The sequence below is a fragment of the Lycorma delicatula genome, chromosome 4 (assembly GCF_047948215.1).
Source record: "Lycorma delicatula isolate Av1 chromosome 4, ASM4794821v1, whole genome shotgun sequence".
Classification (NCBI taxonomy): Eukaryota; Metazoa; Arthropoda; class Insecta; order Hemiptera; family Fulgoridae; genus Lycorma; species Lycorma delicatula.
In genome coordinates, this window is record NC_134458.1 from 98,033,335 (window position 1) to 99,113,031 (window position 1,079,697).

At 30.0% G+C, this 1,079,697-nt stretch overlaps 10 protein-coding genes across 26 annotated transcripts; 6 read left to right on the top strand and 4 right to left on the bottom strand.

Annotated features, from left to right (window-relative positions):
- Positions 1–8,284: 8,284 nt before the first annotated feature.
- On the top strand, positions 8,285–58,586 carry LOC142322678 (cuticlin-5). Its single transcript, XM_075361757.1, has 10 exons — positions 8,285–8,359; positions 17,971–18,186; positions 35,963–36,116; positions 41,983–42,200; positions 44,892–45,028; positions 49,263–49,417; positions 51,364–51,442; positions 52,814–52,976; positions 55,454–55,610; positions 58,175–58,586. The coding sequence occupies exons 1-10, from the start codon at positions 8,285–8,287 to the stop codon at positions 58,396–58,398; spliced, it is 1,578 nt and encodes a 525-aa protein (XP_075217872.1). The 3' UTR covers positions 58,399–58,586.
- A 185,690-nt stretch (positions 58,587–244,276) lies between these two features.
- Positions 244,277–302,067, top strand: LOC142323674 (chymotrypsin-like protease CTRL-1). The gene is made up of 7 exons (XM_075363754.1): positions 244,277–244,866; positions 247,582–247,725; positions 271,181–271,266; positions 278,556–278,641; positions 278,777–279,051; positions 285,960–286,117; positions 301,474–302,067. Exons 1-7 carry the CDS (start codon positions 244,404–244,406, stop codon positions 301,630–301,632), a joined length of 1,371 nt encoding a protein of 456 aa, XP_075219869.1. The 5' UTR covers positions 244,277–244,403; the 3' UTR covers positions 301,633–302,067.
- Positions 302,068–302,343: 276 nt separating this feature from the next.
- Positions 302,344–310,998, bottom strand: LOC142323675 (uncharacterized). Of its 2 annotated transcripts, XM_075363755.1 has the most exons (4): positions 310,902–310,998; positions 310,744–310,809; positions 309,171–309,344; positions 302,344–303,213 (listed from the first exon to the last, which is right to left on the bottom strand). In XM_075363755.1, exons 2-4 carry the CDS (start codon positions 310,796–310,798, stop codon positions 302,984–302,986), a joined length of 459 nt encoding a protein of 152 aa, XP_075219870.1. In that variant the 5' UTR covers positions 310,799–310,809; positions 310,902–310,998; the 3' UTR covers positions 302,344–302,983. The 2 variants fall into 2 exon arrangements, with proteins under 2 accessions (XP_075219870.1, XP_075219871.1); XM_075363756.1 differs by lacking the exons at positions 310,744–310,809; positions 310,902–310,998 and adding an exon at positions 310,014–310,115.
- Positions 310,999–325,661: 14,663 nt separating this feature from the next.
- On the top strand, positions 325,662–625,844 carry Pi3K21B (phosphatidylinositol 3-kinase regulatory subunit alpha). 8 transcript variants are annotated; one of them, XM_075363762.1, is made up of 21 exons: positions 326,058–326,308; positions 332,909–333,024; positions 342,931–343,027; positions 351,276–351,568; positions 386,429–386,536; positions 405,572–405,661; positions 424,834–424,881; positions 456,838–456,941; positions 562,710–562,844; positions 567,948–568,170; positions 576,318–576,416; positions 579,332–579,517; positions 583,229–583,357; positions 588,487–588,694; positions 591,802–592,032; positions 593,278–593,554; positions 596,878–597,125; positions 599,274–599,450; positions 601,628–601,855; positions 605,894–606,257; positions 624,817–625,844. In XM_075363762.1, exons 4-20 carry the CDS (start codon positions 351,295–351,297, stop codon positions 606,201–606,203), a joined length of 3,075 nt encoding a protein of 1,024 aa, XP_075219877.1. In that variant the 5' UTR covers positions 326,058–326,308; positions 332,909–333,024; positions 342,931–343,027; positions 351,276–351,294; the 3' UTR covers positions 606,204–606,257; positions 624,817–625,844. The 8 variants fall into 8 exon arrangements, with proteins under 8 accessions (XP_075219876.1, XP_075219874.1, XP_075219873.1 ...); XM_075363761.1 differs by lacking the exons at positions 326,058–326,308; positions 342,931–343,027 and adding an exon at positions 325,662–325,698; XM_075363759.1 differs by lacking the exons at positions 326,058–326,308; positions 342,931–343,027 and adding an exon at positions 325,886–325,985.
- On the top strand, positions 624,818–683,773 carry LOC142323678 (glycine receptor subunit alpha-2-like). Of its 5 annotated transcripts, none has more exons than XM_075363766.1 (10): positions 624,818–624,956; positions 643,938–644,019; positions 647,254–647,907; positions 660,688–660,877; positions 662,543–662,769; positions 664,214–664,296; positions 666,901–667,035; positions 670,701–670,877; positions 681,698–681,903; positions 683,523–683,773. In XM_075363766.1, the coding sequence occupies exons 1-10, from the start codon at positions 624,926–624,928 to the stop codon at positions 683,679–683,681; spliced, it is 1,944 nt and encodes a 647-aa protein (XP_075219881.1). In that variant the 5' UTR covers positions 624,818–624,925; the 3' UTR covers positions 683,682–683,773. The 5 variants fall into 5 exon arrangements, with proteins under 5 accessions (XP_075219881.1, XP_075219883.1, XP_075219884.1 ...); XM_075363767.1 differs by lacking the exon at positions 624,818–624,956 and adding an exon at positions 642,472–642,903; XM_075363768.1 differs by lacking the exon at positions 647,254–647,907.
- Positions 683,774–687,303: 3,530 nt separating this feature from the next.
- Positions 687,304–742,709, top strand: LOC142323680 (uncharacterized). 3 transcript variants are annotated; one of them, XM_075363774.1, is made up of 11 exons: positions 687,304–687,428; positions 689,673–689,929; positions 694,012–694,389; positions 696,181–696,402; positions 697,697–697,857; positions 698,463–699,578; positions 700,760–700,926; positions 705,342–705,506; positions 707,957–708,166; positions 708,787–708,946; positions 741,914–742,709. In XM_075363774.1, the coding sequence occupies exons 1-10, from the start codon at positions 687,375–687,377 to the stop codon at positions 708,925–708,927; spliced, it is 2,871 nt and encodes a 956-aa protein (XP_075219889.1). In that variant the 5' UTR covers positions 687,304–687,374; the 3' UTR covers positions 708,928–708,946; positions 741,914–742,709. The 3 variants fall into 3 exon arrangements, with proteins under 3 accessions (XP_075219889.1, XP_075219888.1, XP_075219887.1); XM_075363773.1 differs by lacking the exon at positions 741,914–742,709 and adding an exon at positions 717,835–718,656 and having other exon boundaries at positions 708,787–708,953; XM_075363772.1 differs by lacking the exon at positions 741,914–742,709 and adding an exon at positions 717,835–718,656.
- On the bottom strand, positions 735,105–738,510 carry LOC142323679 (mitochondrial potassium channel-like). Its single transcript, XM_075363771.1, has 3 exons — positions 737,676–738,510; positions 737,041–737,302; positions 735,105–735,592 (listed from the first exon to the last, which is right to left on the bottom strand). Exons 1-3 carry the CDS (start codon positions 738,086–738,088, stop codon positions 735,302–735,304), a joined length of 966 nt encoding a protein of 321 aa, XP_075219886.1. The 5' UTR covers positions 738,089–738,510; the 3' UTR covers positions 735,105–735,301.
- A 13,009-nt stretch (positions 742,710–755,718) lies between the features above and the next one.
- Positions 755,719–936,514, top strand: LOC142323681 (lysine-specific demethylase 5A-like). 2 transcript variants are annotated; one of them, XM_075363776.1, is made up of 30 exons: positions 755,719–756,225; positions 771,405–771,482; positions 775,954–776,092; positions 778,698–778,870; positions 782,784–782,987; positions 790,737–790,892; positions 799,400–799,526; positions 803,818–803,969; positions 806,684–806,836; positions 810,408–810,592; positions 812,220–812,374; positions 819,246–819,373; positions 820,034–820,228; positions 824,476–824,672; positions 830,191–830,315; positions 837,192–837,342; positions 878,778–879,036; positions 880,435–880,643; positions 881,612–881,750; positions 884,605–884,784; positions 887,323–887,478; positions 890,345–890,501; positions 892,254–892,459; positions 895,682–895,906; positions 904,928–905,033; positions 906,418–906,650; positions 923,359–923,538; positions 923,766–923,937; positions 925,178–925,344; positions 935,932–936,514. In XM_075363776.1, the coding sequence occupies exons 1-30, from the start codon at positions 756,034–756,036 to the stop codon at positions 936,085–936,087; spliced, it is 5,055 nt and encodes a 1,684-aa protein (XP_075219891.1). In that variant the 5' UTR covers positions 755,719–756,033; the 3' UTR covers positions 936,088–936,514. The 2 variants fall into 2 exon arrangements, with proteins under 2 accessions (XP_075219891.1, XP_075219892.1); XM_075363777.1 differs by having other exon boundaries at positions 936,003–936,065.
- Positions 936,515–964,523: 28,009 nt separating this feature from the next.
- On the bottom strand, positions 964,524–982,498 carry LOC142323682 (vitellogenin-like). Of its 2 annotated transcripts, XM_075363778.1 has the most exons (23): positions 982,362–982,498; positions 981,283–981,309; positions 979,266–979,411; positions 978,686–978,820; positions 978,083–978,250; positions 977,558–977,797; positions 976,368–977,299; positions 976,039–976,207; positions 975,145–975,746; positions 974,822–975,038; positions 974,167–974,431; positions 973,822–974,074; positions 973,209–973,497; positions 972,719–972,947; positions 972,163–972,309; positions 970,639–970,808; positions 970,074–970,217; positions 969,808–969,972; positions 969,340–969,646; positions 968,584–968,795; positions 967,095–967,379; positions 966,478–966,939; positions 964,524–964,834 (listed from the first exon to the last, which is right to left on the bottom strand). In XM_075363778.1, the coding sequence occupies exons 1-23, from the start codon at positions 982,426–982,428 to the stop codon at positions 964,685–964,687; spliced, it is 5,781 nt and encodes a 1,926-aa protein (XP_075219893.1). In that variant the 5' UTR covers positions 982,429–982,498; the 3' UTR covers positions 964,524–964,684. The 2 variants fall into 2 exon arrangements, with proteins under 2 accessions (XP_075219893.1, XP_075219894.1); XM_075363779.1 differs by lacking the exon at positions 981,283–981,309 and having other exon boundaries at positions 982,362–982,461.
- Positions 982,499–1,011,424: 28,926 nt separating this feature from the next.
- Positions 1,011,425–1,048,317, bottom strand: LOC142322679 (putative ammonium transporter 2). The gene is made up of 11 exons (XM_075361758.1): positions 1,048,125–1,048,317; positions 1,044,985–1,045,140; positions 1,042,454–1,042,583; positions 1,031,489–1,031,646; positions 1,029,645–1,029,786; positions 1,016,637–1,016,815; positions 1,014,379–1,014,510; positions 1,014,055–1,014,150; positions 1,013,166–1,013,254; positions 1,012,324–1,012,501; positions 1,011,425–1,011,579 (listed from the first exon to the last, which is right to left on the bottom strand). Exons 1-11 carry the CDS (start codon positions 1,048,315–1,048,317, stop codon positions 1,011,425–1,011,427), a joined length of 1,608 nt encoding a protein of 535 aa, XP_075217873.1.
- Positions 1,048,318–1,079,697: the final 31,380 nt, after the last annotated feature.

A 1,079,697-nucleotide genomic window follows, 5' to 3' on the forward strand; every position in this document is an offset into this window, starting at 1 on the left:
AAATGCAATGTCTGATTCCAAACATTACTCCCTCCTCTTTTTGATCACTTATGTATAGTTACAGTATCGATATAGATACGGTATCGATCTACCTTTACAAAAACCATTATTTCCTCCCTCAACAAAGGACAAAATGTCCGTTAAAGACGCACATTTAAGATCTTACAGTAAACTTTATAAACAGAAATTACTAGGCTTATTCCTCTGTAATATTTGCATTTTGTTCGCTAGCCTTTCTTAAAAAGATTTATAACCTTTGCAATATTCCAAAACTAAGGTATTGTGCAGGACTTGCAGCACATACTGTAAATACTCAATAATCTAAAATGAAGTATCGATCCACCGTACTTCAACAAATCAATATTTATACTGTCTATATCAGCTGTCTTTCTATTTCGGGTTTGATTCAATGCCGTACGAAGTTCCTGAAAAGTTCCTGTTATCGTGACATCACGATAACGGGCGATCCACGTTCAGTCTTAATTGTACGTATTCAGTCAACCTCTTTCTCAGATTTATTGAGGTGTTTCAACATCTTATACCCGAAGGTTTGTTTTCCATGCAGTATACAAATCAATCTTATAAAATTAAAACGATATGTAGCCAAAAATTAAAAAATATACCTATTTTTAAACGAAATAACACAAGAAGTCTGTTCGGAAAATAACCAAATTTACTTTTTTTTTAATCTTTATTATTAATTTTACAGATTATTGGTCCTTGTCCCCTTCAAAGTACTTCCTCCCCCTATTCACACATTATTCCCCGCGGTGTTTCTACTTCGCGAAGCAGTCCTAGATAGCTTCATTTGAAATGGCAAGATCCGTGATGAATTTGCTTTAATGTCATCAATAGTTTTAAAACGGCATCCTTTCATCACTGATTTTATTTTCAGAAATAAGAAAAAATCGCAAGGATCCAGGTCTGGCGAGTAGGGAGGCTGAGGGAGAACAGTAATCTGATTTTTGGCACAAAACTGACGAATTGACAAAGCTGAGTGTGCGGGCGCATTGTTGCGGTAAAGGAACCATGGTTTGTCTCGCCACAAATCATGTCTCTTTTTGCGAATTTTTTCACGTAACCTTTGTAAAACGCCTTGACAGTACACACGGTTTACTGTTTCACCTTGCAGCAAGAATTCAAAATGCACAATTCCATTAAAATCGAAAAAACAGAGAACATCAATTTGTCACTGGATCGAGACTGACCTGTGTTCTTGGGACGTGAAGATCCTGTGTCAGTCCATTGCTATGATTGAATTTTTGTCTCGATGTCGTAGATGTAAACCCGACTTTCGTTTCCCATTATGATCCTTTGCATGAATGTTTCATCGTCATCGGCTGTTCAAGAAGTTGCCGACAAACGTCCACTCGATGTTCTTTCAGCTGTTCGGTTATCCAGGAACAAACTTTGCTGCATCTCGATGCATGTTCAATTTTTCAGTAAAAATGTCACATCATGATGCAATCCAGATGCTAACCTCTTCTAAAAGTTCTCTAACAGTCAATCGACGATTGCATGCACCAGATTGTTGATTTTTTGAACGCCGGTGTCGGCGTTAATTGAAGTCGAAAGTCTTCTCCTGGTCGAGGATCATCTTCGACTGGCTGACAACCACTTTTAAATCGTCAAAATCATCCGCAACATTGCGTACGACCCAAAGTCTCATCTCCATAAGCTTGTTTCAAAAGTTAAAGCGTTTCTGTGAAAGTTTTTCCCAGTTACATGCAAAATTTTACGTTGTATCATTGAACACGAAAATCAAACATTTCATGATACACGTCGCACTCAAATAACAATAACACGAATACTAAACAAGGTATCAACAGTCTAAGAACATGTGGTTACAGAAAAGGTTATGTGAAACACAATGTTGCCAACCGCACGTCACTAAATATCTCTGTTGGCGCGTAATTAAAAATGTTCGGTTATTTTCTGAAAAAACCTGGTATTTAATTTTTGACAAGTTAAATTTTATTTTCATAAATTTCTATTAAAATATATCTTGAGTGGAAAAAATGTGGCGAAGAAATTCAAAACTCGTACATGTAGTAAAATATTTTCACCAGTCCGAAAAAAAATGATCAAATTCGTTGTAAGAGAATTGAGTAAATACAAAACACATACACACACACACACACACACACTTGCACGGACATGCACATATATTTACATAGCTACGAAATTAATCATCGGTTTTTAGTTAATAATTTTGTAGGATTTTAATTTTTTTATAATCCCATCATTACAAGATCTGTAAGATAATTTATAAGGTACCTTTTTATACCTAAAAATTTAATGAATTTTAATTTACGAAAGTTCAAACGATAATATCAACATACCGCTATATTTAATATGCAGAAACTAAAAACTCAATTCAGAGATAAATAAGCATATAAAAATTAGGCAAGATTATTGTAAGGATATATCTGCAAGTGCTAAAGTGTATAATAATATCACTTAATAATTGATACTCTTTCTCTATTTCTTTTTCTTTTTCTCTATTTCTCTAGAGAAATATTTTCAGAATTAAAACTGCTTCCGCAAAATTATATACTATAAGTTACAGAACAAAAAAAGCAATGTACAAATGTTATTTAACAAATTTTTTTAAGATTTTTTAAAAGAAAAAACAAAAATATAAGATAGATACCGCTGTATTGTTCTTCAGGTTTTTATATTAGCGGTCATTAGCGCAGAGCGGAAATTAATTTTATGTTAAACGCTTCAGGGAAGTCCCCGAAGAAATGATAAGATATAATAAACAGATAAGTTAATGTTAGGTATTAGTATTAATTACTAGTAATACAACACCGATTCCGCCAACTCAACAGCCGAAACTCAATGCAACTCATTTACATAATGCAATAACAGTTCTTTATTTAACCGGTAAATCTTGTTTACATGTTACACACTAATATTATTGTATTACAAGAATTTCATTGCCGCCAAAACAAAATAAATCTAGAAAAAAAATATCTACAAAAAACAAGTTTCACTTTTTTTTATCAACAGTTAATAGACCCCGGTTTGGTGCTATACTTCATTCTTTTCTGTTCTGTGATAATTTTTAAATCTCAAAGTATTTACTACATTCTATATTCTCCACTCCTTGATTTATATATTCCATTCTTTGTGTTTCTTTATAGTTTTTATCCTTTTCACAATAACAAATTTCAATACCATTTATTCATTTCCTTTACGGATTTCCTGTTGTCCATGTTACACCGCCATGAAGAGCACTGTGACACTTCAATATATAAACTGGATTTTTTTTTTTTTTTTTAATTAATATCAATCGTTTCTTTATTTCATTACCGTTGGCTTCACTGCTTGGTTAATTGTACGTAAGTTCACAGATTATTATAAAAACTTTTGGTCGGACTGAATATAAATATCTGAAATTTGTTCAAGTTCATTCTTCCATAATAATATTAGTATTGCTCGAGGATATCTTAATGAGATTGCCCGATTGACAGTTCGACGATGAGTAAACATTTTAATTTCCGCGTCCTGACGAAAACGTAAATCATTTTTAAATCTGTGAACAGTGTCCGTAACAACGCTTGCCGTTTTACAATACGATCATGTAGTTACAAAAAATAATTGTAAAATGTGTTTTTTTCATAGTTGATATGTTACTTAAAAGAAAACGTGAATTTAAATTGTCTTAGTATTTTAATGTAACAGATAGTGCCGAATTAATTTATTTCTTAATATTTTTTCTGAAGAAAGAGATACTACTTGTATATTAATAAAATACTGTAATTATTTATTAAATTTAAACTAGACTTATGTATGTTTTTATAATACATACCGGTAGCCCGTACTGCATGAAAATATTGTTTCTTTTATATTTTAAGCTCTCTACGAACCAAAATTTCTTTTGGTTCGTAGAGAGACGCTTTCATGGATTCAATACTAATCTTGATATCGTTAAATATTACGGGTTGGAACTACAACCAACACTGTAGCCTTAAAATTGTATGCAAGCAATGTTGACCAAAATACACAAGATTCATCTTAAATCACCCGTTGTTAAGAGGGTTTATTCATACATAAACTTGACAAAAGATCATATTACAAACGATGCAACTTTTTTCTCATGTATTACAAACTAGCGTGCTTTTGTTTCATGTTTTGATTTATGTGATTGAATAATTAAAAAAAGGGTGTAATTTTTAAATAATGAAAAAAATTAGAAATTGAAATAATTAGAATAAATACGAGAGGTTATCTCTAAAGTAAAGACCGTTTCATTGTAAAAAAAATTATTCTGAAACCTTTATAAATATTTTTTATTTCTCTTAAACTACATACCTTATACTACTTTATGTAATCGTCACATGAATTAAGACATTTATCGTAGCGATGCAACAGCTTCAATGTGCCCTCGTTGTATTTTTCTGCCACCAGTCCATTTAGCCACTGATTAACAGAATTTTTAAGTTCGTTGTCACCCCCGAATCACTTACCGCTCAAAACTTCTCTCAATTTCCCGAACAAATGGTAATCAGAAGGTGCTAAGTCCGGACTGTTTGGTGGGTAATCGTGAATTTTCCATAAACGTTATCAGTAAATCGCGTGTCGGATCCGCAGCATGTGGACGTGCATTATCGTACAGCAGGACGAAGTCGTCGGTCAGCCGCCTACATCACCGATTTTGAATGGCGCGCTGTAACTTACGTAGAGTTTTGCAGTAGGATTCTGCACTTGTAGTCGTTCCACGTGGCGTGAAATCAATCAGCAGTATGCCAAACCGATCCCAAAAGGCTATGGCCATCAGTTTGCATCCATCAATGGCTGTGGCTTGACCTTTGTTGTTCTGGTTTAATGATTGAGGATGACGCCATTCACTTGACTGTCGTTTTCTCTCCGACATATAAAACGAAATCCATGTTTTTCGCCGGTAACAACTGAATTAAGGAACTCATCACCTCTTTCTGTGTAGTACATTAAAAATTCCAAAGCAGATCCCATTCGGATTTTTTTGTGACCTTCCGTTAAGACGTACGGTACCCAACGTGGACAAACCTTCCTGAGGCCTAAATGGTAATGAGCAATTTGACCGATAATAGCTCTTGAAACATCAGGAAAAAGAAGGGCCAGGTCGGAAATCGTTGAGCGAGGATCTTTTCTGATTTCATTATCGACGCGTTTCAACAAGTTCTCGGTGATTATCGAGGGTGTCCCTGAACGTTCTTCATCTTGCACATTAATTCTGTTATTTTTAAACCTTTCACACCATTTTCGGACGTTTCTTTCATTCATTACACTATCACCGTACACAGTAACCAATTGCCTTTGAATTTCGGCCCGCTTAATATTTTGATGATTTAAAAACGTATGACCCTACGTACTTCACAGTCGGCGGCAACATCGATTTCCCTATTCATTTTATAACGTAATAACTCACACGTAATCAAAGATACTACAACGCAGCAACTTACAGACAACAATGCAGTGTGTGCATTACTAACGAGGCTATGAACTGCACAGATTCGCCAACCGTAAGGAGAGAAACTTCACAGCGGTCTTTACTTTAGAGACATTTCTTGTAAATTGAAAAATTTAAAAACATCATCATTAATAATTTTGGAATAATAAGAATAATTAGTTATAAAATATTATTACGAAGTTTTTTCCACTAAATAAATAAGAAAATTTTAAGGTTAGGTAAATTTGATAGATAAGCAAATAATGAAGGAAAAATAGTTTTGAACGATATCGGTAGAATAATTTTAATAAAGGAACACAAAAAATTTCCCATTTTTTATGTTTATACTGTTCTTCTTTCGGTTTACTATATGCCGAGACTTTCAATATTTTCAACTTTGTCTAATAAACATAAATTTTTTTCTGATCTTTCAAAAATATTTGTTTGTAGTTTATCGGGTCTCGTTCTTTTCGCAATTAAAAAAAAAAATAATAATAATGAGATTTTTACTGGAGAAATAAATCATAAAATAATGTAATTTAATACAATTGAAATTTTAAATAAATCGATCAATTCATTTTATGACGTATCACCTATTAATTAGAAATCTTGCTCTAGTTTTTGAGACTGTCACTATTATCCGTACTCTGTTGTTGACTCAAAATTCCCATTAATTTTTCTAGATTATAGGAATATCTTTAGTTTTTCTTTGATGATCAAAGATGTTAAGGTTATAAAATTTCAAAAATAGTTTATTATCTAGAAATAATCTTGATCATGGGATATTTCCTTCACTATTGTATTGTAAGCTAAAACTGACCGTTAAAAAATATTTTTTATGATGTTTTAATATTTCTGGGCAGAGACTACATAACTTATATAATTAGGTACAGCAGGCATTAGTTAGTTTTTATTTATTTGTTTTTTTTTAATAGGGAACGTACACAAGCGACGTGTTTTGTGGAACAATCATTACAGCTATTGTTTATACGGAAGGATCTCAATTCCTATAATTTATAAGCTGACACAAACTGCGTGAAAAACAATTTACAGTTAACGCAGGCAATTTTTTTTTTTTTCTTTTTCTACTGTCGATAAATAATTTATTACACTTTTCACATATATTCTTCTTGAAGCGTAAAAAAATTAAAGCAAAACAATAGTCAACTAATTTCTATCAAGATACTTGCACTACTTTGATGTTACATTTTCTCATGAGTACTTATATCCCAATAAGCATAGACAATTAATTGATGTACATATTTATATACCACATGATACTGTAAAATCAGTTCGTTTCTGTTCTTTTTTTGTTTTTTTTTAGTTAATTTTAAAAATAAATATCGGCCATGCTATAAGCGGGTAAGTAAATTAAGAAGCTTGGGGTACGATTGACTGGTTAATATACAGACATCTGAAGAATTTATTTTTACAAAGCTGATTCCATAACTTTATATTCTCTTTCTTCGTGAGACTTTATAGTTTTCAGCCCTCAAAAATGAAAATTATTTTTCTTAGTAAGTTATGTAAAGCCTAGAAATCATCCACAGAGTTAGGTCTCCCTTTTGTCTAATAGATTATACGTCAAAATCCCAGATTTTTTTGTGAGTGGATTTAGTGGATTAAAAATGGTAGAACTGTTTCACAATTTTATATAATTTTTTTTGATTTTATCTGACGATTAGACAAAATAAAACTAAGTTTGGGTTCAATTTTTACGCTTATATATTTTTTTTATTTATGATACATTACTGAATTTAAGCAAAACGTTGTCGATGTTGTAAATTATTTTAAAAAGAATAAATATAGAAATATATTACCATCATTTAACCTAACAGGAATTTCTGAATTATTAAATTTTATAATTTTTTTTTTAAATGGCTAGTGGGAGGAGCTTAACATAGCTATTTATTCGAAGATCCCGACTCAGGAAGACTCAGTGCTAAAAGTAGTTTTGAGAATTAAGGTACTCCGAAACTTAGAGTGGCAATGCTAGGAAGGGCAGAAAATAACACTCAAATTAAATTTAAATTTTGGGTAAAAAAATTATGTAAATATCGACACAATTTTTTATTAAAATTTGTTAAAAATGAAATAGAAAATTAATAATTTTAACAACTTATTATTTTATCCATAAAAATATTACACAGTTATTGTAAAAAATAGAAATAAAAATTATTAACACCACAAAAAATGATTTTACTATAATAAGAAATCAGAGTAATTCCAAGTTAGTGAGTCCAAGGATGACGGGGAAATTTTCTTATGGCAAGAAACGGGAAGTATCTAAAATTTAAGTTGTTAATTCAGTTTTAATTGGCTTATAAAACCTAGAAATAAATTGATCGTAATTTCCAATTTTTTCAAAATTTACAGTATACTAATTTTTAATTTTCGAGATAACATAATGATACTAGACAATAATTTCGATATATTAAACGAAGGGTTCCGTAAATTTCATCCGTGAAATATTGTCCAGAGAAACTTTAATTTTATCCAGTGATTTAAAAAAGAAATTATTTCACTTCCATTTTAGACATGTGTACGAATCTCTCTTACCATTTCAAATTTTATAGGAATGTTTTCGAAATATTTCTTCATTTTACCATTTCTAAGTTCTGAAGAGCGTTTCAGTTATGACAGAACAACCTCAAAGGGATCGAAAGGTGCAAATAACGTGTATCTAGGTAATCATTAAATTTCTGTTTCCTTCACAAAATACTTGGGCTAAATTCTCTACTTCAATGATAAAAATGACCATCGATTGCAAATCACTGCCGTTTGAATTTTATCGGCATGATTTATACAGCAAACTCAATTTTTTCACGATAGCCAAGTGTTAAAAAAATGGCAAATAAAACTTATGATAAGATTCGAGAAGGAATAAGACAGAAGGAAGAAGAATTTTTGAAGTTAAAAATGGTATATTGTAAGCATAAAGACTGAAATTTCAAATTTTAAAGGCGGATTTTTTCTAAATTTTACCAGAATTATTTGGTTTTTTTTCAATTAAATGTTTGTTCTACTTATTTATAAAAATATTATTTCATAAAATTTTATACCTGTAATTTTACACTTTTAAAAATACGTAACTAATTTTAAAAAAAAAGAAAATTTGACGAAACGGGATGTAATTGACTACCTGAAAACGTTTCAAGACCGAATTGAACCGTTGTTCATGAGACCGGAGAGAACTAAACTTCCCCACTGAATTGATGAGATCAGATAAAATTTTATTATTTTACGAAGCGACCTATTCTTTCGTGGAATAAATTTTGAATCTGTATTTCTATTTGATACACTGTATAGAATTAAATATTTAGGTGGTTTCTGGTGATATACATTTACAAGTTATTTCAACAAAAGATTTCTTGATCAGTGCTGAAAATCATTAAAATCTGTACGGCCACACCACCAAAAAGTGATCCATACCCCTATCGAGAGTTGAAATTGTTCAGAGCTTGAATAATATCTCTGAAATAAATACGGCTCAATCTGACAAAATGTTCTGGAGATATTCTTAAGGATAAATTTACTTATTAGTAACTACTCTACTATAGTAAAATAGTTCTAAGTACTAAGTGCAACAATAAATTTACTTATTTACCTATTAGTACATTAGTAACAGAAAATTAAAAAAAAATCGTTTAAAATGCCAATAATTCTACCTATTCCAAAAGAAAATCTTCTTTGTATTACATTAAATCGTTTTGCCGTATTTATTTAGTGTATTAACAAAACCTTATAAATAAACAATGAGAAAATCAAGAAACTACTTTGTACAATTTAAAAAAAAATAATAATAATAAATAATTAGTCCCGATAATAGGATGCTGGATAATTGATTTTTTTTTTTATTAACCCCATATTCAACTTCATAAACATATGTATGAAGAGTCAAAAAATTACCTAAAAATGATAAATTAATACATACTAGCCGGTCAGGGTTCGCTTCGCTCGTCCGACCGTCTAGCCAGGGGCCTCCGCTCCCTGGACCATCGACGCGTTCGTATCTTCATGTTTGTGAGAATATTAAGTATTTTACAGATATTCATTGCAGAAGAAAATATTAGCAAATTTACTTAATTATATTTTTGTTTTCATGGTGACAAAAATAAAAATGTGAGCACATACAGAAAACAAACCAACGCACCATGTATTTTTTATTGAAGAGAGAAAATATAAATTAAATAAATGCTGGAATGAGAAAAATTAATTAATTTATTTTTACAAAGTGAAAAGAATTCGGTGTAATTCTAAACTCAACTTTTTTTTAATAAACGGTTTCTTTATAAGCATTTATTTGTAATAAGAACGAAAAATGTTTAATCAAAATTTTTAAATTCATAATAACATTATTTCTGAGTGAAAGAACGACTTCATATTTTGTAAAGAAATAAGAGAGAATAATACGAGAGTATATTGTTATAAGAGGTAGTATTCCTAAACGTGAATTTTATAACTGTAATTTCTAAGATTGTTTTACCTTGATAATGACACTTAAATAATCATACTTATAAACTTTATATAAGTGTACAAATAATAATAGTAATAATGAAATAACTTCTTAAATACCAATTTAGTTATTTAGGTGGTTACAACAAAGTTATTTAGTAATAATTATCTAAGCGTGGACTTCCTTATTTCATTATTAATGAGTCCATATAAAACCGAGTTAAGAAATAAAGAAAACTTCGAACATTTTAATTTTTAAATCGAATAATGAATATTTATTATCATCATCGAGTTTATTATATTATTTTAATATTAAAAAAAAGAACAAGAAAAAAATTAATAGCATTTACTCAAAGGTTAATTAATTTACCTTTATTTGAAATTTAATGCACAAATGAGTAAACATTTAGAGAACCCCAATACAAAACAACTATTTCACAAGAACGGGAGCAAATTTTTTTGAAACTTTTATCTTTTTTTATGTATGGAAAGTTACGGAACACCTACAGAATAAACATAAATAAATATAATTCGGTAAAGTACCAGATTTTTCTGCAAGTTACTTCGAATTAATTATCAGAAACTGCTTTAAAAAAAAACAACTGAATTTTTTTTTTAACTTAGACAATTCTCTACTCAACAAAAACTTTATAAATTTTACGTTTCAATAATTTTAAACTATTTAGTAATATTGTAACAGAGGTTCTTTTTTAAAGAGATATATAAATTTTAATTATATGAATAAATTTAAAATGATGTTTCATTATGTTTTTATAATGTAATATTTTACCGTTTATTAGTAATTTATTTATGTATCTGAGAGGTTACAATTTAAAGAAGTTTCTTCCAGTTTTATTACATGGTTTCAGGAATTAAAAAACAAAATTAAAGGATTTAGAACTAAATTTTCTGTTTTAAATTTTGAGGTGAGCAAAAATTACATGAATCTAATTTATCTATTATTATAGTTAAAAAAATGGTAGAAATTAATTATTTTTTGTGTTGTAAGGTTCTGCTCCAGACAATCTTTTTTTATAGTGACCTTTGAAACTTTTAGGTTTATATATATATATATATGGTAATATATATATTTATATTACCCAGTACGACACGTAACAAGTAATATCATTAATATTTTTTACGTTTCAGTCTGTAGAAAAGAGAGCACTATATAAAATACTGTAAAACATAAATATCTTAAAATTATTTCCTGGAACCTTCTGATATTTATTTAACGTTATTTTTATATCATACTAAATATATATGGTAGTATAAAATTTCCAATTGAATGGATATAAGTGTCAAATCGTGATCAATGTGATACAGATAGGTTTTTCTTCTTGGATGGTCACCCAGTTTAGTTGTTTTTTTCTTACAGTTCTAATGTGAGTAAATTTATTTAGATTATAATGCTAAAAAAACCGCGTAACCTTTTTTTATGTACGAACTGGTGGCCTAGTCTTTAATGGTCAGTAAATATTTTTTAAGAATTAATTTTATATGGTTAATCGATTTAGATGCGCTCAATTACTGTATTTAAATTCAATCAGGCTACCGATATCCTCCGGTAATAAATAGTCGGTACTGACAGCAAAATTAAACGTTTTTTTAACAATTCAAAAACCATTGTACAATTATCAGTATATTAAAAAAGAATAAATATCATCGGTAAAAAATTTTATGTACGACTACCCAGCAAATGGGTTTTTGTCATAAGCGAGATATATATATATTTATCGTTGTCTTCGCGAAAGAAAAAGTTTGAAAAATTATATCTTACGAACCAGTTTATGGAAACAATTAAGTTTTATACCACATTAAAAGATTTATCCTTTTCTGCGTTATTTTAGAAAGAACCAATTTATTTAAAGAAAACCTATAAAAATTATTAAGGAAAATGGAATTCCATTATTAGGAAATCTCTATAATTATAAAAATTAATAAAAAGTAGACCCCTTTTTTATTGCTTATTTCTATGATACTGCAAATTCAATGTTCCATAACATTACTAACAGATTATATTAAAAAAAAAATTTTATTAAAGTATTTCCCAAAAGATTAAAGTATATTTAGGAAAAGAATTTTGTCTTATTTATGAACTTTTTAACATTTTTCCACGGTCGACTTCAATATGGCGGAAATCTGTTATTTTAAATTGCTATATCGACCCGGTAAAACTAGAAATTGAGTTCGCAAGATCTATTTATTTAAACAATACTGTTACGGTACGTAAATAATTTTCATTTACGACGGAATGGAAAAATGTTTGTGAAGGAAAGATGAATATCCATCATTAAAGCGGGCGGGAAATTCTATGTATTGTTACCAAACTGGACTTCATACAATCGCGAAATACAATGTGAGATAAAGAAGAATTTCTTTACTGAGAAATGTGAGGAGATTGTATTCTACTCTAACAGAGATCGGAAACTTAATGGAAATTATTTTTCCATATTTATATACTCTTACCGTAATATTATTGTTTAAATATACATCCGAATAAAAAACAATATACCTATCTGAAAATAGCCGAAGTAGGGATTCTTTTTTAAATGGCCGTCGTAATGAAACCCCATCACAGAAAATTTGTTAAAAGTTCTATAAGATAGATTAAACTGTGATGATATTAAATATTAATTTTATCAGATTTTTTTCGTTAATACGAAATTGTGTAATTTCTAAAGTTGCACTATCACAAAAACAGGTGAAAAACGAAATAAATTGCATGCATAATTTTCTGTAATTTCAAGTGGAATTTTAAGTACAATAAAAAAGGATTTTTCCTTTTCGTTCCGACCATTACGATCACATTTGCATAGTTTTGACTTCTTTTTCCTTTCCCAAAAGATTTTCATTCTTTTGCTTTGTTGTCGCCTTTCTTCCGTCCATCTAATCAGGTGTATACCCTTCTTTTTCTTTTTCTCTGGAAACTTAGACTCTCGAATCGCTTTTCTAAATTTACCTATATCTACACGGATTCTTAAAAACGTTTAATGTTTTTAGATCCGTTTTTATTTCTTTAAACCGGTTGGTCTTTGTGACTCTATGTAGAAATAAATTATTTCTTTTATCAATTTTTGGACTTTGTTCTGCATAATGTCCATAAAATTGTAATCTTCTTTTACGAGATTTTATTGTGGTATAAGTTGTAATTTTTCGATTCACGTGTTTTGCAAGAATAACTCATCAAAAATAAACTTTTTTGTTGTGGCTACAATAATAAAATACTAAAGTTATGGCCAAGGAACGAATTAAATTTAGAGAAACAAACGGGGGTTTAAAAACTAAATATTTTTTAATATTAATTTACAATCACACTGTTAAGGATTTAAATCGAGATTATAGTTTTATTTATTATATTAAGTAATAATTATAATAAAATTCATTTATGGAAGAAATTATTACTTTAGAAGATCTAACAAATTAATGGTAACAGTATGCGAGGAAATTAAACTCAGTTCTATTTAACTTCATTGACATATAAAAACCATTTTATTTTAAAAAAATTTAGCCATTGTTATTTATTTCTGGAAACGTTTAAATAAATTTTGTAGTACTATCAGATTGTAAGGGATAAATTTGTTTATTAACGGCAATGCATGGAAAACCTTTTTTGTAAACCTTGTATCCGATTTTAAACGATTAAAAATTTTTAAAGCTATTTATAAATATACAAAAATAATTTTTAAGTGGAACGGAACGACTGCAAACTACTTAATATGTATTACCTATTTACAAATAACCTAAATACATGAGCATATCATGTATATAGTCAATTTCGTTTACCGAAACGCAGTCACGTTATAAAAATATACCGATAACCATCTACAAAGAACACTCATAAAAAAATTGTTTCAATTGATCGGTTCCAGCCACGTATCCCGTTGATCGGATCTCAAGTTATGCGCTAAGAAACACAAACAAATAATATATTAAAAGTCTAAAAAATATTACTTCCCCTTTCCTTCTAAAATCGTTAAAAATAAATTAACTTTAAAAAAAATCTATTCAGTTTAATAGGGTTGAAAATATATTTTCGATTAATAAAAATAAGTATACATACTTCACACACAATCAAACACGCGAGCGCGTTCACATGTATATGCGAAGGTAATAGTTTAAGAAGAAAAAAAAACAAGGTCTCCTTGACAAGGCTGTGTAGCTAGATGACAGCACGCTCATGTAACAACATTATCAAAGTGTCTTTTCAACGTAGAAGGAGGACAATGGCCGAAGTTTAGATAGACGGTTCCTTCCTGCTTTACAAGCCGGTAACGAACAAAATATGCCGCGTCATCTCTCCCAACACATTTGCTATATTCCAGACCTGCAACTCGACTGAATTACGCGATAAATTGGTTTCCATCGGTCGAAACAAATTGATCTATAGATCGATTTGAGATCATTGACGTTCAGTATAGCATAATAATGATCTCCTTTTTTTCTTTTTCGTATTACAATTTTTTAAAAATCATCATATATTATCTATAACAGACACAATAAAAATGTAATAAGTTCAACGATAAGTTATAAAATGCTCATGAAATAGAATTTTAACCTTATTCGCATGAATATATATATATATACACACACACATGCATACACATACTCAAGTACATAACTGATCTCTGATAATACCAGCAGCTATTCACCAACCAATAGACGTCACGTATTCACTTTTGTACATCTAGATGAGTAAATAAAATCGCACCACCCTAAGGTTTTTAAATTAATATGTTAATATTGAAAGCTTAATTTAAAATCCTTCGCTTGAATTAAAAATAGTGACGCTATACAGTTTATTTAAGTGTTTATGAAGGTCAGAAGAGGTATGCTTTTTCAGTTAATCAACTCGTGTTCACAACGCTGGTACACCATACAACGAAAAGTAGTGCGCCGAATCTATCTGCTTCTTCATTATCGCTAAATTATATCCAACAAAAACTTGTTCTGGACTGATTATTATATGATTGGTAATCTAATGGGCGTACGTTATGTTATGCGAAATAAAAAGAGAGGTCGACGAAGACGATAATGAAAAGGTTTCGACTGAAGGAAGAATGCTAATTGGAAAGGATGAATTTTTCTTATCCTTTTTGATTAATAAAAGTTGAAAAAAATTCCTAAATAAAAATTAGTTTTCGTACTATTTTACCGTTTACTATCGCACCCCGTTTCTAACGGAAACTTACATCATTATTCTTTATACGAGTCTGGCCGAAATAATCATTATTTAAAACTCGATACTTGGGAGTTTCTATAGGAGAACCATATTTTTTGTAGGTATTTTTTAAAGCTGATTGCACACTTTTATGCGTTAAAGTTGAATAAATTCATCCGTTTCCAAACTAAATTAACATTTCATTGATATCCTGTGTATTTCGAGTAAGTTACACCAAATAACTCCCAAAAGTCCAATACCTCTTCATCAAAGTAGTTCCCTGTGTTTAAGTTTTACACTGATGAAAAAAGTTATTGCTGAAATCATATTTTCCTAAAATAAAATGTCTCTTTAATATATTAACCTATTTGTCTTCTTATTTTTATCGGAGTGACGCACTAAACGCTTGTCTTTACGAATAAAAAGCCACGCCGGTTTAGTTATATTTAAAGATTCCTCAGAAATATTTTAAAACCGCTATTCTGTTGTTAGGTTCTAATTAACATGTAAGAAGCCACATATATAATCGATGGACGATTAAGGATTGCAGCAGCCTGTGGGCGTTGATTCGAAAAATTTTCACAAGAAACGGAAACTTCCGGAATATCATATAAATCAGTCAAAATAATTTTGGTATTTTACTTAGAAAAATCATAGTAAAATTGGAAATGGCTGATTTTAATAGTTTTGCATCACGAGAAATAAAAATATCTCTGCTGTAATAAAAGACAACTCCTAATATTGATTTGATGATATTAGCGCTACATATATTTATGCCTGAATTATGTAAATGTCAATGATTGATATTTAAAAATCACAATAATCAAGACAATCGTAAAAGATAAAAATATACATGCCAGAGAAATTGTCTCATTTTACTTGAATTCCCTTTAAGTATACATTACTGAAAACTAGTATACTTTACTCCAAAGATTAGAAACTACTCTAAAGAAAATAAACATCTTTTTCACATAAAATCATCAATAAATTAATCCAAGCAGCAAAGAATTATTTTTTCAACAATCTTAGAATTTTTTATTATTACGTTATATTTTTGTATTTTACATCAAATCATCCTAGCTTTTTAAAGATTAGGTAAGTTTATAGTATGACCTTCCTGGAATCAACTTAAATCTCCAACATCCAGCAGTATTGGTTATAAATGAAAAATTACCCATTTATTTATTTATAATGCTCAATCTTAATTAATTTAAATAAAATTTTTGTATATTTCTATATTTCCAAAATTTTATCAGCAAAATAATTATAAATCTGAATGTTTAAAAAGAAAATCAATTTTCTTTCCTAACGAATTTGATGAATATAAACGATTGTTTTTATTACTATTAGTAATTTTTTAGATTTTTAAGAGATAATAGTTTAAAGATTAGACTTAAATTTCATAGGGTAGCTTAGTAATACACTAGTAATATAACAAAAAAATAAAGAATTAATATATATATTTATATATTAAAGAATGTAGGTAAAACCGTAAGCGATGACACAATTACACACAGAACATTTTACATGGGTTCAACAATATTGGTTCTATTCTGTAAGATAAGAAATTACAACCGAACAATGACTGCTGTTGTATAAAAAAAGATGTAGCCAATGGTGCGCCATTTAACCTTGTGCCTTAAAAACGGCTCACCGGCTACAGAACACAAAAAAAGTATAAAAATACTCTATAAACGAGCAACAAAAACTGTTTAGTTTGTTAACAAAAGATAGTGGGCTCCGAGTCATAATGGCTGTACCGTTAGTCAGTAATCCTGGAGTGGTGCAAATATTGTGTTGATTGACGCCCGTTAGGACAACAGCACATAAGTGTCGCAAAAGTTTTTTTAACATATATATATATATATATATATATATATATATATAAGTGAAACAACAATTTTTTAATAATAATAATTATTATTGCTATTATCATAAAGTTTATCTTTATTATTTAACATTAACTTAAATTTTTAAAATCGTGTCATAACATACATCTGGTATGTGGGACAGAAGTCGTGTAATGCAGTAATGCAGGAATTTAAAAAAACATGATAAATACTGTAATATAATATACAAAATTTTAAAAATTAAAATGACATGTAGTTGTATAAATGATTCTTTTAATATTTAATTATTTTAATGCTTATAATGGATTTATCTTTAAATAAAACATTAATTAAAACATTTCGTTTACATGTTTTAAATGCGTGATATTATAATCGTCAAAAAAACTAAAATCGAATTTTATTTATTATTATGTTTCACAAAAAAATTTGTTTATTAATAATAATGTAACGGTTAAGTGAACCGACGAATATTAAAAATAAGACTGGAAAGAGTAAAAAGTATTTATGTTATTAAAAAACTACGCAAAATTATAAAAGAATATCATCACCGTGACAATAATTATTTTTTTTTTTGTTTAATAATTAAAACTGAAGATTTTTATTTTTACTTTTAGTTTACTTAAAATTATAAATTGAAATTAATTTTAAAAAAAAGTTTGTGATTTAAGAAACATGTCAGTTTTTCTTTCTCTGAACGTAATGGTGTTTCTGTGAGATTAGAACCGGCAATTAATGCAGTGGAAGTTTTTACTCGTACAAATGAATATCATTTTCAGATCAATGATTTTGATAAACCGAATTCTGATTAAATACGATCTTAAGTTTATGATATTTAAACCTTATTGTTATACTTCCCGAATGACACTGAAAGAAAAAAGACTCAAAAATTAAAAAAAAAAAAAAAAACGAATGTGATCATAGATTCTGTATTTTATTAGGGCATGTTTATAAATTAAAAATTTCTTTCGATAAGAATAAAAATCTTTAATTTCTTAAATATTTATTTTTCATTAATTAAATAAAACAAAAATCCTTTTTACATTTAAATAATTTTTGTTATATTTCAGGTGAGAATTACATCCGGGCATTTATCGGAAATAACGACGGAACCGACTGCCAGTGGAAGCGGTGTCGGCGTAGAACCGACCGAATCGATGATAGCTGTAGAACAGGAGGATCAAGATCCGGCGGCAACTTCTACGCAAGATGTAAACGACGATTCGCTCAGAGATACAAACGAAACTAGGGAAGCTTTATCTCATGATGGAAGCGAACATAGTTCTGTAAGTACAATAAGTATCTCTTGATTTAGATTAAAATATTCAGTTGATATGTATTTTTAACGATATCATAAGCGTGTGTATTGTTTAATTCGAAAACAATTAACGCAAAAACAATAAATTATTTACAGGTTAACATTAGCGAGTAGTACGTACTAATTCTATTCAATTTATACGATAAAGAAAATATATAACGCAACAAATTAAAACAATAAAAAATAGATAAACTATGATGATGCTTACGCATGAATAATTCGCTAAACTTGATTTAAGTGTTATTTTCTGTCATTCCTACTTTCAGCAGTCTAAAAGTAGACTTCTAAAAGTAGCACTTGAGAATAGAGGTACTCCGGAAACGCGTCAACTACGATAGTGACAATGCTAAAATATGTGACAAAGGCAGAAAATAGCATTAAAATGAATTTGGTAGTCCTAATCGAAATAAAATATTGGGAAAATTTTAATTCGCTATATACCGTTCCGTAGATAAGAAGCATATGAATCATCATAAGTTTCACAGTAATTTTGGTATTTATAAGCGATAAATACATTAAATATGTTTAGATTTTTCGTTTTTTGTTATTATTATCAGAGGTTTAATTTTTAACTACTTAATTCACACTATTTTTTCTGAATTAACAAAAGAAGATAAAAACAACCAACAATCGTAAAATTTTATGAACAGGTCTCTATAAAAATTAAATCCCTCAACTACATTATATGACTATGTTATTTGGGAAAACATAATGAAGGTCGGTGTAATAGATGACGATGCTGTTGAATCATGACAAGGTGAAAATTACAAAGTCGATAAAGATAATGGTAATGACTGTTGTCGTAAGACGGAAATGAAAATGTTGCAATTCGTAACAGTTTTGGCACTTATTTGATGTTCGGCACAATTGCGACGACGATGCTTAAACATTTCACAGGGTATGAAATGCGGGAAAATTGTGTTCCGGTAACTGGAATATTTTATTAAAAACAGATTTTTTTTTTGCACGGATAGATTTAAAAAGAAAACCGTACAATTTTACAAGAAAAGTTAAGTAAAATTGCAATATTTTTTTTTTTAAATAAGAACTTTGGAGTTATTTTATTCCCAGACATAAAAATGTATATTTATAATTTTAGGAAATTTCAGTATCAAGAAATAAATAAATAAATACAAAATTATGAGTGATTATTTCATACTGTACATTATTTGGTTTATACGTTTACAGAAAAATGATTTTATATCAAATAAATAAATCACATATTGGTCCTCACTACTTCATAATATATATTACTTTTAGATTTTTTTGATTTCATTACATTAAAACAATTATAAAATTTGGGGAATATATTTTTCTATATATTATTTATAACAGTTTAAATTACCTTAATAAAGTAAAAAAAAGAAAATCTTTGTAACGACAATTATATTCGAAACCCTTCAAATTCGCAGTATACCTCTAGCCTGGATTACATATCACTATGTCATAGAGATGTAGCATACATACACGTTCCAATGTATTCAAATAAACACAGCATTTTTTTTTTTTTTTTTTTGTTTATCAAGGAAATCAAAATGTTATTAAACGCGGCAATAATCTACAAGTACCGGAATAACTTTTATTTTACACAACAGTACAGCTCCCAATTTTTAACAGTGAGGAATATGTATCCCAAATAAAATTTTTATTGTAACGTACTGAAATTTTAAGATTTATTAACAAATGGTTTTACTGGGAATTACAAAGAGCTTTTAGAACGTATAATTATAAGATTTCATTTTTATAATTCAAAAAAAGAAAACAAATGTATATATTTTCACCGCAATCTTGCTGCTTTTATCATGTTTGTAGATCGAGATATAAGAATAAAAGTTAGAATAAAGTAATTTAAAACTTTTTATAAACAACAAAAATTACAAAAAAAAAAAATTATTCTTTGTACCGTATCGGGAAAATAATTTAACTAATTTCAATGAAATAAAAACATAAAAATTGTGTTATAACAAAGATTCATAATTGTGTCCTTCAATTTCTGCTGATGTAATCGCATAAAAAGTAGTGAAAGGTTTTTTATTCAGTTTTACAACCTTATATTCGTAAATATTTGAGTAATTATAACACAAATTGTATCGAGAAAAAGGAAAAAAGGCACTTTTTTATCCTAAATACCTTTAATTGAAATTATACTACATAGGAAAAATATTAGATTACAATATAAAATTAATATTAATATAAATATATGTTAATATTAAAGTAATATTACTTACTTTTTATCAGTCGTCAAACTTCCAATTTTTTTACATTAAATATATATATTTTTACTTTTCTTTAACTTTTTATTTTTATTATAACGATTACTTTTTTAATATAATACAAAAATTTTAATTTCTTTCATGCATTTTCTAACTGCTTTCTTTTAACGAAACAAAAGAATTTAATTTTTATTGAATGAATAAAGAATGCGATGCGATTAATATAACAAAAAAACACTACTACTGTACTATACGTATATGATGAATTCTTCCTGAACTATAAAAACTAACAAAAAGAATATTTATGAGATTTTTTATTACTCACACGGATTCTGAAACGATAAAAAAAAATTAAAAACAAACTGATTTTCGAAATAGTGGAAGATAACAAGTCATGGACCGATTACTCAATGTGAAGTAGACATTCACGCTTACGTCTTAGAATAGCATCAACTGAATAATTTCAGTTACTCTAATAACTATAGCACAGACAGCTAATCAATTATATAGAAGTAGAATCCCAACTTTCAACATTCTACATTTAAAAATAACATTAAAAATGGTTGTAGGCGACGTAATTTTTTTATCCAGGTTACTTCATAATCGGATGATCAGAAAGACTTAAACAGAGAGCGTACTCGTATTTTATAAGGCTATTTTTGTATAATATTATACCAACTGAAACTTACAAAATAGACCGAATTTTGTTTTTCTATTTTATTTATCAAATTCGAGTAAATTAGTCTTCAGATACCTGAGATTTAATAAAAATTTCTGTTGATTTACAGATTTTTTAGACAGATAAGTGAAATAATATTCCACAGCGAGAAATATCAGTAAATCACTCTATACCAAACTATTTTCGTGTAATTCAACACAATATTTTGGCATAAAAGAAAGGGTCTTATATGATTCCTATGATATTTTTTATAAATTACCGAACCATTTAAAAAATTTTCCCACCGATTTATCTAAAATGCAATTAAAATTTTTTTTGGTATTAATGTAGTAGGCGACCTACCGCTGTAGTTAGTTAGTACTTAGATGGCGCCACTGAAACGCTTTATTGAAATAAGAAAATAAGTAAATAAAATTATAAATACAATCTAACCAAACTTAACCTACGTTCGTTAATCAAGGTTAGCGAGCAAAGCGCGCGTAGGTTAAGTTTGGGTAGATTATATTAATAATTTGATTTATTTATTTTCGTATTTCAATACAGAGTTTCAGTGGCATCATCTAAGAACCAACTAAAGTGGTAGATCGCCTACTATATTAATACCAAATGTTTATGGAAAAAATATTACTCTTCGACTAATTTTTAAATTATAGTTATTAACGCCTTTTGAATTGTGAGTTATTTTGTAGTAATATTTATATTTAGTCTCTTCGTGTATTTACCTTATTATTTCAAGTGTTTGTATTTTAAATAATTAATATGGACATTAATCACGTCTCTTTTTATCTATAATTAATTGTGCATTTTGTGATGCTGCTCTGATCAAAGTTTTACATGGTTTCCCCATATCCATTCAGGCAAATGCATCCTGTTTCTGACTTGATTTATATAATGTTCCGATCAAAATAAAACATTATTTTAGTTCTTATAATAACTAAATTTTGGCCTGTAAATTTCTAAAAATGCGTTTTTTTCATATTATCTTTGCCTTCATACAAAATTGAAACAAATAGACGGAGCGTTTTCTCCATCGGAATAATTTATTTTAATTTGTGTCCGTATTATCGACTTCTAATTGTACGGGATCATACATGAACCGTACAGCTTCTTTTAACGGAGATAGTAGAATGAATGTTTTATAAATAGATATAATAATTCAGACGATTACCCTTCTTAACATTACAATTTTTTTTTAATATTTACCAGAGAGCCGCCCCCAATTGATGAAAAACATATTTTTGGCATTTACTTAGTCAGAATGCACTTAGTACAAAAAAAAAAAAAAATTAATTAATAAAATATAATAATAAGCCTTTTCACATGGTGATTTTTTTTTTATATTTTAAATGCAGAAATAACGTTTTTTAAATTAACAGAAAAATTAATCTTTAAGATAAATTTCCTTGGAATATTTTTTAAATTTCTAACGAACAATATGGAGGGGGGATTCCATCCTCCTATAAGAATAACTGCTCTTTGTTGTTTACCTGTTTAGGATGCATTTTAACAAATCATTTTAAGTAGACAAAATTAAATTAAATGGAATTGTAAACAAATTCTCAGAAACGTTTTGAAATCAATATGGAGAGGTTCTATCTACCATCTTGTGGTGATAACAGATGTCTGTAATCTCCGCGCTGTTGATTAATTTTGGTAAAAAATTCCTTGAGGACAAGAATTAAATTAAATAAAAATTCAGATAATTTTGGTACGAAATATATCTGGAGTTTTCTTTGAGAATTTCATACCCGGAAGAACACTAGGTAGTACAGATTATAAACTGCGACATATTTCAAATATTCAGTAATGATTACTTTATTTTAAAAAGATAATAATAATAAATAAATAAAATACACTATATTTTATAACTAAGAAACAATTTATTTACCATGAAATCTGTATATTGTGTTTAAATATAACTGTAAATAAAAAAAGTTGACCGCAACTTCTGCACAAAATACACTGCACACTTTTCTTAGTAATTTCTTTATAATGTAATTAAATCACTAGTAATTTAGTATCGAACTATTAGATCGGCTCCACGCTGAGACCAGAATGCTGTCTTGAAGCAGCAATCTTGAAAAACAATGTAAGACATTGTTTAATATTTTATGGTAGACCTCTATTAAAAAGATCATTTAAAACTGCATAACTTTCACCTTTACCTATGTTTACCTTGGGGTAAAACACAATTTTCTTATATTTTGAAATAGGAAACAATACCAAATTTTGAATTGCCTATCTTTTTTTATAGGCGTTATTGTTAACAAAACTGTACGTATGGATTTTTTTACTGTTATTAAAATAACAATAATAATAATAATATACTGAAATGAATAAACAGAGGAAAAGTCTTGGTAATAAATTCAGTTAATAAAAGGTTATACACTTAAAATTACTTGAATAATCATAAAATTGAAATACTACGTCACACGTTACTTATTACAAGCATAAATAATTTAAAATACAAATATTGTACAGTACAACAAATGTAATTTTAATGCGCTCACAATGATGAATAAACCGATTCATAAACATCACACGTTATAATTTAAAGCAACCGTTATAATGTTGATGAATTATTTGTCTAGCCCTCGTTAAATTTCATTGTACAGCGTGACATTTTTTGAAATGTCTATTCGTATTGTTGAGGTGCGTTTTTTTTTTATAGTACTAACCAAAGAATATAGTACAGCTATTGATAACCGCTAATGTCAACACACTATATTATTACTTTATTATAGTTTATCTAAAAAAAAAATCTAATCGTTAAAATTTTTCTCTTCAATATAATTTACTTATAATTCTAATAAAATCACGGTCATTTTTAATGTAATGTAAATAAAATATATTGTCACATTGTTATACTGACCTAGATAAGCGTATGTGTAAAAAAAAAAAAATATAATAAACATTCTATAAAGCCTCCTCACGTCGCGGAAATTCACCTACACCTACACGCATAAACATAATTACGTTGTGCGCTACTAAAGATGATGCTCCTGTTTGATTTATGGTATCGTTTAAAAAAAAAAAAAAAAAACTACGAAAAATCAACTTGAAATTATTTCTGCGTAAAATAAAAGATGTTTATATTCTTTTTTAACGATTACTAGCCTAGAAAGGGAAAGTCAATTTATGTTTTTAGCAGTTTTTTGAAAACTCTTTTTGATAAATTAAACGTTTTAAAATTTACAAAAGCAAAATTAATGTAAAAAAAAAAATGTAATTCTATATAATTGTTTGGAACTTACGTATCAACGCCACCGCCGCTACAGCTTTATTTAAAAACAAAGTAGTCAATCGGATTTCGGTGGAAAATTTAAAAAAAAATTTTTCAAAAAATTACGGTGTAATTAACACCGTAATTTTTTGAGTATTTATTTAATAAATTCAGTAATTATTGCAATTATTTATTATTTAAATAATCAAAACATGGTTAATTAGTCAAGGTTAGCGAGCGAAGCGAGCGTAGGTTAAGTTTGGTTAAATTATATTTATAAAATAAATATAAATAATCATTTATTAAAATTAATAAAGTGACTGTTTTGAATCTATGTTAAACTCTATATCGGCCCATTTTCCACCGAAATCCGATTGACTACTTTGTTTTTAAATAAAGCTGTAGCTGCGGTGGCGTTAATACGTAAGTACCAATTGCTTACTTAAAGAATATTATAAGACCTGGCAATATTTCAATTTGATAGAATAATTTTTATAACTATTCAGAACGATTTTTACCATGTAGATACATTTTGCGTTGTAATGATTATTTCACCGCAGGATTAGCGTGGATAGAATCAATAAAATAATGCGAAATAAATTTGTGGTATTTTAAAAATAAACTAAAATGCGGAAACTTGGAATAAAAAATTAGATTTAAAAAGGTTATCGGCTTGCTACCGAATTATGCTTATAGTATGTAATGATTGACTATTGTGGTTTCCAGTACGAGCCTTTACAAAGATAAGCCTTTTTATATGTTTATAAAAAAGTAATTACTAATTTCTTAATTTTTGACAAATTTATAGTGATTTTAAAGAAATTTAGAAAAAAAATTTAATTCATTTCTATTTTAAAAAAATAATTAATTAAAAACAAATAGTGCAAGTATTATTCTTCTTTTTTTTCAAATAACTAAATGCAATAAGATAATAACCATAAGACCTATTAAATTGTTTATTTATAAACTGGATTATTGTTGATAATATTTGAACAACTTATGGTTTTAGGCTACTCCAACGGATTGAAAAAATAGCTCTTTTACCAAAGTAAATTAATAATTGCTAGTATACATTTATTTAACAAACTGCAATATTAAAAACAAATTATCGTTATAACTTTATATCTCGGCTGCTGAGTTTGAATCACTCGCTTTATAAAGAAAAAAGGTTTATCCTGCTTTATCCCTAATCATTCAAACTATCAAACTTCATCGCATTATTACGGTATGTTTCAAAAAACTGAAAGACTAGATAAAAGTATACCCTTTTAGACTAAAATTCAATTCAACTAGAACTTGCACCAGTGTTAAATGCGCAAAAAAAAAATTCAAAAAATATCCCTTATTAATTGCCTAATGCTGCGGTTCCCAAACATTTTCTATTTTCGGCGCTCTATTGAATTCAAATTTTCCTAAGGCGTCCAAGTCAAATTCTAACAAGTACTTTTTGCGAAATAGCCAATAATTTTTTGAACGTTAAGGTAAAAATAAATAAAATGTATTATACATCACAAAAAAAATGTAACTGAACAAACTTCCTATGACATTGAATTGAAAATGGGAATAAAATTATGAAAATCGTGTAATATTTTGCAAAGCCCCTGTAAGAAAGTCGGTGTTTCCACGGGACCCAGAGGTGTACACTTTGAGAGAGTCATTAGCTTAATGTCCAATTTTTTCTTTTCTTCTCACCAAATTTGGGGGATTTAGACCAACGATTACTCATTTATTGGAAATTTTTCCAGCGTGTGCTATTTCAGTCAGGAATGGTGAGTACTGAAAGCAATCTGCAAAGTCCGCTGTTGCGACAAATTCTTTGCTTTAATAAAACGCTTTTCAAAAACTTTACATGGAATATACACTTACAACGTAGAATTTACTTTAGTTCAAATATTCCTAATATATATATTTTGGACTACTTGACGATAATATTGTAACAGAATATGATTGTTTTTCTGTACTTGCTGTACATTACATTTGATCATCTAATGAAAAATACGTTGCACTCTTATTAAAATATTAATATTTAAATATAATTTTATAAAAACTACAAAACAAAAATAGAAGCCGTAAAATTAAAAATATTTTTGTCCCTCATTTCTGTTTGACCCCCTTTAAATATAACATTCTCAAAAAAACCCGTGTCTTTTCTTTCTACGCTATTAACAATTAAAATAAGGATGATAAGAAATTACTTTGTATTTTAAGCAAAAATAGTTGCAGATTTTATTGATGTTCTCATTTTTATAATTTTTCTTTATTTTGAAAAATACATCAGTTCAAAACTAAGCGTCATCTTTATTGTACCACACTATGCCTGCACATCTTTTGCGCGTAAAAAAATACCACTGATTCTGTGTAACTAAGATCGGTTTGGGAATTTAGAATCATAAAAATCAACGGAGATTATTTCTGATCTGCTCTTCAACAAAAAATTTCTCAAAAAGGATTTAAAAATACGTTGCACTTGAGGCAACATATTTTTAAATCTGATGATTCTGTAGAATCTACAGATAAAATATATGAGAATTTAAAATCATCCGCACGTATAGGCATTACCGATATTTAATACAGAATGGATCTTGAAACAAGAGTCAAAATTATAGCAGAAGTCATTGCTAAGAAAAACACACGATACCAGTTCATTCTAGCTAACTTGGAGGGGTTTCTATAACAATCATTACCGAAAAATTTAATCCTCCAGATCTCATTTGTACAGGATACCATTTTTACATGTTAAAAGACACTCGATTTGTCTTTATATTTTAGTTAATACCTTTATTATTTAGAAATACCTTTATATTTTAGTTAATATCATAGAAGGATCTTTAATATTACATCTTTTCCGAATGATTATATCAATTTTTTACATCTCATCCTCATCACTAGAAAACAGCTTTTATTAAAACTAGAATTTTTATTAAAAATATTTATATCAAAATGGTTAAAAGTACTTTTTTTTAATTTTATATTTAAAGACATTTTTTATTGTAAAAATTTTTTAAAATGTATTCTTTTTTCTATTTGCACGAGTTTTCTTTGTGGAGTTAAACGGGGATTTACCTTCTCTTTCTACTGTTAGATAGTTTCCGATAGTTTCGTCCTTTTCTTAAAGCATGCTGTTATCGTGGCGTGAAATATTACTTTTACTAAGAAAAGATTGAATCTTACAGAAAATCACGTCCTTGATCTTTTATTTTTTTTTTACCTAGCATAATATTCTCAAAAATAAACAAATACACTATCATTGATTTTTTACAGTTTTTTTAATAAGATATCATATTTTAATTATTTTTTTAAACACCCACGATTTTACATGATACGAAGGAGATAGATTTTTTCTTTTTTCCTCTTTTTTTAATTTCTAGAAAAAAATTCTGGGAATGATTGCTTTAAATGAACGGTACATTCGTGTGATTATATTTCATGTAATTCATAATATTAAATTCGTGAATTAAAATTATTTTTATTTTTGAAAGAGTTTGCCTTTTTTGTTGTTTTTAAAGTAATAAAATCCTTGTTTGTAAATAAGAAAACTTTGAGATCCGTTTACTGGACTCTACAAAAATGTATTCGAATGGTCTTTATTTATATTTTCATCAGTACAGAGTTTAAAAATAAATTAAATAATTATAATTTCTACAAAATTTTTCGAATATGGTGTAATATTCAATTTTGAAAAGAAAATATACATTCAAGATTGTTTTTTTTTTTTAAATACGATATAAGCAGGATTAAATAATTTTGTTATTTACAATTTATTTTTTTTCTTCATCTATTTTGATTACGATAAAACTGTCAATTAATTTTGCAATCTTCTATGACAACGGGAAAACATCAATCTGTTTTACGAGGGAAATTTTTTTAAATAAGCACATGTAACTGGACTTCAACAAAAATGGATAATAAATTTATTTCCTTAAATGAAAATGCTGACTCATACATACCTTGACTTTATAAAATAAATAAATAAAGAAATCATTACTTCTATTATTATAAAACCAAGTTGATCTATCAAAATTTTTATTTACATCACTACCAATGAAAATTGTATACGTAGTCGTACTATATTTTCATTAGCTAGATTTCTGTTCCCATATAAGTAGACGAAACTTCCAGTAATTTTCCGCTTTTAAGCTCAAAAAGGAAAAAGTATAAGGGAAGACGATACAGAGATCGTATAAAATTATTATTATTAATATTATTACAACTATCATACCATTATTATCTCATAATGGAATAATAATAAAACTATAAGAAAAAACCCAAAAATTTAATAGTAACCTGTTACGTACCTGATTATATTATTAAAAAAAAAACTCTACAGAACAAGCGCAATAATTGCATATTCCAACCATCACTTCACCACAAAAATGTAGCTTTCGGATAATGTCATTATAACTGAATTATTTCCAAAATAGTTGAACAATACCGAAAATAAAAAATGATGATAATAAAAACTTATAAATCCTGATTTGAAAAGAAAAATGTTAATTGTGAATAATATTATTGTGTTAATAAATTATTTAAATAAAATCTATTAATTTTACGACAAAACCTTCTTTATAACCAGTCTGAAAGTGATTAAACATAAATTTTATAAAAAAATCTTACATAGATAAATTTCCCGAAACTTTGGCTTACATAAAACTGAATATTTAGTTTTCTTTTTTTTTTAGTAATAATAGCAAATACAGTTGGGTATCGATAATTCGTATTAACAAATTATAAATGGTAAGAATTTTCGATTATCCAACCAACTTATCGATCACTATATATATTGAAAACAAGTAATCTTAATAAAGCTCATTAAAATTAAAATTTAAATCTAGTTTCTTTGCTTCATTTTAACGGTACCACTATTAATAAATGAGTAAAAATAATGGGTGTAACCCTTTTTAAACCGGTAATGACTATTTTTTAAAACAAAATATACCTTTGAAAAAATAAAATCAATAAACGCTTTATTTACACCTTTTATTAAATTTCATCTTTACTACATTTCGACAAATGAAGAATTTTTTTTGTGATTAAAAAAGTGCTTCTACCAGCGTTTATAAAATAAAAATAACTGTTGTCTAAAAACTACGACGTATCTTTTAATAATCTTAGTTGAAAGCGAAAAATTAGTTTATTAACAGTCTAAACCGGTGAACGTCCAAGTTAGGCTGTAACCAAGATCTAATAAGCGACTTTTATTTTAGGATAGGAAAAGATAAAAATTTATCTCAGATAAGATAAGTTAACATAAGCTTTCGAAGGATCCATTCTACGTTATAATGTTTTTGTTGTTTTTTTAAGTAACAAATATGTGACTATAATATAATTCATTATTATATGATTTATTTATACGCGCTTCATTGCTTCAAAAGAAAGTCAGTTATCTGAACAAGTACGAGGTTTCTAGGCTTACATGAAGTGACTGTATTTTTAAAACACACCGCAGAAATTGCGAGTATTTTTAATAGAAATTCCTCTTACATTCCTAACCATTTTTACTATCAAGTTGTAAATTGATATGTGAAAAATAAGTACGTACCGTACTTAAAACATAAATAACTTTCTTAAAACATATGGCTTAGTGAAAATAAATTTACTGTATTCTAGTCAAAGGCGCAACAGAAAATTTTATTTTTAGGCCAGTCATAATGAAGCTGATCTTCAGAAAAAAAGATGCTTAAATGATTAATAAAACGTTGTACTTAATCATTTATTTTTCATATAATATTTTATCTAGGTTATGGTACATTGAAACTAAATTGAGTGGAAAAAATCCAAACAACAAGGTACATTTATACGTAATTTTCTGTTATCCCTAAAGGTCTTAGTCGTAAATAAAACCCAACTCCCAAAAATTACACAGAAAATATCAAGCTTTAATACAGTACAAAAATTAAGTTTTTCATTTAGCTATTAACATCTTTTTATTTCTCGTAACAGACACTAATGGATAAATTTATAGTTTATGAATTCGACGCAATTTTCCGTTTTATCAAATACACTAATTGAATGAATTCTTTCCACAATTCTTACGGATTGTTTAATAAATTTATAACCATTTCAAAAAAAGAAAAAAAAGAGAGACCCCTCGTTAATAAGTTAATTAAACTGTTCAGTGACTGTACTGACAACCCGTGCGTGCCAGACACGTGCAAGAAAACCAGTTAGAAATATCTCTCGTCTCAAGAAAAATAAGATGTGATGCATTACTTGAACGGAATCTAGCAATATATTTCCCATCGATAAAAAAAAGTCGTGTTACTTTTTACTGTATCCTAAAGTACGAGTAGTACCTGGCGACCGAAGCCTATTTAATATTTACAATAAAATTATAGTGTACAGTATTTTTTTTTTATAACCATAAATTATATAGGCTTTAACATGACCTTCCTCTTGGTGCGATACGATTGTCCTTTAGCCGGTTAGAAACAATTCGTATCCCCCCTTCCGATGTACCGGGTATGAAAATAACAAATTAAAGAGTGGTATGGTTTTGAGAATCGCAAGGAAAATAATTTTATAACGGGCCTCCGCTATAAATAGAGAGTGAGTTGTAGAAGTGACTGGTAATTAGTATAAATTAATTCGTGCTCCGAGTTCATGTATTCAGAATTAGTCTGTGTGAAGGAATGTGCCTGTGTCGTGATGCAGGTGTAGCTATTGTGTCTGCCATACAGTTATGTGCCTGTGTGCCTATATGGCATCAACATCTTAACATTACGACTATTTATGGACACCCGCTGGAATTTATATCAAAAGAATATTCAAAAAATAATAATAATATAATAAAATAAAAACAAATGAGTTATTACTTTTTGCTGGCGAACAATTACGTAGTTTCGGCAAAGTGCGTCTAAAATTCACTTTGATACTTATAAACACCCGGTATGTACTTAAATCTATTACAGTAGTCCCTTGATTGACGTGATTTTCACATACGTGTTTATTTTATTTGCGTTTTTATTAAAGCAAAATTTTTGAAAAGTACAAATGAAGAATAAATATATCGTGATTTTTAATAGGTAAAAAAAATAGCACTTCACGAGGTAATTAATACTTAAATAATTTTCTATTTTCCTTTAACAAGGTTAAACAATTTATTTTTAATAAAAGAGAGGAGTGAAACGTTAAAAAGTAATAATACGAAGTATCTCTTGTATTCCCTGTTACTAATAAATTACGTTAAAGTATTTTTATTTTTTTTTCAGTATAGTCTACGAAAATAAATATATTAAAAATACGTTGAAATCAAGTTTATTTGGCGAGAAAGTTGAGTCTCCTGATGTGTATATATATAAAATATTATTTTAGAAAAACAATAACCTATAAGTAATTTTTATTTTACTAATTGATATAGTTCAAAATCAGTATTAAAAAAAATCAAGCAATTTAAGCATGAATCGCAAAACAACCTAAAACATCTTAAGAAATATTAAATATTTATTTTAGTTTACTCAGGATTAATAGGAGATAAAATGAAAATCTTTTATATAAAAAATATATAATTTTTTTTGTTTTATGTCTTTTTACAACAAAAATTATAAACGGGAAGGAATTCTTCAGTGTTTGACAGTTTTACGCACACCCACGCAATTCCTATAACGGGCCAGATAATTTCAATAACCAGGCCAGGTAGCTAAGAAGAGGTTCAAATGGCTGTAGCAATTTGATGATCGGTGTCCCGTCGACGGACCGTGGCGACAAATAACGGCTCCTGGCTCTTTGACCCTGAACTTGCATTGCCAGAAATTTAGGGAATTCTGAAGCAAAAGAAATCAATCTATTACAGCCTATTATTGCTAAACTCAGCGACGTTTTTTCTGTACGAATAATTTAATTTATTAAACATTTTACTTGAAAATGATAAGTACCTTGTGAACAGTTAACTTTTATTATATTGTTTATAACTAATATGTATTTAAATACCAACGAAGTTTTAGAATTATTACAAAATTAAAAAAAAAAATTAAAAAAATTAATACAATTAATACCCTCCTCGAAAAAAATAATTTATAAAAAAAAATTAACATATTCTTTTAAAAGGACGAAATTACTGTAATAAGCTTATTAAATAATTGCGATTGTAAATATATTCCATCTCTATTATACATCAACGAGTAAAGATATAAATCAGATGCGCATTTAAATTTCAAACAATTATTATCATCATCAGTTACAACGGGATTAGTAAAAATAAAAAATTAAATCAAAACAAAATAAAAAATACGAAATATTAGCTAGTGATAAATGGTTATTAACATAAACTTGCCGACAGAAAATGTTCATAAACATCTTCAAATATAGATAACTGCAATCAAGCATCACCAATAGGTAATATAGGTATTGCATAACAAAATTTAAAATAAAAAATATAACACATGTAATGAAATACATAAAATATGTGTATATAATACACTAGCCGGTGGGGAGTCGCTTTGCTGGTCCAACCGTCTAGCCAGGGAACTCCGGCCCCTAGATTCCCGTGCCCCAGGATGGCGCAGGTGAGCCCCGGGGACAACCCAAGGGCTTCCCAGGGCTGCAAAGCTCGCTTCGCTTGCCATTTCCGACTGTCTAGTACCTCTAGTAACCCCGGAGTGTTCGTTACCCTCATGGTTGTGAGAACAATACTTATAAGTAATAATTATAGTATTCAGGCTTTACAGAAACCTGAAAAAGAACTAAATTATAAAGGACATAGTAACTGAATTGCAAAGAACTTTGACGAGGAAAACTTTACAACTTCTTTCTGTTGCCACGGGGACAGAAATTAGTTTTTAATTATTGATTGTTAATTTTTTCTCCTTTAATGAATTTCTTTAATTGACATTTTCATCTCCAAGGAGGCCAGGGTTTCGGTTTACCGCTTAAAATCTTTCCTGGGATAACACAAATGTATTCTGAAAATTTGAAAGCAATCGGTCGGTTGGTTCTCGCGTGCTTCGAGAACAAACAGACAGACAAATAAACTTTCACCTTTATAAACACCAATATGTACACATGCACTCATGTGTACATATTGATATTCATACATTGATAATAAAAATAATATCGTATTACAGTTGAGGCCTTATTTCCATAGTTTACCGTGCGACCCAAAAGTATTAAATCTAAAATCTAGGAAGTAGAAGAAAATTCTAATTTTTAAATTACTTATGTTTCAAAACGAAATCAACAGTATATTATGTGCCAGTCCATAATTCTCTTCGTGGCTTATTAACAAGATTGTTCAGTTTGGTAAAGAAAAAAAATTGTACCGCAATAATTGTTATCTTTTTTATTTGCGGGAAGATTTTACAAGGTCATATGAATGATATATATTACCGAAGGTGATATCCATTCCGTAAACATAGCTAAAAAATCCTAATGGATTTCCATTTCAAAACATTGTTTATCTGAATAATTTATTCATCAGAAAGAAAATAAGCAACGTTAGGACTTTTGTTATAATAAATATTTAAAAAGAATTACATTAATTATACTATTTTTTTTATTTTGAAAAATAACCTTCTATAACTTATTTTGTAGAAAAAATTAATTTTTGTTGTTTAATATAAACCAGTTTCTACTTTATTGTGTAGTTCACTTCATTCAATGAATTTATGATAGCATGAAACTTATTTGTAAAATGAAATACTTCTGGAAGCAGCACAAGAATATATAAAAAAACTATGAAAGATTTTTAAAAAGTATCATTTTTAGTACATTTAAGCATAACCTTACTTTAAATTGCGAAACATTAAAAAAAAAACCTAAACCATGCTCTATTATATTTATTTTGTAAAATTAAAAAAAAAAAAATGGTATATTTAAATCAACAAACTCATTACAATAATAATAAGAAGAAGTTATAATTTCTGAAGAAAAATGCGAAACATATTTCTCAACACTGTAGAATACAAGATGTCCGATAAGTTTCCATACATAGAAAAATAAACAGTTTTTTATGAAAACCATTTTTATTTACATAATATGCTCTAAATAACTACCAATGTTTCGAAAACACATTTCGATGCGTGTCCTCTATTGCTGAAGAACACGTAACCCCATAACTTTTCATACATAGGAAAAATAAACATTTTTTTTTTTTATGAAGATCATGGTATATCAGAAAAAGATGTAAAACATAAATCATCTCAAGGAATGTATAATCAACGCCATTTTCCTGACACACCATGACTTCATTAAAAAAATGTTTTTTTTCCTACGTAAGGAAACTTCGGAACACTGTAGTAATCGCATAAATGATTAGCCGGTGAGTTGTTTTATGAACAGCAAACTAACGGCAGCAGTTGTGTAATCTAAGTTACGATTGGATCGTTACTGTATAAGAATATGTTAAAACACCATTTCTTCCCCGTCGAAATAATGTTTATTTTTAATTGCTAAAACATTTCTTATTTAATTTATCAAAATACATATATCAGATTATTTATTTATTTTTATATATAACCGTTCTTGACCGAAGTTATTCTATAAAAAATTATCGATAACAGTAAGACGCACTTTAAAAACGCCTTAATTGGACGAGTACAGTTAAAAAAGAATAGGTAGTTGAAGGCGTAAGTTTTTTACGTGTTGAACAGGCAAGAAGTTTTTCTCGTTACTTTTTCTGCAGATTTTAAAATAAATTTCAATAATACGATTAAATGATAAAATAAGACCACCCACCATTCTTTACCTCATTTATGAAACGGATTATTAAGCTAATAAATAAATTTACCAAATTTACTTATTGGTAAAGAAAGAACGAAACTAGTTTTAGGTTTTTACATTTGGATACATTGGACGAGAAGAGGTTTGAATATATGTTAGCGCCTATATATATGTATGCATAGACTAGAAGTCATGCGTTGTAGTTACGTATTTGACTTACTACTCGTATAACATAACAATCTTATGTATTTCAGCAATATATTATTTATCTAATATTAGTTTATATATTTAATTTTCGTCATATAGATAAGTAAAACGTTTAAACTCACAAAAGAGATAATTTAATACATCGAAGAAACTGTAATAATACTAACTAGGAACATACATAAACTAGTTTTGGTTAATATAATTTTAGAGCGAACTGTAAGATGTTAAGAAACATAAAATAAATATATCTGATCTGATATATATATATATATATATATCTAGTGGTGTCTGTGAATCTGTTACTCTTTCACGTAAAAACTACTCGCTGAATGAACATGCCTTTTATACCTGAAAATAATATAGGACTATTGCCGTTACGAAGATGTTTCACCTTTTCAAGATTAGTGCCCGTTTTAATTCCGTGCGATAACAACTGGATTAAGTTCCTTGCCGATATTCAACTTTATTATGGTAGGTCAAACCGAATTCGGAGATCACTTGCAGTATTTGAAATTAAATTTTCTACAAAAAAGGTTTTTGTCCTTTTCGATATCTCTTTTGGTTATCGAGTAAAATCAGCTTTAAAATGCGACTGTGTATGACGCGGCGGCTCAACCGACACAGCCACTGCCATTGTTATTGTAAAATAACAATACATAAATGAATTATTTTTACATAATTCATACTACATCTTATATAATAAAAATTGTTAACTATATTAAGTTTTGAATAAATATATTAAATACTGGATTTATTTTATACTGCACAGGTTGTATTTGTTGGGGACGGTTACGTACCTGTTTCAACACAATTACGGTCACGTCCTATATCCCACACCGAACCTCAGCTGCTAGATTGGAGATTGCAGACCGTTGAAGGATGGGACGCTAGACGACATGGAAATAATAAAACCAGAGTTCAACGTAAGTAAATTAAAAATAAAATAGAAATAAAAGCGAAAATAATGTGACTACGTTACGAATAAACATAATATTATATAAAAATCTGGTAATTTAATTTTCACTAACATTTTTGCTGATAAATATAGTCCCAGAATACAATCTTGTTTTCACTAATGAAAATCAGTAGGCTATTTTATTTTATATAAGACAAGCCGAACTATCCGGTATTCCTCCGGGTAAGAAGTTTATTTATTATTCGGAAAGGATACTTAATCAAAATTTTAAAAAAGAACATTTCATTAAAAAAAATGTTTCTGCTTCTTTTTAGTTTAATTCTTATTTCCTAATGTCGATTAATAAAATTCATCGACAACGTGTAAACCACCAGAAAAAATCGTTCACATAGACGAGGTAAGTAATCTATGATTGAAATTTCATAAACGTTTTGTGAAGGTCGTAAGCAATTCTATTTGTTTTGCATTTTAACCACTTTATATAATTACACTGGTCAACAAAATTTAATTTTTTTTTTTTTGTTAAATGAGAGCGAATGACTGATTTTTATAGTACTTTTTATGCTTATTTCATATATGTTATTAGATTTTTTTTCTATCCGGCTCAGAGTTTTGCAATTTAAATTTATTTTGAAACAAAAAAATGAAGGTGAACGTAATATGACAATATGTTTCATGCATTTTGTATTAACCTAAAATCTATTTCTTTTAGATTTCCTGCTGAAGGTAGAATCATCTTTAGATTCCAACAATAATCAGCTAACATTTTTGGGTTCCATTTTATCTGGTATCGTGTTTTCATTGTAGATATCTCCTGGTGAAAGCATTTTCCATGTTCATCACTGACAGTGCTGAGATTGTTAAGGAAAAAATCCAAATGTGAACGTAAGGAATGGACTTTGAGTAATATGTTACACCCAAGTGCTTTATTGTTTTGAAGGAGTTCATACACAAGTTCTCTGTACTTACAAGCCTGATCGTTTGCAAGGAAGTTGTTAACCATATTTTGAAATAATTCCATCGCAGCAACCTTCAAGTCATTCAAACATTCTTCAAATGCCGGATAACTCATTAGTTTTTCTTATTTGTAGTCCAACAAATATATCTTCCTTTATTTTAGTATCTTTATATTAGGGAATTTGTTTTGTAGAAACTGGAAACCTTGCACCATTACGATCCATTGCTTTAACAAATTTTTTTGAATAAACCTAGCTTATGTGTAGTGGCAGAAGATAAACTTTTTCTGGTTTTACTTAATAAACTGGTTCTGGTTTTATTAATAAAATGTAACAGAACAATGCATCCAAGTAAAAGCGCTATTACTTTCAGATCTCCACAAATATGCCATGAATATTTCTCATACTGAATACTTATTTCATATTTTCATAAGACTTCTTCGTGTAAACAGCGTATGCTAATGGTATTGATGGGCATTTATTTCTAATCTGAAGTAGAACAGCTTTCAAACTAAGCTTTGACAGGTCAATAAAAAGTCATCATTCGCCAGGATGGTGCATATGTCCCAAAGCGTCCACTAAAAATCCACATCATTACAGTATACTAAGTTTTCGTACTGAAAGAAGAAATATTCAAATTCTTGCTAGTATTTCTGCTTGATTCTTTGATAAATTTGATCACGAACCAATAATTAATTAAATGTGGTTCAGTATATCAACTTTCTAAAACGTTTGGATCTCTTTCTTCATCGCCTGATAAGTCAGCACAAGATTCGACGGCGTTTTCATCTTCATCTAAGTTCCATGTTTTTAGTGGTACTGGAATTGGAAGCTCTTGGCTATATGGCAATGGCTGCATGGCAGAATTTAATAAACATAACTTACTTTACTGAACAACATATACCCGCAAATATGAAAGCCAGCTACAAAACCGAATTTTACACACACGAGAACTCGCACTTGAATGAGAATTAAAATTTTCTCTAGACTGCACGACAGTTTATAAGCAAATATAATAACGGCAGAAATAACTAATGAGTGGATGATGTGTTTATAATAAGATGAAAATAGGAAGAAGAGTCACATTCTTATTCATTGGTCTGTAAATAATCAACATGATGACTAATGTCTAACAAATCAATGTGACAACTAAGGGACTGTAAAAAATAAACAAAAGCTATTTAGCTGATAAATAATATAATAAAATAGGTTCACAAAATGCTATGCTTATGGAGTTCATGCATGATACTACCTGTAAATAAGTGTGGTAGTTACAAAAAAACTAAGCCTGATAGAAGAATGCTGATTTCATATTTGAAATCAGCATGAAAAATACTGAAGAATCACTAAATGAATCATAGGGAACGAATCACTAAAAAAAAAAATATTTCAAGAGAAGAAGTAATAAATGTCGCTATAGTTTCCATCGTTAAAATTGTTGTGTTCGTTTAAAATAAATTCATCATTCAAATTTCTTTACATCCATGCGTAAACGAAGAGTAAAAAATGCCCAAATCTAAATAACGGGTAAAAAAAAAAACAAAGCCATTAAGATAAAAGTTCTTTTGATTTAATTTTATTCAAAAGAATCATTAAGATCTGCCCAGCAGTTGTTAAATTTTAAGCGAAAATCGATACAAACATACACACGAACATTCTGGCGATCCGTACGTGCAGGTAATTAATTTGGGTAGTCGGCACGACCATGAAAGAAAAAACACAGGTCGGTACTCGGCTGAGACAAAACTTTTATCAATTTCTTCTATTGTAAAAGCAAAATATGTAGCGTGTGTTTTTTTTAAATAAACCCTTCGACTGGAAAAATGATTGTCAATTAACATATACGAACGACCTTTTAACAGGTTTGTTTTTTCACGTTTTCATTTTATTCGCTGCGACGTTATTTTAAACTGCGGCCTATAATTCCGGTATATAGGATAATAATTACAATTTATGAGCTGAGATGTTCAAACGATATCGTAAACAGACAACCGTGAAAAAAGAAGTTTGCAATCGCTAAGATCTGGTCGCCAGGGTCTTATGTACCTTATAATAATATATATCTAAGTAAGTCTTTGTCTTACTCTTTCTTTACTATTTTTACTCTCAAATATTTCCTTCTAGAATTAAATTCAATTATCCAGGGTGCCTTAAAAAACAGCCTATAAACCTTGTCCTTTTGAATAGATTTTGCCGTAGACTTCTCTCGTTTCTAATTTGTCTTAAAACATTTTTATTTCGTCTACGCGTAATCTTAAAAATTCTTCAGTAAATTCTATTTTTCTAATTCTCCTGGTGACCGCGCATATGATAATCACATCATCCTCTTAACGTAGGACCACTCCACAAAAATATCTTAAAGTATTTGTTCCTAATCCTACATTTATATTTCATTCCGGCAGATTTATTTTTCGCATTAAAATAACTCCTGGCTCATTCAAATCTGCTTTGGATGACTCTTTTACTTTTTAGACTGCTTGTAATTACATTATGTAAATGAAAAATATTTTCGCTTCATTAATTTCTTATTAAAATAAAAATAAAAAAATTATTTCTTCCCGAAACACAATTCAAAATATTTTTTTAAATATTAAAACTAATTTTTTTGGCCTTAGGTAATCTTAAAATTTGTAAATCCGTAAAAATTGAAAAATCGAACTTTATCGAGATCACAAGACTTTCTCGTTGTCTACATTTTTAATCAATGATAAAACAAAACATGAGTCGGTAGAATGCTATTAGATGTTTTTATTTACCCGTACTACTAAGAAAAGAGATATTGTTTAATAAAAATTATACATAAACAAAACAATAACGATCGAGAAATAATATAATTTTTTTTGTTTTAAAGGCAAAATATCTTTGTAATATTTGATTATCTGTAATAATATCTTGTTATATGACATGCACATCCTAAGAATCAGTCTCGTGTAGCTATCAGCCGCTCCTATCTCTGTTGTAAACACTTTCACGTGGCCCTAAAAGAATATATCGTTTCATTGCTGCATACAGACTGTATTTTATCTGTAAACCTAGAACAAAAATATATTTCCTTTATTCCATATCCTTGAATAGTAATTCTTTGTTATTCAAATTATACGTAACCAGACATACTTTATTACAAAATTTCGTTTAAATAAAAAAAAAAAGTATTTTATAATCAAACTTGTAATAGACTTTCCGTTTTACAAACCGTAATATTATTTATTTGTGAACAACCTGCGATTGAATTAACTCAAAAAAAAAACATTCTCTATATCTCAGATTTTATAAGTAGAATTAGTCTATAATTTCAGGGTACCATTTTAACAAAAAAACTGTTTTTTTTAATAATTTTTTTGGATGTGAAATTAATCTAATAAAAGAATTTAAAAGCGATATAATTGAACGAAAATATATTACAAAATAAGAAAACACTCAAAAACCGTTTACAAAAATATTTATCTAAAAAACTGAATAGCCGTTCGATTGTTGAATAATTATCATCGCTAGATACGGAGGAAATAGGGTATAAGAATAAATAAATAATTTTTATAGAATAAAAATGAAAAATTCTAATCATTTTTAACCAAAACAACTATTTATTTTCATTTTAATAAACTATCGACCCATCTAAAATATTTTCCCAGTAACATATTTTAAATAAAATTTTAAATATTTAAGATTTTAAATAATATTAAAAAATCACGAAAAATAATGTTCTATATCCCATTTAGGGTGTACATAAATATGTGCTCAAATAATTTTAACATCTTCAAATAATTTAATTTACTAATATTTCACTATTTATCGATATGAACTTAACCACTTCTGCTTTCTATTTTGTAATTAATTATATATTTTATGATGTTGCACTGATCATTTTCCTTGTCCTCCAGGTAAATACTGAGGTAGTTTATTTTTTTAATTTAATAGTATCTTATCTACTAATTAAATAAATTATTGATGAATCTATATAATGTATTATTATGAACAGATCAGAGTAAAATATTTATTTATTTAAAGAAAATCTTCACCCATTCACAGATATGAGGTGTATTCATTCCTGATGAAATGTGGTGGTATTCGACTGAAATTAAAAATAAAAAAATTGGTTCAGCTTGATCTATACTGGAGAGTCACTAACAGAGATGAGCAAAATTTTTGGGAAAAAAAATTATAAAAAAGCCCTTAATAATCTGAAAGATTAATGGAATTCAGAAAAAAGTTAGATTCCAGTGATTTATTAGTGATGTTAAGGTTATTTGTAAATTAGTTGAAAGTTCTATATAATGTGTGTATCTAAGATGTACTGATTTTTTTTTTGTAAGCTGCATTTAATTAGCTCATGTAAACACAGAAATGTTTTAGAAATAAAAAGAACCTTGTTTTCTCTTTATGAATGTAAAATGTAACCGAAATGCTCTATTACAAATTTTTAACAAGATAAAATTAAAAAATTAAAAATTGAGAAATAAAATGTAATGGTTCACTTTTTTTCTGGAGAGAATAATTTTTCTATATGTACTAGTACTTTATTTACTGTAGGTGATGGTGTTTTAATAGTAGTTTCTATTTGAAACATATCTGAGATGCTAAGTAAAATATATTTGAAATCTTGTTTTATATTTATTCAGTTAATTCATTTTTTTTAGATTTTACCTATTAAAAATAAAAATCTATAAGGAAAGTTACAGACTCAACTTATTGGAATATGGTACAAAATACCCAGATGTACTGAAGAAAAATGGCAACACAAACTCTGTTTCCTAATTGATTATGTTTTGTTGTTTGTTGGACTGGGGATTATAAAATTGTAAGACAATGTTAAAGAACCCTTTAAAAAAATCAAAAGATAAGTCATTTAAATTTAAATTAATTTTAAAATGTATTTTTTGTTATTAATAATTAATTTCAAAATATCATATTTTACCACAGATATTGAAGCAGAGTGTCAGGATGATTATATGAAAATACGAATTGGATTTAATGGTTCTTTCGGTGGACTTCTATATTCATCTGGGTACTCTTATGATCCTGATTGTGTTTACATAAATGGAACCGGTCGAGATTATTATGAGTTCTATATACAGCTTAATAGATGTGGAACACTTGGAAAGAACTCAAGACAAGAAGATGCCAGAAAAAATCCAGCTGTAAGTTACCATAAATAAGTTTTAATTATTTAGTAAGTTTTAATTTATTTAATTTGATTGAATCATGTAAAAAAACTGAATTTACATTAACTTCAATGAATTCAAAACCTGCTGATGAACTGTGAACAATTTGGTCTCTCTGGTTGGAAATATAACTATCTCAACTTTTACATTTAAAATTTTGGAATATATTTATTGGTTATCAGATTTTATTCGTGAAACATCAATACACTTCATGCAATAAAAGAAAAAAATTAAGAAAGATAAGGCTATTAGATGTGTGTTCATGTTCAGTATAAATTCAGAAAATGTTTGATGTAAAGCTTCTTTTTTTAAATTTATTCATGCACAATATACTTCATAACCATTATATGACACCTATGAAGCTGTTAATAAAAAAAAATATAAAACTGACTTTTTTGTCCATTTTTCAAGTTTGTCATCTGCGAAATCCTGCAATAGGTGCGATAAAAAATTTCTTGAGGATGTATTAAAAATTTCTCAATTTCTCTTTTTGGTGACATAAAAGTATACTTATTACATGTATCAGATAATTCTAGGCCCTCTAGGATCAGGAATTGTGGGATAGCACAGTTTTAAAATAATTTATTTACCATTTCTAAGGTACTTAGTGAACAAGTTCTCAATCTGCCATTTTTTTTATTAATGAGGAAGTAAAAAAACTTTGTATAAAATTGTAGTCTAAATGAAAAGTTCTCCTGTAACCGAGCAAAAGAAACAAAAAAGATAAGAAAACGTTTCAGTGAACTAGTTGAAATTATAATTCATTAGTATAGACTAGTTCAAATGACTTATACACAGTGCTGAAATACCACAGTTGAGGTAATTATATCATATTAAACGTTTTTCTTACTGCTTTATATTTAAATAAAAAAGATAAAAAATATTTACTGGAGGTCCAATGTTACACAGTATCAAATGCACAGTTGCACATTTGATTTTTCTGTAAGGTTTAACTAATTAAAAATATACAAATGTGTTTATTATCTTTTTGTAAAGTTCATAAAAAAACATGACATAACTAAACATCTAAAATAATGCTTTTAAATAAATCAGACAAAACATATAATAAATTTTATGGCATTATTTTGAAATACTGAAAGAGGTTACTTAAATGTTACGCATACAATATTTACTGCAATACTACTTACTACATTAGTCCATTGAGAATTTTATTCCTATCTCTCTCTTCTAAAAATTAATACAGAATATTTTCCTCGTAATGAAAAGTCATACACTTTCACCTAACATTTATAAAACTGAAATTTTTCTTTATTCCTTAATAAATAAATTAATAATTATAGAGATAATGATAGTATTATCTGAAATAATTTGTTTGCCAATACATGCTTTGAGGAAGAAAAAAAATTAAAATGTATCATAACTCCTGGATCCCCTGCACTAGAAAATGGAAACTTTGCATATTCAAGTAGTGTGCTGTAATGTATCCACCAAAGGGAAACTTATAACATTGAAATTGTACCTGCTATGCGTTCTCAAAAATAAATTGCTTAAAAAATGAATTAGATGTCTAATATACTATTATTTGCATTAACAGTCATGAAATTTCCAAATAATTGTTGTAAAGTATATTGTAAAGGAAAAGTTTTATAAAATATCATCAAGTAATGTATCAAATTAATCTGAATTTGTCCTAATGAGCTAAGTGTTTCTAAAAGAAGGCTTCATATTTTTATCTAAAATATAGTTGTATATTTTTATGATTGTATTGTAAATGAATCAGAATCGTTAAATTCTAAGGTTCATGCAATGTGATAATATAGAAAAATATTTTTGAATGAATTTAAAATTGTAGAATTATCATATGTAAACAATATAATACTTTTTTCTTAATTAATAGCAGTAAAATAAAAAATTAAAAAAAAACAATTATGTTATAGTAATTATTAATTTAGAGGAGAACAAGTGTTATAATTAGTTGTACTAATTTAAGAATTTGTAATTATGAGTTACGTAGTTTCTAAGGTTCATTTTTTACTGTATAGTTTCTGAAGTATGTGGTTAATTTGATATGAAGAATATGAAAGGAGAAGTTATAGTGAACTGGAGTGTACATTATGTAATATTAAGTTCACCAAAATGATGAAATTAAAAATAAATGTAGAATGCAAAAGAAGATAAAAGTACACCAAACATCTGATTATAAAAAATTAGAATATTATTGTCAAAGAATTTTAAATCTGTAAAGCAATAGCAAAGTACTTCTAGAACCAACTGACGTCTCATTTTTTCTTGATTTTTTTTTAAATTAGAATTTTTAGTACATGAGAATAAAGAACATAAAGTTTAATTTATAATGTGAATAAACAATTGTTTCTCCTTAGTAACAGTTTCATTTTGCGTACATTTTTATTCAGAAATTGAATATGTTCGATACATGCTCTTCTGTTTGTAGATATTTATTTACCAGTCACGCATTAAATCATTTCACAAGTCTCACCTCAGAGGAGTATAAAACCCTCAATATGTATTTGGCTTCTTCAGTCTTTTTGTATATTTCTGTTTAATCATCATAATATTTAAGCTTCTTATCTTTATTGATGTCAGAATTACTGTTATTATTTTTAAGCATCATTTAAAGAAATTATTTAATATTCTTCTGTATTATCATACAATTAATAAAAATGTTCTTTTTTCATTTTTTTAAAGAAAAATCTGATGTGGAATACAGTTACAGTTCAATATAATCCATTAATTGAAGAAGAGTGGGATGAGCATTTTAAAGTTACTTGCGAATACGGATACGATTTTTGGAAAACTGTGACATTTCCATTCCTCGATGTCGAGTAAGTATAAACTTGTTGATTAAAAAATAATTACAAATGCATCAGTATCACAAGCCTACTAAAATGTAAAGAGATATTTTGTCCCAAAAGTGATACTTCATGATGTTCACCTTACATATTGGTTGTATAATCAATATTGCAGAGAAACTAATTAAGAAACTAACTAATTCATCTTCCACTCTAGGTTACTTTACATGCATCACTTTTATGTGGAAGACTGGAGTAAATAGTGTGAAACAGAATATAAATGAATTCTTTCTCACAAGAAAAAATGCATTATACTCGCATATACTTCCTTTACTTAGTAAAAAAACCCACAGGAAAGTATTATTGATAAAGATATGGTAGAGATAACATAAGTAACTGTTTTGAAAAGCAATCTCATGAAGTGCTACATTTGGAGGATTGACTGTAGGTGAGAAACATTTAACACTACTATAGAGAGAGAAAAAAGTTACTAAGTTTAATTATATGTATGTGGAAATAGGAAAAATGAAGGGAATTAAATGAACAGTAATGTTTATTCGGTTTTGGATTCTGCAGATGATGAAAAACTACCCCAGTAGGTCGATTGTCCTTTCTGAACAGTGACACTTTTTCATTGTCATTGATTACTTCTTCCCTATTATAGATACAATGGGTAAAGGACTGATTCACTGAGGATGCTGGGGCCTTGATAAAGCCAGGTACAGCCTTGGTATTATCTGGTAGGTGGGACTGCCTTTGTAGCAACTCAGGGATGTAGTTTCTTGTTCAGTGGCTTCACAATAGCCTAAAGGCTGAAGTGCCTATCAGGTAGTCAGACTTCTTAATTTCTCCTAAATAAAATAAAAAGTTTTATGATACAAAAAAATAACTACCTGGTACAAGTCAAAGAAGGAAGAGTTGTTATTATAAGGGAAGAAGGAAGGGTTATTATTCAGTTGTTTGATGAAAGGAGGAGATTAAATAAAGATTTAATCATATTTGTAGAAAAAATTAGAATTTAAAAAAAAATCCCTTTCGGCATGCTGGAAGGCAAGGTAGATTTCACTAGTGCTAAGTAGAGGATAAAAAAATTTCCACCTTAAAGTTAAGGAAAGCTTCAAATTTACTCAATATGACAATGGTTGCATGTGAAAAAGGTTTCACATATTTAGCATACGACAAGCCCCATCTTCTTACAATTCCAACAATATTTTGGTCATCCCTTGCCGTCAGAGTTGGTCATATCAAAATCTGTTTCAGACAGAAGTTTTAGGTAACATTTAGAGAACTAACGACCACTTTAAACCGGTTTGATAATGTGCCTATTAAGGAAGGTATGATTTTTTGTCTTTGAAACCCCATTTTTTATACCCCCTGGGCGAATGGTTGGTGATATCAAAAACTTTACTCAAATAAGTTTTAGGCCGTTATCCAAAAAATAGTAGGAACTTTCAACAAATTCGATATTTTACTTAATGAGAAAGTTATAGCGATACTTTGTTTTTTCGAAAAAGCACCCTCATTTCCACCCCCATGGTCTGATTTTGTTAATTAACGAACTTGAATGAGATTTTTGGTCGTTGTATTTTATGTATCAATTTGAAGCTGATTAGTCCAAAATTATGGCAGTAATAGTGTCCACAAGAAAGTAAAGTAAATAAAGTTCTAACATTTATACTGAAAATTTACTTTAAAGTTATGAAATTGGTAGTTTAGATTGACAAGCTAGCTAAGCTTTTGAAGATTTTTGTTGCTAATCTTTTGTTCAATTACAAACACAAATGATATCTTATAGATCCCCCATTATCTAACATTAATAACCATTTACATATTCATGTATAGATTCTACTATATACATACTAAAGTTTTCAGCTTAGCTGTCTTAAACTTTACAGCCACAAAGAGATCCTTACCATTAAAGAAAAATAATGACCATTAGTTTTTTTTTTTTTGGTTAATTCATACCTCAGCCTAGATAGTACATTGAGATAAAATATATCAGACTTTTCAGAAACCAGAACCTTTCAATCTATTGACATCATATTGCCACTATAATTGGATAGTTAATATAGGCTTACTGGTAAATTTGATATGGGTATGCAAGTTTATAATACTTTAATAGATAATCTGATTACATGCTACAGGATTTGCTGTACATTATGATTTATTATATTAACACAGAAAAAGATATGTTTCTAGTCATATTTAAATGCTAATCCCTTTTTTCGTTTTACTTTTAACACATTATACAAAAGTCAACGATATTGCTGTTTAGATAGTAAAATTACAAAGAAAGGTTAACTTTACCAGGAAGAAATTAAAAGTAGGTAACAAAAAAGGGAACTTTTGCTAAATAAAAATTTGCTAGTGAAAAACACAGAATTAACAATTGAAAAGAAGTTTATAAAAATATTTCTATGGAATGTAGTGCTCTACAGAAAAATATGAACACCAGAAAGTCAAAAAGCTAAATATAAATTTAAGAGCTGTATGAAGAAAGTGACAGATGACAAAATAATTTTAGTTCTATTATAAATTATATAATAATTTGATAATTTTTTTTTTACCATGACAATAGTTTTTTATTAACTACTCATAATTATCTGAAGAATAAAATTTCTAAACATTTCATTGCCCCAGGTAGTATTAACAGTCCATACATAATACATAAATAACCACTGTACTCATCTAGTTTAGTGGTGAACTCATCATTGCGAATAACCTGATTGTGAAGTCAAGATTTCTAAGGTTCAAATCCTAGTAAAGGCAGTTACTTTTAATAGATTTGACTACTAGATTGTGAATACCAGTGTTCTTTGGTGGTTGAGTTCAATTAATCACACATCTCAGGAATGGTCGACCTGAGACTGTACATGACTACACTTCATTTACATTCATACATATCATGTTCATTCATCCTTTGAAGTAATATCTATGGTGGTTCCAGAGGCTAAACTGAAAAAAGAGTAGTAGTCCATACATAAAAACCTACCAGGTTGGTGTAGTGGTGGACTCATCATCACAAATCAGGAAATTTAAGCTGATTTTGAAGTATAGAATTCTAAGGTTCAAATCCTAGTAAAAGAAGTTAGTTTAATATGGATTTGAATACTAGATCATGTATACCAGTGTTCTTTGGTGGTTGGGTTTCAATTAACCACATATCTCAGGAATGATCATTCTGAGACTGTGCAAGACTTCACCTCATTTACATTCATACATATCATTCTCATTCATCTGAAGTAATACCTTACAGTGGTCCTGGAAGCTAAACAGAAAAAAAAAGTCAATACATAATTATATATTATTTGTATAGATCACATAAGGAATAGGCAGGTCTATTCCTACTCCATTGATCACAAGTGTCTCATGGTTGAAGTGCCTACGCGGTAGTCTAGCCTCTTAATTTCTCCTAAACAAAATAAAAATTTTATGGTGCAAAAATACTATCTGATTCAAGTCAAAGAGTACTCTAAATATACTTTCTTTAAGTCAAAACTCTCATTCCCCTGTAAGGAACAAGGGAAATGATGCTAAATATGCACAATAAATCAAAATCACCACAGCATCACAAAGAAAAGTAAAATTAATTAATAAAAGAGCAAAATTATTATAATTAAAATAAAAATAATTAACATGTAATAACAGTGATGAAAATATGTGCAGATAAAGGAATGCATAAAATTGTTACAGAATTATCATTGAAGGATAAAAATTACTGTGATTGTGAAAGTCAATGTAAATCATAATTGAAGGAAGTGATACAATTGAACAATTTATGAAAGAGAATTTAACTTATATAACTAATGATGTGTTTCACATATCACCAAATCTGATCAATTACTGGTGTACAGAATCTGCCTTAGAACATAGCTACTTGCTATCATGAAAAAGAACAGAAAACCTGTAGATGCACTGATTTTAACAGATTACTAAAAATTGACAACACTCTATATAAAAAACTACATACATAGTTTTGAACAGGTGACACCATAGAATCAGTATTTTAGTAGTTAATTTTATCAGTCAATACCATTTATAACTAAAAAAAGATTCAGTGTGACTAATAACATGAACTGACATCAAACATAACACTCTTACTATCAACTACTAAATGTAAAATATAACATTAGACACTTTCCCTGGCTAATCAGTTTTAAGTTTAATAATTTAAAAATTTCAGTTAATAAATTTATCAGATATATTAAACAGATTATTACAGTTTATAATGAACTATTTAATCTAAAATTACTTGTTTTTAATACAGAGTAGCAACTGGAAACCCGGTAGTTTTTACTCTTTCACCACCAGAATGCTACATGGAGATTAGGTATGGCTATGGAACTGCAGGAAACAGAGTGGGTGGGCCAGTACGTGTAGGTGATCCTCTGACTCTTATAATCTACATGCGAAGCAAATATGGTACGTATAAAAAAAATGCAGCATGATATAAAAAATGATGAGATTATAAATAAAGCAATAATTTATGTGTGAAATGTTCAAAATATTCCTCATAATCAACAAAACAATAAAAAGATTTTTCTAAGATCTCCCTCATGTATACATATATATATATTTATATACACATAAAATTATTATTATTATTTTACAATTAATTCACCACTTAAATTCAAAGCTTGTGTGTGGGAGTATAGAGTGAAAATTTTGTAGCATATGAAAAATACCAAACTGACCAGAGCTTGAACCCAGCACCTTCTAAATGAAAGGCTGAGATAATATTATTATTATTATGAGATGATATAATTGGAAAATTTAGCATACTCTAATTTAATAATTTGAATTCAATATTTTAGAGGAACTATCACTCTGGAGTCCATTTATTAGTTTTTGTTTGAAGATTTGAATCCAATCAGAGGATCAAAATAAACATCCAAAGTATCGTAGAACAAAAACCAATGCTAATCACTATCACAATCACTGTGGGCTATGTACCTTGAACTGCCAAAATAGAAAAATATTTTATAAAATTTTTCATAAATTATTTCTTAAGAGAAACATGAAGAAAAAAATAATTATTTATGAAAAAGTATGATCAGTTGAAATGTTTTATCTAGTAAGTTTATTTGACCTGCAATCAGTTGCACCTTTGGATATAAGTTGTATATTTTTTTAATAATCTTGTCTATTCTTATTATTATCGACACCATTATTTACACTTATTGTAACTAAAATACTAAACTGCATATTCTAACAAACTAATCGGTTAGGTTCTGTAATGCTTGGAACATCTGAGGGATTAGCATCCTAGAAATTGAGGTATGTATTGTAAGGACAATAACAGCCAAAACCAAAGTTTAATAAGACCAGATCCCAAAGATCATCTAAAATTAAACAAATTTGTGTATAGTTTCACTGGTAACCAGTAGCAGCCAATACCACTTATAGCACAAAATCAAATTAATTTTAAAGATCAACCACTTAAGACTCAATAAATCTATAGGTTTCATTTAGTAACCTTATGGGACACTAAGGAGCATCTGGTCATTGTTAAAATTAGTCATTCACATTTCTTTAACTACTCCGTTATGTAAAAATAATCACTTCAATATAAATGTCGAAACCATTACCACTAATGTCCATTTATGACAATCTACATTATTTTTTTTTTTTTGCTTTAGAAAATATCAAACTTCTTAATAAATATTATTTTTTATATTAATGCATTTTGCGCTATTTTTTCCTTCTGTTTTACGTATTATTCTTTTATACGATATGTTTATCCTTTATAATTTATAAAAAAGGACCAAGAAAATCTAAATAATAAATTGAAAATTTTTGAAAACATTTTATATGGCTACTATTCCATATTTGAATTCAGATATTAAATACAATTACATCTAAGGTTTAAACAGTTTGAATTGTAAGGCAATATAAGAAATATTGGTAATAAGTAAGAAATAATTTAATTTCTGAGAGTAATTGTTTTTTTTTTTTTTTACCTCTCTCAGTTTTTCAGGTACTTGTAACATTTCATTCATGTATTTAAGATTAGAAGGTTGTAGTAAAATTTTTAATCATCTGGAATATAAAGTTATTTTAATGAATTATATCTATAAGAAACCTCCATTTTCTGGTTTACATGGTGAGCTCACATCTAGTTTTTCACTCTATATGATATGAAGTAGTAAAAATTATGTAATACTCATTTTGAAAGTAAAAATTTTTTAATTATCATGTACATATAGAAAAAAAAAGACATGAGCTGTTCTTAATTTGCGCATATCATATTTGAATTTTCATTCAGTTTGATCTAAAATAAGAATGGTATTTCAAAATTAGTACAATTATTGAAATTTAAGTTTATAATTTATAAAAATCATATTTTATATATTGTTTTCTTTTTACAGATGGATTTGATATTGTGGTGAATGACTGTTATGCACATAATGGTGCTAATAAAAGAATACAACTTATAGATCAATATGGGTAAGTATACTTTAATAGAAATAATAAAACTATAAATCATTACTGTTTGCAATTAAAGTTGGTAGTTTTGGATTAATCTGTATTTTCTAGAAGTTGTTCAAATTATGGAGCAAAATTTGAAATAAAATTGTTAGAAATCAATTAAAACAAAAACATTACTGATCTGGCAGTAGCCTTTATCAGATGATACATAAAAATGATTTCTGAGTAACCAAGCAAATGTGATTAAAAAACCAGCAGCCAAGGCTGAGGTTTAAAATAACACACTAATCACTACATTGTACAGCTGTTGTATACAATCAAAGATATAAAAGAAATAAGAACACAGTTTGCTAGGTTTAAATTTCAAGATTATTTTCTCCTATCCTAATGGTTATAATGCAAAAGAAATTCTAAATAAAGATTTACTTGTTCACGATAGTAATGATATAAGTTATAGAAAATAATATTGCTGTTCAAAACAAATGAAACCAAATTTTAACAGACATTTTTCCACAAAGAAAAATATTAGAATTTCTGCACTTCTCTTGCCTGGTAGAACTAAATTAAATTCTACTTTACATTCTCACATCCAGCAATACCAGATATTTGGTTCAATTCCTCTTAATAATCATTTTGTTGTGTATATATTCTAAGGATGAAATATTTTTAAATACGAGTATCAATTACAGTACACTTTAAATAGAGAAAGTTGTAAAAAAACATTACCTTATAAGATAGACTGAAGGCTAATCAAGACAGTTTTATTCAAGAAAGGTAGTATTTTATCTGATAAAGCAAAAGCTAGCTTAAAGATAAAGTTTTTTACAATTTTCTTTGTTTAAAACATTTACTCTAAAAAAACTTCAATTTATTAAAACACATTACACTATGGATATAAAAATTCATATGTCTAATAATTATAATAAAATCTATGTTAAATGTAAAAAAAATGCAGTTAGTATTTTATATTTCAAGCGAAAAAATTGGATCTCAGTGAACAGGGACTGCAAAATATTACTTTTAAGGTCATTAGGTTACAGAGAATTATTTTAAATTAGGGGATCTTGTTAAAATCAATATTTGACAACCTCTCTCAGAAAAAATATCTGATGTATACTACTAGTTTCCTCCATTACACAAACATAAGATTTTTAATGTAGAAAATCTAATTGAAATGAAATATTTTGGACATGAACTTAACTTGCTTTCTACAAATTAGAGATGTGTTTTTAAAGTATCACTGTACTGCCTGCTAATTAGAAAAAAAATACCTGAAACTTATTTATCTTAATTGTGTTGTATATATTATAATAAATTCTGTAATTATGGCAGAACCAATTTAAGGTTTTAAATAAAACTGTGATAAATAGAAAAAATTGTTACCTTTAGGTGTCCAGTTGATGATAAACTAATCAGTAGATTCCGAGGATCATGGTCAGAAAGTGGTGTATTTGAAACTCAAGTATTTGCGTATATGAAAACCTTCCGTTTCACTGGTTCACCAGCACTTTACATAGAATGTGATGTTCGGATGTGTCATGGTCGTTGTCCTGTAAGTAAAAAATTATATCATTACTTGAAAAAAAAATTTTGAAAGTTTATCAAACTCTCTTCCATCAAGAAAAAAAAAATAAAACTAACTGATATGTCTTTGATCTGTTAAGACTGTTTTGTATTAATATTATATAATTAAATTTATATTTTCAATACATCACCCATTAATGAACCCATTTATAAAATTAACAATTAGTAAGAAAATGAATTATTTTTATGGAGATTTTTACCTTTATCTTTAAGTAAATATACATTTAGAAATAATATAATGATCTGTTCCACTCATTTTATTTTTATCTATATATTATGTTACATAAGTTAATGTTTGTGTTTATTATAAATAACTTAACAGAAACATGTTATTTCATTATTAGTTTTCTGTTTTTATTAAGGTGAATATTTACATAAGAGTCATTTCTTGCACTCTACTCTTTAAGCATTTCTATTTGCCCATTTAACTTCACGCCTCTTTGTTCCATTTAAGCAACTACCCTTTGGCTCTTCTGAACTTTGAGCCTTCCTTCTTTTTACTTTCCAGAATTTGCCTTTAAGCAAAACCTGCATTCACTTATATGCCTTAAAAGAGCACATCAATTTGGCTTCTACCACTGAATTTTATCAACATCCTCATTCTCTGCCTTTATTCTCTTTCTCATGTCAGCATTTATTACTCAATTTATCAAGTCAGCCAACAATGTTATCACCAAAATTTGATCTTCATCACCTGCACTTTTTAATGCAGATCACTTATATGTTCAACATCTTCATCCTATATGTCACAAAACCCTCCACCAAGCCCCTATAATTGTTATTCAATTTCATTTTACCCTTGAAAACTGAATTTCATAATAGAGAACATAATCTTTTTTTAAGTGATAAGGTGGTACCTTGATTTACTTTCTGTTTTATGTAACAACCTTAAATTGGAAGGCTGTGAAGACTTACATAGTTTTTACACAATACCTGCTGCATGTCTAATTCCAGTTCTTCAACTGCAGCTTAAACCATAAAGTAATTTACCATGTATTAAACACCTCTTTTCTAATGGTTGAACCCCATATCCTGCATTCAACAATCATTGAATATACCTTGTTTCATATCATCTTCATGCTCTGATACCAAAATCTAATAGCTTCAAACAGGAGTTCACTGATTCTCAATTTCACTATGTACATTTTTATGCCCATTTTTTCAATTCTTAACTCAAATAGACATTAGTAGAGTGGTAAGGGACAACAACCTTGATGTATCAAGATTAATTATCTTAAGTTAATCTTTATTAACTTAAGACTCCTCTAATGTGTCTTTTATAAAATTATTTTTACATGATTTATGATATTGTTCATAACCAATTATGTAACTCATCAGAAAGTAGTAGGTACAAGTGATTTTATACTTCATTTCTTCATTGTATTTATTTACGAGAAGTGAAAATTCTCTTCCATTTTCTTAATTCTTTCCATCAGTTGTTAAACAAAGAGAAATTGTTATTTATTCACTCCCTTCCAGGTCAAAAATCATTTATCTCATCTACCTGTTCGTCTTCCTTTTGAAGCATCTCCTTTATTATTTATTCATACAGTCATACAAAATCCTTGCGTCTTTTCTTGTAAATGTAACTTATCCAGGTTTATTTTCATTCTCTTTAGACGTCATTAGTTAAATCACTTTATCTAGCTGTTATATAATCTATTTAAAGTTTTTCTTTACTATGAGTAGATTGCAAAACAAGCAGACACTTAAAAATTGTTTATAACTAAAACAAAACCAAAAACGTTTTAGTTATTAAGTAAAATCTTTAGCAAAACTTTTTAAGCATTTTCTTTTTACATTAACATTAAACTAAATAGATTGCAGCTAAGTTGGTGATTATGTTTACTTATTATTATTTAGTTAATTTTACTTTTAAAATGGGTGGGATTTTTAAAGTAAAATAAAAATTTTACTTTCATTAAATTATTGAAATCTGAATTTTAATGATTTAGTTTGTTTTGGAAGTTTGGATATTTTTTTCTTAAAACTGAGTTAATATTTGGAAAGCATAAAGAAAATGTTTTCTTCATATTTCTATAATTCAGTAGGAAAAACAATTGCGTTTTGGTCAGTATTGTTACACTGATGTAATTTCTGTAGAAGAGTTGTAGTTTTAGGATATGTAAACTGAAATGCCATTTAGTGTGCATTTATTTGAAATGAACAAGCAAAATTTACAAGCTAAATTTAAGTACTAGTGAGGCAAGAGTAATAAACCTTAGAGAATTCTTCTTTTTTTTTAAATTGATAGCAAAGTTTAAAAATGCAGTTTTATGTTTTCTTATGTGTTGACATACTCTAAAAGAATTTAAATATATAATATGATTTATCTATCAAAGAAAAAAAAGTGAAATACTTTTCAGTATAAAATTAGAATTGAGTATATTCTAGAGTAGAATAAAAGAATGTTTTTAAAAATAGAGATTTTCTCATATTTTCCAGAGTCAGCCATGCCACTGGAGAAATGCAAAGAGTGTCACTAAAAGATCAATTGAAGAAACAATAACACCTGTACCACTATCTCAAAACATTAATCTTTTTCAGTCACTTCGTGTTTTGCAAGAAGGAGAAGGTCCTGAAGAAGCAGCTCTTACAAATGGTATGAAATAATTCACATAAAAAAAGTTTCTTCATATGTATGTTACTTCAGAGCAGACAACTATTTTTTAATACAACCATATTATGAAATAAAAACAAAATATCACACACTAATTCGTTGCATTACCCAAACCTGCTGCCCTAGGATGTTTTAATTTAGCTGGGGGTTTCACTTAAAGTCCTGAACACCTGATAAGAAAATTTTATTTTAAGTTTAACTTCATACTTAACTAATTTTTCTCCTTTTTATTGCATTTTAGTCCCTATATTTAACTTTGCTTCTTCATTTTATTCTTAGTTTTACATAAAATAACAATGCAACCAGTTCATCTTAACTTGTTTATTTCAGATTTAGGTCCTTAGATCTTTTGTTTTAATTTTTTTAATGCTTACATTTACAAATTAAAAAAAAACAGGAATAAAATTGTCATCTTATTCCATTCTCTACTGCTGTTGAATTTCCTAATTCTCTTCTTTTTATTATACCTACCTAATTTTTACACAAGTTGAATAAGCACTAATTTCTTCTTTTATTGAGTTTCAATCCAAGTTTTCATAAAATTGTGAACTTACAATTTCCTGCTGCATGGTAAGTTGACTTTTCAAGATCTACTTTTAGATCAAGTACTTTTTCTTTTAGCTACTTTCTAAAATTAGAAGGGCTAAATAAATACTTTATTTAGATCATAACATAGTTATATTTTTATATATGATATTAGGAATGGTAGGTTTACTAATCCATAGAAATTATCTTAAGAGTAAACTGTCTAAAATGTAAGTACGATCTGCTTTCTGAACTAAATCACCATAAACAGTTTATGTCAGTAGAGTGAGTCTTAGATTTTAGTGTTTTCTTATTATTACAAGTAAATCATAAACATGACATTTTTTTATTAAATTATAAATCGTTTATAACAGTTAAAAAATGATTATTGAAATTTATTAATTGTATCATGATATTCTCTCTTTAAAGACTAACTAGGCCTGTGATGATAATTTGTCATATAAATATGCGACTATGGTTTAATAATCTACATGACTCAAATGTTACTAAAATAAACAAAAAATAATATTACTTTCTTTGTTGACTATCACTTTTCGTATATTCCAAGGGATGAAAAATGGTAGTTACAGTCCAAATATCAAGATTATTTTATAACATTCTCAGCAACAGCACTGATACTGTAGTTTTGCAGATTTTGTTTTCAAGTACTTCTAATTTGAAAAATTCAGCTCTAGAATGAGCAAAAAATTTATGAACAGAAGCAAGGGAATAAACTTAAATTGATTTTTCATTTTAATCTTTTACATATTAATGTTTTGAAATGTAACTTACATTGTGATTTACAAAAACTGGGTTTATTACCTCATATGTAAACATAAAGACCCTAAAATAGTAGCATTCAGAGATTATTGGGCAGTTGATCAAACCATGCCATCTTATATAATCGTTAGAGCAGACATTCATTTAAAAAGTACAAAAAGTTAGTTCACAATAAGGCAATACACCATCTAATCCTCAAATGAACATGTAATCACAAACATACACTATTCCTTATTTCATAATATTTATTAGGTATTATTTCTGTTTAGATAACTTTATTAGACAGATTTAGTTCCTATTCATAATTACTATTTATATTCACATACAGCTATTTAAATCAATCTGGTAATTTTATCTTTTAGTGACTTTTGGCTCATAGAATAGGCCTACAAAAGTTAAGGTAAATTTTGTGGAAGCTATGTGGATGCTTGCCATTCATAATCTATAGTACTAGTCAAGTCATCTTGGAGTAGTAATTTAATTTACAAGTAATTAAATATAGTTTACTGACAACTTCATTAAATTTCTATTGCAACCAAAACAGAATCAAAAAAAAAAGAAGGAAATTAACAGAATGCATTGGACAACATTAACTTTTAACAAATTTTTTTATGTGTTCTATATAATAACAAAAGTAAAAAAATGTATTTCTGAAATATTATTCCAACTGCCTTTTGAGTCTACCCTAATGTAATGTTGTACATATTTGCTGAGATTTTAAAATAACAAAAAAAAAGAAGATCTTGTACCAGTATAACTTAAAAAACCTGATTGTGTTTTTGTTTGACTTAAAACAATGTCAAGCTATATTTAACTCATGGATGTACATTACTAAACAATGATAATGTAAGTTACAATTTTTAACTGCAGGGTGGCAGTATGTTGTATACCTCAATGAAATTGAACAATGCTGAAGCAGCACAAAAGATGAGGCAGCATTCCTGTGCAGGATATCATTAGTTTAATGCCAGATCAAACTGTCAATGCTCCTGGTTTTTTGATACTGTTTGCTGTTAGACACCATTTTATAGTTGGGTTCTAATTAACAACATTTAACTAATTCTGGAATGTAATAAGCTATAGGTACACTCTCTGAATGAACAAAATAAAAAGTTGCCAGATTCAAAATAACTATACAAAATATTCTAGAATTTCATATGTATGAGTATCAGTTAATAAAGTAGAATAAAATAGATGTGTTATTTATAAATGTCTAATACTGATACACATTTTCTGTGCAGGTACAGTTCGTAATAGTGAGCATCAGAACCCAAACTCAGTATGTATGAGATCAGGATTGTTAGCAGCCCTTCTTGCATTTGGCTCAACATTATTATGTATATTAAGCTTAGCCTTAACAGTCATGTGCTATCGAGCTAGACGTTTGGCGAAAGTAGTCGATGAGCCCCAATTGAGTACACCACCTCCACGTTGCTTCTTGACACATAAAGGAAGGATCAACTGACAACAAATGTGAAAAATGGACGTTTTAAATTAATTATACATGCAATCCGGTACATGTGTGTTTTTAAAGACTAATTTAGAGAAAAATATTTTAAGTTCAAAATATGTTACATCCATTCTGCTAGACACTTATTTTACTTAAATTATTTATTTTTACAGTAATACCTTCGTTCAGTAGAGAAGCTTGAAACTAAATTATTATCACTGAAAAACACTATAGTGAAAAGCTTACTTTTTTAAATGAATTTTCATCATTTTCCCTTAAGCCCAATTATCTATGTTATTTGTTCTGGAATTTGATCTAATTCTTTAAACTGAAGCACTGTAGAACAATTATAATCATAAGGCATTAATTTTTTTTAATTATTGTGTACTAACTGGCCTGTTTTATCATGTAGCAACTGGATCAGGCTTTATACAGTCAGTAAAAATGGAAATTGTAAAGTTTATAGGAAAATGATTGAATAATCACAAATTGCTAATTTTTTTTTGTCAGATAATGACAAACATATTGTTCTTTCAGGAACAATATTACCAGTCTTTCTTGAAATCATAATACACATTCATGGTTAGAAGTGTTGCAAATTGATAATATGAATTTGTATAAATGAACAAATGTAAATTAACAACCTTGCTGGAAAATGGGTTTGCTTAAAATTTACATAAGTTGTTATCAAACCAAGTTGTAATAACATAATTAGATTATATTGAAGAAGCTAGAAACAATAACTGAAGAAGCTAAAACAATATTTAAGGGAGAAAACAGGTCAAGACTTTATGGATACAGACATTAATAATAAAGAATTAATTTTAATTGTAGACAGATATTTTATTCTAACTGGTACATAATAGTATAAACTAAAGATCATTTCAGGAATGGGTAGTATGCTACCTTGCATTGAGGAAAAAGTATGAAGGAGGATAAATAAAAACAATCATGAATTCAGTATCACTAGTGCTTTCCAGGAATTTAGAAGGAAATAGTTGACACAATGGGATGTTTCATGAGATCAAATTCACATTTATTTTTTTATTATAGCCATTAAATAGTTATTTATTTGTAATCAGTTATAAATCAACCACTTTGTTTCCTCTGTGTCACCATACTAGCACCTTTTAAAAACCCAGCAGGGCAGCTACTTCTTTATTGGAACTAGTGGAGATATGACCCTATGCCTGTGGAACTATCCACAGGCAACTGTTTCCTAAAATCAGAATCAAGTTTTGAGAATCTTCATGTCTTCAAAAACTAAAATAACATATAATGATTATATATAATGAGATGTAAAAAACATTTTTTTTATAAAATACTTTTTTGTCAAACCAACATTTTTAATTCAGTGAAATGAAAAATAAAAATAATGGGTGTTCAAGCTTTTCTATTCAGAAAAACTTTCCTACGTAGTTAAACTTTGTAAAAGATTACTTATAGGACTGAATAAAATATAGGTCTCAGTTTAAAGTTGTAGAAATTTTTTTTCTTTTCTTTAAATACTGATAAATGGTTCTACATCAGTGTAATTTAATTACTGAGAATTAAAAAAAAAAAACAAAATAAAAAAAATATTATATGCTTATATAGAATAAGCTCACTTTAATTGATAGATTTTATTAATTTATATTAATATATCAATTTTTTATTATGCTGTGCCTTGATTGTATGTATATAAGTAAATTATTGAATACTGCATGCTTGTGTTTAGTGTGTGTATGTTTATTGAAACATGATGAACTGAGGGAATTACACTGTGATTTTTTTTTACAGATTATTTAGTAATGCTCATTTGATAATTAAAGGGCAAATTATTATTGTTAAAATAAAAAAGTAAAAATGACAAATAATTTAAAACTACTCTTCAGAGTTCCACAAAAAAATTCATTACCTGCTCGATTAGAATAATGTTATTATAAAAATAACAAGAAATAAATAAACAAATACCCTTAACCTGTAATGAACTCAATTCAGTTGTGAGTTATGTTCATGAATTCATATGTTGACATACATATACATTTAAAACCTTCATTTTCAGCAAACTATACATTGTCAGTAGGACATTTTACATAACCTCAAAAATATTTTTTAAGTTTTATGTTTTTAAGAATTAAGACTCCATGACTAAGATTGTATTTTTTAAATTCATGACACAGTTATCTCTGCATTGCTGTAAGACTAAAAACGCTTGATCCATTACATTTTTACATGATTGCTGTTTTTTAAAACAATCCACATGGAAATAATTTTCTTGAAGGTATATAATAGAACTAAATTTCATAAAATAAATAATGAATTGCTTAAATTTTTTTTGTTATATTTTACCGTCTATATTTTTTTAAATTCTGTATCCTCAATTAACAATTTAATAAATTCTAATATTTATCTTCTTTTGTTTTTAAAACCTCTTGTTTTCAACTTCATTACCTTTCATAAACTTATACTACACCAACATAATACAAAAATCTTAATTCATTTTTTTATTTTTTCAGTTTTCTTTAGTCTATTCGTTTATATAAGCTAGCATTTTGCTACACATTATATATTACATAAACATCTAAGAATTTCTTTCTTATTTCTAAATTTATTAGTATATTTGAAGCACCTGTCTGACACTCCATTTTGGCAGATGAATACATGTTGTTTTTGGATTATATTTATAGGCTATAAAAATAGTAGATTAAATTTCAATATAATAATTTACAGTACTATTAAAACTAGAGTTTTATTGTCATTTCCAAAGAAACTAGAGAAGCAACGCCACTTTTTGGGCTTGGATAATTTTTTACTCAAAATATAGATTTAATTTTTTAGCTACATTTTATAAAAACGAATTTTAATTAACGAAGCAATAATTTTTCTTACACATCTTAAGCAACTAATGTATCACATAATATTTCCTTCTTTTTTCATTTTTATCTTCCCATTCCATTTTACTGATATTAAAATACACCAATTTTCTTTAAAAAATAATAAAAATAAAACTTGCAGGTTTTTTAAATTAGTAGATTCTGTGAAATAAAAACACGTCAACTGATTTACAGTATATGTAATCAAATGTTTACTATGTTTATATTGTTAAAATGCAGAGTTTTCAAAAAACAAATATGATAAACATTTGTTGAACAGAAGTCTGTTGTGTGTGCTTTAGTAATATTACTGTATTTAATTAGGGTAATTCTAATCCAATATAAAAGAAAATTTTATTTTAACTTCAGCTATATATTTTTATAAATTACAGAATTATAACTACAAATCCACAGCAAACAGGGTAAATTTCTCTTTTGTTTCCTAGGGGGCCCATTAAAATGTGCATTTATTTTTTGCTGTTTTCCTTAGTCTAGATATAACACATAAATTGAGCTTCTTAAGTACAAGGGAACGGTGCATGGTTCCAATAAAATAAAAATTATATACCATATTATACCATCAAATACATAATTCATTGAAAAATTTAATATTGTTTTTATTTATGTTTTAATACTGACAGGCAATGGATTTTCCTTAATTTTATTTACATGTGGAATAATTTGAAGACTAGCTTTAAATATATGTACACATATAAGTATATTGAAGAGTGCAGTCAATGATAAAAATGTATTTATACAATTTACTATTAATTTTGTAGAATGTAAGGATATTTAATATAAAATAAGAATAAATAAAATTTAAAAAAAAATTATTGCAAATTATTGTTTCTAATTTAATTTCTAAAAATATATTTATTTAAATTAAGAATATGCCAAAAAATAATAATAGGCCTATATATTTGCTTCATTGATGGCATAAAAATTTCATTCTAGTGAATAATGTAGAGTAAAAAAAAAAAAAAATATATATAAATCTTAATTTATAAATAACAGCTTTGTAATATATATTTTTTCCTTTATATTTATGAATAATAAATTTGTATAATAAAAAGTTATTTCATATGAAAAATGTTTGGCCAATTATTTAGATTTACTTAAAAAACTATATTGTTTTGTAGAAATTAATTAATTATTACTGCTTTTTGTCTTTTTTCTTAGTTATTTCATTTTGGTGATTTTGCAGAGATTTCTGCTGCTTCAGAAGGATATTTTTGCATAAAAATAAATAAAGCCTTTAAAATTAGAGGTTATATTACCTGCTATGTAAAATGATAATGGCTCCTTCATACTGTCCCATTCACTGTTCTGTCAAAAGGTTCTAATTAACAATACATCTTGGACTTGGTGATCCATAGATGTATCAAGTTTCAGGTACAATCATAAGAACAAGGGACACAGCTCCTACTGAGTCTGATATCTGAATTCTTCCATAATACTATATGAATCAATAAAAGCATTGCTGAATTTCTATCACTTAAGTAAAATAAATAACTGTGCTGCTATTACAATTTAGTGGTTCATAATAAAACTAATGTTTGGTGCAATAGCTGAATGTAATTTTAAATACGTGTTCATTCAAAACAATTTTTAAATAATTCCAAATTAAATAAATCTTTTCCCTCAACCATATGTCAGTTTTGAATTTTATTGTTCATTAAATTATTTACAGCGCATTCATAATGAAACTATACCTTATGCACTAATACAATACGTACATAGACTTACCATACAGTAGTCAATGAAATGTTCCTCTTGAACATTCAGACATATGTGCATACATTTACTGTTGTTTTCAAAGACTCAGTTAGATTGTGTATAATAACTTAATTAACATACCGATTTTTTTAAAGAAAATATAAATACACACTTTATAGACAGACTAGCTCCCTGTAGAAGCTTTGCCTGTGCTATATGGTTACTTGTATTTCCTGTAGTGGTCAATCTTTTTATTTTATATTTTTAGTCAAGTAACTGGGGACAGGTGTAGCCAGTCACACATACAGTAATGGTGGTAGTAGCTGTGTTGCTTGAGCCACAGCACAGTATTCCTTCGCACTCCTTAAAAAAATTGGAATTAAAAATATTTATCTGAATAGTATTTACAAGCTCAAATCTACTGAATATCTCGTTTACTATAATTAGAATTGGAAACATTTACAATCATTGTTCAAAACGTTTTTACCTTTGTTCATCCCGTTTCAAGGTCAAATTTCAAAAATCTAGAAATTGGTTTATTGACATGAAGATTACAATCACCAAAAATCAGGTTGATTTCTTCTTTTTTGTTACTGAGAAATTAAAAATATGACAGGGATTCAAAAAAAGTCAAAAATCCTTTTTAACCCTTGAAACTCAGAATTTCAAAAAATCTAGAACTTGGTTTTTAGATATTAATAATCATTCAGTACAAAGCCAGCTCATACAGTGAAAGACACTCACAATTCACGATTCATTAAAGTTTCTTCTTCAACCAGGAAATCTCCATTACTACATTTTTCTTTTTTTCAAAATTTTTCAAGATGAAATACGTTTATCTAAAAACCTTCTCAATTATGCCAAAAACAAATATGGGTAAAAATTTGGTTGCGATTGATTGAGTAGTTTTTACGTTTATCCTGAACAAACAAAAACTGTTTTCCTCTTTATATAATAGTATAAATAGATAGATTACATTATTTAGTGTGAATTTAATTCTATTATTATGTAATATTATTCATTCAATTGTTTCAAATCATTCAGTACAAACCCTGTTCACTGTTCATTAATTTAATTCATTAAAATAGATTATATCTAACATCGAGGTACTTTGCTCCCAAGATCTTCCACAGTAACATTTAATGCTAGTGCAAGTATTTTGCTTTTTTTTTGAGTTAGGAACACTAATAATGAAGGTATTCAAAAGTATAGCTCAGCTTGAATTTTAGCTTTGGTCGTGCAGTAACTTAAAATAATTCCACCATAGAAATAAAAAATATTTATTTTTTATTTTCTTCTTTTTTTTTGATGAATTAATTCAACGCAGAAGCTTTGAAGCTTGCACACGGGAATGTGGAAATGGAATTTTTGTAGTATATGAAAAATGTCATGCCTGACTGGGATTCGAAGCAAGGACTCCCAGATGATAGGCTGAGATATTACTAGTTCAGAGATTGGCAATAAATTATTAAAATAAAATTATTTTTTATTTTTTTATTTCAGTGGTAGTTAGTAGATTATTTATTTTTACAACATAAAAAATTTAATTTTATTTTTAATTAATCTATTATAATAAAAAAATCAGTTCTACGTTAACACAAAAAGGAAAAACAGCAGTAAGTGGAAAAATTTTTAATCTAATCTTTAAAAATTAAAAACTTATTATTATGGGAGAATTGATCAATTTCAAGTTCAATAGCATCAGTAATAAGAATAAAAAACGTGATAATAGTAAAGCTACACAAATGAAAGAATAGCGATAAAATTAAAAAAAAAATTAATAAGTAACCACAATACTTCTTTTCTGAAGATTCTGCAATTCTCCTTCATACTGTCTGATTCATCCACAGTGGACTTAAAAATTGCCATCCACTGGGAAAAAGGAGAGTGGGACAACAGAATAGAATAAATCTTTAATATAATGTCCAGGTTATAATAGAATTATCAAAACTAACAATGAAAACATTCAAAAAGAAGAATAGAATTAAAAAATGATTATTACATAAAGAAACTGATTCTGAAAGCCAAAATATTTGTGTTAAATAACTAATTAAAAAAGCTCTAACTCACTAGGTTGGTCTAGTGATAAAACTTGTCATCGTAAATCAGCTGATCTCGAAGTCATGAGTTCTCATGTTCAAATCCTAATAAAGGTGGTTGCTTTTATTCAGATTTGAATACTAGATCGTGAATACCAGTATTCTTTTGTGATTGAATTTCAATTAACTATCTCTCAGGAATGGTCAGCTTGAGTTTGTTCAAAACTACACACTTATCAGTACAGTTACATTACACTGATAAGTCATTGATGACTAATTTTTTATGCAACTGTAAATAAAAATATATATAAAAAAAATCTCTGCAAAAAAAGCTCTGCTCTACTATACAAAATTCTCTAATATAACATTATAACATCACTGCTGTTAAACATCTAGATACTGATATTTGATCGCTTCTAAGACAAATCTTAAACTTATTTAATTTGTAATACCAAGCTTAGGTGTTCTAAAACCCAACTCAATAGAAATAATTCTTTATTCAGGTGAAATCATCCAAAAAAATAAATATTAAATTTATTTAATTTTACTAAACTCGATAATTGTATCATCCCACTATACTGTGCATTCTTTATTTATTAACTGATGGTGGAATAGCTTGTTCTTCCAAGACTAAACTTTCATTCTGCAGCCTCAGCCATTCAGCTGCATAAAGTATATCTTGAGTCCAAATTGAATTCAAAAATAATAATATGGAATATTACAAACATAATGATCATTTATATATATATATATATACCAGAAAATACACATCCAAATGATCTTTACATGGTTATAATCTAGTACTTTCCTCAACAGTATTGCAAATTACACTTATCTTACAAAGATTAAGAAACTTATTTAGTATGTTGTCAGATAATATTTGATCTCTGCGGTTTTTCTCTTTAGTATTTTATTTAAAATAGTTTCACTAACTACTTGTAAGATGAGCAATGATTATATCATATTGCTGATTAATATCAGCAATACTTCAATAACTGAATTATAAAAAGTCTTTATAATCCTTTAAAGGTCTTTAGGAAGTTAATTTCCAGATACTGAAAATGTGAGTTATGTTTTTTATTATTTTATGAAAGTTTAAACATCATTTTGCTATGCTGATCTATAATTATTTTTGTCAAAAAGAATCCTAAATTGGGAAAGTTTCATTTGAAAAAAAAAAATTTATCATGAAAAGTAAAAAAGTTGTATGTAAGTACGAGTATATGCATTTTAATCTTGCCAGAATTCAGATTAACCTCACATGTCATTACAAACGAAAGAGGAAAAATTATGACATTCGACCAATAATATGTTTTCAACTGGATTGAATAATTTGGAAAAAAATGTTAAAAGATTTAAAAATATTTTATATATTATCAATGCTTTTTTAGATTTATAAACATTTATTTTTATAAAAATGTATTCTCAACTAATGAAATTAAAAAAAAAAAAAAATCACTAAATAGGAGTAGATTACTGTTGATTATTTATAAAACTAAAAATTCAAATTGCTGAAAATTTTACACATGTTATGACATAAAAAGTTTTTTTAAATATATTTTTTTTGAATGATGCTGAGCAAAAAAAAAAATGATCTATACAAGAACTTTTTCCGCTGAATATACAAAAGACACTGAATAAAAAAAGAAAAACTTCAGAACACCATCAACTGGAAAATTTACCTTTTTACATATTACAAAGAATAAATAAATTATATTTTTACATGACTGCCCAAAATGGAGTGTAATGTATTTAGGGTATATGTTTGTATGCTCCACCGTAGCAGCTCAACGGCCGAACCGATTTAGATGTATGACCCTGTGTTGGAATCGTTAAGTTACTGGGAGTGTCACAGGCTCTACATATATATATATGTATATTCTCCACTACTGTATATATATATATATATATATATATATATATATATATATATATACACACACACACAGTAGTGGAGATTTGCTGGTTGAAGCACAGAGTTTAATGAATTGAATTCATGAACTGTGAGCCTCTATCAATGTGTTAGATGGGTCTGAAGTGAATGATTCAAGTCAGCTGAATGAATAATATTACAAAAATAATAGAATTAAATTTACATTAAATAAAATAAAATAAATGAAAAAATATTCTGTTTAATAATAACTGGCTTCCCATGTTTACGGTGTGTGAAGCTGTAGTGGTGAGGTGATGCGAGCACCTAGTGCAAGGCTAGACCATTCATAACTATCAACTGGTAATAAATGAGGTGCCCCTGGGGCGCTGTTTTGGGAGGTGCTCTTATAATATCTCTGCAAACAATTATCCGATTTTCAAAATTTAAACGAGTATTTGTTAGTAGGCTGAAGGCTAACTTTTGCATGCATCAGGTACACTCTCAATCTAACGGATAATGGTTATTCAGAAATGTTGTTATATCTTTGCAACCAATCTTTCGATTTTCAAAATTCAAAAGAGTATTTTCTCGTATAATACAAAATCATGATGGAACCAAACCAAAACAAAAATTAACTTATATACTCAGAAATGGACCTTATTTTACATTGCACAGCATATGAAAGTATTTTTTACAAAGCTACATCTGTTACTAAATGTGAAAACATATTCTTAGATAAAACTATATCTAAAAATTTAGTGATAAAAAAGGTGTAATTTAGCACATTATAATAATAATAATTATACTTATACTGGTTTAAATGATGTTCTGCAATCATGTCACACGGTAGTTCTTATTAATAGAAATTACAAATATAAAACTCGTTATCATAAAATATAAATCTCTGAATTATTATTAATAATTATTACACGACTGGCCAAAACCGTAGCATCTCAATGGCTAAACCGATTTAGATGTACGATCCCGCATTGTAATCCTTATCTTACCAGAAGTGTCACATAGATATGTTTAAATAAATTTAAAAAATTATAAAAAAATTTATACTATATACAAAATTATCACTCATACACTCTTTAAAATCCTATAATAAACAGCAATGTTTGTCAGTAATATTTTTTTTTGACAATCGCGTTTTTTTAATTTTTAATATTAATCTCTTGTATAAAAATATCTTTAAAAGATTAAATTTAATTATTAAAATAATTTATTAGAAGAGATGAATTGTATTTTCAATAATCCTTTAGCAAAGCATTCCTATTTCAATCCTACAGTCCCTACAACCTATACAACTGGAAAAAAGATTATTTAATAAATTTTGAGCAGTTCAAACAATATTTTTGTTATATTTTAAGAAAAAAGTATAATTGGTTTAAAGTATGCTGAGTGATAAAATGCAATAAATTTATTGATCTCTTTACAGAAATAAGACAATTAATATCTAATTTGAGTCGAGTTACCTCACTGGCAAATATAGCTGGAATAGCTATATTAAAGGGAAAGCATTGTGATCATGTTAAAAATGGGGTATCAAGTTTTTTATAAATCTTTACAATTTAGTTTCCAACTGTATGTATATGTCGCCAGGACTGACGGACTCGATTTTCTTCAGATTTCTCTCAAATATTTATTTATAAATATATAATGTTTTACACTGATTATATTAATTTTTTCCAAAATTCGTTAATAGGATGGGGGATATTGCAAAAAAACAAATTTCGATTTTATTCAGAGGCATTTTAAAGAAACTTTATTAAAGCAAATTTGCTACCTATAATGCATATATAAATAATCCAAAAAACATTTTTTTCAAAAATCAACCCCCACCACTTAAAATTTAAATATATATATTTCTTGCTCTAATTCCCATCAGTTTAAATATTTTTCAAAAATTTTCTGAAAGTTTGTACTTCAAATATATAGATCTACCAAGAAATGTTTACGATTTTTTTTTAATTACAGACCCCGGACCTAAAATGCAAAACGTTTTTTTGAAAATTTTCTTTTTTCTTATTTTAGCCTTTGTTGAAGGGGGTGTTACATTTAGAGAAAATTTTACTTAAACAAATTTGTTAAGCTTAATCTTCATATAAATATTTTTAGAAAAATTTTCTTAAAATTTATTCCTCACCTCTAAAAAATACTTATCCTTTTTTTTTTTATGGCTCCAACTCTTTTAACTTGTATTATTAATATCCGGGAAAGTCATGCAATACTTTGCCAGCTTTTCCTCATTTCCTCATAACAGCTATTTACTTATTTTTATCCTGTAACGAAATCTTTTTTTTTTTAACGGAATCAGACAAATGAAAAGATTATCATGATTTCTTTTTAAAATAGATTATTTTGTACTATACGAGCACAAAATACATTGCAGTTAATGGACTAAGATGATGATTCTTAGTGTACCGATTTAAATATTAAAATCCTACATTTGTAAACAAAAGAAATTGTAAAAATGTGTCTAGTGACATTTTATAACAAGAATTTACAGAATATTTATCGATGCTTTTACAAAAAAAAATTGATAAACGGATTCAGACTAAAACAGGAATCCAGATTAACATCATAATTCTATATTTCTGATTACATATCTTAGCACGATCTCAAGCAGCCAACAACAAATAAAATACATTTTCTTCTAACTGTTAAAATAAAAATATATCTGAACACGATTCATAACATATTTTTTCCATCATCGGTAATTTAAAGTAAACCATTAAAAACCACAATATATAAGTTTGTAATTGAAAAACTACCGCATTTTATATAACTACGGAAGTGAATTAATCGTACTTTTGAATATTAATTTAACTGTTAAAATATCAACAGTTTGACTATAACTGTTCAGAAATACGTTAAGTCAAAAATATTACCGACCTACTAAGGTCATTATGGAAGTTCTCGGCCTGACAAATAGATGGTAGAAATTTAACCGAATGACTAAGATATCTATCAATTATGATGCGTAGAATGGTGTGCTGCGAATTTTCAAATACGTACGATTAGTTGCCTGTTTGTGGCGATTGATAGAACAAAAAGGTTTTGGGATTTTTTTTAAAAATGGATAAAATTGAAGTTTGAGCTGTTATAAAGTACCTTGTTTTAAAAAGTTTAACCCCGATGGACGAATAAAACGAGTTAAATTCCACTTTCAGATTTTTCCCTTAGTTTTCGTTGGTAAAAAAGTGGGCTGTTGAATTTAAATGTGCCGTACATCCATTCAAGACGATGAATGCTCAGGAAGCCCGAAAACCGATACCACCGAAGAAATCGTCATAAAAATTCACAATGCCATATTAAATTATCGCCGGCTAAAAGTATACAAGGTTTCTGACATCGAAAATATCTTTATAAACCACTACATTTTACACTACGTTTTGGACATGAAAACGCTCTCCGCTAGATGGATACCGCGTTTGTTAACATTACAAAAAACGCTTTCGACTGAACAATGCTCAAGGGTGTTTAGACTTATTTAAACGCGATTCCGCTTAGTTTCAAAGTTTTATAACATTAGATGAAACATGGATTCACCATTACATGCCAAAGATTAAACAGAAGTCCAAACTGTGGGTAGAACAGGTGAAGTCAGGCTCGGTCAATTCCGTCCGCCGCTACCTGACTCCATTTTTTAAACCGGTCAATCGCTTCCCTGTTACTGCCATCAATAAAAACGGTTCAACAACCCCACCAGCTTCTTGTTGTATTTATACATTTTTCGGGGTTTATTCCTTATTTAATTGTCGTTAGACAAGAAATATGATACTCTTGTAAGAGTTGTCAAATTTGTTGATCTTTTGAAAAATTTCTAAGGTGATACAAATACATCAAATTAAGAACCAAGCAAAATGTAAGGAAATATCAATGGCGAGAAGAAAAGGAAATATGTCTTTGGGAACAAATGAATAAATTCACCAGAAAAACCTTTTCTCGAATACAGTATGTCTGTAATACAGACTGTCTGTATGAAATTTTTACCAATAAATTAAGTAACATAAAAGATTGATAAAATTATTATAAGTAGCTAAACGAACAGAAGCAAAAAAATAAAAGACAAAGAAATAAAACAAATAAATTAACAAAATTTGCATAGAAAATTTACAAAACTACTTTAAATGTCTAGACAAAGAGCAGGTAAAAAAATTTTTTAAAAAATATAACAGAATTCACAAAACTATTATAAGTGACTAGACAAAACATATACTGTATCTCCTTTCAAAGGATATACGTATAAAGCTAATGATCACTAATAAGTGTAAAATATGTTTTTACTTTTCACTGGGGTATTAAAACTACAAATGATTAGGGGAAGATACACCGGTATCCAGAATTATTATTATGATGATTTTTTTTTTTGGAATAGCGAGGTACAATTTTCAACGAGGGACGGAGTCAACCAGGTAAAATTTCGTTTGAGAGACGCAATTGACGGAGTTCTTTTTCAGGCGGACCCAATTAACCGATGTCCGGTGAAGTGAGTCAAAGAAAACGAAAACTGTTCTACCTACAGGAAAAGTCACGACTATGTTTTTTTTTTTAATTCTCGTAGTGCGGTGCTCATATACTACCTGAAGAAAGGCAGGACCATCACCGGGGAGTACAAGCTTTACTACTGGACCGAATGAAGGGTGCTGTTCAGGTTAAACATCCAAATTAGACCAGAAAGAGAATGTACTTTGACCACGGTAATGTGCCTGCACACTTGCCTCGGATTGTAACTAAACTCCACGATCTACCTTTCGAAATACTTCCAGATACGCCGTATTCGCCGGATTTGGCTCCCAGCCATTACTTCTTCCCAAACCTGAAGAGATGACTCGCCGGGCGAAGGTTTACTTCAAATGATGATTCAAAGCTGAGACAACCGCTATTTTGCACTGTTGGACTAGTCGAATTATATTGAGGGTATTAAAAACTTAGAAAGTCGTTGGTCTAAATTAAATTCAAGAAATTTACAAATTTCTTGAATTTGTAAATTTCTTGAATTACACCGATAAAAGAATTAAACCGAATAGGTTTCAGTTAATAACTCTTTCTTTTCTACCATCCATCCAAAAATTAAATTATATATTCATTTAAATTAATGTAATATAATCTATTACGGTATAATTTTAGATCAATAATTTTTATATTACTGAAACAATCCTGAAAACTTTTGCTTAGAATAACTCTCCACAGCTGATTGGTTAACTAAACTGACTTGATTAGTACGTAACATATATATATATATATATATATATATATATATATATTTAGATTAAATCGGTTGAGACTGTTCTTTCTATTAAAATTTACAATTAATTATATTAAACAAATTCTTTACAAGGATGAACTCTGTTTACGTTGTCGTAACATACATTTATTTAAAAATAAGGAACGTATGTATATATATATATATATATATGCGTAATTTATCTGACTATAAGGGAGACGATCGTCATTTCTTATACTTCTTCTTAATATTTATTTTTAAGAATTTATACTATGTAATATCTATAACATATTTAAAAATAAACATTTAAAAACATGTGATAATTTGGACAATTTGGAGAGTAATAAACAACTGGGCCGATGAAAGTGAGTGCACCTGTGCATGCTGCCGTAAACATTCATAAGCAAGAATGTAAAATTAAATAACTTTTACTTTTCTATTCTGATAGTAAGCTATTTTAATTATAAGAAAGATAATTCCCCCTCATTTACTTTAATATATTTGTATACAACAATTTTACGCGTGATGTGTGCATAATATTTAACGCTGAAATCCATTCCCACTGATTCGTCTCACTGAACAGAAATGTAAAATCTGTTGAAATAAAATGTATGCGTGCATGTGAACGCGCGTGTTTATTTTGCACGTCACAGTTATATTTACCTCATGTACATTCACGATGAAGCCGTTTATCGATTTCGATTATCTGAAACCTAGCTTGATAGAAATGACCGATATAAAATTAAGAACATTAAATACTGTACAAAATGTACACTGATTTATAAATACGCGTATACTGTAATGTGTATTGAACCACATTACATTTATATGTGAAACTGACATAAACAGACTTCCATTCGGTTATTGGTAGTATTTTTTTTTTTTTCCTGATAAGTCGGAGAAAAATACCATTTACACACGCCTGGGCAAACCCAGGTAGTGTCGGACTCGCATGGGTTCGGCTAGATGGTGTTGAAAGCCTATGTGTACCCGCACCCTACCGACTAAACCCTACCTGTCTCACCATTCCTCCCCTCATGGGGCCGGGCCGACAATTAAGCATCACGTAGCCCCGGGAGGCTCCTTTGAGCTCGGGAAATCCAAAGTCCCCGTGCATATCACCGCCGCCCATCCGCGCAAGCATGGACGAACGACGACTCCTCAGGAGTCTGTCCTTCCACCCTCACTCTTCGATCCTGAACTTCACCTCATCATAGGGCATTTTTGCAGCAATCTGGCTGTCCATAAAAAGATGACCTTCAATTCCGTCTCAGTTGTCGCCACAGATCCTCCTTTGTACTTAGTATTTCCGCAACGAGTTTTCCTCTTTAGTATATAGGTGACACAATTTACTACTCGTCTTATCTCCATAGCTATCTTCTAGATAGTGTCGGGGGCAGCAGACTCTTGTTCCGAGAGAGCAACTTCACGTAATTTCTGTTTTTTCCGTTATTGGTCCTTAAACTCACTGAAACTGCTCAGTGTGGGATATCCCAGTTGTATTAATTATTTTTAATACTAATCGTTTATTTATAAGTGCGTTATCTTTATTTCTTGTTATCGCTACTGTCACCTGACTGCATGCGGAGACCCAACTTTGAGCTAAAACGGTTGGTTTTCATCAGTTTTTAGTATAACTAAAATTAATTATAGCATAAACTTTTAAAAGTTGTTCTCTACAGCAGAACTTTTCCATCATCTAAAGTTATTCTTAATACGTTATAGATAATCAAAATGAAACCTCAATGTGTTGTATGTCATTACATTTTTCATCTGAGGAAAAATAGATGAACACTACTGGCTGTTTATTTCATATGTAATAATCGAAATACTTTTTCGATTTTTTAATTTTGTATTGAAATTTTTGCCAAATTTACAATAGTTACTCGTAAATTACATGGCTATAACTTTCACCACTAAAGAAGAAGCTCGTTTGCAAACTAGCGCATCGTTCTCAAAAAAAAATAAACAAAAATTAATTTTTTTGTAAAATAGAGAATCCTTGTCATATAACTGCAAATTGACGCACTATAATACTGTAGTTCTACCAGAAGCACCGTATGGGACAGAATGTCTGAAACTTTTTTCAGAACAAAAAATAGCAATAAAAAAAAGAATTTTAAGAAACATTTATGGACCAAAATATGAAGATGGAATTTACAAATTGAAAAGTGAAAAACTAATTTACAAATATCTAGAAAAAACAGGGGACTTAATCCGGAAATGAAGATTACAGTTTTACGGACATTTATGTACAATGAACGACCAAAGACTGAATAGAGAAACATTTAATTTCTACGTTAACAGAACACTACAAAAAAAATTTCTACGTTAACAGAACACTACAAAAACCAGCCGGTGTAAAGAAATAGAAACAGATCTAAAAACATTAAACATTTCTAAGGATCTGTGTAAAGACAGAGATAAATTTAGAAAATCGATTCGAGAATCTAAATTTCCAGAGAGGAAGAAAAAAAAGGTATAACCTGAATAGATGGAGGGAAGAAAGGTGACAACACAGCAATAGAATGAATAAAAACCTTCGGGAAAAGAAAAGGAAATCAAAACTATGCAAACGTGATCCGTGGTGGTCAGAATGAAAAGAAAAAATGACTAAATTTGTCCTCACTTTAAGGTATTCACTGCAGCATCTAGAACTTGAACATTAACACTTACTTTCTGTGCTGAATGTTTCCTGAAGTTTAGTTTTAAAATGCCAGCTAAGTATAACAGTATTTCTTTTATTGCATAAATATATATATATACTTTTTTGTTAATCACCACATAAGCCTGTGCGTGGGATATGGAAATGGAATTCTGTAGCGCGTGACAAATGCCATGCCTGACCGGGATTAGAACCTGGTACCTCCGGATGAAATGCCGATACACTATCACTCCTCCACGGAGATCGGCAATTATTCGCAGCAACATGTAGATTGCACTCGACTTCAAAACATTAGTGAAGATTACTAAAATAATATTATATCGTATTTAATTTCACACACACACACACACACACACATGCATACGCGCACAAACACACACACACACACATTTTATATATATATATATATATATATATATATACGAGGTGCGACAATAAAGTAATGAGATTGATGTGAAAAAAAATGTTGCTTACCGTTTCAGTCATGTTTAGTGTTGTCTCCTTCACAGTAGTTCCCCTCTGATTGCACACACTCATTCCAGCGCTTCTGCCATTGATGGTAACATTTCTGGAACTCATCTTCTGTAATATCCTCCAAGACCCTCGTCACATCTTTTTGGACATCTTGTGTTGTTTGAAAATAGTGTCCCTTGACCGCCATTTTGACTCTTGGAAAAAGAAAAAAGTCGCACGGAGCGATATCTGGTGAATAAGGTGGCTGTGGTAGTACTGAAATTTGTTTTGAGGTTAAAAATTGCTGTACTGACAGAGCAGTATGGGATGGCGCATTATCGTGATGCAGAATCCAATTATCAGCAATGTTGGCACGGACACGAAGAACTCGTTTACGAAGTCTTTCTAAAATTTCTTTGTAGAAATATTGGTTAACTGTTTGTCCAGGAGGCACCCACTTTTTATGAACAATTCCCTTGGAATCGAAGAAGCACACAAGCATGCATTTCACTTTTGACTTTGACATGCGAGCTTTTTTTTGGGTGGGTGATCCCTTTGAGCATCATTGCGAACTTTGGCGTTTTGTCTCTGGATCGTATTGAAAAAACCAACCTTCATCACTAGTGATAACACGACTCAACAAATCTGGATTGATTTCCGTTTACTCTAACAGATCGTCTGCCACATTTTTCCGTGTTTCTCGCTATTGTTGTGTGAGACTTTTGGGGACCATTTTTGCACAAATCTTTCCCATACCAAGATCTTCAGTTAATATTAGACGAACCGTTTCTCGATTGATGTTGAGTTCTTCTGCAATAATTTTCACGGATAATCTTCGATCAGATCGTATGATTTCACGCACCGCGGTCAAGTTGACATCTGTCCGTGAGGTTGATGGTCGTCCACTGCGGTTTTCATCTTCAACATTCGTTCTGCCTTCACTAAAACTTTTATGCCACCAAAAAAACTTGAGCTCTTGACATAAACTCCTCTTCAAAAGCCTTCTGAAGCTTACCATAAGTTGTCGCGTTTTCACCCAATTTAACGCAAAAAGAAATGGCATACCGTTGCGCAATATTTTGCGGTTTCATTTCTGTGACGAGAGAGACACAAACATGTGTTCACTTATTACAGCACAACTCACGACTGAGCAGTTGCATCAATGTGCCGCTTGGACTAGAAGTAGCTTATAGACCAAGGTCAAAGATGGTGTGCCTACGCAAGCTGCAGGGTTGCCACATCTTGCAAAGAAAAATCAGTCTCATTAATTTATTGTCGCACCTCGTATATATATATATACACGCGCGACAAATGTTTTAAATTAATATTTCAAATAATAAAGTAAATCTAAATTATCTTTCTATTCTGAATTTAATATTTCTTACAGTAACAACTAAAAAATTACATTTTGTTGTATTACAGTCCAAATTAGTTTCAAAAAATTAGTTTTTAGGAGCATCTGAAATGTAATGCACACTGGAACGTATTAAGGGTTATACCTCTTAAGATATCATTTCACCATTGATGATGAACTGAAGAACGCAGTGAGATCGTGGATCAGTGAATGACCGCCAGCATTTTTCATTGATGATATGAGAAAACTGGTTAAACGTTGGAAAAAAGTGGATCGTTAATTTTGGTAATGTGGAAAAATAAATGTAAATTTAGGTAGAAAATAAAAGGACTTTTGTACCATATTTTTTCATTTGACTATCTCTTTTCATTTCCGAACTGTGATTTACATTTCAGTTGTTGTTTTAAATATTAATCTATATTATTCCGCTTTTCTGTGGTTTTTATTTTTGTTAATTAGGTAAAATGTTGTTTTCTTTCTTTTTTTTAAAAGTTGACAATAATTTTGGTGAAAAAGAGATAAAATTACAAAGTTAAGGTCAAAACACTTAGGGAACTTAGGCATTTTAATATGCAAATTGAAGGAAATCTTGGATCACAAAAGTAATTAATTTTTGTTGACCATGAGGGGAAACGAAAGAAAAACCAAAAAATTATAATCTGGACCTATCAGAGGTTTAATTTCAAAAAACATTCAAAAATGCAATAGAATATAATAAATTTTAATTTTAATAAAAGAGTTCTCACATTAAAAATTCTTAGATTTTTCGATTACTAGAACGCAACAGACAAAAAATTCTCTTGTTCAGGGTACAGTCAATTATTTTCTGTAAATTTTTTTCTGTCCTGAACTAATTTAAATATATGAATTACTTAGTTTATACTATACGTCTGCAGGATCCAATGTAAAATCATTCAACCTCTTTTAATATCATGATATAATGCATATTACTCGAGTAGTATATATGCAGTTTAAGTAGGTTTTAGGGTTAAATGTGTTTTTTTTTGTTTTCCGGATATATTTTAGTTATAGTCTAAAAATAATTCCAGTAAACTCTGCATAACAGTAGTAATTTATGATAACTCGTAGCCATCGGTGTGAAAGAGTTTTAGCGTAGACAATACCTTTTACAATTCTCTGCCATGGCAATAAGATAAATTTAACTGATTATTATATCGAAGAATTATTTTATTCGATGACGGATATAAGCAAAAATTCTGTCGAGAATTTAAAGGGTAAAAGCACAAATGATTTTTCCTATTGGGAATATTCAAATTGGGATGAACAAGGAAGATAAAAAGCGATAGAGATTTGGCAACGCTGTAAATTAAATGTATATCGTTATCTTAAAGTGTAACATGATTAAAATCATTTAATATTGCAATGATTAAAATAAAATATCGGTGTAAACTTTTTATCTAGCTATACTTTCTATTTGCCTCTGGAACCACCGTAAGGTATTACTTCAGAGAATGAATGAGGATGATATGTTTGAATGTAAATGAAGTGTAGTCTTGTACAGTCTCAGGTCGACCGTTCCTGAGATGAGTGGTTAATTGAAACCCAACCACCAAAGAACACCGGTATCCACGATCTAGTATTCAAATCCGTATAAAACATTAACTGTCTTTACTAGGATTTGAACCTTAGAACTCTCAACTTCGAAATCAGCTAATTTGCGATGACGAGTTAACCACTAGACCAGCCCGATGGGCTTACTGAAAATGCCCAATTGCTATTTTAGCTATTGTGGAACCAGAAAATGAAAAAAAACACAGCAAACGCTTAGATATGATTTACTAAATTTTAACAAGTAGATAATTTCCATCTTCTTTGTACAAAATGTTTATTCTAATTTAAATTCGAAGTACAATAATTACAGTTTTAGCGTTGGCTAAAGTACTATAATAAATTAACTTAATAAAAAATGCTAGAAGTATTAAAAAAAATGCTAATAAAGATTTATATGTTTTCCAATTTACTTGCTGAAAAATATATTTTTAAAATAATAACTCTAACCAACGAGATATATTCTGATCTCAACCGCAGATTACTAGTTATTTTACGCTCAGGTATCACGGATGATACTATTTTCTTATAATCTTACTGGTTGACAGAACTTCAATTAACAAATCGTTTTACACAGTAATATGAGCATTAATATGCTATATAACTTTTAACAAAATTTAACCTATTTTTAATTATTTTAATACATATAAAAATTTCGAAAAAATCTAAGGATGATGGTTTTACTTTCAATCACCATGGTAAGCGCTTAAGCATTCGATTGATTGCAAAAAAAGCTGACGACAAAGTTGTAACAGTTTCCTCACATTGGTTATTTATTCTTATATAGTGAAAAAATAATTATACATGAAAATAAAGCAAAAAACGTTTTTAACAATTAAACAAAATGTATACTTTTAAACGTTCTTCAGCTTTTCCATCCCCAATATTGCCACGAAGTATTTTTTGGGGGGTCATTTTCACTAATTACTATGTCTAGGAAGACAAACAATTGGTTAAAAAATATGCGATTAATAAAAATACAGTTTTTCGATTTTTTGGGAAGGGGGAATTTTGGGGCAAACTTTTTTTAAAATGATAAGATAAACATGCACGCATGCACTGAGCTTAATATAAAATGGTGTTATGTTAGAAAGATTTTGAGAAAAATTGACTCCAAAAAACTATCTTTCCCAACCCCTGAGACATTGACCCCAAAATTTTACCAACAAATTTCCCCGTATACATGAGTCTGTACAAAATTTCAACAAAATCACTTTATCCAATCAAAAGTTATTAAGCTTTAATCACGCCGATACGTACATGCGTACGTACGAACATTACCCCCTACTTTTGTTATTTTTTGGGTCATGAAACGTCAAAAATGAAAAAACCAGTACTCCACTTTTTTTTATGATTACCATACTTTCCTTCTTTCAGCATAGCCCTGGGAGCTATGATGCCAGGAAAATAAAAGGGCCTGCATATAAAATAAATAAGTAAATTATTATATCTTGTTATGGTACACAGTAAAATTAAGTGCAACCTTTTTTTTAATCACGCATAAATTATACTGAATTACAAAGATTAGAAATGTATTACAATATAATCTGTTTTATATACAACTTTATTTTAAAATATGAGTATTGTTTGATAAATAACAACGAATATCACACGCAATTTGTTAAAAATTACGTAATTTAAAAAAATAATAAAATTTGCCTTTCTCCCAGAGATCCCGGGTTTGAATCCCGGTCAAGCATGGCATTTTTCATAAATTACAAATTTCCTTTTCATATTCCCACGCACAAGCTTCTTTTTAAGTGTCTCTGGTGAATTAATTTATCAGTAAAAGAAAAACTATAGATACAAATCAGGATATACTCGTATTTTGAAAAAGAAATAGCTTGAAATTCGATTTTAATTTTATATGAATTCAAATAAAAGTACTAATTTTATTAAGAAAATCTAATATTGACATAGTTTAAATAGGGACTGAAAGCCTGGTCTTATGTATTTTTTACATGGATCAAACACGCGCACACTCACACGTAAATATATATACACGCGCGCGCGCGCGAACAAACAAATTTATTTTGCAATAAAACGTTTTTAAGACCAAAGCGAAAATATATTTTACTTTCAACGCATCATTATAAATAACGCATTATTAATATACCAGCTTCCTAATATTAACAAAATTTGGAATAGCTTTTCCTTTTTTTGTTTTAAGATTTTTGTTTCATTTTATAGCAGCATCCTTCAATGCAGCTTCGCCCGCGCTATATGCGCATAGAACTTCAAAAACAGGGTTTTTGGTAATTCTGTGTGGGTAATTGTGTATTATTATTGGAATAGCGATAAGTCTGGCTATTCCAGAGTTATCACTATTCACAACTTATCTGATAAAATATATTAATTTGAATGAATAATAACTATTTAGGAAGACAGAATTTTATAAAACATGACTGTTAAAGTATTGTTTACGATCATAGATTCTAGTGCCCAAGAAATTCTTTTTCCTATCTGAGAGTTCACCGACCAAGGCGTTATGAAAATATTAATACCGAATTGAAAGTCGAATCTATGCCTATTATGTGTATGGCTTACCCTGATGGGACTTCTTAGTCCTGGATATAAAAATCTACAGCGCTGCTATTTTTCTCACAAGAGGATGAGTTCCCGTGGGTCCGCCGCTAGGTTAGATGACATTAAATTTTGTAAAACACACAATAACTTTCTGAAAAAGTCGATAGTGATATTGGAATTCAATATTCCTCAAACCATTAAAACTTTGAGAAATGTGTAAATAGTCATTGTTACCTTTAATTTTATCATCAAACAAATTTGTTTTTATTATATTACAATAATGATACAAATTTATCTGTTATAGACGACATTAAATTTAATAAAAGAAGCTCTAGGCTATTTATATATATATATATATATATATATTTTTTAGTTTATTTATTTATGATTAATTATATAGTAGTAACATTGGTGAGGTTTACGGTTAACATTCCGGGGCTCATAAGAAAGGTACAGTAATAATTTCGTAATGATTGGTTGAGTAGTTTTCGCGGTTATCAGGAACAAACGAAAAAGACCTTGTCCATACAGAAGTGAGATTATAAGTAATTTTTTTTTCTAGTTCATAGTAAGTTTTGGGGCTTTTTTTGTATAACAACCTGTTCATCAATTTTTCTTTATGATTTAGTTCTGTAATTTTTTTAATATTTAATAAATTCGTCAATATCTACTAATGAATATTTAAAATATGATCTAATTATATATTTTAGTTTACGTAAACTACTTTCTGTAACCTTTTCTATTTACTATTTTGTTCCAATTATCGTTTAGCAAAGTGCTTAGTATTTTTACTGAAGGAAAGATTAAATTTTAAGTTCTATTAAAATTTTAAGAAATATCAATAAAATTATTGTCAACTTATATCTATATGGTACACTTACAATTTATAAATTTTAAAGAAAATACTCCAGAACGGAACATATCTTAATCAAAATAACGTATTAATATATCTAAAAATTCTTGTATAAGAAGATTCAAAGAAACGTGGAAAATAGATGAATTCTGAGTAATGGAAGCTGCAAGTAACCGCACAGTGAGTATAAATATATATATATATAAATAACCTAGAGCTTCTTTTACTAAATTTAATGTCGTCTATAAAAGATAAATTTGTATCATTATCGTATTATAATGTATATATGTATATATATATATTGTATGAAACGTTTTTTTTATTTTCCATTACATTCAAAATTTTCAGAAATGAAATATCTTTTTAACAGAGATATTAAAAAGTTAATTATACACGAAAACATATGGGCACTAAAACTAAATTCGTAAATACAAACATTTTGGCCTTTGCAGACGATATTCCAGTTTTTGCCAGAGAAGTAGACGAAAGTATAATAAAAATTCAAAAATTAAACGAAAGTGCAAGTAAAACTGGTCTTCAAATTTCTTACGAAAAAACTATCTGGTTTTCCAGTGACAAAGAAAACTGAACTCAAACCCTTAAAATTTCCGACAATACGTAAATAAGTGGAGTTCAAAGAATTAAATATTTGGAAGAAATCATAACACCGAATATAACTTAAAAAAATGGCATGAAGAATAGAAAGCGAAAAATGGAAGCTATCATCTCACGAACAACATTTACAATAAAAACTCCTTGTTATATAACTCCAAACTGAGGCACTATAAATCTGTAATCCTATAAGAAGCACCGTATGTGACAGAATGTCTGCAGTTTTTTCAGAACAAAAAATAGTAAAAGTAAAAAAAATAATTTTAAGGAAAATTTATTGACCCAAATATGACGATGGAATTTACAGATATCTAGAAAAAATAGGATACTTAATCCGGAAAAGAAGATTACAGTTTTACAAACATTTATGCAGAATAAACGACCAAAGATCGAACAGATAAATATTTAATTTCTACTTAAACAGAACGCCACAAACACCAGCCGGTTTAAAGAAATAGAAACAGATCTAAAAACATTAGACATTTTAAGGATCTGTGTAAACACAGAGATAAATTTAGAAAAGCTATTCGAGAATCTAAGTTTGCAGAGAGGAAGAAAAAGAAGGGTATAACCTGAGTAGATGGATGGAAGAAAGGCGACAACAACACAGCAAAAGAATGAATGGAAACATTTTCGAAAAAGAAAAAGAAGTCAAAACTATGCAAACGTGATCCATAGTGATCGGAACGAAAAAAAAGAGAAATTATAAAGAAAACTAATTTTTCTTTGCGTGAAGAAAACAGTTGTATTGGCTTACCAAACTTCAAATTTCGAGTGGAGTAATTCGGATAACATTTTAATTGGGAGACAAATACACTGATATCGTCATAAAACGTTTTATACAATTCTTAAAAAGTGTTTTGTCGACTCATTTTTCCGTGTAGCATATATTTTAATTAATAAATATAAATAACTTTTGAAAATAATCTCAAAACAGAATGAATTTGTTTTCAAAAACCCTGTATCTTTAATTTTATCTTTCATTTTGTTCAAATTATATTATTTTAAAATTAATGAAGTTTGAAATTAAATAATTACGGCTAAAATGTTATGTTCTTTATTTCAATACCTAATGGTTTGTAAAACTGCAATTAAAAATTATTTGTTTTTTTTTTCCTGGACGTCTAATAATGTTGTAATCTTTCCTTTCATAAAAAATCGTATTATTTAATAATACCGTTGAAAAAATAATAAAAAAAAGATTTAACAAATAAGAAATCAAATGTAAAATAATATTTAATAATGTAACAAAGTTTAATTGTCAAATAATTGTAACCATTAATACGTTATGAACGTTTTTAAAAGTGAAAGTTAAAAAGTAAAATTAGGATTAGTAATAATAATATTAATAGAATAATAAATAAAAAAATAAATAAATAAATGAATTTTCTTTTTTAATAAATATATTTTATATACATCAATAAACTCTGTAATTAAATTACATTACGAGAAAACGTGTGTATTTTTTTCGAAAATTTTTTTTATTTAATTGATTTTTTATTTTTTTATTTAATTTTAAAAGTGGTATATATATATATATATATATATATATATATATACCACTTTTGATTATAAAATAAATAAAAAAATTAATATTTCATTAATTATTCTTGCTTAATAAAAACAAATTGTGTTAATAAAATTACTTGATATTATAACTTTCAATTAAATATTACAATCTACAAATTAATATTAATGTTAATAATGATATTAATAAAAAGCAAATCACAAAATAAAAATTATTTAATGATTTTTCGAATATTATATTCGTAAATATTATATTTTTAAAATCTTATATATAGCTAGAATATCTGATTTCTACGAGGCAGTGTAGGGAATTTTTAACTCTTCTCTAATATACGAGAGGTTACTTCTAAAGTAAAGACCGTTTCATTGTAAAAAAATCTTATTCTGATAATTTACAAATATTTTTTATTTCTCTTAAACTACATACCTTATACTACTTCTCTACATAATCGCCACATGAAATAAGAAGAAGTATCGTAGCGATACACCAGCTTCAGTATACCCTTGTCGTATTCTTCTGCCGCTAGTCCATTTAGCCACTAATTAACAGCATTTTTAAGTTCATCGTCACCCGCTAATCGCTTACCGCTCAAAATTTCTTTCTATTTCCTAAAAACATGGTAATCAGAAGGTGCTAAGTTCGGACTATATGGTGGGTGATCGTAAATTTCGTATCCAAATGTTCTCAGTAAATCATATGTCGGACCCGCAACAAGTTGACGTGTATTATCGTGCAGCAGGACGACGCCATCGGTCAGCCGCCCACATCGCCGTTTGTGAATGGCACGCCGTAACTTACGTAGAGTTTTGCAGCAGGCTTCAGCATTTATAGTCGTTCCACATGGCATGAAATTGGTCAGCAGTATGCCAAACCGATCCCAAAAGACTGTGGCCATCAGTTTGCGTCCAAGAGGTTGTGGTTTGACCTTTGTTGGTCTGGTTGGTGATTGAGGATGACGTCATTCACTTGACTCCCGTTTTCTCTCTGGCATGTAATACGAAATCCATGTTTCATATCAGGTAACAATTGAGTTAAGGAACTCATCCCTTTTTTCTGTGTAGTACATTAAAAATTCCAAAGCAGATCCCATTCGGATTTTTTTGTGACGTTCCGTTAAGACGTACAGCACCCAACGTGGACAAACCTTTCTGAGGCCTAAATGGTCATGAACAATACGACCGATAACAGCTCTTCAAATATCAGGAAAAAGAAGAGCCTGTTCGGAGATACTTGAGCGACGATCTTTTCTGATTTCATCATCGACGCATTTCAACAAGTTCTCGGTGATTATTGAGGTCCTCCCCGAACGTTCTTCATCATCCACGTTAATTCTAATATTTTTAAACCTTTCACACCATTTTCGGACGTTTCTTTAACTCATTACATTGTCACCTTACACAGCAACTGACTGCCTATGAATTTTTTGCCGGCTTAATGTTTTGATGGTTTAAAAAACGTATGATTCCACGTATTTCATAGTTGGCGGCAACATCGATTTTCCTATTCATTTTATAACGTAATAACATACGTCATCAAAGACTACCACGCGACAACTTACAGACAACAATGTAGTGTGTATATTGCTAGCGTGGCCATGAACGACACAGATTCGCCAACCTTAAGGAGAGGAATTTTCCAGCGGTCTTTACTTTAGAGATATCCCTCGTATATTTCTCTTTTGAACAAAAAAAAAAATTTTTTCCTGGTGAATCAATATGCAGCATATATGGTCAAGTCAGGGCGAAATTAGATTCTTGAATAGAAGTTTCGAAAGATTATCTAATAGTAAAATTTTATCTTTATCTGGTTGCTTTTTGATATATTTCCAGCACTATAAACTGATAATACGAAACACCTTATCCAGTTTTACTTACTGAAGTATGATTTAAAGGGAAATCCGAAACACACTTCCATTGAATTTCTTATTCATAAACTGTATCTAATTTAAGTTTTCGTACTGTAATAATGTACTAACGGGTATCGGAAAATCAACGGCTACCGTATTTTAAAAAGATAAGGCCAATAAAAAAATAAGGCCCAAATTTTAATTGGGACTTTCAAAGAACTAATTTTAGTATCTATCACAATTAAATAAAGAAATATTTCAAAAATTTTAAATCAACCCTTAATCAGATTTTCTCAATTAAAAATGATTCAAAAGATATCATTAGATTACAAATATAACCTATACTTAACTTTTAAGTTAAGTTTTAAAGGGAAGTTTCTGACTTGGAATAAATATTACACCGAATAATACTGAAGAAAATATTCAATACAAATTTTTATGTTGTATTTAACTTGGAGCGATACCTGTTTTTGAAAAAAACTTTTTTTACTACTTCTTACTCCTTTCTAAGGTAGAACGGAGGAAACTCCATTTATAGCAGTATCATTCAAAGTAAGGTAAACACTCATAAGTTTCAAGTTAGTTTAAAGCTTTTTAAGATTTTTTAAAACTCTATTTTAAATATTTTACCGATTAGCTTTTTTAAAATAATATTTTTTTCACTTTTCCTATAGATGCTCATAGGAGTAGATTAGCAAAATTTAGTACCCATTTGTACGAAAAATGAGATATATTTTGAAGAATAAGTCAGTAGATTCTTTGTAAATTATAAATTTAAAAAATGTTCTTTAAACATACGAAAACAAATAATTTTCTAGTTTGTAACTTAAAAAACAAATAAATCAACGGCCAAAAATTTGCAATTCTACCAGTAAAATTGATTAAACAGAGATGATAAAACCTATATGAATTCTTTTATTAGCGAAAATACTGATTAGATTTTAGGTATTTATTTTACATTTCAATCACATTATCCAGTAATCCGGTTTATCTGTTATGGAAATTTAAAATACAACTAAAATTATTATAAAAATAAAAAAGTACCCGACTATTCTGACATGCAACCATTGTATTGAGTAAATTTGACGATTTTCTTAACTTTACGGTGGAATTTTTTTTTATCCCCTACTTAGCACCGGTGAAATCTACCTCCGCCTTCCGGCGTGCCGAAAGGGATTTTTTCTATTTGGTAGTGCATGAAATGAAATCAAATCAAAATTCGGTCTGACGTTTACCCTGTTTTAATTGGAACGATAATGCCGTGTAAATACGTATTTCCTTCATAAATTGGTTATTCGAATGTAAAAAAGTGTTATTTAGTTAAACATATAGTATTTCAGAATTTACTCTATTAAAAATATTTCTACCCATTTCATATTCAAGGAGATAGACAAGAATAGGAAATAAATGCAAAAAGGAAGATGTACTTGAAAGATGAAAGAAATATATATATATAAAAAAAAACCCCATATCAATCGAATGGAAAACCATATGATCTCCTCATAGAAGATTAGTTTGAAATAGAACAGAATGAATTAGCAGTAACTATACAAAAACTTGAAGTCATTGAAGTAACAAAACAACCGTGATTCCAGTCCAAATATAGTGCAGTTACATGTCGCGATTACAGGACACTTGGTTTAATTTTGCATTCAAAAAGGATTCTTCTACAAATTTTGAACAGAACAAGTAAAAATATGAAAGAGATGGTTACAGAAGAACAAAATGAGTTCAGCAATGAGAGGAGGTATGTAGAGAGGTGAGAGGTTCTATATACCTCCCACCTACTGGTGGGAGGTATATAGAAATAAATAAAAAAGGTGTATGTTTTGTAGACAAGGGGAAAAAACATTCGGTTGTATCAAATGGTATATTAATGAAAATATTAAAAATCCAGAGAGTAAATTAATAAAAGATAGAAGATTAAACTGGGATTGTAATTGAAAACGGATATGAAAATAATGCTAAAACTGATTGGTTTGACTTAGTACGGAAAGGGTACTACTTAATACCAACATTTTTCAATATGTATCTTGAAGATATGATAAAATAATACGCTAGAAGAGTGATAAAAAAATCAGTATAGCAGAAAGAGAATAAACTGTATAAAGATCCTAGGTAACATACTCTTATCGCCCTGATTTTATTTATTAAACAACGAATAATCATAAGAATTGTATTATTTCTGTAAATGTGATATGTATTTCATATAGATGAGTTTTGTAACAATTTTTCTATTTTTTCCTTATTATATGGAATGCTTAAACATTTTTTATTATCTATTATTGTATATATATTGTCTATTACATATATTTAACATGTATTTTTTTTTAAACAAAATTCTAAATTAATTACAGATTTTGATAATAGAAGTGTAGTGTCTTGCCTTTTTTGATATTAGTATAATTTTGATAAAAACAGTTTTATTTATATTACAGAAACTTTTGTTTTTTGAGCGGAAGAAATATCTGCGAGACTCTTACCGCACGGTTTACAATTTCCTTATAATTTTTTTTTTCAAATATATACCGTTATCAAATAATCTATATAAAATCGTATATTTATCAAATTTATAAAAAAAAATTAAAATACCTGGGTTTTAAATAGATGTTACTTGAAAAAGACGTAGATAACTGAAAAACTGTCATTTGAAAAATGCCCAGATTTTTTGAAGGCAAGTTAATCAGTTATTGGAACACTAAAAATATTGTTTCACACCCGTTATCAACATGTGTGAGATTAAAAATTAATCAAAGACGAGTATGTTTCTTTAGAATCTGTCTGTAGATACTTTAAGTAATGACATGAAACTGCATAAATTAACGGAATAGCGATGAGAGAACAAAATAAAACTGCTAGCGTTTTTTTACTGTTGATTAAATAATCGACAAAAATAAAGCGCGACTATTATTTACTCTCTCTCTCTCTCTCTCTCTCTATATATATATATATATATATATATATATATATATATATATATATATATATAATAAATTATTATATATATATATATATATATATATATAATAAATTATTATTTCCGTTCTAATAATTATTTCCAGAGTAATTTGTGACAATATTCTGATATACATTTCCTAATGAAGTGCTCGCGTTTACCACTTGGTTCTAAAAATACAGGTTTCGCTACAAGTTCGGAAAATGATTTTACATTTCTTTCGCGTTTTATAAATCAGTTACACTTATAATGAAACAGTCTATAACAAATTTATTTTTTTATTAAGTAATGTTGGCTATTAATAAATTCAGGCGCATGTATTTCTAAACATCTGTTAATAAATTCAACAAACGCTTGGTTGTAGTTTTATTTGTTTATCTTTGTATTTTAAGGAATTTATCAATAAACAGAAGAAACATGTGTGGTACAATAAATTTCACTTTCTCGCGCCAACCCATCGTGTATGCATAGCGTGGTCAGAACATGATTATTTGTACTTGGCTTATGCCATCAGTGAAAGTGCCGAACAGGTCAGGCTTAAATTTAAGCATATAACAGTTCGATAGGCTCTGCCTTTCTCCTTTGATTCCGAAGAAAAGAGAAGGTGATATGGAACTGCTTTTAAAAAAAAATAATATTTACTTTTAACTGACTTCACACAAATTAATTAAACATCATTTTATTCCACCATTTGTATCTATAATAATCGGATAATATAATCGATTTTGATTGTTTTGAACGGCTTCAATGAATTTTATACTAATTGATTAATAAAAATTTATATTTCCCATAAAATAAAATAAACAACGTTTTTTGAGAATTATGAAAAATCTTTCCCTGAAATGCAAATTTTGTTTTCATCAATCCTTACGTATAAAATAAAACTAATAGTATAAACCCCGCCTAATTTTTATATCATATTGGAAAAGGGAATTATTTATTGGAAATTCAGTTATGAATTTCCAATAAATCTTGATTTCCAATTAATTGATTTCACTACCAATTAATTTATTTTTAAATATTCTGAAATTAAAACAAGGAAACCTCTTTAGCAGTAAGATACGTATTACGTAGATTGATTCAATTAAAAAAAAAATACTTCTCTTCAGTTCATTTTATTCTTTCTCTTATTTAGTGGAAGTGTTTTTCCCTTTAAATAATGTATAATCACAGCTTACACAGATCAACATAATTCAGAGTCTATATGATATATTATTAGTTTAATAATAGATTTGTGTTATTGAATTAATTCAACAGTTGAAATGGCTGAAACTCAAAGAAAGAGAGGTTAAGTGTTGCGTCCATTTTCTGCATTTATTATTTTTAAGGAAAAGCTCTGTTTTATATATCGACAATTTTATTTGTAAAAAGTAAAAATAGCCTAAAAATTTAAAGTAAAAGACATAAATTTAGTATAGCGATGAATAATGTTGAACACTATTAATTTTTGCGTACTTTCTTTAATCACTAAGTACAAAGCACAATCTATGAGGACGGTAGCTTTTAAGGAGAGGAAAAAAGAGAAAATTTCGTTTTCTGTTAATGCCTCAAAATATTACGGTATAATTAGAAAAAAAAAAAAAATGGTAATGTTTTTGAAACTTATAAAATCCCCTTTATTCCGTTTATTTAGTCGCTGTACAACGAATATTTACAGAAACACGTTTTAAATACCAACTTTTTGACATTAAACCATTAATTTAACATTCTTATTTACTTCTATCTTTTTAAATCTATTTTCTTTTTTTGTTTTTATTTCATTAATTTTAGCTGTTATTTTTAAGCATTTTCATTTTACTGTAATTGTATTATAGCGTATAGATCTGCTTATAAATGCGTATTTTGTATGTTGTTAAATGGCAAATTTTATATATCGTTGATTTTACTTTTATCAACTTCAAATAACAAATCACTTTATCAATTTCTCTTTACTTATGTGGGTGGATGATTCATTCATTTTTTCTTTTATTTTGTATTATTTAATCCTTGTTTAATATATTATATTGCACTTTCTTTTTGTAACATTTATCTTTTCTTAATTAATTAAGAAAAAATTATTTTATATAATTAAAAACTTTTTGAATTAATTATTTTCTTCTTTATATATTAATCATATAATGCACATTTATATATTAATAATAAATCACCTGAAATTATATTTAATTTCATAATATATATAATTTCATTTTATATATATAATTTTACGTACTTTCTTTAATCACTAAGTCCAAAGTACAATCTATGATTCTTAATTTTAATTTTCAAATATCCTTTTTATTAATATATCTCAATTTAATTATTTTTATTACTACAGAACTTTTTGAATAAATGTTTAATGTAACTTTTATATTTAAGGAGATTAAGTGGTAGAGAGGACTTAACTTCGTCTCCGAATTAAAACATTTCATCAATTCTCGTTCTAAATCCTAATTTTATTTCCGGATAAAAAAGAAAAATTATATTCTAAGGTTTCATTTCTTATTTCTTTACCCATCTCCGCATAGTTGTTAAGTGTATAAAAATGTTTCGTGTATATAAAGAGAGAATATTTCAGTCAATTCAACGGGGTTTTCACTGATTTTTTTAGATTTAATATTGATACTAGATATTGGGACTCGCTTCGCTCACCCGACCGTCTAGCCAGCGGACCAGGTCAGTCCAAGCGAACTACGGAGTCGACCCAGGAGCTCCCCGGGGCCAAGGAGCCTAGCCCAGGGCCCCAGAGTTCGCTTAGCTCATCATTACCGTTGCCAGGGGATCCCGCCTCGGGACTATCACAGAGCTCGCTTCGCTCGCCATTTTCATCCAACCAGAGGGCTCCGCACCCTGGATACCCGCAATGTTCGTTACTCTCTTGGTTGTGAAAATAATACTGACATATAACAATTAAAGTATTCAGGTTTTACTGAAACCTGAAAAAGAAGCTTAATTACAGAAGACAGAACAGTAGTAACTATGGTAATTAAAGTATACACACCTTTGACGACGAAAACTTCATAAATTATTTCAGTTGCCATGATGACAAAAATATAATGAAGTAAAAGGACTAATCTTTTTTTTTTTCTTTAATGAATATCTTTAATTCACAACTTCACTCCCAAGGGGATTAGGGCTTCGGTCTACGGCTTAAAAGCTGCCATGGAATAACGCAAATGTGTCCTGCAATTTTAAACGCAATCGGTCAATTCATTCTTGCATGGTGCGAGAAAAAACAAACAGACAAACTTTTGGCTTTATATGTAAGATTTTAAATAATATTCCATATTTTTCTAAATATTCCCCTTTCATAAAAATAAGTACTTCATAGATATATTTTCACTAATGATGGACTTTACAAGAAAATTTAAGAGATCAATTATTAATATCGTAAATTTTAAACAATTTTAATATAAAAGACTAAAGTATTGATCGGTAATATCCGCCCTTTTCTTGGCTAAAGGACGATCTTCGAAATTTTTACTTATTTTTTACTTTCATTCATTTCGTTTTTATTTTAAAATATGAGAAAAAATTAATATTTTTAAGAATGTCATGTATTAACATTTTTTTTTTTTTATGTTGTAAACTGTGGGTCCCCATTCGACTGCTGGTAAAATTTTATATTATATTTATTCATTTAAAGTTGCGCCATGCTTATATGAAGTAAATTATGTTCTTAACTAGAGTGGAAAAACATGAAAGTTTAATTTAGAAAAAAGGAATATTTGATTTTTTCATAAGTTTACTCATTTATGGATATTCTGTTTTTACAAAAAAAAAAAAAAAAAAAAAAAACTTTTTTCGTATGATATAATCTTCGGTTGTGAGTATAGATTTCTAAAAATAATTTTTTTTTTAATTAAAAATGTTTTTTTTTTTTTAAATTAAAATTGAAGCAAAGAGAATTTTATATGACTTTCATTGGTAAATTTAAAACGGCGGATTTAAAACCCTTGAGAAAATAGTTTTATATAATTTTAAAAACTGAGTGTGTTCACTTTTAATAAATTTTTCAGGGAACAAAAATTAAAGGAAATAAATTTGAGAGAATTAAAGTAAAAAATTCAAAATTTTAATTTTTTAATTTGAATTTAAAATTTTTAATTCAAAATTTATCATCTCCCTTCCAGGCAACCGGAGAAATAAGGTCAAATCTGTGGGTAATAAATATTTTTCTCATTCTACATCTACAGTATAATACTACGAATAGTGAAACTCCAATTATGGACTGACACTAGGATTTCTTCCCTCCCACCAAATCTATGAATAATCAGTGATAAACAGTGTGTAGACCATCAGAGCATTTCGGGCATGGAAAAACGATATTAAGCGAATAATAGTCAACAAGCATCCTTGTAAGCAATTACTGAAGCCGATTATTGGGGTTTAAAGCTAGTTGGCCTCCACGTGGTGCACCCTGGGTAACGCTAAATGAGCTAGCATATACTGGCGGTCAGACAAACCAAGAAGATAGGTTCTCCTGACCACGCAAACACAAGCCTACAGAATTAGGAACTGCAGACCATGTCACCAGATATCGTTAACAGTCCTTTTGGGAACTTGCCGACAAGAAATCTTGGACCTTCGGTCCGAATTTGCCACATAAATACAGAAAGAATAAGTTATTCTAAAAGCCAGTGAAGAACGACAATATTGATCTAGTCGCAATCCCGGAAACACATTATAACACTGAGAAACAATTACGGAAAAGGGAAAAATAGCTGGATATGGATTACTTGGTGCCACCCACCATAATGCATACGGCGTAGCTATTTACATTATACGCGATATAGAAAACGCCATTCTCATCTCCACCACCACGGGCAATGAAATTAATAATGTTGTAGTTAAAATCGTAAGTGTAACAGTGTTCAATATTTATAAACCACCAGCTGTCTCGTAGCCAAGATTTGAATTACCAGGATTTGGATTTGGATTACCTAAGTAATCCAAAAGGGGGACCGCAGGGTGAGGTTGTATTTAAATTACGTAATCCAAATACAACCTCACCCTGCGGTCTACTTGGGTGATTTTAATAGCCACCACGAGCAGTGGAAATATAGGGATTGTGATGTGAACGATGAGGATTTGGTGAGATGGACTGAGGATGAGAATCTTAGTCTTGTCCTTGATACTAAAGACTGATTTACTTTTAAATCAGCGGCTTGGAGGCGTGAGTATATCCGGATCTATGTTTCACCTCAACTTACAGCAAAAGTCAGCCGCTGCTAGTCACCTGAAAATTTCTTTGCGACTTTCCCCGCAGCCGGCACCGTCCAGTTATTATAGAGGCAGGTAGCCAAATTCCACTCGTGACCTCTGTACTCCGCCCTAGTTGGAACTTCAAAAAGGCTAATTGGGAAAATTTTTCTAGGGATCTGGATAAATGCCTAGGCTGGATACCACCAATCAGCAAAACCTATAGCAGATTTATTGAAACAGTAACAAGTACACTAAGAAGTGCATCCCTAGAGGATTTCGCAGAGAATATATCCCAGGGTGGTCAGTCCCAAAACAGCGAAGATCTCTACCGAAGCTTCGTTGAGACGGGCGATCAAGAGTTTGCAGATGAGCTTCTCCATAGCCTCGAAGCTGCAAGACAACAGAAATGGTCAGAAACGGTGAGAAGCTTGAACTTTCAGCTCGAGTGGTCATGCATGGACTCTGTTAAGAAAATTAGGAAGCGGAGCTCCTATTCAGAGACAAAAAGCAAATGTCTCCCCAAATACCGTAGCGTCCCACGTAGTGGCAACGTCCAGAGCACCAAGAGACACGGCGCACACAATTGAGATAAAACGTGAACTCAAAAACTTGAGAAGAGAGACGAGGGAGACTGAGTACGCTCATCCTTTACAACTGAAGAGACTGAATCGGCGCACAAAGATATCGCTCCAGGAAAAGCACCAGGATTCGATGGCATCAATCCGGAATTCCTATTAAACTGCGAAAAATACGCAAAACATTGGCTGGCCAGATTCTTCACGGACATAATGCAAACCGGTAGCGTATCCAAAGAGTTCAAACAATCGAAGGTAGTAGCCATCTTAAAACCAGGGAAAACAGCAAACTTACCTAAGAGCTACAGGCCTATAGCATTGCTACCAGTGACATATAAATTACTGGAAAGGCTTATCTACAACAGAATTTGTCAGAAAATATTTGATATTATACCATTTTAACAAGCAGGCTTTAGGCCAAACGAAGTTGCACCAACCAAGTTCTCTCGTTCACAACGTACATTGAAGCGGAGTTCCAAAGAAATCTTAAAACCTCTGCTGCATTCATTGATTTATCAGCCGTTTACGACACTGTCTGGAGAGAAGGCATGATTTGTACGGTCCTCCGTGTAATCCCATGCAAATGAACAGCTCGCCTCCTTAACAACATGTTGATCGACAGAATGTTCCAAGTTATCATGGGATCCGATATAAGCTCACTAAGGAAACTCAAGAATGGCCTGCCACAAGGGTCGGTACTTGCGCCTCTCCTTTTCAGCCTCTGTGTTGCAGACATGCCAGAGACAAGATCTAAAAAGCATGGCTACGCCGATGACTGGGTACTAACAACAAAATTTAGATCACTTGAAGAGTCGGAGGAGGTCCTGATGGCCGACCTGGAGAAACTGGGAAGTTACTTCCGAAGATGGCGCCTCCAACCAAACGCTAGTAAAACAGAGGTGTCATGCTTCCACCTAAATAACAAATTTGCTAATAGGGAGCTTAAAATTCTATTCGAGAATACATGGCTCTTACACAATAAGACACCAAAATACCTAAGCGTGACACTTCATAGATCGTTTTCATTTAAGGAGCCCCTAATGAAAACTGTAGAGAAATCGAAAACGAGAAACAGCATTATTAAGCTCTGTGGAACAACATGGGGAGCATCGGCTTCCACTTTGCGCACATCGTCTCTGAACCTCGTCTACTTGGCTGTGGTGTATTGTGCGCCAGTGTGGCTTAACAGCCCTTGTGTTGATAGAATTGATGTTCAACTTAATATCACTATGAGAATGACTGCCGGAGTTATCAGGTCTACTCCTGTGGAATGGCTCCCAGTATTGAGCCACATACCACCCCCAAATCTGCGCCGTATGAACACTCTTACAAGAGAGTACAAGGAGATTATGGACAATCGAAACCTACCAATACATGAGGACATTGAGGATGCCAATCATGGCCTTCGATCTAGAAAGCCATCTCTCAAAACAGCAATTACTGCCACAGAGGAAGAATTCAACCTGACTGACGCCTGGTATCAAGAATACAAAGCAGAATAACCAGATTCCATGTATTACTCAAAAGCCTCCGGGTTTTGACTTGCCACGTAAGACATGGTCAACGTTAAACAGAATACGAACTCAACATTGCAGGTGCGCCTATATAAATTCCAATTTATAGTTCCTATATAAATGGGATAAAACACCGACGCCCCTTTGCGAGTGTGAAAATCAAACCGTTAAATACATCATAGAGGTTTGCCCTAGGACAGCTTATGAAGGAACTCCTGAAGATTTCCTTATAGCAACTCCAGAATCAGTAGCTTATATTAATTTGTTAGATGTTTGTTTGTAATTTTTTACTGTAATTAGTGTTGTGTCTTGTGCCATACGCTAAATAAATAAAATTAGAGCCGAGGAATTTATATCCTTATCAAAAATTGCAGCAGAAAATTCGTAATTAACACAGTCCTGTTCTGTTTATATGCTTTAAATACTTTTTACTATAAATTCTAGATAAGTGTCAGTTAAAACATTTATGTGATAGGAAATTCTTTTTTCTTTTTTTAACTGAATTTTTACGGGCATCGACTGCTAAGGTCATTAGCCCTCATCACATTCTTTAAAAGAAATTATTATCTCCATCAGGATCGTCATATGTAAGGGCGTAAAGGGCCCTTACAATTTATTTAAAAACACAAACTTCACAATAAACATTAAAACATAAAAGACAAGGACAATCACAAACACTTACGGGGTGTAAAGGGCCCCAATATTAAAATTTGAGATAGGTTCTCAAAAGACCATGAAATTAAAATTAAAATTAAACTTATCAATACCATATCTTTCTTTCTTTCTTCTACGAAGTCTCATTTATAGTTTGTTTAAGCACCCTCGGGGCGACCAGAACCGCCGTTGAGCAGTATATCAGTCGTGCCAGGGTGCCGTGGCAGTTGAATCCTTCTTATATCAGGCCATAGGCATGCACGGCTTACACCCATAGCCTCGCGCCCTCAATCCACCATTGAGGGTCCCCCATGCCATCATCGGACACACCCCGACTCACTGCTCTTAAATGCAGGTGAGCCTGCATTCAAAAGAAAAAAAAAATTCGTGGTACCTAATTCCGGTTGGTCTGGAATAGGTAGCTCGATGTTCATATACTGCAGCCATAGGATGATTCGTAAACAATTTATTATTTATATAAGCAGGGAAAGCCCATACATTTGCTGCATATCTTAACAAAAGGATCTCTCTTCTATAATGTAGTGGCATTATTCCGGCTTCAGACATCAGACTAGCCGCCGGACTTGTGCGGAAAGCGCCTGTTGCATATCTTATTCCGCTATTATGAACTACGTCTAACTTTCTTAAGTGCAACTTTCTAGCGGATGAATATACGATACATCCGTAGTCTAGCTTAGATTGAACCAATGCTTTATACAATCTCAATAATGTCTCTTTGTCTGAGCCCCAATTTAAATTCGATAAACATTTTATAATGTTTACGGCTCTTTTGCATCTATCACTCAAGTCCTGTATATGAAATCCCCATGTAAGGGATTTATCCAATACTAGTCCTAAATATCTTACGCTATCTTTATATTGTATTGGATTATCGTCAATTGTCAACGCAGGATTTTGATGAGGAATTCTCTTCCTACAAAAGTGTACACAGCACGTTTTCTCTGGTGAGAATTGGAATCCGTTATTCCTTGCAACTTCATTTAGAGCATTGATCGCTCGTTGCAATTTGTACCTCACCATAGCAGTCTTGTTGCTGGCATACACAATTGCCAGATCATCAACATAGACGCTTTTGCTGATTTCTACTGGAATGGCTAGTATCAATTTATTAATGGCAATGGTAAACAAGGTACCGCTCAACGGCGAACCCTGCGGTATGCGATTTTCCAAGATTCTTTCACATGAATATTCATTGTTGACGCGTACTTGGAAGGTACGGTCATTCATGTAGTTGCTGAGCAGTATAGGCAGATTGCTACGAATGCCCAATTCATGTATCTGGAGCATTATACCATGACGCTAGGTCATATTGAAAGCCTTCTGAAGATCAAAGAAGACTCCGACACAATGTTTCCTTTTAATAAAGCTGTTATATATAATGTCCTCTAAGCTGATCATTTGATCAGTGGTAGAATGGTATTGCCGAAAACCTGCTTGATACGGTGATATCAGGTTTTCTTTTTCCAAAACCCAGACGAGTCGATTAATAATCATTTTTCCAGTATTTTTCCCATAGCACACGTCAAAGAAATAGGACGATAGCTATTGGGGTCTGTTAAATTTTTATTTTTATTTGGTACTGGAACAACATGAGCTTTTTTCCACTGCTGCGGGTACGTTCCATCCCGCCATATTTTATTATAAAGTTCTAATAATCTGCTTTTTGCAGTGGTATTCAGCTGCCTGATCATATTATAATGGATTTCATCCAGACCAGCAGCTGTGTTACCTGCTTTTTCCAACGCTTTCGCGATTTCTTCCATTTTAAATGGTACATTATATGAGTAATTATACTCAGATCTAAAATTTAGTAGACCTTCGAGTTCTTCTTTTTTGGTTCGAAAACCTTCCTCGTAGTTGGCCGTTCTGCTGGCCTTTTCGAAGTGATTGGATAAAGCTCTGCAATTTCATATGGAGTGTCTTTTATTTCATCTTCATCTTGAAGGCTAGTTATGGGAGCAAAATCATTACGCCCACAAATCGCCTTCACTTTCCTCCAAACATCTGATGCAGTAGTAGTTTTGTCGATGGATGACACGTATTGCTGCCAGGATCGTTTTTCGAGTCTATCATAAGACGTTTAGCATACGCCCTGTATTTCTTAAAGGCAACAAGATTTTCTATGCTAGGACGCTTCTTCAAGGCGTTATACGCCCTTTTCTTTCTTTTTATAGCTTCACTTATTTCATCGTTCCACCATGGAACGGGTTTTTTCGTAAGTTTCCCAGATGTTTTGGGAATATATCTCGATGCCGACTCAATTATTGCATTTGTTATGGCGTCGACATCGTCTCCGATAACTCCAGTTGTTTCCGGGAGTATCGTCCTAGCTGTGAAGCTCGTCCAGTCTGCCTTTTGAAATAACCATCTTTTAGGGATGGGATATATTGTTCTTGTAACATCAGTTACAATTTGCACCGGGAAATGATCGCTTCCATGCAGATCGTCTATGACATGGAAGCTGTACCTTGGTGCTATCGATCCGCTTATAAGTGCAAGATCTATACAGGACGTCGATCCATCTCTGGCATTGAAAAAGGTTCCTTATCCGTCTTTTAAAATAATAAGTTCTGAATTCATCAGGAACCCTTCCAGTTCTCTTCCACGGGGATCTACTCGATCTGATCCCCAAAGAGAATTATGAGCATTAAAGTCACCCACCAGTAAAACAGGTGGGGGAAGCTAGGAAATTAGTCTTGCTATGTCATCCTTATTCCAATCAAAATACGGCAAGTATATGCTGCAGACAGTGACCTGGAGCGGACGCTTCATTCTAACGGCGACCGCTTGTAGGTTTGTGTTTAGAACAACCGCTTCGGTGGTAGCTCTAGTCGATGTTAATATAGCTACTCCATCTCTAACTCTTACATTTGGCGATTGATCTCGCCGAAATATATCGAATCCTTTTAATTTAAAATTTTCATTTCGGCGGAAATGCGTTTCTTGCAGACATATACAAATCGGGTCTACGTCATGTACCAAGCGTTGGAGCTCATGGATGTTTGAAAAACATCCATTGATGTTCCATTGTACAATCGATTCGCTAATTTTTAATTAAATTATTGTCTGGGTTTTCCTTTCGGCCATCCTTTTTTCCTTTTCTTCTCTATCCTACCAACAGCATCGTGTTCGCGGAGAAGGTCGTCGCCTGCAAGGCTTCCGGTCTCCGTATCGGAGACCACCGAAGCCGCCAACGACGACGGGCATGGATCGGCGCCGGTTTCAGGCGCCGATTGAGAGGCGTCATCTTGGCCGCTCCCCAACACGGGGGTCGCACCGGTCAGCGCCTGTTGGAGAGGGGACACTCGCCCCCCCCTGTGTGATTTTTTGTGGCCTCTGAGGCTTAGAGGCCACTTCAGTTACAGGAGGCTTGGGAGCCTCCATAACAGTCTCTGTAGGTATCACCTTTTTCTTTTCATCAAGAATCTCGCTGAGACGGACTTGACATTCTGGTTTGGTGTCCGTTTTCTTTTCTGGAGGAGCAACTTTCACTTTTATTGACTTATCTTCAGCAGGCTGTACCACTATCTTTGGCTTAACAAATTCTTTATTGCCAAAAGGTTTCATCTTGTTTTCGATGATCCTCTCAATCATGTTAGCCAAAGTAGGCGCAAGTTTATTTATAATTTGAGCCTCATCTACAGCAATCGGAGCAGGAGCAGGAACAGTAGCCGCAGCCTGAGCATAAGATGTTGTTGCTCTAGGTTTGCGGGCGTTAACAATCTTTTTGGCTTCGATGTAGCTGACTTTCTGCAGGGTTTTAACTTCCTGCACAGCTACTTCTTCTTTGTAGACAGGACAATTCCTGGATCTACATGAATGCTGTCCCTTGCAATTGATGCATGTAGGGGGCTCTTTACACGGCTCTCCCTCATGCACCTCTTCGCCGCACACGCATATTTGCGTTCTCTCACATTTGATAGCGGTGTGGCCAAAACGTTGGCACTTGAAGCACCGCATAGGTTGCGGTATAAATGCCCGCACATCCAATCGATGTATCCCTGCTCTAATCTTCTCCGGCAAGGTAGGCCGGTTAAATGTGAGAACATGAGAGGCTGAAGGTAGGACTTCGCCATTCCTCCTCATGTTCAATCGGCGACACTCAATTACTCCCTGTGATGACAACTCCTCAACAATTTCTTGTTCGTGCAATTTAAAAGATCCCGGCAGACGACCACACCTCTTGAGGTGTTGAGCGTACTGTGGGGATCGACATGTACAGCCAGTTCTCCAATCTTTTTAAGCCCCAAAATCTTTTGAGACTGGACATCATTTACAGTCTCAACATGAATTCCCATGAAGGTCTTCCTTATTTCTTTTACAGGGCTCATCTCCCGAGCGATGAGAAAAGGACTCACCCTCGAGAAATTTCCATCCTCCTTTGTAATGACCAAATATTTGGGTTTCGGTACATTACTACTTTTAAAAAAAGCTTTTTTTAAGCTTTTTCTAGCCTCAATTTCAATCCTTTTAGTTTCTGCACTTTTTCTCCGTTTTGCTTCAGGCGAAACGGCCGGTTCTAAACGAGGCTGTTTGCGTGAACCCTCTGCCACGTTTAGTTGTTCAGTTTCCATGAACAAATAATCCCTTCTGTAGTAAGGCTAGCCGCCAGGGTACACCCCCACTCCAGGGCTACCAACCCTGGAGGTCCGTTCCGGTACTCCGGTGGAACCGGCATATGTCCTGGCAGAGAGCGGATGCGCAGTCTCTGCACCGACTCCAGGCCCCTACACACCGAAGCTTTCAGGGCTCCCATGCTCCGAACATGGGCACCTTAGCTACATGCTTGTCATCGCGGGGGGCATGTGGACGACGAAAGGTCTCCGTTACACCTGCAAATAACTTTGACCGTGGCCGCCACATCGCCAGCTCTAAGTTTGGTATATGTCCACATCCTAATGAATAAATTGTTCATATCCTGCAGGTAGCCGAAAAATCCAATCCATGAGGGGACCTGAAGGTGGAAACAGGTCAAAAGAAAAGCATATCCGAGGAATTTACTCGGAGCCCCGTTAGCCAGCTATATGTATTGTACATAAGTACGGCTGTTACCTCCCTGGACGTGGAACGTAGATGTTATGTTCCGGACGTGGGGATTACCTACCTCAGGGCAGGAAATTCTTTAAAAATATTAAAATTTATCGGAAAAAATACTATTAGATTAATCTTTTTTTTAATTTTGAAATAAAAAGTTTTAAAAACAATTTCTCTACCGACATTTTTACACTGAATTTTTTTTAATTTTAAAATCACAACTGGTGGAAGATTAAGTAAAATATTATAAAAACCAGCGATACCAAAATAACAAACGTTAAATTACCATTAAATAATATCAAACAGCTAGGTTCAGTAAAAGTAAAACCATATTATTTTTATCAAATTTTAAATTATTTTTAGGAATATAACGAACGAAAAAACAATTCCCGTACTATAGTTTCAGCATAGTTGTAAACGAGGTTTCTGATTTTTTTTAATATTACCATCCAGTAATTTACCTTAAAATCACATCAGTATTATAAGAAATACATGAATTTTCATTATAAATTGGAAAAAAAAGTATAACTATTTATTTCAACGTTTTATAAAAATATATTTTTTTAACGCTTAATATATTATTCTTTTCTCTTTTATCACGTTCAGCGCTTTCGCAGAGTTCTCTGCTTTGTCAGAATGTAAGAAATTAAATATTATATTAAAAACATATTTAAAGAAATTAAATTATAGTGAGATATGTTTACCGTACCGGACAATGATATTAAATGAATTATTCTGCCAGAAATATTCATTTTTACCAAAAAAATATATTACTTCATACACTCTGACGAAGTATAAATATCTACGAAAGCGTTTAACATGAACAAAAAAGAAAAAAAATTAAACAGTAAGTAGATGATAATTAGTTTTTTATAAATAATATGTGTGTTTTGTGTATGTGCGTGCGTGCGTGCGTGAGTGTGTGTGTGTGTGTGTGCGCGCGCGCGCATGTAATCTTTGCTCAGGATTAAATCTTCAAGCGTTAAAAGTGGAGGGTTGAGATACTATAATTTTAATTTTTTCCCCCTTAAAGACTGGCCATACACCCGTTCTGATCAAACGGAAAGACAGGAAAAATATTTTTTTATATTTTAAGTATATGATTGAAATCAGATCTGAACGTTAATGCCGATAAATACAAAATATTCATAAGATTTTCGATGTAAAAAAAATTGTATTATATTAATACTTACATACGAATGAATTTTTTTCATCCCTTCCTGCCGAACGGACGATAGTCTCAGTTTTAGTGAAGTAGGAGATATGTTCTCCCACGAGAGGGGGGTGTCAGGAGGGGGACAAAAGAAAGACGAGTGAAAGCAGGTTTTTGTGGTTCTACCATCCCCCTCCAACGTTTTACTTTCAATAGTATTATTATTGTTAGTAGTATTACTACTACTACTACCAGTTGGATGCGAAGACCTTGTGGAAGAAAGTTTACTGTCGCTAGACAGATACAGGAGTTCACTTTTCATCGGTCCACAGCTCACAAGGCCAGCACGTCGGGAGTGCGGGTATTTAAAAATAAAAAAATAAAAATAGAAAGAATAAACATAAACAAAACAAACTTTAAAATGTATTCACCTTTTTCATGAGATTATAATGAAAATACCGCAATTTCTTTATGTGATTAAACTTTTTTTTTTTTATATAATGAAATGTGAAGTGATCCAGTCATTAATAAAAGGCGATGGGATTAAAAAAATTATGTTATAATTTTTTACGTTTATATATTTAATTCTATAGTTTAGTTACCAAGTAGTCGTTACCGATTAAAGAAATTTTCCCGCTTCCTGACTAATCGTTTAAATTTTAAATACTCGTTATATTAACAATTTAAAAGTGATAAGTGTTATCGATATCCAAGCAGACACGAAACTAATCAACATGTATTCATCACACAGGCGTGAATTTCAAATGAGTTCATTAACAAGGTAAGTTTTTATACTTTTATTATGTTACTATGTTATATATACACAAATAATATTTATTATTTTTAAAATAGAGCGGTACAAAAACTCACTATACATATTTCAATACAATAATAACCTGCTTATATACTTTTATAATAAATAAGCTCTGCAAGGAAACATATATTAGACCTTTGGAGCTACTGTTCAATTAAATTTACAATCATAATTTTGTTATTGTTAGTGTCTTGCTGTAGTAATATATAGTACAAAAAAATAATCAAACAATCGGATAAAGAATTTACATTCATTTAAGAACATAAATTTTCAAACCGAAAAACGTTTACCAGATAATTAATTTTTTTTTAATATTGTATAAAATATGAATAACAAAAGTAAAATTGAATTCATACGTACCTACATAACAAAATATTACATAATTTTATCTATATAAATTCCTAACCTTTTTTTTTAGAAAATTCACTGTTCGTATTATAAATATATCCCTATATTAAACCGTTATAAACGATTGTATATATTTATATGAATCGATAATGAAAAAGAACATGAAATGTTTTTTTAACGTTAGTTAATGGTACATTCAAATGCAGTAAATAATATATGACTTTTTTAAATTTGTTTAGTCTTCCTCATCTTGCTTGTTATTCGTTAAAATGTTTTACTGTAAATATAAAACTTAAATATTATTAAACAATCATTCTTCAATTGTAAAAAAAGAAATAAATATAAACCTAAGGGAGATTTATCGGTTTTCATGGAATTTAAAAATATTACTTCTTAATCAATAATGAAAGTAATTTTTTTTTGCCATTACAACCTTATACTTAGATAATAAAAAGAATTGACAATACTTATAGACTGATTTGTTAAAACAGGATAAAAGTTATATAAATACATCCATTCATTACAGTTGTGTATTTTTTTGTAAACAGTCGTTTGGCTGGTTTGACGCTATTCTAAATTTGAAACTTCATTCTGTTTTGTGCTAATCTTTTAACTTCAACAACCCATATCATTAGTTATCTGTTTTATTTATCCACTTCTTTGTATTTTTCTAAAGTTTTTAAGCTGTAGAGTTTTTATTTTGTCGTACGGTATCATAAAATTAAATTAAAACCATTTTAATATACAATATTTTCGTTTATATGAAAAAAAAGAATCTTTCCTTATATATTTTCTTTTTGATAACGTTTGACATATTTTTCCATGTTGATAAAACTACATTAATGAGGAGAAAAACTGATAGATTGAAAGTGGAAAAAATTCAGAAATATATATAAAAAACCTGTTTTGAGGACTGTAGGAAATATTGGAAAAATAGTCTTCATATATATATATATATATATATATATATATATATATATATATATATATATAAATTTCGTAAAGCATAACTCCGTCGAGTTATAACACTGTGTATACCATAATAACACGATGCCCATGCCAGATTTAAAAAAAAAAAATACTACACCAAAAATTATAATTTTAGATTAAACTTTGTTAAAAATAAATAAAAATAGATTAAAGTAAATCATATATACATTTAAAGGTACGTAATTTTGTAACCGGTATACTTCTTTTGTATTTTTACACTTAAAACGATTAAAAATGTTAAAAAATTTGAAAAGGCTCGGGTCAAATTGTTTTCGTCGTATAGCTAATACAATCTCAAAAGTATATTAAAAAAAAAACAATATGTATAAGTAATGAAAATTATAATAAAAATTGTTAATTTTTCATTCTACTCATAAAATTTATATTACATTTAATAAAAAATGTCAGTTTATTTACCTAATATTTTTAAAAATAGAGTTTTTATATTAAAAAAAAGTTATAAAAATTATAACACCACTTTATTTTTTCTTAATTCTATTCAGTTATATTTAAAAATAAATAAAAATAGTAATTAGAGCCCGTATTATACTTACCATCTTATATTTTATAGCAGAGAAGATGTACATTGTTATTTCAATTAAAAAACAAGTTTCCGACTTTTTAATGATCCAAAGTTAAAAATACTATTATCTTGATTACAAAATTTGCTACACGTGTTTGGCCTCTGATTAGTTTCATCTCTTACGTACAGTTTAACAATCATAAACAATTTTACATTTATCTTAGCTATTAGGGTAGTATGTAATTGTACAAATGTTTTATTTTTAATAAGTGATAAAAGTAATAGTAATAATTTAATAATATTAATAATTTTTATTAGTTTTTATAAATAAATCATCATCAGAGCTGGAATAGTTCTTAATATTTATGATAGAAAATGCTTTTAAATTAAGCTTTATTCAAATAAATAAAACTACTGATTTTTTTTTAATGATTTTAACTAAATCTGATTGTAACATAAAACAGATAGCCATAGCGAAGCATTTTATTAATAGTATTTATATTTTGTAAAGGTTCAATAAATCAATAGATTCTTTTTTGTATTTTTAACAAAAAAAAAGAAAGTAAAGAACCAAATTTAAAAAGATTTTTAAATTTAAAAAAATAACGGGATATTTTTTGAATCTAAGCAAATTATGAGAAATTTTAATCAAACTAGTTAATTTTTGTTAATAGTTGAATTAATAGAAAAAAAGAAAATTATAACGTTAAACGAAAAAGAAAAATTAGCTGACATAAAGATAACTCGACCATGGTAATTACATTAACCATGAAAAATTACAACAATAAAGCCATGACAGCTGTTTTTTTTCTTTGAATATCGTGTAATTAACTAAGTAAAAAATATATTAATTTATTTAAACTATATTATTTTTTATCCAAAGCAAAATTATATATGTTATAATGGAATTCTTTCGGTTGATTGAACAAGTGAAAATTTATTAATATATCAAACATTATTAAATTACGAGCTTTCAAAATGAACCGTAATTATGAAGACAAGATGAAGAAAGATTAATATAGATTAATAAGGTAGTCGATAATTTTATTTATTAATAAGATCAGATAAAAATATTAAATGTAAATTAAAATTTATTTTACAAAGAATAAAAGTTTATTTTTCAGTTTTCTAGCAAAACTCTTAAGCTACCTATTCAACAGAAAATGATAAACTAGTTGTAATAAAGCTTTAAAAAGATAAAACCGATGACTTGACATCAAAGAAAGAAAATGTGTAGCGAAATTTTATCCGATCGGTTTAGCATATTTTCGACGTATGTATTTATATAAATTATAAAGAAAATAGTATTGTCTTGAAAACGTATAAATATAATTAATATTTTAACTAGGTAAAAACTATTTTACATTTTAATTAAAGAGTACATTTTTATATAGTTTATAGGTCGTAATAAAAATAAAATATTGAAAATATATATTACAAATATTTTTTTTTTTTAATATTACATATGTAATACGTAGTGGGTAATGTAATAAATAATAAATATAAACAATTATTAAGTATAATTTTAAAAAATGTAACGGTTATGTTTTATAAAGGTTAAATTGCTTAATTTATTGTGATTCTTATATTAGTGTATTGAACATTTACAAATTATATAAAATTTTTGTCTACACAATGAGAAATATTTTAAAAAAACATTCTGCATTATATTGCCAATAAAAAGTTGCGCAGTTATTTTACGATCTAAACTACATCTGAGATAGTTACATGAGTTGAAACCCGAAGATCAAAGTACATTAGTAACAATATCATTTAAATGCAAATAAAATTAACTATAGGCTGCCTTTAACTGAACCAAAATTCGTTCCGTCATTATTACAAAATATTTCTGATAATTTTGTAATGACGGTATCTCGCAACGATTGGTTTTTCTTTAGCAAAAAAATAAATAATTAAAACTACGAACTTCTGAAACAGAAAGTCTTATTTCAATTTTTAAAAATTTAAATCGTTTTGGATCGATAAACGAGCTGTATGCTCGTGAATCACAATGTAGTCTAAATATGTTTTTACGTTAATTCATACACCGTAGGCTGTATACTATAATTAGCAATATCTGTCAAGACCAAAGAAAAAGTTAATATCTCTCGATTCATCTTCCTTTCTTTTTGAACCGGTTACGTAAAACTTTTACGGGGGACCTCGGAATTCTGACTATCCTACGTAAAGCCCTGTGTAAATTACACGTATTATTAATTAATAAAAATATCGTTGATAATAATACCAAAATATTGATAATATTATTAAAATGAAATTTCTGACTCATCTAATTAATTTTGTACTGATTTTTTATATTTGTTTTTAACACTTATTTTCTCATATTAAATGTTTTTTTAACATATTTGTTTTAATAACGGAATTTAATTTAAAATAATAATCTAAAACTGTTGTCAATATACCTACAAGGAGTGTAGCTTACAGCTAAAACAGGGCCGATAACTGAAGATTTTGACGAGTAATGTTTGGATATCAATTTGGAATTTTTCGGGTGTATATCAAAAAAATATATATAATCGGGTATAACTTATTAAATAAATTCATTCATTTAACTCCGAGAATCAAATATTATTTCCTGATAAATGATATGAATAATTCTTAATGTGTGATATATAATACAAATTAAAATAGTTAATTATCTGTTGAACCGTTTTACCGTTTCATATATTTTGTATAAAAATCACCTGGATTAATATTTTTGGACCAGGTGAATTTAGATAAACATATTTGCTGAAATCATTTTGAAGATTTTCAACAGGTAATTTTTTTTTGAATTTTACAACTAATTTCATAGTAATAAACTTAAATGTTAAAGCGACTGGGATTAATGAACGGCATAATCAAGAAGTTCGTTAGAACTTCATCAGTAAGAGTTCTCAGAACTGGACGGCGCGGCTAAGTCAACGAACTATGTTAAAAGTTCTAAACATGACCTAACCTAAAAATGAAATGAAAATTGGAAAAAAATAAAAAAATAAGCATGATAACATTATATTTCAGTTCAGTCAGATATTTAATAAAGAATACTTTCAAAAAATACCTCGAATTTTGTTAGACAACGTTTTTTTCTTCCACTTGATAAACCGCGGGACTCGAATATGTCACTTCTCCTCAAAAGAGTGGGTTTTACGAATCAAGCCGCTAGGTAGCAGTACTTAACGGCGCCTTTGAATTTCCGAATGATGTCGTACAAAAACTTGATAATAAACTTGAAATAATAAAATTTAAAAGAAAATATACTTCAGCTTGTTTAAATAGTAAATGTTCTTATAAGTGAAGAATACTGTAGATCAAACATTTTTTTTAATCCCATCACTTCATTAAAAAAAAAATAAAAGTATTAGTTTACAAGAGATTATAGTTGCTAATAAAACACAAAAAACACGAACGGAAAAACACGGAAAGTGTTGCAAATGTGGCAACAAAGATTTGTGACCTAAAACAGAAATAAATTCGTTTGGTAAAATTTTTATTCTACAATTAGAACTATTTGAACTAATTGATGGAGAAATAAAAAAAGTTCATTTAATAATAATATAAAAAGTGTGTCCGCGGATACGTTAAAAATACAGGGTTACACTTACAAAGTAATAAGTGTAATAATACGTCACGGATATTCGATTTGTAAAGGTCATTATACTACTTTTATTAAAAAAGGAAAAATATGGTATAAAGTCAATATGCTATGAACAAAAAGAATTGGCCAAGAAATTCAAAAAGATGTGTATTTATTTTCTCTAGAAAGGCAATAAATTTTAATAATAAATCCATAAGATAACAATCAGTAAATCTTAAAAAAAAAAGAAAGAATAATCTAACAAAACGCAGAGATATCCAAAAAAATTACAATAAAATTGTAAACGGTACGATAAAAATCTTGTAGATATTTCTCGCTCAAAAAACAAAACTTTCTGTAATATAAATTAAACTGTTTTTAACAAAACGATACTGATGTAAAAATAGGTAAGACACTACATTTCTATTATCAAAATCTGTTGTTAATTTAGAATTTTGTTTAAAAAAATACATGTTAAATGTATGTAACAGATAATAAATATACAATAGTAGATAATAAACAATGGTTAAGCGTTCCATATAATAAGAAAAAAATATAAAAATTTGTTACAAACCTCTTACCGGCCCGATTTCATTTATATGTAATACATATCACGTTTGCAGAAATAATACAATTCTTATGATTATTTGTTGTTTAATAAATAAATCGGACCGATAAGAGTTTTATTTTACATGAATTTTTTTAAACAAAATTCTAAATTAATAACAGATTTTGATAATAAAAATGTAGTGTCTCACCTTTTTTGATATCGGTATCATTTTTTTAAAAGCAGTTTTTTTATATTACAGAAATTTTTGTTTTTTGAGCGGAAGAAATAATATCTGCGAGACTCTTACCGTATGGTTTACAATTTCATTGTATTTTTTTTTTTGGATGATTAATTATATGTAATTAAATCAAATTATTATTATTTATTGAACATAAGAATGCTGATCCTGATAAATAATTTTTTTTGGTCAGATTTTAATGATAATGAAATAAATACGAATGATATACACTTGTACGTATGCCATAAAAAATATAAAACTAACAGCAATGTTATTTAAATATTTACGGTAATCCCCATCATCTGTAAGCCGGAATTTATTGGTATTAATTCGTTTTTCATTTAATTTATCGTAGTGCATACTAAAAGTTTTTAATTTTTTTTTTACAACAATCTAAGAATTTCTAATATCCTTTTGACTTTTTAATAAAATATTCTTTAAAAAAATCCATAATATTATAGTTCATACATTAGATATAATTTTATACTTATAAATAGTTTTATGAAATTGTTAATAATTCTAAGAACATATTAAAATAACTTTTCTTCAGTCAATTTACACGATTTCTCTATAAAAAAATTATTCTATTTTAATCTATATGTATCTGTAAACAACATTATTTAGATTTCTTTGAAATGGGACAAAGAACGTAAAAAATATTTTATGTAAAATAAACTCCCATATAAATGAATACAGTACGTATCTTAATAAATAAAGCAGACAGCAGGAATAAATCAAATTTATAAAAATACAGTTAAGTAATTATTTCATATGTTATTTTCAAGATTAGAAGGAAGACTTAATTAAAATACATCGCACCGTTTTTTGTACCCGTTGTTTTTTTATTTTATAAAAAGTTTCTTGAATTAAAGAATTCTTTTCGAGTTTTTATTTGTAATTATTTTAAGAATAAATTTTAAAACTTAATTCTTCATAATAATAAGAATTCATGATCCGTTAAAAACTAGTATGTTATAAAGACTTGACTGCATTGTAATTAATGTTTATTTAAATTCTTAGAAACTGTTAATATGTTGATTAAGTATTTAATTGGATTTTCCTATGAACTGGGTTAAAATAAATTTGAGGTTTTCATTTGCGAAGAATTTGAAAAATTTAAGAAAATTTACTTTTTTCTATTTTCAGAAAATGATTTATACAGAAAGATTTTAGTATCAATAGCTTTCTTCCTGCTCTATGTTTTCTATATATACAAATATATATAGTTTTTCAAAAGAATAAAAACCCAAATAGTAACTATAATACAAGAAAAGTCGGGTTATTCACAAATAATAACATAACATAAAACAATTTTAAAAGGTCCACAGCATATATAATTGAGTTAATTTAGGCATACACTAATACGAGAATAAACCCGACGATAAAAACTACTATCCTTTTGCCTATATCAAGTACAATAGTAGGCGTACTGAAATAATTTCCATTTTCGTACGACTAATATTATTTTTATAAACGAACAGAAAGAAAACAACTCGTTTCTTCAATTGTCCATCCCTGTTCTCTTATTAGGACGTTCTGAAAAAAATTAACACAAGCAAGATTTCATTATCAAATATACAGAATATAAATTGCACTCTTTCTAATGGTAATAGTAAATCCATTCGTTTTTTTTCTTTTCTTTATATTAAGCATTTTTTCAAATTGTAAGTAAGCTTTTTTTACATACTAATTTTAAAACTGCAAGTACCTATTACGAACAATTTTTTTTTTTTAATTAACTCTTACTAAGCATTTGTATGTTTTTAGGGTTTTGGACTCTAAATTAAGTAAATTAATTATTAAAAGAAAAGAATAACTTTTATAAACGATCGATAAAACTGAACTTTATTTTTAATCCGACTTTTATGTCAGAAAGGTTTGCTTTTCATCTGAAAAGTAACAGTTTCAAACTTCAATTCAGTGTTGAGATTTTTTCATACGGCACAAAATTCATATCATAATATAAAAAAGACGAGTGACTGCAACATCTAGTCATTACAAATACGAATAAATAAGTAAATTTAGTTATTTTATTATTTTTTGAAAACTAGGAATTTTATAAATCAATTCGTTACCCAATCACAGCGTATCGAAAAAGGGTTACACAAAATCTTTTTTTAGTTACTAAAAATTTTTTAACTAATTGTTTCATAGAATTTTGTAGATTATAAATACAAAAAGGGTGTTTGAATTATTAGAATAGAATGTGTGATTCAATGATGTATTTTATATATTAATGTAAACATTTTTTTTATTTCTCCTTTTAAACGTTAACAGAAAAAAATATTTTTTAAACATTTTTAATAGAACATTTTTATAACAAAATAGCAGACCCGGCAATGCTTTGCTATTGCTAGATTTGAGTATACATATAGATTAAATGAACACAAATGAAAGTTTGATAAAACATTAAAAACTGAACATTACGGAAGAATTTAACCTGACAAAATTTAACCTTTCACTTTTTCCCTATTCCCCTTTTCCTTTTTTATTTTTTCCCTTCCCATTTTCCTTTTTGCCCTTTCCTTCTTTTACCCCTTTTCCCCTTTCCCCGTTTTCTCTTTTTCCATTTTTTCCTTTTTTCCCTGTTTGCCTTTCTTCGTTCGTAAATCGGTCCAGTAGTTTTTTAGTCTATAGCGGACACACATACGAACTTTGCCTTTTATATATATAGAAGAAGAAAGTCTGTATATTTGTTTGTGTGTTTCGTAAATATCTTGACACCGATACCACCTAGCGGGTATAATTTTGCAAAACTTTTTTCACGTAATATATATATATATTCTGAACTAGAGCTAAATCGCACCATAAATACAATTTTTCGAAATATGTCGACCGCAGAGCCACCTAGTAGGTCCAAACTAATTCAGAAACCTTCGTGGGCGTGCGCACAACTAACCAAAGTTTCATCGCAGTCGGATGAATGAACGCATGCAGGACAAACAAGAATTCATTTATAAATAAATATATATATATATATATATATATATATATATATATATAAGATAAGGAAAACATTTCAATAGCTTTTATATGCTTTTTTTCAACAAAATATTCAACTTTACAAGGCATATCCTCCAGATAATGTGATAATCTGCAAATTTTGCGGGTTTTTTTAAATTCGTCACACTGGATTTCTTCACAATTGAATCAAAATTTTAAATGTTCTTTTTGAGTAAAGTACATTCTATATTGTTCTAAAGATCTTGTAAAAAAAAAAATGTGTAATAGTTATAGTGAATATAAAACATCTGAGGTATAACATACACCAATCAGAAATAGTTACCTTCAAAATAATTGTGTGGTACTATCCAAGCAGCCCCTATAGTGAACAAAGCGAATATGTCACTAATAGGGCTGAAAATCACATATTTTTTTTTATTCGGCTAACATCCTGACATTTAAAAGCATAGTCGATTCAGTAAAGGAAACAATAACCTATTACGCTCCTAGGTTTCAAGAGCCTTTTCAATAATAAACCTGACATGAGGAGTTTATGGCACTAATAGATATATAAATTAAATTTAAATTTTTTTTTTTAATACATTCAAATTACCAAGTAGACATTCATTTTTAACTTGAATTATCAATAAACGTTTCTAATAAATCATAAACTGGTTTCGATTTAATTTACTTTATATTAATAAATGTGTTACAGTTCTAACGTATTGTAAAAATGTTAAGAAGAAAATAGATATGATTTTTACGACTCGATTTTCTGTCCAGAGCGTAAGTATAGATTCATCAAGGATAATAGATAAGCTTATTTTAAGATCTATCTTTTTTTCAAATTAGCACGTGTCCTATTACATCAATTTTAAGAAGTATACGAAGAGGTACACCGTACACCAATACAAAAAATAAATATGTGATTTATATATATATGATATAAATATGTTGTTTTTCAGCCTATTAGTGATATATTCGTTTTGTTCACTAAAGGGGCTGCTTGTATAGTCCCACACCATTATTTTCAAGGTAACTATCTCTGATTGGTGTATGTTATACCTCTCTTACATCATTCATCTAAATTCGTAATTTTGAAATATTATTACATCAATTTTATTCAATTTACAACTTATGATCTATTTTTCCTTATTTATTTTCTAGATGTACTTTTTAACTATATGCGCATTTTAGTTGTTTAACAACCATCATCAGTAGGTAGAGGAAAATTAGTAAAAGTAAAATCGAAATAGATAAAACGATATAGAAGCCCTATTTACAATAAAAATAATAAATTTAAAAAAACTTAAGAAACACTACAAAAAGAGTATATTTATACCTGTGTTCTTAAAAATAAATAATAAATAATTATTAATAACAAAAATATAAATAATAGTTGACAAAAAGACCACAAAAATGAAATAAATACAATTATCGTAATTCAGAATTTAAATAGTTTAACTGTACATAAGCCAACTTTCGACTTAGCATTTTTTAAATGATATTTTATCATATTTTTAATAAAAACAGATAGCGTTTCTCTTTTAAAGTGTTTTAATAATTAGCGTTTTTTTTTTAATTATATTTAAATAATTTTTTTATTGTTATTATTTTTGTCAAATTATTTTAGATTTTTGCTTTTACATTTTTATTTACTAAATCCACTGTATCTATTCTCAATTAACGTTTACTAATTGAATTTAATTTTAGATTTTTATTTTTTTATAACATCTCTTGAGAATTTTTCTTTTTCGAAATTATTTCAGTAATCCTCTAGTACAGCTCAACTTTTGTACTGATTATTCTTGTTAATATTTGTTTGATTATATTTAATAAATAGGTAACTTTAAACCGTTTCCATTCAGAATATTACTACAGTACCGTATAAATATACTGTATATTTACTCTTTTTGAATTCCACTTTTTAAGCACTTTTATTGTTACTCCGTTTAATAATCTTTAAATAAATTTTTGGCAATTCAATCTGGATAAAATGACGTCTACCTTCACCAATATGTTATCTTTAAATCGTTATATACTTGTGAATTAATACGAATCGTTTGATATATATTTCATTAAAATCGGTTCTACAGTTCTGGAGCTATAAGGTTACAAATAAACAAACTTAACATTAAAAACACAATATAATCCTCTTCCTGAAGTAGTCGAATTAAAAGTGGCATTTCATGTTAAATTTACTGTCAAAGATTTGGTTATTTTTTTTTTTTTGAATAAATCTGTGATTGGAATGACTCAAATATTTTTTTTTTGTTTTACGACACTTAATGTAATAAAAAAAGAAAAAATAACGAAAACCAGAATAAAAATACACTTAAAATTATCTTGTGTTAATTATCAAACAAATAAATGTGAGAATTTATTAACTTTCACGTAGTTATATAGGTATGAGAAAAATTAAAGTTACTCTCATGATAGTTAAAAGAAAGAAATAGGCTACAAACACGCGCGCGCACGCACACACAGCCACACACACACACACATATATATAAGCATACATGATCCATTTAATAAATAATTCCTTGAGAACTTTTTTAAATTACCATGTATTATTGCTCTTAAATCCTCAACTAATTACAGGTATTTATGTTCTTCAGTTAATCTTAATGTAATTTAACAACTAAAAAGTACTTATTAGGGCGCCACCTAAAATTAATTTTTCAAATTAATGAAAATATTTAAATATATATACACATATTTACGCAACCTTGAATCATTATTCTTTTCAACTGGATACCAGGTGAGAGAATATCTAACTTTAAATGGCGCAGTGACCGAAGTGAGAGAAAGTTTACGCAAAAGAGCAGTCTATGCAAAACAGCTAGCTCTAAGTTACTCGAAGCTAGCGCCAGTAAATAAGTTAAAAAACGAAAATAAACTTAATCAATACAATGATAATAATAATAACACGGTAAAAAGTGTTTTAAACATAGCAAAAGAAAATTATTTTGTTGATAACAATATACCATAAAAATTACAAATAATTCTCGTATAAACTCTCTACGAACTGACAATCATATGCGGACATGACAGCATTACATTTTGTATACCATTCTACTATAAAGTATTATTTAAAGGAGAATTGGGGGAATTAGTAGTTTTTTTATTAAATTGCAGAGTATATAGATTCTTAAACATATTAATAAACGTATACACTTATTATAAACCGGTTGATTATTTTTAAATAAAAAAATATTTAAAAAAATACCAAGTGGTTGTCATATAACATCAAAAATAAAAATGTATAGATTCCATAATAATGATTTTCCATATTTTTAACTTAGAAAAAGAAAACACAAAAATGTTCCTTATGTAATTCAACAAAGCGTCGATGTTAAGACGTATGAAGCGACATGTGGTATAAAGTAAAGCGATATCCAAAAAGTTGCTTTTAGGTAAAAAAAAGTCGTTTTTACATATTTTAATTATACATATGATCATATATGTATAATTAATCATATACGATTTTAAATTAACAAAAAATATTTCTACGCCTATATTTTTAAATAAACTTCTAAATACGGGATTTTTAACCGATTATTTTATTATTATAAAAATATGATTTTAAATGTTTTAATTATTTGTCCAAGATGAAAGCAAAATCAAACGCTTTTTGATGAATTAAATCAGAATTAATTTTCATTTTCATACAATCTACATTTTTCCTTTTCATGAACGAGAAAATTCCCATATTTCTCATTCTGGATATTAAAGAGGAGTATTTCTTAAAAGTAAATAAAAGATAGTTGGAAAACCACTAATAAAATAGAAAGTAATAGAAACGCCTAACACTTTGAGAAAAAAACTTGTTCTATGAGAAATTTTAAATTTCATTACATGATAAAAACATTATTAATTTCGATTTATTAATACCCAAAACTAATTTTAGCTATAAAGTCGTTACTGAGTAAAAGCAAAAAGATCAGAAATGGATGAAGTATCTATGAATAATTATACTTTTAACAATTATTGTGATTTTGCTTATTTTAAAAATCCCGTTTAAATAAATAATTTGAGTAAATTTAAATGCACAAGTAACAGGTAAACAATCGAAAGCTAAACTTAAGTACATAGTTTTAAGGTGCTTCAATTATGATAAAAGAGATTTTTGAAAAAAAATCAATAAAACTACAAAACGTGAAAAAAAGGTTTAATTTTTTTAAATACTACGCGACACACATCAAATTAAATTAAAGCACATTCATAATTTTTCGTTGTCATCAAATCACATGAAAATTAAGTTCTTACCAATCAGAAATGAAACTTACAAAAGGAAATTAAAATTTTCAACGGCCTACTTAATGTACCACTTCATTTAAGCAGATAATTTAAAATTACATGCTTTCTTAAATATTACTTATAAAACTGAACTTTCGCTAATTTTTTACGAAATAAATTTTTGTAAAATGTATGACCAATTAACGTAATAAAAAATACATCCGTTGATTTTTATTTGCAAATATAACCGATATACAGATGTATATTTAAGATTTATTTTTAGTATATAATAAACATGTGTGTAACCACGTGTGTTGGCATTAAATTATCATCGAACAATAATTACTTACAAAAATTACGTTAAAAAAGAACTGAAAGAAAGCCAAAGAAAGACCCCCTTTCTGACTAACTTTTAATGTTACTAGGTTTAACTTCCACATGAAATTTGCAAAAAATTATAAAATACGTGCGTGTTAATCACATACCAAATCTTTTTAAATTTTCAACACCAAATTTGGGTGATTTGGATACATTGATTTTTTAATTATGTCATTTTTATATTAACAGCTAATTCAGAAGGAATATGGCTAATAAAAGGTAAATATTTAATAAATTGAATATAACAATGTAAATAATAATTAATTACAACTATTATTATTATTATTATTATGACTGGTGTCGTACTTAAAATAATTTGTTTAAGTGAAACTTCTACATTAACTGCTACGGATAGAAGAATACGTAAAAACTGCTGCTATGAGTTAAAACTTAATTGCTGACTTTTGATTCATAAAAAAAGAGGCCAGCTAATAATTCCCTTGTAAATGACACACAATCACTGAATTGGCACAAAATATTTAATTTATTTATAAAAAAAAAAAAAAAAAAAACATTATATTTATTAATTTAACTAATCTCCAAAATAAAAAATCTACTATACCAAATATCATTGATTTTAGGTTAAATCGTTCTCGAGATAAAAGCAAGATATATACGAAGAGCGGTTGAAATGTAATGCGTTGTGGAATGTCACAAAAGAAAATGTTGCACAAAAGGACGGGTGCTGCCATCTTGTAGTCTATTTTCTTTACTACAAACATTCTAAACGTCATTGACCTATGCCCTCTAATTTCAGTCAGTCGCCATTGTTTTGGAGTTGTGTACCCGTGCTATGTTAACGAGTCAAAAACAACATGCAGCGATTGAATTTTTAACAGCGGAAAAAATGAACATTAGTGACAAAGTCGTCTAAAAGCTTTTTATGGTGATGAAACTGTAAATAAAATTACTGGGAGTTGGTGGGCAATAAAACTTTGTCCATTAAAAGCTGGTAAATCCATATTGTGGATGAAACTGGCAGTATTGACTGATCAGAAGCACCAAAAGGAGGCATTTTCAACTTCTTTTGGTGTTTCTAAAACACATGATAAAACATCTTTGGTGACGACGTGTGTGTCATTTTTCATCACTGCTAATGAACTGAAGAACGCAGTGAGATCTTGGATCAAGGAAAGACCGCCAACATTCTTCACTTACTGTATGAGAAAACTGGTTCAAAGTTGGAAGAAATGTGGATTGGTAGTTTTGGTTATGTGGAAAAAAAAAGTAAGTTTAGGTAGAAAGTAAAAGTAAAATGGACTTTTTGCCATATTTTTTCATTTAACTATTTCTTTTCATTTCCGAATTACGGACGACTATGCTTTACATTTCAGCCACCCTCATATATGTAGTTGTTTTAAATATTACCCCGTTTTACTGTGGTTTTTATTCTTGGTTAATTATGGATAAAATGTTGTAGTTTCTTCTTTTTTTTAAAAAAAAGTTGACAATTTTGGTAAAATTACAAAGTTAAGGTCAAAACAAGGGAACTTAGGCATCGTAATTTTATTATACAAATTGAAGGAAATCTTGGACCACAAAAGTAATTAATTCTTGTTGACCATGAGGGGAAACAAAAGAAAAAACAAAAAAATTATAATTTGGACCTATTAAAGAGTTTCAGCTTCAAAAAAAAAAAAATGTAAGTGATGTAATAAGTTCCTATTTTAATAGAAAACGAGGTCTGGCGTTAAAAATATTTAGATTTTTCGATTCCTACGAAGCAAGAAAAAATTTTGTTATTTATGGTGCGATCTCTCAGTAGAGCGTAACCCTCTAACAGAATTTGCTAAAAAAAAAAAACCGTCGTTTTCAGTCGATTAAGAACTTACGAAATCGTTGGCATACTCTCAAAATTACCCCGGGTGGACTAATGTCATCCAAAAATCATCTTTATTCTTAGCTCGTTATTGCCTAATGAAAACTAAAATGAATTACTGCAGGTGAATCTTTTCTTACCAAGGAACTTTAGTTCCCAGTCAAGATATATGAAACATCTACAGGGGAATTTTTTTGATTGGTAATAATCTTTCTCTACGAGAATATAAAAAGTAACAATTGAAAGAGAACGCAAAAAGTAATACTGCATAAAATAATCGTAGGATATTTTAATCGTACCATCTTTAAAAATGTAATAACACATATTTTTTTAAGTGAAAGAAAAATTGAGAAGTGCATCAAACCAGTCCAGGAAATGAAAATGAAAATTTTTTTATTAAAACTGTTCATCAGGTAGAACTTATATTTTGTTACTAAGACAAAGCACAATAATAAACGGTACAATAATTTTAATTATTATAAAGCTTTAGATGTTTAAATATGATTAATTATTCAACCAGACAGATTAGTGTTTTAATTACACAGTAAATGTTTTTGTAGTTAAAAAAATAAATAAGTTCATCGAGTTCATTCAACGAAGCTCTAATTCTCATATTGTTTATTGTATTCTCATATTGCTGTGTGAATGGTGTCATATTACTGGAACAAAATATTTTAAGCATTCTACAGTCATATAAGAAAATTAATGAAATTAATCTAATTTTATAGTTTTCAAAATAAAACAGAAAGAATTTTAAAGTATTTATTACCTAAAGTACTGAAAAAATATCTAACAATCTAACATTAATGAATCTTAAAAAAAATAGTCCTAGCCAGTTAAAAGACCTTAACAGATTCTTAAAAGTTTATTTAAAAATAAATAATTTTCGGCGTTATAATCTTATTAACAACAAAAACGACAACCGAGCTGATTGCAAAAGACAATATTCTGTGATATTCAATATAAATTACCACTATTTTCAGAAATCTAATGATGAATCTCTCAAATATGGTTGCATCAATTTTAAGAAAATTAAATTATATCTTTATATACAAATGTAGATTTTTGTACCCGTTAGTAATTTTCACGAAGTTAATGAAAAAAAAAGAAAGTACATTAAATACAGTTAATTTCCCGTATTTACATAGATTTTAAGATTTAACTCCTTCCCCAGTTATATAAAGTTGAAAACTTTACCTTACTATTTTCTCTTCTTTTTATTTTGGCTACGTAAAGGATCACTTACCAACTATCATTTAGCATTCTATTTTTTCTCTCATAACGCTTTCCACAATTTTTTCATTGTTTCTAAGCGTTTTCATCTTCTTTCTTGTCTCATTTTGTTCCTCCTTTTTTGAGTAAATTTTTTTTGGAATCCTTTCTTGTTGTTGGCCATTTTTACTCTACTTTTATTATCTTTTGTGGAGGTTTCTGCAAACCATTTTAGTTCCATTCTTTTATTCGCTTATGTGGCCAAACATTTTCTTTGTTTAGATATTATTTATTCTCTAAAGGTGGCCATAAAAAATGAAGTCTTTCCTTTTAATTATATTAAAGAATTTTTCAGTTTGTTCAAGTAGTTTTTTCATTGGTTGTACTTTCCAGCAATCGGTTTTTGTAGGTGAAAAAATTTTCCGCAAGATTCTTCTTTCGTACTTTAAATTTTTTCTACTAAATTTTTGTTACACAAAGATAACCATTCAAAAATGTATAAACTGAGTTTTTTCACGGTTTTATAGTGTCTTAATCTTGAATTTAAGGTTTTTTATAAAGGTTTTTTTGTTTTATTATTCTTTATTCTAGAGCTTTCTTTTCTAGTCCATTTCGTTGTGTTACTTAACAACTGGTATTTGAATCGATTGACTTATTCTATTTCTCCTGTTCTGTTTTTAAAATTTTTTTAACTAATAATATATTATTTTTGCGCTGGCCATTTGAAGATGTGCTGATAAGTAATTTCGAATTTCTATTTTTTTTATGTTGATTTGTTGATTATAAATCTTCTGCCAAGCATTTTATTTTTTGTATTCAAGCGGATTTTATAAATTTTGAGGCTTTTAGATTATTTTTTATATTTTCACAATATTTTTCCCGATATACAGAGTGCCCTATAAGTTTCCATACGTAGGGAAAATAAACATTTTTTTATAAAGACTTGGTGCATCAGGAAAAGATACAAAACACAAATCATCTCAAGGAATGTATCACTTACGCCAGCTGTGCTAAGCACAGATGGCGTTATACTGTGATTTTATGTTTTGTATCTTTTCCTTATACACCAAAGCCTTCATAAAAAAAACATTTATTTTTCCTATGTGTGGAAACGTATGGGGTTACGTGTTCTTCAGCAGTGGAGGACACGCATCAAAATGTCTTTTAAAAACAGTCGTAGTAATGTAGAGCATATTATTTAATAAAAATGGTTTTCATAAAAAAAGTGCTTATTTTTCTATGTATGGAAACTTATGGGACACTGTACAATTGATTAGAATCAGTGAGAGGACATCTCCTTAGCGAACATCTGTACTTAACAGGAATGTTTCGGAGAATTCTCGCATGGGTTGCAAGAAATTTCTTTAATTACGTTTATTTTTTATATCTATTCCGAATTCCGATAAAATATCAAATAGCGTTATGTAATCTATAGAGTTATACGCTGTTTTGAAATCTATAAAGATACATAATATAGTTTTTGGCAGATACATTTCCGTCTAATTGCAGTTTTTAAGTTAAAAATGTGTATTTATAAATAAAAAAATACCTATTGATTTTATTTAATCACTTCTGTTCTTGATTCATCAGTTATTTGACTGGTTTAATGCAACTCTTGATTCCTTTCTGTTCTGTGCTAATTTTTAACTTCAACTTATTTACTACATCCAATATCTTTAATTATCTGTTTCACACGTTCCAATCTTTGTTTTGTTATTGCATAAATTTTTATCTTCTATACATCCCTCCATCATCAAATTAACACTCGATGTTTTAGTATATAGCCGACCCATTTAGTTCGTTTCTTTAGAAGAATCTACTACAAATATTTTTCCTTCCCTATTCACCTAACACCTCTTCATTTAGAATTTTATTAGTCAAGCTAATTTTTAAAGTCATCCTTTAACAGCACATTTCAAAAATAATAATAACTTATAAAATTAAGTTATAAAATATAATAAAAATTAATAACTTTATTATTTTCATAATAAAAAGAAAAAAAAAGTTTTATACATTGATTTGTTAACCAGGAAAAATGTTACAAACGTTAGCATGATTTCAATTTTTAAAAAAACCTCAAATCACAATTTGTTACGCTATTTGAACAAAAAGTTATTCCTTAGTAATAAATACAAAAATTTATTTCCAGCCTGATAACGTCTAATTTAGAAATAAATAAAAAAATCCGATCGATAAGCTGAAACAATATATGTTTAACAAAGATTATTAAATTCTACCCTTTACAGGTGGGGAAGGGATTTCTTATTTTTTTCTTTTTTGGCAGGTATTATTTCTTACATTACTTCCCATTACCATCCTGATCTGCACATTGATATTTATCCGACTATATCCGAATATATAATTTAAAAAAATAATAATAATAAATCACAATTCAAAATTAGGTATTCCTGAGTAATTAGTTTATATTATAGAACAGGTTATTATAGCTTTTCTATGACCTTGTAGTTAGTTGGTTGAAATCTATATTAATTTATTTACTTATAAGAAGTAAATAAATTACCCATTTTACATGTAAAATTAACAGCATTGAATCTGCAATGATGGATCACGAGGTTAAACCGATTCAACAGTCAAACTTTAATTTGGCTTAAATCCTGTGGTAAAGTAATATAATTTAAAAAACCGCCAAAGGGTTACATGACAATCCAGACAGTTTTTACGATCTGTTTTTCTTACGTGGAGGACTAAATTCAAAACCTAATTATTTTTGTTTTTTTAGTGTGATGTCCGGTATAAAATTTTATTAGGTGGAAATTTCGTTTTCGAAATAACAAATACTTTTTGGTCCTTTAATTATTTTGTTAAATGGGTATCTTTTTCACTTAAATTTGTTGATCTGTTATATAAATTTTTTGCCATTGTCCAAAGTGAGGCCAATACTAACGTAGAAAAATGTTAAGTTCGTTTTTTGTAGATTTTTTCTTAAAACATCAATAAAAGTATACTCAGAAAGTTGTACTACATTATACTAAAGTAATAATAATAACCGGCTAATGTTCGGAAATTATTTTAACAATTACAAGAACCGAATTACGTTATAAATTCTGGGAAATTCCAAAAGAGCATATCATTTCCTGATGTCATAGTTTAAAAGGTATGCAATTATACAGCAAAACATAATAATTCTTACTCATCAGGTCCGGATTTCGATATACTTTAGTTTATAAGTTCCGTATTTCACAACAGCTAGCTGTCACCACAACTCGGGCTTAACAATATTTTATCCTTTCCACTATTCGGTCGTTCGTTGACCGCCAATAAAAGAAAGCTCCCTCTCGATCAATCTCTTTCTCTCTTTCTGTTTCTCTTTCACTCGATCCTTCATTCGTTGACTCACTCATTCAATATGCACGGCTCTATTTCTACAAATAATTTTATCTACATAATCTATCCTTTTAAGAAAAGAAGTTATCATCATGATATATCAGTTTTATGTATATGCACTTTAATGTCAGCTATATTATATTCAGATATCCGTTCTACCTGTAGACTACTTTTTTAAAGTAGCTCTGATTTTCATCCTGTTTTATTGTTCCGGTGTACAAAACAAAGACTTGAACTAAAACTAAAGTAAAATAAAAACTACTAAATTCATCCGTATAATTTCATATATTTTATTTACAACACACACACGAGCGCGCAAGATCGCACGCACACGCGCGTACATACACACACACACACACACACACACACACACACACACAAAATAACTTTACTTGTAAATAAATAATATATTGCTTAATATGCAACAATTTGAAATAAAACAAAGGGGAACAGTTTTTAACCGATTTCTAAGAAAAAAATTCTCAATTAAATTTTTACATATTTCATTTTTAACCATTAAAGCTAGTTAAATGGACAAGTTTTGATGAATCTTCTTTTTTTATTCTGTAGGGGGCTGTTTCTCTGATGGTCCGATTACAACTTTTTTCTCAGTACTTAAGTTGAAAATTCTTTAAATAATTTGAAAAAAATATATACAATTTGAAGACATGTGTAATTTTTCACTGCATAGTATCAGAGTGTTATTACAATAAAAAAGTACTTAAGTTACTTCGATATCTAAATTATTTAAGCACAAAAAGTCAAAAAAGTTTTTCATTTGAAAAACCTCAAATGAAAAAATAATACGTATTTCCACAATATTGTGGAAATACACAATATTACATTTGGTAACACTCTGTTTAGTTCATTTATCTGTGTTCCTTGTTTCGGTTTTGTAATGCAAGATATTAAAAGGAGAAAAGGGAAATAAAAAAAAACCGTTTAAAATAACAATTAAACCGACTCCAAATTAAATTTTATTAAAGAAAAAAAATGCTAGTTCAATTCGTTAATTCCGATTTTTGATGTTAGCTTTTTCAATTTAAGAAGTAAATAGCTCTTTATTTTCAATCTGACATCGATTTAAAAAAAAAATGAATTTAAGAAAAACTGGAGTAGGTCATTTTTTTCTTTTTTAGAATGTTTTTTGAAGTTAGTTTTGTGCTTTTTTGCAACTGTTTTTATGCATAATATTTTTTACATAAAAGAGTTTGAGTAAAAATTTAAAATTTGGTAATTATAAAGAATTATATTAATTAAATTATAATTGCATTTACGTCACTCATAAAATCGATAAAATCGATGATACAGTTGTTGGAGGGAACAGAACCTTTTGCAACACAAGCTATTTAAAACAGGCTTGGCAAATAATTGTACCCTTTACATATAAATGTGTGTGTGTATGTGTGTGTGTGTGTGTGTGTGTGTGTGTGTGTGTGTGTTTCAATGCAATTTCACTTTTCTCCTAAAACATCATTGCGAAGGTCAAGTGAAAGGGGGTATTTATTATTTACCTGTGTAAATATACATCTCAAACATCTCTTGTAAGAATACATCGAATGTTATTTTGCAACTGTAACAGATCAGTCGACCGAATTAAAAGCATTTGTTGTATCTTGTTATTCTACGTCTTAAGTCTTCAGCCCTAATATCAGTTCTTTATAGCACTCCAAAACGTTCACCAACCGACTCTCCACGTTATTTACACTGAAAGTTTTCCCCACCCGTTATCCAGTATGACTTGGAATAAATATTCAATTCATTTAACTTGTTTCCTTTTTTTTTCAGAAGTAATTTTGATTATTCCTTAAGTTTTAAAAAATTAGGTGGTAAAAAATGTCTATTATTGATTAAATTCTAAGTTAAATAAACATATATTAATAACCATTAGGTTTTATGATCGAAAACATGATTTTATCTTGACAAATAAAAATCTGTACCTATAAAAGGGCTGTAAAAAGCAAAAAAAAAAAACTAACTTGTTTTTTTAGTGACGAGAATTAATAAAATCATCTTGGAAATTGTCATTAGAAAAACTTATTCCTTTATAAGAAGGAAGTAAATAAACATTAACAATTTTTTTTTGGAATTTTTATAGTTTTGTTGCAAATTGGTTGCAAGAAAAGAATCTTTATTCTGGAATTATAAAAAGTTCTTTCGAGTGGGGGAAACGTGCCTTTATTCTTGTTGTTTTCATTTGTATTCATTGTTTCATAGACAATAAAATAAGTATTGCTTCAATATGCTTTAAAAAATATACATAAAAGTGTTCGCATAAAAACGCCCCTATTAAATAGGTAGACTAAATATATTGCACTATTACATGATAGAGAAAGATAACCTACTTCAATTTGTTGTGTAAATATTACTATATCAAACTTGGTACTATTTAAAAATTATTTCAACGTGAATATGTTTTACGCTTAAAAAACTTTAAAAAACCTGAAAAGAGCCAAATAATTCGCTGAGGTAGGTACAATTCTATTTAAATTCATACGCAATTAACTTATGGTTTAGATAAAATTGTCTATTTTATTATACTATCAATTCGAGCATTTCTTACCGTTCTGACTCATTTCATCCATTTGAAGTACAACTTATCCTTTCCAGAATTCCTTTTTCTAATAATAATATTCACTAATTTCAGCATCTTACGAAATGAAGATACCTTACTTCATTTCGTAAGTTTAGTGTTCTAATACACTACAGTTAAAGAAGACAATGAAAAACCATTTCACTCCTCAGTTTCTCCTTATAAACCTGAATAATAAAACTGCTTATTGTTCCTGAGAATGAGTATATTATTTTCACAAGTAGCTCGTGTCTTATACAAGACACGAAAGACAGGAAAGAAACAAAGAGTTAGGATAAAAAAATTACCACAGATTTAATTTTTCCTGATCAAAATACTTAACGATAATTTCTATAAAAAGTTCTTGAATTTAATGAGGTTCTAAAGAAAAACTCATTAAAAATATTTTATTTTCATTTTGGAGAATTTTTATTTTTATTTTGAACTTTCCAGTTGAAAACCATGATATGCTGTGGAACTGATCCACATTGATGACTTTATCTCACAATAAAAAAATAAAGTGTATTTTATTACATTTTAAATGGTTCCATTGAGTTAAACTTCCACTCTAAAACACTAATATCTTTTAGGTTTGTTTTCGATCTCTATTTAGAGTATAATAGCACCTTAATGGAGGAAAAATAACAATAAAGACGTTAATTTACTCGGTTAGACGGGTGAAATAAAATTAAGAGTTAATAAATGATCGACAGCCAAGCCAAGATTCAAATAAAATTATTAACTATATGGTAACTATCATATTAATAAAACATTTTAAATGGATCATTTCATGCAATTATACACCTTATGCGTTATAAAAAGTTGAACGTGCGAATGTACTATGGGTTTCAACTTCCGGGTAGAGTTGAAAGTCAGCCAGGAAATCAACTAATTATACTGTAAATTGTTTTACTATCACGCTATATATCTTATATACTATATACATCACTGCTCGTATCTGTTGTATTAGAAAAATATTAAAATAAAAAAAATGAACTTTACGAACGTAGATATTTTTATTATAGAAGGTATATACCGTGAAGGCAACACGACTATGTTTTAAATAATAATATATTCTGAAACTAAGGGTGCAACACAGCTACATGTGTAGCTTCACGAACAAGGGACTCACCAACCCATGGGTCCCGACTAAATAAAGCTGCATCTAGAGACTTACGTTTTATCATGTTACAGACACACTCGTACATCCATATTAAAGTATAAAAATGTGAATTCAATTTTCCATATGAATTTGACTGTTTTTACGCTTTCAACTTACGACGTACTATTCCGATTTAAGTTAAGTTATAAGTAAATCTTTTTATTTCAATCAATACATAATAATTCATTTCATAAATCTCATTAAAAATGGACAGATATGCTACAAGATGGATATAAAAGAAACTGCTCCAGCTTTTGCCGGGATATTTCAAGAGAAACCATGGTAAACTTGGATCAAGCATCACAAAATAAAAGCGTAATTATAAAATAAAAAGTAGAACCGGTTAAAGTCCATATTAATCATTTAAAATACGGTAGTTGGAAAATATCAAATTAAAATCGTGAAAGTATTTAGTGTACTATAAAACGACAAGGAAATAAATCACAATTTAGAAGGCATGTTCGTATTCTTTTATGTACTCGATAAATGAGATACACAAATCTTTTTTTTAATTAATTTTGCTTAAAACTCATCGACAAAGTAATGTTGATTTCTGTAAAAGAAAATCTTTTAATCTTATTTCAGTGGGAGAAAGATCTTTTAAATATTTCGGTAAACCAAAATCAAAAATGACAATTTAAGCATAATAGGGTCTTTATTATTGTATTAGGTTACAGAAAAACAGTTCTTTGGTTGGTTTGATAGAAATTGAAAGGTTTTTTTTTTAAGCAAGGATTGCATATTCATAAATATGAATAAGTTAAAAGTTTGATATGACAGCTTTCCTGGATTTTTTTCACTCGAAATTGTAAATTTTAAAAATTGCCAAAAATTTTTAAAAATTATACTTGAAACGTTGTAAATAATATATATATAGAAAATCATTCAGGTTAAAGTAACAAAAAATAACATTTTCTACAAAAAAATAATCCTCATATAAGTTTACTTATAGTGATTTATTTATGGAAGGCTGTAACCCACTTTTACCGCTTTTTTTATTGATGTATCGCCACATAAGATTGAAGCTTGTTCGTGGGATACGGTAATGGAATTTTGTAATAACATATAAAAAATATTACCGGAATTCGAACCCGGAACCTCCGGATGAAAGGTCGAGACGCTACCTCTCACGCCACGGAGGCCGGCGCGAGATTATTTATTATTACTTTGTTATTTTCCCGTTACTTAGAAGTAAACTGTTCAAGATAAACACAAGCGGTAGTTGAATTTTTGACAAAATTCAACGTCAATCTGGAATAGGTTATCTGAAATATGGGATCTGAGGTTTGGTGTTCTATTACTAACATTTAAATAAACTAAGGAACATTTTCTTGTAATACTATTTTTTAGCTAAATCTTCATTTTATTAATTTTTCGATGAAACGTTTTTTACTATTTTCTTAAAGTTTAGCTTTAAAAAAACGCTAAAAATTTATTTCTGTCTCATTAAAATCTGTCAATCAATCTAAATTTAATTTGTATCGCCGTAATCAACAATATGTACTCAATGGATAAATTTTAAAAGAAATGTTACAAATTATACCAATAATTCAGTAAAATAACGCTGTAAAGCTCAGTGCTAACATCATCCGAACTTTTAATTACTACTAGAGAGTACTAAGGTAGATTACTACTAAACATCCTTAGGTATCTAAGGATACATAGAATAGAATCCTCTCTCTCAATACTATGACAAGCTTCTACAAAAACGTCTCCCTTCATATGAAAATAAAATAATTCTTCATAAAGTAGAATAAAAAAATAATTGAAAATGTTATATTTACTTTACCATAAAAAAATGTGTTTTCTCGAGATTATTCTCGTAATTATTTTAATTTTTGACTGACTTAATGTCGTTGAGTATACTTTTGACATTCATAGAGTCATGACTGTGTAATTATTTTAATTTTTGACTTATTGTATTATTTTTATCTTCTGATGATGGTTTGAAATAAACCGAAAAATCTCGAGAAAACATCTTTTTTGTTGGTAAGATGGAAATAAAATATTTAATTATTTTTTATTCTATTAAAAAAATTATCATCTGAAACCATGTTTAAGAAATTTATTCTTCAAAAAGTAATAGATTTTTACTATAAAATAACTACAAAAAGCACAGTAAAATTTTTATCTGACTGTCGGCAATGAGAATTGTTTAAAATTAACATATACGATTAAACGAATCATATTTAATAAATATAATATTTCAGTCTTTTTAGCAGCTATCTTCGACTGGTGTTGCTTTTCTCCGTTCGTCGTTAGCTACTGTCATCACTGGTGTTTTCTTTTATTTTGGTTGAAACGTATTTAAAATGAGGAGAGAGTGTATTAGATTGGAATTGCGTCTGTTCTTTTGGTATATCGTTGTTATGTGTTTATAGTTCATGATTTTGAAATATATCGTGTCCACGTATCACATACACCGTTCATCTGGTGTGTAAGATGCGTTTCGTTTATTCTTGCGTGTAAAATACCATGGTTACTGATGTCGGGAATTTTATTATTTGTATCTATGAGAAAGTTAGCAAATGTTGTTGTGGAAGTTTATCTTATTTCGAAAGGGCTGTAAGTATTCGTTAAATCTTTGATCCTGCGTCCGATTACCACAACTGTAGTCAGAACAGTTCAGATCAGGCCTATAATTATATAATGAGTTATGAATAGGGGTAAAAATGTCCTCCAATCACATTTTCCAAATTTTAATTACATATTAAAGGAGTGAAATATATTTTACGTCATTCGACGTAAAATTTTGAACTATGTGAGTGAAAAATTTAGAAATATTGAATAATAAATTTCTAGGAAGGAGGGTGAATTTTCGCTAATTCTACCTTTACAGTGACTGTTGGGGTTAAAGTTTAAATCTTTTACAATTAAATACCGTCAAAATCTATTTCCTACTTTACAATTTTTATTTTTATTTTTTTTTTAATGCGGGTAATATGTTACATGTGTTGCGGACACATCATAGATGTTTTAAAAATAATTTATTAATTCTATTAAAAAAACTTAGATTTATATATATATGTATATATTCTCATATATATAAACCAGAAGAATGAGTAGTATTAGACTTAATTAATTCGTATTACAAAAACTTGGTAACAAAATATTAACATACACCTGCATTTTTACCTACAAATCTAAGTTATTTCCTGTTACATAAGTTATATAAAGGCTTTATATTAAAGTAATCAAATTTATGTATTAATTAGACTACTTAATAATTATAACTACCTTAAATAAATGTGTATTACGTAATCAGATGAACTAAATTGACATTAAAGTTATAATGGTCATTTCTTTTCAATAAAATCCGAAGAATAATTGCAAGAATAAATTAAAAAATATATATACATAATTAATTCAACAATTTTGTCTAATTGACTTCCATGATTCTAATGATTTTTTTTAATTAGATATAATAAAAAAAATATATATATTAAAAAAGTTAGGTCAAGGTTAGAGTGGAAGCATAATTGTATGGTAACATGCTGTATTTACAACATACATTTTTACAGGAAATATAAAATAATAACAAATAATCGTTTGAAAGTCATACGTAGTATAATAGTAATAATAATAATAAAACTTAAAAATTATTGAAACAAATAATTACACCCGTACATTATAAAAAAAGCATTACTAATTTTTCCTGTAGTTATTTTGTCCCTATTAATGATTTTTTTTTTGTGTAAGTGAGAAATTACAGTGCGTAAATAAACATGCCTTTCACCCTGCGTACCTTCCTATATTACATAAACATAGATTGGTAATGTTTTGCCTACGTCAAAATAAAAATTAATTAGAACTTTTTTTATGTCTATATTTTTACTCGATATATAGAGCTTAAAAAATTATTATATAATTATACGACGCAAGATATATCGTACGTAAATTGGTGTTTTGTGTATTTATAATTACGTAGAAGGGTAAGAGAGTGAAACAAATTTAAACGTAGTGTAGATAGTTGATTAGATCGAACATATAAAAAAATATATATCTGCAATATTACGATTAAATTTTCGATGAATAACTGTTAGTTCAAACCATCCATAATCTGATAAACTGTCATTTTCCTGCTGCTCACAAATTTGAATTTTTAATCAAGTTTGGCCCCTAAAACTATTTACAGCAATTATCGATAATATTTACCTGAAAAATGGTTTCCTTTAATTATAGTTACTTTTTTAAATGCCACAGATTTTTTAACTGGTTTATCGAACATCTCTATTTTTTCTATAAAATCTCTTAGCTTTATAAATAAATAAATCTTTGTTCTTTGTTAAACATAATAATTCACTATGTAGATCACGTCAATAAAACTGAAATTATAAATAAATTTAAAAAAAAAACAAATAATAAGGTAAAAGTAGATATGTTTAATATTCGTATTAATTATTTAAATCTACAAACGCATGAAATAATTTTAAGATAAATACATTAAATATAAAACCTAGTCCAATTAATTCACAATTCAGAAACTGAAATCGAATTATTTTGAGCTCATATTTATGTTTACGTTGAATGGCGTGCAAGTAAACAGAATATTTGTATTTTTTTAATTAGTTATTATTTAAAAACTCATCGACAGAATAATATTTTTTTCGTAAGAGAAAATCTTTTAATTGTATTTTAAATAAATTTGTGGGAAAAATTATCAAACGGTTTGGCGATTTATTAAAAACGGCAACGTTAGTATAAAAGGGCCCTTTCTCGTAAGCCAAAGTAATGTGTTGAGTTATACTAAAACAGTTTCGTTGTCTGGTTTGGTAAAGGTGGATATTGTTATGTTTTAAGAATAAGTAACTATTCTTTTTAGAAAAAACGTGAACATCATACGTATAAACTCAAGTACAAATTAATATATTTAATTTTCGAAATATAACTCGACACGATTCATACTTACGGGCGCCAGATAAAATGATCTGACCACCCATTTTTGTATTTTAAAAACTCGTTCTGACTTTTTAAAGAAGCTGTAAGAGTTAACATCTTTTTACGAGAATATATATAATCGTAATAGATAATAATAACAGGATAACCGTTTTATTAAGGCGCATCAGAGTAAAACTGTTCCGACTTGATTTTGTTACACACGATATCAATTTAATCATGCCAGGTGAAGTTATCATTTAATAAAACACACAGATTTTGCTTTGTGGGCAAAATAAATATTTTCGTTATCATTGGTGGAAATCCTGTTTACGCGATTAGCAACGTTACGTTTACCTGAGAAGCACAATACAACTCTTTTATCCATATTCAAATTTAGATGTTACAATTTATCCACAGTGAATAATTTTTTGAGCCGAGAAAAATGCATTACATATTATAGTTTATATTAAAGTTGGTTACGCTGTAACACGGAAATACTAATGAAAAAAAAAAAAACAAACATACTTATAAATTTTAAATTAAAAAAAAACTCCATTTTTCTTACCTGATTCGAAAACGGTAATAAAAGCGGTAATAAAAGTCAATTAATTCCAATCTTGTTTATTTCATACAAAATTTTGTATATTGACAATAGGGAAAATTTATTGCTGTCCTTTTTTTAAACAGAAAAAGTAAATTAATTTCTTAATTTTTGAACGAACGAAAATTATCTTAGTTTCCACTACCGGAACTTTCAGACTGACTATTTTCTTACTCCAATTACGAAACGGAAAAAGGATTTTTTTAAATTGAGATTAAATATTTATGATCGCTTCATTAAAACAAAGTTATTTTGATTGATGAATTAGCTATAATAGAGTGGGGCACAGGCCGATCGACCTTACAATGATGATCGGTATATTAGCTCAATAAAACGATTTTGATCGGTGAATTACCAACGTAAAAGATAGGCATTGGCTAATCAACCAAATACTGATTCGCGAGTTACTTACATAAATGTACGATACATCATAAAGGATGCTACTGATTTGTGAATTAGTTAGACAAAGGTTGAGCGTAAGGCAATCTAACCTGAATCGCAGCCAGTATATTTCCTGGTGGTCATTTTTGTAACCTAAAATGAAAGACATAATTTGCTTTTGTATAAATGATTTATGACATTCTTTACGTTAATGTTGTCTGAAAGGTCATTGATACTCATTTAAACGTTCTTGACTATTTATTTATAGATTACATAAAAAGAAAAAGATGTTACAAGTTGTTATTAATGTTTTCATTACTTTCATGTTTTGATGAATTAAAATAAATTTCAGTAATACACATATTAACACTAGTATTGATATTTATTTAAAATCTCGTCTTTATTTTGAAAGTATATATTTTTTTTATTTCTAAATTTATTAGGATATGAACGAGGGTTGCTAATTGTTAATATTCGCAAAGTTTCCGGCAAAACGGGCCTTAGCCCGCCATTTTAGTGCTAGATAATATAAAGAGAAATAATTTTTGGTTATCGCAGCAACTTCTAAAAACTACGTAAGGAAAACATTTACTTGGAGAATGTCAGGTAATAAATTTATTTTTTTATGCGAACAGCCTTTTTATGGAAAAATAAACAAAGAGCTGCTTTGTTTAGAATCAGTGATTGTTTAAAATGAAGAGCTGGAGAGTTATTTTGTTATGAAGATCAAGAAGCAATGTCTTCGTTAATATCCATTCAGTGAAGTTACAATCGATAGAAGACACATAAATAAAAAATAAAGTTGTTACAGAAGAATTCGGTAAGACGAGTACAACCGAGAATTTTTTTATGACAGAACAAGAAGAGATATAATTTAAAAAAAAAGAAATATAATAAAACTAAAACTAATCGATAGATCGAGCGAAACAGCGTGAGGTTCCAAATACGTCAATGGATGAAACTGATAATGATATATGACAAGTGAAAGTGTCTTTATTACGGTTATTTTTTTATTACTGGCAATATAAGAGTAATGTTTCTTTAATTAGCGAGCGTATGTCATAGAGCTGTTATAATTTTTTTTTCTTTTTTTCAGTTACTTCATATCATACATCTCGAATATTAATAACTTTGTAGATAAAAATCTAGCCATATGTTACAAACAGTCTGTGAAACTAAATCTTCTACAAAAATAAATCTTCTAAAAAATAATCGCTTGTAAAATTTTACAATCCTTTTTTACTATTTAAATGTAGAGAAAATTTTTATTACAAATAAAAAATAACAAACGCATGAATGTTATACCAATATTATTTTCCCCATCGTTTAGAACAAACCGAATGGAGATTATGTTATAACTTTATGTAAAGCATTACTTTTTTACAAATAAATTTCAATATAAAGCATAATACATAAATGCAACTACGGTAATTTTAATATTGTATAATACAATCAAATTTTTATGAATTCAAAATATATTAATTATTTAATTCGTTTCACATCGTCATCATAAATATATGATAACAATAAATTGAACGATAGTTATTAAGAGTAAGTAAATAAATATAAAAACTTAAATGTGGTGGATGCGATAAAGCATGTAAGATTTTAAAATAAATCTTTACACTTCCGCGACCTAAATCAAAAGATTACTCTCATTCAAAGAAAACATAAAAATCGAGCCATCTATTTTAAAAGAGTTAATAACAAAGAAATCCAACACTGATTTAATACATATTCTTATCGAAAGTTTAAAACAAAAATTTTAATCATTATTTAATTTTTATAAAATATCAAAGAAAAGCGCTGGAAAAACTGTTTATATATAATTTTTTTAAATAAATAAATGGATGTGCATTTTGATAGTTAAACTATCAACATTAGTGCAAATAATGAATTAATAAACTGAAAAATATTTATCAAATGTAATAAAAGTATAAATAAGACAAGAAATAAACAAATTATGTATAGACCACAGAAATTATTTTCAGATTGTATTAATAAAATAAAGTAACAAAATGAAAAATAAAAAGTAATACAATCTACCTATGCATAAACCAGGTTGAAAGTAAAAATTTACAATATACTATTTCTTATCTTTGACTAACCCTTTCGCCAATTCAGGTGTAGGTTTTACTTTCAATAAGAACTCTTTCACGGCTAAGTTGTATTATTTTTTAATAGAAATTCTCTTATTTTATAAACATAGGTGGAACTTTGATTTCGTAAATAATAATTTTTTTTCTTAGGTTTTACTTTAAAATTTTTTTTAATATGAACTGATCATGATTATTTAATGGTTGAAATGAGCCTTATTATAATTTTTATATATTTTTTAATATTTCTTGAATGTTCATTCATTTTACACCAATGACTTTTAACATAACTAATTCTTCATAATTTTTATTTAAGTAAAATATAAAAATAATGAATGTGCATTAGTTTTTTATATCTAATAATAAAAATAATCTTTATTTATGTCAAATATAAAGTTTTCAGATCTACAACTCTTTAATCTACTTTTTCTTATAGATGTATAGAAGAGAAATATAATTACAATTTCTTTAAAAAAACTTTTCTCAAAATAAAATTCATAGTTTTAAACCTATTATTTTTAAAATTGAATGCTCTACTTTAGTCCTAAATTGGAAAAAAGTACGTTTATAGACTATTAAACACATAAATATCTCAGAGTTATTTGCCGCCAGGAAGAAAAAGATATATACCAATTAAAAAAAAAAATTAACGATTCCTGTTAAACCAGACGTTTTTTCTTTAATTTAACTAAAATTTTGTGATGATTTTAATGTATCTTAAAACAAAATTTGGATTCTTATCCTTTAATGATTGTAATTGATTAGTTTTTATTATTTAATGTTTATTGTTTGATGCTGAACAGTGGAATTGAGAGAGGGTGTGGGCTTATGATCACTTATAAACATAACATAGGAAATATTTCTTACGATTGGCTAATTATAAGACCATGAATAATCACTGTATGACAACTCGATGCTGGTCAGATAGGGATTGGTAGTTAGTTGCTATAATTACTACCAATCTGAATGAGCAATTAATGTATTCTACCAGTTTCACACTAAATTAAGTGTAAAATTCTGAATGTAGGATAGCTGTTCTTTTTTCAAATATTTGCTAAATTTTTGTGAAATATTAAAAAAGTGCACTTTTTTCTGTCCTAAAAAAATCGTCTTTTGCATTAGACAGTCTTATAATGTCCTACGTAAATATAGAAATGAAAATTAATCTTCTCTTCACATTCGTCAAATGAAAATAAGAAATTTTGTTCTTGGAAAATCAGCGATATAATTTTAAATATTATATGACGTTACAATATACCAACATTTATAAAATTATTAACATATGTTCACCGCTGTAAGTTCAATAACACATCAGAGTCTAATGTCTTATCCAGCCTTAGGTGGATAGACCTAAGACAGCACCGTTAATTAAACACTAACAACCTCCGGTAACGTAGAAATTTACTTCACCATTCGTGAACTTAATACGTGCAATACCACAGAATAGATTAATTAACGGTTTATTAGTGAATAGCTTTAGTCATTGCCCCTCCCCGAATTTAAGTAATGTAAATTATTTATTCGTATTATACTTTTTCATCATTGCCCACCAGAAAAAGAAGAAGATAGAAAAAAGAAAGGGATGACAGGTTACCTAGAATCAACTCAAGAAACAGCAGACGTTGCAAACACCACAGCATTCAGTATTATGTTTTCTCTAGGAATACTTAATTAACATTACCTTAAATAACATTTCTGGAATGAATAAAAGAATATTTGCAAAATTGCAGGACAGCGAAATCCATCCCCATAATGTACAAAAAAGCGAATGAGGTCGGAGCTCAGTACTTTCCAATAAATTACATACTAAATTTATAAATAGATATAGATCACATAAATAAATTAGTTTCTCAGATCTTTACGCGTTTCTTTTTTTAAAGATATATTTAAAAAAAAAACCAACTTAAGCTGTTTTTGTACAAAAAGCAGAAACTATTTTGCAACATTCAAACCAGAATTTCTTGAAAACGTTTCGTGTAATTTTGATAAAAATGTAATATATTTATTGTTATGTGAAATCCTATTCATCGGCATACATTATTCAAAACTTTCTAATAGTTTTTGTGAAACTGTTGAAAACTTTTTTACCTTGTTTTTGTTAATAAGCCTATTTTCAGCAACAAAAAAATCGTACAATTTTGATATTTTTTTGAAATATTTACTCTACATCATACTAAATCTTCAAATCTTTTTTTTTTGTATATTTTTAGTACAGTAAATAATTTTCGTACAATTACTGTGCGAAAAAAACTTTTTTTCATTTTGGAACCCCTTCATATTATTGGTATTTATTTAAAAAATATTGGCCAGAAGGTCTCTATAAATTAAGTAATTCGATTTCTTACTACAAAGATTCAGTAAAAAAAGATTAATCGTTTATAACTTACACCAAGGATGGATACAAACAAAAGCAAAAATTCTGAAGAACCATCTGAAACATTTTTTTTCTTAATAGATTATTTCAACTAAACACGTTAAAACAAATTAGAATTTTTAAGGTAGCTTTTCAATTTTTAGAGTAATGTTTATAAAATTCTCATCTCATAAAATTTCATTGATTTTTATTAAAAGGAATCATGAATGTAGTAATTTTCTCCACAAGAAAGATATGATTTTTACGTCAATTAAACTACAGAGTGTCCCATAAGTTTCAATATATAAAAAAGTCAATATATAAGTTTCTTATACGAAGGCCATGGTGTATCACGAAAAGATACAAAATATGAAAAGCACAGCATAGAGTGCTTTTTAAACGCTTGTAATGGCGTTGGTGATACTTTCCTTGAGATTATTTATTTTTTGTATCTTTTCCCTGTACACCCTGGCCCTCATAAAAAGATGTTTATTTTTCCTATATGTGGAAACTTATGGGATTACGTGTTCTTCAGCAGTGAAGGATACGCATTAAAACGTGTTTTAAAAACAATGGTAGTTATGTAGAGTATATTATATAAATGATAATATTACAAAAATTTTTCAAAATTTTTAAAAACTTGCTTTATACTTTTTTAGTCATACTTTAATCAAATTATTATCATACATTGCATGAGTTTATTTAATCACTATATGAGTGATGATGAAATGTTGTCAAATTTGAAACCATAAAAACTGCCGTACCAAGTTTTTGTCAATTTTTATGTCAAACGGTTATCGGATTTGTCATCTGCGACCCCAAAAACCCCGCACAGCCGTTTTGAAGACTTTGCAATTTTTTTTACACCCAAACATTTAATAAACCTCCGTACGGGGGGATGTCTGCAAAAGTAATGGTGGAATATTGTATTGTCACCCGATCTTAGTAACTGCGCAAAATTTCATTAATCGGCAATGTCAGGAAGTATGTTAAATTAAGGATGAAATATTTGAGAACAAACAAGATAAAAAAACATTGTGAGTTAAAGAAAAACAATTAAAAATGGTTTTCAGAAAAAAATATTTATTTTTCTGTATAAGTAAACTTATGGGACTCTCTGTACAACTAAGTTACCATCCAATTATCCAATTTTTTTTATAGTGGTCTATGATTATAGATTAAATCTCTCTAACATTTTCTACTCTTTTATGAAACCGCAGGAACTTGAATTTGATTAAAATTCTTTTATAAAAAAAAAAGAATTAAATAAATAAATAATTATATTCAATTAATTTATGCAACAAAATTAACAGATTTCAATGTTTTAAGAAAATATTGTAAACGAACCATGACGATGAAAAATGATTTATAACCATCTTTGAATAAATATTAAATAAAGAAACAGAGTAAGAAAACCAGGTTTAACTTCTATGTTGCAAAAAATTAGCTCAGAAATGCAAAAAAAATCAATTCGTAATAACTTCTTTTTTAATAATGCAATATTGATTGCTTACAAGTAAGTTCTTGAAAGTATCATCGCGGCAAAATAGCCAAATTAAGCATATCTACACAAATAATGTTTATAAAAAACAAAATATTCATTGATGCCGCAGAAATTACGATGCATATTATTTTTAATCTTAAAAATATACTACAGCCTAATGTATTAGGTACAAAATTGTTTACTATAACAATATTTATCTTATAACTGTACTATTTTGTGTGAGTATTAAATTTCAAATTGAAACCTTTTTTTAAGATAATGAAAGATCAACTTCTTTACTCTTACTAATTATCACGTAGCTGCTACACTGCATGATATAATTATAATTCTTCTAAAAAAAAATGAAGCCCTAGGTTTTAAAATAAAAACATTTAAAAAAAAGAATTTTAATGGTTGATACTTTGATGTCTTTGAAAACACACAAAACAAAGGTAAACAAATAGTAAACAATTTTCAACAATATGACAGAACCAGCATGAAAGTGGTGATGCCGAGTCAAAATTCCAAAAATGTTCCATACAATAATTAAGAAAAAATGAATGAGCTTTAATTTTTAAAAGAATGAGAAATAAGTAGTAAAATGATTGAACAATTTTCACCATAAGTGGAGTATTCCTACTACAGCTTTTAATTAATTTTTCAGAAAAAAGGTGTTGAAAACTGTATATATTTTAATTTTTGGGTAGACTGGAAACTAACTGATAAAACTGTAGAAAACTAATTTTTACCGAAAGGGTGAGGTTCAATCCTACTTTTTATCAAGTATTTTAGGTAAAAATTGTCTAAAATACACATAATCGGTTAAATAAAATTTTATACCCTACATTTTTTCTCTAAATAGACATTTGGGTAAATACAGAATACGGTTAAATCCTCAAAAAGTTTAAAATTCTCGCTTAAAATAAGTGAGAAACATTAGAATACCGTCTATGACTTAAAATCCCCACCCTCCAAAAAATTTTTCTAGGGTGTTGTTTCCTCATTAAATGTTTTGCGAGTCGAATTTTAAAAATTTATGTATTATTCCTCTATAAACAAATTTTGAATGAGTGAAGGACACATTCAAATCAGATCAATCGTTCTAAAGTTAAAGGATAATAAAACAGAAAAGAAGAAATTTTTAAAAAGTATAGAAACCATTTCTAATTGAAAAGATTGTAAAAAATAAATCTTTAAAAATATAAAATATCTTATTAGAGACATACTTTAATTATTTATATAGATAAAAAATGATATGCCTGCTAAAGTCAAAAATTAAGACTTATTTCCAGCGAATACCTAAATTCAGTTTTAAGCGTTTAAATTTATTAAACGGATGTAAATATAACTATGTATGAAGATTAAAAATAGCGTCTGGCAAGATGAGTAGATAGTCGGAGCCACTCACTTTCTTTAAACAGGTTTCTTTTGTAGACACACACAAGCACACGCAGTACGACTCAAAAAGTGAAAGTAAATGAACTCGCCCCTCGCATTAAAACAAGTCTTGATTATCTTTTACGTTACTATATACGTTGTATTATAACATATTGGAATACACAATAGGAATACGTTAAGGAAAAAAAAACAACCATTTAGATGTACGCATGTTGATTTATACAAGTCACAGTCGCTTTGTCTTCCACGGTTTTATATCGTAACAAAGCGACATCCGCTAAAAAAAGGTTTGTTTTCTAAATTTACATTTATATTTTATTGTAGTAGCTGTCGGTTTTAGTAATTACAAAGGAGATTTCTGTTTCCGAACCCAATAACTAGAATTCATATTATTTTAAAATACGGAATCTGGAGTATTAAATCTACTACTAAAAAAAAAACTGAAGATAACAAAAAAATCAAAATAATATTTAAAAGTAATCAAATAAACTTTTGTATGACAGTAAGATAAAATTATTTTTCAGCCTTAATAATTCGAAATATCAAATCATTAAAATTAAAAAAATTAATTAAAATTGTTCATATTTTTTTTTATTCAAATTAAAATAAATTACCCTTTGTCTGATTTGCCATTACAGAAGAAATGACAAATCAGTTTTTAAAATCCGCAGGATAAATCTATTTTAGCCTTGATCTAAATGCTCTTAATATAAAATAATTGCATACTACTCGATGACAAATATTTTATTATTCTTTTTTTTTATATTACACTACAAAAACAGGTTAATCGTAGAAAAATTAAAACTCAACAAATTTAAAATATTTTTAAGAAAATAATTTACGATCGCAAACTGCAATATCATTCCTACCAAAATTATTTTATACTTTTTTTTCAGAAAGTACATTCTAGGAAAAAAATTCAAGTGACAAATTTGAAAAGTAATAAATTTATAATAATTTTTTTATTTAGTTTCGTTTTCCCGCCAACTGTCGTCTGGGTAAACTAACGGCACATACGCAGAGTCAGTGAGACTGTTATCCCTGCTCCCTTTTGAGTAAGGTGCCCTTTCTGACCCTGAGTCAAGGGAGGTGAGGGACATCTACATGGGGAGATGGGAGGACATCAAAATAAAAATTATTATTGTATATTCTATGTACATTTTTCAATAGATTTTTTTTCTCTGTTTATTATTGCATTCATAACTTCATTAGATTGTTATAATACCCTAAAACAGAGGAAGATCTTCTTCAAGTAGAAAAGCTAAAAGCAAAAATAATTTATGGAACGTGAAAGAAATAGAGAAGGCCAGGATATTCGAGTTGATAGATGAATAAATTAATGAAACAGGAAAAAGGATAAAAAAAATTATACATTTTGTTATGTCAAAGAAACTAGTTACAATTAAACAGGAAAATAACCGGACTATTATACTAACAATGCGTTAAAATTACTAAATGAAAAAACCAAAGAAGAGAACGTAAAATAAAAGAAGTGCAAATTTTTTACCTGAGGAAATAGCGATACAAAGGAAGTAATTTTAGGTGATGGGTCTAGAAATAAAACCACACAAAAAAGCTATTTACCGAGTTATTTGTTGGTAAGGCTTCGAATTAAGTAGACCTGTATAATTTTTTTTTGTATACAAAATAATTGATTATAACGCAGAGAAAAGAGAGTTATTTTCATTTTCTAAAATAGTATGGTGGCTTCAAAGACATGCGTATACGATCAATAGATCGTATACCTATGTTGCCAACAAATATGTTGGCAAAACATAGATAACACGCAGTTGAAAATAAAATTAATTTAGAGGCAATTTAAATTAATTTCATATTACTCTCACATTAAACTAATAGTTTAATCATAAACTATTACCTACTCGTAGAAACAGTAAATATTAATTAACAGTAAATTTTTGTGAATTAGGGGGCTAGAAAGGTGGAATAAGGCTTAAGACAAACCTGAACCGCCTCTAGACAAATATTTCTTAATTTCTTTCTGAAAGTAGAAGTATTTTCAAAAATAACAGCTGAAATATTTAAATATGTCTATTTTTTTAATGATGGGGTTTACAGCCTATGGTAGCTATTAAAGACATCAAAATAATTTTTTTGTAAGCGTTCTGCTGTAAGAGATATATTAAAATATCTAATGGTGTTTAAGAAAACCAGTCCTTTTTTCTGTCGTTAGGATTTAACACTAGCCCCCTCAATTGACAATGGTTTAAATATTACAATATTTCAACGGGTTTTTTAAACCATTTGGAAGGCTGACTTCTTCAATATCATTATTTTTCTTAATATTTTCTGATGATAAAACAGATTTTAGAAAAAAAACGTTTGAATTTTCCAGTATTTTGATTTTCTTTAATTGAGGGGAACAAGGAACTTTGAAATTCTTGAATACTGTTATGCATTTCAATTTTTTTTATGGTAGAGCAGATTTTAAAAAACAACGGTTCCATGTAATAGTATTTCATTTTTTCACCAATTTAATTCCCATTAATTCAGTATTAAAGGTTTTAATAATTGAGGTGGCTAGGCGCATGAACCGTCTGGAAGGCAAGCAGGCATGAATTTTTTCTTCTTTTTATACGATCTTAAATTTTTTACGGGCAAACCATGTTTAGAAACAACTATTCGAATATCTCAAACTTCAATGATTTTTTTTTTTTTTAATTAAGAGGGAGTGTAGAGAGTTGTGGGGATTAGAAACCCTAAACCTCTTAAAATACATTTTCTACTTTAATTTATTCTTATAGTTGAAAAAAAAAATCGTGAAAAAACTGGTTTAAATATTGCAATATTTAATGTATTTTTTAATCGCGGGTGGTTAGGGTTAGATCCCATTGCGGGCAAGAAGGATTGGTTACCTAAATACCATTATGTATTTCAATTTATTCATACAGTAGAAAATTTAGAAAAAGAACACATTTTCCCTATCGCAATACTATAGTTATTATTTTATGAGGGGGTTTGGAAGACTAGATATCCTTGGGAGGCTTGGAGGTCAGAATGCTCTTGGATATCATGATTTTTTTAAATTTTTTTCTGAAGGTAAAACACATTTTTTTACAAACTGTTGGGGTCTCATGGGTTATACGACCACCACTATAAATATATAAAGAAATTATAAATAAATCTAACCAAACTTATCCTTCACTCGCTTCGTTCGCTAACCTTGACTAGGGAGCATAGGTTAAGTCTGGTTAGATTATACTTATAATTTCTTTATACATTTATAGTGGTAGTCGCATAACCCATGAGACCCAACAGTTGCGATATAGAAATGTTTTTGTTTTTTAATTGAGGGGTAAGAAGCATAACCCTCTTGAAATGCTAGAATTCTTGAAAATACCTTATCCTATTTTTTTTTTTTAAATTTGAACACATTAAAAAATTAGAAAGTTGGAATATTACAATTCTTAAATTTTTGTTAACTTTGGGGAGTGGGAGGTTAGAGGCCCATGAGGGGAAAGGGACACAGAAACTCTTGGACAACGTTTTAGTTTTTTCTTGTAGTAGGATAAATTTTGAAAAAGAAACCGATTTGATATTGTTATATTTTAAACTTTGAAGGTGGAATAAATTTTGTAAAAGAGAAATTTAAATAAATCAACACTTAATTTTTTTTAATTTAGGGGGCTGTGAGGAGGCAGAGGATCGTGGAGTCCAAAATTGTCTGAAATTCTTGAGCGTCGTAATTTATTTAATTTTTCAATAAATTGGAACAAATTTTGGAAAAAAGAATTCAATAACTTTGAATTTTAAATTTGAGGGTTTAAGAGATATGAGCCCTTAGGAGAGTTCGTGTACTTCTCTTCTATCAAACGATTTTTCATTTTTAAGATTACACAGATTTTGAAAAAGAAAAATTCGAATATATTAACACTTCAGGTTTTGTTAACTGTTTCAAGTCGCACTAAATGCACAATCAAAAAAATACTTTTACGCTTTATAGGTACTCGAAATGCTATTTAGTAACAGAGGATCAATTCATTTTGAATGTAGGATTGATTGATATAGATATATACAGATCAATTTATTTAGTTACCAAAAAAGCTAACTATTTTTCGAACTCTGTTAAAATAAAAATGATTAATTTGCTTTAAATCCGAAATCAAAATTTGTTGCAATAAATGTATATCGATTTAAAAAAAATGCGATTTTCTTATTTTTATAAACTCAAACATTCAATTCAACATCTGATTTATGTGATACCGATACCTAGTTTACTATGTTATTCAGTAGCTTATCGGAACGAATAAATTGTAAAAAATACCAAGATGTAGAAAGTATTCGGTTTTAAAACAATAAATTAATAGGTATATTTTGATAAATATCAAAATAAATTAAATTACTTACACAAATTAATGAAGAATATGCAGATCTCTCAGTTACCACTCACTAAACATGTTCTTAACAATTAAATTATTTCTTACAAAAGATAACAGCTGATTATAAAAGTAGATGTTTCATAGTTATATTTTCTGTCACAGAGCGAGCGCATAACAATCATTTGGTCATCTGTTTAATGTGTAGCACAGAAGATAAAAAATTCTATGTCGTGATACTACAGAATATATTGTTTATGATTCATCAGTTTAGGTTAGTCTTTTACTGTCTGTTGTGATAACCGTTCGGTAGTAATTAAAACAATAAAAACTGTTAATTATTTGTGTTCGAAGAATAAAACATTTATTTGCATCGTATTTTGTGAACAATAATTAATTAAAATTTTGATTTTGAAATACTTAACATTTTTAATTGAAACGTAATTTAACAAACCGCATCGGTATTATTATTAAACTTTGTGCTCTATTTTACAGTCAACCTTCCCAGTACAGTGTAATTTTATCAGGGCTGAAATTTCTCACAGCAGTTAATTTTCTGTAACATTTGCGAAGGTAACCTTTTAAAATATTATAGTTTTTTTTTTTAGTATTACTTTATTTCTTATATGAAGAAGATAATTAAAACGTAGTGTTTTTTAAGTTTCTATTTATTTATTTATGCTTTTGACATGTTATTTCCGTTGTATCTACGGATAATTAACAACCGAAATAATAGTCTAATTATGAATTTTATGTAATTTTTTTGTAAACTGTTTTTGAGGTTGTTTTATTTTTAAATTCATCCACTTATTTAATAGTAAAAAAAAATTCTTTAATTATTCTTATTTTTGTTAAATTATCTAATAATTTCGAATAGAATTTTATATACATTGAAAACCAAAATAGTTCAGTTAAAAAATTCAATATTTAAAAAAAATAGTTGTTTAATATAAAGTATATTAAAATAAGATATATTTTGTAAGTAAAGTAAAACCATTAAATTAAATTTTCAAAATAATTTCCCTGTGTGGTATTTCTAATAATTGGTGTATTTCGCAGGTAACATCTTATTACCTCTAAAAAAAAAAGCTACTAAAAAACTCACTCTGTAGGATAAAATTTGATCATACTATAAAACAGTAAATAAGATGAACGTGGACAAAGATTACTTTGAATAAAACGGAATCTAATTTGAAAATGCATTAAATGGTAACTCTGATATCCAAATAGCAGTCATTTCGTGTACAGATTATAAAAAAAAACCTGGAATGCGTAAATGATTTATAAACCGATGAAGACAGAAAATTAGTTAAATTTTTTTTAACTCATCATCAAGAGTTAAGTTTCGGGAATTTTCAGTAAAATCTCTGCCAACTTTTTTCTCTACAAAATTTTTAATTTACTTATTCATATTGCATTTATTATTATAATATTTACGTAATTACTTGAGTAAATAAAATACTAGACCCATATAACTAATTAAATATTCTGATATACATATAAATTCATTAAAAAGGCATAAATTCTTTAATAATTATTATTTTATCACAAAGATCAGCATTATTCTACGGTTGTCGCCACGTAAATGCAACCAAATAGAAATTAATTATTAACCGGCGTATGCTTCATTGGACTGCACTAAAGAAATTTTATTTAAAACAAATTTTACTGAAGAACTAAAAACTAATTTTCAGTTGATCGAGATTAAAATTGTTGGAAGCATGAGACTGAGTGGTTAAACAGGAATTTTTACCACTTTTTATGTAGTTTTGGAATTACTTCCGGTTAGAAAAGATTCGACTTTTATCTTGTTTCTTTGCAATCCGCTTTATTTAAATCTTATTCTTGTAAACCTTTTTTTATATGTATGTTAAATGAGCTTAATATCAGAACTACTGTTCCGATTTGAAAAGTTCGTACATTGTATAAAAGACTATTTTCAAAATATCAGGTAAGCAGGATAAGTTACCTTACTTTTTGTGATTTCATCCCCTTTTGATGATTTTATTGATTATATTATAATTATATAATATAAAAAATAATAATTAATTTTTTCACCGCGATTAATCGAAATATTTTGGAGGTATTCAAATATTTTCTATTTTAAAAGATAAGTAAAATTCTAATCATATCAGAAAACCTGCATTATCACCCTTCAAAAAAGATAATCTGAATTATTTAACATTAAAATTTAAAAAGAGAATTTCTACGTTTGGGGGCGATTCATAACTATTTTAATAATCTATGAAGTGGTTTAAACCCTTAGGGTCCCTTAGATTCCCTGTAAATTGCAAACTTCTTTTCAATTTGAAGTCTTTTTTGTTTGTATCAACTGAGTAACACATTTATATCTATTAAGGATGATAATTTAACAATCGAAATGATCAACTAGTCTAAGTTTTTTTTTGCAGTTCTTCAGCGTTTCTCACCGGTAGTTTATTTCAATAATAATTTATTATACCTCAGCTCTCCATTTAAGAATACTATACAAAATTAAAACGCATAATACCTGGTGATTCAAAAAGGAATTTACAACTTTAAAAGCATATCAAAATTTATTAGATAACTTACAGATTCGGTTGAGGTCTCATTTCGTAGAAAAACACAAGTTTTGACGCACGTAGTTCATTAGTACCGAATTCGGCCACCAGCTCTGTCACCAGTGTTATTAAGAATGGATACTTTTACTGGTGCGGAACGTGCTCGATGTGTGCTTCGGATTCACGATTTGTAGTCAGCGACTGCAACTCAACAAAATTTTCGTAGAAAGTACGGTAGGAAGCCTCCCGGCACCAAACCTTCGTCGAGACAGGTTGTTCTGCCAGACCGAACGCCCCGTTCTTTTTCTAGGTAGCGACCGTAAAAGGTGTCGTTTATCTGGAAATGCTTCAAAATTTTCTAATTCCTCAGTTAGACGATAATGACCAAGATGACCATTCACTGTCAGCAAGACGGGACACCACCTCATTACCGGCTAGAAGTCCGAGATTACCTTGATACTCGATTCCCAGGTCGTGGGGTTGGCCGTGAAGGTCAAACCGCATGGCCACCTTGCTCCCTAGATTTATCCCAGCTAGATTTTTTCTTGTGGAGTTTCATTAAAAATCGAGTTTATGTACCACATGCCTGCTGATCTTGTTAATCTAAGACTATGAATTAATGCCGCAGCTACAGACGTAACGCCCGACTTATTGGTTACATTCTAGAATGAAATCGACTTCAGATAGGATGTATGTCGCATTACAAATGGAAGCCATATCGAAACAAAGTGAATGTCGGGTGACAGACTTTATGTGTTTTTCTAAGAAATGAGTCCTCAACCGAATCTGTAATTTATATCAATACATTTGTATAAGCTTTTAAATTTGCGAAGTCCTTTTACAATCACCCGGTACTGTATACATAAAACAAAATGAAATCCATTTTTATTAAAATTAATTTTTTTTCCGTTTATTATATACATTTTAACAATAAATCTATATAATAACGTATATTACATTTAAATTTATCTAAAGTAACATTATTTTGATATGGTGCTAATGAGTAAAAGAAAAAAACATATTTTCTCTTTTTAAATTTTTATTAAGAATTTACCTCTTCTTAATAAACTTCATAAATTATTTTCCATGTGAATTAATGTATATTGATACAGTTTTATGGAACACTGAATTAAAATAATTAATTTCCTACGTAATCCTCTCCACATATATTTTTGACAGGTATTGATTAAATTTTGCTTATTGATTTCATTATTCCTCTTGTATCGTTTACCCTAAGATCGTTAGGAGCGGTATTAAATTATTTAAGAATCTATTAAATTAATTTTTTCATGATTAATGAAGCAACAACACGTTAAAAAAGTTATTTTTTAAGCTTTATTAGGATATTTTTTTTGTTCGTTCAGTCCATCTTTGAATCACGTTTACATAATTTTACATTTTTCTTTTAGCAAAAGTTCCTCATTTTCTCTTCTTTCTTCACTTCACTCGAGATTTATTTAAGTTTATTTTTTCTTGCAACTTAAATTTATTTATTAATCCATTTTCTAAATTTATTTCTTTCATACGAAAATGTTTTGTTTATATTTAGCTCCTTGAGGTCTTTTTCGATCTGTTTGTATCAATTTGTTTTATTTTTTTAGTAAAATTAAAAATATTCATTTTTTTACGGTTACTGTTACTGTCTGTTACTGATCATTCTATGCAGTTTTCCATAGAATTTTATTATTTTTTCCTCATTGTTGTTTCAATATTTTTTTAATATTTTTTTTCAATATTTCTTGATATGACTCTTCCAGTTTTCAAAATCTAGTACATTCCATCCGTATACTTTTCTGACGATTATTTTTCAACTTTGCTTATGTTTTTGCTAGAGAATGTTGTTTTTAATGTTTCTGAATCTTATAAGTTTCTGGAAGGATTATTGTTTTCTAGTATCTTAATTAGGTTTTCTTGATATGGATTTTTTATTTTACAGGTTTCCAATTAAATATGCGCTATTTAAGTTTTCAAGACTTCAGCCTATATTCCTTCTTTTTCTAGTGCTGTTGGAGCTATTACTTCTCCTAAATATTTGAGTTTATTTTCAATTTTGGTTGTTTTATTTTCTGATAATTAATTTCTTTGTTTTTAATTTGAGTGGTTACATATTTTAGTATATATAAAGTTTAAATAATTCTTACTTAATTGAATGGACGTAATTGTTATTTGTTCTTAATAACTTAATTTATTAATTTACGATTTCTCCAAGTTACCGTATACCATTACTCAAAACTTAATTAAAGATTTTAATGATTTTTTTTTAGGTTGTAATTTTATTACCTATTCTTTTATAGCAGAATACTCTCAACTATTACCAGTTCACTTTTAATTGTGTAGAAGTTCGCAAGATTAAATATAAATATAAAAAGCCAGTTATAAAAATATAGTTATTATTAAAGATCATTTATCAAAATTCATGCCTTAAGGTTCTTTTTTTGAAATTATCATTTTGATTCATCGTAACAAGATCAAATGGAAAGTGAAACCGAATGCTGTTTATATTTCTTTCTATATTTATTTTTTATAATTAATTTTGAACTCTTACAATCTTTAAAACAAGTTTTTTATGATAAAAATAAATTCATTTTTTTCATGTTTACTTCAAAACAACTTTTTAATTTAGATATTAACATCACCCGATTGAATAGATCGTTAAAAATACATAAAATATATTTTTAAATTATAATATTATGAACAGTTTATATTAATTTTTTTTTTTTAAATTCGTTTAAAAGTTATTTTTATTAATAATTTATAATAACTATTAAAATTCGTAGAATTTATGATTTTTATAATCGCTACATTTTGAATGATCAGTTAAATATAGACTTAAAACAAAATTTGTAATAAACTGATTTACAGATCTGGAAAGATACAAACAAAGTTCATACCGTAAAAAAAGACAAATTCAGTGTTCTGATCGTAAATAACCATCACAAATAAAATTTATTAGTTTATGGGCGCAGAAAATTACAGTTTCAAAAAGGAGTTTATATATATTTCTTACATAAATACTACATATATGTTTAACATTTTATTAGTAAGTAATTGTAAAGTAAATCGAAATCTTTTTAACTGAATAATATTCAAAAAACTGGGTTAATTGGTTATTGAAAGAAATTCGAAAGTAGAGAATGTTAAAATATTGTTTAAAAAATGTATACACACTAAAACTACAGAGTGTTCCGTAAGTTTCCATAATAGGAAAAATAAACATTTTTTTTTTATGAAGGCCATGGTGTATGTATAAGCATAACTCCTATGCTAAGTACAGCTGGAGTTATGTTTGTAATGGCTTTGGTGATACGTTCCTTGAGATGATTTATGTTTTGTATCTTTTCTTGATTCACCATGGCCTTCGTAAATAAAGGTTTATTTTTTCTACGTGTGGAAAATTATGGAGCATTCTGTAGATGATCATTTCGGTTGAATCACCATTTGATACAGAGGAATTAGCGTACAAATCAAACATTTAAAAAAATAAAAAAGAAAACAACTAAATAAAAAATACTTACAAAACACTATAGATAAAAAAGATGTTTATGTAAGTTTTTAAAGAAAAATAACTGACAAAAACTGTAAAACAACATTTCAGATAACCCCAATCAAAAGTGGAATTTTTGCGTAAAACCAGTTTTTTTTCGTTTAACCTCTGGATCCACCGTTAGGTATCTGCTTCAGAGGATGAGATGAATGATTTGTAGCTTGTGTGAAAATGCCATGCCTGGCCGGGATTCGAATCCGGGACCTCCAGATGAAAGGTCGAGACGCTACCACTCGCACCACGGAAACCGGATACGTAAAACCAGTTTAAACCACAGAAACTTCCAACTCAGGTAATCCACCGCGATCTAATACGCTTCCCTATATAAAGTTGGATTCAGATAAAAGTTTATCTTAAGAAAAAGAGATATCATGAACCTCCAACTGATCTGAAAAACATATTCCGTCTCTTAAACAAAATTTGAGGGAGGGGATAGCTGTTGAAGGATCTTATAACAAAAAACTTTCACAAAAGAGTTAAATACATTTACATTTTTAAAAAACAATAATATATTAGTTCTTTGTAATTATTTAACGCAATGAAGCTTCTCCAGCGTTATTAACAACTAAGTTTTCTCACTTATAATTGCAATTTATTAAAGATAACTTTTTAAATAGTAATTTCTAATAAAATAATTTTGTAACCATTTTCCAGTCAATTATTACAGAATTTTAGATCTTCTATATTGTAAGACAGTAATAAAATAAAAAATTCTGAATAATAAAGGAGCTGTTGGCTCATTATAAATAAAGAAGATCTGGTAAATCAGCCATAGAAACACATTACCTAGAAACTGGTCTCAAAATTAATTTACCAGAAATTATTATTTTTTTCAATATCCATAATAAACAGAAATAGGTAGCTGTGGAAATTTACTTCACCAATAACAATGCAGAAACTCCAATGTTGAATGACGTTGGGGGACCAATAGTCTTATAGAATTTATTAAAACTTTTTTTGTAAAAATTTCTATCATAAGAACATCAAACGGTTATCCCCTCCCTTAGATTTTGTTTAATCAGTACGAGGATCATACTATCTCTATCTTTCCTTGTGATAAATTTTTATCTTGCCAATCCTAAATAACGGATCGTGATTAAGCAAATTGACTTTTAAGATACGGCTTTACAAATCCTGTGAAGTAGTAAGCGGATCTTCTTCTATCATAAGAACATTATTCGGTCACCTCACCCTTAAATTCTGTTTAAAAAAAAGCTTTAAGCTCTTTTTCGTTAGCGTTTTCATATCAAACACTAAGTTTATTTGTTTATTAAACGGGTTTATTGTACTATATATCATGTGCGGTGATTGGAGGATAAAAAAGAATTTTTAATTAAAATTATATTTAATACATCTGCTTTATCACGTAACAAACCCAGCAGTTTGACAAAAAATGTTATCCCCATCTATTTTCGGGATGTTATCGTTACATGATAGATAGGATAAAATATATTTTGATGTTAATATTTGAAACAGAATCATTCACGTGTTATATATAAACTTCTACTTCAGAGTTTTGAGATTTATAATACTAATTAATTTTCTATCCGTATTTATTAATATAAAAAATCGCATTTATTTTTAATCCAATGATTAAATATACATCACATTCAGAATGTTAAAAATCAAAATAAGTGTGAGTTTTGATTTGTAGATGTTTAATGCATATAATAATTAAATAATGCTTCTTAAGTACCTACGCTAGATCAGATTCGGATGATTTATAATAATATTTTATCAATATCGACTATAACTGGGAACAGCCAACAGAAATTGTGACAGTAAACTTTGAAACGAGTTATTATTTATTTTATAATCTAATAATGTTCAATAAATAAGATTAGTGAGCTCACAAAATTGATGAAGAGAAAGATTCGTTGGGAGATATTCTAAAGAAAATAATCCGAACTTTCTTTTGTAAATATTTTTCAGTCTTTCTAGAACATAAATATTTTTTATTTGGTAGCATTTAAAAATTGGTTCCTTAGTAATAATAAAACAATTCTAACTATGAATATATATATGTATACATGTGTGTGTGTGTGTGTGTATATATATATATATATATATATATATATATATATATATGTGTGTGTGTGTGTGTGTGTGTGTGTGTGTGTGTGTGTGTGTGTGTGTGTGTGGGTGGGTTTTTGAGCGCTCATAATATTCAAATATATCAACATATCTTGTGTTAATTTAAATTAGTTAGTTTTGATATTTTCTATGACTTTTTTTTACATTTTAATTCGTACGCGTTTATTCTTCATCAATGGTACGGGTAGCGCTGATGTTAAAGATAAAATAAGTGTACAAGTATTGAGAAATATTTTGACATCAGTAAAAATCATTGAAATTTAAGTAAGGGCCATAGATTAAATTTCTTTTCTGTTTAGCCTCTGGAACTACCGTAAGGTATTACTTCAGAGGATGATATGTATGAATGTAAATGAAGTGTAATCTTGTACAGTATCAGGTCGACCATTTCTGAGATGTGTGGTTAATTAAAACCCAACCACTAAAGAACACCGGTCTCCACAATGTAGAATTCAAATCCGTATAAAAGAAACTGCCTTTTCTAGGATTTGAACCTTAGAACTCTCGATTTAAAAATTTTGTGACGAGTTAACCACTAGAGCAGCATGGTGGGCTATACATTAAATCTAACTTTAATGAAAAAAAATCGATAAAAGCAACACTTAGAAAAAACCGAGTTATCGAGATAGTAGATTATTTATGTACTATAGAACGGTATACTGAGTTACGGTCTTACTCAACATCGATTTAGATTTACAGAATGTTTAATTTATGGAATCGTTAGACAACGTAAACTCTTTCTTTTTCCTGTTTAGCCTCCGGTAACTACCGTTTAGATAATTCTTCAGAGGATGATATGTATGAGTGTAAATGAAGTGTAGTCTTGTACGTTCTCAGTTCGACCATTCCTTAGATGTGGGGTTAATTGAAACCCAACCACCAAATAACACCGGTATCCACGATCTAGTATTCAAATCCGTGTAAAAATAACTGGCTTTACTAGGACTTGAACGCTGTAACTCTCGACTTCCAAATCCGCTGATTTGGGAAGACGCGTTAACCACTAGACCAACCCGGTGGGTTTAGACAACGTATACTGTTGTAATCCATCATTACATATATTTTCTGTCTTTATCAAATTATATATATTTATATAACCTTATATAATTTTTAATTTATGTTTTGTGTATATTAGTTATTAAAAAAATATTCAATTTTTATATTTATAAAGTAATCGATAGATATTTATGAAAACATTACGTACAGTTTAAATTAAATTATGAAACTTTTTATGATTAAATTCGTCGGAACGTAATTTATAATCGGATAGTAAAATTTCAGTTCTTTTGTAAGAACTTAATAAAAGAAAAGTGGAATACTATCTCTTTTTCTATTAACGTCGGGGGTCAGAACAATAGACCGACTGGTCTATTGTATAATTGTACACCTGGCATATATATATATAATATGTGCCTGGCGTATACCTGTTGTATGTCGATTAATGTTGAACATCGTATTACTTTAGTTTACGGATTAATTAAATACCGAAAGTCCAAATTACGGAATACCTTTATTTCAATTAACTACTGAACTTTCGTTACTTCAAAAACCATAGGTATCTATAAATTGGGATAACAATTAGTCTTACCTAATTACCAGCCTTTGATAGAACTATATTATTATTAATATCGTTATTCCCATTGTTTAATATGTATTTTTTAAATCTTTTACGATTTGTCATCAAATTTAACCAATTTTTTCTGGATTAAGTTTAATAATTATTTCTGGTCGTTTTCCTTTTTTTCCAACTCTCTTTCATTTCAAGTTGTGTTTCTTTTTGTCTTCTGTTTCTTATAACTACATTCTCTGTTTCTTTTCTGGATCCTTTCACACTCTTGAACCTTCTTTCGGAAAGTATTTCTGTTCTCAATATCTTTATATTTTTATACCTGTAATTATGAGATCTTCTTTGATTTGATTGAACCATCTGCATTACGTCTCCACTATATTTATCAAAAATTCTTTCGGTTAGTCTGTTAGGATGCATTCTTGTTAAATATTTTTAAAAATCTAGTCTTTGTTTTCGTATGGCGTCTGCAAATCTGTCTGTTCTGAACTAAAGTTAATGATTTTTCCACATTTTCCAACCCTCATACGGTTTCCCTAGTCCAAGTATTTTTCTCTCGCAAATTTCTATTTTGTCTACTTTTTTCAGATTTAGCGTTGTGAATTCTGCACCGTACAGGATTTCAGATCGGATTACTGTAGTGTAATGTCTGATCTTCCCCACCGTTTTTTGTTTATACGCTCTTTGTCAAGGGTTAGGCTTTCTACGTTTTGTTGATCCGTACTTTATTTGCTTTTTTATCTAATCCATTAGGTTGAATTGTTTCACCTAGATATTTGAATTTCACTACTTTCCTGATTTTTCTACATTTTGTTTCTAGTTATTGAGAAGTTTGATTTATTTTTTATGCATGCCAGTTTTCAAAAGATATCTGTATTCCTGTTTTTTTTTTCATTAACTCTTTCAGAATGTTTAATTGCACTTTTGTTGTTTCTGTAGGAATGAAAGGTCATCTGCAAAGGCTATGCAAACTACGTTCAAATTCTCTTTTGCATGACCTTGTTAATCAATCATTTTATTAAAAGAAATATATATATATTCACGGAAAAATATTATTGAATTGCTATAAATTATTTATAGATTGGCTAATTTCAGTCCTCTTCATTATTATATTTCAAAATAAATTGCCAAAAATAATTCATCCCTAAATAATTTTTGAACTGCCCAGATTACAAAAGTAAACTACACCATTATTTACGGTTTCTCAATGAGAATAGTTAGTTGGATTCGTAAAATAATTTTCATGCATCATTGTTACTTAAAAAAAAAAACTACATTAAAATTAATAATAAATTCAAAGAGCAGGAAATATCATTTTTTACTTTTTAAATTAAAATAAGAATATTTTGCCCGCAAATTAAACTTAAAAAAAAAAAAATACTTTTATTCTACTTTCGATTGGAAAACAGCTTGTTTTCTAGTTACACTAGATTACATTAAAAGGTACTATTTGACAATGAATTATTTACACTATGTGACCGTGACAGTTTTGTTTTCATTTGAAATATTATAGTCAATTCAGGTGATATTCCCAGCTGTGTTGTATTATATACATTAGATGAGAAAAAAGAAAGAAATTGCATTTAAACTTATATATGAATTAAAAAAAAATTTTAGTGGCTTTTAATTTCTGTTCGCATTGGAATATATATTAAAAAATATATACACTGCCAGTTTAATAACCGGCGTGTAACAAAATGATGTTACACGCCAATGTAAAATGAACTGTCTATTTTTTCACTTAAATAGACTACTTATTCGGATAATTTAATTATTGTATGAACTCTAAGGATTAAACCAAGAATATATGTGTATGTTGTACTTTAAGGCGTAATTTTTCTTATAGCAATATTTTGAGCGATTGATTTAATCACTTTCTGAAAGATATAATTATTGTTTTCCAGTATTACAGTTTATAAAAATCAGTTTCTATTATTTTGAAACTTTTTTTATTAAAATCCGGTGAAGTATTCTAAGTTATTAGAGATTTAATTTAAAATTGAATTGATTCACAATTTTTGTTTAGTAAATCATGTAATCTTTTAAAATGAAAGTTATACTTGGTTATATAAAATATTAAGTTTTATGCACAAATTGCTAAGGTGCTTTTTATTTTCATTTCATTTAAAGCTAAGGGAACTGACTAATTTATCCATTTTTGTCTGTATGTTTGTCTAGTCATCACGCATTATTCGATTTTAACGAAACTTATTTTACAAACTTACATTGATAGAATTCACAGCTATGACTTAAGTTATCAAGGAAAACAAGTCTCCTTCCTCTTGAAAAAAAAAAGTATAATTTACAGATTTAGTAGTATGCGCTTTGCTAAAGAAAATAAAGACAGAAATTAAATTCCTAAAACTGAAAAGTAGGCTCCGAACGCATTCCAGGAGGAATATATTTTTTTTAATTTACGAAGAATGCGCTCAGAAGAAGATTTGAAGGGACATTTCACAACTTTAAGTTGTTGCGTATCTCAATAGTAAGCTTTTGACTTGGATTTTATTGGTGGAATAATTTCCTGGCCACCACGATCGCCTGATTTAACTCAAATGAACTTCTTTGTATTGGATTAAGTTAAAGGCAGTGTTAGTTTACTCCGCTTCCAGGAAATGTGGACGAGCTGCCGCACCGGATAACAGAAAAACTTGCCACCATAGATGCTTTATAAGAGATTTAACTGGAAATTGATTATAGATGGGACATTTCCGTGTTACAAATGGTAGCCATATTGAATATTAATAAATGAAACTTGAAAATATATTCTATTCAGTGGTATAGCAAACATTTCTGTAATTTATTTACTTTTTTTTACGTAAATAAAAATAAACATATTCAAATTCCATTTACTAATTTTGTGATATTCAGCTTTGAAATTTTGTGTAATCGCTTCTACCGTGGAAACGTATTGTTATTACTTTCATGTTGGTTATTTCAAAGTATCGATTTCATGAAAATTCCCGAAAGGTAATTTTTGTCATCAGTCTTAGGATGTAAAACCTCTTATAGATTCAATTATCTGTTTAATATATTCTATTCTGTATTCTACTTTTATTATTCTTACCGTTTACACTTCCTTCTAGAAAAAAATTTACTACTTTCCTAGCGGTAATTTAATAAATGGTCCATTAACGTTTTCCTTCTTTTTACAAATTAGGTCACAATTTTTCCTCTTCCCTAATTGCTTTTAAAACTTCTTTACTCTTATCGACCCACTTAATCTTCAAAATCCTTCTGTAACACCACACCTCAAAAGCTCTTATTCTTTTTTCTTGCTTACCTACTCTCCACTTTTTCGCTCCAATAAAGCGCTACACGCCATAGAAATATGTTTTTCAAATTTCTTTTTAATTCTTAAAAATATCAAGAAGTTCGTCAGAACTTCGGCGGTAAGAGTCCGCAGAACTGGACGTCACGGCTAAGTCAACGAACTATGTTTACAGTTCTAAACAGGACCTAACCTAAAAGTGAAATAAAAATGAAAAAGTAAATTAAAAAATTAGCATAAAAATATTATATTTCAGTTCAATTAGATTTTTAATAAAGAATGCTTTCAAAAAATACCTCGAATTTTGTTAGACAACGTTTTTTTTTCCATCTGATGAACCGCGGGACTCGAACGTATCACTTTTCCTCAAAAAGAAGAGTTTATGAATCGTGCCGCTAGGTAGCAGTACTTGATAGTATTAGGTAGCGTACAAAAACTTGATAATGAATGTACCTGAAATAATAAAATTTAAAAGAAAATATACTACAGCTTGTTGTAATAGTAAATGTTCTAGTAAGTGAAACTACTGTAGATCATACATTTTTTTTAATTCCCATCACTTCATTAAAAAAAAATAAAAGTAGTAGTTTACAAGAGATTATAGTTGCTAATAAAACACAAAAGACACGAACAGTAGGAAAGTGTTGCAAATGTGGCAACAAAGATTTGTTACCTAAAACAGAAATAAATTCGTTTGGTAAAATTTTTATTCTACAATTAGAACTATTTGAACTAATTGATGGAGAAATAAAAAAAAATCATTTAATAATATACGACAAAAATCTAGGGTTATACTTACAAAGTAATAAGTGCAATATTACATCACGGATCTTCGATTCGTAAAGGTCATTATACTAGTTTTATTAAAAAAGGAAAAATATGGTATGAAGTGAATGATACGACTATTAACAAAAAAATAATTGGCCGTGAAATTCAAAAAATGTATATTTGTTTGTTCTAGAAAGGCAATAAATTTTAATAATCAATCCATAAGATAACAGTCAGTAATTCATAAAAAATAAAAGCATAATAAGACGCAGTGATAGCTAACAAAATTAACAATGAAATTGTAAACCGAACGGGAAGAGTCACAGATATCATTTCTTCCGCTCAAAAACAAAAATTTCTGTAATATAAATTAAACTGTTTTTAACAAAATGATACTGATATCAAAAAAGGTAAGATACTACATTTTTGTAATCAAAATCTGTAATTAATTTGGAATTCTGTTAAAAAAAAAATATATGTAATAGACAATAGATATACAATAATAGGAAACAATGTTTAAAGGTTCCTGTAATAAGCAAAAAATAGAAAAAATTGTTACAAAATTATTACCGGCCCGATTTCATTTATTAAACAACGAATAATCGTAAGAATTGTATTATTTCTGTAAATGTGATATGTATTAGACATAAATTAAATCGGGCCGGTAAGAGTTTTGTAACAATTTTTTCTATTTTTTGGTTATTATATGTAGCGCTTAAACATTGTTTATTATCTACTATTGTATATCTATTATCTATTACATACATTTAACATTTTAATTTAGCATTTAAAAAAATTCTAAATTATCAACAGATTTTGATAATAGAAATGTAGTGTCTTACCTCTTTTTACATCAGTATTGTTTTGTTAAAAACAGTTTTATTTATAATACAGAAATTTTTGTTTTTTGAACGGAAGAAATATCTGCAACTCTTACCGTACGGTTTAAATTTCATAGTAATTTTTTTGTTTACCTGTTACTACCAATCTTGTTTTCTTTTCGTAAAAGCTCTTCTAACTTCTCTGCATTTATTTTTTGTATGTTCTTTGCTTTATCTTTCGTAATTTTATTGCCTAAATAATATTATTCATTAAATTTTATTATAATGTTTCATCTTATTTTAGTATTTAAGTATTCGTTATTCTATTTTCTGTATTATTTCGTTACTTTTCTTTTAATCTTTTTAATTTTCCCCCCTGCTAACACTGATAACTCCATTATACAATTCTTCGCATCACATAATATTAATTTTCTGGGATAGTAATTTTGTAATTTACTCTTTTCATCATGTTTTTATACACAGTATTTATCGATCCATAAACCTTGCACATATTCACAAAGAATCAGTATTAAATAAAATTTAAATTAATGCAGAGTGAACTGTTTGTAGAAGTTGAAATGGGTTTTTGCAAATGTTATATAGATTACGTGAAAAAATAAAAATTTAACTCTACTGGTCGTATTGAATCAGACCTACTGGAAATGTAATATTTTTTTTTTAGATTTATAGTTAAACATAATTATTTTTTTATACTTTATTGGATTAGTTGGATCAAAAAAGATACATTTTTATCACGAAAGGAATTTTCAACATAAATTTACAGTGAGTAAAATTAAAACATAATTCGAAAAGAAAGTAAAGTGAGTATCATCTGTCAGCCTGAAGCGTGTCGAAGGGTAATTACTAACGACATTAAGCTAGGTTTTTTCTCGCGGTTGAGCTCATTACTTTGTTCATTGTCATTGAAGACATGTGAAAATTGATTACCTAGTTTTATGTATCTGATGACAACACATAAATATTTCAACTGTAACGATATTCTTGATCGATCTAGATTAACTTTTGTTTTATTTTCTGTCAGTTTATATGTGTGTACATGTGTATTTTCATTTAAAATAAACTATTAACATTTTTTATTTGATAATTTTATAGATGTGAGATTTAAGTTGTTGTAGGCAGTGAATTTTTATTTAGTTTCATTAAAATAAAAAAGCAAATTCATTAATCAGTTTCAGAAATTTCTAAGAGAAGCAGTATATTAATCGCTGCCCCTGGCACTATACTATCTTATATAGGTTATCATATTAAAAGTTTCATAAAAATTAGGGATGAATTTAATTTCTACAGAAATATATTCTTATTTTAAAGATTTTGTTTCTATCCTAGAGAATTTACAAATTAATACAAATATCTGGATTTAAAAATTAAATAGATTTTTACTTATGATTTTATTTTTCCTAGAAATAGTTGAAAATTCTTTGATTTGTGTTTAAAAAAAAATTTATATATATATATATATATATATATATATAAAAATATATGTATAAAAAATATAAAATATAAAAATAAAAAATATAAAATAAATAAATAAATATAAAATATAAAAATGTAAAATATATATATAAAAATAATATATATATATATTATTTTTATCGAACTTCCAAGTATCTACGATTTTAACTCCTACTTTAAAGTAAACTTTCTTCATAAAAAGATAATTTGTTTTTTACAAATCTTTTTTTTTTGCATCAGCCTAGTAAAATTCAAAGATTTATTAATAAATTTATTTGAAGGAATGACATAATTGATGTTTACATGCTTAATAGATATGCAAGACAAAAGTATTGAAATTTTTATAGTAGGTTTTTGTTTTAAAAGTTCCTTTTATAAGTGAAACATTTTTCTCAGAAAATACATCCTATAAATATGATAAATTATATTTTTTTTTTTTTGTAATAAAATTGAAAATTCATCCTCAGCAATACCGTATTTTTACAACAAAAAAAAACGATGTTTGACTGTAACGTAACTAGTAAAGTAATAAAAACAAAAACCGGATTTTCGAAACTAACTGCAATTTTCGCAACTAACTGCGTTCAAAGAGACAGAAGTGTATATTAATAATTATACTTTTAAGGTTATGTTAAAAACTAAGATTCTTTATTTATTTATTTTTTATCTATTTAGTTTGTGTGTATATAAATATATATATATATACAAACATGATAATTAAATAAATAAATATATATATATATATATATATATATATATGTGTGTATATTTTAATCTTTTAATGGACAAAAAATTTTGTAACATAATAATAACATAAAACAAATTTAATGTTATTGAAGCGAGGTCCAGTATTACATCAGAGCTGCCAACTTTCTCTAAGCTTTCCCTATCTCTTATAATTGCTGTCCGACGTGGAAAGTTATATCTAATTACTGCCGCTCTCCAACCGCCAAGTTAAACAGCTGTTGTTCACTGCTCCTCGGCCATCACTTAAATGAAATTTTCACTACTGTAATCCATTTTTTTAAATTATATTTTAAATTAAATTTATAAACCTTTCAGTATTATTATTATTTTTTTAACTGTTATGATACACCTTATTTTAACTAATATTACGGGTACATTACTTTCAGTTCAACTACGTGAATAAAATAGGATTGTAATTTCATTTTCATGGAATACGTTTTATAGTACATATACTATTATTTGCTGATATGTTATTTAATAAGTCGTGTTAAGAGAATCCAGTCGTAGAAATTTCATCTATCCCCAGAAAAAGCTAGAGATATTAATGTAACAAATAAAAAATAAATGTATATATATATATATATTTTTTTTTTTTAATATGAAAACCTTAAAAAAGTTTTAATTTTTTAAATGAAGAAAAATTATTATGATCTTCTGAAAAAGTTTGATTGAAATTTAAATTTAACACAAGCTAGATTCACCAAATTTTGTTATTTAAGTAATTTAAATTTACCAAATTTGTTTAAATCTTTAGTAGACTAAACAATTTCTAATTATTTAAGTGAATATAACAAAACAAATAAACTTTTTATTTTTTTATTTATAGAGAATTCTTTTGTTTAAATAGATTATACGTATTTATATACATATATATATATATATATATATATATATATATATATATATATATATATATATATATATATATATATATATTTATTTATTTTATATATATCCGATAATTTTGAAATATAATAAGATTCATATAAACTATTTTTAATCATTTATAGATTGGTATAAAATGAAATTGTGATAGAAATGTCTGGAAACGGCTTCATATTAAAAAATTAAGTACAACTAAACGATAAAAGAACTCACAGAAAATAATGTTTTACAAAAAATTTTAATTTCTATCATCTTGTATTTACCATTTAAAATCAAATTTTAATTTTTTAAGAGGAAAAATTATTATATGATACATGATTTTCACGGAAAGATTTGAAAAAACTCACATTATTATAATTCTCTATTCCATTTTAATTTTAGTAATAACACAACTATTTTCATTGTTGTAATTAACACAACTTTTATTGGCATCGATCAATAGAATGTATACGTTATCGCTCCTTCTAGCAAATATAATGTTTTAGAATTATTTTTGCTATAGACCAAGGTACCTTAGGTAAGAGTAATTTTCTCCTAAAACGTACCATAGGGTTACATTCGTAAAACAAACGTGATGTCCCGTAATATATTAATATCGTGCTCGCAAATATTTATCCGTGAACTGTAAGCAATTTAAATTTAATTTTAGGTTGAATTTTTACTTGAAATCGTTAATCTCTAAGTAACATATATTTGAATTAAAATATTCGTACTTTGTTAGTGCGCTATTTGTGCTCCCGATTGCTATTTTTTAGAATTTCATAAAACTCTCTTTTGGATTTTTAAAATTGAACCGCAACAGAGTTTTTTTTTCACAAAGATAGCCCTAATAATAAACTACTATTTCTTACACGATGAATTCTTATTAAATCGAGTCACTATTATTTGTTATTTTTCTTTTTATGCTGCGGTGCATCCACTCTGATATCATATTTTTATTATTTTATTGATGATAAATTTTTTATTATCCATTATATGACTGAACCATTTACGTTACGGGTTGATAAAATGACCATATTGTTAGTCATAATGAATCATTATGCCGTAAGATATTGATATAAAATCATGACGCTGTTTAAGATATATTACGGAAGGAACGTATAAAACTGGTGCAAAGTATTATTTATTTTTATTATGAACCATTTTTAATAAATTACTGTCATTTTGGTTAATTAAACTATATTATAAAAACGAATTTTTTTTAAAATAAATAAAGAATTCTTTTGCAACCAAAATCATATGTTACAGTACAAACAAATTACGTTTGTGGTTATGATTTCGGATATTGTGGTTGTAATTCGATGTGGTTTTGCGTATTCCGCCCGCTACTTAACCCCCACTACTAATACCAGAGAAGAAAATTACTGGAGTGTCAATGCTGTTTTTTTTCGTATTCAAGGCACGTGCTCGTGTTGTTTGTAACATATACGTATGTATAAATTGTTTGTTAACATAATAGTTAAATAATGATATTATAAAAGATGAAAAAAAAATAATACACTAAAATTTACAGGTTCTCTTACACCGACGCCAAGCAATTTATTTTTGTCAGCATGATCTTTGCATCACACAGACACGCGATTGATAACCACCGGAGGCTATATTTATGTTGTTGTAAGGTGTGACGAACCGTTATTAGGAATGGGGGAACTACAATGAATTTCCTGCGCAGTTTCGAAAAAATTCTTTCAATTACATATTTTCACGTTAGATCCGCTTAAAAACTGCTTTGATATGATTTGAGTTTTTTTTAAATACAATTAATCGTGATAAATATTATTTTATTATCCCGACGATCATAGCGAGAATAGCTATATTAAAGGGATAAATATGAACGTGTCAAAAATGGGCTATCGGGTTTTTTGCAAATCTTTACTATTTAGGACTCAATTAGTTCATCTAGACCAAAAAAGCATATGTATGTATTTCTCACTGCTTTTGGCCTTACATTTCAGAATTGACCCAACCGATTTTCTTCAAATTTTGCTCAAATATTTTTATATTTTTTACAAAATTCTTTAAGCGGGAGAGGGACTACGCGAAAAAACTATTCTTGATTTTCTTCAGAGGCACTGTAGAGAAAACTTTATTAAAGCAAATTTATTAACTGCAGTGCATATATAAATAATCTTTTTTTTTCAAAATATCAAACCCCATCTCTTAAAATTGAAATATGTTTTTTTTTCATACAAATCCCTTTGGTTTGAGTATTTTTTTTTTAAATTTTGAAAGTTTATACTTCATATATAGAGGTATCAAGAAATATCTACAATTTGTTTGTAATTATACAGCCCGAACCTAAAATCCCGAAAATGTTTTTGAAAATTTTATTTTTCTTAATTTAGCCTTTAATGAGCGGGGTGATAGATTAAGAGAAAACTTTACTTAAACAAATTTGTTAAACTTAACTTATACACGAATACTTTTAGAAATTTTTTTTCTTAAAATTTATTACCCCACCTGTAAAAAATATATCGTTTTTTTCTTTGTTCGGCCCTTACTCTTTTAATTTTTATTATTAATAACCAAGAAATACTTTACCAGCTTTTTTTACTTGCTTTTCCTTAACTCATAATGTTTATTTTCATCTTAGTCCTCAAATCTTGCATCCTTAATTTAACATACTTCCTGATATTGCCGATTGATGAAATTTTGCACAGTTACTAAGGTCGAGTGACAATACAATATTCCACCATTACTTTTGCAGACATCCCCCGTACGGGGGTAAATTTTTAAAATGTATAAGAGCGACAAAAAAATTTTGTTAATGTACAACTGTATTTCAATAATAAAAAAATTTCACTATTTTGTTATTTTTCTAGTAAATGTTTGATTGAAAATTTGTTTTTGAAATTTTATAAATATTAATATTAATTTATAAATATTAATTCATATATAATATATGATGCTATATTTTGAAATCCAAATTAACATACTAATTAAATTCATGCAATGTACGATAATAATTTGATTAAAGTATGACTAAAAAGTATAAAGCAAGTTTTAAAAAATTTTGAAAAATTTTTGTAATATTATTTTTATTTATGTTAGATTCATATAAATTAATTAGTTTAGAATTATAAACAAAACGAAATTATAAATATATTTTCAAGAAGAAATATCAATTAGTCAATGTTCTACTTTGAAATCAGATCAAATGAAATGCGGTATTACAAAAATAAAGAAAAGTTCAAAACAAAGAACGCACTTGTTTATCAACTAACCACAATGTTACGGGAGATACCTCAACGCTCAATCCACAGACAGCCTGCAGGAAATTCAAGAAGATTGGTCTTATTTGTTTACTCGTATTTATACACCTGAAGAAGAATAGTTTTTATAATATATATATATATATATATATCGTATATTGGTTAAAATTTTGGTTTAATTTAGCATAAATGATATTCGATCACAAAATCATAAAACATTGAAATATATTTTAATAGTTTTTTGTTTTATAATTTAACCTACATAAAGATATATATGATAATACATACATATACATTATGATAATTCCGCCGTATAAATCAAGATTTCGGAATCAAAAATACAAATAAAGTAACAGAGATTGACTTTACATCGAAACGAAAATGAAAATCTTTTAATTTATCTTGGTTAGTTTATTAAAATACAAATGATAATAATATAATATTTATATTGCATAATATAATATTTTATTAAAGATAAAACTGAAAATACATCGGTAATATTTAACGGTTTTTTTAAAAAATATAACAATTTTTTTTCGTTTCAACCTTAAGCCTACTTTAACTCATTTCTTAATGTCCCTCTTCTTTCCCTGCCATTTTTTTTTTAAGTCTCTCACTGCCCTTTTCCCGGAATTCTTTTGCTAATAATCTTTTGTTTTAGAGGTTCTTCTCTGAATAACACCTTCCTTTGTAAGATATCTTTAATTTTTTTCGGTTAATTCCCGATTCTATAAGTCCGGGATTTCTGTTCCTACTTTGTTTATGGCTTTTTTTTAATTTTTTCACAGTGTACTTTTTTCCAAATAAAAAGAGGATTTTCTTGAGAATTTTTTATCAATAATCTTTAAAAAGTTTCCCTATGAAAGCCAGTCTCTTTTCATTCAATTTTTTCTGTTGTTTCTAGTATAGCGTTTTGTGGGGGCGGAGTTTATATAAATTATATTGAGTATATTGTTCCTTATAAGATTAAATAATTTCCTTAAAAATCTTTTTTCTTTCTTTTGGAATTCTTTTAAAAGGCTCCTCTTGATCACTGTCAAACATTCTGTAGCGTACAACGCCTTTGGAAATATGCTTCTTAAATCATCATATTCAAATTACTTGATTTTGTATTTATACAAGTAGTATTATTATTTATAACTAAATATTTTTTTCATAACTTTTGTGCTATATGGTTGTCTAATTCTGAACAGCACGGTCTATTAGATCACACAGAACGTTTTATTCACTTTTTTAAAATGACGTTAATACTTCTCGACTAACCACAAATAAATTTATAATTAATGGCTGAATATTCAAAATTTACCATTATGATCTTTTTTAAATCTGCAGCTTTTATCTTAAATAAAAAATCGTATTTCATGCACTGAAGAAATTTTGTTGTTAAAAATATTAGACAAAAAATTATAAAAATCAAGATAAGACAAAAAAAAATTAATAAAATGTAATTTTGGTTTACAAACCCGGACATTAAATTGTAGGGTTTCCATAGTCGTATCAACATCAAATAGTAAAAGTAAGCTTTTGTTCATCTAATAGCTTAATAGTTAATAATACAAAATGATAAATAGTATGTTTAATAATAACTTGAGGCATCTGCATTCACATGTCCGTAACGATGTGGATTATTTTTTCTATAATTTCAATTGTTAAAAGATTTACAAATAAATTACTTTCAGTTTAATGGGAAAACATTTCTATGTCAAAACACTTCTACAAAGCGTGATTTTTTTAAATTTAGTTTAAACTTTATTCCTCGTCTACTGTTCTGTAACAGACTACAGGACTTAAGATCAGAATCGATTTTTATGTATGTTAATACAAATGCGTAATATTTGTGATGGTGGGTTGAGCTTGGTCTAATTTTGGTACAGCTTTGAAGTAAGAGATAAGCATACTTTATTTATCAAAACAATTTTTCCTAAAATTTAAGCTTAAATTATACGTCGGTTCTCCTCTTAATCTTCCAAAACGCTGTTTAAGATTAAATTCTATATACATGACGATTTATATCCTTGGATTAACATTATGTGTAAATGCGTTAAATTTATTTATATATATGCATTCGGAGTATTAAAAATGTTATGTATAAAGTTTTTTCTGTGTTCTTTGCGTAAAGGTGTAACTAGTTTGTATTTATTTATTAGATTTTTATACGGTTTTTATATTCTAAACGTATCTGGCATTTAATGAAGATTTCTGTCATAAATTACAATCCGGAAATTTTAATACTTATATTCCTCTGCTATTAAGATGAGTTTTTTTTCTGTTAACATTATTTACGTTATTTTTATAAACTGTACTCAACGGAGGGGGCTCACGGGGGGCCCGACCATCTAGCCAGACCCAAGTGGCCATCTGGACCCTGTGGCCCTCGTCGCAGGCAAGCCCCGTGGCTAACTCCAAGGGCGCAGAGCTCACTTTGCTCGCCATACCCGTCAAGCCAGGACCTCCGCAGTGTTCGTTACCGTCATGGATGTGTAAATATTACCGATAAATATAACAACTTAAGTATTCAGGTTTTATAGAAACCTGAGAAAGAAACTAAACTACAAAAGACAGAAACTGTGGTAACTTAAGTACAAAGACCTTTGACGAGGAAAACTTCACTTCCTATTTCTGTTGCCATAATGAAAGAAATTAATTTAATCTTTAATTATTAATTTTTTTTTATTAACAAATAACTCTAACCGACTAGTAAACCCTCTCAAGGAGGCTAGGGCCTTGGTCTACGGCTTAAAACCTTTCCTGGTATAACAAAAATGTACCTTGTAAATTTGAAAGTAATCGGTTGGTTTGTTTTCGTTGCTGCTAGAACAAACAAACTTTACCCTTGGAACCACAAAAAATTGCCCTTGGAACCAAAAAGGTTCCCAGTTCGAAACCCTAGTTTAAAATTTCGCACAACACAGAATTCTGTATTGGTTATAAAAAAAACACAATAGTTTGGGTGAGTAGTTGGACATCAGTCTGTTTTTGCCCAAGATAACAAATAAATGATTTTAACATCTTAATTAATAAATTCAATGAAAATTAAAATATTAGTAACTGTTTAAAAGCAAGATTATTTTAAATCATTGGGTAGATATTTTAGTTTTCTAAAGTTACTTTTCACTAATTTACATAAAACAATGTAATGAAACTTTAATTAACGCTTAAATTTATCATTCATATTTACTAATTTCAGTTTTAAGAGCGAAGTAAAACTGTACCGAGTTTTTCTTGTATCTGAATTGTGTCCGTAGTATCAATCCTCTGATAACAAAGACACAAACTTCATTCCGGTAATTCCACGTTCACAAACTAAATGTGATCCATGTTTTTTTTTTAAATAAACACAAAGAGGAAAGCAAATGTACGTTACTGATAAGTTGAATAGTATTTAAACGGTCCTGATAGAATAAAAACTATTTTGTCCTCCTCAATTTGACTTCTAGTGATGAAATTGTTAGTAGTTTGCTACAATATAATCGTGAGTTGAATACGAGGGCGACCATGGTAACGATGAATGAATTCAGTCAAGGAGTTGTTGGGTGGAAGATGTGTCCTTGAAAGACTGTTGGAGAAATATTTAAGTTTCTTCTCAGGAAACGTGATAACGGATTCTTGGCTGCCCGCCCCTGGATAATTTGGAACCGGAAATATCTAAAGAAAAAGAAGTAATAATAAACAAACTATTTATTTATTTATTTTCGTCGAATATTATCGAAAATATTATAACATTTTTATTGTACTTTAATATTATTATTTGTTTCTGTTATGTATAAAAATACATTTTTTATTTAAGCAATTAGTTTTGTGTACTTACATTAATATTCAAGAATAGACATTCATTTATAATCATATTGCAACAATTTAACAACTATGGCAAACATTTTCAAAATACCGACGCATATTACGACTCTTATTGTATTGTACTTCGCGGTGTAACAACCGAAAATTAATATATAGCACAGGCCTACATAATTTATATTTTACTAGTAGACCTGGCAATGCTTTGCTATTGCTATATATATATATATATATATATATATATATAGAGAGAGAGAGAGAGAGAGAGAGAGAGAGTGAGAGAGAGAGATTAAAAGAATACAATTGAAAGTTTGATAAAACATTAAAAAACTGAACATTACGGAACTTCACAATATTAACCTTTCACTTAATAAAAGTCATAATGTAAATAAATCCAATTGGCAAAACAACAACACTACCTATCGGATTTAATTCAAACTACTCTCTAAACACACTAGTCAGTGGAAAATACCCCTAATTTTCTTTCTAATGGTCAGATCGAGGATTTCAATAGCTTTAAACTTTCCCCGGACAACGCAAACCATTTTGCAAAAACCTGCGCGTAAATCGATGCAGTAATTTTTAGTCTATAGCGGAAACACAAACAAACATTGTCTTTTATGTATAGAAGAAGAAAGTCTGTTTGTATATTTGTTGTTTGTTTCGACACCGGCGCTAGCAACGGGTATAATTTTGAATTTTTTTTCTTTTCACGTAAATAATATATATTCTGAATATGAGCCAAATCGGATTACAAATACATTTTTTTGAAATATCTCGACCCCAGCGCCACCTAGCGGGTCCAAACTAATTCAGAAACCTTCGCGGGCGTGCGCATAACTCACCAAAGTTTCATCGCAATCGAATGAATGGTATAGGAACGCATAAGGGACAAACAAATAAACATTAATTTTTATATATATGGATTACTGTAGATCCAAGGACACGAGATATAGAGCCAAAACGTGTAGGTTTACATTAATTTTGCAGTCAAGGTCAGGTTTTTCAGGTCTAATTTTAATCAATTCCCTTTTGGTGTTATATCATTATTAAATGTAGCGTATAACTTATCAGAGTCTATTCTCCAATCAGTCTACACCTAACTAACGTAATTAAACAAATCCTAGTACGTACTGTTTATGCTTATAAACAAAACTCGTAGTTACGACTACGCAAACAGGAGAGATGAGCTTTCGTTGTCGGAGAAAGCGGCTTGACCCAGCACCATGCCCTCGCATACACCCTCCTACATCATAATATTTCCACTTCGCGCTCTATCAGTCTCTCTCTCTCTCTCTCTCTTTCTCTCCTGCAAAAATCATTTGTACACAACGAACGCTTCATTAAAAATTACCATTGCTAATATATCACAAAATATAATATACTTTACTGTTCACTCATTTATTCGTAACAGAAAAAAATAATTAAATAGTTTTCACTTTCTGAATTTCATCTTACATAAAAAAAAAATGTAATGGTACTCATGAAACCTCCTAATAATGAACAAAAATAATACTTACTTTTTCTATTATGTACAAGCTCTCTCTACAAAACCCAGATTCCCTTACATTAGTAATTTTCTTTTTATAGTCAGTCATTAATAACTATCATTTCTACACTTTAATCTGTCATCAGTGGTATAGAATATATTCCAGCGTAATTACCGATAGTGTGAAGTTTAAGAGCAAGAAAATTGTATCTTTGCTAGAATTTCTCCAGACTTTTCTTACCTATGTATTTTATGTCACATATAGAGCATCCGATTACTGCATTTGTTTTTGAGGGTACATTTTTCGTCGTTGCTGATTTAAGTTTATAGTTTTATTACACTTTATAAAATAATCATCGTTATTATTATTTTATTTTTTTGATTATGAATAAGCCCATTTAGGACTAGGCAAAGTTCTTGGGGGCGTTTCTTTGCCTTCTTTTGTGCCCATACTTCTTTCGTTCGTCTGCTTTGAACCTCTTTTCTTTCTTTGGACCAGGTTGTTCCTGTCTTCTTCTTTGGTCTATCCTGTTGGTCAACCTGCCTTTTCAGAATTTTGTGTGCAAATGTTTCTGTTTCGAATGTCTACTTGAGTTATTTCCTGCTAGCTTTAGGTATTTTTACTTTCATCAATTCATTTTATCATGTCTGTATTTGCTTTACTTCTGTTTGATAGAATTCTACTGTTTGTTTGTTAGTCTGTCTGGTTTCATTCTTTTGACGTGTCCATAAAATTTTTAATTGAGTTTTCCTTTTTCCACATGAATGTTTGTGTACTGTTTGATTTTCTAATCGTTTCTGTAAGTTAATATTGCTTCTTATAGCCTGTGTTGTTCATCAGTAAGTTTTGGTCCTAGAATCTTTCTCATTATTTTGCGTTCCTTCTTCTCAATCTCTTTTCTATGTCGGCTTTTCTATCCAAATAAGTGTTTTTAATCCATAGAGATATTACGGTTTAATGATTGTGTTGTAATGTCGTAAATTTGTGAATATAGAGATGCAGGTTTGTTATAAACGTTATGGGTGAGACGATATGCCGATTTAATTTTTTGGCATTTAATTTCATCGGCTGTTTTTACGATTCCGTTTTCTTGAACCGTTTCAAGATATTTAAATTGTGCGACTCTTTTGATTTTACCACATTTAGTTTCCATGCACTTTGATGCTTGTTTGTTACAGGTAATTAATCCCGTTTTTACCAATGAAATCTGAAGGCCGACTTTTTCTGCGGTTTCTTTTAGTAGTACGATCTTTTTCTGTACTGTTAAAATGTCGCAGTTAAGTTTGCTAAGTCGTCTGCAAATGCTATTTTTAGCATTCTATTTTTAGTTTTCTTCTACCTAATGTAATCGGTTGGTGAATTTTGACTATCAGTTTTTTATTTGCGCCATTCTTATATCACTTTCTCGAGGATACAGTTAAACAATAATGGCGGAAACATTATCCACTTGTGTTACTCCGGCGTTGATTGGGAAACATTCTAAAAGTTCCCATGAAAGTTACTTTTAATCTTCTGTTTTTTAATGTCTGAATTATGATTGTAAGAGTTTTAAAATCTAGAATTTGTTTTTTTAATATTTTTGACAATAATTAACCATTATTAGTATTATTTTTTTACTAGTATTACATTTTTTAACGTTTTGTGCGGTGTGCAAAAATATGAGTGCAAAAATTGTTTCAGTAAGAAGTAATTTTTGACCATGGTGATAATATTTTTATTTTTTAGGCCATTTTTATTTTAAAATGAACATTTAAATTATTACTCGTCGAAGTTTAGAAAATGTAAACACGTAGATGCGCAGTAGTTCTATGAATAGAATAATTCTATAAAGTAGCGTTGGTACTGCTTAGATGGAGGGGATAGTATATCGCGACCGAATGTCGTATTTAAGTAGTCGTCGATCCAGCAATTCATTCTTAACCTAATCGTCAACTGAGCTTTCTAAAATTTGAAGAGTAATATATATTTTTATTACTCCACGTATTTCTTTGGAGGACAAATGTGTGTGTATATATGTATGTGCGCGCGCTTGTACGTGTGTATGTTTGTATGTGTATATATTAATAGACAATTACAGCGATAACAATACATTATACTGCCGGTACCAATAATACGTTCTGTGAGCAAAAGTTTCATAGAGAAAAAAACACTAAGAAACATAACAGATATATCTATGCAAAATAACTTTAATATATCATTAACATTTAATAACTAAGTGTATTGTTTTAGTCTCTTATCTATCATGTATTACCCTACATACTAAAAGAGAAACGCTGCATAAAATTATCGTAAGACGCTAAATGTCATAATGTATACATATATCTCATGCCTTACGTCTAATAAAAAATTAAGGGAATATATAACTGAATTACTTCAAATAACACAATAAAAAGAGTTAAATGTTGTTAAACAATGAAATAAAATTATAACCTTAGATTCTTATTTTCAGGGGCTTCTATAATATATTGATATATGTAAGGTTGTTACAAAAACAAAAAAAAACTTTATTTATTTATACAGCTGTTAATAAAAACAAGGATAATACGACGAAAATATATACTACACTTATTTCTCGGAAACTACCGTGTAATCACAGTATATTTATTATACGGTATAACTTTCACTAATTCCTCAGAATAAAGACTCGACTAATTCTTTATTAAAGGTATTTGCCTTTAATAAAAGTCAACTGAGATGCTCTTGATACAGAGAACCAATCAGTTTCTATGGAAAAAAACCTCGAATTAAAAATATCTTATAACAATAACTTTAAAAAAATACGTGTAATTACGTTATAAAATATTTTGTTGTTTATTAACAATAAAAATACACTTATTAAATGGAAAAGTTATATTAAAAAAATAAATTAAATAGTAGTTAATAAAGTAATAAAAAAATGATGTATGGGCATTAAAATCCAATAAAAATCTATAACGAATTTATTTTATTATATTAATAAAATTATATTAATTATTATATCAATAATTTACTATTATTATTATTAATAGATTTTCTGTTATTCTCTATTGTTCTTTTATAGTGTAGAAGTTGCAATGTGTTGATTATTAAATTCGAACAAACAAACTTCACACTTTTTGAAATAGTTTGTTATACACTTTTTTTCACCACGCTAAAAACAGATTTTTTTAGTAAACGCGAAACAAGCTGGATAGAAAGATCTAAATTTTTACAACATTTCATTTAATCATGTTAATAAACCTCAAATACCTGAAGTGCTCCTAGATAAAATTCGTATTCATTGAGGGCCTCATATGTTTCAGAAATAGACACTGTTTCATAACACTGTTTTCAGCATCCTGGGATTTAGGATTTCAACATTATCTGTTGTAGATGATTAGTTTGTGTTGAGATAGTCATGCGCATTACATGTTTCTTGGAATGCTCTGATTTTTTTATCCCGTATTTACTAATATAACGATAGCACTATTTTCTTATTTTTCGGAATATGAAATAATAATTTTTTTTTTCTGAAACTCCATAATCTTAAATACGAGTAGTAGAAGATCGAAACTTTCCTACCGCATTTAAAAACAAAAATATGAGAAAATATTTTTTTCAAAGGAACCTTTTTACGTCAGGAAATGCACACGAGTTGTAATAAGACCTAAATGAAAGCTGAAATAAAGCCTTAAAGCTGTAATAAGCTGCAAGACCTACTTGAAAGTGTATCTATTTAAATTACCGAAAAAAGATTTCATATAGTTAATTCTACATATTAAATTTTAAAAAATACAAGCTTTTGATAAAAAATGCATCGTTTTACGAATATTGAATGATTAGGTCCGTCGTTCTATAGCCAAGATTCACCTTATATTTTACTCAGTACAATTCCTCCTATTTATGCAATACTTTTACTAGAAAAGCAATAAGGAAGTTTTTCATATATCTTTTTAACGTAAGATTTGTAACTTTTTATATTTGCTATAATTCTTCATATGGAAATATTTAACTTTTTTTTGTTATTTCCTTAATTTTCTTTTTTATTAACTTTATGCTAGAATAATTGGTTTCTGAATTTCTTCTCTTCAATATTGAGCTAAATTCTGACTTCCTCCCTCTTTTCCAGTTATGGTTATTTCCTAGATGACATTTAGTTACTTTTATCTTTCTTTTAAATTCTTAAATACTAATTTTGTTTCTAATAACAGAAGTTAGAACTTTGAATCTATATTACTTTGTACTAGAATAATTATAGAAAAATTCCCTAACAGAATTTATTTCCAAACTTTCATATATGTTTTTTATAAAAAAAAGGGCTTCTATTGAAGGAACCAACTTCACTTTAATCTATAAACACTGCATTAAGTTCAATTGTTTTTTTACTTATTTTTGATTGTAAAATAATAATGAGAGATGAAATTCTGTGGTTTAGGAAGGACAGAAAGATTAGTTCATGGAAAAGTACGGGCTAAGCACATGAAATGAAACGGGGAGAAAGGCTTATTGAGTCTTGTATAGAAAATAAAATTATTCTAAAAAAATACTCGGTTTAAAAATCATAAAAAAGGCTGGGTACATGGAAATCAACAAGAGATGAAAAGAAATATCAAATTTATTAATTAATTGCAGAGGAAATATTTAAAAATGTGATATAAAATCAAACCGATTGCCAGGAGCTGATGTTGATAACAAATACAAAAGTTATACAGAAGTTCTAACTTTTGTTCTTAGAAACGAAATTAGTATTTAAAAAATGTAAAAGAAGGATAAAAGTAACTAAATGTCATCTAGGAAATAACCACAATTGGAAAAGAGGGAGGAATCCAGAAAGCAATAATGCAAATTAATATTTAGTTGAATATGAAAGATGTCATTAAAACATCAATAGAACACAATCATCTGGCTTCATGAAGGGAAGAAGGCGTTGGTTACCAGAAATATGATTAAAAAAATTGAAGACAAAGGAAAGAAAATTCCAAGAGCAGGAAGAATTAAAAGGGTAAGAGTATCAATACACAACCTAAAACGTAGTCAGAAGTACATGTAATCCATTCTTTCTAAACTGAAATAGGAGGAAGTAAACAAAAAGTCTGAAAATAAAACTTGTAAGCTTATTAATTTATAGTTCTCTTGTTCTTATATAGAACAATTTTCTATATAAAGTTTGGGGCTCGAACATAAAATAGCCTTCAAAGGTTTATTTAATCTTAAAATGGCTGGAAAAATAAGTCTGGTTCTTGGGCTAAGGTTCAGCACAATCATGCATGCGTAGACTTTATGTACTGAAGTATAAATAAGTAACATATCCACAATGGTAGTGTAAAGAAAATCTTTTAAGATACAATCTATTTCGTAGAAAGCGCTTAGAATGAATATTAAAAAATAATAATAATGTTTCTTCGTTTAAAATAATAAAATTATTTGTAATTTTAAAATGAATTAAATAAATTCCTAGGTTAATTATATAAATTCACGAAGAAGTTTATAAACAAAAAAAAATTTATATTTATAAAATATTCTGGTAAACAGATTTAATTCTTTATTTAATCTGTTTTGCGAAACAATTTTTCCTTTAAACGAAAAGTGATGTAAAGTTCTTTAACTGCAGAAAGTAAACTGATGGATGATGACGACAACAACCTGTAGAAACGTTTCCTAATCTGGGAAAATACGTCCCTCAGTCATCAGTTTTGACCTAAATAATAGTGAATACAAGTGTTTTTCACTTTCTGTTTAATTTAAAGTTTAAATTTGTTTTTTTTTTTATTGTATCTTATTAGAGCGTAATAAGTGAAATTCTTTCTTAGACGTAATATAATTTTTATCTCCATCATAAATGTTATATAATTGACAGCGTACATTGCAAGTGTTATGATTGACAGTGTTATAGTGATTTATAATAATTTAAATAATGATGGCAGCTCTGAAAATAAATTACCATAATCAAATCTTTCAGTACAAGATGATATATTAATATTTTATCATTATAGGAATCTCTTATTTTTAGAGATTAAACTAAAATGTGAGGTAAATTGTAAGAAATTTTTTTTACAGTTTTATACTTTTTTATCTTTCATTTCTCAACTCTTGAAATTTGCTCGCTCTGTTGGTTTTTGCATTTTTTATTAATTTTAAATATAATCTTTTTATTCCATTTATTTTCAAAGTTACTGATTTATCAGTTTTAAATGTTACTAAATACTTCAACTTTACTGTAATATCTTTTTCGCACAGTTTTCTTAGCAAATACCGTACTTATTGGAATAGTTCCCTGGCTACCATGAAAACTCTATAACTTAGATTTTTCACTCGACAAAAGAACAATTAATTTATACTTACAGATAATTTAGGAGAAAATTAACAAAAATGAATGGCACAAAAATAATTTTTGTTATTAATTAATAGTTGAAAATGTTAATTTCAACCAAGAATCACAATTGGATTGATAGTTCTTGTTACTAATACGAGTAAAGAATTAAGACCGTTACTAACATAAATTTCAAAGAAATATAGTTTTTTTTTTAAATTATCTCTTTCTTAAAACCGTTTGATCCGAAAATAAATTTTGAGTCATTGAAAAAAGAAAGACAGATTTTAAACTACATCGTCCTTCTATATATTAACGAAACGTGACAAAATTGTCAAATTTGGAGAAATATTTTATTAGGTGGATCCATATGAAAATTTGCTTTATATCTATAAATTTTGGTCAACCTGTTGTTCTTAAATCTAAATATTCTGCTGTTATCCATTTTGTATGCTACATTTAAAGAATTAAAAAAATTGCATTAGAAAACTTATTAATTTACACAAATATACCGTGATTGTATATCAGCAGTCGTCTTGTAAACATCGTCCGTAGTCTGCAGTTGAGCTGAACGTTTGGTTTTATATACTGCGATGGTTGATTAATGTGGTTCAAAACAATAATTTTTAAATCAATGACATTGGACACCAATGAAAAAATGCCTATAATTAATGTTTCGGTTACCACGAAATAATGATCAGGTTTTGATCAATACTGGTCTTTTATAATTTATACAGATTTTGCTCGAAAAATTTCGATTAACCCGAAAATCATTTCTTCCCAAATAAATGTTTGAATTGTCAGCCCCTCAAAAGTACTATTAGTGCGAGTAATCTTTTATTAATTGGAGAGAAAAAAGTACCATATGATGAATTTCTGTATTACTCATCAAAATTTAGAAAGCTCAGTCGATGCGGGGATGGACTGCTGCTGGCTTTTTGTTATATACGACATAATTTTGCGATACGCTATCCTTTCCGCCGAACATTAGCAATGCCAATACTACTGCGCATCTGTGTTTAAACTTTTTAAATTTTGACGAGCAATGACTTTTTTTGTATCCAGCGAATCGTTTTACAATACTGTTTGCGAAAACTTACTTTTCCATCATTATCACATCTATGACCTAATTATTTCCAAATAGTTACCTAACGTAAGCAATCATTTCCTTTATAAGAGTTGTTTGGTTTGAGGAAAAAATATACCTGATTTAATATTTTGATGGATTATTTCTTACAACTTAAAATGTCATTATGATTACATCCAAAGTTTGTTCATTTATGCTGGATTTCATCAAGTTAAGAAATCAAACTACCCAAAGAAAATAAACTTAACTTAGTTTATAAGATAATTCTTTGGTATAGATTAATTTCTGTAATTGTTCCAACTTTTAAAAATAATTAGTTGAATTTTGACGATTATGTAACTACAGTTAGATATATATATCAGCTTAACATCACACTATTATGTTATCGTGGTAAAAAGTCAAAGTGACAGTAATTGGAAACAACGATACAAGGTTCCAAAATTCTGTACTGAAAATAATGATTTTGAAAATTAATCGGCTTCTACTGCCATTGAAATGCTTCCGTTATGAGTCATGTTTTAATTAGATGCTAACTTAAAAAGTGGATTGTTTAATTTTTTCGATAGAAAAGAAAGAAAAATGATAAAAATAATGTAATCCTTAATTTTATAAAACAGAAAATAACAGTTCATACGTATTTTAACTCGTACAGATTTTTTTTAAATTTTGCTTAGATTATTACGCATCACCAGTCCAAAGTGATTTTATATGATCCATTTCGTAAAAATTCAGCATTGAAAAAAATTTATAACAAGTAATTTAAAATAAAATAAATGCTAACAAAAACAAATAAAAAAATATTAAACACTGAAGCAATATAAAAATAAATAACCTGCTTTATACAGAGTCTCTCACTAAGGAACAGAAAGAATTTCATAACATGTTCTACAAGTAAAAATAAAGAAAAAGGTTTATACAAACATGGGACCGGAAAAATGTATAGGTTGTGAAAATATTTCTCCCTGATTTCTACTTCAAGAGTAAAATGTAGCCATATCTAAAATTCTTGAAACTTAAATCAAGGAGTAAATTTTACGGTATCATCTGATTTTCGGTCTGAAAAAAAAATTTAATAGAATAAGTCGAAAAGTATTGTATTTAGTAATCTTTGAGAAAATTATTGTAAAACAGAACAAAGTAAATTGTATGGCAAAATTTATTTTTTTCAGGATAAAAAACAAATAAAATTTTGCAACAAAATTTTTAGAGAATTTAATTCTATGAAAATCTAAATAAATAACGCCAAATGACCTTAAAAAGAGTTTAAGAAATTTGAGTTTTATTAAAATCAAAACGGACCGAAACATGGCAAAAAAATATTGTATTATAATTTTACACCGAAAACAGTATAATTTCAATATTGTAAAATATTCAGAAAAAAATTATATTTTTTTTCTTTTCGTTCCGACCACGTTTGCATAGTTTTGACTTCTTTTTTCCCGAAAAATTTTTCATTCATTCTTTTGCCCTGTTGTCGCCTTTCTTCCGTTCATCTATTCAGGTTTATACCATTCTTTTTCTTTCTTTCTGTAAACTTGGATTCTCGAATCACTTTTCTAAATTTATCTCTGTCTTTACACAGATCCTTAGAAATGTTTAATATTTTTAGATCTCTTTATATTTCTTTAAACCAGTCGGTCTTTATGGTTCTGTTTATGGAGAAATTAGATATTTATTTTATCAATCTTTGGTCGTTCGTTTTGCATAAATTTTTATAAAACTTTAATCTTATTTTCCGGATTAAGTCCCTTATTTTTTTGTTGTATATCTGTAAATTTCTTTTCCACTTTTCAGTTTGTAAATTCCATCTTCATATTTTAGTCCATACATTTTTTTTTAGAATTATTTTTTCTACTTTTATTATTTCTTGTTCTGGAAGAAACTGCAGACATTCTGCCGCATACGGTGTTCGGACTGCAGTTTTATAGCGCCTCTATTTGGAGTTACATGACAACGATTTATATTGTAAACGGTCTTCGTGAGACGATAGACAGTTTTCATTTTACGTACCCTATTCTTCATCCAATTCCTTTCAATTATATTCGATGTTATTATTTCTCCCAAATATCTAAATTTTTGAATTCTGCTTGTTTCTTTGTCGGCGGAAATATTAAGTGTTTGAGTTCTGTTCTTTTCGTCATTGGAAAACCAGTAGGTTTTTTCATAAGAAATATGAAGACCAGTTTTGCTTGCACATTTAATTAGTTTTGAATTTTGATTTTAGCTTTGTCTGTATCTCTTGCGAAAATTGCAATATCCTCTGCGAAGGCTAGAATGTTTGTATCTATGAATTTAGATTTAGTGCCCATTTTTACTTATTTGTGTATGTTTAACTTTTTAAATTTGTTCTCCTAAAACGTTTTCAAAGACACAATTAAAGAGGAATGGAGACAGTCCACCTCCTTGCCCTACACCAGTTTTAATTTTGTACAGTTGTCAAAGATCAAAAGTGAGAATCTCACTTTTGATTTTGTGTTTGTTAATGTTTCTTTTATAATGTTTATTGTCTTGGGATCTATTTTATACTCTTCAAGGATTTTAAGTAGAGATTCCCTGAGGATGGAATCGTAGGCTTTCTTAAATTCTATAAAAAATGTAACTAATTTTGGGTTTTTAATTTTTTTGTACAGTAAAATTTTTTTTAGATTAAAGATTTGCTCTGCACAACTTCTTCCATTTCTAAATCCAACTTGACATTCTCCGATTTCTTTTATCTATTTTACTTAACAATATTTTCGACAAAACTTTGTATGGAACTGACAACAGTGAAATCCCTCTGTAGTTGTTGATTATAAAAAATAAATAATTAAAAAGGTGATATAAACTTACAATGCAGTAATTGTCCTTTTTCACTGTTTACACAATATTCCGTTGGATTTATAATTCTTTGGCTGTTCTTAATCCGTAAGAATTGTTCTGTAATAAGTTCAATCATGTTGAACATTTTTACCACTAAGTTTTCTTTTCTAATTAATTTTTGTACGTGTTGTATACTAACAATTTGATTTTACCCCACAAATAGTCTATTGGCGTTAGGCCAGTCGAGTTAGGAGGTTAACTAATCGATCCTTCTCACCATCCAGTTGTTCATAAATTTTACATTCAAATAGTTCCTAACTTCTGAACAAAAATGAGGAGGAACTTCATCATGTTAAAAATTTATTTATTGTCTTGTTTGTAGGGAAATTCTTCTAAAATAAGCGGTAAACATTTTTTTAAAGTGATCTTAAAAAATAATACAGATTTTCTTTTCAAAGTATACCATACTTTATTGCGAAACTAGCCGGTGCGATTTAAAATTCGTTTAGAACTAAGCCACGAGCTATATCGACAAAGAATTTCAATGTGACTTCATTTTATCCTTGAAGCAAGAAATCGGGAGAAACTTTTTCGTAATTAACTCGAAAAGGAAGCGTTTACGGACTCATGTTTTTATAACCTTTTTTTTTATTTTCATTTGTACAACATGTCAGAAATTGTTTCCATTACTCCGTAAGACATTCTACATTTGAATAAAACTTAGAATTAAAAAAATTATAAAATCTTGTTTTAAGTCATCCAGCAGAAAGAAAAAATTACCTTGATTTTCGTACCTTATAAACTTCAGGTAAACCGATCGGTGTGGTTGAAGCAGTTTAATTGGTAAAATAAAGGAAACCTTTTCGTCTTATATTTACCAGTAATTTTTTTTTTTTTTTTAATTTTATTAGCTTATAAACGGTTTCTTTCTCTATTTACATAAGTATATATTTTTCTTTATCTTATAATAATTGTTTAACAGTGTATTGCTCTCGTCTAGTAGTAAGTTTTCATTTAAGTAAACGGTTTTTTTTTTAATGGTCCTCATTTATTTTATCACTTATTTAATAAAGATTTACGTCACTAAATCTAAAAAAATATATATTTTTTGTCCAAATGTTGAGTTATATTATAATTCCCCAAAAATTAGAGCCAGCTCTGAAAATGAAAAAATATGTGATAGAAATCTCTAAAAGATGTGATAAAAAAGGTTAAAAAAAAGATGATATGTTTCTATCGTACCAGATTATTTTGCTATACTAACGTAATATATATTTTTTTAATTTCATTTGGTTACTATTTTTACTATATTTATTTCAAGGCCTTGTATTGTCATTATTTTTATGGAAAGTTATTTCGTTTGTATGAAATTAAAAAGTAAATAAATGTAAGTAATTTCTATTATAGTTACGTAATTTAAAGAATCCAGTTACACAACTGTACTATGTATTTTTTAAACGATTTTTTTTTTTACTCGAAATTATTTTTTTTTTTTACAGTTATTCAGTAGAAATATAATTTATAAACTTTAAAAAATAAAAACATTCTTGGCGGAAGAAATTTATAAACGCAGTTATTTAAAATTGTCAGTAGTTTTACACTTCACATTAATTTGTTATTGTAATGGATGAAAAAAACATTCTAGTTAATTTACATTTTACGTTTGTATATATACATGTCGTGTGTGTGTGTGTGTGTGTGTGTGTGTGTGTGTGTGTGTGTGTGTGTGTGTGTGTGTGTGTGTGTGTGTGTGTGTGTGTGTCTGTCTGTATGTATACTAGTGTATATATTTATATATCCTACAATTTAGAATATTTAGTTTTTTATGTAAAATTACTTGAAAGGGAAAGTGACTTTATACAAAGGGAAATGAATACAAAATTATGAGTTCCTAAAGAAAAAAAAACCGAATAAATATTTATGCCGAGGACATATTTATTGCGTTAACAACATTTAACTTCATAAGCAAGAAATGAGACATCCCGGATATTATGAAATCCGGGGACAAATGCTGTTCGCATCAGGTGTATATGTATTATTAAGATTTATAACGAAAAACGTACAGACATTATCATCTATAAACAGAGAAAAATTGCAATCTTCGTAATGTTACCCGTATAACTTCAGCTAAACGTTACTAATAATCACAGGACATTATTATTATTATACATTATGTCAACAGACGCTAAAAATTAAAAAATTAAATATTTTCAACTCTTTAAATCTTAACTTTTTGAAAACAACGTGATATTAAAAACTAACCACCAAAGGCTTATTATCCTATAATTAAACCGAACTTCAAAATGTAAAATTTAAAGAATTAAGGTTTTTTTTATTTAAGTGTATAATTTGAAGTCGGTTTTATGATTTATGTTAAAATTATTTTTTATCAATTATGTTTATGAATAAATATAAGTTTCCAGACTAAAAATACTATCCATACAAAGAAAAAACCATTCAAAAAAATATATATAAAAAATATTGCTAAAAAATAACTTAGAAATCTTACCGATTATGAGCTAAGACTCTCTGGAATTCCGAAATATTTTTTTATTATTTATCTTAATTTTATTTGTATATTCAGTTACAGTTTTTCAAGTACTTAAATTGATTTACTGTTAATATAATGATAGATGAATATTTTAAGCATGTTAATACAACCAAGAAAATGTTCGATTGAACAGGATCGAACCCAGAAATTTTCTGATGAATGAAGTTTTCTATAAAAAATATTTCTTTCGGATTAAACGGTTATGCATTTCCTACAAGTCATAAGCTAAAATCTTACAGAATTAATGATGTATTGATGGGTAGAAGAATATTTAAGCATTTTGCATGGATACCAGTTTTTGCTGGTCGTTGTTCCATTCAGTAAATAAATCTCGCAATCGGTATTTAGTTAAAAAATATAAAATAATCTAGTTTCTCTGTATACATAAAAAATAGAGAACAGGTCTATAAATCGAATTGGACACCAGATGAAAAATTCATTATTTTCATTTACTGAAATTTTTTAACCTAACTCAACAATACGCCCATACAAAGAACAGAAAAAAAATTAAAAATATGTTCTACTAACTGCGTAATAAATAAAATTTTCTTATTGTCCCCTTCCATTGAGGACGTTTATAGAAAATCTTTTCCACTCATCTTCCTTGTTCTCTAATAATGATTATTTCAGTCTTAAATAGTTATTTTCAATAATATGAAAAACTGAAAAGAAATTAATTTTAAAAAACTGAAGGAACATTAAGATATGGATGAGTTAGCATTAATTTTTTATTATGAATATGTGATTAAATATTTCACGCTAGAGCGGGAAATATACTTTGTAGAAAATTATTAACTGCCGCCTTGTTTTACGAGAACTAGTTCACAGTAGCGATTACAAAAGCTACGTTATAATATGACTCTTACTGTACTTTCCTTTTTCAACGATTAACGCTACAATTTTAAAAAATTTTCCCTCTCCAACAACATAATAACCGTAAGTTTTAATCACTAAACATATTATCTTACCATTAGGAAATGACATTCTCTAACTGAGTAATGGTCTACTGTTTATGGGGTTTTAAAGGGATAACTGAAAGACCCCCCAAAAAGTTTATTTTTTGTCCCAGTCGTCTTTAAATCAAATTTGTGTATTTAGGGAACGTTAACAGAAATCCGGAATAACTACTTATAATAACAAAATGATAACAGATTAAATATGAAGGTTTTTTAAAATTATAATTTTCAAGATAGTTTGAATATTTTTGATCTCAAGATAAGGGATAAAATAAGGTACGACAACGTGGTCATGATTTATAATCATAACGAGGTAGAAAAATGTATACCTGGAAACGAATTCAATATACTATTAAATTTATAGTCAGATTATACTCTTTTGTAAATCATTCAAATTTTGAATGAAAATAAAATATATTTTTACCGTTTATGTTCAGTTAAGAATGTACGTTTAAAAATCTTTTCCTAAAACCTAAATTTCTTAAAGTTTAATATTTTTAATTCTTTAATTGTTAAAATCTTATCAATTACTTTAGATATGAATAACGTAAAAATTTTAAATGTTTTAATCGGTTGATTAATTACCATACTTTTTTTAATTTCATCACATTAAATTTACTATTCACTTTCTATAAGATATGCTTAATTTAAACCAGAATCAACATAACTGGTTAGTGTAGGTTCTACTCGAGTTTTGTTTTTTTAAGAAAAAGCATGAATTACTGGTGTATTTAAATAGGATTAGATATTACTGATTATTTGTATTAGGAGTGTGTAGTTCTTACAGCAGCATTAAATATAGATAACAAATCTGGAAACTCTACAGAATCCGTTATAATTGTGTGTGTGTGTGTGTGTGTGTGTGTGTGTGTGTGTGTGTGTGCGTGTGTGATTTATTTATTTACTACTACTACTTCTCTTCAATATTAGTGGGACATTATATATAGCCTACGTCTATGAATTCATAATGTTCAGGAGTGGATGTACCTCCCCCCTCCAGCAAAGGAAGAAATACAAGAATTTTTTCCCAGTAACCTTTGATTGATATTTCTCTTTTACACTATGTTAAATTAAAATTATAGTGGTTGACAAAGAGCTTAAGATAAATGAAACTTTAACACTCCCATTATTTTCCACTGTTATTACTTGATTATAACAATCACGATTATTGGTTTTCTAATCAGTTATGAATTATTTATTATTTTTCAATAAGTATTAATTCGTAAAACCTATCGGGGATTGAATAAATTTTAAACTTTACCTATTAAACATAAACCTCTTTCAATTAAAAAAAATATAAAATATTGCACTGATTCGTTCAATATTATTGAAAAGGTTGAATAGCCTTTTCCATCTCTAATCTATAAACGCCTTTCAGTCAAAGATTATTGAACTAGTACGAATAATGTAACAATTATTTTTTTTAATATTCCTGCTTTTGCATTCGTGGAAAAATTGAGTGCATTACGCTACAAAAGCGGAACGTACTTCTATAAATTACATTAGGAAGGGAAAGTCTGTCTTGATCGTGATGGTTATACATTATATTTTGCTTAAGAAATATTTACAGGGAGGGATTCCCAGATTTGATATTTTTTTTAATTAATCACCAATCATACTTTAAATTACGCGGACATATACACAATTAGGAAGTCCATAATTATTATGGACTTCCTAATTGTAGATGACAATAACAATAATTGTAGACAATAAAATAGATGTAAGCGTTTTTACTTTCCTGGCATCATAACTGTAAAGCTATGCTGCAAGAAGTAAAGTATGGTAATCAGTCAAAAAATGGATATGGGTTATTTAATTTCTCGACATTTCATGATCCGGAGACCCCAAAAAACAAAAACAATTGGGAGTAATTTTCGTACATACGTACGTACGTATGAGATTCGTGTATATGGGGCGATTTTTTGGTAAAATTTTGTTGTAAATATCTCCAGGGGGAGGGGTAGGTAGTTTTTTGGGGTAAATTTTCTCAAAATTTTGCAAACACAATCCTACCCTATACTAAGCTCAGTACATGCTTATCTTACCATTTTAAAAAAATTTTCCCCTTCACCAAAAATCGAAAAAGCTGTATTTTCACTTATTGCGTATTTTAGAGCCGAATTTTTTTTTGTCTTCCTAGGCATAGTATTAGTGCAAAAATGACCCAAACAAAATACTTTGAGGGCAATATTCGGGAGCCGTTCAAAGTTTAAAAATATAGAGTAGTTGAATTTTTTAAAACTTTTTTTGGTTTATTTTCATTATTTTCCCACTATATAAGAATAATTAACCAATGCCAGAAAGTATTACAACTTTGTTATCAGCTTGTTTTAATTAAACTTTACTACTCTAATGAAACATTTTACTTTTTTATTTTTGTAATTTCGTTTATTTAATTTTAATAATTTAATTTAATTAATTTTAGTAATAATTTCAAGTGAAAAAATTAAAGGATAAAATTTTAAACAACCTCTTATGATACATTTCGTTCTATTTTTATCCAAGGATCCACTGAATGATAAAAATTACCTAAAATTATACAGGCGTCCTATAAGTTTTCATACATAGGAAAAATAAACATATTTTTATGAAGGCCATGGTGTATCAGTAAAAGATACAAATAGATGGTTATCTTTTGTGATGATACACTATGCCCTTCATAAAAATAATGTTTATATTTCCTGTATATGGAAACGTATGGGGTTAGGTGTTCTTCACCCGTGAAGATCACGCATCGTAATGTGTTTTCAAAACAATGGTAGTTATGTAGAGAATATATAAATAAATATGCTTTTCATAAAATAAAATAAAAATTTTTCTATGTATGGAAATTTATGGGACTTCTGTATTTTTCTGATTTTTCAGCCATTTTTAAAGTAATATCTTCCGTCAATAAGAATAGGTATAAATCATACGTGATTACCACCTGAAACCTGACTAAAACTTAACAGTGTTTTTAGTAATCAGTAATATGTAGGGATTTTTTACGAAATAGATGAACAACTTCGAATTGAAACTTTATTTTCATCGTAAAAAAAAAATAATACTGATTTATCATATAATAATAGCAGTAGTTATTATTTAATTTTAATAATGACTCTAATGCAGAAAAGTATATTTTTATTAATTAAAAATGTTAAATAATTTAATAAAATTTGAATGTTTGAAAATGAAGTTAATACATGCGTGGTAAATAAATAAGCATTAATGTTTGGAAAAATGATCAGTATTTAATAAAACTAGTAGTGTATTACGTTTTGTTATTATAAAATTTTGTTCTAAATTTATTTCCTGAAGAAAAACAAGTGATTAAATTCCATTCTGATACATAAAAATAATAAAGAAATTTAAAAATGTACAAAGAACTTACAACTTAAAAGTGTTTAAAAACTTGTTTACAGATGCTGGTTTTGTAAAATTAAAATCACGTTGTTTTATATATAAATAAATTGGTAAGAATATTTTTTTGTGAGTCGGTAATTTATCAAAATTGTAACAATGGAAGCATAATAAAGCTCTTTCTCTTAACGGACCTACCGCGTTGAGTTATAAAAAAAACAAAAAAGATGTAATACTTTCCTGGCATCGGTTATTTATTTTTATACTGTGGAAAAATGATACGTAAAAATAAACCAAAAAAGTTTAAAAAATTCAAAAAATCGATATTTTGATCGGTTCCCCCACCAATATTCCTCCGAAGTATTTTCTTGGGTCACTTAATTCTATTATGCCTAGGAAGACATAAAAAAATTCGGTTAAAAATATAAAATAAGCAAAAATAAACCTTTTTTGGTTTTTGGGGAAGAACGGAATTTTGGGGAAGTCTTTTTAAAAAATGGTAAGATAAGTATGCTCGCACGGGCATATTAAATATTTTGTTCTTCAACGAAAACATGTAAATGCAGTAAGGAGGCTCTGAATCGTAATTTTCCTTTATTAAAAAGCCCTCCGACTGGATTTAAATATTTTCGTTGAAGAACAAAATTTTTTTTGATGTAAGACCTCTCTCTCTTTTTCTGTTTGGTGTGAACTTTACTTTACGGTGTGAACCACCGTAAAGTATTACTTCAGAGGATGAATGAGAATGAAGTGTAGTCTTGTACAGTCTCAGGTCGACTGTTCCTGAGATGTGTGGCTAATTGAAACCCAACCACCAAAGAACACCGTTTTCTACTATCTAGTATTCAAATCCGTATAAAAGTACCTGCATTTACTAGGATTTGGACCTTAGAACTCTCCACTTCGAAATCAGCTGGTTTGCGATGACGAGTTAACCACTAGACTAGCCCGGTGAGCTATCGATGTAAGACCTGGTTAGAACTTAATCATTAGACTATCTTAAATACCTGCTATTTCTACAAGATGAAAAAAATATTTAAACAAATTAAAACTGTCTGAAAGTTGATTGGTTACCCATTATTTTATTTAATTAAATACTTCATAAACTATATTTAGTCCTTTATTTCCGTACCTTGTTTTCTTTTTTATTTCGTTTTATTTTCGTTTATTTAGTTCAATTTATTATATTTTTATTTTTTATTTTTTGGCGGTCGTGTTTTTTTATTGTTTTTATTATTTTATCCATTAAATAGTATATCTTCTTTTCTTGACTGATCAGTACATTTTATGTATTGCTATAAACACTCATAAGCATGCGCACACACTATATATATATATATATATATATATACCCATACCCACAGAAACTCGTACATTAAATTAGAATTAGGGAATGAAATTAGTTTCAGCAAATATCTAATGACACCCGATTACAAAACAACTATTAAAACAGATTCTGAAATTCATGTTGAAACAACTTAAAATTATTAAAATTTTATAGTATGTATGATGTTATAATATGTAACTTTCCAGTTATTTGTACAGAGAACCTTTATTCATGCTGAATGGACCGTGAATTGTTCGTTGAGCGTTCATTTTGCGCAATTCTGGTTACCCGTAAAAACACATTCATTAAACAGTGATTGCCTAAAAAAAATAATAATAAATATTGATTACTTTTGTAATAATATGATTGAAGGTTAAAATTTTTAATTTTATAGAAATTTTCTCGCGAAAATAATTATTCCGTAATAATGTTTTTGTATTAATTTAGGAAAGTAAATGACGCATCAGGATAGTATTTATTTGGGTTCAAACATGTACATCTAGAGGAACAACACAGTAATAAACGCATAATAATAACGGAAAAAAGTCGAGGATGGTTAATTTTATTCGTAAATAACATTTCTATTAAAAAAATAATAATTTAATTCATCTTATACTGAAATTTCTAAACAAAAATCAGTTGTAGTTTTTCTTTTCACTCCCTGCTAAGGCTCTCAGATAAGTAATAAAATTCATTTATAATAAACCGATTATTTGAACCGTTATTTTCGGTTCAAATGTATTTATAATAGAAAAATGTGTAGAAGGTAGCTAGCTCCATTCCCGAATCGGCGCCTTCTGTTTGAAACAATAATCATATCAGAGATATTATTGTTTCATTCGGTAGCGTTTATGCATCATAATGTTAAGTTCTTGTTAACGCTTTGGCAAGAGCAACAGTTGTGAGTTTGTATTAAGGTAAATGTTGCAGTTCAGAATTTCTGTTTTTTTACAGCATAATAATCTTAAATTCTGTTTTTATATTATATATACATATATATTTTTTTTAGATTTGCGGTCAGATTCATCAATGTTGATTAAAACAAAACGTTTAGTATAATCACAATTAAAATATAGTTTATGAGTAGCATTAGTATTTCCGTAAGGATTGTAATAGTGGAGATAGTTTTATTTATAGTGTGCGTTCGTTTGTCAGAAGTGATACAGACCGTCATTTGTCGAAATGATGGAATCATATTCAATCAACATACTATTATGAAAATATTCTGTAAAAAAAAAGATCTCAAATTTAAATCTTCGAAGCATTCATTCAACTCGCTCTATTTTATACTGGTTGAGGTTTTCTTGTTCCTTCGCTTGAAATTAACTGTTACAAAAATGCCACATAAGGACGTAATCGTTGACGTGGCGAAGTAGCTAAATTACGAGATAATTCTAAAAATAGATTCCAATAATATATTTGTAAAAATTACAGATTTATGAACTTTCAAAATTAGATAGCTGTCAAAGGAAAATATATGTAGAAGGAAATACCATGTAAAATTTTTTGATAAAGGCATAATCAAATTTGTTTTATTTTTAAAAATAAACCTTTGATGAAAATTTGTAGAAACTACTTCATACAACTTATTATACTGAGTGATTCAGGAGGAAAAGGAAATAATTTGGAAATTGATTCTAAAGCTTGAAATAAGGAAAAGAGTTCATACAAACACATGTCCGAAAACGCTTTGTTATCGAGTTACGACTAGCGAAAAGTTTTGTCCAGATTTCAGTTTCCCCGGTGAAATGAAGTCATACTGAAATTTGTAAGGCTTTATATAACGGTTAAACTTGATGGATTCTATTTTTTGACCTGAAAAATTGAATGAAGCAGAATTATATCTCCCGGAGTTTTCTTGATATTCAACGTAAAAAAGAAATTTTGGTGATGTAAAACACGCTTTTTTTTAGGTTTGAAATATAACTTGTAGGATTTTAACTTTTTTCAAAATGAAATTTTAAAATTACAAAAACGGGTTCCGAAAGTTTTAAATTAATAGTTGGAACATACCCCTTCAAGAAAATTTTTTTATGAAAAATTAAAGTAATTAAAAAACGAAATAAATTTTCGTATGAAACATCTTTTTGAGGATTTTTATCCTCAAATAATATATCATAAACTACATTTTAAGGATTGCCAGGTAAATCAATTAGTAATTTAACATAATTAATAAAGATCTAAGTAATTAAAGTAATATATTATTTTGTTTTGTTCATTTTTTTTATTGTAATAATAGTTTCCTTTTATATACATATAAAATAGTTTCCTTTTTCCAATAGTTTCCTTTTATATACATATAAAAGGAAACTATTGCTTTTGTAAGGAATGCGTGTTTGACATCAACAAACAATAAATAAATATATATATATATATATATATAAGTCGTTATGGCTATGTGGATTGAAATAAAAATATATAATGGATACTTTACAACCCGTTAAATGACGCTTTCATTCTTTTCCATTTAACATTACCCGGTTTTATTGTAATAGAACCAGATTTTAGTAATAGAATTGAAAGTAAACAATTTCTTTATTAAAAAACGAATATCGTCCCAATAGATATGACAAAGTAACAGTAATAATGTAACCAATTAAGAGTAAATTTATATAGTTAGTTTTTATTTACAGCAGATGACTTGTATAATTGATGATTGTATAATTCAATGTAATAAGTACACGATAGAATCTCAGTGATCTGGTCAACTCTAAATATTTATATTATAAATAAATATAATAGTAGCTTACACTAAAATAGTGAGAAAATACAAGATTTTTTTTTTTTGTTTTAATAAGTTATAATTCCTATAGTTAAATTTACCTGCAAAACAACTGTAATTAAAAATATAAATTGTACTTAAAATAAAATTCATATTTTCTATATCTGATTTAGGCTTGACTTTTTTTATCACTTTTCATAAATAGTAACAAAATAAAAGAAAAATATGAGGAAATTGAAGGGAAAATAATTATGTATTAATATAGCTCAATGTAATTTAGTTTACCAAAATTTCAATTTTTTTTTTATTAACAATTAAGTTTTACTTACTCTAAATTTTGTTTCAAATTATATTAACAATTCATTTTTGATTTGGAATGAAAAACTTGTTTTTGATAATATTCTAAAAATAGGTTCACATACGATTTTTATTTAGTCCTATGTCGGTTTTATAAGTAAGATTACAAACGATGCGTTTAAGCACATTTATTATATAATAAGTTTAGCACCTTTTCTTAAATTTATTATGTATAGTTAAATTAAAACCTGCCTTTTTTATTTAAAATATCAATCGTATAATTAATATTCATTCTCTCAGGAATAATTTTTTAGTTACTCGGAACCAACGCGTATGAACTATCCGTTATCTTAAACTTTCTAAAGTTGAACTTTGAGAACATCAAGAATATGTAGCTTTAAATGTATTGAAGGAAAATATAAATCAACGGAGAATAAATTAAAATATTCTCGAAAAATGTTAATTTAATAGCGCATGTATAAAAATGTAAGAACCGTGAATTAAAATGTTATACTTCCTGAATAAAGATAACTGTACTTTGTGTATGTATTAACGAAGGGACTACTAATGGAATATAAATTATATAATACTGTTAAATATATAGGTTGGATATATACATATAAAGAAGTTAACTACAACATTGAGGAAGTTAAAACAGTTATTTATATTTTTACTTTTAATAATAGCATTAATAACACAAAAAATATTTTAGCTTACTTATATTTTTCTCATTTAAAAATTATGTAAAAAAAAACGAATTCTTTTCACTTTTATATGTATATACATAAACATATATATTTTTAAATAATTAATTTTTTAATCAATTAAGTTTTTTTAAAGGATAAATTAACTTAAGCACATAATTTTATAATTTAATGATATCACTTTGACTCAAAGATTCCTTCATCATAGCTTCCAATAAACACCGAAACGAATAATTTTCTTTTAACAGCAGATATCGGTAAGTTGAATAATTTTATAAAGTAGTGAATACTCGATGCGTAACGGCCAGTTTAAATTGTATACAGGAATTGTCCAAAAAAAAAATCAGCTTCTTGCAATCAGCCCAAACATAACTCTAGGGGTCTTTTCTATTACTTTCCTCTTGGAACCTCTGGGAACGTAATAATTATTGCGAAAAAGCAATATGTTTTAATGGTGTAATTATATAATCGTTTAATTTTTTTAAATATACCCATTATATTAGCGTAAATGATTCATCAACTAAAGACCGTTCGAAATTATGAAACTTTAAATGTAATTACGTAACGCACAATAAAATTTGATATACGATACACATAAATATGAATTGGTAAAATTTTAAACGGATTGTGCAATTGTGGCCAGTTAAACAAAAATTAAAACAGTATTCTGGTTCGTAAATAATGTAGTATTATAATTATTAATATTGCAAGTTATAAATAAAATAAAAATAAGTTTAACTAATTAACGAATGTGAATTAAATTAATAAATTAGGAGCTACAACAACACTCAAAAAACACTAAAATATAAATTTTTCTTAATTTTCAGTACGTTAAACATGTGTTATGGTCAATGTAGAAAAAACTCATATCTAGTCATGACCATAGAAAAAAGTACAGAAGGTTTGTTATAAAATAAAATGTATTTCTATGCGATACTGTCAAACCCTATAAAAAAATATAAGAGGGAAAGCATCGTATACTCGTATTAAAAACTAATTTATTCAAATAACAAATACCCAAATTGTTGAAAGCAAGTTCTTTAACACTCGACAGCTAATCAAATCCTAAACCAAAGACATTAGCAGTTCCAAGTTTTACGCAATTTTATCGATAGTAAGCTATTACGTAATCGATATTCAATGTTTAAAACCGGGCCGCTTCTGTTTTTAAATCTCATAATAATCGCAACTAAGGTCGAAGGATAAAGAATAATGTCGATCACTTATTCCATTAAATAGCTGAGGAAATTTAACCGTGAAATTAAGATTTTGTAGAAAAGGATTATAAAGAAAGTAATCTGGATATGGTAGTGCGTAGTCTAATGCGTGTTTTTGATACACATATTTTTACTTTCGTTTTATTGAAACAGTATGATAACTCTTTAAATTTTATTTCACTGACTCGCAAATAAAATTTCTCTGTAAAAATTTCAGTGATGCATAAACACTTATTTAATAAATGTTATAAATATTACAGTAAAGACTCGGTTCATCGGAAGCCTATTTTTTAGTTCGACCGTTAGGAACCAAAAGAAAAAAAAATTATATGATTAAGGAATAATAATAACAAATAATTATTAACAAATTAATCATTTTAACGAAAAAAGTAAATATTTTAACGATACTTCGATTATTTCTTAACTGAAAGTAAACGTATTATTTCCCTATTATCGTAGCTATTAAATAACATAATTTACTAACGTATATTTCCTTTAAAGACAATAAAAATATCAGAAATTTACATATAAAAACTTATAGAGGTAAAACTTTCTGTGGAAGAAGGGTAGAAAAAGTGACAACGTTTTTTCAATTCTATTTCCTGTTAATAATCTATTGTTAGTTTCTAATTAATAACACATCCTGGTATTACGGAACCTCGAATGAGATTTATTTGCATATTATATTATCACTTTTAAAACAAAAGACAAAGCTAGCATACGAGTGCCGAATCGCTTAAACTATACCAAAAATAGATTATATTTATAGTATAAAATGTATATATATATAGATTTCAGATATTATTAAAACTTATTTAATTTAATATTTTAAAAACTTTCTTTAAACAATTCTTCTTCACAAACTTCATAATATTCGCTCTTCCTCATAACTTTTTTTATTTATTTAAACATCCCCCATTTAGTGTTTTTCTATAATACCATATTATAAAGGTTTTTATCTTTGTTTTTTTGCTTTACTTTTATTTACTGTATGACCACCGAATTAATATTACATTTGGATTTGATTGGCACTACACTGCTGCCAACACCGATCTACAACGCAATCAACTTAACTTCATATGCTAAACAAATGTGAAATAACGACTTGCGGTAGAAATAGAAAAAGTAATCGACCCATTTTTTTCCCCTTTATCAGATTATTTAATAATATTCTTACCTTTCATATGAATATATCGTTCTTTCATTTGCTGACTTGTCCTTGTTTACTAACTTAACCATTGTAGAAAAGAAAATACTAAAAAGGCAATAAAATAAATCATAAAATAGTTAACTAATGGACTAACTTTAATAATAACCGAAAATTCCGTAAATAAACTATAAAAAATTAAATATTAATATCCGTACTGAATAAAAAAAATTAAAAAAATGTATATTAATAATAATAATAAAAGAAAAAACAATACTAAATATATAATACATGAACATCTGTAAAAGACGATTGCAACCCATCTGTACTCATACAACCATAAGTTTGTTGAGTCGACTGGCGGTTTACAAATCACACTTTTCCGCAAACAGCGGAACTTTGGTTGCGCTACATGTGCATATAAGAAAAACCCGCTTATTTATTTTATGGTAGAATAATGAAACTATTATTTTTTTAAGTGATTTATTTATATAAGTTTATTAAATTTTAACGCAGCCATTCCCATACCAAATATCTTTATAATACAAATCTCTTTTATAGATTGATGAATTAATAATATTTAGGGAGTGATATACAACAAAAAAATCATTTAGTTTAGATTGGAGATCAAAATAGAATCGTGTAACACACACCAAATCTATTAAATCGTTTTTAAAATAGGATCATTTCTATTATTTCATTTTGGTAATTTTATCTCCAAGTTGCATTTTATTTTTGTTTAATAAAAAATTATAAATAAAATTTATCTCATTTTTGTAATATATCCTATAACTTCATTTTATTATATAATTACTCATTTCAAGTTTACAACTCCATCATCAATTAATTACAATGAGTAACATCGAGCTCATCGTACTTTGTTTTCTTTTAACAGATTAAAATAAATAGTATTAACTTAATATACCGAATAAATGAAACCGATTTCATGATAAATAATCAATAATATGGTATTTATATCAGTTAAACGATGTTGCTTGGCGGACTAGAAAAATAAATTTACTTTTTTATTGTACAAATCACATCTACTGAGAATATGTGGGGCACCGATAAACTATTTTTAATTTTAATTGCTCTGTAAGTTATTAAATTTATTTGATTTTATTTAATTTATCTAAATCAATTTGAAACGAGAAAGCGAATGAACTAATTAAATTTTACTAGACAAATGTTATTTAGTAATTGAAGATTTCTATTTTTGATAATCTGTGAGTTACCGAATAATTCCATTATTGTTTGTTTTACATTACTTTGAATTCTTTAATCTACGGCTGAATTGATGATCCTCTTTGATACCGTATACTATTTTTGTTTTTTAAACGATTGTTTTATTGAAGATCATTTTTTAAAGATAAGAAACTTATTGTTTGTTGCTTTTACTTAGATAAAGTATGTTACAATTATAAAACAAAGAGATTTTATGAAAAATTACTTAGATAAGAGAAATATATACTAAATTTTATTTTTTTTAATTCACTTCGTTGTACAAATCAAATTAGTTTTAAAAGAATAGTTATGTTTTGTGAACAGTAGATCCCGTTCATTTGGTAAATTAAGCTTTACAACGAAAAAATAAAGAAATTGAATTAAAAAACAAAAATTAATATGTGTGTGTGTGTGTGTGTGTGTGTGTGTGTGTGTGTGTGTGTGTGTGTGTGTGTGTGTGTGTGTGTGTGTGTGTGTGTGTGTGTGTGTGTGTGTGTGTGTGTGTGTGTGTGTGTGTGTGTGTGTGTGTGTGTGTGTGTGTGTGTGTGTGATAAATATATAACAAAATTAATATTTTAAAAACAGTTCGTACAAATCACTTTCGCCAGGCGGTAGTCCAGTAACTGAAAATTATCTATGCTATTACTAATAAAAAACCCTCTTGGCGGTGTACGATTAGAAACCGGCATATAACCAACTTAAGGTTTGCTGAAGATACGACCCTGTTGGCAGGCTCTGAAGTCGAAATGAAGGAGATCCTCGACCGAGTTCAGCAAGAGAGTGAGGCACTAGGACTGAAATTAAACATCGGACAAACAAAAATTATGTTCGTATTCAGAGCTAACGATCTTCCAGTCAATGATGCGCTGTGTGATTTCGAAAAGGTAAACCGTTTCGTATATTTCAGAATGACAATAGATAAATATGGAGGCTCGTTGGCCGAAATACGAAGAAGAATTATCTTGGAGAAAGAAGCGCTTACAAAGTTAACAGCTGTTTCGAAGTATAGGGTGATCACGAGGAATACAAAGCTGAGATTGCTTCAGTTACTAGTCTTTCCAGTACATATGTCACTCAGTCTTGTTAAAGACTCGACATAGATGTGTTTTGTTTCAACGAGTTCCTTTCCTAGTAGTACACCGATGGGAATATCACATGTGATATTCGCATCGTTGGCATCTTGAATGAGGCAAGAACAAGGATGAGAGATGCCTTTTGCCGGGGTTCTGAAGATAACCTCCGGTAAAGCCCGTAAGGACTAGGTACGGAGGTGGTGGCGTGGCGACCGAAATTGCCACATGGAGGGTGTCTTCCTTTACGAGATCAGTACTCATTTACGGCGTTGAGATCTGAACCATCAAGATCGGAGGATAATTTATGGATTCGAAATGCGGTCTTACGGAAGAATGCTCTGCGTCACATGGACAGAAAAGAGGACGAAAAGCTCGATTAAAATAAGCTGGTATACAGAGGAGGTTATCCGCAATATACTTTCAGCGCATCCTCTGCTTTTTCGGCAATATAATTTGGCCCAGCGAAAACCTTGAGAAGCTAGTCATAAAGGGAAAAATCGAGGGCAGCAGGTCACGCGAAAGACTGTCGAAAATATGGCTGGAATGAATCGAAAAGGCGACTGGAGAGACGTTAGGCACATCGATTCGAATGGCAGAGGAGCGTGAGCTACGGCGAGAAATTTCAGCGGGATATGAAATGGGTCACCAGCTCTCAGACATGAGAAGAAGGATGATTTCTAACAGCTGCATCAGCTGCCATTTTGAAAACGGAAATTTTCTTTTGAAAAATAGTTACACATAGTCGTTTCGTCTAATGTAGGTCAATAAGATAAGTTAAAGGAGTCAATTATTTATTTTTCAATAGATTTTTTGTATAAACAAAGTGAAATCTTGTTTTAACTTGACCTTTTCATCTGATTGTGCCTTTTTGTCGCAGTTATAAATAAACTTTTTTTTCCGATTTTTTATAAAATATTACAGTAATGTTTCTTACTATTCGGTAGAATGGCGTATTTATAACGATGTTCCGTTTAAAAATGGCAGTAACTATTTTTCGTTGAAAGGAGTAATACGATGAGGCAGAAGTTTCCGTTTCCAAACCATAGTTGCTGACAATAAAGCACTTGTCTTCCCACCTTTCTTGACGTCATCCACCATTATTTACAGTGTATCTCTTGATGACTACGTTTCAGATACTTCATGTTTTCCTGTTTCTATTCTAAATTTAACCTAAATTTATTTACGAGATCGTTCTACTTGTGTACACCACTGTATACTCTATTAAATATTTAATTTTATGTCGGTTTTTGATAAACCTATTATTCCTCGAATATTCTATTTATAAAAAGCGTGAAAATTAATACAAAGGTATTTAAAAATTATGAACATTGGAATATAGTGTTTTTCAAGTACTACCTTAATAATAATCGGTTAGTGACGCCCGGTATCCCAGGAAATAGTGTTTATGATAATATTAATAAAATAATATTATTTTTAACTCTAGATAAATTTTCCTCAACTATCTACGATCGACAACTATGCCTTCCTTTTTTATTTTTCAGTATTAATTCGATATTTTTATGGAGCTTAATTAGAGTCAATTTTTTTTTTTTAATGAGCGAAATCATTGTTTGTATTATAACTACTACTTCATATGTTGTCAGAGAAGTGATAGGAGTGTAATGCAAGGCCAGCGTTATATTTTTTTGTCGTTTTTATAAATCTTCTGATCCATCTGTATAGAATTAACGCGACTAATATTAAGTAAGGAGCTGTAACTATTTGATCTCAATAACACTCTAGATACTGGATTTCTTTTTTTATTTGAATAGAATTTTCATTGTACACTTAAATTTTACGCATGAATCTATTTTAGTTTTACCCGACTGTAATACACTAAAGATAGTCATGTTTTTAATTCCATAGGTAATTGTTTGAAAGTCACTAAGCGGCTTTATATATAATAATATAATATAAGGAAATTTTATTGTACGTTATGCATGCGTACATTTTGATGTGCTCAATAATCTAAAAAAGTGAAATTGCGTTACCTTTTGTTCTTATATATGAACGATAAAATTATAATCATTTGAGGAAATTAATTCGTGGATTAAAATGAAAGCAATGTATCTGGTTGTTAAGTTCTGTTAAATTAATCGGAGTTTTTTTTAAAACGGTTAATAATTCCCTTTTAACTTTCCATGAAATATTTATTTATTTTCAGTGTTTATAAACAAGGAAATCGAACTTTTTATTATATAGCAGACACTTTTTCACATTTACGGTCAACCAGGCCGTTTCTTCATTAGGCATATTCTTCTGCAATATTTTGCTTGTGTATTCATTTTTTTAATAGTTATTTATTTATATATATTCTTTATATTTACTTATTTTATCGACAGATTCCCTGCTGAATGTACAACATAAAAAATAATTTTAAATAATTATTTATTTATATTTTACTACGGCATAATGATAAATTAAAACAGCTTATTCTTCTAAATTTAACTTTTTGAGAAAATAGAATTATTTTAAAGTTATTACCTTACTTCTTTCTCTAGTGCAAATAATTAACGTTATAGGAAAAAAGTGTTTATCAAAAGTCTAGTCTATCTCAATTGATTTTTATTTTGTATATTGAAGAACCGATAAACTAATAGAAGAATTTCAGGACAGAGTAGTAGTATAGAGCCGAGAAAAGTGTTCAGACGTATAAATTATACTGCTAAAAGTAGAAGGAAATGGAGAAGAATGAAATTTTAAAGTAAACTAAACAATGGTAGTAAACTGTTTCAAAGATGGGAATTATTAGGAAGTAAGTATCTTAAATAGGGAAAAGTATACCAAAAGCTGCCGAAGGTTTTTTATTAAGTCTGTAAAAATTACAAAGTTACGATGTTACGATGAAACTAAGTAAGGAAAATCAAACGCAGATTGGGACAATCCAAGAAAAATTTTATACAGAAAATATTATATCAAGCATAGATTTACGCATAAGGAAAAAATTCTTTGAAATTTTGTATGGAATACATACAATTATAGCAAAAAATATGGACAATATCGAAGCCATTAAACAAAAAAAAAAAATTAATAAATAGAAATGTTTGATATGTGGGGGTTACATGGTTTTTAATTAAGTGGGTTGACAGAGTGCGTTGTAAAGAATCTTATAAAAAGATTAAACTGTGAGTTAGATATGGTGGCAGGAATTGCAAAGGATAATATAGTAAAAAAAAATAAACAAATATTAGAATGTATTAAACAGATAGTTGAAGATAAAGGATGTAAAAGAAGTGTTGAGAGTAAGGAAATATAGAGTAGAGAGGATATTTTCTAATAATTCCGATTTATTCTAATAGAATTTAATTATAGAATACTTACATATCGACCAAAAAAATGAATAAATTGCACATGTATAAAAAGTTTTCAATCTGAAGTACTTAATAAAAAGTTTTTAAAAGTTCTAAAAACTTGTTCACAGATTTCGGGATTTAGAAAACCGACTTTAAGACATAATAAAAACAGGAGATTTGATTTTAGTTCCTATTAATTGTCCATTCTCTTCAAGGTTTCATCGCATTAATGCTCCAAAAAAAGCAGTGACTATTTCTTTTGTCTTTATTTTAAAGTCATAAATATTTTAGTAATTTTATCATGCTTACTTCAATTTAAAGAGACCAAACAATGCATTGCTTAAATAATACAAAGATTTTTTTAATTTAATTTATAAACTTAATCATAGAAAAAAAACATTGACATTTACGCTTAGTAAAATGTCAATCTTTGACTCCTTTTACTTCTATCCTGTGGTTTTAAATATTTGAAGTAAACTTTTATTTATTTATTTATTTAATATCACATACAAAAACCCTGAACACTGGATCCACGACATTATGATGAATCATCATGTTCAATTTTTAAATTATATTAAATTTTTGAAGTTCTGGTCGGAAAAGAACTAATTCCCAATTCCGTTAAAATAATCAAAGATTATTTGATTATTTTAACAGATTATTTTTTAGTATTTTTGTTTGTTTATATTAATATTTTTTTATATTTATTATATTCGATAGCTGACCGATCTACGTTGCAGAGTGGTAGCGTTTCGGCCTTTCATCCAGAACTCCTGGGTTCAAATCCCGGTCAGACATGGAATTTTTCATACGCTACAAATTTTCATATTAATATTTCAACCCACAACCTTCTTTGTAAGATTCTGTGGTGAATTAATTCATCAGTCAAAAGATAAAAAAATATTTCTGTGCATTATCTTTCTTTTCAAACCACAAAATTTAACGCTCTTTCTTTTATCTTTTATCCAAGATAAATTAGATTGGGAGTTTATCTCCCCTTTATCATTTATATTCACATATATAAATTTTTTTAAATTTTTTAATTCGTCAGAACGTTACCTTGACAAAAATGGTATCGTTCAATAATACATGTAGATTAACTGAAAAATTCATTGATCGTTAAATACAACCGTTCAGAGAAGGGTTATTTTTTCTTTGGCACAATAATTTTAGTTATTACATAAAGCTGCTTGTATATGCAACTTTTCACATGATAGGTTTTGAAAGATATAAGATTATAAAAAACGTTTTCTAAAGTTGGCACCACGATAAATTCTTAATAATTAACTTTTTTTAAATCGAGTTCAATATAAAGCAGAATGAAAATACTGATATTTTTTTGTATAGCTAATACTGATGTGTATCGATGGAGTTGTTAGCGCACTCACTGCATATTAAAAGTTACTTATCAATGACTTTTGCTAAGTTCTCTGCATATTTCTATACCTGTTTCTAGGTTAATAGCTTATTTATTATGAACGAATAGAAATTATAAATGCATTAATTATTTAAAATAAATTATCTTTATTTTATTGGGAAAAAGTAATCTGAACAATGTCTTTTCATTGGATTTATTAAATAAGAGTAGGTTTGAGTCGGATTTCATTAAACAACTTTTTCTAAGTCGCTTTAGTATGGTTTAAATCCTACGTCATATCTGTACGTGTAATTTAGTAGATTTTTTTAATATCTGGATAAAATAATAAAACTAGGAATTATCATAGCGATAACATTTAAGTTTATTATAAACGTGTTTTATGTACGATTGTTCATTGTTAAATTATTAAACATATTAATGTTTGAATTGTTATACGAATTATTAGACCGGCAATAATTTTCAAGTCATCATAATTTTTCTCACATACATTTCAGGTAATGATGTTTATTTTGTTCTCTATTTGTTTCTGAATATTTAGCGATTACTTTGTTTGCTAAACAACTCTTTCACTCGAAACAATGTTCACTTATTTTTGTGACTAGAATGCATGATATATTTCTAGAGAAAATATTTTAAACTCGATTATTTTTTATTTTATAAATAATAGTTTTTTTTAATTTTCGTTTTATAATTTGAATAAATGCTTTTTATTTATTTTTATTTTTTTAATATATCACTTCTAAGAACCATTAATTGTCAAATTTCACATTTAGTAGGGAGGTGATAATTTTATGAGTTATACATTTAAACTACTGAACTCTGAATAAAATATTCAGAGTAGCTGAAAAAGTACACAATATATTGACTACTTTCTTAAAGGTTTTATAGATTTTAAAATTTGGTTCCCAGAAAGTTTTTACTTCCTTGTACGAAGTAAAGGAAATATAATCGCGAAAAATTTTGGTTTTCAGATTTCAACGGAAATATCCATTTTGACCATCCCTGAAACCATTTCGACTAATTTCGACGTGACGTCTGTATGTACGTACATACGTATATATCTCGAATAACTCAAAAACGATTAGCCGTAGAATGTTGAAATTTTGCATTTAGGACTGTTGTAACATCTAGTTGTGCACCTTCCCTTTTGATTGCAATCGACTGGATCAAAAGTGTCCAAAGAAGCCCAAAATCCAAAAAAAATCTGGATTTTGGACTTTTTCTTGACTGCATTAATAAGCCCTTGTTGAGAGCTATTTAACGATATATCATGTGGTAATTATTTTCATTTGAGTTATAGCCAAATAAAATTTTTATTAATGAAATATTTGGATCTTATAAGGGGAAGGCACATCGGTTCGAATCCGACTTCATATACATATGTTTTTTAACTTTTTTTTTAATTTAAATATTTTGATTTATTTATAATTATTAATCTCTGATTGTAAAAATGTTTTAACAATAATTCAATAATAACAATACAAAAAAAAAATACGGAAAAAAATATCAGAAGTTATTAGTGAAATAAAATTTTATGTACTTTTCGTTTTAATTCAACTATTTTTACTATCAGAGGTTAATAAATCAATACATTTAAATTTAAAAAAAAAAAGTTAAAAAAAAATATATGTATATAAAGTCGGATTCGAACCGATGTGTGCATGGTTATGGATCCTACACGTTCTCACATATACTACAATACCTATTTGAGCGACGTGAAACAAAATTAATATAAAATGCTAAGAAAATTTTTAGGGTAATTTTTCTTAAGCATAATTGACTATTGCGTGTTAGTATTTAGTGATGAAGACACGTAAATAGTGTACTATTCACACATGCAATATGGTTCAAATCGCTGTCCGGAAGCCCGTGCCTTCCTCTTGTTAGCTACAATAATTTGAATCTTAGGTGCCTAATACTGAATTAACCTTTTATAGAAAAAGGTCACTATAGTTATTTTCTTTCAGAAGTAGAAATAATTTGCTTACAAAAAACAGTTTTTTCTTTAACATTAAGCATGATCTTAGTATATTAGAATAATTTAAAAATCTGTATACGTAATTTAATAGGCTTACAAGGAAGTTATATGGTGTCCATATCAGATTTTTTAGATGGTGTTATTGTATAAGCCAAATGTATATTCTTTTTTAGATTGTAAGAAGACATTTTTTCCTAAATTCAATGGAAGCGATAACTCCTTCAAAATAATCGTTCGGAGATCATCGCGATGAGTTCTGTGCAGTAAATTTGGATTATTGTTCTTCATAGATTGATTCCTCAAGCCCATACATACAGAAGCATACCTTCTGAAAATGCACCTTTTAAACTGAAATAAACAATAAAATTACAGAGAAAGTCAAAAGTTATCCTGCTCTATACGATAGGCAACACCTGTTTTGTTGTATAGAAGAAAATGTTGAAGAAGGGATGTCAAATTTTGAAAAACAATTGGAGTTTTCTAAAACACCACGTTCTTTATCTCACAATAAATAATCAGACTTTTTTTTACCCGATTTCATCTTTAAAAATGTGATCACAGCCTTTTCTGTTTAAATGGTAACAAAAAACTTATTTATTAGACGATTTAAAAGAAATAGAGATTGTTGTAGAAAAACATCATTCTCTTAATGGTGACGGGATTATGCAGCCGATCGCTTATAGTAAAAGCCTATTAACTTAGCCTATTAAACTTGCTGGGCGAAGTTTTGTTATCTGATGTTATTAGAACGTAATTAAATCCTTTGCTTCCATGCGTAATATTTTATCGTATCTGAATGCAGTTTTTCGCGTCTATTTAAATGGGTTCATGGATGACGACTAAGGAAGAAATTTTCTAGTCCCATTATTTTATAGTAAACTCCTAGTAAGTTCAGTGTTTTGAAACTGTTTTGTTTATTATGCCTTATACAAACTAGATCGTTAAAAATAATTTAACGATTCGCCAAGTACCGATATCAGTCTTACCTATCGATATCTGTTTGCCACAATCTCTGCAAAAAAATTGTCATAATAGATAGATCATTTTTTCTGAAACCACCCTTTTTCCTTATCTTCAGTACTTTCTTCTCTACATTTCTAAAAGTAGTACATTAAATGTAAACCGGTCGAGCAGAAGGTCGAATACGAATTCTAATGAAAATGTTATGCAGCTACTAATGTTATGAGATACTATTATTGTAATATGTCTTCACGAATGTAAATTAGTTTAATCTTAAATACGAAAAAGGTTTTTACAGAAGAATGATAGGTAATTCCTAAAGATGAGATTCTAAATTTCGTTTGGATTTTTACTTACAAGAATGGAAGAAATATTAATCAAGTCGACATGCTATTGTACTCTTTTGTAAGGTTTCTTTCCAATTTTGATCTAAAGAACAGAGTAAATGAGAAAAAAATGTTTTGAAAAATTCCTACTTATTTTTATAAATACCATCAATTGTCTTAATCATAAAATTAGTCGGAACGATGACAAATTGCTAACTTTCTTTTGTATATTTTAAATGTACTTTTTTATTAAGAAAAAAGTTTAATTTATAGGAATAGTTATATGTCTTTTCTTAGAGCCTGTCGTCATAGCTCATAGCGAACATTTATCACATGAAGGTTTGTAATTTTATAAATTTATTAGTTAGTTTTTCCTCTATTGAATTTTCTGTTATTGTGTAATTTTGTATTTACATATTGCTATTATTTTACTAATCGCTCGATTTTTTGTAGTGAAAGGCAGTAATTATTATCAGTAGCATCCCCTGTCGCCTATGCTACTTGCGTATAGAACTTCAAAAAAGAACTTCAAAAATTGGAAATAGTTTTTTTTAGTAGTTATATGTGAGCTGGTCGCTCGCAGAGAGATATCGTTGTTCATAACTTATCGTATAAAATAAAATGTTTAAATAAAAGCTGTGTTCTCAAAATCAAATTTTTAATTAATCAGGATAATGAAGTCGTTCAAGAATTACTTTGCTCCCAGTACAGCAAAGTCCAGGAGTTTTATCATTCCATTTTTTGGCACTGCAATAATTGCATAATTTAATCATGTCGGCTATTTGAATATTTCTCAAATTTAGTCAACATCAGGCTGACAATAATCAAAAGCTGATATGAGACCTAACATATTTCTCGAAAATTGAACTCGATTTTGAGTTGAGTGTATTTGTTGCTATTCAAACCTTTGGGAATACTCTGGCGTAATTTCATATCGTTTACGATCATAAATTCTAGTAGCCCTAAAAGGTTTTCTTCCTATCTGTGACCTTGCCGACCTAGGCGTTATGAAATCATTAATACCAAACTGAAAGTCGAATCTATCCATTTAAGTATACGGCTTATCCTGATAGAATTTTTAGTTCAGAATATAGAGTTCTACATTGCTCGCATGAGAATGAATTTCCGCGGGTCGCCGTCAGATTAGACGATGACATTAAATTTAGCAGAACTCATAATTATTTTCTGAAAAAATCGATAAATGATATCGGAATTCATTATTCCTCAAACCATCAAAACTTTGTTAAACGTGTAAACAGTTGTAATTTCATTTAATTTTATTATCAAACTAATTTGTATTTACGTATATTACGATAATAAATACAAACTGATATTTTATAGACGATACTGTTGTCTGAAGAAGTCGATATTGACATAAACAACGATCGATATAGACAATGACATTAAATTTAGTAAAAGAAGTTCTAGGTTATTTATTTACGTATATATATTTTTTTTATTTATGATTAATCCTACTACTGAGATCGGCGAAGTTTGAACTGCGGTAAACATTCCGGTTATGATAAGAAAGCTACGGTTAATATTTCGTAATGATCGGTTCAGTAGTTTTCGCGGTTATCGGGAACGAACGAAAAAAATTTCTTTATATAGAAGTGAGATTACTTATCAGTTTTTAATTACTCGTTTTTTCTTGTTTTATTTTATTTTATTTTATTTATATTTATGTTTATATGTTGTACCTTGTTGTTGTAATCTACTTAATTTTTATTATTTTTTTCATTTTTTTTAATATAAATTGTTATTATTTATTTATTTTGATTTATAGTATTACAATATTTTAATAATGCTGCATATACTTTTATATGTAATATATATATATATATATATATATATATATATATATATATATATATATATATATATATAATGATATTTATCATTAATATACTTTCATGGGTATATATATATATATATATATATATATATATATAAACTTTTTTTTACTTTCACTAGCGACCTTACTTATGTTGGTGGAGCTAAAAATAAATTTCGTTTTCCTTTATTGTACACTGTACAGTCTCTTGTTTATGTACTTAAAACTATATATTATATTTTTAGTACTATATATTTTCTGACAATTTTATCCAATAAATTAGCATTTTGTTTAATAAAATAATCATAATAGAGAAAAAATCCTTTTATAATAACCTTAAAGACTTGCAATGTATTCATTTTGATAGGATTTTTTTTTTTATTTGTAACAATATTTTTTTAATAAATTCAGCTTTTTTTTAGGAAAAGTATTTTCTAGTTTAATTAATTTCAATGGATTAATGATTATATTAAATATTTATTAGGGAGATTCGCTTTTGAGGATTAATCTTTTTGGCAATAAAGAATTTTGGATAACATAAAAGCTTAATAAAAATTACCTCCTCCCAAGCACGCTTTTATAATAAAATCAACAACTATGATACTAATCGGCAGCGACTTCTTGTTCTCTGAATGAGCTGGAAGTAAGCAAGTAGTGCTCGCTATAATGTGTAGTTGTTTATTCCTCGACTAAAGACATTAATCGCGACCATTTTTTTCGCTATAATTTGTTGATAAACTCATACTTATAAAGATACATATATTTCGATGTTTTGTGTAGGATGGTGTGAGTGGTTTTCTATTTATTGCCTTTCTTTTTCTCTACTGACACGATGACGCGGGCTTATATTACGGTATGAAACATTTTACGCTTGTTCAATACATAAAACATTACAGTAAAATAATTCTTTACAGTATTAATAAACACCCCCACGTATTCTCTTTATTAAGGAATTTTTGTTGCGGTTGTTTTTAACATACACAGCACACTCGAACAAATGTCCATAACTTATTCAGCAATAAACATGTATTTTATGCGCTTCTAAAATACTTTCTCAAAATATTACTACATTTACTTTCTTTTTCGTTCGTTGGTTTTACTCGTATTACTTAGCGTTTGTAAGAAATAAAAGTGAAATTATATGTCGGTGTGTTTCCGTAAATTTCACTTTTTATAACTTATTTTGTGATTATTATTTATGAGAAATAAAATGTAAATAATAACAATTATTATCTTATAATTTTTTTTTTCTTAGGAAACGATTAAATTTTTTGCGATCGACTGTTTTCCGGTACTACATTTAAGTTTTATTCCATTAAAGTACGTGTTGCGGTTCAGTTACGATCACCGGAACGGAAATTAAGTACAAAGTTTGTAGTTTGTAATTATGTCATACATTTAATTATATATTTTTAAATCGTTACGACGTTTTTATATATTTTATTATTTTTTAAATATATAGTACTAATTTTAAAAAAAAGTACTATATAAACCTACTTTCAATTCAAATTATTTTTATAAACGTTTTTGAATTTCTGAATTATATCATTTACACTAATCTCATTATTTCTTTACCGATGAGTTTGAACCAAAATAACTCGCATCATTTTAACGGTAAAAATTAAAAATCCAAATAACGTTTCTGATCACCTACGTAAATTAATTTCATTATTTTAGATCGCTTTTAAAAAACTTAAATAAAAAGTAAACTTTTTTTTGTAACTTAATCCAAAGGTATGCCCGTGTGAAAAATGTGAAAATTCAAAAAATACATTCTAGTAACTGACCGATAACAATTTTTTTTTTCATTGACGTCGTCCAATTTTGATATATCAACAAAATGATTTTTTTTTAATCCTTTAAAGTAACTACGTTAAACTTTACAAAGAGGAAATAGTTCTTTAAAGATCATGAAATAAAATACACTACATGGCTTCTATTGTGGTCGACTACTCTTTAAAGTACGTATTATAATAGAAGTCGGGTAATAAAGAAGAGTACTGGGAAATCGTCGTGAGTCATTTATATATCGCCCCGACTAGCGTGAAATATTTAATTATACTTTTATTTTAATGGTAACGAAAAAGGACCAGTGATCATTTTTCATTACTATACACATTTTTTTTTTACTTAAATTATCAAAACGTTTATTATCGAACGTCTTAAATTATCGAACGTTTATTCATATTTTTCCTTTAATAAAATTTCCTAATTGAAACAGCTTTTACGTGAAAAAAATCTATAACTAGAAAATTATCAGCCAGTTAAGATAAGAATTGTAAGAAAATACATTTAATAAGATATATTTATAGTACTACTTTAGTGTCTCACATAGGAATACAAAGTAATCAAAATGGTATTTTTCTTTAGTATTTTGTAGAAAGATGTCAGTAATAGTGGTATTAAATTTCATATGTTAATAAAAAAATGATTGGGAAATAAAAAAATCTCGAATTTTTTTTAAGATTTAACGAGACTCGTATACAACTATGTGAAATAAAAATAAAAATAAAAAAAACAAAACGCTGCTGGCTTAAAATTAAAGATAATTTATTATAAATGTTATATAAAACACTTTGAAAGAATAAAAATTACTTCCTTACTTTAAGCGAAGGTCGCATCTACAGCAAATTATATTATAATACATGTTATTTTACTCGTCAAACTTTAGAAAATTTAGTTGACTTGCAGGGTAGAGGTGGGTTACTGACCGACGACCGGCTTATTATCTACGATGTCCTGCCAAGTTATTACTATTAACAAGTTTAATACTGCTTCAGATACCCCAGATAAAACTACGAACAACACTTTTTAAAGTTTCTTGAGTAATAGAAAAATATGTACTGTGTTTTCTTACAAATTCTATTAAAAATTGCAACAATGTGTAAAATTAAAAACTAATATTTTCTGCATCTGTAAATTTCATTATCTTCGTGTCGAGATCTTGGTTGACTTTTTTGTGTGCTTCTTTTTCAAATATTTTTTTTTGATTAGCTTATGCTTTTTTTATTTTATATTATACACGCTTAAAGAACATTAAAATATTTAATAGATTTGAAGATGATACATTTACGAGATATGTAGATCAAATAATTGTAGATTCTAGTGTAACTTGCATAGAAAAGAGGAGAAAAATGCGTACAAATAATACAATTAATTAATATGCGTGTATTAAGGAAAAAAAATTATAAACAGCAAATACACGGTAAAGTAGATCTGCAGTCGAGAAATACTAATCCGGCCAAACTTTTAATAGATGGGGAGCTTACTGAAATCGAGAAAATTTCAACTTATAGGACATCACAGTAGGTAAAATAGCCTTAAATAGATTTTTAAAATGACTCAAGTCATAAGTTGTGAAAAATAAAACTAAATACTTTTTATACATTACCGATTTGGTTTATTTTATATTAGACGGTCGGGGCTCGCATCGCTCGCCCGAGCGTCTAGCCAGAGGCTCCCCCTCCTTGGATCCCCGCAGAGTTCGATTCGCTCGTCATTCCCGTCTACCCAGAACCCCCGCAGTGTTCGTTAACCTCATGATTGTGAGAATGATACTGATAAATAACAAACTACTCAGGCTTTATAGAAACCCAAAAATGAAACTAATTACAAAAGACAAAATTGTATTTAGTATGGTAACTAAGGTAAACAGACCTTCGACGAGGAAAACTTCACAATTTATTTCTCTTGCCACGGTGACAGAAATTAATTAAAATTTTACTTATTAATTAATTATTAATTTTTTCTTCTTTAATGAGTATTTTTAGTTGAAAACTTTACCCCAAAAGGGCCTAGGGTCTAGATCTGTGGCTTAAAACCTTCCCTGGGATAACACGAATGTATCCTGCAAATTTGAAACCAATCGGTTGGTTGGTTCTCGTGTGCTGCTAGAACAAACAAACAGACAAACTTTCAGCTTTATATATAAGATACTATCGCTAAGAATATTTTTGATCAGTCATGATACGTAGGTTCCACAACATTAGTTAGCCTACTGTCGTGATATTGCTCTAGATATTTATGCAATGCGTCAGTGAAATTCAGGGTTGTACTGTAACCGATCGTTTATTCTAGAATCGGATCTACTTCTTCCTGATCTACGTCAGCGATTATTGCTATTGTGTTTCCCCGTGGGTTGTGAAATGCAGTACGATTTCTTCTCTCGAAAGCGCCTCATAATAGATTAACATTTTCGCTCACAATTATCTTGTCTACATACGAATCAGTTTACGTTGAATGTCAGTCGTAATTTAAATAATAACATTCTTTTTCTTTAAGATCGTTGTCTTCATTATTTTTGGTAAACTTTATTTTAAAATATATATATTTTTATGTTATTTAAAATCTTTTACCGGTTTATAAACTCTATAGTATCAGATATATCTTTCGAAACGTATAATCTTTTATCACCTCAATTAAAAATCATTATAAGGAAAATTTACGCACATACCAGTAGATTTCGTAGTTAACTTATTTTTTTCATTTCGTCTTTAAATTTTTTAAGGGAATTTTGACATTTCCTTACCATCTACTGAGTATCTAATCTTTGAAATTCATTACGATTTGTAAAATGGTTACCACTTTAAAGAGTTCCTAGATATTATTATTCTTAGCAGATATAGTGCAGTGGTAAAACCGTTATAGAAGTTTTATATAGATAATCTTAGTAACATATAATTACATCTGTGCCCCAAAGGAAATTAACGGTGTTTCCTTGAGAGATTCATTTTTGGAAAGGAAAAATTTACTTCCAAGGCCCTTCCTTCAGCTTACTTTCCGGATATTATTTGTGCATTTCCACTTAAGTTGTCTTCATCTTTTTTAATTCTTATCTCTAGTAAGTTAATATCTTTTTTTTAGTACGACTATAATTCACCTATCTTTTTCATTGATAAATCACATACCTGTTTATATGCTGATTCTATGTTTATTGTTAAGTATTCTTGTATGATTTGAAATCAACCGATAAAGGATTTAAATTAAATCAACTGGATTAATGTGTTAGATTTTGTTTACCTTTAATTCCCCCTTTTTTACTACGATTACTAGAATATTTTAGGCCATCTCAAACTATGTTAAGATAACCTACTCGGGCTAGAAAGATTCATCGCCTTTGTCAGTCTACATTAGTTCTATAACTGTTTACTTCCAGTTAAAAAAAAATGAAAACTTAAAATCATTTTTATTTACAAAGATAATCTATCATCTTTATCTAATAAATTGCACTGAGCATAGCATTGTCTATCTTATGCCATTTTTTGGCGTCTTCTCTCTCTTTAGGCATCATGAAAGAATTTTTTCGGTGAAGGCAAGTTACAAGTTTTAATAAGTAGTCACTACTATTTTTACCCCAACACAGGATAGGGTAGCTTTAGAAAGACTGGAATTTATTAAGCTTTGAGTAATGCATGTTGTGATTGAAAAGAATCGAGGATGAAATATATTCTTTACTTCCTTATTTTTTTACAGTTTTACATATTGGCAAGATGTTACAAAAATTATGATTAAAGTAACGTCGATTAATCCTCAAAGTAATACAAAATAAAATAAAATACAGAATATCCAATACATGTTAAAATATGTAATTTAAGAGTTGTTTTTATAGTAATTATCACAATAAATGTATTAACTAATTTCAGTATTTGTTGTAGTCACCGAAATAATCAGTCATTTCACTGAAATCACACGAAATATACAATGTCCCATAATAAGCATCGCAATAAACGTTTTGAACAACACTTTTATTAAAGTAACGTTTGCATTTTAGTTTCTGTGGACTTTATTCATACTATTTTACTTAGAACCAAATTTTCTACAATTTTTGTTCAAAACTTTTGTGTTTATTACCTGTTTAACAAAATGTTTAAACAGGTAATAAACACAAAAGTAGTGTAGTTATCACACAAGTGTAGTATAAACACACAAGCTAAACATAAAATAGTGGGTTTATCGACCCCAATTTTTTATCTTTTACCCCTGATTTCTAAAAGACTAATAAAAGTACAGTTCTGGGACCTATTTTGTTTTTCAACATTTCAGGTCAAATTCCATATAAAACCACTAAATTTACCCCTTAATTTGGGTCCAAGAAGTACATTTTGGGTTTATTTTATCAAAGGCGCAGAAATCAAAGCGAAATGTTTCGCTAGCCGACAATTGCTAACGAAGCGTTTCCGAACCTATGTTTATAAAAACTTTCTTCTTTATTTTCACCAGTAGATTTTGTCCTGAAATTTGTTACATTCTTCGTGAATCATTCTACACGCGCGCGCGCACGCACACACACACACACACATATACTACTTAAATTAGAAATAAAGAAAATATAGTACATTAATACAAATATAATATTTGAGAGGATGAAAGAGAATCGATAAGTAGCAGATAACCAGATCAACCCTTGCTCTATCGGACTGTTCGTAAAATACGGGAACTCAAAATTCAACTGCAATAAAATTTTATGATCATGGGAAAAATCTTAACATAAATCGCGATAAAAGTATATTCAAGGATATCTCAATACTATATACTTTTAAGTAATTAGAAATAATAATTTAAGGTAAAGACAAAAGTAAAAAGAAGGAAGTTAAGATAAAAAAAATTAATATCAGTCAGTTTATTTCAGGAAAATATTAGCAAATGTGTTTAATTAATAAATATAATTTTAATTATTTTATTTTCTAACTGATTTAATTATAACAAAGAATTTTTTAAGTGAAAATTATCCCTATCTAAGTAATAGCGTTAGATTAATTAATAATTTTCTTAAGTTCACTCAATTCATGACTAATTAAATTAGAAATTATTAATTATCGTAAACAATGACCAGTAACTGGCTAAGTGGTATAGACTAGTGAAAGTGTTTACATTATTTCTTTAAAATGAAAGTGTTTAGGATTATATATATAAGTGCGTAAGCGTACCGGTCTGTGAGTGTTTGTATATACACGAGCACTCGCAAGCATAAGAACGTACGTGCGTATGTTGCAATTTATTCTTGTTTAAATTTCTTAATTATTTATTCCAAGCGTAAATATATTTTTACCTTTTATATACGGTTTATTTATTGAAGGAATAGCTTTAATTTTTTAATTAAAAACCGAAAAATAATGCAATAAAATGTCTTCAAATATTTTTAAATTAATGAGAAACATAACACTATTATTATATTCGAAAGTAGTTTAAATTTTATTTAATAATTTATGTATATTTATTAACCCGAAAGTTTGTTTCACCCTCTACAATGCAAAATCCATTTTTATGAAACTATGAAACGGTGTACCAGGTTGATAGATACATACGAGGTCTGTAACTAAAGTAATGAGACTGCTTCAAGAAAACATTCTACTTATCTAACTCCAATTATAGATAGACTCCATCACCTTCGAAATAGATCCGTTGGAGCCACGCAACGCTTCAAATAGTTTTCCCAGTCTTCATACCATTGTTAGAACTCTGAAACCGGAATACATTTCTGATGGTCGGTTACATTTTTTTTTTCTACTGTTCCAAAATGGTGTACTTTGAGGTGTTTTTTTTTAAATCTGGGAACAGGAAAAAGTTGTAGGGACTCAAGTCAAGTGAATAAGGTGGTTGAGGAACTACAGCAATGTTTTTCTTTGCCAAAAACTCATTAATTGAGAGTGCAGTGTGACAAGGTGCAATTGTCATGATGCAGCATCCTTAAAAGTCTTTAAAGGCTGGCCTCATGCAGGCAACTCTTTTCCGCAGTCTTTCAAGAATTTCTCGGTAAACATATTGATTTACAGTCTGCCCTGTAGGCAAAAACTCCTTATGTACAATGCCATTATTGTCGAAGAAACAAATTAGCATGGTTTTGATTTGCTCATTTTTGCTTTTTTGGGACGTGGTGAGTTTGAAGTGGCCACTCCTTGCTCTGGCGTTTTGTTTCTGGGTCGTACTCAAATATCCAAGATTCATCACCAGTAATAACATTTTTTTAGAAAATCAGGATCAGTTTCAATTCGCACTAGAAGATCACGGCACACTTCCACTTTCTGTTTAACAGTGAATTTTTTTGGGACAAATTTTGCATGTCCAATTCACTTGTCAAAATTTAATGAATTGTGGTATAGTTCAAATTCAATTGTTCTGCAATCATTGTGACAGTTAATCGCCGGTCGTATCGTATCAAGTCTCTGATTAGCTCAACATTGTCGTCACTTTTTGACGTTAACGGTCTTCCAGAGCGTGGATTGTCCGCAACTGATTCCCGGTCATCTGAAAATGTTTTAAACAACCTTAAAACTTGGGATTGTGACAGAGCGTTTTTCCATACTCCCTTTTCAATTTTAAAAAGGTTTCAGTAGCATTCTCACTGAGTTGATTGCACAACGTTGGTCATAATTAGTATCACTCATGTTTGTAACGCACAACAAAAGCTTGTTTCACGAAAATTTGTTTACGTCTCACGTGGCAACAATAGAATAAAAATATTTATACCTAATATAAATCAGCTGTTCATATGTTAACTAGTAACTTTACAGTGTTGCCGCTTTGGTTGCCAAAAAAAACTAGTCTCATTACTTTATTAACAGACCTCGTATATGTAACATGACCAATACATAGTCTGCCATACAATAATTAATGTAATATCTGGTCGAAGTTATAGGTCAATGGATAGAATTATAATTCAATAAATAATAGCATAACAAATATTATCAATGTACGAGTATTAATAAATGTGTAGTATAAATTGACAGTATTATATCTTAATGTAATTTTATATGTATCTTATTTATAAAGTACAATAAAGATTTTTTGGTAAAAAAAAGAGCCCAGTTTCTGGGCTCTTTCAAAAAATCAAAACAAATTTTCAGGATACAAAAATGAGTTCATTTCATTCATTTGAGTTCTGATAATTTTTTGGTGTAATTAGAAATCAATTTTTTAGATCTATATATATATATATATATATATACATATTAAAAATCCTAACTTTTTATGAAAAGAAAAATTAGTTATTTACGGATATAGAATAATAACATCCATCACTATCAAATCAGTTTTCCTGTAACGAAAGACTTATGCTACCATTGTAAATTTTTAATTAGTAATCCAATCGATATAAAATTATTTTTCATAATTTTAATTAAACTTCAATTGAAATATTCTCTTTTATTAATATTTACTTATACCATTATTATTATTACTATTACGTTGATGAATTTTAAAATAATATCGCGTTTTTTTAAACTGAATTTTCTGTATCATTCTTAAAAGGTACAAATATTATATACTTTATAATAATCAATTAATACCTTTCTCCATTGTAATTTTGGTGTGATTTTACTTACCCTAATTTTACTTCGTTTTATGTAGTAATATGTAGTTTAAGCTATACTTTTTTTTTAAATTAATTTTGAACTTTGTTAGATTTCACTGTTCAAATTTTAGAGTAGTTATTTTTTTACCAGTAGAATAATATCCCTAGACCAGATCTATGAAATAAATAAATACTTTTTTTATTTTCAAATATTTGTCTGATAATACTGAAATATAGAAAAATAAATTTGTTAAATGTCCATCGTTCATGTAGCTTTAGTATATTTATTAGGCTATAATGCTAGGATTAAAACTTAATAAATATAAACTTTAGGCTATAAACTAAACTTATAAAACATAATTAAAGGCTATAAATATAAATTTAACTGGTAAATTTTATTTCTAAAAAAAACGTCAACTGTATTTCTGGATAAATCCCAAAATTAAACGATAAAGAATAATGGGATGGAAAACGATGTAAATACACAATGTATGTGATAATTAAGATATTTGGACAGAAAAAATGAATTCAGGCTCAAAATTGGAAGAACAATAAATATCGACTTATTGATTTCTTTCGGTCTAAAACTTGAAAAGAAAAATCTTAATTAAGATCAAAAAACAAAAATTAAATAGAAAAATTAGACGAACAAAAACTGTTAACAAAAACAAAATTTATAAAAATTGTTACCTCATTACACTACTCCATTAAAAAAATATTGTGTTTGTATATCTGGAATCGTACATGTTTATTTTATTTAATTTTTCGGTGCTGAATACAAACTGAATAAATCATAATTTATGAACTCAAAGAAATCACAATTACTGTATTACGTCCTGTTTTTTTTGTTTTTTTTAGGTATGAAGAGTAATATCTATTTACCCATAATGCGAATCGATCAGTAAAATTAATATTTTAAAAAATCAATAAATTTAAATATTTTATTTACTAAACAATATTTCTGCAATCAACACCAATATTATAATCAGAAAAGTTGTATTATATGTTAAATTAAGTTCACTAGTTTAATCAGTAGATATTAAAAGGTTAATTTGAAACATATATATAAAACGTAGAAGTAAGTTAATTAAAGGAAATTAATCTACAAAAAAACACGAATAGCCATACAAAAAAAAAAAATAAAAAATGAAGAACTGAATCATAGAAAGATAAAGATTCCAAGTAGTATAGGGTGGAAATTAAGTGTTGATTGTTTAGCAAATTAATTACTTTTAACTTGGTTAAACGTTTTTGAGTTTTTTGAGGAACAAGGTGAAACAGAATTTAAAAATGCTAAGTATCAAGCGCTGTAATATAATAATATTACAATACGATTATAAATGTATATATATATATATATATATATATATATATATGTATATATTTTGTTTTTTTTTTTTTTGTTTTGAAAGCGGGCATCAACAGCAATGGTCATATTAGCTTTAACGATAATATTATACACACACACACACACATACACACACATACAGATGCATACATACATATACATAACTTATAAAATAAAGTTATGTTGTGTGTTTATTTATTTGCCGGTCAGTTGGGTTCACTTTGGTGCATTATGTCCTTGGCATTGCTAGTGAAAGTCCGTGACCTGAATTTGAGGTGCAGCGTCACAAAGCTGCTTTCAATAGCTGGATAGTACTTTCAATAATGAATAAGGAACAGTTTACTTAACACTTTCACATCGATGATTAATTTCCATATATATTCCTTTACAAAATAATAGTAATAGTAATACTAATAGTAACAAATATAAAATAATAATAATAGTAATAATTATTATAATAACAATAATTATAAATAATAACTCACGAAGAATTTATTATTATTATTCTTATAAAGTGATATTAAACTGAAAATTAAATATTTTAGTCATGGAAATAACAATTATAATATATCACAAACATAGTAAATAATGTCAATTAAAAAAAAGGATTAAACCCCTTTACAACAGTATTAAAAGCCTTTATAAAATTTATATACTTTTTTTTGCTGGAAATTTCCGTAAACAGTCCTTTTTTTAACAATTAAACCCAAATTTTAATCCGTTTACTTATTTTCAGAGTTTCATATCATCTTATTCCAGATCAAACGATTAACCCGCTTGTAAATATTAATTGCAATATCTTTACCCCGAGAAATAAATTATACTTTTAATGCCGAAAAAATACCAAATAGAAAATTATTCCGATGCGAAGAAAAGTCAGAAGTACAAATCAGCGCTTAGCAAATTCAAAAGAAAGGTTTTTAATATGTAGTCATAAAGTAATTTTTTCCAGATGAGCTACAAGTAAGCCAAGAAATAAAATAAAGATAAAAGAATCGGGCTGGGTAATGTAAATTTATTTCTTTATTGGCGTTAGTTTGCACGGATATTCACTTGTCACTTAAAGGGAAATTTAGGGTAATAAATTTCCCACCGTCTTCTCATATTCATCAGTCGGTCTGTCTGTCTGTCTTACTTACTAGTCAAGAAAAGGTTTATTCCATGCAGAAATCAAAATTTGTTTTCACTTTATTTACCACTAGGTTCATTGAATAAGTTTTTTGAACCGATGAATATAGGTATATAATAATTATTGGTGTACTCTAGAGATCGACAGCATCGTAAGTTCTTTGATAGGGAAAATAACAAATATAATGAGATATGGAACCAGGTTTTAACTGTAGTAGTATCATAATATTTGTTTTTAATAAATTCTCTCGTAGCAGTTTAAAGGCATCATTAGTCTGAATTAAAGTCATTACAGTAATGTAGGTAGCGAAAAAATATCATCTTAACAACCAGCTACAGGCGTTTAATATATCATTAAAATACACCAAAGTATAACGAATTCAAAGTGAAGTTAGACAAAAGATGATGCACTCATCTAGTATCAACGCCCTAATCTTTCTTTTTAATATTAAAAAATATGTTCTCTTTGTTTTTAACGACATTGATCTTAATAAAATATTTTGAAACGACTAGTAAGTTTTCCGATTTTATATGCTTAACCTTAAAGTAATATTCTGAAGTACCTGAAATTTTCTATATTTTCTCTAAAATTCTATAAGTTTAAATGTGTATTTTTTTATATTATGAGAAGATATAAAATACCCGAAACCGAACAACGTAGTCTTTTGTCTTAAGTAAATTGTTTTTTAAAAAACCTCTTTTATTCTATTTTTGTGCGGATAGGGTACCTCTTATACGTTTTATCATACAGTATTTTTTTCAGTATCACCTTTTTAATTTTTTCCCCTACCGGATAGAGACAGTAAATATAATGAATAGTTTCTCACAGAAAGGAATAAATTAGTTTGTTATACTATTTGACCCAGTATTTCTTATAATTTTGACCCGTGTAAAGCATCTGAGATATAAATGGAACTAATCGTAGTTGTTTTCTGTGAGAGTAATGATGTTTACTTTACATCCGATTCCTGTGGTAAACAGATTGATTATATCGGCTGAATATCACTGTATTTCAGTAGACTTGGAATTCTCTTATACAAAAATATATTAGATTCGATGATTATGAAAAAAGAAACCACTTCATTCCTCTCTTTCCCTATATTAAAACTGGCGTAAAATGTTTGTAGTTCCCGAAAATGGTTGCTCCATTTTTGGGAGTGTCTGTGTTGTCTTTTATTAGATCTTTTGCAAACGTTTCCAAATTAAAACATGCATTTTTTTTAACGATAATTTTGTACAATTTATTGCTGAATTAAAATAATATAATTTATAAACAATGTTGTAATAAAACGAGTTAACGCATAATAGAATGAGAAAGCCTATGTAATAGAATTAAATGTAAATTTAATTCCATTATATATAGAAGTATTTTATGGAGGGCGGGTCATCTCGGCAAATAAATCGCTGCTTTAAACCGGTTTAATGGAAAGTGCTTTTAAATCGATTTACTTATGTTGATTCTTCGCTTTATAACTAATGATGTAACTACTTCCGCCAGTATAAATACAAGTATCTATTTTTTTTTCTTAATAAAAAAATGAATATTTCTTTTTGGCATTTATACTCAGCTAACGGTAAATTTTCCTCCCTTTTTTTCTGTATAAAAAGTAAATATTACGTTCATTATTGTCCACATAAATGATAAAAAAATTCATTGAAACATGCAATAACAAATCGATTGTAATAATAAACAATTAACTTTACTCAGAAAGTTATTAACTGCATTATAATAAATCTTTTAAAGAAAGATCTCACTATCTTCCATAACGAAAAATTTATTTTATTTTAAAACTGATAATTAAATGTAATTTACTCGTTTTTAATCACTAAAACTATATAATTAATGTATATTGCGAGGACTATCATTAAACGTAAATAGAATGACAAAGTAAATCTTAGATTTTTAATATATTAAAATGGAAGGAGTGGTCAGTTTGACATATTTTTATTAGTGATAAACTAAAAATTTTAATTAATTTTTATTATTTGTAGATTCGTAACGTATCATAAGATCTTTCATTTGATAGGGTACCTCTTATACGTTTTATCATACAGTATTTTTTTCAGTATCACCTTTTTAATTTTTTCCCCTACCGGATAGAGACAGTAAATATAATGAACAGTTTCTCACAGAAAGGAATAAATTAGTTTGTTATACTATTTGACCCAGTATTTCTTATAATTTTGACCCGTGTAAAGCATCTGAGATATAAATGGAACTAATCGTAGTTGTTTTCTGTGAGAGTAATGATGTTTACTTTACATCCGATTCCTGTGGTAAACAGATTGATTGTATCGGCTGAATATCACTGTATTTCAGTAGACTCATCGTTCTTTTTTTTCAACTCAAAGATGTTAAAGGTGTAATATTTTTTCTATGTCAACGCAAGATTATATTCACGTACTGAAGTTTTAGGTTGGGCGGTTAGGCTACAGTTTCTGTTTAATAAAAATATTAGTATTACAAAAAAATTATTATAAGAAATTTAAAATTATAGAATAATACATTTTTACAAAATAAGTGTTTTACTTTCCCGGCAAATAATATAGCTAGAATATCTACATTAAAGGGGAAAGTATGGTGATCATGTCGAAAATCAGCTTATTTGGGACTCGGGTATCGGGTTTTTCAAATCTTTACGTTTTAGGGCCCAACTAGTTTATCTAGACCAAAAATACATATATATGTATGTGCGTAGGTATATCGCAGAGCTTTTGGCCTCAGCATTGACGAAACCGATGAAAATCAGTTTCGTCAATCTACTAAAAAAATCGAATAAAAAACGAATTTCGCTAAAATATTTCTATATAAGGGGCATTGTTCATACATTTTTTTTTCAAAATTCGTTATGAGAGTGCGGTAATAACGCGAGAGACCCGATTTCGATTTTCTTCAGAGGCACTTAAGAGAAAACTTTATTGAAACAAATCTATTACCTACAATGCATATATAAATAATCCAAAAGACGTTTTTTTTCAAAAGATCAAACTCCACCTCTTGAAATTTAAATTTGTGTTTTTTTCTTTTACTCTAGTTAAATATTTTTCAAAAATTTTGTATACAGTTTACGCTTCACACATAGAGCTATCACGAAATGTCTACATTGTTTTTAAATCTAGATCAGAAAAGTTTTTTTGAAAATTTTACTTTTCTTATTTTAGCCTTTATCGAAGAGAGATTTAGAGAAAACTTTAATTAAACAAATTTGTTTAGCTCACCGTATTTATGAATGTTTTTTAGAAAATATTTTTTTAATTTTTTCGCACCTCTAAAAAAAAGGTTTTTTGTTTTTTGGCTCTAAATCTTTTAATTTTTATTATTACTAGTGGAAAAAGTCATGTAATACTTTGCCAGTTTTTTTTTTCTGTGACCACGCTAGATATATTTGCGAAATTAGTTTTTCAGGTTGGGCGTTAAGGCTATAATTTCTATTTAATAAAAATACTGGTATTACTATAGAGATCACGAGAAATTTTAAATGAAAAATTAATTTCTTTAACAACATAATTTTCAATCAACCGTAATTTTTAAGCGAATAATTATTAAGTAAAGGAAATGTTTAGTGGACAATAACAACAAGGAAATCATTTATCTGTAAGATATTAAAACCATAAAATACTTTCAAAAACACATTAATAATACGGTAAAATCTCTCTCAATCATATTTAAAACTGACTTAGGAAGTCATTTTTACGTACTTTTAATTATATTATTACCTAATGTTTAGTTACTGATAGTAAAAGCAAGCAACGATACTGTTCTTAAACTTTTCCGGCTTTGTTTAATATATTCTATTGCACTTTAATTCCTTAAAAGTAATGCAGGTGAAATTTATTTTTATTATGACTTAATTATTAATTTCTAATATTTAAATATATATATATATATATATATATATATATATATATATATATATAAATTAATTACTTGCTTTTTTTAACCCACAGTGTTTTTTTTCATGTTTGTCCTCAAATCTTGCATCCTTAATTTAACATACTTTCTGACATTGCCGATTGATAAAATTTCGCAGTTACTAAGGTCGGGTGACAATACAATATTCCACTATTACTTTTGCAAACATCCCCCCTACTAAAGGTGGAAATTAAAGGTGCGGGGTAAAGATTTCCAAAATCTGCAAAACGTCTATGCGGGCTTTTTGGGATCGCAGATGACAAATCCGATAACCGTTTGACATAAAAAATGAAAAAAAAACTTGGTACGAGCATTTTTGTGGTTGATAATAATTTGATTAAGGTATGACTAAAAATTATAAAGCAAGTTTTTAAAGATTTTTAAAATTTTTTTAATATTATTTTCAAGATTAGGTTTTTAATACCAGAAATATTTAGTTTTATTCGTATATATTCAACGCTGAATCAAGATACTGCATTGGAAGATACAATTTATTTGTATTACACCAATATTAAAATTTTTAAAAGTGAGTTCATAGTGTAGAAAAAAAAATGTTTTTAATGTAAATTATTTTTCGTAAACAAGCAAACGATAATGCTTAAGAAATAATTCTATCCTAATATAGCGTCGTTATAAAAACTATTATGAAATTTTCAAGTAGTTAGGCTGAAAGAGGAAAAGTTAAAAGAATATATAAAATCGTAATTTTTAGTGGACGGGTTTTACAGCACAAAATCTCTAAAATGGATTGAAAACTCTTTCCAACGTAAAATTAGAATGACAAAGTGAAAATTTAGAGATTTATTTTTTAATAGGATGTGTGAAAATCAATTGAAAAATTTAATCACAAGAGTAAATATTTGGGTTAATTAATTCTATTTTTTTTTTTTAATTTCTATTGCTTCATTGTAAAAATAATATGAATTATTAAAAATTAGATCACCCGTCGTTAAAACGAAATCTATGAAAGCCGATTTCCTCTCATGTTGGTTCTTTAAATTTCTGGTATAACATTTTGCGGTGGTGGAGTTTATACATATTGTATCTTCCTTTACAGGACTAATAATTTTCTTAACAAACTCTTTTCTTTCTTTTCGGTTCCTTCTATGATCGATAAACATTGTCTTGATCACTGTCAAACATTCTGCAGCGTACAACGATTCTGAACGAATTACCGTATTCAGATTCCTATATCTATTTATATAAATTGTAACTACAATATTATAATACGATTATAAGGAATAATTGTATTTTATTATTATCGTATAAATTATACCATCTATTAATATATTATATTTATTATAGACATAATAGATTTATTTTGTATCGGTGACTGAGACGTAGACATATAATTTTGTATTTTAATTTTTTCACGCGCTCTTTTTAAAAATGTATATATCGTGCTTTTTGACAAAACAGAGTTGTCTGCGAAAACGCTCAAAATAGAAAAAACTAAACTGTAAGCGAATGAGAATTTATTTCCATAAATAATTATATTTTTCTATTGAAATGCAATTTTTCAGAAAGTCTATTATTACTGTACGTTCATAACAAGAAAAAACTAATCGATAATTTTCATATATATTAAAAAAAGATTTCTGGGTGATCTTGGGAGATCGATTTATTACATATTTTCCATGCTAATTTGATTTTTCCACTTCCTGATTAATTTCAAATACCGCATCAAGTTTTTTTTGTTTTTTTTTTTAATAAGCAGTCGTGCTTACAAGTCGATTAACTTCACAGTTAATACTTGCTATTTCTTTTAGGTGACGTCTTAGTCAAGTGATCGTTTCTGATCGAATAATAACAACCATATAACCTCAACTCCTCCTCCATTTCTTTACAAAATGTAACAGAATCAATGTCTGTCTCCAACAAAGCTGTTACAACGAAGTTCATTATTAAATAAATTAAATTAAATTCACCAACTAGTTAATTCCAGATCTGTAAAGAAAAATATGTACCAACTAAGATACAGAATTTTGCAAGATTTAATTATTTTTTTTATGGTTTCAAAACTTAAGAGAAAATAAAAACACTGGAAAGTTACTTTTTACAGATACATTTTCCCCCCTTTGTGTATTGTAATAGCCACTAGATTATTAGTTTCTTCTGGGTTCTTAGTCATGTTCGGGTACCAAGAATTGAGAGAGTCGATTTAGGCTCTAAGAAGTTTGCATTAATCTTACTTTCGTGAAGCATATTATCCATTCTGATCACGCATGATTTGTTAAAGCTGTTGCGGGGTACACCTTTATAACCCTCTTAGTGTTGTTTCTTTCTGTTTTGTTTTTAATGCGCTACGTATGCAACATTTCATTTGTGTACTTATATAGTTACCCTTTCTTCGGTATTTTTTAATAGTTCTGTACTTTTTTTTTTTAATTTTACAAGCATTCTTTTTTCGGATGAAATAACCTCTCTGGGTTACAAAAGTAATATAATCAATTTTCATTTTCGTTTTGTTCCGATCCGTTACTAAATGTTTTCAGTCCCCATGACATTCCAATTTTAGTGACTGTAGATCGTAATAAATCTACAATTGTAGCGTTGTACCCGATCCTCAGATTTTTCAACTCGGAAGCTCCTACGTCTTCCAGGTTCACGAATTTGGAAATCTTTGACTAAAGCAATCTAAATTTTTCAGGATACCGTATATATTTTCGAGGTGTTCAACTACTCTTACTTAATTTACACATCCTTTCTCAGTTTCCTTAAACATAATAATCATTCGTTACGCGGTTAATTCAAGAAATCCTCAGTAGAGTCTGTAGATTCGTGTCTTAAAAGCGTCCGATTTCTTTGTAATATTTTCAGTCAACGTCATGTTTTCCACCACCGTAAAACAAAATCATGAAGTACCATCTCAAAAGTTGAAGCTTAGTCTCCTCATTTGCATGAAAACTTCTCTGTTTAGGTAATCTTGAAAGTAGCTCCTGCCTGTTCTATACAGCGATCAATTTCGACTAAATTATCCTAATGTAAGGTCATAGAAACCCCCAGCTCCTCTACATGCGTTTCCCTACCCGCTCGATTTCTTCTTTATTGGGAATAGCTTCCAAATACTTTACGCTATTTGCAGACGACCATAAATTTTGTCTTCACATTAATATGTAAAACGAACAGTAAACTTACTCCTGATATCTAATCTATCAGATGTTGCTATCCTTTGTAAATATAACTTAATTGTAAGACTCTCAGCATTAATGAGAAATATCGGCCTATATACAACAGTGCTTCCCTGAGTATAATTTCAGAATACAAATTAAAAGTACAGGCCGTAAAATTCAACTAGATCTCCGTAAAATGTATGATTTAAAACGTACGTTTTAAATCATAAAATGTTAGGATCCCTTGTAGTTCAAGTCCCTTTCATCGCGGTTTTGGTCATCATAACCTACCACTCCGAAAAACGTTTTCTTCTACACACACACACACACACACACACTCGCTCGCTCATCCCCTCCCACACACACATATATATATGTATATAAAATTAAATAAAACAATTGTTTTAAAAAATCTACGTTCAGTTTTGATGAACACTGTAATACCAGTCTTTTTTTAATGAGTTTGTTTGTTAATATAAGGTAGAAGAATTATCTTAGATTGTAAAAGGATTATTTTGTTTCGTAAAAGGAATTTAAATAATCGGAAGTACAAGTTTAAAAATGTAGCGGTAGTGTATTAAAAACAAAGAGGATTGTTTACTTTTTCTTCATATAAAACAATACCAGGAACAAGGAAATATCTTTTTACAATAAATCAAGAATATGTATAATAGATGTTCGAAGATAATAACTCTGGAAAACTTAAAAACTAAGTCACGAAATCATTTAAATACAGTTAAGCTTTACTTACAAACAAAATCGACTCAATAAATAATCAAAGCAATTTTTTTTATACTTATTAATCTGTTATTTAGTTCAAAAACGTGACATTTCGTATCTATCTGCTGAACTCCACAGCGAAGTGGCAGCGTCTCTCAGTCTTTCAGCTGGAAGGTCACGGGTTCAAATCGCAATCAGGCGTGATATTTTTTATACGCTAAAAAATGTACGTTCTATATGCGTAAAATTTCAGCTTATTTGGTGAACTAATCACGGACAAAAAAATAGAAAATTTATTATAGTGATAAATTTTTAGTCTCATACCTCTGGTCGTACCTAATCTTTGGGAAACAAAAATTTGAACTGTTTTGATAATGATTAATAAAAACAGTATGTTTATCAGTATGACAAAACCTTTTTTTATAAAAACAATTGTACCATTGGTAAATTTACGGATGAAGAAATTGTATAATTAGCTCCAAAAAAATATTCTGAAAAAATAATTTCACGTAAGTTGAATGACTGTTTATTTTGAATTTTTTTTTAATAAATTGATAAATTAAGATCTCGACATTGTATGAATTACAATATTACTTGATCTTCGACAAGTAATTTCAATAAGGTTGCTTAAAGTACGTTAAGATGAAAACGGGATTTTTTCAACACGCGTGTAGGAAAATTATGTACAAAAATTTAGTATTTCATTCTCAGAATTCTATAATAATCTGAATGAACAGGTTTTTTTATTAAGTAATTTTTAAACTCAGAGTATTAGGAAGTAGGTAATTATATTTTAATATTTTTTTGTAAGTACCCTACAGGTTCTACACCAAAATAAAACATTCTAAAAAAATATTATAATTTTATAAAAGCCGTACGAACCGTTTTTAATAGATTCAGAATGAATTTTACAAAATAGTGGTTTTTCCTATCAAGTTAATGTATTAGCTCTCAGATTCCAGTTAAAATTAGACATCTAATTTCTGCCATAACTCGGCTCTTTGTTAACCGATTTAAAAAAATAAAATGTCATTTCGTTCAAAATAAAAGGCTTAATATTTTAGCAATAACATACATTTTGATAAAAGTAATATTTATGAAGATGTAACGGATTGAAAAATAAACATGGCTGCCATTTTGTAATTTGCGAAGGTATTTAAGTCTTGATTTTTTGCTATTTTAAAACTTTATTACAAAGACGCTTAGCAAACATTAATGTGATTCCTCTATCCGAAATTGAGATATATTTTTTTATATAAAAATAACAAAATTACGGACAGCGGGAGAACGAAGGAGAAATTGCCATTTTTTCTAAAGATATTTTTTGTTTAGTTTTACAAGTAGAATCAGAAAAAGTATAGCCAGCCAAACATTTTAGAAATATCGGTCTGGTTGTTTTATTAAAGTATTTAACCAGCGAGTACATAAAACATATTAAATATTTTCCAACAGAAAGTTGTTCGTAATACACAACACAGCCCAGTATTGCTAATCGCATAATAAATTATACAACGCTTTTTATTAAGAACTAAATACACTAAGTTTACACTTTCCCTACATACAACATGAATATTAATTAGTCTTCCAAAAAAATAAATAAATAATTCCATAAAAATGAATAGATCTTTTTTTTAATTTATAGCAAACTGAAAAACGTGAAATTATTTTTTTTCCAGAAGGAGAGTTGAAGTCATAGAATTCTTTGATAGATGGGTATTGAGATGTATTATGGTGGGGAAAATATTTAATTAAAAAATGTATTAATTTAATTTTCTGACTCATTTACAATCAGTATTCCAATTAACGAAGTATATAATTATCAAAAAATGTATGAAAAGTTTTATAATTATACTACTAAACTCTGGGAGATGATTGTTCACACAAAAATAAAGAAATAGGTTTCTACGAACATATCGGAAAACGCGATTCGTTTTTCTTTCAGTGTGTTTTTTCTTCGTAGAAATATACATCTCACAAATTGACTGAGATATTTTAGTGAAATATTTTACATCTATTTTAAAATACCATTGTTTAAGAAATAAGTACAGCAAACGTATGTTTTCAAATTTCAAAATGGTGATCTCATATATTTTTAAATCATTAATATTTCCCTAAATATTGGTGTTTCAATTTATTTATTTTTTATTAGGTTACAAAATATTCTCGTTTTATTGTTAGTTGTATAAATGAGACTTTGAAAAATGAATTTGTGGTGTAAATCTGAAAAAAATAATTTTATATTGATTCTTATTTCCTCCTATAAAAAATATCGTTTTTTTTGTGTAACTATATTTTTTTTCTTAAAACAATATACTCGTAGATATTTGATCTTATAAAAGTATTGAATTTTCTAACATTTTGAATAAAATGTAACATTTCATAAGTTGAATATATGTATTTATTGCGTCGGGAATATTAATTAAAAACTATGTGACCAAATTTTGTTTTTTTCACTCTTCTATTTGATTTTTTGGCAGAGTCACTTGACTCCCAAACGGTGAGTCTTGACTATATATTTTTATTTTAAAAAGATTTAAGAATTATTTATTAATTCCAGAAAACTAGTTTTTTTGTTTTTTTTTTTTAAAAAAAAAGAATTGAGAATAGATTTCATAATAAAAGATTGAAATTGAAGATTACATGTTTTTATTTGCTTCTTTGTTTTTATTTATTTTTTTGTAATAAGACAATAGTAAATAATTACTAAAACTAAATACAATGTCCTTAGCATTTATATAATTAATTTTATTTCTCTTCATAGGTCTTTACGGCTATATACGTATATATTTTTAAAAGTCCTTTACGTTAATTTTTTATTCGTAAAGAATTTTGTAATTAAGGAAATTTATACATAGCATTTGGTCGTTATTTTTATGTAATATACTTTATTATACATGTAACATTCTTTTAATTTTGTCGGTGTAACATTTTTTTACACATTAAAATAAAATCTACGAATATATCACATCTGAATTTCAAAGTGTAGTTCCTCCCCGGTACTTAAATGACATTTGGAGACAACTAAGGCATCTAACCAAACATCCTCCTTATTTAAAGACACCGGACGAAGTAATAATAATAATAATAATAATTATTATTATTATTATTATTATTATTATTATTACATATTTAAAAAGTTAATTACATTATGTTTATTTGTTTATTTTATTTTAGGACGAAACATACGGTGTACTTTAAATTACGTTGTTCATATAAAACTGTAATCTTATCTCAAATGTAAAAATGTTATGTTATTATAGGATACACCCAAAATTTTTAATTACATCTATAAATAAAAAAAATAACTAATTTTAAATGGAACTCGTCGAAATTTTTAATTATAATCTTATTTTACTATCCATGTAATTATAAAGCTAATTAATTTTCAGAGTTAATTTGAAGTTATTAACTGTATTTAAATCTGAAAGAAAATAGTTTTAAAGTTTTTTTTTAATTTCAGAAATAAAATTACTCAAATAAAACACTATTTTAAATTATTTAAAAACTAGCATCCCCGTCGAGGCTTCGCCCGCGCTATTTGCGTATTGAACTTTAAAAAGCTTTTTAGTAGTTATGTGTGGACTGACGCTCTCAAGAGTTCTCGCTATTCACAACTTACCGGATAAAATAGATTAATTTGGATGAATAACAACTTTTCACTTGTTAAATATATAAAACGGTCGTCATTCCGTTTAATTTTATTATCAAACTGACTTGTTTTTATGTATATTACGATAATAATACAAATTGATATTTTAAAGACTATTACATTAAATTTAGTAGATCACATAACTGTCTAAAGAAATCTATATTGACAATATTTATCGATAGACAATGATATTAAATTTACTTAAAAAACTTCTAGTTATTTATTTATACGATTGGTGAGGTTTAAACTGTGATAATAAATCAGGGGGTCTTAAGAAAGCTACAGTTAAAATTTCGTAATGATTGGTTCAGTAATTTTCGCGGTAATCGGGAACAAACGAATAAGACGTCATCTTTTTATATAGTAGTGAGATTATTTCTTAAAGTTTTATTTTTGTTTTCAGTCAATTTTCTATTAAGAAATATTAAATAACAAATTTAAAATAAAAGTTTTTTAATCACGTTTACTTTTTCCTTACGGTAAGTTGTCTTGAAGTTTTATTCTTCTCTGTAGATGATAGGTCAAAACATCCCTATTTCTAAAGTTACATCCTTAATCTCATATTAAATTATCAGTCATAAATTTAAAATGCCTGTAATTATAGTACACTAAAGTTCAGAATTTTCTATCAAATCCAAAAAATTTCTAAAATTCGTGGAATAACGAACTTAATTTACAACCTGTCTTTATAGGTTTAAAATAATTAAAATCTTTATTATAAAGTTAAATAGCAGTTTATGTAAAATTAAATATTTTTATAAAATTAAAATTAAATAAAAATTATATTTCTGTAAAAATATATCGTCTTACACTTTTTACACGCTGCCCAAAAATAAGTGTAATGTTAGGGTGTATATTTGTATGTATGTATGTATGTATGTATGTATGTATGTTTGTTTGTTTCACCGTAGCATCTTAACGGCCGAACTGATTTAGATGTATGATGATGCCACGTGGGAATCCTTACGTTACCGAGAGGGTCATAGGCTAAAATAAATATATATATGTAGTATTGGAGATTTTCTGGTTGAAGCACAAACTTTAATGTATTGAATTAATGAAATGTGAACTGTGAGCCTCAATCACTGTGTTAGCTGGCATCGAACTGAACGATTCAAATCAATCGAATGAATGATATTACAAAAATAATAGAATTAAATTTAGGTTAAAATAAAATAATTTTAAATTTAAAAAATATCTGTTTAATAAAAATTTCTATTTAATAATAATAATAGGTTTACCGTGGGTATTACGTGTGAGGCTAGAGTGGTGAGGTGATGTGAGCACCTCGTGCGAGGCTAAACTAATTTTCACCATCAATTGATAACAAACTGGGTGTCCCTGGGGCGTTGTTTGGGGAGTGCAATGGAGCGCTCTTAAAATATCTCTGCAAACAATCGTCCGATTTTCAAAACTCAAACGGGTTATTTGTTAGTAGGTTGAAGGCTAACTTTTGCATGCATCAGATACACTCTCGAACTAACAGATCACGGTTATTCGGAATTATATCTTCACAACCGATCCTCCATTTTTCAAAATTCAAACTGGGTATTTGTAGTATAACACAAAATCGCGGAACCAAAGCAGAACAAAAATTAACTGACATACTCAAAAAAATCTAGTGGCCTGCGCTACACCGAGACCAGCAGGCAGGCTCCTACAAACAGTCTTTGTTTGATGAGAGTATGATTAGAGGTAATGCTATCGGCATCGAATTGAGGATCGAACCCACTAATGTCGAATTTGATGCTTTAGAGGGCAAAATGGAATGGCGTATGCTGCCATGAATATTGTGCGGGCTTTGACAGTGCATAAACTACAAGGTACTACCCTAGATCGAGCTGTCGTAGATCTTAGTAGTGATATCTTTGCCAAGGATCAGACCTATGTAGCACTGAGTCGCGTGAGACAATTGGAGAGTTTAGCCATTAGCAGTTTGGATCCCAGAAAATTTCTGTATGATCCGCACATTTAAATATGTAAATGCAGTCGGGGGGCTCTTTAATATAAAATAATTACTATTCGGAGCTCTTTATTATAGGACAATTACTGTTCAGATCCCCCTGACTGCATTTAAATATTTTCGTTGAAGAACAAAATTTTCTTACTGATGTAAGACCTAGTGAGAACATAATCATTAGATAACCTTAATACCAGCTATTTCTACAACATGAAAAAAATATTAAAACTGTCTGAAAGTTGATTGGTCACCATTATTTTATTTAATTAAATACTGCATAACGATGTTTAGTTCTTTATTTCCATACCTTGTTTTCTTTTTTTTTAGTTCGATTTATTGATTTCTTTTTAATTCAATTTATTTATTTTCTTATTTTTTGGCAGTCTTGTTTTCTAATTTCTATAACTGTTTATATTATCTCATAAGAAAGGTTAGAATTTTTGACAATAACATCCAAGCAGGAATGTCTGGAAATGTACGAGTAAGTCCCGATGCCAAAGGATATAGGTTTTTTTTAGATTCGGTGTTAACGGATTTAGTAGTATTCTTTAATTATTTATTTTTAACGACCATTCTTGACTGATTAACTACTATATTAGCTTAAATGATAGCTAATTACTTCGAAAATAACCGAAAAAACTGTAAAAGCATTGCTTCAATAACAACTAACGTAGATGAAGACGAAAAGAAAAAGTAGTTTGTTAAGCGTTGGCATATTTTTAAAATATATTGTTCATTTAATACGGGCGATAAAGTGAAAAGAAGACAAATTTTGTTGTAGTATTTATGGTAAATCTCTGTAATGAAATGGATTTGCATTAATTAACAACAAAGTGACTGGAAATAAAATAAGATCACCGTAGATTTTGTTCGATTAAGAAGCGCGTTATTAGGATTAAGACTTATCGACAAATATACTCTTATAATCCGACTAATGCAATTGATAGAGAGACAAAGAAAAAGTGATATTTTTTATTTACGTGCACGCGCCCATCTCGTTAAAGATTTCCTATAAAAGTAATAAAAATATATTTTATTTTTTATATTTATTTAATAAATATCTCTTTTAAAAATTCATAAGCAAAGTGAAAGGAGCGAAAGTAAATGAGATAGCTTGCTGAATAATTTTAAACTGATTAATTAAATAATAGTCTAATTACATGAATAGGATTACTATTAGTTAATTACATACTAGTCAATACAACTTAATAACTTTTATATCCTGTATAATTTATGTTTTATACATTTTACAAATAAAAAAATATGGTAGAGGTTCCGTATAACTGATTAAAGATTTGCGCTACAACACATTTATAAATTGTAACAGATAATAATAATAATTTGTAATAGATATAAATAACCTAATGTCTAATTTATATATTATAAAAATTATAATTACACATTACTACATATTAATTATAATTTCTGTTAATACGCTTAATAGTTTTTATATTTCTACTACGTTTTGGTTTTCGGAATTATAAGTTATTTTATTGTAACTCTTAATGTATGCATGCATCCACATCTACAATATAAGTGTTATAATTTGTATAAATTAAAGTTTCCACTGACCAACAATTTTCAATACATACATTCCAGCACTCAGAATTATCACTCCATCATCAGGGACATCACAGAAGATGCAATTCAAAACTCACACACGCAACTTCTCCATGTACAATTAGATTTCAAATTAAAATTGTTACGTTCACAATAGTCGATAGTCAAAAAATTAAAAATAATTTATACTTCAATAAGAATGTAACATCATGTCCGTAAGATGTTTACAACTATTATCATGAGTTTTGAATTGCATCTTCTGTGAGGTCCCTGATGATGTTGTGGTGACTCCGAGAGTGCTGGAACGTATGTATTGAAAACTGTTGGTAAGTGGAAACTTTAATTTATTCAAATTATATTAGTACAATTGCTTTGGAAATTAAATATAAATGTTATATGTAATGCGTATTTTGCGTGAACATGGTCATTCGTAACAATTAAAATACAGATGCTCTTGTATACACACGTTCGCATATATCTCAGATTACCAATCGACTAAGAATTCTTTATTTTATATCGAAAATTCACTTAACGAACAAATCGTTGTAAAAAGAAAATTTAAACCCAATTACATTAGAGAATAAATTATACATTCATATAAAATACTTATTTATATGAATACGAGTAATATTCAAACATAATATTACTATTAATTACGAATTTATTTAACACTAATATCGTTAATTTGATTATTATAACACTTTTTACACATTAAAACAAAATTTTGAATATATCACATCTGATTTTCAAGGCGTAGTTCCTTCCCGGTACATTAATGACACTTTGAGACAACTAAGACGTCTAACGAAGCATCCTCCATGTTTAACGAAACCGGATAAAGTAATAATAATAATAATTATTATTATTAATATTATTATATTTGTAAGAAGCTAATTACATTACATTTTTTATTATTAATTTTTTTTTAACGAGAAACTTTCAGTATAGTGTACCTTACATCTAATTTTTTTTATACATTTTTACTGTGCACTTTTATACATTTGTTTACACACACTATTTATTTTCTCTTGAAAAATTTACTCGATTATCTGAAATAAGCAATATTAATTAAGGCGCAATGTATTATAATTTAATCAGTTTAGATAAGGTTTCTTACCTCAGTGAATAACTGCATTGAATCGGATAGGATAATAAGTAAAAATATTAATCAATAACTCATCGTAAAACCGCTAAAAAATACCGTTCAGAACTACTATTTTAGAAGATAGCATCTGCTATTGGTACAAACAAATCGTTTCCAATAAACAGCGCGTTCGGAAATTGCTAAGCACTGGAATAATTATGGAAGTGTAATGACAAAACTTCTTAATTATTACTTTGTATTTGTATTTCATTATTTTATAGAAACGGATATTACAATAACTGTAAGAGTTTATAAAAGGTATTTAAAATGACCTTCTCCAACATCAATACAACATTACACACGTTTCAATTGGTTTTCAAGCACTTTAACCAGCTGATATCCTGGAAGGTGTACGTATGCCGTTATTGAGGTTTTTAGTTCGTCAATCGTGCGTGATCTGTTGCGATAAATTGCTTGTTTGCTGCCCCCCATAAAAAGTAATCTGGGGGAGTCAGATCGGGTGATCGTGTAGGCCACAAAACTTGTGCTTCACTAAATCAATATACTTATCACCTTCACGAAAGACGTATTCAACAAGAAAAATGCGTTCCTCTACCGAATGAACCGTTACGTTTCTTGCAAGAATTGATTCCGATATAGAAACAACACAAAACAAAACTAAGCATCTTTAATCACAACCCAATAACTAGCGTCTTGTTTTTTTACTAAACAACCGACCTAACGCGGAAAGAAAAGAATGCAGCACATAATTCTAAAGCATACTGTACAGCGACTTTCCGAACGCTCTGTTTATTGCCTAGAGTACTAGCCTAAAAGATATGTGGGACCTAGGAGGACCAACCAAAAGATGATACCGGAACTAACCGTATTAACCTTATTCTTGTTTGAAAAGAAGGATGAGAAATAATTATATCTTAATTTATCGACTATTAATAACTAAAACAGAATAAATAGTTTTCTTAATACGTATAAAAAACGAAAGTTAATTCGTCATCTATATTTTATTTTTCGCGCTATTATTATTGTTTCTTTACAGTACTTTTTATTTTAAATTTCTACATTTTTGCTGTATTAATTTAATAGAATACGACAAAGATATGGAGTAAATTAATCTGATCAAAGAAGAAGGCGTAATAAATCTGATAAAATAACATAAAAAAGTAAAAGTTATTAAGATCAAAGCAGCGTGTCCAACAAATCAAATGTGTTTTTTTTTTCATTTCGTTCGAGTCCCTTAGTAAAAATGAAAAATGATCTATTATGACAGTTGAAATGCATGATTGTCTCTAAAGGAAAGTTTTCAAATATCTTTTCTAATAGCACGTAAAATACGAATGTTGTCTGAATTAAATATCTTGAACAAGTGTATATAGTTCGTATACCGTAACTTATTGTCTGAAAAATATTTTTTCTGTTTTTTTTTTTAATAGATGCAAACAAAATATAAATCATATCATTATCAATGTATCATTATCTGTATATGTTAACATATATCGTAACATTTATACGCACGTAAAAAATAATTATTTTGTTTATTTTAAATAATATATAAACATATAATATATTTATCAGGGTGTAACTGTGAAAAATTGTCAATCGGTATTTTTTCCTTTAATGTATAAATATGTGTATAATGATTACAGAATAAGTAGTGTTTCAAAATTATTATAGAAATTTAAAAAAAGTGATACTGTAATAAAAAATAAATTAAAATCTTAGCCATTTTTTTTTTTTTTATTTAAGACAAAACATACGTTTCATGTTTTAAAGTCAATCGCGGGTGAATGTAAGAACTCATTGACAGTGGAATTTCGAACTTAAAATTGAGATCGACTTCTTTACGTGTTTCCCACATCCGTAATTTTAATTAATTTTAAAATTCACCCTTTTTAAAGCTCCTTTTTGTTTTTGATGCATTTTAATTTTAAAAAGGTAGCGTATAAAATTAAAAAAAAGTTTATGTTTTTTAACGTTTTTTCTTTTATCTATGAAAGTTTGCCAAAATATTGTTTTCAAACCAATTTAAATGAAATTTACAACAAAATCAACTTCTTTTTCTAACGTTAAAACATTTTCAAAATACCAATCATTCCTATTAAGGATGATTACTACTTCTGTTATCGCACTGTTGTTCCATTTAATGTTATTGCTGAGTTTTTATAATATAAATTTTTTACAAACTTTTTAAAGAAACTTTTCGTCTTTTAAAGAAATAAATTAAAACAAGTTAAAAAATAAAAATTTATTTAAATTTTAAAATTCGACTAATACAACATGATAATATATCTATGTACTTATGATTAATATATATATATATATATATATATATATATGATATATATATGTTCTATGTCAGAGGCTGCCGACTCCAACGTCAGACAATTTTAATTTATTCTATTAAATAGTTTTTCTACTGTTATCACTTCTTTCTTTAATTATTGAACGATTCTGGTAATATTAATAATAATTATTGTTTTTAATTTATTGTACTATTTAAAACTATTATTTGTTTATATTAAATTTGTTTATTAGTATTGGATTTATCTGCACAATATTGCTTTTATTTGGTTTTGTTTTATGTGACAATTCTGAAATCTAATTTGTTTTAATGAATAGAATTTTTTCGGGATATGTATTTACAATTATCTTAAGGCGAAATAACCCACGAAGACTGGATACCCTCATCTTAATGTAATACTGAGCGCCAAATATTCCTGTTATTCTATTTCATTTATTTTATTTTTATTTATTTTTTTAATTAATTTATTAACTGAGACTTAAGTTAAGACGGTAATTGATCCGTTATAAAAAAACATCCCTTTCAGCGGAAGGCGGAGGTAGATTTCACCGGTGCTAAGTAGGGGATAAAAAAGATTTCCACCTTAAAGTTAAGAAAAACTTTAAATTTACTCAATACGACAATGGTTGTATGTTAAAAAAGTTTCACATATTTAGCATACGACAAGCCCCATCTTCTTACAATTATAGCAACATTTTGGTCATCCCTTGCCGTTAGGGTTGGTCATATCAAAAAATTGTTTCAGACAAAGGTTTTAGGTAACGTTTAGACGGCTAACGACCACTTTAAACCGATTCGATACTGTGCCTATTAAGGAAGGTATGATTTTTTTTGTCTTCGATACCCCATTTTTCTACCCCCTGGGCCAATGGATGATGATATCAAAAAACTTAAATAAGTTTTAAGCCCTTATCCAGATAATAGTAGGATTTTTAAACGAATTCGATATTTTACATAATAAGAAAGTTATAGCGATATTTTGTTTTTCGAAAAACCCCTCATTTCCACTCCCATGGATAAAATTCTCAAATAAAATGAAAGTAAAAATATAAGTCAAAACAATACCATTATCTTCTTCTACCTGTCTCGTTTATTTATTACTTTTAGCACCCTTGGGGCGACCAGAACCGCCGTTAAGCAGTATATCAGTCGCCCCGGGATGCCGTGGCAGTTGACTCCCCCCTATAAACAGTCCCGTAGGATGTAACCCATTGGGGTCCTCCCAGCATCATAAGAGCAATCTGACCACCTGTTCAGGACGGCCAAAAAGCCCCTCGGTGGGGAGGCTACCCTTCCCGGTCCTGACCTACTTGGCTACAGTACAGGCATGCATTGCGCTTACCCATAGCCTCGCGCCCTCAGTCCACCCTTGAGGATCCCCCGTGCCATCATTGGACACACCCCGACTCACAGCTCTTGGATGCAGGCGAGCCAGGGTGGTCTAGGCAAGAGGGCTACCTCCCGTCACTATACGTGCCACGCTTCGAGACTCCCTTATATATATAAAACTAGCTCTTAGAGTTTGTTTAACACAGCTTTAAATTTTTCACTTTTATAGACTTCTAAGAAGTCCACTAGCGTGTAAATAAGCAACTATCTTTTCTTCATTTCCATTATCCAGATCAGCAGCAATATCATTTCTTAGCCGGAACCTCTTTCTGAGGTTCTCATATATGGTACACTCTTCTATTAGATGCTTAATTGTAAGTGTTTTATTACAAACACCGTACATTGGTCTCTCTTCGCCGGTTAACAAATATGAATTTGTTATTCGCGTGTGACCGATTCTAAGTCTGGACACAGCCACTTGTTCTCGGCGAGTTAACTTCACGTCGCTTTTCCATTTATACGGAGAAGTTTTGACTGTGTTTAATTCTGTATTTAAACTCCTCCAGTCAGTATTCCACTTGTTTCTTATTATGTTAGTTAGACAGTTTTTAACATCTGCCACCCTTACAGGAATTGCATCCAAAACATCGCAGACTGTTGCTTTTCTGGCAGTTTCGTCTGCGCTTTCATTACCTACAATACCAGCATGCCCTGGAGTCCATACAAATACACATCGCTGTCCTCGTTGATCTAGAACGTATAAAATGGACAGGATGTTTGCAATTAGGACATCGTTAATGTTCTTGTTCCGAATTGCAATAAGTGCACTTAGGGAATCGGAACATATTAGCACTCTCTCTTCGCAATAGAGTTCTGTGTACCGAAGAGCTTGCTGTATGGCAGTAAGTTCTGCCGTATAGATACTAGCCATATCTGGCAGTTTCCAAAATTGGGCTTCTCCATTTACATATATGGAGCATCCAACACTATGTTCGGTTTCAGAACCGTCAGTATAAATTCTAATATGTTCTACATAACTACTGACGGTTGCCAAAAATTCCTGTTGGATGATCACTGCTGGCTTCTTTTTTATTTCTTCCTGAGAGAGATCCAATCTTGTATTTTACCGCTGGTAAGAGCAATGGCGGTATTTCTCTCATGAAAATTGCTAGTGTATTTGGAATAGCAATTTCGTGTTTTCTTCTTAATTCGTGTTACCTAATTCCGGCTGGTCTGGAATAGGTAGCACGATGTTCATATAATGCAGCCATAAGATGATTATTAAGAAGGTTGTTATTTATATGAGCAGGAAAAGCCCATATATTTGCTGCGTATCTTAGCAAAAGGATCTCTCTTCTATAATGTAGTGGCATTATTCCGGCTTCGTACATTAGACTAGTCGCCAGACTTGTGCGGAAAGCGCCTGTCGCATATCTTATTCCGCTATTATGAATTACGTCTAACTTTCTTAAATGCAACTTCCTAGCGGATGAATATACAATACATCCGTAGTCTAGTTTCGACTGAACCAATGCCTCATACAGTCTCAATAATATCCCTTTATCTGAGCCCCAATTGATGTTCGATGAACATTTTATAATGTTTAGGGTTTTTTTGCATCTATCACTCAAGTCCTGTATATGTAATCCCCACGTAAGGGATTTTTCCAGTACCAGTCCTAAAAATCTCACATTATCCTTATATTGAATTAGATTCTTGCCAATTGTCAAAATAGTTCTTTGGTGAGGAATTATCTTCCTATAGAAGTGTACACAGTACGTTTGTTCTGGTGAAAATTGTAATCCATTATTCCTCGCAACTTCATTTAGTTGCGAGGAACTATATCAAAGGCCTTCTGAAAATCGAAGAAGACTCCGACACAATGCTTCCTTTGTGATAAAGCTGTTGTATATAATATTCTCTAATTTGATCATTTGATGGGTGGTAGAATGGTATTGCCGAAAACCTGCTTGATATGGAGATATCAGGTTTTTTTTTTCTAAATACCAAACGAGTCGATTATTAATCATTTTTTCAAGTATTTTTCCCATAGCGCACGTCAAAGAAATAGGACGGTAGCTACTGGGATCTGTTAAATTTTTATTTTTCTTCAGTACTGGAAAAACATGTGCTTTTTTCCACTGCTGCGGGTACATTCCATCCCGCCATATTTGATTATACAGTTCTAATAATCTGCGTTTTGCAGTGGTATTCAGCTGCCTGATCATGTTATAATGGATTTCATCCGGACCAGCAGCTGTGTTGCCTGCTTTCTCCAACGCTTTCACGAATTCTTCCATTTTAAATGGTACATTGTATGAGTAATTATACTCAGTTCTGAAATTTAGTAGACCTTCAAGTTCTGCTTTTTTGTTCGAAAATCTTCATCGTAGTTAGCCGCATTGCTGGCCTTCTCGAATTGATTGGATAATAACTCTGCAATTTCGTTTGGAGTCCTTAATTTCATCTTCATCTTGAAGGCCAGTTATGGGAGCAAATTTTTTACGCCCACAAATCGCCTTCACTTTCCTCCGAACGTCTGATGCAGTAAGTAGTTCTGTGAATGGATGACAGAACGTTTGCATACGCCCTGTATTTTTAAAGCCAATAAAATTATCTATTGTAGGACGTTTCTTAAAGGCGTTATACGCTCTTTTCTTCCTTTTTATAGCTTCACTTATTTCTTCGTTCCACCACGGAACGGGTCGCTTAGTAAGTTTCCCAGATATTTTGGGAATATATCTCGATGCCGAATAAAGTATCGCATTAGTTACAGTGTCGACATCATCTCCGATAACTCCTGTTGTTTCAGGGAGTATCGTCCTAGCTGTGAAGCTCGTCCAATCTGCCTTATCAAACAACCATCTTTTAGAGATCGGGTATGATTTTCTTGTAACATCAGTTACAATTTGCACCGGAAAATGATCGCTTCCATGTAGATCGTCTAAAACATGGAAGGTGAACCTCGGTGCTATTGATCTGCTAATGAGTGCAAGATCTATGCAGGACGTCGATCCATCTCTGACATTGAAAAAGGTTCCCGAATCATCGTTTAAAAGAATAAGATCCGAATTCATCAGGAACCTTTCCAATTCTCTTCCGCGGGGATCTACTAGATCCGATCCCCAAAGAGGATTATGAGCATTAAAATCACCCACCAGTAAAACAGGTGAGGGAATCTCAGAAATTAATCGCGCTATGTCATCCTCCTTCCAATCAAAATTCGGCAAGTATATCACTGCAGGCAGTGATCTGAAGCAGACGCTTCATTCTAATGGCGACCGTTGGTAGGTTTGTATTTAGATCAACCGCTTCGACGGTAGCTCTAGTCGATGTTAATATGGCTACTCCACCTCTAACTCTTACATTTGGCGGTTGATCTCGCCGAAATACATCATATCCTCTTAATTGAAAAGTTTCATTTCGGCAGAAATGTGTTTCTTGCCGATATATACAAATCGGGTCTATATCATGTACCAAGCGTTGGAGCTCATGGATGTTTGAAAAACATCCATTGATGTTCCATTGTACAGTCGACTCGCTAATTTTAAATTAAATTATGGCCTAGGTTTACCTTTTGGCCACCCTTTTTTTTCTTTCTTTCTCCATATTGCGAACAGCTTCGTGTTCACGGAGAACCTCGTCGCCCGTATAGCTTCCGGTCTCCGAATCGGAGACCACCGATGCCGCCGACGACGACGGACATGGATCGGCGCCAGTTTCATGCGCTGATTGAGAGGCGGAAACCTGACTGACCCCCGACACGGAAATCGCACCAGTCACTGCCCCTGGAAGGGGGAACACTTGCCCCCCTTTGTGGTTTTTTGTGGCCTCTGTGGTTTAGAGGCCACCAAAGTTGCAGGAGGCTTGGGAGCCTCCATAACAGACTCTGTAGCAATCACTTTCTTCTTGTCATCATCAAGTATCTCGCTAAGATGAACTTGGCATTCTAGTTTGGCGTCCGTTTTCTTCTCTACAGGCACAGCTTTCTGTTGTGGAGATTTGTCTCCAGAAGGCTGTACTACTATCTTTGGCTTAACAGCTTCTTTACTGCTGAAAGGCTTCATTTTGTTTTCAATGATCCTTTCAATTTAATCCTTTGCGCCAGCCAAAGTGGGCGCAAGTTTGTTAATAATTAGAGTCTCATCAACAGCAACTGGAGCAGGAGCAGGAACAGCAGCCGCAGCCTGAGCATAGGTTGTTGTTGCTCTAGGTTTGCGGGCGTTTACAATCTTCTTTGCTTCGAAGTAGCTGACCTTTTGCAGGGTTTTACTTCCTGCACAGCCACCTCGTCTTTGTAGACAGGACAGTTCCTGGATCAATAAGAATGCCGTCCTTTGCAATTAATACATGTAGGAGACTCCTTACACGGCTCTCCTTCATGTACCTCATCACCGCACACGCATATTTGCGGTCTTTCACACCTAACAGCGGTGTGGCCAAAGCGTTGGCATTTGAAACATCTCATTGGCTACCCCCCACTCCAGGGCTACCAACCCTGGAGGTCCGTTCCGGTACTCCGGTGGAACCGGCATATGTCTTGGCAGAGAGCGGAATGCGCAGTCTCTGCACTGACTCCAGGCTCCTACACACCGAGGTTTTCAGGGCTCCCATGCGCCGATAAACATGGGCACCTTAACTGCATGCTTGCCAACGCGGGGTGCATGTGAATAGCGAAAGGCCTTCGTTACACCTGCAAATAACTTCGACGGTGGCCACCGCCAGCTCTAAAAGTGGTATCAATCCGTGTCCTTAATCGTTAAAAATGTCGTACCTGCAGGTGGCCGCAAAATGCAGTCCTTAGATACGACCTATAGATGTAATTCGGCCGAAACATAGCATCTCCAAGAACAACACTCGGAACCCCGTTAGCCAGCTGCATGTATTGTACGAAAGTACAGCTGTGGCCGCCCTGGACGTGGAACATAGATGTTGTGTTCCGGACGTGGGGATTATCTACCTCAGGGCATTATTATTATTATTATTATTTTTTTTTTTTTTTTTTTGATAATACCATCAGCGGGAGCCCGACACTCCGTGTGTAAATGCATTTCCACCTTCCTCCGCAAACAAAAAAAAAAAATTATTATTTAATTACTTATATTAAAATGTTTAAAGTAATGTATTATTAACCAAGTAAATTTGTGTAATTTATTTGATTTTTTTTTGTTTCAGATGTACAAGAATAATCATAATCGTCATATCTCTGGTCACAGTGTTCGGTCCATTTTGTGTCGGTGTTCTCGCAATTGAAGAAGAACCTAGACAATTAAACAGAATAAAAAGAATAACAGATTCGGATAGTGAAACGTACTCGGTAACGAACTGTTCTTCCCCGTTATTAATAAAAGAAACATCGACGTTATTTCCGAAACCGAGTAAATTTGACGAAAACGTAGAAGATACAATATCTATCGATAGGTTAGAAAACGGAACTTATGTCCAAGATAAAAATGTCGATGATAATAAAGGAGCTATTTTAATGGTAAAAGACAAATCGGATCCGTTAGTCGATTCGGGAGGCGGGTATAGTAATTTTGTACGTATTAAAAAACGTCTTGAAAGGAAAGCAAAGAAACTAAATGGGTATAAATTTAGAAACGTTTACGGGCAAAAAGTGAGAGATGAATTATTGTATCCGGTCGCGCCAAAAAATCCGTCTTCATTTAAAATACGCAATAATAGCAATAGTTATGATAGCGTACAAGAAACTGCAGAAGAAAAAAATTCTAGTGATGTACGGACATTAAAACTTTTAAAAAGAAATAAACGATCTTATATAAGATTTCCTTTAGGGCAAATTCAATCACGTAGTGTAAATAATCCTCATAGAAGATACGTACGATTCCCTCCAAACGGAGAATTTCTGCCTCCAGCGACTCCATTTCGACCGAGTCGACCACTTCCACCTGTTTCTTGGAGCCCTGGTGGGCCATTTCATCAAGGTAAAACTAAAATTTGACTGCTCTTATTTTATTGTCTAAGTTTTCTACTAGTAAATATAAATTAAAAAAACTGCAAAGATATGCAACAATGTAAAAGAAAATAAAATCGTAAATCATGCTACAGATAAATTTGCTAAGAAAATGCACACTCTATTAATCTTATACTAAACTCTATCTAAATATTTCAACGATTATAATACTAAATCGGCAGGGATGCAACCTTGAATATAAAAATATCGTACTTATCGAGTCAATCCTCACATTGTTTATCAAAGTAAGAATTGCTTATCGCAGGCAAGGAGCGACTCTGGCTTATGGAAGATGAAGTCTTACGATGAGATAACGTACGGTTAAGCTTGGAGTGATGAGTGGAGAGGATTTACACAAAATTAGCATTAAGTTCCCGCCTTTCTCCTGTTCTCTGACCCTTCATCTACTAGGGTAATCTACCCTCTAGATATCAGTCCATTAAAAGGAATCAGAAATGGTATTCCGCAGAACCATTATCTACACTTGGATAACTTTGACAGATTGTGTATTTTGCATCTGTACTTATAAAAATGAATTCAGCAACCTTATTTGAATAACGCGACATACAATCGGTCTTTTAACTATAAAAGTGGTCAGTTAATATAGTCTCAAGTATGAGAACTTAAAACTTAAAGAAAACTTAAAGAAACTTAAAGAAAAAATTTAATACGTAAGCAGATTTCAAGAGGCAAACATTGTATAAGAAATAATTTTTCCTGTATAAAAATTATTTTTTTCTCAACTACTTTAAATGTACCTTAACATTAACCAAACCTATATAGTTGTGATAAACTTTCTTTTTTAGTATGTTTTAATACGATTTAATTAGTTTTTTTACTGTAAAATACATATTAAAAAAAGTCTTTAATTACATGTTTAGTTTCAGGTATACGGATTTAATTTTATTTTATTTATTCGTCAAATTATTTTTTTTAACATATTTATTAGAATTTCCTTTTAATCTATCTTCAACTACGTCTAAATGGGCAGTTGTAATTTTTTCAACTTATTACAAAGAGGTGACAAATTCATTTTTCAGGGAAGAAAGAAATTGAAAAATTTATCCAAAAGGAAGTGCCTATTGAGAGTTATGGTACAGTAGGTTAGATAATTTGAAACATTCAGCTACCGAATTTAATCTAAGCCCGTGAAAACAAAGTACAGATATTTTTGCATCGATATCTATCTACAACCCGTCTTTCTTCCTGAAATACCTTTCTTACGTACGAATTTAAGCCGTGTAGGCTGGTTATATATCCTAGCCCACCATCATACATACCAATGAAATTCATTTCCATAAGGCAGAAAGAACAAGATTCACTACGGGCGTCAACGGGGTTTCCGAATTGTACCCGTAACAATAGAATCATCTTTGTAACAAAAACAAGTTCGACAGTACTATTATACAAACCAAGAGATTATATATATGAAACAACTCCATATTTTAACTCTTTACGTAACGATGTGGAGGTAATTTATACTCTGTTAAAGTCAATAACCGCACTCCCACCACTCTTACGAAGTATTCTTAAAATGGCAATAAAAATCCACTTTGAAAAAGTCCACTTTTCCTGCGAAACCAAGATTACTGTGCGAGTTAATACGTAAATGTATATATATATATAAATATACGGGAAAGTGTGTCTTACCCGCATATTAAAGTTTAGTATTCATAAAAAGGATGATTTCTTTGGAATGAATTTCTAGCTTAAGAATACAAAGAGATATAATTTTATACAAGGTAGGTAAACTACCTCGGTCACGAAGGAATTTTTTTGGCCGATAAAACTGCATATGTAATCAAGCTAGTAATTAACTAGGAAGGAATTTTACCCGATTATAAAGAAAAAAAATCTTTAGAAAAAAGTTTTTTATCAAATTCATGCAAAAAATTCAAATCACTATTTCTCGTACAATCAATAATGTACTAAAATTGCTCTAAAAATACCTAAACAAATAGAGGTATAATATCGAAGTTTCTTATACTTCTACTCGTAGAAAAAAGCTTTTTATAATTCCAAAATGAATAACTTGCTTAGAAATAAACGTAAAATGCTTTAATTTAAGTGCATTTAAAAATTGTTGATCTATATTCTATTAAAATCTAATGAAAATAGATAGGATCATATTTTTTAATTTAATCTCTGTTGAAGTTAAATATCGATTATTTAAGGACGAAAAATATTTCTTTTCCTTTTAACCCCAAAAGGTTTTCCACAAATATAAAAAAATGCTACTGTTGTTCCATACACGTTAAAATAAATTTTAATTTTATATAAGTACTTAAAGTTCGAAAAGTCATTCTCCAGGAATGGCTTCGGTAACAGGTAATATATATATATATTTTTTTTAAAGGATATTAAATTATTTTTTTTACTTGACTACCGTCATAAAATTGAAGACAACAGAAATTTTGATTAAATGTATAAAATTAAAAGTTCTCTTCGGAAATTATCATCCCTGTTTAACATAATTATCTAGAATTGAAAATATTTCAATTAAAAATGGTACTTGAACTTGCAAATAGTGAGAGGGAGGAAGAGGGAGAGAGAGTGTGTGTGTGTGTGTGTGTGTGAGGATAAAGATAACGGAGTAGAAGTTGCATATAAACTTTTTTCTGTGCAATTTTACTTTCTAGTAAGAATATTTATACAATATCTGTATTAAATTGTTTATACAAATTAGGGTTTCAACATCAGCCTGTACCTTCTATGGGTCCCAGAAGTCCTCGTCTTGTATTCAGAGATCCAGTTGAACCAGGAACACTTCAGGCACCATTTTTTGGCCAAAATAATCTTCAAGATTTGACCGCTCCAGATGATAATAAAGGTAATGTTTTTGCTTTCTTACATAAGTATAAATGGAGTAGTGCAGCATACTTATCAATTCCTGACGTAATCTATTTATTGCGTAATTATCCTAAAATAAATGAAATATTAATTTATTTTACATATTGTTATTAACAGGGCTAAATATTTTTATTTTATCTCAATTACATTTTATGAAAAATTTCTTTAATACTCAATTGTTTTTTATATATAAAAAAATAACAAAACCAGTTTTTCATACAGAAAAAATAAATGATATTATTTTTAAATACTGAATAAATATAATTAAGATTTATTGACTATATAAAAACTTATGTAAATAAGTTTATTAATACATTAAATTATTTCTGTAGGGAATTTTCAGAACAAATTATTCAATAAAACCAATTAAATCAATTTAATTTATTCTATTAGATTAAGTAAAATAATAGCCAAGAGCATTAATATTTAAAAATCTTGTAACCGTACCAACGATATTTTTAACTGAGTAGTTCATTACTTTTAGGTACTAGCAAAGTTCATTTATCACAACCTTGTCCTGTTAATTTATGTAAAATATATTAATAAGAAAAAGAGCATTTAATTACATTTAGATTTCTTTAATTAGAATGTAAACTATATAATTATGCAAAAAAATCAATTATGATTAATCCTGCAAAAAAAAACCCGACTACAGATAAAAGAAATTAATATTTAGTGCCAAATTTCAACTAGCGGTAAACGTCTTACCGTTGTGCATGACCCGCAATCTATCGGATTTTTATTATACTGCTGAAAAATATTTAAAAAGAGAAATGCAACGTAGATAATTTACTGATAAAAGATTAATATCACTTCGTTAATAATTTCTTCTACTGTACAGTACCCGTATGTTGAATAGTTATAATATAAAATAGTTAATAAAAAGAAACTTTTTGGGCGTTTCAAAGTATAGCAGACAGTTCGTTTTGATGTTGAACGAACTGTACGCAGCATATGTATTACACGCCTAACAATATAAATGACGTAATGGACGTTGTGACAAGAGTTGCTACTATTCAATTAAATTGAGACTTTTCCAGACTCACTGACGTCATCGTTACGCACAGAGTATGAAACACGTACCTCTCAAATAGATCACATCAATTTACAAAATGAAAAATGTCACCCGCATAGGTACGCGATATACATTGTTCACGTATTCATATACACATATAGTATGCAACACCTTTCTTTACGTAGTCGGGTAAATTTGTCCTAAAAATTTGTTCAAAATAATGTTTAGTATAATGCTCATATAAAAATAATTTGGGTAATATTATTTAAAAATCAAATATTTAAGTGAGATACTATTTTTTAACCTTTTTTTCAGTTTATTTGTTTTTATCCTTTTTTTGTTTTACATTACTTTATAATTTACCCTAAAAAATATGTGGAATAATGCATTCTTTTTTTTTTTCTATAACCCATTGATTACCGAAGTGGTGCAATCTAATTAAGGTTGTATTAATATTATTTGAAATTGTTATTATTTACAACCATCCAAGGAAATTGCAGATCCTTGGTCACAGCCAGGAGATGGTAAGACGAAGTGTAGCAGCGGTAGCTGCGAGTTCTTCCTGTCGTGCTGGATGACATCCGGGTTAATCGAAGGAACATGCGGAGGTCTTCTCTACGCCTGTTGCCATCGTAATACAGCAAAAACCAGCGAGCACCATGGCCCTTTGGTCACCAACGATGTACCTATCCCGGCAAATTATGGACCTGTCATCAACGACCCTCGTAAGTTGACCGACATTGTCAGCACTATACACCGCATTTTTTTTTTTTTTTTTTAACTTCCTATTCATAAATTTATTCATTAATCACCTTATAGGCGAAATATTTTCTTAGCAGAAGTTAAACGTAGTTAAAATTATTTGTCAGGCTCATTTTATTTTACAGGCAAGTAGAGATTTCGACGCATTTTTGGAAAGCCCGATTTTTCACTCGATTTTCTAACATAAACATAATGGATTTCAAACCTTAATTCAAGTTATTCAAAAGAAAATTTACTATGATAATGATGTTGAGAATATGGTTGGCCATTAAATGACTAGACAGCCATGGATATTTGTTTTAACACTTCCCAATCGAAATCCTGGATGGAAAAAAGTACAACCAGAGATTTTAATTCTAAATTTCGATTTTTACCAGTTAGTGACATTATCTGCATTATATTTAATATAAGAGCAGCAACAACAAATCAATGTAGATAGAAATTGAAACAAAATAACGAGTGATTCGTAAAGGACTTCACAACATTAAAGTCGTATAAAAATTTATTTAGATAATTTAGATTAATTTTAAAAATTAATTAAGATTTAGATTAATTTTAAAATTAATTAAGATTTAGATTAATTTAGATTCGTTTGAGGTCTCATTTCATAGAAAAACACATCAGGTTTGTCACTTAAGATTCAATTCGTTTGATATGGCTTCTGTTTGTAATGCTACATACATCCCACCAGAAGTCGATTTCATTCCAGACTGTAGCCAGCAAGTCGGGCGTTACCTCTGCAGCTGCGGCGTTAATTAGAGGTCTTAATTCAATAAGATCAGCAGGCATAGGCACTACATAAACCCAATCTTTAATGAAACCCACAAGAAAAAATCTAGCGGGGTCAAATCTTGTGGAGAGAGGTGGTCATGCAACTGAACCTTCACGACCGATCCACCGACCCGGGAATCGAGTATCAAGAAAATCTCAGACTTCTAGGCGTTATTGAGGTGGTGCTTCGTTTTGTTGACAGTAATGGCGTCCGTCTTGAACATCATCGTCAAGCGTGTCCAGATAAACGATACCATTTCCGGTTTCTTCCTGGAAGAAGAACGAACCGCACAGTCTTTGTTTGCTTAGTGCACAAATATCTTGACCTTAGAGCTATCATGAATTATTGAAAAGTTTCAAGAAGGTTTTAGCTACCCCATATTCGGCAATTATGGGTGTTCACTTTGTCATTGATTTGAAACGTTGACTAATCACTAAAAATTACATTGTATAAAAATGTATCGTTCTCTGCAATTTTATCCATCATTTCCACACAAAACTGCGGCCGAGCAACTTTGTCGTCATCTGTAATGTGTTGAACCACGGTTAGTTGCATGGCTTCAAGTGCAGTCGTTTACGCAATGCGCGCCAAAGAGTCGTTTTTGGAATGCTAGTCTCACGTGACCCACGTCGAGTTAATTTCTTCGGACTACGTGTGAAAGTTTCTCTAAGTTGTTCCACAGCAGCTTCAGGGACGTGTGGTCTTCCTGGTGATTTATATGTTTAACAGAACAACCTTTTGTCAACGAAGGTTTGGTGTCAAAGAGTAAATCGTATGTCTACTAGGGATCTCTGTACCGTACTATCTACGAAAATTACCTTGAACTGAAGTTGCTGACTCCAAAACGTGATACCAAAACACACAGCGAACACGTTCCGTACCAGTAAATATATCAATTTTTAATAACACTGATAACAACGCTGGTGGCCAAATTCGGTACTAATGAATTACGAGAGTCAAAACACCATGTGTTTTGCTATGAAATGAGACTCAACTAAATCGTTATCTAAATAAATCTTTATATGCTTCTATAGTTGTGAAGTTCTTTATGAATTGCTCCTGTTTTGACCGGTCGGGCAATTTTTTTTTACTTTGTCGTGTTTCTTCTTATTATTTATTATTATTTAAGTATGAGGTTCCCTTAATCTTTATGCCAATCTAATAATCAGCTTTTCAGCTAGCCTTTTACAGTGAAGTTGTACTTAAATAACTTTTCATGTAAACAATAATCTTCCAAATTCGTCAATTAACTTATGTAATTGTTTCAATAAAAGTTAACCTTATTAATGTTCAATTTTTGTCTAATAGCCTCATTCTTAAAACTTCTTTCGATTTGAGAACCATATTTACAAAATAAAAAAAGGAAAAATTACAGCTTAGTTAGGTTAATCGATCTAAATATTATTCTGAATATCTTCTCTAAGTACGGCAATAAATTACCCATTTTTATCTCTTCAGATCGTTTTTACGAAATTCCATGATCTTTATCTTGAGTAGAGATCATAGTTTTTCCTTATTCAATAATAAATTCTATAATTTTCCACTGAGTTTAATTCTAATGAAAATCTATGCTTAATCAGGCTTAAAATATTGGAATTAAATATAGGTATCCGTATAGTAAAGTTATTTTGGTATTATTTTTCGATGTGAGACGGGTAGACTCTGCAACTTTGAACTCAGATCTTATTTTAATTGTTTTCTAAAATATTACCTGTATTATTAAATATAAAAGTCTCTTAAACCGAACTCCTTTCAACCATTACATATTCAAAGCACTGATCTATTTATTTATTTGCTTTTTTTTATAATGAGAATTTTCTCACTGTTCTTAAATTACGTAAAATCTCATTCATCAGCTGTTAATTGTTCATCGTAGCTTTTAAAATACAATGTTCTATAAATAATATAAAGTAAATTCTTTATCTGTTATCTGTTTAATCGCGAAAAGCCCTCGTTATATATTAAATTACATACTTCTAACACAACTCACGCGTAATTAATTATAAGTTAGAATATAATTTATTTTCAAGCCGTTATTTCTGCTAAGAAAAATATTTTGTAAATTGTAAACTGAAATTTTATATATATTTTAAAATATTCTCTTCATATCTCATTCCTAGTTTTCCGTAAAAAAATATAAAAATTAAATATTTAGTTCCTTTATTTTTTATTTTTTAAATTGGCCGTTTATACATAATTATATTACTACTGAAATTATTATTAGTGTGTATTACATAATCAATCTGGAATTATTTTAACCAAAAACATCTTGGCCACATGGCTTTTTGTGTTTACTTAATAAACCTAATTTTGCATATTAAATTTGGTAGCTGTCGTTAGTTCCAGATCCTGTTAGTTATAAATAACAACAAAGTTAAACATAAAGTAAATTGATTCTAAAATGTTTTCAATCAAAATTTAGAAAATTAAAGGATTGGCTTCCTGTTTTTTTCTCTTCTATGAGATTTCTTCCGTAACTTTTTATCGGAATATTTTTTTATGATCTGAATTTTTTGTACTTTAAGACGTTTTCATCAAGTATATATTGGTCTTTCTGTCTTAGGGTCATCTATTTTTTCTTGATATCCGGATTTTCCAGGTGTTTAAATACTATCAGAATTCATAAATAAAAAATCCGTATCCACTCTATCTTTTTCTTGTTTCCTCCTCTTTAATAATAGGGAGTATCTGTTAGAACATTCATTTTCTTGTATTTACTGATTTTCCGACAGTAAAATTTAAAAAAGCCGTTTTTATATCATACCCAGAATAATTAATCAATATTTTCATAATTAATAAACGTAAAAATAAAAAAGAAGTCGGTATTACTAGACTAAATATCCATTATTTTAATACAATAAAAAGTTATATTTCTAACGACTTTAGACGATTCCGTTAAAATTTGATCAAAATTTCAAATAAACCTAAAAGCTTATAATACTTCAGTTTGACGGTTAGAATTATTTAATTTAAAAATCTATGTTAAATGTTTAAATTACTACTAATTTTATATGTGACTGATTTTAATTAGAAAAATGAATATCAGTTACAGATAAAACAGAAGCCATCCATTCATATTGTTATTGATTTAAGCTTTCTAAACCGGATTCGAATCTGTAATCCTTAATTTAGAAAGCCAGTATTTTAGAATTCTGCTACACGATATCTATATTATTGTATAATTATATTTACTAAAACTGGGATTTTAACATTAGAGTAAGACTTTGTAGATTGATAATTTACCTTTTTTTACTTCTTTTAGTAGTTTCATCAAAATATTTTCTGTTACTTATTTTCAATGGTGTATAGTGCTTAAAGACTAGTTTAAACAGTATTTTACAAAACGGACTTGTTTTTCACACTGTACTTACAATTAACACATTACTTATACTGTATTTACTTGAAGTTATTTAATTTCTTTCTTGTCTTATCTATCTTTTCTAAAATGGTATGGGTTAGATTTTTTGTACTATTCTTTTTCATTTCATTATATATATGTTTATTTTATATATTTTTTTTTTTAATTAAATATTAATTTATAAGTTTTTGTTAGTAAAATTAACTATTTAAAAAGAGTTTGAGGAGCAGTATTTGAAATATTTTTTTTTTTTTTTTTAATATACTAAACATCATGAGAGACTTATCTTTAAAAAATAAAGTATAAAGTAAATACGATTAAAAGTAATAGTTACACAACTTAATATTGATTCCTTTAACGAACGGTCTTATAGGTTTTTAAAAGAATTTTCTGGGATTTTAAGAATCCATTTTTTCAGTCCCTATTACGTTTTTCTGAGTAAAAGATTGATCTTTGGTTTAATAAGGAATTTTGGAGCAAAGTAACAATCACGTTTCCTAAGTGATTGTTCATTCTTGATCATTCTTATAGGGGAATTATTATAGATTATAATCTTCTTAAAAGTCATCTATTAAAGTGTTATGCTTTGGACTTTGAATCTTTATGGATGTTATAACATCTTAAGTTCGTAAACGATAATAGTTTTTTTAGTTAATAACCAAACTATTCGTTCGCATTATACACTTTCTTTACGTTAAAGGAATAATTCCCTTTGTGTTTGCTTTCCGAAATTGGCTGATGTAAATACGAACTATTTTAAATTAATTTCGTTTGGGCATACGATTGAATATTTTTTCATTTAGGCTGAAGATCAGTTTAAAAAATTAAGAAGTAATTAAATAGTTGAATCGTTCTTAAATCTGATTTATGAAATATACATTTTTTATAAATTTTATTTTTATTCCATAAATGGATTGGATTGTTAAATTGGAACCGCAAACCGAAATCTAAATACTAGCTGTCTTCCTTTTTTTCACAGATAATCTAGCATTTCTCGCGAAATTAGAAGACGCAGATAACTAAATTAAGGACATAAAATAAACAATAGTAAAAAGTAGGCTTGCAAATTTCTATCCCAAAAACAGAGATCACCTTAAACCTCAAAGATTACCCCAAAAAATCGATAGAAGCCAAGCCAAATATGGAAAAATTAAACGTCACAACCCTGTTTAAATATTTAAGAAATTTAAAACAAAAAGAATCTCTCAACAAACTCAAAATTGTGACATTATATAATATTGCAGTCAATCCGATGAACTTATACGGAATTCAAACAGCAAATCTGATCGGCATAGAGAATCTCCTCAAAATCGAAAGAAGGATCTACAGTCCTAGAAAAACTACAGAAGGGTACAGACTAAAATCAAATTAGGAAATTTACAAAACCCAAGAAGATTTGGAAACCGCAGTTAGAAAAAGTTAGAATTCCCAGGACACATTATCCGAATGAATCAAAAAAGACTACATTAGTTAATTTTCGAAAGACTTTGGAAAATAAAGAGCCAAGTATGATAAATAAAGTAGATTGATGAAAGAGAAACTTCAAAATCTAAAGATAAAAGAGTAGGACTTTTTTGGATAGAATGAAGTTTACAGAAATGATTTATAATGCAAAGGTTCTTGTAAGTGAAACAAGAAAGAATACCAATGGGGAGATGAAGAAAAACTGGTGCACTGCGAGAAAATGAACTAAATACGGAAAAGAAGTAAAAACAAATTATAATGGTGTGGTCCCTAGTAGGCCGCTTTGAAATAAAAAAGTATGGTTTGGAGCACTTATTTACTAATCCGGGCAAATTACTTTTATATATGTATATTTTTGTATTTCATCCTATTCGTAATATTTGAGGTATTCTATTTTTTTTTTCAACTTCGCAAGTTAGTAAGCCCGAAATAATGTTTTACTGTTAATTTTTTTATCTACTTATAATTTTGGTTTTATAACCAATTTGAAATCTTTTTAGATATCTTATAAAACAGTAATTATTTTCTATTCATAATAATGTTGATCAGTGAAAAAACTAGCTTGGTCTATATAGTAAAACAAAAAAAGAGAAAAAAATTACAGATATGAAATGAGATTTATAATATTTTGACTGCATAATTCTAAATATATATCTATCGATTAAAGCAGCTTGCTATTTTAATTTTGGTTCGTGCGACGGGCTTCGATTTCTTTATTGTACTCTTAAATTTATTCAAGCAACCCGAAGAACGGATTACATATTACGTCATGCCTTCATATCATTTTTCTGGATATCACTCCTGCAACCGCTTACTATTTCTTTTGAAAAGGAATGCTATTCAAAACTTGTTTGTGTGTTTTTCGTCGATCGCTCTTTTTTTATCCTGAAGCTCTTTTCATTGTCTATCGCATCTTCACCTCACTCTTGCTACAAAATTGAAACATTCTGTTCAATATAAACTATTTCTAGCCGCATATAATTTACTTAAAATTACTTTTAAGTAAGTTGTATGCGAAAAAATAAAAATTACTTTTGTATTATTTCGAGTAATTACTTACTATTACAGCTGTAACTATAATAAAAGCAAATTTATATTTCGTAAATAATTTTTATGAAAAATAAAAGACTAGATGTTTCACCTATTATAAAACTAGTTAGTACTTTGTTATCAATATGTTATACTGCGAAATTTGACTTAGTAAATGTTTTCAGAAAGTTTGATAACGGAGACGCCATGAAGAAACATGAAAAGATTTTCTTACCGCTAATTATCAAACACTAGTTTTTCTTTGCTTGCTGATGAATCAGTGTTCACCGATAATCGTACGCAAATTTCCATCGCTAATTTGTTACGTATAATAAAATGTTATATTTAGCGTTGATTAACTAAACACCCTAATGACCTACATTTTTAGTGTAACTGTCATATAATTACAAAAGTGGAAAATAGATAAACCTATATAAGTGATACTTTTGACATCATTATTTATTTATCTGTTTGTTATATTGTTACTTATTTTCTTCATGATATAAAAATTAATATGAAAATAATAACATACATTTGCATCAAAATAAGTAATATCCATTTCATTAAATTCATACGTATGTCTTACCACTGCAGTAAAATCCAATAAATTACATATACTTATTCATACATTATACGAGCGGTAACGTTGTTCTAACATTTTTTGTTTTTTTGTTTTTTTTTTTAAGTTGAAACACTAGAAATTGTTTTTCCACCTATTCATTTTCAATAATCATTATTTTGTGTATTTTAATAAAATTAATCTTTTAAGCCTATAATTACAACATAATATTACAAACGAAACCAACACCAATATTCGGTAGGTGTGTTATTTCAAGTAATACTATTATGCGTCAGTTAAGAAAACTGGTTTTAAAATTAAAAACTTTTAAAGTATTAAAATAATCATTATAAAGTTTTAGAATAACAAATTTTATAATTATTTTGTTTCTAACATAATTAAGCTTACTTCCGCAATACAACTGAAATTTTGATCCTTACACATATTCATATAATTTAAAATTTACCCGTATTTTATGAAACGCCTACGGCTGAATCTTCAGGTTTTTTCTCAGTTTTTATATAATTAAAATACATTTTTTTAAATTGTTAAACAAATGGTGTTTCCATATCATAGGTAGTTATTTTTAAAGTGCCGGCACCGGGTTACATAACAATCTCGTCTTTGCTTTTAATAAAATTCTATTTCAAATACCCCACAGAATTTAGAAATTTTAATGACCTAATTATGCAATATTTTGAGTATAATTACGAAATTACGAAAGGGTCCTATTTGAACCTTTGGATCAAATTACGTTCTTAATCTTGACTTACCATCAAAGTTATAGAAAGAAAATCAAAATTATTAAAACATTTTAGGCCCCTTGATTGAAAGTTACTTTATATAATATTTTTAATAAAAACTACGTTTTAAAAAACAGATAAAGTATCAGAAATTATAAAAATAAAAAATGTTTAATGTTAAGTCGGGTCCCATGGAACCCCCTTTTTTTAAATAGGTACTCATGTCGTCTACATTAATAATAGATAAATCTGGATTTTCAATTTTAAAAATTAAGTTAAAAAAAATGTTATTTTAAATACGGATTCTATTCGGTTACCTTTTTTTTGGAGTTTAAAGGTTTATTTATTGGAGTAATTATTATTTACTCTAATAAGTTAACCCGATTTGGTGCAATGTTATTCAACAAGGCTAAAAAAAAAAAAAAAATTATAATTTACTAAAAAAATATGATATCTTGTCTGATGGGGTCGAAGACAGGCTAAAACAGGAATATATATATATATATATAAAATTAATAATTAAAAAATCCACTTACCAACAATTATACGTTGAAATAATTGAGTATAAAATATATACGTTGAAGCGCTTTCAGAATAAAATTCTATCATCAGGAACTTAAAAAATGTATGTTATAACCTTAATAAAACTAAAACGTTGTCACGTACGTAAACTTGTTTATGTAACATAATATACGATACGTAATATAACAGTGGTCGTCATATGTTTAAAATTATGTCGACTTAACGTCCTTTCATTATGAATGTCTCCACCGAAACATATGACGTCCACTGTTATATTATATTACGTTACATAAACAAATTTACACGACGAAGTTTTAGTTTTATTAAGATTATAACATACATTTTTTAAGTTCCTGATGATGGAATTTTATACTGAAAGCGCTTGAACACGTATACAAAAGAATTGTAAATAAGTGGGGTTTTTAATTATTAATTATATAATCATACCAACGGGCCATGATAAAATTAATATATATATATATATATATATATATATATATATATAGAGAGAGAGAGAGAGAGAGAGAGAGAGGGTGAGTGAGTGAGAGAGAACCAACCAAATATTTTTGCCAAATTTCAACTTTTTTTATCAATGGATTTTCGAGATATGAGACAAAAACTGTTTATAAATTTTCGTAAAGTTTTCCCGAGCACTTAACAAAAACTCAAAATAGCGAAAACTACTGTTCCACTCGTTTTTAATTTTATCCAAAATTTAATGCCATCACTACCCATAATACAGGCCAACACAATTACTTACGTATATAGATCTTCCGATTACGATCATAGATCTTCTTTTTATACCTTTTTGGGGATTTTTTTTTGGGAGGGGCGGTACTAAGATATTCTTTAAACGTTGACATTTGCAAAATCCCGATAACAAAAATGTTGGCGATCGCATACTTTTTCTTTATAGCTATGCTGCTGCCCCAGCAATTGTAGGAAAAGTAAAAATAATAATTTTTAAAAAAGTATCTTATCTACTAATTACGTATCTATTAATAAAATAATTTTTTATTACTGTTAGACGTATAGATAGTATTAGAATATGTATTTTTATAAATGTATATGTGTACGATGACATAAGACCGAAACAAGATTTTAAAAATACCTTTTTCATTTTTCGGAATTTTTTTTTACTGAGATTACAGTATAGACGTTTCATAAGATACGGGAAATCAACGTTATTTTGCAGAATCGGTTTTTATAATAACTATCTTAAACAGCTTCTAAATACTTTTTTCCAAGAGAAAGTTGTTAATTTCGACGTAGTTGCATATTTACAAATATATATGCTACAACTGATTTTTACACCTACCTGTTTAGTAAATTCTCTAAGATATGCACATTTTTATGTATAATTGAGTGTTTTATTTGTTTATCACAATACTTAAGAAACGGCAGAATAAAATTATAAACTTATAACAACTGTGAACATTCATATTTTCCGTCACTCATTTCATTGGATATTCCATGATAATTACAGGAGTGAATAGCACTTATTAGGGAGTTACAGGAAGTATAAACCGGTTAGTGTAAATACATTTCTTGTAGTCAGTTAAGGGTATGATAACGGATTTCAACTTTCTCGGACAATCATCGGTACATCTGAGCTAGTTCATTGTATTATCGGTTATGACGTAATTATTATAATTATTAATCTTTTGTTTTCAAATGATAAATCGTCCTAGAAATGAAATAAGCTCAAAAGCAATAATTAAAAAGGAAATTATACATTACGTCAAAAAAACCGGATATAACAGTTCTTTGAGTTTTATTGTAAATCATTACTCTTAATACATATTTTTATTATTTTTTTATTTTTTAGCACCTTCTTTTAATGCAAAATTTATAATTCCTTATAATCTTGGTAACATCGTAATACTCGTACTCCATCTGGCATTCCAGTTCATACGATTAGTTTAAAATTAGTTATTAAAGTAAAAACTTAAAATTTCTTATTATGAAATCGCATTCCATTATGACCCATCCGAAGCTATTAACTGGGCTTCAATAAAGTCTACTCTTTTCGGTGTTGTCGGGTAATCAATCATTTTACTAGTTTGGGGCATTTCACTTCACCGTTAAAATATTTTTAGGAGCTTTATATCCCCGTTTCAATAGATTTTCATTATTTTATTTTAATATCGTTTAAAATGAATTTTTCCTTCAGCAATTAATTCATATTTCTTCTAACTCATTCCTTGTATATCCAAAATAATACATCATTAAAGAACTTTAACATATATATATTTTTTATTCATTATACTGTTAACTTCGTTTTCATTTTTTTCCTTTCTACACAAATTAAAAAACACGGGGACCGGTTATACACTGATCTCACTGTTTTCTTTACACTGCAGCTTGCTTCAAAACTACAGCAAATAGTACTCTGTAATTCAGGAAAGCGGGAAATGTGAAAATTAAATACTTATGAAAAAACCATATTAAATAAATTTATTTATAATATTTAAATAGAAAACAAAGCATTCCATGTATGAATACAAACACAAAATTTATTTTTTGAAGATCACATCTAGCAGGTGAGCTCCGTCTCTGCTTAGACATAATGTAGTCTCATAGTGGAACTGTATATAGTTCGACGCAACCATGGTTTCAAAAGGAATTTCAGGAACAGCTGTTTTTAGTTCTTCTGTCGTAGCAGGTTGACTGCTATACACTTTGTTTTTAAGGCGACCCCCGCAAGAAGAAATCGCACACCGACAAACCCGGGAGGCCATGAAATATCATAATTTCTCAAAACTATACAATTGCCAAATAATTGGCGTATAGCCGCCAATATATAATATCCACAGAGATATTCGATCTCTGTGGATGATGTCGATCCATCTACTTAAAACCAAGCGTTGTCAATAATTTGTAGAAGTGTCTGTAGTCTTTGAACACAAAGTTTTTCAACACCCCAAAGTATCGATCTGATTTGACTGTAGTCATGAGGCAATCCTCGTTTTCAAAAAAAAAAAATAAGGGCCTATTATGCTATAAGGTGACATAGCACATCACACGGTAATCACATTGCTGTACGGGCGCTAGTGTAGCTGGTAGGATTCTCTTGTGTTCAAAAACAAAAATTCTGTTTGTTAACAAATCCGTTGAAGTGGAAATGGGGATTGTCTGATATTCACAATTTTTTAACAAAGTCACAATTAGTTAACAAAGATTAACGAGGTTATCCTCGTTTATCTTGACAATTTTTCGTTCACAGAACTGATGACGTATTTAGTGATCTTCTGGTTTCTGTTACTAGACGATCTGCATCTTGTGCGGATGATAAAGTCCTGCAACAATATTCTCCGAACACTAAGTATACAACTGTTAAGACACTGCATGACTACCGATGGAACGGTGTAGGCTTTTTATGACAGTAGCTCGATATTGTCTGTTGTACGAACGGTCCACACACCGTCTAGAGATTTCTTTTCTGTTGCTGAACCTGTTTCCTCAAAATTACGTTCCCATGTTCATGTGCTGACAATACATAATCATGGCGTCCTAAATTAAATTGCGGCGGAATTCTCTACGCGCACTGTCGTTATTTTTATAAAAAACTTTGTTGGCAAAATCACGCTACGCACCAATCTAAGTATTCATGATATGCAAATGGCAAGATGGCGTGAACTGACTTCTATAAAGTTATTCACTGACACTCGCCCACGGCTACCAACACAAATTTCAAAAATGTCCGTTTCCTTGAATCACTCTGTATAAAGCAATTTAGACAAAAAAGTGATTTTTTATTGTATTAATTGTGGAGTAATTTTTCGAGTACACTTAAAATATATAAAAGTTGTTATATCGTACATGAGCATAATGGTTTCGCAAACAAGGTTAAACCTTGGAGACGCTAGTCTTGAAAATTTAATATTTTTAAGAAATAAATACAATACTTTATCATTCAAATTTCCTTATTAATTTTATATCAGCTGATTCCTATTTATAAATTACTTAGAAAAAAGTAATTCCTTTTTGTTGTAGAAATATATATATATATATATATATATATTTTTTTTTTTTTTTTTTTAATGTAGATAATTTAAAATCATAAAATATTTTTGCATTCTACTTATGATCGTTGTTTCCAGTTATTGAGCAAACACTTTTAACAGTAAAGTAAATAAGTAATTAAAACATATAAAAAAATGTTAAACAAAATATACTAAAGTTAGTGAAATTACAAAGACTTCTTGCCTGGTCTTACCAGAACTAAAGGTTTCTTCTAAAGATTTTTCTGAACTTCTAATGGTGATATTCTTGTATCTGGATGTTTTCATAAAAGTTTTAATTCAAACTGCTGAATGTAGAAATTTAAAGCTTGGTATAAAAGTACTACCATTTTCCTCATATAAGAATATTAAAATCCTCATACCGGAATTTTAAAATATTCATTTGTTTAGAAGACATTTAATTTTTTTTTTAAATTATTGATTTTTATTGAAAATATATTGTATTAATCAAAAATATCTAAAACTATAATTTGTAATGTACCAAAATTGTAATTATTTGAAATTTTCATGCTGCCATGAAAGTATTGCTGAGGGGATCTAGAGCCCTGTTTGGATTTCTCTTGTATTCTGTTTTTTTTTTTTTATAACTTAGGTTTTTGTTGTTGTTTTTGTCCTTTGTTTTGTTTCAATATTACTGTGTTGTTATTGTTCCGTGTGATATTTTTATGTTTCGTGTTGTGTGTTGAACTCACTTTTACTTTCCATGGGTAGGTAGTTCAATTCCTTTGTTTCGTTGAGTCCTTTCAGTCTTACTTAAAACTCGGTAAGATGCGTTTTGTTTTTAGTTCATTAAATAGTAGTACACCGATGGGTATGTCACTCGTGATATTAGCATCGGTGACATCCTGGTCGAGGCGAACTGAAATTTGTCAAAAGCCGAGGTTTCGAAGATGACCTCCGGTAAAGACCATAAGAGCTAGGAACAGAGGGAACGGAGGGTGTCTTCCCTTACGGAGTTCAGGATGTAACTAATAAAAATCCTTACTGACCGGTAATTCTTTTATTAGCCGACTATCATATCTGGTGTGTGCCGAAAAATAGTACAGTACAGTGAAATCTCCTTATTCACGCTTCCCATATCGCGATGCAATATTTTGCGATGTCTTTTCTACATTCGCGGCTAAAATTTTCCGTATTCGCGTACATTACATTATGTAGTGACATTCAAAATAAAAATATTAAAAAATTGAATGGCGCAGGTAGAGTATGAACTTGAAGAGGTAGAAGATACGATCTCTGGAAAACAATTAAATGTCAAAACGCTTACCGAAGGCATTAAACTATCCCATGATCTTATCCAGGTTTTTATAGATGTTGATCCATCTTTGAATAGAAGCTTAATCTTTAAGCGCAAAATTGAAGATGCTATGCAAAAATACACAGAACTTCACACGGATTTAAAACCAAGAGCGAGACAAGAAAAAATTACTATTTTTTCTAAATGAAATCCAAAATACTGTAGGTTAGTTTTGTAAATTTCTTTACAGTAATTTTAGTTTTAGTGTACGAAGTACTGTAGTGCTGTTTTCTTGACTTTATAAGGCAATTACCGAATAAGATTTGAACATGTAATATCGTTTTCTAATACAGTATATACTGTACGTACTGTAGTGAGTTTTTAAATCAAACAGTTCGGTAAGTGCTTACGAGTAAATTAAAAAATATACTGTATTTTGTTAAATATTTTTTGTGTAGTGTTCCTATATGTTTTGTGTAGTGTTACTGCACTAAATCAGTGCTTATAATTAATGTTGGCGTCTGTATTTCATCAATAACGTCGTCCTAAGTAAGCATGATTTTTTTCATTTTACATAGAACCTAACCATTCTTCCTTAAACGAGTATTGGTTCCGTTCTATATTCGCGGTTTTCTGTATTCGCGGTATTTTTACGGTCTCTAACCCCCGCGAATAAGGAGATTTTACTGTACTGAAATACCACAATCAAAATTTCTTTTTTTTATCGAAAATTTTTTAAAAATTATAATCCAAAAACTTAAGTACTGAATACTTGAACATGAACTTTATGAAATGAAATTTTTTTACAAATAAAAATAATATTATTTTTTTAATTATGAAAGCTATTTATAATAATGAATAGATTGTTTGAATTTATTCTTCTAAATTGAATTATTATTTTTTATGGATAAATAGTTAGTGTTAACCTCTTTATTAAGTTGTTTTCAATTTTTTTGTTCGTTCTTAAATAAGTTTTTGACCAAAAAATAAACTTATTAATTTTATATTTTTATAATAAATGCTCCATAGAGTTAATTTACTCATTTTTATGTGTAGCCATGTTACTTGCAATAATATGATGAGTTAAAGTAAAATAAACAATGAAATAGAGAATGAAGATCAATGAAATTCATATATACATATGTTTTATTTTATATTCCTTCATAGATTTAGTGATAATTCCTTTGATTGGCCAAACAAATAAATTAAGAAAATAATTATTATTCAGAAGCCTGCTAAATATACTAAATAACAGCAAAAACACATATTTTTCTTATTCAAAAGAAAGATTTTCCAGTGTAGTGGATGAGATGTACTTAAAAAATATATTTACATAGTTTTTTTTTAACAATATTTTCTTGCTTTTTGGTTTACAATATTTAACTACTAAAGTTGATCTTGTGTACTCCCATTCGCATACGATAACTTGCATACAAGATAATATATATAATTTTTTTAAACATGTTGTCTAGTGTGTTATTATTAATAAAGACCACTTATGGACCAAAGTAGCCAAAATAGCAAATTTAATATAAATTTACCAATTTATAAAAACTCTTTATAATCCGTTGATTCAAAATCAGTAACTGTTCTATTGAATCTCTGTTTTTGCATGTAATTATGGTAATCTATTATCTAACAGTATTTTATAACTGATGAAAAGCTTTATAAAGTTGGTAAATTTATATTAAGATTGCTATTTTGGTGTATTCATTGGTGATTTTTTGTTAATAATTAAATAAAATAACTGTATTCATGAACTGTATATTAGTAATTACATTATTAAAGACTCTATACATGATTTTTCATTAGCTGAATCTGAATTTTTTTGGCTACTGATCCATAGTACAAGTAGAACATGAAAAATTTAATAATCTAATCTCTACTCTCACATATCCAGGAGATATATTAACTGGTTTGTAGTTTGTTCACAGAACCTTCACTGAATACTATCACTCAAAAGACAAATCCAGCTATGAGTGTAATCATTCCTTTAGAAAGCCTAAACCTATTTATTCTTGGGTTGCTCTTTAAATGATGAAGGAAGACCAAGTTTTGTTATTGTATATAAATAAACTGATCAAAATAGAATCATTAATATCAGGGATCAGTAATGAGCGGCCCCAATCCTGTTATCTCCCTAGGGATTGTAGAAATATCTGTTGCCTGAAAAAGGCGTTGAGCTATTCTCTGAATTTGGGATTTTATGTGATGTCGCTGTTTTTCTGCAGTAGGCTGTCCTTTCTTACCATCTTATCTTTCCTTTAATCCCTTATTCTCTTTTTCTGTTTATCCTTTGTCCCCACTTTAGATTCTGTGAATGTAGGTCAGATCCTGCTATGACCATGCAGAACATACTTGGATTTAAAGCAACCTCAATGTGATCTGGAGGGATGTCATGTGGACCAATTTAGGAACTGTAATTCTGATCTATTAACTGTATAATAAGCCTAATAGCTAAAATGCTTCAAGTAATGGCCTTCTAATCCTTCCAAAAGAACACAATTGTCCATGGTACTCTCAGTATCCATAAAATTATATAAACAAATTAATAATTTTTTTTTAAAATATTAACACGTATAAAATTGTTATAGAGATTTTTAAACTAGGCTGGTTTATTAAAGATTTTAAAAGATTCAATATTGATAATAAAAACTGCAAAGAATAGCAAAAATAAGGCCACCTATTATTAAATTATATTGGCAATTTCTGAATTATGATATTTTATTAAGAGACAAATCTGCATTTACATCCGGATTTTACATTATATGGAAAACAAAGAGATTTACTAAAAAGAAACAAAAATTTATTGTCAACTGTTTTAAAACATTTAACACCAATTTTAAGGAAATATTGTGTTCTTGCTAATATATTATTTATAAAAGGAAATATTGTTTACATTATTTATATATATATATATATATATATATATATATATATATATATATATATATAGTATTACTGGGCATATATCAACTTTTGAAATTATGCATAAAAGAATATTGATTTACTGTTAAAGAAAAGCAATCATCATGTCTTTGTTAACTTTATTTTATAATTATGTAATTTTAAATTCATTGTTAACCTTTGCATTTTAATGTAAATTCCAATTAACAACATAAATTTTTAAATTATTTTTTGAATTTTCAAAGATTTTTCTTTAACAGTTAATTATTCTTTTCATAATCATTAACCTGGTTAGTTGGGAGTGAAGTTTATCTTATCTGTGTTGCCAAAAATGGAGATGCATCTTGAAGTTGACCAAAATTGTGTTTTTTTGCAAAACTTTTAGTTACATCAACTGCTGTGGTCATTAACCACTAATAAATTCCAACAAAATACAGTAAAACTGCACACAACATTTTTTAGCTTTGGTAGTCAAAGTAAACTGACTGTTATTAATATTACTAAGCAATACTTCAGTGATTGGCATTTTATTTTACTTCACATCCTTCAATTTTCAGGAACCTGTACCCATTTGATGTTGAGAAACCATCAGGATTTAAGGAATACAGTGTACTGTCTTATTCAGAACCCGTGATCTGTTATTATTTGTTAATAATGTTTATGGGAAGAAAATATAATTTTTTAGGTTATGAAAATGATATACTTATTCATACTAATCTTTACACAAAGTATTAAAAATATTGCTATAAATAAAAATAATTTTTTATACAAATATACTTCATACGTAAACTTTTTAATCATACCTTTGTAACAAATCTAAACAACTAAACTTATAATAGAAAGTGAAAGCCAAAGACTTGTTAAAAAAATTGATAAAATACAATTAAAATGAACTAAACAACTGTAAAATCTATTTGTATTCATCAACAGGGGTCACTAAAGGGCAGTAGGAAAGGAGGATTATCGCTTCCTCCTATCAAATAGCTTGGTGATCTGGTAGGTAATGTATGTGAATGATTTTATGAACACTTCCAATCAGTTTATGAACATAAACACAATTTTTTGTATTATTTAATTTTTTGAACAGCAATTTTATATTATACAAATGACAAGACAATGATGTTTACAAATTTAATGCAATTACAATTACTATTCACGTCTAATCAAACTAACATTACAAAAACAGCAACAACAAAAGCATAACATTTAATTAAATCTTCAGTTGACATGACAGGTGCTCGTGCCCGCTACAACATAAGTTTATTTTTATTCATACTGTTTATATCTCCATGGTCTTGATCATTGGGTCTTGCAATTTCCTTGTACAATTTGACAAACTGAAATGTTACTGTGCAGAAAATAATTGGTGGAAAATTTTGTGATTTATTTAAATGTATACTTTAATGCAACAAATGTTTATAATAAATATTTAAATATAAATGTAATAAAAAATAGCATGATTTTTTTTTATTATACTCATAAGTTGTTTTTTAACATTTCAACAAAAATGGAATCAGAACTGTGGTGAAAGGTGAGAAGATTTGTAAACAAAAATACAACTTCATTAAGTAACTAACATAACTTATAAATTTCTGAATTACTAATAACATGTATACATAAACATTTAATTTCTAAATTTTACATTCATTTTGTGCAGTGAAGCAGAATTAAATGTCTATAAAATGATCAATTGTTACTACTTTATTTCAAAATACTGGAACTTTTTCTTTCATAGAACCTCTCAAAGCTAATTAACATCATTTTCTTCTGTAGAGTTTTCAGGTTATGACACCCTTCTATAAGTAATTATACACCTGTAAGTAAATAACTGAATTAATTTATGTTGTGTTTATTCATTTAATACATTGTTTTGGCCAGATTTTGTGTGTTTGTAACTTTCATATTGTTAAAGTGTGTTGAAATCTTGATTTTTATTTGCTCTATGTAAATTCTACATATTGTCGTTCAGTTCATTGTATGTAGTTTGGTTTCCATGGATATAAAAGCAGGATAGCATCCACAATGAACACTCAGCTCACTTGAACAATATGAAATTTACAAACACGCAAAATTTGATGTGAATAACATATTAAACAAGCAAACACATCATAGATAAAATATATTGTTTGATTATATAACTAAGGGGTTTCCTAACATTTTTAAGATGAGTACTATTAACATTACTGCCACTGTTATTATAATATTTATCATCAATAATAAAATTGATCAAGGAGCTGCTAATTAACTTTGAAATATCCTATGAAAGTAAATGGGAGTATTTTGAAAGGAACTTGTACATAATTAATAACTTTAAAAAGTTATCATGTTTCATCAAGTTCTACAACAAATTATAAATCTGTTTCAACTTTTAGATTGATATAAAAGCAGTACAGAAAGTAAGAGTTACGTTTCTTCATCAAAATGATTGACAAGAACCATGATCATAATCTCATGATCAACTAAATGAGGCTATCATTTGCATGAAGATTTCCAATCTTACACTTGTAATCCTGGAGAAAATGAGTGAACAAAAACCAATTGGTGATACTGTATTTATACAAAATTAAATTGAATGAGATAAAATATACCTTAAGTTTCAGCTTATTATCTGTTGATAATAAGCTGTTGATAAAACACTTCCTCACCTTTGATATTACAGAAGAAATATTTTAAGTTGGCTATATATTTCAGTTGCACTTTGTCAACATCTTTTTCCCCTTTCTTAAGGAGTACATCTACAACCATCATTAACCACTAATCCAGCCAGTATCATGGAGGAAACTGCACCTAGAGTTATTTCACTTCCACGATCTATAGGGATTTGTTTCTTAAATCTGATTTTAAAAATTGGTATGTTTTCCTTCTCACAATCTTCTATTTCCAAAATACCACATACTGAAACACTCCTGAACTTCCTGAAACACTCCACAACTGAGTTGTAAAACCACCTGATTATGAAAGATTCAGTTTACAATCTTACTCAGGACCCAACATCTTTTGTTTGTCTTACCAGTATCATACAACCATCATATTGAGTTGTGATATACAACAGCTATATCACCAGTCTCTTCTATTGATTCAATGTGATGAATCGTTGATTATGTTATAGTAAATACATGTATTACAGCATTACAGATTACAGCACATCATGTTTTTATTAATATAAAAACAGAAATGAAGCAAATATTTTTAAAAAAATTACTATTTATTAAATGTCTTTTTTTGCTGGAATTTTGAAAACTGATAAGTAAACTTACTGCATGAATAGAACATCTGAATTTAATTCTTGACTTATTATAATAATACAAATTAAAATTTTTAACTTAATTTCAGAAGAATAAAATATATTTTAATCTAGGTATACTTATTATTACAATTTAATAGTTTATGTATGAAGCCTTTACTTAATGAAAATCCATCATATAAAAAACATATTTTGTTTTCATTTTCTTTTTTTTTTATTAGAATTTACATACAGAATTTTGGAAATAATTTTCCACATGAAGTCATTAGTGGTTTCTTTAATACAAACATTAATAGGTTTATCAAAATTCACTAAGCTGAAGTATTACATCTATGCACATAATCTCAGTAAATCATAGTAGAGCAAAAAAGCAACAATTCTATAAACTGTTCATAAAAAATCTACTGAACTAAATGGTCCTAATCCTAATTCAGCCAAAATAAATGTAAATGCACACTTTTTTAATTTAAATTTAAAACTTGTCCTTTTTTTTTTAGTAATTAGCTCCTATATGTATTTCCCAGTCTTTCAACTAGTCATTAATAATACAATTCATGATGGTCCATTTGAAAGAATTATTATAAAATCAATGTACTGGGAAAAATGAGAATATTTATCAAAACCAACAAGAAAATTAAAACAAAAAGCAACTGAAAATAATAATTTGTGTATTAAATAGTTTTAAATATTAACAAAAGGTATTACAAAAATGAGAAAACCAGTTAAATTTGGATTATGGAGATTATTGCACCTTACCTAATTAAAACCAACTTATTTCTTTATGCTAAGAGGTATCAGTTATTATGATCGGTACCCATTAATAAATTTCAACATCATCCAGTATTGTTTAACCAGTGATATGGTTTTATTTATTGAAATATTGTATGATATCTTTCAAAAATCTGGTACTTCTGGGTTAACTCGGAGCTACTCGATTTTCACTGTTTTCTGTTGGTATATTTTATGTTAATTATTGTATTTAGTTTAAATGTCACTTTTGTTATTAATAAGTTGTATATAATTTGTATATTTAATGTTAATTAGACAAGGTTAGTGAGCAAACTGAGCATTACGTTATGTTTGAAAATAACCTAACTTGTTTTAGATATCACTTCAAAAGTGATATTTGAACTAAATACAATAATTATATAACACTACTTCTTCAGCACAGAAGTAATTAATGTAATAAATAAGAAACATTTTAAAAATTGAATGGCCCTTTAATTCAGAAGTACCAAAAACCCTATTCTAAAACACATTAGAGTAGTAAAGCAATCAGTTTTTATACCAAAAAGCAGTAGCAAGTTATTTTCATCAGTATTATCATTTTATTATCTTAATATCATTCCTGAGCATATCAGTAGTGGTTTCAAGAAGTAACTTGTAAAGGGAATTATATACTAAACCTAAATAAGGTAAATCAGGAAAACTACTTTTTATCAGATGTTACAAGAAATATATACATTTCATTAGTTGGAAAATATTACGAAGTAAAAAAAAGTGTGTGATTTTTTTATGGTAAATCTATTCTTTAAACAACCACATTTCAGTAACTGGAGGATAGAATTAATAACTCATAAAATAATTTATCATGTTTATTTAGTTATACAGTTTTCTCTCTTCCATCTCTTACACAGCCATTTTATAAAATATATTTTTTATTATATATATATTTTTTTTAACATGGTATTCTGTTATAAAATTATAGAATAAATTAAGTTACATGAACATCCATCATGTAAGTGATTTCATCAGTTCGCTATACTCATGGATAATTATAATGTTAATGATTTTATAGGTTGTGGTGTCCCAGTAGCAAAGCAAGGTGCACAACGAAGGATAGTTGGAGGAGATGAAGCTGGTTTTGGAAGCTTCCCATGGCAGGTAAACTCATTATAGTAATAAGGATATTACTATAATTTAATTATCCTTATTGTTTTATTTTCTACATACTTTCATTCTGTAAGTTTCTCCCATCTAATAATGTATTTTTTATTATTCTCCATCTAGATAGATATATTGTATAAAAGCATGCAACAACGTCAAATTGAATTTTATTCACCATTTTTAATTTGTACAACAGACAGTATTATCTTTATTTTATTTTAAACTTTGTACACTATTCTTTAAATTGTATTTTATCAGAAAAGTGAAAAAACATTTAATATTTGGGCTGCTAGAGATGTTTTTTGTTAAGATAAATTCCTCTGCAGTAGCATTGACATAGCCATGACAGTAGGAGCATTTTTCACAACGTAACTTTGATATCCTTTCACCTAATACCTAATAATGATGAGAAATTGTTTTGATAATGTACAGTTTTATTCTCAAATGAACTCTTCTTTATGACAGCACCAAATTCAAATTTATAAGAAAAATATATTTTTTTTTTTATTCTTAATTATTTGAAAAAGATTAGTTTCAAATTCATAATTGAAAATAGAGCATATAGTAAATTGCAATTAGACAAAAAGGTAGCTGAACTAAAAAAAAAACCAAAAAATTTTACTGGTGATTTTTTATTTTGATGAAACCTTTTACTTTATCTTTTAAACATAATTAATTAAAACCTTACCTACTGAAAAAGTTTGCTAGTCAATTTTTTTTAACTCAAAAATTCGTTTCTTAAAATTTTGAAAATATTAAAAACAATTAAAAAATTCACAACATGGTTTGTGGGATTACTGGATCCAAAACTACTATTAATATTTTTAATTTAAAATGGCAGTTCCAGTATTGCGAACTAAAACAAAAAGAAACATCTGTTAAAAATAATATGAAATTGTTGTTATTGAATTTTTGAGGTTGATAGAATCAGATGTTAAAATTTTAGAATTCAAAAAGAGAGATTCTATATGGGCCTACCACAGCTTAAAAATTATTTAAATTTCCTTGCATAATATCGTATATTCATAGCCTTGTGTCACTGTAATATTTTATAATTTTTAATAACTTTATTTAACTTATAATCCCTTTTTACCACATAATCCATAACTTATAAAACTTTTTTTACCACATTGTATGATATCTGCATTATTTGCTTCGAAACAATGAGTAGTTTGTTTGAAATTAAATTTATTTTAATTACTAGTATTTTTTTAATTAAGGTTATACTGATTGAAGATAACCTGATTATTACTAAATAATTATAAAATAGGTATTTATTTTTATCTTTTCTATCTAATATTTATCTTTTTTTCTATGTTATTGGTTAAAATAAACCTCTTTGGATGAAATCAATTCATGCGCTTTAAATGCTACTATTGTCCAGCAGGTTTTCATGTACTTCTTATTCTTTTTCACCTGTAATTACTTGATTTGGACATTTTTAATTAGTGTCCCTGCCTACAATCTTATGAGATGTACCAAGTTGGTACTTGATTGTTCATAGAAATTTTTATAAGAATCTCTAGATGGTGTTTCTTATTGAGGGCCTTGATATTCCCCTTAATTCAATTCCAGATGACCAAACAGACTTAAAAGCTGAAATGTAGAGTAAAGGTTTATTATTCAGTGTAAGTGTAGATTTACGCCTGACTAAACAGAAAGTGTAAATTTAATTTTAAAAACATCTAAACCATTTCACCTCCAATTCAGATTGCCCATCACAGACTTAATAAATGCAGCCCTCTTTTATAGATTGTGTAGATAAAATTTATCTCAAGAAAAATAAATACAGCATGAAACTAAAACCGATCAAAGAGATACAACAAAACTTTAAAGCGAGGATAAAAGTTTTCAGTCAAAGATTTTAAGAAATTTAAACTTAAGCTAATTGAACATTTGTCCCCTATTGTTTTTTAAAAATAAAATTTCTTCCTCACAATTAATAAAGTTTCCCAGTTATCTAATTCCTGTTTATCAGGTTCATTTTTTAAATCTTTAGTTTCTAGTAAACAAATTTGTAACCAGTTTCCAGGCAATACTGATTTATAGTCGATTATTCTGGTCTGCTATATTTATACTGATCCAAATGCTCCTTTATTCTTGTTTCAATCCTTCTTTTAGTTTTAACATAAACTCCATATTTATTTGTATTTTATTGAATTTACTGTTTTTATCCATGTAACATGGTTTAGTTTTCTTACAGAAAAAGGCTGAAAAGCAGAAATTTTAAATCGAGAACCCAAAATTATCCAATTTTTAAAGCGCTGGCATTTTCATTAAAAAAAATTGTTATTACTAGGCACTTGTAGCTTAAAACATTTACATCTACTTATACGTGTATACTATATGTGTATACACTCACAATTCTTTTTTAAGCAAAAACATGATAGCGAGAAGTGCAAAGCTATAACATCATGGCTATTAGCATGGCTTATATCGTCACCTTGGCATAAAAGTATTATTTAAATGGTTTTTAAAATAAACATCGAGATTTTTTATTTACTTCAGTAATTTTTATTATATTACGCCTTTGACATGATTTTAAACAAATCTTAGCAAAGAATATGAGATATAAGTAATGATATATAAAAAAATGTTAAATCTTTAAAACTTCTAAATGTGTTTTAAAAAGTTGTGGATACAACCGTTAAAATTTTGTATATAAGAATCATAATAATCTTTTTGTATAAAATAAATAAAAGTGTAATTACAATCTGACAAAGTACATGAAAAGTACACTTGAAAAATGAAAAATAGACAATTGCCTCTAAAATCTGTTATGTGGGTCATCTGAAATGCAGCTGTTTGCTACTTAACCAACACTTATGTGTGTGGGAACGGGCTTCAAAAATTCTTTTAGTCATAGGATTTGTTTCGAAAAATGGCAGTAGAAATGAAATTTAAAAAGATGCTTTTGTCCATCAGTGTGCAATGTGAAATTCTAAAATCAGATATTTAGTTTACATCTCGATGATCATCCTACATGGAATCACTTATACCCACAAAGCGTAAATAATTTGACTTAAGATGTGTATTTATATGTATACTCCCTGTCACAGCTTCGCCCATGCTATATGGTTACTTGCGTTTCCCATATCAGACAATTTTTTTTAATGTTTTTAGTCTAGTAACCAGAGGCTGGTGCTGCCAGTCACACATATAGTAATGGTAGCAGTGCTTGTGTTGGCGGAGCCACAGCGCCCATATACATTTGCACCCCTTAAATAAATCGAAATTTAAAAAAAACCCAAAAATGGTTTGTAAATATTTATCTGAAGAGTATTTGCAAGCACAAATTTACTAAATATCTCGTTTAATATAGTCGGAATTGGGAAAATCTACAATCATTGTTCAACATTTTTTTTTACCTTTCTTCAGCACCTTTCAAGTTGAATTTCAAAAATCTAGAAATTGGTTTATTCACATGAAGATACACTCTCCAAAAATCAGGTTGATTTCTTCAATTGTTACCGAGAAATAAAAAAATACTAAATTTCATTGTTATTCCAATTTACCCCTTTAAACTCGGAATTTCAAAAAATCCTTTTTTAGGGTGCAGTTACACCGTTAGAACAACATGTATACAAATTTTCATAAATTTATCTTTAGAAGTTTTTGTTTGGCGTTGATTATGAGTCACTCACGAAATGTTGTATTCAATTTCAGTTAGACCTCTATTGAAAATGTCTCTACTGAAAAATATCTTGGCTCGCTGTAAGAAAGGAACATGAGAATTTAGTGGCTCGTTACCTAGTAGCCCGAATAAGAAGTGCAGCACCGTAACGGATAATTATTTACACGTTTTAATAAGTAATTTTTCATTTAAATAATTTTTCATTTAAATAATTTTTCATTTTTAAATAATATTTCTGAATACCCGAGACTGTTCGGTCGAGGGTGTACTTAATGCATCAAAAGTTAGCCTTCAACCTACTAATAAATACCCCGTTTCAATTTTGAAAATCGGACGATTGTTTGCAGAGATATTATAAGAGCACCTCCCAAAACAGCGCCCCAGGGGCACCCCGTTTTTTACCATTTGATGGTGATGATAGGTCTAGCCTCCCACGAGGTGCTTGCGTACCTCACCACTCTAGCCTCACACGCAGTCTCCACGGGAAGCCCAATATTATTAAACAGAAATTTATTTAGTATTATTATATTTAAAGTAAATTTAATTCTATTATTTTTGTAAAATTATTCATTCGTTTGATTCGAACCATTCAATTCAAACCCAGCTCACACAGTAATAATAGACCAGGAAATGCAGAAACCTTGGCAGCTCATTCTACGTGTAAAAATAAAGAAGAAAGTACAATAAACATAGGTCTAGAACGCTTCGTTAACGAGTTACGGTTGGCGAAAAATTTCGCCTAGATTTCATCTTCTCCAGTGAAATGAAGCCATACAAAACTTATTGAGACGCAAAAATGTAAGCTAATTTGATGGTTTTATATGAAATTCAATCTGACAAATTGAAAAAAAATGAATCCGAGAACGTGATTTTTTGATATTGGCTTGGAAACCTTCCAATTTTGTTATTTTTCTTATACTGCATTTCCTCTTCGGAGATCTGTTTTCCTTTAATCTTTTCTGAATTCTGAGAACTCAGTTAATATTAAGTTTTTCTGTATCTTAATATTTTTTGTCCATCCTTGAACGATGTCCGTACAAACGTTAATCTTATTGCATTCAAAACTTTTTCAATTTTTTTTTTTCGGAATTATTTTTTATTCTTCATTTTTCGTTCTCTGTTGTGGACTCTAAAATTTTTCTAAAAATTATTCTTCCATTTTTTCTAATTCTTCTATTTCTCCTTTATAATTTAGGTTTAAACATTCCAAGGCGTAAATATTTTTGGGTTCAATTATAATGTTATACTGTATTATTTTTACATTTTTGAAAAAGCATTTTTTTATAGTAGATCTTTTTAGTTAACTCGTACGCTTTCTCTGTTTTCCCGATTTTGTCTTGGTCTGCCATTTTTTTTTATTATTTCCCCTAAATGTTTATATTTTTCGAAACTGGATTTTTCCAAAGTTCGAGTTGCGAATTCAGTGCAATTTTTTCTCTAATAATCGTTTCAAAATTACTTTTTCACAGTAATAAACAGTTTTACAACAGAAATTAGTGAAATGTAGCGACTCATTAATTAGAATAGGAGGTCGAAAACAAAAATTGAATTAAACGAAAAAATTAAGTAATTAAAAAATGTTTAATCATCTGTTCGCTGCACCGTAATAGGGTCGCAGATCCCGAAAAAAGTAAAATAATTATTTCCCAAATATAAAATAACTAGTTAATTATTTTTAAAAGTTCTACAGTCTTTATATCGCAATAGTGTATAAATATATATATACAATACACACTGATTTGTTTTAATTAATTATTTCGTAATGCTTAAACATAGATCTCTTAAAATTAATTCAAACTTAAAAATTGGTTAAATTTTACTTGTTCCTTTCTTACTAATAAAATCCTTTTTATTCATATTTCAAACATTGCAGTTAATGTTTTTTTTTTTTTTTTCAAATTTCTGAAAATGAATGGAATTTATTTAATACTGAATGCTTATAGCGTGCTCTATCAATAAAAACGTTTGTCTTTGGTTTAAACGACAGCATATTCTCGAAAAGTATTCTTATATTAAAAATGAAAATTATTATTTCTACTTACAACACATTAAGTAAAGGGCATTTTTTAAAGAGATCATTAAATTTTATTTATAATCAATGTAAACAAATTTTTTTGCATATTTATTATCCGCAAAAATTTCAGAATTTATAGTATTTCGAATGAAATAGTTGATTCGATTGAAAAATGGTCGATAACCCAAAATTTAGACTAAAAACGCCTAAAATGGGTGAGAATAGTGAAAAAAATATATATTCGTTATTGGTTAATATCGCATATCTTTTTAGATTATTTTGTGCATTATACACTGGCATAAATTCAAGTTAGGTTAGAAACTAGTAAGCACGAAAACTTTTTTTGTTTCTCATCAGTTTCTCCTTTTTTTTTAAATTTCAACAATGAAATGAAATTGCTTAGATCAACACAAAAATGAATGGACAATAAAATAAGACCCCCCCCCCCCCCAAATAAGACGCTTTACAGCAATTGTGAAGCGAATTATTAATCTGTAGTTAATCTGTTTTAATCTGTATTAAACTGTAGTTCGAATTATGAAAAAAGGCCCGAAATTTTAGCTGTTAAAAGATATATAATATTAAATAAGAAGACCCTTTCTGTTTTACATTATCTCATTAAGAACTTGTTTAAACATCAAAAAGGAGTCATTTAAATTTTTTTAAATTTACGGAAAAAACAATTTTTTAAGTTTATTTTTTAAGCTCTATAATTTGACAAAACCATTTTGTAAAATATATAATTAAAAATTACTTGGATATGGAATTTTTTTGAATTCCCAGTTATTCGAAGTAATTATCTGAATTCTATGAGAATAAAGCTAAAAATCCATATTTTTACTATATATTTTAAAGAAATGTTTCGTTTCTTAGTGATGAAATGCTGGTTTCTTTATAAATTAATGTAAACTACAGTATAACAGATTTTAATTTGGTATATATTGTGTTTTTTCTGATTATTACAATCAACTCAAGTTCTTGTTAAAATTTTAGCATGAAAATCTCACATATTTTATTCATTTATTAATTCGTTTTTTCTCCTCTATTTTATCAACAGGCCTACGACTAATTATAGCTTCTTTTCTTTTGTTTTTGAATCATTAGAAACAAATTTTGTGACTGAAAAGATGCCAAGTCTAACTAGAATTTGAATCTTCCTAATGAAAAACAGAGACTTTGGTACTACCCCCTCAACATCTGTGGTAGCATCTTTTATTGTTATATAAACAATAAATGATGATAACTAGAAACACTTAACCAACTACATTTATAAAAGCACATAAAAATAACAATCTAAACGAATAAATATATTTTAAATCACATATCTTTTGAAAGCATCGTCAACAAGAAAAGTCATTCAAAACTTAATCCAAACGTAGTTCTATATCTAACACCACAAAACTTACTGGTAAACTGCTGCTTTCAGAACCAGTCTCTGAAGAAGCTTTAGTCAGAGAAAAATCTAGCTTACACTGGGGTAAAGTTTTTTTAACTTCACCTTAAAATAAAATTACACTGCAATCAACTTAATAACTTTTCTATTACCTCACCGTATAATTTCATTTCCACCTTTCTTCTTAATTAAAGAAAATTTTGAACATGCAAACTAAACCGAACTTTAACTTTTTTTTTATTTAGGCATACATTAGGATTGGATCCAGTCGTTGTGGAGGTTCTTTGGTTAATCGATATCATGTAGTTACAGCAGGTCATTGTGTAGCCAGGTGAGTAGCTTAAAACTATACTACCGTAGTATTATGTTTTATTAGACTATCTGCAATTTATTAAATGAAATTTAGAGTTGTGCTAATAGTGTAAATTTTTATTAATAAATAATATATTATTACTACATATTCCAGAGCTTCTGCAAGACAAGTACAAGTAACACTGGGTGACTATGTTATTAACTCAGCAGTGGAACCCTTACCTGCCTATACATTTGGTGTAAGGAAGATCAGTGTCCATCCATATTTCAAATTCACTCCTCAAGCTGACCGATTTGATGTTGCTGTTTTACGACTGGATAGGCCTGTACAATATATGCCACATATTGCACCGATCTGCTTACCTGAAAAGGGTGAAGATTTCTTAGGACAGTTCGGATGGGCTGCAGGCTGGGGAGCTTTACAAGCAGGTTGGTTCCTTTGCAAAAACTCAAATCTGAAGATTTGTTTTTATAGCATATGATGTATTTTGTAAATTGTCACTTTCAAAATCATTATTGCTAGGTATAAATAGTTTTTTTTTTAAAATAAATCCTTTGCTTTCTTTTATAGCATTGTCAACCATCAAAATGGAGATAAAGCTTACACTTCAGAGATAAAATCCACTTGAGAAAGATACAGAAATTCTTAATTCAACCCATATGTTTTTTTTTTCTTTAACTGTTCAAACTTTAATCCATGCCAGATAGATTGTTTTCATTGATTTTTATTTTATAGAGGAAGTTCCTTTTGGAAATCCAATTGTAAGTATTTTCCAGGTAATATTAGCAGAAGATTTAAAAAAAAGTATATATTACATTGTCTACATAGAAAATTTTATAATCTTTTTCCTTTTTTGTCTTCATCATTGCTTAACAGTTTAAAAGGTTGTTAGAGCATAATGATTTGTAGTGTAATATCATTTTGATATTAAAGTTAACTTCATATAAAAACTCAGGAAAATTATTAAGAAACTTTACTGTAAAAGAATAATACATAATCCTGCATTCCAGAGATCCTTAGCTCAGGCTCAATAAAATTCTTTTCGTATGAACTCTACGCATTCCTTTTCTTATTTTTAATAAGAGGCAGATTTTTCAACTTTTTATTCCTTGAGAATCACTTTTTTTCATATAAGTAGTGTTTCTTTCAGGTTTATTCACATTTAAGTAAAGATTAAATTAAAAATAATAAAACCATACACAACGGGGGAAATATTTTATCAATTTTTAAATTTTATCTTTTGAAGTCAGCACCAGTTTAATTCTCAGTAAATTGCTGGTAGTTAGTTGTTTTTTATTTAGCGGTAACTTCTAAAAGTTAAAATGTAAAAAAGGAATTGAAAAACAAGTTTTTCAATTCTTTTTCCTACATTTTATTGAGTTTTCTGTCAGTTTTATTTTGTTAAAAAATGTTTTTAAACCTAAAATTAGTTCATGGTGAAAATTCTGTTTCCAAACCTCTCTTTTCCAACATGAGAACAATGTAAGAACAAACATCTAACTGAGAATGTGTTATAGGTTCATTAATAAATATGTATTCATATAATACATTGTTCATCAGCAGTAATTATAACTGTTAGTAAATTATCTTTGAAGAATGTTGGTAGATTTATTTTCATATATGTGTATTTTTTCTAAAAGAATATTTTACATATATTCAGAACATTCCAGTAGCAAGTCTCTTTTTTAATAAAATATGATTTTAATATTTTCCAAAATTGAGGAAAAGTAAATTTATTTTGTATTATTGCATGTAAATTATTCTGTAAAAAAAAATTATTTTTATCGATTTAAATATTTATAAACTGATATATTATTATAATCATAAGTATACAATAAAACTTCTAGCACAGATTAATGGGTACATAAAACATAAAACAGAGAACAAAATCAAACATGTACTTAGCAATAGAGATACATAATGCTAACATCAATCAAGGCTATGTAAATGTTTTCAGGAAAATATGTTCTGCAGCACATTTAAAGCAACCAACAAAATCATTAAGAAATGCAAATAAAAAAAAACACACACACACACACACATTCACTCGCTCACACAGAGGCTGTATACAGAACAACAGAATTTTACAAATTATTTCATAGAAATAAACATACATACAAAAGTACTAACAACAACTTGCAAATTACACACATCAAGTAAAAACCAAGATTTCACCACTCTTGACCAGTGTGAAATTTACAAACACACAAAATTTAACCAAAACAACAACAAACAAAATGAACATAATGTATGTAGAATATATTAAACGATTATGTACAAATACCTTACCTTTTTAAGAAAGGTATCATTAGTAGATGCTCCACAAGGAGAAGCAATTATCTCAAAATACCTTTGGAAGAAAAAATCAATCAATCTGAAAGGGAATTGTTTAATATACAATCATTTTAAATTGTAATCACATTTTATTATGTTGTTCAACTAACTTCTATCCCTACTATCTTCTAAGGTTCACTCTTAGTGAACCTTTTCGCACAGGATGTTCATGGGCTTCTGATGTAATCGCATCTAGCTTCTTTTACTTATTTTAATTTTTATATTGCTTTATAAATTATCAAATATGTAACTTTTCTTTTTATGAGTTGTTAAAGATAACAACAGATAATTCCTTCTCTCTTTTTCATACAAAAACGATTTCATTTCTTAATTTAATCACTCATTAATTTTCTTCAACCATTCCAAACCCTTATTTTTAATAACTTTTTCTAATTCTTGGTGTTGTTTTCACTACTAATAAACAAAAAAAGTTCAATAACTTAAGAAAAATATTTACCCTTGTTAAAATATTCCTTTACTGTTGATATTCTTGCTACTATTTGTTTTTACTTCTTCAATTGTGTATTGATATGCTTCTAATTACTCCTGTCTCCTGGTTAATTCATAATTCTCTAAATGGTTATTCTTAGCCTAAATTTATTCCACATTCAATTACCTGTATCTTCAAACTTCGTAATAAATCTTTATTTATATTTACAATATCGTCTACAGTAGTGTGCAAATTAATCCAAGCAAGATAAAAAGTAACTTTATTTTTTACAAAAATCAAACCTGTACAATTTGAATATCTTGTAATCACAAGAATATATTTATTTGTTTATTTATCTTTATTTATTTGTATTAGAATATCTTTATTCTTAATCACTTCACGTACAAGATTTGGCATTGATTCAACAAATGTACTACACATTTTTTTTATTTCTTCATCATGAAACCAAACCGATATTATTGTTTTAATGATGTCAATTTTTATGACAATTCATTTTTGAAAGTCATTTTGTACTACTGCCCAAAAATTCTCATAAATAGCATTAATTGTCCTAGTCCAACTCCACATTCAGAAGCTATTTGTCACTATGTAATACTGTTATGCTTAGAAAGAGAACAATTTTCGAACACTTTCTTGGAGTTATGTCCATTATTATATATTCAACACACACAGGACAAAAAAATATGATATGAGTGAAGTAAACTTATGCAAAAAACTATTTATAACATAAAAATTGCTAAATAACCAAAGAACAATAATATCACATTATACAGATAACTTAAAGAATAAATGTGGTCAAGTAGTAAAGCTGCAACATAGATATAACCAAAAATTTCCTTTTTTTGGACTAATTTGCACATTAGTGTATACCATCACACCAGAACAAATGTGATAGAGTTAACTTTTCTGCTTCCAGCAATTCATTTTCAAACAATGAAAAAATAATCTTCTTTGGTATATGATTCCTGTAGATCTATGAATTACTCTATGACTGATATTTCATATCAGTCAGCTCAGCACTTTTCAAATAATCTTGTTAATTATAGTACAAATTCTGGTTAATTTGAACTATTTATCACACTCACAAGGAAGTGAAAATTGATTCAAGCTTAAATTTTCCACAATTAAAATTGTACTATTGTAATTAAAAATCTGAAAAATAATTTTTCACAATGTATCAATATCCAAAAATAAAAGATTAATGATGTCTAGAGTATTCATAAATGTGATATAAAAGATGAATTAAGGGTAAATATTTAATACTACCCATCCCAATCCTTCTTATGGTTGTGATGCATGTAAAGCAACTACAGTACAAAAGCCACTAGTCAAAATTGCTTTCTATGTGAGAAGTTATATTCAATATACAGTCAGTCTCTTGTCAATGCAGTGAACAAAATAAAGGTGTCACTTGCAGGGTTGGATATAACCTTCATATTGATTGGTTCCATATGCTGATATATAACAGTATCAGTGAAGAAGACAACAAAAAACGACTTCACTCCTCATTTTCTAGAGTAAGCCTGGTATAGATGCTTGTTTTTCTTAAAGATAGCTATGTTATTTGGAGTAATGACTTGTGACTCATGTCAGGTTACCTAAAATCATTTTAGTTACGTCACTTAATTTATTATATGCATGTATTTTCAAACTTAATAAGGTAAATCATTTTATAGATTAATCTAAATTTATTGTATTTTTATGAATACAATAACTTAGAGTAGCTTACTCTGTCAGTATAAACCTATTATATAGTAATGGAAACAAGGTTTTTCAAAAACAATATTACATTGTTCAAATGTCGCAATTAAAGAAGTGTTTTCTTCGGTTAGATTTTTTTTCATTTAACACTGTAAACAGTCATCAAATTCATTTATATACTGAACATTTTCATTTTTTACATTCACTTGATACAAAAAATTTTCAAATCTTTTTTTAACATGTTAGCAGCTTCCAAAATAGAGTCAGTAAACACTAATTAAAAAATTAAATTTGAAAGAAAAGAATACTTTGAGCACCAGATCACAATTACAAGACTCATAACTAACTCCTCTGAAATTGTATTAAGACAACATTGTAAGCAACTAATTTGAATCAGCACTTGTATCACAACAATAATGTATTTTGTGTGTGTGTGTGTGTGTGTGTGTGTGTGTATGTGTGTGTGTGTGTGTGTGTGTGTGTGTGTGTGTGTGTGTGTGTGTGTGTGTGTGTGTGTGTGTGTGTGTGTGTGTGTGTGTGTGTGTGTGTGTGTGTGTGTGTGTGTGTGTGTGTGTGTGTGTGCGAGTGCATTTCTGTAGGGAGAGAATGAGAACTTTGGTGGAAACCTTCAGCTCCACCAAAGATTTAATTATTGTTTTTATTACTGTATTGTCATTTGTTATGTCAAGAAAATATAACTGATGAGGGTGGAAGGTCAATGACATGAGTGTTGTTAGTTTCCTTTAGGGAGGGATTTCTTAGAACGCCAGTCTACAGGTAGAAATAGTAATGTATCAAAAGGTGTTATGTCTTTTTTTACATTTCAATAATTGGTCTATACCTGTTACATTATACATCCCAAAGTTTATTTTAATTTTTTGCTGCATTAAAACAAAAAACTGAGGTGTACTATTAAAGGCATATTTTTTTAATTAATACAATATCATTCATTAAATTATTAAAATTTATGTGTAAAAAATTGGATTAGTATTTTAATGTTATTTAAAATAGGGACTCCAAGGGAAGTAGCAATTAGTTTGAATTATTCATTAATTTAAATTAACTAAGTTTGGATTAACTGAAATTAACGGTTTAATAAATATATCGGTGTACTCTTATATAAAATTATTGATTTTTAATGATAAACTAAACCATATACACTCTAAAATAAAAGTAAAAACTTCAATAAATTGCTTTTATGGCCTTCATTGACACTACCTCATTAGACATGTCACAATGTTGCAATTACTGAAGAATGTTTTAAGTCAATTGAAAGCATTATGTTAGCTAAATTATTCCTTTTTGAGTAAACTTGGTTCTGTTTGTCATTAAAAAAATAACAGTTTTGTATATTCTTCAACAATGATGATCGTAGATGATAGATAACAAAATATGGTACTGTTGTAAGTATGTTATAATTCATTTTTATTAACATGTTTCATGATCATTTCATTAAAAATAATCTACAAATTTTCTTTACATCTCAATGATTGCAAGAACACATAAATATACAGAATGTATAATCTAAACACATTTCATGTCCCTTTAGTTGTAATAATATTTTGTTATGGTTGGTTCATGTATAATGTTGCAGAAAAAAAAGTTATAACTTTTCCTAACTATTAAAAAACAGGAAACTTTACAAAATATTAATTTCACTCAATCAAATATTTTTTAATTTGATTCTGCTGAAAAATGTAAAATCACTTTGGAATAAAACAAACATGTTTTTAAAATATTGAAATATTAATGACTCACTTTCAAAATTACATGAAAATTGTACTTTCAGATCTTTTCACAACTAATAATGTGGTACCTTATTCAGTGACAAAATTAACACACACTCAATCAGTGATATTATCATCACTTAACTGAAAAAGGTGTTCATAATTTTAAAATAAGTTGTTAATTTTTAATTTAAAAAAAAAATTATCGTCAGTTATTAAGCAAAATAACATGTATGTAACTCTTCATAAATTAATACACTGAAATGATTTGTATACTTTTATAAAATAATAAAAATCATAATTTACTTCCTAAACAGCTAAAAATATATCCTTCAGTTAGATTTTTTTTTTAAGAGTGTCATCTAGTTTCTCTTGAATGGTACTACAGATGACACACTATAGTTAACAACACAGATTTAAACTAAGTTAGAAAATCCATTTAATATATGGTCAAATAATTTGTTCACCCATTTAGATTTTGTGTTTGTAAATTTTGTATTTATCAAGACTATTGAGTTCATTTCTTTCTAATATTACATCTTTCAAATCTCATGTTATGGTTAATATCTTTGTATGTATCCCACTTTCAAAAGGTGATTAAATCACTTTGAAAGTACACACAATGAATTTAATGAAAACAGCAAACTAAAAAATGTAATGGAACTCAAATATGCTTACATATTAAACAGGTTCTTTAACCACTTGAAATGAGCCCCACTTATATGTTAGAGTAAGGAACCATATCTATCATAGTTTCAAGAGGATCTAATGAAAACATATTCCTGGGATTCAACAAATGCTTTCAGTATTTAAAAAGTTGTTTTTATTTTTTCATAAAAATGTGTTTATCTTTTTTGAGGTTAAACATATTTTTAAGTGATGTCAACACTACAGACCTGTCTAGAAAGATTTTAAACAGAACAGATGTTGTAATAGATTGAGGTTAAGAGATATATACACATATTTTTACAAATAACTTTAAAAAACTCTAAGTTAAATAAGTATCACTAAACATTATATTTTGCGATCTTTGTAAAAATAAAATTATTATTTTTAGATACCACTTTCATCCTAATTTATTTTAAGAGACAAAAGTTTTCTACTTAATCTTTTTCTTTTGTAGGATCACGACTAAGACCAAAAACTCTACAAGCTGTAGATGTTCCAGTTATTGACAACAGATTATGTGAACGCTGGCATAAGTCAAATGGAATTAATGTCATAATTTACGATGAGATGATGTGTGCAGGTTACAGAGGAGGAGGAAAGGATTCTTGCCAAGTAAGAAAATCATGAAAAGTTTAACTTTTTAAGATTAATAGAGTACTGTTTGAGTCATAATTTTGACTTTCCTGGCATCATAGCTGTAGAGTTATGCTGCAAGAAGGAAAGTAAGGTAATGAGTCAAAAAAATGGGGTATGGTTTTTTTGCATTTCTCAACATTTCTGGCCCAGAAACACCAAAACACAAAAAAAAACGGGAGTATAATGTATAGTCCATATAATGAAAATGAAGGCTTGTGTTGGAGAAGATTGAGACTGCATTACTACTGAACCTGAAAACATTTACACCCATCTAACAGGACAACAATAATAATTGTTGTACTTTTATTTATGCAAGTTTAACTTATTTTTATGTTTTATTAATCATATTCATTTTTACGTAAATAATTAGTATTGATAAATCTATGAATAAATATTGAAAAAAGAGTTTTAGTTTAGGTATATTTTTAAACTAAAAATATCTTAACTAGTGCTTGAATATATATTGTACCTGTAATTATACTAAGTTAGATGTACAATTATTATTGTTCAATTATTTTTTGTACAATATTTAGAATTCTCAAATTCTTTTTTTTGTACAATTGTTTTCATTGTTGATTGTACTATTATTAATTTTTTTAAGTTTTAGGGGTATCACCACTATGGTCATTAGCCCCTTTCCACACAAAAAAAAAGAAAAAACAGAGAATATTTCTTTCTCCCCTGATAAAAACACTGGCAACATAGTCAGAAGACTAGTCTTGTCAATATAGATCATCTAATAAATAGACTTGTCATGAGATACTAAAACCCCAAAAGAAACACAAATATGACAAGGGTTTAAAGGGTCCTTGTCACTTAAAATCACTTAAATCTTACACACTAATACACTAAACACTTAAAACATACAAACCATTTCCAACAAAATATTGTCAAAACTTTTAAATGCTACAATAATGTCACATGAATATTAAAAAATCATATTTTCTTTTAAAATTTTTAAAAGCTCATAGAAACTATCTCATTCTTTAATGCCATCACCAAGATTTATCCTTAGGCCATCCTTTTTTGCTTTTTTTTCCTTCTTCCTAAACGCCTTGATGTCAGACTTCAAGGTGTCAGAGGCCTTAGAGATGGATTCTTCTGATCCTCAGAAGAAATCACAAGGGATCACAGAGAAAATTGCAGTAAATCAGAGAAGATCTCCTGCTGCTGGCATCAGATGATACAGACTCCTACAATGCATCAGATTTGAGACTATATGCACTCCCCACTAAAGCTTCTGGGGCAGCTGAAGTTCTCACCTCTTATTTACAGGCCTCCAAGCTTTTGGAAGTTCCATTGTCAGTCGTTCGATCTTTTTTCTCTAGTAACTTTATTTCGGTCTTGTCAATTCCTTTGTGGGGATTCTCTGTATTTCAAATTTTACCGTTGGTATATTTTGTTGAGAATTCTTTGGTGGTTTAGCTTCTGTATCCTTAGTCTTTTGATTGGTTAAAGTCTCATTCCTACGTTGTTACAATCTTTGATTTAGAGACATCATGTTTCTTTTGCGTTGGTTTAGAACTACTTTCTCTGGATGATCAATTCCATAATTTTTCATTAATGATACATTCGACCATACTAGCCAGAGCTGGTAACAGTTGCAAGACTACATCTTCTGGTTTAAAGGGACTTGCAGGAGCTGCAGCAACCTGTGCATAGGATGCAGTTCTCACTGTTTTGCCAAGTATAATTTTTCTAGCTTCATAGTAGCTGACTTTTTGTACTGTCTTGACCTCTTGAACAGTTACTTCTAGCTTATGTATTGGGCAATTCCATGATCTCACCGAACAGTGCCTATAACAATAGACACAGACAGGTGATCCCTACACAGGTCATCAGAGTGTAACGGCTCGCCACAATACACACAGATCTACTCTTAGTACTTCTTGCCGCTGTCGGTCTGAATCTCTGACATCCAAAGCACTGCAATGGAGTCAGGATAAACAGATGAACATCCAGTCTATAGAATCCAGCATGTATTTTCTTGGGATACTTCGGTCAGTTGAATACATGGGACGTGGAGGGTGTAAGTTTTCTGTTGCAACGTGTGTTTAGTCTCTGACATGCTATTACTCCTAGATTATGAAGTTCCTCGACGATTTCCTTCTTGTGTAGTTTAGTAAGTTCCTGCAGACAACCACTCCTTTTGAGGTGTTTAACATTCCATGTGATGAGACATCGATGTCTATGAGTCCCATCGTCTCTTTCAGAAGTCGTAACGATTGGGAATCGCTGACTGTTTCAACAAATAGTCCAACACTAGCTTTCCTTGTTTCCTTTACAGGCCCTCCTGCAGCTTCCGTGATGTCTCATGCTATCACAAAAAGACTAACCTTCCTCTTTTTTTTTTTATGTGTGGGCTTGAACTTCTACGATCATTTGCCCTCATCACATTCTGTAATAAGTATTTAAATCACTATCAGTTCATCATATGTGAGGATGTAAAGGGTCCTTTCATTTTAGTTAAAAACACAAAAGTAACAATACACAAAACATTTAAACAATCATACAATAGTTCACTAAAAACACTTAGAGTGTAAAGGCCCTGATACTTAAATAAAAAAATAAAAAAACATTAAAAACAAAAAATAAAAATTGAAGTCTTGACAATACCAACATTATTAAATATTATCCATGTTCATAGATAAAACTACTACATCATACAAAAGGATCCTTAAACAACAACTTGTACTAACTTACAGACTTTTTAATAGTTTGCTGGCATGTAAATAAGCAACTATCTTTGCTTCTTTATCATTTTCCAAATCAGCAACAATATTATTTATTAGATCGTAACTTTTCTGAGGTCCTCATATATTGAACACTCTTCCAGTAGATGCTTGACTGTAAGCTGTTTATTACATACACCGCACATTGGTCTTTCTTTGCTGGTTAATAAATACGAGTTTGTTATTCATGTGTGACCGATTCTGAGTCTGGTCACTGCCACTTGTTTTCGGCAAGTCAGTTTCACATCGCTCTTCCATTTATATGGAAACGTTTTAATCACATTTAATTTCATATTTAACGTTCTTCATTTATTAATTCATGTATTTCTTATACTGGTGATTAGACAATTTATAACATCTGCCACTCGAACAAGAATTATATCTGTATTATCACATACTGTTGCCATTCTGGCAGCTTCATTTGCACTTTTGTTTCCTGGGATACCAGCATGCCCTGGAGTACATATAAATACACATCGCTGTCCTCATCAATTTAAAATTTATAGAATGGACAGGATGTTGGAATAAGTATGTCCTTAATGTTCTTTCTCTGAATAACAATTAGTCTGCTTAATGAGTCAATACATATGAGCACTCTGTCTTCACAGAAAGGTTCTGAGTAACAAACAGCTTCCTGTATAACAATAAGTTCTGCCATATAAACACTTGGGATTTCTGACAGTTCCCATGAGTGGGCTTCTCCATTTACATATATGGAGCATTCAACACCGGGTTTGGTTTTAGAACCATCAGTATAGATTTTTATGTATTTTATGATTTTTATAGATTTTTATCGTTCATAACTACAGATGGTTGACAAAAATTCCTATTGGATGATTACTGTTGGTTACTTTTTTTATTTTTCCATAAGAGAGATCCAATTTTTGCTTACCACTGGTAAAGCCAGGGCGATATTTCTCTTGTACAAATTGCTAATATGTTTGGTAAAGTAACTGCATATTTCCTTGTCAATTCATGATACCGTAAACTGGCTGGTCTGGAATAGGTATCACGACGTTTATATTATGCAGCCAAAGGATGATCGTTAAATATTTTATTGTTTATATGGGTAGGAAGGGCCTATATCCTTGCGGCATATCTTAACAATAGGATCTCTCTTCTATAATTTAGTGGTATTATGGCTTCTGACATTAAACTAATCACTGGGTTTGTATGGAATGCGCCTGTGGCATATCTGATTCCACTGTTATGTATTACGTCAAACTTTCATAAATGCGACTTTCTAGCGGATGAATACACAATACACCAGTAATCGAGCTTCAGTTGAAAAAATGCTTTATGCAGCCACAGTAATATTATCTTATCTGAGCCCCAATTAATCTTTGATAACCATTTAATAACGTTTAGGGCTTTCTTGTATCTAACACTCAAGTCCTGTATATGTAGTCTTCAAGCAAGGAATTTAATAGTAGTACTAAAAATTGTACATTGTCCTTGTACTGTATTGTGATCATCGATAGTCAAAACAGACTACGGTGAGGAATTCTCTTCCTACAGAAGTGTACACAGCACGGTTTTTCTTGTGAAAATTTGAAACTATTATTCCTTGCAACTTCGTTAAGGTCGTTTATTGCTCGTGCAATTAATACTTTACCATAACTGTTGTGTTGTTGGCATATACAATTGCCAGATCATCAACATAAACACTTTTGCTGATTTCTGCTGGTATGGCTAATATCAGTTTATTAATGGCGATCATGAACAAAGTACCACTCAACAGGAGCCTTGTGGTATGAGAGTTCATTATATGAGAGTTCAAAAAGTACGGTCGTTCAAATAGTTACTAAATAATACTGGTAGATGGTCGTCAATGCCCCATTCGTGTAGTTGAAGCATTATTACATGACCCGGTCATATGGAAACCCTTCTGCAGGTCAAAGAAGACTCCAACACAATGTTTCCTTGCGATGTAGCTGTTGAGTATAATATTCTCTAAACTGATCATTTGATCAGTAGAGTGGTACTGTCGGAAACCTGCTTGATGGGATGATAAAATATTTTCTTTTTCTAAAATCCAAACGAGTCGATTATTTATCGTTTATTCAACGATTTTTCTCATAGCACACGTCAAGAAAATAGGACGGTAACTATTGGGATCTGTCAAATTTTTATCTTTTTTTTGGAACTTGAACAATACTTTCTTCCACTGCCGCGGGTACATTCTATCCCGCCATATCTGATTATATAGTTTTAACAATCTAAGTTTTGCAGAGGTGCTTAGCTGTCTAATCATCACGTAATGAATTTCGTCTGGACCAAAAGCTGTATTGCCGGTTTTATCCAACGCTTTCACAAGTTCTTCTATTTTGAATGTTACATTATATAAATAATTTATTTTAGTTCTGAAATTTAGCAGACCCTCGAGTTCTGTTTTTTGCCTTCTAAATATTCATCATAGTTAGCCATTTTTCTGGCTTCTTCAAAATGACTGGCTAGTAATTCTGCAATTTGGTTTGGAGTATCTATAACTTCATCTTCATACTGAAGGCAAGTTATTGGAGTAGAGTTTGTACACTCACAAATAGCCTTCACTTTCTTCCAAACGTCTGATGCAGTCGTGTTTCTGTTAATGGATGACACGTATTGTTGCCAGAATCGTTTTTTAGAATTTGTCATTAAATCTTTTTACATACGCCCTGCGTTTTTAAAGGCAATTAGATTTTCTAGTGTTGGAAGTTTCTTAAAAGCATTATATGCTTTTTTCTTTCTTTTAATAGCTTCACTTATTTCATCGTTCCATCATGTAACTGGTCGCTTCTTAATTTTCCCGGATGTTCTGGGAATATATCTTGATGCCGAGTCAATATAACATTCGTTATAACATTGACATTGGCTTCGTTAACTCCAGTTGTTTCAGGGAGTATCGTATTAGTAGTGAAGCTTGTCCAATCTGCTTTACCAACCAGCCATCTTTTGGAGATGGGATATAATTTTCTTGTAGCATCAGTTGTTATTTACACCGGGAAACCTAAATTTATACAGGATGTCGATCCATCTCTGGCATTGAAAAGATTCCAGAACCATCATTTAAAATAATAAAATCAGAATTTAATAGGAACTTTTTCAGTTCACTTCTCCGCGATTTACTCGACCACCAAATAGGATTATGTGCACTAAAGTCACCCACTATAAGTATGGGTGGGGGAAGCTGAGCAGTTAATCGTATTATGTCATCCTCCTTCCAATCAAAATTTAGCTCAAGTATATGCTGCAGATAGTGAACTGCAGCGGACGCATCATTCTGATTGTGACCAGTTGTAGATTTGTGTTTATTTCAACCGCTTTGGTGGTAGCTCTAGTCGACGTTAACGTAGTTGCTCTACCCATAACTCATATTTTTCGGTTGATCTCGCTGATAAATATTATATTTTCTTAAATGGAAATTTTCATTTTGACGGAAATATGTTTCTTGCACAGACATACACAAATTGGGTCTACATCATGTACCAAGCGTTGAAGCTCATGGATGTTTGACAAACATCCATTGATGTTCCATTGAAAAATCAACTCGTTTATATTTTGACGAGTTAATCTCGTGGTTTGCTTTTCGGCCATCCTTTTTTCCTCTTCACCACCATCTTTCGACCAGCTTCATGTTTGATAAGAATATCATCGTCCGTGTAGCTCCTGGCCTCCGAATCGGAGACCATCGAAACAGCGGACGACGGGCATAGATCGACGCTTAATTTAGGCGCCGATTGAGAGGCAGTAACCTGGGAGACCCCCACAATAGGAGTCTCACCACTCACCGCCTCAGGTAGGGGGAAACAGGCTCCTCCTGTGTGATTTTAGATGGACTCTGTGGTTTTGAGATCACCTCAGATGTACAAGGCTTGGGTACCTCCATAGGAGACTCAGAACCAATCAACTGCGAGTAATGCAAAGCTACTTCAGGCATCGGGATGTGCTGGTCCGCGAGGTCGGACATGAGGTAGGCAAGACGCTGTCCAAGGTTTGTCCTCAGGGCAGCGTGTTGGGTCCATTGTTGTGGTTGGTGGAGTTTGATTCCCTTCTGCGGCTGACATTGCCGCATCAAGTTCGTGTTTCGATGTCAGGTCTTCGTATTAAATACGTTCAAGTTCAAAAGTACCTCTGGGTGTTTCTTGACGAGAAATTTCACTTCAAGAAACGCCTTAATTACGTCGCAGAGAAGTCCTGTCGTGCATTCTTTGGTATTCGACTTGTGGTCAATCCTGATTTGGGATCTTAATTTTAAGACTATGAATATCCTGCATAAGGACGTGCGCGAGGAAATTATGCTATACGCGGTGTTTCTTTGGGCGGATAGGATAAATTTAAAAGCTATCGAAATATATTATTAAGAGCTCAACGCCTTATATTATTAACGGTAACGGGAGGTTACCGTACTATTTTACGAGAGGCAATCTTGGTGATAGCAGACGTGAAACTGATAGATTTAATCGCGTCAGAAAAGCAGCAGTGTTATGTTGCTAAGATGAATCGACTTCAGAGAAAATTCGCGAGATAGAACGGCATGGCAGTGCTTTACGGCAGGCCAGGTAGTATGAGGCAGAGGGTGAGCGTTATACGCATGATCACTTCCCAACGTTATTGGTTTGCGGGGCGCCCCTTATGTTCACCCTTTTAAGTGTGTAACGCAATTTCTTTCTGATCATGGCGCCTTCCGAGACAGACTCCAGCAATTTGGCGTGATGGATTCAGGTGTGTGTCCAGATTGTGGACAACTAAATGATGCATACCATGTAATTTACGAATACGCAAAATACGAACCTATGCGCACGGAGACTATTTGTCTGAGTGATATTACTGGGTCGACATTAAATTTCCGTGAGAATTGGAAAAACCAGGCCGAATGAATAATCGTTGAAAATTTCATCGGATACGTGGCAAGAGAACGGATTGCCAAGGGTTCCGCCTGGTCTTTCCAGTGTTTTGGTTTTGTTGTTCTTGCTTTATAAGATTTGATATTTTTATAGTGTTTTATTTAGTTTTATTTTTATTTCTTGTTTTGTTTTATGTTATGGTTGCGTGTTGAGCTCAACTGCTAACCTGTCGAGTGGGCAGTTGATTTTTAATTTCAGTTCCTTCATGTCACTCGATCTTGTTAAAGACTCGACATAGATCTGTTTTGTTTTAAGTTCATTTCCTAGTAGTACACCGATGGGAGTATCGCATGTGGTATTCGCATCGGTTGCATCCTGACTGATGCAAGAAGAAGGCTGAGAGATGCCTTTTGCCGAGGTTCTGAAGATGGCCTCCGTTAAAGCCCATAAGGACTAGGTACGGAAAGGATGGCGTGGCGACCGAAACTGCCACTTGGAGGGTGTTTTCCCCTACTGGGTCAGGATGTCGTAATAATCACCACTTTTTGAACTCGTTCTCCAAGTTAACATCGCGTTCGTGATGAACCCCATTTCTTCTCCAGCGTGGATTATAATTAACTGATCACCTTTATTAATCACTTTTACTCTTGCACCACGGTCTTCCGACCACGTTTTGTCGTCGAATGAGACGTTAAAATATATGAATCGCCGTAAAAATGACGAATCGCGTGTAAAATGACTAAGCTATTATTAAATTATTATAATTTGTAGGGTATATGCCAAAAATTTAATGATGATTTTTATTACTATAAGCATCATGAATACTAATACCCATTACAACACGTGCATATAAATATAACTAAAGTGAAATATTTTAATAACCTTTACTCGTATAAAGTGGTCATTCATTTTATGCCTCACTTGATAGAGTGAGTGTAATAATAATCTACTAATACAAATATAAACTATTCGTTTTTGTACTATAAACAGTAAGAAATATTTATATTAGTACACTTAATATTTTTAAAGAAATTATTGTCTGAAATTAAACAAAATGATAACACTTGTCAACATAAAATTTGGAACTGAAGAGGGAGTAGGTGTTATATGTAGTATTTTACATGTTGAATCTGAATATGTACTCCGAAACAACCCATCACGTAACGTTCTTAAGTTACAACCCCTTAAATTTATTTGTTCTATCATTCGTAGAAAAAACAATACAAATAAGTTAGTTCGTCTGTATGTTTGCTTATTCATATCTGATTTATATTGTAATTCATGTTGTAGACCACCTATATTTAATACATAACAGTCGAATGATGACATGTCAGTGAGTCAAGTTCTGAGTAATTCAACATGATGAAATTTTCTTCAGTATGAGTTCAGCTCTTGGTATGACTTGCTGTGTTCTTTAGTTGTGGTAGTGGTTTTATCATGCACATATTACAAAAATTGTTTCGAAGTGATGCCATAAATTTAGTGAAAGATTTTTATGATAACTTTCAGTATTATTTTATTGATCAAGAGTTGTTAAGTTTTGTGTGTGTGTGTGTGTGTGTGTGTGTGTGTGTGTGTGTGTGTCTGTGTGTGTTTCATGCTGTGTTTTATTGCATTCCAGGGTTTAAACAATTTTATGAAGTATTTAAGTAATTAAATATTTATAAATTGAAACTTAATTATTTTTATAATTATTTCTATAATATTTCAGTTTACTTTCATTCATAAAAAGATTTTGAATTTTACAATGAATAAAATCGAGCTTGTAAAAATTCTCCTAATATTTTTTTGTTACATTTGTGGAGAATTCACCATGAAATATCAATGAAAACCAGCATTGAATCTGCTGAAAACTACTTACAAACAATATTTTGACTGTCCCTTGGGAGACCAAGGTAAATCCTGGGCTCTACATGTAGCATGCATCAAGTGCTACATTGAACTAACCCAGTGGTTAAAAGGAAAAAAGAGTATTTGCCTTTTGGCATACCTATGATTTGGCAAGAGCCTACTAACCATTATGATGACTGCTATTTTTGCTTAGCAGATGTTACTGATTTCAATTCAAACAATAAAAGCAGTATTGCATACCCAAATGTTCATTCAGCTATGAGACCAGTACTTCATGGTGTTGATTCACCAATTCCAATCGCTCCAACTTCTTGGAAAGAAATTTCTGATTCCTCAGAAGGCTCAACCAATGAATTTTCAACGTCAATAGATATTAATTACATTACAGTAGAATCAAATACTGAACCTCACATCATTACAGAAGCAGAACTAAGCGACCTAATTTGAAAAATTTCTAACTTGTATTTGTCAAAACAACAGGCAGAACTTCTAGGTTCACGTCTTGAAGAATGGAATTTATTAAACAATGATTCTAAAATTTCAGTATGTAGAAATTGAATTGAAAATTTACTGAAATTCTTTAGAAGAGATGGTTTAATTTATTCTGCCATGGTGTTAGGAGGCTAATGTCTGAACTGGACATTGAAACATTATTCATGATTGGCATTTCTCATCAAAAAGAAGCTTAAAGGCAGTGTTGTTGCATAACTTGAATAAATTTTCTTCTATACTATTAGCACATGCTGTAGGAATGAAAGAAACGTATGAAAGTGTGTCAAAAATTTTAAAAGCTATTACATATGATGAACACTCATGGCAAATCATTGCTGACCTGAAAGTGATAGGGCTTCTTCTCCATCTCCAGAGTGGCTTTACAAAATATATGTGTTTGTGAGATAGTTTGGCTACAGATAAACACTATGCAGTTAAAGACTGGCCAAAAGAGAAGACTGGCTACCCCAGGAAAGGAAAATGTTGTCAGGTGGATGTTACGGTGTATAAAATATACCTTTTATATTTGACAGCAAACTGAATCCTAAAGAACTAGCAACATGGAAGTCATTCAAAGATATCGTTACTGGTTTTCTTAGAAACAAAAAAGCTGAAAACCATGATCAGCTTATAGATAAACCCTAAGTGAACTACAAAAATTTAGGCTGCAGAGTGTCATTGAAAATTAATTTTTTACATTCTCATTTGGACTTTTTTCCTTTAAACTTGGGTGACATCGATGACGAACAAGGAGAAAGGTTCCATCAAGATATATTATAGATGGAACACCATTATCAAGGCAGATGGGATGAATCTATGATGAGTAACTACTGTTGGATGATATAAAGAGAAGACTTCACTGAACACAAAAGGAAAATAAGAAAAAATAAATTAAGTTAAACGTAAATGTCTGCAAAATAAAGGTAGGAATTTTAATTTTAATTATTATTATTATTTTTGTATTCTATTATTTAAGAAGTTTCTCAGTACTTTAAAGGATCATAACTAAAAATCTGAGGGTGATGAAGAAAAACTGATTTCATTTTAAGATTTAGGTAAAAAGTACATTCTAATTCACCTACTTTTATCTCAGTTTCAATTATTTTTTTTGTTGTTGACCTGTGTAATAAATTTTAATTGTGGTAAGAATTTTACTATTTATGAAAATAGTTAATGAAAACTAATTATACAAATTTTTATATAAAGTTTAAATTTATATATAAATTGCTAATTTATGAAAACAGACTGTATTGCAGAATATTCAGTTTCTGAATGAGCCTAATGCTATGAGAAAAGAGTTATACAATCCCCTGCACAGCGACTGTCTGCCTCATGCAAGCAACCTTTTATTTTCATTGTTCTGTAGGTATTGTACATGCGTATGTATGACGCATGTTGGTGTGTTTGAATCTTAATAACTTTTGACTGGATAAATCAATTTTGATGAAATGTTGTACAGAAATTCGTGAATATGAGGCAATTTTTTAGTAAAATTTTGGAGTCAGTATCTCCAGGAGGTGTTTTGGGGAGTAAGTTTTCTTAAAAATTTGCAAACATAACTCTACTGTATATATAAGCTCAGCCATTTTAAAGCTTAACCATTTTTTTTTTAATTTTCCCCAAAATTCCCCCTTTCCAGAAAACCAAAAAAGCTATATTTTTATTTATTGCATATTTTTAACCAAATTTTTTTTTAAGTCTTTCTAGCCATAGTGGTAATGAAAGCGACCAAAAAAATAATACTCTGGGTAATATTGGGGGGAGACCCAATCAAAGTTTAAAAATATTGACTTTTTTTAATTTTTCAAAAATTCTTTTGGTTTATTTACTTTTTAATATTATTAAAAATTAAAATAATAAACTTTAATTAATAATATTACAAAAAAATTTCATCATAATTCACCCCACCCCCAAAAAAAAATAAATCTTAGGTACCTTTTTATTGGTTTATTTTTTTTAGCTTCTTCCATTTATAATACTAAACATAAAAAAACCAAAAAATAATCTTGGAAGGTGATTTTGGTGGTGGGGGGAGCAGAAAAAAAATGTTAAAAGTACTGATTTTTAATTTTTTTTATTTAAACATATACAATGATAATTTTACAATAAAACTTCATCATAAATTACCCCTCACCACAAAAAAGACATCTTAGGTAAATCTTTTCATATGTAGTTATTATATATATAAGAATAAATAGCCAATGCCAGGAAGGTATTACAACTTTGCTGTCAGCTTTTTTATTAATAGCATTAATTAATTTTTGTGCCGTGTAAAAGATTAATATATTAACTGAAAATGATTAAAATTGAAATCATTTAGCAATATCCGAAATAAGTTGTAATTTTATCAGTTTTTTCCATGACAGTTTGCAGTGAACATTATTTAAAACTATAGATTTTTATTTAAAATAACAAACCAAACCAAATTTAATAAATGTAACATTTTCAAAGCTAAGTCGTAATGTTTTCATTTGCTCTTATGGCCATCTTTCATGCCTATCTAAAATAAAAGCCAGTAATATCATCTGTCTGACGTTAAGGTAAAAACATTCCAAATTACTGATGATGATTGCAAGAGAGACCGAAAACATTATGGTTTGAGTTTTGATTGTTATGTATCTATTAAATATGGTTCAGCCTGTTGTTTAAAATGTTTTCAATATGAAAAAAATTCTAGATTAATTGTAAAAAGAAATACATTGAACAGTAGGATGAAATCTGATTACACATTAAAGTGATTAAAAATTATTTATTACTTTCTTTCAAATTAATGGAACTACTAAAGGCTTTTCAGTGTGTAATATCAGCATATCCTTCAGTGGAGTTTCCAGTAGCACTGTTGTTAAGACACTCACTTTAAAATGGTTAGGAGACCCTTTAAGTATGTAATGAAATTATATACCCAGTTTATGTTGTGCTTTTTATTTTAACATGTTATTATGTTGCTTTTATTGATAATAGGTTAATAAACATTACAGAAATTGAATCTACTACAAACTAACTTACCGTTCAATTACGTACTAAAGGGAATCTCCAAACACATCTAAGATAGACCTCTCACCAGTGGAAGCTCGTGTATAGGCACTGTGGAACTGCAGCACCCCCTATTTCCACTTGATATTTTGGATAACATTTAATATAATGAATCCTTTTTTCTTTGATTCTTTCTTTACATTTGTACAATATTTAATCCTTAAGCTTAATCTCAGTAGCCATCCCCCAGTTTATAAAAAAGATACAAAAACCTTTGTATGGAACTGTGGGCTTCACAGTTCCAGCAGCGTGGTGTTTGACTTTTGCGTGCATGCATACATAGGAAGCTGCAAGGGAGAGAGAGCACTGTCGCTCCTGCAGTGCCAATCCTGGCATGTTGGTGGAAGGTAGTTTTTTTTTTTACTTCACGTGTGTATGGAATGTTCCTTGTTCATTCCTTTTTCTAGTTTAGTCAGTGGAAGGAATACGAAAGTGGTTTAGTTGTTTTTTCAGTAGTGATCAGAAGATGGCAGAAAGCAAGGGCTCTTTGATTGCCAAATCTGTCCAAAAACATGCTGGAAGGGCAAAAGAGAAGGTAATTAGTAAAAACTAATTATGTATTTGTTTTTGTGTACATACAAATTTAAATTAAGCACCATTGGACTATAGTGTTTTTAAGCGGACAATTTATTAAGTTATTATCTAATAATACTAAAAAATATTATCTGTATTAACATTTTATTATTTATTCGGTTAAACTGAATATGGATTTTAAGCACAATGTCCTTAAAAACTGTGTACCATATTCTTGAATGTGATAAAGTTTACAATTAAATTATTTTTCTGCTTCCAGCTGTTCTATTTGATTCATTTTATTATGGTTCTTTTATTTTACAGAAAACTTTAACCATGGCCTTGAAAAGGTCCAGAGAAACATTTTCTGAAGCAGCACCCCCACTAATTTTAGCTACGAGCCTCCACTTCCCCTCACCATTATCAGTGCCAAGAGAAATTCAACTGAAAAAGTTACTGACAGATAGCTACAAAAGGCCTTTGGAAGAAAAATTTGCACTTATTTAAAACAGTTTTTAATAATCTTCGAGTAAAAGAAAGTTAAACATTGTCAAATAGTGACAAGTAAAACATTTATAAAAAACTAAAATGATTATTTAATAGTACATTAAGTAGTGTTATAAATAAAACTAGCATTACTATATGTTTTTAATAGAAAAACTTATTTGTTCCAGTGAAAATATAAAATCTCATGATAAACTAAAAAAGCTTTCATATCATTTTTGTAATTTTACTGATATAGAAAACTAAATTAAATCAAAAAACTGGCAACATTGTTTATAAACTTTTCTCATATTTGCATAGAAGTTAATATTTAAACGCTCCACAAGATTAAATTAAAGTTATTTGCGCTATTATCTTAGTATCTATTTGCTTATATTTTCTTTTAATCATAATTAAATTTTTTTTACAGCATTAACTCATCAATATATCAGCAACCAGAGCTGTTCAAAGATGAGTCGAATTCATCTAGAATTTAGATTTTAATGCGTTGAATTGGATTAGGAAGGAATTGGAGGCCTGGCTTAAACTAATAAGTACCTTAGTCTCAGACTGGACTCTTTTGCAGGAATCCCAGGGCAGGTCCAAAAGCATAATCACTTCCACCCACACCCAAACCATGCATAAACATGGCCACCAAAGATCCCATGTTCATAACACAGATCCAGTTATCATATAGCCTAAACCCCAACAGAAAGGGAAAAGAATAAATAAATGAAATGATAATGAAAGAGGAATGATCTGCCTAAGAGGGACTGCAAAACAAGACAAATAACTCCATAGGAGTATCCATTGACAATTTGTTAGTGCTTTGCAGGCAATAAGTGACTATATAACCTGTAATTCTTTGGGGTATTTTTGGTGGAAAGAGTACATTACTGATTAGTAATTTTTTTTTACCATTTTAAATAGATTCTAAGCCAAACTTCTTTACCTCCAGATTTTAAAGAGTCATTTGGGATTAAAACACTTTCAAATTATTATCAGAGTAAAAACAGTTTTCAACCCTTATCATAGCTATTATCAGAAAGGGTGATACACATCCTGAAAAACAAATGTGCAATAAATTGTTCTTACTTTTTACTATTCCAACTAATAAACTTGATATTTTTTGTAATTTTTTTTTTTTTTTTTAATGGAATGTTATGAGATGGGAATAATACTCAATGATTATTATTTTAATTGATGATGAAATTTAAAAAAATAAACTATATTATTTTCTGCATAAGTAATAACAAATATTGTCATTTAGATGTTTTTAATTTTGTTATGATACCTTAAGAGAATACATCATAGCATAAAGTTGAATTTAGGTAAAATTAAAAAAAATTACTGACTTAAAAACAATCTTTAAATAAAATATTTTATTGCAATTTTTTTACAGGGTGACTCAGGTGGGCCACTCATGTTAGAAAGAACAGGAAGATGGTATCTAATCGGAATAGTATCAGCAGGATATTCCTGTGCACAAAGAGGTCAGCCCGGTATTTATCACAGAGTTGCACATACAGTGGATTGGATTTCTTATATTATCAACTCATGAAACAAATTGATAATAGTATTTTTCAGTTACATCCTTCATTGTGTGGATTTCCAACTGACTTATTCAGTACCAAAGACTGTAGTTTTATTATATGATATACCATACAAAATAAAATATTTATGAAAGATGTGAAGATGAGACGGATTTGTACTGCAATGAACTAAATAAAGAATTCAAGACCAAACAAATTTAGGGCATATGATAAAACAGATGAATCACTAATGAGGTTTATCATGATTCAATATCTATTTTTTGAGTTATGTATGAAAATACATTATGAAAGATAATTTGACATCACATATTTATGCCGTTTGTACATGACTCAACTGAGCTGAAAATTTATGAATTGAATCAAACTTTTTTATAATTTATTATTTAAAATAGTCTTAATCTTTGTAATTTATACATTTCCATTTGTATATAATCTTTATTTTTAAAAGCCATAAAATTATCTTAAAATGTTCCAAATTTAGAATTAAATTTATTACTTTATTTAAACAAAATCAATAAAACCAAAAAAAAAATATAATTATTGTAAAATATCAAATATTTATTGAAAAAACACCATTTATTTATTTTCCCTCTTCCATTAAGCCATTTTGGTTTGCTTACTGCAGTTAGTTTACTTCAATGAGTAGTAAATATTAGAAATTTTTATTTTTTAATCTTTTTCTATACATATGTTGACTCGAAAAGCTACTCATTTCCTTTACTTTTCACACTACTAGATCATAAAACCTAAACAGTTCCAAGAATAGTTTACACTACAATAAAACTAAATAATACAAAAATGAGTAGATGAAGACAATGAAAAAATAAATGATCAATTAAATAAGATCTTTCTCATAACATATTTTTATTTTTAATTAAGATAGTAAGTTAAAGCTGTTTTGAAACATTTGTTTATGTGCTTAAAATAAAAAGAAAGATCAAAAAATGTTGCTCACTATCCTATTAACATTGAGCAGAACAATGGGCATATAACAAACAAGATCTTTTTAACAGACAGCTGGTGGCTACTGTTACAACAACACATACATGTACCTGTACACAGAGTAAATAAAGCAGTATTCCTATAGAAACTGCTTTATTTTCAACAGAGAATCGTGGAATAGTCATTAAACCTTTTTTTTTACAAAAGCCACAGCCTTAAAATGACATCAGAATTGTTTAAGGAATTAAAAAATATTTTAAATATACAAATTCTTCATAACAAATGTAATTGGTCTTTTACACACACACACACACCAATAATTTTAGCTGTTAAAAATTCATTCAAATTTAATTACTGTTTTAACGTTAAAAATATTATAAAGTTTATGAATATGTTACATGTATTTGATTTCTGAGATTATGTGTAAAGAAATTCTAACATATATAATCCAAATATAATAACAAAAAATTCTAAAAATGGTATTATACCAAATGATGAAAATTGATTCACAGCACTGTTGCAACCATCATAGTCACATGATTGTATGCAACCTTTCATCATGACATCTTCATATTTAAAACCTCCGCACTGTGAGTCCATTGATTTCATGACACAAGCTCTTATAACAGTTACCTCCATTGTTTTTACTGTAATAAAGATAAATTATTTAATTGATTCGTAAATTTCATATATTCAGTTTTTTCTTACTTGTAAATTGAAAAAATATATTACTTAAATTTAAAATTATCATTTAGCTGGAAAAAACTATGAAAATGAAGGAAATGTCCAAAAAACTGGGGAAGCAAAAATAATTCCAATTATCAAAAAAGGAGATAAGAAATTGTAAAGATTGTCGATATTTCATATGTTCGATGAAAAGTTTGAGAAAGTGTTAGAAGGGAAGATTAGGTTAATATGGAAGGGTAATTGGTGGGTGAACAACATGGTTTCTGCAAAGAAAGGGCAACTGTTAAGTTCAATGTTAGCCAGAAATAGTTAGTGAAAAACTTAGAAGTCATTTTGAGTCATAGTTATGTCTTTCATCTACTTTACAGATATCTACATCAATATTACAAGGAGTCATTTGTGGACACCTTTGTAGAGATGAGTAAAATAAGTGTTTAGTGGAAGCACTCTGTAAAAAATATAACCTCTCCACAAAATGAAAATATTAGTTGCTGTGTAAGAGTTGTTTTATACCACTATTGTACTATTAAGCTATAATGTTAGTGAAGCATAAAAAAGAGATTATAAGATCCAGACATAGAAGTAAAATTTTACAGGTTCATGAGATTGGTAACCAAAAGTTGAATCGTATTAAAATGAAGCAATGAAGAATGTAGAGATGAATAGTTTAGGGAAGTTAAGAAAAAAAGGCTGAGATAGTATGGCCATGTTAAAAGGATGGATAACAAAAGAGTTGCTGGAAAAATGTTGAAGCTAAGATAACTGAAAAGTTATGAGGTGGGTTAAAAAGGCTATGGTATAATAATATTTTGGAATATATTGGAAAGTTCAAATGATGGTAGAGTATTTGAAAAACAATGATACATAGACAAAAGAAAATGGAAGACACTATTTCATTACCCAAGATATAATTCAGTCAAACCACAAAAAGAAGGTGATCATTTTGCCAAGTTCCTTTTTTTTCATTACATAATTAAGCAATTATTTACTAAACACATTTTACCAAAATGTTGTAATAGAAATCTAAGAAATAGTTAATTATACATTAGTAAACAATTCAATTTTTCTCGTAATCTCTGCAACAGCAGGTACAATATTCTCCAAAAATTGGCATCTTTACAGGGCATCTTTTCAGTAACAAAATACAAAATCAGGTCATTATGTAGACCTGTCCATCTACTAGCACATTTCCAGACTTTTTTAAGGAAGTGTGAATAAATATCAACTCCTCAAGAATTTCACCTTTTAATATATTAATTCTGAAAAAATTTCTAAAAAAGATTTCTTAAATAAACGTAGCTATTTACATTATTATTCAATTAATGTAAAAGATTTCGTGATGGTTTAATCATATACTAGAAAGTTTTAATTTGTCACAAACTACAGAAATTAAACATCCAGATAGTGACTGAAGCATGGATGTCATCAGCAACATATATTTTGTAGTAAGATATTAAGAACTAAAAATAAAACATTTGTAAGGTGCAGTTCATTGCTAGGTAGGTTACAGTTATCTCTCGATTATATCCGGCATTCTTTAGTTCTCTTCTCTAGTAATCTGACACTTTTCATCTAATAACTACGTACGAGACAATTCATGTAATGCCACAATTTTTTTTTTTTTTACACTTGCGACTGTTATGCACGCCAACACAACTAATAAAACAGACAAAGATACCACGGCTCGAGTGCTGAATATGATTTTTTTAAATGAGTAGAAGGCCGTGGTTCGTGGAATACTTTTATAAATTACCGTACAGTACTTCTGATCGTCGCTGACAACGTTATTAGCTACATCTGTAGTTGAACGGGTGGCACCGCCGGCTGGCGACTTTTTTTTTCTTTTCCTGTTTAGCCTCCGGGAATTACCGTTCAGGTATTGCTTCAGTACAGTACCACCGGGGTCTACAGACGGAATTAAACTTCTTACAGTATCTTACCACACGTCTCAGTATCGCATGATCTAATGCCGATGATCTAGTGTTTTCCGTATCTTAACGTATCCAGTTTTTCGTATCTTAAACAATATCCGAGCTTCGCTGTTTCTAGTTTTGAAGTTGTGGAAACCACAAAAACGTAAGCACATCACGCTAAGTTTATTTCAAAAGCAGAAATTCTTAATAGAATTTTAAAAAAGGCAAAAAATTGATGACATAGCTTCACTGTACGGAATTGGATGTGCAAGGATTTATGACTTGAAAAAAAAATCTGGTAAAAATAGAAAAGTTTTTTTTGCTTGATGATATCACCACATAAGTTTGAAGATTGTGCGTAGGATATGAAAATGGAATTTTTGTAGAGTATGAAAAATGCCATGCCTGACAAGGATTCGAACCAGGGAGTTTATAAAAGAGACGAAAGTTTGTAAAAGGTAATGTCAGTAGTAAAAGTGATCGGAAAGCATTAAAATCTGGCACGTTCCCGTTAATGAAGCATCATGCACTTAATGCTGGGTTTGTCTAGGAACGTTCCAAACACACTCCTCTTTCTGGTGAAATCATCAAGGAAAAAGCTAAGCTTTTCTATAAAAAAAAATTATGAAGAAGGAAGATTTTCGCGCAAGTGATGGGTGGTTCGATAAATTCAAAAAGCGCTATGGAATCCGTTTACTAATCATTACAGCTGAGAAACTTTCTTGTGATTTTACTGCCGTCGAGCCACATAAAGAAGCATTTATAGACAGTCCAAGAGTTGGATTTTGTTCCTGGCCAGGTTTATAATGCCGATGAGAGTGGGTTATTTTGGAGACTGCTACCGAATAAACAATCGTCCATTGTGCTGAAAAGAACGCTCCAGGTCGCAAAATATCGAAAAACAGAACTACGTTTATGGCTTGTTCAAACGCGAGTGGTATCCATAAACTTGAATTGCTTTATTATAAGCAAGTCCAAAAATCCTAGGGCTTTTAAAAACGTAAGACTTTCTGTAAAATACAAAAATCAAAGCTTAGCGTGGAGGACAAGGGAAGTATTTTTTGAATGGTTTGATGAGCAGTTTATGTCGTCAGTAAAAAAATTTCCTTAAACAAAGTTACCAGAAAAAGAAGACTTAGAAAGTAAAGATAAGTTTAACCGTGTCTTATTCTTTTGCCAAATGTTACGGCTATCGTTCAGCCGATAGTACAAAATGTAATCCAGATGGTTAAAATAAATTAAAAAAGCGTCTATTGTATAGTGTAATGAGTAATTCAGAAAATACGCCTATTTTAAAATGTTTAAAAGAAATAAATCCTAAAGACAAGAAAGAAGTGTTTGATCTCACACAAGCACGGGAAAAGATTCCCACGAAAATATAGTGTGCTCCTAAAGAAACTTTTGCCCAACCATCCTCTATTACATTTATACGAAAAACGCAAAAAACCAGTGGAAAATTAACAAATTCCGACGTCATCCAAAAGTAGTGATTTCAATCCTAATGCTGCAATAAACGACATTAGGGAGTCACTAGCCCAACTGTGCAGTCAGGACGAGTCAGAAAGACTGACACAAAACGACATAAATGAATGGTTGACCGGAATTGAAGATGAAAAATTATCAATTGATGACTGACCGGGAGATAATTGAAGATGTGTTGGATCAGAACGAAGACGATGATGACAGCGAAAACGTGACACCTTCGCCAACGATTAGTACCATAGGTCGAAATTGCTTTGAGTACGTTTAATTTGTGTATCAAGTGAACTGAAGAAAAGAAAATGGCAGGTGCCGATATTTTAACATTAAAACATTTGCGAGAAAATAATCTTAAACTGCTCATTAAAGCAAAAAAACACTATTGACCCGTACTTTTCTGTTAAAGTATATAGTTGTATTATGGTTATTTTCTTAATCAAATTACATCAGTTATTGAAATTAATAAATGCATGTGAAAGAACATAACTTTTCTATTGGTTATTCCAATGAAATTAGGGTAATTTCAGTAATCCAAAAATTCCGGTAATCCGACACCAGGACTGCCAGATATGAGTCGGATTATCGAAAGCCTACTGTGTATAATACTTTAGTGTTATTAGTTTCTTGGTTTTGTCTTTTGGCCATCATTCTGTTTTGGAACCCCCAATTAATGACCAAGAAATTCAAGGATTTAAAAACCTATAAGTATACTTCTTCCACAAACATAGGACAAAGACCTCTGATTTGGGTTGATTCAATAAATCTCCTCAAATATCTCAAAATTTGAAAAATGTAATGCAAAACAATAAAAATAAAAAGTAATTATTTATAGTAATTACAGTAAATATTGTAATTATTGTGATCTGATTAATGATAATTTTACAGTTTATAAATTCAACTGATAAACTGTGAAACGATAAATCTAAATAGTATTCATCCCACTCCTTGCTCCAACTGGTAGGGCCCACAGAGTTAACAAAGAGAAGTTATAAAATAACTCAACTAGTAGCATTTAAGGTTTGTAAGGATTTTACATTTTACTTCAAATTTTTCCTAACTACTTAAATGACTCTTCTTCAAAATTGTTGTTATATTTTTATCATATAACATCCAATTGCTTTGAATGCAATAAGTAATATTAAAAATATTACTAAACATTTTTCTAAAATTTACTATTGTGCACTTTTTAAACAAGGAAAGCTATAACAAAAACCATCATCTTTTTAAATAGAAAAAAATGTTTACTGTTTATGAAAAAATAAATAGTTTAAGGTAAGTTTTTTTTAGTTTTAAGGTAAAATGAACATTACAAAAGGTTTTTGAACTTTTTAAAAAGGACACAGCACTCACATTTTAAACAAATATTTTTCAATTTTTAAAACATGCTGTCATGAATATTAAAATTTAAACAAAATGTTAGATCTTGTATTATACCTTCATATTAGCAAGGGTTTAGATGAGAAATTTATCAATATTGATATCTAATCAAATTACATTATATTTGCTTATGCAAATCATAAAAAATTGCATCAGATTAATAAATGATAATAGAAATATACATGGAAGGAATTAGATGAACAAAAATATTAACTTGCCTAGCCCCCTCACCAAATTAGATAAGTGGCATTCACTAATAATTTCCTTTTACAAAAAGTACAACTATTATTTCATACAGATATCCAAAACGTCCCAACATTGCTAAATTGGCAGCTAACCCCAGCACTTGTCAAATTTTTTTATTACATTTTCTACTTGATTTTCACTGAGAATTAGTTGTAACTTTATAGAAAAAAATAATTTAAAACACAGAGTACCTTAATGGAAAAAAGTCTTTAACTTTAAATTTTTCTTTCAAGTTGTACATTAATCTGACATTAGTTTAGCTATGAATGTAAATATTCTATTTCAATAGGAATACTAGTGTGAAAAGTAATTTGAACAAAAATTTCTTTCATATAAAGTATTTATAAATATTATCATTATTATGTTTTAAAATTGGTTTATTCCAAAAAATGATCTGACAGTTCATTACCCATTGATGATGTACAGAACAATTTTCCCAGTCACTACAGAATTGGCTTCAACTCAAAAATATCTTTGAGTTAGACTAAACGCATTTTTTATAAGCATTCAAAGATGTTTATCTTGTAAGAATCTCAGCTTACAAAAGTGTAAGTTATACAAACTTTATTTGATTTTTACTTTATTATCTCATTCCTTCATTGAGATTATGAAATAATGATTTTGTATGTTATAAGATGAAAGAGGTTATTATATTTGTTTGTATGCTCAAGTGAATTTACAATAAGTTTCTGTTTGTAAAAATCTACAAGCAGATTAAATTGTCCAGTTAAACAACAATCTTCCAATTCTAGCTGAAAAATTAATTATCATGTGAACTAAAGTTTATTATCTTTGAAAAGCTGATTGAATTTTATAGAAATGAAATATTGTATTTAATATAATATTTTAAATATTTCAACTACAAGTAAATTAATTAAAATTTTTTAATGAGATGAGCTTACCATTTTTCCCATCTATTTTGATACAAAAATTCGCTGGGAAAAGTCCGATATGACCTGCTTTTGGAACCATGCATTTTTCTTTGTATGTTGACATAGCAGGATTAAAAGGATCTTCACAATTTGGGTTACTTCCATTATGTGATGAACATGTATAACAATTGATACCAGCTGCACCTTGAAAATGAGATTAAAATATTTAATCTTACTGAATTCTAGTTCATACTTACATAAATTTAAAAAGGATAAATTGAAATCATGATATCAAAATATCAAGAGAATTATATTATTTGATGTCAACAAGAATATCATAAATAATAATGACAGATTTTTTATTGGACATAGTCTGCTAAACAATATAGAGTACATTTAAAACAACTATATCCACTTTTAGAAGTAACATAACATAACAGTATATATTTAACACTTTCATTACTGGATGGATAGACTTACAGTTTATGTAAATGTGTTTAGCCTTCTGAATTACACATTTATCTCATGCTGTAGTTGAAAATCAGTGTTGACTACCAACATTACAATAATTACCAAATTTCACCATCATATATACTCGTATTCATAAATTAAAAATATTACATCATAAACAATAAAATATAAAAGGAAATAATTATTTTTTTTTTAATAATAACGTAAATAAAAAATTAGATTTTACAAAAAATTCAATCAATAGTTACAACGATAAAAAACAAATCAATACATCCTCAACTCCAAACAACAGCAGAATATGGACAATAAATTATAAAAACAGCTTTACAATAACTTGATGAATAACAATGAATTATAAAAAAAATATAATGAAATGCATAAGAGTAAATTTAGGTTATGTACCAAGAGATATACATAAAATAAAATTTTTTGTCATATTTATATTTCAAAGAAGAAAAGTTATCCAAATAGAGAAGTATCACTAGCACTAGATTACATTGTGCCAGAGAGATGTAATATTATAAATGTATCTATATACCATACTGTAGTGTTGTTTTTTTAAGTTTAGCTGGATTGGTAAATAAAAAATTTAACTTATTATTTCATTATAATAACAACACGTGTTACAAGTAAAAGAACAATTTAAAAATATTATGTTAATAAAAAGTCTAAATTAACAAAAAACAATGAATCAAATTTTATGCAATATTGACACATCGTGTTTCTGAAAATAACATTAATGTTATATAATAAATAATTAATTAAATTACAGATGATAAGATAACATTGAAAGACATCACATACAAAAAAAAATTTATAGGTCAGTTTGTTTCGAGATACATCACTAGTACTGTCAGATTAATATAAACACATTTACTTTACTATATTACCCATTTGTTACTTAGCTTTATCACTTAATACATTTTTCAGAAACTCTCAAAACACCATTTTTATTTTTATGTTTGCAAAACAAAATTGCTCTTGCTAACTAAAATGTAGTTCAATGTTAGGCATTCCATGAACTCTCAAGACTATCTACAATTCTGTTAATTCAATAAAAATTATACAAAAACTTATAATTTTTCAGAATTAAACCTTGTCTATTATAAATAAGAGTATGTGAGATACTTACTGTTTAAAGATGCTAACACTATCAGCAATGGAATTTCCAGTGAGTTTTTTCTCATATTTATTTTTCCTGAAAAAAATTTTTTTCTGTATAAATAACATATTTATCAATATTAGATATTTCAGTGAAGTTTTATCAAAATTTTAAAATAAATTAGTTACTTTCTTTCAAGAAGAATAGATGAAAATCCTGGACGAGATCATAAACTACCACTTAACGAAATTATAATTTCACAATCATTGGATCTTCTTGTGAATTAACTTCCTGGAAAATAAAAGCATATGACAGTAAGGATAAAGGGTATACAATTAAAGTCATGTTCAATAAATGAATTCCAGTAGATCAGTGAGACTTAACATCATTATTTACAACTTGCTTTTGCACAACTAATTACATGTTATATGCTTGAGAATGGACTGGCTAATATCCAAATAGGCAGCCAATAACACTTCAAATTAATAAAAAAAAATTTATCCTTGTTTAGGTACATACCTCTACAACAATGAATTTCTTTTTCATTAATACTTTACATTTTTTATAATACTTGTAAAATAATCAGCTAAATTGTACTTTTTAAACGTAGTATTTTTCTCCCAGAATCGTTTGCCTGTTAGATCCAATCTTGTTCATTCAAGTGATTTAATTAATTAACTCCTGCAGTGACAACCTAATCTTACAAAAAATGTTTGTCCTAAATTCCTTCAATATTGGACACCCTTGATACTGTCTCATCATTATGAATGGATTAAGACTATAAATATCTCAAAAGTAACCAAGTTAATCGCGACTATTTCAGTAGAATGTGAGAGATTTAATAATTAAAATTTTTTAATTTATTCATTTATTTAGTACTAGTATTTAAGCCTTACTTGAAATACAGTAATGTCATTAGGATTTTTTAGTTGTCAGATTTTGAGTCTCTCATAAAAAAAATTTTCTTTTTATTCCTCAAAAGAAAAAGACACTTGTTTAATTAAAAACTGAACAGTAAGAAAGAACAGAAAATTTATTTTTAAAACAGCCTTTTTTCTATATGATATAAAAAGTTGAGGAACTGGCTTCCCAAAGGAAAATTGAAACATGGAAAGTTAATACTTTTTAGCTGCTTTTAATATTTTCGCTGTAAAAATCAAAATACAATAGCTCTATTATAAATTAAATTTATCTGAGGAACAATGATTTTTTTGATTTTTATTTTACAGTCAGAAGTTAAACTATCTTGTACAGAATTGGATAATTTTTAAAGATATACTTAGAAAGCATAAGGTATTTTTTCATCTCCTAGTAGTGCAAGCTATGAGATTTTTTTTCAGTTTATTCTTTACCATATCTTTCAGGTCAACAATTTGAAGATAAATTTTAAAAGCTGCCCTTCTTTTAAAAGATAGTTCATCATCTGAGAAGGTTCAATGGTAAATCTAGCCCACTTTAAGATATTGTTTTCAGATGAAGGTCATTATGTACAACACAAATATATAAACAAATTATAAGACAAAAAATAAATGTGATTGAAGTGCATATTAATTATTTAAATGTAAATACATGAAATAATGTTAAGGTAAATGATTAAAAATTGAAATTACAACAAATAATTCACAATTCAGAAGCCACTATTGAAAATTATTTTTTAGCACATATCTATGTGCATGTTGAATGAGATGCAGATAAAACACTTCTTTTTAATTAGTATTGTTTAAAAATTAATCAATAGAGGAAAATAAAAATTATTAAAAAATTAATTAGAGGAAAATCTTTTAATTGCATTTTAAATAAATTGTTAGGAAAATTTTCCAAATGGTTTGGTAATTTATTAAAAATGACAACAGAAACATTGTAAATGTAAAAAACAAAATAAAAAGTGTGCAGTAAAACAGTTTTAACTTGAAAATAGAAATAAAAAGAAACAAAAATTAAAATCTTGAGGATAGATACCTCATTAAAATACTGTGTTGAGGCATCAGAAAGTGCAAAAGTACAGTCCAGGTGCTCCACCAAAATTCATGTAAAATGAAAGGTCATAGTATACAAAAATTAAGTAAAACAGAAGAAGAAATGTCCTTGAAATGCTAAAACTGGAAAAAACTGTTTTTTTGAGAATTATCAAAAAACTTTTGAATTTCTAGCACAAAAAGTATTGAAAAATCCTCTAGTACTACAAACCTATGTACTTCTCAGTGTTTCTGTATATTGTATATAAATAAAAATTAAACTTGATTAATACAAAAATGTATTAAAAATTTACTTATTTATTATTATAATTTATGTTTTAAATTATTAATTCACAATGTAAACTTTCACTTTACCCGTGGGAATATGAATGAAATTTCTTCACCGTGTGAAAAATTTGATCAATTCAAATTTGGAGTTATCCAGATGAAAGACATAGATGCTATAATATGAAAAAATAAAGCTATTTTCATGCATAAACGTATTAAAAATATGAACCACTAAGACTGCATTAAGCATTACGATTATTTACCATCTTCATAGTAGGTTTATTGTATTTACATAGCGCCATTAATTTAGCAATCTTAAAATATAAAATTTAACTATTTTTAAAACATTGAAATTAAACAACTCTTTTAAAACTATTCTTCCATCATATATTCAAACTTATTTTATTATTTTAAATGTTTAGATATTGTGAAAATACAATAAAAACCCTATCAAATGAATGAGTAACAGAATTCTTGTAGATTATAAAAAAACGTTTTATTTAGTAAATAAAGGTAGTATTCATCCCCTGTGTTAGAACAGTGTATATGACAAATTGTTTTACAACAGAAAAATGTATATTAACATAGCGCTTTAAATTATGTCTTGGTCTTTCTTTCAGCAGTATTGTGTCTAAAACACCTGAAGTACATGAGACATCGGTCAGAATGGCTTTCTGTAATAATAATGCTGCTCACAATACAGGCAATCCCTGTTATGAACAAATTGCTATTACTTTTAGCACTAAATATCATCTGTATTTTGGTGGACTTACCATACAAATATTAAATGTTGTAATAAAATTAACAATATGAGTTGAGAATGTATTGTAAATAAGAAATCTTATAACAAGTAGAGATTAAATTGAAGTATAATATTATGCTTAATTCTATTTGTTTAATACACCAGTACAATATCATATAATTACATAAAACTTCTAGATACTACTGTATATTTGCCTCAACAAAAAAAAAAAAGGTAAAAAGAAACTACTTCACTCCTCCTGTTATGGAAACATTGTTATTTATAAAAATAACTGTCAGTTTTTGGAGTGACTTGCGACACTTTCAGGTTGCTTACAATCATTACAATTATGACACAACATATACAGAAAGATAGAAATTCAAATATTAAGATACATGCTTGTATACATGTTAGCACCTGTAACCAGTTATAGGTATTTCACATGAAGCAGAAGTCATTCCAGAAAATGGCACAGCCATCTTCATTTATTGCAACTGTCTCATAATGCAAGGCAATTTAAAGGAAGTTAGGAGTGAAGTGGTTTCTCATTGCTGTCTTCATGAACCAATTATTCTGATTTATATCATCATGTAAAAACCACTGAAATGTAACTGATGTTCATTACAAGGACTAGGGGGTTGTATAATGAACACTATTACTCTCAGAGAAAGCAAACAGTATCTCAAATGCTTTACATGTTTAAAGTAATAAGAAAGACTGGAACAGATAATCTATATTTTTTTCTGTTAGAAAACAGTTTGCTGTATCAATGTTTCCAACTCATTAGAGGATATATATATTTTTATTATCTTCAAATTTTGAAAAAAATATCATTTGTACTTATTTAACACTATTAATAAATTTATATCTTATTAATGTTTATATTATTTTAAATTAAAGACCTGTGATAATTACATCTGTACATCTGCTTATTATAGTGTCAGAATAATAATTTTAATATTTATTTTGTACATAAAACATTACTTTTGTTATAAAATGATAGCTTTTATTTTCTATAATTATAATTGTAATTATTTTTTAAAAAATTCTGTCTGTATATGCATTTTTCTTTCTATATATAATACAATCATTGTTTGAAATGTTCTGTTAGATTATACAAACCTTTTAAAATTTTTTGCAATTATTTACACAAATTAACATAAAAATACTTAGCACCATAATTTAAAAAAAAAAACAAAATAATACTTGTAGTAAGAATACGCTCCTAGAAAAGATGATAAACAAATGATTACATATGAAAAGCTCTCTCAGATTCACCCACTAGGTTTTAAATAGAAGGGGTAGTTAGAGATCGACCAGTGACGTCATGGCCTTAGCAACTGTTGCTAGGTTCATCCTCCCTTCCGATATCGTTTCATCTTAATACTCCCCGACCGAAGTTATACGTACAAAGGATATATAAATTTATAGAATATGAGATAAAGAACGTTTGTTCGATCGTATTATATTGAACAAGATTATTATTAAAAAAATACCTAACTACAGTATTTTATTACGGTTTGTTTTCTGCAGGTAATAGGGGTTTTTATTTAAAATGAATTTTAATAGCTTATTTTTCACTTGGACGTTCAAATAAACAGAGTATTATCCAGATTTAAGTTTCTGATTTTATATTGTTAAAAAGTAATAATAATCAGTCAACTACAATTTTTAAATATATAAAATACAGATAATTCTTAATTTGTTTAAGCTAACAGTAAATTCTTTCAATCGATTTAATAAGCTGTTCACAGACAATCGCCTTTTTTAACCGTTGATAAATTAATAAATGTTTTATTCTAATCGATGCTTAATAATATATTATACAAAGTGATTCAGGAGGAGAGAGAATAATTTAGGAACTTATTCTAGAGCTTGAAATAAAGAAAAAAGTTCATACAAATGAACTTACGGCTAGCGAAAAATTTCACAAGGATTTCAGTTCCCCCGGTGAAATGAGGTCATACTGAAATTTTTAACGCGTTATTTAAGGGGTAGACTTAGTTTCTTATGTTTTTTGACCTAAAAAATCGAATAAAACAGATTCCAGAGTTACATCTTCCGTACTTTTCATAATATCCAACGTAAAACAGAAAAATTCGCAGACGAAAAACATTTTTTTTAGGCTTGAAGTATAACTTTGTTAATGACGAATAAATGCGTAAATTTTATTATCCAAACTTTTAGAGAATTTAATTCTGAAAAAAATTATGTAATAATGTCTATGAAAACAAACAAAAATCAACTTTTATTATTAAAAACAAAACATAAAAAAGGAAACCATCATATAAATTTGATCAAAGCAGCGTCACAAATTATAGAATTAACTATAACATAAAAAAATTAAATTGGCTAGTCTGTATTTATAATTAAAAAATAATAAATACATGAAATAATTCTAAATTAGATATGTGAAGATACTTTGTACAAATATTAAATAAGTATGAAACTAAATATTCAAAAGGAGTTAATTAAAATTATTTGAAAGCGTTCAAAATGCAGGCTTTTTTATTATTCTTTAATTAATACAATTTAAAAATTCATGGATAGAAAATATTAGTTCTATAAAAATAATAATTATATCATTTTGAATAAAATGGTAAAAAGATCTTAAAAATTTGGTCGGTAATTTATTAAAAATTACCGACCAAATTACGAGAATAGGTAGTACGAGAAAGAATAAAATCCTTTCTTGTACGCTAAAATAATGTCGGTTACTTGTTATAAAAACAATAAGTAGAAAAATTTTTTAAATGATTATAATTGTTTTTAAGAAATTATTTGCCGATCTCCTTGGCGGAATGGAAGCGTCTCGACCTTTCATCCGGAGGTCCCTGGTTCGAATCCCGGTTAGACATGGCATTTTTCATACGCTACAAAATTCCATTTCCATATTCCACGCACAAGCTTCAGATTTCTTATATCTGATTTGATAGAAATAGATTTTTTTCAAAGGTTCCATATTCATTAATTTAAACGCATGAATAAGTAAAATTTCATTTTACTGAAAAATATCGATCTATATAATTCATATTTATAAGTGCCAAAAGAATTATCTGAAAGCTCATTTTTATAACTTGAAAACTCAATCTGACTTTGAAGGCGCCTCAAGAAATAATACTATATCTCATGCGGGAATATACTTTAGTTTATTCATGAATAAGTACTCGTGAAATAAATACACAGGTATATTTGCTGTATACAAAACTCATATATGAATTTATCCGTAATCTGTCATTGAAGTAAATTAATATAAAAGACTTGTTTTTCTTGTTTTTTAAAGAAAGATTAACTCAAGATTCGAAATTATAAAGTTCGTTTATTACTTTACTTTTATTATGCTAATATTTATTAAAAATCTCTTAAAAAGGATCTATAAATTTTAGAAAGGAACTACACACATTTTTTTATTTTTATAAAAATTAATCCATATAAATGTAAAATAATTATTTATATGTGTCTAGTAGTGTAATGTACTGGTTATTGATGACCAGACACAAAACACAAATCATATACCTATGTGTTTGAGTGGTAGGTGAATGTCAAACAAATGAACTTTTTGTGTCATGTTTGAAAAAGCCTAAAGTTATGAATGAAGTGTTTTTAAGTAGTTGTGTTGTTTATTTATTGAAATGTATTTAGTTTTATATATACATATTTCAATCAAATTAAGCAGAAGAATCTATATAGCTGCTAGAAAATTCCATGAAGAGCCTTATTGTCATAAATACAACTACATTATATACAATAGCAAAGGGGTAAAAAGCCAAAAATTATTTAAAATTTTTAGTAAACTTCAATTTAATTATATACGATAACAAAATGTTGACTAGAGCAGTGTCACAACATACTTATTATAAACAACAGAATTTATTAAATAGCATTTTAATATATAAAAATGACAAAATATGAAATAACAGCAAAGCAAATATTTTAAGATAGCATACAAAAAAATAATAAAAATTGACAGTTGCTGAAACAGACATATCTGTTTGTTTTCATCCTGTTTTTCTTAAATGAATTTAAAATCATCATATAGTTATCTGCCCTGAGGCAGGTTCTTTGTACCATGTCTGTTTCCATTCTACCCTATTCTTAGCTCAACTTTTAAGAATTTGATAGCTGCCAACATTTCCTTTTAGATTGTTTATAATCATTAACTTTTTCTGTCCATCTCTCTCTCTTTTGTATCTTTACACCATTGTTTTAAGTAATCCTTCTTCTCACATGTTTAAAATATTAATTAGTTATGTTAATATTAAAAAAATTACAGTTACATTTTACGTTTTAATTGTTACATTTTTTATGTTTTAATATAAAAAAATACCTAGTAAACAACAACCTAATTCAACGTTCAAAGTAAATATTCAAGGTAGTTTATGTGTTCAACATGGATCAACATGCTATAATTAAGGCATTTAATCCAAATTTTCTTTTTACTGTTTTCAGAGAAAAGTCTTGAACAAAAAAATGCTCTTACTTCTTTATTTCAGTACTTCATCATCATCTGTCAATCTCTCTTCATTATGCGTAAGTTTTTTTATTTGTCTTTGCAGATTTTTCCTCTCTGATCCTTTGATTTTGTATTTTAAAACTTTATATATTTTTTTTGAACTAATTACTAAATGTTTCGGATACACAGCTTCCTTAACCAATTTTAAAATTCTAATTTAATGGCATTTGTATATCCGTAGAAATACTGGAATTAATATCAAACATGTAACTATAATTTAACCTAAATAAATACTTTATTCAAATTATAGATATGTTTAGCTAATTTTGAAAGATACATTGTATATTAATATTTTTTATAATATCTAACATTTATTCTTTAATCTATTTATGTACATAGTTATAATATTTTTTAATGGATATACCAAAATTACAGTATTTATCTACATTATTTACCTAAATTACAGTGTTTAAATTATTTACCGTAAAAATATCTATATTTAATTATTATCTGTAGTAAACACAGTTTTTTAACAGTTTTGTTTACAAATTTCATAGATGTTTGGCATGATCACTTTTGCAGAAGGGGAACATATATTGAAGATGCTTCTTTTTGTCTCATACACGTATGAGAAAATCACAGTCAATCAATCATACAGCATATCAATGATATGATTTCAAAGTTCCATGAGATCAAAATGGTGAGGGATATAACTACGTCCACGAATCCTCATATAAATTCAATGACCAGAGAAGCTACCGCATTCCACATCATTACAACCTGCAGGTCTTATCCAAGATTCTAATAAGTTTTCATTTAAGTAACATCATACATCTTTGTGGTAACAGGGCAGACAGTCTTCTTAATAGTAATGTAATTATCCCTGTCTTAATTAATTTGATGTATAAGCCTGTTAATCCAATATGTTCTGATATTTTATTTTTGTAATAGTACAACATATGAAGAAAAATATAAGTTTTCTTTTAATTAAGCCAAAAATTCATTCACCTTTTACAAGCCCCATCTGTTCAGTTGCCACGCAGGAGATTTACCTGTCCCCTCTCTGTGTTCATAAATTTTGTAATTCAGTCACCACACATGAGAAGTTGCTTCATCGTCAAAAACAATCAGTCATAACAGCCCAAAAAAACAAAAAATACAGATAGCCAGAACAAACTCAAGCTTATGGGATTTAACCTTTGGTCTCTAACGTAGAATTCCCTAAACTGTTGGTTGTGAGATGTCTAGTTCTAAGCTTGGATGTGAAGTGGATTTGCTGGAATACAAATATTGGTTTGTCTAACACGATGCCTAATTTCTTCACTTAATCCTGGCGGTCCTGGACAAGGATCAGTACGAGTACATAGGCAGACTTCACCCTGAAGTTATACTTATACATAGATGAGTCCTTCTAGAAATATATTCAAAATTATCAAAGCGTTTTTTACAACAAATGTAGTTTACATGTGTCAGAATTTGGTCAACTCATTACAATTTATCATTTAAGAGATACCATTTAAGAAATTTTGCACTATGGGCAACAGAAATTCTATCATCTTGAATAATGTTATTGTCCATGTAACTTTATGTCTACCTAAGAAGCACAACATTTACAATCCTAATACCTAAGAGGCACAAAAGTTTAACATTTACAATCTGTCTAATAAATAATTGTTTAAACTGTTAATATAGACTTTTAAATAATTTTCTTCAGATACAGATGCAGTTACGTCTTCTGAAAAGAGGGTAAAAATAAATGGTTTTGAATTTCAAGGTAGATAAATAATAAGTATTAAGAAAGCAGGAGTGCGAAGATATTTCCCTGTGGTACTTGTTCTTGAAGTAAGATCCTACATATTGTGCTGATATTTTTATTGAAAGATGAAATTTCAGTTGCCCATTTATGGTTGGTAAGGTATGGCTTTAAACAATTGTAAGCACATTCACTTGATACCATGCTATGTAAGTTTTTTATCAGTAAAAAATATAGAACTAAACTCACTGCTTTACACCAAAACTTGGTTCTCAGTGAAATTTCTCAGAACTCATACACAACTTAAAATTTAACCCTTTACCCAGTGATAAAGTTAAAAATTAGTCATAATTTTAAACTCTACTTTATTTATTTATTTGAACTATGTTAATATAAAAATGTTCTTAGATTTATTTGTTAAACCATTAAAATTACATAAATTCGCAGAAATCTGCTCATATTCAGCTAAAATAATCTGTTCTGAAGCAACAGTCAATGTAAAATATAAATAAAAATACTTCAAATTACTGTCCTTTTATTTTTGGATTATTTGAACAAAAACTTTCTCTTTAAAAATTTTAAATGTGTCTCCACATCTGTATTAATTTGAAAAATCCTCTAATCCTGACAACTCATCAAGAAAAAAATAATGAAATTTTTAAGCCATACATTAAGAATCTTCATAAAAAAATCTCTCCACCATCTCATCTAACTTTTCAATTTTTTTTTAAATCATCCTTCTAATGTATATGCAGTTACAACAAGTTTCATGATTTTTAGTAATTTACATCAGTCCTGAGGTATGAATATAAAGAAAATGTAGGTTCTATTACAGATCCATAGATACTGAATTTTGTAACCTGATTTTAGTAGTTTTGGTCTGAGATCTCAGAAATTTATAAAAACTTATGAGAAAGTCATTATTTTTGAAAAATTTACTTTATTCTGGAAGCAAGTTTTTTTTTTTACATAATTCAAAACTTTGTAAATATTTTGATGTTTACAAAAATGTTCATTTACTGTATCATTTTTTGCATTTTTATTGCCACCTACTGGAAAAAACAAGGGAATCACAAATTATAAAAATCTGCTAAGTGACTGTAAGTTTATTTGATATATTAAATAATCTTAATGTTTTAAGTAAATAACAATTATAATGATGCTAAGTTTGGGCTACTTTTGTCCACCTTAGATAACATCTTTCTGTTAAACTCAGCTCCCACATAGACCTAGTTTCAATCCAAGTTTAAAATATGTAGCAACATTAATCAAGCATCAGGACTGTAGAATTAGTTATAATGGCTTCAACCTGACAGAACATGAGTGGTTTGCTAAGCGAGGTTTTTTTTCAAATATTTATTGTTATTAAAAATAGTTTGAACTTATTTTCATCTGTTAAGATGTTTTTCTTTTCAAAGTTTACTGAATCTTAAAGAAGTTTCAATTTTAAGATTTTTAACAAGAATCCATAATTTTACAAAAAAAAATTGTATACTACGTAATATATAGAAGTTATAGTTAAAACTGAAAAAATAAGTTTGTTCCCAGACTGGTGACTAGCTAATGAAGGAGCCAATGTAACATTTTGTTAAGAATGGTGTTAAATGACAGAAAAATTCTTCTTTTCTTGCTGTTGTTACAGAACCTATTCTGAGCTTTGAGCCTCACAATAGCCCTCCAAAATTCTCTATCATTATCAATAAACCTTTTCCATCCTCTGTACACCATCAACACCAGATCCCCATCCACCTCATCTCCCTATCTCCTCCTTGGTCTGCCTAATGAATTCTTCCCTGACCCTGTTATTTAATCTCTTGCAGAACTACCACATCTAATCCAAATCTCAAAATTTCATTTGCAATTACATTCAATTTTCCTGGTTTTAATATCATTTGCACATTCCACTCGTCAAATAATTTTTCTACCTTTTAGTTCTGATATCCACTTCGTTATCTGATAATACCATCTTAAAAATAACACTTTATGATCCAATAAAACATGTTACTTAGTTGAGGGTTCAAGTATCACTTTTTTAATCAATTTATTTTAAAAGATATTAATATTATAAGTTTTGGTTAAATCACTAAACATTTAAATGGTTCCTTGGTAGGACAATGAACTGGATCCCTCCTAATAATGGTTCTGTGACACCTGTAATGTCTCGGGGAGTAATAGCTTGTAAATTTAAGGGAATGACAACAGCCTCAACCTACTCTGGTTCCCATGAATTACCGAAGGAAAACAACACAAGTGCAGTTTCACTGCAATCTATCAGCATTTATAAGTGGCTAATGTCATGGCTCAAAGAACTAGACAAAAAGTGGAGAAGAGTAAAATACCTCTCATACTAACTGATGAAAAAGTAGTGTATAGGTAATTATTGTCACAATTCACAGCAGTTACAAAGGTCTTTTTGTGATTAAGTAAAATAAGTGATTAAGAGATGGCTGCATGAAGTACTTAAGTTATGGGTATAAATTTCTGAAGACATCAACACCTTAATTTATGAAAGTTTACTATGACTTTTCTTACATCACTGATGAATAATTTCTTTTCAATGTTAATTTTTGGATTACAAAGCACAGTTAATAATACTTTAGTTAAAAGCAATAATGATTATAAATAAATCATAAGTAGCTCTATCAAAATTAAAAAAACAAAACGTTTGCATAATTTATACAATATTAGTCCTTTTTATTATACTATTAAGCCCCTTCAGGTAAGTAGGTCCTTCAAATATATTAATTTTCCTATTCTGTATAATCATTGTTCAGAATTTCTTTTAATATATATTTAATACTTATTGAAAGATCTATTATTAGACAGCTAAAAGCATTTGTACAAAAAAAATAAAAAATAAATAAAAATAAAATTATCAACACAGTAAGATCAGTGAAAAAAGTAAAGGAGGAACATTAGTTATAACAGCCTATGCTTAATGATATTGTCAGATCTTTTACAATTTATCTTATATTTTCTATTTTATAATAGAAAACGTATATTTACCTTAAATTCTTTGTTACAGCAAATATTGCTATAAAATTGTTTTTACTGACTAAATAAATTCTTGAACTATAGTATACTTACTATATTTTTTAATTTAAAATGTTTTGAATGAAATATTATCCTGTTATCTTAGTGTCTCTATTCCATAAAATTCATTAAAAAATTTACCAATTTTTTAAAGGATTATTTAATTTTATATTTTTTACATTCTTTATTTATAAATTACATTTTGTAAAAAAAAAGTTTGAAAGATAGTGTAATAATACAGATGACAAATTAAAAGAAAACTAAACAGTCTTACTGCTTAAGCTGAATAAAGCGCGGTTCACAAGTAACCAGTAGTTTATTAAACTATGGTAATTTATTCAAGTGAATCTACATGAAGCAAGTGACTTTAATAGAGTTTCTTAAATTAAGGCAAGTCAAACAAGCATTCACAAATTTCCTAAGATTAGTTGAGCAGGTATCTGGTCAACTATTGGTGTACTAAAATTGTGAAAATTGGTGATTTTCCTTCATTTAAATGTAATGAAAAAGAGAAGGCAAGATCTTAATGAAAAAGTTAAGCAAGATCTTCAATCAGTTCTGCCACATCTTAAAGAGGAACTGTAAATGTTTGTTCTAAAGAATTGCTAAGACCCAAGATGTTTGGATAGGAAATTGGGTAAACAGAAGAAATGAGTATGCATCCAAAACAGTATTTTTATGCAGTTAGAGGGGCTTTTTGGAACATTTCTGAATAAAATTGAGGTATTTATTCAAAGGCAGGAGATTGTAAAGAGAAATTGCATTCTAACTTCTATAGTGCTGCAAGCAGTTTAATATTTTCTTTCAGTGTAGGGTGAAACAGTTCTCCAGTACCAGACTTTTTGGAAATATTGCTTTTCCAAAAAGCAATATTTTTTCTCCTGCTAGCAGTTAGATTTCATTTTTCTCTCTCTCTCTGCATCATCTCCTCATCAAAACCATCAATTGACACTTGTTTTTCAGATGCAAAAATGCTGCTGAGTAAATTTATTTGGTTTTATACAAATCATATGATACATTCTACAGTCATGTTTGAAATGTTCTTCAGAAAATTTTAATGAAGTATGTTCAGACTATCTTGCCACAATTTTAAACTAATCATTTCAAACCCTATTATTGTATATTCTTATTATGCTATTTTTCACTTCAAATTATTACAGTTACACACTTTGCTGTAGTCTGAACTACACCAAACATGAATGGACCTGCCTTTGCAGGTTTAGTAAAAAGGCAAGGCCACTGGAACAAGTGTGTGGGAAGATCTACTTGTCTGAAAAATAGGATAGATTTCTATACTAAACTAGACTCATAACTGAAACATTCATGTTTACTTGACTAAAATGTTTGTGTTCAGCCTGACAAATATTAAACTGCTCAACCAGTCAACTAAACTACTGGTTACATGTGAACAGCCCTTAATACAAGTTGGGTGTACATGTTTTTGACCTGCAATTATACATAAGTACTATACTGGGGATGTGTACATTCTTAGAAAAAGTTCATATGTTCTAAGTATAAGAATTGACTAGCAGGATCTGTGTCCATTATGACGGAGAGATTTTATAACAAAAGAAGATTTTCTCTATACTAGTTATATATTCAAAAGCAGGAATGCCTAACCGCTCTTCACAAAGAAGGGAATTTTTTGCTGCCTTGTTGACAGTTGTCTGCCAATTACATCATGCAGACAGAAATCTGGTCTCAGTATTAGTTTAGTTCTGTTAAGTATCAACTAAGTAAGTTCATAAATCTCTGTTTAAGACTTACGACCTCCAGAATATGCCGCTGGAAAAGAAACTTCACGATAGTTTCGAAATATGTTTAATAGATATGAATCGAAATTAAGTCTCTGTAATTCAGTGTTTCTTGAAATTTAATACATAGTTTGTCCATTAAACAAAGTATTATATCTTGTACATTTGAACTGTTTTAAGTTCGCTATATCAAAACTACAGCGACCTTTGATAAAATCTTAGATGGCAAGTTTCATTCAATAGCTAAAAATTACCGCAGCAGCCTCACGTCCGTCGACTGCTGGATTGTCCAGTGATAAAACTTAGAATTTTAGCACATCAGAGATTTCCTACTTGTCTAACTAATATTGCTAAACTTTATAAATTACTTCTTCTCAGCTTTTACATTATTTGAATTTTAATGAGCTTCAAGGAATTAGCGTGAGTTATGCGGAAACTTAATTCGCAGTGAACGTAATTACACTTTTATCTCAATTGTAGACTGTGTGATGTATTTGAAGTAGATTATCAAATTCATTTGAAATAAATAAACTAATCAATTGACTTTATGCAACAAGCAGGGAAATTATTCCCGCCACTGTTTTACTAATAAAACAACTTCCTGACTGGTCTATCTAAAGGGTTTAGGGCTTTTATATCCAGCAATGAAGGAATAAGTAGGTAAACTATAGCTGAGACATTCCCGATTAATTACGTTTGTTGTTCTTGCTTTAATTTGAAGATTAAACTATATAGTTTGTTAGATGCGAACAAATAAACACATCACAACACACCGAATAGATGTATGCTATAAGGAAATCTTTGACATTAGCTATATTTCATAGTCGTTTCAAAATTTAACTTTACTATCAAATTCTGCCTCTTTAAAACACTGATTAATTAACCTTGACTAACGGTAAAGAGTAATGAATTAACAAACAATCCCACTGCATCTGCTCCAGCAACTATACCTAATACAGGCTATAACCGTAAAGCATCTTGGAAAAGATTACGGTCACTTGTTAAGGGTATGCTATTGATGGAATCTGTTGATTATATTTAAAAAATATAAATGTTTAATATTATAAGTTATTTTTACCGGATTAAAAATATTGCAAAACCGGTTATAATACATTTTTATCCGAAATTGTCTAATTATCGGTAGAGTGCGAGGTTAGGATTAGTCACACTGGTAAACAATAAAAACTGATTTCCTTTGTGTAAAAAAAGCATCCATTCATTATTAAGATGTTTGTGTTATTCAGTTGTTAAATTGACATGCAAGAGATGAAGTCCGTATTGATATGGATTTAGGGTAAGATTTAGGAACTGTTTGTGGTAGCTTTTACCAATACGGATTCGTACGAATGAAATATCGCTAACCTAAATTTTAAAAGTGTTCACAACCTGTGACAAATGCAGAGACGAGTAATTGATTTTTTATGTGTGCTCAGATTGTTGTGTTAACTTAAGGTATACAAACATGTTTTTCGGTCTGTTTTATAAGTGTATTTGCATATACAGTTATGTGAGTAGAAATATCGTCTAAATACCGGGTCCCCGTTTAGGTGTAAATGAAATGTGATTGTTTATTATTTTTCCGCTGACTTGCGTTGATGTCTACTTTAGTTATTTGAGGTTAACCAAATTCTGATTACTATTATCTCTTTAACTGGCTAATACTATAATTGATTTGTGCTTCTATAAAACGTTTAGTAACGAATATGACAACAAATGTACAAGTAGTATTGTTGGAAAAAGTGGTACATCTTACTTTTTGGAGTGAATTTTCAACTATTGTTCACTGTCCTCAAGCTAGCCTTTTAAGGTTCTTATTTTCTTAATTAGATTGGCTTTGAAGATTTTTTGTTGGTATTATATGCTTTCTGTTATAGGAATAAGTTCTTTTTTGTAGTTTCATTAAATTTTTTTTTATAGAAAAATTAAGCACTTTCGTTTGGGACATTCAATGCATTTTATTATTATTTCAATGTCAGGTTTGCATTTTGCAAATAATTTCTAGACAGTTTAAGAAAATGGAGTTTGTGAAGTAACATCTTCATTTTTAATTAGCAGTAGTGAATTGAGATGAATAATCAATTTTTTTTTCTTATACATAGAACTTTTCATATTATATACCCCAGAAATTTATTTTTGTTGTAATGATATAATTTAGTTCTGTCTTTTCTACTCATTTGTGTTTAAGATTTGAGACTTAAAAATGCTATGCAAGGTGAGAGGTTCTTGCTTGCTAATTAAATGTAACCTATGTATGCATAATCATGAGATTCTTTAGATTGTTGATTTCAGAGGTAGTAATTTTGAAATGTGAAAAATCTACTATCATGAATATTATTAAATCAACAATTTAGATCAAATATTAGTAAAATGCATGGTTGTCAAAAAAGCAGTAGAACCTGATGTTGATTGATGTGCTGCTTTATTTTTGTTATTAAAAATTTGCTGTATCTCATTAATAAGAAAAATTAATAAACAAACTCATTAAACATGTATACTAATAAGGCATTTTTTAAGGCACAGTTATATAGTAAGGGGTTCATGGAATTTGTTTGAATATATAATCAATTTTTTTTTCAACTACTGGTTTTAAACATAGTGAGATTCTTATTTCCCATATCCTGCAACAGCTCCAACTGTCAAAAAAAGGATGTGCCACTTTTGTTGGTGTTTTCTGTTGTAATATTAGAAAATATGGTACTTACATATTAACGCCACCGCAGCTACAGCTTTATTTAAAAACAAAGTAGTCAATCGGATTTCGGTGGAAAATGAACAGTCTCTTTATTAATTTTAATAAATGGTTATTTATATTTATTTATTTTATAAATATAATTTAACCAAACTTAACCCATGCTCGCTTCGCTCGCTAACCTTGACTAATTAACACCGTAATTTTTTTATTAAATAAATTTAATAAATTCAGTAATTATTGCAATTATTTATTATTTAAATAATCAAAACACTCCTGTTAATTAGTCAAGGTTAGCGAGCGTAGGTTAAGTTTGGTTAAATTATATTTATAAAATAAATAAATATAAATAACCATTTATTAAAATTAATAAAGAGACTGTTTTGAATCTATTTAAACTCTATATTGGCCCATTTTCCACTGAATTCGGATTGACTACTTTGTTTTTAAATAATGCTGTAGCTGCGGTGGCATTAATACGTAAGTACTGGAAATACAATTATTGTTCTGTTCTGTAATATTTAGCCGTTAGGTAATTTAAGAATATTGTAAGTATAATTAATGATATAATTTAATATTGCTAAATGGAAATTAGCTCTGTAAAGACAGTTTAGAGGTTTTGCATGGAATTGATTCATTTAAACTTACAGTACCGTAATCTTTCCCTATTTTCTTTTTAATTGTAATATATGTTATCCTCTGATTTCAAATTGTAGCATTGTATGAATGAATGCAGTTTTATATTAACAAGACTGAAGTAAAAAAGTTTTTAATTATTTTCCTACTCCTGTAAATTAGCTTGTGAAAGTATTAATTTAATGGTTATTTTACTGTTATGCTTTTTTTCTTATATTTATTTAAAAATAAACTGAAATTCTGTTTAAAGATTTCCACAGTCTGATATACTGATTAACTGAGCAAGCATTATGATTTATTTCTGTAGAGTTTTGTGAAAAATGTTCATTAAAAAGAATTGATCAAAAAATATTACTGAAAATTCTTAGTATCCATGGCTTTATATATTTTTTATTATAATTAGGTCAGTTTTCATTTTTATCATATTTTATAATGGGTAATTATGTATGCATCATATGATTTAAGGTTATTTTCAAATCTGCTCATTCTTATTCAAACATTAATGTGAAATTCATTAGTTACCATAAAAAAATAAAAATGTCACACTTAAGACTTATAGCATGTAATTTTCCAGTAATTTTAAAAGTTATGCTTTATGGATTATAAGTAGTTCATTTTACTGGACTACAACAGTGTGCATAGTTCAAGTTAGGTTAAGTTTTTTAGATTTAGTTACATTATTTTAGTTAAGTTATTTAATATTTAACTAATCTTTATAATCCTAATCCATATTTGATTTGCTTGTTTTTTATTTTGTTTTTTTCTAAAAATGACTAAATTATTTTAATTTAGGTTCATATACAGATTTGTACTGTAGCTTTTGTTTTTGACAGGCAGTTATGTTATTTTTATTTTTTAATATTAGTATGATTGGTATGATCATTAGAGACTGAATATACTAAGAAGATCAGTTTTAATTTTAATTTACTCTCTTCCCTGTAACTGATTATTAATCCTGATAGTGTATAGTGATATTATTCACATCTACTGCTCAAGGTTATTCCACAAAGGTTGTACATGACCTTAAATGAGATAATCTATCCCTAAAAATTGCACAGTTATTCTCATATGCAATAAGCATCTCATATTTGGTACATTGAAAAAAGTAAAGAAATAAGCAGCTTTATATTGTCTTTTATCCTAAACTAAATGTAATGTTTAACATGAACATGCTAAGTTCATCAAAATTTGGGTGATAATCAGTTTACAAAGTGGCATCTTCATTGTGACAGGAACTGGTATAATGAACATCATTACTGTCAGAGAAATTGCTTGTTCTTCCTCAGATACTGTGTTTGTGTTGCACTGCAAAAAACACCTGGGAAAGCTAAAAACTGATTCATCCCATTTGACATGAAACAATGTATTATATATATGTTAAAGTGTATACATTGTTTCTTCTTAATAAAGATAATTAATCTCATAAAATTACTTGTAAAAACATTTATATAATTACAGTTTAACTATTAGATTTGTTAAAAGAGCTTTATTTTTCAGAAAATACCAAATAATATATCCTTTTTAATTGACATTAACGAAGTGGTTTTCTTGGAACTTGGCGTTTCTTTTACATTATTATTTTATTTTTATAAAATATAAACCTTTTATGGTAATACAAATCAAATTTATTGTACAGCAGATGAAACTTCCAGATTAATTTTTTTTTTTTTTTGTCTTCAGTCATTTGACTGGTTTGATGCAGCTCTCCAAGATTCCCTATCTAGTGCTAGTCGTTTCATTTCAGTATACCCTCTACATCCTACATCCCCAACAATTTGTTTTACATACTCCAAACGTGGCCTGCCTACACAATTTTTCCCTTCTACCTGTCCTTCCAATATTTAAAGCGACTATTCCAGGATGCCTTAGTATGTGGCCTATAAGTCTGTTTCTTCTTTTAACTATATTTTTCCAAATGCTTCTTTCTTCATCTATTTGCCGCAATACCTCTTCATTTGTCACTTTATCCACCCATCTGATTTTTAACATTCTCCTATAGCACCACATTTCAAAAGCTTCTAATCTTTTCTTCTCAGATACTCCGATTGTCCAAGTTTCACTTCCATATAAAGCGACACTCCAAACATACACTTTCAAAAATCTTTTCCTGACATTTAAATTAATTTTTGATGTAAACAAATTATATTTCTTACTGAAGGCTCGTTTAGCTTGTGCTATTCGGCATTTTATATCCATATTCGGCATTTTATATCTTTTTCGTCCATCTTTAGTAATTCTACCTCCCAAATAACAAAATTCTTCTACCTCCATAATCTTTTCTCCTCCTATTTTCACATTCAATGGTCCATCTTTGTTATTTCTACTACATTTCATTACTTTTGTTTTGTTCTTGTTTATTTTCATGTGATAGTTCTTGCGTAGGACTTCATCTATGTCATTCATTGTTTCTTCTAAATCCTTTTTACTCTCGGCTAGAATTACTATATCATCAGCAAATCGTAGCATCTTTATCTTTTCACCTTGTACTGTTACTCCAAATCTAAATTGTTCTTTAACATCATTAACTGCTAGTTCCATGTAAAGATTAAAAAGTAACGGAGATATGGAACATCCTTGTCGGACTCCCTTTCTTATTACAGCTTCTTTCTTATGTTCTTCAATTGTTACTGTTGCTGTTTGGTTCCTGTACATGTTAGCAATTGCTCTTCTATCTCTGTATTTGAACCCTAATTTTTTTAAAATGCTGAACATTTTATTCCAGTCCACGTTATCGAATGCCTTTTCTAGGTCTATAAACGCCAAGTATGTTGGTTTTTTTTCTTTAATCTTCCTTCAACTATTAATCTGAGGCATAAAATTGCTTCCCTTGCCCCTATACTTTTCCTGAAACCAAATTGGTCTTCTCCTAACACTTCTTCCACTCCTCTCAATTCTTCTGTATAGAATTCTAGTTAAGATTTTTGATGCATGACTAGTTAAACTAATTGTTCTGTACTCTTCGCATTTATCTTTTTCTTTGGTATCATTACTATAACACTTTTTTTGAAGTCTGACGGAAATTCCCCTTTTTCATAGATATTACACACCAGTTTGTATAATCTATCGATCGCTTCCTCACCTGCACTGCGCAGTAATTCTACAGGTATTCTGTCTATTCCAGGAGCCTTTCTGCCATTTAAATCTTTTAATGCTCTCTTAAATTGAGATCTCAGTATTATTTCTCCCATTTCATCCTCCTCAACTTCCTTTTCTTCCTCTATAACACCATTTTCTTATTCATTTCCCCTGTATAACTCTTCAATATATTCCACCCATCTATCGACTTTACCTTTCGTATTATATATTGGTGTACCATCTTTGTTTAACACATTATTAGATTTTAATTTATGTACCCCAAAATTTTCCTTAACTTTCCTGTATGCTCCGTCTATTTTAACAATGTTCATTTCTCTTTCCACTTCTGCACACTTTTCTTTAATCTACTCTTCTTTCGCCAGTTTGCACTTCCTGTTTATAGCATTTCTTAATTGCCGATACTTCCTTTTACTTTCTTCATCACTAGCATTCTTATATTTTCTACGTTCATCCATCAGCTGCAATATATCGTCTGAAACCCAAGGTTTTCTACCAGTTCTCTTTATTCCGCCTAAGTTTGCTTCTGCTGATTTAAGAATTTCCTTTTTAACATTCTCCCATTCTTCTTCTACATTTACTACCTTATCTTTTTTACTCAGACCTCTTGCGATGTCCTCCTCAAAAATCTTCTTTACCTCCTCTTCCTCAAGCTTCTCTAAATTCCACCGATTCATCTAACACCTTTTCTTCAGGTTTTTAAACCCCAATCTACATTTCATTATCACCAAATTATGGTCGCTATCAATGTCTGCTTCAGGTTTTGCAGTCAACGAGTTGATTTCTAAATCTTTGCTTAACCATGATATAATCTATCTGATACCTTGCAGTATCGCCTGGCTTTTTCCAAGTGTATATTCTTCTATTATGATTTTTAAATTGGGTGTTGGCAATTACTAAATTATACTTCGTGCAAAACTCTATAAGTCGGTCCCCTCTTTCATTCCTTTTGCCCAGCCCGTATTCACCCACTATATTTCCTTCCTTGGCTTTTCCAATGCTTGCATTCCAATCTCCAGCTATTATTAAATTTTCATCTCCTTTTATGTGTTTAATTGCTTCATCAATCTCTTCGTATACACACTCTACCTCATCATCATCATGGGCGCTTGTAGGCATATAGACGTTAACAATCATTGTCGGTTTAGGTTTTGATTTTATCCTTATTACAATGATTCTATTGCTATGCATCTTGAAATACTCCACTCTCCTCCCTATCTTCTTGTTCATCACGAAACCTACTCCTGCCTGCCCATTATTTGACGCTGAGTTAATTACTCTAAAATTACCTGTCCAAAAGTCGCCTTCATCTTCCCACCGAACCTCACTAATTCTTACTACATCCACATTTATCCTACCCATTTCCCTTTTTAAATTTTCTAGCCTACCAACCTTTTTTAAACTTTTAACATTCCACGCTCCGACTTGTAGAATGGTATTTTTTAGTTTTCTGGTGACCCCTTCCTTAGTAGTCCCCACCCGGAGATCCGAATGGGGGACTATTTTACCTCCGGAATATTTTACCAAGGAAGGCGCCTCCATTATTGTTGTGTGAAAATGCAGATTAATAAGTTTCCAATATTGCAGGAGTTAGTTTTATCAGTAACTAACACTTTTACTTGCTCTGTTTATGAATTTTTAGTTTGAATTTTAATAAATGATAAGTGAAGTATAAGGAGGATTTAGAGATCCTGTATTTTTAAAATAAAAAAATGTGAGAATTATTGGACAAATTCCATTATTATGTATTTTTATTTACTTACTTGTAATTGTAATACTATTTTTTGTTTGTTTTATAGATGGCCACCAAACTACTACTCTTCTAGCTGTCTAAGTTTCCCAATGTTGCAGACAGAAAATTGCCATCCAGTGATGAAATTGGGCTATTAGAAACAGTAGAATAATATTATCTTTGGTATGTTGATCTAGTAATTTAAAATAATAACAAAAATAACAATATCAGAGTCCAAGATGAAAAAACAATGGTATACAGACTAACATAAATGAAGTAATTTCCTCATGGATCTTTTTTTAGAAGAATCAGGCTTCTGAAGTAGATCCAAAATATTTTAAGTGCTATTTCTCCCCTAAAATCTATAGGTAGGTCTGCTGTACAGTCACTTCTTTAATAATATGTACATTTTTTATATGTGTTTGTAATTGTAACAAAATAATTGTATACAGTCTGATATGAAATGGAAGTCACAACCAATATTGGCATAGCTATTCTCAGGAAAACAAGCAACCCATATCAAAACTTATTAGGGAAATTACAAAATTTATTAGTGAATTTACGTTGACCTCTTCACTGAGCTGAATATACTGTTGAATATCAGTATGTCAATTACACTTAAATGCAGGCAATATTCAGCATTGCAATTAATCTGTTCACTTTATTTGCCTCAGAAAACTGTTTAAACAGAAATAACCTCTGACTGATACCTCTTCTATCACTTTTAGAACAGGTACTATACTTACATCTTAGTCTTAAGAAAGACTGGGACAGACAGATTGAAGCAACGAATTGATGTGTACAGTATTCTTAGGCATGAAAAGCCGAATTTCCTTAAAGTGCATAACTACATCCCTGAAATATTGAAATTCACCTTGCTCATATCCACACAAAAACTTCTCAGAACGAAGAAAAACTACATATAGAGACAAAGCCTCCATATAGGTTCACCAATTATAATCCTTACTAAAATATTTGTATACACTACTGAACACAAATACATTCTATGCAACATAAATTATTATACATCATCATTTATTACACCTTTATGTTACAGTATTGTTATCCATTTAATAGGAGCAGATGCCAAGTAGAAGTTTTTCCATATACAAGGCATATTCATAAAGTAAGGGTCGTTTGGTCATTAAAAAAAATTAACTCGTGAGCAAAGGTTTTTACTTACAGTTTTAATTTACTATATATCTACTTCACTTTTCCACATAATTACGATTCAGTTCTAAGCACTTTTCATAACACTGCACCAGTTTCTTTAACCCCTTTGCATAGAAGTTTGCCGCCTGGGAATTGAACCAGTAGACAACAGTCTTGAGTTCTTCGTTGTTTTCAAACCGTTGTCCACCAAGCACTTTTTCAAATTCAAGAAGAGGAAGTAGTAACTTAGGTGCAAGATCGGGACTATATGGAGGGTGGTCAAGAAGTTCCTAATGAAAATCTTGAATCTTCTTGATTAAAGCAGTGATATGAGGATGCGCGTTGTCATGAAGGAGGATTACACAGGACAACAGTTCCCTGCATCGTCGATTTTGGATCGTACGTCACGGTTTGGTGAGTGTTTCACAGTACATGTCAGCTGTAATTGTTGATTCATGCTCCATGAAATCAACCAAAATGACACCCTTTTTCGTCCCAAACAATGGTAGTTAACATATTTTGACTCGAGTATGGAGATTGCTTAAAATTTTCGGTTTTGGGGAACTTGAATTGCACCACTGCATTGACTGCTGTTATGATTCTGCATTGGTGTAGGATATCCACATCTCGTCGTCTGTAACAGTGTGGGAAAACAAATCATCTCCATCTTGTCTATAGCAGTCCAAAACCACTCGTTCACTGCACAGTCTTTGCTCTTTGTGTTGGTCTGTGACAATGGTGTATAAGTAGATAGAGGTGCGTCCAACATGCGGAAATTCATCAACCAGAGCACTAATCATCTATCACTGATCACATCGCAGTTTTCAGTTCACTTGTTCGACGATTTCATTGGTCTGAATACTGGGTGGGCCTGCCACTCCACTCTTGTCATGCACATTTGTGTGGCCATTTTTAAAGTCTCAACACTTGTCTAACCTTTCCTTCAATCATTACTGTAGGTTCATATACTAGGGACAATGCCCAATGAATTTCAGCAGCTGAAGATCCTTTTGCACATAAAAATTGAATCACAGCGTGCGCTTCACAACTAGTGGGAAAAACGATTGTCACAGACATTGTGATCTGCATTCACCGGCAGGCAAACGAATACTGAATCAAAACAACAACTGCAGTGGCTTTGTAAATAGCCGATAGATGGCTCTGCATGCATGAAACTGTGTTCAGACTCGCTAATATTTAAATATAAGCTGGTGGCCCTTACTTTATGAAGATGCCTTGTATTTAAACAGAAGTCATATATTATAAAAAAAAAAAAAAATTATAACATGCAGTAGTTTGTAAAAAACCAATATATAACTTCATCTTCCCTTCAAAAAACAAAACTAATTAATAAGACTTAAAATACATATCAAACTTAAACTTCTAAGCTTACAAACACTCATAAAAAATAACAGCCTTTCTATTGTTGATTGGATTGCCCATCTTAATAATTCCCCATCTTTATATTGGAAGAATGGTCAGATAGTTGCACATGTTTCATAGAATATAAAAAACCATTTATGTACAACTCAGTCAAACAATTAAACACTTGATAACAATATCCATATACACATAGATATAAATTAAAGATTTGTTGTATAAACTGTATAATGGGCAAATGTTTCAGTACATTAGAATAGTTTGAAATTTACACATGTATTCACCTACATCCTTTACTTTTAATTACAGTTAAAATCACACTACTTTCATTGCATGGCAGAATGGGAAGATTCAAGAATGCCCTTCTCTTTCAATCACATCCAAGGATGTACAACTGGTACATCCTTTTACCATCATTTCTCATCCATTCATTACATCTATGTTACAAAGTCCATAATGCAGCAGACACTGATACTTAACTAAACAAAGTTGAGTTGTTCATAACTCAGTGCAGTTAGAGTAAATAATTTTTTGACTTTAAAGTATTTTTCTACTTCCTATTGTGAAAAAAATCTCTATTGAATATATTCTATACTAACTTAAAAAAACAAAAATGTTTTGTTAGAATAATAATGATGATGAAAACTAATTTCAATTAATTTAAATTATTGAACATTGGTAATATGTTATGAGGATTTAAAATAAGTTTAAAATGACTGTTCTTGAATATCTGTTAATTTCAATAACTTTTAATATGATCATTGTTGTCCTGTATTATAAAATTCAATAATAAAACAAACTGGATAATTATAAAACAATGGAGAAAGATAATAAATGACAAAATCTAACAAATTTTAGCTAGGTTGGCAAACAGTTTGTTAGGAAGTAAAAATAACAAAATATATGAAAAAATATTGAACTTTTGTATTTTTTTTTATTAAACTGGAAGCTTTTAATGTTTTATAATTATGGTACAGGACAAAGTCAAGGAAAAGCTTCAAATTTGGGATTATCTTGAGAGTACCAATACATGTGGAATCTCCAACATAATGAACTTACAATAGTTTATTGTCTGTTATTATCACTTACTGATGTGAATTAGCTTAAAGTAAAAACAAAATTAATTAATTGTGATAAATGTTTATGAGCTAAGGATTTCATTTTTCTGGATACCAGATAATGAAGGCATATTCAGTATTTCTAAAGTGAAACCAGCTATTTCCAAGTAATCTGTTCACTGGAATTTATTATTGCCATTTGCTTCTGATGATATTGTATGAGTACTTAAACACGCATTATACCATATATTTTCAACGGTTGTTTATTACACTGACTTCCACTGCTTTTGGCATTTGTAATATAAAATTCAGTTCACTTCTAGGCAATAAATTTTATTTATCACAAACCATTGCATAAATTGTAAATTATATTGACTTAAGTACTGGTTTTGTCTGGTTTCTATTAAATTCATTTACTTAGTCATTGATTTTTTTATGCTAACATAAAATCTCTCTGTAAACCACATTCCTGACTTGAAGTTTAGGTTAGTGAATATAGAGGCTTGATGGATTCCCTGTTCTTAATAACACCACATACAGTTGCCCATGAGAAAAACATCACTTTTCAAATCTGCACCAACAACTTAAAGGATTTATCCCTGATATTTGTTTATTGTTACAGCTGTAAAATTGCTGTCATTTAAATCTGATGGAGAGTTGGGAGGAACGAAAGGAATTCTTGTTGTAATTAACTGTTTTGCCTTCAGTACTCTCAAGATGTGTACATCTATAATAATCTTAGCCAATCATACATTTTTTTTTTTTTAATTTGACTTTAAGTTTAGTAACATTATAGAGGCACAGAGGTTTCAAATTTCTTAATAATTTACTGGGACAGCCAAGTCTTAATTTTAGTATTTGTGAAGCTAATCCATTTGGTTCTTGAGAATTTAAAAATTTAGTAAGAAAATCAACAGAACCATCTTCATTTAAAATGGAATCAATATATTTGTAGAAAACTTCCTCCTCACTATTAATTTATTCCAGACCAGGTTATTAATAAAATTTTTCTCATTTTTTGTTGTCAGTGTGTCCCTTTCACAAAATCAATCAATAGTTTAAGATTTCAGGCTTGTTTTCATAAATGTTTTGAGTGAGTGAATTCAGATTTTTACTGTATTTTGCTCAATGTAGAAAATTAATAAATTTACATTCTCATACATACAATCTCATATTGAGAACAGAAATTCTGGAAAATTATATTTTATACTTATTTGTTGTAAGGGAAAATATTGTAACATGTGACCAGACATTGAAAAATTTTAGGCAAACTGCAATTTCATCAGCTCTTGTTGGGGCTTGATCAATAGTGTCCAAAGAAATTCTCTACACAGTGTTGTGGTTATTTCTGGTTGCACATTTCCTGTTAAGTATGGTCAAGAAATTCTAGAGATTTTTTGTTAGCCATTGTATATTCATCACACACTATTAATGAACATGTTAAAATGGCATCTCCCATTGGTGAATTTTTTTGTTATATTGCATTATGTGCCTGTAGATTTTGAGAACTTTAATGTCAATTTAAACATTGGGTGGGCTGTTCTTTACAATAACGTAACCACTACTATATGTGATATTGCAGTTAATGAAATTTTTTTCAGGCTGATTGTTTTAGAGGGGTAGGTAAATTTAATATCACCAGTACCTCCTGTTGCATTTTAAAGATAAAGAGGTGAATAATTTTATTTATAGTTGAAAATATAGTTGTATATTAAATGTTACTCCTTGTTTAAAACTGGCTCGTGAGTTGTAATATAATCGTTAAGCCTATTAATACTATATGAGGTTTTACAGAGAAATTCTTTATTGATATCATCATCATTACTTACTGATGGCATATCAAAAATAGTGATTTATTTCATAAAGTTTTTACTTTGCTCTGTATTTGTCTCAATCCTTCATTATAACTTTCATTGCAGAAAATACCTGAGCATCCAGGAAACTATTTTATTAATTTTCTTTGGTAGTCCTCAGCAGAGGTGTACGCAAGGGGGGTTACCAGGTTTGAACCCCCCTTGAAGGTTTAATTACTTTTTAATATTAGGCCTATATAAAATAAACATACTATAAATTTATATATATATATTTGAGTATTTTTTAAAAATCCATTGTATTTTCTCCTCTAAATTCTCACTGTCGTAGTAACAAAATCTATCGACATAAGATCCAGTCTGCTGCTCTTCCTTCTTCAATAATTTAATCTCTGTACTTGAAGCTGCAACATGTACAGTACATCGCTCAATGCGCGATATAGTAGCAATTATTCAGCATTCTGAGAAGATGGCAGTGCTCTCACTGGTGCGGTGGGTGTCAAAGCATATTCCCCTCCTTGTTCACTGAAAGAGAGGAAAGACCATCAAAGTCATGCTGCTTATTAAGAAGGTATGAATACCTTATTAAGAAGGATAATAATATCGACCTTGTAATAAAATAAGGTCAACACTATATAAACTTGTTGGGACAGCTCTGCAGTGTCAGTAGTGCATATATGAAATACTGTAATTGTTGAGCGGTATTTACTCGTTAGTCTGAGTTCAGATTTTGTTGTGGAACATTCGTTTAACGTTTGTGCATTTCGCAGTTCATATTTTTAAATAGAAACTTCACATTATCGTTCTGTGTTCTTTAATATGTCTAAGCAGCCTCAAAGTTCAATTTTATAATTTTTTAGTAAAAAGTCACATGCCAGTAGTGATTCATGTAACGGTAGTGAAAATTTCATATTGCCAAATATTTCTTTGCTATCGCAAACGTTCTTCCTGAAACTAGTTTCACACCCTCCTGTGAAAACTCGGCTGGTATTGAATGTACATCAACAACACTCAATAATGTTGATGTGCCCACTGAATCATTTAGAAGTGATAAGTGTATTGTTCTGGTTCCAGAAGCTTCAACATCTTCAAGTTCCAGTGAACCACACACTTATGATATTGGTGTTTATGTAGGAAAAGAATTGTCCGATAAAAAAAAAAAGTGGATGTCTTGAACAGTATCTGGGAACCAAATCCAGGGTTTGTTTTTCCAACAAAAGGAAAGAGAAATCTGCGATTTCAGTTTAAATGGCTTTACCACTGGAAGTGGCTTGCATATTCCAAATTTAAGGGAGGGAGTTTTTGTAAATTTTTTGCACTTTTTTTTCCAAGAAATTGTGTTGGATCTGACAAGCTACCCTTAAGTCAACTTTGTAGTGAGAAATTTGACAACTGGAAGGATGCCATTGAGCGATTTTTAGAACATGAGAAGTGTCATTATTACAAAGAAAGTTTGGAGGTACTTTGACCAAAATTTCATGTGGGAAGAAAAAGTCTATGGATGTGCTTTTGACTGCAACAACTCAAAAGAAACTGGAGAACAAGAAAAAACTTATTCCTATTATTGAGAGTATTTTGTTTTGTGGGAAACAATGTGTCGCTCTGCGAGGCCATAGGGATTCGAGATGAATAGAGGTCGAGGAAGAAAATTATGGCAGTTTCAGGGTACTTCTTTGCTTTCAAAGTAAGACTGATAATGTATAAAAAAATATGTTGACATGTAGTGTTGGAAATGCGCAGTACACCAGTCCTAGAATTCAGAATGAAATAATTGAAGGTGCTACGACCTGATTGTTCGAAATCTCGTGAAAGAACTTAATACCTCCAGTTGCTTCTCTGTTCTCGCCGATGAGATGTCAGACATATCAGGCTTAGAACAATTATCACTGTGTGTTCATTGTGTTGATAGAGAAAATTTAGCTGTGAAGGAAAACTTTCTACAATTCATACAATTATATGATGTGACCAGAAAAGGAATCGCAACAGTGATATTGGACAAGTTGCATTAATTAAATGTAAACATAAATAAGATTCATGGTCAAGGGTATGAGCTATGTTCATATCAGGAGAAAAGTAAATAGAATCTACGCACATGTAAAGGAAATAATTCCATCAGCTTTATATATCCAATGCTCAGCACACACCTCAACTTAGCTGTATCCAGTGCTTGTGAAGCAACTGCCATTAGAAACTGTATGAGTACAATATCCAGTCTTTATGAATTTCTTAATACCCCTAAAAGGCAACATGTTTTAAAATCGGCGATAAGCGAAACGGAAACTAACCTCACACCATGAAAAACTCATTCAACTTTGTGCAATACGTTGGTTGGAAAGGTATAATTCCATGGCCACGGTGGTGGAATTATATGACCCTATTATTGCAACTCTTCAAAGCATATCATAATGGAATGACAAAGGCTCATCCTCACAAGCAAATTCACTTTTATGTGCTTTGACTGACTATCAGTTTGTGATATCACTGTTTTGTATTCAGAGACTGTTTTCTTTAAGTCTCCCATTCTGTAAATTCCTGCAAAATTCAACTATTGATCTCATGGAAACAGTAAACCTTGCTGAAGATATTAACAGTGAAATGAAATGTATACGCAAAAATATTGATGAAGAATTTTCTAAAATTTTTATCTGTGCTTCTAAAGTCTTGAATAGGTTGGGGTCCTCCATTCAAATCCCTCGCATGGGAGTGCGAGCAAAAAATTGTGTAAACTTGGACTTATCTCAGTTATGCCAGAACTTTACTTTTGTGTCTCTACTTTTATTCCATTTCTGGAAACCTTCATGTTCCAACTAGATTCAAATTTCTTGAAACAAGGAAATATTGAAAGGCTTTCAATGCCTTTTTACCGTAGGATTGACTATGTGCATGTAGTGCATATTTATTGACTATTTGCCGTAGGATTAACTATGTGCAATATCAACATAATCCCAAATATATTCTTTTTGTTAGAAATACTAGCTGCACTTTAAGTGTCCACATGCACAAATGAACAATGTTTCTCAACATTATGCCATCTAAAAACATATATGCATAATTCTGCTGGAAATACACGTTTGAATGGATAAGCACTCTTCAGCATATATAGAAACTACACTCCAACTGCAGAAGATATATTAAATAAACTAATGAAAAAGAAACGTCGTTTGGCCATTGTATTGTGAATGCTGAAATTTCCAAATGTAGTAACATAATATACCGTAGGCTACTTACGTTATAAATACTATATTAATTTAACTACCAGTACTCTTTTTAAAAAATGATTTTTCAAAACAATAATACACTATAGTAGAGTACTGATTTTAATGTTTGACACAGCTGCATTCAATTCTTTATTCAAATTCCTTCATAGAATATGGATTCATCAGTGCCATTTTATTCTTCAACCTCAGTGAGTTCCATATTAACATGTGTTTAATGAAATTTATTTCATTATATTTGATTGCTTCCATGGATTTTATATGTTATGTAAAGTGTCTTACCTATTGTATACAAATATTCATTGACTAAAATATATGATTATTGTGTAGCCTAATTGTAATAATGTCATGTAGCACTGGCACAAGCATTTTTATTATACAAAATGAAATAGATAAAAGTTGTTAAAAAAAATTGTAGCCTAAGGCTGTGAAAATATACGTTATAGAAGATTTTATTAGGGTATTTATCATTGTGTTATATTTGAACATTGTAAAATAAATATATTGTAATATGATATAATAATAATAAAATAACCCTAAAAATTTTAAATACTGATGTCAATTGTAAACAATTTTAATAATGACCCCCTTAACAAAATTCTGTGTACGCCACTGGTCCTCAGAGATCATCTTTATATTTGCACCATAAATTATTTGGGTTGGAAATTTACTTTAATAGCAATGTGATAAAAATATCTCTTTAATAGGTCCAAGGACCTATAAACTGCCGACTTATTAAGGGAATGAATCATTTCAGTGTAGATAATTTTTTAGCAAGCCCAGAGCATTGCGAGTTCTACATGGAATGTTTTGTGTACAATACCATTTACTGTTTTTAAATGGCTAAAAGATGTTGGTCACAACTATTATGTAATAACATTTGTAAATAAAAAAATCAGAGTTGTTGAGATAAAATGTAAAACTCACCCCATAATAAAATGTTTTTTTATCTTTAAAAAATTTTTCACAGAAATCCCTTTTTTCCTTCTGGTCCATTGTTTACTGTTCCAAGTATAATATTAGGAAATTTCAAAGTAGTAAAATCTTCTTGCAAAAGGACCTTCACAATCTAAAAATCTACACAAATCAAAATATCCTGTAAGAATTGTTTTAGGAGATTTTTGACATTTTTCTTTATGTTCTCTGAATTGAAATAAATTCTTATTCTATTTCCAAGATGGACAATAAATGTATCACTGCTGGATACCTTTCATGTGCATCAAAAGAAATTATTCACCAGACAGTTTTTGCAGTCACACACACCGGTTTGCTAAGATATCACCATTCTTATCCAAAACTGAAAAATATGCTTTGTTAGAGCCCTTTTTAATATATTTAATGGCATTAAGTAATGAAATGAACAGTTTGTTAAAAGACCACATCTTTTTCAGATCTTCAATAAAGTGGATAATTACTTTCATAAGTTTATTTACTTTCAATTATTTAATTGATTTCGAGTAATTTTTTGAACAGCTCCCATCTACCATGCAAGGGGATTTGGGGTTCAAAGGCCCACATAGACCATAAGCCATGTGCTTGACTACAACTTCATGCAGCAAAGGATCTGATTGTGAGTTATATTTACTCGGAGTCATATTTAGTTTAAATATTTCTAAAAAAAAAATTGAATCTTTTGTGGTTGAATTTTGTGTCTAACCACACTTAAAGATGGATGCATGGCAATCCTCTTTTCTGTCATTCTATATTGTACATATGGAATTTAACAATACATAGAAAATTATCTTTAAAGAGATCTAATAAGCTTCTATTTTAAATGAAAAATGCTTGATACTATGTTGTGTCTATCTTGCGTAGTTTGATTTTTAAATAAATATTTTGTTATTTCTGTTCAACTAGGATTACACGTAAATGTAAAAGGTTTAGCTGGCAGACCTACTAGGGCAGTGTACTTGCCTGCTTGCCCCTGGTTTGTAAATGTATGCATTATTTATAATCAGTTATTTGGTTACAATCAAAAGATGTCATTTGAAATGCTGAATCTCAGATTTGAAAGAAGATGATTTGATTTCAATTGAGTTCCTAGAATAAATTTTAACAGATCTGGTGGCTTTGGGATTTCAGACAATTTAACTTTTCCATTGTAACAACAGAAACTGGAATTTTCTATCTCTACGTGCGCATGCACACACACACACACACACACAGAATGTTTACAGTGTTTTATAATGAACACATGTTTATTAAACTGTCCTAAATTTAGTGATGTATTTCCATAGATAATACGAGCATAAGTCAGTTATTATCCGCAATTTAGTTATATTTTTGTTTATGTTGGTAGTACTGTCATATTGCTTAGATCACACATGCACGGTTTAATTGTTGTTATGTCTGTGCAGGTTTGATGCTATTAGGTTAGTTCCATTATCGCTGCCTTGCCGTTAACCATGGCTGCTCCGCTTTCTGTTTGCACCAAAGAAGAGCAATGTTCAGTGATCTGTTTTTTTGTGGTCGGAAGGTGTATCAGGGGCCAAAATTCATCGAAGACTTTCGGTACAATACGGGAACAGTGTGTAGCCGCAATGGAGTGTATACGAATGGATTGAAAAATTCAAAAATGGTCGCACAAGTGTTATGCACGACAAAGGAGCCGGATGACCATTTACCGCCACAAGTGAGGAAAACATTGAGCGTGCACGTGACATGGATTTCTTAGACGAGTAACTATTGATGAAGTGGCACATTGTCTGCAAATTAGTCACGGTTCTGCCTACAAAATCATCCACAACAGACTTGGGTTTCATAAAGTCTGTGCAAACTGGGTCCCAAAACAACTGACACAGTTGTATAAACAAATGCGCTTGGACATCTGCCAAAAACATTTGGATCGCTATGGTAACGAACAGGACATCTTCTTAGACAGAATCATCACTGGTGACAAAACATGGATCCATCATTATGAGCCAGAGAGTAAATAACAGAGTATGGAATGGAAAAATCCAAATTCACCCTAAAAAAAATAGTTCAAGTCCCAACCATTCGCAGGAAAACTGATGCTTACAGTTTTTTGGGACTCACAAGGCCCAGTACTGGAATATTATGAGGAAAGGGCTGCAACAATAAACAGTGCACATTACAGTGAGATGCTTACTGCCAAGCTGAAGCCTGCAATTTGAAGCAAACGCCGAGGACTGCTGTCAAAAGGTGTTGTGTTGTTGCACGACAATGCCCAACCACATTCTGCTGCCCACACAGCTGAAACGCTCCAGAAACTCAACTTTGAAGTACTAGCTTATCCTTCGTATAGTTCTCATATTGCCCCTTCTGACTACCACATGTTTGGTCAACTCAAAGAGGCATTAAGGGGCCGTCGATTTACCTTGGACGAAACAGTGAAAGAAGTGGTGCATTCCTGGCTTGCAGCTCAACCAAAAACCTTCTTTTATGAGGGCATCAGGAAGCTTGTGCAACAATGGACCAAGCGCGTTGAAATGCAAGGGAACTATGTTGATAAATGATGTACATGCAAGTTTCCTATTTGTATTGTAATAAAATTTATAATTACATTGCGGATAATAATTGACTTACCCTCGTATATAGTTTATAATTGTACAGTTAGTCCTGTTTTTGTCTTTCAATCCGAATGTATAATTTCATAAGTTTGGACTTTTTATCGATTTGTGATAATTCATTAGTCGAATTTGAATTACATTCCTTGAAATTCATTTTTTATTGTCATTGTATCTACCAATTAATGATATTTGCTTTTTATTATGTTTTTCAATATTGCTTGCATTTTTATGGTCAAGCCAGCCAGACTTTTTTTTTTGCAATGTGGACAGTTGTAAGTGTAATTGTTTTTGGGGCTGTTGGAAATGCAGTAAGAGAGTTTATTTCTAAAATTGAAGTCAAATGCAACATTAGTTGCTGTTACTACAGCCAGAGCTCTAGTGAAAACAGTTGGAAAAATGCAACGTGGGTACAAATCTGGTTGACGTTTCAGGGGTTTAAAAACAATATTCTTATGTTGGGGAACCAGAATTAATGATTCTAAGTTGATTTTTACTGGGACATCATTTAAGGCTGTTATATATATCTCAATTCACCCCTCTTTTTTATCGTAGGACCATACAAAATTCATACAGCTCCATTTTAAATAATTTATAAATCATCTTTGTCATAAACTGATTAGTACTAATCAGATCTTTAAAAATATCAAAACATTTTTGAGGAAAAAGTAGATTGTAATTCAATAACATTAAGAAATTGATTTGAAGCAGTCATCAAGTAAATAATAAGCAAAATCAGTATTAGAAGATGGAAGTGAATAACTGTAGACAGAAGTCTTAAGTACAGTAATGTTATAAGCAAAAACAATAAATTTTTTTATATTAAATTTTATTTAAAAATAGAATATAAACACAAAAACAGAATTGCAAGAAGGGAATGAAAAAATATTTTAAGTACAGTAAAGAATAAAGAACAAAAAGAAAAAGATTGTAATGCTGATTTACACTGTAAGATAAAAATGATTAAGAAACTGAACAGTTCAGCTATTTTTAATAGCCAAGAACTTTTAACAATTTTTGCTATTATGTAAAGAAAAAATAATAAAAGCAGGTATATTGATAAATACTATTTTTAAACATATAGTATTGAAAATTTCTGTTATACAGACACAAATCACAAACAATGAAACTGTGGCTGATGACACAGCACTCGTCTGATCTGTGATTGACCAACAGTTGACTTTAACATACACTATGCTATCTAGTGGATATGTTGTGAACTGAATGTCACATTGTACAGATTCATTTTTTAGTAGGAGTAGGCTATCTGCATCAGGCATCCATTGTGTATTGCCTTAACATCAAATTAAACATTAAAATTTCCCCTAATCTGAATTATATTAAAAAATAAAGCTGTTAAAACCTTCTTGAAAAGACCTTTAAAATAAAATGATTCACCTGTGCCAGAGTCCACAGTTATTGAAAAAAATATTTCTATAATTGCTTTTAAACATTTTTATAATAGTATGGATTGCTGTATACAGTCGCAGAAGTATTTTTCCCTTAATAGTCTGTATTTTTTTTTTTAATAAATATAAAATTGCATGTTAAATTTAAAATGTTGTACAAGCAACAGGTGCTGCCATATCTAGTAGTTTCATTCCCGTACTACTAACATTCTAAAATTTATTGACCCATGCCCTCTCATTTTCTATCAGTTACCATTATTGTGCAGTGGAGTATGCCTATTATGTTAACACATCTAAAATAATGTGCAGGATTGAATTTTTAACAGCGCAGAAAAAATGGACGCTAGTGATATTTATTATTATCTAAAGTCATTTATGGTGATGAAACTGTTGATCGAAGTACTTTGAGTAGATGGACAATTACATTTTGTGCATCAAAAGCTGGTAAAGCAAGTATTGAGGATGAGCTTCACACTGGTCAACCAATTTCTGTGACTTATGAGATGCACCAAAAGGAGGTGGATGATTTGTTTCAAAATTACTGTTGCATCATACAACAATGCATCGCCTCCCAGATAGGCGTATCAAAAGAAGGATGAGTAGGGCATGTTATTGCATACTTGGACTACCGTAAAAACTGTTCATGGTGTGAGCAATGCAGACTCACAGAAAAGAATAAATTACATGAAAGGAGTGTTGTGAACAGCTTTTGAGACATCATAATGAGGGAGATGACTTCCTTTTCAATTATGTGATGGGAGATGAAGCTTGGGTGCATCACTACGACCCAGAAGAAAAGTGGCAGAGCATGGAATATCAGAACTATGGTTCACCACAATCAAAAAAATTCAAAACAGCCCTCTGAAAAAAAAAAACTCTTGATAATGTTCTGGGATTCCAAACACATGTATGTGACTGACTGCCTGGAAGCTGGGTCTACAGTAAATTCTGTGTAATATATAAAAACATTAAAAAACACCTTAGTTGATGTGTGTGTTGTTTGATTATCCACAGAGCTGTAATTCTGCTACATGAAAGTGCTCGGACACATATCTTGTGCATCCACTGAGGCTCTTGCAAAGTTGAAATTTGAACCTCTTCCTCACTCTTCATTCTCACCAAATTTGGTGGCATCCGTTGAGGCCATGGACACTGTGCCTGAACGTGTTGCCCTCATCACTTAAGCAATGAATGATGGCTCTTATGAGTAAGTATGTGAATTGAGTGCATGTTTTGCTAGGCGCACGCGTGTGTATGGCAAGTGCATGTGTGGTTGATGGGCGCCTCTTTCAAGAGTACCTTTCGTGCTTGGTGTTTCTCTCCACTGAGTTCTTGCGATGTCTGTGTCTGTGCATTGGTATGGTCTGTACCCATGTGCATGGGCGTGTGGTGTGTGTGTGTATATGTGTTTGAGTGTATGGGTGTTCGAGGAGGTCTCATGTGCCTGTTGGGAGTGTTTGTGCTTGGTTGGAACTGTGTTTGATATCCTTTTGTGATGCGCTTGATGGTATGACTTTGTTTCGTTGTGGTGACCAATTGTGTGTGTGGGTGTTAACCCTCCCTGAAGTAATGCTCTACTAGCTGTTCCAGGGGTAGAGGTTTAGTCGGTAGTGCACAGGTATGCATACGCACTTAAATAATATCCTGCAGACCTGTTAGTGAGCCTGACACTGCTTAGGTACCAGTAAATGGGGTTCCTCCACCTCTTTATTAAGGGTATACATTTCTTGGATATTAAGGGTATACATTTCATCATGCATGATAAACTGAAGGATGCAGTAAGGTGAATCAAGGAAAGACTGCCATCATTCTTCATTGACTGAATAAGAAAACTAGTTCACCGTTGGGAGAAATGTGTAGATGGTGACTCATGGAAAAATAAATATAAATTTTTGTAGCAAATATCATTATTATTATTAAAAATTCTCTAATTTTGATAGAAATTAATTTTCTATACTCACCAGTAGATCTTTTCAACAGACATTTCTGTACAATTTTTAAAATAATCATATTCATTCATTACATGCTCCCAGTTAATTATACTTTTCCGCCTCACAAATGACAAATCTAGATGTAGGAGATATATTTATTTGATGCAGATGGGTGCCAAGACATGGCCATACTTCTCACTTCTAAGAGTTGTCAGGTATAGCTGATATACTTGTAGCAAATAAAATGTACTTTTATGCCTTAATTGTTTTATTTGATTACCTGTTTTCATTTAGAATTTATGAGCAACTGCAGTACATTTCAGTCAGCTCTAGTGCATATGTTATATATTTTTATGATAATTAATCATTTGCATTAAACTCTTTACAAATAATTAAACTTTAGTTAAGATTTTATAAAGTAGCTTGTCAGTAGTAGGAGAATGAAACTACAAGATTGCAGAACCTGTTGCTTTGTGCAACATTTTGTTCTCCTATTACATTCCATTGAGCATTACATTTCAGCTGCCTCTCATAGAACTATAATGAACACTATTACATGCATTTAAAGATTTTATACTCTTTCTAGTCAAAAGTACTAAAAATACATGTTATACAATACTCTGTCCATTTTTTTTTTTTAAACAAGGCTTCCTCGCCCATAACAAACTTTTCTCTTCCATATCTTAAAAATTGCTCACTACCCTTTTTTTTATAATTCTGTCTGACTACTTCCCTAAAGAACTTATGATACTAAGTCCTCTTGTTACAGTCATTCTGTTTGATCTTTTATTGTGTTCTGAACAGATGTACTCACAACCAAGGTCTTGAGGTAACAAACCTCAATAATGTATCAGTCATTTTCAAAGAATTCTTGTAATGATTTTTTTCAGAACTCCTAACTTGTACTTTTGGCCCCAGTGATTTGCCATTCTTCTTTTTTCATGTATTCTTATTCTCCAATATATCTATTCACCTACTCAGACCTTTTTCTCATGCTACATTTGTTGCTCTTCATAACCATCTACATTACTTTTCTATTTAATTTTGCAAATACTTTCCTGTTTCCATGACCTGCCTGTTACTATTTCTCATAATACAACTTCTCTGATCAGTTTTGTTAACTCTTGATTGCGCTATGCAGGTATAACATTGTGCGTTGACTTCTTTTCCCAATACTTCTTTAGCTGCTAAGTGTGTAGCAGTCGTGCTTTCTGATATAAGTATTTGTATTGTCATCCCATAGATCCTGTAGAACATTTACCAGTTGTATTAATGTAACTGACTACAGATTCCTGGTAGGATTTTTTCATCTCCTTGTGGAGGAACAATCCATTCATGACTGTCAAAATAAACTCTTACACATCAATTAAACTTTGCCCCATTATAATTAATAATTTATCTTTTCACCATGGTTAGTCACCATGAAAATATGGTGACTAACTGCTAAACGTTCCTACGTTCTGCCTGTTGTTCAGTTATGAGGGATGTTCAGTAATTTACGAAACAAATTTATATAGGAAAAAACTATTTATTCAATGACAGTGAAACTTACACTACTTTTCAACATAGTCTTCAGAAGCATTAGACATTTGTCCCATCGTTCTGTGAGCTTTCTGATTTCTGTAACATAGAAGTCCTTACCTTACTGTTTGAACCATTTATGTACCGCTTTTTGACTGCTTCGTTGTTGTTGAACTTCTTGCCATAAAAAAAGTGTTGAGTGAGCTGAACAAATGAAAATCTGATGGAGTGAGGTCTAGGCAGTAAGGAGGATGTGGCAACACCTCTCAACCCAACTTCTTGAGCGTTTCTCCTGTTCTGAGCGATGGGGGGATGCATGTTGTCATGCAAGAGAAGCACACTTTTCAGAGTGCCCAGACATTTTCACCTTATTGCAGGTCTTACTTTTTGTTGGAAGATGTTAGAATAGTACTCACTGTTCATAGTACAGTGTTCTTCTAAATAGTCACTAAAAATTGGGCCCTGCGAGTCCAGAAGACTCACAGAGACCGGTAAACATCACTTTACCGGCTAACACGTGAATTTTGAATTTTTTTTTTTGTGGATTAATCTGGATGTTTTGACTCAAGACTTTGCAGTTTGGATTCGAGCTTGAAGTGGTGTATCCTTGTTTCATCACAGTTTATTATACAATTTAGAAAGTTACCTTCCACTTCAAATCGTTCTTTGAGCTCAGAACAAATACAAATCTGGGTGTCTTTATGAGCTTGAGTCAGCTGAACCCATCTCAAACACATTTTGCAATAATTCAGCATGTTATGAGCGATTGAATTTGCAGTCCCAACACAAACTAGCAGTTTGGAAAATTTTGACTAGCCTGTCTTCACGAATAAGATCCTTTATGCGATTTTGCAGCACAGTAGTTGAAACTTCAACTAGTCTTCCAGAGCAATGCAGGTCAGTCACACTTCTGCCCAAATTAAATTGTTTCACCCACTTATACACATTACTGCAGTTTAAAACACTTTTTACTATACTGTTCAACATACTACCTAACATTCTTGAGTAAATTTCCGCTGGTTTCACACCTGATAACAAAAATCATATCACTGAATAGTTGCTCTTCCGACGTACACATTTTAGGTGGAGCTGACATTCTGATATCAACAAAAGAGGTTATGTTTAGATTAATTATGATTGAACAGCTGATTAAATGTGCTCCCAAGGTTGCCAACTTGACCTTCAAAAGTTTCATTGCCATTGAATGAATCATTTTTTTCTCTACATCAATTTGTTGTGTTAATTACTGAATGTCCCTTGTAAAATATAAATCCTGCATTTTTTTTATAAAGATTAATAAAGAATAAATATATAATTAAGAAAAAATGAACTGAAACACAGACTGTCCAACAAAATTTAAAGATTAAAATTTTTGTAATTTTAACATAAAGTATATATGTTTTTAATGACATTAAGACATTTTTTTTCAGTTATTAGAAAGGATGGAGGATGCGTTGCCTAAGCAGTGAAGCGACAGGAAATAATGTGCGACGAACTGGTTGCCAAATGGCAACGCAGGTTGTGCCTGCTACAACACCAACTGACAGTAGATTTCCTTTGTACAGAGCTAGTTGTTCATTTATACCTAGAACTACCAGCAACGGAGAGATTTCAGTTGAGTCCGATGATTTATTAGAACTTAGGACCAGAACTGGAAATCAGTCGTTTTCTGGCTATGTGTATGTCTACAATAGACGTACTGGATCTACTGGATATGTTCCAAGTAAGTTACTTGGTGTGGTTCTCTGCTTGCTTTATTTTATTTAAAAAGCTTCAGCAAATAAATATATAGCCAGATCATTTAATCAGGACCCCCCACAGTGTTCGTTAACCCTATGGTTGTGAGAATAATACTGATAAGTAACAGTTAAAGTATTCAGGTTTTATGGAAACCTAAAAAACAGATTAAATTATCAAAGGCAGAATAGTAGTACATATGGTAACTAAAGTACACAAACCTTGATGAGGAAAATTCACAGTTTATTTTGTTGCCATGGTGACAGAAATTAATTTAATTTTTAATTTTTTTTTCACCTTTAATTGACAACTTCACCCCCAAGGGTGCTGCGACCTTGGTCTATGGCTTAAAATCTTCCCTGGGGTAACACCAATGTATCCTGCAAATTTGAAAGCAATTGGTTGGTTGGTTGGTTGGTTCTCACATGATGCAAGAACATACAAAGATACAGACAGACAGACAACCAGACTTTTGGATTTATATATAAGATATGCTCACATTATATTTGATTGTTTTTTTTGTAATAATTAGTATGTTTGAATAATTAAAAACTTTTTAATTGATGAAAATTTTAGAGGTATATTGTTGTCAGTAAAAAAAAAAAGTAGCAGAACATTTCTGACCAGAACTCCCTGATACTGGTGTTTTTTGCTATAAGACAAAATTTGTGTGTTATATGTACTTTGGCATTTACATTTTTGTGCTTTTTTTGTCCAGGCCATCTATGGACGATGTATAACAATCCATATTTAGGTTTTATTATTTTCTCACTGATTTTACTATCATCTCAACACTTCTTTGTTCTAACTTTCACTGCTTCTCTTCTCTCCTCAAAGAAATCCATTCTCATGATTGATTTCAAAGAAAAGATGTGATGATAATTATGGTTTTTACACTTTATGATAAAAGAAAAACAAATAGCATAAATTAAAACTAATTTCAGTTGGTATATTTTATTTTAATACTTTATTTTAAAAATAGTGTGTCAAAATTTGCTTTTTATTTCAAAGTAACCATGAAATGAGTATGAATTATAAAACATATATTTTTTCTCTACCTCCCTTATCTTTACAATTATTTTACTAACAGAGATGAAGAAATTTCCTGTACTTTCTCCATGATGGATGACAATAAAAATTAAACTACGAACTTCTGATAAAACAAATTGAACCACATTTTGTAAGATATTGTCTGAAGATGGTTACAAGGGGATTGGAAGTTTTAGAAGTTAATACAAAAATATTTATAAATTAGTTTAAATTCAATTTTAAAAGCTCATAGTGTTAAAAATTGAAGAAATACTGATATTATATTTTTATCATTCTTAATCCATTTTAAAATTACTGACTTAACTCAAGAAATACATAAATTTTTATATTGTTCTTTTTATTTTTAAATTTATAGATTAGTAAAAACACAACTTTGTGAATTTTGTTTGTAACAAACAAATGCATTATTAAGTTACCTATGGAAAATTACTTATATTTTTTTTGGGGAGGATCATCTGGTATTGTTATTTAGAAGTTTGCGGGTTATGTATTGTGCTACATTGTATTTATTGAATTTATATGTTCTAACAACTTCAGTGTATTTAAATTAATTCAAATAAAAAACAAAACATAGATTAAAAAAATCTGATGTGGACAACACATGACTTTCTTGTACGCCTATTAAATTACATTTACAGATTTTTTTTTTAAATTAAAAGTATATAAAATTTATTTCATTAAAAACTTTTTTCATACATATATATATATATTTTTTTTTTTTTTTTGTTATTGAATTATTATTCATCATAAACATTTTTTTACAATGGGAGGGTAATAATTATTAATAAATCAATATATTTAAATTAAAAAAAAAAGTTAAAAAAAGGAGATGAAGTCTGATTTGAACTGATTTGCCTTCCCCTAAGATCTAGATATTTCATTAATTAAAATTTTATTTGGCTATAACTCTGGAGCCAATGAAAATAAGTACCATTTATGATATCGTTGAAAAGTTCTCAATGAGGGTTTATTACTGCAGTTAGAAAAAATCCAATTTTGTTTTGATTTTTGACTTTTTTTGGACACTTTGGTTCAGTCAATTGCAATTAAAAGGGAAGGTGCACAACTAGATGTTACAACAGTCCTAAATCCAAAATCTCAACATCCTACTGCTAATTGTTTTTGAGTTATGCGAGATACATATGTAAGTACAAACATCACACCGAGACTAGTCAAAATGGATTCAGGGATGGTCAAAATGGATATTTCCATTGAAATTTGGAAACAGAAATTTTTCGTGGTCACAATTCTTCCTTTACTTCGTACAAGGAAGTAAAAATTATGCTGTAGGTAGTGTTTGTAAGTCTTCCTTAACATGGAGATTAAGTCACTTGCTATAAAGGCTCTATCTGCTGCAAAGCTTCTTTAACAGTAGCCAGTGTTAAAATTTAAAAGGCAGAAAAATAAACATGAACAAATTTTGCAACTTTTGTTACATTTTCTTCTTTCTTAATATATAAATCCTAATTACTTTCCTGTCTGTTCCATTTAGGAACAAAAATGTTCTGTGGGTTTTTACTTCCTTGTACGAAGTAAAGGTAGTATTGTGATCGCAAAAATTTTGGTTTTCATATTTCAACAGAAATATCCATTTTGACCATCCCTAAATTCATTTTCACTAGTTTCAGCGTGATGTATGTACATGTATCTCGCATAACTCAAAAATGATTAGCTATAGGATGTTGAAATTTTGGATTTAGAACTAACTGTTGTAACATTTAGTTTGCACCTCCCTTTTTGATTGCAATCAACTAAACAAACCAAAAGTATCCAAAAAGCCCAAAATCCCCCAAAAAATTAGATTTTGGACTTTTTCTTAACTGCAGTAATAAGCCCTCATTTAGAGCTTTTCAAAGATATATCATAAGTGGTACTTATTTTCTTTGGTTTCAGTTATAGCCTAATGAAATATTTGAATCTTAGAGGGGGAAGGAACATCGGTTCGAATAAGTCTTAATCTCCTTTTTTTAACTTTTTTTTTTTAATTTAAATATATTGATTTATTAATAATTATTAACCTCTTATTGTAAATAAAACATTTTACAATAAATAATAATTCAATAACAATAAAAAAAATATCAGAAGTTATTAATGAAATAAAATTTTATGTACTTTTTATTTTTAAAAAAATTTGTTATGTAATTTAATAGGTGTACAAGGAAGTCATGTGATGCCCACATCAGACTTTTTTAAATGTCCCTGAAACTTGTATTTACAAGTTTTATCTATCATACTATGTTTGTTATTTTTATTTTATTTTCTTATCGAGTATATTAAAATTTTACTCTTCTTATCAATTGCAGTTTTTAATCGTTTCTGATTAATTTTTTTTTATAGTAGCTAGTACATAACTTTGTAAAGCGACATTGCTGGAGAATTGAAAGTTACTGTTTAATAAGAATACATTATTTATTTATTGCTAGGTAATGAATATACCATGACCAAATTCTGCGCTGTTGAATTTGGCATGGGACAGAAGTGGTCACATATTTGAAGTGTTATCTGGGGCTGGTTTGTGGTCATCCCTTAATTATTAACCTGGTCAGGATTGCTGGGCTTTGATTCAAGATCTATGAATCATGCTATTCTAAGTGTAAATATAATTTAGGGCAGATTTATGTTACTACTCGGTGAATGTTAGGAGGTGTTTGAAGAAAAACGAATGAATGTTTCTTGTTTGCTGTGCAGGGTGGGTCTGTAGAAACACATACATAAGTAATCACAGCCAGCATTCTACCAGGCACAACAATTATATCTGACAGATTGGGGGCATAGAAGGGAATATGAAATATCCCTAGAATGTGGATAAACACTACAATGTCATCAATCATTCAGAGAATTTTTTTGATTCTCTTATGATTGCGCTTACTCAAAGGATTGAATTTCCTTGTGCTGCTACAAAATCTATGAACAATTGATAATGTGGAATAAACAAGGCAATAATTAATTCCTGTTTATGTGAATTTACATGGAAAATCTGTCACATGAATTTGTATGTGCAGATGCTGTGTATTAGCTTATATCCCTCCTAACTAACTAACAATATGTTTGATTACTGCACTAGTAATAGTTTTAAGTTGCAGGGCGATTTAAAAAAAATGAATTCATACTATTCATTACTCATTACAACCAAGATATCATAAAGAAATTTCAACACATATGTCCCTGATTATAGTATAGTTAAAAATTATGCCATTTTTGTGTATTTCTCTTAAAAATTTATATTCCATTGTAAATTGTAAAATTTTTTCTTGACTTACAGGTATGAAGTTCGTTTGGTTTTTCTTATATATGAACCTTCTAAAATTTTTTCACCAGTATTTTTCTGTATTTATCTAAGTATTTGCTTAGTAATTTGGAAGAATGAAATATTAAACTTACACTGTAATAATTATGCTATATCTTTCTTTGATGTGGTAAAAAAATGAATGAAATTTTAAGAGTACTTAAACCTTTTTTTAAATTTTATTGGTGTAAGTAGTTTATTTATTTGTTTATTTTGTTTCATCCAGGGTCCTAATTCAGATAAAATTTTATTAGTATAAGTAGTTTATTTAGTTTTATTTCATCCGGTGCCCTAATTCAGATAGTTATAATTAATTCTTGCAAATTTATTGTCATTTAAATCTTACAGAACTTTGGCTCAGTCAGATCTTACTACAAAGAGTCTTCTCTGAAATCATAAATATCTTTTTCCTCTTGTTACTTTTAATCAGATAATCATTCCCCTTTATACAGCCATTATGTTTTTTCCTTCTACTATTGGTTCCCTATTTTCTCTCTGACGGTGATCTTCCATCTAGATCCTGATTATATCCAGCTTTTTTACTCCAAATTTTTAAAAACTTTTCTGTATGCTACATCTCTGTAAGTATTTTCTTTTTTTGCATAATCTTATATTTCTTCTTCAGCCAGCATCTCTACTTCTTTACATTTCTATTTTCTATATATTAATACAATTATCTGCCTTTATTATGTTTCATGATTTTGTTTTTTCTGTGTTATCCATCTGATCTAATATATTTCTCATTGGCCAGGGTTTTCTTGCAACTATTTTTTTCTATTTAAAGTCCCTTACATTAATTATTTCCTTTTCTAAATCTATCTGCTCTTCAGATCCAATTGGGGGAAACAGTTTTACTTCAGGAATATTTTACCAGAGAGGATCCTGTAATGTATTTTTTTTCTAGAAAGAAAGGGAATGAAAAAAATTTCCTTAGAAAATATTTGTTGTTTTCAACTGTGCAGTATTCAAAGCCTATCACATGTTTGAAATTTCTATTGTACAACCATTCTCATCTTTAAGAACTACTGAAATAGCTGCTTTTGCCCTTTGTCCGTGGACCATTCCTTAATTTTACCTGCAGCTTCTCAAAAACATGTAAGCTCCTTCATTAATGACAGCCATATAAATTCATTAAAAATTTCAAAATTTTTCTTCATAATAAATTAAGAATATGCCAATCTAAATCGTATGATTAAAGAGGGTTTCCACTATATACACAGTAAAGTATCTATTTGATTCATTAAACTTTGAAATAAAGCTAACAAATTACAGTGCGTCCTTACTATAACATCGTGATCCAGAGACAACTGTTATACTCGCGTTGTAGGCTAACAGTGTTATTTCGAAGATAGTGAAAAAAAAGCAGTGCCACTTGAGTTAATATTGTAACAATTAAAATATTACAAATGCTACAGTTCAAAATGAGAATGTTATGGGTTAAAATTAAAAAACAGTACTGATATGTATTGTACAGTACTTACTTCTTTATAGCTTGATTTCATTTTTATATTGCTTTTTCAGAATGATAAACTGCAGTAATTTTACAGCCTTTTAAGTACTTCCCTTATAGTCTAATTGAAAATAGTCACATTCAGTGGTACTCTATTAAAACACGTTACTACCTTAACAACATAACACATCTGGGTGTATATAACTTAATACTTAGAATACTGATTGAATAAATTCTGTTTATCATGTTTCTGTTAAACAATCTGTAAATATACCCTAAAGTCTTATTTCTCACTCTGTATGTTATTATTCAACATGCTTTTGCAAAATCTATTGAAAATAATCATTGGATTTTAATAATTAAATCAGTGTCAAGCAGTTGTCATTTTAGTTATCAATTGTAAAATTACTACATTGTGAAAAAATTAAAAAGAAAATATTCAAGGGGTTAATTCTTATTACATTCAGTTTTTCTAGTTCATTATTTGATCTGAATGCTTAATTTTCAAACTAAGGAGGCTTTTTTCTAAAAATATACAAAAACTACAATTACAAATACTAAAACTAAAAATATACAATCAGTTATTATGATGAAATATTCAAAATACATTCTGAACATTTTTTTTCAATCTCATAGGTTTAATATATATAAAAAATCTGATGTGGACACCATATGACTTCCTTGTACACCTATTAAATTACATACAAACATTTTTTGCTGCACTTCATTTAAACTTATTTCATTTGAAAGTGAGATATGATCCTCCAATTCTTTATCTTTAATAAAGTAGACAGTTACACAATTGCTAAAATATTAATTTTTATTAACATCAAATATTTATACAATTATTAATCCAGCAATCTTACCTGAAATATTAGGATAGAGTAAAAGTCCCTTTATTACTCTTTAAATAAATGTAAGTCTTACATCTATCTAATACTATGTTTTTAAATTATTATGATGTAACCATCAACAAAATGAAAACAAGAGAAGGTTACTAAATTTTATAGCGATATTTATTGTCAAGTAGATTGAAACAATTGCGTAAATAAAAAAAAATTATGTATTTATACAGGAGAAATGGAGAACCAAGTAAGTGCTACCTATTCACGCATATCATATTTCATCATCATTTTATTATATTTATTTTTTATTTTTTTCATTAAATTTAATGAAAATAAAAACTAAACTGGAAAAGGTTACTAAATTTTTAGTTTACATTTTTAACATGTTTTTACTGGATCTAAAATGAGTATGGTGTTGTAGGGGGTTTGTCTTTGTTTATTTATTCTGAATTTATAACACTTGTTACTATAGTTTGTGAATTTTCAGTATGTCTCACATCTTGTCTATACTTTGGATTCAAAAGAATGACATTCAAACTTTTTGGTAAAATTGCAGAATAATGAGCAATGTTTGACCCATCATCAGTATATAGTATGGATATAGGCTGTAAAGACACTGAATCATTGTCATTGTTGAAAGTATTTTTTGTAAACAAGAAATGATTTTTATTCAATAGCCCTGAATCACATCTATCTTGTAATTCCCTTAATGTCTTTCTTTTATTCATGTCGTCACTTTTTATTTCGCCGATTTGAACCATATTGCATGTGAGAATAGTACACTGTTTACATCTCTTCATCACAAATTACTAACACGCAATATTCAATTATATTCAAGAAAAATGGCCCTAAAAATTTCCTTAGCATTTTATTTTAGTTTATATATTAATTTTGTTTCACGTTGCTCAAGTAGAAATGTGGTGTAAATGAGAACGTGTCAGACCTGTAACCATGCACACATCGGTTCGAATCCGACTTCATATACATATATATTTTTGTAACTTTTTTTAAAAATTTAAATATATCAATTTATTAATAATTATTAACCTCTGTTAGTACAAATTTTTGAATTAAAATGAAAAGTACATAAAATTTTATTTCACTAATAACTTCTGATTTTTTTTGTATTGCTATTATTGAATTATTATTTATTCAAAATCTTATTACAATTAGAGGTTAATAATTATTAATAAATCAATATATTTAAATTAAAGAAAACAGTTAAAAAATAATATAGATGTATATGAAGTTGGATTAGAATCGATTGCCTTCTCCTTGTAAGACCCAAATATTTCAAAAATTTTAAGTACCATTTATAATATATTGTTGAAAAGCTCTCAACAAGGGCTTATTACTGCAGTTAAGAAAAAGTCCAAAATCCAAATGTTTCCAAATTGAAACCACGCTTTATTTAGAGGTCTGACTATACACATCTTTGGCCCAATTGATTGCAGTCAAAAGGGGAGGTGCACAACAGTCCTAAATACAAAATTTCAAAATTCTTCTGCTAATCGTTTTTGAGTTATGTGAGATACATACACACAGATGTCACGCCGAAGCTAGTCAAAATGGATATTTGTTAAAATCTGAAAACTGAAATTTTTCGTGATTGCAATACTTCCTTTACTTCATACAAGGAAGTAACTAGACATTATGGAATATATATATATATATAAATATTAGAAAATACATAACACCAAAATACTGATTGATGAGAGACAATTCAGATTTGATAAAATTTTCAACTGTGGTCTAACATGCGTTTTTCTAACGTAAGAAACACTACTGGTAATAACTTCAGGTAGGACTATACTACAAATATTAATGCTGTTATTATTGAGGAATATTACAAAAACAGTTTAATGTGCAGTATATTCCCGTTCATCTGATTCTAGATGGGATTGTATGAAAATTTGTTTATTCTGGTAATGTCATATAGCCATCGAGATCAAAAAATTGTGAAGTGTGAAATACTGAGACTTGTTTATAATTGTTTTTAATGTATACATTAATAAATAAATAAATAATAATAAATACAAACTTTACTTACAGCAAGATCAATTGTAGGGAAAATAGGCTTACAATACAATTCTATGACACTCATATTTCTTTAAAGAAGGGATCACAGAGTTCAGTGTGCTGTTGTGTCTTCAACAGATTTTGTTTGTGTAAAAGATATATCCTAATTATTAGATTTATAATTTGGTATTTAATTTATTGTTTAGTAAATATTTAAAGTCTTAATTTAGTTCCAGTTTCTAAAAATTAATAATTAAATTTATTCTACTGTTTGGATTTCATAATACTATGTAAACTTTAATTTAAAAATTTGATCAAAATTATTAATTAATTGGGGTTCTGAAGTCGTGTATTAAATAAATAATATACTATTTATTTTAAATATTCCAATGCTGAAATAGTCTGTATAATCTGAATGAATAAGTACTTTTAAATTGGGTTATACTGTACTCTGATGCAAGTAAAAAACACAAAAAAAAAAACCATAATATTATACCTTAAGTTTATAAGTAAAGTATTTTCCTTGGGGCTTTTATTTTTCAGGAAACAACAAAAGCTGATATGATGTATAATATTAGTTCATTTTTTTTTTTTTAAAGTTATCAGGTAAATTTCATTTATTTTTCAGTATTGATTATGGATTGGAATGTATATTGACCATCATTTGCAATGCTGTACCAAATTAATTTTTTTAAACTCAGAAACTTAATTACTGGTCTGAGTTTAATTATCGATTTAATATTAATAACTGATCCAATATATTCTTGAGTTAAAAATTTTTCTTACGTTTTTTTAAAGGCTTTAAAGGAATGTTTTAAAAATCTCAAAGTGATCCTTTTGAAGACTATTTGAAATTATAAGTACATATTAAAGTTTACATCCCATTTTTTATTTTAAAGTGAATCTTAAAGATTTTATTTTCATTTTGTTGTACACCATACCTAGGTATCCTCAAGCATCCCAAATCTCCCTTAACATTAATTCATATTGTATATTTAAATTCTCAAAAGAATAAATCTGATTCAAGTCTTTAATAGTTGGATACCGTTTGTAAGATTCTTTAAGCAGATTTTATTTGCTAGAGGAGTTTTAAGTGAGCAATTGGATGAGCAAAATCAAAGTAAGTGAATTAACTTTTAGACCAGTGAATTTTTTATGTAATAGATCACTGTTTTGCATAGACCTTGCTTTACTTGCTTTATAATATTTTTTTTCTAAGAATATTAGCATACTTTTACGGCTCCTTGTACTATTTTTCATGGTAGATATAGTCATGTTTCTTGCTTAGAAAAACGTTGGTCTTATATATTTGTACATTCAATTTAACATAATCGTTTTTTTTTTTTTAAATTTGCTACGTGATGAAACTTTGAGTAAAATGTTTAAATTTATTCAGTTAAATGAAACATGCACTTTTTTTCTTTCATTATCAGAATACTGATGTTCATCACACAGCCAGCTTTATATTTGAACTAAGTTACAATGTTACTTGAGCTGATTATTATGTATATTTAGGTAGGCTTGACATATATTTATATGTAAAAGTATATTAAGCTTATTGGAAAATCACCTCGTTACTTACATTCCTGTTAACCCTGATGTGGAAGCTGGTTATTCTTGAAAATGGTTATCAAGTTTTTTGGAGTGTTTAATGACACATATCTAGTAACCTAAAGCCAGTTGAGGTTATGGTGCTTAAAACAAATTGTTGTAGTTAATTCAGTTGTCATAATAATGATTTTAATCTGGTTATCGGTTTTAATTTACTTGTTTCAATAGTATTATATAAAAATGGAATAAATACCTACAATAGTTTTTGTATGTAGTGTTTAGTTACTGATATTACAAAACAGTAAAAATAAGAGTATATCTACTCTAGAAGTGAATAAGAGATCTTTTACTTTCAATCTTTAAAATTATTTAAGTTTTCTAATATTTTAGAAACTAGAACAAATTTTTTTTTTAATTTAAAGTTACAGATTGGGAGAAGTCATAGTGATATTTACAGCAGTTGAAAACTGTACATTCTATGGAAATTGTACTTCAGTAATAATCTGATCATTTTTTGTATGCAATTTTTATCATATTCTCTACTCCATTTCAAGTTTTTAGCAGTCATTGTGAAAATGCTCCAATATACAAATAAATTAAACATTTTTATTTCAACCTGTTTTTGCATGATATATTTGAAAGTTAGCATTTCTAAGAAATTGCAAAATTTTCTGTTTCCTTGCCAGTAATTTTTTAGTCCTGTTACCCAATTGTTAATGTCTGGTAATTTTTTTCTAAGAAGGGGAAATTTTGTTTTGTGACACAGAAGTTGGTAGCACTACTCAACCAGTATAGATACGGCAGTGTGAGTTGATTCTCCTTGAGCTGTGTAAACCTTTGTGCCGTTTTAGGTCGTGTTACGAACAGAATATCTTTTACCATAGAACAACAACTTTTCATTCTTGAACAATTGACATTGCTCAAGAATGAAAACATTTTTTCTAATTGAAAAAATGTCAATTTCTAGGCTAGCAAACCGATTTCGAGAGACAAGTAGTGTTTGCAACAGAAAACTTAGTGGTCAACCAACTCGCTTGACAGATGACATTTTAGAGAATGTGAAAACAAGATTGCTCTATTCTCCACGGAAAAGTTTATGAAAACTTTCCACGCAAGTTGGTTTGTCATATTCGAGTGTTCAGAAAGCTGCTAAAAAATTGAAATTGTATCCGTATCGCGTACGATTAGCCCAAGAGCTTCAGCCTCCAGATTTAAACAAGCGATTGCAATATTGCCATTGGTGTAGGTTTCTCGTAAATGATAATGGAATCAAATTTTTAAGCACAGTGTTGTTATGAAGCTTGGATCCATCTCGATGGTTATGTGAACAGTCAAATTTGAGCGGTTGAAAATCGTAACATTTTAGGATGCAAAGACAAATCTTTGCATCCTGAAAAAATTTGTGTGTGGTGTGCGATATCTCGTCATCGTATAGTTGGACCCATATTCTTCGAACAGAAGTAAATGGTGAAGTATACAGGAATATTGTGCACCATTTTGTGTCCCTCCTGGAACCTCAAGAACGGTATTGCTGGTTTCAGCAAGACAGCGCTACATGCCACACATCTCGAGAAACCATGGATTTTCTTCAAGAGTTCTTTGATGATTAAATAATAAGCAAGGGCTTATGGCATCCAAGATCCCCAGACCTCACATCCCCTGACTACTTTTTGTGAGGCTATATTAAATCCGAGGCCTTCAAAAACAATCCTCACACTATTAATGAACTTAAAGTCAATATTACAGACTTAATCACGAATATTTCCAATGCAACTCTTAAAAAGGCTTCTGCTAATATGCTGAAAAGAGTCCGTGCGTGTATAACCGCAAGGGGTGGGCATTTTGAGCATATTCTTTAACAATTATGTAAGTAATAGCTTTTTATTAAATCTCTTTTGTAAGTAACAAATACATTTATTATTCAACCTAAATTTCCCTTTCTTAAATTACATTTAAAATTGGGTAACAGGACTAAGAAATCACTCTGTAGTTAAACATAGGATTGTTATTACAATCTTTTTTTTTATGTTTTATATAAAAGTAACACAGATTCAAACAGTAATCTTTATTATTTTTTTGTAGTAGTTTAAATACAAGGATAATTTTTAGTGACACATATTAGTAGTATGTAAATAGAAAACACAATTAAATATATATTTATAAATAATATCTATACACATTTAATTTGTTATTTTACATATGTAAGGATGTTGCATTGGAATGTGCATCATTCCTAGAAATAAAACTAGTACTCAAGCTATCAATCAATTATCAGACTGTAATGTGAACTTTTGCAGATACAAAGAAACTTCTGCGATATGCACCAATATTTTCCGTATCATCATAAAATATAAGTAAAATAAAATTTTGTTTTGTTTTCCTTAATAAAATTTCTCCAGTTTGATCTTAAAACAGGGATAATGTATTTATTTAATATTTTTATTGAGTAAAAACATTTCATAGAACAAGAATTATTGTAGTAGAATCTCTATTATCCATCAGGAGTAGGGACCATGGTCACAATGGATATGAGAATTGAAAGATAATATGCATAGTTTAATAATGGAATTTAAAAAGAAAACAATTTCAGTAGTATAGCTCATTTAGAGCTAGCAAAGATATATAACAAAAAACAAACAAATTATGAATGTATAGTTGTTTCCATTTATTTAAAAAAAAGAAAAAGAAAAAAAAAGTTTTAAACTGCCAAGTTCAGGTGAGAAAAAATTAGTTAAGGAGTTAGTAGGCCATATTTTGTGAAAGTTTTTACATTTCATACAGGTGTAAAGTCAAGTTAAGTTTAAAAGTAGTCAAAAAGGATTTACTTCAATTTAGTTTTAATTTAAGAATTAAAAAGAAAAAACATTCATAATGCTAAAAAGCTTGCTATTCATTTTGATAAACTGACTAAAAAAATATGAAAGTAGAACTTAGCTTTAGATTTATTTTTATTTTGCCGAGGCACAAATTTGAGTAAGGTTAAAAGTGATAGTAAAAAAAAGGTAGTCAGAAAAATGATTAGATAATTAAAATCAGACTGCTTGATATTTTACCATAATTATAAACATACCATAATATATTAGTGTACTTATTCTATTTCAGCTTTACTTGAAGTTCTCCAAAATTACTTTTAAAATTGTTCCAAATCTTACAAATTATGATTGCATATACTAATTTATCCCTCATGGTTGGTTTCCTCTTTTGTGAATAATCTCTGGGAAGTATAAATGTAATAAGATTTGATTGTAAATGTTGTATTGACTTAATATTATTATTTTATGAGTGCTTACACAGTTATTCTATTTTCTTTCAAAAATAAAAATATTGGACCACCATTTTTCATCTTTACACTTATCAACATGTTAATATTTCTTTCACGTATCTGAATAATTGCATGATATTAAGTTTGTGTCGCTAAATTCAAAAATGTTATCAGAATTTATGTATCGCATTACTTTTTTTTTCATAAAAGATGTTTAAATTTATTTAATCATATAAGTAAAATCATTACTATTTGTATTAATTTTAGATTTGGTGCAACCAACCAGATTTGTTTTTATATTAACATAAATTAATTATAATAAATAAGAAATAGATAAAATATAAAAGTTTTTGCAGCCTACTTACCTTTACTTTTGAAAAATAGCAACATACTTTTTCACTTTGGAGTTATAAAAACCAGTAATAGTTATCAGGATCCAATTTTTCTTAAAAGAGGTTACATTGTCAATATTAAGTTTGTGTTGCTAAATTCAAAAATGTTATCAGAATTTATGTATTGCATTACTTTTTTTTCATAAAAGATGTTTAAATTTATTTAATCATATAAGTAAAATCATTACTATTTGTATTAATTTTAGATTTGGTGCAACCAACCAGATTTGTTTTTATATTAACAGAAATTAATTATAATAAATAAGAAATAGATAAAATATAAAAGTTTTTGCAGCCTACTTACCTTTACTTTTGAAAAATAGCAACATACTTTTTCACTTTGGAGTTATAAAAACCAGTAATAGCTATCAGGATCCAATTTTTCTTAAAAGAGGTTACATTGTCAAATATCTTAATGGAAACATTCTTGTTCTATTCGTCATTGCTGACAGATCCAACATTTTCTGAAATAAAGAGCAGTCAGGAATGTAAGAATTTGTTAAACAAATTCTACATCTGAAACAAATTGAAAATTTTCTTACAATTTGTTTAAAAAAAGCATAGTTTTCATCTTTTCTAACCACTGAATTTTCATTTACCTAGAGAACCACCAGAAATATCTTTAAAGGTCTCCAATGCAGCAAGCTCCTAGGCATTTCAACTTATTTTCAAAAGTTGTCTTGATAAAAATGTTTATTTTTGGGTCAATAAAAAAAATACCTTCTTTAACTTAAACTTAATTCAGTTTTGGAAAAGTTGTTTTTAAATGATTAAATTGTGGTCAGCCTTTTTATTACCTTTACAAAATTTTTCATGTCTTCAGTTATATATGAAACAGTGGCAGTCTGATTTTATTGTGATAATTTTCACTTATTAGTGTTATGTATTTTCTTTACAGATCACAAAGTTCTGGTGCACTGGCCACTTTATTACTGTGTAATGGATTTTGCATAACAGGTATCCTATAAACAAAGAAAACAAGTATACTTTCTAAAGATATATTGTAAACCAAGAAAAGACTCCAAAACTTTCAGATAATAAAATACTTCCCATATAAATCCTTTATATTTAATTAATTGCTTCTAATATTAAAGTCATGCTTTCATATTTTTCTTTAATTTAATCTGGAATGGCTAGTAGAATTAATGGTTGTTTACTACCACTAAGCAGCAACAAATTTTCAAGTTAATTCAATAAATAGGCGCTATTCTTTAGGGTTATACTCAATACTACATCATATCATCACATTCAATATCTGTACATACACGTAATGTTTTATTCCTGTAGTATATGTATTAGCTTTTATTTTTTCATTTGAAAGAATCCACTGTTTAGCTAGACCCCAGAAAGCTAGTGTCTAGGTAACTCTACCATTAATTTCATCTTGTTGAATTAGATGAAGGAGTTTTCTCATTCATTCGTTGTGATGCTTCAATGATTTCTATTTCATCCAGTTTACAATGAGATTTTTTCCATACTTCGAGCTGTCAGATTAGATGGGGCACAGGTACTGGTAACTAGTCTTCATGTGTTAACAATTTAAGAGCTGAAGCTAACATCTGTACTTACTTAATAATTGATATGTTTTTTAAGTAATAATCGAATATTTTTGTCAGGGAAAAACATCTGACGGTTCAGCAGTCTTAGACTCTTACCATAACATCAGTAAAAATTGTATCACTCATAATTTCCCCTTCAACCATACAGGGACAATTATGGAACATAACTTGCAAAGAATACAAGGTGGCTAATTACTATATTCATAACCAAGTTGACAATCAGCATACCATATATGTGCAGTTTTAATCAATTTGAAAATAATAGTTTTAGTTTTATTATAAATTTACTTCAAATATGACAATTATTATTCAATGATTTACCTGTTATAAATTTGACAGAAGTTGGTTTTTTAGTTAATGTAACTACAGTACAAAATAATTTTTTTATAAGTCAACTAGCTGCTTGCTAATAACTACCTGAGACAATTCACAGCAAGGCAATCAGAATCAACCTAAATAAATTGTTTACTTCTGAAGTAAGCAAGTATACAGAACACAATTATGTATAGATTTGTTTTTACATTCACACACACTCGCACATCTCTAACCAAAGATAAAAAGATTTATTTAATTTTGATTTTATAGACTGTTTGTAAGATTTTTCAATAAAGTATTCTTGCATATTATCTAAAGGTTAAAATACTACATCGATTCATAGTAACAGATTTGTGGTTTTACAAAATATTTGAAAGATTAGCAAAATTTTATCAAATATGCAATTTATATAAGAAGTATATGCTTTAAGACAATTGTTTTTTACTATTTCAGAATTCAGTATCAAAATTACATTCAGGAAAGTTGTATAGTATGCAAAGTACAAATTTTATGTTGACTATAGCCTGGAAAATGAAAACATGTTTATAAATAACTTATATAAACAACAATATACATTCTTTACATTCTCGAAGAAAAAACAGTAAATATAATTTTTGTCGCATTTTTTTTTTCAGTATATGCTACTTGGCCTCTTGAGCTTTGACCAAAGGTTTTTGTAGAATGTGTGGTTTACATATGTTAAAATACAGACCCCTATCGTGACCCTCATCAAGTTTCTTGTAATTTTGGCAATGGCATGCATTTAAAAAAAAATTACTATTGCCATTTATAATTGAAGTATCAAAATGGTTTTTCACATTAATGAACAATTTTACAACAGAAATTAAAAATGTAACCGTTGTTGAATTTGGACTGGATGTTAAAAGGAAAAAGTGAAATTAATTAAAAACCAAATTCACTTCAAAACTTTCCTTTTACTATTTTACAGTGAACAAAAAATTGTAGGTTGATAATTACTTTTAGCCTGTGCCATTTCAGTCATTATTATTATAACAATTATAAACTTTACTGTAATGTAAGGTAAAAAGATGATGCAAGTGTTTTACTGGAATAGTTAATGTAGGACTTTATGATGTTCTGAGATTTTTTCTGGTAGATCTAAGATTATTATATGGACCCCACAGTAGGAAAAAATAGGGATGGATCATTTTATAGAAGTCATTTAGTTAAGCCACCATCACAGTATATACTGTGAAATGGGCGGATCAAATAAAGAGATGTTTGGGTCCTGAGAAAATTGGTAAACTATCTTAATGGGTAGATCATCCTCTCTTACAATAATTTTTCCCTTTATTGATTTTGTCGGTGTATGCAGCAGTACATTCTGTGTGTTGAGGATGCCTGGACCTCGATGATACAGCCAGTGCTTTCTTGGTGTTTTCTGGTTGGGAGGCTGCCTGTAGACAAATTTTCTTTGTGGAGATAGTTTTCTGTCTAATGGCCACTTGATATAATTGTTTGAAGTGTATTGGGTTTAGAGCCAAAAAAAATTTAATTGTTAACCCACAGTGGGACTGAAGTTTGGTCACACTAGCTTGTCAGTTTTGTGAAATACTGCACAGTTTAATAAGAAAATAATCACTAAATTTGATGACTGTTTCTTAGAAAATTGTTATAGGAACTAGTCAATAACGTTAGGCTAACTGTAACCTGTAATTAGAATTTAGGCTAAATTTGAAACCACTATTTCTTTTTTATGGTTTCTTTCCTAGTTTCACTACAGTGGAATGCTACAGTACAAACAGGTATTGTGAAGAATGCCTTCCCATTTGGATCCATATATGATAACAGCGGATTTATTTTTTTATATGAAAAGAGTTCATATTAAAAAAACGCTTTTTCATGTTTGTTTTAGGTGAGCCTAGGATAACAAAAATTTTGACCTATTCAGTGTATGATATCCGATTTTAATATTTGGTCGCCTATCATTAATTTTTTTTTTTTTTACTAAACTTCATCGAGAGATGCATTTATAATTTAATTTTATATAATTGAAGGATAATTATGATGCCTTTCATCCATTTTGAATAGCCCGTCATTCTCTCCGGATAATAAAACTAATAGAAATTCACATTATGTATTTAGGTTAATAATACAAGGTTGCCCATTATCTTGTGTCCCTAACTAATATAGATTATAATAATTTCATACCAGGTTAAAGATTATTTAATTTTTTATCGGCCTCAGCGAAATGAGTGATGGTCTAACAAAAATAGCTGAAGTACTATTTCTACAACCATTCCTAATTTTTATTTGCCGTTTAAGTCTGCAAGGAGAAACAGGGACCCGTTCGACGTATTTTTTGTATGAAACTGTAAAATCCTATTCTTTTATGAAATAAATCGCCTTCCGTTCACTTAATGTTAGCAGAAAAATACAGATTCTTTCGATATAATTCTTATAATTAAATTCAGTTTAATTTGAATTTGAGTAAAAACCACACGGATTAAATTATCTGAAGAGTTAATTATAAGAGTTTAAAGAAGTACGGTATACAAGTATTTTTTTTCTGTTTAGCTTTGGGTACCACCATCAGGATTACTTCAGAGGATGGTATGTTTGAAGTGTAACTTGCACAGTCTCAGGTCGACCTTTTCTGAGATGTGTGGTTAATTGAAACCCAACCACCAAAGAACACCGGTATCCACGATCTATAGTCAGATCCATATAAAAGTAACCGCCTTTATTAAAATTTGAATCTTAGAAGTCTCGACTTCGAAAATAAGCTGATTTGCGAAGACGCGTTCACCACTAGACCAACCCGGTAGGTTAACGGTACGGTATACAAGTCTAATTTAATTCGACATTACTTCTTTTAGGCCTAATGTCACATTTCAGTTCAGTTTTAAAAGTTAATAATGCATAATATACTTAATTCCACTGCATTTTCCAGCCGTACTTCCTTTTCGACATAGTGCTTGCGATATTTTTACAGACTTTTACCACAGAAATCGTAATCTTAATTTCAGAAACAAAAAAAAACTTATTTCCATTATGGATTACCAGCTAATTGATAAAAAAAATTACCCATACATGAATCCATGACCATATACAATAATTATTGTTATTATTATTTTAAATAAATTAAATGATTTTATTATTTAATTATTTTTTTAAATATCTCTTATTATTAAAAAAAAAAAAAAAATTCTGTTAGATTCATTGTATTTCAATATTACCGTAACATTAATTTTTCACGATCATATAAAATATGCTGTCAACGGTCCCGAGTGTTAGTTGATGGCCGTGGTTTCCTGATCGTTTTATGTCCAGCAGCATTATAACGTTTTTACAATAAGAAATTAGCGAGTTTTATTATTTATTTTGATGCTACAGTATATCAGTTCCTAGAATGGACCTAAGGGTTGTCGTTCATATATTCATTCGTTTGAGCACGAGTGCCTATCTTTCTTTTGTAGAAATAAAAAAAAGTGGAAAACTAGAAGTATAGTAACTTCTTCCGTTTATTTTGATTAAGTTGTTACCAAGCCCAGCCGAGATACAGCACGAATGACAGCCAGAGTAACTTCACCTTACCAATTACCTTTCTTTCCTAACTTACAATCTTACTTCAATCAGCACATGCGACTCCCTCAAGAGAAGGGAGCGCATTGCTTCCTCCAAACACTAGGGCCCCGGAAGGCCTCAACATAAAAATCTATAAACGCCACTAAATAAATAATGACCCGACCTATAAAAGAAAGACATTTGTCTTTATTTGCAGCAAGAGACATTTGTCCCGGTTCTCCGATTAGTAGGGAGATAATAAACTACCGTTACCCTTGCGTTCCGATTAGATTTTACCAGTTTCATGTGTTATAATTGTTGGTTTTAATAAGTTTATATTATTATCCGTGTATTAATTTTACCGGATTTCATTTAGATTTTAAGTTAAACATTTCGATTAACGCACATTTGATCCCAAACGCACCCCTCGTTTAATTGTAATTGTATTACAAAATAAAAAAATTAGTGTGCTGTGTTTGTTGTGTAGTATAGTAGATTCAAGTATTATTTTGTGTTTCAGTGCATATATTTATTCATATTATCTATATATGTGTGTATTTATTTAGCGTTAAATGTTTATAAAATCATTAATGTTGATAAAATAATGTAATCATTAATTACTTGTTTTAATTAAGATCCAGTGTTTGTAATATTGAGGAATTCATTTAGTCATAATAACGATTATTTTTTTTGAAATGTAATACATTAATGAAAATGAATGTTTTTATTAATTTTTTTTTACATACGATTGAGAAGGCTTTATTATTTATTAAACTAAATATTTATAAAAGTATGCAAGTAGTATGTATTGTTTATTATTCACATATTAGTGCAAGACTTAAGATATTTTTATTTTGGTCTTACATTTTGTAGCAATATGTGCTCCATAGAATTTTGTTGTGAATGCTTTTGTTGTATTTGTGAACTGATTGGTATTTTGTTTTTTTTTATAACTTTGCTCTTTTTTATTCTAAAACTTATCAGTAGTTTTTATTGTTAACTTGGAACTTATATGGTACTGTAACTTAGCAAACTTTTTGTACTTATCACATTTTTATGTCATTATTTTAGTTTTTTAATTTTCTTTTAATTATTAGAAGCAAGTTTTATAAAACTTAAATTTTTGCTAAAAAGCAAGATTTTTTGTGTACACATTTTCATGAACATATTTGATTTTTAATTATAATTAATAAAACATTTGCTGTCAAATTATATTTGATTATAGCATTTTTTTTTCATGAAATGCTGCTTTAATATGACATATCTGTTTTTACTAAGATAAATATCAAACTATATATACGCATGCTATATGATATTTAACTTTTAAGTAGAAGATTTTTCATAGTGATTTTTATGTGTCAGATCTGTGCTGAAGTTATAAGTACTTGCCTTTCCATCCAGATGATTTAGGCCTAACTGTACCAGTTAAATTTTAATATGATCGGTTTCTTCATTCTATCTTCTGACCATCATTTGTTGTTACTCTCTCTCTCTCTCTCTCTCTCTGTGTGTGTGTGTGTGTGTGTGTGTGTGTGTGTGTGTGCAAAATAAATAGTTAAGTGTGAAATGAAAGCTTTCATTCGCCTATCATTAATCTCTAATCTCTTGATTATAGGTATTGCTGTTATTGAAAGATAAAATTTTACAGTTTCTATTGTTTTGAGAAAGCCATTATTTACATCATTTAACACTAGAAGGAAGGTTTTTTGAGATTAAAAATTTTACCCCTTCTTTTAATAAACTTTTTGATAACTTTCATAAAGGCTTTTCTATGTTTATATTAAAAAAAATAAATAAAAGTATGCTTCTATTGTCAATAATTTTTACTATGTTTTTGTCCATGATGGTTGGCAATGAAAACTCTTAAAACTAAACTTTTGAACCACAAATATTGTATTCTTGAAACAAATATTATTTTAAATAATTGTCAATAATTTTGTTATTATTTGTGCAATGTAGGATGTTTTTAAGGAAAAATATTTGTTGGAAAACAGGATGTATATGTAACCCACCGGGTTGGTCTAGTGGTTAACGCGTCTTCCCAAATCAGCTGATTTGGAAGTCGAGAGTTACAGCGTTCAAGTCCTAGTAAAGCCAGATATTTTTACATGGATTTGAATTCTAGATCGTGGATACCGGTGTTCTTTGGTGGTTGGGTTTCAATTAACCACACATCTCAGGTACGGTCGAACTGAGAATGTACAAGACTACACTTCATTTACACTCATACATATCATCCTCATTCATCCTCTGAAGAATTATCTAAACGGTAGTTACCGGAGGCTAAACAGGAAAAAGAAAGAAAGAAAGGATGTATATGTAACTTGAGAAATTTATACCGAGTATAAATATTTAACAATATGTCATTTATATGTAGTTTAATAAACGAAATCAAATCATAATTTATTATTATATTCATTATCATCGCAAAAACCTATGAAGTAATAAATTATTGACATTTTATTGCTGCTATATCATTAAGAAAAAATATATAAAGAAAATTGTTAACTTTCCAAATAACTAACGTTGATCAAACTTCTGATTGATTTTAAAATAATCTACACTACAACATTTATTAAAAAACTGGTGAGAATTCAATTTAGTTAGGACGAGGTGGAATAAAAAACTTTTGTTCAAACGTATGCTTTTTGTGAGAACAGATGTAAAGAAACTAATATGCACACAATTTACAAACAGAATACTTTGTACATTTGAGAGTTAAAGGTGTGATTGTTAGATCACAAGGAAGGGTTCTATGGAAATCAGATAAATTACAATAGCACCATTGTCATAGTAAATTGCATGTGTTAGTGATGACTAAATGGAATTTTGAAAGATAAAAGTTTATTGGTTTTAAACAGCTTCCAATAGTGTTCTAGAGAAGAGACAAAAACCATTATTGAAGGTAAAACATGACTTAGCTATGGTATGGAAGGAATGAAATGTATGTTACAAATGATTGGATCCATTTTAAATGGTATTTTAAAATTTATTTAAAAGAAATTTTTTGTAACTTAATGCAAATGATTTTACCTGAGCAAGTAAAATTAAATAATTTAATTCAGTTTAATTTAAATCTGGGTCAAAACTGTATGGATTAAATTATCTGAATTATACAAGTTTAAAGAAGTATAGTATTTCAAACAATTTTGATAAATCTGAAAGTGACTGCAGTTGGGATAGTAAAATGAAAATTTCAAATTCAGATGACAAAGATTTAATCAAATGACAGAAGATTTGTCAGATTTATGGATAAATATATTGACTTGTGTTTTTCTTAATAAACTATGATAAATTTCATTATTTTTAATTGCTATAGTTATTTACTATTTTGTTATTTTCTTGGGATGTATAGTATAGTATATTGAAACAAGGGAAAGTTTGAATTTCTCACATCACACACGGCTAGCTTTAAATTGAAAACCATTATTTGTGGCAATTTCCCTGGCCTTTAACATCAGTTCATCTCTTGTCACTGGAAGACCTTTTGTGCAGAGTTCCTTGAAATAGGCCAAAAGAGCAGGATTGATTTCCATATATTTTCTGTGTTTTGGTTCTGAAAAAGATTTGTTTGTTCATTTACACACAATTAATTTCTGTTTCATACTGCGCCACCGATGCACATTCGCATCGTTTGTTGAGAACTGTTTACCAGCAGCACAATTTCCAATCTGTTCATTGCGCAAAATAACCTTGCATTTAAAGTTTGTGTAGTATGCGAAGGGCTTTTTCATGATGATGAAACAGTTAGAAAAATACAACAAATAGGTAGAACGGAATGGTTATGAAAAAAAAACGGACCAATTTACAACTACAGTAGTATACCAGTATACCATACACCTATTCAACATTGAATGGAATCTAGACAGGAAACATGAAAGAACATTTGTAAAATATTCCGGAGGTAAAATAGTCCCCCGTTCGGATCTCCGGGTGGGGACTACTAAGGAAGGGGTCACCAGAAAATTAAAAAATAACATTCTACGAGTCGGAGCATGGAATGTTAGAAGCTTAAAAAAGGTTGGTAGGCTAGAAAATTTAAAAAGGGAAATGGGTAGGACAAATGTGGATATAGTAGGAATTAGTGAGGTTCGGTGGGAAGATGAAGGCGACTTTTGGACAGGTAATTTTAGAGTAATTAACTCAGCGTCAAATAATGGGCAGGCAGGAGTAGGTTTCATGATGAACAAGAAGATAGGGAGGAGAGTGGAGTATTTCAAGATGCATAGCAATAGAATCATTGTAATAAGGATAAAATCAAAACCTAAACCGACAACGATTGTTAACGTCTATATGCCTACAAGCGCCCATGATGATGATGAGGTAGAGTGTGTATACGAAGAGATTGATGAAGCAATTAAACACATAAAAGGAGATGAAAATTTAATAATAGTTGGAGATTGGAATGCAAGCATTGGAAAAGGCAAGGAAGGAAATATAGTGGGTGAATACGGGCTGGGCAAAAGGAATGAAAGAGGGGACCGACTTATAGAGTTTTGCACGAAGTATAATTTGGTAATTGCTAACACCCAATTTAAAAATCATAATAGAAGAATATACACTTGGAAAAAGCCAGGCGATACTGCAAGGTATCAGATAGATTATATCATGGTTAAGCAAAGATTTAGAAATCAACTCGTTGACTGCAAAACTTACCCTGGAGCAGACATTGATAGCGACCATAATTTGGTGATAATGAAATGTAGATTGGCGTGTAAAAACCTGAAGAAAAGGTATCAGATGAATCGGTGGAATTTAGAGAAGTTTGAGGAAGAGGAGGTAAATAAGATTTTTGAGGAGGACATCGCAAGAGGTCTGAGTAAAAAAGATAAGGTAGAAAATGTAGAAGAAGAATGGGAGAATGTTAAAAAGGAAATTCTTAAATCAGCAGAAGCAAACTTAGGCGGAATAAAGTGAACTGGTAGAAAACCTTGGGTTTCAGACGATATATTGCAGCTGTTGGATGAACATAGAAAATATAAGAATGCTAGTGATGAAGAAAGTAAAAGGAACTATCGGCAATTAAGAAATGCTATAAACAGGAAGTGCAAACTGGCGAAAGAAGAGTGGATTAAAGAAAAGTGTTCAGAAGTGGAAAGAGAAATGAACATTGGTAAAATAGACAGAGCATACAGGAAAGTTAAGGAAAATTTTGGGGTACATAAATTAAAATCTAATAATGTGTTAAACAAAGATGGTACACCAATATATAATACGAAAGGTAAAGTCGATAGATGGGTGGAATATATTGAAGAGTTATACGGAGGAAATGAATTAGAAAATGGTCTTATAGAGGAAGAAGAGGAAGTTGAGGAGGATGAAATGGGAGAAACAATACTGAGATCTGAATTTAAGAGAGCATTAAAAGATTTAAATGGCAGAAAGGTTCCTGGAATAGACGGAATACCTGTAGAATTACTGCGCAGTGCAGGTGAGGAAGCGATTGATAGATTATACAAACTGGTGTGTAATATTTATGAAAATGGGGAATTTCCATCAGACTTCAAAAAAAGTGTTATAGTTATGATACCAAAGAAAGCAGGGGCAGATAAATGTGAAGAATACAGAACAATTAGTTTTAACTAGTCATGCATCAAAAATCTTAACTAGAATTTTATACAGAAGAATTGAGAGGAGAGTGGAAGAAGTGTTAGGAGAAGACCAATTTGGTTTCAGGAAAAGTATAGGGACAAGGGAAGCAATTTTAGGCCTCAGATTAATAGTAGAAGGAAGATTAAAGAAAAACAAACCAACATACTTGGCGTTTATAGACCTAGAAAAGGCATTCGATAACGAAGACTGGAATAAAATGTTCAACATTTTAAAAAAATTAGGGTTCAAATACAGAGATAGAGAACAATTGTTAACATGTACAGGAACCAAACAGCAACAGTAACAATTGAAAAACATAAGAAAGAAGCCGTAATAAGAAAGGGAGTTCGACAAGGATGTTCCCTATCTCCGTTACTTTTTAATCTTTACATGGAACTAGCAGTTAATGATGTTAAAGAACAATTTAGATTGGAGTAACAGTACAAGGTGAAAAGATAAAGATGCTAAGATTTGCTGATGATATAGTAATTCTAGCCGAGAGTAAAAAGGATTTAGAAGAAACAATGAACGGCATAGATGAAGTCCTACGCAAGAACTATCGCATGAAAATAAACAAGAACAAAACAAAAGTAATGAAATGTAGTAGAAATAACAATGATAGACCACTGAATGTGAAAATAGGAGGAGAAAAGATTATGGAGGTAGAAGAATTTTGTTATTTGGGAAGTAAAATTACTAAAGATGGACGAAGCAGGAGCGATATAAAATGCCGAATAGCACAAGCAAAACGAGCCTTCAGTAAGAAATATAATTTGTTTACATCAAAAATTAATTTAAATGTCAGGAAAAGATTTTTGAAAGTGTATGTTTGGAGTGTCGCTTTATATGGAAGTGAAACTTGGACGATCGGAGTATCTGAGAAGAAAAGATTAGAAGCTTTTGAAATGTGGTGCTATAGGAGAATGTTAAAAATCAGATGGGTGGATAAAGTGACAAATGAAGAGGTATTGCGGCAAATACATGAAGAAAGAAGCATTTGGAAAAATATAGTTAAAAGAAGAGACAGACTAAAATAGCCACATACTAAGGCATCCTGGAATAGTCGCTTTAATATTGGAAGGACAGGTAGAAGGGAAAAATTGTGTAGGCAGGCCACGTTTGGAATATGTAAAACAAATTGTTGGGGATGTAGGATGTAGAGGGTATACTGAAATGAAACGACTAGCACTAGATAGGGAATCTTGGAGAGATGCATCAAACCAGTCAAATGACTGAAGACAAAAAAAAAAAAAATGTCAAATGACATTAGACTTCCAATTTAAGACGCACCTGAGATTTCAACCCTTTAATCTGTAAAATAGGTATGTCTTAAATTTGAAGCAATATGGTATTTATTTTATTTATTACAAAGTTTATTATTATCTTTCTTATTGTTAATAACAGAAATCCAGATATACCAAAAATTACATACTCACCAAAGACTGAAAACATACACTTGATAAACAAAATGCTAAATTAACATTCAGATAAAATGAACATATCTGTCATAAATAAAAATATTTATATTGGAAATATTAACAAATACATTCTAGACAATAATTACAATGAAATAAAAGACCAAACAAATAAATACTTAAGAATTACAAAAACAACTATTAAAGATTATCATACTACTCTAAACTACAATAATAATGTAAAGTGTCATTCATGTTTATAGCCTTTTATACCATCTGCACCAAGATTGACAGGATTACCTAAAATTCATAAACCTAATATTTCAATATGCCTGCTTATTAATTTCAAAACTTCACTGTCTTTTTATAAAGAAAAAATAATGGGTAAAATATTAAGAAATAAAAAAGAACTCCCACATTTAATATAAAAATGGTTTTCAACTAATAAATAAATTAATCAATCTTGAAATTAAAAATAACACAAAAATGGTTTTATTCAGTATATCAAACATGTACACAAATATACCTTTAAATGATACTATAGATATAATAAAAAGTATACTTAATTATAATAAGAAATCCATGATGATATAAATAATGTAATTACTAAAGTATGAAATTTACGCATTCAAAACTACTTTGAATTTGAAGGAAAATGTTATCACCCCTCAGACAGTCTTGAAATGGGTTCACCTTTGTCAGCGATTTTATCAGAGACATACATCCAACACTTTGTATATGGCATCACACATATATATGATATATTAGTGTGGGTAAAATTTGTTGACGACATATTAGTGATATACTATGAAAATATAAAAAAAATTAACATAATATTATTAAAAATAAACTAAATATGTATAACAGAAATTTAAAATTTTTACATGAACTTGAAATAAATTACACTATCAACTACATAGATATAAGTATTGAAATAATAAATAACAAAATTGTAACTGATGTTTATAAAAACCTAATAATAATTTATATACAATTCATGAATCTTCAGATACATCTTGGTTATTTATAAAATATTAATATCAAATTTATTATATAATAAATCATTTATTAATATATTAATAATATAATTTATATTATAATAAAAAAAAATTATTATAAAATTTATAAAATATTAATACATTTATAAAAATATGCTCCATAGAGAATTTATATATATACAAATAAGAACATGAATAAAATTAATACGGAAATAAAATATATAAAGGAAGTTGCAAGAATAAATGGTTATAACAATGATTTCATTATTAAATTGTATAGAAAATATATAAATACGGGAAATATATGAAAAAACCACTCTAAAAATTATAAATTATAATATTAATGATAATTATAAAAATAAACTTGATTTACCAATAAAGTATAATACATTTAAATATCAGAATAATAACACTAAAAAAATCAAAGTTATATTTCATAAAAATAAATATAAAATTTTGTGTACTAGTTGATCAGGGTGCTCTACTCCCTGGACCCTTGATGCATTCATATCCTCATGTTTGTGAGAATATTAAGTATTTTACATATAGTCATTTAAGAAAAAAATATTAGTAATTTTATTTAATTATATTTCTGTTGCCATGGTGACAAAAATATAAATGTGAGCACATCCAGCAAACAAACCAACTCACCCTGCTTTTTTATTTGAAAGAAAACCTTCAAAATATATTATTTATTCAAAATAAAGAAGATAATAATAAATTTGAACTTTGTGGCATATATATAAAATTAAATTTTATGACCACCAGATCATTTATTAAGAGGTTTTCAGAGCATTTTAGTAGTTATAAAAGAGGTTAATACTAAATTTTCAAATGTAACTGGTCACCTGATAAAGAATAAGCATACATACTGATGCATAAAGTAATTTGTAAATAGTTAGAAATAAATAAAAATAATTGGAAAATTGATATTCTTGAAAGATATTATATATAAAAAAAAAATTATATTAAATTAAAAATATAGACTAATAAATAAACAGAATACAATGGTTGTTATTTAAATTGATACAACTATCATTATAATCTAATATTTCAATAGGAACTATCACTCAATGTCATGCCATGGTATGAGAAAGAGATTTTAATATTAAATGACAAAGCACTGTATGTGGATGTATTTTATGTGTAATTTTTAATTGAAACTACTGATTATGAAGTAATTACTTCTAAAGCGCTGCAGATGGTAAAAGTCTCTTACTTTTAATGTACTGTATTTGGTGATTTTGATTTTATAATTTTATGACTGATTAGATTATATTATTCACTGCAGTGGAGGAAAAAGTGTTTGAAAAAAAATATATATATTTATATGTGAAGTAAACATGTTTATATGTAAAGAAAAAAGAAAAAAGAATGGGAAAAGGAAAATCTCAGTGAGCTTCCAAATATATATATTAATTTTTCTTTCTTTTTAATTAAAAATAACATCTAAATTTTCATATGATTAATAATAGTTGCTGACAATGAATTCTTATAAAATTTGAATTTTATTCAAAATAAAGCAAGTTCATTTTCTCAATTTTTGGTAAACCTATTTTTGCTTTTCTCAAAACAAGGCAAAAATGATTTTTATGAAAGTTGTCATTAAAAAAATGTGTTACTTTCAAAATATAATATCTATAGTGAGCCCTATCCTTTACAAAAAAAAAAAATAATAATAATAATAAATAATCCCTCAGGATACATTTAAACAAAATAATAAAATTAAAAAGACAAAAAAATCAAAGATTTTTTTTTAATGTTGAGTAGGAGTCTAACCACCCCTCATAATTTGTTGTGTTTTACTCTCTTGGAATGAATTTTAACAAATACTTGAAGTAAAATAATTAAAATTTGAAATGTTTTTTGACAAATTTATTTTAATTTTGATAGAAGAATCACCTAAAAGTTTCAAAATATTATTTTGAGTTTATTTGATCTGTAATTTAAGAGGGAATAAGGATTATGTTTACCACTTCTATTAGGAGATGGCTCTAATACATTAAGTGCTGCTTGGGTATAGCCAGTTACTGCCACTATTAACGAATATTACTTTTATTTAAATCTAACTATAGAATTGTAACGTACAACTACGTTCCATTCTTTTTATTGACCTTGAGAGAATTTCTGTAGTCAAGACATTATGTAAGTTTTATAGTGAGCTGTATAATATAATAGAGCTTAATTGGTTGTTATTAATTTGTGTGTTATTCCAGAGTTCTCCAGATAACTTGTGTAACTTTGTTGTTTTGGTACATTTAAACAAATGTATTGCTTCATGTAAAGTAAGTTAATCATGTGCTTAACTTGTTAAATCTGTGGATTGTGAGGCTAGCATGTATCGTTAAGTGCTACCCTACCTCTGGATTATGTCCATAAGACGTTGCTGAGGAGCATTATTTTTTAAATGTAACTGATTTGATAACTTGGCTCCTAATTTTTGTCACCCTCATGCTTGAAGAAGGGAAGTGCTAATCCTCAACACAGTCCTAACACTGGAATAATAAAATGGAAATGTAAACATACAGTATTTTTCAGTGTTTATTTTTATTTTTTTGGAAGAAAATTGGACTTTTAACATATAAAATTACTTTTCAGTATTTTTTTTCTTTCAAATTGTTTTATAAGTTCATAATTTTCAACTTGTGAAAAACATTAAATTTCTATGAGGAACTAGAGAAGACATTAAAGATAATGTGTTCAGTGGTGCATTTTATTTGTTAATCATGGAAACATTGCAAAACATTAATCTGTTTACAAAATAAAATAAAAATTTATTGGTTTTCCTAAGTGAGAAAGAAAAATTATCATTAGATAAAAATATGAAATCGTTTTTTAAAGAATACTCAGATTTTCAGTTTAAGACTAGTTCTAATTTTAAGTATTTTTCTTCCCGTATTATGTTGGTCATGAATTACATTCAAAATTATTCGCTGAAGTCTTGGTGTTACATCCAGCACTTCAGTTAAACTTTTCTTAGTTTTGTGTTCTGTGTGAAATTAAGATGATGTGGGTGTGTTGAGTCCTCTTTTATAGGCTTTAGATTTGAACTCTTCATTTACTGTTTTGATTTGCATTGATTTTCTAAAATTTTTCATTTCATTCAAGTGCGTTGTAATATGGTCCTTTTTTTAATAAGTAGAATGTTCACTTTGTTGAATTTTACAGATAGAGAAGTTTAGATCATACATTCGTGGAGAATTTAGTTTGTTTAACATGTGACGGTTTATTTGGTTTTCATCCAAAAGCTACAATATCCACATTTTTAAGTTTATTAGTCATTGTGTTCTGAATCTTGTTTATATAGCTAATGTAATATTTCTTCCTTTTATTGTTTAGGTTAGTTTTGTTTTTATTTCTATTTTTAATAATTTTATGCCGGTGAATTAGAGTAGATTGTATTCATTTGTATGTAATGGGTGATTTGTTTTGACGACTTTAAAAAAGATTGACTCAGCACAACTACATCATCATAATGTCTTATAGAAAAACTCAACATTTTAAAGATTTCAGAACTACCAGATTTCATATTGTATTCTAAACTTGAATGAATCTATATACCAACTGATGGTGAGAGATTGTGATAAATTTATCTGTTTTTAAAGACTACAGGCCATCCAAGAAAGTAAATATAACTACAAGAGTGGTGTAATAAGAAATATGTTTCTAGATGCTCCTAACAGTATATTTCAGGATCTTAATCTTATAAGAAAAGTTGTATGATTGTTTTAGACTTAAAAGAAATGACTCCTGTTAATTTAGATACAATAACTATTATATAAGATACAGATAGATGAAAATGTAATAGATAAACACAGAAGTACATTGTTTACCTGAAAACTTATTAAAAGTGCAATCTTCTGACTGAATCCTATTTTCTAAACAAAAATTGATTAAAATGCTTATACAGAATGTACTACTAAGTTCTCCTGAATGTACTACTAAGTTCTCTCATAACCATTTCTACTCGTGAAAATAAAGGAAAAAGATCATATAAACTTTAGCATAATTTTTATATGTCCTAAAATGCTTCGTATACAAGTTACGGCTAGTAAAGATTTCACTCTGATTTCAGGTACCCCGGTGAAATGCAGTTGTGTTGAAATTTTTGGACATTAATTAAGAGGTAGACTTAGTGATTTTGTATGGTTTATGACCTTAAAAATTGAATAAAGTATGTCCCAGAACCATATCTGCAGTAGTTGGTGAGAAATCTGGGGTGAAAATCAATAAATTGGGGTAAAAAAACTGTTTTTTATGTTTAACATACAATAACTTTGTTAAATAGGTAATAAACACATAAAACTTTTAAATAAAACTTGTAGAGAATTTAATTCTGAACAAAATGATGAGAGAAAAGTTAAAAATTGGAATTTATTTAGAAACACTATGTTTGCCGGAAAATTACTTATTTAATGTCAACAAAACCAAATTCTTTTTTGATGATGTAAAAAATTTGTAAAAACAAACTTTATTTTAAAATTACTGGAAATTACACAATTGTAAAATAAAAATAAATAAATAAAAATTACTTAGATAATAATTTTTTTATTATTGAGAGGAATATAATAAATTATTTGAAAAATTATTATTTCAAAGTTGACAATAAAATAACAACAGCTGATTAATAATGCACAATACTTTATTAGTGTTTAAATCATTCTGTAAGTTGCATTAAGTACATCGTATCGGGTATTGTGAACTGTGCTGTCATTAGCGAAGGTTTTCTGTGAATTTTAGTTTGAACGTGATCAGTTTGCCATTGAATTAATGCCGAACTTATTTACAGCAAAGGAATATCCTGATATGGTATTAATTTTTATTCGTATGGTATTCATTTTTGGGTATGTATAATGGTAATGCTACAGTTGCTGTAGTAGAATATAAAATATGTTTTCCGAATCGCAGAATTCAAGATCCCAAAACAATTTGCATGAATTTTCACAGTCTTTTGGAAACAGGTTCACTATGTAGTATTCATATAAGCTATGAACAATCTGTCCAACATGACGCCGTTAGTGATGAAATTATTATCGATGCAGTCCAGGCGTCAGTACACGATGTCTTTCTAAGCAGATCAGAGTTTCGCATTTGATGGTTTCGAGAACACTTAAACAAAACAAGTTTTATCCCTATCACAAACAGCCAGTTCAACATCTACATCTTTGCTTAGTGTTCTGCAGCTGGTGGAATATAAATCGGAAACTCTAGAAGTATGTTTTATTTACCGACGAGATAAATTTCACTCGAGATGGCGTCAACAACTTATTCAGTGAGCATATATGGGCAGAAGTAAATCCTCATGAAATGGTGTCACTGTATGGTGTGGCCTTCTTCACAATCAGCTGTTTGGTTTGTTCACATTACCTGGCAACTTAAATTCAGAGGTCTACTTGCACTTTCTTCAAGAGGAATTGTTATAGCTGCTTGAAAATGTTCCTCTAGTGCTGAGAAGCAAAGTGCACTTCCAGCACAATGGCATACCTCCCCACTTCTCTTGTGCCATTTTCACTCGCTTAAATCATTTCCCTGAGAAACAGATCGATCATGGAGGTCCACATTCCTGTCCACCAAGATAACCTGATCTAACACCTTTAGTTATTGTGTCTTGGGATGGATAAAAAATATTGTATATAAAACAAAAATACATTCTCATGAGAAATTAATTGTTCGCATTACGGATGCGGCTGAGCAACTTACAGACAGACCTGAAGAACTAAAATGAGCAACAAAAGCAGTGAAGAAGCATGCCAAGAAATGTGTTAAAAGTGGTGGGCTCATTTTTGAACATTTATTATAAACTGGTACATGTACACTTTGGTCTAGTGTACTGTTTCTAAATAATATTAAAATTTGTTAAACTTTTCTTTGTTTTATTCAGCTAATCTTATACCATTTTGTTCAGAATTAAATTCTCTACAAGTTTTGTTTAGAAGTTTTACATGCTTATTACCCAGCCCTTTTTAACAAAGTTTTTGTATGTCAAACATAAAAAACAGGGTTTTTACCCCAATTTATTGGTTTTCACCCCAGACTTCTCAAAAACTACTGCAGATACGGTTCTTGGACCTACTTTATTCAATTTTTCAGATCAAAAACCATTAGAAACACTAATTCTGCTCTTTAATTAATGTCCTAAAAATTTTGGTATGATCTCAGTTCACCATGATAGCTGAAATCTAAGCAAAATCTTTCACTAGCTGCAACTCGCAAACGAAGCATTTTAGGACATGTGTTTATATGAACATTTCCCGTTATTTTCACAAGTAAAATAGGGTATGAAAGTCCCAGGTGAACTTTGTGATACACTATGTATAAGTAAATCGGCCAACTTTTTTATACATTTTACTTTCTGGGTAAATATATCTAAAATAGCTATATTAAAGGGAAAAGTATAATGATCTTGTCAAGAATGGGGTATCAGGTTTTTTGCAAATCTTTACATTTTAGGTTCCAGCTAGTTCAACTAGACCAAAATTAAACATATTTATATATGTGTGCCATACTGCTTTTGGCCTTTTAATCTCAAGATTGACTAAACTGATATTTTTCAAATTTGGCTCAAATATTTCTATATATAGAGCATTGATCTTATTAATTTTTATCAGAATTTGGTCTGGGGTGGGAGATATTGTGAAAAAATCCATTTCTATTTTCTTCAGAGGCATTTTAGAGAAAAGTGTATTAAAGCAAATTTATTACCTTTAAAGCATATATAAATAATCCATAAAGATTTTTTTTCAAAAAAATCAATCCTACCTCCTGAAATTTAAATATATGTTTTGTTCTTTTAACTCTATCTCCCTTCAGTTTCAATATTTTTCATAAAATTATTGGATGTTACTCATTTGTAGAGTTATCAAGAAATGTGTACAATTTTTTTAATTTATAGACCCTGGACCTAAAGTGCAGAAAAGCTTTTGAAAATTTCCTTTTTCTTATTTTAGCCTCTATTGAAGGGGGTGTCAGATTTAGAGAAAACTTTACTTAAGCAAATTTTGTTAAGCTTATATATATATTTTAAAAACCTAAATAAATATTAAATATTTTCAGAAAACCTTTTCTTAAAATTTATTCCCCACCTCTAAAAAATATGTATTCTGTTTTTTTTTTTTTTACTGTAACTTTTAATTTTTATTATAAAAATTTCTTTGGTATTTTTCTTCATCAATTAAAGGGCTATTAAAATTAATGTAGCTTTGGTACCTATATTATATTCTGGACCCAAGATAAGAAGCAGTTTTTTTTCATTACTTTCATAAAAGTTTATACTTTGTTTTATAAAAGTTATACTTGACCAGCACAGCCAGGAAAGTCATGCAATACTTTGACTTTTTTTTAATAAAACATATGTTTTTACAATACAAAAAATTTGTGTACATTCTGAAGTAAGAGTTATTTTTTAATAATCTATTATCCAAAAAATTAATTTTTCAAATTGGTCTTAGTCTAAGAGTAATTCTGATAATTAGTTTTCTTTGTTACTTTCAAGTATTACAAGCAATTAAATGGTGTCCTGTTCAAAAGACAGTTTTTTTATGTAAATCTGTCTTAATAGAATTAGTTTTCTTTTTTCTTTTTTAGGTAGCATTCTAAGAGTCGACAGCTTGAGTGAGTGCTGGCAAAGAGGTGTAGATTGCAGTAGTCATGATTCATATGAAGGGAACACTGTGAATAATGTTAACAGCAAAGGTAAAAATCTTTCAGTAACTTTAAAACATTTATATTAATCTTGTATCGCATTAGGTATTTATTATTTAATTTTTTCCTGTTTATCATTTTCGCTTGTTTATCAAAATCATTTTTAACCAAGGGAAAATTTATTTCTGAGCTCCTCTGTGACTGCTTGGTATTTGTGTTATAAATGTGAAATAAAAAAATAAACTTGTTTCTTTCTCATTTTGTGACCTCAAAATTTTGTATTACCATTACCAAATGTAAAAAAGAAACGTTTAAAAGTTGTTCAGTGCTAAAATAACAGTTTTAAGTAACACTAGCATGATTCACAAGACCTGTAAAATCCCATTGCTGTTCTCAAGATTTATCAACATCCTGTGTCAGGTTATTAGAAAAGTGAGAATTATAATTCCTGTCAGTTTCCTTTGTTGTTCTGAATATTCTGTTGCATATTAGCATGCAGAGCTCGTTGGAAATATAGCTGATATTCAGCCCTACAAGAGAGATATTGACTTAGTTTACCGAAGGGACTTAATGTATAAAGTCGTAATGAGTGAAGAACATAACCACTCTCTTTAAGTAACACTGATTGATACCTCTTATATCTTAGGTGTTTCACAAACTTTATATCCATAATAAGACCTTGATAGATTGTATAAAGCAAACAAATAATTAACCTCTTTCTGTTATGAAACTGTAATTAAAATAGAATAATGTAGAAAAGTGTTAAAGGATTGATTAATAAAATATATAATTGCATTTAAATTTAAAATACATTTAAATTTTTAAACAAATTATGAACTAGATATAACGGAATTATTAAAAATAAATAGTAAAAGAGCAAATAAAAAAATCGGTGCTTATAAATTCTACAGAACATTTTTACTTGAGCTTTTGTAGAAATTAGTGTAGAAAATCTAACACTGAGAACTTAACTGCTAATCAGCATAAGTCGCTTACTTTAGTTAGTAGTGAGTTATATTGATGTGAACATACATTTTTGGTCTGTGATGCCTTGTTAGGAGTGTAAAACTTAGTCACTGGTATGTTTGTGTTCTATTTTCAGTAAGTTGACCATGCCAGGGAATCTTCTTCTTTTCCACTTACATTTAGCTATATGATTTCTGTTCTCTTTCTTTTAGGGTTTAATTGTTATTATAAAGATAAGAATATTTATTGGTTGCTTTTTAATTGAATCTTTAGATGAAATCAGAGCAGTGGCGGTTCATGTATAGGCACTGTAAAACTGCAGCACCCCGTATTTCCACTTGATATAATCGATAACATTTAATACAATGAGCCCTTTTTTTTATACCTGTACAATATATAATGCTTAAGCTTAGTGTTAGTAGCCATCCCCCAGTTTATGAAAGATACAAAAGTTTTTGTATGGAACTGTGCATTTCATAGTTCCAGCAGCGTGTTGTTTGGCTGTTATGAGCATCCACACATAGGAAGCTGCACATTAGGCTCTGAAGGAGAGCGAATACTGTTGCTCCTGCAGTGCTGACCCTGGTGTGTTGGTGGAAGGTAGTTTTTTTTTTTTACTCTGCGTGTGTATGGAGCGTTCCTTGTTCGTTCCCTTTTCTAGTTTAGTCGGTGGAAGGAATATGAAAGTGGTTTAGTTGTTTTTTCAGTATTGATCAGAAGATGGCGGAAAGCAAAGGCTCTTTGATTGCCAAATTTGTCCAAAAACATGCTAGAAAGGCGAAAGAGAAGGTAATTAGTAAAAACTAATTATGTATTTGTTTCTATGTATATAGAAATTTAAATTAAACATCATTGGACTATAGTATTTTTAAATGGACAATTTATTAAATTATTTTCTAATAATACTGAAAAATATTATCTGTATTGACATTTTATTATTTATTCAGTTAAAGCGAATACTGTTTTTAAGCACAATGTGCTTAAAAACCGTGTAACATATTCTTGAATGTAATAAAGTTTAGAATTAGATTATTATCCAGCTTCCAGCTATTCTATTTGATTCATTTTTTTTTTGTTCTTTTATTTTACAGAAAACTTTAACCATGGCCTTGAAAAAGCCCAGAAAACATTTTCTGGAGCAGCACCCCCACTAATTTTAGCTATGAGCCGCCACTGAATCAGAGCATAAATATTTTTGCTTCAACAATAAAAATATTATGGCTAGATTGCCAGTTCTATAACCATGCAAATAATGAGCAGGTTGGCATATTAAAAGATCACCATATGTTAAGGTGTTCTGTGTATATGAGGTTATACTTTGCTTCATAGTCATTATCCACTTCTGAAATAATAAAGTGCTATAGAATCGGCATATATTTTTATATATACAAACGGAACGTAACATACATATTGGTTTTCACTTGAGTAATGATGAACATTAGTCCATCATCCCAAATTATATAGAACTTTTATGATTAAATTGATGTTATGACAAGCCTAAATATATCATAAAGAAAGATAAAAATGTATATGTATGGTTTATTTAATATTATTTAAACCACAAAAATTGTAAAACTTTGACGTTCGCCTAGAAACAGCTTCCATTGATACTATCAGTACTGTCATGAAAAATTTTATAAAATAAAGCTGTGTCTGACTGTAGCTGAAGACAGACTGAACTGTTAACTACTTTCCTATAGTATTCTCTTGCTAGTTGTACAGATTATCATAATAAGATTCTATTTGGTGGTTTATTATTTCCATTTTACATTTAAATGTATATATGTACAATCTTCTAGGTAACCAATTTCTCTGTTATTTTGCTTTATTTCTTTGGTCTCTTCATTACTTTCTACAATTGATTATACAGGTATAAAGCCATGTTAAAAAAAATGGTTCCATTCATTTATGCTACTTAATGTTTTGAAAATCTTTTTTAAATTATTTATTTGTCTTTCCTAAGTTTAATATATTGCAGTTGGCATATTTTCAGGCCCATATACAGAGAGATCCAAAAGCTGCGCACATCAAAGTAATAAAAAAATAAGACATTAAATAATAATGTTTAAAAATTTATTTATTTTCACAACATATGCTCAAAATGGCTCTACTGATCAGTAGTGCATGTATGAACTCTTTTTACCATGTTTGAGGTCACTTTGTGGAACACATAGATACTGATGTTAATCTTTTGTTATGTTCTTCTTTAGTTCCTCCAGTGTGTTTGGCCTATTTTTATAGACCTTTCCTTTAAGATAACCCCACATGAAGAAATCTGGGGATGCTAAATTTGGTGAACATGGGAGCCACAATCCTTTAGAGATGATACGGTTGCCAAAAAACTCTGAAAAGAAATGCATGGTTTCAGTAGATGTGTGACATGTGGCACTGTCCTGCTGGAACCAACAATCACGTTTATTGTCTTCAAATAGCACAATAAACTGTGTAATGTGTCTTGGTACACAACACTGTTTACTGTATGTGGGGCCACTACCCCCACTATGAGGCCCACTATTCGACAACGTGATATGGCACACGACACTCCCATTTTCTGAGAGAATAAGGGGTTTTCATGTAGCATATGGATTTTCAGTTGACCAAATTTACATTCACTAAGATCCACATTCTCTAAAACAGACGATTAATCTCGTTATGGTCAAATTGTTAAACACTGCCACATCCGGATAATTCCCATGGAATTCGTTTACAACATGTGCATAAGAACAACTGAAAAAATATAGTTCAACAATAAAAGCTCATTGCTCTTGGGAAAATGACATGTTTACCAAGCAATAAACAAAGCAATATTGCAAGTGTCATGTGATCAATACACATCACAATGGCATCTAGGTTTGTTGTTGTTAACGCCCATAGTGCTATCTTGCAGTAGTCGATAGAACATTGTCATCATCTATATTATATTTCTAAACACTTTAATTTTGATTTAATTTTACGTGACTTTTGGATCTCCATATATTTTTAATTAATTATATCAGTTTTTCCTTCCACTTCTGACATTTTTAACCACTCTGAAATGCTATTTTTAGGTTTAAAAATACTTTGTATTTATATTTTTTATGGGCCAGACTAAAATAAGTTGTACCCGATGAATACTTGGTAAACTGCAACAGATAATTAGGCAAGAGAGTAGAAATATTATGTTTCATACTTATGTATAATTATATTGCTCCAAAGTTTATCTCTTATATCTACATTTTGTTATTCTCACCATGAAAATGGCATCCATTGGTGACTAAAATTCTAGTTTTAAATTTAATTTATTACAATTAGAATAATTGCAAAATAATAGGAATCTGAACATTCAAATAAAGTTTTAAAAAGAATGTGCAGTGAGAAATGCATTTATTAATGAATTTTCCACATTCACATATTAATTTTTCAATTTACCTCTCAGATAATAGTATGTGTTATATTTCCTTTTTTATCCTGTCTTAATTGTTTCTTTTATGACTTTTGATGTAAGTTAAATTTCTTTTTCAATTTATTGTTTGTTTTATTATATTTTTATAGTCGGTTAGTTGTGTACATTTTCTGTAGCTATTTTATTAATATTTTTTAATTTCATTTTCATCACCTCCAGTAAGCTTTATTATATTACAATAAATATTATTTTAACATGGATGGTTAGAATTCCTATGCATATTTATATTTTATTTGTTTACAGTATACAGTTGTTTGTATTTTTTCTTTCATTAAATTAGATTAAAATTTTCTCTTGCCATGATTAGACACAGTTTTATTTTTGGTAACATTTTCACCTCTTATTTTGAAAAACTAGACTAACATTGTGAGTAACTGTGAAAGCAGGTTTCTACAGAGAGAGTCAGAATTTTGACTACACATCGTGTGAATACATTATTGTGGTTACAGGAAATGAGATGGTGTCATTGAAAAGTCAATACTCCAGATTGAAGACCAATACCAACCAAATTCACTTTATCTCAAACAATTATCTCAAACTGCTCATCATTGACATCTAAATCATCCACACTTTGGAAAGCCAATCATTGCTTTACGATACATGGCAACTAGAATGGCACGAATTTCTTCCTTAATTGCTTTTCTCAGTGTGATGATGTCTTATAGTTTCTGGTGTAACATTTTATTTCAAATAACCTCAAAGCCAATAGTTGTAGGCTGCGAGATCAGGAAGTAGGCCGGCCATTCTATCAGTTCTCTCCTTCCTAATCACCAATTTTGTAATATGCGATCGTAAACTTCCCTCACGACAATGGTATAAAGAGAGGGTGCACTGTCCTGTTGGAATAAGCAGCATTTGTATTTTTCCCTTACATTGTAAGTTCACAAAGGAATTCACAATGCCAATAGCATTAACACATCTCCAAGATTCACATTCCTAACAATCCTTCTCATTCAATCATTGCCCAAACTGGAACCGATTCACATTTTGAATGTATCTCTTCCTTGAAGGCTGTCTGTGCTATAATAATGAGAATTAACATTTCTATTCGCAAGGAACCCAGCTTCAGCAGAAAAGTGGAATTTGTAAAACCAAAGTTGGTTGTTTTCACATTCCCTTAAAGCAGAATTTTACAATTCCAAGTACCTGTTACAGTCACACTCATTTAGTTCGTGGATATGAATCAGTTTGAATATGCTCTCATATTTCAAAATGCCACGCACAGTGAACCAGCTGATACCAAGCTCGTATGCATCTTAGCAGGTCGATTTCTGTGGATTATTGGGAAATGCTTTCACAATCCTTACTGATAATGCTATATCAGTGAAACTGCAAATCCCCCAAGAGGCTTTCTTTTCTGGATGTTGCACATTGTAAGTGGTTTCTTTCTGACTGTCCCACAGTTGATGGCAATAGTGTTATATTAAATTCATATCTAACCAATCCTACGACCTCAATCATTTTGGTATGCAATCACCCGCATTGGAACTGTATTTGCTCCATTGCATGTTCAGAATTGTCTTTGTTAATTCCTTTAGCTCAAAGGTGCGACTCTTATCTGAAATGAAAAAATTAATTTTCAGATTTAATATACCATTCACCATATCCTTCTGCAATGTGCAACAACCAACATGTAGTCATATTTCAGACACACATGTAGGTGAATGTCGTGAAGGTTTAAATATAAGTAATTAATATTTAATAAATTACATTAAGGGACATTGGACTCAATATTTTATTACAAATTTTGTATATATATATATATATATATATATATTAATTATTATTATTAAATTGTATATTTATAAAACTTATAAACAAAAAAAATATATATATATAATAAAAAATGATGCAAATATCCATTGAATTATCATCATAAAAAGTTAAGTATATTTTTATTTTTTATTCTACTTGATATTTAAAGCTGACATGAAAAAACCTTTTGACTGCACTGCATATTTATTTATTATCAATAATTCCATTTTAAAAATTATTGTTTGCTTTTGTCTTGCAATCTATCTTTTATTGTTAACTAAAATGCATCTATGTAAATTTCAATAACCATTTACATGTTGTATTTTTTAAAGATTCTAAAAACCTAAGATTTTATTTTCTATTTGTTTTTTCTGAAAATCTTACGTTAAATTTTAACAAAGAACAGTTGTTAAATATAGTAGATATAAATTTATGTGGTATGAATAAATGAGTATTGTTTGTTATGAATTTTGCATATGAATGTTAGGTATAGGTTAGTACTACATATTGTTCTCTAAAAGTCAGTTTTTTTTGTTAATGAAAGAAAAAAGTTTTGAATTTAAATTATCTTGTGAATCTTTGCCATATTGACAAAGGAACAAGACATAAAGGTTGTATCTTTAATACTGCTAAAAAGAGATAAAGAACTGTATAACAAGAATTATGTATTTTTATCAACAGTGATTGATGAATTGTATATCCTTTTTTATTATTTAAGTAATACACTTATTTTAAAAATTAGTTGGAAATGCTTTATGTGTTTGAGGATTTAAATTGTCTTATTTTTGTGCAATCTATTTATTTGAGTTTTGTAAATTAAAATAAGTGTTAATTTTACTGGCTTTACTGTTAGCAAATAAACCTGCCAGTGATTTACATTTACCGTTAATGTAATCCCTAGAACAGAAGTAATAACTTTAAGATTACTTTGGTATTTAATTTCTGTTAGGCACTGAGTTTTATGTATTTTTTGTCGGGTCTGTTATGGTACATATTAGCAGTTTCTAGTTCACGTGAATGTTAATTCATTTTTGTTTCAACATCCCAGTTTTTTGGCTGATTTCAAAAACCACCCAATCAGTAATATAAAATTATATATTTTTAATTCTTGTTATTATGTTTTTCATTCAGGTTACTTAAAAGAATATGAAATCCAACTTATCTTATCTTACGTAATGAGATAAAGATAAGGTAAGGCAAGATAAAATCTTATTTAACCTTTTTCTACTTATCCTAAAAATTTAACTGTTGTTTGCTTTATTTAATAAAATTTCATCGCAGAGAAATCACAGTTTTTATCTGGTCCTTGTTACCAAATTAAGGCTACAGTTAACTAGAAGTGTAATATTAGACATAATATTTAGCATTCCTAGCCTTTTGTTTCAGAACATAAACAAACGTAATTTGCCATTTCTGATTGAAATAAAATATTTCTCATTCTAGTATGTGATCATTGAAAGGCCGAGTGGTAGCGTCTCGGCCTTTCACCCAGAGGTCCCGGGTTCAAATCCCGGTCAGGCATAGCATTTTCACACACGCTACAAATCATTCATCTCATCCTCTGAAGTAATGCTTAACTGTGGACTCGGAGGTTAAAAAAAAAAAAAGTATGTGATCATTGAACTTACAGACGGTTTTCCAGATATCATAAACTTATATTTAATATTTCAGTGCCAGTCTCCATAATGGAGTGGTAGTTTCTCTGCCTTTCATCCACAGTCTTCTGGGTTCAAGTCCCAGTCAGGCAGGGCATTTTTCACATACTTCAAAATTCATTAACATTCATCACATTGACTATTTGTAGACTAGCCTCTTGTTATTCTGTAAATAAATAAATATTTTATATAATTATAAGCTACATATGGTTTTCTTGTGTAGTCTAATTTTGAAACTCAAATGAATTTTACTCTAGTAAAGCACTTCAGAAGTGCTCTATACTATAAAGTGCTGTGGTAATATAAAGGATTTGGAAAAAAATGCCAAATTTGTTCTATAATTAACTGGAATTAAACAAATGTAAAATATAACTATTACATCTTAAATATATATTATATATAAAATATCATTCATTATAAGTTGTCATTCTACTATTATTAACAATTTATTTGACTTTGAGATGCAATCAGATCATGAGTATTCATTAAAATCTGTTTATTTTTAATTTATTTAATAGTTGAAAATTCAATTTCAGCTGCCTCTCCAGTTCTTAATTTGACTTTTCAAAAAATAATTATTTTAATATTGAGAAGTTGAAGAGAAAGTTAGATTTAATTATGTTCAGAAACGCTTTATCTATGTATATATCTTTCTGGTAAGAATGGTATATACAAGGTATATCTTTTAAAAAGGTAAATAAAAGGATATATCTTTTAGGTAAGAAAGGTTTATATATATATATATATATATATATATATACGTATAAACCTTCCAGAATAAAATATTCTGGAAGAAAGAAAGGAAAGAATGGAGTGGCAATTATATGAAATTAATAGCAAAATGGGAGTAGCAAAATGAGGAAAGTAACAAGATGGTTGCAGAAAGTAAGTTATATAAATGATACATTAATATCATTAAGGACTGGGATGTTACCAAAAAATTTAGTTATAGTACAAGTAAATATTTCTTTTACTTTTATATTTTCAGCTGCAACATGATGACATAAGTGGTACATACAATCCATTATATAGAATATAAAGCAATTAATTTAGAACTCTGATATTTAATCAATTTACTATATCAATAAATTTAATCCCCTGCTATTGTTAAAGATAATATTGCAGTTGGATATGAAACTATATTACCTATAAAGCAAAAGCTTGACTGTAGATAGGAGTACCAGATCAACATTATGATTAGTAAAACATTATAATAAAAAGATTAATTCCCAAAACACACACACCTAGTTCCAAAATACAACATTGATACCGACCAGGTATGAATATTAAGATCCCATATATTAAGATCCCATTTATATTTAAAATTGACAACTGTTTCATTTAGACCAAATCACCAACTGACCACAATATGTTTCCACCTCATCAATTGTCAAGGAGTAAATCCACTACTTAAATTGATTCAGATTACGGGCATTTCTTACACTACCAAGCAGGTAGTTAAAGAACTTTCGTGTTAGAAAAAGAAAGGTTTTTTTGAAACAAAGTATAATAAGGTCTTAGAACTTATACTTCCTCTAGAAGTCTCCTGATTATGTAATAGCTTTCCTCTTAGCTATCATCACCTCAGCATTAGTACCTCTTTGTAAAAAATTAGAAGCATCTTACAAACAAAAAGAGATTTAATGGGAAAAAGACATTTTCTGAAAAAAGGAAAGAATGAATTTTCCTACTCACATCACACATTACCTGTACAATAGCTTTTTAAAAAATAATGATTTTATCCCCAGCAGTACAATCCATAACTTAATTTCAAATGAACTAGAGTAAAGTAAATTTGTTGAAGAACATCTACGGGAAAAAATGTCCTTACATGATAAAACTTTTTAATGCATATAAACAAATATCTCTTCAAACTTTGTGTATATAGATTTCATGATAATTTTTCATCTATCATCAGCCCTAAATATTTAATAAAATTTACCTGAGATATGATTGAACAGTCGCATTGTAATTGAATATAAACACCATCAACATTATGATATATTAGATATTAGATATTTGATTTTTAAAGCATTAAGACCAACCAAAGCATTGTCAGAAAAACTAGAAGCCTAAATTATCCAGATCAGTTTGCAACCTATCAAGATTTTTAGATGAATATAGTAGGTAGTATCATCTGGAAGAAATATAGCTGCACCATCAAATTTATGCAAAAACAGGTCATTAATAAAAATTAGAAGTAGAATAGGTCCAATAACTGAGCTCCAAGTGACTTCACAATTCACTTGAAGGATATTACTCACACAATCGCCCACAACTACATACTGACTTCTGCCCTCCAGATAATGCAAACCATTTTAAAGCTACACCTCTAATTTCAGCACTATATATTTCATCTACTAAAAGCAATTGATTAACTGTATCAAATATTAAGAAATAAGCCAGAAACCTTTTGCTTATCTACTGGATTAAGTCCAGAATAAACATCTATTACAAACTCATGCCATGCAAATACTCTGATCCTCGTGAAACCTAACGACTTGAGTAAAAAAAATGTATTTTTGGATAAGAATTTTTATCCAAAAAGGTTGGTTTTGGATAAATCCAACCTTTTTTAATTACTTTTTCTAGCAATTTGGAAAAACTGAAAGTAATGAAATGGGCCAATAGTTGCCAAGCACATCTAAAGAGCCTGATTTATGAGCTGGAACAATTTTTACAAATTTCAGGGCAGAAGTAAATTTACCCATAGCAAGATTATTATTATTAAATATAGCATATAATACAGGGATCACTGGAACAGAAATCTCTTTAACCAGAGCAGAAGAGATATTATCAATACCTGGACATTTATCTGCTTTTAGAGACACTATATACACTAATCTCATAATAACTAATAGCATTTTAAAAAATGGATCTAAGTGAAGTGGAAGAATTACTGATCATGATAATGCTGCATCATTGTATTATTCACAGTATCAGTGCTACTGATAACTTTATTAGATACTCCAACAAAGAATTCATTAAAAATATTAGTAATTTCATCTTCATCAGAAACAACATTACCATTTACACATATTTTTGATATTTTATTTTTAATAGTAGACATACCAGTATACTGGTTTATAATTTATCCACTGATTCTTGGTAGGTAATAACTTCATATTTTTAAAATATTGTTTTTTAGCTGTTTTAATCCACACATATAATTTTTTCCTAAATTTAGTATATTTAGTTTTAATTTTGTGGCTATGAGCATTTCCTGTATTATCCGTTTCTTTGAAAAATGGCAATGCACAGCCCACTTGTTATCCATGGCTAAGCTTTTTGAATTTTTTAACCTCCCTTTTAAAATAAATAACAGATTTTGATTGTTTAATGTTCCCTGATAAAACATCTAAAAAGTTATTAAACTAAAAATCTACATCATCATTATCATGTTCATATAAATATGACCTTAATTTATCGTAATCCAGTACCTCTATAAAATACTTTATCAAATTATTTTGAATTCTGTCGTTAGAAATAGCTATGGCGTCAGCCCTATGATCTTTAAAATGTTTCAGAATGACAGCACTATAAACATTGTGTTTATATATAATTGATTTATAAAAAATGTGATCAATACAGGATGGCCTATCATTCTCAGTAACTCTAGTATCAACGTTAACTAAAAAGCTGTACCCATTCATACTAAGTATTTGTAATTATTTTTTACCATTACTATCTGTTTCAATAATATTTACGTTAATATCTTGTTAAAATAGTATTGCCATGTTGTAACTGTAGGAAGGTCTTCAAGACCTTTCAAAATCAAAGTCTTATTTTGCTTATTCCAGCCATAAACACCAAGAACATAAAAAGTATAATCAAACCACTGAAATTTCAAAAGAATAAAATCTGCATCCAGTAACTCAATATCTACTCTCACACAGGTAAGTTCCTTCACAACAAATACAAACACAATAACCCCAGTAGCTTTAGAAAAATCATCACACACACAAAAAGATGTATACCCATTTATTCTATATAAAGAGGCCACAACTGATGTCAGCCATATCTCAGATAGAATGATAATATCTCTGGTCTACTTTTTCAGCAGCTTACAACGACAAAATAGTATCAAAATCCTTATTTAAACCCTTGATATTTTGGTGAATGATCATTAGGTTATTCCGGCTCATTAAGAGATTATTGTTTAAATCATTAACACTCTCATACAACATTGTATTGTAGTAACTATCTCCGATTATCATAGCAGAATTTAAAAAATACACTTCCCTGGCTGGTAAAAATGACTCTGTATAATACATAACCACAAACACCCTTTTTCTCATACACCTATAGATACATCACTTGCATACTCACTATCAGTCAAATACAGACAAAATAAGTCTCACATTCACATCCATTCACTCATGTATTACACGCATTTAAGAAACAGAAAACAAGCATCAATCTTCCTATCTAGTGAAATACACTACCCCTATAAATAAGTATAGGCTGTTCCTCCATAAATAAATTGTAGGTTAACACTACATTAATTACTGATGGCATACGTTATAGTACAAGGTAAAAATACTTAACTTAAAATATTGTAGAAACATTTTTCCATATTCAGTAATACAATTCAAATTCATATTATGTAATACAGTAATTGATTGTTTCTCAAAATACTCAAGCAGAAATGGAATTAAAACACAAATATAATCAAAATAAATAAACTGTATAATTAAATTTAAAGTCGGCTGCATGAATCGCATTCTCTCAAGGAAAAAGGAAGGTGTAACAAAAGAAACCATAGATCCCAGACTGAAGATTGATAAAATAATGGAATACTCCCTCAACTCAAACTATACAACTGTCACTTAATACTTTGAAGTAGGCCTAAACAAAAAGAAATGAAAAAAAATAATATAAATAAAACTAAAAATACTAAAGAAGTGACTATTCTTTCTAACTATTAACGTAGCCTCTTAAGCCCATATTAAAAAAAAAAAAAAATTATAAATAAAACTAAGCAGTTCCCTTTAAGTATTAATTTAAATAAATTTGATTAAAATCAGGTCCAATTTATTAACTGCTAATAAACTCTGTTTAATTTGCTTTTTCCCCTCCTTCTTCTCTGCTCCTTACTAGACCTTGTTCTTGATGTCATTTAAAATTTCTGAATTATTAATTCACTAGCACCCTGTTGCAGCTTTGCTTGTGTTATATAGTTACTTGCATTTCCCATAGTGGTTAATGTTTTTGTTTTATGTTTTTTAGTCAAGCAGCCAGTTACATATACAGTAACGGTGGCAGTGGCTGTGTTGGTTAAACCACAGCGCCATATACCTTCGCACCCTTTAACAAATCGGAATTCAAAAACCCAAAAACGGTTTTTATATATTTATTTGAAGAGTATTTACAAGCCCAAAACTACTGAATATCTCGTTTAGTATAGTTGGGATAGGAAAAAATTATTATCATCGTTCAAAAGTTTTTTTATCTTTCTTCACCCTCTTTCAAAGTTGAATTTGAAAAATCTAGAAATTGGTTTATTCACATGAAGATTGCACTCACCAAAAATCAGGTTGATTTCTTCATTTGTTACCTAGAAATTAAAAATATATTAAATTTTATTGTTACTCGATTTTACCCCTTTAAACTTGAAATTTTGAAAAATCCTTTCTTAGTGTGCAGTTACACCATAAGAATAACATAACATACAAATTTTCATCAATTTATCTTCAGTAGTTTTTGCTTGGTGTTGATTATGAATCACTCATGATGTGTTGCCTTCAGTTTCAATTAGACCTCTATTGAAATAATTTCTACTGAAAAATATCTTGGGAGCGGCTCAGTGTGAGAAAGAAGCATGAGAATTTAGCAGCCCACCACCTAGAGGCCTGAATGAAAATTGCAGCACTGTAACAGATTATTTATTATTTAATACTTTTAATAAATAATTTTTCATTTTTAAATAACATTTCCAAATAAACATGATCTGTTAGATCTGATGCATGCAAAAGTTAGCCTTCAACCTACTAACAAATTCCCCATTTCAATTTTGAAAATCGGATTATTGTTTGCAGAAATATTATAAAAATGCCCCATTGTACCACCTACAACAGCGCCCCAGGAGCATGCTATTTGTTACCAGTTGATAGTGATGGTCGATCTAGCCTCCCACAAGGTGCTTGCATACCTCACCACTCTAGCCTCATACGCAGTCTCAACAGGAAGCCCATTACTGTTAAACAGAAATTTTTTTAAATTTATTTAATATTTTATTTAACGTAAATTTAATTCTATTTTTGTGGTAATATTATTCATTCGATTGATTAGAATCTTTCAGTTCAAACCCAGCACACAGTGAGAGAATCACAGTTCATCAATTTAATTCATTAAAGTTTGTGTTTCAACAGAAAATCTCCAGTACTATATATATATATATATATATATTATTTTAGAGATTTTTTGAGATGAACTATATCTAGAAACCTTCTCAGTTAATGCCAAGAAACATGGGTAAAAATTTTATTGCGATTGATCGAGTAATTTTTTGTTTATCCCAAACATACAAAAACCCTGTTCCTCTGTATATACGTGTCCCATAATGATGGGACACATTTAAAATATAAATATCTGGAGTTGCATAATAAGTTTTAATGCAAACTGGTGAATACTTGCATGACATACAGGAGTTTTGCACACTACATTAAGTTTTGGAAATCACATCCTTCAGGTGGCCACCATTATAATGAGAACACATTCTTGGGTTCTGTCTTTAAGCTGCAGAATGGTGCAGTGGAGCATGTTAACTGGAATGGCTGCAATTTCCCTTTTGATTTCTTCCTTTAGTGCAATAATTGTTCATGGTTTGTTGGTGTATACTCTCTCCTTCAGGTAACCCCAAAGGAAGTATTCTGCTGGTGATCTAGCTGGCCAATTGATGTTACCAAATTGTGAAATGAGGCGCCCTGGGAATTGTTGGCAGAGAGTTGCCATAGGCTGTCATACTGTGGAAAGGTACCGCTGTTCTGTTGCATCCACATTTCTGACAGATCACGATGTTCTAACTCAGGATGAGAAACATATTGAGCATGTGGTTAAGCGTTCACTATTAACGGTAATGGCAGAACCATATTTGTCCTCAAAAAAGTATAAACCGATAACACATGCATGAATCATGGCACACCAAATGATAACTTTGACACTATGCAAAGGTTTTTTGTGCACATTACGAGGATTTTCTTGACCACAAAACCAAAAGTTTTGCTTATTAACATAACCAGATAAGTGGAAATGGGCCTCATCTAACGAGATTAGGTGCTCAAGAAATGTTTTGTCCTCATTGCACTTATCCAAAATTGTATCACTAAAAATTTTTTGACTAAGCCTATCTGGCAGGAGCAACTGCTGTGCTACCTGTATCTTATACGAATAGAGGTGCAAGTCTTGTCTCAATCCTGTGAACACTACTACGTTTGTGCTACTTAGAAGTGAATTGATTCACTTCCTGAAACAATTGACAGGTAGACTTGTTTGGACTTTGTTACATGGTGTTTGCAACACGTTAAATTTGTCATTGGAATGAGAATGTTGAGGCCGTCCAGGGAACTTTTTTTGTTGTTGGAATTTCCTGTTTCTCAAAGTTCCTCACTTCACAGAGGGTCACTTTCCAGGATGGTGCATCGTGTTGTGTTGGCTGAATTTCCTTTGTGCTGCGATGATTGAGTCTTGAGAAGAAAAGTACGTCTCTAAAACATACGCAATTTCCCTTGGGATCCACAACATCATCAAGGAATAGACACTTACAACAAATAATGACAAAAAACTCAAATGCATTGGCTTTCAAGATTAGTAACATACAAGTGTGTACGATTACTCTTGTCCCTCCAAATTACAAATAAATGTGTTCTGTCATTGTGAGACACCTGTATAATAGTATAAATTTAACTATTTTACTATTTAAAAAATTAATTTTCAATTAATACTATCTGTGCAAAAAACAAAGTTATATCCAATTCCTTTATGTTTTCATCTCATAAACATTTGGCAGAATAAGACGTAATAACAAAAAAAATAACACAGCTCCTCAGAGACACATCCACTCACTCTGACATCTGACTGATAACTGATATGGTAACATTAAATCATGAAGAAAAAAATATTGAAAAGATGTATGGCGGTATTGAAGACACAAAATATTGGTGGACTGTTGTAAAATACTGATGGGGGATTGGAATGCTGTGGTCAGAAAAGGTGAAGAGAGAAGTGTGGTAGGAAAATTTGGCTAAGGGATAAGGAATGGGGAGGAACAGATTAGTAGAAATTTGCTGGGAGAAAAGATTATTTATAACCAACACTTGATTCAAAAACTATAAAAGGAGATATACATTGATATCCCCTGGGCACAAAGCTTGCTATTAGATAGACCATTCTTAGTAGATCAAAGATATAGGAAAGCTGTTGAGAAAGCCAATGAATTACCAGGTGTAGATATCAGTATTGATGATGTGATCACAACTGTTTGATTATTTATGATAGAAATGAGAATAACTTTAAAGAAAGTAGTGAAAGCAAAAGTAGTTAAGAAATGAAACTTTGAAAAATTGGAAAGGAAACAAAGGGAGAAAAACTAGCTAAAGCAATGAAAGAGAAAGAAAAAAAGAAAACGTGAACAGTGAGAAGACCCAAAATTCAAACGGGGTTTTTGCTAGTATAATACAAAATAATGATGGAATGAAACCAGAACAAAAATTAATTGATATACTCAGAAATGGGCCTTATTTACATTACTACCAAAAAAGGATTGTAATATATTTAGGGTGTATGGTATGTATGTATATTTCTTCCACCGTAGCAGCTCAATGGCTGAACCGATTTAGACTCCTTGTTGGAGTGTCATAGGTTATATACTGAGAGAGTCATAGGCTATATAAATATATATATATATTTATTTTTGAATAGATTTTAAAAAAATAGAAAGAGATATTCGCTGTATACAAAATTGTCACCTGCATGCTCTTTAATTATCCTATATTTAAAGAGCGATGTTTTTTTTTTGGTAGTCATATTAATATTTATCTCTTTTTACTTACACTTTCATGTTTCATTGATTCCAATAATATGATCAAGAAGAGAACCAGTTGTTTTACATAAGGGAAAAATATTTTTTTCTTGCAAATTGCTGAATATAAATGTATCAAAAAATAGTCGGTTAACCATTTTAAAGCATTTATACAATTTCCTTTAGTCTTTTTTTGGGCCTTGTAAGGCAAGGATTGATTGAGATACAACTTTTTGAAAAGCACTTTATAAAACCTAATTTTAACACTATATTCATGATTAATTCATAAACCGAGCCTCCTTCATAAAGATTGCCTATAACAAAAATGATAGTATTTTAAATTAACCTTAATTATTTGATGCCTTTTTTGTTTATAATAAAAATTGACCAAGTTTTAGGTAAAGAAATAATATGTTCATGAAAGAATTAAGTTCAGAATACATCCTAAGAAAAACATAAGTGTAAAACTTTTTCATTGATTTCATATTTATCTAATAATAATAATAATGGCACTTTAATAAAACTACTTTTTTTTTAATTGATAGGTTACTGTTATGTTTAAATAAATAGAATATGTAAAATCACTTTGGTATTTTGATATTTACTTTAGATTGTAATTTCTGTTATTGCTTTTATCACTAATAAGATATTTGAAATAGGCATTTGAATTTGTTTCTGTTATTTCTTTTATCACTAATAAGATATTTGAATTTGATACTGAAATTCACCATAAATAAACAATATTTTAAAATTATATAAATATAAAGTTTTAATCAATGTTACAAAAAATAATTAGTAGTAACATATTTTGCTACACCACAGCTGCACAACTCCATAAATTTTGTCAGTTTATACTGACTTCTATTTTTGCATATATCTAATTTTAACTAACATTAGGTGTATGCATTTGAGCTCTTAGCCTATGTTTCAAAATTCACATGAAAAGAAAATCATAAATTATAGTTTATTGAGAATAAATTTTAAAATAATATTTTGAAAAAAAGTCTGTGATAAATGAGAACTGATTAGTTTTTCTTTAATTCATTATATTCCTCATTTCCCTAAGATAATTGGGGTAAAATTTAGTCTTGAAAATTTTAAAATTTTTTTGAACTTAAAAAATTCTGAAATTTATTCTTTTTTTAGTTATAAAAAGAAATAGTTTACAGTAAAATGAGGGTAAAATAAATAATACTACCTAAAGATCAGAAAATTTACTAGAAAATGCTAATTTTTAGTTTTTTCTTAGCTGAGGTTTTGTCAAAAATAAAAAAAAAATTATCATTTTAAATCAGAGATATCTGTTGATGTTTTAAATCAATGTGTGAAATCAGCACATTATCATCTTTCCTATATTGGAGCAAATCAGGCAGTGAAGTAGATTGTTCGTTACTTTTTCTACTCCATGTTAATTAGAATTTTATTAATAATAATAAATTATTGTATTTATTTCTTATAAAGTATAAACATTTAATTGTGGTTGTAATATTTATCTGTAATATAAAGTTAATAATGTTTGGAATTAAAAATCAAAAGTTTTAATTTTATGAAGTGTCAAATTTTGGCCAAAATTGAATGACATAACTATTGCTGTTATTTATTTAAGTAAAAATAATAATAAAATTAATTTACGACAATATTTTAATTATGAACAAAAGTATTAATTTGTATTTTTTATTTAGATGTAAATTTTTGTGGCAATAAAATACTTTATATTGCTTTTGCAAAAAAATTTGTATTATGTTTTTTTTTTAACTTACTTTTCTACTAATAAAATAGGAAACTGATTTAATTGTATTATGTATAATTTATTTATTGGTGTCTCTATGTTTAGGTCTCACTGAAACTTAAGCAAAAAATACAACTTTGAGAATCCTTTTCTATAAATGGCTAGTTTATGTTGTACAATAGTGGAGTAGAAACTAAATTAAAGTTAAATAAAAGTCTTGTCAGTTTATTACAAGTAGTATTTAGGTAAGAGATGTAAAGAACTTTTTGGAATAATTCATTAAAATTTTTTGTTTTTTTTCAGTAAGAATCAGACAGGGTGATATTTAAAAACGCTTTATTTTAGTCTACCTTTGTTATGTTGTGGAAAAAAGACTAAATTAAAAGCATAAACCTTAATGAAGCTAAAATAAAAAGTTATAATTTGTTGGCTAAAATGTTTATTTTTAGATATTTGCAAGATTTCTTTTTTTAAATGAGTTCTTTTTAATTAATTTTCATGCATTTCTTTTTTTTTACAGTAATGGATAATGATCAACAGGGAAATACAACTCATCCAAATCATCACTTCTCAGATGTTTACTTCCTTACACCGATACTTTGTAGGCACTGTAAGTAGTTATATCATTTAGTTAGTGTTTGATGTGACCTTACGACAATTTTTTAGCATAGTACATGCACACAGTTTAAAATTGTTCTTAATTGTGCATGCTCACCAAAATCATTGGTGTTTTGAATTTATTATAATAGCAATTCAGCCAGATGTTATCAATACAAGGATATATTTCAAAGATGTCATAGGAGTGCTTCTATTAGTGTCCAGATATTAGAAGATAAAGAAAGAGAATAATAACTGCCTAATTTTTTAAAAAAACCATCATAAACTCCATAACCCATCTATCATTATAGAATCAAACATTTGAGATTTCATGTTACTTATTAATGAAATTAATAGTGAAGCAATTGCTTAGTTGCATTACTCATTTTTAGTTGTGTAGCAGCACAGACAAAAAAAAGAAAACAAATAGTATTTTGATACAATTTATTGTATTAAATATTACCAGTATATTTGATAGAAACTTCATAGTAGTTTAGCTAAACCAAAGTAAATGTACTGAATTTACTGCATTACTAAAACTTTCAAAATGTGGTTCATGTTCTTTTAGGGCATATTTTTGCAGATAAAAAACTGACTAAAGGGCACAAACTTCGATGTAAAAGGATGTTTTTTTATAAAGTTTCTTAAAATTATCCATTTTTAACAGCAGTAAAGCATACTTCTTTCCATAAATTTCTTTCTAAATTAATGATTTCCAATAGAAAAGACTAATATTTACAGCAATATTAACATAATACAATAAAATTCCTTACAGGTATACAGTATACTTTCAGACAAAATAAAAAATTACAAATATAATGTTTAAAATTATAATTTCCTTATTTAATGTCTTTTATTATTGCATGAAAAGAGCACAAAGCACCTAGCCACATTCAGGGGTTCTTACATACTTTATCTCTAATCATTCAGTATGTCTTTGGCTACAATCGCAGCACATCATTGCAGGAGAGGAAAGAAAAAACACAGGTTCTAAGCAGTTGCATAAAACATTGTGCGAATAAATCCAAATGTTAGGGTAAGTAACCACCTCCTAACCCAACAGTTGAACTTTTTTGTATTATTATTACATTTTATAGAAGCAATAAAGTATTAAAAAATTGAAATCCTAAATTTTTTTTTTTTTAATTATAATTCAGCTTTGGGGGTGTGAGTAAACAGGCATATTTAATAAGGATTCTTCCTCCATCATCATCAGTCCCCCCCCCCCAAATTTTCATTTGTTAAGCAAAATAAAGACAAAACCTTAAATAAATACCTATTTATTTAAGAGGCAGAATTTTATATGCTACAAAAATAGGATAGGATTTGAGTTTGGCAAATACTAACAACCAAGAGAGGACATAATTTAACATCAAGAATAAAGACAAAATACACATTTCTGAGAATGTAAAGTGAACAGACTTTCTACTAATGGTAAAAATTTGTGTAAATTTTAACATAAATATTTTTGATATGTTGAATATGATCGGTCCATAATACAAGGCATATTCATAAAGTAAGGACCATCAGCTTATATTTAAATATTAGCAGGTCTGAACACAGTTTCACGCATGCAGGGCCATCTATCAGCTATTTACGAAGCCACTGCAGTTGTTTTGATTTCATAGTCGTTTGCCTGCCAGTGAATGCAGATCGCAATGTCCAAAACAATTGTTTCTCCCACCAGTTGTGAAGTGCACGCTGTGATTTGATTTTTGTATGCAAAAGGATCTTCAGCTGCTGAAATTCAGCGGGAGTTTTGCCTAGTGTATGGACCAATAGTAATGAGCGAAGGAAAGGTTAAAAATGGCCGCACAAATGTGAATGTCAAAGAGTGGAGTGGCAGGCCCAGTATTCAGACCGACGAAATCATTGAACAAGTGAACCGAAAACTGCGATGATGAAGTGCAAGTGCTCTGGTTGATGAATTTCTGCATGTTGGGTGCACCTCTATCTACTTGTACACCATTGCCACAGAAAGCTTGGATATCACAAATTGTGTGCAAGGTGGGTACCGAAAATGTTCACCAATTAACAAAAAGAGCAAAGAATGTGCAGTGGACGAGCGATTTGGGCCACTATTGACAAGATGGAGATGATTTATTTTGTCTCATTGTTACGGGCGACGAGACGTGGATATCCTACACCAACGCAGAATCGAAACAACATCAATGCAATGGCACCATTCAAGTTCCCCAAAACCGAAAAAGTTTAAGCAATCTCCGTACTCGAGTCGAAAAATGTTGGCTACCATTTTTTGGGACAAAAAGGGCATAATTTTGGTTGATTTCATAGAACATGGATCAATAATTACTGCTGTTGTATATTACAAAACGCTCACCAAACTGAGACGTGCAATCCAAAATCGATGATACAGGAAACTGTCATACGGCGTAATCCTCCTTTACGACATCACCCATCCTCATACCGCTGCCTTAACCAAGGTTCAAGATTTTTGTTGGGAACTTTTTGACCACTCACCGTGTAGTCTCAACCTTGCACCTAGCGATTACTTCCTCTTCTTGCATTTTTAGTAAACTAAAACTCTAAGTTAAAACCTTTTCTCACGAGTTAACTTTTTTTAATGACCAAACAGCTCGTACTTTATGAATATGCCTCATGATTTATCATCAAAAATTGCCACAAATATTTAACCTGATAAAACAATATTATATCACAGGCACAAGAAATGCCCTTATATTCAGTTCTATGATACCCCAAGAAGATATGAAAGTGGAAGGAATTAGAAAGAGAAATAATTAGGTAAATTATTTTAGTTATGTTGAGAGCCAGTCTATCGCTATGAAACCATGAACTTACATTGTTGAGATTAAACTTTATGATTCATTCCATTATTTGACATCAGCATTTTCATATGCAATGACTGTATTATTAAATCAGTTACCAAACGATAAAATAAGTAGTATATAAATTATTTACACAAATGAAAAACAGAAGCGATCCCAGGGTCGATTTAGGGACACCACAGTTAATTTTGTTAAGCTCAATTTTTCATATTATTTATCACAAAAAACTGATGCCTTTTGATAAAGTATGATCTAAATTGAATCGGAGGCATCGTCCATGCATGTATATTCTCAAACCTTTTAAGTAAATTCATAATTTATAGTATTTCTTATATCTTATAGGTTTTTCTTATATCAAGAAAAAGTTCTGATACCGTTTTAGATATGGGATTATTCAAATTTTTATGCAGCGTAACAATGAAATTCTGTAGCAATATCTCTGCTGTACTAGGAGTGTAAGCCGTACTGTGTATCGACAAAAAAATTAATTGCATTCCAAGAAACTTATTAATATCTATACTGTTTTTCTTTGTTTTCCTGCACCTAGTGGTTCTTTCTTTTTTCTATAACAATGGTTTTCCATCCAAACCTTTGATAATATTAACATTTTGGCTTCATTTTCCTAAGTTTTCTGTTAATTTTTGTGTATGTTATATCGATCTTTCTTGTAATCATATTCTCATCTGCTTCATTGTATCTCCCCATCAACCAATTAACCTTTGCTGTTTTGCAACTTCCTGTAATTTTATACCTAAAGAACCTTTGCTGTTTCCTGCATTCATCATTAACTTTTTTTGCTCATCCATCAATAATAATGTGTTTTTTTATTATCCATAGCTTTCTACTGTTTTGGTTATCCAAACCTTTCTAAAAAATGTTTTATCTTCTTCCTTAATTATTTATTTTTTTGAATTTATCAATTAATTTTTAATTGATTTCATCTTTTATTTAGTCCTGGGTCTACGGTTTGTACAAACTTCTAAATTCTCTTTTGGTGTAATTATATTCCACATGTATGTGCTCATTTCTTTCTGTAGTTTTTAAATTTCAACCTACATTTTGTTATTGCTATAGTGTGATCAGAATCAGTGTGTGGTTCTGGGACATTCTACATGTGATACCGTAACACAGCTTTTCTCAACCTTCCAGTATTTACAACCCAATTTTCAATCATAATTTTCTTCACGCCCCTCCTCTCAAACAATAGTAATGTATTTTGATGATAAAGCTACACTATGACCTTAATTACAAACCTTACAAATTATCATGAATAAGTAAATTTATTGATATTTGGCAACACTGATCTGCTGCATTGACAAAACCAGAATCAGTGCCTCTCTATTGCTCTCTGTCTTATGTCCACCATATCAGACGTTGTTGCGGCTTCACAAGAAGTTCTGATTTGTTATGAATATTTTGGAACATCTGCGCAAACATGTATAAATGCTGCTCCTTGTTCATTCCCAGCCAGTCTCAGTCAAGTCGATCCTTCTATCGCCATCAAATCTATTGTGAATGTGTATGTTGCAATTTGTATGTTAATTGCAATTCATGGTTTTAAATATTTGTGGCCATAGATTTATACAGAATCATGGATAAATTTTTAAGTGGGCTTAAGCAAGCATTAGACAATAGTGAAGCATCAACAAGTGCCAGACAAGTGTGATTCCGAAAATAAAATCAAGAAAATATTTTTAAGAATACTTAAATTTTGGGTTTACCAGTACTGTAGTAAATGAAGAAGAAGAAACCAACCCCTGTGTGTCATTTGCTCAAAAATTTTGGCAGCAGACAATATGAAACCTAATAAAGTTAAATGACATTTGGAAATGCTTCATAGTGATTACATTAACAAAGTCCGAGAATTCTTAGAATTAAAATTAAAATCATATGAAAAGCAAACATCATTTTAAAAAAAAAACTTTGTGAATGAAAATGCTTTACTTGCCTCTTGCAAAGTTTCATATAAAGTAGCCAGATGCAAAACGCCTCACACCATTGGTAAAGAGCTTATTTTCCCAGCTGCAATTGAGATTGTAGAAAGCTGTTTGGAAATACTTTTGCCAAACAATTGCAGTTAATACCTTTATCAAGTGATACTGTTGCCCATCAAATTGGTGATATAGCTGAAGATGTACAGCATCAGCTTTTTGGGAAGTTGTGTGATAAATTTTTTTCATTTCAGCTTGATGAGTCTACAGAGAGCAATAAAGATGCTCATTTCATTGCTTATGTTCAATTTTGTGATGGTATGTCAGCAGTAGAAATACTTTTCTGCAAACCAATAGAACTCAAAGCAACAGCACTCACATTATTTGCTATCTTAAATGATTTTATAAACAAGCCAAATATAGAGTGGAAAAATTGCATTGGAATATGCACCGATGATGCTTTTTCAATGTCTGGAAGATTCCAAAGTATATAAGCACTTATGAAACAAAATCTCAGTGTGTCTGGACACATTGCATGATCCACAGAGAAGCTCTGGCTTCCAAAGAAATGAGTTCTGGTCTGAATATTGTACTAACAACATTTGTAACCCTAGTAAAATATAAAAATGAGACTCTAAAATCAAGAATCTTTTCTGCACTTTGTAAATACATGGATGTTGTGCATTCAGCATTATTATTTTATTGCGAGGCAAGATGGTTATCACGTGGGAAATTTTTGAAATGTGTATGAATTAAAGATGAAATTGCCATTTTTTTTTTTTTTTAGAAGAGGAAAACCAACCGGAAGCCGAGAAGTTTCGAGATGGTTTATTTGTGATGGAATTGAGCTACTTGATTGACATACTTGAGAAATTAAATACCTTGATTCTTCAACTTCAAGGAGCAAGTACACATATGTTGGATACAAGTGATGAAGTTAATACTTTTTGTGGAAAATCAGAATTGTGGAGCAGAAATTCAAAGCAAAAAAACCTGGAAATGTTTGCAAATGTGGATGAACGTGTTAAAACTTACAAGGCTGAAGAACAACGTGAAAGTTGTTTTTGTAACCATTAAAAATCATTTAGCCGTGCTGGCAAAGAATTTTAAAAAGTATTTTCTTGTTGACAACAACTTGGTAGCAAGTTACAAGTGGGTTAGGGATTCATTTCAAAATACTCCCGAATAGGTCTCAACTGCCAAAGAAGAATCTTCATAGACTTCACAGCAAGTGGCAAAATCAAAAAAACAATTTAGTAATAAATCACTCTTTTTGAATTTTGGGCAGGGGTGGGTGATAAATTTTCTGCTCTGAAAACGAGAGCACTTCTTGTACTAGTATCATTTTCAACATCCTACTTTTGCGAAACCGGATTTTCTGTGGTGGCTGCTTTGAAAACAATATATATATCTCAGTTAAATATAGAAAAAGAATTTGGGAGTGTCTATTTCTAATATTAAACCTTCCTTCAAAAAACTTTGCTCTGCAAGACAGGCCCAAGTGAGACTCTAATAATTATTAAATTTGTTTTTAATTTAGTATTGATAAGTTGAATATTAAATACAATGTGCAGTACTGAACAATCCTATTTATAAATGTATTATATCAGTGTAAATGTTTATTTTATTATTTATTATGTCAGAATTTTGTTTGGCTTTCCTTTCAGTAAATTAATAAATTTTTATAATAATATTTTCTTTTCGATATGCTTGCGCCCCCCATTTAATGTTATCACGTTCCCCTAGGGGGGTGCACCCCACAGGTTGAGAAACACTGCGCCTTACATATTTTAGAATAATTTTATTTAGCATAGCCTGTTGGTATATGTAATATAAAAATATATAAATTATAATTCTGTGTATGTACATACATTGGTTGGTAAGTGGAATTATGATTTATATATTTTTATCTTAACATATTTCCTTGTTACCTATGCGTACCCTCTTCTCTTATGATTTTTAAAGCTGTGTTTGTAATCATGGGTTAATTTGTGTACAGTTCTGTAAGCCTAGTTCCCCTTTCATTTCTCTGATGTAGCCATCCAATTATTTTCTTTTTTGTCCTTTTATATCATTCCAGTCTCCTACTATTGTTAAATTATTGTCTCCCATTACATATTAGATTAATAATCTTTTTTACATAATTCTTTCTACCTCATCATCTGTTACTGAAGAAGCTATAAATGTTCTTCACTGAAATGTTCTTCACTGTTGCTGTAGGTGTGGGATTTAAATCTATCCTGACAAATAATCTCTTCATTTTGCTGCTTGTAATATCAAACCCTTTGTCCTATTTTTTAATCATTAATATTCCTACTCCTACATTTCATTTTTTAATTTTTTATTAAATATCCCTTAATTACCTGACCAAAAGTTGTGTTCATCTTCTCACCTGATCTCACTTATTTTACCCAAGAGGAGAAACATCACCTCAGAAAAATGGCTGTAATTTTTATTGTTTCAACCGCTTAGTACTTTAAACCTAAAATATATCTTATTCAACCTGTATCAACAATTAATTAGTTGTAACTCTCAACGATTACTGAAAAGAGTGCTGCTCATTTTCAGGAATTATTTCTTTTTCTGGCATCACCACCTTTTATGTTAGAATTTACCATAGTGAGAAAATGGGGCTATGTGCTTCTAAAAGCCATCAAATCTTTCCCAGATACTTTTCTGTGGATTGTATATTTTTATTATAATTTAGTCAAATAATTTGTAATCAGAAATTTTGTAAAATCTCCGTATGAACTACTGTGATATACATGAATTGGGGGATCTTTTCTAAATAAAATTGCATTAATAGAACTTACAAGATTCTATTCCAGTTATCAAATGAAATGACTAATATGATAATAAATACATAAAAATTTGTTTATACACTTCTATCGTGAAAAAAAAAAATTATTTCATTAATGTTGTTTTTCTTTAATAATACAGTGTACATCTTAAAAAAGATTTTCTTTCTGAATTATTTACTTTTATCATTTTGAAAATATCCCTTTGAAGTTCTTTGGGGTTTAATCTTTACTATACATTTTTGAATGCGTGACCTTCAATTGGAGCTTTTTAATATTGATGTCATATATTTACTTTATGCGTGTTGATTATGCGAGTAGAATACCCTTTGAATTTTATTATTGGAAACATACTTAAGCATTCAAAGGTATAGGGCATTGTACATTAAGCAATACTTAATTTTTGCTGAAGATATGTATATAGTTTGATTTCAAGCTGGATCATTTTTCTTCTAGAAATAAAATTGTCTTATTCATAAACTTCTGAAAATAATAAAATTATAATCGGGTACATGTTAAAGTCATTTTAAAATAGAAGCGTGAATTCAAGAAGAAAATTATGAATCTGTATTGTGGATTAGTTTTTTTTGAGTATATGCTGATGTTTAGTATGTATTTATGATAAATATTAACAGGTTCAGTTAATGTCAGTGATGAATGTCCATAAAACTAAACAGTGTAACCGATTATATCAGAATTTTTTTGATCATATATTTGTTAAAAGTTGAGTTATGTTTGTAACAATATTCAGTATGGTTGTGTACTAAAGTTGTTCAAGTCTATTAATGTGTCAGTTGATGATTTTTTTATCATAAAATATTTTTACATATGAATTTTTTGTTCAGTTTCTGTTTGTGTGTATATGTGTAATATATATATGGTTTCCTTTACCTTTTGTATTATGAGGTGATTTTATTATGCAGCTATGTCTGTTGTTTTTATAGACATTTTTAGTATATAAATTTATCTTTTGCCGACCTTCTTGCTTCACATTTAACATCTATTTGCGTGATCTCAGTGACACTTATTTAAAAAAGGATACACAAAAGACATCAGCCCAATGCATATGTTCTGTCTTTTTTTTTTTTACATAACCATTTTTTCTCAAAATTATATTCTTATATTTATTTAGAATTAAAGAATGAAAATTATAATTTAGATTGTATTGGTCCTTTCTGAAAAGAAACACTATTTAATTTAATATAATTATTAACATTGTGTTAAATTAAACAGTAGCTTTTAAAATTGTATCCTAACAGTATAATTAGTTAATTAAAATTATTTTTTTTTCTTACTGGTTTTTAACAAAAATAAATTAAATAACTTTATTTGTAAGTTATTTATATATTTAATACTGCTCATAAATTTTTTAACTCGGTCTCAGTTCTGTTTTTCTCGCTTAAATTTAATTAAAATGCTTTCTGTTTTGCCACAAATGGTTTGTGTTTTAAATATTGTTATAAAATAATTGATACCATCTAAACCTTATTTCAGCTGTACAACAAATAATACAATACTTATCAGATAATTAGAAAGGATATTAAAAATGAATTTGCTATCAGTTATTTGTTGCTAGAATAGTTTCACTGGCATTGCATATAATTTTATCTGTGTTACCCCATTTAGCACATTTGAAGTAGTATCAGCAGTCTAGTCAATATTTTAAATTGTGTGTTTGGGTGCGTATATGCGCATATATGCGTGTGTTCATCAACCCTAAGATTGCTTTGATTATAGGTGTAACCATCAGCTGTTATAAATAGGCTAGGAAGCACTAGAGATGTATTAAGCTAACAGTTATAAGATGTGTAACTAGAGGTAGTGTAAGTAACAAATAAAGATATACACATTAGCTTAATAACAATGTTTACTGAAGAAGTAATATCACTACACAGTATTAACAATTGTTAGTTAAATATCTTGGTGGTTAGAACGGTTAAGTTAACTAAAGAATATTTTGAAATGTTTGTAATGAATCGGTTAAAAATTGACAAAATTCAGTGAAAATACAGGCGTTTGCTGAGTTAGCATACGTAATATATTTTATATTTCTTTTTTGTTATATTACCTACCCGTTGATTAACTTATAACAGAGGAGGAAGTATTACCATCACTAAAAATTAACCTGCTAAATTGTATTTCTTGATACTTTGAGGTCTCCTTTTTTCAACAATAATAAAATCTTAATTACAAAGTTCGATATGTTTATAGGTAAGTTGTGCTATGATTGACTTTTATTTCAGGAACAATTTAGCTTACAAGAATAAAGAACATTTAATTTACATGAATAAGAATTTATGAGGTATCATATATTGCACCAGAATTTATTCTATTAAATTATCAAAAAATTAGCTGAGAGATTTTACATATGAGAAAGATTTTTTTTAAATTTCATTCTTGTACATATGTCTTTCAGCTTATCAGAAGTATTACTGGAAATAATATCATTAAACAACTCTAAAAATTTGTGTCATCACCACCCTTAAAGATTTCATTGTTTGTGTTTTAACACATTGACTTAAAATGTTATTTAGCCTCTTTAAATATGTTATCAAGAACCGTTGAAGTAGGAAAAGGTTTTCAAATCTTGTCATAAGAGTTATGGAGTAAAATACCTTCACCACTAAAAAAAAAAATCGCTATAAGGTCTATTAACATTTTATTATTGTAATCTGTCAGCTTCAAACTTTTATATGTATATACACATATATGTGTAATAAATAAATATATATATATAGTTTTTTTTAATTATAAAAAGTGTTATCAAGGTGGAAATAGTTTTCTGTCTTTATCATAAACATGAAAAATGCCAGAGGCATAACATAACAGCTTCTCTCTTCTATGGTTATTATGTATTTTTCTTAATATTAAAATTCAAAAAGTTTTTAGTTGTCATTCTGTATTAATTGTAGTTATTTAACTGGTGGCACTAATAGTGTTAGTATCACAAATTTGATCGGAAGACAAAGTTAATTGAACAGCCGACATAAGTGTTATTCTGTTGTTTACCTTATGGCAAATGAATTTATTAATTTTCCAGTTTTTGAATTAATTACATAAAGAATTTAGTAATAAGGGATGTGAATTGATGTATATGTTAGTGATGATGATGATGCTTTATATATAACATTTTAAAATATTATCGAATCATTATTATACTAAATTTTTTTTTTTTTTAAAAGTATGTTTCATTTCTTACGTACAAATGTATATTTCAAGTAAATTTTTTATGTATTAGATGACAGAAGTAAGTTTCGAAATTTAATTGTATGTAAATATCACATATAACACTTCTAACTATTGTTAATAGTTTGTAAGAAGGTTTGAAGTACAGTAAAAATGACTGGAAACCATAGTATAATTATTTTAAAAATTAACTTTTCATTAAAATTTCTGTAAAATGTTAAGGGATTTTTAATTATGCGTCCTTATATCTTTATACTTTATACCTTAGTATAGGTTTGATTTGAAGCTAATGTTTAAAAAATTTTACTAGTTAATAAATATTTTTAGAACTGTTTATTTTCCATTACTCCTGAGGATTAATGAATAGAATAAGACGTTTGTTAGAATGAGATAAATGAATAAGAAAATAAGTATGGTTATTAGGGGAATAGCAATTTTCAACTCTGGTAGAGTTATGTTTTATACAAATGTCAGAAACGTTGGGAAGATTATTATAAGATATTTTTATTTATTTTCCTCGGTATTAGATTACAATACATACTTATTTTAGGTGGAACTTTGAATGGGAGTGTATTTTATCAGTTTAAAATTTATATTATTTTTGGATGGTACTACCTGTATAGATTTCATTTTTGGATTATTAACTGTCATTAAAGTGACCAAAGATATAATTGTATAAATCAAATTTTAAATTTTAGTAATGTTTTAACACTCATCTAAAGGGTTATGTTCTTTGTGGAACATTTTAGACTAGTAAAGAAGATGGTTAACTTATATTTTAATTGTAAAAGTAGAATTTAACTTTCGATTTAGTGATTCCATTCAATGAAAGTTATCTCTCCCTTTACATAAAATAATTAGTTATAAATAAATTGTTTATTTTATTAAGAAAGTTAATAATAATGGTTTGAATTTGTATCTGGGTGTAAATTTATTTTTTCTCATATAATTTTAAATTGCTGTAAATCCATTTGCCAACTTAGATTAATAACAATAAATAATAAAGGAAAATTTTTATATTGATTGGAGTATATGTACCTCAAAATAGTATGCTTGATAGTACAATTTATATCCTTCTTCATCACTTTATCATGTGTTCTGGGCCAGAGGTGGGTCATAGATCATCACACCACCTCTTCTCCATATCCCCTTATAATTCCTATTATTTACTTCCATATAAGTATGCTTAAACGATGCTTCTGTACCTTATTTAAAATATCCTGCTCAACTTTATCTAGGACATTTCCCCGGTCTTCCCTTTGGTCTCATTATTTACCTTCCGATTCAACTTTTCCGATGCTGTTCTTTCCTTCTTCCTTCATTCTCTTAAGATCCCAAACCATCTTAAAACTGCTTTCCCTGCCCTATCCAAATAACACTTTATCCTTGTTCTGGTTTTTTCATGCTTGATCTTTCTTTGTCTTGTCTATCGTGCTTTTAAGAAATTTCATTTTCATAACTTGTAGTTTACTGTTCTCCTTTACTTTTGCAAACCGAGTCTCTATACCGTATGTGAGATCAATGTTATTTACATCATAAATTAAAGTTCTTTACTTTTCCTTGTCGTTTCCCTTTCTACATTCCATAAAAATTTCCTGTTCCCTGTAGTCTTCTTCCTATTCCTCCACTGTTTTTCTCATCTTCTGCAGGTTACTACTCAAATATTTAAAACTTTTTACTGCTTCAAGAACTTTATATTATGAAGTTTAGTATTCCTGTCTGTTCTATCTCATTATTTCTTGTTACTACAGGTATCATCCTCATTTCCTTACTTAATATCATATCTCATGCTGTAATTATTTTGTTTATTTCCTGTTTGCTTCTTGTATGTGTACGTTGAAAAACGATGTAGAAATCTTTGTCTCATCTTTGTATGAATCTAATCTCATCTTTCGTCATCTTCATCTCTTATCACTGCTACCTAATTCTTATATAGATTATGGATAATTCTTCCTCATTTATATATGTTAAATTTTAAGTACTTTATTATTTTCTAGATTATCAAGTGGTTTCTTCACATATACAGTTATGGGAAAAATCAGTTAGAAAATTACTTAAGGCTGTCTTTTAACATTAGTTTGAGGGGCATAATGGTTTCGTTAGATCTTCTATCTGAAATTGAACTGGCTTCTTCTTATACACCTTTCACTAAATGTTTGATTCGCCTGCAAACTATCCTATTAACTGTTTTCATGAATGAGATGTTAAACTGGTAGCAGGCAATAGTCACATTCATCTTCTTCAATTTCTTTTTAAAATCTGAACACATTTGTCGGGTCTCATAAATTTTATATATTAATGTATGAATTATTCAGTTGTACTTCTCCCAAACAGCATAATAATTCAGATGATAAATCATAAATTTTTACTTCTTTTTAAGCCTTTCAAAGCTCTTCGAATTTAGATCATGGTATAGAATCTTCTCAAAAATCTCCAGTTTCCTATTCCTCCTTTAGTTATTTATCAAATAAATTTTCTCCTTTATACTGTCCTATCTGTTCCTGAAGTCTGTTAACTCTTTCTTCAGCTCCATTCGCAACTCCAATACTAATACATTTTGGCATAATGTTTTCAGTTTTTTCTTATTTTTTTATATCAACTTTTCCAGCAACTGTATCTTCTCCACCTCATTACATGTCACCTTTGACCAGTGTTCCTTTCCTACTTTATATTTCCTGTTAATCTAATCTCTTATGCGATGATACAGTTTCTACCATCATAAGATTTTGCATTTTTACACTTTCTGCGTTCATCCATCACTTTTAGTATGTTTTTTCTATTATAATAACTTCTACATCTGAACCTAAGATTTATTCAGATTTTATTTGTAGACTTTTTCTTTAGCATGTCTGCATCTTAGCTGATTGTCCTGATATATTTTCTTTAATTTCTTAACCGTCAACCTACCTTTTATCATCACTAAGGTGTGATCAGATTTAATATCTGTTCCTTAGTATATTTTACATTTCATAATTCGGTTCAAAAATCTTTGCATAACCATCACATAATCTTATCTCTTCCCATTTTTTGTGGTCTCTCTCATTTGTATCTTTTCCTTTTACAGTCTTTGAAAAGGATATTGAAGTCAGTAGTTTATACTCGATGACGTAACTCGTACTCTGGCTACTTTCCCTTATCAGTCTTTTCCAGTTACAGTGTTCTTTGTTTTTAAAATAAAAGATAACTCTCTTAATCGTTAAGAGAGTTATTTTTTATTTTAAAAACAAAGAACAAAAGACCTTTTTTATACTTTTTTCTCATTTTTGTTATTTAACATCACGGTGGCCTAACTTATTTTGATATACGAGGTCTGTTCAGAAAATAACAGAACATTTTTAATTACGTGCCAACGGAGATATTTAGTGACATGCGGTTGACAGCATTATGTTCCGCATAACTTCTGTAACCACATGTTCTTGGATTGTTGATATCTCTGTTAGTTTTCGCGTTATTGTTATTTGACTGTAACGTGTTTAAGTGTTAGTTGTGATTTTCGGAAGCAACGATACAACGTAAAATTTTGCGTTTCACAGAAACGTTTCACCCGTTGAAGCAAGCTTACGGAGATGACGCTTTGGTTCGTACGCGATGTTACGAATGGTTTTCACTAATTTAAAACTGGTCGTCAGTCAATCGAAGATGATCCTCGAGCAGGAAGACCTTCGACTTCAACTGATGATAGCCGCGTTCAGAAAATCAACGATCTGGTGCGTGCATCTCGATTAGATCATGCCGTGACATTTTGACTGAAAAATTGAACGTGCATCAAATTGCAGCAAATTTTGTTCCTCGTTTGACGACTGAAGAGCAGAAAGAACATTGTATGGACTTTTTCGGCTACTTTTTGAAAAAACCGAAGACGATGAAACATTCATGCAAAGTATCATAATGGGAGAAGAAAGCTGGGTTTACGGCTACGACATCGAAACAAAAGTTCAGTCATCAAAATGGATTTTGATGGCAATCATCAAAGGATTTCTCCACGCCTCAAGAAAGTACGTCAGTCTTGATCCAATGTCAAAATAATGATGTCTTTTTTTTATTTTAATGGAATTCTGCATTTTGAATTCTTGCCTCAAGGTGAAACAGTGAACCGTGCGTACGGTAAAGGCGTTTCACAAAGGTTACGTGAAAAAATCCGAAAAAAGAGACCAGAGTTGTGGCGTCACCGCGACAATGCGCCCGCAGACTCACCTTTGTCAATTCGTCAGTTTTGTGCCAAAAATCAGATGACTGTCTTCCCTTGGCCTCCCTTCTCGCCAGACCTGGCTCCTTGCGATTTTTTCTTAATTTCGAAACTAAAGTGAGTGATGAAAGGACGGCGTTTTGAGACTATTGATGGCATTAAAGCAAATTCGTCACGGACCTTAAAGGCCGTTTCAAATGAAGCTATCCAGGACTGCTTCGCGAAGTGGTAACACTGCCGGGAAAAGTGTGTGAATACGGGATGGGAGTACTTTGAAGGAGACAAGGATAAAAAATCTGTAAAATTAATAATAATAAAGATTAAAAAAAATAAATTTCGGTTATTTTCTGAACAGCGGTAAACGTTTAATAAATCTAGTAGTCAAAAATCTATTTGAAAATTCGTTAAAAACAAATTTTGTTAAATTCCCGATGATTTTTATTTTATTTTCGTAATAAAGTCCCTATCAATAATAATAATAATAGTATTGAACTGAAAAAAGGGCGACTGTATTACATTCACGATTTCTACGACAAACTTTCAATTTGCGGACAACATCCGCTTATTCTTCCGTACTGTTTTTAACGGAAAAATCCATCACTAGGAACTAACAACACGATTTGTGAAAACTGGCCGGCTTTTAAGTTCCTTGGCGTCCTCGTTGGTTCATTTATCACCTGAAATTTCTATGCGGCTAGGAATACAGTTGAAATCGGTAAATACATTTGCTAAAAACTAATTCTGTGGATGTTCAAAATTGCTATTCAAAAATATATTTATCGTAGAAATTCAAATATTGGGAAAACAAAAAATTCAAATAGAACAAAAATATTGTAATTTCAGAAAATTAATATTTTTCAACGAATAAATTCTCCTTCTGTTTTTTATTGAAATTTTTTAGCGTCTAGTGAAATGCCCCATTTATAATTATAATACGGAGATATGCCAAACGGTTATAAAAATAAATTGAAAAACAAGATTACACTCGACCATTTACAAATATTCTGGACCGTTAAACATATCAGAAAAATGATACATGAAAGAATACGTAAAAAAGTAAATAGATTAAATAAATAATAAACAATCTTTATCGACAATAAAATAATACTTTCTTCCCTTTATGAAAATATACCCAAAATTATGCAGTTATTTGTAATTTTCGGGATGCCATTGCCAAAATACATAAAATAATTTTATCTCTTCCCCCTGTATTTACTATTGGTCTATATGTCCGAAAAAGTTAACGCTGTTATTTTTTTTACAAGCTACATTTCTAATTTAAAGATAAAGGATTGAAGTTTTTTACTTAAATAGTTTCTTCTTTCTTTTCTGTAGTACTAGCATTTAAACCGTATATTATCGCTTTTGACCGGTGGGAAATTTTTTTATTTTAATGATAAATTGCACTACATGAATGTCTTTGATTTGATGCGCTGTGATTTGATGTAAGACAACCCTTTGATATCGAAACAGAGATACGGTTAGCACAAGCCGTTTATCAACTTCACTTTGAAAACGGTATTGGCGTTGAAACATTCATTTATGCATTACTGAATATAAAAGTAAAGGCGAGGAGGTTCAACTCATCAACATTTTAATATTTGTACTTTTGAAGGTGACATTGTCATCGGTTTGTTTTATTTATTTTTTTGTTGCTACTATTATGCGATGTTCTTTGATCCGTTCTAGTACAGGCGGTCTCCGACTTATAATATTATGCGTTCTGTGTCGGAATTATATTTTTAGCGGATTGCATTAGAACGATATCTTTGTACGTTTATGTACTATAGAACGTTGTAAGAAATTTTAACTTGTAGAAATTATAATATACAAAATGTCCCTTAAGTTTCCATACATAGGAAAAATAAACACTTTTTTTCGAAGGCCATGGTGTACCAGGAAAGATACAAAAAAAATCATCTCAAGGAACGTATTACCAAAGCCATTGATGATTTACCAACGTATCATCAACAGCTTGAGATGATTTATGTTTTGTATCATTTCCTGATACAACACGGCCTTCGTAAAAAAGTGTTTATTTTTCCTATGTATGGGAACTTACGGGGTTACTTGTTCTTCAGCAGGAAGGGACATGAATCGAAATGTGTTTTCAAAATCATACTAGTTATGTAGAGCGTATTATATAAATAAAAACGGTTTTCATAAAAAAAAAAAAAAAAAAAAAAATTATTTTTTTACGTATGGGACTTATAGGAAACCCTATGGAATTATCTGTTAATTTTTTTTTTTAATTAGGTTCGTTATCGTGGAATTTAATTAAAATTAGCAAGTTATCTTTAAATCTTTGGGTCTTCTTTATTCCATATCGGTGAAATAAGATAAATTAACGGTGTAATCCTGGGAAAAATGATAAACATTATCAATTTTCATATTTATTTACATAATAATAGAACACTTGATTAGTTCATCTACAGTTGTGTTTTTCTTTTTTATATAGATTTTTCATCGGAAAGTACCCGAAATACTTTCCTATTGTACGAAATTTATACTATCCGAGATCATTCAAGAAAGAACTTTACGATTCGATCCGACCGAGGGAGAGATTTAGTAATATGTTTTTTTAACAGTACCTACATTTTAGCTTATAAAAAAATAATACCGTCGAAAATTTTTTGTTATTTAATAGCTCTCTCTAAAAAAGGCGGAATGTATGACGTTTTCCTTTTTTTACAGGTCAATTTTAAAATTATTTTCACTAAGCGAGGCAAAAAACTATTCCCGCATCAGGATGGGAAAAATTTGATTATGGAGTATAGTTACTATTAAAAAAAGAACTTTGAATTTTTTTTGTAATTTTTAATGTTTTAAATTACCGATTAGAACTTTTTTTGTTGTATTTTTCTTTTCTAAATAGTGTGTTATCAGAGTAAATGTATTAATCTTTCATTATGCTAATAAAAGTTAATTAAAATAAAATAAAAAAAACATATATATATATTTTGTTCTAGTAGCTCAAATATCGTCATTTGAAATGTAAATTTGTTTAAGTTGTATAAATTAATGTTTCCACTTACCAACAATTTTCAGTGTATGTGTCCTAGCGCTTTAGGAGTCACTTCTCCATCATCAGGGATTTTATTAAAGTTGTTAATTTAATATCAATGTGTATCAATTCTGTATAATTAAAATTAAGTTTAAGTTAAAATTGTTATGTTCATAATAGTCGATCGTCAAATAATAAAATAATTGATACGTCAATAAGAATGTAACGTAATGTCCGTAAGATGTGTACGAGTACATGAACATAACAATTTTAACTTAAATTTAATTATAATTATACATAGAAAATTTATACACATGAATATTAAATTAACTTCAATAAAATCCCTGATGATGGAGAAGTGATTCCGAAAGCGCTAGGACACATACACTGAATATTGTTGGTAAGTGGAAGCATTAATTTATATAAATTGTATTATCATCGGTGCCAAATGCTTAGAAAATTAAATTTTATGTTTATTTAAGATAGAATAGCTTAATGTAGGGTTAAATTTGTGTGATATACTAGTTTTTTTTAAGATTTCTAAGATCAGAAGATATACAAAATAGAAAAGCTCTGGTAATCTAAAAATTGCCATTAACTAGATTAATGTGCAACATGCCTATAAAGGGGGTGCTTAAGATCTTTTGTTTGTCATCGTAATAAACTGGATGCCGCTCGAAGTTCAGCTTGTGGGTTTTTTGTAGCCTGTATGCTTTTCTAAAAAAAAAAGAAAGAAAATTAAAAAAAGAATTATCGATGCAATAGTGCTCGCAGAATGAAGAAATTTTACACGTTTCGGAAACTGATACTTTTTTTAAAATTACATAATTCCTTCATCTTTAAAAAAATGAACGTGTGATATCGGATTTTTTTTGTAGCCTATGTATTTTTCTATTAAAAAAATAAAATAAAGATTCATCTAAATCGGTGCAGTTGTTTTTGTGTGATTTAGTAACAATCAAACAAATAAACAAACTAACTTTCAGATTTATATTGTTAGTGTGACATACTCGTATATTTGTAGTAATAAACGTAAAGTTGTTATACACGAGAAAAAGGAGTAATTTAGATTGTATATATATATATATATATATATATATATTACATGTATAAATTATTTATTACATTTTTCACCCATTGTTTTGTTTTTACAAAGTTTTTTATAGGTAAAATTTTTTCGGATTTTCTAAGAAATTTCCTTTGAATTTTCGTGTAAAATACATCTTTCGTATAATATTGAGAAATTTATACGTGATAATTTTCTTTGTTTTAGGTAACGATTATATATGGGGAACCGGCAAAGTTGGAGTTCGATGTGACAGTAAGTATTAAAATAATGTATTTTTCTGTATTATTTTGTGAAATTGTGAAAATTACTCACATATATATATATATATATATATATATATATATATATATATATATATGTGTGTGTGTGTGTTTTATGTATACATAATCGACAGTCAGTTCGTATCTAAGTTGTACCTCACTGTTTTACTGATCGCAGATTTTTCATTGAAAAAATTGGTTTTTATTTTATTTCATTGTAAACGATATAGTTAAATCTCTCAACACCATAGAAAGGCTAGAAATTGTAGAATAATTGAATAGTCTTGTGTACCGTATACTGCTAATTGTTTAATGCCCTAATGATTTAAATTGCATCATGTAACAATAAAGATACTGCTCTCTAATTGTGCTAGTGAAATGGAGTAATATCTATTTTTAAACACAATGTTCAGCCTCAAACTTTTAAATTTTCGTTGTGCAACTTTTTGTGAAAATTTGTTTAACTAATGCCAGGAAAGTATTACAACTTTGTTTTCAACTTTTTTCTACATTAGAACGCTCATCGGTATTGTTTATACCGAAATTATAGTCGCGCGTTATATCTTTGTAAATGTGTTTGAAACTTAATTATTCGCTTCATAATAAAGTAAAAAATCGAAGGTAGTCTTTTATTTTATTTAACTACCACTCTTCTGTTAATACATGCAATATCATTTAATTATTTACATTTTTCTTCAAAAAACTAAAGAAAAGTATCCATTTTCAATATTTTTTAACTTAATTCAAAATTGTTCATTTTCCTCACCTGATCTCGTCGATTTTGGACTAACATTTATCCAGTTATTGAACTGTTTTTCAAGTAATAACCTCATGAGTGATTATTTTCCAAAAATTAAAAATTTGGTGTCGTTCCGATAATTCGTGTAAGAAAATGTGTGTAGTTAATTAAAAATAATTGTTCCTCAATTCCTGCGTTGTTCAATATCACTCGAAACGGTAGGGTAAATTCGCAAATTAGGTGAATGACCTCTTCGAAGCGTAAAGTTCCGTCAAAAAATGATTTCTTGGAATGTGGAAGGTAGGACCTTTTCAAGAATCTCAAATTGCAGTACATTCTTGAATCCGATAACTATATCTTGCTGCGTCCTTCAAGAAGGGACTTGCCCAACAAACGCCGATTTATCGTTTAAGGGGCGACCCTGGAGAAAATATGCTGGATGTATTATAAAAATTCTAATTAACAGGTGGCCTCACACATGAAAATTGATACCGTTTTATTTTACTGTACTATCCAAAACCAATGGTTATATTTCCGATTAAGATTACTCTTTTTGACAGAAAATCCGATATTTTTGAACACGCTGAAGAGGCCGTACATCGAAAGTTGTACAAATAATTTTGGTACGGTCTGTAAAATCTGACTGCGTTTAATTGGGAGGCCTAGTCCCTCTCCCTTAAGTAATTTTTTTTAATGTACGAAATCAGCAAAAAAATGAATTACATCATAGATTATTGTTCTCGTTTCAAGATAAGTCAGTACGGTCTATTTTCGGCTTAAAACTTTCAATACAGTACCGTTTGAAGAATTACAGTATGCCCAGTAGTAGGGGCTGAGTTTTTGGTTCAGGAAATCCTTTAACATTTTTTACGTTTAGGTAGAATATTTATTTTGGTAAAGATTCAAATTTATTTATAAAAAAAACTTGCGCAGTTCTGCACAAGAAGACCGACTTTTCGTTATTTTATGTTTCCTTTTGAAAAACTATCAACTCATTCTAGCCAAAAATTTGTGAAAAAAAATCTTTGTACACTACACACAAGCATCAAGTTTCAGCCCGCTCCCCACTGTAACTCCCTGCGTAAGCGCGTCCGAAAAATACACCGTTAGACAGTCAACATAACCTTAAATAAAAAACACATACCCCGTCATCGTATCTCTCAAAGTAGGTAATACTACCTGAATACGACTAACAGTATTGTTAACAATAGATACCGCAGATAAAGGTCAACGTTCCAGTATCATAACGAATCATGCTCAAATTTTTTCGACATTAAATTGAGTGTAACTCAAAAACGACTCGACCGATCTTCATAAAATGTTCACATGCACAACCTAAGATACTGTATTAGAGCATGTCTAAATTTCAATATAATTGATTTAATAGTTTTGGAGATTTTCGAGCCTTAAAACTTTATACTTTAACAGAACCGGTACGGCGGACCTGAGTAAGAGATTCCTGCCAATTAAGAAGAAAGTAGTAGAAAATATAATAATGGGAGAAACCAGAAAGGGGCTAATAGAAACCCTTTTAGTAAAGGTAACAGATCCGTTTAACAGTCGTCTTTTGTAATACTGTCTACTGACACACCTAAACAGATGTTCTTCCGTGAGAAGAATTATCGGACCCAGGTTAGGAATGCATGGAAACGAAAGGTCTCGGTCGATCGTTCTCAAGCTCAACTGGGGTCTGGTCCAGCAGGTAAAGACGATAGGAGTATAAATACTCCGGTGAAAACCAGTTGAGATCAATTGTACGAAATCAGTTTAATCGAGACGTTATGATGTCAGTCTGCGGAATTAGTCCAAGCGAGACGTTACGATGTCAGTCAGCGAGAGTATTCTGCAAGGAGGTCAGTGAAGAAGCGAATTTCTAATCATACACGTTCGACGCGATTAAGGTGAGTGACAAGTAATTCCAGTGTGGACAGTTCATGAGAAATGGTTCGGCGAGATACTGTTAGCCCATAGGTGAAAGAGATAATGTACTAAATTTCATTCATACGTTTTTAGGGTAGCTTTATTTGGGAACAGCAAAGGTATTTGCCGCGAAACAACTTTATACTTGTCTTATCTATTGTACTGTTGTTGTTAATACAAGACTAGTGGTTAAAAGTGTTAAGACAAGCGGTCATATGGGACCGAATTCTTTTCATTATTTATCTACCTGTGAATAAATCCTGACGATTACTTTAAATTCTGTTTTATATGTAATCACTGTCTGTTGTTATTATTATTATTATTGTTATTGTGGTTATGATTACCACGATTATCATCGTTCATTATTATTGTTTGCTGTTGCCATTATCGTCATTATTCGTATTACTGATTTGTCTTGTTTTACTTATGTTCTTTAACTAATAAATTGTAATTATATAAACATTTTCAGTTGTCAATCTGTCAATATCCTGATCGAGCCGCGAACACGAGACAATACATAGATTTATAAATATATAAGGAAACCAAATTTAAGAGAATGGTATTTTCGTACTCCTCATACTTCAAAACGTAAAGAAAATTGAATTTCACCCCCACTCCCGCTATACGACCGAAAATAATACCGTATTTTCTTTGAAAAGTCGGCAAGAAAAGATAAATATTTGCATTAATCTAGCGATTACTTTAAACGATTTTTTTCAAATATAATTTGGTACCCGCTGTAATGATGATTACCTTTATCAATCTGTACATTTTTATCTTAATTGTCAAAAATTAATTTAACGGGTTTTTTAATTACCATTGCTGAATGAAATAGCTATTAATTAAAAAAAATAAATAACGGATTAACTGAAAAACCGTTTATATATTCAAATTTTACAAGAGCAATGCGATTAGTTATGAGATAGTAATACAGAATATTTTTAGAGTTGTGTTTTGCTCATCGCCTTAAAAGTCGAGATAGGTTAAAGAATAATGAAAGGGGTTTTTATTTAGTTGTTGGTAAATTTCAGTCATGTAATGAAGCTGCGGAAGTTAATAGAAATTAAAATTGGGGATAAATTGACGTCACATTGGTTTAGAGTTATTGTGAAGCGAGTTATTAAGCTTCGAATTCATAAGCGGCGTAGTTTATAGTAAATTTTTATTATTTTTTTAGCCTTGTTTGCCTATTTATCATACAAAGATGAGTTTTATTAAATAATTTCATATGTTTAAATTTAACGTTTTAAAATTTAGCAACTTTTGATCCTTCGATTAATTTTTTCTGTTTTTGGAACGTATTGTGTATGTACGCTTAATTTTTACGCAACGCTATCTGTTCAAGAACGCGTTAACCGCGGTAGGTGAGGTACAACTGTTGTTCCATTTTTATTTTAAGTTGTTTTATAGTATACTAAGTTTACTGTGTAGCTAGATTAGACAGGATTCTCTCCTCTTTTTTTAAATTATTACCTAATTGCATGAAAAAGGTTTTCTTCCCGAAGTCGGAATCCCACTTAGTCACGGCATTTTTCTTATGCTACAAAATTTTTATACATTATTCCCAAGCACAGACTCAAATATTATTTTGTGAATTAATAAGAATTGTAACAGTAATATACTAAAATAGAAGAATAGTAATAAATTAAGCTTTTACTCGTTGAAAAGTCAAGGATGAAAAAAACTCTGTCGCAGTAAGTGCGTCAAAAGGGCGAATTTCTGATTTTAGTTAAGAAAGAAAGGATTTTGCACTACTGTAATGATTTTTGAAAATAATATTGCTTGCCGACAATTCTTTTTGATACTATTACCCATAATCTGTGTGCTTTTGGAGTCGTGCACAAAAAAGAAAAGGTTCGAATTGATCCAAAACAGACCTAAAATAATTAAAACTTCAAAACTGATCTACTATAGCGAAACTAGTTCACACCTAGCGGTGCTCGCAAAATTCTGATTTTGGTTTTAATATGATATTTTGAATTTGAATTGTTGAGAAACCAGCTTGCAACTGGCGGTGCTCGCACAAATCTTATTTGGACTACAAACTTGATGTTCTGGGTCCATTAGAAAACCAGCTTGCACCTGGTGATGCTTACAAAAATCTTAATCTTGGCTTTCTAACATGTCACCCTTCAAGTTACAATATGGGTACCTTGAAAACATATCCAAAAAACCAGCTTTTTCATCAACTCCGGTTCCTATGACGATTCGCTTGAAAATAAATACGGTTCTACTTGTACTAGGTTTACATCATCCTTACCAAGTTTCATCAAAATCGGTTACGATTTGCTTCCGGTAGAACGAAAAAACTGAAAATGTAAATAAAAACTCCGGTTTTTGGCTCTATTTGGTCCCTATGACCCGATTCGCTTGAAAATCAATAGGCTTAATTCCTAATAGGTTTACATAACCCCACCAAGTTTTGTTAAAATCGGTTTTGATTTGCGTTCGGTAGAGCGGACGAAAAGATCTTATACATACATTTGTATTTAAACATTGGAGAATCGTGTTCAGGAGACTCCAAAATGTAAAGAAAAGTTGTCCCGACTCACACCGATACCCTCTTAGAAAATCTAACAGGGCGCAGTAGTGATTCATACAAATGTTTTTGGAAATTCCCTAAAAATTTGTGAACTTTACTAGGAGGACCTCACTACTCTCACTCCTGATCTTCTCGCAACAATAATAATTTAAGAAAAATAATTCTGTTTATAAAATTTGTTTCCTAACAATTTCTATTATCACATTTTCACATTTAAAATTTATGTTTCCATTTTATTTATCTCTTTTTTTCACCTACAATAGCCCAACCTCGAGATAGTCGAAAGTTGCAAAAAGTAACTGTTTTTTCTGTGTACAACAAATTGATAAAATTTTCAATCAAGTTATTTAAAAAAAAAAATAGATTTTAAACATTACGTTAATAGGTATTGAAGAGAAAATTATAAAAAATATTATCTATTACAAATATAATAACTTCAGGATTATGATCAATAAAAAATTTGTAATCACTTTTATTTGAACAGCTGTTCAACGTACAAAAATAAGAGCAATATGTATTCCAATGTTAAATTAAGTAATACAAACAGCAACAAATTTTATTTAAAAAAAAAACTGAAATAGTCTTTTATTCAACTAACTATTATTTACTTATTACAAACACAACAGCTTCAAGATATATGGTTAATGAAAAATAAAATCTAAACAGTTCAACCCAAAAGCAAAGTATATTAATACTAATTGTGAAGTAAGTAATAGTCAGATAGCAAACGTTTAAAAAAATATAAGTAAAATACTAATTCAGTTTCTTCATTGCCCATAACTTAATCATCTTTGTTAGGATATCCCTCCAAAGATGCGAGCAAAGCTTCATAAAATAAACGATCCCTGGTATGAGTGTATTGTTTTAGAGGCTTCAAATCCTGTAGTTTCTTTAAGGGAAGTTTACTTGGTTTGTCCTTAATTGTAATAAAAACAATTTAGCAATTGTAAAAACAATAACAATCTAGCAGGCAGAGTTTCGTCACATAATTAATGTTGGCGTGGAAATACCATCTTAGTGTCGTATAGGGTTAAGTTAAGGGTCTAAAGATGCTGTTTGTAAAATGATATTCAATTTTTTAATTACGGTGAAGGTAAGCGTTTTTGGAGATCAAAAGAAATAATGTTGCTATTAAGGTTTTTTTGGAATTTTTCGTTTTTTTCATGAGCCAGATCAGTAAGAACTACATTTTTATATTTTTCACGCTTGCTAGTAAGTAAATATGGCCAATGTTACCTATTTCTTCATAGGGTAAATTGGTCCTTATAGTATAATAAAGTTTGGAACTGATATAGCCCAGAGCGCATTATCTCAAATTAGCTAAAATTGGACATTAGCCCTTTTAAAACTAAGCCATCGTTATGTTTATCTTTTGTACAATATCTCTTTCTCTCTCTTAATGGCTTTAAAAGAACATATTTAAAAATATTTTGATGGAGTGAATTATTTTTTTCTAGAAATAACAAACGGCCTCTCAATTAAACTTCCTCAATGTTAACATGATTTTGTAGCGTATAAAAAGTGCCGCACTAATCGGGATTTCGAACCCGAAACCTCGAAATGAAAGTCAGGGATGCTACCCCACCGGAATCGACTGAAGTTTTAATTTTAGAAATTAAAAAATAATTTTTTATTTAATGAATGTAAAATTATAATTTTAAAATTTATTTTCGTGAAAATAATTATGAAGTATTAACCGGCAGTTTTGTAACAGTAGATCTCGCTTATTTTGTATCGAATTTACAAAACACGCTTGAGTTCTTAAACGAAATTGAATTAGTAAAGCGAAAGTAAAAATAAAGTACAATATGAAAATTATTGATCGTAATCACTTTTTTTAGGGCAATAGATATTTCCACACATCAATGACTGATCGCTGTCGTGAAAATTATTTTCACTTCGTCCCCGTTGTTTTTCTTTCATCAACTTTATTTGTTCGAAGGGAGAAACGACAAAAAATTAATTTTAATCGTAATAGTAAGTATTTAACAGTATGCGGAGAAAGGCAATTACTACTATACATGGTGTCCCATAAGTTTCCATAAATAGAAAAATAAAACTTCTTCGTGAAAACCATTTTTATTTATATAATGTACTCTACGTCCAGTTCTATTCTAAATAATAAGCTTCATCGTATAAATTTTATACAAGAAACTTAATCAGACAGTTGTTTTGTTTAATATAATTTAATGTTACGAATGGTTTAAGGGATTTATTCAAGAAAAATTCCGATCGAATGTAATAACACAGGTTTCTTAAGACTATTTTACAAAGACTTTAAATGCAATCTGCCTACTAAGAAATAATTAACGACTTCATTTTCATAAATATGAAATTTAATTTTTTATCGCTTATTAATTTTTTTTTCATTAGATAATTTAATTTCTTAAGCGTTGTCTCGCATGAGCGATGATCTGCGAGCAGTTTGAGCGTCGCAGCTGGAGTGAAACGAACAACCCGTGATTCCCTGTAGTAGTAGTGTACGGTTAGCGGACAAAACCATGCGAATGAACTCTACTAGGACATATGATATCAACATTTTTGTTTCGTCCGCTCGTTCGTCGCCGTAAGACTTCGTGCGAACAAGACCATGTCATGTTTTTATCTCGATGACGAAATTCACCGAACCTTTACTTTACCTGAAATTTAATAGGACTGGTTCCTTTACTGTAATGGGACCTGTAATTTTGTTACTTTGTACTCGAATTCAGACCTTATAATACCGGTTGCGTTCAAAAATATGATACAGATTTTCTTTTCGTATGAAAACCTTCAGTACATTAGGGTTATTTCTGAGTTTTTAAATCAAGCGATGGAAGTCGCTGTAAACCAGTCTGTAAAGTTGTATGAACTTTTGTAAATCATTACGTACAGTTCAGTCACAGTCGCTTACTTAGTAGCAGCTTAGAGTCGCATGATTAGTTGTATATTAGACATTCTTTAAACCCTTTCATTCCCGACTATCCGTCGTGGTAACTACTGGTAGTTCCAGTGATTCCAAATCCTCTCATCTATGCTTCAGTCCTCCCGATATCATTCTCTGTTCATATACTTTATAAACGTAGTTCTTCATCGTCCTATCTCAGTATGTGCCCCAGAAAATGAAATCCTCTTGTATTTGCTAGTGAAATTTGTATTACTGTATGTAATACTGTAATACTGTATGTATTACTGTCTTGCTGGTACGTTAGAATCTCAGTATTTTTTTCTTATTTTAGATTGTCTGTTCTCCATGGGTTGAAGATCTTAAGTGTTTTATTTTCAAAGATACATGTGTAGAAACAGTCTTCTAATTTAGTTGTGTATTAATTTCGGTGACCTCGATATTTTTTAACAGTCATTTTGCTTGGGGTATTCATTGGATTCTCTATGCTTTATGGTATTGATATGATACCCACCGGGTTGGTCTAGTGGTGATCGTGTTTTCCCAAATCAGCCGATTTGGAAATCGAGAGTTCCAGCGTTCAGATCCTAGTAAAGCCAGTTACTTTTATACGAATTTGAACACTAGATCGTGGATACCGGTTGGGTTTCAATTAACCGCACACTTCAGGAATGGTCGAACTGAGACTGTACAAGACTACACTTCATTTACACTCCTACAAATCATCCTCATTCATCCTCTGAAGTAATGCCTGAACGGTAATTCCCGGAGGCTAAACAGAAAAAAGAAAAAGGATTCATAGGATGCTTTTATCTGAACCAGTATTTTCTTCTTATTGTTATTCTCATTAAATTTTATTTTCCGATTTTTCAAAGAAACTTTTATTATAAAATGTCACCATCGTGTTTTCTTTCGACTTCAATTCGTTTTGTTTTGTATTATTGATAAATTCCTCGACTTTCTCCGTTCCAACAGAAATCATGACTCCATTCTCATCTACTCTCAGGAAAACTAAATTATTAGAAAATCTAATTTCACTTTGATGCCCCTAACTCCGTTAATTTGAACCAAAATGTTTTTACAATAACTTTATTAGCGCCTGTTAGAAGTCTGTAATTACACATTATTCCTGTTTCGTTGTTAAAGCACACGTTTTCCATTCCACTCGTTTGTATTTTATGCTTCTGATATTTGTTTTTTTTGGGGGGGGGGCGAAAAACGCTTTCGCGTTATCATCGCCCGGAATAAAGTGGTTTTATAAAGAAATAAAAGAAAATAGAACTAGTATAAAAAATTAAATAAATAACTTAAAACTAATATCACAGCTAAAATCTAAAATTTCACTAAAAATAAAAAGAATTTAACAAAATCCGAAAAGGATCTAAAGGGCCCCTTCTCGGATAACAGTAAGACTAAGAATTAACGTAAAACTAAAATATTAAAAATGAAATAAAACTTAAAACTAATATCACTAAAAACTTGCAACTAATATCACAGTCGGAATCTTAAAAATACGATAAATTTATTTAAAAGAAATATAAAAATAAAAAATAACAAAAACTATATACAATTTACATAAACAGAATTAACAAAGTCCGAGAGATGTGTAAAGGCTCTCTTCTCGGATAACAGAATGAAAAGCTAACACAAAACCATAAAAATTAAAATGAAAACGCATTGAAAACTCTTACAATACAAATCTTTTACGCAACAATATCAAATTTTATGTAATACCAACAAGCCGCAAAATTGAAACATCCGGTCTAAAACTTCATTATCATTGCCCAAGACCGACTGTTTCTGGCCAATTTAAATTTACGACGCAAGGCCGCATAACTTACGCGCTTCTGATTGTAGCATCCTAACTAGTCCGTCGAGTAAGTCAATGTCACTGCGTAAATTTCCATATTTTTCCTTTACTGATATTGTCGTACCCTTTTTCAAAATCTGTGAAGCACTCAAAAGAAGTGCATAGATATGTTATTTTTATGTTGAAACAGTGAATACAAAGTAAAATCTATTTAGGTATCCTTCCCGTTCTTTGAACGGAAATCCTTGCGCTGTTCATCAGATAGTCTTGACTTTTTTTATTAGTAATATCTTATGTGAGTAAGTTTAAAAATCAGCTGAATTAATCGCAATTTAACGGTAAAATGCAAAATATATGCGTGTTAAAAATACTCTCTTTGTGATTAATTCAAAAGGGTTTACTTCTTTTCTCGTTGTTCTTTTTGTCGAGTGGTTGCATGTTTGGATGCTCACATATGGGGCCGCTCTGCTAGACCGATTCACACTCAGCTTTATCATGCTGAAATATTATTTATATCCTTAGAACCAGTATTATTATTTTATTTATTAACAGTTGTGCTTAGTTATTCCTTAGTACTACTATCTGAAGGTCCTGGATTTTCAGTTCGATTTCATAACGATGTCTTTTCATAATTTAATGAAAGTCCAGTTCTTGCCCTGGAGAACCAGATGATTTGTCATAAGTTTTTCTTTTCCTTGACTTCGGTGTTCCAACACCGTAATTTTTGTCCACTCCAGGTGTTTTATTTTCCCATTTCTCACCAGAGTCGGTTTACATCACCGATCTGCCTGACGGGTGACTAGCAGCTCTACACTGGATATATATTTACTTTTTATTTTATTCGAATTCTTATCGTTTGGTTAATTTCAATTTTAAATTACATGTAAATATAACGCTCTGATTTACTTAAAGCCTGAATTTTGTTATAATAAGTTTTTCTTATTCTGCGTATTGCAGAATAAGTCTCGTGTAAAAGTAGATCTTCGTTTCTAAAACCCTGGTGATTTTCAAAAAAACCCTTTTTTTCGTTATTTAATGAAAATTTTTACATCAAAGAAAACATTATATAGTCTACAAAGCAAGTTATATGTTCCTATAATTTAGACGATTTTTCTTGCTGTTACGAGATGAATTACCTATCGTTTCTCTGGAAGTTGTTCTTATCTATTGTCCGCTAGTTAAAATTCTAAAAAAAGAAAAGAAAACGTTTCAAACTGCGTTCGCTTTAACTCTTTTCCCCTGAAACCATTGAGTTTTTTTACTCCAGTAAGTAAATCACAAAATAATGTTCCCGCAAGCAGATCTCTGTTTTTCCTAATTTTTTCTATAAATGCATCAAGAGCTTATAATATTTATTTATAATATTTACATAAAATGCATCAAGAGCTTATAAAAAAACTACATAAAAAAGGAGGGGATTTATTTTATTTACTTAATTTTTTTTATTATTAATTAAATTTTTAAAGAGTATTCTGAGCGATTAATGTCACAGGATTTGCTCCAATCCTGCAATACACGCGGCAATCCCTTTTCAGTGGAAAATTGTACAATTCCAGTTATTTAATGGAGACAGGTTGAAATAAATATTTGCTTCGGTTATCCGTAAAAAACATAGAGATAAGATAAAAATAAATTTTCATTTTTAGCGGTTCACAATCAGAACTTAAATTATATAATATGCATTATTTTAGATAGCGCTCGCGTAGAGAATTATGTAATTCGCTTATCTGTAAATAATATAAAAATAATTAAAATCCAAAGTAAAATGCACTCGCGGAAACCATACAACTATTTGTAACAACAGGACGCATCTTCGTCGGCTACTCAAAATATTACTAAGCCAAAAAATGTCGCTCTAAATTACCACACGCTCTTAATTTAAAATAAATGTTCTACTAAATTATGCAATTTCTTGAATAAATTTTGCCAATTGTTTCTGTAAACAAAAACATTTAAAAAATACTTTTTCTCGTAAAAAGAGACTTCTAGTAAGGATGAATAATTTTGTTTTGCATTACTTTTGATTCGTTACAAAAAATTACGTCTAGGTAATACGTAAATTTAGTCAGCGGCTTAAATACTACTATAAAAAAAAATTTACGCCCAAAAAAAGTCCTCAAAGTTCAGTAAATACTGAACTACTACGAAGGTAGTTCTTTGAATTTTAAACTAAAAATGGTACGAATTAATCTTTGAACACTGATGCAATAAAAGTTGGAAATGCTAAGAAACTCTTAAAACATCGACCAAATTTTCATCTTAGACTAAAAGATTTTAGTTTTTATAACTTCTTTGTAAAGTTACGAAATATGGACCGTTCTAAAATATTCTGGTTTTTATCATCTCTTGCATAAAAAACCCCAACAGTGACATTCAGAATTTGTTATTTAAATTAAATTGTTTACGTGCCAGTCGTATTATTTGTTAAGTTTCAAGAAAAATGAGATTTCAAAGGGTTGTATCTCTTAATATAAATTTTTAAATAAAATGTGTAAACAGTTCTTGATTCCACCTTGTGAGTGAGAAGTTTTTCTGTAGATCTGATTATAAATCGAATTATTATATTGTGAATAATGATCGATTATCTGTGCTTTAAAGTAGATTATATAAAAATTAAATCCGTATAGATTATTCTGTTTATTAAAAATCGGATGGCTTTTAAATTTGAGTCGCAATAAATGTTGACCGTGAAAATGTTTAAACAACGTTTCGAAATACGGTTAAAAGTTATTTATTTAAAACGTCGGTAAGGTGTCGGGTTTTTAAGAAAAAAGAAAAGTGTTTTTGCAAAATAACTTAAAAGGAACGTTGAAATGGACTAGGCAGTATTATTATGTAAATACGCGAGCTGCTAACAAATTAGGATTTCGACCTTTTATTTCGACTGAAGAAGAGTATTCAAAATAGAATGACAACATTGACTTTCCGATGACATTGTACTGATAAATAAATATTCTGAAAAAATTGAATTCACATGTATATATTGAGCATGCATTCGAAGGCTATTCTGTGTTCAGTAAAATCCAGCCGGATAGTAGCATCTTCCAGACGTTCGTTATCTGAATATCGGCTCCATAATGTATTGAACTTCAGACTTGTATATTGTTATGCTAAACGTCTTTATTATTGGTTTTTTATATGGAATATTCATAAGAAAAAACAACTGTAATAATCTTTTTGTAATTACATTAATTCGATGTTTTTGTTTTTTTTTTAAATGAAGTAGATATAAGAAAATTTTCTGTGAACGATAATTTTTTTTAATTATGTGTCTGATCGATTTTTCATTTTTGTCAGCATTTTTCGACTTGTTTAGATGGTATTTTAAAAATAATTTCTCAAAAAAAAATTGTTATGTTCGGTAAAAAGAATATACTAGTAAAAATAACTACGAGTATTAGTAAGATAGGGAAGAAGTAGAATTTGAAACAAAATAAAACTTAAGAAAAATCTTTTAAAATAATTGTTACTTTAACCGTTCGCTTAATTGATTACATAGCTACTGTTGTTGACCGTTGTTCTTTTAGAAAAAACGTCAACATACATATTTCTTGCTAAAATGACTGTACATTGTTCTTTCTGGCATCAGTTATTTAATCATATTTTATTTAGAAATAACACTGCATCCAAGACATAATACCGGTTGTTTCTCATTATAAGGTGATTCAAAGAAACGGGAAATTTTGAAAGTTGTGTTGGTAGCCGTGGGTGATTGGTACCACTTGATAAGTGGCGCCAGCCTCTCTAACCTAATCTGCCATTTAGTTGTCATGGATCCTTGGAGTGGTGCGCAACGTCCATTTGCTATCAAAGCGTTTTACAAAAACAATGACAGTGTGGAGGGAACGCGTAGAGAATTTCGCCGTCATTTTAATCTGGGACGGCACGAACGTGTTCCATCAGCACATGCAATTAAAACATGGATATCTAATTTTAAGGAAACCGGTTCGGCAATGAAAAAGAAACCTCCAGGCTGTGAGCGAACCGTCCGTACACCACAGAATGTTCAAGCTTTACAAGATGCCGTCACACGAAGTCCACATCGGTCAATCCGTCGTCTTTCAGCGTCTTTACAATTGCATAGTTCAAGTGTTCGAAGAATGTTAGTGAAGGACTTGCAATTCCATCCATACAAGTTGCAGATCGTCCAGGAACTGAAACCGAACGATGCAGTTGTGCGAGCACAATTCTGTAATGTAATGCTTTAGAAGATAAATGATAACGAAGAGTTTGTTCACGAACTGTGGATGTCAGACGAAGTGCATTTCCACCTCAGTGGATTTGTTAACAAGCAAAATTTCAGATACTGGGCACAAGAAAATCCTACGCAGCTACACCAGCGACCGTTGCACAGCCAGAAAGTGACCGTGTGGTGTGCTATGTCATCTTACGGTGTTATGGCCCTTATTTTTTTGAGGATAACAACAGTCTTGCGATTACAGTGACGTCGACTCGTTACGTAGCTTGAAACCTTTGTTGTAGAACAACAAAAGGGATTTCCACCGGTTCTTAACACAGCCTGGTTTCAACAAGACGGAGCAACGCCACATACTGCACGAATATCGATGGCAGCTGTACGCCGATTGTTTGGACAACGTGTCATTTCACGAAATGGTGACATTAGATGGCCTCCCAGGTCGCCTGATCTCTCAGCTTGCGATTACTTTTTGTGGGGTCACCTTAAAAGCAAAGTGTTCCACAGTAGACGGCAAAGAGAAGCAATTGCGGAAATTCCAGTTGAAATGTTACGTCAAACCATGAACAATTTAACGAAGAGACTTCGTGAGTGTTTACGTAGAAGAGGTCACCTGTAAGATGTCATCTTTAAAAAATAAACTAAAATGTATGTATCCTAAAATGGCAACATTTGTACAATTACATGAAATAAAATTCATTTTCTAAAAAAAGTTTTCATTAACGTTATTTAATTTTTAAAATTTCCCGTTTCTTTGAATCATTCTGTATTAATGTTCTAAAACAGCTCATTAAAATCAAATTTTTTTTTCAATTTTAAAAATAAATTTTTCCAACTGAAATTACTTTAAAAATGGCTGTTAACTATAAAAATGTTTGATATTCGAGTTTTTATATAAGAATCGTTTTATTATAAGTCGATAACAATTTATTTTAACTAAAAATTCTTGTTTTTAACATAAAAGTTTTTCTTAAACTGTTTTTCGATATAATTCCAGTTGACTTAACCACTTTTGAGATTAGATTTCTTCAGCTCGTTGGCAAACTAGTGCGCCCAACCTGTCTGATAATTTGGTACACGTCTTCATCGGACAGCATGAGTTTTTTCCCTTAAAAATTATTTTTATTTCAAGAAAAATATTAAAGTCAAGCGGCACCAGACACGGAGGATGGTCTAAAACCTCCCGATGAGACTTTCACAGATGTTTGGCCGTATTTGAAGAACGTGATGATGCTTGGAGTAAATATATCCCTTTAGTGAAAAGGATCTGTACACTTTGCCGTAACTTTTAAGTAGTACCCTTTTTTCACTGATGATCTCCTCGGAATCGATCAGTAGAATGATTTTACGGTCCTAAAAAAATGACAGCTCGTAACAGGTGAGCGTATAGACCCTTGCTTCTCTATACACGGTTTTTCTTCCTTCGTTGAATAACGGATATCATTTTCTTGTTTATCACACTTTCTCCGTACGCTTCAGCTAGCCGTCGATGAACTTCAGCTGGGAAATTTTTTTTTTTTTCATTTAAAAATAGAATCGTTCATTGCACCACGCATTCGACGAGATTTATGATCGACAAGGATTACTGAAAAATAGCGTTTGATGTACTCAAGAGCTGACTGTCAACGTTATGGACAAGTTGAGAGACGATTCCGATCTGGTTGCATTTCAAACTATCAATTTTTATTTTGTATCCAAATAATTCTTACTGATTTTTTTAAAGTTATTTTTTTATAGAAAAGATGAAATGTTAAGCAGTTAATAAGCGCCTTTCACGTTGCAGAATTTGGTTTCAAATTAATCAAAAAGGTATTCTGATTAAAGGGTTTTTTTTTGCTAAAGAAAATTATCATAATGAAATGAAATTCCTCAGGTTAACAAAAAAATTAATTTGAAATTTAAGATTACTCTAATTTCTGACCGTTATTTTAAAGTGAGTTATTTATTAAGCGCCAAACTTATCGGCAAATATATAAAGCTAATAATATAGACTGATATCGCATTTTGTTAAGTCTAATTTAATTACTCTTGAAGATTAAGAAGTCAATAGAGATCTAATTTTGTTACCCAATTAGTTTTCTAAATTTCATTCCCAGTAAAGATTTAAACGATTTGTTTGATTGTTAATTAAAATAAATTTAAAAAAGTACTTAGTTTAATGCGTAAAACTGTATTATATTGTAACATTTGATAAAGATTGAAAATTATTTCAAGTATGCTAATATCTCATCTAGAAATAAATCGTAGAAAAAAAATATTTCAAATCAAAATGTTAGAAATCAAATTTTTTGGGCTGAAAGATTTTATGTACATTTATTTATTTAAACATACATAACATATACGCTTCTTTTTTCAAAAATCTTTTTGAAAAATGATGTTACTGATCTTAGTTTTTTTTTTACAAACTAAAAATCACGCATTAGTAAAATTTTCATAATACCTTCTCCCCTCAAGATATATTTCTTTCTTCAGTGTCTTCCTACCCGCATTATTATATCATATAATAGGTGTACAAGATAGAATATCGGAGTTTTAAAGCTATTTAATATCTCGTAACTTTGACTTACGGTAGTAAATCGCAAATAATATGAAAGATTAACTCTTACAGTTTTCCCTACAAGTGTTTAATGTGAGCACGTTTCGTCATGCGTCACACATCACACCGATAGGAGAGTTTGTCCCGTATTTTAACCAGTATGTCTGGAGTAATGGAAGCGACGCTGGTTCAAATCGGGTGTATTAGTAGATAGTGAAGGCGCATACACAAGATCCTTAATAAAATCCCAAAGGAAAAAATCACACGGGGTCAGATCGGGTAACCTTGGAGACCACCTTAAACAAGCTCTTTCGTAGAGTCCATGCCTATCGATCCAGCATTGGGTATTCAACTGTTTCGCAGAAAGTTATGCGGCAAGGAAGAGCACCACCTTGTGGCCAAATAAAATTTCTAGCCCATCTTGTAGTTCGCAGTACATCGAAATTAGGAACTCCTGTTACGCTTACTTCAGTGAAAAAAATACGGCCCGTAAACTTACGGTCGGGACGTCGTATAGAAAACATTTAATTTTGCGGTGTCATTTTATATTGTAAGAGTTCGTGGAGATTTTCTTGACTTCCGGATACGACATTGTGTGTGGTAACTTTTTCACTAAGATGAAATTTTGACTCGTCACTAAACACAATACGATCAAGAAAATCGTCATCTTCTTGCTGCAATATTTCGATCGCGAAGTCGCCACGCACAGCGTAGTCGGCAGGCTTCAAAGCCTGCTACAGCTGTAAACGGTACGGACGCATATGTAAACGTTTCCTTAAAACATTCTATGCAGTCATCACCGGGGCATTACTAGTTTGTGGCCGGCCTTCCTGAAGCCTACCTTAGAACTACGCAGGAAAGACTCCCGACTTGTTCAACATTTTCTTCTTATAGGATTCTTTATTAAGTTTCTATAAAAATTTATATTAACTAAGACAATTTCAATCGACTCCAGAATAAAATAATAAAAAAATTATATACACAGTACATAACATAAAAGATAAACATGATTTAATAGTACGCCGTACAAACTGCGAGCAGAAATTATGCCTACACCTGGCCATTTACAACTGGGAAAATGTTTAATATTTATTTATTTTATTTTTTAAGGTATTTATTTAGGTTGTTTTTAACTTTGTTAAAATTTATATTTCACAACTGCCTTCACTTTCTCTACCTTCTTTAAAGATATTCTTACTTCCAACATAAGTAGCACATGATCACTATTTTTCTTGACTGCATTCCTATACTTTTCATATAGTAAGATATGGACTACCTGAAAGCGATCTTTGTCCGTCAGTTAACTTTATCAGATAATCGTAAATCCTAAAAACTTCGTTTCACGAATTAACATCTCGGATACAAATCGCGTTTTTGAATATTTAAATGCGAATAAAAAAATTCTAGCTTTAATTTAATCAATTTTATTTATTTTTTATCTTAATTAAATTAAGGATGGAGTATGTGATGATTAAATTAATAATCGCCCCGTACTCTTCCCTTCACACATACATCCGGTCGTTTCAAATCGATTATGCGAACGACGAATGTTATTGTTACTCAGAGGATCGCGATTAAACTTTCTGCGGAACGCATGTCGAACTGTAACTACAAATTCACATTTAGTAAACTACGAACTGCAAAACTCGAACAGCAATTCACTCCATCTTTGCTAATGGCGCTGTCAAACTGAAAGATAGGGAATCAATTTACGGCATTGCGAGCAACTAAAATTGTCCTTTTTGTTCTTTTAATCTAGCCTTAAATCAACACTGTGCACCTCATCCAAGAAATATAACAAATTAAAAACTCGATCTTTTTTTTTGTACACCCGGTAAAATTTAGTACGGGTAAGGATTGTACTTTAAACTGTTAATTTTTGACTGATGTAACAAGGCAATGATTAGCCAAACACACACACACACACACACACATATATATATATATATATATATATATATATATATACATACATACATACATACACATACACACACAAATGAATGCATACTATTAAAAAAAATTGTAGCTGAAATTTTAATATTTTCATTCTCAAGCAACGTTTATAAAATAACGAAAAATAGATTCTACGAAAAATTCCGTCCTAGAACGGTATTTTTCGTAGAATGTTCTAGTCCTAGAACGGTTACTTTTTTACTGATATTATAACACTACCGCAACGTATTCGATATTTTATTAACAATAATATATTATAACTTTTGGAAAAGTAAACTCAGCGATGATAATTCTTTTAACTTCTATTTTACTTCTTGACCTTAACGTATTTCTTAGCTATCTGTTCGTTTTCCGGATCACCATTTATTTTCGAGTTTAATTTACAACATATACCTACCCGAACCGACCTATGATGTAACCGTGGCTAGGTACATATAGATTGTAACTTCGAACAGCTTTTGACAAAATAATGCTATAAGTTAAAGACTTGTAATATTATAACTATTTCATCATTATAGAATTTATAATTTTTTTTTTTAATTTTATATAATTCAACTATATTCCATAATATTATAAATATTAATCTGTAAGCACGCGTGTTTGTACTTCCTACCGTAACCATAAGTTTTGTAAACATATCGTGATTTACAGCGCTTGTCATATTTTGTAGCGATTATTTTTGTATTTTATTTCGAGATTATTACCTCTCGACCGATTTTAATTACTGATTTTGCTGTTGATTTTTACCACATCTGTGGTCAGCCGCATACTTTGAACAATGTCGTTAATTAAATCCCTACATTCGAAATAAATTTATACGAGTAACACCGGCATTACAAGCCGGTTAAAATCGCCTAAGCCGTAATCAGCGATGTTATTTTTTCTACCTATGAATTTTAAGATGTTATTATAAATTTGTAATTTAAATAATTTACAGTATCGTTGGTATTTTTATTTGTAGTTTAACCGCTCTTTTTGCTTTAAAGTTCCTTTTTCGATTAGGCTGTTCTGCTAAAATATTCATCACTTCATAGGCGAGTGGAAAAGCAGTAGACATTTTAGTAAGATTACTTTCAAATGATGGCGGGTTTAATCTTTCTGAATTTCGCTTTCCGAGTCCTCATTTGTTACTTCTTAGAAGTAAAACTTCTTTAGGAGTTAAATCTTCAAAGACTGCTTTTTAAACTATGATTAACTAAGAAATATCGGCTTTTCATACTAAGAAAAATGTTTTTGAGAAAACATATGTAAACAGAGATCGACGAAATAGCGAAACTCAGAGAGATTTTTAATTGAAGCTTATTCACAATCTATGTAGTCGTTCAGATTTTGTTTATATAACAATTCTTAGCAGCGAACAAAGTCGGTTTTTTTTTTCTTAAAACGACTTTTTTCTATTAAAATAATGTTACAAAAAGATCTTAATTTCCTCCTTTTGGGTTGTTAATTAGCACTGAAATTCTTCCAATTATTTCTTTATTATTGGTTTATCTTATTGTTACAAGGGAAAAAGGGATGAACCGCATTATGATATTATTTATTTTTATATTGGAGCTTGTCTCTTTTAGTTTTCTTCTCTTATCAGATTCCTATATTCATTATAAACACTCTTATTTTCGTTGGATTTCAATAGATTTTTCGTTCAAATTTTTTGAAATGTTTTTTCTCAAAATTTGCAAACGCTACTTAAGTATTCCAGGTACGAGTAATTCTCTCTGTTCCACTGAACTTTTTTTCTATTTTATTTTATAACGTAATCATATAAGGCATCTCTATTACTAAATAATATTACATAATTAATTTAACAATAAAGACTGCTATAGACTATATAAAGATTAGTTGTTGTTCCCTACAATGCGAAATATTTTTAAAAATTCAAAAATGTTAGTTTAAACGGATATCGTTTAACCGACCTCGATTGATGTTATAGCGTAGTATTCTTTACGATAGTATGGAGTAATATATATATATATATTAGAAAGTGTTTGACGATAAAAACAATAGTGTAGAAATATTAGTTTTCAAATGTAAAACGTAGTTCTGTTTCGTATAGAACCTTTATTGCAGGTGTCAATTTAATAGTATCAGTAACAAAATAAACTATTAGAATGACTTATACATTATTTGAATTCTACATACTGTAATAATCTCCGCTATCTGGAACACTTCCATAAAAACCAGTTAAGCTTATAATAAGCTAGACGGTAATGCCGTTTCAGTTTTTCAATATTTTTTCCTTTCGTGTTCCTGTTTTTCCTAGTAATTCACTAGATAAAATTAATTTTTGGAGACTTATGTCTTACAGTCTTAGATAAAAAAGACGTTAGTCGACTATTTTAAAAATAAAACTTTGCGCTATTTATTTTCTGTGCGATATTACATTAAATTTTGGTAAATAGTTTTAGAAGATAAAGATGAGGTATTTTTAAGTAAAGGATGGATCACAAATAACGTGAAGCATTTTGAAGTGGAGTTGACAGTTACGTTTAAAAATTGTATTTCTATACGTTTTGATAAACCAATATTTACGCTACGCTACGTTCCGTGCATACTTATATCTATAAAATTAAATAAATAATTGAGATAATATTTTTAATTTCTGAAGTAACAGTGAAAATTTTGAATTATTTTCAACGAACTCTGTCTGAATATAACGGATAAAGAGATAACGCATGCTCTACTAAGTAGAGGCGATTTATATAATGGATTTTTCTCGACGGAAGAGAGATAGATTAATTCTACGGTTTACTCTATCTGGCCCGTTATCTCTTACGACTTTCTTCCGTTTAAAGCACCTGAAATAGAAGAGGGAATAGCAAGATGACGTTCTTTAAGAGTAATGATGTTAATTACACAGTCGGTCGCTAGCGAACGGAATCGCATATGTTCTGAATGTAATCTGCATTTTCGGTGGACTTTGTATGCCGATGTTAAACAGTAGGTTGGGCTCGGTGAAGAGCAGGGTGTATGTAGCCGATATGCGTAAAAACTCCATAGCGACAATGTAAACGTTATATTTGGGCCGGGTAATCGATCTAACATTTTTGTTATTGATAAGACACTGTAGATTCTTGTGTAATTAGTGAGAGGGTACGCAGTATTTTCCATTTATAAATATTACTGCTACCTGAAATTTGTGCCTTGAATAAAGTTGCGCTAATAATTGCGTTTCGGTAGCTTTATCCGTCTTTTTTTCTTAGTATTATGTAATACTACTACATGCAATACTTTTTTTAGTATTAAATAATACTATTTTTTTTCTAGAAAGACTCATTAGAATTCTTAGAAAAAAATAATTAGAGACTTTATGACTACGTCTAATAAAGAGCAAAACATCTTAATTGAAAAGAATAATGCTACTTAAATAAAAAAGAAAACCCCTTGTGTCTGGTTCATACTCTCAAAGTATTTCAATCAAAGGCAACATTTAAATCATTAGTAGCTGTATTATATTATTCAATACATTTTGTATTTTTCTCAACGTTCCTTTCTATACTTCGGCCGTTTATTATTGGCAATTAAACATAGCTGTGTAAATCGTAAAATTACTCCCACCAAAACGAGTACTCATGCGTTTTCACCGTGGACAAAAACCAGTCAGCTACAGAGACGGTAGAGTCATAGTCACAATTATTGATAAGAGCTTCTACAGTTTCATGATTTCTTTGGGGGCATATTTACAATTTGATATAAATAGAATACATTTGTGATATAAAATAATACACAGTTATAAAATACACAATATAAACACAGCTTAAACGGTAATTCATGTCTTACTTCTTTTGCTGACTGTACACGCACTGATGTTGATAGCACAACCCAGTTATGGAATGAAATCCGCACGCGCTACTATTACTAACCTCTAACGAACGGCCTTAAAGTCCGTAGCCTCACGCCGGATGTCTGGCTAAAATTGAGTTGTCAAAAACGAACAGCCGAATTATAACTCAGTTTTTCTTCGTAATATTTTTCTTTTCTGGGTCGACCAAATCATCTAAACTTTTTTAGAGTTTAAAACTTCACGAATGTTCTTACTCGCAGCGTTTACCAATAGGAACAGTTATGTCGAGATGAAATTAATGACTTACTCCAGGTTTTCTAGGCGATCGGGGAGATCTTGAGACTAGAGGCTTTTCCAGGTTTGCGACGTGTTCAAATATATAAATTAAATAACTCATCTAAATACCCACTTATTCGGTAAAATCGGTTCACACAATCGTCCTCAGTACCGTCAGATATAAAATAATAGCAAATGTTCAAATCATTTTACTTTTTTTTATACACTTGTACCGGAAAAGTTATTAATATAAATAATATTTACATCGATCGGCATAAGTAAAATGCGTTTTCAAAACAAGATATTACCTGGATATCGTTAAGCTATTCTGTGAATTCGATTTAAATATTGCTTCGAAATTTTCCAAAGTCAAAAATAATTACGAATATTCTTAGGTTAATTAATCCTAACTGAAAAATGGAAAGCAATCAAGTTCATTTTCTTATTGATAAATTAATTATATTAAACTATCAGTCGGATGTGGATGTGTACCAGCGATCTCTTCATCACTAACACACATCATCTCCGGATACCCTCAAATTAAAAGCAGTAACAAGTTACGTTTAGTTGTTCTTTATACAGAGTTATGTTTACTCCATACGTAGAAAAGATAAACATATTTTTATGAAGGACGTGGTGTATCAGGAAAAGATACAGAACTTAAATCATTTCAAGAAACTTATCACCTTTCACGGCCTTCTTAAAAAGAAGTTTATTTTTTCTATGTGTGGAAACTTTTATGGGGTTAGGTGCTCAGCTGTGGACAATCATCGAAATTTGTTTTCAAAACAATGGTAGTTATGTAGACTATATTATATAAATAAAAATGGTTTTCATAAAAGAATGTATATTTTTCTACGTATGTGGGACACTTGTATAGTTCTACCCTTATGATTGATATTAATTACATCTAAATTAATTGGAATAAAATAGACAACTTTTTTTCAAAATGATATATCGCCCGAATCATATTTTGTCTCGATCTACAAAATCAACTTGGAATTCTCCAAAACTGGAAAATAGCTGGGAAAATTGTATATATTCAATCGTATTTTCATTAATACTATCTGAAAAATGATAAACACACCGACATTAGAACAATTTCAATTTGGATTAATTTAACGATTTTTTAAAGCATTAAATCGAGTCCGGGTTTTGACCTACGAGGTGTGTGAGAAAAGTAATGAGATTGGTAACACTGCGAGCGATCTGGCAACGCTGTGTCTACTGGTCTGTGCTAGACCGGTTTGTTCATCCCTTCCACATGCTCAGTACGAGTTTCAACTCCGTTCAGCCAACACGTTATTTTTGACAGCGCCATCAATGAAGTTGTGTTTTTGTTGTGTGTTTATGAAAATGGAGTATCGGAATTTAGAGCAACGTTGTGCAATCAAGTTTCATGTTAAACTTGGGGAATTCGCGAGTGTGACCTTTGAAAAGTTGAGACAGGCCTATGGGGAACATTGCTTATCAAGAGCACAAGTTTTTCGCTAGCACAAATAATTTTTGGAAGGCCGAGAACACGTTGAAGATCAACCTCGCTCAGGGAGATCTTCAACTTCAAAATCTGACGAAAACGTTGAGCGTGTGATGGTTCTTGTGAGATCAGACCAACGTTTAACAGTAAGGATGATGAGAGAACAGTTAAATATAAACAATTTCACCGTACGTCAAATTTTGACAGACGATTTGGACATGGTTTGGAAAGGATTGTGCGAAATTGGTACCGAAAAACCTCACAACGGAACAGAAGGACAATCGAAGAAACGTGTCCGTTGATCTTCTTGAGAGGATTAACAGTGAACAAGAATTCTTCAATCGTGTGATCACAGGTGATGAATTCTGTATATTTGAGTATGATCCTGAAACAAAGCGGCAAAGCGAAGAGTGACACACCCCGTCATCTCCTCGACTGAAAAAATGTCGAATGAGCAAATCAAAGATCAAAACCATGCTGATTTGCTTTTTTGACAGTAGGGGTATCGTGCATAAAGAATTTGTTCCTCCAGGACAAACTGTCAACCAAGAGTTTTACAAAGGTGTCCTTGAAAGGCTCAAGAAAAGAGTGATTCGTGTGAAACCAGACATTGCAGGTAAGTGGATGCTTTATCATGACAATGTCCCATGTCACACGGCCATTTCCATCAGGGAATTTTTGAACTCAAAACGAATTCCTACGGTTCCTCAACCCCCCCCCCCCCATTCACCTGATTTGAGTCCTTGTTACTTTTCCTTTTCCCGAAATTGAAACCTGTCTTAAAAGGACATCATTTTGGAACTCTGGAGAACATTCAAAAGACTGTGACCGACCAGTTAAAAGCCCTATACGTTGAAGCCTTCCAGCGCTGCTACCAGGATTGGGAACAACGACTCCGCCGGTGTATAGCTGCCCAAGGGAACTACTTTGAAGGGGATAATATTGTAGTTTGAACAAAATAAAAACTTTGGTAAGGAAAAAGTCAGTCTCATTACTTTTCTCACACACCTTGTAAGTCCCCGCATCAGTTCCCAAAAGTTTTTCTGAGTAAAAATCTCTTGGTATTTACTCGTTTTGTGTTTTGCTTTGTTTGAAAAAATTAAAAAATTAAAAAAAAAAAAAATTTTTATCGATCCAAGACTTAATTTTTTTTTTTTTTATAGTATAAGTCAGTACAAATAATAGTGTATATGTATTATTTACATGTCGAGGTAATAACAAAAAGAATCGCGTATTTTTTGTTATTGTTAAACATTTATTTATTCCTTGCAATAAAGAAATTTTATTTTATTAAAAAGGCAGAGGTCGTGAAAACAATACCGAATTGAATTTCATGCTGTGTAAATTAATTATTCTAAATAAAATTAATTTCAAATGAAAACTGATCGCAAATTGAATTGAATATTACGTCGATTTATTTACCAGAATCGTCTCATTTAACATGTTTTCTACCGTCGATTTCAATCCTTATTTTCATATCCCTTTACTTTCCTCGCTGCTGTCCTGTCAGTTGATGTCGATGTTGAACTATCAGGTTATTTTTATCGTATCTCATAGCGGCTGAAATTGAAGTACGATAAAAATAAATTTTTGTCTATAATTGAATCGTGTCAGGTTCAGTCTTCGGTACGAGGAAATTTTTATTCGGGTCTTTTCAAGTACAGTAATCTCTCGCTCGGTAATAAACTAATGATTTTTTTTTTATTACGATCGGTAGTAACAGTGCCATTATACATAGATAACGTCAGGAACGGATAGATATACTCAGAGATTAAAATAAGGGACTGCCGCAGAATTTGCCTGGATGGATGAAAGGAAACCATGGTAAAACTTTGATCAGAGAAACGCCACAAAATTAAAAAATATATCCAGTTATATTACATATTAATAATTAAAAGTATAAAAACGTAAAATGCGTAATTCAATCAAAATTTAAGGTAATTACTAAATAAATATTATAATAGCTAAAAAAATAATAATTCCGAAAGCTTAATGAAAACTATTTGAGTATATATTTATGTTCACATTGTACAGGTGCAAAAAATTCAGGTTTTTAAAAAAAAAATTATTTAGTATCATTTAAAAATTCATCGACCGAGTATGGTTTTTTTTTTTTTGTAAAATAATATAATAAATTATTTTAAAATAGATCGGTAAGATGATCTTTCAGCGGGTTAGTTATATTTTATGTTTCTTGTAAATCGAAGTATCGATTCGAGTTAACACGAAAACAGTTCTATCATCTGGCTTAAAAGAAGTGTGGCCCGTAGCTGTTACTGTAAAAATTCTAATTATAATTCTAGTTTGGATCTTTAGATCGATAGTTATGTAATTAAAGATATGCAGTTAATTATAAAATCTTGTGTTTAGTTAAAAATGAGGTGCTATTTAAGATTTAGAAGCATTAGTAATACAGAATTCCTTTGTGAAGGACGAAAACGATTACGATACGGGTGACAAACTTAAGTCTATATTTCACATTAAAATCGTTTAAAGGTGATGCACTCGACCGATGATTTTTCAGTTAGATACGTATATGGACCCTGTTCATTTTTAAAGAAATGAAAAATATTTTTAAGATACAAAAACGGGCTGTCAAATCGTCGTTTGGAATAAATAAATTCTAATCGTTTAGATCGATAATTTGTAAATTAAAAATTGAAACTTTAATCCGTTTATATTTACTAATCTGCTACTTTCGCTAAACGAAGTAGTTAGTCTTAAAAAAATAATAATTTCCATACACGTCTAATCGGCCAATAAGAATGTTATTTCATAATACCGTGTGTGACAAATAATAAGTCCTGCGCGAAAGGACCTTACGCTTGCTTTCATTGTCGTTTTTAAATCGAAGAATCGACTCGTTTAAAAGGTCTTCACTGCAATTAATTTGAAATTAAAAGCTTTTCTTTCACAAAACCGATATTTTTCTGCCGATCGGTTTACAAATAATAAGTATTTTAAAAATAAATTTTCCTCATTTAGTTAGTACAAATAATATGTTCCTATTTTGATTAATTTCTAGATTTTTTTATTTAGTCTCGATTTACAATATGTGACAATTTAATTCCTGCAATGGGCCTTTAAAACATAGGTTCGGAACTATAAATTAGCGGCTACTGTCGTCTTCAGATTACTTACTTCGCTGCCCTACAGTTCCCGTTTCTGGAAATAGGCCTGGATTCTGGTTATCGCATTATGCAGGATAAAAATCATCAACTAAAAAAATCTTCCTCCTTTTAGCCTAGTCTTCACGATGAGTGCGCTACGGATCGGTGCATCGTCGTGACGGATGATCGACTTGTGATATCTCTTCCAACTGTTTTTTTTTTTGTCTTCAGTCATTTGACTGGTTTGATGCAGCTCTCCAAGATTCCCTATCTAGTGCTAGTCGTTTCATTTCAGTATACCCTCTACATCCTACATCCCTAACAATTTGTTTTACATATTCCAAACGTGGCCTGCCTACACAATTTTTTCCTTCTACCTGTCCTTCCAATATTAAAGCAACTATTCCAGGATGCCTTAGTATGTGGCCTATAAGTCTGTCTCTTCTTTTAACTATATTTTTCTAAATGCTTCTTTCTTCACCTATTTGCCGCAATACCTCTTCATTTGTCACTTTATTCGCTCATTTGATTTTTAACATTCTCCTATAGCACCACATTTCAAAAGCTTCTAACCTTTTCTTCTCAGATGATTGTCCAAGTTTCACTTCCATATAAAGCGACACTCCAAACATACACTTTCAAAAATCTTTTCCTGACATTTAAATTAATTTTTGATGTAAACAAATTATATTTCTTACTGAAGGCTCGTTTCGCTTGTGCTATTCGGCATTTTATATCGCTCCTGCTTCGTCCATCTTTGGTAATTCTACTTCCCAAATAGCACAATTCTTCTACCTCCATAATCTTTTCTCCTCCTATTTTCACATTCAGTGGTCCATCTTTGTTATTTCTACTACATTTCATTACTTTTGTTTTGTTCTTGTTTATTTTCATGCGATAGTTCTTGCGTAGGATTTCATCTATGCCGTTCATTGTTTCTTCTAAATCCTTTTTACTCTCGGCTAGAATTACTATATCATCAGCAAATCGTAGCATCTTTATCTTTTCACCTTGTACTGTTACTCCGAATTTAAATTGTTCTTTAACATCGTTAACTGCTAGTTCCATGTAAAGATTAAAAAGTAACGGAGATAGGGAACATCCTTGTCGGACTCCCTTTCTTATTACGGCTTCTTTCTTATGTTCTTCAATTATTACTGTTGCTGTTTGGTTCCGGTACATGTTAGCAATTGTTCTTCTATCTCTGTATTTGAACCCTAATTTTTTTAAAATGTTGAACATTTTATTCCAGTCTACGTTATCGAATGCCTTTTCTAGGTCTATAAACGTCAAGTATGTTGGTTTCCAACTGTTAATCGTACCAAATGTCGTTTTCTGTTTTCATTTGCATCTGTCTTTTTGGTTTTCACCGTCTACTTCCGGGATAGCCGTTCATATATTCTCTCACATGTTTGACGGTTTCGCTCTTAATTTACTAGAAGACACTTGATTTTTCTTGAGCTTCCACACCGAATTCCACTTTAAACAGCTACAGCAGTAAACATGCCGCTCTAAAATTTGGTCACCATCTTTGTTTATGTTATAAATAACTAACAAACGCCTTGACGTTTACGCACGCATTAATATATACAAACATGACTTTAACAGAAATTGTTGCTCGACACTACGCGGCCGTCCGGAAATTAGATTAGTCACACCTCATGCTGAATATATTCACTTATTTCTTTTATTGTTAATATTTTATAAATATATATTTTTTGCTTATGTACTGATATGGAATATCCTTTTTTTTATTAATAATTTTATATTTTGTAACTGCTGTGATCAAGATTTATTGACGTTTTCCCTTAATCGTTTTACGAATATGCTGGACAGTTCCATTGTTAGTGGAGTATCCCATATATTTTGTTCTTGCGATCTACATAAATACAATTTGTTTTTCCCTGGATTAAACCGGTCGGTTCTTTTTTATAGCTTTACATTTAGTCTAGGCTTAAATAAATCTTTTCGTTAATGAAATAAAAATTAAGTAGATTAAATTTTAATAATTAAATATCGGCGCATATATTGTACCGTAATAATAATAATACAGCATGAATAAAAGGTTTTTTTAAAGTTACATTTAAATGTTAATTAGTTATTGTGAAAAAAATTTCCGACAAGTTTATGAACAAGTAAGGAAATTGTTCAAGTGAAAACATACTCATTAAATACATCTTATATTTTAATTGTCTTACATCTTAAACGTAATTTTTGTGGTATTGCATTTTTTGAGGAACGCAGCCTAACTCTCTCATTTTCCCGGTAATTCCTGGAACTTATCTCCTCCCCCCCTGAAGTAGTAAGGTATTACTGTATATTGATTATTTACTGCTTTCAGTGAGTTTCTAACAGTGATAAATATTTAAAGTACCAAAATTATACATATGTAAATATACATATTTAAACGAAACTTTATATATAGATTTAAGCGCTTTTATATTTATGAATTAGGGGCATTTATTGAGGATAATTTGAACAGGAAGTCGGCGTTTAAAAGACTTCGATTTTTTTTTCTCGTGGCGTTATTTTTCTAAGGATTTTATATGTTTATATTTTTATGCATTACAAGTTAACATAATTCTATTTAAAATTATTCCTCTTCTAATAATCTAAGTAATCGCTGATTTCGAATCTGTGCAATTTTGATGTATTTAAAAACCGAATGATCATGTGGCAGATTTAAGTTAATGTTTATTTACATGCTGGCTTATCAGCATTAATAACTGCATAATGAACAGTTTTCTTTTTTTAATAAATAATTTACATAAATGAATGTGGAGTTTACTTTCGGGCGAACTCTCGTCGTGTTGATACATTTTAAGATACTGATAAAATTATATTGTATAAAATTTAACAAGAAGATAGGAAGGAAATATTAAAAAACATAGAATTGCAATTAAAAAATGCACTTATAAGGAAGTTGAAAAATATAAATGTGCGTGCGCCCGCGTGCTTGTATAGGCTTACAGTAAAGTACCTTTGTTTCATCCCCTCTTTAAGTTTTAGTTTTTATGTTTTCGGCTATCTTTCTTTTTCCTGTTTAGCCTCCGGTAACTACCGTTTAGATAATTCTTCAGAGGATGAATGAGGATGATATGTATGAGTTGAAATGAAGTGTAGTCTTGTACATTCTCAGTTCGACTATTCCTGAGATGTGTGGTTAATTGAAAACCCAACCACCAAAGAACACCGGTATTCACGATCTAGTATTCAAATCCGTGTAAAAATAACTGGCTTTACTAGGACTTGAACTCTGTAACTCTCGACTTCCAAATCAGCTGATTTGGGAAGACCCGTTAACCACTAGACCAACCCGGTAGGTTATGTGTTCGGCTATCAGATAATAATTTTTAACACACTCTTTTTTATGTAATAAAGAAATTACGCCATTAGTGCTGAGTATTTAAAAATATTGATTTATTGTGTTCGACCACTTAATAGCAAACCGCTGTATCCTGTTATTTCATTTTTATATAAAGTGTTTATTATCCTATACCGTATTTTGTTTGAATAGACAACTTATTCTGTGAATTATAAGTATATTTTATAACAATATCCGACCGTAAATATATTATAACATTTATTAATAACTGCGATATAACTAAAATGTAAATTTATTTTACAAATAATAATGACATTAATTATTATAAGTCATCTAGCCTTTAAATGCGCTATGTGGTACGCTGACCACGCTGCTTCAATTCTTAATTAGTTTGGAAGGATGTTCAACAAAATTATTCGTAGATGATTTATTAGGTAATCAAAGGTGGTGAATGTTTTGTACACGAGATAGCTCCACCGGCACCTATCGCTGTTTGGTTCCAGTCGGCAGTGTACAGTACAGTCAGTTCGTATGTTGTACAATAGGTAGCGCAGCGAAGACAATGATTGTTATGCGCATGCGCTTGCTTTTTATTTCTTTTTATTTTTATGAAGAGTAAGAACGATCCGCTGTGATGTTCAGTGTGCGGTCGGTCTTGGCCCGTAGAGTTACGATTTTTAAGTAGAAGGCCGTCGTCGCCTTTGTGTTTTCGCTGCTGCCTCCATGATTGTTCTTTATTTTTCATCCCGCAGTCGGCACTTGAAGATGAATAGCGTTTGTTGGCCGACATTCGTGTTGACGATAGGTTGTTCTTGCTGCTGCTGTGCGAGCGTAGATATGCAGGTTGCGACTGAAGTCCGATGAAGGTGTTCGTTCGGTCGGTACTGCAATGCACCGTGCCGGTACCGGGTCTAAACGTGCTATCAACATCCCTGTCACCACCGGGAGCACCATTATCGGAGACGTATCCAACGTGGCGGTGGATAATCGCAACCTGGACTCCGATAACGACCCGAAAACTTGTTACGATTCCAAAATGCCGCCTACCCTCGCCCCTCCTCCGATCCTTAACATCGATTCTGAAAATTATATGATTCGAGGAGGAGGTGGAAGTGAAATACGTCCGAGATCTTTAAGTTTTTCGGACGGCTCCTCGAGGCGTTCGGTTGTGGTCGATAAACTTACCGGATGTGCGTCAAAAAGCCCTTTGGACCTGGACATGTTCTGTGTTAAAGAAAGTGTCAGTTCTTTGTCAGCGGCTGTAATTCCTGCGCCGCATCCTACTGATAACAGTCCTTTACCGCCTCCTGGCTGTGCACGGACCCTTTCCTTTCATAGCTCACTATGTACTTGTCGCCTTTCATGTTGTTGCATGTGCGATTCTCTCTGCCCTCCAGATTGCCACGCTTGTCTGCATTCGGTTTGTGTCCGGTTTGCAGCTGATCACATCTGCCAAAGGAACACGGACCTTCTTCCACCCGTCACGCTGACCAAGGAAAAGGTAAGTGCAGTATATCTACTACATGTTTAATTACGATATCTATAAATAATTATATTTATTTTTAAGGTTAACAGTTACATTTTTTAACTTATTTATGCACAGTAATCGGCTGTTAGATCTAAACGAATCGAGAAATACCATTCGTTTATGTTTAACGTTACGTTATATGATTTATAAGAGCCGGTGAACGATCACAAGTATTACAGCACCTTCACTGATCGTCAGCCGGTCAGATCTTCGCTGAACGTGCTAGTAAGCATGTAAGTCTGTCGTGTGCTTAGTCTGTTATCTATCTTATGAAGATCACTTACAGATTCCATGTGCCTAATGCTTTATTAATTAAAATTGTAAAAATCACGCTGAGGTGATAGATTTCTTGAAATGAATTAATGTGTGTTTTAAAATTGGTGATAATTCATCTGCGAATATAAATTCTATTCTCTCGCATTCTTATCGCAAACACATTTTTTTATTCGTATGTTATAAGTAAGATTATTTGTTTAATGCTCCAAGTTAACGGTTTTCTTCGCTTAAAATAATTGCATTTTATTGTACGTACATTAACGAGATCAATGTGTTTGTTATTAGGGTTATATGATTTACATTATTGTTTTTATTTGGTTTTAATTAAATTAGTACGGTTTTATTACCGTAACAGTTGGACCCTGTACTTTATACATGAACATTAATGTTTGTTGAATCTTTCAAATTCTCAATATTAATATCTTATTTGTACTGAGTTTGGTTATTTTAAGTTCTTAATTTTCCTGTACAACTCCAACGTATTTAGCTTTTCTGTTAATTGAAATTTACATTAACTCGGTGTTCTGTTTATTTAAGCTTTATTGTGAATACAATCAAATGTGTTATTGTGCCATTAAGATACAAGGATTTTATTAATTAAAATTTAGACAAATTGTTTATTCTATTTCATTCAGTATATGCGCATTTATTAAATACATAAAATTCTAGTTTGTGTTTTTAATATATATATATATATTAATAAATATTATATATTTTTAATATACAATATATATTTCTATTTTAAGTGTCATAAAAAAAAGGTCTGTTATCGTTTAATAAGTAATTTTTACGGAATATCTGAATATGTTTTACGATGTTATTAATTATTTTTAACTTTATCGGTTCAGTAATTTGAACCGGTCTTGATTTTAAGTAAGCTGTAGGAAAATATTATTGCCTGGTATTGGGTATTGAGAAGAACACCGCCATAGGTTAGGTTATTCTGTTATAAGGGGGCAGAACTCCGAGGCAAATCTTGGGTAAATAAAGAATATACATAAAATCATTCAAAGTAATAATTATCGGCTACAGTATAATATTATATAGGTTACGGAATGGAATTAAAATCATTGTATTTATGGGGGGGGGGGGAATGTGAAGATAGTGTAAATAAGGAAATTTGTTTGAAGATTGTATATTTTGAGGTTAACCCGAGTGAATGTCAATTTGTAATTTGTCATTGATGAAAAGAGGTGTATTTATGTTAGTTAATACTTTTACTGCTTTTTGCATTCAATAATATATCTTTTAACTAAGTTTGGCCTTCCCATGCCAATTAATTCTGTTATTTTATTGTTAATTACAATCTACCGATTTTCTTATTATATATATATATATATATAGATTTTTTTATTTTTTAGGCCCACTTATTATTTTATTTCATTAAAGCTGATAACATAATCTCTTTTAAACATATTCGATTATAATTATCAGGGTTATTAAAAAAAAATTATTGTTTTCATTAAATAAAATTTTTGTTATTTTTAATTTTTTTTTCTTTTCTTTTTTTAATTAATAACCATTATATTCAATTTTAGGCGATTCTAATAATGGTTTATACATAAAAAAAGGGAGAAATTATATATATTAACTAATTGAGACGAATTAATAATTGAATTAATGGTATGAGGAAAACAATTGACACTATATAATTACTTAATCACGGCTTTTACTAATAAAGTTTTTTTTTTTATTAGCTTGATAGAAGTATATTACATGCTAATGTTCACAGATTACATACACACACATACATACGCCCACCATTACCCCTGTCTATGATCTCTGCGATTAGAATTAATATTGGCTTGCTGAGTCTGACAGGGTTTAGGAGTGTTATGTTATTTATAGTTATCCTGCAGTTTTACCGGTTGTGATTATATATATATATATATATATATATATTTATGTATTTAAATAAGTAATTAAATGTTCTGCTATGTTACTGGTTGCATTAGTATATATTTGTACAGCTTGGAATAATGTGTGTTATATTTATAAAAAAAAAATAATGAATCCACCTATATATACCTAAAGTGGATATTAATTAATTGGTTCCTATCTGAAACTAATCGATGCATTGACATATATACTCGTTACAACAACGATATTCCACCTCATGTACACTTCTTGAACATTGGAAATCTAGAATAGATTAACCTGTTGGTAGTAAGGAATGGTGTAGTAATATTTATACATATATATATATATATATATATATATATATATATATATATATATATATACTTGCGCACACGTATGCATACACAAACACTACAAGGTTGTTCAGCTGTTATAGTTTAAAGTATTAGTGGCCATGTCTCTTAAATTATTTAAAAACTTGACTTTAACAGTATTTTTAGAACTTAATAAAATTTAAATAAATGGCAATAAAGCATTTTCAACGTTTGTTTATTTGTAAAAATAAAAACACACACACACACACACACATATATATATATATATATATATATAAAATGTTGTAATTCTCTGAAACATACTCCAGCTATCAATGATCTGTTGAACCTAAGTAATTTTAAACCCATCTTATCATCAAATAATTTAATGCATACGAGGACTGTAGTGATATTATTTAATTTTTTAATGATTTTTGTTTATCCGTAAAATAAAATCACGATTCTTAAAAGTCTAGATTTTCGTATAAATTAATTCGGTCCGTTAATCTACTTAAACGTTTTTTATTGTTTTAGAAAATAACCAAATAACCGCATTATTTCTACTATGTATTCTCAACTTTTGTATCGTATGAAAAATAATTTTCACGACGATATCTAGTTTTGTATTTTAAACCAGAAGAGAATTAAATGCAAAGTAATCATGAAGGCCTGTGTAATTTCATTAATGTATTTCAACTTCATTTGTTACATCATCTAAAAGTAAATTTAAAAAAAAAAAATGTGAATCTTGTTTTTTGAACAAGACACTCCATAAAATTAAATTTGAAAATCAAGTAGGTAGTGTTGTAAAAACATCTGTTTCTAACTTAAAACAGCTAGCATGAATTTACATGAATGTAAAGTTTGGAGTACGTGTTATTTTGTCTGTAGAACGCATAATTTTTTAATTTATTGTTATTAATTTTTAATGAGATCATTCTGGACATCTACTTTTTAATATATGTAATTCTGCAAAAAATGTAGTTTTCTAGATTGTATAGTTTTCGAATAACAGGGCGTACAAAATGTGGAAAAATTTTGCGACGGCAGTCTCGCTGTGCTAATCTGTGTAAAACTTGTATTCTTTAACAGTTTTTAATGTTAGACGCGCTACAACTCAACATTTAATCAGTGGCATATATGGATAAACAATATGTAACTTTTTATTTGGCATATATTTAGTAACAAATTATAATTGTAAATACTACAATTATATTATAATTAAAATATTTTAAATTATCGGGGCCTGGTAATATTATTAGTATGATTTGTGTATATATATATATATTTACTGATGAAGTAACGATATTTTATTTTTAATTAAAGAAAGAGAGCGGAGTTTAATCTTGTTGGTTATTATTTATTACAGAATTTTTGATATTTCTTACGGCGTACTGCTCCGTTAACTACATAGACAAACCCCGTACTCGTAAACATGTTTATTTTAAATGACATACTTTAATAGAATATTTTTGTAATGTATAAAATTAGTATATATATATATATATATATATATATATATATATATATATAGATAGATAGATAGATAAAGTGAGAACTTTTAGTTTTTCCGTTTCATATAATTATATTTGTTAGTGTCTGTTCATTTGTTAATGTGTAACTAACGAATAAATATTGTGGTTTTGTTACTTTTATTTTTCTCGTTATTTGAAAGAAAAAAAATTATTAGCAACTTTCTTTGTAAAGGTAACTAACTTCTTTCATATTGTAACGGAGATTCGATTTTATGGTTTTTGTAATTTATTAACTCGGTATTCAAAAATACTCTTTTTTTTACATCTATTTCGTAGTACATCTTGGGGTTGAATTTTTGTAATGTAAAATGACAGTTATGAGCAGTGGTCATTTCAATTTTTATTATTATTATAAAAAGATAGTTATGTTATACCATTATTCGTTTTTGTTTTGCTTATCGTCTGTGCTTTACCATCCGACGGTTGCAACAACTGCAGTTTATTTTTTTCTTTTGTGTTTGATCGTACGAAACTGCCGTCAACGGTAACATGTTCGCCTCCACAGTTTGAGCACTTCAATTAATCACCTGTAACCAGTAAGTAAAAATACGATATAACTTGCACAGTAGTCTTTTGTCTTGCTTTTTATGAACGAATCTATTAATTCTGGCTGTATATTTGATCCTCAATATACCAGTAACGTGTTCTCATATTAGCCGTATAAGAAAGCGATTCGTTTAAGTATAGGTTTCCGAAACTCTTTATCTGTCTTATTCTCTTTAGTTCTAGTCCTCTTTTTATTAGACTTAATATCGTAGAATTTCCTACTAAATTGAAGCATATCAGTTAGTCGTTTCACAACAGAAAAGATACATTAGTTTATTACGTTACACTCTTTTTCAGTCTTATTATTATGCTGCAATGAAAAGCATCTCAGGTTCAAAGAGTCACCAGTCACTGTCGCTTACACTCGATACACTTGAGAGAATATCACCTACATTTCGGTGAGCGGTGAGTTTACGTGGCTGGGGATGTACATTCGACGCGGTAAAAAAGGCAACGAGAAATTGTTTTACTCCTCAGTCAGCCTGGTCGTGGGGGTTACTTTTTTTGTTAGAAGGCGTTTGAAGTAATGACAAGAGTTGAATTTTAACATCTTCGTTTATTTCTCTTATAACAGTATATAACTGTCATATTATACGGTTAAACTATAAACTTCAGAAGGTAAGTTCTTTTTTGTTTTGAAATGTCGTAACCATATGTAGTTTTTTGTAATCTTAGTTCCTAGAATTAACGAAATAATAAATTATTATAATAATGGCGACGTATTCAGTTCGGTTTCTCGCCATCTTAACATAGCGCTCTTGTTGATATATATATACTCGTATATATAGAAAGTGAGAGCGAACTAATTAAATAATAATGAGCCCTTTTGTTCTATTAACTACACTAACTTAATCTTTATTCCATAGAGATAAAGCGTTCAGCGTTGGGAGAAGGTAGTTGGAAACTGTAGTAGGGTAAGGCGGGGAATATTTCACGGAAAATATGTAGGGAATGATGTTTTTCTTAACAGATCCTAATTGATAAATGGCCTTGAGGGAGATCGGTCAAGTGCTCGAGACCGACGTCCAATGCTCATATGGTCAACCCATGCTTACAATATCGTCATGGGTTTTGCAGAAGAGAAGGTATTTGATAATACGGAATGAAATTGTGATAAAAAAGTTTAAGGAAAACGGGATAAAAAGAAAAAAAATGATTAAAACGAAATCAGGTAACTGTGGAAAAATAGACGACAAAGAAATGCAGACAGTGAAACAAAGCAAAGAAAAGAAGTAAGACATGTGTAGCCTCTCGATTTTGAATTTTTGATTCATAGGAACTCGGTAAAAAATATTATTAAGTAGAAGAATAATTTAAGGAAAGAACGTAAGGTACTATTTATTCGATAATATTATTCCTTAGACGAAAATTAAAATCAATTTTTAAAAAAAATAATGAAATATGAGCTCTTTAAAAAATAATAAATTAATTATTTATCGATTACAAAAATTATTAGTAAAAATAAATTCTCGTTCACTAAGTTTTTTCTGTTTTGAGCGCTTTCGCACACATCTCTGCTTCATCAGAACGATCAAGTATAAATAAATGTTTCATTTAAAAATTAAAGTACGGAGAAATATGTTAACGATCTCGATCATTGCGAAGAATAAATATTAAATAAGTGTTTATTTCATATCTGTGACCGAAATAGAAACATATATTTCTACATTTTAATTTTTTGATTATGTTTTTAATTGAAAATTTATGAGTTCATATGCTTTCTGAAGAAACAGAGATCGGTGCGAAAGCATTAATACAAAAAAATAAATAATATACCGTAATCGAATGAGAATTTATTTTTGTAAATAATTATATTTTTTACTGCTAAGATGTTATTTGTAAGATTAATTATAATGATATACCGAATAAAAAAACTAGTTCTGATTGAAAAATTAAAGTTATACAAGAGAAACAAGTTTAGGCTTAAAATTAATTATCAGAGTGTGAATAAACTACATTCTTATCTGCACGGCATTTGTAAATCTCAAGAAAGTATTTGATGACGTAAAATGGAATAACATTTCAAAAACTTTCAACGAAAATCGGGTTGAAATCTAATGAAAAAAAGTGTTTATAATGAATACAGGAATCCGATAATAGAAAAAAACTAAAAAAGACAAGCTCCAACATCAAAATGAATAAAATCACGATGCAGTCCATCCCTTTTCCCCTTATAATAGTATGATAAACCAATAATAAATAAACAGTTCGAAGAATTTCAATGCAGATTAACAATCCAAGGGGAGGAAATTCAGTATTTCGTCGTTTTGTGTTCATATATGTTCTCCCGAAAGCAGTATGAATACAAGACGTTAATCGCGGCTCGATAAGCTGACTTTGAAGATTTAACCTCTGATAAAGCTGTACTTATGAAAAATAATAAATGAGAATTTGGATAAGCTCTTAATGATATCTAGGAAAATATCTATCGCCTTTCGATCCGTTTATAAAACACTGAATATTTTAACAGAAAAAGCCTTTCGGCTAGATAAATGTCAAAATTATATGTTTTCTTGCGACTAAATCTGGTTCGGTTAAAGTTACCGTTTACCGGAACTTTGTACTAACAATCTTCAGAAGATTTCAATGTAATTAAGTAAGTAAAATATTATATTCGTGTGAAATTAGATGTGATGCCGGTAATTTCAATGTTATAAAAAAGGAAAATATCGTGTATAATCTGTACAAAATGTTTATTACTTGGAATAATAAAATTATAAATCAGACTGAAATCAAAAAGATAACAAAAAGTATTTAAGTAAGTAGATGTTTATACCGAAAAAAGTTTCTTGGAATCAAGTATAGCATATTTAAAAATTAGAAAGAAATTCTTTAAAATATATGTACGAATGGAGTGTTTTATTGCGGGAAAACGTGGAAAAGAGAGAAAGTAAAGGCTTTTGATATGTGATGTTGAAGAGTTGTTAATAAAGTTTGAAGTGAAGTTCAAAGAGAAAAATAAATGTGCATTTACCGATGTATTTTTTTTCGGTTCGACATCTTATAAATACAAAATCTGTTTATTCGACCAGTGTATATAAAGTAACAGGCAATAATTTAAAATGAATACAGGGAAAAAATCTGTTCAATAATTTTGTAAAAAAATGCTTGCGAAATAAAAATATTTTTGAGATGTTTTTGAAAAAAATCTATTTTAGATATATCTTTTAAAACCTCTCGTTAAGCAGACTTAAAAACGTTCTTTTTCGATGCCCTCAGGCGGCTTAACTTTTAACACGGACTGTTAATATTTCATTTTTATCTCTTTTACGTAAACGCTTTTTTGAAAGTTTGCAGATTGTGGAATGGACATCTAGGTTTTTTTTTTGTTACGGGTATAAATCATCGGTACGTCCGAGGATGTAACTATTTTAGTTAAAAATTTAAATTATTATTTAAAAGTTTTAATTACTGTAATTATTAAAATAGATTTTTTAGTCCAATGTGTTATGAAATGAATTTTTTCGTTATTATCTTTAATATGTAATAATCTGCATTTTGTGATAAATAAATAAACTTATCGTAAAACGTGATTCAATTAAAATTAGTTTCAAAGACGTTAAACGGTTCACTAAATTGTTTAAATAAATTTAAATTTAAAAAACTAACGTTATCTAAATTTAGTAAAATAATATGTTCTCAAAAATATTGTTTTTTTTAATTACGTTCAGATATCGGTTAGAATTAATCGAATCGGTATTTTGTAGTGAATGAATGTAGAGCCGTTAAAACTTAATCGTGTTATCAGAGACTAGTTAAATTAAAAGCAGAATTAATAAATAAATAAACAGGTTTAATTGGACAATTTTTTTAAGTCGGTGGAAGATGAATGTTAAGAGAATATGAAAAAGGTTTAGTACATCCAAACAAAATGAAAATTAATTAATATTTTTATTAATTTTCTTATGATTGTGCCTTATTTTTACCTTATCATTTCAAAATTCACTGCCGTCATTTTTTTTGGTAATATAAATACTAAAAATGTATTATCACGTATGTTCGTTGTTATATTCTATTGGACTTTTACATTTTTAAATCAATTTATCATACTAGAGACGATTTTAAACTTCGGTTGACTTACAAAAGTTGAATATTTCCAAAGAACCCCGCGTGGCAGCTCTAGTTTTATTGTGTCGTAGTCCTTTTCTCTCCTAGTCTATTCGACAAAGGATTCCCATTCGGATACAGTTATTAATACTAACCGAAATATTAGAAATTGACAGCTGTTACAGCAGACTAAAGTAGTGTTGAAAATAAAAATAAATTTAATAAAATTATTTTGATCATCGCTTAAAAATTCAAAGTTAGTAATTTGTTTTTATGTTTACTGTTAAAATATCATAAATATGTTTTTTAGTTGGTTGTTTCAAAATATGTTTTAGAAAGATTTCCGGTTTCACTGAACCCTTATATCTATTACCGTATTGAGTTTCTTCAGAAAAAATATGAAAAAATTATCTCCTTACTACAAGAAGTACTTTTATTAATAAAATTTCGTTCCTGCGATGTCTGAAGAAGCGAAGAATTATAATCAATCGGTTAACGATTTTTACCATTTTTCTATGATAATAAGGGATTGCAGGCGATGATAAGTTATGAACTTACAAATTGTATTCATAAAATACTGTTTATACCGTACTTGTTTAATCAAATTGTGATTTATGTATGTTTATATAAGTAAGAATCCTGTTGTTAATAGGATTTTTTTTACACAATCCATTTCATATAATATGTAAGTGTTCAGCAAGAATACACATCCATTTAGTCCGAATTCTTGGGAGATAATCGCATATAAACCTGTGAAATTACTTTAAAATTAATAATAAATCCTAATTTTATTATATATTTCATTTGTGGGACGGGACATATCTTAATTACAATACCGAAATTTGAGTGTTCTTTATCAAAATGTAATGTTTTATAAAGTAATTTTTAAAGTAATATCTTACCGGAAGATATTGTGTCGGGTTTCCTAATAAAATGGGAAATGGAATCTGCCGAAATTATAATAAACTGTGTTGCGGTAGATACATTCTGATACAACTTCCGGTAAAGATATTGATTTACAAATTATTATGTAGTTTATAAATTAAGAAAGTATTATTTTACGGACATCGCTTCATTACGTTTATTTTACATGTGTATTTTACGCTTTTCAATGTATAGAATCTAAACGTTTGTTTGTTGTATTCTCTTCCGAACATCTTTTATAGCGGGGATATTACTGGAGCGCGATATCTTAACTTGTCGAAACCTAATGAATGGCAGTATAAGGAGTACATTTCAAACTGCTGTCGTATAGGCTATAGAAGCTTGGAACCGGATGAATTGTCGTTTATTGATTCGCTTCAAAAAGCCCCAGAAAGGCTACAAATTTAAATGATAGTAATCGTTATGTTATAGATCGTCCGGTGTACGTATCAAACAACAGGTGGATTAATCTAGGCAGAATAAAGTTAGAAATAATGAGTTAGCAGGTACCTTAGTTACGTCTTTGTCGTGGGACGGCAAAGTTTTTGCAACGGTATGCCGTGCCTTCTTGTCCTGAGTTAATTCCCTACCTCTCTTAAGTACGCCCCCTCTCTAAAACTATCCTGTACAGTCATTTTCTAATATACTCGTACATTCATTCGTTTTGTTTCCTTCTTACGCTTCTTCCTCTTCATCTACTCGCACACCTTCACACGACTGACCGTCTTAAATTTTTATCAAATATTTGTGTTAAGACGTACCAATTGTACGTGATGACCCTAATTATGTCGAATCAGTTTCATATTCCCACGCACAAGCTTTCAGATTACGTGGTAAATTAATGTAAAAAAAAATCGTTGGGATCGGTGGTTCACACTTATTGTTTTTATCTTTTAATGTCTAATATTCTATATCGTATAATAAAATTGGAATGAGGGTAGACATAAATATATAATCTGTAGATTTATAGGATAACGGATTGGCAGACGTCGCCTGGTTATAAGTCGGTCGGCAACCGTTCAAAAACTTACGAAGTATCACCCTTCAAAATTCAGTAATCGATCCGAGCATGAGGTTATTCGCTAAGGTTTCTTCCGCAAGTATCATTTGTTTCTTATCATCGTTAGTATTTTTTCCTTGGCGGTCATTATTGCAGACGTTACTGCAACAGTTGATTTGTTAGACGTGAAGACGGAATCAAATCTTGTATTTTAAAAATAATATAACGCGAAACCTTACGTATGGATAGCGTACATTCTTTTGAAAATGTCGCTTATATCGTCGTACTGTATAAATCGATACAAATAATGTGTAACTAGATTTAATATATTTAAATATAGTTATTTATTCCCCCATCAAATCCGTGTAAAAATAATATAGTACGTACTTAAAATAGTATAACGTATTGCTGTAATATTACACATTTATATTGTTTAATAATAGAGATTTACAGAAATATTTTAGTAATTTCAGTTTTAAAAGTTGGTATTTTGCTAACTACAGTAATTATTTTATTAACTTGAATTACACAAACTGCCTGTAAAAAAATTTGTACATATAGATAAATGCACTTATATTTCAAGAACGTAAAAGCGGTATCCAAAAGTTTCTTTACTTCGCACGTCACATCTTTGTCGGCGAGTTCGAAGCTAATAACCGACTTCATAATTACGGTAAAAAAAATCAAAAGCGGTCCTATTTTTCTTCCTAACGTTTTTCTGTTAACCTATGCGATTTCATTTCGTAATGTAGATTTTTATTCAGAAATAATAAATAAAAACGAAAGACAAATTTTTAACCTACTTGGCTTTTAAGAAATTTTGGGGAAATTTTTTAAATATATTTCTTTAAAAATTACTGCGTATCATTTAATGTTTTCTTATCGTCACGAAGTTTTTTCTATGTATGTAGTATTTTTCAAGAAATAGTCGTTAACCCAAGAATGTTAATTTTATATATATCCTTATTTATAATAGAGTGTTCGTTTTGTTGATAAGCCGTGTAACAAAATGTGCATATGACTGATCGTAGATATAATATGTAAATAGTAATAGTAAAACTCTCAGTATTATTTTGATTTGAATAAAGAGACATTTTAAAATAAATATATGATTAAATATTTCGCACCAGAGCGGGCGATATGCGTGCAGTAGTAACTTTCACAAGAAAATTATTAGTCAGTAGCTCCTTGTCTTACGACAGCAGCGCGTAGTAGCAGGTACAAAAACTCTCTCTTATATATAACGTGAATTCTACGTTCCTTTCCTCTTTTTAGCGGTTATTTATTTGCTTGTTTTATATATAACCGTTCTTAACTTTAAATAATTAAATTTGTCTTAAAAAAGTTGCGATAACTGGAAAACCATTGGTCCAAACCCCCCCAGATGTGGCTAGAAGAATGGGAAAAAATTATTGATGTCCATAAACGATAGCGATGTTGATCTCTGCGTAGTTGAAAAAATAATCAAAGAAAGTTTTCTGTTCTGCCCAAATTTTTTCCATTATATTTTAACAAAAATTTAGGTACAAAAATTAATTTACATAAGTTAATAAACGAGACAGGGGTTAGGGAATAAAATAAGAAGACCGCCTTCGGATCATCAGGCTTCAGAATCATTGGATAAAAATGTGCGCCAAGTGTTCTCAGTACGCGTAGTAATTAAATTTTCTTTGTTGGTTTATATACCTGTATAATTCAGTTTATCTCAACATATGATAAAGCTATGCTATTCTTCGTGGCTGTATATATATATATATATATATATATATATATATATATAAAGTATTGAAAACAATAATTTATTAATTTTAATTTATGTAACGAAAAAGCGCAACTATTCTCTTCGTTATCTTTATGTCTCTTTACATTCATAATTAATTTTTGGTTGCATTGCGACTTTTCTTTTTCGTAAACTTTAAAATCGTTAGTGTTTAGATATTACAAAATATAAAAAAATATATTACTAAAAAATAAAACTGATGCGATTCTGATTGCTATATAAAATAATTCTCTATTGTTTATTAATTAATAAAAATTTCCGGCCTCCTTATAACTAACTGCAAATAAGCTACCAGAAAATCTTATCAGAACTACGATTATGTAGTAGTTCCTTCCTGGGTGACATTGCGGATTTTATCCTCGTTTTTAAGTGGATGGAAAATCAATTTAGATCTGATCAAAGAATAGTTTTTTTTTTTTTCATTAATATTAAAATCAACTATATCATACAAATGTTATAACAACACGTAAAAGTCTAACGAATTCAACATATTCGAACAGTGTAAAATATATTCGCATACATCCAATTTGAAAAAATAAAATAAAAAGTGTGTGTCACGAAAGAAACATTTGGGTTTTGAAAGTTTTATCTAACGAAACACTTAATGGAAAAATCAAGTATTACAAAGGTGTTTCTTTTCTGCGTAATTGTTACGTATTTGAAGACAACCTGTAGGAATTGTGAAAAATTTGCTTAAAAATTTACGCTTACCCAGTTTTTCCGCCTGCTTTCTCGATAAATTTTATTTTTTTGGACTTCAATATGGACGCCGTTGATTTTTTTTTAAATTGCAACATCGGCTTTGGTTAAAAATAAGGATATTTTTTATTTTGTATTGAACCGTGTTTAACATTACAGTACCTATTCGGTTGCTTAATTTCAGTTAATAGCGAGATGGTAAAAGGATTGAGAAGAAAACCGGATTGTCACGGTAAACCAGTAAAAATTTTGGTCGTCTGTTAGAAAAGAGTACATACAATTCCTTAAATGAAACGACTATGTTTTTTTGTATTTAGAAAAATAGACATTTTAGAAAATCATGTTTTGTGGTTATCTTACGTCATTTGTTATATTTAGGGGTTTTTTTTTATACATGTTTCACAATTAAAATGAAAAATGAATGCTTATATATATACGAGGTGCGACAATAAAGTAATGAGACTGATGTGAAAAAATGTGCTTACCGTTTTAGTCATGTTTAGTGTTGTCTTCTTCAAAGTAGTTCCCCTCTGATTGCACACACTTATTCCAGCGCTTCTGCCATTGATGGTAACATTTCTGGAACTCATCTTCTGTAATATCCTCAAAGACCCTCGTCACAGCTCTTTGGACATCTTGTGTTGTTTGAAAATGGTGTCCCTTAACCGCCATTTTGACTCTTGGAAATAGAAAAAAGTCGCACGGAGTGATATCTGATGAATAAGGTGGCTGTGGTAGTACTGAAATTTGTTTTGAGGTTAAAAATTGCTGTACTGACAGAGCAGTATGGGATGGCTGGCGCATTATCGTGATGCAGAATCCAATTATCAGCAATGTTGGCACGGACACGAAGAACTCGTTTACGAAGTCTTTCTAAAATTTCTTTGTAGAAATATTGGTTAACTGTTTGTCCAGGAGACACTCACTCTTTATGAACAATTCCTTTGGGATCGAAGAAGCACACAAGCATGCATTTCACTTTTGACTTTGACATGCGAGCTTTTTTTGGTCTGGGTGATACCTTTGAGCACCATTGCGAACTTTGGCGTTTTGTCTCTGGATCGTATTGAAAAAACCAACTTTCATCACCAGTGATAACACGGCTCAACAAATCTGGATTGATTTCCGTTTGCTCTAACAGATCGGCTGTTAGAGCAAACGCTTGTTGTTCTTCAGAATGCCTATGTCATTTTCAGGATTGACATGAAACAATTCGTGCCTTCAACCGTTGCGGTTGTGGTACCTAACATTCTTATACGCTCAATATACATTTTTTCGAGGTTTTAAGCAGAATTTTAAATTGTTAAAAATAAATATTATTTTTTGTAATAGAATATTAAATATTAGAAATATTAGCAATAAAAAAACACACATTTTTAAGGCGATCATCATCAGTTTAAAATTATTAAAAAAAAAGGAAAAACGAAAATAACTTAAATTTTTACGATATTTAAAACTTATCTGGTTACTCGTCTAATAATAAAAATAGTTAATTATTTTTAATCAGCCATAATAATTTGTATAGGTTACGTTAGCAGTTATAAAATATTTTAGCAATTTTTTTAAAGTAATTTTGCTAGATATTTTTTAATTTTAAACTAACTGTGTGACGCCTAGAATCGAAAACGCATTCTTTTTAATGTTTCTTTAAATATGCTTTGAGTAAGAATGCAATTTGTGCTAAGGACATCTCGGAAACAAAATTGTTATAATTTATATGTTGTAGTAGAACCATTTTTTTATTAAATTACTAATTAATTGTTTAAATTACCAAGATTACAATAAATTATGACGATCATTTAGATAGCTCTTTTTTTATTATTCATAACATCATCAGTTTATAATAGAACGTTCATTAAAATAATTCGTTAAAAACTTGTCAAAAATTAAATTGCATCTAACCACAGCCAGAGACAGACCGTATTGAAATAAGTTTACCTACATAAATGGTCTTGTTGGTTTGTCATCATAGGTGTTTATCGAGAGCTGTTTATTATCTAGGTTCGTTTGTTTATCCGTTTAAATGTATCAGTTTCTTTGTTAGTTTGTTATTTTTAATGAACTAAATATTCAGCCTTCTTTGAAATATTTTAATTCAGTTTTATACGCTGTCTTATAATGTTGTGAAATTCCTTTCTTATTTATTCGTTTTGTTTTTTCTATTTATATCACCAATTTTCATAACTTGTTTACACAAACACAAATACCACAAATTAAATTTGTGCATTTTTCTTCTGAAAATTTGAATAGTTTTGAAATAGCCTTTTTTTAGGTTAATGAAAAATTAATACGATCGTGATTCTGACATTCACCTGAGGTAATATAGAAGTCCGATGTAGTAATTTTATGAGATCGCACGTTATTTCCACCTTTAACGTCGTAATTATTTTGTAGAAAAACAACCGCATTAATTGAAACGAACCAAACCAGGTTTTCCGATTACAAAACACGTAATTTTTCATAGGTCACTTTATATTACAGTTGGTCCAGTTACTATTCCTCGTCGTTTATTATCATATTAAAAAGTAAGCTGTGCCATATTTTCTGTTTCTGGCATTTCATTCTGTTTTCAAACTACGCCTCGTTTTACGATTGCCAATCATTTTCTTAGTTGTCACAATTAATTCATCTTCTGTATTATCTAATATTTCGGTTCATTCTGAAATAAATATACGATATTGTCGAATATCCAATGTAATCCTTATTAAATATATACTACGCTCACATACATCGATTTCCCTGTGACTATATCGTGGCTGTTTAAAACAATTAATTAATTTTCAGGGTGCAAGATTAGCCGAACTGATTTTCGTATAAAAGAATCATTTTGAGCAGTATTTTCAGTTAATTAAAATTTTGTTTTATTTAAGAATATGCTTAATTTATTAATAATGTAAAAATGTCGTCCCTTTTTTCACACCATTGAACTGAGCTTATTTAACAGCTCATTATTCGGCGTGCATTAAAAGGCCGTATTTTATGTTTATATACTTCCCTTACCGTTTTCAACAAATTATCGACTCGTTTAAAATATTTTCCCATTAATGTTATCTATTTGTAAAATGAAATTAAAGGAGATTTTCGTTTACAAAACCAATATATATAAATATTCCTCCGTGGAATATCGCATTTTAATATTCACGTTTCAGACTTGATTTGTTTAATTTAGAATTATATATTACTATCTGGATTAATTATTTGTTTATTTAATTGAATTTACTGATATAATCTGAAAATCAGGACAGGCGGTGAACAGGAAAAGAATTTGGCACAGCTTAATTTATTTTCAGCTTAGTGTAATGAACATCAGTCTAGACGTATACTTTATAAAGAATTTAGAATACGATACTCTTTTACAAATGAAAGAATTTGACCTTGGATACTTTATGGTAAACTTCTGTCGTGGAAACTTTTTTATTTTATTTACAACAGTATATTATAGTTAATTTTCAGGATAAAATATTTTCTCGACGTCATCTCCAGATAATCGATCTTTCGGCCGGTAAACGCATAAGGATTATTAAAATATTACCGTACAGTTAAACATTTATTCAATATGACAAAATAAACCGCTTAAAAAATGTACAAACGAATGTTTTTTTTAATTGATCTCATAATGGAAACGAAAAGAATTGTAGTTTCGTAACACTCACGCTTTTATATGTACGCTTAGATTTTCAACGAATATATATGTCGATTACAGAACTTGTATGCGTTTCGGTTCGATGTTTCTTTTTCCGCTTCGCTGACTCGATCTAATTTTTAGTTCTGAAATTTCTGGTCAAGCAGCTTATCGTCCTACGCATATAAGTACAGACTGTAATACGAATTATTACCGAATCTATTTTAATTTATGAATTTATTATTTATTTAAGCCTAAGTACATGGGTTATTTTTTTTATCGTTTAGCTTTATAAATGCAAAATTTAATTTTTACACGTTGAGAGCAGAGAAGCATCGATATAAATTTTAATTCTCATAAGTCGGTAACTATTGATATTTAAGGTTAAAAGGTTATATTTTTTATTTTTTAAAATAACCGTATTTATTTTTAAGAATCAGGAATTTTTAGTTTAAAAAATCGAATTATTTTATCGATAACGAGATAAACTCCCCTTCGAAATCTATGTAAAATTTTTGAATCTTCGGTTCCACGTGTCCGTCTTTGAACATAAAATAAACCTGTAATTTTGTTATAAAACTGAGTTTCAAACTGGGATAAATTACTTCTTTTTTTCACTTGCGATCGGCAACAGTGAGTTAAAACCGGTTTATAGATTTGGCAACTCGCCGGTGTCAAAAATTACGCCTGTAGGATATTTGTTAGCCTTTATTGTAAAACTTTTTTTTTAATCTTAACAAATTAAAAAACGTACTAATTCTTGAAATTTAATAAAAACAAAATATAATTTTTCAGTTATTAACAACCACATCGAGTGCTAGTTAATCGTGTTAATATATAACATAATGTATTTATATCTTCAGAAAACGTTGTATAACTAACACGAGTTAAATAAATGGATCGCAATAACATCACTATTAAACTTGTTATTATTTTAAAAACCATTTTACGACCGAACAAATCGCTGCTCGTTAGAAAATTTTCCCTTATATCGTGTATCGTGCAGATGAATCACCGAATTTGCAAAGGTTTACTTATTGTACTTTATACACGGTACATTTTATAAATTTATTAATTTAATTAAATCGATATGTTAATGTATAATTAATATTTGTTCGCATAAATTTCATAGCCTTTGTAAATTTATTCCGTATTTAATGATGATCCAATTACTTTTTTGCGTTTTAAAATATACATCGTAAAAAATAGGCAGTATTTAACTCTGCAGTTATATGAATAATTAATAAAATAAAACTTAAAATTATTGTTTCTTTTTAAGTCCCGTCACCTAAAATTCGTTTATCCAGAAAATTTATCCTAGGTACACATTTTTAAGGTTCGATTAATTCGTTATACGATCTTCAAAAGTGTAAAACAGCTATACAAATTATTATCATCTAATACTCGGTCTTCCTCGCAGTCTTCCCCATTAAATTTTTTGTTTTACGATGTCTTCTTGAAGATGTCGCGTAATCCGTAATGAAATTTGATTTTTCGGTTTCTCGGAAAGAAAAGCGTTTAGAAACTTTAAGAAAGTAATGGAAGTTTTTTTAGTTGTCGTTTCACTCTTGGAAATTGTTAGTTATTCTGTGCCAAAACCGCATTTCAAAAGCGCCTAGTGTGCTGTTTGTCGCTAGCCTTGATAATTCAGGTTCCGCATCCATATGTAAATTAAGAGAATATAAATTCTTCAGTGTGTCAAATGTATATTACTGGTAATTCAGTTCCACAAGATGTTTGATAGTTTTTTGTTAATCGTTCGATGTTCGTTTGCTATCTATATATATATATATATATATATATATACATTTTTTTCTTTTTAAGTTAATGAAAATATAACTCCTGTCGAAGTGGTTTTTTTCCACCTTTGTAATTGCGAATTTATTCAGGTTGTATATGCTGTGACTTTTCTGTTAACGTCAAAATATTAATAATTGGAAACAAATTTTTAGGATATGCCAATATCTTCATAACTTATAATGTAGCATACATATAATTGAAAACTTAAAGCGAAATGATGTCGCATAATTGTAGCGGTTTTGTTTTTTCGAATTAAGAATCGATCGTCATTTTTTCTTTTTACTGATGAATTAATCCGCCGCAGAAGCTTACAAAGAAGCTCGGTCGTGGGAATGTGAAAATAGAAATTTGTAACGTATGATGAAAGAATGATGTGTTTGTTCGGGATTAAAATCTGGGATCTTCGAATGAAAGGCCGAGAGACGCTTCCGCTCCGCCGCGGAGATCGGCAAATTTTTCGAAAAATATATTTTTTACTTTGTATTTTTTGCGTGAGACTAAAATTTAGCGATTTTGAGTGTTAAAATTGTAAAGTTAGAATTTGATAAAATTCTAACTTTAAATTCTATTCGATAGAATAGACACATTTCACTTTTACTGAATGTCTTAATATTAATAAGTTCTTGAATACACCAGAAAAATTTGTTTTAAAAGTATTATCGACATATATATGGACAGGTTAAATGGTAAAATTGTACGATTCATCTTTAATATGCATGGATATTGCCGTGCCGTAAACTCCCTGCGATTTCTCGTGCGTTCCGGTAGAATGGGGTTCCTATGATTATTCTCTTTTTATATATAACATCTAGTTTCTTTCTCCGTTCGTAAAATAATTTCTTTTAGGTTTACTGACTTTAATTTTTACACATCTTTTTATTTTTATGTAATGAATTTCTTAAACATTTAACAGTTTTACGTAAAATATTTTAATGAACTATAATAACAATTAATTTTTCATTTAAATATTATAGGTTTTTTTTAATTCTGTTAATTAACAAAATAATGTATTTTGTGGTAGTTATTGATTTTTTTTCTAGAATCCCGATTGTTTTTTATTCATTAAACGGAATAAACCCGATGTAATGAAATATTTACAAATTGTGTAATTTCAGTAGATTGTAAAAGATTTATTCATTACTTAAAATTTCACTTCAGCCGGAACAGCTGCTCTTTTTTTTCGGGGATGTTAAACGAAGAAACTACTGCGTAAATTAATAGCTGATACCTTTTTTTGTAATCTCCATTGTTATACAGGGGTCCCATAAATTTCCATAGATAGAAAAATAAATACTTGTTTTTTTTTTTTTTATGAAAGCACATTTCGATGCGTGTCCTCTAATGCTGAAGAACACGTAACCCTATAAGTTTCCATAAATAGGAAAAATAAACATTATTTTTATGGAGGCCATGGTGTATCAAGAAAGGATACAAAAATGTAAATCATTTCAAAGAACGTATCGCCAAAGCCATTACAAGCATAACTCCAGCTGTACTCAGCACAGCTGGCGTTGGTGGTAAGTTCCTTGAGATGATTTATGTTTTGTATCTTATCCTGATACACTGTGGCTTTCATAAAAAGAATGCTTATCTTTCCTATTTATAGAAACTTATGGGACACTGTATAATACAATACAGTACCTATATTTTCAGTAAGTTGTAGATTTTACTACGCCATTGGATCGCCATTTTCGGTTCGGTTATAGGCATTTTGGACAATCGAGTGCTTGAAATGATATTATCAAAACTATCCTATAGGTCTTTACTAGTTTTTTAGTCTTTTTCTTATTTTTCAACAACCGGTTACGGGTCAGGCGCTATGTCTGTTACAGTCTCTTCACGCTATTTTTCTGGGACTCCCCAAATTTCTTTTACCCGCTGGACGAGAAGGAAGAGATCTAATGGCATCCTCACTCGGCACGCTGTCGATATGCTGCACTCATCTGTAATTGTATTTATTTTAACAAATGATTAATTCACGAAATAATTTCGATGAGGTTTATGCGTGGAAATATGGAATAGAAGCGTATGAAAAATGACAACAATTCAAACCAGAGCTTCTACATGAAAGGCTGATACGCTACCACTTGGCCACGGCGGTCGGGTAAGATACAGATTCCCAATTTGTTTTTCATGTTGTTTCTACGGAATCGATCCGTCATGGTGCATCCCTTAACAAATCTTAAAAAAATTAAAGAGAATCTCTTTTCCTCGTAGAAATAACCGTAGTTGTAAGATTTTAAATATGCATCCATTTTAAAGTAAATCTTGTTACTTTAACATTATTGTCTATTTACATTAATAATTTAAAATAATTTTCAAATTAAAATTTAATTCTTTTGTAATACAGTTAAGTTTGTAATTATGAGAAAGAGTAAAATGCTAATTGTTATTTCATCAAGAGAAATTTCATGTTACGTAGACCAGCCGGCTGGTATTAATGCTTATATTTGATTTATACTGATGTTTCAAAAATATAAGCGGTTCATACTTCTGAATTTCTCGAACATTCAGAGAATTCTGCAAAGCTTATATTTTTCTTATAATTTTTCTGTTTTGTCTTGCAAAATTGTTGCGAGAACTAAGAAAGTTAATTTATTAAAAAGCAATCATCTGATTAATTTCTCTTTGTGGTTGTCATCGTATGTTGACAATACTAGAAGAGGAACGGAACAAGCCTGATTATTATCCTATGTAAAATGAAATGAAAGCTGCCGGATATTATAGCTAAAATCAGGTCTTGTGTTTTACAAGTAATCGTTGCCATCAGTGCATAGTGCAGTTACAATGAGTAATCGGTGTAATTTTATGCCTCCAAAATCCTGACGATTGGTTACCGTTTGTTTATTTCGCTTGATGGTGATCGATTTCTGTATAAAAAAAAATCCGTTGTTTCCCTATTCTGTAATCGAATCGGTGTAGTTTTTTGTTTACTCGATTTCATTTGTATGAAAAATAGTAATATAATAACTCTTCCGAATTTGTTATATTCATTCTTGGCGTTGTAATTGCGTATAACACTCGCGTGTTTTCCTTATGATCTTGCGACCACCGTGCTCCGTTTTGTTTACTGTAGCCCGAGAGTTCATGTGAATGTGCTCGCGATCACAAACCTACATTCACTACTTTTTGCACCTGATTTTGATAATTTAATTATTTATTTATTTGCCTTTCTTCTGGAATGAATAGTTGTAAAATCTCGATGATTCCATATGAATTTCCCCCAAAACAGTATTATTAAGTTGTCGTGTGAAGCGTGTTGCAGTGCATAAAGTCATTATTTTATTTCTAATTTTAAAAACTTTTGTTTCACTGAATAACCGTAAAACACATTGAAATATTATTTATGTAAATCTGTTTTTTTTTTTTTTTTTAAATTACGCTTTAGCGATTTGTCCATCAGTTTAAAAGATCGTACGTAGAAATATTATTTTTCGATTATATTTTAATAATTTTGAAATGAACATATCAAAATTGTTACTTTTTTTAAATTTAGTTTTAAATATTTGCAAAATAGTTACCTCATGCTGAATAATTAATAAGCCTATAGTTTCTGCGAATGAAGTTTTAAAAAATCCGAGTTGTATATAGATATTAAAACGGAATTTCTGTACACTAGATATTAACGATTTAATAAAAAGTGCTGTGACCTATATCAAATTGAATTTTGAACGCCCATATAAAATTTATTACGTTAGTAATACATTCTACTAGACTTCGTAACACATCAAATGGCATAATAAAACGGTGTACCCTTCTCTTGTTAACCCCGGCTTCACCAGTGTTGATCCTCAGAATTCTTCCAGATTTTAATTTCAGTATACAGACAAAATAGTGTACGTATATTGAACATTTTTCGTTTGCGTTTCTCGATGTTCAGATAATCGTTTAAATTCTATTGACAGATAAGTTGCGAACGAATGTATTTCCGTATCTTTAGCGATTAATACGATGTGTCAGTATAAATATAAAATTCACAGTATAGTTCCTCCGTACGATCCAAGCAGTAGCATGACATGGACAGTGTCCAGAATAAAGAAATGAAATCGATATATACACTAATTTTTCGTCCGATCGTTACCGTTTTAAAAATCTTGTTTGAATTTTTTCCGCTCAAAAAATAGAAAAATAATTTCTAAGAAAGTAAAATTGTATTTTTTTTCCCCTTAAAAATGCATAAATACTTCTCATATTATCTCTGGACTGTTTAAATTTCTTTTTTAGTCTAATATTTACTCGAAACGTTCTACCTCAGAATTCATTTTAAAGAAAAAAGAATGTTAAAATTATTTAAAATAAGTTGTAATCTCTGGCAAAAAAAATATTATGAACTTTAGAACCTACTGTGTTTTTGCGTCTCAGTAGAATGTTTTATTGAACGTTATCACGCTGCATATTTAAGAACATATTTTTTAAAATTTACTCGTGAACTTCGCCAACTTTTTTTCGATTTATATCCGTCTTGACGACAATTTAAGGAAAAGTATAAAATAATTGTTTTTAATAACTGTCTATAATTAAAATAATTTCAACTTTTTATTAAAAGCAGCACTTGCCATGATCTATTTCATTCAGGATGTAATTAAAAAAATTGTTGAAAAGAAAATTTATAATAGATTTTGATCCTAAACCTTTCCGTAAGAATTGTTTATCCCTAGCAAAACTTATAAATTAGTTACAGTTTTAAGTTTATATGTAGCGAAGTTTATTTGTTATTTTTCTGTCAGCGTTCATAAGTTGTATCCCCCTCACTTGAATACAATTAAATAATACCGATCGGTCAACTGCCTCGACAGCTTACCGCTCGGGTGGTAAGAACCGATTTATTTTTTTATGAATACAGTTTCGTTTTTAATGAAACTTCTTTACTTTTGTATCGCATGTAGAAAAAAAAACGAAATTTGAATTTCTTTCCTTCGTTTTAATTAGCTGCTTATTAACTTTCTTTTTGTAAGGATTTTTAAAGTCCTCTAGTAAAACATCTGTGTATTCTAACTTACTCTCGGATATGGTACTACCCGCATCACCGTTACATCAGCTATGAAAAACAATTTGTTTTACCAGCCTGTCGTCTTTGTACTTCACGGTTCTGAAGTAGATTTCTTTTATTTTTGTAAAAACTCAGACAACAGTGTTATTAAATCGACCGTTTGTTTTCGTACTAAAATCTTAGAAAATGTTGTATAAGATGGCTTAGGATTTTTTGTTCGTTTTTTCCTTCAATAATCTTCATTTTCAGTCTGATGCATTAAACACGGATTTATAATTATAATTAGCATTTTTTAATAATACTGTGTTGTATACATATTCGCCTCACATTCTTTGTTCTGTGCAGTACTTTAATACCGTAAAAACTGAAAAAAAATATTTGTACGAAAACTTGACTGTTTTGTTGAAATGAAATAGAACAGACTGAAATGATATCGATCGCTTCGGTTTAATACTTAAGCGTTATCGTTAGTAATTCCGATATTATTTATTTGCCAGTCCTTTGACGGTAACCGGTCGCTTTGAAGTATCCGTATTTGCTTTTTTAACCTTCGTCGAAACGTTTTAAAACGTTATATTCGGTCGATGGAAAATTCCTTTGGAATAGATGTAAATAAATACCTTAGATATTTGTTTTTTTTTTCTTTTATAGTTGTATCATCTATTTAAGTATCGTTTAAACAATAAAGACGTGAACAAATAGGGGAAATAGTTTCCCGCTGCTTCGATATTCATCTTGCTTTCCCGCTTTCTGCCTAAACGGAGACACAAAATATTTTTATTTTATTTTTGATAATTTGAACCGTTCTTAATCGAGGGTTTACCGTGAATGCCCTTCAGACAGTTTTAGTATTTTACCGGTCCGGTTTAAATATATCGTAAATCGGTAGTTAATTTTTTATTTAAGAGCCGATCGGTAATTTGTATTTTCCCACGAAAAGGGATATTATTAAATATTTATTTTCTTTCTGTCATATAAGGTAATAATTTTTCTAAAACTCGCTTTAGAGAAATACGATACGATACGAATAAAATATACGGATACGGATAAAATACGATACGTATTGCGATGCCGGGTTAAAACATTGTGTTCATTTTTTTAACACGTTTTCTCACCTTGTTACTTTTTATTCGGTTGTTGTACGCAATTTTCATAATAACGATCGGAAATAGTTTATGTATGGAAGAGAGTTTTTCAATTGTAACTGGTTTACACAGAATGATTTGGCGGGTACTTAAAAGCCAAAATATAATAGAAAACTAAAATAATTAACAAAATATAAACTTTTTTATTAAAGATAATTAGTTATTATGCGTAAATTATTCACGTTTAAAAATTTATTTTTCCTTTTTTAATATCGCCTAGCCTGATTTTAATGTTTAATAAGTAAAATGAAACTGTAATTTTTTAGATTTCTGTTTTGATGTTACTACATCCGTGTTATTATTATTTTTATTTCGGTGTTCTATGTTCGCGATTTATGACGCGTTGTGTATCTGTGTGAGCGCGCATGTGGTTTACGCTTGAACATGCAGATTTCACATTTATAAAAACGTTGACTGTGTTTTGAAGTCTGATTAGTTTTTCAAAAACTTAAGCTTTCCGGTAGCTCTTACCAGTTCATTTTTTGTCTGCCCTTACACCCATTGATATCGAGATTAAATGACGGGATTTTAAGTACACTTATCGACTACAAGTGAATGCGACTGTTTAATTCTGTATAATATTAATTTTAATGACGACAATAATTGTCGAGTTTGAAAATGTTTAAATTGATAATGGTAACGCGAGACGATTGTTAATGTTGCGCTGCCTGGCACGTATACACTTAGCAGACGGATGACATTTTCAGTTTACATACACACACGCTGTACCTGGTCTACAGACAGATGTGGCAATGCTGCGGCTTCGCTTGTCGGCCTGCTGCACCGTTGCCATATCGTGCGCACCACGCCACCTACCTCCCGGTTATTCTCCTGTATCGCGCGCTCTCTGGTTTGTTTCCGCAACTGACCGTCGGCCGGTCGTTGCGCGTTTGTACGCGTGTGGTGCGTTCAAGTACCGTGTACCACATGCGCGTATACTTAAATATTTAAGTATGCTTACCGTTAATGTTTTTTGTCAGCTTATGATCTACTACGGTAAATACGTGAAACCTTAAATTTCACTTATATTTAAGATACAAATTACATACCTTATTCATTTATTATTTACCCTACATTGTAAACTAGTGAAATTTTTATTTTAATAGCAATTGCGATATCTAATAATTATTTATCGTATCGCCTACAGTTTGTTTTTCGGCGGAGAGATGTATAAAATTATAACTTTCTACGTTCATATTGTACATAATTCGATTTTTTTTCGATATGGAATATAATTCTGGTGTGTGTGTGTGTGTGTGTGTGTATTGCGTATTACTATTTCACTTAAAGTTATCTTCGTTTAGTTTTACTGCTTGCGGTAGTAAGAGTTAAATTTTTTCTTTTATAATTAATAGTCAGTATTTTAAATTATGCTTAATTTCGTGTACTGGATGGTATGTATTGTTCGTATCGTAAATTAAAATAGTTATTTTTAAAATATTTTATAATCGTGTACATGATAGAATTACTGTAATTCAAATTATTATTTTTAATTATTGTATCGTAAGGTTCTGAATTGAACTCTTGAGTAACAGCCCCCTTATTATATTGTTAAAATAGTTTTATATTAGAATTACCTTCATTAAGGTACGCCATATATGTAAACAGCATTTCATTTTATCTTTAGAACATATCGTAGAATTCATATCTCTTTTTTGTGGTTTTCACTTATCGTTGTAAAATGTTAGCTTTTCATAATTAAAAGTAATTAAATTACTCTGTGTTCTTCGAGATAACAGTTTCTATTTGATCCGAGGAAAGATATTTTTGGTTGAAATTTTAAAAAAAGTTTACATTTTTTCTAAAATATTTTGTAAAAATATATCTCCCTCCCTACATATCAGCAAATGACGAAAACCTATTTTAGCTAGCGGTAGATGAAGTCTCCGTTTAAAGTTTTAAGGGTACTTATCGGGTATACGAGACCCCTAATGAAATCCAATTGTTTTTTGTTTTTTTTGCGTTTTACGTGTTGTAGTAAATTTGTATCATTTATCTATTGGTTTATTATTTATGATATTAATTTAGAAGTATAAAATAATAATTGTATATTTAACGTTAATCAGTAGTTTATCAAGCGTAGGTTATGTTTGGTTAGGTTATGTTGATATAACCCATCGGGTTGGTCTAGTGGTTAACGCGTCTTCCCAAATCAGCTGATTTGGAAAGTCGAGAGTTACAGCGTTAAAGTCCTAGTAAAGCCAGTTATTTTTACACGGATTTGAATACTAGATCGTGGATACCGGTGTTCTTTGGTAGTTGGGTTTCAATTAACCACACATCTCAGGAACGGTCGAACTGAGAATGTACAAGACTACACTTCATTTACACTCATACATATCATCCTCATTCATCATCTGAAGAATTATCGAAACGGTAGTTACCGGAGGCTAAACAGGAAAAAAAGAGAGAGAGGTTATGTTGATATACATGCGCGATTCGTCATTACACGGAATCAACACAATCTAATCAAACATAATCTAAGCTCGCTTCGCTCGCTAACCCCGACTGATTAACGTAAAAAATAAATTTATATTCAATAAGTTATACGTATATATTGATTTCAGTAGGGGTCCCGTATAATCGATAAGTACCATTTTAAGAATTTATTTTTTCGTATTATAAAATCACTTCCCTTTAAAATATTTTCTTAATTCTTTTTTGAATTCTTAAGAAAGAATTTCTCGAACGGGGAAATTCAACGTGATTTCTAAATTTTATTATTTCCTGTTCAAAACAATAACTATTTCCATCGTTTGAATGCAAAGTACTTTTGTAATAATTGCTTAAATAATCATACGTCGATGTCATCATGTGTATAGATGATTTGACGATAGAAAAGCTAAATTTTAAAATTTATCTTTTTATTCGTCGAAATTTTCAATCAATAGATATAAAATATTCAATTTTATTATTACAGTGTTTCATAATGAGTAAGTGTAAAAATATAAATAGAATATATTTATTTCTTAATGTTATATTTATCAGTATTTAAAGTTTATAAGTCGGCACTTCGAAACTTGTACTTTGAACAGAACACTTTTCCAGATTTTTAACAAAGATACAATGAAAAAATAATCATCAATTATTACATTAATATTTAATTTAATACTTATAAAAGTAATTTAAAATTAATTGCTATCCTTCTAAATATTACAAGCAGGGCCTAAGTTAAATCGAAAATGGACTGTTAAGTTTTCCATAACGTGTACATACAAATTTAATCCGATCAGTTTTACGTTTGTTGATTGTCTTTAAAAAATGTTGTTTAATGACACTAATAAACTTAATTTTTGTTTCCCAACATGCGATACCTCATTTTAATCTGGTGTTTTATGCTGAAAACGAATATAAACTCCGAATCTTTCTATCACCCGTCTTTTTTGAAAAATGTTTACATTTAATTAAAGGATTTTTTTCATTTTTCAACGTATAGTTAGCATTTTAACCTCCTATATTGTATTTTATTGGCTCATTTTTTATTGTTTAACTTAGTTAACATAATTTTAAGCTATAAATAAACAATACTAGACAAAGAATTAAATCATATCATAGTCACATATTATGAAATTATATCTAATACTGAAGAGTGAGCCTTCATGGACAACATCAATCATGTCTACAGGTCAAAACATGTACCTGAAAACACAGCTGTATTGTTTGTATTAAGCACTGGATTTAGGAATGAATTAGTTTTCTTCAGTCTTATTAATGTCTTAAGTTTGCTAAAAGTGCAGTGTCACAATGTCCCGAAATTGTATAAATAATGTGGATGCCTTTTGTTATGAATGTGGTGAGTTTGCTGTAAAATCAAATAGAAAAACATTACACCTTTAATTAAAAAAGCATATAATTTGTACTTTCAGTGTAAAATTGGTGATCAGGATAAGACGTGAGTTGCTCATATAGTATGCACTAATTGTTCTGTATATTTAAGAGGGTGTCTGAAAGGTACACGGAAGGCTTTGTCATTTGGTGTACCTATGGTTTGACGTGAACCAAAGAATCATGTAACTGATTGTTACTTTTGTTTAACAAGTGTGTTTGTAATTTCTAAAAAATCTAAACATACTGTAAAATATCCTTCATTGCAATCTGCAATCAGGCCTGTACCTCACAGTGAAATCATTCCAGTTGCTGAGCCACCTGTGAATGTATGTTTCGAAAGCAGCGATGAAGAATCAGGCAGTACTGAAGAAGACAATAGATTTTGATTTTGAATTATCTTCCAATAAGCTACATCTTATACCACAAGGTGAATTAAATGACTTGGTTAGGGAATTAAATTTATCAAAAAAATCAAGCTGAACTGTTAGGATCAAGACTGCGAGGTTGGAATTTACTGCAATAAAATACAAAACTTTCGGGCTTTCGAAGCCGACAAAAAGAACTTTCTCACTACTGTATTGATGAAAATAATTTGGTTTATTCCACAAATACTGATAAGCTTATGTTGCACTTAGGACGTGTTCATAAACCTGAGGACTGGCGCCTTTTCGTAGATTCGTCCAAGTATAATTTAAAAGTGGTTCTACTACACAACGGTAACAAATATCCTTCGATACCAATCGCTTATGGTATTAATTTGAAGGACACCCAATGTGATAAAAGACGTTCCTGAAAAAATAAACTATAAATGAAATAGCTGGAACATATGTGGTGATTTGAAAAAATTGTAGCTATTTTGTTAGGCGTGCAGTTACGCTATACTAAGTACATGTGTTCTCTTTGCGAATGGGACAGCCGAGCTACGGACAAACATGTTATCAAAAAGTGGAAGAAACGAGACAACTTAACTCCAAGTGGGAAAAATATTATTCATGAGCCCTTAGTTGAACCCAAAATAAATATCTCTATCTCCTCTCCATCTCAAGTTAGGACTGAAAACTTTTGTAAAAGCAATGAAGAAGAGTAGATCCGGATTTTTGTACATTAGGCAGAAATTTCCGAATGTAAGTGAAAAAATTAAAGGAGGAGTATTTGTTGGTCCTCAAATAAAAAGATTGATCAAAGATGATGTATTTAACTCAGTGACAATCACCACGATATTGATAATCAACTTCTTACTTCATACAGAGCTATGGGATGTAATATGTCGTTGAAAATACATTTCCTCCACTCGCATCTGGATTTTTTCCCGGATAACGTCGGAGACGTAAGTGACGAACACGGTGAATGTTTCCACCAAGACAGTTTGATGATGGAAAATCGCTGTAAAGGGAAATGGAATATTAACATGCTAGCTGATTACTGTTGGACATTAATACGAGATGTGCCTGAGGCTATTTATAAAAGAAAAGCATCAGCGAAATCATTCTAAAACAGGTATGGCCATGCAAAAATATGATTTTTACAAATTTTAACTATATTTTCTCTTAATTTTTTTTGAAGCGTCAAGATATGGTATCACACTTAGAGAAACATTAAACAAATTTTCTTTTTGTCTGTCACTTTACTTGTTACTCGAAAATTTCATAACATTTTTTCAAATTTTGAAATATTATTCGTCATAGTGTTTGAAATAAATTTGTCGATTCACAGATTAAAGGTGTTTATATATATATATATTTTAGACTTTTGTTTTTTTGAACGTGATGTCTACAACTCGTAGAGGCATGGGACCAGGGACCACGCTATTGTGTTGTGATTTCTTTACCGATTCTGCGTTATAATTCGTTAAACAGTATGACAAAACCTTATTACACTTTAAAATTGTAAACATTCCGCTTTCAAATTAGTTAAATCTATTTTAACAAAGGATTTTGTAGAATTAATCATCGGTAACTATTTGATTATAAATGTTAATACCTCTTTTATTAATGGTGCTCGTCTTAAAAAAAAACTAGTAAACCCTCTTTAATGGTTCTTTTTTTTTTAATATGAACTTATGATGATATTTTTTTACTACTCTTTATTTTCTTGTAATTTTATAAAATATTTATTAATTTATGCCCAAAGAATGCAATGTAATCTCTATCTATAAATAGTATACAAAGGTAAATAAAAAAGGTTTACCCTTCAAATCAAAACTGTTAGACCCCCTATTTCTCCATTTTTAGTTTACAAACAGTCGTATTATGCCCTTTTGTTTTAGTTAGTGAGCCATAAAACGTTGATAAATGCAAAAAGAGGGTTAAATTTAATACCTCTGCATGTGTTGGCATTTATTTGTATTAATATCTTGGGATCAGTTGGACGTAAAATCTTCAAATTTGGCCTGGTGACTTCTGTTACAGGTCATTGATGCTATTCAAAGTTTGGAGTCGGAATTTCAATGGGGCGGGCAGATTGTGAGAATCAGACTCATTTACCAGGAGATTTTTAGCGCTGCCGTTGTCTATATTTAACTAACAGTTCAAACTAAACAGCAGTAAAATTATTTCTGTAATACGATTTAATCTTTTATAAATTCTTTACAAATTAAAGTATTTATTAAAAAAAAGTAAATAACAAAAAAGAATTTCACTAAAGAAGGGCTTTTGGAATTTGTCTTGTTGATACTAGAGTTAGTATCGTTAGTGATAATGTTACAACGATTTAAAAATACCGGAAACAAAATTTTTCAAAGTTATTGTTCGACATTAACTTTATAACTTTTGCTTAAATTTGAATCTCTGTTACATCCTAGCATCATAATACAGATGACCTCGTAACAGTTAGTCATAGTCGTCTGTCTTTTCCTTATAACTTGAAAACGATGTATCCAATTTTTTTTTTGTTTAAGAAACTTTCAAAATGCTTTCGTCGTAGTCCTGATTCAATTCGGTGCAAATTCAAAATGTTATTAAATCTTATTTCAAAAATTTTAAATTGTTTGCAGCTATTTTAATACATTTTGTGGAATTTTGAACCGACGACTTATCTATTTTCGTAACTGATGGTAATTTAATTTCTCTCGCTTGAACGGATTTATAGACATAAGACGTACATGAATAAATGTCGGTGGAATCGTATGAGGGGGACTAACGATTTGCTTTTTTTATAAATCTGTTTTTGTCTTTCCCAGTTCGATGTCACTTTTCAAATTCTTTTTTATATTTTTATTTTTTATTATAATGATATTTAAATCTTTACATTATTTTTTGATTAGGCATTACATTTATCCTTCTTCACACCCTTTTATTATTAAAAAATAATTAACCCTTGATGTCAATATACAACCTTCCATATGTTTTTTTTTTTTTTGCAAAAATCCGCTAGTTTTTTCTTAATTTCATTTCGAATCTTATCAACCGTATAATTTTCCCAGTTAACATTCTTCTGTAACATCAAATGCCAATAGCAGCTTCTATTCTTCGTATTTTTTATTACACATGTTTTGCTCGCATAAAGCGCGACACTTTAAAAATATTTTCTAGAGTTTCTTTTTATAATTCCTAAATTTATATTTTATAGTACATTTCTTTGAAGAAAAAAGGTTTTTCTTTCTTATGCTGACCTATTAATCGGTCTCTTATATCTCCCGTTCTTTGTAATTTTATTATTTAAATATATCACAACTTTTGTTGTATTCTTCCAATATTAACTAATTACCACGTTCCTTTTAATCGCATTTCATTATTTCTGTTTTTATCTATTCTTATTTTACTATCATAATCAGTTAATATCTGTCTTTCAATATTTTTTTAATCCATTTTTTTATTTCTGTTAAAGAAAAATACCAACAATTACGAATCTTGTTTTGGTTTTTTAATTCGCTCGACAAAACTTTCTGTTATTGCCGTTTGTGTATACAAATTAAAAAGCAGTAGTTTTAGATTACTAACTTATCTCGCTCTTTTCGTCGATGAGTTTTAATTTCTTTGATTTTTACTTACTGTAATCCCCAAATACGTAGTTATTTTTATAATTGTAAATATCCTTTCTCTGTGGTCTATTCCTCAATTTTAAGTACTAAATAATGTTTAACTGTTTTTTCTCTGAGATGGATCGGAAAGTTAAAAATCGTTTCACTTGTTCGTATACGTTTTCTAAATCCTAATCGGTTTTCTTTTACCGCGCTTTTCATCTCGAATTTTATTCATCTAATTCTAGACCGTTCAGATCTTTCGTTATCTTGAAATTTAAATTTTTATCTTATATCGAATTTTTAGGGCGTGTTTAAGATTTTATATTTTTGAATACAGATTTGTACATCTAACTTATCTATCGGAATTTTTTTTTTAATTTCTGAAATTTGCATATATTCTCTTTTGCCGTTGTCTTTTTTCATAGTAGTGGAGGGGTTCGTTAACAACGAGATATAGTATGTTTACCCCGGATAGGTTTGCTTTCAAATAAAAAAAAAATTGTATTTAGCAAATTAATATTTCCGTTTTTTTATACATGTTATGAACATTGAAGTAATTTTATCTCCAGTATGGCGAATTTTTAAAGCAAAAATACTTCCATTATTCTACATCCGGTATATATAAGTTTAACGTGCAGTCTACTTTTCTCATGGAATTTTTGAAGTAATTGAGGTTTAATAAAATATCAGTCGATCGTAACCGATTTTCGAGAATCAGTTAGAAAAAAATTGGCGCCTATTGGTAATCAATTCGGTTGAATTTCAGAGATTTTAATTGGGCGTTTAAAATACTTTAATTACTTCATAAAATTCATTATTAGATCTAGTATATATTACTGAAGTTTCATTTTCGTTATTTTCCGTGGTAATTTTATATATATGTAACAATAAATATTATCATTCATAATTTTATTAAGATCATTATTTGTCCTTTACAGCTCGACCTACTTTGGCTTTTCAGTTCGCCTTCCACCGTAACTTCAACACCTTTATTCATTTCTTTCATTGGTCGATGCAATTTTTATTACAACGATGTTTCGCTTACCTTAAATTGACACTCAACCTGTACCTGGTTATTAATTGTCGCCCGCAAACCCAAAACTCTGAAAAATACAATTTAAAAGATAAGTACAGGTGTTCCAAAGTCTTCGTACTTATAAAAATAAACACTTTCATGAAAACCATTTTTATTTATATAATATGCTCTACATAACTACCACTGTTTTGAAAACGCGTTTCGATGCGTTTCTTCCACTGCTGAAGAACACATAACCCCATAACTCCGTACTTATGGGGCATTTGTTTTTTTTATCGTTACTACAATCGAGAAAAAATGTAAATAGAAGTATTCATCGCTTAAGTAAGCGCCTCCATGCTCATCGCCTATCTTGATGTTTTGTACGTAACGTTAACTAGAATGTAAACTAATAATTTCTTTGAGAAGCGCAACCTTTTTTGTATCTGTTTCAAGCAATTGTTTTTCCATACGAGACATAGGTAGTAAACGTGAATTCCGTTTAAAAATTTGAACTTAAAAAGGTTTTTCTTTCAGAAAATGACGTTACGTTATAAAACAACTGTCAAAAATATAAATAAGTATTTTTCAGATCGCCATTAAGACATGCTGTAGTTTTAATAGTAGAAAAATATCATATTACCGTTTGGATTGTTCTTACTTAAGCGAACATTTGGTTGTTGATATTTGAATCTAAATTTTATTGAACGTCATATCATTGTGTGGCCCGCGGACTTGTTAAACTAACCAAGTAAACGTTCTTTTGGAAGACATCTAACCTAAAATCAAAGGTAACAAAGTGGCATATTAGTATTATTATCACATTTACCGAAAGATTTCTGAAATAAAAATTTTTGTTGTATTAAACTGAAATTGCATTTTATGTATATATTGTCCGATAAAGAATTTCATGGACTGCATGAATGCATGAATTTCAAAAAAAAAAGGTAGGATGATTTCTAATCGAGAATTCTACTTGTATATAATACATAAATCTCTCTCTCTCTCTCTCTCTCTATCTCTCTGTACATATATATATATATATATATATATATATATATATATATAGAAAGAGAGAGAGAATGAGAGAATATATATATATATATATATATATATATAGAAAGAGAGAGAGAATGAGAGAATATATATATATATATATATATATATATATTATACATGAATAATAATAAATTTAAAATCCATTTTTAATTGTACTTAAAATGTAATCAAGAACAGTATTATTGTATCTTCATAGACCTATTGCTTTAATATAGAATTGATGTACATTTTATGTTATCAATCAGTATTGTTTTTTTTTGTCTAATTGTTTTAGTACGGTTAAAGAAAATTTGAAATACTCTGATAAACCTAATTTTATCAAATAAGCTCAGTTTACTTTTAAAAGATAAAAATTAAGTAGGTAGCATGTGAAGTTTTTTAATGAAAAAAAATTAATTAGTAGGAAAGTGAATTAAAATAATAAAAATTATTTGTTTCATTATTGTAAAACGTATTATATAAATCTAGTTTTACGGAATTAATAATGTAATTTATTTATTTGTTTGATATATTAACCACTGCGTAAAATATTTATAATAGAATATAATAAAAAACACCTCTGTATGAACTTTATTTTTATTTATTTTTTTGTTTCTATTTTATCCCCGTTTATTTTAATCGTAATTTTTTTGTTATTATGAGTTTTATATATATATATATATATATATATATATATATATATATATATATATATATATAATACATACACACACACACACAGACACACACACACACACACAGACACACACACGCATACACAATAAGTTATATACGTATAACATATTTGCATAAATAGTACTTTTCATATCCACCGATTCATAATCAGTTAAATAATATCTTAGTTCATCATAACAACTATCAGTTTTAACTTATTAAGGTAATTCGTTGTTTGAGGAAGTACTTTAATAACCGGTAATGATTCAGTAGATTCGAAAAGTGCTTTTTACTGCAAATTGATAAATTTACAAGAAATGTTAAATTCGACTATAACTCCATCTAGCAACGTTTTCTTTCAATAAACATTTTCTTGTTGCTATTATTCTTGTTTTACTTGTTCGATTCTTCTTTCTTTGGGTGGTACACATTCATGGTTTACTGTGTCCCATCCTCTTATATAGATACATATGTATGTATATATATATATATATATATATATAATGTTATTGTACAAACTCACATCTTTACTCGCGATGAGTGTAGAATGATAAAAGATCGCAGTATTATCTTTGGATCATCAAAGGTTAAAATTTATTGAAATTTTTTTTTCTAAATACTATTTAAAACACTTTTTTCAGTGCAGGTCGCTTATTAAAATGATTATGTTAAAAATAAATTTTAATGAATTTTATTAAATTATTTAGGATTTTTATCATCACGTTCATCGAAAGATTTTGTCGACTACAAACTTGGGAAAAAACAACAGTTTAATCGTCATTGTGTATGTATGTATCTGCTACAAATGACTATAGTTAGGCTCTTCTCATCTACGGTTGTCATCGCTTCAATGTCATTAGTATCACGCAAACTTGATTCCAAAGGATGTTGTGTCTTTTTTAAGCGTACAGTGCAACCGTTCAATCCTTTGTATTAATTTTCTTACCGACATTTTCGACAGTTACAAAGTTTGAACTTGGGTAATCGGTTTTAAAATATGTTTTTATTTTGCTCGGCGCTTGATTAATTTAATTTTTCGTTTATTTTGTCCCGTCTTTATTTTCAGTCCTTCATTGATTACTGTGTCTTATAATGAAATTATACCCTGCATTTATGGGGAAGAATTACCTACCTTAGATAAATCGATCAGATAACATATTTTACCTTAATTAAAAAACTTGATGGTAAAGTATTTTCTTTCATTTCCTCTTTACAAAAGTTAAGATTCTAACAACAAAAGCTTTCTGTTTCATTCACGGCATTATACTAGTACATTATGAAATGGTCCACTCGGAATTATTTTTTCCTCTTTATATACGGGCCGCTTTAAATAGGGTTTTTTGTTTATAGGTCCGATAGTGTAGATTCACTTCTAGTGTGATGCCGTTCGACGAACAATCGTGCGCCACCAAATTACACTGTGTGCATACCGGCTTTTCACTACCCACAGTACGTTCAAAATCTGAGCTAAGATTTGTCTCAAACACAGAAAATATAATCAGGGAAAAATAAATAAAAATTTGAAAAATGGTAGATATGAAAATAATAACTGTGTTAATATCCATTACGCCTATAACTGCTCCGGTGATCAAATCTTTATCCAGAACGGAAGTTATTTAATTGATCGATGATTTTACATTTAAAAGTCGAATATATATTTACATGTACTACAAACATTGATTTTTCTGCAGAAATATTAAACAACCACCTTTTCTATAGTTACTCTTTTCCTTAAACCTAGAATTATGTACGTACGCAAGTAAAATAGACCCACGATATCACCAACTTTAACGAACAACATCTACAACCAATTTGAAACTACACCCTTAATGTTATAAACGAAAATGACTGACGGGTTGCGCAAAGAAAAAAAAAATTGTTGCTCTTTATTTAACCCTTGCTACTGTTTATTTTTATTTTTTTATTATTATTACCTTCCTTGATTCAGATCTCGCCACTTCCGACTTTAGTTTTACAGTTCGGATTTAAGATTTAAAAAATTTCTGTTTTCTAAATTGCCTGACTTTCTTAAAATAAAAAAAAATAAAAAATTTTAGTCGAAGATTTTTATTTTTATGCTTTGTGTTACATGTAAATCACTGTTTTATATTTTACAAGCTTTCATCCAATAAATTACCGGCATAATTTAGGATAATTAACGTGTCATAGTAGACATAAAATTGTTTAAGTGTAATTTTTTTTGTCTTCAGTCATTTGACTGGTTTGATGTAGCTCTCCAAGATTTCCTATCTAGTGCTAGTCGTTTCATTTCGTTATACCCCCTTCATCCTACATTCCTAACAATTTGTTTTACATACTCCAAACGTTGCCTGCCTGCACAATTTTTTCCTTCTACCTGCCCCTCCAATATTAAAGCGACTATTCCAGGATGCCTTAATATGTGACCTATATAAATCTGTCTTTTCTTTTACTATATTTTTCCAAATGCTTCTTTCTTCATCTGTTTGCCGCAACACCTCTTCATTTGTCATTTTATTCACCCATCTGATTTTTAGCATTCTCCTGTAGCACCACATTTCAAAAGCTTCTAATCTTTTCTTCTCAGGTACTTCGATCGTCCAAGTTTCACTTCCATATAAAGGTACGCTCTAAACATATACTTTCAAAAATCTTTTCCTGACGTTTAAATTAATTTTTTATGTAAACAAATTATATTTAAGTATAATATATATATATATATATATATATATACAAGTCTGTTTGTTTTTTAAATATCTCGCCACCTAGCAGGTTCATTTTTTTTCTCGATAAAAAATATGTTTAGTTACGAGTAAAAATATTTCTTTTCTCGTAACTAATATATATTCTTTCGACCTCAGCGCCACCTAGCGAGTCCAAACTGACTCAGAAACCTTCGCGGGCGTGCGCACAACAAATCACCAAAGTTTCATCGTAATCGGATGAATGGTAAAGGAACGCATGCGGGACAAACAAACAAACATTGCGCAAACAAACATTCATTTATATATATAAAAGATATGAGATTGTCATGTCTTTTATTCATTTAACGTTATTTAGAGGATAAACTTCTGATCCCGTTGTCATATATTACCGGGTTTAAATCTTTTGATTTTACGGCGCTATACTTTTTTCGAAAATATTATTGTGTTTATGAAACGAATTAAAAAAAATAAAAATACTTTTTTGTTTTATACATAGATTTTTAACGTGGTAAAAGCTATTTGTTAAAGATGATTATTTCAGTTTTCCACTTTTTAATCGCAAATTGTTTAATGCCCGTAGGGTCCTATACGTAACTAAGTAATTTCAGGCAGTAAATGAATGACGATTCCATTAAATGAAATGGGGACGGTTAGATGAAAACCTTTTCAACTTTTCTGATAAATTTTCTTGAAACGTCTTGTAATTGTTAACTATTTTTATTTTATGTTTTTTTAACTGAATCGGTAATTTTTTCATCACTTCAACTCTACCGTTTTAAAAATAAAAGATCTCCCGTGAAAAAAATCTTACGATATTATATTATTTTTATTTTAATATTTGCGTCGTGAAATCTTATGCTGAAGCCCCCCCCCCGTTAAAAAAAAATTATTTCTATTGAAACTATTCATTTTTATTTATTTTTTAATAAACTATAGTTGACTTTGCCTGAAACTACTTAAACCGTTAGGTTCATCGTTCAAATACCGAACAGAAAACCCGAATCGGTGCGACTGTTTACAGACCGGACAGCTCTCCTCCTTGTACAGATTACACTGAGAGAGTGTAATCTCTCTCAGGGGGGCTTTGCTAGTCGTGGCATCCTCAGTACGGATAAACAGACGAAAAATGTATCAAGAATAAGACCAAACTTTGGAACGCTGCTCTAGACAGACGACCGCATTTACTTAGAAGATAATATAGTAACATTTAATATTACTTACCCCGGCGTTTTTGTATTAACGAGCAGCAGTGTAATTTATTCATTATGTAATGGTTACACAACTTTCCTCTCCGTAGCAGTGAAATTGTTTTTAAATACCGCTTTGTCTCTGTCATATTAATGATTATTTAAAATTATTATTCACATTTTCTTATTCAACTTAATAAAAAAAATAATTTTTTTACTACGCCTGACTGAAAAAAAGGATACTTCTAAATTAGTTAAGGGTGTATTAAGGAAAGATCGGTTAGAAGTTAATTGATAAGATGAGTTTTTAGAAATGTTTCGTGTTTCTCATATACTTTAATTCGAATTACGTTTAAGATTTATAAACAAAAGTGCTTTATGCTAATACTGAGAAGAGTAGGGATTATGATTTGATTTTTTTTTTATTTGTTATTATTAAGCGATATGTTTTAAGCTTCAGACTTATCGACTAAGATATGAGAGACTTTTATAAGAGATAACATTTAAAATTAGTTAATACGTGAAGCTTGAACAAAAGATATTTTATCGTTCCTATTTTTAAATACTCGATTACCATAGAAAAGATTTTTCAAACGCTCGCATTAATACTATTCTAAGCAAAACCGTCACTTTTTCAAGGTGTTACATTCAGGATCTGATAAAATTTATAGTATGTGTATATAAAATTAAAGTTGTTCTCTTCCGGTCAACCTACATTAATATTTTGTTGTACTTAACAAAGTTTCGCTCGTAATAAAAATGCTGTCATTATTACTCGGCTTTTATATGTATATCTTACTACTTTTCATGTACGTTTTCTTATAATAAATTATTTCACACTTTGTTGAATTTCTTTTTGAACTAGTAAGATTAAAATTTATTATACTTTTTAACGTTTTTTTCGCATGTATATTTTAACGGTTCCACGATTATGAATTAGATTATAGAATTTTTTTTCTTGTAATACTTTTATCGTCTCATGTATGTCATGTATTATTTTGTTTAATATCCATTGCGATTTCCACGATGTATAAAATAATAAGTCTGCCCGCGAAATTTGGTCTATAAAAATACGTAGAAAAATAAGTTAATTTATTCTAAAAGTGATTTTTATCCCGTATATAACCGTTGAATTCGGTATAAAAAGTGTTCGTAATCTACTAATTATATCGTAATTTATTATTATTTGGTTAAATTTTGTAAGCGGTTGCGCACCTGTGCCAAGATGTATCAGAGAAACTAACATTATATTACATAATATCGATCGATTTTGTAGTTCATCACACCTAAAAACAGAGGCGGCTTAGTAAAATCATCTTAAATAATAAATAGATTTCTAGTCGCCTGATTTTTCAAAATCGTTTTTTATTTTTATTATTATAACCAAAATGTTATTTAGGTTAATTTTTTTATTAATGTAGTATTTATTTTCCTGGATAATAAACTAAAATTATTACTTGTCTATTGTCCTAAAGTTTTTCTTTTTTTTTTAACCGGATGACAATTTTCAGTTCTTTATTGTTGAATCGGATGAGTAGAAAGGGAGCAGAAAAGGCGTCACCGTCTCATAAATAGTTTATTAATATGCAATCGATATTTATTCCATATCTACACCATTTTTCCATATTTTACACTATTACCAGCACTTTTAGTTTATGTAGAGGAGTAAATAGTTTTTAACGCGATCTGTTAAAATAATAGCATCCTCGATTTTCTAATTTCTAAATGTTTAAAGGCGTCTTCGTTGCTCAAACTTACAATAATTTCGGTTTAAAAATTGTTTTTGTATACATTTTTTAATGTCCCTTTTATTATTTATATTTCAGGAAAAGTTAATTCTACAGTCGTGAAATTTGGTACCGTAGTACTTGTAACAGGTGTTCCATAAGTTTCCATACATAGAAAAATAAACACTTTTTTCATTTTTATTGAAAAAATACGTAACTACCGTTGTTTTGAAATCACATTTCGATACGTGTCCTCCACTGTTGAAGAACACGTGACCCTATAAGTTTTCATACATCGGCAGAATAAACATTTTACATAAAGAGCATTGTGTATCAGGGGAAAAAATATGGCCGGAGTTTATGCTTGTACTGGCGTTTGTGATACGTTCCTTGAAATGGTTTATGTATTTTTGTATCTTTTCCTTATACACCGAGATTTTTGTAAAAAAAAAGTTTATTTTTTCTATATACGGAGAAATCTATGGAACACTGTATAAAGGGGATCGATTCTATGATTTTTTTTAAACTGGATCAAGGTTAAACAAATGGTTGGGGGTTGTTTTTTCTAAAAGTAATTGAACTGTGTAAAATATTTTTTAGATTATTAAAAATGTTCAGAAAATAAATTTCTTGCAGGAATATACCCCCCTCCCCAAACAAAATTGAGTTCAATAAAGTTTTAAAATTTGTTGTTTCGACCTGTTGAGCTTTTCTCTCTAAATGAGGCGTTTATCAGAGTCCAAACAGTTTTCATTCCGTTCCACATAATACGTAATTGCGGAGGTGGGATAACAGCCTGCGTCATTAACAAATAAATTATTTAAATTTGTATATCTTTCTTCCTTTTTTTTAAACCTGTTGAGTTAAAAATTATTTTTATTTTATTTATTTATTTTTTTTTAATAAAGTATTGCAAGTTTCAAGGGTAAAAATAGTTTTCATCTTTATCGCTGTGGAAATAATTACAACTTTTAAAGTTATGTAAATTGCAGGTTTTTAACGATATCGTTCAAAGTTTTATTATTCTTTTGAAAAATCTAATTATCAACTTATTTATTCCGTTTAAAATTTATTAATTAAAAAAAAAAATCATTAATTGCTAACATAACTTGATGTACTGGTGATCATTTGTGTTGAAATGTCGTACCGAGATCTACTGATTTAAAAAAAAATTAACCTCTTAGTCGCGAGGGATTACCTACCCCTTTCATTTTACTTTTTGTTCTATTTTAGAATAATCCTTACTAGTGTAATATGTAATCGCGATAAATTGTTAATCTTTGTTTCATTTATATCTATCAAGCTTTTCAGTAACTTCGTCTTAAAACTTGACGGGTATCATTTCATAAAAAATATTTATTTTCTAAACTTTCGTTCATAATGATACTGTATAATCAATCGGTATAATAGTTTTTAACAGAAAGATGATGCGGATACAAGTGGTGTATAACAGTATCTTTACCGAACGTAAAGATACTGCTGTTTCAAATTTATCAAACATTCAATTCTGAATTTCTCGAAAAAAAATCTAATTTTTAAGAAACTATTTAATTAATATCCGATCTGTTATCAAATAGAAGAAATGGACCTTAAATTGTGAGTAGCTAAGAAAACATTAAAAATATTTTACGTAGTTATAAAACGAAATAGTCAGGAAGTAAGCGTTATGTTGGTCGACCTTGATAGACACAACTGCGATATTTTACCGCATAAACTACTACTGCTATATTAAAATAGTTACAGAATCCTTAAGTACTTTACTATTACTGACGTTGCTCTCCGAGCTTCGGACTTATCGTGCGATGCTTTACTGCACTCAGCATCTCATATATTGAATGATACGTCTGTATTTTGACGCAACAGCAATTTATGGCATTGTCCATCTACAGTTGTAAGTAAATTTTTTTTTTTAATTATTGCAAAAAAACATTGTCATACATATCCATCATTGTGCATTTCCGCTGTAATCATTCTTACGCGCATCAGTAAAGAAGAGACGGGTAGCGGCACAGCGAACTGCAGTCTACAAAAATTAAAGCCTGCTTCGAAATCGCACACCTTTTCGGACAAATCCTTAAAAATTCATTCCGTAGCTGGATTTAAAAAGCTTTTTTTCTGAGTAGTTGTCCAAGAGTATAATTTCTTAAGCGATTTACTGCAATAGATATATCAAAAATGTAGCATATGAATTTAAAATATCAAAAATTTCTTCCCGGAAGAAAAATGTTTGCGCATTTATAAGGAGGATATTAATAAAGTCCGTTTTGAACGGGTTTTCGTAATTTTGTCAAAGAAATTAAAAAATTGTCGATTAATTCGTACAGCTTAATAATAAGCTTTACTAATCGGGTTCTGGCAGTCGGTACCTCGAGTTAGTTACATAATTCTTTATTAGGAAATTCTGATGCAGGCTCTGCTGCTGTCGATGTCATTTCCTTATGAAAATTATTGGACATTTAATTCCTCAATATAATTTTTTTTTAAGTTATATTTTATTTCGTTTGAAATTTATGAATCTTATTAATTTTTTAAAACAAAAGTAAACACGGAACTGTACTGCAACAGACTTTAGTAAGTTTAACGAGGATAAGATTTAGTTGACCTTCAGTTAATTAGAATTTGAGGGACACGTTCTCCTTTACCTTAAACGATGCGTCGATAAGAGTCCAAAAGATATTCTATCGTTTTGTAAGCTTATTCGGGAGAAATCTTGCATTTATAAGAAAAGTAGAGGTATTTTTTGTGTGAGATATACCGATTAAACAAATGTTTCTTCACGGGAGTACGCCGATCAGAATAGTAGTCTAAGATCCGGCAGTTGATGTTTGCAGGTATCTGTTTTTTTTTTAGTGAAACTCAATTTAAATGACTGATTAATAATAATTTAATATATTACTGCCGGGTTGCCTAGCAAAAATTAGCCGCAATTATCTTTAGTTAATTATATTGTAATTAATTTATTTTAACGAATTGGAACTATATATTTTTTAAGTGAATTGTACGTCATTTGAAATAGAATGATGTGAAGAATGTAAAAAAAAAAATGGTTGCCAGCTCTCATTCAGCCGCAAACTCCAAGTTGCCAAGTGTAAACAGGTACGTTATTGTTAATTATTTACGCTCATCGTGTTTTTCAAAAAAATTATATACTAAATTGAATTTCATTTTTTTTATACACGATAACACATGGTTGCCTGCAAAAAAAATGCCCGCAAGTAGTGGTTGCCATTATTTGAATTAATTACATAAATAATGAAAACAGCGAAAAAAGATGAGAAGTCTAAAATTGATTGTCAACGTTTTTTTTCGAAATGAAGCAGCGCGCGCATTCCTTCACTCTCGTTCACAATCATCCAGACTGAAAGTAATTAGTTCAAATAATGGCAACCAATACTTGCGGCTATTTTTTTTACAGGCAACCATATGTTATCGTGTACAGAAAAAATTAAACTTCAATTTAGTATATAATTTTTAGATGAGGTTTTATTTATCTTCGTGGATATCGGTTGCAATTCTAGTTGAAATTAAGCAATTTAAAAGAAATTATTAGAAATCTTCCCTGATTTTTTTTTCTATTTTGTTGTCACTTTCAGATGTTTTTGTAAACTGAAGATGTAAACACCGATGTCTGTTTGCAATTTAGCATTTCAAAAAATTATTTTATCTTTAAGGTGGGTGTGTGTACAGGTTGGTTTTACATCTCTATTTTGAATTAGATAATATTTAACTAATAATCAAGGATTTTTCGTTGTTGTTTTATTTTCAAGGAATTGGGCTAGATAATGAGATAGATAGAGATAATGAGATAGATAAAAATTGTATATTTATTTTTTTTTTAAATCATTGTATGATTTTATATATATATATATATATATATATATATTACTCACACGCGGGTGCGAGAGAGAGAGAGAGTGAGAGAGAGAGAGAGAGAGAGAGAGAGAGATGGCTTAATGGATATGCTATTTGTTTACAGGATCAGAAACGCGTACTCATTCCTTTTCCTCAAATAATGAAATATTCAAACCATTTTTTACGTTTTATGTCCGAAAACTTTATGACTGGTTTCATATTTCTTTGTTTACACCGTTCCAATAATACCTACCTTTTTGAAAAATTGAGAAATCGGTTTTTTATTTCCTTGTACGAAGTAAATGAAGTATTTATTTTCTTGTACGAAGTAAATGAAGTATTTTAATCGCGAACAATTTCGGTTTTCTGATATTTCCATTTTGACCATTCCTGAATCCATTTTGACTAGTTTCAGCGTGACGTCTGTAGGTAGTACGTATATACGTATGAATCTCGCATAACTCAAAAATGATTAGCAGTAGAATGTTGAAATTTTGTATTTAGGACTGTTGTAACACCTAGTTGTGCACCTTCCCTTTTGATTGCAGTTGACTGGGCCAAAAATTTGTATAGAGTCAGACCTCTAAACAATGCGGAGTTACAATTTTGAAAAATTTGAATTTTGGACATTTTCTTAACTGCAATAATAAGCCCTTGTTGAAAGATTTTCAACGATATTATCATAACTGATACTTATTTTCATTGATTCCAGAGTTACAGCCACATAAAATTTTAACTAATGAAATATTTGGATGTTACAAGGGGAGACACATCGGTTCGAATCCGACTTCATATACATATGTTCTTTTAACTTTTTTTTTTTTTAATTTAAATATATTGATTTATTAATAATTATTAACCTCTGATTGTAAAAAAATCTATAACAATAAATAATAATTCAATAATAACAATGCAAAAATGAAATCAGAAGTTATTAGTGAAATCAAATTTTATGTGCTTTTCATTTTAATTTAAATTTTTTTACAATAAGAGGTTAATAATGATAATAAAAGAATGTATTTAAATTAAAAAAAAAAAAAAAAAAAAAAAAAACAGTTAAAAAAATATATCTATATGAAGTCGGGTTCGAACCAATATGTTCATGGTTACGGATCCTACACGTTCTCACTTACACCACATATCTTTGTGTTGCGACTTGAGCGACGTGAAACAAAATTAATATATAAACTACTATATAAACAACTATAAAATGAATATATAAAGTACTACTACATAAAATGCTAAGGAAATTTTTAGGGCCATTTTTCTTGAGTATAATTGATTATTGCGTGTTAGTATTTTGTGATGAAGACACGTAAGTAGTGGTGTACTGTTCACACACGCAATATGGTTCAAATCGGTGTCCCGAAACCCTTGCCTTCCCCTTGTTATCTGCAGTAATATGGATCTTAGGTGCCTTATACTGATTTAAAGTTTTATAGAAAAAGGTTACTGTTGTTATTTTCTTTCAGAATTAGAAATAATTTGCTTACGAAAAACAATTTTTTTTAAATATTAAGCATGATCTTAGTATATTAGAATAATTTTATTTCCAAAGCCTATCATGTTTTACCTTTTACACATTCTCAAAAAGGATTAACCGTAGAATATTGAAATTTTGTATTTAGGACTGTTGTAACATCTAGTTGTGCACCTCCCTTTTTGACTGCAATCGACATTTAGAATAATTGAATGTTATGTTGGTAATAACCATGTATATTATATCTGATTATTTAATATTAATTGAAAATTATAATTTAAAATCGTATTATGTTTGGATTTTCTTAGAAAAATCTTCTAAAAATTTTATATTTAATTTTAAAAAAATAATTTTATTTAATTATTTGACAGTACATTTTCAGCGTATCTCACTTTCAAATAAAATAATTTTAAATGAAGTACAGCAAAAAATGTGTATATGTAATTTAATAGGCGTACAAGGAAGTCATGTGATGTCAACGTCAGATTTTTCGTTTGAAGATATTGAGGTTGTATTTAAGTAATTTAACTTGTATTTATTTATTATTTTACTATATAAGTATATTTAATTTTTGTAAGAAAACCATTAATATATTAAATTATGTAATAAATACTTGTTTATTTAAATTTGTTTAATTTGTATTTATAAGGGTTTTTTTTTGTATTAGTACAGTTGCTTATAAATTATTTCATTTAACACTCACAGCTGCACTTTAAAACAAACGTGCAGGCAACCTTATGTTAAAGAGGAGGTACTTATCTGTAATACTGTTGATTTATTTTCTTTTTTAATGTATTTAATCTCGTTAAGTTGGTTGTTACTAGGCATAAACAATTTATCTTTTACAATTTGTGTTATGGAAATAAAACGTAGATAAATGGAACCGGGTGGTTTCTTCATGTTTAACCAGAAAGGGTTTGTTGCAGACATCAGGAGGTAAACTTTATCACATAATCATTAATCCGTTCTTTTAATAAATGTGCTTTTACAAAACGGTCGTCGAGTTCAAAAAAAATTTTTTTTTTCACCGTAGTAATGTATAAACGTCGTTATTACTATATTGTTTTTTATTACTTATTTAGAATATATTTTCACTCCAAATAATACAGGGTGTCCATAGTCTTTCCATGATTACAAAAATTTATTACTAAAAGACTATTACGGTTGCAGATGTGCAGTTTGTTGCAAAAGAAAGAAAAAATAATAAGTTTTTTTACCATGTCAGTAAACTTCAACATGTGCGCCTTTTGTCGCTCGTAGAATGTCCATCTAATAATCAATTTCACGCCATGTATTGGTCAACATTTCTTCAGTAACACTAGCAACAGCTTCAGTTATTCTCCGTCTCAATGTGTCCAGATCAGGTACGGGTGTTGCACTGTGTCATTAAACTACCCCCAGAGGAAAAGGTCAAAGGGAGTTATGTCTAGTGATCGTGGTGTCCAGGGAATGGGACCGTTGCGCTCAATCCATCAGCCATGAAATTATTCATTCAGAAAATCTCGAAGTAGTAATCCCCAATGTGGTGGTGCGCCATCCTGCTGGAAAACCACTCAAGGTTGCAAGTCATTTAGTTGAGGTATGGCAAAGTGTTGCAGCATATCCAGGTAAATGTTAGCTGTTATTGATCGCTCAATGAAAAAGAAGGGACCATTAATTGTGTTTTGCATCAAACCGCACCACGCATTCACTTTACGGAAATCTCTAATTTTTCCCTGGTAAAGCACGGATTTTCTTAGCCCTATGTTTTCACATTAAGCCTGACTTTCCCTTAGTTGTGGAAAGTAGCCGTGTCTGATAAACATATGCGCTGCATGTACTCATTGTCGTTATCAATCCGTTGCAAAATCTCGGTCGCAAAGGCAGCACGACAAGGGCCGTCGTCTGGCTGTAGATGTTGCAATATTTGAACTTTATACGCGTGTAACCTTAGTTTCTTATGTAAAATTGTGTGCACTGTTGACCGGGGAATCCCTAGTTATCGAGATGCAAGGTGGGTAGATTTGGAAGGGCATGTAGAAATGCTTGCTGCACAACCTCAACCTTCTCTTCACTAACGGATGGCTCCCCTGTTCGCGGAAGGCCGATTACACGTCCACTCACCTTAAACTTTGCATACCACGCCACGATATTCTTGCTATCAGGTGCTGGTCGTCCGTATTCCCCCCTAAAATTTTGCTGCACAGTAATTTCAGCTCGTGATACCACAACACACATCGCGGTTTCTCCTGGATTGACGCCATTTTATAAAAAAAATTGATCACAGTGCCCTCTACTCTGCCTATCAATATAAAAAGCTTGATATTTTTTTCTTTCTTTTGCCACAAACCGCACAGCTGTAACTGTAATAGTTTTTTTCATAATTAACTTTTGTAATCAAGAAAAGACTTTATGGACACTGTATTGTATACAATACATTTTTTACAGTATACTTTATTATAGTATATAATATTTGGCTCCGTAGTTAATTCTGAACCCGTTCCAAAATTGAGTTAATAAAACTTGCTAAATATTTTTCGTATCGTGTTTTGATTGACCCTTCCCTCCCAGAGGTGCTTTAAACTGTTAAATATTGACAGTAAAATAGTAGAGTTAACGACCTGTATAAATATTAAACGCTATGCAGTTTTTAATGCGATAATACTGAATTGTGTTACTGTAAAAGCCGGGTATCATATTCTTGTGTCATAAGATTACTATACGAGTTCAGCGGTAGTGCAACGTTCTCTTGAAGTAATCTGTTATGCTGCGCTTGTGGAATATCGTTAAGCTCGTTCTTATCATCGTCAAAGGATTATTATTCAGGTTTCTCGACATTACATCTAGTATTACGATTGTTGTGTTAATGTGCTTTCTGATGCGAAATCGAAACGCGATGCTAACGTCACCGTGTATCTTATCTCCACTGCACGAACGCCTATGTCCCGTGCAAATATCCTTCGCTGTAAATTATATCTGTAATTCAAAGCCGTATAACATCAGACTACGTACGGCATGTGAAGTACCATTATCGATATTTTATCCGGCAAAAGTATGCAGCATAAAGCAGATCCAAAGCCGTTTTATCTATCGAGTTCTGAAATTAAATCCGCTGACCTTAGTACCAGTACTCTGTATTCTTTTATTATTGTCGAGGCTGATTTGTGACTTGATCTTTTTTGTAACGGGCAATCGCCGGTTTTAATATTGCAACTAAATTGGTTCAGGAGATACTTCGCTTCAAACTGGATGCTGGATTCTATTACTATTGCGGTCGAACTAGAAATAAAATTTGTTTAGAAAAGACACGTTCTAGCAGGTAATGTATTCTTCCGAACTCCGGTGGGATCTGATCGAACGGTTTATAGTTGAGTTGTATATTTCGTAAGCTATAAAATTCCAGGGATTGACAACGTTGTTTTTGGTACCCTTAACTTGTTCCGGGGAGGTTCTTTAATTTCTAAAGGAGAAAAAATTTTTATCGTATATTTTAGCTTCTTTACTGTATAATTTAAGTCCTCGATGAGTAATATGTTGTTTTCATCGGGGTCAAACTACCACTATTCTTCGATTGTTAGGGGGAAATAGCGTATACTCCTAGATAAGGCTTTGAACATTACTTTTGGTGGAATTATTTGTTTCATGTTTGATTTCCTTCGAGGGAGATCGTTCTTTCATAACCGGGCCTGCTCCATTTTCTTATCTTGATCCCTTTTTCCCTAGTTGTGGGTTCCGCGGGTGCAGATCTGATACCGCTAAGGTCTTCGCTAAAGATGACGCGACCTGTAGACCCGGTAAATCCTAGGTGGGCAGTGGCCCTGTAAACCGAACTGGGACTCTTTCCTTTGCAGCGGCTTCTCAATAAACTTAACGGTTTCTCGCCTATCGGATAAAATCCGATTTACTAAAATACAGACACAAACGACTGTTATTTCACCTTGTTTAGCGGGAAGATTTTTTATTTTAAAAAAACAAACTATTTTTTTAAAATTATTTTTCTTTGATGACTGAAAAAAATTAATTCTCGATTATTACCGAGCCTGCCAATCCCTGATAAAACAAAAGGACGACTTATTCCTTTTATTTTGTTGTGAATTCGTCGAACTATGCGCCCATAAATTATTGACCCCTGCTCATTTCCATATATCTTGTAAGGGCTTTAAAATAAAATTTCTATTTTTATTAACTTATAAACCGATAACTTCAACGTTATTTTAAAATGAAAATAATTACTTTCCGTAACGTTTCTAAATTTGTAATAATTTGCCAACCGATCGAAGCGAGTTCATATTTGTTACATCTTTAACTTCTCGTTGCTTCAAATTCGTGTATTTTCTCTAATGATAGATAACCTTTGCCTAGCCGCATCAAAATTACTCCTTAAATTTTGAAAATATATAAGCCAAAAAATAAAGCGGCTTGTTGACTTTTTGCATCAAGTAGAGATAAATATATATATATCTTTTATTTTTCAGTTTTCACTGAACAATTAAACAGCGTATCAACGGTATAAAAATATTATTTGTATTTTAGTTTTTTAACCCGTGGTTTTTAAACTTACTGCTACAAAAAGCCGCAATTTTTTGTAGCAGTCCATTTTTTGTCCAATATTTGAGCGTTTCACTCGGATAAGGTCGATTTAGGTATCAAAAAAGTATTCAAAAATAATTCTATTTTTCTTTTTTAAGATATTACAGCAATGAAATGAAATTTGACAAGGGTTAATAGATAAATGATTGCCCCCTTGTCATAGAGTGTGTTATTGATCCTCAAACTTGTCGATTAAGGTAAAACAGGAGATTAATATAAAATAAGTTAATTGCATCAAAATGAGATATGTCGTTCATAGACTTAATATTAGAGAATCTTCAGGTATTGTCATTTTATCATACGCTTATAATACTTCTTTTAATTCACTTCCTATTTACATGGACGTATTTTGTGTGTGTGTGTGTGTGTGTGTGTGCGCGCCCGCAAGCTTGTGAACATGAATGTACTGATATTATCTGTCTAAATGATATGAAAATTAATATTGGCCATAGCATTTAGCAGTGAACATTAAGCCTGGATTTCATTTTTTTTTGTAGACCAGGCAGTTTTATGTACAAATTATTATTTGCTATAATTTATCATTTCATGTCGCTTTCATTATGATTCCGTTATTTTTTATTTTATTTTACCTGCGTAGTATCTTATTTTCGGATTTTTTTTCTCTGTAACTCGTATTTATTTATGCTGGGTGTAGGTAACCGCATATTTTTATCACTAGCCGTGCGCGAGATTATTAAAAATAGCCTTTTTTCATTTATTGTCCGGGTTTTCCGGTTTGTCGTAAAATGATAGTAACCGAATTCCGACCGAAATATCCGAGTAAACATTATTACTTAGACATCTACTCAGCGGTTTTTTATATTTCATAATCCCTTTAATGTTTCCAGTTATTCCCTTTTTCTAGTTCCTCATCTTCAACGATAATAAAGTGTTTTAATTATAAACCTTTCCTGCCGACTTCAACATTATTTACGTTTATATATTTAAAAAAAAAAGATACATCGTATCTTACATAGATAAGATAAAACAACACAAAAAAGTATTTATAAATATGTTTTTATTAAGTCCACCGGTACTTAATAAGGTCAATCCCTTTTTATCGTTTTTGAAATATTTTTCCGAACTCGCACAATCTTTATATCGTATAAATCACTAAAATTGAATATCACTTAGAAGTCGCGTAGCATTTTTTTTTTTTTCACCGATTTCGAAGGAGATATCAGCAAAAATTTAGTAAATAGTTTAATTTTTCAGGCATTTATGGTTTAATAATAGTAATTTTAACTCTTGATATCACTAGGTAAATTAATAAAATTATCACACTATATTTGTAACTTATTTTTTAGGTACAGATTTTTACGGGAAGTTGTTTAACCTATATTAAGTTACCTTAAACTTGATAATTTATTTGAATATATTTCACGTCGATTGTTTATCGAACGATTCGTATTACTCTTTAATATCTAAACGCTTTCTGTACATTTTCTTAATATATGTAAGTTTTATTAAATTTCTGTTTTCCTTTATGGAAACTCTTGATATTTTTTCTTACAAAGAATGAGGTAATAAGCTAAAGAATGAGTTATTGGATTGAGATATTTATTTATAAGATCTATAACAGTTTACAAATAAGGAAAAATTGACTACTAGATAATGCAGTTAACATGATTTTTATAGTCACATCAGTAATTATAAAGGGATTAGTATAAATTAATCATTAATATATATATGTGTGTGGGTGTGTATTTTTTATTTATGTGAGTGTGTGTGTTTAAAATGATTATATAACTTACAATCATTCTAGAAATTTTGCAATTTCAGTTCCTCCAGATGACAAAAGAATTAAGTCGTAATTAAGACTTAAAAATCGTTAATCAGCCAGAGTTGTATAAAAATGGAAAGAGGCGAGATGATGAATTAATTGAAAAACTGAAAAAATTATTTAAAAAAATGGAAAACAGAAAAATTGTCAAAAAACTGGAAATGTCTTTTTATATATCCGCATCTTAAAAGGGTTAATAAATATAGAGGAATATCCCTTTTATCGGTGAGGTATAAAATTTTATCTCAGATTTTATTACCCAGAATAGAAGACAAAGTCGATAATGAACTGGGAGAATAACAAGAGGGCTTTAGTAAAGGCACATCGTATGCAGAAAATTTTGAATTTAATATTAATCATCAGACGTAGAAAGAACAGAAATAAATATGTTGTAATTTTTTTGTAGACTTTTAAGAAAGCGTATTACTCTTATTTGGTATTTTTAAAGAATAGGGAATAGATGCTAATACTTAAACAATAATTAAGCAAACTAACGAATACAAAATCTAAAATTGGATTTATAGGTGGAATTCCGGAAGCCTTTAAGGTTAAAACAAGAGTCCGGCAAGGAGATGGACTTTCGTCGGTTCTATTTAATTATATTGGAAAACGTGATTAGAGAATATGGGAAAAGGGTTTAGAAGAAAAAACAATAAGAGAACCGATGAAATCGGAATATAAAAATAAAAATCTTGGTATCATTTGTTTGGCATTTGCTGATGATTTAGCGATTTTTTACCTTCAGAAAAAAGTATCAGATGAAAGTGATAACAAGAAAAACCGGTTCGTAAATATCCTTTAAGAAAACGGGATGTATGATCGATATAAAGATTCACTGTGATATTAAGCACAATATAGAAAATGAATAAAGTAAAAAAAATTAAATATCTCAGGGAAATAAGCCAAAAAAATTGGACTGCACAAATAGACTAACAAAACAAATCTAGCAAAACTGAACTAACATTTCAATCGATGAAGGATTTGTGCAGTAAAAACCTATATCTATAAAAACAAAAATTAAACGACACCAAAACAGCTATACCGCCTCTACGTAGCGGAATGTTTATTGATAACGAGTAAAGAAGAAATAGAATAATTGGAAAAGAAGGAAAGCAAAATTCCGATAAAGATCTTGAGACCTAAAACAAATGATAAAGAAATTTATATATTTAAAATGAAAAGCTATAAAACGCGATAAAAAAATATGACCGCTGTTGTAATCGGCACTTAATCCGAATGCACGAGGACAGATTAACTAGGAAAAAATTTGAACATTTCAGTTCTTATCCCAAAACAGTTAACAAATTGCTAAAAAGTTTAAAAAAAGCCATATAAGAAACTACCATTAAAAAGAAAGACACTATGGAAAGAAAAATTTTAGAGGAAAGATTAAGAAATCTACGGTTTTCCAGGAAATAAAAGAAGGCAAGGAGCTCCTGGTCGGAAGAAAGAAAATATAAAGTTTAGTGAAAGAATGAATAATATTGGGTGGAAGAGAAACTGAGAAGAAATCTCAGTTATTTCGCGAGATCCAAAGGTTGATTTCATAATAGGTCCTGATAAGGAGATAGAATGTATTATATAAATTAACAGTAATGCCGCACACTGAATAAGCAAACATTTACTTGTATTTGTAAATAAAAGAAAAAAAAGAAAATAACTCATTCTCGATATGAGCAGTCCGACCGGAAGTGACAAGATAAGCTTAAAATACCGTTTATAAAACCTAAACTCTCTACTTGGACTTAGTATTTTTTATTTTTTATTTTAATAAACGCAAGTTTGTTGTTTTTATTTTTTTGAAAACTACTGAAGAATGATTAACCGTATATGCACTCTTTTATTTGTTGATTTTTACTTTTAGTAAATTGTTCTTGAATATTTTTTTTGATTCTTTTCATTTATTTTTAAATTTTTTCTTTCGAATTCTAGAAACGTTTTTGCATAGTATATGTAAAATCCGTCTGTTATTAGAAGGTAAAAGAAATCTATTCTACGTTTGGACACAAAAATAGAATTCCGAAATATTAAAATTACCGCTGACATATCGCGTTGCTTAATCAGATTCCATGAAGTAACTGTAGATTAGTTTGCTTTAAAAAAATGTGTGTTATTTTTAAAAGGCTTTTTGTTTTCTTCGTTGTTGATGTTGCGAGTTCCAATTTATTAGAAGTAAATTACTGAATTTTCTCTGCTTTAAAACATCCTGCTACTAATACCGTTATTTCTGAAGTATATGCATATTTGAAGTGACTGTACTCTTTTTATAATAGACGGTCGAGACTACTCGTTTAAATGGGAATTATTTTTGCTTTTACAACCCTTTTTTCCTACCTTGTATTAATTAAAATTACGTGCATACCGTAATATCATTGTTAAATGCTCGCTTCTGTTATAAAAAAATAAATTATATCTAAACTTGGGTCGGTAATAGATAACAGTTTAATAGATGCGGCCGGTATATTAAAATCGACCGACGGACATGTCTGTTTTAAATACTTACGAAAAATTAAATCTATTCTTAGATATATTTCAATAAATATTGTTTTAAAATTATTTTACTTGGTTATGGAACATTGAAATTACACGATCGGGAAAACTGATAAAATCGAGTAATTTTTACTTTTAATCCCTACAGTTTTTCTTCAGATAAATTACAACTTATAACAGTAAGATAGAAAAGAAAATTGTTTAATTCAATGTAAAACTCAATTTTGCCCGTGTAATTAGTTCTGAAAATCTACAAGGATCAGCTTTTTCTTTCGTGACAGATGAGTTGGAATCTGCATACATTTCTGATCTCGTGATACCATATCAGTAAATTTAAGTTTTGGAATAATAATCCCTGATCTAAACTTTAAACCGTTTATTATAAGAAAATACTTTAGCCGTGGCGTTTTCTTTGATTAAAAAAAATCGGATTCAATTATCTTTTTTCTTTATATTAAACAATTTTTGTTTACTATAGTAATCGTTTTCGCTTTCTTTGGCGCACTTTCACCTGTTCCTTCCCGTTGTTTCGTCTGTGGCGTGTAGTAGTGAATCCACATTTTCATCTACTGTTATAAAACGTCTAAGAAACCCGACAGAATCGATTTTAAGTAGAATCGTTGTGTAGACCTTAAATATGTACGACTACGTTGATATTCAGCGGCTCACATTTTTACCGGCAAAAAAGAGGGGAAGAATCCTTTAAAGTGGAATCTAACTCTTTTTTTTTGACCGTCGGGGGTTAAACCTTTTAAAACAAATAATATTTACTTTGTAACAGCTTGAATTTCATTATTTTTATCCATTTTTCAAAAGATATTTTTAAAAATTTGCTTTACTCGATCGTCACAAACGAGCGACAGAACGCACATCTGAATGTTCGTGCCATCTAAAGGATTGTATTTGGCAAATAATCATTCGGTCATATTTGTGCCATCTTTGTGCCAGAACTTTCCGAGCGACCTTGGTATTTAATAGTGATCTCTTCTTTAAACTTCCTTCTTTCTTCTGTTGTTTCATTACTTTTGTTTTATTTATTTTTTAAAGAAATATTTCTAAATAAATATTTATTTCCAAGAAATTAGTCCATGTCATTCAGAATCTCTTCCAACAAGAACTTATTTTTTTTTAATTAGCCGATTTATCCCTTACCATTACAATAAAGGTGAAGCACTGTTCCTGCCTTACTACTGTTCTCCAGGCATTTTTCTTGCGGGGTACCTCATTATCGTGCACGTGCTTTAAGCTCGTATAGAAAACATTACAACAAAAAAATTAAATTCGATCAAACGTTTGAAACGTCTTTTTTTTAGATGGGAGGATTTGATGATTTTTTTGTATTTACTGTGTGATATCGTATTTTATTAAGTGAAAAAAATTTCTTGTATCTTAACTTTTTCGAGAAATAGTACCTTCCAATAATTTCTAATTCCTTCATTCTTTGTTTTCAATAATGTAATACAATTAACTCCTTTCCCTCAGTTAAATATATCGCATCAGATTTTATTTTAGGTAAACTGTTGAGATATAAAGCTAATAGAGACAAATACACGTATTTACTTAAAGAATTGTGTAACAAAGATTTTTACGGCCGAACGATAACGGTATGGCCGTGAATAATTATAGCGATTAGTCGAAGTAGATTTACGGTTTAGTAAATTATGTTGATCGTTTAAGGTAAGCGATCTTTTATTTAGATTGTTTTGAATTTATAGAAAACGTGTATTAATTTTTATATAGGATATCGGTTGAAATTCAACGAGGCTTCAAATAATTTATGGGTTTGGATTTATGTATTTTTGTACCGATCTATTAGCGTGCAAATATTTTTACCATCCTTTTATCAAAGCGGAAAAAAACAATTTGTGGTTCTTTTTTTATGAGATTATCTCGTTGGTAAAAAATTTGAACGGCTTAAAATGTTTTAACTTTAAATGTTCTTTTAGTGTTTGCTGCAAAATAAAAGTAAACGTTAGTAGGAAAATAATCAAAAATAAATTACTTAATAATACAGTCTTAAAATTCTCTCACCCCTCTCAATCTCTCTCCCTCTTCTCACACGCTCTCCCTCTCTCTCACTCTCTCTCTCTGTGTGTGTGTGTGTGTGTGTGTGTGTGTGTGTGTGTTTGTAGGGTGGAGGGCTCACGCGTGCAGTCATATATGTGTGATTTTGGCTCATTATTGATGAATTATTAATTTTTATAATGTAATGACATAATGAAAATAATACTGTATTTTATTTTTTCTTTTGAACAGATTAACTTTCAGGCCCCAAAGATGGTGTCTATTTCATTTGATTAATCACGGGATTATTTGTGAGAAAAACATTAATATCTAAATATCCATTGATTCTTTGTTAACCGATTAAAGAGATGTGCCTTCATATCTTTAAGCTTTAAGGAACAGGTATTTGATTCTAAATTGTTAATTCAATTCACTTCATTAACCGATTATAGTTATTAATTAATTTACGCCGTTGATTGAACAGTTTTAGCTAATTATTATTGTGATAAAGACGTTCACGTTTAATTTTCTATCGTATATTAAGTTAAGAATAAAATAAAGTTGTAATAGTATTTAAAAAGAATAAAAATAGATGAACGGTTACCTCTATGATTGTTATGAGCAGTTGTTTGGAACAAGCACGGTCGTAGAACTTTGTTTAAATTGGTAGATTTTTTTTTCCATAAAGCTAGCCACGAATTTGGAATCCCGGTCTGTTGATTACGATCCAGAACTAAGATTCTTCCCGTTTACCCGTAGAAATTATATACGGTTCAGCGATTCCCTCTAGATGTGAAAAAATCGTTAAACAATAGTAGAAATGAATTAGGTGTATTTGCAAAGAAGAAAGATTAAAAACTGAAGTAACTATTGCTGGATACGATCGTAAGAAAAAGATAAAACAGTCCTATGAAACCCCTTTTAAATCAACTTCATAAAAGTAGTTCAAGACTAACTATGTTTCGTAATACGGTTATAAATATTCCTTAGAAGCCGGTTATTTAAAATGTAACAAATATATATTCGAATTGTCCATATCTATGGTTTTTCTTAATAAAAAAAAAATTAATGAGATAATAGAATTATCTTCTTTTATTATTTTTTTTCTAAAACTGTTTTAAAAATCCATGAATTTGTAACTGTAACTATTGTAATGCTGCGATTTAAGGATAAAAGTTATAATTTTTTTTAGTCTAAAAAAAGAAGCCGTTCGTACAATACATTCTCGTAATTTTTATTCGAGTAATAAATCGTTATGAAATAAAAGACATATCTACTCGGTTTTATATAATATAAATAAATTAAATTAAATTACATAAAGTAATTTCTTAAAAATAATCGTAAAGTAACTTATCGGTAAAAATGTTAATTTTTATTCCTGCCTGCACGAGCGCGTATTCTACCGCATTCGTAACAGGAGAATACGCACGCTTACGCCACTAGACGTGGGAGTATCATTTCTATCGCGTGCGTATGTATGTACGATGACATTTCTTTAGAAATATTGTATTTCTGTCGACTAAAATTAGCGAATACGGGGTGTGCAGATGTAAATCGTTAAATAAATTTATCAGGCGTGTCAGCATAGATCGGTAGCAGCACTCTTGACTTTCTAACGTAAACAGTTACGCGTTCGAAACCGGTCTACTCCCTTTAAAATCCGTTTCCTAATTAATGGATCCTCTTCCCACTCGTAACGGTTAGTAGTTTTCATTGACGGTGTTATTAAAGGTGGTCAGGCGTATTTTAGCTGTATAACATTCTCGAGTGTCGTCGGTAAAGGTTGTTAATGTACGTACATCAGTACGATCATATACGTCGGATTTGGACGGCAGCTATGCGTATTTTTAACCCTATACTCTTTCGTAGTAGAAGCTTTGTTATTAGGCGACTATCTTCGAATTTTTGAAGTCACGATCTTCTAATTCGTATCGTTTTATTAGCGTACCGCAGCCAAGATTATGAAAAAGAAATTTTTTCACCTCGTAATAATCATTTTTAGCTCCTAGAATAGAAAGCTGTTATTTTTATTTATTTATTTTTTTTATCCGGGATCGTAGTGTTTATAAATTTTTGTTCGACTCGATAAAAGAATTTAATGTAGAAAACCCGTAATACCGGATTATTTAACCCTTAATTACTTAAAGTAATAATATACATTATCTGCGAAATACTTAACGAATAAAAAACCACAATATGCCGTCTACAATAGATCTCAAAAAGACCGGAAACATCAAAACCAGTTTTCTGCTCGGTGCAGAAAACCTGCATGTGCATTTTAAGCTCCCTTTATTTCGATTAACGTACTCGACTCCGTATTCCGTATCCGGTTAATTTACACCTTTTTTTTAGTATAGGTTACTGAATGTTCAGTTGTTTATGGGGTCGAACATTATTCTGTTTTATGAATAATTTTCGTATTGTTTAAGATATACTTCTGCTATCTTACAAATGATGTAAATTTTCTTTCGTGTATCTAATATTTTCTTTCCTTGTTTATTATTTATATCATGTAATCAGCGGGTTGGAAAATCCTAGAGAAACCCACAAATATTTTATTTATTTATTTTTCAAATAAATTATTACTACAATATTAAGGTCGAACTTCCGTGCCGGTGTGATAGGGTTTTTCATTCGTTAGGTTCTGGACTCGAATCCCGCTCAGGCTTGTCGGTTTTCTTACGATACAAAATTCGTCTTTTATTAGTAACTGTGATCGGCCGATTAGCCTGTAGTTGCTAAAATAAATACTGCAGTAAAAGAAAAGTTATGAAATACAATAAAGCAGTGACAATGAACGGTACCTGCTTTACAGAATAATAATAATAATAATAGTAGTATGCAATATGAAAAATAGAAATTACCTTATTATTATTATTGAATGGAGGTTACAGTGCAATGTGTGTGTGTAGTATATAATACCACAAAAACATTTTTATCGATAACTATTAAAAGGTATTTGCTGGCGGTATAAATAATAAACATATTGAAGCTTCATGAAAAAAATGAAGACCGTTTCTGATAAGTTCATCTTCTAAGTTTATATCACGATAATTTCTCTGTTCAGCTTAAGGGCTTTTTTAAGGAATAGTAGATTCTAAGACATTACTGTTAATTATAGTTCAAAATTACACCGGAACAAAAGTTTATTTTCGATGCACGATCCGGTTCGATAGAAGATTTAAGCGACCGTTTGGTTTTAATTTTTTAGAATTTATTTACTTATAAATTTGGAAGTATTTTTTTGATGGGAGGACGCGAATGAGTTATACGTAACGCGTATTTTTCCTAATGAGTGTAGATATTGTCTACAATGGTTGTTTACTACGAGAAAGGTACATTAATTTGGTGCTTTTCGCTATCTCTCACAGTCTTTCACGCTTGTAAAGCATCTGAGGTACAAGTTTCTTTCTATGAGAGTATTGATGGTAATTATTTATTCAGTCTCTGCGATGAAAAGAACGAAGGTATCATCCAGCCCTTGAATAACAGTTAGCTTACTATACCGATACGCTACAGTGTATTCGACTCGATGAAGAAGCCAACGAGAAACCAGTTCAGTGCTTACTCTATTAAGGTAGGCGTGGAATGCTTGTTATTCTTTGTTTTTAATGACTATGCTATATTTGGCAGTAAGTTTGTTCCGTGCTAAGGCCCCAGCGTACTACCATTATGGTTATGATGCCCAACGTACAACACATATTGAGTCGTATTATACGATTCACAATTTGAAATAATCATCAGATTATGACACATTTCGTTATTAGTGAAGTTCAAACTTGCTTTTGAGTGCAGAATTACGTGTAAGTAATTCAACTGTTTATTATTTGTACTACACGTTCATAATTTTACTCATTTTCCTATTGTACATTTTATACGGCTGAATGGGTCAATCCATTTGAAGCGTCTCAAAAAAAAAACAAGCTGGTTGCTTGATCAATTCAAAAAAAATTTTAACTTACCCACTTGTTTCTTACATATTTCAGGACTTTAAAACTATTTCTTTTAAATTTTTTATTTAAGCATTTTACCTATGGCAGCAATTTTTGTTACGGTGCGCACATCTATTTTTGTGATTGTAAGGGCTTATGTAAAAAATCATAAATAAAAGATTATTGATCCTGAAAGGATGAAACAAAAAGCTGTTTAATCATATTTTCTCAAGGTAAAAGATTGGTCCAGTGGTTTATTTACCTATCTCTCTTCTTTCTATGAGAAAATTACCAATAAAGTTGAACATGAAAAGTGGTGAAATTTCACTTTTGGTAATTTTTTTCAAGAGACAGGAATGACATACACAGTTTGAATTATTTTTTTTATGTGTACGTATTTGTTAGTAGTTTTACAATAAATAATATTAATGGTGATATGCTTACCCCTAAATTTATATGAAATTTTGTAAACTAATTTTTTTAAAACATTAAAATTTTGGCTTCAAATACCTCTGATGGGGCTGGCGATAAAAATCTCAAATTTGCACAGCTTGCAGTGTTTTTGTAGATGTTTATGGCAAGTAAAAACGTTTCTAGTATATTATACTAATAAAAAGTTATAACCTCTAAATAAATTGTAGCAAAATTTTAATTATTCTTCAGTGAAATAGCCTGTTTTTGTAGCAATAAAAGTTAATTATTTAGTGTGGTTAACCAACAGCTGTGATATCTCTTCTGATAATTCTCTTCTAAGAAAAAATACTTTTCAAACAGTTAACACAAAAAGACTTACCAGGAACAAAATTTAAATTTGGAAAAATTCGTTCTTTAATTGCTTGCTCTAATGTATAAGTTTTTCTTAACTGTTTTTTATGAGCTCCCAAAGGGTCACAACAGAACTCTCCATACAGGTGACTGAATTTTGACAAAAACGTTTTTTCATGATATTTACAAACGCTAGTGATATCTGAATTAACACGTAAAAAAATAAGTTCATGGTTTTCATCACTAAATTACAAATTTTAATGAGTTCTTTTGGCACTGTACCATACACTGTTTTATGACACTCATATTCACATAAATTCTTATGAAACATTGTTCTTTCATTGTTTTATGTGAAATTACTTGAAAATAATGTAAAAATTTAACTGAATTTAAAATTGGCAAATATAATATTTTTAAGTAAAACTTGTATATTTAATAAAGCACTTCCAAACACTAGTAAATAGATGTGCGCACCATAACAAAAATGGCTGCCACAGGAAAACTGCTTAAATAAAAAAATTAGTTTTAAGGTCCTGAGACATGCAGGAAACAAGTGCGCAAGTTAAATTTTTTTTTAATTGATAACCACCCTTGGGTCACTTGAAACGGATTGACCCGAATGTGTATATATAATACAGATCGGAGGAGTAACGGGGTTCTTTTGAGAATGTTACACGGAACGTACCTCACAAAACTATATCCCGAAGTGTTGCTATCATCATCATCAGAAGAGGTTTAATAAAAATATAAATTTCCTGATTTCTTTAGTAATAAGATAAGAGCAAAAGAGTTCATCCATTTCTCTGCTTTGTACTATTTAAAATTACAATAAGTAATATTTTCCAATTAAATAAGTAAATATGCTACAGAGTTGTATTACGCGTGTTTATCAGTATCAGGTGTACAGCTTAAGGAGTTTTCACTTACACGTTTCTTGTGAGTATGTTTACTGTATGTTGTCAAGTATGATTATTTTTACGAAAATAATAAAAATAAAATTGTATTTTGAAGTTATGTGATGTTCGGGTTTATAAGCTAATTTATTTCTTTTAAATTGCATTATTTTACTCGTGTGAAACGGTTTTTAAATAAGCATTGTTATATCAACCTACAAAACTATTCGTAAAAATCTAAAATTTTTAATTAACAACTTTACTTTCAAACTGTTGCATTTACAAAAACAACGTTCTTTTTTAATAAAATATTCTCCCCTTTTTCCTTGGAATTATTAAAATCGATCGTGTCGTCAACTCGTTTTTATCCAAAACCGACTGTTGTTATTATTAGTATTAAAGCTCGTGAACACAGAAAGTTACGTTATTGTCCTAATTATGTAATAAATAAATCTTAAAACTTTTCGTCGATTGAAGTGACTTGAGTTTACGCGTATGTAAGTTATATATTTCCTGTTCGGGTAAAAAAGTGTTCGGTATACATACTTATACGCACACTACCGTACTCGTGCGTACACTGAAAACGAATTTATGCGAATTGTGGAACGATACGATGCGACCAGTGGAGAGCGGAGTGCTCGAGTGTATATGGCGTATAGGTCATTAAATTACGCTGTTGCCAAGTGTGGTTCCCCACTGTGCCTCTCAAGGCCACCTCGACTCACCGAGTTAGTTGTAGCTGTCCCGGTATCGGGACTCCGTCTTGTCGCCTCCCACTGCCTTTCCATCACAGCCTGCTTTACTCCGTTGCGTTTTAATCTCTAGTTTTCATGTGGAGGACCCGACTAGGCGTTTTTTTTTGTTTTTTTTTTGTAACATCTGCATAGTTATTTTTTTTCTGGTTTTAGTATCAATATTTAAATGGCGTTCCTGTATAATATTATTTAATACGTGATATGTTTTCTAGGTCAGAGTAGTAAAAAAAATGGTGGTTTTATAAGATAAGTGTGTGACGATAAGTGGAAGAATTAAATCGAGGGGGGTTAATGGTTGAGAGAGAGAGAGTGCGTGTGGACGTGCGACTAAGGAGAATATATATAAATTGCGTATATTTCGAGTCCCTTTTAAATCTCTAAATGGGATTGCCCGAATTCCTTTGCTGTATTCCGCATAGTATTATTGTATTGTGTGTACAACAGCGTGTTTATTTATGGTATTATATCTTATGTGTAAAAGACGCGACCGATCGGAGTACAAACCTGAACATACAATCGTATTGTTTGCTTATCGAATTCGACAACCTTATTACTACTTATTAGGATTAGCATTTTTTTTTTAAATAATACATTTAATTATTAATATTAAATTAGCACGAGTATGTATAAATATAAGTATATATAACAACCTCGTAAATTATAATCTGTTCGGAGTAAATGATCCTTCAGGATTGATTCGAATCGTTATTAAAGAATAATTAATATGACCTTCTTGCTTACTTCACTTCGCATATCAACTGCTAATAAAAAAAAATTAATTTATGTTCTTATTTGTCCGAAATGTGTTTAACTTCCTATTAAAATGAATGAATTGAAAAAAAAAGTTATCGATGGCTCGTCATATAATTCTAAAATTATTTCATTATTTGAAAACAATATTCCTTTTATAGAATACCTAAAATTCTCTTATTTGTGAATATAAAAAAATTTGGCAAAAATCGTTTTCATTAAATTATTTTCAGCTTTCTTGTCGTTTCATAAAAAAAAAACTTTCCTCATTTCAATTCGTTTTTTATAACCATTATCCGTGGTCAAAATTGGTACAAAACATATTTTCAGGTTTTTTTTGTTTATTTTAAAAATGAGAGCTTTAAAACACTCTAAATACTTCTTATAATTGAGCTTATTTTTTGTTTCAGAAGATTCAAATTGGCCTTAGGCCTTAACTTTTAACTTTTAATAAGAAACCATATCTGATTTTTTGAAAAAAATGTAGGAATGAAAGAATTAGTATTTAAATTTTTTTTAATTGACTGTAATGATTATTAGTCGCAATTTATAACATTCTGTAAACGACATTTAACGTGTTGTTTTCGGTGGTCTATGGAAGCCAATTTATTAAATATTTTGTCTGTTCACAATTCCGTATTTCTTATCCTTCACTTTCCAGGATGGTGCTTCTTGATACTTTTGAGATGTTGTGGAACCTTCAAGTAATAATAGATGTAATTCACCTTTCTTACCGTGGAGCTCGTTTTATCTTTTTTTCTTGGGTGGGGGTTTGGGAAAAACAATAATTATATTAATTAAATTAATAATCATATTAGAATAAAATTTTAAAATTTTATTTTATTTTAAAACAAAGTTAAGATTAGCGATTTATAAAATACATTTTAAATAGAAAAACGCACCAAAAACTGTTTACAAATAAATAAATAAATAAAGGTATAAAAATTAAATGAACGTTTCGACTGTTAGTCATCATCAGTGAATACAGCAGTTAAATAATAACGATAAAAAAAGGAAACCCATCAAAAGAATTATAAAATATTACTTAATCGGTAAATTTTAAATAACAAAAAAAGCAATACTCGTGGAACACTTTGAATCTTTTGTCGTTTATAAAATGAAAGCATTATCGTTTAAAAAACTTTATATAGTACCTGCATATTTTTCCTTCATAAATACAGACAGAAAACTCTTATGTAGTTTTGGGCAGATATCGATTTGTTTTTAATTTTTATAAATGGTTCTTGAACGTTTTTATATTTACGATTTTTTTTCTTAATGCATTTTGTCGATAATCTAATAATCTCAGTTCTTACTTAAATTATTTTTGAAAAGGCTGTTAAAAATATTAACGCCTACCGTAATTTTTTTTTAATATTACGATCATATCGAATTAAGTATGCATAAAGCTGTGTACAATTTTTTTTTCTTACGTATTTAGTAGTTTTTATTTATTTTGTAACCGGAAAAACATCGGTTTAAAATACTTCTTTGTTTTTTCTTTTAATTATTTTATTTATATCTATTTTTATAGGTAATAGTTAATACTGTATTAGCCAACCATTTATTGTGACAATGGCGGGTAAGCTGATGTTATCCTTATTAAATAGGAATTATATGCAAGGCTAATATTTTTATGTAACATTTTTTTTTTGTTGTTTTGTTTGCATGAAACCATCTTCTACATCTTTCGTAACCGATAAAAAGTTTAGTGTATCGAACATTTGATTATTTCTCAATTTGTTAGACAAAAATCTTAATATTTTTATGTAAATTAACCGAATCGAATAATCCAAAGAAAACTGGATCGACCTTTATCGTTTGATTTTTTAAAAACCATCGTAATTTTTCTTTAAATGGATTTCGGATTTTGCATTATTAACTTAATTTCTTTTATATTTTACTTTTATTAAGATAAAAATTAAATTTACCTATAGACACTTAATCGCCCGGGGTGAACCGCGTATTTGATACAGCTTATTAGGTTTAGGATATTCAACAGGATACGGTCCCGAGATCGGTTCACTAGTAGATCTCCGACGGATCACCCTCGAGGGTGCGCCGGTTTTACAAGTGTCGGTAACTTCAGCGTATCTTCACCTACTAAATCATAAACGGGTCGAAAGGAATCGAGGTTGTGGAAAAGCGGTCGGCGGTTAAAAGTGAATATAGTCTCGATACTAGACAATTTCATCCAAAATAAAGGTCAAGATCCTTTCCAAACAGTAGGCATCTATCCTCCCCTAGTTATTATACCTCGGGAGATATGGCATTTTTACTCAGGTCCCAGCGGCACGTCGACGATTTTGCTTTTGACATAGTTAAATATATACTTTGGTAAATATGGGATTTCTTTTAGAAATTATAAAAAACAACAGATACGGGTAAAGGATTCCTGAAGCGACAACCTTAGTCGTTCCCGGAATCGTATAATATATGTTGAAGTACTCGACCGAATTGTAAACCTTTCACCCAGACTTCTACAATATAGTTAATATTCAAAAAATGTTTTATTATTTTAAAAATGAAAGGAAAGGCTTTCTTTCTTTCATTTGTTCTAAGATTCTTTTCATTTTACGATGAGACAAAATATAATATCTACTGTAAATAACCATTGTTTATTCTTTCATATTTTTCTTTGCCTCCGGGACTACCGTTAGGTATTGCTTCAGAGGATGAGATTAAATTTTGTAGCGTGTGAAAATGCCAAGCCCAAGTTCGAACCCGGGACTTCCAGATGAAAGGCCGAGACGCTACCACTTGCGTAACGGAGGCCGGCACTCTTCTTTAAAAAAACAATTATCTTGTTAACTGAGTGCTATGGTACAATTATGTGATTATAAATTATAGTAAAAAAAAAAATATATATATATATATGTACAGAGTGATTCAAAGAAACGGGAAATTTAACAAATTAAATAACGTTAATGAAAAATTTTTTTTAGAAAATGAATTTTATTTCATGTAATTGTACAAATGTTGCCATTTTAGGATACATACATTTTAGTTTATTTTTTTAAAGATGACATCTTGCAGGTGACCTCCTCTTCTACGTAAACACTCACGAAGTCTCTTCGTTAAATTGTTCATGGTTTGACGTAACATCTCAACTGGAATCTCCGCAATTGCTTCTCTGATCTTTGCCTTCAGTTCTTCCGTTGTAGCAGGTTTACTGTGGAACACTTTGCTTTTAAGGTGACCCCACAAAAAGTAATCGCAAGCTGAGAGATCAGGCGATCTGGGAGGCCATCTAACGTCACCATTTCGTGAAATGACACATTGTCCAAACAATCGGCGTACAGCTGCCATCGATATTCGTGGAGTATGTGACGTTGCTGCGTCTTGTTGAAACCAGGCTGTGTTAAGAATTGGTGGAAATCTCTTTTGTTGTTCCACAACAAAGGTTTCAAGCACGGCTACGTAACGAGCCGACGTCACTGTAATCGCGAGACCGTTGTCATCCTCAAAAAAATAAGGGCCTGTAACACCGTAAGATGACATAGCACACCACACGGTCACTTTCTGGCTGTGCAACGGACGCTGGTGTAGCTGCGTAGGATTTTCTTGTGTCCAGTATCTGAAATTTTGCTTGTTAACAAATCCACTGAGGTGGAAATGCGCTTCGTCTGATATCCACAGTTCGTGAACAAACACTTCGTTATCATTTATCTTCTGAAGCATTACATTACAGAATTGTGCTCGCACAACTGCATCGGTCGGTTTCAGTTCCTGGACGATCTGCAACTTGTATGGATGGAATTGCAAGTCCTTCACTAACATTCTTCGAACACTTGAACTATGCAATTGTAAAGATGCTGAGAGACAATGGATTGACCGATGTGGACTTCGTGTGACGGGATCTTGTAAAGCTTGAACATTCTGTGGTGTACGTACGGTTCGCTCACGGCCTGAAGGTTTGTTTTTCATTGCCGAACCAGTTTCCTCAAAATTAGATATCCATGTTTTAATTGCATGTGCTGATGGAACACGTTCGTGCCGTCCCAGATTAAAATGACGGCGAAATTAGCTCTGCGCGCTCCATCCACACTGTCATTGTTTTTGTAAAACGCTTTGATAGCAAATGCACGTTGCGCACCACTCCAAGGATCCATGACAACTAAATGGCAGGTTAGGTTAGAGAGGCTGGCGCCACTTATCAAGTGGTACCAATCGCCCGCGGCTACAAACACAACTTTCAAAATTTCCCGTTTCTTTGAATTATTCTATATATATATATATATATAAGTGCTGACAGACCGAATGATTAATTTCGTGATAAATCTAAAAGATGAAAAAATGTTTTTGAAGTTTAAATGATTTAGTGTTAAGAACTGTACGAAACGCGTTAAAAAAGAATTTTTTACGAGTATTTTTTATAAATAATAAAAAAGAATTTCAAATACGGTTAGAGTTCTTAAATGAATAGATCAAACATATTATGTATCTTAATTGACATTTATTGTGTACTTATGTCGTAACAGTTAATTTCCAATGTTTACATATTGTTTGTTTATTATTAATATTTTATTACTTCTTTTTTTAAACAGCTATCCGTTGCTTTGAAAAAATCTAATGTACTGATACATTTATCTTCTGCTCCGCTACTGTTTTTCTTTATTTTTTATCGACTAAAAATTACTAAATTTATTTCTATAGGTTAAAAAAAAAATATGCATTTATTAATGACGCTCCCCCTTTCTCTTTTTCACTTTCTAAAATAACTGAAAATAAAATTTGTATACATTAAAAAATATTTTTATTAATTTTGTTAGGATTAAATTAAAGATTATTTTTATTTTATTTTTTTGCTTTTTCTTTCATTGTGAACTCCGTTGAGCACTTTCATAGAACTCTCTGCTTATAGTAAAGAGAAAAAAATATTATTCTTTAATTGAACACTAAAATTTTTGTATACCATAGTTATTAATGAACTATTTTTATTTTTAAACAGTTCTGAAGAAAAGATCTTAGCGTAAGTGTTCAACGAAGATCGCATAAAAAAACGAAATAATATTTGGGTCAATCCATTTGAAGTGTCCCAAAAAAACATAAGATGGTTGCTTCTCCAATTCAAAAAAGATTGAAAATATCCACTTGTTTCCTGTACGTCTCAGGACCTTAAAACTATTTTTTCTAAATTTTTTATTTAAGTAGTTTACCTATGTCGGCCATTTTTGTTAGGTGCGAATACCTATTTTTGCAAAAAAATAGGTATTATTTTTTACGGAAAAATCATAACTAAAAAAACTATTAAGGATGAAACAAAAAGCAATTTCTTCATATTTTCTCTAGGAAAAAAATTGGTCCAGTGGTTTATTTACCTATCTCTCTTCTTTCTATGAGAAAATTACCATTAAAGTTGAACATAAAAAACGGTGAAACTTCACTTTTGGTAGTTTTTGTTTCAAGATTTTTTTTTTAAATTCAAATTTTGGCTTCAAATAAGTCTGTTGGGGCTAGTGATAAAAATTTCAAATTGCACAACTTTCAGTGTTTTTGTAGATGTTAATGGCAAATAAAACCGTTTCTAGTGTATTGTACTAATAAAAAAGTTATCTACACTAAAAAATCATGAAAAACCTCTTAAAAGCGATACCATTTTGGCTCACTGAATAAATAAGTGCTCCAAGGGTTTTTTTGTCTTCTTTGCACTTTACATTTTTTATATTTAACTCCTATGTTGTTGAAATTGACGTTTTCAATATTCATAAAAGAGATTTTTTAAATTATTAATAATAGGTCGTAATTTAATAACTTATCCAGTACCAGTAACCTAATACAATTTTGATTCAAAAATGCTTGTAAAACTTACACAAACTGAGATTTCAATGACTAGCCTACATACTTTTTCAAGAATTCATTTTTATTTTTATAATGTAAAAGCTGTCGACAAGAAAAAGAGATTGTAGCAAAATTTTAATTATTCTTGAATGAAATAGCCTGTTTTTGTAGCAGTGAAAGTTTACTATTTAGTGTGGTTGACCAACAGCTATGATATCTCTTCTGATAATTCTCTTTAAAGTTTGTGAATTTTTTACCCATGCTTAATCTTTTCAATTTTGATGGAGGTGATACACCCAAAATGTTATAGGCAGCATCCAGTTGTTTAATATTGTGATGTGAGGCATCGTATTGCTATTGGTCTTCACATTATATAGTTCTTTGTACTGCTGAAAAAGAAATACTTTTGAAACAGTTCACACAAAGAGACTTTCCAGGAACTAAATTTAAATTTAGAAAAATTTATTCCTTAAGAACTTACTCTAATGTTGTTTGTCTTAAGCCCTTCTCAACTGTTTTTCTATGAGTTCTCAAAGACACAACAGAACAGTCTATACAGCTAACTGAATTTTGACAAAAAATTTTTATCATGATATTTGTAAACACTAGTGACATCTGAATTAACAAGTAAAAAAATAAGTTGTTGGTTTTCATCCCTAAATTCTCAAATTTTAATAAGTTCTTTTGGCACTGTACCATACACTGTTTTATGACACTCTTCATTCACATAAATGCCTATGAAACATTGTTCTTCCATTGTTTTATGTGAAATTACTTGAAAATAACGTAAAAATTTAACTGATTTTAAAATATGCAAATATAATATTTTTTAATAAAACTAATTTATTTATTTTATAAACACTTCCAAACCCTGTATGAAATTTGAGACACTTGGTAAAGATTTGAACAGGTTACCGACTAATGTCAGACTTACCAGTCTGTAACTGCCAAGCTAAATGATACAACAAGCATAAATGAGCAGGTTGCAACATGAATTTTTCTGACCACTGCAAATGTCTTCAAGCGCCTGTTATGACGTGAACACTGCAGTTGAATGGTTCAAACAACTCTATTTCAACTATAGTAATAAGTATAAAAATATTAAAGTGCCAAGAAGAGTAGAAACCCTCGTGGAGCACTTATTTAGCGAGTCAAAATGATATCGTGTATTATTACAATGCACAAGAAACTTTTTTTATTGCCGTAACATATACAAAAACATTGCAAGTTGTGCAATGTGTATTTAAAGCCAAAATTTGAATGTTTTAAAAAAAAATTTAGTTTTCAAAGATTCATATAAATTTAGGGGTAAGTATATCACCATACGCCCCCGGGGCTGAGTTTATGCTTAATTATGTGTCCAGCTCCGGGGGACGGGAAACCTACAGATGTATAAAAAAAAAATTATGATAAAACTACTAACATATACCTACATATAAACAAATAATTCAAACTGTGAATGCCATCCCTGCCTCTTGAAAAAATTACCAAAAGTGAATTTTCACCGTTTTACATGTTCAATTTAATAGTAATTTTTCATAGAAAGGAGAGAGATAAGTAAATAAGCCATCGGAACAATCTTCTACCTTGAGAAAATTGATTAAATTGCTTTTTGTTTCATCCTTCCAGGACTAATAGGTTTTCAGATATGATTTTTTCCGTAAACGTTTAATATCACAAAAACCGGTGTGCGCACCGTAACAAAAATGGCCGCCACAGGTAAATTGCTTAAATAAAATTTTTTTTTTTAAATGTTTTTAATATCCTGAGACGGGTAGGAAACATGTGGTAAGTTTCTTTTTTTTGAATTGGTCAAGCAACCACTAATCGGTCACTTTAAAGGATTGACCAATTTTAATTAATTTTCGTATTGTCAGAATAAATAAAATTGGCCATGCGGAAGATGATTGGAATAGAGCGTTATAATCTACGTAACATAACATTATTTTAGCCAGTTTTTATTAAAAACTGTTAATTGCGCGCTCGAGTGATTTGCTTTTTATTATTTTTTTTTTTTTTTTTTTTGTATGTTCGATTAGTGATATTGTTTGATCATCGGATCGAAGTATTACCGAAATACGTAAATTTCAAATCATTTAATTTCTGTCGTTCGATTTAGATACTATATTCAAAAGTGAGTAACTTTTAAAGAGAGTAGTATGATAATATTACCGTGTAAACTATTACTTGAAATTAATAATCTGTTGATAATCGATTTAATTAAAATGTTTAAATTGTTAACAGATTTTTTGATATGTTAGGAAACAGTACGGCTAAATCAGCCGTTAGACTTACTGTGCAGACAAAGAATAAGAAATAGGATTCTCAGATAGATCGACCCTACCCGAAGGTTAGATTCCAGACTCGCGTTTGGAAGAAGGTACCGGCTTGCCTTTAATCCCTGTGGAGATGAATTTTTAATCCGGATTTAAAAAATCGTGATTTTTTGTTTTTATTAACTGCTTATATGTTTACATGCTGCGATAAAAATTACGCGACAATGTTTCAGGCTTCCTAAAGAAACATCCTCACTTATTTATCGGACTTTTACACGTTAATTAACTTATTTTCCTCTTGAAACTCTTTTATATAAGAAAGAAGCACATTTATCGATTTGAGAAAATTAAATATTTAATCGTAAGTCGGTGTGATACGTAAAATCAAAATTTACTAGAGTACATCGTGACATAACCTCCCTCCACCGGGTGATAATTCTCATGAAAGTGTCGAGTGTATTAGGTTCGGCATCTATCTTAAACTAGACCGTTTTAAAAAATGTGCATGAGAAATGAGTTGTGGAAGAAAAAATATCTGGAGTACAATTTTGTTTTTTATTAATCAGTTTACTTCCATTATCCGCTCGGTTTTTGTCATGTGTCTTGTGTTTCGTAAAGAAAACTGGGAAACATAAAAAAAAAATGGCTTTAAAGGACAACAAATATAAATCGTTTAACGAAAAATCTATTCGTATTAGGTTTGATTTAAAAATGTAAATTTGATAAAGTGTGTGCAGTTAACATTAAAAGTTGGTGATGGTTGCTATCCTCCCAAAAAAAAAAATATATATATATAATTTATATATATTATATATTTTTTCTTCCACAACTCATTTCTCATGCACATTTTTTAATATTATAAATATTAAACGGTATATATATATATATATATATATATAATATAGTCTGACGGTATATATATACCGACGGTATATATATATATATATATACACACACACACACACACACACACACACACACACATAAAGTTTCCCTTCAGGCATGAATTACTTATGAATTACATTCAAGGTTAATAGCAAATACACTTAATAAACGGAAAGCAATATTTCAGCCACGTGTATTCTATATAAATAATTTTTCTCGAATCGTATTTAAATCTTCTCGCGCAATTTCCGTAATTTTTCTTTATAACAATATTGACATTAAAAACGTTTTTGTTGAAATCATCAGTTAACAAAGGTAGACGTTTATCTACTTCCAATGGTTTTTCTCTTCATATCGATTAACTTATAGGTATTATAAGTTTTGTTGACAGATATGAACTAGAATTTTTTAATTTTTTTTTTTAGATCTTATATACATTTATTTCTGTACGTGTTCACGCACAACGTAATTACAATGAAATGTCAGTTCGGTTTTATGGATATGGAACAAAATTTGATCGAAGAACTTGTCCGAGTGTAGCGAAATTTAAAACTTACACTGTAAATCATACCCAAAGATGTATTATACAGGAAGTTTCTAAATCTAAGGTTCTATATAATTCCTAATTAGTCGATATTACGTTTAAACCGATCGCCATGAAATTATAAGTAGTGTGTATGAGATACGCTCATATTACAAACTATGTCGTATAAAAAATATCTACTGAGTAATAACAATGAGAGAGTTTTTCTGTATAATTAATTTTCTGGTGATAGAAATTTAAAATAATCCCTCATCTAATCTGGATGACAGTCGGGTTTAAAGAAAAATGTTTTCTTCGTCCCTATTCCTATCGAAATAATTTTTTTTTAATAGTTGTAGACATTTGTATAACAGAATTTAAAAATATATCAAAATAAACGTAAACGGGTGATTGATAAGTAAAAGTGAAATTAATGAAATCGAAAAAACTTTTAAACGTTCAGTTTACATTTTTCGGCGTAACCTACTATGGAATAAAGTATAGTCACGTTTCTGGGATTATTCATTATTTAATAATAATTTTATTTCTTTTGTAACAGTAGTTATCACTATTTTATTTATTGTTAAACCCCCTCTGTATTTTTACGTATATGAATTTTTATATACGAAATAACGCAAACAATATTTTTTATATCGGGTAGTGTGATATAACACCATAATTTTTACGTATGTCTAGTTTTATTATTTTGAACTATTTCGTTACGAAAGCTTAACATTACAGTGAAGTTTATCGACCGAACGAAGCGAGATCCTGTTAGCTAAATCTTTGAACATTTCGCTTATATATTTTTTGTCGCGGTTACGACCAAACCCTTTTTCCGATTTTTATAAAATTTACTTAACGTTTCATGATACTAAGTGGAACAACCTATATGTAACGAGTTTCTATAACAAATTTCTCGTTTCAAAATTGCGGCAGCTATTCTTTTAGGCAGAATTGATGGCGAGTACGGTAGAAGGGAAATTTACATCTCCAAGCCACAAAGATTTCCCTCCTCCAGTATTTTAGTGTATATCTAAATGGTTACGCGTTGAATGCTGCACTTTTTACTTCATCTTGAAACCTGACAGTTATTTCTGAAACCGTCTTCAGACGGTTTCTAAGAAGACGGTTCTAAGAAAAACCGTCCTCTTAGTACTGACAACTTCGTACGTTCTTAGAACTACGCTGTTAAACACTTAATTGTGCGTTGCTTTTTTTTTATTTTCTTTCTTCAAACACCTTACGTAAAAGTAGAAAAATGTAAACAAACAAAAAACATGGACATATAGAATACCTTCTCGTAGATCATCGGTCAGCAGTTTACAGCGCGCCTGGAACAGTACGTACTGTATTTTATTTTGGTATTGGTTAAACCATTCTTCGATTAATTACAGGCGAAAATTTCGTTTTTTACTTAGATTTATTTGCACATTATTCAGTTTCGTTGCAGAGCTCAGTTTGTTAAATTTAATGCAAAATGAACGAGGTCTAGTTTTTTTACAAAACTGTTAATGCAAAGATTTATTCGCTGTTTGTTGGTAATTTGCTTTATCTCATCAAATAACTACTGTCGATGAAATACAAATTTTTTCATTTGAAGGATTATAATGTTATAGAAACACGTAGCTTTGCATATTATAAAAACTCGTAGTTTTTGGTTTTTCATCTCTCATTAGAATCAAAACAAACTTAATTTAACGGATATAAATCTATATAAAAAAAAACGCCGGTGTTGTTTAGAATTATCTTGTTTAAATTTAGATTAATAATAAATGTTTGTGGTAATAATTAATGTTACATTTACGATCAAAACATAATTCTAATACCTGCGTAAACTTTCTATTGCTACTAGCCTTATAACATTTCAGTAAATCTAACTTTTGTTAGTACTAAACGTACATTTGATTGAAATATCTACTAGCCATTATTAGTATTAGGGTCAATCCATTTGAAGTATCACAAAAAAACATAAGCTGGTTGCTTAACCGATTCAAAAAAGATTGAAACTTACCCACTTGTTTCCTACATGTATCAGAACCTTAAAACTATTTTTTTTAAAATCTTATTTTAGCAGTTTACCTGTGGTAGCCATTTTTCTTACGGTGCGCACACCTATTTTTGTGATTGTAAGAGTTTACGGAAAAAATCATAACTAAAAACCTATTGGTCTTGGAAGGATGAAACAAAAAGCAGTTTAATCATATTTTTTCAAGGTTGGTTCAGTGGTCTATTTAACTATCTCTCTCTCCTTTCTTTGAGAAAATTCCTAATAAAGTAGTAACACGAAAAACGGTGAAATTTCACTTTTGGTAAACTTTTCAAGAGACAGAGATGAAGTACACAGTTTGAGTTATTTTTTTATATGTGTAGTATATAGTATACGAGGTGCGACAATAAAGTAATGAGACTGATGTGAAAAAAATGTTGCTTACCGTTTTCGTCATTTTTAGTATTGTCTCCTTCAAAGTAGTTCCTCTCTGATTGCACAGACTTATTCCAGCGCTTCTGCCAATGATGGTAACATTTCTGGAACTCATCTTCTGTAATATCCTCCAAGATCCTCGTCACAGCTTTTCGGATATCTTGTGTTGTTTGAAAATGGTGTCCCTTGACCGCCATTTTGACTCTTGGAAATAGAAAAACGTCGCACGGAGCGATATCTGGTGAATAAGGTGGCTGTGGTAGTACTGAAATTTGTTTTGAGGTTAAAAATTACTGTACTGACAGAGCAGTATGGGATGGCTGGCGCATTATCGTGATGCAGAATCCAATTATCAGCAATGCTGGCACGGACACGAAGAACTTGTTTACGAAGTCTTTCTAAAATTTCTTTGTAGAATTATTGGTTAACTGTTTGTCCAGGAGGCACCCACTCTTTATGAACAATTCCCTTGGGATCGAAGAAGCACATAAGCATGCATTTCACTTTTGACTTTGACATGCGAGCTTTTTTTGGTCTGGGTGATACCTTTGAGCACCATCGCGAACTTTGGCGTTTTGTCTCTGGATCGTATTGAAAAAACCAACCTTCATTACCAGTGATAACACGGCTCAACAAATCTGGATTGATTTCCGTTTGCTCTAACAGATCGGCTGCCACATTTTTCCGTGTTTCTAGCTGTTGTGTGAGATTTTTGGGGACCATTTTTGCAAAATTCTTTCTCAAACCAAGATCTTCAGTTAATATTAGACGAACCGTTCTCAATTTATTTTGAGTTCTTCTGCATTCATTTTCACGGATAATCTTCGATCAGATCGTACGATTTCACGCACCCTGGTCAAGTTGACATCTGTCCGTGAGGTTGATGGTCGTCCACTCCGGTCTTCATCTTCAACATTCGTTCTGCCTTCACTAAAAATTTTATGCCACCGAAAAACTTGAGCTCTTGACATAACCTCCCTCTCCAAAAGCCTTCTGAAGCTTACCATAAGTTGTCGTGTTTTCACCCGATTTAACGCAGAAAGAAATGGCATACCGTTGCGCACTATTTTGCGGTTTCATTTCTGTGACGAGAGACACAAACACGTGTTCAATTATTACAGCACAACTCACGACTGAGCAGTTGCATCAATGTGACGCTTGGACTAGAATTAGCTTATAGACCAAGGTCAAAGATGGTGTGCCTACGCAAGCTGCAGGGTTGCCACATCTTGCAAAGAAAAATCAGTCTCATTCCTTTACTGTCGCACCTCGTATGTTACTAGTTTTACCATAAATAATATTATTAGGTGATACACTTATCCCTAAATTTTTTTTTTATGGATTTTTGAAAACTAATTTTTTTTTAATTTAAAATTTGGCTTCAAATAACTCTGATGGGGCTGGCGATAAAAATCTCAAATTTGCACATCTTGCAGTGCTTTTGTAGATGTTTATGGCAAATAAAAACGTTTCTAGTATATTGTACTAATAAAAAGTTATAACCTCTAAATAAATTGTAGCAAAATTTTATTTATTCTTCAGTGAAATAGCCTGTTTTTGTAGCAATAAAAGTTAATTATTTAGTGTGGTTAACCAACAGCTGTGATATCTCTTCTGATAATTCTCTTCTAAGAAAAAATACTTTTCAAACGGTTAACACTAAAAGACTTTCCAGGAACAAAATTTAAATTTGGAAAAATTTGTTCTTTAATTTCTTGCTCTAATGTATAAGTTTTTGTTAACTGTTTTTTATGAGTTTCCAAAAGGTCACAACAGAACTCTCCATACAGGTGACTGAATTTTGACAAAAAAATATTTTCATGATATTTGCAAACGCTAGTGATATCTGAATTAACACGTAAAAAAATAAGTTGTTGGTTTTCATCACTAAATTCACAAATTTTAATCAGTTCTTTTGGCACTGTACCATACACTTTTATGACACTATTCATTCACATAAATTCCTATGGTACATTGTTCTTCCATTATTTTATGTGAAGTTACTTGAAAATAATGTAAAAATTTAACTGATTTTAAAATTTACAAATATAATGTTATTAAATAAAAGTTATTTATTTAATAAACACTACCAAACACAGGATAAAATTTGAGCACTCGAGATGTGAACAGGTCACCGACTAATGTCAGACTGACCAGTCTGTAACTGCAAAGTTACATCATAAATGAGCATGTTGCAACACGAATTTTCCTTACGACTGGAAATGACTTCAAGCGCCTGTTATAACATGAACACTGCAATTGAATGATTCAGACAAGTCTTTTTCTACTATAGTATTAAGTATAAAAATATTAAAGTGCCAAGAAGACAAGAAACTTATTGGAAAACAAGAAACCCCCTTGGAACACTTAGCGAGTCAAAAAGGTTATCACCAGCCGCATCAGAGTTATTTGAAGCTAAACTTTGAATTTAAAAAAAATATCAATTTTTTCAAAATTCAAAAAATATTTAGGGGTTGGTATATCACCATTATTATTATTTATGATAAAACTACTAACATATACCTACATGTAAAAAAATAATTCAAACTGTGTATGCCATCCCTGCCTCTTGAAAAAATTACCAAAAGTGAATTTTCACAGTTTTTCATGTTCAATTTAATAGTAATTTTTCATAGAAAGGAGAGAGATAAGTAAATAAACCATTGGAACAATCTTCTACCTTGAGAAAATATGATTAAATTGCTTTTTGTTTCATCCTTCCAGGACCAATAGGTTTTTAGTTATGATTTTTTTAATAAATCCTACAATCACAAAAATAGGTGTGCGCACCGTAACAACACCGTGTTCGCTACGGGTAAACTGCTTAAATAAAAAAATTTAAAAAAAAATTAGTTTTAAGGACCTGTGATATGTAGGAAACAGTTGGAAAGTTTCAATTTCTTTTGAATTGGTCAAGCAACCACCCTTGGTTCATTTCAAATGGATTGACCCATTACAACGGCAATATAACTCCCGTAATATTGCCGTTGTTAAGTGCGGTCTTTATATTTCTTATATATGTGTCGCTTAATGAAAAATTAAGTAGTAAAGTTTCTTATCGGTATTATATCAAACGGTATCCTATTATTGTATATATTAGAACGTTGATGTTTGTTCGTACATAAACACTAGGTTCCGGTTTACGCAAGTGGGAATGTGTTTCTATATTTTTTTAATTTATTGTATTTCTCAGTTTCTACTGTTTATTGCTGACAGAATATTATTTTGATGAATATAATTGTAAACATTATTTACGAGTATATAATAAAATATTATTATATATATTTGTAATCGTAATTTGATGAAAGTAAAAATAAAAGTTCATGTTATAATATATGTTATGTCGTATTTTACACAATTGACTCTTGGAGGTTGTATACATCGGAAATTAAGTGTAAAAAAAATGGGTGAAAAGGTATATTTTCTGCAAATGTAATTATAGAATTTTTGCTCCTTTATTACTCAATGGAAAAAAACCAGGTTTTAGTGTGTGTGTGTGTGTGTGTGTGTGTGTGCGCGCGCGCGTGTGTGAGTTGGAAAGTTATAATGGTACAAATTTAGACACCTTCATTCGTTAGCCAGATTATAACTGTAAGTATTTACTAAAACTTGTAAGAGCTGTTCGCTAGTTGAATAATATTTTGATTTAAAAAAAAAAATCATAAAAAATGGGAGTTCGAGAAAGAATTTTAACCTTCAGATTAATTTTGGAAAAGAATTCGATAATGATTTTGGATTAGAATGCTTAAGATCGATTTGCGGAGATGGACTTGTAGCTTAAAATAAGAGTCAGGTATCTTAAAACAAAGGTAATCGTGCTTTTTTTTCTGTTAAGACACATCGGCTGGACGAAGATATCAAAAGCAGTTGTCAAAACGAGAAATTTGTTGCTGAAAAGAAATTTGCCCGAGTCGTATGTAAATTTAAGAACTGAAAAAAAAAGTATGGTATATTTTTACTCTTTATTATAGTGAAATATGTAAAATAGGGAAACCAGTAAAAACAATGAGTACATTTATTTTGAGATGTGGTGTTACAGGAGAATGTTGGAGAAATTAAGTGGATCGTTTAAAAGTTCAATAGAAGAGGTTCTATTAAAGAGAACAGTGTTCCGTAAAATCTTGTAAAACTAGGAACATCAGTGGGAATCTCATTAAAACAAAACCAGGGTTAGTGAATTCGGTGTAGAATCGATAAAGGAACCGAAGATTATGTAATAAGAATAATTAAAGAGGTTTAGGAAAAGTAAGAAAGGTATATTGAAGCTACGTAGATTAGCGTATAATTTAAAGAAAAAAATTATAGTTCATTAAACCAGTCGAGTGATAGTGAACAGAAAAAAGAAACCACTGATTCAGCTCGTTTACAAAATTTTATTCATTAAAGAATGTTGAAGGAAAATATTTTCATTAATTATTCATTTAATTGTAACTAATGTATATTAGGATGATTATAATTTAACTTACGGATTAGAGGACTTAAAAAGGATTAAGTTATTTCATTTTATATCCATTTATAAACGGCTTCTTGTAATCTAATTGGACCGTTATAAATTGTTTCATTGTAATGCTTTTAAAAATTAAGGCAAAAAATACCTTTATAAACGTAAAAAAATATTTGCTGTCACAAAAATGAAACGTTCTTTATATTATGCAACCCGTACTAATTTTTTCCTGATTATGCCGAAAAACTGTTTTGGCATACAGTTTTGTTGCACAGTTAAGATATCTCTGGCCTAAATATTCCCATTTCACGTATAAATTTTGTCAAATAATTGTATTATTTATTTCATCCGGAATTTCGTAAGAAATAACCTTTATTCCAAAGGTAAAAACAATGGAAATCTATTCGTGTAACATATACGTTTTGATTTATCGTAAGCACAAAAGGCTTACCCGCATCGTAAAATTTGTAGGAAGTAACTATGAATTAGTAGTTTTATATTCACTTTTACGAGGTCATGGTTTTTTTTTTGTTTTATTTTTTTATACCAGGTGTATTTAATTGGTATATGTACAGATGTATTACAATCGATAGATTAGTTGTGTGCGTCAACGTCCCTAGTATCGGCTGAGGCCAAATGCAGGAGGGAGACGTTATGGTATCCCGGGGGTTCAGTCTCGTGTGTGTGTTTGCGCGCGCGCATTCTCGCGCAGGGGGTTCAGCTACTGTAGAGTTCCTGGTGGTGAACAGCGCAACTTGTATTGATTCGGAATTCACGGTGGCGTAGGTAAAAATGTGAAGTAAATAAAAGAGCTTTCGCTCTTTTATTCCCTTCCCCACCCGTATTCATGAACGCACAATAAAATTCATTTCGTTAAAAATTACCCTCTAATAATTCAGTCTATTCAGTTAATTGTAGTTATTTTTATCAGAAATCTATTACTGCTATTAAAATGTTAGAGGATTTTTCGATTAGTTTATAGGTAACGCAGCTTCATTTAAAGAAACGGCTTTGTTTATCAAATTGATTTTTTTTGCGAACGTAAACTTCCCTCATTTAGTGCTTAGAAAAAATAATTGGAATTTAAATGAGAAATCGGGTATTAAGATTTAAATGTACGCATTAAAAATTTAAACTGTCCGGTGGAAAATATATCTATATACCTCCTTTCGGATCACATAAAGAACACCACCGCTTTCAAAATAATGATTAAATAGCTGTTAGCGTTCAGAAAGCAAACCCTGATGCTTTCTTTCACGTAGATTACTCGCTATTAATATATATATATATATATATATGTAATCTCTACTGAGAAAAAATACATAAATTTAATCTTTTAGCTCCTATTAAATGAGATGATAAAAATGTATTATTTTTTAACGTATCAATGGGGGTCCTAAAACGATTAAATAAAATTTAAGCTGTAAAAAAAAAATACAGAAATAAAAATAGAAAATGGTAGAAACAACGAATTTTGGGTCTCGTGGGTTATACGACCACCACTATAAATAATACATAAAATAAAAATACAGGTGATTCAAAGAAACGGGAAATGGCCTGTAACACCGTAAGATGACATAGCACACCACACGGTCACTTTCTGGCTGTGCAACGGACGCTGGTGTAGCTGCGTAGGATTTTCTTGTGCCCAGTATCTGAAATTTTGCTTGTTAACAAATCCACTGAGGTGGAAATGCGCTTCGTCTGACATCCACAGTTCGTGAACAAACTCTTCGTTATCATTTATCTTCTGAAGCATTACATTACAGAATTGTGCTCGCACAACTGCATCGTTCGGTTTCAGTTCCTGGACGATCTGCAACTTGTATGGATGGAATTGCAAGTCCTTCACTAACATTCTTCGAACACTTGAACTATGCAATTGTAAAGACGCTGAGAGACGACGGATTGACCGATGTGGACTTCGTGTGACGGCATCTTGTAAAGCTTGAACATTCTGTGGTGTACTGACGGTTCGCTCACGGCCTGGAGGTTTCTTTTTCATTGCCGAACCAGTTTCCTTAAAATTAGATATCCATGTTTTAATTGCATGTGCTGATGGAACACGTTCGTGCCGTCCCAGATTAAAATGACGGCGAAATTAGCTCTACGCGCTCCCTCCACACTGTCATTGTTTTTGTAAAACGCTTTGATAGCAAATGGACGTTGCGCACCACTCCAAGGATCCATGACAACTAAATGGCAGGTTAGGTTAAAGAGGCTGGCGCCACTTATAAAGTGGTACCAATCGCCCGCGGCTACCAACACAACTTTCAAAATTTCCCGTTTCTTTGAATCACTCCGTATATAAATTTTGTGTATGTGGTTGATAAAATACCTGATTATGTTAATCTAACCAAACTTACCCTACGCTCGCTTCGCTCGCTAGTCAAGGTTAGCGAGCGTAGGTTAAGTTTGGTTAAATTATATTTATTTATTATATAAATTTATTTTATAAAAGCAAACGTGTACACTCAGTATAGGTCTTTATTTATGACGAGTGTATAGGCCTTTAACAGTGGATGATTATATTAAGATTTATAGTGGTGTTCTTATAACCCATGAGACCCACATTTTTTTAAAAATATTTATGTATGTATAATGTATCAGCAGTAATTACTGCTTACAACTTGTATATATTTTTATTTTTAACGTTAATTAAACGAGAAGAAAGTAGCATTTGGAAAAATATAGTTAAAAGAAGAGACAGACTTATAGGCCACATACTAAGGCATCCTGGAATAGTCGCTTTAATATTGGAAGGACAGGTAGAAGGGAAAAATTGTGTAGGCAGGCCACGTTTGGAGTATGTAAAACAAATTGTTGGGGATGTAGGATGTAGAGGGTATACTGAAATGAAACGACTAGCACTAGATAGGGAATCTTGGAGAGCTGCATCAAACCAGTCAAATGACTGAAGACAAAAAAAAAAAAAAATTAAACGAGGTTAGGCAGCAATGCGAGCGTAGATTATGTTTGGTTATATTATATACGATTCCATGTACTGACGAATTGTACGTATATTAACATAACCTACACTCGCTAACCTCGCACAGTTACTACCTATTCAGGAAAATATTTTACCTGGATGAGTTATATTGTGAGATTGCTGGAAAGCCTATAATGACATTCAACTGTTACCACAATATTATCGGCACAGCACTGTTAACCGTACATATAATTTCGTTGATCCTGAGACTGGTGTCACACGCAAGGAATTGAAAGTACTTGGCGTTTAGCAAAACACGGAATTAAAAAAATAGTGCGGCACAAATCGTAATCTACTCAACTCTTTATCTCTGTGAGTTCATGTGGCGGCGGCGGCGGCGTAATCAAGATAAGAATCTGAACAGTTACTGTCAAGTATTGTTCCCTATCGACCATCCGAATAGTAATGTTTTGATTATTTAAATATAAATAATAAATTCATTAATTACTGTTTTTATAGTCGAGTTATTTTAATACCTGACGTTTATAGAAACAAATTTTAGCCGTGCAGTCCTATTGTGGAATAGCTCCGAAAATTGGATTTCATGAATATTTACTATTATAAAAAGGTAGTTTTCTGACGTACTAGGGCAAATCCACCCTTCATCTCTTTTAAATGTAAAAACCTATCGACTTATCTCATTTTAAAGGTATCATGTAGTTATGGAAAACGGTAAAAACGGGTTATATTGCCTCTATACAAAATATTGGCGACGACTTATTTGAATAAACCTAACGCAGACCGCTTATTTTTTCAGTTGGGGTGGTATTTCCTCCTCTTTTACTTAATTTACCGTTTTCCTAAACATTTGATTTGATTTATTGACTATTAAATAGTTACTGTCGCTTATTATGTCGATCGGAATAATTTTTGTTGATGTTAACACATTTTAGCCGTTAAAATATCGATTTAGAGATCACAAATATGTTTGATAGCGAATCTGACTTCACCGCTTAGGATAAATACCAAATTGTTTGGTATAATTTAATGAAAAATATCTATTCGCCTAATCGATTGAGGTTTCACAGAGAAATAAATTAATGCAAAACTTTCACATTACGATGTATCGGCCCAAAACATAGATTTATAGTGTAACAGAAGCATCTTAAATTTAAAAATATAGACCGGTATGAATAATGATTATATAAGGTTTTGGAAATAACTGATAACAAGCGATGGTGTTAAGTATTATAACTTCAATGATTTTAGGTGAAAAATAACACATCTTCAATAATAACATATCTAATGTCGGGTTTACTAAAAAAAATGAGGAGCGAAGTGATTTCAGATTCCCTTCTTTCTTCACAGAGACAAATATATGTAGATGAATACCGGCATGTTAAACCGATCGAACTTTCAGTTCCATCTGCATATAAGTACTGGCTTAGCATAGATATTCAGGTTTACGTTTGGCACCTTCACTCTGTTCACCACAGTGATCGAATGTCATTACTCTCAGAAGAAAGGTAACGTTGACTGGTACCTACTGTACCTCGGGGGGAATTTTGAATAAAAAGTGATTTATTAAAACAAGAAGAAAAAAAAGACAATACTTTGTTTTCTGCAATAAAGACAGAATTGCTCTATGTTAATGTCGGGATCAATCTGGTGACGTTGAAATTTGCATTCACCTTACTTATCATTGATGGTTTAGATAAATAATCTTTAATCGAAAATTATTACCAAAATCATTTCATTCAGATTTTACTGTATCTCGTCGCATGGGATAATTTATTTTAAATGTTTGTTTGATATATTTCCGTAAACCGGTTCCTCCCTTTTTTTTAATTTGCGAAAAAATTTACAGATTTGATGTTTCTTTTATTACTTTGTGTAGGAAGTTCCTCTGATAGTTCCGTTTTTCCTGATAAATTACGTATAAGTAAGTTTATTTTCTTTTTAAAATAAATTACGTAATCGCGTAGACTATTTGAAAACTTTAGCATTTTTTGTCGTCGTTATTTAACACTGGATTTATTATAGCGTTATTATTGTATGTATATGACCTGAAGTCTTTCTGATATTCAAATACTTTACCGCAAAACCTTTTAGTAGATTAGTCGGAAAACTTTATTCGCTAATTCTGTATAGCCCTAGCTCACACTTAGTAGTAGTTACTTAAATTAGTATCGTTATCTTTTAATCTTTTCTTACTTTTATCAGTACCAGGTTTCTCGCTTTCGGCCATTTTAGTAAATTTGTTTTTTTTTTAAATACGGGTATCATTTGATTTCTTATATTCCTACCCGTATTTTTAAATAAATAAAAACTTCGACAACTTGATTGCAAATCTTTTCTTTTTTTGTTTAATTTCCGCTATGGATTAAAGGTGAACATACTTCCTTGACCGATTTTTATAAAAATATAATAGCAGCAGAGATATCCCGTATAGTCATCGTAACTAATTTCTATTATTTTGCATTCGAATGATATTAAGCAGACGCCAACACATATCTATACATACAGAATTATATTCTTGTTATTTTCTCATTTATGGACTCGGGAGAATTATAAAAGTTGAAACAAAAAAAAATTAAGGTATCCAACATTTTTTACTGGTTATATCATTTGTCATAGTACGATAATAACCAGGAAATTAAACAGTGGTTGGGGTTTTTTTTTATCTTAATTTCGCAGACTTGAAACAAAGTGGAAATTAAAAAATTATTGAATGTTACTTTTTATTTTTTTTATTGTTTTTTTTTAATCTCTATTTTGTTATTTTTAAGAACTTTATTTTTTTATTATGCAATAATTGTAAAATGAGACGGGTTTCTTAAGGTAATAAATATTTTATTTTCGTTTATGGATATTTATTTATTTTTTTTTTTTATATTACTGAGAGAATTATAACAAAATACGTTAGATGGTCGTTAAAAATTGTATTCAAATAGTAGTACGGTTTACATAATGTAGGCTCACTTGAATTTTATTCTACAGCATGCGTTTTCTTTTTTATTATCACTAATATAGTTCAGTTGTTATCAGTTAAACGTTATAACCTTCTTTATTCTCTAAAGATGATGTGTATTTTTAAAACAACAGTTTCTTACGTTTGAGGCGATTATTTTTAATTTTATTCAAGTTAAAAAGTAATTTAAAAGTTAGAATATATATATAATTATTTGGACAAAATATACGTTCTGATTATCTTTTATTTCTCCTATTTATTTGTTCGTTCACTCTATATTCATTTTATTTGCAAAGGTAAAAATTTTTAAAAGAAATAGTAGCATAGCTTTACGAAAAAATTCGGTGTAAATCATGAAAATAGATTTATTTTTTTATTAGGTGGATTACTCGGCGTTTGGAAAGAGAACCTGCGTTGAATTAGATCTACAAAGTTGTTTCGATTTTCATTTATTGTAATTGTTTCTTAAAACTTTTTGCTAAAATGTATTTATTGAGAATAAAATAATTTTATTTTGGTCTGCTGAAATTTGTCGCTAAAATGCATCTTGTACGATTTAATAAATCTTTTTTAAATCGCCGATCGTTAAATATTTTAAGAAATATTTCATCCGAAGATGGTTTGAAATTCTTAGCTATTAAATTTCTGGAGTGATGTATCTCCAGAATGAAATTGAAACCTCTGTTAATTTTTAAATAATAAATGCAGTTTTTATGATCTTTAATTCTTTTTTAGGTCAAGCGTATTGTGAGCGAGTAAAGTATTTTCATAAAGGAAGGTACGGAGGAGTAACAAAATAATTATATTAACTTTAGATATTTTAACGTTAAAAAAACTAAGATTTCAATCTACAAGTGTTAAATTATAAAGTTCATCGTGCAAATTATGTTATTAGAAAACAGACAAAAAATAAATATAATTGGCTAATTTAGATTTTTATTAAATACTAAGATATGAATACGGAACGGCCGGAAAGTCCCTTTACACTGTAATAAATCCAGATTAATCGAGCTCTGCTGCTGCTGCTGCTGGAAAAGGTGAGGTACATCCGGTGTGTTTACTAGTGGTGGGACAACCTTAATCGTAGTCGAGTGTGGAACGATTGCGGATACAAGTGAATTCATTGTCAAAGAACGTTTGGTAGATTGTGTGGGGGTCCACGAACGTCCGTACTCCGGTAAAACATTGTAGAACATTATGAACGACTTCTTTGTGCGTTTTGGGAAATCGTCACCATCATATCAAACGTTACTGACGTGGGAGAAGAAGGAACGGGAAGTGTTCTTGGTGCGCCAAGCAGCAGGAGACCGAGCACTCGAGCTGAAACGTGTGCTGCTGTGGAGGCATCGATTTAACGATTACCAATGAAATCAACGCGCAAACGTTCTGCAGAGTTAGGCGTTCCAAGAACGACGATGCGAGACCGTATGCTTCAGGACTTGAAAGTTAGATGTTTTCGTCCGGCAACAGTTTATGGCTCGAGTGACAACGACCTTGATCGACGTGTTAATGCATGTCAGTTATTGCTTGAACGCTTTCCGAGAGCAAACGATAAAAAGAACTTCATGTTCTCAGACGAATGTGGGATTAATGAAAGCTGTCGTAACCGAAATGTTTTTTCTAGGCGAAAGACAATCCTCGATTTTTTTAGGAAATTGAACACCATCCGCCTCATATTATGATTTGTTTGGGCTGGGATGACAGCTGCAAATCTTATTTTTTCGACGGCGCAATTAATCAACACAGTTATCTGAGAACGATCGACAAGAGGTCGCTTCCAGAATTAACAGCAAAAGGGGCCGCTTATTTCATTACGTTTCAACAAGACTGTGCTCCAGCGGCTTTTGCTTTGAATTTCCGCAGACGCCTCGATGAAATTTTTTCCGAATTGCTGGATCGGACCCAGGTCAGAATCTTTACCGGCTCTGTCGCCTTGGCCAGCAAAAAGCTCTGATCTCACCGCACCTGACAATGCATTCTGGGGTTTTGTAAAAGAAGACATCTGAAAACGCAGATACTTCAATGACAAGCAGCTCCGAGACTCTGTTTGATCAGCATTTGAAACGATCACCCCTGGTATGCTGTTGCGGATGAACTACCTGGCATGGAAGCTCATACAGTTGTGCTTTGAACACGGTGGAACGCACGCCAGTCGTTTTAGATTCCTAAAAGGTAAGCCGCACGTATCCTAATAATTTCATAACTAGCGTAAGGGACTTCCTGCCGGCCCCGTGGAAATGTTACGTATGTAAATTTTATAAACTAGACTATTAGATTGAATCGTGAATATAATTCTAAACTGTAATTAAAAGAAATTTTATAAGTAATGCGTGCGAGAGCGTTAATACAATGTAAACAATTTTTAAGATGTGCTAACAGTGGTCAATAGTTCATTTTAAACAGATAGGACACATTGTGTTATCAGTGTTATCTCTCTTAACGTGCTCTGTTATTCATTATCTGTTGCTTTTTTATACTTATTTCTGTCTGATTTTATTATATATTATTTTTTAATTTATATCAAAGTTAGTAATTTGTATTATTGTTATTATAAACCGAAAATCTTTCCCCGTATATACGTACTACGTTTTGAAATTTCATAATTAATTAATTATTGTTCCTGTGATTAATTTAACTTTGACTTGGCGTTCGGGAATACGTTAGTAAAAAAGTAAATTATCTTTTACCGGTGCTGGTAAAAAGCTGTTTCAGGATCAATTATAAAGTAATAACATAAGAGACCGGAATAGGTTATGGAAATGAAAATACAGTAAACAAATTCTATTAATATTGACCGGTAAACTGTTCTTTGTTGATAGGAAAGAGAACAATTGAGCGATTAAAAGGTTTCATCCTAATAGAAAGCTAGGAAGAAAAAAAATAATAGAAGAGAGAAAAAAAATAATGAACTAGTCACGAGGAGAACGAATCCTCAAACAAAATTATGGGAAGATGTTGCCTGTAAAAGTTGTATTTTCTTTAATTTTTTTGTCCTTTTCTTTCTGAAATCAGTTCTGGTTCGTGAGAATAAGAGTGAACCTTTCCCAAAGTAACATCGGATTCTACATTAAAAATTTCAAAATATATATTTTTTTTGTTTTAGTAAATTTCATCTGAGTTAGTCATATGTTTCTTAAATATACAAATTTTAATATAGGTAAGATATTTATTCTACCTCTGAAAGGTGATCGCCCAAGTAACCGTAAAATTGGTTTAGCTATAAAAATCGAGATAGTCTGTTAATTTTCTTTTTCTTTAAATTTTGTGAATGATAAGACCGATGTTCATATATACCTTCGGTATTATATTTTAGCTCGGTGTACGCGCATGCGTATTTATGATCGATGCGTATAGTGAACGTTTGTCAGTAATCTGATATTTTATTCTAAAATATTTCATAAACTAGGTGGGTTTTAAAAAGGGTGAAGGGTTTTTATAGTTGCATGTAATATTTGAGGTGTTCGTTTGTTTTATTTTTCTTTTTCATTACTTAAACGAAAGGATGAAAATATATAATGATCGATGATGAGTAGCGTCACGGAAGTGTCTTCTTAAAAATAAAGAAAGGACTAATTTTACTTGCTGAACAGGATGTTTTAGGATATTAAAAAACAAATAATTAATCGTTGTTTGATAATAAATATTTGGCGTTGAACATACGTCGAGAACTCTTTTGTGTTATTTATAAATGTGGTATCAGCAAATTTCATTACTTAATTAATAGTTATTTTTGAGTCGATTTTATGAGACGTTTTTAATAACAGCATACATAATTTTTTTTTTTTTTTTTAATACTGATTGCGAATAAACAGTGTCGGGAAATTTTGTTAAATTCTATTTTCGGTGTTTATTTTCATATCGTACTGAAATAATTTTGAAGTCCTGTCGAAATAATTTTATACGAATTTCTCCATTACTTTTTTTATATAAATTATCGAACTTTTTTTTATATATATATATATCCACAGCCGTTGAAAAATCAATATTATTCAAATTTTAAACGTAACACCGTATAATTTAATTTTACAGTTTTGTTAACATGAATTTATCGGATATCTTAAAATTTTTTATGTGATTTCGTGTTAGAATATTTAAAGAAAAAATTTACCCAAATTTTAGCCCCTTTTAGAACACAGAATAAATTTATACGTCTAAAAATACAGATTTAATTAATTTAACAAAAAAAGTATTTAGCCTTATGTCCAGGTTCTCTAACATTTTCTTTTCGAATACGATCCTTATTTATAAAAGGAAATAATTAAATGTAGCACATTTAAAATATTTGGCGGCATTTAAAATTATTTATAAAAGAATTATACATTTTTAGTTCACTATAGAGGGAGAAAAAACAAATTTCTTCCGTTTTTGTCCCGATTTCAGTCAGTTTCATCAGTTGAGCTTTCTAGAAAATCCGAGAATTGTTTTTTCTTTTGCAGGCTGCGCCCGATACGGAAGTAAGGATTAAGATCTCGCTTTACCCAATGATAGCTTCTTATTTTCAAGTTAGTCATTTTTTTATAGCCAAAAAATCGGGTGTAGTCCAAACGTTGGTCCGTAGGCGTAGAAACAAAGAAAACCATATAAATACTAAACTATAAATTACTTAAAACTTTCCCTTATATTCTTTGGGCGAATCATGCGGGCATTCGTCTGAAGTTCACAGAATTAGCTCGTAGATGAAAGGTTCAAGGATTAACGAAGAGGAAAAGGATGAAAAGCGGGAAAGGAACGATCTGCTCGCAGATATCAGATCGTGCCTTTCTGTGAACTAATGACGAACCTTGGTCGTAGATTTGAAGTGGTTTAAAGCCTTCTCCGAGCCTTGGCTGCTGAATTCGCCTACAATCCTCTGGAGATGATTCAAAAGATTCTTTTTCTAGAATGAAAACAGCACATTATTAATCCGATGATAAAGAAATGTTAGAGAACAGTGTAAATAATGAAGGTTTTCTTCATGGAAAAGAAAGATTTCTGTGGCTTGATGGATATGATTAAAAAAAATGTGTATTCCAAACCCTGATGAATATTGGTATCTAATTTTAATATAATTACTGGTAGTACCTAAACCGCTACTGAAATTAGCCATTATTTTCAATTTTGGACATATTGGTCCGTGTAGTGAGCTATAAGGATTTAAGTAACCATTGTAAATTTCTAAAAATTTCCGCATGTCGGCGTAACCCAGTTATGTTTTGCCATCATATTTGTTTTTTTTTTTTTTTTTTTACATATTGGCTGGATTGTAGACTATATTCTAAACCCTAGTCAGATTTTAAAAAGAACGGTTTGGTAGGTTATATATCAACGCACCCGTTGTTAATTAATGTGTCGGTAGTAGGTAGCGCACAGGGTAAAAAAACTTTAAGGAATATTAATATTAGAATACAAGAAATGGACAATTCAGGATGTAAGAGAGATATATTGAAACACCAATACGGAATAATAAAGATAAACTTCGCAACACTTATCGATTTCAGGCCGTGCATTTATTACGTCAGCGTGAAGGTGAAACGATTTAAAATATTCATACCTAATATTTTTTTGTAGTAATTTAGTGATTATCCAACTTTTGTGGATAAAAATCGAATCAAAATAAATCATTTATAGCAAATTTAAAATTTAAAAAAAATTGCTAAAATTTACCAGGAACGTCAAAATAATTAAAACTAGAAAAAAATGTATTCATTTGATTCGATATTTATCTATAAAAATGGATAACTTATTCGGATTGTACCGGGAATGTATTGGGTTGGCAGGAAAGTAATTTCGGTTTTATATTGGCAAATAAAACTAAACGTTTTTGTACAAAGAATGAACAATTGAATATTTTCCATTTTGTACGATAATCTTTTGCCATCTTTTTGGCAACTTCATGATTCCGCGTTCATAGAAATTAACAGAAAAAGTGAACTGAGCGCGATTTCAGGTCATCATCATTAGCGAAAGTTTTACCATTCAAAAGATTTTGTACACTTCAAAATAAATAGTAATCTGATGGTAAGATTAAGGCTATATGGGGAATGAGGCGTCATTTCCTGACCAAGCTCCAATTATTTTCCACAAGTTACCAAACATGTCTGAGGCGTTGCCTCGTCTTAGTGGAACACGATTCCTTTGCGTTTGGCAATTCTGGCCGTTTTTTTCAATCGCTTCTTCCAATTTCATTAGTTGTTTAAAATAAACATCTGAATCGATCGTTTGGTTTCTTGGATGCAGCTTAGAATACACAACACCTTTGTAACCCCAACAAATTGACAGTACGATCTTTTTTTGATACAATTCAACTTTCGATATGGCTTATACAGGTTCATCACGCTTGGGCCGTGATCGTTTACGATCGTCATTGTAGACGATCCATTTTTTATCACCAGTAATGATTATTTTCAAAAAAAAAGGTCAACTTCATCGCGTTTGAGATGCATATCGCAAATATTAATTCGTTGTATTAAGTGAATCTCTTTCAATACATGCGGAACCCAAATATCGTGCTTCTTAACGAGTTCAAGACATTTGATTTGATTTTTAGTTGTGTGCGATACATTGGACCTCTCTCCAGTCTCTCAAACAATTATATGACGATCCGATTCAATTATGGCTTTGATTTGATCATCGACTTCAGTAGATCGACCAGAACGCGGTTATCTTTGAGTGAAAATCTCCAGAACGGAATTTTTTAACCGATTCTGACACGTGCGTTCTATTAGGCGATCAACACAGTAAACTTCACTTGTCTCTTCGTGAGTCTAAGCAGCTTTCTCGCCTTTACGGAGATGAAAAAGTAAAATATGTCGAAAAGATTCGTTTTTGCACTCGTTAAAATCGACCATAAACTAACAGGTGCGTACAAAATTACGCGTAATTTGCATCTAAGTATGCTAGAAGTGACAGCTATCAAATGCCAAAACACTCATAAAGCTATCTGTTTGTGAAAACTGAAATTATTTTCTTACCATCCTCAATACAACACTGAAAAAAAAATCAAATTTGTTTTATTTTTTATAATTGTGGCGAATAAATTTATATTGTAAAAGATAAAAAATTATTTAACATTTATGAATAAATAGGACTTCTTATGGAGATTAATGTTTATTTACCAATTAATTTAACATTTGTAAGCATTTTCGACGTGTATCCGTTTTTATTTTGCCATAAACACTATAGTTGTACTATTTCGTTTCAGTTATGTAATGAATTTATAATATTTTTGATAACCCTTATTAAATGGAAAAATAAAATTTTATTATAAGCAGCTAAAGATTTTATTTATTTATCGAATGAATACTTTATTCGTTGTTGATATCACCGATTCAAAAATTGAAATATCTTTGTAACACTTATGTTACAGTAATTAATAAACGATCGAGAAAATCTTAAAATAATTCAAACTCTGTAAAAAAAAATTCTTCTTTGTTCTTTACTTTTTAACTAAATACTAAGTAAGAACTGGGGTTGAAGAAGGAGGGACTTATACGAATAAAATGTGATGGAATCTTTAAAGGAGAAAAAGACAGGTTACAAATTTATGTTTAAATAATTTATGAAATGTGGAAAAATCGTACTTTAATATTGTTGAATTATAACGCATAGCAAGTATAGTTGCTTCCTTTAAATTTGAACGTGGAGATTTATTTTTTTTCTATTAGCGAGTACCTAAGATAAGCTCTGAATATTGTTCGTATACCATTAGATTTGCTTACACCCTTATATATATTTATATTAGAAGTGATGAGAATTTTTTTTATTATCGTCATTAACTTGTTAAATACTGTAACTGCTGAAATCTTATGTTGAGTTGTATAATTTCATTTTAATGAAAATAAGTTTTACGATCTTCAATTAAAATTGTGCACCGTTTAATAATTTATGAAATATATTTTTGTAAGCCGTTAAACTTCGAACACTGTTTTGCCGATTGATAATGGTTTGCTAATTATTTTGCCTCGTATATCTTTATTTACAGTATAATTTTAGACTATTCAGATTAAGGTTCTATAAACAAATCTTAGTTCTGTTATATGCGAGACGCTCGCATCCATACACACAGATGTCCCGAAGGACTATTCTGTAACTACGATTGTACGGAGTTTTTTTTTTTTTTTTCACTGTATTGTATCGGTCAATCGTTATGGAACAGTTGGTAGTTCCTTTTTCCTATCGAGAATATGTGTATATATTGTTTCACAACTAAAAGGATGTATTAATTTGTTGCTTAGAAATACCCTACCTGTCTACGTATATGCTTCATATAAAACGTGAGATGCATCAGTCACAGTAAAATACTCAGAGAATACTATTAATTATTTATCCGATACCTGTAGTGAACAGCGTTAAGGTGTAACTCTTGTAGGACTTCTTATCACATGCGCTTCGATGGGCTTTGTATGTCGATATGAAACTGTATAACGGTTTCCCATCCCTTTCTTCAGAAAGCGACAGGAAATCGATTCACTTCTAACTTGAAGTATTCGTGGAAGAAAGAGGATTTGTCCACTTTAAAGATAAATAAAGTTAATAATTTATTAAATTAATTTAAATTTTACTTGCTAATAAGTATTTTAATAGCTCAAACGTTTGTATATACCATAATTTGAATCAAAATGGAATTTAGTAAACTCAAAGTTAATTTAAGTACCGAACAGATTCCTTTTATTCCGGGTTAAATCGTAACAAAATCGAAAATTGTTTTGTTTAATTTGAAATAAGAATTATAATTATAAAATCGATAAAAACTAATTATAAAAAGTAAATTAAATAATAAAAAACTTTCAAAATTTCATTAACATGGGTTTTCTTGTGTTTACTGAAACCTGAGTAAAATATTTTAACGTTCATTTTAAAGTCACTACCCGCCTGATGACTCGTTAACTTAATCTTTTTCCCGACTTTACCATACGGCTATATATTTTCGTCCTTACTTTTAAAAAATTGCCCTTTAAAAAACTAGAAAGCAAATAAAATAAATAGACATGCCCTCACTAATCAACTGGCACTGAATTAAACAAGTAAATCTTACTTATAATCAGTATAACTTGTCATCAGTCGACAAGTTGTAACATGCTTTCAAGACAAAAATGAGTAGAATTTTTGTAATAATAACCGTAAGAAGAAAGCAAATACAGAATAAGATGTAGGTTACGATTAACTAACCAGAGAACGCGGTCGAGAACAAGAGGACACGTCCGTTTTATATTTGGAAACAAATACTGGCATGGCTATACAGTTATCCCACGAAGAAACTTTCAGGACATATTCTACTGGTGAAAATAATGAAAAACGTTCATATAAACATAAGTCTGGAAACACTTTGTTTTCGAGTTAAAGCTACCGAAAGATTTTGCCTGGATTTCAGCTCTTTTAATAAAAAGACGCCCTACTGTAATTTTTGGGGCCAAAATTAAGGCGTAAAGTTGATGAGTTCTTACGTAATTTGAGCCGAGAAGTAGGATAAAACAGTTCCCAGAACTGTAACTCCAGTCGAGTTTAAGGTATCCGACGTAAAACACAAAATTCAGTGTCGAAAAACAAGTTTTTTTAGGTTTATAGTACAATAACTTTGTTAAATGACTAATAAATGCGAAATATGTATTAACAAAACTTGTAGAGAATTTAATTCTGAGTAAATTAATGTTAATACAGATAAAAAAAAGTAAATAGGAACTTTTAAAAAATTGGTTTATCTATTGAAACAAAACAGACGAAAAATAGACAGAAAATCGTATTATTTTTTTGTGTACCTAATAAATATCCTTTTTAAAAACAAAAACGCTAATTACTGAAAATAATTTTAAAAGAAATACAAAATTTATGAAACAATATTTTAGTTGTGTATATTCAATAATTTACACAGGTAAAACGAAATAATTACGTAAATAACTAAACTGAAATGTCTGTTACTTTAAAAATATTTAAAAAAATGTAATTATATAGGTTGGCAATACTAACAGCTGGTCAACAATGAAAATTGTGTACTTCGTTTGAATTTGTTGTCATAAATTACCATATAGATAAAGGAAGTGTAGCGTTATCATATCGTAGTGTAAAAATGCCGTTTCAATTTTCTAACAAGGAATATGCCGACATAATTTTTATGGATTTTCTAACGAGGAATATGCCGACATAATTTTTATGGATTTTGTAACGGAAATTCTGAAGCTGTTAGACGTAAATATCAGGAGAGGTTTCCTGAAAAGCAGATTCCAAATACGAAAATTTTTTCTTAGGTGTATCAGCATTTACGAACGAAAGGGTAACTTTCAACTTGTTAGTTTTTTGTTGAAGTAAGTCATCTTGTTAATAATGAACATCATGTGATTCAGCGTGGCCCAGGCACTATTTCATGTCGCAGTGGTTTGTCAAAAACAAAGTGTGGCGCATCCTACGGAAAGAAAATCATTATTCATTACGCCTGCAGAGGGTTTAAAATTTGCGGCCAACAGATTACTCCCATCGCTTAAACTTTTGTCATCGGTTTGCTAGACAACGCTGATAAGGTAAATCTAATTTTATTTATTGACGAAGCCACTTTTACGAGAAGCGGGGTTTCAATTCTAAAAATTGCCATTTATGGAGCGAAGACAATTCTCATGGTACTGTGGAAACTAATTTCCAACATAAAACTCACATTAATGTTTTGTGTGTCATTATTTATGACAAAATTCTGGGACCGTTTGTTTTTAATGAAAACCTTACGGGAGATGCATGCGTTCATTTCTTGAAAAATAGTTTGCCGGCTCTTTCGGAGAATATACCTCTACAAATTTGTAGAGTGCAAATGATTTTCCAGCACGATGATGCAACGTCACATTTTTCTTTAGTAGCTAGAAATCACTTGAATGCTAATTTCTTAAACTGGATTGGGCGTGGTGGACCAATCTATTGGCCACCACGATCAAGTGAGTTAACGCCACTAGATTACTTCATGTGGGGCCATATGAAAACGATACTATACCAAAAAAAAATTTAATACTAAAGAAGAGTTACTCATTAAAATACGAAATGCTATTGAATTTATACGAAACAATCCTGAAATGATAGGGAAAGCCATCTGAAATCTCCGTCGGGCAGAGTGCTGTGTACATTATGAACGATGAAATTTCGAACACTGTAACTGACTTGTGTTATTCTGTTACCATTTACTATTTTATATGCTTTATTTTTTTGGTTTTGCTGTATTAAGAGTAATGTTTATTAGGTACAGAAAAAATTATACTATTTTCTGTCTATTTTTCGTCCGTTTTGTTATAATAAAAAACCGATTTTTAAGTTTTTATGAACTTTTTGTTGGCTGTACTTACATTAATTTTCTCAGAATTAATTTCTGTACAAATTTTGTTACTAAGTCTTCCGCATTTAACCAGTCATTTACTTAGTCATTTAACAAAGTTATTGTACTACCAACCTAAAAAAACTTGTTTTTCGACACTGAATTTTGTGTTTTACGTCGGATATTTTAAAAACTATTGGAGTTACAATATCCTATTTCTCGACTGAAATTACATAAGAAACCTCCAACTTTACTCCTTAATTTGGGTCCCAAAAATCACACTAGGTCTTCTTTTTATTAGAAGAGCTGAAATCCGGACAAAATCTTTCGCTAGCCGTAACGCGAAAACAAAGCGTTTCCAGACCTTTGTTTATATGAACGTTTTTCATTATTTTCACCAGTAGAACACGTCCTGAAAGTTTCTACGCTTTTTTTCTATATATATGTATAAGATATATACCCAAAAAAAACAATCGGTGGACTGGACAAGTCACCTCATCTCCAGTATACGATTTCTTTAAATGCGGTCTTAACGTAGACAGAGCTCGTTTATTCCCAGTTTAATTGTGGGCTCATTTAAAAATTCTTTGATAATCTATAAATATTAATTGGATTTCGGTAAAAATCGACCGATTCCTTTTTTTCCTCTACCGTTCACTCTACTGCGAGGCAGACTTCAGAATGTTTTTAATTTTAAGATCGCTTGCAGTATTATCATGACGGTTGATAACCGCTATCGCACGCACAAAATCCTTTTCGTTACATTTCATGTTTAATTCAAAAGCCGTAGTATACGCGTAAATAGTTTTGGCTAATCATTGGTTTTACCGGCGAAGTTGATTAGATGATTTTTTCAAAGCACTCTTTTTCTTATCTGTTCGGTATTCAGTAGCAACAAGTTCTGAAGATATTCGCTACGGAGCATTCTATTTTTTTTTTTTTTCACGTACATAATAGTTAATGGAATCCGTTACCTTTGCGTTAACTCCTTTTTATTAAGTTTTTTTTTTTTATGTTCTAGCCATCATTACGTTGATTTGTATAGGATTTTCTTTTTCATACGGTAAAATAAGCTTAGTTTTCTAAAGTTTAATCCAAGTATAATTTTAAAAATTACTTATCTGTTAAAATCGGTCTATTTTTTAAAACACATTTATTAAAAATATTTCAGTTTACATTTCCAAATATTTAAATAAAGAATCGAACTAAATATTAAACAAAAATTTTATTCAGTTAATCGAATCAATTTCAGATCACAGTTTTTATTTAAATGCTCGAAAACGACGGTATGATCATATTAGTTAGTCGAATATGAGCAAAAGCTCGTTAAATTTTGTGAGATTAAAAAGTTTTTAATTTTATTATTTTAATTAAGGAAAGACAGTTTAAGATCGCAAAAGTAATCGTTGTGATCTGAAGTAGATAAAACTGGAATCATTTAAGAATGTTTGCCTTTGAAAATTCATCTTATTTTTATTGTGTATTATATCATTTTAATTCCTCACCCGAAGCATTTTTTGAATTAATTATATGCTTTTTTTAAAAGTATTTTTTTCCATGTTTTTGGTTGTTTCTTTTTCAGTATATTTTTTTGTATGTTTGTTTAATCTATTAGAAAACATTATCGTATCTAGCTTGTATTTTTTAATTAAATTTTCTATAAATACACTCTAAAATAAAAACTGCGCTTAGTTATCCCTCTATTAAATCTCTAAAGTAAAGTAATCGTTAAAATCACGATAAAGAAGTACGTTGATGTATCGTGGAGCGCGTTTGTCGGGGTACCTTACGATCAGCGTCGTCAAAGATTAAGCTCATATATTGTGCATATCGTATGCTCTACCTCCATATGCATTTGTTTTGTAAGCCCTTAAACTAGAAATTAATAATAAATATTAGCCGTTTCGAAATATTGTTAATTTTACCAGCAGTTTTTTTATGTAGTACATTAAAGCGGTTTTATTTTGTAAAATTACATTTGAAGATCAGGCGTATAGCAGAACCGTTCTAGCAAGGCGCTTTTCCCCCTACTTACTGTTCGTCCACAACGAGAATAGAGTTTTAAAAAATGCAGTAGCGGCGAGCTCTATCGTTTGTGTAAGAGAGACAGACGTTACGTACGTGTGTGTGTGTGAGAGAGACAGACGTTACATACGTGTGTGTGTGTGAGAGAGACAGTATCAATCACGAAGGGGCCTGCTACCTCCGCATGCCTCATACCGCAACCCTATTCTCGTGCTGGCTAAACAGTACAGCCAAACATCACTCCCCTTCGCAAGCGCCTTGCTATAACTGCTCGGCTATACGTACATAAAATTACAAAAACTATTAACTATTTTGTTTTTAAACGTTTAACGCGGTGAATCATTTTTATTGCTCTAAATGTAATTTTGTAATATTTTATTATTCAGTTTCTTTTCGTTTTGTGTATTTACAAGTATGAATCCCCTTTCTCATAACTCGTAAGTAACCAATTATAATTATCGTGCTGCTATCGATGCCGTAATAATTTAAAATCGTTGATGAAGACAGTATCTCTATAATATATTTAAAGTAAAAGTATTTACGAAAAATATATATTATGAAGGTCGGCTAAATTCGCAAAACATTTTTGTGAATGTTTCTCGATGTTTACTTTTTCTTGAAATTTAGCTATCGTAACTAACAAATCGATCAATCTGTAAAAGATAGGAAAAATTACGTATCGAGATCCGATACGATTATGAAGTTGTATGCAGACTCTTTAACATTCACGGCGTAAATCCATTTTTTCGTACTTTAATTTTTCAGGAGAATTATAGCTCTAAAACTACGCTGCAAGAAGGAAAGTATGGTAATCGGTTAAAAATGGGCTGTGGGGTCTTTTTTGTATTCCTCGATTTTTCGTCACCAATGGACACCAAAAACAAAACAAAAACGGCGGGTAATGTTTGTACGTGTGTTGGCGTGTTTGAAGCTTAATATCTTTTGGCTGGGTAAACCGAAATCGATAAAATTTTGTACAGAGACCTCGTGTATCGGGGGGATTCGTTGGTAAAAATTTTGGGGTCAATTTTCTCAAAATGTTTCAAACACTACCTCACTTTATATTTTTTTTTTTTTTTTTTTTTTTTGTTTAAATCACTATGATGTTTATATCCCCTCTGCGAGTCCGCAGTTAAGCATTACTTCAGAGGATGAGATGAATGAGATTTGTAGCGTGTGTGAAAATGCCATGCCTGGCCGGGATTCGAACCCGGTCAGGCACTTTATATTAAGTTCAGTACAAGCGCACCTTATCTTACCATTTTTAAAAAAATATTGCCCCAAAATTCCCCCTTTCCAAAAATCGAAAAAGTTATCTTTTTATTTCTTGGATATTTTTAAACGATTTTTTTTTCCTACACGCATTAGTAGTGCAAGTGACGAAAAAAATACTTTGGGGGTAATGTGGGGGTTGGGGGACTGATCATAGTTTAAAAATATCTATTTTTTAAAACTTTTTGGTTTATTTTCATGTATCATTATTTTTCCGCTGTATAAGAATAAATAACCAATCTATTACAACTTTCCGTCAGCTTTTTTTCTTATCCGGTTCATTTTCATGTCGACTGTACTATAATGTATTTGAATCGTTGTTGTAAGGAAACATTTTGGAAATTTCACTTAAACGGTCGAAATTCGGCGGTATTATGCACTATTGATTAGTGTGGTACATACTATCAACTACTATCGTTATTAAAATTTTAATTTAATAAATATCCTCCTATATCCACAATTCACGAGAACATCAGATTTTTAGATTCACCATTTTTTCAGTCTCGTAATGTAAAAAAATACGTTTAGTTGGCGTTTTCAACATGGAATATATCAATTTTGTTGGATTGTTTATCGTTATAATATTTTTCCTTTTCCACTTGCTTTAAACAAGTTCTAAGTATGTTTTATTTCTTAAACATGCAATTAAAGTTCTTTAACATATTTTCCATGTTTTTTTTTTATAACCTTGTACTAATTTTTTTGTTATTTGAAAAATCAGGGATAGACTTGTGCGGAAATGCAATATTTATTTTTCCCTTCTTCTTATACGTAATCTAAATTAAATTTTATTCGTCCTAAGTTACGATATACAATTTTAAAACAAAGATCAATTTCTTTGAAAAATTTCAAGTAGGAATTTTTCAGACATTTTTAGAAAATTGTATTTTTGCCTTATTACTCGTTAATAATTATATATATCTCCCATTTTTGACACATTGTTCTCCCTGTTTGACATATCTCCCTGTTTGACACATTGTGTCAAACAAGGGACATTGTCCCCTGTTTGACACAATGTGACGAACATTCTTCTCATATGTAGTATTTAGTTAATATTTGTATCGGATACATAAATAATTTAATAAGTAGACATAAATGTTTTAGTATGGTTTGTTTGACAGATTTAACAATTTTTTTTTGCGAACAGTTACTTTTTGTTTCGAATTCTAAGCTGTTTTTGAAATTTATGTTTACATTTTCATTGCTATGAAAAAGTTTTGAAGGCCTAGACAAAAAAATAGTCTGATGGAGTGAGTTTTGGGTTAAAAAGATGAATGTAACAAAACCTCTCGGTCAAATCTTTCAACGCATCAAATGTTGATTGTACTGTCAGGAAGAGAATGCAATCCTTTTCCCTATTTATTTATTTATTTTTTTAAGTATATCTATCACGTACTCGTTATTGTCACTATTTTGGCCTTCAAAAAGATCATAAAAAATCAGCCGTTAGCATACCAAAAGATCATTGACATATTTTAACAGGGTGACTGAATCTTTTATTTTTCACCAACTAAAGAATTGTGATGTTCCATTCCAAATTTTACTATTTGGATTCCAGCTTATAATGATAAATCCAGATTAATCACGAGTCACTATTCTTTTAAAATCTTGTCTATTTTAATCAAAACAGTTTCTTTTAAAGTCGGTTTTTCATCTTATTTGCCTGCAACCAGTTTTAAACCTGTGTTACGTGTTTTTACAGTCATTCAGTTTTTTATGAATAATTAAACGTGTTGTATTAGTGCTTGTGTAAAACATTTCTGTAGTTCTTTTTACTATAACTCACCTGGAGTTTAAACCTCAATTGGTCGTAAGTTACAGTGGTAATATTATAAAAAAAGTTAATTTAAAATAAAGCAGAATATAAGAATGATTCCATTTCATGAAAACACTCACTTATGCACCGCTGAACTGACACACCAAATATTAATAGTTCTCTTTTGAACTGTTTGATCTGCTCATGAATAATTTCACAGCCTATTTAGTACAGGTTGAGCATTTAGAAGTAAATGTCAGATAGTTTTACACCCTCTAAAACCAGAACTATTACAATAGAATCTTGTTTTTCAAACGTGAACATATATGGAAGTAGCCATGAATCAGCTGTTTTGAATTGATAACAAACAGCTTATCATTTAGGTATAGTATTACATGTTATTTACTTTAAGGGGTTTTGTCAATTCTTGTCTCTACTTATTGAATAATCCTTGTGCTATGTATTTAGAACTTGCTCTTTGTTCAAGAGTGTAGATAAATATTTAGCTCCTTTTTTATATAAATACAACTCATTTCTGTTTAAATTATGAAGTCGCTATTAAAATATTTACTTCCACCTGATTAGCTAACAAAAAATACCAAGTAAAGTAATACAGTATATTTTAAAATACTAAAATAATCTCATCTATTTAATTATCTTCCAGTGAAGAATTATCTCTAATTGTATATTATTTCACGTTTGTATATATTATTTTCTGTTTATCATGATGCATATTAAGTATACAATTTTTTTAGTGAAGGTGGTTTTCTATTTAAATCAAAATCAAAAAAATATTTGTATTATGTCAGAAATCATATTATTCGGAATGTTCATTTTAATTTTTAATCCATTAAGAATAGTTTATTTTGTACTCTACTTTTAAACAGTTTTAAAAATTAATAAACTGAATTTGATAAGAAAAACTGTTGATTGACATGAAAAGAAAATTTAGATAATTTTACTGTTATACGTGATAACATGTGGCAGATTTTTGTGCTTATATGATTATTATTTTACTTATAAACATTATGAATAGCATTTTCTCTGATAGATTAGAAAATTTATGAAATTTTATTTTATAAGAATATATTTAACAGTTCTTTTGAAATTCAGCACTCAATGAAACTTAAAATTTAAATTTTCTAAAATATGTTTATATCAGTGATTTTTAAGTAAAATTGAAAAATATATACACAAAATTTAATTGATACATGCTTATTTGTATCAGATGATTTTCAAACATAGTCGGCACATGTTGCAACAGAACATGATCTTTAAGACCTGTGTTACTATAAAATTATTATGTATTTAACATTTTCCTGACTGAATATAATTCTATTAATAAATAGCAGCATTATTTGTCTTTGCACAGTTTAATGGTACACTAGTCTGTCCTAGTCTATGTATGTGACATTTCTCAAAGAATATTTAGACAACATCAGTTCAGAACACGGTTTTGGAATAAGTTTTATAATTTACAGGAAAGTAACTCCACGATCAAAATTCTAAGTAATTTATGTACTCAGGATTGTAGATTTTGTGATTTCTTCCATATCATATATAACTGAAGTAGAATTAAACAGATTAACTTACAAAGAGAGAAGGAATTTCCCATCTGACATTAAAAAAAAAACTACACAAAATTTTACAAATTTTTAGGGTTTAATTTACATCTTAATATCTCTATTAATAAAAGCATTCTAGGCTGGTAAATGTCAGAAATATTTCTTTTTCTGTGAAGAGAGAGTCAGAACCTCCTTCCTGTGTAATAAATATTTTATGTTAGTATGATGTGTGCTTGAATTAATGTAAAGGTAGGCTCAAACTGTAAGTTTCTTTAAATTAAGTTTAACTGTTCTCTTATGATATGCAGACTAGTGTATAAATATTTGGGTGATTGACTAATTCCTTTTATATTGCATAAAACATAAATGGTGAGGGGGAGGATTATAATTATATCTGTACCATATGGTTATTATTTATTGATTGAAAATTAATTTACAGTTATTTCTCGATATGATCTTCCTTCAAAAGTAAACAGTTCTACTTTTTTTTATCAAACTCCTTATTCCAGAAGTGAAAATTTCTTTGTCATGACAGACTTAGTTCTCCACCAGAATGTTTATCGTGTTCGTTATTTTAGAAATAATTCCCTTTAAAAGTTTCTACCAGTGAGTGGAAGAAATTCTAATTACATAATGTTTAAATTGAGTGTGCCAGAACGTATTATGGATTTGCATTAATATTTGGTGTGTCAGTTCAGTGATGTATAAGTGATATTTTTCATGAAATGGAGTTATTCTTATATCCTGTTTTATTTTAGCACTTTCAAAAAGATGTAGCTTAACCTTGGACAGTTGTGGATTTGACTACCTTAGCTGTTTACTATTTCTTTAGTCTCAAGAAAATTAACACCTTCCATATTGCAAAGTGCAACCTAGAGTACTGTAAACTTAGATGGGACTCCTTAATATTGGGGAAAAATCATCTTCAAAATGTTCAATTTTTAAGGATATCCTAACTTCACATCTGACTTAACTGAGCTACTCTATGTTAGGGCATTCATTATTAAATAACCAACATCAAAACTTATTGAACTGCTGCTCCATCCACATATCTCCTATTCCTTTCTACTCAATAGTGCCAGCAGTTACTCTGTCAAAGTTAGTGTTTGACGATTCACTGTAGTACTGGAAGGTGGGAACGGATGGGAAAGTGGTACAATGAACAATACTTGAAAGAGTTTGTGGTCAAGCAGAGCTCGGTGGGAGAAAAATACTAGAGAAATAGGTAAGATTCCCCTCCACCCTGTAACACAAATGTTGGTTCTTTAATGTCAGTTACTTGTATAGATCTATTGATGAAACTTTGTTTGGTAATAAAAATCGAATGATAACATATTCAAAACTGAGCACATGAACTGTAAAGGTTTAGATGGTATTAATAATTTACCCAGAACAATAACATTTTTTTGGAACCAGTTAGTAAAATTTAAGTGCCTGCTTAAAAATTGAGATTTTCTTTATATCTTTTTAGCAGACCAGATTTTATCTAGTTAATAAATATCATACATTTATTCTGTGGCCAGATAGGTTTTTTGACAATAATCGCTTGGTGCTGATAAATGACACCATTGCTAGAAGCAATATTACTTAATGAAGGCTCAACTCAGGCAGGTGCCTGAATATATAAGATTATAGTTAGCTAAAAAAAACACTAAAAAGTTGGTTGCTTGATCCCAATAACGGCTTATTTTCTGTTGCAGCCAATCACAGAATGGACTTCTGCAAATGTTGTGGAATGGATGGCAACATTAAATTTATACCGTTACGCAGATGTGTTCAAGTCAAAAGATATAAAAGGGACTGATTTGTTACATTTAGATCGAGACAAACTAATGGTAAGTTGTAAGATTTTGTAGGTTTTTTTCATTTTCAGAATAATATTGATATATTGTTATGTAGTTAGACATATTATTTATGTATTTAGTTTTATAAAAAAATATATATCACTTTAGGTTAAACTAATGAACTAAATCTGAAAATGTTCTAAGGACCGAGTGAGCAGTAGATAATACTGGTTTGTCAAAATAACAGTGAACTAATATTGCGTCAAGCACATATGGGATACACTATTAATGTTTGCTGAATATTGAAATACTTATGAATAATGACTTTACTTACTCGTGTGTAGGTGTGCTATTCCATGGATAAGAAAAAGGAATTACCCCATTTGGTTGGATGGATCAGAACAACAATGATAAAACTTTGATTAGAGCAGCATCACAAAATATCCAGTTTATTATTAAACAATAAATTTGTGAAATAACATTAAAGCAACTATGTAAAGATAAATAAAATAGATCACAAAAAGTAACAATTTAGTAGTTAATAGAAAAGTAATTATACACATTAAACCAAGATCCAGGAAATTTAGGTTTTTTAATTTCAGTCTAACTTTATGTTATTATTAGAGATTTGATAATGAAATTCCCAAATTTTCTTCTTAAAAGGACTTGTAAAAAATTTTCGGCAGTAGTTGATGAACTTGAATTTAGTTCACTTAAACAATAATTTTGATTATAACACTTTTAATTTTGGGTCACAAGTACTTTTGTACCAGATTTGTGATACAAATAATAATTTTTCCTGCATCAATAATTACTATTACTTTATGTAAAATTGGTTGTGCTTGATTATTGGTTAACCATGGTCATACTTGAATCTTATTTGTCACTACAATTCATATATGTACCGTTTGTGAAAGTTATTTTGTTCCTCTATGGAAAGGAATGTGATCAGCACAGTTGGTGTCAATGGATGGGAAATAGTTAGGGTTTAAATTGTAATTAAAGATGCAGGGTGCTGAGGAACACCAAGTTTAATAGTAACATATTCTATCTCCAGTTCATATTACAGGGATACTATCGGCAAGTAGTCCAGTCGTTGTTAGTTAACTTATTTTATGACACAGTTGTGGTGCATGCTCTGTTGTTCTTCATACATTCACACCACTAATCACCTATCAAATATTTTTTGCCACAAAATCAGTTTATAAATTAGAAACATGTGTTGGATTTTGTAAAGCCCAACAAAAATGAGTCTGAGCCAACAAAAATAAAGTGAGACATTTCTCATGATTTCTTATTTTTATTTTGACTTATTATATGTGATTTAACAGATTTGTGAAAAATATACAAGTAGTATTAATTACTTAGCATTTTAACTAAAGAAATTTATTTAGGATGTAAAGTTGTCCAAAATTATTATTTACAGCTGTTTATTTATATACATGGAATTGATGTAAACAGTTTCGATGTTAAGTTAGGTTAGTAAAACTATTCGTACCATAGTTGACAGACTATGGTATATAACTAAATTATAAATAAACAATTTAATATTGTAAGCTATATTAATATTATTTGTGTTGTTTAATAATATTGAGATATACTGCGCTTAGTTTTTTCAGTGAACTCAAAGATATGACCCACCAGTAATCTAGTTGAACATTTGTTTACATCAATTCTAAATATTAATGGAGTGGACTTTAATTTATTTGTTATGTGTACAACATAAACTATCTTAGTCCTGCTTGATTAAAAAAAGAATCCCTAGATGGTTAATATTAGTTCTGCTTATGGATAGAGATAATAATCTCATGATTATTTTGTAACTGTATTACTGTAAACATGTCTTCTGTCAAGATTACAGAATTTCACTGCAACTGTCAAATTTATGGTTACTGTATTTGTCATAAAGATCGTTACTTATTCTGTTCAAATTGTAACAGCAACATGGTAATTGTTTTTCTGAAATCGATGGAGTATTTGATTTTGTTAGAGTTTATCGAGTAAGGAAAGAAACTAGCCATCTTCTTGAAACTAATAGGAATTGCAGTCGAGGTACTCGGACTATCAATTTATTTGTTAAATATGAATGAGAAAAGGAGCTGGTCATTATGCTATCATTCATGGCAAATTGTACCTATCACTTCATTGTTATCTCGACTAAACAATTGATTTAATATGTGCATGGACAGTTACGATAATGTCTCAGTTTTAAGAAGTTCTTTATTTTCTCAAAACACTTGTAAAATATTACTCCTACTACAACCTAGATGTATTAATTAATATAGTGTAACTGTTAAAACATATGAGAAACTTAAGGAAATCATATCATTCAGTGTCTCCTATAAACTATCCTTTTTTTTTCTTTATAGTTTATTACATTTTCTTACATATTACTATTTTTTAATATCTTATATCTTTATATTTCAATTGTATGTAAAATTTTTATTAATGTCGCGCTGAAAAAATGTTTGGTAGTTTGCAATTAATGTTTAATGAAGTTATATGGATACAAAAAAAAATTATTGTTAACAAAAATGATATTAGTTTTTTATTATCTACCATAATAAAACTTGTGGTATGAAGATTACAGTAGTAATTAATTAATTTAATTAAGTTTTAGATGATGCAATAAAAGATAACAATGAAAGCAGTAAAATTTTAAATTGACAATATTGATTTCAGCAATGATATTATTAGTTTGCAGTGAATGTAATTATATTTTAATTAGCATTATAAAAATATAAATATCATTTAAAAATATTTTTCTTAAAACAAAATTGCATTAAAAAACTGAAGACGATCTTAGCAGTGAATAAAGTATTTTTAGTGCTATAAAGTTCATCTCTTTCTGTTTTCCTTGGGTACTATGTGTGATTTTTCTTTGTATCTGATCTTTAAAGATCTTGAGAGTTATATAATTCATGGTTATCATCATCGTAATTTATCATTCCATTTTATAGGTTTTTTTTTTTAAATCTTATACTTCATAAACATATTTCATAGTTGTGTACAAAGAAGTTGATTAATAGATCCAAGATTAACTAGGTGCTTGTATTTCTGTTGTGCTTTTGAATTCGTTCTTTGAAATTTTCACTTCAAACATGTAAGCATTATTAAAAAAGAAAACTGTACAAACAAAACTTTTTATAAACTATTTACAGGGTGCATGTATGCTAGTGAACAATAAGTAAAAAGCACTTTCTTTTATAGTTATGTATTTATTTCCTTATGATGAGATTGATGAAATCAGTGGTAGTCATATCATTTATGTTTAGGAGTAATAAAAAATTGACTATTTGATTATTGATATATAATGTTTATTTATTTATTTAATTTTATTCATACTGTACATCAATTTACATTGGTTTAAACCTGTATGCATAGAAGAAGACAAATAGTGTCATATAATTTTCTTTTAATCGGTCAGTTGAATAATTTGATGAGATTCTCTATTCCTTTCTGTTTTGTGCAAATCGTTTAACCTCACTTATTTACATCCTACACCATCAACTACGTTTTATAAATCTTTGTCTTCCTTTATAGTTTTTACCTACTTTGTATTTCTCTTTTACCAAATTAAATAAAGCTTGTTCCTTAATATATAATTCGACCTAGTCTGTTTAAAAAGCCTTCTATTTAAAAAAAATTGATTGACCTATACAATTTCAACACCCTCCTGTAACACTACATTTCCAAACCTATTATCCTTTTCTTTCTGTTTTTCTTATGTTCTTGTTTTGCTAACATGAAGTATTGCATTTCACGTGAAATATATATTCAAGAATTCCTTTCTAATTCATAGTTCTATATTTGATGCCAGCAGACTTCTCTTGTTTGAAAGTTATCCTCAGTTATACCAGCACACTTTTTATATCCACCATATTTTATCTATCCTTTGTAATTTTGCTACCTAAATAACAAAATTATACTGCTTATCTGCAGTTTTATGGTTCCTCCAACATAATATTTAATTCCTCATATCCTCTCTTCTTTCTTATTTTATCACCATTATTTTAATTTTATTTACTTTCACACTAAATTTTTCTTCTTGCAGTAAGTAATTTGCACCATTCAGTATTTCTTCTAATAAAAAAAAAGAAAGGTTTCCATATAAAAAGTAAATAAAACATGTCTATGTTGCTGCATAATACAATGTATGCATATAATTATGTATGTCATCATATATTTATATATCTCTATTGTGCTTTATACCCAGCTTAAAATTTTGATAGTATCTATTTCCTTTGTGATTATGTATTTACTCTTTTCTGGCCTCTCTTTTTTTGCACTTTTTACTGGTTGTTCTAGCATTGTTTTGATCATTCCTTTCCCCTCTCATGATAAGTTACAGCTAATTAAAATTTTCACAATATTTTATATTTCACTAGGATTATCATAATTGATTTGAGTGTTATTTTCTAGCCTTTGTAGCATGGTCACTCTAACATTCGTATTATTGACACATTTTGGAGTACCTCCATTCTTAAAACTACTTTTAGCACTGTTCCTGAGTTGGGTCGTTAAATAAATAGCGATGTTAAGCTCTTCCCACTCTCCATCCCTACTGTCATGACCCTTCTACTTTGACCCTCCCGCTTTAACGATTCTATAATTTCTTGAAACTAATCCTTGTGATTCTTTATTTTAAGAATTTTAGATTTTTAAATATTACATGTGATTGAGTATTTACTCACATTTGTTCGTTATTCTCTTTCTGAGTATATATACTCAAAAATAGTATGTGTTCATAATACTTTTTCTGAGTATTACTAGTGTAAGAAGCAATATTAGAAGAAATAATGTGCAATTAAAATGGTAAAATTTTATTAATTCTAAAATACACAGAGATAAACAGCAGAAGATATCAGGCTATTGAGTCTACATGTTTAGCCAACACGCTGTTGGCTGTAATAGCAATACGTCATTCTAAAGTCTGAACTTAATACATATATTGTCAGGTTGTCATAAATATGTATTCTTGCAGTTACATGTTTCTGCTTCCTATGGTAACGTTGAGGTGAAGGTGAAGTTGAAATATAATTTATAAGTAGTTATAATATTATAATTAACGTGGTTTATTCAGTTATGCAGAGATTTTTTTTGTAAATTAGTCAATTAGTTACCACATTATAATTTAATTCATTTTTTTTACAGAATATGGGGATCAAAGATGAGTTTCATCAGAAAGCAATTCTGGTTTGTGTCGATGAATTATGTCGAAGAGGTAATGATTCACAGAATGAAAATATTGGTATCGACAATAATGCTCCTGCCTCAGAACATCGCCTTGAAAAACATAGTTTTACTAATCTTGAAAGGTGTGATAAATGTAACAAGTACATGCGTGGCTTGTTGCACCAGGGCTTTATTTGTCAAGGTAATCTCTTTTTATATTATTTATTACTTACTAAATACTAAGCTTTATATGATCAATCACTCAATCACAATTTATGTGATTGAATAATTGTGTAAAAGTAGATACTAATTTTTACTGTGTAAAATGTTCAGTACTTTTACATACTCTTTGTTTTTGGCCAAGATGACCCCCAATGAAAATAAGTTAAAACTATAAAAACTTTTGAGATGAGAGAACAAACTTTTTAAAACCAGTTTTATAAATAAAATATTTTTTTAATGACTTTCTTCAAAATATTTGCAGTTGCTCTTGAGATCATCTTCAGTGATGAATGCTGCTCTTTTCACTGTGGCATCATTTATCATAATTTCTGGAAAGTTTTTTTATCAAGTAGTCAGACACATATTTAGTAGAATTTGATACAAAAGTGTGCTAGATTTGAATTAAAGTATCTGTTCATTGAGTCTTATTATTGTCTATTAATATATTTCATAATGTTTTAAGGTGTCTTTTTCTATGCATATCTATCAACATTGACAATAGCCTCGATTGATATTTTACATATACACAAAAAAAGACTGACCACGCTTTAACGTGCTTAGAACATTCTAAAATGCAATAACGCATATCCTGACCCTGAAGGGGAAGACACCCACCTCGTTATGGATCCAGTTGCCACACCACCCCCTCTGTACATAGCCCTTATGGACTTTACTGGAGGTCATCTTTAAGGCCTCAAGACATATTTTATCTTGTCTTTAAGTCAGAATGCCAACATGTGACATTCCCATCAGTGTACTACTCTTAAACAGATCCTACAGACATTATACAAGTCTTAAACAAGACCATCCAATTGAGGTGAAAGCTACCTACTGACGGCAGAATGAGTCCAATGCACAGCGCCAAGCCCAAACAGACAAACGCTAAACCTAATACCAAAACAGAGAAGCAAACATAAATTGAAAACAACAGAACATATTATGAAATAAAACAAATATAAAAACTAAAAATATGAACAACAGCAGAACACTAAAGAAAACACAATAAAAATGTAACTTACTTAATGTAACCAAAACCTGTACAACAAACAGAACATTAAAGAAAACGTTGTAAAAGAAAAGAACATTAAAGAGAACAACAGAAATAACAAATAAATACCTAAGACCTACAAAAGATACAAATAAAGTAAAACCTACAAGACTAAATTAAAACAAACAAGACAACTCACAACTAAAATTCTAAACAATCTATTTATCAATTTTACTAATTAATAATTCCCGCACTCGCTTGTACATGGGACAGTCACTTGACTTACTATTGTGTCCAGCCGGCTTTCTAAACTTGAAACAATTTCCACAAGTTGGTGAGCCACCCTCCTTCTTAACAGGACTACTATCAAAATGATGCCTTTCCATAGAACAGTGCAAACAAATCTTCTTCTCCTTACTAAATTTTGCTACATGCCCAAGTCTAAGGCTTTTAAAACATTGAATAACCCTAATGTGGTATTTCACCCTACATGAATGATAATCTATAAAGAGATGACCCTTTTCCATAATTATGTTTCACATCTTTTTATTGCATTCAATGATATAGTGAACCACTTTGCTATCCCTTCTACCAGCCTGAGCAACAACTTTAAACTTAGACTGTAATTAATCTTAATCAAAACACCCAAACACTATTTTGGGCCCACAGAGCATCCATGAAATCTTCTTCCTCCATCTCACATGGAACATCATAAATAATAATCAGTGGCGGCCACAGAGGCTTAGTGTTAACAGTGTTAATTGGATATTTACTTATCCCTTATATCTTTTTCAGTTTCAGTATCGTCAGCCACAATTCTAATACCTTTTGGGTTTTCCTTTAGGCTGACAATCCACAGACCCCGCCTCCTAGCATCCAATGTCTTTACCACCTAACCTTTGAAGGAAGCTGAGGAAATATCAGTCGGTTTATCAACCAACATCACCTTTGGTATAGAAACCGCTGGAGTTGAAATGACCTCAGACAGTAATCTCATAGCCAGTGCAGGAGGAGTAGTTTTTACTCTCTCATCCATTCCATCCTTAAACGTCTTAATATATCCTTGGAACATTTCATTCCTTTTAACAGTCAAAAGTTGTAATTAACATAACTTCTGCACACGGGATAGAATATACGTTGCACTTCTTTCTTTAATGTTCTTTAAATTAAAAACATACTCTTCCACCTCATTACACAATCCATTAAACATACTTATTAGTTCAGTGACTATCTCTGGATATCAAATCCATTGGAGGCCAACTGCTTCTCTAAATTCTTCAATGCTGCAACCTCAGCCTTCTTTGCCTTCAGGGGTGGTAAAACTTGTTTTGCCTGACTTGTGGGGCCAAAAATTTCCACGACTAATCTAGTGTTGGAATCTGAATCAGATTCAGATTCTCTCACGGCAGTACCTGCTGTCTCATCAGCCTTCTTGAACTTTCCAGACTACTCCTTTAGTGAAGGCATCATTTTACCTTTCTTTATCCACTTTTCTGTGCCTGGTTGGACGAAGTTGCCACACTCATGCTATCTCCATCAGAGCCATCACTATTCCTTTCAACAGCCAAAATGGCCTGTTTTAATCAAGATTCACGACCACTCATCTTATAAAATAAATAACACAACCTAGCTAACAAAATCACAAAATATAAACAACAGAAAACTGAACTAAACAACCAATCAGATCTAAAGTAAACAAATGTAACAACCTATCAGAAACAAACCTTAACGTAAACAAGCTGAGCAACGATCTATCAGAAACAACAAAATGGCTACTGTTGCCAAGGCCATTTCCAACGTTAGCAATGGTAATAAAATAAACAACTACCTATCAAATAAATAACTTTAACTAAATAACCCTAAATAAATAATGATAAAAATACAGTAACTATAACACAACAACCTATTTAGAAATCTCCCAAAAGTCTATAAGTATATATATATAACTTCCAGTAAAATAGCCCAAATGGCCTAGGCCATCGAAGCAAACTGTGAATAATAAAAATTATCTAAAATCTAAATACAAACAACAACAAAAGTTAAACTAAAACACAAACAACAAAACTAAACAAACTAAAAAAATGAAAATCCTAAAACAGTAACAGAAACCACAAATTAAAACTTTTAGAAGAGAGCTTTGTAAAACACATCTGTACTGGTCAGAGCTGCGTGTTGAACTTGCAGTAACATACAGTATCAATATACTAAATTAACAGATACAATTCAAATTCAAAATGCTTTTCAATCTTATGTTTGCGTAATTAAAAAGAACCTACAAGCAATAACGTTAGCTATTGGCAAGGTGAGAATAGATACACCAGTCACTGAACATAGTCACAGTAGCGATGGAAATCTTTAGAAATGAGTAATTGAAAATCCTTTATTTATAAAATTGGTTCAGTTTTATGATTTCAAAAGTGTGTAAATTTGAATAATTTTCCGCTTTGTTGTTTTTAACTTATTTCTACATACATCATGAAATTTTCTATCCATTCCTGCATAAATTATTGTTGGGCATAGTTCAAATTTAAAAGTTAATATTTTGACTCTGTTACATTTTCATTGAACTATATACATACATTGGTGAATTAGTTGGTATGCTGCTTTACATATATTATATTCACAACATGTATTAATCAGCATTTAAATTTATTTCTTACCATCTTTTATCAGAACTGTTAGATGGTGCCTATCTTGTGTATCTATATATGATAATCAAACATGTGATTCCCTATACTATAGATTTATTGTAGATGTGATTTTAAGAAAGCATCTCAGATTATAATTTTTAGTATTGGCCAAGTGGGTTGCATGGAAACTGGAATTCCTTTCTAGCTGCATTTTACTTAGTAATTCTTTAAATTCATATATATATATATAGTAAAACTCCTTTTAGGATACTACTCTTTTTTAGTAATATTATCTCTGAATGACATATTTCCCAGCAGCTTTCCTATTTCTATTTGATAACCACTCTTAATAAATACCAACAAACTCTCACCATAGTGTATGACTTGCTCAAAATTAATTTAAAATACCTTTAGAGTCACATTATATTTAACTTGTAATTCTTTTATTTAAATGTAATTAATTGTTACATTGAACTATGGTAATCTACATATGTTATTTAATATCTTTCAGAACACAAAATGATTAAATAAAGTTGTAAAAAAAAATTATTGTAGCTGCAATTAGTTTATTGATCATGACATTTCATAAATTAGGCTTTTTTCTGACAGTTGTATTTGGTTAAAACCAGACTATGAACCCCGTTTTGCTGATTATATATACTGTGTGTAGTGCCAAGATTAGTACAAAACAATTTTTGCTGGTAAATAATTCTTTCTAGGTTTCTTAAAGTAAATAAAACATTTGATTCTAAGTTTTGTTTCTTTATGAGTGTCAGATTAATATTTGGTAAAATGTATCATTATATAATAGTAACGCTGCTAATTGTAATTCCTTTCCTCAATAATAATCTAAACCACAGAAATGTTGAGACATAAATTTTGGTAAAATTATTTATCATTGATCTTTTGTTACCTCATCCTGACACCCATAGGGGAAGACACCCTCTGCCATCCACTCCTTTCCTAGCGCTTACGGGCTTTACTGAAGATCATCTTCGAAACCTTGGCTTTTGACATATTCCAGTCCACCTTGGCCAGGATGCCACTGATGGGAATGCCACAAGTGACATTCCCATCGGTGCACTACTACTTAATGAACTTAAAACAAAACACATCTTACCAAGTCTTAAGTAAGACTGAAAGGAGTCAACTAAACAGAGGAACTGAACTACCTACTCATAGAAGGTAAAAGTGAGTTCAACACACAACATGAAACATAAAAATATTATGCAGAACAATAGCAACACAGTAACATTAAAACAAAACAATGGACAAAAACATAATTAATAAAAAAAAATATCAACAAAAACAGAATACAAGAGAAATCCAAGCAGGGCTCTAGATTCTCTCGGCAATCCTTTCCTTTGCTAAGTACACTATAAAACTCTCTACTATTGCCCATTTGGCCTGGCTCCTCCAGTTTACTCGGAGATCCAACGCCACCCCAATAAGATCAAGCCGACATATGGTCTCTGTGCGCATTAACCCATACTTTGAGCACTCATAAAGAATATGGTAGGTGTCATCCAATTGTCCACACTGAGGACACATCCCACAATCTATCAGGCTGAATTTCTGCAATGTGTCCCTAAAAGCACCATGGCCAGAAAGAAATTGCGTCACATATTTATTAGGGTGCACCTAAGAGGTGCTTCACAAACCAACAGCAATTGGAAAGAGATTATACGTATAACGCCCACCCACTGTCTCATCACATCTGGTCTGCCACAAGACATTACCATGTTGTTCAATTTCTCGAACTTTATCCAAAGTCAACTCAATGGACTTCTTAGCAACATACCACTGCTGCTTCTCAGACACAATTATGTCTATCATTTTCACGCCTGCAATTTCCAAGACTACCTCCCATGAAATAGTACAGTATGCATCCATTACCATTAACAATATTAGGCATTGATCCCTTAATAATATATGTCCTGATAATTTTTATACTTTAGCCAATCCATCCAAACAGGTGCCGCAAACAGCACATTAGTCTTGCATATGCCTTTATACTGGATGCTCATGGTCTTAAACTTAAGACCCCAATCAGGATTGACCACACATCAAATACCAAAGAAGGCTTTGCAGGCCTTCATTGTGACATATTGAAGGTGTTTCTTAAATTGCAGTTTATCATCAAGAAACACTCCAAAGTAACTTTGAACCTGAACATATTTTATATGCTGGCCTGCCATCAAAACACAGACTTGCCGACTCACACCAAACAGCCTTTGAGGAGCATCATCTTGGTCTTTTCTGGGCTAAACGACATCTTATGTTGATGATCCCACAACTCAAGCATCCTGCAAGCCTGATTGGCTAGGAGTTTAACCTCCCTCTGCAAGCCTCCTTCAACCAGCAGGAGCCCATAGTCAGCATAAGCCACAATGCAACACCTCTGGGTAATCTCAGCCACAAGAGAGAACCAAACTCCTCCATCCACAATAAAAGATCCAACATGCTGCCCTTGGGACATCCCTTAGACAGTGTTTTGCTAATTTCATGGCTGTCCTCACAGAGCAGCACATTCCGATGACTGAAGTAACTTTGCATAACTTGCAATTCACTTACAGTACATTCTCTTTTTTGAAGTTTGTAAATAGCAGAAGGCCACTATAAATTATTAAATGCTCTGGAAATGTCCAGGAAAATCCCCAGGACATATTCCGTCTCACTGGTTGTTGCCACACTCATCACACGGAGTATGGCATCCTCAGTACCCTTTCTGGGACGAAACCCACACTGATTCTTCATCAACTCTTTGCGAGGTTAACCTCTCATTTATATACAGGTACAGATCCTTCTCAAAGACCTTGCCAGTAACCAGAAGTAACATTAGAGGCCTATATGATGAATTAACAGCAGGATCCTTGTCGCCAACTTTAAACAATTTCACAATCCCCTTCTTCCAACACACAGGGAAGTATCCTCCAAACAACAGTTTATTAAATACATGTGTGGCAACTCTCACAAATTATTTTTTATCATTTTTGTTTACTACTACTACTATTATTACCAATAATAATAATAATTCAGTTGCCATTCTCAAATTTTTATAGTCGTTCAACTGAAGTTTTTATTCCTAATAAGATACATATTGCTCTTTAGTGGTATTACTTATTAGGATTATCATTAGAATTAATAAATGTCATCAGCATGAGGGAAACTGTAATCAATGTTGTTAAATTTTATTGATGTGTATGTACCAATGTTTTTTTTTTTTTTTAAATTGCTTTGGGCATTGGAATTTTATCCTTTCTGTTAATCAAATGTTTTAGAATCATTACGTTATAAATGATGCAGTTTTTCAATCATACTCAGTACTAATTTATTATTATTACAGTTATTAGGGTAATATATTATTTACCCAATCATTTATTCATTGATTTACTTCATTGTACTTTGAATTTTAAAATTCATGTAATGAAATAAGGAAAATATATTTCACTACATATTTATTTTATTTGTTCAGTTGATCAATAATTAGCGTTTGTAACATTTCAATTATCTAAATATATTTTCCTTTTTTTTTCTTCGATCCTGACCAGCAGAAGTACTGTGTAACAACTTTCATTTAGCTTTCTTTTTTCTTTTAATGTTTTTCCATGTCTTTTCATTCTTTCTGACTGTTTTTATCCTCTTTCTTGTGTCCATGTTTCTCCTCATATTTCGGAGTGGATTTGTTCCAGAATTCTTTCATTCTTTGATCATTTTTCTAAACTTTTCTTTAAATTAATATCTTCTGCAGTTACCTTTTAAATTAATTTCTCAAACATGGTACCACTGATATGGTAAATAAATAAGTTAACAATTAATGTAATCCACCTTACCAGCATGTTGATATGTTCTTTAGATCTTTCGGTTTACTTTGAAGCCATCATCAGAAGTTAAAATGAATGTATTAAAGTCAAAGTTTAAATACGATTTTTTAAACTTTGAATTTAATGCATTAATTTTAATTCCTGATGATAGGTTCCAAGTAAGCCAAAAGATCTAGAGAACATATCAACATGCTGGTAAGGTGGATTATATTAATTGTTAATTTATTTATCCTTTAAATCTCTAAAGATTTCTGCACACCATATTTCCATTTTTTTAATTTGCAAATTGGTCATTTATTTTCTTTTTTAATGTATTATTATTAATTCTATAAAGGTGACTGTAAAATTGAAGTTTTTTCCTTTCAATTATATTAAAGAATTTTTCTATTTGTTCTTTTAATTTTAATAATTACATGAATCCTCTTGAATTATTAGAGGTTAGAATTATTATGGCTTTTAATGTCAGTTTTATACACACAAGTTAGGGTGTTGTTTAAGAGGGTTTTTACTGTATATGTTTTCGTGTTGTTATTTTTTATGTGTGAAACTTTATGGGAAAAATTACAGTATTTCTTATTAGAAAATTGTCGTAATAAATTGCAAATTAAACCCACAGAATGTTTTATAATTAATTTATGTACAAGATTTAATTACTATTACTTAAATTTGATAATTATATTTTTAGATTGTGGCCTTGTTACACATCGTACTTGTTCTGCTACTGGTTTACCAACATGTTTACCAGGAGGCATAGATCGTCCTACTCGACTTCACTTCAGATCTGGTGAGTTTGTATTTGAGAACTTGTACCAGTATTTATATTAAATAAATATAAAATATGTTTTAATAAACATTCATAAAAAAATTCTTAAATACAGTTGACTTCTGACTATAATTTATAAAAGTTATTCAATATTTGTGGTAGATAATTCAACACAAGTAAGAAAAAAAAAACATATTAAAATATATCTGGGCTTATTCAAGTTTACCTGTTAACTTCTGTAGTTTATTTTAAAGATTCTAAATTTTTTCTCTCAAGAATCCTTACAAGAATTGCAAAAGTCAACTTAAGAGAGCAAAATAATTGCTTGTTGGGAAACATACTTTTATTATGTTACTATTTTCTGACATCTGTGTTAAAAACATCCGAGTTAAAAATATTGTAAATGAAGTTGTTTTTCTTGCCTGATTCATCTTTGCTCTGCTTTCTGGTTTGCCTGACATGGACTTTCATTTTCACAAAATAAGTGATTTAATATAAAACAAAGTCTTCTGTTTGAGCCATAATCAGTAGTGAATAGTATGCTCTAGTTAGAAAGTACTTATACAAAGCATGATTTTTTATCATGGAATGTATGAGAAATTTGAATTTTTAAGAAGTTGACAAATGTAACATGAAATTAAAGCTTACTAGCTAAATTAGCAATACTCAATATCTGTTTATATTTTATTTACCAGAAGAGGTAAACTCTAGACAGAATTCCAATAAAATTCTTACGATATATTTTTAAATAGATTTCATAAGAAAGCTACCTATTGTAATGGATACCATGGTTCGATTTCTGGAAAATTTTGACTTATCTTCGTGTTTCACATCCTCTAGACCCCAAAACCACCGTCAAGCTCAAAAGTTTATATATACATTTTTATATATATATATATATATTTCACTTTCTTGTGGACACAATAACTGCCGTAATTTTGCACTAATCACTTTCAAATTGTTTGTTAAAAATAACTCGTCCCAAAATATCGGTCAAGTTCATTAATGACCAAAATTGGACCATGGGGGTGGAAATGGGTTTTTTTAAAAAAAAAAACAAAATTTCACTATAACTTTATTATTAAGTAAAATATCAAATTCGTTTAAAGTTCCTACTATTCTTTGGATAAGGGCCTACAACTTGTCTAAGTAAATTTTTTTGATATCGCCAACCATTGGCCCAGGGGGTTGAAAAAATGGGATTATGAAGACAAAAGTATCATACCTTCCTTAATAGGCACAGTATTGAATCGGTTTAAAGTGGTCATTAGTCCTCTAAAAATTACCTAAAACTTTTATTGAAACAATTTTTGATATGACAATCCTTACAGCAAGGGATGACCACATGTTGCTGGAATTTTGAACTTTTTTTTTTTTACCTTTTTTCACATGCAATCATTGTCGTATTGAGTAAGTTTGAAGTTTTTTCTTAACTTTAAGGTGGAAATCTTTTCTATCCCTTACTTAATATTGGTGAAATCTACCTTCGCCTTCCAGCATGCCGAAAGACATTTTTTTTAATTGTTGACCCCTGTACATAAGGCAAAAAAGATTGTTGAGGTTCTATTTGCTAAAAAGCTTCTTGTAAATTTGTGACGTTTTTTTTATCTGATCAAATGCCAAAAATACTATTTCGTGTGGTGAGAGCAGCAGGCCCTTAACAAATATTTCTACTTAAATAAGTTATTACACAACCCAGATTTTGTTTATTTCTAAGATAAATCGTACAATTTCTTTAGAATCGGTTCTGTCATACTTACATAATGAATAAGTAAATGGAAATCAAGATGATCATGTAAATTAATTCAGTTTTATAAGAAATACAAGGATATCTGGTATATAAGCACTAAATTGGCAAAACGTTGAGTTTTTGTTTATTTTTACATTTAATGAAAAAAGAAAATACTAAAACTGTATTTAAACACATTTGTGCCAGATAACACGAATCTGCGTTGGTTATATTAACCTCTGTGCCAAATTACATAGATATATTGTAAACAGATATTGCCTTTTGTTCAAATTCTAGCGTCAGGCATGTTTTCAGATTCTTGTTTATTACTCTGGGTTCTTACTAAGACTATGTAATACATCATACAATAGTTAGTTTTTTTAATTTCTCTTGTTATTTTATTTTGTACAGATTTTTTGTTGTTTTGTTTATGGGAATTATGAGTGTTGGTTTTTTTGCATTAAAAATATATTAAATAAAACTCTATTTTTACATAAGCAAAAAAGATTGGTTTATTTTTCAGTTTTCTTTGCTAATTTCTTTTGAAACATAAAACAGGATTTAACCAAAAATAATTTAATTTAGTGGATTAAATTAAAATTTTGATGTAAAAATCATATGTCATTGTGTATGTTGTTTTTTTACCGAAAGAAAATTTTCAGATTATAATAGTAATATAATTTTTAAGATCAGGATTAGATTTTATTCACAGAGCAAAAAAAGTTACAATAGCATTTCGGTTTGTAGGAAGTGTTAAAGATTTCTTATTAATAGCTACAGAATTGACAACTGTTCTGCTTGTATTGGTTCACATTAATTTAAAATCGTCCAAAAGTATCATGCTCCATTCAAAACATATTACATTCCAGGAAATTAGTCCATAGATACAGAAACAAGTTGAATTAAAAATCATACTGCTCTTCTTTTTTCTTTAACCTGTTAAAATCTGAAAGTGGTTTTTTACAGTTTTTAGTCTTTTATGATATTGTAATACTTTCATTACAATTAGAACTTGAAATAAAGCAGTACATGAAAAACATTTTCAAATTTCTTAGTGTCAAAAAATGTTGTTATGGATAATCCATAAATAGAGTTATTAGATTTAAATGTAATAATACGAATCATTCTGGAATCTACCTGAGTGATTTCATTTTATGTACTTATCTGAATTAACCTAAACAAAAGCAATATGATGGTCTATGTTTAGTGTTTGGAATGGGGCTTTGCAGTCAGTTTAGTCCTACAGATCAACAAGCTCCACTTCTTGTTGTACGTTGTGTAGAAGAATTAGAATCTAGAGCGCTTAATAATACCAGTCTGGATCTCTACAAACTTTATCGTTCTTCACCACCCTCTGATAAACTGGCTGAACTGCGAACCAAGTTTAATGAAGGTAATTTAGTAATAATTATGTCCAAAAAGATTTGAAAATTATGAAATTGCTCATGTAATAATCTTAAAGGAATTTGCTTTCTTTAAGATTAAATCTTGGAAGGATTTGCTTAGTTCTTATTCAACTAATCCTAGACTGCTTACACTCTTTTAATTAACTTTGTTGCTAATGCGACACAGTAATTCAGTGTTTATATATTGAACATTTCCAATTGTTATTGTGGTTGTTCCTTTGATACAAAGGAAGCACTTTATTTTATACCCTTGAAATTATAATTTTATATTCTATTCATGGTTGAAACAACAGTGTTACTGGGCAGACAATCCTGTAAGATATAAAAAAAAACTGTTTACAGTTTTGTGATCAATTTTTATATTGTTGCCAATAATTATGATGGAAGGATTGTACAATTTTGGCTTTAAGATTTGCTTTCCTTAATTTGCCTGCTTTTTCTGCAAAATTATTTACTGTAATTTTATAACCCTTTATAGTATTAGAATATATATTTGTTTTAACTTAATTAATTGCTGTTGAAGAATTATGTTTGACTTTTCTTTACCAATATTTACTTTTTAAACTGTGTTCAGTTATCCCCTAATATTAAAAATATTACCCATCTTTGCAAGTATTTATAAAGGATACATAGTAAAAGCTCGCCGATTCAGAATTCAGAAACGCAAGAATTATTTGTATGTAATTTAGATGATACTACTATAAATATACTTGTGGTCTCAGTAGTCTGAATACAATTGTCAAGTACTCTGAATTTTTTTTACATTTAAACATCTGAGCATTCTGTCATATACAATCTAAAGTATGCTAATTAATTAATCTACCTTTTTTATGAAACATTTTTGTACGTCAATTCTGTATGTTTTTCATTAATTTTTTTTTACCCCTTAAAATGGTATATTACACTTATATAAAACACTATTTTACATTCTGTATTTAAAAACAATTGATTAAAAAAAGATATTGTTTAACCACTGTAAATGGAAAAAATAATTATGGAACATCATTTGTTGTTTCACTGAATAGTAAAATAAAGATTTATTAGTACTGCAAAGTGTGGTCTTTTTTTCCTAAAGTGGTATATAAAACACAATAATCTGTACATTATTGCTTGTAGAATTCAGGAAATGTATTTGTGTTACAGTGGTAAACATGCACTCAGAATTTTCAGGTACCAGTCAAGTCAAAGAAATAAACTAGGAGATTTAGTGTGTATTATAGCATTAACGTTCAGATCTTGCTTTATGTTTTGTATGCTTCACCTCTGTTTGTGTTATTTGCATTTATTCTAATATTTATCACAGAAAATAATTTATTTACTCATTTACCATAAAATCTCTATTATCCAAAATAGTTCAATTTAAATCCCTTTTTGTCTTTATAAGATTTTTGAAAAACTGAGAATCATAAAAAAATTTAGCCCAATATATATAGTGTATGAAACACAAATAATAAATATACATAACTAAGTTCTAAGATAGATTATGCAAAGATTACCTTGAAAGCGGGAAAGGGCAATTAAAATGTAGAAGTGAGATAAAAGATATTAAAAAAAATATCTATAAATATAAATAAGGATGCATTTTAAATTGTCTGTTTTTTTTTTGGTTTTTTTTTATTAATACCTAAATCAAGGATGTACAACAGACACTGATAGATCCAGATGAACTGCTAATGTTCTTAAAAGTATTGTGCAAAAGTTATCAATAAAATCTGATTATTCTATAACAGAACTGCTATAAAATAGGATTTTATAAATGTATGCAGACTCACAGAGTCTTCAACATTTTTATATTTCAATAAGTGATACAGACTTACTGAAATATGTAAAGTTACATAAGATTTCAAAAGTAAACCCATTATTTAAAATTTTAGCTGATAAATTCAAATTTGTTAGTAAACTTTGTTAAAGACGCAGCTAATAGTTACTAAATTTATTGAAAGGGTATATCTTGGCTAGAGGCAGATATTCCCTTGAAAGCTGGTCAAACCGATATCTGTACATTTGAACTACATGAATCAGATAATGGCTACTTATGGAATTTCATTTTATACTAAGTAAAATTAACTCTTCTTGTGTTTTATAGAATCTGCTTGAAATAAATATTTTCATTTTAACCTTTACGGAACATTTATTGTGTAATTTAGATGAATAACATCTCTTCAGGCATCAGGTTTTCAAAGGAAAAAATTCTGACTGAAATGGTTGCCAAAGAATGAGCAGTAGAGGACAGTCATTAAAAAAAAAAAAAAAAGATAGTAGCATTTACTCAGAAAATATAATTCTGATGATATGGCATAGTAAAATTATTATCTTCTGTGCTATTGTGTGCAGGGATGGGTCTGTTAGTTAAAACTGATCAGAGGAAACCTGAAATGCTAAGTAATTAAACTATTTTTAGTTACTATAAAAAAATGCTCGCATTACTATAATTGAACGTAGAACATTTTTTAAGAATTGCATGATACCTTTGTTCACAACTCATTTTCTTATTTCTAAGAATTTTCAGATATGGTTTAGCCTTCAAACTGATAGAGAAGAGAATGGAAAATTATAAAGCATTGGTGAGAAGAAAACTGCCTTTCAGTAGAGGCTCAACTGATGGCTCATGGAGGGCCTACATTGTTTGTACTAATAACTTTGAAAAACCACATCCAGCAGTAAAAATATCATAGCTGTGTAGTAGTTGCTTTGTACAGATTCATTCTTGGAAAAATTAAGGAACTAATTTAAGGCTATTTACATTGTAACGAATCATTATGTTTCAACAAGCGCTTCAGAATATATATATATATATATTATGTACCACAATTTCAGGTATAATTGATTCTACTTGAGAGATTAAACACCCCAAAAATGGCATAACCATTTTCAAGAATAAAAAACAGCCTATGACAGGCTTACTTGGGAAAGTGAGGAATGAATTAGTTTCCTGTTGGTTTCTTAGTTGATTTGAATAAACTGTAATGTATGGGCATGCTGAGTCCATAGATATGGAGATTATACTCATCCCTGGTGCTGTTTTAAACCTTGGTTGCTTTACACAGGACGTAGTGTTAAGAAAGATGGGGACAGATTTTATAAAGCAAGCAATGGTACTCTTTTCTGTTGGAAAAACTTGATGTGTGAATATGTAACACAAAACTATTTTTTTTTAAGTATAATTAATTATAAAAAAAAAAAATATTGAATGTAGATATATTAAGTGATTAGATAGTTAGCATCATATTAGTGTGAATGTTTTTATTAGTCTGTGATCTTGAAAAAGTTAAAAACCATAGTATGTGGTGTTTTGTCTCTGTTATCTTGTATTATGAACATACACATAATTTTTATTATTTTATGTATATTCATCATGAGACTTTTACTAAGTTGTACTTACAGTTAACTAAGTTATTTTATTTTATTTAAGATATTACAATTTTATTTACTTTTTTAAAATTAAGTCCAAATGGACTTGGAGCTTTTTAATCTAGAAGTAGAAGTTAGTACAAAAAGTAAAAATTTTGAGGTGAAACAAATTAGAATACTTAGTGCAAATAATTAAAGATATAGGATGTAAAAATTGAGCTGAAATTAAAAGAAAAATACTGGATGGAAAGTAATGGGGATATGCATCATATCAGTCAAATGAGTGATAATAGAAAAAAATATATATATATTTATTAGATTATTGATTTACTATATTACGTTTTCAGATGTAGCAGCAGTTGATCTGAATATGTATGAACCAGTTTGTATAGCAAGCATATTAAAAAAGTTCCTTAGAGAATTACCAGATCCTGTGATTCCGGTTCAGTGGTATGACAGATTCCTTGAAGCTTCCAGTAAGTAAAGTTTATGTAAGCTAAACTGTTATGTTATTGTGTGTGAAAAAGTACTGTATTTTTCTTTTGGCAAATTCCTCTTTATAATACAGTAAATTCACAACAGACAATTTGGTTTGTTGTAAGATTTCAGACAGTTGATAGAAATTAAACCAAAGACTTCTGATTTCAGTTCTGAAGTGTATTATTTTTAATTGATTCTGTGTATGAGCTCTTGGTCTGGACTAAATGCATAGTACAAAATTCAAATAAACAAAACATAGACTGTACTAGATTATTATATGTTAACTATAAAATAATCAAAGTAAAAACAAGAATATCATTGGCAAAAGGAAGCATTTGATAAAAAGAAACTGTTATTGTGTAATAAGATGAAGTTATATGTTGAAGAAGTGTTAAATCTAGAGTATGTCTAACATGGACGCTAAGAAAAAGAAAGGCTGGAAGCATTTGAAATGTTGGCATGGAGGGAATTGGAAAAGATTAAATGAACAAAGTGAAAAATGAAGAAGTAATGAGTTAAGTTAACAAGAAAATAAGCTTAGTCAGAACAATTCATAATATGATGGCTGGAATCTATCATGAAAGAAGAAGGATTGATTAAAGCAGTACTAGAAGGTGTAAAAAAGAGAAACCTGAAAAGACTGTAACAATCTAACAGGAAATGAGAACTTATAAGATTTTAAAAGTTTAGCTGAGAATAGAGGAGAATGGATATGGACATGTTGCAAGGGTCCTGCCTAAGGCCAGAAAACCATTTGATGGTGAACTATAAAACGTTAAAAATGAAAAATCCTTGATCTCTACAGTTACAGTTTTGAAGCCAAAGATAGTGGCTATTCTATTAATTTTAGAATAATTTGTGATACATAATTATAATGGTTTTATTCCCAACTAATATAAGAGTAGATCTACAGAGATTGACTGTATGATGGGAAGTAACCAGAAAGTTTTTATCCTCAGATAAAAAGCATTTACATCAGCATTATATCCGATTATGACATGTTGATGTGCTATAGTTCCCTGAGGTTCTGTAAGGATACTTCTGAGGTCTTTGATATATCAAATATATTAACTTGAACTTTCGTGTGGTGTGATAATGAAAACCTGTGATTATAATATCAGTAGGTTTAAAAAATTACATTTATATTTTCAGAATGAAGATCTAATACTTATTGTTAAATATACTTAGTACAGTTTTATTTAATTATCATTATGGAAGTATAAAACACATATAGGCCATTCAGATTCTGTTTCGTATTACTCAATTTTAACACATTAGCATAATGAATTAGATCTGGTATCCAGAGAAAATTGAGAATGACGTAATCATACTTAGTTCATACACTATGTAGATGAATAACGACTTTACGTAATTCCTCATGAATCTATACCAGTATCCTCATATGACTTTATCATTACAAAATAAAAGTACATGGTAAATATAAATTATTAATCATATCTATTCTGTGCCATTCATGAAAATTCTAGGTGTTAATGATCATCTGGTAGTGTCAGTCACTGTAAAAATGTGTCAATGGTCATTATTGGTTGTCATGTGATAAAATTTATGTAAAGTTATAGTTTAATTTTTTGAATTTTTTGGGTACTTTTTATCAGTTATATAAAACATATAATGAACATTTTTAGAATCTATTTATACACAAATTACATTCAAAATTCTTTAAGTGTCCCAATAACCACATTGCTTATTCTGCTTCACGTAAAATTGAAAATCTGTGATTATAATATCAGCAGCTTTAAAAAATTACATTTAAAAAGTATGTAATTTATTACAATTTAACGCAAAATATTTAGCTTATTTTTTTACAAATCTTTTTCACATAATATTATACTGCTACTGTTAATATTAAGTTTGTTTATTGCATTTTCATTTTACATCTTGTTATATTGAAAGAAGAGTAATATTTTGTGTTTACTGTTTTTATTGAAGATTGTAGTGGAAGCAAAAATGTAAAATATCAGTCCCAAATAAAATAATTTTTTAGTATTAACAATAGCAATGTGCGTGTGTGTCTATGAGCATATGCATGTGTGTGTGTGTGTGTGTGTGTGTGTGTGATATGGGATGTAAAGGGACTTATGTAAATTAAGCATAAAAATATTTTACATCAGTTCCGTAAGTAGTACTGAAACAGTATATAAATGTATCGCTGTTAACAGAGAGATGATGATACTTCAATCTAATAATGTGTAAAGACATGTGAGCCTTGTACCATATTACAAAGACCACAAATACAGGACCATAGGGACTTGTGCTGCACTGTGATAAACTCACTCAAAAAACTGCTGCAGTGAACACATTAATCTTCAATTATCAAATATATCCTGTGCTTTTTCCTGAACCAACGTTTAACCATACAACCGCAACCTTTATGATCAGTTACGAAGTGTTGGATCAATCTTTTATCATTAGTGATTTCATTTATTATTTCCTTAACAGTTTCTCGGTTATGTATTGTTTGGTCTAAAATTAAATATTTCAAAACAGATTTATTAATACTAGTCTTATACCAAAACGTGAAAATTGTTTCATATGAATCCATTCAAGATATTGATCAATAACTATTGAGCGATTTAATTCATCAAGAATTTTTTTCAAGGGTTGTTTTTTTTTTGTTTTTCCCAATGCATAGATTTTTCTTTAATTTCTTCCAATTTTTCATCTATTCTGAAATAGAATAGATGTATTCTGATGTACCATCTTCTTAAACAAATTCATAATCATGTTAGAAGCATTCACACAATTTATAAATTTCTCATTTCTGAAAATAAATTCATCAAAAGCCTTAGGGATTATTTCATCGTATTACGGAAGTACTCATCTTATACATAAATTTTTATGCAACCTTTTTGGTAATGTGTTATAAAATATTAAAAAATTGTTGAAACCAAGGGAATGCTACTTGCTTTGCTGTCAGATCTAAACTATTCATCCAGTATGTATGGTTACACATTTAGCAGATATCAAGTATAACAATATCTTAAAAAGACTATTTTTCATCTGGCCTTTCCTAACGCAGAAAATTAAAAAAATTACATTAATTGATCAAAATTTGTATAATAAGAATGAGAGAATAAATGTAACTCAACCAGTTATAAGGAGTGTGAAATATGATTTCTGTTCCCTGTGTTGGTGAGCAAAATATACAGTATTCCTTTTTTCCCGTTACTATAGTGAATGAATAATAAATAGTCCAAGAGATAGAGCTGAAAAAGTGGTTTGATCTTTGTCGTGTGCAAATTTTATTGAAAATCAATGTATTACTAAGGTATGTTATGGATCCGAGCGGGCTGACAGTTTTGTTGGTACAGGGACCAGGTAACACAGGTAAAAGGTGCCATTTTTCTGGGAAATCCTATCCATCAATGTGGTGCTTGAAAATTTGTACAGTGAAAGTTAATAATGTACTAAACGTAAGTTCGAAAGGGCTGACAGGTAGGTTGGGACGAAGGAGTTGGTTGACTGGGGTAAAATTGGCCAAAATTTCTGCAAAAAAATTTCTTTGTGAATATGTCAGCCAATTGAACCAGTTGTTCTGTAACATTTAACAATGCATGTGTAAAAATGGCTGACAGCTGGTTGGTATGTAAGGCATTAAAACGGGGTTATATTGTCACGTGTCCACATATGCACTATGCGCACAGAGCACACAGATACACGCTGTATGTTGCAAATAACATATGTAAATGCATTTTTTTATTCTTTGTATGTTGATTAATGTTTTAATAATTTAAATTTGCAAATAATTTATATCTTATACAATAGTTTAGAGCCCTATTTCATACTCATTTTATTAGAATATTCACTATGCAAGGAAATTTTATGTATGGTTTACTATTTGTATATGAAGGTAGTATATAATGAACTATTTAATTAGCAACAATCCATGAACTTAAAAAAAAAGTACTCTTTATATATAAAATGAATTCGATCATGACTGAGTGTGCGGGACCCCACGAAAGTACTATTATGATAAAATTAAGGTAAGAAATGTATTATCTCAATAGTCTGTAATAGGTAGTTTGTATTAGCAGATTTTAAAATATAATGTAACAGTACAGAGGAATAATATGAATCTTAAAAAGGTTAATTTTAATAAAATACACACACACATACATACTACAAGATCAGCATAAGTTTATACTGCTTTACAAAAGAAGTGCTTGTGCTAATGTGAAGAAAAGCTGGTGCTGAGCTGTTCTATAAGGACATTTTCAGATAAAATTATTGCTTGTTAGCTGTTGTAAACACTTTTGATGCTGTTATTTCTTCAAGTAATTTTTTATGTTTTATACACTAATCCTAGTAACTTTTAACATGTAATATTAATTAATTTCAAATCAATAATGTCACCCAAGATTTTGGTATTTTATATCTCATTAAAACTTCAAATATTTAATCTGAGATTTATCTAAAAATTAATTTAAATTAAATTAACGTAACATTTCTAGCTTATCAAAATCATGGCTATTAAGACAGTTATGTATTTCTAATACTACATAAAAATATAGAAATTTGTTAAAAACTGAAAAAAGTATACATTTGCTTTAACCTTAAACAAGCAAATGATAAACAATACTGCCACAAAGGGTTTAAAAATAATGAAATTTCTGAAAATTCTGTATTATTCTCCTCAAGTGTCAGACACAATACCTAAAATTGCCAAATGTTTATTGTCATAAGTCATATTATTTACATTAACAAATTAAAGAAAATTATTTTCATTTCATGTGTTAAAAAGCAAAACGCATCTTAATGCTCAATGATGCATGTACGTAAACGATCTCCTGTCATTGACCAAGAGGGTTGACCACAGAGATCAACAGGAGATTGTTGACCAGCGGTGTATAAAATATGCTATCATTGTACTTCTTTCATTCTGAATGTCTCGATGTGAATGTACACTCATACTTCTATTTTAATCCATATATGAAGTAAAAATAAACCTATAGTGTAACAATTTGTTTTAATAACTGTATGTAATAGCTACATGTTGACTTGCAAAAAAAGAATTATTAAAGATTTATTGTCTATGTTTCTAAGTAATTTCTGTGTCATACTTATTACTGAATGCTCATTAGTCTAATTATTTTTTTTTTAACAGGAATTTGTAATGATGAACAATGTGGCGCTTGTTTAAAACATTTAGTGCAAGAGCTTCCAGAACATCATAGGACAACTTTAGCTTATTTAATGTCACATGTATGTCGTTTGTGTCAAATGCAATTTACTCGAGGAAACAAGGAAGCTCCTACAATTCTAATACAAGTTCTTTGCCACATATTTTTAAGGCCACCTTGGGAACGGATCATGTATGTAATTTTAAATAAATTAGTCATGTAATTTGTAATATGTACAAATATGTGTAAAAGAAGATTATAATTTTTTGTAGAAAAAGCAAACTGACATAATACAGGGTGTCCCATATAAAACGCAACCCAACCTTATATTGGTAGATATTGAAATAATAAAAAGGCATGTGTAAATGTAAATGTAATTTTTATTATTACCATCCATTACCTTACATTTAGAGTAAATGTTGGAAGTGGCCGCCATCTTCTTGAATACAAGCTTCAATTCTTTTTACAGCGTTTCTTGCAACTTTTTTCAAAGTTTGTGGCTGGATATTTAATACAGCTTGTTCAATATTGACTTTCACGTGTTCGTGGTTTGTTGCTATAGGCTTTTTCTTTGAGGTAACCCCATAGAAAAAAATCCGACACAGTCAAATCTGGAGATCTTGGTGGCCACAAGCCTCGACCGATAACACGATTACCAAAGAATTCCTCAACGAAATCAGAAGTTGAACCTGCGTAGTGCAATGTCGTACTGTCATGTTGTAGCCAGCAGTGTCTGTCTTCCTCTTCCAAGAGTGCAATGAACTAAAATATAATATCCTGATATCGTTCTGCATTAATGGTGTACTCGAAAAAAATAGGACCAATTATTTTCTTCCACGATATTGCGCACCACACGTTGCGGGTGTAATTGTTTTTCGTGATAAAAGTGGGGATTTTCAGCACTCCAAATTCTACTGTTTTGGCTGTTTACGTAGCCATCCAAATGAAACCGTGCTTCATCTGTGAAAAATAACTAATCCATAACATTAATTCCCTCACGCAGAAATCGATGGAACCATTGACAATATTATAGCCGTTTTTCTTTGTCGGGCTCAAGAAGTTGATAAACTGTTTGAATGCGATGAGGTCGTAATTGTAATTGTTTGGTCGCCCGATGAACAGTTGATTTAGACAAATTAATTTCAGCAGACAAACGTCTGATCGATTTATTTGGCGAGGTGAGTAATCGGTCTTTGATTTCAGTGACTGTATCTGTATTCAACACTGACGCAGATCTTTTGTGTTTCTTGTTATTAACAGAACCAATCTCTCTAAATTTTGCAACTAACCTTAATACTGATGTTTCGTTAGGAGCTGGTTTATCTGGGTACTTGTGGCGAAACAAATCTTGCACTGCAACCACTGATTTTGTGCTGAAGTACATCTAGCGAAAACACCATCTTGTCTCTAGCAATACACTGAACGTTATGATTGCATTGCTGTTACTAACACTGGTAGTGTTCTACTGCGTCGCCATGATGTTCAGATGTTGGACGAGTCCATTTCAGTAACGAGTAGGGGAGTAATCTTGACTTTTGAAATTTCATGGATGAGTGATTGATGGGTTGCGTTTTATATGGGGCACTCTGTATAAGAAATATGTATTAATAATTTAGGTTCTGTAACTTAGATGATTGTGGATGATATGAAATAAGATACCATATAAAAATTTTTTATTTGTAACAAGTACTAACATAGTTACGCTATTTCTCTACATAGTCGCCACTCTGATTTAGACATTTGTCGTAGCATGGTACCAACTTTCCAATACCCTTGTCATAGAACGGAGCCGCCTGTGTTTTCAGCCATGTTTCTACGCTGGTCTGCAGCTCGATGTCTGTGCCAAAATGTTGTCCTCTTAGCCAGCGTTTCATGTGAGCAAAGAGGTGAAAATCAGATGAAGCCAAGTCCGGGCTGTATGGTGGGTTGATCAAGCACTTCCCAATGAAAACGCTGCAGGAACTTCTTTGTTACAGCTGCAGTGTGCGGCCGAGCATTGTCATGGAGAAAAACAGTGCCCAATGACAACATTCCTCTCCGCTTATTCTGAATTGCCCTTCGTAGACGTTGAAGAGTCACGCAGTATGAGGCTGCAGTGATGGTCATGCCACGTTCCATGAATTCCACCAAGAGAACTCCATTCCAGTCCCAGAACACAGTAGCCATACACTTTCTGTTGGAGAAGGTTCGCTTGAACTTCTTTGGTTTACTGGGAGACTGAGAATGCATCCACTGTTTGGATTTTTTGTTTCTTCAGTTTCAAAATGGACCCATGTCTCATGCCCTGTGATAATTTTGTTCAAAAAATCTTCTCCTTCATTATGGTAGTGCTGGAGAAACATTAGGGAGGCATCCATTCTCATTGTTTTGTGATGGTTGGACAGCATCTTGGAAACCCATCTCGCACACAGTTTGCGGTACTGAAGTCTCTCACTCACAATGGTGTAGAGAGCTGATCTTGAAATTTCAGGAAACGAATCACTCAATACAGAAATTGTGAACCGATAATTTTTTCGAATTGCCTCATCCACTCGCTCAACAAGATCATCGGTTGACACTTGCTTCCTTCCCTGACCGCCTGCATCATGAACATCTGTACGTCCTGCTTTAAAGTTCCTGCACCATTGTCGCACTTTGCTGTCACTCATTGAAGTTTCACTGTACACATTACTTATTTGTCAATGAATTTCAGCTGCATTACACCCCTCAGCCTGAAGAAATCGAATTACCGCATGCACTTCACACTTGGCGGGAGATGCTATTGTTGTAGACATGTTTACTTGCTAGCTGCGTGTTCAGAACTAAAGGAAGTGACACGGCATGATTGAAGGCCATACTAGAGATGCTGTGCAATACATATGTGCAAAGGTTCATCCAAGTTTTGCGCACGTTTTTATTTCGCGACCAATCAGACCTTGAAAAAAAAACCCTCTTATATTTAAGAGTATTTTATGTTCTAAGAATTTAAAAAAATGTTTTTGTTTTAATATTGTCTTACAGTTTGATTTTAAAAAAGTTTTAAAAGTTTTCATTTTCTTTTGATTTTACAAACTGTTTTGTCTTATTTTTAATTGGTTCTAATGTATTGATGTGTTCAATTAAATATCTTTAGTTAAGATCTAAACTACAAACAACAGTTGATGGTGTTAGAATATTTTGAAAAATTAATCAAAATTTTTGCTTAATGTGTTTTGTATTTATGTCATCCATTTGCAAATTAAGGAAAGATTTTCTGAATTATTATTTTTTTCTTGTCATGAAATTAAATCTATCACACTAAAATAAACTTTTTTCTACAGACAAGTTGTGTATAACACAGAAGCTCACATTCGTATTATGGAATTATTATTATTATATGGAGAATGGGGAGAAAAGCTACCTGAATTCGCATCTGCACCAGCGCTGCCTCCACGTAAAATTTCACGCATCGTCCCATCAAATGCACATCAATTATATGGTGATGAGGTATCGCTTTGCGACATGCCTCGAACACTTCAAGAAGCCGAGTGGTATTGGGGAGAAATAACTAGGTAATTCATATCAACCTCATATTTTTCTTTATTAACACTTTCTAACTGCTAACACAGCCCATAGTAGAACATTTTCTATTAAAAACATACTGCGGGCTATCCTGGCATCTAGTGCTTATATATAGCTACATTAGGCTCTATTTTATATTTTTTAGTGCTACTGGATCAACTATGTGCAGTGTAGCATGATTTTTTTTTTTTTAGTTACTTATTCATTAAAACGCTTTGATCAGCCTCTGCTTAGTACAAAAGAAATTTTTTATATTCTGTGATCAATATAATCAGCATCAACTGTTTTCATAGTTATGTATTTTTTATTTAATTTTGGTATTATTTATTGTTTTTAGCATTATTTACTTTTTAACAAGTATAACATACTTTTAGATGTAAAATCAAATCTGTTGTATAATGTATATAAAACCTTTAAATTATTTATTTAGCCAATAATTTTATAATAAAGAAAAACATAAGATCCATATAAATGTAACTTTTGTTTTTAATGCATCACAATTTAAAAAAATTCTAGATTGTTTGATTTTATATATATATATATATATATATATATATATATACATATATTACTGACTTTTTTTAATGTATTTCAGTTAAAAGATAAGTTTTTCAATGAAGAGAAAATATTAATTATTTTAGTTCTATTTAGTAATTATTTTTAAGTAAAATTCATATTAAGTATTAAACATTTATGTTTTAATAATTGTTAGTTTTTAATACGATTAAAGCTTTGGAATGATAAAAACTAAAAAAGAACTATTTTATGCAGATACTCATTTTCAGTTAAGCATCAAGTTGGATTGAAAAAAATTAAAGTTATTCTGTAATAAAGGTATGTTAGTAGTTGGAAATAATTAGATTTTTTGATACATTTATTTTACATTCTTGAAAGTCCTATATAAGACTATTATAAAAAGTGTTAAGGTACAAACTGTTTGTTGAAGGTGACCATATTAAAAAACAAAAGTGGTTAAAAAGTATAGACACTTATTATTATAAAGCAGTTGTTATAAACATAAAATCATTTTTCAGTTAATAGCATTGTGCTGTAACAATTTTTGAAAAATCAGTTTGGATAAACATTTTTAAATCTACTTTTATATAGAGAGAAGAAAAACCATTTCGGATTGACAAGGATATTTAAATTTAGTGTATGGTTTAGATTAAATTGTGTGATCTGATGTCGTTTATTATGTCTGTATGTTGTATTATTATTTCTTAAAAAATTTTTAGAGACGAAGTCAATGAAAAATTAATGGACACACCGGATGGAACTTTCTTGGTTCGTAATGCTTCCAGTAAGGGTGGAGAATATACTTTGACATTAAGGAAAGGTGGTTCAAATAAATTAATTAAGATCTCCCATCGTAATGGGAAGTATGGATTTTCTGAACCATTCAAGTTCAATACTGTCGTTGAATTAGTTAACTTCTATAGAAATGTGTCATTGGCACAGTATAATGCAACACTGGATATAAAATTACTTTATCCAGTGTCACGATTTCAACAGGTATGTTCATTTTCAGTTTTTCCTTTTTTTAATACACTTGTACATGTATTATTAGCAGATAATAAATTTAAAATTATACTATTATTTTATGGGTGGTTATATGCGATTTTGATTTGATATAAGGTGAATATTTGATTTAAATTAGGGAAATTTATTGTATGAGAGTTGGTATGTGTGGGACAATGCAATTGCACTGGATAGTTCTGTATAACTCCATGTGTTTGTGTTATTAATCCTGAATAATTTAATGTTGTTTTGTAAGTACACAATATGTTTATCATTGAAGAAAGTGTATTCATTATCTGATAGTACAGTATTTTGCCCAGCCTTTTTAAAATTTTTTCATATAAATGAATTCACTGAAATGTTCAGCTAGGCAGCACTAGGAATAAAACCTCTAAAAAATTAGTCAAAGGTTTTGCAGTATCAGTTCTGTTTGTGGCCAAAATTGAATTGGAAAAGGGGTTTTTTTTTCATTTTAACAGAAAAAATGTACATATTTTGCTCATGACTCATGATCATAAAGAAAAAAGTTAAGATAAGGGAAAGTTTAACTTAGCTCATATCACTGTTTTGAAAATTTTAGAAAATTTTGCAAACATTGCAAACATTATATTCAGCTTGTCTATATGCTACATGAAGGTGATTATTTGTGGTCTACAGTTTTGTTTTCTCATAAGACTTTGTTTTTCCTCTGTGGATTTGTAAATACCCAGAACTATTGTTTGACATATTTTCAAGGTGACATCATACATGAAAATTGGTATGTTGTATATTGTCTGCATATCAACCAATAATTTTTAAACTATGAATATTAACTGCTAGCAACTGATGTTATTTAGTTCATTACTAAAAGATGAGTGTAACTGTTGGTTGTAATAGGATAATTCCACGTTTCTTCACTCTAGAAATTTACTTCATGGGTTTTTTCAAGAAAAAATTAATTTCTTGGACTCTAGACCTTATTCCCCCCCTGATCTCTCAAGTATAGCTGTTTTTGTTTTTTTCTTCTAAAGGAAAAAGTTTACAGTAACAACTTTCAGTATAGTTAAAGACCAACTATTGCTCCTCCTGAACAGACTATTTTGCCTAAATATCGGGGAAGGTATCCAGTCAGTGGTTAATTAGGTAAATAAATATTTAAAACATTTAGTAATACATTGAGGTTTTTGTAATAGTCTTAAAGTGTCTGCAAATAAAGTAAAATTAACAGAGCAAGTAAATAGGAAAAAATTAATATTTTGAAACACCTTTAAATTGATCACTGTATAAATAAATAAGGTAACTTATTTTGTTAAGTTGTTTAATTTAATTCTTTTAAATGTTAGTTTTAATGTGCATTATTTTATTAACACTTCGGTTTAATAAAATTGACTGTTAATAAATAAAATATTATTGAGATGAAGTAGGTTATTGAATATAACCTATTTAGATCCTAGTTCAGTGTTATGCCTGGAAAATAATTTACTTTGTATGGTAGCCAAAATTTGTTATTGTACACTGTGATTTTTGTTATTGTAGCCTTTAAATTCAGCGTTGAATGAATATCACTTAGATTTCACTATTTTAAGGAAATAATTGCAGTCAGACACAAGTCCTAACTTGCTAAAATTTCTGTTGCAAATTAATGAATTGGTGTAGGAATGTGCAAAAAAAGTTGCTTCAGAAGTTTTTTTTTAGATTGCAAACACCCTGTGTTGATGTGATAGATCCACCTATATTATGTTGCCTTTTTTCATTAAATGTAATTCAAGTACTGTTGATTGCCTTGTTTATGTGTCCAGGACACGGTACTCTTTCAATTCCCTTGCATTTCATGAGTTTGATTATTTTTTTTCCAAACTGATTTGATGTAGAAATAAACACTGAAAGTATTAAAAGTAGATATATTTCAAAGTGAACATTATTTATTACATGAACAGTATGTTAATTGTAAATAGATTAAATTTTCACCAGAGCTAATTCTGGTGACCTTTATGAGTGGTTCTCTTCCCTTTTGAAGGTTCTTAGTCTATCATAATGCTTGTTATTTTGTACTTGCTACAAGATTATTCAGAGCTTAAGCAAGGGAATAAATTATCTCCAAAAAAATCTTAGGATAAGAAGGGTTTAAAAGCCAAAGAGGACTTTATTAATTGTTATCCCTTATCCTTACATCAGATTTTATAACAACTGGAAAACTAGAAAGCCATGGCTATTAAAACCACTATATTAATCTACATATCTACTCCCTTATTTAAAAATGTAACTGGTTCTTAGAAAATCTTGTGTATGCTAAAATTTGTTTATTAGAAATAATAAAAGGTGATTTGCTTGGGAAAAGCATCAATTTGTTCTTCATCTTTGAGGAAGGTAACTGTTTGTTTATTAAAAAAAATGAAACTGAAGGTTTATTTTACATGGAAATAAAATTCAACCAAAAGTGAAATACACTTAAGAATCATTGATTCTTTTCTTAAGTGTATTGTAAAATATAATTACTTAATTTGTGAATTTATTTTCTTTTATTTTCTCTACAGTGAAAATATGAAATAGAGGTTTGATTGATGGTCAGATGAAAATAGGTATGAACTGTGTTTGCTTTGATTCCCATCTTTTATGATCATACGATTCACAGAAGCTGTAGATTTCTTCATTAACAAAAGATTTTATGTACATCAAGATTTGAATTGGTTTCATCCAAAATTTCTATAACACCATCTTCAATGTGCTTTTGTAAATAGTTTCCAGAGAAGTTTTACCATCCTCCAACATATATCTCCTTTGTATATTATTTTGTGTTTTTCTTAGATGTATCCTTCCTGGTAAATATATTACTGTTTTATATAAACTAGATTTAATTATGGACTCTGAAGCTTGACTGAATTATCCTTTTTGTTTGTGGAAACAAACAAAAGATTACTGGTAGCAGAACTTTCTTAAATCATTCCATTGTAATAAAAATTTCTAAGTCAATGGATAAGTGTGTGATTATTGAATGTGAATTATAGTTACAGTTGCAATTAAATGAAATACTTTATTTTGAGATTATATTTCATAATTTTTAGTCTTTGTATTTTATGTTATATTTGAAATGTGTTGCTAAAAAGTCATACTGTCTACAGCATGGATACCACAAATTGTTCACTCCCTTCTAAAACGTAAACATCTCAATAGTTTGATCAATTAGATTGTCACGACAGGTTACAAAGGTTAGTAGTAAATTATCTTTACTGGTAATTAAAAAAAAAAATCATTTTCTTTGTGTTTATATATATGTTATAATCTTAAAAGTTGAAGATAATTTACAAATAATTACATTTTTCATTACTATTATTACGTAGGAAGAAGAGATTGCTAGTACAAGTGATATGGAAAAAGTAGCAGCACGTTTAATAGAAATAAACAAAGAGTATATGACAAAAACAAAAACATATGATGATTATTCTGAAGAATTTGAAATGACTTCGAAAGAAATCCAGTTAAAAAGACAAGCCCTTGATGCGTTTAATGAAACAGTTGCTATGTTTGCAGAGCAAATAAAATTACAAGAGAGATTTCAAAAAGAAGCACAACCTCATGAAGTGAAGAGGTAGGTTTTTATATTAGTGTGAATATTAGGAGTTAAAAGCACAAACACAAATGTGTTAATTTGCACTGACTTTGGAACTTGAGATGTTTTAGTTGAAAAGGTTTGTGTCTGTTTATATCATTAATAAACAAATAATCAGTTAAATTAATTGAACAGAACTTGAGACAGGTCTTTCAGTTCTCTTTATTTTAATCATAATTTACCTACATTATTATACAAAATGCATTCAACAAAAAGTGCCAGATTTTTTTATTCCCAATTCATAGATTTTATATCAGAAGGATTAGAGGAACAGAACTTAAAGAATAATTCTACCCTCCCAATTTTTATTATATGATATTTATTTATATGTTGAGCTTGAACATTTTTTTTTTGTTAACTTAAATTTCCCCTCGCCTGCTTTTTTTAGTTAAAAACATAATATCTTTTATTGGTCTCTTACCATGAACTTGCAATTACACTTTTATTTGTCTTCATTTTTTTTGGAAGCCCGTTTTTTTTTAATGCATGCTGTTGTACGTACTTATAGGTGTTCATTTTACAAATCATTAAATACTTTTACACTGTGGTAGAAACTACCCATATAAATAAAATAATCCATGTGGTAGATTCAAAACCTAAACTCAACTCCTTAACTGTACCCAAAGCTAGTCTATCTTTAGATCTGTATTTATTTCTGTATATACAATAAATTTTAAGTGGTATCTTGTTGCTGAATCACACAGGAATTCTGGGATTAAGTAGAGATTTTAATCCTACTCTTAGATGACTGATAAGAAAGTAAATACTGTTTGAAGAAAAAATTTGAAGTGTTGCTGATGTCTCATTTATACACAGTGCTTCAATTGCTTTATAAAATTAAATAATCTTTGGGATGTTCTAGAAGTGTTTTAACTTTTAAGTTAAGGGACTTACTTTCTTATTTCTTAGCTTTTGGTTGTAAGATTGTTATTCTCATTGAAATATAAAAAGGATTTTTTGAGTAGATAGTTGTCTGTTATATATGAGTATTACAGAAAAGCCAGTGTGTGTATATGAAACAGAAATGCTACAAGAATTACTAAAAAAAAATAATTTATTATTAATCAACAATGTAAAATTGGTAATAAGCCTAAACAATTTTATAAAAATATTTTTTAAAACTGCAATAAAGGTACAATAAATAACATTTTTCATAACTAAAAATCCTCATATGTGAACCAATGTTAAATGCTATACATTTTCAAAATTTACTACACAAGTACAGCATTTTACTGAAAAATAAAATTTATTTTTAGTAGCTGAGTGACCCATCATTTAACTATACTTAATTTCATATCGAAAAAGTTGAAAAAAAATCATCATAATGTTTCTTCTTAGGTGTTTAATCACCATCAAAAACAACCTGATAAAAAAGAACAAAACAGTAACATCACTGTACTATATATTTAATCATTCTCATAGAAGGTTCTTCCTGTTGTAAAAGATACTAAATGGAAAATCCATTTATGCAATGTGCACAGGAAGTGCGCAGTTGTTTTGTATAGTGTTCTGGAAAAATATGTCTCATTTATTAACTATTTGATCTTGTAAGTTATCGGTAGTGCTATGCAATACTTAGCACATTAATGTAAGAACTTGTTTTTTGTAATAATATCCTCACCTGTAATATGGCTAAAACTATAATTTTTTTCCAAAGCCAGTGTAGAGTATGCATAAACTTATGGAGTATAAACAAACTTCATTTGTATCAGATTACTCATTTTAACCTATATTGGCTTTATAAAACTTTTACTGGATGCTAAACTTAAGAAATAAATGTACTGAGTAATATACTTTAAGTAATTTTTTTTAAAATTATATTGATTTTTTTCTATTCTAAAATGTTTTTTATACTGAAATTAAACTACCTCGAAACAGGCTGTAAGATCAGTTATAGATCAGCAGCTGGACAATATTGAGCTGATCAATCTGGGAAACAGCAGCATTGATAACCAAGCTTTTCCAGTAACAGAGACATTCAAATTAACTTAAAATTATTTGAACATTAAAGTTTCATAAAACATCTGATTGAATTGTAACCATTTATACCAACATTGGATTAACATTACACTTAATTTATAATTATTTATCTTATTAATGTATTTGTTTGTTTGTATTTTTATATAGTTTGTTTGAAAACGCAGAGATATTGAGGTTAAGACTGCAATCACTAAATGACAGCAAAGAACAGTTAGATGACAATTTGAAGGTACAAGTTGCTTATAACAGAACACTTGAAAGAGAAATGCATTCACTGAAACCTGAAGTAATACAACTTTTTAAGCAGAAAGAAAAACATACAGTGTAAGTTATCTGCTTCTTATAACTTTTTTCTTTTTCCTGTTTAGCCTCCAGGAATTACCTTTCAGGTATTACTTCAGAGAATAAATAAGGATATGTATGAGTGTAGTCTTGTACAGTCTCAGTTTGACCATTTCTGAGATGTGTGGTTAATTGAAATCCAACCACCAAAGAACACCAGTATCCATGATCTAGTATTCAAATCCGTATAAAAATAACAACTGCCTTTACTAAGACTTGAACGCTGAAACTCTCAACTTTCAAATCAGCTGATTTGGGAAGATGCATTCACCACTAGACCAACCCAATGGCTTGCTTCTTATAAGTTATGTTACTGAAACATAACCTTCTGTTATATCAGCTTTTGTTTTTATAAATGTGTAGATGGCTTCATATAAGATGAGATATCGTCTGTGTGTAAATATTAATAGCCAAGAGAAAATATTGGCTAACAACATTAACATTTAATTTTAATTAAATGTAAAAAAATAGTTGACTTTTAATTGGATTTTAATTATCACTGGTTAATGTAATCAATGTTAAAATAACACTTTAGTGGAAAATATTTGTAGCCATAGGATTTGATTGGTACATCAACCCAGTTACATTTCACATTATCACTTGCATCTTAATAAATAATAATCCCTAAATTGGTAAAACATTTTAATTAGTTATAACCAATGGTACTCAACCTTTTTAGCTCCACGACTCCCAAAAAGTAAAAAAAAAATATATAATGTATATTTCACTACCCCCAACCACAACCCAATGAAACCTAGTTAAAACGATTTAGCTGCATTGATAGTGACGAGTATGAAATTGCACAAACATGAGCAATTTACACGTTCCAATTTGATGTTTACATTCTTCTAATTTGGTCTGCTTGCACAACCAGGTTCTGTGGGATAATAAATTATTTGTAAGTTTTCTATTGTTTGTGAAATCTTAACACATGTCTTGTTGAAATTACCAGTTTTAAAATTAAAATAATTTAATTGAACGTAAGGTGTAGGTAACATAACATGTTACCTGTGTGTGACTCTGTGTATGAATTTTGTAATGTCAAAATTCATAAAAAAGGAAGCGGCACACTAGGTTAATAAGAAAACGTTTTTTTGTTGATTTGCTGATACAAAATAAACATCTTTTGTAAAACAGTATCTCAATTGAATAAATTTTTTTAACTGTAAGTAATGAAATTTTAGTACCTCATATTAATATCAAGAAAATTTATTCTTGTTCTTTTACTCTTTGACCTTCTTTTTATATCTTTTAATTCATAGAAGAATTTAAATGGTGTAGTTCAGATTCATGTTAATTATATCTTAAAATTAACACATGTATCTTAAATAACGTTACTAAAGTTTGAAGTTTTATAGACATGAAATCTATGGATGAAGTCTTTACTTGATGAAAATCCTTCATAACAAAAATAAAATGAAAACAAAATGTGTTTTTTGATTTTCACAAAATTATTTAAAAAATGATAGCTGTTTCAGTACACAATACCTTTCTAAATTGTTATGTATAGAATACAAAAGCTTAAAAGTACAGTACAAAAAAAAGATAAATACATAAAACCAAAATACTTAAAGAGCAATAATAGGGAGTGTACATATGTGTATCGGTAACATATAAATTTAATAGTAAATACTGTTGTTCAATACAGAAAAAGGAGTGGTACCTACAGTAAGATACAAAGCCCATCTTACATTTATAAGTTTAATAACAATTAATTATTCAAGTCTAATTGATTATTTAAAAGTACATTAGAATTTTTAATTTATTAGTTTGCAATGGCTTAAGAGGTTCAGTTTCTTTAATAACATAAAAAATTATAATTTTTAAGTTTAATGATGGTATAAAAAAAAAATGCTGTCAATTAATATAAATCCTCTTGAAGCAACTACCAGTAAAGAATTAAACAGGTTTAAATAATGGAGTTGGTGTGGTCACCTGCAATGTCATGAACAGTGATCTTTTTAAATACAAACATTTAGAAGTTTACAAGTTTAGCACAATTGTGAAATTAAACTTAAACTGCCTTATCTAATATTTTTTTCATATTTTTTCTTAGAGTGGATGTAACTACTTAAATCTCTCTTTGTAGTTGTTTCTTAAGTTACAACTTGTATTTATCTGGTTCATTAGCCCACATAATTGTTTTATTATTGGTACAGATGGTTAACAAGTCGAGGAGTAAAGCCAGCTCATATAGCTCAACTTTTATCTGGTTCTGGAGGTATTGGTAGATTAGAAGGTGTTGAAGAGTGCCCACACCACGATGAATCGACTTGGTTACTGCGTGACTGTTCGCGTGCTGATGCTGAGCGTTATTTAGCTGGTTGCAAAGATGGAACTTTTCTTGTAAGACCCAGCCGCACCGGACAGTATGCTCTTTCCATCACGTAAGTACAGTTCTGTTTTAACATAAATGATTATTAAAATTGTCATTTTTAGATGAAATTTTTGACTTGTGCATTTTCATCTCTTACGTCCTTTAATCCTCAGATTAGTTGCATCATCCTGTTGTATTCCTACATGTGACTACAGTAAATTTAATTTGTTTTCTCTTTGACAGACCTGCTTTATATTATTTTGATATTTAAGTATATTTCATTGAAATTTATAAAACATATTTAATTTATCGGTGATCTGGTTTGATAGTTCATTACATAACAAATAATAGTATAAAAATTGTTCAAAATTTTTAAACACTTGCTTTATACTTTTTAGTCATACTTTAATCAAATTATTATCATACATTGCATGAGTTTATTTAGTAAGTTAATTTGGATTTCAAAAGATAGCCATTATGCAGATTATGCACCTTTACACCTGCACTCTGAATTTCCACCCTTAATTTACTGCTGTATGGGGGATGTTTGCTAAAGTAATGGTGGAGTATTGTCACCCGACCTTAGCAACTGTGCAAAATTTCATCAGTGGGCAATGTCAAGAAGTACATTAAATTAAGGATGCAAGATTTAAGGAAAAACATGAAAAAAATCATTGTGAGTTAAGGAAAAGCAAGTAAAAAGGTGGATTTTTTTACTATATACAAACACTATATTCTTTATAAGAGACGTTTTTTAAGCAAGGGCCGTTTTGATATAATAATTGAAATAAGCAAAACAGAAAAAACTTTAACAAAATAACTTACAATAAACTTACATATACGAGGTGCGACAATAAAGTAATGAGACCGATTTTTCTTTGCAAGATGTGGCAACCCTGCAGCTTGCATAGGCACACCATCTTTGACCTTGGTCTATAAGCTACTTCTAGTCCAAGCGGCACATTGATGCAACTGCTCAGTCGTGAGTTGTGCTGTAATAAGTGATCACGTGTTTGTGTCTCTCGTCACAGAAATGAAACTGCCAAATATTGCGCAACGGATGTCATTTCTTTTTGCGTTAAATTGGGTGAAAACGCGACGACAACTTATGGTAAGCTTCAGAAGGCTTTTGAAGAGGAGGTTATGTCAAGAGCTCAAGTTTTTCGGTGGCATAAAATTTTTAGTGAAGGCAGAACGAATGTTGAAGATGAAGACCGCAGTGGACGACCATCAACCTCACGGACAGATGTCAACTTGACCAGGGTGCGTGAAATCGTACGATCTGATCGAAGATTATCCGTGAAAATGATTGCAGAAGAACTCAACATCGATCGAGAAACAGTTCATCTAATATTAACTGAAGATCTTGGTATGAGAAAGATTTGTGCAAAAATGGTCCCCAAAAATCTCACACTACAACAGTGAGAAACACGGAAAAATGTGGCAGCCGATCTGTTAGAGCAAACGGAAATCAATCCAGATTTGTTGAGCCGTGTTATCATTGGTGATGATGGTTGGTTTTTTCAATACGATCCAGAGACAAAACGCCAAAGTTCGCAATGGTGCTCAAAGGGATCACCCAGACCAAAAAAAGCTCGCATGTCAAAGACAAAAATGAAATGCATGCTTGCGTGCTTCTTCGATTCCAAGGGAATTGTTCATATGAGTAAAGAGTGGGTGCCTCCTGGACAAACAGTTAACCAATATTTCTACAAAGAAATTTTAGAAAGACTTCGTAAACGAGTTCTTCGTGTCCGTGCCAACATTGCTGATAATTGGATTCTGCATCACAATAATGCGCCATCCCATACTGCTCTGTCAGTACAGCAATTTTTAACCTCAAAACAAATTTCAGTACTACCACAGCCACCTTATTCACCAGATATCACTCCATGCGACTTTTTTCTATTTCCAAGAGTCAAAATGGCGGTCAAGGGACACCATTTTCAAACAACACAAGATGTCCAAAAAGCTGTGACAAGGGTCTTGGAGGATATTACAGAAGATGAATTCCAGAAATGTTACCATCAATGGCAGAAGCGCTGGAATAAGTGTGTGCAATCAAGAGGGGAACTACTTTGAAGGTAGTTTAGTGACAACACTAAACATGACTAAAACGGTAAGCAACATTTTTTTCACATCAGTCTTATTACTTTATTGTCGCACCTCTTATATATTATTTTTCTACATATCCGCCATTCACTGCAATGCATTTTTGATATTGGCTTACCATTATTCCATTACTGAAGAATTCTCCTACTGTGATTTAAATCAATTAATTGCTCTGTTTTGCAACTTCTCATCTTTAGACTTCTGCGATGCAAGCCACTGTTATAAATGGAGAAAAAATTAATAATCACTTGGTGCAAGATCTTTCTTTCTTTTTCCTGTTTAGCCTCCGGTAACTACCGTTTATATAATTCTTCAGAGGATGAATGAGGATGATATGTATGAGTGTAAATGAAGTGTAGTCTTGTACATTCTCAGTTCGACCATTCCTGAGATGTGTGGTTAATTGAAACCCAACCACCAAAGAACACCGGTATCCACGAACTAGTATTCAAATCCATGTAAAAATATCTGGCTTTACTAGGACTTGAACGCTGTAACTCTCGACTTCCAAATCAGCTGATTTGGGAAGACGCGTTAACCACTAGACCAACCCAGTGGGTTTGGTGCAAGATCTGGACTGAAGGTGGATGTTCGAAGATTTCCCAACGAAATCATTGCAGCTATTCAGTGGTTTTGTTTGGCGTGTGAGGTCATGTGTTATCGTGAGAAAAAAAATCTTGTCAGTTAGCTTCCTACACCTTTTGTTTTGAAATGAACATATAAGTTTTGTAAGCGTTTCACAGTATATATCGGCATTACCAGTTCTTCCGTGTTCAAGAAATTCAATCAGCAATATCCCTCTGGCGTCCAAAAAACCGTAGTCATAAGCTTTTTCATTGAACATTCTCAGTTAAACTTTTTGCTTTCGGGGGTGATGAATGCCACCATTGCATTGATTGCTTGTCAAGGTGTGTAAGTGATTGAGAGTACTTTCATAGCTATATTTTAATTGTTGTAATGAGAACTCCATAACTAATCTCATTTCTCATAAGTAAATCTTTGTCATGATCTTACTGTATTAAAAACAAGAATGTGGTACTAAAAAAGAAACTTGAAATAAAATTTTTAAATTTAATATTTTTAATAAAATTACATACATTAAAGCAGTTATTTGCATATGCAGTTTCGAATAGTCCTTTAAAAAATAGTAGTCTTTTTCAAAATTTGTGGCAGAAAATCCTTGAGTACTCAGTTTGATCAGGTAATGAATGTCATTTTATAAAATTCTAATTAAATATAGTTTGTATGTAGAAGTCAGAATTTGTGTTCATTTGATTGATGAGAAAGGCTAATTCATTTCTAGGCTTTGGAAATAATATAGATGAATGTGGTTTTTATATAATTCTATTTCTCTTCTTAACACATTTTTCTTTTTACATATCTGTGTAAAAAGAAATGATGTAGGATTGTTTGATGATAAATAGCTATTTACAGAATGATAATTAACAAAAGAATCAATTGTTTTGTGGAATGCTCATATGACAAATTATCCATCTTGGATGGAAATTTTTCTTATTAGAGAAAAATAACACCAGTGATTGTCAAAGGATTCTTTTATTTTTCAAGGTTTCAGATGCCATCTGTTAAGGTTGTTATATATAAGTGAATTTAAATTCATAAGGTGAATTTTAATTGTTGAGAAAGACATTTCTAAGGCAAGCAGATCTCTTTAAATCAAAATAAAGATGTATGCATATAATCATCTTACACTGTAGAAAAACTTGACTGCTTATAAACCCTGATACAGAAATTACTATTGTAGTCAGCTGTAGTTAAAGGTAAATGTAAAAAAAACACAACTTCTTAGTGTTCAAATGTTTAAAAGACGTTAAGTTGCCTTAGTTCACAAAGTTAAAAACATTCAGTTATTTATCTTATCTAGCTTGTTCTTACTTTTACCAATATTTTCTTTGTTCACTTAGTAAAATTAAAGTTTTTATAATTTTATCCTTTTAATTCATTAATGTATCCAAATTTATGTATTATCTGTTTACAGGTGTAATGGAACAACGAATCATTGTATAATTTATGAAACTGAACGCGGGTATGGATTTGCAGAACCATATAATATATATGAATCATTGAAGGCTTTGGTGCTTCATTACGCACAAAATTCTTTAGAAGAACATAATGATTCTTTGAATACAACTCTTGCTTATCCTGTGTTGGCACCAGGCGGTTCTAAAATTGCAATGAATGAATACAGTGACCAGTGTTCAAACAACTCCGGTGGTGGTAGTGGAAGTGCCAGTGGGGCTACTTGTGGTGGATATGTAACATTCGTTCAGAATCTTCCTTTGCACTGATTACCATGTAATTAATTGACTGGAAAAAATAGTCACATTTATGTCAATTGCTAGGTAATATAATATATCTATATGTATATTATATTTGTTTGATTACTACATCCTGAGAGCATATCGATTCTTTAATTAAAGAATTTGGATATACTTCTGCCGCTGTCCATTCCATATTGCATTTTTTTTTATAGTACTGTCAGTACTGTTTGTGTGTAGATCTTGTTTGTTGAGGATATTATTGTATCAACATATTGATTGTAAATACTGAAGCTACATTCATGTATTTGTCTCAAATATTGATTGTGAGAAAATGATTTGCTTCCTTTGTGAGAATAAAAATTAAACATTAATTTCTTTTTATATAAAAAATATGTGTAACTTAATTTGATTTTTTATAACTTATAGTAAATTAACAAAAATATACACTGGATTTAACAAAGGTATATTCTGGTAATCAATTGGCTGTTGGTATATTATTGTTGTTTTGGATTTTAACTATTGATGTTTATCAATATTATGTTTATTATATTGTTTGTTAACTAAACATACATGTTTTTTTTTATGTTGGCATTGTCCTTTTCAGATTTAGTATTATTTAATATATGGTGTAATCAATTTAAGGTGTCAAACAGTTGCTGCTTACATGATTTTAATTTTTTAAATTACTTGAAATAATTTTAAAAAATTACTTAATATCAGTTTTGAAAATCGGTAAAGATGGTCTTTCATTGTGAGTAAAATTATTGTATAAGTAGATCTGTGATATCTCTCCTGTTTATAATCGCAGAAATATGAGGATGGTAGCATTAGTGTGCATTATGATTTTTTCTTCTTTCTAAAAACTTAAGAAAGTGAGAACTTTAAAAATTGTAAATCTTGTAATTTGGTTAAAACAATTATCTCAGTAACTTAATTTTCAACAGGGTTCTTTTACTACTCATTTGAGTCAGCTCATAGTCGGCTGGGAGCTTACTGGCTACCTTTTCACAGCATCAAGCTGATTGCAATGTTTTGTTTTTAATTTCTTCTAGTGACTGCTTACTCTAAAAAAAAGTACATTTAAAAATTATATCTAAATATGGGACATAGTTGTTTTCTTTTTTTTAATCAAAAGTGGATTTAATATTAAAATGTTTTCTGAGATAAACTTGCATTTGAATATTACCGTTACTTCACAGAATACAGATTTTTTTTTTAGTCTTTTGCTTAAATTATAGAATTATAGAAATATTAATTTTTTGTCATTATTTAGATATAGGTGCTTGAGTGTGGTGTGTGTATGTGTATTTGTGTATGTGTGTGTGTATATATATATATATATATGCATAATTGGCTAATATATGATCTCTTAATCTAAAATGAGGAAACTAAAGATCCTCTCTAATCTAATATTAGTGTAGAGCAGCATAATTATTCTTCTGAAGTATCACTTGGGTAATTGTTTGATAGATTTTTTAGTCAATTTGGATAAAATTTTTCCGTATAGTCTAATTCTACATCGTATATTCAATGAAATATTTAAAGATGAATTTGAATATTGCTGCACTTATATTCTATGACTTGGATCCCAACTTTTCTACATTCATCTTTCTTGAATAAAAATTTGAAATTGAACATTATCACCATATGGGGATGAAGTACAAAACAAAATACTGCAATTCAGAATACTGTATGTTAATTTAATATATTACAAATAAAAACAGTGTAACTAATACTGTAATAAAGTAAGCATTAATTTTAATTAAAAATCGTACTCTTTTTCTTTTAATGGAAATTAAAATTTTAAATGTTTTTTTTTTGTACAGGTATCTTCAGTCATTATTGTAATAAAGAAAATCCCTTCAAAATGTTAATTTAGTTCGTTTTGTTAATAATAAATTATTTTCACGAGTGCCTATCTTGGACAACAAAATCATTGCTAAATTTAAAAAAAAATTATTATAATAATTAAAATCACATGTATGCATTATTCTTAAAATTATATTGTACAGCATTTGTTATTTAAATGTAAAGACTAATTTATTTTTATATTGCTGCCACCTACTTTAACAGATATTTTTGTTTTAACTGACACATTTTGAACATAAGGTTCATCAGTTACTAAAATTCACAAAAACGTTACCCAAATGTAACAAAATGTGCGTGTATTCATTTGAGTATAGCTGTAATGAGGGTGAGCTGTAGTTCAGGTTTGAAAGTTCTCAGTTTAAGAAAAATTATATTCAGTAGAACTCTAAAATTGTCCAGATTTGTTCGTAAGAGGGGGAGATATACAAGTCTAGGCATGTAGAAAATTTAATTATAAAGAATCATACAAAATTATGCTATTTTAAAATCACTCTATTTTACCACTATTTCAAAACATGTGAATGCCCTGCCTCATTATTCAGTATATTATCTTTAATTTCAGAATCTTCATTTTCAGGTTTTTCTTTTGATATCATAGGTCTTTTTGAATCATACTTCAATTTACAAATATTTTTCTACATTACATTTAGAGCAACCCCAAGGATGTCCATGGCAGTAAGTTCATGAACAGTCTGTTTCTAGAGATTGTAATCACTGCTTGAAGAACCAATTAGTTTTATTATATGCTTTCTTAAGTGTTATTATTTTTTTATATAGGTTTATATTTATTAGATTGTATGTAACAAGAATCAGATCAATTCAAAAATCAAAACATTCTCTTCGTTGTTGGCAGCTAGAAGTTTTCATAGGAATTCTTTTCATTGTACTTATTTACTTTTAAATGATACTCTGATCCATGGACTGTAGCGAGCTCTTTACATTAGCTGCAAGGAATACAACTCTGAAATTCCCATTTTCTCAATTCAGCTGGTGGATGAGTTTGTATGTTTTCCAAGATCAATAACACTTTTACTGCTCAACCTTGTTACTGCTGGTAATTTTTTTACCATGAGAAAGAATATTTGTTCATACCAATGTTAGATTAATATATCATATATATATATATAAATGAATGTTTGTTTGTCCCGTATGCATTCCTATACCATTCATCCGATTGCGATGAAACTTTGGTGAATTGTTATGCACACACCTGCAAAGGTTTCTGAATTAGTTTGAACCCGCTAGCTAAGGCTGGGGTCGAGATATTTTGAAAAATCGTATTTATGGTATGATTTGGCTCATTCAGAATATATATTAGTTAGTGAAAATAAATTATTTTACAAAAACTACTTGTTAGGTGACACCGGTGTCGAGATATTTACGAAACAAACAAACAAATATACAAACAGACTTTCTTTTATATATGTAAAAGGCAATGTTCATATGTGTGTCTGCTATAGACTAAAAAACTGCTGGACCGATTTACACACAGGGAAAAAGAGAAATGAAAAGGGAAAGGGAAAAGGGGATAAAGTGAAAGGTTAGATTTTGTGAAGTTCCATAATGTTCAGTTTTTATTGTTTTATCAAACTTTCAATTGTGTTCATTTAATGCAATAAATTATAATTTTAATTATAATTATATAATACATTATATATATATATATATATATATATATATATATATATATATATATAATAGCAATAGCGAAGTATTGCCAGGTCTGCTAGTAGCTTATATTTTTGTTTCATGGATTTATCAGTAGCAATTAATGAGAGCCTGTTGTTGATTAAAGTAATTATGCATTCCTTACTAATTTATATTCTGGGGCAGTATTATCTTTCCTTGAAATGGCAGTATTCTGTGGCAGAATTTCGTATTTTAATATCAAATAATTTAAACGAGATACAAGTTGAAATGCATTTCTAAGAGAATTCATTATTTGTGGAAAGCTTTTTTCACAAATTTGAAAAATTGACACGTATAATATGACGTTTTATTTCAAAATTTCTTAATTAACCTAGCTATCAGGATAGCCAAAAAATTTTTCAGTAGGCTGAAGTACTTTTTTGCTAAGAATCAAGCCAGAGATGCTTCACTTGTGAATGTTTTTGTAAATACCATCCGTGCCCTTCACAGTTGTGTTCTTAATTTTTCATAGTGAAATTATATCCTTAGTTTCCGTAATAAGATTCTTATTTAAAATTTATGCTCTAGTTTTCTTAACTTCAAAAGTTGTTTTGGTTTCAAATGTCTGCTAACCCAGATTCTCCTCTTTATAAGATAATATAATTTCTTTTTTGTCATTAAATAATAATACTTTTTTTTCAATCGTCATAAATAATAAAATTCAGACACTTTTGTACAGTCAGAAAACACATAGAAGATCAGCGTAGTGTGTTCTTGCTCAGCCAGTGGGAAGTTAAATTTTTATTCCACTATTCCACCAGAAGATGAGTGTATGGAACTCATTAAATGGCGGACAATTTGTGGAAGGGTTTCTGAAAGACACTTCTCTCTTCCACATTAACAACCTTGCACGTGCACCTTTTATTTTATATGTTTTATAAAAATTCCATTATCACTCAGATTAATCTAGATATTTGGTATTCAGAAAGTTGGAGTTGTATTTATTTAAGTGCATGGCAGCACATTAAGAAAAAAACTGGTTGTATTATACATGTTAAATAAAAAAAATAATAATAAAAAAAAAATAAAAAAAGTAATATATTTAAGAAGGATTTTTAATATAAAGAAAAAATGTTTTTCCCATGTAACATTTTTTGTAAGTAGATTATTATTATTTATTGTTAAATATTAATTTAACAATTTTAAATTTATTGTTACTTAAATTCAAAGTAACTATACATATCAGAAAATATTGAGCTTTTGTTTGTTGGTTAAATCAAAACCAAACTGAAGGAGACCTAAAAATCTAGGACTGTGTAGGGAAGCTGGGATTGTCCATGAAATCTTATTTAGATCTCATACTGTATAATTATTATTAGCCATAGCCAATAGTATTACTGGTGAGCAATTTTGATAAATTGTGAAATTGTTAATATTCAAGTCTATTACTGTTGGGAGATTCTGTTCATTAAATAAACAAAAAAAATTACCTATATAAAGCAACAGTATTCAGAAATATTAATGGTTATTTTACTCTTTTAATGTTGTACTAATTTAATTCTTCATAGATAATTTAATGCATTGTAACAGTTACAAATTCTGTTTCATCAGTTTATGATTTAATAGTTTTAGAGAACATTACTTATCAAATTACACATTTAGTTTCCTTAAATTACAACGAAATTTAGGGTATTCTCTTGATTTGTAGGAATGTGTTGTGTAGGTATAAAAACAAGATGAAACTTACCCTTAACCTAATAGGTAATGACAAACAAAATGTTTAGGGTTGAATTTTGATGAAGCATAAATAATTGTAAATTGTGCTGCTCTACCTGCTGTGTGAGCACTTAAAAACATGATTTTTTTTATTATTTATTTGTTTATTTGTTATATTATTTTGTATGAAAGATTAGATTATGGTCTGCTTGTGTATGTATGCATGCATGCATGTACATGTTTATGTATGTACAGTTAGTTAGTAATCAATCATAAAATTAATTATTATTGGCAGTACAAACCCAGTGATTTGGTATGGCATGGCAGCGGCACTTGAAAAAACAGATGCACTGTGTCTGTAAACTAAATGAATGCTGGTCACTTCCAGGGTTAACTCATGTGTTTTTTAATGAAAAAAAACTCCAGTTCTTTTTATATTTGATTATTGAATTATGTGTATAGTAGATGTATTTTAATTATTGTTACAAATTAAAACGTACATTACTTATATAGTTATATGTTTTATTATAATTGTTAACTAAGTAATAGTTTATTTTTCATGCAGTTGTTTATATTTAGGCTTTTTTTTTACATTATTATGTTAATATGCATATTTTTTTTTCTTATTTACTCTCTGATGAGCAGGGATCCCACCAGGTCACCCATTTAGAGATATTTTGAAATGGTTGTTTGCTATTTACTAATATATATGAAAAATGAGTTATTACTAAGAGTGTATATATTTTTATTATTATTTATCTTTTTCTAAAGTATACCAATAAAAATTAGTAATTATTATGTTTAAGTAATAATTGTAATAACATGATAAACATTCAATCTTTGACTTCTTTTATACGTAACACATTTATGAAATTTGTGTAATAAATCCTATTTACCAGAGTAAAATGTTAGTTTCATTGTTATTCTGTTATTAATTAAAGATAATTAAATATATATATATAAAAGGAACTTTTTTTTAATGAATCAAAGTGTTGATAATTTATAAATTATAAAACTAATTAGTGAACTTAAGTGTTGAACAGGCTTCATAATTTTGTTGCATTCATAATTTTTGTTGTTAGCCAGTGTTCATAGAAAACTTTTATGTTGATATTCTTGTTTAACCTGTGTTTTATTGCATTTTTAAAATTATTTTAAATATGCGTTATCCATAACAGATATATATTTGTATTGATTAATTGGCCCATAAGTCTGTAGTTAACTGATGAAGCACATGTTTTCATTAAACATTAAAACTAATTGTAACATCTACAGTCTTTATAAGTAAAAAGTTTTATAACCTGTAAATTATTTCAGTATCAAAAATAATACCTAAACCCTTTTTACTATTTATTTTAATTTATGCTCATTTTTCATAATTTGACTTCTATACAGGTTTTCTGGAACTAATTAATACACATAAGTTGAGGACTCGCTTGCTACATTATAATTTTTTATTCTAGAGAAATATTCTGTACAGGTATCAGAAAAATATCTATTCCATTTAACAAGACAACAGCATGAATAATAGGAAAAGTTTAAAAAAAAACCTAAGAGAAGCAGTGCATTTTAAAAAAATATATATTTTGTAGATAGATTATTGATTTTTTTTTTTATTGTAAAACAGAAGTGTTTGATTAAAAATTATTATGAATACATATCTCTGATTTATGTAACATCTGATTTTATTTCAAGCTTAGTAGTAAAACTGTTAACATTATGAAGCAATCAATAACCCCTACTTATAGAAAGTGATATTTTTATTACTTTAAAAATTTTTATTTTTAGCGATTAAGTACTAGAGGAAGTATGTATGAAGATAATGGAAAAGCTTTTTTTTAAACATCATCAAATAAAAATCATTATTTAATGTATTAATTTAAAATAGTTCGCTATTATTTTGCAACAACCTAGCACAAGGGCAGAGCATATCCAGTTGGAAAACTGGATACAGAACTGCTATCTTCAGAAGTAAGGGCAGTAGAGACCATTATCAGCATTTTGATGTTGATTTATTTTTTTTATCCTTTTGTTTTTATTTCCTCTGCTAAAAAGAGGCCTCTGAGTTTATCTCTTGACTTCACATTAAAGTAGCAGTTGATTGATTTCATTGAATTATGTTATCCTTGGAATTCTAATACCAGATTTTTATTCATTTTGATGCTATGCACCACTGTGTTCATCTTTATATTTCAAGTAAATAATGTCTAAATGTCTATAGTGGTTAGGCCTGCTTGGTTTATTTCGGTATTAATATTAGTAGTTAGCAATGATTGTTTTTTTTAATTTCTTAGTATGTTTTTTTGTTATGTAATGTTATGTTATTATTTACCTTGTTTCATTACTTTTGTGTTCAGTAAGCATAATGTATTTTTTAAGTAAAATATATTCAGTAGATTAGTGCATTTTGGTAACAGTATCCGCCATTAGCAAAGTGCTTCACTCTTAGGTTTGAACTGAAAATGCTAAATCTTTTTCACAGATATATGACATTAGTTGTATTTTACTGATTTAAATTTGATTTTGAATTACAAGATGATTGTTATTTTTGAATTTATTATTGTGGTGAAATATCAAAAGAACTTTGGTTGGTAAATTTAAAGTAATGTACTGGACAGATAACTATAAATCAGCTGCTTTTCCTATGTGGTTGATGTTTTAATTATTTTTTTACGTTAATCTGTGGTACTGTGATATAAAGTATTTGTAGATTTTTAATGGGTTATATTGTCAGTGGGAATAGAGTAGGTTTATTTTGCTGTTCTCTTGATGCATAATATCTTTGTTAATTGATATCGTTTGGATTAGTCATGTTAACTAAAATTTATTAGTTAATGTAAATATGATATAGTTTAGAGGGTTTTATAAGTTGATTTTTTTATTACAGCTAGTACAGGTAATTTAGTAATAGATTTCAGTTTTTGTAGTGTGAAAGAACAAGAGGCATTATTATAATAGTAATATATATGATAAAGAATTTATATAATATGAATAGATGTATATTAATTATAATCATTTGTAAGAAAACAGATTGAGTCTTAAAATGGTTAGATGTTGCCAATCCTGATAGTCATTGTAATAACTAAATATTACTGTAATAGCAGTTAAATTTTATTTAATGTTTATGGTTCAACTTCAGAAGATTTTTAAAATTTTGCTTAATACTGATAGCAGTTTGAGGACAGCTGATATACTATACAAACTGAGCAGTAACTAATTTACAATGCATATATATATATACATACATACATACATACATACTAATTGTATGTATAATTATAACAATTACCTATATAATTATTTTTTTTATGTTATTTTTTCTCCCAAATATGACCATTACTCATATATCAGGTTTTTTTAACTCTGTACTTGTTTGGAAATATATTATTTACATTCTCACTCTCTAATTTAATGTGAATCATCCAGTTATTATTTAATGAAAATTACTCCTTTAGAACAGATGAAATAATTTTGTTCTTCATTGCTAAATGGATATTGGAATAAATTCAAATATTCAATGACATATTATTGCATAGATTTTCTTTCAGCTGTATATAATGTGTGTTTTATTTATATTATACTGTTTGTTGTTATCTAATTGTTTTAAGTAATTTGTTGGCTGTGTTAAAAAACCTTTGATACCTAATTCTTTTAATTAAAAAATATGTGATGATAAAACCATTTAATCAGACACAGATAGTTTTAAAACCTGAAATAAAAATAAAAGAAATTTTTAATTAGACCGTATAAAAGTATTTATGTGAGATTAATAGAAATATTTTTTATAAAAATTCTCAATTATATTAAGTATGAGACCAAGGAAATGATAAAAAATCCTCAGATAATTAAATTTATCCAGTTTAATCAGTTTCAGGGTATCTTCAACTAAATTCAGCAGAAAAAGCTTTAATGTTAATAAAGAAAAGTTTGTAAAAATATATGTATTACTTACTAATGCTTCGTTATCTTATTATAGTTAATGGTAATTACACATTTTAATTTCTCAATGAATGTTATCTGGTGATTGATTTATCTAAAACTTAGTTCATTATACAGTTCAATTTTTTGGCGGGTTTACTGTTGTATTATCTGTTAATTAATTTATTAGTTACATGTTAAATTCTTGTGGTTCATTTATATTACACTACTACACTAGAGTACAATGCATGTTTGAGTTTGAGAAAATTATTTTAACTTAAGTGCATTTACTAAAGTTACAAACAAATTACAGAGTATGTGTATTTGTATAATGTAATAGATTGATAAATTCAATGAATAACATTTCGTATTGTCAGCCAAATTACCAATTTGTCAGTTTATTAATGCATACGATAATAAGTCAATATGCATTGTCCTGTTGGTAATGGTCCTATGAAAAAATAATGTTATATTAACATTTTTTGTTTATTTCTTTGATCACTAACAGCTAAAAAACAGTAAAAGATAATTATAGTCTGAAGTGTGATAATTGCATGAAACATTGAGAAGTTAGCTACTATTTTATTATTGTTTTATATTATTCTTTTATAAAGAAGATATTACTCATATCATAAATATTTACTTTTGTGAGATCAGTTTCAAAATCATTTGTAAAGATTTAATATATGTTTCTTTATAAATGTAGATACTATTTTACTTTCAAGAGATATGTATTTTTTCTGTTCAATTGTGTTAACTTTTTTATATACAGTTTCTGGTACAAAATACAATCTTTAAGATTATATGTATTAGTTAGTTATATAAAATATTTCAAGACTGTTTTTTTTTTAAACGGTGATTAATTTGCAATTTTCCCCTTTTATTATTTTAATATAATTATTTTTTTCATTGTTGTAATTTACTGTAAATAATCACATTTTTTACAGAAATTTTATTAGTGAGGGGTAAAAAAATTATAAATTTTTCCCATATTATCTTAATCACCATAGGTTAACATTTAAAATTTTGAGCTGTGGGATTATTTTTACCAATAGAAATATTTTTTCTGGAATATAAAAGATCTTCATTTTTATTATAACCTTTGAATTAGGATATTTATATACATATTATAACTTTTCTGCTTAGGATTAAAAGAAAACTAAATCTACATAAATTTTTTAGACGCATTTATATATTAGTTGTTCATACAGTTATTACCATTATTCTTGTAATATGAGTATAGATGTCTTTATAACTTTTTAAAGTCATAAATTTTATATACATAACTGTTTCAATTACAATTCATACAAATTTCAGTGCTTTGGTGTCACACAAATGTAGAAAACCGCTTATTTTACATGTCTCAGGCTAATTTGCCAGAGAAAAATACAAGTATAATTGAAGCTTAATTATAAAAAATACTCTTTTTAAGTTTTCCGTTTTAAAATGTTATCTCTTATTGTTTGTAATATCATAACCAACTATTCCTCTACCATGTTCTTAAAATTAGTTTATGTATTTTTAAAATCAAATCCTTTTTAACTTAATATCTTATATTTAACAATGGTGTGAGTCGGTCAGCTCTTTTAAATATTTTTATAAATATTTTTTATATAGAGGAATTTTTTGTTTGAAATCACATTTCATGGATATGTATGCAAAATAAATGAATTGTTTTCAGCAGTGAATACCCCTGATATTTAAAAATAACTATTCTTACCATTTTGTACATCATTCTTCTATTCTGACAGCGTTACATAATTATAAAAATATGTGAAATAAATGTAGTTATAAAATGAACAATTTTTAAAAATCTTTTTTTTTTAATATGATGGAATGAGATCGGCAAAATCATTATAGTAAAATCAAAGGTGATTGAAAATCAGTTACATGATTTGTAGTAGTCCATTTACTATTAAAATTTGTTGTATGCCCACATGTTTGTAGCTTATTTCATAATCTCAACCAACGTATATTTAACCTTGTACATACATAGTTCATTAACTGTGTGTTTACATTAATAAAAGGATCAAGAAGAGATTTTTCCAGGCAGGTAGAGTTTTTTACCCAAATCTATGAAAGCAACTTAGGGTTTTCACCTTAACAAGTTAGAAGCGTAATTGTATAATCTGGATTTGAAGTGGACCATATTTGGTACATAGCAGTGACATTAGCTGAATGTTTCTTTAAACATTCCAGTTTTTATTTACTATTAATTATTGAAATTTTTAATGTCGTTTTCTCTGTTGAACTATTCAGCTGATTATTTACAGAATTTAAAGTGTAATATAAAACATAATTTGTTTAATTTCACTCATTTGCTGTTATTTTATGGAGAAGTAAAATTAGTAATTTAGATATCATTACACTTATGTATAACTGCCAAATCAAATCTACAGTTGTTAGCTACATATATGAATATTATTATGGGCACATTAACAATCCTAATGATATAAAAACATGCCAAAATGACTGGTTTTTTTCATATTGACATAGATCTATCTGCCAGTACCTTTCTGAATTTTAAAAACTAAATAGATTAGAACATGATGATAAATAATCTGACAAAATAAAACTCATTTCTTCTATTTAGAAACAAACAAGTATAAAATACTAATTTTTTTTTTCTAGATGGTGGCAGCTGGGTCACCAGTTGCTAGTTTATCACAATAAATCTGATATTTTTATTCCATATGATAGTCATTTTATATTTTTATCAATAATAACCAATAAAATCCATATAGCTAATTTTTAAAAACTTCAAAAATAGGATAATTAATTATTAATATAACTCTTTTAATGTGTTCAGTGTTGATAGCAGATCTTGAAATTTGTTAATAAATATTACTTTGGATGATTATTAATCACCAGTTGCCAGTTTTTGATCCTTAAATCTAAAGATGAATTTTCTTAATGATTTCATATACTTTTTTTTGTTTGTTTATGAGATTTTTCCTATACCTGTTAAATCCCTCATGTCAATTTGATTTCAAGGTAAGAATCTGTAGAATACTTTTCAGCAGCCAGACAGTAGGTTTGTACCTCTTAGACTAACTACTTATATTATTAAACATTTTTGTAAATATCAGCCGCTTGCTAATTGTAGTTTATATTACGACGTAAAATTATAACAAGATAAAAAGTAGTTCAGTACTAAATTATGGCGATTTTACACAGTCTTTCAATAGTATTTACGTGGATGAACTGATAAATTGCACATTTTTAAGAAACATGATCAATTAAGGACTTCAGTTAGGCCTTTCCATATTAAAAACAAAAAGTGAAATGTTCTAAAAATATTTTACGTCTTGTAAAATTGCTTCTTTTTTAATTCTTCTTTTTCATGTTGTCAAATAAATGAATGTTAGTTATTAAAATCCTATCGTAATTATTAGTTGTTGATAATTATTTTTTCTTAGTTTCTTTATTAAATTTTGTCAAATATTCATTATGTCAGAAAATTCAAGGTCTTTTCTTACAATCATAACGTTCCTGATAATCCTTAAGATGGAATCAGATTTTTATTATTTAAGTTTATAGAAACTGTACTTTATGAATATATTCCGAAGTGTATTCTTTTTTTTGATTTCACGCTTAATTGAATCCCTTATTTCTATGTTGAGTATTGTTTACCTTTGTCAGTTTCATTCTTTTGTCAACTTTGATGCATTTCAGAACAACTCCATTGTCAAAACTTTATTGTATTCTAAGTCTAAACTTAGTATAATAAGTTTTGACAATGGAATTATTCTGAAATGCTTCAACATATAATAAAAGAATGAAGCTAAGAAAGGTAAACAATACTCAGTGTAGAATTCATAGTATTTTTAGCAGAAAATATAATAATAATTATTATGTTAACAACAATTTGAATCCCTTGTGTTTATCTTACATGTAATAAGTTAAATTTTATATTTGCATCCTACTCTTATTCTAGTTATGTAATCACATACACACAGTCGAACTTGGAAGATAAAAAACAAGGTTTTAATACATTTTTAAAACCAACTTTAAAAAATAAATTTCAGATTAACACTAAGTAGGAATCACAAATAAAAATCTAATAGTCTCTTCCTTGAAATCTGAACACCAGACAGTCATTAATCTATGATAAAACACTTCAAAGTTTAAAATTGTGAATTGGAAAGGACCTGTAATTTTACTTCTCTCAAAAATGGAAGTGAGGCGATTCATTCCTAAGTTGCTGACAGTATATATGACAGTGTATATGGAAAATACTATCTCCCAGTGGGAAAGTTATTTAGGTATAACAACTGCGGAAAGCTTCATATGCCTCATCAAAGTATAAAGTTCCTCAAAATTCAACAATAAGTAAAATACGGCTATCAAATTTTCTGAGTTTTTTCTGCTGGGTATATTGTTATAATTATGTGATATAATGTTAGGGAAAAACCTTAATTGAATAAAGATAGTTAATTTTCTTGAAATTTTGAATTGCAGTGATAAAATTTGCATCTTAAAAAGCTATCCTCCTATTTCAAATGATTGTGACTGTAGTTACAATTTTACTTAAACAGATTATTGTAACAGATTTATTGCAGTAGTTTTCTCAACAGAACCAGATAAAATGATTTTAAACTACGAAGTTTAGCTATATATAATACATTTTTCTATTGCTCCTTTATGCAACAAATTATGAAAAAAGAGTAGTTTCTTTGTAGTTTTTTTTACAAAATCTAAAATAAGAAATTTTTCTCATTCTTTTTTTGTTAAAAAAATTAAAACTCTGAGCTTAAAAACTATCATAAAATTACAAATCATCACCAGTCTGAGAACACAAAATGGAGAATTTTTTTTAATTGGGTTGTACAACAGAACTTTTGTACAATGGTTGTACAATAGTTTAGGGGCTAATGATCATAATAGTCAATGCCCTTAAACCTAACAAAAAAGTTGTGAAAATCATCAAAATAGTAATGACTACTCTGTAAAACACCACATATTGATGGAATACATATATTTATCTGGAAAATATCATGTTTGTGAATTATACTCTTAGCTTCCACTGTTTTACAAAAAATATATTCATAGTAGAAGTAAAAATATGACACGCTTAAAAAAGATGACAATTCTAGAGTGAAATGTTAATAATATAAAGATTACATTGAATGAAGAAGTAAAATAAACAATCATTATTAAATTATAAAACTTTGTTTTATTTCTAAATATTGATGAAAAATTTAGTTTGTGCATTCATTTTTTTAGTACATTTTTCAGTGTTTGTATTTGTTGCAAAAGTATAACACATGTGATATAACAATGGAAGGATTTTTATGATTACTTCACCAAATAAGCTTCTGTAAGGGAATTTTTTGATATATCATTTGAATAAATCTATTACACTTCAAATGACTAGCAGAAACAAGACAGTGTTTCAGACATTAGAAAAATCATTTTCAAAACTTAGTTGTTTTTTTCTTTAAAATTATATATCTCTGCTTGGTCATTCAGTGTGTTTACTGCATTTGGTATATGTATGTAAAAGTACATTATGTGAGGTTGTTTGTAATTTTTAATTAAATACTGTCATTTTTATTGCCGATAACATTTAATTGACTGAATAGATGTGCCTAATTTTTTGACAATGTTTTAGAAAAAAGTCTCAAGTAAATCTCATTTGAATATAAATAAAATTTGATTGACTCGTTATGATTGTTAATGAGATTTTTCTATGTATTTTAATGTTCCTGATTTTTTTTAATACACTAATGGTACATTCTTCCTATATGTAAACTTACATATAGGTTATTCATATAACTTATATGTCATATTTCAGTGGGTTCTCTGCTTGAATTCTTTCGATTTCATCATACTGTCTTCTCCTGTTTGTTTTTTTTTTACTGTGAGTATATGAAAGGTATAATTATTCCCGATATTATGTGTGATAATGTTAGACAATGTAATTGTTCACTGCAGTCAGTTTTAATATTAACTATAGTGACTTATTATTTAGGTTGCATGAAATAATAGTCTGTTCATGCATCGCATCTTTTGTATTATTGTTGATACTATGGTTTACTTCATATTAAATTTGATAATTTTATATCATAATATAAGGAATAAAAAGAATGCCTTAAAAGAAGCTATGCTATAGCTCTGTCGATACCAGACCGAATGGAATTAATGTGGAACTGTATATATAAGGTAGGTGAGATGTTTGCCTCCGACCTGTTTAATAAAATCTTTTTCTCTATAAATACATTGCTGTTACTGTAAGATGTTGCTTTATATACTTTTCTCTTTTGAGAAAATATGGCAGATGATGAAAAATTATGTATGATTAAGGGTAGTTATTTTTCAATCGGTCTTGTAGTTACAGTCGGTACAGTGAATCAAGTAAATTGTGCTTCAGTTTTTTAATATTACTATTTGCACATTTACAGGCATTACATAATTCCAATGAACTGACATATGTTAATGAAAAGTATCATGGTATTTTGTTCATAAGCCATAGGTCATTTTGCCACATTTTAGATAAATATTTATATTTGACCTCTGGCTGAAGAGTTCCTTGTGATCTCTATCTTATGCCTGTAAAAAGGTTTTATTTACTAGGTCAGTTAAGGGAAACATTATTACCATATATTTTATTAATTTATGTATTAATGTAGCACTTGACAGTGATGTAATTATTACACAAGATTTCTAATAATATTTTAAAAGTTTCAATTGTACAACATAATTGTTAAGTTGAAGAAATTATTCTTGGTATCAATGTTCTTTATTATAAGAGGAAGTGATGAACAAACACACATATATATATTCATACCTTATAGTTAATTTTTTTATGATTGTCACTATACTTGTATTATGTTATAAAAAATATTGATAATTTGTATTATAAAAACTATTAATGTTCCAGTTGTTTAATGTTTACTGTGATAAATAAATAATAATTATTAATCTTGTTTTTTATATCGCCAAAAATGCTCTTTGACATTGGCTCATTGCCTCATTTAAAGAAAACCTTCATTTATTAATGTGATCTAAAGTATAAGTGAAAATTTTTATAGATGAATGTTGTGTGAAAAAAGTTATTAAGGACATTAAAATTAATGTATTAGCTCTTTCACATTAATGTGATACGTACATGTAACTTAAATCTTAGACTGTAATGCCATGTATGTTGTATGATGGTTAACTACTTAATGGATTTTATTGCTTTGTAAAATGATTAGTTAATACGCTTTTGTAGCCATATTTCAGTAATAGTTGTTAACTTCCATTGTACATCTTAGTTAAAGTCTAATGATTTTTAGACATAATTGTGTTGTGAAGTACTCTGTGAGATGTGAAATGGAATTAATGTATATCTATCCTACTGTTAATTTAAAGTTGTCCCGTATTATTGCAGTTGTATGCTAGTTTTTTAATTAAAGCATTTTTTTTTTAGAAGTGCCATTTTTAACTGAAATTTTAGATAAAACAAAGCAATCAATTTTTTTTATAGCTTCTTGCCATACATTAACTTTATGTTATTTGAATGAAGAAGTATATGCCATTTGCTCCTCCTCCATTTTATTTATCTTTGATAATTATTTTATTATTCAGTGAAAAAAAATTAATTTTTTTTTTCAAATTATCCCGCCTAGCGATACAATATCAAGTTATTTTCATGTATGTTGTTCTTTTCTCTTCCAATATTCTTACTGGGATGGTTTTCTTCCAACACCTTGGCTCTCCTATGTTTGAGGCTTTTTTGAAATTTTAGATCTTTGTCAGTATCGTTTCTGATCTTTTGTCTGTCAGTGACATTCTTTTCATGATTTCTTGAGTTTGAACCAGTTTATCTTGGTTTTTCTGTTCATAAAATTGATTTATTATAATTGAAAAGATTAATTATTATTTCTATCATTATTTATAAAAAATAAATATTGTTTCTATAAAATTAAAAAAAATCATGGGAAAAAGGTGTCTAGTTTTTTTAGAAAAAAAAAATAAACAGGAAGATCATTCTACCATAATTTTAGAACTGTGCTATTAGGTACAGTTTTATTTTTTATTGAGAACTTTCATTGTTCTCTTTTAAAGTTAATATTTCAACATAAAATCTGATCTTTCCATCTATTTTTCTTTTAGTCTCATTTATGGTGTTATTCCCAACACAAACTTCATTTTTCTTTTCTTAAATATGTTCTAAAATTGTGAGGCAGTAGTAAGATAAGCTGTAACCCAGTATTCAGATAATTTTTTTTTTATTAATAATATATGCTTTGTTTTGGATATTGTTATAGTTAAAGAAGCCTGTGATTTTGTTATAAATGAAAATGAGGTAAAATAGTGATAGGGAATTTTAGGAAAGTTATATTTATAAGAAAATGATTTTAACATTTTTTATATAGAAGGATTGTGTACTGTTTTACATATCTGTGCAAAGCATTACTTGACAAAATTTTTAAAAATTCACTTAACATCTGTTCACAGAATCTTTCTTAAATCACAAAATTTGATAGGTTCATTATCTGTTTGCATAATATTACTTCTCCAATTTTTTAAGCTTATTGGGTACAAGATATCTGATAAGACGCCTAATTCTGTTGTTTATGCTGATTTGAAACAAAAAAATTGCATTTTGTTTTCTTTTCACAGTATGTATATAAATGTATCTTTTGATTAAACATCTTTCTTATTTTTGTTCCCCTGTTCCATCCATCCCAATATGTTCTCATATCCTAGTTTTGTATGTTATACCTGTAAACCGTCAAGAGTAAGACAAACCTTTTAAAAAGTCTTCAAATATATTCCTTTTTCTGATACTTTCACATTCATAATTCTTTCACTTATCAACCTCTTTTTCTATTTTTCATCTCTCTATTTTGTGTCTACTCGTCTTAACATATCAAATCATCTACTTCTGTGATCTATTTGGAAGTTCAATAAAATTGATCTTGATTCATCTTCATTTCATTTGTATTATCATTTTCAAGGCTTCCACATTTCTGTAAAGGCAAGCTGATGGATCTTACCAAATACCATAATCCTTATAGAACAGCAAATAAAAAAGGTTCAGCTGTCAGAGAGTCACAAAACTTCACAGTTGTAGCAGCCTTGGGTTTATAACACGTATTTATATCACACATTTTTACAGAGGTCATTCATCTCTTACTGATGCTGTTGTCTGTTCTACTTCAGAATTCATGAAAAAATTTTTTTTTTTTTTTAAGATCAACTAAGATGTTAGCAAACAGAATGCACCAAGAATACGCTTAGAAATTCTGGAAGCTGCATCTATCATTTCAATAATCTATGGGAACAAATATTTTATACACAGATTCAGCTATTGACATTATCTTCAGCTTGCATCCTTTTATTTTCTTCAATGCTACTTCCTGAGATGTTCCAGCCAATGCAGAACTTTAGATTAGTTTGTATTCTCAGTAATATCAGTATACACAGCATTTAGTTATAAAAATTGGTTCTTTGGTGGACAAATCCCAAAAAAAAAGAATTAAGATATTTATTGATTTTTTTTTTTTTTTTTTTACAGTGGGTATTTTATTTTAAGTGGCATTAACTAAACTTTCATTAGCCACCGAATGCCTGTAGTTGTTTATAAAAAGTGAAATTACATCTAGTGGTCTTTACTTCACTGATATATGGAAACCAATTTACTGAGTGTGGCTTCAGGTATATCTTTATTTCATTTTACAATTTATTACTTCCTGAAATGTACTGGTTGCAATAAAACACTTAGTTGTCACATATGGTTTTTTCTTAACTCTTACAGTTTTTTTTATTAAATTTAGAAATTAGGAGCTGTAATATTTTCGGGAATTAAATTAATCGACTTGAAAACAAAATTGGTTTAAAAAATAGAAAACTCTCTTGTTAAATTCTAAAAAAATACTTTTTAGTGTTAATTGTGTAATTAATTTTAAAAACTAATTAGTTGGTCTATCTTAAATTTGGCACTATTTTTATATTAATTTCAATATTTTATACAGCATACAGCTTAAATTATGTGGAATCTGATAATTTACAGTAATTATTGTAGCTAGAATAGCAGTTTTATTCAATAATAAATAATGTGATAGATATTTTAAAAGATTGCCATGTACTGATTGTGTTAGTGTGTTTTTTTTTCCATGGATGGCATCACAAAGGTCTGGATACTGATTTTTGTTTTTCAGTAAGTTGTTTTTTTGTAATTAATAGTTGGTAGCAACAATTACAGCTATTATCCATCAATTTTAGTGACCTTTTCTCCAATTTTTTTTAAATTCATAGTTTATCAAATAATTGGTGGACCATAAACTCAAGAATTTTTGTCTAAATTGATAAAGGCTTTGTGTTATGGATGATTCTAAATAAAATGCTTTTTATATAAGATTTAATGATAATAATTTATGTCGAGTGTATGTTATTAAATATAGTTAGGTATTGGTAATGAATTTTATTGTTATAAAGTTCTAAATTGTAGTGAATTTGTTAATTTGTATTATATTTTATAATTGATTTTATGAAGATCTGTGTATTATATTAAGTAATATATACAAATATAATATTTAAAATTTAGTTTGTTTTTATTTTTATTTTTTTATTACCGTATGATTTATGAATATATTATATATAAAATGTTTAATGTTGTTATGTTCGCTGTTGTATTTACAAGGATTATGACTTTTTTATGTACTCTATTCTATTCTAGCCTTTTTTTATTCTGATAATATAGAATATTGATAAATAAATTTGAGAATATTTTTTATGATCTCATTATTTTTATGATCAGGAGTTATGGTTAAATCTACATTTATATTAAGATGGGTGGATTTTCTGTAAACATGAGTCAAATGCATGTGGACACGTATACACACTTATATATGACTGATGCTATTATTACAAAATGTATGATTAATTAAAATATTTGTTTAATTAAAGGTTTATATTAAAGTAGAAAGTTTTGATAGGTTTGCCAGTCTAATTATGATATTTGTAGTTACCAGTTAACGATTAGATGTTATGTGGCATATCTGGAGTGATAAATTGTACAAGATGAGAACATGGACAGTCTAAAACAATATTCTTATGTTGGAAAAAAAAAAAATATATATATATATATCTTTTATTAGATAATATTTTAATCTGTTTGTAAAGGATTATCAATAAATTGTATGATTTTTATCTGATAAATTACTTTTTTTTTATTCTGTGGTAACTGGATGATAGTAAATGCTTTTTCACTATGAAAATCACCATAAAGATTTATTTTAAGGTTTTATTACAGATTTTTAAATTAACACTCATGTTAAGATTAAGCCAAAATTTTGGTTTTTAAATTATTGCCAAACCGTCATTTCAACTTAGAAATCTGAAATTTGGTATTCAAGCACAACCATTAAGAACTCTGAAGAAAAAGTATTGTAATTAAAAAAAAAGAATATTTACTGTAAATTTTGCTGTATTAATTTGAGACTTAGTAACTAAAAATACAATTAAATAATTGGGATCACAAAAGTTGCAAGTAAAATTAATATGTTCCACTCTCTCTTTGTTAATTTTTTAACTTACAAATCACAAATAAATATATTTTTTTTAAAAAGATAACGTCTTCAAATAGTTAACGTTATTAATTTTTCTAAGACCTGGAGGGGTGGGTATACATAAATAGCCTAAAAATATTCTTATTTATTGGAATTGCGACTTTGACTGCTGTTATTTTGATCCCAGTGTAAACTGAAAAGAAGGTAATTGTAGAAGAATGCTTGGAAGAAAATATACAAGGTTCTGGACATGACAAAAATGTATATGAAAATTAGTTAGCAATAGATGAATGTGTTACTGTACCAGCTAAACTTGCTGAGTTCAATATTGTTTTTGAAGCATCACTTACACATCTAAAGGGAGTTGAGAAGAAGTGGATGAAGATGATGGATATTTGATGAAGAAATTGTACTGTTAAATCAAATAGAGAAGTACAGCAAGCATTACAAATTCTTTGGCAGTAAGTCCAGTAAAAAGAAGCTGATTTTCATGAACTTTATACTTGTGAGAGGTTTATTATTCATCTTCTAATTACACAGCATTCGACTGTAGATGAGTTTATAAACAATTAGTTTAGCTGGAGTATATTATCTTGTTTACATATTCGGTATTCATGGAAACCATCGATGTACATTAGTTCAATTTTCTTGCTTGCTTGTTTATTAATGTGTGAAAAAATAATTACAGCATTGTTGCTGTTTGATAAAATATATTCTGAAATCAATATCCTATGTGTGTAGTACTTTTAAATCAAACATCCTATGAAAATGGATTTTTTTTGTTTTTCTTTAATTCATGTCGCAATGTGTTGTTACACTAAGTGTTAAAATTACAATGGCAACAAAGTATGTGCAGTGTTTGGTGGATAAGTTAATATATGCAAGTACATACATTTTTGCTCATGTATTTTACCTGTTTGATACATGTTTTGTATTTGTACAATCTAGTATAACTATATTTTTTAAAATGCTGTGTATCTAAATTTTATAGAGTGATGACATCAGGGGTGGATCCAGCAACTGAACTTGGAGGGGGTCACATTTTCTTACTCGTTTCTAATTGGGTTGGATATATAATATTTCATACACTTTTATTGGATACGTACTATACTCTAAACTATTTTTAAATACAAAAAATTATTTAACCAATCATTAGAATTGCTATAAAAGAGGCAAAACCAAAAAATGCTTGTTTCTTCAGTTTCATTTTGCCTTATAAAAATTAAACTGCAAGTTATTCGAAGTGACCTTCATAGAGACTCCAGAAGCTAAACTAACTTTAAGCTCAGACTGTGTAGTCCTAGCACTTTTAATTAAAACTGCTATGAACAATCAAAATTATATAGTAACATGGGATAAAAAGTAAAGTAATAAGATGAAGATTTAAATTGAGTTTTATTTGTTCATTCATTTCGATATTTATAATTGATCCAAAATTTTCACATTTTATTTCATACAATAATTTATTTACAAAATAAATTCATCTTGATGATTACACGTCTTAGCATACCAATTGATAATGCGATCTACATCAATTTGCATGTCATTATTGATTATGCATTAGAGCAAGTGACTTCAGCCTTTCTTAATTACCTGTTATGAAAAAATATTTATTCACATTAATTACAGACTAGCAACTGGTTATTTTGACAATACAGTACTGGTAAAATGTTTCATTTCTTTTCAACTGAGTTTTCAAAATGCAAGGCCTTCAGGCCATGGCCACCTTGAATGACATAAAATTAAAAGAAATTGGTTTCAGTTATTATCATAAACATAGTGTCCAATTGTGATTACAATAAATGGCAACTACAGTATTAGCAACACATTTTTTTTACATTATTTTTGGAATAATTATTTATTATCAAAAAATAACTTGAAGATTAATATTTGCTTTTATTATATCTGTGTATTGGAGGTAAAAGGCACTATGTCACAAGTGTTAAATTTTTCAGGAGAACCAGTTGAGTGATTCTTTTACATGTTTTCTTAAATTTTTCACTTTTATTGACACTCTTTGTAAACTTTTTTTATGGCATAGTACATACAGTTTATATATGTCTAACATACATATTTTAGATTTTGGTAATCTTTAAAAATATTGTTTAATTACTGGACTTAGTGCGTTTTACCTCTGTGATAACAACTGTATAAAACATTATTATGAAAGCATTATTTCCTATTAGGAAATTAAAATTCAGTTTATAATAGTATAAAATAGTTTTATTTGTGTTCCAATTGTTTTATTACACTACAAAATTTTCGCTGAAAAAAGTTGAAAAATGTAACATAATATCAGGTTTTAAAAATGTTACAATACAAAGTAGTAAATCTAAAATTTCAGTCTTCTTCATCTCCTGGATAGTCTGCAGCACTCTTTGTGTGTCTAAAACTTTACAAAAGGGATGACATTCTGTGGGTAAAAACTTCAGCAGGGATAAAATATCATTGTATTTTTCTTAAGAAATAGAGAATTTTTCTGAGGAAATAGATTCTTTAGCATTTACTTTCAGAGTTGATGGAAATTCAAAAACGTTGAGTATTTCTCTTTAAATCTACTTCCTTAAAATCATTTTCTGAAGAAATTTTTTAATAAAGATGGCCAATATTTTCTTGTATCACTTGGAGATGAATACATTTTGACAGTTGAAGTTCTTCCTTATTCACATCCATTTTTCTGTACACCATAGGAGAATCTCCTTCACTGTACAAAAACTTAAAAGTTTTTGAAGTCTGGTAATTCTATGTTGTGTACAGTGAATTTTTTTGGACATTTAGCTAATAACATTCTGTCAATCGCGAGGTGTTAATATGGTTAATTGTGGAAATATTTTTGTTTTATGTTCAACCAGAGCATGGACTGCTTGTATTAACCTGATTGTATTTTTTTAGAATCCAAAAATAGCACATAATAAACAACATATTTTTATTCTGCCCGAAACAGTTGTCCATCCAAATAGTTATTTTGTTCATCATTGAATTTGATACAACACTTATCTGCCCATTTATGTATAGCAGAGGCAATCTCATTTCCTCCATATCCTGCCTTCGACTCATCCCATATAACACAGTCTGCTGAGCCATCAGATGAATCGTACAATGTAAAATTGAACATACACAACTTTTTTCGGTAGAAACTTTCACTGTTTGATAACAATGGTGTTGCAAGACACTTCTGAAGATCAGTAGTTACTACTTTATGGCTAGAGTTTTTCTTTGAATCAGCAGTATCACTAGATTTTTCTTCGAATTGTTTTTTTCTTCTTGCAAATGAACATTATAATTTGATGTGATTTTCTCTTTTTGTTCTTCAGATAGATTACATTTCAACTGAGCAATGTACAAATCACATACATCGCAGGCATCACTTTCAACAGCTTTAAAAGACAATTTGAATTTTTTATTAAAAATATCAGAGTATAGCCATTTTTTTGCAATACATGCTGGTCTTATGTTATGTTCAGTGGAGAATTGTAAATGTAACTCGTACATTCTTGAAATGCTGAGTGAGACCTGGCTCTAAAAATTTTTTTCCTGACCACTCTCTTGAGTAGTGACTGTGATATGAAGGAAACACTGCTATATGATTGAAAACACTATCAATAACTTCCTGTTGACTTTTGTTTGTTGGACTGTTAGTTCCCTGTCTATCTAGTTTAATCAGTCCTTCTCGTCTTTTCTTGATTGCATTAGTAACAACTTTATTTGATACAAAGAGTGTGTTTAGAAACATTGCTTGGTAGAACCTAACTTTTTGTTTATTCACTATAAAACTGTACACTAAGCTTTGGTTTTTTTTTGGTTTCCACCTTCTCTTGGCCTGATCGATGTATTTCCTTCAACTCAATACAAGAACTAATATATTGTGTTTTTAATATTAACATCTTTCCTTTCATGCCAGTATTCCTTAAATATCTCCATTCTTTTGTTTTCTTGAATTTTTTCCCCACATTTAAATTAATAGGTACATGGAGGCTTCATTTTTCTTGCAGCAATATTCTTCCTTCTTTTGTTAATGTACTGCTGCCCTGCTGCATGTCTCGACTTCCGCTTGTTACACATCCATTGTAGTGGCTGACACTGACATTTTCTACCTTCTTTTACAATTGTTGACTTATTTACAACTGTTCTTTGAAAAGTATTTGTTGAAGTTTCATCAGCTGAATCTGTACTTTCTTCATCTGAGTAGTAGTTTGCATCTTCATCTGTCATTGATTTCACTTTCACTCAAATTTAAATGCTCTTTCAAGATATGGTATTTTGTCACGGATAATGGGTCATCAATATCTAAAGTTCCATCTTTTGAACAGGAAGGCTTATCCTGTCCAAAATTAACATTTTCATTTGATTTAAAGGAGGGACCATCCATAAAATTAGCATCCATTTCATCTGAAATTATTAAAATAATAATTTTATATTATGTTATAATTTAAAACGAACTTTACAAGTTTGTAAATCTTAACAAAGATTATAAACAAGATTGACAAATTTGTAAAACTACAGTAGTTACAGATTATTTATCTCTTGATAGTCAGTCTGAACAAAATTATTATGCATTTCATAACAAAAATGCTACTCAGAGTACTGAGAATAAAATTCCTTTTAAGTAGTTAACTTGCCTTGTATTTTTTTTTCTCTGGTCTAGAAAGTCATATATTTTTTAGGTTATGTATTTCATAATGCATATTGTTTCTTTTAATATTATAAGTTAATTTAAAGCAAAAATACAAAGGTATTTTATTCTTAGTATATTTAGATATAGTATTATTTTGTATTTTTACCTTTATTTTCCTGTATTTTATCTTTTGTTTCTCCAAAGCAAGGTTTACCATCATCACTCTACAAGAGGTTATGACACTTTTACGTAAATTACTTTTTGAATTCATTTTAATGATAAACTCATCTGAATAAAGAAGGGAAGCAAACAAAATGTATACACAAATGTATTTGTAATGTTCACAGACAAGTTGCAACACAGAACTGAAAAGACTAGTCGCACTACAACGGTGGGGATAAAGGGCATTATCTGGACCTAGTGCTAGCTTATTCTCAATTTTCTGGAGGTAAACAGCTACATGTCCATATAGTGCTCTTTACCTCACAAGCATGTTGGTACATAGTGCCTTTTCCAACTGGCTAAATCTGTTATTTTTAGGCTTAGGACATAGTGCTTTGTACCTCTAAAAAAATTTAAAAAATTGCATAGGAAACTGTTAAAACCTTAATTTCGTAAAAAATGGACATAGTGCCTTTTATCTTCGATTCACAAATATGATTCTCTAATTCTAGTCAGCACAATCTTTTGGACAATATTTGAAGAAGGCATTTTTTTCCCATTTACAAAGAAACCAGAAGGTAGCTTCTATTAACACCATACTTAAATCTTATTTCACACTTTTTACATCAGTTGTTAAAATGATGCTACTCAAAAATAAAAAAATCATACTATTTTATTAATCAAATAAATAAAATCAAAATTGAGCTGCAGGATTCAGTTTAAAAAGTTGGGTACTTGAGGCTGAGCTATTTAGACAGAAAAACGTGAACAAAGACATTTTTGAACTGTGATATTGTTATTGAATCACTGATATAAACAAGCCTCCATTTGCATTAGTATTAAGCAACACTAATTTACATTAGTGTTAATCAATGTAGATAACTATTACCACATAATGGTGTCAGGAGTGTACACTATGTGGTTTGGTAGTTAGTTGAGCTTACTACTGTCACAACACTGAAGAAAGCAATAAATATTTTCATAAGTAAAATTCTTTCCATAATTTAAACTACTTATATAATGATTTTTGTTTAATCCTCCCAATCATTCTCAAAAATGGAGATTAACTGATGCTGGGACTTATTTATGGTGATAAAAATGTATATGCTGGTATATAATCTTCAAACAAAATTTGTGTTCTGTTATTTTTACATAATCACCCCTAAAATCAGAAAAAAATTTCCTGATTCCTCTTGCTACTTACTAAAAATAGTGCTGGAATTTCTATCACTAAATTCTTGATTTTGAGTTAAAATGTCTACAAAGTGAAATTATTGTTTCATCTTTTATTTTAGGAGATAAATCATTAGGCATTTAAGATAGTTTGAAATAGTAAAATTAACAAAACTTTGTAAAGGGAAAATAGAGTAATGTAGTATCAATGAAATGCATCATGCTTGTTTACACTTGTACATATTTAATTATTTACTTTACTCTTATATGCCTACAAGCGCCCATGATGATGATGAGGTAGAGTGTGTATACGAAGAGATTGATGAAGCAATTAAACACGTAAAAGGAGATGAAAATTTAATAATAGTTGGAGATTGGAATGCAAGCATTGGAAAAGGCAAGGAAGGAAATATAGTTGGTGAATACGGGCTGGGCAAAAGGAATGAAAGAGGGGACCGACTTATAGAGTTTTGTACGAAGTATAATTTAGTAATTGCCAACATCCAATTTAAAAATCATAATAGAAGAATATACACTTGGAAAAAGCCAGGCAATACTGCAAGGTATCAGATAGATTATATCATGGTTAAGCAAAGATTTAGAAATCAACTCGTTGACTGCAAAACTTACCCGTTGACATTGATAGTGACCATAATTCGGTGATAATAAAATGTAGATTGGGGTTTAAAAACCTGAAGAAAAGGTGTCAGATGAATCTGTGGAATTTAGAGAAGCTTGAAGAAGAGGAGGCAAAGAAGATTTTTGAGGAGGACATCGCAAGAGGGTCTGAGTAAAAAAGATAAGGTAGAAAATGTAGAAGAAGAATGGGAGAATGTTAAAAAGGAAATTCTTAAATCAGCAGAAGCAAACTTAGGCGGAATAAAGAGAACTGGTAGAAAACCTTGGGTTTCAGACGATAAATTGCAGCTGATGGATGAACGTAGAAAATATAAGAATGATAGTGATGAAGAAAGTAAAAGGAACTATCGGCAATTAAGAAATGTTATAAACAGGAAGTGCAAACAGGCGAAAGAAGAGTGGATTAAAGAAAAGTGGAAAGAGAAATGAACATTGGTAAAATAGACAGAGCATACAGGAAAGTTAAGGAAAATTTTGGGGTACATAAATTAAAATCTAATAATGTGATAAACAAAGATGGTACACCAATATATAATACGAAAGGTAAAGTCGATAGATGGGTGGAATATATTGAAGAGTTATACGGAGGAAATGAATTAGAAAATGGTGTTATAGAGGAAGTTGAGGAGGATGAAATGGGAGAAACAATACTGAGATCTGAATTTAAGAGAGCATTAAAAGATTTAAATGGCAGAAAGGTTCCTGGAATAGACGGAATACCTGTAGAATTACTGCGCAGTGCAGGTGAGGAAGCGATTGATAGATTATACAAACTGGTGTGTAATATTTATGAAAATGGGGAATTTCCATCAGACTTCAAAAAAAGTGTAATAGTTATGATACCAAAGAAAGCAGGGGCAGATAAATGTGAAGAATACAGAACAATTAGTTTTAACTAGTCATGCATCAAAAATCTTAACTAGAATTTTATACAGAAGAATTGAGAGGAGAGTGGAAGAAGTGTTAGGAGAAGACCAATTTGGTTTCAGGAAAAGTATAGGGACAAGGGAAGCAATTTTAGGCCTCAGATTAATAGTAGAAGGAAGATTAAAGAAAAACAAACCAACATACTTGGCGTTTATAGACCTAGAAAAGGCTTTTGATAACGTAGACTGGAATAAAATGTTCAGCATTTTAAAAAAATTAGGGTTCAAATAAGAGATAGAAGAACAATTGTTAACATGTACAGGAACCAAACAGCAACAGTAACAATTGAAGAACATAAGAAAGAAGCCGTAATAAGAAAGGGAGTCCGACAAGGATGTTCCCTATCTCCGTTACTTTTTAATCTTTACATGGAACTAGCAGTTAATGATGTTAAAGAACAATTTAGATTCGGAGTAACAGTACAAGGTGAAAAGATAAAGATGCTACGATTTGCTGATGATATAGTAATTCTAGCCGAGAGTAAAAAGGATTTAGAAGAAACAATGAACGGCATAGATGAAGTCCTACGCAAGAACTATCGCATGAAAATAAACAAGAACAAAACAAAAGTAATGAAATGTAGTAGAAATAACAAAGATGGACCACTGAATGTGAAAATAGGAGGAGAAAAGATTATGGAGGTAGAAGAATTTTGTTATTTGGGAAGTAGAATTACTAAAGATGGACGAAGCAGGAGCGATATAAAATGCCGAATAGCACAAGCTAAACGAGCCTTCAGTAAGAAATATAATTTGTTTACATCAAAAATTAATTTAAATGTCAGGAAAAGATTTTTGAAAGTGTATGTTTGGAGTGTCGCTTTATATGGAAGTGAAACTTGGACGATCGGAGTATCTGAGAAGAAAAGATTAGAAGCTTTTGAAATGTGGTGCTATAGGAGAATGTTAAAAATCAGATGGGTGGATAAAGTGACAAGTGAAGAGGTATTGCGGCAAATAGATGAAGAAAGAAGCATTTGGAAAAATATAGTTAAAAGAAGAGACAGACTTATAGGCCACATACTAAGGCATCCTGGAATAGTCGCTTTAATATTGGAAGGACAGGTAGAAGGGTAAAATTGTGTAGGCAGGCCACGTTTGGAGTATGTAAAACAAATTGTTGGGGATGTAGGATGTAGAGGGTATACTGAAATGAAACGACTAGCACTAGATAGGGAATCTTGGAGAGCTGCATCAAACCAGTCAAATGACTGAAGACAAAAAAAAAACTTTACTCCTAACACATATTTAGAATATTTCTTTATTGGATTTTATGATTTTAAAAAGAATTAAATATAAAAATCAAACTAAGACAAAAAAGTCATGAAGATACTATAAAGCGGCTTATTAATGAATCCCTTTCTCTCGATGTGTTGTGTATATACTTCAAGGATTTGATGCAGTATCAGATTTTTGTCAGGGTAGCATAGTGTTTTGTTAAATATTTGCCTTTGTTATCAAGATCAAGACTTAAACATAAGAATTACATTTTAATGCTATCAGTTCCTTGTTTCTCTGTCTTCAGGTCACAATTAGTGATTGGGTTATACAACACATTCTTGCTTAATAAAATTAGGAAGTGACAGTTACACATGTAATACTTTACACTTTACACATACGTTACACATGTTACACTTTATATACATAGAATCTAGGACTGAATAGTTGTCCTTAAAATAGTGTGCAGTTTTGTAACAGGTTACGAGTAAAACAACAGTAATTAATACCATATTTAACTAAATCTGTCTTGATTATTTTTAGTCCTTTTGCCGCAGTTACATGACTGCATACATGATTGTCTAAATAAAGAGATCATATGTAGAATATTAAAATAGGATTAGAACTTATATTTCAGTTGCGTCTGTAAGTCAGATAGAAATAGTTAACCTGTTTCAAACTTGTTCTTTTAATTTGATTAGATCAGAAAAAGTGGAAACCCCAATTTTGGCCAACAGGCTAGGGTTCAAGATAGGAAATCGGCTTCCAATTCAAGCCCAGAAGCCGGCCTCCATGGCACGAGTGGTAGCGTCTCAGTCTTTCATAGGTTTGAATCCCTATCAGGCATGGCATTTTCACACGCTACTTCTCATTCAAACCATCCTCTGAAGCAATACTTAACACTGGTCTCGGAGATTAAATTAAAAAAAAAAATACAAGCCCTGAAGCATAATCATTGCTTCACTATGCAACACCAATTATGGCCTTCTAATCGTTTCAGAAGAACTTAATATAGCTGTCAGTTCAGTTCCCATGGCACCTTCTAAAGAATCAAGGATAAGGAAGGGTCACAGGCTAGAAAGTAAATTATTACACTCTACTGATGGGATGATTGTCTTTTCTCACCGTACCCTCGTTTTCCTTAACCTTTACTTTTTCTTCTCTGTTATCAGTACTGACTATGAGGTTCTTTGTTTAAGTTTGCCTGAAGAAAACACACATACTATTAGATACTAAGGCACAGTCTTATTATCTGGTGGAGAACATGACTCAGGTAGCCCCGCATCTTAGTTGGAGCTCTCATTCAGAGTCATTGTTTCCTATCCAGTAACTGCACAATAAGCCTAATGGCATCTTATTACGTAGAACCTTGCCTCAAAAAAAACATGAGGTAAAAGTAAGGATAATCAACAACCTACAGAGAGCCTGAGCCGTTCAGAAGTTAGGTAGTTTACCAAATTACTCGGCACAAGATTCTTATAATTTACATTAATGAATAAATTTGAGCATGTGGATGACTATAATTTTTAGTCGGTTACATTACTGCTTTTATTAGAGACCAAAATTAAATATTCATGAGCTACTCTGAAAAACTACTAAAGTGAATTATTACCTTTTTTCTAGGAGCTAACCTAAATTTATCAAATCTCAACTTCTTTTACCTTCCAAGGCCAAGACAGGAAAGTTACTATTATTTCTCCAACAGTAAATTAAAATATGTAACACATCTCTTCCAGTATTTATCATAGAGTTATACTTGTCTTTTTAAAGTTATATCTATAATATAAAATAGAAATAAGTTAATTGACCACAGTTGATATGGATAACCAACGATTGTAAATAGGCTTACAGTGAGTGATAAGCCGGTCACTACTCAGTAGTCTTCTGAAGCATTAGCATATCCAAGCACCAAGATATGTGTCTCCATAGCACTAGACTGTAAATTATATTAGATGGAGATATATAATATATCATAGTCAAGTACACTGATCTTTACAAGGTTTTATGAAGCACGTTTTTACTTTGTTGTTAAAGTTAGAATCAAGAACAAGTTTGAAAACATGAATGTATTATGTAATAAAAAGTACATCTATTAGTCAACATATGGTTTAATACAAAGAGGGCTTTTTAAAAAGAGGTTGACCATCAGGAGTAATATAAATTTAAAATAAACTGAAAAATATTTAGATTGTATTAAGTAGGATATTGTTACACAGTAGTCTATTTCACCGATATAAACAAACAGTTCCAATGCAAGATAGGGTGAGCAAAATCATCCCCATTGTGGCTGGCTAACTGGTGTATGTCAATCTCACCTGACTAACTTATAAATGAGTAATTTAATATTACAAATAATATAAAACTTAAAGTAATATATAATTTAACAATATCAGGATGTACTGTACTAATTATTTTAAGTGAGCTCAAAGAGCCCCCCAGCAATAATTAAGAAAGTAATTTATTGTTTACTTTTTTTGTCTTCAGTCATTTGACTGGTTTGATGCAGCTCTCCAAAATTCTCCATCTAGTACCAGTTCTTTCATTTCAATATACCCCCTACATCCTACATCCCTAACAATTTGTTTTACATATTCTAAACGTTGCCTGCCTGCACAATTTTTCCCATCTACCTGTCCCTCCAATATTAAAGCAACTATTCCAGGATGCCTTAATATGTGGCCTATAAGTCTGTTTCTTCTTTTAACTATATTTTTTCAACTATATTAACTATATTTTGTCACTTTATCCACCCATCTGATTTTTAACATTCTCCTATAGCACCACATTTCAAAAGCTTCTACTCTTTTCTTCTCAGGTACTCCGATTGTCAAGTTTCATTTCAATATAAAGCTATGCTACAAACATATACTTTCAAAAATGTTTTCCTGATGTTTAAATTTATTTTTTATGTAAACAAATTATATTTCTGACTGAAAGCTCGTTTTGGCTGTGATATTTGGTATTTTATATCGTTCCTGCTTTGTCCATTTTTAGTAATTCTACTTCCCAAATAATAAATTTTTTCTACTTCCATAATCTTTTCTCTTCCTATTTTTATATTCAGTGTTCCATCTACATTATTTCTACTGCACTTCATTACTTTTGTTTTGTTCTTGTTTATTTTCATGCGGTAGTTCTTGCGTTGTACTTCACCCTTCATTGTTTCATTCCTTCATTTATTGTTTCTTCTAAATCTTTTTTATTCTCAGCTAGAATTACTATATTATCAGCAAATCGTAGCATCTTTATCTTTTCACCTTGCTCTGTTACTCTGGATCTAAATTGTTCTTTAATATCATTAACTGTGTAAAGATTAAAAAGTAACAATGATAGGGAGCATCCTTGTCGGACTCCCTTTTTTATTACGGCTTCTATCTTATGTTCTTCTATTATTACTGTTGCAGTTTGGTTCCTGTAAATGTTAGCAACTGTTCTTCTATCTCTATACATGAACCCTAAATTTTTTTAAATGCTGAACATTCTATGTTATCAAATGCCTTTTCTAAGTCTATAAATGCTAAGTATATCGGTTTATTTTTCTTTAATCTTCCTTCTATGATTAATCTGAGTGCTAAAATTGTTTCCTTTGTTCCTATACTTTACCTGAGACCAAATTGGTCTTCTCTTAATACTTGTTGCACTCTTCTTTCAATTCTTCTGTACAGAACTTAAGATTTTTGATGCGTGAGCAGTTAAGCCAATTGTTCTGTATTCTTCACATTTATCTGCGCTTGCTTTCTTTGATATCATGACAGTAACACTCTTTTTGAAGTCTGACAGAACTTCCCCTTTTTCGTAAATATTACATACTAGTTTGTATAATCTATCTATCACTTCCTCACCTGCACTGCACAGTGCAGGTGAGAAAGGCTCCCAGGAGCCTTTCTGCCAAAAAAAAGTAATAATACTCATCAATTATTACTGTAATTAAGTTTTAAATAACAAACAAATTATGCCTTGATATGGAGGCTGCCGTTAACCAGTACCATGTACGATCCTTGTCCATAATTTTAACAGTTTAAATCCAATAGATTCCTAACAAAGCAGTATATAACTACCGAAACTAATAAAAAAATGTTATATTCCAGTTAAAATTTTATCTGCATATTTACAGCATCATAAAATAATAAAATACAGGCTCTTTGTTTATGCATTCAACTTATTTTCTCAGTTTAATGATACAAAAATCGAATTAAATTTTCTGATAGAAGTTGACAAAGTGCAATAAAAGTTAATGATGTTCATAAATTAAACATTTTCCCATAGTTTGAATTATTTGAAGTAAATTTCTCCTTGAATTATTTTGGAGAAGTGGAGTTTGTAATCAGAGTGACTATTTTACGGTCCTTTGTAGATCAGTTTTTTTATTAAAAAAATCCGATGACTGTGTCAAAGAGGGTAATGCGTTGGCAGCAATGCATCACTGTTCTGTCACTGATAGTTACTGTATAGTTCAGAATGTAGATAGACTCTCAGACTAGTATTGTCATCTACCGAAATGTGAATGATATAAACAAAGTACAACACGGCTGGTTCATTCTCATGAATTTCCCTCTGCACAGCGATAATCGTCACACAAATGACAAATGAGTTTTTAGGCTTGCTAACTCTCTAATCTGACCTTGGTACAATCACCTGGCTTCAGCCCACAAACTGCACTGATGTCCAAGCAACCATAAGCCTGGGTCACCAGCTTTGTAGAGTGGAAATTGATGTCTAGCTTGCAAAGTGCAAGATAAAGATTGCTAGAATAGAAAGGCTGACATGTGGAATGAATCAAGCAGTAGAGAGCTCCCTCTGGGCTTGAAAGTGCAACCTCATACCTGCCTCAGTCATAACTACCTTTCCCTATTCTCACAAATCCAACCTCAATTGGCTGAAGCAGAGAATATTTTGATGTCATACCCTCAATACTGAATGCTAATAGCCGTCCATGCCAACCACACACTCAGCTCATTTCAGATACAGATTTAGAACCGATCATACTGATGAACTGTGGGCTCCCTGAATTCAATCCTCTGTCCAGGATAAGGTTCTGGTTCTGTGTAAACAATTTACAGTAAAGTAGTGTTAAAATTGATGCTATTTTTATTAAGTGTGCAATGAAATTGTTGAATTTCTTCATAAGTGTGTTTCTTTAAATAGAAGTAAAATGTTATTATGAATCTCTTCCCAACTGTAACTGAAACAGTGGCTGGTTCTAATATATATATTTTTAGTTTCTTATCGATTATTATTTTAGAAACATAGGTTTTGGTTAAGATAAGCTGGGATTGTACTGAATTTATTAAATAAGTCTGGGGTTTAAACTAAGTTGAGTTTGCTAAGGGAACTAGGACTAAATTTTGTTGTTGCGATCAACATGTTTGGTGGTATGTTGTATTTATTTTGCCTCGAATTACAAGACATTCACAAAATTGGCTCATAATAAGTAGAACTTGGTGAGGGGTTCGCGCTTCCGTGAGCTCAGTTAGCTAGTTCAGAGGGCTACGATGTAGGTCATTCAAGACGTCCGGACGAGGCCTACAGCGAAGGCACTAAGCTGAGTTATTAAATCACTGATGCAAATGTCTACCGAGGCATTTGCATCGTTGGCATCCCAAGAAAGCCAGGCTTATTACTATGAGATCAGAGGGCGATAGACGACTCCTGTTAAAGCTGAACAGTGCTAGAACGGGTGGGGGGGGGGGCAACCGGAACGTCACTAGGTGGGTTTCTTCCCCTATGGGGTTGGGATGAACTTATTAAAGAAATGGCCATACCAAGTTGAATACACCAGTTCTCATCTGAACTTATTAAAGGCATGAGGTCGGACTGAACACTGTGGAATGTGATCAGTTTGAGGGCGAAAAGATGTTCTCCGATTAAGCCACTCATGGCTAGGAGGCCAGGAATGGAGGGGTTGGTGTAGCAACCAGACACATTACTTCGAGGGATTTCTTCCCCTCAGGGGGGGGGGGGGGAATTGAGATGAAATTATTAAAGGGCAAAGATGTAGAACATTCGAGATGTCCAGATGATGCCTGCAGCGAAGGCAAAAGCTGAGTTTATAAATCACTGATGTAAATGTCTACTGAGGCATTTACAACAGTAGCATCACAACGAGTCCTGGCTTATTACTATGAGATGTAAAAAGTTAGAGGGTGAAAGACGACTCCCGTTAAAGCCCATCAGGGCTATGAACAGGAGGTGGTGTGGCAACCAGAAGCATCACAAGGTCTTCCCATACAGGGTTGAGATGAACTTATTAAAACAATTGTTAAACTATATACCAGTTAAACACTATTAATCATCTGGAATAAGTGAAACTTCTTATTGAAGCTTAAATAACTGTTAGTCCAAAAAAGAATCAAATCATACTAGACTTTATTATTTATATTGAAGATATTAGTTTAAGACAAAACTGTGTATTTTGGGAAAAACCATGAAACATAATTATCATATTGTTTTCAACATTTCTTTATTTTAATTCCTTATCTTTAATTTGCCGTATGTACAGGAGGTTATCAAAATCTAATACAGTTAACGATCTATTAAACAAATGGTATAGAGTGGTTAGGCAATAATCCGCTAATTATTTTACTAAAAAAAAAGATTTGTAAAATTTAGTGAAATATTTTTCTTATTCACATACTTATTTATTAAGAACAGTGTTAAATGTTTTATTAAGCAATTTTTTACCTTTGGCAAGTCAACAATCTTTTTTTTTGTGTGTGATGTTAAAAAATAAATGGTATAACTTTTATCTTTTTTTTATGTTCTTGTGTATTTTTTCTTTTGAAAGGTGTATTAACAAAATTTATAAGTAATTTTCTTAGCTGAATTTAAAAAAATGTGATTCTACTTATCAAAATTCTTAAGTTCATGAAAAACATCTATGATTTATCTGGATTTGTGTGTTATAGGAGGTGCCATGTGTTTGTAACTAAACAACAGTGTTTGTATTAAATGAGATAGGAGAAGGGGTGAAATTGTCATAGGGAAAGAACCCTTGTGAGTGGAATCGGTAATCTTGTTAACACTTTATTCCATTATACTGCAAAGGGGGTGGTTTTTGTATAACAGCATAGCATATGTATTTGTTAAATGTACAAGTATGTGTGTATGTGTGTGTATACACACAATACTAGTGACTGTTGGGTTGGTTCGGTCGATGATGTGATATGAATCAACACATACAGGTCAACTGCTTCTTACTTCATCGTGATAGGTCAACTAGCTTCAGCAGAAGTGTTTTTTCTGACAACGATTACATGATGAAACCACATAAACGGGCATGGACTTCATAACCACCTAACTGCCTACCTGTCCACCTTATTTAAAGTGAACCATCTTCATCTGTTCTGTCTATTGTTATCAGTGTATGTAATCAAAAAACAATTATAATTATGAGTTAAAAATTATTTATTTAATATAATTTTTATCCTTTTTTTTTTTTATTAAATTATAGTATTATTGGGTAGTAAGCTGCTAGATTCCCGTATTATTGTATCTACTCATCATCTTTTATCGCATAAATTGTTTTTTTCTTTTTTTCATTATTTTACTAAATAAACCTTAATGCAAAGACTTATTACTGTTTACCTCTTAAATTTTGAACATGCAATGTTCCTTTTCTAAAATTATTTTTCATTTTACAAGAAATGAGCAAAACGTATTTTCTTATATTCATTTAATTTAAAAAATATATTTTTTTTTTGCTTTCCTATGGCTTTCAAAATTTAAGACAATGTTTACTATTTTTCAGTCTTATTTACATGCACCATTCATTTTAAATTCACTAAATATTGACTATAATAGAAATTAGCAATTTTTTGTTTATTGAAAGTGAAAAATTCATCATAAAATTATTATTTTTAAGATATAATAAAATGTTAGATGCAAAGGAAGTTTTTACTTACATTAAATTTCAATAATGGCTTAATGAGTTAACTTATAAAAACAGTACATAACTAAGCACATTTTGTATTGATTAAGAATTGGATGTATTCTTTTCTTAATTTGTTTAAAAAAAATTGTTAATTTCATGTAAAAAAAATAGAAGATTTTGTGCTACAATAAAAAATTCATTTATTATTTTTATTTGTTCAATTAATTAATGTGTTCTAAAAGTATTGTAAGTATATTTTCTGAAATATATATTATGTTATGATAAGTATCCATTTTATTTTTATTTTAATGGATAAATTTAAAGTAATTATGGATTAATAATCTGATAGTTAAATTTGTTAATGAACTTACATGAAAAAAAAATCTTCCTACTTATTCTATACTTATCATATTATCTTGGTTGATTATTTTTTGTTAGTTTATCTTATTTTTATATTATTTTAAAACTAAGTTTTGTTGAACAGTAATTTTAATGATTTGATTAAGTGTGCTTTCCTTTTGTTAGATACTGGAATGAGGAACCTGTCCCTAATTATTGGAATTTACCTTGGAGTTTTAATTTGGAATTTATCCTTTAGTTTTTCTCAGTAAGTATGTGAAATTTTGACTCGACAATTTATATTACTGTTATTATTTTATGTTAAATTTACTCCCATTTATATTAAGTTTATCTAAACAGTAATGCAGATATTAATATTTAATTGATGTTTTCTATGTAGTGACTCATAGTAACTTGTTTTTAGTTTTTTTGGTATTTTTGTTGTTAAATTGCTATTTTGTACTATGATAATTTTTAACATCTATTTTTCATTTTTTAAATGTTTTCAGTGATCTCAATAACATATAATCTATCACATATTTTATTATTAATAAATATTTTTGCTTCTTGTATATTTGCTATATATATATATATATATATATATCAATATTAATAAATTTTATCACCTAATTGAGTAATAAAACAGAACTCATTAGTTTAGAGATACATCTTTTGGTCTTTAGATTTATCTTCAACCTTACATTCAATTATTACTTACATTATAAAATAATTAAATTATTATTTCAGAGATAATAATGTAAAAAAAAGGAAAGGGGAAAAAATTTAATTTATATATATATAATATATATAAAATTATTATTTATAAAATTATTTATATATAAAATTATATATATATATATATATATATATATATATATATATATATATAAATAATAATTTTAAATACAGTATTCACCGAACTTTATTTCTTATCAACAATAAATAAGCCACTAAATATGGTATTAAGTGAACAGAATTCACCAATAGAGAAGATTCTTGTGATTCTTAGCTCTTCAGTCTTGAATTTTTATTAAAATCTATATTATTACAGTAAATATTTATTTTACTTATTAGTAAAACCTATCTGGTTATAATCTGATACCACATAATTTTTTTTCAATAATAAACAAAGTAGATATTTACTGCAATAACTTATAATAAAAAATATATACCAAAGTTGATTGATCTGAAATATTTGATAACTTAAACTTACATGTCTAAATAGATCATTACTAGAGTTGATGGATCAAGAGCAATGTACCAAAAAATTGATTTCATGGAAGATAGTTTCATGTAGAAATATTATAGTAGTGGTGTACCAGTTTCAATTCTAGGTCCATTGTTTATTTTTTACCTGAATGATCCCGTTACTGACAAAAATAAATGTGTTTCATATCCAACATATGATGCAGGTTTACTAGTTTCAGAAGAAAACCTAACATTGAAAGTTTTAATATAGCAAATATAAACAAAGTTTCGACAAAAAATCATAAAAGGTTATGATTTTTGGGCATAAATTTTAATGATGATATAAATTAGCCTAAACACACTAGAGTTAGTCTGTATGAAAATATCTGAACAGATTTTCTTGCTTAGAGCCCTTCACACGTACATTGATAGCAGGATACTATTGCAAGCTTATTATGAAATTATTTATCTTTGGTGTTGTTTGGTGGGGTTCAGCTGGTAAGGTAATAAATAACTGACAGAATACTTTTTCTTCAAAAGAAAACAGTACAGATAGACTACTGGGAATGATTTCAGGATGCTTTCAAGAAAAATAATATTATTCATCATTATGTCTTTAATATAATTTCTTATATTAAAAAATATCAATTATTTTAATATAATCTATTAATAATTATAATAACATAATATTAAACTAGTAAGCATAAAATCAAAAATTAATCATTTTTAATATAATTTTTTACATTAAAAAATATCAATAATTTTTGGTGATCTCCAAGGCAGAGTTGTAGTATCTCTCAGCCTTTCATCTGGAGGTCTAGTATTCAAACCCGTCAGGAATGGGATTTTCATGCCTTTCAGAATTTCAATTTCGTATTCCCATGCGAAACTAGCTTTGAGATACTATGGTGAATTAATCATAAAAAAATATACAATTTTTAATTCTAAGGGGTATCATTAAGAATCACAGCAATATTTATTCATAGAATCAGCATAAATTTAAAAGAACAAGATTTCACTTTGAGTATGTTTTTAAAAATAAATTTCATCTAATTTAAATGCATTAGATGATAATAAAGTACAATTAATTTGATTAACAAATTTTTATGTAGTCTAGATGTATAACAAAGTTATAAAAAATTATTCTAAAATTACTTTTTTCATATAAGGATATAATACAAAAATTGTTTTTATATATTATAATAAACAGCATTTGTATTTTACATTATTGTTATTACTTTAGTATTACATGCAATAATTAATGATTAATTAATTATTTTATATCAAGGTATATCAATACTTTTTTTTTTAATCAATTATGTGATATTTTATTTTTTGTAGTTTTATGGTTTTTGTAATCTTAACTTTTCACTTTGGAATTAAGTTAATTGATATTTATATAATTTAAGCATTTGTTATATTTCTATGATAACTTTATTTATTGTTTTAAAGAAATGATATTCGACGTTGTTTTTAAAATCTGTGTAAATAAATAAACAAGGATGAAAATGTCCCTGTCAATGATGAGTACTGTTGTTCTCTTAACCGTTCCACTGTATTTAGTGGTTCATTTATTATTACTGATAATGATTTACATATACATAAATCAATTAATTTGGCCAAACTGTACAAATTCAGTGTAGCTTAGAGATGACTCATTGCATTTTTTTTTAAATAAATGATTAACTATATACATTTTGTCTATAGTTTTATTTAGAGTTATTGGTCAATTCCCCTGTGTTAGTAAACATAAAATTTTTTAAATGGTTCATTGTTCTGCTTAAAAAATAGTTTTCAAAATTATAATTACCATCTTTCATAAGATTGGCTATCATATATTCAAATTTTCTGATAGTGTAAAGCCTAAATGAAACAGCATTTCAATAATAATAAGTTATTAAGAATTAAAATTAGAGAATTGCAGTAGTTGATAAATAACTTAGTTGTACTGCTTGAAATTCAAAATCTTCCAACACAATAAGAGATCTCTAAAGCTGTTGTTGATTAATGTAAAAGCTTAAATATAAGTTATAAATTATGGGACAATACCATGAACATTATTTACATTTTCCCTTCATTCATAATAAATATTTTTGTTCCTGTAGATTTGTTGGCAATTGATAAAGAATGCTTACAGATGGATTTTCTGTTAGTTTTAAATTTCTACTTTGTAAAAATAAGTTCCTCATTACAAATGTTAATATCAGTAGCCATATTTATTTAAGATTTCTTAAATCTTTCCCTTAAATCTACTTTTCATTATATAAATTTTATTGAGTAAAGATGTTGGTAGTAGCGTTAGGGTATGTTCCAGGAGCTGTTTCCATCCAAAATTACATCGGAGAAGACCAAGAGTCCCAGAACCTGAGCCAGTATTCAGATATCGCCCTCGGACAGAAAAATTGTGTCACAGGAAATCTGGCACATGTACGCAGCCTTTACATAGACATCTTTTCTTGCTTACCCATCATGAACAAAAGGAGCAGTTGCGTAGGTGTTCAATAATACATCGAATGGAAAACACAGAGGAATTGACAGAAGAAAAGATTTCAGAATCAGGAGTTGTTTTAGTGCATGGTGCCAGGGATTGGGTTCCTAATGCTCGAGTTTTAGATTTTATTGTTACACGTTATGGAAATGTATCAGTTTTTATTGAAAATAATAATGTATCCAAAAAAATTTTAAAGTATTGTCATGGAATGGGAGAAAAGTGTTTCCGTTTAAAAAATCTGATTCCAGTTTTAGAACAATTGAGAAAATGGAATTCTCAAAATTATGTGTCCTCAACACTTTTTGATATTTATGATGCACGTTGGTTTCCTATGACAACACCACCACCACTGTTTATCAATCAAACAGTTTCTGTTTATACACAAATTCAACAGCTCGTCGCAAGTTTGTGTGTAAGAGACAAGCGATACAACCATTATGTTGAACTTCAGCAGATAATGGATGAGTCACAAGAAGTGTGTGTGTCATTAATTTCAAGTATAATCATTTTATTAGTAGTTTTATAAAAAAAAATCTTGTTTTGGTTGTGTTAAGAGTATACAATAATAATATACTGAAGGATATTGTTACTTAATGAAATCAAACAAAGTTTTTTCTTATCAATTAAAAAAAAATTAATTCTAATTTCTTATATCATAACTCTTCTTTTCTCAGTATTAATTTTTATATACTATTTTTTAACTATGGATAAGTTTTCCTATATTTTGTTAAGGAAAAGTAGAAGTCATTAGGCTCAAATTGATGAGTAACATAAAGTAGTGAGTCTGCAACAGTGTATATATAAAAGGTTTTTATTTTAAAAATTAGGTAAAAACTTCTATATTTAGATGTTTGTTTGAATACAAATATAAAAAGTGACTAATTCAATATATGCATATAAGTAGTGTTTATTTCAAATAAACAGTTACTGCCTTGATGGATATCTGAAAAGGACCTAATATGGGTGAACAATTGCATTAATAACAGATTGTTTGCAATTGTTAAAAACATGGGTAAAAATTAGTTAATTTAAAAATAAATGTATTAAAATGTTTTAGAAAAATTAAAATTTGATGAAACTTAACATTTTGAAGAAATTTTAAGATCATAATTTTTTATACATTTTTGAAAATTTTTAAGTGCATCTGGATGTATAAGTACAGCACTAAACAGACAAAAATAAATATATTTAGGTACTGTCAGAATTTTATGAACCATTTTTAAGAAATTCAGCTTGAAAATTTTGCAAAATAGTTCCCATACCTATAATGCAAAATGTACTATTTAAATGTACTATTTAAGTACTATTTAGTACTTAAAATGGTACTTAGGTTTGTTATTTAGTATCAGTCGATATAATTTCATCATAATGGCAATCTTGAACTAAAATACTATTAAAAAAAGAAATTACAATCTTGGGGGAAATAGTGATGCAAATTTTTTGTTACCACTTTCACTAAAATCTACATTTTTAACTTAAAAAGAAACCCACAATAGATTTGAATTGAAAAATATTAAAATCATAGATCTCAACAACATTCTGATTCAGAACCAAATATATTTATTTACACAGTTTATAGCTAAAGATCCATTATAACCACATTATAATAAGCTTTTTTTTGTCTTTAATCAGATGAAGCTCTCCAAGATTCTCTATCAAGTGCCAGTTCTTTTATTTCAATGTACTCCCTACATCCTACATCTCTAACAATTTGCTTTACATATTCTAAACATTGCCTGCCTGCACAATTTTTCCCATCTACCTGTCCCTCCAATATTAAAGCAACTATTCCAGGATGCCTTAATATGTGGCCTATAAGTCTGTTTCTTCTTTTAACTATATTTTTTCAACTATATTAACTATATTTTGTCACTTTATCCACCCATCTGATTTTTAACATTCTCCTATAGCACCACATTTCAAAAGCTTCTAATCTTTTCTTCTCAGGTACTCCAATTGTCAAGTTTCACTTCAATATAAGCTATGCTACAAACATATACTTTCAAAAATGTTTTCCTGATGTTTAAATTTATTTTTGATGTAAACAAATTATATTTCTGACTGAAAGCTCGTTTTGGCTGTGATATTTGGTATTTTATATCGTTCCTGCTTTGTCCATTTTTAGTAATTCTACTTCCCAAATAATAAATTTTTTCTACTTCCATAATCTTTTCTCTTCCTATTTTTATATTCAGTGTTCCATCTACATTATTTCTACTGCACTTCATTACTTTTGTTTTGTTCTTGTTTATTTTCATGCGGTAGTTCTTGCGTAGTACTTCACCCTTCATTGTTTCATTCCTTCATTTATTGTTTCTTCTAAATCTTTTTTATTCTCAGCTAGAATTACTATATTATCAGCAAATCGTAGCATCTTTATCTTTTCACCTTGCTCTGTTACTCTGGATCTAAATTGTTCTTTAATATCATTAACTGTGTAAAGATTAAAAAGTAACAATGATAGGGAGCATCCTTGTCGGACTCCCTTTTTTATTACGGCTTCTATCTTATGTTCTTCTATTATTACTGTTGCAGTTTGGTTCCTGTAAATGTTAGCAACTGTTCTTCTATCTCTATACATGAACCCTAAATTTTTTTAAATGCTGAACATTCTATGTTATCAAATGCCTTTTCTAAGTCTATAAATGCTAAGTATATCGGTTTATTTTTCTTTAATCTTCCTTCTATGATTAATCTGAGTGCTAAAATTGTTTCCTTTGTTCCTATACTTTACCTGAGACCAAATTGGTCTTCTCTTAATACTTGTTGCACTCTTCTTTCAATTCTTCTGTACAGAACTTAAGATTTTTGATGAGTGAGCAGTTAAGCCAATTGTTCTGTATTCTTCACATTTATCTGCGCTTGCTTTCTTTGATATCATGACAATAACACTTTTTTTGAAGTCTGACAGAACTTCCCCTTTTTCGTAAATATTACATACCAGTTTGTATAATCTATCTATGGCTTCCTCACCTGCACTGTGCAGTGCAGATGAGTCAAATTCTTTAATGTTCTATTAAATTCTAATCTTAGTATTGTATCTCCCTTTTTCATACTCTTTGACCTTCTCTTCTTCAACACCATTTTCTAATTAATTTCCTCCATATAACTCTTTAATATATTCCACCCTCCTTTTGACCTTTCTTTTTGTATTATAAATTGGTGTCCCATCTTTACTTAACACATTATTAGATTTTAATATATGTACTACAAAATCCTCTTTAACTTTCCTGTATGCTCCATCTACTTTACTAATGATCATTTCTCTTTCCACTTCTGAACACTTTTTTTAATCCACTCTCCTTTCGCTAATTTGCACTTCCTTTTTATGGTATTTCTTAATTGTTGATTTCTTAATTTCTCATTGTTGATTTCTTAATTGTCATTTTTACTCAGATCTCTTGTGATGTCCTCCTCAAACATCTTTTTACCTGCTCTTCCTCAAGCTTCTCTAAATTCCACCAATTCATCAGACACCTTTTCTTCAGTTTTTTAAACCCCAATTTACATTTCATTTTCACTAAATTATGGTCACTATCAATGTCTGCTCCAGGATATGCTTTGCAGTCAAGGAGTTGATTTCTAAATCTTTGTTTAGCCATGATATAATCTATCTGATACCTTGCATTAATAATGATGGGCTTCCTGTAGCGACTGCGTGTGAGGCTTGAGTGGTGAGGTGATGCAAGCACCTCGTGCGAGGCTGGACCAATCATCACCATCAACTAGTAACAAACAGGGTGCCTCTGGGGCGCTGCTTTGGGAGGTGGAAAGAGGTTATCTTATAATATCTCTGCAAATAATCGTCCAATTTTTACAAAATTCAAATGGAGTAGGTGGGTTGTTAGTAGGTTGAAGGCTAACTTTTGTATGCATCAGGTACACTCTCACTCTAACAGATCATCGATCCAAACCAGAACAAAAATTAACTGAAATACTCAGAAAAATTGAGTGACCTGCGCTACGCCGAGACCAACTTGAGCCCGGTAAGCTTCCACAAACGATCTTTGTAGAGTTTGATGACAGTACAATTAGAGGTAATGCTATCAGCATCAGATTGGGGATCGAGTCCACTATTGTTGAATTTGATGCTTAAGGGGACAGGGCAAAGGAGAACGGCATATGCTGCCACTAATATTGTACTGAGCTGTGACGGTGCATAAACTACAAAGGACTACCCTAGATAGAGCTGTTGTAGATCTGAGCACTCACATGTTTGCCAAGGGCTTGGCTTCAGTAGCATTATGCCGTGTGAGATAATTGGAAAGTTTAGCCATTAGTTGTTTGGATCCCAGAAAATTGCTGTATTATCCGCACAATAAAAAGTCTCTCAAGGAACTCGACCGCTTGAGAAATCTGTAAGTTTAGATTGGTATATGCCAATTAAATAAATAAATTGAAATGCTTCCCCATTTGGATAAGTACGTTAAATATGGTATATCCATAAGTTTTCGGATCGTGGATTTTTCTCGATGGTCACTAAAAAGTATTAAATAATAAACCGATTATAAAAATTTAAAAAAAAACAACTGCCAGAAAATTAAAAAAAAAGAAAACAAGGTATGGAAATTATAGGACTAAACAAAAACTTTTGTCCTTCAACAAAAATAATTAAAAGTAGTCAGGGGGCTCTGAATAGTAATTGTTCTACATTAAAGAGCTCTGAATAGTAATTATTCTGTATTAAAGAGCCCCCCAACTGCATTTAAATATTTTCATTGAAGGACAAAATTTTCTTATCAATGTAAGAGCTGGTGAGAACTTAATCATTAGGCAACCTTAAATGCCTGCTATTTCTACAACATTAAAAATGTATTTAAACAAATTAAAACTGTCTGAAAGTTGATTGGTCACCCATTATTTTATTTAATTGAATACTGCATAATGATATTTAGTTCTTTATTTCCATACCTTGTTTTCATTTATTTTAGTTTGATTTATTGTAGTTTTTTTAGTTCAGTTTATTTGTTTTTTTTTTAACAAGAAATTAGTTAAACTTTTTACTTATCCTAATTCCAATCATTAAGGATTGATATTAAAAATAAAAGAGTTAAATTATGGATACAAATTATCTTTCTGTTACCTAACTTCTAGTTTTATACTTTCTTTACTTCTTTCCTGAATTATTATTATAAAATAGATTGATGCTCTACTCTTTAATTTAGATTTGAGTAATCAGAAGACAGTATAACATTACACTAATATATCAAATATGACCTGTATCAGAGCTAACTAATGCATCATCAGGTTCAACAAGGCAACTGTTAGAAAATCTGAAAAATGTTATCAAAAGTAAAAAATACATTCTTACTCGAAGAAATATTCTGAATAGCACTGCATTCTGGTGCTATTATGCTACTATGAAGAATTACTTATGTCTCATGTCAGGTTGCCTGTTGCTGGTCACCATTGACAGACATGAATTTTAATAGTTACATTACCATAATATTTTTATTGCTATGCAAAGTTTAATGGTTTAATAGGCAACTTGTCCATTGATGTGGATTGTTAAATTAATAGCTTAACAACAAATTTAAGCCTTTCTTGAAAAGTGATAACATAGACAAAGAGGAAAAAAATCTTTGTAGAAAAAGTAAAATTTGTTTAATTGAGGGTGCATATGAATAAATAAATAAGTGCATAGGTAATTAAGTACCTCTTATAATGAAATAAATTCCTATAAATTTATATTGTGGGTTCCTAAATCCTCATACTCCTATATAGATAATTATTTACCTATGTGTGTTAATTCTGTTGTTATTAAGAAGAGTCTCCAAATTTTTTTTTGCGGTTTGTACAAAGAAGCAAGTCCCACAAAACCAATTCATGGGAGTCTAGAATTACATAAGTATGAAATAATGGACAGATATATTTATGTCATATGACAGTATGATCCAGATTTATATGGATAATAATTAGAAGTAGGCAATAATGGAATAAATTATATATCAGGAAACTGTTCTATAATGAAATATCCTTCCATTCTTGGAAGATCCACAAATTCATTCAACCCAGACTGAGTGTGTTCCATTCACAAAATTTCTTGTTTCAAGGAATAATGCAATTGAATAGTGCTATACAAAAGTGGAACTGAATTCTTTGTAAGTCTCTTGAGATCTTGTTTGAATAAGTTAATAGTAATATATGAGGCAAATAGTATCAGACACTGATGTTTATACATGTAGTTAATAAATTTTAATAATTTACAAATTCATTGGTTTTTACTGGAGATCCTAGCAAACAGTTATGTAGGACTCTGTTTATGTACATAAACCTAGACAATTAGCACATAACTGTAACTTTGTATATGATTAATTTTGTCATTAGCTATTAAAAAATATTAATATTAAGCATTGAAACTTCATCTGACATTATTTAACTAGGGTATTCTATTGGAACTGGTTTATTAAATTTGACTTCAGCCATTGGTGTTTTGTTTTACTTTACAACATTCAATTTCCAGATTGCTACTCTCTGAGACATTCCAGGTATTGCAGAATAACAGTTTATTGTTGATGTACAAAATTCTAAAATACAGTAATTAAAAAGTTATTATTTTATATTAGATGATACTCATTAATTAAATTATTATATTAGAAATTGATAACATTTATGATTTGCATTTCTATGCGAATCTATCAGAAAATTTTCACCAATATTGATATTTCTTTCAGTACAAGGATGAATTTTAGAGTTGTTGGGAGTTAGTGTTACCAGTTGAAATGTACACTGCAACAACACTGTATAGCTGGTGGTACTATAGTTGGAGTAAAGATTTTAAAAAAGGAGACTGTTGTGTTGGTTATCAAACAATGTACTTAATTTGTATTGGTATTTGTTCATTTAATACATGGTTTTTGTGTGTTAGGGTTTGTAAATTTGATACTGTTCAAATATCAGGTCAAGTTAGCACAAGAAAACCTATAAACCCAACACACTTGAACATTATCAGATTTATAAGCACACAAAAACTATACCTTAAAAAAAACATATTAAATACACTGTTTGATCACCTACACAGTAGTCTCTGATCTTAAAAGTTTCATGCTAACAACAGCACTTCATGTGGAATGCTATGACTTATTGGTATCAAGACTTTTAAAATTCATTCTTCTATTGAAGGGGCAGCAAGATCCCCAAAAATATTTGGATAAATAATTCACAATAATATACAAGTAAGTCATACATGTTATTAGTTCTAATATTATTTCATGATTGTTGTGAAATCAATGATACAGATTAAAATATTATTAATAGTTTTCTTTCAAAAATAATATTATAATTAATTTTTATAGTTTTATTTTTTTGTGGCAAAAGTGATAGACTGAACCTCTTAAAAGCTTTGGTTTAACAAGATCTTTTTTTTTTTAAGAGGTGGAGGAATTTACGGGGGTGCCTGGGCAGTGTCGGGCTCACTAACAGGTTCCACAAGATTTTATTAAATGCATATGTGTTCCTGAGCACTACCAAATAAACCTACACCCCTGGCTACCCACCCTTCCTGATACAGCTGGTGTGCGTTACTTCAGGAAGGGGGAATATGCCCTCACACACATTCAGACACCGAAGTCAACAGACACGGACTTCACACCCACAAGATACCAAACATCAGACTAAATCTCACCACACACTCCACGATATCCAATCATCACTCAGAAAACATATCTCATGCCGCACACTGTACACATTACATCAAAGTCAGTCACATCTAATCACATAAACAAGATCTGGAATTAACCTGGTTAATTCCAAGACCTGGAATATCTCAGGGTTATCCTGAAAATAAAAGATTATGAAGTAAGAATAAATGTCAATGGCCAAAACCAGGTTTAGTAAACTGGTTTCTCTGAACAATGAAATTAAATAATTCTGGGTAAATTTTCACTGTATGCTGCTGTGATTTATTGCAAATGATCATTGTAGTGAGTGCCACTTAAAATTATTTTTTTTAGAAACTACAGTTTTCTTTTGTTATATAATTATTTAAAATTGAGTTTATTTTTCATAATGGTTGGCATTGGAAATTACATACAGACCCTCTATAATGGAATATTTATACATTAGGTAAAATCTTTTTTTTTCATTGAAGTTTTAAGAGGCATCAACTACTTTGGTCATTACACATCAAAAGAAAAAAGAAAATATTTCTTTACCAACTTGATAAAAACACTTGTGACATAGTCATAAGACTAGTTTTGTCAATATTCATCATCTAATAAAGACTTGTCATGGAATATTAAAACCCAAAAGAAACACAAGATGACAATGGTGTAAAGGACCTTTGCCGCTTAAAAATATAAATCATTTCTTACGAAAACATATCACATTCACAAATCACAAATCAAATTCATACTTTCAAAAACACTTTACAAAAATTAAAAAATACAGTTATATTAAAATTTTAAAACACACGAGACAAGAATGTAAAGTTCCCTTGCCACTTAAACAACTCACAGACCACTTCTGTCAAAGTTGTTGAAACATCTTCATGTTACACAAAAAATAAAATGATTATTTTTCATTAAAAATTGTCAAAACACTTAAAGACTGACTTCTTCTTATGACCTACCGCCTAGGTTTTCCCTTAGGCCATTCTTTTTTGCTTCTTTTTTCCATCTTCCTAAAGGCCTCAATGTCAAATTCCAAGGTATTTGAGGCCTCTGAAATGGAATCTTCATATCCCCGCCAGAAATCGCAGAGGATCTCCTGCTGCCAGCATCAGACGACATAGGTTCCAGTGGCACGGTGAGAAGTACATCACAGTCAATACTAGATGCACTTACCACAAGAACGTATGTAGTGGCCAAAGTCCTTGCCCTCTCACTTAAAGGCCTCCTTGATTTTGGAGGCTCCATTTTTGTTTTTATTAAATCTTCTTTTTCCAATATTTTTATATTTATTATCTTAGATCCCAGCATAGGGATTTTTGCTATTTCCACTTTTGCTTATGGTTCTCTGTTCTGCTTTCACCGTTCTTCGCCTTAGAACTGGTTGAAGGTTCATTCCTCAAAGGAGACAAACTCTTTTGGCTAACAGCTCTATTTTCTTCTCTCGCTTTGGGCTGTTTTCTCTAGTTGGACAATTCCGAGTTTGTAGTTCACAATATGTTCAGCCATAGAGTACTTGCTTATGCAGGTGCCAGCTCTGCAATCACATCCTTCACTTTGACTGAAGTTGCAGGAGTTGATGCAGCCTGTGTATATGACAATACCTTTGGCAGTCTATTTTTCACAATTTTCTTTACTTCGAAGCAGCACACTTTTTGAATTGTCTTGACTTCCTGGATGGCTACCTCCTCTTTATACATCGAACAGTTTCTCAATCTTTCCAAATGATTCCGTGACAGTTTATGCAGACAGGTGGATCTCTGTAAGGGTCATCAGATGCAGTGGTTCACCATAAACACAGATTTGTTACTTTGTGCAATGTGCTGCTGTATGCCCAAACCTCTGACATTCAAAGCATTGCAATGGTATAGGGATGAACAAACTGACATCTATTCTATGAAAGCCGGCATTTATCTTTTCTGGACACTTCGGTTTTTTAAACGTCAAAACATGCGACGCGAATGGTAGAACCTCACCGTTGCATCTGGTGTTCAATCGTCGACATGCTATAACACCTTGTTCATTCAGTTCCTTGACAGTTTCCTCTTTGGTGCAGTTGAGCAAGTCCCTGCACACAACTACACATCTTGACATATTTAGAGTACCATGTGGTGAAACTTCTATAACAGTGCAATTTTCTTCACTTCAACAGAATGACGATTGTATATCGTTGACGATTTCAATGAGGAATCCCGCAGCAGTCTTCCTTAATCTTTTGCTGGTCCTCCAGCAGCTCATGATGCTGTGGGCTATCATGAAAAGACTTATCTGGTTAAAATCTCCTTCCTTCCTCTTGATGACTAAAAATTTGGTATCGATGCGCCCCCTTTTGGTCAAAACTTCATTCGATCCGTCTTCTCAATTTCTACGAACTCAGCACTCTTCCTCCTCTTTGCCTGTGAAGAAAGAGACTCTCCAAGATGAAGGTTTTTATGCAGACCCTCTGCCACAGTAGTCATGGATGATTGAATTATCCATAATCTTGAGTTTTACCAGTCAATATGTCACAAGGTGCAAGAGGAGAGAAAATTGGGCAGTGCCCTAAATCATTGATCTTGCCTGGGTTCCCCAGTCAGCTGCCTTCCACAAATTTAACCTGAGCTGGGGAGTAAGGTACTGCCTGACCCACGATACCATCATCCAGGACTCGCTTGAAGCAGTAAGGGCTCTGATACTGTTATCAATGGGACAATTCCTTCCAAGGGCCAAAGAGACTGACTCACACTTTGGCAGAGCAAGCTTACAGCAGCTCACCATCAACCTGGCTCCACAACCGGGAAGAGGAATGAGCACTGCCCGTCTGCACTCCACCCAGTATCAACAATGCAGATCATGGTCACGCCTCCCACCACTGCTGTAAACAGCAAAACCAAAAAGCACAACAGCAACCAGCTTGGGACCGCCAGTTCCGTAATCCACAAGGAGTTTCTGAGCAAGACTATTGTCCAGTTGGCCGACATAAGTGAAAGTACTGAAGTACTATGTTGTTGCCTGCCCCAGACGTATGCATAAATGTTTTTGGACGGACATGGGGTTAGATTTTTTCCGTATAATTTTGTTTATTTTATCATAAGGGAAATAATTTTTACATTGTTTTAATTGTTAATGAAATTAATATTTTATAAAAAATTATTTTAATTTGAAACCACCTTTTTTCCATTTAGCTGCAGGTTAATTTTAATTCAATAATTTAAATCAGTAACTGTTTGATAACTTCAAAATGATTAAATCATAAATTCTTATAAATGTTACACTGTACTGACTTGCTGTACAGTTATTTCTTTATTGATAATAACTTCCATGAAGAAGTAATGCTTTATTTACATATACTCATACATACTCGTACTTTCAAATATAAACCTCAACAGACAAAAATTATCGTTACTACAATGATAAAATTTTGTAAGGTAATATATATTTTAATGATACCAAAATGGAGCAAAAATGTGTGTGGCAGTGCGCTGAAGGATACTGTTTCAACATTGTTAACAGTCACTGCTATATAAATTGAATCAAATGTGAATCCATATATTGATCCTTTTTTTAAGTAAGTACAGAATTACTCCATATCCTACTCCTCCATTGTTATCTAGTCGTCAAAAATGAAAATTCAGAGAGTTTATAAAACATACGATTGTTTATTGTGGAATAACAGGTGAATCATTTACCTTCAGTCCAAATTTGTGAATTAGACCATCTCTTCTTTTTTTTGATTTCTTTTTCTTAAAATGCCTTTATCCAATAAGACTGCTCAGAATTAATCCAAAGTTAATAAATTTGTGTTTGTTGCTCAGATCTTCTAGCCTTGAGATTTTTTCTGGTGCTTGTAATTTAAATTTTCTATAATAAAGAAAGCTGCAGTAATTCAGATTTACATTTTATTGTTGTTTATATTACCAGAATAATATATTTTAAATCCTTTAGTGCAAAGGGTTATTTCTTTCAGTCTATGCATATAAAAGGAGACTTTATTACTTGTAACGAATAACCAAACTCAACTAAAACTCAAACAATTTTTATGTGTTCTATAATAGCTGTCACTTTATATCTATACAAGAATACTGAGAAGAAACAAAATCCTAAATTTCTAACATTCTAATAATTAAGTTGATATCAGTTTTTGAAAGCATTGAAATATGTTCATCTTGAAAAACGTAATGAATTTCATGTACACAGAATCATATTTTCCTACCATGATTCCACTATTTAATCAATACATGACCCAAAAAAGTAAAAGTTGGTACTCTTCTAAGTTTCTTGATAATGTCTATATTTTGACATTATTATCAGTCATTTAACTGGTTCCATGGACTGTTCTATTCCTTTTTGATCTTCACTAATGTTTTAAGTACAGAATATTTATGTATTCTACATCCTCAATTATCCATTTCTATATTTTGATCTTTTTCTTTCCTTATAGTTTTAACACATTAGATATTTTTCAATGGCCTACCAACCACCTTGTTCTTTTTATAAGATTGTGCCACAAACTTCTCTTTACTGAAATTCATCTTAAAATTTAATTTCAAACTTTACTGGGCCATATAATTTTCACGTAATGTCACATTTCAAAAGCCTGTATCTGTCTTTTTGGTCTTCCTACTATCCATTTTCCATTGTTGAAAGTGCTACTTTCCAGATATTTTTAAAAACCACCTTCTAATTGGTAAATACGTTTTTGTTGCTAGAAAGCTCTCCTTACTTATCCTAATCTGGTTTTAATCTATTCATTGTAGGTGTTTTAGAGGTAGCCAACTTTTAAGCTAATAAATTGCCTCAAATACTTCTTTCTATTTTCACAATAGGTCCTCTATATTCATATCTCTTGGTCTCATAAAATGCCTAGAGTTTCTTACAAAAACTTTATTCCTATTTGTGTCCTGGAATATATTTTATACATTCTATATATTTACTTATATTTTAAAATAAATACTGAAATTTTTAATTCTGGAAATAATTCATTCAGTTTTTTATCTTTAATAAATTATATTTATAAATTTATTACATCCAACCTGAATTTATAATAAATAATGTCTAGCATATTCTTTTGTCAAAAATAAATGAATATAATTTAATGTAAACGAATTATCATTTGCTTACAAATTCCAGAAATAAAGGGGAGATGTTATGTCTATAAAAACTTGTATTAAAAATCATTGTTTAGTCATCTTGCATAGTGCTGCAGAAATTCTCTATTGTGTCACACCCAGCCTTCTAGATTATTTTTTCATTCTAGAAATTATTCATGACTTCTCTAATGACATAAGTTCAAATATATTATCAATATTACATTCAAGTGGAAAAATGGAACACAAAACATTAATGCTCAAACTAATTTTTTTTTTTGAGAAGAAATAAACCATATATTTATGTAATATAAAATGTATTGTTTAAAATAGAACTGATTCTATTTGTAAATCTTTTTTATTCATTTTTTAAAGTGTATTTTTGTATTTCTTCATTTACTTTGTAGGGTACATCTGAATTAATATACTATTAATTAAAGATGCTCTATTACTAATATCATTATATAAATATGCAATCATTCAAACACAGTTCAGACTAAAGTAAATTAAAAAATTACTTAATGGCAGTAGACTACTCATATAACATAAATTTAGATAAATTTTGTATATTCTTGTAATTTTAGGGACATTGGAGATTTGAGACCATCTTCTGGAACTGTAATAAGAGAATCAAGTCTTTCTCTTAAAGATATTTTGCCACTTAATCCAAAACACTATGATAAAAACAGAGCGCCAAAGCTCCAAGGGCAACCAACAGTTGTTTATTTTCATGTAACTGTTTTGTCACTGGATTCTATCAATGAAGAGTCTATGGTATGTACCACATACAAAATGAAAAAAATATATGTTTATTAATTGTTCTTTTATTTTTAATTGGCAAATATTAAGCATGTTAACAGCTAATGAAACATTATACAAAATAAAATAAAATCATAAAATTTTATGATATCAAGACCATGTTTTTTAATGATACAACAGAGCAAAGCATATGTTTACATTCTGTGATGGTGGTTATTTACATACTAAGGCGGAACTCGAGCTTATCGTAGTGCCATTACTTTTTTTTTTTAATTTATAGTTCTTCAATTATGAACATTTACTGAAACTTTCTGTCTGTATTTTTCAACCTGTTATCAAATATTTTAATTATTGTTCAGTATGTACATAAATGAACCTCTCAACAAATTTTACACTGCACTTCTACTTATTAATGAAATGATGCTCAAGGAAAAGAGTTTTGAAGAAGATATTATAAAGTACATCATAGCATTATTCTAATAAAACATTTACATCTCTAAAAGTTACTGCTGATTTATTAAAGTCCTTAGAAATTATCTGCAAGTATGTTTTTATTGCAAATGCTTGTAACTTCAATGTGTTAACATGAGTTCACTGAGTTCCAACATCAGGATAAAAAAATAGATTGTTAAAGTTGACTTATTTTGAATTAAAATTAATCCACTGCAATGTAGAGAAGAATTTTAGTATTATAAGTGAGTTCTCAATGACACAATAACAGATCATTTTAATTATAAATATTCTCCTACTGGTTTAACACAGTGCACATATTACCTTCTTTTACAATGGAAAGAGATAAATAGATTAATTATTTTATGTTTCCTGGTCTCTTTTATGGATGTTATGTACATGAAGCAGCTTAGTTACAAGACCATTTATCACTGTAGCGTTCTCTGGGCGTAACAATATTCAGTATACAATCAGTATCTCTGAGAACAGAGTGAAGGTGTTACTTGTAGCACCAAATATCAATTTTATTCTGTGGACTTAGCTGTTATGCAATAATATATTTGATGCAGTGAAGAAGGCAACAGAAAACCACTTCATTACTCACTTTCTTTAGTAAACTTGGCATGGAATATTTATTTATTATTCATAGTGGTTATACCTTTTCAGAACTGACATGTCTCATGTAAAATTACCTACAACTGCCTGTAGTTAAACAACTAAAAAACAAATTAGTTATGAATGTTAGAAGAAACTAAAAATCAAGTGAGAAATTTTGTGAATGATTCCAATTTTGACTGAGTTTTTTCTGTCATCTACATGAAAAGTGAAAAAAGTATAAAATAAATAAATTTAAAAATAAATTAATGAATTTTTTAGTTTAAAAAATAGTTGAAACTAGAATGATTCACACTGGTAGTACGTAATTTCCTCATATAGTAGTAATAATATAAAAAGGAAATCATGTATATTTTATTATATTCAAACATATCCATCTAGTGTTCTTATAAATCAATTATTCCTGTGAATTTTTGTTTATAAAACTGAATATTACAGTGGAGATGCAATTAATCTACTTAAGTTTACAGTTAATTAATCAATGAAATTAACTGTGCATTTAAAATTCTTATTTAAAATGTTTAAGGATATTTAACTAATTTCTTAGATAAAGAAATTTTACACATTATTGCAGTCAGTATTTAATATTTTTAAGAAATTTTTTTTAATTTTTAGACATATGTCGCAGACATATTTTTGGCACAAAGTTGGAGGGATCCCCGACTTCGGCTTCCAGAAAATATGAGTGAAGAATATAGAATTCTGGATGTAGGCTGGCTTCATGATATTTGGAGACCAGACTGTTTCTTCAAAAATGCAAAAAAAGTTACATTCCATGAGATGAGCATTCCTAATCATTACTTGTGGCTGTACCATGATAAAACATTACTTTATATGTCAAAGTAAGTCTAAAATTAAGCAATTACTTATGTGATATTTATTCTTAGTATTTTTTTAACACAGTTACAATCTTGATACTCTGTAGTTCAATTTTCTTTTGGAAATATTTTTTCCTACCAATTGCTTTATTTTATCCCAGTGATTTCAAATTTAATTTTGAAAAAATTGAGAGTTAAACTGCATGAGCAATGTCTTACCTTTCGGGTGGATAGGTGTGTGTATCGCCATCGCTTTTTTCCATCTATTTTTTTCCAATTATTGTCTAACAGTTGAGAGGCAATGAGCATTCATTGACAAGGATGTTGAAATATGATGGAAAGTTCAATCATCGATTTGGGAAGATGAGGATTGTTGATGATACTTTGTGCAGATTATGTGGGGATCATTCTCATGATCCCTTCTATGCTATTTTTATTTGTCTACAGGTGGAGAATTTGCAGAGAAGATTGCATTTAAATATGCTCATACACATGTGATTATAGAAACAATGTTTAACAGTTAAAATTTTCAAAATTAGGCATGATTTCATATTTTGTATTGAAGGAGGAGGCATTATCTATTAGCAAATAGTTCAACTGATTTTTGTTATAGAATTTTCAAGGTCTATGAATAAATATAACATCTGCAACTAATTAGGAAAGAATGCTGGATGTAGTATAACTGTCAGGGAGACTTATTTGTATTACTGTAATAGCTATTAGAAATTCTGTTGACACTTACTGGATCTATTCCTGTTCTTTCTGCCTTGTGGCATGAATTTCATGAGAATCTGGTTATGGGTCGATGGGTCTAATCTAAAAAAAGGTTACATGGAAGGAAAAACATTAACATTTTATGGATAAAAAATGTTAAAAAAAAATATGACTGTTATGGCTAGTAGAGCTGGTTGAGGACCTCTGGAATTGTTTCATGTGGTGGGCATTCCTCATGTGAATTTATGTTTAGATATTTTTATTTCATTTTCTAAAATTTTATTTACAAAATTCTACTCTTTTTTCAAGCCTCGTTCGGCTTGAAGCCTCTTCAAGCTGAAGAGGCTTCAGCTTGAAAAAGGTTGGGAAGCGTCACTTTTGTTCATTTACCCAGTTCCAGGTTTATTGTTCAAAAATGTGGCTACAATTTTAAACACAAGCATTCTGCATGTAATTTAGATTATTTTTATAAATCACAAGCAACTGAAACAACTAAAAGCTTGCAAATGAAATTCAGATTTTTTAAAAAAAGTACATCACAATTCATTTTAATTAAAGAATTATAAATACTGCATTTATTTTTTTCAAATTTGTAGTCTGTTTACTACAGGACTGGAATTGTGAGAATCATTTTTTACAGTCTTACTAGTCATACTCTATTTTTCCAAATCTTGAAATTATTTTATTACCCATTCTATAGATGATGTAACATTTTTTATTTTCACTTTAATATAAGAATTTTTATTTTATTCAGGTTGACGTTGGTGTTATCATGTGCTATGAAATTTGAATCATACCCTCATGATACACAAATCTGTTCTATGATGATAGAAAGTTGTAAGTATTTTTTTTTTTTTATATAAATAAAATATATAGATTAAAAATTTTAATAGTTTTTTCTTTTACTTCTAAGTAATAATAAACTGAATTGTGCGGGTACATTTTTATTACCAACATTAGAAAAATAGAATTTTTTTTAGGAAAGTGTTAAACAAGTTATATAATGTTTTAAGTTTCATTTAAACATAATGCTTTGGTTTCCTTTTTTTAAAGCAGAAAGTTTTAATCCTGCAAATAAATTCTTTTAATGTAGTAATAGATATAGTATCTTTCAATTAATCTGAAAATTAAACTTAGGATTAACATCTTTAAATATAGAGTAATTAATGTACTTTTATTTAATTTCAAATAAAACCAACAAATTTTATTCCAGTAAATAATTATACTGATTCTATTTACACATGCTGATAAATTCAGTTTTTATGAACAAGTTTTAAGTATATACAAGTTGTTTGAAAACAACACATCATCACCAAACTTTTTTGATGTTGTAATTTCATCTACATGATAAATATATTTTTGTTTAACTGATTTTACTAATTTTAGAAGTTCTACTTTTAACATTTCTTCGGTGTATGCAATTTTCTTCGATTTTAACTATTCGGAAATTTCCGAATTCGGGTTGAAGCATTTGAAATTTTTTCAGTTTTCAGGTAACGGTACAGCTCATTATTCATTATTATGACAGAACCTTCAGCAACAATTTCGAAAACTTTTTTAAACCACTGCATAAAATTGTCACCAATCATTTTATCGTGATACTCTTGGGAAGATCTGGATTCAAACACCCAAAACCACTGTTCAAATACCCATTTTCACGTCCTATGTGTGTTATTTTAATTGTTTAGCTTTCCAGCTGGGGTTTTCACCTCAGTTGACAAACCTTTCATAAAAGCGTCTTTGCGCTCTTTATTACTTTATCCACCCATACCTTTTCCTGTCCATGTCTCCCATTAACTCAAGTTTCAAGATAACAAATTGTCTTCCCCACTTCACGAAATCACTTAATTTCTCCTGTGAAATATCCTGTGAAATAAAATTTTCGCGTTCAGTTAATAAAGAATTAATTTTTCTGGGCAATAAATGAAAATCCATTGATTTTAAAACGCATGATGTAATGAACTTCTAAAAGAATTCGACAGTTCAGAATCTGTATTCACGGCATTTAATATTTTGTTCAAGTTAAGAACCTCATATTGAAAAGAAATGAATAAAAGTTTTTTCAGATAGCGGTTTTACTAAAATCGTCCAACTTTTCAATCGTTTTCATATGCTTTCGAGTCTTTTTAGGGCTAATATGTTTACCGTCAATTTTGTGTTTCTTTATTATTTTAAAAATTGTTTTTCGCTGACGACTTTTGCACTACTTGCTTTCCGAGCAATGTCTCTGACTGCAGTTTCAGGGTTATCTTGTTTTAAGGTTATATATACATTAGTGATTTTTCAGAGCTACTCAAAGGTTTTTCCGGTTTGTTTCACAACAGAATCACTCATTGTTAAAACTCTATTGGCACAAAAACACAGAGTAAATTAAAATAACACTGAATAAAACTGTTGTAAAAATAAATTAAAAACTGTATTGTACCATACACAGTAACACAATAACATAGACTGAAATACTTCCATTCACTGAACTGTATAATGGTGTGATACGTTACAGATGATGTTATTGTTATTAAGCATCAATAACAGATTCAACAAGACTTTTAATTACTTATCATCGGCATGCCACAGCTCCAGATTAAGTAATAACAGCACATTATTATAAGCATAAAGCAATAATTACACTTACACGAGTATGTGAGTGACAGAATGACAAGGTTTAGATGAATTTTAAATTGCAATGGTTTGTCATGAATACATGAAACAGTTTGTATTGTGAATACATTGTAAAGAAAATTTAACCTAACCACTTTTTGGGGGTTCAAAATTTACCACTTGGAGACCTTCCGATGCGTCTCAATGTTCTGCACTGACTTCTAGACAACTGTTACAAAAAATTCTATTTTATTTACTGATGAGCAATTTTTTCAAGAGTTTGAATAATTACATGACAAAATAACCATGACTGAAGTTTCAGAATCTACATGACATAGCAGAAAATAGTTTCCAACTCAAATTTTATGTTAATGTTTGGTATAGTGTTTTTGCTGATTATATTATTGTACCACAAACCTGACGTGTTCAGACACCAATTATTTGTAACTTATTTTTTTACAATAATTTCCTCAAAAATTATTATTAGTGACACAAGTCTGGGTTTCTGTTTCATTCAGTTTTTCAGATCAAAAGCTATATAAAACTATTAAATTTACCCCATACTTTAAGTGTGGATTTATTTTACCTTTGCAGCAAAGGTAAAAAAACATTTTTTGGAAGATTTAGCTCAAAAACTAAACACTTTCAGACTTCTGTTTACATGAATTTTTTCTTTATTTTCATTTTTAGAATGTGACCTAAAATAATTTTCATTTCTCCGATGAGACACCTGTATATACTGTGTATGTGTATATAAATATAGATAGTCTGAAATTTATTACTGTAGTTATATAAGTAAATGAGCTTGAATAATAATAAGTAAATATTTTGTTTCTTTTTTAGTATCGCATACTAACCATGATTTAGTGTTCATATGGAATATGACTGATCCATTGGTCGTTAATCCTGAGATAGAACTTCCTCAACTGGACATATCAAACAATTATACAGCAGACTGCACAATAGAATATTCAACAGGTATCCATAGATTACATGAAGATTCAGTTAAAGACAGAAATAAGTTTCAATTTCTCAAACATGGTTACCGCTGGCATGTTAAATTATTAAAAAAGTGAAAATCCACCTTACCAGCAGATTAAATATCTTTTCCCTAGATCTTTCAGTCCTTAGAGCATCGTCAGGAGAATAAAATAATATAAAATAAAGTTAAAAAATTAAAATGATTAAGCAGTCATGACTGTTTGTTATTTATCTGTATACTGAATTGAAATGTAAAGTGTAATCTGTTGGAATAAAATGAAATTAATGGGAACCATGTTGTAAGAATGATATTCTATTTATTTAAATTATTATCTCATTGTATCTATATTCAAGGCATGTTTAAACAATTTATCATCTTTAAAAAAAATTTAATTTAAATTATTTCATTTTTTAATATATGTAAATCTTTAATCAATAAATCTAAATGTACTATAACTGATAATAAAATAAAAAGTAGATTAAAAAAAAAAATTAATACATATGCACCATATGTGAAAGCTTTACTTAAATTACATAAAATCAATACACCAACAAGACCATTAATTGATTTTACCTTTTCACCAACATATTTTTAAGTAAATCTTTGGGCAATACTTTAACAAATTTAATCAAATTAAACAATACGTACACTTTAAAAAATGGTTATAATATTATAGATACTTTACATAAAATTAACAGTACTAATAATATAAAATTTATGTCTTCAGATATTTGTAATATGTATTCTAATATAGATATAAATAAAACTTTAACAATCATTAAAAAACAATAAAGATTTAAATATACAGCATATAAACAAATTAATTGATATGATTAAATTATATTGTGATTCTAGTTTTTTTACTTTTAATAATCAATGTTTTAAACAATCTTTTGGTTTAGCGATGGTGAACTGTTATCGGCAATCATGGCAGAAATATACCTACAATTGTTAGAAGATACTTATATTAAAAAATCCTAACCCAACATGATATTATGTCATACAAACATTATGTTGATGACACCATAATCATATATAATGAAAATAATCAAAATGAATGAAATATAATATTAAATAAATTTAATAAAATTGATAAACATATAAAATTTACTATAAAAACAGAAAATGATAATTGTTTAAATTTTTTAGATATAAAAATATATAACAATAAAATAAATAACAGAATAAAATTAGAAATACATTGTAAACCTTCTTCAAATGATATAATAATCAACTACAATTCATTTCATCCATGTTCCCAAAAAATGGCTGTTTTTAATGCACTTTTATATAGAGCCATATGTTACTTTAAACATGATAAGGTCTCTCTAAACAAAGAAATAGAAATAATTAAAAATATTGCTATTACTAATGGTTATAATATTAATACTATAAATAAATTATACAACAGAATAAATAATAAAATTAATACAACTAACAATATAAAATTATCACCAGATAAAGACGAAAAAATATATATAAAAAATGAATACTCTCCATTTAGTCGAAAAATTGTATAAAATATTAACATAGCACCTGGATATACTACAAATAATAAATCAATTAATATATTAACAATAATTATAATAAGATATCGTAAAAAAATGATGCTAATTTTGATAAACAAGGGGTATATAGTTTGAAGTATGAAGATTGTGACATGATATATAGCTGTATTGGTATGACCAACTGTAAATTTCCTACACTTGCAGAAGAACACATGGATAGTATTAAAATCAATAGACCAGAAAATTCTAACTTTGCTAAGCGTATATTACATAATGGTTATACATACAATCCAAATACATTTATGAAAATTTTAGACATTTCTTATAATTATTATAATACATCTAATTTAGAAAAATATCAGATTTACAGTAATCATAAAAAGCTAATTAATGAGCAAAAATTTTTTAAAGATGATAAATTGTTTAAATATGCCCTGAATATAGATATAAAGAGATAATAATTTAAATAAATAAAATATCATTCTTACAACATGGTTCCTGTTAATTTTATTTTATTCCAACAGATTACACTTTACATTTCAATTCAGTATACAGATAAATAGCAAATAGTCATGACTGCTTAATCATTTTAATTTTTTAACTTTATTTTATATTATTTTATTCTCCTGATGATGGTCTAAGGACTGAAAGATCTAAGGAAAAGACATTTAATTTGCTGGTAAGGTGGATTTTCACTTTTTTAATAAGAAATAATTTTATTGATATAGAAGTTCATAAAAAATTTTTATCTTCAATTCAGCTCAATCATATAGGGTGTAAAAGTAGATATACAGTTATAATAGGTATTACTTAATTTATTATTTGTTACTTAATTATTATTTACTTAATTAATTAATTAGTAAGTTACTTAATTACTTACATATTAGTATTTTTCAGATAATCATGGCTGGTAATTTAACCATCGATTAATGGAAGTGGATAGTCAAACAATACCAGAAGAATGCTGAAATGGTTCAATGAAAATGAGCTACAGAATTTGATACACCTCCACCAAGTAGACTAACAATTTACAGATTACGCAATAAATTTGATACTACTGGCTCATTTGTAATGTAATCTTGGGTAGTAACACTGACAGGCCAGTGTTACTACCCAAGGTGATGAAATGTTAGTTGCGCAGGCATTTATCCAAAGCCCCAAAAAATCAAAGACAAGAGCTTCTCATGAGTTAGTCATTCCACTAAGATCTTTGGGGCTTCTAATGCAATGTTTAGGTTTGAAAATGTATCAGCCAAGATTACTATATGAATTATTAGAAGATGATCCAGATCAACGATTACAATTCTGCGAGGAAATGTTGAATGCAGAAAGACAATGGGGATGGCATCATTTGTATAGTGTCTTGGTCTGATGGAGCGATTTTTAAACTTTCAGGCACTGTTAATAAGCATAACTGCGTGTATTATGCAAGAGAAAACTTCATAACAGATGCATGCCAAGAAATTAATAGTGATAAAATTTCTGTGCAAAAATGTGCTTGAGTGTAGAAGCTAGACTAGATGCTGATGGCCGGCAATTTGAACACCTCACAGATTGTACTTAATTGTAATTGTAATTCTGATCGTGTCCTCCTAACGGTACTGTTTTGTTTCATAATAAATAATGCATTATGTATAAAACATTACAACTACTAACAAAGAATACTCTAGAACTCTACAACTGTGTACCTTCTTTTGCAGCCCCCTAGTATTTATTTATGTAGAACATATTCATACATTTTTACAAAAAATAGATATTATTAATACTTCATTATAATTAATAAACAATAATAATTATATAACATCCCTTCAGTCACTTCCATTTATTATTTTGAATACAAATATATTTTTAATTATTTATCCCAATGAAAGGAAATTAAGAATGTGGAATAGTAATAAAATAATATGATCATATAAACAATTTTGAATATAGTAATGTTATCCTTACAATCTTAGGTAAGTGATAACAAATAAATGTACTTAATTTATTCTAGTAAGAGATAGGTAACGGGATACAATATCTTCAATAAACCATACCGTCAACTCAGCTAAGTGTGAGTGTCATCAACTCACCAAATTTTTTTTTAGTGTTACTGCCATGAACTTAATATCAAATTAAATTCTACATTTTATTTTTATTTATTTCTTGTTTAGGTAATTTTACCTGTCTTGCTGTAGTATTCAATCTTCGACGTCGTCTTGGATACCATTTGTTTCACACATACATACCATCAGCATTGATTGTAGTGATGTCATGGATATCCTTCTGGATAAAACCAGAAGCAATACCAGCTAGAGTGACTCTTGGAGTAACATCTCTTTTAACACTTGGTCAGTATTCAGTTAATAATTATCATAAATAAATAAATATGCTTTATACACATAATATGTTACTGGTAATTAATCATTATAGTGTGGCTCTTAGTTAGATTATGTCTTTACTTTCAAAATTATAAAATAGAAGAGGGATTCATGTGAACATACTGTACAGTATTAACTTTCATTAGATGTTTAGCTCTTGTTAAATGTAATTTTATATATACTATATTTGACAAAATATTAACCTACAAAAATTTTTACATGCATTTGTGTGATTGTTGGAGAACAAAGTAAAACCATCCTTAAAGTGAATCATGTTTTATATGGTATTGTGGAAGTAATAAATATGTAAGAATAGGAAATATTTTCCTCTCATCTCTATTCATTTATAATACAACGGATTAGAGGGTGTCCTCTAGGATATATTATGCCAAAGAAAAATTATACAAGAAGAAATATAAAAAAAAATTCTTCAAGTCAGACCGTGGAATAGTTTTTAAATGAAACTAGTAGACTAGATAATTTTAATCAATAATGCAGTGGCGGTTTACATATAGGCACTGTGGAACTGCAGCACCTCCTATTTCCACTTGATATTATCGATAACATTTAATATAATGAGTCCTTTTTTCTTTATATTTACACAGTATATAATCCTTAAGCTTAATGCTAGTAGCCATCCCCCTGTTTATGAAAAACGTACAAAAATCTTTGTATGGTACTGTACACTTCACATCCAGCACCATGGTGTTTGGCTGTTGTGTACATGAGCACAAGAAGTTGCACGCGAGGCTGTGAGGGAGAGAGAGAGCATTGTCGTTCCCACAGTGCCGACCCTGGCATGCTGGTGGAAGGTAGTTTTTTTTACTTCACGTATGTTGTGCTCAAAAACCATGTACCATATTCTTGAAGTACTTGTAAAAAAAAAAAAATGGTCTAAATCTGTGGTATGCTTACTAATAGTACATAGTGGGTATGTATCCATACAGTATTTTCTGCTGGTATACCATGAGAAGTTTGACAAATTTAACATGATAGTTCTAAAAATATTTTTTTTTTTGTCTTCAGTCATTTGACTGGTTTGATGCAGCTCTCCAAGATTCCCTATTTAGTGCTAGTCGTTTCATTTCGGTATACCCTCTACATTCTACATTCCTAACAATTTGTTTTACATATTCCAAACGTGGCCTGCCTACACAATTTTTTCTTTCTACCTGTCCTTCCAAACTTAAAGCAACTATTCCACGATGCCTTAATATGTGGCCTATAACTCTGTTTCTTCGTTTAGCTATATTTTTCCAAATGCTTCTTTCTTCATCTATTTGCCGCATCACCTCTTCATTTGTCACTTTATCTACCCATCTGATTTTTAACATTCTCCTATAGCACCACATTTCAAAAGCTTCTAATCTTTTCTTCTCAGATACTCCGATTGTCCAAGTTTCACTTCTGTATAAAGCGACACTCCAAACATCTTTTCCTGACATTTAAATTAATTTTTGATGTAAACAAATTATATTTCTTACTGAAGGCTCGTTTCGCCTGTGCTATTCGGCATTTTATATTGCTCCTGCTTCGTCTATCTTTAGTAATTTTACTTCCCAGATAACAAAATTCAACTTTTTATTTTGTGGTGGATAAATATTAGGCTTAATAAATCCTATTAATATATTAATGACAGTCTAATAGATAAACAAATAAAACATTTGTTTTTTTTTTTGTTTTTTTTAATTTTCATGTCCATGATGTGCTGTGTTTAAAAAATATCAGTTGCTGAAGAAGTAACTTAGAACAAAAAGAATCCCCAGATTGATTTTTTTTAACTTTAGTTTTAAAATAAAATGTATTACAATTGGTTTAAACTAGAAATTAAAAGACTATTTAACAGTTAAATCATTCTAACATTCAGTTTTAGAACGCACAAATAGAAGTTCTTTGAGAATACTATATCATTCATAAAAACCTAAAATGTATTAAATCTATTGTTGAAAACAGTCACAAGCAGCATTTTATAAACTTGCAAACTTTTGATTTTGAAAATATCAGTACTAGCTATGAAGTACTGTCAAACCTGAAGATTATCTGCAGCGAAATTGTCAAACAATTCAGGCATTACTTGAGTGAGAATCATTTACAGGGGCGGCTCAAGACAAAATGTTCACCCATGCAAGACTTTTATTCACTTCACCCCCCCCCCCCGCAATACTCTTATCTCCTTTCCAACATATCCTTCCATTATAGAGATAATTAGTTCTTAATTTCAGGATAGCAGTATTATTTATACATAATAATTACTTGTTAAATTTAGGACAGTAATACTACTCGGATATTTATGGGTTTTCTATACAAAAAATTCATTTTCTCATACATATTTGGTATTGAATTTTTACTTGTGTATAGAGGAACCCTTACTAAGCCATCAAATGATGATGAACTTCTTTATACAGTATGCCCATTGCTATTATCTATAAATAGTACTGGCAGCTTTTATTCACTTAGTTAATCAATTACTGATATTGGAAAAAGATTCAGAAAAATTACTTGAACATTTTGGACCTTGAAAATTTACAAATAATAAAATATACAACTTATCATTAAGGTAAATTTTTACAATGATTTTAAGAAGTACTAGTCAACTTACATCTATAAATAATATTATAAAGAATTCAAACATATAGGACAACTTAGAACTACAGTAACACTTGGCAAAATCTTTGATTATTTCATCTATATTGATCTTTTGGAGAATTTGATATTCAATTGGAATCAACAACAAACCAACCAACTATTCTTGAGACATTTTTGATCTTAAGTAGTTCTTGATGAATTTGTTTTGAAAAATTTTGTTCTCTGAGACCACAGTGTGAGAGTGGGAGAGTGAGGGCAATTATGAAGGCTACATACAAGTTTGGGAAGTTTTCATTTAAACAGGAGGATGTTAAATGCAAACCAATGAAAAAATGTAATAAATACAGACAAGGGAACCAATATTTCCATTGGTCCCCTTAGACAGTCTTTCAGTAGGATGGATATAATGATCAACAATTCTTGGTAAAGTTGAAAGCTGTCTATGTTGGTATGACTTCCGTTCGTTAGTGCAATTTGTAAATTGGCACATTTTTTCAAAAGTGTTTTCCTCACTTTAAATGTCATACATGAAACCAAAAATATCATGGTGTTGATGAAGTTAAGTGAATCTTGCCACCAAAGAAAAAATCATTCTATAAAGTAGAAGTAGAAGTTCCTCTTGAATGCTTCCTTTAGATCAAGATGAGGTTCATCCTGAGACTCATAATCAAACTGCCTCTTTATTTTTTTATGTCATATTGTGCCTCTCTTTTAAAGGATGGATCGATTTCAGGAGTCTCGGCAACTTCCCTAGCATCAACAAGTACCATCTCAAATCCTTTGTTACTCCTCATTTCTTCAAAATAAGTTTTGAAGAAACTTTGTCAATGAGTTCTATAGCCTTTGAAATGTCTAATTGTTGTTTTTGCAACAATTTACTGATCAAATTATTTCTGAACAGAACCGAGTGCCACAACAGAAGACAGCAGACAAGCTTGAAACTCCTGATTTTTTTAGCGAAGCTTAGTGCAGTGTTTTTTTCTGTAGGCATCTGTTCTGGAGTCACTGGAAAGCTCAAACAAGGCATCATAAACTTTGCCAGCTTGGTATCTCAGGGGAGTTATCGCATCAATTCTACTCTTCTAGTGAGTTTCACTTAGGGGTTTTAGTGTCAAAGAAGTCACATGATTCTTTTAACATAGGCCATTGGTGGGTTGAAGTAGAAAAAAAATTGTATACTTCTTGATCTGTACTGAAGAAATTTACAGCTTCAGTACAAGAAAGAGCTGCATCATTCACAACAAGGTTTAGAGAGTGAGCACTGCACGGTACAAAAAATGCTCAAGGATTCAAAGTAAGGATTCTAGTTTGTGCTCTAGCATGTTTCCCGTTCATATTGGCTATGGTGAATAAAAATCAGTAAAACCTTTTACTTGTTTTTCAAGTAATCACTGAAGAAAATGAGAATAAAAAATAAGTATTTACTGATAGTGTTGACTTTACCTGACTTCTGCTAGTACTTACCTGCAACTCCAATATTCACTTATAATTACCAGTGGATACTTGCGGTATTCAGTACTTACTTGAAATTATGAGAATAAAACAAATACTTATCGATATTTTTCAGTATTTACTTGCTCATATTTCAGGTTGGTCCTGTGCTGACTTAAAACTCTTTGTTTTACAGATATGGCAGCTTTTATGAAAACGCGTGAGTATAAAGTATACAAAAAGCAAACGAAAAATTAGTCCAAGTAAATACAAACAGTTACTTTGCTTTGAAAAACAATCTGTAGCGGTTTTAGCACAGACATTTTTAGATGAAAGTAGTGAAACAAGAAGTGGTGCTTTGAGATTGGATTTGAAGATGGAAATATTCTTGCAATATCTCGGTGATCCTGGCTATCAGTCAGGTATTGCTGAAGACTTCGGGGTTAACAGGACGACTGTTGGAAAAATGTTTAATTATGTCCTAAATAAAGTTAATGAATGGGCTGCGGAGTGGATTAATTTTCCTGAAACTATGGAAGAAGTTAATGAAGCGCAAGAAAAGTAAGTCGTTATCGCGCTTTAAAATTCCTACTGTTATAGGCGCTTTGGATTGCACTCATGTACAAATTACAAAACCATCAAAATTAGGAGATTCCTACATAAATAGGAAAGGTTATGCAAGCTTTAATGTACAGGCAACCTGCGACGCTACAGAAAGATTCACAAGTGTAGGTGCATCATGGCCTGGAAGTATGCATGACAGTAGGATATGGAGAAGAAGCTCAGTCCGTAAAGTTCTATCTGCCCATATGGGATCAGTGTGTGTCTTGGCTGACAGTGGGTGTGGGATTTCGCCATGGGTGCTCACACCATTTATTTTCACAACAAGTAGAGAAGAAAAAGTATATAACAGTCATCATTACAAAGAACAAGTTATAACAGAAAGAATGTTCGGTCAGTTAAAAAAAAGATTCCCTATACTTGGAAATCTTGTGCGAATTAAGTTAGAAAATGTTCCCAAAGTTGTTGTTGCTTGTATAGTGCTTCATAATTTTGTGAAGCATTTAAATGATAATTATGAAACAGAATTTATAGAAAATGAATTTACAGAAGAAGCACTAGATTACAAAGATGATGGGGAAATAACTCTGAGACGGAGAGGGCAGGAAAAACAAAAAGAAATTGCTGACATACTCGCACTTGCAGCGGATAATTACAATGTAAAGATAACTAATAAACCTTATTTTATTCCTTAAATCCCTACCCCCTACAAAAAGGAAAAAATAACAATAATAAATGATAACATTAAAAAAAAAAAAAAACATTAAATACCAATTCATAATTTTTGTGGTGAACAAATGCACATACACAAAATCAGGTTGTGGTTACAACTGGACTTTGGCACTTGTTTGAACTAACCCAGGTGGGTTAGGTCAATCGTTGGGGACTATGCGTGACCTTACCTTACGACTTTGAACATGCACACTACCTGTGAGTGCGTTTTGCAAGCACATAATTTTTTTACTGTGCTCTAACAAACGTGCAGCCCCAAAAGTCACACGCATTCTTTTTTTCTTTTTTTAACATGTTTTTGTTTATTTTTTTTCTTTCTTATTTTTTATCTATTTATTTGATTTATAATTTTAAAAGGAAAGAGTAGGGAAGGTATACAAACGTTTTATTAGTCTATTTATTTATTGAAAAACTGCAAATTTCATTCGGCCAATAAACTATAGAATAAGATTGACAGAGTTCCTGTTCTACTGATGGCTCTTGCTTTTTCTCCGACTCATTCAGAAATGTCATTATACGTTCTTCTTTTTTCATCTGCAGTTCAATGAACCTAAGTTATTTTAGTAGCACCATCTTCTGTAGTCTGGCATAGTTAACTTCAAACTTTCTTCAGTCTCGAAGTCTAGAGTTTTTCTCTTTCTGATATTTTTTGAAGAGTCCTGTCCAGAAGTGGAAGAATCGTTGCTACTTGATCCAGCAGAGACATCAAAGTCTATGTCTTTTGATGTACCAACACATACTTCACCAGGAACTTTAAGGGTTAGTGGGTTATCTTGGAACTTCATCATTTCATTAAATTCATTTTCCCAGTCACGCAAACTGATTTTTCTGTTGCCTGTAGCACTTTATCAGTCTTTTTTTTCAGCTCTGTTTTTATATTATTAACGATTTTCTTAAGTTCTTCTGTACTTGCTTTTTGTCCAGTTTTTCTCATATTCTAACAATATTAAATTCCATCCTTTTTCTTTAGCTGATACTATTTTCAGTATCATTGATCTACTTAAAATCACTATACTGTTTTTAAAAAGACTAACTAAACATTTTCGACTGTGTTCATTTTATATACCAGAAATAGGCTCCTCAAACTGAGTTTCATCATCATCACGTTCAAAAATGTCATCACTGCACGCTTCCATGGCTAGATGTTACACACAAAACACTACCAAGATCTGTAACCCTATGAATGTTTAACAGTTGTTTAAAATATAAAAAATTGTAACAGGCATGATGATTCAACTTGTTCGATAATGAATACGTGCCGTGCGTACGATGATGTTATTCAATCAGTGTTTACTTATGTTGCAACAAGTAATTACTGATTATTACCAGTACTCACTTAATCCACTAAGTGTTAACTTCTCAGTAATAATAAACATTTATTCTCATCAAAATCAGTACTTACTTTTTCGTTTCAGACCTTACTTTACTTAATAAGTACTCTCTTACAAGTATTTACTGATTTTTATTCACTTCACTCGTTGGCTCCATTATCATAGCCTTGCTTGCGCATGTAACACAAAGACAGCTTTAAATATTGTAATTGGTTTAAAAGCATTTCAGTAAGAGCCTCCCCAGTTGAACATTCCATTGGAACAAAACCCAAGAAATGCTTTTGGATGCAAGGTACTTTTCCTGGTTCACAAGTGACAAACCAGACAATCAAAGATGCTGTTCTGTGTGGCTGATGTCAGGGGTACAATCCAAAATGATGGAATAATATGTCCACCTCTTGTAAGATGTATTGTTTAATTCTTAAACTGAGCAGTCCAATTATTTAATTTTTAAAGTTTTTCCCAATGTAGTGAATAAACATTTCTTTTGATGATATCTGTCATAAATATTCAGTGATGATCACATCAAACTTTCCAACAAAATCTAGCATTTTCAAAAAAGTTACCATTGTTTCTTGCATACAGTTTGTTCGTTGTACCACAAAGTGTTAGATTTTGTAAGGTGAGAAATTCTATCATAATCACTATGCGCTTGAACACTTCTTTCCATTGTTCAGCTTCATTGTTTATGATTCTTTGGTTTTTGTGATTGATTGTTTTGACCAACTGTTGCCGCTTACTGCATTCAATCCAAGACTGAAATGATCTCATATGTCCAGGGGACTTTTCATGTTCAGACAATATCTCAGACAAGTGTTTCCAGTTACAGTAACCAGATTCTAAAGATAAAGTTGTTTTACTATTGCCAAAAAGGTGGCAGCAAAAGCAGAAAATAACATTTTTCGACACATAATAAGTTAGCCACCTGCGTTGGACTTCTTCATTGTTATTCAGCCACCTGTGATAATGAACTGCACTAAATCAGTGATTGTCTATGTTTAAGGGAAAGTCTACACTGGAAATCTGCTCTGGACTGCGCTTAACTAGGATTTGTTGAACAATGACAGTTATCTGGGCTGGCCATTCTCCAAGATCATCTGACACATACAGTTCCTCTGAGAATTCTGAACAAAAAAATCATTAATTTTGCTGTACATAACTTATTCAATCATGTAAGAGAGTAATTTTTTCAGGTATCAAGAAATTTTTGAATATTACTTTTACAAAATGAAAACTGCGTTAAACATTAAGAAACTGATAGTTCAATTCCCTGGTTTGAAGTTCAGTTGTGTACAAGAAAATATTCAATTCAAAATTTGTATTGACCATTCAATTTTTATGAAATTGAAAATGAAAGCAGTTCTTGTAATTTAAAATGAACCTGTGTTATTGAAACTGTCAAAATATGAAAATATCCAGGGGTCTTGTCTTCTATTTTTATCAAGAAAAATTAAAATTTATTTCATTATTAGCATTGATGAAATTGAAAAAGAAAGAAGGTATCATTAATTGAATAGTATTTCTGTTAAAAGCTTCAAAATCTTAAAATATCCAGAAATCCAAGGTTTTATTCTGATCAATGAGTGATGTAGCATTTTTCACTTAATCTAAATGCTTGAAATTTGGTATACTTCACAAAGTTATATCAGAACTACTAGGATAAATACAAAAACAGAATTTTTAAAACCAGCCCATTTAAAATAAAAATGTTGGTAAAAAAACTTCTTTTAATTTACCAACCAAATTTTATTAAAATAATTTTTTTCATGGTTTTTGAACCACTGATTACAAATATCACGTCATAATCATATTTTACCTCAATGACTCTAACTAAACTGTTTCGAGTCTATGGATACATTCCCAATCACTGATACAAATTTGGTTTACTTAAAAGTGAGTTACAAAACTGAAAAATGGAACACATAAACACAGTGTATGACATCTGCCAGAAAAGTCCAATAAGTGATATTAAAAAAGAAATTTCATACTCCACCCCGAAAATTTAGACAAAAACATTTTGTATTTATGCATGGAATTTCTTGTAAATCACTGTCTTTGTGGTTTGTGAGGGAGTGATTGTGTAATAGACATGAACATCATAAATGACAACATAATTAACATTTTCTGTAATTTACCTTCACAGCTAAAGCTTCTTTTGGACAGCAGATTTGTCTTCTACGCATAAGGGAGATTTTTTCTTCCTCATTGTCTTCCTCTTTATGATCTGCGGCATCAGCAATCGAAGACTTGGACTCATCAGTCACCTATGATAAACAAGTATAGATAAGATTTGGTATATAATGCTGAAAATCCCATGTTACTCCCAATACTGTTACTTCAGTATTACCAAACTCACACTTAAACTGGATAATTTTATTTATTTTACAAATACACAACACAATGTACCTACATCATATCAATTGGGATAGTACTACTTTTCTTTTTTTCTGTTTAGCCTCCGGGAATTACTGTTCAGGTATTACTTCAGAGAATGAATGAAGATGATATATATGAGTGTAAATGAAGTGTAGTCTTATACAGTCTTAGTTCCATTCCTGAGATATATGGTTAATTGAAACCCAACTACCAAAGAACACCGGTATACATGTTCTAGTATTAAAATCCGTATAAAAGTAACTGCCTTTACAACGACTTGACCGCTGGAACTCTCGACTTCCAAATCAGCTGATTTGGGAAGACGCATTCACCACCAGACCAACCCGGTGGGTTGGGATAGTATTACTATAAACTATCGAACACCACAAAAGAAACTTATGAAGAGTTAAGAAACTTAGTGATGCTTATAGTATAAGCAATTAAGAAACATATATTATAATAAAAGTAGAGAGGTAAAAACCCACATCTGTCAAACACTCCCTTCATCCATGCATACCCAACAAATTATCGTTAAAAATCACGTATGTTACCATCTCCGAATACCGTTACATATTTTGCATTTTTTCCACCACCTACAATCTTATTGAAAAGTATGCACTACTGCCCTGTCTAGGTAGCATAATCGTTGACATTACCAAAAACACAAAATCAGACAGTTCCCAAAAACATAACCCAGTTTCTTCCATATAAATACGAGTCTGTGTGTTTGAGACTCTTCTGGCATTCCGTCTGTTACTGTCTGTAGCGTGTAGGCACAAAACGGAAAAGACCCAAAATCTGTATACGAGTCGCATGGATCATATAATACTTAAAATTAGTGATTATTATAAGTAGGTACTTGGTACTACTTAATAAAAGACATTAAATTATTTTGTTTAGTAGCCTATATTCATAGTTTGACATTTACAGACTAAATATTTTTTCAAATTTTTTAGTTAATTAGTTTGTTTTTTTCCACCTCTAGATTGCCATCCCGTGTGGCCGCACAGGTCTAGAGCCACCCCTGATCATTTACATCCAAATTTGAAAGAAAACAGCTGCTATTAGGTTTAAAGAGTGACTACAAGAACTAATCACTTTGTTGATGATGTGCTGAAAATGGAGCTTAACACTAGTCTCAGAGAATTCTGGACAAGGAAATATTCAGAATGTCTCTCATGGAATATATTTTGCAATTCTTACTGCTGCTCTTGACTACACACTTTTGCGACAACACATTTTCATTGATATCAATTAAAGATATCTATAGAAATAAAATTAAATTACAAGATCTTAACAGTAAGAATCAGTGAATGTAACATCAAAAAATGTTTTTAAAATATTCAGCCACATCCCTACTCAATAATTTTATGTTTCATATATGCACCTTACAGATATAAACAAAACTTGTTCACAGATTTGTTAAATTTTTCTTACATAATTTTATACAAAAATTCATTAAGATATATGAAAACCCAGCTTTTAAAATACACATTACACAACATATGAGTATATCGCAGTTAGTTAATAAATTTTTCTATCACTTAAATATTTTTTTGATCAAGATCATTTTGATCAATTATGAATAAAAAAAGTCAACGTAAGAGTGGTTTTATTGTATCCATGGTCATTACTAAAAACAGACAAAAATAATAAAAGTGGCGGTACCCTAGATTACAATATTTTTCTATTTATATGCTAATAAAAAAGGATGTGGAACACTGGCCCTATACAATTTATTAATTATAACAAATTATATTTGTTATTTTTCAGCCACTCAAAACACTCAGTCACAGCAGTCTCTTCCACCAGTTTCTTATGTAAAAGCAATTGATATTTGGATGTCATCTTGTTCTGTGTTTGTCTTCTTATCACTTATGGAGTTTGCTGTTGTCAACAACTACATGGGTCCTATAGCTACAAAAGCTATGAAAGGCTACTCCGAAGAAGATGTAAGATCAGCTGTTGACGACTTAAAGGCCAGTAATATTTTGTTGTTAGAATGAATACTTCAGTTAAAGACCAATAAACTATCCAAGATAGTTTTTATAAACCGGATAGTTTATTTGAAAAACCCATTTTAAACTACCATCATACAAATTTACCAACGTAAAATAAAAATGTTCAATTAGGGATATGGAGGAGATAACTTAGCACCATACTCTTCAGCTTAAATGCTTTTTGTACACTTTAACTTTCTAAATCATTTAATCCATTGCTAAGTCCTAGTATTCAAATGTCTTCATCTACCAAATCAGAAATTATACCCAGAAAGAGGATGCTCCAAAAGTATGACTTTTTTGGTTGCAAGCATCTCACATATCATAAACAAATATCTACCAGTCTCTCTAGATTGTCAGCATATTTACATTATAGGTCTTCTAAAAAATTAACCATAGTTTTTAACCAATTCCTGAGCATATGTACAAATTTCTTACTGGATATCTACCAAGTTTTGTAATTGGATTTAACTAACTTCTTAATTCTTTGCCTGGGACTCTAAAAAGAGATTTAGCAAGTTCTTAATTGGGTTCTTTTGATGGCTTGAGTTTTTTCCTGTTTATTTATAACTAAAATCCATCCATTATTTATAAAAAAATTAAATTTCACTCAATACTCGAAAGTACACATTTTGAGTTCTGACTAAGTTTTGTAAAACTTCATTTAACTTGCATATAAAGTTGATTGGTTCTAAAGCTAATGTTTTCATAAATAATATTAGATGGGAATATGTTAGCATTGTACAGTAATTGCTTTTATATTTGTAAAATAGTTTCAGATTTATTCGTAATTAGATTGGTAATAATAGTCAGTTAAGTAGAAAACAGCTTTATTGCACTAACCCATATTTGATAAATATAAAAATTCACTTGCGCTCTATTCAGATAAAAAATTATCAATTTGATGCTAGATTAAGCATTAAGCACAAAACTTGTTACTGAAATAATCTCCTTGTAACAGGAATGTATGTAATATTTATGGTAGCACACATGGTTGCTAACAAGAATAAAAAACTGACAAAAGCCAATACCTTGTACAACCTAAGTTCTCATTCTTGATTAGAATTACAGCTTATTAGCATTTTGTAACATGTTTAGTACAAACAGCTATTGATTAGAATTATTTTTTGCTATGTTGGTTGTTTGTCATGAGTTAGAGAGTATTACAATTAATAACTATGAATATAATCAATGGATGAAGCTGTTACTTGATGAAAATCCATCATAACGAAAGAAAATAAACAAATATGTTACCTGATTTTAACAAAATTATTTAATTTTTAATAATACAGCTGTTGTGGATTTTTTAAAATAATTTTGTGAAAATCAAATAACATATTTATTTTCTTTTACTATGAATATGTGCAATTCTTAATTGTTTCCCATGGAAGAAACTTTGTTTCTAACTGCCCCCAGGTTTAAATAACAGTTTATGCCATTAGTTTCTTAGAATAAATTTAATCTTAAATTGTTATTAACTTACTGATAAAATTTAATAAATAATTTAATCTATCTAAAAAATAAAATAAAAAACCAGTATAATTTTTAAACTGCACAAATGTTTTTTTATTAATAGAATTGTATTGATTTCATTGCAGGAGCTGGATCCTCACAGGAATGCTTTACCTGTGATGCCTCAATATCCTACTTTTTGTAATGGTAGAGAAGTTGCTGTTTATATAGATAAATTTTCTAGGTTCTTTTTCCCATTTTCTTTCTTTGTGTTAAATATAGTTTATTGGACTTCATTTCTTTAATATTCATTAAATTACTTTTACAATTAGCATTGCCATTGAAGATAAATATACATATAAGAGTCAGTTTGTCATTGCAGCTTAATAAATGAGTGTAAAACAATATACTTTTTGTAGATTTTATATTTTACTATCAATCTCCAGTTCCATATAATCCCACTCCTTGAATTACGTGTGATATTAGTCTGTCATCTGTGCTTATTTAATATGAAGGTCTACCTCGAAGCCTTGGGCCCAGTTTACAAAAAAGAAATACCAAGTAAGAAGGTATCCATTTTTTCCATTCCTTTTTATATCTAAACATGAAAATTGTTCATTTGTAATGTGTTCAATCAATTGATACAGCATGTTACATGGTCACTGGGACTAATATCAAAAGAAAAGCATGCTCAAAACTTTTGTGCAGCTTTTTGGACAATTTTACTGTCATGTCATTTAGAACAGCATGGTGAATTAAGCATAAAAAAATTGTTTAACTTATACATTTCTTTTCTTAATTAAAAATAGAAGATTTGTATTTCAAAGAATAGTAAGAAAAAACATATTTTGTTAGATACATCTGACTGAAAACAAATTTCAGTATTTTTAATATATTAAAAACTAAAATAAACACGAAATTAAATTAAAATTTTAAATTATTTCAAGTTTCATTTCATTTAAAAAAAGGAACATATTGCTGTTAAAATAATCTGCACTACATAAATGTTTTAAAAAATACAAAAAAGAATAAGGTAAGTAGGTCTTTAAAATCACACCAAAACATATACGGGTACTAGAACAGAAATTTGTAGTGTAACGAAAAGATCTATATCGTCCTGTAACTCCCTAACTATTAATCTCAGAGACGGAATGGAATGCAAAGTTGGCAGGAGTCTATTACTCCCTACTCCATCGCAGAACCTGGACAGACTCCCTTGCTGCTGGATCATTCTAATCGGGCTTGTGACATCTAAGAGACGTAAGTGCGGTGTCATTTTTATAACTTACATGGTCAGCTCGCCGATACGACTTTGAGTTTGCGTCATTGTTGAGTGGGTTGTTGGGGAGGGGGCATAGCGCAGATCGGCGAAATCTGACGCTCTCGCTCATTCTCATTCAGTGTAGCTCACGTCTTAGACGTGATAGCGCGGTGATTCGTGTGTTTGTGAAGATAGACCGATTTAAGTAATAATAAGTGTATTTTTAACAATGTGTAAAAAATTAAAGTAAACATGTAAAAAAGTATAAAAATTCAGTCTCAGCTCGTGCAAAACCCAGTCGGAAATAAAAATTACGAATATCGTTGGAAAGGGGTGGTTATGAACCACTCACAGATACCTCAATGTCCGGTGCCGAGCGAGCGAGACTGTTTCGGATGCGTCACAAAGCTGGCACGGGGCGCTCAGTGAACGCCGACGGCGCGAACACCTCTATCGCTGCTTATTACGCCTTATGTCTCTTAGTTCTCATATCACAGACCAATGTTGAACAAAATTATCGTCGAAATAAATATGGTGTACCATTTAATGTCTGTTTTATGTTAAAATTTAATTTAGTACGCAGTCAATGTCTCGTTTTTATTTCAATCCAATACACTAAAAGTGACTCGCTGACATACAGACCGACCAATCTATCTGTAGTTGGCCAAATGAAGGAACTAAAATTTTCCATTGGAGACTTTCAGTTTGGTTAAAAAAAATACGATGGTGGCTCTCCAATTTAACTCTACAGATAAGTTGGTCGGTTTGTAGCTCGGAGAAACTTCATCCAAGTTCTATAACGTTTCACGTTAACCCAACGGCCGTGCGCCGCGACACAGCCCTACCCGATTTTTTTATGTACATAATTAGGTTATTATGGCTTTCATCACTTGTCTTATTAGTTTTTGTACAAAAAATTTCAAATTCAAAAATACTGTATTTATATAGATACTTAATGAATTTCAATTCAATAAGCACATACCGCAATTTTTAATGTTAAATAATGCTTAAGTAATTAAATAATAACTAAAAAAAGATTGAAGAATAGAAAAAGTCTTTACTAGCTTCATTTTTATGAATTTTATCGAGGCATAAATATCAAGAATAACTTTCATGTCTTGAGAAAAAAAATTCAATTTCCCATCCAAATGAGGCTACAACATAGTGTTAATTGCAATTTTAGATAAGAATAGATTTGTAGGAAGTTTATCCAATAGGTACCGTAGCCATTAGTTTGGCCTTTTGCACAAGCCTCAGATAGTTACAGACAACTCCAGAATGGTGGCTGACGTAATTACTATAGTACTTGAGGTAGGAATGAAGGATAATAAAAAGGATTAGAGGAAAGAGACACTCAACCCACTGAGGGACTCTAATAAGTATACATGACATTATATTGAGCTATGCTGTAAATAAAAAGTATTATTAGCATGTTGTAATCGTACTTTTAGTTACAGAAATTTAAAAAATTAGCCAATTCAAGGTAAAATTATTCACTATTTTCTTTTTTGAGCCTTACAATTTCATTATGACTCAACAATTTGCTTTGGTCTGTTTTCCGCAAATGTGATCTACCACTATGTTTAAAATGTTTGTGTTAACCTAACGATGAACACAACTAGATAAAATTCCTTTCCATAACAAGGTCGATATTTAAGTAAAATAAACTATTGAAAATTGGTAGTAACAAGGATGCAGGTCATCCACGTACAATTTTTAGAAGTGAATTTGTTTTCAATAATTGAATCTAGGATTGAACCATTCTTCAAAAGACGAATTTAACGAGATTGGTTCAACAAGTTTGAACTGTGCTATTGTTTTTAATCATCTTCATGGTTAAATTGTATTAAATTTTAATTTGAACTTTCAATTTCCGATCAGTACCACTGGTTCAATTTTACTGACGATTGAAATTTGAGTCGTGTATGTTAACTTGTAAGATCTTTCCGAATCAAAATTGAAACTACTATTGTTTACTCGTTACATTTTTCTTTTTCCTGTTTAGCTTCCGGTAACTACCTTTCAGATGATACTTAAGAGGATGACACGTATGAGTGCAGTCTTGTACAGTCTCAGTTCGATCATTTCTGAGATGTGTGGTTAATTGAAACCCAACAACCAAAAAACAACGGTATCCACGATCTAGTATTCAAATCTGGGTAAGAGTAACTGACTTGACTAGGACTTGAATGCTAGAACTCTCAACTTCCAAATCAGCTGGTTTGGGAAGACGCGTCCACCACTAGACCAACCCGGTGAGTTTCACTCGTTACTTCTACGTATTTGGATACGTATAATAAACGGTTCAAATAATTGTAAAAACTAAAAAAGTATAATAAAGATGGTATTAATTCATTCCTATTATGATGAATAAAAGTTTACTTTATTATTTATTTACTATTCATTTTACTTTCATTAAGTTGTAGGTACACGTTAGCGAAATAATATATTTCCCATATTTCGTTTGTCCTATAATGCTCATCTTATTTTCACTCAGAAGTACATCTGTATTTATGTATGTGTATTTTTTAAATATAAAGAAATTATTGAAGATTTAGTTTCAAACAATTAAAAAGTTTTATCTCGTAACGTCATTCTGATCAACTAATACTTTTATGTTATTACAAGTTGGCATTACTTTCAATTTGTGTTTTAGTCGTTAATATCACTTATAAAGAATTGTGTATGACGTTTACTACTGAAGTCTGGATTCAATACTCAGTGCTTTATTGACTGAATGGATTCAAAATGCAATGGAAATAATAATAAAATGTATAAAGCTACAAAAATTGTAAGTACTTATTAATTATATTTTTGGATTAAAATTGCTAACTGTAGCGTCTTTATAGCATAGAATAAGAAAGAGAATTCTTAGTTAATAGTTTATTTAACATAGACGCTGTTAAACATTTAATTCAAACATTAGCTAATGGATTAAATGTACTTATAGAACACCGATTTACTGTTTTTTTATTTATTATTCATCAATTTGTTTTTTTTCATTCTATTGGTTTTGTTTTCAAACGCTTGTTTAGCTGACCATATTTTTTTAACTACTTAAATGCTGTTAAAAGGAATGCTTTATGAATAAATGGGCCGAAGAAAACATGTATTCATTTAAGAACTATTTGAAATAGTTGATCCATGTTCTGAAAATGACATCGCCACTCCTCCGATCTTCGGCAGTGGTAGCATCTCGGCCTTTCATCCGGAGATCCGGGTGATTCGGAGATTCGAAGCCTTGTTATCATATGGAAATATAACATTTCCATATCCCACTCACTTCAAACTTATTTGTTGAAATCAAAGAAATAAACATATTCTCGTTTATATAGACTGTGGATCCGTCATATTAAAACAAAACAGGATTATTGGACAGTAATAAAGATAAAGCCAAGTTGTATTGTAATAAGAAATTATGTTTCATTAATAAATAAAACTTTCATTACAAAGATTAATAATGCATGTACTGTAATGATTTTTTTTTTGTTTTCAATATTTTGATTTGAAAGTCTGTTTATTAAATTTTCAATTTGACAAATTTTAAATGTTACAGATTACATATGGTAATGTTTGTACATCCTTATCTCATTCCTTTTAAAGTAGTCCAACATATTCTTTTGTTTATTCAAGGATTATCATTTTTAGCTAAAAGATTACACTATTTAACAGTATGTTAACATATGTTGAAAAAAGAGTGAGACTAAGTCCATCCAGGTGGCTTACTTTTTGTGGTCCATTTAACATTCTTCATTATTATGTTTTCCTGACTGATTTTTCATAATTACAGTAATACTGTTCACACCAATTTTATTTGTCTTACATCCATTTCTGCACTTCACTTTAATTGCAGTTTTCACAAGGTGGGACATTTTTTACTGCACAAAATGCAACCATTGGTAAGGTTAAGTACATACAATATATTCTGAATTTTAAAATGCATTTCTGATTTTTCAACTTGGATTTTTTCTTTAGAAGAATCATACACAAAGTAGTCACATTATGCAGCATCCTGTTCATTGTACAAACCTAACGAAAACTTAAATTGTAATTCTTCAATTCATTTATTTATAACAGCCTACCATTTGCAATTCAAAGTTTTTCTCCACTTGTAGACAAGGTTTTTGCCATGTCTCTAATACCTGTCAAATAATAATTAATAATACTTCGGGAGCAATTTCTTTTTGTTCAGATTGTAGTGTTTGAATACTGATCAAATTTTCCCATATTGCTTCTCGATAAATGGCATTGCTTTTTTATAAATGATGTGAACTTTATGAGCTAAATTGTTATTTTATGAACCTTTTCCTTGAAAAATCATCTACCTTTAGTGTCTGTGAAGGTGAAATAGATGTGCAACAGATAAATAGTACTACTTAAATTATATTGTTATAATGTAAACACAATCGTAGAACTGTATTATCTTTTTGTGGTTATAGGGCTTTTGTAGTAATGTGACAGAAGTTACATTTTTTGTTTCAAAAGGTCTAACATGAATTCCAATTGTCTTATCCATTAAATATTGTGTTAGACAGCAGTAATTATGGGATTGTCTGAGAAGGACAATACAGAACTTTCCTGATGAAGGACTGTCTATTCTTTCATGTGGACATCTAATCTAGGAAACCATTTGTAAACACTTTTTATTGGTGCCTGCAACTAGTAACAAAGCTTTGCTTTACTTGATTACCAAAAATCAAGCAATTAAACACACACTTCTTAAACTTTTTGTAGCATGCCATCTAAAGCATCATAGTTGACAATTATTGTCATATTTGTGCCTCTTGTGTCAGGCCGAGAACTTTCCAAATTACCCTGGTACCTCAAAATCATATTGTATTGTTGCAAAGCTGGTATATAATTATGCTCTTACACCTTGTAATAACTTTAATTTATCCATTAATTTTTAACAGTGTTATAAAGGGTTAGTGTTACTCTTATATTAACATTATTGACATCACCCAAATAACTCAATTTTTTTCTTTATTTCATTTGTTTATTTGATTTTTTTATTCTATTTCTTAAATTATTTCAGTGGAATGAATGTATTTATTTGTTTAAAAATGGAATGCCCGTGAAACGACATAGATATCATGTGAGAGTATTTCCCGATACATTCACTGGTGAAGAAGCAACCAATTGGCTCTATGGTACTCTGAAAACAAATTCCTATTTTAGTCAAGATGTAACAAAAATGCAAGTAATTCAACTGTTAAATAAATTTTTTAAATCTGGTGTATTTGAAGGTATAAAACCCATGAAAAACTTTAAAGCAGGAAAGCAATTATATAGGTAAGTAAAATAACTTTTGTTAACTTAATAATATAATTTTTATTGTGATGTTAATAAAGTAACAGTGATGTTCCTTGAAGGAATTTGGAATTACACGAGCTATTTTTAAAAAATGAATATTTTAAAACCTTGTGTTTTACAAGTGAAAACAAATTATGTTTTTAAGTTACTTTATCAAACACAAGAGTGTACACATCCCGTATACAACTGAAAGTTTACTGAATGAAATAAGAAAATAAAAAGTTACTGTAACTGGTTGGATTTATGATGTAAAATAAATTATTTTTAATTGTTATGGAATTACTTTTCTATATTATTACTGTTATAAAAAGTAATTTACACTTAAGTCTGTATATTTATTTGACATGCATTGATTGATGGGAAAGGAAGCAAAACTAACAATCATGGTTTTCTTAAATGTATTCAGTGTTAATATAAGAGGAAATGTTACATATATGTGTAGTTCATATATTTATCTGTAATATGGAAACTATGTCAAGATTAGTACAGCCATCCAAAGTTGCCAAGACTAGTGTTAGTAGGCTGCTTTGAAGTGCCTCATCCAAGTTCTTTCTATTCCTAGCTCATAGGTCAGTATGTAATTCAAAGGTTTTACTGTAATATAGTATGGGACTTAAAAATTGTTTCAATTCAATTTACAGAATAAAAAAGTTATGAAGGAAGAGAAATATATAAACAAAAAGTATTTAGCTTAATGTAACAATTACTGCTTGGCAAGCTGCCTTAATTTGTGTGGATGAATTTTACTTGGCCCAGGTAGACATCAGCTTTTACCTGCTTACTTGTATTATTTTATAATTATTGAGGAAATAGATTATATAGTATGCATCTCACACAAGCTTGCATTAAAGAGTTACATCTAACTATTTACTTGTTTCTTTTTTTAATATTGTATTGATGCTTGTGCATTTCTTTGTTGTTATAAGATTCAATTTATTTGAAGAAGTCTGCAGGCATTATGAAAAAGTATCCTGTTTGTTGCCTTTTCCTAGTAGTGCAGTTTCATCAATTCAGTAATTTTGTTAAGAGTTTATGTGTAATAAATTAAGGTTTAAGTATATTTAAAACAGAGTTAGGTTTTTTTTTAATGAGCTGATTATGTATTTCAATGAGACAGTTGTTTTTTAATATTTGCTATCTCAGCTTTCAGTAAAGATAGAAAGCCTTCTTATACTAAACTATGTTTTAACATCATTATTATAATACATACTTAGTTTCATAATTTTAATAGCAATAGGGTGAATAAAAGGGTCTGAAGAAAAGGCATGAAAGAAGTTCTATTAAAACAGCTGGCAATCTCAGCTACCTTAGAAAATATTGTAGTTGCTTCACGTTAGTGAAGCATGCTGTACAAAGTTTTTACTTCTTCATTTAACTGTTTACTATCTAAATTTATAAAAGTACCCCTTTTGTACTGGTTGAGATTCACTGAACTTTAATGGGTAAATGCTTTATGCATTTTAAAAAGTTATTTATGACTAAATTAGTCTAACAGTTGCTTGTAACTGTTTAAAAAGGTTTTTTAAACTATCTTCAACTTTTGGAGACCTGTGTCGCACACAGTAGTTCAATACTGTGTGCGACTGGGGACACAATTTGGATATAATTGTTGAAAACAATCTTATTATCAACAAAAGAAAAGTAAAAAATATATTAATCCATTCAGTCAAAAACTTTCAAGAGATTGGAGGGCCTTGGAGTATTTTAGAAGTGTTGGATTTCCTTCCTTTTATTTACATTGCATTCTTCCAGTCCTCTGAAACCATAGTCATCAAATATCTGTGATTTAAAAAATTCTCTATTTTTTCTCCACTTTCTCTTATTAAATCTTCTTTGTTGTTTACTTCCATTTAGTTTTCCTGTATTTATTTCATTCCATACTCTCATTCCTTCCTTCAGGGTTGTTAACAATCTTTGAAGTGTGGGTGTTCCATCAGTTAGAATTACCATATCGTCAGCAAACATTATGCATCTTATTTTTGTCTATTCCTTCTTCTAATATATACTTTATCATATCTTCAATGGAAATGTTAAACAGTGTCATTGAGAGACAACATCTTGTTTTTTAAGTAATCTCCAAAAAAAGTTACAGAATATTGAAATCATGCTAATAAGAAAATATGTGAAAAACATAATTCCCTTATGAATTATTTTCCACAATTTCGACAGGTTTTCTTTAAATGAATTGAAACTTAAAAATAGTTGTGCTGAAAATAAGTTTCCAATTCACTATATAACTCAAATTTTTCCACTAAGTGGTTTGCAAGATGTAACTTTAAAGGCAAGCATTCTTTTTTTATGATGCATACTATAGTTTTTGACCTTCAATACTTGTTTATTTTGTATGTATAAACTTTTTTTTATTTATGCACTTGGTAAAACACAATTTTTGTAATTTTTAGCTGCGTGAATAGTTATTTTTTACCCCATGCATTCTTGTTGCTTAAAAATTTCAATATGATCAGAATATTCTTACCTCTTAAATAGATTTTAAAGTTTAGTTTGTTAATTTAGCCTGAAAATAATGTAAGATTTGAACATCAGTTTTTTTAGCTTCACAAAAACCACCTGTCACAAAAGCTGATAAATAGTGATGGTAACTGCCATTTACCCACATGTCAGGTTTAATTTTGATGGTCAAATCACTATCAATTGAGATTTTATGTAACAATAGTTAATATCCAGAGTGAGTGAATGGAACTTGGTATATACAAGTTATACCTCATTTTTACCTCGTATACATCGGATGTATTTGCTGCATTGGATGTGATAGATGATTAGCATAAAGTACATTGTGTTTGTGTAATTACATTTTTCCTCTGTTTTGTAAATGTTGTATTTTATATTCTTTCTTTTATTTACCATTATGAATATCTGGGTTTTTTAAAATTTATGCAGCTTGTGTTTGATATTAACCCATTCAATAGTTCTGATGGATGGATCCATACTGAACATTTTGAACAATAAGTTTAAAGACTGGTGCACCCCCATCTGTGGTAGGTTTGAAAGTACTTCATCTAATGTTGTTACTGTCAATCATATAAAGTCTGGAAATAACAATATCATATTCTCAATTATTTTTTGCACTATTAACAATTGCTTAAATGATTTGTTCTCTTTGGACTGCTGTTTTTATAGCAACAATTGAAAAGCGGTAATTTAGATTATGCATCTTTATTGATAATAAAATTAATTAGAGCAGTGAAACTGATGAGGTTTTTTTGTTTAAATCTGTTTTTATTGTGTAAATAGACCAAAAACTGGTTTATTTTATGCATTTCAAGTAATTTTCCTGCTCTAGGAAAAGCTTTAAGCATTTTAAAAAGTTATTTATGACTAAATTAGTCTAACAGTTGCTTGTAACTGTTCAAAAAGGGTTTTTAAACTATCTTCAATAATAAGTTTACTGCATAGATATTTTTTAACCAATAAATACTATTAGTAGGCATGTGGTTCTTTGAAAAATATTGTCATAAGGCCCTCCATTCTCTTAAAAATTTTTGACTGAATGGATTAATATATATTTTACTTTTCTTTTTTGATAATACGAATGTTTTCAACAGTTATATCCAAATTGTGTTCCCAGTCGCACACAGTATTGTAAAAGTGACACTCACTCTCTAGTTATCTATATCATTTTACTCAGGAATTTTTTTTGAAGTGCTATTATCTGCTGTGAGTATAGTGGTAAATATGAACATTTCTATTTTGAATGTCTTAGTTTGTTTTGAAAATATTTCTAAAGTATAACTCGTTTATTTACAATACAAAGAGAAAATTTCAGCCATGTTCAAAGATAACATGGCAATGCATAAAATATATTCAGCAAGTGTAGTAGTCTACACTCGGAGGATACATAAACAGATATTCTTAATTGTTAAATAGTGAGTTCTGCTTTTGGCAAGCCAGGATAAACATGATTTTAATTCCATATAATATATAAATTTGATTATATCCATTAAAAATATTTGCATATACATGTGCCTGTTAATGATTTGCAGTTGACTGTGCACTAATTATCACAGAAGATATGTTAATTTTTTTCCCTTTTTTTATATTAGATTTAAGTGTACTACATCGACACAAGTAAGAGATCCTCTTGCGGTATTATCGCAAAATTTTGATGATAAAAATTCTGCAAATGAAAATAATTCTAGATTTTCTAATCATAGCGATGGCTTAAATTTTAAAAATCATCAGAAAATTTATGGAGATAATAAAATTTGTGATAAACCATATAAGGTGTTTAGATATGAAGAAAATTTGAGTAAAACAACAGATAATAACTTAGCTGGTGCTGGTATTTTATTTGATAATAGTGAAGATAAAATGGTTTTTTCTGAAAGAGATAGTTTGCAAAAGTTGGGAAATCAGTTAAAAATTGAAGTGAATCAAGAACAGCAGAACAGAGAGGACTTAAAAAGGGATTTTCTTAGATTGTAAGTATTATGCTTGTTTCTCTCATTTACGGTTTAAGTATAGTAAATAGCAGATAAACATTTAAATTGAAAAAACCTACACTACTTTGGTTTGTGGATGGGGCAGACTACTTCAGTATGAGGATAAAAAAATTTATGCTACTTCAGATTTGAAGATGGACAAATTTTTTCATTTATACATTTCTCACAATGATCCTCATTTCTGTTTCTTGCTGCATAGTCAAAGTAAGTACTTTATGATTTATGCAAAAGATGTGCTTAATTAAACGTAGGTTTGTTACATCTACCCACTGGGTTGGTCTAGTGGTGAACGTGTCTTCACAAATCAGCTGATTTGGAATTTGAGGGTTCCATCATTCAAGTCAGTTATTTTTATACGGACTTGAATACTAGATCATGGATACTGGTGTTCTTTGGTGGTTGGGTTTCAATTAACCACACATCTCAGAAATGGTTGACCTGAGACTGTACAAGACTCCACTCATATATATCATTCATCCTCTGAAGTAATACCCGATGGTGATTCCTGAAGGCTAAACAGGAAAGAAAAGGTTTGTTACATCTAACTATATGTACCCAGGAATTTTTCAATGTGGACTTCTTATAATTTGCATAGTTGAACTTAATTTAATTCAAAATGGTGGCGCTGTCTTAATTACACGTGAAATGGAGGGGGAGGTTTCTATTGCTAAGTAAGCTGCTGTCATAAACCAAATGCTTGTCTTCTCTTTATTTATGACACAACATAACCTATCATCACACCCCGTTTCAAATTCGTCTCTAAGCGGCAAATATTAGATACTTGACTATTTCATGTTTTACTCCAGCCTAACATTTGTTCCTGAAACTGTTTTACTACTACTTTACAGCGTTCTGCCTTTTTCAATTCTCTATTCAGTACTTTATTTTAGTTTTATATTTTCTAATTTTATTTTTATCATTTTTCCTCAGCCAAATTAAATAAAAGAATTTTGAAAATTACAGTAAAAAAAAATAGAAATACCTAGAGGAAACAAATACGTTTTTGATAATCTCAGTCAGTGATATTGTGTTTATCTAGAAATACCTTGTTAACACAGTAAGATAGTCTTTACTAAACCTTCCTTGTAAATCAATAACAATCGACAATTCCATTTTATTACTTTATTTTAATTTTCACTATATTAATTAACTTTCATTTTGGAGCTCAATTTGGTCATTGTTATTGTATTGTACATTATTTTACTATGTTTTTAATTATCCCAAAATTGCATTAGCTTATTTATTACATATTTTACGTATGCTTATAAATCTGTATGAACATATCTGTTAAAAGGAAAGTTTAGTGTCTCTTATATTCATATTTATGATGTATATCTGATATTTACATATCTGAGAAGTTTTTTTTATTCATTTAATAATTTATCATCGAGATCAGCCCAAGGTAATTGTAATTATTTTTAATTCAAAACTGTTAATATGTCGAGGCATTTAAGATTATTATTGTAAGGTACAGGTCTTATGATTAAATATTACAAACAAAAAAATATTGTGTATAAAATTTAATGAGTGCACTATTATGTAAATTAATTTTATTATTTAAACAGTTTTAATTAAACCAAAATTCACTTTTTTTGTCTCGTTTGCTTTCGGTAATGCTGTTAGGCTCATTTTCATAATTGTAGCTCTAATAATTTAGGCGATAATGTTTCATGGTAAATTTTTAGTGAAAAATATTTCATAGTGTATTATCTGCTTAATATGTATGTAACTTTACGTTATGAAGGTTTTTATGATAAATATTTGTTACAGATTTATTACTGAAAATGGTGAAGTAAACCAAAATGTGCAGGAAATGAAAACTTCACCCAAAACATTTTCTCTTACAAGTGAAACTAATTTTGATTCTCATCATTCTATTCCTGTTAAATCTATGAAATCTCATATTGCACCTAATGATAATTTTGAAAATTACTTGAAACAGCTGAAAAGTAAATATTTGGGTGAATATTTAATGAAAAGTGTTTTGGAAAGGTAAACATGTTATTTTATAAAGACTCAGATGCATTAGAGTGCGGTATAATAAACAAATTAGGATATTCTTTTCTCAATTTGAAGAAATTTCCTGAGTCATGGGCACTCATCACCGGTCTTCATAACTGCTAATATTTGTAAAATTGTTAGAAAAATATGTAACATTTTCCATTATGGGAAATTTAATTAACCTACACAGTTTATTGTTTTTTACCTTTTAATTGAATACTATTTCATTGAAATTAAGCTATGCGTGTTTACTAGTGTTATCAATATGACTATTTTATCTACTTCAAAAGTGTTAATCTGTTATTAGTTTTAGTTTGTGTACATTAAAACTTGTGTTCTAGTTTTAATGGTTTTCCCCTGTAATTTTTTTATTCGTCTTACCAAAGTTGTAAATAAAAATAGATTTTTTAACAAATTGCCCTTTTACATGATGATGAATCAGTTAATTGTCAACAGCAATATTTGGCACACAGCAATATTTGGCATGGTATTTACAGCATGTTATTTAATGATTTCTTATCTGTTCATATTTCATGTTTGTTGTTTTTTTTATTTTAATTAATGGTTTATTCAGTTATAATAGGCTTGGTTGCATGCTTGGCATACACCATAAGATTATTATTTGCAATTAAGGTATGCAAATTATTCTTATTTGCTTGTCACAGAGAAGGCACCATATAATATCACACACATGTAACATTATTTAGGTGATCTTTGAATTTGAGGGAAACATGTATAAACAAATTTTTGAAGTTATACTTTCTCCAACTATGGTTATTTATGAAATGGTAGATTATAGTTTATGAAAAAATGATCTGATATAAAATACCAAATAGCAGTTTATTGACTGTTACAGTACAATAATAATAATAACACACAGATCATAGAATTGAGTTGTCATTTTGAATTTGAAGTAGAATTTAAAAAAAAAGTAGTTATAAAATAAATTTGATATCTAAGAATTATATAGAATTATTACTTTACAATAAAAACTATCTAGTGGGTGATTAGTTTTTTTATAGGTGTAAGATAGGTTCAGGTGAGATTTAAACTACATATTTATAGTGTACAGCAACTGGGTGACTGTTGTATCTTTTGCTTAAAACTGTTGTGATAAATAAATACATATAGAGTATTTAGACATGTTTTAACATGTTGAATAATATTCAATAATTGATTTATGTTCATTGCTAGAAAACCATGCACCTGTAAATTTTAAATGGTTGCTAGTGTCTGCTATGCTTGTACTATGTATATAAAGTGTTAATATATCCCTTTTTTCCAGAATAAACAGTATTCTCGGACCTTATTTAAATTTAAATGATATAATTTCATGTCAAAATATTGATCCTATATGGATTTTAAATAATATGGATGCAAATATTGAGAATACTTACAGTAATCTTCCTTCATGGATACTAGATGCTGCTGCATGTCTTGGATTTTGTAAGTATAATTTTATTGTACAATTATCAATTATTTTTTTAAATAATTATATGCTTACCTAGTTTTTAGTATTAAAATTCAGAATATTTGTTACATTTGTTTGTTTAAAAATAATAAAAATTGTATTGCATAGTAGATTGTAAATTTTAAAAAATTTGCCTTACTTGGCTATTGTCTTACAGTTTTGTGTGGTTAGAGGTTAAATTTCCATAGTATATTGCAGCTTCTGGTTATTATAAAGATGGTATAATCACCATGCTTATTTTTGATTTTCATTAATCTTTAAGCGGTTGACTGCTATGATGTTCATTAGCTGTTAAAATATGCCAATGGTGTACAGTGAAAGTGATCCAGCATTGTTTAGCATAGGTATTCTACAGGAATGGTTTATTAAATATGGCTTCAGTTGCTTTATCCATTTTCAGGATGCTTTCATAATTACTAAGCTGTTATACAAGGGTTGCAGTTCAACATCTTACTCAAGGCCCAGGTATAGTTAATAGTGTTATTACAAGTGATTGAATTCTAAAGTAACCATTAATTCAAATAAAAAAAAAATTAAGTAGGACTTGATTAGTTATTAATAAATGTTTAATTTATTTCAGTTGGTGAAACTGCAGAAGAAGAAAAATATCCTGGGTATTGTAAAGATGTATATAGTGTGTTATGCGAGAACATGATTGTTCAGTGTAAAACAACATTGATTCCCATAGAAATGAACGAACTCTTCTTAAGTACCTTCAATTTTTTGGAAGAGTTGAATAAAACTAAAAGCGTAAATGTTCCTAACAGCATTGCATCATCTACTGAAGAGCTGATTTATAATATGATCACACCTGTAGAGTTGTGTAGGAATGAAGGCATTGATAACTTAGGTTTTATCATGCCATTAAAAAATTATAGTGACGTGACAAATAACAGTGGTTTAGGGTCATATAATATTGGAAATATTGTTGAGAAAGAACTACCGACTGATTGTTGTTATGAAACAGCATTTACATCTGATGTTCCTGTTACACGTATAATTCGTCATAAAACACGTATTAAGCGAGCACAATCTGTGTTATTATTAAATGAAAACCATTTACATGAACCTGTACTCTATAGAACTCCAAAAAGTAGTTCTTCAACCTCATTAAAATGGAGGAGTTATCAGCAGAGTCATTTAAAGTATAATTTTATAGACAATATGTATCACTCGCAGAATTTCAATAAAGTATCAAGGGAAACAGGAAGTTGTAACGCTGGTAATAAAATCTCTGATTTGCCATCAGAGAGAACTCATTCAATTTCAGCTAGTAGTAGGTCCCACAGTTGTGATAACTTGAAGACCGTACACAAATCTGGAATAAAAAATTCAATTACTAATATTGATGAAGAAGAGAGGTATAACTGTTATGTTAATTATGGATTATCACAGTCTATTGATGACTGTACTGCTTCTGATGCCTCAAATTTTCATATTAGTGGTGAAAGAAATGGTAAGCAGTGCTCTCTGAATTATATAGATGCTCTTAAAGATATTGATAGACTGGTTGAATTCTCCAAGTTATCCAAGGATCCTTCTCTTAGTAATTATAGACTCCGCTCTTGTGATGAACTGAACATTGAGCCACTTGCTAAAACCAGTTTTCAAGATGAACATTCAGTTTGTTTAGAATGTAAAAGTTTAGATTCAGATTCTTATAATAACATCACTTCTGTTTGCTTAAACAAAATGGGTAAGTACATCAGTATTCTATCATAACAGTAATGTACTTAAATATTCATCAAGATTATTAATTTGTATATCAATGAAACATTTAAAAATATTACAAAACAATAATGCTATAAGTCGCTGGTTTCCCAGATTTTTCTGGCTAGGTCCTGACGGTCTTAATTAACTCTTCAAAAAAAAACCAAATAACCAAGACTTGTGCAGAATTCATTTAGTGAATGTAATTAACAGACAATCCACAGTAGGTTAATTTACTCATAATTTTATTGTCAGTGAGCTCAATATGTTTACAGTGTTATCTTTTAAGACTGATATTTTACAGCATTTTTCCTATCTTTCGTAAGACTACTGTGAAGTGTCCACTGTGAATTTCTAGATTTTTAATGAAAAAATATTTTGTATTTATTCATTTTAATTGCATGTTTTTTTTTAAAGCAGTAAACAAATTGTTTTATATGTTATCACCAGCTTTGACTTCAGTCCATTTGCTTTTTGGCTTTTCCTTACTGCTGTGAATGTTAATTTTAAGGCTTTATGTTAGCATCCAGTTTTGGTAGTGGAGAACGAGATTTTTATTCAGTTTGATATTTTTATCATTGCAATGAAAAATGAATGGAAACAAAATTGTAATTGTTATTATTCTTTTTAAATTACTCTTCATGAGAAAATGTTGATGAGATTCTGAAGAGAATCGGTCTGAAGAGAAGTGTATCTACATATAATAGCCCTTTTATACAATATTAATATCCATTTTTTGTTTCTTTGTTCATATAGGAGACTACATAAATTCCTTTTTAATTTGCCAATTAATGAATTTTAGAAATTCACTTTTATCAAGAATTCTAAATACCCTAAAGAGAACTGTTTCAGTTTAAGCAGATTGCTAAAAAAGTTTGCAATCTGATAAGTGATGAAAAACAATTGTTATTTTGATAAATTTAAATTTGTTCCTGTATTCTCTAATGAACCTAAACTTGTTTGTTTTGCTTCCTTGTTCTTGAGTTTTTGCTAAATCCACACTACTAGAAGTTACTAGCATCTGAGTTGGTAAACTCGTGCATTTTTCCCCCTTTTTTGTAGTTAAACTGACCTTATTTCTTACAAACTTCATCTTACTAAATTTCATCTAACATTCGATCTGTATAATAAAAATAGTTCTTTATTTTCTTTTTTGTTTAATTTCAGAGGATATGAAATGGTTACCGTCTGTCATGAGTATTGGATTTACTTTATTTGGGAATGAATTACTGTTGTTGCAGCCTGAAAGTAGAGAAAAATTAAAAATTTTACTGTTTCTTATTCAGCAGTTTAATGTTATTTTGGGCAAAAACAATTCAGAGAACAAAAGTGAAGTATGTTTTCTGTTTAAAATTTAATATTTAAATCAGGAGCAAACTTTCAAAACCTGTTTTGTCTACAAATTAAAAATGTTTTGAGTTTTATGAGCACAGTGTACCATTATACTAAGCTGCATGTTATACAAAGTTATAGTTTTGTTCAAATCATTCAATTTATCCAATATTAAATGATTTAAGAAAATTAGAATTTTGTTCAAAAAATGTGTTGTCCATCCTTAGGAACAATTCAAAAAGTGATATATTCATTCAGCCAATGAAATATTTTTATTTTCCTTCTTTTTTTTGTCTTTGATGATTTCTTTTCATAATCTATAAAGTGGGTTTGGTTAAAAGTAGTTTGTATATGGTAGTGATAGTGTGACTTTTTATTTTACTTTGTTGTAAAGTGGATGATTGGGAAGGTGTAAATGTTTCTACTGGCAATCGTGGAGCTCAAAAAAGGAAGAAGCCTACAAATAAGAGAGATAAAGGTAAAATTAAAGGGTATTCTGCTCCAACAGGTTGTATTATTTATGCACCTTTAAGCATTCTTCCAAATTTCTTTTCTGTAACAAAATAAGATCAGCTGATGAAAAACATATTCGGAATAACATTTTTATGGTTCCTTGTAAAGTCCGACAACACAACATAATGCAACACTAATTTAAACAGCTCCGGTTAAAAGACTACATACTCGTAAAACTGAAGCAGAGAAAAAATCACCCAGTTCCAGTCTTCATCTGTTTTCTGCTAAGTATTTTATTCCCAGTGTAAAAAGTGGAAGGAAGACACCAATTTTTAAGAAAAGCTTTTGTGTTTTTATAAAAATAGGACGAGGTAGGTTAGCTGATATTGTTTCAAAGTTACATCATACTGGTAGTACCATTGAAAAAATTGTGGCGGTGACTGAAAGTCAGAAAAATATACATAAAAAAGAAAAGGTGAAACAGTTTATTGGAAACCTAAAAGTGACAGAAAGATATTACAACAGTTATAAATCTAAACGTGTGTACTTGAACTGTCAATTATCCATAAGAATGCTTCATAATGTGTACAATGAAATTTAAAGTTCAGTTTGCTATGATTTGAAATGTTTTTTTTAAAATAATTTCAATATTGGCTTCAAATCATCTGCATTATGTTTGCAGTTATTGAAACAAAACATTAAAAATGCTCCACAAGTTTCTTCTTAAAAATGATTTAATGTGATTAAAAAGAACATACTTATTAAAGGGTGAATGCATTTTATGAATATTAAAAAAAAGATGAAATAAATAGCTTAAGTTTGTGCGTTGATCTTCAGCAAATACAGCCTTTGTTGAAAACACCAATTCAAGCTTATTTCTTAAGACAGCTGAATTTTTATAGCCTGTGCATTGTTGACTTGAAGACAAGAAACCCAGTATTTTTTTGTTGGACTGATGACCAAGCAAGAAAGAGCAGCATTGAAATATCCTCAGTGTTGATTTCATATTTACAGTCAATAGATTTTCAGGACATAAGAACTCTGATTATTCAGCGATGGATGAGTGGCGCAAAACAAAATTAATATAGTTGTGCATTCAATTATGAAGTATTTGTGTAACACTGACACTTCAGTTTCTCAAATCAAATGGTTTTTTCCTGTCAGGGGCCATAGTTTTTCTTGCTGGCTGATCAAATTTTTGGCAGAATGGAAAAAGTCTTTTGTAAACGTCCAACCATTCTATCAAAGGACCAGTACATACAGATGTATAAGCAAGTTGGTATGTAAAAGAACTTTGGAAAGACTGGTTTCTCTATGATACTAAATCTCAAAGTAGAGTATTTAAGAATTATGATGCAATAAGTTAAATGATGGGTGTTTTTTTTTTTTTTTTTATGAAAAAGGTAGATAAAAACAAAATGTACGTGTTTTAGTGAAAACATTGGCTAACTGCAAGCTTGAAGATGGTACTGAAAACTATAACACCTTATTATGTAAAGGTTAAACTGCGAGTATTGCATAAAACTTCACTCTACCAACAATATCAATTGTTTGATTAGTTTCAAGTGAGAAAACTTTAGATGTTAAAAAACTATTGTCTTATGTTTGGGGAGGATTGACAAAATATAAGTGATTGTGAGTAGTATAAAATAGTTCTTAATGAAAATAACAAAGTGACAGCAACAATGATGAAGAAACGGTTTGTTACTGCTTAAAGGCTGAAAAGGCTTTGAAAATTAAAAAATGGACAGATTATCACAGTTTTCGTTCAATTTTGAACCATTTGTATTTTTCTATTGTTTATAAGATACTGTTAAATATATTTTATGTTTTGCACTTAATATTTTACAATATACTAGCACTTAGAAACTGGAAAAACTTATATGAAAAAATGGACTAATGATAATAAAACACTTTAAGAACTTACATTATATTCTGAGATTTCTGTTGTATTTTTCTATTTTTTTTAACAATTTACAATTAAATATTTTCTTTCAAGTCAAAAATTACATTAGCACTGATTGGCGAGAACAAATGTTTTGTTTCAAAATAAGTATTGTCCACACACCATTCTTCCAAAAAATGTTTTGTCCAAGTTTAAATTTACATATTATGAACAAAAAGACTCATACTATTACTACTGAAAAACATAAAGAAAAATTTTTTTCTGGAATTAGTTTTATGAAATGATCAGAGAAAAACTTTTTTTTTCACCACTGTATTAGTTAAAAAAAACAAAAAAAAACATTTTTCTCAGTTTACCAAAGATCTATGTAACGAATTTTGAAAGTTTGCCCCTCAAATATATTTTCATTTAGATTGATGATAATAATAGTTATTTTGCAACTTATGATTTGTGAAGACTTCAACAGGTCTTACAATTATTTCTCTAATTACCTAGATTTTTACTAAGGGCATTTAAAAAGTAAGTTTGTCAACATCTTTGCAGTAGCACTGTAGTCATAATTTCATGTATGTACGTACATTGATTCTGCAGATTTTTTTAGCAAACTGCTAATGTAATTCTAATAAATAATTATGTTTATGTTTCATTTTGTACAATTAAATGTTGGAATCAAGGATTGTGATATGGTAATTTTTCTTAAATGCATGAAATGTAAAAAAAAATTTAATTCATTTCAAAAATGTGATCTTTGTTGTCAAAAGACCGTAATTGGTAGGATAGTGAGAAAATTGGTCAGGTAGTTCAATAAATGACTGGAAAATGTGCATGATACCATGTGTAGCAGGCATAACTTATAAATGATTGTTTTTATGAATACAGTCAACTCAAAACTTTGTGATTAGTATGTTAACATTTTCAATCCTTTACTTTTCTTTTTCAGAAATTAAAAAAAAAAAATATTCATTTAATTATCAGACCATTGAACTACAAGAATTTGTGTTCATCCTGGATGCTGAAAATGCTTTCTGAGGAGAATGAAACAAGCAATCTGGGAATTTGTATTCCTTTTTAATGCAGTTTAGGGATGATTGTGAAGCGTTCTTTAGTCATGTTGTTCACTGGTGAAGTGTGGGTGTCTTACATACCACAATTAAAACAGCAGTCTGTGGAGTCACAGTGCGTCACTGAAAGGTCAATCGCAAACTATAACATTTTCAGTCTGCAAGATTATGTGTATTAGTTTATTTTAATACACTAAGAAGTTTTTGCTTGTTGAATTCTTACAAGACTCAGTTTGTAACAGCTGCCTATTTTCACGAGACTTAGATATAAGTGTATGGAATGATTCGAACAAAAAATGTACAGCATTATTTCTTTTGTCGCTTTTTTTTATGACAATGATTGTTTGTACATTGCTGCACAAATCCAACAATTTTTTTTTACCTGAGAATAAACGGATGAGTATCGCACAGTCTCGACTTAATCAGTGATTTTCACATTTTTTGTACTTGAAAAATGACTCTTTTTCAATCAGCATTTCAATGATAATGATGATATTTTTTGCTGGTGGCCTGATTTTGCGATGAATAATATTATTTATTGTGATTAAATAATATTAGATTTTATGCCTTTGGATCTTGTTTTACTTACATTTTGAATTTGTTGACATTTTGTTACTTTTAATGCAAAAATACTAAACGAGGATAATAAATATTAACCGTAAGTGAAAAAAACTGTATTTTGCTACAAGATGCAATTTGTTAAAATATATATTACTGTATAAATTTACAAGGAAAATTTAACGTCATTGACAAAGTTTCATGGTGTTGCATGCTTACCATGGATGGAGTGTACTTGAACAAAGAATTTGAAACATTAAACATTAAATTTCACAACAAGATTTGAAAGATACAGCCACACTAGGTGAAAGCATTTATTTTCTTGTTCACAACAATTTTTTTTTTAATGAGAGATCGATAATGTTCAAGTATTATAAGGTAAAACAGTTTCTATGATTTTTGTGAAAATAAAATATAATGTTAATAATTTTTTTCTCAGGTATTAGAAAAACTAGTTAACTGTGTAATAAGATCTAGGAAAAATGATTTTAATGAAACTAAAGCAATCTATGGAATGATTAAATTTTTAGTGGAACATCGTGAAACAGTTATGGAATATAGTGATTCCATTGATCACCCGTTATTTATTGAACAAAATAATGAGGTAAATAAATTATTTTAGTTTAATAATTTCGTTAATTTTAATTTATTGATTTTAAGTAGAACTTTAGCCTTCCTCATTCTACATTTGACTGTGTTCAACTATGTTATTTTCTCATACAAATCCGTTACCTGAAGGTGTTTGTTTGGTACATATTTAACTGTATATTTTTTGTCATGCAATTACAATTTTTTCAAAAGTCGACTGTTGACCATACAGACTAGTATTCTGGTGCTAGGGTATATTTCTTTTGTTAGACTATTTATTAATAAATAAGTACATAGGTTTGTTCAGAAAATAACCAAACTTATTTTTTTAATCTTTATTATTCATTTTACAGATTATTGGTCCTTGTCCCCTACAAAGTACTCCCCTCCCCTAATCACACACTTTTCCCAGCAGTGTTTCCACTTCACGCAGTAATCCTAGATAGCTACATTTGAAATGGCCTTTAAGGTCTGTGACAAATTTGTTTTAATGTCATCAATGGTTCCAAAATGGCATTCTTTTATCGCTGATTTTAATTTCAGAAATAAGAAAAAATTGCAAGGAACCAGGTTTGTTGAGTAGAGGCTGTGGGAGGACAGTCTGATTTTTGGCACAAAATTGACAAAGCTGAGTGTGCAGGCGTATTGTCATGGTGAAGGAACCAGAGTTGTCTCACCATAGTTCTAGTCTCTTTTTGCGAAATTTTTCATGCAGTCGTAAAACGCCTTGATAGTATGCACGGTTCACTGTTTCACTTTCAGGCAAGAATTCAAAATGCAATTCTATTAAAAACCGTAAAAAACAGAGAGTGTCACTTAAACATTGGATCGAGACTGACGTGCTTTCTTGGGGTGTGGAGATCTTTGGCCAACCCATTGTGATTATTGAACTTTGTCTCAATGTCATAGCTGTAAACCAAGTTTTTGTCTCCCATTATGATCCTTTGCATAAATGTTTCAACATCATTGGCTCGTTCAAAAAGTTGCTGACAAATGTCCACTCTATGTTCTTTCTGCTGTTCAGTCATCAAAGAAGGAACAAACCTTGCTGCAACTTGATGTGTGTTCAATTTTTCAGTCAAAATGTCTTGGCATAATCCAATTGAGATTCTAATCTCTTCTACAAGTTCTTTGACAGTCAATTGGCTATTTGCATTCAACAGATCGTTGATTTTCTGAACTTGGGTGTCATCAGTAGAAGTCAAAGCCTTCCTGCTCAAGGGTAATCTTCAATTGACTAATGACTACTTTTAAATTGTGAAAACCGTTTGTAACATTGCGTATGACCCAGAGCATCATTTCCGTAAGCTTGTTTCAAAAGTTGAAATGTTTCTGCAAAAGTTTTCCCCAGCTTACATTAAATTTTACATTGTATGTATTGCTGCTCCTGAAACTTGCACATTACAAAAATCACTATAAACACTTAAACATGTTGCACTCGAATAACAATAACACAAAAATTAAATGATATATCAACAATCCAAGAAAATATGGTTACAGAGCAAGTTGTACAGAACACAATGCTGCCAGCCACATGTTGCTAAATATGTTGGCGCATAATTAAAAATGTTCGGTTATTTTCTGAACAAACCTTGTATATACAGTGTTGTGTATGCATGTACTGACTTAACAAAACAAAGTTTTACTAATATATAATCAAAAGTTTTATAGTTCATATGATATTTTCAATTGTAATGTTAAATATCCCAAAAAGTGCAGGCTTTTTAATGTACATTAAATAATTAGCAACTGTTTCTGGAATGATCATCCTCTCATTCAGACTGAAGGATATAAATAATAAATTTTACTATTATGTATTTCTGTTGCTAACTGAATGCAAGTAAGAATACGTAAAGTAACTCCAGTTGTAAAGAAAACTTAATTCAGTAATTAATCGATTATAAAGGTATGAGATTTCTCTGCCATATACCTAAAGAGCTAAAAAACTTATAATTACTTGGAAATAATACTTCATTCTCATAGGTTTTAAATATTATTTATTTTGGAAAAAGTTAGTTATCCGAATATGAAAGTAAACAAGCACTACTACAAAGTAGAAATATGTGCTTACTTGTACCTTTATTTAAATAAGTTTATAATTTTTTTGTATTATCTTAAGGAAATATTTCCTGTTTCCAACAAAGAATAGTTTCTAAAAGCATGAAAGCTGGTTAATGTTGAGAAAAGTCTCTGCTGTTTAAGTTTTGGTATAAATGAGTATATAGTCATTAAATTGTAAAACCAGTTCTGAAACTATTTAGAGAAATAGAAAAATTAATTTATTTCTACATAAAATGTTTACCTCAGTAAATTAATGCTTCAAAAGTATAAATTATAACAACCGATAATTGATTAGTTTTTTTTTTTTATAAAGGAGTCGTTGAAGTTGAGGTCAGCAAAATAATGGATCTTGTCTTTCTAGTATTAATAGAACAAATTTTTTTTATGCTTTGTATTTTTTTACAGGTTAAAGGACATGCATTAAAAAAAAATAATGAAATCAATGCAGATGCAAGTGATGAAAACAACCGCATTAAAATGCAATGTTCAAATGCAGAAACACAATTATATTACTTATCTGAAGATAATACAGAAAATTCTCATTTTAAACTGATATATCATATTTTGAATGATAAAAAGTGCTCAAAAAATGATAAAAAGATGCTTCTGAAAATGGTTAGTCTAAAAATTTTTAATAATCTATTTAAAAAAGTAACCAAAAAGCTTAATTTTTTTTTTGAGTGGTTACAGTAGAACAGCAATAAAAAAAAATTATACTCATTATTTTATATTGAAATTAAGTTTGTTCAAGGATGAAAAGAAAACCTTGATCAACTTAGTATAAAAAAGTTGATAAAAGATTAGTGCTACCACATTTTGTAAATTTTAGTTTTTTTAGTGAATTTGACATTGCACTGGCGATGGAGGCCATATATACTTGGTAGAAGTCATTTGAGGCTTAAGCTGGGAAATACAACATTGGACGAAATGAAATGATTTACATACCCAGTGGATGTATGTATGGCTGTCAGCTGATATTTCCCCACAGACCACAGAAGGTGTTTCCATTAATACTATCTGAACATATCATTTCCATTTTTATTTTATAGTCTGGTTGCTACATATGAAAATGAAATGTGGGTATTTTTCCTTAAAAAATTAAATATAAATGTGATATTATCTGAATGTTAATTAATGTTAAAACACAATGAATGTAATGCCAAAATTATACTTTTACCTTTGGTTGCATGCACAATCTGCTCACTGATTAACAATCATGTGTATTTTTATTTCAGTTAGGTGATGTGTACTCTGATATAGAATCTGATTCAACAGTTATACAGTCTAAAGTTAATGCTTCAAAAGCAGAAAATAGTAAATCAGAAAGTGAACTTAAGAAAGTTGCAATGCAAAAATTGAGAAACCTAAGAATCTGAGTTTCTGATAGTTAAGAAAGTAAGTGGTAAGGTTTAGTTTTATATTTATTATATAAATTTAAGAGTAAACCATCCTAACTAGTATTCATGTATGCATTTATAGTTTGTATATATTTTTTTATAGTTTATAGATGTTAAGTTTTTCTTATAGTTTTAAGTTAGTTTATAAGTAATTTTACATATTGTCATTATGTTTTAATTTTACTCTCATAGTTTATTAAGAAATTTATTTCTGTTGAAATTTGTAGGATATATAAGTATGTCCCAAAAGTAAGTGTACTGATTTTTCTTTGTGTAACTTTGGTAACCTGTTACCTAATTGATTTATGTTAGTGAATTGGTAGTGTCTTTAGTAGCACATCCATACTGTTTCAGCTGGATCTGTTAAGTCAACAGATTAAGCAGCTACTGCTGCTTATATACAGTTGTGCTTTACAACTTCATTAACATTTGTCAGAAAATGTTGAACAGTACACTATCAAATTTTGTGTGAAACTTGACAAATCTGCCATTGATATATTTGGTTCTGTTATCATAGCTTATGGGGATGCCACTCTATTGGTGACACAAAGCTTTCAGATAGAACCGGAGAAATGTTAAAGATGAACCTCATTGTGGAAGGCCACTCTTGTTAACAAATTAAATGGGAAAGTGGTGCGAGCTGTGATTGTGAAAGATTGCTGATTGAATGTCAGGATGGATGTAAAGAAGCAGGCTTGGAAAAAAATCCTGTTCACAGAATTCTAACAAGTAAAAAATTTATGTAAACCTAGTGCCTGAACACTTGTTTGTGGTGAACAAACGAACTGGTTGTATATTAATCTTCTGAATTTGCTTTTGAGATTCAGAATAGTGACAAATTTCTTGAATAAAATAATAACAGGAGATGAATCACGATTGTTAACCCTCTCAGTGCCAGGCATTTTGTCGTACTTGTTTGCAAGAAATACCAGACATTTTTCTCTGCACTCTCATGAAATGCCAGGCTTATTTTAGTCAATTTGTAACAGTTTAGAAAAAAGATTATATTCTTATTATTTATTTACCAAATTACATCATTTTTTTACCATTTTATTCAGAATTAACTACTCTACAACATGCATTACTACTTACAACCACACAGTAAAACCCCTGATTTTCAGATTACTTAATAATATTTTTTAGTTCAAAATTCTTGAATTTGCAGGGAAAAATCATACACCAAAAAAAAATAGCCAATAGGATACAGGTCACCCCATATTGAAGTCTATAAAATTTATGCAAAAAGTAAAATTTTGTTTAGTTATAATGAAAAATAAACTTTTTATGGTATTTTTTCAATTAGTCTATAATACTGTTTTTCCCCTTTCCCCATTACAAGACCAAATAACACTAACACTAATTTTAATAGTTGCAATACATATTCCAGATGTATTATTCAGAAAAAATAAAAAACAGTAAAAATTTCTAAAAATAACTTACTAACATATACATTTGGATGTAAAAAAAAATGAGTTAACAGTATGTAAAGGATAGCAATTAGTATGAACACCTCTCTTGCATTTTTTACAATATATGAAGATTTTTTGCATTCCCGCAGCTTGAGTGCTTGTTTTACTACAACAGATTTTCTCTATCCTGTTCAATAATTTTTCAAAAAATTGTTCTGGGGTAGTATCATCACCACAGCTACCACCTGGCAAATTCCTACGATTATCTGGAGAGGTGGTATACAATGTTGGTTTGCTTTCCTAAAGGTGTAACCAATCTTTGGACATCTCTTCCACTAAAGCCGCTGTTTATTCAAGCCTAGATAGCGGCTTATCTGTATTCAGTTTATATATGTATTGAGTATTGTCTTACCAAAGATGCTGAAGGTTACCTTTTTCCAAAATTTTATTGCCTTATGATCATTTAGGTATTGATACAACATCTGATCTGATGTGTCCACACCTCCCATCATAAAACCATTATATTGTCTTATTATTTTTGGTTTATTACTAATGGACATAGACATTACTAAGGGACATCCCCTCCTTTTACTTTTCCTTTCATTAATGGCCACAGAATTTATTGAAAGTAAAATAACTTGTTTTTTCTGTGACTACTCTATAACCAAGCATTAACATGAAATTCTTTCTCAGGTATTTCTTTACCCCAACATCAAACTTTGGTTTCATTTCCTCTGGAATACCTTTTCGCCTTGGGCGAAGTGTACCAGTCAAGAAAGTACATTGGGCATATAAGGCTTTTCTAGCTTCATGAATGTGAAAAAATTGTCTGTAAATACATGAAATCCTTTATCTAGGAGACCACCCATCTGTAGTAGCTTCGTTACAACTGTGTAGCCTAATTCTTTCTTTTCTTTCATTAGCATTTGACCTTTTATAAACAAAAACGTTAAGACAGCAATGTGTAACAGCATCACATAGCATCCATAACTTTACACCCCATCTGTGGTGTTTTTTTGACAGATATTGTCTAAGTTGTGAATGCACTTTAGTGCTCATCATACTCTCATCAACTGATAAGTTTTGGTATGGAGTAAAAAAAAATTAAAAAGAAGTCTGTTCACATGGTCTACCAGTGGTGAAAATTGTGCACATGATTCATAGTGCAACTGCCCTGGTTTAGGAAGTGCGTCCACCATATGAAAAAACTGCAAAATAGCCTGGAATTGATTATGTCTAAACATTCTAGCAAACCATGGTATGTCTTGGCCGGAACTTGTCCACCAATAACTGTAAGTGGTAATTTGTTTTTTTATAACCATATTTATCAATATTGCAATGAATGCTTGTATTTCTGTAATACTGATTGGTTTTCATTGCTTTGCATGGCTATGTGATTTTAATCTGTCCCAATTTGTATTGATAAATTGTTCAGCAAACTTGTTAGTAAATTTTACAAACATTTCAAGCAGTGCTGTTGTAAAAACAATCGAAAGTAGGCAGCCGGTATAGAGTTGCAAGGGGACAGTGCTTGAGGCCAAGTAACTCTTCAAAATTAAAATTGTGTACATGACCACTATCCTGGTCTTCTTGAATATTATTCCAACCCATCACATCTTCAGATTCACTCTCTGAATTAGCAGGAGTTTGTCATGTTAGATGGGGTCAACCCCTAGACCTAGGTATACAAGGATTAGGTCTGGTAGGCCTGTCATCATTGGTATCCAATGATGAAATATTGAGTACATTGAGGCTTCCTAGTCCTGAAACAGATGGACTATTATTTACTGGTATATAATCAGAATCTGTATCATCCTCGAATGTATTATTACAAGAAGTTCCACTACTTTCTATATTAACATCACTTATGAAATCGTCGCTCAAATATTCCAATTCTAGTTCCCTTCTCACTACATTATCACTCAGAGGTGACACTGCATGCTTAATTTTATAATGAAAAACACAAATACACAGTAAACATACAGAAATAAACATTTCAGAATGTGACACATAACAACAAACACTTTGAGGACACATATGAAATCAATGTTTGTGACTATGATCAATAAAACTTTCAATATATCGATTTTGCCGCATGTTGCTCATGTGAATGACTGATTCTTGACAATTTTATTTCTATGTCCAATTTTTTGAACACTGGCATTTCTTGAAAATAAAATGGACGTTTGAAAAATCAGACATTGGTACTGAAAGGGTTAAAGTATGATCCTGAGACAAAAAAATAAATTGGAGAATGGCATGTAAAGAATACTCCTTGTGTGAAGAAAGCACACATAAAAGATCTAAGGTGAAAACAATGATTATCAGTTTTTTTCAGTGACCATCCCATTGTGCACAAGAAATTGTTTCACCATACTGATAGCTAATCATGTCTTCTACAAAGATATCTTGAAATAGGTCCAGTGTGTCCAAAGGGACATTTCAGATAATTGGTTGTTATTATGCAATAAGATACTAGTTCTCTTTGTACCTGCAATCTAAGAATTTCTAGTGAAGATAAACATTCCTGCACTTCCACATTCTCCCAACTGCCCAGATATAGTTCTAAGCAGTTTACTTATACCGTTGTTGAATAATATGCCACCTTGGTTAGGTTTAATTATTCTAAATATTTTTTTATTCGCTGGTTCATTCAAATAAATAAAAGTCGTTATTTCATTTATAATATAAATTATTTTTATTATAATCTTTGAGCTTGTAATTCATATATATATATATATAAAACATTGTATTAATTAATTATACATTCGTAACAAACACATGTTGAGTCTTTGAAGGATGGAACAAGACTATCAACAGAGCATTAGACAAATTTATTTAATAAGAGTAACAAAAAAGTGAGAATTTGTATAGAGTAAAGAAAGAATGAAAATTTATAGAGTAAGAAAAAAGTGAAATTTTTTTTATAAAAAAAAAATGAAACCTGAGTCTTAATGTAACTGCCCACCAAAATTCATATGATTTTTGTAATTACATAATAACAAAAGTTTAATTGTGGATAAATGAACAATAATATAATTAAATTGTTAATATTAATATGTTTAGTTGAGATGGTATTTACATTAATTTGTGATATAATATTAATAGTACTCATATAAATATAAAAAATGAATTAAAAAGCTCATAATAATGTAATAATAAATAGCATATTACTTAAGTAAATAATAATATAATTGAATATTTTAATCTATAATAGTTTGAAATTACATTCACATTAATGTTAAATGATAAATAAATCTAGGGAACCCTAATCCTCAAGATCAATAAATTATTACTGGTGTCTTATTGCACCTAATGTATGTAAATCAATACATAATCATATAAAATGTAATATAGATGTGAAATCATAATTAAATTAATACATATATATAAATTAGGTTATAATATTAATACAATATTTATGAGCATGTAAACAGTCATATTATACGAATATAAGTCAAATGAAATTACAGGAACAATAGTATGAAAATAATTAAATCAATCATTTGAGATTGGTAATAGGCATACTTTATGCACAGGTCTTTGTAACCCAATGATGTCATATTTAAATGTCTGCACAGCTGACATAGAAATCCTATTTAAATCCCCTGGCATTATGTTGGGGAATACAGTAATACATATAAAATCAACCAATAAAAATTTTTCACTGAAAATGTCTCGCAGTTCCAGTTACATTTGTTTTTCTCTGTTAGCATTCTGTATGAATCTGGAGAACACCAATTATCTAAAAACACTCTGTGACCTCGGTCCAACAATGATTTATACATGTCCATCACAACATTAGTACTGGCAGGAGTAGGATTTGTCACATCATCACCTACATAAATTTTGAAATATAAACAATAGCCTGAACTAGATTTACCAATTTTGTAAAACTTTATTCTAAATAGTGAATGTTTAGACGTATTACATTGCACAAATTAAAGGTGACCTCTGAATTTCATTTGACTTTCATCCCAAGCTATCTTCTGAGAAGAGAAATATAATTCAGAAATTTTTTTAGAAAAATGTTGTATGATAGGCCTAATTTTTTTTAGTTTATCATTCTCATTGTTTTCAGTAGTGAAATGCAAGAAATATGAAATTAGCTTGAATCTCTCTGCTCATTGTTTCACGAAATATGGGTGTGTCAATGCATCTATTTTTACTCCAATACAATTGAATACGCGATTTTCGAACCTGCAACATCAAAATTACTAAAGCAAAATAAGCTCTAATTTCATTTGCAGTTGTTAGAAACCAATTATTGTCATCTTTCAACTTTTCCTAACGGGATTGTTCAGTGGCCTCATAGTGTGTGCATTAGTTTCATCATAAATTTTTTCAAACAATTGTTCCATATATTCCAAAAAATTCTGAAGTTCTGAGGAGTAACTGACTCAAAACTTATTCAATATATCTTCACAAACACCACTATGTTCGGTAAAAGAATATATAATGGAGTTATTTTCAGTTTTTATCCAATTCCAATCAGTTTCTTTTTGCTTTGTCGCAGTATGTACACACTTAGAAGGGCCTGTGTGTCATCATCGCTTTCCTCGCTAATTTCATCACTGGATTCACTAGAACTATCGCTACAACTTTCTTCACATGTCAGGATTTCACTTCAGAATATATTACAATGCCATCTATGAGCTACAAACTGAATATATGCATGTATATGGAGCACTGCAGCGTTGTGACCTGAGGTCGTCATATGTGCCAAAAAATTGCCTGACAACCTCTGGGCGTCACATGATTCAAATGGGTTAATGGACCATTAACTGTATGTAAATCAACAACCCTTACTAGGTTGTCAGAGCTTGGGTAAATCTGGGTGACAGTTCCATGTTTCCAATGCTTTGGTGAATTTTCGTTGGTAACTAATACTAAATCTCCTGCACAAGGATTACAGGATGATCACCATTTATTGCGTTGCTGTAAATAATGTAAATAGTCCTTACACCATAGTCTCCAGATAGATTGTATACATTTTTGGAGTAATTACCAATGGCCTAAGCGATTAATTTTAATATTTTGGTAAAATTGGGTTCTGGCAAGGAAGTGAGTGGACATCCTATGAGAAAGTTGCCTGGAAATTGAGGTTCTGGATCTCTATGATCTGATGAAATAAGGAAGCTAGGACGGGAATTGAGATAGGCTTCAATTTGTGTTAAAACTGTATATAATTCCTCAAAATTAAGGATTGTTTGTCCAGTTACATGACATGTGAAATTTAACGCTTTTGATTGAGCTATTCTATAAACCACCAAAATCGGGTGAAGAGTGAGGAATAAATGACCAGGTTATACCTTGTGTAGTTGTGAATGTTTGATTTTAGTTTTTCTGAATTTAAAGATTGATACAAATTTTAAATTGTATTTTTGGTACAATAGAAGTTGGAACTGTTATCAGAAAAGACTTGAGTGGGAATATCCCTATGTGATATAAATCTTTTAAATGCTGCAATAAACGATGTGAAGTCAGATCAGAAACTAATTCTAAATGAATAGCTTTACTAGTGAGACATATCAAAAGTGCTATATAAAATTTACAGGTCTTAGACTTCTGCCCGCCATGATGAATCATAATTGGACCGCTGTAGTCTACTGTGCATGTAGAGTATGGTCTGGGAGATTGTAACTGACCAAGCTGTTTTATGTACCTGGCTTTTTGCATTATATAGAAAGCATATCGTATATTTACGAATAATAGAAGAAATAATTCTCTTACCATTTATAATCCAATATTTCTGATATAAAGAATGATGTGTTAATTGAATACCCGAATGCAAAAGACACAAATGTTTAGCATTAATCAGTTTTGTAATAGTTGCATTTGGATGTAAAATAAGAGGATGCTTAACATAATAATGTAATACAGAGTGGGTAATCTGCTTCCTATATGAAGTAAGCCTAAATTATCCAGAAATGGATCGAGTGGCTGTTGATAAAAGTATATTTTTGTTTGACTGATTATTAAATGAACAATAGGCATTACCTTCAGGCTTATTGCCATCTAAATTAGAATGATTAATTTTGTTCATATGAACAAGTATATTATGTTTTTTAGTACAAATCATACGTACATTTTTTGAGTAACACTGGTTAATAGAATGGCCTTCATTTAAACAAATAAAATAATTATTATGCCTCAAAAAGTGTGTGTTCATTAATGGACAAATTTAAAAATTCTTTACATTGTTATAATTGATGGTTTGAATTGCAAAGTAAACATTGCTTAGACTTAAATTTTGAATAAAAACTGACATTATTTACTTTAAATTGCTTGTTATGATTTAAGGTAAAGTGTTTGTTAAAAAACACTTTGGTTGAATTGTTATGTCGCTGTCCTTTTGTTTTGTTTTGTTTTTTCACTTGCGTGTTTGAAGTGAGTGCATTAATATTTTGTAGAAGTGTTCTGGAATTAAGAAATTTGATAAGTCTTTAAAGGTGGGAAACCTTTGATTTAACAACTTTTCTTCCATAATCTTGAGGTATTCCAATTTTGATGTTATAAATTGGACGACAGTAAATTCATATATGTTTACTGGAAGTTGCATTGATTCAAGCAACTTCACATATGAGGAAATTTCTTTAATAAATTTGGCTAAAGTATCTACGGATTCTCTTTCTACAAAATCTGACATTAAAATGCGCTCAGCATTATGAAATGCAATTATATATCTCTTATCAAATTGTGTTTTTAATAATTCAAGAGGTTTAATATAATTTCCATTTGTTACTTGTATTTGTAGATTTTTAATAATAGCTAAGGCTTCATCCTTCAAAGAGGAATGTAAACAGTGTAAATTTTTGAATATCAGATAAATTATCTCTATTATGTACTAAATCAATAAATATATTATAATAGTGCTGCCACTCTAACACATTACCTCTAAATAAAGGTACATTAATGGGTTGTAGTTGTGTTTGTTTAAATGTTAAATTCTTGATTAGATGATTTTTTACTATTATTTATTAAATGTTGCAATTTGAACTCTATAGTACACAAGTCTTCTTTGACTTGTATACGATCCAAAGCTAAAACTTTATTAAAATATTCCAATTCAATTTCTGATTGAATGGTTTCATATTTGCTTTGCAATGCAATATTCATTATTTTAATTTGTAAGATGGGAATATCACCTCGTGAATGATCATAATTGTGAGTAAATGTGCCAATCCTAGTTATAGCAGCCTTTACTAACCCTCTTTGTCTAATTAATTGTTCCCTATCCGTAATAATAGTAATGTGAATTATTAACAAAGTAAATTAAATATGAAATTAATCAAATGTTATTAAATAAATGATGAGACAATGCAAATTAAATTAAAAAAGATATTACGTAAATGATGTAGATGAAATAGCTGCGAGCCCTTCATTGTAATAATTTGTTGAACATTAAGATTCTTGAAAATTTTAGATTATATCTGCAATTCTGGAAGATCAAAATGATGACTCGTCATAATTTCAGATTTTATCCGGCCTGGAGGACCAAAAATGTCTAAATAATATGCTGCCTTGGTTAAGTTTAATTATTCAAAATATTTTATTATTTGCTGGCTCATTCAAATAAATAATAAAAGTCTTTATTTCATTTATTATATAAATTATTTTTGTTATATTCCTTGTACTTGTAATTCATAAATATAGCATTATTGTATTAATTAATTATACTTTCATAATAAACACATGTTGAGTCTTTGAAGGATGGAACAAGACTGACTAACAATAAAGCATTAGACAAATTCATTTAATAAGAGTAACAAAAAAGTGAGAATTTATAAAAGTAGAAGAAAGAGTAAAAATTTATAAAAGAGTAAGAAAAAAAGTGAAAATTTTTATTTTTAAAAATAAAAAAAGGAGGAAATGAAACCTGAGTCTTAACAACCGTAAGTTGAATGGTAAAGACATAAAAAAAAAATTCTGTAACCGATGAGCTAAGAACACTGACGGCAAATGACTTCCAGTACTGCAGAAAGATTACTGGAATTATGATGTGACTTCCCAGACAAGTACTTTGAAGGAAATAACTTTAGTTTCAGATGTCCGATATTCATTTAAATAAGAATCAGTTTACTTACTTTGAGACAGATCTTTTATAAATTAAAAGTTGTTAAGCAACATACTACATTAGACAAATTATATGAACTTGTTTATAGAAATATTCTTTAGATTGGAAATTAATTTTGTTTGTTTTATGTAATTATTTTTAAACTTGGTTACTATTTTCTTATAAGATTGTAATGAATTTTTTTTATAACAGAAATATATTTCAATATTGTTTTATTTATAATGATTTGCATTTAATTTTTTGAAATAAATCATGTTATTTCTTTATCAATTTCAAAAATTGCTATTGGAACATGTTTCTAATATCTTGAACAACTGAAAAATGAAAGCCTGACCCTATGTACTTTTGGTACACAACATAAACAATGTAAGGACAGTGAACAATCGTTTTATATTAATATAAATGTTCTACGTGTATATTTGTCTGTTTGTACTGACTTTTTCTTAAAATCCAAAACCAGTAGATCAGTCTTAATAATTCTTATACCATTGTTTTCAACTAAATTTGACCAAGGCGTAAATTTATCTATATAACTCCATTACTGAATAAATAGTAAAGCTTATTTGTCCTGTTTTACAGTACTGTTTTTCATGTAGTAATAGTTTGGTTGCTGACTTAACCATCTTCTGTTATATAGTTATGTGGCATCACTAAACAACATTAATAAAAAAGAGAGAAAGAGAATATATTTAATTTTAAATTAAAATGCAGTTTTTTTCAAAACTAAATTCAGTTGTGGATTTTATTCATGTTGAGACGAACCAACTTAAGATGCCCACAAAATGAAAAAAATGAGAATGGCATTGAATTTTCTTCAGCAGTACAGAATAAAGATGAATTTCTTGAGAGTATTTTTTACTGGGGGGATGAGACAGATATGGTTCATTAGTACTGAGACGAGAAAAGTCCAAACAGTGGATGCACACACATACACACACACACCTGCCGAACACACCCAAAAAATTCAAATCAACTCGATCAAAAAAATTATGGCTACAGTGTTTTAGACCATAAAGTAATTCTGTTGGCAGAATTTATGAAGCAAGGATGACAATCGCAGGTGTTTATTGTGAAATATTGACCAAGAGCAATGTAGAATAATTGTTGAGTCATGCTAACAAAGGAGTTTGTGTTTTTACATGACAATGCACGGCCTCTCAATCACTACTAGCACTAAGGGTGTACTAAACAATTTCAAGCGGCAGAATTTTTTACCACCCTCTTATAGCCCTGATTTGCCACCATTAGGGTTTCATCTGTTCACAAAATTGAAGAGTTGGCTGGCTACTCAACACTTGATAAACAATGATGAACTAATGGATGGAGTAAATAAATAGTACTTTGGTGGGACTGTTCTATGAAGAGGAAATAGACAAACTGGTGTCACATTATGAAAAATACTTAAATGTGGATGGCAACAATGTCGAGAAGTAAAATAAGTATATATATATATAAAACAACTTAACCACCAAACACAATAACAGAAAACACTTAGAAAACTAATACCAATAGTCGACTTTCACGGGATCCTGCATCATCATTTGATACATTATTCTACAATTACATCAACAAATAACAAAAACAAAAAAGAAATAGAAATTTAGAAAACATAAACCCTAATAACCACAAAATTTGTAACAACACAACTTCACTGCCATACTGGAATGATATAAATTTAAAACGTCATACAATTATGTTCGTAAACATTGTTGCCGACTGCTACAACCCACTATCTCTAATTAAAACATCATCTTCAAAAACAATCTTGTGGTTTCATTTTATACTTTTGTTTAAATTTATAAATATAGTATTTTTTAAGTAAACTCATTTTCTTATTACAAATTTCCAAACTTTCAAAATTATTTTTATAATCAATAATACTATACTTACATTGCAACAAATTGTTGGCCATATTAGACACACCTTTCTTTATGTTTCTGTAAGCATTGCAATGTTCCATAAATCTTTTTTAAAAGATCAGATTAGTAAAATTTGAAAATTTCTATCTAAATTTATCCAAAACAAGCGATATCTGTGGATATGAAAAGAAAATAGAGGATTCCAAAATTTTTTATTTAGAAAAAATGCAGTACACATAATATTATTTAAGAAATAAAGTGTAAATATATATTAAAAAAGTAAAATAAAAACTTTAACCATCTCCTAGCTTTCTTTGATGCAAATTTTTCAACAGCTATGCATAATTGAGCGTTTTATCTATTTAACTCAATTGAAATGGTAACTAGTCCTCACGACCAACTTTGAGAAATTGTGCTTCTCAAGTAGTTTTTTATTATTTTCAATCTGGAGAATATTCTCTCTCCTGTTGCTACTGATACAGGTATTAAAAAAATTCTCAGAAATACAATAACATTTGGTGCCAAATTATTTTTTAGAATAAATTCCAATGTTTCTATTGGTGGTGTGTTTATTATGAAAAGGTCTGATAAAGTCAAAAATCTATCGTAAAGTTCAATATTATCAGTGTTGGCATCTGTATTATCACTCAAAACCAAATTCAAATGGCAGTGTTGAAAAAGCTGTTTCATAAAGCTTTGGTTTAAATTCCCAATTATATAAAAATTCAAATTTATCAATGTGTTCATTTAACTGATAAAATTTTTCTTCTAGTGATTTGTGAACAATGTCCAATATGTAAAGAAACATTCTCTTTTGAATTTCTCCTTTGGATTAATAATAACATTTATTTTCAGATTCATAATTAAATTGCTTTTTTAATTTTTGTTAGCCTGATGTTTTGATATATTAGAAATTTTGAGTTTAATTAAAATTTTTGCAAGCATACCTGTTCTTTTTACAATATTTTCAAACCCATCATCTGTGAAAATATACTTTAAATAATCTGCTGTATTTATTTTAATGGATTTTGCATTTGATATATCAGTAGATACGTGTGCAGAATTTTACTGATTACATTTCTCTATTTAAAATATCATTGCAAATTACAGTGATGATGCAAGCGAAATTAGAATTATTAATTCTTTTAGCTAAGGATTCAGCTTCATGAGAAGCAGCGTGAAATGATGAAATATTTTCACTTATTTCTAATAAACTGTCATAAATTTCTCCAGTTAAATATCTAAAAGATCTAATTCCATCACTTCTCACCTTCTTATGTGGTTGTGCTCAATGATTTAAGTATTAACTTATTTGTTAAATTACTTTTCAAATTGTCCATCGACGTGTGGAATTATTAAAATAATTATAAATTGATTGAACTGTAGCAAAAATGAAATAACTTCCTCTGATGCATTACTAATTACTAAATTCAGTGAATGAGAGTGACAGGGCACAAAAAAGCACGATTATTTAAATTTAAAATTAATTTTTGCATGTATAATTCTGTTCTCTCATATTCACACCATTATCATATATATATATATATATACCCTTGCAATATTTACTAAAGAAATTCCACATGTATCTAATATTTCCAAAATTTTATTTGTAAGAGCTTCTCCTGTAGTTTTGCACATCGGAAGAAAAGTTAAAAAAAATCTCATTTTAACACTGTCCTCTTCAGTGTGATCAAATCGCAGGGAAATCGACATTTGTTCTACTTTACTAATATCTTGCATGCAGTCGACAATAATAAAATAATATTTAGCTTTACTTAAACTTGACAGTATACTACTTCGTAAAGTATCAGCAATAAGCTTTTTTAATTTATTCTGTATAGTTTTCCTAATAGTAAACATTAATTTCTTTATTTTTAATCTTTTGAAAATTCTCTTTCATTATGTTATCAAATTGTGCCTTTAGTTCAAAAAATTTCCATTATTGTTTTCATATAACAAATCAGATATACCAAGTGCAAGACATTGTTCTGCCAAAAAACTTACTATTGCCACTAATCGTTCAAGAACAGCTTCCCAATGGACAGTTTCTGTATTTATTAAGTGTTGCTGCTTTGCATCAATTTCTTACTAGAATTTAATTTAGTTTTAGTTCAGTCCATTTTGTTAATGAAGCCATGTATTTTTTTGAGTTTTCATGTTCTTATAAATGCTGATACCAATCGTTAAAACCAGATGATGTCAAAAAAATTTTAGAATTACTAAATAGTTTACAGCAATAACAAAACACAGCATCCTTGACTGCAGAATGTATTATTCTGTATCAAAAAAAAACTTTTCTCCATTTTTCAATGTTTTATATGTGCAAGATGGCTGGCATAAACCTACAATGAGAATCATTCATTAACAGAGTACTGAAATTTGGATATATCTCACTAGGCCCTTTAAAAGAACAACACTAGTCTGTAATTCATTAATAACCATCAGTAGCCATTTTCCTGGCTCTGATTCAGTATTTAATATTTCAGTCTCATTTTTCTTTTTCTTTTCAAAATCACATTCCACCAAAATTTCTTCCTCAGAATTTTTTCTGTACTAAGTTGCGACTCATTACATTCAAAACTTGTTGCTGTTTCTTGGTCTACCTCTGATTCAATTACACTTTCTGTTTACGAGATAATTAACAAGAGAACCTGATAGTTTTTATAAATCTTTTTGTTTTCTTGTTGCTTCTTTTAAGCAACCCCCAAAAAGTTTTTGTCATTTTGCCCTATCTCACAAAAATTTATTATCTAAGAAAAATTAGGACCTAGGACTTTTTAAGCAGAATAGGTTTTTCAAAATTGTTCTGAATTAAGCTTCTAATTATTTTCTTACCTTCACAAAAGATAGTGACAGTTGACCCAGCAATGCGGTATGTAGTAAATATTGTTTAATGTTAAAGATATTCAAATGTACACACACACACACATATATATATAATATATATATATATATATATATAATTAAGCTTCTAATTATTTTCTTACCTTCACAAAAGATAGTGACAGTTGACCCAGCAATGCGGTATGTAGTAAATATTGTTTAATGTTAAAGATATTCAAATGTACACACACACACACATATATATATATATATATATATATATATAAATTATAACACACTTTGGCTATTAAAAACATTTCTACACTGCTGATGTTTAAGACTACACTATAACAGAGACTGTTCAAAAAGTAATGATAAAAACATTCTACAGAAAAAAATATTTATTCAGTCTTTCAAATTTACATGCTCTTTTTCAAAGTAATCCCCCTTGGTTCTAATACACTTTTCCCACCATTCCTGCCAATTTTTAAACACGAACTCTAGACCATCTTTCTTGAGCTCCTTGCAGTGCGCCTCCACAGCTTTGATGACCTCATGATTGGTCTTGAATTTTTGTCCCCTGAGTGGAAACTTGACTTCGGGGAACAGCCAGAAGTTGCAAGGGGCCAAATCTGGATTGTACGATGGGTTGGGTACAGTTGTGATGCTGTGAGTGTTCAAGAAATCAACTACAGTGTGAGCAACGTGGGGTCATGCATTCTCATGATGTAGTAAAATTTTGTTGTTCTTGTGCAGTCATTTTTTCTTAAGATGTCGCAACATTGTGATCAAAACTGATTTTTAATAATCTGCCGTGACCGTCTGGTCTTGAGGGACAGCATGTTGGTACAAAAACCCTCAGAATCGAAGAAGATTATCATCATAACCTTACTGGCACAGCAACTCATCTTTGCTTTTTTCAGAGGTTGCGAGTGCACTCGTTTCCATTGAGAACTTTGTTGTTTCAGTTCCAGATCGTAGCGATACATCCAAGATTCATGTACGGTTATGATTTGATTCATTTCTTTGTTTGCTACCCCCCCCCACCCCCAAACCACGATAACAGGTCTTGACACATGCAAAATCGAAAATGTGCTGCCAACTGAAATGTCTAGACATGCGGTGAGCTCCCTAACAATAATTTGTTCTTCGCGGACGATAGCAGCAGCTGTATTCTTTACAACCTCTGTGAAATTGAAGGGCACCCCTCACGTGGCTCGTTGGCGATGCTCTCTCTACCCTCCTCGAATGCATTATACCACTTGTAGAAGGTCACCTTCTTTTTCCTGTTTTAGCCTCCAGTAATTACCATTGAGATAATACTTCAGAGGATGATATGTATGAGTGTAAATGAAGTGTAGTCTTGTATAGTCTCAGTTTGACCATTCCTGAGATGTGTGGTTAATTGAAACCCAACCACCAAACAACACCGGTATCCATGATCTAGTATTCAAGTCTGTATAAAAATAACTGACTTGAATGCTGGAACCCTCGATATCCAAATCAGCTGATTTGGGAGACACGTTCACCACTAGACCAACCCAGTGGATTGTAGAAGGTCACCTGGTTCATAACATCTTCACCATATACTGTAGTTAATAATTCATATGCGTCTTCCCAAGTTTCACTAAAAATTTCACATTACAACGTTGCTCTAACTTTTTAACTATGCTGGACGTAGTAGGAGAATATCTAACGCACATTATACGAATCGTCACATACGTCCACTCATTGCACTGATCGACTTAAAACTGATCATTATAGATGGCTAAAAGAATGGGCTATACAATGGTATGCAGTATTACCACCCTTCACAACACATTTTCCATCAGGGTCACTATTATAATTACTTTTTGAACAGCCCTTGTATATGCAGTAACAACACTTGTACAGTAACAGAAAATCCATACTTTGCAACATCAAACAATTCTGACAGAAGTATTGCTACTGTGTACTTTGGTTGTAGTTCATTATAGAAATGAAACTTGGTTAATATGATTTTGTCATTGTTTATTTTCTAAAATAAATTGAAATGTAATGTACTGATAACTGTCTGGCAAATTTACGGATTGATCTATTATGATTCATAACAATATACTCATAATTTATAAGTGCATTTTTGACAGACAAAAAATATGTTGCACAGCATTTAATTACCCAAGCCAATTCTTTCAACTGTTTTGAAAAGATAATATACTATTCTGGTTCAAAAATAAACTAAGTTTTATGTCTCGATTCTAAATTGATGGGAATTGAGAAACAAAATATTATACCCATCACCTAGATTTTAATTTTTACGTTGTTACAGTCAAGCTTTGAATAACTAACTAAAAACAATAAACTTGATTATTAATATGTTTGTTTTTTATTTCGTTATTTTTGCGACAGTTCTTTAACGTATCGCCAAAATCATTTATTTAGACACACTCCAGATTTATTAGGTGTGTATTTGAATATTAAGTTCACAATCAGTTTTTGTTACTTTCATCTATGCCAACATTTATTATTAGAAAAAATAAAAATCAGAAGTAAATGGTGATGGATTGAATTGCCGCCCTAAGCTTGATTTGCTGTAGCTATGAGCCGGCCCTGTATAACACTATTTCAAAAATTGCTTTACTTTGCACTTTTTAAACTCTTTTTTTTTTTCATTTCTTCAACCAACAGAAAAATTAATGTTGTATGATTTTAATTATATTTCATAATGGCTTGATTAGAAATATATTCTTGATATTATAATTTTCTTGATTTAAAAAAGGGGTCTTAAGGAAATACTTATTACATTTTGTTGTACAAAATGTACAACAAAACTTTCACTGTCTCAAATGTTACAGCAATATTAAGGGAAGAAGTGTGCAAGATGTATTAGGGTATTGAGTTGTTTAATCATTTCAAATTATGTACAAAATAACTAGAGAAGAAAATATGTAATCTGGACAGCTTGATGATAATTGGCAGTGATCAAATCGAAAGTTTGCTATTATCAACAAAGATTTTAGTAAGTGTAAACTGAACATTTAATGTTTTGTGGCATAATTTGTTGATGGGCTGCTGAATAAGGAAAAAATAAAAACAGTCTTTTCGGAAGTATTGGATTGATTAAATGATAACAATTATAGCTCAAACAGATGAGATGTAAATGATTGTGATGTGGAAACAAAGGCATAATCATCAGAATGAGTGAGGGAAAAATTGCCACAATGCAAGGACAATAAAGTAACTCGGACATCATCATGTTGATTGCTTTGATACTTTTCTTTTTTTTACTAGAAGGGTGCCATTCATATAACTCTTGCTACGATACCAAATAGCCAATAAAGAATTTTATTTAACGTTAATGCAGTGTTTACAGGAGATAAGAAGAAAGAGGCTACAAGTTTTTGGAGAAATTATTGTTCATTAACCCTCTTCTTTCCTGACTTGGCTCTTGAGAACCAATTCTTTTTTGATAAACTAAAATCAATTTTGAAAGGCCATTGTTCTTTCAGCAACAGAAAAGATTAGGAAGTCATTATGTTAAGTTTGTGTTGTCAAATTAGAGTTTACTTCAAATTCTAATTTTTTCAAGTTAATAGTTGAAAAATAGAGATGTTAATTTCTAACATCAGGTTTTATTTGATTGCAAGTGGTTATATAGATCTATTAAAAAAAAAGTGTCTTATATTGTACTAAAATTAATATTTTATTATTTGTTCAGTATTTATTATTTTATGTTTATTCAAAAATAATAATATTGATGTCCAAAATTTGGCATCTTTGAAAGTTACAGTAGCACATTTGGAGTTATAGAGTTTTCTTTTTGTGTTTTTGATAAAGTGTTTTTATATACCCTTTGCATGAATTTAATTATTGTACTCTATAAATATGATTAATTTTTTTTAAAATGATTTATTGGAAATCTAGACAAAATATTTTAAGTGAATAAATTTTACAAAATCCTGTATTTTGATGCAGATGGAAAGATCTACCAGATTAAACTGACACTCAGTATTGTAAAAGATATCATTGGAGATTTGTTCATTTTAAACAGAAATCCTTTTGAATTTACCTCCAATTCTCCATGCTACAGGAGTCCAATCCATTAAAAAAATCTTTTTACAGGGAATTTTTTTAGGGAGACTGCAATTAATGCTGATGTGTACATACCAATGTTTTTTTTTAAGAACTGCTTTGGCCACTGGAATTTTATCCTTTCTGGTGTTTAAATGTTTTAAAATCATTAGGTTGTAAATGATCTAGATTGCTATCATACTCAGGGCTCATTTTCTGTTATAACACAGTTATTAAGAGTAATATATTAATTACCCAGTCATTTATTCATTGATTTAACTTCAATGTACTTTGAATTTAAATATTCACATAATGAAATAAGGAAAATATATTTCACTACATATTTATTTTATTTGTTTTTTCAATTTATTGATAATTAACTTTTGTGATATATCAATCCTCTGAATACATTTTCTGTTTTCTTCGATTCTAACCACACACCACTTTCATTTTTTCTCTTGTTTTCCCTACATTTTTCTTTCTTGTCCCCATTTTGCTCCATATTTTTTTGGAAGGAATTTGTTCCGGAATCCTTTCATGATTTTGATCATTTTTAATCTTTTGGCGGTTATCATTTAAATCTACAGATTTCTACAAACCATTTAGTTCCACTTTTTTATTTGCAAATTGGTCAAATATTTTATTTTTTAATCTATTATTATTTATTTTATAAAGATAGAATTGAAATCTTTTCTTTTAATTGTATTAGAGAATTTTGCAGTTTTTTATGGGGTTGTATTTTCCAGCTTTCTTTGGTTTTTGAGGTGGGAAGATTTTCCATAAGATTCTTCTTTCATACTTTTCTGTTAAACCTTTGTTGTGCAATGATTAGCATTCAGAGGTGTATAAAACTTCTGGTTTTACATTATACTATATTGTCTTAATTTTGCATTTCTGATTAAGGATTTCTTGTTATAAAATTTTATAGTTAATTCTAGCACACTCTTTTCTAATCCATTTTGGTATAATATTTCACATTAAAATACTTTAGTTTAACATGTTACAATTTACTTCAATTTTTCTGTATTTTTGTTGGTACATTCTTGCCTTTTGACTTGAGGGTGCACCTGAAATTGTATGCTTAATTTTTTGGTTTTCGAATAAAAAAAAAAAAAAAAGATTATTAATTTCACTAAAATTAGTACCGCTCTACTTACCTAATTGTCTAAAGTTTTATAATTTCTTTTCAAGTAGTTAATATATTTGGTGGAATTTTGTTGTTTCTTGAGTTAATTTTTTTTTCAATGCAGCAATAAAGGGTCTATAACATCAGTAAAAATTAACATTTTGTACTGTACACACAGTGACGTTGATGAGTGCAACCCCTCATGAAAATATTTCTTGAATTTTTTTAAGTTTTCAAATATAAATTACATATTTTTTGCTTGAAAGTGAACTTTTAATTTAATTACCTTGTACAATGTCTTATGTCAATTGATGTTTTTATTATAAAATTGGGATTTGTTTTAAATTATAATTAAACAATCAATTATAGTATTTCAATATCTTTTTGGATTTTATTAACTGTATTTAATGATGCGTTTTAAAATTAGGATTTGATGAATTAAATAGATGGTTTAAGATTCTTCCAACTACCAAAACCATTTTAGAATTTTCTTAAAACAATTAGTTAAAAATTAATTAATTCTATATTCCACATTGGTCATCTTTTATGAGAGATGTATGTGGACTTTTAACACTCTTTTTTATTAATAATTCAGGTTAAATCTGTGAGTACTTCAAGTAACCATATTTTGATGAGAGAAGTTATAGCTTAAATATTTAACTGCTGAAAATGTATTATTATAAAATACAACTTACAACCAGATGTAACTACAGTTACAGGGAGTTTTACAGAATATTTTCTTGTAATTTTGTTTTAAAATTTCAATAACACTTGGATCCAGCTTCTGAATCAAAGATAATGAATATGGTTAAAAGCACAATCAGGTGTTGCGAAACTTGAGAATATGTTGATTAAAAATATTGCATATTATCGAATCGTTTATTTTGTAAAATAGTAAATGAAATGTAGCACAACCTAAAAATATGATAATTATTTGAACAACTTTCCTTTTCATCTGAGTTCACTTTTAGCTTACCTCATCTGTTCAAACCAATTCTATTTTATTAATTCTTCTTGTTGAATTCATTTAAATTCAATGTCAAATTTTTTCATCAGTTAATATAATGATTCTTTGTATTTATTTAACCTTAATCTTTAGTATAAAATTTGTACAATAATAGTAAATTATGCAATGAGCCTATAATGATAGCCATTGATGTGCAAGTGTGAAGTAAGTTGTAAACTTTGTAAGAGTGCATTAATGGTCATTATAGACTTGCATACCGTATTTTTTTTATGGTTGAGAAAATATTGGGATTATTGATTTAAATCAATTATAGAACACATTGTTTAAGGAATATTTAAAAAAAATTTCAAAAACACATTAAACAATTCATTTCTGAGGCAATAGGTTATTAGTCATAAGTTCTGCCTTTTCTTTAATATTGATTGGTGTTAAAGACATTTCTTTATCAGAATCAGACATAATTAACAAAAGGATGAGCAGTGTAATATAGAATCTTGGTTACCTGCTGGTGTACTTTCAAATTAACTTCTGCTTGCTAACTACTAAATCGCATTAAAATCAAAGTAAAAAAAAACAGCTGATACATAAAAAATACCCACTTTTGATTGGTCAGTGGTTGAAAAGAGTAGGCTTTTGATAGGTTGAACACCTATATCATCATGACACTCAGTAGGTTTCAGTTCAAACATTATAATACAACTGCAGAAAACACACTTTTAAAGCAACACTACCTCTGAACAAGACATTTTTCTAGTAATTGATTTAGCTTAAAATAACACCTCAGTGTAGCTTACAGAAATCCTAAATTATAACAAAACCACTGAAAAACTACACTGGAAGTAATTTTATAGCAGATGGATTTTTTTCTTTTTGAAAGAATTCAAGGTAAATCTACATTAGATATAATAACTGATTGAAATTGTAAAATTCAAATAATTTCACAAAATTATTACATACTGTTTTATGTTTGAAAAATAATAAGCATACAATCATATAGAGTAATTTTAAATTACTGTGGCAACAGCAAGCATATCATTGTTTGTGAATTAAGCTGGAAAAGTGTTATTTTTTTTTTTTTGTTCCAAGATTATTCAATTAAAGCCAGATCATGTTAGTTTATAAGTAATCATTTTAATTTTAGATGAGTTTGACTGTTATTTGTTTAATTATTAAGTTTTAGATCACTGTATAATAGCACCAGAAAACTGTAATTTATTCTCTCACTATTGTCATTTAACCAGTCTTTTTTTTAAAATGTATTTAAATTGTAGTTCCTTAGTAAAATTGACTTTTTACATTTTCTAAACTAGTTTATGACAAGAAGGAAAAACTGTATTGGCACAAACTTTTTATCAACATAAGTGTTGGAATTTAGTTTCTAGTTGCATTGTAATCTAAAATCTTTATTAATTTTTTTTCAAAAAGTGTATATGTAGTCCACGTATGACTTCCTGACAACACTCTTGCAATTGTCATAGTCCATCATTGGAGATATTAGGAGGCATAATCTAAAAATATTGGCCATAATCATATTTGGTCTCATTTACTGAACAGCATAAATAAAATTTTATTAAAAGAAAGAAAGTAGCCGACTTATGATGTTATGAAATTTATTATATAAAGTCACTGGCGTTGTAGTATAGTTTAATCTAGAGCAACATTTCTCAAAGGGATTACGAAATTAGCCTTCAACTTTACATGTAAGCATTAATGAAATCATTTTATGATAAAAAAGACATTTATTGTAAACAGTTTACTTACATTTACAAGTACACATGTAAAGAAAATAAATTAATGAGATGGTTGCAATTTTTTTTTTTCATTTTAAAGTTTCTCCATATGTAGATCTGTTAGAATCACAAAAAAGCAGATTGTTTTCATGTTATAAAAGACGATTCCTATATTTAGTTTTTAGCACAACCATAGACAAAAACCCCATTTCACAGAAGTAAGAGATGGCAAATATCTTTTCATTAATATTTATTTTCAATGCTTCTGTGACTAAATTTTCATATTCACTTCGATAAGCAAGCCAAAACATATCTAAATCTTCAGATATGAATTGTAACGTTTTATTGGCAGACATTTCGATGAGTTGGTCGTGAATCTCAACTGGTAATTTAGCTGCTGCAAGAACATTTTCACTTAATGGATTCAGTAACAATCTCTTTGAGAAATCATTTTTATCTTCAAGGAAATACTCTGCCAAATGAATTTTCAGCTCACGCAAACGCATCATGCTGTCCAAACTGTGGTGAATAATAGTGTCTCCTTCATCCAAATTTTTCTCAATAGAAGTGAGTGGAAACAAATCAGAATTTTTGCTTTGAAGTGAATAATTCAGATATCAAACCTCTAAATTAAATCATAAACTTTGTCATTAATAAAATGTTTTTATCATGTCCTTGTAAATTCACATTCAAGTTGTTTAAATGTGGAAATACACCAGCTAATTAACCGAACAGCAACATATACATATCATTCTGTAAAAACATTGACAAAGGTATTTGTTCAACATGAAAAAATATTATTAATTCATCTTGCAATCCCAATAACCAGGTTAACACTTTGCCCTCTCTATCTTATTCTGTTTAGCCTTGTAAGGTATTACTTCAAAGGATATGTATGAATGTAAATGAAGTGTAGTCTTGTACCATCTCCTCAGGTGGTCCACTATTCCTTACATGTGTGGTTAATTGAAACCCAACCACCAAAGAACACTGGTGTCCACGATCTAGTATTCAAATCCATATAAAAGTAACTGCCATTACTAGGATTTGAACCTTAGAACTCTTGACTTTGAAATCAGCTGATTTGCGATAATATAACCACTAGATCAATCTGGCAGGTGTAACACTTTCCCCTGTGACAACTATCTGATTTCTGTATGGAGAAGAAAAGTTCTTTCTTTTTGCCAATTTTATTTGCACAGTGTAGCAAACAGCCTATTATGTAATGTTCACTTTTAATCAAATTAACCATTTTTACAGCTTTACAAAGAATTTGAGATTTTGTGGCAAGAACATGTCTGAAGGAAGCAGGGAACTCATTCTACCATGGTATAAGATGATCTTTTTTAGAAATCCACTGTTCTTTCTTGTTATAGTCTTTGCATCATCACTATATACTGAAATACATTTTGTTCAATCTATGTTATAGTTTTTAGTAGCTTCATAAAAAACATCAAAAAGACGTCCTGTTGCATGACCTGATCATTTCTCAGAGATTTGAAAAACATTTTCTTTAATTGATTTGTCCCTATTGCATTCATATCTCATAAAACAAGAATTGAGAAATGTTTGCCACAACTGTTGATTCATCAAATTGAATACTAAAAAATTTGCTGAATTATTTGATCACAAACATTGGCAGCCATTTCATCGATTTGTCTAATGTGTCATTAGAAAGCAGATTTTTTAAATTATTTTGCTTCTCCCATGCCTATTAAAACACTGACCACATCAATTGCAACAGGCAATAGGAGGTTTTCTGATTGTATGGAGTTTGAACATTTTAGCTACTTTTAATGCTGTGACATAAGATGCTTCAAGTGTATTTTTATCAGTATGGGTTAATTTACAAATAGAAGCTTGTTCATCTCTCAAAGTATGTAATTTCCTATCAAAAAATTTGAAGAGTTTGCTTATGATCCAGTTGTTTAGTTTCCAAGTGTCAAATTAATTTTGATGGCTTTATTCTTTCATCGGAGAGGACTTGAAAGCAAACACACTGTGGCTTTCCACCCATTCATTTAGATAAAACCATAATTTAAATAACCAAGAAGCAGCAGCGGTATGTTGCTATGAAGTATGATGAGTTGACTAGGATAATGTTCGAGAAATTGAACATGCCATCTGAGATGGCATGTTCTGGGATGAGACAGAGGGTAGGTGTTACACGCATGATCTCTCTCCAAATATTGGTTTGCAGGACACCTCTTCGGTGCACCCTAATAAATATGTGACTCAATTTCTTTCCAGCCGTGGTGCTTTTAGAGACAGACTGCAGAAATTCAACTTGGTAGATTCTGGGATGTGTCCTCAGTGTGGACAATTGGATGACACCTACCATGTTCTTTGAGTGCTCGAAGTACAAGTTAATGCACACAGAGACCGTGTGTCAACTTGATCTTTTGATCTTATTGGTTCAATGTTGGATCTCTGTGTAAACTGGAGGAGCCAGGCTGAATGGGCAATAGTGGAGTTTTATAGTATACTTAGGAAAGGAAAGGATTACTGATAAGGTCTAGATCTCTGCTTGGATTTCTCTTATATTGTTTTTGTTAATGTTTTGTTTTATAAAATATGTTTTTGTTGTTATTGTTCTGTGTAATATTTTTATGTTTCGTGTTGTGTGTTGAACTCACTTTTACCTTCTACGGGTAGGTAGTTCAGTTCCTTTGTTTAGTTAGGTCCTTTCAGTCTTACTTAAGACTTGATGAGATGTGTTTTGTTTTGAGTTCATTAAATAGTAGTACACTGATGGGAATGTCACTCGTGGCATTCGCATTGGTGGCATCCTGGCTGAGGCAGACTTGAATATGTCAAAAGTCGATGTTTTGAAGATGATCTCTGATAAGCCCATAAGGGCTATGAATGGAATGGGTGACGGAGGGTGTCTTCCTCTACGTAGGTCAGGATGTCATTGTACAAGCTTACCTTTCTATCAATTGATTCACTGGATATAAATGGCTCACTTCGTTTTTTCACAAATGTAGCCATTTTGCATAAGAATCTAATTGAAAAAAAAAAAACACTATTTGGCTGCACACTAAAAAACTAAAAACTTTATTATTATTATTATTTTCAATAAAACTACGGTTTTAAAAGCTGAAATAAAGGCACTAGATGGACACTTCACATTCAAAAGTATACTGACTTTTTGCAATCCCTTATGCTTCTTTTATACTGCTTAGAGCTTATGTTCAAATGTATAGTATGCAAGCTTGAACATGACAATCATGTCTTGCAACGCAACAAATTTAAAAGCAAACAAAAATTTGAAAGAAGAGATATATAAAATTCTAATAAAAAGAGTGAATATTATTGTAGAATCATTTTGTGAAGTAAACTTAAAAGATAACAATTTGAGTTTTAAAATACAGGAATTGTAATGACAGTAGTACAGTACTGTTTTTATACCTTCGAGAATTAATTTTTTTATCACCACTTCTTTAACTGCAGTTTGAACTAGAAATATGATTACTGTTAACAAGTTAAATACATTGTATTTACAAAATAAATTATTGAATTTGACAGCAATACAACTACTTAAAATTTTTTATTTACTTATAAAATGTTACCGAACAATAACAAACTATTGATATCAACATCAGTGATTTGTAAGCTGATAAAAAGTGAACATTTATTTTTTTTCTGAAAATTAACATTTTTTAATATAATCTTTAAGTAATCTTTTTGTTTATTGAAAAAAAATTAAATAACCTATGCACCCACTTGATCCATATTACACAACTTGTAGGCAGAGTTTAATTAATTTCAGCAATTTATTTTAACTGTTCTTGTTTATTACTCGCAGCACGGTTCCTTTAACCTACAATAACAGTAACAAAGGAGCAAAGCAGATATTATAATAACTAGAAAGGCAAAAGTAAAACTAATATTGTTTCTACAATTAACTTGTATTTTTTTTTAGTGAAGCATCAATCTACATTTGTTTAAGTATAAAATCTTAAATACCATGCCAACACGCAGTATGTGATAAAATGTTATTAATATCCTTAAGTTATTTTCCTTATGTGAACAACTTACATTATCTGCACAGGGTCATCAATTAGGAAAGCAGAAAATTAAAAATTTTGGAGTGTTCTAAATAAATGAAAGTATACACATGTATAACAGTATAATGTTTTCTTAATGCAAAGGTCAATTAAATTAAATTTACTAACAAATAACATTTATTAACCACAAAAATTTCACAACTGGAATATAAATGCCATTCCTCAACCTTTAAACAATTAATCTATGAAAAGTAACAACACTAAATTTTAAATAAAAACATTATACTATTATTATAAAAATATCAAGATAATCTCTGTATTAAAACACAAACAATAGGAATAGCAATAGCAGCAATAGATGTAATGATTAATGTGGCTCTTAATTCATGTTTTTGCTGCTGAAGTAATTTTCCTATGTCTGTTTCATGCTGATAATTATTCAAATTATGCAATACTATTTCATCATCAATGCCAGTGTTACTCTCAGTTTGTCTCTGATTTGAAAAAGATCTGATTTCATTTACAAGTGAAACAAGTTCCTTTTCATGCTGTTTCAATAAACTTTCAGAACGGTCATCAATCGATACCTTAACCTTTAAAAACAAAGTACAAAAAAAAAACAATTAAGTATTCTAATTCGTAAGATAATTCTGTTTTATAACAATTTATTAGTAATGAATTCATTAGTAATTCAGATTATGAGATTGCATATTCATAAAAATTATACATCAATTTTTGACATTTAAAAAAAAAGTACAGTATTACTTTTGATCGCGTGGTGGGTGAAAATAATTTTCTTTTCATTTTGAGATACAAAAATACCATTCACTTAAATTGTGTGGTTTCCTTATATATTTGTTGATAGGCCTATATAAAAGATTTTGTGGCTCGAAAATCTCCAAAACTACAAAATTAATTTCATTGAAATTTAGATATGCTGTAGTAGTGCATCATTAGTTGTGCATGTGAAAATTTGATAAAGACTGGTTGAGTGGTTTTTGAATTCTGCTCAATTTAAGGTCGTAAAAATTTGAGAGGGGTAAGTTAGAAGCGTAATTCTTTATGATGCTGTAAGTTGGAGCATTGAAACAAAATAAAATAAAGTCAATCTTCTTGCGCAGAACCATGCAAGAATTTTTTTCTTACGTGTGAATTTTAAATATAAATTAGATTTTTTTTTAAATTCAGTTTTAAGACAACTTATTTTTGTAAGTCAATTAGATTAAATTTCAAATAGGCCTAGCTTTGCCCAAAACCCTTCAGCCACTAAGTTGGCTTATTACACAACCCCGTACAAGAAGTCATCATATATTTGCACAGGCAAAGTTATCATACCAGAGTGGCAGCTGTCACAATTCCATAGTACCTAACCAAGAAAGAGTTGATGGAAGATAAGAAAACAGAAAAGCGATATAATTTAAATAACTATTAATAGATAGATGTAAAAGTTATTTCAGCTAAATAACAACTGTTAACAGCATAATATTTATTATTTTAAGCTCCTTCTCATTAGAAATGATTAATTTCATAAAACAGTTTTGATTATTTGTAACATATGTGATGTAAATATACATTCTAGTATCATATAGGTAATAAAGTTGGCATAGTTTTTTTTTTATTTCTGTCATTTGTATTTTTTCATGAACAAATACATGAAATTTACGTATTTAAACTACAATGAAAAAAAATAATAATGGAACCCAATAGTCACACGGTAGAAATTAAAAAAATGAGCTGCATAAAATAAGATAAATCAATAACAAGATTATATATATTATGTGAGAAAATATTAAGAACAGTAACTATAGCTTTGCCAGAGATGACCGTAACAACTTTTTTTTTTAAAACAATCTCAAATCAGTAGGAATGTGACATGAAGCCTTGCACGCAATAAGTACTAGAAAAAAGACTGTTGTTTAATTTATACATACAGAGATTCTTAAGATCTTTTAATTTAATTATACTGGAAATAAAACAAAACCTTTCTGCTCATGCCATTCTGTCTAAAATAATAATAAAATTTTATCAATTTTGAACTTACCAATTTTCGAAGTTCTTTCATTTTAAATTCATTATTAATAGAAGAGCCAACAACACCAATAACAGTCCCAATAATTGATCCAATAACAGACCAATATTTTGTTCTTTCTGCTTGCGCTCTTTCTTTTTCATGACTTTCTTTAACAGCAGATGAAAGAAAGGCAAAACAATCACGCTCCTCTTTTTCAATTAATTGAAACTGAACATTCAGATTTTTCTCTTCCTTTAAAACAACATGTTCTTGAGTAATTAGATGTAGATATCTACCAACAAAAAAGACTTAATTTATTGCAGATGAATATGATAAAAGTAGAATATCTCCCATTACAGCTGTAAATAAAATCTTTTCAAAACTTATTATAAGCATAACAAGAATGAACTAAAATTGATTTAATAACCGTCTATAATTGAACTATTTTAGTATAAAAAACATGAAATAAAATAACTGTTTAATTAGGATCATGATCACGGATATAATCACCTTCCTCAAGCAAGCATACATAATTTGAATTTAACTTAAAATTAGAAAAGGCTGTAGTTCAACTGCTAAAGTACATGACTGAAAAACCCATGATCAAACGATCACAAAATAGTGTAAAATATTGTGTAACAGTGAGGTAGGCAAAAATAGCATACCTTTCTTCTCCTTTGGTTGTAGAATCTAGTTCAGAACGTATATCCTTTAACTTGTTCTGCACACCAACCAACAACTTTGAGGCGTCTCTTCTCTTTTCTTGAGCTTGAATAAGACGGTTCTGAGCTTCAATTACTCTGTTCTGCATCAATCTCACTTCATCCATACCAGTTAATTCTTCATACCACTTAACTACTCTATCAATTTTATTTTTTAAGAAATTGTGACTTACATAGCTGCTGGAATTTTTAACAACTTCTGATGATGTAGTCAGTTTCTGTAACTTGATAAACGATTTTGATTTATTTAAAAAATACTTCATAACGTAAAAAGAATTCGTATACGTCTCCAAAGAAAAAATATTCTTTATATCAACATATGAAGAAAGTTTTCTTAATCTAACATGCCATTTCATTGCTACATTTTCTGATGTTACACTACCAGTTAACCTCAACTCTGAACGCACACTGAATTCAATAACTATCGATTTGTCTATCGGTTACATAGCAAAAAATTTGTAGATGTCGATAGTAATGGTAAGATTTCGCATTCGGTTAAACAAATTGCATAAGAATGATAAATTGCACTCGCACCGTTACCTTTCTGATTAAAATACAAAATTTGAGTTTAATTTAGGTACAGAAATATAAAATGGCTACTCTTAATTTAATATAAAACAATTAACGTAATACAGCAAACCAAGTTTTATAATCAAATTAATAATTTAAAACTATAAAATCCAATACAATACTCGTTTTTTAAGGAGAATTTTGTAAAAACTTTATCTGCACGTTAGCTAGCTAGCAAGTTACAGTCCCCACCAAGTAAGGTACATGTGTTTTCCTTGGGAATGGGACAGCCGCGTTAGGGATAAACATTATGTTACCAAAGAGTGGAGGAAACGAGACAACTTAACTCCAAATGGAAAAAAATATTATTCATGAGCCCTTATTGGAACCCAAAAAAAAATATTTTTACCCCTCTCAATATCAAGCTAGAACTAATGAAAAATTTTGAAAAAGAATAGTCCCCGATTTTTGGACATCAGGCAGAAATTTCCGAATGTAAGTGAAGGAAAATTTTTTGGTCCCCAAATAAGAGAGTTGTTCAAAATTGATGTATTTAAATAATGTAGAAAGTGCATCTTGGGCTTCATTTAAAGAAGTTTGCAAAACTTTCGTCAAATCGGTATTGTTTTCTGTTACTTTTGTTCAACTTAATTAGTTCATGCAATTGTGGTTTAAGCATTTGAGAAGAAAATGGAATATGATGATTCTGTAGCCAAACAACCATGTCTTGTTTCTTGCTTGATGACACTGGATGTTTTTCAGAAAGGGTATTATGATATGGAGCATTGCCAATAACTACTACAAACTTAAGAGGAAGGTTAGGAAGTAATTTTTCCTCAGCCCATTTCAAATAGTATTAATTCTATCATGATAATCTACACTTTTTGATTTGGCTGTCCAAGTTAACATTGCGTTTGGAATAAAGTCCATTTCACCTCCAGCATGAATCATAATTAAGTGTTCACCTTTATTTATTGGTAAATGAAGTCCTGCATCGTTGTCGTCGGCCCATGATTTTGCCGTTGAATGAGATGATAAAACACAGGATTCATCTAAGTATACGATCACCCGGTTACATTTTCTAAAATCACAATGATCTCCTGTAAATACGAAATCCTTTTCTGCCTACATCATGTTTTTCAACTAAAATTTTCCTTTTGTTTTCTGTTTTGCGCCACTTGAAACCGAATTTCAAATTTTTTTTACTAGTTTCACTGAAATTAAAATTAATTTTCAATTTTTTACAGAGTTTGTTAACTGTTGGCAGCTCCCCTATCTTTGAATAAATTCATTTACAGTTCGTCCACACCTTTATCAAAATCGTGAATAAACGAACATTCTGGTTGATCGAGGAAGTTCTATTTTTTCTTTTCTTAGGCTTTGAACCTAATCTTGGAAATGCCACAGGCAGCTGCAGTTCTCTCCTCACACTTCTGTATAGCAATTAAATGCTTGTCATTTTTTAATTTTCCACAGCTAAAGATTTTTTTTTCATGAAATTAATCATACATATTGTTTACAATTTCACGCGCCTGTCTTCGAAGTTTTTTACCTTTCACAACAGACTTAATTTCAGCCAAAACTATTCGCGCGTAAACGAACTACTTTAAAAAGTTTGAACCGTAAACCACGATGAAAACTTTTTACAAAATATCGTATGGTACCGTACTGTACATTAATTGACTATGTAAAAAGATGCACGACACACGCCAAAAGAACCGTACCGAATGGCAGAACCACAGAACTGAACTTTATATACATGAAAAAGCTAATCAGAATCAAAAATAAAATTTAAAAAAATGTTTTGTATTTGAGACATGATGACACTTTCTTAATAATGTAAACACACCAAAATACATTGCTTTGTAAACAACAGTTGTATCATGTTTATGCTACTAAGAGATTACTAATAATGGGGTGGTAGTGTTTCACAGGATAACAGTGTAGCAGTGACGTGCTGGCTGATTATCCAAGCTCACCGTTACGTGGCGCCTGCTGTACCTACGTAAACCTTCAACCGAGACTGCCGCTATGACTGCTGACCGTTGTAGTGTTACTGGTTGTGGCGCTAGTGTTTGAATCGGGTTTTGAACGATCTTTGTTGTTTTTTATATTTTCTAAGTTCTAAGCGTTGTTGTTTTCTATAGGTCCTAAGTTCCAAGAGAGTGTAGTTTAAATTGAATTTTAGAATATTATTACATTTTTTTAATATATTTCGAGTTGTTCATGTATGTAAAGTTTGCATCCATAATTCTTTATATGTAAGATCTTCATGTTAATGTTTGTGTATTTATGGATTGTTTCAGTGAAATGGTTTGTGAACATTTCATTGTGAACATTTCATTAATTCAATGGTGGAGTGAAATACTTTTGTGAGTTCTTTGTATGGTTTGAAAACCTGCACCCTGTTTGTTCTTTGTAGGGCTTACAGAATGAACAGTCAAGTTTGTATACCCAGTGTAAAAAAAATTTGATTTTCTATGTGAATACTTGCCTGTAATGAAAAGTATTTAAAACTACATCCTTTTTCAAATGGCTAAATTTGATAAATAATACAGTCATAAGACTGTATGACAGATGGTTGGAAGAACAGCTGAAAAAATTTTGAAGTTACTGTAAAATGCATTTGTAAAATTAGATTTTTTATTTTGTTTCAAAGTTTTTAATTTTAAATTTATAGTTTTATTTGTATAATTTTTTAGCCTGCTGTTTTTGACCTTGTGTACAATTTATCAGTGTTGTTAATGTAAGTTCTGAATTTTTTTTTGTTTGGCTTTTTCTGGCATTTGTATAATTTGTCTGTTAGTGACTTATTGTATCCATTTTCTGTAGGTTTATTTTTATTATAAAATTTTTTCTTATTGTCTTTTGTGAAAGTGAAACATTAATCTGCCTAACATAGCTCTGAAAGCTTAAAATTTAGTTGTGCATGAGTGTGACAGTTATAGTAGATTTTCTTTAATTTTGATTGTGTTCATGTTGTTTAATCGTGAGGTACAAAAGCTTAGCTTAACAGAGCAAATCTAGTAAAGATTTTTCAGCTTCCACTTTAAGTGTCTGTTGTCAATTGTAAAGTTTTCAATTTTTAAAACATAGTCTGTCATGGACATACAATTAAAACGTAGAATAGCTTATACACATTATCAATGAAAATTCTTTTTAATGATCATTTATGTTTTTTTTCTACAAACTTTTAATCTGGAAGATTTTGTGTTAATTTAGTTACCATGTATGATGGACTGTTTTATAGGAAGAAATATAGTTTCTTTTCTGCAGTGAATACTCACAAGTTTTATCATTATTAGAATGAATAATTCTAATAATGCTAAAACTAAAATAGATAATAATTTTATTATCTAATTACAACTACAATGAAACAGTAATAGTGATGTCAAGTATCAAGGTTATTTAGTAAAAAAAAGAAAGGTATTAAAGTGATAAAAATAATGTATAATTTATATATTTGTTCACATTGGTAATAACAGTTGAGGCCCTTACAATTGCACTAAATTTTTTTTTTAAAGATGAATTTTTTTGCGTATGAAAGATACCAAGCTTGAGGAGGTTTTGAACTTAAATATTATGAGGAGAATAATTTTATCAAAATAATTTAAATTTTAACTTTAAGGTTGTAATAGAAAAATAATAAAAATAATTTTTTTTATTTGCAGGAAAGTTGAATTTCTTGCTTTCTCTGGTGTTATGTTCAATCTACTTTATCTGATTTAGTCACAACTGTAGGAAGAAAGGTTAATGAAGTAATGAAGTACTTGCATGACAGCAAACAGCAACTGAGTGTAGAGCTAGTTATTATATTCAAAACCAAATTTACTACCTCAAATTAGTCTCCATATTTTTTTTTTTTATTCTTGGATAAAAAGTAGTTTTTATAAGATTGTAAGAAATTTTTTATAAGTTTTCTGTTTTTTTTTTTACAGAATTTCTGATGTAATATATCTATTACAGTAGAAAATTGTGAATTAATTTCATTAAAGCATTTATTATCTTATCTAATATCTGGTAGTTTCTTTTACAATTATATTAATTTACAGAAAGGTTATATCAAAGGATGCAAATGTATATTTACATGGAATGCATACACGCTTCATTTTGTTTTGTTTCTTCAAAATGTTAGTAAGGGTTGTGTTCTTTAAACATGAGCTGCTTTCAAGTGTTATGTATAACTTACATTAATGATTCTGTGCATATGTCTAGCTGATTTGTATAGGGGCTTCAATATATTTTAATAATATCTCAAATGGAGTTGTGTTTTTAATGTCGGTATGTTACTAGATGTACTTGTTTGAGATGATGTTTGTTCCTGTTGTTAATAATTTCTTTTCTTTTTATTAGCAGTTTTATTTTATTTGATATACAGCATAGATTCAGTTATATTTTTTTATTAACTTACTCTATGATCTTGTAATACATTTTCATTATATAGAATTATTTTAGAGATTTCTTTCTCAGTTTCATTGTTTTGGTTACATTTAAATCCATTTTGTCTGAAAGTTTTGTTAATAATCCTTTATATTTATGAAATTGTGTGTTACTGTGCAAGAGTAAATCTGGTTTTGTATTTTATGAGTTTGCAGTTATTGGAATTTGTATTGTACTTTACTTTTATATAATAATTGTATTTTATTATACATCTTACACTGCACGTTTCTCACAAAAAGGGGATTATTAATTTCTATCCTTTTACACATATTTCCTTTTATGGCTATGACTCATGTAATGTACCTGAGTAAAACTACCAGAGTTACTTTCTTTGATAATAATGATGTTCATTACTATTGTACTGGTTTTTTTATTACAGTTCTCCTAGATTATTATGTTGTTATAATAAAATTTAATTACATAAATGTTAGAAAGAGAAGTTAATGAAATACTGGTGGAGCAGCAATATACTGAGTATATCATTAATTATTATATGGAAAGTTAAATCTACAGCCTCAAATCAAGCTTCCATATTTTTATGAATATTTTTAAGGATTTCTTCATAAGATTTTACCTTTTTTATTCCTGATATGGTGTTTATACTTAATGAAAAATAAACATTTCTTTTAAATTTACTGATTTTATCAATTTTAAAATCGGAGATGTATTTAAATGTTCCTGAACCTAATTGCCAAAAAATTATGGTCAGTGGTAAATGTAGGAACATCAATGGAAAAGAAAATCAATAAAAATTATTTATTACAATAAAAAAAATATTTTTCAATATTATTATTTACTGAACATTAATTTTCTCTGAATTAAATACTGCAATTTATGTTATGAGAGATCTATAATACTTATATTTTAAGTATACAAGTGTATAAGAGTGATAATATATTATTACAGTGTAACCCCGCTATAACACGGTTATAGGAGGACTTGCGTGACCTGTGTTATAGGCTAACCGCTTTATTTTGAGAAGTAAATTTTAAATCACAAAGGGATCAGTTAAAAAAAATAGGCAAAAAATCAAGCAATAATGGTTTAATAGAAAAAGCCAATACAGTATAATGTGTACTTACATAGAAACAAGTTAAGTGCGGAAGATACAATATTTTTTCTTTGAATGTAAATTATTTTTTAAAATACGAAGTTATTGTTTTTTGTTTTTCGGTTGTATGTTTCTTCTTTATAATAAATGACTTTACATTTTGTAAATGCAATAAATGACGATCATCACTATCACTTTGTTGCTCCATCCATATCATTACACTTTTCTCTTTTTTTTTCCCCTTGCCAGTGAGGATGGACTAGCATTGTGCATTGTGCATCCTCAGTGGTTGCCATGCCTCTAACCTCACGGGAGTCCGCAGTATCTGGCTATGCCATGCCCTACGGAGGTTCCTCACTCCGTAGGCCAGGACTTGGTCTTTTATGTTACCATTGCCTCTAACTGTACCACCTCCCTAAGGGGGGGGATCCAGCCAGCCAGGTCTCGGTCTTTTATTTTCCCATGAACTCAGGGAGTCCCTGGTCAGTCATCAAGAGCGACCCACCTCAGCGAACTGCCCTCTCATGAGCAGGACTGCCCCTGTGAGTCCCTACCTCCAGACTACACCCCGTTCCATTCCCTGGTGAAACATTCTTTGATCTTTATAATCCTCTTGACCGTGGTAACAACAGTGTCCCATTCACATTTACCCCATAACATGAATTCAATCATATTCTCCAGGGTCAATCTACACACTCTAAGAGCTTGCCTTACTTCATCCCATCTATAGCACAAGTATATAGAATGTTCTACAGTATCAATGCCATTACAATAGCGACATTCAGATGTTGTTCTTCTGCCAAACCAGTGGAGGTAAGCTGCAGACTCTCCATGACCAGTTAACAGCTCAAGAGATAGAAACCTACCATGGAGTTTACACTATTTATATTTTCCAGAACGTCTTTTATTGAGGGTGTATACCTCTCTGTAATAGTGAACTCTGCAACACTTTCCCCTTCTTCCTCTAACAAATTATTGTTAGGTTGTAGAACGAAGTTTACAATTTCTTCATCGGTCATGCAATGGGCAACAGGTGTTTGTTGTCTTCTTGAACCCACCCATTGAGATCACTTACAGACAATTCTTGCCCAGTTTAATTTGACAATTCTAGTGCATGTTTGTCAGTAAAAATATGATCATTTCCCGTTTCAATGCCTTCTGTATTACTTTGTGTCATATTGACTAACAATTTTTAATTGTAATAGAATTTATGTTACTCCATGCTGTTACAGTGCTGTGTACAACACTTTTTAATGACACAATGTTAAGAAATTCTGTTACTTGTATCTCTGAGTTAACAATGGCGGTCAGTAGCTGTCGTCGGTAATAAGATTTAAATCTCCGAATAACTCCTCGGTCTAATGGTTGGATCAAAGATGAGGTATTCTTGGGTAAAAACATTGCGATTATCTTCTCCTCTTTAGATTTCAGCAAATCAGTAAGCGGATGATCAGGGCAATTGTCAAGAAGTAATAAAGTTGTTTCTTTCAATTTTCTAACTCGTAAATAATTTTTAACACAAGGCACAATTCGTCGTTAAACCACGTTAAATAAATATTACACATCAACCAAGCATTTTTACTATTTCTAAAAATAACCAGTAATGAATTCATATTAATGTGTTTCAAGCAACGTGGGCTGGCATACTTGCTAATGAAGAATGTCTTCAATTTATGATTTCCTGACTTATTGGCACACAAAAGAAAAGTTACCCTTTCTTTGTTCATTTTCATACCAGCAGCGTCTGCTCTAGCGGTTATGTCGTCCCGGAAAAAAAGACAAAACATCGTCCTGTAAGAATATATATATTTTTTAAATAAAGGTACATATTTTTTATTTTCAATAAAAATCAAATCATTTTGTTTAAATTTTAATAAAAGCATATATTTAGAAAGAAACATAACCTAATGTTGATAATCAAGCAGTATAAAACAGTAGAAATTAATTAAGAAATATCTGTACCTAACCACAAACTGTTAATCATATAATTTTTTACATTTTTAAATGCTATTAAAAATGTGTATTATTGAAAAAACAATCAAAATACCATTATTTTGAAAATAAAACAAGGTAACATCAACTATGTTATAATCACAAAAAACTTTTTTCTCACTTTCAGTTATGCAAACCTTTTTATTGCATCTTTTAAATTTACTTTATCAGAAATTTTATGCTCAATTCCCAAAATGGCCAAATTAATTAAATTAATTAATTAATAATTAATTAATTTTATTAATTAATTAATTAATTTTTTGAGAAACTCCTTTTGCCACTTGCTACAGTTATTGGTATCGTTAGCAATATTCTTAGAGCAATAGTAAGGTTTGGGACAAAATTTAACTTTGTAATTAAGCTCAGCACATTGCTTGGGCTTTCTTTTTTGCTCAAAAGCGCAGATACTGCTGAAATTTCCTCTGCTAATTCTACCCCATTTATGTTAATAGAATCACCTTCAGTTACGACACATTCTAAATTCTTACAGTGTTTTAGTAGCATTTCTTTGGACATGGTATTTAAATTGTATATATAAGAATTGAAATGAAAATAGTTACTATGATTACTAAGTTGTTCAAATCTAGCATCTAGTGCATTTAGTGCTTGATCAATTGTAAAATAAAAAAATCTGTTTTATATTTTTCTTTTGGATCTTCGATGGGTTCATCTTATGCTTCGTATGAGAAGTTCCTTTTTCTTCTTCTTATGTGGTGTTGCATTATTGTTGATCCAAAATTAGCCTCCCGTCAATTTCGGTAGCAAATTCTTTTTTATCAATAATAGTTTCATTGAAGGATGAATCTGATCAAAGATTCTTGAAAAATATTTTGCAGTTTTGTAAAAGATCAAGTGCAGAGGCTAGATAAAAATCTTTTGTTTGCATCAACTTGCTTATTGGATGTTTGGAATTTAGTATTTTATACCAAATAACTAATGAACACAAAAATTTTAATTGTTTAATACAATTTAATAAATCCGAGGCCTCGTCTCTTATCAAATTATCAATTTCTTGGTTTTCGTAAATGCTTAGCAAGGCATTGTATACATCCGAAATAGAATCTTAAAGGCTTTAAGGCCTCTATCCTACTCTCCCATCTAGTGTCACTCAATGGTTTCAAAGTTAAACCTTGAACATGTTTTAAAAGTATTGCCCATCGAAAAGTAGATCCCGAAAAATTAATAATTAATTAAATTTTAATTATTAACAATAACAATTATTTGAGCGGCTGCATCCATCATTTTACAACACTTTAACCTTTGGTTCATTTCTAGCCATGATTTTTGGAAATTTCATGTTCTTTTAAGGTATTGCCGAGGTGCTTCCAACTTTTAAAACTCTCCTTTGAAAGAGAACTAACTATACAGTCAATAATTTTGCAACAGAACCAGTAAACGCAGTTTGGTGAAAGAGAATACACTAACCGCTCTTGTAAAATTTGCTCTTTATTGCTTAAAATTCGTGTATAATAATTTGTGCTAAAATTTCGACCAGTTTCATTGGAAGGAAATTTGTAATTAAGCAATGGTCTAGGTGGACCTTGTCTTACTAAAAAACTTCTTTCGGCGTCTCCTAAAGTTCTTGGCACAATGCTGGATCTGTACTTAAAGTTTGCAGAACTCTTTCTCTGGGTGTCACGTTGCTGTTAATTTTTTCAGTGCTTTCATCTGGTGATGGTAGAGTCAGAGTGTCGTCAGTTCCAATTGATTTAGAAACTTCGTCCATTTGGTTGTCATTGTCATCCTGTGACGAATCCGTATTTTCTTTTATAACCGGACTTGATGTTGGATACTCAGAGTCGTTATTTGTTTTGGTACAACTCTGGATATACGAGTAATTTTTAATGCGCCAGTATGTTTTTGCCTTTCGGCTTCCTTTTCCAGTCTTCTTTTTTTTGTACTGGTAACCAGGCTGTTTTCTTTGACCGTCAGACATTATGGAAGAAGCACGCACATAACTCAAATTAAACAATGTAAACAAGAAAATAATATATTAAAAAAATATTAAAGATTTATCCTTGTTCAAAATAAATTAATATAACTTCAAAATTATATTTCGTTAATCGACATAAAAAATATTTATGCGCTACACAAAATATTTTTTGTACCCGGTCAACGTAAAGAAAGTCTAGTGTTATTATATATGTATTTTATTTAAAAATAGAACTTAATAAATGTCTTATATTATTGATTCAAATAATTATTTTCATAAAACAGAAATATAAATAATTATACTTATAGAATAAATTAAAATTTGATGCAATATTTATTGATTCAATAAACAGCCTTTTTGGATAAATAAAATATTTATTTTATTTAAAAACACTTTCATTGTTTCGATTCGATAATCGATTTGTTTACAAACTCGGCACTGAATTCAAATCATTTATTTGTGTATCTGGAAAAATTAAAAGTAAAATTAAGGAGAATACAGAGTATGTCAGTAAAAAAGAAGTTATTGTCCTGAATACAAGTATCTTTTCCTTAGTGAGAAAACTAAAGATAGAAAAGCTGAATAAAGAAAATTATGATCATTTAAAAGTCCTGTGACAAAAGAAGATTTTAAATTCAGTAAGGTAGGAGAATAATTTACTTTTTTATAAAATTTCTGAAGGTGTTGAAGAAAATTTTGTTTAATTAAAGGAAAAAATGGATTTGTATGATAAGCTAATGTCTGTGGAGCTGACATAATGTGAAATCAAATTCATGAAAAGATTATGACTGAATTCCAACAGGAACTGCCTAGTTGTGCTGTCTTGATGTCCTTGGAATAAAGAAACTGCTGATTATGCAAAATATTGTTATGCTTAAGAAAAATAACATTTTTGCTGCATTTGACTGTGTTAAAGAAACAGACAAAAATGGATGGCCTTGATGGAATTGAAAAATCATGTGTGATACTGAATATGATGTAAAATTGAGAGAAAATGACGTTTTAGTGGATGGAAAATTCTTCTTCCACAGTGACCTAGAAGGTGCTTTATTGAGAATCCTGAGGTGATGGCAAACCATAGAGTAAGAGAAAAAGAGTTAAAAGTGAGACTTGCCATTAAGACAAAACAGCTGGAGACAAACATTTTGAATTTTTTTCATGCACAATTCAAATTTTTTTTGTAGAATCAGTAGGTATCAAGTTTTTCCTGACAACATTCTCATGAATCACAATTTAGAGAGACTATAGAAATTCTCAAGACCTGGTCACATATAAGAGGGGAAAATGGATTTTTTAAATATTTTAGCATAGTATTATTGAAAGGTTGTATTTCAGAGAATACAAAGAGGGATTGTGCATTTGTAGGAGCTAAAGGATCCTCAGTTATTGATTTTTTGTCTGAATCTATTATCTGTCACTTTCTATTTTCTCACTTGAGGTACATCCCTAGCTCTTTCTGGTCAGTTTTTAATAATTGTAACTTTCTGATGTGCCTCAGATTTTTACTTTTAAACAATATGCACACATGCTTAATAAAGAAAAATAAACATATACATTGTATCATGAGAAGTAGACACAGACAAACATGTCTACTTTAAAATCTGTTGTTGCATGGCATCAACATCTATTGATTACAGACATCTGTTGTTGCCTACTACCGAGCTTAAAATCTTATTTAGTCTAGCTTCACTTGTCTATACTGTGTGTTATTGTCAGCTTATAAATTTTATTTTGATTGTACACTCGAGGACCAAGATAAAATCTGGGTGCCTGATGTTATTTGCATATAGTGCTCAATAACTCTAAATGAATGGTTGAAGGGAAAACGACAACCATTTGCTGAACCAATGGTCTGGGGTGAACTTAAGGACCACTTCACTGACTGCTACTTTTGTATGACAGATATATCTGGATTTTCATTCAAGAATGGAAAGTTCATAAAATATGCAGATGTATCCTCAGGTCTAAAGCTGATACCACATGGAGAGGAGTTACCTCTACCAGTACCACAAACTAATCCGACATTGCTAGAAGAACAATCTGAGAATGAAGCAGATGATATAGAGGATGTTGAAAAATTTCTTCCTGTATCTGATGAGAAATTTTCTCATTTAATTCAAGAACATGAACTTTATGATTTAGTTCACGATTTAAAGTTGTCAAAGCAGCAAGCTGAACTTCTGGGGTCTAGACTGCAACTATGGAATCTGTTAGTGGAAAAACAAAAGTTACTATGTTTAGAACACGAAATAAAACTCCTTAAATTTATTTTACTATGAAAAATTCATTGTGTGTTTGTACTAATGTCAATGGCCTGATGAAAGAGCTTGGAATTCAGCATATTCTTGAAGAATGACTTTTTTTACTGACTCTTCTAAAGTTATCATGAAAGCAGTTTTATTGCATAATGTTAACACACAACCATCTACTGCATTAGTTCATGCAGTAACAACATAAAAGAAACATATGAAATGATGGTATCAATATTAGAAGCAATAAAATACAAAGAACTTATATGGCAAGTTTGCAGTGATATGAAAGTTGCTGCATTAGTTCTTGGTTTACAAGGTGGATTTATGAAATATTGTTTTCTTTGTCTTTTGGATGGATAGTCGTGATACAAAAAGTCATTACCAAATAAAGAATTGGCCATTGCGACAGAACTTTGTGGCTGATGAAAAAAATATAAAGCATTTATTATTAATTGAGAGTAGTAATCATACTGCCACCACTTTATATAAAACTGGGACTTATGAAAAATTTTGTAAAGGCACTAGACAAAGATGGACCAGGATTTAATTATTTAAAAATAAGTTTTTCTAAATTGAGTGATGGTAAGCTCAAGGAGGGTGTATTTATCAATCCACAAATCAAGAAACTGCTTAAGGACTCACCTCTTGACAATAAGTTTATTGTCAAAAGTTAATACAATAAACTTAGCGAATGTGAACTAGCTGCAAGGAAGTCCTTCAAAAACGTTGTTGGTGGTTTTTTAGGCAACAGAAAAGATGAAAACTGTTTTTTTGGTTAATAAGTTGTTAGACAACTACAAATGTTTAGGATGTAGGATGTCATTAAAAATTCATTTCCTACATTTCCACCCAGACTTTTTTCCCAAAGATTTGGGCTCTGTCAGCAAGGAGCAAGAACAGCATTTCCATCAGGATATTCTGACCATGTAGTATTGGTACCAAGGAAGATGGTATCTTAGAATAATGGGTGACTATTGTTGGTGTTTGTTTATTGAAACTGATCAAACATTGTACTAGCAGAAAAGTTTGCCAACATATCTTAAAAATTAAAGGTAAGACAATTTCAATGATTTAAACTTTTAAAAACTGTTATTTTAAAGACATTTCCTATGATTTAGATCTTTAGAAATTGTTATTTTAAAATTGTGTTAATAAATTTTAATTTATCTCTGAATAAATAAAAACTTAGTTGATTTAAACAGATTTTAAATGAATCCACATAAATAATAATTTTTAAAAAATATTGATTTCACAGTGATTATCCATTTATTGGTAAATAAATTGTATGTGTCTAAAAAATGTGACGTATTACACAAATTCTGGTAACAGTTTTTAATCCAGCACCCAAAAATTAGTACATCAGTCATAGTATATATAGTCACATCACCCCATATATGATTCCAGATACACGAAAAAAGTTTTTTTTGTTGACTAATTAAACTAAGTAGTAATTTATGTTGAATATGGCAGATGGTTTTTTAGGTGTAAAGTTTGCGCAAAGGTTTGAGATTTGTGAAGGTTAAAGAAGGCTCCTAATCTTGTGAGTGTTCTACTAGTTTTTAAAAAAAATATGCACCAGACAATATCAAAATAAAGTTGTTATTTTTATAATTTAATATTTGAGTTATGGGATTTATATCAGTAAGTTTTAAAAGTCCTGTTATAAACCCAATTCATAAATAGAGTGATACAAATGAGCTATCAAATTATATGGGCATCTGCTTTTGTAATATGTCTGGAAAATAGTTTACTGGGTTACTAGTGGATGAACCTGAAGCATGTATTAATTGTAACATTGTCTTACATGAGTGCCAAGCTGGATCTCCTAAATTATATTCTTCTGTGGATAATATTCTCAGTTTAATAAATATTATAAACATTAAATGTAATGTTAGTGGGCTTTCTTTGTTGATTTAGCTGCCTCCTTCAATCAAACAGATGAAGTGCTTTATTCTACAGATTGTTTTAATTGGAGGTATTTTTTAAAATGATAAGGGTATTAAGAAATATTTATATTGTAACAATGGCAAAGGTGTGGGGCCAACTAGATCTACTTGAGGATTTTAAGATGAATACAGGTGTGAGGCAGAGGCCTATTTTGAATCCCCCATTTTTTTTAGTATTTGTCAATAATACGAGTATATAAAACTATTTAGATGGTGGAATTAATATCAAAGACTTAGTTATAAAGTTACTCAACTTTTGTTAATGATATTGTGTCTGTTCCCAATAAATTGAGTTTGAGAAATATGGATAAGAGGAATATTGTACTGTAGCATGCAAATTAATCCGAACACAGGAAATTTTTTGTTTATTTCTATGTTGTAGCTACACTGCTTGATTGCACCCATTCTTTAAGTTGTCTATGTAATGTAAGGTCACTGTACTTTGGTTGTTTAGCAATTTTTATGTTATAAATAGTGTTTTGTGAAAGTTTAATTCATTTTTTATTACAAAATCATATTTTCGTATTTTTTTCTGTGTTTTGAATATATAACAATGGACGACATAACTTCAAGAAAGCTGTTTCAAAAATTTTTTCTCTTTCTGAGCATACCAGTATGACAACAACAACAAAGAGCATCTGAGTGTGGTGTTGGGACTAGGGACAGTGAATGCTATTTTAAAACAATTTAAAGAAATCGGTTCCTTTTCACCTTAAAGGAAAGGCAAATGTACCCATTAAAGAAAAACTACTCCAATACAGAATTGGTTGTCTGTTACATGCCAACTTATTGCAGCTGGATGGAAAGCTCATCGACCAGCTAAAAAGCAACTTTTAACACTAGCAAAGTGAAAAAAAAAGCTCTTGTGGGCTAAAGCTAGTGCTAACTATACCAAAGAAGAAAATGTTATGTTTTCCGACAAGTCACATTTTTATGCTCAAAGGCAAAGGGTTCCATGCAGTAGAAAAGCATCAGATGAAAATACATTACTGGCTTATATCCAACAATTAATTAAACAATTCTAGAAAAAAATGTTTTGGGATTGTTTCTCATTTGAAGACCCTTGTTCATTACTTCCAGTAGGTGATATATTGAAAAGTGATGGATATATCAAGGTTCCGAAGGAAATGGTTGTGACAAACTTCAAAGCAAATTCTCATAAGCAACAGAAGGTTCCGACAAGATTTGGTGCCATGCCATACTGCCAAGAAAGTGGAAGAAGTTTTTGGAGAATGATACAAGTACTTTCTTGGCCAGGCAACTCCCCAGACTTAAACCCAATTGAAACTCTTTAGGCAGTAGTCAAAAAACAACTCTCAAAAATGAATTTTACCTCATTAAAGGAAAAAAATTGGACAAAAATTGACCTCTGATTAATTTACATATTTTTGTAAAAAATGAAATTTGGTTGCAGTTTAAGCAAACAATAATTTTTTATTTTAGAAATTGTGGAATGCAAATAAATCCAGGAAGTATGGTTTAATGATAAACAATTTGATATTTTTTTTGGAATTGTTTAAAATATTTAAGCATAAATTTGACTTGCAAGTTACATTTTCAAAAAAAAATTACTGTAGGGAAATTAGCTGAAAATGCATTTATCAGTTTATTATCTTGGAAATAATGTTTCATTTGGTGCTAAACTGGACATCTTTATATCAGTTTCCAGGCCGCACTGTTATGGAGGACAACTACAGAGACACAAAATATTTGAGAAGGTAGAAAAATATTAACATTTGTTTCTTAAAAATGTTCTCAGTCTGCCAGCAAACCCTCCAAATTATAATTTATGTTTGGAGATAATTTTGTTACCTGTTGTTTTATATATAGGTAAACTGTATTTTAAATATATACAAGTGTTGACTACCATCTCATCAGTATCCGAAGGTCCTTTTAATTGACCTAATTGAAACAAGCTATTTTTATATAACTGAAAGTTTGAAAGACTATATATTCTTTGACAAATATTATGATAGGAGGCTCAGATATTATAATAATGTCTGATTAAGAGAATATTTTGAAGATGCATTATAAATTACAGTAATTAAATAGGTACAGGTGGACACTCTTTCTGACACTGAATGAGTGTAAGGGTATATTTATGGCGATGAAAATCTTGTGTTAATAAGGTGGTTTTTTAAGCAAGGATGGAGCTCATTTAATTAAATAAGTATTTGTTTTTTAATGTTGTGAAACTATGCTCCTTTTGTAATGCAGAGGCAGATAGCTTCATTTCATCAGTTTAATAGATACATAGGATTCAGTGCAATGTTTAGCACTGACCTGAGAGGAAAATATTTCCAAAAAAGAATTTTAACTTTCCAAGAATTGAAGATTTATCTAAATAGGAATAGTTGGATAAAGGTGGCTAATCACTGCATATATGCATAGAAATACAGATTTAAATTTACTGAGATGTTTAATTACTGGCAAGATGTTTATTGTATGTATTCGTATTATATTGGTGGTTTTTGTTTAATAAAGACAACAGTATTATTATGGTAATAATAATATTAAGCTCAGTGAAAAAAATGAAATTTCTTACTTCTCACTTTTCTGAGTAAGACTGGTGTGGATGCTTGTGATTTCTGGAAATGGCCACACCAATTTTCAGGTGAGAATGGTGTGTCATATCAACTGGTTACAACTGTTTGATTACCTCACCTTATAATTGTATTACAACAGTATTAGAGAAACGTAGATTACGTTTATGACTGTTGTGTAACAGAGAACTTTGTTGGAAGTACAGACATCTGATTAACTGTGCGAAGGTAAAATTTGTGAATGAGATTAAAGATGGGCGAATTTTTAGAATAATTGTATCCTGCTGGTCTGAAGTTTATTATGTATCCAATAGTATAAATGAATACGTAAAAATAAATTCATACCCATGGAAGTTAGAAGGGCGAATCTTTACATTTTTTGATAGTCTGTTTTATGTAAAATCTCACTTTTTTGGGAGGATAGTCATTTTTTTTTGGAGAGGACGATCAGCGTAGACATCTAGCCTCTAATCACAATACTTTAAAGATATGGCCAGGGCGAACAGTACTTTTAATTAGTTGCAATCTATGAATTTTACGTCATATCTCTGGGTAATTTTATATTGCTATAATTATATATATATATATATATATATATATATATATATATTAATTTTGCTACAATTATATATTGCTAATTCTGCAGTTCGATAATTTCATGAAATTCCTGGACAATTTCTGTACACAACATTGCTTTCAGTAGGGTTTAATAAATAACTAAATAAGCTTTGAAAATCTAGATCGGAATTCAAGGTTCCTCAATTGAAGGAAACGAGTGTTAAAATTTTCACTAAGAGAATGATATTGCGTATCGTGTTGAATGGCCATTGTGTACTTGTCAGTAGTCACGTATTTTGTAGCTAATTTTATATTATAAAATATTTCAGTTTCAAATAGTCAGTAATAGCCAGTATTTTTTAACCGTTAATATTCATTATTTTTGAAATACTAATCTGATGAGTGAAATTTACTATTATAAAATATATGCTCCTAGATATATGAATGTTTATGACATTTAAAATCATTCATTAAATAATCTGACTTAGGTTAAAAAGTATATTTTATTTTAATATTTTGTCATCAGTAGTTCACAACAGTTGCACATAGTAAAGTAAAAAATAAACTTTATTTTAGGTGTACGTATTTGCTAATTATATAAGAACATTAGAGCAAAATATTTAACATAATAATTTTTATCGTTGATTGAATTTTTTTATGATATATTACAAGACATATTTTATTTATTAAAAAAAAAAAAAAAAAAAATGAATTTATATTATCAAATTGTTGTACCCATAAGGCTAACCTCTAATGGAAACTTCTTACATGAAAGTGGAAGTACATGTCGTGTGGTTTGTTTGTTGTGACCCATGTTTAGGTCTTCTCAGCATGTGTTTATAAATTACAAGTTAATATTGTAATCATACTGTTATGTTGTTAATGGTGTCTGTAGAGATTGGTTAGTCCTGTTTTTATTATAGAACTTGTGATCGAGATGTTTATAATGTATTACAATTTTGAAACCTGAACTGAGTTGTCGAAGATCTGTGACTTTACTGAAGGCTTATGGGAAGTCTTGTTTGAGGAAGGCAGATCGACATTGTGTAAACATTGTTTTATATTGTAAATGAAGTATGGATGTGCAAGAAATGGTTGAAAATGTGTGCGATCGCGGTTGTGAAAATAAAATATTTGAGTTTGAGGTTCCACCAGAAGCCCCAGTGTTCGAGCCATCTAGAGAGGAATTTAAAGATCCTCTATTGTATATTAATAAAATACGTCCAATTGCTGAGAAACATGGAATCTGCAAAATTAGGCCGCCTACGGTGAGTTAAAAGTTTTTTACTTATACTTTTATCGTATCGATAATAGTTAATTTTAGTCGGATCTTTTGTTCGTCGGTGGGCTTTGGAGTGGAGAAGTACTATTGCAATTTATTGAACTTTTAGTTCATACGTGTACATCGTTATTTATGTAAATTTTAGATACGATTGAAGTTTATAAATCTATTGTTTTGTGTGGTTGTAAAGATTACTTTTGGGAGATGTTGCTAGCAGGTAGGTTGGGTTTATTTTTAGTTAATTGTGTGATAAAATTTCATCCTTTTCTTTATAAATGAATTTCTCTCTTTGTACTTTTGAGACATATTGTGTTTTCAAAGATTGCATTTTTACTCGCCTTTTTTTTCATTTTGTGCATAGGTTTTCCTGAATATTTAATGTTTGCTATGTTGAGTTCCTGCTCTGAATTCTCATATTTGGGGGTTTTTATCCATTTTTCCCAATTCAATTTAAAAAATTCTAATTTTTCTAGTAGTTTTAATAAGTATGAGTTTTGAAAATACCTTTTTGTACATGGAAAATTCTTGTTCAGTTACTTAAAATAATTACTGTGAGATCTTCCATTAATAGATACAGAGGTATTTAAAATTGAATGGCATGCAGAATTATTTCCTTTCATTTTTATTGTAATTACGCATACACAAGTTATAAAGTTGTGAAAAAAAATTAGTTAAATGTAAAGTTAGTTAATGAAATTTTTGTTTGTTATAAAGATAAATTACACAATATTGGATTTTAATTACAAGACAAAGATGTTACAGTTTGTTTAAGTATTCTTCAGTTGCATTTCAGTCTTGCAGTGTTAATCAAAGCAGATACACAAGTTAACGTTGTTTTGGGATGTAAATTAAATTTTGAAATTGAGTTTAAACAGTAACAAAAAACAGAATATTTTTTTAAAAAGTTATTGGTGGATAATGAAACTAAAAAAACATTGAAAACAAAATTATTCAAGTAAAATTACATTTTTGACAATTGTGATTAAAATACTACCTTTCAAAGTTCATGTAACTTCATACCAAATAGTTTTGCAAATCTGCCTTAAATTTGTTTGCTCTGTGTACTTCATCCAGCAAATATGAACATTCAGATGTTATTCAGTCTTACCTTGGGTAGTAATAAGATACTGCTGTATAAAATTTTTGTTAAAATCAGATGATTTTGGAAATTCTTTAGCAAACAGCCACAGATGGATGGCTGATCAGACATGCATAATAATTGTATAGTTTACTAATTGAACACAAACATTTTTTTTAGAGATTTTGGGTTAATGAACTGATATTATCACTTAAAGCATGATATATTGATCTAATTCAGTTGTGTTTGTAGTTTTATTGTGTGGTGTAATAATAGTTACTTAGTGAATTATACTCTTTTAAAGTAGAATAATGACTTAAATCATTGATTTAAATGTGAAATCAAACATCATAAATGTTTGATAAAGACACGTCATGTATGAACACAATCGTAAAGGAAATTTTGCCAATGCTTGTAGTTCTCATTTTCCATTCTTCTTTTGTAGTGCAATGTAACAGTATCCTATACAGTGTTAAGTTAGCAAATGACTTTCTTAAGCAAATAATATTATAAAAAATGTGAAAGCTATTGTCACAAAACTACATTGTTAAATATAGAAAAAAAGCTTTTTCAATTATGATAACTGTTTGTTTTCATGTACAGTATTAACAGAAAGTAGAAAAGAATAAAATTTATTGAAGAATTGTATGAAAGTATACATTTAGTTTCTGGGTAAGATGATTGTCATTAATCTGCAATAATGAATTGAGAGCAAGCTCAAAGCTTTACACATTAATGAGAATTAACTTGAAAGAAATACCAGTTTTGTTGTGTAATCAGAACTATTCATTATTATTATGCTTAGTAACTGTTACTTCCTTGTACGAAGTAAAGGAAGTATTGTGATTGCCAAAAGTTTTGGTTTTCAGATTTCAGTGGAAATATCCATTTTGATTAGTTTTGGCGTGATGTCTGTACATACGTGTGTATCTTGCATAACTCAAAGACGATTACCTGTAGTATGTTGAAATTTTGGATTTAGGACTGTTTGTAACATCTAGTTTGCACCTCCCTGTTTGATTGCAATTGACTGAATCAAAAGTGTTCAAAAAAGCCCAAAATCCAAAAAAATTGGATTATGGACTTTTTCTTAACTGCAGTAATAAGCCCTCATCGAGAGCTTTTCAACGATATAATCATAAGTGGTACTTACTTTCATTGGTTGTAGAGTTATAGCCAAATGAAATTTTAATTAATGAAATATTTGGTTCTTACAGGGGAAAGGTACATCAGTTCAAATCAGACTTCATCTCCTTTTTTTTATTAATTTTTTTTTATATCTTTTAATTTAAATATATTGATTTATTAATAATTATTAACCTGTGATTGTAAAAAACTTCTACATTAAATAATTATTCAGTAATAATAATACAAAAAGGAAAATATCAGAAGTTATAATGAAATAAAATTTTATGTACTTTTAAAAATATGTATGTGTAATCTATTAGGCATTGTTACATATGTGTACATATAATAGATTTGGTGAAACATCTGATTAATTAATATTGATTGAAAATTATAATTTACAATCATAATATTTTTGGATTTTCTAGTTTAATTTCTGTTTAATTTTATTTAATTATTCTGGAATTTCTGTTTGATATTATCTACATTAAAGTTAACTACAGAGTGACTGAAAGTAGACCCTTACAAGAACAACATATACACTGAGGCATACATGCCCGATTAATAAATTGCAAAAATATCTTATCTTTTAGTTCATTACACCTCTGATAATGTCGAACAATATTCTCCCTAAGTCAGAATTGATCATCATTTCATTTATTTGTTTTTTGTTGTCAATCATTTAATTACTCTTTTGTTTGATATAATTCTTCTGATCTTCATTTGTGTACATGTTTCCTAGTTTTCAAATTTTCTCTTTATAGTCATCATCCTTTCTTAATCTTTTTATTCTTTCCTTGGTCTTAACGTTTTCTTCCTCTTTATATTTATCATCTTTTTATTCTTTCTTTGGTTTTAACATTTTCATCCTCTTTATTTTTGTATCACCTTCTCTTAATGTTTTTATTCTTTGTTTGTTTGTGATATTTTCTTCCTGTTTACTTTTTTTTTTGGTTTGCAACATTTTCTTCATTTTTATTCTTTCCTTGGTTTTAACATTTTCTTCCTCTTCATATTCAACATCTTGTTGTTTTTTTGAGCTATGGTTATTCATGTTATCTTTCTTTTTCTTGTTTGATTGTTTCTTTTTCATTTTTGATTATTCACTAAATAATCCAATAATAAAAACTAAATATTTTACATTGTAAGTGTGAAATTAACATTTGCAATCAGTATACAGGAGTTCACTAAACGGAATAGTTTAATTATACGTTTTATTTATATGACACATCAGAAATCTGAAACTTTTGTTAATCAGCAATTCATGAAGATACAAATAATATTGATCTAGTAATACAAGTAATAAAGGGACTTTTACTTTGTCCTAGTTTCATCTAAGATTGTTGAATTAATAACTGTGTAAATATTTGATGTTAATAAAAAGTAATATTTCAGCAATTGTGTAACTGTCCATGTTATTAAAGAATTGAAGGATCGTATATCACTTCCAAATGAAATAAGTTTGAATGAAGTGTAGCAAAAAATGTGTATTATGTAATTTAATAGATGTACAAGGATGTCATGAGGTGTCCACATCAGATTTTTTTAACTTATCATAAAATTTCTAACTAATAATTTCTTTGATTCAAAGATTGTAAATAATTGCTTCTTTATGTCATACATTAATTGTATGGATATGTTAATCAAAGGAATGGATTGTGTTGTATTAAATTATGCTTACTTTTATTATGATTTTATTCAGTTTGTGTAAATATTTTTATTCGTAGCTGTTTGAGCATACCGATGTGTTTCACACATTACCTTTCAAATTCTTTACCTTAATGTTAGATATCTGTTTTTTCTTATCTAAATTTTTTTACTGTTGCTCACCTTGATAAGCCTTTATATTATTTGGTCAATTTAGCTTCATTACGTTTTATTAGAAATAGCTTTACAACATATTATAGTATTTTTGATATTTCATTCTTCTTGTAACCATCCCTGCAATCTTTGTCAAGTTTGTTCATTTTTTTGTGCGTTTGGAATTAGCATGTAGAACATGTTTGCTATATTTAAAAAAAATGTTTGGTTTTTAATCAGTTGGAAAAGTATTAGAGGCTATAAGGCCTTATATCCTCAGTTTATCTACATTAGAAATCAAATAATTGTTGAAATTATTTGACAGTTCAAATTAACAGTTCTGTGTAGAAGTTTCATTTTGAAATAAAAATCATAAAATTGATTTAAAAAAAAGTTAATTTTATAATTTTAAAATACATAGTTAAACCTTAAGAGTTTAAATATATAAATAAGTGTATATATGTTAAGTAGATTTCATAAGAAAGCATTATTGTAATGAGTACCATGATTCGAGTTCTGGAAAATTTCTACATATCTTCCCGTTTCACATCTCCCAGACCCCAAAACCACCGTCAGTTTAAAAGTTTATTTATACATTATAATATATATATATATATATATATATATATTCACTTTCTTGTGGACATGATAACTTCTATAATTTTGCGCCAATCACTTTCAAATTGATACATAAAATATAATGACCCAAAATCTTGGTTGAGTACATTAATGGGCAAAATCAGACCATGGGGAGGAAATGGGGGGCTTTTTCGAAAAAACAAAATATCGCCATATCTTTCTTATTAAGTAAAATGCCAAACTCGTTTAAAGTTCCTACTATTTATTGGATAAGGGCCTAAAACCTATGTAAGTAAAATTTTTTGATATCACCAACCATTGGCCTAGGGGGTGGAAAAAATGGGGTTTCGAAGACAAAAAAAAAAATATCATACCTCCTATTAGGCATAGTATCGAATCGGTTTAAAGTGGTCGTTAGTCCTCTAAACATTACCTAAAACTTCTGTCTGAAAAAATTTTTTATTTGACCAACCCTTATGGCAAGGGATGACAAAAATGTTGCTGGAATTGTAAAAAGATGGGGCTTGGTGTATGTTAAACATGTGAAACTTTTTTCACATGCAACCATTGTTGTATTGAGTAAATTAAAAATTTTTTTTAACTTTAAGGTGGAAATCTTTCTTATTCCCTACTGCGTCTTTCAGCATACCGAAAGGGATTTTTTGTTTTTATCAGTGTTTACTTAAAACTTGAGAACCACTGTACAGATCTGACTGATTATGTAATAATTTTTTAAATTAAAATTTGAGGATTGTTTAGGTGTACATCTATAAAGATTACTTCAGCAGTAAGCAAGCAAGAAAACTTAAGAACATCATCATTTTTCATGTGACATTTTGAGTTGCTACTGAATTAGATTTTATTTGAGATAGTATATGATTGTCCTGAGTGAAGTTAGAAAACATTATGAATTTTATTTTACTATTTCATTTATCAAAATTTGTTGTTCTCTTATTGAGATATCAAATATTTAACAGATTTTATTACATCATAATTTCTGTTATTGCCTATTTCAACATTTGTAAATTATTGTCAGCATCAGTTTTTTCCTGTTACGTTTGTATTACAGTATTGTTTTCCATTTAGTTGGTAGTATTTTTTCTATTTAAGATTATTGAATCTTTCAGATCTTCTAAACCATCTACCATCTGATTTTAAAATTATGCAGTTGAGTTTGAGGATAAATATCTTGGAAGTGGTCAAATGTATAAAAACAGCTGTGCTGTAATTTATTTGTTATTTGCTTTTAAAAGTGTTTCAGGAAATTTATTTAAGAGGCTGTTTAAGTAGATTCAAAAAAGTGCTTGTTAGAGACATGATTCAAAGGTCTTACTTTGGTAATTATAATTGGTGAATATCATAACCAAATTTTTAAAAATTTTGAAGCATTCACTTGACTGTTTTAAATGGATCTGCATGATCTCAGGGTATTCTATTGTAATTTAAAAAATTTAAAAAATTCTATCGCATCACTATTTTTGATTTTGATGATGTTTGTTATATGATAACTACCCACCTTTTAGTGGCCAAAAAATAATTTTTTAATATTTTTAAAAAGTTTGTATTTTATTTTTAAAAAGTTGGCATTTTTTTGCCTCATACCATGGAAAAGGACCATATGATGGTATTAGTGGAACTGTAAAAAGGACTGTGACTAAAGCAAGCCTTCAAAGGACAGTCAACAATCAAATTGTAACACCTTCTGTAATGTACGATTATTGCAAAGTCAATATTAAAAATATAACATTTATTTTCTGCTCTAATAAAGATGTTCAAGAGACTGAAGAATACCTCGGTTCTCATTATCAGGTAATCACAACAGTTCCAGAAACAAGAACCTATCACAGTTATGTTTCAGCAAGTCAGAAATGTATTCTGAAAGTCCGGGTGACCTCTGAATCAGAAACACTTATCTTAGTGTATGTACAGTAGGAAATTAGTGTTTCTGATTGCTTTATAGGTTTACCAAAGCCAAAATGTAGAAATTTTGTCTGCTGTGTATATGATGGCAAAAAATAAATTATGATGCTGTGTATATGATATGGTGGTTAGGTAAAGTCATTGAAGTCAACATACATGAAAATGAAGAGGGATATCAAATATACTTTTTCCATCTACAGGGTCCGGGTACTTCATTCAAAAAATCATTGAGGGAAAATCAACATGGGTACAACTAAAAATATTTTAAAGATTCTCACACCTTCAGAACTTTTTCTATCAACTGCTGAAAGAGGACACAACATTTCACCAAAGATGAATGAAGACTTATCAGTTCTACTCAATAAAAAAATGGCAGGAGCACTAAGTTATGTTAGTTCAGTTTGTTATCAAAAAGTGCAAGATTTATTCATAACTTCCATTAGCAGGAGTAAAATAAGGTAAAAGTGAATTGAACAACTTGTTAATGTATTTGAATTGTTTATTATTTTGTAATTATTATTTACCATTCTGTAATTGACTTTTTATCATTTTGTAATTGACAGAAAATAGTCTATAGAAAAGAATAGTATATAGTCTGTTAGAAAATACTATTACTCAAGGAAAAATTTTTTAAAAATATAAAAAAATATTATTTGGCTACTACAAGCTGGGTAGTTATCATATACCAAATATTATCAAAACCAAAAAATTTTTTTTTGTCTTCCGTCATTTGACTGGTTTGATGCAGCTCTCCAAGATTCCCTATCTAGTGCTAGTTGTTTCATTTCGGTATAACCCCTACATCCTACATCCCTAACAATTTGTTTTACATATTCCAAATGTTGCCTGCCTGCACAATTTTTTTCTTCTACCTGACCCTCTAATATTAAAGCAACTATTCCAGGATGCCTTAATATGTGGCCTATAAGTCAGTCTCTTCTTTTAACTATATTTTTCCAAATTCCTCTTTCTTCATCAATTTGCCGAAACATCTGTTTATTTGTCACTTTATCCACCCATCTGATTTTTAACATTCTCCTATAGTACCACATTTCAAAAGCTTCTAATCTTTTCTTGTTAGGTACTCCGATCGTCCAAGTTTCACTTCCATATAAAGTGACACTTCAAACATATACTTTCAAAAATCTATTCCTGACATTTAAATTAATTTTTGATGTAAACAAATTATATTTCTGACTGAAAGCTCATTTCGCCTGTGCTATTTGGCATTTTATATCGCTCCTGCTTCATCCATCTTTTGTAATTCTACTTCCAAAATAACAAAATTCTTCTACCTCCATAAACTTTTCTCTTCCTACTCTCACATTCAGTGGTCCATCTCCATTATTTCTAATACATTTCATTACTTTAGTATTGTTCTTATTTATTTTTGTGCAGTAGTTCATCCATGTCGTTCATAGTTTCTTCTAAACTTTTTTTACTCTCAGCTAGAATTACTATATCATCAGCAAATCATAGCATTTTTATCTTTTCACTTTGTACTGTTATTCCGGATTTAAATTGTTCTTTAACATCATTAACTGGTAGTTTTATGTAGAGATTGAAAAGTAACGGGGATAGGGAACATACTTGTCAGACTCCTTTTTTATTACGGCTTCTTTCTTGTGTTCTTCAGTTATTACTGTTGCTGTTTGGTTCCTGTAAATGTTAGCAATTGTTCTTCTATCTCTGTATTTGAACCCTAATTTTTTTTAAATGCTGAACATTTTATTCCAGTCTATGTTATCGAATGCCTTTTCTACATCTATAAATGCCAAGTATGTTGGTTTGTTTTTCTTTAATCTTCCTTCTACTATTAATCTGAGGCCTAAAATTGCTTCCCTTGTCTGTATACTTTTTCTGAAGCCAAATTGGTCTTCTCCTAACACTTCTTCCATTCTCCTCTCAATTTTTCTGTACAGAATTCTAGTTAAAATTTTTGATGCATGGCTAGTTAAGCTAATTGTTCTGTATTCTTCACATTTATCTGCTCCTGCTTTCTTTGGTATCATGACTATTACACTCTTTTTAAGTCTTACGAAAATTTCCCTTTTTCATAAATATTACACACCAGTTTGTATAATCTATCAATTGTTTCCTCACCTGCACTGCACAGTAATTCTGCAGGTGTTCCGTCTATTACAGGAACCTTTCTGCCATTCAAATCTTTTAATGCACTCTTAAATTCAGATCTCAGTATTGTTTTTCTCCTTTCATCCGTTTCGACTTCTTCTTCCTCTATAACACAATCTTCTAATTCATTTCCCCATATAATTCTTCAATATATTTCACCCACCTATCGACCTTTCCTTTTGTATTATAAATAGGTGTACCATCTTTTTTAACGCATTATTAGATTTTAATTTATATACCCCAAAATTTTCCTTAACTTTCCTGTATGCTCCGTCTATTTTACCAACGTTCATTTCTCTTTCCACTTCTGAACACTTCTTTAATCCACTCTTCTTTCACTAGTTTGCACTTCCTGTTTATAGTATTTCTTAATTGTCTATAGTTCCTTTTACTTTCTTGATCACTAGCATTCTTATATATTTTACGTTCATGCATCAGCTGTAATATATCATCTGAAATCCAAGGTTTTCTACCAGTTCTCTTTGTTCTGCCTAAGTTCGCTTCTGCTGATTTAAGAATTTCCTTTTTAACATTCTCCCTTTCTTCTTGTACATTTTCTCCTTTATCGTTTTTACTCAGACCTCTTGCAATGTCCTCCTCAAAAATCTTCTTTACCTCCTCTTCATCAAGCTTTTCTAAATTCCACCGATTTATCTGACACCTTTTCTTCAGGTTTTTGAACCCTATCTACATTTCATTATCACTAAATTATGGTTGTTGTCAATATCTGCTCCATGGTATGTTTTGCAGTCGACGAGTTGATTTCTAAATCTTTGGTTAACCATGATATAATCTATCAGATACCCTGCAGTATTGCCTGGCGTTTTCCATGTGTGTATTCTTCTATTATGATTTTTAAACTGGGTGTTGGTAATTACTAAATTATATTTCGTGCAAAACTCCTATAAGTCGGTCTTCTCTTTCAGCCTCTTCCTTTTGCCCAGCCCATATTCACCCACTGCATTTCCTTCCTTGCCTTTTCCAATGCTTGCATTCCAATCTCCAACTATTATTAAATTTTCAACTCCTTTTATGTGTTTAATTGCTTCATTAATTTCTTTGTATACACATTCTACCTCATCATCATCATGGGTGCTTGTAGGCATATAGACTTTAACAATCGTCAGTTTAGGTTTCGATTTTATCCTTATTACAATGATTCTGTTGCTATGCATTTTAAAGTACTCTACTCTCTTCTCTATCTTTTTGTTCATTACAAAGCCTACTACTCTTGCCTGCCCATTATTTGAAGCTGAGTTAATTATTCTAAACTCACCTGACCAACAGTCATTTTCCTCTTCCCACTGAATCTTGCTAATTCCTACTACATGTATATTTATCCTATCCATTTCGCTCTTTAAATTTTCCAATCTACCAACCTGTTCTAGACTTCTAACATTTCATGCTCCGACTCGTAGAATGCTATTTTTTAATTTTCTGGTGACACCTTCCTTAGTTGTCCCCACCTGGTGATCCGAACAAGGAACTAGTTTACCTCCGGAATATTTTACCAAGGAAGGCGCCTCCATCATTGCTGTATGAAAATGTAGAGAGCTACATCTTCTTGGAAAAAAAAGGAAGCTGTAGTTTCCATTGCTTTCAGCTGTGCAGTACTCAAGAGGACTGAGTGATGTTGATATGGCCGTTTAAGTCGTCCTGACCTACGCCCTTAACAACTGTTGAAAGAGCTGCTGCCCTCTTTCAGGAATCATTCCTTAGTCTGGCTCTCAACAGATACCTCTCCGATATTGTCTCACCTTTGGTCCAGCTACTCTGTATCACTGAGCACTCAAGCTCCCTCACCAATGGCAAGTTCTCATGATTCATAGAGGGAGAAATCAAAAATAGAAATGCATTAAAATGTTTGAAAATTTGTTGAATTAAAATGGAATTCCTTCCTGTCTTTAATTACAAACCCTGTGCTTTGTTTTTTGATATTTTTATTGACAAAAAATGTGGAGTGAATTTTTCTTTCTGAAAATTCTTTCATTGATTCATATAGGTAATAATCAGATGAAACCAAGTAAGGGATATGTGGTTGATGATACCCAAAATCCTGCTGAGTTTACAGTTACCATTGTTAAAACAACACTATGAGGATAGGCACTATCTACATGGAATGAAACTTTTTTATGTCTGTAATAGATATCTTTTCATTTAAGTGTTAAATAATTTTATACATTCATATCTTTTTGAATGGTAAATGAGTCTAAATAAATAATGCTCCTTGAATCTCAGAAGCATTTATGATCTTGGCTGCTGAGGATATTGGGTCTACCTGTTTTTTGGAGGAGTTGAGTATTTTTCCTGTGCCTTATCACCAGTCACAATATAATTTAAAAATTCATCCTCTCTTTCTAATTGTTAAAGAAGTTATGTCACATCTGCAAGATGTTATTAAAACAATTTCCTTGTGCACTGGGGTAAGAAGTAGAGAAATCCATCCATCAGTGTGATGTCACTCAAGAATTTCCTTAATTTTTCCCTTACAGTAATTCAAAACTTCTGTGATAATTGCACGATAGTGATTTACTGATTGGCTTAAACAGTTATAAATTTTCTGTCAGTGGTAATAGAAGTTCTTGATTACTGAGCATGAGGTTTGTTTCCACGTGTTCATTTTTCTTAACAAATGCATTTTGCTCAAATGTAAATAATTATATGTTGTAAATATTCATTCTCAATCTTTGCTTGATGTCTGGCAGGAGTTTCAAAAGACTTGATAGTCCCTTAGTTCAAGAAAAATTTTGGTAGTTCAGGAGCACTCTTGTTTTGACTTTAATCAGTATGATTTTTCATGTTTTGATTGGTCACAACCAGCAATGAATCGCTGAAAAGTTGTTAGATTTAATTTATTAAAATTAATAATTATGTAAAAAAAAAAAAATTGTGTGTGTAGGTTGTAAAAAATTGTACAAGCAGTAAAAATAAAGATAGTCATTTGGATAGTGGAATGCTGATAAATCACAAATTAATTTTATGGAAACAGTGATGTAAAACAAGCAGTGAACCAGCTACTTCTGTGTTTATCAGAGACAGTTTAGATTACCATCTGTCTTCTGTAAATTTATTATTTTGCATTGATAGATATCTTTGGGTAATGAGACTTAAGATTTACTATGTTTTGCTTTGTATAGAAATTACTACCGAAAAAGAACCTGTGATTTAACCAAAATATACTGGTTTAATGTAAAATATGCATATAAAACAGTTAATGTTGAACATTTTCATTTGTGTTGTTATGACTGGGTGATAGTGCTTAATTAGCGGAGTACATTTCAGGACTGCCTTACCTGCAGAATTTTTTAATGCAATAAAACACAGTTTATTTTTTAATAATTCTTTTCTTAATTGGCGATTGGTTATTTTTTTTATAAGAAAATATGTTTTTTTAAAACTATGTAGTTTTATTAATCTTTCTGCAGATGTTACATAAGTTGGATGCAATGAAACTACACTCAGTGTTGTTTAAATTCTCTGATCAATTGAAACCTTTTTATTAAATGTTACTTCTTTATTAAATCTTCTAATTTCTTAGTTGTTATTCTATGAAATTCCTTTCTGAGATGCTACTCTATCTTTTTTGCAACCATCAGATTGTTAAGTTTACAGTCTTACCTAGAATCTGTTTCATTTGTTATTAATCATGAATAGTTTTACATCAGTTACAGTAATGATTTTTTAAAAATTTTGTTATAACTACCTTCTAAGTTCTGTATGGAAGTAGACATTTATAAAAGAGGAAATGAATTGTTTTATCAAAAATTGTTTTTCAAATTATGATCACAACTAAATCTACCAAAACATTTTGCGTAACAAAAACAAATTATTTTGTTAATTTGGGATCTCTAAAATTAGAATTTCTGTAATGAAATAGATTGTTTTTATTTCTAAAAATAATTATATGAGTAATAAGGACAACATATAATGAAAATTGTAATATTAATATTAATTATAAATACAGTAATAGCTGCCATATTCATTAGTCAATTAATGGGATAGATAACCATTTTAGTTGGAAAATTTATACAATGTAATTTGTTTACTTAATTAAATACTAATTGTTATAACAGGAAAGTTGAAATACTCAGTTACAGTTAATAACATAAACAGTTAATTATATGTGGTATACCTTCCATTTTAATTGAATTACTCTTTAGCGTAATGTTGATTATAGCATGGTCAATCAGATTGTTTTGTCTATCAAATTTTTCAAATCATTTACGTAATTTTATTCAAATAGAGTATTCAAGATTACTTATAATAATATTTATGTTATTAAACTTATAACGTAAATTATAAAATTATGTTTCAGATCACGTCAATATATGTAAGCAAACACTTCACTTGCAAGATATAATGTATCATGACTTGCAAGATACATTATTAGCAATAGTTCTATGTTAAATATTTTTAAGGAAAAAGAAAAACTTAATTGTCCATTTTTTAAAGCATTTTATAAACTAAAATCATTAAGGAAGATATTGCTGTTAATTTCTTTTTGTAGAATTTGGTCTCATTTTTTTCTGTCAAGAGATGTATGAATATCGTGTTCCTTATCTATAATACAATATTTGTGTTTTATTTTGCTTTGGTAATAATACCCTGTGTTTACCTGGTGGTGCTCACTTTATTATCAGTGCCTACTGACTGATATAGTAAATATTACCACAAAAAATTTTTTTAAGACCAGTTAGATGCAGAGTATAACTGAATAACTTTATTTAACGCAGGGATCTCTGTTAAGTGGTCCATTTGTAGGATGTTTCATACTGATGTTGTTCTAAATATAATGTCCTTCAATTTTTTTTTAGTTGAAGCTTTTACTGGGAATGAATCTATAATTTAAAGGGGGGACTCATTAGTAATTTTAAAAATTGTTTCTCCTAATTTTACTGTGAATTCACTTATTCTAAAATATGGAATATATTTCAGTTTGTTTTAAGATGCACTTGCCTAGATAGTTATCTTTTGCTAGTTTCATTAAATTCAGTTTTGTGTGAAAAACCAACTGTTAAGCTAACTGAGGATTAATTAATCCTTTCAATGCATAAAACTTTAATTCAGAGGATTGGTGAGGTGAAAAATGACCATTTGGTGTACTTCATTGGGATAAGAAGTAACTTTTTAAGCAGTGAAGGAGTTTTTCATCAGTTCAGAAGTATCTTAAGATTATTCTGAACAAACACAATTTACCTCTTTACCAAACACATACTTACCTCTATTTACAAAAATAGTATAGGTATATCATTTTTAACACTCTTGGAAAACAAAAATTGTTTCTGTTAAGATAAATTTCTTGCTAAGGAATGTCTGACAGTGTTTATAAATTGTCAATGGTTATAGATTACAATGTCTGTAAATTGTAAAATAATTTATTCATCACCAATTTGTAATTTATTGTAAACTTTTGTAAATAACTAAGTAATGTTTTGGTTAAAAAGCTTATTATTTGTTTATATTTATTAATGGTAATTGTAAGAAAAAATAAGTGTTGAAAACTCAAAACAGCAAAAAATTCTGGTTTACAGGGTATCACAGGTGCTGTTGGCCAAACTTAAGAGAGATCGATTCAGGACATCAAAAGGTTCATGTTGGCAAGTGCCCTATTTTGCTTCACTACCCCTGTATCCAGGGGTATCCAGCCAGTTTGTGTTTTTTTTTTCAATAAAAATGTATATCTTAAGAATAGATTGAAATATTTAAATTAAATTTTGTGTACATGTACACTTTATTCCCCGATTCAATTTTTTGCTAATATGTGCTGTTTCATTATATTACTAAAATTCAACATTAACATCCACATTGGCATAAGCCACATTTTGACACAACCTATCATTATGTCTGTTGAAAAATGTGTAGTTTAATATTTGTGTATAACATGTGTACTATAAATGTGTGTAATAACCCATATTATAACAAGGGCAAAGTGATATTTGAAAGAGGTAATGTGAAAATATTTTGTGTATGTTTATTTATACTTCCCTTTGATAACAGAATACATTTGAATTGACAGAATTTACATTTCACGTCGAAATAAAATTTTACTTCTGTATTTACTCTTGATTTAATGATTACTGTTTTCTGTTATCTACATTAACGAAGCAAAACTGTTTTGAATGTAGCAGCAGTAACAAAAATACAACAAATTGTTGTAAACTAAGCAAACAACTTCAGGAAGGGTTGTTGGGGGAAAGGAAATAATGATGAAGAGGGATGATGGAGAGAGGTGTGTGATCAGTTTCTTCTTTCAATTGCTGGACTTGCATTTAGTGTGCACTTTTTTTGTTTTATCTTGTTAATTTTGTTAATTATATTATTGAAACTATTGTAGAATTATTACATTATATATTTTTTATTATAACTTGCAGACATTAGCTTTCTGCTTTGAATAGATTCATAGTTAATGTTTTAAATGATCTTGATTTATTGTGTTGATTTGCTTGAATCTTCAGTAATATATATATACAAATTTTTTTTTTCTTCTGGATAATCTATTTATAATTTTATTATTTTTTTTTTTTTTACAGGACTGGCAACCACCTTTTGCTGTTGATGTAGACCATTTCAAATTTACCCCTCGCATCCAGAGGCTAAATGAACTTGAGGTCTGTAAACTTCATATTATTAATTCTGTTACATTATTAAATACAGTTAGAAAACAATTTAATTACCCTACTTTAAAATTTGAATTTCATATGTAACAAACATTCATGAGTCTCATAAATTTGAATTTGCACCACCATTTTTCATGTTGCCAAGATGTTTTTGTACTGTTTTTTTGTATTAGAAACATAACATAGATAATGTAATCATAAAAGGATTAGTAAGGAAATAGTTTAAGTAAGAGTTTTACCATTATGTAAATTGTTTTTAGTAATGAAAATTTCTCCCTTTATGAATTATGAGACCTTGCCGATAGTCAGGGGGCATGAATAATAAGGATGAAATGAAAACCTAAGTCGCAAATAATTGTTAACGTCTATATGCCTACAAGTGCCCATGATGATGATGAGGTAGAGTGTGTATACAAAGAAATTGATGAAGCAATTAAACACATAAAAGGGGATGAAAATTTAATAACAGTTGGAAATTGGAATGCAAGCATTGGAATAGGTAAGGAAGGAAATATTATGTGTGAATATGGGCTGGGCAAAAGGAATGAAAGAGGGGACCGATTTTTGTTGAGTTTTGCCCGAAGTATAATTTAGTGATTGCCAACACCCAGTTTAAAAATCATAATAGAAGAATATACACATGGAAAAAGTCAGGTAATACTGCAAGGTATAAGATAGATTATATCATGATTAAACAAAGATTTAGAATTCAACTCCTCAACTGCAAAGCGTATCCTGGAGCAGACATTGATAGCGACCATAATTTAGTGATAATGAAATGTAAATTGCGGTTTAAAAACGTGAAAAAAAGGTGTCAGATGAATTGGTCGAATTTAGAGAAGATTGAGGAAGAGGAGGTAAAGAAGATTTTTGAGGAGGACATTGCAAGAGGTCTGAGTAAAAATGATAAGATAGAAAATATAGAAGAAGAATGGGAGAATGTTAAAAAGGAAAACCTTAAATCAGCAGAAGCAAACATAGGCAGAACACAGAGAACTGATAGAAAACCTTGGATATCAAAGAATATATTACAGCCGATGGATGAAAGTATAAGAATGCTAGTGATGAAGAAGGTAAAGGGAGCTGTCGACAATTAAGAAATACTATAAACAGGAAGTGCAAATTAGTGAAAGGAGAGTGGATTAAAGAAAAGTGTTCAGAAGTGTAAAGAGAAATAAATATTGGTAAAATAAACAGAGCATACAGGGAAGTTAAAGAGATTTTGTGGTACATAAATTAAAATCTAATAATGTGTTAAATATGGTACACCTATTTATAATACAAAAGGAAAGGTCGATAGGTGGGTGAAATATATTGAAGAATTATATGGGGAAATGAATTAGAAGATTGTGTTATAGAGGAAGAAGAAGTCGAAACGGATGAAAGGAGAAAAACAATACTGAGATCTGAATTTAAGAGAGCATTAAAAGATTTGAATGGGAGAAAGGTTCCTGTAATAGACGGAACACCTGCAGAATTACTGTGCAGTGCAGGTGAGGAAACAATTGATAGATTATACAAACTGGTGTGTAATATTTATGAAAAAGGGAAATTTTCGTAAGACTTAAAAAGAGTGTAATAGTCATGATACCAAAGAAAGCAGGAGTAGATAAATGTGAAGAATACAGAACAATTACCTTAACTAGCCATGCATCAAAAATTTTAACTAGAATTCTGTACAGAAAAATTGAGAGGAGAATGGAAGAAGTGTTAGGAGAAGACCAATTTGGCTTCAGAAAAAGTATACAGACAAGGGAAGCAATTTTAGGCCTCAGATTAATAGTAGAAGGAAGATTAAAGAAAAACAAACCAACATACTTGGCATTTATAGACGTAGAAAAGGCATTCGATAACATAGACTGGAATAAAATGTTCAGCATTTAAAAAAAATTAGGGTTCAAATACAGAGATAGAAGAACAATTGCTAACATTTACAGGAACCAAACAGCAACAGTAATAACTGAAGAACATAAGAAAGAAGCCGTAATAAAAAAGGAGTCTGACAAGTATGTTCCCTATCCCCGTTACTTTTCAATCTCTACATAAAACTACCAGTTAATGATGTTAAAAGAACAATTTAAATCCGGAATAACAGTACAAAGTGAAAAGATAAAAATGCTATGATTTGCTGATGATATAGTAATTCTAGCTGAGAGTAAAAAAAGTTTAGAAGAAACTATGAACGACATGGATGAACTACCGCACAAAAATAAATAAGAACAATACTAAAGTAATGAAATGTATTAGAAATAATGGAGATGGACCACTGAATGTGAGAGTAGGAAGAGAAAAGTTTATGGAGGTAGAAGAATTTTGTTATTTTGGAAGTAGAATTACTAAAGATGGATGAAGCAGGAGCGATATAAAATGCCAAATAGCACAAACGAAATGAGCTTTCAGTCAGAAATATTATTTGTTTACATCAAAAATTAATTTAAATGTCAGGAATAGATCTTTGAAAGTATATGTTTGGAGTGTCACTTTATATGGAAGTGAACTTGGACGATCGGAGTACCTGACGAGAAAAGATTAGAAGCTTTTGAAATGTGGTGCTATAGGAGAATGTTAAAAATCAGATGGGTGGATAAAGTGACAAATAAACAGATGTTTCGGCAAATTGATGAAGAAAGAAGCATTTGAAAAGATATATAAGCATTTGAGACAGACTTATAGGCTACATGTTAAGGAATCCTGGAACAGCTGCATTAATATTGGAGGGGCAGATAGAAGGGAAAAATTGTGCAGGCAGGCATCGTTTGGAATATGCAAAACAAATTGTTTTGATGTAGGATGCAGGGAGTATATCGAAATGAAACGATTGGTACTAGATAGGGAATCTTGGAGAGCTGCATCAAACCAGTGAAATGACTGAACCCACCGGGTTGGTCTAGCGGTGAACGCGTCTTCCCAAATCAGCTGATTTGGAAGTCGAGAGTTCCAGCGTTCAAGTCCTAGTAAAGCCAGCTATTTTTACACGGACTTGAATACTAGATCTTGGATACCGGTGTTCTTTGGTGGTTGGGTTTCAATTAACCACACATCTCAGGTATGGTCGAACTGAGAATGTACAAGACTACACTTCATTCACACTCATACATATCATCCTCATTCATCCTCTGAGGTATTATCTAAACGGTAGTTACCTGAGGCTAAACAGGAAAAGAAAGAAAGTGAAATGACTGAAGACAAAAAAAAAATGAAAATTTCAAGAAGAAATGACGCAATCAATTTTAACTGGAGTCTTGTGAAGTATAAGTACATATTTGATATTTTGATGTATAGGATTATATATGGTTCATTGATGAAGTCAGTGGGAAACCAACCTATTCCTCTCTTCCCTTGAAAAACCTAGAATGGGTGCTTAAAAAAGCTGCCGTTTTATAAATGTTAGTGTCCTGTGCCTGGCCATTCAGTCATGACACCTAACGATGAATAACATCTCCAAGTTATCTAATGATAAAACTATATAATACAGTAATTTAATTTTTTAAAATATGATTGTATCTATTTAAATACATATTACTTATTAATGATATAATTTTCTTGTCTATGCATGATTTAACTTGTTCATCTAATGATAATATTTTTATCCATTCTATATACAATTCTTTATACTTTTGACCTTATTTAAGGACAGAAACAGCCTAAACCAGCTTGCTCTGCTTGGGAATGTAATTAACTTTAAATACATATTTTAATAAAAGTTTTTCTTGAATTAATTAAGTAGATTTATTTTCCTGATATTAAAGTAATTCTAATATGCTGATATAATCTCGTATTACAGGAAAAAGCCACAAAAACTGTTTTCTATAGATTTCAATTGCATATGCAGAAGCATGTATTTGTATTTGCAAAAGACCTTTTGGATTTCAAATGCAATTTCAAAAAAGAAAAATTAATTTTTTGCAAATGATTTGGAAATGTACATAATATACCTTAAAATATTTTTTGTCTGCAGTTGATTTCAGTGGATTCCATTATAGCTCTTTAGCTAAAAAAAAAATAATTGAGTTCTTCTGATGTCCTCACTTGCATTTATATCAGATATAACAGTTGCTGTGGCTGTGATATTCTCTCCTATAAATAGTCTTTGTTCACATGAAAAAAATCTTAAGAGGTGAGGTGTATTGGACTTCACAATGGTTACTCAGTTGGCCCTCTTTTGATTCATCTGTTTGAAAATTGAATGTATAATACAGCATGAAGATTATTATTGTAACAGGATAAAACATTATCTTATAAAAAAAAAAAATCAAACCAATTTCTGCCACAACTGGGAACTGTGTGGTGTTAAGATATATTTTTTGGATTATGATTACAGGAAGCTCAGATTCTTTCCATATTTTCTGATTTGGGTAGGTTTCTTGGCAAATTTTCTTTTAAAAAAATTGATTAGTTGTATTTTTTTTTTTGTCACTGGTTAATAGTCTTTAACATTTAATGTAGTATCGTTTTTTTACAGGCAAAAACGAGGATAAAATTAAATTTTCTTGATTTACTGGCAAAATTCTGGGAACTTCAGGGATCTAAATTAAAAATCCCTAAAGTCGAAAATCGAGGATTAGATTTGTATACTTTACACAGGATAGTTCAAGAAGAAGGTAATCTTAATCGCTTACTTTCAATTATTTTTCATACCGGCTAAATACTAATGTATTTCTTATTAATTATTTGAAAGAGAACAAGTAAAATCGAAAGTGGCTTCTGCTTTGTTTTAATTTATTTTTTAGGTGCTGATTTTTTATTCATTGTGTTGGTGTCATTTGATAAGAAATGTTTATATTATTCATTGGTGCTAAGTCAGTGGTTATATGAGTTATTCAGCTGTGCAGTTTTCAGCTTAAACCTGGTGTCCCATTCTCTTCAAAAGTACTGTTTCATGATAGCGTTAATACCTTTAAACTAATGTACTGATGAAGATGTTTATTATTTTATTGTGCATGTTTTATTATAAGATAAAATACGTAAATAAGTTCAGTAGCCACTACAGTGAGAGATACTTTTAAACACATCTGGGCATATACCAATATGAAATGAGTGCACTGTTGATAAACATTGACATGTCCATCTTTCCACTCAAATCATATTCCCATAGCATCAGTATCAGTAGTAGTGGTAATGAAACTTTGTATCAGTGTTGGTATTGTATCATTAAAATGGGAATTGGTGCGAACCTTAAAAAACAGCCAGATCTTACTGCATAAAATTTTTTAAATTAATTTTAATATTGTGTAACAGACTAATATTTTGTCCATAATAACCAATTAAACTATGTATCAATTGTCAAAGTATTGTAACCACTGTATTAATAACGTTTACTGTTAAGAATACACACTGCTTCACATTATTATTATTAAAAACTTTTTTTAATATTTAGTGAAGTCATACGTTGTTAATTGTATATATTGTTGATATCACATAATAAATGTGACATAAATCACATCTATTAATATAAATGTGATTTATATTAATCACATTTATTTATGTGAATGAAATAAATATAAATATTTATGATAAATTTTATTTGAATACCTTTAAGTTTTGTGAAAATACCTTCTCAATTCAGAGAAAATAACACTGAGTGAAGTTATTTAAAATTGCTATGTTAATACATTTTTTTGTGCAGTAAATAAAGCAAAATGAAAACAATCTTGGTCTGGTTACGTAACGACACTACTGAATTTATTAACTAGTAACAGAATGCTTATTAGACAAGAAATGTTTGCAAAAGAAAAGTGGCTTCAACTGTATAACTAGAATAATTAAAATTTTTCATTTACATTTATTATTTTTTAAATGTAAAGTTTAATCAGTTATTGACCTTTTTATTGTTATTTTCAATAGTTACTGTTCTAATTATCTATCGCATTCATTTTTAATCTCACTAATAATGACATTATAATAACTTTTTAATTAATAATATTTAAGTTACTTGTTTTTAATCATTTATATTTTTTACATTAGGTATTAAAAAACAAACGAACAGGTGGAAAGAAAACAGAATCATAATGACAAAAAAAAAATAAATAAAATTATTCATATTTAAAAAAAATTAACTGCTTTTATTAATGATGCTAAATAGGGTTTAGACATTTTTTAAAAATAAAAATGTTTCAACTTTATTAACATTATACTACAGACAATAGATTTGAACAAGTGTTATTTTGGTTTTGTTTGTATTACTTTACTCAAAGAAATATGTGGATGTTTCATAGGCCCTCCAAAGAATTATTGGGCAGCTATCAATGCCTGGTGTTATATTAAAAAGATAACTTGACAGTGTCAGTTGGTGCAGTTTGTGACCGAGTTGAAATTAAGTCTCACCTTCACGTGGTGTTAGCTTTGGAAATTAGTGCAGTATTTCAGTCATTTTGAGGGTTCATTTATCTTATCACTTAAAAACAGCAATTCTTTCATCTGAAAAAAACGTTAGTGCAAAATCTAAATTTATTGTCTTAAGCAAATTTTAGTAACTTATGAAAAAAATTGTGATAGCTAATTGATAAAGTATAATTTCAAAAATTGATTATTTATGTGCGAATGGATTATATTATAAAGATATCATGAAAGTCTGTATGTATACACCTTAAAACTTATTAAAACAATACGATTAATTTATTTTAATGATTGAAATTATTTTAAATGACTTAAAATCATAATCATAATGATAATAATAATACGTACTCATTTTTAAGATTTTAAACGTAATAATGTGATAAAGAACATTAGCTATGGTGATTTGATCTGAACAGCTGCTCGGTAATTGTAATTTATCTTTTAAGATCAGTGTTCATAAAAGTTATAAAGAATAGGATTAAAATAGTTATCTGCGTAAGAAATTGCATAAATTGACTCTGATACTTATTAGTAGTTAGATTGTTAAATGGTGGCTCTGACTTGTGATCGTTGTATTTCTTATAATCTTTCTGCTGTCAAAGTTTGCAGATTGGCTACTTGTGCACGTTTGATTGTGAGACCAAACCTGAGGCCTGATTTTTATATTTCTATTTTTGTGCATTGTGACATGTGGCCATGAAATCATAGCATTAAGATTACTTATCAGCTTTTGAAATTTTATCCTTACTTTACACCCTTCATTTCCAAGATGCTACTCTTGGAAAAATTTCTGATGTTATAGAAAATGGCAAGGGAATGGGATTAGATTTTTCTTATTTTAAAATAATAATTGCTTATTTAATTTTTCAGGAGGTTCTGAAGCAGTTACAGCAAAAAAGAAATGGACTAAGATAGCTCAACAGATGGGGGGGTTTAGTGTTGGGAAAAATACTGGTTCATTATTAAAAAGCCACTATGAGAGAACACTTTATCCATATGATGTTTTTGAACATGAGAAATCACTTAAAAGTTACAATGGGCAGGTAAGTTCTTTTTTTGTGTGAGATTGACATTTAATTTTGATTTCCAGTATGTTTTTGTAATACTGGATATGTGTTAAATATGTGATGAATAGGTTGTCTGGACTAAGAGTTTTTGTTTATCTCAGTTAGGTTTTTTATTTTATAAATTGATTTTAATTTCATTAAGCTTCTTGATAATTCATTAATTTCAAGAATAAGAGAATATTAGTCTGATAACCATACATCTATTTGATTATTATTATTTTTGCATGGAATTTTTTACATTAAGTTCTGAGCTTGATGTGAAATTTGGAATTAAAAAAATTCAAAACTATTTGGGTTTTATTTACTCTTGACAGGCAATATCTGATGTACGAGAGCTATTTTTTAAGTAAGGTCTGATTGGCTGTAGCTACGTAAGTTTGAGCAGCTGTTGAAATGCACATGCGTCCCGGCTCCCAGCATGTCTTGTACAAATGGAGATGCCATTTGCAGTTGTAACATCACTGTGTATGGTTTATATTGTGAAGTTGAAATGCTTCAGTTAATTGATTGGCCCACCGATTGTGAAATAAACTCTGTGATGCAGTTTTTGACTGCAAGGAACGTGTCAGCAGCTGACATTCATGCCAGGTATGTGTGGTTTACAGGCCTAATTGAATGAGTGACTAAAGTGCTTAAAGGGTAAGACTGTTCAAGGACGGGCAGGACAATGTCCTTGATGAACGTGATCGGGCCAACCTCCTGTAATCACAGATGACTTGTTATGTAAATTTGACTTATGTAAATTTTGTGAAGACCAGCGATTCATGATTTCAACTTTATCAGTGATGTTTCCACAAGTTTCAAGGTCAGTGCTATACAAAATCGTTTCTGAAATCTTGCAGTTCAAAAAACTGTGCTCGAAATGGTTTTTCAGGCTACTTTCTGAAGAACACCAAAAAAGGAGAATGGCTAGTGCTTTAACATTTTTAACCCAATACAGTGAGGAAGGTGATAAACTTTTGGATCATATTTTCACAGGGGATGAGACATGGGGATGAGACACACAGCATCTCCAGTCAAAGTGAAAGCCAAACAGACAATGTCAACATGCAAGATTATGGCCACTGTGTTTTGGGGTAGACATGGTGTCCTGTTAGTTGATTTTATGTCCAAAGTGACAACAATAAACTCACCTGTGTACTATGAGTTCTTGATAAAGCTTCAGTTTCCCATTCAGAATAAGAAACGTGGCCTACTGTCATCTAGAGTTTTATTGCTGCATGACAATGCTGTACCTCATTCTGCTGTTCAAACTCTAGGGTTAATCAGATCTTTTGGATGGGAGAAAATGGACCACCCACTGTACAGCCTGGACTTTGCGCCAAGCGATTACAACCTGTTCTGTTACCTGAAGGAGTTTCTTTGCAGTCAGTGGTTTGACACTGATGAAAAATTGAAAACAGCAGTTGAAGACTAGTTGTCTTCACAGGTGGCTGATTTCTATGATTTGGGCATAAACAATTCACTAAAATTCTGTGATAAATGTTTAAACAAACAAGGTAATTATGCAGAAAAGTAGCATTAAGTGTAAAAAGTAAAATAAAAAAAAGGGTTTTAACAATATCTGTACTAGTTTTGTTTGTAATAAAAAACTGACCTGACTTAAAAAATAGCCCTTGTACATTAACAACTACTAATTTGATGTTGGAGGGTGTATACTGAAAATTGTTTGGTTTTAACCGGTTGGTTTCAATGATTTCTATAAATTCTGTTAGTTGTTCTTTTTCATCTTATTTTCTGTGCCATAAATATTGTTTAATATCTAATATCAATAAATTTTTTATCAACATAATATCAATAAAGTGATGTTTATTGATATATTTATAAATATATCAATGTTTGGGAATGAGACGGTAAGAATTCTGTTTTCTTTTTCATGAAATTTTCTTAATTTTTATGAATTTGTAAATAACTTTTTATTGATAGTAAATTTGATTGTAATGTAACTTATGCATAAACAATTTAGATTCAGATTCACTCATATAAGAGTGAACTACTATTGGGTATAAGTAAGTGTGAAGATGAGCAAAAATAGATTATTAAAAAGTTTAATTTTGTGTAAAAACTGTAATTATTGTGATCATGAACTTGACAATGTATAATTATGTAAACCAACTTTGGTAAATTTTAGTTTAAAGCTTTCATTTGTCTCTTCGTCATTGGAAATAAAACATTCGCTAATGCTTCCTTTAGTGCTCCAAACAAATGATATTACTTGGTGATAAATTGGGACTGTAAGGAGATTGCTTAACAGTGGACCAATGGAGTTACAGAGTTTTTCTTGTAACTCATTTAAATTGAGGCTCTTATAACAATGCACAAGCTTTTCAATTCCTTCTCTGTAGAAATCTGCCGCCTTAGATTTTTGTTACCCATCTTGCATAAAACTTTTGATAACCAAGCTTCCCCAATACAGCTTCATGCAGTAAACTTTGTGAAATTTGGGCGAAATGAAGCGAACCCACCAGGTTGGTCTAGTGGTGAACGCTCTTCCCAAATCAGCTGATTTGGTCGAGAGTTCCTGCGGTCAACTCCTAGTAAAGGCAGTTACTTTTATATGGATTTGAATTCTAGATTGTGGATACCGGTGTTCTTTGGTGGTTGGGTTTCAATTATCCATACATCTCAGGATTGGTTGAACTGAGACTACAAGACTACAGTTCATTTACACTCATATATTTCTTCTCCTGTGCCATAAATATTGTTTAATATCTAATATCAATAAATCTGTTTTGATACTTGAATGGTATTTCCTGAAGGCCAAACAGGAAAAAGAAACAAAAATGGGGAAATGAATTGACAGTTCCATAATTGTAATGTGGCGATTTTCACAAATTTTATAGTTGATTTGCATCGCCAGTTCATCAGTCACAAGGCTAGACCGACCACTGTGGTCCTCATCATGAACATCGGTGCAGCTATTTTTAAACTGAATAACCACTGCCTCATTCCACTTTAACTCGTTATTCTATCTCCATACACCTCACAAAGTTGCTGATGGATTTCAATTGGTTTGAGGTTTTTTGCCAGTAAAAGCCTAATCACTGAATGCACCTCACATTTTGAGGTGCAATCAGCGATTAGGCGAAATCATGGGATTTTCTATTGAAGCGCACATTTCAATAATTCACAATGAACAAAGTAGAAAAATCACAGGCCACACGCCATGACAGCTTGATGCGTACTGAGTGTAGAAATGTTTTGACCCCAAGATGGCAACTCTATCCCCACACATCTCCACGCTAGGGACAAATGTAAGTTACGGATATATATATATATATATATACTTTATGGGTATAACCTTTATATATGTATATATATATGGGAAAAAGATTAAAAATATGTAATGTATAAAATAACAACAAAATTCACCAATCCACCACAATACAGAACCAAATAAGAGCTCTTACCTTATTTTCTCATTTTTATTATTCTACTAAATGCAGCACTGTCTGACAGTGCTATATTTAGTGGCTAGCCACAAACACGTTTAAAAGATTTTAATTATTCGACTACACATATTTTATTTTTGTAATAGCTTGATATTTTAATAAGTAATTTTGAAATTTTAATCAACTGATGAGGAGTTCCTTGAAAGTGCTATTGATACATAAGGGAGACTAATAAAAATTAAAAAAATAAGGTAAGAGCTTTTATTTGGTTCTGTACTGTGGTGGATTGCTGAATTTTGTTCTTGCTTTTGAATTAATTAGTACAGAGGAAAATATGGACAACTGAAGAATTGATTTTACTAAATTAATGTATAGAATATATATGTATTTAATTTTTTGCTTCCAACATGTGATATATGTTAAAAATAACTTTGATAACAGTAATAGAAATAAGTACTCAGGCCATTGTAATAAAGGTAGAAACAAACTGATTACAGAATATGCCCAGAGAAACAAAATATGCTGGTGCTGCAGCTGCAACTAATGGTAGTGGTGATCATGGGAAGGAAGCTCAGGATTATAAACCTCATGGTATTCCATCAAGGCAAGCTGTTAAACCTGAGAAAAACCAAAATGATAGACGAGCTAAGAGATATAGTGGTATGGCATGTGAAACTACTACTAGCCAGCAGGTTGGATTGGTATGGAATTAAAACTAGTTTGGATTTAATTTTTCTTATTTTGCAAGTATTTCAGTTTGTAATATATATTGTGCCACAGTATATGTGAGTCAAATAGATTTTCTATTTTTAAAATGGAATTTTGTTTTAAAAAGTTACAAAATTAACAAACACTGCAAGTAAAGTAAAAAATAAAAGTTATTTAAAATATAAATATTATGTTACAGCAACAGAAAACTTACACAGTAGATCTGAAAAGTTCCTGAACTAAATTTTTGCAGTTGATACAAGTAGCGTCATCTCTTGGACAACCAAGGAACTATGAAGTACGATGTCTGATGAGTGTGTGCACAAAATTTCATCATATTTCGTCACTCCAGTCTTGAGTTATATTCAGTCACAAATGTTGTTTTCACGTGACCTTGTGCGAGCTCGTGACATGGAACAGAGATTCGTGATAAAATTTGTGTTCAACTTCAAAAATCTTTCATTGAAACTTATTGTATGATACAGTAAGCATTCGGTGATGAAACCGCATTTCGTACTACAACATACACGTGGTGGAAGCGGTTTAAAGATGGTAGAGAGTTGTTGGATGATGAAAAAGGAAGTGGGAGGCTGTCAACAGCTGTTCACAATGAAGATGTTACAAAAGTGCGCTCACTCTTGCTTGAACAACCTCATCTTACCCTTTGGGTCATAGCAGAAGAGCTAAACATCAGTAAAGATGTGGTACATACAATTCTAACAGAAAAAATTAACTGCCAAAAGGTGTGCTCTCGTTTTGTTCCACATTTCTTGAATGTAGAACAAAAACAGGTGTGTCTTTCTTGTGCTCAAGACATGGTTGAAACTTCTGATAGTGTACCAAATTTTTTGCAAACATTTGTATCTGGGGGTGAAAGCCAGGGCTTCATGTATGATCCACAAGCAAAGTGTCAATCTGCTGCTTGGTTGAGTCAGGCAGCAAAAATCAAGAGTGAAAACAATGATGATTGCATACTTCGACTCAAAGAGCCTGTTCATTATGAATTTGTCCCATCGTAAATTCTAAATTCTATTTAGAAGTAATGAAACGCCTGGTGTGTTGTATTTGTCAAATCCAGTCCGAGTACCGGGATCCAGGTAGTTGTACTCTTGCACGACAATGCCCTGGCACACATGGTAACAGTTTTAACATATCATTATGCCACAAATCAAATCACTGTCTTATCCCACCCACTCTGTTCACCCGATTTGGCTCCAGTAGACTATTTTCTGTTCCCGAAACTCTGGTTGAAGATGAAAGGCTGCTTTTTCGACAACATTCCGGCCATTCAAAGGGCTTGCACCTAGTAGTTAAAGGCGATCCCATAAAGTAATTTCTCCAGAGTGTTTGACAGGCCCTACTGGCGCTCAATGAGTGTGTAACTAGAGAAGGGTTTTGTGTATTGGGCTGATGTGAGTAAATTCGTTTATCTTTAAATCTATTTTTATTTAATTTAGTACAGGAACTTTGCAGACATACTGTGTATAAAGAAAAATATATAATAAAAAGATTTTAGTATGACATATTACAAACCTAACAACTGTATTATAAAATATTTTAAAATTATAAATAATAATGTTATGAGTAATAATTGTGATAGTTATAAAATAAAGTGTGGATGATGTAATGTATTTACAAAAAAAAAAAACAAGCAGATCATTTAAAACAAGACTTTGAACCAACTTAATGGGGATATTTTATTATTTATTTTTAGATTTATTACATTTTTTAATTTTTAATATGTTATTATACTTTTTAGAAATTTAGAAATTAAAACATAAAAAGGTCTAATGGAGCTGAGCACCCTGTAAAAATGCTGGCAAAGTATTGCATGACTTTCCTGGATATATCAATCAAGTCATACTGTACCTTGCACAGCTTTTTCATCACAAAACTTTTCTGTCTTCTTAGAAAGTTTTTGCAGTTCAATCACTAAAAGTTTTATTTTTATAATAAATGGGGCTTATTGATTATAATGATTGTTCAGCGTGTTTCTACTGGAGTGGTTCGCGCCCTGCTGGTTCTGGGTTTGACCGCTAGGTTGGCTAGTACTAGACACTCGGCTGCGGGATGTGGTAGCGGCAAGTCGTTACTCTCGAACGATAGGCGTTCAGACATTATGTTTTTATATGCACTTATGTGTTAAATGTAATAAGTGTTTGTAGTATTATTATAATAGATTTTGAGCAATCACGCATTTATTTTATTTATCCACCCGACGGTTGAACCACTCCTTGGATTTACAGTCCGCTTAATGAATATTTTAACGTTTTAGACTCAACAATGATAACCAAAATAAGGTTTAATGGTCAAAATTTCCAAATTTCAAATAAAAAATTTTTGATTTTGGGGTTTTCCTTACTGAGTGGGGAGACAATTCAGTAAAACTTTCTTTTGTAAAGAAGTGATCCTTAACAAAAATGTTTAAAAATTAAAAGAATTTTTTTCCTTTAAAAATATTTAAAAAATAAAGTATATTTTTTATGATAGTATTGAAAATATTTTCTTAATAATAATAAAAGAGAGCCAAAAAAACAATATTGTGTTTTTTTAAATGTGAGGAATAAATTTAAAAAAATTCTAAAAATATTTATATAATAGGTTAAGATAAAAAATTTGCTTGTAAAGGTTTGTCTAAATCTAACACCTTCAATAAAGGCCAAAACAATATAAACATTTTCAAAAAACGTTTCTGTCATTAATGTCCAGGTTTTATAATTTTGGAAAATTGTAGACATTTTTTGATAACCGTATATATGATGTATAAAAAACAAAAATAATTGTTTAAATATTAAAACTGAAGGGAGATTGACAAAAAAGGATGTGGCAAATAAAGAACATATATTTCCTTACTCTTGAATGAATTTTGAAAAAGATTAATGTGATCAATGTGGTGTCCCACCTATAGTGATATTTGAGCCAAATTTGAAGAAAATTGATTTGGCCAATCCTGAGACATTAGGCCAAAAACAGTACAGTACACGTACAATCTTTTGGTCTAGATGAAGGTGTTGGACCCTAAGAAGTAAAGATTTGAAAAACACTCCACAGCCCATTTTTGACACGATCACCATTCTTTCTCCTTTCACTGGAAAAATAAAAATTATATGGATAGTATAGAAAAAAATGGGAAATCTTTAAAATTAAATAATATTAATGAAATACAGTAATTAAAAAATAATTAGATATATACATTTTAAATTTAAACAAAGTTAATAAATTCACAGTCAAATTATTATTAGGATAGTTTATAAAAATTAGCATAGAAAGGTTAATAGAGGTTCTAGGGTGGCCAAACTATTCAGACAAATATTAATAATACAATTCAGTTACATGGAAAATTTAACAAAGTAATAAAACTTTAAAAAAAATTTTTTTGTCTTCAGTCATTTGACTGGTTTGATGCAGTTAATACTTAAAGGCAACAAACTGTGTTCACACTGATCATTGTTTGACAATAAGAGAAGTGGATGAATTAATTCCTGAATTCTTTTAGTCTATGATTTATGAAGTTGTGAAGAAAAAAATAGTGTGAATTTATATTTTCTAAGGTTTTATTTCAGTTGTTCAGAAAATACTTATGTAGTTCTGCGATTTTTTTTTGTTTAAATAAATGCATTTTTATTCCTTTCTAGTGCCAGTCATTTCATTTTGGTATACCTCCGACATCCTATATTCCTAACAGTTTGCTTTACATATTCCAAACATTGCCTGCCTGCACAATTTTTCCCATCTACATGTCGCTCAATATTAAAACAACTATGTCAGGATTCGTTAACATGTAGCATTTAAGTCTGTATCTTCTTTTAACTGTATTTTTCTAAATGCTTCTTTCTTCACCAATTTGCTGCAACATCTCTGTCATTTTATCCACCCATCTGATTTTTAACATTCTCCTATAGCATCACATTTCAAGAGCTTCTAATCTTTTTTCCCAGGTATTCTGCTCTTTCAAGTTTCGCTTCCACATAAAGCTACACTCCAAACATATACTTTCAAAAATGTTTTCCTGATGTTTAAATTAATTTTTGATGTAAGCAAATTACATTTTTGACCGAAAGCTCATTTGTCTTTGCTGTTTCGCATTTTATATCGCTCCTGCTTCTTCCATCTTTAGTAAATTACTTCCCAAACAACAGAATTCTACCACCTCTGTAATCTTTTCTCTTCCTATTTTTATATTCAGTGGTCCATCTACATTATTTCTACTACATTTTATTACTTTCATTTTGTTCTTGTTTATTTTCATGTGGTAGTTCTTGCGTAGGACTCCATCCATGCCATTCATTGTTTCTTCTAAATCTTTTTTACTCTCGGCAAGAACTACTATATCATCAGCAAATCGTAGCATCTTTATCTTTTCACCTTGCACTGTTAGTGCACTGCCTGGATCTAAATTGTTCTTTAACATCATTAACTGCTAGTTCCATGTAACGATTAAAAAGTTCTTTGATTATTACTGTTGCATTTAGTTCCTGTAACTGATAGCAATTGTTCTTCTACCTCTATTCTTGAACCCTAATTTTTTTAAAATGCTGAACATTTTATTCCAGTCTACATTATCAAATGCCTTTTCTAAGTCTATAAATGTCAAGTATGTTGGCTTGTTTTTCTTTAATCTTCCTTCTACTATTAATTTGAGTGCCAAAATTGCTTTGTTTGTTCCTATAGTTTTCCTGAAACCAATTTGGTCTTCTCCTAACACTTTTTAAATTGAAGTAAATTTTTATTTCATGATGCCTAGTGAGTTCTAAAAATATTCAGTTTTATTTACAAAAAAAAAACTGACAGTGGAAGTACCTGAGAAAATTTTGTTATTCTTTGGAAAATTAAGTATTAATCAGTAATGTAAGAGTGATCCTTATATTTTACTGCTGAAGTGGATTCATTGATTTGAATAATGTGTATACAAGGTCTGTTCAGAAAATAACTGAACATTTTTAATTACACACCAGTGGAGATATTTAGTGACTTGCAGTTGGCAGCATTGTGTTCTGTATAACATTCTCTGTAACAACATGTTCTTAGATTGTTAATATCTCGTTTAGTTTTTGTGTTATTGTTATTTGAGTGCAACATGTTTAAGTGTTAGTAGCGATTTTTGCAATGTGTGATTTTCAGGAACAGTGATACAACGTAAAATTTTGTTTGAAACTGGGAAAAACTTTCACTAAAATGTTTCAGCTTTTGAAACAAGCTTACGGAGATGATGCTCTGGGTCACACGCAATGTTAAGAATGGTTTTCACAATTTAAAAGTGGTTGTCAGTCAATTGAAGATGACTTGAACAGGAAAGCCTTCAACTTCAACTGATGTACTCACGTTCAGGAAATCTACGATCTGGTGTGTGTAAATCACTGATTGACTGTCAGAAAACTTGCAGAAGAGATTAGCATCTCAATTGGATCATGCCACAACATTTTGACTGAAAAATTGAACATGCATTGAGTTGCAGCAAAGTTTGTTTCTCATTTGATAACTGAACAGCAGAAAAAATATTGAGTGGATGTTTATCAGCAACTTTTTGAACAAACCAATGATGATGAAACATTCATGCAAAGGATCATAATGGGAGACAAAAGCTGGATTTATGACTATGAGATTGAAACAAAAGTTCAGTTGTCACAGTGGATTAGGAAAGGATCTCCATGCCCCAAGAAAGCTTATCAGTCTCTCGATCCAATGTAAGAGTGATGCTCTCTGTTTTTTTTTCGATTTTAATGGAATTGTGCATTTTGAATTCTTGCCTGAAAATGAAACAGTGAACTGTGTGTACTGTCAAGGCGTTTTACAACTGTTACCTGAAAAAAATCCACAAAAAGAGACCTGAGTTGTGGTGAAACAACTCTCATGGTTCCTTCATCATGACAGTGTGCCTGCACACTCAGCTTTTTCAATTCGTCAGTTTTGTGCCAAAAATCAGATGACTGTTCTCACAGCCTCCACTCTCCAGACCTGGCTCCTTGCAATATTTTCTTATTTCCAAAATTAAAATCAGTGATGACGCCATTTTGGGACTACTGATGACATTAAAGCAAATTCATCACAGACCTTAAAGGCCATTTCAGGTGAAGCTATCCAGGACTGCTTTGTGAAGTGGAAACACCACTGGGAAAAGTGTGTGATTATGGGAGGGGAGTACTTTGAGGGGACAAGGACCAATAAGCTGTAAAATTAATAATAAAGATTAAAAAAATAAGTTTTGTTATTTTCTGAACAGACCTTGTACATATATATTATATATTTAATAAATATTATATTATATAAATATAAATGTTATTATAAATTAAATATTGTATTTCATATAATATTGTAGAATTGTGTATATATATATATATATATATATACTCTGTGCACATGCATGTGTGCATGTTCATATGAGGATTGTCTGGGAAGTAGTAATGTCACATCTTGGCTGTGAGGAAATAAGTTGTCAGTGTTGGTAACACTACCATTATTGTTAGTTACCTTATTCAGTAAGATAATACTGTACTACTTGAGGGGACATTGTGCAAAATGTACTCCAGATTTTGCTAAATAATTTGCATATGACATATTTTTAAAATAATATTGTCAGTTCAAAATTTAAAAAATTTGAAGTTTGATTTATAATGTATTTTTCCTATTCAAAAAGTGTACAACTAGCAGAAATCAAGAGGCAAATCACAGTCGTTATCGTGACTTATGAGGCAGCAAAATGTTCCTAGTCAAAAGTAAAGACTTGTTCATGTTGAAAGAATGACTGGTAGGTCACGTTTGATCTATGATGACTTTCTGCATGAAACTTAAAACTGTGTTCACACTGATCATTGTTTGACAATAAGAGAAGTGGATGAATTAATTCCTGAATTCTTTTAGTCTATGATTTATGAAGTTGTGAAGAAAAAAATAGTGTGAATTTATATTTTCTTAGGTTTTATTTCAGTTGTTCAGAAAATACTTATGTAGTTCTGCGATCCATTTTAAAAAAGAAAATTTGGTAAAAAAATATATAAAACTTTATTTTGGTGTTCCAGAAATTCCAATTTAGTGTAATTATCCATAAATTAGGGTGAAAAACAAAGTGTTTCCAGACGTGTCTCCTCACTTTTAATTTTTTTCTAACAGAATATATCTTGAAATTATAATTTCTTATAATAATAATATTATTATAAGAATAATATTATTATTATTATAATAAGGTACTTTATCAATTTTTATGTTTTGCCTGTTTATTGTATATTCATTTGAAAGTTATTTTGTGCCTGAAAATTCGAGTTAAAGTCCATTGTGTATATGTATATCTAAAAATAATTTGAAATAGAAAAGAAAGACTATAACACGAAACATTTTTTCATGTTTGTATGTATCTATATCTAAAAATAACAGTTTCACCTATTGAAAGGCATACCACTGTAGTTTACAAGTCTGTGAATTTGAAGACAAATGAGTCTTGATTTTTTACTTTGATGTCTACTGCATATCAAAAATATGTCCAAGTTGATTTAGTCCTTCACAGAAGTCAATCCAAATTTGTGAATTTTCTTTGTTTTTATTATTCTGTTTTCAGAGTTTTTGAATAAATAGAGTTAAACTATGAAAAGCATGTTTTATTAGGCCTGTAATGTGTATTTAAGTAGAAATAATTATTTTTTTACAGAGTAACTAAATATATGATCTATAAGTAATTTCGTTGTTTTCAAGGAGTTGTGTCATCTATATTTTGTATAAAACAGTGTTTTTTGTTATTTGTTCTTATGTAGGTAACTGATGATGGAGATAATAAAGAACTGAAACGATTACAATTTTATGGAGCAGGTCCAAAAATGGCGGGCTATAACAATAAAAGAAAACGTGATGATGATAAACCAAAGAGCAACAAGTCAAAGGGGAAAAAATCAAGTTTTGATTATGACCCAGTTAGTACATATTTATTTGTCTATTTTTTAACATGTGAAAGTTATTATTTAGATGCTGACTTATGTAAATCTTATATTTTTATAATTTTTCAGTTCCAGTGAGGCAGATGTGTCCTAAGGGTACACTGTGTTGTCTTTAGGAATTGCTTTTATCATTCTTCTGAGGCAGAAGAAATGGCTGATTCAGTACTTGAATTGGATTACTCACTTATATTATATTAGTTCAACTGTACGCTTATTTGATAGTTGATAGGTCTGTTGAAGATTTGAATTTGAGCTAAATTTAAGGTGCACTGGGCAAATCTTTGTTGCTTACTACTGAAAGCTAGTTGGTACAGGCTTAATTGTGATGCACTTAAATGGAGTAATTCATGTAACCTCTGCAAGAGATGTCATGTGTAATCATGTGTGTATGAGTATAACTAATTGTCTGTGTTCATACTAATGTCTGTTTAGATCCATGGAAGCATTTATTAGGTATAGTAATTATTTCACCTTAATTTGACCTTAATTATTTGTATAAAAAAAATGGCTACTGGTTCTGAAATCTGATTTTACTACCTGTATACACATTTACTTACACTGTAGCACTACTATTAGTTTGGCGAACAGAACTTATTTTTTTATTTGAAATATTATAATTGAAGATGAAATCTTGTTAAATGGTTGCTGAAATTAATTTCTGCAAGACTCATGTTTTGGGAACTGAAGTGAGGGTAGCTGAGCTAGGATAGGCATAATTTTACCTGCAAATTTGCAGTTTAAATTATATTTTCTGGTTAAGTGTTTTTGCAGTGCCAGATCTTACGGCTCTAAAATGATCACTAATTGGAAAATAAGTGTTCCCTTTTAAGTTAATTCTAATTAAATCAATGTTGTAAATAAATAATGCATAAAGGTTAGTTTAATTTTATCTGGAATAGGAAATCTAGCATTGACTTTTTGTGCAACTCATTTATTTGAAACTGAATCCATTAAACAGTTCTGCATTGTCAACTCAATGAACTCCAATGAAAAAAATTTGTCACTCTTCTGGCTACTAGGAAGTGGTGTTATGATGCTAACACATTCAGGAAAGTTAGTATGCTAACCTAATTCCTAAGGAGTTCATTGAAGGAAGAAGGAATAACGGGATATGATGGAGTCCATGAACTCTCAAAGAGTTTATCAGAATAGTTTACTGTCAACCCTAGGAACAGTGCATCATGAATGTTTGTGTGTAATTCGATTTAAAGTTTTATATTTCATGGAGATTGATACTGAAGAAACTTTATCTGATTCTGTGACTCAGAATTTAGATTTTAAGGAACTAATAAAGATGAAAATATTTGATTTGATTAGTTTGGTGTTTTTGTCTCAAAGTTGCATTTTTTCTTAAATAATAATAAAATAAAATTAACCATATTTTTGGAGTTAGGTTTTGCAACTTTGATTAATACGGCTGTTTTTTTCCAAGGTTTTTAACTAAGTTATCAGGTTAAAATTAGGGATATTCCATTTTAATTCAACAAATTTTCAAAAATTTTATTGCATCACTATTTTTGATTTTGATAATATTTGGTATTAACTACCCACCTTGTAGTGGACAAAAAGTATTTTTTAATATTTTTAAACAATATTTTTTCTTGAGTATTAGACTATTTTCTAACTTGCCAGCAGGTAAAAAGAGCCATTTACATCACATTTTCCATGAGCTGCAGCATTATTATTTTACATCTCAAGAGGTCAAAAAGGACTTTTTGGAAAGAGTAAAGTGTACTCAAAATTCATTATGTTATATAACCAAATCTTATAATGTTTAATGAAGTTATCTTTACAAATTTTTTTTTTTTTCAAATTTGGAGTCCAAAATAAATTATGAAGGGCTTAGGGTAACAGGCCTGTTTTTTACCTTTCAACTCTTAGGTACTATTAGTACTTATAAAACAAAATTAAACTGTTACCGAGTGCCCTTCATTAATAAAAAAAAAATGGCTGCCAAATCATAATATTTTGAAAATGACTCATTTTTGCTGAAAAACCTGATGTGGGACAGATGGCAAAAATCTGAAATGTTTACAGCAGTAAGTACTTTTTATATACTTTAAAACCATATAAAATGTATTTTGTTACTCAAAGGGGTTGACGAGTAATGAAGCCATCAAAACTGCTAAAAACACCATTCCTTCTAACTGTTAACAATGTATCCAAAAAATTCACATCATGTATTTTTTCAGATAATAATGTAGGCCTACTATGCAAAATATTTTGATGTGTCTGTTATAAGATAGCTTATATTCTAGATAGTTTGTTACTTAAAGTATGACTTTTAAACACACTCATGTTTAAACACAAAAGTGAATACACATGCGTGGACATGAATGTTTGTGTAATCCTGAATGGAAACGCTGTAGAAGGCTTAGTTACTGTTTTGATTTCAATGTGATATGTTGTATTGTTGCTAGTGTTAATACTGTGGTTAGGTAACATACACTTGTTTATAAAGTAATTTTATTAGCAGTGAACTTCTCTTTTATGCGATATCTTTTATTTTTAATTTTATTAATTAGAGAAATTTCTATTTTAGCTGTAGAAAAACTGGGATACGACAAAGTGAGGTGCAGTTGGTAGTTTTATAATTTATACTAACTGTATTGTTATTGTAAGAACCTTTGCATTTTATAAAGATGGATTATTGAGTGTTCAATTGGCATTCACCCTGAAACAGTATATCACAGATTGACTTACAATAGATCTTTAGTATTGCACGATATTTTAGAGTTTACTGAACAGCAAATAACATTAATATCTTTAAGAAGTGGATGTATTGAAACAAAAAGTATCTGTACTTTTCATAAAACTGAACATGTAGATAAATATTTTTATATTAATGGGAAAAGTTGCTCTGACCCATTTAGCTGTCACATTAAACTGGTTAAGAAATCTCTTAGAGAAATATCTTTGGCACTTTTAACAAGCAATCCAAATTTAAAATTAATTCCAGGAAAAATACTGTATACATATGCTTAAACAAAATACATAAACCACATATGATACAGAAAATGTACCAGAATGTCAAGATATATTTGAGCCTCAATGCATAAAGTCAGTGAATAAAGCTTGTTCAGAACTTAGCATTTTCCCAGTTAAGGTTAAAAAATTATTGAGGAACACAAAGGAACTAATTTAAAAAAATAAAGTTACAAAAATAGCCGAGTCAGTTACCAGTAAATTAAACAATTCCTTTGATTTAAATTTTTCTACAAAAGAAACCAGTTTAGTAGTACAAAATTATACTGATTTAGGTAGGGAATATGAAGAATTAATTATTAAAATAAAAGATAAAATGAAAACAGTTACATCAACCCAGAAAAAAATGTATATTTTAAGTTTATTGCCAAGCAGCTGGAGCATTCAAAAAATTCAAAATGAGTTTAGTATTAGTCAGTATTTAGTCTGTCAATCCAAACAATTAGTTAAAACAAGTGGAACTTTGCTACAGATTGGCAAAAAGAAACCCAGTCACATATTTGATGAAAATGTTATTAAATGTGTCCAAGAGTTTTACCAGAATGATGAGCACAGTGGAGTGATACCATGCAAGAAGGATTGTGTCTCTATAAGACAAGCTGATGGGAAGAAAATTAATATTAAAAAAAGGCTTATCTTATGTAACTTAAAAAATTGTATACAGCCCTCAAAGAAAAACATAATTTAAAAATTGGTTTTTCAAAATTTTCTGATTTAAGACCTAAATTTTGTGTTCTGGCTGGTGGGTCAGGTAGTCACTGTGTGTGTGTGTGTGTTGTGCGCATGCGCTTGCATGTCACCCACCAAAATGTAAAACTCATGTTATCTGCTCTAAAAATGAATTTGATTATAAAATTCTCCTTTTAACCATGGTATGTGATATAGAAAATGAAATGTGCATGTTGTCACAGTGTGAAAAATGTCTAGGCACTAATGAATTACTCAGATTACTGCAAGAGAGCTGGGATGATATTGATTCTGAAATTATCTTTAAATTGGGTTTCTGTTGACTGTTGTGAACTAACTATTCAGATTCTTCCATTTCAAGAGTACTTAGTTAAACTTACTGAAAATTTAAATGAACTAAAAAGGCATCATTTTGTTGCAAAGAAACAAGCTAATTCCTCAACATTAAAAAGGAAAAGTTGTTGAAGGATGAATCTATTGTATTGGTAGACTTCTCTCAAAATTTTCTTTTTGTGATTCAGGATGAAGTCCAGTCATATCACTGGTCTAAAACTTATGCCACAGAGCATCCATTTCCCATATATTTTAAAAAAGAAGAAAAATTACAAAGCCTACTGTGTGATTAGCGAGTATTTGAAGCACAATACTACATCATTCTTCAGCTTCAAAAAGCAAGTTATAAATAAAGTAAAAACATTGTTACCACAAGTTAAACATTTTTTTTATTTTTCTGATGGCCCCTCAGCCCAGTATAAAAACAAAAAGACTTCATTAATTTGTGCTACCTCCAAGAAGATTTTGAGATTGCAGCTGAATGGCATTTTTTTGCCTCATACCATGGAAAAGGACCATGTGATGGTATTAGTGGAACTTTAAAAAGGACTGTGACTAAAGCAAGCCTTCAAAGGACAGTCAACAATTGTACACCTTCTGAAATGTACAATTATTGCAAAGACAATATTAAAAATATAACATCTATTTTCTGCTCTAATAAAGATATTCAGGAGACTGAAGAATACCTCAGTTCTCATTATCAGGTAATCACAACAGTCCCAGAAACGAGAACGTTTCACAATTATGGTTCCAGCAAGTCAGAAAACTATTCTGAAAGTCCGGGCAACCTCTGAATCAGAAACATTTATGTTAGTGTCTGTACACAAGGACATTTGTGTTTCTGATTGCTTTATAGGTTTACCAAAGCCAAAATGTAGAAATTATGTCTGCTGTGTATACAATGGGAAGTGGTGGTTGGTCGAAGTCATTGAAGTCAAAATGCATGAAAATGAAGAGGAATATCAAATATACTTTATCCATCCGCAGGGTCCTGGTACTTCATTCAAGAAATCATTGAGGGATAATCAAACATGGGTTCAACTGGAAAATATTTTAAAGATTCTCATGCCTTCAGACCTTTTTCACACCTTCACAGCTTTTTCTATCAACTACTGGAAGAGGACACAACATTACACCAAAGATGAATGAAGATTTATCAGTTCTACTCAATAAAAAAATGGCAGGAGCACTAAGTTATGCTAGTTCAGTTTGTTATCAAAAAGTGCAAGATTTATTCATAACTTCCATTAGCAGGAGTAAAATAAGGTAAAAGTGAATTGAACAACTTGTTAATGTATTTGAATTGTTTATTATTGTGTAATTATTATTTACCATTCTGTAATTGACTATTTTTCAATTATCAGTTTATTCATTCTGATGAGTTTAGTTGTAATTCTTGTAATGAAAAAAATACATAACATCAGTATTTTTGGTTATGTTAGAAGCTTATGTCAGTAAGCTAAGGTTAGAAGGAACAGTGTTTTTAGTAGTTTTGTTGACTTCATTACTCAATCCTTTTGAGTAAAAAATAAATTTTATATGGCTTTAAAGTACCATAAAACGTACTTACTGCTTTGAACATTTCAGATTTTTGCCGCCTGTCCCAAATGTGGATTTTGGGCCCCAAAAATGAGACATTTTAAAAATCTTATGATTTGGTGGCCATTTTTTTTTTTTTAATGAAAGACACTTTATAACAGTCCAATTTTTTTTTGTAAGTATTAGTACCTAAAAGGTAAAACACAAGCCTGTTTTTATTATCAAAACTAAGCCCATCATTATTTATTTTGGGCCCAAAATTTGAAAAAAAACCAATTTGTAAACATAACTTCAGTAAAAATTACAAGATTTGGTTATGTTACAAAATGAATTTTGAGTATTTTGAGATGTAGTTCCATCTTTACTCTTTCCCCTCTTTGACCCTCTGTACAATGTAAAATAAGAATGCTACAACTCATGGAAAAAGCGATGAAAATGGCTGTTTTTACTTGTTGGTGAGTTAGAAAATAGTCTATTACTTGAGGAAAAAACTTTTTAAAAATATTTAAAAAAAATCTTTAGCCATTACAATACATCAGTTATCATACACCAAATATCATCAAAATCGAATATCAATAAATCGAATAGTGATGCACTGATCATTTGTTGAATTAAAATGGAATACTCCATTATTGTTTTACTTCTGTTGAGTTTGTTGTATATTATAAAAAAATTTATCAGATGAAAACATGTGAGTTCTTTTTTTAACTACATAATTATGACCACTGTTCAGAAAGACAACAAGATTGCAAAATATTTTACATCAGACCAGTGAAGTACTATTTATTTTATTCTAATTTGTTTGTTTAACTTAAAATTGTTTAGTGAAAAACAATTTTCACCTGTCTGGGGTTTTAACGTTGAAGCACATAATTTTATTCATCAAACAAACCTGTAAGACAGAACCAAAAATAAAGGAAAATCTTACTTTATAATTATATTAATTAAATTCTTTTATGCAGTGACAGCAAAGGTGAATGTAGCTGTGACTTATATGTTCATTTACTTTTACATAAGTACTTTTTTAATGTATAATTCTACTGTAATTAGTTTACATACTACTGATTTACTTCTTAACGTATGATTAGATTAGATTAAATAATATTTAATCAAACTCCATAATTTATGTTTATTAGAATTTTTGAAAACACTTATACTCAAAATTTTAATTCTTTGAAAAGTATTTAACTTTGTAATTTGTTAAAATTACACTGGAGAAATAACTGAACTCAACAATAAATAAATTATTTTTCTTAAAAATTCATTCCTGATTTTATTATACTGGGTGGGCCTGAAGAAGTAGCCTTGCCAAAAAATGGAATTAAGTAGAACATTAACATCATAAGTTCATGCACAGGACATTGACATGGGAAATTAGAGCAAAGGGAGAGGATGTACATTCCTATGTAAGAACTCCTTTTCCATTAGTCACCTGATCATCTCTCCCTCTCACCCTTCCATGCTTCGACTGTCAATTGTCTGCTGAGATCAAGAAGGTGAGGTATGGTATGGTGTGGTGTGTGCACGTGCATATATATATATATATATATGTGCGCGCGCGCGCACGAGCGATTTATTCAATACCAGAGCCAGTGAATATTGCATAAGAACTAGTTCTTTAAAGTAATACAGAAGTTATTCCATAGCGTTTCCTAATTATCCCGTTTGAGCTAAATGCAGTATTGAGCAATTGGTGAAGAAATGGTGCCATACAGGATCTGTTGTAAATACACCAAAGAACAGGGTGCCATCTGTCCGTACTCCTGAACTTCATGCACATGCTTCTGAAATGATGGTTTGTAGTCCTCAGAAGTCTACCAGAAAACTTATTGTAACAACTCGGGGTAAGTAGAACAACCTGCAGATGTGTCCTGAAGAGTTTGAAGTTGAAATCGTACCGCATCGTAGTTGTGCAACAATTGAGGGAACCAGACCAGGGAAAATATGTGACTTTTGTCTGGTTGTTGAATATGTTTGCAGATCATTGATTGGACCCGTTTATGTTTTTCATGTCGGACGAGACATGGTTTCATTTATTTGAACATTGCACCTAATATATAAAGTACCCTTACATGACCAGAAGGTAGGTATGTGATGTACTGTCTTGCCAATTGTGTTATTAATCCAATATTTTTTTGACACCACAGTCAATACAGATGTCCATCTGACCATTTTGGATGACTTTGCTCAATAGCTGACAGAAGAAGAATGTAAAAACTTCCAGCAGGATAGGATGACTTGTCAGATGTCTGAGAGGTCACTTGCTTGTGAAGTGTTTACTGCTTAGCAAACAGCGAGTAGGGCTTATGGCCTCCATGGTCACCAGACTTGTCAACATGTGACTTTTATTTGTGGGGAATGTTGAAAGGCAAGTGTATAAAAACAATCCATTCACAGTTGATGAACTGATGGTGAATATCATGCATTAGCAGTGTTATCCTGATGGAATTGACACAGTTATACCTGCATTTGTTAAACCATGCACACAAGAGTTTAGCTGTTAGTGGAGATCATTTTCAACTTGTACTCTGAAGATTAGTACAGATATGTTAGTTATTTCTAATATCTATCTTGCACTGGTAGATAAAAAAACTACTGCTACTTTTTCGTGGCTCACTCTGTACTTAGATAAGGTTAGAGTTTAAAATCTCAATTTACAGTTCATGTGGACTGGTATTTCTGCATAACTTCATCCATTTTAAGTAATATATTTCAAACATATTTTATATCATTTCATTTTTACCACTCTTTCTTCTGTAAAATATTCTTTAATATTTGTGTATTGTATTAATATTATTTGTAGTTGCCTAACTATGTTTTTTTATATCTTTCGTCTAATCTTTCTTGGTTTTTCCTCTTGCTGTTTTACTTATGGTTGATACTTTCATGTGTGTAATTATTTCTAATATTCGCTAAATGTATAAATTTGTCTGTTACAGCTGGCAAAATATGTTTGTCATAATTGTAGTCGTGGAGATAGCGAAGAATCAATGCTACTTTGTGATGGCTGTGATGATAGCTACCATACCTTTTGTCTTATGCCTCCCCTTTTGGAGGTTCCCAAAGGTATTTTATAAGTAGTTCACAGTTCACTAAATTTGCCGTAAAAAATGCAAAACTCTTAATATAAATTATAATTCTAAGGATCCTTTTCAAAATGTTTGCTGTACAGTCATATTCACTGACCTAATTGTATTATGTTCTAAAGAGTGTTGAGAACATAGAATGTTTTTGACCAATTTGATATTTAAAATTCAAAGTGGAGGTTTCAGCATGAGACTAAAACCTGAAAGTAATAAACAATTTGTTAGGAAACACATGAAATATTGTAATATAGATTTTTATTTTATTAAGTTCTATATGTAATAAAGATAGGGAATTAAAAGTGATTATTCATATTATAACTATATGTATATAAATTCCCCCACTTAGTAGAAAGAGTGTATGTATGTAATTATCATTTCTTGATGGAAGGGGCACATTAATTTATGTGTCCCTTTTTTATAATGTGACACATGTAAAACATTGGAAGTATAAGATACTAGTCTGATATGCTTTCTCTGAAAGTAATAATGCTCAATATACAGCCAGTCCGTGAACAGTCTGAACATGTCACAAATAATGTAGAACATTGCATTTCTGGGTTTTGGCATTTTGGTGTGTGGCAGTGTTTGCCTGCCAGTGTTTGAAGAAGGAAACAGGAAACCTTTTCACTTTACAATTTTCATAGTAAGCTTGGGATGAATGCTTGTTACCTTGAATCTCAAGTTAGGTGGCTTGCAACTTGACATGAAATCCAATTTGAAGGATGGGCCACGGAGTCTGGTTGGACTCCTCATTCTCAGGTATTCCTGAGAACACGTTTGAGACAAGACACAGCACTGATTTTGAATTTTAAAATCTTTTCAATGCTGTACAATTCTTGGTCAGCTTTGTCTAATTGATTTCAATGCTTTAAAGTAGATTTAAGTTTCTAAGATATTTACCCAGTTAGTTCTATTACCACATTCAATACCTTATATTGCGCAATGATCCCTTCCTTTTACCCAAGTTTGGCATGCTAACACCAATTCTTCTTCTGTGTTATGCAAGCAAGCAAAAGCAGTTGCTAATTATTATATAGCAAAATATGCATCAGAAGCTGAGCACGCTTCTACTTTCTACCTCAACTTTATAAACATTTTTTATGAGGAACAAAGCAGAAACTCTAAAAAAATAATACAGAAATGAATGATTTCAACTATCTGTGTGAAATTCTGTACAGAAAGTTATATCTTAATGGGGTGATCATTGTACAGAGCATCTTAGATATTGCTAATCTACCAATTTATGCCAATGAGTGGGAACAACTTAACTCCAACAGATTTGAAAATAACCTCTTATATCTAGAAGATTAAAGCAGAAATACTTAGGCATGCTGCACAGGGGCAGCAGTGATACTGAGTGATGTTCTAAAGCTGTTAAAATTTTTACAAACTATAAAATCTTTTCAGTGAAACAAAATGAAATTACAAGATGCAGTATGTTTTTATGATCTCTTTTAGACAGCTATGGCTCAATTCATCAGATTTTTCAGCTCGTGACAAGAATGGTTTGAAAATCATAGAGTAAAACATTTTGAAAATCTTGACTTCCCCTTAGTTGAAGAGGTGGGTGATATTCTAGAAGGGATGAGTAAAGATCAGTAAAGGGAACCCTTTATAATTGCTGCTCCTTTCCAGAGAGAGCAAATAGGATACTCCAGATGATTTTTTTTCATTGTTAGTACAAGTGAATGACCATCTAAATGAGTACAAAACACAATCTGGCCAGTAATTCAATAGAAGTCTTTTTTGTTTTTATTTCTGCAGATGGATATATTTGACATCTACAAACAAATCCACCATCAATCAGTCGGCTTTTTATTAAGGCGAATAATTGTACAAGGTAAAGTGTGATCAGGGAAAATTACTCTAATAAAAAATAAATTACTACAAGAGTTTCAGAGATAGGTAATCATACTGTTGTACTTGGTATGTAGCCACAATTAATATTGGTGGTAAGACAAGACTGTAGACTGTTCATTCTCTTTTGAGGATTCATGTTTGTCTGAAAATTTCAGTTTCTGAGTGGTAGCAGCCAGGCACTTTCAGACAGAAATGAATCTGGTAAAATGCTTGATAGTTGATGAAGTGGCTATGATCAGAAACCTGAACAAATTGAAGAAAAACGTGTCTAGAAATTTATGTTAAAATTGATCAGTTGTTTGGTGGTCTTTTTGTTAATTTTTTTTCAAGATTTCAGACAATTGCCTCCTGTCAAAGATACAGCTTTTATTCTTCTTCCTCAAATGACATATCCATCCAAGGAAAGGTAGTTTTTGAATAATTTGAAGGATTTTTTGAGTTTAAAAACTTACACTGATAGTTTTCAGGCTCTGAAATGTAGATTGTTGGATAACCTATCCATAGGAACAATCTCTCGTGGTCACTTTGATCTTTTTCTGTCAAGGATTGTGGCTCAAGGAATATTGCAGATGCGGAAAAATCATTCTCAAATGCAATATTCTGACAAGCAGAAATTGATGAGGCAAACATTTCTTATTTAATTAGCATGAGACTACCAGTTGTTAGATTAACTTAGGAAAATTTTCCAGATATTGCCACAGGCATTAGTGAGGACACTATTTTAGGCTTGCAGGCTGTGGTAGGTTTAAGCTGGTTACCTGGTGTAGAGTTGTGCTATGATGTAACTTCGTGGTTAGCAGGCAGGTTAGTAAATGTGTCATTAGGCACTGTATGGGCTATATTATGTTAGGTCCAGTTTCATGACTACATTTGCTTCGTTCTGAATTTGTCTCTACAATAGGATAGTAGCGATAAAACTTTGCAGTTCTCTTCAATTGTTCCTATAACTTGAACGTGAACTGAGAGGAACTGTCTGCAATTGAAAACACTTTCCTTTATCCTTGGCTCATGCAGTAGCAATACAGTATCAAGGACTAACTTTGTCAAAAGTTGCTGTCGATCTTGGCTCTAAAGAATCTGCATCTGCAGCAATTTTCTTTTTTCATTTAGTATAGTAAGAGAACTATAACTAATTTTGTCATCACTTTTGAAAGGGTAACAAACTAGCTCGAATAATTACAGAGGAATAACTCTTCTAATTGGACATGTAAAATTCTCTCTCTGATAATTTACAACAAAGACATACTAAAACCACAATAGGAGAGTATCAAGGCAGATTCAGACCTTGCAGAAGTTGTTCTGACCAAATTCTCAGTGAAAAACGTGTTATGAAAAATATTAAAATACACAACTTATAAAAGTTGTTTTTTTATAATACACAATTTATATTTTACTAGAACTTTTTATAACTTGTGGATTTCAAAAAAGTTGATTTGTGGATACAATCATATAATATATATTGTTGCCACATACATGCTCTGAACTTCATATTGACGAAAGCAACACTAGCTGCTCAGATGTCAGCAGGAGTACAGTATACATATGCTACTGCACAAGTGCTGCTCCCACCAAGGTAGCTGACTGTGCAACTCTCCCGCCACAGCAGCACTGCGCCCAACCACTTGCATGCTCCTATAAAAGAGTGAACAGCAGAACAAATTTTCAATTTGTTGCCCACTACTGCCTGGAGAAGAAGCAGAAGAAGATGGAATAAGAAAGAAGTTCCCTGGCCGGCCCAGTGTGGGACCTCCTTGCAGATGCCAACATCCCTGCCAGAGCAGCAAGTCTGGCTGGTCTGCCAAGGGAGCTGCTGGGTGTGGACGCTACATTCCTGCTGGGCTTCAAGCACCCTGGCCAGCAGGAACCAGCCCAGCGTGGGATCAGCTTGGATAGAACTACCTCAGCTGCGCTGGCGGAAGACGACTGATGCTGTGGGGCTCTGGGGGCCACCACTGCCATGCTGTAGTAGCAGTGGCATGCTGTAGATGACTAGAGTGGTCCAATGAGGCCAAACAAGAAGAAGAAGAAGTAAGAGAATTACCAGATCTGATGTTAGTTAAGCCCTATGCCGAGGAATGATTTGATTCAACAACAAAATCTAACAGTCTTGTTGATAAAGAAGATATTGGTGTTGAGTATAGCCCCTGTCTTTCACTAATAGATTAATAAAACATTTTTGTTGACAGTTCCCTTTTTTTTTTTTGTACAGGATGTGTAGTTATATCATTTTTCTCAAAAGTAGTTGGCACTTAATCATGGGATTTGCATTTGCCCAGAAAAATGTATAAGAATTTAGATATTGATTTGGGTGTTGATGTAAGCTTTTAACGGATAAAACTTCCTGCTACTCATTTGCTTCATTTAGACCACTTAGCAGTATTTTTATATTAATGCTCATAATATGTTTGAAGGTGATTGGCGGTGCCCAAGATGTGTAGCAGCAGAAGTGAGTAAACCTGTTGAAGCATTCGGGTTTGAACAGGCACAAAGAGAGTATTCTTTGCAACAGTTTGGTGAAATGGCTGATCAGTTCAAGTCAGATTATTTTCGTCTGCCGGTTCATGTAAGTAGTCCATTAAGACACAATAGGTTTTATATAAAAGCCTTTTCCTTAATCAAACCTAAAAACCTATATGATAATTACAAACTCAAATAAAAAGGTTAAACTAAAGTTTATTATTGTAGATTATTCTCAATTTTTTTTTGTAAGTTTAGCACATTGTTTTATTTTATTGCAAAATTTATATTAGAATGTTGAAACTTCTGTTACATTGTAATTGACCTATTGCAGTGTAAGGATCTTAGAGTTTCGCTTTAATATTGGAAGGACAGGTAGGAGGAAAAAATTGTGTAGGCAGGCCACATTTGGAATATGTAAAACAAATAGTTAGGGATGTAGGATGTAGAGGGTATACTGAAATGAAACGACTAGCACTAGGTAGGGAATCTTGGAGAGCTGCATCAAACCAGTCAAATGACTGGAAGACAAAAAAAAAAAAAAAAAAAAAAGGAGAGTATGCTCTGTAGTTGTAAAAACCATATTTGGCTTACAAAATTCAATGGGATGGTACTGCAAATATCAGTGTCAAAAATAAAAAAAAAATATTGCTAATTTATATAATTCATGTATCTGATAAGAGTTCTATTATTGACATATTAAGGAGTAAACTTGTAGCAGAAATTAATTGAAAGATATAAAAGATAAAGTTATCTGATCAGTATGAAAAGAAAAAATCGTGTTTAAAAATGAAAATAATAATCATTCTTTTATCCAAATTATAGATTTTAAATGTATTAAGCAGATTATTGTATTAAATAGAACGTATGAAAAATCAAAATATTACAGTAAAGATACTAAACAACAAAGAAATGCTTCTTTCTTCTTTTTATTTTATCCAGCTGTCTGTTTGTTATGACCCTGCAGAAACAATCTCCATCTGCTTTTGTCCTTTCATAGCTTTTCCTGAAGTATACTTATAATATCTCTTATTCTTTTATCCACATCCTTTTTCACTTTTTTGAACCATCTCTTCCATTATCTTCCTTTTTGGTTTCTTCTTTCTTCCTGTTCGATTAACTGCTTTTTGGCTAGTTTTCCATTTCATGCTAACCAACTAAGACAATCCTATTCAGTATTTTTAATTTAAATTATCCTTTCCTTTAGCTGATTTAACATTTTCATTCCTCATTCCATTTTTATTTATATTACAGTTACACTAAAAAATTTCATTTCTGCTACCTGAAGTTATTCTTCTTTATCCAGGTGAGCCCGGGTACTTGCATTGTATGTAAAAATTAGCACAAAATAACAGTATCTTTTTTACATCTGTTTTGGGTCATACAACAGAAAAATCAGCCAACTTTTTGGACTCTTCTATCAACTTTCAAATTTAATCTTCTATTTGCTTCCAACTCGCTCCCAAAATACAGCTTCTAACAACATTAAACTCAGCTCATTAACTTTATAATATCTCTTTTTGTTTTCTCACTTCAAATCAAAGTTACTGAGTTAATGAATTTTACTATTTTCATTCCATTTTTTTTCAATCTCTGCCTTGCTTTTTCCAAGTATCATGATATGATCTTTAAATAATCCCAATTTCTTTTGCTTATTTCTGGTTTTCAGAGTTTTCTTTCATACTTATGAATCTCATCTATAACTATAAAACATCCATAACTGGATAAGTGGTAACATATTCTGTTCCAATCCTGTTTTTATTTCAAACTGTTAGGTTTATTATTTTTTGTATTCTTCCTGTTACATTCTATTTGTTGCTTCACACTTGATTATTTCCTTTGGAGTTTTTGAACTTTAAAGTGCTCTCTTTACTACTGATCTTGGGATGCTACCATATGCTTTTTCAATTTCAATGAACATATTTGCCAACTTTTTCTCTTATTCCCATCATTTTTCCATTTTTTTCTCATCACAGGTAATAGGGCTTCACTAAATCTATCTTGTCTACTGCTTTTCCTCTCAATTGATTTTTAGCGTACTCACTTATTCACGTATATATATATATATATATATATATATATATATATATAATTAACTATATAATTTAACTATATATTTAACTATAATTTAACTATATAATTTTAATATCGCTACTTTAATGTCCTTTTATGTTTCATCTTCTTTTTTGAATTGCTGAACTATTTCTTCTGTATACCGATCATATTGAACTTAACTTTTCTTCTAGACTAGTTTAATTATTCCATAATTATTTCATATAATTACAGCAGTATGCTTGTGCTTCTTTAAATTTTTTCCATACTTATGTGCCAGCCAATTCTTTCACCTCCTACCTTTCCACTCCAGTCTGAGTGTTTAGTCACCCATAATTACCAATGTTGTTTTATTTTTATAAGATAACTAAGTAATTGCAGTATACTTTTTGTTGCTTACATAAAAGTAAAATAAACCAATTTTTTCAAGTTAAAAAAAATGTAAAACCCATTTCCAGAATCAAATGTAAGAATATTGTTAAAAAAGTAACATTGAAATGGAATTTTGTTACAAAATAGTTTTAAATATATTTTTTGTAATAACATGAGTCATTTAAGTTAATTGAATTATTATATGGCTTTTAAATCAGCAGCAGCAGTAAAGGTGCATTAGAACATTTTTATTTGGTCATATTAATAAATAAATACATACATACATTATATAATAACGGTTCAAAATTATTTTGTTTATTACAATTATGAACATTTGCCCAAAAGCATTGTGTTTTTATGCAGTCTTATTATCTTGATAATCTCTTATTTTAATAGAGAGTTCCCACAGATGTAGTTGAGAAAGAGTTCTGGCGAATCGTTTCTTCGATTGATGAAGATGTCACAGTTGAATATGGTGCAGATTTACATACAGTGGATCATGGCTCAGGATTTCCTACTCAAAATTCTGCTTCAGAAAATGGTGAAGATGTAAGTGCTGTTTACTTTACATGTTTTTAGAAGATATTCTCATAGTGATCTGTTAATTTTATTCCTTAATTCTCTGGACTAGACTATCATAAGAGTCCCACCACAATGTTTCAGTTCTTGTATCTCAGGAGAATATCGCCTACAGCTTGTTTTCTTTGGGAATCAAATAAGTTATATTTTAAATTTAATTATATGCATTGCATCTGTGGGCCTTTTTATGACATACTTGAATAATTTTTCTAATAAAAAGTTTTATAATGCAGTGATCTTTGTTAATATAAGAATTATTGTAAGGATTACAATATAGGTGATATTTGTAAGTGAGAGTAGAATAGATCTTTGTATACTTACAGGTATATCTACATATTTCAACAGGTATTATCGTCGACTATGTGTCATGCCAGTGCCGTTTGTGCTTGAGTTATTTATGTATTTTTTGTAGTATGCAGTATAATTTGGTTATTTTATTTAAATATAGTTATTTTTTAATATTTTATGCCACAAATATCTTAATAATTGACATTTTTAGTTTTGTTCTTCTTAATTTTTAAATACCAGCTGTAAATATAAATTTCTTATAAAATGACACCACATTTCATTCGTTTAATGAAAAGACAAGTTGAAAAGGCATCAACTCTGTGCAGTGAGGGAGAGAAACTGTGTTTTATCACAAAGTATGCTTGTGCTATTCTGGTTTATATCTCTTAACTTTGTTTTGAAAATTATCTCATTTTAAAAATATAAGTTGGCTAAATAATCAAGAACTGTTTTTAAACAGTGTAGATTAATAAAGATGGAATAACATAGTCGATATATAAAATTTAGTGAAAAACTTAATTATTTTTAATAAGTAAATATTCATAAAAAATTACTGATGTATAAATAAACATAATTATCGATATATATATATATATATATATATATATATATATATATATCTCAAATATCAACAAAAAATAACTACCAAACACAGTAAACAGAACCTAAAAAACTAATACCAAAGTCGACTTTCACAGGATCCCCCGCATTATCAATCAGTACAAAATTGTAAAATTATATAAAAAAAACAAATTAATAAATAAAAATTAAAAATTTAAGAACCATAAACCCCAATAACCACAAAACTTGAACATAACTCAATGCCAATTGGAATGCCAAGTAGATTCCAGTTGGCATTGAGTTGTTGTTCAACATTTGTGGTTATTGGGGTTTGTGGTTTCTAAATTTTTAGTTTTTATTAATTTTTTTGTTTTGTTTTTGTTTGATGTAATTTTGGAGTTTTGTACCGACTGATGTTGCGGGATCCCATGAAAGTCGACTTTTAGTATTAGTTTTTTAGGTTCTGTTACTTTGTTTGGTGGGTTATCTTTTGTTATTATTTGGCATAGAGGACAGCATGTTGATAAATTATTTGAATTTTCACAAAGCTTTATTTATGTATAAAAATAATAAAACACTAAGGCAGTATCTTTGATTAATAAAACAGCAATGTTTTTAAGGCATATTTTTTAACAAAGAACTGAAAAATAATGAAAGCATGAATGAAAGAAACTAGAAAAAACTAGAAAAGTCTATATAAAATGCAAATTTGAAATACTAGTTATGATCTGAGACCATTTAAAAAAAATCTTACATCAAAGAGTTAATGCAACCTTTATTTTTCCAGATGCGCTCATAGTAATTCTACAATTAATTTAAATATTTTTACGATAAATATTTTATCAAAATCATCCTAGCCTCACAATAAATTAAAAAATGAATTTCAGATCACTACCCTTTCGTCACTGTCTTACTCTTGTAATTTTTTTATATGCTGTATATTCCAATATTTCATCAGGTAATGGTAATGTATTTTTTTAAAAATAAAAAATTTGTAAGGTGAAAAAGTAGAGGGAGGAATCATGTTCTACAGTTATTTTTTAATCAGACACGGCTAAGAGATCATGATGGCTTTGCACAGCAGTTTGATCTTCACATGACTAATCTTTGTTAGCTATTGGTTATTGTTTTTTATGCATATTTTTTTATAAATCAAATTTACATTGTAAGATTGATTGCGTGTATTGTAAATGAAGAAACTAATTGTAAAAGTTGTACATTATCTGTTAATGAACTAATCTGAAAAAATCATACAGATTTCTTCCTTAACCATATATTTCTGGAGTTATAATTAAAATATTTTTATATTACTGTTAATATGTATTTAAAATAATATTTTTATGTTACAAAATAAAGGGAGTAAAAACTGTAATCAAATATTTAATATATTTATGAAGGATAGTCTCTGAAGTAAAGACTGCTGGAAAATTTCTCTCCTTAAGGTTGGCGAACCTGTGTTGTTCATGGTCATGCTAGTAATGTACACACTAGATTGTTGACTGTGATTATGTGTAAGTTATTATGTTATAAAAATCGATGTTGCCGCCAACTGTAAAATACGTGGAGTCATACGTTTTTTAAACCATCAAAATGGTAAGTTGGCTGAAATTCATAGGCAGTTTTGGGATCTGTTTGGCATACTGCTGATCGATTTCATGCAACGTGGAGTGACTATAAATGCAGAAGCCTACTGCAAAACTATGTAAGTTACAATGCGCCATTCTAAATCGGCGACGTGGGCGACTGATCGACAGTGTCATCCTGCTGCACAATAATACATGTCCACATGTTGTGGGTCCGACACGTGATTTACTGAGAACATTTGTATGGGAAATTTACGATCACCCACATATAGTCCAGACTTAGCTTCTTCTGATTACAATTTGTTTGGGAAATTGAAAGAATTTTTGAGTGGTAAGCAATTAGCGGGTGATGATGAACTTATAAATGCTGTTAATCAGTGGCTAAATGGACCTGCGGCAGAAGAATACGATGAGGGTATATTGCTTGTGTATTGCTATGATAAATGTCTTAATTCATGTAGCAATTATATAGAGAAGTAGTGTAAGATATATAGTTTAAGAGAAATAAAAAAAATTTATAAGGTTTTCAAAGTAAATTATTTTATGATGAAATGGTCTTTATGTTAGAGATAACCTCTCGTAAATTTCTTTTATTTGTATTAAATGTTTTTTTTTTATATTTATGTTGGAGGAGGGAAAATCTGCTACCAGATACCCAGGAGCCTGTACTATTGTATGTGTGGTGTTCTCCACATATTGCGGAAACCTACTAAAAACCCTCCCTGACCCAACATGTGGTGTCGGAACCACCGTTAAGCTGTTATGTCAATACCATGGGTGTCTATGGGCTCACTTTCACCTCAAGCATCAACATTAAGCGTCCCCCAAGGACCACTGGCAACGGCAATCCTCCTGGACCCTCACTGCCTGCTCCCGAAGGCTGGCCCCCCACCGATACCCTGGGATCAGAGCCTCTATACTCACAACTTCCTGAGCCATTCATTTCTCTTTTGACATCCACTTAAACCCATTAACATCCTTTCACCCTATTTACATCTACATCTATTAATATCAGTTTGTATTAAATAGTCTAAATTCTTGTAAATGTTGGTTTCACATTGAATTCCACAGTGATTGTATAAAACATTAATTTAAATTTCTTTTGTTAGGATGAATATGTAGACTCAAGTTGGAATTTAAACAATTTGCCTGTTCTTAATGGTTCTGTCCTTGGACATATTGGAGCGAATATTTCAGGGATGAAAGTTCCATGGATGTATGTGGGAATGTGTTTTGCAACATTCTGTTGGCATAATGAAGACCACTGGAGCTATTCGATCAACTACTTACATTGGTAACTATGGTTTTGTTTTATTTTTTCTATGAAGTTGTGTCAGGAGTTTACAGAATTAATTGGTGTTCTTTGGTAAGCGACTGTTTTACCTCTTGACTTATAAAGGAAATGAATTATAGGATGGAAAATTTTCATGTTAATACAGCATCATATCTGTTTTGTTTGTGCCTTCTTTCTTTATATTTTTTGAATGGTAAATGATCATCTACCATTTTATAAGTAATTGTTTAATAGTAAACCTAAAACATGAGGGGGCTGTTGTAGGAAAGATGGCATTTTTTAATTAGATTATCTACTTTCAAAACTTCTGTAACTATTCAGTTCCGTGCTAACTTCTACATCAGCTGCTCTCAGAGTTCACTTCTGGCAAAGATCTATTTTTTATCCAACTTATTTTGCTCAGAAAAATGTGAACAAATCAAGTATGTGGTTGTATAAGTAGCATGTAATAATAATTAACATTTCTTGTGCTCAAAGATGTAAACATTGTACGTCTATGTGTTAAATTTGTAAATCGATAACTTGAACTGAAATTATGATACTAGGTTTGTTCAGTTTTTCTTTTGCCACATTTCTTACTTGTATGAAGTAATTCATACAAATTATTATGAAAGTGAATTTTAGCAGCAGAGTAAATTAATAAATTTACATTATTTACCCTATATGATTTATTCTTTTGTGTATTTCAAAGGCTTCTATTGTATAGATTACTTCATCGGCTATTTAATACATTATTTATACAAAAATTAAAAAGTTGAAAGAACACAGAGAGAAAACTGCTGTTTTAGTCAAATCTAATTAAATATTGACGCAAGAAATGGAGAATTTGTTCTCTTTTCTCTTATAATTTTCAGTATTTTCTATAACAAATTAAGTTTTTGATGAAGTAGTACCTACCAAATGTTACAACAGTTTAACTTTACTTAACGCAGTTGTTAGAAAAATATTAGCTAAAATTCAATTGCTCATAGAAAATGCAATACAAACAAAAAATTATAAACAGACTACACTGTAAATTAAGCAATAATGGTTCTATGTGGACTATGTTAATAATAAATCATTCAAAACTTGCTGGCTCCTACCAGAGTTAATGGAAACTTGTTTCCTATTAATTTTTAATTGTATTGACCTTACCACTGGAGAATTATTGAATTATAAGGGGAATAGCATGAAGCAGTGGCCATTCTGTCTGCAGATTTATGATATATCAGCCATTGTATTTTATAGAAAAAAAGTTGATCTAGTCACTCCCTGATTATGAATTTAAAAAAAGTATCACTGCATAATCATATATTATATAATCATATACATAATAATTAATACTGAAGATTATATCTAAGGATCAAATGGCTCCTCTTAGTATTTGGGTTTTGTTTAATTCAGTTACTTTGTTTTTTCATGGGCTCATTTACTAATAATGATTATATTGTTACAAATAATACAAAGGATACTACGTTATAATTTACAAAAGATGGTTTAGAAATAAATGAATTTTTGGACTCCTTTAGTTGATGTAAATAATTAGTTTTATTAAAATACCTTTACAGTTTAATATAGTTATTTTGTTGGTTTTGCTGGGTATTCCTGTAAATATCCTCTGAATGTTTATTCTTTGTTTATATTTTAGGGGAGAGCCGAAGACATGGTATGGAGTTCCAGGCTCTCATGCTGAAGTGTTTGAAAAGGCTATGAAATCTGCTGCTCCAGAATTATTTGACTCGCAGCCTGATCTGTTACATCAGCTTGTTACCATTATGAATCCTAATGTTCTGATGGATGCTGGTAAAAAATATATTTTTATTATTTTCTTGTTAATACAGTGTAGCTTCAAAAAGTAATAATAATAATAATAATTTTATTTCCAGTTAAATCAGATATTATAAATTGTAATTATTATTCTATCTTACAATCAAATTAATCTAGATTTCTTAATAATACAGTTCAGACAACAATCTAAATTATTGGAAATTAGGTATCTCTAGGAGCAAACCTTTTTCAGAAGTTACCAGCAATAAGAGCAGAAATAAAACATCTGTTTAATACTAACTTAAAAATGCAACAAGTGCTATTCATCATGAACTTATTCTATTTCCAACTATAATGTATTTCCCATAAAAAAAAATCATAGAAACATTGAACAAAGAAACGTTGAGTGGAATTCTACTCAGTTGACATATTGACCCTTGTTACTGTAGTCAAATTCGAACATCAACCATTCTAATATAGTAGACAAATATATTGTGATCGATATCATCACATCAGTTGTACATCACATATATTGAACAACATGCAAAGCCAGAGCAATTAGCATGTATTTGTCATGCAACTCAAGAAATCCTGTAATAAAATCACAAACCAGTCGGACATCATAAGCATGGCAATTGGTCAATCGACAGGAAGAAATGCTCTGATTCATCCAACTCAGATATTTTATTCAAAAGGGATCTTTTTTCTCAGAGTAATTCCAGCTTTCCTGATATTATCAGATATTTAATTTATAAATATTAGGAGCCATATAATCATATGATCTTTTGAAATTTTCATTTTTTGGAAAGGGAACAATAATTTTTTCCTTATTTCTATTGGACTACGATATTATGATCTTCCATACATCCTACTTTTAAATAGAAGTTATCCATTAATCTAAAGATATATAATTGTTTTATAGGTAATATTTTAATTTTCTAAAAGTAGATAATGATGAATTTAACCTAGACTCATTAGCAATCAACCTCACAATATATTTTTGGATTATAATTAATGGCTGAATAACCGATTTTTATGTACCTTTCTAACATGTTATTGCATAATTGATTCTGGACTGCACAAGGGTTAAGTACAACATTTTCATTATAATATGTTTTGGCACATATTTTTTAAATATAAAACTTACAAAAACCAATAAAATTCCTAACGTAATGAACATGATTCTCCCATTTCAATTGGCTATCGAAGGTCATTCCAAGATATTTAAGACTGTCAACATTAATGATAGATATACAGTTACACAAATTTCCAGTTATATCCACTGATTTACATATTTTAGACTATCAGTTATATTTTCCCTAGATCTTATACTAAATTTTACAAAATTCATATTTTGAACATTTAAGTAATTCCATTCAACATTACCCAAGTCCATATGTGTGAGATCACTGACAATGTTAATATGTAATTGTATTCTAATTGTTCGGTAGCAGATTGCCGTATCATCTGCAAAGGTATCTTTAAATTTCCATTACAAAAATTGTTCACATATATAAGAAGTAGGACAGGGCCAAGCACAGATCCTTGAGGAACTCCATGAGATAATTTACCTGGCCTACTTAGTACATTACCAACTCTGTTTAAATTCTGTTTTGCAAATATTTCAAGAACCATTTATTAACAATCCTAATATCCATTTTTTCCATTTTATATAGAAAAATTGAATGCTCCATCATATCAGATACATTTTGCTTATCAAAGAAAAGGTGTCTACTGCTTTCTCATTGTTGTTAATGCCTTTATTTATATTAGAGAGAAGTCTAGTAATTACCTTCTCCAAGTTTACACCCTTTACAGAAACCGTACTGATTTTGACTAAAAATTGTATTTGATTAAAAAAAATTCATGTCTTATTTTTTCTATTTTCTTGAATATTTTTGAAATTGGTGATAGAAGAGTAATTGTTTTGTAGTAAAAATCAATTCGTGATCACCCTTTTTTTGAATTGGTACAACTGTTTGCTTTAAATTATTGGGAAAAATACCTTTTTTCAGATGATAAATTAATAAAAAGGCTAATTTACCCAAAATCACACGTGCAATTTCTTTTAGAATTCTATTATTTATACCATCAAACCCAACAGAATATATATCAACCGTTGATAGAATTATTTTATAGACTAGGTGACGCAAAAAACAGGAACTTTTGAAATGCGTAATGGCAGCCATGTACAGTTGGCAGTACTGCTTTATGCATAGGTACTCAGTCATCACTCATCATGGAGCAGTGGAATGGTCAACAGCGTGCTTTTGCCATAAAAATGTTTTACAGGACTAATGATAGCTGATGGAGGTACAAAATTCACAATAAAAACCTGGATTAAAATTTTTGAAGAGACTGGATCAGCTCTGAAAAAGAAACATACAGGACAACCAAGAAGTGCTTTTACTCCACACAGTATTGAGGCAATACGTGTTTCAGTCATACAGTGCCCACAGTGTTCAATTCGTAAACAGGCAGCTATGGCTGGCTTGTCCTGAGAGAATGTTTGTCGAATTCTTTATTGACTTAAAATTCATCCTTACAAGTTACAAATTGTGCAAGAACTGAAGGAGAACGATCACCAGTTCTACTTTGATTTATGTCAAAAAGTTATGACAAATAGCAAGCATTAACAAAGACAATGAAAATCTGGACAAGCTGTAGTTGTCAGATGAGGCACATTTCCATTTCGCAGGTTATGTGAACAAGTAGAACTATTGTTACTGGGTAGACAGTAACCCTGATGGAAGTTTATATATGTCCTTTACATAGTAGTAAGGTAACAGTATGGTGTGTGGTTTTGTCATGTGGGGTCATTGGCCATACTTTTTAAAAAATGAGGAGCATGATGCAATCTTTTGTTACACCTGCACTGAACAATTTCCCACACCAGCACGAAGCCTGGTTTAAACAGGATGGTGTGATATCACACACTGCAAGGCAGTCAGTGACAGTTTTGTGAGAATTATTTGGTAACCGTGTCATCTCAAGATTCGATGACATTTCCCAGCCCCCAAGATCACTGGATTTGTCAGTTTGTGATTTTTTCTTGTGGGGATACCTTAAGAGTGTGGTTTGTAAGAGTCAGCCAAATACACTGACCCACTAGCTCCTCCTGTTACATGATATAACATTGTCATGTTATATATATATATATATATATATATATATATATATATATATATATTAAAAATGCATATTTTACTTAATATTACCTTTATTATTTTCTTGGGTTAACCAATGAACTATACAAACTTATAAATTAAATACACTTATAAGTTTATAACTATTTAAGTTAGAAGTTTGTATAGTTGATTGGTTAACCCAAGAAATTAATAAAGGCAATATTTTAACCCTTCAGGCAGGGAGCACGTGAATGTCACGCACATGTTAATTTGTATGTATCGGCGGGTGGACGTAACAGTCTCGCAGCGCGCAATTACACTATCTACATTCTTCTTTGAAGGATGAAGCCTTAACTATCATTAAAGATCTGCCAATAAATAATGAAAATTATATTGTTGCACTAGAATTATTAAAGGTACGATTTGACAACAAAATATAAATGCATTTCATAATGCTGAGCGCATTTCAAGATCAGATTCTATAAAAAGAGATTGCGTAGATACTTTATCCAAATTTATTAATGAAATTTCCTCTAATGTGAATTTGCTTGAAGCAATGCAACTTCCTGTAAACAAGTATTAATTTATTGTCCAATTTCTAATATCAAAATTGGATAACAGTACTTCAAGATTATGGAAGGAAAAGTTGTCAAATGAAGGATTTTCTTCCATCAAAGATAAAATTTCTTAATTTGAGACGACAATTTAAAATATTAATGCATTCACTTCAAACATGCTTTTGAAAACAGATAACGAAACCAAAGGAGAGCATTATAATCAGTGGCGGCTCGTAGCTAAAATTAGTTGGGGTGCTGCTCCAGAAAATTTTTTTCTTGGCCTTTTCAAGGCCATGGTTAAAGTTTTCTGTAAAGTAAAAAACCCCCAAAAAAATGAATCAAATAGAATAGCTGGAAGCAGGATAATAATCTAATTCTACACTTTTTCATATTCAAGAATATGGTACACAGATTTTAAGCATAACAAACACGGAGTAAAAAAACTACCATCCACCAGCCCGCCAGGGTTGGCATTGCGGGGGTGACAGTGCTCTCCCTCGCAGCCTCGTGTGCAACTTCCTATGTGTGCATGCGCACAACAGCCAAACACCACGCTGCTGGAACTGTGAAGCGCACAGTTCCATATAAAGATTTTTGTATGTTTTTCATAAACTGGGGAGTGACTACTGACATTAAATTTTATCGATTATATCAAGTGGAAATTAGGGGTGCTGCAGTTTCACAGTGCCTATATGTGAGCTGCCACTAGTACTTATGTTATGTACAAGCCTTTTTTTTTTTTTTTAAAAGATGGAATGAAATAAACAAAAGAGTTTTTTAAAACATTTGTGGGAAACCCTTCTTTTAAGATAGCTAAAAGTTATAATTGCAGCAATGGTATGGTAAAACTGCCTCTAGACAGTGACAACACTGTTGTTGTATGAGTAATTGTCAGCTTTTCTTTTCAACCAACTTTTTTGTTCAATATAAATTGAAAAAGTTGCAAAGTATGCAGTGTATACATTTTAAACTGATTTTACAAATGATCTAATCATCAGTTGTATAATTTTTGTTGTCATTTTCTTTAAATTTTTACAATGTATTTTTAGCTCAGTTTATTTTTTTTTAATTGTAATAAATGAAATTCAAAATAATTAAATAATTACAATCAAAATTGTTAGGTTTAATAAATTATAACAAATAAACAAAATGGTAGTATAAAACTTCAAGTATGAATGAAATTAAACTTGCAAGTGTTTTTAGAATGACGACATTAGAAGTTATTGAATTCATGAGACTGCAGTATGATATTAAAACTAAAATAAAGTTAAATTAAGTCTTGATAAATAAAAAAAAAATTAATATGTAGAAAATTCATTAAACAGTAGAGTAGCATCGTAACTATAAATAAAATTAAACATACATTTTGAAAAATTATAAAAATATAACTAATTCTATAGAATTACCTATGGTAAGCAGCTTTCTTTTATATTGAATAATTTAAAACTGGGAATGGCTTAGCACAACATAGCAAAACACTAGTCTTGAAACTGCTTTCTTTAATGAATGGTTGTATCAGTCCAACTGTTGCATAGATTTGATTGTATATCTCATCTCTAGTACTGTTTCACCAAATGCGTTTGTACGTTATATCAATGTCTGATGGTTGTTTTTGAAGCTAAACAAGATTTTTCATTCATGTATTCTTGTTCAATTATAAAGATTTTGAACTGGCTATGGCACATACATCACATGACCATAACTGTTAATATTGTTGAAGATGAAATTAGAATGTTTTCCAATTTTAGAATCTTGTAAAAATTGTTATTTCAGATAGAGATAACCGAATATAACATTTTGAAGCTATCTGAAGTTTGGTATTTATTGGACTGTAACAGTATTAAAATATTTTTATTTGTTAAATAAAAAAGCATCTTTTTTTTTGTACTTATCTGCCTTTTTGATGATTGCCTACTTCTATAAACTCGTGATCTATGTTTTCTTTGCTTCTTATAGCAGAGTAATTTTAGTCTTTTGTACTTCACTGAACATGTTGCTCTTTTTTTTCACTAATACTGGTTTGGTGTAGTTCTTCTCTTCTTCCTGATCTCTGCTAGTCTTTTAGTATCAAAATAGCTACTATACTGTTTTAAATATTTTAATCATAATAACTATTTCTACTTTCAACATTTCTACCTTATAATTCATTTTAGTGATGTCTTAAGACATGGCTCACCAACTTTTCTCATTTTTGCAAAACTCTTTACAAACTTTCTCTGTTCTTAAATTTGTCTTTCATTTCAAAGCTTATAAACCCATATAATTTAAAAGCTTGTTTATAAAACTACAATTTAAAAGCACTGTTTTTTCCTTTATGACCCTTCTTCCTGAAATTTTACCTTACCACATGCTTTTCAGTTAACAGTTTGCCATTTTATATACATTCCAGTTTGTAGATCCTTCAGGATGTAAGATTTTAGTTATTCTCAGGACAAATTTTGTGTTGTTTTTGACCATGTTTTGCTGCCTTGAGATCTACCACAGCATGCAGAGATTTATAAGAATTTATTTTTAATTTTTATTTTTAATTCTTTATTGCTTCTTCTATGCACAAGTTGAAAAACCACGGCGTTATTTTTCATTTCTTTATAAGATGGAACCCAGTCTACTCATGTGAAAGCTCTTCATCTCTTTAATAGCATAATTTTTTTTGTGCATATTGACTATTTTTTTCTCTTAAGAAAATTATCTTTTCATTCTCATTTCAATGATCATTTGTTGATTTTTGTTTTCATTTCTTGTAAACTAAAGAAAAGGCTACTAGATATTAGGGATGCTACATTAATTGTTTTTTTGCATGCATTTAAATTATCTATTAGGTGAAAGTATAAGAACATGTTTTTCATATTTATGTTCAAAGGTTATCTTAGAGAGAATAATATCTCTGTTTAGATAAAAGAGGCTTTCAGTGAAGTGAAACATTATAAAGTTAATTTTATTCATTTAAATTTATTATTACTACTGCTTTTGTTATTTTTCAGTGTTCAGTTTTAAAGACTTTTTACGTTTTACTTTTGTTGGTTTAGGAGCTAAGTTGTTCTAATTGGTAGGGTACAATAGATGTTAACATTTGATGCTTAACACTCTTTTACCAGTATTATATTTTCTTCTTTCCTTAAAAAATATTATAACACTGTTTTGCTATGATAATTATTTTTATTATGCATTACTCATTGTTTCAGGTTAAATGTTTTATTCAAATTATGTATTTCTTGTTTGTAGGTGTTCCAGTATTCAGAACGGACCAACATGCAGGTGAATTTGTTGTTACATTCCCTCGAGCATACCATGCTGGTTTTAACCAAGGTTATAATTTTGCTGAAGCTGTTAATTTTGCTCCAGCTGATTGGGTTAGTGTTACTTTTTAATTATACGTGTTAAATTGCTGATCTTTTAAATTTTTGTGAAAAATTTGTCAATGAATTCCACAAGGTTATTGATTTTCAACAGATTTTTTTTTAATGTATAATATGCTATTATTCTGTGATATTCTTGTTTATTTAATGTTAATATTAGTTTTAAGTGTTGATAATGTGAAAGATGTAATAAAGGTAACAGTCTTTACTGTAGAGGTTTGAAGTTGCACGATAAATCTGAAATCCAAAAAGTGTGAAATCAGAAGTGTGAGCAATCACGGTACAGTTATTGCAGTTTATCCTGAATTTTCGCCATATTATTTTATGTTACAGTAGTAACGGTCCTTGTTGAATTTTTTTACAACTTTATGAGTAAAATACTAAAAAAAAGTAAGTTCAGCATATCAGAATCATTATTTTATGTACAGGTTATTCTTTTGTCATGTTTCTTCAATGTTTATTTAATTTATTTATGCAGAACAGTTGTATTTTTATTATTGCACATAATAATATGCATTAATAAAAAAAAATAACTCTGTTAAATAAATTTATAGAAAAAATATAGAACAAGTTCTGTAAAAATTTAGTTTTATAGAAAATATGATACTTTTTCTGACGAAATAACTTAATTTATTTTTATTTTGTTTATTTCAGCTAAAAATGGGAAGGGAGTGCATTGACCACTATTCATTGTTACATAGATTTTGTGTGTTTTCTCACGATGAACTTGTTTGTGCAATGTGTGTACGATCAGATACACTGGATTCAAGAACTGCTGCTGCAGCTTATGATGACATGGTACAGATGTATGATTCTGAAATGAAGATGCGAAAATCTGTTAATCAATGGGTAATTAATTACTTCTTTTAATTAACATAATTCTTATTAAGATCACTCATAATTAATGATACTTATGATATAACAGTCTGGAGTGATAGAACAGGCTATGATAAAGTATTTAAAACTAAAAAAAAATAGGACATTGAAAATTATGACCAATTATTATGACAAATTTAGAGAGCACTATGGAACAAAATAAAAAAATCAACATTTTTGTTACTGTATTTATTTAAACTGTTCCCTTTTTACAGGTGCAAGTTTAGACATTCTTTACTTGGATTGAATGTTTTCATAATACTACTTGTCAGAATACATTATGAATCCGTTGCATAGACTGGATATTTTTGAAAAATTTCTTCCTGTATCTGTATAAAAGCTTCCATAGCTAAATCAGTTTTTGGTAGATATCTCAAAGAAAAATTAAAAACCTGTAAAGGTTTATATAGATTAAAAGAATTTTTTTTATAAGAATTTTACTATGCTATTTTATACTGAACCTAAAAAGCATGTTTTCCAACTCCATTTTTTTAAAAATTACAACAGTTTTCTTAGAAACTGCTAGAGGTAGTTCTGGGGATCATTAAAAAAATTTCAGATAAGTTATTTTGCCCCATAATCTTTGTTACAAGAATAATATTATAGCATTCCTTTTAACAGATATCAGGAAAACGTTTTTTGCTTCCCATAAATAAAAAATGTAGTGTTTCTAGACATATTTTATATAAACTTTTTGCTTGTTATTATTTCCATAAATGTGTTCTTGGAAAGGTATTAAACTTTGTATCGCTCATCTGCTTATAGTAAAGTAAAACTTAACTTTCATTTCGATAGTTTTTGGTTGCCAAAGCTATTTTTTTTTTTTAATTTATAATATTGTAGATAATTATTATTTTTATGTTACTGTGTATGTAGAAATGATGAGAGATTTTTTTTAATTAAAAAAAAAAATAAGTGCATAGGTTGTGCAAAATCCGATTTTATAGGTAAATTTAAAGTTGAAACTTGAGTTCTGTTCCCTCTGAATTCTTAAAAGTACTGTACTTGTTTTATTGTGGGAAAAATAAATACTCGTATGTATTGCTGTTAGGGTGATAATTTTTCTGTTACTTGACTGGTTTTATTTTGGTACATTTATGTATTATTTTATAAAACCATACTGTTAAGTTAAAACAGTGGAAAATGTGAAAGAAGAATGCAAAAAGATGTTCCTGAACATTATATGATCGTAATGGTTTAAATGTACAGTTGAATATGAGAGTTTATAGTGTTGGAATTTTTGAAATCATTCTCTCTCTCTCTCTTTTTTTTTTGAAAATTTAAATAGATCATTAACATATTGAACAATGTGTTAACAATAACAATTTAAAAATTTTTACTTATATATTTTTTGATAATAAAGAAAAATTAATATTTACAAATGCTTTCAAATTAATTTAAATTATGGTAATAAGTATAATATAATCAAGAACAGCACAGCAATTGGTGGTGAATGCAATATTGAGGAAATGGATAATTTGAATAATATAAGAAATATAATATAAAAAATAACCCATTAAATAAAATATAACATAAAAAACAAAATATAAATAATAAATAAATCATTACAAATTATGAATTATCAAACTAAAAAATAAACTTGATGATAATGATTTAATATTAAAATCAGACAAGATTAATACTCTGATTATTATGTATAAAACAAATACAAAGAACTTACGAATAATTTCATTGAAGGAAATAATTTAATAAAATTAATATAAAAGACTCAACAAACAAATATTTAAGAAGTGTAAAAGATTTAATATCTAAATATAAACTGATATTTGATTATGATTAAAAATTAAATTACCATTTAAGATTATATTGCTATATACCATCATCCCCAGTACTCACTGGACTACCAGAATTACGTAAAATAAATAATTCTGTAAGACCTTTAATAAATTTTAAAACAGCACCTGCATACTTCATAGCTAAAGTACTTAGATTAAAAATGAATCTTGGCTATAAATATAATGTAAAAAATGGTTACGAAGTAATAAATAAATTAATTTCTATTAAAGTTAATCTTAACACAGAAGTTATAATTATATCACTAACATGTATCCTAATATATACTAATTTACAAAACAATAGAAGTAATAAAAAATATATTAAATGAAATCCCAGAATACAACAATGCATTAATCACTATTATAAGAAATATTTGTGTTCAAAATTACTTTGAGTATGAGAAAAATTGTTATTCACAAACAGAAGGATTACCAATGGGATCATCTATATCTGCCATTATGTCTGAATTATTTTTGCAAGATTTGGAAAATAAAATAGTTCATAGTATATTAAATACACACCAAATACTATTATGGATAAGATACATAGATGATATTTGAGTTATATATAACCCAACTGTAAATAATGTACATTTGGTCATTTTATATAAATTTAACAATTACAACAAGAATTTTAAGTTTACATACGAAACAGAAAATAACAGAAAAATACAGTTTTTTAGAAATTAAGATCAAAATAAACATAGACAATATGATAGAAACATCAGTTTATAAAAAAAAAACCATAACAAATAATATTGTAATATTATTATATTATTATAATTATATTAATATTATAATATTAATATTATAATTTATATTATAATTTATTATTATTATATTATTGTTATATTATTATTATATTGTAATGTATTGTAATACATTAAATTCTAATCACCCATAGTCACAAAAAATTAACACATGATTTTTTTATAGCTATTCATTATTAAAAAAAAACAATAAAAAGAAATTAAAAAAGAAATAGATAAAATAAAACAAATAATATTTAATGGTTCTGAAGATAAAATTATAGAATAAATCTATAAAAAAAAACAGAATAAAAAGTGCCATGATAATTATGCTAAAATACGACAGCAGGAAAATAACACTAAGATTAATAATAATAGTTTTTACCTAAAATACAATTACACAAATAAAATAATAGAAAAAATTACTAATATATATGATGAAAATAAATATAAACCAAATAATCACATTAAAAAATAACAGTAATAAAAATAATAGAGAGGGTTTAAGAACGTTCTGTACATCCGGTGCTGTGATCTAGTGGGTGCTAGCGCTCACTGGCGAGTTAAGATCATATGATCATTCTATGTCAGAATCCCGTGCAGTGCGGTCGTGTTTTCACTTCAGTCCAAGGGGACTCATAGTTTCGTCATAATGCTAAAATTCAATTATGACTAAAGTGTCATACATCCATAAGTTTAATGTAACTATTGTAATTCAATCAAAATATCAAGGGTGATAAGAAATTAAATATAATGATTCAAAAAGAACATAGTGTTGCTTCATTTCATCATCTACCATCTCATCAAAAATACAGTCCACACTAGCTCTAAATTCTACCAAAGAGGAATATACAAAATTTAAATGCAATGAATGTAATGATATCTATATTGGTTAAACCAACAGATCATTTAAAAAAAAAGACTTACAGAACATTACACAACTTATAAAAACAAAAAAAAGAAGTATATCTAATGTAACTGACCATTTGTTAGAATACAAACACAGTATTGCTGATTGCAAAAGTAATTTAGAGATTTTGGAAGTTTGTAATAATGATAAAAAAATGAATATACATGAGAAATATTACATTTATAAATATAAACAAAAATATTAAATGATGAACCATCAAATCACTTTTGAAGGTGATGATTTAATTAAAATCATAATAAAAATACAATCTTAACAGTTTGCAATAATGACAATAGAACAAAGGAAAAAACTATGTTTTAAATATTACATCATTCCAGTATTGGATGAGAAAATTTAGTTACGTTCATAATAAATTTCAAAATTTATAAAACGGTAACAATTTTGACAAATTGATGAATTGTAAAAACAGTATGTTCTAATGTAATTATAGAATTCAATACCATCTGAGGATATGGGATCCTGTGAAAATTGATTATCGGAATTAATAATATGGTAAATTTAACTTGCATATTTCTGTGTTTTGTTGGTATATATTTCGTATAATAATAAATATTATTAACACAGTGGGCAATATGTTAATGGATTATTTGAACCCTCCCCCCCCATAAAAAAATTATATATATATATATATATATATCTTTACAGAGATGTATATTTATGAATCATAATTTTTTTTATTATTTATGGTTTCCATATTACTTCTGCCAAGTGACTGAATGAAGTTTTTTCATGAATTCTTTTCAGGGGGTGCATCAAGCTGAACAGTTATGTTTTGAATTATTTCCTGATGATGAAAGACAGTGTGAAGAATGTAAGACTACATGTTTTCTTTCTGCTATCACCTGCAAATGTACTTCAAAAAAACTTGTATGCTTACGCCATTATACTAGTCTTTGCACTTCTGAACCTGAGCCATGCAAACCAGAAGAACATGTATTACGGTAAATTGGTGATAGCTTTCTTTTTTTTTTACTTACTGATTTACTAAAACTAGAAAAAATACATTGTAGTGATATTTCTTATGATTATTTTATTGGTTTAGATTTAATTTTCTTTCTCCTTCTACATTTTCAAATTGTTATTTTTGTTTAGAACTGGCATCCTCTTTAGATATTCTCATTTTTCACTGGCAATTTTATCCTTATCAACTAAGATTCCTTTTCAGATTATTCCAACTACTTGTGTTTCTTCCTTCTTGCCTGCCTAATTAATAATTACTTAATGATTAAAGGAATAGACGAACATCTTGCACTCTTTGTTTTAATGCCTCATTTTGTCAATGCAACTTTTTGTCATATGTTATTCTGATATTTCTTTTCAATTATTCCATTCTACCCTCACCATCTCATCTTTACAATTATTGTCTTGAGAACTGCTCTTAAGTAGATAAATATCTTTCCTTGTTTTAGCCCTGCTTCCCTTAGATAAAGATTTTTCAATTATTCCTTCTTATTCTTACTTTAAGCCATAATTTCTGTTGCTATCCATTTATTTATATTAAATGATGAAATCTGTATTTATAAAATATTTCATATCCATTGCTTTTGTTATATTGGTTAAAATTAATATCTTTGCTTTTGTTATATTGAAGTAGAATTAGATAAAAGAGGCTATTTATAATCTATTATATTATTCTATTAAAATATTAGAATTAAAAAAAAAACAACATAATTTTATTTAAAAAAAGTAGTAATTTTCTTCTGATGAAGGAAATTAAAAAAAGATATTGTTTCTCATACATGAGTTGTGGACATAACCTGGACATAGTAAATTATAATGTACTTTTGCTGTTTGTTAATTTAACAGAGTTCCATTTAAAATTGTGTGTGTTTTACAAGTAAGAATAAAAGACAATCCAAAATAAATTCATACATGAGAGTATGATGGAAGGGTCTTAGGCAAGATGGAAAATTGCATCCCTTACTACGTGATAGTTTGATAATATCGTAACATTGTAAGGAGTAGCATCTTGAAAATAAAATTAGTGTTGAGTTATTAAGCAATGCTAATTTAATTGGTGAAGCCATTTCTTAATAAACTTCAAGACATCAGAAGTTATTGCTAGATGCAGTGTCCGTTTGGGTGCTAAACGTGCATGATTACTTGTAGAGATGTTAGACTAAGGAATTTTTTCTGAAGTGGTTTAGTAGTCCTTTCAGTTGCTGGAATGACTTGATTAATGACTTCTACAATGTAGAAACCTAAACTAACGTAGATTAGTACTGCCAGTTAGAAAACTATAATTGAGAAAGGAATGGAAAACTACAGCTAATTTTCCTTATTTCTATTCTTCTTAGTAGAATTTGATCGTGTCCTTTGGGTAAAATATTCAGGAAATTAAAAAGAAAGAAAATTCATTAATCAGATCTCCATGTGGGGACTACTCAAGAGGAAATAATCAGAAAATCCAGAAACTGTGACATTCTTTGAGCCTGAGCATTGCAATGTTAAAAATTTCATTATAATTGGAAGGCTAAATAATTTAAATATTGAGAAATGGCTTGGTTAATGTTAGTTGTAATAGGTGTTAGTGAGGTAAGATGGTGTAATAGGTGTTAGTGAGGTAAGATGGAAAGATGAAAGTTTGTTTAGGGAATTCTAGGATAACTAACAAAATTAAAAATGAAACAGCAGTGGTATTAATTGGAAGAAGATGAATTTTTATTACAAGTAACATAATTGAAGAATTATTTTAGTCAAAAATAGACTCAAAGCCCAGTTATAGAAGAGTAGTACTCATTTTGTACCCACTACTAGTGAACTAGTCATTGCAAGTAAGTTACCGGGAAACCGTTGAATACGGGAGATGTGTTATGACTGAAGAACGTATAAGGTATAAAAATACAAAGATAATGAAAGGAGGAAATTGTATAGTCTTTTTAAAATAAAATAAGTAGAAAGTGGAAAACAGCAGAAGAAGAATAAAGAAAATGTATAGTGAAGTAGAAAAGAAATTGATTCCTGGGAAGATAAATGCAGTATATAGAAAAGTGAGAATATAATTCTGTTAGTATCAAGAGATGTGACAGGTAAACTGCTATTAGAAAAGATTGTAAGAAAACCAGAGAGGCTTTTGAAATGTAATATTACAGTAGAATATAGAAGATCAGGTAGGTTATGTTACCAAAAATGAAGAGGAAAAGATAAATGTTGAGAGAAGCTTGTGACAGAATCTTGTAAAAAGAACTAGGTTAGTGAACCATTTATTAAGACATTAAGATTTACTTATTTTTATAATAATAGGTTTGTTTAGAGAGTACAGACTAAGGGAATATGAAAATTATACTGTATAAGCCAGGTAATTTTTGGTGTAGGCTGTAGTAAATATTTTGAGACGTAAAGATTATTTGGGAACAAAATGAATTGGAGAATTGCATAAACCTATCAAATGACAAAGGACAAAAAAAAATGGTTTCCTCCTACAAATTTATTAATTCCAAGGTATAATTTTTATAGCTAAAAATTTTTATCAGTAATTTTTAAAATATCTGTGCCAAAGAGAAAATAATAGTGTTAATTTTTCATGATTAGCTTTCAAGATTATATAAAGATGTTTTGTGGGCAGTGTGTCTTTCATGAGTTACATGGCATGAATGTGTTTGAGTTTCATATATGTCATGAGTGAAGTTACGTATTTGTACAAAGTTTTTGTTTGCTGTATGAATTTTAACTTATGATGTTAGTAGTAATGCTATTATTCTAGTTCATTTATTGAGATATTGGTGTTAAAAAAAAAAAAAAAATTTCTTTAATTTAAAAAACTGCAGTGATGGTTATACCATGATGTGAAGATAAGTGCAGTATATAGAAAAGTGAGAATATAATTCTCACGAAGTAATAAGATATGCAAATAACTCCTGAAAATAATCATCTCTGGAATAAGATCATTCAATGCCTTGCTTACTTGGAAAGGGGAAGAATAAACATGGATCATGACTTATCATTTATATAAACAAAGTTTGACATTTTGCAATTTTAATTTCTATAATTTCAATGTTTGTTTAGTACAAGCTAAACAACACACTTATAGAACATATAACACACGATGAACAAGAATATTTCTATTGTACTTTTATCCTTGTAATTTTTTTTTTAACTACAAGAGTCATTTTATTTCTTTTGTCTTTGAAATTTATTAATTTATTTAACTTAAATTTTATTTCTGATCATTAACATAATACAATTCTATAGATACTTTAATCATAACTACCTTAAAATAAAAAAATACTTGCAAAGATTATCTTCAATTTGATCTTTTTAAAGTAGGATTCCAATACAACTTAATTTCCATTCCTCTTTAATCATTTATGAATTTCATATTTACCTGTCTATGACCAAAATGTAAATTAGTGCATACTTTTTCACATATGATACAATTGCAGCAGATAAGGGTCTCAAAATATATGTAGCATTGGTCCATTTAACTTTTAGAAGTATGATTTAAGGTAAACATGATTATTGGTTTCAAGTAGAAAAAAAAAAAATTAACATGATAAACAAATACTTAAAAAAACCATTTGAAGTGGGGCCTGAATAAGGGATAATAAGCTTGTTTAAAATTTTAGCTATCTACCTATTGTATTTACTTTTATAAATATAATAGCACCTTTAAAAGGTTTGAGTAGACTTTTTAAGAAAGGTGGGGCTTTCTTCAAATGAAAGTGTATCTTAAATATAAAATGACTGTATTACTTTTAAGAAGGTTACTTTCTGTGTGTCGTATATTGAATTGATACAATCAGGGATTCAAAAAATATATTTAGTGAATAGAACTGTTAAGTTTTTTCAGCCGTGACCAAATAAATTGTTGTTTATGAAGTAACAAGATATGCAAATCACTCCTGAAAATAATCATCTCAGGAATAAGATCATTCAATGCCTTGCTTACTTGGAAAGGGGAAGAATATATTGGTTTCCCATTGCCCATTCACTGAGTCAAGTGTTCTGTTACACATCAGCCTAGTCCATTGAAATGCAGGCAATATTAAGCAATACAAGTGACTTTTTCACCCTGTTCACCATAATGAATGGCTTTATAGTGAATTTCATTACTCACATTAAAAGTAACTCTGATTAGCGCCTCTTGTATCTCAGGTGCTCTACAGACATAAGAAAGAATGGAAAAATATTTAAAGCAAGAAAATTAAAATACTACTATTGTCTCTCAAAGAAACGGTGCATGATCTCAAGAAAAACTTCTGTTGTCAGAAGGGGATGTATTAAACTTATATAAGAAAAAGAAAAATGTGACTATTAACAATGAAACTAAAACTTTGTCCAAGATTTTTAGAGCTATTTCTTGGTTAATTGTGAATGCATTTTTATTTGTCAGCTTTTAGTTATTGATATAAATTATAAAAAAGATTTTTTTAAACCACCAATTCAAGTAGAAATAGTGTAAATATAACTGGAAGAAGACCTAAAGAAAGACGAAGAGAGTGGTGTAAAGGAAAACTTGAAAAAGAGAACAGAGCTATAAAAAGCTTTTGAAGTGGAATGGTGGAAAGACAGAATTTGGAGTAATGTGATGTAGCTTTACCCAATAACAATCAAATAAAGGGTACGGATGATGATAAAATATGGTGATTCAAGAAATATAAAAATTATTATTACTTAAGTAATATATAGAAACCGTTAGGTTAAGATGTTTGAAAAAATAGTATTATGTACAGTAGCCGCCATGTAACGGTGAGCTTGGATGTTCAGCCTGCACATCACAGCCATACTATTGTTCTCTGAAACATTGGTACATCTTGACCTCAAAGGGGAAGACGTTTGCCATGTGAGCTGACATTGGTACACCATGATCTCTTGGTAGCATATTCATGATACAACTGTTTATGAAGCAGTGTTTACTACATTGGGCAGTAATCATCGCCACTTCAAGCACTGTTACTTGGCGGTAACTGTATGTATAATAAAAAAATTTAAATACATTATCTTGATGTTTAATTGATAGTAAAGTTAAAGTTAAGTAACTTTAATTGCTTAATTACATATGTTAATTTTTGGACATATATTACTTGCACTTCAAGTGAGTGGTAACATGGTGATCACAATATTATAAGGAACCTTAAAAAAAAAATTTGTTTAATAATTACTACTTTCATTAGGTCTATGTATGGATTGCTTTTTATCTTATTTCTGTAGAATATAATGTCTATTCTTCTACATGATTGAATAATTTTCTGGTTAATAAAAGATTAATATAATAATAATGATGATGATGATGATGATGATGATGATGATGACGACGACGACGATGCCGTTAATAATAGACATAATAATATTAATAGTATATCATATATTAATAATAATAATATTATTATTATTCTTAAGAATAAAATTTATCTTATTAGATTTATTTTTTAAAAAATCAGTAATTCTTTGACATGCCTTTGTTAGTAATTCTTTATTTTGATATTTATTGAAGTTTTAAGAAAACATTTCTTTTTTCAGATATCGCTACACTTTTGATGAACTTTCAGCAATGAAGGAAAAGTTAAGAATAAAAGCTGAAACTTTTAATAACTGGGTCAAGACTGTAAATTACATTTTAGAGAATACTTCTCCTCAATCTATAGGTAATTATTATTTTTATCGTAATTTTCCAAAAAAAAAGAAGAAAAATGAACAGTCTCAGTCAGTTTGTATGTACGTATCTGGTAGGTATAACTTAAATATCGGTTAAATTTGGAGGACAGTTTGTAATACAATTTTTAAATCACTAAATGTGTCATGTTTTCACAGACTGATTTTCTGTTGAGAATGCTAAGTGAACACAGTTTCATTTTTTCATGTAGTAGCGTAGTTGCATGCATTTACTTCAATCTCAAGAGTATTTTATTTACTGATGAACAGGACTAAAATGATCAAATCAGACATAATTAATGGGTTAAACAACTGCAATTTGGAAGTATCAATAGTTTAATATTATTACATACTTATTTATCTTATACTTCTGGTTTTTAATGTATTAATCATGTTTTGTAGCAGATAAATGTATGTTGTTACTTTAAGGCTTAGATAAAGTCCAGATTTTATTAAGATACCAGATTAAGCATTTTGAGTTATAGCTGTTTCTATGAAAAGTGATGGGATGAAATTTAAAGATAGTTTGATCTTATTTGATTAGACAGTAACAAAATGATTTATTTAATTTGGGTACTTGTTCACACAGATACTCAAGCTGTTATGTTGGGATCACTTAATGGAATTAGAGAAAATAACCATATTTATAGAAAGATGTAATTTAAAATAATCAAAGATTCTATGAATAAAATTATTTTCCTTTAATGATTATTATCGAAATCATTATTTTGAGGAGCTTTACACTACGGTAGGCAGCAGTAATGAAGATCTCATTGTACCATCATATAAAGTTGAACGTGCGTGCGTGCAAGAAAAAACACACATACACACAAACACACACACACACACAGAGAGAGAGAGAGAGAGAGAGAGAGAGAGAGAGAGAGAGAGAGAGAGAGAGAGAGAGAGAGAGAGAGAGAGAGACAGACACAGACACAGACACAGACACAGAGGGTGAGGGTGAGGGAGAGGGTGAGGGAGAGGGAGAGGGGGGGAGAGAGAGAGAGTGAGTGAGAGAGTGTGAGAGAGTGAGGAGATATCATATACTTTATTTTAATTAAAAAAAATTATGTACATTACGTTTAGAATATGAATCATTGAAACGTTTTTCATTACTGGAAATTCTTACTGATTTCAGATATCTAATAGGTGATAAAAACCTTTTTGTTTGATGTGAACCCACAAACAAATTGAGATATTATTTAGTTTGTCAGTTCATATGTGTAATGTGTGTTCAAATACTGCAATCCTCAGTAGTGTTTACATGAGACTAAAATTCAGTACTGTTTTCCTTGAGAATATTCAGTTGCAAGGAAAAAGAAACTGGTAATTTTTTCCTGTTTTTTTGATTTGCAATATCATCCACATTTAAGTATACCATCTTGTCAAATGTAGTTTATTTTAAAAGCATTTATCTCAAAGTTTTTTACTCTGCTTAAAACATGTCACTTTAAATAACACGTGTCAGTGCAGAATTTTTGTACTTGCTATTTTATCTTTAATTTTCTCATCAAAGCAGTGATATGTTAAAATGAAAAATTTTTAATTATATTCTTAATTGTTATGTGAAAAATTCTGATAAACAACGTAAAGTTCTTTTTGGTTTATCTATAATAAAATAACGTTAAAAAATTAATAAATGTATTTACGTCATCAGAAAAATTGTTTTGTTCAGAAAAAACGTTTTTTTTCTCTTTAAAAATGAAGATTAATTGTGAACAAGCTGTGCTTTTTCAAACAGATTCTGCTATTTTGGGATGCTAGTAGCTCAGATGTGTATACAAATATTCGGGATTGAATGTGGTTTGATTGATGTATTATATCTTGAAGAAATATAACAAAAGTAATCTTAACTTTGGATCAATTGTTCCAACTGTCAGGGTGAGCTTCCTGAGTGTTTATACTAGGGGTTAAGATATGTTTAACATGGTGTTTGTAAAGGGATATATTTCTTTCATATTTTTTTTTATAAGGAAATTCTTATAAAAACAAACGTAACTGTTTTTTTGTTTTAAATTCAATTTTTCTTTTTTTGGATCAAATATAATCTTCATTTTTTGTGCTTATGTTGTACATTTTCATTAGAATTTGGTAAGGTATTTGTTCAATAAATATAAATTTATATCTGATCTTTGTTTATTTATATGTCTTGAACAAGTTTTAAGCTATAAATAAAAAGACTACTCGATTTAAAGGAATAAAAGATCTTGCCCATAAAAGTAACTTTACTGCGCTAATGTATTGCATGTTCATCAAAAATCATTTTACTTGTACCTGTCAATGGAAAATTGTTTTGTATAAGTTGGAGATTACTTTTTAGTTAACAAACATAATTATGGTTGTGAGTTATGTTACTTTATCTTTGAAGATACTGCAGAACAAATATATTTGCTTATATATATATACATATGTATGTATATGTGATGAATTTCCTAATTCAATATTTTTTATTTTCTATACACCAAATATTCATTCTTTGTAAAATATTAGAATTTGAAAAATTTACTGTGAACTCAAAAATTTAAGCTGTTGCTACAAAAATTGTTAACTTTTGTAGGTATATAATATAGTTATTTAGCTGTGGCTGTAAATGTGGTTCAGTGGATGCAGGACATTGGTCCAATTAGTAAATAATTACAGAATTAAATAATTGTTGTGCTATCTAATAATTACTTTATTTGGGTTTGTTATTATCTGTTTTCTTTTGAACATATACTGTTGTTAAGTATTGGGAATTTGCTTTTTTTTTGTAAAATATGGTAAAGTAGTGGGATCACTGGTTTATCTGTTAGCATTGATGGATGGCTTTAACCCTGAATCTTAAGTTTTCATTAGGTGGGTAAAACTTTCTATAAAACAAAATATTCCTATTTTAATGGGCTGAGATTACATCTTGCGTGTGAACAAATGGAGTCAAGATCTAGCCCAAACTATATAGTATTTAATATCTGGTGATTAAGAAAGGAAACAACGAAATAAATAAAAACTTGATTATACGAGGTACAGTTCAACAAAGTAAGAAGAGTTGAAAAAATGAAAAATTTATTAATGGTTTCAAATACTTACATATTTACTTTATTTTCTACATAATTACAATTTTGTTCCAAACACTTTTATTATTGTGAAACAAGCTTCTTCAAATGCACTGCATAAAATTGTGCTGCCTAGGATTGTAACCATTTGTGCAGAGATCTTCAACTCTTCACATTCCTTGAATCAATGAGATGCAAGCCAGTTTTTGAGCTGTAGGAAGAGGGTGGTAGTCACTGGACGCAAGATCAGGACTGTAAGAGGATGATAAAAAATCTCCCGTCTGAATTTTTGAATCGTTTCTGTTGTGCATGCAGCCGTGTGTGGACGTGACATCTGTTAATATGAACAATTTCTGATCTCGGTATTTTTTGACATTGGTTTTGAATGGCACAATGCAGTTTAGAAAGTATTTCATAATAGACTTGTGATGTGATGGATGTTCCAGTTTCCATAAAATCAATCAATAGCACACCCTTTTGGTTCCAGAATACAGTTGCCATTATTCTTCTTTGAGACTGGGTTTGATTGAATTTTTTCAGTTTAGGTGAATTGCAATGATGCCTCTGCATGGATTGTTTCATCTCAGCATTGTTGTGAAATGCTCATTTAATCACCAGTGACAATATGGAGAAAAAATTTGTTTGTCTCTCTCAGTTAAAGTGATCGAGAAAAGCACATGCAGATGTCATTCTGTGATTTTGTGAGCATTTGTCAACATTTTTGGCACCCATTGTGCACATGGTTTATGATAGCCTAGAGTGTCGGTCACAATTCACAACAATGTTGTCTTGAAACTTCTGGGAATTTCAGAGGAAGATTACTAATTGTAAAGCTAAGATTTTCTTTCACTTTTGCATTCACACGTTCAATGAGATTGTCAGTCCGGACACTAGGCCTGCCACCTCTCTGTTCGTTGTGAATATTTGAATGGCTTTCCTTAAATTCACTACATCATTGCTTCACTTTTCCTTTACTCATTGCTGTAGGCCCATATGATTCGCACAACTGATGGTGAATTTCAGCAGCATTACGTCCTCTTGTGTGTAGAAATCTAATCACTGATAGAACTTCACAACTGGTGGGATTTGTTATTACTGCACTCATTTTAACATACTGACTTGCAAAGGTAAACAGTTGTGAACTGATGGCAGTGGGCTAGTTACATGCCTAATAGGCTACTTAATGGTACAGCACATGCGCGAACCAATCAATGTTTTCAATCATTATAAATAACTCATTGTACCTTACTTTTGAAGCACACCTCATAGTTAAAAAAAATTGGCCATGAATTCATATTGTATTTTAACAGCTTTACTGCCAGTGTCTTGAACATGGGAGTCAGTCAGAAGCCAATTTTCTTTTTTGTTGTTTATTTGTTTAAAAAGGATTCAAATGTTATTAATTAAGTACCATTTGCATATATAAGGTAATTAAAATAAAAAAATAAGAAATAAAAAAATATCACGCACCGGCGTGAGACTGGCACTGCGAAAGGAATTCTCTCTATCAGTGCGGGTCTCGCGCCGGTGCGAGATCATGATTTTACAGACTTTAATTCACATAAATCGTTTATTATTTATATTTTTGTAATCATCTTCAAAACAATAATTATTTATTAATCAACAATCTTCCAAAATCATTTTAAATTTAAATGAAACTCATAAAAAAGTAAAATTAGCTGACTTATTCTAATAAATTGTGTTTGATGTGGTATGTATCAAAGCACTCTGGACAAAGTCCAGGCTTTTCAACACAGGTTGCACATTGGTAGGACGTGTCTGTGGGTTTTTTTGTTCTTGTGACACTGACGACACATTTTTCACTGTATCCTGCCTCTTGCATTCGTCTCGGTAATTTTACGAATGTAATGGCGTGACCCGACTGATCTTGATGAGGCGCCTACTTCTGGTTCTGATTTTACTGGTAGCAAAGCATTTATTATGTTTAAACGATAGTCGTATAAGGTCATCTTTCTTTGACCTGAGTATTGGTTATAGATTTTATAAGAGTTTATAAAAAGGAGTTGTAGCGTGTGAATCGCAATTTTCAAATACTATCTAAGGGTTTTCCTCTCGCAGGAGTAAAATGCAAGAAGTTGATCCTGCCTGTACCCATATGAAGCAGTAAACCAAGAAAAATGTTCAATTCTGGGATACTTAGCTCTTTCCAGTCTTTTATTCTGCCCTTTACAGATTCATTTACTGATTTTAATCTTTCAGCTTGAGCATTTGTTTCCGTATAAATCATAGAAAGTAATTCTTGGTCGAAAAAGAAATCAAAATAATTAATTGGTTCATGTCTGTTGACCACACCGGAAAAAGCGTTGATTTTGTTAAAATGCAAGTTTTTCATGTCACCTGTACTCGTCCAGTTCGATGTAGATCCGCTAGTAGATGGTTCATTCGGCCTTGCATGTGAAGGAGTAGGTCGTAACTCGATATTTACTAGTGGGAATTGCTCGAACGTCAAGCCCTGATTACAGTCTTCGTCTGACGAATACTCCTCAGAATCACTACCCGGCTGATAGTCATCTTCTTCGTCACAATTTCCAAATAATTCCTCTTCAATATCACTATCTTGTACATAATCCGGTTCGACCAACCTTTGTTTTTTGGCACGTGGCGGACCCTTTCTCATACTGATATTGCAGGCGCAATAAAAATAATTATAAAAGAACTAAAAACCAATAGTTCGCCAACAAAGTTAGAACGTTCAAGAGCAGTGCAGACACGTTAGCATGTTACTTTACGCGATGCCGGCGCCGTACTGGTTCATAAAAGTTGGTCGGTATGCATCTCGAGACCGGCAGCTAAGTTGTTGAAGAAATAATTTAATTATAACTGAATTATATGTATTGGCAAAAGATTTTATTTATTTGAAGCTTAAGTGAAGTTTGTAACTCAAATCTGCACATTTAACCCAGTGCTTTTTCCTACCTATGTCATTCTTTGAAATCATCTTTAAATGTAGTGGATAACTCCCTTGTCACATTTATTTTTTATTTGCTCAAATTCGAGTCATTCCTTTTAAGTTTAATTTGGATTTTGGAGAGACGAAGGCCATACTCAGTGAAGTCTAACCAAAGGGATGATTGTCAGAGTGTTGGATTGTGCTTTCTAAGAAACTTGTGCAGGCGAAGTTCCATGCTGGCTTTTTGTTATTGAATATGTCCCTCAAATTTTGTAAAATTGTTAATAGTCCACCTTTCTGATTGTCTCAGCAGTTCGTATTTATGATCCACAATTACTTTATGTAAAATTAGTCAAAATATATGTGGGGCTGCCTTTTTTTTTCTGTATGGTAGAGTTAAGGATCTTACACTAATAATAATGTCATTGTTCCAGAGTCCTTCCCAGAAACCCATTTATTTGTAATTCATCACAAATTATGTATTTTTTTAAAAGTACTCAAGCTAGCTGAAGTACAAGCAGCTGAAAATAAGAAAATCAATATTTTATTGAAAGGTCTATGATTTTAATAATTTTTTGAAAAGTGAAAATCACCTTTTGTCTAAATTATGTGTGGTAGCATTGTTGCTGTCAGTCTGTCAAGCCTACTTTGAAGTTGAATCATTCAAATCTTAATTAATATTATCAGTTCTGAATCATGTTGATCAAACCTTGTTCAGGTTATGTAACGGCTCCATTGTTTTGGAGTTCTTTTAAACTTGATAAAGTAAGAGGAATAGCCCAGTTTGTTTTTAAATTGTAGTTTGATTTGTATTTTCGAGCTAAAATGTTTGTAATTTATTTTATTTGCTTTCTATCATAAATATGCTTAATTTGCTACTTGATTATTGTTATTTTTTATATTAATAAACTATAATTTTCTTTTAGATTTTGATGGATTGAAAGCATTACTGACTGAAGCCGAGGAGAACACATTTCCAGATTCTGAGCTGTTGCAGAGTTTAACAAAGGTGATTAAACAAGCTGAGAAATGTGCTGAGGTCGCTCATCAATTGGATCTTAATAGAGTTAGGACAAGGTTAGTTCTGTTTGGGCGAGAACTCCAGCTCAGTCAACCGGATGATTGGGCTTATTTTACTGAATTTATAAAAGATATTTTGCGTTATTAACAGATACGACAACCTTTACCAAAGACAAATATAATTCATTTATATTACTAACTTCCTTACAATTAGTATGATTCTTTACATGGTATTACAGTAACAGATATATTACTTTTATTATGAAGATAATTATTATTACAATTAATAATATTAATGTTGGTAATTACTTTATTAAGTTTTGGAATGAGGTAACTTAAGTTAAAATTTTTTTAATGTTTATTGATGGCTGTAATTGGCATTTTGTAAAGATTAGTCTTTTTTTGTTGTAGGCATTAATCATTCAAATTCGGAACACTTTATAGATTTTTTTTCACTGCAAGTATTAAAGAAAAACTCTTGAATTTTCTAGTTGCTCTTGGTAATTCTAATAACTTATGTTTTATAATGATTTGTTTAAAAGAAGGGTTGCAGTACTCTTATTAATATACTATTGGTGTTCATAATATAGAGGCTGTGTACACATTTTGGGAATGTGTATAAATTTAGAGTAAATCTTATTGTTGGTTTTTTTCTCAGGGAAGTTCTTTCCATCTGGCATGTTCTTATAAATTTAATATGAAATGTTTTTGAGACTAAATTTTGTAGTATAATTATATACTAAAATTAATATTTAAGTTATTGTGACCATGCACTAACCATTAAAAGTTTTTTTTCATAGGATTTAGGAAAAAGTATTCTATTTTTGTTGTTATTTTAGTAAATGTCCATTCTTATTTAAGATATTAGTATTTATCTCATTATATTATATAAGATTTTTATAATAATTTTATGTTTTTTGTGTTCAATCATTAATTCTTTAATGTTCATGATCATTAGTATTACATATTCATTTGTTTGTAATTATTTTAATTAATGTTATATTTTCATAGTTCTCTTATTTCATTTCTTCTGTCTTATGCTCTCTGTCTTTCTCTTTTGTTGTCTATATGAATGTGTGTATGAGTGCGTGCATGTAAACCTGGGCGTAAAAGTTTATTTTCTGTATGGATACTCAGTAATTTTTTTTTGTGTTAGTCTGAGTCTATTTGATTATTATAAATGTATTTTTGATTATTGTCAAGATTCTTTTTTGTTTTTCATGTGATGGCATTTTGATTTAAGTACTTGGTTATTAGAGTTCCTTCTTTTTTCTTTTAAATGTAGTTTTATCATTTAAAAGATAAATTAGTCAGCATTTATTTGAATTGTTTATAATGTCATAAACAATCAATTTCCTTTGCTGGATAGATTATTTTGAAATGTTATTTTATTTTTTATTTTAGCATTACGTAGTACTGTTATTACATGATTCCTGTTACAATTATTATTATTATCATTATTGTTATTTCTGTTATTTAATTGATTGATGTTTTGTTTTTTCTTATTTACTTTAGTACTTCAATATAGGTACTTTTTAAAACATTTTTATCAAAATTTATCATAGTTTTCGCATTTAAATTTTGTATAGAAGTGCATTATATTTATGTTTGATGCATTTTTATAATTTACAAGTCTCTTTCTGCCAGAATAAATAAAGGAGATTATGTTTTCGTGATGAAAATGATTTCTTTGTTTTTCTGTTTAATACACATCATGAAGAGGTCTCTTCTTAATGCAAGCTGTAATGCAGAACAAATTTTACAGTGTAACCATGTTGATACAAAGCTGATTACAAAGTTGTTTAGTGACTGGTTTAACCATTATTTTTTTGTGTTGTGCTTAAATAGCATATTGTTAACTACTTTGTGATGATGATTATTCCTTTATCGTGTGTAATTATGTAGAAATACTTAAGATGGTTTAAAATATCTTAATTTGATATCCCTGAAGTATATTATTTTAATATATTTTTAGATTACTTATTGATAAAACTGTAAAGGTTTTAATTCTGCTGTGATGTTGGTAATTTTAGTTAGATTTATGTCATGGTCTTTATTATATATATATATTTTTTTTTTTGAAAATTGATAAAATGAGTTTTTCTATAACATCATGTCTAGCTTCTGATATTCTGGTGAATACTATGGCTTGGTCTTATAACTTGTCTACATTCAGAGGTGGAACTTATACGTTGTAATTTTGTCTACATATCTCTACATAATGTTTATTAAATGAATAAATGATTGATCAAGTGTTGGGGCTGTGGGTCTGTCTGCATATTTGTGTTATATGTGAGTTCTCATAACTAATTTTTAGTTAAGACAAACAATATTTTGGCTAATAACTTTTAAGTGATATATGTCAGGAATATGTACATGTTCTTTAGGATGACAGTATATTTTGAGTGATTTATGAATATATTACAACTTTCTGAGTGTCATTCCATTCAATCTATTTCATCCAGTTCCAAAGTTATTTATTATTGAAGCAAATTTTTAACATTTTTATTAATGGTTTTAAATTGTTTTTTGTATAATAAAATTAATATGTGGTGTGTAAATTAGTACACAGGCTGTTCAAAAACTTCCTGAATTTTTGTATCTCTACTATTGTAATTGTATGATGAAATACATCAATTAGGCCCATTGAGTTATATAATTTTTCTGATACAACCCACACATAATATCAGCAAAATTTAATGTCTGATCGTGATAATATTTGGCCATCATCAAATATGTCATTAAATTTGAAGAAAAAACAGTAGTAAAGCTGATGTATTACTTAAAGCACTGTTAAAATTAATTCTTGGAAGAATGAAAGGTTTTCATTATTAAAATAATAATAATGGTTTACTAATAATAAAGGTTTTCATTATTATTAAAGAGATTAAAAGGTCATCAACAGTTGCTGCTCTTGCACTTAAATTAGAAAGCACAAAAAACTTAGCTGCTAACATATCAGCTATTTTTCTTGTTAGATTAGCATGGTATGGAACCTTTTCTGGACTGTTGAGTGACTAGAATTATGAATGGTATGCATGAAAATTATTAGTTGATGAGTCCCATCCTGAGTATGGGTACTGTTAATACCCATACTCAGGATGGGACTGAGGGTACTGTTACTTTCACTGAAGTATTTAAACTGTTTATATTTCTATAAGCTCACTTATCTATATGTGTTTTATTAACTTTTAAACATTTATTAAACATGGATATTCACTTTGTGAACAAAAAATTGTGTCAAAACTTTATGTCTACTATAAATCAATAAAGATGACTGAATAACTGGGTTACTTATTAAAAGAATATATAGAATAATAAGGCTTGCAGGCTAGAGGATCCGTAGAAATTACTGTTTGGCTGCCCTGTTGATGTATTTATTGGTTTTCAGTTCCATTAATAACTGTTTGTAAAAGTTCAGGAATTTTCTGAATGGACTCCATCTTCATCAGTCATATACACTTAATACATCACTAATTTGTTACTTTGAGAAGCTGATCATGATGGCTGTAACTTTAAACTATTTTAGCATCTTTTCTTTGAAAATCAACATCTTCAGCTGTTTTTATTCATTTTTTATTATATTGTTTTTGATAGTTATTGATAATAGATTCACAATTTAATTTTATGTATTTTATTAGGTAAGTTAATATGAGTAAATTTGTGGTTTCATTTTAATTATTTAATTTGCTACAGATAAAAGTTAAATGTAATGCATTTTTGTTTAAATATAATTAATATTCTGTACACTTTGTTCAGTACTGTTGACATCCGTAGGTTGTGTTTTCCGATATCTTCGATATTATTCTGTTTATTTCAAAATCTTCTTTTATATATACTAGTAAATTTTTTGCTATTAATTCAAACCTCTTAGTATTATAAATTTAGTGATAAATCTGTAAGTTAGTACCGTACCAAGAACAATAAAAAAAAAATTCTCACCGTGTTGTGTCATATTATAGATTGTTTTTTATCTCTCTTTAAAGAAAGTTGAAATTAATTATGCTGAATATTTATTATTGTATATAAAAGAAGAATATTTAAGTTACAGTGATTTATTAAAAATATGGAAAAGTTGTTTTTTCCAAGTAGAAACTGATGTAAATACTGTTAAGCAATTCTTTATTCTGAACATAATTAATAAGTACAAAATGTGTTCGTTGTTTCCCGTAAATTGTATAATTGTGACATTTCTAATTAAATGAAGTTGAAAACCAAGTTCTTTTTATTACATAATCACCTTAAATTCATTTTCTTTTTAGATTTCTTTCAGGTTCATTTCACAATTTTATGTGCAATGCAATTTAAAGTACAGATCCAATATCATGATTCAAAGTATAATGAATATTTTTGTATAATTTGATGTTGATCACCTGTTTTTTATGTACTGTCAGTTAGAAGTTGTACATTAGAATTAAATGACTTTTTTTTTGAGAAGGTTTTACACAGTATTTACTGTGTCATGTACGTGAATGCAGTTGTATAAGTTTGAGTTTGAGTACTGTAGGCTAGGTTATACCATTTTGCCAGTGAGATGCGCAAACTGACTATGTAAAAGATTAGATGTTTAGTAAGAGACAAATGGTGAGTATTTGCTATAGGGGTTCCACTTATTCAGTATCCATAACAGGTTATTTAAAATTTTGTAATGTAATTTTGTTTGATATCTGTTTCCTACTTATAAATATGCAGAATATATTGGATATTTTAAATTAAACTTTTAATATATATCTTAGGTAAGTTCTATTTAAATAAGTACTATTAGCCAGCTAAGCCTGATGATACTCTATTATATTGGTATTTAAGTCTCTATCTAAAACTTAGGTCAATAAAGATGTCAGCCCCGGCAGTTTTAGTATAACTAAAAAATTTAATTGGTTTTATCTTTTTATTTCTGTACCTTACCTTTACGCAAATAAAAATGCAGTAAATGCTATATCAAAAGTTTTTAAACTTATAATAAAAATTATTCCTGAAAATGTTAATAAAAGGCTTATTTATAAAGTAAATACTGTTATTAAAAAATAATTACAGTTTAAACTATTTTATTAATTATTAAGACATTTCCTGTAGTACAGAACCAGTTTCTTGATATCCTTTTCATAAAATGAACTGCTTTTGAAGACAGCTTTTCTGGCATCATGTTATTGATCTGTCAATTTCATACAGAGTACGAGGCATATTCATAAAATAAGAGCCTTTTGGTCATTAAAAGAAATTAACTTGTGAGAAAAAGTTTTTACTTACAGTTTTAGTTTACTACATATCTACTTCACTTTTCCACATAATCGCCATTCAGTTGTAAGCACTTTTCATAACGTTCTACCAGTTTGTTTAACCCCTCTGCATAGAATTTCATCGCCTGGGAATTGAACCAGCTGACAACAGCAGTCTTGAGTTCACCAAGCCACTTTTTCAGATGGAAGAATAGGAAGTAGTCGCCTAGGTGCAAGGTTGGAACTATATGGAGGGTGGTCAAAAAGTCCCCAACAAAAATTTTGAATCTTTTTGGTTAAGGCAGTGTTGTGAGGACGTTGTCTTGAAGGAGAATTAAGCCAGATATCAGTTTCCTGCTTTGTCGATTTTGGATCACATGTCTCAGTTTAATGAGCATTTCGCAATACACATCAGCATAATTGTTGATCCACGTTCCATGTAATCAACCAAAATGACACCCTTTTCATCCCAAAAAACGATAGCCAACATTTTTCAACTCTAGTACGGAGATTATTTAAAATTTTTCAGTTTTATGGATGTTGAATGGCACCACTGCATTGACTGTTGTTTCAATTCTGTGTTAGTGTAGGATATCCATGTCTCATTGCCAGTAACAATGTGGGAAGACAAATCATCTCCATCTTGTCGATAGTGGTCCAAAAATGCTCGTCCACTGCACATTCTTTGCTCTTTGTGTTGGCTGGTGAGCATTTTTGGTACCCACCTTGCACACAATTTATGATATCTGAGCTTTTCTGTGACAATCGTGTAGATATAGGTGCATCCAACATGTGGAAATTCATCAGCCAGAGCACTAATTGTCAATCGCCAATCACTTCACAGTTTTAAATTCACTTGTTCAACGATTTTATCAGTCTGAATGCTGTCACCCTGCTCTTCATCATGCACATTTGTGCAGCCATTTTTAAAGTCTCGACACCATTTTCTATCCTTTCCTTCACTCATTACTGTAGGTCCATACACTAGGCACAACTCTTGATGAATTTCAGCAGCTGAAGATCCTTTTGCACACAAAAATAAAATCACAGCATGCACTTCACAACTGGCGGGAGAAATGATTGTCGTGGACATTGTGATCTGCATTCACTGGCAGACAAACAACTATTGAATCAAAACAACTGCTTCATAATTAGTCGATAGATGGTCCTGCATGCATGAAACTGTGTTAGACCCGCTAATATTTAAATATAAGTCGACGGCCCTTTATGAATATGCCTCGTAATTCTTGAAATTTCTGGAAAGTTACAGACAGTTTACAAAATTGCTTACAGTCTATTCTCACAGAAGTTTTTTATTTATAGATTACACAAAATCATCATTTTCAACTAATGGCTGTCCACCTCATGCCTCATCATTTATTTTTTCTTTCCTTTTATTAATCTGGTTAACTTATTTTGTCTTTATTTCTTAATTTATTGCATTTTCACCATTAACTTCACTAATCTGTTGATGATAATCTGCTGCTGTTTTGATATTACATTTGTTTTCAAAAAAAGGAGTAACATATTGCAGGATCACAAACGATGGGTCCTTCTGTTCTCTTATTAATTAAAACTAACTGTAAAAAAAAAACTGCTTTTTTTATGGCATCCATTGCAAGCTAACCCATGAAGGAGTTTAGTAGATGGGTATGCAGAGTTGACCCAAAGTGTTCTAGTGTCCGCAATTGGAAACCATAATTACTTTCCAGATGTGCCTCATATTTCAGATTTTATAATAAATAATGTAGTTAAACTGTATCAGGAAAGCAGTTGCTTTAATCAGGTTGAAAATTACAATTTTTCTATTTTTATAAATTATTACACAATAACTAAATAAAATAATGCTAAAATTAAACAGAAAATTATTATGATTTATGCTATTAATTGATATAGTTTGAACCACTCTTTTACACTAAAACAGAATATAACAATTTCTGTTCAAGTTGCAGAAATTTTGGCTGTATTTAAAATCATTAGACTAAGAAAAATGATTAAGTTTTATCTCTGATCTGCGCATCTTATAGCCACAGGCAAAGTGGAATAAACTGGTAAATATAAAGTTATAATATTTATTAAAAGACATACCAAAATGCAGGATCTCATTAGAAAATATCCTGATGAATTTATATCTTTGTAAACAAGTATGCAATAGTTAGGAATGTGTACTTCAGATATAATTCTTATACATATGAAAATTATTGATTTTTACTTAAAATCCTCTTTAACTAAAAAAAAAGTGAAATTTTCTGCGTAGCATCTACAATGAGTTAGGAAGTTATCTTTGTTTAGAATTATGTCTTAAACTGGACAATTAATATTCAGGAATCTGATAAGTTTTTGGGTATGAGTCTTTTATCATTAATTAGTTATGAATATTTCAAGCAGTTCTGAGAAGATTGGATACAAGTGGTAAGTGAATATTATCCAGGGTAATTTTTTCGTGAGCAACAAGCAAGAAGTATGTGCTACCCTCCTGAATATACTACTGGATAAATAGAAAGTAATTGGAGAGCTCTATCAGTTAGGAGTATGTTTTATGTCTGTACAGATTATTCTAATGAAAGATTTGAAATTTGTATCAACAAAATCTCCTTTGAAGCAGTATACATATAAGTGCTTAGTCCTTCACCTGTTGTTTCTAAAGTTTGTTATAGTGTACTGATAAATTTACAAAATTTATGAAGACATTTATTTTCGGGTGATAAATTTCACAGTCTAAAGCTGAGACCTGGAAATTAAACCTGAACAAAAAATATGGAGGCCATGAGACTAAATATGTTAAAGTGGCTAAAAAGTACTTTGCACAGTGAAGAGATATACTGGAACCAGTATCTAGTGTCAAAAGGGATCTGCTTCAATAACAGAATGGAAGAGAGTAACTGATTGTTATTTTTGGCCTTAATTCAGACACTTATTGATTAGATATTTTGTTGTAGTTTGTAAAAAAAAAAAAAGGTAATGTCAATAAGAAAATTTTAATCCTGATTTTACTTGAAACTGTATTATAAAAGATTGCACTAATGAAACGATTTGTTGTATACAGAGGTGAAATAAAAATCATGTATAGGAAATTTATAAGTTTGAAATACTGGGTTTCTTCATCAGAATAAATTTGTAGCTCCATGTTTCTTTTTTATTGTGTCATATTAACAACTTATATTTTTCTTGATTGAATCTGAAGAGCTTCAGTCTATTAGAACCCAGTAAGGCTAGTACTGTGTACTTTTACTCATCTGTTGTAGCATGACAAGATTTGAAATGTTTGTGTATGATGTGGATTATTTATTTTGGTGTAAAAACTTCTTTCTTTAATTGTAGGTACTTCATTAATTTTTTCAAATATTGCTTGTAATTTATTTTACATAGTTGTTCTAATTTTTATAATAATTAATGATTTAACAATTGATTTATTTAGGAAAAAAAAATTTTAATTTTCTAAAATATAATGGTAACTTTCACGTGTAATATTTCTTTTTTGAATCTTAATAAAATTTTGTTGTATTGGAGATTGCTGATTGTATGTGGAAATAAATTTTGGGACAAGTTCAGGTTTTATTCAGATTTTTTCCATGAGAATCAGATTGTCAAGAAGCTGGATGGACAAGTTTTAGCTAGGTTAATTATATTTAATTGAAAAAAGAGTTCTCCTTTTTATAATTCTAAATGGCTAGTGTTTTGAGAAGTAGTTTATTTGTTCAAGTGGGACAGTTATATATTTGTTTTGGTTGGTCTGCTGTGATACTGTGAAAGAATAGATGTTTTCCTTACTAACTAGATTTAAATAAACATATTAACTAGATTTAAATAATAGACTAACTACATTTTCTGTCTTAAAAAATAAAGAAATTCTAATTTGTTCAAGTCACAACTTTTTAATAGCCTTTTTATGAACTTGGATCCTTCAGATTTGCAGAATAGTCAGTAATGGTACTGACAAGTTTCCTGACCAATGAATTATTTTAATCATTTTATAAAATAAGAATGGCTTGAATGGCTTGTTAAGATTGTGTGTGTGAGATTATGGGTCCTGGGAAAATTTCTCAACTGCATCTCTTACAACCTGATGGTTCTACAGCACCCTCAAAGAATAGGATCCTGGGTATAATAATATATAATAAGGATGAAATGTTAGGGCAATATGATGCTGTATTTAATAAACCGCTTACCATAGATCTTAGAAGTTTTAAATTGTTTAGTTTCATTTGCTCTTTAGGTGGCTAACTGTATGCTATTAATCTTTAATAAAATAGTCATACAAAATGCTAGGCTGAACTGAAACGTATTAACTGTAACAGTAAAAGTAACTGTAACTGTAACTGTATTAACTGCTTAACTCTAATTTAACATAACTTTGTTCTTAACTTGATCCGTTTTGTGATAGTGTTTAACTTCAGACTATCAATGTACTTTTGCATAACAGTTAACTCATTTAAATTTTTTTTGGAATATGTGAAAAAATATAACTATTAACTATTTATTAGTTATAAATATAACTATTGCTTAATAAACTACTATTTACAGTTTCTTCTTGTCTTTGTTCATAAACTTGTACAATTGCATAATCTTAGTTCTCTTCTGTTCTAATCATGATAGCATTTATAGAAACAAAAGGCATTACAGCATATGCCTTACTGACTAAATAAAATCCATACTCATTATTTTTCTGAAATCATTTTTGATTGTCAAAGTTGATATTGATAAACAGATTTTGTCTATAGTTTTTGTACATTTTAGGGGGAAAAATTATGTTGAGAAATTTAAAAAAATTGACATCTGGATAATTTTTTATTTGATTGTCATTTCTTTAGTGGTAGAAAAAATTTATTTTAAACATTATATATAATAAGGTTGATTCTGATAATTATGTTTTATTTTTTCTCTAAAGTGGTAATAGAAGTCAAAAATTACCTAATTATACGTTTTGGAAAATTAATTTTTAATAAAAAATTATCTCATTTTTAAAAATAAGCAATTTTGGATTAATTTTTTTTTTGTGTTGCCAATTCTATTTAACTAGATCAATAAATAATTAGACAGTCTTTGATAAATGTTAAAACAATTAATAAAACATTTACCATTTAATGTACATGTTATTTATTTAAAAAATTTCATTCAAATAGATGCGGTATTTATTTAATATTTTATGTATTTATATGCACACATACACACTATTTTGTTTTTTAAAAAGAATGAAATGATATCAAGGATGGTAAATATCCATAAATCACTCAAAAAGTCAGCATCTAAAAATTGGTAATGATTCAGTTATTTCCTTTTTTAGGGAAAAAGTAAAAAATTCTGAAAGAATAGTTTAAAGTAGTAATATACTTGATGATTTTGTTGTTCATTAAAATTGGCAATTAAAATTACACAAGTGACTATTTTAATGAAACAAATGTATTTAAAAAAGTAAGAATATTCTTTACTTATATTTTAATAATTTCAATATCACTCTGTTACCTTTCTTGATGACGAGTGCTGTTGTTGTCTTGTGGTTCCAGAAGTTGTTTTTTTTTTTAAGTCGGAAAGAAATTTATTATAGATGTGAGCCAAAAGTATATTACATTTTAATTGTGTTTTTCTATACAGCTTTCAAACAAAAAATAAACCATTACATTAATATTTTTTGTTAAATGAACATATCCCCATAAAATTTCACAAACTATACTGCTCTGACTGTATGAAATTCTAAATTGTATAAATTGGATGCATCTACAATAAAGATACACTGAAAGGAAACTTATTCTACATTCAGATAAATAGTATTCATTATCACTGAAACAGATCATAAATACAGAACATTAACTAAATCTAGATATTATATATATTCAAAAAATTACATATTTTGATATAGGTGTGTATGAAATACAGAAACATATATTATTGCTTATTTATTTTGAATGTGGCAATGTTATGCTACATGTACAAACATAATTCAAATCTAATAAAATTTTTATCAAACTTCAGCGCCACCACTTATTACTTTCAAATTGATAGTTTTTTCGAATAAATTTCTTTATTCATTATTAACTTATGTGCTACTGCATTATTTCAACTTAAAGATCATGGAAAATTTACTTACCGACTGCTTTATGGTGACTTCAGGCAGCCTGATGTTTTTTATTGCATCAAGTATTTTCTGGAAAGGGTTCTGTTTCCAGTGCATTGGTTTGGTATCTCCCCCAGGAATCTGAGTCATCATTAACGTTGTCTTTGGTGGCATTCAGTAGAGTTTTAATCAATCTATCAAACTTTCACAATGAAACATTCACTGTTTTCATGACAAATGCCGCTGAAAACCTGTTGTTGTGGGAGGTCACAACCAGCATGATTTTCGTGCCTTGAGAACAGTTTCTTATCGATTTCTATGACCATGCCATTTACTCCAGTTTTATCTAGCCTATACTGTTCAATATAGTCGACACACACTTCTCTTATGAAATTATTGCACTATTCCACTTGACTACTGCATTCGGACCCATATCCATTTCACAGTGATGCTGAGCAACACTTGATTGTTTGAATGCCTAACTATATAGAACATGTATGACAGTCATGAAGCTGAGGTTCAAATTTTTCAGCCATGTATCGACATGTAAATTTTCTTCGACTGGCAAGTACGTTTCTTGCTCTACTATATAACTTTTTTTTCTTCTTTCTTTTTCCTGTTTAGCCTGTGGTAATTATCTTTCAGATAATACTTAAGAGGATGAATGAGGACGATATGTATGTGTGTAAATGAAGTGTAGTCTTGTACCTTCTCAGTTCGACCATTCCTGAGATGTGTGGTTAATTGAAACCCAACCACCAAAGAACACTGGTATCGACGATCTAGTATTCAAATCCGTATATAAATAACTGCCTTTACTAGGATTGAACGCTGGAACTCTCGACTTCCAAATCAGCTGATTTGGGAGACGCGTTCACCACTAGACCATCCCGGTGGGTAGTGCTGTATAACACTTTTAATCAAATAACTTTCCTGTATTATTAAAAAGAAATAAATTGCGTTTCTAAGCAAATAATCATTGGCACTGGTATTCAATAAAAGTACCAAAATTTTAATTAGTTAAGCGAGTAAAAGCCACCACATTTAGAATTCTTGACTGTCTTCCGGACTTGAAAAAAATTGAGATAAAAAGATCTGATGGAACCAGCTACATTCTAAAAATAGCAGCATTTGATGGTAACAAAAATTAACATGAATAAAAACATTTTTATATAATTTGGTTTTGGTTTTCATTAAAATATTCAAATGTGAAATTTTAATACTTTAATTCTGATATCTGGTGCTTGCTTGATGAACAAAAGTTTTTGCTGTTGTTAAGTAATTGTCTGGTATTTTCATGTACGGTGTCTGGATACACTCTGCTGATGACTCTACTATTATGTAATAATAATGATTTTAATATGTCTAATTGTTTAATGTTACTAAAAAAGAATTACTGATATTACATGTTCATTTTATGTTTATATTTAACTAAGGTCTTGAAAAGGCTGTTTGGTTATGATTTCAGTAAAAGATACAAAATCTAATAATATTTTTATTACTTTAATATCATACATTATTCCTCTTAATTTTATTGTCTTTTTTTTTAAAGAAAAGAAAAGAAAGAAGAATAATTGTGGAGAACAGAATATTTTACTTTCACAAGTTATTAAGTTATTTAAAAGTTGTATCTAAAAAATCTGATATCAGTCTGGGTTAGAAAATAACAGAAATAATAAGGTAGAAAATTAATAATTTAAATCTTGAAATGTATTATCTTCTTTTAAGGTGTAGGATAAGAAGTCTTTAACAAATGTTTCAATCAGGATTAATAGAAGTAAAGGTAAAGTTGAAAAAAAAAATTAAGAAGCAGGATAAGAAATGCAAACATTTATGTTGCTTTTAAAAGTAGAGATTAATTAAAATATTTAAATTTTCACTTTATTTGGGACCAGTTATATATATAATTTAGTTCAGAAAGGCTCTTGGCATTTACCTTTAGGTATAATAAACATTTCTATATTTTTTATTGAACACTTTGTGAACTCTTCTTAATAATGGAAGTAATGTGTATGGAAATGACTGCTTTCAATTCTTGAAGGTCTTTGGTCATTCATTATGTACAACTCCTTCTTTTGTTGATCCCCAAAGAAAATTTCAGTGTCTGGATAGGCAGTTTGAAGGCCAAACAAAGCTCCTTTGAAATTATACAATTACCAAAAATATCTTTGTAGCACTGTAAAAGTCCAAGCGGTGTACACAACTATGATATGTTGTTGAAAACAGCTGTTTGATAGTTTGTTAATTTCAAACTTTTTCATGAATTGGCAGATTTTTGAGCAAAAATATTGTGTTAAAAGATTAAATGGTTTCAAAAAATATGGGATTCACTACTAATCTTCTCTCAATTTTATGCACCCAGTTAGATAAAGCCAATCCTTGTTCATAAAAAGAGTATTTCAGTTCCATTTTGTTGGATAACATTTTTAAATACTCACAGCATTGCATACTCTCAGCTACTTATTAGTTATAATTCTTTATTATCCTATAGTTCAAGGAAAGTAATGTAATTCTCTCCCCAGTGCTATGTAAGTTTTTCCGTAGTGATTTGTAAGTGCTTACCAAACAATAAAGATTGCATGAAGTTTATTTTTGCACAAAACACTGGGTTGACTGCTTCCTAGTGTATGTGATGGAGTCATGCTGTAAAGTTATGAATTTGATTTTACAGTGTCACAGTTTTAATGTAGGATTCTGATAAATTTCTTTGCATTTATCACCAGATTTAAAGAAAACATATGCTTCTTTAAACACTTTTGTTTTTTGATAGTTAAAATACTGAAATACTTTTCAATTAGCAATTTTAAACCAATGAACGTGAAAAACAGTTATTGCAGGGGGAGTTTTTGAATGCTCAGAATGTGGGTGAATAACCATCAGCATTTATTAAAATTCTAGATTACTTATATTTAGTACTATTTAGGAGAGAAAAGAGAAACAGTAGAACTAGTCACATATTAAAATTTTTATAATGAATTACAGGAATCCAGAAAGTAATCTGAGTAATTGAATATAGCCATCTCTTGATTTATATTGTTAATTTTTTTCTGTTTAATAAGTAAAAGGTTGGGGAAAAGTTACTTTGAAATTTAATTCAAAAGTAAACTAAGGTTTTTTTATGTTTAAAATGAAGTTTATTAAATCAAATATATGTTATTTTGAACAACCACCTTTTGGCATTTCTTAGGTAAAATCATAATCCTTTCGCTGTAGAACTTATGTGCATTCTGGATGAAAAACAATGATAAGTGATTTTCACAGATCTCTTTTGAAGCCAACTTCATACTGTTAAGAGAATTCTTTAGAGGTGGCAGTCTGACTTTACAATATCAGAACTTTACAGCGGTTGCATGAAAACTTCCCAGCCAAGCTCTCTCAGTTTTTGATGGGTCACTGAAGATATGTGGGGATCTGGCGTTGTGATAGAAGACACCTTTTCTATTAATCAATTCTGGTCGTTTTATCTCTATTACTTGAAGTAATCTTCCCAGCAATTGACAATAGAGGTTGGAATCACTATTTTGATGACTGAGCAGCAGCAGTTCATAGTGAAAATTTCCTTTCCAATCACTACGCATGCGCACGAACGCACACACATATGCACCCATAATTTTTATTGGCATTAATCCTAGCTTTGCTACTATTTGTGGAGTTTCACCTTGCTTTAAAAAAATCTTTTCTGCCCATTATTGTGGAAAGTTAACATTATTTTTCATCGCTGGTAATGAGCTATTTCAAAAATGGTTTGATTTTATTCCATTTTAGCAACGATTCGCAGATGGAAATTCAATCCAGTTAAATTATGTGGTACCCAAACATTGAATTTTTTTATCCAGCCTTCTGTGCTTTTAATGCTTTAAAACTTTTTTATGGTTGATTTTTAGCTTTTTACCTATATCAGTACTGTTAATATGCCACCAGTCTTGTTCAATTTGTTCTAAGATTTTGTGGACCTTTTTGTCATTGGTCATTGCCTGACCAGATTTAAGGTGCATTTGACACAAAATTTTTAGATTGATAAAACTTGAGCCCGCTTTATGCCATATGTATATAAAACATCATGTGCATCATGTCCATAAACATCACAAATTTTTTTAGCAGTGTGATTCACATTCTTGCTTTTAAAATTTCAAAATGTATTGAATTTCTTTTTTACTTTCAAGACACAATAACTTTTAAATTAATAGACTATTATAATTTTCATAATCTTTCTATAAATACTCAGTGATGTCACTTTTTAAAGCACACAAGTTTTCCCAGATCTGATTAATATTACCAAAGTTATGTGATATTAAAACAATCTACTAGACAAATGAAAAGAAACCTTTTCCCAGCCTGTACATTAAACCTTGACAGATCAAGACTGTTTTCTATGTGCTGCAATAAAGATTACTTGGTAACAAAGCTAAGAGAGAGTTCTAAGATATTATGTTGGCTTAATACACTATAATTAATACTGAACTCAATTTAGTATTAAATTAACCAATTATAATATTATATTTACATGAATAAATAAATAAATATTTTATTCTGACTGATGCATAATATATATTAATATTACTGTATTACATAGTAAATCACATCAGGAACAGATGGATGTGCTAGTCCATGGATTAAAATGGAACTACCCTAGCATTTGCCTGGATGGATCAAGGGAAGCAACAATAAAACCTTGATAAAAGGAACATACATCGGCAGAGTAATTGAACTTGGTTTTGTATTTTAACTTTAAATAAATTGCTAGGAAGGTCTTTCAAAGTATGAAGTAATTTAGCAAAAATAGCAACAGAAGCATAATTAGACACTTTCTTATGGATCAAAGTATTGTACTGAGTTAAATGATAACAGCTCTCTTGTTGGGTTGAAATGGAGTTTTTTTTAGTAACAGCATGTATAGGATGTATAAAATCTTGATTTCTCTAAATATTTGATCTAACAGGTAATTTTTTATAAAGTAATTTGTTCTCCCTGAATGTCAACAGACATTACATGTTATATGGAAATGTATGTAGGCATATTAAATATTTAATAATGATAAGCCTGGCATTTTATTATAATGCTTCAAAGTAAAACATTATGATTTTGTTGCAGATGAAATAAATCTGGTCATTCTTGAGACCACATGTATCTTTTAAATGCTACTGTTTAATAAAAATATTAGTATTACATTAAAGATTCTACCCTTAGTTGATTTGTTTTAGTACAGTTTGTTTTTACTGCACTAATTTGAGCAGAGCTGCCCTATGACAAGCAACTAATGTATTACTACTGTAATAAATTAGTAATTAATTGGTTTATTGTATTTATTTATTTTTGTATTGTATTTATTTATTATTTTTATTGTATTAATTAATTTTTTATTACTGCTTACTTTTTTTGACAGGCTAATTCATTCATGTTTATATTTAAAAAGTAGACTTGCACTAATTCAAGGTACAGTTTAATAAATTATGTAGCTTTAAAACCACAAAATTTAAGTGCTTAAACAAAGTAATTCCTATATAATGTTCATTGGAAAATGTTGAAAATCTCCTAGGTTGATACAGTTCCTTCCAATATTTTTGTAATAATTCATCTTATAGATTTGATTTTTAAAGAAATTGAGAACTAGTGCTTGTTTTTAAATTGCTATTTATCTTTATGGGGGAAATTCTGTTTCTTAAAATCATTTTTTAATAATATATATGCACAGATTACCATTATAATTTAAAACTGTTTAATATTTGAGAAATTTCTCAGAGTAATTATCTCTAATACAGATTCATTCAGTATATTTTGATTAATTTATCAATTGCATCAAGTGTTACTGCATTTGTTGGTAGTGTCAGTATCCCCGTTGTAACACAAAAGAAATTGCTGTAGTGAAAGTAATAAATGTAAACATTGTCAACTCAGTTTTTTTATCTTGGACTACTGTTACTTAATAAAAATTTGGTTAGCTCATTATTTTCATTTCATGAACAATAAAAATTTATGTTTCATTATAGCATGAATAGAATATGTGGTTTTCTTAGTAACATTTCTGGTTTGTAAATTAGAGGATATGTGCAGAAAGTCAGGAAGATTATGTTTTAAAGGTGTGAAAGTGGCTGCTTCATTGGTAGATAGGTAAATTGTCTCACCTATTGACTCTTATCATCCTTTATGTAGTATGATGTGAGAGTTTATTTTTTAGAGGTTCTGCTGATTCAACATTTAACCTATTCAATAGAGAATAATTATGGTTTTGTATAAAAAATTATGAAAAATTGATGTTGATAACTGTTAGTATTTTGTTCAGTGATAGATGGAGTTATGGAATTGCACTAATTTTTTAATTAAGTTCCTTTTTGAAGATCTTTTGTTAAAGTGTTTTTGTCAGTGTTTCCAAGTACTACATGATGATCTGTATCTTTCACTATGTGAAGATTATTTCCAGCTTTAATTGTGCTTTACAGAAAGAATTTAAAAAAAAAATTATCATTATCATTATTATATTTTTCTTGCATTTTCAATTTATTTCAGCAGTTTCTCCTTTTTATTCTTATGGTGACTTTTTAATTTATATGAATCTTATTTAATAATTTGAATAAATCTTATATTTCCTGTTTTCATATATGGAAGAGAGAAAGAAAGAGAAAGAGAAAGAGAGAGATAGAGATAGAGATAGAGAGAGAGAGAGAGAGTGTGAGTTTGAGGAGGCGAGGGAGGGGGAGGGAGAAAGAAAGAGAGAGAGAGAGAGTGAGTGCACGCGTGCGCTCACCTAAATTTACATTTTAATGCGCATACATACGTGTGTTTGTAAAAGAAATAAAAAGTAGTCCAGTAGTTCATAACTATTTATCTATCCTGAGCCCCAAAATTTAACTTAAAACATGAAATAATTTTTATAAGTTACTTATTAAGGATTACTTAATTAAGGGTTACTTACTTATTAAGGGTTACTTAAATAAGTCTTCAGTCATACTTTTAACATATTATTCTTAGTTTTCTTGGAATAAATCCTTAAAAATTTAAAATAACATCAACAGTACGGAACACTGAATGGTAGTGACCTAATATCTCACTCATTTTAATTAATGAGAAGGCTGGAGCTATTATATTTCACTTAAAATTTTGTGATATTGATTTAAATAGATGAAACAACCTATATGTGAGTTCTGATTGCATGTCTTTTTTTCTAAGTTCCTGTATTAATTTTTAAGATTTAAAAGAATTTTCACAGAAGTGTGAGTATTTTGATATGTAAGACAGTTATTTCTAGAGTCCTGTTTGACTATCCTGGAAAGTTAACTTATAAATTAGCCCGGAGAGTTGCACAGAATTCTTTGCTTAATATAATGTCAGAGAGAAATATGTCTGTGGACATATCAATAAGGTTGTCTTTCTCTGTTGCTATGAGCCCTTTTTAATTCATACATGTTGACAGAAAATGGATCTCTGATCCATTCCTGATATTGGCTGCACTAAAAGTAAAATATTCTTAGAAAATATTTTTTGAAATAAATGCTACAAATCATGAATATCTTGTAGCAAGTCATATTTCTTCTTCAGGCCAACCTGTTATTAGTGAAATTGAGAAAATTTTTGAGGTTGGACATTTTTCATGATATTGATTTTATAGATGATGATGCCATACTTCAACGTTTTGACCATTACTTTAATCTTATCTTTAGCTTGAAAAACTACATATTATCCATAAAGTTATGCACATTTAAATGGGTAAAGATATGTTATTTTTCCTAACTATGAAAGATCATTTAAATATTCTTTAAAAAAAAAAAAACATTGAAAGGGGATATTCATTCAAAGGGGAAATTGTGTGCCATAAGAATTGGTACACAATTTCCAAAAATTAAACAAACCTTAGTGAGTTGGTAGCCAATGAACTTTACTGTATAGCAAAAGTTGATATTGCTCATTGTCCATTTGTTTGTGAAGATTCTCAAAAATCTTGAATGAATTGATTTGGTTTTAAAAAAGCTGTCTTTTTACTGATAAAATCTGGAAACCCTAATATTTTCAGCAGTAATATGTTTTCAACTTTTTTATGTGGGTTTTTGGCTTTTGCTGTTATTAGAGTAACTAGGGATGAGGAGGGCCTTCATTTTCAGTATTAAAATCTGTCATGGCAAGTTCTTGTCTTTGTGAAGCTCTTCTGATAAAGTGGATGCTCTTTTTATCATATATTTTACACTTATGTTCAATTTGCAACTTTGACGGTTCATGATCTCATAGGACAGTAAATAAGATATTCCAGTTTTCTTGCTTGTCTTTCTGGACTGTACACAAGAAGCCAATATATAGGTACTCCTTGCTATTACAGTGAATCTGTGTATGGTAACTGATAGAAGGAACTTTGAACAAGATGAACTGTTATATTTGTTATATTCAACCAATAATACATTCTGAGAGTCAGCCAAAATGTATTATTGCAAAATTCTCTGTAATATTAACAACATTGAAATTTTTCCTGACAGTATGTAAAGAATTGGATAAAAAACTATAGAACTCAAAGAAGAACCACAATCATTCAGAAATCCACCTAAACATTTACTCAAATTGTCTAACTCAAGATTTGATATTAATCCTCATTTTTAAATTAAAATTTGTTCAAAAACACTTTTTTATAGTTGATAGAGCTCACTATTTTTTTTTTTTTTTTTTAATGTTGCTATTTAACAAAATAAATCTTTACATCAATTATTATTATAATAATCATAAATTATTTTTTTTGCTAGTGTATTGCATTTCTCAAGAAATTTAATTTATATAATTTAATGTGGTAGTATAGGCTACTTGAATGAGCCAATCTAATTAATATTATAGGTTTATGAAAATGCTGAAGTCAAAAAAATCATGATTAATAGGAACAGCAACAAACAGTTACACTCTTATGCAGCATTTATGTTCATATGATTGGCTTGTTTACTATTATATGCATAAGTTTTGGTAAACATAATTTTGTTACACAAACACTTTGGCTGCAGCAGAAGATTATAGTAACATTTTCAATATTGTGTTTGTCAACAATGTTATCATGGCCATCTTAGTTTGTTGAGCTGCATTGTTTCTATAATGTTGCTATCTGTTAATATTGGTGTCATAGTTATGTACAACAGTAATTCTCTTTTCTCAACAGTAATTTCAAATAGTTAAACATTACAGAAACACTGTTATTTAGTTCAACCTCAAAAAATGAAAAGTAAAATTTTGATAAAATGAAAATTAATTTTTTTTAGATTATTCAATTTTTGAACTTGAAGAAATCACAGCAGTGAAATAATTTTAAATCATTATCATAAGGATCAGTATTATAAGTGGAGTAGGCTTGATGCTGTTTGTAGGGAATTAGAAGCATTCAGAACAGTATTAATGAAATATTTTTGGCCTTCATAAAAGCCAGCTGTACTGCACATGTGAATCAATGTTTACAGTTGGTACTTACTGCTCTCTTTAATATGAGTTAACCAGACATATGGTAATAATGGGGGAAAAATGGGTTAACAGTTTAGTGAGGAGTATCTAAGTGTTGTAGCTAGTATAATATAAAATATAAAACCCTATTCTCTCTCACACTGAGAAAAATGAGTTCCTCTCATGTAAAATGTTTTTGGGCATTATGCATGGGGTTTATTCATGCACTTATAAATATGCAGTAAAAATATTGTTATTAATGAATGTTTTTCAGGTAAATTTGTAATTCATCAAGTTATAAGTAAAATTACTTTAAGCATGATTTGTATATCATGTACAATATTTCTTAGTAGTTATTTTATGCTGTTTGAATATTCAATATACTTTATATTTAATTTAAAATTATGCTAATTTATGAATAGTTACAAATTAATTTTGAAGTTAGCTACTTTAAATTGCATCACTGGATACAAAGTGCTACCAGAAGTAATTTTATAAATTAAAATGAATTTGGTTAATCGTTTATCTCTTCTGCAGTTTATATCCAAAACATTTGAAAAATTTACATTTTGTACAAAATTTGAAGTAAATAATTGATTTTTTGACCAAAACTGGTTAACCAAATTATTGGAACAAATTTGTTTGCCATATATTAGTAATTATTACTTATTCTACAACCTCAACATTTTTCCACAATTTGTTTTTAAATATATAGTTACATACAACTGGATAACAATTGAAATATAATTCTGATAAGAATATTAGTTGAGCTAAAAGAAAACAATTTCTATAAAAAGTACAAAGCTGAATTTCAATTTAAAGATATAAACAGAAAAAAAAACATAATTATTTTATTCTTGTTTTATTTGATTGGGTTACTATTTAATCACCATAACAAAGATATATTAATTACTTTTTTTTTACATATATATTCATAATAATGAAAATATTTTTACTCTTTTAAAAAAAAAATTGTATAAAGAAAAAGTTCATCTGAATAATTACTATACTCATTACTATTAATTTAGGTGGGTTGTGCTTGCGGCACATAGTCCCCGCCATAGGATCTCAGTTCATAGACACATATACTCTCTCACACACAGGCTGTTTAAAACAGTAAGCAGTGTTTTGCTCTCTGTGTAATTTCTGTACAGTTCATAACTTAATAATTGAACACATATCTTAGAATAAGGGTCTCATGGGTTATATGACCACCACTATAAATATCTGTCCATGTTTGGTTACGAGATAACCAAATAAATAAATAAAAAAATATATATATAAATTTATATAACAAATAAATCTAAAAGTATAAATATAATCTAACCAAACTTAACCTACGCTTGTCAGTCAAGGTTAGCGAGCGTAGTTTAAGTTTGGTGGGTCTTATAATAAATATATATATATTTATTTATTTGGTTATCTCATAACTGAACTTGGACAGATATTTGTAGTGGTGGTCGTATAACCCATGGGACCCTAAAATAAAATAATCTAATCTAAATAATATAATCATCATCATCTTTGCAATAATAATTTTCAATGTTTATTTTCCTACTAACCTAAAATAATTATAGAATTAAGAACTATTTTTCAACTTTTGGTTGTACATTATTTCATGTAAGTTATTGATAAATACTACTGTAGGCATAATTATAATGTAGGACTACAAAAGATATACATAAATAATTTTTTTCATAGCGTGAATGATAAATCAACGTCCTGGAAAGCAGTTGCGATAAGAGAACATTAATCAACCTTTATTTCTTATAGGCCTATTGTAGAAATAATTCAAATAAAATAAGAAGTTAAATAACCATTATAAATTTAGTTATTGTTATACATTTTTGGGCAATTTCTATATAAATCTTTGAAACTGTGATGTTGGTCACTCACGCTTATTCACTGAAAAGGTGATTAAATAAATGATCACATAAATTTATATCACTTGAATAATATGAATGTTACTGATGTACAAACAGCACTGTATATTAAAAAAAGAAAAACGTAAACATACTTTTAACTTGACTACAAAATTTCCGTAAAATATACAAATTTAATTTATTTTAGAACCTTAAAATAAGAGAAGTAAGTTACTCTTGACAAATTGTCAGGTTCACTGTCTTCATCTTCATGGAGATTTATAATAAAATGGTTCATTGTTTCTTCTCACAGCCCTTCTTTGACAAAATCATCTTTCTGAAGTTTTTCAGCATGACTAACTCACCTAACCCAGTCATCAGTGGTTACATGTTCACTGCCATCATTCAGCAACATCTCTATTTTAAAAGTATTGTTTCTATCAGCAATATCTCTTTTAGTTTGAGCCCACAGAAGTTCAGTTGGTTTAAATTGATAGTGGTATGGTAGAAGGTGTACCACTTTGTGACCCGTACTTGCTGCCAACTCATCGACATCATGAATTGTGTATTTTCTACTATGTTGCTGAACAGTATTTTGAAAACCAAGCTTAGTGACTGAAGAACCAGGGTCAACATTTTTCTCTTATAACCATTCCCGTATGTCAGATTTCTTTGTGTTGCTAGTTGGCACCTTTTCCTTATATCTGGAATGGTAACTTGCGTTATTCATGACAATGACGCATCCTTCTTCTAATCTTCAAAGCAAATCTGTGAACCAATCTCTTAAAACCTCCGTATTCATTTCATCATGGAAATCACCAGATGTCTTCAATTGAAACAATAGTTTATCATTATTAATAAAACCATACCTGGCCGATCCAGCATGATACAAAATTAAACGTCAACCTTTACCAACAGAAACCTTCAAGCCACCTATACTTGATGAATTTTGTCAAATATAATTTTTTGACTGGTTTTGATTTATCCAATTTTCGTCGAAATAAATAATAGGGTGTGGATCTTCTTAGTTTCAAATATTATGCATTTTTTTAAGGAATACCTCCCATAATAAAACAGTATCTGACCTTTTGATTAAAAACTTTTTACCATTTTTCATTTTTTGAATAAAAATCTAAGATCCTTAAAAATTCTCCATAAGGACATCATGCTATCACTGTAATTAATTTTAATGTGTGTTTTACTTTGTGAATGGTTGGGTACTCCCCATGCTCACAGAACTCAAGGATGGTTCTACGGACATGTTCTTATCAAAATTATTCAAATCTGTCATGGGTTTACTATGTGGTTGTTTCTTCTTTTGAGAATAAAAAGAATTTACACGTGTTTTATAATCAGCTTTCCTTTTGGAGCGCTCTTATAACCCTCTACAGTAATTTTATCAACAGTGCTGAGAGAAACATAACAAGCAGCTGCTATAGCTTGTTGAGTGTTGGAAAAATACAAAATGTAAAACATCATTGGAAGTTTTTAAATCTTGAAAATAACAATAAACATTATATACAATGTTCTTACTCTGACTTCAGAAATCAGGTGAAACTTCAGACATTTTTAACAATAGACCATAGACACAAGAAAAAACTTCTACAATCACAATTATAAAGGCACGTACACTGTACAACGAAAGCATGGCACAGTTTTCACGGAAACTTGTTGGTAGTCATGTGGAGTAGGAGAGTTAAGCCATAGTGGGGGTGACAAGGCAAATAGATGCTACTGACAGGGAGTAGGGAAAACTGCCAATATAAATGGTAATGAGCATAATCAAACCTAGTGCATTGAGGAAAGAAATAATTATTCTTGGAAAAGAAAATTTATTACCTTCAAGAAAAAGATACATTTAAATTCTGCAAAGCATGTCTGTAAAAGAAGGTAGCTGATTTAACAAAAAAAATAATTACATTATTAATTTAAGAAAACATCTTAGGTATGCCGATGTTCAGCAAAAGACAGCCATATCCATACAGAGATTGATTTCAGAGGGTTAAGCAGAAGTCCATGTGTGGAAGAGGTAGAAAATATAACTGTGCCCATATCGGCATACAGCTGCTATTGTTAGTTGAAGGAAGTCAGGTTATAGAATTATGTGAAGATTTAGTGTTATTAATTCTGATAAAAGTTAGAGCATGTTGCATTATTTCCTTTATTTAAAACATTTTCTGTGGTATTAGAGATTTTTATGACATTAATCCAGTTTGTTATTTTATTTTGATTGATGTAAATTTAGCTATCTTGTTGGTAGAATTTGTGTAGTATCCATTCTGCATATAACAGTCCAAGGCTATATTTTTTTTTTTTTTTTGTCTTCAGTCATTTGACTGGTTTGATGCAGCTCTCCAAGATTCCCTATCTAGTGCTAGTCGTTTCATTTCAGTATACCCTCTACATCCTACATCCCCAACAATTTGTTTTACATACTCCAAACGTGGCCTGCCTACACAATTTTTTCCTTCTACCTGTAATTCTAATATTAAAGCGACTATTCCAGGATGCCTTAGTATGTGGCCTATAAGTCTGTCTCTTCTTTTAACTATATTTTTCCAAATGCTTCTTTCTTCATCTATTTGCCGCAATACCTCTTCATTTGTCACTTTATCCACCCATCCGATTTTTAACATTCTCCTATAGCACCACATTTCAAAAGCTTCTAATCTTTTCTTCTCAGATACTCCGATTGTCCAAGTTTCACTTCCATATAAAGCGACACTCCAAACATACACTTTCAAAAATCTTTTCCTGACATTTAAATTAATTTTTGATGTAAACAAATTATATTTCTTACTGAAGGCTTGTTTAGCTTGTGCTATTCGGCATTTTATATCGCTCCTGCTTCGTCCATCTTTAGTAATTTTAGGTTATAAATAAGGCTATATAAATAATACAAATTTCCTTTTCATTTTTGCAATAAATATAAATAATATAAAGTATAAGTAAATAAAATAGAGTATAGTGTAAGCATTAGTGTAAATTGGTTCATCTTTTTTATTTAGAAACAAATTTTTAAGTGGAGCTTGTGTAATAAATAAACACCTTTATCTTAATAAATAATGAAATATTTCTTTTCAGTATCACATACTTATCGTGTTTCTAGATGTATGAAAATTGTAATGATGAACACAAAAAAGCCTGTATGTAAACTTGAATTTTATTACTTAAGAATAGTATTATTAAAAAAAACTCATTTTTGAGTGTTGATCTCAGTGAACAAAGATAAACAATTATATGAAGTTTTAAAAATAAAATTTAACAAAGAATAAATGTGTTCATAAACAATTATGACTAATTTTGTAGTTTTTTTTTTTTTTTTTACAAGGCAATTGTAAAAAAAACTGTGCTTAGTGTTGTGCTAGAAAGTGTTGTACTAGAAGGGAAAGAGGCATGGTCATTAATGTAGTTTTGAAACTACATCCAATACTTGGAAGTTGCATTGATGTAGTTGCAGAACTACATCAGTTCTAAATATGTTATTAATCATGGTTTTTGGTTTATATATGTAAACAGTTCATTTTTTAGTAGTTGCAAAATTATAGGTTACAAAATCTTAATTAATACAGAAAACATCATTTAAACATGGAGTATAGAAGTGGGAGTAAACTTTAAAAAGTGATTCTGTACAACTGAAAACTGAAGAAAAGGAAACACATCTCATTATGAAGGGCTTCTTAAACTTTTTACTTTTAAAAACCTGTTACTTAACAAATATTTACTAGACAAAATATCCTACATATATATGTTTTCAGTTAAATCTTAAAATTTACTTCAATTTTATAACCTTGTAAAATTCTGGATGATTTAGCTGATATTAAAAATGAATTATGAGTTATGGAAAATAATAAATTTTTTGTTTAGATCATTGAAGTTAAGCAACATTAGATATATCGAATTATTACACAAAGAAGCTTGGGTGGTGGTTAGTAGCATATTGGCTTCTAGATCATCTGATTTCAGGTTTTTATTGTTAGCGATAGTATGGTACTTTTTCATCTATAATTTCATTCATGTCATCTTATCATAAAATAAAGTAAAATATAAAAAAAGTTTTGATATTATATTATAGCATCCGCAATTTTTATAAGTAAGAACTGAAATATAGCATGGAATTTTATGTTTAGAGGGCACAAAACTCGCATATTGGCAGCAACCCTTTGCATCATTCATTTTATTCTTTTTGTGAAAGTTTTCTCTTAAAATTTTAGTAACATGTAGTTTGATTTTTTTCATGTCATTAATCCTTAGAAAAATGTTGAATATTTTTATCTAAAAAAGAAAAAAAACATTACATTAGTTTTTTATTATTGATAGAAGAAACACTTTTTAAAATTTGAAAAAGATTTACATCAGAATAGTAATGAAATAGAAATATTTTACTAAAGACTGACTGTTCAAAGTTATTCTTTTTAATTTTATCTGATGTTTAATATGCTGGTTTCCTAACTCAAATTCTAGGTTTTTTAAATCCTTATAAATCGTTTTTTTTTTTTTTTTTTTTTTTTATTAAAAAATGATCACGTATTTACACTTTAAAGAAATAAACATAGATGTTTATTAACAATTTATAATTAATATAATTTTTAATAATTTGATAAAAAATTTCAATTTTTTAAATAATTTTTGTACTAACAGCAACAGTGTAGTCAAAAATGTATAATTCTGTAGCCAGTAATTTATGAAGTTTTTGTTTGTGAAGTTATTGTAACTGCTGTAAAAATGATCAGCTTTGACCCCGTGATGTTAATAAACTTGCATCTTTTGGTAAAAAATTAAGGTGCTAATAACAATAATAATAATAATTTATTTTTGTTAATATTATTACCTGTAATTTTAATTTTCTGGCATTAATCCAATTGTAAGATAATGATGATTTTTTTCACCGACGTTTAAAATTAAAAAAAACTATTAATGTATTAATCATAGGAACTTAACACAAAGTTCATTATATTGTAAGGAACTGAGACAAAACATGTGTTACATACTTCATTTAAGTTCTCCTACAGAACCATTTAAAAATTATGGAGATTAAGAAAAAAATTAAATGAAAAAATTCAAAGAATAATTTAATTTTGTGGCTACAGTAATTTTGTTTTACTTTTGTGTATGTATTTATATTTTTATTTGAATTTATTTATTTACAAGTTGAGTTGAAATGTGACTATTTAAAAAAAAACAATTTAGGGTTAATAAGTATTGATAACACTATTTGTAACATATGATAACCCCTTTCTTGAAGTTTAGTTCTCTATGTAGAAGTGACCTGTGTGTGAGAAAAGTTCAACTGCTGGAAATTTTGTAATAATAAATTTTGTTATTTAATAAGTCATCAAATGTTTTTTTAGGGAGTTCTGTTGATGTGATATTTCCATCTTGCAACATTTATGTGGGTATCAAATTTTTGGAAGGGTTTTCTAGTTGATGCAAAACTACCAGACCGACCTTGATCTGTTCATTCAGAGGAAACTACTGCTTGAATGTTAATTGCAATTATCCAGAGATCATGGAGATCCGTTGTAAAGCATGCTGCAGCACTGAAATCTGTTGAGTTATGCTCAGTGTAAAAAACTAACCATTTAAACATAATTCAGGTATTACAGTTATAGACAGTTAGCTTTAAACAATAAAGTAAAAGCTCTAGTATAACCCTTCTAAATCAAGAAAAACATTGTCTGTGTTCGGAATTGTGCAAACATGGTAATCGGTTTGTAACAGTTTTAAATTTTGTATGTTAATTGTATCTTGATGGGTGGGGGTTGTGTTTAAGGTGACACACATTTTTAGAATTTCACTGATGGACAAAAAAAAAATTGTTTAATGTTTCTCTAAGTGTGATACCATTTCTTGAATTGATTTTTTGTGTACATTACTGTTCTGTAAATACAATTTTTCTATCGCCCTTAGTTTTAAATGAATTACGCTTAAAAAAAATTAGGGAAAATGTGGTTAAAATCTGTAAAATTTATAATTTTGCATTATAATTTATGTAATTATAATTATTTATAGTTTTATAATTTTTGTGTTAGAATGATTTAAGTGATGCTTTTTTTCTTTTATAAATAGCCTTGGCACATCCCGAATTAATGTCCAACAGTAATCGGCTAGCATGTTAGTATTGCATTTCCCTTTATAGCGACTTTCCATCACTGAAATGTCTTGGTGGAAACGTTCACCGTGTTCGTCACTTACATCTCTGAGATTGTCCGGGAAAAAATCTAGATGTGAGTGGATGAATTTTATTTTTGTAGACATATTACATTCAATAGCTCTGTATGAAGTAAGAAGTTGATTAACAATATCGTGGTAATTGTCGAATTTTCATTTGCCGAGAAACTTTTTGCAAATGTCTTTAAATGAAGCCCGAGCTGCACTTTCTACATTATTTAACATTGAGTTAAATTCATAATCTTTGACCAACTCTCTTATTTGAGGACCAACAAATATTCCTTCTTTAATTTTTCCTTCACTTACTTTCGGAAATTTCTGCCTGATGTCCAAAAATCTGGGACTATTCTTCTTCATTGCTTTTACAAAATTTTTCGTTAGTCCTAGCTTGGTATGGAGAGGGGGTAAAAATATTTTTTTGGGTTCAACTACGGGCTGATGAATAATAATATTTTTCCCATTTGGAGTTAAGCTGTCTCGTTTCTTCCACTCTTTGGTAACGTACTGTTTATTCCTAGCTTGGCTGTCCCATTCTCAAAGAAAACACATGTACTTAGTATAGCCTAACTGCATGCCCTAACAAAGTAGTCATAACTTTCAAATCACCACATTTGTTCCCGCTATGTTTTTTGTAATTTATTCTTTCAAGAACGTCTTTCATCACATTGTATGTCTCTTTCAAATTAATACCATAATTGGTATCGAAGGATATTTGTTACTGTTGTGTAGTAGAACCACTTTTAAACTATACTTGGACGAATCTATAAAAAGGCGCCAGTCCTCAGGTTTATGAATTTGTCCTAAGTCCCACATAAGCTTATCAATATTTGTGCAATAAACCAAATTATTTTCATCAGTAAAGTACTGAGAAAGTTCTTTTTGTCGGATTAGAAAGCCCAAAATATTTGTACTTTTTGAAGTAAATTCCAACCTTGCAGTCTTGAGCCTAACAGTTCAGCTTGATTTTTTATAAATTTAAACCCCTAACCAAGTCATTTAATTCTGCTTGTGATATAAGATGTGGCATATTTGAAGATAATTCAAAATCAAAATCACTGTTGTCTTCTTCAGTACTGTCTGATTCTTCATCACTGCTTTTGAAACATACATTCACAGGTGGCTCAGGAACTGGAATAATTTCACTGTGAGGTACAGACCTGATGGCAGATTGCAATGAAGGATATTTTACAGTATGTTCAGATTTTAAAAAAATTCCAGACATACTTGTTAAACAAAAGTAACAATCAGTTACATGATCCTTTGGTTCACGCCAAACCATAGGTACACCAAATGGCAAAGCCTTCCGTGTACCTTTCAGCCATCCTCTTAAATATACAGAACAATTAGTGCATATTATATGAGGAGCCCACATCTTTTCTGATCACCAATTTTACACTGAAAGTACAAATGATATGCTTTTTTAATTATAGTTGTAATGTTTTTTCTATTTGATTTTACAGTAAACTCACCACATACATAACAGTAGGCATCCACGTCATTTACACAATTTCGAGCCATTATGACACTGCACTAACAAACTTAAGACAGCAATAAGACTGAACAAAATTAATTCATTCCTAAATCCAGTGCTTAATACAAACAACACAGCTGTTTTTTCAGCTACATGTTTTGACCTGCACAGGCATGATTAATCTTGTTCATGAAGTTCATGTTTATTAGATATGATGTCATAATATGTGACTATGGTATGATTTAATTCTTTGTCTGGTATTGAATATTTATCGCTTACAAAGTATGTTAACAAAGTTAAACAATAAAAAATGAGTTAACAAAATACAATATAGGAGCTTAAAATGCTAACCACACGTCAAAAAATGAAAAAGTTTATTTAATTAAAATTAAAAAATTTTTCAAAAATGGAAGGTGATAGAAAAATTCTGAGTTCATATTCATTTTCAGCATCAAAAAACAGATTATAATCATGTATCGCATGTTAGGAAACAAAAATTATGTTTATCAGTGTTATTGGACAGTTCTTTGTATGGTCAAGTAAAAGTCACTTCCATCTAATGCTACACATAAATTAATTCAATAATATATATTCTTTCATTAATCTAAACTCTATGCCTTATGGTACTGCCTCAAAATAAAATTTCTCTGATTTAATTTGTATAAATAAATAATTACATATGCATTTTTCAGATAGTAATTGCAACCCAAGTAAACTAACCATACAGTAAACACTATTGCAGGTTAATTAAAAACCTATCGATCAGTACACAACTTAGCCTACTTGTATCAATCAGCTTTAAAGGAATGCCTTACTTTCAGCTTCAGTTACCTTTACTGTTGCTTTGTAGTCGTAAGTTTCACCACACCACACTCAAAAAAAAAAAATAAATAAACAAAAATAGATTCAAGAAAGAAATTTGGTAAATTTTAAAAATGTGTATTTTACACTCTGTTTTTTTTTTTTTTTACTGGCATGATATTTTGTGTGTTGATGTACTTTTAATTTTTTACCTGTTCATGCACAATCTTTTATTTTATTATCTTAAAAATATTCTTTGACTTATTATATTTCCTTGTCATACTTCTTGTCACATGAGCCTTTGTTTTTATTGCACTTATTATTCAGTACTTCTGATGTATTAGCTAGTTTCAACCAAAACAACGGTACTGTTATTCAAATCCATTAATATTTCTTCTCTCTGGATTGTTATTCTGTTTCAGATTTTTTTCTTTTAATTCTTTTATACCATCATCATTTTAGAAATTAAAAAGAAATGGAAACAGTTTCCTTGTCTTTTCCTTTTCTATACCTCAATTTCTGTTTCTTTATATTCTGTCCTCATTTTATACTTACATGATTTTTGTCTAGATAAGTATTCTAGTATAAATTTCTTAAGGTAAGTGACCATTGTTTCATACAATTTTTGGTTTTTTGCAGAGGTTTTCACCTTTGACAATATATCTACCCTTGATTGCAACAAGCATCATGTATTAATGTAAATCCTTTTGTACATGAATTTCTAATGGTGACCTGTATCTACTTATTGGATTATATAAATCTTTAGTTTAATTGGTTTGATACATTTTAAAATTAGGGTTGTGTGATTTGAGAAAATAAAAATTAGAAAACAGAAATAAACATTGGAATAAATTTAATACAAACATCATTTGACAAAAAAATTATTTTACTGGACATTATCAGGCAGTTGAAAATGTATGTTTGGCAAGTTGCCTTGTATGAATGTGAAATATGAATGATAGAATCAAACGACAAAAAAAGGTGTCTAATCTCATGTGAACAATTCTATAGAGGAATTCTATCCACCATTGTTTCTCCAGCGTTGATTGGAAGAGCAGGATAATGAATTAATATTTTTATCAGAAGGCAGGAGTGTCAAATCGTATTTGGAAGTATGTAAAAAAATAGGACAAGATGAATAACAGTTATACTGAGATGATTATAAAGTATTGTTGGGAAAAGTGATAGGGAGGAGGCACTAAAGGAAATTGGTTTGCTTATATTAAACAGCTTGGTAGATGACATTAAATCCAAAACCATATGGAAATGAAGAACAAGGGAAGTACAGTTGACTAGAGAACTGCTTCACTTCATTTCAATCTCTGATTGGATACTCAAGAAGAAGAAGAAAAAATACAAAACTGAATATTTAGAAATTTGAAAAATATTGTTAGCTAATAAAATTTTATAATAAAAAAATAAAAATAAATGAATTACAAATTAAAATTAGTATTTCAAAGAAAAATTTACATTAAATACTTTGTTTAATATCCTCTAAGCAAGTACATTTTGTTTATTAAAATTAAAATCTATTTGTTTAGTAAAGAGATTTACTTGTTTCTGTATTTCTTTATTAGAGATTGTTCGCATTTATCTTCGTATTCAGGTGTCCCACAATATGTAATTGCTTTAAAACTGTATTTGTTTTATACCCACAATATGCATTTGTAACCTAAAAATTATTAATAAACATTGTAACCTGCATCACCAAATCAGAGTTAAATCGTTTTGATTTAATACACAACCCTTTATGACTAAGGAATTACAAATTATGTAAAACTGGTAATATGTAGTGTGTACTGTTGTTTCTTTATTATAAAAAAATAATCCCTAATTTGTATCATAACTCATTTAACATATAAAGTATTTATTTCAAATACTGTAACCTAATTCCAAAATCTGTTGTTTTTGCAATCATCTTATTATATAAATTTTATGGTTGTAGTCAGGTTAGGTAATAGTCATTTTAAGAGATGGTAACAGTTGTCAATTTGAATATGCATTCTTGTTCTCAGTAATAATACTCACCTTCAATATGTTGCTGTGATTGACTTTGTAGTAATTATTCTTTTTATGATTTTCAATAGTTTTTCATTCCAAATTACAAAATGTTTTTCCAAAACCTAGTGTCATGTAGATCACTGTTTCATATTCAGTTGCTTTCTGAAATTACATAACTAATTGTAAAATTGTGCTCATATTTTTTTTTTTTAAATTAACTGTTGTTCAATTAATACTTTGTTAGTTATTAGAATTTATGAGATGTTTAGGTAGTTTAAATTAATTACATTACTTTTTTCATCCTATTTCATTAAAATCAGTGAAGTGGAGGTTGTAAATTAGTTTATATACTTTACTGTAAGAACTGAATGAAATGCTGAAAAAAGTATTTGTCAGTAGTAAGAGTGCATTACGCTTTAAAAATTAACAAAATTACTCAGGGCTGCAATGCATAATTAGAAATAACTATCTGTTTTTAGTAAAATAATTGCTACTAAATAATTTTTTCCAACCAAAGGGTGATTTATCTTTGATAAATTCAATTCCCTGTGAAGAAAAATTCAGAAATAAGTATCTGATATCATATATGAAAAGATTTTAGATAAGTTAATTTTTTACATATGGAAAGATAACTATATCCACTTTCATGCAAATTTTTAATGTTTATTGTATTATGGAATAGTACATTTTAAACATCTACATACAATCTTTGTTTAATTGTTTATGTAAATCACTTTTTTTTAAACCTCTGGGACCACCGTTAGGTATTGCTTCAGAGGATGAGATGAATGATTTGTAGAGTGTGAAAGTGCTATGTCTGACTGGGATTCGAACCTGGGACATCTTGATGAAAGGCTGAGACACTACCACTTGTACCATGGAGGCTGGCTAGGTAAATCACTTAATTTTTTTTCTTCACATTATCAGCTGCAATTTCAGGCAGCTGATTATTGAAAGTTTTCCTATAAATAAAATAGAAAAAACAGTGTACCAAAATTAGTTTTGTATAAAAAAAAACCTTGCTTATCTAATAAATAAAAAAATTCTTATTGATAAAAGATAAGCTTTTGTTGTTTTCCAATACAGAGATTCATCTCTGAGGTAAAGATAGAAAATAATGTTAGAGAAATAACATCATGAGTAAGATGGTAACCTTCTTTCTTTTTCTGTTTAGCCTCTGGAACCACTGTAAGGTATTACTTCATAGGATGAATGAGGATAATATGTATGAATGTAAATAGTCTTGTGTAATCTCAGGTCGACCATCCCTGAGATGTATGGTTAATCGAATCCCATCCACCAAAGAACACCGGTATCCACGATCTATTATGTAAATCTGTATAAAAGTAACTGTCTTTACTAGGATTTGAATCTTAGAATTCTCAACTTTGAAATCAGCTTATTTGCGATGACGAGTTTACCACTAGACCAATCCAGTGGGTTAAGATGGTAATCTGAATTTATTACAACTGATGGTTGCATCTGAGAATAGCATTAAAGGAAAATGAAAGGTTTGAATTAATATAGAATACAGTAGGCTATGTCATGCTTAGTAAACCAGTGTCTGTAGATCACTGAAACTAAAATAACACAGTATGGAATTAAGAGAGGAAAACCAAGATTGCATAATTAATCCAGTGTAGTACACACTGTGAAACTGTACACCGGAATAATTATTCATATAGCTTGGTTTGTTTACTGGTGAGTAGAACCCAGAGTTTATGTTTTGCCTTTAGTGAATTTTGTTTATAGTCAGGTGTTAAAATATCATTATATCAATACTTGGTTGATAATGTGCCATTACTGTTATATTTTGTAACAGAGATGGGGCCTTTTCTGTTTTCCCCCACAATGGTTTTTTACGTTACGTGTTGGTAATTGCTCATATTTAAACACAGGGGCCTTTTCTGCTAACCTTTGTTCACTAGTCAAGGGTAGTGAGTGAAGCGAGTGTATTAAGTTTGGTTAGATTATATTTATAATTACTCTGCAAATACTTCCAAATACCCACTGATTTAGAAGAAAAAATTTAAAAAAGTGGCTTTCGAATTCCAAAAAAGAACTCCAACATTAAATACAAGCATGTAAAGAAAAAAAAGTTACAATTGTGGGGCAGAAACAGAAAAGATCCCAGAGATGAATTTTTATACAGATATTTTAAAGGTTCAGGGTTATAACATAGCATAACTTTTATATGGGTTATATTAAAGGGTTATAAATTAAATTTTTTTTTAAAACTGTTTTATTGGCAGATTTTTAACTTTATTCATTTTATCGCAAGCACATTAAAAGTATTACAAATGTAATATAAAGAAGTACAAAATGCATCTTCCAATTTATTTTAAATAGTAATTAATAAATTAAACAAAGATACTACTAACATCTCCATAAATGTGTAGTTTGATAAAACAACAAGGTAATTAGTTCATTTGTAATCATTTTTTTTAAAAGCTTTTTTTGGGGGTAGCTCTTCAGTATTTATTTTATTGTAAAATTTTACACCCCAAATATTAGTTTAATATAATGTAAAAAAAATTACATTTTAAATGTGGAAAATTATTACTATTTCAGTAGAAGTTAATTGTAGATATAATTTAAATGCTCTGATATGAAATGCTTAAATAATCATATCCAAAGGGCTTGGTGAACGCTGATTACTGTCAAAAAGAATATGTGTATGTGTAATAAATTGTTTGTTATAGTTTGTTAATGATGCAGGCCCTTTTCTCATTTTGTAGTTAAAAATAACAATTTATTAACTTACACTTATTTATTCATTCATTTTCACTTATAGAATAAAGTCTGTGGAGATTGTTTTAATTAAACATGGTTCTACTGCAATGCCATGCATTTATATTATGTTAATAATCACATATGTAATGAAAAATTGAAAAAAAAAATTAGTTTGGAAGAAAAGAAAAATTTTTAATTGCAATTTTCATAGTGACTAGTAATTCAATTTAAATGGAATGTATTGTACTGTTAGTGTAAAGATATGTGTTGAAAGTTTAAAATTTGTATTTTTCTGTTTGTTCAAATTAATAGTTGAAATATTTTACTGCAAAACTTTTATTATCTGATAACTTATACTCTCTCTCTCTCCCCTCTCTGTTGTTGTGTGTGTGTGTGTGTGTGTGTGTGTGAAAGAGAGAAAGAAAGAAAGAAAAAAGAGAGAGAGAGAGAGAGAGAGAGAGAGCATGCATGCATGTGTGTGCAAGGATGTTGGTGTGTGTGGTGTTGCGTGTTTTAATACAAAAAAACTATTTAGACTTATGGAAAATATTTCAGCCTATCATTGCCATCATTATTTCACCATATTTTTGTTTCAGTAATAATAATAATAATAATATATCTTGGTGCTCCTGCAGAATGTTAAAACAAGTTTTCAAGATAAAACAATATGCTGTCAGATCATTGTTGGTTATCCACTAATTACTAATCACATAGACTGATATTTAGTAAATCAAAAATTCTAACTTTTCATTAAACTAAACACAAAATACTTCTGTTTGTGAGAAATTATCATATTCTTCCATTACATTTTTAATAAATTACTACACCATTTAAAAATCATTCCATCAGTTTATTTAAAATGAAATTAAACAATTTTTTTTAATAGAAATTTTATTGACAATGAATTTTTTAAATAATACCAATGAAAACTTTTTTTTAAATTCTTAATTTTCTTTATCTCCATTCAAAGTCAATGTGCATGTACATTTGTGTATATACAGTTATTTGTCATCATTATTATTTATTTTGAATAAATAATATGACTACCTTCAAATAATTTTCATTAATACTATCTGAATTGTGGACTATTTTTTATATTTAGTATATTTGTATCTACCATAATATTATTTCGTCTATTTTTATGTAAAATAATTAATTTTAACTTTAGTCATGTCTATTTTTAAAATTTTTTATGCAATTGTGGATTTTGTGATGCTGTTCTGATGAAGGTTTTCCCATGATTTTCCTTGATTCATCCAGGCTGTATCAGCTCCTTTTTTATCAGTGGACTTGCACAACTACTCATTCCTGATATGATCCATATAATCTATTATTACATACCAATCAAAATAAAAGATTCATTTAATACATAGGTGTGGATTCCTTAATGAGCAGATGTGGTATACTTCTTATAGCAGTTCTTCATAGGATTTAATTGGTTCTTATTTATAGTACTTATTTAAATTATCATTTTTATTTTAATGTAAGGAGTCTCATTGAGAGATTTATCATTTATTTATTTATTTTATTCCCAGATAAAGATCAGTATTTGCATCTTATGTCTCATTAAACACATTGCTTTGATTCTGGTAAATCTAGTTCTGAATAATCTAATTCAGTATGAAACTGTCTTTGTTTAAATAAAAATGTATATCCTATTTGTCAGATTAAAGAATTCTATTAACTTTCTAATTAATTAACATACTGTAATTTTTATGTATTTAAGTACTCCAAATATTTTTATTTTTTATAATTGCTTCTTGTCCTTAGTTTTATACAGTTTCTCTTTTATATACTGTTTAATTTTCTTTTTGATACTTTGCTTGGGTTGTAACATTTCTTTTATAAAACTATAATTATTATTTTTGTTTTTCATATATACTATTGCTTGAAACTGAGCCCCAATATACATGGAAGTAGTGTATTTTATTTATATGGATAAGTAGGCTATATAAATTTATTTATGTAAGTGCAGGATATATAATAACTATTTTAATGTCCTAATTAAAAATACCAACTTTCATAAAGAATTATTATGTAGAAGTAATATTGTTTTTTGATAGTACTTTATAAGTATGTGTTTAAATATCATGCTTTTGTTTTTATTTTCAAATAAATTTATCATTGTACTGGCCTGGAAGTATTCATTAAGCAGACCTTGTTAACTTAATTTTCTAAATTGGAATGTTAGGAGTATCATCATTACTGTTTGTGATGGTGGGAAAATGCTTCTTGCATGTAGTTACCGGAACTATAGAACTCTTTTTCATGAACTATACTTATATTAAATTTGTGTAATCTTTTTTTTTTTTTTTGAGGGCTGTTTTGAGGTTCCCTGTTGTTTTCATAATTTTTGTTGAATAAATAATTTTATTAGCATATAAATAACAAAAACAATCTAGCTACTTTCCTTTAAAAAGGGTCTGACTGCCCAAATTATTATAGAAAATCACTGAAATCATCAGAAGCATTTTTTAGTTGGAATGAGTAGAAACACTGTAGATAACTTGACTTTTCTGTGAACACTAGTGTGTAAATAGCTGAGTTACAACATTAAAAAAAAAATTTAAGTGCACTGGCTGCTTTGGTTGTTGGCCATTGATAAATGCCAACAATATCCAGGTAAACTACTACCAGCATTTTTTTGATTTCAGTGATCTATAGATTTATTCAGCTTAACTTTGACCATTGTCATTGTATCCTTACTTTATATCCATCAGCTTCCTGCTTGGTATTAACAGATGTTGAGGTATTGTGGAAACATCAGTTGGTAAGGGATGCAGCTTATCACTTTTTCCATGACTTACAATTATTATATTAGTAAGCAAGATTGCTGATATTTTGATTACTTGCGGAATACTTTAAAATGAACAGTTATATCAGCATGCATATTAATATAAAAGTATCAATAATTTTCAGAAGTGTGTATTCTCTTTAGCGTAATTTGAAGTTTTGAAAATCTGAACAAGATTCAAACCTGATAGTTGTTAATATGAATGTTTTACTGTAATAAATGTTGTAGCTATTATCTGAATGATTACATATATGAATGATATACTTGATGAAATTTAAGAAAATGAAAAAACTAATTAATTATATGACCGACTAAAGAAAAATCATTTTTAGATCAGCCAAATAACAATAAATACTAAAAAAAATTAGTTGTATGTAATATTAAATTTTCCATTCACCAGGAACATCAGTTGTTAATCCTGAGATAATGCTATGATGCTTATGTGCTGAAATATCTTCAGATATTGTACTAGATAGTAGCATATGGATACATTTTCATTTGCTTTTAAGATATTTTTTGTTTAATCATGCGTGATAGCTTGTAACTGACTGTTGTCAACCTCATCTAGGGTTATTTAAAAAAAATTAAATCTTTAATCAAGAGGAGAACTGAATAAAGAATATGAAATAAATGCATTTCCAAAGAAAGTTAATTCAAATTATTTTATCACATAATATTATTCATTCTTTTTCTCTTATATTTTGTCATAATTCATGTCTATCCAAAGAAGATTAATTCAACTAAAAATGATTCGTAAAGATGAATTGAAACTTGAAGTAATTGTATCTTATTTATGAGAACTAATCTAATTTTCAGCGTTTCTAATAAAACTGAAAGTATTTTTAAGGAAGGAGGTACTTATAAATTACTCCAGAAAACTTGTTTATGCGTCATCTGAATGATTCTGTTTTTTTTTGTTAAAGTGAAATTTTCAGTTTCCTGTTACTTTGTTAATTTGTGGGAAATTTCAGTATGAGGATATCTTGATCACCTAATTTCAGTACTGAGAATTGTAATTTTTATAAATTATGTGAAACTTTTAGTTTTATTTTTTAATGTTAAATTGTAGGAAATTTCATGTTATATTTAAAGATTTCATTTTATAACTAATGCTTTCTGCCACTTTTGGAGCCATCTTCAGATTGATAATGACTGGAAAATGGATTGAAAGTTTTGTGATATCTTTAAACTAACTAAATATATTAGGTTCAGTTTGTCATTAAAAAAAAAATTAACAGTTATAAGTATTTTTCACCACTGATTGTAATGGATAAAGAATTACAAAATAATTTTAGCAGTATGACTTGTTTTTAAATGCCTATAATGACAATAGTGATTTATATTAGACTTGACATATCAAAATGGTTTTTCCATTGACCAAATATTTCTCACATTGGGGTACTTTGGATAAAATAAAATTTTTAACACAAGTTGCTGTACAAATATATTTCTTTGGGTAGCATTATCACATATTTCTTTGATTTATATGTGCAGATTATTTGTTCTTTAAAAAAATATTTCTTACCTTTAATGAACTAAAGAACCCTAATTTGATGTGCCACATAAAATGAGAAAATTAAATTAAAAAAAAAAATTTAATTGTAAATTCTGTTGTAGGAACAAGTCCAGATGTACATTTATATAGTATATATTAAAAAACTAATGTAATCTATATTTAAAAATTTGCAGAAGGGACGGTTAAAATCTGTTCCTAGTTTTTTAATTTACGGATGGGCAAATAGACCAATAAAAATTTAATTAAAAATGAGTTTTAATGGCAAATAGACCTTAATTAAAAATGAGTTTTTATATTCAAATAGTAAGTAATTAACATTATTACATTTTCTATCAGTAGTAGATAGACAAAGAAATTGTTGTCAGGTTGTTACTGGTGACAGTTGACATATTGGGATCAATTTATTTAACATTGTCTGCATTCAAGCTAAGGAAAAGATGATATTATTTTTTATTGTTTGAAAAGAAGATATTTCAAGATAATAGGTTTTGGTGTTAAATTTTGTATTTTTTAGTTGTTTTATTACTGTTTTTTTTTATTTTTTATTTGGCTATACATAGTAATTATGATTGTATCACACTAATTTTTTTTATAAAATATGTAAAAACCATACTTGTTATTACATGTATTGATGATAAACTTGATTTTGTTTCATAATTCCAAAATAATGTAATTTTTTTAAGTTTAATGCTGAAACTTTCAACACAATAAAAAAAGGTAAAGTTTTAAATGTGAAGGAATTTGCTGAAAAGATCTATATGTTTAGATTTTGCATCAGTGTATTGTTTTTTACATAGTTTATGTAAAAAACAATTATGTAATTGCTTTTTTAATATAGTTTATGCTGATTTTTATCACTGTTATCATCTTAGGTTTGATATAATAAAAAATTCTGTTAACTTGTGTGTTTTGTGTTCATTTTGCTTACTTTGTTAAAGTATTATTGTGTGTGTTTGTGAAAAATGTATTTAGATATATATATCTTCCTCATCGTATATAATTTTAGCGCTACTATAATCTAAATTGAACTTTTGTGGTTGTTGTATTTTTTGTATTCTAGGTCTCTTTATTTTAATCTTATTGTATGAAAATGTGTGCACTGTGTTTATGATTATAGGACTAGATTGTGCCAAGAATCAAAAAGCAAACTCACAGTACTAGAGCTTACTTTGTTAAATGATGAGATTGAGAACCTGCCATGCAAATTAAAAGAAGCAGATGCTGTTAAGCAATTGCTAAATAGTGCTAAAGCTTTTCAGAAGGAAGCAAAAGAGTTGTAATTTTGCTTACTTTGTTAAAGTATTATTGTGTGTGTTTGTGAAAAATGTATTTAGATATATATATCTTCCTCATCGTATATAATTTTAGCGCTACTATAATCTAAATTGAACTTTTGTGGTTGTTATATTTTTTGAATTCTAGGTCTCTTTATTTTAATCTTATTGTATGAAAATGTGTGCACTGTGTTTATGATTATAGGACTAGATTGAGCCAAGAATCAAAAAGCAAACTCACAGTACTAGAGCTTACTTTGTTAAATGACGAGATTGAGAACCTGCCATGCAAATTAAAAGAAGCAGATGCTGTTAAGCAATTGCTGAATAGTGCTAAAGCTTTTCAGAAGGAAGCAAAAGAGTTGCTGTCAGATGATATCGTTGATGTGAAGGATTTAGAAAAATGCATTGACGCTGGTACCATGCTTGATATTGAGTTTGCAGAATTACCAAGACTTAAAGTGGTAAACTAATTTTCTGTTTTATTGTAATTCTTATTAATTGTTATTATTTTTATAGAATCAATTGCTTTATTCATTTAGCCACTAATAAATGAACACTGGTATGCAGGGAACTGCACACAGGTAGTTTAATCCTTTAAGTCCAACTAGTATTAAACTATTCAATCTCTCACACATGATTACATCAAATTGTTAGTTTCTACAGTTTCTGAAGAATGTTGCTCCTCCAATCAATTACCTTAATTTTGTGAAGTCCTATTGTTAAAAAGGTTTTTTATTTATTTATTTTTTTTTTAATTTGTTTTTTTAAAAATTTTATTAGAACTAAGTTCTTTACACATTATTGTTAGACATTTTTATTTGCTAATTGGTAATTTAATGAAGTTAATTTATGGCAAACCAAAAGTGCTCTTTTCTACTCTCAATTTTCTGGGGTTGCAAAATTTCTCACAGAAACTAGAAGAGATGCAGTTCTGGGGGGGGGTCTGTTTTATTCAATTTTTCTAGCCAGAAACTTATGGAGCCACTTTGCCCTTTAATTTGCGTGTAAAGAATTTCAGTATGACTTCAATTTACCCTTGAAGCAGAAATTAGGGTAAAATGTTATGCAAGCTATAACTTGAACACAAAGTGTTTCTGGACATTTGTTTAGAGGAACTTATTTTAATACTTCAAGGCCAAATCAGCCTTGAAGTATTAATGTGGAATTTTGAACCACTCTTTATACAAATTGAAACATATTTTAATCATAATTTTTAGGAGGAAAAATAAAGATTATATGGAGTGATATACAAATAAAAGTCTAACAATGTGTCTTTGAATTGTATGTGTATTGGAAATACACATATAATCAGCAGGTTATTTATCAGCAGGTTATTTTGTCCACTCCTAAAGGGTCTACTTCAGGGATTTATGAGAACAGATTTATTAAACCTGGCTTCAGTCATTGTCATTTTATGCTTACTTCATACTCTTCAATTTTTAAAATGCTGTTATCTGAGATATTCTAAGTAAAGTGAAACAATTAGCTTGAAAGGGGTTGTAATTATTAAATGGATCGTACATTATTATTTTCACTAATTTTTATAACCTTCATTATTGTGAGTGTTATATCTATATTAAGAAGATAATTGTAAACTGAGGAAAAATATCATATGTGTTTAATATTTCTTTTGAAAAGCTTACATAAATAAATGGTAATCTATTACTATACTCAAAATTTATATATACATAAAGCTGTATCAAATCTTTAGATTACAAAGATGTAAAGTATATTAAAATGAAGTATTAGGATGCACTTTCTGACAGATACGGTTTTCTGCATCATATCTGACAAGGAAATGTGAAAAATGTTATTTACATTTTTAATAATGATAAGTTTTATATAATTATTTTTTTTAGAAATTAGATCAAACCAGATGGTTGGAAGATTTTAAAACAATGATGGAAAAAAGTGATCAAATTACAGTTGATCATTTGCAGAATATGATAAAAGCTGGTGCTTCTATAATTCCTGTGTATGAAATAGAATGTGGAATTGCAAAACTTCATGAACTTTTAGAAAAAGTTGAATGTTGGGAAGAGAAAGCTAAGATATGTCTTAATCACAGGTATGTATATTTAAACAATGAAAATCTTGTTTTTATAATTTTTAAAAATATAAGCATATGCTCATTTTAAGGTTTTTTTTTAACAGCTAAAGTCTTTTTTTCTATATTATTGATAAATAATATTTAAGATAAGAATAGGTCACAACAGATATGTGATTCTTTGCATATACTATTATGTTTAGGTCACTCTTAAGAGAAAATCTTAGATACTTAACTTAAAAGAAACAGTTCTTAAGAGTGGCTGATTTTTTCAATAAAGATGGGAACATTTTGTAACAGTCCACAAGATATGTTCAGCTTTACTGAAAGTACTTTTAATGATAAACAAGCAAGTTGCTTTCAACAATTCATTACACTACTCTCAATTTCCTTACAGGTTTCTGTAGTTCTTATTATATTATCTACGTACTAAAAAAAATTCAAGGAGTGGGGATTATGAGTTTATGAAATTATAATGGAAAAATGAGGTGAAATATTAGTAGACCCTTGATGCTGTTGGAATACTCGGTATGAACTGGGCAGAAATCTGTATTTCCTATAATGTATCAAACTTATTTACTTGCGCATCACATAGCATTTTGATCATCAGGTTTATTATGTTTCAGTTAACAAATATATCTTGATATAATTATTTTCATATTTTTAAAAATATTCTTGTTTACTAAATTCTGATATTCATTGATTGTCAGAATGTCAAAAATATGTACTTAAGTACATATTTACTCCTGGAAGTAGTTTATGTCAGGGCTCCCTAGGCCTGGTTTATCTGCTGTTGTAAGCCATTGACTTGTAAATTATTTTTCTATATTAACAGGGAACATTGGTTTAACATTAAAAGCATGCAAGGTATATGTGCTCTTTGTACTGTAAAACCTATAATCTAAAAATTTAACTTCTATTACAAAAATCATGACAAAAATTTTATTATTGAGACAGTATCATTTTTAAAAGTGATATTTTTTTTGCAGGACAAGACAGAGTATTTCACATTTGGAGAATATTTTGAATGAAGCTGATGATATTAAAGCATTCTTACCTAGTAAAAATGCCATAAAAGATAATTTAAAGAAAGGCAAAGAATGGAATTCTAGATTGAAAGTTATTATGGTAAGTTTTATTTTATTGATTATTAATAATTAATCTAGTTTCTGTAATATTGATTATTATGTATACTAGACTTTACTTAGGTTATTATAATTATTTTTTTTAATAAAAAAAAAAAAAACAAAATTTAAATACCTTGGAGAAGTAATCACTTCTAATGTTCTAGAAGTAGAAGGCATGAAAGCAAGAGTACAATTGGAAAAAGCCTACCATGTAACAGCACAAATTTGTAATACAAAATCAATATCAGATCTGAAAGCTTGATTTTCTTTACAAAAAAAGAATTGGAAAAGTCGGAAGAAAAATGTATGGTCTGATTCTAGAGGAAGGAATCTATAAACTTAGAAAAGAAGATCTTTACAAAAATTGGGAGAGAATTGAGATCTTTTGAGGAAAAGAAGACTAAAATTTTACAGACTTCTGTATAGAATGTAAAACAGTAGATTAACAAAACAAATATTTAACTTTTTTGAAAACAGGAAAACTAAAACTAAATGGTTTCAAGAAGTCAAGAAGGATCTTAACTGCTTAAGGTATTAAAGAACGTATACTGGAAAGAACTGTTTTCAGAAAGTTGATTTCAGAAGTCAAGTTTCCAGGGGAAAACATCTTAAAAAGCCTTGCTTAATGTCATAACATCTTAAAAAGCCTAGCTTTTAAGAAAGAAAGAAAGAAAGAAAGAAAGAAAGAAAGAAAGAAAGAAGAAAGAATCACTGAGAAAGATTGATTAAATATTGGAAGGATAGGAAATTGAATGCAATTCATCATGATCCTTAGATGGTCCAAAAAAAAAAATTAGGAAGAATTTGATATAGCTAGTGAATGAAGAGCACAATTCGTAAAGTACAGCTGTACTTGCTCAGTTATGAAAATTGTCTAAAACTATGTTAATTTTTAAGAGTATTTTTCTTAAGAGCCCATATAGTTAGTCAACTTTTATTTGTATCTGTGATTCCATATAGAACATTGTCCAATCTTTCTCTACCTGATCACTGTTGAAAGTTATTAAAAAATTCATTAGTTATAGGTTTCTTAAATGTATTTCTTAAATGTACTTGAAGACAAAAGTATATGCCTACATATACAGTTAAATTTTCTTGTACAGTATATTATGTTCATTAAAATATATTTTAAAAAAACTGGATTTAAGTCATAAACTATATGATAAAAAAAACAAAAAAATGTGTATGACACGTGAAAAAGTAATAAACTGCAAACAAATGATGAATTATAAAGGTTTTATGGAAGAAATTATCACCTATTATGATGTAAAAATGTAGGACTTCATAATTTTATAAGGAAAGAAACAAGATCATTAATAGTTTTGGACTAAATTTATATTTGAGATTGCGCTAATGTAGTTCCAGAACTATATCTACATTCAGTATGATAGTTGAGAGTAAGGTAATCAAGATAATTCTTAATGACAATTAAAAAAAAATATTGTTATAAATTTTACATTTTACTTTAAATTGCCATGTTTTGATATGTTCTGTTCATAATAAACTTCAAAATTCTTACATTGGTAATTAGTTTCTGTGGATCTTATTCATATTATTTTACTCAGAATCTAATTCTCTGCAATTTTTGTTTAAAACTTTTGTATATCTATTGCCCATTTAAATAAGTTATTTTACGCTAAATGTGGAGCGTTTTTCAACTCTTATTTTGACTCTTACCTCCACCTTGAAAACTATTAAAAGTATAATTCCAAGACCAAGTCTTTTTCAATTTTTCAGGTCAGATTTCATATAAAATCACTAAATCTACCTGTTAATTTATGTCTGAAGAACTAGACTTCGGCTTAATTTTACTAAATGCATAAAAATCAGGGCAAAATCTTTTGCCAGCCGACATTTGCTAATGAAGTATTTCTAAACCTATGTTTATATGAACTTTTTTTCATTTTCCCCTGTAGAACATGTCCTAAAAGTTTGTTACAGTCTTCGTGAATCACCCTGCATAAAAGCTTTACAAAAAAACACTCTCAATTAATAAATAATATGGTTTTCTTTTCATCATTTAATATAAAGACTTTTGTGGAATAAAACGGCTGTATAAACCTTTCTTTTAGAAAATCCACAGCATAGTTTAATGGAAGTATCTAATAAGTTATTTTGCTTCATAAATTAACTGTATCTATAAGTTTGTCATAACGTCCTTTCATTCTTTTAAATAGCTCATTAGTAGATGCCAAAGGAGATATATATTTATAGTAGTAACTTATTGAATTTAATCATATAAAGAGTATAATTATTTATATTCATTGAAAAAAGAAAGAAAATATGGTTGTGTATTTAAATCAGTTTTGATGGGACGTTCATCATCAGCATTGTAGTGCTGATTTGTAAATTATGGTAAATATTTGTAACATATCCACCAAATCCGACTTCAGACTTTTTACATTTTTTAAAAGTTTTGATAGTGTGGATTGAGTGGATCATCAAAAGAAAGTCACCACAAGGAAGGAAGGAAAATCAGTCTACTGGCAAGGGGCACATTTAGAAAGTAAAGATAATTGGTTAATAAGAATACATCCTTTTTTTTACAGTTACTAGCACTTTTGGACCTGATAGGTTCTGCATAATGTATAGACTTTACCAAGCCTAAGTCACAGTAATTGTGTTAATAGTCTTCTTTAAAAGGGGCTGTATCAATGTCTTGCCAAGTGAGATATGTTCTGCCACACAATTCCTTTGCTCAAAAGGAAAACTGCTTCTGAAAATGCGTAGTTGTAGCTGTGCATTTATAGGTCTTTAGTAGTTTAAAAGTCTTTTAGCAGTTAGTAAATGTGGCTTTGATCTTTATGCTATTATTGTAAGTTACATACTTGTATATTATTTCTTTTATTGTACAGAATTATCCAAATGATCCATATATTGATCTCTTAGAAGAACTTGTTACTAAAGGACAGTTGATACTGGTGCACTTGGAAATGCTCCCAAGATTAGAAGCACAGCTTAATAGTGCTAAAGTGTGGAAAGAAAGAGCTGCAAGAACCTTTCTTTTAAAAAGTTCACAGCATAATTTAATGGAGGTAATTAATTAATAAGTTATTTAGTAACATGTATTTATAAGTTAGTTGCAATTCATGTAAATGGATTGTTTTTATAAGTGATTTGTGGTCTATATGATATTTAGAACATTATTAGATAGGCATTTTATATTGAAATTAATAAATGAATGAAAATATTGGATTGTGATTTACATACATTCAAAAACTTTTTATTTTTGTCATAAGGCAAGATTTTTTTTGCAGATTGTTTTTGTATGTGAATTGTGGTGTAATATTGAACAATAAAATAGAACACCTTGTATAAGACTGTCTGTCGTAAAAGTGAAATATCTTATAAGTAAGTTAATGTGCTGCATTAAAATACAGTAACATGAATTTATTCTGTGATTCTTGAATCCATCATTTGATGCACTTCTCTGTTCTATTTTATTCTGTCCAATCTTTGAGCTTCAACGTACCCCTTTACATTGTACACCTTCATTATCCTTTTCATGGATTCTAATCTTTTTCTCCCTTTACTGTTTTTACCTTTGCAATCTTTTCTAGATCCTGATTCATTATTCTTGGAATCCTGGCTGCTTAGTGCATGACTTTCAGCCTTGTCCTTTTTTACAATGTTTTGCCACAAACTTCTCTTTTATAATTTTGTTTAAAACCTCTTACTTCTGTACTTTAATCAACCCTTCTATTTTTCAGCATTCTTCTTCAACATTAAATTTCAAAAGCGTCTTCTTTTTTTGGCTTCCCTTTATTTATTTTTCACTACTGTATAACACTTAATTTCTTACAAGCATATTTTTAAACCTCTTTTTAATTCGTAAATCTGTGTTGGATATCAGCAGATTTTTTCTGCATAAAAACTGGTTTGTGTTAGCCTGGTTTTAACATTTATTTTGTGCATTTTTTGTAATTTCACTTTGTTAATTATATCATGAACATGAAATTGTATACAGTTGAAAATAAAACAATATTTTATTTTAAGGTAGGATTAAAACAATGTTTTGCCTGTATATTTCATTCTTATTGTCATTTTTATTGCATTTGATTACATGTTTTACTGTTCTTTAATTTCCAATTTTATTCTTCCTCCAGTAATAAATTTATATCTTTCATAATTATTCTAATTCATCCTTAGTTTCAGCCATGTATATATATATATATATATATCACCAGTCACATTATTATAATTTTTACCCTTGTACTTTGATTCTCTTTCTTTTATGTTTTATCCATCTTTAATTTACCTAATTTAAAAAGTAAAGAGAACAGGCTACTTATTAATGTTTTCTGCATTGCAGTATGTTTTTTATATTTTTCTCTTTATTTTAACTATGTTTTTCTTTTACAAATTGTGAATAACTCTTCTCTGTATATCTCAGTAGCAATTTTTTAAATTAATCAAAATTCTTCTTCAAGATATGAATATTGACACTTGTAGATCTTGCTTTTTTCAAGATCTACAAGTGTCACTATTCACAGCATTGTTTTTATTTAACTTTTCTTCTAAAATTAATTTGAGGATTAAAATTGCTTCTTGCTTCCATATTCTTTTTCTGAAACTAAACTGGTTTTCTCTACCACATATTTTTCTTCCTCTTGTTTTATTCTTCTATAAATTATCACAGTTAATAGTTTAGAAATATGATAAGTTAGGCTGATAGTAAAATATTTTACTTCTATAGAAAATGAAAGATACTTCTCTCTCAACAATTTTTCTGTATTTGTAGTCTATTTATTTCTATCTCTCTTACCCGGCATAGTAATTCAAGCAGTATATCATCAATTACTATATATACCTTTATTCATATCAATTTCTATACCTTATTGTTTAAATTTTTCAAAGTTGTGTTCAATTCAAATAGCTGTATAATATCCTTTGAAATCATCAATTCTTTTCCTTTGTCCTTAATCTGCTAATTTTTATCCTCAGTTAGTCCTATATATTACTGTCGCTCATTAGCTCTTTCTTGAACTTTTCTGTTCTTAGACTTTTATATACAACATGAAATTACTGCCACGTAGCATGCTAGTCTGTTTGGAAGAACTGGATATGTTTGAATTTGCTTGGCAAAATGTATTTATTTAATAATCTATTATAGAATATAGAATTTTTACAACAAATGTGCATGAAAATGTTTACATAAAACCAACATTTCAGCATTTTGTTTTTTTCTAAAAATTATTCTAGCCTAAAAATGTTGTTTTTAACATCTCTGGCTTAAAAAATGTTTTTTTAATATCATAATCATACATTTATATACATACAGCAGTTTTTTGAGTTAAATTTTTTTAATGATATCATGTAAGGAGGTTAGAAAAAAATGAATAGTCAAAAACATTGATTAACTTCATGTTACATCCCTGTGCTGGAGAATATTTTTTGACCAGTCTGCCAATTCAGTTAGGTAAATGATAATATTTATGATTAATCTGTATGAATGATTAGTGTGTGCGGATGAATTCTATACACATCTGTGTGTTATAATGTTAAAATTTATATGTATTTATTTTTTTCAGTTTCAAGTATAAATATGTTTTCTTTATTTATGTTTTATATAGACACTTTCTCCCAGAATAGAGGTTGGTGTGAATACATACAAAACAAAAAGGCGCAGTGCATGTAATCGAGAACCTGTACAGCCACATTGTCCTGTTATTGCTGGTGTAAAATTAACTGGAACTGTTGATCCTCCTGAAGTTGTAGCTGCATTTAAGGTATCTGAAATTAATTTTTACCATGATTCATCATCTCTTAGTAGCATAAACATGATGCAACTGTTGTTTATAAAGCAATGTATTTTTGTGTGTTTACAGTATTAAGAATGTGACATCATGTTTCAAATACAAAACAATTATTTTAGTTTCTCTTTTGCTTTTCCATGTATATAAACTTCAGTTCTATGGTTCTGCCACTTGGTATGGTTCTTTTGGCATGTGTCGTGTATTTTGTTACATAATTAATGTACAATACAATATTTTGTAAAACGTTTTTATGATGGTTTGTGGTTCAAACATTTTAAAGTAGTTCGTTCACATGTGAATAGGTATGGCTGAATTTAAGTCTGTTGTGAAAGGTAAAAAACTTTGAAGACAGGCGCGTGAAATTGTAAACAATGTGTATGATTAATCTCATGAAGAAAAAATCTTCAGCTGTAGGAAAATTAAAAAATGACTAGCATTTAATTGCTATACAAAAGAGAGAACTGCAGCTTTCTATGGCATTTCCAGGACTCAGATTCAAAGCCTAAGAAAAGAAAAATAGAACTTCTTTGATCCAAGGGGCCAGAATGTTTGTTCATCACCCCAAAAAATAAAAGTAAATATTCTAAATCAATTACCAGATCAGATGATTTTGATTAAGGTATGGTTAGGTGAACTGTGAATGAATTTCACTCAAAGATAGGGGAGCTGCCAACAGTTAAAAAACTCTAAAGAATTGAAAATTAAAATTAATTTTAACGGCAGTGAAACTAGTTTAACAAGAATTTTGAAATAATTGTGTTTTAAGTGGCGCAAAACAGAAAATGAAAGGAAAATTTTAGTTGAAAATATGATATTAGGCATAAAAGGATTTCATATTTGCAGGCAATAAGTGATTTTAGAAAATGTAACTGGGCTATTGTATACTTATATGAATCTTATGTTTTATCATTTCATTCAATGGCAAAATCATGGGCTGACAACAGCGATGCAGGAGTTCATTTACCAGTAAGTAAAGGTGAACGCTTAATTATAATTCATGCTGAAGATGAAATGGGCTTTATATCAAATGCAGTGTTAACTTTGACAGTCAAATCAAAAAGTAGTGACTATCATGATAGCATGAATACTAAAAATTATTATTTAAAATGGGCTAAAGAAAAATTAGTTCCTAACCTTCCTCCTGAATGCTCCAGATCATAATATCCTTTCTGAAAAACTTCTAGATTCATCAAGCAAGAAACTAGACATGACTGTTTGGCTTTAGAAGCATCATATTCCATTCTCTTCTCAAATGCTTAAACCACAGTTGTATGAACTAATTAAGTTGAACAAAAGTAAGAGAAAACTATACCAATTTGACAAATTGTTGGAAAGAAGTGGGCGTCAAGTTCTGCGGCTTCCACTTTACCATCCTGATTTAAATCCAATAAAAATGGTATGGTCAGAGGTAAAACGACATGTTGCGAGCCATAATACAACATTTAAGATGTTAGAAGTGCAGAAACTCTGTGAAGCTAAAATGAATTCGATGAGCAATGAACACTGGAAACCTTACTGTAAAAAGTTTAAAAAAATTGAAGGTGAATATTGCAGCCAAGATTTGTTAATAGGTTCTCTGACAGAATCCTTCAGTATCTCTTTATGTAGCGATAGTGATAATAGTGACAATTATCACAATATTTAGCTTGCAATTAGCAACAGATAATATATTTGTCATTCGTTATTTCATTTTACAATGTACAGTACAGAATTAGTCGACTGTATTTCATTTCAGAATTGTTGCATTCATTTGTCAAAAATAGAACAATTATTTGGTAAGGGCGATTACTAAGAGTGAGGAACATGGTTTTATGTTGGGCAGTAATTGTCACCACTCGAAGCTTACCGTTACTTGGTGGTGACTGTAATAATAAGAGTTGAAACCCAATTTATTGACCTTCTATCAATGGCCTTGAGTTATTTTCTATCACTGGGTTCTATGATGTTTGAATCTATAACTTACTTCAGCAGTAAGTTATAGATTCAATATAGAGTCGTGATTGGTTATCTTAATTATTAGTTTCAGTGAATAAAACTTATTGCCTATAGTTAGATTATTATTAATAAGTACAACTACTATTTTGGATTTTCAAAGAGGTCTTCAAGTTATGGGTTAAAATAGTGCATCTGGTTTTTGTTAAAAAAATATAATGAAAATTATACCTTTTTATGTAGATACCATTTATTTGAATATATTTCAATTACTTGAAAATAATGAGGCTTTTCACCTAACTAAAACTTTCATTGTTAGAATAGTGTTAAAATTTTTCTTGAAAATATTTTACAATATATTGCAAAGCAATGTGTGCACTCTGCAAAAATTGACTTCATTGAATTATTTTTTGAAAAAGAAATAAATTTCTGTAGTTACGTAAACCATGAGTGGTAGAAGGCAGAATTTAAAAAATCAAGGTTTCTACTAAATTATCAAATTTGATTTATTAAATGACTATTTTAGTGTATTTTAGTCTAATTTGTTACTTGCAGGTAATATTGTCCAAACTTGATAAAAACTTTTAATATATTTAAGCTTACAAGTCTTTACCGGCTGCAAAAATATGTGGTACTACACTTTACCTACGTATGATGACAGAGTAAAGTTTTAGGAACTGGATGATGATTCTGATAATAATTCATGTGATTTTTTCATACTATAATATAATGTTTTCAAAATATGAAATTGTGCTGCATTAAATTGATGTACAAAGTTGAAAGTTTGAATATTAGAACATACTTTTCATGTTTATATGGTAGTACCCTTTCAGTAAGCATCTTTCTGTCAACACTTAAATGTAGTTCTTATATTATTTGTTATTTATCCATGTTCTCATTTTGACAGAGAGCAGAGCAAAATGAAAAGGAGATTATGACCAACCTGAGGCTGAAGAATGTTCATAAAAGAATAAATAATACACCTGAGACTAGATATTGTATATGCAAGCGGGCTGCGTTTGGTTTTATGTTGGAATGTGTACTTTGTCGTGATTGGTTCCACAGTAAGTAACTTGTTTTGTTATCATTTTTCAGTCTTAGTTTAGTACAGTACAACATTGCTCCTAATTGATTTGTAACAAGACTCGTTTGGTTTGTTGAAAGTATGAAGTCAGTTATTGAAATTCTTTTTATATATTTAATACTTTAAAAGAAATAATTTGAGAAGTAATGCAAGTATTATTTTATTTTCACAATGTATATGGGAATGTTGTACTCTTCGTACATTTGAACTTAGCAAATGGAAAAAACTAAGAATTTACATCAGTATGTTTGAGAAATGTGACTTGGATTTCTGGCCTACATGTTAAATATTTTTTAATTTAAATCATAAAGCATCGGTGTTAGTATAAGAGGCTGTCCATGAGTGTGCAATTGTAGTTTTATTTACATTTTAATTACAGTTTTTTCTTTTGTCATAAACTCAGAGATGTGACTGATACTGCAATAAAAATCGCCTGATTTATCTAAATATTGAGTTGAATTTAATTTTAGTTTGTTACAAATCCCACACTAAACTGTATCTAGATTGTAGAACTGTAGTTCCTGATCAGTCTAATTTACTAGATTTTAAAATGTGAAAATCTGAAGCAAAAATATTCTGTATAAATATAAGTTACCATTTTTTCTTTTTCTATACTTTTGGTTAATGATTTGGTTAATGTTTTCTCTTGTTAATGATTTACAACAGGAATATAACAATAATACACAATAACACTAATACAGGAATATAACAATATAACTAGAATTGCAGCAGATTGCAGAATTAATAATTGAATAACTTGTATGATAGTTGATAAGTACTGACCTTTACATTATTTCAGCCAGAACTTCATGATATTCAATTAATTATTTCAACTGTTTAATTTATCAGCTGTTGAAATAAATTAACCTTGGTTTAAAAAAAAAAATGGAAACCTAGTAATTCACAGAGATTAAATATTTGTTTTTTTAAGGGTTAAGATATATCAGAACAACAGTATTGCTTTTTGATGACTGCGCCATTGATTTTTGATGTGGTGAATTCAAAATTCAAATGTGGTCGTACTAACATAAAAGAACACAGTAGATGTGTAATGAGTTAATTAACATCAGAAATTATAAAGATCTATGATAGTATTTTTAAAGAATGTTGAATAAGTATATGTGTGATTAAACATCTTATACAAACATTTCCATGTAAAAATATTATTAGCATGATGGACATTGCGTTTACTTATAATTGATCAAAAACACAATTGTATAACATTCTCTTTACATTGTTTAAAGCTGTTTAAACATAATGCAAATGAATTTCTGTCTCAGTTCATCACTTTCAATGATACATAGATTCAACACTACTTAATAAAATTGAAAGACCAATAGGATGAATGAGTAGAAGCTGGGGATTTGTTCCAAAGAAGACAAACATTGTTGCATCAGCTGGAAAGGTTATGACAACTGGTTTTTGGAATAACATTATTTGAACATTACATGGCATAATTAATTAAATATCTTGAAATAGGAAGTCCACACAGGAGGTTATATGCAGTGTTATTAGGCAGTTTAAATTCACTAAGGTTCAAGTAGATTGATTAGATCCAAGAAGCTGTATTTCCAGTATTTCTACCACATAACTTTTCCACAAAACCATGTGCATTTTATTTTATTTTATTTTTTGTGAATATGACATTTTCCTGGAAAGGAATTACCCCAACAGATACTGTATAGTTAACAGTATTGTTTCTTTTTTCTAAATTTTTTGTACTTTTGTTCAGGTTCATGTGTTCCTCTTATGAAAGAAATTGGCAGAGGTAGATTTCCATTAAATGAAATTAAATTTCTATGTCCAGTCTGCTTACGTTCTCGTAGACCAAAACTTGAAACCATAGTCTCATTGCTTGTCACTCTCCAGAAGTTACCAGTCCGTCTTCCAGAAGGTGAAGCTTTACAATGCCTCACTGAAAGAGCAATGAGTTGGCAGGTGAGAATTCTACTTCTTCTATTAGATGTTATGAAATTTATCATGATTATATTTGATGTTGATGAGTATCAGCGCTGTGGTATTAAAATTATGGTATTTGTATTTGTGCTAATTTCTTTTGTATAGAGTATGTTTCTTCATTTAGTTTTTGATGCTGTGTTGCAGTTTTATTTTTATCAGTTAAAATATTTTTAATGATGAATAATTTAACAAATTACATCCTACCAGCAAAATATAATAATTTTGTTAAAATTAATAAAAAATTATTTCGCTCACTGCTTTTTTATGATCTCTGTTGAGTATTTTTGCAGACCTGTGCTTCTTCACAATGGATTTTTTTTTACCATAGATTACATAAAAGCATAATTCAGTTATAAAGATAGATGTTTCAACCGCAGTCATTGAAACACAATGAATTTCTCTGCTGCTGTTAATCTATTGTTAGATAGTTATTATTTAGATAGATATTATTTACTTAGGTATTCCATTTTTTTAGTTATAGAATGCAATATATAGGGAACATATTGTAATGGAAAAAAAATTTGGATGTCCAGTCTTTATTTGGATTTTGTTTTTCTTAATATCTCTCAATTGTCTCCAAATATATGAGCATGAAATTCAGTGTGGTAACTGTTAATGGGATATTGATGCTTTTAATTTTTTATGAAAATCAGGCAAGGGAAGGGATAATTCTTTAACTCATGTATTTTGTTTTGAGGTTGCTACATTTTGATTAAAACTTTACTGGCGAACTTTTGAAGACTGTTAGTAGTATGTAAATGTTTTTAAAAATTTTTTCCACTTTCAGGGAACTTAAAAAATTAATATAAAATATGACCATGGTTGGCTCTAATGAGTGGGGTCACCTCTTTAGGAACTATGACTACTATCTCAACCCAGGTGCAGTTTGGTATGTAGTTTACTGGAAACCTTTAAAAACTATTAGTAGTAGTTTAAAAAACATTTGAAAAAGTTACCTTTATCCCTTCTCTCCTTAAAAATAAAATAATTAAAATTTCAGAATTAAAAATTTTTTAGTACTTAGAGAAGAAATTTAAACAAATAGTGGTTTAAGAACTGGAAGGCCACACTTTCCCTTGGGTCTGAGGAGGAGAAGAGATAATTATAAAGTAGTTTTTAATAATTTACTTATTTAACAAATCATTCTAGAGTCTTTTTTTACATTTTCAATAAGTTAAAAAAATTATTAAGTAAATATAAGTGAGGTCTAAAAGTTAATAGTAGTTTTCATATTTATTATTCAGAAAAGTATTTAAGTAAATAAGTTAGACCCAAAAGTTAATTTTCAAATTTATCACTGAGAAAAGCATTATATTTTAACCTTTATTCAGTGTTGGGAAGTTTCAGCTTTATTACCAGTTTTTTTTTTATGATGTAAGGTAGAAGTGAAAAATACAAATTTTTCTGAAAAAGTTGATAATTTGTTTTGGTCTAGTGTAATAAGCTATACCTGGTAATATACTATAGTGTAGTAAAATTTCTACTGGTCTTATTAACTATCTGCCAGATCCTTGGTTGTTCCATAATACTGAAATTTTGTAAGAATTAATATTATTAAATAAATCTGCCATGTATGTCCTTTTCCTTAAAATTTTTTTATGCAGAAAAAAAAATTTTGCTTTTTACTGTAGGGTACATGCAACATAACTAGTTATTCTTGATTCTGTTTACTAACATCCCAGTCAAAATTTAATTGATTTGAAGTAATTGATCTGTCTTTGTGCATTTTATATAGTGTCGCCAAATGGCTTTGACAGCCAAGTGGTGCCTTATAACCTCATGGTAGCGCTGAAAAGGGCTGTTGTTGTCGCCAAATGGCTTTGACAGCACGTTGTAATTTTAAACTTTGTGGTGGCCCTGAAAAGGGCTGTTTTTGTGTTACCTCTGAGGAGAGCTGTTGGGTCTGGAAGCTGGTCCCCAGCGAAGTCGACTTGGCTGTAGTTGGTGAGTTGCAGCTCGTCCAGTGAAATCAGACTGGACTTCCCCTCAGCAGCAGTTGGGTCCCCACCACAGTGTGGCAGTGGTGGCTCCTAGAGCCCAGAGCAGTGTCAGGTCAGCATTGGTCGTCTTTGGCCAAGGCGGTTCTCCTTGAGCGATCCCACACTGGGCCGGCTCCTGGTGCTGAGTCTACCAGCCAGGGCGATTGAAGCTTGGTAAGCTGGAGCGGGAAGGTAGCGTCCGTGTCCAGTGGTTCCCTTGGCGGGCTGGCCAGGCCTGCTGCTCCATGTGGATGTTGGTATCCCCTGGGAGGTCCCTTGTTGAGGCGGCCAGAAAACTTCTTCTGTCTTCTTCCACCTTCTTCTTCTTCTTGGTCTTCTCCAGGTGATGGTTGTCGATAAATTGAAAATTTACTCTTGTATGTGTTCTTTTATTTGAGCCTGCGAGTGGTGGGGGTCACAGTGCCGCTATGGTGGGAGAACTGCACAGTCATTTGTGTGGCGGAAGTGACGCTTGTTGTGCAAGCGTGTCTGTAATATGTGGTAACAATAGATATGTTATTGAGATACAGACTGAAAATACATTTAAAAATTCAACTTATTATCTAAACGTAGCTGTTACTTTTAAATAAATGCAAATATTGGATTTATGAATCATTGTATTGATATTATTGGATTTTTAAAGAGTATTACTGAATTATTTCATAAAGCTGTAGAAAGTTTTGTATTTGTTTATATAACTTTTGTAATTCACCAACATAAATAGCTGCTTTTAACATAAATTTATATAATAGTATAATGAAGTACAATACTAACGTATATTTGTATTGAGGATAGTTAACTAGCTTGTAATACATTGTAAGGTTATTATTTATTACTGTTTATTTTAAATTAACATTGTTAGCTATGTTTATTTTTCATTAATAAATGTCAACAGTATGCAGGAAACTGAAATCGACTTAGTTTAACTTTGGTGATATTTCTCAACCAGCTAATTAAATATGGTTTTAGTCACTGGTATTTCATCCTTACTTTACGTCCTTCAGTTTTTTAGGATGCTACTCTGAAACATTCCATATGTTGCATTTGTAGAGGATGCATTTAAATATCATCTTTCTTTTTAAAGAAGTGAGCTCTCCATAAAGTGCCCTTTTGATTTATGGGGAAGCAAGGATACAGGTTTTACTAAATTATTACTAATGTTGTGAAAAAATTCATGTCAACTCTACTCTGTATGTTTAATGTAATATATTTTCATTATTAGGATAGGGCAAGACAAGTATTAAGTACTGGTGAAATGACAACTGCTTTAGCAAAATTGTCAGTCATATCACAGCGAAGTTTAGACTCTGCTTCAAGACAAAAGACTGAAAAATATATGATACCCAACATGAAGAAACCAGGTAGTAAAGCAGAGCTACTTCATAGACTATCTTCTATTTCTCCGTGTATTAGGGCTTCTTCAGAACAACCTTCAACATCTTCTGAGGTTAGTTATTCAATTTTTGTTTATACATGCAGTAGGAACCTTTTGATACGAGCTAATTGTGATTGCCCCCACCAGGGAGTCTTAGTTTTTAAGAGGGTTCGTGTCCTCATGGGCCTAGCCTTTGCAGCTTTTCTTCCCACTACACACTGAGCTGCAGAACACTTTACACTATTCACATACACTACACCAAGAACACTATACAAGTTACAACATATACCCTTACATAACTACACAACAACAATTCTACACTATTTCTTCTTACACATACACTCAGTGATATTGTGACACCTTATGAGATGCAGCTGTAACTCAAGGTGGAAACTGTCATTCCGATGGATAAACGATGGCTCTACGTAGTGAATCTCGAATGATGTCCTCTGGGCACTTGGACAAACCCAGTTGTATTTAGCTCTAGCTCCAGTACGCGTGTGCTCTGATGGAGTGGTCCATTATATTGCCAATACTTGTGGGACCAAATTACTTGTCCACAAAATAATCATACAATGGTTGATTGTCCATCTGAAAAAATTACCAAAATTTGTCATGTGAAAAAACCTCACTCAGGATTGTTCGATGAGGTTAAAAACTTTATTGAAGAAAATACTGTGAATGGTGGTGCATCCCATCCACTGTACAAAACATATGATTTATTGTTTTTCAAAGCAATCAGGAAGGAGGCTCCCTTAAAAAGGTCTCTCCCTTCTTAATAAATAAAGTGATAACGGGTTCTGGTGGTTCACTGAAAAATGTCTGGAAGTTAAGAGATGGATCAGTACTGGTTGAGACGTTTAGTGATGAAGAGCCAATCCCTCTTACATCTTAACAATATGGGTAATATTAACATAAAGGCGGTATGACACAAATCCTTAAATACCAGCTGAGAAGTAATCTTTTGCTGGGATCTTCTGGAGATGAACGTTAAAGAAATAGCTGATACGCTTCGTACTCAGGAAGTTGTGGAGATGAAGCTAATTATGAAACGGCAGAGCAGAGTGGAAAGACCTACACGTTCCCTTATTTTGACATTTAACTTGTGTTGGTGTTGGAATGGAATCACCATAGAAAATAAAAGTAGGTTATCTATTGGTTTGAGTACAACCATTCATACCCAACCCTTGGCGATGTTTCAAATGCCAAGAGTACAGTCACACTACCACGTCTTGCTCAAAAATGGAAATCTGTGCTTGATGTGCTAAGGCCACAGTGACATTAAATGCCAAGAAAAGTGCAAACTGCAAACGAGAAGTGTGCAAACTGCAGTGCAAACTGCAAACGAGAAGTGTGCAAACTGCAAACGAGAAGTGTGCAAACTGCAAACGAGAAGTGTGCAAACTGCAAACGAGAAGTGTGCAAACTGCAGTGGATCACACACAGCTCGCTTCCGAGATTGTCCAACCTTTAAAGAAGAGAAGGCAATTCTCAGAATCTGTATGGAGCAGAAACTATCTTTTTCAGCTACACAAAGAGAATATAAAAAATGAATCAACTCTCATATCTTGGTTACACATGATATCCCTTTTGTCACCATGACATCTAGCAAAGCTTCTTTGAATGCAGGTAACCAACAGTGTGGATCCTGCAGTGAGTTAAAAAAATTGTTCAGATGTTATCTGATCAAGTTTCTTCACTTGTAGTCACTATTTCAGAGCTTATTAAGATGAATAAAAAGTAAATAGTTGCACATCAATCCCCATCCCCCCCCCCGTTACTTGACCTGATGGGCTTTAATGGGAGTCATCTATTGCCCTCTGACTTTTTACATCTCATAATAATAAGCCTGGCCTCGTTGGGATGCCACCGATGTAAATGCCTTGATGTCTTTGTAGACATTTACATCGGTAATTTAATAACTCAGCTTTTGCCTTCGTTTTAGGCCTCGTCAGGACATCTTGAATGTCCTACATCGTTTCACTCTAACTAGCTAACCGAGTTCGCAGAAGCACGAACCCCATGCCTAGTTCTACTTTTATTGAGCCAGTTCTGTGAATGTCTCGAAATTCAAGGCAAATCTAATCACATCATACCACCAAAAATGTTGCTCCCAACAATGAAATTTAGTCCTAGTTCCCTTACTGAACTCAACATTAGTTCGTACCCCAGACGTAGGTTAATTATGGACTCCGGTCTGGTCCACAAGAGAGAGGCGGACAGACCTCCTACTCCCATTCAGCTTCATCGCAGAGTCCCACATGACATTCACTTCTTCAACCATCGTCGAGATGCCACTACACCTCACGGCTGCATGGGATCCATGCCCTCGGCAGTGCAGTCACCATCCCTCTGACAGTGTCGTATGCTTATTCTAATCTGCCCTCGTCAAAGATAGTTGCAGCCATCTCGATTCCCCCCCCCCCCCCCCGAGGGGAAAAGATCCCACCTTGTAGCGTGTCTGGTCGCTACACCACCCCCTCCGTTCCTAGCCAGTAGTGGCTTTAACGGCGGACATCTTCTCGCCCTCAAACTGATCACATACCACAGCGTTCAGTTCAGGCCCTGCTGAGATGCCACCGATGCACATGCCCCGAGGGACATCTGCATCGGTAAATTCACCCCGAGATAGTTTTAGATTTATGCCTTCAGAACAAGACAACGGACACCTGCAGCTACCATGTCGCCCTCAGGAACTAAGCTAGAAGCCTAACCGCAGATTGAAGACCCCACACCTAGTTCTAACCATTTAATGAGCCAATTTCATTAAATGTCTCGGATTCAAGGCAAACTAAACCTAAACAACTACAACAACTTTCCCACTAAGATAGTTGCAGCCATTGAAACCAACAGTTTGATCCCTCTGAAAGTTCCTATCCCTAAAGTTTTACCTTTGCTGACAGGAGTAAATACAGTTAGCAGTAAGCCATCTAATAAGCTCCAAGTTAAGGGAGTCCACACAACCACCCCCTCTGGGATGTCATCTGCGACTTCTCTTTCTTTAAAGATCCTCCTTCATCACCTCATATACTGGAGGATATGGTTGAGGAACTGCGTAACCCCAGGGCAACGGAGCTTATTAAAATCAAAAATTTGAAAAAGAAAAACCAAATCACCTGTAACTAATTTTTTGTATCTGTATCTATAGTTACTTTTATTTTTATTCATGATCATTATACAGTGGAACGTTAGAGGTCTTCGGTCTCACATTGAAGATATTAGAGTATTGACACACACACATGAACCACTAATCATGTACTTCCAAGAAACATATCTTCTACAACAAGATGTAGTAACACTCAGGGGGCTGTTTCTGTGAGAGATTCGACTGTCGTGGAGATCAGAGAGAGTAGTGGAGTTGCTATTTTCATGCAGAATGAGGTGTCTACAAGGATACCACTAGCTATGCTCATTCCTGCTGTTGCTGTCAATATCTCTGTCCCATTTAAATTGCACATCTGCAATTTGTATCTCTATCGAACTCTGAGTTCAGTGCTCTAGACATATCAAACTCCTTACACAGATTCCATTGCCATTGTTAATAGTAGGAGACTTTAATGCCCACCATATTTCATAGGGCTTATCTTTCTGTTCTTCTTGAGGAAATATGATAAACAGAGTAAGACGAGACCTCTGCCTACTAAATGATGGATCATATACATTTATGTCCTTATCATGTGGCACAACATCGTCCAACATCGTCCTCTCCTTATGCTCATTGAGTTAACTCTCTCATCTTAATTAGTCTGTTTGTGACAAATTTTACAGCAGTGACAACAGACCAATTATTATTGCTTTTGGTGTTGATTGCGAGGTGAAAAAAAAGGCCACGGAGATGGATTGTTGAAAAGGCAAATTGGAACAGTTTATAAAGCCTCCTCATCATAGTATGACGATGGTGCAGATGCCCTTGAACAACTTACCTCTATGTCCCTGATAATTTAGAATGCTAATAGATATATTCCACAAACATCTGGAAACCCTAGATGTCCTTCCGTTCCTTGGTGGAATGATGATTGCCAAAATGTAATTAGGTAATAACAGCAGGCACTGTGCAGGCCTACGAATGAACATTTAAATTTGTACCATAAAGCAAGAGTGGTATGCCATCGAGTATTCTTGGACACTAAGAGGAAGTTGTGGACGAAGTATATGGACACCGTTTTAAGTACTACTCCTACATCTACTGTGTGGAAGAAGCTTCGTGCAATTTGCGGATCACCAAAACAGTCCATTCTCAGACTCATTCATTAAAGGAGTACTCGTTTCATTATCTTCTGCAATGGCAACTACCGTAGTAGACTTCTTTCTGCCCTGTGTCTCTCATTTCATTGTACACTAACAAATTTCAGAGGTACAAGATACAGATGGAAGCAGCAACATTAAACGTTGGTGATTCGGTCGGTGAATTAAATGTTCCTTTTACATTCAATGATTTGTCACACACACTTGAAAACTCAAGTGACACTTCCTCTGGACCTGACAAAATTCATCGCATTTATTCTCTGCACAAGTCTTCCCACCGGTATGGTCAGAAACCATTTTTGTACCAATACTTAAACCTGGTAAACACAAAACATGCTTCTCAAGCTACCTCCCTGTCTCCTTGACAAGCATTTTATGCGAACTGATGGAGAAAAAGGTGATCTGTAGGCTAACATGGTACTTAGAGTGCCATGATCTACTGTCTCTACAATAGTGTGGTTTCCACCAAGGAAGATCTTCCATTGACTATTTAGTGTCACTGGAAGGATCTATTCAAAATGCTTTCCCTCAACGCCAGCACCTCATCGCTATCTTCTTTGATATCAGCAAGGCATACAACACGGCCTGGCGACGTGATGTTCTAAACACCTTAAAGAATGGGAAATCAAGGGCAATATACTTGCTTTTATTAGGGGTTTCTTAAATGACTGAACTTTCCGTGTTCATGTTGGAGATTCTTTATCGGGTAGCGTCACCTTGGAGAATGGAGTGCCTCGAGGAAGTGTATTAAGTGCCACCTTGTTTGCTATAGCCATCAACAGTATAACTGAATGTGTGCAGTCATCTGTTTCATGTTCTTTATTTGTTGATGATTTTATTATATACATTACGTTCTATTCAACAGCCACAGCAGAGAGACTACTACAAAACACTATATCTCGCCTTGAATCTTGGTCCAAGGTTACCGGCTTCACACTTTCACCTGAGAAAATAAAACTGTAGACTTTTTTCGCCTGTGGGACCCTTTTTTACCACAAATCATTCTAAATGGAGGGCTAATTGCTATCTCTCCTGATATTAAGTTTTTAAGTTTATTTTTGACAGCCATCTTATGTGTGTGTGTGTCAAACACATCAAACAATTAAAAAAGAAATGTTTCAAACTGCTTGGTATGCTGCAAGTTCTTAGCAACACCGATTGGGGAGCCAGTAGGTCATGCATGCTACAATTTTATTATTCCTTAGTTTGTTCTAGTTTAGATTAGGTTGTGTCACCTACTCTTCAGCATAACATACCACACTGAAGATGTTAGATGCTGTATATCATGCTTTCTTTGTCTTGCTACAGGTGCTTTTAGATCAAGCCCTGTCAGTAGCATACTTGTTGAGTGTGGTGAATCGTCAGTTTGGGTTAAATGTGATCAACTCCTAGCATCTTACTTTGCCCGTCTTACAAGGCAACCGAATCACCTGGCTTTTACCGCAGTTCTTACGAATCCAAATTTACAAAGGTATGAAGACATTATACTGCACACATTATACTGCACCTATGGCTGTTCAAACCGGATGGTTACTACATCTTTTAAATCTTGACATAACTTCTGTTTTTTCAACATATCTCTGTTTATATCCTCTGGAGAATCAACCTTATAAATTTTATTTTTGACGTTACAGTATACAAGAAACAATCAAGACCACTTATCATCTTTCAGCAAATGTTTCACTATATTTTCTCCTAGATAAACCCAGACACAGTAGTATACACAGATGGATCAAAACAGAGTGATACTGTTGGATACGCATTTATTGTCAGTAGCAGAATTTATATGTTTGGTCTACCTAATATTACAAGAGTATTTACTGCTGAATTGTATGCTATCAATAAGGCTTTGAATATCATTAACCCAAAATACCGTCATATTCTTATTTGTAGCGACTAGTGCAGTGCACTTCATGCTTTGTAGATTTTTATTCTAGACATCCTATGGTCACCGAAATCTATAATACAATTGCTGAGTTGAACCGTCGCAACACAAGTGAGTTTCTGCTGAATCCCTAGCCATGTAGGAATTGTGAGCAATAAATGCACAGATTCCACTGCTAAAGACACAAGTACTTTCCTTTACCAGTCATGTTACTACATGTGATTTTATTAATTGTGTAAAACACGCTTTGCGAGCTAAGTGGCAAGGTGACTGGACTGCCGCATTGGATAGTAAACTCTGGTATACACTAAAGATGCTTTGTTACCATGGGACTCGTCATTCAGAAAATTCCATTGAGAGAAAGTGGTCGTTTGTCTATTGCGGTTTGGTCATACTAGAGTCGCTCACAAGAATCTGATGTCAACAGTAAACACACCAATGTGCATACGATGCAACTGTTGCTTAACTGTGCATCACATCCTTGTGGATTGCATATGTTTTGCGGCCTTGCATCATAAATTTAAATTGTCCAGGAACATTTGTCAAATCCTGGGTAAAGATAAAGAAGTTTGGAATGGGTGTTTTTATTTCTTTGACGTGTTAGTATTTTGCATACCTTTTAATATTGTTGTTATATTTTTTTTAGTTGTCATTAATTTTATGTTAAATCTTTATTATTTCTGTTATTCGAGAAGGAGCTCTTTACACTCCTCTTGGAGTTCGTTAAGTATATTTTTATTTTATTTTAATTATATATAGTTTTTTATTTTTTATTTTTTAAAAATATTTGTTAATTTTTAAGATTTTATCTGTGACAGTAGTTATAATTAATTTTTTAGTATGTTAGCTGTGATAGTAGTTATATGTTTTTGTGTTTAATATTTTAGTTTAAGCTTTTTATCTTGCTTTTAATATTTTAGTTTAAGTTTTTATTTTGTTTTTTATTAGATTTTATAATGTAAGAAGACAACTTAAAAAGCTGGTCAGAAGTTTTAATAAAACTGAAGTTAATATACATAAAAGGTGTTAGAAGTTAATAATGTAGATTATTGGATACATATTGTTAAAAAAAAAAAAAAAAAACTTTTATGTTATTCTTAATCATCCAGTATTCCAAAAATTGACTTGCTTTATATGCTTAGAGATTTAAATGAAGTGAAATCTGGTTCAGTTATGAGGATTGTTCAATAATTAAAGGGAAGAAATGACTGTAGAAAAAGTATTGTTTATTCAAAGTCAATGAAATTAACGCTACTGTTCAACATAATCACAGGCTACATTTAGATACTTGCCTCATCTGTCTGTGTACTTTCTTATTACAGTAGTTAAAAATTGTCCACTTCTGTGTCTGAGTCTTTGTACCGCATTCTTAACTAGCTCATTGTTACTGAACTCAGTGCCAGGTAAAAATTCTTTGAAGAAACCAACACATCCCAGCCTAGCTTTTGAATACTTTCCATTGTCTTTTGAGCGGTATGGGGGCAGGTATTATCATGTAGAAGAATTACATCTTTTAAAAGAAAACCAGGACATTTCCTCCTTATAGTGGGGTTCACTTAATTTTCTAGCAAGTCACATAATAGTACTTACAGTTGATTGTTGCTGTTCCAAATAATCACAATATATTGAGCCTTTATAGCTCCTAAACACTGTTAGCATCTTTTTACTGGCTGACACACAGATCTTTATTTTTTTTTCTGGCTGGAAAACTGGAAGTAGAGTATGGAATGTTTCCATTCCATACTCTAATATTTATAGTCTAGTTCAAAATGACCAAGTACAAGTTTTATCACAAATTGTTATGTGTTCTAAAAAAGCATTATCTTCCACTAAGAACTGTTCAAGTTCTATATAAAATGTGAATTATGGTGTCTGTGATTTTGAGTCAACTGACTCAAAGCCATTTTGAACATATATTGCAGTAATTTAACTTATCATGGATAATGGAATTGACAGTGCCAATACTCATATTACAAAGTTTAGTAATTTGCCAAATTTTTGTGTCTCTATCCTTGCACGTAAGATCGTTAATGCAATTTTCCAAAGTACCAGTCAAAACTTCCAACAGTCTTCCGCTACAATGGAACTCAGTGACACTTGTTTTCCTCACTTTTGTCAATTGTTCAATTAACTCATTAAAATGTGCATTGTTAATTGATTTTTCACTATACTGTTTTAACTGCTAGTGAAGTTTGACTGGTTGTACACTTTCAGAATTAAAAATCTTATCACAGTGCGCTGTTCTTCCATGGTACATGTTCCAAGTGGAGCCGACAATTTGGAATCAACAGTAGAGGTTATAATAATGGAAATTCTTTTCAAACTGCTGATATTTTCCATGTCAGGGGTGCCAACTAGAATGTTGGATAGTTTCAGCTAATTCTATTAAATAGTTTTCGTCATTTGTCTCTAATTATTGTACGACCTTCATATTATGAATTCAATTACAAAAAGTGTCTTATTGTAAAAAAATAAATGATAACAACGATGAATTAAAAATCTCTTAAAAAGTTATTGGTATACTCCAGAAGTGTTTCATTTACAACGAGCAAGTCCTACCGGTTAACTGATTTATCCTGCTGATTGTCTTAATGATTTATAACCTAACCAAACCCACACTGAAAAAAAATTACAATTCATTAAAAAAATACATTACAAAAATGTTGATTCACAGGCCACTTACTAAGATTATTCCTTCGACTTTTATAAATATTTCTAATTTCATAGATAATGGTTACCTCAAACTAGTTTTTAATGAGGAATTCAATGGATTCTCCATTGTTTTTAAACATTGCCGTTGGTTTTATTGAATGGTGTGCTTTCCTTAATGAAGTACAAATGAGTAAACCAGTGGGAAAAAAATCACTTTTTGCCTGGAGTAAAATCTATGTCAATTGATTTTAAAGCTAGGATAATGAACATTACGGTATACCATTCACAAGTGGCCAATCCTTTTTTTTCAGGGTGATACTGGAAATCAAGATACAAATGAACCACATCCTTCGTGCAGTACTGATCACAATATTGATCAGTTATCTTATAGCAGTTCAGAACATGCTTATTCATCTGGTAAGTTTTTACTTAATTGTTAATGATGTTGGTATCTCTCTGATGTATTATTATTTGCTACTATAAATTTATGTTTTTAAGTGAGCTATGTACACTGTATATTTTTTTTGTGATGCCTTAATTAAACAGACCAGTTACAGCTTGCACTGTACAGTTTACAGCTTAAGAATACTGATAAACTGTACAGTTCTATACTCAGTTATTAGTATTGTGATATCAGCACAATATAATTGTGCAATCCAATCTTGAAAGAATGCTGAGTTGTACAGTTACATTAGTTACCTTTACAGTCACCTGGAACAGTTGAACTTTACAATACAAACACACTATGGTAATATATATATGTAGCACTTTTTGTTTTTGACTGGTTAGAACAGGTTTAACCCACTCTTGTTGGATGACATGTGTCATGCTTTCTTAGCAGCTGTTCTACTAGGTGTTGAATGGCATGTATTGTGTCTAGCCTACTTTAAACTATTGTGATAGTCTGACAGATCCATCAATTTTATTTTTGTTGTATAATCCTTTATTTTGTTTTAAGCGTTTAATAATCCTTGTTACAAGAGTTGGTTTGGCTGAGAGCTATGTTTTATGACATTCTGTAAGTTTTGTAGGTAATTTTTTTTTTAACAGTAGTGTGCAATAATTGTAATTTTTATTTTTTTTTGCAGAAAAATATTAATTTTTAAAAGTAAATCTGTGTATGGAATATTGAGTGTGAGTAAATGTAAAGAGATGAAAATTTATAAAAATTGCAGATATTCTGTATATGAACTCTGCAGATGTATTTTATTACTTTAAATGAGGATTATAAAAGTATGAAACTGTATAGATATAATCTCTATACATTACTCCATATCTATATGTATTTTTATTCACCAGTTTATATTCTGTTATCATTTTAAAAAAAAACACGAAAAGGCATTACTAATAGCTGTTACAATAAAAAACTAAATTTAAGCTTTCTATTGTGAACAGTTGAGTATTATTCCAGATCAATAACAGTTGGTTATTTGTATTTTTTACTTATGTTACTGTTTTGTGTTTACATTTATTTTTTATTCTCATTCTGGAATCCCAGTGAAAATATTTTATTAATGTTTTGTAAGTACTGCTTATTTACCAATTAATGTTAATATTTTTTTTAATATTTACTCTCTCTGATATTTTTACTGAAGATGATTGTTTAACAAGATTGAATTGGCTGTTTAGGTTAAATTTTAAGTAAATTTTTTATGTGCGTAATTTTGTTCACCCAGTTTATTCTGTCATGTTTTTCATCCCAATTGGAACTTAAGCACAAAAGTGACCATGAAAGTATTAAATTATATTGTTACTCAGTTGGATTTTTTTTAATCTAAACATTTAATATTTTTTCTTATAGTATCAAAAATGACTACTGGAGCAAAAAAACATATGAGAAAATCTCCTTTGGTTCCTCGAGTTCTTGAAGAACCTCCTTTTACACTTTCTGTTAATGGACGCTTAATGTTAACTGATCTAATGACTGAAGGTGACTTGATGGAGGTTGCACTTGATGAGACACAGCATATATGGAGGATACTTCAAGCAACAAAGTGTCACTCATCTAGTAATGACAAATATCAGGAAGTTGAGGTAATTAATTATATATATATATATGTATATGTACATACAGAATGGTGCACGAAATGATCCAACATTTGATTTTGTTAAAAAATATTTATTTGAATCGCAATTCAGAAAAGTAAAATACAACATGTTTACTATATACCTGGAGATTATGTTCTGCTTATCACATGTTCAATTTGACCACCATGACATCTAGCAACTTCTTCAACAAGAACTTCTATGTTGTAAGTAACTCAATGACACGTTTCCTCAGTTATATTGTTGCACACCTAAGTGATCAGTACTCGCAGTTCCATCACTGTACGAGGATGTTCAGGAAAAATCATTTCCTTTAGAAATCTCCAAAGAAGATAATCACATGGATTCAAATCAGAACTGTTTGGGGGCCAGTTCTGTCCACAAACAAAATGATTAGGAAATTGATTTGAAATGATATTTGCAGTAAAAGTTTCATGCAGAAAGTCTAAAACAACATTAGCTGTGTGCGGTCTGGCTCCATCCTGCATGAACTACTTGTTTTCTAATTGAAACCCTTCTGCAAGAAGCTGAGGGACAAAACATGTTATTACACAGCACGTTTAGATAATGTTCACTGTTCACTGTCTGTTCAAAAAAAATGATCCTATTACCCCATGACTTGAGATAGTGGCCCATACTGTAATTCTTGGAGCGTGATGCACTTTTTCATGAAGCACATGTGGATTTTTGGAAGCCCAAAAAATGCACACTTTGTTTATTAACAACCCCATCTAGATGAAAATGTGCTTCATCTGAAAACCAAACATTCAACAATACGTCTTGGTTCACAGCCCATTCAGCGAATGCCATTCTTTGATGTTTGTTGTCAACTGTTAATTTAGGCAACACTATTATTTTGTATGGATACAAATGTAAATTAATTTTTAAAATTCACTATACAGATCGCCTAGAAATCCCAAGTAGTGTGCTACTGCTTTTCTTGTTGATTTGCCCAGGCTCCTCAGTTACGCTGCTTTGACAGCTTTGAGATTCTGTAGAGAACAAACACTGGCAGGCACTTACTCTCAAATACTGAACCATCACTATTAAATTTTTCATAATGTCTGTGTGTAGTTTTAAATGAGGGCGACTACCGAGTTTGAAAATGTCTGTGTAAGCACCACACTTTTCACTTCATTAAAATCAACACAGTCTTTACATGCTGTTCAACAATCAGTCTTCCTTTGTTAGCCATCTTGGAACGATATGCAAACGGTCCACTCAGAAAGAGAAGAAACTTATATTCATGAACTGCTGTCACTTCTGCCAACATAAAACACATTAATAATTATTAACGTTTTTCATGCACCACTCTGAATATTTAAAAAAATTTTTTTTATTAAATTGCAGTTCCCTGAAAAATATCTTAAATTTGCAAAAGTTGTATAAAAATAAATGGTACTTTTCAGTTATCTGCCAGCCACATATAATCATTTAAATCAATGTTTTAATCAAACCACCTGCTAGTCTACTACTATAATCCATTGCAACTTACCTCACATCTTTACAGGTGGCCAAGTGTTCTTAATCGCCTCAATTATAGCGTCAAATGCATCTTTTTCGTGAACTTTTTACCACTACATGAACTTATTATATTTATAATTTTATTTATTTATTTTCTTATTTTAATATAGCATTTCAGTGGCATCATCTAAGAACTAAATAACTAACTAACTACAGTTTGAACCCATTGGAGTGGAAAAATACACGGCAGGCAGATAAGTACCAAATAAAATTTTGACTACAAGACTAAAACTGATATATATATAAAAAAAAAAAAATAACCACCAAAGACAGTGGTCAACACACTGTGTTAGGTGGGGTTAAGTTTTTGTTTTTTGAGTTAAATTGGCACAGTGGGCAGTACTTTGATGAATTATTTGAATTTTCAGAAAGTTTATATGTATTTTTTAAATTCTATTAACACTAACCACCTAGCACAGACCATTGAGATAAGACAATTCTTAGCCTAATTTTATCATGATAGTACTTTTACGGAATCCGGCATCATATGTAATTTTGATTATAATATTATAGTACTAAAATGAGAAATATACCATGTGCATAGTTTTATTTTAGTTAACTAGTATATTGTTAATTTTTAATATTTTTATTTTATTTTGCAGTTTGATAAAATGAATTCAATCATGACTGAGAAAGTCATGATTTTTTATTGTTATTATACGCTGCATAGAACTCAAACTTGCAAAACTTCTGATTCTGTCAGCTGGTCGCCGGCAATATTTATACCTCCTAGCCTGCAGAACCAGTACCTGACCTGTCCTTTTGATTGTTCAAGTGTAATAATTTTCATTGCTCGCGGCTTCTATGCTTTTTTATGAGTACTCTCCTAGAAAGAATCCTTTTGTCATTCCTTCTAGATTCTTCTTTCTCTATCTTCTCTATCAATTTTAGTTGACTGTTAGTAAATGTGGCATCCATTGAGTGGAAAGCTGCATATTTAAAAATGCTGCATATGGAAAGCTGCATGTGTAAAATGTAGGGGACATGGTCTGACAATATATTTGCAATGTTGGCAAGCTTGCATACCTTCAGTCAGTTATCATTTAATGTAGGCATTGTAGACTTTTGTGCTGATTTTGTCAGTCAACAGTGGTTTTTTGGCTTCCTGAGTGTTCATCATCTTGAATGGATGTACGGCCACTTTAAAATTTTTTTAAGTTCAATTTTAGCTATTTTTCAAAAAATTAAAAAACTTTTTTGCTTTTGATTAACACAAATAAGCAACTAAACACATGCATCTGAAACTTTGCACCATGCCATCCAAAGGATTATATTTTACAAATATCATAATGATATGGTTATACTTGTGCCATCTCTGCGTCAGGCGAAGAACTTTCTGAACGACCCTGGTAAATGTTAATATTTGAACATGTTTATTTAAACTAACATCATTTTTCATTGTGTTACTATATCATTTTTGAAATAATTCCACACCATAGACTAGTCTTCTATAAATAAAAAAAAAAAGCTAGTAAAGGGTTATATAACTTTTCTGGTTTTGCCCTTGACAGATTTTTGTTTGAATTATGCCATAGGGCTTTAAATATTAATTACTTAATTAAGCAATATTTAAAGTAAAATTGTGAAAAAGGTAAAATTTGAGTCTGATTTGGACTCAAATGATTGACAAATCATCAAATGACATTTTTACAGTAAAGTTTATGCAGCATTAAAAGTATAATTGAAAAAAAAATCAAAATTCTTAACTGAAAAAAGGGTCCTAGTTGATCTCATTAACCAAATGAATTATATTGTATTTAGAATATAATTGCTAAAAGAAAAATTAAAGACATTTGGGTTCCATTTGATCCTTTTACTTGACAGATACCTCATATAACATGTTTAATAACAACACAATTAGAAAAAGAGCTACTGAATAAGAAATTTAAAAAAAATTTAATTCTTTAGTTGGACCCTTTTTTAAAAAAAGTTGTATGTTGTCTACATCAATATAAATACAGTTGGATTTTCAGTCTTGAAAATTAAACTTTAAAAGATTGATTTTTAAGTACAGGTCATTTGGTCTCTCTATTTTTTGGGGCTTATTTATTTAAGTTAATTTATTGGGGTAATTTTTATTTCAGCAACTTGGCCCAATTTGATGGATTTTTATATAACAAGGCATTATAAAAGCATTATAATTACTTTAAAAAAAAATATATATATATATATATACTGTTATGCTCCCTGGTTTGATAGAGTCAAAGATCAAGCCAAAGTTGAGATGTGTATATTTATATAGCCAAATATTTGTGCTAAATTTCAACTTTTTTGGTTAATGGATTTGCTAGATATGAGGCAAAAAGTGTTTAATATCTTTCTGCTCCTAAATTTGATTTAAGACTCAGAGAATTATAGATAACTTAATAAGTACTTTCATTATACTAAAATCTCAGTTTTCTATGACCACTGAAAGTAAGAAATTAAATCTCTGAAAACTACTCCTCTCTTTTTCAGTGCTCCATACATTGACATTTTTGAGCCATTTTTGAAGAATTTAAGTTGAGCCAGACCAGAGATATTATTGAAAATATAAGCCAGCATGTGTATATACTTACATCTTCTGGAAATTTCTACAACTTTTTTTGTGTTTTTTGGTCTGAGGGGGTTCTTGAAATGTTGAAATTGCAAAAATTCAATATTCAAAATTTTGGTAGATTGCTATAATTTCCCTTACAAGGGTCCCTTGAACAGGGGTCATTCAAATATAAACCAGAATTTTCTCACATGGACTGAAAGCGAGCAGTGAATGTGATAGGGCACTTTGGAATGACACTTTTTGCTATGCTACTGTAGCAGCAATAGAGCTATAGCAGGGAAAGTAGTAATATACAAATCTACACTACTGAAGCATACAAATATCTGTTTAGAGCTTTATAATTATTTTAGAAACAATAAAAATTGTAAGATAATGTATATAAAACTTAGCATGATAAAATATTTTACAAGTTAAGATAAGTACATTCAGTGCACAAATAATATAACTGCATAATTCAGGCATAAATAATCTGGATGTAAGAAATAGTAAAAGCTAATACTCATACACCATAATACACACTTTCAGTGAATTTGTCAATGACATAAAGGCAAAAATCATTAAGACAGGATTTAATATGATGGCACACAGTTGTGATGTACTCTCGCAGATGGTTTTTGTCCCTGATCTTGACTATGTAAACTTTGAATTTTACATAACCCCACATGACACTGTCCATTCGGTTTAAATCCGGGGATCGTGGAACCCATTCCATTCCCCTATGACCGATCCACTGGGGAAAGCGTTCATCTAGCCAATCATGAACTTGTGTACCATAGTGCAGGAGTGCACTGTCCTTCATGAATCATTCTGGTTTTCCAGAACCCAGAAAATCCAAATCAAATATGGTGATCAGGATTGTTTTCTGACATGTGATGTAACACTTGTAACTTGTACGGATGGTACTTGTTTTATTGCAAGATCCTCAGTACTGTTGACCAATAAACGCCCACTTCTAAGCTTGTTCGGAGAATTGATTTTTTCAGACTTGCAGATACCTTAGCCAAAACCCCTTCCACTACTTCTTCTGAAGTGCTCAAACGTCCAGATCTTTTAGCATTGGCAACACTACCTGTAGCCTTGAACTTTGCTTAGCAGTCTGCCAACTGTTGTGTGCGACACTGGCTCTTGTTGAGGATGCCTCACATTAAGTTCATCTGCAACTTGTCTATGAGAGAATCCTTCTCTTCCACAAAGGAGGATAATTTCTACCTGCTCTTCAGTGGTCAACATCTTTCAGTCCTGCAGCTAGTAAACAGAGCAAAATTAGTAAAATCCCTATGGTGCAGGTCTTTTGGGATACTTTGTATACTAGAAAAGTCAAAGACGAATATGTAGGTCTGTATAAAAAAATTAAAATGTGAATCTGCTCAGACAGTTGAAAAAAGAAAGTATTCCAGTTTTTAGCTCTATGGTGAGCTGCAATCCAGTTAGTCAGTCAGGACCTGAGACAAAATTTTGAGTTGGAAGAAGAAAATGATGATGAAAAAATGTTAGCTTACAATTCATGTTGTTTAGAATCTAAAATACCTAGTAATTTAGGTTTAGAACCTAAAATTTAATGATTTACTTAGAAACTTTAAGGTATTTATATTGTTTGAAATTTTTTTTATATAGTGAATATAATTTACTTAGTTTTCTAGAAAATTTGGTGACTATGATGTTGAATTATATCAGCTATAAGAAGGCTTCTCAGTTTGGATGAGTAAGTGAAAGTCTCATTATTGGGCTTAAAAGAAAAGAAAATATAGTAGATGTTTTTCTAAGTTCAAAAGCATGTTGAATTTTAAACCAGTAGAGGTATCTGTTGGTTCAAAGATCTTTTACATCATGTCAGTGTATTTGAACTCTAATAACTGGAGTCATAGTTTTCACAATTTTATTCATGAGACAGCAATTAATATTATAATAATAGGTGATATGAATGGCTCTGCTGGTAAAAAAACCAGCTTGTTAGACAGATTCTATCAGCAATATTCATTTTCATGTTAACTTGGAAAGAAAATCTAAAGTTAACCAGAATGGCAGGAAACTGACTGATTTTTTTTTTAGAAATTTTAATACTATGAGCACAGTAGGGACAATATGAATGACACATTTTTGTCTGTAAGGCAACACTGTTCAATGGCGATCGATCCTTGTGCTATATCTGAGAGTTATGTTGATAAATGTGAGATACTTCCTTTGAATTATTTTAGTATCTTCCCCCATATCTGGTAGGGTTTTGAATTAATAATTATAATAAACTGTTCAACAAAATTCTTGTGAGGTTTCCCAATTTAAAATGGAAAACTCGTGAATCGTACAAAGTATGTTTAGATAAAGATGTTGAAAAATGTTGTCTCTGGATGATCCCATCGTAAATGTAAATCTGTTAATTAAAATCATTCAAGATTGTGTGCCAGTTCAAATTAAGATGCTTTTTCAAAAATGAGTAGTTTGATACAGATATCAAAAATTGTGTGAATATGTTTTTAAATTGTAAAGAAATTATTTAGGGACTGATTGTGATTATAGTAAGTCATTATTTAAGATTAAATAAAGAATGTAGATGATTATGTAGAGAAAAAAAGTCATCTTACTGGGATAAATGTGTAAACAATTTTAAAGAAATGAAAGATGGGATTTCTGGAGAATGGTTCAATACTTCATGAAAAAAATTTATCTTATAAACAAATCAAAAAGTCAGAATTGAGTGCTCAGTGATATAGTGTAGCTGGACCGAAGGTGCAACCGTATCAGAGAGGTATCTGTTGAGAGCCAGACTAAGGAATGATTCCTGAAAGAGGGCAGCAGCTCTTTCAGTAGTTGTTAAGGGCGTAGGTCAGGAGTACTTAAATGGCCATATCAACATCACTCAATCTTCTGAGTACTGCACATTTGAAAGCAATGGAAAACTACAGCAACTTTTTTCCAAGAAAATGTAGCTCTCTACATTTTTATGTAACAAAGATGGGGGTATCTTCTTTGGTAAAATATTCCGGAGGTAAACTAATCCCCTGTTTGGATCTCCGGGTGGGGACTACTAAGGAAGAGTTCACCAAAAAATTAAAAAATAACATTTTACAAGTTGGAGCATGGAATGTTAGAAGTCTAAAAAAAGTTGGTCGGTTTGAAAATTTAAAGAGGGAAGTGGGTAGGTTAAATGTAAATGTAGTAGGAATTAGTTGAGGTTTGGTGGAAAGAGGAAAACAACGTTTGATCTGGTGGTTTTAGAATAATAAATTAAATTAAATAGTAAATTAAAGAAGAAAGGAAAGGTTGATAGGTGGGTGGAATATATTGAGGAGTTATATGGAAGAAATGAATTAGAAACTTGACTGAGAAAGAGGAAGTTGAAGAGGATGAAAAGGGACCTACAATACTGAGATCTGAATTTAATAAAGCATTAAAAGATTTGAATGGCAGAAAGGCTCCTGAGATAGACGGGATACCTGCAGAATTACTGTGTAGTACAGGTGAGGAAGCGATTGATAGATTATACAAACTGATGTGTAATATTTACGAAAAAGGGGAAATTACATCAGACTTCAAAAAGAGAGTTATTGTCATGATACCAAAGAAAGCAGGAGCAGATCAGTGTGAAGAATACAAAACAATTAGCTTAACTACTCACGCGTCAAAAATCTTAACTAGAATTATGTACAGAAGAATTGAGAGGAGAGTGGAAGAAGTGTTAGGAGAAGACCAATTTGGTTTCAGGAAAAGTATAGGGACAAGGGAAGCAATTTTAGCACTCAGATTAATAGTAGAAAGAATATTAAAGAAAAACAAACCAACTTACTTAGCATTTATAAACTTAGAAAAGGCATTTGATAATGTACACTGGAATAAAATGTTCAGCATTTTAAAAAAATTATGGTTCATGTATAGAGAGAGAAGAACAATTGCTAACGTTTACAGGAACCAAACTGCAGCAGTAATAATCGGAACAACAAAAGAAAGAAGCCATAATAAAAAAGGGAGTCCGACAAGGATGTTCTCTTTCCCTGTTACTTTTTAATCTTTGCATAGAACTAGCAGTTAATGATGTAAAAGAACAATTTAGATCCAGAGTAACAGTGCAAGGTGAAGAGATAAAGATGCTATGATTTGCTGATGATATAGTACTTCTAAATGAGAGTAAAAAAGATTTAGAAGAAACAATGAATGGCATGGATGAAGTCCTACCCAAAAACTACCACATGAAAATAAACAACAAAATGAAAGTAATGAAATGTCGTAGAAATAATGAAGATGGACCAGTGAATGTAAAAATAGGAAGAGAAAAGATTATAGTGGTAGAAGAATTTTATTATTTGGTAAGTAGAATTACTAAAGATGGATGAATCAGGAGTGATATAAAATGCTGAATAGCACAAGTGAAACGGGCTTTCATCAGAAATATAATTTGCTTACATCAAAAATTAATTTTAACATCAGGAAAACATTTTTGAAAGTATGTGTTTGGAGTGTAGCTTTATATGGAAGTGAAACTTGAACAGTTGGAGTACCTGAGAAGAAACGATTAGAAACTGTAGAAATGTGGTGCTAAAGGAGAATGTTAAAAATCAGTTGGGTGGATAAAGTGACAAATGAAGAGCTGTTGCAGCAAATTGATGAAGAAAGCAGCATTTGGAAAGATACAGTTAAAAGAAGAGACAGACTTATAGGTCACATATTAAGGCATCCTGGAATAGTTTCTTTGATATTCGAGGGACAGATAGAGAGGAAAAATTGTGCAGGCAGGCAACGTTTGGAATATGTAACAAAAATTGTTAAGGATGTAGAATGTAGGGGTATACTGAAATGAAACAACTGACAGTAGATAGAGAATCTTGGACAGCTGCATCAAACCAGTCAAATGACTGAAGAAAAAAATTAGAAAGAAAATTTAATTTATATTTTTTACTGTAGAGGCATTTCATTTGGAAATGCAATAGATAAAGTTGTTTGTTGAGCTTATAATAGATTGTATTCTTTTAGATTAAATAGATTTTCATCTTGGATTAATTGACACAACATTCTTAAGGAGTTTCAGTCTGGTTTTAGTAAATCATACTTAACAATAGAACATACATGCATTAAAATCAAGAGTGAGTGTAAAAAGTATTTGTATTTTTTGTCAACCCACCTATTGCATTTGATGATATAGATCATTACATACTGTTTTAAAATTTAAATGATTTAAGAATCCCTTATAAGATGACTTTTGCTCTAAAAACCTGTTTGTTGATTCAACAACTGGTTCAGTTTGGAACAAACATAGGCTTGCAGAGAGTTATAAATTTGTACAGATATGAAGCAAGGCTATTTAAGTCTTCTTCCATTCAGTTTGTTTATAAATGTCATAAGGGATTTTTTGGATGAAGGAATTACTATTAATGATGAAAACATTAAATTGCTGGTTTTTGCAGATGACATCATCCTTTCTTCAAATAAACTTGCACTACAAAAGATTATAAATAGTTTAGAAGGTTATTGCATTATTAGGAACTTGCAAGTAGAGCTAAAATTTTTGTTTTAAGGAACTGAGGCAGTTCTGCAAAAAATGAAAAATGATGGTAAAGAGGAGAACAAATAGAAGTGGTCAATGATTTAATAATTACTAAGTACTAAAAATAAAAAAAAAAATATGTAAAAAAAATTTTAACACACCACTCTTAAATTAAACGCACTAAAAGGTAAAATTAATTTTAGAATGGAATCTCAGAATGGATTTGATAACAAGCTTTGATAGTGATATGTAAGATTATGTGAAAGTCATGGATTCAAATTAAAAATTGTGTTTTTTCTAATTTTTTCTTATGTATAATGAATTGTCTAAAGAGTAGGGTGCTCATGTCTAAGTACAAATCTCTACACCCTATTCCTTAGGCCATTTATCATGTACAAGAAAAAATTGGCAAAAATGTCAAATTTTTAATTTGAAGCTTTGAATTTCACATAATCTTGCATATCACCATCAAATTTGTTGACAAATCCATTCTGAGATACCGTCCTAAAATTATTTTTTAGCTCTTAGTGCGTTTAATTTAAGAGTGGTGTTTTAAAATTTTTTTTACATATTTTTTTATTTTCTGTTTTTGTTGCATTTAATATAAGAATGGTTTTTAAAAAGTTTTTTATATAATTTTTATTTTCTACTTTTTAGTCTTCATAAGTTTATACTTTACAGCTGCGCTAGTGTATAGGTTTGAGCGTATTTAGCGAAAGATCACATTGATACATATTATGGTGGGCGAGTGTAATCAAAACATAGGGCTAAACGATTTACTTTCTGAATAACCAAGATCTGGTCAATCAAGAGTGTACCTGATGCGTTAAACAGTTAGCACTTGACCTGTTGATACATACGCTGTTTGAATTGTGAAAATCGGACGAGCGGTTGCTGAGATATTATGGTGGCATCCCATCGCACCCCCTCCAAGTTTTGAACGGCGCCCTGGGGGCACTTGAAAATATTATCATCTGATGGATAACACTGGGAGCAGATGGAGTATTGTCAAGGGGGTTGAAAAAATTTTTCCGAGTGCTAGGACCTACCATTTTCATGATATTTGTGATTTTCGTCCGAAAATTCAGATCTGGTTAAAAAGTACTAAATTTTCCCAAAACTTCGGTCGCTACTGTACAGAATTTCTAGTAGCAACTGTATACCGTAATATATATATCTTGCTTGTTTATAAAACTAATAGCGTGTTATCATTTACCTCTAGTTGGTGTTATATTAGGTAGGTTTTGGTAAAATTATGTATTTCAAGCATGTGCGAAGTTTAGATCCAAACTTACTGAAACAGGCTATGTTATCTTTCACTATGAATATTTCTTTCACTAAGAAAATATGCATGTAAATGAGGTTGCATAAATTCAAGGGGTAATTTTTTTCACTTAGCAACTTAGGGGTATCTTAGTGACTTGAAAATGTTGCTAACATGTATTGTCATCAGGAGCAAACCTGTATGCAAAATTTCAGAGTTAATGGATAAGCAGAAGTGCTTAAAAATTCTACTGAAAGGTTCCGTACCATGAATCTCACATACATAATCCATCACACAAGAGCGAGTTAATGTAAGAGTGGTAACAAGTTGGGCCGATGACTTGCCACGAAAATGTTACATGGTTTATTTTCATTACACATGATTTTGTTAAATGTTTTTGCCAATTGTAATTAAATAATCTTCATGAATTTAGCGTACTAACAACAACAAAAAATTTTGCAACGAAAAGCTTCAAAATACTGAATATTTTTTACTGTTTCTCGAGTTGTGATTTTTTAAATAGTTCTAACTCCAATGTTTTCCTTTTTTATCCCCAAAACACAAATATCATTTTAGATAAATATATATATATATATATATATATATATAAACAAAAATTAAATAATAAAAACATTACAATACAAAAAAATATCAAAATGAAGAAGAATAATGATAATCTTAAATTTGATCCATCTTTTGATGATAATTGAATTGAATTCTTTGAGAAAACTTCACCTAATCATTAAATGATAAATGAACGATAACTACAAAAAGGAACTCAGCTTATCACTTGAAAAAACCCCCAAAAAAGACTTACTTTATAAATTGATTTCATTGCAGTTGAAGAATTTTCTATGGATTATTGATAAAAGTTTAAATTGAAGAAACTAATGAATTATATGTACTTTAATTACATATTAGAAGATTTCTCGATACACATAATTCTTAACTCTGTTATCGTAGCTTTGTTTTCCTAATGATGCCTTCAATGCTGAAGCTTTTTTAACAGGAGCAAGCAACGTAAAGTTGTCCATGGATGAATATGTCTTTCATTAAAGCTAATCCAACTTTTTCAGATGCTTGACTTTGACTATTGTTAATAGTCATAGCAAATTAAAATTTTAATTGGAAATTGTTTACGTGCTTAAATAGATAATTTTCTTCATTGTAAGGTAAAATCTGATGGATAAAAACCTCTTCACCTTTTTTGTCAACTGTAAAAATTTACATTTTTAGCAGTGGTTTAACAATCAAACAACTAAAAGTCTTGTTCAATTGCATAATCCTTAGTTTGCACTCAAGTTTATCATAAGCTTGACTATAGTGTTCTTTTTTAAATGTAAAGTATTGGGCAGTAATGATGGAGGATTTAAACTTTAGGTATTCCTGAGGGATTAATTCTTGCAAAGCATCTCCTTCTATTGCTGAGTCAATGCTCATGTAAATCTTTTCATGATTACCTGGTAACAAAGCTACGACTTGTTCATTAATTTCATCAATATTTCTTGTAGAAAGAAGAGCAGAATTTGCAATCATCGAAACGGTTTTGCAGAATTAAATACCGTAAACTTTCTGCACTAAATCTATTTCTGTAATAAATACTTCTGGGAATTCAAAGCTATCATTTTGATCATTTACCTTTTCTTCACTGATTTTTAAGAGGTAATTAGCAAATTCAATTTTATTTCAATCAGCTCTCATATTTTCCCTTAATGAAAGTTTTTGAAAATTATCCCAAAGATTACTTAATTTTATAGACAAACTGATACATTATGATCTTGTTCCATTTCTATGAACAGGTAAAATCTATTGAAAATCACTACCCAAAAGTAAAACTTTTCCACCAAGAGGTAAATCAGTTTTCATTAAATCCTGAAGTAACCTATCCATAAGTTTGAGGGCATATTTTGGGGCCATTGGTGCTTCATTCCAAATAAAGAAATCAGTTTCAATAAGACCTTTTTCTTCTTTTAGAGTTAGGTTTTAAGTTGTAATTTGAATCAGAATAAATCTGAACAGGTAGCTTTAATGTTTTGTGTGTAGTTTTTTCTTGTAAAAGAATTGCAGCAATTCTTGTAAAAGCCATAGTTTGTACTTTTTTATATTTTGATTGCAATAAATGCTAAAGAGTTTTATAAACAAGTCTTTCCTGAACCTTTCAGGCTGTCAAGGTAAAAAAACTTTGTTAATAGTTTCCTCTGAATTTTTTTCGGGTTCAGTAGCTTTTAAAACTTTTGCAACAACAACTTTTTGCTTGTCAATCATATGCATTCTATTACTGATATCTTCATCAAAAACAGGGTCATTATGATCATAATCTTCATCAAGATCGACAACCTAATTCATGGTTGGAAAGTCAGCTAAACTTTTATCTTCATGTTCTAACAATTTTACAATTTCTTGATAAGCTTTTTTAAGGCTGCTCAAGCTCTGGGTCTTCTCATCAGAACGTTCAAAATGGGTCTTAGGTGTGAAGACTATAAGGATTGTTTATGCTGCTCTTGTCAGATCAGTTCTGGAGTTTGGGAGTGTTCTTTGGTCACTTCATCAGAGGATACAGGACAGATTTTTGCATGTTGTTGGGGTCAGGTTTGGCTTTAATTACTGGTCCATGCCACTCAATGCTGTGGAGGAGTTCTTGAGTGTTTGGACCAATGATGGTCTTCCAATTGCTTGGAAGACGACAGCTGCATGATGTTATATTTCCCCGTAAAGTTCTTGTCGGCAAAGTGGACTGTCCTGAACTACTTAAGTTTCTTTATTTCAGAATTCTGAGCCGTACTCAATCATTACACCTGTCAGCCATCATGTTTTTCTACCAATTACGAGCTTCATAGTAATGTTTTGTGATTTCACAAGTTTGGCAACTTGGTCTCTCTGCTCCATGTCTTCTTTTATGATAGTGCTATCACCTAAAAAAAAATATTCAGTTCCTTGTTATGTGTTACTATGCCCTATTCTCTGTGTGAATTTATTCATTTTTTTTCTGATTTATTGACTATACAACATCCTTGTTTTGTTGTGCATTTGCTTTTCCTATTACTAATATTGTTGCATATATTGTTATATTGTGTCTTTTGTGATTATTTTTGCATTGTATTGTTATATTGTGTCTTTTGTGAATTGGATTATGCCATTGATAAATATCTAAGTAAAAAATTGGTTCTTCAGGGGAAAACTCCACTGCAAAATCTTGTGCCATATCTTCCTTGAATTGTTCACAAAGATTTCAGGCGGTGATGGTTGACAATAAATCAAAAGTCTGATGAAACGTGATCTCATTTGGTATGGTAAAAGATTAAGGCTAGCTTCATTAAGGACTCAATACCATTTTTTATCGTCTTCAACTAAACCTAGGTCAAGACACACTTCAGTGAGTGTTTGATAGACTCTTTCATCAACTGTTTTTAAGTTGTCATAACCTTTTGCACCTTTAACATGATTCAAAAGGATTCTAAGATGGAAAAGTTCCTGATTTGTGGGAGAAACCGAATACATTCTTCCATTGACATTAAAACTTGATTTTCTTGGTTCCCATCTAAATTGCTTTTTGTTCCTTGACCCATCAGCATTAACTAAATTTTGACTTTAAATTGCTTTCCAAGTGAACTTTTCAGGGATTTCATGGCAAAAATAATTCCTTGTATTTGGATCTCATTGGTTTAACTTGAAATAGTCTTACAACATTGTTTTTGCATCTAAAGCAGCTTGTAAGGCATCAGTATTATCTGCATCTACAAAATTTATTGTTTGTTCATTTGGTAAATGCACTGTTAAATGACAAATTGTATGACTGTTGTCATGTAGTTTTGAACTTAAATTTCTCCAAACATTTTCAGATGCACTTACGTAATGACTATTAAGAAATGAATCACATTCATCATATTCAACAATATGATGAATTTTATTTCAGCAGAGTCATGACCTTTAAAAATATATGTATTGAGATATTTTACAGCTTTTATTGATAGAACTTCAATGTTTAGATGACAATTTAGTAAAAGTAACAAATTGGGACAATGAGGAACAACATAGTTATTGTCATCAACAAATCCTGAACTTTTTGTATTACTTTTTTCCATTTTGTGGTGTTGCATATGTTGGATAAGCATTTTCATCAAGTGTTATTTGCTCTTGAAATGATTTAGGAAAATGTTTGGAGCAATGTCCATCTTTTTTACATCTATCTCCACAAGGTCCATGAATCATATGAGTTGCAACTAAGTTAAACAAATTAGGATAAACTTCAGAATCAGAACTTTTCTGCGCTGATATATTGATCAACTACTTTTGCAGTTCTCATTTTGTAATCACCAAGTAATGTGACTAAAATATGGGCATGTGGAAGACTTCTTTTTTTAAACTCAGTGGTATAAACAAATGCTTTACAACCACCAAAATATCCTTTATTTTCAATCAAATTAATGACAGCATGCAATTTGTGCTTGAAAACTCTTGCTATCAATCTGGTCTATCTGCTGGTATTTGTCTTTAAGAAAGATTTTCAGTTATTTCCCTCCAATTTGAATTACATTTCATAGTAACAAATAACTCTGACTTTCCAAGTCTTCTTACAATAGCATCTTGATAAAGCTCTTCCATATTTTGAGGTGATTCTGGATATGTTGATGGAAGAATGAATTTGGAACCGATGGAAGCAGCATTATTTTGAATTTGGTGCTTTCTTATAAATTCTTCAATGTTTGCGTAATTGTCCCTTAAAGGTTTTGTTTAATTTTTTCTCAAATAGTCAAATTTTCTTTGATAACTTTAAGACATGACTAACCGTTGTTGAAAAAGCCTTCCTCCACACAATATTGCATTATTTCCTCATGCCTGATTGAAATTTTTAATTTTGCATACGCATTTCTTGTTTGTCGTTTATTGGAAGATAAAGTCTTCATTTCATGACGCTAATGCGGTTCTCCATGAGGGAAGAAAATTGGATAAAGCCATGGTTCAACATTTTAATCCAATCCATTTACAGTTTTTAAATTTCTTCCTTCTTTATTAGTTATAGTTACAGGAATCAGGAATTACACCATCATCTATTGTTGCAAAAACAACTGCAACGTCATTACATGCTTGCAGATTGAATCTTTGAGAACCAACTCCTGGCTTAAGCCCAAAATGCAATTATAAATTTAAAGGTTGGGCATTACTTTGTTTATGTAATACTGCTCTTTTAACATTTGAAAAACTTTAACTTGGACATTTATCCTCCCCAAAGTGTGTAAAAGAGCTGCTAAACAGGTTGATTTAAGTCTGCAAAGAGTTGTGAATGTTGTTAAACAGCTTCAAAGGGATCAACATTGTAAAGTTGTCTGTAAGTTTGACTTGTATTTGGTTCATTTCTTAAAGCTGTATTGATTTGGTAATAGATTTGTCCTTGGACAACAAAAAGCTGATCTGTTTAATCCAAATTTAATTGTATTAGCATTGAAAGATGCTAAAGTGTAGAGATTGTTATGTATTCTGATATGTTTATGAAATTCAGATATATAAAAAAGCACTGTCATTAGAATACGGTATTCTTTTTGTAGAATGTCAACATTTCCATGCTGGCAGCAACTGCAAAATGATAAACCTTTGTTGCTAATCTTTTTACCTTCAGAATGAAAAGCATTACAATGTATGCATTGTAAATCCACTTGCCCCAGATAATCTCTTCTAAAGTATCATTAATATTGAAACCTGCAGCACCAACTATGTTTAACAAATGATGGAAATTTCACATTTTTTGTCATAGATTCACATTTTCTGCTGCTGTTTCAGTTAACTGTGAATCATAACTCTATGATTTTGTTGTCATTGTTGTTTTTGAGCATTTATTTCAACTCTTTCTGTTTCTGCTAATTGTGCCAGAATAACTTAGTTTATTTGTTGTTTTTTTAAGGATTTGATAGATTTGGGAAGTCCAGCGTTAAGGACGTGCAATTCATTCTCAGATAAGAGTGGAAAACGAAAATATGAGAATACTGAACCAACTCCAATGAAGAGGGTTAAGACAAATAAAGATTCTTGTAGCAAATCTAGTAAAATTGTTTCTCAAGAACCACAGAAGCAAAATCAAAAGGTAAATAAAGACAAATAAATTTATTTGAATATTTATTATTATAATTACTGTATAAATCAAAACATCCAGTAGCGTATCGTCTTATTACAGAATCAGTACTGATAAGGGATCCTAATTTAAGTTAACAAATATTATCTTGTGTAGCTTGTTTAAATGTTAAATTAAGCTTCAAGTTAAAATTTTAATGTATTGTTTTTAATAATAGTATATCTTTATAAATTTTGTAGGGGAGAAAACAGAAACTTGTATGCATTAAGGACGATATCTATGAAGATGATGGAAATAATGTTAATAATTGTGGTAATAATGATCATGATGATGAAGATGGTGATTGTGGAGCAGAGGATAATGAGATAAATGAAGATGAATGTGCTGCACATACATGCTTACACCCTTCAGGTACATATTTTGTTGTTGTATAAAGCAATGATTCCCTAACTTTTTACAACTGATTTCCCCTTTTAGAATAAATATTTAATCAGTGCCACCTCTGTAAATATACTTAGACATAAGACAACAAATTATTTATCAAACATCTATTTCCAAACAGATGCAATTGTACAAAGGTATTAAATTGGTAAATAAGTATTAAAAAAAATCCTGTATAAAAAAATGCATAGTTACATACATTGCTAGAGAAATGAAGATAAGTTAAATATTTGAATTTGAAATGACTCATTTCCAAATAAGCTACTAGTGCAATAAGCCCAAGCAGCTATTACTGCTTATTCTGGTCAGCTGATTTTTTTTTTTGAAGATTTACATTTGTAAATGTAAATGGTAGACATGTCAGGATTCTGAATTTACCATCATAATACATGATTCATGTTGGCTATTGACAAACAAATATGTAAATTCAATTTTTGTATTCTGATAATTTTTCCTGACCTTTTTAATGGATTAGTATGATGCAATATTATGAAGTAGATGGGAGTATATATAGATATAATAAATATTTATAGGAAGTGAAAGAATGTCATGTAAAAGTTAATTCTATGGCTATAGAATACAGAATAGATTAGTTATACTAGGAAATACAACTATATTCAAATTTTATAAAAAAAAAAAGTTAGAAAATTGTAGATGACAGTTATTTTCATTGTTTATATAAACGTTTTTTTTTTTTTTTTTTACTGGAGAATGAAGAAAAATTGTGATTAATTTCATTAAAAAATTCAATAAAAACATGTAGCAGTCAAAATATTTGTTAATTATTTTTAGGGTAATATCATATTTTTGCAAACAGAATCATATTGTAACATTTTTTTTTTAATTGGATCCTTTATATGGCCTTATCAGGATGCATAAATATGGATTTTTTTTTTAGATTAAAAGATGTCTACTTAGAATACTTATTACAAGTATTTTAACTATATTATTCTTGTTGGTTCTTCACAAAGCAATTTTTTCTTTGTTATTTGAAAGTTGCATTCAGACTTTTTTTTTAAGAGAAGTACCTTCTAGTTTCAGAACTGATGTAAATAAACTTCTAATTTTTTTCTCTTATCATCATCTAGAATTTAAGATGGTAGAACATACTTTTACATGGTAAAAACCTACTTCGGTAGCACATGTTAGAAAACTCTGGAAACAAAGTATTGCAGCTAGAATTGTTTTTGACATTACCTTTTTCTAATAGGAAGTGAAGTTGACTGGGTACAGTGTGATGGTGGATGTGAAGAGTGGTTCCATTTGCTCTGTGTTGGCCTTAGTAAGTCTGATATTAATGAGGATGATGATTATATATGTAAACAGTGCACAGCAGCTTGTGAAAATGACAAGAAGGAGGAACAAGATATATCGGAGGTAAGAAGAAAAAGTATTTTTACATATGTTAAGTATAAAATTTTTATACTTATAAACATTTTTAAGGAAAAAAATATATTTATATAAAAATTATCAATTGACATAATATTTGGGTCAATCCATTTGAAGTGACACAAGGGTGGTTGCTTGATCAATTCAAAAAAATTGAAAGTTACCCACTTGCTTCTTACATATCTCAGGACCTTAAAACTATTTCTTTAAATTTTTAATTTAAGCAGTTTACCTATGGTGGTCACTTTTGTTACAGTGTGCACACCTATATCTGTGATTGTAAGGGTTTACAGAAGAAATCATGACTAAAAAGCTATTGGTCTTGGAAGGAAACAAAAAGCAATTTATTTATATTGTCTCAAGGTAAAAGATTGGCCCAGAAGAGAGATTTACCTATCTCTCTTCTTTCTATAAGAAAATTACCAGAAAAGTTTAACTTGAAAAACAGTGAAATTTCACTTTTGGTAATTTTTTTCAAGAGGTAGGGACACAGTTTAAATTATTTTTTTATATGTAGGTATATGTTAGTAGTTTTACTATAAATAATGGTGATAAACTTACCCCTACATTTTTATGAATTTTTGAAAACTAATTTAAAAAAAAAAATACAAATTTTTGAATTTTTGTTATTTATAACATCTTTGTTATTTCTACTACATTTCATTACTTTTGTTTTGTTCTTGCTTATTTTCATGCGATAGTTCTTGCGTAGGACTTCATCTATGCCGTTCATTGTTTCTTCTAAATCCTTTTTACTCTCGGCTAGAATTACTATATCATCAGCAAATCGTAGCATCTTTATCTTTTCACCTTGTACTGTTACTCCGAATCTAAATTGTTCTTTAACATCATTAACTGCTAGTTCCATGTAAAGATTAAAAAGTAACGGAGATAGGGAACATCCTTGTCGGACTCCCTTTCTTATTAGGGCTTCTTTCTTATGTTCTTCAATTGTTATTGTTGCTGTTTGGTTCCTGTACATGTTAGCAATTGTTCTTCTATCTCTGTATTTGAACCCTAATTTTTTTAAAATGCTGAACATTTTATTCCAGTCTACATTATCAAAAGCCTTTTCTAGGTCTATAAACGCCAAGTATGTTGGTTTGTTTTTCTTTAATCTTCCTTCTACTATTAATCTGAGGCCTAAAATTGCTTCCCTTGTCCCTATACTTTTCTTGAAACCAAATTGGTCTTCTCCTAACACTTCTTCCACTCTCCTCTCAATTCTTCTGTATAATATTCTAGTTAATATTTTTGATGCATGACTAGTTAAACTAATTGTTCTGTATTCTTCACATTTATCTGCCCCTGCTTTCTTTGGTATCATAACTATAACACTTTTTTTGAAGTCTGATGGAAATTCCCCATTTTCATAAATATTACACACCAGTTTGTATAATCTATCAATCGCTTCCTCACCTGCACTGCGCAGTAATTCTACAGGTATTCCGTCTATTCCAGGAGCCTTTCTGCCATTTAAATCTTTTAATGCTCTCTTAAATTCAGATCTCAGTATTGTTTCTCCCATTTCATCCTCTTCAACTTCCTCTTCTTCCTCTATAACACCATTTTCTAATTCATTTCCTCCGTATAACTCTTCAATATATTCCACCCATCTATCGACTATCGACTTGTAATTTCTAAAAAATCTAAACGTACTGTAAAATATCCTTCATTGCAATCTGCAATCAGGTCTGTACCTCACAGTGAAATTATTCCAGTTTCTGGGCCACCTGTTAATGTATGTTTCAAAAGCAGCAATGAAGAATCAGGCAGTACTGAAAAGACAACAGTGGGTGAATTAAATTACTTGGTTAGGGATTTAAATTTATAAAAAAATCAAGCTGAACTGTTAGGATCTAGACTACAAGGTTGGAATTTACTTTAAAAAAAATACAAAAATTTTGGGCTTGTGCCCAAAAGCCAACAAAAATAACTTTTTCAGTACTTTATTGATGAAAATAATTTGGTTTATTGCACAAATATTGATGAGTTTATGTTGCACTTAGGATAAGTTCATGAACCTGAGGACTGGCGCCTTTTTATAGATTCATCCAAGTATAGTTTAAAAATGGTTCTACTACACAACAGTAACAAATATCCTTTGATCCCAATTATGGTATTAATTTGAAAGAGACATATGATGTGATGAAAGATGCTCTTGAAAAGATAAATTATAAAAAACATAGCTGGAACATATATGGTGATTTGAAAGTTATAGCTATTTTGTTATGCATGCAGTTAGGCTATACTAAGTACATTTGTTTTCTTTGTGAATGGGACTACTGAGCTAGGGATGAACATTATGTTATCAATGATTGGATGAAATGAGACAACTTAACATCAAATGGGAAAAAAATTATTCATGAGCCCTTAGTTGAACCCAAAAAAATATTTTTACCCTCTCTCCATGTCAAGCTAGAACTAATGAAAAAGTTTGTAAAAGCAATGAAGGATAGTCCCAGATTTTTGTACATCAGGCTGAAATTTCCAGATGTAAGTGAAGGAAAACTTAAAGTAGCAGTATTTGTTGGTCCTCAAATAAGAGAATTGGTCAAAGATGATGTATTTAACTCAATGTTAAGTAATGTAGAAAGTGTAGCTTAGGCTTCATTTAAAGATGTTTGCAAAAATGTCTTGGTAAACAAAAATTTGACAGTTACCACGATATTGTTAATAAATTTCTTACTTCATACAGAGCTGTGGAATGTAATATGTCTTTGAAAATACATTTCCTCCACTCGCATCTGGATTTTTTCCCGGAAAATCTCAGAGATATAAGTGACGAACATGGTGAACGTTTCCATTAAGACATTTCAGTGATGGAAAGCTGGAATTTGTTTCCCCCATCATCATCAGAACATCAAATTCATGATTGATGGTCCCAAACTTAATATTGATTATAAGGACTTAGTAGACATCTTTGTGACAAGGATAACTACAGCTGTATGATGAATATGTGCACCAAATGTCCAGGTAAGCAGGAAGTGTTTGACGTGCTCAACTTTTCTGAAGAGTATGATATGTTGCCAGATATAATAATGTATAAACAGTGGGTAACAACCATAGGATAGAGATGATTACTGTTCTTCAGACCAAAGATGATTTTTTCGAATCATTAGTGGAAAAATTGAAAAAGCTGAAAACTCACCATTTTGTGTCAAAATCATAAGCTGTTTTTCAAGAACAAAAAATCAGAATTTAATGAAGAAGAATGTTTGATGTTGGCAGACTTTGCAGAAAAATGTTTATTTCTTCTTCAAGATGAGATACAAAGCTTCAATTGGGTCAACAGCCAAGCACAGTTCACCCTTTTGTGTTCTATTTCGAGGAAGATGATGTATTACAAAACAAAAGTGTCTGTATTTTAAGTGATCACTTGAAGCACAATACAGAAACATTTTATTGCTTTCAAAAACTTTTAACAGCCCATATCAAGGAAGTACATCAGAACATTAAAAAAAAAACTCATCTATTTTACTGATGTGCCTTTATTTTACTGATGAATTTTTGTAATTTGTGCGGTCACAAAAAAGAATTCGATCTTGAAGCTGAATGTTACTTCTTTGTTTCTTCGCGTGGGAAAAACAAACAACTAAACAAGAGGTGGCAAAGGCAAGCCTGCAAAGGCCATTAAACAGTCAGATACTAAATGTTGATGAAATGTATTCATTTTGTAATCACAAGCTGAAAAACATCAAGTATTTTTTTATTAAATCAGATAAGATAGCTAAATTTTCAGAAACTTTAAAAAACTGTTTTGACTGCTGTGAAAGAGTTATTGATACTAGAAGCTACCATAAGTATGTTCCTGTGTGTTTGATGATCAATGGTGGATAGTATGTGGTAGATATTAGCCTTGAAAATGATGATGGAGTTTAATTTTTTCCACCCAACTGGACCACATACATCATTTCAAAAGTCTTAACAAGACAAAGTGTGGGTACCGATCTGCAAAGTCCTGAGAAAGTTGACATCTTTTGAACTAACTACAGTTGCGAGTCGTTCTCACACAATTTCAAGAGAATTATCAGAAGAGATATCAGAGCCGTTGGTTAACCACACTAAACCATTATAAAAATAAAAATGAATTCTTGAAAAAGAAGTAGGCTACTCATAGAAGTTCAGTTTGGGTAAGTTTTACAAGCATTTTTGAATTAAAATTGTATTAGGTTACTGGCACTGGTTAAGTTGTCATTAAATTATGACTTATCATTAATAATTTAAAAAAAAATTATTTTAAAAATATTGAAAATGTCAACTTCAACAACATAGGGGCTAAATATATAAAAAATGTAAAGTGTAAAGAAGACAAGAAACCCTCTTGGAGCACTTATTTAGCGAGTCAAAATGGTATCATGTTTAACAGGTTTTTCATGATTTTTGAGAGATTATAACTTTTTTATTAGTACAATACAAAAGAAACTTTTTTATTTAGATAAACATCTACAAAAACACTGTAAGTTGCGCAAATTTGAGATTTTTATCACCAGCCCCATCAGAGTTATTTTAGGCCAAAATTTAAATTTAAAAAAAATTAGTTTTCAAAAATTCATAAAAAAGTAGGAGTAAGTTTATCACCATTAATATTATTTATGGTAAAAGTACTAACATATACCTACATATAAAAAAATAATTCAAAATGTGTATGCCATCTTTGCCACTTGAAAAAAATTACCAAAAGTGAAATTTCACTGTTTTTCATGTTCAAATTTATTGGTAATTTTCTCATAGAAAGAAGAGAGCTAGGTAAATAGACCACTGGACCAATCTTTTACCTTGAGAAAATATGAATAAATTGCTTTTTGTTTCATGCTTCCAGGACCAATAGTTTTTTAGTTATGATTTTTTTCATAAATCCTTACAATCACAAAAATAGGTGTGCACACCGTAACAAAAATGGCTGCCACAGGTACACTGCTTAAATAAAAAATAAAAAAAAAAAATAGTTTTAATGTCCTGAGACATGTAGGAAACAAGTGGATAAGTTAAAATTTTTTTGAATTGGTCAAGCAACCAGCTTATAAATTTTTTTTGGAACACTTCAAATGGATTGATCCATTTACCTTTTTAAAGTTAATTGTCACTTATCAACCTGTTTGGTGGTTAATTATTAACCCATTGTTAAAAAATTAAAAAAAAAGCTGCACTTGGTCTTCCAGTTTTGCATCAGTATAAAAATAAATATGTATGTTTTATTGTAACTTTTTCAAATATTTATATATATTTTGGATAGTCAGTCGGTAGAAAAATGTGTAAATGATGCATTGTTGTTTAGAAAATGTTTGAATAAATTGTTGTGTCTGTTCATATTAGTTTTGCCAAAAGAACATCAGTGTATTTGGTATAAAATTATGTTCCATAATCTTTTTCACATTTTATTTTATTTTTTCAGTTTTTATTTAAATTGCTTTTGCTGCCTATTTGTTGCTCAGTTGAAGTGAAAATACAAATTTGTTTGATTTTTTATGTTAAAATATCTTACTTCTCTTTCTCACGTTCAAAGCTTCAAGTATATATGATGAATTTTTAATTTAAAAAAATAAAAAATAAATAAATTTGTTATTTTTACTCATTGTGGAGAGCTTGTTTACACTACTGAATAACAAATATATGTTTTATAAGACAAAATATTTTTATAATAAAAGAGATTTATCTTATTTTACAGGATTTGTTTTACAAAGAATTTATTGAATAGATGGATTTATCACAATAATGTTTAATATGTATACCAGGTGTCCTTAAAAGGTGAGGCCAAATTCTAGGACTTTTTTTATCCATTACTCCCCTGGGCTGGACATACAATCAAGTAAACCTCAGCCCAGGAGAACATCCTTCAACTCTTAAGAGGGCTTCTCCATCTACCAGCATGGCAGTTCAGCTCCCCCAGTGGATCTTTTTTATTACCTGTCTCTGATCTCTAAGAAGAGGTGTACCGGACCTGACTATGTTGTTCCTGGGCCCCTCTCCAGAGACTGAGTCTCAGTCTATACTCTTTAATGCCTTATGCTTCTAACCACTGAGCAGGGAGAACTGGGCTTGACCAAGTCGCCCCCGGCCCCCCAACCAGTAGCCACGTCTGGGTCTTTATTCTGCCTCATCCCTGCTTAAGGACCCTGGAGCCCCCAGTCAATCATCGTAACCAACACACCTCGGCATGTTGGCCCTCATGACCAGAGCTATCTGCCCTTCCCTAACTCTAAAATCCACACCGGTGCCCCTCATCGTCTTTGTTGCATAGCACTTTAGTGGCAAATGAATCAAAAGCCCTCCAGTTTTCATCTGATGTCAAAATAAAAGATATTAAAGTCTCTGGCTGAAGCCCATCCAAGCCAGCCTTTCTTTCTTTCTTTTTCCTGTTTAGCCTCCGGTAACTACCGTTTAGATAGTTCTTCAGAGGATGAATGAGGATGATATGTATGAGTGTAAATGAAGTGTAGTCTTGTACATTCTCAGTTTGACCATTCCTGAGATGTGTGGTTAATTGAAACCCAACCACCAAAGAACACCGGTATCCACGATCTAGTACTCAAATCCGTGTAAAAATAACTGGCTTTACTAGGACTTGAACGCTGTAACTCTCGACTTCCAAATCAGCTGATTTGGGAAGATGCGTTAACCACTAGACCAACCTGGTGGGTTCATCCAAGCCAGCCTGCCCATGTAAAACACACCATTCATCACACTCAAAGATTGTGTGTTCCACACTATCCACCCTACTACAATACATTCAGCAGGGGGAACTACGTTTGCTGAACCTATGCAAATATTCGAAAGTTCTATGAGCTGTTAATATTTGTGTCATGAAGAAATTCATTTTGCCATGACCCCTATTTAGTCAAAGATCTATGTCTGTAATTAGCCACCTGATTCAATTAGAACCTCCACCTGTCATCCATCTCATTTTCCAGGAATTTCTCGTAGCCTCTAGCCTCACATTTCCCCATACCTTCATATTGCTTCATTCGTTCTTTCACTTGCAGTTCAATTGGCATTGCTGAAGCTAGAAAACAGGCTGCGTCATATGAAATGGTCCAATATCCACATATCACGGCCAACAACGTGCGGCAATATAAACTTTGAAGACGAGATAAATTTCTTCTAACATCTTTGGCAGCGCCCCAAACTGGTGCAATATATAGAACAGAAGCAATAACTGTAGACACTATGAATCTTCTTGGAAGCTCTCAAAAGCAGATTGACTAGAAAGCAGCATGTTCAGCGACTTAAAAGTCTTCTCAGATCTCTCACAAGAGTCAAGAATGTGTTGCATAAATTTACAGGGTTTATCAATCCTGACATCTAAATATGTAATGTTTTCACTGAATTGTAACGATTGGTCACCTAGTCTCAGGTCTATTCTGACAATACATCTTTTCCCGGTAGGGTGGTAAACATACATTTCTGTGGAGCAAGCTCCAGCCCTTGATTATCCATCCAGTTACTAATACTAGTTAATGCCATATTGCCACATTACTCTACATCTGCTTTCGTCCTGCCACTCACCGGGACTATGAGATTATCTGTATATGCCACTAATTGGATATCTATCGGCATGGGAAGGTTAAGAACCCCTTTGTACACTAATAACCATCATAGGGGGCCCAGAACTGACCCCTGAGGCACCCTGCCAAAGACTTGGAATCTCAGTTTACCTCCCAATGTGTCGACCTCAATCCACCTCTCAGTCAAATACTCTGCTATTTGTCTTTTCTTAGATCGGGACTAATTCCTTTCCTTGCAAGCGCTGTTATAATTGAATCCCAGGTAACAGACCCGAATGCATTGTATACATCCAGCATAATGATCATGAGTATTTTCCTGGTTCTCCAGGTGTCCCTTTTTCCGTAACAGCCCAGTTGACCACTTTCTGAATAGCCTGCACCGTGGACCATCCTTTCCAGAATCCATACTGACTTGTATGAATGCCAGTACCCACATTAAGCTTCTCAATCATACGAGACGCCAGCATCCTTTCTACTGCCTTCCCCATGTTGTTAATTAATCATAGTGGTCTGTAATCAACATTAGGCATGTTTTCAGCATATTTCGGAAGGAAAACCAACCTTGAATCTTTTGAACATTTGGGGAAGTTTTTGGTCTCAACATGAAAATTTGGTCAGTTTCCAGGGTACTTTACTTGCTAAACCTTTTAAGACTGTGGCCAGTATTCCATCAGGTCCTGGGCTCTTGTGATCACGCAGCAGTTGAATTGCTTTGACTACTTCCTCCTGTGTGAATCTCTTATGATCACAGTTTGTGATTTCAATTAAACCACTCTCCTCCCTATTGAAGAGTTTGGATATCTGTCTAGAAGCAGACTCTTCCATGAGGAAAGGTAATCACCAGCCAAACTGCTTCATCACAATCTGATGGGCCTGCCCCTATGGATTTCCATCGAGTTCACCACATAACTCCCGCCATTTCATCTCTTTTGACTTTTTAATCTCATAGTTCAGAATGTGTCTCACATTGACATAACTCCTGGCAGCCTCTTCATACTCTTCACCGCCAGCCACTCTCAATTGCTGCTTTATGCGTCACAACCAATGTAGGTTCCTCCTAAGTTGAGCAATATTTTTTCGGTCTACTAATACAGCAGATGATGCCTTTGGTATTTGAGCAATCTCCTGTATTATAATCTCTTAAAGAATTTCAAATGAAAGCCTTCAACCATCTGCCAGCTGTCTTGTGACATTGTCTACAACTATTGCAACCTGTCTCCGACTCAATCTCAGTGACCTCTGCACTCCGGCTGTTCTAGTCAGGGTTGTCTTTGATCTCTAACATCGTGGCAAGATGGTCACTGGCCGTGTTGTCCTGCAGGACCCTCCAGCTACACCTGGAGTGGTCCCAGTTTTCACTCAAGATGGTCAAGTCCAGCATGGATTGATGTCCTCTCACTTCAAATGTAGGCATCTGGTTATTCAAGCAGTATAAACCAGTAGACATCATAATTCTGTCAGGACTTCTCCTCTTCTATTCGTGTAATAACTGCCTGCTGTGACAGCCTTACAATTAAGCTTGCCCATCAGGATGACCTCTTTCGGGGATCTTGTGATAACATCATAAAGACTCCACATATAGTTTTTGAAGTCTTGATAGTTGCAATTCGGACTGACGTAAGTTCCTATCTAAACAGCATCTGTCAATTCAATAGCTATGATACCCTGAGCTCTATGAAACACTTTAAAGCCCCATCTGCCACTCATATTGCATATGGCAACATCACCCATCATATCTGAGCACCACTCTTTATTTGCAGCTGTAAACTGATTACGCTCCGTGGTGATTAGGAAGTCAGCTCCCAAACCACTAGCCAGTTCTCCCACTAGATTGTGATAGAAAAACAATAGGACTTGATTCTACTTAACATACTAAAGCAAAAATGCCCAGTGAACATAGGTCCGAAAACACATATTTTTCTGTCTGTCTGCCATTTTGTGTTTTTAAGAAAAAATTTATTTTTCAAGAATGATTGGAGGTAACGTAATAAAATGTTGTACTTTATTTAAAACTAGCATTTTTTAATAGGGAAAAAAATAACGGTACTCTTAATTGAAAAATTTCAAAATGGCGGTTGTTTCAATTTTTCAATTTTAAATATCTTAAAAAATTACGAAAGCATTTTTTTTTTGTTAGTTATGGTAGTTTAAAATAAAGTACAACATTTTATTACGTTGGAGACAACTGTTTTTGAAAAATTATTTTTTTCTTAAAAAATACAAAATGGCAGACAGACAGAAAAATATGTGTTCTTGGGCCTGTGTTCACTGAACTTTTTTTCTTCAGTATGTTAAGTAGAATCACTTCCTAGAGTTTGACCTCGCCTTTTAAGGACACCTGTATATTGGAGTAAACCTGCCTAATAAATGAAGTAAAGATGTAATTAAGTACCTTTTTTTCATAGAAATCAGTCGTTGGTTATTATAAACATTCTGGACTGGCATTTTCCATGATGATATAACTCCATTAATGATACATGACTAGTTTGCATGATAATATATTTCTATAAAAACCAACAAGTCATTTTGGAAATTTGTAGCAAATTAATTTTTATGAAAAATTAAATGTGTTGGCATGAAAGAATGGTTTTCAAGTGTGGTTTCTCAGTATGGTTTTCAATTTATTATAAAATTTATTTATAATTCTAACAAAATCAAGAAACATTGCTGTACTTTTATACATGATTGTTGGCAATGTAAATTATTTAAAACTTTGAACTTTTTAAAATGTCAAACTGAATGAAATTTATTCATAATTTTTAAAAACTCAGTAATGTTTTCTGCCATTCTTGCCCCGTCAGTTATCTTCAATGTTTTACTATAGTTTTCATGACTTAATGACTCCTGAAGATTATGGCAAGAATTACTAAAAAAACTTTTGAGTCTTTTTAAATTTGTTTGGTTTATCAAAAATTTCTTACATTTTAGATGTTTGAAATAACTTATTCATGTGTGGTTTATTTGTCCACTCAACATTTTAAATGTATTTTATACATTTTATATATTTTCAACATTTTATTATGTGTTAACTTAAATAACTTCTATTAACAAAAACAAGTATTATTTTAAGGTAACTACCGAATATCAAGCTACTAATAATGAATGTATGAATTATGATGCTCTTGTATCGTGTGCTACTAGTACTGAAAATGAAGACCAGGATAAACTGCTAACCACAGAGGCTATTATAGAACCAGATATAGTACCAGTCACCACCTCAACATGAGCTGTAGATAGTGGTGGTTCAACAGACACTAATAAAAGGGTGTATTAGTAATAATATCACATTTTTCTGTTATAAAAGTTTTATGTGTAAAAATGTACATTAATTTTATTTTATGTCCAATAAGTAGTCTCATTTTATTATAAATCTGTCATATTTTTATTAGTAGTTTTAATAGTGTGCATTCTGGTTTAGCCTTCAGTAATTAGTTGTTTTCATTAAAATTTTATGGTTTTATGCTTTAGATTAAAAGCATAGTATCTGATTTCTTATTTTAAAGAATTGAACAATCTTATTGACATCAACAGTTTTTTTCTGTTTTACTGGGTTTTTAACTATTTGGAAGTGTTTTATCCCTTCCAAAAATAAAATTAAAAAAAAAACATATTTAATGTTGTATTTTTGGAAACAATAAAATTTATATTTTTGTTCAATATTTATTTTTGTAGACAAATAATTATTTTAAAATGTTTATACTTATATATTTTGTAAATAACTGTACAAAATTGTGTCAATGCATAGCATTAAAATCTATGATTATCATAGAAAAAGTTTTATTAAAATGTTCTAGAATCTATGTTATTTTGTATCTGTACTTTTCTAGTCATAAATTAATGACCAAGAATGGATGATATTTTTGATTATGTATAAGATTATGTTAAGTATGTCGTTTAGTTTTTTATCTATCTTAATTTTTTTCAAATTAAATGGGATTTAGGTTTGTTTATTACTTCATTAACAAAATAGGAAATACACTTAATTTTTTTTTCACCAGTATGTGACATGTAGTATCTAACAAAACATTCCAATTTATTTAATTACAGTATTGTTTAATTTATTTAGTTGTGTCACATCTGTTGATCCATTTTTTGAATTCTATTTTGTTATTATATAGTATTTAAATGCGTTATGGCAAGAATGTAACAAGTCACACTTTTGTGATGATCACTTAATTTTTATTTTTAACACTTATCTATAAAACCAATAAAAACAAAAAAAAAATATTCAGTTAATTAATTTTTTTCATATTAATACATTCAGGCACAATTTTTCAGTGTAAATTTGAAAAACCTATTAAAAATTATTTAGCAACTAAACCTTGAAAGTTTAACGCCAAGGTTGTAGCAATAAGTGTCATGCTAAAATCTTCTCATCCTGTAAATTATTCCCAAACAGACATGGGTTTATCCATCTGGTTCTGTCATACATTAGTGCCTTGTATAATTCTTCTCTTTCTTTATTTTAAATATTTCTTTGTTTATTTTTAAAATCATAAAAATTGAATAAGTTTTTTATTATGGCACATTTAACAGCGTTTTCTAGTACTAATTACTTTCGTAGCTAAATCAGCTCTATAATAATGAAAAGAAGCTGATATGTTATTAATTGGGTTGAAATTTTATTTTACTATATATTATGTAATAAAATTTAATGTATTTGCAGTGATCCTGATAAGAATATTAAATTTGAAACTTAAGGATTAATTTATTTGCATCTAATGATCTTCTTAAGTTAAATCTTCAAATAAAAATTTAATAGCAAAACATTGTTTAGCTAAATAATATGATGTCAAGCTGCATTAAAGATTAAAAGAACAAAAGGCAGATGACAAAGTGGATTAAAACATAGAGTTTTCTGACTATATGGAGGAAAAAATGTTTAAGTTAAAAGCGTAGTGTTAGAAATATTGATGATCTTTGTTGTCGCTTTGAAAGACAGGGTCAGACAAGATTTTCAATTTTATACCGAAATGAATGCCTGTCTGCTCTTTTTCATTCAGTTTTTAGTACAATGTAAGCATTTTATTTATTATTTTTTTTATAAAATTTTTAACTGTTAGTGATTTTTTTATAAATTACTTAGATCTTATTAGATAAATCTATGCTTTTTTTTAGTTTCAATTTCTTTCTATATGCATGCATGTAATGTTATTAAAATTAACATACCCAATATTTCTAATTTTATAAAAATTTTATTTAAACAGTTTTACATTTTTTATAAATTATTCTGGGAACAATGTATAAGCACACTAATCAGAGATCAGCTAATAAACTAGAGGCCAAATATCACTTATAAACATTTAGAAAATAAAATTATTTTTTGAAATTTGCATTATATGAGGTTTAACATATTAAATTCTTTACAAGGATAGATTTCAGAGAGATTCTAATTCCAACATGCTGTATCTGGTATCAAAAAATCTGTATCATGTGATGGATCAAAACTGAAACACCTGTAAGCGCAAGTTATTTGAGAAACGATTCTTCTAGTCTAGGTATCAACTCAGTCCATTCATCCATTTTTTAAGATATTGTGCAAACTTTTAAATAGTAGTTACAGGAAGGTAACAAACAAACAAACAATAGTAATTTATTGTTTGTTGACAAAATTAGTTAACTTTTACCAAATGAGGTGAACAGTTAACAAAAAAATAAAAGAATTCTAAAATGTATAGTCATCTTTGTTGAACCAGTTTGTTGTTTCTGTTGTAATGAAACTGCAAAATAAGAGTACTGATTCTACAAACTTTTCTATCTCACAAAAAATATTTGATTAGGATAGCTTCATACCATCTCCACTTAAAAGTTCCTTCTTGTAGTGAATTTGTCAACTCAAAATGTGTGGATTGTTACATTCTTGTTACAAGATCTTCTTTAATTTTAATCTTTTTTAATATTATCATTAATTTTGCTCTGAATTTAGTGTAATTAATGAATGATTATTTAAAAACCAAAGTAACTTGCAGTTTTGGAGAAGTCTTTTTGTTTTTAGTACTTACAAATATTTATCTGTTAGTATTTAATTATGAGTATTCATTAACATTTTTTTATACTATTATAGTTGTTAATGTAATGTACTAATGAAACAAAAATTAATCATAAGTATTTTGCCTATTCAGTATTTATTATTTATTGTTAGAGAAATAATAAAGTGTTAATTTCATATTAATATTCAATAATGTAGTTAAAACCATATTTAGCTCAGTTTTTACACGTTGTTTTTACTTCTATGACTAAGATTTTTATTTGTTTATTTGGTGTAGTAATTGTGTTTATTAGATTAATTCTAAATAAATAGACTTTCAAGGAATTTTGCCTAACAGGAAGCAGTTATGGATTAATTATGTTTGATTTGAAATATGTTGTAATAGCACATGTATTCAATTATTCAGCATAAAATTTTGTCTTTTAAGTTTAATACCTGATTTTTTAGTTGAATATTGGTTCACACTAGTTTTTTCTGGTGGATTCAGTTGGTTTTTCAAACCATTGTCTATTAGTGTTTTGTATTTAATTTGTATGTAACTATCTGTCACCATCCTGTTTAATTTCCATATGATTTGGCATTATTGGTTACCTGATAGTGATTGGATGAACAGGACTCTACTGTAATCTCTTCATAGATGAATTGTTAAAGAATTTAACAATTTTTCTTAGATTTTATGTTCTCATAAATACTTTCTATCTGTTATTATTATTGTATTCTTAGTTCTAGATTTGCCTTTATTAATTGGTTTTGGTTTTGTTTTTGCACTTCGAAAACAGTTATTTTTGTGTCATCAGTATTGTTCATTTTAATCCTTTTATCATATTTTTAGTGAAGTTTTTTTAAATCTAGACCTTTTTCTGTATGTTGTTTTGTTTCATACCATACTAATCATAATGAGGTGATGTCATGTAATAAAAAACACTTTGACAGTTTTTACTAAAATTTTGTAAGTTTATAGATTAAAATCTGTGTTATTTCAGCTATACATGTTTTCTAGGTAAATATAGGAAATAATAACTTCCATCTATTATATATGCAGGTGAAATTGCATAGGAATTATTTTATTATATACAGGATTAATTGAGTTGATAAATACTACTTGAAAACTTGTATGTTGCAAAATTAGTTTTTGTATGTTGATTTAATGTTAATTTATAAATTGTGAAATTGTTTTGTTTAAGGACAACATATAAAATTTAATAATTGAAGTATGCATTTAAAATTAAAGGTATAAAACAGAAGTAGGTTATTCTATTTAAATATTATTTTAAAAATTAGTTCCAGAGTTTCAGGAATAACATATTTCTTAAGAGTATTGGCAGAAGACATATTTCATACTTCATTGGGATTAAACAATGTGTAGTGATTTCAAGCTTTATGTTTGTGTTAGCTCGCACTCAAATGTTTGCACATGTGCTGTTTGTATTTTCATTCTGTAAATTTGCTCTGAATCTACATGATTTTAATATTTTTTTAGCAAACAAATGTAATCCAGATGTCAAAGGTTTGGCCTCATACTACGTTTGTCATCTGATAGCTTCATTTGTCATTATTTTGTTTAGATCCACGAAACCAATATTACTTCTGTCACTAATTTTTATATATTAAACATTCCTTGAAGTGAAAACTAACAGTAAAAATGGCCCAGGCCCATGGTAAAGTAAAAATCTACCTACATTTGCAAATTTATAAATGATACATTTCATACTTAAGACTAATTCATGAAGTTTGAAGAAAAAATAAAACATCCCAATTTTAAATATAAATTAAAAAATAAACCTAGAATGATTTATTATAACCCAGAGTTGTGTTTTAATAAATAAAAAAACCTAAAGCTTGCTTTCTTATATTTTATAGTACTGTAATCAGATAGCAATCTGACTGTTTTATTTGTTGTAGTTGTTTACCAAATTCTGCAATCTCAGATTCAAAGCAAAAGAATATATTTTTTTAAAGGAATATCTTTAAAAAAAGATGTAAGGTAAGAATTTATATTAACATTCAATGCCACTCTTAATAAACTGGTTCTTGTCAAAGTTGTATAATGCTGGATGAAGTTATTGTTTTTCTAGGTAAATGCACACTATTGACTGTTTTAGGTCGATGAATCTTGTACTCTAATCTTCTCAGAAACAAGCTAAGTCAGTTTTGCAGGAGATGCTCATAGCAACATTCAACTGATTTATTTTTTAAAGTTTTTTGTTGGCAATTATAGAGGTTTTGTGAAACGTTTCCTTAATAAAACATTTTTTAATTCATTTTTTAAAGAATCCTTTTTTTTATGAAATGAATCATTCACTTAGTCTTTAATGACTGTTTAAAAATTTGATATTTTTAATTTACTGTTGAGTTTTTTTATGTTAGAGATGTATTTATAAAACGATGTGAATATTGTATGTACAGTTTTACTGTATGTACAGTGCATGTTTATATTTGTATAATTTTTTTGTTTTGATTCATTCTTTTTAAAAATTGTACTTGAATTATTCAAATTACCTGTATAATTAATTATTATATCAAGAAATATTTTCTTTCTTATGTTTTAATGTATGCAAAGTTATATGGAGTTAAATTTAAGTCCATTTTTTTTAAATTTTTTTTTTATTTACACTTTGTTTGATTTTAATTTTTTTATTATTACTATAAGTATTATTATACCAACTTTTTATTGACTTTCCATATAATCTTTTTCCATGTGATATTATATATCATTATGAAAATAAATTGTTAACCAGATTTTTTAAAACTATTTAAGGAATGTTTTACTTATGTACCAAAAGAAATTAATTTTTTAACAATTATTTTTTATAAATTATAAAATGTATTAAATGTAGATTGTTTAAATGCTAATATTTGATTATATAATTTAATAAATGTTGTTAATAGTTTAAGGTGTGTATAATAACTAATTTTCACTCCTATATAATTCATACATGCTATATTCATCATGCCTTTATTTTTGTAATAACGCAGAAGTATGTCCACATGTGTACAAAGTTAATGTAGCATGAGTTTTTTTCTAAAAAAAGGAGAAAACATGTAGTATTTATTTGCTGTTTATGTATAGTGTTATTTAATAATCTTGTGCTATAAGTGCTGCAGCGAGTTGAGATTAGCATTGAGGGCATGCTATTGAAGGATAAATAAATGTAGAAGTTTTATATTACTAATTTTACTAATTCCTATTGCATTAGCTCTCAGGTTTTATAAAATTATACCATGATAATTGTAAATTTTATTTTTTTTATGAAAACTAAAAGATCTCACTACAATTTTATAAATGAACTGATTATTTTTTCTTTAGTTAATAAATAAACATATATTTTTTATTTTGTATTTGTACATTATGTATGTTCATTGATTTAGAATTAAAATTGTTTCGTTTTTAAGTGTTTTCCTGTCTTGTGCAAGTCATCTGAAATGTTTATGAATTTGTAGTATAACTTCCTAGCAGTTTGTAATAATTATCAATAATAAAGAAAAAAAAATTACTTGCTGCTTATTTTTCTTTTAAAAATGTTCACATTAGCACATTCATGGTGTGCACTGCTTCATCAGATGTATTAAAACTTAAGAATTTAAAAAAGAAGGATGTTGTTTCTTCTTAGTCAGATTGTTAAAAATCTGACTAAAATCAAATTAGCAAAAGCGCCATTGTAAACAGTTTTAAAAGAAAAATAAGCAATAAGTCGTATTTTTTAAAATATTTATTATTGATAATAATCATCTCAAATCATATCACAATTGATGTAAAGAGTGTAGTCATTAGAATGCTTCATTATTTTAATATAAAAAAAGTCATTTTTCAGAAAACTATACAACACTAAGCGTTTGCTATATTTTATTGCACGACCTCCCTTATCCGCTTTTGTATGTATTCGTATTGTCTGCAGGATTTATGTTTAGTGGTACTAAACAGTAATATGTCCATCCATGTTTGTGTCCTGAACACCTATTAACTTTTTGTTAGAGCTCTAATACATAATACTATATTTTGAATGGGAATGTATTCATGCAAAATAAATATTCAGCTGGCATAGTGGTGTGGCAACACCATTGCCATTCTTATTATCACATTGCCAGTTCTTTGAATATTGCTATTATCCTCATATTGTGTAAAACTGATTAGCTTTACATGAAGCATCCTAGGTAGTAGTGTGATATAAATAATCAAAGAGGGTGTTGTTATCTATCTCAAATGCATGGTTGACATGAAGCACAATCTGCTGTTACTCTTGTCCACAAAGTATTAATAACAGTAAGGATTAACAGTAAGTTATTAGTAAGGATAACAGTATATCCTGTTATTCCATGAAACCACCATCTTCAGAAATATCCTGCCTGGTTATAAGGTGATTCAGAGAAAAAGGAGAGCCTTAGTATGCATACTGGATTAATGGACTAACTTCAATGGGAGAAACAGATTTTTAAAGTAAAATAATGCAATAAATAGTGTGCATTTACTTGGTATATACATATGAATATTTTTCCTTTGGTTTAATTTTGTTAGTCTGATGGCTAATTGTTCTTAAACAAAAGTTTGATCTTTTTTTCCTACAATAAAAATTTATACAATTTGCCATACATTTTTTTAACGAACTCTTTTAATGTATTACTGTGGTCATACATTTTTCAACTTAGTATCTAATTGCTGACCAACATTGCTAAACAACAGAGGGTTATTCTGTCATGATAAAATAAATAATTACATCTTTTACTTTGATCTGTACATCATATAGATAATCTCATTATAAGACAAATTATAAATAATAATCATCATATGGTGTTCTGCTAGGAGGCAGGTCTCTTATACCACTGCTGTATCCAACCATTTCTGTCCCAAGCCTTTTCTTTCATCCTCTTGTAATTTTCAATTTTACATCACCTATTAACTTCAGCCTTCTTCTTCCTTTCTCCTTCTACTGAACCTTCCATGCAGTTGTTGAGATTACTCTTCTTCTAACCATACGAGGTCTGTTCAGAAAAATAATTGAATATTTTTAATTATGCACCAATGGAGATATTTAGTGATGTGCAGTTGGCATCATTGTTTTCCGCATAACCTCCTCTGTGACTACATGTTCTTGGATTGTTGATATTTCATTTAGTTTTTGTGTTATTGTTATTTGAGGACAACATGGGTAGGTGTTAGTAGCAAATTTTTGTATTGTGCAATTTTCAGGAGTAATGATACATTGTAAAATTTAGCATGAAACTGGGGAAAACGTTTTACAGAAACGTTTCAACTTTTGAAACAATCTTACGTAGATGATGATCTGGGTTGTATGCAATGTTACAAATTGTTTTCATGATTTAAAAGTGGTCATCAGTCAGTTGAAGATGATCCTTGAACAGGAAGACCTTCGACTTCAACCTTCAACTGCAACTTATGACACCCGTGTTCAGATAACATTGATAAACATAATTTTTGTTTCCTAACATGCAATACATGATTTTAATCTGTTTTTTGATGCTGAAAATGAATATGAACTCAGAATCTTTCTATCACCTTCCATTTTTAAAAAATTTTTTAATTTTAATTAAAGAATTTTTTTCATTTCTCACCGTGTAGTTAGTATTTTAAGCCCCTATATTGTATTTTGTTAGCTCATTTTTTATTGTTTAATTTGTTAACATAATTTGTAAGCTATAAATAAACAATACTAGACAAATAATTAAGTCATATTATGACATCATATCTAATACTGAAGAGTGAGCCTTCATGGACAAGATTAATCATGTCTGTGCAGGTCAAAACATGTAGCTAAAAACACAGCTGTGTTATTTGTGTTAAACACTGGATTTAGGAATGAATTAATTTTGTTCAGTCTTATTGCTGTCTTAAGTTTGTTAACAGTGCAGCGTCATAATGCCTTGAAATTGTGTAAATGATATGGATGCCTTTTGTTATGTATATGGTGAGTTTACCGTAAAATCAAATAGAAAAAACATTACACCTTTAATTAAAAAAGCATATCATTTGTACTTTCAGTGTAAAATTGGTGATCAGGATAAGACGTGGGCTCATATAGTATGGACTAATTGTTCTGTATATTTAAGAGGATGGCTGAAAGGTACACGGAAGGCTTTGTCATTTGGTATACCTATGGTTTGGTATGAACCAAAGGCTCATATAACCGATTGTTACTTTATTTTAACAAGTGTGTCTGTAATTTCTAAAAAATCTAAACATATTCTAAAATATTCTTCATTGCAGTCTGTAATCAGGATTGTACCTCACAGTGAAATTATTCCAGTTCCTGGGCCACCTGTGAATGTATGTTTCAAAAGCAGCAATGAAGAATCAGGCAGTACTGAAGAAGACAACAATAATTTTGATTTTGAATTATCTTCCAATAAGCCACATCTTATATCACGAGATGAATTAAATGACTTGGTTAGGGATTTAAATTTTTCAAAAAATCAAGTTGAACTGTTAGGATCAAGACTGTGAGGTTGGAATTTACTTCAATAAAAATACAAAAATTTCAGGCTTTTGAAGCCGACAAAAAGAACTTTCTCACTACTTTATTGATGAAAATAATTTGGTTTATTGCACAAATACTGATAAGCTTATGTTGCAGTTAGGACAAGTTCATAAACCTGAGGACTGGTGACTTTTCATAGATTTATCCATGTATAATTTAAAAGTGGTTCTACTACACAACTGTAACAAATATCCTTCAATACCAATCGCTTATGGTATTAATTTGAAAGAGACATACGATGTGATGAAAGATGTTCTTCAAAAAATAAATTATAAAAAACATAGCTGGAACATATGTGGTGATTTGAAAGTTATAGCTATTTTGTTAGGCGTGCATTTAGACAATACTGAGTACATTTGATTTCTTTGCGAATGGGACAGCCGAGCTAGGGAAAAATCTTATGTTACCAAAGAATGGAAGAAATGAGACAAACTGCAAATGGGAAAAATATTATTCATGACCTTAGTAATCCCAAAAAATATTTTTACCCTCTCTCCATGTCAAGCTACGACTAATGAAAAATTTTGTAAAAGCAATGAAGAAGGAAAGACCTGGATTTTTGTACATCAGGCAGAAATTTCCGAATATAAGTGAAGGAAAACTTAAAGAAGGAATATTTGTTGGTCCTCAAATAAGAGAATTGGTCAAAGATGATGTATTTAACTCAATGTTAAATAATGTAGAAAGTGCAGCTTAGACTTCATTTACAGATGTTAAAGATCTGTAAACATCATATGCGAAATCATTGCAAAAATTTTCTCAGCAAACAAAAATCCGACAGTTACCACGATATTGTTAATCTACTTCTTACTTCATACAGAGCTATGGGATGTAATACGTCTGAAAATGCATTTCTCTACTCGCATCTGGATTTTTTACCAAACAACCTCGGAGATATAGGTGACGAACATGGTGGATGTTTCCACTAAGACATTTCGGTGATGGAAAGCTGCTATAATGAGAAATGGAATTGTAACATGCTAGCCGATTACTGTTGGACATTGATTCGGGATGTGCCTGAGACTATTTATAAAAGAAAAGCATCAGCGAAATCATTCTAACACAGGTATGGCCATGCAAAATTATAAATTTTACAGATTTTAACTATATTTTCCCTTAATTTTTTTTGAAGCGTAATTTATTTAAAATTAAGGGTGATAGAAAAATTTTATTTACAGATCTATAATGTATGCAAAAAAGCAATTCAAGAAATGGTATCACACTTATAGAAACATTAAACAAATCTTGTTTTGTCTGTCAGTGTAATCAATGATCTGTTGTGTGCAAATTGCTGATTGACTGTCAAAGAACTTGCAGAAGAGATTAGCATCTCAATTGAATCAAGTCATGACATTTTAACTGAAAAATTAAATATGCATTGAGTTGCAGAAAACCTTTTTCTCGTTTTATGGTCAAACAGCAGAAAGAAAATTGATTGGAAGTTTGTCGGCAACTTCTTGAACAAGCCAGTGACAATGAAACATTCATGCAAAGGATCAAAACAGGAGGTGGAAGCTAGGCTTATGGTTACAACATTGAGACAAAAGTTCAATCATCACAATGGATCATCAAAGGATCTCCACAGCCCAAGAAAGCACATCAGTCTCAATCCAATGTCAAAGTGATGCTCTATTTTTTTCAGTTTTAATGGAATTGTGCATTTTGAATTCCTGCCTCAAGGTAAAATAGTGAATTGTGCATACTATCAAGATGTTTTACAATGGTTACATGAAAAAATCCACAAAAAGAGAATACAGTTGTGCTGAGAAAACTCATGGTTCCTTCACCATGATAATGAGCTTGCACACTCAGCTTCGTCAATTCATCAGTTTTGGCCAAAAATCAGATGACTGTCCTCCCTCAGCCTCCCTACTTGCCAGACCTAAATCCTTGCTATTTTTTCTTATTTCCGAAATTAAAATTGGTTATGAAAGAATGCTGTTTTGAGACTATTGATGATATTAAAGCAAATTTTTCATGGACCTTAAAGGTCATTTCAAATGAAGCTATCCAGGCCTGCATCACAAAGTGGAAACATTGCAGGGAAAAGTGTGTGAATAGTGGGAGGGAGTACTTTGATGGCAACAAGGATCAACAGTCTGTAAAATTAATAATAAAGATTAAAAAATATAAAGTTTGGTTATTTTCTGAACAGACCTCGCATATTCTTACCAGTTTCCTTTTTTTTATGTACTTCTGGCATGAGTGCTCTTTCTTCTTTAATCCTGTTCATTACTTCCTCATCCTTGCTCTATCCATCCATCATACTTTCTCCATCCTTCTTCTTATCCATATCTTAAAAGCCTGAATCCAGCCCTTCTCCCACTTCTTCATCATGCATGCATGCTTCACTTTCACACAACAAGGGACTCTATACATAGCATTTGACTAACCTCTTCCTTGACTATAAGTCCAGATTTTTACTACATTGTAACTACATTTTCTTACTGAAGGTAAGTACTTTCCTTTTCTTTTTCATGCTACTTTTCCCTTTCCCGTTTCTTTTCCATAGTAAAATAAATAGATTAATATTGGTGAATTAGTAAATGCTACATCATCATTACATAAGGTTATTTGTTCTGAGGTATGTCCCTTGCATCATGTCTGTCTCCATTCTGTTCTGTTTCCAGATAATCTTTTGGATTCTTGGTAACTGCCATTACCTTTTAGATTGTCTAATTTTTAATATTCCCCTGACGGTGAGTCTTATTCTTTAAGACTTTGGGGTTTGGTGACCCCACCGCCCTAGCCTCTGCAGGTTTTCTTCATACTACACACAGAGCTGCAGAACATTCTACACAATAGACATATATTACACCACACCAAGAATATTACATAAATTACAGCACATACCCTTACACAACAACATTCTACAATGTTTCTTACATTTATACTCGGTGGTGTTGCGACATCTTACGAAACGCAACCGTACCCCAAGGTGGAAACTTGCCATTCACTCTTCATGCCGATGGGTTAATGGCTCTTCGTAGCAAGTCTCAAACGATGTCCTCTAGGCACTTGGGTGAACTCAATTGTATTTAGCTGTAACTCTAGTATGCTTGCGCTCTGCTGGAGTGGTCTGTTATATCACTGGTACTCGGGACCAAAATTACAAGTCCACAAAAATTCATTTGATAGTTGGTGATCCATCTAAAAAAACCACCAACTTTAGTCTTGTGAAGAGTCCTCGCTCAGCTTTGCCTGATGAGAATAGTTCTGAACTATCATGTCAAGTCTACAGTATAAGAACATCAGATTTGTTGTTCTTCAAAATAAACAGGAAGGTCCCTTCATACGGTCTCGCCTTTCCTGATTAATAAAGTTGTAAGCGGTTCCCCGAAAAACATCAGGAAATTGTGAAACGGTTCAATTCTTATTGAAACATATAATGATGAGCAGAGTTGATCTCTTTTACGACTTAATAATATGGGTGGTATAAACGTAAGTGCGTGTGCCACAAAACATTGGATACAAGCTGATGGGTAATTTGTTGCCGTGACCTTATGGATATGGATGTTACGGAAATTGCTGATGAGCTTCGTCCCCAATAATTTTTAATGTTAAGCGAATAATGAAACGGCAGAGCAGAATGGAAAAATCAAAACCTCTTATATTGACTTTCAACCTTCCAGTACCACCGGAAAAAGTAAAAGTATGTTACCTCTTGGTTCGATTACGACCTTTCATTCCTAGCCCACGGCGATGTTTCAAATGTCAAGCATATGGCCACACTACACATCTTGCCCGAATACCAGTGGATCACATACAGCTCACTCCCGAGATTGCCCAACTTTTAAAGAAGAGAAGGCAATTCTAAAAATATGTACGGAGCAGAAACTATCTTTCTCAGCCGCACGAAGAAAATATAAAAAGATACAAAACTCTCGTAACCTGGTTAAATCAGATGTTTCTTTCGCTGCCGCTACATCAAGCAAAGGCCTTGCAAATGCAGGTAACCAATAGAGCGGATCTTACAATGAGCTGAAATGCTCATTGATACGTTACCCTATCAGGTGGCTTCTCTTCAACTACTTCTGAACAAAAATGAATAAGAAGTTGTTAGTTGCAGCTAGTGAAACTAACATTAGTGGGATCCCTCTTAAAGTTCTTGTCCCCAAAGGTTTTACCTGTACGGGCAGGAGTAAATACAGCTGACGGTAAGCCACCTATCAAACTCTCATTAAGGGAGGCCACACAACCAATCCCTCTGGGATCGTTTACTACTTCTCATTTTTCAAATACCCTCCATCACCTCGTATACTGGAGGATATGATTGAGGAACCGCCAACCCCAAGGCATCGGAGTTTTTTAAAATCAAAAATTCGAAAAATGAAAACCGAATCGCCTACAACTAAATTTTACCTATTTATCTGTATTTATAGTTACATTTATTCATGAACATTATTAAGTGGAATGTTAAAGGTCTTCGCTACCGCATTAAAGATGTTAGTGTTGATTCACGCACACGAACCATTAATAATGTGCTTCCAAGAAACTCATCTACTACAACAAGATGCGTTAACATTTCTGTGAGAGATACGACGTCTCGAGGACAGCAGAGAATGGTGGAGTTGCTGTTTTCATGCGGAATGAGGTGTCTACTGCAAGGGTACTACCTTCATTCCCGCTGTTGTTGTAAAAATCTCTGTCCCCTTTAAATTGCATATCTGCAATTTGTATCTCTCGCCGAACTCTGATTTCAACGCTCCAGACATCGATTTGATGTGAGGAGATTTTTCTCACACCGATTCCATCGCCATGGTTAATAGTAGGAGACTATAATGCCCACCATATTTCATAGGGCTCATCTTTCTTTTCCTCTTGAGGAAATGTGATAAAGAGATTAAGACAAGACTTAGACATCTGCAAACTGAATGATGGATCATACACATTCATGTCCTTATCGTCTGATACACTAACCAGCATCGCTCTCTCCTTATGCTAACCAAGTTTACTCACTCGTCATAATTGCTCTGTGGGTGATGAATTTTCGGCAGTGACCACAGGCCAGTTATTGCTCTTGCTGTCGATCGCAAGATGAATAGGCCACGGAGATGGATTGTTGAAAAAGCCGATTGGAACGATTACCGTAAAGTCTTCCCTTCACAGTATGACGATGGTGCAGACGCCTTCAGCAACTTCTTTTACGTTATATTCCACAAAATCTGAAAAACCTAGAAGTTCTTCCGTTTCTTGGTGGAATGATAACTGCCAAAATTTTATTAGGGAACGACGGCAGGCACTGCGCAAATTTAACCGCAGGTCTACAAATGAACATTTAAATTTGTATTGTAAGGCTAGGGCGGTGTCCCGTCGGGTATTCTTAGACCCTAAGAGGAAGTCATGGACGAAATATATGGACACCATTTCACGTACTCATAAGCGTAGCCAGGATTTTTTCCAGAGGGGCAAAAATGTTATAATGTTTTTTGTTAAAAAATGGTTTTATTTGAAAACGCTAAAAGCAATTTGTTGCAGTGCTATTCGAACTTATCTAAATCTAATTTCTGCCCTAGCTAACGACAGTTCTGGGTAAATCTTGACAAAATTTCTTTTTAGTTTTTAAAACCGTCTTTTTATGGACACTCATCATACAAAGACCGACAAACCAATTTTCTGTCATTGTTGACCATAACCAAGTTTTTACCCTGAGTAAGGTGCTGAAGGATCCTTCGATAGTGAATGGATGTGCGAGATAAGTAGCGCCCAATTTACGGATGAGTAGAACAACTGGGTTTCTTTAACTAGTGCAGCTAGTTCTATCGCCTTCAGTTCGGCATTTAGCATATTTTTTCCTTTCCATTGGTTGTACCAAAGTTTAGCTTCATCGAGCAAATCATTCAAATTGTAACTAAAAAAACTTGTAGTTTTTTTAAAAAAAATTCTGTATCAAGTATTACGTGAGGGTGCAACTTAAGCAACAAGAATGCGGCAAGTTCTCTTTAGAAAAACGCTGTTCGAGAGACATTACTAATGAATCTATGTACGGAATAATTAGTGATTTCTAAAACTCATTAGGAGTCTGTGCTGGCCGATTCGCACGATGTTTCTGCTGATGTATGACTCGGCATATTGAAATCTGTTCAAAAATTCTCGTCGATTGCTGAAACAATCGACGAGATATATACATATATATATATATATATATATATTTTTTTTTTTATTCTGTTATCTGAGAAGGGATTTATTACACCCCTCTCGGACATTGCTAAACGTTATTTATGTTTATTTAAATTTTTATTTTTACTTTTATGTTTCCTTTTAAATAAATTTACCTTATTAAGATTCCACTGTGGTATTAGTTGTACATTTTTAGTAATATTTTATCTTTGCTATTAGTTGTAAGTTTTAGTTTTTTTTAATGTTTTAGTTTTTAACCTAGTTTTAGTTTTTATGTTAGTTATTAGTCTTTCATTTTCCGAGAAGGAGCACTTTACACCCTCTCAGACTTTGTTAAATCTATTTATTTGTAGTTAAACTTTATATTTTTTATGTTTATGCTTATAGCTGTGATATTAATTTTAAAGGTATTTTAAGATATATTTTAGCTCTGATATTAATTGTAAGTTTCTGCTTCATTTTTTAGCTTTTAGATTATTTCAAGTTTTTCGTTTTTTTTTTGTAAAATAGTTTATTCTGGGCGATGATAACACGAAAGCGGTTTTCAGCCCCCTCCAAAAAAAAAAAAAAATATATGTATATATATTTTTTCTTTCTTCCCTCAGCACCTTCTGCTGTTTCTTCTAGCACTGTTTTAATAACCAATTATTCCCTTAAGTTTGCATAAAATCTGTCCCCTAACTTGGGAATAGACACTGTTTTCACCCACTTTTAACATAGAGAACAGATACTGCACTGAAGCCAGTTTTAACATGAAAAAATAAATGCTTCTGTAGAACAATAAATATTACATAATTCATAATACAAGGTATTATTAAAGTAAGGTGTGTTTTGAATTTGCTGCTCATTTATCAATGTTAACAGATGGTACTTGAGTAGCTCAGTTAATTTAGTCAATAGTCAGCTATTGCCAACAATATTTTAGTCATTTTGTTGCTAGTTGTTTGTATTCAACCATTTATAAGTGCTACAATCATTACCACACTCTAAATGCGAAGTGTGAAGAGTAATCAGATTTTTTATGGCAATAAAACAGTTTTGCAGCTGAAATTCTTAGAGAAATTTTGATGTTTTCGAGGTTAATATTACGAGTGATGCTAAATTATGACAGTTCATTTTGAGAAGAATGAATGAATGTTCATGATGAACATCGCAGCCAACCGTCGGTGATAACAGATGTTTCAATTAAAAAATTTAAGAATACTGTGCTTCACCATGTCGCAAAGTTTTTTTGATATTTCATGATCTTTGATTTATGAATTTTTGACTGAAAAATTGGGCTTTAAAAAATGTTGTGCCAGATGGATGCCTAATATGATAAACACACAGAGGGAAAGGTATCTTTAACTATTATTTAATTATTTGATCACCATGTTTTCAGAGTGAAAGTTGGATTTCTTATTCAAACATTAAGACAAAGCAGCAGTCAATGCAATTACGGAATTAATCCTCTCTTAGATGGAACAAAAATGTTTGCTAAAGAAGCTTATGGCTACTGTTTTTTTTTGAGATAAAAAGGGTGTCTTTCTTGTTTGTTGAATTTAGTGATTGCAGAACTACTGTGCATATATTTTGCAAAATCTTAAAAAGATCGTAGAAGAGCTATAAAAAACAAAAAAGTGGGATGCTATCCTGCAGGATTTTGTTATTGCATGATAATATCCAACCATGCATGGCAAAACAGACAGTTTGGCAATTGTCTTAGTTCCCAGGGATTATTTTCTTTTTCCTCATCTTTACTAACTTGCATCACAAATATTTGACAATGACAACAGATTGAAAAATGATGTTACTCTATGGTTTAAGTCACTGGCAATGGAGTTTCTTGGAGGGAATGAAGAAGCTAATGGAAAACTAAGAAAAATGTTTTGAAGTTAACAGTGGCTATGTAGAAAAGTTGAAAATAAGTATAGTTTTTATGGATCAGTAATAAAGTTTGTTTATGTTTTTCAGTTTTGTTTTTATTTCAAAATTGACCTTACTTGAAAAATATGCTTTGTAATTTATAAACTTATACTAGTATTATTTTTCCAATTTATTAGAGGTTTTCTTGTCTTAATAACAATAATACTGTTAAAATATCTTTTTTTTTTATATTTCTCTTCAAAAAAAATGAAATGATAGTATACAAGAATGTACATAAAGCGCATAACAAGCATAATGACTAGATTAATGTAACATTCTGCTACAGGGTTATCATAAAAGAATTGTGCGGTTTTGAACATGGTTTAAATTAAAACAGAATTACTTACAGTTTATGTTTTTTATTTTTCAAATTTGTCGTCTCAAACATTTTTTTACATAATTAATAAATTTCAATATGTGCGCCCTTAGTCGCTCAACAAATGTCCAAACGATACTCAACTTCCCTCCAAACATTGGTTAACATTACTTCGTTAATGGTTGTCATTGCTTCATTAATCCTGTTTTTTAAGTGGTTTAGGTCGCGAATTTTTTGTGTATAAACAACGCTTTTGATGTACCCCCACAAGAAAAAGTCGCAAAGTGTCAGGTCTGGACTCCTTGGACGCGAAAGTATGGGTCCTTGCCGGCCTATCCATCGATCTCCAAATTTTTCGTTCAAAGCGTCCGTGACCAATGCATTGAAGTGCGGGGGAGCACCATCTTGTTGGAAATGAAATTGATGAATGTTTTCGAGTTCATCCAGCTGAGGAAAGCAATAATTGGTTAACATGTCAAGATACACAACTCCATTAATTGTTTTTTCAGCAAAGAAGTGTTCTCTATTACACGATTTTTCATCACACCACACCAAACATTAACTTTAGGCGAATCGCGTTGTTTCTCAATAATTGCGTGTGGGTTTTCAGAGCCCCATATTCGTGAATTGTGTCTGTTAACACATCCATTCACATGGAATGTAGCTTCGTCTGTAAAAATTATATCATCTAAAAATGATTCGTTTTCACTTATTCTGTCCAACATTTCAACAGCGAAATTGTAACGTTTTACACCATTATCGGGTTTCAATTCCTGCAGTATCTGGATTTTATAAGCGTGTAATTTCAGTTTTTTATGTAAAACTTTGTGAACTGTTGATTTTGGAATGCCTAATTCGACGGGAGATGGACTTCCCAGGACTTCTAATTGCCGATTGTCTAATTAGTTCAACCGTTTCGTCTGGTACACTTGGTCTGCCGGTTGTTTCTGTTTCTTAACTGATCCAGTTTCTTCGAATTGTTTGAACCAACGTGATATGTTATTTTTGTGTGGTGGATCTCTTCCGAATTCACGTCGAAACGCATGTTGAACTAAAATTACGGATTTTAATTCAGGTATTAATAAAACACACTTTGCTTTGCCTTTATCCGAGAACATAGTAACTCACTAAACTCACCGCAACGACAATACACGAACTGACGTTGTGGTTACAACTGCTGATAAACAAACTTTTGGGTTGGAGGCTTTCAGGGATACCAATAAAACACCTAGAAATTTCCCTACAATCTTCCTATGAATTGCTGAAACCGCACCACTCTTTTATGATAACTCTGTATTTTGAGTGAACAAGCATATTTTTAAATTTCACTTCTGGTTTACAATAAAGTTTATTTCTGATTTAGTTTAAAAGAATACTACCATTAAATCAGAAAACGCTCATTTAAAGTTAAGATGTAAGTGTAATTAAATATTAATGGCTAAATTAGATAGTTCTTGATATTCATGTAACTGTTCTTTTTTTTTGTTTTTTTTTTAATAGAAATTTTAATAATTTTTTTGTAGGATTTTTAATTTGGGAACTGCTATTGTAGGAGATATTAACATATTAAAACAATAAATGTTCAGATATTACCATTATCTACAGACAAGAGGGGAGTTGTTGTAATATTGGGATTATCAAAAAGTGAAACTTTTTTGAAAATGGTCAACTTTAAAAAAATAAAATTGTTTTTTTAAATCCAGAATTTCCCTTACCAACTCCAATGAATCCATTTGAACGAAATTGTCTGCTCTTGAAGCTATTCTTTTGCAGAATTTGATTATTTTGTTTTCAAATGATTATTTCTGATTTACAGTTGTGATATGAAACACATTAAAGTGAAAGAAATTATTTTATTTAAACTTTGTGAAATTTGTTGGCAGGTGCTAAAAATATGAGTATAAGCAAAAATTAGTATTCTATATGAAAAAAAAATTATTATACAAACAACCACTTTGTAGCTCTTTAGCATTTGCCATTAGCTGGTTTAACTTTTCAAGCTTTTGAATTTAATTGTATAATTTTCTGAGGAAAGAAAGATTGAGATTCAGTTTTAAGGAATTTGAATTTTGAAACTCCCCTTAGGGGAATTTTCACATTTTTTTTATAATCCTCATTTAGTCAAGTATACCAAGTTATTCTTATTAGTCAGGATTGACCTTGACAATTTAGTCAAGAATCTTTTTTATCTGCCAAATTATTACTTATAGTAGCATGAAAATGGAGGATTTTTGGACAAAGTTCAAATTTGAGACAAAGTTCATTTAAGATTCAAATTCGTATTCTTTCAAATAAAAAGATTTGGAGTTGCAGCTATATATATATATATATATATATATATATATATATATATAATTGAGAAACTAGGATTAAAAAAATAAACTTTTGGAACTTTCGTGCTTTATGTACATACAAATAACAAAGTTGGAATTATTAAAATGAATATAATTGTTTTAAGAACATAAATATATACTTTGAGCTGTGAATCACCCTATAATGTTGTTACTAAAGAAACTGTATAACAATTTTATTACTATTTAACTGTTATAATGGGGGTCAATGTTTTAAGGTAGAAATGATAATTTATATGAGACTGGAATTTTAGAGTTTGTTATGGACAAGTGAATATGCTAGGACACTCATTAGATCCCCGGTTTCACGATTCTATTTTAAAAAATAAATTTTTCTCAATTTAACTTCCATTTGACTTTTTCTTAAAGTTTTATTAACACATATTTAGAAAAACCCCAACTAACTAGATAAAAATTCTCTCTTGAAAAGTAATCAAGCGACGATTTCTGTAAATAATCTTTTAGAGGAAGTTATTCAGTTTTTTAATAAATTATTTACTCACGTGTGTGTGTGTGTGTGTGTGTGTGTGTGCAAATAATAAATTAAAGGAGCTGTTCATTTTTTATTAAATATAAAATAACTTTTCTTTTGAAAATGTTTTTAGTTAAAAAGAGGGTTGTCACCTAAATGTTGTATTTGGAGAATAACTCATTTATACTTATTAAGTTTTTGGTATAATGTATTATGCTTAATTGAAAATTATTTTTCCCCTTAGTTATTTATGAGCTAATTAGATGTGCCTCTTTCAGTTATTAAACATACAACTAAAAAACAATGCTAAAGGGGAAAAAATATTTATGTACTGGATGATTCACGAGTAATGTAATAAACTTTCAGGACATGTTCTACTGGTGAAAATAAAGAAGTAAGGTCATATAAACATAGGTTCAGAAATACTCTGTTAATGAGAGTCGGCTGGGGAAAGATTTCGCCCTGATTTGTGCCCCTTCGGTAAAATTAAGCCACACTGTAATCTTTGGAACACAAATGAAGAAATTAAAAACTTAATTTAGTGGTTCTATATGAAATTGGTCTGAAAAGATTGAAAAAATAGACCCCAGAACTGCATTTTTAGTAGTTTTTGAGAAATCTGGGATGAAAGACAAAATATTCTGGTCAAAAAACACAGTTTTTTATGTTTGGCGTAAGATAACTTTAATTACTAGAACACAAAATGGTAAAAAATACATAAAAGTTTTAAACAATACTACTGTAGAGAATTCTATTCTGAGTAAAATTTTATCAATAAAGTCCACAGAAACTAAATACAAACGTAATAATTTTGAAGTTTATTAAAAACAAAATGTGACAAATTTTTAAGTAAAGCTTTATGAAGTCTTCTTTTAGTATTCTACACGTATTTTCTCTCCTCTTCTCATTTTTTCTCTCCCGAGAAAAAAATCTATTTACCGTATTTATTCGAGTACCCCCGCACTTTTTTTCTTGGAATTGGAGAGAAAAAATAAGGGTGCGGGGCTTACTTGAAACATAGCCTTTAGCCAGGATAATTTATATAAAGTAAACGTTTTCTTAGAAGTACCTAAATTCAATCACATAAATGTAGTTACATTAGGCTTTCGTTTATCAATACCCGATGCCGGTTACAGAATACATCCTTAATTATTAACATCCTGTTCATATTATCGATTGGAACGAAGTTACGGTATTTTTATAAAACTGATTCATTCTGTATAGGCTGTATCCGGTTCTAATGACAGTACAGTTACAGTATCAGTTACTCATCGTCATCTAGTCTATTCGCCATAGTGATTGTACTGTTTGTATATGTGATCAGTTATGTGCATTTTATCTGTTTAGTTTATCTTGTAAAGTTTAATACGGTGATTTATTTTAATTACGGCATTAAAATGAGTACAACAGGACAGTGTCTACGATCTTTTACAGTAAATGAAAAACTGCGCGTAATAGAAGAGGCTGAAAAAATTGGAAATCGGGCGGCAGGAAGAAAATTTGACGTAGACGAAAGCTGCATTCGAGACTGGCATAAGAATAAACAACTTCTGGTGAAAGGCACTGGTAATAAAAGGGCTTTTTGTGGCTTAAAACCAAAATATACAGACATAGAAAGAAATTGTATGACTTTGTTATGGAAAAAAGGAAATGCGGTTATGCTGTCATGACAGAAATGTGTCAATCATATGCTCGTGAAATCGCTAAATATTTGAATAAAAATTTTAAAGCAAGCCGTGGATGGATAACACGATTTTTTGCACAAAATGATTTGTCAGTAAGACGGAAGACGACCATTTCTCGACTTCCAGACGCTTATGAACAAAAAATATTACATTTTCACAAATACATAACAAATCTTAGAAAAGATAAAAAGGCCTTCTCAAATAGGAAACGCTGATCAAACCCCCATATATTTTGAAATGCCATTGACAAAACCGTAAACAAAAAAGTTGAAAAAAGTGTTACGATTTGCACTGGTGGTAATGAAAAACAATGATTACTTATGCATTACTTCTGATGGATCAAAATTACCTCCGTACACTGTTTTTAAAAGAAAAACTCTTCCTACCGTACAGGTAAATGGAGTTATTATCAGAGCACAGGAATCAGGTTGGACGGACGAAACCTTAATTTTATTAATTAGTATTTTATTTTATTAATTTTATTATTAGTAAGGAAAAGTTTTAAAAAATGCGGAATATGTAATGAACTTGATGGTAGTGAAGACGATTACCTTTGGCAGAGCGACGTGGAGACTACCGGTAACTCTTCTACAGACATTGACAGTGATTAATTAAAAATAAAATCCCACATTAAAAAGTGTATTGAAATGATCCTTTGCAACATGATACTTTCTTTTCGTTTTACTGGCCTAATGATTTTGAACTAAACTAGTACTTACGGTAATTAATTATTAATGCAATATTAATATTGTAATTTAAATGAACGATTTCGATGAACGGCTTTACTGGGTATTCCTACCCCTTTCTACTAACCTTTAAAGACTCCTCTGTTATATTTCTTTACACTTTAGTTTGATTCTGTCTTACATACAGTCAACTGTCTTTTAGTTATTTTGTTATATTTTATATAAAATGGCAAGTTCTAGTCGTCGATGTTGCAAAAATCCAGCGGATAATTTTATTTTATATATGTGGAAAATTTAATTTAAAGACAGACTCGATCTATATTTCAAAAAGTCAAAAAAGCCTAATTTTTTTATTTTAAGTGCCAAATTGGCGATCAAGATAAACATTGGACCTCACATGTTGCTGGTAAGTTGTCAGGTAAATCTAGTGCAGTGGATGCATGGCAAGAAAAATTCTATGCCGTTTGCTGTTCCTATGAAGTGGAGAGAAACTTTTGACCATATAAGTGATTGATCCTTCTGCATTACTAAAACAGAGGGGTATTCAAAGTTGCATAAGAGCAAAATTGAGTATCTAAATTTTCCTTCAGCGAGGAATTACCGGTGCTGATTGCACCTTTAAACTAATTCTTCATCAGGATCTGATTCACAACTTTGAGACCATTAGTAGTGATCCTACATTTTTATTAACCATCACTGAGCCTCATTTAATAACTCAAAACGAATTAAATGATTTGGTACGAAACCTTAGTTTGTCAAAACAAAAAGCTGAACTTCTTGGTTCTAGATTTTAACAGTGGAACCTGTTAAATAAAAACATAAGTGTTTCATTTTACCGAAAATGGAATTTAACATTTTTAAGTTTTTATGAAATGGAAGGATCGCTTTTCATCTGTTATGATATTGATGGTTTAATAAATGAACTTAATATGGAACATATGCCTTCTGAGTGACATATTTTCATATATTCATTTAAATACAGACTAAAAGCAGTCTTCCTTCATAATGAAAATGAAAAACTATCTATCTTTTTAGTTCATTCAGTGGTAAAAGAAGAAAACTACGATAACTTGGCTACTATACAAAATAAAGTTAATAAATATGAAAAGTTTCAGTGGAATATTTGTGGAGGTTTAAAAGTGATAGGTTTATTGCAGGGGCTTCTAGGGATTTTTATAAAGTATTGTTGTCTTTTTATGCCTATGCACAGTTGGGCAACACAAGATCATTTCATTATGAATAATTGGCCTTATTGAACTTTTTTTGAACCAGGTACTTCAAATATAAAGTATGCTCCCTGTGTTGATCCAAAAAAAAGGTGCTTCTCCTGCCTTCCCATGTTAAGTTTGTTAAAGCTATGGCCAAAGAAGGTAGTGTTTTTAAGTACTTAAAATATCTGTTTTCCCAATTAAAAAGAAGCCATCTTTACTGGACCTCAAATAGTCACCTTTATTGGACCTTCAATGTATATTGCATTGAAAAAATATATCATCTTCTGTTTTTATTCAAATCTCCAACCCCTGTAACAAAAAACCATACATATTACAGTATTTTGCATATCATTATTGAATTTAGAGCCACAAAATGCTTTAAATACAAATATTTTCGTCAGCGTTACTTTAAAAAGGTTTAAATTTGTTGACAAGTGGTATTGTGTCATTTCACAGTAGATATGTAGTAATTATGTAATTATATTCAGCTTAGTATCAGTCATAAATTATTGGCTACTATGATTATTTATATTTTTTCAAGGCAGGTAAAGCATTGACATGCTGACATCATCTAGCCTTGTAGTGAGATTCATAATGATTCTTGAATTGGTACACGTGACTAATGTTGTATCTTAAATTAAATATAATGACTATTAGCGGGATCAGCACAGTTTGAACCATCTTCAGGCTGTTACAACCAGTGAAGGCCAGCTTTTATTTGACACTACCCCAGACTTGCTTTATATCATTTCATTATCCTGGGAGTAGTAACTACGTTTTGTCGACGATCGTGGATTACAGTCTAAGACATCGAAATTCAGTTTTCGATTGTTTGTAAGATGTAAGTTATGTAATGGATCGTATCATTGAAAAATCATGAGTAGATATTTTCCTTACACAACAAGGAAAATAAATGAGACTAAGGCCTCCCTGTTTTCAGATGCCATATCCAGTAACCCCGTTCAAATAACCAACAGGATCTTCTCTTTTTCGAGTTGTAGTTTATTCGACTCCATCTGCTGTAACAATCCTATTCTTTGAACCTGAGGAACATTAGGTTTTTCCATCACTGTTTCACTTTTAAAAAGTATTATTTTTTAGAATTTTTCTTCGGTTTATAAGTGTTAGTTTCCGTGACAACCACATTAAGCCCCTCGGTCAGAATATTAATTTTCTGTTCCACTTATTTTTAGAATTGTAAACCGCACTATCGGGGACTGCGTTTATGGCTCAGAAGATGCCAACAAATTACATGCTGCGTCTGTTTTCACGCAAAACCAAATTAATATTAATGTGGTTTTACGATTCAAAATAAAAACTTTAGTAGGTAATTAATTTATTTTATAGACAATTTATTGTCCATGTGTGTACTGATTAAATATAAGCGGTGATATTTGCCTGTATTTACGAGTATATGTATAATTAATCCAAACTTGAACGTCTGTGTATACAAACATGTTCACTTAAAACTCGAGAACCGCTGGATAGATCTGACTTTATTTTTCACCACAGTTTATATTGATCATTTATGGATTTATATAGTTGTTAAATTAGACAAACTTTAACTCACGGAATGTTATTTTATTGCGTTATTTGTTGTAGTAATTTTTTTGAGACGCTAAATAAATCAACTGTCAGAGATTGTTCTCGTTATTGCGGACTTTACTGTAAAGGTTAAATTTAGCTAAGTATTTGATGTACTGAATCGATTCACTGTACTTCAGTTTGAAGGTATTAGCTGTTGAAGAAAGTTTTTTTTGTACCACTATTTTCGCAAGTACACAAGTGATGAATGTTGTTTTTAGCGAGCAATATTTATACACAATCTGCATATAATAACTATTAGTTTTGTTAAGATATGATTAAGTTTTACATGAATGTTATTTGTTGGTATCCATCAAAACTTATTCTAAATGTCTTTAGGTTAGGTTTTATTTATTTAAATTTCTACCTATAATCTAGATTTTTCCGTTAATGTGTTTATTCGGAATAACACAAATGCAACTTAAAAATCCACAAGAATTAATTAAACATGAATTTATTTAAACAAGAGGTACTAATTTACACAAATGAATCTTAGCAAAGCTTGTATACAACTAAGATATAACACTACACTCCAGTTATGATTTGGAAACATTTTCAAGGAGTTACATGAAAAAGTAATTTACGCTAACCTTTCTTTTTCAGTTCTTCGTTTTTTCATGTTTTTAAATCGAAAAACACTTCAAGGAGACATTTTGGACGCATGTTAATTATCGGACTTGCTCTAATAAAATATGCATATAGTATGATAATTTTAATAATCATCTTTATTTAGTTTTTAAAATGATTGTCTTGGTTTTCTTCTAAATTCTAATCACAAGATATGTCACAAGGGGACAAGAAAAATATTAATTAGCGAATTATTGAACTCAAAATCAAACTAATATATATTCTAAAAAACATTTTACAGCCAAACTAATATTAAATGAATAAACAACTAACAAACTCCCCAACTGTTTATTATAAATGAAAAATGTATTCATCTCCGTTAGTCAATGATAAAAAATTCAGCTTTCTATTCTGATATTGTTTGAATACATAGAAATATTGCGTTTGCATATACGTGCTTCATAAACGTACGGGATCATGAAATAAAATGTTACTTTTGTTCACTTGAAAATGAACGGTATTGATAGTTTTCTTTGTAAGTCGATTGACGTAATTTTACGTAGTGAGCGTTATCGGTAAGATGTGTATATTAAATTGTAACTATTCTAACTGATTGCCGTGAATGCTGTTATTATCTTCACGTTATATAGTAAATTTGTGTAGTGGATTGTTTATTTCAATTTAGCGTTATGAACAAAATTACTTTAGCTGGATATAGTAATTTATAATATTAAGGCGGAACTATCATCTATTCCTTCAATTAATTTTTTCCAACCTGCTGCTCATCTTGAGGAAAAAAGATTTTGTCATTTATTCTCGGTTTAATAAAAAAAACAAAAATCTTGATAAAGAATTAGAATTTTATTCACCTCTATTTCATAATCAATTTATATTAAATATATGATAATGAAATAGTCTTTTTTTCACTTACGCAGGTAACGAAGATGAAACAGCTATAAGGTAACGCCTCAAGCTATAATGGGGAGTAACATACTAACATGTCCTTGGGCGGAAACGTAATATTTTCACTATGACTTGCTAACTGGATGTATGAAACTTTCAGATTCATGTCCTATAAGATTTTTTTTTTAAGAAACCTATTAAAAATCGTAAATATCGTTTTCCTGGAACATTAGGGTGCAAATGTGCATTGTATCAAAATATTACCGCTTGATAAGAAACAGAAACTTGAAACTAAAAAAATCTCTGAAAGGTAAAAAGTTCGATTGGAGAACTTCAAGTCACCTATGAGGTACATTGCTTTAAATTATATCATATGTAACTTTTGTGTTGGTGGCTATAAGGATATATCCACAGATTTGATACTGTGTGTTTTTCTCACAAATAAAATATCACTAACATGATTTATTGTTTCCAAATAAACATTTTAGGTGATAAGTTTTGTTGAAGGTCATGCGTGTTGATCAGACGCAACATCATTTATGTATGTTAATATATAATTACTCGTAGATGAAAACCGTAATGTCCGCGTGTATATTTGTTTTGTTTTTCTGATGCATAGATTTTCTCACAAACTGTTCAGCCTATCACACTATATGTTCACAAGCCTATCAGAGTTACTGTTTTAACTAATTTTTTTTTTGTAAATTTCTAACTTATGTAACTGTATTTGGTTAGTGAGAAGAGAAGCTTAAACTGAGAACGAATATTATTTTACATATGAAGTAATTATTATAAGTAATTATATGAAGTAATTTCTTAGATGGTAAATAAATTAGGTTAGGTCAGAGATAACATTTTGTATTCCACACTAGTAAATTTTTAGTGTAAACATTGAATTGGGTTTAATATTTAATTTATTTGAATTGATTGAATGTACTGAAGTATTGTTATTAAATATATTTTTTATGACTTTTTTTTGTAAGTAGGTGATTGATGAATATTTTGTAGCCTGCTATATCTATTTACTATTTATATAATTATAGTTACTTAATTAACAATGTAAGAGTCAAAATTGATTTTATTTGTATATCGTTTGTTGTTCTGTACAAAACTAATTGCAACATTCCTTTTGGTTGAAAGATTTTGTTTATTTTAATTTGTGTCCATCTCAATTTCTTGAGACTAATAACTTAACGATTTGTTGATTAAATTCTTTATTTTTATTATATCATGATTGTTCATAAATTTTTTATATTCCAAGTAACGCCCAGTATGGGGTAGCCCATACTGTATTCAAAGCAAAGCAAACAGAAAAATTGTTATTTACTAGTAATTAAGAGAAAAATGAAATTCAGGTAATTAAATTAATACAGATGTTCATATAATATTGCAAATAATTTTTAGTCAAGTCATTATGAAAGGTTTTCTTACATAAACACTTCATACATTACACAGCTTACAAATACATTTCATAATTTTCTTATGAGAACATTAATAAATTATTTATAAATAAATACAAATTATACAAATAAACAGATCAGATTCAATTAATTTCAGTACAGTTTTGAGGCACTGAATATTTGATGTTTTGATTTGGTGATTGTTTATTGAAGTAGAAACCATTCTTTCCATTTCGGACTTCTTCCATCCAGTGTCTGGCAGTCTCACCTTTTTCCACACAGTAGAATGGTATCTGCAGAAAACATAACTTTAAATGATAACACTGATAAACATAATTTTTGTTTCCTAACATGCAATATGTGATTTTTTTTATCTGTTTTTTGATGCTGAAAAGTAATATGAACTTAGAATCTTCCTATCACCAACCATTTATGAAAAATTTTTTAATTTTAATTAAAGAATTTTTTTCATTTCTCAATGGGTAGTTAGCATTTTAAGCTAATACAAAAATTTCAGGCTTTCGAAGCCGACAAAAAGAACTTTCTCAGTACTTTACTGATGAAAATAATTTGGTTTATTGCACAAATATTGATGAGCTTATGTTGCACTTAGAACAAATTCATAAACCTGAGGACTGGCGCCTTTTCATACATTCATCCAAGTATAGTTTAAACGTGGTTCTACTACACAACGGTAACAAATATCATTTGACACCTATTATGGTATTAATTTGAAAGAGTCATACAATGTGATGAAAGACATTCTTGAGAAAATAAATTATAAAAAACATAGCTGGAACATATGTGGTGATTTAAAGTTATATCTACTTTTTTAGGCATGCAGTTAGGCTACACTAAGTACATGTATTTTCTTTGCGAATGGGACAACCGAGCTAGGGATAAACATTATGTTACTAAAGAGTAGAAGAAACGAGACAACTTAACTCCAAATGGGAAAAATATTATTCATGAGCCCTTAGTTGAACCCAAAAAAATATTTTTACCCCCTCACCATATTAAGCTAGGACTAATGAAAAATTTTATAAAAGAAATGAAGAAGGATAGTCCCAGATTTTTGTACATCAGGCAGAAATTTCTGAATGTAAGTGAAGGAAAACTTAAAGAAGGAATATTTGTTGGTGCAAATAAGAGAGTTGGTGAAAGATGATGTATTTAACTCAGTGTTAAAAATGTAGAAAGTGCAGCTTGGTCTTCATTTAAAGACAAACAAAAATCCGACAATTACCATGACATTGTTAATCAATTTCTTACTTCATACAGAGCTATGGAATGTAATGTCTTTGAAAATACATTTTCTTCACTCGCATCTGGATTTTTCCAGACAACCTTGGAGATGTGATGAATACGGTGAACGTTTCCACCAAGATATTTCGGTGATGGAAAGCCACTGTAAAGGGAAATGGCATACTAATGTGCTAGCCGATTACTGTTGGATATTAATTCAGGATGTGACTGAGGCTATTTATAAAAGTAAAGCATCAGTGAAATCATTCTAACACAGGTATGGCCATGTAAAATTATAAATTTTACAGATTTTAACTATATTTTCCCATAATTTTTTTTTAAGTGTAATTTATTTAAAACTAAAGGTGATAGAAAAATTGTGTTTACAGATCTATAATGTATGCAAAAAAGCAATTCAAGAAATGATACCACACTTAGAGAAACATTAAAAAAAAATTTTTTTTCTTTTAGTGTAATAGTATTTTAAATATAATTCCAAATAATTAAGGAAAAAATGAAATGGTCATTTTTATAATCTATGGAAAATGTTTAATTGTATCATTAAAATAACAGCAAACCACAAAAGATGATATATGTACACAACACACACGCGCCCGCATGCACATACACACACACACACACACAATATATATATATATATATATATATACACTTTACATTATAGACTTACCTCTTCTGTTACATATTTAGAAGATGTACATTTATATCTACACTCTGGGATAGGACGAGTACTAAAGCAGACTGTATTGTTTTCCTTGTATTCAACATATTTTACTTTGTAGTCAGTGCAGCTGTTGTATGGACGATTTCCTACTGAATAAACACTATTCTTGCTGTACTTCTTGACAAAAGAACCTGTATATTTCTTTTTCTTGGAGAATTTAAACCGTCCAGCTTCAGTGTCGCTGATTACATTACCAAAGAAGAAAGTCTGCTTAAAACAAAGAGCTCTGTCAGCCTGTTGTTTGATTTTATACAGTTTGGAATTTTTAGCATTAGTTAATGCATACGATGCAGTGAACAAAGCAGGCTTTTCCAAGATGCAGTTTCTTGGAGTGGTGAAATCATTATACTTGTTGTCATCATAAGTACCACACAGACCTCGAATGTTATCTTTGTAGTAGCTGGCAGCCTGTAACAAAGAGGTAACTGCTATATTTTATGAAAAAAATGAAACGAACATTTTTTATGTATTACTGACTGATATAAAAAATTGGTTAAACAGATTTTATTGAAATTTTTTTTGATTGTCTATTGTAAATTGTGCAATGAATTTTCTTTACTTACATAGAGTTTAAAATTTTCAGCATAATATACGATTCTGAGGCCAAACTTTTGTGAGTAGACTGTGACTTCACCATTTGTGTTTGAAAACACCTTTGCTACAACTTCACCATCACCAGACAAAAGAGATTTTGAATTATTAGCAGAAAAGGACACAGCATTTTCATTGAAAGACACCTGAGCTGAAGGTTTTCTCCAGATATTATTGCTATTTCTGCTAATGTGACCACCACTTGAACCAGAAGGCTGAATTCGAACTGAATGTTTACCTAAGATTACTTCAATGACCTAAAAATAAAAAAGATTTTGTTGTATGCAGCAATTGCTAATAATGTGTAAATAAGAATGATTAATTAAAAGGTAGACGTGAATAGAAACATATAAATGCATCGATAAAGAAACATTCAATAAACTTAATCAGTAATTGTTTTCTTAGTTACAAATGGCTTATTATTCCTCTTATGTAATCATTCATCCTAATGTTCTCACTGGAATAGAAAAAATATTAATTAAATTGTATCACATAAAGTTACAATGAACATTTATAATTCATTTGATAGAATTCTAATCAAAAATTCAAGTTCTGTTGAGTAACTCTATTATCACTGAATGGTCAAATTAAACAGCTATACATGGAATGTCAATTGATCTATGAACATATAAACAAAAAGTGTTTATTTCTTTACGTATAAAAAAAATTAATAAGCTTAATGTAAAAATTCAATAGATCTAAAAAAGAAATGAATAAAAAACTAAATTTAATGTACATAAAATTTCTAAATAAAACCATTATGATTAAGCAATTTTTTTTTTTTACAATTAACATCTAGAGGTAAAAATTCTAATTCTTTTCATTTATATATGCTATATTACATTTTTGAGTGCTTTCTATTCATAAATTTAATTTAGTAGCATTTCGTGTAGCTTCTTCTTTCTACAAGTACACTTAAGACCAGAAACATATATAAATTATTTATCTCCTTCATAAAAACATGTTCAATCTAAAACAATATAGTATAAATTTAATTAAATGAAACTTAATATCATCTTAAATATCTTAAAGTATTACAAATATAATATACATAACAACACACAATACAATACAATATAAACAAAACAACTTGTGACATTGTGCACTGATAATAAAAATCCATGCTGCTATAAGTATAATAATGATAATTTAGAAGTGCCTAATAGTTGTGATGGTAACAATAAATTATTATATTTGAGAAAAATATTACTGTACATTTTTATATTCAAACAAAATTTTTGTTTTCCAAATAAAAAAATTGATAACAAAAAAAGTTCAGTTAGAGAATGATGAACTTCTTACGGTGGCATTACTTGTTTGAAGAAAATATGTTGTTAAAATGATTTTTATTAACAGTGTGATAGAACATTCCTGTATAACAGCTGTTTGCATAATTTATTTGCAGAAATTAATGAAATGACATAGTAGGATAAATATTTAAACCTAGTAGTATTTACATACCTTTCCATTTGAAGAGTCCTGCACAAGAAGTGCTACATTCTCGTTTATATCATTATAAACAACTTGGCTGTCTCTGTTATTAATATACCTTTGAGGATGGATAAGTTTTGGTGTATATAAGAAAGCTGTGTACCAAACATGATTACTTAATGCAGCTTGGTAAGTGGTGTTATCAAAAGTCTTGATAAATTTTTCATCATAGGAACAGTATGCTGAAATCATAAAACAAATCTTTTAAGTTATTACATCGATAAAAGATTAAACAAACATATACATATGTCAAGTATTATAACTGTAATGGTTGTAGATAACATAACATGAATCAAAACCTACTCCTAAAAATGTTGTAACAATTCTTGGGAATAACAAGCATCTCATGTCAGTTTACTATTGACGGTGAGGAATGAAGTGGTTTCTTGTTGCCTTCTTCATAAAGCCAAATGTTTGGTTGGATATCAGCATACAAAGTCTACTGAAATGCAATTGATATTCAGCTCTGCAAGTGACACCTTTATTCTAATCACCATAGGGACTGGCTGTTTAGTGTACATTATTACTTTCAGAGAATGGAATAATTACTGGTGCCTTTTGTACCTCAGGTGCTTTAAATGTGTCACAGGCACAAGAAAAATTCCAACAGAGTTGTTTTATTGACTGAATATACTGTTTGTTTATTCAGTTTTGTAATAAATGTATCCTTTATAATAAACAAAAGAATTATACAAATAGTTTTGTAAGAATACAGCATCTACTTACGCATATCAAAGCTTTCTTCACATGAAACACGTAGTGCATTGAAAAACCAGAAAAAAGCTGGGAAGACATTGAAAGGAAAGTAAGCATTGCTGAAGAAAATCTGTTCGCTGTCACGGTGTAGTGTAACATTCATGTAATCTCTATCTTTTTCAAGTCGAACAACGACTTCAGTTTCATTAGTTGGATTTTTATTTTGAGTGTGTTCATAGTAGTATTTATAATTTATGCCAAATCTGTTAAACCAGACAGTAACTGGAAAGAAACTCTGCAGTTTGAAGCTGTTTGAGGGTTGATCTTGTTTGGAAACCTGAAAACCCAGCAGCACTCAATAAATACATTATTTAAACTTAACATGAAAAGATTATATGAAAATGCTCTACATTTCTAAACATCGAAGGAAAAATTATTGTTTACTTTCACATAATTTATAGAAGATTATACTTATAATAATTTTCTTTTTATTCTTACCCATTTAATTTCAAACTTGAGGTCATTTAATAAGGCTGCCTTTCTAGTGACATCCTGGCAATAAATAGAGAGATAATGATGGTTTTCTATTTGTTGTTTGCAACTCTTCATCATGTCATCATATTCTAACATTTTCTTATATTCTGGTGTTTGAGACATCGTTAACTGCAAAAGGTGAAAAACATTTTATAAACTATTGTCTTAGGTTATGGACATTCACCTTTTATACAAAGTCATAACGTACAGTATGAAGTAAAATAATTTACCTTAATATCAAATTTATTTCCAGATTTGCAGCTTTCACCAAAGGCAATGCTTGTGTAAAACATTGTATCAGGATTTTGTTGAAGCGCATCATACACATCAATTTCTGGAGATCTGGGGAGGTAGTTCTTGGAGGCAGCACATATCTTAAAAAGAAAATTTTTATTAGATAAAGGGAATTTTATCCATTCTCAGTAAAGTAAATACAATTATTCCTGATACATATTTCTTCTTTATATAAGGATATTATAAAATATTATATAAGGATATTCTTTATCTTTAAGGTTATATTTTAGTTAATGTAACACATTAATAAGTAAAAATAGTTATAACTTATAAGTAAAATAATAATCACCATTGGTAGAAAGTAAGTTTAAATAAATTTCCCTGATTGTTGTTCCAACCTCAGAAACAACCATCTTCTACAACATTAGTTAACAGTTGTAACGAGATATAGTGTATAAATATTGAATGTGTCAAATTATATTTACAGAATGTTATAATGTAAGTAATATTAAATGTAATCTAGTATATAAAAATTACTTTTATCTGTAATAAATTATTTACCTCATATGATTTTGTTTGTGACTTGACTGGATTAGCACCATAGTAAAACATTATTTTAGTTTCTGGAGATACATCACTGCTGGCAAAGGATGCTGTTGCTACATAACAATAATCAGGTTGCCCAGACTTTCCAAACTGTACTGAGAAGTCGACCAAACGTGCAACTGAATCTAAAATTGTTTGATTTCTTTAAGTACAAGTGATTTAAATGAAATATATATTAAACCATAAAATATTGAGTAGAGTTATAAGGCTAATACAGTATATTTAGAAGCTGCATTCTTAAACAAGTTGGCCATCCCATTGCAGCTGTAATAATACACATTAGCATTTAAAAATAAAAAAAGAATTCAGGTGAGGAAAAACATTTTTAACAAAGCTGACAATAACAAATTAATACTATTAAATTATTCTTTATCTTTTGACGTTTTGAATTTGATTTGTAATTAATAATAAAGAACTAACTAAAGTCAATTTTGTGATGTTTTGATTACATCAGTTTTTAGAGAAGATATGAATATTATTATTTTTTACTTTTTAGTAGATTTTTGAAGTGTAATTTATTTTGTCCATTAATTTTGCTTAAAATTATAATTATTTGTATAAATACTTATAATTTTATATATACAACATATATATAGTATTATATTATATCTTTATATACATTTCTTTCTTTAATAGAGGTAAGGTTGCAAACTGCTGCTGTCCTTGTACAAAAACTCATTCCTATGAAACAGTAAAGGCAACAAAATCTATATTGTAATGAAAATAAATAAGGAATTCAAGGAAACAAAATTAAGTAATATTACAAAGCATGAGCTAGACTGCTCATAGAAATTTACATTATTTTTTAATCTAATATTTTAAACTAATTCCTGAAAGTTTATCATGGAAATATTTTGAATATTAGAAAGATTCAGACTATCATTATAGTATAATAATTGAATAAATCACTACTTTCATAAATTACTAAGCAATTGTTTATTTTAAAAAGTCTTCTACTAAAGATATGTGGAAGAAAGTTACTAAAGGTCAACCTGATTTAATTGCTTTTCAAAATAAAATATGAATCATTGAATCTGTGCATTTGATCATAAATTATGCTTAAAGTGGATTTTTTTGAAGAAAAACAATATTAATAATATGGTTTTAAAGAAAAACATCTATGTTGAAATGAGAACATCCACTGTAGAAAATGTAAATTATGCCGATTAATAAAATACCAATGGTGTTTGTTAGCCATGTTGTTATAAATAGTGCAAATAAACAGCATCATTTGCAGTTTCACTTTAGACCCAAAAGTTTAATGTTGACTTTTATGATAATTTGAAATATCTCTACCCAGCTTTGTATAAATTATGCATTTATTTTAATCTAACATTATTTAAATACATTTTATCCTCTGTTTAGGTGTAACTGATAGAGTAAGCAGGTAAATGTCTCAGTTTGGACTGGCACTCATTAAAATTAAGTTGCTGAATAATTTATTTTGTTCTGGGACTGAAAAACTATAAAAATTCTCACCTGGAATTTCAGCTCCCACTCGTGTAAGGAATTCTTCCTGTCTCTTTTCACTATCAGAATAAGTTGATTCTGACACAGCATCCTCATATGAGACATTGTAGTAATTATAACTTGGTTTTGCAGAACTAGCATTGTTGTATTTGTATTCTAAAAAGAAAACAAAATTTCTGTAAATTAGAATTCTTAATGTTAAATTTAACAGGAAGATGCCTTTATTTATTTTTATTATTATTTTTTTAAATTTCTACTGCACTCAGGAGTTGATAAGACAGAGATTACTCAAGTCTTTGTATCAACAACAAAAAGTAACAGCTAAAAAATATACTACAAAGTTTCTACAGAAAAAGTTAGTAGCTATAACATATGCTATGAAGTTACAAACTGATTTGATCGCTCAGCATGGATGTCCACAGTAATGAATTCATAAGGATAAAATATTGACTTGTTTTTAAATAGTATACTTTATTTATGCATAGTCATATGTGAATTATGACATAGCATGTTAATAGCTGTTAAATATTATTTTCTAATATTTAATATACTAATTATTACTCACTGTAAGCGTAATTGAATCTAACAAAATCAAAGTTAGACTGATCAGGGTTGTAGATCAAGCATACACGGTTTGCATGGACTCCTCGTTGAACAAAAGGGAATGGTAAGGCTGATATTCTACGGAAATTGAAGAAGTTGAAATTAAAGAAGTAATCATCTTCAAAGCTGCGTTCACTCATGACTTCATAATGGAAGCCCATTCCAACATCTTTGCCGAACGTGTAGCGTGCCTGCAATTATAAGTTTCATTGAATAATAATAAGAACAGATTAGAAATAAATCTCAGTTATCATAAATATAATGTAAAACTATTTTGTAAAGGCTACTTCTTCCAAAAGAGAGTGCTTGGATGATTAAGAAAATATTCATGAACTTAATATTTGATGATTATTTACATTATGTATTCATAGAAAATAAAATTTAAAATCTTTTCATTGACAAAAAATATTAAAATATTTTTAATCTTTGTGACAAAAAAATTATATTCTTACATGTTTTGGTTCAGCAACATGTATTCTTTGAGTGCCGTTCTGTTCCAGTGCAGATTTAAAGTTCACTAGGTCATATATAGTTGTGTAAGGAATGGTTTCATAGTGAAATATGAGCTGTTTTTTTTTAGATGGAGTCAACTGTACTTCTACTTCATATTTTTCTGTATCCACAGTGAATTCAGATCTAAAACCTGCATTAATTTCAAATTTCTTTACAACACCAGAGTAATATTCATGATGATTAAAAGGTGTCACAAAACCGAACTTGCTCTCAGTTTGAGAAGAGTACCTAGAAAAAAAACATGAATACTAATTAATCCCACTTTCATATTCTTTTTATGACATACTCCGATTACTTTTCTTTTTAAATTTACTAAGTAAATTTAGTATTATTTTATTATTTCATATAGGTATTTATCTAAAATGTAAGTAATAAAATATTGACAACAAAAAACTAAAACAAAATTTATTATACCATTTAACAGCGTATTTGACCTCATTTGAATAACTGTGATCAACAAAAGAGTAAAAAAAATTAAGCACTCAGTAGATCTTAAAAATGTATGTTTTATGATAAAAATGAATAGTTCCTTTTTTGGATAAATTTACTTACACAGCTTCAATTTCAAATGAAACATTTGTATGACGTGGAATATGGATGTAATCACTCCTTTCAGTAGTAGTATCAGGATTAACATGAACCTCGAAATCTCCAGCAGCATGTACAACTGTTGGAGTGGTAAGACTGTATAAAAATGGGAAACCCATACATGTAGGAAATCCCAACTGAATATTAATTTGATTATAATAGGAAGTAGATTTGTATTCTTTTTTTGACTTCATGTTTCTCATAGCATCCTGAATCACTGAAAAACAATAACATGGAAATTAATGTTTGTGGTTCATTGTGAAATACTGGAATTTTTATTTAAACAACTGTATAAAATATTCAACTTACTATATGGCATTGCTTTAAATGAATCATTTCCAAAAGCAAATACTCGTTTTGCACCCAGCATGGAAAAAACCACGTTTCCTTCAATATCTGCTTCGTTCTGTATTTTGATACCAAGTAGTTTAGCTATCTTGTCAGCACTCCATGTCTTGGGTCTTAAATTACTGTATGATTCAAAATTACTTCTGTAATTAGTAATACTTCCAGTTTTAATCTTTTCACTGACTGCTTGAATGAGTTTGTTGACACTACTTATCATTGCAGAGCCCTGAAAAAAAATCTTTCTATAGTACACATTACAAAATAAGAAATTTCATGTTTAAAGTAAAGACTATTAAACAAGATACAATTACTGATACATTCAAATTCTCCAGTAGCATTTTTCAAGCTATTGGTTGTGCAGATAGCTGGTTAAATTAAAATTCTGCTTAAACATTAATGAAAACTTAATTAAACAGACAATGAATTAAATCTTCAGTTTAATGTGTACACTGGTGCCAGTAGTCTCCTACTGAACTAACTTTATAGAAAAATATCCTTTCTGTATTCTTTAAAGGAAAGTGACATCAAAACTTGAATTACATACAATAGAAATCCAGTTTTGCTAAGATATGCTAATTAAAATTATAATATATTTCTACTACACTAACACACTTACATGATATTCTTGCAGGTTGATGTTTCCACTGCTTGGCCAAGAATCGAAGAAGAAAGCTTTTGGAAACAAATGGTCTATACTTCTAATGAAGTTGACTTTATATTCATATGCCATTTCAATATCGTCAGTGTATGTGGAGAAGTAGTAATCCCTTAAGAAAGATCTTTCATAGTCCTTTGTTCTAAGAAGGTTTAGAGCAGCCTGGGCATTTCTGGCTCTAAAAAAGGAAAAAAAAAATTATGTTTACCTACTGATTTCTTTATATAAGAATTTTAATAGAGTTAAAAATAATTTTATTTAAATGAAAAAATAACTGGACTTACAGGACAGAGTAAGCATTTTGTGCTGCATTTGTGATGGCATCTTTAACAGCATTCTTGACGACATGGCTGGATTCAGTGTGTGTTGACAAAGCCATCATCTGGAGTATTTCAGCAGGTGGATGAGTGTTCATAAGGCGAATGACAGCAGCTACTCTAATCTCTTCATGTTCTTTTTTGTTCATGAATATCTTCATTAAAATTGGTCTTGCAAGATGCGGGTGAAGGTAAGAGATGTGATAAAGACTAATAACCATAAGAAGCCTTTGAAACTGAGTGGCTGTCTTTTTACCCTCAAGGTAATCTTCAAAAATTTCAAAGACTTTTGGGAAGGCTGTGTTTGCGACTGCCTTGATGTACATCTGTGATTTGGGGCTATCATATTTTAAAATTGCATCATCCATTTTTTGTTTAAGGTATGGCATGTATTTTTCAAACACTGCACTTTCATTCTTTGGTGCTGTGCGCCTAAAAGTGTATTTAGGATAATGCGTGTGAGCATATGCCCCAGATACCTGAGCCATTCTAAGCAAATCAGTAAAGGCCATCAGCGCTGAGTCATTCAAATACTGCTGTGCTTGAACAGTTTGTGATGTCACCATTGACTGAAAAACATAACAACTATTATTAAACAACTATTAACAACTATTAACAACTATTTAAAGGTTTAACAACTATTATTAAAGGTTCATAATGGGTTTAAAAGGTAATTAAGAATAACATATCAGAAAAATACAATTTTTAGAACGTTTACAACAAAATTTGTAACATTTAAATAGAAATCAAATCATTATTATTGGCTATAATAGAAAAGACCAGAGTGAGTCTGAGCTTCAAATTATTAAATTTTCAGATTATTAGAAAGGAAAATTGTTTTTTCAATATGCATCTACTTACAAAGAAAGTATCTAAATATTCTTGATTAGGGTTTTTGGCTGTCTGAGAGATATGGGCAACTATTTCTGCTGCAGCTTCTCCTTCTAATTTTTTATTTTCTATCACGTTTTTAATTGTCAGAAGACAGCTTCCAGTACCAGCAGCGACTACTGCATGTATGTATACTTTCCTAAAAAAATGTTACATATATTAGAAATTATTTCATGAAAAATTGTAAATTTCATTTCTTTGAAACAGTACAAAAATATGTTTAGAATGTTCACGAAACTGGTAAAATTTAATTACTCGAATTATTTATACAAATAGATATTTAGAATAATTATGCTTACCATCCTTCTAGTTTTTGCAATTCTTTAAAGTCGACACTAAATTGTTTCTCACTGACGTACAATTGATCTACAACTTCTTCCATCTGTTTAGCACTCATAGTTTCAATAAGACGGGTCAATAGAGTGAACTTTGACATTGTGTTTTGTAGTGAAACCGAGATGTTATTATGGAGCTCAAATCCTATCTGTATAGCTAATCCTTGAACTGCAGCTGTAATATTTACTTCAGATGCAGCTTGAATTGAGTTTCCTTTCACTCCAATGAAGTACGGCAGCATGGGTGTAGCTGGAGGATCAAATATTGTTGGTTGTTCCTGCCAATTTTCTTCACTGCTGCTACTGTCTGAATGGAATCTTCTTATTTTGTAGTTTTCACCAGTATCAGAACTAGAGTTGTCACCTGAGCTGCTATCTGAGCTGCTACCTGAGCTGGTACCTGAGCTGCTACCTGAGCTGCTACCTGAGCTGCTACCTGAGCTGGCAGAGGAATTGCTTTCTGATTCAGAGCTAGATGAACTCTCTGAGTCACTGGCATTTCTTCTTGCCTTGACTTCAGCTTCAGCTTCTGTGATTCTTTTTGAATGTTTGTACATTTCTTCACGGTACCTGTTATCAGCCTCCAAACTACTGCTGTCACTTTCTGAACTGTCTTTAATTGTTTTGGTCTTGTTACGAATTGCATTTGGGTTTGAACTAGCTGGATTATATTCGTAAACTAGGTCAAAATATGTTTTATTGTTAGGAATGTGGACCAGTTCACTAACACTTGAGTGTGTAACAGAAGCTAGTGTGAGATTCATTCGAGTAGGATTTATACCATATTTTGTTTTATGTAAATACGGGCTGATTAACACTTGATCAGTTGTAATTGAAGATTGTAATGTGTTATTGCCTGGTGTTCCTGTAAATGTGGCTCTGCTAACTGAAATTCTCTGAAACATAAATAAAATCATCTAAATTATTCATCTTACAGTATGCATAAAATAGATTATTTGCATAAATGGATAAAGCTTTATTAAAATTAAGTTAATCTGTGAACTCATCATTAATTTTCCATAACACTGGCAAAGTGAGAGGCTGACCAGTAAGAGTGTATCACTACAGTCCTTACACTGCTCCCATTCAAAAGTGTTAATTTCCATTTTGTCATAGAATTAATTACTATTTTTTATTTGTAGTAATCCACTTACCGCCATAAAATTTCCCATTCGACTAGTGCCTGTTTCATAAATTATATCATCAGCAAATCCAAAATGGTATCGTGGATTATTTTCACAGTCACTGAAGTTTTTGTATTTGACTACCTGGAAAACATTGTAATCATTTCCATTTATTGTTGGGTGAGGAACCAGTTGTGGGGCTGACTGAATAACATAAGGCTGAACTGGGAACACTGAATAACCAGTAATGCATTTACCAGTGACCGTGTCCTGTGAACAAAGTAAACACTTATGTAAAGGAACTTATACCTTAATCAACAGTCACTAGAATACATCAGTCACTAAATTTATTATTTTGCCTAAATATTCGTAACTTCATTTATTTAAAATAATTTAATGTTAGTAAGATTATTCATCATGAATATAATTCTATGGCATTACATTATAAAAATTACTCTATAATGTGACATAAATCAGAGTTTTAAATAACATAACTGTAGATCAAAAATAATATTTTACAGCAATTTAGTTTTCTGAAATCTGTGTTTTTCATACCTCATTTGTCTTGAAAATTCCAACTGGATGATCATAATCAGGTATCTGGTTCATTGTACTTTTAACTGCTTTTGCTCCTTTTATATCAATCTGAAGAAGACTTACAATGGCTTTAAATATGTTTACTTTCCATACTTCAAGGTTGCCACTGACAACAATATTGGATACCTGTAAAAAAATAGATTTCATAATTAAATGTTATCAGTACATAATTATACAATTTGAGGAAGCATGCAGTAAATTTTAATGCAGGATATGTAAATAAAATCATCATTGATTAAGAGCCAAAAAATTATAAAAAGGTGTGGTAATTTTTTTCATATGTAATATATACAATTGAATACATAATATTCAATTAAACATCATGCATATAATTAAATGGGTTACTATGGGATATTTAATTGATTTGCAAGGTCAAGTTAACTTATTTTTAAGCAAGTGACTAGTTAATGTTGATTTAGTTTAATTTTAGAATATTTAATTGTTAAAACTTTCATTATTTTATTTATTTTTGTTAATGGACTGTAATAGTTTTATTCTGATATATGTAAAAAAAAAATCTATGCTAATTACAGAGATTAAACAAAAATTTTTAATACTTACTGATCCATTCCTGAAGTTGACAGCCACAACATGATCCAGTTTCAAGGGTTGATAATTAAATTCTTTTTCATCTATGTGTGTGTCCCAGCCAGCAGTAAGATTCCGATGAATGTTTGCAACCTGCACTTGGTTAACCTGTAAGATGTGAATTAATAAAAATTCATTAAAAGAAGTATTTCCAGGGCAGCCAAAAATGTTTATAAACTTAAGTTACTTATTTTGTACTTAATTATAATTTTAACTGTGATTTCCATATTGAATCTGATTGCACTATAATTTCTTTTTAAAAATTTATGTATTTATATATGTGTAAGAGCAGCTTATGTTATGAAAAAGATATTGACATAATATAATAAATATTTCTATGATCTTTCCTTGCTGTGCTGTTCCAACATTTTATTTATTGTTATCACCTGATTTGTTTTTTCTTATAGTTCAGAATTTACAGTTGTTTTCCAATAAAAATTTTAAATTGTTAGTTACATTAAATATTATGCTAATAATATAGAAATTTTTATTCAAGTAGACTAATTAAATTTATTTGTATACAATGTGTTGAACATCTTATATATTAACTAACCTCCACAAATAGTTGATTATGTGATGTCTTTTTTATCTGAACATGCCCTTTAATTGATACTCCTACATACTGGTGAAACAGTTGATGTACGGCTGATACTGATCTTCCTGTAAAGTAGTAGCGGTAGATTTTATCATAATCCCATGCTGCAAAGATTAACATATTAATTAATTTTATGATTTTGTATTATTTTTTATTTATGAAATCAAATACATATAGTGATAGTGATAGTGAATATTTCTTTCTGTTAATTATCATAGGCGTAAAATGGTTTTTCTTTGCATAATTATTTATTTAATATTTAATGGAATTTGAATGAGATAAGTGTGTATAAACCTTCTCTTTTAATTACAAGGACTTTCCTTACTTAATTCTACTGGTCTTCCAACTTATTATGGTTCTGTTAATTATATTTTTTGTTTAAAAATACAAATAAAAAATTGAATTACTGTGGGGAAAATTAACAATATATTTATTCATTTTGGAAAAAAAAAATTTTTCTAAATACTAAAAGCATTACTTCCTTCTTTGTATTAATTCATTAAAAATGTAGGTAAAGTAATGTAATTCTTGACAAATAATGATGTAATTCCAAGTTTTGACAATCAGATATTTAAAAGCTATCGATTAAATTTTTTATCTATGCAAACTTTAAGGTTAGTTTATTTAATGACGATAAGAAAAGTAAGGAAGATGTTGATTGCTACATCTTGTCTACTAGTAATTTATTCCTGATGATTAAGAGAGTTCTTTCAATTATTTCTTAAAAGGGAAATAAGTGAGAGAAAAATATTGTAATTTAATCTTTGCAAAATAATGATTGTACACTTAATAGTCGTGCATCTTTGACAGTAGGTAGCAGTAATTATCTAAATCTTTACTCAATAAAAACAAAGTACTCAATCTTTACTTATGAAAATTGAAACCAGAAGTGATTGAGTTAAAACCAAAAATCTCACAATAAAAGACTAATCTGATCAGGTAAATCCAAAACAAATAAATAATTTACCTTTTAGGTGTTAAGGGATTTGAGCAGGATTTGAGGAAGAAATATACAGGAAGCAAAAGTGAAGAATAATGATTAAAAGTTCAACTGAAAATGAATTGCGAGAAGAATGCTTAGAGAGTAGTAAAATGGAAAGGACTAGTTAGTATTTGACTGGTGTTAATAAAAGAGTGTAAAATTTCTATGTCCAATTTATAAAATATACTGTACAAGTATTTATAAAATTAAAAAGACAATGGTGCAGTGCATAAGTTATTTTGTCAATAATTTGATGATTTTCTATTTAATTTAAATACACAATATATTTAAATATATAATGTATTTTCAATATTAAGATGAGAAAGGATGCGACAAACATCGTGACAAGAGATGCTACTGGATTTCCAATAGTAATATTACTTTTTAATATTATTATAATTAATATTATATTACTATTAATTTCCATCCTGTAATCATTTTGTAATATTACTATTGACAATAGTAATATTACAAAATGATTAGAGGATGGAAATATATAGAAAACTACCTCGTGACTATGTAATAGTAAAACATCAGCAATAGAAGGCAGGAAATAAGGAATTAAATCAAATGAAATATTGTATGACAGGATGGTGTTGAAAAGTAATGATGAAAGCTTATACACCTATTTTAAAATTAGGAATTTTTAAAGTGAAGTCGAAAATAAATTGTAGCTTAAGACAGACTGATTAGTAAGGTGATAAATAGAAATTAATAAATTGCGACCTGTGATGTCCCCATTATCGTTTATGAAATGTATCCTATACTGTAAGTAGATAATGTAATAAATGCAAGAAGTTAAAATTATTATTGCATTTTAATAAATGTAGTGTGAATGAAATTAGTCTATGAAAAAAAAAGATCTTAATATCCATCAACTTTTTGAAATATCAAATTTAATTAATGGATTTATAAATTACTGTATTAAAATTGAAGTTAATAAGCATAAACTTGTTATGCATAATCAATGATTGAAAATTTTAGGTTACTTACATCCACCAGTTTCTGCTGAGATTGTAACTGTAACAAAAAAAATATATCTATACAATATTAATTTAAGAAAATAGTTAAATGATACTAGAGGAATTATAATACATAATGAAAAACATTTTAATTTTAGTCTACAAACTATTAGAAAACATAATAAAGCTTTAATAAATAAAAAAATCCATTGATTCGATATGAAATTGCATTTTATTACTATGACTAAATTCCAAGCAGAGTAAATAAAGTTAATAAACATATTATTTTATTAATTAGTTTGATAGTCGAATTTACTTTGATACCGATTTCTATAAATCAAAATTTTTTAATATCCAAAAGTTTTTTCTTCTTTATTTTAGAGCGATATTTTTGTATTGGTTTTATTTTAATTTTTATTATTTATTATTGGCGGGAAATTTTCGACTGAGTACCTTCTTGATGCCAACTTACGAGAAGGTATCTATCACCGGTATATAATGTAAGAGAAATTAATTAGTTTGAAGTTTTGATTTATAAAACGTTCTTTATTGTTTAAGTTAAAATAAAATTGTATATAATAAAAATTAAATAAAATACTACAAAAAGTATTATTTATGAATAGAAACGTTTCTGATTCTATAATAAAATTCTGTATTGCATGCAATATTACAGTAATCAATTCAACATAATCGACTGTTTAATGACGATAATAATATAAAGAACTTTTCGAAAATTTTTGTTTCTTAATTTCGTTAATTTTAAAGTTATTTTATGTTAAAAGTTACAATTACATTAAATATGTAATATATACATTTGCTTGTATATTACATATTTACTTTTCTACATTAGAAAAGTCGAAGAGAGTAAATTATTTTCTAATTTATATCCGTGGTTTGTAATATTTAATTATTTGAAATTTTAGCCTGCAATTTAATATATTTTAATAATTAGAGATAAATATTTTAAACAGATGCTTAAAATTCTTATTTAATGAAAAAATATTAAAAAAAAATTTTTTTTATAATAATTTATTATTAAAGTAATATTTCAATACCCCATAAAATAACAAACTATAACTTTACAAAATAAATAAATAGAATTATGATTACCGTATGCTGCGCAACATAGCACTAAGATTGTCTTCCACATTTTAACTTCCACTGAACTGGAGACCATACCTCAGTAGTTCCAACCAGTGAACTGCTTACCGATACCGAATAATGATCTTTATATACAAATCATTTGGCTGAACAATGCAAAACATTAAAGATATATTTTTGCATTGTGATTTCAACAATTAATGATAATAACTGATGGGGGGGGGGATAATGCGTTGTCAGCGATCAGAAAAGTTCATTATCTGCACGAGCATCCAAGAAGAATACTTACGTGTGCGGTTAAAGTTTTCATTTTAGATATTAAAATAGTAGCAATTAAACAGCAAGTAATAGCTTCATGAGTTTTGTTATCAATATTCCTGAAAATATATTTAAAATATAAGACACTTTTCAGTTGAATATTTCAGATTACTTTATATCTAATAAAATATTATAAATTCAAATTAAAATGTACATAGTAATAGAATGTAGATTTCAAATTCTTTAATCTACTAATTTTTACTTAATATGGTTGTTTTGTGCGGTCCATTGCATATAGCGTGTTTAACTCACCTGCTTTCAATAATCTTCCACAAAAATGTATTTTGGTCCTTTCCATGCAATCATGAATTAAAAAAAAGTGAAATATGTCGGTTTATCAATAAAATACATCCATAGTTATTTATTGTAAACCATCAGAACCAAAACCAAACTTTTGTTTATTATTTCACCGATTAATTACAGACTAGAATTTCTTAAGATAAACAAAACTGAAATTTTAGACGGTTTTTAGGTGAGACTACTATCATCATTCGGTGAGAGAGAGAGAGAGAGAGAGATACTTTATAATCTTAGGAGACCGAAAAATGGAAATTAAACAAAAATAATAATATTCTTGATTATTCAGTGAATAGTCAAGAACTGTTACGGCCAGTGTTTATTTATTTTTGTTTTACGAGTAGTAAAACATTATCATTTTATCGATATACGAGTAAAGCCTCAAATTAATATTTCTAAAATGGTTGTTGGGTAATATGAATCACGTATGAAAATATTGTTTTCCCATAATTATTAAGTGAAAAATTGTCACCAAAACTTATCATATTTTATGAAAATCATATTTACCTGCTTTGGAAAAATTAAATTTTAATATTTAACATTTTAAAGAAGTATCAAGGCAAAAGTCGTTTTTCATTACTATTATGGTAGTTGATTTCATTTACTGAAAATATCTGGATAAATATAATATTCTACGTAAAAACAAAATTCAAATTTTATAATAAACTTTACTAAACAAATAAATAACTTAAAATAAAAACAAATAAATAAAACACTTAAAATAAAAATTCGTTTCAATAAAATTAAACGCACTAAAAATAAAAAAAAGAAGTATTTTGCAATTTTTCTTCAAATCTCGATTAAGAAGTTGGCGCAAAAAAAACTACAACATTTAATTTATCATTCTTCAAGAAGTCAAATTTTAAAATGGAATTGAAGAAATAATTCTTTTATTTATCTATTATTTTTATTAATTCTGTAAGTCGTTATATTATTTTAATATTTATTTTATTTTTCATTTTTTATATTCTATTTTTATTTAAAAAATGAATTTGCCTACAAAAACCTAATCTTGTGAAAATAACTGTTAGCGAGAAGCACAAATGTGAAAACCCTTTCTTGATGAAAATAAGAAAAACAAATTCAGAGAAATGATGTTGATTGCTACCGAGACTAAGGCCTTTTGGAATGAGGGGATTTTTACTATTATTTTATTTCGAGTAATTTTCTTGAATTTTTGCTCAAATAAATGAGCACATAATGCTTATTATGTGCCCCTGTTATTATGTGTTCTGAGCACACTTGTATGCTCAGAACGATTGCGGCATGAAGAAAACGGTAAAGGTAAACCTTTACCGTTCAATCGATTTTTACAACCTTTACAATCAAACGATTACCGATTCATATTCCAAAAATTAGTCAAATTTTGATTGTCAGCAGTATGTATTTTGTAATAGTTGCTGCTACAAAAAGAGCTTTATTAAAATATTAAAAAAAAAGCTTTCCCTGACTATAGTTTTCGACTTAACTGCATTCCCTTCGTCAAATAGAGCTTGTAATCGGGTCAGTATATACGCGATATCAATCCAATTTTTATTACATAAAAAAAAAATACCTTTAACTAGTTTATTTAGACAATCTACTCTTTCGTCACAAAATCTTCCGCTTAAATTATCTGGAAAAAACTTCCGAATACCAAGAAAACTTTCTCTTAAAAAAAATTATTATTTAAAATAATTATTAAAAATTATATATTATTAAAAAAATTATAAATTGAAGACTTATCCAGCGTTTTGAAATCTGTTAAAAAATCATACTAGTAGTATTTCTTAAAAATTGAAGTTTGAAGTGTTAATCTTAAAAGAGTTAGTTAAAATTAATAAAACAGCAGCTAATTTTTTAGCATTAAGGCCGATTCGCTTTGTTATCTTGTTTATGAAAAAATTAATTTTCTTGAAAATGATCGATTAAAACTCCTAAACCAAATTTAGTTAACACGAATCACAACTTCTTTAAAATATTCTACTGAACTAGGCAGTCCATATAACTTTTTTTTCTCTCTCCCTACGCCCTTGGGCTGGACATACAATCAAGTAAAGCTCAGTCCAGGAGAGTATCCTTCAACTCTAAGGGGGCCTCCCCACCTACCTGCATGGCAGTTCAGCCCCCCGGTGGATTTTTTTTATTCGCCTGTCTCTAATCTCCGAGAAGGAGTAAACTGAGCCCGATTACGCCGTTTCCGGGCCTCTCCCCGGAGACCGGGTCTCGGTCTGTACACTTCAGTGTCTCACGCTTCTAACCACCGGGCTTGACCAGTTCTGACCAATTTCTGACTGGGTAATACCACAGTAAATATTTGAGTAATGTTAATTTCTGTTTAACATCCGTCCTGGTGGACCTTGGTCTTGGGGGACTGTGTTGTCAATCTGCATATCTGATGCTTTGCTCCGTTATGTTGTGTGTCACAGTTGGTGCACAACTCGCTGCTACCGCCTGAAATACGGGATAAGCGGACTCGTCAATAGAATAACTCAATGTGTGGTCACATAATAATTAATGTAATTTTTAGGGCATACAACTGTAGTTGGTAGTGCTTAGTAGTAACAAGAAAGTGCAGCAGGAGGGAAACCCCTGGAGAGAGGCAGTTGGTGCCATGTCTGTGGTAATGAGCGGGGTAGCGCTTGAGAATGCGCATCCAGATGGCGAACTCTGCGTACGTCGAACTCATCCGTGATATTCTGGTAGAGGACCCTGTGATGTAGGCGCGTGAATGGTGCATTGGTTTAGAGTATTTTAGAGCCGGGCCTGTCTTCTCTCGTATTCAGATGTCAGGCTTTTCTTCAGTTTCGTGACCCCACAAGGAAAATTCTTGAGGAAGTGCTCTCCATGTGAGGTAGACCGGGAGTATACGGCGTCCGAAGGGAGTGGTGGGGGCCTTGTGAGTTCTGGGACACTCGTACTGACTCTCTGCGCACGCTTTCTAACAGGCCGGATATCGAAGGGCCTAATATGGAAGTCGATTATAAGTTTTGTGTTTGTTCGGCGCTCTTGCGTTTTCTTTCTGTTATATTGTATCTGGTTGCTGCGGCTTGTATTGCTGATTATTATTCATTTTGTGTTTGTTAGTTTGTTAAATAGATCTTGACTTATTCCCCAGTTTTTGTTTCCTGGGCATAAATGCCCAGAAAACAGGAAGTTTTTATCTCTTGGGCCGGGTAACCCAATCGAGAACGCTGAACCGGTGGATAGTGGCTACCGTATCGTGAAGAATCACGATATCACGTACGATTGTGCGATGACTAAGAAGGAGGTAAGGAAAGCTGATCGTGTGGCGATAAAAGAATTTGCCAGTGACGCGTTACATAACGCTAACTGGCACAGTGTGGTCAGTGCTGCTGACCACACTGTGCTGAAGTTTGCAGCTTGCTGCGTACTTCATCGACAGTCCAGCAGCAGGGTCGAGATTCAGTACCCACGAATGAAGAAGGAGGTTGCCTTGTATGTCAATCTCTATGAGGAGGAACGGAGGAGGGCCAAAGTTGCCCTAATGGAAGAGGCTGCTAATCAGTGTAAAGGACTGGGAGAGAAAAAAGAAAGAGGAAAACATGTGTCACTGAAATCCTGGCGCAGGCAGGAGAATGTGGTGCACAAGATCAGTAGTAAAGATCCTACGTGTCCAGCGTTGCTGAGGGTCGAGAGGAGCTTAATGGCTTGAACTGATGATCATGGTCATTCAAGTAAATCTGCAGGAAGCCTCCGTAACTCAGGTGGAGTTGGGGGCTATTCTCAGTAACTATAATTCTGATGTAGCTCTCATACAAAACCCTTATGTAGTGGAAGGGAGACTGCCGGATTTAGACAGAGAGTGGAAATACTTCCATATCTGGGAAGGAACTATGGCTGTGATTGGAATGAGAAAAGAGATAGTAGACGTGTTATTTCGTAGGGAGCTCACGGATTCACACCATGTAGTGGTAACTATTAATATTGAAAGTGGCAGTTTGGTGATGGTGTCTTTATATTTTCAATTTTGGCACTCAATAGAGAGTTATCTCTTTAAATGGATGGAGATAATCCAGAAGTTTCGAAGTGAAAGCATTATTTTCGGAGGAGATGTCAACGCAAAGTCGCCATTATGGTATGAAACGGAGGGGGATTGGAGACGCAGAGGAGATAAACTAGAAGAGCGATTGCACAGTCTCAACTTCAGGTGTGCAATCAGGAAGGTGAGCTTCCCACATATCGAACAAACGTCGACGAGGGTAGGCACTTTGAGGGAACAAACATCAACTCAACATTATCGAAAGGTTTGGATGTGATGGTGTGCAGTTGGAAAATTGAAAACGAAGGTAGTAGTGACCACACGCTAATCGTGTTCGACGTCGAGATTAGTATGACACGAGAGAGAGTGCCAGTGTTAGAAACGAGAGTGGAAAGAGGAAGATTCCTTCTCAGGAAAGCAGATTGGGAAAGATTTGGCCTTGGCCCCCGACGTGAAATGAGAAAATGGAATGGGCTTGTAGGTGATGTCACCGAAGAAGATCTCGCAGAAAACTTCATGAAGGGGCTCCTGAAAGTGGCCGGTGGAGCTATCCCAAAAGCCACGAAGAAAGAGAAAGTCGCATTTTGCTGGAGCTTTGAGCTCTGGCACAAGATAGGTATGAGGGCTTTAGAGAAATGCTGACAAAACCATTTGCTTAGAAGCACCAGTGGTGGAAAAGTCCATGGTGAGAGCCTCTATGCGTCATTAAAATGTTTAAAAAAATTAGTTTTATAATTTTACAGGCTAGTTATACTAACTTTTCTTGCTAAGTTATACATGTGTATCCTTTTGGAATACAAAGTTAAAAAAAAATTCAAAATTTCAATAAAACTTTTAACAAATCGTATTGAAAAAAAATATATGCTGTAATTTTATTCGTATGAATTTTTTGGAATACAAGAAACTGCAAGAAAATGACATACATTTATTTCTGATCAGGAAAAGGGAAAGAGGGAAAAGGAAAAGAGCCTAGCCTTATTTTTACACGACTTCCCAAAAAGAAGTGTAATGTGTACTTAGGGTGTTTGTATGTATGTTTGTTCCACCGCAGCAGCTTAACGACCAAACCAATTTAGATGTATAACCCCGCGTTGGAATCATTACGTTACGGGAGTTTTACTGGCTATAAATATATATATATATATATATATATATATATATGTATGTGGTAGTGGAGATTTTCTGGTTGTAACACAGATTTTGATGAACTATGAACTGTGAGCCTTTATCACTGTGTTAGCTGGATTTGAACTGAATAGTTCAAATCAATCGAATGAATAATATTACACAAATAATAGAATTAAATTTACTTAAATAAAATAAAGTAATATTAACAAAAATTAAAAAGATTCTGTTTAATAATAATGGGATTCCCGTGGGGACTGCGTGTGAGGCTAGAGTGGTGAGGTGATGCAAGCACCTACTGCGAGGCTAGACCAATCATCGCCATCAACTGGTAGAATTCAGTTGATCACAATTCGAAATTCATCGATTTGTGATAATCTCCTTTCTTATTTGACACATAGATTAGTAAGGCATTGTTAATGAATCCTTTATTTCAACCGGTGTGAACAATAGTGAGCCCTTGGATACTGGTGCTTCAGTCCTATGAAAGTTTGTTGCGTCTAACCACGATTTTGGTGTCGCATGACTACTGTGAATATAGGTTTGTTCTGTGTACACAATCGGTCTTCCTTCTTCGCGAAACAGGGAAATTTGTCGTAAAAATTTCATTCTTTGGATTTTAATGTCATGCCGTTCCATCAGTATTTTCCGGTTGTCTTCTGTTTTTTTTCCATTTAAATTACAATTTACGTAGTATTCTCCTTAAAGATCTTTCACTCCCATTGAAATTAATTTCATTTTCGCGGGCTTTTTGCATAATCCTCTTCACAGTAGGGACGCATTTTTCGGTTGTATAAAATTTATTTATTAAACGCCACAAAGCATCCGTGTCAAATGAATCTAATTTGCACACAGTACTGGTGCGATTTGCACACTTTCTAGGCGAAACGAACACAGATGGCTTCTGTGGCTTTGATTCCCCTTCTATAATTCTTTGGACCGTTCATTTTGATACTTTTGTCAATGTTTAAATGCATTTGCAAATGAATAAACCGCAATTGACCGCGATTGACAAATTGAGAAACTGCAATAAATGTTTCTATAATAACCACTTATAGAACGTAATTACCAGCGATGTGTGAAATATGATTCCTCACAACGCAATGATTAAAGAGATTAAAAATAATTAATGAAATTCTTAGAATTGCGTGTTGTGTTTACAACAATTCATAAGTAGTACATAGTCATGTATGATCCATGAATGATTCTACCATTATTAGTTGCTGTACAACAGGAAGTAGGCCTAGAGATCCCCAACATTAATTTGTAATCTAGAATAAAACTCAACATTTACATACGCTACAACTTTATGAAACCTCTTTTTATATATTATCATACTACAAAAGACATATAGAAAATGACAATGTTTTTAGTTTGCTTGTAACAGAGGACAATGCATGCAAAATATTAAGTACATAGGCTTTCAGTCCTTGCCCCAACATATGTGCCGATACATTTAATAAACGGGATGCCCCGGGGCGCTGTTTTGGGAGGTGCAATGGGATGCTTTTATAATATCTCTGCAAACAATCGTCCGGTTTTCAAAATTCAAACGGAGTATTTTTTAGTAGGTTGAAGACTTACTTTTGCATACATCAAGTACACTCTCGATCTAACAGATCACGGTTATTCGGAAATGACGTTATTGCGACTTCCGATTTGACGTTTACAACTGATCTTCTGATTTTCAAAATTCAAACGGGGTATTTGCTAGTATAATACAAAATCTTGATGGAACCAAACCAGAACAAAAATTTACTGATATACTCTGAAAAATCGAGCGGCTTCGCTGCGCCGAGACCAGCTTGAGCCCGGCGAGCTTCCAAAAACGGTCTTTGCAGAGTTTGATGACAGTACGATTAAGTAATGCTGTCAACATCGGATTGTGGTTCGAGCCCACTATTGTCGAATTTGATGCTTTAGGGGGACAGGGCAAAAGAGAACCTTGTATCCTGCCGTTAATATTGTGTTGGGCTGTGACGGTGCATAAACTACTAGGGACTACGCTAGATAGAGCTGTCGTAGATCTGAGTAATCACATCTTTTCCAAGGACCAGACCTATGTAGCACTGATTCGCGTGAGACAATTGAAGAGTTTAGCCATTAGTTGTTTGGATCCCAGAAAATTGCTGTATGATCCTCACGATAAAAAGTCTCTAGAGGAACTCAATCGCTTGAGAAATCTGTTTTTAGATTGGTATATTGCAATTAAATAAATAAATTTAAATGTTTAATTTGCTCGTTTGGCTCAGTACATTAAATACGTTACATCCATAGGTTTTCAAATCGTTAATTTTTCTCGATGATCACTAAAAAGTATTAAATAATGGAAACAATTATAAAAATGAAAAACACAACTGCCAAAAAAAAAAAGATAAATTGAACTCAAAAAACGACAATAAATCGGACTAAAGAAAAACAAGGTACGGAAATAAAGGAGTAAACATCGTTATGTACTATTTAATTACATAAAATGATGGGTGATCAATCAACTTTCAGACACTTTTAATTTGTTTAAATTTACTTTTCATGTTCTAGAAATAGCAGGCATTTAAGATTGTCTAATGATTAAGTTCTCACCAGGTCTTAAATCGATAAGAAAACTTTGTCCTTCAACAAAAATTTTTAAATGCGGTCGGGGACCTCTTTCATATAGAATAATTACTTACTATTCAGATCCCCACGAGTGCATGTAAATATTTTCGTCGAAGAAAAAAAAAATCGAAAACATATTTTTTTTATCATGTTTCTTTCATTAAGAAACATGATAACAATGTTATCATGTTTACTTAATGTTAAAATAAAACCTAGATCACTCTTCAAGTTAAAACAGATTTTATGTAAAAGGATAATTTTTTATTTCCCCCAAAAAGCAATACCGGAATGGCCTCGATTAATGCGTTAATCTAAATAATAAGAAATAGAATCCTTTGAATTTAATCGATTGTATGTAATCTACACTTATCTACGTTAAATTCTGCAACTAAGTAAAAATATTCTAACATATGTATGTTATAAGCTGAGCCACTGTAACGCTAATTATTTATTCATAACTTTTGCCCGTTGCTGAGAAAATGATTTATCTATAACTGACCTAAGATTCATTTTTAATTTTGTTATCGCAAGACGTGAATAAATAACGTACATTTAAGATTGCAGCTACACATGTGTCATTTTTACGGTAGTCTATATTACATTATTGTACTGGTAATTTTGTTTAGAGATAATAAATTAAAAAATGTTTAAGTAAATATTTTAATTAAAATTTAATTTTTTATTAGAAATTTACAAGCAGTTTAATTTACTGTTAAAATAGTTATTTGTAAACAAATAATATTAGAATAAATTGTAAGATAATATGTAGATTATTTATGTAATTAGCTAAAAAAATAATTCATTAATTCCCGTATCAGAAAAGTATTACTTTATATAATTGAACTGGAAATTATAATTACGTGATGGTGTAATGATTTATCATATTATGTTTAATGTAGCAGATTTTCTCTGCTTTAGTTTATAAACTGGTGGTACATCAGCTAATCAAAAAGTTTTAAAAATTAATGACAATCCTTAGTGAATTTCTTGAATCTGAACTTCTTGGTGGGTGCTGTTTTGATTTCAGCCGGTCACTTAATTGCCATTCGATGTACATTTCTAGCTGCATTCTCGGGAGAAAATCCTAAATTCCTAACAATAATCTATAATTTTTTAATTCTACTAATCTGTAACATCTAGGTAAAGACTTTTAATTGCTAATCTCAGAAATTTATGAATAACGAAAAAGGACCTTGCAGTAAGGTCCTGAGGAAGTCGATAGGCTACCTACTCTTTTCTGAGGTAATTCCTTCGTAGGTTGATCATTCAATTCCTCTAGGTGATCTCTTCTTATTTTTCATATGTAAATTTTTTGCACAGATTCTTATCTATTTTATGAAAAAGAATTTTAAACTAAAATTCCAAATAATTTCATTAAAAAATATTTTTTAAAATTTTATTTATTTTAACTTTTTTTAAGTTTTTCTTTAAAATCCCTTAGAATATTTGTTTTAATTTTTAAAAATTGAACATTTTTGACAAAATTTATCCACTGTCAATGTATCATGAAAAATAATTTTACACATTGACGAGGGGGAGATGGAATCTTTCTCATCCTTAAAGATTAAAAAACATCTTGGCAAATTGTTTAAAAGTTTTATTGTTATCTTTTGAAATGTTTTATTTAAATACATTCTGAACCTGTAAATTACAATTTAAAAAATTAATAAATAATAAAGTTTTATGAAATTTGGTTTTATTAGAGATTTTTCAACGAGTAAAGTAAAGAAATTCTATTAGTATTTTTGTTACTAATTTATTGGCAATTATTTACAGCATTAATTTATTACATTACTTTACAACTCATTTTATGGATTTTCCGAATTAGAAATATACAAAATGTTTCACGAAGAATGTAACAAGCCCCCTAACCCTCTAAACATCTCCTGTCCACGACGGGAAACGCATGTAACCATATAGTGCGAGCGAAGCCGCAACAGGGATGCTAGAATACACACACACACACACACACACACACACACACACACACACACACACTCTCTCTCTCTCTCTCTCTCTCACACACACACACACACACAGAGAGAGATAGAGAGAGAGAGAAAGAGAGAAACGCAAGTAAATTTCCTAAATTTCTCAAAAACTACTAAGAATACAGTTCTGAAATCTACTTTTTTCAATTTTTTTGATCAGATTTAATATAAAACCATTAAATCTACTTCTTAATTTTGGCCCCAACAATTTATTCTGGCCTAATTTTTCCAAAGGAGCGGAAATCTTTCACCAGTCGACATTCGCTAACGAAGCATTTCTGAACTTATGTTTATATGAATTTTCTTCTTTATTTCCACTAGGGAAACACGTCCTGAAAGTTTGTTACATTCTTCTCATAATCACTCTCTCTCTATCTCTCTCTCTCTGTGGTGTGTGTGTGTGTATACACACTACCTTCCCCGTTACGGCTTTGCCGGCTCTATATGGTTACTTGGGTTTACCGCCGTGAACAGGGGATGTTTAGACGGTCAGGGTGCTCTGACTCCTGCACTCCTCTGTATTCATTAAACTCATGCTTGCGAGAATAATTATGATAAATACAAATTAAAGCCTGTTCAATTTATAAAAACCAACAGTGAATGGTAATTTTTTTCAGAGCAACAGTTTGATCAGTACAGGATCCACTAATTGGTTTTTACATTTATCGTCGCGAATAAATTACCGACATTACGAACATAAATTACCAACACAATGTTACCAAATCTCATACAGATTGATTCAATAGCAGTAGCACAAAACGGTAAAAATGTAAAAAACAATCTATGTTTTTTTACCTCTTAAATTATTAAAATGAAAAAACCCCGTAAATGGTTTTTAGATATTTATCTGAAGAGTACTTGCAGGCCCAAATCGTGTGAATATCTCTTGTTTAGTATATTCGGAAATGGGAAAAATTTGCAATCATTGTTCGAAATTTTTTTATTTTTCTTCACCCTTTTAAGGTCGAATTTCGAAAAACCCACAAATTGGTTTTTAGATATTTGAATGAAGATTACACACACAAGTATTTAAGTTGTTATGTTCATTTTTTACCGAGAAATTAAAAAAATAATAATAATAAATTTAATTTAATTTTAAATTTGGAATTTCAAAAATTCTTCTTAACAAATTTTCATCAATTTATCTCGAGTAGTATTTGCTGGGAGTTGATTATGAATCACTCTCATGTTCTTTTATCGATATATAAATCATACATTTTGATAAATTTCTACTCTCGAAAAGATTAGTTTACCTTTCCCTTTGTACTGAATTAAAGTAAAAAACCGGAATTTTTTATCATAATTGATGGGGAAAGGTTTAGACGATGCAAAAAAATAATTTTATTCTATTAAAAATTTAGTAAGCACTTTTTCCAGGACACCAGATATCACTAAATGATGACTGTCAAGAAGGTACATTCATTATATTCCTACTTTTTCTTATAAGGTGTCCGAAGAGAAAACGAAAAAAAATAATTTATTGAAAACCAACGAAGTTTAAGTTTTTAGTAGTGTATTAAAAAGGTAGAATTCTGTATGGTAATAGAAGAATTGTTTGACAGAGACAAAAGTATGAAATAAAGGTGGAGTAAAACGTGAAAGACAGAAGTATATGGAAATGGCGTGTGAAATTAGGAGTAATCACTTCAGGATCGGAGGCACGTGTCACTTGCATAGCGGTGGCTTGGTGACCGAAATTTCCCTACCATCGCATTTTTCCTTCATCCCTAATAAAAAAAGGTAGGAGTCATAATTTTGAAATCGAAAATTTTATGAAAAATTGTTACACATTCGTCTTTCTGCCAAATAACAATCAATGAAGCTGACTGCAGATTTTTATAAAAAATTGAAAATGCATTTGGCCGTAAACGCATGTAACATTACAAATACGCAAACAGACGAAGTAGGTCAAGTTGGACATACTTTGTCGATCATAATGAAAATAGATTTTTACAGTTCTTTATTTATGCATTAAAATCCCAGCTTCTAACGGTAAGACCGTTGAAGATGAAGCAATAATTTCCAAAAAAATGCTGCGAAGAGATTAATTTTAGTAATTTTTAAAGTAACAATATCTGTGTGCATCTGTGTATAAATAAGTTTTGTATTTTTATTGTTAGTTATAAAATTTGGCAATAATTTTTTTTAACTTTTCATTATTATATTAACATATTAAATTGTAAAATGTTTACCGGATTTTTAATAAAAAAGTATTTAAATTTATTTTTATATTATAATACTCAAAAAACTAGTTTTTTAATTACAAAAAAAAACAAAACAAAAAAGCTCAAAAGTAGAAGATAATTGAAATTAATTTCTTTATCTTAAATTTGCAAAAATATACATTTTTTAAATATATAAAAAAATAATCAATCTATAACAAAGAAATATCAACACGTGCCAAAGAGTGATTGACAGGAAATTCATAATGCTTTTTTTACAGATATTTCGAAATTCAGTGGTATTCATATCTGGCGCGTGTAACATTCACTCTTATTTTGGTAATTGGCAGTTTTATGTCATATAAAAGATAAAAAAGTAAATACTGTTATTAGTAAGCACTTCTGAAGTAAATAACAAGGAAAAAATTGTCAAATAGAATTCAAAAGTTGCTTTTCACAAATACCTCGAAAAATCGCTATTTAAGAAAAATATTTATAGCTTCCTCATTTTACCCCTACATTTTCATTTTTAACTGTATGACAAATTTGACTGAGATAGAATTTTTTTATGGGCACAGGCTGTTTTCTTCACCTCTACCGAAAATAAATTTTATTTATTCACTTATAAATCAGTTTTGTAGAAACTGTTGCACAACAAAAAATGATCAGGTTATCAGCAAAAAAATCGTGAAAAGATATTTTTATGAAAGAAATAAGATGTATGAAAACGTGTTAAGCGCTACACTATCATAGTGGTTGCAGTCGGCCTGATATGTGTCACAAATCACCATTATGAAGAATAACAAGTTTCCATGCCAGGGTTTTCTGTGGAGAATAAGGAATGAAGTACCCAGGTAATTTATATGTTACAGCCACAAGTTATATACACTGCTTCAAATAAGCAGAAATATAAGCAAACAATAACAAATCTTGTTACTTGAAGTGTACACAATGTCCATGAAAATAAATATTCAGTTGGAAATTTTTTTCAGGTGCTGCCTTTTGTGGTATACAAACAGCTGTTTTATTGACTACAAATGACCTATTTTATGGTTTAGACTGATTTTTGTTTAATAGTAGAAGTTTAATTTAGAGAAAAGTAAAAACTATGATTTAAAGGATTTCATAAGTGTACAACAACTAGTTAAATATATCAAAGCTTTCTTAACATGGAGACATTTTACGCTGACAAACCAGAAAAGAATTAGAAAGACCTACTGAGTTGAAGTAATGTATCTTTAATTCAGCTGGGGAAAGTTCCAATTAATTGCTTAATTCTAAGTTTTGATTTAGTTATTGATTAAATTATAATTAGATGTTTAATAAGTACAATAAAACTAATTTATCATTAAGATGTATTGACTAATAATTAATTGACTATTGAAAGATGAAGTGAATAATAGGTAAAGTATCCATTATCATGAAACATATATTAAATAATTTACCATGACTTTTTTTGGAGGATGATAATTATTATCAAATGGTTTGAATTATTATTATTTAAATTTTGAATTTTACTTAAATTTTTATTTTAATTTAATTTTATACAGAATTTTATGTTTTTTTTTTTGTATATTTTTAATTTTAGTTCAGTCTTATGGATTTTGGTACACCTTCCTAGACTTGGTTTATCCTAGCACAAGGCTTTTTTCAGATGTAACATTTTCTGGTGAGGGTAGCCTGGTGGTGATCCACTTGACTGAAGGATGATGGTTTTCAGTGTTCCTTTTGACACCCATCTAATGGTATGCTCAATTCATTTATATTTGGCATCTGATGTTTGCTTTGATTTGCAAAAACATTTTAGCAATTTTTGTGTCCGTACTATACTTTTTTGTAATATTTTCTTAAAGTTATCTTTTTCAGTTCAGAGAGTACAGTAAACTAAGGGTTTTTCTGATACTATTCTGTCATATACTCACTCTATTCTTGGTTGAGTATTTTTTCTATCCCTGAGTCAAAGGTGTGATATCTACAAGGGAAGTTGAAAGGACTGAATGATTACTAACTTTAAAACTAAATTAAAAAAATATTTTTAATGAATGTATAACATTACTTTACATATATTATTACGTAACCGTTAAAATTATTGATAATACTCAATAAATTGTGTTGTTATGATTAATTTTTTTTTTTTTTTGGGTTTTGTTTTAGACTATAATGACCTTTGTGTTGAGTCTTATTTTATTAGCTATTATAATTACTGATTATGTCTACACGTGCTATCTTATTTTCATTGAATATACAAAACAACACAACCTCTTCTGAACCTGATTGAATGATACAATGTAATGGTTTTCAGTTTTAACTTTATATGTGTGAATAATGGGTAGAGATATACAAGTTTTCGCATTTGTTCTCTTCCCCTTTTATTCACGCACCTTCATATATGCCTAATACCCATGGAAGGAAGAAATTATTCAACAGAATACGAGATTTTTAATTTCAGAGCTGTTGAATTTTTTCCCCTTTCCAGCATGTGAAATATAAACAAAGTACATCTATATGTATATGTAGTCATGTACATAATTGCTTTTCAAGTATTGTATTAACATATGGAAACTGTCATATGTACTTATTTCAATGAATTATTTGTAATTCAAATTTAATAAGGAATATATTAGGAAGACAGTCATATCTAGTTTAAAGCTTCTTCAGGAATTTGAGGGGTTAACTCTAAGAAAGTTTAAAATAAAATTTAGTAGATTATGATCAAGAATAAAGATAATTTTTTAAGTAGGATGTCTGTGAGATCCGTTCTGTTGTAGTCAATATTTTGGGATACTGATCAGAAATTTAATGTAGAATTGGGATCAAATCGCTTATTAATTTTATGTATAATCAATATACATGTTACCAAGTAATTTATTAGCTGTGGATTGTATCACAAAGAAAACTGATGTGTCACTGAAAAGAGGGTGATAAATAATTTTTATTTCAAGTTACTTACATAAATTAAATACACTTATCATATTAATTCTGGTTTATATTGCTTATTTATTTATCTTTTATTTAGTTATTTTAATTTTTTTAATTTGTATTTGAAAGGTTAAAGGAAAAAGGGGTTTAGTTACATTTTCTTGATTTTATAGGAGAGCTATTTTCTTATAAAACTGTTCTTAGCAGTAAAAAAATATATTAATGGTTATCTGTTTATAAAGTATGTTTTATAATGGTTTCTTTCTTAACACAAATATAAATGAAACACAAAGATGCTCAAAAATATTTTTCTTACTTTAATATAAAATTTACAGGGGTTGTAGTAAATGAAATGGTTTTTTATGATAGAATGGAGTAACTTTAATAATACAATATAAATTTATTAATATGAAAACACAACAGATTTTGATTTAATTTGCCATATTTTAGTAATAAAATATTTTACAAAAGATTACCTAAAAAGTCGTTGAAGAATACAAAAGCAAACATTAGGTCATAATATCAAATTCTTTTTTTTTTTGTTTTCAATGAAGAAATGATAGTGATTAGAAATATATTTTTGCTGCTGGTCCTAAAACTTTGACATATGTATTGTAGTTATTCTATAGTAACTCAGTATGGCCTACTCACGGTGTTATCATACTTGAAAACTGACAAATAAAAATACTGGTTTTAGCACAGTTTACATCCAAATTAGAACAATCAGCCTTTAAAAAAATGCAGAATCAGTGGAACTGTGGAAAGCATAGCCATTGATGGCTATAACATTACATTACACATTAAATGATTATTTGATAATTTGTGGACTGAGTTCCTTCTTTGCTTGTTCAGTGAACTATCCCCTTGTATGAGGTTTTACAATTCATCTGTTCACTTGTGACAGAGCTTTTTTCTCCCTGCTAAGAATGAACAGGTAATGCATATGGCCTTTAACATTGTTATGATCTAATAATAAAAAAAATCATAAAAATGAACTGAACCTCTTTCTCCCTGGGACCTTTCATTTGTATTTATTTCTGCAGTAGAATTATTATTCTGATTAGCACTTATAGGGATAGATTGTCATAAATTTCTACTAATTATTATGTGTGACTTGTTATTTATAATTGTTAAACTGGAGATGTATTAAAAATATCTGGAAATGCATATAACATGAGGAGAAACCTGTAACATAAAATATTTGAAATTAAAATTAAATATAATCATTTATCCTTTATTTTCATACATTTTTGCAGAAATATCGATGATTATTCATATTTCTCCAATAGTGTTTCACTAGTAAGGCTTCTGTTTATACTAGTGTTTTATTGCTGCATCATATTGATTATACATGTAATTAGTTTAATTTTGGTTTTTTGGTGTGCTGGTATTAATGTTTATATTTCTACAATTACTGTTTATGATCTTAATTACCTCATTTTTTTCTGATTGAATTTTATAATTTAAAGACATTATTTGTGTGGAAAGTATAAAATGAATAAACACTTTATGGATTTATCAGACTTTCTTTTTTAATTTTGTTTTTTTATAATGATAGTTATATATAGTAATCTTGCACTGTTAAACTGTTATGTTTATTTGTGTTGTAAAATTATTTGTAATTAAAAATTATTTTTGGTTTTTTTTTTTTTTTTTTAGTTAATCTCTTTCTAAGGGCAGAGCATGTACAATACAGTTGAAATGTATTGGTTTGATTTGTGTTTTCATTTACTATATTGCTGATGTTGCCATCATCGTCATATGGTTATCTGTCCTGATGACACCATGTTTATCTTCATTCACCTCTATACCCAGTTAAACTCTTAATTTACCGATAGCTCCCATTTCCTTTTAGACCATCTTTACTCTTTTCAAGCTTCTCTCTTTTGTGCCTTCTACTTATTCTTCTAGCACAGGGGTCGGCAACCTTTTGAGTCGGAAGAGTCAAAAACTACAATTTACAAAATTTCAAAGTTTTTAAAGAGCCACAAAATTTTATTTCAACGTTTTTAAAGAGCCATAGAATTTTTTCGAAAATAGGTTTATTAAATAACAATTTATAGGTACTTACACTTATAATTATTATTTTAACGCTAATTTTTAAATAATAAAAGCTATCAAATAGATAAATAATAAAATAGGTAATTTATTAAATATATATTTTAATAAACACACTTTCGCGGTAATATCCCAGTAGTACTTTGTTTCTTTTTTGACAATTGTTATTGACTTCAAAAAAGTAGTTAGGTATCTTATTTGGGAAAAAATATGTATAATATGTATTTCAAAAATATAATACTTATTATGTTACCTATCTTTACTTCGGTTTTTTTTTATTATTATTATATATATGTACATACATAACTTTGAGAAGATAATTCGCTTCTAACTCTTTTACTTGAAACAACAAACTATACATCACAGCCAAAGCACTGGTGAAGACGCCAAATTGTTTTGTGTCAAAAGCGAATTTAAACCTACATCGAAACATCCGATGACAGCGTCATTCGAGAGCTTCTGATGGATTGACGACACGTGTCACGGGGGAGGGGTGCAGTGAAAAGCAAGTACAAGTGGCAAAGAGGTAGAATTGGTGCCTAATCCTTGTTAATCGATTCAGAACGATTTTTAAATGTTTTTTTTGATAAAATAAATAATATTTGCGTATGGAACTAAAGAGCCGCAGCTTCACATCCAAAGAGCTGCATGTGGCTCGCGAGCCGCAGATTGCCGACCCCGGTTCTAGCATAATTTTAATCAATTCTTCTTTTTCTTTATAATATGTCCCAGTCAGTTACCTTTCCTGTTCTGATTAAACTCCTATCCTTAACTGTTCTTATTACTGCATCACTTTTCACATTATCCATTTAATTTTCTCAATCTCTTTCATGCCTATACAAATGTCTCTACTCTTTCTTAATACCCATGTTTCACACTCATGCAAGAGTACGTTTAAAATGTAACACTTCACAAAATGCTTCTTGTGAAATGTCAAGCACCACATCATTGTTGTGCATTTATATATTTGATTATGATCAAGTATGTTAAGATGTGATCTATTTTTGTATATAAATAGATTATCAAGCTTTTTATTATAATGTCGCTGAATTTATAATTTGTACCTATGAGATTGTAGGCCTAGAAATTAATTAACCTGGGACTGGACATTTTGGCTCTGGTCAAATGTTGGTAAAAGGAACTGCAAGGGAACTGATGTCGGATAATTCATTATAATATTATGATATTATATATTATATTATGATATTATGATATTATATTATTATTATATTATATATTATATTATAATATTATGTCGGATAATTAATTCATCATTAAATATCAATTAATGCCTATTGTTTCTGTCAAATGGGACAGCCATCTGTCAGTAGTTGATCAGCTCTGTCACAAATCCTACTTGTAGTGGTTGAGTTCTTGTCTCAACCCCTGGGCAATGGATAGTGGCATGTAGGTTGTCATTGTGTAACAGGATGGGAGAGGATGGAAAGACAATTCTTAGCACCTTAAAATGGTGACTTTTTGGCTAAGAGAAAGAAATCTGACAGAAAAACCCTAGTTCTCCAGATTGGGAGTTGGATGTGGAATTAACAGCGCCACTCTGCAAATATCTATGAGATGGTTAAAAACTGCTTATGTTGCTGTGAAGGGCTTTTAACTGTCCATTGAATCTTTGTTTTAAATTACAACCTGCTTGACTAATGGTACAGTCAGAGCAGTTTAGTTTATACAGTATAATACCATTGATATTGTGTTTATCTATAGTGATTCTGATCTATATGATTTTCTTTTTGTTGTTCTGAAGCATCCAAGTATTTTTTTTTAAATTAGTGAACTACTTTCTCAAAGTCTTGTTTATACATTTTAGTGTGATATTCCTGTTAGCTGAAAAGTAATTTATACCCAAATATAAAAGCTCAATTATAAAAAGTTACTTTTTATAATTGAGATAATTGGATACAATTTGGGGCATTATTACTTGTACCGAGGTCCTACATCAATGAACGTATATTTCAGTCTGGTTGATGTTTGGGTGGAGGGGAACTCCATGGAACCCCATGGATGGGTTGGGGGCCAACTCAAAAATTTCAAATGCAACTAATATTCATTTGATATATCATTTTAAAGAGCTCGATGAGATGAGAAAAATGATACAATATAAAAAATAAATTCTGATCACCCAATTCAAAATGGTATCCAACAATGTGTTTGTTTCAGATAGCTAGACCTGTGGTTGTTCCAAATCAGCTGATTTGGAAGTCGAGAGTTCCAGCGTTCAAGTCCTAGTAAAGCCAGTTATTTTTACATGGATTTGAATACTAGATCGTGGATACCGGTGTTCTTTGGTGGTTGGGTTTTCAATTAACCACACATCTCAGGAACGGTCGAACTGAGAATGTACAAGACTACACTTCATTTACACTCATACATATCATCCTCATTCATCCTCTGAAGAATTATCTAAACGGTAGTTACCGGACGCTAAACAGGAAAAGAAAGACCTGTGGTTGTATGTTTCCCTTTAATATTTTTATCGTTCGCAGTATCCTGATTCCCTTTTTGGAAATCTTCTCCAATAAGAGAGGCTAACTCAGTAAGCCACAATTTAGAATATTTGGTCTTCAGGGTAAGGAGTTGAAAAATATTTTACATGTGGTCATGTGATAACTTATTTTAAAGGTCTCTGTGAGGCAAGCAGAACAATATCAAAAAAATTAAATTCTGACTATTTGAACCAAAATGGCAACCGCAAATGTCATTACGTTAATTAAAAATTGAAAAAATTAATTCAAAAATATAAAACAGGTAACTTACATGAGGTATTGAGATTGATTTGTCTGCCATTGTTGATTTTTAAAAATTATTTTAAAAGCATGTTTTGTTGGGGCGCTCTTTGTAAAGTCAAGAAAATTTGAACCTTATATATACATTGACTTGATTTATTGAATAATATATTTTTCCTCGTTCATTATCTGTAGCACAATGTAATCTTTTCTTTTTTTTTTTTCTCTCAGCTCCCCTGGGCTGGACCGACTTGTTGGTATTACGCCACCCAGGGGAGTGTCTTTAAACTCAAATAGGCCTCCCCACCTACCGGCTATATACTGGCATGGCAGGTCGGCCTACCGGTTAGCTCTTTTTGAGAGTATTGCCCTTTTGGACACCACGCCATACCTAGTGTGTCGTGATGTGGTGCCGGGTCTTTTCGGTATTCAGTGTGCTGTTACCTGACTGTTACCCATGGGTAACAGTCAGGAACCATCCACTGGTATTGATTCTTCCTCCACCTACAGTTCAGGATGGTGAGGTCAAGCACCGACCGATGACCTCTCGCTACGTACGTGGGCGTGTCATCATTAATACAGATGCAGCCGGCAGTTTCCAGGAGATCAGCAAGGATCTGTCCCCTCCTGTTAGTGTGTCGACTGCCAGCCGCCACCATCTTGCTGTTAAAATCACCCAACATTACGATCCTCTTGGTTGAATTGATAATCACACCTTGTAAAGTGTTGATGAAGATGGTAAAGTCCGCGATCGCAATGTTGGGCGAAATGTTTCGCCCTCAATGTTTCGGCAATGTTTCGGTCTCAATAGCCACCACGCCCCTACCTCAAAACTTGAAACTCCATTGTATACTATGACTTACGTCCATAATGGCAACATCTCCCGACATATCAACAGTCCATCCAAGTTTGGCAGCTTCATATTTATTGGGTTCGGTGACCACAAGGAAGTCTATGTTCTTGTCTGCAACAACACGGCTGATTAAGTCGTGAGCGAGAATACTCCTATTGACATTCGCTAACATGGTCCTAATCATGCGATTTTTTCTTACATTGCCATGCTCCAGTCCTGTGTTCACCGCTCTTACAATCGAGGCATTGCTTAGGTTCAAGGCAATCCGCTATCTTGTGACCTCCGCTGCCGCAGTTGAAACACAGGTCGAGCCTATCTGGGCCCTTGCATTCGTGCCTCCTATGTCCTGTGCCCCAACAACGGTAGCACCTATCTTCATCTTCCCAGATGTATGCGCGGCAGCTAATCCATCCGATTCTTATTTTCTCCTCGACCAGTTTGCATGCCGCTCTGTAAGAGGTCATGACCGTGACGTTTTGTGTCTCTCCGAAGCCCTTCCTCATGGATGTTATCTTGACATCCTCGCTAGAGCCCACACGATTTATAATGGCGGCCATGACCTCTTGCTCTGTTGTGTCGTGTTCGACATCTCGGATGTGCACAACAGTTCTCCTTTCAGCTCTGCTCTTTATATCAACGTGAAGGTCGGCAGCCTTGTCCCTCAGGATAGATGTAAATTGTTCTGCTTTCTCAGCTCCTTGTATCCTGACATGAAGCTCCTCGTTGCACCCCTTTCGCAATGAGATGACATTATTTGGCTCCTCGCTTGTGACAGCGCCCTTCATGGAACGGAGGAGCTCCGCGTACGTTTTACCTTCTGCTTTGACAATCACTGTTCGGCTTTGCTCCGCCGGTGGAGTAGCCTTCTTTATCGGGATTTGATTACTACCAATGTGCCTGGTTCCACCATCCCCTTGAAGAGTTAACACATATACAGGTGCTTCCCTTGTTCTGAAGATATAGGATATGATCTTGGCGAAATTTCCCATACTGCCTGAAGGCAGAATGTACGCTGCATTTGGTGACTGTATAGCTATCTTTTTGAACGCTTTCAATAAACAAGAAAGGGTATCCCTTTCAGGGGCTCCCGAGTCATAATGTATCCTAAATTTCTTTTTCTTTTCTTCGACAGTTTGATCTCCTATTAGAGTTATTTCGTCTTTTATGATGTCACAAGCTGCGATCTTGTTACCCATATCCTGCTTACCTACTCTCTTTAAATCTCTAAGAGTGCAAGTGTCTTTGACTTCAAATGGAAGGTCCGTAACCAACTTCAGTTTGCCCCTAAATGAGTTAGGCCACCTTTTTGGGAGGAGCTCAATAAGTTCTTCATCACTCAAATCGCTGGCCAAAATGTACTCCATGTAATCTTCACCCGCAATAGGATCCGTTTGGGTAGCTTGGGAAGTCTTATTGTCTGGAGAGGACAACTCAGAAAGCGTGTTCAGTCCCTCGTATACTCGCCTTAGGTCTTGTTCATGGGTCGCAATATAATTATTCAAACCTGGGCCTATATGTTGTTTCAACGATACCAGTATCAGACCCAATTGATATGTTAGACTGGTCACTGTGTCGGGTGACTCTTCTTCCTCCTCGGAAGATCCTTGCCGGAGCCTCTTCTTCCCTTTTAGTTCAACTTTTTTGACCGTCGCCGGTTTTGTCATGCTGATGCTGCTTTGGGCGGATGTCCCATCCGTAGGGAGTGACCCACGTCTTCGCATAATACAGTACTGTACTCAGGGAGCCGTCCCAAGTTCTATGAATACCCAATCACAATGTAATCTGTCTTTATTTAACTGCACACCTTCTATGTTGCATTAAATAATTCATAATTAAATAATTTAAGACGGTTGTATTAAGTTCTTTTTAAGATTTCGTATTTCTATAATAACGCTTATAAAGTTAGTTCGCGATATATAGATAAAGCTAATGCAGTTGAGTAAATTTACATCTAATGAATTTACAGCTTTCCAACAAGAAAAGACAGGTGATGATGTGATAGACAAGTATGTCACACGGATAAGTCCTAGTGAAAAAATACCTGATCGAAATTGTAATTTGAGACATTTATTTATTTTACTCTCGTACAGTAAATGAATATACACAATGCATCAATTTTGTACGACTGAATTTAAAATGTCTTCAAATACTTCTACGTACTGAAAGAATTATCTCCGAGAATTTTACTTCATCATTTACTGGAAAATCTAATAAAAATTGGTGGTCGGTTGGAATCTTTGAGATCGATGAAAGCTGTTTCTCGAAGCGAACATTTAATGTTTGTTGGGTACTTTATCAGCAATGGGGGCGTTCGGAGGAATATGCGAAAAGGACAAAATATGTTTCATATATAGTACGGCAGGTAGCCGCACCATGAAAAATAACAGCTGCCACTTTACATGGAACAATTACAGCCTGTATTTTACCTGGTACAAAAATAATTTCTCACTGTTGGAGAGCGTATAAAAGTATTCCAGAGGTTTCGAATATACAACAAGGTGAAATCATGAATCTTTCTGCACTTTTTATTGATTCAGGTCCGGGTGCTCATACCCAAACCATTGAATCTATGTTGAATCAATTAAAACACTGAAATAAACGAGAATGCTCTGCACATAGAAATATTTTCTATTTCTACTTTTGTGAATATTTGTGGAGGTGAGGTCACAAGGGGGTTGATTTATTCGGTCATATATAGCGAAATATAAACATATTCTGAGCCACCCGAGTCATTGACGCAAATTTTCTTCAGATAAAATTTTGTAGGTTATCATTTATATGCAAACTCATTAAACTTTGCACCGTTTTACTTTCTACAAGTAATGCAATTTTTTTTTTTTGCTTTTTAATGTAATTGATAAAACTTAAAACAATTTTTATTTATATTTTTACACCATTATGAGATAACTGATCCGGCAAACTGGGCTCCGAGTCAAACCGACCTTTTAAATCTCGACCTTTCTCTTTTCTTTAATTTGTCCGTTTTATGTCACAAACTGAAACTGAAATTACTACTTTTATATAGGATCGTTTGGGTAGTAATAAACAAATTTACAGTATTAAAAAGTATTTGATACTTATTTTTCAGTTGAAAATGTTATTTCACCATATGTGAGGTCACAGTTGACGGAAATTTTCCCCAATTTATCATTTAAAGCTTAAAATAAAATAAGTTCGTGATAAAAGTAAAATAAAAGTACAATGGCTGATAAAATGGTAATAACCGATCAAAATATTTAAAAATTTTGCAGGTTTACATATAATTATGTGATAACGAATTCTAACCGACCGGGATTTGAAATTCAGTCGGCTATACTTCGTTTTTCCTTTCTCTCCTTTGTTTCACTCCGTAAAAATCAAACAAATCATTATTTCTTTATTGAAAATGGTGAAACAGAAAAATTTTAACGATTATATATTCTCGGTATTTTTTCCTTTGGGTATCTGTAATTTTAAATAAATTATTTCGAAATATTGGATATTATAGTTCACCAATGACTTGCGGTTTTTTTTTATAATAGTTTAAGAATTTAAATTTTATATGACCATCAAAATCTGTTTCAAAAAGAATGGTAAATTATAGTCAACCAATATGAATTTACGGTAAATTCATTAATTTGATGAAATATAATATTAATCAATCCATCTAATTTGCAGTCGAGGTTAATCACTTATCTCTTTTTTATCCTGCCTTTTTTTATAAGTTTCATGGTTCAAGATCGGATGAAAGACATTTAAATGAAAAAAATGTTTTCAATTCTGAATATCCCTAAAAACGTTACTAGTTATATCGGTGTACCGAGTACTTATCAACTCGTAACATGAAACTGATAACAAATTTTTTTTTTCAAATCGATTACCTACAATATTGTAAACTACTATCATTTCCACCAAGCAGCATCCCGGTAATTTTTATGGCTGTAATTTATGTAAAGGAACTGAAGTAAATGAGTCATTAATCATAGTTTCTTTCCCTGCGATTAATTATGTTCACTATTCAACCAATCCCTGTGGTGAACAGAGTAAAGGATTCTCTTGCAAGGCTCAATATACCTTACATTTTGGAGAGCTTGGCATACTGATAAGCAACAATATGTTGCTTATCCTCAGTAAGTATGAATATGCTGAATGGAGACGGTAACAAAAAATACCTCACTCCTCATTTTCCTTGGTAATTCTGGCATGGGATTTACGTTGTCTTGAGAATGGCTATACCAATTTTAAGAGCATGTATTATCTTAAGGTCGCATACTACCGTTTTGGTTGTCACTTATCATACAGCTACATATTAACTATCAAACATAAGAAGGCAAGTTAACTAAAAAGTATTTGTATAACACTGTGAGGCCCCATAACACTGGGCTATAAACTGTAAGGCCCCGTAATCTAAAATTCTTCATTTTATGTTATGTTATTCTTTAATTTAAAATTCCATTATGAAAATCGAAAAGGAACCATAAAACTACATTTTTGATGTTTTAATTAGAATTAAAATATGTTATATGTAAAAAAATTATTTAAAATTGAAAGAAAATTATATCTTCCAAAGGTCGAAAGTTAAACAAGTAAGTAATGTATATAATTAATAACACAAAAATTAAGCAAATTTCTAAACAAAAAATTCAAATTTTACTGGTTAATAAAAATCTCTATGTAATTATAATAAATTGATAATGTATTTAATTTTTTTTTTATTCACGAAAAATAATAGGGTATTTAAAAACAGGATGCTAACATTTTTTTTATTTATCTCAATATTAAAGCATTTGATATTACTTTTTTTTATTGCTGCTATGTTACATTTAGTATCATTTGTTTATAATTCTCCAATAGCAGAAAAATGTATTTAAAATGTAAAAAAAATTTACACATCACAAAATAAATGCACTTGTAATGAAAATTAATTTTAAATACATTCATTCATATGTAACCTTGGAAAAATAATGCTAACCTTCAATCATTAAATTTTTATTTAGAGAATATGATATAGAAACATGTTACATCATAGTTGAAATCAGTGGGGTTAGTCCACTGAAGCAAATTTACATTTGAATCTTAGCTAAAATTTTAATCGGCAAATATTTATGTTGTTAAGTAAGTAAAGTAAATTTTCTAAAATTAAATATTCACTTTCTATCTTTTTTTTTGAATGCCTAAAATGAAGCAATTCATGTGATGATAGACTATTCTGTTGGAATAATCTTATAACCACATAAAACAGGGCTGCGGAACAGATTTTAGATAGATTTCTTAAGAAAGCTTTCTATTGTAATGGGTACCATGATTCCATTTCTGGAAAATTTTGACATATCTTTGCGTTTTACATCCCCCAGACCCTAAAACCACGGTCAGTTCAAATGTTTATACAAATATATATTTCACTTTCTTGTGGAAACTATAACTGCCGTAATTTTGCGCCAATCACTTTCAAATTGATACATAAAATATAACGACCCAAAATCTCCGTCGGTCGAGTTCGTTAATGAGCAAAATCAGACCATGGGGGTGGAAATGGGGGGGCTTTTTCGAAAAAAAACCAAAATATCGCCATAACTTTCTTATTAAGTAAAATATCAAATTCGTTTAAAGTTCCTACTATTCTTTGGATAAGGGCCTAAAACTTAGATAAGTGAAGTTTTTTTGATATCACCAAACATTGGCCCAAGGGGTGGAAAAAATTGGGTTTCAAAGACAAAAAAAATCATATTTCCCTTAATAGGTGTAGTATCGAATCGGTTTAAAGTGGTCGTTAGTCCTCTAAACACTACTTAAAACTTTTGTCTGAAACAATTTTTGATGTGACTATCTCTTGGCAAGGGATGATCAAAATGTTGCTGTAATTGTAAGAAGATGGGGCTTGTCGTACGCTAAACATGTGAACCTTTTTTCACATGCAACCATTGTCGTATTGAGTGAATTTGAACTTTTTTTTACTTTTTTATCCCCTACTTAGCACTGGTGAAATCTACCCTCTCTTTCCGGCGTGCCGAAAGGTTTTTTGAATTGAGTTACTGGGGATCATTTCTCAAAACGTATTGTAACAAGACCGGTATAATGGACGAGAGTAACAGATTCCTGCCAATTAAGAAGAAAGTAGTAGAAAATATAATAATGGGAGAAATCCAGAAAGGGACTACATGTCCCTTTAACATGTCTGTTTTAGTAAAACCTTTTACTAAACCTTTTTACCTTTTACCTTTTTGTTACCTTTTTAGTAAAGGTAAAATGTCTGTTTAACAATGGTCCTTTGTAATACTGCCTACTGATACACTAAACACATGTCGTTCCGTGAGAAGAGTTATCGGACCAAGACTGGAATTTCATGGGAAAATGTGAGTGCGGTCGATCATTCTCACTCTTCGAGTTGTGTCTGGTCTGGCAGGTAAAGAGGCTACGAGTATAAGTGGGAAACAATGTGACAGAACAGCCTTATGCCTTAATGTGCCACATATTTACTAATTTTAACTCATAAAAAGCTCATATACAAGAATAAAATATAAACAGTAGAAATAATATAAAGAAAAACCTCATTGATTCATGGTCATTGATTAAATATTCAACTTAATAAGAAGCCACAACCAAGTCTTAGTTACAACACCAAGCAATATACATATATACAACCAACAAAAAATATTAAACATTGAAGAACATATAGAACCTGAAGTAACAAAGAACATAAATATCACAGAATGCAGTCAAATGTTCGAAGCTCCTTTTTAAAGCATTGACTAGACAAAGCGAAGAAATCCATAGGGTTAGCAATCTCATTTGCATATTTAACACTCTGGGCAAGAGGAGCATTAGAGGAACACTCCATGTACTGAAACTGCCGAAATTGTCTTAACCCTTCACAAGGCACTCCAGACCAATCAGCACAATAGGTCCATCAATCTGAACATGCAGAAACTTGTAGAGATACAGGACAGAAGCTCTATTACTATGCTGACTTAGTAAAGGCAGTTAAAATAATCTGCACAGTTGCACATAAGGGGCTGGGTCAACAAATTGTCTAATAACCAAGGAATTAATGAATTTCCTCTTGATGGCCTCAATACTTTCAATGGTAGAATTGTGGTTGTAATTCCAGGCGAAGCTGCAGTACTCCAGCAATGGATGAATGATCTCATGAAACAAAAGCAGGAATGTGTGTTTGTTATTATTATAATAATGATAATAATAATTTTTTTTCTAGTTGGCCTCCACATCTTCCCTTACATCCCAATCTCCTTGAAAAAAAAAAGCTCTAACTAACAGGGAAGCTGAGTGGCCAACAGTAATGCGAAGAAACCGCATAGAGCAGTAAAGAAAACCTTGGTGTATGCACTAGTATCAGAGCTAGTATCAGAGGTGCATAAAACAGAGGACATCAAAACATTAAACTGGATATAAATTGAATATATGTTATGAAACTACAATGTACTACAAACTATGAAAGACTTGGTAGTGTAGCAAACCAAATAACAACAATACTAAAACATTAACATTCAAGTAACAAAAATAACCAACTAACACATGTAACTAATAACGCAAAAAAAAAAAAAAAAAAAAAAACATAATGAGGCGCCAATAAGAAAACCTATTCAAATAAACTTATATCACAGGGTCTAACACGAATAATAATAATAATAAAAAAATGTATATTTAAAGTACTTTTTATTACATCTTATTTTCAACTACATCCAGGCATTATTGAAATTATTCATGAAATGTGCATAGAACTACACTAGAGAGAAAGTGTTTAAAAAGAGACAGATAAATTATTAATCTTAAAAAGTACAAGTACATAAGTGTGTGCATAAATGGGGAAACACTATTTCTATTGTCTTCCCCAATTCTTACTTTGTTCTCAGATACAACTATGTTGTTAATGTGTAATTTTGTATAACTTACTTGTACTTTTATAAATTACAACAAAATTACATTTTACCAAATGAATTTATTTCAGAAGAAAAATAAGGTAACTTATTAATATTTTTTTATAAAACTGCTTATGATTCTTTTTAGAATATTAGTAATAGTAACTAAAATAACTTAATCAAGCCAAACAAATCTTGAATAAATCTTTTCATCATTTTTTAGATTTTCATTGATACTGTATAACTTATAACACTTCATATCTTCTGCTTTAATTTTTTCCAACTCATGATTATGATTTTGGATGTATTTCTGCAAGTAATTTTCATGACCTAAAATATAACAAATTTTTATTATTTCAGAAGTCTGTTATTTATATTGACCATAAATCATAAAAATTAATATATATATATATATATATATATATAATATTGTAATTAATATATAATATATATATATATATTATATATTAATTACAATAATATTTTCATTTTTACTTTCTGAAGAAAAAATATAATGAAATTAATTCTTTATTAATGAATTCCATCTAGAATTATTGGAAATTATCATGGTGAGGGAGTTTGAGTGCCTTTTAGGCGCAGGTAGTAGGTCTTACTATTGTTGGTGGATATATTTACAAAAGAGAAACAAAGAGATGATTCCTGAAAGGAGGCAAGAGAACTTTGAGTAGTTATAAGCCATATTAACTAATTGATGATTGGATCAGCCTGAATAAAAAAAAAAAAAAAACTTTCAAGGTAACTTATATTATGATTTCAGTACTAGGGATCTGAAAGCAATAGAAAATGATACCTATATTTTCCAAGTAAACTTTCTCCTCATTCCTTTACTTTTATAACATATCTATTTTTATTACCATAGAAAGTAGATCTAATCTTTACATCTGCTACTGGACCACATATATGTCTACTTCCCCCAGTTTGAATCTTATTTCTAAAAAAAATATAAAACTTACTAATTGGTTTCATAAATCTTTATTTTTCATATTTAATGTATCATTTTATAATCACAATGTTTGAGATAAAATACTGAATTCTAAATACATTTATAATTACCTGGATTTGTACCAATAGCTTGTATTGAGGCACGTTTTCTTGCTTCATTATAAATATCGAGTTTAGATAATGCTCTGCTTACACCAACACCTTTGTGTAAAATTCCATGTTCAGAAAAGTCTGCTCCAAGTAATTCATCATGTGGATTCATTCTGACTGGAATTATTAAATTCACTATCTACCAAGAAAAATTTAAACATACATGTGTTGAAGCTTACAAAAACTGAATTTTAAAATTACCTAATGTGACAGAACATCTATAATTTTTTACAAGCAAAATAATGAACATAAAAAATAATTCAGAAATACTTGAGATTGTTAACAGTAAAGATAATACAAATAAGAACAGATTACAACTATAAGTATATTTACAAATTTAGATTTTAGAATATTACATAAGCCACCAAATAATTTATGGATAGAACAATTTATTTAAATTGACAAAATATTAAGAGAAGTTCCAAACTGTTATTTTGGCTATAATTATTCTATATTTTCAAGCCCTGTACTGAAAACATTTTAACTGTTCATAGTTTATGAACAGATGTTAAAAAAAAGATTAGGTGTTGGTATTTTATACTTTATTCTTTACATTAGATTTCATTACTCTATTAATAATTTAACTAACTTTTATTTGTTTATGTAATTTATAATTGGGAATTAAGATAGAATATAGTCTGCAAACTATAAACATCTTACTATGGATCAGTACTTTTTTTAATAATGTAGTATTACACTAAAACTGGTTTGGACTGGCCTCAAATTATCTTTAGGAAGGCAAATGCTAATCATCTCCACCACTCACACTAGTTTAAAAAATAAGGTTATCTATAAATATTTACCCATAGCAAAAGGAGAGTCGTGAGAAAACTCCAAACACCAAGACAAAAACAACCTAGAACTTGAATGCTCAACATGTACCATCCACCACCTGCAATGTATCATAAACATCAAATTGCAAAGTTAATATAAAACTTGTTCAACTAATTATTGTGCTTAGATACAACCTTAAACCATATTATTATTTGTTAAAAATTATTATGGATATTCTCGTTTTGTTTTGAAGAATACTTTCAGTGGTGTTTATTATTAAATTTATTATTAAAATATTTAAATAGCTATTATAATTTAATATAACTTAAATTTCTTACTTGTGTCACTTAAAAGTAACAAATAATACAGTGCTATCCTGTAAATTCAGAGTGACTGAAGCATAAATTGTTGTAGCCTACACTTAAGTACAATGGTACTTCTACAGCTACTGTTTTGTTACAGTTAATTCTTACTTTAACCACTAAATTTTATTGCTTTATTACATAAAGTCAAAAAAATATTCTCTTTTATCCTCTTTTTCCTCTCCTATTCTTCCTCTGGCTTTTTTAATTTATTCTATCTGACAAAAAAAAAAACCTTTATTTCACCTGCTATTGCCTTTCTCTGTTCCCTTTGATAGGATTATTTATGTATTATTTACTTAGAGAACTCAAATGAAGAACATTTAACACAGTGTTTCTTTATATATATTTTACTGATTTCTTGCTATTCCATAATAAACCTAATTTACTTTGATCAAAATTTCCTGCTGTTTGAATGCTTTTATTAATTTCTTAGGTTAACTTCCATAAAAGGAGAATTCTTGTTTTAATTTTTTAATGAATAAAAATTATGATGAGAACATACAACTGATAATGAATAAAATAAAGAAAACTATTGATAACAATAATAACTAACCTTTAAAAAGTCCTCTGCGTCCACTAGTTGTTTCTAATGGGTATGGATTTTCAGCAAAAAGACCGACAGCAATAACTCCCCAAATTCCACAAATACCTATAACATATATTCTATAAAAATAATTCAGAATATTTCTCCACAACTAGTCAATAAGTACCAATTTAACAATATTCACTCAAACACTTCCAGTTTTGTGTTAATCTGATTATTTGGATACAAATAGTCAAATAAAAACATTCACTAGTCCAGATTCATTAATATTAATTATACTAATACAAATTAAATTCAGTGCAATAAAAAGATTGAAGAGATGATTTCTCTTACCATGTACAGAGGTTGCACCCACAGGATCATCAACTCCAATTTTATCAATAAGTGGCATTGTAATACAAGCAATTATTCCACCGATACATCCAATAAATATTGCCTCCCATGAATGATAAAGAAAACAACCTGCTAAATATATTAATAAATAAATTAACAAAGATTGAGTAGTTTTGATAAATAATAAATAGAGGCTATATGTAAAGATTGTGTTTCTTTTCTGTTTTTAAAGTTATTTTTTAATTTTATAACTGAGCTGTCAATAAGTTAATCAAGTTAAAGAATTTCCAAATTTAAAATATTACTCAATATCCTCTTGATCAATACTTTCTTTATTCAGACAAAAAAATCTCATCAGTATGAAATAGAACAAATTAATATGTTAACTCCTATGATGTAACTTCTTTTATTAAAATAATTAATTTTGATTGATTGGAAATTTTGTTTCAGTTGTTGATAGCAAATGTATCATAAATATTACAATTTCTTAAATAGTTTTTCAGTATTTTTCTTTTACCATCTTTAATTACTTGCAAATTAGTTTCGCAGTAAGCAATTCCTATGCTCAATCATTTGGCAGAGTTACAGAAAATTCTGATTTACCATATGAAAATGGAGTTTGCAGATTTAGTTTGATAGGGTAAATCTACAAGTATAATGTAGCTGAGGTGCAGACTCTTAGTCATAAAATTAAGAGTCTGAAAGTCTCACGTATTCAAAACAGGAATAACTATATCAAAATTCTATTATCCTGTGGTTTAATGAATAAATTAATAAACTAATGACTCAAAAAATAAATTTGATATAGTAAATTAAGTGGGAAAAATATTTATAAATGTAATTAGGTATTAAATATTCTTGAATAGATTATTATCAAAAGAATGATGGAATAGCTGTTTAGTGTAAATAAATTTTCATTGAAAAATAAATATTTTAAATAGTATATATAAAAAGTGCTATATATAGTTACTTGTTTTGCTATCAACCGATTGTTTTATTTGTTTTAAAAACACATCTTCAGTGAAATATAATTATTGGCTTAAATCATTTAAAAATCTTGTGTGGTATTAAACAGATTTTTTTTCATCTGTCAGTCATGTTGGATTGCTCATTATATCTTGCGTAATGTCACAGCATAGCAACACATAAGTCTTCTAAAAATATTAAAAATTATTAATATTTAAAAAAAGTAATGTAACATATTTAACAGTGTAATAACATACTTTTTGTATTATTAGGTACTTTACGTTTATATATTAACCGACCAATCTATTTGGAAGTAATATTTATTTATTGCAGTCAGTTAATAAATCTAAAATACTACTGACCTCATACTCTTATATTTTTTCCCATACTTTTACATTTGGAATATGTACAAGATACTAAACATATGCAGATCCTAAAAAAGAGGTGTAGGGGTAATATCAGATGGGACATCCTGGTAAAATTAATCCTCTTTTAAAGTTAAAATAAAGGTTAACTCCTCATGAAAAATTTTCTGTTACACTGTGAGGTACCTCTAATGCAATGTAGCTAAAAAAATTGTAATTGTCAGATACTTTCACATGCCCTACAACTTCAGGTATGGGTAAAGAGTGTTTCTTTAGGAAGATTGAGGCTATTCTTATTCAGCCTACAATTTTGAGAATAAAAACATTTTTTTCAGAACATACTCGTATTTAAGCTGGTAATGCAAAATCATTTATTATTAATATGATTCTTCTTCGGGTGGATAAAAGAGCTCCAACTTTCTAAGAAATTGAAATTGGGTGGGCACTTATGCCTAGCGGAAGCCTTGAAGCTATCCTCCCAGTGAGGTTATTTTTTTTATGCTGGGATTTCTCCATGAGAGAATTTTCCTTTCTCATATTCCATCTGTTTCTTCTTATCCTTTCTTCCATATTCGGTAGGGTAAATCAGACACTGTCAGATCTATGCCTAGGATGTGGGATCCAGCAGAGCCAGTTCATCCTTGGTGTGAACTGGCAGGTGCCAGCTTTCTATGGACTTATTTTGGGTTTCTATTTCTGGATAGGAAATGTGCTTATCTATTTCTTTTATAGCCACTAGGTAGATGGCAGCAAAATAGCCTAAGGGCTGAAGTGTTGGCAGGGAAAACTCAAGCCTCCCAAAAAATATAATACATATTACCCTGAAATGTACAATTTTCAGACTAATTTTAAGTTGTAAACCTTTCATTAGTTCAATTTCAATAATGTTAAATTTTGTTGTACTAAAAACATTGACTGATCTTTTACCTGTAATGGCAACGAGTGATCCTAGAACACCATTTATAAGATCCATTATTTTAGGATGTCCTTTATTCATTAATATAGAATAAAAAAGAGCCAAGAAACCACCACCAAAAGATGATAGCATGGTCATTACAGCTGCCTTAGCAGCATATTGCCATTTTGCACCGCTTACTCCATATGTGCTGAAATAAAATAATTTCTTATATATTCGATGTTACAAGAGTCAATATCACACAATTTGGTCGATCAAAAAAACACATTTTTAGAAATTTACACACATGTAACCAGTAGCAAAGACACATGCTCAACACAGCATGTAATCACACTACGAGTATGTGAAACATCCAGTAATAATAATAAACTACAGAGAAAGATGAAACATACATGTCAAACAAAATCTTTCACTGCATAAAAATAATTTAGTACATAATAATTGTTGAAAATGGGTTCACATGCTACAAAACAATATCCTAAATTACCAATTAGAATGTAAATCACTAGTGCTCTTAATTCAAGATTTTTAATTTAGTTATTGTTTGCCTCTGAGAACATCACCACCGGGAGGAGGGGCCGCTGGCGCTAAAGCCGTGGTTGTTTCGACCATGCGGCTGTTCGCTTCTGCATGCGACGCTTCCATGCTTCACAGGGGGCAGAGGCACCGGAAGCTATCCCTGTACTGGTGGATACTGGAGATTGCGGGGTTACACCGAGAGTGTCTTCGGTTAAGACGAGCGTGCAAGGAATCGCAAGGATGCGAACACCAGGTCGGCTGAGCATAAGGCGGCAAACAAGCGGGTCCGTCGGGCTATCAACGTGAGCAAGGCACGCTGCAGGCGAGATCTGACGGAGACCGTGGCCTCAAACTCTTGAGGGCTGAGTAACAAGATAGTAACTCGAAGCTGGGGATCTCGCGGTCACCAGCTCCGAAAGACGAGGCTAAAGCCTCGTTAAGAGGTTTAAAAAAATGTTATTAAGACGTCCCGGCCCACTCGGTTCGTGCTGAGCGGGACTTCGGAGCCTTGGGCGACTTCCCGCTCTTCTCATTGGAGGAGCTGGAGGGAGTCCTACGGTCGCTGAAGGCCAGAAACTCCCCTTGTGTACACGGCATACCCGGCGAGGTGCTCAAGCAGGTGGGGTGCTACAATTCCCGTCTGCTTCTAAACTTGTATAACGCATGTGTGGAGGCAGGGGCTTTCAGCGCTAGGTGGAAAACCATGCGTCTTGTGTTGATCCCCAAGGGCAAAGACAAAGAGACCCAGCGTCGGAGTCCTCCTACCGTCCATTGTGTATGCTTGACACAGCTGGGAAGGTATTGGAGAAGCTCTTAAGGGAAAGACTGGTTGCGGCGATGAATCAGGCGGTTGGGCTGTCACCTAATCAGAACGATTTCCGGCAGGGTCGGTCAACCCTAGATGCGATTCAAGAGATTGTTGAGGCAGTGCGGCGAGCAGAGGACCACAGTCATTTTTCGCACCGTGTGGTCCTTCTTGTTACGTTGGAAGTAAAAAACGCGTTCAACACTGCACGGTGGAGCTATATGATTCGGGGTCTGGAGCATTCGTTCCACGTGCCTCGATACCTCCTCAGAATGGTAGACGCATACCTGAGGAACCGCGGCAGGCTCGCGTAGAACCACGACCACGTCAGGGGCGGCGCAGGAGTCGATTCTCGGCCTCGATGTTTGGAACGCCGTCTATGACGGTTTGATGAGGTTCAAGATCCCTGAAGAATCGGCCTTGGTTGGGTAAGCTGACGACATTGCGCTACTTGTAGACCGCAACGTGGAACGCACCCAATTGAGGCTTAGCCGATCTATGAACAGGGTCAGTGCCTGGCTGGACGACCGTGGGTTGTTCCTAGTTCTCAGAAAAAACGGAGATCGTGGTTCTAACGAAGGAGCGTATAGCCACCCTCCTTCCCTTGCGGGTCGGGGACGATGTTGTCGAGCCCAAGCTGGTTTTGAAGTACCTCGGTATGATGATTGACTGGAAACTCAGCTTTGCTGAGCAGCTTCGGAGAGGAGCCGGCAAAGCTGCGAGAGTCATAACCGCTCTCAGCCGGGTCATGACGAATGTCAGTGGATCGAAGGTCAGCAGACGGTGACTGCTGATGTTCACGATGCATTCCGCCCTTTTATACGGGGCGGAAGTGTGGATCCAGCCGTTAAAATTCGAGAGAAACCGAAAGCGGTTCGCGCAGGTCCGCCGTCTCTCGACTGTCTCTATTGCCCCGATATAGAGGTAGTCTGTAAGAGACGACGCCGAGCACAACTTTTTCAAATGTGCTCGGTGGGTGGCAGATCGGGGAACATTAGAGGTGGATCTCGAAACACTGAGCACCCACAACGTGGCTGCGAAGATGCTCCGTGGCCTGAGCAAGTGGGAGAGTGTGGCCCGATTCGTCGGGAACATTCTCAGGATCAAGAAGGGCGACATGGGTAGTCCTGATCCAGGTGAAAATTAAGTAGCGGCCTTTTCAGGCTAGGATAGGAGGACTTGTCCTGAAGCAATGTGTTAAACGATTCCGGGTCGAGTCCTTGTAGAAAGGGTGGTGGTTTTAGTGGGTAGTCTGCTGATGGCAGTTGGATACGACCACCAATGCGACCCTGACACTCTGTGCGTAAATGCATTTTCACCTCCTTCCTCCTCAAAAAAAGTAAAACCAAATATTATTTTTCTTGCGGTTTTATGGGAATCGACTACTTTGGTCATTAGTCCATTTCCACGTCAAAAAAAAATTTCCTATTTTAAAAAGAACACGAGCGACATAGTCAAGAACTAATCTTGTCAAAAAAAGCATCAAATATACACTAGCCAATGGTTATTGAAACCCAGAAAACACAACACAGCAAGGGTGTAAAGATCCTTGTTATATTTAAACCTTTTTAACCATTTCTTACAAAATTTTGTCAAAAACTATCAAAAAACACTTCATTGTTTTAAAAATTAAAACACACATCGAAAAAACTTTTAAACATAAGATGACAGGGGTGAAAAGGATCCTTGCCACTTAACATCACACAGATCACATATTGAAGTTGAGTTGGAGACTTGGACACGTGCAGACGTTCCTGTAGCCGCTCCGCGTTTTTGAGTTATTTTGACTGGTTTTTGGTGATTTTTTTCGGTTTGGACATACAGGCATCAAAGTGAATTGGATAACGGACTATTGTGTGAATTTTTATGAATTTTGGACACGGACTAACAGAATTATTAGCTTTTTTTCTCAATTGGAAAAATTTTGAGGTTAGTGAAGTTTTCTTTGGATTTCTTCGTGACCCTGAGGGGTATTAAGTGACCAAGAGTGTTGAAAACTGTGTTTAGTGATCAAAAAAAACTTTCTGCAGTACCTAAGTGAGTAAAAAACATTGTCTGACTAAGTTTTTATGAATTTATAGGTTATACTAATATAATAGAATATTGTAAAATTTTTGAAAGTCAATAGACAGGCCTAGGCCTGTCAATACGTCATAGTTCATTGAAGTAAACAAGGACTTAGCTAAATTTTCGAAGAAAATTTTATGACTGAAATATTTCAAAGTCCTACAGACACTCTACTAGGGGAAATCCTTTCCTTACATAACTCCTACAGTTTTCTTCATCCTATCCCAAAAATTTTTGATCACTTTTCGAACTCGTACATTTTACCTAACCCCCCAATTGTTTTTGGGGCACCCCCCGAGTGGGGTGTTGTTGAACTTGGGATTGGGCCCTGAGTCCAACCCAAGGTCATGAGACGACGTGGCTCTTTACGGTTGGAGGATAAATCCTCACAAGCGGCTGGAACATCCAGGACGTCAAGAACAAAGAAGCATACCACTTCAAATGAGGCAGAAGATATGGAAACGAGCAGCGTAGAGGTTGGCAATGTACAAGAGAGAAAGAACTGGAAACCGGTTGAGGGAAGAGCAGCGAAAAGAGTGAGAGCCGGTTCGTCGGAGGAGGAAGAGGCCTTCCCGACACTTAAGGACGTAACACACAGACTGGGTCAAATACTAATCCAGCTAAGACAGAACCTAGGTAAAGGCAGTATCTCCACAATGAAGGCCCATGAGAGAGATCTCACTGATATTTATAAAGAGCTACAAAGAATTAATGACGAGACACCTGAATTGGAAGACATAGGGACGCAGACAGACGGACACTTTCGTGATGAGATGTCCGATATACTGGATACGGATGTAACTGAGGAACAGTTGCTGGATAGGCTCCCGGCGAGGTGGTTGACCTGGGTAATGAACCGGCTTACCCAGGTGGCGGCCATAAAACCAGGCGAAGACAACTGTCATTTTGTGGATTTAGCTAACATAGGTCCCAACAGTCAATTTGCTGGCGCAAGTCAGCAAAGTCCTGGAGCACCAATGCTCCAGGACTCAACTATACTTGAGGATAATAGAATAACAACTAGGGCACAAGATATACGATACTTTACGATTCTAGTAAAGGGGATAGAAATACGGCGTCACATGTTGTCAGAGCCCTCAGGAGAGTGGTAGGGAAAACCGATTCAGCAGTATTTGTAGTCCCCACAGGCCCGGTAGGAATAATAATTAAAAAGATCGTCATTTATGTCATGAGAAAGGGCAAGACGCTTCCCAAAATGGTGCTGCCTAGTCAGGGAGAACAAGTGCGGGCAAGATCGAGATCGGCCTCGGTGAGAAGAGGTACGCCTCCAATCGCCGAAAGTAAGACAGTAGTAGTAAAAGCCCAGGGGAAGTCATATGCAGATTTGGTCAAGACGATGAAAGAGAAAAAAAGAGCAGAAGAGGCAGGTGAGGTCCTGTCTATTAGAAGGGGCAGAAATCAGGAGGTCGGGGTGAGAATTAAAGGCTCTCAAAAAGCGGGGGAGTTCACCTCGCTGCTCCAAAGTCGTGTAGCCGATCTCCAAGTAGACGTCAGGACTAGGGGGTGATCGTCGAACCGTCGTTCATGTCAAAGACTTAGAATATGACACATCAGAGAGTGAAATTAAGGAAGCAGTTGAGAAAGTCATAGGAACGGGAGAGAGCTTCCAAGTAACCTCTCTTAGAGAAGCATCGGGTAATACTAAGAACGCGACTGTGATAACAACATACAGGGGCGCAGTAAAACTGGTGGCTGAAAGACTAAGAGTAGGGTGGGTGAACTGCCGTACGTATATAAGAACTGAGAACGAGAGGTGCTATAGGTGCTGGGCAACCGGGCACGGCAGAAGGGACTGCGGTGGCCCTGACAAGTCTAATTTCTGTTTTAACTGCGGGGGTCAGGGTCAATCGATCAGGGACTGCCGTGAGGCCACCAAATGTCTAGACTGCGATAGCCGGTCCCATAGGACTGGAAGCACAGGGTGTAGAAAGCCGCATGATTAAAGTGCTTTTACTGAATAACAACAGGAGTTTACTGTCCGGTGACCTTGCAGAGGAAATTACCACGAGAGGTGAATATGATTTTATTGTAGCCACGGAGCCCAATGCACGTTCGGCAGCCAGGCCGCACTGGGTTCCGGACAGAAATGGTGTGGTAGCCATCAGACGAGTAGCCAACAACAGGAATTTCGGACTTTATCTCAGAGAGGATGATATTGTTGCCGTCGATTTATGCGATTTGATTTTGGTGGGGACTTACATCAGCCCAAACTGCGCTTTGGATCAATTCCAAGATAGACTTTTTAGTCTACAGCGCATAGTCATGTAGTCTAGGAAACGCGTATTAATACTCAGTGATTTCAACTGCAGAGCAACGGCGGCTGGCGCCGTCTCATCCAATGTAAGAGGTAGAATACTGGAGGAATTCCTGGCTACTACAGGGGCGACGTGCATAAATGACGGAACACCTACGTACAATGCCAGAGGGCACACATCAATATAGACCTAGCAATCATCGATAACAGAATACATCCGGACACAGTAGTCTTTAAAGTATTTACGGAAGAGACGGCGAGTGATCACAAGGCGGTATCCGTAGATATCAATGATCAAGTTACAGGAAGCACTCAACAAAATGTCACACCAAGATGGTCGAACAACCAAATTCAAAGGATCGTAAGGAATGCGGCTCGTAGAATCGCAGAGTGCATGCAAATAGATCCTGTCAGTTTTCAAAACATTATCACCGATGAAATGTCCAGAATCCCATGTAATGCAACAAGGCATACTACTGTGTATTGGTGGAATGGTGATATAGCTAGCCAAAGAGATTATATGCACAGATGTAAGAGGAAAGCGCAGAGGCTTCGCACCCACTTCGGTATAAATGAAGAAAGTAGTAGAGCCATGGAAGAATATAGAACCGCCAGAAAACGTTTAAATTACCTTATTAAACTATTAAACTATTAAACTAAACGCAAGAAGTGGCAAGAACTGTGTAAAGACCTGGATAACGACCCTTGGGGTAAAGCATTCCAAATCATAGCAAAACATCTTGGTCGGCAAGCTCCAATACTAAACAGTGATGAAGCTATACAACAGCTAAGAACCTTATTCCCCAGGGAGGATACTGGAAACAGAGCGATACTTGAATGCAAAAGGGGTAGATTCGATCAACGAGAGGTGTTAAATGCGATCAAGAAACTCAGCAATAAGAAAAGCCCAGGACCAGACGGTATACCAGCAGCAATTCTTAAGGGTCTGGCAGAAGCTGTTCCCTGGGAGATGGTGGACGTGGCCAGCTTTGGACTTCAAAATCACATGTTTCCAAGCTGCTGGAAGGCGGCAAGAACCGTCTTCCTGCCCAAGCAAGCCGCGAATATAGATCAAGCTGGATACCAGCCCATAAGTCTTATCAATAATATGGGGAAGACGGTTGAACGACTTATAGCCTCCAGACTACAGAATGAGTTGGAGGAGAAGAACTGCCTACACCAAGAAAAGTACGGCTTTTGGAAAGGGCGTTCCACGATACAGGCGATTAAGAGAGTTACGGAATGGGCAACAGCAGCCAAAAGCGGTACCCGGAGATCTAGAAGTCTGCCATTACTTGTGTTACTGGATGTAAAAAACGCATTCGGATCTATACCGTGGCCGGCGATTATTGATGCTCTAATAAACATGAACATCAGTGATTACATTGTAAATCAGATTAATCAGTACTTACACGATAGACATACTGAGGTCAAGACTGTTGAGGGCACGGTAAATTTTCAGATGTTTGGTGGCGTTCCACAGGGGTCCGTTCTAGGACCCATACTCTGGAATGTTTTCTATGATGGAATATTCAGCCTTCCTTACCCGGAAGGAGTGAGGATTGTCGGCTATGCAGATGACGTTGCGGTACTGGTGGAAGATAGGGAAGTGGACCGTCTTGAAATTAAGGCAAATCAGGCCTTACAACTATTAGACGAATGGTTAGATAACAACCAACTCCAAGTAGCCCCAGCTAAGTCAAAATGCATTTTGCTCTCTGGTAGGAGAAGGGTCAGAGGAATAAATATAGAAATAAGGGGGGAAATTATTCGTGAAGTCAGTAACGTCAAATACTTGGGCGTATTCATAGATAAGAGTCTAAAGTACGGTTATCACATAGATATGATTTGTCAAAAGGTTGCCCCTACAATTAAGGCTCAAAGAGGTCTATTTAATAACCACTGTGCCCCGAAACTGGTGGTCAGAAGGTTGATCACAACGGCAATGATTTCATCTATCTTATACGCGGCACCAGTCTGGGGCACTGCAATGAATGTACAACGCAATAAACGCAAACTTAGAAGCGTGCACAGAGTAGCACTAATACGAGTTGTCTCAGGATATAGAACAATTTCTTACGATGCGTTATGTGTCTTAGCTGAAACGCCTCCCATTGAATTACAGATAAAAGGCCGAAGCATGAGGGCGGCAGGTGTGCCAAGAGCCGAGGTAGAAGACACAGTCGTTAGCAATTGGCAAACCGCATGGTCATCCGCTCAAACAGGAGAGTGGACAAGGAGACTTATTCCCAATCTGAAAGAGCGGTTGGGTAGGGAGAAAGGCGGACTAAATTTCCACACCACTCAGTTGATGACAGGTCGGGAAATACCTTAATACAATCGGGAAAAGGCAGACGTCAAGGTGTCCGTACGCGGAACACACCGTATTCAACTGCTATAGATGGGAGGGTCTCAGACATGAAATAAGGCATAATAACCTGACACCTGACAACCTGGTTAGCTGGCTAATGCAATCCAATAACAACTGGGATTGGTTTTTCAATTTTGCGAGCACCGTTCTCAAATCTAAAGAGGAAGAGGAGAGGCATCACAGACGATAGGCGCGAAGATAGGGCAGGGAGGACAGTCCCACCCCGGCGGGCCCGTATGATTAGGTATGCGGGTTCCTGTGATGGGGTGGGAACTCCTGGGGTTGCTTGAAAGGGATAAAGAAAAGACCGAGTCCCGGTTAACAAATTTGAATTTGTTATTTGTTTGTGACCGATTCTGAGTCTGGTCACCGTTATTTGTTCTCTGTGAATCAGTTTCACGTCGCTATTCCATTAAAATGGAGAAGTTTTAATTGTATTTAACTTGGTATTTAACCTTCTCCATTCATTACAGCATTTATCCAAACATACGGCATTTATTACTCCTTGTGGCATTAATTCCTCAACGATTTCCTGCTCTGTTCAATTCAGCAGATCCCGACAGACCACAACACCCTTTGAGATATTGAGTGTGTTGTGCGGTTTGACATGTATAGCAAACTCGCCAATACTCTTAAGTCCAAGGATCTTCTGTGACTCTATATCGTTAGTCGTATCTACGTGAAGCCCATTGTATGTTTTTCGGATTTCCTTAACAGAGCCTCTATGGGAATTACTTATTTCTCGTGCGATAAGAAAAGGATTTACCTTCGAAAAATTGCTATCATCTCTCGTAATTACCAGATACTTGGTTTAGGAACATTGCTCTTGAATAAAGCTCTCTGCAAACTCTTAATCTCATTTTTCGTGACTCATGACTCTTTCCCCGTTTCGCCTCAGTCACGTTTTGTTGTTCAATTTGCATGATAATTTTATCCCTTCTGTAGCTAGGCTAGCTGCCGGGGTACACCACCACTCCAGGGCTACCAACCCTGGAGATCCGGTCCTGTACTGCTGTGCAACCGGCTTATTTTCTGGAAGAGAGCGAATGCGCAATCTCGGCACTGATTCCAGGCCCTTACACACCGAAGCTTTCAGGACTCCCATGCACCGACATACATAGTCACCTTAGCTACATGCTTGCCATCGCTGGGGGGCATGTGTTCAGCGGAAGAGTCTCCGTTACACCTACAATCAATTTGAACCTGGCTGCCACATCGCTAGCTCTAAATATGGTTTAAGTCCATTTCCAAATCATTTTCAATTACATGATCTGCAGGTGGCCGAAAAAATCCAATCCAACATAGTGACCTGAAGGGGGAAATCGGGTAAAAAATTACCACATTTCCGAGGAAAATACTCGGTGCCCCGGTAGCCAGCTGTATGTATTGTACGTATGTATAGCTGTTACCGCCCTGGATGTGGAACGTAGCTTATTGTTATTATTATAATTACTGTTACTCATATTATTATTATTTTTTTTTTTATTGTTTGAAATTTTAGGGGCATCGACTGCTATGGTCATTAGCCCTTTCCACATCAAAAGAAAAAGAAAAAAATGACTTTTCTCATCCTATTAGTAGCATGAGCAACGTAGTTGGAAGGCTAGTCTTGTCATAACAAATCATCCAGAAATAGACTTGTCAAGGTATATCACAAAACCCCCAAAAGGAACACAGTATGGCAAGGGTGTAAAAGGTCCTTGCCCCTTAAAATCACTAAAAACTTACACATTAAAACACTTAAACCATTTCTAATGAAATGTTGTCAAATATTCAAAAACTGCAACAATTTCATACGAATAAAATTACTTTAATCTCATTCTTCATGCTATCGCCTGGGCATCACCTTAGGCCATTCTTGTTTGGTTCTCTTCTCCATCTTCTTAAATGAGTCAAATTCCAAGATATCTGAGACCTCGGAGATGGAATCTTTAGGTCCCCGCTGGAAGTCGCGGAGGATTTCCTGCTGCTGGCATCAGACGACACCTGCTCCTGTGGCGCGGCGAGAAGCACATCACGGTTGAGACTGGATGCACTCACCGCTAGAATATGTGGGGCGGCCGAAGTCCTCACCCTCGTACTTAAAGGTCTCTGTTCTTTTGTAGGCTCCATTTTTATATTTTCTACGTCTTCTTTTTCTAATAAATGTACTTCTATTTTCTCTGTTCCCTGTAAAGGGATTTTTGCGATGTCTACCTTAGTTACAGGTTTCTTGTCCATTTTCCGTTCAATCTGGCGCCAGTTCAGTTATCATGTCCTTTGGTTTGAAGATGGTTGCATGAGCGGCAGCAACCTGTATATAAGACGTGACCTTTGGTGATTTGCTGAGGACGACTTTCCTTGCCTCGAAATAATTGACCTATTGAATGGTCTTTAACTCCTGTATAGCCAATTCTTTCTTGTATTTCGGACGATTTCTTGATCTCGCCGAATGATATCCCTTACAGCTGATACAAACTGGTGGATCCCTACACGTGTCATCCAGGTGTAATGTGTCTCTACAAGCACATACTTGTTTCCTAGTGCGTCGCGCTGCGTGTATGTCTGAACCTCTGGCATCCAAAACATCGCAATGGAGTATGGACGAAAGGACGAGCATCCAACCTATGAAAACCAGCCTTTATTTTTTTTCAGCAACTTTAGTCTATTAAACGTCAGCACATGTGAAGCAGGGAGTAAAACTTCTCCGTTGCGTCTCGTGTTCAATCGTGCAACAACTCCTTGTGCATGAAGCTGCTCAACGATTTCTTCTTCAATGCACTTCAACAAGTTGTACGCATTAAAACATTCATTAAAACACAACACCTTTGGACGTATTAAGTGTACCATGCGCAACAACTTTAACATCAAATAAACTTCGTGGCTTTCAAAAGCCGTGATGCCTGTACGTCATTTATAGTCTCTACAAACAGTCCAATAGCTGTCTTCATAGTTTTTTTAACAGGTCCTCTTGCAGCTTCCGTGACCCCACAAGCAATCACGAAAGGACTTCTTTCAAAAAATCTCCTCTTTTCTCCTTAATTACCAAATACTTGGGAATTGGTACACTGCTGTTAGGTCGAAACTTAGTTCGATCCGTCTCTTCATTACAAAACTCAACGCTTTTCCTCCTCTTCACCTGCGAAGAAAGAGGCTTTGCAAGACGAGGACTTTTTTGTTTACCTTTTGCCATGGATGTTAATTTGTCTATAATCCTATGTTTTGCCAGTCAATATGTTACAAGGTGCGGCCGGAGAGACGGTTGGGCGTGCCCCGGATTATTGATCCTGCCTGGGTTCTCTCAGTCAGCCGCCTCTCACAAATTTAATCCAGGTTGGAGAGTTAGGTACTTCCTGACTTACGAAGCCGACATCCCAGGGCTCGCACGTAGCTGTAAGAGCTCCGATACCTTTACCCCTATGGGTAAAGACCCTTGGCAGTGATTGTCCTATGACAATCCCTGCCAAGGGCCGAAGTAACTAACACAAACTGAGCGGCGCAAGACTTCAGCAGATAAAGCTCACTGCAGCCACCCTCAACCAGGGTGGCTTATCCCTCTTCTCATAACCGAGAAGAGGGATAAGCACTTCCCGTCCGCACTTCACCCAGGGTCGGCAAAACAGATCACGGTCATGTCTCTCGTCCCCGCTTAAAAAAAACAGTGAAACCGAGAAGCACAACCGCAACCAGCTCGGACAGCTCAGGACCACCAATCCCGTATTACACTGCGAGCCCCTGATCAAAACCATTGCCTCGTTGGCCATTTTTATTAATAAAAAGATACCAAACTAAACTAAAAATCATTAAAGAAAACTCAGAAGCATATAAATATGAAAATCTGTTTTCAGAACATATTAAATAAATATAAGTAAGGAATACTGGAAGAAAAATAATAGATTCTGGATAAATTTAATAATTAGTTGAGAAACTAAATAGCTCCAATGGAGAAAGTCTAGTTATATAAAAGCAGAATAAAATAAAAAAATAATAAAAGAATTTTTGAAATATAAACTTTTGTAATGACCATCCCATACAAATTTTTTGTTTTTAATATCTTAATTTAAAATGTTTTCAATCATCTATGCAATTATCTTCAATGATTGATGTTGCTGTTTTCACTCTGACATAAGCCGATGACATATTTAAAAGCCCTCCATAACAAATAGAGATTTTCTGTTTGCTAATCATTTCACAGACATAAGTCACAAGCCTACTAACATTAACAATTTATTTCAAAAGTATTTATTTCAAAACAAAACTGGGCCTTAAGACAGTTGATGAAAAAGGATCTTAACATGCTTGAACATTATTAAATATATTAACACACAATAATGCACCGAGTGAAAGAAATAAGTTAAAAAAAAAACCACTAACAGTAATGTAAGCTGGCACTGAGATAAGAACAGCAGCACTACACCAAAGGTAGTTGAAAATGTTTTGAAATAAGTTATTGAAAATATTTTATCATAAGATTTGGTTTGGTTTGTCTGTAGAATTTTACATTTTTAAATAATTCTCTTCGCTGATCAAAATAGACAAAAACATTGTAAAAATAAAAAGCAAATTTTAACTGAATAAATATATTTTTATAGGAGAATTGCTAAATATTGCTACTGCCATCTGTAGTTTATAAAATTTTAACACCTAAGAAAAGTTTTATATATAACTCAAAGGTAGACCTTAGGGTTCAAAAAGGTTTAATTCAAAGCAAACAAAATTATCTAAATAAGTTTATTTATGTATTGTATGTTGTGTATAAAACATTTTATTAGCATTAAGTATAAAGTAGGCTGTATTGCTCAAAAGTACTTACTAATATCCAGCTTATCAAAACATAAATATCAATTTTATTATTTATTATTATAAATATTTGATAAAAAATAGCATATTACACAGCAATTACATAATACAATAACATACTACATTTACTCGTATGTGTAAATTGAACTTAAATATATGTATCATCTATGTTAAGTAATCTTAAATTTAATTTATTACTGTACCTGCCAGAGTTAAATGCTAGCCATCCCCACCACAGTACAAAGAGACCCAAGCAACAATTTACTGGTGTTCCCAAGGGAAGAGGAGCTGTTCCATACAAATATCTGCCCAAACGTGGTCCTAGCACAATTGCTGATGCAAATGCTGTTAATAGAAATAATTTTTATTTTTATAGACAAAAATTATTAGTGATTAACATTTATTTTAACCATTTCAATCTGTACTGCTGCTAAGTTTTAAATCTAACTTTCTGTTTGGCTAGTCTCTGAAATTTCTATTGCAGGAGTTTGAGACCTTACAAATTCTGCCAAAAATCTCTAACATGAAAAACATTTTCATGGATTACTTCTCTATCTACTGATACATGTTTACTAATTGGAATAACTCCTAACTTTTCCTATAGATTGTTTTACCCAGGAATATATGAAAATTATATGATAAATTAATGCATTTCTTTTTTTATCGAAGGTGGCAGATGCTTGTGAAATATTGCAGTTAGATCTTGAAGTTGATTTCTGCTAAATATTGTTTTACCTAAACTCTTCAAATCAAGAATTACACTTCCATTAATAAATAATCCTGATAGTTCCTTCCAAGCTGATGGTTATAGAATACATATCATAGAGTATCTTGGAGATTGAAAGGTTTGAGAAATTGATAGCAGTTGAAGCCAAATATAATCCTCATTATAAATATAGGAGCCATACAATTAAATGTTAAATTTGTGGTCAGATGAAAAAAGCTGTAGCAAAATTTTATCCAGTATTAGATAACTGATTACTATAGTCAATTAATATTGGATGCAGTTTTGGCACACGCTGTCATCATTTATTAATGACTAATGATCAAAGAATTAAATATTACCTAAAGAAAATAAATAATTTGGATTGTAGAATTTTCAAAATACAATTAAATTTTAAAATGGTCGGTGTTGGTATGAACAACCATTTTACCTACATTTCAATGGTTTGCCATGTTAATATATTATAGAATATTTGGTTCAATGAAGAAGGTGAAAAGTTCTCAGACTGAGATTTGGTAGAAAACAGTTTATAAAAAAAGTTAAACTTTTGCTACTGGACCCATATTGGTGTTGCAAATTTTCATGTTATACAGTACAGTTTTCATGTTGTACAGTTTCATATTGACAGTATAAATTCATTTTTTGGAGGGGAGTTTGTTACTCCTTACTGCCTTCTCATTGGATTTCTCTCTTGTTCATAGTCTTCATTTGGAGGTAGTGACTTTTGCAACAACTAATTGCATCACTGCTTATCAGACTACTGTCTGATTCTAATAATTAGTTGTGTAAATCACTACTAATAGAAACATTATTGCTAGATTTTCAATGACAGCTGATTGTCAGTAATCATGTAAACAGATCAAATTTGATTCATCCATGATAAAAATAAGGAAATTTATGTTAGAATAGAAGCCTGAAATTAACTATCCAACAGTCATAATAACTGACTGTTATTTAATCTTTACTGAATTGCTATACGTGAGGTCATTTGCAGAATCAATCATTTGTACAGCTTATATAATTATAAGAAATTAACTCATCATATTTGTTAAAGGCAAATTACTGATGTAATTTTATAGCTGAAGAAAAAAAAAGAATAATCATGTTACATGTGTCATCCAAAGTATGTGTCCAAGGAGAATTTGTCGCGATCTACGAGCTACATAATAATGTTAGAGTTATTATGATTAATAACTCACCTTTTTCCACTCACCTTATTGACAATTAAAATTTCATATTTCTAATATTAAAATGTAATTACCAATAATATACTATATACCTAATGCAATGGCTTTTATATAAATTGAGTGATTTTTAACTTACAACAAGTGCCTCCAACTAAGTGAACTGGTCCTGAACCGGCTATGTCAACAATACCTAAATTTTTAAGAAATCCATGTTCACCCCATACCCAGCCAGCCGGAACACAGTAGACTATTGTGTTTAAAAAGGAAAATATGCAGTATGCCTTGAAGTTACATCTAAAAATAAATAGATTTCTTTTTTATTAAATACAATTTCTGTTTTATTGCTAGAATAAGGTTTTTAAAATTATACTGCTAAGTATTTTGTATATGCCTTCAAAAGATTTCTTAATGTAGTTCTAAATCAAATTTAAGCTGTGAATATTTTTACATTACAAGTTAGAAAATATACATTAGAAATATAAATTTAATGTAGTTTGATGATTTATGTTATTGACAGAATGGTGAATTATACTTTAAAATTTTTCTAGTGTCTGCATATCATCTTCATGACAAACCTCTTAGTTCACACATGTACTTATTTATCACGTTTTAAACAATTAGTTTTGAAATGTTATGCTTTGTTATTATGTATCATTAACCAAGAAATTACTTGTACCAATATTACATGGCATTAAAAACAGAATGTTTGGGAAGATAAACTACATCAATTATTGTTTCATAATAGGCTGCAATCATAGTTACTCTTCCCAGAACAAGAGTGTTGAATCATTAAACAGTTACACATTATCATGTCAACTGCAGTTGTTAGGAAACTGCTCTCACTATCTAAGAGAGAGAAAGATAGAGAGAGTGAGAGAGAGAGAGAGAGAGAGAGAGAAAGAGAGAGAGAGAGAGAGAGAGAGAGTGAGAGAGAGAGAGAGAAAGATAAGAGAGAGGAAGTAGATTCTTTAAAAACTTTCAAAATATCAGATTTTATAAATATACATTTTTTTTAATAACTTAAAAATATTTCCGGTTGTTTTTGTGACCATCTTCAGTAAAGCATCTGAGGCGTAAGTAATACTAATCAGGGTTGCTTTTAATGAAAGTAATGTTGTTCATGAGACAATTACTCTCTTTCATGGACAGAGTGAAGGTGTCACTTATAAAACTAAATACTATTTACATTTCAGGAGGTTTGACATACTGAAACGCAATATGTTCAGCTCAGTAAAGAAGGCAACAGGAAATTGCTTCATTAGGAAGTTAGGTAATAGGTCATCTTAGTTATTGTTCTCTCCTGGACATTAGTTGATGTTATTGCTGGCAGGTTTGTTTATTTAAACCGATCGGGTTGGTCTAGTGGTGAACGCATCTTCGCAAATCAGATGATTTCAAAGTCAAGCGTTCTAATGTTCAAGTCCTAGTATAGGCAATTACTTTTATATGGATTTGATTATTAGATTGTGGATACTGGTGTTCTTTTCTTTGGTGGTTGGGTTTCAGTTAACCACACATCTCAGAAATAGTCGACCTGAGACTGTACAAAACTACAGTTCATCTACACTCATACATATCATCCTCATTCATCCTCTGAAGTAATCCTGACAGTGATTCCAGAGGCTAAACAGAAATAGAAAAAAAGGTTTGTCTATTTAGAGAGACATGCGTTTTTATTGTGGTTGAATGAAAAAAATATTCATATATAAAATTATTAATTTTAATGGCAAACCATTCCAAATGATGGTGGGTTAATAACATCTTCATCTTTTATAAAAATTTAAACCTTACATAAACCTTTTTACATAGAATTACCATTCATTCAACATTGAATGTTTTATGCTAATAATGATATGATACTTTTTTTTTGAGGTAGAAATGCATTTACTCACGAAGTGTCAGACCATCAACAGATTACTGACTAAAACCACCCCTCTTTGGAGTAATCCTATACATCCCGGCATCTCCCGGAGGCATTACTTCAAAATGTGTAGGCCCCCTTACGAGCTCACTCATACCAACAACACATCTCGAATGCTCCAGACCAACATAATACACTTATAACCTGTTGCAAAACATTATGACAGGCATGACACGACAACAAGGCGGCAACGATCTTAGCATTAACCTGGACGGATAGGCAAACACCTTCAACGTGGCATTAACCTTCAATGCGAAAGGCGAAAACACGACAATGATATGATACTGAATTCATTCTACTGAATTACTTGAATTATGATTTACTACAAATTTAGTAATGAGAAAAGGCTTGATTGTTTTAGTCTCCAGCCTTACATTAATATAATTGTTACAATTCTTACTATCTTAATTCTGGCCTCTAATACATCTTATAAACAGTTTTACACATTTATTAATAAGTCACTTTTTTATAAATTGAATAGTTTTTTACATACTTTTAAACTTAAAACTATAAAATCAAAATATGAAAAAAAAATTTACTATATGATGGTATCTGTAATAATAATTAGCTAATATTCTCTTATAAATATTTTACTTTTTTAAATTATTTTTCTTACTAAATTTTGTCTTGAATCAATATTTTTTCTATTTATTTGATTCTATTATCAATTTTTACATGTGATATTTATTTTATAAACTGTGATAAATTTAATTAATCCATAATAAATACAAAACATATTATTTTATAAAATACTAAAATTTCAAATTTATTTTTATTTTCATTTAATTTTTCAACAAAGGGAAAATAAAAATACAGTAAAAAACACCTTTATAGAATAGCCTTTTTAACAACAAAAATTATTCTGTTACATAGAGAATTTCAATAACTTCATGTACCTGCAGTAGGCCTACATATCATTGAGTACGGGGTATGCAGAGATTATTAGCATCACATTAAATAATTTAATGCAAATTAAATATCAGTATTTATTAATGCAGCAAATTTGAGAATACCATGACAATAGTGAAATTATTTTTACACTGTTTCTCACAAATTATTTTTTCTCTCAGCTGTGGAAAAATTGTGTATGCATAAATTGCAAAAATCCTTTGTGCGGTATTTGCATGACGATGAGTGAAAAATTTTTAATTCAATTAGGAATATTATTCATTTTTTAAATCTTATATGTATTTTGAATGCCATAACAATAATGACTGTAGGCAATATGACATGGGGCAAAATCTACCAAAAGAATGGCACGTGAATTCCAACATGCCAGGCTTACTGAAAAGTGAGGAATGAAGCAATTTCCTGTTGCCTTCTTTACTGAAATGAACATAATATTGTTTCTCAGTATGTCAATTATGAAACCTGAAATGTAGACAATATTCAGTTTCATAAGTGACACCTTCACTCTGTCTATGAAAGAAACTGATTGTCTCATGAACAGCATTATTGTCAGTAAAAGCAACCCCGACTAGTACCACTTATACTCGTACCTCAAATACAGTACTTTATATGTGTCATAGTCATAAGAAAGGCTATGATAAAAATAGTATAAACCCTTTTCTGTTTTTTTGTTTGTTTCTCTTTCTGTGGTAAGCAATGCATTTTATTCAGTGCCTTGAAAAATAAATTTGAAAAATAATAATTATTCTCAGTTTTAGTTTAATTTAATTTTATTTTAATTAGAAAAACTGATAGAAAATTAAAATAAAATTAAAGATTAAAATTGGTTATACCGTTTTGGATATATAAGTAAATTTCTGAATAAGCGAGATAAGAATGATCGACAGAGTATATTTTGCAAAAAAAAGAAACATTAGCTCTCAAGCTACTAACAAACAGCCTGTTTGAAATTTTAAAATGGGTCATACCGTTTTGGAGATATAACTAAATTTCCGAATAACTGCTCTGTCCACGGTCTGACCAAGGGATAAGCCTTGCAGTCCATCTTCCTCTGGTCTCGTGATCCCAGGTCTTTTGTCAGGCGAGGAACGTGCGACTCCGTTTCTCGGCGATGTTCTCCCGGTCTTCGCCCGCTCGTCGCCTCCTGTAGGCCCTTGGCGTTCCTTGTCAAAAGAACAATAGGGAATAACGCCGGCGACCATCAGTACGGCAGGCTCGGAAACCATCCGATACGCGGATGCGACTCACAAGGCCGCTGTGTGCAGCACATTCGGAAATCGGAAGCGAATCGCTTCCGATTTCTCTCGAATCTTAATGCTTTGGTCCACACTTCTGCTCCGTATAACAGGACGGAATGCACTGTGACATCAGCATGTGTTTGCTGGCTTTCGGTCCGCCGACATTCGTCATGAGCCAGCTGAGAGCGCTTATGGTTCTCGCAGCTTTGTCGGTGGCTCACCGAAGTTGCTCAGCAAAGTTAAGTTTCCAGGCAATTATCATACCGATGTACTTCGGAGCCGGCTTGGTCTCGACAACCTCGTCCCCGACCCGCTGGGGAAGGAAGGTGTTGCAGCGTACTATAACCAAGAAGCGTATACACTTCTTGATTAGAACCACGATCTCCATTTTGGTAAGAGCTAGAGACAACCAATGGTCGTCCAGCCAGGCACTGACTCTGTGCATAGCTCGGCTGAGCATCAGTAGGATGCGCTCCACGTCGCGATCTGCAACAAGTAGTGCAATGTCGTCAGCGTACCGAACTAAGGCCGATTCTTCAGGCATTTTGAACCTCAGCAAGCCGACATAGACGGCGATCCAAAGGTCCGGGCCGATAATCAACACCTGCGCCGCCCCCGACGTGATCGCGGTTCTACGCCAGCCTGCCGCGGTCTCGTAGATGAGACCGCGGTCCCTCAGGTACGCATCCATCATTCTGAGGAGGTATAGAGGCACGTGGAACGGATGCTTCAGAGCTCGAAGCATATCGCTCTACCGTGCAGAATTGAAAGAATTTTTCACATCCAACATAACAAGAAGGACCACACGGCGCGGAAAGTAATTGTGGTCCTCTGCTCGCCGCACTGCCTCAATAACCTCTGGACTGCATCTAGGGTCGACCGACCCTGCCGGAAACTGTACTGTGTGGGTGACAGGCCACCTGCCTGATTCATCGCTGCAACCAGTGTTTTCCTTAAGAGCTTCTTCAATACCTTCCCAGCTGTGGAAAATGTATCTTATTATTGCGATGCAAGTGAAAGTAACAATAGAGAAATCACCAGATATAGAGATTATACAACACGTACCTATGGAACCTCCAAAAAAGAGGGACGAGTACTTCAGCCGCTCCAAATATACCATTGGAGAACATGAAGTTTAGATTCAATAACAACTGTAAATTCACATAACTGAAGTTCTTTACATTATTTTTCACCATAACACTAATTCACAGATATCAATTAAATATACATGTAACCATATTTTGAGTAAATTCTTTATTAACCTTTATGTGTATAAGTGTTATTGTGAGCGTGATGTGTGTCGTTTGATACATAAATAAATACTAACTTTAATAATGCATATTAACATATTAAGTACAAACAGCTGGTAACCACGACAGTAACAAAATAACAAGTTTGTTTACATTTATAGAAAGAATCATCTTGATATTACAAATAAAGAGGAAATGAAGTCAGGATTGACCAACAACCATGCTAACCGCTCCATCTAAGTTGTCATCACCTGATGTCAGCCGCAGAACATCACTTGTATCTGAAAGGGAAGAAGATACCATGTCCGAGGCTATGTGATGACGCCTTGTCATCAGAGGTAGAGGCTGTAAGAAAGATGGAAAAAAGAAAGGATGGCTGAAAGGAAAGCCTAGGCGGTAAAGAAATGTAATATGTTTAAGAATCAAGATTCTTAGTGTTTATATTTCTGTATTAGTTTGAGTTTGCAATCAAGAATGAATTAACACTCTTCAGTTTCAAGTGAAGTGTGAAAGAATTAAGTGTTTTTTCTTTTTTGAAGCTAATGACCAAAGTAGTCAATGCCCCTAAAACCTCAACAAAAAAAAATATAGTAATAATGGTCGGACAAATCCAAACGCCCATCCGTCGTGCAATAAAATCTACGCACACGTCCGGGGCGGGCAACGACATCGTACTTCGATGCCTTCACTTATGTTGGCCAACAGGATAACAATCTCGCTCAGGAGCTCCTTGTGTAGTATTGGCGGTTCAGAGCGTCCGAGCTGGTTGCAGCTGTGGTTCTTAGTTTTGCTGGTTTTTTTTCAGCGGGGGCGGGAGGCATGACCGTGATCTGTTTTTCCGACGCTGGCTGGAGTGCGGACGGGGAGTGCTTATCCCTCTTCTCAGTTGTGGAGCCAGGTTAAGGGTGGGCTGCAGTGATCTTGATCTGCCGAAGTCTTGCGGCCGCCCAGTGTGTGTCAATTATTTCTGCCCTTGGCAGGGATTGTCCCGTGGGTAAGGGTATCGGAGCTCTTACAGCTACATGTGAGCCCTGGGATGTGTGTATCGTGAATCAGGCCAGTACCTTATTCCCCGTCACTGGTTAAATTTATGGGAGGCGGCTGACTGCGCCCAACCGTCTCTCCGCCCGCACCATGCGACGTATTGACTGGCGAAACATAGGATTATGGAAGTTCAACATCCACAACTTTCGTGGCAGATGGTCCACGTAAAACTCGTCCCTCCAGGACGAGGGTTCTTTCGTCGTCGTTGGCGAAGAGGAAGAGAGCGTCGAGTTTAGTGACAAAGAAGTATTCATTGTTTTGGAAAAGACGGATCGAACGAAGATTTGACCGAAGAGTAGTGGATTGATTCCGAAATTTGTTGTTATGAAGAAAAAGGAAGGCGATTTTACGAAGATTAGTTTTTTCGTGGCATCACGGAAGCCGCCGGAGATCCGGTAAAGGATGTTAAGAAGACTGCAGTTGGACTATTTTTAAAAACCGTGAAGGGTGTACAATCATCATGGTTACTTAAAGCTAAGAAAATTGGAGTACTAGACGTTGAAGTCACGCCGCACGGCACATTAAATACCTCAAAGGGCGTTTTTGTATGTCAAGATACATTGAATTGCACCGAAGAGGAAATCGTCGAAGAATTACATGCTCAAGGAATTGTTGCGTGTCGACGATTAAATACACGGCGAAACGGGGAAGTTTCGCACGTCCTGACCAACAAACCGAAGTATCTGGAGAAAATTAAGGCAGGATTTCATAGGGAAGATGTACGTCCTTTTATACCAAATCCACTGCGATGCTTTGGATATCAACGATTTGGACATACTGCGGCGAGATGTACCAGGAACAAATTTGCATTTGTGGTGGCCATTACATCCTGACCCAAACAGGGACCCTCCTGTATGTGTCAATTGTCATGGACAGCAGTCTGCGAGATTCCGAAATTGTTCTGCTTACAAGGAAGAAGTGGCTACACAGAAAGGTAAAACGATACGAAAGGTTAGCTACTTGGAAGCTAGGAAGATTATGATCGGCAGAACACCAAAGGTTGCGTCATATGCGCTTGTTGCTGTAGCTCCTGTAGCTTCAAAGAACATAATGTCGGAAATAGCTGCGCTCCTCGCAAATATGTTCGAACGAATAATTAATCATAAAATGAAGAGACGACCATCAAAGGGAAATAATCCAAAGAATAAAGCAGAAGTTTCCGTAGAAAATAACTCCGTAAAGCCAAAGTTTGAGCCTACAACTAGTACTCAAGTTAAGGCAAAAAAGCAGTAACTGAGAGAAAGATTGAGTCAACTACATCTAAAGTAAAACTGTAGGTAGAAAAAATCCCCATTGAGGAATACGCGAAACCAGAAGTATAGGTATTGGAAAAGGAGAATTTTAAATAACCAACAATGGAACCTCCTAAAGCACAGAGGGCTCTATCTGAGAGGGTGAAAACTTCAGCCACCTTACATGTTCTAGCAGTGAGTGTATCCAGTCTCGACTGTGATGTACTTCTGACCCTCAATGACTTATGGTGGAATATCTGAAGACTCCATCTCAGAGGCCTCATATATCTTGGAATTCAACAACGAGGCCTTCAAGAAGATAGAAAAATGAAGAAAGGATGGCCTAAGGGAAAACCTAGGCGATAATGACTGAAATAAATAATGATCGAGATATTTTTTTTAAGAGTTTTGAAGAATCCCCTTAATCAAAGAAGGGTTTTAATTTGTTTTGTTTGACAGTGAATTTAGTTTTAAGGTATTGACAACATTTCATAAGAAATGGTTTCAGAGTTAATTGTGTTTGAAGTGTTTTTTAAATTGTCAGTTTATATGTTTTTTTGAGGGTCAAAGAGCCTTTATACCCTTGTCATGTGTTTCTTTTGGAGTTTTGTAATACACCTTGACAAATCTATTTTTGGATGATCTGTTTTGACATGACTAGTCTACTTACTATGTACTCGTGCTATTAACAGAAAGAAATTTTCCTTTTTTTTCTTTTTGATGTGGAAGGGGCTAATGACCATAACAGTCAATGCCTTTAAAACTTTACAGGCGGTTAACATGGTGTCATGGACACTATTCTGCAAGTTCTAGGAATTGTCCTATTTATAAACAGGAAGTAACTGTCCAAGAGATCAAGACAACACAGAAAGTCAGAGTTACTTTGATACAAGGAAAATTGTGCTTGGCCGAACGCCAAAGATCGCATCACATGCACAAGTTGCCACAAGATGTGCTCTCTGAATTGGCACCAGCATTGGCTAAGATGGTCGAACTTATCATCAATGATAAAATGAAGAGTCGACCATCCAGAAATAGTCATAAACCAACAACAATAAAAAGGGATGCTTCCAAAGGAAAATATTTTGTGAAACTTACAAATGAGTCTTCAAACAGTGGAATAAAGAAAGAAAATGAGATGGAAAATCTGAAGCGACAACCTAGGAATAAGCCTGTGACAAATCAAAAGGTCAAGAGTACAAAAGTTAAATTGCTGAAGATACCACAGAAAATTCTACATAAAGCAAAAGTTGAAGTGTACAAAATCCCTACAACGGGAATTCAGACGCCTGACATAAAGTTATTAGAAAGAGAGGATTTTGAATGTCCAATGATGGAGCCTCTGAAGGCATGGAGGCCTTTAAATGAGAAGGCGGGTACTTCAGCTGCCCCACAAAATTTAGCGGGGAGCATATCGAGTCTTAGCTCTGATAAGCTGCTGACCGCACATTTGGAGCTGGCATCATCTGATGCCAACAGGAGGAGGCCCTCTGTGATTTTGGAGGATCAGAAGAATCAATTTCCAAGGCCTCAGATAACAAGGAGTTTGACATCGAGGTCTACAGAAAAATGGAGGAAAGAAAGAAGGAAGGATGCCCTAAGGGTAAATCTAGGTGATAAAAACTTAAAGAAGCTGTTTTTACGTGTTTATTTAGTTCATAAATGTTCACATTGTGACATAAACTATGTGAATTGTTTTTTGACAACATTTCTATAGAAATGATAAACTGTTTTACGTATTTTTAATGTATTAATGTTTTACATGTTATTAATATATTAGTTTTTAAGTGGCAAGGGTCCTTTACACCCTTGTCATGTTGTGTTTCATTGGAGTTTCTAATACCCTTTGATAAGTCTATTTCTGGATGATCTGTTATGACAAGACTACTACTGACTAAGTCGCTGATGTTTTTAGCAAGGAGGGGAAAGTAATTTTTCTGATGTGGAAGAGCTAATGACCACAGCAGTCAATGCCCCTAAAACTTCAAAAAAAAAAGAAATAAAAAATAAAATAATAAGCAGGAGCCAACATGGTTGGGTGAACTAAAGTGCCAGTATCCTGATTTACCAGATGACCCAGTTTGAATCCTATACAGTTACTCAGAGAGGTGGTGAGGTCTCAAATAAAGCAAGAAGCAAGAAGTAGACTTCTCAGGAAGTGGCAAGAGAGATGGAATGAAGAGGTGTCCGGTCGTTGGATGCATAGATTGATTCCGAATCTAGAGAAATGGATGAGTAGGGGGTGTTGAGCTATTACCTGATGGGGCATGAAAGCTTTTGGGTGTTTCTCCACCGATTTCGATGATCAGATGAGGCACGTTGTCTAGATTGCAAGGTAGAAGATGATGATGCAGAACATGCGATCTTCCACTGCAGAAGATGGATTCCACAGAGGGAGATTCCGAGAACCCAGCTTGGGTTGCCGATCTGAGAACAAAGTGGAAGGCAATTGAGAAATTCAACCTGAAATTGGTGAAAAGGAAGGAAGAACAGCTGAGATGAGCTGAAGACAGACCCCCCCCCCCCCCCGTCTGGTTGCAAAGTTATGCTGCAGGATGATCCTGTTACCAGTCATCATGGGTGAAGGAGGAGTTTTTGGCGGGTAGGGACATTGTCCTTGAGTTTTGCGTAACCCGGAGATAAAAAAAAAATATAATAATAATGAAAAATATTAATTAATATACTAATAAACTTCCTGTCAATATACAAAATTAAGGACTATTATAAAACAATACAAAATTGTTCATTATTTTATAAAGTTTACATTCATCCACCAATAAATCAATCAATCAGTTAGTTAATTGGCCAATCGACTAGTTGACTTACTGTTAAGATTATATTGTTATTCTTTTAACTTATATTATAGTATTTCTTTAAATTGTAGAAGGGTTTATTTGTTAGCCACTCTTTCAAGTTACTTTAAATTCTTTAAAAGATGAGGTAGTAAGTCTCTTGAGTCTATTGTTTTGGTAAGTCTGATTTACCAGAGTAAGTACCACTAATTTCATAGTTATTGGCATCATGGTTATTAAAATGAAGATAGGATTTCTCTAATTTCATATCCATGGAACAGAAATGAAAGAAGCTGAAATATTTCATACTGTAAACATGGGATTTTAGTTTATATCATTAGTTTATCAACTAAAAATGTTCATTAAAATACATCATTTTAACCTTTGTTGCTGGCCATCATGGGCATCGAAAATTTCTCTGATTAAAAAAAATATAATTTAAATAATTACTGTTGTTCCATTTTCTGGATAATTATGAACATACAATGGAGGCAAGCACCTCTCAATCCACTAAATTGTTGCCACCTATAATAAATTTATGTGCACATTAATATCCATTTCAAACTGTATACATGAAAAAAATCAACATCAATGATAAAATATAAGTACACATTAATTTTTTTTACAAAATATTACCTTCAAGAAAAAAGTATTTCAACTGGATATCAAAGAAAAACTGTACAGATGTACATACAAAAAAATTAATGATCCAAACCTTTCAGCCATTGCACCTGAGACAATTGTTGTTGCAGTTGTGGCAAATGACAATTGAAAAAGAAATGCTGTGTACGTTGGTCCCATCTTAGGATCTCTTGCATCAACATCCAGAGCAAATTCACCAACTCCTTTAAGTGAAAGAAAATATTAAAACAAATTAAGTTTTACGTAATACAAAGCAAAAGTTAGTTATTTTCAGATACAAACATTTGGTTAGTTTTCTAATAAAAAATAAATGTACTTTGATTTTTTACACTGAAAGAAAAAAGTAATACTTTCAAATACTATAAAATTTCACATAATAGGAATAAATTTTAATTAAATTACATTAAATTTAAACTGAGAATCTATAAATAGATTTTTTCCATGTATTTGTATTTGCATGTATCTTTTGAAAACACCATAGAAGTAATTCCCATAGATTTGTCTGACATAAAACCCAAAATTTTCTCATATACAAGAACCCATTTTCATTAATTCTCTAACACTCTTCAAGCAGAACAATTCATTTTTTTATAAACAAATATTTGCATTACTATAAACATTTTTTAATACTGTATAAAATTTACTTTCATTATTAAAAATTATTACCAGTGACTTATTTTATTTCTTACAGTACAATAGTGTACTTTTAGAAACATTCTATTTCTATATTCTTTTTAATGTGATATATTATATACTCATATATGTTTCAATAAAACAAACTAAATCCATAATTGACATATTGTGTCTCTAATACCTATTTCTTATTGTAAGAATGGGTTTTCATTCAAAACTTTGTCTTCAAACAATTGTGTTAATTTGGACTTCATATATGCTGACAACTTTCAACTCAATTTTATCAAGATTAATGAGGGTTTAATGTACTTAATGTAAAGTTTTATAATTTTTCAGTTAAACAATTATTCACTTATTACAAATTAACTACTCTTGTTAAACATGTGATTACAAACTTGTAATATTTTAGATTTACGGAATAAAACATAAAAGATTCCAACCTAAATTTAATTTAAATGTTTTCATTTTTATCAATGTGGAATTTAATTGAAAAACTGTATTTAATAAACAATAAAACATCACTGCAATCAACATATAACTTAAAATTCACTTAAAACACAGTAAGACAATTTTTAAAAAAGTAAAAAAAAAAAACAAATTAAATTCTATATAAACACTCCAACGATTAATGTGAGGTACATAGTTACTAAGAAATATACCTCATAGTACCCATATTAAAAGCACAATTAAAAATCTACAAACAAGAAACATTTGTTAGACCGATCATTCCTTCATTGCAGTCCCTAAACATAAACAAGCTTGATATATTAACAAAGTCATCAAGTAATAAGTAACACTTGAGGTTAGCTTTCACAAAGCACAAAGACACAAAGCACAAACACAAAGACTACATATCGTTTCAAAAAATCAAAAATATACATGTACCACATAACTTGCATTATGACACTACCAGTTCCTATGATAATATACCTGCATAGGAAACTACAAACACTTTGCAAAAAATATTTTTAAAAAATGGCACACCAACTGGAAACACATTACAGAAATCATTACCTTAACAAAACACATAACTAGGAAAATTACTTAAAATTCAACAAGTACTAAACCCTGGCCTGCCAATGGATTGACCCAGTGGTGGATTTAGCACTTGAGAAACCCAGCCACAATTCAATTTTGAGGCCCCCTCTAAATATTTTCAATACCCTTACACACTACAGAGTGCATTCTACGCACATGTTTTTTACTCTGGTAGACACTATACCAGTGGTCTACCAGACCACCAGTAAAAAAATGAAACTTAAGGAAATAACATTGACAATTAACCAATATAAAATTACAACTACCTGGTTGAATTTAAAAGGTTGTTGATGTTCAAATTGTATTAATTATGAAAATTTAAACTTATTGGTATAATAATTAAGTTTAAATAAGTAAAAGTGTTAAAAATAAAAAAAAATCTAGTAATCCATGGACATAAAAATAACTTATTTTTAAATTTACTACTGCAACTCAATTTAGTATCTGAATTAAGCAACCAATTTTTGTATCTAGAAAACCCACTACTGATCATCACGTCTTACCACCCTACCTGATACAAACATTATGTGTTTTCCACATTTTGCGTCTGTGATAATATACACAAAAATAAAAGAGATCACATTTTAAGAGACTGGAACAATATGCACTGTATACAAAAATGTACACCATAAATATATTAAATGAATGACAGATCTAATATAGTATATTTTTTCAATCTAAATTATATTACATAGAGTAATCCCTGTATGATTTTCTCATCTTGAAAAAATTCTTATCAGTAATGTCTGTTAGTAACAGTTAATTGCAAGCAGAAATTCTCAAGGAAAATTACAATAAATAATTTAAAATACTAGCATAAATAAACATATTTTCATCATATTTTAAATTCAGTCTAATTCTTCATTAATATATTTTTATGAATAATTTTTACACTGAATGATTCATCTTGCGTATTAAAAACAAACAGATTACCAAGCCAAGGAGTAGTATATTCTCCGTTTCCAAAGCTCAAACCATAACCAAAAAGCCAGAAAGTAAATCCGCCTAAAAATATATCAACCACATTCTTCATCATAATATTAACTTCATTTTTAATTGAAACGCATCCTGATTCAAGCATTCCAAATCCTGTAATAATAAAAAGTATCCCAATCATATAACTTAACTCACAAGTGCAAATTAAAAATTATTGACTTACAGGTGTAGTTTATAAAATTAAATCTTTATTAATTCAACACTATAAGTGTTTTTAATGTTTTATCTGTTAACAATATTTCAGATTAAAATAGGATGCAATAAAATTGACATCTGTTATGAATATAGAAAAGAAATGAATTTATAAAAGCTGAATATTTTCAATACCCTTACACACTACAGAGTGCATTCTACGCACATGTTTTTTACTCTGGTAGACACTATACCAGTGGTCTACCAGACCACCAGTAAAAAAATGAAACTTAAGGAAATAACATTGACAATTAACCAATATAAAATTACAACTACCTGGTTGAATTTAAAAGGTTGTTGATGTTCAAATTGTATTAATTATGAAAATTTAAACTTATTGGTATAATAATTAAGTTTAAATAAGTAAAAGTGTTAAAAATAAAAAAAAATCTAGTAATCCATGGACACAAAAATAACTTATTTTTAAATTTACTACTGCAACTCAATTTAGTATCTGAATTAAGCAACCAATTTTTGTATCTAGAAAACCCACTACTGATCATCACGTCTTACCACCCTACCTGATACAAACATTATGTGTTTGTATCAGGTAGGTATTTATTTTTTTTTTATGATGATGTTGTTATTGGATTGTTGGTGTTGAAGTTTAGGAATTCTGTTGGTTCTTACCAGTTTAGACATTTGTTGAACTATTTACCTAGGATTTCTGCATTGTCTTTATTGTTATGGGTCAGTTTACTGTTTTCATTCTTTATTAGTAGGGTTGGGAGTTTGTAATTTTAGGGCTGAATTTCAAAGGTTTTGTAATAGTCTCTTGACAGTGTTTTATTGAATTCTTCTTCTATTGACTTCAGTGTATCTTTATGGTGTTGTCTTTTTATTCTCCTTAGGTTTTGGGTGGTTTCTTTTTTTTTGTTTTACTAGATTTTGGAAAGATGTTTCTCATTTGTTGGATTGGTGAAATAGCCATGCTTGATGTCTTTTCAACACTGTTTTGTCACATTCAGTAATCCACCATTGATGGTTTTTTACGGGATTTTATTGAGGCTAATTCTTCTGTGATTTGTTTGAGGTTCTTGACTAGTTCTTCAAGTTTATCTGTGATTGTTATTTTTTTGGTTGCTTTTAATAATTTTCATTCTTGATTAGTTGGGAGGATCTATTTTTCTTTTAGTTTTAGAGGCTTGGTTTTATCGCTTTCTTTGGGGAATAAATTTAATTTTACTTTTGACTACATAGTGGTCTGAGCCTGTCTACCCCTCAGAGGACTTTTACGTTGTAGATCTCCTTGTGGTGGTGTTTGTCCATGAAGACATAGTCTAGTTGCTGTTCTCCTTTAGTGTAGTCGCGGTGTTTCCAGGTTTTGAGGTTTCCACTAAATTCGTGGATTTCAAGTTTAGGTTGTGGTTTCTGCAGATTAGGTTGTGGTTAGTTAGAGATCGACAAGTCTCTGTCTGTTTTTGTTTGTTTTCTTTTGTTGGGTGGGCAATTTTTTATGATGTCACGGTATCTTCTTTCTCTGCCTAGTTGAACATTGAAGTTTCTGATTAATTGCTTAATAAGGTTTTTAGGGATGTTATTCATAGTCAGGTTGAATAGATCCCAGAACTTTTCTGTTTCTTTACGTTCTTTTGGAGAGTTATTTTCATTATTAGTGAGTGCATGGGTGTTTGTTATAATGTAAATTTTATTAGATACTTTTAGGGTGAGTGTTGAGATTCTTGGGGATTGTGAGTTGAATTCTTGTATGAGGCTAGCTAAAAAGCCTGTTTGAAACTGTGCAACATTTTTTATCACTCTCTTCCCACGTATAACTTTGTAGAACCTATGAGATTCCATGGCATCCTGGTCAGTGTTTCTTATTTCCTGCAGATCCATGATGAGAATTTTGTGTTGGTCCATTAGTCCAGTTATTATTTTTAGTTCACCAGTCTGCAAGAGTAAGTTTACATTGTGTGTGGAAATGTAGGTGATTTGCTTTGATTTGGTTTTGGACTGTATTTTTCTTGCTCATGAGTGTAGTGTTGGGACTTTCCAGTGCTTTTGATTGCATGTTATCTTTTATGTGGCAGCTCACCATATCCAAATGCTGCCTTCTCTGAACTCTGGTGTTGCTTTGTTCAGTGGGTGGAATATTTCCTTAAAAGCTCTTTCATGATTGACTGTGATGAGGTCACCTGTGGTGGGACAGGTCCTGAGTTACAACTCAAGATGTGATTTAGTGAGATGTGATTTGATGATAAATAAAGCTGTGAACTTTGTTTAGATTCAGTTAACCCGACACATTTCTCCTATTTGTTCTGGATATATCCAGGAGCTATTTGCTATTTTGGAGAAAAGTTAGAATGTCTGATCCTAAATATTACGCCCAATCATGTATATATAAGATAAATTATAAATATAAAAATAAATTTTAAGATAAAAAATAGAAGTTTTTAAAATCCATATTATTTAATTCATTCATATGTATGTCATCCTGTCAGCCTTTCTTCATATGTACACATGATGTAATGTTAAGGCTGATACATTAAATATAAAAAATTACTTGAAAATAATTCATAATTCAGAAGTCGCTATTAAAAATTATTTTGAGTACATAGTTGAGCACATTGAACGGGATGCAGATAAATCTTGTTTTTGTTTTGTTTTTAATTAGTATTATTTAAAAATTCATTTACAGAGTAATATTGTTTCTGTAAAAGAAAATCCTTAAATTGCATTTTAAATAAAGTGGTGGAAAGACTTATCAAATGATTTGGCAATTTATTAAAAATGGCAATGGAAGCATAATAAGGCACATATAAAATATGTAATATGTTCTAACAAAAACAGTGAATCCAGTGTGTATGTCTCAAATTTAATTTAATATTTATAATATTATATATACAACATTAAAATAACTGTATGAAGTTACTGTTACTAACCTGTCTGCATGGTGAATATAATGAAAGCAGAAGTCATAATCCAGTTAGAATCCTCCATTGATATATTATATAAACTGGGAATTAAATTACTCGAGTTACTATTATTGTCTTCAGTTGATGCATTTCCATTTGATGTTATATTATTTATGAAAACATTTGTTGTATTTACATCAGCAGTATTATCATTAGGCATTTTATGGTTTTATTAGGTAAAACAACTGTAAGTAATGAATAATTATATTACTATTGAATCAAAGTTTAATTTCTGATTACTTACTTTTAGAGCAGCTATGCATTCCTTTTGTGCAGATAAGATGCTTGTAATACAAACAGGAGTGGCTGAATCTTATTAAAATTCTTTAGCTTTTATATAATATTAGGGAATTTTACAGGGCATAAAAATTTTCGATCTTCTCTAGAAAATGTTATATAAGTTTAAAACTTATTTACCTTCTTAGTATATGGAAATACACTCCCAGATTTCTTTACAACTATAATTTAATTCCTTTCTTAATGATCTGAATTAGCAGTGAGGATGAATTTACAAAATATTTCCAAAAAGATAAAAAAAGTAATCACATTTTTTCTTGATGATGTACAAGTTTCTCTGGAACAGTTTGAGCTCTGTTCCTAGGAAGAACACATCAGTGATTGATGATCGGTAAAAAATTACTTCCACTTTAACCCAATCCTTTTTTTGTACATTAAAAAAGATTTTAAATTTAAAAAAAATAAATAAATAAATTCCTCGTGACTCGGTAAGTAAAGGCTAATAAAAAATCTTTGGTTTTATTAGTCTTGTTTTATTTGGTTTTACAGTCTTGTTTCTTATTCTTCTTAATAACTGTACTGGCTGCTATTTCAGAATGGAAAATTTTCTGAAAAATTATAAGATACATTGTTCTGCCTAATAGCAAGGAATTTTACTGCAAAATTTAATGTGTAAAGATGTTTTGCCTTTACTGCTCCACAAAAGAAATGCCAAGAGGTCATGCTAAAACAAAAATTTTAACTCTCTTAATAAATATAATGCAGTTACGATTTTTTACTGTGATTACATATGATTTTTTATTTATGTTTGAAAATATTACATAAAAAGTGTGTGGATATTGTTTTGCTAAATTGATTTTCTTTTCTTTAATTTTCTATATTGTTATGCATTGCACTGCATGTTTAATATAAGTGCTGTGTGTTAGAATATAGTCATAAAACACCAGTATACTTCAGGAATAACTCTTCTGGTATAAAAAATAAATAATTTTTAGGTAGTACTGTAGAAAAAAAATAATAAATTTATTAAAAACAATTATAGAACTAAGGTTTTATTTATCAATTGTTTACTGTTTCATCTATCTGATAAAGTTTTATGGAGTTTTACAAGTATCCAAGAATAAATGACATGTGTACATGTTGTATGTGTCTGTCTGTTTGTCTGTCTCTCTCTGTGCACGCACGTACACATGTGTATTTACTTATGCTTATGTATATAGTGTGTAATTATATATATTGTTGGTTTGCTACATTGTTGCTTGTAATTTTATCAAGCTTATTGGTATCTAGATTAAGTGATTTTTTAAATTCTGATTTATGGGCTAAGTCGTCCTGGCCATGGGTTTAGCATAATATGACTCTTTTGTGATCTTAGTAAACAGAGATAGTAATCTGCAACTGATTGTAGATTATTGGTAACTAACTGGAAATCATAGTGTGTAAAATTAACCTGCATTCAACAGCTACCCTCTCGTTAGTCTATAACGCCCTCAGTCATTTCAGATTCATATTTATGAATATTGTTTATTCATAAATTTTTTCAGAATGCTAGCCATTGTGTGAAATACTTGGATTTTTTTTGTAAGCAATCTTTATTTATGTAGGTTATATAAACCACAAAAATTGTTCCAAAAATACCTCTCATTAGAGTGTGAAATGTAGTTTTAGTATGCATGATAATCTTTTTTTTTGTGTTACTTTCATTTTCTCAATAGTAAAGGTAAAAAATTACCAACAAATAGTATAACAAAATAGTTCTATTAGTCAGGATAAACATGAATTAACAGAAAATTTGTGTATTAGCGAAAAGATATTGAAAAGATAAATTAAAAAAAAATAATAAATATGGTTAACAACATATAAAACTTACAGAATTAAAAAAAAATTCTATCTTATCCTCCTTTAATTTTAAGTTAAAAATATTTTTTGTTTGTTTTTGGGACTGCCTAGATGTAGTTCTTTGACATAAAAATTTTTCATGTAGAACAATTTTTGGCTTAATTAGTTAATATAATTTTTTTCCTTAATGTCAAAAATCTCTTTTTAGTCTGCAGTTTAAAACAATTTAATTATTATTACAGCAAGTGAAAATAACATGACAAAATAACAAAATAAAATAAATTCCGACTCAAGGGAATGCTTTTCTCAATTATATCTGCAGTCAATGTGTTAAGAAAGCTTAACAGATAGTATCAATAAATCTTTATTCATTAGTAAGCAGATTATTAGGATAAATAAAAATAGAGTTTAAAAAAAGATCAGAATGATAAGTTTGCCACTTGATTGATTACAAAGAAAATTCTAAAATTTCCTTGAACGATTCAAATGAAACCATGTTCAGTGACTGATACAACTGTAGGCTTTAAAGTTAAAGTTAAAGCAACATCTGCGTTGTTAAGTATTATTACTTATTAAGTAAGTGTACACTAACATTGTTAAGTATAACCACATATTTATTATTAAATGCAATGTTGCAACATCTGTAAACTGTACACCATAAATTAAGCGAATAATGAGTTACTTTTAATTCTTTAATTTATGATATAATATGAAAAAAAGCAACTGTAGTTGTCCATACCTGTTATATTATTTACTTATTTATTTAAAAAAAATATGAAACCAAAGTTAAATGACAGTTAATTTATACTAGCTTACCTGCTGTAAAATTTTACTTGGACAGCAAAATGGAATATTCTTGTAGGTAAGTAGATAATGATAAACAACCAATCTTCTTATGAAAAATCTTTAATATAGCATAGCTTATTTTACCTTCTTTAGATTCTTTTAAACCGTTAAATATTTATAATATAATTGTATAATGAATCCTTTGAGTCAGATCATTAGTAATTTAACTTGTTAGAAAATTACACGTTACCTGATTAATAATGAAACAAAATACAATGCAAGCTAATGAATAATAAAAATACACAGTTTAATATATCTATAAAACGGTAAAATAAGGTTAACTGATTAGTATTTGAAATAAAAGTTTAAACATTTTTTGATTCCCTTTTATTAGGAATTATTTTATTAAATAAAAGATTTTTCTCGTATGATTGAAATTCGGGTTCATAACTAGAGTAACTTGCTTAATTTATTAATAAAAAAAAAGAAAAAAAATTGTTATATTATTCTCTGTCTTACGAGTTAGATTAGTTTTTTATAATTAAAATTTTAAATAAAAATTCATTAATGTAAGGAAAAATTGAAACTGATTAACAACACAGTGAAATTAAACTGCTTCTTTATTAAATGATGCGTTCTACAACGGAGCAAGTCTTCTATTACCTTTATTCCTTAATAAAGTCAAACTAGCTTAAATATAACATGTTATTATATTGTAATGTAAATAATTTTAACAAATTAGGTTTTTACTTTCCCGACTAGTTAAGAACAGCATAAAACAAAGGAAAACTTCACCTTTTTGTGTTGAAAGAAAGGTAAAATATTCTAACGGGTTTTGGGTCTTATTTCGAAAGCGTATTCTTTAATTTTCATTTTCTGAATTACTAATATCGATGTGTAGATTATTTTTGGACGAACATAATTTCTGATTATTTGCGGAGTTACGATAATATACCTAATTTACAAAGTTACAATTTTACGCAAAAAACTGTTAATCACTCGGTTAACTTCCAAGATTCTCTTATCGGGACGCAACAGCCTTACCTAATTCTCCAACAGTGGAGAATTAGGCTATGGTCATACAGACGAGCGGCAAGCGGCAGAGCGGTGAGCGGTAAGCACTGAGCGTCAAGAAAACATTTCAAACTGTATATGCTTTCAGCGTTGACCATACTGGACGTAAGAGGCAGAGTGGCAGAGAGTCGCCGCTCAGACGCAGGTTCTGTTTGATATTTTAGTTCATCTTGAGAGGCAAACAGTGAATATTCGCAACAAAAATTTGACAGCTGCGATTAGAAAATAATAAAAACATTTAATTATAAAAAAATTTAGTGTAGTTCTGTGTCGAATTAGTTTAGTTTTATTCTAGTGTCGAATAGTGAACATGCGTGACAGAAAGTTATTTATAACTGGTCTGATTTGTGTCGTTCAGTCACGACCAATTTTGTGGCAAAGCAATAGAAAAGAGTACAAAAGCAAAAACGTAACTGATAAATTGTGGGATGAAGTGGGAAAAGAAACCAATCCGGGTTGTAAGGTGAGTTTATTTATATTTTATCTATGTTGTTATATTTACTGTACATCATACCGTTATTTCATCTATATTATTACTATCTGCATAATTATGTACGAAACATAACGGTGGATATATTCTACTACAAATTCTGTACTGTCTAAGTTTTCGTCTCGTTAATTACCGTGATTCAAAAAATACTTAGCAAATTCATCTTAGTAAATTGCTTTTTCACCGTCTCTCTTTCTCTCGCACAAAACTGTGCAGAATGCATGCACATTTAACATAAATACTTGCTTTTTCAGGCAATTTTTCTCTTTCTTTTGAAAGGAAGCGCCATATACTGCATAATTCCGAATGCACATTCAATGCGTTTCCTGGCAAAAGAGAGTCGATCGTTGAATTTTTTTTTTCTGAGCAGTTAAACTTCTCCTTGGATATGATCGCATCAAATACGGCTTAATCGGGTAATCCTCATCACCTATTAAAACATCAGGTAAGGCTACGGCAGACCCTGGTAACATTTGTGGAGGAGGAACAACTTTCTGCTTTCCAAAAGTCGATGCGATAATGTACCCCTATCGCTTTCCTTTTCCACCAATTTCTATATCAATAGAAGTCTGATAAGTCTATAAGTGCAGATAAGTTTTCTTATCTCCATCTGCTACAGCTTGCAGAATAATCTAATAACAACGTAAGTAGTTGAAATATTCCGATCCGGTATTTGGTGGGCATTTGATTTGACAACTCTTATCGTAAATAATTCCAAAGTAATTTGGAATTTTATATCGCTTGTAGTAGCTGTTAATAGTATTTTTCAGGTGTTCTGTCGTGGATTAAGGCATGAATTCATCCCAAATAGCAATTTTCAATGTCATTTACTGTAGTTTTACCGACTTGAAAAGCAAAAGCTAGAGAACGAAAGGCATATCCAGCTTGCAAGATATCTGCAATAGAACAAACAAGAAATAAAATCGATAAATAAAATAAAAAATTAAATGAAAAAAAAAAGAAAAATAAAAAAATAAAAAAAATATGTCTATTTTAAATAACTAAAATAAGTAATAAGAATAAAATAGAATATAGCCTTTATTAAATGTTATCTAAACAGGTTTCTATTTATATTTGTTCCAGGGAACGAAGTAAAAGAAGAATACGGAAAAAATGACTGAAGTTACCAGTAACCAAAAGTGGGTCTGCAGCTCACCAAATTGCAATAAAATGGTCTTATTTTACATTGATGTCATTTGTTCGGGACTATGGCGATCCTGTCCGCGGTGAAGGAAATTTACAAGAACCGGAATTATTCGATGATCGTAACGTTTCATTATCTGATGATAATGAAGTTTCCATTTTGCAGAAATAATGGATGAAACTACGAAAGGAAATAGTTCAGCCTCAGTGCTTCCTCCTAGCCCTGCTTCTAGCATATCCATTTCTAGTCGACATGGACAAAAAAGAATTAAAAAGTCAAATATCAGGGAAACAGGTATGAAGAGAGTTTTAGAACTAGAAGAAAAGCGATTAGCATTATTACAGTATGATCGAAAGAGAAGCTGAGAACCCCGATTTGCAGTTTTTTAAGAGTTTACTTCCGTATATGAAGTCATTTACAGAAGTAGAAAAGTTGGAGTTATAAGCTGATGTTCAAATACTCGTACTTAACAAACTGAAATGTAAACAAATGCACTTAAACAAAAATAATGTCACAGAAATGAATGAAGAAACGATATCATATTATGCAAATGAAACAATGACTTCATTTTAGCATTGTAAATGCTTAATTTACTTTCCAATTATGGGTGTATTATTTTCATATTAAAAACTTACTACTCTATACCATTGATTCTCAAACGTTTTCGCCCACCGCCCACATTGAGAATCAACAATTTTCTAGCGACTCCAAAAGTTTTAAACTTACCATCTGTTAAAAATAAGATTTGCAATTGCTATTTTTAAGATGCGCTCTTAAAAACAGCAATTGCAATTATTGTTTTTAAACGTGGAAATATCAGGAAAAAATAATTTTTGCTTTTTTTTAATCAGTCATCGCCTTCCTAGACCGCCTAAACACTCCCAATTTTCTGTGGGCCTTCTACCGCCCTCCCTTGAAGCCTCCAGCTCCGCAAGAGGGCGTTATCGCCCACTTTGAAAACGAATGCTTTATACTGATTACCGTACTTATTTGTAATTAGCTGTTTTGTATAAAGCGACTTTTCAGTTCCTTCAAAGCAACAACAAAAATAAATTCTTTAAAAATATTTTAAATGTGTTTTTTAAAAATCGTTTTACCTACCTTAACATTTTCACTAGTCATTGTTCAGGACAGATTGGTCTTTTCCAGTTTGTTTGCCGTTTCTCAATTTTTCTTTTCACTTTTTGTAGTAGTGAATGAAAGCTTTTCATCGACATACGTAAGTACAGGATAAATTATCCGGAAAATTACGAAGATTACGGTAAAGATGGTGTGATATTCTCCATAAATAAATGATGATCTCCATGTCTTCTTTTACTTTCAAGGTGTATTAACATAAAATATTTCTAACGATTTTCACGTAGAAGCTGTTGTCTAACCGGCCTCAGTAACGGCATGATGGCAACTGAATGGAAATGCCGCTTACAAACTACCGCTCTGTCGCTTTCCAGTAAGTTTACATTTTGCCGCTTTGACGCTCGCCACTCGCCTTCTGTATATCCGTACCCTTACAGGCAGCAGCGAAAGGCGGATTCTCAAGGATTGAAGACGGAATCTTTTCGGCTTTGGTAATGGTACAATTTTGAAGGTAGGCCTCTTAGAATCTGGATAAAGAGTTTAGTGGATGTGTAATAAACAGTTTTCTTCAAAGTCAGCTTTATTTTTATACATATCATCATTAATGTAAAGAAGACGAATATTAATGACCCCCAAGGGGTACAATAGGATTACGGTACTTACGATTTACAATATTACACTCGTATTAAACTTTAAAATTTAATAAATTAATAAAGATTTAAAAAATTATTAATTTTCTATGATATTAATTTTATTTTAACCGCTAGGCCTGTTATATTTTAATGAGTATTTGAAGTGTATTGCGGAGGGGTGAGAGAAGATTGACATATTATCTCCAAAAAATAATTTTGAAAATGCATGGTTAAAACATAAAATTGTATTATCTACTATCATAATTTGAATGCGCGAAATAATTAAATTTTATTTAATCGAAGACTTAGTTTAGAAAGAAGTCAAGAAAGAAGTTTAGAAGAATTATGTATGTCAAAAAATTAATTTTTTTTTTGTTAGGAACTAACAAAAGGAACTATTTCTAAGACCAAAAGTAATTGTAGATTAATTAATTTAAGGTTTGCTGACCGGCAATACTACTTTAATTTCTGATATCACAGAAATTTTCAATTAGAAATTAGAGGTAGATAAAAACCGTTGGAGAGTAAGGAAGACTGACATTTTGGACAACATTATACTTTTAGTTTTTTAGATGGCAAGAGAAATTTACAAAAAAGAAAAAGGAAACGGTTTATATGCTGCAATACTTAGATTTACATTAATTGACGATTTGAAAATAATTAGATTATTTTTAAGCTAGAACACAGCTTGAGAAAAGAACGGTTAGAATATCACAGTACTTTAATTTTTGTTAATTACAGAGCCGGAGGTCGGAGGCTCAAGGGAAGAGGGTAAAAATTCCAGGCCCCATTGGATAGCAGTTATTTTGCTGTACTAATAATGAAAAAATACTAAAAAATAAAAAAAATAAAAAACGGTTAAGATTTTTAATTTAAAAAACCTGTATAGTTTTAAATTATTTTGAAGGTCTCTTTTGAAAAAGAAAAGTCGAATACTACAGTTATACATTTTTTTATTTTATTTTCGGTACACTAGAGATAGAGGACCATGTGGGCAAAAGGATCTGATCTTCTATAATTTCTATATGGTATTTTTATTTTCTCTGAAGATTGGCCCATTTTCTTGTAGAAAAACTGCAAACTTTCAATTTTTCTACGGGTAAGTGTCATGCCCAAGGGGGTTACGAGAAATTAACATTTACTTCCTTGTACGAAGTAAAGGAAGTATTGTAATTGCGAAAAATTTCGGTTTTCAGATTTCAACGAAATATTCATTTTTACTAGTTTCGGCGTAACGTCTGTAGGTACGTACGTATGTATCTCGCATAACTCAAAAACTCTTAACCGTAGAATATTGAAATTTTGTATTTAGGACTGTTGTAACAGCTAGTTGTGCACCTCTTCTTTTGATTGCAATCGACTGGGCCAAAGATGTGTATTCAGTCAGACCTCTAAATAAAACGGGGCTTCAATTTTGAAACGTTTGAGTTTTGGACTTTTTCTTAACTAGTAATAAGCGCTCGTTGAGACCTTTTCAATGATATATCATAAGTGGCATTTATTTTTATTGGTTTCAGAGTTATAGCCAAAAAATAAAATTTTAATTAATGAAATAATTTGATCTTACAAGGGGAAGGCACATCGGTTTGAATCCGACTTCATATACATATATTGTTTTTTAATTTTTTTTTTAGTTTACATATCTTGATTTATTAATAATTATTAACTTCTGATTGCAAAAAAAATAACCAGTAAATAATAATTCAATAATAACAATACAAAAAAAAAAAAAAACAATGAGAAGTTTTTAGTGAAATAAAATTTTACGTACTTTTCATTTTAATTCAGAAATTTTTACAATCAATTAATAAATCAATATATTTAAAAAAAAAAAACAGTTAAAAAGAATATATGTATATGAAGTCGGGTTCGAACCGATGTGTGCATGGTTACGGATCCGACACGTTCTCACATACACCACATATCTACTTGAGTGACGTGAAACAAAATTAATATAAAATTTTTAGGGCCATTTTTCTTGAGTATAACTGATTATTGCGTGTTAGTATTTTGTGATGATGACACGTAAGTAGTGGTGTACTGTTCACACACGCAATATGGTTCAAATCGGTGTCCCGAAGCCCGTGCCTTCCCATTGTTAGCTACAGTAATATGGACCTTAGGTGCCTTATACTGATTTAAATTTAAACTTCTATTCTTTTATTATTGTCGAGGCTGATTTGTGACTTGATCTTTTTTGTAACGGGCAATCGCCGGTTTTAATATTGCAACTAAATTGGCTCAGGCGATACTTCGCTTCAAACTGGATGCTGGATTCTATTACTATTGCGGTCGAACTAGAAATAAAATTTGTTTAGAAAAGACACGTTCTAGCAGGTAATGTATTCTTCCGAACTCCGGTGGGATCTGATCGAACGGTTTATAGTTGAGATTTCGTAAGCTATAAAATTCCAGGGATTGACAACGTTGTTTTTGGTACCCTTAACTTGTTCCGGGGTGGTTCTTTAATTTCTAAAGGAGAAAAAATTTTTATCGTATATTTTATCTTCTTCACTGTATAATTTAAGTCCTCGATGAGTAATATGTTGTTTTCATCGGGGTCAAACTACCACTATTCTTCGATTGTAAGGGAAAATGGCGTATACTCCTAGACAAGGCTTTGAACATTACTTTAGGTGGAATTATTTGTTTCATGTTTGATTTCCTTCGAGGGAGATCGTTTTTTCATAACCGGACCTGCTCCATTTTCTTACCCTTGATCCCTTTTTCACTAGTTGTGGGGTGCAGATCTGATACCGCTAAGGTCTCGCTGAAGATGACGCGATCTGTAGAGCCGGTAAATCCTCGGTGTGCGCCGGTGGGCGGTGTCCCTGTAAACCGAACTGGGACTCTTTCGTTGGTAGTGGCTTCTCAATAAACTTAACGGTTTATCGCCTATCGGATAAAATCTGATTTACTAAAATACAGATACTAACGACTGTATCTCCTATATTTCACATTGTTTAGCGGGAAGATTTTTTATTTAAAAAAAAAACTATTTTTATAAAAATTATTTTTCATTGATGACTGAAAAAAGTAATTCTCGATTATTACCGAACCTACCAATCCCTGATAAAACAAAAGGACGACTTATTCCTTTTATTTTGTTGTGAATTCGTCGAACTATGCGTCCATAAATTATTGACCCCCTGTTCATTTCCAAATATCTTGTAAGCGAACGCAAGGGCTTTAAAAATAAAATTTCTATTTTTATTAACTTATAAACCGATAATTTCAACGTTATTTTAAAATGAAAATAATTACTTTCCGTAACGTTTCTAAATTTGTAATAATTTGCCAACCGATCGAATCGAGTTCATATTTGTTACACCTTTAACTTCTCGTTGCTTCAAATTCGTGTATTTTCTCTAATGATAACCTTTGCCTAGCCGCATCAAAATTACTCCTTGAATTTGGAAAATATATAAGCCAAAAAATCAAGCGGCTTGACTTTTTGCATCGAAGTAGAGATAAATATATATATCTTTTATTTTTCAGTTTTTACTGAACAATTAAACAGCGTATCAACGGTATAAAAATATTATTTGTATTTTTGGTTTTTAAACTTACTGCTACAAAAAGCCGCAATTTTTTTAAATTTAGGCGCTGAATTCAGTTTTTTTTGCATCCTCCAGTCGAATTTCTAAATAAACGAATTAAAAACCAGATAGCCGTACCAAAAAGCTCATTTCGCTGTATTTTTTGGTCTTTCTGATAAGCATTAAAGTAAATAATTATCCACTCGCGTCCAATACTTATATTAGTCGTGTAATTTATTTCATCTAAGTTAAGAACGTAATAAATTAGTTTATAATAACGTTAAATATTCTACGACTATATTATTTTAATACTCTGAAATATTTAGCAGTTGAAAGCCGATCGATAACTTTTCTCCAAAAAAATATAATGTACAAATTAGTTGAAAAAAGTGATATAAAATAATTTGTCAGGTGCTTAATAGAACATGTATTTTCCAATATTTGAGTGTTTCACTCGGATAAGGTCGATTTAGGTATCAAAAATGTATTCAAAAATTGTTCTATTTTTCTTTTTTAAGATATTAGAGCAATGAAATGAAATTTGATAGGGGATAGTAGATAAATGATTGCCCCCTTGTCATAGTGTGTTATTGATCCTCAAACTTGTCGATTAAGGTAAAACAGGGGACAAATATAAAATAAGTTAATGGCATCAAAATGAGGTATGTCGTGCATAGACTTAATATTAAAGATATTAATAGACTTAATATTTCAGGTATTGTCATTTTATTATACGCTTATAATACTTCTTTTAATTCATTGCTTATTTACATGGACGTATTTTGTGTGTGTGTGTGTGTGTATGTGTGTGCGCGCGGGCTTGTGAACATGAATGTACTCATATTTTCTGTCTAAATGATATGAAAATTAATATTGGCCATAACATTTAGCAGTGAAAATTAAACCTGGATTTGATTTTTTTTTGTAGACCAGGCAGTTTTAGGTACAAATTATTATTTGCTATAATTTATCATTTCATGTCGCTTTAATTATGATTCCGTTATTTTTTATTTTAGTTTACTTGCATAGTATCTTATTTTCTGATTTTTCTTTTCTCTGTAACTCGTATTTATTTACGTTGGGTGTATGTAACCGCATATTTTTATCACTAGCCGTGCGCGAGATTATTAAAAATTGCCTTTTTTCATTTATTGTCCGGGTTTTACGGTTTGTCGTAAAATGATAGTAACCTAATTCCGATATAAATACTAATATAAAATTCTAAGGAAATTTTTGGAGCCATATTGCTTGAGTGTAGTTGAATATTGCGTGCTAGTATTTTGTGATGAAGACAAGTAAACAGTGTACTATTCACACACGCAATGTAGTTCAAATCGGTGTCGCGAACCTTGTATTTTCCCCTTGTTAGCTACAGTAATATTGATCTTAGATGCCTTATACTGATTAAAATTTTTATAGAAAAAGGTCACTGTAGTTATTTTCTTTCAGAATTAGAAATAATTTGCTTACGAAAAACAATTTTTTTTTAACATTAAGCATGCTCTTAGTATAATAGAATAATTTAATTTCCAAAGCCTATCTTGTTTTACCTTTTACACATTCTCAAACAGGATTAACCGTAGAATATTGAAACTTTGTATTTAGGACTGTTGTAACATCTAGTTGTGCACCTCCCTTTTTGACTGCAATCGACATTTAGAATAATTGAATGTTATGTTGGTAATAACCATGTATATTATATCTGATTATTTAATATTAATTAAAAATTATAATTTAGAATCGTATTATTTTTGGATTTTCTTAGCAAAATCTTCTAAAAATTGTATATTTATTTAAAAAAAAAAAGTTCTATTTAATTATTTGACAGAACAATAAGATGCAATGTTATGTTGGTAATAATTGTACATTTTTCAATTGTATTCAGTTTAAAGTGATTGTTGAAAATTATTTTATCAGTTACTGTTGACATTTGAATTCAAATAATATATGTTTTTTTAAATATTTATTTACTAGAAAAAATATTTACATTTATAATAATGATTTGTAAATAAATTATTAATTTCAAAATACTTACTCTATCCTTCAAATTTTTATTTAATAAAAATGAAAGTATCTTTCAAATGACATCTGTTTTTGTTATAGGGAAGTAATTCTGGTCATAGAAAAAGTATAGTACATAACTCGAATTGTACAAGACAAAAAAGACTACAACACCATACTCATTTTAAACACAGTAAAAACATATTAAAAATGTAAACTAAAAATTTAGTAACCTCCAGTTTTGTTATTATTTTCATTGGAGTTATTGAAATAAAAAAAAAAAAAATATATATATATATATATATATATATGTATATAAAATTATGATGAAATACGTATGCGTGAATAGGTAAAACACTTACTTGGTTCTCCAATTCTCCTGTACAAATACATCATTCTTTTTATTTATGCATTTGTTTCAGTCTACTTGATAATAAATATCACTATAAAATTTAGTAACCTTTCTTGTTAGACATGCACGTTTACTTAAATTGTTGCTATTGTTGTCATGCACGTTTCCTTATCACCATTTTCTTGTTGGTCATACGCTTTACCTTAATATTTTTACATGTTGACCATGCACGATTATTTAAAATTTTTTCTATTGTTGGTCATGCACTTTTCCTTACTATATTCTCGTGATGGGCATGCGCGTTTCCATAACGTTTTGCACGTTTCCATGCACGTTTATTTAAACTTTTTCTATTGTTGGTCATGCAAGTTTCCTTAATTTTTTCTCTTGTTGGTCATGCGCGTTTCTTTTATTTTTTTGTCTTGTTGGCCATGCACGGTTATTTAAATTTTTTTCTATTGTTGGTCGTGCACTTTCCCTTACTATATTCTCGTGATGGGCATGCGCGTTGCCATTAATTTTTTTGTCTTGTTGGACATGCACGTTTATGTTAACTTTTTTATTGTTGTGCATGCACGTTTCCTTAACTATTTTCTCTTGATTGTCATACGCATTTTTTAAAATATTTTTTCTCTTGTTGGCCCTGCAGGTTTTTTTAACTAGTTATTTTTTTTATGGGTTGCACTTATGTTTTATTTCTTGTTGCACATGCACGTTTACTTAACTTTTTGCTATTGTTTGTCATGCACGTTTCCTTACCTTCATATTCTTGTTGGTCATACGTTTTACCTTATATTTTTTCTTGTTGACCATGCAAGTTTGTTTAAAATTTTTCTCTTATTGGTCATGCGCGTTTCTTTTACTTTTTTGTCTTGTTGGCCATGCACGTTTATTTAAAATGTTTTCTATTGTTGGTCATGCAAGTTTCCCTACGCAACAGAAAAAAGTAAAAGAAAAACGTTATGGAAACGCGCATGCCTATCACGAGAATATAGTAAGGAAAAGTGCATGACCAACAAAAAAAAAAAATTTTAATAAACGTGCATGGCCAACAAGACAAAAAAAACGTTATGGAAACGCGCATGCCCATCACGAGAATATAGTACGGAAAAGTGCATAACGAACAAAAAAAAAAATTTTTAATTAACGTGCATGGCCAACAAGACCAAAAAATAACAGAAAAGCGCATGACCAACAAGATAAAAAAGGAGGGAAACTTGCATGACCAACCATAGAAAACATTTTAAATAAACGTGCATTGCCAACAAGACAAAAAAGTAAAAGAAACGCGCATGACCAACAACAGAAAAAGTAAGGAAACTTGCATGACCAACAATAGAAAAAATTTTAAATAAACGTGCATGGCCAACAAGACAAAAAAGTAAAAGAAACGCGCATGACCAACAACAGAAAAAAGTAAGAAAAAACTTACATGACCAACAATAGAAAAAATTTTAAATAAACGTGCATGGCCAACAAGACAAAAAAAACGTTAAGGAAACGTGCATGCCAAACAATAAATTGTTGGTTATGCGCGTTTCTTTTACATTTTTTCTTGTTGGCCATGCACGTTTATTTAAAATGTTTTCTATTGTTGGTCATGCAAGTTTCCCTACTTTTTTCTCTTGTTGGTCATACGCTTTACCTTAATATTTTTTCTTGTTGACCATCCACGATTATTTAAAATTTTTTCTATTGTTGGTCATGCAAGTTTCCTTACTTTTTTCTCTTGTTGGACATGCGCGTTTCTTTTACGTTTTTCTCTTGTTGGTCATGTGCGTTTCTTTTACTTTTTTGTCTTGTTGGCCATGCACGTTTATTTAAACTTTTTTTATTGTTTGGCATGCACGTTTCCTTATCTCCATTTTCTTGTTGGTGATACGCTTTACCTTAATATTTTTTCTTGTTGACCATCCAGGATTATTTAAAATTTTTTCTATTGTTGGTCATGCAAGTTTCCTTACTTTTTTTTCTTGTTGGCCATGCACGTTTATTTAAATTTGTTTCTATTGTTGGTCATGCACCTTTTTTTAAATAGTTATTTTATTTATGGGTTGCAGTTACCTTTTATTTCTTGTTGGACATGCACGTTTAATTTACTTTTTGTGTTTGTCATGCACGTTTCCTGATCTCCATTTTCTTGTTGGTCATACGCTTTATCTTAATATTTTTTCTTGTTGACCATGCACGATTATTTAAAATTTGTTCTATTGTTGGTCATGCAAGTTTCCTTAACATTTTGCTATTGTTTGTCATGCAAGTTTCCTTACCTTCATTTTCTTTTTGGTCATACGTTTTACCTTAATATTTTTTCTTGTTGACCATCCACGATTATTTAAAATCTTTTCAATTGTTGGTCATGCAAGTTTCCTTACTTTTTTCTCTTGTTGGTCATGCGCGTTTCTTTTACTTTTTTGTCTTGTTGGCCATGCACGTTTATTTAAAATTTTTTCTATTGTTGGTCATGCAAGTTTCCTTACTTTTTTCTGTTGGTGGTCATGCGCGTTTCTTTTACTTTTTTGTCTTGTTGGCAATGCACGTTTATTTAAAATGTTTTCTATTGTTGGTCATGCAAGTTTCCCTACGCAACAGAAAAAAGTAAAAGAAAAACGTTATGGAAACGCGCATGCCTATCACGAGAATATAGTAAGGAAAAGTGCATGACCAACAAAAAAAAAAAAAATTTAATAAACGTGCATGGCCAACAAGACAAAAAAACGTTATGGAAACGCGCATGCCCATCACGAGAATATAGTACGGAAAAGTGCATAACGAACAAAAAAAAAAATTTTAATTAACGTGCATGGCCAACAAGACCAAAAAATAACAGAAAAGCGCATGACCAACAAGATAAAAAAGGAGGGAAACTTGCATGACCAACCATAGAAAACATTTTAAATAAACATGCATTGCCAACAAGACAAAAAAGTAAAAGAAACGCGCATGACCAACAACAGAAAAAGTAAGGAAACTTGCATGACCAACAATAGAAAAAATTTTAAATAAACGTGCATGGCCAACAAGACAAAAAAGTAAAAGAAACGCGCATGACCAACAACAGAAAAAAGTAAGAAAAAACTTACATGACCAACAATAGAAAAAGTTTAAATAAACGTACATGGCCAACAAGACAAAAAAGTAAAAGAAACGCGCATGACCAACAAGAGAAAAAAGTAAGGAAACTTGCATGACCAACAAGAAATAAAAGATATCTGCAACCAATAAATAAAATAACTATTTAAAAAAAGGTGCATGGCCAACAAGCGAAAAAAAGCAAAAAAAATGCTTATGACAATCAAGAGAAAAAAGTTAAGGAAACGTGCATGCCAAACAATAAATTGTTGGTTATGCGCGTTTCTTTTACATTTTTTCTTGTTGGCCATGCACGTTTATTTAAAATGTTTTCTATTTAAAATTTTAAATAAACGCGCATGACCAACAAGAGAAAAAAGTAAGGAAACTTGCATGACCAACAATAGAAAAATTTTAAATAAATGTGCATGGCCAACAAGACAAAAAAACGTTATGGAAACGCGCATGCCCATCACAAGAATATAGTAAGGAATAGTCCATGACTAACATAAAAAAAATTTTAATAAACGTGCATGGCCAACAAGACCAAAAAATAACAGAAACGCGCATGACTAACAAGAGAAAAAAGTAAGGAAACTTGCGTGACCAACAATAGAAAAGATTTTAAATAATCGTGGATGGTCAACAAGAAAAAATATTAAGGTAAAACGTATGACCAAAAAGAAAATGAAGGTAAGGAAACTTGCATGACAAACAATAGCAAAATGTTAAGGAAACTTGCATGACCAACAATAGAACAAATTTTAAATAATCGTGCATGGTCAACAAGAAAAAATATTAAGGTAAAGCATATGACCAACAAGAAAATGGAGATCAGGAAACGTGCATGACAAACACAAAAAGTAAATTAAACGTGCATGTCCAACAAGAAATAAAAGACATCTGCAACCCATAAAGAAAATAACTATTTAAAAAAAGATGCTTGGCTAACAAGCGAAAAAAAACAAAAAAAATGCTTATGACAATCAAGAGAAAAAAGTTAAGGAAACGTGCATGCCAAACAATAAAAAAAGTCTAAATAAATGTGCATGACAAACAAGACAAAAAAGTAAAACAAACGCGCATGACCAACAAGAGAAAAAAGGAGGGAAACTTGCATGACCAACAATAGAAAACATTTAAAACTTGCATGGCCGACAAGACAAAAAAATAACAGAAACGCGCGTTAAGAAAACGTTAAGGAAACGTGCATGCCAAACAAGAAAAAAAGTTTAAATAACCGTGCATGGCCAATAAGACAAAAAAGTAAACAAACGCGCATGACCAACAAGAGAAAAAAGTAAGGAAACTTGCATGACCAACAATAGAAAAATTTTAAATAAACGTGCATGGCCAACAAGACAAAAAAGTAAAAGAAACGCGCATGACCAACAACAGAAAAAAGTAAGGAAACTTGCATGACCAACGATAGAAAAATTTTAAATAAACGTGCATGGCCAACAAGACCAAAAAAATAACAGAAATGCGCATGACCAACAAGACAAAAAAGTAAAAGAAACGCGCATGACCAACAAGAGAAAAAAGTAAGGAAACTTGCATGACCAACAATAGAAAAATTTTAAATAAACGTGCATGGCCAACAAGACAAAAAATAAAAGAAACGCGCATGACCAACAACAGAAAAAAGTAAGGAAACTTTAATGACCAACAATAGCAAAAATTTCAAATAAATGTGCATGGCCAACAAGACGAAAAAGTAAAACAAACGCGCATGACCAACAAGAGAAAAAAGTAAGGAAACTTGCATGACCAACGATAGAAAAATTTTAAATAAACGTGCATGGCCAACAAGACCAAAAAAATAACAGAAATGCGCATGACCAATAAGACAAAAAAGTAAAAGAAACGCGCATGTCCAACAAGAGAAAAAAGTAAGGAAACTTGCATGACCAACAATAGAAAAATTTTAAATAAACGTGCATGGCCAACAAGACAAAAAAGTAAAAGAAACGCGCATGACCAACAACAGAAAAAAGTAAGGAAACTTGCATGACCAACAATAGCAAAAATTTCAAATAAATGTGCATGGCCAACAAGACAAAAAAGTAAAACAAACGCGCATGACCAACAAGAGAAAAAAGTAAGGAAACTTGCATGACCAAAATATAAAAATTTTAAATAAACGCGCATGACCAACAAGAGAAAAAAGTAAGGAAACTTGCATGACCAACAATAGAAAAATTTTAAATAAATGTGCATGGCCAACAAGACAAAAAAACGTTATGGAAACGCGCATGCCCATCACAAGAATATAGTAAGGAATAGTCCATGACTAACATAAAAAAAATTTTAATAAACGTGCATGGCCAACAAGACCAAAAAATAACAGAAACGCGCATGACTAACAAGAGAAAAAAGTAAGGAAACTTGCGTGACCAACAATAGAAAAGATTTTAAATAATCGTGGATGGTCAACAAGAAAAAATATTAAGGTAAAACGTATGACCAAAAAGAAAATGAAGGTAAGGAAACTTGCATGACAAACAATAGCAAAATGTTAAGGAAACTTGCATGACCAACAATGGAACAAATTTTAAATAATAGTGCATGGTCAACAAGAAAAAATATTAAGGTAAAGCATATGACCAACAAGAAAATGGAGATCAGGAAACGTGCATGACAAACACAAAAAGTAAATTAAACGTGCATGTCCAACAAGAAATAAAAGAAATCTGCAACCCATAAATAAAATAACTATTTAAAAAAAGATGCATGGCCAACAAGCGAAAAAAAGCAAAAAATAACAGAAATGCGCATGACCAATAAGACAAAAAAGTAAAAGAAACGCGCATGACCAACAAGAGAAAAAAGTAAGGAAACTTGCATGACCAACAATAGCAAAAATTTCAAATAAATGTGCATGGCCAACAAGACAAAAAAGTAAAAGAAACGCGCATGACCAACAACAGAAAAAAGTAAGGAAACTTGCATGACCAAAATATAAAAATTTTAAATAAACGCGCATGACCAACAAGAGAAAAAAGTAAGGAAACTTGCATGACCAACAATAGAAAAATTTTAAATAAATGTGCATGGCCAACAAGACAAAAAAATGTTATGGAAACGCGCATGCCCATCACAAGAATATAGTAAGGAATAGTCCATGACTAACATAAAAAAAATTTTAATAAACGTGCATGGCCAACAAGACCAAAAAATAACAGAAACGCGCATGACTAACAAGAGAAAAAAGTAAGGAAACTTGCGTGACCAACAATAGAAAAGATTTTAAATAATCGTGGATGGTCAACAAGAAAAAATATTAAGGTAAAACGTATGACCAAAAAGAAAATGAAGGTAAGGAAACTTGCATGACAAACAATAGCAAAATGTTAAGGAAACTTGCATGACCAACAATGGAACAAATTTTAAATAATAGTGCATGGTCAACAAGAAAAAATATTAAGGTAAAGCATATGACCAACAAGAAAATGGAGATCAGGAAACGTGCATGACAAACACAAAAAGTAAATTAAACGTGCATGTCCAACAAGAAATAAAAGAAATCTGCAACCCATAAATAAAATAACTATTTAAAAAAAGATGCATGGCCAACAAGCGAAAAAAAGCAAAAAAAATGCTTATGACAATCAAGAGAAAAAAGTTAAGGAAACGTGCATGCCAAACAATAAAAAAAGTCTAAATAAACGTGCATGACCAACAAGACAAAAGAGTAAAACAAACGCGCATGACCAACAAGAGAAAAAAGTAGGGAAACTTGCATGGCCAACAATAGAAAACATTTAAAATAAACGTGCATGGCCAACTAGAAATGAAAGATAAGTGCAACCCATAGAAAAAAATTGTTAAAAAAAAATGCATGGCCAACAAGAGAAAAAAGTAAAGTAAACGTGCATGGCCAACAACAGATAAAAGTTAAGGAAACGTGCATGCCCAACAATAAAAAAAGTTTAAATATACGTGCATAGCTAACCAGACAAAAAAGTAAAACAAACGCGCATGACCAACAAGAGAAAAAAGTAAGGAAACTTGCATGACCAACAATAGAAAAATTTTAAATAAATGTGCATGGCCAACAAGACAAAAAAACGTTATGGAAACGCGCATGCCCATCACAAGAATATAGTAAGGAATAGTCCATGACTAACATAAAAAAAATTTTAATAAACGTGCATGGCCAACAAGACCAAAAAATAACAGAAACGCGCATGACTAACAAGAGAAAAAAGTAAGGAAACTTGCGTGACCAACAATAGAAAAGATTTTAAATAATCGTGGATGGTCAACAAGAAAAAATATTAAGGTAAAACGTATGACCAAAAAGAAAATGAAGGTAAGGAAACTTGCATGACAAACAATAGCAAAATGTTAAGGATACTTGCATGACCAACAATAGAACAAATTTTAAATAATAGTGCATGGTCAACAAGAAAAAATATTAAGGTAAAGCATATGACCAACAAGAAAATGGAGATCAGGAAACGTGCATGACAAACACAAAAAGTAAATTAAACGTGCATGTCCAACAAGAAATAAAAGACATCTGCAACCCATAAATAAAATAACTATTTAAAAAAAGATGCATGGCCAACAAGCGAAAAAAAGCAAAAAAAATGCTTATGACAATCAAGAGAAAAAAGTTAAGGAAACGTGCATGCCAAACAATAAAAAAAGTCTAAATAAACGTGCATGACCAACAAGACAAAAAAGTAAAACAAACTTGCATGGCCAACAATAGAAAACATTTAAAATAAACGTGCATGGCCAACTAGAAATGAAAGATAAGTGCAACCCATAGAAACAAAATTGTTAAAAAAACGTGCATGGCCAACAAGAGAAAAAAGTAAAGTAAACGTGCATGGCCAACAACAGATAAAAGTTAAGGAAACGTGCATGCCCAACAATAAAAAAAGTTTAAATATACGTGCATAGCTAACCAGACAAAAAAGTAAAACAAACGCGCATGACCAACAAGAGAAAAAAGTAAGGAAACTTGCATGACCAACAATAGAAAAATTTTAAATAAACGTGCATGGCCAACAAGACAAAAAAGTAAAAGAAACGCACATGACCAACAAGAGAAAAAAGTAAGGAAACTTGCGTGACCAACAATAGAAAAAGTTTAAATAAACGTGCATGGCCAACAAGACAAAAAAAACGTTATGGAAACGCGCATGCCCATCACAATAATATAGTAAGGAATAGTCCATGACTAACATAAAAAAAATTGTAATAAACGTTCATGGCCAACAAGACCAAAAAATAACAGAAACGCGCATGACCAACAACAGTAAAAAGTAAGGAAACTTGCATGACCAACAATAGAAAAAAAATTTAAATAATCGTGATTGGTCAACAAAAAAAAATATTCAGGTAAAGCGTATGACCAACAAGAAAATGGAGATAAGGAAACGTGCATGACAAACACAAAATGTAAATTAAACGTGCATGTCCAACAAGAAATAAAAGATGAACTGCAACCCATAAATAAAATAACTATTTAAAAAATGGTGCATGGCCAACAAGAGAAAAAAAAAATGCTTATGACAATCAAGAGAAAAACGTTAAGGAAACGTGCATGCCAAACAAGAAAAAAAGTTTAAATAACCGTGCATGGCCAACAAGACAAAAAAGTAAACAAACGCGCATGGCCAACAAGACAAAAAAAGTAATGGCAACGCGCAAGCCCATCACGAGAATATAGTAAGGAAAAGTGCATGACCAACAATAGACAAAAAATTTAAATAAACTTGCATGGCCAACAAGACAAAAAAATAACAGAAACGCGCATGACCAACAAGAGAAAAAAGTAGGGAAACTTGCATGGCCAACAATAGAAAACATTTTAAATAAACGTGCATGGCCAACTAGATATGAAAGAAGTGCAACCCATAGAAAAAAATTGTTAAAAAAACGTGCATGGCCAACAAGAGAAAAAAAGTAAAGTAAACGTGCATGGCCAACAACAGAAAAAAGTAAAAGAAACGCGCATGACCAACAACAGAAAAAAGTAAGGAAACTTGCATGACCAACAATAGAAAACATTTTAAATAAACGTGCATGGCCAACAAGACAAAATAGTAAAAGAAACGCACATGACCAACAACAGAAAAAAGTAAGGAAACTTGCATGACCAACAATAGAAAAAATTTTAAATAAACGTGCATAGCCAACAAGACAAAAAAGTAAAACAAACGCGCATGACCAACAAGAGAAAAAAGTAAGGAAACTTGCATGACCAACAAAAGAAAAATTTTAAATAAACGTGCATGGCCAACAAGACAAAAAAGTAAAACAAACGCGCATGACCAACAAGAGAAAAAAGTAAGGAAACTTGCATGACCAACAATAGAAAAATTTTAAATAAATGTGCATGGCCAACAAGACAAAAAAGTAAAAGAAACGCACATGACCAACAAGAGAAAAAAGTAAGGAAACTTGCGTGACCAACAATAGAAAAGATTTTAAATAATCGTGGATGGTCAACAAGAAAAAATATTAAGGTAAAACGTATGACCAAAAAGAAAATGAAGGTAAGGAAACTTGCATGACAAACAATAGCAAAATGTTAAGGAAACTTGCATGACCAACAATAGAACAAATTTTAAATAATCGTGCATGGTCAACAAGAAAAAATATTAAGGTAAAGCATATGACCAACAAGAAAATGGAGATCAGGAAACGTGCATGACAAACACAAAAAGTAAATTAAACGTGCATGTCCAACAAGAAATAAAAGACATCTGCAACCCATAAAGAAAATAACTATTTAAAAAAAGATGCTTGGCTAACAAGGAGAAAAAAAACAAAAAAAATGCTTATGACAATCAAGAGAAAAAAGTTAAGGAAACCTGCATGCCAAACAATAAAAAAAGTCTAAATAAACGTGCATGACCAACAAGACAAAAAAGTAAAACAAACGCGCATGACCAACAAGAGAAAAAAGTAGGGAAACTTGCATGGCCAACAATAGAAAACATTTAAAACTTGCATGGCCGACAAGACAAAAAAGTAAACAAACGCGCATGACCAACAAGAGAAAAAAGTAAGGAAACTTGCATGACCAACAATAGAAAAATTTTAAATAAACGTGCATGGCCAACAAGACAAAAAAGTAAAAGAAACGCGCATGACCAACAACAGAAAAAAGTAAGGAAACTTGCATGACCAACGATAGAAAAATTTTAAATAAACGTGCATGGCCAACAAGACCAAAAAAATAACAGAAATGCGCATGACCAATAAGACAAAAAAGTAAAAGAAACGCGCATGACCAACAAGAGAAAAAAGTAAGGAAACTTGCATGACCAACAATAGAAAAATTTTAAATAAACGTGCATGGCCAACAAGACAAAAAAGTAAAAGAAACGCGCATGACCAACAACAGAAAAAAGTAAGGAAACTTGCATGACCAACAATAGCAAAAATTTCAAATAAATGTGCATGGCCAACAAGACAAAAAAGTAAAACAAACGCGCATGACCAACAAGAGAAAAAAGTAAGGAAACTTGCATGACCAAAATATAAAAATTTTAAATAAACGTGCATGGCCAACAAGACAAAAAAGTCAAAGAAAGGCGCATGACCAACAACAGTAAAAAGTAAGGAATCTTGCATGACCAACAATAGAAAAAAATTTAAATAATCGTGATTGGTCAACAAAAAAAAATATTCAGGTAAAGCGTATGACCAACAAGAAAATGGAGATAAGGAAACGTGCATGACAAACACAAAAAGTAAATTAAACGTGCATGTCCACCAAGAAATAAAAGATGAACTGCAACCCATAAATAAAATAACTATTTAAAAAATGGTGCATGGCCAACAAGAGAAAAAAAAATGCTTATGACAATCAAGAGAAAAACGTTAAGGAAACGTGCATGCCAAACAAGAAAAAAAGTTTAAATAAACGTGCATGGCCAACAAGACAAAAAAGTAAAACAAACGCACATGACCAACAAGAGAAAAAAGTAAGGAAACTTGCATGACCAACAATAGAAAAATTTTAAATAAACGTGCATGGCCAACAACACAAAAAAACGTTATGGAAACGCGCATGCCCATCACAAGAATATAGTAAGGAATAGTCCATGACTAACATAAAAAAAATTTTAATAAACGTGCATGGCCAACAAGACCAAAAAATAACAGAAACGCGCATGACCAACAACAGAAAAAAGTAGGGAAACTTGCATGACCAACAATAGAAAACATTTTAAATAAACGTGCATGGCCAACAAGACAAAAAAGTAAAAGAAACGCGCATGACCAACAACAGAAAAAAGTAAGGAAACTTGCATGACCAACAAAAGAAAAATTTTAAATAAACGTGCATGGCCAACAAGACAAAAAAGTAAAACAAACGCGCATGACCAACAAGAGAAAAAAGTAAGGAAACTTGCATGACCAACAATAGAAAAAATTTTAAATAAGCGTGCATGGACAACAAGACAAAAAAGTAACAGTAGACAGTCACCTAGGTTCCGTCTTAACATCCAATTGAGTGTTTAGCAATATTTCACGAAGGAGAAACGTTTTAATACTGACGTTAATACGTTATGACGTTTTAATACTGAGCTGGATTGTGTGTCTCTTGGTTGAAAAATAACGTCTTTTTACTGAAGACACTCGGTCATTCGGATCTCGGTTATTCTAAAATTTATTAGTCTTCAAAAACGGGAAAAACCGCTTTAAAAATTCAAACGGTGTTTTTGTAAGTACATTAGCGGTAACAATTTTTCTTAAAAGACATACTCTCGATTATCCAGATCTCAGTTATTCGGATATTTATTTATATTAGAAACGGTAAAAAAATATAAATAAAACAAATAAAACAAATAAAACGGTAAATAAAACCAACGGTGTTTGTTAGTACGTTTACCGCTACCGCTTTTTCACAAAAGAATACTTTCGATCATTAAGATTTCGGTTATTGTGAAATTTAGTGTATCCCCCCGAACGGTGAGAACAATTTTAAAATTTCAAACATTGTGAATGATATTACAATGACACCTAACGTTTTTTATAAAATATATAATCTCGATCATTCGTATCGCGATCTTCCAGAAATTTGTTTAAATCACCGGAACTGTGTTACCAATTTTAAAAATCTAACGGGTTTTATGTAAGTAGATTGGGAGCCTACTTTCTTTTACAATAGATATAGACTCGATGATTCGGAATTCGGTAATTCGGAAGTTTTTTAAATCTCAAAAACAGTAAAAACAATTTTAATGATTCATACGGTTAGTTTGTACTTACAAACATTTAAAGCTTACACGGTAAACATTGTGATAGATTGCTGTAACTTTATTTACTTACTGGAAAATGAATTATCCGTTTAATTTCTTAGCTAGAACGCTCTCCTCGCTGTGATCACTATCTTTAGAGAAATTGTCACTATTATCAATGTCACTACATAAAGAAATAATGAAAGATTTTGTCAGAGAATCTATTAACGATTTTTGGCACCAATATTATTCACCTTAGATTTTTTTAAACTTTTTACAGAAAAGTTTTCAATGTTCGTCGCTCATCGAATTCATTTTATGCTCGTACATTTTTGCACTTTTGATTTGTTAAACGTTGTGTTGTGGCTCACAACATTCGTTTTACCTTTGATCCTAACATCTCGATTGGATTTAAATCAGGATGGTAGGCTGGAAGCTGCAGAACTTGATGCCCACTTCTTTCTAACAGTTCATCAAATCTGTATCATTTTCTGTTACTTTTGTTCAACTTAATTAGTTCGCACAATTGTGGTTTAAGCGTTTGAGACGAAAAGGAAATATGATGTTTCTGTAGCCAAACAGTCACGTCTTGTTTCTTGCTTGATGATACTGGAAGTTTTTCAGAAAGGCTATTTTGATACGGAGCATTGTCAATAACTACTAGACTCAGGAAGAAGGTTAGGAACTAATTTTTCTTCAGCCCGTTTAAAATAATTTTTAGTGTTCATGCTCTCATGGTAATCATCACTTTTTGATTTGACTGTCCCAGTTAACACTGCGTTTGGAATAAAGCTCGTTTCACCTCCGGCGTGAATTATAATTATGAGTGGTTCAGGAACTGAACCACTTTTCTTTCTTTTTTTTTACTTTTGAGGCCACATTGGAATTGGACCACTTTAGTCATCCATATTTCAGTTCCTCTTGAATTTCTGTATTAGTCTGGCCTTTCGATTTTCCCAGTATTTCTTCACTCTGTCAGATCGTTTCTTCCTGAACTCATCTGTGACCTCCACTTGTTATGCCTTTCTAATTTTTTAACTTGAATCTATTGTTTTGAAGTGCGTAGTTAATTTTCATTTTATCACAGGCGTCCTCAACCCTCAAGCCAATTTCTTGAAGATCTCTTTGGATTTCTCCAACATATTTTCCAAAGGTTTTTTTTTAATATTCCTTGTGACCAGTTGTTTTAGAATTCGGTTCTCAGGCATTCTTAATACGTGGAAAAAATGGAAAATCCTTCGTTTTTTCATTGTACTGAGAATCGGGTCGACTTGGTTGTAGACTGTTTCATGTGGCAATTCACCAGACTCCATTCTTTTGATAAATTTTATTTAAACAAGTTCGGATAATTCGCCTTTCTGTTTTAAATAATTGGTCTGTTTTACTTTCATTCTTAATCTGAAAGATAGTCTCACAAGCATAAAGCGCCACCGGAAGAACTACTGTGTTAAATGGTGAATTTCGGATTTTATCGAGAGACATTTTTTATTGTACTCGTATGTTTGCCAAATTAGAATTTGTGCTCTTTCAATTTTAGTTATTCTGTTTTGCCATGATTGTTTTCCCTTAAATCTGCAGTAAGTGATTTAACCTAAGTATTTAAATTGTTCAACTATTTTTATTTCTTTATCATTAACTTTGATTTTGCTAATAGAGAACTTTACATACATAAAAAAGCAAAAGAGAAACAAAATAAAATAAAAATAATTGTTTTGTATTTGAAATATGATATCACTTTCTTAATACTTCAAACACACAAAAATACATTGCTTCGTAAACAACAGTCGTATCATGTTTTTGCTACTAAGAAATGACTGACATGGTGTGCCAATGTTTCAGAGAACAATAGTATAGCAGCGACTAGCAGGCTGATCATTCAAGCTCGCCATTACGTGGCGGCTACTGTACAGCCAGCTTATAAGAAACAGTATCATTGATATGGCTTTTTTAATATCATATCACAACAACGAAAAGAAATTTGTGAGAAAAATAATGTTATACTAAATATAAATAATAAAATTGATCCTGATTGATGGATATATAATTCTGATCTTGAATATAAGTTAATTTTGTAACAAAAATGTGGATCAGATGAGAATTGCCGCGAAACCCATAATAATTGAGGAGAAGTATTGCTTTCGTGCCAAAATCCACCCGTTACATACATATATTTTTCCTGACTTTAAAGAAAGTGGATTACGGGAAACCGCTTACAAAAGTGTGTATTGGTGTGTGTATGTGTTTGGAACTATTTCGTTCGCTTAATAGGGAAGTGAATAAAAAAATGAATGAATAGCTATCCAAAGAGCGTTTGTCCAAATAAAACTAAGCTTTATAGCGATGTGCAGACGTTTCTCAAGCGATAGACATCGATAACGAATTGAAAATGTCACATATTGACTCGGAACGCTCGTGGAAATATCGTTCGGGTAGATGAAGAGAATCGTGGCGTAATAGACGAAGGACGAATTATCGAAATGATTGAAGAAATATTGAACGTAGAAAACGACCCTCATTTAAAGTAGCTAGGAGAATAAAATCACTATCCTGAAATAAAAATGTGTTCATTAAATCGATTTTTTTTATTTCATGCACTCTATTCCTAACTTCTAAGTAATTCATGCATTCAAGCGTTATTTGAAAATTAGCGATTGTCTAAAGTAAGCTTCAGTTTAACAAATGTGTGCTTGACACGTCAACGAGGAAAAATAGTCATTCTAAAAACAGAAGAACGGAAAACGATATATAAATATTGGAATGCTTCACGAAAAATACTTAAATGAAAAAGAATTTACATTCCACTAAAAAAGTATAAACTGTTTTTAATTTTTTAATTTTTTTTTTTAGTAAATGTTTTGGCAAATGTTTGTTCACTTTAAATGCAGTATTTACTTTTAACTATTCCGTATTTGCTTCAATGAACAATAAATACTTTTCCATATTTACTACTATTCACGTCACCCCATCTCAGGAACGGGTTAACGTAGAAATTGGAAGTTCGGTAGAACGACTTCTTTAAATTAGGCATCGATTGTAATAAATAAATCTTTTGAAAAATCCATTAAGGGCGATGAAATACAGTGGTGAAGATGTGTCATACTCGATAAAAATATGCAAAGCGTAAAGTTTTTCTTAAGGAATATTTGAATTTTTTTATCTATTCTTGAAGTATACAAATCTCAAAAGATGCTGGTTTTTATTAATTCTATTATTCTTAGTTAAATATTTTTATAGAACATATATTTCAAGGATGTAAGTTTAGTTTTTAACGAATTTTTCAAAATGATTGAGCAAAGTAGTATTTGAGATTCAGTAGGATGGATTCCATAAAGAGGAAATTGATGTTATTAAATTATTTTTAAAAATCCGGTGAGAGAGTGAAGATAAAAGAATGTTGTGGTATCGGTCTTGATAAAAATATCGAAGGATAAATTTATTACCTCATCGATATAAGTAGTATTTGCGGAAAAATTTGTTTTCATGAAACTACCCCCTTCTTAAATACAAGATTTTTAATCTGAACTGGTTTCACTAATTCTATTGTAATTTAATGCTTAATTTCCGTATAAAATGTACTTTATGGGTGTCAAAATCTTAATTCGATGAATATTTCAAAAGTGGGGAGGGTTACAAATTTCAGTATTGCTCATATCTCCGAACTTCATTATCATAAAAATTTGAAATTTAATAAAGTGATTTTGTAAATAAAAAGTCAAAGCCAGTAAATTTTAATTTAAAATATTTTTTTTTTGAACAGATTGGGGGAGATTTTCTCTTGCAACTCTGCCTTTTTTATTTTTTTATAAACATAAATTATAAATTGTTAAGAAATTTAAATTGTATTAAATTATTTTCGTAATGCAACAACTGTTTAAATTTTATTTTTTCATTTATTGTATTTTTGTTGTTTATTTTTATTATGTACATTTTTTTCACTTCTGAGGGTTTTAAATTTTTTTAGTTTTAAAATTGTTTAAAACTAAATAAAAAATTGTTTAAACTAAATTTGTTTGGGTTTTAAAATTGAGATTTTTGGAAATTACCTTTTTCTCTATTAGTTACAATTTTTCTCAGAAGATAGAACTGATTTATATGTAAAAAAAGTATTGTTTTCTAATGTTCACCCCTCCTTCCTTCAATTTCATATATGAATATCAGTTATAGAAGGGTTGTTATATATTCTTTCCTTCTCTATCACTTGTCCTTTAAAACTAAGAAAAAAAAGAAAATTTCTTTCTCTTGTTTTTAATGGCTACCAACATACTAGAAATAGTATCTTTCTCATGTTGAGAAAGATCATGTTATGTTGTAGATCAGCCATGAGCTCAATTAATTCTGACTGATTAATAGTGTGGGTCAGTATTTGTCTTTCTAAGAAGTCTGGTTCTCTCCTTTGTTCATCATCTGATAAATCTGCACAACCTTCAACATAATCAGATTAATCCGTTTAATTCCCATGTTTTTTATGGTACTAGAAACAGAAACTGTGGACTGTGAGGCACTTATCTTATAACAAAGGGAATATCAGGATATATAACTGTATGTCCAGACTGATATTTTCATTATACATAAATAGCAATCCAAGACGTGATCCTTTGGTTCTTAACCACTGAAATTACAAATGACATGTGACACAATTCATTCGCCCGACCAGTCAATAGTGTTAAAACATGAATTGCAGAAAATATGAGGAGCTCACAACCTGTCCTGATCATCTATTTTTCATCCAAAATATATTCATATGATTTTTTATTTATCATTTGAGTTATATTTCTCCTTGAGACTTTAATGTTACCTCACCACAAATGTAGCAAAAACTGTGTGTATGGTTAATGAAAATGTGCACTTGATTAATATAGTTGAGATTTTTCATACCCAGCATGATACACTGTTTATTGCTACAATAAGCAATAAACATTATTACATCCAACACTGAGTCACCAAAATAAATGTACTGTACAATGTGTGACTCATTAGCAATATTAAAAAATATATAACATGAATCATATGTGTATCATTTGTAATTATTTAACTACTGCGTAAATAACAATTCTTATTTTTCATGGATATTTATCTATTCAAGTAAATTATAGTTCATTTATTAACTTAACTGTTGCAATATATAATATATTATATTTGTGCTGTTTATGCACATGTAATTGCTGGAAAATAAGAAGGGCAATTACAAAAAACTTGAGGCAGATAGGGAATTTATGACTTCATATTCATCATCAGCGTCCAAACATACATAAGATAGCAAATATTGACCATGTAATAAAATCATTGTTGACCAGTGTTATTAAAATATAATAAGATAAATTGATAACAAAAAGTAGAAAAGGAATAAGTAATTTGAATACACTTACATAATATTTTTGTGTTATTTAATTTATTTACATATAAAAATTATCATATTTACAAAAATATAATGACACAATATAATAATAATATTATATAACATAATATTCTAAAACTAACATTTAAAATTGTACAACATATTCACAGGCTTACATTATGTGTTGTTCCTCACAGCTAAATTTATTCTCTTTTTTCACTTATAATTATAATAATAACAGTAATAATATTTATTATTAGTGCAACAGAATTATAAAACAAACCAACTTTAATAAATTTATATTTATTGGTTATCACTCATATTTATAAATTTGTAATACTGGTGATTAAAGAAGAGCTCTCGGTAAATAAACTTTTTGAAAGTAAATTATTAGAAGTCTGCAGTTCTTGTTATAAAAATCTATGCTATTAATATACCAGATTGTAATGCTTGCCAAGCAGCAAAGCATAGCACTGATAGATTAAGAAATGAATTAATTATTTGCACAGTGCAGCAAAGTTAAATTGTAATCAATGATGTGTATTCCATACTAACAACTAGTACTATCAATAGATTCCAAGATACTTTTCTAAAGAGTATGATTACATTTAATCTGCAAATTTATATGTATATATATATATATATATATATACACATTTTTTTTTTTTTTTTGTAAATTATATCTAATCAATACAGTTTTAAAGATTCCCTCATATGTCATAAGCGTACCTTAGAAACAAAATTGTTACA

Coding starts and splice junctions, on each gene's coding strand:
- LOC142322678 (XM_075361757.1), top strand. CDS start 8,285: ATGGCAAATAAAACTTATGATAAGATTCGAGAAGGAATAAGACAGAAG. Junction 49,418..51,363: donor CTACATGCGAAGCAAATATG/GTACGTATAAAA, acceptor TTCTTTTTACAG/ATGGATTTGATATTGTGGTG. Junction 51,443..52,813: donor CAACTTATAGATCAATATGG/GTAAGTATACTT, acceptor TGTTACCTTTAG/GTGTCCAGTTGATGATAAAC.
- LOC142323679 (XM_075363771.1), bottom strand. CDS start 738,088: ATGAAATGGCATGTTAGATTAAGAAAACTTTCTTCATATGTTGATATA. Junction 737,303..737,675: donor ACAACCAAAGGAGAAGAAAG/GTATGCTATTTT, acceptor TTTTGTTGGTAG/ATATCTACATCTAATTACTC. Junction 735,593..737,040: donor TGAAAGAACTTCGAAAATTG/GTAAGTTCAAAA, acceptor TTGTTTTTAAAG/GTTAAGGTATCGATTGATGA.
- Pi3K21B (XM_075363761.1), top strand. CDS start 351,295: ATGCGTTGCCTAAGCAGTGAAGCGACAGGAAATAATGTGCGACGAACT. Junction 579,518..583,228: donor GCGAACCAAGTTTAATGAAG/GTAATTTAGTAA, acceptor TTACGTTTTCAG/ATGTAGCAGCAGTTGATCTG. Junction 593,555..596,877: donor CAGTGTCACGATTTCAACAG/GTATGTTCATTT, acceptor ATTATTACGTAG/GAAGAAGAGATTGCTAGTAC.
- LOC142322679 (XM_075361758.1), bottom strand. CDS start 1,048,317: ATGCCTAATGATAATACTGCTGATGTAAATACAACAAATGTTTTCATA. Junction 1,042,584..1,044,984: donor ATATACTACTCCTTGGCTTG/GTAATCTGTTTG, acceptor TTTCACTTAAAG/GAGTTGGTGAATTTGCTCTG. Junction 1,011,580..1,012,323: donor AGCTATTGGTACAAATCCAG/GTAATTATAAAT, acceptor GTTATATTTTAG/GTCATGAAAATTACTTGCAG.
- LOC142323680 (XM_075363774.1), top strand. CDS start 687,375: ATGGATTCAAAATGCAATGGAAATAATAATAAAATGTATAAAGCTACA. Junction 696,403..697,696: donor ATGAAAAGTGTTTTGGAAAG/GTAAACATGTTA, acceptor CCTTTTTTCCAG/AATAAACAGTATTCTCGGAC. Junction 697,858..698,462: donor TGCTGCATGTCTTGGATTTT/GTAAGTATAATT, acceptor AATTTATTTCAG/TTGGTGAAACTGCAGAAGAA.
- LOC142323681 (XM_075363776.1), top strand. CDS start 756,034: ATGGATGTGCAAGAAATGGTTGAAAATGTGTGCGATCGCGGTTGTGAA. Junction 892,460..895,681: donor AAAGAGCAATGAGTTGGCAG/GTGAGAATTCTA, acceptor TTTCATTATTAG/GATAGGGCAAGACAAGTATT. Junction 925,345..935,931: donor AGGAACAAGATATATCGGAG/GTAAGAAGAAAA, acceptor TATTATTTTAAG/GTAACTACCGAATATCAAGC.
- LOC142323675 (XM_075363755.1), bottom strand. CDS start 310,798: ATGAGAAAAAACTCACTGGAAATTCCATTGCTGATAGTGTTAGCATCT. Junction 309,345..310,743: donor AGTGTTAGCATCTTTAAACA/GTAAGTATCTCA, acceptor CTCATTTTCAAG/GTGCAGCTGGTATCAATTGT. Junction 303,214..309,170: donor CAAAATAGATGGGAAAAATG/GTAAGCTCATCT, acceptor TCTTTATTACAG/TAAAAACAATGGAGGTAACT.
- LOC142323678 (XM_075363766.1), top strand. CDS start 624,926: ATGGAAACCAATTTACTGAGTGTGGCTTCAG. Junction 664,297..666,900: donor TTCTATGATGATAGAAAGTT/GTAAGTATTTTT, acceptor TTTCTTTTTTAG/TATCGCATACTAACCATGAT. Junction 667,036..670,700: donor CACAATAGAATATTCAACAG/GTATCCATAGAT, acceptor TTTCTTGTTTAG/GTAATTTTACCTGTCTTGCT.
- LOC142323674 (XM_075363754.1), top strand. CDS start 244,404: ATGGTAAAAGACAAATCGGATCCGTTAGTCGATTCGGGAGGCGGGTAT. Junction 271,267..278,555: donor TTGGAAGCTTCCCATGGCAG/GTAAACTCATTA, acceptor TTTTTTATTTAG/GCATACATTAGGATTGGATC. Junction 278,642..278,776: donor GCAGGTCATTGTGTAGCCAG/GTGAGTAGCTTA, acceptor TACATATTCCAG/AGCTTCTGCAAGACAAGTAC.
- LOC142323682 (XM_075363778.1), bottom strand. CDS start 982,428: ATGGTCTCCAGTTCAGTGGAAGTTAAAATGTGGAAGACAATCTTAGTG. Junction 970,218..970,638: donor CACAAACAAAATCATATGAG/GTAAATAATTTA, acceptor TTTCTTTTTAAG/ATATGTGCTGCCTCCAAGAA. Junction 969,647..969,807: donor TCAAGTTTGAAATTAAATGG/GTAAGAATAAAA, acceptor CTGGGTTTTCAG/GTTTCCAAACAAGATCAACC.